Source organism: Felis catus, chromosome D3 (assembly GCF_018350175.1).
Source record: "Felis catus isolate Fca126 chromosome D3, F.catus_Fca126_mat1.0, whole genome shotgun sequence".
Classification (NCBI taxonomy): Eukaryota; Metazoa; Chordata; class Mammalia; order Carnivora; family Felidae; genus Felis; species Felis catus.
In genome coordinates, this window is record NC_058379.1 from 2,989,255 (window position 1) to 4,142,687 (window position 1,153,433).

General features: G+C 50.7%; 5 protein-coding genes and 10 long non-coding RNA genes across 51 annotated transcripts; 7 read left to right on the forward strand and 8 right to left on the reverse strand.

The window, feature by feature from the left end:
- Positions 1-22,066: 22,066 nt before the first annotated feature.
- LOC109493121 lies at positions 22,067-28,763 on the forward strand. The gene is made up of 2 exons (XR_002737144.2): positions 22,067-26,621; positions 28,233-28,763. It is a non-coding gene; the product is annotated as an uncharacterized LOC109493121 (long non-coding RNA).
- Positions 28,764-44,252: 15,489 nt separating this feature from the next.
- Positions 44,253-138,462, reverse strand: GLT1D1 (glycosyltransferase 1 domain containing 1). Of its 9 annotated transcripts, none has more exons than XM_045041653.1 (14): positions 138,003-138,462; positions 137,379-137,572; positions 114,639-114,787; positions 105,854-106,016; positions 104,970-105,075; positions 100,955-101,006; positions 89,671-89,707; positions 87,568-87,624; positions 79,599-79,694; positions 78,125-78,174; positions 65,349-65,392; positions 64,694-64,814; positions 54,508-54,606; positions 44,253-46,042 (listed from the first exon to the last, which is right to left on the reverse strand). In XM_045041653.1, the coding sequence occupies exons 3-14, from the start codon at positions 114,744-114,746 to the stop codon at positions 45,881-45,883; spliced, it is 1,095 nt and encodes a 364-aa protein (XP_044897588.1). In that variant the 5' UTR covers positions 114,747-114,787; positions 137,379-137,572; positions 138,003-138,462; the 3' UTR covers positions 44,253-45,880. The 9 variants fall into 9 exon arrangements, with proteins under 9 accessions (XP_044897588.1, XP_044897593.1, XP_006938427.2 ...); XM_045041657.1 differs by lacking the exon at positions 44,253-46,042 and adding an exon at positions 53,638-54,340; XM_045041658.1 differs by lacking the exon at positions 54,508-54,606.
- Positions 127,880-135,202, forward strand: LOC109493120. Its single transcript, XR_006587913.1, has 3 exons — positions 127,880-128,020; positions 128,398-134,075; positions 134,174-135,202. It is a non-coding gene; the product is annotated as an uncharacterized LOC109493120 (long non-coding RNA).
- Positions 138,408-221,907, forward strand: SLC15A4 (solute carrier family 15 member 4). 2 transcript variants are annotated; one of them, XM_023241273.2, is made up of 8 exons: positions 138,408-139,002; positions 145,364-145,659; positions 149,648-149,816; positions 150,189-150,266; positions 150,670-150,838; positions 158,785-158,940; positions 160,012-160,170; positions 220,261-221,907. In XM_023241273.2, exons 1-8 carry the CDS (start codon positions 138,478-138,480, stop codon positions 220,479-220,481), a joined length of 1,773 nt encoding a protein of 590 aa, XP_023097041.2. In that variant the 5' UTR covers positions 138,408-138,477; the 3' UTR covers positions 220,482-221,907. The 2 variants fall into 2 exon arrangements, with proteins under 2 accessions (XP_023097041.2, XP_023097042.1); XM_023241274.2 differs by lacking the exon at positions 220,261-221,907 and adding an exon at positions 164,746-165,709 and having other exon boundaries at positions 138,411-139,002.
- Positions 185,584-193,023, forward strand: LOC109493123. The gene is made up of 2 exons (XR_002147182.2): positions 185,584-191,391; positions 191,530-193,023. It is a non-coding gene; the product is annotated as an uncharacterized LOC109493123 (long non-coding RNA).
- A 4,522-nt stretch (positions 221,908-226,429) lies between the features above and the next one.
- On the reverse strand, positions 226,430-538,530 carry TMEM132C (transmembrane protein 132C). Of its 2 annotated transcripts, XM_023241276.2 has the most exons (9): positions 538,237-538,530; positions 431,784-432,675; positions 343,156-343,302; positions 297,068-297,251; positions 256,189-256,332; positions 235,853-236,058; positions 234,196-234,469; positions 233,016-233,207; positions 226,430-227,764 (listed from the first exon to the last, which is right to left on the reverse strand). In XM_023241276.2, exons 1-9 carry the CDS (start codon positions 538,319-538,321, stop codon positions 226,577-226,579), a joined length of 3,312 nt encoding a protein of 1,103 aa, XP_023097044.2. In that variant the 5' UTR covers positions 538,322-538,530; the 3' UTR covers positions 226,430-226,576. The 2 variants fall into 2 exon arrangements, with proteins under 2 accessions (XP_023097044.2, XP_019669987.2); XM_019814428.2 differs by lacking the exons at positions 431,784-432,675; positions 538,237-538,530 and adding an exon at positions 345,956-346,108.
- A 2,027-nt stretch (positions 538,531-540,557) lies between these two features.
- On the reverse strand, positions 540,558-548,266 carry LOC123381299. Its single transcript, XR_006588140.1, has 3 exons — positions 547,918-548,266; positions 547,338-547,377; positions 540,558-545,761 (listed from the first exon to the last, which is right to left on the reverse strand). It is a non-coding gene; the product is annotated as an uncharacterized LOC123381299 (long non-coding RNA).
- A 4,117-nt stretch (positions 548,267-552,383) lies between these two features.
- LOC123381301 lies at positions 552,384-557,532 on the forward strand. The gene is made up of 3 exons (XR_006588144.1): positions 552,384-553,165; positions 553,943-554,041; positions 556,592-557,532. It is a non-coding gene; the product is annotated as an uncharacterized LOC123381301 (long non-coding RNA).
- Positions 557,533-577,659: 20,127 nt separating this feature from the next.
- LOC123381120 lies at positions 577,660-580,764 on the reverse strand. The gene is made up of 2 exons (XR_006587668.1): positions 580,630-580,764; positions 577,660-580,512 (listed from the first exon to the last, which is right to left on the reverse strand). It is a non-coding gene; the product is annotated as an uncharacterized LOC123381120 (long non-coding RNA).
- Positions 580,765-580,804: 40 nt separating this feature from the next.
- On the forward strand, positions 580,805-648,501 carry LOC123381119. The gene is made up of 2 exons (XR_006587666.1): positions 580,805-581,018; positions 646,955-648,501. It is a non-coding gene; the product is annotated as an uncharacterized LOC123381119 (long non-coding RNA).
- LOC123381118 lies at positions 647,899-673,073 on the reverse strand. 3 transcript variants are annotated; one of them, XR_006587663.1, is made up of 6 exons: positions 673,005-673,073; positions 656,914-657,089; positions 650,034-650,117; positions 648,854-648,949; positions 648,416-648,552; positions 647,899-648,149 (listed from the first exon to the last, which is right to left on the reverse strand). It is a non-coding gene; the product is annotated as an uncharacterized LOC123381118 (long non-coding RNA). The 3 variants fall into 3 exon arrangements; XR_006587664.1 differs by lacking the exon at positions 648,854-648,949; XR_006587665.1 differs by lacking the exons at positions 656,914-657,089; positions 673,005-673,073 and adding an exon at positions 650,290-650,879.
- A 34-nt stretch (positions 673,074-673,107) lies between these two features.
- On the reverse strand, positions 673,108-742,186 carry LOC123381121. Of its 24 annotated transcripts, none has more exons than XR_006587685.1 (7): positions 742,080-742,186; positions 691,353-692,757; positions 682,493-690,417; positions 680,206-680,477; positions 674,489-679,746; positions 673,278-673,404; positions 673,108-673,167 (listed from the first exon to the last, which is right to left on the reverse strand). It is a non-coding gene; the product is annotated as an uncharacterized LOC123381121 (long non-coding RNA). The 24 variants fall into 24 exon arrangements; XR_006587691.1 differs by lacking the exon at positions 673,108-673,167 and having other exon boundaries at positions 673,261-679,746; positions 691,353-691,469; positions 692,104-692,217; positions 692,477-692,757; XR_006587690.1 differs by lacking the exon at positions 673,108-673,167 and having other exon boundaries at positions 673,261-679,746; positions 691,353-691,469; positions 692,100-692,217; positions 692,477-692,757.
- Positions 742,187-993,958: 251,772 nt separating this feature from the next.
- Positions 993,959-994,369, forward strand: LOC101082441 (ribose-phosphate pyrophosphokinase 2-like). The gene has a single exon (XM_045041979.1). The coding sequence runs from the start codon at positions 994,079-994,081 to the stop codon at positions 994,367-994,369; it is 291 nt and encodes a 96-aa protein (XP_044897914.1). The 5' UTR covers positions 993,959-994,078.
- A 3,837-nt stretch (positions 994,370-998,206) lies between these two features.
- On the reverse strand, positions 998,207-999,101 carry LOC102900410 (transmembrane protein 132B-like). The gene has a single exon (XM_023242150.2). The coding sequence runs from the start codon at positions 999,026-999,028 to the stop codon at positions 998,222-998,224; it is 807 nt and encodes a 268-aa protein (XP_023097918.2). The 5' UTR covers positions 999,029-999,101; the 3' UTR covers positions 998,207-998,221.
- A 71,718-nt stretch (positions 999,102-1,070,819) lies between these two features.
- On the reverse strand, positions 1,070,820-1,076,392 carry LOC109493126. Of its 2 annotated transcripts, none has more exons than XR_006588201.1 (4): positions 1,076,311-1,076,392; positions 1,073,453-1,073,616; positions 1,072,580-1,072,724; positions 1,070,820-1,072,470 (listed from the first exon to the last, which is right to left on the reverse strand). It is a non-coding gene; the product is annotated as an uncharacterized LOC109493126 (long non-coding RNA). The 2 variants fall into 2 exon arrangements; XR_002737146.2 differs by lacking the exon at positions 1,076,311-1,076,392 and adding an exon at positions 1,075,450-1,076,247 and having other exon boundaries at positions 1,073,453-1,073,620.
- Positions 1,076,393-1,153,433: the final 77,041 nt, after the last annotated feature.

A 1,153,433-nucleotide genomic window follows, 5' to 3' on the forward strand; every position in this document is an offset into this window, starting at 1 on the left:
TCCCCTTCTCCCCTTCTCTCCCTCCTCACCCCTCCTCCCCTTCTCTCCCTCTCCTCCCCCTCCCCTCCTCTCCCTTCTCCTCTCCCTCCTTCCCTTCTCCCCTTCCCTTTTTCCTCCTCTCCCTTCTCCTCCCCTCCCTCCCCCTCCTCGCCCCTCCTCCCCTTCTCTCCCTCTCCTCCTCCTCCTCTTCTCCTCTCCCTCCTTCCCTTCTCCCCCTTCCCTCCTCCCTCCTCTCCCTCCTCCTCCCCTCCCTCCCCCTCCTCACCCTTCCTCCCCTTCTCCCCTTCTCTCCCTCCTCACCCCTCCTCCTCTTCTCCTCTCCCTCCCCTCCCTCCTCCCACTTCTCCTCCCTCCTCTTCCTCCTCTCTCCTTTTCTTCCTCTCCCTCCTCCCCTCCTCCACTGTCCTCCCCTCTTCCCCTCCTCCCCTTCTCCCCATCCTTCCATCCCCCTCCTCTTCTTCCTCCTCCCCTCTCTCTTTCTCCCACCCCTTCTCCAGTGCATATAACTGAATTCTCCTTAGATCATGGGTGTCGTTTCTGCCAGCTCACCCTTCCCACCTTAGCACCCCCCCACCTGAGGTGCTCCCCATTTGCTCTAAGACTGGGATTCCAGCAGCCATAAGCCACCTGCTCCTGTCCCCAAGTCTACTCACCTTGTCTGGTTGGACAATTAAATTGTCACCCTTTCGCTCAATGACGGGGCTTTGCTCTCTGTAGCCTCCTTGTATTTCTTTCCATTTTTACCCGCGTGATGTCGTTTAATACAGCAGCCGCTGCCCGCTCCCAGATCCGCCTCCCTGCAGAATGTATCGTAGGTCGTAAGGATGTAATATATGTTTATAAACTTACTGACTGTAAATATAAAGTTTGCATTCAGCGGCTTTATGGCTGTCCTTTGTCTTTCCACACTCTGACCCCCTCCGCGGGGCTGGCGTCGAGGCGGACGGCTCTCCAAACGCTGCGGCTTCTGGTAAATGAAAATGCAGATTGAAGGGGCCCAGCACAATCCAATTACACTCTTACACGGTGTAATGTGGTCTGTGCACCGAGACAATGTTGACACATGGTGACAAAGTGCACTGTGTGCTAAGTATCTCTCCTTCAGGACCCGAAAGGATTTTCAGATAAATCACACGTGCAATTCCCTGCTAAAAGCCTGCTGACGGATGGTGGTAAGTGAGAGCCGTGGCAGGCGAGCGTATATCCCGGCTCCCTCTGGGCTGCAGCGGGGAAAATTGCTCTGTCCTTTTTTTTGGATCTCACGTGTGCATTCAGATGTCAGCTTCCTGAGGGACGCCCACCGTGGCTCTGGGCTGAATGAAAAAGGTTGACTTTTCCTTTCCCCTAGTAGTCAAATGCAGCCCCAAGGCCATTCCACAAAAAAAGAAGTCGCGTGAAACTCTTGCATTCATGCAACAGCATCAGTGGGCCAGTTACTTACTGGCATTTACTGGGCACCTACCGTGTGCTAGAAACTACCGCAGGCTTGGGCGATGGAACAGTAAATGTGACAGGTGGGACAGGAAACATCACATACTTGCTCTCTGGGATGTTAATCTAGTGGGGGCAGGGAGATGACCTCAAAACACATTTCAGATCGTTCTCCGTTACAGACAGGAGATAAAACACGTTACGGGACGAAGACGGAGCCGACCCTAGATGCTTCGGCCATTTCGCTTTTAAAAATCTGGATTTGTATCCCCTTTTGAAAATTCGGACACTGGCGAAATGGGGCTGACAACCCAACCTGGCCCTGGTTGGAAACGGTGGGTTTGCTATTGCCGCCTCCAGGCAGGACACCCAGATTGTCTCCCTGACCCAGAGTTGCCATTTGTGCCACAACTTTCCGTATAATGGAGGAATATTTCTCCCTGCTCATGACTCTACGCAAAAGTGAGAGAGGCAAATGTAGGCTGAGGGGAGTGCTGTGTTCGCAAGGCAATTAGGGGAAAGTATATTGCTCTATGAAACAGAGAATAACAGCCCTGTGGTCTCCCAGGAAAACAGAGACGTTGTTGTCTAACACACGCAACCCCAGAGGCCACCACCCCACAGCCTGTAACGCGATCTCTGCCCAGAGCTCAGGAAGGAAGAAGCCGTGTGAAAGTCTTGACGGGATGATTTTTCGGCCGGTGTCTTTTATAATAAAGAGCTGCCACCGGCTGTCCCTCGCACCCGGCCTGCGCCCTCCCCTCTGCCCCCCGCGGGGCCCCCTCGAGCCAGGAAGCTGCCCAGCTGCTGACTGAGGCCAGGCCCCCGGGGAACAGGAACCGGGCTCACCCGTGCCTCCTGGAGGTTGCGGCTTCACGGCCCCTCGGTGCCCGGGACGTGGCCGACCGACTGCCGTCAGGGGCCTCTCTCTGCTAGGCTGCCTTCGTCGTCCCGGACCCGGGCTCGGACCGTAGAAACTTCCCGTCTCCCCGCCTGGAGGCCGCAAGTGCCGGATCAGCCGTGTCAGGGGCGAGCAGGGTGGGAGGCCTCTCTCCAGCACCTGCTGCTCTGCTGGCCGTCTTTGGCATTCCCGGGCTCGTAGTGGCCTCACCCCCTCCCGCCTTCATGTTCCCGTGGTGTTTGTCTGTGTCCAGATCCCCCTTTGGTCAGGACGCCAGGCGCATCGGAGGCCCCCCCCTCCGTAAGCCCTCATTTTCACCAATCGCCTCTGTAAGAACCCCAAAGACCCCATTTCCAAATAAGGTCCCCTCTCCCACCGAGGGTTAGGACTTCGGTGTATGAATTGGGCAGGACACGTTTTGACCCGTAACCATGACCTCTGGCCAGAGGCCCGGCAGCTACACTTGCGAGCACGTCGAGGGCAGCTGACGGTGACACAGGCCAATCCAGAACCGGGCACAGGCCCAGCGGGCTTCCACGAATGCGTCCACAAAAGCCTTGCGTCCCTCTATCCACACCCGCTTTGCAAGTGGGGTGGTGCCAGGACACCCTGGAAATGTGAGGGGACGCGTATCCTCTCCCTCTGGGAAGGCTCGTAACTGAATTAACTACCCCGATGGGCGCCTCGCGGGTGTGGTCATTAGCGCTTCCCTGGGGGACACCCTCCCCCCCCCCCCACTGTAGCAGCAGCCCTCGCGGCTGTGGCAGGATGGGGGTGAACTGGGATGCACCCGCGGGCGGCCTGTGTCCCCCCAGTCCAGTGGTGATCGAGGGCCTGGGTTTGCGCCGGGGGTGACCGGGGGGGGAGGGGGGTGATGGAGCGATGGGGAGGGGGAGAAGGACGTTGTGGCCAGAGGTCTAACGGAAGTCTGACTCGGATCAGTGGACGCCTGCTCAGGACCAAAAGGCCCCCCTCTCTGCCGCGCGCCTGCCCCCGGCCCTGGCCCCGATGCTGGGTATGTGGGAAAGGACGCTAATCTGCGTATCGTACGTGTGTGGACAGGAGCGAGAAAGGTACCGGAAAGGCTAAGTGACTCTGGGAGGTGTGTTCATTTCCCTGGGGCTGTCGCCACAGCTCCCATAACCTGGAGGCTTCAAACAGCAGGAACCGACTGTCCCACCGCTCTGGAAGCCAGATGCCCCCAAATCAAGGTGCGGGCACACTTGGTTCCCCCTGAGGGCTGTGACCATGCCTCCTCCCTGGCTTCTGGTGGTCCTCATGATAGCCTGTCACCACACCGCCTTCTCCTTGTGTCTCTGGGTCTACATTTTCCCTTGTTAATAGGGTCTGCAGTCACCCCGCTCCAGTATGACCCGATCTGAACCCAGTTCCATCTGCCAAGACCCTCTTTCTGAACAATGTCATATGCACAGGTTCTGAGGGTTAGGACTTCAGTATCTCTTCTGGGGGGAGGGACAATTGTACCCACTCCAGGGACAAAGTAGTCCCCTTGGGAGGGAAGGAGACCTGTCTGGATGTTTGCTTTAGTGAGGATCTTTTTATCACAAATGATATTTCAAAATCTTTTAACTGGACTTCGGAAAGGAAAATAAAAAATTCGGAACAGGCACAGAATTTATTATTCCAGGGAGCACGTCGGACTCCCAGACAGTTGACCCAAGGGTCCTGTGTCTTACCCTCCCCAAGTCCCAGCTCTGCACCTGCCCGTTTGACTTCATTCTCAGGCAGAGCTCTTTCACATGGGGCCCCCAGAAGCTCCAGCCTCGTTGGTTTCCCAGCTAAGAATCTCAGAGTAAAGACAGTGACTGTCCGGATGCCTTCAGAAAAAGTCATTCAGGGGGCACCTGGGTGGCTCAGCCAGTTAAGTATCCGACTTGGGCTCAGGTCATGATCTCATGGTTTGGGTTCGAGCCCCACGTCGGGCTCTGTGCTGACAGCTGGGAGCCTGGAGCCTGCTCCGGATTCTGTGTCTCCCTCTCTCTCTGCCCCTCCCCTGCTCGCACTCTGTCTCTCTCTCTCTCAAAAATTAATAAACATTTAAAAAAAAAGAAAAAGAAAAAGTCGCTCCGTTGACCCCTGCAGGCCAGCTTGGGTCACGAGCTGAAGCTAAAAGGAATCTGCCACCTGTAAGATGTAGTGACCCAGGCCTTGCTCCTGGGTGTCTCCCTCCAGGCCTGGGAGCTGGCGAAGGGCTAAGTCCCCGCCTAAACCACAGGGGCTCACAGGAGAGAGAGGACGGTTTCCGAGAGGAAAACCAAGACTCGCGCCTTAAGAATGGATCAGCTCCCGCAGAGCAACTGAGGCCGCTACTGTTTCCTTGCCTTTTCTGGAACCGTATGCAGGAGCCCAGAAGACCGAGGGCCAGGCTGAGGAAGCAAGAGCAAGCCCCCTTCACAGATGGCTGCAGACACCCTCCACTCTCCGGCTGGGCGCCGCCCCCCCAGGGTCTTGCGGGGCCACACGCTGCCTCTTTCCTGGTCGGCCAGACTTTGGGCTTCCCGTGGCTGCTGTTCCCTGATGGCCCATCAGGTCGGATCCACCCGCCATGCTAATAGCTCAGAGCACCCTGGCCAGCGTTTGGTTTATTGGTTTATAACTTTAAAGGCTCCTGCCTTGCTCTACTCTGCTCCCTCTGCGTCCAGAGCATTTCATGGCTCTTGGATGAATCTACTAGGTAGACACTTCACTGTTTGCTAAATGAAAATGAACAGGGTGACCTTTGAAAAGCATCAATCGCGTCACTCCCAGCTTCAAACCCTCCAGTGACGCCCACACATCCTCGAATGGAGTCCCGGAGTCGGGACTGTGGCCCGCAGGCCCAGGGTGATGTGGCCTCACCCGTCAGCCTGCCCCCACCCAGCCTCTGCTCATCTCTCTCACGAAGTCCAGACCCACTGGTCTCCTTCAGTCTCGTCCTCCCACAAAAGAGGCTCGTCCGCACCTCGGAGCCTCTGCCCTTGTTGCCTCCTCATCATTGGGGCCCCAGCTCCTCTGGCTCTTCCTCAGGCCCGCTCCAACCACCTTCAGAGCAACCTCATGCTCTCCTGTCAGCCCTCCCCACCTACAATCCCCTCTTCTGCCTACCATGGCTTCCAGAACACTCTGGAGCTGTCCTTTCTAAGTATTTCCTTTCTTGCTTGTGTCTTCCCTCGTAGATTATCTTTCCAGAAGAATAAGGACCTAGTCTAACCTGTTCTATGCTATATTCCCTGTGACTAGAGCCATGCCTAGCAAGAGTCAGCAGTCAATAAGCATTTTCTGGATGGATGGATGGATGGATGTCTGTATGTTTGCATGGATGGATGGGAAGAAGGATGGATGGATGGATGGATGGGTGTTTGATTGCATGGATGGATGTCCATATAGATGGACAGATGTGATGTGGATGGGTGCATGGGTGGATGGATGGTTGGATGGATGATTGGATGGGTGGATGGATGGATGAGAGGTGGGTAGACAGATGGACAGATGACTGGATAGTTGGATGGATGTTTTTATGTTTACGTGGATGGATGGAAGGACAGATGGAAAATGAATGGCTTACAGATCAGGGAAGATAAAGGCATGGTCTAACAAATTAAGGTGGTATTTAGTGGGAACCAGAAAACCAAACTACAACTAGGGGAACTTTAAAATAGAATCTAATTGTTGCCCCATGTGGATGTGACACCAGCATCTTCCTCTGGGCCAATAGGGAAGTCCAGATTTGGTCTTCAAGGGAGGGAAACTAAAGGCGCTGCAATTCCTGTCCTCGGGAGACACGCAGATGATGATACCTCTTCTCGTCTTTCTATAGAGACCTTTCTGGCTTGCTCTGAAGGCCTAAGCTTCGGTGAACAAAGCATGGTATGAGTTCAGTATCCCGCTTCTTCCCAGATTAACCTCACCGGACAGACGTCTCAGTGTTCTGCCAGTTGTGTTGTGTACAACCTATCCCCAGAGGCTGCTGACAAAGAGAACTTCTCTGGCTCTTTCTCGTCCCCACGGACAGGAAGGGGGTCCCTTCTTTTCCAGCCCCCAGGTACTTGGACATGATTGGGCATGGGGGCGTCGGGGGGCTCACAGCCTGCCCTGCACTGCACTCGGGGCCACGTGACTGGCACCAGCAAGGACTATGAAGGGTAGTGACAGTGCGGGTGGGGAAGAGACAGTGGGAGTTCTCCATACTCTCTCTTACCCTGTTTTGGTGACCCAGAAGCCACATGCTGACATGGGGCACAAGTCAGAGCAGCCTGGACCCCCCACCCAGAGGGCACCGACCCTCCCACACCCCTCTTGACACGAAAGAAGCCTGTGTTCTGTTACATCACCGCAGTTACGGTGTAATTTTTAGTGTCGCAGCAACCTGGTTGATACAATATCGTAATACGATATGTTCATCACATGCCGCTTGGTTCACTGAGCCGCTGGATCCCTGAGAGCAGACCTCCATGCTGAGGCGGGAGCTCCGAGGGCAGGAGGAGGGCACTGGATTGCTGCCAGACCAGCCACTTCCCCACCCCCATCAAGGGTCTGCATGACCTAGATGCCCCCGTGGGCTGGGCCAGGAAGAGCAGGACGAAGGCACCACCTAGAGACAGGAGTGTTCTCTGGAGTCCTAATCTTCATTCTGATGCCAACGTGGGGAAAACACTGGGGACCCGCTTGTCGGCCTTTCATTGCTGCTGCAGGCTAATCAGTCAGCCAAGAACTGTGCCTGCTTTGCTCTGCCTGTGACGGTGTCACCCAAGAGCCCGACTTCCCCCAACGGCCTGGGTGCTGGCTGGTTCTCCGGCCACACCGCCGGCCCCCTTCCGCATCCGCCCTTTGGAGCCGCGTGGACATGGGGTGCAGGTGTCATGGCGCTGGGCTCTCACTCAGGACTGGGCTCTCCCACTCCTCCCCAGGGGCAGACGTGGGCAGACTTCCAGGCTCAGACCTTGGCGTGGCCTCAGCTGCTTAGAGGACAGCTGGGGTCACTCCCTTGTCCGTATTTGCAGCCTTTTGTGGTGCTGCCGTGACCCTGTGATAGAGCCAGGGGACGGACACAAGTCCCTTCACCACCCCCAGCCTCAGTTCACCACCTACAGTGCGGAGAGAACGTCGCTTGGCCTGGGCACCCCTTGCAAAGCCCTTGCGGACGCCTTGCTTCTCACACCTGTGCCCTAGAAGCTCTCACCTGCTGGAAGCCACCTCCCTGTGACCCCAGCCAAGTCCTACGGCTGAGTGTATGCTTTCTGGTGCACTACGCGGGGCTTTGCCATAGCAGGCGAGCCGGTCCCACGGGAGGACCAGGCTGCCTCGTTAAGATGGCGGGAGCGATCCCGTAGGTGTCGCCATGGGACCTTGGCCAAGCAACAAGGTCTTCTTGGCGTGGACACAGAACGCTGCAGCCCGCGGTGAAGACGGCCGACTGGCACTGGGCCTGGAGGACCCTTGGGGCTTGGGGGCCGTGGGGCATCCTCTCGGGCTGTGAGCCTGGCGCTCGCTCCCTTCCAGCCCAGTGGGTCTACAGGGCAGCTGGAGTGATTTAAGGTCCCCAGCCGGCCACCTTCTCGAACGTTGTGCCCCTCTACCAAAACACACTGTGGTCTTTCAGCCTTAAAACGAACGGGAAGGGCGTGCTACTCCCCGGAAGACAGGGACACCGGTGAAAGTGGGAGTTTTGTCCCTTCCCAGCACGTACACAGACGTCCCGGAAGATGAGATCCTCGTTTTCCTTTTAGCGCCTTCCTTTTTTCCCCACAATCTTAGGAAAATGTCAACCCGAGAATATCTACCGAGTCACCAGATTCAGCTGAATATCCCACTGATATCCCAGATTTTTCCTTGCTCCCAAAAGGAAGGAGCGTAAGTCTTGAGGGTGATCTGGGCTCCCTCTGTCCCCTCTGTCCTGAAGGGGCACGGTCCTCATGCCCCGTGTCCTTCCTTCGTCCCGCCTGTGCCCTGGCCCCACTGGCTGCCATCAATGTGCCACCGCATCAGGTGCCTCTCGCTGATGACTGTGGATCTCTACGCTCCCAGTTTTAAAAAGCCTCAAGGAATATGCAAAACTCAGTGTTCTCCTTAAGGTATTTGAAAATAACTGTGGTTGAGAGAGAGAGAGAGAGAGCGAGAGAGCTCACACATGGGTTAAATAACGAGCCTGTGGTCCAAACAGTCCCCCAATGGTGTTTCAGTGGATGCAGGGCCGACTCTCCCCCCACGGAAACAGACAGCAACCAAACCACCGTGTGGAGCAAGAGGGTTTCAGTGAGCGCTTAATGGGGCAGGACCCACCTTCCCCAAGGCGGGGTGCTTCTGCACCCAAGCTAGTAGCATGTACTCATTATTCACTGCCGCATAACAACACCCCCCAAACTTAGCAGCTCACAGCAATGCATACTTATTACTCATCACAATTTCTGAGGGTCAGAAATCTGGGAGCCGTCCCTCGGGGGATTATGGCTCAGGGTCTGTCGTGATGCCGGCTGAGGCTGCAGGCATCTGTCAGTTTGGGGCTGGATGATACACTTTGGGGTGGCTCGCCCACTTGTCTGGAAACTTAGTGCTTGTTTGAAAGTCTTGAACATTCCACTCTGCTAAAGTTTTGCTGGAGTGACCTCACAGCTTGGCAGTCAGCTTGCCCCAGAGCCGGAGATCCGAGAGACAGCAGGAAGGGAGCCACAGTGTGTTTCATGACCCAGCTCTGGAAGTCACATGTCATCGTTTCTGGTATTCTGGTCACACAGATTAGCTGTATGTAGTATGAGAGAGAACCACACGAGGCCCTGAATACCTGTAGGTAAGAACCACAGATGGCCAGGGCACCTGGGTGGCTCAGTTGGTTAAGCGTCTGACTCTTTTTTTTTTCAATATTTATTCTGGGAAGACACAGAGATAGAGTACAAGCAGGGGAGGGGCAGAGAGAAAGGGAGACACAGAATCCAAAGCAGGCTCCGGGCTCTGAGCTGTTAGCACAGAGCCCGATGCGGGGCTCAGACCCACGAACCATGAGACCATGACCTGAGCCAAAGTCAGGCGCTTAACTGACTGAGCCACCCAGGTGCCCCGAGCGTCTGACTCTTGACTTCAGCTCAGGTCATGATCTCATGGTTTGTGAGTTCAAGCCTTGTGCTGGGATCTGCACTGATAACTCAGAGCCTGCTTGGGATTTTCTCTCTCTCTCTCCTTCTCTTTCCCTCTCTCCCTCTCTCTCTATCTCTGTCTCTCTCTCAAAATAAATAAATAAACTTAATCAAAAAGAAAGAATCTTAGAGGGCCATCTTGCAGACTGGAGATCACAACCCTTGCAGGTAGGTTCTGTCCAACTATTAACAAAACTGACCTTCTCCATATTGATGAGCTTATATCCAACTGCTCAGAAAACCACTAAGGAAAGGGAATATCTCTTTCCCAGTGGTTCCAACAAGAGTCCAGAAAGGGAGTCATTGGTCTGGTTTGAGTTAGGTACCCATCCTTGAACCACTCACCAGATAACCAGGGGAAAATGGGAATCTTCCATTGGCCAAACTTTGACCCTATACCCACTCCTCAGCAGTGGGTTGAATCCTTCCCGCCCAAATCACATGATACTCCTCTTGGAAAATTCAGGTAGATTTTCTTATTTCCATAAAAAAGGGGAACGGATAGAGAACAGGGAAGATCAACCAAGGTCAAGTAAGGCTCTGGTTGCCCCTTCAGAGAATGAAGAATTGGCTGCCGGCCCTGTTCCTCACTCACCAAGTAAATCGATGAGCATCGGACCTTCAACTTGGGGACCTTTCGTGTGGGATGAAGGGGAGAGGAGACCTCACCGCTGCCTCTCTGGGCTTCCTGGGCGATTCACCACACAGTAGGCTGCTCTGTCTCTTTCCAATTGCTGAGATGGTTTAAAGTATATGAAGGCTTTGAAAATCATACCCAGCCTGTCTAAATGCTCCTCAAATAACTGAGCCGTAATCAATGTGTGCAATTAAAATTGTCCATTTTTTGATGTATAATTGTACAGACAAATAGCCTGAGCCATACGCGTCAATATATAGATCTTGGCAAGGAGGATGACATATTACCAGCAGCTATTAAGCATATTGTACCCACGCTCGAGCAGGGCTAAGCAATTTGGGTCAGTGGATATGGATTGAGAGAGAGAGCCTGGTCTTGAGCTGTAGACGGAAAAGGTCAAAGGGATTTACTCAGAGTCACATGGCCTGTGAGTGGCAAAGCCAGGGTTTGAACCCTGTCTCCTGACTTCGCACCCAGTGCTTGTTGGTTAGGGCCACTGTATTATCCAGCCCCGTTTCCTAGTGACAGTCCAAGTTATTAGGGGATGACCTCAGTTGTGTGCATTCTCGGTGGGACAGTAAAGACAGGTGGCTGACCTTCTGCGCAGAAGTCAAAGATCACCTGGACGCCCCTTGACCCGGAGCTTTTCTATCACACCTGGGGGCCCAGCCAGCAGGTGCACTCACATTCTAGGCTTGGTTAACCAGGCACATGCTCTCTCGGGCCATTACCTCTCAAACAAATGACCAAGGACAGAAGGGGCTGGTGAAATGCATCCATTCTCTCGGGAGCTGCTCAGCCCATGTGTCCCTGCTTGGGACCTTTCCTGCCACTTCTGCTTCCCAGTCTCCAAAGCTACCCTGCTCCCTGCCTGTGTCCTCTCTCCCCAGTGAATTTCTGAGCTTCCAGTGGCCTTCCAGAAAATTTTACTTTGCTTGTATTAATGAGTCAGTTCCTTGCCTTCAAACATTCTACCTGAAAACAAACAAACAAACCGATCTTCCTATTATATGTTTCCTGATAATAATGGGGCATTTCTGGTCTCCGAGTATTACAGCCAGGCCACAGTCATTTGGGATCTCTGACACTTATGGGTTTTTTTAATGTTTATTTATTTATTTTTGAGAGAGAGAAAGAGAGATGGAGGGGCAGAGAGGGAGAGAGAGAATCCCAAGCAGGCTTTGCACTGTCAGCACAGAGCCTGATGTGGAGCTCGATCCCATGACCCATGAGATCATGACCTGAGCTGAAATTAAGAGTCAGATGGTTACCCGACTGAAACACCCAGGCACCCCTGCTCTGATGCCTTACATTTTGATTAAAGTCCCATATCAGGGTACAAGCTAAGCTTCTAGGAAAAAGAAAATACATTCATTACATCCTTTCTCAACCTCAGAATTATCAATATTTGGGGGCTGCATAATTTTTTGACCATTGAAGGATGTTTTACTGTGCCGCTGGCCTCGGCTCTCTAGGCACCTGTTGCAACCCCCTCCTTGTCTGACAACGGAAAATGCCTCCAAACGTTTCCAAGTGTCCCATGGGCAGCAAAATTGCTTCTGGCCAAGAACCTCTCCTCCACTGAACCGAGCCCTCGTTTCTGCCTCCAGGGAGAAGTAAAAGGCAGAGGAGGGGAGGGAGCAATTTCCCTTCAGATGGACGTGACCCTGGAGTTGCACCCCTCTCTTGCACTCACCTCCCATTGGCCTGGACTCGTCCCCACCCACCCTGAGCTGCAAGGGACGCTGGGAAGTATCACCACCCGGGAAGCCATGTGCCTAGGTCAAGTTTGGGGGATCCTTTCACGCAAAGGAAGGCGGGAAGAATGGATTCTGGGGACCACGGGCAGTCTCTGCTCAGGCCCTGACCTCTCGGAAAGCCCATCTCATGGGATCTTCCAAAGGCAGTGCCGAGAAGGCCCGTGAATTCCAGTTACCTTGGCTGGGTATGTGTGGAGAGGATTGTGTGTTATCACATGCACGCACACACACACACACACACAGACACAAATACACACCATGTGTATATCTTCACATGCACATAAATATATTTCTGCATTATTATATATTTATACACACCTCTGTATTTTATTGTGTCCCCCCCTCCCCAGAGGCAGAGGAACCTAGAACAGGTAGCGGTTGTAATAAGAGTCACTCGGTATTATCTTTAATTGGAGAAGCACATCCTTATGCAGTGCAGTAAGGTCTACGGGCTAAGAGCGAGGGCTTTGGGGGCCTTGGGGATGGGTCTGGGCTGGCTGCTACCACCACCCCATCTCACAGAAGAGGCAGTTAGGGACAAGGAGGGCACAGGCTTTGGGATCACATTGTCTCTGGTGTGAACCTAGGTTCTGCCGCCTCCCAGCCCTGGGCCTTTGTTCACTTCCGGTCTCTGATGGTCAGTTGTTTCCATGGGAAGTAGGGAAAATACATGCACAGCGTAGGGGTGGGGGCGAGGACGGCTGGGCAATGAAGCCCACCGCCTGGCTATAGTAAGTGCTCAGTAAACAGGTATTGCCATCATCGTGGGTATGTCCAGGTCCGTCTTTCGTGGGTGTCGGGGTGTGGATGACGGCCCTGGGCTGTGTCAGCAAGTCCCAAAATCTACCCGGAGAGCGTTTAGGGAATGCAGACGGAGAGACCCCCCCCCCCCCAAGAAATGTCAACTTGGTGGATCTGGGGCAGGGGGCCTGAGGGCTGGTATGTTTAAAAGCTTCCCTCAGTTGACCTTGGTAGATGGCTGGGTTCCTTCCAACTCTGAGATTTTATGTTCCAATTCTGTACCTTCCCTCTCTGCTCTTTTATTTTCATGCCAGAAACCCCAGCGCCAGCCCCTTCTCTGCCGTTAATAAGCGTTTATGACTCCCCGTTATCCCTTCTCCTTCCAGGCCTGATCAATAGCTTTCCTCTTAGCCTTTGGCATGCCTATGCATGCGCCGGGCTGGTTCCCAAGGTCGGAGATGGGCGAGGAATTTTCCTCTTAAACGGTAGCGCTGACCTGTGGGGCGGGATTTGGGGTGCTCTGCAGTATCGAACCGTCAGGCAGCGATTTGATTTACTGCATCCCTTTGCTCCGCGTGCATGGCAGGGCGAGACCCGGGAGGAGGCGCACTCAGTGGAAGGCGCGGGAGGCCCATGCTGACTCCCGCAGAAGTGTGCTGAGCAAATGGGTTTGGCACAGAGACGGCCGCGGGCCCAGGACCACTGCCTCTGATGACGAACGAGCCTTCGGGAGCAGGTCTCAAGGAGCTCTGTTCTCGTGCGGGGCCTGCGTGTAGTTGTTTAGATATCTCGCCAAATGACCCTCCCTCTCCCCCGCCCCCGCCCCAGGAAAGAGAAGATTCCTTCTGCGAAGCACACTGGGTATTTGATCCTCTCTCTGGACCTGCACGTTTGCACAAAGACAGATGGGGATGTGCAGATGTTTCTTGCAGAGCTCTGGGAAGTAACAAAACACTGGGGACAACCTAAATGTCTGTCAACAGGGAACTGGCCATGGCATCCACGGGGCTCCCTTGAAGGCAGGCTGGGCTCCGCAGGCCTTCTGTAGACACAGAAGCGTCTCCAAGGCTCCTGGGTCAGTTACTCCACTGGTGTGACTGCCTCATTGCAGAAAGGGGTTCCAGGTCTCCTGCCTGTGTGCACACGCCATTTCCAATGTGACTTGCAACCCCGTCTATCAAGAGGCGGAGCGTTATTTCTACGCTCTTTGAACTTGAGCTAGTCTTCTTGTTTGGTGGGGGTGACGTTGGACCGCCCCCCCGCCCCCCCAGGCCTTAACAGCCCTGCTCCTGGTCACCCTTTGGAAGCTTCTCCCTCCGTATCAACAAGCCCAGGCCAGCCTGCTGGGGAGTGCATCATGTAGACTAGTAGAGGCGATTGCATCATCCTAGCCAAGGCCCCAGACACCAGAGTCTGGTCAAAATCGGCAAAGTCAACCTGACGATTGACTCACCAGCTGACACAGGAACAACAGTAAGCCCGGCCGAGACTAGCAGAAACGTGCAGCCAATGCACAGATTCGTGAGCTGAACAAGCATTTATTAACTTAAGCCATCAGATTTTCATGCCTGGATGTAAATGTAGCAGTGGCTAACTAGGACACCGTGCTAGGGCCTTGATGGCTTCCCTAGTCTTTATAGGACCAGTGTGGCTTCCGAGTACCACGCAGGATCCCGCAGACTCCACGGTTATGTAGGGTCTATGGGGTTATACAGGGTCCTTGGTGTCTTTGGTAGTATGATGGTTTCTGGGGAAGCGATGGCCACGGTGCCATCAGAGCCATCAAAGGGGGTCTTGTCATTGTGGTTGGATTTGGGAAAGTCAATCTGGATGTGGGCTGAGCTGCCCACCCCTTAGTTCACCAGCATGATGTCACTCTACCAGGAGTGGCTCAACACCGCTCACACCAGGGACAGCTCTATGTAATGGGGTTTAGGTAAAAGATGGCAAAAGAAACGAATACCTTTGCATGGTGTGAAACATTGTGTCCTGTTATGTCAAACATGTATAAATGTAAGGACTAGATCAGGTAGCCTTTCAATCAAACTCTGTATTACTGGGATGATAGGTAAGAAATTAGTAATTATGTTTGGCTCGGGAGGGAATCAGAGGCAAAGGGGTGGGAAGGACATTTGTCTCCTGACTTACCATGTATTATCATGCCGGAGAAGCAGGGCGGAATAATGGTTGAGGGCAAGGACTTGGAACCGGAGTGCCTGGCCTTGAATTCCAAGCTCCCGGGTCCTTGACCAAGATCACACAGCTCCTAAGTAGCTCACCCAGGATACGACATTAGCCTGGGTGTTTTCAGAGCCTGCATCCTATGGATATGCTTGGTGCACGCGCACACGCACACACACTCACACACACACACGCTCAACATGACGATCCCACTTTGTATCTGTGCATGTCTACTACAGATAAGACCCACTTAATGTAAACTCTCCATTTTCCGTTTTGTTTTCAGAGCATTCAGCCGTTCAAGTGAGGCTGTACTTCTCAATGATTCAATGGAGCGCACCTTAACTGAAAACAATGATGCGTGTTCCTTGTGATTTATATCCGTAGATTAAATGTCGTGTGCAAAACATGATATTACTTGCAGCCCCTCAATCTGTTAACTGGGCTGGGCCGGTGATCGTGTGTTTATGACACCGAGGCTGAGCCCAGGGCTCAGCCCCCGCCCCCCCAGGGTTGCAGAAAGTCCTGGGTGGGGTTTAGCAAGCCTCCTGCATCCCCAACAAGGTTACTCTGAAAGTACCCCCCATCCACCTTTCCTGATTTCAAAAACTACTTCGAGTGCACTGCCGCTCCTCAATTTCAACACCATATTGAGTACAAGGTTGGGTGTTTTACTGTGTGGTCTGTAAATTATATGAAAATAACAAAGCAAGATGCAGGGAGCTGTGCTGTAACCGTATCGCAGTGTCTTTGGACAGGAGGAGTCCAAATTCTCTAAGGTGTGGGGGGGGGGGGGGACCAGGCACAGCAAACTTAGCCAGGACCCACACAGAGGGGCCACGGCCACCGGATGATTGGTAAAAGCAGCAGACGCCGTCCCCCGTTTCCAGATCAGTAAGGTGTCCAGTCTGTGGTGTCACCTAAGTGATGTGGTACCACGGGAGGGAGGGAAGTGGAATTTCAGTCAGCCACTCTGTTTGGGGAGGATGCTCAGGGCACCCCCATTAGCACCAAATCAACCTTATCTACCAAGTAAACCAACAGTCTTTCTTTTTTTTTTTTTTAATTTTTTTAACGTTTATTTATTTTTGAGACAGGGAGAGACAGAGCATGAACAGGGGAGGGCCAGAGAGAGAGGGAGACACAGAATCTGAAACAGGCTCTAGGCTCTGAGCTGTCAGCACAGAGCCCGACGCGGGGCTCGAACTCACGAACTGTGAGCTCATGACCTGAGCCAAAACCAAAAGTAAGACGCTTAACCGACTGAGCCACCCAGGCGCCCCAAGAATTGTATAATGTTATAAACGGACATCCGTAGGGGCACCTAGAGGCATTTTATTCCTCAAGAGAGGCAATGGAATGCGGTCCTTAAAAGGGAAGAAGGAGCCAAAGCCACACTTCCTGGGTTCAGCTGCGGGCCTTTCTGCCTCTTGATCCCGTGCAGGTAACGGATTTACCAGTCTCCCTGCTTCAGTTCTCTAATGGGGACAATAACGAGCCACCTCAAATTATAATTGCAAGGATTGAGTTGATAATAATTAAGTAATAAATTATCTGTAATAAATAAATAACAAAATAATAATAATTTAATGTTTAATGTTACTATTAGTGATATTCAGTGAGCTGTTGTTTTATAATGAGGATACTTCGCTAATTTTATATTGTAGTTTGTCGTAAGAAATAATAAGTTATTTAGAGCAGTTCCTGGCCTATGGCGAGCGCTCGGTGAATCTGCTGAGCATGGCCTCATCTTCAGCCCTAGGATGTTGTTGAAATCGCCACACCCGGGAGGCTTCCCGAGAAGGATCTCAGTGCTACAGCCAGAAAACGACAAGGGCCTGCCACGGTGGGAGCCGCCTCTGAGCAGCGTTCTCCTCGTGGACGACATCTCCCACGGGTGGCCCGCCCGCGGATCCAGGAAGACTTGACTCCCAGGAACGTGTCTTCTGCCGTCCGATGGAATCCGAAGCAAAAACTTGGACTTGGAAAAAAGGCCGTGATTCTTCTTCTCCCACCTTCCCGTTCTTGCTCACTTCCCGAACAAAGTCCTGAAATCCAGCACAGCGATGACGCTGCCTGTTTTCCGCTAAGAAACGCGTGTTGGTGGCACCTCGCAACTCAGCCATCGTGAGTCACGTCTTCCTGTGGTTCGCGCGCTGGGGGTGGTTATAAAAAACAAACAAAAACAAAAAACAAAAAACCAGGAATGAGCGCTCGCATTATTCACTTCATTTATTTGGATACGATATTTGGAGCTCCTTCTTTACATTTGCTAGAGCGTCCTGTCATCTTTCCCTCTGCCACCGTCTGTTGGACACAGATAACGTAACACACAGAGGGTGGGAAAAAGTTCCCTTAGAAGGGAACAGAATTATTCAACTTGATTTATAGATTGGGGTGAGCTTTTGTTTTTTTCTTTTCTCCCCTCAAAGGAGCCAAATAGCATGAGACATTTCATTAGTGAACGTATCACTGCATTTGGTAACCAAATGGCTGAGGCAATTAAGCTGTTGTTCTCCCGGATGAAAAGAGACACCGTTTGGCTTTGTACTTATTTTTTTTTTCCTTTGGAAGAGGAGGTGGGTTTCTCCACCTGGCTGCGAGAGCAGTAACGCTAAGTGTGTGTACTTCTAACTGTCGTCAGAGCACGAGACGGGGATCTTCAAGTCCTTGGTGACCGTGCTTTTCCATCCGAGGGAGCGGCCGCAAGACGAGTGGCGGTCTTACTCAGGAAACGTTGCTTTCTGACAGTTAATGAATGAACTTGTCATCCGTCACAGAGAGATGCTAGGTGAGGAGGATTCTAAGGAACCGTTGTCGGATTCGATTAGAGTTAAAGGACCACAACCCCAGTTTCACGATCGGAAATCTGAGGCGCAAATAAGACGACGGGGCTCAATGTCAGAAGGGCAGTTGAAGTGACAGAATGTCAGAATTCCTAACCCGGTACTCATACCCTTAGACACGCTGGTCCCGAAATTATCCAGAGAATATACAGAGGAGGGAGACAAGGTAAACAAGAAAGCAGTGTGTTTCTGTGTCGACCTCTCCAGCCTTCAGGGAAAGAAATGATTCTGTAAGAGTGGAATCTGAACGCCTATAGTTGGGCTGCTGTTCAGCTGGTATGTCCAGGAGACCCATCCCCATGACTCCCTCTCTGATTGGTCAGTGTCATACTGGCCCTTAAATATTTTGACTACAATCCCTCTGTCCATCGAGAGAGAGTAGGGCAACACAGGGTATAACAGGCATGTGCTGTTTTGCTGATCACCCTTTTTTTGGGTGGCAGCATCCCGAATTTGCTCTGGGAGCGACATTCCTCCCATTGGATGTGGGTGGAGCCATCAGTCAAGACATCCCCTCCAAGGGGCGTCCCCACAGGTGCCCTCTGTTCCTGTGACCTACCCCGGTTCTGCTGCCTTGTTCCTTCCTCTCCAGCCTAAGTCCAGAGTCTCAGCTTAACTTTCTACTTCGTAAGGTACCCCTTAACCTTCTTTTTTTTTTAATTTTTAAAAATGTTCATTTATTTTTGAGAGAGAGACACCGTGTGAGCAGGAGAGGTGCAGAGAGAGAGGGAGACAGGATCCAGGCTCTGAGCTGTCAGCACAGAGCTCCACATGGGGCTTGAACCCACCAACCATGCGATCATGACCTGAGCTGAAGTCGGACACTTAACCGACTAAGCCACCCAGGCGTCCCACCCATAACCTTCTACGAAACCCCTTCCATCTTTAAGCTGGTCAAAACCAACCTGTCACTGACAACCGAAGAACGCTGGAAGAACCCCCAAAGATGCTCCCCTAATCTTCCAGAGACGGTGTGAATCAAACTGTGAGATGGTAACAAATCACACAAATGGAATTAGCTGTCTGCAGACACGCTTCCTGGAAGCAAATCTTCCTGAAAAATACAGCTCCGACAGAAGTTATTGATGAGATGCGAGTGCCTCTATATGTCACCAGGAAGCATCAACCAGGCAGAAACTTCTGGAAGTATGAGATGCCTCCCATGTTAGGAAAAGTCCGTGGAAGATAAAATGCTGACTCCTGTGAGTGGGAAGCTCCGAGAAGAGGGGCCTCAGACCGAACACGGCTGATGGGTGGTCTCTGCAGCACCGGGCGCGTGGTGGTCGGCCTCCCCGCAAGCCACCTTCCCCGGGTCTCGCGTGCACCTGCGGGCATCCGTCCACACAGCTCCGCCACACCCGGGCCGCCATAACCAGAAGGCGGGACTCCCAGGGCAGGCACCACCCAGACGCGGCCCCGCTTGGTGCGGACACCGCAGCCGGTCTCAGACACGTCGTCCCTCACGTCACCTGCTGCAGCGCAGAGGCCGGGTCTCCTACAGAGAACCTCTTTCTCTTCCTCTTCCGGGCCCTTCCGGTAAATGTCCCGGACTTGAGCCTCATTGGCTCGTGACTGAGCCATGTGTCTACCTCCGAGCCAATCACGATGGGCCTGAGGCTGCCACCTTTGGATTGGCTGGGCGCGGGTCACATGACCCCCTTTGGAGCACAGCTGTGGTGTGTTAGGCGGTTTCCCGAAAGGAGAACCGGGGAGGCTGTGACGAAGACAAGGGGGGCGTTCGGATGTCCGCTGGCCTGGAAACCAGGTCCCCGGCTCGTTTCCTCGGCTGAACAGAAAGACTTCCTGTAGGCGGCGGAAGGCGACCTCATGTCGCCCGGGGCCTGAAATCGCCCCATTTCTCTGCAGCTGCCAAGCGGGGCGAACTGGATTTCACCCTTCCCAGCCGAAGGGCCCTTCCTCCTCAGCTGCATGGCTGTCCTGTCCTGCTGCGTGGCTGTGCGGGGACACAGAGCCCACCCATGGGGGCAGGTGCCTGGCCACCCCTTCCCACCTGCCCGTCCGCCTCGCCCCCGACACCCGGCGCTTCCAGGAGCCCCCTGCCCTCCCGGACCTGCTCTCAGTCAGGTAACCTGGTGCTGCGAGGCCCACGGAGGCCGAGAGCGGCAGACGCGACACGCCGATCGGGGACCGAGGTCGTGACGTTTTCCTGTCCTCAAACTGTACGTGCTCTTTCCGGTGCAGACCGGACAGCCAAAGGGCGGGCGGGGTGGCGAGGGTGGACATTTCGGTCACTGTTGCCAGCTGTGCACAGGATCCGTGGGGAAGCAGGATGGAGGCCGCCTCCTCACGCCTCCTCTGTGCTCCCACGGGTCATCCCACGGCGATGATGGTGACTGAGCTTTGAGGCAGCGCAGGTGCGCACAGAGGCGTCTGCTCACCCCTGCATGGCCTCTCATAATTTCAACAGACAGCATGACTTCTTTTAGGTGAATGCCCTCAAGAGGCCGCTCTGAGCATTATGCCCAAAACTGAGCCCTAGTAATCTGACCACTCTCGGGACCGGAATGGGGACGAGGGGTCTGCAGGCCGGATCCCTTGCCTCCATGTGTTCTCAGCCCAGAGAGAGGGGCGCGGCTCTGGGTGGGATGATGCCTCAGTGGCTCCTCCATCAGCACCATGGGCTCACACAGCCACATCCATTTACTCATTCACTGACTTGCTCACTCGTCCATCAAGCTCTGAATCCTGCCGGCCACATGCCATGGTCAGAACCAAAGACACAGAGACTTACAGTCAAATGAGGAGACCAGTAATTACAGTCCAGGGTGATTTGCAACCCCCCACAGAGCATGCCAGCGTCCACGAGCTGGGTGGCTTAAAACCACAGTTTACTCCCTTGCAGTTCTGGAGGCAGCAGATCTGAAATCAGATCAAAGTGTGGGCAGGGCCATGTCCCCTTCAACGCGTCCTGCCTCTTCCAGCTCTTGGTGGCCGTAGGCATTCCTCTGCCTCTGTCTTCACGTGGCCTCCTTCCCCCGATGCATCTTTCTGCCGCTTCTTTCGTATAAGGACACCGGTCCTTGACTTAAGGCCCACCCTGAATTCAGGATGACTTCATCTTGGGATCCCTAACTAATGACATCTGTGAAGGTCCTGTTCCCAAATAAGGTCACCCCTGGGGTTCCGGGCGGACGTCAATCCAAGAGGACCTCTTTGTCCCACTACAGACAGGGACGACTCCGGGAGGAGACGAGCACCCCGTGGGGTGAGGAACGGGACCAACCTAAGGAGTGTTCTACCACGTTCTAGGTGGTGTTAGAGCTCCACAGAAAAGCCGAGTGCCAGGGGTCCTACCTGACAAACTAAACTCTGCACCTCGGATCTTGACAGCTTTTCTCTGACGACGTCTTTCCCGAGTGCCGCGCAGTAGGGAGACGAGGCCCGTGCACGCGTGTGCCTGTACGTGCGTGTGTGCGTGTGTGTCTGTGTGTGCAGGGAAGGGTCCAGAAGCGGAGCGGCCCGTCAAGCAGGACCGAGATGACTGTACACAGTGCCTCCCCTCAACCCCTGGTTTTAGGGGCAAATCCGAGAACACCGGCCGTCTGCCAGCTCCTTCCCTGCCCGATCCTGGCGGGCCGTCAGGAGGTGTGGGCACGGCCTGATTGAGCAAGAGCGCGCCTGTGAGAGCTCCCTGTTCACTGTGTCGGGCGGTCAGACACGCACTTGTCTGCTCCTCTCCTGGCTGACGGTGGAGAGCTGGGTGGCAGTGTGGGACGCTGCCTGGCTCCCCGCGTCTGAGGGCTGGAAGGCTTGGACTTACAGGCAGAGTGGAATCGCCCTCCCAGGCGGGATGGGAGCACAAAGCTGGTGGCCGTCAGCTCCCTGGGGGGCAGGCCCACAGCCACCTTAGCCCGATCCGTGACCCCAGGGGGCCTGCCTCCGGTGGGGGAGGTTACGGCCACTGTGGGTCTCCTGCCTCAACCCGCCCTTGCTGCAGAAAGACGGACCCTTGGGATTCGAGGCTCCTGCATCGTGAAGGTAGGTGACGTCGGCGCAGCCTCAGCTGGGCGCCCAGCCCCCGCCCAGCCTCACAGACCGTGTGTCACGCAATTCTCTAGCAACTCGGGGATACGCTTGTCTGTTCTTCAGATGCCCCTCAAGCACCTGCCGCGGGCCGGGCGGGGTTCACGGCACTGGACGCAGCTTCGCCAGCGTGACTGCTTTTCCGGAGTCGTTGTGGTGAGGGGCGGGGAAGGGGCACGCAGCACAGGAGCAAAGCGGTAAACGGACGAGGTGGTTTCAGATCGTGCCACTGGGCCACACATGAAAGTCCTGGGGCGGATGGCCCTTTGGAGGAAGTGGTGTCTCCAGAGGGTGTGACATTTGAGCCAGCCTTCCGAGCAGAGGCGGGCTGGTTATCACAGGAAAGGGGACCCCGAGGGCTGACGTGCATCGTGTCTAGGGGTAGGGGAGGTGGGGCACGGGGCGGTGCTGGGGCGGGAGACTGGGGCCCTGGGCAGGGCCACCTGGCTGTGATGGGGATCCTTCTAAGTGCAAGGAGAACTCCTGGTTGGACCGGAGCCTGGTTTGCAGCTCGTGCAGGGTGGCTCTGAGTGCTGGGTGGAGCCTGGACATGGAGGGGTGAACGCGGAGGCCAGCCGGGAGAGAGGGGCGCCCCCTGCAGGTGGGGCACGTAAGCACCGCGTCTGCAATTTACTGGTGTCCAGACCAGGGACCAAAATAACTTAAAAATCACCACTCCAGGAAAACAGAACAGCCAGCCTTGAGTCCGGGAGCACCCCGAGGAAAGGACCAGCCGACACCTAAGTGTCACGAGCTGTGACTCCCCGGGGGCCAGATGGGGAGGGAGCCCGCGAAGGAGCAAATTCTCCTAAATTCGCCCACGGTCTGAAATTCAAACATGAGCCATATGGCCGTCTCTGATCTGAGCACCACAGACCTACACACTGCAGACCCCCAGCTTGTCATTAACCAACTGAAAAAATGTCACATCTTTCGAAAACAAAAATGACCTTTGAGGGGATGTTCTGGCTGTCAGGAGGACCGGGCGGCCGTGAAGAGCAGGCTCCCTCTCAGGACCCGCCGGGCCGCTGGCGAAGCCGCCAGGCCGGGAGGCGAAGGCAGCTTTTGTGGCTGACTGCAGACGCTGCTAAGCGCAAAGCTGACAGACCCAGCTGATGGGCACGTGTTGTGCTGAGGTGTCTTCCTGACCTAAAAAAAGCCCTCAAATTCCGATTATCCTTCCCTCCATCTAGGTGGCCAGATGCCACAAATCCCTGCGTTAGAAATTGCTTTCGGTTAAGATGCTTTAGGTCTTAGGTGGATGCCAGTGTATTCCCAGGGAAGAGGGACTTTAATCCGTTATTTTCGACAAGATTGGCCGTCATTACTCAGCAAGGTGGCACACAGGGCTGGTACGTTTTCTCTGGGGATTGGGGACAGTGGCGGGAGGGGAACGCCTTAGTTGAGGTCCCCGTTACAAAGGAGCATATAACCTTCCAGGAATGATAAAAGGGGCTTTGCTAAAACACTGGCGATTTAGAAGAACCCCTAAGTGAAACGCGGACAATTAACTTCAGCAGATTCGCTGACACTTGCTCAGAGGCAAAGAAGGTGAATGAGCAGGAGAAAGAAAAGCTGTGCGTCCCGGATTTCCCATACAGGGACAGCTGCGGAAGGTTCCGGCACGGTGCCTTGTAAGGGATCAGCAAGAATGATTCTGCAGAGCTGAGAGCAGAGACCCAGACGGTTATTTAGACACCTGTGCTCCCAGCAGCGTTGCTCACAACGCCTGACTACAAGGGGACAGGATTCGTCCAGAAAAGGAAATGAAATGTTGACACTGTGCTACGATGCGGGTGGACCCTGAGGACATTGTGGGCGGTACAGTAAGGTGCAAGGACTGGGCAGGCGAAAATACTTCCCCGAATGGTCCTGTGTTGGCGCCTCTGCTCCGAGGCACCAGGCACCGTGGCTTCTACTGTGTATGCCCCTCTCTCGGGCTCTGCCTCACTCAACGGATTTTCCCGCCCGGACGGCATCCCTGGCAGTCGGGGCACAGCCTCGTTCTGAGTAGTTCACCCCAGGCTTCGGGCCCTGGTGGCATCTTAAAGCGCAGGAACAGTTTGAGGCAGCCTTTTCTAAATTCTAGCCCGGGCCAGAGACTGCACGCTCACAGAGCGTTCTGGATCTGTCTGCATCTCGGAGCATGACCTGCGGGCCACTGGCTCTCGTAGGTGTGAGCTGCACCAGCCACGGACTCGGGAATGCAGTCCCCATCTATCGTGCTCAATGCGTCATGCTTCCATCCCCCTTGAAGTCACACTGACACTGATCCCAAGAAAACCTGGGCTCGTTTGCTCCTGTGGTAGAAAAATAAAGGAATATGGCGGGGGAAAGGCAGCACCAGAAAGGAGAAGACAGAAGTCCCACAGCAGGCTTTGTGAAGGATTTCCTGTGTGACATCAGGCCAGTCACCTTACCTCTCTGAGCCCGTGTGTCCAGTGAGGAGTCTGCATTCCCTGAGTGTGACCGAAACAACGTTCCCTAGAAAGATTTCCTTCCCTCGCTGCCCCCTGGGCACACATGCTTTTTCCCCAAATGCAGTCTGTCTCCACCGCCTGCTCGTCACTGACAAAAGTAGTGACTTACCTTCACGGGGCCCGGCCTCTGGTGGCGGCCCCCGAGGGCCCCCGAGGAAAGACCACTTCGCGGCTCCGCGGCACAGCCGGGTTCCAGGAGGCACGGAAAGGCTAGGTATCTCGTCCAAGGTCACACACGAGGAGATGCTGGGGCTGGGGGCCCGTGTAAGCTGATCCAGTGCCAAAGCACGTGTTCTCATCATGCGCACCCTGCTTCCTCCAGGGACAGGAGCGTTTGGTGGCTCACCTCCTCGTTCAGGCTGCACAGTGCTCTTCTGGATCTCTGTCACTCCTCAACCCTCTTCTCTTGTTGGCTTTGCCAGACCGATCCTCTTCCAACGCCCAAGGTGTAGTGTCGACGTTTACAGGGTTCCTGCGTGTGCCCGGGACTGTGCAAGGGCCTCTGTGCACCCTCACCGATCTGCAGTCCCTCATCCACAGTTCCCAAATTACATAAAATATGTCTCTACGACCCAGAAATTTTTTTCGGAGGTTTGTGGCAAAAGTATTTCCCGGTGTAATAACGAGGAACCGTGTAAAGTGTTCGTTTAGCACACTTACTGCAATTACGTTTGTGTGCGTTTTGCTGCGTAAATGTGAAAAAACGTGTCGTGATGGGGTGCTCCCCCAGAAGTGGGTACCACTGCGTGTGTTACTGTATGTGCACGTATATGTGCCTATCTGGCCACACACGTGCTGTGTTGACTCCCTCCCCCCCATACCCTCCGCGTCACGGCCCGTCTCCCCTCTCTGAGGCCATTTGTTACGACAGATGACTTCTCTCCCGCGAGGATCCAAGTTCCGTGTCCCATTTCCCTTCGACAGCCCTCGGTTTCCGGGAAAGCCTCTTACATAACCTCGGGTCTCTTTTTATTTCTGGAGAAGTCAGCTGCGTGTTGCCTTCAGACCAGCAAGGCCCACGGGGCCTCATCAGCGCCGGGCCTAATGAAGGAAGATTTTCCACAGAGTGCTGATTTATTTTCTTCCCTCCTGAGGTGTGAGCCGTGTGGGTCAGAATAACTTACCCTGCTCTACTGAAGAGAAATTATGTCTCGATGGTTCCCCAAAGGACAATCGAGTCCTCCGTCCGTATGTAAAGGCGGCCGCGGGAATGTTCCGTTCCAAAGCCATAAAAACAGCACAGGGTGTACCTCATTATCATGCTTACGGCAGACTGACTCCTTCCTTAACTGTAAACTCTCCTGACATCTCCAACTGGGATAATTGCGGTGCTTAAGGGAACTTTTGGCCTTGCTAAAAATACTTAGCCACGGTCTGCACAGCAAGGGGTGCACTTACAGGTGATCCAGGAAAGCCTCTGTGGCCAGCAAGTGCTAATTCGTCAGGGAGCCCTCCTGGCTCCCACGTGTCTTCGTTCCTCCTGCGTCGCCGTCCACCTCGACCTCACACCCCTGCTTCCGACGCTAGGGAGCCTAGGGGAGCTCGGTCCTACCCGGCGGCGAGGGGGCAGGAAGGAGATTCACCTGCTTCGTTTGGAGACTATACACGCTGCTGCTGCCTCACCAAACCCCAGTTTCCTTCTCTGTTGGGAACGCAGCTCAGCTAAAGCTCCTGGTGTCCCGGCAGCCGCATAAAGCAAATGCCTGAGATTTGGTCAGTGCACTGCACACGGACACGGCATATGCCGATGAAGGCCCGGCCCGGAGAAGCCTGACTCTTATTCCCCATCCACCAGCTGGACGAAGAAGCCTCGAAGGAGGACAGAACCACAAGGTGGAGAGGACCTGGGTCCCAGAGTCACCATGTGGAGGACGGCCTCTGTGCACCTGCCCAGAACACGAACATGACCACTGTTAAATCACTTAACCCGGCCCTGACCAGGCGTTGCCCATATTCACGTTCCAGAAGTCTTCCGCTGGGATCTGGGCATTGCCCGAGATGCCCTCGTTGAGATATTCTCCCTCTACCCTGAACCAGCTTACCCGCCTCTTTAGTTGTTCAGCAAAGACCATGTAGGCTCAGTCGCCCTCCCCGGGAATACGGAGTCCGGCTGGGCATCGGCTACGCCATATTCCACTCACATCACCCTACCAGAGGGTGGTCCGTGCAGCTGTTAGTGCCCAGAGAGGAAATCCCACTTATTTCTTCCTAATCCTGCTGTAGCCGAGAGAACGGTTTTATTTCCATACCCCAGAACCCTCCCAGGTGTCCTGGGCTCTTACACTCTTAGGAGTCATTTGAACCCATCTCGGAGGTGGCTCTTGCAAATCAAAACCAGACATCTCACCGGCCATCTCTTGGTCAGACGTCCTCGCTGGACGGGAAGGAGAAGTAAGTCTGGGTGCTGAACCAGCTCTCTCGGGGCTTCTGGATCGTGTCAGTGGAAGAGACTCGTTATCTCCATCTCGATCCGGTATGCAGAGGGCTTCTGGTCCCTTCTCCTTCCCCAGCCGGTGGGAACTTTTACATACATGGGGGCAGAGAAAAGCTGGTCTGCTAACGTGCTTCGGGGGCTTTTGTACCAGCAGCCGTTGGGGATAATAATCAAGTACCAGGTTGTCAGTCGAGAATTTACAGCGATACCAGTGGGTGCAGGTGGATGTTTCCCCCAACCACCTTTACCTGCCTGGGTGCAACCATGTAGGAACGAGGGTTAGATTCAGCTGGGGGCGGTTTTTCCCTAGGTGAGTCTAACACATGGGAAGACAGCCGGGAGAGTTGGGGGGGGAGGGCAGGGTGTAGCAAGAGCCTGGTGATTACCATAGAACGTGCTGTCTCAACTAGGTAGGGAGAGCGGGCGTGAACAGCAGAACTGGGGGGACTGTGCTGGAGGGTCTCTATCCCAACATGTCACAGAGCCGGGGGTGAGGTGGGGGAGTGGTGGTGGGGCGGTGAGGGAGGTGGCCGCGGGCTAGCAGGACGAGGGATCGGCTGTCTGCAGAGAGCATCTCAGCCCCTATCAGGTAACCATTCGTCTAGTTGGGGTCTTCCTGGCGGTCTTTTGGGCGCTTATGTAGAACCTTATGTAGGGGAGGGAATTCGCATGAGTGGTAACGTAGCGTATCATGGAGTTTTATCAGTGTTAACGCATATGTGCCTACCTTATTTATTTATTTTTTTTTACGTCTGCGTGGTATTTCACACACTGTTTTTACCTGTTTACTTAACTATTCCCCTGTGGGTGTACTTTTAGGTTAGTTTCGATTTTGCATTATTAGAGATGATAGCCAATCTCAAAAGGCCCATCACATCTCTCCATTTCTGTCTTATTCTCAAAAACAACAAAACCAAAAACCCAACACCTGTACTGATGGAGAAGCGGTCCCAGTTGCCAGAGGCGGGCGGGCGAGGGTGGGAGCATAAAGGGAAGGAACGCCCGCGAGGGAATTTCGTGGGCCCTGGCTGTGCTGCTAGGTCCAGAGTCCATACGTGTGTTAAACTCAGGGAACTACAGAGGAAAGAAGGAGAATGTTGTCTGCCAATTTTTTTAAAGATTCGGTTAATTTTTAAAAGTTAGCCACTTTTGTATGTGTCATCCTGACGGCCGGTGCACTCGCGAAAGTACCCTCTCGAGTGGCCTTTCAGAAAGGGGGTCGCGGTCCCAGAGCATCGCATCCTTAGTTTCCGTCTTTCCCGCCTCACTGTCTTACAAAGTGATGACACCCATGGGCTTTTCTTGAAGGCAACGTGGCCTGAAGGATGCTTCCTGCCATGCAGTCTGTGGAAAACCTCCACAGAGAATTGGAAATCGAGGTATTCGGAATCCTACAGTGACGCCAATCTGTTTTCCAACGGCTGTCCTTTCTTTTTTCCTGGTTTCCTGCCTTTTCCTGCCTGGTTTCCTGGTTTCCTGGCTTTTCTTGTTTCCTGCCAACGCGGGAACAGAGTGGGAAAGAAGAGTGGAAGGGCATTAGAGCAGGGGTTGAGACCTCGCGTACCTGCAGGGCATAGCTGATAACACAAAGTAGCAATCGTAATTAATAATCGTAACAAATAGCGGAAAACCCTTACGTGTTGCTTTCAGGGTGGTAGGCGCGGACAAGCTGCCTTGCCTGCTGCCAATCATCTGAGCTTCACAGCCGGCCTTCAAGTCCCCATCCTACAGAGGAGGACACCGAGCCATAGAGAGATTTGAGCAGTGCACCTGCTGTCACAGCTAGCAGGCGGCCGAATCAGGACCGAGCGGGCAGGGCGGAAGCGTGCGCCACACGGAGGCCGCAGCCGGAGTCCGCTCTGTGCACCTGCTGCCCCTGGGGAGGGCATATTCCGCATCCTCCTGAAAGGGGTCAGAAAGGGGGTTTCCTTACGAAACGTCTCAGTTAAGTATTGATTCAGTTAGATCACGTCACAACCTCTGGATAAGAACTGGGTAAAAATGCGGGCTGGAAGATGCTGACGGCGACCTCGTGGCGTCTCGGTGACTCTCGGAGACCCGGCTGGCGGAGCTCACACAACGCTGGCCCTCGGTTCTTCTGACTGCGAACCCAGTGCGCGCGTCACTGCGTAACAGACGTCAGCAGACCCCCGTGACATAAAAATGAAATGATGGACCTTTTGTTTTCGTTTATTGTTGTCGTTTATTAATTGTGATATAGGAAACAGTTTATGATGACACTTTAATGGCTGGCTAACGGTTATAATTGTTGCCCGTGGACTGGGTGCCGCTTGCGGCTGGGCTTGCTCAGGAGTCTGTGCTCGCCTCCCGGCCTGCTGGGGGCCGGCCTGCCGCCTCCTCGGTGTGGACTCCCCTCCGAAGCCTCGGCCGGTTACTTTAATGAGAGCCGAAGTGTGGGGAGAGCAATTAGGCTTTCAGAAGGGCGATTAAGGGAAGTGGCTCATTGACACCTGACAAATTCCAACTGTTCAGGCCCAGTTTTAATCTTTGCTCCTATTCCCAGGGAAACAATCATCTAAGGAAGCTGAAATTAGAGGCCCGGCACCATCGGGAGTTAATTCTATAGACCGCAAACCTTGCAAATGCTGGAAAAGTGAACAGGCTTAGCAAAAATGGAGGCTGGGTGCTGCATTAATGGCCCAGAGAGGGTTTTCCTGCCTTCCTCCAGGATGTGCGGATTCGCGTGAACAGGACAGAACAGTGGGGCGCCTGGGTGGCTCAGGTGATTGAGCGTCCGACCCTTGATCTCAGCTCGGGTCACAATCTCAGGGTTCGTGGGTGGACGCGAGCCCCGTGTCGCGCTCTGAGCTGGCAGAACAGAGCCCGCTTGGGGTTCTCTGTCTCTCGCTCTCTCTCTGCCTCTCCCCGATTCTCTCTGAAAATACATTTTAAAACTTTTATTTTTTTTTAAATTTTTTTTTCAACGTTTATTTATTTTTGGGACAGAGAGAGACAGAGCATGAACGGGGGAGGGGCAGAGAGAGAGGGAGACACAGAATTGGAAACAGGCTCCAGGCTCTGAGCCATCATCAGCCCAGAGCCCGACGCGGGGCTCGAACTCACGGACCGCGAGATTGTGACCTGGCTGAAGTCGGATGCTTAACCGACTGCGCCACCCAGGCGCCCCTGGGAGCATGATTTTCTATTTATAAATATGCCATTGATAATCAAGTTGTTTTCAATATTTTGCTTTGATGAATACTATATACACATTATTTTTCACATTTTCTTTTTTTTTTTTTTAATTTTTTTTTCAACGTTTATTTATTTTTGGGACAGAGAGAGACAGAGCATGAATGGGGGAGGGGCAGAGAGAGAGGGAGACACAGAATCGGAAACAGGCTCCAGGCTCTGAGCCATCAGCCCAGAGCCCAACACGGGGCTCGAACTCATGGACCGCGAGATCGTGACCTGGCTGAAGTCGGACGCTTAACCGACTGCGCCACCCAGGCGCCCCCATTTTAAAACTTTTAAATAAAATAAATTTAAAAATAGAACAGTTCCTAGAATAAAGGTGAACAATATTTGTGCAAACTCACTATGATCACTCAAACCCCAGAAAATCTTGGTGAGAACCTACTCAGAGCAAGACATCGCAAATGTGCTGGAGGGCTTACTAAACGTCCACTGAGTGGAGGGACAGCTGACCACGAAGGTTGACGGCCTGCTTCTCAGAATGAGACACTCACAGGGCACACCCAGCACAAATGGGTTTGCAGAAGCCAGCAGTGTGGGTGAATCAGATACGATCCAGGCATCTCTCCCCAACTCTTGATTTAGCTGATGTGGTAACTAGAATGTGAACCCTCCCCACCCCCCCAAAGAAAAGACCCACATCCTAATCCCTGGAACTCGTGGATGGATATGCTGCCTTCCGTGACCAAGGACACTTTGCAGATGGGATGAAGGTCGGGGGCTGGAGGCAAGGAGGTTGCCCGGACCAGCCAGGTGGACCCTGTGCTCACGGCTTCTTACGGGAGGGACACCGAGGGCCAGGGGAGGGGGAGGGATGGCTGTCCACTCCCCTGTGCCTCAGTCTCCTTATCTGCACAATGGGCGACGGTCGCAGCCCGTGCCTCACAGCAAGAATGCAAGGACCACGTGAATTAACACAGGAAATGTGCTTCTAGCTTCCAGTGATAAAAACAAAGGTTATTATGTATGAAAACAGCCTGATTCCTGGGGAACTTCAAACCCTCTTTTTTCTTTTCTAACTGAAGTGTAGTTGCCACAATGTTGCATTACTTTCAGGTGTAGGACACAGTGAGGCGACACATCTATACATCATGCTGTGCTCACAAGTGTAGCAGCTACGTGTCACCATGCAACACTAATCGCCACCGACGACCTCCATCCGCGTGCGGTACCTCCGGTCCCCAGGACTTCAAACCCATTTTTAAAATACACAGTAGGGGCGCCTGGGTGGCTCAGTCGGTTGGGCGTCCGACTTCAGCTCAGGTCACGATCTCGCGGTCCGTGAGTTCGAGCCCCGCGTCGGGCTCTGGGCTGATGGCTCAGAGCCTGGAGCCTGCTTCCGATTCTGTGTCTCCCTCTCTCTCTGCCCCTCCCCCGTTCATGCTCTGTCTCTCTCTGTCCCAAAAATAAATAAAAAACGTTGAAAACAATTTTTAAATAAAAAATAAAAATAAAAAAATAAAATACACAGTAACTAACAGAGTATTAATGTAACATACTGCCATTTCAAACTCAGTCCAAAGACAGGAGGAGACTCGACCGTAGCTTCCGCGAGCCTGCCGGGCAGTGTTTCTCTGTGCGAGCCTTACAACTAAGTGAGCGTGTGTGCGCATGTATGGGCCTGTTTGCACACATAAATTTTGCCGGATCGCTTGCGTTAGATTAAAGTTACTGCTTCCCATTTAATTTCCTCAGGGCCCTGGCAATAACTCGGATCCCTCTGTGGTGTGAGTAGCCTCCGAAAATGGTTCCGACCTGGCTGAATGGCTGCTTAGGTATTGGTTAGACTAAGCTGAAGCGATAGATGACCTTCATCCAGAAAGGCGGGAGAGACGCGTCATGTGAAGGGACACATATCCCGGTGGTCCCCAGCTCCCTAAAGCCTTGATCCAGAGCACCCCTGAAAGTGCCCCTTCGCATCCGTCTTACTGATGCCCATCCTTGCTTCCCTGTAGAGAAACACGTGCGTGTGCTCACACCCTGAAAGCTCACGCTCTACAGACCCCCCATCTTCCCTCCAGTCCCCTCCTCGGGAAGGCTTGCCCACAGTGCGGTCTGCCGTGCCGTGCGGAAGGATGGGTTGGAAATTGCCGGATACTGTAAAGGTGGATAGGGCGCACGTGTGTTTGATTTGGAACATTTATTTCTTCTTTTCTTTTCCTGAGCAATAGTTATTTTATTGTGCTTATATTAGTTTGTGTGTGTGTGTGTGTGTGTGTCTTGAAAAAGATGAGTGGCACCCGGGTGGCTCAGTCGGTTAAGCATCCGACTCTTGATTGGCTCAGGTCATGATCTCACGGTTCGTGGGTTCGAGCCCCGTGTCGGGCTCTGTGCTGACAGTGCAGAGCCTGCTGGGAACTCTCTCTCCTTTCTCTCTCCCACTCCCCATTCTTGCTCTCTCTCTCTCTCTCTCTCTCTCAAAATAAATAAATAAGCTTAAAAAAAAAGATGACAAGTTACTCCTGCCCTCACGCTTAGCGTTCATGGCCACGTGATGTAATAGGAGTCGGGCCTTCAACGTGTCACCGGCGTGTTCTACACGGTAGGGGTGGGGCTGTGGGTGGGGGAGCTTGGCGGGGGAGGGGTGCCTGGCCACTGGGGGAGGTCACAGAGGCTCAGGGGCAGGGAGGGCTGGAATCAATGCCAGGGCTCTGTCCCCAGGCTGTCACAAACCTGGCGGTGGCCGCTGAGCCTGACCTGGGACCTCACAGGTGGGGACAGAGCAGGTGCACACAGAGGCTCACCACACTGAATTAACAGGAAGGGTGACAGGTCTTGGCTGCTGTGCCTACCTGTGTGGCCACTCCCGCCCCCCCCCCAGGGGCCGCCGAGGGAGAGCTGGGTGCTCCCACAGGGACCCCATGACCCCCAGAGGCCGGCAAGCTTCTTCCGGGCTGAGGGAGGCAGGGGGCCCGGGGTCCAGCTTCAGCTCTGCCCCGTCTGGCCTGCTCCTCACCCGAGGAATCAACCAGACCACGCTCCTCACGTTTCTGGGCATAAAGCCCCCGGAGAACCTGCTGGATAGTCTCTGGGCCCCACCCAGAGGCTCCGATGCAGCAGAACCGGGCAGAGGCCCAAGCAAAGCGGGGCTCGGGAGTAGGACCGCCCTGGGTCCCACACCCCCACCTCACCCAGCTGTGGGACCTTGGACAGACCCTCCCCCTCTCTGTGTCCTCATCGCACCGCGGAGATGGGACCCCCGTGCCGGTCGAGCGGGACGCAGGGAGGCCGCTCTCAGGCCCCTGGGAAACTCAGCTGCCCTGGGGCGTCGTCAGCGTCCGGCCCGCACGACCCCGTGGCCCGGCTGCGAGCTCCGTGGACGCCCTTCGTGATTCCAGGCTGGCGAGGCGGCCGGTGCTTGGCGCACAGGGAACCCATGAGTGTCTGCGATTCCTGCTTTTCCCTGTGGGGACCGCTGTGGTGAAGTCTCTCTAAAATAAGCCCGGAGAACGTCACAGCCGCGAGAGCCACGGCGCAGGTGACGGACGCGCGCCTGGAGCCCGTGCTCCTGGGTCACCGTGACCTCGTAGCAGAGCTCCCGCCGGTCGCGCCGTTCCTCTGGCGCTTCCCGAAAACCTGGGGCCGCCGCGGGCGTCTCGGCAGGAGGCCCCAGCCCTGACCCACTCACCCCAGCCTGCACTCCCTCCCACACGCCACGGAGGGTCCCCCCCCCGCCCCCCCGGGCCCCAGGCACACGCCGGACCCGTCAGGAGAAGCGGGAGCCGGTTCCTGTCAGTTTGGAACATTTCTGGAAAGACGGGCCTCGTTCTCTGATCTTGCGAAGCTGCTAAAGAAGCAGTTTTCTCGTAGGACGTGAAAAGCCGCCTGCTTCCCTACTGCGCAGCGTCGGGACTAATAACGAGCTAATTAATTAACCCTGCGCTCCGGCCCAGACAGACCCTCCGCCTCCGACCCCCCTTACGGGTAGGGTGCAGCCGCGGGGGACAAAGGCAAGAGCCACATAAACACAGCGGGCTCCAGAGGCGGGGGGGCGGCAGCCCGGGCCTGACCCGGCGACCCCCCAGCCTCATCGGAGACCCGGGCTCCCGCCTCAAGGCCTCAAGACGAACCCTGCAGCTCCGACTCTCACGTAATCATTCCAAGTAACGAGAAGGAGAAAGTGAGCCTCTGGGGCTGCTCCCTGTGAGAGATCTTTCTGGAAAGGTCTCCCGGTGCTGCCTCTTTTGTCAGATTGACCAGGACTTCGTTGTGCGGTCAAGGGAAGCCAGGACGCGTGGACGGTCACCTGGGGAAGGCGTCACCCCTAGCAGAGCCAAGGTCCTGTGGTCGTCTTGGGGGGGGGGGGAGCATCAGCTGCACCACCCACGCCCACCGCGCCCGCTTTCCCACCTCCCGGCGCTGCACCCACCCAGCTGCCCAGCCAGAAGCAGGGGGCGCCCCTGACTCCTCCCTTCCCTGCGCCCCCCACATGGAGGGGACAGCACACTCCAACAGCTCCACCTCCAGAACGGACCCCGAGCTGTCCGTTTTGCTCTGCTCCCCTCCTCCGTCCTCCGCAAGCCTCCACTGTGGTCTCCTCCAGCACCCACTCTGCTCCCTGCCATCCACCTCTGCTCGGGAGCAAAGTCTGACCGGGCCACCCCCTCCCTGCTCAAAACTCTCTGGTTTGGCATCGAAACCCCGGGGCCGTCAGGGGCCTCCGCAACCCGCACCCCCGAGACCTAAGCGCGCGGCCCACCTCTCTCCAGGCCTCTCCTGAGCTCCACCCGTGGCCGCCGCCTCTCCTGTTCCCCCAGCTCCGGGGCCCCCTTCCGTCCCAGGGCACCGGCATCTGCTCTTCCGGCTTGGGGTACCTTCCGTTCCAGCCTCTCGTGCACCCACATCAGGGTAAGGTCCCCTGCCCTGATGCCAGATCTCGCCCAGCTCACCCAGACCCGGGCCACTCTCCAGCCCTGTTTTGTCTCCTCGCCACACTCATCACAACCTGGAAATACCTTTTGAAAAATTGATTTGTGTCCTGGTACACGGTTGGACTCCGCCCACCAGAAGATGGCCAGCCATGGGGCAGCGAGCAGAGCTGGCCTTTCCTGGCTCACGGCCGTGGTCCCCAGGGCCACAACAGGGCCCGACCCAGAGTAAGTGCTCGGAAACGACTTGTGGGGACGACGGATGAGTGGATGAATGCGCGAAGGCCGTTTGAGGCACACTGGATGAGATCGGAACAGACAGCGGATGAAGTGAGGGGCAGGCCTGGGGGCAATCAACCAGTGTCCCCTTTGGAAGAACAAAGCCGCGGGCAGAGGTGCTCGCAAGTCAGTGAACAGCAAACCGGTAAATAATGCATCTCGAGAGCGCACTCTGAGAATTCTTCCCCGACCACGAAGCGGGGGCACCTAGATGCAGCGTGGACTTTCTAGCATCTGGCTTCCGCCCAACCCAGAAGCACAGAAGAAAGGGGGCTCCTTCCCAGAATGACGAGATTGCACTGGACAACTTAATGGAAAATTCTCGGTTCCCGCTGAGGCATTAAATCGTTGGCTTCCACACGGAAGCCTCGTCGCCTGGGACAAGCCCTTGACAAACTGTTTCTTTATTTTTTCATGGAAATGTTATGGGCGAAGAAGATGAACCAGAAAGTTCTTCGCCCAACTACAGCATCGTCTGTGAGCCTGACTGATCGATCAGCAGCCACGGCCGGAAGGACGAGAGAGTCCGCAGACGGATGGTTGCTTTGTGCGTGCGATTATAGTGAGTTATTAATTATGTGTTTGGTCTCAGCTTGAGAGCTTGAGTTACGAGTTGCTCATGGAGAAAGAGGGCTGTCTTCCTCTGCCTACGTGGCTCATCACTGCCCTCCACCTGGAAAAATAGAGCCTCCTGCCCGGAGATTCTCGAGTTCTCATGACTGAGGTTATTATATAATGAAAGTTAAGCTCGGAGAGCTCCGATCTGGGTAGTTGGGTGCTCCAGGGATAAGGGCCGTTAGGGCTTTAGGTCACCCTGGGCACCCGTGAATGGAAGCCGGCATCCCCAATGTGTGCCATTAAGCCACTGTGACTGGACAGTCACAACACAGCTCAGGGTCGTGTCAGCCGGGTTAAGAAGTACCTCGGCCGTATTTGCCTGGAGAGTGACTCCAGATCTCCCCCTTAAAGCCCTCGCAGGTGGAAGGCAGGTGCTGGTCTGGGTGGGTGGTGAACTCCCACGGCGCTGTATTTGGTGCGTGCCCTATTGCTTCCATTCTTTAACTACTTCCCAAGAAGATCAAAATACAGCCTTAAACCAGAAGCCTGTGAGATATGAAAACAAAGCATGATTTTAGCTTTTGATGAAGATTTCAAGCCTTTTTTTTTTTTTTGGAAGAGATAGCTCCCGTGAGACCCCCCCAGAAATGAGAGGGAAGGAAGCCCTTCGTTTCATGGCACGGCCTCAGCCGGTTTGTTCCAGAAATAACACATAGGCACAGCATGTCAGTGTTTGGACCTAGTGGGAACTCGGGAAACAGTCAGCGAGACTTGGGGGGACTCAGGGCTCCGTGATGAATTTCCCTGCTTAGTTTCCTTCACTTAAAAAAGGAAAAAACGTAGTTTTAACCTGCAACAATGCATTACATGCTCGTTTTGGGAAAGCAGAAAGCCACAGGAAGAACGCCTAGGAAAATAAATCCCATCCGTCACCCCATCACCCCAACCATGGATGCATGTGCATCATTGTAAGTGCCGCTTTATGCATATCTATGCCTAAGTGTTGATAAAACTGTCACCATACTCCACGTACTATGGTGACTACGTCTCCCTGTTCAGTCATATCATTGATAATATAATTTCTAAAGGCAGCACACGATTCCGGGTTATATAACCAGATAATAATTAATTGGTTATTTCTGGATGTTTGCATTGTTTAAAATTAGGTATCGTAATGAATGCCGTGAGGGATTTACCTCGTACACAGATCTTTTTGTTAATGTTTGTTTATTTTGAGAAAGGAGAGAGAGAGTGGGGGAGGGGCAGGGAGAGAGGGAGCCAGAGGATCCCAAGCAGACTCCACTCTCAGCTCAGAGCCCGATACGGGGCCCGAACTCACAAACCGTGAGATCACGACCCGAGCCGAAACCAAGACACTTGACCGACTGAGCCACCCGAGGGCCCCAGAATTTTTTTTTTTAAAAGAAGGGTTACTGTGGCCATGGAAAGAGACCCTCTAGATATCCTTCAAGAACATCTCAGCTGCCGTCTTCCTACCATCCTCATGCTTGCAAGATGGCTGCTGGAGTTCCAGCCATTGCGCCTGAGTTCTGAGCAAAAAGGGGAAGAGGTTAAGGGCAGAGGTCATCATAATGGGCGGAGGTGTGTCTCATAATGTCACACCTGGAAAATCCTGCTTACAACTTGGACTCACGGTGTGTGTTTTTAACGGGCGCGTTGCCTCCTTGAGCAAAAGCAGGGCTTGGTGGTAAGCGAGAAGGAGAGAGTGGATATGGGCCTGCGTTTAGCATTCTCTGGCCCCCACCGTGAATCCACTTGCCGGAAGTCTCATAGCCAGTGGGAGGGTCCCTACCCAGCAGCTCCAACACGGGTTGAGAAGGGCATGACCCGGTGCTCCCTCAAGGGCCTGGACCAGACCCCAGATTTGGTGAATGGTGTAACTCACCCACCGCTAATCTTGACTCGGGCGCGAGCTTTTAGACTCGACCTGCCGGTGCCTGGTTCCGATGACACTGTCGTCTCCGAACAGCCCGGAGTGTCACCTTTCTGGAGTAACTGTAGCCTCTTTTCATTGCGTGCAACCGAAAATAACAAGAGATGACAGAAGAAACTGTTTGAAAGACAAGGGGGTCCCTTGGAACCGAAGGGCTGGAACTATAGCACGGACGACCGGAATCTGGGAACTGAACACGTTAAAAAAACCCCCTGTCCCTGTCTCTGTCCCTGTCCCCGTCTCTGGCTCTGTCCCTGTCTCTGTCCCTGTCCCCGTCTCTGTCTCTGTCCCTGTCTCTGTCTCTGCCCCTGCCTCTGTCTCTGTCCCCATCTCTGTCTCTGCCCCCGCCTCTGTCTCCGTTTCACATTCTGCTCTGTTCTGAATATTTGTTGCGTTTTTCCCTCTTTATCCCAGCTCAGAATTCTCCGAGAAAGATTCCGATTGCCTGTCTTAGATCAAATGTTCATCTCTGGACCAACGAACGGATTGTAGCCAGAGGAAGAGATTGTACGTTACGTATATTATTGGTAATAATGCGTATGTTAGTGATTAGGACTCAGACACGTAGAAATCTGCAAAATCGGATATTAACCAAATGATTCTTGTCATAATCGCAACGCAGCTGATTTAGAGAAGTCAACCACGACGTTTGTGGCTTTACCTGATCTTACTTTACAGTTTTTAAAAATGTCCCCGACGGCACCGGTCCTAGCGAATTCGACCTCACTTCCTCCCTGGGCGGGGCCAGTAGGGCAAGGCTGTTGCCTTTCCCACAGAATTTTCTCTGAGTGCGAGTTCGGGGAGATTCTGCGTTCGCGGAGGGAGATGAGTTTTACATTCTCTCAAGCAAGAAGAATTTGTCCCGGGTGTGGAAAGTCGTTCGTCGTGGCCGCAGGCGTCTCAGGTCACACAGTCAGGTGCAGAGTTATCTTTCTGGAACCGTCCCAGGTCGGGGTCCCCAGGAGGCAGACCCCAACACGGAGACCGTCTTGGGAGAGAAGGACAGGAAGTGAATGGAGACGCAGATGTGCAATGCTGTCCCGAGGACGGCCTCAACCCCGCGTTCTGGAAGCCGTCCGGGGTGGGCGAGGGGGCCAGGCCTCTAGAACCCACGTCAGATCATCTCAGCGTCCGGGCCCCCCAGGAAGGAAGCTCTCTGGGGCTCAAGCCGTCACCAGAGAAGGCGGGGGGGGGGGGGTTCTGTCTGCAGCTTGCAAGGAACGGGGGGCCAGGCCTCCCTCTGGAGGGGGGAGGGGAGGAGGCCTCGCAGCCTCTGCCACCAGTCACACCCCTTGGCTGCTGCGTTCATCGGCCTACTTCCGGGCCGACGTGTCCCTCCCACGTCCCCTCCGCCCCCTCGTGCCTCTGTTTCCTCCTGTGTACCGTGGGAATCACAGCAAAACTTGGGATTTTTGTGGGATTAAAATCAATAGGAGACCCTCAGGATCGCGTCTGGTGCAGAGTGAGCTCTCTCCAGCCTTTGGTATTATTCTTATTACTTTGGATGTTGGGCTTAAACTCAACCGTTTCGGGGTCCCCCTCCCCCTTCCTTTTTCCCCTGGTCCCTGACAGTGTGTAACTAGGTTTCTCGCTTTGGTAAATCTGAGGTTTTAACATCGGCCCTACGTCCAGATGTGGACACTCTCTTCCGGCCTGACCCGCGACAGCCTCGTGCCGGACAACTAGGGACAGTCCCCAGGTCCTAGAGCCCATGAAAGCCACTCACACGGGCCAGCCCTAATCGTGCTCCCCCTGACGAGCCCATTCGTCCCTGTGGAGGCCTCCATAAAGGCTGCTGCCCACATCTGCCCCCTTCCTGCTGAGGGCCCTGGTGCTCCCTGTGGCCCTGTCGGGGACTGGGAGTTAAAATCTTTTTTTTTGAAGTATATTTATTTATTTTGAGAGGGAGCACACGAGCAGGGGAGGGGCAGAGAGAGAGGGAGGCATAGAGAATCCCAAGCAGGCTCTGAGCCGTCAGCCCCGACGCGGGGCTCGATCTCACAACTGTGAGGTCGTGACCTGAACCGAAACCAAGAGTCAGACGCCCCTAAAAATCCGTCTTTTAAATGTTGGTTTTACCCTACCTCAAACGTTCTAATGTGCGTATTTTAGAACAGCTGCTATAAACGGTCACGTCTTCCTGCTCCGACGTCACCGGGGGCCAGGCTGCGGCTCTGGGGCCCGCACCCCGCCCGGGCTCCACGAGGGGAGGGTCCCCGCACTTAGTGCATGCCCCAGGCGGGGTGGGGGAGGGAGGCAGGGCTCCGGCACCCAGGCTTCAGGCTCAGCTCCCGGCTTTCTGCCCCCCACCCCACCCCACCCCGCCCGCTCACCTGACCCCCCCACCCATTTCTTTCTAATCGGATCATGAAAGCAGCTATCGGCTCCTTCAAGAGCTTGCTTCTGACACTTGCCTGGGCCTTGCATTTTGGACATGAAAACCTTCCTCTCTCAAACACTCCTGCTGTGCGATTCGAACAGCTTCCTTTTCCAAGACTTGTTTTCTCTGTCAGGAAATTCAAAAGCCCCCTCAGAAACCGAAGGCCAAGGATGTGACTGTTTCTTCTCGAATCTGGCATGGATGTGAGCCCATCTCCGTCCCCAAACGTAATAAGCTCAGAACGGTCTTATCTGCACGAAGAATTACGCACGTGTGTGTGCATGCACAGATATACACACGTATCCATTAATACGCTGGTATGTTATTCTTCCGTCAAAAAAAAATAGAAAAAAATTTGTGTGAAGGCAGAATGTCAGCTTATGAGGCTCTTCAAAGAATACTTGTTCCCAAACTACTTAAGAAACACTCTAGAAACAATCAAGTCTTATTGTATTTAAGTCCTATGGATCAGAATTCCATTTCCATATCACCAAAAAAAAAAAAAAAACACTTCTTGTAACTAGGTACCTCGTTCAAAATATACGGGCTGATATGAAAGCTGAGGGGAGGAAACCCCCTTGTAGGTTCTGTACCCGGGGGCCTGCAAACCAAGTCCCATGAACTGGAGAAAAAAGTTTATTCCTTGTGCATATGGGGAAGGGAGGCTCACAGAAATGAACCGAATCCCCCCAAAGTGGTGGCCAGACCCGCAGACTTGGACGAAACCCACTTTAACAAGGGGCAATACATTTGTGGAGAAGGGTTTTGAGCTCGTAGGGCAGCAAAGTGTGGGAAGGAAGGTGAATACAGAGGGCAACTCACGGGAGATAAGGGTGGTTTAGTTAAGTTCCTTCAAGTGCGCCAACTTGGTGCTGCCTTTGACCTGGGCTGAACCCTTGTCTGACCGCCATGCAAATGAGATTCCTCGGTGTCCAGCTGATGATGGCTGCATGGGATATGGAGACGGTGCCGCGTCCCATCAGAGAGTGACAGGGAGAGACAGGCAGGGGGAGGAGGAGAGAGAGCCAGAACGAGGTCCCGGGGCTGTCGTGAGCACAGACTTACTGCGGAGAAGAGACTACTGAATGGGAAGTAAACCCCGCTGAGCAAAGAGACATTTCATCGGAAAGGACGCCTGAGAGTTCTCACGATAGGGAGGACTCTGCCCGTGAGAGCAGCGGGTGTCTCATGGGTTTGGGCACGTGGGCTTCTCTCTTATGGGAGGAGGCCCCCAAGGCTGGGAAGGATGGGGCTCGGAAGTGGCTCCGGGGAGACCCAGGGAGGGAAAGAGCCTGAACGTAGGTTGACGAGCGGGCGTGTCGTTCGACTGGTCGGCAGGGAAAAGCCACTGGGCTGACCCCTGGTGAGACCAGCTGGGCCTTGGCAGGATCTGTGTCTGGCAGGTGGGGCTTCCGTGAGTCCAGACGAGTCGTGTGGGGACAGGGTCCTGTGCGGTAAGTGTTTTCCAGAAGGTGCAAGTCCGGTGGCACCTCCCAACCTGCGCTGTGTTCCAGGAGCTCGGGGGACGGTCAGCGTTGCCGGCACGTGGGCATTCACGTTCACCCTCAGTGAGTGACACAAACGGGGTCACAAGACTGTTGACGTCACAAACGCAGGTCCTTTGCAGTCACAGGTGTTTCTGTGCCCGCCAAGCCTCTAAACGCGTCTAGAGATCCGGGAACACGGGCCAGAGGCGCAAAGAGGGGAGGAAGCCTTCGAGGACGGAAGTCAGCAGCTCTTGAGACCCGTTTTTCTGGGCGTTTCTGAAATGCGAGAACCGGGCACGGAAAACCCACGTCAGAAAGCTCACTGCGTAGAACGCCCGGGCCCCTTGGCCTCCGGCTTCTTGCAGACGTCTGCTTGCTGGCCTTTCTGATCTGGGAAAATGCTGAGCGTCTTTCTACATTAGAAGCTAAAGAAGAAAATCCGTTTTAAGCGGAGCACGAGCCTTCTGAGGGCGGAGGCTTTGGGACGTGCGCAGTGAGCTCAGGGCCTCTGCTGAGAAAGGCTTCACTGCGCTAATTCTCCTTCCCAGGAACAAAGCCTTTGCGATTTAGCTGAATTGTGTACATTTTTGGAGAGACGTTTCTCCCAGCCTGGATTTTTAAGGCCTATTTACGAGTCTGATAGAAGTGGATTGTAAGATAATCTCTTCCGAATAGATCGTGGCCACAAAGATGAAGTCGTTCCTTTTATCTAACGCCCCCCTCCCCCCGCCCCCCGCCCCCCGCCCCCCTGCACCTTATTTGTAATCGTTTCTACCAGAAGTCGCCTTGGAGTCTGCGATTCTCCGAGAAACTGCTCGGCCGCCGTTTCCATTCTGATTGGGGCCTCACTGGCCTGCAGGGTGTGTCCTCTCTGACTCTGACCCCAAGTCCTGCCTGTGGCTTGACCCCACGACATCCCCACATCCGCGCCGGGGCCCCAGCACGGGGCCTGGCTCGCCGTTCCCGTAAATACTTCTCTACACGGCCAACAGGAAAACGGAGGGGCGCCGGGGTGGCACGTCGGTTGAGTGTCCAACTCCTGATTTTGGCTCAAGTCACCATCTCAACGACGTGAGTTGGAGCCCCGCGTTGGGCTCTGTGCTCACAGTGCAGAACCTGCTTGGGATTCGCGCTCTCCCCGCTCTCTCTCTGCCCCTCCCCTGCTCATACTCTCTCTCTCTCAAAATAAATAAAAGAAACAGGATGAAATCACCCCCAGCGGGAAACGGGGAGGCTTCCCCGCTTCCTGCGAGGGATTCAGTTCTCCATCTAAGATCTGGAACCCTCTGATGACCAGACATGCAAAGGTCGGCTTTCCCTAACCTCACACCGTGGGTTCTACAACCTGCCCGGACCAGGACTGAACGCACAGGGCGCTGCACTCCGGGGCTGTTCGTGCTGGTAACGTGACCACACAAGACTTTTCCTCTAAATGCTGCTTGTAGAGCCTAAACCCTAGGCAAGAAGGTCGTTCGCTGTATCTTCTTTTTGACGTAAATTCTTCCTTTGGGCCAAACTGTGACTCATGGATCCCTTCGGAAAGGATTTCAATTTCCCAAGACCTTCCAACGTGAACGGTGACCTGCCTACGCATCCAGGGCGATCACGAGAACATTTACAGTGGCTGGAATTACATATTCCCATTTAACCGTTTTGTTGTGTCTTCCAGGGTGGTGTTTCACCCAAGACGGGTGAACCTCTTAGGAGATTCGGGTGAAAACCCGTGTTCTTTGACTCAGAGCCTTTAATTTAGGAGCTGCGGGGTGTGAGGCACTAATCGATACTCTGCACTAGCTGAGAGCTTGTATGCAAATGAGATCTTGGGGAGAAAAGGTGAGCTGTGTCTGGGTGGGTACATTAAAACCTCGTGGGAAAGAAACACTTCTCTTGGCATTAAAAAGTACCCAGCGAGTAGTACAAAGTGGGATGCCCGAGGGGCGCCTGGGTGGCTCAGTCGGTCAAGCGTCTGACTTCTGCTCCTGTCAGGATCTCACGGTTCAGCACTGTCAGTGTGGAGCCTGCTTGGGATTCTCTGTCTCCCTCTCCCTGTGTCCCTCCCCAATTTGTGCTCTCTCTCTCTCCCTCTCTCAAATAAGCAAACTTAAAAAAAAAAAAAAAAGTGGCCTCTCCCATGAGGGCGGCTTGCCTGGGGGGGAGGTCTTTCCAGATGAGCCCCCTGACCCTCCCAGGACTTTGGGTCAGGAAGGAGAGGTGAGGGTGGGGCGTGGGGAGAGGCAAGGAAAGAGGAACTCGGGGGTGGGAGCAAGACACGGACTGCGTCCTTCATCGGGGAAACGCGTAAGAGTTGCCCTCCCCACGTGGCGGAAAGCTCTGGATCAACGCCAGGCAAGTCCCGCTACCAAGAGCCGCCCCCAGAGAGCCCACGTGGTCTGCGTCTGTAAGCCTTGAACGCCTGTGAGGAAGCTTTCAGATCAGAAGGGCCCCGAGGCAGTGAGCTCTTCCAGAACAGGGTGGAAGGGCAAGGGGGGTGTTCAACGGGAAGCCAGCAGCGCCAGCTGTCGTGGGACCAGAGGCCGCGAGGAGGCAGCGCCCCTTGGCTCCCTCACACGATGCCTCCTTAAAATGCAGTTTCCCCCCGTATGTGAAGGCTGTCGTGTCTCAGCTCTATCTGGAGATTCAGTCCTGGCGTCACTCAAGCCTGTGCGTCAGCAGATTTGAAAACGATACACAAAACGTTTAAGCGTAAAGTTAACTGAGTATGAAACTAGAATCATCTGCCGTGTTTGTGGAAAAGCACCGTTTTTCGTCTGCGCTTCGGCATTAAAACAGCGATGGTGTTTGAAACCCCTCTTGATGAGGTTCTGGAGCGTTGGCACCTCTTGGGTGGGGGCTGGAGGCGGCGGGGGTGGGGGCGGGCGGCGCTTTCTCGCAGAGCGCCACACACAACGTGAACACACGGCAGCCGTCTCCCTGGGCTGATGGTGGCGCACTTTATTCGTTCAGAAACACGCCCATCCCCAAAGTGCGTCCGGCTTGGGAGCATGTTTATCTAGGGACGCAAACCTATGGCGTTCAGGTACGGCGTGATCAAGCATCTACTGCAGCATTCCAACAGGGAATGGGTTCAAGCTTCCGAACAACTAGAGTTTTGTAACCAGCAGCACCGCTGGGTGGCCCCTGAGCCATCACGCGGCTCTCTCTAAGGGGCACTGCCAGTTCCAGATTCAGGGGGAGCCGCCTCGGGCTCGGCTTCTCCCTCGAGTCCCCTCCTTGCTGTGCCCCCAAGGAACCTCGGCCCCGGCAGGGTCACGAGTGCAAACCCCAGCTGTGAGGAGCAGCTGCCTTCCTGGCTCGGCTCTGAGCAAGGTGGACAGGGAGCGTCCAGACCCTGAACGTGTCCTTGCGTCCTGGATGGAGGCCCAGTCGAGGTGACTGCTTGCCCCCAGGTCTGCCGGCGTCTAGAGCGACCAACGAAGCACCACGTGCCGTGGGCTCCCGAGGCTGCTCTACCTTCTCAAGTCCCCACTGCTTTCTACCTCTCACCACGCGGGGGAACTCTCCACTCCCTTTGCTGCCACGGCACGTCCTCGGGAACGCGGTGACTCAAGACCCACCAGGGGCCGGTGTGGCCTCCAAAGGCGAGTAGGCACCGGTTCTGGGGACGCCGTGCTGCTGCGGCAGGGACATCACAGCAGTGACGGCTCCACTTGGCTAAACTCGCCACACTGGGTCTCCAAGGTGGGGTGTGGGGTAACATCACCAGATGGCCGGTCCTGCCACGGGCTGGAAGCTTGTGACCCGCTGGGCCCCCACCCCTGGGTCCCTGACGCTGACCGCAACGACCCAGGCTCCATCTGGGGGTTACTGGAGTGTCTTCCAGGCTGTGAGCACCCGTGTACCCCGTCCCCTTGCTCCTGCTTTCCCAGGAGGAGCCTGCAGTGTGGACTGCCCGCTTTCCCAGGAGGAGCCTGCAGTGTGGACTGCCCACTTTCCCAGGAGGAGCCTGCAGTGTGGACTGCCCGCTTTCCCAGGGCGCATGCCCTGCCTCTCAGCTATGGAACTGCTGAGCGAGCTGTGCTGCCGGGAGACTCACCCACAGCCTTATGTCTGGTGTCCCAAGGAGCAAACCTCCCCGAGCCGGGGGCCCCGTGCACATACCTGCCAGGGCCCCTCTGTGCGGACGTGCGATTTTGCTTTTGCTTTTTGAACAACGACGGGTCCTAAGTCATCAGAAGACCCACAGGGAAGCGTCTGCACTGGGTGGTTTGCAAATGAGGCCCTGTGGTACCTGGGGTCCCACGGCAGCTAACGTGGTCTCCCCCATCCCCCACCCCCCACCCCCGTGAGCCCAGGAGCTGCCTCGTCTCCATCAGGACCGATCTGTAAACACATCCGGGATGTTATCTGGAAGCAGAGACATCCGGATGAGGTTCTGCCTTATAACTGATGTTGTTTATCTAGGATTCCGATAAAACCGGTGTGACTTGTCCCGGGGTGGACCCGGTGGCCCAGAGCTCTGTCTCTGGGTATCTGCCCGGGGCTGCGCATCTGGCGGCGGCCACAGGCGGGCTCGTGAGGGCACCAGGCGAGCGCCCTTAGTCCTGGATGCTTCCCTCGAGGGTCCTGATGAGGTTCTGGTAGGTGCATCTCTCCGCCTGCCACGAGTGACGCGCTCTCACGTACTCCCTTCCGTTGGCCACGATTTCTCTCTCTAGTGCGGGGTCGCTGACCAGTCTCTTTGCCAGCTGCACAAACTCCTGCCGAGAGACGGGTGGGAGAGAGACAGGTGTAAGCAAACACACACACGTGCTGGGTGACCGTCCGGGGAAAGCTCACGGAGCCACCAACCATGCCTCCCCCCTCTCCTCCCTGGATTGCCGACAGCTGCTGTTTCCTGCCTCCGCAATGACTCTTAGGTCCACTCTCTGGTCCCTCGCTCATGAGTGTCGGCTGAGAGGTGACCTGGGTCCTGCTCCAGGATCTGAGCCCCACACGCTGCCCGATGCTACCCCTGCCCCATCGGTTTCCCACTGTGCCGGGCCTTCTTTCCTCTCTCCCGGGCACAGAGCCTGTCTTCAGATGCTGTGCCGTGGGGGGAGAGTGCCAGGCTGCAGAGTCAGAGCTGGGCTCAAATCCTTCTGCAGGACCTAAGTGAGCTGTGTGCTTTTGGCCAAGCCAGTTAACTCTCTGAGTCTCACACTTACCCTCTCTTCGGGGTCAGTGGCACCAGATGGGTCAGCCCAACCCTGCCCCAGCCTCCCCGGGTGAAGGAGGGAGAGGAGACCGAATGTCCTCGGTTTTCTGGCCTTTTCCTCCGTTAACTAACTGTACTATCTATTGACGTTATCTATTGGCACCCTCAGACAATCGTCACTAACGCAAGTGCGGTCCTGCTGACGGGTTTCGAATATCAAAGCCCTTCGAAACTGGAAAGAATTAGAATGATTATTTTTCGGTTGTTCAACAGTATTCAGAGAGAGGAGGGTCACACGCATACGTGTTAATACTGCGTTTCAGCCAAGAGCCAAGTTCGTGAGCCAGGAGGCCTGCGTGTACCCTCACACCCCACCTCCAGATGGGGACGCTTCCTAACCTCTCTGTGCCTGTGTTTCCTCATCTGTAACTGAGGGACAATGACAGCATCTGCTTCATGACATGCTTATGGGATTGAACGAGTCAGTACAGAGGGCCCCGGGCACAGCCCGGCACACGCTTGGCCATCACTGTCCCCAGGACTCGGGGAAGCCTGTGTAAACGCCAAGAAGACAGCCAGGACTCGGATTAACATACGGTGCTTTGCTGTTTGAAAGGAATGTCCACATACTCTCAAAATTATTGTTAATTAAACGTTGAATGCTCTTTATAGCTAGCAATATAAACAGCGATATTTATGATAGAGTGGAATTATATTTTTATGTGTTATGTACATAGTTTTTAGTAAATGGGTGTTCTTTTATAATAAAAACGTAACATATTTATTCTCACCTTATAGTAGAACAACATTCTTATAAAAATTATTCGAGAGGCTTATGGCTTTGGCATATTATTTTACGACTCTGGTCATATCTTGGATTTATCTAACGCACGGACTTTATGATTTCTACAGAATGTGTGGCCGTTTGGCAGCAAAATCCTGAATGATGGAGCTTGGACGGATGGAATGTGACAAAGTGCACTGTCTCCTCTCAGCACAGAAGACCAGACGGAACGCAGACTTAAATAAATTAGCATGAGAGACTCAGGTGGGGAATCAGAAACACCGTGGCCATCACATAACAAAACCCTGGGTGAGTGGCCGGAGGTAAAGGGAGAGAAATATCAGGGAAAAGAAAAGGGGAACCTGACTGGTGGGTGGTCAGACTCCCTCCCAGGGGCTCTGGGACTATTTTCCTGTGGACTAAACCAGCTTCTGCATGACCGCCAAGGCCACACGCGGAGGGCACACCCATGGACCCTGAAGAACGCCGGTGGACAGGTGGCGGGGCACCTGCCGGGGCCGACTGCACACGAGGGCGTGGCCACAACCCCCGTCCCCACGTACACCCTGCTCTGTAGTACGACTCAGCCACTCCTCCCGCACACCAGGTGGGGGTGGGTCCCCAGCTCTTGAATCCCTGCTTGACCGGCGGGATGTGTCACGGGTGATGTGTCTGACCTCCACGCAAAGCCCCCCGGGCATCTCCTGCTCGCATTCGGGCCCTGAGGTCGCCGCTTGGAGAAACCCGAGCTGGCCTGCCTGAGGACGACAGCACGTGGACAGAGATGCCCGCCAGGACCGGGGCGGAGGCGTGCCTCGCCAAACACGCCGGGCAGCGAGGCGGTGAGAGTTTCAGCAGAGCTCCTCAGAAACCAGCACGGGTCCCAAGGCATCGGCGGGCCGGCCAGAGCGCCCTGGATTCTGCAGAGCTGTTGGCCGTAGAACTTGCCAGAACACTGATCAGCTAGCTGACTCTCCCCCCATGGGGCAAATACTGGGGGCGGGGACGTTCATCAGGGGCTTCATGCAGAGTAACGGTCTACTCTTGACGGTCATTCAGAATGGTAAGTTAAAAGGTGTGAGAGGGACATCCGCTGAGACAGTTAAGAGGAAACAGAAATGTGGGGGCCTGGGGGGCTCAGTCGGTTAAGCGCCCGGCTCTTGGTTTCAGCTTAGGTCATGATCTCGCGGCTCGTGAGGTCAAGCCCCGCATCGGGCTCTGCATTGTCGGCGGATTCTCTCTTTGCTGATTGGGATTTTCTCTCTCCCTCTCTCTCTGCACTACCCCTCTCCCCACTCTCTCTCTCAAAAATAAATGAGCTTTAAGAAAAGAAAAGAAAAGAAAAGAAAAGAAAAGAAGAGAAAAGAGAAGAGAAGAGAAGAGAAGAGAAAAAAGAAAAGAAAAGAGAAGAGAAAAGAAAAAAGAAAAAAGAAACAGAAGCCAGGTATGGGCATCCCACATCCCACATCCCACATCCCACCGTAGAGAGCCCAAACACAGATCCAGATCCAGACAGGGTTCTAGGCCAGCGCTGGAAACTCGAGCGCCCACCCGAGCCACAGAAAATACAGGCCTGGACTGGAGGTCACATTCTCCATGCTCCTCAAGAGAGGCCCGGATTCCGGATGTTTACATAAAAGCTCTTCGTGATAAATACCAACAAGTAATGCAAGACGTGAAGCACGTGGCAAAGTAAGTGAGACGCAGGTGTGGCCCCGAGCCACCCCAGGGCCACAGGTGTGCAAACCAGGGCTCAGGTCACACGTTTCTAAAGTTAAACACAAAACTCAACGCGAAAGAGCATGGTTTCGTTTTCCCAATGATTCAGCGAGCAGTTTGCCATTTTCTGATCCCCTTCCTCCCCGAGGAGTCTTCCGGGGCTGGTGGGAAACTCGCCACGGAGTCCGTCTGACCCGCCTTCTCTCCTGGTGGCACCCGCCGAGGTCCAGGGCATGGCGAGCAGGGACAGTTTCACAGAACTGACATTTAAAGCCCTGTTGGGACCCTTGTCACAACAACGTCCCCCTAACGCCACAGGGCAGGGGGGAAGCCTCCCTGGAAAGCAACGCCCTTGCAGCCGGAATGCCGCATTGGTGCTTAACTAGATGGGTCTCAGGAGTTCTACCCTCCAACCACCTTCTCTGAGCCATTTATCCTTATTCCTCCAAGAGAAGCTAGACCCGACCATATAAAAGCCGAGCTTCGGGCTATTAAACAACCCCCTCGCTCAGGCCACTTTGTAGGACGGCACCTGGCTCGTGCCCAACCGGTCACCCCACAGACGAGGCCCCCGAAGCCGCCCATGCCCCGGGACGAGGGACAGCGTGCCGGAGGCCTGGGCGCGTGTTCTGACCCCCCGGGCTGCGTGGGACAGGCGGGGAAAGGGCAGCCCATGTGATCCACGTGGTGCAAAAGCTAATCCCCTCCTCCTTCTCTCCGGCTCCCGAGCAAGTCGAGGAGAGAGCCTCGGGGAGGTGCAAGCCTGCTCCCACTCTCGTCTCCGCGAGGACGGCTGGAGTCTGGCCCAGAGCCTCCAGCGGGGCTGGGACCGGCCGCAGATCAGCAGCAAACGGCAGCCGGCACCTGTCACGTGCTCTCTGCCGGGCAGCGGCTCATGATCAGAATCCGGGATTTGGGGGATTTAACGATGGCGTTTGTGCCCTTTTCCCTTTCCGCGCGCCCTGCGGTGGCTTCAGACGGCGCCCCGTACGCGACAAACCACAATTTCCGAATCAGAACGTCCAAACGGTCACCCTAAGCAGGATAAACAAAGCCACAAATAACTTCGCGTCGGCTCAGATACGACTTCGCTGCCAAGTCGGTTTTGGCACGAAGCTCACGGAAAATTAGATTGTTTTCCAAGCGCTTCTCTGGATTTCGGAATTGCAGAAAGGGACGGGGACCCTGCGCTGTTCTCACGGCTCCTCGCACAGACAGAGGCAGGAGCACAGAGAGGTCCAGGAACTGTGCTCAGGGTCACACAGTAAGAGGCAAAGCGGCCGAAGCCGGAATTACACTCAGACCCTTCAGCCTCCGGTCTCGGGAAGCAAAGAACCAGAATGGGAGAGAAGGCGTTGGGAGGAGAGGTGGCTGGGGGACGGTTCTGGGGGATGCACGGTGACCGCAGCAGGGTCAGGAGCCTCACAGAGCGAGCCGGAAAGAGCAAAACCCTCAAGAAATGCGTAAGGAGAGCGGCCATGAAGGTAGCCCGGCCGCACTTCGGGGACACGAGAGACGAGGCTGGCTGCGGTGGGCTGTGGGAGGCAGGCCCGGGGGTCAGGGCAGAGCCCGGCCGAGGCCGCCTCCGGCCCCTGCAAAGCCTCCTGACCAGCGCTGTCCTGCTGAGTCCGTGCGTGGCCGCCTCGGCCCACAAACCCATAGGGGAGGGTGACAGCCACTGCCCTCGTCCACACGGATGTCCGCACACAGCCTCACTCGTGGCGGTCACGCTCTCCTTCCCTCGGACCTCAGCCACCAGCCGTGCCTCCCGGGGGCGGTAGCTGAAGGCCACGCTTTCCGGGACCACCAGCTCCGGGAACGGCCCCAACAAAGCAGGAGCAAGTACTTGGCAAGGAACCCAGGCATCGGGCCAGCGTGCCCCGCCCCCCACCTGCTCTGCTGGACACACACCCGACCTCTGCTGTGCGGCGCCCCGGGGAGAAAAGGCGCCCTGTCTCTACATCCACGGGAGCGAGACTCCGTCCCGTGGCCGTGGACACAACAGCAGCTCACGACGTGTCACCAAACCAAGATGCGACAGAGTGGCCCGTCCACGCGGGAAGGGGTGGGCCATGTGCGCATGTGTCCTGGAGAAAGAGGAGGCTAACTCCAAATGGCCAATTATGGCCACTTCTTAATTTTTATGCTGTCAACTTTCCTATAAAAAACGTACCATGTAAACAATCACAGCCTAGCACCAGGACACGGAGACCGCGGGGACCCCACCAGATCTGTGCCCCCACGTTCCTGAGTCCCAGGCACCCTACTCGTGAGTTCTCGTTCGTTCGTGCTGTTCCCTGCGGCGCACTGCACCGCCTCCAGCTCTCCCGCGACGCACGCCCTCACGCACCCCAGCTTCCGCGCGCGGGGCCCTGCCGACCCCCAGTGCCCTTCCCTGCAGGGAACCTCCCTCTTTCCAGACCGGCCTTGTCCAGCGCAGGCAGGACCTGTGAGCGTGACAGGAGTCCATCCCTGGGAAGCACGGGGCCAGCCTCCCATCAGGGGTGGTGCCCCTCGTGCTGAGGGCGGTGAAAGGGACACACTGCCCTATCCTGGCACCACCTGCCTAGACCGTGAGCCCCAGGGGGCCTGGACCCTTTCTCTCCCAGCATTTGTCCCCAGGACTGAGCTCAGCGCCTGCTACACAGGAGGCTCAGTAAAAGTCCTCTGCCTCACACGCCTCGTGCGTGAACCGGTTCACGCGCCTTGTCGCACGGACACGGGGAGAACCCCCGACTCTTGTCCTTCCCGCCCAAACCCCTCTTTCTGGCTCATGAGACCCTGCGGCCCGGAGGGCAAGACGCAGCCTCAGGCCTAGGAATGGGCCACCTGGGACACGACCTCGCTGGGAATGTCCATCTCTCCTTCCTGCAGAGACGGGGCCGCCCTCGTCCGGAGCAGACATCAAGCCGGCGGCCTGCACGGCCAGTCTTCCCCTGCATGCCGGGACAGGCCCGTGCTGTGTTTAATGACTTTAAAAACCGAAATATCGAGATTTAAAAATGGGTAAAAGCCAAGTACCATCTGGGATTTCCAGCCTCTCTTCAAACACGACAACGACCGTGAGTCCAGCCGGGGGCCCGGGATGGCTGGCACTCACTCCCCCCAGGGGGTGTGGTCTCCACCGCGTGCCCAGACATGAGGGCACCAGCCACCTGGCCCCGAGAGAGCCCCATTCACACCCGATTCTGTTCTCTTCCCTCTCCCTGCTCCCGGCCACGCGCATACGTCACGCGCCTCCTCCCCCGACCTCACTTCTGCTGTCCGGGCTGACCAGGTATGACCGTGGCCCCTGCCGCCGCCCTGATCGTTTACCTTCTGGGGCCAGACACGGGCACCACCAGGAGCTCCGGGAGAAGGCCTGCACACAGAGCTGGCTTGGCTCCGAACCCGATGGCAGGAAGACGTGAACCCTCAGGGCTCAGCACGCGGTTGGCCCCCCCCCGGCCACGGGCAGGCTGGCTGTCACGGAGCGTGAAGACGGGGCCACGGGTGCACAGGGAAGGGGTCAGGGAGTGAGTGAGGGCCCTGATGGGGACCGTCGCCAAGTATGGGCTACGCTCTCGGGGGAAAGGTCACGTCTCCGCCCCTGCTGTTGTGTTAGTTTTAATAAAAGGTTCACAAAATGAGCCAGAGGATACGGATGCCCCCCGAGAACCACTGATGCCCGTCAGGCAAAACCTATGCGAAGCGTGTCTTCTGCTTCGAAGGGTGGAAGGGTGGGCCAGCGGGGAATGGAGCCCATGAGCCAGGGGCCTCGTCAGGTTTCTGCGTCCCGTCCCCGGGGACCGAGGGCTAGCGCTGAACTAGCCAGGCAGCGGCCGGTCCCACTGGAGCCCCTCGGTTGACGTGACTATAACCAGAGGTGCTGGCTTATTTAAAACGCATGTTGCTTTGGAAGGAAGCTCCCACTCTGGGCTTGGGCGAGTCTGGTCCCAACCGCAAAGAAGACAAACAACGCCGTGCGTGACAGCCGCGTCTAGCGCGGTTTTTAAAGTCTGTTAAAAAACACAGCCACCACCCCCCCCCACCATGTGCAATCCAAATCATTTTTTAAAAACATCCTTTGTGAAAACCAACGTAGAGGTGTTGGAATCAAAGTAAGTCCTTGACTTAACTCTGTGAGTGCCGCGGCTCCGTGTCTGAGAGTCGGAACGCCAGTCACCGGCAGAAGTGACCTGACCTATGGCGGGGGCGGGGGGGGGGGCGGTTACTTGCTGATGTTAGAAGGCATCCCCCACCGGAGGGACTCTCGCTGGCAAAGTTACAGCGCTCTGAAATGGAGCTATAAAATAAGTAGGCGTGGCCTTTGGGGAGATGGAATGAAAGCAGCTGTCAGGGTGCAGACGATGCCATCGGGCCGAAAAGCTTGGCTGCTGCTGATTTTGACAGATCCAGAAACCGTTGCTTGGAGAATCAGCAAGTGCCCACTCTAAAGGCTTCACAGGCTCGTACGGCTGTGGCTTGCGTTGCTGCCGAGAGGGAAGGCCCTGGTGCCGAGGGTGAGCCCCCGGCCCCCTTGGCTGGTGCACCTGCCCCCCGGGCGAGCCAACGCGCCGGTCAGCCGTGACGAGAGGTGACCCATCGTCACAGCCGGGGAAAGGGAGGGCCGCCTCGGATTAAACACCCGCCGCAGGGAAGTCTGAAGAACCGCATTCTCAAACAGGTGGATCGACTGTAATTTTTTAAGCACACATCCGTACATTTCTGAATAGAACATGTGCTTTAATAAAGACGCGGGGAAGTCGAACCTGATTTTTAAAGACTTGAAGAACAGAACTCGGGCCTGAGACTCTTCCTTTACGACCGCCTGACACAAGGCGCTGTCAGTGGTAGTGCCTCTCCTTCCGTGATGACAGGTCCAGGGCTCTGCCGCGGGCGTGAACACGCTCAGCCCTGCGTGTCCCCCCTCACACCTCCACGCGGCAGGAGGTGCAATGAGTTGCACGTGTCCAGAGGACAAAACAGGGCTTGGAGACCCGGCCACACGCCTCGCACGCGGTCCCTGGGGCTTCGGGTGCAGGCAGACACGAGTACTCTGGAAACCTCAGCAGCTTGCAAACGGGAAACCCCTTCACACGCTTCCCGGACGTCCAGGCGCACACATACGCGTGCCCCAGCCGTGCCCGCTCTCAGAGGCGCCGTCCTGTTTTACTTCCAAAATACACATGTGTGCGCGTGCATAGACGCAAGTCCCCGGCTTATCCTGTACATTGTTGTGAGGCATTACAGGTGATCGGATATACGGCGACCTTCTAGAAACCAGCAGGTGTTCTAGAAATAGAAGGCCGTGCCCGCTTTGGAAGCGAGACAGCCAAGCGTCTCACAGGTGACCTGACTTGCTCGAGGCCACGCCACCTGTTGGAGGCAGAATCAGACTGTTCTGGGCGGGGACACGCGCTGCACACAGGGCTCCCGCCGAGGGGGGGCAGGCGGGAGGGGGGCGCTGGGCGCTGGAGAAAAGATGGGAACCGCAGAACGAAATCATTCTGATGAGCCGATCCCGGGGACCCCACCTCCCTTACCTGAGGGTCTGAGAACAACAGCCCTGTGACTTCATGCTTCACCACTGCCGCGTTCCCGGGGATGTTCCTGGCCAGCACGGGAACTTCCAGATCCATCGCCTGAGGACGTAAGAGAGAGAGGAGACAGGTGGGCAGTCGCGATCGGGAGCTTCTCCGGTGGCCTGAGCCAGTTTGTGGGGGGAATAACTTCTATGGCCACCGGACCTCTGGCAGCTCGTAGAAACACCGCTTGCCAGAGCGATGAGCCAATCGAAGCACGCCATTGTCAAGGTACGTGCTGAATTTTAGTTCTAGAAAGCTACATACCGTGAGGCTCTGTCTGACACGGTTGCCACAGCGTCACAGAGAAACGCGCTCTCTCCAAACGCTCCCTGGATCGATCCCTGGGCAGCGCCAGCCTGCGGTACCCATCTTTAATTACCCTCATCACTCCCCCGGCGGGTAATCTGCCCGCAGCACAAGCAGTGAGAACGGGAGGACTGCGCACGTCTCCTCGGCTCGCGCACAAGAGAAGGAAGGGGCGTGATTCGTCATCCTGATTATTCACCAAGCAGCTTCTCCACCCCCCGGGGAATGGGGCCCGCACATGGCATCTGCAGCCCAGCAGGAGCTGGCACGGAGACCTCGGGCGGTGCCCGCGAGCACAGCGGGAAGACTTGGCCTCGCCCACCCGGCAAGGACGCACCTCTCTGGTTCTCTTCCTGCGGTTTTGGGGAGCTCGGCCTGCAAGGGTATCGGGAGAGGCCAGTTCTTCCGGGTCCATCCCGGCCTCCGACAGTGAGTATCCGCTGGCTACTGTCACCTGGGACTTTCGTGCGGGGGGTGCCGTCCGGCGGGTAAGAGGGACGCCCTTTGCGGCCTGGTGCCCACGGGCAGGACTGGCTTGCGCCAACAGCAGACCGATAATCTGGCTCTCATTCCGCAAAAGCACGTCGTGGGCACGCTGCCTCTGCCTGCGGCGTCTACTTCTGTGGAATCAAAGTTTGCTCACGAAGCGGTGATACTCCATTCTCAGAAACGTAAGTCTACCCAACCACAGCCGCTTCGTGCACCGCACTGGGAAGGTCTGTGACACCAGAGCCTTCGTAAGGCAGGGACGCCAGCAACACCCACAGAACACCAGAGCCCGGCATCACACATAGTAAACGCTCAATAAATATTGTGGGGCCAATGCCCCAGGAGCATCCGCAGAGTGAATTCTCAGTTGCGTTGTTCACCGTGGCCATCTTAACCACCCGCTGTTGTTTTTGTGGGCTCGCCTTATTTTCTGGCTCTTCATCACCTACCCCTTCCAGGTCTACTTTGAGCTCAGGATCCAGGCCCTAGAGAATGCAGGAGCTGGAGACACCCTTCCTATCGGCACTCCTCTGGGGCTACTTTGCTTCCACCATCGGGAAAAGCGGTAGAGGTTGACTTATGGACGAGAGCCCCTGCTGAACTGCTCCTCCCCAGCCGCCCGGCTGCGTCCCCAACACAGTGATGGGTCCGTCTTTGTCAGTCTCTCTTGTTGGCGTTTCAAGCACACAGAAGGTCTCCAAGTCAGATTTTCCATTTTCCTTTTGTAGGGCCAAGACCAGGATCTTCAATGGTCATCACACTTGGGAACGAGGAACCTCGATGGCACCAGGGGAAAGTAACCTGAAATGGTCACGTCCCAACGCTAGGTCTCAAGTGCTTATGGATTCCTGGTTGGGCCCCTTGGGTTCTGACACATTGCAGGCATGGTCTGGCATCCCGGATGACGGCACGGGCTGGGGATCAAGAGGCCTTGGTCTGGAATTAAGATCCCGGTCTTATTATCTTTGTTCCAGGCGAACACAGTGGGTGTCCCCGTTGGAGTACAGCCCAGTTGCCTGGAGGGCTGGAGGAAAACTCACCGGGCTCCTGCCCCATACCACCCACCCCACAATGAGGCATTTGTGGAAGTTCCTATTGTTCAATCCAAGAACCGCCAAGGGAGCAAGTATACTGTCGAGGTCCTGGACGTCTCCCTGGGTCTTGGCTGCATCATTTGGGAAGAAGGGACTAAACTCTCCTCTCCACAGTGCATGAAAAATTCAGATGTCGTTTTGCGCAAACACCATTATGTGGTTTGTGGCATAAGCTGAGTGGCACATCAACTACATCAGTTACGAGGTCGTAACATAATTATGGTGACTGAAGCTATGAGTCATATGGCTTGTCTCTCTGCTTGTCACACAGTGCAGGTTGCTAGCTTGTTAAACTCACGCAACACACTGTGATTTCGTTTCTAGACATTTGTCAACTAACTGCCGAATCCTCCACACGGATGAGACCTTTGAGATTGTCTTGTTTCACCCACTGCCTCGTGTCAGGGCAGAGTTCAGAAAGAAGGTGAGCCACACGTCAGGGTGCATGGCGAGCCCCGTAGCGTGTTCCTCTGTCCCAGGCAGCCCCCACAGCACTCGCATACTCGAGCGGTACGTTCATCCCCCGACTTGGGTTGAGCACCGGAGTATTTGTGAGGAATCTGTGGCAGATACAGAGATTGAGAGGAGATATCTACAGAGGTAGATGTAGCACTAAAGAGACAAGGGTAGATGTGTAAAACCGGTGATCAGAGTCACAGGACCCGCCGATCCTGAGGGATGACAGAGTTCATATCCCTGTTTCACGCAAAAATGATCTTATGATCACCCCTCCTGTTGTGTAGACTCATTCACATATCAACCCAGCCAGCGCTCATCGAGCACCCACCCTACACGTAAGGCTGCACACCGCTGAGAGTTGTCCACTCATTTGATAAACATTTGTTATCAACCTGCAAATGGCAGGATGCGGGAGGCTTAGGTGACGGGAGCAGCTGATTGAGGGGAGGTAACGAGGCGGTATTACACAGTAGAGGAGACTTGCTGGACTCAAAAGGCCTGAAAAGAAGACAACAACAACAACAACAACAAAGGAAGTAGGAGAAAGGCAATAATAGAAGTGTAATTAATGAAGTAGAAAACAAAAACAAAGCAACTGATGTGGAGATTCATTGGGGGGAAAAAGCCAATGAAACAAAGAAGTCACCAGTACCCTGATCACCAGAAGAAAGGAGAAAGCAAATAAGACAGACCGAGGGGGGAAGTAACCACTGAAACAAAGAAGTTTAAAGTTCTAGGAGGATATTTATAGAAATCTTTGCAAACAAGTTTGAAAATCTAACTGAAATGGGTAGTTTCCAAGAAAAATGCATCTTACTGAATTAAACATGGTAGAAGTAGAAAAGCTAAAACAGATCAATTTCTATAAAAGAAACAGAGAAGTCATCAAGGAAACCGTCTACAACAAAAGGATCATCTCAGACGGTGTCACAAGGGAATTGGACAAAATCATCAAGCTGCATAATCCTAGGGCTCCAGGAACTGTTCCAGATCACGGAGAGGAAAGGAACGTTCCAAATAGTTGTTGTGAAACAAGCTCAACAATAATACCGAAGCGTGAGACAGATGGCACAGGAAAGAAAGCCACAGGCCAATCTCACATATAAATCTCTCCATAAAATTCCTAAAGAAAAGAGTAGCAAACAGAATCCAGAAGCACATAAAAAAATGATGGAAACCAACCATTTCAGTCACTACATTAAATGTGAATGGACTAAACACTGCACTAAAAAGGAAGAAATTGTGAGGCTCCGTGAAAAACAGCAAGACTCAACTATATTTATTCACTGCCTACAAGAGATACGCTTTGGATTCAAAGACATAAAAGTGTGAAAGTAAAAGGAATGAGAAAATATACCCAGAAAACAGTAACCGTAAGAACTGCCCTGGCTGTATTAACACCAGATGAAATGGACTTTAGGGCAAGACCTGTTACTGGAGACAAAGGGGGACATTTCATAACGACAAAAGGATCGATACATCAGGACAACATAAAAATTATAGATGTGTACACACCTAAAGACAAGGCCCCACAACATGTGAAGCAAAAACTGACAGAATTGAAAGGAGAAATAGGCAATTTAATAATAATAATGGGACATCTCAATACCCCACTCTCAATAACCGATAGAGTAACCAGACAGACAACCATCAAGGAGACAGACGACCTGAACAGGACTAACCAAATTAACCTGACATTCTCAGCACAAGCCTCCAATGACTACAGAAGACGCATTCTTCCCAAGCGCACATGGTTTCTTCCCTCCGGAACATACCATATGTTAAGTCAAAAGGAGTAAGACTCCATACATTCAAAATGACTGAAATCATAAAAAGTATGTTCTCTGATCACATTTTTGGAAACCAGAGTGTGGCTGTGGGAGAAGGGACTGTAAATATGGAGTGGAGGGGGGTAAGAAAGACCTTGCGTAACAGGATTTTAAACTTGAGGCTTAAACTTTTAAAGATAAAAAAAAAATAATAATAATTTTCTTAAAGTAAAAGGTCTGAAGCTGTTCTGACCGAGTCTGAATCCTGGTCCTTTTACGTATAGCTGACCTTCAACAACAGGGTCCCACTTACATGTGGGCCCACTTACATGTGGATTTTTTTTTTATAAATATGCTACAGGACTGTAAACATATTTTCTCTTCCTTGTGATTCTTAATTACATTTTCTTTCCTCTGGCTAATGTTACGGTAAGAATGCAGCATACGAAATGTGTGTTCATTGGCTGTTTATGTTATTGGTAAGGCTTCCGGTCAACAGTAGGCTGTCAGTAGTTAAGTTCAGGGGCAGTCAATAGGTATACGTGGATTTGTGATGTGTGGGGGTCAGCGCCGCCCCCCAACATGTTGCTCAAGGGTCAACTGTACTAATTGTCTGATCTTGAGCCAATGTCACACTCTCTCACCTGTTCGCCTATTTCCTCTGATGTAAAATTGGGATGATAAAATCTCCTTCGTTAAGGGTGATGGGAGGTTTCAGTGATGGTACTGAAGAGCTTAGACTCATTTCTGGGCATAGTTATCATTACAAGTAAGATTAAGGTTGCTGATGGTTTCTCTACCTGAATCAGTAAGATTCACACAGCAAAACTACATGTCCCAGAGCTCAAGACTGCATTCCAAACCCCTAAATCCCAAATAAATAACAGGTGCCCTTAGGAACTAGGGAGCTGGAAAGAAAGTAAATCAAATTATATTAAAGTTTGGAATAAAAATTATAGTATACACAAGCAAAAGAATAAACTTGGACCCTTTTATTAGACCATACATGAAAATTAACTCAAAATGAATCATCAACCCGATGGAAGAGCTAAACTCATAAAACTCCTAGGAGAAAATACAAGAGTAAATCTTTGAGACCTTGGATTAGGCAAGCAATCTTAGATATGACACCAAAAACTCAAGCAACAGTAATAACAACAAACATTGATACATTGGACTTGATAAAAATTTTAAGTTTTTGAACTTCAAAGGAAACCATTAAGAAAATGAAAAGACAATCCATAGAATGGGAGAAAACATTTATAAAGCATCTATCTGGCAAGGGACTTGTATCTATAATATATAAAGAACTCTTACAACTCAATAATGAACGAAACAACCCAATTTAAAAATGGGCAAGAGAGGGGCGCCTGAGTGGCTCAGTTGGTTAAGTGTCCAACTTAGGTTCAGCTCATGATCTCGAGGTTCATGAGTTCAAGCCCCACATCAGGCTCTGTGCTGACAGTTCAGAGCCTGGAGCCTGCTTCTGATTCTGTGCCTCCCTCTCTCCCTCTGCCCCTCCCCCACTCATGCTCTCTCTCTCTCTCTCTCTCTCTCTCTCTCTCTCTCTCTCTCTCAAAAATGAACAAATGTTAAAAAAAATTGTTTTAAAACATGGGCAAGAGTTTTGAGAAGGGATTTCTTCAAAGAAGATATAAATAGGACAACAAACGCCCGAAAAGATGCTCAATATCCTGCATCACGGGTCAAGTGCTCAATATCCTTGAATCACGGGTCAAGTGCACAACGTGCGACCACGTCACACAGCATAGGACGGCTGTCGTCAACAAGACAGTAACACATTGACGAGGGTGTGGAGGACCTGGATCTTCCCCATGGCCTGATGGTGGGATATGAGATGACACAGACACTTTGGAAGACAGACTGGCTCCTCCTCGAAGGGACAGCAGCTCCACTCCTGGATGTAAACCCAAGAGAAGTGGAACCACATGGTCAAGCAGATACTTCTGTACACAGGTGTCCACAGCGGCAGCATTCATAATGGCCCAAAAGTGCAAACCACCGAGACGTCCATCAGCCGGTGCGTGGATCTGTACACGCGGTGTGTTCCTACCATGGTGCGTTTAGCAGTGAAAAGGAAGGAGGCACCCACACATCCTAGAACATGACATCATGTCGGTGATGGAAGCAGGTCTCAAAAGCCCACGTGTTGTTGGATCCCTTTATAAGAAATGTCCGGAAGAGGCAAATCTGTGACACCAGAGAGCAGACCAGTGGTTGTCTCAGGCTGGGCTTGGTGTGGGGGCAGGGGATGCTGGGGAAACGGCGAGTGACTGATGATGTGTGCAATGTTGGGGTGGGGGGGGGAGGCGATGAAAATTTTCTAAAGCTGCTAATGGCTCACAACTTGCGAATAGACTAAGAGCTACTGAATTCGCACACTTGGAATGAACTGATGCTTTAAATGCGTGAACTAATGTACACGCTCATTATGTGGATTATAGCTCAATAAAATTGTTGTATTAAAGAAGCATTTAAACAAGACACAGTGCGAAATACCTCTCACTATATTCAGAGTGGGCCCCACAGTCCAGAACCAAAGCCCAGGATAACAATCTGTAAAACACACGCCCAAATATCGTTCGTCAATAAATTTATTTGCACAGTAAGCGACGACTTTGTTGCTAACTTTTTACTGTTACCGTACTAAATCCGATAAAATGCTGTGTGTGCGGCTGGTGATGTCACTGAACACAAGTTAATGCGTTTTTCTTTATCTCGGAAACTTCTTCGTTTTCAGTCCGGTGATAAATGTTGTGGCTTTATCTTTCTTCAATGCCTTGTCCTGGCCGCACAAAAGCAGCGCTTACTGGAGACTGCCTTGGTCGGGAACAGGTGAGGTCACAGGACAGGCGTGTTCCCCAGTGTCGAGGAGCACACGGGATCGAGGTAGGAGGCAGCTACACAGCCTGGTGGGGACACTTGTTTTCTGTAAAAGCCCCGCCATCCCTCCCGGAAGGAAAGCAGCTTAGAATCAGGCAGAAGCAGGAATGCGTTTGGTTCTCGGTGCCCCACTAGTCGTCCTGCTGTGTCCCTCTTCCCCTGGATCCTGACGGGAGCAGCTCGCCACAATGCCTAGCGTCGAGGTCGGGCACCCCTCCCACCGCAGTGGTGTGCGAGGGCTAACACAGCACGGCAGCAGGGCGGCTTAAGCCGTGCGGGATGTGCGGTCGCAGTTCCGGAGGCGGGGAGTCTGAGATCAAGGTTCAGGGTCGGTTCCTTCCGAGGCCGTGGGAAGGCTCTATCTGGTCCAGGCCTCCCTCCTTGCCTCTGAGATGCCATCTTCTCCCTGTCTCCGTGTGCACCTGTCTGTCCCGACGGCCTCTTCTCACGAGGACACCCGGCGTGGTGGCTTGGGCTCCACCCTAACCACTCATCTTCGTGTGACCACCTCTGTAGAGGCCCCATCTCCAGGAGAGACTGCGTTCTGGGGGCTAGGACTCCGACACCCGAGCTCCTGCAGGGACACAGCTCAGCCACTAACCCTCACCACTGACCACCACTCCCTCCCCGACCACTGACCGCTGCCTCACCCCCCACCCTGTCCCAATCATGCAGCCACCTTTCTTGCCAAGCAGTGATTACTTTCCAAAAACCCCACCTTCATTTATGGGTTTCCTCCTTCCTATTTCCAGCTCCCCCTTTCTGCCCCAAACAAGGACATAAATTCTCTGTGCCAAGCGTGGAGCTTGCTTGATATTCTCTCTCTCTCTCTCTCTCTCTCTCTGCCCCTCTCCCCCCTCATACTCTCTCTCTTAAAAAAAAAAAACAAACAAAACCATTAGAATACAGCCTGCCTTCCCCCACCGGCATCAGAAACTTTGACCCACAGAGTGGTGTGTGTGTGTGTGTGTGTGTGTGTGTGTGTGTGTGTGTGTGTTCTGGGTTGGGGAGGAGGCCCTAAGTAGGAAGACTGGAGTAAGAGCATACTTTTTTATATTACTTCAGTTTGATTCCAGGGGACTTCAACTCCATAATGAGTCCAAACTTGAAACCACGAATTTGCCATAGGAATATTCACCCTACCGCCCACACACCCAGCTAGGGCTTGATTTTTGGAGTTTCTTGGGAAGAGATGTGTTTTAGCAAATGAGATTTTTATTTGCTTCCATGAAAAACAAAACAAAACAGAACAAAGCTAATTCTGAGAGGTCGGAAGATCGCTTCCTTCAAAAGTGATAGGCATTCATTCTGTGATTCACCACTTTGCTTCTCTGAATGGCCACTAATGACGAGGACCCAGACCACTCCCCTAAAATCAGTTTCATTCAAAACCCTCAACCCAACGGTCACTTGGGGTTCTCAGGAGGCGCACAACAGCTACACAGGGGGCGGTCGGATCCGCTCCCAGCTGCCTTGTCAGACGCTGCGTGTGCTGGTTATGAAATCATTCCTGAACTTGACTGCACTGAATCTTAGGGAACTTGAACAAGAAAATGTGTATTTACATACAAAGGAGCCGATCGGCACACAGCTCAAGGACTGGGGCTGTGAGACGTGCGCTTCTGAAGCTGGGTCAGGAGTGGGAGGTGTGTCCCCAAGGCCTGCACTGACCCCGGGCACAAGCCTCGTGGAGACAGACGCTCATCATCCAGCTCGGATGGAGGTCCCGGCTGTGCCTGACGACACGCGGGTTTCGGTCCGCGCTGTGCTCTCTGGGGGCACCTGGGGCTGGCATCCAGGCACCGTGTTCAGCTTCTACCCCTGTTCCTGATGCTGTTTGGGTTTAGCTTCTTTAAACGATCCCACGAGAAAATATTAGGCACCCACATCAGTCGTTCCTTAGTTTAGGGAGGATTATTCCTTTTCCTGCTTTAGTTACGAACCGTGTTCGGTGAGACACCGAATGGTACCTGTTGCCCGGAAGTTCGGTAAATTCGACTGGTGTCCGAGGGAAGAAATGGATCTTACGGACCACAAAAGACGGCAACGCTCCAGGTAGCCGTCGGAAGGAGAAAGCCGCGTAGCGAGAAAGAAAACGAGAAACCCGGTCCACGGTCCTGGAGGCCCGATGGCCACCGTTTCCTTCTCCAAGCAGGGCTTATCCTGCCCTAGACCCTGGGCGTGCCTACCGCGTGCAAGGCGCGTGCTCGGGGCCGCGAGAGCCAGGTATGTGCTGCAACTCGTGACGTGCTGTCAGGGCCACAGGCCAACGCAGGCCGCCCCCCGCTCAGCCCCCTCTGGAAAAGGGCTCCAGAGTGAGATGAAGTGGCGGCAAGGGGAAGGGAGGTCCTCTGGGCTGGACGCATGCTGGCCCCCCAAGAAACCGCCGAGATACCCTGGTGAGCCACCCGGCCACTGCAGAGGCTCAAGCCGGAAGGTTCAAGGGCTCGGATGGAGCCCGTTCTCAGAAGCCACAGCCTGCCGCCCACCCCCCACAACATGTTGGGGCGGGGGGGACACAGCATGTGCCCACTCCTGTTTCAGGACCCCCAAGTAGACAGGCTCCATTCCCACCCCCGCAGAGCAGGTGAGTCTCTGTGCCTAGGACGCCGGATGCTGGGTGAGGGGATCCGCTCGGCCCGGCCCCTCCCCCTGCGCCTGTAACCCCCCCCCCCCACGTCTCCGCCCCCACCCTGCCACAGGCCAAAGTCCGACCCGTCCTCATCCCGGGAATTCTGGGATTAGAGAGCGTACTGAAAAGGGGGAGAAGAAATCAAGAAACAGAAGGCTTCGTGCCACAATACCCCCCCCCCAATCCCAGTTCCCGGCCCAGCCTCTTACAAGTCAGCGCCTTCCCATCGCAGAGATTTAGCGGCTCAGAGAGGCCACCGAGTTTTGTCTCGTTTTGCAGCTGGCAAGGACAAACGGCCGAGAGACAGGAAATGGTGTTAAGTCCCGCGTAGGACTTAAACCGGCTTCCGAAAATCCCAGGGAATGCTGTTTTGCTCCCTGCAGCTGTGAGAAGTGGGGACCTCGACTGACCAGGACGCCCCCTCCGCCCAGGAGAGCGGGAAGGAGGGGCCCTCTGCCGGCTCCTGTGCCGGGACTGGGGCTGATGCCTACCTCCAGGATGGCCGCAGACATGCCCTCGGAGACTGAGCTGTTCACCACCGCGAAGCAGTTCTTGAGCGCTGCGTGTAGGTCCCCCTGGGGCATCTCTCGGATCAGCCGCACGCCCGCAGCCCTGAAACACGAGTGGGGACGTGCTTCTGTCCCTGCGAATCGTGTGGGGAGGGGGCAGGAAGGGGGACGGGCGACAGTTTCCACCTGCCACCCTCAGGTCGAGGACAGTGGGACAGAGACAGGACCCAAGTCACTGGACTCACACTTGGTCCGGGTTGTTTCTCATGTGAGCAATTGTTGAAGCCTGTGTTTCTGTTTCCCCCCGGTCAACCGCGCTCTGGACAGTTCAGGTCTTTTCAGCTCTGGCCAGTGTGACCAGTGACGATTCTAAGTGTTCTTCATCCGCGTCTCCCTGAGCGAGCGAGGCTGGGCACCGCCACTACCGTGGGGATTTATTACGCTACCTGCACGGTGTCCTTCCTGTCGAGTGGGGGGAGGGAGAGCACCTCGGACCTCCCGGGATCATCGGGACATTACAGGGGGTGAGGCTCGGAAGGGCCGGGAACAGAGCCTGGGCACCGTGAGTCGGGGGCGGGGATGTACCAGCCTCCAGGTTTCCTGTCCTGCGAAATGCTTGGTCACATCCCACACTTACCTCTTTACTCTGGCTCCAACTTCCCTTGTAAACACTGGGTCCACCTGAAAAGACACCAGGATACATTTTAGGAAGAGCCTCGGTCTCAAGAGAATTTCGTGTCACGGCAACAGAGTCGGACTCAACAGCTCAGGAAGGAGAAAACCAAGTCAAACGGGTTCTGCTCCTAGGTAATAGCGACGAGGGACAGAGTCGCAGTGGGGACGAAGTTCAGAGAAACACACATGACCTCGTGTCTGCTGTTCAGCCTGTCACACAAAGCCTGGGGGAGCCCCGGGGACAGCCACCGACGGTGTCGAGCAGAAGTCATCCACAGCCAGTGCGGTCTGCCGGCCACACAGCTGTCCCGTGAAGGTCTGGGGGAGTCACTGAGTGGTGGCTCTTGTCCTAAACCTTTCGGGCAGAATGAGTCGGAATCCTTAGCAGAACTAAGACAAAGGATCCAACAGAATTAACATTGTATTTTATTTCTAAAAAATAGTTTTTAATTTTATTTACTTATTTGGGAGAGAGAGGGAGGGAGAGAGAGGATCCCAAGCAGGCCCCACACTGTCAGCACAGAGCTGGATGTGGGGCTCAATCTCATGCCGGGAGATCACGACCTGAGCCGAAATCAAGAGTCAGACGCTTAACGGACTGAGCCACCCAGACGCCCCAAAGTTTTATTTTTGACACGGCGTCTTCGTGGAAACACGAGTTTAAAGCCAAGGGCATGTCCATCGGCGGATGTGTGGATACACAAATAGGTCCACCCCCACAATGGAATATAACTCAGTCACACGAAGGGGAGAATCACGGACGCCTGTCACACCGTGCGTGACCCTTAAAACAAGACATTCGGTGAAATCAGTGGTCACAAAGGGGCCTCATACCATGTGACCCCATTTACATGGAACATCCGGAATGCGGCGAATCCAAAGGGAGAGAAACCAGGTAAGCAGCTGCCAGGGACTGGTGGTGGGGGTGGAGACAATGGGGGGGGAGGGGTGGAGACAACGGGGAGTGGCCGCTAATAAGCAAGGGGTTTCTAGTGCGGTGAGGAAAATGTTCCAGAATTAGGTAAGGGTAATGGTTGCATAACTATGTGAAGATACTAACAACCACTGCATCACATACTTCAAGATGGTGATTTTGATGGCCTATGAATTATATCTCAAGAAAAGGTGGGGCGGCAAGTGAAACTTTAATTAGTCACAACCTCATGTCCTCGAGCCTGGAGTTTGCTCCCACTCCACGTCTGGAGGCGTTCTGTCCCCAGGGAAAGGGCCCGGGCTTTGTCTGTTGTAGCCCTGCTGAGGGACGTGCTGAACTGACATAGCCATACTGTGTCGTCCCGGAAGAGAGGCCGCGTGGTTTTCAGCAAACGCATTCCCAGACGGGGAAGGGATGGGAAGAGAGGGGGTGCAGGCCAGCGGGGCTCAGATCCCCCCAGGCCCCTCAGAGCCCCCGGCCGCACCTGCATTCGTGCGCCTCTCCCGGCCTCAGTTTCCTCGGCCGTCGAGTGAGCGTCGGAGCAGCGCCTCAGGGTTGCAGGGAGGACCAAAGGCGTCAGTGCAGGGCCATGACCGTTAGGAACAGCAGAAGAAAGGGCTGAATGTCCTAGAAACAGCTGTGGACAGCACCATGGCACCGGCAAGGCCTGTAAACATCGCCTCACACGCACGGTGCCCGCGACGCTGCCTCACGTCTCAACGCGCAGGACTGACAGGTGCAGAGCCAGGTGCCAGGTGCCCGGTGCCCACAGGTTCGCACCCTGCCCGGCCCTCGGAGCCCAGGCCATGACACCGCGGGCGCACGTGACCTCTTATCCGTCGAGCTTACTCTCTGAGGGACCAGGAGACGTGAGGGGACCTCCTGGGCAGGGGGCACGGCGTGGGTTCACCCAAGTGCAGACACAACCAGCAGACCACGGTTTGCCCTTGGCCCTTCCTCCCCTGGTGTCATCAACAACGAATACGCTTTTAAAATAGTTTGGGGAGCCTGGATGGCTCAGTCGGTTAAACGTCCGACTTCGGCTCAGGTCATAATCTCACAGTTCGGTGGGTTTGAGCCCCGCGTCGGGCTCTGTGCTGACAGCTTGGAGCCTGGAGCCTGCTTCGGATTCTGAGTCTCCCTCTCTCTCTGTCCCTCCCCACTGCTCAAAAAATAAACAAACATGAAGAATAACAAATATTAAGTTTCTGCCGGTGTGACATGAAATTCTGAGCACGTCACCAAAGATACAGACAATGAGGGCATAAACACATTTTACTGATATGGTGCCTGCTGGCTTGGCCCGTTACTCCCCGTGAGCTAGCAGCGAGGGCAGATTCAATTTCGAGTCTCATCCACGCTTTGCCAGCAGGTGTTAGGAATTACAAAACAAGCCAGTTTAATGAATATGACAATATCCCTGTACTTTATCATGCAAACGGAAGAGAAAAAAAAGTGTTGCTTTCCTGAAACTTTTTCTTTTCATTTCTTTTGGCCAGGAAGCACTGTGTGTGTGTGTGTGTGTGCGTGCGTGTGTGTGTGCGCGCATGTGCATGTGTGTTGGACCCCAAATCCTTCAAACAACCGGCATGACTTGAGATGTATCCCTCAAAGCTAACACAGCAAACGTGGATGCACAAGGAACACTGAGATTATTCCCAGAAAAAAAAAAATCTTTTTAGAGTTTAACGTATTTGCATAGCAAACTTACAGGAACAGCACAGAGGACAGATGTACTTGGGTGTAGACACCTCAGTGAGGAGAGAGTATAAACGGGCGGAATCCACCGTGCGGGTACAATTCGGCAACACCTTTTGGCTGCCGTCGACAAACAGTTTGCTGAGAAACCCCAAACACTTGCATGATCCAGGAAAACTTAACAGGCTTGTGTATAATTGTTATAAAATCCGTTTGCTGAACTTTCTCGCTGGGGCACTTCGACCTGCCTTCATGCTTTAAATCTCCACTTTTAGATGAAAAATTCGCACACAAATGAAAAAGGAGAAGTTGCCAATGCCTGATTTCTGCCCCTGTTTTTCCACTCATGATCACATAGGTGGGTGCCTTTTGGCCCCCTGGGGGGGGGGAATCTCTGATATTCGGGACCACCGATAACAAGAGGAGAGCTTTTGTTTTCAGAACGAGCAGTTTCCCGTTTTAGAGGATTCTTAAGCATGTCCTCCCTGTGTGCCGCGTGCTGGCCGTGTGTCCCTTGGCAAAGTCCCTACAGACTTTGCGGGGGTGTCACACAGGCCGGTGTCTTCCCCAAGGACAACCAGACAGGCCTCGCTCACCTCTTGGTAACCAGCAACAGCCACGCCCTGGACGCTCAGATGTGTTCAGGAGTCCCAAGCAATTTGTGCACAGGATGTTGGGAAGCGAAGTCCCTGCGTCACTTCCGGGAAGGACAGTTCTCCCTGAGCGCCCCGTGCGGGCGGGCCCGGAAGGGTGAAGCTTCTTCAGCCCCCAGCAGAGGGCACATGCTTGCAGGTGCCAGTCATTGGCGGGGCCCTCACCACCGGTCGGCTGGTCAACCCGCAGGCAGTAGGTTCTGCAGGAACCATGGTCTAGGGGCCTCCTCACCTCCCCGCTTCCTCCTGCGGTGGAGCTCGGCCAGCCATCCGCTGGGCTGGGGTTAGAGACAGACGTGCGGAGGCTGCGAACACACCCCTGTTCCTAGATGCATCTTTGAAGAAAAAAAACTCATACTTACGGACGATTTGTTGTTTGCTGCTGTCAGGAGTCAATATTTATTCGCCATGTACTCTGGGCCCAACGTGGCTAAGTTCTAGGCTAAGTTCTACTAAGCTGCTCTTGTCAACAATGCTGTTGGTACCCCATTTTACACAAGAGGACAGTGACACTCACAGAGCTTCTGTGATTTAACCAGGACCACTGAGCTGCACAGGTGCTGGGCCAGGAGACTGAATTCTCAAAACTGTCCTCCACTGCCTCTCTGGTGTCTACTCATGGATTTGATCAAATAGTTCATAAAAAGCTGACATGGATTACCTATTTATTTCTCCATGATTTACCACCTGTAGCTTTCTATTTCTAACCCCCCCCCACCCCGGGATTATTGCCATTCTCACTACCAGGAATGCCACCCCTCCATCCCTAACACCTATTCAGCCCCAAGGCAAAGGCACAAGCCACTTCCCTGGGAGAACTTCCCCGATCATCTACACCGGAAGCAGTGTCTCCTCCCCAACCTTCCTTCCAGCTGCTACCAAATGCAGGCCTGCCTGGTCTGGTACATGTCCGTCTTGTCCCCATATGCACATCCATTTCCCTCCGAGGCCAGGCCCGGGTTCTTTCATACAGCTCTCTGCTTCATGATATTTGCTAAATGCACGGCTTCCCTACCCTTTCCGTCTCTCTTTTCTGATTCTCTCTGTTGAAGTGATTTTAAATAATTGAATTGCATCACAACCCTAACATCTTTTCACGAAAAAGGAAACAGCCTAATGAAAACCTTCTTTTGGCTTTACATATTGATTTTCAAATTCGTATTTTACGATAAGTTTTAGTTAGAGATCCCCCGTTTTTAATTTTATTAGCATGCTCTGCCCTCATGATTAGCTATTAGAGAAAAGCAATTCATCGGGGAAAATTTTGGAAATCTGCTGAAATACCTAGCGTGTTAACTAAAATGTCGCTGAAGGTATGAACAATAGCTTTCAAGTTGGAAATACAAACTGGATGAAAGTTTTCTGGATTTATCTTCCACATCAGTTCATTTTCAAATCTCCTAGTGAAGCCAAGTGGAACAAAACGCAAGATAAAGAAACAAAGAAGGGGAGATTTTTTTTTCCAGGTAATGAAAGCACATGTTATGAAATTTTAAAAAGCAAAAGCATTTCAGGCATCAAAGAAAATTCTCATTTCCTCCTTCTCCGCTTATTTATTTCTGAGCAAAATATATTGTTTCAACTCCCAGGCTTAAGGAAAATAATCTTTGATATAAGAAGTAACCGTGGGAAGTCATTAAACTGCTGTGCTCAAACCCAGTGTTCATACCACACTCCTTATCAAAGAGCCCAGGAAACGTACCCACTCAAGAGCTTGCCACACGCTTTGCAAAAATGGTTGAACTGAGAGATCAAGGAAGCTTTACTAGAAAACCAAGGCCAGACTCAAACCATCCTGCTGCGAAGGCAGGACCCTAGTGTGTCCACGCCGAAAGGAGACACTGGCACGGGGAAGTCTTTTTTCCCTCGACGTCGAACGATGCTGCCTGGGAACCAGGCACCGTACTAGAGCTCGACCGTCTGGTCCCCACAGCAGACGGTGAGGCAGGCAGCACTTTCTGGGTCGTACCCACCTCACAGATGGGGAATCTGAGGCACCGGGCGCACCGATCGTGAGCTGACTCCGGAGTCTGTGAATGTAGCCGCCGTACTACACGGCCATGCAGAACTTCCCTGTCCGCGACACAGACGATGCCCTTTGGTCCAAGGGTGTTAACTCACCCGCCAGTGGCTAGCAGCAAATGTGTGATTCTGTAGATTCCGTATGGGGCTGAGAGCCAGCTTTCTAGAATGTGCTTGCTAACAACTGCCACAAACATTAACATATGCGTGGCATCTACAGGATAAAACGTACACAACATCATTGATTTTTTTTCCAGCGACCTAAGAACACGCACGCCATTTTCTAAACAGATGCTAGAGTCAATAAATGCTCATCGAAAGGCAGAGCCATGATATTCGGAAGAGTGGTGTGGCACCTGCCCTCTGGGCTGGGCCGCGGGAAGCGGCAGGAGCCCGCGTGAATGCCCGGCAGCCCCTGGCTCTCCTTTGCTGACACGCCCCCCAGCCCCTAATTATCTGTGGGCTTCTGTCTGCATTGAACTACGTGCTCCATGAGGGCGGGGGGCACGTCTGCGCTATTCACTGGGACACGTCCACGTGCCCACAACACGGTGGCCCTCGGTAACTATTTCTTGAAGGATTGCCTAGGGGAGTCAGGTTTTATATGTGTAAACATACGTGCACACACACACATACATACACACACATAAACACACACACACATATTGTCCATGAAAATGAGCGATGAAATAAATAAAAATAACCAAGTCTCCTCTTGACGCTTTGCCCACGAGCTCTGTCATACAGTGACACGTCCGTAAAGGATGACACAGCAAGGGACACACTGTAGCTTCGCCAATAAGCACAATTGTCACCGCTCAGGGGCATTCTTTCCATTTCCCTGAAGGAAAAGCCCTGAATAAATGCCAGGGACCAAAGAGAGTGGCTGTATTATTCCCATCGATTGACCTATAAAAGTATTCACTTTTGGGGCGCCAGGGCGGCTCAGTCAGTTAAGTGTCCGACTTTGACTCAGGTCACAATCTCACGGTTCGTGAGTTCGAGCCCCGCGTCGGGCTGTGTGTTGACAGCTCGGAGCCTGGAGCTGCTTTGGATTCTGTGTCTCCCTCTCTCTCTGCCCTTTCCCCTCTCACACTCTGTCTCTGTCTCTCCCTCTCTCTAAGATAAACATTAAAAAAATTTTCAAAATGGGGCACCTGGGTGGCTCAGTTAGGCACTCGACTTCGGCTCAGGTCATGATCTCACGGTCTGTGAGCTCGAGCCCCGCGTCGGGCTCTGTTACTGATGGCTCAGAGCCTGAATGAACCCTGCTTTGGACTCTGTGTCCCCCTCTCTCTCTGCGCCTCCCCTGCTCATGCTCTGTCTCTCTCTGTCTCTCAAAAATAAATAAATATTTAAAAAAATTTTTTTAAGTATCCACTTGTGTCCAATCGTTAAAACAAACAGGGAAACCACACATGCCGCGAGCATCTGTTTTTTCTGTGACTCTTCAGCGTCCCCTCTTCTGCCAGAGTCTCCCTTCCTTTGGGCTTTTCCTCGTCTCCTCCCCCTGGACATGGTTGCTCAAAGTAGAATCAACTGGGTGCCTGGTCCTCTTCTTACAAAAGGGTGGGACGTAACCCAAGCTGGAACTCAGACCTTGAATAGAAGGATCCAGAGACTAAGAAGTGGATAGAGCTCATTTTTGTCCCCCTCTCCCATGGGGCGCCTTGCATGAAACGTCCCCGGCTAAGACTCCCCTGACCTCTGGAGCTTCCGGGCTCTTGCAGAAACCCAAGCCCGGTCTCCAGCCTCCCAACACTTCTCTTGGTGACTCTTGTCATCTTCCGGTAAGTTGCATTTGCTGGAGTTGGTCTGACGCTTGCAGCCGAGGGGCACTGGCCGGGCAGCACTTTCTTCTGCCCTGGGGTCTCCCTGTGGCCGAGCTCCGTGCAGACAGGACGAGAGGGGCCACTGCTGCCCACACCTCACTAATTCCCTAATACCAGATGGCACACTGTTCGAGACACCTCGGCTAACCAAGTCAATGCGCTTTTATGCTGAGAGGCCCTGCATAGGACCTGGAAAAGCCACAGCCCTCCCAAAGTGTGTACTTCATACCTAAAGAGTTTATTCAGCCTCTGAGCTTGGCGGTTAACAAAGGAGGGGACGGAGTGAGGAGGACCGGACTCACACCAGACGCCAAAAATAACGGTAATGTTCGGGGTGGTCGATCTCGCACATGACACAGCCGTTGAAGCGTGGGTTTCGGTGTGTCCCGAGGTTTGACTCTGACCCACTTCTCGACTCCATTAACCCATTGATGTCGCAGCAAGGACTCAAATTCAAGTGCAAAGTTGGAGTGCCCTCCTCGTGCTCCCAAGTGATGTTGGGTTGAATCCTTGGCGGTGAAAGCCGACAGATGTTTGGAAATCTTGTAACGATGAAGGGAGAGCTGGTTTTCACGGAGCCGTCAGGTCCCCGCAGAGCCAGGCCTGCATCTGGGGCCTTGGAGGGCGCATATGTTTAGCGGGACTCTCACTCACCCACGCCAGCCAGCGTGGCCAAGTCGGTGATGTTCACACTTCAGATTGGGAAGCAAATCATGAAATCGATTTTGGGGTAAAAACAAGCTTTTTAAAAGTGACATGGAAGGCAGCAGCAAAGAGTGGGGTAGAGCAGTCTTTTAGAAAGGACCGGAGAACAGAACTGAATGAAGCCGTAGAAGCCTTTGTCTAGTAAAGCTGGTTTCTGGTGCCTGTGCCCCCGTGTGTGTGCGTGTTCCTGTGTGTGTGCGTTTGCACGCACGTGAGCAGGGCACCACATTACCGTGTGCTGGGTTGGTTCCTGCCCATGCCAGCCACATATGCACACACACATCTCAACTCTCTTTAGAATCATCTCCCCTGATAACTTGAAACTGACCATGCTAGAAGCTTCTAATACCGTGGGAATAGGCCAGTCGGGCTTCCAGACAATAGGGCTCCCCTGTCCTGTTCCCCAGGAGAACTAGCTGTTGAGCACTTACCAGCATCCCCACCCCCCGTTTTGGTCATGAAGCAAACAAACAAGACGCTAGCCGCGTGAGTCACTGGAGGATCTGAGATGTGTGTCTCGATAGATCAGTTTTGTACCTTTTGTGGGACACAGGGAATCAAGAAGACAGGTTGTCTGCGCGAATCTGTGACTCGTTGGGTTCAACGCGGCCTTATTTAGAAGCTCAAGTTATTCTGTCTCCTCGGTGACACATCAAGGTTTTGTCGGTGACTTTCGTTGTCCCTTAGATTTGATAACGACATTTTATGAACAGGGATATGTTGCTGTGGCCTCAGTGTTGTGTCCCCGCCCCCAAATTCATACATCGAAATCCTGGCTCTCAAAGACAATGGTGTCAGGAGGTGAGGTCTTTGGGAGTTGAGTGGGTCAAGGTGGTGGAGCCCTCAGAAATAGGATCCGTCTTACCCAGAGGGATCAGGTCTCGCAAATGACCCCGGAGATCGTCCTTGTCCCCTTCCCTGACGTGAGGACACAGGGAGAAAGTGGCCGCACCAGAACCCGACCGTGCTGGCACCTTCCTCTCAGGCTTCCAGCCTCCACGACTGTGAGAAATACTTTTCTGTGGCTGGTTCGCCATCGTGCCAGTGGGATTCTGTCGTAGCCGCCCAAAGGGACCAAGACACGTACAACTGGCGAGACCCCAAGCCTTCGCTTCTGCACGCAGGCCCTCTCCGGGGCGCGGCGCTGCGTTACCCCAAGCGGACTCGGGCCTGGAAGACGTGGTCTCCCTCGGCGGTGCAGGAGGCGGGCGAACCCCAGCGGAGCTCCAGGTTGCCGTGCTGGCTCCTGCTTTTGCTGAGCAGCAAACGTGCACCCGGTGGATGTGCCTCCCCATTTCCTGCGGGGAAGGGCCTTGTGGAAACGGTGCTTTAGATTCCTGAGTCACTTATGGCCAGTGACTCTCAGGTCATAACCCTTCACCGAGGGTCCCGGGACCCCTCCTGAAGCGCCCCTTCCCGGGCTCCCCTCTCCCGTCGCCACTTTGGGTTCCGAGCTGCACGCAAGCAGAGGAGTGTGTGGGCTATCGGCGCACCAGACGGTCCTCAGGGCCCCGGTAGGTGGTCCAGTCGGCGGAGCCTCGTCTTGGGTCTGCATTCGTTAAGCAAGCGCCTGTCCCCAGGTGTCGTGGGCTTATCAGGCTAGCTTGCAAAGAGTGAGGAGGGGCCCCTGGAGCTTATGGAATCAAGAAGGCTTCTGGCGACATGCTCTCCAGCGTCACCACGGCCCAGCTTCACCTCACCGGGCTCCGCACCACCGCCGGTCCCCTCATCCTGGAATATCGGGTCCAATCAGCTCATCATGAAGCGGAGTCGTCACAGCCTTTGGCAAAGCCACTTGTCACCTCCTTCCAGGAGTTAAAGGAATAAAAAGAAACTACAAGGGGGCCAGTTGTAGGGCCTCTGTGCGTGTATGTGTGTGGACACATGGGTGTGTTTAGTTACTTCCCAGCACCCGCTTAAAAATAGACAGTTCGCACGCCCATTTCCAGGCGGTCGTGTGGACCCGCGGCTCCTCTGGGGAGTCCAGAGAGGGCCTGCAGGTCTGGGCACAAAAACATGCAGCTGAACCACTGTCCCTTCGGTGCCCCCCCTCTGCTGTCTGACCTCCTGCCCGAGCCCACAAGTTTCCCTGCACTGAAATTAGGGGGGAAGAGACATTTCTGGACGTGCACTGTTCTTTCAGAAGTAGGCAGGCAAAAGCTAGAGGAAAGGGATGTGTTCCGAAGGCAAATGGTAGAAAACACATCTTTCCTCTGGGAAGTGAGAAACAGTGGTTGACTGTTCAGTACACACAACAAAATAATGGCCGTGTCTCTCCTGAAAGGCTTTGGATTGAGAAGCCTCAAGAACGTAGGGGCACTGCGTCCCTCACCTGGAGGCGACGGGGCTCGAGGGGAGGATCCCAGGGCGGGGGGGGGGGGTGCAGGAAAGGACCATGCCCCCCCTCCCCCCGCCACACACACACCAGCTCCTGTGTCTCCTGGTCACTACTTTCCTGGGAAGGGGTCTCTGTCATGCACTTGGTGCTTCACATGTGATTCCAAGAGGGCCACCTCCCGACAGGTTTCCTTCCAGGAAACACGGCACAGGAAGGGTCTGCTGGAGGAGTCGGGTCGTCTTCTGTTCAGTGCTGGCAAACGTTTCTGCTCACCAAGCCTTCTTCCCCATGTTTCTTCCACCCCGAACGCGAGCGCTTTATAACAACTGTTCCCCCAACTTCGGCCACTTACGTGCATTTTCATAATTTGTCCTATCTGCATACCATCTGTACTGCTGCTGATTTAATACTTTTTTTGAAGCCAATTCCATTTATTTTTAAAGAAAGTGTTCATAGTTGGAAAGCCAGGATCATGCGCCATAAATAGAATGTAGCCATGAAAATGGAAACAGTGGAAAACAAAAGCCACATCGTTAAATTCTGTCTGAGCCTGAGGCCTTCTCTCTTGGTTAGCAAGGATTTTAGCATCAAACTAAAACTTTCTCTTCCAAATACACTCTTCAAACAGAAGGGTGGAAAGAGAATTAAAATAATCATCATAATAGGGGTGCCTGGGTGGCTCAGTTCGTTAAGCATCTGATTTGGGCTCAGGTCATGATCTTGTGGTTCATGAGTTCGAGCCCTGCATCAGGCTCTGTGCTGACAGCTCAGAGCCTGGAGCTGCTTCAGATTCTGTGTCTCCCTCTCTCTCTGCCCCTTCCCCACTCCCACTCTGTCTCTCTCTCTCTCTTTCAAAAATAAACATTAAAAAAATTTTTTTAGGGGCGCCTGGGTGGCTCAGTCAGTTGAGCGTCCAACTTTAGCTCAGGTCATGATCTCACAGTCCGTGAGTTCGAGCCCCGCGTCGGGCTCTGTGCTGACAGCTCGCCAGCCTGGAGCCTGCTTCAGATTCTGTGTCTCCCTCTCTCTCTGCCCCTTCCCCACTCCCACTCTGTCTCTCTCTCTCTTTCAAAAATAAATAAACATTAAAAAAAATTAACTTCAGGGACACCTGGGTGGCTCAGTCGGTTGAGCATCCGACTTCAGCTCAGGTCATGATCTCGCAGCTTGTGGGTTCAGGCCCTGTGTCGGGCTCTGTGCTGACAGCTCGGAGCCTGAGGCCTGCTTTGGATTCTGTGTCTCCCTTTCTCTCTGCCCCTAACCCACTCGCATTCTGTCTCTGCCTCTCTCAAAAATAAATAAACATGAAAAAAAATTATAAAACATTTTTTTAAACCACAATAAACAACTCTGCCACTGACGGGCTGGCACTGAGCAGCCGTATACACGCGTGTAACGTGCATATGCAGGTGTACCTATGAGTGTGAGTACATGTTCCACCAAACACGTGGAGGGATTACGGGGCCATTCATTTTCCATGTTGCAGATTCTAGCCTTTGATACATTTATTAGGTTAAGTAGCCTTTTTCCAGGTAGACGGGTTGTTTTCCCAAAGTCCTCGAGACAAGGCAAGTGTGTGTCCCCCACCACGTGCCTTGTGGGTCCCCAGGGAGCCAGAAAACCTACAGCGGGGACACCGCAAGACAGATAGGACTCGGAGTCGTGTGGGAATCCACACTCAATCGGGTTCTCAGGGGCGCCCCCGTCGTATAAAGTGGGGGAACACGGCGAGGTCACAAGCTCAGCTAAACCCAGGATGGCAGACAGGACAAACGAAGTGGGCGATGCTGTTCCCAAGGCAGGTGCCGTCTGCTGCCCCCCGGAGGACAGGAGCTGCTCCTACAGTGTCACACCCCTGCCTGCTGGAAACACCAAGCGTGCTTCATTTTCCAAGCTGCCTGCAGGAAATCAAGGTTCGTTCTCAAGAGATGTGTCCCCCCAGGGTCTCCGAATCCTGAGCACTCAGACCTGCGTGTGGAACAGAGCAGCACCTGCTTGACCTGCGTCCCTGTCCAGGGGACAAGCCGATACCCCAGAGGCCCGTGGAACAAGAGGCAGGGTCCCCGGGCCTTCCACCCGCCTGCACTCCCCGGACAACGGCTACGAGCATCTCCCCGGGCCGAGTGGCTTTCTCTGCTTACAGACAGCCGTTTTCCAAGCCACTTGGCTCCTACATGTGAGTCAGCCAGTTAATCTGCTGCTCGGCTGAAGAAATAGCTCTGTGTTGGTTTGTCGTGCAGTTTCGGGGGCTTTCAGAGACCATGTGGGCCACACATAAGGCGTGCCTATGCACCGGCTTAGACTTTCTCTTCACGGGACTTTCTCCTTACGTGACTCCTCCGTGTTTCTGTACAGACCTAGCCTTTGTAGCGATAAACTAGCCGTAAAGATTTACAAAGCCTCATAATCTTGGTGTGGTTTTCATTTTTAAAAAGGCAGACTCTAGCTATTTAAAAAGGAAGAAATTTGGCTAGAAAAGGAACGTCGGCTACTTTTGGGAAATCCGTAGAAAGAAGAAAGCAGGATGAGGGCCACGTGTATGGCGCATCAACTTACTTCAGGACCCACGATCACCATGTAAACATTAGGCTCTTCTCGATGCCATTCTTGGGAAGAAAAAGAGAAAAAAAATAACGTTAATGGTTTTATGTCACAGCTGAAAACATTATTAAGTTTAACATTAAGTTCGTGATAATATGAGTTATTTCATACTATTTGGCTCTTGTTCATACAGTCAACTTATATGTAAAATAAAACCCTGGCTTGTGAGTAACTTGTTCTGCACGTGTTCCACAAAACGAGCAAACATTTCTAATACATTTTAACTTGATAAGTGAGCGATGCCTTGCAATACGAGTCATACATGATGTGTAATGTCACATGATCACAGCTGAGCCAATGGTTCTCTCTCTCTTTCTCTGCAGGATTGTGGGTGATTATCTCCCACACTCGGTCTCAGGCTGTGGTGTCTGGCAGAAATCAGTGATTTTTCAGAATGTTAGCAGGTGCCCACAATGGGCACTGGTGTATTTTCTGTCACTTCAAAGCACCTGTGGACAGGTCTTTGCTTTTCCATCTAAGAGTGAGCTTGGGAATGCTTTGCTCCATTCTAGGTCAGGCTGCCTGCGGATATAGACCCGTTCCTCTGCCACCTCATTGCCAGTTACATTAAATACAGAATATGACAAGAGTTTATTAATAAAGTCAACATCCGTGTGAGCGTATATAATGGCCCCCATGCAGAAAAAGATTCCGTGGAGCCAGTTGATAGCAGTGATTCCATTAGTGATTGTGAAAGTTATCCTACAAAATAGCCCTCCACTCTCGTCTCCCTCGCACCAGCCACAAAGGTTTTCAAAAGTAAGTTCAGGTTAATTTGTTTATTTTTCTCTATGCTTTGTATTTTCTTTATTATTTTGTGTTATATTACAGTACTGTAATCATTTTTATATGAATATGTTTGGGTTGTGTAACGAATCATCTGAGTGTCCATTATTTCTTATGGGGAAATTTGCTTTGATAGACAAGTGCTTCGGATTACAAGCATGTTTCTGGAACGAATTATGCTCGCAAACCAAGGCTTTCCTGTATTTGAAATGTAAATGTTGAATACCTTATGCTTTTACATAAAATGCTCCCTTTTGGAACGTTACGCACTGTCCAGATCTCCCACCGACTGGACCACCAGGAGTGATCACTGAGCAAACCAGCATGGAATTTGGGATGCACCAAAGCATTTAACTCAAGCTATGCAACAAAAGTCCAAATGCATCGTACAAACTGACGTGCGTAAAATATTTTTGGATTCATTTACATTATTCTTGCAATTATTCACTATTTTTGTTATTTCCTCAGACGCCAAGGGCACCGGAGGTCACTATGCAGCATGGTTCCTTTTCTGGTTGTTTCAGAGTAACCATTGAGAAGCCATTCTGCTCGTGTGGAAACACAGAGACAGCAAAACTCAAAACCCTAAAGACGGAAACGCAAAGGCCAGACCCCCAAACAGAGCTCCATAAACCAGATGTACCTGAGAACGCGTCCACCAGATAGAGAGGGTCCTTCACTTGTCTCAGCCCACACACCAGGAGGAAGATGTGTAAATTATCAGCACTTTGGTTAATCCCTGCAACAGAGGAGTTGAGATGTTTTCAGAGAAGAGAGGGCAGCTTGATACCATGAGGGTAGAGCTCAGAAGCCACCGGGCCCTGACCTCTAACCTTCACACAACACGGCGGGGAATAGTTTGTCCTGGTGGGAAAGCTGAGTGGAGCTCAGCCCAGTAAACACAACTTCTCTGTGCAGTGAGAAGGGGTAATTATTACAGAAATGTGGCCCTGGAAAATATCTGGAGACAATGCCAGTAAGATGCGGTTTTGTATAGTCATATGCTCTCGGGTCTGCACACGTACACATAGGTTCCCACACTGAACGCGGATGTGCCCACAAATCCATAATATAAAGGGGTTAGGTCTCAGCGTGGCCCCTCTCCTGGAGAGCCGAAACCCGCTTCTTCACCCCTCTGCTCTGGGCTGGCTTGGTGACCGCATCGACCAGCAGAGCCCAGGGGAAGGACAGGGAGTGACTTCCGAGTCACAGCCGTGGGAGGCATGTGCATCAGTCTCGCTTGCCCACTGGAGCATCACTACCTTCCGATCTGGCCTCCTCGATAATGAGGCTCTGCGGCCAGACGCCTCACCACCCCCACTCGGGGAGGCCACACGCAGGACTGGTGGGCCTCAGCCCACTGCAAAGGGAGCATGAGCCCAGCCACAGGCAGGTGAAGCCGGCAGGTGCCACTCCCCGGGCCTGGGCCGAGCTGCCAGCCACTCCATCGTGAGAGACCAGCTGGTGTCTGAAGCCCCTTAATGTTGAGGTGCGTTGATGTGGGGCTGCAGGTAAGTGACTCAGTAGAAATTACCCGTATAATTAGTGCAAGCTGACCTATGACTTCATCATTTCCACACATATGACGACGTAAAATCACGAGGTGGGGGGGTTCTCATTCATGCATTTCATTTCCCCCATGACTTAGTACAAAAAGTTTCAGTTACTCTGTGCTTTTGCGGACCTTGGACAGTAATATAATCGGGGTGACTGTGAGAAGACACAATGATGCCACCTTCGCATAATCACAAACGCTGGAGAATCACAACACTCGTGTGTGACCAAGTCTCAGAAAACTCTCTACTGAGAGGCTAAGGTTGGGATGTACCTCTGAGAAAACCCTTCAAAATACATCACAGTCTTTAAAGTAACTGTTGACAATTGCATTGACATATGTTGCATTTGTAAAATATTTCCCCAATATCCTGAGTACCCTGAGACTAAGCTTAGAAATACGAAGCTTAGGGGCACCTGGGTGGCTCAGTAGGTTAAGCGTCTGACTTTGGCTCAGATCATGTTCTCATGGTCTGTGAGTTCAAGCCCCACGTTGGACTCTGCGTTGACAGCTCAGAGCCCGGACCCTGCTTCGAATTCTCTGTCTCCCTCTCTCTCTGCCCCACCCCGACTCATGGTCTGTCTCTGAAAAATGAATAAACCTTAAAAAATTAAAAAAAAAAATACAAAGTTTAGTATTTGTTTGACCAAAAGTTGAAGCTAGAAGCTATGTGCAGAATCTGAATTCAAGAGTGGAGGGGTTTGAGGCCAGGACACAAGCTCTTCCCTTTAATCAATAATGAAGTTGACAAATACCTTTAAGGATAGGAAGGTCAGGTGTGAGAAAGATAAATCACATCACTAGGCCAGAACCTCAATGAACACTGAAGCCAGAGAGTGAACGTGTGGTGAGGACAAAAATGACAAGTGCCTTCATGGAAATTATTTATTAATTACAACAGAAAGGTAACAGCTGTACAAGGAAAAACTCAGGGGACACCCACTTAACTAGGGGAGGAAGCCTTAGCCCAGGGCACAAGGTATGTGCGCTCACACACACACACACACACACACACACACACACATAAACATGCACTCAGTTTATATTTTTAAAAAATCCCCAGTGAGGGAGAAACTGATGTGATGTATCTCCACATGTGGCCCACTGGGCAGGGCGCGACATCACGGGCATCATCATCATGATGTACATGGAATATCTATTCAATTATAGGATAAGAAGAAGGAGAAGGAGAAGAAAAGGAGGGGGGAGGAGGGGGGCAGAGAAGGAGGAGGAGGAGGCGGGAGGAGGGGGAGGAAGAGGAGGAAGAGGAGGAGGAGGAGAGGAGAAGACAGAAGGAGCATGGAGTGCCCACATGGGGGGAATCAGAGAACCTGTGTTACTGAAGCAAGGACAGGAACAATGGCCGAAGCAAACGGCAAGATGGCGTCCAGAGACGGCAGCCAAAGCGGCAGTATTCTAAGGACTCACGTGACGTCTTGGTAAAAAGACTCCACTCTCTTCTGTATTTTTGCGGTGCGGCAAGCACAGATGTGAAAACCTGCCGTGTTCCTCTGTTTGGATGTGACACACGTTAGCTACGCGGAACAGCAGGCTCGGGAGATGTGCTGGCCTTCTGCTCAGAGGTCCCACCTGCCCCCAACCCCAGATGCCTGGGGAGTCAGCCTTGAGAGAGAGCAACGCACGGTTTACAACACTGATCTTCAAAATGTTCCACGACTTACGGTAAAATATACGTACTGTACTGAGACCTCATACACATGATACAGCTTGTATACGCACACAGTTCCAAACAACATTAGCCTTATTACATACAAGGAACTCTGACGGAAGTATTCCTCCCATCTCATTTCAAGTTTTAAATGTGCTGGCCCCCAACTCGCTCACTGATTTTGAGGGCCCCGACCCACCAGACCCTGGAGGGACACAGTGCTAACCTAATATTCTCTTGCCTCTCTCCTCATCTCCTTCCCGGGTTGAGATTAAATGTCATGAGACTTTAGGAAACGGAGTTAGCCAACGGCAGGACAAAGGACTAAATGCTCTGCTTTATTCTAGGACTTCCAAGATCTTTAAAAATAAAATGCAGACGCAGCTTTTGGGTTTGAACAGCTTCTGTGCGCTTCTCACACACAACGGTAGCATTGTCAAAGACATAAAGATAACAGCTGGAAAATCATGATCAAACAAGCATGTGCCGAAGCAGCACACAGAAGCACAGACTCCCCTTGTGTCCTTGGCCGGGGTTACGGGCACATACGGTGGCCATTCTTAGATTTCAAAACAGAACTAAAAGAAATTGGCCCGTGGACATCTGGAGGTGATGCAGACGCCTCGGCAACGTTTTAGTGGATTTCATTTCTTCCTTTTAACTCCACACTGAGTTTTCTTCCCTTTGTTTTTCTATGAGCAGCCACGTTTACCGTGACTCAAGGTCTGAACTCATCCCTCACAAATGCACGATTTACACGTCCGTCCTTCCGATGTTACCATTTCCTGGAGAGTGGTATTTTTGTCTCCAAAACAGAGTGAGTCGCTCTTGCGGTCTGGCACCGTATGGGCCCCGGCAGGCTAGGTGCCGGTCCCACTGCCCAGCCCCCCGGTGATTCGTCAGATGACTCCACGACACAAACCCAGTCCGCAGTGAGCCACGTTCTCTGCTGTCTTCTGTGTATTTTTCTCACGGGTTATCATAAGGAGAAAAGAATCCAAGAACTTCAGTTGAGTGCATTAGACATGGTGAATGTTAGCTGCAAAATCTGATTTGGAGGCTGTGGCTATATCGCGGGATCTGGTAACGTGAATTCTCCATATGAAACACAGGAAAATAGAAGTAGAGTTTACAAAAGGAGAGAGGCAGAAAATGAAATAGACAAGTTAACAATAGAAATTGAGTAAAACGGGAAATAGAACACTGGGAAGGTACGGTCAAATTTAAGGTTTCATAGTTTTGGGGTTTGATGACCAACAAAGAATCACTAACTTTCGATGTGTCGGTCACTGCCATCGAGAAGCAAGAATCATCCATCACTGAACCATAACAATGTTTAAGTTGTACCTGCAAATGCACAAACTCCAAGGTAACCAACCTGAGGTCTGTGCTTTTATTTCCTGATCAGGATAACTATTGTAAATATCATGTGAAAAAATTCTACTTTAGTCGGTTTTTTTTTTACATTTATTTATTTTTAATAGAGAGAGACAGAGCACAAGTGGGGGAGGGGCAGAGAGAGAAGGAGACACAGAATCTGAAGCAGGCTCCAGGCTCTGAGCCATCAGCACAGAGCCCGACGCGGGGTTCAAACTCACAAACTAGGAGATCATGACCTGAGCCGAAGTCGGACGCTTAACCGACTGAGCTACCCAGGTGCCCTTCTACTTTAGTCTTTATTTTTTCTAGTTGATTTGTTGGAAAATGGAATCTGGTTAGCATAAAAGCAATGTTTTGCACTCAAAAGATTCAGTAATTTGAAACTTAGGACTTGGAGAGAGAACTGAGTATTTTTGGCAAAACCTGTGTCATACCGTGAGGAAGGATGCATCATCAAATCGACATCAGATACTGAGGAAACAGACCCTACACTTTGGTGACTAATCGAGTACCCCCCTGTGGGTCTGGGCTGCTAACCAAGGCCCTTCCCCACCCCCTCCCCTTGATCGCAAGGTTACACAGTTCACAAGGATTCTGCGGGTGAGTATTCGATCACTAACAGTCTGTGTCCAATTCACCGTCTCTTCTGTCTTTGCTGTCTGAAGCTCAAAGCAGAAGTGACAAATCACCATCACGGGCTGTGGAGGCCAGGGTACGATCGAGGATGGGTGGGGAAGGCAGTCTCTCTCCAGAGTCACCTGCGACAAAGATAAACGGCTCCACAAATGAGATTGGACGCCTGGTCACCAAACCCGGAGACGCCGATGAATTCCGCATCCACCCTTGCGCCAAGATCCGACAGAGCCGGCTACCACGACCCCAGCGAGCTCGCCTCTGCCGTGTATCCTGGACACAGTTACAGCGTGTAGTTGTCCACGTCGAGACGGAGCCGCCAAGCGGGTCTCTGCGGGAAGGGCCGTCTTGAGGCGTCTTGAATGTCTCCCGGCTGTTCCGTTAATCACTTGGTAGGAAGACCTGAGAAATGATGAGCCATGAGACTCTGGGCTTGATGAGAAATCTCTCCCCCGTTGGGATTATGACTCTTAGGCACACCACAACGGGCGTCCCGTGAGATATGGACGATGAAGTCACTGCACAAGAGGCGATTTCAAATGGGCGCACCGGTTCTGAATAATGGCCCACACCTGCTGGCGTGACAGAGCAGAGGGACAGAAGGGTTCACTTGCGAGGCAGAGGACGGCCCTGCTGCTGGCCCTGAGGTTGATGGATGCACTTCAAAAACCGTTTCTGGGCCGCCTGGGTGGCTCAGTCGGTTGGGCGGCCGACTTCGGCTCAGCTCATGATCTCACCGTCCGTGAGTTCGAGCCCCGCGTCGGGCTCTGTGCTGACAGCTCAGAGCCTGGAGCCTGTTTCAGATTCTGTGTCTGCCTCTCTCTCTGACCCTCCCCCGTTCATGCTCTGTCTCTCTGTCTCAAAAATAAGTAAACGTTAAAAAAAAATAAAAAAAAACAAAAAAAAACAACAACAAAAAAAACGTTTCTAATAAAATGCTTGGAAATGTTCTTCTTCCAAGGGAACCTGACTCTGACGTTCGGTGTGTGTGGGGGCATGGGCTTTTGTCTGCCGTGCTTGGAGCGAAAACCAGCTACGCAGAGGCTGGCTGCAGACGGGGCCTGGAGTCTTGTCTTTCCAGCCTCTTCTCCGAAGTTACCAGCGGGCTTGCAACGTCAGCTCCCCACCTACAGTCCCCTCGCACCGTTGACTCTTGGGAGAAGCAGTTCAGGTTAAAACAGAGGTATTCCGAAACTTGACATTGCATTTGGTGAGTCCATTCAGCTGTTCCCACATCTTGAGCAGAGCTACCGGGTTGGTCAGACTATAGGGGAGTGATAATCCCCAATAGTATACTCTTAGGGGCCTCATCTGTGGACAGCAAACTCTCTACATTTAAAGATGTTGTGCGACAAAGTTTTGTTTCAACATTGTGACTGCACTTGAATCGTACCATATACATAAGATACAAAGGCTAGACTGTTAACTTCCACCACGTGTAGGGAAAATGGCGCCCTCACAGCATGGCTGACAGACATGCACATTTATGCTACCTTTCCAGGAGACATTGCACACAGGTATGAACGCTCTGCTTAAGGGCATAACCTAACCCACAGCTTCTGTTTTTAGGTATTCCAAAGACAACAACTTGGCAAATATACGAAGACTGAAATCCTAGCATTTCTGCCACTACATATCCAAAAGTTTAAGAAGGGACGGATCAAATAAGTTTACAGAATTCAAAATAACACTATAAAGGAATTGAAGCTCATGATGTAATTAGAATTAATAAGTCAGTGCGTAAGATTTCAGAATATAATGTCGAAACTCAATTGTGTTTTTACATATTAGCAACAAACAATTCAAAAGTAAAACTTAAAAGGCCTTTATAATAGCAACAAAGATAATAAAATCCCTAAGAATAATTTTTTTAAAAAAGGCATAAAGGCCTGTACAAATCATTATGAAGATAAATGAGACTTAGATAAGAGGACAGATATATCATGTTCATAGATTTTAAGACAAATTATTTTTAAGATGTCAATTCTCCCTAACTTGACCTATAGATTTTATAGAGACTGACAAGGTGTATTAAGTGTATACAGAAATGCAAAAAACCTAGGTTAGCCGACACAGAGCTGTCGACTCACACTACCTGATTTCTCGACATGCTATATAAACCAACAGCAGGAGACAACGTGATATCAGCATAAGGACAGACGTACATAGATCAACGGACACTGGTAGATGGAAAGCTGATTTTCAGCAAAGCATTTCGACGGAGAAAGAAAAACACTTTCAACGAACGAGACTAGAACCACTTTCAGAAAGAAATGAATTTCCTCCCTATCTCACACCACACATGAAAATGAACTTCAGGGGCACCTGGGTGGCTCCGTCGGTTGAGTGTCCGACTTCGGCTCAGGTCACCATCTCACGGCTCGTGAGTTCAAGCCCTGCATCGGGCTCTGTGCTGACAGCTCGGAGCCTGGAGCCTGTTTCGGATTCTGTGTCTCCCTCTCTCTCTACCCCTAACCCACTCACAATGTGTCTCTGTCTCTCTCAAAAATAAACATTTTAAAAAATTAAAAAAAACAACAACAACAAAAATTAACTTCAGATGGAAGGGCCTGGGTGGCTCAGTCCATTAAAAATTAATTTCAGATGGATTATGATCCTAATGAAAGAGCCAAAACACTAAAACACTTCCTCCTCTGGAGGAAAAGAAATAGGGGAAATATCTCTGTGAACTGTGAACAGGCAAAGGTTTCTTAGGGCTCAAACAGTGCTAATTAACCATTAAATAAAAATGGGTGAACTAGGAGAAAATGAAAAGGTAAACCAGAGGAAATAGGAGAAAATATTCACATATATACAGGTACCTTTTTTTTTTAGTTTACTTATTTTGAAAGAGAGCACGTGAGCAGAGGAGGGGCAGAGAGAGAGAGAGAGAGAGAGAGAGACAGACAGAGAGAGAGAGAATCCCAAGCAGGCTTCGTGCTGTTGGCATAGTGTTGGATGTGGGACTTGATCTCATGAACAGTGAGATCATGACCTGAGCCAAAATCAAGAGTCGGACACTTAACCCACTGAGCCACCCAGGTGCCCCCGTATATACATGTATCTAATAGAAGATTTGAACCCAGAACAGATTTTAAAAATCCTCCTACAAACCCGTGCTTCCTCCTGCTCTCCCAAGGATGAGACCACTAATGACGTCTCCGGAAACGGAGAGAAGCCACGTTTGTCCTAATCCTGTCTGGCTCCCATTCCTGCTACCTTCTTCCCTTGTTCACCTAAAACCTAGAGTTCTTTGACCTGAGGAAGCCCCTTTCTTTGGGCCTCTTTTCCAAAACCACGTGAGCATACCATGTACCCGACGCCAGTGACAAGATGTACTCCAGTCAAACTCATGTAACAAGATTCATCTCTCACCTGACTGGCGAAGAAAGGTGTTCCAGTTAAAGGCAGAGTTTGGTCCTGTCACGATTCCTGGGAAAGAGAAAGAAAGTCCGTGATGATGAGAAATAACCAGCTATTTCGTGCTGATGTTTACATAATGGTCTCATGAGTGGTTCTTACAAAGAACTCAACGTTCTGAGTGCTTTGTGAACACCTGTTCATCCCTCCAGCATGGGAGCCCACGGGTCCCCAACTAGAAAAGGTGCACCTCCTCAACCTCACCATCTGTTACTGGGCGGGACAATCGCCAGGTCATGGAAAACGCGAGTCCCTAAAAAATGCATGCAGGTTACGGGCCTCTAAAACACAGCCCCCCTGTAGCAATTACCTCTTAATCTAAAATTCCTAATCTCAACCCTCTCCAAATCACACATCCTGTTATCTGTGTCATCGCCTCGGATGGATTTAAGTTTAACATTCTCTGAGTTGCACATCTTAAGATGTAGAAAATTCAGAGGCAACGCTTAACAGCTTGTCTTGGTAACGGGGAAAATTTGACATTTTATGAAATGTAAGTTAAGTCATGTAACCTTGTCTGCAATGTACCTGTGAGACTGTCATCTGCCCTGAGCTATGCAGATTTACTCAGGTTTGTCCTACTTAATGAGCATGCACGCATGCCTGCCCTGGGCACAGGCGCCCACACACTCCTGGAAACCCTTAAAGCTTCGTCAGGCAGACTGACCCCTCCGGTTTATCCGGCTGGAAACTAAGGTTCACGGAGGTTCAAACAGTGTTCACAGCGACTCAGGGCGTAGGGGGTAGAGGCTGCATCCAAACCCATGTGTGCTTCAAAGCCGTGTTTTCGTGGTGCACCCATGTGCTCCCCAGCTATAAATCAGGCCACGACGGAGGAACAGGGAGGTGTTAACCCCACACCTGCCCTGACACTCACACGCCTTCTGTACGTACTGAGTCACGGCATCTCTTTTTAAAGTGGGAGTTCCAAGAAAGGGTTTATTTGATAAGTGATTCTTCTGCTACAAATATCACCGAACCCCCTAGAGGATTTATACCGTGCAGCTGAGGTGGGATTTGGGGGACCCGGGCCCCTCTGGGGCTCAGCACCTTGGAAAACTCCTCACGAAACTAGAACCCATGGCCTTGGCCGCAACACCTGTGCTGACCTAAGCTTGCAGCTACACGTTCTTTGGAGCCACTTCTTTCTGTGATTTCTGTTGTGTAAACAATAATACAGCACTTTCAGGCGCCTGGGTGGCTCTGCGGGTTGAGCGTCTGACTCTTGATTTCGGCTCGCGTCACGATCTCACGGTATGCGAGTTCGAGCCCCGTGTCGGGCTCTGTGCTGACAGTGCGGAGCCTGCTTGGGATCCTCTCCCTCTGCCCCTCCTCTGCTCTCTCTCTCTCTCTCTCAAAATAAATAAATGAACATTAGAAAAAAATAAGACAGTGGTTTCCTCACTGTGTTTAGGAGATGCTGAGAGCTTCCTGAAAGGCTGGGATGGGGTGAGGGCAGGAAGCGGGGGTGCACTTCCCCTCATCCCAACTAAAAGAGACACACTCGGGTCTCCTGTTGTAAACACGCCATCGAGAGCGCGCACCGTGCTTCTGCTGGTGGAAAGTGTTAACTGAACTGCATTTAAATGACCCTTTTATAATGCTCTCATGTCTGTCCTTCATCTGCGTGTAAGGAAATACCCAGCATACCCATTCTACTAATCATTATTAGGTAAGTCTAATCATTATTAGGTATTAGGTAAGGAAATACCCAGCATACCCATTCTACTAATCATTATTAGGTAAGTGTTTGTATCCACAAACACTTCAGGACAGGTCTCTGAATGGACTCATGTTTTAAAAATACGTACATTTGGGGCACCTGGGTGGCGCTGTCGGTTAAGCATCCGACTTCAGCCAGGTCACGATCTCGCGGTCCGTGAGTTCGAGCCCCGCGTCAGGCTCTGGGCTGATGGCTCAGAGCCTGGAGCCTGTTTCCGATTCTGTGTCTCCCTCTCTCTCTGCCCCTCCCCCGTTCATGCTCTGTCTCTCTCTGTCCCAAAAATAAATAAACGTTGAAAAAAAAAATTAAAAATACGTACATTTTAAAATTCTTACCTTGACTCTGGACATAGATCTTACCCCTAGCATGCGGCTTTTGAAAAGAGAGGAGAGAGAAAACAGAGTAAATCGGATAGCCCGTTACAAGTGTCTTTTAGAAGTAAAAGGAAGGCCATTAAAAAAATCGCCTTGGAAACATCACAAAGGATCATCCACACAGATGCTCACAGACTAGTTACTTTCTAAAAGCAGACTACCTTCTGCCTTTAATGGGGTTAGCCCATTAAAACACAGCATCTTTAAGGTCAGAAGCACAAAGAAAGAGGTCCCTTAAATTAGGCGCAGTGCGTTATCACAATTTTCCAGTTATGACGTTAGTAGAAAAGTTACTGAAGGTCAGACACAGAACAAGCCAGCGGCAGAGCCCGTGTGGTGTCTGTCTACCTTGTGCCCTAGTGGTTTGGGGACACATATCCTTGAATGGAAACAATACACTCCCCAACCCCCACCTGTGGAGAAGATCAGAGAAGGGGAGGAAAGGGAGAGAAGGGGGGAAGGGAAGGTCGTGAGGGGAGGGGAGAAGCACATCCAGTGTGTTGAGAAACAGGAAAACAGGCACGGTGGGGGGGTGGGGGCAGATTCTTCAAGGCGTGGGAAGGACTGGTCTCCAGGACCCTCTAAGGACCCTCCCCGAGTGCCTCTCTGACTTGGACCAGGCGGCACTTTGCGTGACGGAGCACGTTTGTACCAAGATATAAACTTACTACTCCTGGCGGTGTTTTCTGGTGGACCTTCAGAAAACTACTAGAGAGAAAAAGAATCCATTTCTTAAACTCATTTTGCATCGGTGGCTTAAATACTTTTAAAATCGAGTTTCGACACAAAGCGCGGAAGGCTGCGGGGTCACATAGCCGCCAATGGCTGTTTAGAACGTGATGGGAAGGTAAGGTCTTTACCGGTTTGTCATGAGACCTACGAATCCCACCGGTGCATGAGGGGACCAGCCCAGCTCAGGAATGGTGTTCCCCCTGCCTGCATGTGTGTGGATGGGTGCCGTCACCCCCAAGGTGACGTGGAGCCCATGCTGGTGCACGTGGGTGCAGACCCACTTCCACCCACACCCTCAATCAGTTCTAGGTTTGGAAAACTAGCCAACGCCGAAGCGGTCCCACCAAGGAGGCCAGTGGACAGGGAGAAGGGGGTGACCCTGCCTTCCACCCGGTGGATGGGAAGGGGGTGGGAGGCACAGCATCCCGCCGTCTCCAGGGAGCTGAATGCAACTCGGTACACACACAGGAGACTTGGTGCTCTTTGCTTTGGTCCTGAGTGTTACGTTTTCTATCGAATCCTTAGAAGCACCCAAGACCTCAAAAGCCGGGACCATCTCCATAAAGCAGGGAGGAACCCCCCTTTTAAAAAGCCCCTAAGCAGTGCCTGGGCGGCTCAGTCAGTTGAGTGTCCGGCTTCAGCTCAGGTCTTGATCTCATGGTTCGTGAGTTCGAGCCCCGCATCGGGCTCTGTGCTGACAGCTTGGAGCCTGGAGCCTGCTTCGGATTCTGTGTCTCCCTCTCTCTCTTTCTCCCCCTGCCCCCGACTCACACTCTGTCTCTCTCTGCCCCCCTCAAAAAATAAACATTAAAATTTTTTAAAATAAAATAAAATGCCCTTAAAATAATAAACCATTAAAAAAAGTTTAAAAAATTCTCCTCCGTACCAGTTAAAAAAAAAAAAAAAGTTAACTTTAATGGAAAAAAATGGCTACTAGCAACAATTTGAAATTAGAAATAGAAGTTCCGAGCCCTAAAATACTCCTTTTGTGTAATTATAATTTCACTGGAAGGCTGGAGAGACTTTTACTGGAGTATGGAGTCGCCTATGGGTGCCTTCGACCAGCCCCAAGTCTAAAACCTTGGCTCAGAAAGCGAGGCTAACACACTGGCAAACACAGACCAGCCTGGCATTTGAGCATTAACGTGAACACCAGCGTTTGACAAAAACAGATTCAATATAATTCTACATAGATTTGATTAATTGAGGGAAGGCAAAATAGGGTTTTTGCCTTGCCGCTGTTTTCATTGGAAATACGCTCCATCTACTGTAGAAACGCATAAGCCCAAAATGCTGCCTTCAAGAAAATTCCATCTGACACAAACAAAAATTAATTAAAGTGGTATCCAAACTCCATAAGCAGAATGAATGGACTCTGTGTGGAAACTTCCGGATCTATCTGCTGGTCTTGGCATATATCTGAGCATTATTTCCCCTAAATCTACTAGACCATGAGAAAATAAGTATCAAGTCCTATATAGATGTTTAAAACATGTTATGAATGGTATTTTAAGATCTCATCCTAGCAAGTCGAGAAAATGCAGTTACTATATATATATATGTATGTATATATATATATATATATATATATATATATATATATATATATATATAAAATCTGGACCTGGGTTATTTTTAATCTCTGTAATAAAAGAAATCTGGCAAAAGCCAACTGGCTTATATTGATTTTGAAAAACATTATCTATATTAAAATGCTCTAAGTACAAATTAGCTTTCTTTTCTCAATATTTATTATTGTTTCTCTTGCCTTGAAGTAACACAAGAGTCAAAATCCTTGTATATCACTTCCCTTGCGAGATTAGCTCATTGATGCAGGAAATGAAAAAGAAGACTGTGTGTGAGCGTGTGTGCATGTAGGGGGTGGGGAAGTGTCTATGAGAAACCATTACTTAATTTGGCCCATTACTAGGTATAAAAAGCCAGTGTTCCATCAGATAGGTACTTACAAATACACCTGACTTTCTAGCAGGTCCAAACGGTAACTGATGCCTTTTTATAATGGAATAACAGGCAGCGACAACAAACCCCTGTTTTTTGATTTACATAACCTTCTGAAATCAAGCTCTCTGCAAGTAGAAACCACAGCAAGTATTATTTTTGAAATATACGCACAGGCTCTGTGACGAAATACTGATTTTTACTTTGAAATTACCAACAACAACAACAGTTAAATCTACGGAGTAAATACATTTACTGGGAATCGTTGATGTGATTCAAAAGCTTCCCTGGCCTTTCTGTTCCTTGGTGATTTGAGGAATTCTCAGCACTTCTGATCATTCCAGATGTCTGAGCCCCAGGTCATGATCGTGTAAAAGGTGCCGGGCGGGGCGGTCTACGCTCTGGAACTGATGAGTTTTCCATTCTTTGAGTTACATTAAAACTTTCCAATTCCCAGGGATCTCATTTGGGGAAGAAAAATGCAAAGAACATTTGCATTTCTATCGAGAAATCTCTGAGGAAAGCCAATCTTAATGGAAGTTATTAAAAACGATTAGCTTCCTAGGGTGTGATCAGTCCCTGGAGTTTCTGTTACAGGGTATTTGCAGGGAGGGCCACATACAAGTAGGGAGGGCGTCTAAGGATGAAACTGACGAGGGGAATGATTTTGAGTTTCCATGACAGTAGGAACCGTAACAAAAGCTGTGGTCTGCATGGCTCCTGTGGCTGCCAGTGTGATTTTCAGAGATAATCAGGTACAGAGCAGTGGACCATGCGGGAAGAAGGGGAGAAAGCGTTCACAGGACAACATGCATTCAGTACATAGGTCAGCAATTAGTTCACACGGCTCATTCAGACGGGCGGGCACGAGGGAGCACCTCCATTGGCTTAGTGAGCTCACCTGTCCTGCCAGCTGCACAGGTGACAGCCCACGAAATCTGTCTTGCTTTCTGCATTGCAATTTCCAAAAGAATTTTGATGAGTATACGCACACACTACAAGTACACTCTACGTATTGCCTATACCTAAACTGCTTCGAGAAAGTTATTTTTCTTTAATGAGTGCCGAGGCGAGCCACAGGAGGTAAGCCCCAGCAGGCAGTGACGCACAGTCTCCAAACTAAAAAAAAAACAAACAAAAAACTCCAAAATGTCAAGACACCAGAAGGCTTAGCTCAGTGCTAACCTCGGCAGAGAGTCACATGGGCCATTTTGGTTATCATTGTGGTTTTTCGAATTCAATAACCACTTCAAGCAATATTTATTCAAACTCAAGATGTTTACAAAACAGCTTATAAATATTTGAATTTGGAGAAAGTCCTTTCAGCAGAGAACTTCTTAGAGAAAGTGGGTCAAGAGTGCAGTTGAATTTTCTGTAAGCCTGTGGGGTTTTGCACCCAATGGAGACATATTAAACCCATGATCACTGCTTCCGTGGTGAGAAAAAACTTCCATTAAGATGTATACCTAATTTTCCTTCCTTCCTTCCTTCCTTCCTTCCTTCCTTCCTTCCTTCCTTCCTTCCTTCCTTCCTTCCTTCCTTTTTTCTCTTTCTTTCTTTCTTTCTTTCTTTCTTTCTTTCTTTCTTTCTTTCTTTCTTTCTTCCTGTGAAATAGTCACACTTTCTGGTGAAAGTTTGGTGAATTTAGAGAAAGCATCCTTCACTTTTAACCCAAATTTGCATGCTGAAATGTGTATTACATACAGTAATAAGAAACCAACATTCTGTATAGATTAGCTTTACGTTTCCATAAGGCACACATCAAAGTTAGAGATGGGTAGTGAATCAAATTCCTAAAAACGCCACATCAAGGTTATAATTTCACAAACCAACCAGAGCAACGTTTTCCCAAAACACAACCGGCGTTGAACTCGTGTGATAAATATTAACGACACAGCGTGCAGACCCGGTAAAGAGCCCGCTGGGAGTGTGCCCTTCACAAAGTAGGCACGTTGTCACGTTAAGGGTGATTTAAACAACACTAAAAAATAATAACGATGAGCCCAAACAAAGGCATTTCCAATTAAAAGAGATAAAATAAAATCATCTTTATTGAAATCCAATCCAACTAATCTGTGTAGTCAGCCAGAGATAGATAGGGGACCATAAACAGCCTCCAAAGTAGTGCCCTGGCTTTCCCAGAGGGTGGGAAGGGACCCGGGGCTGGCAAAATACACCCGTTCTGGATACATTTCCGTTAAGATATCTCCCACTCCCCAATGCTGTGCGAGAGTGTGTCTTCGCAATCTTGAAAAAGCTCATCCCCCACTTGTATGTACAGGGCTGGGCTGACCAACCAGCCACCAGACACAGGAGACGAGGGCACCCTTGAACAAGGGCTGCTCTGAACGGAGATGTGCCCTAAGCGCATAAGGTGCGGTGAGGTTTGAAGACAGTACAAAAACAAACCAGGAAAAAAGTGAACTATCTCATTCGTCATTTTTATATTGATGACATGCTGAAATAATAAGATTTTGGAGCTAGACGATGTACAATAAAGAACTTGGCCTTTGCATGTGACCTCTGGGAGATAATCTACATGATACATGATAGGAGTGTCTTTGTTTAGGGCAGGGCCAGTCACAACCAATAGGCTTAGGGTGGGGGCCGGCCATGCCACAAAGACCAACCGGGTCATTTAAGGTGGGAACTTGGAGTCAAGTGGCATCTGTCCCCTTTGAACACTGGATTCCTGCACATGAGCTGTCAACCACCCAAACCTACAGAATGAAGCTCCAATAAAAATGTTGGACCCTCAACTTGGGTAGCTCCCTGGGTGGCTAATGCTCCATGAACATTGTCTCAGGTCAATGACCAGGGGGTGGAATGATTGGACTCCACGGGGAAGAAGGCAATGGCACCTTGGCCCTACACGGCTCTTTGTTTGGGCCGATTTGAGCCTGATAAAGAGCAGCCACAAGAATAAACCACAACCACGAGCAGAATGACGGTCAGTGAGTTCTGTGCAATCAGACGCAAACGCCACACATCTTTCTAATCTGAGACTATCGGAATTTGATTCCGGTTTCATAATAATTAGGTAGGATGCAGTAAACAACAACCTGAGTCGAGCCTGCTCCCGAAACGAAGGGGCACAAAATTAAAAACAAAAGCTGGCAATTCAATAATGAAAAGTCAGACGTAATTACTCAAAAACCGTATCTCTGTTCAGAAGACCTAAGTAAAAAATCATCTGTCTACAAAAATCCATCTAAAATAATTATACAGGGGCGCCTGGGTGGCGCAGTCGGTTAAGCGTCCGACTTCGGCCAGGTCACGATCTCGCGGTCCGTGAGTTCGAGCCCCGCGTCGGGCTCTGGGCTGATGGCTCGGAGCCTGGAGCCTGTTTCCAATTCTGTGTCTCCCTCTCTCTCTGCCCCTCCCCCATTCATGCTCTGTCTCTCTCTGTCCCAAAAATAAATAAACGTTGAAAAAAAAAATTAAAAAAAAAAAAATAATTATACAAACGCAGCCGAATAATGAAGCTTTGCATTATTTATAGGTCTTTTTTTTTATCTGTAAAAACTGATCAGATGAAGTATTGAGCAGAACTTTACTGAAAAATCATCCACCAAAAATAGCACAAAACACTGTATTAAAAACACAGGTTCGTGTTCGCATTTAATAACTGACCCCCACCACTTTAAACTCTAAAACGAGATGCCTCCTTTCTTTAGTATCAGCTTTTATTACACGGTCTCTTACATCATCACCCCAGACTGAACATTTGCTTCCTGTTTGGTTTAAAAAACAAAACAAAACAAAACAAAACAAAACAAAACAAAACAAGCTTTGTTATGCTACTTGCAAGAGCCTCTTCTGAAAACAAAGACCACTGACCTGGGATTACAGTCCCTCTGGTGTGGCCACCTCCGTTTGAGAACGCGAGTGGTCTCAGGTGAGCTCCCAGACATAAGCTGGCCCTTCTACGGGCACCTCTGGGGCATCGTCACCCCTACTGCCACACCCACCCAGACCGTGGCGGCTCTGTGCATTCGGTGCGGTCCTCACCACGTAGGAAATTGGACCCACGTAAGAATAACTGTCCCACGCGTCAGTTATCACTGTGACACCGGTGACTCCCGGCTCTGTATCTCCAGCTGTGCCCTCTTCCCTGGGACAGCCCACGCCGCGGCGATGCTCCGGATATTTACGACTGAGTCCCATATCTGTCTCAGATTCAGCGTGCCTGGGGCTCCCATTTCGTTCTCCTTCCTTTCCCCATCCAAACTCCTTCAGTCGAGCTCGTCCAGAATTTGATGATAAAAATCTTAAATCACGTTAATATCCTCAAGTCCCGCTTTACTCCTTCCTTACATGCTTCTCACGGTCTTCCCACACAAAAATTTGTCCAGAACGTGGTACGTAGGTTAAAAAAAAAGAAAATCATTATCAAAGTGCATTTGTAGGTAAAATGGCATATACTTGCGGGTGAAATGGTGTGATTTTTTTCAATATTCCAGAAAATAAGTGTGTGCATGCACGTGTGTGAGAGCGCGTGCGTGTGTGAGAGTGTGTGTGACTGTGCATGTGCGTGCGCGTGTGTATGTATGTGTGCGGGCACACGCATGCGTGTGTGTGTGTGTGTGACTGTGTGCATGTGCGCGCGCGTGTATGTGTGCGGGCACACGCATGCGTGTGTGTGTGTGTGTGTGACTGTGTGCATGTGCGCGCGCGTGTGTGTATGTGTGCGGGCACACGCATGCGTGTGTGAGTGTGTGTGTGACTGTGTGCATGTGCGCGCGCGTGTGTGTATGTGTGCGGGCACACGCATGCGTGTGTGAGTGTGTGTGTGACTGTGTGCATGTGCGCGCGCGTGTGTGTATGTGTGCGGGCACACGCATGCGTGTGTGAGTGTGTGTGTGACTGTGTGCATGTGCGCGCGCGTGTGTGTATGTGTGCGGGCACACGCATGCGTGTGTGAGTGTGTGTGACTGTGTGCATGTGCGCGCGCGTGTGTGTATGTGTGCGGGCACACGCATGCGTGTGTGAGTGTGTGTGTGACTGTGTGCATGTGCGCGCGCGTGTATGTGTGCGGGCACACGCATGCGTGTGTGAGTGTGTGTGTGACTGTGTGCATGTGCGCGCGTGTGTGTGTATGTGTGCGGGCACACGCATGCGTGTGTGAGTGTGTGTGTGACTGTGCATGTGCGCGCGTGTGTGTGTATGTGTGCGGGCACACGCATGCGTGTGTGAGTGTGTGTGACTGTGTGCATGTGCGCGTGTGTGTATGTGTGCGGGCACACGCATGCGTGTGTGAGTGTGTGTGTGACTGTGTGCATGTGCGCGCGCGTGTGTGTATGTGTGCGGGCACACGCATGCGTGTGTGAGTGTGTGTGTGACTGTGTACATGTGCGCGCGTGTGTGTGTATGTGTGCGGGCACACGCATGCGTGTGTGAGTGTGTGTGTGACTGTGTACATGTGCGCGCGTGTGTGTGTGTGTGCGGGCACACGCATGTGTGTGTGAGTGTGTGTGCGAGCGGGAAGAATGACGGTACATTAAGTCAGCACTGAAGTGTGTAAGCCGGTGGCAGATAATGGGAGTTCACTCTTCCATTCCTGCTGCTTTTGCTTGTGTGTGGAAATTTCTACGTTAAGAAGTTCTCAAGCAGGGTCCTTCCTTGGTAAATCCAAGTCAACAAGCGTGTACTGAACACGAGGAGGTGTGACCCCTCTGGGGACGCACTAGCGACCCACACTTTGTCCCCGTCCTCAGGGAGCTCACAACCACATAGGGCGAAGGAGCGGACCGGCGCCAAGTGCATCCTTCCTGGTGTGCACGTCCTTGAAGCCCCTCCCGTTATGAGGCAGGCTCTATCTCCACTCCTTGACTCGCTTTGGCCAAACATTAGGCAAGCATCAGGTTGAAAGCTTTCACACCGGTGCCTGCTCTCTCCTGCTGCGGAGCCTCATGGGGGACAGCAGACCAGGGGGGGAGAGGCCTCAGTTGTCCCCACCATCCTAGCGAAGGCCCCAGCCGTGTTAGCAAGGTGGCCACCCCAGACTACCCAGCCTGGCTGAGCTGACCCAGGCAACGCAAAGAATAAATAACAAGTGTTTGATCTAAGGCACTATGTTTGGTGTGGCTTGTTACGTAACAAAAATGAACATGTACAGTAAGTGAACACATCTATACTCAGGGTGAACGGACAGAGGTGACATTGGAGATGGAGAAGCTTGGGGGGCGGGGGGGGGAGGGCTACAGATTCACAGACCAGGAACATAGGCTTCAACGGGTAGAAGCTTCCTTTCCTGTCTGGCTTAACAGAAGACAGGCGGGGTCCCAGATCTGCTGCTCCGTCGGACCTGTCTGAGGATGCTGTTTGGACTCAGGTATGTGAAGAAATGTGAAGAAATTCAGCATCTCCCTGAGAGGTGGCTGGAAAGGGGGGGGCCTTTCAGATCACTGCAAGCATTATTCTCAGATGCTTGCACCAAAACTCAACCAATGGGAATGTCCTAAAGGAACCCGAAATCGTATCATGCTCTGTTCCAGTAAAGTCCGTGGGTCCATCTTGCACTCTGGACGGCTACTTCACCTGTGCACGACTATGTCACACGCCACACCTCCGTCATCTGAAAAAGACCGGATTCCCTGAGCAGTGCAGATCTTCCGAATGTGGAGGCGTTTCGTGACACAACATCGAAACAAAAATCTCATGTGTTAACATGACCAGCAGAGTCTTGTGTTAACATGACCAGGGAAGCTGTCGACCGCGAGGTGGCTTTCCGAAATTCTGATTTTTTTTTTTTTTTTGCCCGACAGGGCAAATGTTATTGTGGGCAACAGATAATGCCAGCCGTCTTGCTTACCGTGACTGGCTCGAGCCACTCGTTTGGAAGGAAAATGTCTGACAAACGCCCAAGCCTGTCTGCCAATCATTCAAGTATCTGGTTCCATTTGCGACTCAACCACACAAGCGCCTTTATCTCCAGATAAACACCATGCTTCACTCAGAAGGCAGCAGACAGCCTTAGGTAGACTCCCTGTGTCATTACACGGGACGTTAAAAAAACTTACATTCGAAGGTTGAGAGTTGATAAAATTAAACAATATTATTGGCTCAGCAAGGAAATCTTAAAGGGATTTCTTTTTTAAACTACAAGTGGGTGGTGTGAAAAATCAACTCTTACTGGCTCCCACTGGTGGCCTTCACCGGGACTAAAGCGGTCAGCGGTGTTTCTCAACACTGATTTCGCAATGGTGAGAAGGGTACACAGCGGCTTCCTGTTCTTACGCAAATAGGCTCCACTTTGTGGAGACCCTGAAAGAGTCCCGGGATCCCCCAGGGGGACGAGCATCCCTTCAGAGGACCGGCACACCACGAGGACGCAGATGGGCAAACTGGTGCAACATGGAACTCAGGGCCAGGAAGCTCGTCGATCTTCCTTCTGAGATGCTCAAAGTATTAAATTGCGCCGAAAAAGGCCACCTCCAGTTCCTGCCTGGGAAGCGTTTGATGTGAAGAAAGAAGGTGTGCGCGCCCCGGCCGTGGGGGTGAGCGCACCCACGTGCCCACAGAATCCAGAGCTTTTGGTGAGGGACCGGTCCCAGGAAAGACTGCATCTGCCCTTGTCCCGACGCGGCAGCATACGAACGCCAAATCTTACAGAAATCCCATAAAGAAAGTGCCTAGCCTGTAAAATACTCCCAACAGGAATAATGCAGACAAATGCTAAGGGCTTAAGTGCTGGGCACAGCGGGTGAGCTGGTGACCGAGGCTCCCTGCAGGTCCCCCCCCCCCCCCCCCCCCCCCCCCCCGCCCCGAGAGCAGAGCCTTGTGCTTGTGGCTCCGGAGGCAAAGTGGCCTCTGGGTTGGCTGCTTCCATTTCCAGCCTGCTCTGCCAGGCCTTCCTGTGACTCCCCGCTGAGAACTCAGACTGCCACCAGGTCCTCCCCCCCCCCCCCCCAGCCATCGTGAATAAAGAAGTCAATAAGGGAATTAACTTGCAGAGCTACAAAAAGTCCTCTACGCTTTAAAGCTCTTTGGATAAATGGTCCAACCCTGGAAATTACATCTACCGCCTAAAAGACTGTTGCTCTGCGTGCACCTGAGTTGGCTGCAACATTTGCAGCACAGCCTGTAAATCACCCAATCTGAGCGCACAAAAGGAAAACAGAAATGTAAAAAAAAAAAAAATCAGTGACGTCTTAAGAGTATCTACACAGGGGCGTCTGGGTGGCTCAGTGGGTTGAGCGTCCGACTTCGGTTCAGGTCATGATCTCAGAGCTCGTGAGTTCAAGTCCTGCGTCGGGCTCTGTGCTGACAGCTCGGAGCCTGGAGCCCGCTTCAGATTCTGTGTCTCCCTCTCTCTCTGCCCCTAACCCACTCACATTCTATCTCTGTCTCTCTCAAAAATAAATAAACAAACAAACAAAAGAGCATCTACACAAATAAAAAACACCGATATACGGGAAACATAATACACTATTGTGGCCACAGTAAGCATTGTCCATGGGAACATCGTCAGTTCGAATCAAAGTGCCTTCAGCGCCCGCCCCCCCCAACCTCACCAGCACGGCCCAAATAACATCACAAAATAAATACATACCCACTGTGTTTGTGCCATTTCCTTCATTGACTCTGTGAAGGCGACGGCAAATCTAGTAAAAGTGAACAAAAATGAGGAAAACAATTAGGGCAGAATTCAATTAGCATGACCATGGAACAGCTCTTTGGGACCACTTGTCAGAGACAGCAAGGCGCTGAGTTTCAGGTGCTATCAATCTCTATCACGTGTGGTCAGAGGCCATCAGGTTTAATCTCCACGCACATCGAAACAAGTTGGATGTGCAAGGAATAAACAAATGAAGCTCAGAATTTCAATTTGTTGTTGTTGTTGTTCCTGCCATGCAAGGTCAGGGAAGCCGGGAAAAAGCCGGAAAGCCAGAAGCGGGAGACGAGCAAAAGATGCAAGGACAGGCCATCTAGCCCTGACTGCAGCACAGGAGGACGGTGCTAACGTCCTCAAAGTTTACTGAAGGCACGTGGTCACGGAATGTTCACGTCTACATTCACTGAGCAATGGTGTTTCCAGAACTAGGGCTGGGTACACACGGGATGAGCCAGGGGCATCTCAGGGGGGCCCCCTGCCGGGAGGGAGAAATGGCTCAGGACTGGTGGGGCATGTTGAAAGCATCCTCCGGGTGCTTTGCGCAAAGTGAATTTGCGCAAGCAGGACCTCATTTGGCAAGCAGGACCGCCCCCCCCCCCACGTGAGAGTATTGCTCCACGCTCGACGCCCCCAGCCCTGCACTCGTGCCCGGCACCCGCACACCGGCAAAAACACCCGCGGACTGAACAAACCAACCAGCCAACGGAGGTGAGTCCTGCCATCCATCCCAACAGGAAGAGCCAGGTGCGGGGGCCCAAGCGCAGAAGAGGGGGGTCGGGCACCCTCGCCCAGGGACTGTCCCCACCCACCCCGCCCCGTGACCCCTTCTGCCGGGGCGCCCCATTCGCTCAGGACCTAGGCGTCAAGGGGGTCAAGGCGTCAAGGGGGTCAAGGCGTCAAGGGGGCAACGACAGCCTTGGGAAGGTTTGCATCAGACAGAGGACACGTGCTGGGGTGCCCGGGTGGCTCAGCCAGTTAAACATCTGACTTCAGCTCAGGTCATGGTCTCACAGCTCATGGGTTTGAGCCCCGCGTCGGGCTCTGTGCTGACAGGTGGGAGCCTGGAGCCTGCTTCGGATTCTGTGTCTCCCTCTCTCTCTGCCCCTCCCCTGCTCATGCTCTGTCTTTCTCTGTCTAAAATAACCATGAAAAAAGAAAGAAAGAAAGAGGGCACGTGTAAACGTCTCTGGAGCCAGCAGGACCACCGACTGAGCTCCATCATTTCTGCTTCTTCTGGAGAGGCAGGTGACCCTTTCCTTCTCGGGGCCCCTCACCCACCACACAGACCCCTGCCCTGGGTTCGCACCCACCCACCCAGCAGATAACCACTAAGAGAGCTTCTGACCCCACGATCCTAAGAAAATAAATTTAAAATAACATTAATAAATACATATTTATTTATTTTATTCATTTATTTATTTTGAGGGGGGCAGACAGAGGGGGCAGAGCGAGAGGGGAGAGAGAGAGAGAGAGAGAGAGAGAGAGAGAGAGAGAGAGAGAGAGAGAGAGAGAGTCCCAAACAGGCTCTATACTCAGCATTGGAGCCTGACGTGGGGCTTGATCCCGTGACCCTGGGATCATGACCTGAGCCAAAATCAAGAGTCGGATGCTCAACCGACTGAGCCACCAGGTGACCCTAAAATAATGCATTTCTTACGAAAACGAGAAAACTACCGCTTTCCCACTTTCGGACGAATATCGCCATTTCAAAACATACTCGCGTTGACCTGTGATTTTGCTCGTGGAAAACATCTTTAGTAACACTGTAGCTCAAAGACCCTCTGAAATTATTGATGCTGAACCCTCTGACCCACCATCCCATGGGCTTTAACCCGTCACGTGCTACGTATTTCCTAGCGGCGAAACTACCTCTGAGGCAGTGTATCTCACATAAGCTCTTTTGCTCATTTGCTTGGCAACGTTAGGTTTCTCTAAGGTGAGCCTGCACAGTCCTTCACAAAACAATTTCCACAGGCCTCAAACCCCTTACTTAATTTAGTATTTACAAGTCCCAGATACTTACCACATTATGATACGACCCAAATAGCTGGTGCTGAAGTAATTTCAATATTATACCAGAGAGGAAAAAGGTTCCAAACATTGGAAAAGTTCAAAAGTAGACTTTATAAGAAAAATATAACTACTTTAAAAGTATTTGATTAAAAACAAAACTCATTATAAAGCTACACAAGTTCAATATTTTACAGAGAAGTACGCCGTGTGCTGTCCGACGGGGAATCTAGGATTCATCCGACTTCCCACGCACGGGCTTCAATCAATACCCCTCCCAGATGAAAATCAATGTGTTTTAATAACAACACAATGAATAATGCTAATGATAATACCACAAGATGAATTCATTCAATAATGTTTCTACCAAGCAGAATTATTTTCCTTCTGTAAGACCGTGCATAGCAAACTGCATGAATCAAAGGGTAATAGATTTTTAGGGCGTAAGAACAACATCAAGAAAACCTATAATGATAGATCACCTTTCAAGATAAACCCAAACTCTGTATACCTTTGTTTACTGTAACCCTCCTCTCTCTCACTCTCCCTCTCTCTCCCTCTCTCCCTTTCCCTCCCTCTCTCTCCCCGTTTCCCTCCTTCTTTCTCTCCCCCTCTCTCCCTTTCCCTCACACACACAGGTGCACACACACACATGCACACAGTAAACTGTCTATTTGGACTTGGTTGTGTCCCCACATTCATGTCCAGGACGTTGTCAGGAGGAAGTGGGTCTGAAATGGACGAATACACTGCTGTAACCCCAGCTTTCAGGGGCAAGACTGACTCCCACCTTATAAAAAGGGGAGGGGGCTGCCTTAGGCTGCACCGTGGACCCTGGAGCGCTGTCTTTAAAGGATCGGGAATGCTCCGGTGACATAAAGCTTCAAAGAGTTCTGGATTCCCTGACCGCGACTTCCCAGCTGGGAGAGGGGTAGAGACGGACCAGACATTTTGTGGTTGGCCATTTATTGGGGGCATGGGAGCAAACTAAATGTCCGTCGACAGACAAGTGGACAAAGAAACTATAGGGGCACCTGGGTGTCTCAGTCGGTTGGGCCTCTGACTCTTGGTTTGGCTCAGGTCATGATCTCACGGTTCATGAGTTTGAGCCTCACGTCGGACTCTGTGCTGACAGTGCAGAGCCTGCTTGGGATCCTCTCTCTCTCCTCTCTGTCTGCCCTCCCTGCCTCTCTCTCCCTCAAAATAAACAAATAAACTGAAAAATTTTAAGTAGTATATGTTTCACCAAAAAAAAAAAAAAAAAAATGTAGAGAGCACATACAGTGACCTATTATTCAGCCTTGAAAAAAGGAAATCCTGCCATCTTGTAACAACACGGGTGAAGGCCATTGTGCTCTGCGAAGCAAGCCAGGCACGAAGGACACACACTGCATGGTCCCACTGACACGAGAGTCTAAAGGAGTCAGATGCAGACAAGCAGAGAGCAGGACAGTGGATGCCAGGGGCCGGGGGAGGGGGACACAGGAAGGTGTTCGTCAAAGGGCACCCCGCTGAGCAATCCCGCCGGTGACCCCTGTCCTGGACGGCTTCACATAGCTCAGAAACCCACGCGGCTCAGAGCCCTGCTCAGGACACTCCAGACACCCGCTTCATGCGCCCGAGATCTGGGACCTGTGTGTGTTGTGCTACAGGACAGTAGGGCCCTGCCTTCCAGACTGTTCTACGAAGCTTGGCCCAATATTAACCGTAGTGTATCCTCATGCCATGACTTGTTTACAGTGACTCTTCCTGGCAGAATTCAAACGTGTCGAGTGAAAGAAAGAAAAGAAAGAAATGAAACGCAGACACTGGCTTTATTATGTGAAGATGGAAACTTCCCAAACTACTGCCTCCTGAGTCTGGGTTACGATGCACCAGGCCCCAAAGGGTTAACTCCCCCTCCCCCCCCTCCCCCCGGCCGTGAAGTTCTCATAGGCATTACCTGGCTTCTTCCAGGACTTTCCCCATCACTTCCTTCTTCTCTCCATGGTTAACATCTTCATTTAAATCGGTTCCACCGAAGATGATTCCAAAGGGAATCCCGTGACCTGCAAAATTATGACGGTTAGTGAGGCAGAGCGTGGCTTGCCAACAGCCCTCGCCAGCCCACCCCCAAGCAATGGAAACCCGGGGACCATGCTTTGTTGTTTGTTTCATTTTATCCAGGTCGCCTGAGGAACAGAATAGGTATCCCTATGATAAACATGACACGGGGATTGGTCATGTCAGACCACGGGTGCCAGGACTATTTTAAATCAATTAGCGTTAAATTTTAACAGGTGAAAACCAGTGCTGTCGCCCCCATCCATCAGAGCCGAGCTCACTGGAGACGGGCTCATCCGGCGTCTGTGACGGAGAAGGAGCAGTCCACGTGCAGCCAGGCTGGGGATCAGAGTAGCAGGTGCCGTGCTAGCGAGGGCCCAGGGGAGACGTAGGGCGCCCCGGGGCCACCATGGCTCCAGGGAGCATGATGCAGGGCTGTTGTAGGAACCCGAGCCATCCGAGACCCTGCACATGTAAAGGAAGAGGGAATCTGCCAGGGAGCAAGTCTGTTCGGAGTGAAGCACTCTGGGCTGGTGACAGGCTGAGTCAGGGGACGTTGGATGAGCTCAGACGTGTGAGGCATCGGGTGTGCACAGATCGAGCCACATGACGTGCTTAGCAGAAGCGACTCCCCAGAGGGACTTGCAGAGCCGGCCAAAAATTGCAGGAGACACTGGCCAGCAAGCCACCAAACAGACCAGCTCGAACCGGAGTGTTCCTACTGGGATTTCTCAAACCAGCCATCCCGTCGGAGATTCAGTGTGTCGGTCACGGGGGACTCACCTTCCCTCTTATTCGCCTGAGAGTTCTTTCTGTCAGTGCAAATTAGCACATTCCGTCTTTTCTCCTCTCTGGCAAGGTGGCCCTTTCCCTGTAATCTGACGGCTAAGGATTCAGCCTCTAGATACTCAGCCCAAGAATCGCACCCACGGGCACCACGAGGTGGCTGGGGAAAGCAAAGATGGGAAACAACTCAGATACAGCAGTGAAGACCAGCCTTTAGCAAAAAAGAAAAAGAAGAAGAAGAAAAAAAGAAAAAAAGAGGGGCGCCTGGGTGGCTCAGTCGGTTCGGTGTCCGACTTCGGCTCAGGTCATGATCTCACGGTCCGTGAGTTCGAGCCCCGCGTCGGGCTCTGTGCTGACAGCTCGCAGCCTGGAGCCTGTTTTGGATTCCGTGTCTCCCTCTCTCTCTGCCCCTCCCCCACTCTCTGTTTCTCTCTCAAAAGTAAATAAACATTAAAAAAATTAAAAAGAAAAAGAAACAAGAGACGCATATGTTTTGTGTGTGTGTGTTTACACTGACACAAAAAGACTCAAAACAATCTACTGTTACATGAGAAAAATCAAGTGCAGACTGGCATATATATATATATATATATATATATATGTATATGTATATACATATATACATACACATATACATATACATATATAAATACACATTTGTATATATGTATAAATTCTGTGAAAGAATACATAAAATACTGGTTTCATTGCCTCTGGACAAGGGACCCACAAGGCCACAGATCTGGGATGGGACGGAAACTTACTTTTCACTCTAACATTTTATGTTGTCAGTGCTGTTTACCATGGACAGGTATGCCCTTTTCCAAAACCACAGATAGTTGTAGAAAACCACTCCCGGTAGAGATAAGTCACCGCGTGTCATGGGTGTAGACTTCTGGGGATGCCGAGACAGGGGGAATGGGTTTAGCATGTGGGACGGACACTGATCTTTGGGGACGGGAGGGAGGTATGAGGTGGGAAGAATAATGGGCCCCAAAGATGTCCATTCCTAATTCCTGGATCCTAAGAATGTTTCAGGGGAGAGGCAGGTTAAGCTATTTAGAATCGAGGGGGCCAGTCAGCTAACCCTAAAATGCAAGAGATTATCCTGGATTACCGAGGCAGGCCAGTGTAATCACGGGGGCCTTACAGGTGGAAGAGGCGGGCCAATGAGCTCCCAGGGCCGCCACGTGAGGAGGACCAGACTGGCCCTCACCGGCTCTCGGGATGGGAGTGCGTGTCCCTCCAGAAGGTGGAAAATAAGGAAACAGATTTGCCACCAAAGCCTCCAGAGAGAAACACAGCCCCCACCAACATCTTGCTTTTAGCCCCATGAGTTCCCTTTCAGCTCTGTGACCTGGCGAGCTGGAGAACCACATATGTGTGTTGTATTGTGCCCCCGGGCTTGTGGCGAATTGTGACAGTGCCGACAGGGGGCGAATATGGATGGCATCCCCCTGACAAAAACCGCCACTTTGGGAGGGGAAAGAAAATTGCAGAGGAAGTCTCGTTCCTTGAAATCTCCAAAGACAGAACAGTGGACACCTGAAAAATACCACACCGAGTAATCACAGAAGCTGCTCGAAAGTTATGAGAACGTTCCGGAATGAAAATGATCAGCCCCGCTAGTTAATTAAGCCAACTGGCAAGCGCTCACATATATCAAACCTGATTTAGTAGGAAAAACATCAGGCTTTAACACCAGACCACCCTGGCTCAGAATCCAGGTTCTCCACTTGGAAAACGCGTAACTGAGTGAGTCACTGAGTTTTTCTGAACCTCAGCCATCTCGTCTGTGAAATGGAGGTCACAATTGGCTGACGTACTCGGGAGATTAAATGGCTCCCTGCATAAGCCGTACGGGTACAGCATGGACTCCGTGTGATACAGTATCAGTGTGCTTTACGCCGAAGAAGTTTCGAAATACATAAATCCGGAAGCTGTCTGAATTAAGTCAGCACCTGGGAGAATGGAATGTGGGATATTTCATTTACTTTTCTATCTTTTTCTCAACACTTGTTCTACGGTTAAGAAAACAAAGCAACGCACCCAAAATTCTAGAAGTCCTCTGCTATAGCATGATGTGTATAAATGTCTGCAAACTCCTACTGACCCTTCAAAACCTCCCTCAGCCATGCCCTTCTCGCTGAAGTCTTCTCCAAGTTCCTCAGAAGTCATCCACCCCACTTGGATGCCAGGCCATGTACCGTAAGGCTTTGGGATTGATTTGTAGGTTGGAAAATCCTGGAGAACAGGAATTGTGGCTTATTAGTTTTGTACCCCTTGCTCCTAATACGATACCTGCTAAAAGTTCAATCTTCCAACAGCACTTGTGGAGATGAGCTGAGCCTGAGAACTGGGATACAAACTATTTCCAAGTGCATTTACTCAGAGCCACCCAAGTGGCTGGTCATATTTCACAGATCAGTGGCTCTGCTAGAAATGTCTCATTCCCAATAGTCTGCTGGGAAGAAACACCACAGGTTCCTGAACCCGGCTCCTTTATCAGCCACGCAGCACCACCTGCTTCCTCACCAGGTTCAAGCCTGAGCAGATTCTCAACGAGAAACGGAGAAAGGGCGCCATCAAAACGCTTCCCATGCAGCTTCCTGCCAACGTCAGGTCGCCTGGGAAACTTGCTTGGTGCGCCATTTAGGGCATATGAAGGAGACCCCAGGGGGCGCCCTGCACAAGAGCAGGCTTCTATTATATTTTAGACAAGGGTAGCTGTGAAGTTCTGTTCCCATATACTTGAACGACTGGTGGGTATACACGTCAAAAGTCTTTGACAGACGTGTCCAGGAGGGAAGAACGAATACAATGTGTTACTTTGAAAGCTAATCTGGTCATCGGTCTGTCGCTTAAATAAAGCATTGAAATTCATGTTTTTTTTTAATAACTGCATTGCACCCGGAATATAGCTGCAGCAAATATTCATACTGTTAATGTGCTTTTTCTCGTCCCTTGACTATTGGTCTTAGCAACCGCGATTACCTAATTATCCGCTCAGCAAATACTGGTTTTAAAGCGAAAAGTGAACTTCCATTTGTCCATGCCGTGAAGGTTTTATTTAGATATATTTACTGCGCCCAGACATACACAAGTGATGAGTGACGAGAGACTGTTGGGCAGTATGCATCGGCGGCAGCTGTAAAAATGCACATGCCTGGGAGGCTGCTGTGCCACTCTGAGAAAATCCTAGAGACGGGTCCCCAAGGTTCCTGCAGAGACCGGCTCATCACAACATCGTTCACAGTTGAGGGGAAAAACGGAAGTAAGACATGGCCGCTCATAATCATGCCGTCGAAGACCATTCAGTGACGGGGAAATGTCCCTGTTGTGTTGGTAGGTAAACCAGACTGTGGAACTGTCATAGGATCAGCTTTTATTATTTATTTGTTTATTTTATTTAAATTCAAGTTCGTTAACATACGATTTAGTCTTGGCTTCAGGAGCAGAACCCACTGATTCATCTGTTACCTACAACACCCAGTGCCCATCCCAAAAGTGCCCTCCTAATGCCCATCCCCCATCTAGCCCATCCCCCCCACCTCCCCTCCATAAACCCTCAGTTTGTTCTCTGTATTTGTCTCTTAGGGTTTGTCTCCCTCTCTGTTTTCACCTTATTTTTCCTTCCTTTCCCGTATGTTCATCTGTTGAGTTTCTCAAATTCCACGGATGAGTGAAGTCATATGATATCTTTCTCTGACTAATTTCGCTTCGCATAATACCCTCTAGTTCCATCCACGTTGTTGCAAATGGCAAGATTGCATTCTTTTTCATTGCCGAGTAGTATTCCATTGTGTATAAACCACATCTTCTTTATCCATTCATCAGTCAATGGACATTTCGGCTCTTTCCATGACTTGGCTATTGTCGAAAGCGCTGCTATAAACATTGATCGCGGTTTTTAAAATACACAAATTGCAGAGAGAGGGAGACTGGACATTACCAGACATTTATAGCAACTACCACAGTTCTTGGCACAGGCAACAATTCATGGTGTTTTTTTTTTTAAAGAAGTTGCAAGTTTATATTGCAAGAGTGTCTCTTGTTTTATAAACTTAACTTTGAAAAAAAATACAAAATAAATAAAAACAAACACATAGAACAGTGGTTATGTCTGAGTAGTGAAACTTGAAGTGCTGTATTTCCTTCTTTGTGTTTTTATGAAGTTTCCAAATCCTGCTTATATGTAATTTTAAAAAAAGCAATAATTGCCATATATTTTATTTTTTTATTCAAAAATTTTTTTATGTTTTATTTATTTTGGGGGGAGAGAGAGAGAGAGAGAGAGAGAGAGAGAGAGAGAGAGAGAGACATTGTGAGCAGGGGAGGGACAGAGAGAGAGGGAGACACAGAATCGGAAGCAGGCTCCAGGCTCTGAGCTGTCGGCACAGAGCCCGACGTGGGGCTCGAACTCACGAACTGAGTGAAGTCGGTCACTTAACCGACTGAGCCACCCTGGGGCCCCTGAATGCTATATATTTTAAAAGATAGTTTAATCTAACGAAGACTGTTTCAGAAACATAGCACAGAATGGAATCCTACGCAGCCAGCTACCAGCACGGGGCGGCGTCCGTGGCCCAGGGCACAGAGACAGCACAGGGTGGCCACGCGGTCCCGTGCAAGGAAACCCCCAGACACGGCAAGTGAAAGTCACCAGGTGCGTGGTGCCATCTCGACTTGCCGACAGCGGTTCTAATGCTTTCTGTGGTTTGCTGCTCAGAGGAGGGGCTGACTTTCAAAGAGATGACCCTCGGGAATGAATGAATAAATGGCGTGTAGCTACCATAAACACGGCAGCTGGGCATAAACACATGAAAGTCTAACTGAATCTACCAAGGGGGGCGCTGTTTCACTTCTCCACATTTGGGACCGCCAGCAGTAAGATCCCTTTCCCTTGTGCAACAGGCTTCGGGAGGGTTTCCTTCCTCCTACCAATCGTGAGAGTGAAGCACAGCCTTGGGCAACATTGTGCATTTCCTCCATTTATCTGAAAGAAAGGCCAAGCACGGTAAAATTGAGAAAAACTGAAGTTTGCAGGGAAAAACCCGGGGCCGTGACCAGCGTGAGGGCAAATCGGTCCTCCCATCTGCTGGTTAGGCACGGACGGGCGTAGCCTTTCTAGAGGGCGACTTGTTGGTGTCCATCCAAGCGAAGAATACACAGTCCTCTGGCCGCTGGTTTATTCAGAGAATTCACACCACCAGTGTCCCCACAGAGTGAAGTGAAAAATGTGGTCAGGGCTGCTGTGGCGTTACTTGTGAGAGCGAGACCTGGAGAGACTTTTTTTTTTTTTAATTTTTTTTTTCAACGTTTATTTATTTTTGGGACAGAGAGAGACACAGCATGAACGGGGGAGGGGCAGAGAGAGAGGGAGACACAGAATCGGAAACAGGCTCCAGGCTCTGAGCCACGCGGGGCTTGAACTCACGGACCGCGAGATCGTGACCTGGCTGAAGTCGGATGCTTCACCGACTGCGCCACCCAGGCGCCCCAGGAGAGACTTTTAATAAACACGACGCATCCTTCCAGAGGTATACCACACAGCCAGGAAAAAGAGTGAGGCAGAAGTAGCCCTACTGATCTGGAAAGGTCTCTGAGATGTGTCGTGCAGATGCTGAGTCACCCACTCGTGGACACAAAACACGCTCCACGTGTGTGTGTGCAGGACATTTGAAAAACAGACATAATTTTATAGACAATAATACAGCTGAAGGCCAACAGAATCACCAGCCTCAGGGCCTGAAGCCTTGTGAGTGCACAGCACCTACAACAGTCAGTGACAACCTCGTAAAGGTTCCCAAGGAGCTTGAAGAGCCGTGAACTTTAACTTGGCCTCCACAACGCAAGTCACACTGTTCCTTTTCCTATTTTGAGATCAACCACGGACTCTGTGTCCCGGGACACTTGCAACAGAATCCACCGTCATAAACTTGTTCAGCAGAAAAGAGCCGTCCGGGAGAAATGCTCTCGGGAACATCTTCTCTGTTGGCAGAAAACAATTCATGCTGACGGTTCCAGGCAGGGTGGCAAAAATGCGGAAGCACAGGTGTATTCTCATAGGGTTAGAAGCTGAGACGTCCGTGTAGAGATATTTGCTGCAATGACGGTAGGAGAAAACAAGTGACAACTTGCGTGCCCGCTGATTGAAGCCTGGTTAGATGACGGTTCTCCCGTGCATGGGATGCTATGCAAGTACTGACACAAGGTGCGTCATACCTGTGCTGCTGTGGAAAAACCTCCCAGAGGCACTGCTAGATGGTGAAAAGCAAGATGCTCAGTATTTGTAGCATGCTCCCATTCATGTTTTTGTGGAGGAGATCATACAAATACGGGCACGGGCTTACGTGGCGGCCAGCCTCCAAGATGGCCAGCGCCTGGCGGTCGCCCTTGGCGGGGCCCCTGCCCACCTTGAAGACCCGTGTAACCAGCAGAGGCTATAGACCTCACGCCGTATGGCTTCGAAGACTGGCTCATAACAGACAAACCAGCTTCCCATGTGCCCTCTCTTGGAGAAGCTGACCGTCTTGAGGACACCCCAGAAACCTCGGCAGAGGCCCGCGTGGCGAGGGACTGAGGGCTCTTGTCAACAGCCGTGCGACGGCGCCACCTTGCAAATGAAATGGCTCACGCGGGACTGGTCAGGCCTCCAGATGACACGGCCCCGGCCTTGGCATGTGGTCTCGACTGCAGCCTTGCCAGAGCCCTGAGACAGAATCCCCCGGCACAGCTGAGTCCGGATTGCAGACCCACAGAAGCGATTCAGATAATACGTGTATTGCTGCATGCTGCTCGCCTTTGGGGGTAGTTTGTTAGGTACTAACAGAGAACTAGTACAGGACTTCTAACACAGTTCCCGGAAAGCACACAAGAAAATGGTAAGTAGTTGCCTCGGGGGATAAGAAATTCGACAGGTGGAATAAGAATTGGGAGAAAGGTTTGCTTTTTGTGCTGTATCATTCCGTGACGTTCGCGCTACACTGAAGGGAGGTTTTAACACGTGCATGTAGCAGCTTCAATTTTATAGAGTATACTGGGGTTTTTTTTAATGTTTATTTATTTATTATGAGAGAGAGAGAGAGAGAGAGAGAGAGAGAGAGAGAGAATCCCAAGCAGGCTCTGCACCATCAGGGCAGAGCCCGACGTGGGGCCCGATCTTGCGAACCGTGAGATCAGGACCTGAGCCGAAATCAAGAGTTGGACACTTAACTGAGCCACCAGGAGTCCCTACAAAGAGTACATGGTAGAATGCGCCCAGATAGGACATGAGCATCCAGACAGGACCCAGCTCCCTGCGGTGGGTGCGGGAGGCAGGGGGGAGAGCCCGAGAACAGGAAGTGACTTTGGACGCTGTGTTCAGAAGCAGGTCGTCACCGTTGGCCATGACACTTCCGAAACTTTCAGAAGCTTGGTGCGTTTTTTCCGACTAAAGCTGCACTCCCGTGGATAATTGGGGCCCTCAAGTGACACACAAGCTCCCGAAATGTGTCACCGGTGCCATGTCAGTTAATTCACGTTTGGAAAAAGGCGCGCATTGGGCGGCTGCGACGAAATGATCTGTTCTGCCTTCACTTGGTGGTCTCTGTGCTCTCGCTGACGTCAAGCTGGCCTCGTGAGTGTTAACAAGAAATATCCCAAACTGTAGCTACACCCAAAAGAGGACTGTGTGCACGTGCTTTCAATGACCCTGGGAAGCAGCGTCTGAAGGTCCCGCGTGGAATGATCGGTTAATTTCTCAGAGAGGGTACCGTTGTTCACCTTCACTATTTACCAATTAAGAGCTCGTACTCTGTGAAGCTACACTAAATACTATGCGGCTTTGGGCCAAGGAGAGAGAAGTACATCATTTCTGTGCAGCGGTGAAGGTTTGTGCCCTGTCAGTGCCCGGACAGCTGGTAAGCTTTATTTCTGGGTGTGTCTGTGAGGGAGTTTCTGGGTGGGATCAATCAGCATTCCAGTCTGATGCAAGCGGGTCCTACCCGATCTGCCGGAAGCCCAGACAGAACAAGAAGGCGGAGGAAGAGCAAATTCACTCTCTCTGTTGAGCTGAGACGGCCCTCTTCCTTCCCTGTGCCCGGACATCCCAGTGCCTAGTTCTTGGGCTTTCAGGCTCAACCAGCCACTTACGCCAGCCGCCCCTCCGATTCTCAGACCTCCAGACTCAGACTGAAATGCAGCACTGGCTGTTCCGGTGTTTCCAGCCTGCCGACGGCGGACCATGAGACCTCGGGGCCTCCGCGCTCACACAAGCCACTCGCCATGATAAATCTCGTCTTAAAGGTGTCCCTCCACGTCCCCTGGGTCTTGTCTCTCTGGAGAGCCCTGCCTAACGCACCAGTAGAAAAGAGAGCCCCAAAGCTTTGTTCGCTGCCCACTGGACATGAATAGCCAACTAATCCTGATGTTCTGCGTTACATCACCTATTTAACACCCAGTTCCTCGAATGGAATGGTATTTAAGTGGGCTTTAGGATCTTAGTGTTGGATGCAGTTTTCATGCGTGCCCATTCTGTGTTTGCAAAAGATGCGTACGTTTAACTTCTGAAAGTTACACTTTCAGCGCAGCAGAAGACCTTCAACACCCATCGGTCCCCAACTGGCACGGTTGTATTTTAGGAGGTTACTCACAAAGAAGGCCAGAGCAGAAACGATTGTGTCCCTCCCAGTTTCGAACCGGATAAACAGGATAAACCGTTTCAGCTGTTTAGTCTGGGGTTGTGCGTGCGTCTGGTACTCATGGCTTTTGGTGTGTCAACTTTGATGAGAAAGACGGTTACCTCGCAGAAGTCTGCCTCCTCTGTACAGATGAAGAGCCAGTGCTGCCTCCAGGCTCTCGGCCTCGATGAGCTTGGCGATTTCGGACGAGTTTTCCAAGTCGGAGGCATCTTTCAGAATACACACGTGGCCTGCAGCCTCCAGGTGGTCCCTTTATCGACAAATACAAACAGAGGGAGAAAAAAAAAGGAGGTAAAAGATAAATATACCCCAGGCGGCTGCTACGACTGAGATCTTGACTCCAAAGGTTATTTAAGTCAAAAAGTTAAGAAAACGTATTTTCTAAATTGTCCTGTAAGGGGCAATCCTCCCAAAATACAGGACAAGGCTCATAGCCACTGACGACAACCATTCACCCACCAGGGTCCGGTCCCTGGGACTGCGGTCAGGACCAAGGCCAGCGGGTTGAAGGGCTAATTCAGGAAGTCTCCGCAGCCCTGAGACAAAAGACGCACGTTTTTCAGTGGCATTTGCTGTGCCAGAAAGCTCTGTGTTTTATGTGCTTGATTCCACTTTTTTCTCCTGTCCCTTAATTATGGATGATACCCAAAGTTAGCTTTTAGGCATCTAAGATTCAGCTATTTTTTTTAAAGCTTATTTATTTATTTATTTTGAGACAGAGAGAGAGAGAGAGAGAGAGAGAGAGAGCACAAGCAGGAGGTGGGCAGAGAGAGAGAGAGAGACAATCCCAAGCAGGCTCTGCACTGCCAGCACAGAGTCTGACGTGAGGCTCAGACTCATGAACCGTGAGATCATGACCTGAGCCAAACCAAGAGTCAGATGCCCAACTGACTGAACCACCCAGGAGCCCCTAAAATTCAGTTCTTTTTTTTAAAATTTTTTTTTCAACGTTTTTATTTATTTTGGGGACAGAGAGAGACAGAGCATGAACGGGGGAGGGGCAGAGAGAGAGGGAGATGCAGAATCGGAAACAGGCTCCAGGCTCTGAGCCATCAGCCCAGAGCCTGACGCAGGGCTCGAATTCACGGAATGCGAGATCATGACCTGAGCCGAAGTCGGACGCTCAACCGACTGCGCCACCCAGGCGCCCCTAAAATTCAGTTCTTAATAGAGACTTCAAAAGACATTTCATGGCCTTTTCATTCTACCTCAAAAATATCTTTCACACGTGTCTTTCTTCTCATCCTAGTTCAGTTCCTTGTAACATAAATCTAGGATATAAATCTGATTTTAAAAAAACTTTCTGAATGACAACAGCATGAGCAAAATCAAAAGACAAACAGAAAACTGGAAAAAAAACTACTTATAACACTTATAAAAGGAAAGAAGCGAATCTGCTTCATAAATAAAGAGCTCTCATAGATCAATAAGAAGAAAAAAACAGGTAACAACTCGATACCAAAATAGGCATGGACCTAAATCGCAGTGCATAGAAACAGAAATTCAACTGGGGTTCTTAGATACAGGAAATGGTGGCCAACTTTAGTCGTCTTTTTAACAAAGAATATCTGTAAAGATCAAAAGTCTGCCTAAGGCTTTGTGAAATAAACACCCCTCTGCATCATTTCTGAGCAGGTGAACTGGTACAGCCTCTTTGGTAGGCAACGAAGCAACAACTAGCACATTTAAAATGCACACACTCGGTGACCCAACACCTCCACTTCCAGGAATTTATTCCAAAAACACACTTGGATGTGAATGCAAACACATGCATCCATGAAGAGGCTCCTCGGCTGTGTTTCACCTACCGAAAAGCCTGGAAGTGACCTCAGTGTGCGGCAGAGGGGACCGGTTACATGGTGGCACGTATAAGACAAGCTCTCCTGCCATTAAAGCTCCCCTGCCCTTGTGCAGTAGACCTCTGCAAAGCACAGTGGAACCCTTGAGCAACATGGGACTTTGGGGTGTCACTCCCGCTCCACACAGTTGAAAATCCATGTATAACGTTGACTCATCCAAAACTTCCCTGACAGCCTGTTGCTGGCTGGAAGTCTTACTAGCAACACACACATACACGTCGATTAACCCAGAACTTGTATGTTACGCGTAGGATATACCGTATTCTTACAATAAACTAGGGAAAAGAAGATGTAATTCAGAAAATCATAAAGAAGAGGAAATACAGTTACAGTCCTGTACTGTATTTGGAAACAAAAACAAAAACAAAAACAACTCTGGATGTAAGTGGACCGGTACAGTGCAAACCCCATGTTGTTCCAGAGTCAGCTGTACTTTGGAATCAACTGCCCGGATACATGGGATATGGGATCCGTGGTTAATGAAAAGAGCCAGGGGAAGAATACTTTGTATATATGTAGTGTGTGTGCCCAGAATATCTGTAGGGTGAGTGAGAAATCGGTAGCGGTAGCGAGGATTGTGTCTCCAGAGGAGACCCTGGATACTTTTACCACGGGTAGATACTATGTTTTACCATTGTTGCAGGCACGTGTGCATGAGTACTTAGAATGAACCGACCCAGGTCTCCCTTGACTGAAACCCTCAAAGGGCTCAGGGTCACCAGCTCAGCTATGAGAAGGGGGCCCGCATCTGTCTCGCCACCTGAATGAAATAACGGCTGAATGGGTCTCCGGGATGAAGTCCAAATGCCTTGGCCTAATACACAGCGCCCTCAACAGCCTGTATGCCCTGCCAGTGCATGCCAGCCACACCCCTACCCCCCCCCCCCACCTGAGCTCCAGACCTGCCTTCCACCTGCAGGGCACCCGACGCGGCATGCATTCTGCGTCCCCATGGCCACGACAGGCCATTTCCTGATTCCAGCTCTTCTCAGTGACATCCGACAGCCCCTGATCGCATTACACATCTGTCTCTCCATCACGCTGAGCCTCTCTCTCTTTCTCTCTCTCTCTCATGATCCTTCTGAGCTGCAGATAAGGGAGTCACGTTGCACGTCAGCTTTGATTACAAAGCCAGCCCGTAGGTGACGATCAAACACACTTAAAATTACACTCGAGCATCTTAAATCATCCAGAAGTCACTGTAGTACAAAGTTCAAGTCCAACAAAGCCTTTTTTTTTCTGTTTGTTTTTACTGCAACAATAAAATGGCTTGGTATTTCTTCAGCTAAACACCGGGTGAATTAGTTGGCTTGCGTTTAGGAGCAATAGTGTAAGGAAAAGAACAAGGAAAAGAATAAAAGAAGGAGGGAAGTAGAATCTTTAAGCAAAGTGGTCATCAAATGGCCAAGCTGTTTGCAATGTGGGAGCCACATGCAAACTAAGGAATTCTGCACAAACAGCGGGTTCATGCTTCTTGCTCCCGCCCACTCTGGGGACTAGGGCGAGAAGCATCCACCTGCACTACTCTGGGAATGATAATGGCTCTCTCTGTGTTCTCTTCTTGTGCTGTGATTAAATGCACAATGTTGCAGCTGTCACTGAGCAAATAAAGACAAACTGAGATCCTGACAGGTAAGTTTGCTTAAGCTGTTGAAGTGCAATGAGTACCTTGATCTTATCGTTTCCGCCCTTAACGCCGATCAATCATTGTCGGCCAGTAGCACCGCCCCTCCTCCCCTCACCCCACCTCCACTCCTCTGGCAGGGCTGAGGGCAACCTGAGAGCAGAATCAGCTCACATCAGCCTAAAAATGGGTACTACACAAAAATAAGAATGCAGTGTGCTTCTGAGCATGGGCGAATAACTGCCATTCCATTTCCTTAAAGCTCTAAGAAAGAAGAAACCAAAAACAAATGTGTTGATGAGTGGAAAAGAAACAGTTTGAATTCCACTTGGAGGATCCATTGCTGAGCCATTTCTGGCTTATGTGGAATTGATAGGATAGGACATATGGAATGGAGGTGGTTAGGTACAGATAATGGGTTGTGCTTGATCTATTAAACATATTTTTAAATGGCATTTTAACGCCAACTTCATGATCTTATAAATATTCCTACGTATATATATAATCTCCCTAATTCTCTATGCCTGAGAGTTTGCCCTTGTTTCTGGTTGGCTTTTGATGCCTTTAAATTGCTCTGTCCCGATTCCTTCTGAGTGATCATTTGGTTCAACTAAACTTGAACCTGAACTTGACTGAAGGCTTTTTGGAGAAAGAAAGCATCGCCAACAAATTAAGAGGTTTTAAGCATTTACTGGGCAGTTCTAGGAAGAGACGGAACTATGCACACACCTGACTCCAGATTCGACGGGATCTTACCTGCTTCGACCTGCCTGAAAGCCATGCTCTTTAACTCAGTGGGTAGAGAAGCTTGATCATTTGTGTGTTGAACTTATGCAAATAAGGAGTGGGGGCACCTGGCCAGGCCCAGTGCTTCTCACAGGACACAGCACCACCTGGCCGGCCGGCCGCCTCAGTGGCAGCTCGGGGAGACACGGGGATGTGCTGTTTCTTGCGGGGGAAAGTGGGCTGGCTTGGGGCAGAACGGTGCTCTCTGCACAGCATTTCAAGAATTTGTGATGTGTCAAAGACATCGTGCTGGTCTTGGGATGAGGGTGCTCGTGGAGATGTGTGAAGGCCTTGCACAAGGGCTCAGGCCCTAGTCTGGGATGGCAAACCAGGGGAGACATTGCCCCAGGGAACCTTCAGTGGATTGCGTGAGCTGATAATACATTTGCAGGACAGGGTATTACTTAGAACAATATGCTGTCAGTGTGTTTTGTAAGCTGTAGAGTTTATCTCCTTTTTGACTGGGATTCTAATGGGAATCTGGTAGTCAAGAGGTTACTGTTGTGGAGCCAGTCGTTTTTAAAAGGGTGCAAAGTCCCATGAGAAAACAGGCAAAATGACCAGGTCAGGAAGGGCCTGCTGAGATTGGACTCGTGAGGTAACTAAGTAAGTAAATAAATAAATGGGGTGGAAAACCACGAGATGTGATGAGCTAGCCTGAACAGAGATGTGCTAAGTGCCTGAATAGAGATGTGCTAAGTGTCCGAACAGAGATGTGCTAAGTGCCTGAATAGAGATGTGCTAAGTGTCCGAACAGAGATGTGCTAAGTGCCTGAATAGAGATGTGCTAAGTGCCTGAATAGAGATGTGCTAAGTGTCCGAACAGAGATGTGCTAAGTGCCTGAATAGAGATGTGCTAAGTGCCTGAATAGAGATGTGCTAAGTGTCCGAACAGAGATGTGCTAAGTGCCTCAATAGAGATATGCTAAGTGCCTGAATAGAGATGTGCTAAGTGTCCGAACAGAGATGTGCTAAGTGCCTGAATGGAGATATGCTAAGTGTCTGAATAGAGATGTGCTAAGTGTCTGAACAGAGATATGCTAAGTGCCTGAATGGAGATATGCTAAGTGCCTGAATAGAGATGTGCTAAGTGTCTGAACAGAGATGTGCTAAGTGCCTGAATGGAGATGTGCTAAGTGCCTGAATAGAGATGTGCTAAGTGTCTGAACAGAGATGTGCTAAGTGCCTGAATGGATATATGCTAAGTGTCTGAATAGAGATGTGCTAAGTGCCTGAATAGAGATGTGCTAAGTGCCCAAACAGATGCACTAAGTGCCTGAATAGGGATGATGAGGGAGCCTAAGGCAAGTTGAGGGCCAAGCAGGAGCTAACAACACCTTCCCCTCCCCCGCACCCCCCCATCCCCGCCCACACAAGTGGGATGTGTGTGACATTCCTCAGGCACTGCTGGCTGCCCAAGAACACAGGAAAGGACAGAAAACAAATGGTTAAACTGACAGAGATCACAGGACCAGAGTCTCCATCAGTTTACAAATATCTTAGTAAATTACAAGAAAACGGCGATCTTATCAATAGCCTCACGTCTGGGAACTCCCTACTGTCTTCAGGCTAATGCTCTGCTAGAGGGAAAACAGTCTTAGCCTGACAACAGCCAGGCCTCCAGTGATCTGCGGGTCTTCAGCAGATGGAAATCCCTTTAACAAACTTCCTCTTGACTTCACCTCCCCCCCCCCCCCCCCCACTCCACAGTATATAAAGTGTCACACTTACAAAGGCAGCTCTTTCTGCCCACGGGACCTGTCCCTGAGCTTTAATAAAATCATATTTTTGCACCAAGATGTCAAGAGTTCTTTCTTGGCCTTTGGCTCTGAACCGCCCCCCCACCCTCCCAAAGGCTCCAAAACCCCATCAGAGATGTGTTAAGTGCCTGAATAGACATGTGCTAAATGCCCAAAGTGATGTGCTAAGTGCCTGAAGAGGTGTGTTAAGCACCTGAATAGAGATGAGCTAAGTGTAAAATACGTACACAGCTCATTAAAAATTTCTGGAGTGATGAAATGTTGACATGATCTTTTCACATGCTGAGTTCAAAAGAATACATTACACTTAATTTTATGCATTTCTTTTTGCTTTGTTTAATGTGGCCACTGGAATATGTAAAATGACGCACTCATTCGCACGGTTTCAGGGACCAGGGAGGCAGGTGTCCCAGTACTGCCCGTTCTGCCAATTTACCAGGAGAAAAAAGGTGTTTCAGTATCTATGGAAAACTTTCTGATTTTGTATTTTTTTAGAGAGAAAGAGAGACAGAGTGTGAGCAGGGGAGGGGCAGAGTGAGAGAGGGAGACACAGCATCCCAAGCAGGCTCCAGGCTCCGAGCTGTCAGCACGGAGCCCGACGTGGGGCTCCAACTCACGAACCACGAGATCATGACCTGAGCGGAAGTTGGCCGCTTAACCGACTGGGCCACCCAGGTGCCCCTGAATTTTCTGATTTTTAATGTTCCCAAAGGTATTTCTTGCTCCTCCAATGTGTTCAAAAGTTCCTGGGGGTCTGCTTTCCACTTTCCTTGATAAAAATCAGTGAAGCTTTCACACCCATACTGGTGGCCTCCACAGCAGAGGCATCCCATGTTCCCCCTCCTACAACCCCGAATGTCCCTGTCACCCACCCGAGTAGGGGGCACTCCACCCCAGGCCCAGGCGTGTTCCTGCTGGCTTGTGCCCATCGGAACATCCAGCTGCCCAAGCCCCCGCCCTGGACATGTAGCCCTGGGACCTGGGGGTGGACTTGTGGAGACTCAGACTCTCCTTCTTGCTGGGCTGGAAGTGGAGGGACCAGCAAGGAAAATCCAGCAGGAATGGGAAGTGGACCAAGGCAAGAGTGGACTCCTGTCCTTACCGTCTGAGCTGCAAAACCCAGCCTGAAGCCTGCCCCACCTCCAGACCCTTGACAGGATGAGCCGCTCAGTCCCCTGCCTTGTCCAGGCAGTTTGGGCTGGCTTTCAGTTACTTAAAGCCGAAAATCTCTGATGCCGCTACGGACAAGGAGCATAGAGCCTTTACCGTTCACGTTCACCTGCTTGCCACATCAAGCCCTCTGTGAAGCCATCCAGTCTCTGACCACAATCTTATCTTTCCCCCAGGCTCCTCAATCACGAAAACCACAAAGACCTCTGATCTCACAGCCCCTCACCTCCAAGCCGCCCCACCTCCCACTCCCGGCAAAGATTCCTTTTCCCATCATTTCAGCGATTTTCTTGTCAATACCTTGGCCTCTCCTCTCCCCTGGCCTTTTGTACCACACTCGGTGTATCCAGCAAGGCTCCAGCCCCCCGCTTAGGCTTGGCCAGGGCTGCAGGGTGAGATGGGGTGGGAGGGCCGTGGCCCCGGGCGCCAGCTCCCAGCCCCCTTGCTCGTCATCTCAGGGACCCTTCGCAGCGCAGGGCGCAGCTCCCCGCCATCCTCACCGGAGCGTGCCTCTCCCTTGGCCTCCCTGCGCTTTCCGCCCCGGAAGCCAGGGCCGCCTGGGTCCCAGCCTGGGTGTCTGCCTCTCGCGGCCTGGCTGGGATGTGTGTGTCCCGCCCTGGGCCAGGGGTGTTTCTGTGGTCTCGCAGCCCCTGACGGGACGGCACACAGGATGTGCTCGCAGTGTGTACCCCCCGCGGTGCCTGGCCCCACTCTGCCATACACACAGGTCCGCGGAACCAGCCCTGTCCTCTCCCAGCCCTTCCCATCGCTCTCAGGCCCCCGCTCTCCCTCGTCCCCCCCCACCCCCACCCGGGTGGCCTCCGCAGCGGCCTGTGGTCCTGTGAGCGCTCCGTTCTCACTTTTCCTTCCTCCCAAACGCTGGGCGGCCGCCGTGGAACCCAGGACTACCGCAGCGGGGAGGAGTCCGGATTGGGTCCACGCCACCCTGGGGACACTGCCTTCCTGCCAGCGCATCTCCATACAGGCTTCTGTTTGCCTCTGTTATCTACAGCGGTGCCCAGTCTCGCACACCCTGTTCGGGAAGGAGAAAGAGGACAAGCCAGCGACAGCCTCCGTGCAAAGTCCAGCGCCCCGTGGGTGACACTCATGCTCATTGGGACGCCGGCACGGTCGTCCGTGGGCGTCGCTGAGCCTCAGAACGCCCTTCTCGGGCTGGAACAGCCTCAGCCTTGCCCTTCCCTGTGCCCTTGGGAGCCCTGCAGTCAAAGCTCCAGGCACGGCCCCCAGTGCCCCCACAAGAGCTTGGTTCACAGCAGGGTCAGAAGTCCTTTCCTGGAAATGACCGGAGAGTACACACCTTGGGGCTTGTGGGCAGCCGGTCACGGTCCAGCTGCTTGGACAGCCACCGCCGTTGGCAAGCAGCGGCCAGCACCACCCCTGGGAGCTGCCGCGTCCTCCAGATTGTACTCATAGGACAGGCCCTGCCTCGCTTGGCCCTCGGCCATAACTTTGTCCGGCCTTGATCGAGAAGATTATTTCAAGGGTTCTGAGGACCAGCCTCCCACTTTTGAGACTATGGATCCCCCATTTCACGAAAACAACTGTGTGAAAAAAAAAAAAATATATATATATATATATCTTACATCCATTACTCATGCAATTTATTTCTCTACCACCAGTGAAATGAACTTTGTTCCCTAGGCTTCTGAGCCTGTTTTTAACTCACCAGAGCACTCCTAATTGTGACCTTTTTTGTGAAGGGCTAATCTGAACCCATCCGCCTGATTTAGAGGCTTGTCAAGATTGTTGTCAGTTTCTTCTGGGAAATGTTTACAGCTTCAGGGGATTAGAGGTGGGTGGGGAAACCACAGGTCCCCTCTGCCCACCGCTCGGACAGCCAGACCAGCCAACCTTGCAGGTGAATCTGTGCCACAGTGGGGCCAGGGGCTGACTCCCTGACTACGTGTTCACACAGGGGCCCCAGAACCCCTCCAGTAAACCACAGACCCTCGACACTGGTAATTATTTCTGAGATGCTTTACGCTAATGAACAAATCTAACATTTGCAGTGCTTAGGAAACAACTCCAGATTAGGGTATTTAAAATGCTAATTAACAGCCGGCCCCGGAGTTAGAACACAGAATGAACTGGGGCGCCTCGGTGGCTGTGCTGGGCATCTGACTCTTGTTTTCAGCTCAGTTCATGATCCCAGCATCGTGGGATCGAGCCCCAATGGGCTCCGCACTGAGCGTGAAGCCTGCTTGAGACTCTCTCTCTCTCTCTCTCTCTCTCTCTCTCTCTCTCTCTCTCCCGCCCCCCTCTTTCCCACTTGTTCTGTTTCTAAAAATAAATGAAATTTTTTGGGGTGCCTGGGTGGCTCAGTCGGTTAAGCATCTGACTTCGGCTCAGGTCACGATCTCACGGTCCGTGGGTTTGAGCCCCGCGTCAGGCTCTGTGCTGACAGCACGGAGCCTGGAGCCTGCTTTGGGTTCTGTGTCTCCCTCTCTCTCTGCCCCTCCCCTGCTCGTGCTCTCTCAATAAATAAATAAATGTTAAAAATTTTTTTCTTTAAAGAACACAAGGTGAGCTCACATGCACAGCACACGGAGGGGTACCTGAAGGGCCACACAGACAGTAAGAGTGTCCCTGTCTAGTGACTGATCCCCAGACAAACTATTCCCCCCAAAGAGCGTCTTCCAAGCTTGCACCTTCGAAAACTCTTCATCTGTCGGGACCCATAAAATGGAGACCTCCCGTTGGCCTGGCCCACGTCCCAAACCTGAACCTCAGTAGCCAGGAAATGCATCACTTTCGAGGAGACCTAGCACACACCAGTCGGGCCCCTCCGACTGGGTTCAGCTGGCTCACGGGACCCAGGAGCCCCGACCTCCCAGCCGGCCAGGCCTGTCTCCGCCCTGCGGTTCTAAGGCTCCACGAAACCCGCTCTTGTCCCCGATCCCTCGGGAAGTTCTCTGCTGCTTGTGAGATGGGGCGGCCCTGCTCCGTGCCTCGTTTTTCCCTGGATAAAGGGCACCAGACCTCTCACTCGATTATTCAAGCTTTGTCGTTGACACGCTCCACATTCCACAGCCAAGCCCTGTTTATTTTACTCATGAAATGTGGCAAACCCACACTTAACCTCCTCTGCCCATCCTCATCCACCCTCCAGAATGCAGTCCAAAGGACCTTCTACAACACAGAAGTCAGATAGCTTTTGGTGGCTTAATTCTGTTGGTGGCCCAAAACCGTAGGTCCGGTGTGACGGGGCCCCGCCTACCTCTCCAGCCTTATCTGCCCACCTCAGCCAGAGTGGGTTTTCTCTCAGCACTACTGACATTTGGGGCTGGATCATTCTCCACTGTGGGGACCACCCCGGGCATTGTAGGCTGTTCAGCAGCACCCTGGCCTCTACCCACTGGATGCCAGTGGTCTCTCACACCCAGTGTAACAACCAAAAATGTCTCCAGACAATGCCCAATGTCCCCCGGGGGACAAAACTGCTCCTTCCTCCTCTGCACATCCTTCTGGCCCCTGATCCCACTAAGAATCACTCATCTAGCATATCGGGCATTGCTAAGGCCACACAACTCGGATCTGAAAGGGATGCGCTCTCCCCCATGGTCCTGCCCGCTGCCCCTTTGCCTAGGACACCGTCCTCCCTGTACGTCCAGCCTTCCCCACCTGGCCAGTTAGGGCCCATGGTATCATGAATCGCTCACATTTATTAAATGCATACTGAGCACCAGGCCCTGTTGTAAATGCTGAAAATGTACGAACTCGCATTTAAACCTCCTAAGGAACCTATGAGGCAGGTCATATCAGTAGCCCCTCTTTGTGGATAAGAACTCTGAGCAGCAAAGCTCAGGTGACCAGACCTACGTCGCACGTGCTAGGGAGCCCGCAAGTGAAGGCAGGAACCCCTCCCCAGAGTTTGTGTTTTCCACCGGTCTGTGTGTTTCCCCTAGCCCGGGATGGATCACCCACCTCCCTGCTCTCGGGACACCTCACCTCTACCTGCCTATGGATGTACTCATGACAATTCAGCGTCCCTACTTACGGACAGGGGGTTAACTTACAACTACAAACAGATGCACCAGAAGGGGCCCCGTTTTTCTCTGTAAAGCTCCAATCTTATCTAACTCAGACCCCTCCTCTGCTAGACTGAAGGGAACCCCAATCTTACGCATTTGGGGGTCTCCCTCCCCCACTGTCCAGGGTCACTTGAGGGTCAGAGGGGTCTTTGGCTCTGGCTCCACAAGAACCTCTGTCATCATAGGGACCTCCGTCCCCTCCCCTTCCAGGACACCTGGCATTCTCCTCAAGGATCCTCCGTTTTTACACGACACAAGACGCCTTTGACAACCTCTGATTTTCCTTTTTCTGCAATCCCTCCAGGGCGAAGGGCAGACAAAGCTGGCCCTGAACAGACCAAAGCACAAAGAACAATTGTTGTCATGCTTCATGAAGCACAGCTGGGAAGAGAGCAGAGTCGCTCAGGGGCCCCGCGCCCCGGCTAAAGGCCAGCGGTCTCACTGGACATGCCTGCCTCCTTCTGCTAACGGCCCCCTGGCTGGGAGCGCCTGGGGGCCTTTGGAATCCTGAGGTTCACATGGACAGTTCACATCCAGAGGCAAACGGTAAAGAAAGACATGCTTTCTCTGGCTCCCTGTGGGACCTGGCCTCTCTCTCTGACACCCTTTCCCGGCACTCGCCCCCCGACTCGTGTCTTCCAGAGAGCCTGGCCTTCTTTCTGTCTCTCAGGCACGTCAAGCTGGCCTCGGGACCCGTGCTCGTGCTATTACCCGCCTCCCCAGCTGTCCTCCCAGATCTCAGGGACTGCCTCGCTCGGTCACAGAGGTCTCCGCTTAAATGTCACCATCTCAGAGAGCCTCCCCTAAGCCCACGGCACTAATCACCATCTGGAGCTGCCTCCTTTACTTCTCTTCACTCCCCTAGAGTCTCTCCCCTGCTGGCACGTGCTCCACGAGAGCAGAGGCCACCCTGCCCTCCTCACTGTGGGTGCCCATGAGTGAAGCAGGGTCACTGCCATCCGACGGCAGATAAACCCGAATGATGCCCATCCTCACCGCGAAATCCTAATCGCCAAGCTCAGAAAACTGATGTACCCTCTACCGGTCATGAGAGAGGATCCTGCTGCTCTCCATCTTTAGAAGACCTGTAACATGTTTCAGTGGAAAGGGACGTTAAAGGGCGGGCTTTGCCCCGATGGCTCATTTTAACGATGGGGAAGCTGACCCGCAGAGGGGAAGTAAATTAAGAAATTTCATGAAGCAAGCCGGTTCAAAAAAAGAAGAAGTTTCCATTAAGCCCAGGCAGCAATCTGCTCCCCGCCCCCCCCCCCCCCCCCCCCCGGGGAGGCTCACAGGCCAGTGAGGAGGAGAGAACAAGTCCCCAGGGAAACAAAGGACAAGACAATTGCAGAAGTGAGTGTGGAGCAGGTAAGCACCCTGGAAGAGGAAGATGCGCCCAGACAGCGCGGGGGTGGGGTGGGGGTGGGGGTGGGGCGCCGGGAGGCCCCCGCGGGCGGCAGGGCCCCGAGCAATGACGCCCCCGCTCCCCCCTCCCCCCCTCCCCCGGCGCCCACCCAACGAGGAGGGCAGGCCCGCACGTGTGCCGCGCCCTGGGCTGCAAACCCTCCGGAAGCTTCGGCGGACCCTCCTGCACCCAGGATTCCGCGCCAACGCCACTCCGGCCGCGAGGCCTCCCGGAGCATCCTGCCCAAAGGGCTCCCGTGCACAGAGCGGTCCCTGCCCCATCAGATAACGCTGCGCGTGTCACCGCGTGCGGCCCTGCGCTTCCTCGCTGTCTTCTGCCCACCGCAATGTAGGCGCCGCGCAGTCCCCAGACCTGGGCGCTCCGGGGACGCGGAAGCCAGGCACGCCGGGACCCGCGTGGGGACCCCCCCACCCGGACCCCCCTCCCCCAGCGGCCCGTGGGGGCGGCGCGTGCGGCGGGCCCGGGAGCCGCGGTCCAGGCCCCGCGCGCGCACAGGCCCCACGCGCGCCGAGCCCGTCCGTTTCTGCGCGCGGTCTGGGGGGGCCGGGGGCCCAGGAGCGCCCCGCGCCGGCACCTACCGGACGCGCTCGGCCGTGACGGCGTTGCCCGTGTGCCGCCGCAACACGGCCAGGAACAGGAGCCGCATGCCGCCGCCGCCCGGCCATCGACCGCCCGCCGCCGCCGACCAGGCCCAGGGCGGGGGCGGGGGCGGGGCCGGGGACGCGGACCCGGACCCCGGGGGCGGGCGGTGGCGCTCGCTGGGTCGGTCCCGCCCGCCGCTCCCGAGGCCTCGCCCGCGCTCGCCGGTTCGGCGCTGGGGTCCCAGGCGCGCGCGGGGTGGGGGGGCGGGAGGGAGGGAGCGCGACACCGCTCCCGCGGGACCGGCACCCCGGGTTCCTCGGGGCCCCTCCCAGGGGAACCAGAAGAGACCACGGCTGGACTCTCAGGGGTCCAGGGGAAACCGTGGGTCCGCTCTTACAAGGACCAGGTGTGGCTGTGGGTCTGCTCCCAAGGGGGCCAGGCTGTAGGTCTGCTCCCTTGGGGACCAGCAGCAGAGCGGATCTGGGGTCCCCTCCCACAGGGACCAGGGTTGGTCACGCCCCCCACCTCCAGCCCCCTGGGACCAGGGGTAGTTGCCGGTTGCTCCCATGGGATGTATGAGGCGCTGGGTCTCTTTCCACAGGGGCCAGCAGCAGGGGTGACTGTAGATCCCCTCCCTCCGGAGCCAGAAGAGGCCACGGAAGGACTGCCATCCGCACCCGGGTGGCCAGCGTCTGCCCGATGGGTATCAACACCAGGGATCTATGATGATGCTTGAGAAATCAGATAGGAAGCCATCATTTCCACAACTGACCAGATCTAAGAGGCAACCGACCCCTTTAGATGTGTTAAAGATAAACTGGGCTATATTGAGCTTTTCTAAGTTCGTTTGAGCACAAGTTGATTCCAGTGGAGAAGTACTAAACTGGAAGAGGTTGGGGCGGGACAGGAGCTCCGGGAGAGACCTGAACACAGAAAATGCTGACGCAAAGCCAGATGGTTAATTGGCTACAGCCTGGAGCCTAGTTGGCTGTCTCCGATTGGTTGTTCTTACATTTCGATTCGGTAACCTTAACCTTGAGGCCTTTACAGGCTCCCTCCGGGCTTATTCACATCAGCACCAAGGCATCAGAGCCCCTTGGGTCTAGTGGCCTTTGTTTAATTTAACACACGGGGCTGGGGCTCTTCAGTTCACCATGGTGGCTGATGACTCACTTCAATTCCTTCATGATCTCCATTTCAATTCCTGTTTTAAGAAGAATCTGAAGCTTATTTCTTGGCTCCACAGTCACGAGGGACTCAGGTTTCTTTCTAACTCCAGCATCCCAGTGTTTGGCCTCTGTTCCCAGCAGGGCCACAAGGTGAAGCTTGAGTGCTGAAGCCCCACCCATCACATTCACGTTCCAGGCAGCAGGGAGCAGGGGCAAAAGGGCACAGCAAAATGACACTTTTACTTTTAAGAGCTCCTCCTGGAGTGTCACCCAGCCCTGAGGCCTTTATCTTACTGTGTACCTGGCCACATCTTCTATCCAGGGCAGCTGGGAAACGTAGTGTGACTGCTGGGCACATCATCACCCTGAATCAAATGGCAGTCACTTAGCAATAACAGGTTCCAGGGGCTTGTATGTGGACAGATCTTTTCCAGGGCAAGGCACTCCAGCCACTAACAGGCCCATATCAAAGATGATGGCTTGTGTGAACGCCCTGACCGCCGTGCTGGGGCCCTTCCCAATCCTCCTATCCCTGAGTCTGAGCTTAGTCACGGCTCCAACCTCCCCCTTGCTTGGGAAGATGTCATTGGTAGGGTAGGCACCGGGTAGATGTTTGTTGAATTAAGTGAAATCATTGAATTTGCACTGCTGTGAAATTTTGTTCCCACGATGATGCATTCCTGATTTAAAAAAAAATTTTTTTTAATGTTTATTTTTGAGACAGAGAGAGACAGAGCATGAGCAGGGAAGGGGCAGAGAGAGAGGGAGACACAGAATCCGAAGCAGGCTCCAGGCTCTGAGCTGTCTGCACAGAGCCCGACGCGGGGCTCAAACTCACGGACTGTGAGATCACGACCTGAGCCGAAGTCGGACGCTTAACCGACTGAGCCACCCAGGTGCCCCTCCTGATTTTCTAATGGAAGTCAGTGCTGCTATAGGATTTGCTGGGCTGAAATTCACCGTCGTTGGATTTTTCTGGCATACACCTGTTCTGTAGGGTAGGAGATTCTGACAGATCTTTGGGGGCCCATTTCTTTGTTCATTCATTGCTTCCATGTGCCCATTTAGGAGACAGAAGAAGGACCGTAAACAGTATCATAGCTAATTAGTTCATTTTGGTGAAGTCTTTTGTGATTCTCCCAAGTAGGCAGTGAAAAGGGTTCAAAGGCAAATGTGACATCACGGGATGACATAGAAATAATTAGTGGGGGGGGGGCACGACTAGAACAGAAAAGGTCGTAAGCATCTCTTATGCTTCTCCAGATGCTTCTAACACAAGGGTCTTAAAATATATGTAAAGCAAAATCTATTTTTCCTTTCATCATAGTGTTTGCTTAGACTATTTCTCCAGTTCACGGCACCAGGAAAAATGAAACTATGTTATTTGCCCCGTGTAAAAGTGATCGCATTTTCAGGGCGAGATACTGACTTTAGAAATGGCTCATGATAAAAATCAACCCTTGACATCTTTCTCTCTCTCTCTCTCTTTTTGCTTCATGACATTAACAAACGAGGTACGCTCCTTCTCTGTTTCTATCAGGTTCCAGTCTCTGCACCGTCTTTGTCCCCCCACCACAGCACTGAGAACTCCAAATGTGGCGTGCGGGGTGGGGGGCGGGGATCTTCCTAAAAACAGAAGACACATGTACAACTGTGGTTTAAGTGCCCTGGTTAGGTTTCCTTTTTCTGGCTTTCCGGACAGCACTTGACATGATCAAATGCAAAAGAAAGCCGCAGGTCTAAAGTAACTGGTTTCTTCTAGTGTTGCTTGGCGAACGGGGCGGGGTGGGGGGGGGGGGGGAGTCAACCAGACCCAGACGACCTTCCCTTCGAGCTTTCAGCAAAAAGCAAGCAGCCCTTTCTTCCCACTGCTGTTCTGAAGGTGGGGCGTGGTGGGTTCTTAACTCTTCAGCACAAGGAAGCTCAACCCCAAGATTCTCATCGTTGGCGCGCGAGATGGTCGGCGTGAACGCACCGTTGCTGCTCTATGGCCCCATGGGTCCCGTAACACAAGAGACAAAGGTCCAATTCTGTGCACGTCAGAGGCTGATGAGAGGGAAGCTATTTCACCTGCTGCTAGCAACAACCTGTTGTATGCTGAGAGCCGTATTTATTCTTTAAATTTTTTTCATGTATTTATATTAAACGCCCACATATGTTTAGCACATAGAGATACACAAAACAATTTAAAAATCACACCGAATCCCACCGCCCTGAGGTAAACACTATGAGCACTTGGGTCTCAGGTTTCTCCAGAGTCTGTGGATCTAATCACGAAAACAGTCGCACCCCCCACCCCCCTGCGGCCGCCAGGGTCGCAGGCATTGGGCAGTTTACTCCCCCACCAGGCCTCCCCCCACCCTGGACGGTAGGCACGACTGTCCTCAGCCCTTTACGGATGAAGGAACGGAGACTCGAGAAGGTAGGATGCCTCCCAGAGTAGCAGACAGAACGGATGCCGCGGTCCCTTTGACTCGCTATACGGACACAGTATTTTGTTGACTTTCATTGCTCTGGTTTGTGCTTGTCATTGCGTTACAAAAAGTAAAAATGCTTTACACGGGTTGGGTTTTTGTTGTTGTTCTGTTGTTATTTGCTCTTTTTCACTTTTACTTAATAATCGCGGTAGGCACAGTGCTAACATGGCCCCAAGATTTCCAGCCTCCTGATGCGTGTCACCTTCCAGTTATTCAATCAAACGCCCAACCAGGTGGTGGGGTGAGGAGAATTTGTAGGTTAAGTTCCCAATCAGTCGCCCTTAAAATGGGGAGATTATGCGGGGCGAGTCTCATCCAGTAACTGTCCCTTTAAAGGTGCTGGGCATTTCCTGATGTCAACAAGGCTCTGGTGTGAGAGGGACGCGAGGTCGGGGAGATTCTCTGCTGCTGCCCTTGGGGCCCACGGCGGCCACGAGCACGGAGCAGAGGCAGGCCCTTGGGGCGGAGGCCACCCCCACGCCCCCACCTGACAGCTGGCAGGAAACTGGCACCTTTACCGCCCGCCTCAACGCACTAGATCCTGCCACGGCCACAGGAACCAGAAAGAGCTCCAGATGAGACCCCACTTCTGCTGTGGGAGACCCTGAGCTGAGAACCAGTCAGCCACGCCCAGGCTCCTGACTTGCACAAGCGTGGGCTGGTGGTGCTGACGTGGCTACAGTTGTGGTGATTTGTTTAGTAACAAGAGAAAACAAATACAGTGTGTCCTAAATGGTTCCACCTCAGAACCCTGTATCCTTTGAGGAAGGACAGCATCCCAGTGTCCCCATGCGCTACAATCAATGCCTTCCTCCTGTACATCTTTGCTGCTCCCAATCCTGCTAACCTAGGCAACATTGCGACGAATGTTTTATAGCTAAGTCTCTGTGCATTCTAAATTCCTGGAAATGGCACTAAGCACAGAGTGTCGGCGAATGTGGTTTTGAAATGAACACCCACTGCCCTCTAGAAACATTGCACCAAACGTATCTCCCCATTGGCCATTTATGGGCACACACACTTCACTTCCCCCAAACTGCCTTTCAGTTCAAGTGACGTGTCCCGTCTTTCTGCGTTTTTAAATTATTAGTGTTAACTTTTTTTTCCCCTTTGAAGGGCATTTTTTAAAAAAATGTGTGTGCATGTGTGTAATGTGTATGCGTGTGTAATGTGTGCGTGTGCAATGCTTGTGTAAGCCTGTGTAATGCATATGTGCGTAAGGTGCATGCATGCATGTGTAATATGTGTGTGCATGTAATGTGTGTGCACGTGGGTGTAAATTGTGTGCATGCATGTGTGCCTATTGCTTGTATTATTAGCTGGAACTTTTCCATTGCAAGGGACAAAAGTCACACTTGCTTAATCAGAAAGAGAAATTATGGGGTCACAATTGCATGTCCAGGAAAAAAACCTACTTTAAGCGATGGGCAGAACCTAGACCCAGAAATGTCTTTCACGGCTTAGCCCGGATTAGACCAACTTGGGTCACTATCCCATCTTTGAGCCAATCACATGGCTCAACAGTGGACAGGCTTAGGTCACATGACCGCACCCCGCCCAGGGGAGGCCAGTCCTGCCTGCACCACAGGGGGCACAGGTTAACCCAAGAAAGAAGGTGCTGTCCTCAGAATAGATGCTGAGCAGGGCCACGGGGCAGCCCGTCCTCCAGAACGCCCGGACACTCACTTTGTGCGTTTTATTTACTGGATGTTTACCCAATACATTCCATAAGACTCCCAAGAACTGGTAAAATGAAGACACTAAGTTTGTCGTACATATTTCAAGTACTTTTTCAGTTTGTTTGCTGTCAACAGCAATTACCCTCTTTTACGCAAGGAAGTTTTAAGTCTTTATGTAGTCAGATACTTAACAGTCTCCTGTTATGGCCTGTGGCTTTACTGTTAGGCTTAGGAAAACATTCTCTGCCCTAAGAGTTTCCGTTTGCCAACGTTTTTAATTAATGCTTTTTCTTTTATTTCTCCATGACAATATTTTAACCATCTGGAATTGATGCTGGTTCGGAGTGTGGAAACTGTTTTTCCCACGTGTAATAGTTGCTTATTCCGACAGAATTCATTGAATACTCCGTGCTCTTCTCCACGGGTTAGAAATGCCTTTATTACCATTTGCTGAATTATTTTATGCGTGTGTTTTGATGGTCTTTCCCGCGTGTTCCTCTGCACTGACCTTTTCTGTGAGGCCTAATCTAAAAACCAAATAAATACACTTAGAGGTACCGATTACCTATTTTATGACTGCAATAGGGATTAAGACACTCGTGAGGAGTTATAGAGTGGTGGTTATGACAGGGTGGTTAGGTGTGGTCCCACACCTGGCACGTCTTCAAAAGGGAGGAAGGGGAAGTTCCTGATCTTTCACTTTCCCCCTCTCTCCTACCTTCCCTCTCTGCCGGTGAATGCCTGGCTGTTGCAGATGGCCCGAGGTTTTTTAAAGCACATGAGAACATAACCCCAAGAAGCAGAGGTCGTTACGCACAAGGGTCAGGTAAAACGTGTGCTTAAAAAAAGGCAAAGCCAACAAACCCGACTTCCTGGCCACGCACTCTCACCTCCCCGGTAAAAAGAAAACACACGTCATTCCGAGAGCTGAATTAATTCACGCAGCGCAGGCAGGTGAGTTTGGCTTTGTTGTGGGCCAAAGAATGGAAGGCCTGACTCCACCCCGGGGGTTGACTGTGCCTCTACTGCTTATCTTTCCTGCTTCTGCCTAGATTCTCTGCAGCCAGACCGGACCCTTACAACAGGGACTCCCTGAAATGAACAGAACTCATGACAAGTCTGTCCCCGAGGAGAGTCCAAAGAGGGACAGGATGGCCTGACTGTAACGTTGCTGACGCCTCCCACCACGGCCTGGTGCACAGAGACCAGCAGGGCCGGTCGTGGTCCCCAGGATGGAGCCGGGGAGCAGAAAAGCAGAAGCGTGGGCCGCAAGCGCGGACACCGAGCCGTCGCACCTTGCGGACTACGGTTGACTGGTGACGACAGACGGCACAGAACATCCGTGACGGCTAGCTGTGAACCGGCGTTTTGGGGAAGCCGAAACTGTGAGTAAACAGGTACGACTGTCTGGAAGCAAGGGGCGAGCCACGCAGAGATGAAATGAGACGCAGAAATATTATGAAAAGGTCAGAGGGGCTCGACCGCCCCTGAAATGTGCTCAGTCTCTGATGGCTTCTGAATTCACTCCATCAGATCGCACCTCCTCCCAGGGGACAGGGCAGTGCTGGAGCAGGGAAGGGTCCTGTGTCTGACAGCCAGTGGTGCACCCCAGTCCACACCCCCAGCGCCCTTGCAGTTAAGGCTCGCTTTCCCACAGGGCCCTTGAGGCCAAGAGGCTGTGACAAAGCTGTACTCTGTAAAATGACGGACGCCATACTTATCCCCCAGACGCCAGCTGTGCGACTCAGGTCATTTACTCATTTATTTTCGGTTCAAGGGAGAGACTCACACAGTCACTTCCAGGAACAGGCACGTATTACGAGTCTACTCCACACAGTGGCGAGCCGTCAACTTGTATCAATTATTTAGTGTTACAATCACTGGGGCTTAGCACAGGGGCTCCGAACCAATGCATGGGCTGCAGGGGCCAGGCAGGAGCTCAAAGCACAAACTGGCCCAATGTGAGACAACAATCAGGCTGCCCTCTCCTTTTATGTTCTTTTTTTAATTTTTTTTTTAATGTTTATTTATTTTTGAGACAGAGACAGACCATGAACGGGGGAGGGTCAGAGAGAGGGAGACACAGAATCCGAAACAGGCTCCAGGCTCTGAGCTGTCAGCACAGAACCCGACGCGGGGCTCGAACTCACGGACCACAAGATCACGACCTGAGCCGAAGTCGGACGCTTAACCGACTGAGCCACCCAGGCGCCCCCTCTCCTTTTGTGTTCTTACTTTTTAACAGAATCATGACGGGTGAGTCTTGGCTACAAGTAACAGAACACCCAGCACGTGGCCTAAACAGTGTACGATTTGTGATCTTTCACTACCTAACTTCTCCCTGATTCTCTACCGTGCCGTCCACATCCCCAGCTGGTTCGTCTCGGGAGTGTGAGACAGCTGCCAGCAGCAATGAGGGCCTCAGGCTTCCTAATCCATATCCCCTTGGAAGAGCGTCTCTCTGGCAGGCCTGGTACAAGAGTTCTTTCTTTCGGCCTGACCGGGCCAATTTACGTCATTTGTCCTCTGCTGGGCCCTGGGGGAACGTCGCGTCTCGACGGGGTAGAGTCTGGGTTTCAGAAGAGGCATGACAGACTAGCATTGGTTTTGACTAGTCGGATCCAGAAACAAAGATGAAGTTAGCCTCTCCGGAGCGACACGGTTAGCTGGTGGGGAGCGGGCTGGGGGAGGACAAATGGAGAACAGACAGCCAAGCGGAACCAGGATTCTGTTCGCAGGACAGGCGGGTGGGCGTGTTGGACAGGCAGCAACCGGTCGTGCCCGCTGCACATCCGTATGGGGCGGCACTGACCGACAGAACTTTCTGCAGTGGTGGGGTAATCCACACCATTCTGCTCACCACGGAAGCATCAAACACACGAGGCCATTGGGCACTTGAAGTGTGGCGGCTGTGATCGGAGAAGCTGCCAGAACTTCCTAAGGTTTAGGCCCAGACCCGGCCCAGGGACGCTCCGCCGTTCTCTTCACCGAAGCAAGTCACGGGGCCGGGGCTGCGCGTGAAAAATCACTGCAAACAAACCGGAACACTTCTTCCAGTTGGACTGTTTTGCAACCTCAAAATGTCAGAGATTGCAGTGCAGACCAGACCTCCCCAGGACCAGGAAGTGCCACACTTCCTCAGTGTACATCCTGAACTCCAACTCCTGCCCCCACTTTGTTCACTTAGCTTTACACTCCTCAGTGGAGATCATCCAGTTGGGTTAGTCTGCTGTCATCCAAAATGGCACATCTGTATCGGGCGGAGTTTCACGAGAACTCATCTCATGAACCGCGTCGAATGGCTTAATTTTTATCCCATGTTTACCCTGCACTTTGCCCGAGAGTGGCGATTGTATCAGTCTCTTGAACAAATACTTGAAGCTTCTGTCTCACGTATCAGCCAGAGGACGGAAGAAGCACTGCACTGTACTAGGAATTAGGTAAAAGCCTCATATGTAAGACTGAGTTCCACCGGGGCGTCTGGAGGGCTCAGCTGGTTGGGCGCCCGACTCTTGATTTCAGCTCAGGTCATGATCTCATGGTTTGTGGGCTCAAGCCCCGTGTTTGGCTCCACACTCTCAGTGCTTGGGATTCTCTCCCTCCCTCTCTCTTGCCCTCCCCCCCCCCCCCCCCGTGCTCTCTCTCTCAAAACAAATGAATAAACTTAAAAAAAAATAAATAAGACTGAGCTCTACTGCCTACTACGTGTGTGATCCTGGAGAGGAATCTTAAGTGGTTTGCCTTTTAGTTAAATTTGGATACTAACATGCTGTAGAAATCACAGCGGGTCTCAAAAAAGCAAACAAAAAACACCAGGAAAGCAATGAATATAAAATATTATTTGGGCACCATTTAAACTTCAAACATCCATTCAATCATCCAATTCCATACATAGTTATCGTGGTGGGGGTTGTGGTAGATTCTAGAAATACAGTAACGGACAAACAAAATCACAGCCCTCCCTGGTTTGAAGACTGACATTAAATCGTTTTGCAAAATATGTAATCGTAAATTAAAAGACTATTGTGAAAACAACACGCAGCGAGTACTCTAAAGACGTATGAAAAGGGATGCGACCTATTCTGGGAGCACCAGGAATGTGACACTGATTGAGGACAATTAGCATTAATGGATTGGATGGGAAGGTCCTATACTGTCTTTCAATGATTCTCTCTTTAAAGGGTAGTAAGTATTTATCTCCTGCCTGCTGTGCCAGCACCAGCACTGTGTGAGGCATTTCTCAGCCAGATGACCTACCGGAAAGCCCACTCCCCAGGTAACGGCTCCATCCTTCTCTTGGCTGGCCTCAAAGAGGGAGGAAGGAAGAGGCAACGGTCTCACACGAACTGCCATCATCCAGCTGTGGGTCCCAATATCTCAAGCCATGCCGGGGCCGTTTCTGGAGGACGCTCTTCCCCTCCACCATATGCCAGTGGTCACTACTGCAGGTGCTGTGGGCGTGGTGAAGAATAAGACACATGAGATCCCTGCCACCATGGAACTTATACTTGTGGGGACCAGTACGAGCCAGGGAGGACAAAGAAATACAGGAAAAAAAAAAAAAAACATGACAGGTGTTATGCAGAAACTAAAACAAGTCAATGGGATGGGGTGGGATGCACTTCAGATGGGATGGTGGAGAAATGCTTGCAAGGATGGACGCTTGAGCTGAGTGTTGAGGGAAAACGGGATGCCAGCCAACAGACAAGGAAGCAAACTCGGCGCCTGACTTGTCCTGGGGTAGCGGCTCTTCATGGGGAGATGTTTCCTGGGGGCCATCTGGGGACCGTCTGCACACAGGGTGCTTGCCACTCTGGGGGACGGGGGTGGAACCGGCCCCCGAAGGACAGCAGAGGCTAGGGGTGCCGCTCACCGACCTACCGTGCAGAGGCGGCCCCAATCGTCAGCGCTGCACCTGCACGGGAAGCCCGTGCCGGGGCAGGAAAGAGCTCGCAGGCAGGCGCCAGCTTTGCAAACCAGCCTGGAAGACCGGCAGAACCCGGAGCCGCCATATGGGGGTGTGTCTACGCTTTCGTAGGCGGAGGTCGGAGACCTCGGAGTGACAGGAACAATTCCGCTTTTAAAACCCCGTAGATGGCAACGCCCTGGGCCCGGGGTTCCACTCCCGGCAGAAGCTGACCCACTGCCCGGCCGGGCTTCCGGAACCGGAAGTCGCCAGCGGCGGCCAATGGGGGCGCCGAGGGGCGGGTCTCGCGAGAAGCCAGGTAGCGGCAGCGACCAATGGGGGCTCCGGGGGGCGGGCCGAGGCGCGGCTGGGTGGGTCTCGCGAGAAGGGCGGCGGCGGCGGCTGCACGGCGGCTGCTGCGCGTTGGCCGGGACGCGGGGCGGCGAGCGCATGGAGGGCTCGGGCGGCGAGCGGGCGCCGCTGCTGGGCGCGCGACGGGAGGCGTTCGAGGGCCGGCGCGCGGCGTGCGCGGCCGTGCTGCTGACGGAGCTGCTGGAGCGCGCCGCCTTCTACGGCGTCACGGCCAACCTGGTGCTGTTCCTGAACGGCGAGCCGTTCGGCTGGGAGGGCGCGCAGGCCAGCCAGGCGCTGCTGCTCTTCATGGGCCTCGCCTACCTGGTGTCGCCGTTCGGCGGCTGGCTGGCCGACGCGCAGCTCGGCCGCGCGCGCGCCATCCTGCTCAGCCTGGCGCTCTACCTGCTGGGCATGCTGGCCTTCCCGCTGCTGGCGGCGCCCGCCACGCGCCCCGCCTTCTGCGGGGCCCCGCGCCCCACGCGCGTCCGCAACTGCTCGGCGCCGCCCTGCCCGGACGCGCCCGCCCGCTACTGCGCGCCCGCCGCGCTGACCGCGCTGGCCCTCGTCGGCCTGGGCGTGGGCGCCGTCAAGGCCAACGTCACGCCCTTCGGCGCCGACCAGGTGAGCGCCGCGCGGGCGCGCCAGGTGCGCCCAGATGTGCGCCGGGGCTGGGCCGCGGGCAGCCTGGGCCCGAGGGACTGGCCGCGATGCGCCCTGGGGAGGGGTGAGCACTCCTAGGGGATGGCCAGGGGGCCCGCACATGGAGCGGCCTTCCCTTCTGGGAAGGGGCCTCTTGGGAGTGATGGCCAGGTGGCTGTAGGTGGAAGTCACTTCCTTTCTGGGAGTCTTGAAGGCTATCAAAGGTAGCAGCTGTCAGAAGAGCTTTAGGGGACAAGCCAACAACAGGTGCAAAGGGCCTGGGGCCAGCAAGAGAGGGGATGCCCTTGTTGCCCTAGCTGTTAAAGTGACAGTCATGCTGCAACACTTAAATGAGATGTATTAAGTCAGCACATATTGTGCACACTCAGAATTAGGTAAGGTTGTATGCCACATACATTAAAAAAAACAAAACCCAAAACAGAAGTGAGGAGAGAGGTGGTAAGAAGGGGCCAGGTCCTGGGAAGTTTTTAAAAGACTTTGAGGGGTGCTTTGCTGGCTCCGTTGGAGGAGTGTGACTCTTGATCTTGGGGTTGTGAGTTCAAACCCCATGTTGGGTGCAGAGATGATTTAAATAAATAGAACTAAAAGAAATAGAACACAGTAGGAAGCCATTGTGGGGTTTGAGTGAGGAAATAACATGATCGGATGTGTGTTTCTGAAAGGGGGGCCTCTAGAGCAGGTGTGCCTGGCAGCTGTGACCTGACAGCCAAAGCTGGTCTATTTCCTTTTTTGGGAGGGCCCACAAGCTAAGAATAAGAACGGTTCTTAAGTTTTTAAGGGGCGGGGGGGGGAGAAAAGAGTGTTTTGCGACAAGTGAAAATTCTGTGAAACTTAACATCTCCGTCTCCGTACAAAAAGCTTTATTGGAACAGCCCTACCTGTTGGCTGGTCACACAGTAGCTGTGGTGTGGCTGCTTTCACGATGCAGTCGCAAGATTGTGGACTCGTAGCAGAGACTGGAGGTCTCGTAAAACCTAAGATATTTACGCTCTGCCCCTTCCCAGAAAAAGTTTGTGACGTCTGGAGTGCAGACTAGTGAGGGAAGTGGTGCCCACACGTGGACCAGGTAGAGACAGATGACGCTGGCCGGATTAGAGACGGGGACGTGGACTCAGGTGGGCAGAGTGGATTCAGGCTAAGTCGAGGTGGAGTGGGCCGGAATTGCTGGCGGGTCATCTGTGAGCAACGGGAAAGACGACGCGTAGGTTTTTGTGCTGAATGACCGTGTGATTTTTACCGAGGGCTTGCTCTGCCCCAGGCCCTTATGCCAGGGATTGTATGAGTCCACGTGACGCCGCCCCTGTTGTGCTCATTTCACAGATGAGAAAACTGAGGCTGGGGAGGTTAAAAATCGTGTGCCCAGAGTCACACAGCCAGCACATGACCGAGCCAGGATGGGAGAGCCTGTCCTTTGAACCTGAGCTGTAAGCGTACCTGTGTCAGGCCACCCATTACAGGAAGGTGGCACCTTCTAATGATGTTGGGAATGACCGATGCCTGACGTCCTGAAGGCTTCCTTCTCTGCCCCGTGAAACGTGCTTTGCGGACGTGAAGTCATTGAATCTCCTTTCCAGTAAGGAGGCGGATGGGCAAAGGATGGTTTCTTTTCGTCGTAGCAAGTGGTCAAGCCAGGGTCGTGGGCGTTCTGCGGCAGAAACGCAAAGCGTGCAGAGTTGGGTCTCGAGGCCCCGGCTTGTGGCTTTGGGGCTTGGGGGCCGTCGGTGAAGGCACAGCATGGGCCGCACAGCCACGTGATGCCCTGCCATGGCCCTCACTGTTCTTGTTACGCTGCCTGATCTGAGCCTCTTGACGATCTATGTACTGGAGTTACCTGTCTTCCTGGAAACAGGCTGAGAACGTTTGGCCTGCGCAGAACCATAGCAGGGGAGTGGGAGCTGGGTTTGGGCCCAGGCTGTCTGACTTAAAAGTCAGTTCTTTCCAGTGGATAATAGACGAGCAATTAACATTCATAAGGAGTGAATGGTCTTGTGAAGGTTATTTAGAATGCATGACAAAGAAGGAACCCTCCATGCTTAATCACATGGACGTTTAAAAAAAAAGTGCTGGGGCGCCTGGGTGGCGCAGTCGGTTAAGCATCCGACTTGAGCCAGGTCACGATCTCGCGGTCCGGGAGTTCGAGCCCCGCGTCAGGCTCTGGGCTGATGGCCCGGAGCCTGGAGCCTGTTTCCGATTCTGTGTCTCCCTCTCTCTCTGCCCCTCCCCCGTTCATGCTCTGTCTCTCTCTGTCCCAAAAATAAATAAACGTTGAAAAAAAAAAATTAAAAAAAAAAAAAGTGTTCTCTTCGACCAGATGACTGGCCTAATCTCTTCAAATATGACCCTATGCTGGAAAGAATAGGACTGACCGCTCTAGATTCAAGGACGTTACACTTGAGAACCAAATGCATTGTGTGTGTCATGATGGGATCCTCGGTGTTTTTTAAGCCATTTTGGGGGGCAGTTGGGGTACTTGGATTATAGACCACATATTAGATACAATCGCATTGACATTGTTTCTTTTTAATTTTTTTAATGTTTATTTTTGAGAGAGAGACAGAGTGCGAGTGAGGGAGGGAGGGGAGACACAGAATCCGATGAGGGCTCTGAGCTGTCAGTGTGGAGCCCGAGGTGGGGGGTCGAACTCGCAAACCATGAGATCACGACCTGAGCCGAAGTCGGACATTTAACCGACTGAGCCACGCAGGTGCCCCGACGTTAAGTTTCTTAGTGCGATAATGGTCTGTGGTCATGTAGAAGAATGGCTTTATTTCTGGATTCACATGGGGTGAACTGCCACCCTGCTGCAACTTATTTTTAAATCATTCAGCCTGGAGAGTATGTCATTTACAGGTGCAGAAAAAGAGAACTAAGGATCTAGGTGAAGGGGACACAAAGCGTATGTTTTACTGTTCCTTCAGCTTTTCTGTAAGATTAAAACATTTCAGTAAAATGGTGAGGTGTCCTTGAACCAATGCACAGATAAGGTGGACGTGGTCCCTCCGTGCAATGGAATATCACCCAGCTGTGGAAATGATGTGCTGATGGGTGCTATGACGTGATGGATGTTGACAACACTGTGTCAAGTGAAAGATCCAGACGTGAGACGCGACGTGTCCTTCTTGTTCCATTTCTACGCAGACGCCCACAAAGGACAGACCGAGAAGACTGCCAGGACAGCGGTAGCTGGGGGCCAGTGGCGACAGGGTGGGAGGTGCCTGAAAAGGAACAGTGTCTTGGTGGCGTGATGGCATGTGGAATTGGATGGTGGCCGTGGTGGCTCAAGTGCGGGTAGGCCACCAACCCCCGAGATGGACGTTTCCAAATGGGGAATTGTTTCGTATGCGGACTGTATCAGGAGGAAAGCATTCAGAAGGAAAGCGTTGCTGCTGTTCTGCCACAGGCTCGCTCCGCGCCGGGTGCTGACTGCCGGGTGGAGGGAGGTCTGGGCGTGAAGCCGGTCGGTCGGGCTGCTCTCCAGGGTGGGTTGCTCGTCACCTCCCGGCTCTTCTTGTGTCCAGGACGTCTGCTTGTGTTCTTAAGGTAATATAAGCTTCTCTATCACTGTCCCCTTCCCCTCCCACCCCCCAGCAGGGTCTCGAGGGAGCATTCTGAGCGAGAGATGAGTGGGGTCCGGCGCTGTAGCTTTGAGGGGCCTCTGCGGCCCTGAGACAGCGGATGGGCCACTGAGGACTCCAAGGCGATCCGTTTCGATGGAAGTCCTGCCAGCCCCTTGTTTCTCCCCAGGGTTTAACCTTTTTCAGAGGTCGCAACCGTCCTTTCAAATAGTGAACTGAAAGAAGAAAAACTTACTTTACAGATAAAGAGAGGAAACGATACTTTTTTTTTTTTCCTGGAGGGGGAAAAAGTTGCAGTCTTGTGCATTTTAAGGAATTTTTCCAAATCTGCCAGCTGTGTGACTTACTGTACATGGTTCTGTTCTTTTCGCTGGACTTTTCTGAATTGACTGCCGTAGCTCCTTTGGACCAGTCACATGAGAAACTTGTTTACCCGCGGTGGGGAAGGGCATGAGCCCCGGAGCAGATGACGATGTGATGTGACTAGTGAGAAGTGGCTGGCTGTGGGCTTGCCAGCTCAGGGCACAGAAGCATGTGATTTGCAGCTTACAGGAGCCAGCTTCCCATTTGTGGAAAAAAAAAAACAAAACAAACACTGGTATGTGGTTATTTAGGGCCTTAGTAACAGGCTTAGATTTCTAAAGTAACATTGGCTGGGGCGCCTGGGTGGCTCGGTTGGTTGGGCGTCCGACTTCAGCTCAGGTCACTTCAGCTCAGGTCCTGATCTCATGGCTTGTGAGCTCGAGCCCCGCGTCGGGCTCTGTGCTGACAGCTCAGAGCCTGGAGCCTGCTTCGGATTCTGTGTCTCTGTCTCTCTCTGCCCCTCCCCTGCTCAAGCTCTGTCTCAGTCTCTCCAAAAATAAATAAATGTAAAAAAAAATTTTTTTTAAAGTAACACTGGTGAAGTACACTTGGAAGTTCGAACAGGTTCACTGCCAGGTTCACACAGGACGATGTGTGCAGTGCTGCCGTAGGTGACGAAAAGGGCCCGACGTGCTTGAACTGATACGAACGCTGTCTGCATTAATTGCGTGGTTCTCTTCCCCCCTAGGCTGGCCGCCCCCCACCCCTACCACCTCTCATGCTATTTCTATCCTTCGTTGTGTTTTCTCTGTAACCATTTCTCTGCTTACAATTGGTGTTTCCTCCGGTCTGTGTCTGCGATAGGGTGGACACTCGTGTCCAGTTTACTGATACAGAAGAACTGTCTTGGAATACGAGAAATTCCCAGGATAAATCCTTCAGCCTGCGTTCATGCCGGCCTTTGGTCTAGGACCTCTGTCCGCTTCTGACGGGGTGGGGGACAAGTTGAAGCTCCTGACAACGTGCGGGTTATTTAAAACTCAGATTCTCAGTTTGGGGTGGTGGTTCCCATGTAATTACTTGAAGCAAGTTTCTTGCCAGGACAGTAGGCGTCCTTAATCATTTCGGATTAGAATATGTTTTTTCTTTGGAGTCACAGATTTGGCTATTTCCTATCTGTACTTTAATCTTACAGCATAGAGGTGAAAATATCACATCACGTTATATGACTGCTACCAAGGTGCTTTTTTGTATCTGGTGCTTGGTGGTCTGGGCCCCCATTGAGAACCTTCTGTGTTCTTGGGTAGTGTGGCCTGCCCTGTGGAACAAACCAGGTCTGTTACTGGAACAGAAATTAGTCTTTTCATAACTTAAGGAGGAGACAACAGAGGCTCCTAGGGCAGTCCTTGTATGCAATCCAGCATGAACCACAGCTAGGAAGCTTACTTAAAAATTGTGTGAGATGGGGTGCCTGGGTGGCTCAGTCGGTTAAGCGTCCAACTTTGGCTGAGGTCATAATCTCACGGCTTGTGAGTTCAGGCCCTGTGTTGGGCTCTGTGCTGACAGGTGGGAGCCTGGAGCCTGCTTTGGATTCTGTGTCTTCCTCTCTCTCTCTGACCCACTCCTGCTTGCACTCTGTCTTTCTTGGTCTCTCAAAAATGAATTAACGTTAACAAATATTTAGGAAAGGTAATAAAAACTGTGTGAGATCACTGGCTGGTGTAGACAAGGTGTCCGTGTGGATGTGGAAATCAAGGTAAGGTGGGAAGGTGTGAGGGGCCTGTCCCCATGTGGAATGTCAGCAGCACTGTGGGGCCCATTATATGGTCTTCTCAGAGTGTGACCTGGGGCTCATGTCCGAGTTCAGGAGATGAGGGGTTCGTGAGCCCCCCAGGAGTCTCTCCCTTATCAGAATCTCCCGATTCCCTGGATTGCCTTCCTAATCTGAAAACAGCATGTAGTTTTAGGTTCAGTCTGGGATTTCCTTTTTGCCCCAGATTTACCAAGGTGTGGAGTTGTACAACGGTGGTTCTAAAACTTACCTGTGAATACAGGTCGCCTGGAAAAATGTTTAAAATGCCGATTCCTGGGCCCCAACCCCCGAGATGGTGACTGAGCGGGTCTGGAATGCGAGTCTTGTGAATGGGCACTTGTAGGGAGCATTCCAGTGTTTCCAGAGCAGGTGGTCCCAGCCAGTACTTTGAGAAACTCTCTTGGATTTCTTGGATTTCAGCATGATTAAGAGAAGCACCCCCAGAAAGTGCAGTAATTAAAGTTACGGGGTGCTCCTTTGTCAGGCGCCCCGAATGTATCTGTAGGCACCGTTTGGTGGGGCTGCGTTTCTTATAAGCTGCCACAGTGACGGTGACCGTGGTCACTTACACAGGTTTCTCTTCCTTGAGGATGATCACGTTTTAAAGTCTGTTTCCTTCCCGTTGTTTTAGGTTAAAGACCGAGGTCCAGAAGCCACAAGAAGATTTTTTAATTGGTTTTATTGGAGCATTAATCTGGGAGCAATCATTTCGCTGGGAGGCATTGCCTACATTCAGCAGAACGTGGGCTTCGTGACCGGCTACCTCATCCCAGCGGTCTGCATCGGGGTGGCTTTCCTGGTCTTCCTCTGTGGCCAGAGCGTCTTCATCACCAAGCCTCCCGATGGCAGTGCCTTCACGCATGTGTTCAGGATACTGGTGTATTCGTGCCGTCCCCAGAAGCGGATCGGAGAGCACGGTCACAGTGGGTGAGTGCCGGCTGAGACACGACGCTCCCAGCGCTGTGGATACAATACTGGTTTGTGTCTGACGCACGTTACCGTGTGCAGGGCTCTGGGCTGGCGGCTTCAGTGTCTCACGCGCACGCGAGGACGTTGTAAGGCGCTGCCGTCTCCATTTTTTTTTAACGTTTATTCTCTTGTTTTTATTTTTGTAATGTTTATTCATTTTTGAGAGTCAGAGACAGAGTACAAGCAGGGGAGGGGCAGAGAGAGAGGGAGACACAGAATCCGAAGCGGGCTCCAGGCTCCGAGCTGTCAGCGCAGAGCCCAACGCGGGCCTTGAACTCACGGACCGCGAGATCATGACCTGAGCCTAAGTCGGACGCTTAACGGACTGAGCCACCCAGGCGGCCCTGCCGTCTTCATCTTCCAGGCAGACCGGCAGCCTGATTCCGGGACTCATGCTTTTAGTGTTTAACTTCCACCCTGAGTTTCCTGTCACCACTGGTTCGGATGGACCTCTTACTTCTGTAAAAGTGACAGAGATAGACATTGGCAGAGAGTAGAGAAAAGACGTTATACATACTCCCTGTGTTTCCCTTTTGGCTTTAAAAAGCTTTGAAATTCATTTGAATGAAACATCCAGCAATCGCTAACTTGTATTGTACTTCCGAAACAGTAAGCTGTTGTGTCTGTCTTCTGAATCGGCTGCTGAGTGGGTCAGTGTGGGCCCCGTCATCCACTGGTCCCTGCAGCCGCTCTGGGACAGGACGACACAAGAGCAGAATTTTGAGAGGCAGTAGGGGAACTGCATCGTCCCCTCTGCATGGGACTTCCCAATTTTAGTGCTGAAAGTCCCACGTCCTGCAGTTTTTTAGCGCTGGAAGTCCCACGTCCTGGGGAAGTCCCGGGCAAGCTGGGACAGATGGTAGGTCACCCTCGATGCATATTAATACAGAAAAGTCCGGAACTTAGCCCAAGAAGAGAGCTCAGCAGTTTTGGGGTTTATTATTGAAGCGTGATCTACCCGTAGTACAGTGCACCCCTCATACTGGGTGGTTCTGGAGTTAGGACGGCCTCATTCGACATAGGATCTAGAATATTTGTCATCCCTAAAAGTCTCCGGGACCCTTGGTAGTGGACCCCCTCAAGGAGAGTTCTGATAGGCACTCCTGATGGGTGGGCGGGTGGTCCCTGAGCCAGAGGCCGACCCCTCAGCCACACAGGGCTTTGTGCAGCACACTCCTTGCTGGGTGGCACTGAACTCTGGAAGGTTCCGTGCGCCAACCCCCACACCCACCTTCTCGTGGCTGGTGCCCTGAGCCATACGAACGTGTGGTATTTCGTCGCATGCAGTGGGTTTGAAGCTGTTCCAAAATAGCTCTCGTGGCCCTGCCCCTCCGCCCGGGGCTGCTGTGGCCCCTCAGCTCTCCCCGCCCGTCCTGGGATTCTGACGCCCAGAATCTGTGCGGCGCCCAGACCCCTAATTCCTGATTCCAGATGGTGGCAGTGCCATCTTCCTGGTGCTGTGCCTCGGCTTTGCCTTCATCAGGCGCAAGCAGGGGCTCTCATCCCACACGTTCGGTCCTTGGGTTGAGTACTCGTGAGCAGGCCCATCCTCTTGAAGGCTTGGGGTGTCGGTGCATGTGGTACCTGGTAGACATTCCTGCAGGAGGACGTCACGGCCTCATGAACGTTCTGGGGTGTCCTGCACAAATGGCATGATGAAAAAGGTCTGGACTCTTACTTCAGAATCTGATTTCCCTGTGGGTTCGGTTTTGGGCGACTGGCACAGTTAAGGTCGAAAGGACTGTCTGGCAGAGAAGCTGGTGGACCCGACAGTTCTCAAGTTATGTTCTCCTGACGCACAGGTCTGGACTCTGTGACCTTGGGCAGGCTAATGACCTTGCCACGCCCGCATTCCCTCTTCCTACAGGGGACAGGGGCTCATCTTGCAGGGTCATCGTGGAGCCTGAGAAGCTGGCGTGTGCATGGCTGTTAGTGTGGCCCAGCCCGTGCTGAGAGCCCGGTTAACCGTGAACTGTGTGGTCGGGAGGGGGATGAGCAACCTCACCTGGGGTTTTGCCGAGGTGCTGATCTGCTCTGGTGGCTCCAGGTTCTTTTTGGTCTGGGCTGGTCTGTGTTTTGGAGATGACTCCACGTCGATTTCACGTGAGAAAATCGATGTGTATGCGCTCGTCAGGCTGAGTGGGGATAGTTCTAATCCTTTTCTGAGACGCACACCTTGGGTTGAGAATCTGAGAGTCACTAGACCCTCTTCCTGGGAGAACGCACCTGCGCGCACACAGCAGCCTCTGCAGACAGTTCTGGGGGAGCACCGGCCTTGTGACGCTGGGGCCCTTTCTGGGTTCTGTCTGTGTTCCAGGGCATTCGTGTCTGTGGCTTCCTGTCGGACCCTTGTGTGTTGCACAATAACACGCTAACAACATGCGTGAGTTAGGGAAAGCGTTAGGTGCATTTGACTTAGCGGTATTCAGAACAGTTGGTAATGCAAGTTGTGTGACCAGTAACATGGGAATGATTCGACGTATAAAAATGGGTTTGTCCTTCGACATTGACAGGATTTTAGAGAAACACATGGGTAGATGATGTGGTAAATCAACGACCGTGTCTGTAATAGGTACCTAGGACTGGACATCTTCCGGCCAAAAAATAAAATTGGAGAAGCTTAGTGAATATTTTCAAAAGAGGGTCTGATACTATCTTTGGAATTTAGCATTTCTCCCTGAGCGTGGTTTTCCCGATTCTTTTCCCTACTAGATAAGCTGCATGCGGCTCGGGTGCCATCTCTGTGACCCTGGCTCCCAGCTAGAATGGACCCAGACATGCAGGCACTCAGTAAATGTTTGTTGAACGGAACCTACCTTTCCTGTCCAAGACGTAGCTAAAATATTAAGTTAGTTTTCAGGTTTTTGCCCCCCCCCCCAAACGTTCAGGTTAAGAAATGTCAGTGTTATAAAAAAACAATCATGAGACAAAAATGATTTAAAATAGTGGTAACTTAAGTTGGATAGTTTAAGCTACAAAGCAGACAACTAGAAAGCCGTTTATATCCGAGTTGCAGAATTGGAAGATAATTAATTATGTCCTGGTGGTTCTGGCTTTAGAAAGTAGTTGGTCGTCAAAACAAATTTTTCTGTTCCACCCCTAACGACCTAGGAGCATCCATATCCGCTGGAGAGTTTGAGAGCTGCCCGCTGGGACCTGCCCATCTTCTGACTAGTGACAGTGGCCTAGAGTAAGCGGGCGAGCTCTGTTGCTAGTGCCCAAGCCAGGACCCAAAGGCCTGAGCGTGAGGGTGATGCCTGTGGCCGGAGAGTGGACGGGTGGCGTCCTGGCCCCCGGCTTTGTCACCGCAGTAGGGGGTCCTTACCCTTCCGGCCCGGCTGCCTCCTCTGCAGTGGGGCCAGCAGGAGCGTCTTGGTGGTCGTGGCTCGTGGTCAAGGTTATCGGGCAGGCGCTCAGTGCCCCCTGCTGCCAGGTGACCTTGTCGTGTTACCGTCACGCCCCCAGCCCAGCCTCCCCCCCCAGAACAGATCCCTTCCTCACAGCCGCGTCGGTGGCTGCGGTTAAGTAAACGGCTTTGTTAACAACCTCAGTATTATGGTTGCAAGGTCTTCGCGTTTGAAAAGCAGTGCGATTCAGAATCCACACCATCCCGCACAGCTTTTTTTCCTAAACGCTGGTGCAGCGACGTAGCTGGGGTGGCAGCCGGAGCAGAGGGAGCCGTGGGCCCTCCTTGGTGTGGGTGAGCGGAGCTGGAGGCCAGACGAGACCCGGCGCCCGTCGCGGCCGCCCCCGTGCGGTGCGGCCGCCCTCGTGCGGTGCGGCCGCTGGTGTAGGAACCGCGTCCGGCGTGAGTCAGTAAGCGAGGGGCTGAAGGAAGGCACATCAGTGCAGCCAGCTGCCTCCCTGCCTCCAGACTGAAATTGTTGCCAGACAGCCCATTTCCGGGGGTGGAAGAAAACTAACTCCTTCATTTTGTCTCCCAAAGTGAAGGCGTTGGAGCCCTTCAGCACCCTTCTAAACACAGTCTGTTTGATTCATGTAAGAGGTCTCGCGGAGGGCCGTTTACGGAAGACACGGTGGACGACGTGAAGGCCCTTGTGAAGATCGTCCCCGTCTTCTTGGCTTTGATACCCTACTGGACCGTGTACTTCCAAGTGAGTGCCCCCAGGGGCCCCCCCTCCCCCGGCCCGTCCCTGAAGCTCCCGGGTGCCTCCGTGGCCCTCCTGCGAGTCTCCGGGGTCTTGGCGTCCCACTGTCGGTGCCGGAGTCCCTTCCGCCTAGTTCAGGGTCGTGAAGACCCTTCGACAAGAGGAGCCGGGAGCGGCTGCGCTCCTGGTTTTCCAGGCCCCCCTTTGAGTCTCATTTCTCTGTTCCTTCTTTCTCGAAGTTCTCTGCAGACGACGCGTGTGGGGACCAAATAACCGGGCTGTTTGCAAACTGAGCGTTGCGCGTCTGCTCCCAGAGCGGGGTGGGGGCGGGCGCGTGCTCGAGCCTTCGCACACCAACCGTACTGCTTTCTCACCCAGATGCAGACAACGTATGTTCTGCAGAGTCTTCACCTGAAGATTCCGGCAATTTCCAGCCTCACGGCCACTCCTCACACGGTGAGAACAACGGGGGCGATGTGGAAGTTGTCTCCCTGGAGCTTGTGTGACACACGGGGTCCTCCTGCAGGCCCTTGCGGGAACCAGGAGCATTCTTGCTGGAAGCGGCTTCTGCTCATTTTAGAGACGGGTCTTGGTCGGCTGAGTCGCTTACTGATTGTTGACTAACGTCACTAAACCAGCATCCTCACCGCACTTGCCCCCCTTAAAGCACAAAAGCGCAGACGCAGAGGCATTTAGAAAGAGGTCTTTTTCAGTTCTAGTGTCTTGAACCTGGACTTTTTCCTTAGGCAGTTCCACTTGGTAGGAGTGGATTGTTCTGGAAAGACAGTTGTCCCCGTTGGACGTTAGTTATGTGGTTGCGTGTTCCTCCCAAGAACTAACCTTGTCTGTGTGTTTCCAGTTCCCGGCGGCCTGGCTGACCATGTTCGACGCAGTTCTCATCCTGCTGTTAATTCCCTTGAAGGATAAACTGGTTGATCCCATTCTGCGAAGAAATGGCCTACTCCCATCATCCCTAAAAAGGATTGCCGTTGGAATGTTCTTTGTGATGTGCTCTGCTTTCGCTGCAGGTGAGATGGCGTCTGTGTCTCGTTCGGAGAGCCCGAAACCGGCTTCGGCAGCCGTGGGTGACTCCAAGCACGGTGACCGGCCCCCGGTCCTGCCGCGTGTGCACCAGAAAACAGAACATTGTGAACGTGGGTGGTGGTTGTTTTCTAGTTTCCGTTATGTGACGTGTAAGATGTTCTTCCCGCGGCTCCGCCATTTTCCTTCTAGAGCCAAAACCACGTATTCTGGAAGGTGACTTTTGGCTTGGATCAAAGGAAGCTTGTTGTCTTCCTGCTGATTGAGATTTTGGACAACTGTCGATTGCCGAATGGATGAATGTTGATGTAATTCTCAAAGATGGGGATTCTCAACCCTTAGTTCTTAACGTTAGGTCCACTAGTCGGCTTCAGTCTGCCCCGGACCCTTTGCGTTTTTATGTAAAATTGTGCATTTCGTGACAAGAAAGGTTTTATCAAACACAGGTTCGTGACCAGCCTGCACCCCCTAGAAAGAAACGGTTGAGAGCTGATGCCTCAAGTATCCCAGCCCCGAGGGGGGAGTTTTCCGTTGGGGCCTCCCTCGTGTTTTCGTGATTCTTCTCTTCTGAACCGTAGATTGGAATAGCTTCTGCTGATGAAACTGAGGTATCACTGACTTCCTCAACTTGCTCTGGAGTTCTTCCTTCATCAATATTTGAAAATTATGGAATCGTAAGATAGCGTAGTTACATAACGAGAACAGAAAAGCTGATGTTCTTGAACCAACTATGTATCACCCGGTGTTATGAGGAATTTAACGTGAAGCCCTGCCGAGACGGAATTTAATATTCTCCGGCAGTGTTTTCTAGCAGCCTCCCTGCACTGTCCCCAGAGTGAACATATTGATGTAGTACTTAATAGATTTAAAGAAATGAGTCCCTAGGCTTAAGAGATCTATATTCCAGCGACCGGGACATTTTAGAAGACAATTACGTTTTCTCTTGATCAAATAGATAATTAAAGTGAGGTTGTGTCTGAATGAAGTTTTTACTGTGTGCTTTCTTTATAATTCTGTTTCCCTTCCAGGCCTGGGGCACATAGGGAAATAAGCAAAAGCAAATAAAAACTAAATTACAGTGGGGCTCTAATTGCAGGTCTCATTGAGCAGGATCAGAGATCGTCGGGGCCGTCTGGAGTAACAGAGCCGCCTGGAGTTGGTGTCTGTGTGTCCCGCCTCCCCTGAGCACCTGCTGTGGGCTCAGCTTTGGCCTGGGCAGCCCCCCTCTGTCCCTGCATCGGGGAGCCCTCTCTGTACCACGGCCACGCTGGTCACGTGCTGGGGAAGGCAGCTTGTTCTGTCCCTCTGGGCAGGGCAGTGTCCTCGGTTTTCAGGCGTTTCCTAGCAGATTCTAAATTCGGGCTCCTTTAATACCGTCTGATGCTTTGGTCTGATTTCCGGCTGGACAGCTTCGGGGGGGCACCCTGAGAACCGGGGAGGGCATTCCGGTGGTCTCTGTACGTGTCCGTGTGGGAGGCAGCAGGCAGACGGTGACCGCTGAGAGTGCCCGGTCGGCCTGGCGGTTCCGCCCGTCACCAGCGCCAGTGGGGCGGACAGGCCGTGCCCTGAGTGGCTGCTCGCGCCCTGCGGGGCGCTCGTGTGGCCAAACGGCCCTGAGACTCCGCGTAGGAATTGATTTCTCAGAAATGGAACACACCCGCTATGCTTGTTCTTAATAGGCTTGAAAAGGCTTTCTGTGCTTGGTGGCCAGATATTGGGGAGGGGCCTCGATGTCACTGGTTCAGAGGTTTTAAATGTCTTGTGCTTGAGTCCAGCAGTTTATTAACTGCATCGTAAACAGGGGCCCGAGCTTCACACAGCGTGACTGCCAGCTCTGGCGAGTATTACTTAATTGGAACATTAATACGTTTTGAGTAGAGACCTGAAACTATCATAGCAAACCAAAATTTCAATCGAAAGGAAACTGTTTTGCCTTTGAACTTACTACCTTCTCCCGTAACCAATCAATAGCTTCCATTTAGTACCATGCCTGCTGGTAATAGCGTTTTCTTTAGCGTCCCTGAGATGAGAAGAATCAGGCAGGCCTGAGGGGTTTTCTCAAGTGTGCGTAAGAAAAAAGGAAGTGTGTTCGTTGGTTAGATTTCCTTTTCTTCTTAAAAATTGTGTGTGTGTTCTTAAATTACTGAAGCGATACGTGTTCACGGGAAGAGAGGAAATCTTGGAAGCATAGAGAAGAAAATAAAAATCAGCTGTAATTTCCCTAGAGAGCCTCTCTCCTGGGATGGTGTGAACTGGCCTGATCTCCTTTGTGTGTCTGTGCACATGCACCTCCTTTGTGTTTTTGCAAACATGAAATCCTGTTTTGCAAGCTGATTTGAGCCTGATGAGAAAACAGAAGCGTCAGAAAAACCACAGAGTATAATAAAAGCTATGCATGTTACATGTAAGGAGAAAACCCCCAAAATACAGATGAGCCGTTGCACATGCACGTGCGCGCGCACACACACACACACATTTAAGGACACATCGTTCCACCGCCTAAGGAAATCTGCAGTTACCACTTTGCAGGTGCCTGGGCAAAATCATCTGTGTGCCGCGTGGTAGGCGTGTTTCGTTTCCTTTGTCACGCGCTTTACAAAGCCCTGAAGTATCGTGAAGATCCTCCCGTGTCCGACGCTCACGTGCAGTTCTCCAGTGTTGGGTGTCAGGGCTCTTGTTTTCACTGCCATGGTCACCGCTACGGTGGAATTTCTTTCCTTTCCAAATACTCAGAAGCGCAATCATGGCACCCTTTGAAGGCTCTTGATAACCTGACAGAATTCTCTTCCGGGAAGGTGGTGAGTGGCTCTGCCATTGTCCCGGGCTGGTGGTGCCCTCCATCCGCCTGCCGGCCCCTCTGTCCCTCGTGACTGTGTCGTGGGACTCTGTCCCGCGGGTGTGGGCAGGGGTCCGTGCACAGACTTCAGGGCCCGAGAGCATCCTGAAATTGGGGCAGAACCAGCTGAGAGCCTTTTTTGGGCTATAGCCTTCATTAGTTAAGAACCCCTGGTCCACAGCGGGTCTTTAGAAATTAGTGTCACATAGTCAATCCGTGGTCATTACAGACGCACAGAGGAAGCAGGGGCGACCTCAGTGCATCCAGAACCTCACTATCCAGTGACCACCACGTCATGTCTTCCCAGAACTTTTTCTGTTACAGGTAAATTTTTTTTTTTTTTTTTTTTTTTAATAAATAGAAACGAAACGAACCAGCCACATTTATAATCTACTCTCCTTGTTTACTCTACACATACCGTTTTTCTGTGGCGGCTACACACTTAAGTTATGGCTTTTAACAACTACGTGATATTCCGTTGTTGAATGTCCTGTCGTTTTTTAAGCCAGCCTCTCTTGCTGCACACGCTGGCGGATTCCAGTCTGTGCGCACACGCGTGTCCGTCCACGTGCCTGCTCGTGGCTCGCTGCCCGCTCCGTTCCATCAGCACCCCTGTCCGTACTGAGCACCTTTTCTGTAAGTCTCTTATCTGAAGGGCTTAAACATGCTATGTCTTCACTTCAGTGCGTATGGTGGCGGTGGTGGTGATTTTCCTCCAAATAACCCGCCCCGATATTTGTGTACCGTGTATGCTCTGTGGCGTTTTCTACTGGGCTCTTCCTGTTCATCCTGATGTGGAAATCCAGACTCTCATCTTAGGCATATTCTTTCCACTTGAATCATTTTCCGTTAACTTTATGTATGGTATCTTGCAGGTTTCTTTTTTTTATTATTATTATTATTGAGAGAGACAGAGACAGAGAGCAAGCAGGGCCTCGAGGAGCAGAGAGAGAGGGATACCCAGAATCCGAAGCAGGCTCCAGGCTCCCAGCTATGAGCGCGGAGCCCGACGCGGGGCCCGAACTCACGAACCGCGAGATCACGACCTGAAAAAAGTCGGACACTCGACCGACTGAGCCCCCCAGGCACCCCGGAGTCTTGCAGTTTTAAACACGTCTTCACTTTAGGTCCTGTTAGGCTTGTTCCTCGCTGCGCGAGGTATTTCCGCTTGCTCACACGGAGGTTTTTTAAATCCTGAGTTTCAGTGAATTCTTCTCAAATGGTCTCTTGTTGCCTTCAGATCACATGGTTTCTTCTCCTGCCTTCTCGGTGACCCTCCCTCCCTGTGTCTGTTGGGCGGTGTTGGCTGGGCTTCCTGCCAGGCTGTAGGGGGCATCCGCTGGGCGGCTCAGCGGGAAGCTTAGAACTTGAGTTTGAGATACACACTCACGACGATACCAAATTTGTAAGCTGTGTTTCACGTTTACTGAGTATCGTTGGCAGGAATGAAAGTTGACTTTTCCTCAGGTACCATGTTTTGGTTTCCAAGAGGGTTACATGTGTGCCCCCTGCCCCCACGCCCTGGGATGTTCACGGTTTTTATTTCTGTTAACTTCCTGATGTTCGTTCCTGCATTTCTGAAATACCTGTGTGTTGAGAGGGTGGGAGGGTGCTGGCCTTGACTGCTTGGAGTCTGCTGTCCTGTTGACGCCCGCTCGCCCCCACCGCGGTTGACCTTGCCTGGCCTCCCGGAAGCACCCCTAGGCCCTGTGCGCAGGAGAATATTTCCACAGGGGACGGTGATCGTCTCCTCCCTGGGAGTCCAGGTCTTTGCCTGGAGAATCCTGTGAGCCCCTCACTCAGAGGAGATGTGGGGTGACTTTTTCACCTCTCCTCAGTTTTGTGCAGATTGTGTTTTCTCCGCAATCCCTTAAGCTTTTTTTTCTCTCGTGTCCCGAGTAAGCTGTTCATTTTACTGAGTTCTAGGCTGGAGATAAATATAGTCTTCTAAATAAGCCTGCTGGGCCTCCTTCCTCATTTACGGTTTCGTGTATTCTGTGCGCTTTCTTCTTCAAATTAGGTTGGCCAGAACTGTATGTGTTTTATATTGTTCCGTAGACACATCTCTTGAATTTATCAATTTCGCTTTCTCCGTGTTTTCTAATAACAGAGAACAATTAAGGGACGCATTTCTATTACCTCGGGTTTGTTCTGTTTCTCTCTCTTGTGCGTTAGATCCTTCACTTACTTTCACTCACTCTTTCCTGTTTAACAGTGAAAACCGTGGAATGGTATGAATTTGCCTGTTGCTGCTGCTTTGTCAGGTTTCCTGTGCTTGGATTTGTTGTAATGTCTGTTGTTTTCTAAGGATGTGGAAATGGGATTGTATTTCCTGTATGACCCAAGAGTAATTTCAGAGAATTGTTCCCCTGGTATTGTTGTTTAACCATAGGTTAAGGATGCCTACTTTTATTGTGGATTTGGGAGAGAGCATGGCTTTATGACTCCCGCACTGGGGACTTCGGGCCCTCCTCTCTGGCCTGGTAGCACTTCTAAGACGTCTGTAGGGTGCCGAATACGATGGTTCCTCTGCTGTGCCATCAGCTGTGTTCATCAGATGCTTTAGAGCAGAGGCCCTAAACTCAGTGCCTTCAAGGGGCCTGGGGCCACACGGATGAGCGTGCGGTCCAGGAATGCGGTAGTCTGTGCATCCTGCCCACACCCTCCCTGAAACTCTGTGTGGGCCTCCCGCACTGCCGCCCAAGCACTGACCTTCGTGGCCCCTCCGTTCAGTGAGTCCTGAGCTGTGTGTCATGTCGATGGTGCCCAGGCCTTGCCTGCGGGTCTCCAGATTGCAGCCCTTGCCCCACACGAAGCCTTACTTTTTGTCTACTCATTGTGTCAAGGACCGGGAGGGGTGTCTGTCTGTCTGGTCGTCCCTGTGTTTCGAGCTGATGATGCTGTTCTCGCTCTTCTCCAGGGGTTGACTGCGTCACCAGGGGAGGATGGCCCTTTGGTAGCGAGGCAGACAGAGCACGCGGGGCCCCTGAGACCTGGGCACGGGGGGCCGGGGGGGGGGCACCAGACTTAGCGCTGCTCGTGGTTAAAGAGCTTGGAGGGGATTCTGTCCAGTTCTGTGAATCACAGATGCCATTGTGTCTGTGAAGCCGCAAGCACAGGGCTGCCCATTGGCTCAAGGAACACGCCGTAAATGGCGCCCATTTGTTATACTCCAGGTGTGTGTTTCTCAAATCTTTCTTCTGCCGTGTTGTTGGGTGTCCCCTCTCCCCTCACTCCTGCCTGCCGGCTGTGTCGTGGCTGGTCCTTCCCCTCACCCTGGGCAGTGGCCCTCATCCGGCCCCCGCCGCGGCTGCTCGTCTGGACCTGTGCAGAGTCACGTCCTTCACTGAAGAGTTTGCCACGCTGGCTGTTCCAGCACGTTCCTTCCCGTTAGGTCTGTGCTTCCTCGTTATTTCCCACTGTTAACACTGATGACGGCCTGTGCCCAGGCCTCTGTCGTTGGTGGAGCCCCCCAGCCTCCACTGGCAGCGTCCTCTTGTCTGCTGTGGGGTTGGCCCCACGGCCCCCACAGGAGCTCCCTCATCTGTTTTCTTATGTCCCCTCCCGGGCCTGTCACCTGGGTCCCCCTGGCCACTGCCCCTTGTCCCGGCCTCCTCTCCCGCAGTCTGTGTCTTGTCTGTGTTGTCTCGCTGAGACCACAGAGGTCTTGTCCCACAGCGCGTCACATCTCTCCTCTGATGTCCCTGCTGGTGTCCCTGCCCCCCGACACTCACGCACACACGTCCCCTTAACTGTGCGGCCTTCCCTGTGAAGAAGAGAGTTTTTTTCCCGCTTCAGTTTTCACCCCCAGGACTGGTTGGAAGGGTCCTTCCCTACAGACCCAGCTGCACGCTGGTGGCCGGTGCCGTGACCTGGCAGTCTGAGGGGAGCCTCGGCCGACCCACAGGAAGCGGGTCACACTCTGTCCCGTGGTTGGAAGATGCTCCAGCCGGGCTAACACTGCTGCCCGCAGCCCTGCTGTAGGACAGCTGTCACTTGTGGATAAGGCACCGCACGCCTCAGATGCCCTGTCCCCAGCAGGCGGGAGCACTAGCCAGACGGCTCTGCACCTGCATGTCCCGTGAGAGGACGTGGTGTGGGGGCTGGGGTCCCCTGGACACGCGGCCAGGGAAGGGACGCAGGTGTCTCTGATGGCAGTGAGCCAGAGGCGTCCCCTTCCCTTGCTTCTTCCACGCGTTCTCTCTCTGGACGTTTCACTGGACACATAGCTTGGGGACAGCTTCCAGAATGTGTCTTCCACCCCCTCACTAGTAGCCTGGACCCTCCCCACTCTCTGGTTTTAAATACGTACGCGTTGGCGTGCTTTTCAAAGCCTAGGGTCCATGATTTTATTCACAGAGTTCTTTAGAAACAAAAGTGGTGGCCTCTTCCACCTAAGAACTTGGTGCTACGGCTGGTCTTTGTAAGCCTCACTCCGTGTGTGTGTGTGCGTGTGTGTGTGCGTGTGTGTGCATGCGTGTTACAGGGAGTGGCTGTCTGTACTCCTGCTTGTTTTCCAGTGTCTCTTTGTTGCACTTGACGAAAGACCAGTAGCTGAGCGGGGTCACAGGGCCGCTGAAGGCGGTCTGCTCGCTGGGGTCACAAGGAACCTGGCGTCACTGTCAGTAGCAGGTTGCAGGAGTAACGATGATAAGTCAGCACAGCAGCCCGAGTCGGGTACCAGGACGGGGAAACGTCTCCAGCCTCACTGCCTTCTGAGAAGCGGACGCATTCTTACTCTGTCACAACGCTATTTAGCGTGGCCTGGCTCCTCCTGTTAGAAACAGAAGGGGTACAGGTGAGCCATCCGGACGTTTGAGGATTAAACCCCACGTGTTGAGTCTCCTGTGTGAGGTGCTGTGAAAAGCCCACATGAGTCGTGTATGGTTCGATCAGTGTTTGAGTAACTAGGAAGCGGGGAGCCGGGAGGTTCTCTAGATTGGGGACCTCCGGGGAAAGCTGTGTCCCTGGGCCTTGTTCCTTCATGTGATTTTCAAAATAATCAATAATCGTAACAGACCTGTAGTTTTTTAGTTTAATTGCAAATGTTAACGAATAGAGGTTCTATCAACCTACTTATTTCCTACTTAATTCCAGGAATTTTGGAAAGCAAAAGGCTGGACCTTGTTAAAGAGAAAACCATTAATCAGACCATCGGAAGAGTCGTGTATTATGCTGCCGACCTGCCCATATGGTGGCAGGTCCCCCAGTACGTGCTGATTGGCGTCAGTGAGATCTTTGCAAGTATAGCAGGTGAGGCTTCTCTGAGGTTAGGGTTGGGGTCTGGTTTGAAGGCAGGAGGCCGTGTCCCTGTGTTGAGGGGGTGACGCAGGGACAGCAGATTGCCTCTGTATCTCCTGGCAACAGCTATGGTTCAGAATGTGAGTTGGTAAGTACGGTAATCCTGTAGAAGTGAGGTTCTCCTTCCTTCCTGGGTATAAAACCAGGTTTCCCAAAGACATTCCCATGCATTTGTCCCCTGCTGTGGGGAAGGAGGAAGTGCCGGGTCGGGCACTTCCTGAGCACAGCTCTGTGGTTGCCCTGCGGCCCCCGGCCGTGGGCCGCTGCCAGAGCTCTGGGTGTCTGGGTGTGCTGGGTCGGCTTCGTGAAGGAGGCAAACCTGATTGCTAAACGTGTCTGCACGAGCCTCTCTTGTCCTGGGAGTGAGGTTCTGTGGGGTGTGGACGAGTGTGTCGTGTGCAGGCCTGTGTCCGGCTTCTGGGAGGGAGGGGGAGGGCGAGAAAATTATCGACCGAGCTGGGTGTGTTGTGGGGGGATGTGGGCGGTGGTTCCCCCTCCTCACCTCTCAGTGACTGCCGCAGAATTGGCTCACGATCTGTGAAAGATATAAATCAAACCGTTGTCTACACTGCACATCTCCACATCTAGTTATTACAAAAACCGGAACTTATAGATATCTCTGTTGAAATTATTTTAAGATATATTGCCGTTAAGATAGAAGTCTTAACACAGAATCCCATTTTAGTGTACATACATTGTTTTCAGACCCCTCTCGGTTGAAAATATAGAAGTTTGATTCTTTAACATCTTTCTTTCCATACGGATCCATCCCGAAATCCAAGCACTGAGAAGTCAGATGTTACCTTCAGTTTGAAAGCAAGGACTTGACATTTTGCCCCGTGACTGGAAGGACTGTCATGGTGAAGAGAAGGGGCCCCTGACCTCTTGACCTTGTGTTAACTACGGTCCTCAGAGTAGGGCAGGGAGCTGAGTCCCCACGTGGGGCCCGTGCTCACCCTGCCGTTTGAGGCAGGGCACCGTCAGCCCGCGCCTCTCACAGAAGCAACCCCCTTGTTTTTACAGGTCTAGAGTTTGCCTACTCGGCGGCCCCCAAGTCCATGCAGAGCGCCATCATGGGCTTCTTCTTCTTCTTCTCTGGCGTCGGCTCGTTCGTGGGCTCTGGACTGTTGGAGCTGGTGTCCATCAAAGCCATCGGCTGGATGAGCAACCACACAGACTTCGGTGAGGGCCCCGCCGGCGGTTTGAAAACGGCCACTGGCAGAACCCAGTGCTTACGCGACGTCAGGCCAGGCGTCTGAGCGCCAAGGTCACGTTAGGGGAGGTGGGCTGCCCGGGGGCGGCCGTGTGCAGTTCCTGGATTGGCGTGAGCCGCCCCCCCCCCCCCCAAACACCTGATCTCCTTCATCCTGACCGGTTTCCCGAGGCCCCTGTGAGCCTCTATCTGCCCCAGGGGCCAGTCTCTGGGGCTGCTGCCTTCCGGAGACGTCTTGGACCCCCTTGTGGACCACAAGCTTCATGAGGCAGATAAACGCTCTAGCATATAATTCCCTTTATTGAATCTTGGTTTGTATTTTCCTTTCTTTTCCTGACAGTAGCTTTACATTTTCTGATATTAAAAAAACAGGTAGGTAAATAGTTGTTTTTCTTTCCTTGTGACCTGTCATAATGGGATTTTACAGCTCACACCAGTAGGTGGCATCTTGGGTGCTAAACAGAGTCACTCAAAAAAGACCAGAGTTTTGCTGTTTCCAGATTTATGGTGGCTTTTAAATGGACGCAGGAGATGAAGGAAGTTTCTTTCTTTTTATGTTACCGTTTTGCCTCTGAAAACAACTTTATTACTTCATTACATTCTTATGTAATCTTGCAGCATTAACTCAGGTCAGCACTCTTAGCCACCTTCAGGTCTTAAATCCCCTTAAAACTCTGAGGAAAGCGTGGGGACTTTTCCAGAAATTACAGAATTCCAAAAGCCCTGCGCTGAGTTAAATTCCCATCCTAAGGGGTGAGTGTAAGCCTGTGGAGTCCCAATGTGACGTCCAGAAACCTAGGCCGTCAGTGTGGGCCCTGGGGTGTGGGCTGCAGTGCATTCCAGCTGCTGGAGCGTCTCCATGGCAGGCACAGACCTGGTCGTCCTGAAGAGAGCGGGCAGGTCTAGGACTTGGTTTCTGCACGCGGGGCCCCTGGAGGGACAGCAGGTGCACACGGCATCCGAGAAATCTCATGGGTCCTGGTGACCGTGATCTGTTCTTGTGCACGCAGGACAGCCCTCCTTCAGAGAGAGCCCTGCTGCAGAGACCAGGTCTTTGTGATTCCTCAATGTGGATTCTATGTCTTTCTCTTAGTTTTCAGCATATCCTGAAGGATTGATTGGTTTTGGTCAGTCTCATTGCTTCCCAGAGATTTGATCCCTTCTGGGCTCATTTAGTATTTAGTCACTAATTGAGTATCTCAGACTTTACTACGGTTCACCCCTTATTTCTGACAGGGTCGCTTCCAGCCCTGCCCTGCGAGGCTCGTCTCCAGTCCTCACACGTGGCACACGCACAGGCTTGGACCGGGTCTTGTCTGTTGGTGTTGTTTTCGGAGCGTGTAGCCTGGGACGGCCCCACGCCGCTCCCCGCTCCGTACTGCCACGCCAGCGAGGAGAGTTTTGGTGAGCTGTGCTTGCGGCCCCCGCAGCCTGGGTGGCGAGGCGAGGCGAGGCGAGGCCGCGGATGTAGGAACCGTGCAGTGGTCCAGGCAGCTCCCTCTCCGCCCCCTCCCACCCGGGGATCTGGGCAGAGAATGGGACACGGTAGCCGCCCTCCAAAATCAAACCTGGTTTTAATAGCCCAGGTGTGATCCTGGGCTCCGTCCGTGCTGTTCCTGGCTCTCTGCTGTTCCACTCCTTCCCTTCAGCTTCTGTGTTCAGGCAGCTGCTGAAGCAGCATCAGAGCGGGCTTAGTGTGTCGTGATCGGCCCACGAGGTGGCTTCCCCTGCAGTCACAGAACTGCGGTGTGAAGGGAGAGCCCCCACCCTCCCCCCTCCTTCCTTCCCTACCTGTCCTGCGGGCGTGCTTGGTTTTCATCCTCATCGGGCCCAGAGTGATTCGTACGGCGAGGTGCACCAGTCTGAAGTGCACAGTTTGAGACGTTTTCCACCCAGATCAGAATGCAGGCCGTTTCGGGAGGCTTCCCTGCGGCCAGCCCACTCCCCACCCCGCTAGGTGTGGAGCGCTGTGATGTCCGGCACCGTGGACCCCCTTTGTTCTGTGCTCTGCTGTGGCCGCTCCCTTCCACGCTCTCGTGTGTGGATCCTCCCGTGGCTGGTTCTTTATTATTTGAGGAGTAGCCGGGGGAAGAGTCTGTCCGGTTCACTGACCTGTTCTCTCCTGCTGGGTGCTAGCGAGGTTTCCAGTTGGAGGCTGTCGTGAGTCAAATGCTGGTTCTCACACATGTGTCTGGGGCATGTGTAAGGTCAGTTCTCCGTGGCCCAAGCGTCTGTCCTCCCAAGTACAACCTCCCAGAGTTTGTCTGTATGTGCATCGTCCTGCAGTCGGTAAAGAGGCCCAAGAAAGCACAGGGCGATTGCTTCTACGGGTGACGCCATCTCTGAATGCCCTCTGTCACCCCCACAGGCCGACCTGCCAGGGAACGCAGCGTATAGTCCCTGGGCATGCCTGCTCTAAGCTTCGAAGTTGTAAATGGCTCTTCACTTTGGGGAGAGTCGCGTTTCAAAATCGGCCTGCAGAGTGACGTCACCAGTGTCCTGACAACGACCTCGTCTCTCAGCGCTGAATGCTGACACCACGGTGGTGGCCACAGACCCTGGGCTCCACCAAGGGCGTGCGGCTCTCTCCCAGTGCCCGAATGGAGCCTGGCCCGCCGTGAGGGCTCAAGCGCTGTTCTTGCCTGTCTGCTGAGAGGTGGCCTGCCGAAGCTCAGGTGTCCCCACATCCCTTCCCAAACCAGCTCACGTGTGAGATCATGGTCTCCCGCAGCCTGTGTGCACGAGAGTTCTCTAGAAGTGTGTGAGCACACGTACAAACGTACATTCGATGTATTGTTAGCTGCGTTTATCGATACAGGCTTCCGGAAACGTTGGTGCAGATGAGTATATGTTCAGACAGAGGGATGTACCCGGATAAGCCAGCTTCACAAAGCCCTTCAGAGGAACAAAGCCTCCGTTTCGTAAGAAGTCAGAGCTGCTGTGGGACCAAGTACAGTGTTTGCTCATCTGTCGAGAGTTGTGTCAGGGAGCGTTTTCAGTAGGTGACAGATGGCGGAAGGGGTGGGACGCCTTTGGGCCGTGGTGACAGGGTGAGTCCATGTAGGGAGCCCAGGGCAACGTGTTGTGCGTGGACGTTTCTGTAGAAACATCGCTGTATGTTGTCCACGCGTCCTTCCTGCTTCTCCGTGCCGAGCGGTTGGGTCAGCGGTGCTTTAAACACTCGCTTCTCCCGTGGAGAGACCGCCAGTCCGTGGGGTGGATGGTCCTGGACCCACCTGGAGACTGAGGGCAGGACGGTGGCAGACGGGCGGCTGGGCACTGTGCCAGGGCCGTTACCTGCTCGTTTCCTCCAAATGGCGACGCTGCCCGCGAGGTCTCGTGGGCCCCCTTCTGCAGATGAGGAAACAGCCCAGATTGTCAGGCCATTTGGATTTGACCTTTGTTGGTTGAGCTCCACGGTCTGCGGTTGGAACCTCTTCCGCCTCCTCGGGATTTATTGGGAACTAAAGGGAATATTGCATGGGAAATGCCGCGCTTAGTGCTTGGGGCCGAGTTGAGCATTTGGTATGTTAGGTACTGGGGTCAAGTTCGCTCCTGTATCACCTTGAGGATGCTGAGACCTGCACATTTGCCGGAAGACATTTAAAGACACGCTTCTGTCTTCCTATGGTACGTAGAGTGTATGTCACCGTGCACTCTGGCTTGTGAAGGGCACACGCGCTCTGGAGTGAGTTCGGTGTCCCTGAGCTACCGAACCACGCGGTAAATCCTGAGCCCTAACTGGCTGCGGCGTCCAGGCTGCGTTCTGGTGTTGCGTGCGGTGTTGAGAAACGTCCAGATTCGAGACCCGAGTTGCAGGGAACACCACCCGCGGGACTCCGCATGGAGATGATCTCTCTTTAGTCGCCTTCCTGCTGTTCCGCAGGACGGCGGCTCCGCACTAGGCCAGCCGTTGGCGGGGGGACATGACCACGGACCTTGAGGGGCAAGCGCTGCAGGAAAAGACTGGAAGGCAGCACCGTGTGGTCACGTATCTGCTTCCGGGGGCAGGGACGCAGCGGGGTGCGGCCTCGTGTCTGCTTCGGGTCGGGGGAGGGGTGTGGGCAGGGGTGTGGGCAGGGACGCAGCGGGGTCCTTTGTTCACTTCCCCGCTTTTTCCGGGCGGGAGCAACTTGAAGTAAAAAAAGACTTTCTCTGCTGCGTCCAGTCGGCACTCCCGTCGCTCGCCTTGTCGCACGCCTCTCTTCGGCCCACTGCCCGGATTCCCCTGGGGGTGTGGACAGAAACAGGTCGTGTCGCTGCAGCCCCCTGGTCCTCCTCCTTTGTCTTCTGGGGGGAGACGTTTGAGGGGCAGGGGTCACGCCAGGGACCCCCCCCACCCCACCCGCGGTGGAGACACGCAGCCAGCTTCAGAGCGCTGTGTATCTTGAGTTTCGGAGACACGGGGCTCTTTGACTTTCAGCCGCTTACTTCTTAACAGCCGCAGGTGAAAATCACCCTGACCTTGCTCGGGACCGAAGGTGGTAGATGAAACCTTCGGAAGTACCCAAGCGCAGCTCACACGCCTCTCTCGTCTTCCCCAGGGAACATTAACGGCTGCCATCTGAACTATTACTTCTTCCTCCTGGCTGCTATCCAGGGAGCCACCCTCCTGCTGTTCCTCGTCGTGTCTGTGAGGTACGACCGTCAGCGGTCCCGGGCCATCGGTGCGCCCGCCGGCAGGAGGACCTGACAGCCCCGAGGCCGCGTCCACAGGACGGAGGGGGGCCGTGCACCGCGCCGGCCGGACCTGGGGACTCGTGGTCGCGGTGCAGGGGCGGCCCCTTCTTCCCTTCCCTTCTCCCAGATGAGCTGGGTAAGTGCCTTTCTGTGGTTTCCCTCCGGGGGCAGAAGCCGAGCCCCGTGGACGGGGACCCGCGGCGGAGCCGACCAGGGCCCAAGACCGCGTGTCTGGTCCGCATCCTGGCACTGGTAGCAGACGCTGTGGCCTCTTGCCCGTAGACCGTATCCTCTCGCTTTGTTTCCTTGTGCTTGAGAAGCGTCCGCTCAACCTTGAACGGGAGGGCTTTTCGGGAGACAAGAACGTGGGCAGGTGCCGCAAGGACTTGGTGCGAAGGTCACGTCCGCGGTTTCGCTCGTAAGCCGCCGAGCTCGCCAGTGCTGGGTTCTTCCGTGGCGAATGTGTTTTATCCGCGGCTTCAGAAACTTACTTTTAAACCGTTGGTGATTGTTTTCTCACGAAAGAACGTGCGTCGAGAAACATCGAAGGCCATGTGACCCGTCTCAGGCGAGCAGGCGCCCTGAGGGGGTGTGAGCCTTGCGTCGTCTGTCCTGACGTGTCATCCCATTCTGGGCGCCGTTGAGGGCGAAGACTGGTCACCAAGATGGTCGGGGAGCCTCACCCCGAGCGGAACTCGAGATTCAAGGCCGCCGGCAGTGTTAAATGTCCCGAGCGTGCTTGAACCGTTGGGCGGTCTGTGTCGTTGTTTAACGTGGCTGTGAGGGTTCTAATTTTGTTAAATAAACTACTCTTTCTTTGTTGCTGTATCTCTGGCATAACCTTACTATAAAAAGCCCCTCAAACGTGGGACCCAGTAACTACTTCTTTGCGTGGTTTGTGCACGGCCTTCGCTTACTCGCATGGGAGGCCACGGGGATTCGTACACTGTCGTCTCCTGAGTCACGAGGTGACAGAAGTCACAGTAAAATACCCGTTCCCGTTCCCGTCACAGCTCTTTGATTCTTCCAAGGTAGCGTCTCCTAATCCTGCTCTGCATATTCGGAGAAATATGAAGATTGCAGATTCAGGGAAAACAAAACACGAACACAAAACCCCCTCACTGTTTTAATGGGTTTTGTGGGTTTTTCTTTTCGTTTTGCTTTGTTTTTTTTAATACAAAGTATAGAAAAACTACAGAAAAATAGAAAATTCTCTGACTCATGGGAGTTCAGGCAGGTTGAAGACAGGTGACTGTTTCTCAGTGGACTGATGTTGTCAGTTTGGGTTGAAAACCACTGTTTTCTCGGAAATCGTTTCCACTAGGGGCGCCTAGGGGTTAAGCGTCTGACTTCAGCTCAGGTCATGATCTCACGAACCTCCTGATCCCACAGTTGAGGAGATCGAGCCCTGCGTCGGGCTCCACGCTAACAGCACCCAGCCTGCTTGGGATCCCCTCTCTGCCCCTCCCCAGCTTGCACTGCTTGTTCTCTCTCAAAAGAAACAAACATGAATAAAAAAAGAAACCGTTTCCACCAGAGATGTAACGTGTATCTTCAGGATACACGGAGAACCACTAACCCCGCTGTCAGCAGCACGTGTTCTCCATAAGGACTTGGAGAGGAACGGGAGAAGGGGAGTCAGGCGATGGGGACTTGCCATCCCCCGACTTGAGCGTGCTGCAGAGCTCTCGCCCTGGGCGTTTGGAGGCAGAAACGAAGGACGGGGGCCTCCCGTCCCCCCTCATCTGTCCAGGCATCATCCAGGAAGGTCTCCCAAGTTCCTGGGCGGACTGACGGAGGAATCTTCTGGTCTTTCAGCTGAATATAGGAAGACGATGAGCGGGTTGGGTTCACCCTGTGGCGCTAAGCAGTAATCAAGTAAATATACAAAACCCGTGTGCTGTCGCGGGAGGTTTATAGAACCCCGTCCACCCTGAAGACTCTTAACGTGGCTTTAGCTTGTGTGTCGGCCTCGGAGAGCAAACATTCGTGTTCCCTTTGGGGACGCTCCTCCGGCTTCCTCTTCATTGTAGGTGGACAGGACGAGGCCCTTCTGTACGGCATCCCGGGCAGATTCATGACACACAGCTTTCCCACACGAGCTTGTGGGAACAACCTCGTTCTGGTTTCATACGGACCTGCCGGGTTGTCTATGCTGTCCATCCGTCTGGCTGTTTCTCTGGGGGCTGGGGGGCTCCCGCTGGGGCGTCCTGACCAGGACCTCCCTTGTCGGTAGGTGGGGAAAGCGTTCCACTCTGTATGTGACACCACACGGGCCTACAGGAAGCCGCCATGGCTCCCGGGTTCTCGGTGAGACAGCGTGGATGCTCCTCAGAGCTACCGGATCGTTCTACGTGGCGCGGGACGAGCCCATCTCATTAAAGAGGAACGGACTCCTGTCATGATCCGGAATCGCCGTGTGCCCCTGAGTGATTCACTGTTATTGAAACAGGCCGAGTATGTTATGGGCACTTTGAGTCGAATGACGTCATGTGAGTAGACGCTTAAAAACGTGCATCGTATCAGCTCGCTCTTTCGGAAACCGGGCCTAGTTTGGGAGGAAATGATGTATAAATAGTGTCTGGTTGAAACAGAGCGTGTAACAAATGGAAAGCACAAAATAGAAGGCAAAGGAGGAAAGCAGTCACGTGACACAAGGCCGCATAACTGGAGAGTCAGCATTTACTAATCTCCGAATTGGCCGCAAGACCAGCTCCGTGGTGCTGGGGGGGTTTACGTCTTTCTGCCTCGTCCTAACTAGCTCCACACAGAGGTGAGACCCGGGTCACAGGCTCGGGGGGTGGGGGGGACGTGGCGGGACCCCATTTTTTCTCCTCTGCCATGTGGGTTTTCCAGAGGCCTTGGGACCCAGCAAAACGCATCAGGTAAAGAGCAGAGGAGGCCACGGACCGTGGGGTTTGTGAGGAAGGCACGATCGGCCCCTCGACCTGCAGGACCCCTGCGGTCAGGGCTGAGTGGGGACAGGCGTCTGGGACCCGTTGCTGGAACAGCCTCCCCCTCCCTGCCTGCCCCCCAGGCCCGGTCCGAGCTGAGCCCGGCACTTGTTCTTGAAAATAGGTCGGTATCTCAGTCCTTAGTAACTTCTGCGGAGCACAAGCCTGGAGACGTCCCTAGACACTTCTGAAAGGGCTTTCTGCCTGACCGATGACCCCGTGTGGGGGCTGGAGATAGGTGTTTGGAGTCATCCAGGGGTAGGTGAGGCTTGATGCCTGAGTTTGTGAGTGTCCCAGTGAAGGGAGCTGACCCCACCACTCCCAAGCCCCAAGGTCAGGGGGGTGCAGGTGGAGGTGTGCTTCCCAGAGGGAGAGACTGTGTGTGCCACGGGCCCCTGCCTAGTGACGTGGCCGCCTTCTGGAGAGCGGTGAGCTCGGCCACGGAGCACTGGGCATGCAGGTGCACGAGGTGCCCACTTGCCTGGAAGGGACCCAGAGGAGAGGGCTGGTAGCAAGGGCTGTGGGGCCGGGTTGGCCCTCAGTTCTGTCCTTCCTCCCTCCCTCCCTTTTGTCCCTTTCCTCCTCCTTCCCTCCCTTCCCTCCTCCCTCCCTTCCCTCCTCCCTTCCTTCCTCCCTCCCTTCCCTCCCTTCCCTCCTCCCTTCCCTCCTCCCTTCCCTCCCTTCCCTCCTCCCTCCCTTCCCTCCTCCCTTCCCTCCTCCCTCCCTTCCCTCCTCCCTTCCCTCCTCCCTTCCCTTCCTTCCTTCCTCCCTCCCTCCCTTCACTCCTCCCTCCCTCCCTTCCCGAAGGGTTAAGGTGGGAATGTTTTGAGCACCTCCCATGTGGTGGGGTGCAAGCCTGCCCAGAGGGGTCCCGGTATGTGGGGGGCACCTCCTGTGTGTCCCCACTCTGAGCGAAAGCCTAAGGCAGAAAGGCGTGATGTGCCCCACACGTGTGCATGACAGAGCCAGACCCTCGTGGTAGGTCCACCTCTTGGGACCTGTCCTGGTGGAGAAAGAAACAGCCACAGCCTCGGGTGAATGGTGTCCCCCCAGAAGTCAGGTCCACCCAGAACCTGTGAACGTGACCTTTTAGCAAATCAGGTCTTTGCGGGTGGTCTCAAGTGAAGAAGCCACTGTGGAGGAGGGTGGGCCTCCCACCCAGTGCAGCTGGACGCTGGGCTCGGGCTCGCGGGAGGGGGCTGCGCCACGAGAGGCAGAGACGGGACTCACGCGTGCACGGGCCCCCGAGGGGCTCGCTCTCGCTCCCGGACTGGGAGAGGAGGCGTTTCTGTTGTTGCCGACGCGGCCCCGGGAAATGGGTGCAGAGTCGTGTTGTCTGACGGCCCCACAGCCTGGACATCCCGACAGGTCCCCAGGGGCTGCATTTCCTTCTGGAGGCTCTGGGGACGGTTCTCTTGCCTTCTCCAGCTCCAGGCGGCCGGCCGTCTGTCTGCGCCCTCGGCTGGGCCCTCCGTCCATCTGCCCGGCGGGCCATGGAGCATCCCCTGGCTGCCGTTTCTGCCCCCTCCTCCCGCTTGTAAGGGTTTTCGGGATCACAGCGGCCCATGACGTCCCCTCTAGAGGCGGCTGGTTCGTGGCCGTGTGGCCGTGTTCACAGGCTCCAGCTGCTCGCACGTGGGCATCTTTGGGGGCCACGGTGGCCGGCCGGCAAGCCACATTCCAGAAGGTCAAAGCCTCGAGACTGCGGCGTGTTGTCACAGGCGAAGTTCACAAGGCGTCAGAGTCCCTTGCGCACGCACTCCAATGCTAGAGGCAATTCCCCCACATCCAGTGGCGCTAATAGCCAACAAAATTAGAGATTTCTCGACAGATCCAGGCATGAATTTTTATTCTTCACATTACTGCATAAATTCCCTCGGAGCAAACGTGGACACGAGCAAACTCGCGGTGGTTTTTAGAAACCGAATTAGGAAGAGTGCAGTTGCTCCCGTATCAACCCCACCCCGTCAGGTCGTCCGGAGGCCGCGCACAGCTCACGGGCCGGAAAACGAGTCTGCTGACGCCCACCTGTTTCCTTCTCAGTTTTGGTCCGGGACTTTCACTTTTTCTACGTCCTCAACACGAAAGTGGTATGTTCCCGAAGTGAAGAAAATTACAGCCGCCGTTCGTATCAGCTGAAGGTGAAGCAGTTACTCTGCCATTACGGCGTCTTAAACACACCTTTGTCACCCGCGCGGCTCCGACTGGAAGGCCGTCCCTGCCCGGCAGGAGGCCCATCCTCGCGGCCGCTCATCGTGCGCGCGCCGCGAGTTAAAGTCCCCCAGGGGAATCGGGCAGAGGAGCTGTGGGGCCGTCACTGAGCGACACGTCGGAAGCAGAAACGTGCTGGTGGCAGAGCCTGTGCCTGCACACCGCCTCCCTGGGGGGCTGAACCCACAGCCGGAGCCAGGCTCGCCCGGAGGACAAGGAAGCGCGGCAGGCGCGAGAGGCTGCTTGTGAATAATAAGGTGCACTCCTCAGTGTTAGATTTATTTGGGGGGAGGGGGCAGAGGGGCTTCACATTTTCACAATTCGTATTTCCACATTTTTATTAGCATGCCAGCAGGGGGGAAGGGCAGAGAGAGAATCCCAAGCAGGCTGCGCACTGGGCGTGGAGCCCGACGCGGGGCTCGATCTCATGACCCTGGGGTCACCACCTGAGCCTAAGAGTCGGAAGCTCAACCAACTGAGCCCCCCGGGCGCCCCAGATGTTTTTTGTTTTGGTTTTGGTTTTATTGAGATGTCTCGTCATCACGACGTCCCTGTTAGACGTCCGACGATGGTATTTGCCACGTAGACCCTTGAGTGTTGACAAGGCCCCTTCTGCCTGAAACTATAAACTGCTGAGCTCCTTGGACCCGGTGGGCCCCCATCCTGGGCTGCCAGGACCTTCCAGCCCCCCGTACGCTTCCTTGAATTGCGGGGTCGGCAGGGCCGCACCTGCCGACTTGCATCTTTGACGCCTGTCGCACTGTTTGCAGGTGTGGTTATTGCTGGGGTGGCTGGGAACCGCGGTGAAATAACCACGTCATGGGAGCCATTCTCGTCTCCAGTCAAACTGGGGCCAGCCTGCGTGGGCTCCCCTCGTTGCCTCCCTTGCTCACAGTCCCCTGGATTCCCCGATGGTGCCATCGGTGTCCAGTCTGGCAGAATGTCACCCCGTAGACTAACATTCAGATCGGCACTGCTGTACACAAATAATGCCCACCCACCACCCCCAAAGACGTCTACCTCCCAGTCCCCGGGACCTGTGAATATGTTCCCTTACACGGCAAAGCAGACTTTGCAGGTGTGGTTAAGTTGAGGATTTTGAGACTGAGAGATTATCTTGGGTTACCTGGGGAGACTTGGAATCACAGGGGTCCTTCCGAGTGAAGGAAGGAGGCAGGACATTCAGAGTCAGTAGGGAGGACGGAAGTGGAGGGCAGAATCATGTCATTGCTGGCTTGGAAGATGGGGCGAGGGGCCACGAGCCCCATGCTCTGCAAGAATCCCGGCCCCGCTGTTCGTATCTGCCTGCTCTCTCGGCCCACGGGTTAGAACCTGCACGGCACTCCAGCAAAATCTTTTGACTGCTTCGACTCATTGCAAATGGGTGTTTTATCTAAAGAAACCTTAATTCACCAGAATGCACAGCCCTACTGCTTGCTACGTGAGTCATTTGTGAATCCTGGAGTTGGAGGGGACAGACACCCTTCAGGCATGATCACAGAAGCCTCCAAGTGGATTTATGCTTGCCGTTTTTAATTTTGGACTCCAACCAAGCCAGTAGGACTCCGAGGACTTCTTGCTTACTGCTCTTCAGAGCTCAGATGTTTCAAAGACATAAACCAAACCGCGGAGTTCAGCAGTTTGCCGACATCCTGGACACCATATTACATGCGGGTTGTCTTTCACAGTGAGTTGTGATGCCTTTGGAGACAGGAGAGTCCGAGGAGACTTGGCCCATGCTGGGGACCACACGTCACATGCATCTGTCACTCCTGTCAGTCATCCATTCAACAAATGCCCCTGAGCCACCTGGATCTATTTGGGGGGTGCAGCTGCGAACAGAACAAAGTCCCGGCTCTTCTGGAGCTGATGTTTTATTGAGGGAGACGCACAGCGAACGTGTAAGCGAGCGATAACGCTTCTGGAAGTGTAAGGACTGTGGTGAAGACAGTATAAGGTGGCAGCGTAGCGTGATCCCCTGCGGTGAAGCAGTTAATGCAGGGAGAGCCACTTACCCACCGTGTAGACCAGAGGGACCCCTGCCCCTTCCAGTCAAGCCAGTAAGCCCATTAGTATCTGCCAGTTCTTGTTTGTCCTGCCATCTAGTGGCTGAAAGCGGAACTACAGTTTATTTTCAGAAACTACTAAGGAGAGTTTTTGAGAGCCTCCACTAGGAAAAACGTGGTTTAAGGTACAAACTGGGAACTAGCGGATAAACAAATCCTGGAGAGATGGCGAGCAGCGTAGGGATTATAGTCAACCATGCTGTATTATAAACTTCAAAGTTGGTGAGAGACCGGACCCTAATTGTTCCCTCCACAAAAAAGAACTGATACTTAGGTGAGGCGATGAGGTGTCAGCTGATCGTACAGGGCGATCATGCTGCTGTCTGTACCTGTGTCGAATCCACACGTTGTGCACCTTAAACTCGCAACGTTACCTGCCAGTCGCAGCTCAGTTTTTAAAAAGTAAAGGAATCCGTACGGTGACGAAAAATACAGTTGGAATCCGTCAAAATGTTTGTGTGGGACGTGGTCACTGGAGTCGTTTTTCCCAAACCTCGTAGGTTCAGAGTCGACAAAATTATCTCGAGCCACTCGCAGTGTAGTAGGGTTAAGAGAAGGCGCATTTGTTTTTGGCTTTATCGCACTGGACGCACACGGGATCCTTTCCTGTAACCTGGGCTGCTACGTTCTCCCGTTGCCAGTGAGGTCTGGGACAAGCGTATAGCTTTTTTTGCTTTTGTTTTTGTTCTTTTAGCACAAGAGGGATTGACAGATTGTGGATTTTTTAGGAGTTTATTTGTTTTGAAAGAGTGTGTGAGCAGGGGAGGGGCAGAGAGAGGAGAGGCAGAATCCCAAGCAGGTTCCACGCCGTCCGCACAGAGCCCCACAGGGGACTCGAACCCATGAACCCGTGAGATCACGGCCTGAGCCAAAACCAAGAGCTGGACGCTTCACTGACCGAGCCACCCAGGCGCTCCCCGCTGCCCCCCTCCCACCCCACACACACTCTTTAAAGTTGATTGTGCGTTTTCTTTTGTGACGCATCAAGGATCCAGTGCTGGTCCTGGGCCACCGCGTCTGTCTGGAGGAGAGCCCCTGGTGCGATCTGAGAGCAGGAGTGGGGCGGGCGTGAGAGGGGAAAGAGCAGGTGAGAGAGAAGGTTCTGAGTCGGTGGCTGCCAGCACAGGCACCTGGCCCTGGATTCTGCGGGGCCTTCGGAGGAATCTTGTGAAATGCATCTCAGGACTGTCTGCTGGGGCGAAGGGGGACAGTCCATCCATCTGTCCTGTCCCCCACTGCCAAGCGTGGTGTCACTCCCTGACTGCTCCTGGGCTGCCCACGGGTGAGTGCTGAACGGGTCCCCAGGCGTCCCACCCACCCTGGGGAGTCAGGAAACACCCGGGGCAGAAGCCAGGGGCTCCCTGGCCTGCCCGGTGTGCCAAGTGGGTCGAAGGGAGAAGCGTCCGGTCCACTGAGCCCATACCACCCAGCCTGGGGGGTTCGCAGAAAGACCTCGGAGCGGGGAGCTTCCCACATCGACAAGCAAAGACCCGTCCGCTCACAGGCCCCCGAGTAGACGAACCCCTCTCATCCGTGCCTTAACTCCTCCCGAGATGGAAAATGCCCGGCAACGAGGGGGCGTTTCCCGGAGCATCACGTCTAGGCGTCCTCTCCTCTGTCAACTACAAAACATCTCCTTTAAGGGCAGAGGTTCTTGAAGGACGCTGTTTCCTCCTGCAGGTCTGGGAGCCGGCATATCCGATCATGGAGGTGGCCATCTCTGAGGGTTGCAGTGGGTCTAGGTCCTGAGCCTACGTGAGGCTCAGCTGGAGTATTTTAAAACATTCACCCAGTAGATCGGTTTTGGGGTGCTTTGCAACAAATGATTGCAGACTTTGTGGCTTAAAACATGGAATTCGTGGGGCGCCTGGGTGGCTCAGTGGGTTAAGCCTCCGACTTCAGCTCAGGTCATGATCTCACAGTTCGTGAGTTCGAGCCCTGCGTTGGGCTCTGTGCTGACAGCTCAGAGCCTGGAGCCTGCTGCGGATTCTGTGTCTCCCTCTCTCTCTGCCCCTCCCCAACTTGTGCTCTCTCTGTCTCTCAAAAATAAATAAACGTTAAAAAAAACGAAAGAGTAGGGGCGCCTGGGTGGCTCAGTCAGTTAAGTGCCCGACTTCGGCTCAGGTCGTGATCTCGTGGTTCGTGAGTTCGAGCCCCACGTCAGGCTCTGTGCTGACGTCTCGGAGCCTGGAGCCTGCTTCGGATTCTGTGTCTCCCTCTCTCTCTGCCCCTCCCCTGCTTGGGCTCACTCTCTCAAAAACTGAATAAATGCTAAAAAAAAAAAAATTTAAAAACAGGTGGAACTCATTTCCTCACTGTTCTGAAGGCCAGAGGTGTGGGCAGGGGTCATGTCCCTTCTGAACACTGTAGGGGAAGATGCTCCCTGCCTTTTCCAGCACCTGGGGGCTCTGGCGTTCTTGGCTTGTGAGCAAATCACTCCCATCTCTGCCACTGTCTTCCTATCCACCCCCCCCCCCCCGCCACCTCGTGTGTCTCTGTGTGTTCTTTTCAGTCTGCGATAAGGACACTTTCGCTGGGCTTAGGGCCCGCCCCAATCCCGTATGAGCTCAACCCCATCCTCGCCCCAATTACATCTGCAGTGGCCCTGCTTCCAAACGAGGTCACGTTCTGAGGTTCTAGGTGGTGTGAATTTGGGGGCCACCCCTGTCAAACCACTGCACCCAACGTTGGAAAATCAGGAGATGCTACGTTACAAAAACCTAAACTCTGAGGACATCGTCAGAAAATAGGTCAAGACGGGATTCAGGTCCCTGGGGCATAAGCGGGAGCTGCCTCCCTTGGAAGGGTGTCTTTCTGATTTGTCACGGTTCCTGCCTCTCCGCGGAGACATGCGGGCGCCTTCTGCCAGGCTGGGTAAATGCATTTATGTCACCTGCCTGGGCCAGGCACGGTCTGAGCTTCTGGCCCTTGATGTGAGAGAATCGATACCAAAAAGTGCTGAATAAGCAGCTGGTCCATTGTGGCCATTCCGAGTGAAACAAAAGCACCTTTTCTGGAAAAGTCCATCGGCATGAAAAATAGACCGTCTGTGCCACTGTCTTCAGAACCTTCAAACAGAGGGTCACAGGGTAGAACGTAACACCTGGGCGAGTTTCTCTGTCTCGGGCCGGGAATTCACATTACAGCGATTTTTATCACTCCAGTGAGGTACAGCCGTTGTGTCTCACACTCATTAGCCCAAATTGGCTCTTCCTTTCCGGAGGGACGCTCACCCAAGAGGCAGACTCCTCAGTCTTCCTTTCTTGTCCTCGGTGAGAAGGAATCTGACATGCTACAAAGGTACCAAACTGGAGAATTATGTTGCTGTCATAAAGCTGTGAGCGACAGACTTCGTTGGTTTAAAGAAGCAAAAAGCCCAGACATGGATTTCAGGTACGGCTGAATCCAGCAACTGACATGTTGTCACAATTCAGACTCTCTCCATCTTTCAGATCTGGTTTTATCTGTGTTGGCTGCACTCTCAGACCATCTTTTCCCACAGGGTTGCAGGAGCCCTTGGTCCCCATTCGCCCTACCAGCTGTGCGTCCTGTGAAAATAGGGTTTCTCTTTTGCAAAAGGTCCATCGAAAGTCTTAGAGTCAATCTCACGGGCCAATCAGCAGGATTACAGACGCATGCTCGTTACCAAAGCACCCGTTGCCCAGGACTGGTCACATGCCACTGTGGAGAGGGGTGTGAATCCACTCTCCCAAACTACACGGATAAAGCCCGGGGGAGTGTGGCTTCCCGAAGGAAAGCCCAGGAGACTCCCTACAGGAAGGGGAAGCACATCTATGTAAACGAGCAGATGCATGTTACGGATTCTCTGCCCGTTTCGCTTTCTGAGCCGTCGGCCTCCCTGCACTCTGGAATCGGTTTTTGCTCACAGATAAGCCTGCCTGGGTTGCTGTCTCTTACTTCCCAAGTAAGGTCTCCAAAACTTGGAGCTGCCCTCCAACTCACGAGTTGTCAGAACTAAGCGAGACCTTTTTATTAAAACGCCAGGCAGGGTGCTGGGCTCCACACGGGGGTTTTGCCCCGGGAGCCGTCGGCTGTCAGCCGGGTGCACCTCCGTGTGGGTTTTGGGGGCCTCTCCTTTGCCAGGGGACTGGCTTGGTGGTGGCCTCGGAACTGAGAGCTTCGTCCTACAGAAACGGTGACAAAGTCCACGGGTCAAGCCTGCAAACCACAGCAGTGGGGTCACCCAGCAGTGGGGGCTACACGCTAGGGTGTGTGCCTGGCCCAGTGGGGGACAACTGCACCGCGGCCCTGGAGATGGCGAGGCGGTCCTGGAAGGGGGCCCCGAGCCAAGCTGTGCCCCACGGGGCTCCCGAGTCACATTCGGTCGGGCACCGTGGCAAGGTTGCTGTTCCCAGTGTGGCTCCCCAGGGCTGTTCTTTTTAAAAGTTTTTTTTTAAATGTTTTATTTATTTTTGAGAGAGAGAGAAAGAGAGAGAGAGAGCATGAGCAGGGGAGGGGCAGAGAGAGGGAGACACAGAATCCAAAGCAAGCTCCGGGCTCCCAGCTGTCAGCACAGAGCCCGACACGGGGCTCGAACCCACGGACTGTGAGATCATGACCTGAGCCGAAGTCCGACGTCCCCAGGGCTGTTCTGACAGTGTCGTAAACCGGGGGCTCGAGACAGCAGAAACTCATCGTCTCACAGTCCCGGGGGCCAGAAGTCTAGGATCAAGTGTGGGCGGGGCTATGCACCCTCTGAAGCGACCAGGGGAGGATCCTTCCTTGCCTCTTCCTGCTTCTGCTGCCGTCACTTGATGTGGAGACGTATCACTGCGGCCTCTGCCCCTGTGGTCGTGTGGCTGTCTCCCCTCCGTGTCTGCGTCGTCCTTTCTGTCATCGGGCCCCGGGGCCCACCTGCTGCAGCAGCACTTCTCCATCTGCACGATCCCACCTGCAAAGGCCCCGTTTCCACATCCGTTCACACGCACACGTCCCGGGGGCTCGGCTCCGGGTCTTCAGACGTATCTTTTTGGTGCACACAGCTCATCTCACCACACCAAGTGTTACACGCCTGCCATTTTTCTCGAAACGGTCTCTCTCTTCCCACCTCCACGAGCGCGAGCACCGAGTGCTGCTTGGGAGGAACTGAGAGCAGACCCCCCAGGGACCCATCCCGCCGAGGAAGGAGGCGCGTCGCTTTGCTCAGCGTGCCCGTGGCCTGTGCCTCTGCCTCGTGGGGCAGTCGGGGAAATGAAGCAAGAGAGCGTGTGCGCACGACCTGGAACACGGGGCAGGGCAGCCGTCCGTGTCCTCACATCATTCATTTGAAAAGAAAATGGTGTCGTCGCCTCAAGTGGACAACCACAGTCGGGCGCTAACGAGGAAAGATAATGGGCAAGTCAAGTGCCACAGAAACAGCTACACACAGTCACCCCCCCCACCCCCAGTGGCCGGGGCCTTCGAACATGGCGGCTGGCCAAAGTTGGAGTGGTGTTAACGCCATGGCGGCACCTGCTCACACTTTCCCCTTGACCTCCAGGGAGAACGGAAGGGGACGACGTTCTCGTCTGGATTGTCCGGGTCAGTGCTGGCTGCCTCGTGCCATCGCGTGCGGCCTCAGCTCACGCCCCCCCCCCCCCCCCCAGCACCGGATTCCCGCCTCGTCCAGCCTCCAGCACCTGGAGTTGTTGTGAGGGGGAGAAGGGTGCTGTCTGTGAGGCTCATCCTGGGGGGGAGCGAGGACGCCTGGCCCCAGCCAAGCCAGGCCGGCAGGCCCACATGCCAGGCCCCACTCCGCCGTCTCCCCGGAGACCAGAGACCCTTGAGCCGCTGCAGGAAGAAACAGTCCTCACTCTCCGTGCAGCGGGCGGCTGTGTGTGGTCCCCAGTCCCCAGCAGCAGCCCTCCTTGCCATGTCAGCTGTCGGGGTCCGTAAAATAAAGCCCCCCTTTGTCTCCAGATTCTGCATCGAGAGTGGGACCTGCCAAGGGAAAGCTTCGGGACTGTCTCTTTTCTGTCTGTCTGTCTCTCTCTCACACACACACACACACGCACGAATGGAGATGTCCGTGCACGCACAAAAATGGGGACACATGCACACACACTCATGCACACCACCCTCCCCAAGGGGCAGCTTTATCCTCTGGCTCCTGCCCACCTCTGCACACGCCACACCTGGAGCCCGGGCGGGAGAGGACGTGAAGCTCACTCTAGTCGGATCGGAGGGATTAAAGACGGGAGGGGCCAGGTGCCCATTTCATGCACAATTCTCTCTCTCTTTCTGAGCTCCTAAGCACTGCATGCACATTCCATTCTCCGTGGAAGGCCCCTCCTTTTCAAATGAAATGATACAAAATTCCATGTTAAAAAGTAAAGCAGGGGGGCGCCTGGGTGGCGCAGTTGGTTAAGCGTCCGACTTCAGCCAGGTTGCAATCTCGTGGTCCGTGAGTTCGAGCCCCGCGTCGGGCTCTGGGCTGATGGCTCGGAGCCTGGAGCCTGTTTCCGATTCTGTGTCTCCCTCTCTCTCTGCCCCTCCCCTGTTCATGCTCTGTCTCTCTCTGTCCCAAAAATAAAAAAAAATATTTAAAAAAAATGAAAAAAAAAAAAAAAGTAAAGCAGGGCCGCCTGGGTGGCCCCGTCAGTTGAGCATCTGACTCTCGATTTTGGCTCAGGTCACGATCCCACGGTGGTGGGATCGAGCCCCACATCAGGCTCTGCGCCAAGCAGGGAGCCTGCTTGGGACTCTCTCTCTCTCTGTGTCAAAAAAACCCCAAGAACAACGACAACAAACAACAAACCAGCAGTGCAACAAAGCACAGCTGTCGTATAAAGAATTGGACCGGCCCCCACGTGCTGCCGTAGTTTTCCTTCTTCCTCTTCTTCGTTATTTCACTACATGTGCACGTGGCCCTAAACACTATTTTTTGCTCTCGTATGGCCCGACACGTGGCCGGGGGGGGACTGGACGCAGGTGGTCCCGGACAGTGGCTTCGGGGTTTCGGACGTGAGATTCTGCCGTGCTGCTGCACTCGGCTGCCGTCCGTTCATTATCCCCTCCGCGTAGCAGCGATCTCTTACGTGGCTGGAGCAGAGCTGTTTTCTCCAGTTTCTGACTGGCGGCACATGAGTCAGCCCAGTGGTTTTTGCGGTAGCGAACGGGGCTGCATGTGGAGAGGCTGGGACACGTCCCCCACACGTGTGTCCCCCAGGATGGGGCCCGCGGGCTTTCCTCTCTGGTTCATCTGGCGGGCACCTGCTCGGCCTCTAGGCCTGCACCCACAGCGGCCTGTTCTGAGCGGTGTTCAGATTGCGTGTCTCCCTGCGCCCCCCTTGCCCCCCCCCACCGTGGGCTGCAGCAGAGACATCAACGGGGGCATTAAGACCCCCAGATTTACATGCACGAGAGCACAAAACTTGAGCATGAAGTGCGGACCACACTACTGAAGTTCAAGGCCCACGCTGCCTCTGTAGACCGCGCCGTGAACAAGGGGTGGGGTGCCTGTTGGCTCAGCCTGTCTCTCCCCTGGGGCTCAGAATAAGGACCGACAGCTCCCCGGGGGGCGTACTTCCGGGGTCAGGCAGGGGCACAGCCAGCGTCGTGTGGAGACGATACGTTCCCCTCGAAGGGACGCCTTAGCAAGGGCGGGGATGTGAGAGAGGAGAAGGAGTCCCCACGCCCACCTCGATTCTGCTCCCAGGGGTGGCCGGCCGGCCCCCTGGAGCCGTTGGTTATTCAAGACCCAGAGGAGCCCAGATGGGCAGAGGCTGCGGGGAGGGACGAGCCCAGGAGGTGGGGGTGTGTTTGCATCCTGCAGCATCTGGAATGTACCTCGCAGGGAGGGAGGAGGGGGGAGCTGGGTGGCTTTGAGCAGGGCAGTGATGTGATCTGAGGTTTTCAAGGATCGCTGTGTTTGCTGGATACAGAAGAGACACAGGGTGAGGCGTGGGGCCCTCGGAGAGACAGGAGCACGAGGCTTCCCGCCCTGCTGCGCCCCCAGGGCACCTAACACCCAGCGCTCAGGGCACCCACTCTGCATTTGGGCCTCGAAGGACGACAGCATTTCAATCACAGGATGTCTGAGGGGAAAAGACAGAAATAGCGCGTCACTGGCTGAGGCAACACCACTAGCAAAAAATCCCAGAAGGTGGATAGAGCGGAAGAAACTCGTCCCATGAACCAGGGAAGCGTGCCCACGAGGAGGGACCCTCCTGCCCAGGCCTCCTCCTTCTGAGCCGGAAATCTCCATCCCTTTGCTCAAGAAGGATGGCCCGTCTCGTAGCATCTAAGCCAAGACATCCTTCGAGAGTGAGGGTTTTAAAAACGATTAACACTCTGCACTTTAAATAATCCCTTTATGGACTGACAAATTGGTGTAATTATGTCGGCGGATCTGTGAGATGTATTCAGAAACTATTTTCAAAATGATAGTGTTTTCTAAAACGTGAACATCATCTGTGTGTGTTACAGGAAAAAAAAGTTCAATTCTTCATATTAATTAAAAATAGTTTGTTACTACATTTTATATACATATTTTATGTTAACTCAGAAGTAACAAAGCAGGCTAATTGCTTTTGGTGGGTGTATTAGGGTTCTCTAGAGAAACAGAACCATTAGCATATGCAGGATTAAAAGGGGTGCCTGGGTGGCTCAGTCAGTTGAGCATCTGACTGCTGATTTCAGCTCAGGTCATGATCCCAGGGTTGTGGGATCGAGCCCCATGTCGGGCCCTGTGCTGTGTGAGACAAGGAGCCTCCTTGGGATTCTCTGTCTCTCTGCCTCCCTGTCTCTCTCTGCCTCCCTCTCTGCCCCTCCCCTGCTCGCACTATCTCTTTAAAATAATAATTAAAAAAATAACATAAAACAGGGGCACCTGGGTGGCTTAGTCGGTTAAGCGTCTGACTTGGGCCCAGGATTCTGTGCCTCCCTGTCTCTCTGCCCCTCCCCTGCTCGTGCTCTGTCTTTCTCTCTCTCTCTCTCAAAAAATAAACATTAAAACAGTTTTTTAGAAATAATGTAAAACAGGGTAATTATTCCTGGTAGATAGAGTTCTCCAGAGAAACAGAATCAATAGTGTATTTGTAGTATATATAACATATATATATGTAAACAAAATACAGATGTATATATGTGTATGTGTGTACATAAGTATATGTTTTCATTTATGTGTGTGTGTATATATAATATATATACATATTTATGTATATACGTATATGTAATATATATATATATTTATACATAAGCATATATGTAATATATGTGAAACATATATAAAGAAACATATTGTGAGGAATTGTCCCGCATAATTAAGGGCACTGAGGAGTCCTACGATCTGCCACCTTGTCACCCGCAAGCTGGGGGCACAGGAAAGCCAGGGGTACGGTTTTAGTGCATGTCAGGAGGCCCGGTGGTGTATATAAACCCCGATCTGGGGGCAGGAGAGGACAGGCGGGTCTAGCTCCACAGACAGAGAGGGAGAAAACTCTCCCTTCCTCTACCTTTTTGGTCTCTTCAAGGCCCTCAGTGGAGTGGGTGAGGCCCACCCACATTGGGGAAGGCCGTCTGCGTGCCTCAGCCTGCCATTCAAAGGTCAGTCCCTTGCAGAAACACCCAGCAGTCACGTTGAGCCAGGTGTCTGGGAAGTTAGGTTGACCGTGAGATGACATCGTGGTGCATAGGTCTCTGTCTCTATCATATCTGTCTCTAGTACTGTGCCACGGTTATTATCCTGAAGAATACGTTTTTGGCTTTTTTTCCCAGTAAAATCTATCTAAGTTTAGAACCAGTGTGGCCACATAAAACACATTTTTATTAGGTCTTAAAATATTGAAATTAATAACAGAATATTCAGCCCAGATATTTTCACAGGCAGCGTCCTTTTGGCCTCCGTTCAAGACCTTTCTTTGACATATTTTTCCAACACAAAGCCTGTCAAATAATTGACCCCCACTTCAGGTTCCTTTTAACATTTTACTGAATCCAGATCTTGGGACATTTCAGGCTCTCTCAATTTTGGTCCATTCTGACACAGAATATAGATTTATCTAATTAAACAGCTGAGCTCTATCAAGACCTCTCCCAGGTCAGGGTGTCTCAGAGCACCAGCCTTGCCTGTTGTTTCTGCACCCTCACTATTTAGGTTTTTCTGTTCCTCCCCTACTTCTCTGGGGCAGCCTTCAACGGCTTCCTGCTCTCCAGCCTTTCCCCCCCCCCCCCCCCCCCCCCCGCAATGACTATAACTTGCTAAAAGTTTTAAAAGCTGAGGTTTGTGGTCCGTTATTTGAATGCTCTGATTGAAGAGTTCTGTGTGATGTTGGACAGAAGGCAACCTGAGTCTCAAGTTTTCAGCAAATTGTTCAGCAGGATTGCAGGACACGTGGGGGGGGGGGAGTTGACAAAGCTGGCCTCCAGAGACTCAGACATTGTTTGTTTTTTATTTAATGTTTACTTATTATTGAGAGAGAGAGACAGACAGCACGAGCACAGGAGGGTCAGAGAAAGAGAGGGAGACAGAATCCGAAGCAGGCTCCAGGCTCCGAGCTGTCAGCACAGAGCCTGACGTGGGGCTCAAACTCACAAACCATGAGATCACGAGCTGAGCCGAAGTCGGACGTTTAACCAACTGAGCCACCCAGGCGCCCCATAGAAATAGATCTAGATTTTTACAACTAGAGTTTTATATGAGTTATCTAGCACTGCATTAAAAAATTACCCCAAACTCATTCATTAAAAACCACAAACATTTATTACATCCTGGTTTCCATGGGTCAGGAATCCAGTCAGAGCTTTGCTGGGTCCTTCCCCAAGGTTGCCGTTGACCGGGATGGCCGTCGCGTCAAGGTTTGTGGGGGTCTGGGGGTGTGCGCTCCTAAGCCGACTCGTGTGGCTCTTGGCAGCTTCGGGTTGTCACCGGCTGTTGACTGGAAACTTGGGTTTCTTGCCACATGGCTTCTCTGTAGGGTGCTCACAACATGGCGGCTTGCCCCTCCCAGACGGAGCAACTGGGAAGAGAGGGAGTGAGAGCCTGTGCAAAGCAGAAGGCAAAGGTGGTGATATCTCTTCACTTCTGCTACATTCTGTTAGATTCTCCAAGGGCACAAGGACGAGGTGGAGACGACCCTCGGGGTCCACCCTAAAAGACCAGCTGCCTCAGCCTCTGTCTGGGTAGGAGATTGTACTGCGATTGGGCAAATTATGCATGGTGTGGGGTCCCTCGGGGGCTCAGTAGATTGAGTATCCAACTTCTGCTCAGGTCATGATCTCACGGTTCGTGGGTTCGAGGCCCGCGTCGGGCTCTGTGCTGACAGCTCGGAGCCTGGACCCTGCTTCGGATTCTGTGTCTCCCTCTCTCTGCCCCTCCCCCGCTTGTGTGCTCCCCGAAATAAAAATAAATATCAAAAACATATGCACGTGGATGCACCGAAATCCAAGAAAGTAAGTTCTGCCCAGGAGGCTGCCTGACTTCGTAAACACTGTGGCTCCTCTGTTCTGATTTTGTGCCACCCAGCGTTTACATTCCTGTCACTACTACGAAAACAACCCTATCGTCTCCAGTGTCGAACTTCTCACCGAATTTTCAGTAACACTCCCGATTGTATCAGACCGACCCTCATCTTCCGCTGAGCCAGCTTTCAAAACCTTTGCTCTGATTCCAGTCATCGGATGAAAACAAGTGAGCCCTTATTGTAATCACCGATGTTTCATTGGAAGCCTTGGGTAGACACTCATCATTTATCTGGTTGAGAAGTCCGTCCTCTGCTACCAGAGCCGACACCTTTCCCGTCACTATTTGGGCACGCGCCAGAAAGTAAGGAATCAGCAATGAGCAGGTGAATGGAACAGCAACTGCTTGATGGAACAGAAAAGCCATGCTTCCCGGGGAAACGTAAATGCACCTACTTCAGCTGTGCGCGTGAAACCCTCATCTTGGGAAGAGAGCGCTGCAATACTTGTTAACTGTTCAAACTCCTTTATCGTGCGAAATGTTTTCAAAAAAATTTTTTCTAATGTTCATTCTTGAGAGAGAGAGAGAGAGAGAGAGAGACAGAGCATGAGCAGGGGAGGGACAGAGAGAGAGAGGGAGACACAGAATCGGAAGCAGGCTCCAGGCTCCGAGCTGTTAGCACAGAGCCCGACGCGGGGCTCGAACCCACGAACTGCGAGATCATGACCTGAGCCGAAGTCGGCCGCTCCGCTGACCCACTGAGCCACCAGGCACCCCAAATATACTGTTTTCAAACCAAAACCCCATGTGTTCCAAACCCAGCTGCAGTAGTTAATTATTTCATGGTTACTCCTGTGTCCCTCGCACCCCCACGTACTTCCTTCCTACATGTGTTGTTTTTTTTTTTTGTAGCAAATCCTAGGCAATATATATATCATGTTACTCATAATAGATAATGCGTAATATTATCTATTACGTATCTCTAAAAGATCAGTGCTGTACAAACCCCACCAGACTATTACACACCTAAAATGACTCACCGTAGTGCCGTCATATCACCAGGGGCCCGGGAGCTCTATCAGGTTTTCAGTGGATTCCTAAGTGTTTTATGAACTTCCTCGTCTCTATACTTTGTTTCGGTCAGGCTGCAAATCAGGTTTGCATCGCAACTCAGCGATCCGCCGCCCCTCGTGGACCCTCCAGATCCCGCCTCTGGGGCTCCTTCCCTTCAGGTGCCACAGGACTTGGACTTGCCCGAGCTGCGCTAATTCGGGGCTCCGTGGCGCATTTGGAGGCTGCGGACCCTGACCCTTTCCACCCTTGCAGCTCAGCCTCTAAGGGCTCCTTCCTCCGAGGGTCGGCCGGGGGCCTCCCAGCTCCCCGCACCCTCCCAGCGCCGCGTGTTAGAGCAAGAGCCACTATCTTTCCATCCGGGGGCTTGTGTCAGAGTCCTGAGGGTCACAGGGATGTGGTCCACTCAGACCACATGCTTATCCTTGAATCAAGCGCTGCTTACGGTTGGCTTACGTGTGGATGCCCTGCCCTGCGAAGCACCGGGCCGAGCCCGAGAAGTGGGTTCCCACACGAGACAGCACCTTTTCCTGGAAGATGGAGACAGAGTTCACAGAGAGCAAGGCAGAAATGTCCACTGTCCTTGGGGACCAGACCTTTGTCTTCACCCTCTTGTCAGACGAGAAACACAGAGCACCCAGCGAGGGCCGGGTCCAGGGGGCCCCCCTCTGCTCCCGCCCCTGCCCCGCCCCAGGGCAGTGGGGTCCTTGTTGCTGGGATATGTTTGTTCTGTGTCGGTGTTTAAATACTGACTCTGTCTGGAAGCAGCCGACTCTGGAGCAGCCTTCGGAATTATTTTCAGTCCCTTCAGATGAAGGCGGCCCCTGCACAGACAGAGAGAGGACAGAGGTGCTCTGGCTGATGGGCCTCTGTCAGGTAGACTCCGGGGCTGGAACAGCGAGGCTGGGGTGCAGGGGGTTGCCAGGGCCCCTTCCCTTCCCTTCCCTTCCCTTCCCTTCCCTTCCCTCCCCTCCCCTCCCCTCCCCTCCCCTCCCCTCCCCTCCCCTCCCCTTCCCCCTCCTCCCCTTCGGCAGGGTTCTCCCTTCACTTCTCCCCTTTTATGAGATGAACTCAGCCCCGCGGCCACCCTTGGTGGCAGGGGGGCAGAAGGCGCAGCCTCTTTCCGTGTCTGCGTAGCAAATTTAAGATGGCGGCAAATACTTTGGGACCTGCGTCGAGAGGCGGGCTCTGCTCCCCTCACTGTGGATCCGGGCTGGGCTGTGTTTGCTTTGGCCAAAGGTGTACAGAACATCCCTTCTGATGTAAAGAATGGAACAGGCAGCTTCCGTTGGTCTCATCAGAGCCCCAGGCCACCGCGTACAGAAGGCCAACCGCTTTGGGGTCCCCGTGTTGTAAGGAAGACTAGTCTGTCTGAGCTGTGCCTTGAAATACTGATCCCCCCTCAACACACACACACGAGGCGCAATAGTAACACGTTGTCTGGAGCCACTGAGATTAGGGGTCATTTGTTACGCAGCCATAGGTGACTGAGACACCGAGGAGGAGAGGATACGGGCAGCCGTGAGCGTCGCTACCCTCTTCCCACGTCACCCGTCTTCCACCTTGGATGGAGCACCCACGTAAGAGCCATGGCAAGAAGTGGGTGGCACCCACAGTCCGCAGCCCCGGGAAGAGACAGGGAGGCTGGGTGGTTCCCTGCCCCGGTTACAAGCTGTAAATCCTCCCCCCATGCCTGACCTTGAGCTACCAACGTGGCATCGGTGGATACAGATCTGAGAAGAAAGGTGCACGTTAGGCTCTCACGAGCCCACGAGCCAGCTCCGTACCGCCTTCCTCTGAATCAGAAGCTTCCAGAAAACAGGGGTCATGTTGTGTTCAAAACTCAGGGGCTCAGACGTTTTGGTTTGGTAAAATGTTTGTCGACCTGAGGAGCTCCCAGTTTCCAGTGGACGCTCCTGGGACGCAGCAGGGAAATGGCGCAAACAGGAAGTTCTCTGCTTAGAGAACTATCTTCCCGTCAGCCTGTGAGTCACAGACAATATGCGCTTAGTGGCCTGTACGATGTGCCCCAGTTACCTCTCTGGCTCCATCCGAGCCCTGACTTGGCTTTCTCCAGCCAGCCTGGCCTCCTGGCAATCCCTGTAACATCCAGGCACGATCCCGCCTCAGGGCCTTTGCACTTGCTGCTTGCCGCACCTCCTTCTGGGCAGAATGCTCCACTTCCAGATGTACACGACTTTCTCCCTTTCTTCAAGGTTTTGCTAAAGGGGTGCCTTCTCAGGAAGACTTTCCCTACGGCGCTATATTTAAAGTCGCCACCTCTCCATCCTTGACCTAGGAGCTTCTGCTGTCCTCCTCCCCTGATTTATTTTTCTCCATATCACCTACCGCCTTTGAACACGCTGCCTGATACAAGTTACATGATTTTCTATTTCGTTCGCCAACGGTACCTTCCTACGGCTTGGATCTGAGTGTGGGTCTGAGAATACGAATTGCGACCAGGCGGGTTTCGTGCCTGTTCTCTTGAGTCCAGTCCTCAGATGGGCTCCCCGGGGCCGCACACTCAGCCCTCCAGCAGTGGGAGGGCGCCCCTGGGGAGGGCGAGGGCGAGGGCGAGCAGTGGGAAGAAGGGAAGGCTGGATTCTCCCCTCCGGTTACCTTCCAGAGTTAGACACCCTTCCATCGGGAGCCCAGGAAGAGACTCAGAAAGACGAGACGATAGGCCATTCTTCAAACGCGAACTGTTTTGCGTTTGACCAACGGAAAGGAAATACTGAAAAGGAAACCAAAAACCAGAGGCATTTCTTTCTTTTCTCCTTCTTCGTGGGACCCTGCTCGTGCATCCCTAGCGACCCAGACACCCTGGGGACCCAGACACCGGTGCCCGCGCCCTGCCCCCAGCTGAGTGACGTCACAGTCAGCCGACGTCCGTCCATCTCTGGCTCTTCCAAAGAGGGCACGTTGCCAGTGCAGCGGTGCCTTGTAGGCTTTCCACACCGGGGAGGCAGAGAAGCGTGGAGGCTTATTTACCTGGGGCCACGCCGTGCCCGAGGAGCGAGGCCGGGAACGTTCTCTCCATCACCCAGCGGCGGTGGCGGTTCAGGGGCTGGCCCGGGTCAGCGGAACGCATGTGGGGTCACTGCTCTTTGGTGGATTCGGGGTGAGGGCCAGCAGCCCCAGGGGTGCCTTTGAAGGCAGCTTGGATGGTGTCGGTCTGGAGACAGGTGCTCAGAGGCCAGCACTAGGAGGGGCTTAGAGCAGGCTTAGCTTTTAGTCTGAGGGCCACCTGTGAACCCCAGTTTCTCTCCTGAGCCCCGTTCAGAATTTCACGGAAGACGTGGGCTCTGATGTGAAGCAGCCCCTTCCCCTCCTCCCTCCCCCCCCCCCCCTCTTCCTTCTTCCCAAGTAATGTCTGCCTCTATCCTTGCAGCCAGGGGCTGTGTTTCCCTCTGCTCCCTGTTGCCCACAACTGCTGCTCGGTGCCGAGCAAACAGCACACGAACCCGCTGGCGGGAGTGGAGGTGAGATTTCCCGCCAGGCGTGGGCAGGAGGCTGAGGGCCTGTGAGCTGCTCGAGGTGGCCACCCTGTCGCCCCGGAGGCTCGGGCAGCTGGGGAGGGTTGGGGAAGCCCCAGAGGGAGATCAGGCAGCGGTGATGAGGACCATGCCCAGAAGGGCTGATGCAGGGTTCAGGGCGCTGACCCTGTGTCAGCTCGGTCCTCGGGGCAGAGGCAGCTTCGCTAAAGGGATGAGGCTCCGTTTCTAATGGAGCAGGTTCCATTAACCACCAGAGAGACAGAGAGAGAGAGAGAGGTCTTTGTTACCCCCGGTTTCTAGGGCATGGATTGCGGGCCTAGCCACGGATCTGTCGGGTGCTCACCCTCTCTGTGTTTTTAAAAACGTAACCTGTGTTGAGATGTAACGTTCAATGTCATGGGACAGCTGCATACGCCCACATAAGCACGCCGCATCTTGTTTTCCGGGGTCACCGAAGGAGGGCTCACGTCACAAGCCAGGGCGTCACGGCCTCCTCCCCAGCGACGGGGAACGCAGGTCCGGAGAAGCGAGGGGCTCACCTCTGGGACGTCCGGCCGGTTGCAAGAGCGAGGGTTGAAACTCACTTTCACCAGGGTCTCCACTCCCCTCCTGTCCATTTTGATCACCCCCCACTCAGCGCCCTGGGATGCAGGGTCGGCTGAACACACGGCAGCTGACAGAATGAGGCGACCAGGGTCATGGGTGCTCACGGCTGGGTCGGGGGGCACCAGGCACGTGTGGCCTGCGGGGGCTGGGAAGGGGACTGTGAACTTGCAGGGGCTGCCGGTCGGGGTGGGGGGGCGGGCGCCTGGCTCCCTGAGGCTGCGATCCGCCTGCTTGAACCACCCTGCACTGGTGGATAGCTAACCCCGCTGCTGGCCGTGAGCAGGCGCCCGCTGCCCCGTCGTCTGCCCTGGGGGCCTTATCTGTGGGAGCAGAGCTGGGGAGGACGTTCGAGGCCCTCCTGGTTCGCCCCACCTGCTGAGGCAGCAGCACACAGGACCCAGCTCACTTTCAGGCCTTCCGCCAAAGCGTGCCGTCCCCTTGCCACCGACCCGTGGCCTGCTGTCTCCCGCGGAATACGCAGCCGCGTCCCCTTCCCTGGCGAGGACACAGCCCCAGTTGTCGTGTGCACCGTTTTGCACGCTGACGCGCACTCGGTCGTCCGTGACCCCGCGTCTGGTGTCTTGTGTAATTCTTATGACACCTGGGTGGGACAGGTCTTTCTGGCTGACACAGTTTACGGCAGAGGAAACTGAGTCTCAGGGAGTTTGAACGGCTCCCCGTGGACCCAGCCGGCAGGGGGCAGCGGGGGCCTGGAGGGCAGGTGCCTCAATGGTCACCCAGGCCCTGGCCCGCCCCTCCCCCACAGCTGCACCTGTCCCTCCGCATCCACAGTCCCATCCTCAGCCACGTTCGCAGACCAAATCCCAAACATACTTGAAATTGAGATGTTGCCATTCAAGTCGGACTCCCTGTATCGGCTGCACGCTGGGGACTGGCCAACCAAGTCTGGCCAAAGTGAGAGGGGACTGAAGTCATCGCTCAAGCTCGAACTGAGCCTCAGCCTCCCCCGGGGATCGTCCGACCGTGTACCCCCTGGCCCGGGTGTCCGTTTCGCAGAACTTTGCACCCGAGCCCAGCCCGACATCAGGTGGCGTTGTGACAGACCACGCCACGCCGTCCCCGCCCAGATGGTCGGCCTCACTCGAGTCTGCACGCCTGGTGTCAGGTGCACGGCAGGGGCTTTGAAGGGAAGCAGGGGACATGCCCACGATCCGTCGTTGCTTAGCCCGTGGAACGTCGACAACCAGACACCGATCTGCTCTCTGCCACCGGTTAACCCCCCGACTCCTCAGATCAAGCCTGTGAGGTAGCTCCATTTATCAGACACGTCTTCAGATGGAGAAACCGAGGCACAGGGTCCAGCGCCCCTTCCTCACCACAGCCCTGCTCACGGCCGTGAGATTTCTCTTTACCTTCAGTGAAAGAGGGCAGTTTCCTTCCTCGAATAATTACACCGCCATCCCATATCCAATTCCCTTGATTACCGTAACAAGAACACTTTTCTTCCTTGCCTCAGAGGAATCCTCAGTGCCTTGGCTTGCCGACGAATCACCTGGCCGGCCACAGCTTCTGAGAACTGCAGCCTGGGGTCCTCCCCCCACCCCGTAATTATTTCCCCGATACGACATGATCCCTCATTACCTCTCCATCGACTTCTCTCCCCGGGGGCTTGGTCGCTGCTAAGGTTAAGCTCAAGGCTGATGGGAAATTCAATCTGATTCCCACATTCCGCGGCCCTGCTGAGAACGCTAATAGATAAGAAAGTGTCACTGTTTGGGTACTTACGTTAAACAGCGGAGACGTTCTGGACACCTGACCAAAGTGGCGAAATGCTGAACACGGACAAACACCTGAAAATGCTGGGCAGCAGGAGTGGTCGGAGGTCCGAGAGGAAGGGTGAGGAGTTTTTCAGACTTAAAAAGGCTCAGCAGGACCCACCACCGAATGGCTCTGCCAGGACGTTTTCTCTGACATGCATCTTACCCTTAGGGTGGCGGCTCAGCTCCTATGTGTCCGTGGCGGGTGTTGCCAGAGCCTCCTGGACCCGGGCACCTGCCTGCCTCTTGTGCGGAAGGAACCTGTCATTTCCGGGCCGGTGCTCACCCCCCAGCCCAAACCAGTCATGAGAGGCCCATTCTGCTCAGCAGAGATTGGTCTGGGAATGAGAATACAAAACCATTCCAGCCAGAGGAAGGTCGGGTGGGACTAGTCGGAGGCATTAGAAAATGCTCCTGCTTTTTAAAAAAAGATGCAGGGACGCCTGGATGGCTCAGTCAGTCGAACGTTTGACTCTTGATTTAGCTCAGGTCATTGTCCCACAGTCCTGGGATCAAGCCTCACACCAGGCTCCATGCTGAGCCTGAGCCTGCTGGTGGTTCTCTCTCTCTCTCTCTCTCTCTCTCTCTCTGTCTCTCTCTCTCTTCTCTCTCTGCCCCTTCCCTGCATGTGCTCTCTCTCTCCCACTCTCTAAAGTCAAATAGAAGGAGATGCACAGCGATGAGCCCTTCCTCCCTTCACCTGTCATGTCCCTCAGTGATACCCGGAAACGTGGCTGCCATCTTGAAACCCCAGAGCGAGATTTCTTAGGGAAGATCCACGCTCCGAATGGCAGCGGGAAGACAGAGAGAACCTGGTTCCTCGTGGGCGCTGGTGACCATGTGAGTCGAGAACCTGTGAACTTCCCAACCTCAGGACTTCTGTCGCAGGAAGGAAGACACTTATCTGTTGTTGAAGCCCTTTGGAGGTGGGTAATCCTGGAGGAACCCCGAATGTGGACCCCCCCGCTGGAGGGGACTCCCTCCTTTGAACTGTCTCAGCGTGCCGTGACCCAGTTTCGACACGCTGGAAGGTGATGTTTACGTGTCTCGTTTGTTTTGCTCAGCTGAGTACCCCCTGAAAGCAGCTGCCTTAGGATCCACCTCCCCCCGTCTCCAGTCCCAAGGAGCAGCCCTGGGTGTAGACAGCACAGAGCACACTTCGTTGTAAGGACGATCTGACCGTTTCCGTTACCATGGCTGCATCATTTAGTACCGCAAAACTGAGGGGCGTCGAACAGCCCTTGGGATGCTCACAGGTTTCATGGGTCAGGAGCTTGGACAGATCATCTCTGCTGCATGGGGTCTGGAGTCTCAGCTGGAAACGTCACAGTCGGGCTGCAGTCCTCTGAAGGGTCATTCACCTAGGAGCCTGAAGGTTAATGCTGGCTGTTGGCGGTGTTCCACTCATGTGGTCTCTTCATGAAATATCTTCGTGTGGTCTCTTCGTGTGGGTCCCTCCGTGTGGCCCATCCATTGGGTCCATCCATGTGGACCAGTTTCGGTTACCTGACAGCATAATGAAACAGTTGTCTTCTTCCAGAGTGAGCATTGCCCAAAGAGAGTGCCAGGCACGACCTACATTCTTTTTAAGACCTACGTTTGCAAGTCACATGACATCCCTTCTGCCATATGCTGTTGGTGGAGCAGTCACGGCATCCCAAGATTCAAGAGGAGGGAACTTAGTCCACCTTTCAGAAAAAGGAGCATCTTCCCCCTTATGAAAAGATGAGGTGGGATACGGAGGCTGGGTGTTTATTTGGGACAGTATGCCTTGCCACATGGGTTGGTCAGGCCCATGAATCCTAATGAGGGCATTCAGCTCCAATGAATGCACTTCGGGGTCTAGCACAGGCCCGGAACCTGTATTTACACTTTGCCAAATGCTTTCCCTCACTTTATTTCAAATGGGATGATCACCTCCCTTCTCTTTTGAAGACATGCCAAGGACCTGAGAGGGGTTGAGGAGTCCTCTGAAGGTCACAGCAAAACAGAGAAGACAGTCCAAGCAGTCAGCTACAGAACTGGTCTGATAAACGGTAGCTGCCCCGTACAGTGCCACATTAGGTGGCTGTGAAATGGAATGAACTTTAGGGGCACCTGGGTGGCTCAGTGGGTTAAGCACCCGACTTCAGCTCAGGTCATGATCTCATGGTCGTGGGTTCGAGCCCCACATCGGGCTCTGTGCTGACAGCTCAGAGCCTGGAGCCTGCTCCGGATTCTGTGTCTCGCCCCCTCTCCCGCTCACACTCTGTCTCTCAAAAAATCAGTGAATGTTAAACAACAGTTTAAATGGAGTGAACTTTATGTTCAAAAATGAAAAGATCGTCAACTTATAGATTAATTTATTTAAAAAATGATGTATAAGAAAATAGTAGCTACACTCATGGAGACGATGGAATTATAATTGGGTGGGGAGCATCTGGAAGGCTTCTGGGTTGGATGGTACAGGTGGTGCTTATGAGAGTGTTCCTCTGGTGATAACTTACTAATTGTCGATAAACACGGTGCTTGTGTAAGTTATAATTTAATAATAAACACTGTATTAATTGTTTTTTCAACTTTCTGGACTTGTGTTGTATTTAATTTAAAAACATTTCAACTAAAAACAAAAACAAAAAACACCAAAACACTTTGGCATCCCTCAAGAAGTGAGAGAGAAGGACCGCATGACCCGCCATTCCCCTCCTAGGAATACGCCCAAGAGAATGGGAAACACGTGTTCAAACAAAAACTTGTACACAAATACTCACGACTGCTCTATACGCGACAGCCAAAAGGAGAAAACGGCCCAAGTGTCCATCAATGGATAAATAAAGTATGACCTGCCCCTGGCCTGGAATAGTCTTCAGCCGTTAACGAGGAGTGGAACAGACACGTATGGATAAACCTGGAAAGCCTGGTGCCGATGAAGCGTGCCACACCGTGCGATTCCACTGACAAATGTCCAGAGCAGGTGAATCCACAGGGGCAGAAGCAGACCGAGTGGTGGCCAGGGGCTGGGGGAGCGGACAGTGGGGAGCGACTGCCAACGGGCACAGGGTTCCTTTATTGGGGGGGATGAGACTGTCCTGCAACTAGATGGAGGTGATGGTTTCACAACAGTGTGAATGTACCAAATGGCACCAAGTTGTACACATTAACGGATGAATTCTACGTGAATTTCACCTCAGCGACAACAGAAGGCAGTGTTTCGAGGGCCCTCTCATGGTAGGAAGCGATAATGATGCATGCGGGGGACGGTCACGGGCTCTCACTAACGGCACCATGAAGCTGGGTGGCTTTGTCTCCCAGACCCACAGCTCTGTGGGGAGGACGAACAGGTGCCTTCCGCGTGGGCCCCTTGCGTGCCGACCAGTGAGAACCACTGCCGTCCTGATCCCTCTGTTCTCACGGATGACAGTGGCGAGCTCAGGGTCCCTGGCCTGCAACAGTCCGCAAGGAAGGCAGGGAGGCAGCAGAATTCATGTTATTTGTCAGGATCTAGGTCTTTGATCTCATGTGATCGTCTCCTTTAAAGGATGTCTAACACAATCCACGTGGGAGGTAGGGACCCAGTGCTGGAAATCACGGTTCTCCATGACAGACCCCCGGTGCAATGCCACCTGACAACAGACTACAGGGATCTGTTGTCAGTGACATCTGGGAACATGTGGTCAGCTAGGGAAAGGCACATGTGCACGTCTGTGTGTGTGCCTATGTGTCCACATGGGTCCGCGTGTGTCCACACGTGTCTGTATACACACGTGTGATTCTCTGTCCATATATGCATTGTGTGTATTATGTGTGGGGCCACAAATGTGAGTTTTATGTGTCTGTCTCTTTGTGTGTGCTTACGTGTGTGTATATGTATCCGTGTGCACGTGAGTTCATGTGTGTGTCTGTGTGTGTATGTGCGTGTGTATGTCCACATGTGTAGGGACCATGACCGTGAGGTTTGTGGGTGTATGTGTGTGTGTGTGTGTGTGTGCACAGATCAACTGAGTAGCACCCTTGGGGACAAAGCCTCAGCAAACTCTCATTTTCTGGGATATCTAAGCTCTTCCTAGTTCTTGGTGGGAGAGTCGCTTCAAAGCCTCACTTGTAGGTAATTAAATGACCTCGCAGAGACCTGACAAGTCCTTCGTTGTCCTTGACCAGCGGGACAAAACCCATCCCTTTGAAATATTAACAACATCTTTTTGTCATCTCAAACCAAACTGCCTTATAATAAAAAATAAAATTACTTTATCGTATGCGGACCTCCAGTTACTCACTTTCATTGCTCAAAAATTTTTATATGCTTCTAACATATGGAAAGTGGGCATCAATGGCCCATAATCCTTTAAAATGAGAAACCGTATATTTTCTTGCCTACGATAAAAAGGCCCGTCTCTGTGAGGACAGTGGAGCGTGTTGGCGGCTGTCCTGTGGTTAGCACGCTGAAGGTCACGCGCCGCGGGCAAAGAGACCTGCTGTCCTGTGATGGTAGCTGAGGCTGGATGGGCGAGGCCTGCACGGCAGAGGAGTCCTCCTCCCCAGCCGTTGTCTCTTGCACCCCCGGTACCTGGGCAGGTTCTGGGGGGCCATGTCCTTTCTCTGTGGTGCGTTGTGAGAAGTCTGTTTTTGAAAATAATGATGGAATAGCACAGGGTGTTAGTTCCCGGGGCCACAGTGGAGCGGCATTCTGGAGGCGACACATCCAAAACCCAGGTGACAGCAGGGTTTGCGTCTGTCTCTTGGGCCATGGACACATCACTGCACCCCTGCTCCCACAGCCACATGCTGTCCTCCTGTGTCTGAATCTGCCTCTTACCAGGACATCAGTCACTGGGTGAGTGACCCACCCTCCCCATCCAGCGTGGCCTCATCTCGATGAGATTAGATCCTGTTTCCAAAAAACTACGTTCTGAGGTTCCAGGTGCACAAGAATTTAGGCGGGAGGTGGGCGCAGTGTTCATCCCAGGATGCACAATGGGAATTCTGTAGATGGCGCATGAGGCAAAAATCACGCAAGGTCACCATGAGCCTTAAAAGCCCGTTGGGAAATAGGCAGAGAAGTCGTGTGCAGCTCGGTGCTTAGGAAGGAAGAAACTTTTCCTGAGACGCCCAGAAGACTCCCCTTAATCCTCATTGCCCGGAGCTGTGTCCCGTGTCCCCCTCCCACCCTCAACCTGGATGAGTTTTTGGCACAAGGAACAGGATTGCTGTGGTGAGCCCAGAACAGTCGTGACTCATCCCGAGACTGGGCACAGCATCACTTGTACAAAGTCGGTGTAGCAAAAAGCAGGGATACCTGCTGACAGGGGACCAGACGTCCGCCACCAAGGGAACATGTGCTTCGCCAGACGCTGCTCAATCGCTCTCCAAACTATGTGCCCGGGTCTGTGCTCCTGGGTAGACTGTTCCCAACAGTGGCCTCAGTTCTCTGCCATCCAGTATCCGTGCCCCTCGCAACGTGAGTTTGCCCCTCCTCCATCCAGGGGGGGGGTCTGCACCTCTCAAATGTGGATACCCCCTCAGCGGGTTGTTGCCGAGCGAGGAAAAGGATGAGGCACTGACGTGCACAGGAACACAAAACAATCTTGGAAACAGGGCGCCAAGTGAGAGAAGCCCGCACACAAGGCCACATACAGCTGGATTCTGCCTGTGTGATGTGCCCAGATAAGTAAATCCACAGAGACAGGGGATTAGTGGATGCTGGGGGGTTGCGGGGGGCAGGGGGAGGCAGAGGGGTGAAGTGTTTCTTTCCAGAGTAATAAGGATGTGCTAAAATGGGTTGTCGTGGCGTTAGGGTAACAGTGGACGTACTAGAAGCCGTTGGAATGTACACTTCAACGAGCGAACTGGACGGCGTATGAATTCTGTCTTGGCAGGACCATTAAAAGTGAGTCTACGTTTTTGATTCAGTGCTCTTTTTGTAATGTGTCTTGGCCCAGAGGGGAGGCTGTGTCCGGTCCAAGGCCTCCAGCAGCCTCAGACGTGGCACGGGCGCATCGTGAGCAAGCACAGCCCAGCCTGGTGGAAGATGGCACGTGGTCCAGTCGCCCCCTTGCCCCAGCCCACAGTGAGCCAATCAGCCAACATGTGAGTGAGGCCGTCCCAGATCACCGGCCCTCAGCCACCTCTCCAGCTGACCATGGACCCACGAGCCATCAAGACCAGCCAAACCCCCGACTGATGCATAAACTCGGAATCCATAACAAGCAGTCGTTAAGTTGCAGCTTCTTGGGGCGACGTTACTCAACCATGACATACGGCCGCCATGATAATTTTCCTTTAACAAGGCTCTATTGAGAGATCGTTCACACTTAACTGCGAGTCCCCTTGTCAAAGCGTACGAGTCGGTGGCATTTATCCACAGAGTGGCACTTCCATCCGTGCGGTTGATTTTAGAACATTTCATCATTGAAGGAAGAAGCTTGGCATCCGCTAGCAGTGGCCCCGCCCCCACCCCAAAACCCCCTCCCCATCCTCTGGTGTCCACTCGTCTACGCTGTGTCTCTATGGGTTTGCTTCTGCTGGACATTTCCTATAAATGGAATCCTTCAGTATGTGGCCTTTCGTGACCGGCTTCTTTCCGTTGGCACAACGGTTTCAAGGTTCATCCACATCGTTACCGTGGCGTCCTGACGTTTCATTAAAAGGCCTCCTTATCTGCTTCCTTACGAACTTTCTCCAGTAAAATGTAAGATCTGTGACCTCAGGGAGTTTGCTTACGCTCATGAACCACGGCCCCTCCGCTGCCTAGGACTGAGCTGTGCACGCAGAACGCCCCTGGAAAGAACGCGCGGGTTAACGGGGAGATCAAGAAACACGGTGAGGGGCTATTGAAAGAGCCTGAACAGGCTCTGCGTTACAAGCTGGTCCGCGCCCGGGCGTGTCTCAGAGTGCCCCTGTCACGTGGCGGCCGAGTGAGGGCCACCTCCGGGGGCCACCGCTGCCGGTTCCACCAAACCCAGGTGCCCGCTGCCCCCTCCCCAAGCCTCACACATTGTGGTTCCAAAGCAACGCTCTTGCTGTGGTTGAGTAACGACAACGAAACCTTCCTTCCTTCGCTTCTGGCAATATTGACAAATTGACAGGGGAGGGTGAGGGAAATCTTACCTGGTAATGAGAGTTGTTTTGCCTCGGGTGCAAAGTGTTCCCCCCGCTGTCCTCCTTTCTCCCCCCACCCCCGCTCCCCGGGGAGGAGGGCGCTAATGGGGTGACGGGCACAGGGCTTTTCCAGATCCACCTGCACACTTACCTTAATGCCCCGGCCCCCGGTGGGGACGAGTGACAAGGTTATTTGGACCTGCCTCACCGTAAACCTTGACAGCGTCTTTCATTTAAAGAAAAAACAAATGTCCTTCATTTTCGAAGCTCGCTGTTGGCACTGGGGGGCCGAGCCTGCGAGCTGTTTCTGCGGCCGCCATCCCCATTCTCTCCCGTGTGATGGAACAAGGCTTTATTGGCATCGCTCTATCAAGCGGGGGAAGAGGAAGCGATCCAGCTGCAAATTACCTGGATAAAACCCTTGTCGCAAGACGTAATCATGTCTGAACCAACATCGGGGCCCCGGGGGCTGGTGTCGCCTGTCGGAACATCGGGACTCCTCCCAGTTCTCCGCAGACCTGTGAAGGTCGGAGAATGTTCATCTGTTGAGGGATAGATACGTCGGGGAGAGTGATAATTGTCAGATCTCTGGAGACCCATTTGGCGTTCCAGCACTGACGCCTCACCTGTGCCGTGACTTGCCCAACAGACTCGTAAGGGGCACACCTGACTCATGCCTCCAACAAGGCTGCCAGGGGCCAGGGCAAAAGGATGTGTCACAAAGGAGAAAGATGGTCACCTGGCATTTGGGTGAACAGAATCCCACTCAGGACCGACCTCCATGCGGGGGACGAAGGGCAGGGGACTAGTAGATGGACTGAGAGCTGCAGGCGTGTGATGTGTTCTGAACCTCACAGGCGCTCGGCCAGGACGCTCGGATGTGGAGCCCAGGCCGACCGAGAGAGGGGCTCCTCCTGGCAATGCTGGGGGGGCTCTGTCTGCCTCCCCGCTAAGACGTGGCACCAGAATCTGTCAATAGACAGCACACTGGTCACAGTGGACTTTGTTCGACTGATTCAGATGGGTGGGACTCTTGATATGTTTTTGATTGAGGGGATTCGTGTTATTTAAAATGTGGCTGGTCATTTAGATTTTATCAGTATTTTAATGTTGACCTACTCCAATCCACATTACTTACAACCCAAATTCTGAGTGCTCTTAATGTGACCCTGGGGGCTGTGGAGCCCCAATGGAGGCAGACCAGCTGAGTTCCAGAACCTTCCATCATTGCGTGCCAGGCAGCCACCGTCTTCACACTGAGTTCCGGAGAGCGTGTCGAACAGTAGCTTTATGTGTCAGTGGGCAGAACTAACGAAGGGCCCCCAGACAGCGGGTGAGTGTGATTTCTGGGTGTCTCTGGAAGAGATCGGCCCTTGACCCTGTGGACCAGGAAGATCACTGCCCACCATGCGGGCAGGTGCCACGTGGCCCCCTGGTGGCCTGGGTAAAACAAAAAACAGAGCGACTGTCAATTCCCTCTCTGCGTGAGCTGAGTCTCAGGCCCCAGCCGTCAGGGAGGGACTCCCACACCAGCCTCCTGGCTCTCTGGCCTCCTCGTCACACGACATCACACGTCCGGCTCCCCCTGGCCCCCAGCCACAGGTGGGAGATCTCGGGGCCTCTCAGGATCCGTTATCACCTGCGCCAGCTCCCGTAACGCAACTCTTATCTCTCTCGTTTATCCTGTTGGCTCTGTTTCCCTGGAGAACCCAGACTAGTAACAACATCCACGGAGCAGTCCTTTGTTTGTTTTTTAAACCGCATTTCTCCATTTCATGACGCAAAGGCAAAATACGTTTCAAACATTTCAGATGACTGCTCTCCCCCATCCTCTGAATCAAGAAGCTTTGTTGTTCACACCTCTCATCTTCCATTTCGTGAGAATCCCACTGTTTCCAGCCCGGCCCCCGTGTGTCATCAGAATGATGGAAAGCAGTGGGGAGATGTGGAGGTCATAGGGTCCTGGGGCTCGGGACAGGGCCGCGGCCCAGACAGACCCATGTTCATCAATTTGAGGCACAGATGAGCTCCCCAAGCAGGAGAGCACAGTCGTGGAAAAGAGAAGGGAGCCCAGGACCGAGCCCGCACTGCCTGGGTCTGCTCTCGCGTTGTCCTGTGTCACTCCCCCGTCCTGCCCCCCTCAGACCCTGCACAGCATTGCCCTGTGTCCCTCCTTCCTACATTTATTTATTTTGCCCTCATTGTCCCTGGAACACTCTTTTCCCATTTAGGGAATGTGTTAGTTTCTCATCACTGCTGTAACGAATCACCACAAATGTGCAAGTGGCTTAAAACAATGCACACTCATTATATTACAGCTCTGTGGGCCAGAAGTCTGAAAGTCAAGTTCCTTCGAGAGGCCCCAGGTAGGATCCTCCTCTTGGCTTTTCCGGCCTCCCCAGGCAGCTGGTGTTCCTTGGCCCCCAGGATAATCCAGGATAATCTCTTCACCTGAAGGGCCTCGCTCCCATCTGCAAATATTCTTTTGCTGCGAAGGCAACAGATTCTCACGTCCCCGAGTCTCGGACGAGGATGCTGCTCGTCGGCCCATCTCGGGGACATTCTCCCAATGGGAGCTTCATGTTCCCATTTAAGAAGGCAGATGGCAAGTCCCCAACGCCCTCCACCTCCTGTCTTGTTGCAAGGATGCCGCTTCTCGGGGAGGAACCACAGCCTCTCGGGAAGGCAGGCAGCACCGGGACTCGAGCGGATGACGGGGCAGGCGAGCGGCTCGGGTTGGTGCAGTTACAGGGCTGCTGAAGTAGACAGCCAGACCCGAGGGAGCAGAGCGTGTAGCATTCACGATACAGGAGCCCACGCCAGCGTCAGGGTCAGCGTGCCCCACCCCCTGCACCAGGCCCCGTGAGGCTGCTGGGTACACACACACTGGGAGGCACCACCACCAGGAAGCACAGCGGCCAGGACCCAGAGCCTGCGGGGGGGAGGGGGGGCCAGCAAACGGTCCCTCCATGGGTGCCTGACCTTCTCTGTTGCCTACATGGTTAGCTACTGAGACTGCTCGGTATTGGCACGATAATCTGGCACGATAATTGGCAGATAATTGGCACGATAAGCGAGGACACGCAGAGATGCTCCAGGACCCGGGCAGTGCCTCTCCCAACACAGCAGAGGCCCCATCCGACTCAGTGAGATTCCCCTGGATGTGACTTGAGTTCCAAGGTGAGCAATGAGAGGAAACTTGGCCTCACAGCGGCCACGTTCGTCCGCCCTGGTGGCTGAAGCCAGGGTTAGCGGTTGGTGTTGGGAGAGGCCCTTCTCTTGGCGATGTAGGGCAAGTTCCTGGGGCAGACGTGGACTCGCCGAGGGGAGCCGATGCTCGCACCTGCTCCGGGGACCTTCTCTGGGGCCCCCAGCAACAACAGAGCCGGTTTCTACAGCTGGCTGCGTCTCCTGTGGGATGCCAGACGTGGTTCCTGGAAACTTAGCTTCCATACTTGTTCTCCAGTCCTGGCAGAGATTCTGTGAGCTCCCAACGGCCTTGAAAGGAGCCTTTTGAGCTCAGTCATTAGAGTCAGCTTCTGATAATTATGACTAAGAAACTTGATCTTCATGAAAGGTGTTCTTAAAACATGATTTCTGGCCGCTGAACCGTTCTCTCCTGTTTGTTGGCTGTCGTGTGGCACTACAGGGGCTGAGCTATCTGGGACCCTGGGGTTTACACGTGTGTGTGTGTGTGTGTGTGTGTGTGTGGTGTAAATTCAGCAAAGGAATACTAAAGTTAGCCAAATCGTATACCAGTTTGATGCAAACACAGTACGAAACGTGTCTCAACGTCCTGCAGGTTCAGTGAATGAAAACATCTTCCCAACGACGCTCACCTCCCTGGACTCTCCAAAATGCACCATTTCCTCCACTAACTTTTCTACACCGATGACTTCAGAGGCGTAAAGGGGGCTCGGAGAGGAGAACGTCGTTAACATTTTCTGCCTCTGAACCAGGAAAAGCCAGCCTTCAACTGCTATTGATTTACTTTCTGTTTGGAGAAGTTATTTGCTCTGATGAAGGCGGGAAACATGGCTTCATAAGCTGTTTCCACGCAGCCCTGGGTGAGTCCACTTGACCGGCCTGACAACATCCCAGAGCTGTCTGCCTAAAAACCCCGTATGTTTATATAATATCCCCGATCTTGTTATCTTTTCCAAGCACCTTGGCTAGCTTAGGGGGTGGGGGCGAGAGAAGGGAAGTGAAAAGAGAGATGTGCAGTTTTCTTAAAGACAAGATGTCGAAACCACACAAGTACGCACCAGGGCAAGAAGAAATGGCAAAGTAAACACTCAGTTGTGTTCGGCAACCCCTGGATCCTTTCTCAGATCCACGGCTCTTTGTTAGCGCCTGTGTGTGGCGTTCCAGTGCCGGAGGGGGTGAGGTGCACACGTCTGCCCTCCACATGCTGGTTGGGCAGGGAGGAAGAGAGAGCAGAGACCTTCGTGAACCAGCCGGGGCTCATGGGGAAGGACCGTCCTCGCATCCAACAGGCCCTGATTCTCTGAGTGCTGAGTCGTTTGGTGAAGCCGTGCTGCCTTGTCTCTTCTCGGTCCTGCACCCAACCCCCTTCTTTGGGTAACAAAACCATACAATTTGGGGGCGCAGTGAGACCACTTTCAGTCTCTTGAGTTTTCCTTGACTCTGGAGGTAGGCATTGGACCCAGGCAACCAGAGCACCTAATGCCTGTAGACACAATGGTGGCTTGATAAAGAGCCATGTAATGCAATGGTCTAAAGAGATCCAATTATGAGTATTTTGTCTCAACGGTTAGCGAAAAGAATGGTTCTTTTCACTAAAGACACCGAGAAGTCACCAAGACTGATGCTCCTGATGGCCATCTTCCTGGCTGCCTGGGCATGCAGTTAACTCAGAGAAGGGCAGAACTGAGAGCACAAAAGTGACAATCCCCGAGGACCTCATAGGAGCACCTGGATCCAGCTTTGCCTGAAAGCCTCCTGGACTTTTAATGTCAGCCCTCCACACCCGTCCCTTTTTTCCTTACACCGTTTTGAGTTAGATTTCTTACTGCTTGGAACCAGAGGAGTCTGCCTCCTACAGAAATCATGTAAGAGTTTTCATTCTCTCTTTCCCCTCCCTTCTCTCCCTTTCTGTCTTTTTTTTTTTTACTCTGTATTCCCCAACATTCTTTTTTTCTTTAAATTTTAGTTAGTTATCATACAGTGAAATATGGGTTTCAAAAGTAGAATTCAGTGACTCATCACTTACATACGACACCCAGTGCTCATCACAAGTGTCCTCCTTAATGCCCATCCCCCATCCACCTTCATCTATCAACCCTCCCCAGTTGTTCTCTATAGTTAAGAGTCTCTTGTGGTTTCTTTCCCTCTCTTCTCTTACCTTCCCCTCCCCTGCGTTCATCTGTTTTGTTTCTTAAACCCCACATATGAGTGAAGTCATATGGTATTTGTCTTTCTCGGACTGACTTACTGCGCTTAGCATAACATATTCTAGGTCCATCCGCGTCATTGCAAATGGCTTTTTTGTTGTTGTTGAGAGAGAGAGAGAGTGTGTGTGTGCAAATGAGTGAGGGGCGGAGAGAGAATCCCAGGAAGGGTAGAGAGGGGAAGGAGAGAGAGGGAGAGAGAGAGGGAGGAGTGAGGATCACCTGAAGTGGGGCTCACGTTTTAGCCGAAGCGGGGCTCGAGCTCACGAACCGTGAAGTCATGACCTGAGCCCAAGTCGGATGCTTAACTACTGAGCCACCGGGTACCCTGTCCTGTTTTCCTCTCACGTTTTCAGATTCTGTAGTTTTTACCTGTTTCCCCTTCCAGCTGGCTTTCCAGCTCTCTGCTGGGGCCAGCACAGTGCTCCCTTCGGGGCCACAATGAACGAATCAGACACTGACGCTGCATAAGAGCATCGACGTGCAGAGATACCTGGAGCTGAGCCTGGGCTTTGCTGTTCCAGGTCCAAGGCTGCTTCAGAGCCAAATTAGGCTTCATTTTTCAAGCCCAGACTCCTCTCTTTCAAAAGCTGGTTTTCCACACGTGGGGTTATGGACTGAGGGGCTCTGCAAGGCTTGGGAATGTTTAACATTGCAAATTCCCCAAGGTTTAATATTTGCCTTCGAGTTTGTGCTTCTAAGGGGGGAAAAATATCATAGTTTCCAGTCTTTCTGTTCCAGGATTCTTGCAAAACGGAATTATCAGTATATGGTCCCGAAGCCTGCACTTCTGAGCGAACAGATTCGATCATTTTTCCGGGCTTCTGTGCAATTCACGTCCCGCTGAAACAAAGACTCCGCTTGTAATCTCTTCCGCCTTTCACAGAAGAAAACCCCTGATGAAGCCCACAGACGTGGCGGCCTTCCTCCGGGCGCCTGCTGGACGACAGGCAACTCATTTTCTCTTTCCCAGAGGAAGAGGAAGAAGGAGAGTGTCGACCCTCCGTTGGGGGAGGGGGACGCGTCTATGAACATGGCCATGAACTTGCTCCAAAGAAAAGCCCCAGTCTCACGTTGAACTTGACATTTCAGGTGGGGCCGGGGAGGGGGGGGGGTTGGAGCTTTGGTTACGGAAGGAGCAGCTTCAGAATAATTAGCACACATTAAGATTTTTTACAAAATAAAAACGTGGACGTCGCGGATGACAAGAACTGGGAGTCTGGGCCACAGAGCCTGAAAGGGGTTTCCATGGTAACCCCACTTTGCCAGAGCTAACCGCAGACACCACAGACTGGAGGCTCGCTCTTTAGAATTAGACCCACCACCCGGACCGAAACCCTGCTTCTGTGCTGTGCTCCAGACTCAGTCGTCTGCAATTCACGTGTTTTCAAACGTGCCTTCAACAAGCACCATTCGTAGCCCCTCAGAACGGGGTACAATCGGCCGACGTTTCTATCAAAGAGGCTGGAAAAGGCAGCTTGAGAGGGTTCGCGGACCGTCTTTCGTCCCTGCTCCCCGTCAGGATCAGAGAGATGGAATGTGGCTGTCCAAAGGCCCGTATTGGCTGGATGCTAACTGGCCTCATCCCCAGCATTCGTGACACCCCAAACTAAGAGCATGAATGGAGGCCCACGTGCTGTGTGCAAATGCATAAAAGCTACCAATCGGGCTGCCTCTGCAACGAAATGCCTTCTACCCCTTGGCTTTGACTCTGTGCCTCCACATCAGCCCAGACGGCTGGGCTTGACTTGAAAACCCGTTGACCCCTTGAAGGTGCATAGAGTTCTGGAGTTTCCCCAGGACAGGGGAAGCAGCTTCTGATGCCTGGCCCCAGGTCCTCCCTCCCCGCGTCTTTCTCCCACACTTGCATGCACGGGGACACCTGTCCTACAGAAGCAGGCCTTGCTCAGATCCCCGACACCAGCCGCCCCAGGCACCTCTCTGGGCCAGAGCTGGGCACGCAGGCCTCATGGTCCCCCCTTAGAAGGTTAGCCTCACGGTAGGGGCCCTTGCTGGCCTAGAAGTGGGCCTGGGGCCATTGTGCAAGACATTCTGGGGTCCAGATACCTGGAGTACGCTCAGAAAGGAGGCCCAGAACTCCTGGTGGGCACATCCCGTTGGCCTCTGTACTGATTTCCTAGGCTGCTGTAACAAAGTCCCCAACTGGGCAGATCCAATCAAAGAAATTCATTTTCTCAGAGTTCTGGGGCTGGAAGTCCAAGGCCAGGGGGCTGGCAGGTGTTTCTTCTGAGGCCCCTCTCCTTGGCTTCAGATGGCCTCCTTCTCAGGGGGCCACCTCTTTGTACGTGCCCACCCCTGGTGTCCCCGTGTGTCCACATTTCCTCTTCTCATAAGGCCACCAGTCAGGTCAGATTAGGGCCCCCCTCCAAGAGCCTCATTTTAACTTAATCACCTTTGTAAAGCCCTTATGTCCAAACACAGTCACGGAGTGAGAACATCAGCGTGAGTTTTGGGGGACACAGGTCAGCCCCTAACAGCCCCTTTCCCCAGGAGGGATGTGAGTCTGTAACAGCGTGCAGAGCAGGGCCCTCTGAAGTGAGACCACCGGCCGTGCCCAGATGTAAGGACTTCATAACACTGTCATTTGCCCACCACTAAAGCTACTGGTCTGGGCTCCCTGCTCTTGGGGACCACTCTTCACAGATGGATCACTTAGATGGCATTCTTCGATTCCTATTTCCCACGGAACATGACAACCTCTGCCCATCACACCAGTTCAGCGACCAGCTTTGCTCTGTATAAACCACAAAGCTTTCTTCCTAGGTCCCCAGGTGGGACCATGGCCGGAGCACGATGGCATTTTGCCAATAGTAACGGGCCATCCGTCCATTTGAACGCAGTCAGCTCATAGAAAAGTCACCGAGTCTATTGTCAGATTAACTGTTTTCAGAACCCCGGAAAGGAAAAATAATATCAGCAGTGATATTGATGGCAAAAGCAGAATTTCAGCCGCTTCCAAAAGAGTGTGGTTTCTTCATTCGGATGGAGAAGCTTCTCTTGACTGATCACACGATTCAGAATATACAGTTTGGGCCGAGGGCGTGCTGAACCGAGGTGGATTTTCCTCCTCTCGGGGGACTGCCGAGTTTGATCATTTGCTAAAATGGGAACATTAGCAAAGAGCCAAATTTCCTTTCGTAGCCTCCCGGCAAGGCGAGGACCGCAGACACACGCTTGACACGTCAGTCCTGCCAGCCAGGCACCCTTGTCTAACAGATCCCTCCTCATTGTCTCCCCCAGTCTTTCCTCCCAAGAACACAGTCAAAAGGACAGAAACTGCTGAACTCAGATCCTCAAAGGCACGTACAGGCCTCCGCTGGAGGCTGCCAATCCAGCTCAGCACAGTAAAAAAGAACACACGCGTTCATCAGGACACCTGCCTGTAATATCGCTGTCTGTGGGGCACTTCCAAAGAGCAAGCACTGGGCTCCCTCGCCTGCGTTAAGTGAGAAAGTCTCCCCAGGGATGCGGGAGGTGGGCTTCGCTCCCATTTTGCAGCTGAGCAAACTGAGGACAAAAGTCACTTTGCAGATGGCCACCCAGCTAGGAGAAGCCGAGCAGGTCCGGCTGGTCTGGCTTTTCAGGTGGACCCTTCAGCGGCTTTCGGCGTAGCCCCAGAGATGTGACAGCAAAATGCCGTCAATTTTGAACCATGCTCGTCGTCCCCCAGAGGACACCCCACGTTCTTTAGTCCTCTCTTTCCTAGTCTCCTCAGCCTCAAGCACTAACGACTCACTTTCTGTCTCGGTGGTTTTTACCTCTTGTGGAAATTTCACATCAGTGGACTTGTACGGGGTGGGTCCCTTTAGCGTCTGGCGTCTTTCAGTTAGCACGTTTTCAAAGCTCACGCACATATTTGCAGGAATTTTCAGAAACGGGTTCCTTTTTATGGCCGAGGAATAACCCGCCGCGTGGTTATACTGCGTTTTGTTCATCTGTGCACCCACAGATGCACATTCGGGTTGTTTCCACCTTTTGGCTGTTGTGAGTGGTGCTGATACTCATGTGCGAGTTTCTGTGTGATGCCTGTTTTCATTCCCTCCTTTATTATTTTTTTAATTATTATTTTTTTTTTGAGAGTGAGAGCGCACAAGCAAGGGAGGGGCAGAGAGAGAGGGAGACACAGAATGTGAAACAGGCTCCAGGCTCTGAGCCGTCAGCACAGACGCGGGGCTCAAACCCACCGAACTGTGAGATCATGACCTGAGCCGAAGTCGGACGCTCAACCGAATGAGCCATCCAGGCACCCCCCCCCCTTTTTTAAAACTCACTTTATTGAGACATGATTAACATGTAAAAAGCTGTAAATAATTAACATATACAAGTTTTCACTTACATGTGGAGCTTGAGAAACTTAACAGAAGACCATGGGGGAGGGGGAGGGGAAAAATAGTTACAAAAAGAGAGGGAGGGGGGCAAACCATAAGAGACTCTTAAATACAGAGAACAAACTGAGGGTTGATAGTGGGGTAAGGGGTGTGGGGAAAATGGGTGATGGGCATTGAGGAAGGCACTTGTGGGGATGAGCACTGGGTGTTGTATGTAAGCGATGAGCCACGGGAATCTACTCCCAAAACCAAGAGCACGTTGTACACACTGTATGTTACCTAACTTGGCAATAAATTATATTAAAAAATATATATATATACACACACACACACACACACACACAAGTTGATGAGTTTGGAGGTAAGGATACACCTGTGAAATCAGCATCACCATCGAGGTCCTGGACACATCCATCACCTCCCAAAGTTTCCTCCCACCCCCGTTGCTACTGGTATTACTTTTTGTGGCAAAAACACTTAACACCAGATGTCCTCTCTTAGAAAATTTTATTTTCAGGCACCTGGGTGGCTGAGTCAGTTAAGTGTCCAACTGGATTTCAGCTCAGGTCATGATCTCACAGATTGTGAGATCAAGCCCCCGAGTCGGGCTCTGTGCTGACAGCGTGGAGCCTGCTTGGGATTCTCTCTCTCCTTCTCTCTCTGCCCCTTCCCCTCTCTCTCTCTCTCTCTCTCTCTCTCTCTCTCTCTCTCTCTCTCTCTCTCTCAAAATAAATAAACTTAAAAGAAAAAGAAAAACTTATTTTCAATATTGTTCGCTACAGGCATGATGCTGAATAGATCTCCAGATCTTATCCTGTATCACTGACGCTTTGTACCCCTTGACCGTGACCCCCAGTTCCCCTGCCCAGCCCCTGAAAATCACCTTTCTACCCTGCTTCCATAAGTTTGATTACTTTAGATTATACATGTAAGTGGGATCATTACAGGATTTGTCTTTCTGCGTCTGGCTTATTTCACTTCGTAGAATGCCGTCCGGTTCCATCCATGTTGTTGTAAATGATTAGATTTCCTCCTTTTTAAAAGCTAAATCATAATCTAGGATATGCACATACCACATTTTTAAAGTTCATTTATCCGTCCATGGACGTTGTGATTATTTAAACGTCTTGCCCGTTGTAAGGCTGCAGTGAACTTGGGGGTGCAGACGTCTCTTCACATGGTGATTTCATTTTCTTTGATTGAATATCCAGAAGTGCAATTGCTGGGTCGTAGGGAAATTCTCTTTTTAATTTTTTGAGGAAGCTCCACACTGTTTTCCAGAGTGGCTGCACCAATTTGCATTCCCACCAACAGTGCGCGAGGGTTCCCGTTTCTCCACATCCTCATCAACATTTGTTACCGATGGTCTTTTTTGATGATAGTCCTCCTAACAGGTGTGAGGCGATAGCTCATTTTTTTAAAGAAACGTGCCTTGCCCTGATGCTTAGTGACGTCGAACACCTTTTCGTGCACCTGGTGGCCATTTCTTTGTCTTCTTTGGAGAAAGGTCTATTCAGGTCTTCTGCAAGTCAGTATCTGGACATCCCAATGTCGTTTATCCCAAGACCATCCTTTCCCCATTATTTTGTCTTAACGCTCTTGTCAGAGAGTAGTTGACTAAATAAATACGTGTGAGTTGAGAACACCTGTTTTCAGTTCTTTTGAGCGTATGCCCAGGAGTGGAATCTGAGCTGAGGCCTGACCCAGGTCTGGCTGGCTTCTGAGTCTGTGTTTATAGCCAACAACCTTGCTGACACAGCACCAACCGGAAACTAATATATGATCCGGGGATTAAAACATGCAGAAGAGCAATTAGCCAGAAACCTTGTTCCTTTGCACCCACCCCAACCATCTTCTCGTCTTCCTCCCTGAGGTGATGATTGTTAACCATTTCTCATGCGAGCCATCGGTGACTATCTCCACAATCCTCATTTGTATCCCCACAATTTCGTGTTTTAGCAACATCAGACGTTCTCCGGAAGCTCCCGGCTATTTGAGATGCCACTTTGCCTAATCTTGTGGTACCCTTCCCACCTTCTTCCTTAAGTTGTTGATGGCCACACAACTATTTTTAATTCTTCAGTTGGTTATATTTGTAGCTTTAAATAACATACGGCAATCTCCACGTCCTGATACAACCACATGGAATTTTCCATTGTCGCGTCACCATGACCAGATGGCAATTTGTTTCCCATGTCTTTTGGCCTCCTTCTGTTAGCTAAACCTTTGTTTCATGACACAGGGTTCAGAAACATTTACTCTTGGGCAACCCTAATTAAATAATAGCTCCTTTGACTGTAAGTTGGTTTTAAAAGTTGAAAATGAACACGAAATGAGTACACAATTGTGCAAATTGAGATTTTCATTTCACCATCAGAGAGACTCCTAGAATATAATTTTCCATCCTTCATCTTCAATAAAATGGCTCCTATGCCCTCAGCCAAATGACAGGCGCTTAGTCTCAGCCCCCAAAAAACAGGTTCTCTCCATGCATCTTCCACCAGGAACCAGGAAATCCTTTTTGCTCAACCCAGAGCCGTGTTTTTCTTGTACGATTTATTGTTTTCCAGATTTCTCTAACCAGCTTCCCGCTTTCTCAAAGAGAAGAAATACATGTCTTCCTAATGTTGCTAAGGTCTTCCAGTTTTCCCCTCATTCCATCTCCTGAAATGCAGCCCTCCATTTTTCTTCCTGAAGAAAGAGGACAATGTCTCCAGTGAGACATTGACTTCGGGCTTCGTTTGAGTTGATGCCCTCCTATGCCAGCTGAAGATACTACTGTTTTCTTGTTGGGGGATGCCCGCATCACTTCTGCGGCCTCTTGGGTCCCCACCCTCTATTGGGTTACCATCATTGTCCCCCACAGGTCGCTTCTGCAGACACGGGCAGGGCTTGGGGCTTTGCATATGTGCCAATGGCCTCACTCATCCGTGCATAGGCTCAAATGTCGACGTCCAAGGTAGTTGCCACATAGACTTTCCAAGTAATCATCCTACGTTTTTGTGGCTTTGAGCATTGCTGCTGAAACGTTTGCTGCAAGCCTGGCTCTTAATTCATTTACAGATATTTTTTCTCTCTTGGAGCTTCTGGGCTTTTCTTTTTTATCTATGAAGCTCTTAAATCTCCAAGCATGTCTTAGATGTGGGTGTTTTAAAAATGTGCTGTGTCTACATGAGGCGAACTCTCTTATTCTAAGGATTCATATCTCTCTATTATGCTGGAAACTTTTCTTTTATTATTTCTCTGATATTTTTCTTCCCTCCGTTGTTTGGAGTGTCTCTTGAGCAAGATCTTCCTGGTTGCTGACTCCCTCGGTATCCTATAAAAATTCTTCTAGTCATTCTTCACCTGTAGTTCCAGAAATGCTATTTTTAAATTTCCAAGAGCACTTTTTTTGGGGGGTCATTATTGTTTTCTGATGGCTTCTTCACCATATTCTTGGGTTTTTAAAAAATGTTTATTTATTTTTGAGAGAGAGACAGACAGAGACAGAGCATGAGCAGGGAGGGGCAGAGAGAGAGGGAGACACAGAATCCGAAGCAGGCTCCAGGCTCTGAGCTGTCAGCACGGAGCCCGACGTGGGGCTCGAACTCATGAACGGTGAGATCATGACCTGAGCCGAAGTCGGTGGCTTAACCGCTGGAACCACCCAGGCGCCCCACTTTTCTGCACTTTTTCATCTGTCCCTGAAACATTTGAGCACCAAGGGATGAGTCTTTGGAATGTCAGCATTTGCGGGCAGGCTGGTGCCCCTCTTGTCACCACCGGCAACATAACGAATGCTGCACTGTCCTTCTTATGTGCAGGCTCTGCTGTGAGATGGGTACTGTCATCAATAGTCCCATTTTACAGATGAGAAAACGGAGGCACAGAGGAGCTAAGTGACTTTCCAGGGTCACGCAGCCAGAGTTTGGATTTTAAGCCAGACAAAAATGTAGCTTCCAAGTCCGTGGTGGCTTCACTGTTCTGTCTGTCTGTCTCCTAGGACTGTCCATCTGTCCTGCACAGAGGAGATGGTTAACACTTTGCATGTCATAGATACTCAGTGAATAGACCCTAGATTGTTTAAAAATGTTTTTATTTACTTTTGAGACAGAGAGAGACAGAGTGTGAGCAGGGGAGAGGCAGAGAGAGAGAGAGAGGGAGACACAGAATGGGAAGCAGGCTCCAGGCTCCGAGCTGTCAGCACAGAGCCCAACACGGGGCTCGAACCCACGAACCATGAGATCGTGACCTGAGCCAAAGTCGGACACCGAACCAACTGAGCCACCCGGGCGCCCCTTCGCCATACTCTTGTGTTCTGGGTATGGCCACTCTGACAATGATAATGAGGGATCCTTGATGCAGGGGTCCTTAATGAGGGACCTTCTGTCTCTGAAATACTTCTGTTTCCTGTAGATCTTCTTGCTTTATTGTTTCTCTCTGGCAATCCATTCCTATTTTGAGGCAGGCCATCCGCGTTTGCAGAATTTCCTAGTTGCCCTGCAGATGGTTTCTAACATTTAAACCCCCGCCAGCCTGCATGGTTACGTTGCTTCTGCCCCACCCCCTGCCCTAACTTGGATCAGTAAAACCATGGCAGTTGTGGCCGCTTTGGAGCCTATCACAGATGATAGACTGTTTCCATTCGCGGTCATCTGGCCCTTTTGTAGATTCTTTATATTTCTTCTTCCGCCAGTTGGTACCTGGTCAGTACATGAAGAAGGCATCAAAGTAGGGAAGAGGGAGTTGAGAAGCCAAGGGAAGGAGAAATTCTCCTCTCCGGCATCTCTGACCCTCATTAAATCCCATCCCTTCTCTGCCTCCCCAAGTCTGAATTGTCTGCGGTCCCCGTTTTCCTTCCCCTCAGTGATAAGGAACAACCCAGGGGAGGAGTTGCTCTGTTCGCCCGGGAAGGGAGACGCAGTCGTCAGGCCCCACAAGGACTTCCACGGAGCAGTAGAAGGTGCGCGGCTACCGAGAAAAGAGACCTTTTGACAGCTGCTCGCATTTCCCTCCTCTGGTCTATTCTTGCCATCGCATCAGGAATTTCTACCTTTTTCACTAAATTGCCCCAAATGAAGAGAATCTGCCAAGCCACAGAGGCACCTTTCTGGACGTTGTAAAGCGAGCTCTGCAGACGTGCAGGCGCGGGTTGAATCAGACAGAAAGCCCTCGTTATTCGGGCGTGCTTAGAGCATTCAGACCCGCGTGCACGGATTGCGGTCCCAGCAAATGCGACGTGACTGCACGCCCGGGGCCCTGCAAACTCCCCCGAGGGAAGGCAGATTGACGAGGGAAAAACCAGCAGAAGTTTATTAACGCGTGCGTCGCAAATACACTCCGGAGAACTCAGTGATGAGCCGCTCAAAGGGGTGGGTAGAACGCGCTGTAAGGCATCTTAACGAAAGGACAGTAACCTTGTGTAGAAGTGACAAGACACAGGGCGGGGCCGTGTGCTTCCAGGGGCACGTGCTGGGCCGAAAATACATGGCAGAAAGCAACGGCAGGGGAGGGTCGGTGTGTGCGTTGTGGGGTTTCCCTTGGCGCCCCGTCCGGGTGGGTCCGTGGCACGTACGTGTGGCAGCACGGGCGTGAGCAGCAGCGTGCACACGCGTGTTCGTTCCAACCCCTGGACACACAGAACTACGTCCCAGAGCCTGCGGGGGGAATGTTCTAGAACACAGAGCCATCAGCCTCCCCGACCCCCTCTCGCCACCATCCAGAGCCGCGAGGGGCCCCGCTCATCAGTCACTCCAGAAGTAGGGGAGCCCTCCTGAAAGTCTGTCTTTAACCCAACAGAGAAAACTGAGCCAGGCCACAGTGCTGTGTGTCCACGTACGGTGGGAAGGGCCACGGGAGGGAGGCCAGCAGCGGAGATGGGCACCTTTCAGCCCCCTCTCTGGCCGGCTCCTCGGTTCTGAGGATTTCTCAGCACAGAGGGCCCCGCAGAGGGCCGGCCCGAGGACCTGGCGGGCCTCCAGGGGGCACGAAGGCACGGCCCACGGGTGTGGACACCACCCGCTTTGCTGCCTCTGTGCTCGACGTGGCAGAAACGTCCCCGCCCGGCTGTCTCCCCCTCTCTGCCCGATTCAGGAGAGCAGAGGAAACCCACGACGAGCCCGGGCTTACAGAGTGTCCTCCGGGCACCCCACGCTGAGCGTGCTTTACGTGAGGGGCCGGGGGTGCGGTGGTTGGGGTGGACACCAGCCCCGGGCCGCCCCGTGTGCATCCCAGGGCCGAAGGGCGTGTGGCCGTCACTGCCCGGCGTGGCCTCCTGCTGACTCCCTTTCCTCACTTGCAAAGCAGTGGCTGTAATAACACGTGCGCTTACACGGCTTGGCTGCGGGGAGCAGATGAGCTCGTGTTGAGCCCAGACGCAGCGCGTCGTTAGAGCTGTGTCCTCTCTCTGGTCAGCGTCTGAGTGCCCTGTGGCTGCAAACAACCCACGCCTACCCTCTTCCGGGCCTGGAGTCCTGACTGCAGGGCGTGGGCAGGACTGCGTCCCTTCTGGGGACTTTAGGGGACGATCCGCGTCCTGCCTGTACCGTCTTCTCTGCCTCTGACGTCCTGTGTCCCTCGTCCCCTAGTCGGGTCCTCATAACGCCGCGCAAGGAGGCACATTCACAGCCTCCGGGAACTACGATGTAGACACCTCTGGAGGGTTATTCTGCAGACCGATGGAGGTAGACAGAACTATGAGGATTACACCTGTGCCGTTGTTATGTCTCCCTTAAACATAACAGGGAAGGTTCATCTGGGCCATGTCCTGACGGACATTGCTACTCACAGTCAAACATAATGGTGGGGTTTCAGAGCCGGTATAGAATGGTCCTTTCTTTTGGGGTTGATGTGTGCATTCTAACCCATTCTTTTTTTTTTTTAAGTTTATTTATTTTTTTGGGGAGAGAGAGCACAAGCAGGGGAAGGACAGAGCGAGAGAGAGAGAGAATCCCAAGCAGGCTCCATGCTGTCAGCTCAGAACCTGATGCGAGGCTCGAACCCATGCACCACGAGATCATGACCTGAGCCGAAACCAAGAGGTAGACGCTTAACTGACTGAGCCACCCAGGCGCGCAGCCCCCCTCCCCCAATTCTAACCCATTCTGACCCAATCAGGGTTTTTACCAGATCTGTTTGATTCTTGAATCCTTGTCCTAACCACTGTGTGGGAGAAGGGACTTAAAAAAACTTTTTTTTAATGTTTATTTATTTTTATTTATTTATTTTTTAAAATTTTATTAACGTTTTATTTATTTTTGAGACAGAGAGAGACAGAGCACGAACGGGGGAGGGGCAGAGAGAGGGGGAGACACAGAATGGAAGCAGGCTCCAGGCTCTGAGCCATCAGCCCAGAGCCCGACGCGGGGCTCGAACTCACGGACCGCGAGATCGTGACCTGAGCTGAAGTCGGACGCTCCACCGACTGAGCCACCCAGGCGCCCCAATGTTTATTTATTTTTGAGAGAGAGAGAGAGACAGAGAGAGAGACAGAGCGTGAGCAGGGGAGGGGCAGAGAGAGAGGGAGACACAGAATCCGAAGCAGGATCCAGGCTCTGAGCCATCAGCCCAGAGCCCGACGCGGGGCTCGAACTCACGGACCGCGAGATCGTGACCTGAGCTGAAGTCGGACGCTCCACCGACTGAGCCACCCAGGCGCCCCAATGTTTATTTATTTTTGAGAGAGAGAGAGACAGAGAGAGAGACAGAGCATGAGCAGGGGAGGGGCAGAGAGAGAGGGAGACACAGGATCCGAAGCAGGATCCAGGCTCTGAGCTGTCAGCACAGAGCCCGATGCGAGGCTCGAACTCACGGACCGCGAGATCATGACCTGAGCCGAAGTCGGATGCTCAACCGACTGAGCCACCCAGGCGCCCCGCAAGGAAGGGATTCTTAAGGTCATGTAAATGTTGAACACAAAAATTAACAGGGCCAACAGCTCAGCTGGACTAGTTCTCACTTTGCCTTTTGCTTGTTCATACAGCAGAGGTTTCTGGGCATCATGCTGAGAGCATAAAAGCACCTGTGCATCCACAGGCCAGAATCCGTCCCGTCCTTCTGTGTGTCCCCTCCCCCCGTGTACTTTGCTCGGTAAACCGATGCGTGTCTGCATGTTGTGCTCAGAGTAAATCACATTTAACGCACAGCGTGGGCACTTACTTCTTAAAGACTCCTCTGATGGGTCCTTTTGCAAGAAGGCAAAGCTTTGGGGATGGTGACCAGTCCGTGTCATGTTAAAAAATTACCTGTAGCAAATACAAATTTTAATACTCAAACTGGAAGTCTGTGAGACACGTATCTTGGTTTTTATTCAATAAATTTAATTTCTGTTAGGGCAGATAGCCCTAAAAACCTACATCAAAGAGCTCCCTTACACTCAAAGTGGTTTGATCACCGTGGGTTTGATGCACACAGAAGGAGCACAGGTGTGGGGTGGTTTGGGACAGGCTTACGAGGTCTCCTCCAGGCCCCACGAGGGGTGGGAACCCTAGAATGATCCCATGGATTCTAGAGCAGCCCGGCTGGGACCAAGTCCTGGAGGGGCCCAGCAGCTGCCTGTGTGGATGGACGGCTCACCCAGATGGGGTCCTTCCCTCACCCCTTCCTATAATTTCCTGGCACAAGTTCAGCCTGTTGGAGCTTAGGTCTATCCCTAGGGAGCAAAGGGGGGGGGGGCGGAATATGAATTGCTTGAAATTAGATTCTCATTCCTAAAGGTAAAAGACTTCATAAGAACAATTTATTTCAGTCATGGCAAAAAGTGGTATATATATATTTTTTACAGAACTGAGCTTTGTGGCCTAAAAGACATTCCACTGGAAATAAGTTTTCTTATCTTGAGGTTGTTTAGATTGGAAGCCCGTTTACTTTTACTATATTAAGTCATTTATTTATTGTTTAGGTCATTTGTGAAGGCACAAAAGATTCTGGAACCTTCCGTGTCTGCCTGAGGCCATGAGCGTCCTCGCTATAAACAGCAAGACTAGTCATTTAGAGTAGAAATGAGAAACATCCTCTTACTCGCGACTTGTGAACTTTGACTCTGGGTGATACCAATTGTTCCCCTTCGTGGAATTGATTGCCTTTATCGGAAGGCGCCCGATACTGGTTTGAACACGGCTGCGCACTGGGGTCATCTCAGTCGCCAGATCTTTATAAATTGTGGGGTCTGCTGCACTTTGCATCTCTCTTCTTGGCTGGGAAACCATGTCGGGCTGCCCTGGAACGAGGACTTCCTTTACACAGGCAATGAGACCGAAGAGAACGTGGGGAGAGAGACTACTTCCTACTGATTTGCACACACCAGTGCACTGTGGGCCGGTGGCCGTTCACCCTGCTTCACGCGGAACCGGCCTCCTGGGTCACAGCGCTCCACACAGGCGTTTCTACCCACGTCATTTGTTGGAGTTTTTTTTGCTTCCACCATTCGATCATGACCTTAGCTAGTAGACGAACCGTCTGCCAGTTGCACAAGTCCTAGCCTTCCTCTTAACCCCACGTGCGACCTTAGCAAGTCCCCACGGACGTCTGTCTCGGGTGAGGCTCCTGCAGGAGCAGAACGTAGGACAAAGATCTGGGCGCAGGGGACTAAAGTTGCATGTTCCAGCTTGAGTAACGTTCCTCCGAAGTTCGTGTCCTCCCAGAACCCCACATTGTGACCTTTATTTGGAAAGTGGGTCTTTGCAGATGTGATTACTGTAATGGGGGATTAGGGTGAGCCCTGAATCCAATGACTGGGGTCCTGTATTAGGGCAGAGGCACAGGGACACACAGAGACCAGACAATGTGAAGACTGAGACAGAGATTGGGATGAATTGGGATGAGGCACCCGCAAGTTAGGGAAAGCCCGGAGCTGCTGGAAGCTGGAAGGGGCAAAGAGAGACTTTCCCCGGAGCCTCCAGAGTGAGTGTGGTCCACCTGACACATCTGGCCCTCTGAATTGTGAATCAATTTCTGTCCCCCTCCCCCACGCCAGCATCGTTAACATACGGTGCTGCATTAGTTCCAGGTGACAATATAGCGATTCAGAAATTGTCTGCGGTGCTCGTGGCAAGTGCCTCCTTAATGTCCCTCCCCTATTTCGCCCACCCCCCACCCACCTCCCCTCCGGTAACCATCAGGGTGCTCTCTGTAGTGAAGAGTCTGCTTTCGGTCTCTTTTCCTTCCCTGGATTGTTGTGTTGCCTAAATCCCACGTATGAGGGAAATCCTATGGTATTTGTCTTTCTCTGACTTGTTTCACTTAGCATTATACTCTCAAACTCCATCCATGTCATTGCAAATGGCAAGATTTCATTCTTCTGATGGCTGAGTAATATTCCATTGTGCACACACACACACACACACACACACCCCTTCTTAACCCATTCATCTACTGATGGACGCTTGGGCTGCTCCCATAATGTGGCTCTTGTAGATAACGTGACTGTAAACATGGGTGCATGTATCCCTCTGGATTCGTGTTTTTGTATTCTTTGGGTAAATACAATAAATTCTTCGGGCAATTGCTGGATTGTAGGGTAGTTCTATTTTTCACTCTTTGAGAGCCCTCTGTATTGTTTTCCAGAGCGGCTGCACCGGTTTGCATTCCCATCAGCAGGGCACGAGGGCTCCCCTTTCTCCACATCCTCGCCAGCATCTGTTGTTTCCTGAGTTGTTAATTTCAGCCTTTCTAACCAGCATGAGCTGGCCTCTCAGTGTGGTTTTGTTTTGCATTTCCCTGATGATGAGTGACGCTGAACATCTTTTCACATGTCTGTTGGCCATCTGGATGTCTTCTTTGGAGAAGTGTCTGTTCATGTCTTCTGCCCGGTTTTTGAAATGGATTATTTGTGGGTTTTTTGTATGTTGAGTTGTATCAGCTCTTTATATATTTTAGGTACTAATCCTTAACGGGTATGTCGTTTGCAAACACCTTCTCCCATTCCGTAAGTTGTCTTTATGACAGGATAAATTTCTGCTGTCTTAAGTCACCCAGGCTGTTACAACAGCCCCAGGACACTGACACGCACAGTACTTGCCACGCTTCATGACGTAAAACGTTCCTGCCTTGCCTGGTTTCCAGGTACCAGTGAGATGTCCCTGAGTGAGGATTTGGGAAGAGCGTCCCACAATCAGATTTTGTGGGCCAGGGTGAACTGGCTGCGGGGTATCCCCGGATGGGGCTCAACACACCTCCGAGTCACCCCCCGCCCCGCCAGGCACACGTCCCGCATGACGGAGCACCCCGGCACTCAGCGGCTTGGAACGCAGACGTTTATGGCCTCGCGGTGCCTGTGGGCGAAGGCTCTGCGAACAGGAGAGCCGGCGGCTCTGGCTGAGGGTCTCCTGATGCTGTGGAGGTTCCGCCAGGCCTCTGTCATCTGAAGGCTTGACTGGGGCAGGGGCCCTGCCTCCCCCACTCGTCACAGCAGGGGAGTTGCCGGAGCGTTCCTACCACGAGGCCGCTGACGTCCCGCAGGATGAGTGACCCAGAGAGGAAACCGCAGTGCTTTTGGGAACACGATAGCCTTTTGTGTGCGCCGTTCCTCACCCACACCAGCTGTCTGCAGTGCGGGAGGGGGCCACGCCGGACGTGATCTCCAAGGCGCCTTGGACCCCCTCCCTCTGGCTCCCGATGGGCCCTGGCGGGGGGCTGCTTACCAGGACGGCAGCTCCCTGGCTGTTCCGAATCCCGCGGTCTGGGTCGGTCGCGCCGCACCAGGAGGGCTGGGAACATGAGGGTCGGGGAGTGCGGGCAGGCACTGACAAGGTCTGCTGCGTCCACTCTGCAGAACGCATGCCCGCCTCCTTCTATCTCCCCGGCCACCGCCTCCGGCGAAGGCCCGCAATCTTTCACCAGGATGGTCACAAAATGCCTCGTGATCCAGCGCCCTTCCCAAAGCTCTCTTCTCACGGGGGCAAGGCCCAGGCCTCAGATTCAGGGAATCTGAGGCTTGCAGCCTGCAGTGGCCTCCCCCTCCCCCTGCTCACTGCGCTTCCCGCCTTCCCCCCTGCCGTCTCCGTGGCCCTCACTGCCTTCCAGCCACCCTGGTGATGTCTGGCTCTCCAGGCAACATCGGCCGGCTCTGGCTGCAGGGCCTTTGCACCTACCCTCGTTGAACTGGAAACCATTATCCAGACATAACCTTGTGTCGTGACCTGCCAAACAGTCCCTTTCCACGAACGGCACCTGATTATTCTTCGCCACATCGGCTTATGTCCTTTGTGGTGCCATTTAGTTGCAATCTGATATCATCTCGTTGATTTTGTTCATGTTTGTGTTATCTGCCTCCCCCCCCCCGCCACCCCGCCCTCGTGAGAATACGGGTTCCATGTGGTTAGGGACCCCGGTGCTCCTGTCTGTGGTCATATTCCCAATAGGGAGCCTTTGAGACTCAGCCACGGCCAGTCTCTGCACGTATTAGCTGACGGGACGGTGAATGTACTTCATCCTCTGTCGGGGCCCCGGTCTCCGTCCTGTGCCGTCTAACCCCGTCCCGTCACATGTAGCGTGACGGCTCTCTCTTTCCGTGGCTGACACCGTGCTCCGAAGGCACGACACACTCAGTCCTCACAGATGAAACGGCCCCAGCCTTCCGACCGTGCCCTCACTCGGAGGACAGAGAAAATCAGAGAAAATGTAAATCTTGACCCCGAACTTAACCCACGTTTTTAAGATCAATGAAATTTCACAGTCTGGTAATTTCTTTCCACCCAAATGCCCTTTTTGACAGAAAAAAAAAAAAAAAAGGCTTTCAGACATTTTTGGCCAGTAGAATATAAATTGGAAAAAAAATGTCCCAATTTGCTTCATTCTGTGAAACATTATCTAATGTTCTCCCTGAAAGAGAAACTGAACAGTGTGATCTGGCTTTCCTCTACTCCTCTGCTCTATTTCATAAACCTGGCTCCCTCCGAGTTTTCCGATGAGCACCTACATCTCAAAGAAGTGCTAAGTCAGAGCCCTTGGGTTTTCCTTTTGTTTATTTGTTTGCTTGTAGGAGTCAGCGAGCCTCCTGTCCAAACACTTAGGAAACCCACCCAACAGAGCCGTCTTCCAGCTGGACATTTCAAGACGCGAAAACCTCGGCATCTGGTCGAAGGTTTGACTGTCCTGGGCCTCAGTGAAGAAGAACTCGGCCTGAATGCCCATTTGGACAGCTGCCCTGTGTCCTGTGCACTTGGCCTGTGTCCCCAGCAGCGCCGAGAGGGGGCAAAGTGACTTCCACAGATGTGAGCCGGGCTCTAGCGCGGGGCCAGGCCCAGCTCTCCCCGCCTGCGTGGGGCCGGGGAGGTCAGCTAGCACCTGGAATGCGCCCCATGCGTTGGGCCAAGCCGCGTGTCCGCAGGTGGCTTCCCTGAGCTTCGTGGCCACCACAGTGCCCCCATCAGAGGCTTTCCTGGGGTCCACCTCTGTGCACCTGTTCCGGTGAACCGGACACAGTGTTCTGTGAAGACATCCCCCGGGTGCATCCCGTCCGCCCCCCTCTGCACACCTTCCCTTCCAGCATCCAGCGCCCTTGGCTGTGAGGGGACTCCCTGATGTCTACCTGCCTGGAGGTGAGCGTGCCTGGGGGTGTCTATCCTCCCAGGGCAGCTCTTAACCAGAAACCCCGTTGGGAGAGGACTGTCAGCTTAGCCTTTAACCCTCCGCATCATTGGTGTCATTAGATTCTTCGTCACTGCCCCATTCACGTGCAGTTCAGGGACTGGCAAGGGCCTCACGGGGAAATTGTGCCCTTCTTACCGGGCTCCCTTCCCTGCAAGCCCTTTTCTCAGGCCTCCGGGCCCACAGCTCCACGCTGCCTCCGTAGTCCTGGATGTAATTTTTGTCTGTCCAGCCCAGTGAGCCTGCTCTGAGCTCTGGCTGTGCCATTTTGTTCAGGCTCTGAGCTAAGCCCCCAAGAGGAAGCGTGGTGGCGGGCAGGGGCTCACTCCGTAGCCTCCCCACCTCCCTGGGGTCTTTGCCCTCTGACGCCCACGCCCGGGAGGCTCTCTGGAGCCTCGAAACGGCTGCCTTTTGGACTTGACACCGGTTGTGCTGTTATTCTGTACGGGACAGGCAGTCTGAGGGAGCCCACCGGCCCCGGGCCATGCAAGGCGAGGCTGGCTCTCGCTGCGACCGCTTTCGCGTCTTCCCGCAGCGCCCCTTGTGCCTCTGGGTGCAGAGCGTGGCCCGTGGCCTCCTCCCGGAAGGTGCAGTCCGAATGTCTCGCCTGGCAAGCAGGGGGCACTCTGGCTCAAACGAGTGGGCTCGGCCTCTCCTCCAGGCGGAAGCTTCTCGGCCAGCAAAGATGGGCTTGATTTCAGTCTCGGGGCTCCCCGTCCCCCTGGCGGGGCCCCGCCTGCACCTCACAGCCTGTGCCTCCACACGTGACTTTCGTGACCGTACGTCTTCGGTCGAGGGCCACAGAACCGTCCCTGTTCATGATGCTTAAAATCAGTGTTTGCACTTTGACCTCAACTGTGGAGGAAAGAAGAAATCTGAGAGCAAAAACCTGGAAGGTCACTGCCGAAGCACCAGCACAGGCAAATTGTTGTTTTCACAAACACTTTGCTCATGCGCTGCGTTTAAAATGAAAAAAAAAAAATTAATTTAAGTCACATCTGTAATGGTACATTTTCTTTTAAAAAAAAATTAAAAATTTTGTTAGATGCTTATTTATTTTTGAGAGATAGAGCTCGAGCAGGGGAAGGACAGAGAGAGAGGGAGACACAGAATCCAAAGCAGGCTCCAGGCTCTGAGCTGTCAGCACAGAGCCCGATGCAGGGCTTGAATCACGGACTGCAAGATCATGACCTGAGCCGAAGTCGGACGCTCAAGTGACTGAGCCACCCAGGCACCCCTGAGGACATTATTTTCATTGTATTTATTTATTATTATTGTTTTTTTTGAGAGAGAGACAGAGCATGAGCGGGGTAAAGGGGCAGAGAGAGAGGGAGACGCAGAATCTGAAGCAGGCTCCAGGCTCTGAGCTGCAGCACTGAGCCCGATGCGGGGCTCGAACACACGAACTGTGAGATCCTGACCTGAGCCGAAGTCGGACGCTTAACCGACCGAGCCACCCAGGCGCTCCAGTTTTACTCCATTTTTAATGCTAGACACTTTATGCAAAGCTTGCCTTAGGGTAGTAATTAGGACCACAATCTTTGGGATACAGGCATGGGCTTGAGGCCCGGTCTGGCTACGTCCTGGGCGTGACCTTGGGCAGGATGCTCAGAGCCTGCTTCCTCGTCTGTGACACGGAGCCAACGCACCTGCCTCGGAGGGTGGCCAGGGAGTGAGTAAGGGAAGTTCAACCCTGGGCCTGGCTGACACTTGTTCAATGGAGTGGCTCTTCTCTATCATCGTACTTATGGCTAATGTTAAAAAGCATTAATGTTAATAGTGTCGATGCATTATTGCTAATATTAATAAAGATTCATGCTAATGCCTGCAAATATTCGGTATCTATTTCACACGAGAAAAAGCAGATTAGTGTTTGGAGAGGCCGTGCGGGTCCGGCTGGGGCACACAGCCGCGAACAGAGCAGTGGGGTGCACGCCGCCCATCGCGCACCAAGCCCGCTGTTGCACCCACCGCTCTGGGCTCTAGCTGCCCCCTTCCCTGCCTCCTCCCCGCCCCGGCTGCAAGCGTCTCCTTTATTCCACCTTCTGCGTGCTGCCCAGGGCCAGGCACACAGCGGGCGTTCGGTCGGTGTCTGCTAAGCGAATAACGAGACCAGCAACCAGGAGACAGGCCACTCTCGCTCTACTGGATCGTTGTAACAGGAGGAGTTACAGCTGGTCTCTCTGAACAGTCCCCAGTGCTGTGGTGACCCCCTCCCCAGACTCAGACGCACGTCATTGTAAAGAAGATGGTGCCTTCTAGGAGAAGGTCCCTGCACAGCTCACCTGGGGCCTTCTTTGCAGAAGGAGCTGGCACTCACCCTCGGGAATAAATCAGAGGTTGTGGGTCTGCAGACTCGTTCAGGGCCTTCACAGGCTCACATGTCAAGAGGGAGGCAGGCGGGCGGGCTTGGAGGGTGGGTGCGGCATCGGTGTTCAGAATAAAAGAGAATAGGGGATCCTGACGCCCGATCCGATGTGTCTTAGGGTCTCACAGTTTGTTAACGTACCGTTTATTCAGTGTACGTACGCACGAGGGAGACCTCGCCCTCTGGACACACGCGGAAGGGAGGGGCTCCGGCCCCCAAGTCGGAGGTTGGGACGTGCGCTCCCGTGTCACAAACCCCAGTCAGGGGAGGGCGGGGCTGACGTGTTGTCTGCGGACAGCACCAGCTTTTAATGGGAGCTGGCATCGCTTCCATAGCCCGGGGCGGCCGACCAATCCCAGCCTCCCCAGAGACGCTGCATGGGACACGGGTTTTCAGGTTTCCTTTCCTAATTCGTCCCTTAATTGCAATATACTTGACATTCAACATGGTGTGAGCTTCAGGTGCACACTGTGCTAATTTGGAAAGCAAAAAGGGTCTCCCCATTTCAGAACACAGGTCGGTCCCAGGGGGAACGGGACCAGGCGGTCACCCCGACCTGGCCTCTTGGCTGTCCACCAACGACAGCAGGGGTGTTCCCCGAGCCTCCTGCCCGGGGAGGAAGACCTCGGCGGCCCTCCCTGTCTCACGGGCTCAGAACTGGCGCAGCTCAGCTCACCGGAGTGGACCGCGTGAGTTACGTGCCCAGGGCCAGCGTCCGCGGCTTGTTGCGGGAGCGCACGGGTGGGGCGTGGCTGGGTCTGATCGCTTTCCAAGCGCGGGGCGGAGACGAAGCACCCAGCATTATAGAGCCAACCACAGCCCTCCTTCCCCTTATCTGGAGCCTTCACCTTCTAAAGAAATGTATGCGCTAGCCAGGGAGGTAGCTGGATTTAGGGGTGGACACCAAAGATCTTGAAGTCCGTGCTTTCCCACTGCACTGTCCAGAGGTGCTGCGGGGGCACCGAGATCTCCTGGTGCCTTGATTAGGAAACCTCACCGTCGCATTAACCCAATTGGCTCCCCACAAGAAGGAGGATCCTGCTCAGGGAATGGTCAGAATTCTCCCACAAGGAGAGAGACACCAGCACCTCTGGGCAAGTCCGGTGGTTTCCTGGAGCCGGGGGTTTTCAAGGAATGGGAAGTGATTGGAACAGGTATGGAGTTTCTTTTCAGGATGATGGAAATGTTCGACAGTCAGGGAGGCAATGGATGCACAACTCTCTGGATAAACAACAAAAAACCCCCCACTGTATCGTACGCCGTAAATGGGTTAAGTCTATGGCACGTGAATTGCGTCTTAATGAAGCTGTTACTAAAAAAAAAAAAAAAAATCCCGCCACTTTATCTTCTACCAAAACATTCTCTACCCCCAGCTAACCAACGGCGACCACAGTCCCACTGAGACCTCAAACACCACCCACAAAAACAGTCCCGATAAAAGAAACTCCTTTCCCCCCGGATGGGGCTCCCACCCTTTCCACCCAGTGTCAAGGTGTTCCTCTACCTGGTGTGGATCGCAGACCCGCCCCATCCGCGTTGCCCTGGAACCTGTCAGGAATGCGTGTTTCTGGAGCCCCCTCAGCAGCCTGAGTAGTTTATGAGCCCTCCTGGCGGCTGTGGGCACGCGCAGCATGAGAGCCGCTGGTGGGGGTGACGGCGGACGAGGGGGTCCCGGGAAGCCCTCTGCAGCAGTCACGGGACCCACGTATGTGCTGTCTTCCCTCGAGCCCAGCGGACAGGTGGTTTCTTCAGCAAGTTGTACATTCGGCGGGAGAGGAACTAGGAGTTAACTGAAAAAAGAAACACCCCACAAGGTACTGACTTGTCCAGGCATGGAAAGCATTTTAATGACAACGGGCATCACAGGTATAAATAAATATCTCCCTTCCGTCTGTAATATGTGCTAGAAATAGCCTTTTGAAAAGGTCACGAGGCTCCAAGGACCCTTTCTTAGCTACTGATTTTAGTAATTAAAAAAATAAAAACAACGAGCCTCACGGGTGAGCGGTGCCTGCCCAGAGCAGGCCCCGGGGCCTGGCAGTCACCGAGGGGCTCATCCAGGACACGGTGCTCTCTCGGCCACACACAGAGTTGACTTTGGATCAACGCGTCTTTGCCAATGTGCTGCTTACACAATCAGGCTGTTAAAAACCACAGTTGGCTGACCATCTAACACAGATTTTTATCGTCTCGGTCCACGCTGGCATGTTCCGCCCAACAGAGTCAGAGGGACGACTCAAAAACCCTCCCAGAGTTTTTATCCTGGCTCGTTTCTCAGCGTCAGCGGGTCTCGTGACAGATGTCCCGCACGAGGAGGCACAGACTTCTCTTGGGTGCGATCTCTCCCTCGTGGATCTGACCAGACCTCCCCTGAGTGGGGAGCCACTGGGTGCTGGGCTCTGTGAGCTCCGCGCGGCTGGCTGGGTCCCCTCGGAACGGCCTCGGGCAGCGTTCCGCCCACAGGCTGTGGCCTGGGGGGTGGGTGTGGTGGAGGGCAAGGTCAAGATCCAGGGGACGCCTCCCCAACCCTTTGATTTTTAAACCCCAGCAAATATCAACAAGGCTGGAGGAGTACAGGAGAGCATCAGACTTACTACTTAAAAGATGGATAAATGGAGACTATTTCTAAGAATTCACCTAATGTGTACGAATATAACGTATGTTTAAATCAGGAAAAATATACCATTTGGTCCTTGGAAATAAACATTAAATACAAATCAGATGGCAGCATGGGACACAGAAAACTTGTTGGAAGGAGGGAAGGAAACGTGGGAGAAGAGAAGGTTATCCAGGAAAGATCGAAAACCCTCAGATTCATCATCCCAGGGCACCCAGGGCTGGGATGGTCTCTTCCCAGAGACGGCCGTCCTCGGAAGGGGGGGGGGGACACTGAACTAAAACAGAAATGGGGCCTTAGCAGGACCTCGTTGTAGATTTTGCTACTTTATTAGAAATATAAATAAAGAGATGATTCCTTCTGTCTTTTTATTTGTCTTTTTGCATTTTTTTAACAAATAATTTTTGGTAGCTTGTCTGGGTTATGTTTCAACTCGTAAAATCACCTTCCTAACGTGGCCCTTGTGCGGTTCAGGGTCTCGGTCAGCGACCCACCCAGAGCTGGCTCCGCTGACCCTCGAAACTCCGCCATCATCGACTGGTACAGAATCCTTGCTACAAAAGACACGCGGCCCCTCGCGGAGGCTCCGGGCCTCGCACAGCCTGACGGCGGGGGTGCGTCCCCCGCTCCACGCCGGGCCCTCCTGGATCCCACCCGACGCCAGAGCCAGACCCACTCCGAGCCCCGCGAGGGGCGGGGTGCAGAGCCGCCGGCCGGAGGGGCCTACGCCTGTTCCTTGAACTTCTCCAGGTAGTTTCTGAGCTCCTCGGGGGCGCCCGCGGCCACGTCCTGGCATACCCACTTGATGTCCTCGCCCCCGCCACCGAGGATGGAGTTCACGCCGGGGCAGCCGTTGTCTGGCGGGATGGTGGTGAAGGTGGTGAACTTCACCTTCTTCCTCTTGGAGGTGGGCGAGTGCAGGGGCTCGGGCTTCGGGTCCCTGGCCTGCCTGCCCCCCGAGTCCGGCCCGTGCCCCCGGCCCTGCGCGTGCTGCCGGGCTCCGCCGTTGAGCAACAGACAGCTGCTCTCCTCGCTGCCGCCCGGCCCGCGGTCCAGGACGGTCGTGTGCTCGTCCTGCGGCGGGGACCCCTCGCCCGCGTGCTCCAGGAGCTCGGCCTCGTTGCCCAGCCACACCCAGTCGTGCGAGTGGGCGACGGAGGCCTGGCCTTCCGGGGGCACCTCCTTGTGCCGGTACTTGAGGGCGAACGTGGCGCAGTTGATGAGGAAGACGAGGATGGCCAGGCAGAAGACGCCCAGCAGGGCATACATGCCGATCTCCAGGTCGCTCAGGCCCCTCGCGGTCTGCAGCAGGTCGCTGGCCCCCAGCCCGCCCCCCGCGCGGGGCAGGTCCACCCGGGCCGGGAAGTTGGTGAAGTCCAGGGGGATGTTCTGCAGCTGGCCCTCTCCGGACGGCCTGCCCGCGTCCGGCCGGCTGCTCTTCACCACCCTGTTGTCCAGCAGCGGCCGGGCCGTCGTGCCGCCTCTGCGGGGGGCGCCTTCCTCGCGCTCCACGGAGGAGCCGCCGGGCGGGGGCCCCTCGGGCTCCTGAACCTTCTGCCGGCGGTCACTGGCGTGGTTCTTGATCTCGCCCTCGTCGCCGCCCCCGCCGGGACCGGAGTCGGCGTCGTTCTGGCCAAACTTGACCCTGACGCTGCCCACGCCCACGGCCAGGACGCTCTTGCGCTTGGACTTCTGGCAGGCCTCTGCGATGGTCATGTCCACTCGGACCAGCGGCCCCTGGCCTTCCCCCTCGGCCATCACAACCGGCCACCTGGGAGAGCGGGCCTGGGGGACGGACACGACGGCCTCGTCCAGGGAGGTGGCGGTCAGGCTGAAGTCCCTGGTGTCGTAGATGTCGAGGGGCGTCACCGAGCCGTCGCTGAGCTGAAGCCACGTGCTGACCACGGCTTCCTGCAAGGAGAGAGGCTGTTAGGAGGCCGCAGCGTGAGGCCTGCGGATGCTTCTCCTCTTAGGAACCTGCCCGCCGGCCTAGAACAGAACCCGAAGGAATCAGGAGCTGGACTCAAATCCAGACCCGGTGGCCGATGAATCTGGGGAGAAAACATTCAGGTTTTACATCAGGACCAGAAAATCGCTGTAAGTTGAATAAGAACACAGATGCAGGGACAGCTCCAGCCTAACCCTTGCTGGGGAGGGCCACCAGGAAGCCTCGCGGAGATGGCCCCACGGCTTTACTCGCAGACTCCACGTGGAGTCTGCAGGTTCCCTACAACTGGCTCTGATGCTCCCACCTCCTCTGAGGAGGGTCCAGCCTTGAGATGTCTGGGTGGCCCATGGTAATCTCCCTACCTCGGGATCCCCACTCACACCTGCAAAGTCTGTCTGGCCGCACAAGGTGACGCGTTCCCAGGAGCTGGGAGCTGGGCCGGGGGGCCGTCCTTGGCACACTGATGTTCCAGCCACCACAGTGGCAGTGGCGGCTGTGCGTCCTGGGAACCCGCCACTGTTGTGTCCTCCGAGGACGGACTCACTTTCCCCTCACAGTGATACCCGAGGTATCACTCTTACTATCACTCTATTACTCTTACTGTCACCTCTTCTCCTGCTGCAGGTGAGGAGGCGGGATCATGGACAGCATGGCGGGCTCAGGGAAGTGGCAAAATGGGGGGTTTGAGCCCGGAGGTCCGTCCGGAGTCCCACCACCACGGCCACTCACCACGATAATTTTGATGTGTCTGGAATTCTTCCGCGTTTTCTAAGACCAGGCATTTAGGGACATGGGTTAGAAGCCCATGCCAGACACGGCGGAGCCTCGGAGAGGGCGCCCGGAGCCGGACGGAGAAAAACACACGGGGCTGTGAGTGGTGGCACGCGGGGACAGGTCGTGTGCACAGGTGGGGGTGTGCTTGCCTGTGTCGGGGAGCTGGGGGTGGGGCGGGGAGGCCAGGAGGAGAGGGGCAGGCCCCGGCCACCACCGAGGCGGGGCTGACCTTCCTGGGCCAGTCTGCCGCAAGTGCTGGAGGAGAATCAAGGAGCAGAGCCGGGGAGGGAAGAGTTAACGCCACCCCAGGGGTCTGTTACGGGTGAAGGATCCTGTGTCCTCTCTGGTCCTGGCTTCTGGGCATGACAACCGAGGGCCGAGAATTTGACATGAGCTGTGAGTTAAACACGTGGATGCACTATTTGTCCTGGCCCCCCCCCCCCTTTTTTTTTTCCCAAACAATCCGCTTTCCCCAGCTGAGAGTGTGAACCCCTCCACCCCGGGGTCTGAGATGGACGTCTGCTTGGCCTGGATACTTTCTAGCCCTCTTTTCCACCTGGGACTGGAACACCAGCTTCCCTTTGGAGAACCGAGTCCTCCCCGCTCAGGGCGCGAGCACACTCGGGGCAGACGGGGCAGGGGCGGGATGGGGGTGGGGCTGGCCCCGCCCCTGACAGGCATGTGACCCAGCTCTGGCCAATCGGAGCATCCCACCACCTCGTTCACAGGGATTGGCTCAGGAAGGGGCTCAGGATGGAAAGCAGCCAATAGGAGGGGATCCCTGGGCTTCGGCGGGAACCAGAGATGGGAAGCTTGCAGCCCCCGGGGCTGCTCAGTTGGGGTGCAAGTCTGCGGCGATAGTGGCCGTCTTGTAGCCGCTTAGGGGGGCTCCGCTGGAACAGGAGGGCCACGCAGGGGGAAGAAGAGTTAAGAAATGGAGAGAGAGAGTCTCTGAAGAGTGTGTTCCAACCACAAAGTAGACTGGCTGAGGATCAACCACTTAAAAGCCGGGTGGGAATATACAAAACAGCATGAAAATTCCCAGGCACCAGAAAGGAAGAGGGAACGCGTACCAGAGGGGTCCATACAGAGAGCTGTTACCGAGGTGGGCTGGAGGGGGGACGGGTGTCAGAGCTGCTCAGAAGGCCTGCCAGCCAGTGGCAGGGATGCTCATGCCCACCTAGGGACTGTCCGCTGGGGATGGGACCCCTTGCGTAAAAGCAGGGCTATCGAGACCGGGCGGGGGGCGATGAGAAAGTCCTACCCAACCGGGCCAGAAACAGCCACGATGCCTGCTTGTGTTCTGAGCACTGCCCGGAAAATGTGCCCCCTGGGAATCAAAAGCCCACCGCGTCCCCACACCTGGGTGTGGGGTCTGAAGGTGCACGACCTATATGATGCCCTGCCGCCGACAGGAAGACGCGCTTGGGGCTGGGCCCGTGCAAATGCAGGCCTGCAAGGATTTCCTGTTGGGAGTGAGCGAAGGGAAGAAGCCACAGCCTGAGGCGCTTCTGATTAAAAAAAAAAAAAAAAAAAAAAAAAAAAAAAATTACAGTCACGAGGAGGGAGGGCTCTACCGTGAGAGGGAATCATAAAAAACGCAGGTCGATCAGCAGGGCAAGGGTTTTGGATAATGGAACAACCGAAATAAAGTAAACCAGCAGCAACGACAAAATGGCCCATGAAATAAAACGGTTCAAGGGACAAGGAACGCAGTAGACACCACGTTGAGAGGAAGGCTGAGGGGGAAAAAAAAAAAACAAAAACAAAAAACAGGGAGGCGTGGAGAGGACTTCGTGAAAGAATGCTCCAGCTGAAATTACCCAACGGCTAGTTTGCAAAGCAGATTAGACACGTAGGGGGGAAGAGAGTCTGTGTCCAGGGCGTCAGAGCCAAGGAATTTACCCAAATCACAATCACAGGGATCAAAAGAGACGGAACACACCAAAAAAGGCAAGAGGAAAGAAAGCAAGGACAGTACGAGAGCCACCGACAGTTTTTGGTGAGACGTTCCAGACGGAACGAATGTGGAGAAGGCAGACGGGGACATCAGGATCCACGGAACGAGTGGCTGGAATATTCTCTAGCATTCAGGACAGCTGGATCTAGCTTGGCCTGAAGACAAATCCCCAGGCATGAACTGATAAATACCGATGTCTGCTTGGAGCCAGCCTGGGTCTGGGCTCTGTCTCCACTAACTGGAAGCCCAGGCCAACACCCGCGGCTTGAGACGAGCGCCCGAAATCTCAGGACGGCATGGCGGTCACTGGTGGCACCTGCCCACTCCCCCTCTCGGTATCTGCCCGCTCAGCGGTCAGTTCGCAAGACCGTTTTGTCTGAGGGAGTTCTCCGACCTCTGGAAGCCACGTGGCCATGTCTGTAGCCAGAAGTGCCAAGGAATTAACACCCCCCCAAAGCAGCCCTCAACAATGACTGATAGGAGATGTGACATACAGCCCAGCTCCCTGGCCCCTGGTCAACACTGGCTGGTGGTTTCCCCAGAAGACTCGGGCTCCAGTAGTCCACGGCGGCGGCCGCGGGTGGGGAGCGCGTTCTGCTGACTATCTTCTATCCCTTGTAGCCCTTCCCGACTCCCGTATTGGGGCTCCCTCCAGCACTCAAATTAAACACTCGATCGCGAATCCTCATGGCAGGCTCAGCTTCTGGGCGATCGACACTAAGGCAGGCGATATGGCTCAGGAGTTTTGCTTCCCACCCTTGTCCCCTCTGTCCGCATCAATGGCCAGTCCCACAATCCGACAGACCCCCCTTCTAATTGGTAAATCGAATGCATTAAGGCCAGGGGATTTCCCGTTTCACCCTTCTGTCCTGGCTTTCCTCCGAACAGATGAGGCACAGGCAAAGTATATACGATTGCCCTCGTACTGACGGGTGTAAAAATCTTTCCCACGTTGCATTTCAGGGCGGAAATATCAAGAACAAGGTGCCGGCCTTCCACACGCCGAGGGTTGGGATAAACACACTGTTCACACGGTCTGTGAGTTCATCTTGGTTGACTTTCCATCCTGAACTAATTTTTCTTCACACACTCTAGACGGGGAAAGAACTTCACCTAAAACCAGCCCCCTGAGTGGCAGACAGTCTGGATGAAGCCTTCAGAACCCTGCGGGCTTGCCGAAACCCATCTGAGTCGGTGCTGCTGTGTGATTGAGGGTTAAGTCAGGTGATTAGCTGGTTCCAGTGAGGTTGGACCCCAGGACGTGCCCAGGAGAGGCCAGTGCATTTCCCCAAAGATGAGAAATTCTGAATGACTTAAAACAACACAGGCCCAGGAATGATTTAAAGCTCCATCCTTTCCAGAGTCATGTCTGCAAATCAAATGAACTGCATCCATAAATCCCCCGGAGTCCGTGCGGGGACCTCCAATTACCATCAGCCAATGAAGACAGATGGGACACACTGGATGGGGGTCGGGGCCCCTGCCCCCAAGCCAGGAAGGTTGCGAGGCCAATCATGCCCTAATTAATTACCCATTCTCAGCAAATAGCTCCATGTTCTCTGCCTTGTCTCCCCACTTTGCTCCGCTCCCCTCAATTTGCTCCTTAGAGAGTAGAAAACACCTCGCCCCCAGGAGAGAAGCCATCAATGGGGGCCTGACTTGGATGTGAACGTATTCCAGGACCCTCCTGCCGACACCCTGGGGCAAAGTCAGCTAGCGGCCGCACACTTTCTGGAATGACCCGCCCTGATCTTTGGAACCCGGGAACATAATGAGATGCCACTCCTGTGATGATGCTGTGCTGTGTGGCGCAGCTGACCTTGAGATAGGGAGACCGGCCTGGATTATCTGGCTGAGCCCGGTGTAGACACGTGAGCCTTTCACAGCAGAGAGGTTTCTCTAGCAGGCAGCAGAGGGGAGGTTAGAGGTCTAAGGCATAAAAGGACTCCATGCATGTTGCTGGTTTTGAAGACAGTGGGGGTGTGGGAAGTGACAAGGAACACACGGGTGGCCTTAGGGAGCCGAGAGGGGTCCCCGGGGAACAGCCACCAAAGACACAGACACCTGCCACAGAAGTGCAGAGACAGGAACGAGTGTGGAGGCCGATTATTCCCCAGGACACGCCAAGAAGGGCCCCGCCGGCTCACTCTGCTGTCGGCCTGTGGTGCCCTGAGCCTGGAACCCAGCTGAGCCCGCCCCGGCCCCCGACGCACCGAGCTGAGCTAATAAGCGGGCCTTGTTGTAAACCACCAAGGCTGTGGAACCAGACTTGCGCACTGGGCATCACCTGTCTGGTTCATCACAGAGCCCACGACCGGAATGACGTAGCCCTGTGGCTTTTCACAGCCTCCCCATCACTGCATTCTGGACTGTGGTTCAGCGACTCTGCTCCGTTCCTCCCTCCCCCCGCCCCGTTCGCGGAGTCAGGCACGGCAAGCGCCCTGCTCCTCTTGAACTCCGGCTTCTAGAACCATCCCTACCTGCTTGGGAGTCCGAAGCAGCTCCTGAGCTGTGGCCACAGCCGTGATGGCCTTGCTGTCCTCCGTGCTCGGGTGGAGGGTGACGGACAGCCCAGCCACCAGCTGGATGGCCAAGTCCGTCACTGACACTTTGTCATCTAACACGGTGACCGTTTTCTCTGCCAGGATGGAGTCTGACAGCGGGGACAATACCTGTGGGATGGACAGGACAGAAGATTCCCAGATGCTGGGAGCTTCCCCGGCAACACTTCCTTCTTGCCCCAGGCCTGGGTCCAGAGTACGGGGTGAAGGAGCCTCCCACCTTCTTCCCTAGAGATACACCAGCCCACGCCAGGCCTTTGCAAGAATCAGATAAAGTCACCCTTCCCCACGACACTTTAGCTCTGTGGGGAGAGGACAACAAATGTTAAAATCCATTCTGTTTTTAAAGGGAAAGGACCCCTCCTATTGAGATGAGGGACTCTTGTACCCTGCACAACTTGGTTACCTGTGCATGGCAATCAATCCTGCTGACGAGGCTCAGGAAGAGTTGCACACGAGTTGACTTTGTGCAACCTGAATCACATTCTAAATGAACTATGGAAGTAACTGTGGGGGAACTGAATTATAGTCTCCTCTCCCCCCCCCCCACAAAGTACAGTCAGGAAGGTAGAAGTTGAGGGATTTGGGAAAAGGCCCACCACTCCCTGTCATATGTGTTTCCTTGAACAAAAAGGGTAGTAGGACTTCGAAGAGAGGTTTGCTGGATGGATCCATGGCAGAATGACTAAATGCTTTATGGGAAGGCGGGAGGCACCTTCCCCCGGCCACGAGCGTGAGCAGCATGCAGGGGAGGGGAGGAGGCTTCTGAGAGGTGTAGGAGATGTCAGGTGTGGACAGCGGGATGAAGGGTTGGCAGACAGGGGCAGGACGGGGAGGGCTGGCAGGTGTTGGGAACGGAGCACACAGCAGTTGGGAGAGGGACATGTGAGGTGCTAAGGGGCTGTGACCACCGCCTTCCCAGCTGTGCTCGTGAGGAGACTGCCCCCCCCCCCCGTGCTGGTCCTAGCTCAGCTTCTGTGGTCCCGGGGATGCCATCCTGGGGGCCAGGAATTGGGCACAATGACCCACCCTTCTTGGGAGCCTCCCCCAGAGCCCGGCACGGTGCTCAGGGCAGAAATGCCCAGCTCTGGCTTCCTACCTGGATGGTGGTCATCCCGACCTCCCGCCCGACCAGGACCCTGCTGTCCTGCAGTGTGGCCACGTGAGGTTCCTCCAGATTCATGAAGTCTGCGACCAGGTGGGTGATGTCCACCTGCCAGTCGGGGCTGAGCAGGTGGCTGGGCTGGCCCCACGGGCCGGCGCCCTCGGCCACGAACTGGGTGAGGACCCGCACCGTGGCATGCTGGTACTTCAGGGCACAGCCCCGGCCCCGCCGCTCCTCGTCGTCTTCATCCTCGCTCTCCCGCGTGGGCCTTGGGGGAACGAGAAGCTCTCAGGTCCCAGGACTGGATTCAGACGCTCTGGAGGCACAGGCCAGACAGGCAGGTGCCCGCCCCAGCCTCCATGGGACAACATCCCAGGCGGGGGCCTCAGGACCCCACGGGAGTGCTGTTTCCATCACAGGCAGCACAGAGGGTCGGACATCCCTCTCCTGAAGGCATTTATTGACAAACGGCTTACGGGCTAATATTTACGAAGTCTACACTGTCCAGTAAATGAGTAGCTGGTAGCTATGTGTGCCCACTTACCCTTCAATTTAAATGAATAATGAGATGAATCAAAAATGTAAATTTCTGAGGCACACTAGCTATATATACCAAGCGCTCCCTAACCACATGTGCTAGCGGCCGCCATATTGGATAGCGTGGTTCTAGAACATTCCGCCACGGCAGCAGGTTCTATTGGGCAGAGCTGTATTACTCTCTTGAGATGTGACCTTCTAGGCTCCCCACGTATGGACTCTTAATCTCATGACACGAGTGTTATTATTCTTATGTTCTGGGGAGGGAGGTTAGGGACCCTGCCCAAGCTCACAGAGCTAGAAAGTGGCGGCTAGGCTCAGGTCTGCCCTCCCCAGGGGCACGGGCACTCTCATTCTCTAGGTCACTCATGACCACTAAACAGTCTGAAGGATTGCCCGGATTCACCACCGCCCTCTGCAGTTGGGGAAGATTCTTTCAAGTTCTCCCTGCAGAGAGGGATGTTGCCTCTTACGGGCCCAAGGGGCTCGTGCTGAGCATATGTTCGCTCAAGCACTCCTTGCCCCTTAACATGAGGACCAGGTGCCTGGAAGATTCTGGAAAACAGCCCTGAGCATTCAGGATGGGTCACCCCAGCTCCTACGTATGACAATCCAGAGTCACATAGAACAAAGAGCCTTTTTTTTTAAAGAGCAAACAGTAACACCATAGTCCAATATACATGCAATGAAATGTTACGCAATAATTCGATGCACACAGAGCTTATCAAGCTTCTGGATATTCACAAAGCACAGAAAAAGGAGTCACTTTCGCTTAGAGAAAATAACCCCCAATTCAGATTCCCCCAGGGTGCTGAGGGGCTAGAAAGATCTATCATTTCTGTCGCTTCATTCTGGGGGAGCCTGTTTCAGGAGGGTCTGGGAGAGGTCCAAGTGTAGAGTGCACGCGGCCTGGGGGTGATACGGATCCTGCCGCTTCCCAGCCTCCTTCCCGGCTGGTTATCCTGAGCCTCAGGTGGACTGGAGAAAATGTAATCACAGCATTTTACCGGCGTCTACCGCGTGCCGGGCCCTGTACTGGCTCCGTCGGTGGTGTGGTCAGTAAATAAAACCATTGTTATCACGCCTCTGGTTAATCTCTGCATCCTGGGCTCACCTCTTACTGGCCACAATGGGGACCCTCCAGCCTTTAATCTGGCTCAGCTCGGTGTCAGAGACCTCGATCTGCAGGGGCAGTCGGGGCACCCACACGGTGATGTGCAGGGGGGCACTCAGGTGCTGGTAGGTGAAGTTCACCACCGCGTCCACCTTGCCCTTTATCTCTTTGCCGTTGACAAAGACGTAATCACAGCCGTCAGATACCTGCGAAGACAGAAAGGGGATGGAAAAGTCACCCTGGAGACCACTCTTCTTCCATGTGTCTTTTTTTTTTTTTCACACAGCATACATGCTTAATTTAGGTTCCTCCCAATGCGGTGCCTGAGACAAGGATTCAGTGCATTCGGTTTACTTGGGAGATGGCCCCCAGTGGGGGCCAGCGAGCAGAGTGAGGGAGACAGAGAAAGAGAAAGAGTCAATAGGAAGGCGCATTTTTACTTTTTTTTGCTGTGGATCAGTTTCTCTGGAACCTCGTGTAAGCCTACAAAATTGCCCACCTGAAGGATAAGAGGCAGGAACGTTATCTCCCAGCTCCTCTCTCTCACTGCCCGTGTGTTAACTGCCCTGCACGTCCAGGCTGAGACACAGGTGCATGGCGTCTGAGAAGGCCCCGGGATAGAAAACAGTAGGAGCTCGAGGCGGAAGGTGGTACCACCCCCACGTGAGCTGGAACCTGCACAGATCTGCAGTTGAGACCGAACTCTGAGTGGGGCCCAGAGGTGATGTCTGCTCATAAAATGAGCCATACCCACATGTGACCCCAACCAGCCCCCCAGAGCTGCAGGGTTTGTACTGCCTTCCTCTCCAGCTTGACTCACTCTCCCCCCCCCCCATCACAGCCCCAACAGTCTCTGAGACCCCCAGGCCTTTGCATGCTTGCATGCGGGGCTTCCTTGGCCCGCCCTTCCTTCCCTACTGGCCTGGCCAGGCACCTCCCCGACCCCCTGGGATGGTTTATGCATTTGTATCATAATTGCTTATCCTGTGAATGGCAGCATTGCCATTTCAAGGTATGTTCCCTCCCCGTGTAGTCCTTCCCTTGCTTTTCCAGTTCCTACCACATCATTGCCTCAGGAGAGAGACAAGATAGAGCACAAAGCAAAATAAACACATAGAAAATAAAATAAAAGTCTGCAAGCATTAAGGCAGTGTGTTCCAAAGTCTAAACCCTTAGGGAGATGAATCTATATACAGCCCCATGGACGCTCGGGGGTGGGGGGCGGGGAAGAAACAGCAGGGAGATGCTTGTGGTGTTCCCTGAAGTGGGCTGGAGAAGTGCCATGGACAGGGGAGGGACCGTATCCTAGGTAACTCTGACATTGGATGCCCCTAGGGACTGTAAGCAGGACACGTGAAGACTAGAAGCCCCCTCTCCCAAGACCTGGGCAATAACAGTCACATCTCCGGGAAATTAGTCTGGGACTATGTTCTGTAGCCCTTAATGAATTGAAAATTGAGAATAGAAATCAAGTTGGGTTTTTAAGAAATGACATGGCTGTCTTGCATATTCAAGTTTATAAGATATGATTTATACTGGCCCCACGTGTCCAGATCAACCACCAAACCGTGAGATACTTGAAGGAAAGAAGTACATCTTTTTTAAATCTTTGATGTCTTGGTTCTTCACACCAGATGCTCAAGGAGGAACTTGGCAGAGTGGACACTGAAAGGACCAATGTATGTATGTGCATTTGGTTGGTGTATGAATGGATGGATGGGCGAATGGATGGATAGGTGGGTGGATGAATGGATGGATGGATGGATGGATGGATGGATGGATAGGTGGGTAGATAAATGGATGGATGAATTATGAATGGATGGATGGATGGATGGATAGATGGATGGATGGATGGATAGGTGGGTGGATGAATGGATGGATGAATTATGAATGGATGGATGGATGGATGGATAGGTGGGTGGATGAATGGATGGATGAATTATGAATGGATGGATGGATGGATGGATGGATGGATAGGTGGGTAGATGAATGGATGGATGAATTATGAATGGATGGATGGATGGATGGATGGATAGGTGGGTGGATGAATGGATGGATGAATTATGGATGGATGGATGGATGGATGGATAGATGGATGGATAGGTGGGTGGATGAATGGATGGATGAATTATGAATGGATGGATGGATGGATGGATAGGTGGGTGGATGAATGTATGGATGAATTATGGATGGATGGATGGATGGATAGATGGATGGATGGATAGGTGGGTGGATGAATGGATGGATGAATTATGAATGGATGAATGGATGGATGGATGGATGGATAGGTGGGTGGACGAATGGATGGATGAATTATGAATGGATGGATGGATGGATAGGTGGGTGGATGAATGGATGGATGAATTATGAATGGATGGATGGATGGATGGATGGATGGATAGGTGGGTGGATGAATGGATGTGTGTGTGTGTATGTATACATATATTCAGGTGGATGGATAGATGGATGGGTTGATGGAAAGCTGGGTGGATGAATGAACTGAACCCTTTCTTCATGGGGATGCCTGCTTCAAGACAACCAAAGAAGGATCTTAGGGTGAGGGGAGATGTGGTCGGAGAATGAGATACAATGGAGCCAAAAGCAGTGGAAACACAAGAAGTTTACTTGAAAGCTTCCAGAAAGGTCTCAAGCAGTGTTTCCTAACTTTTTTGGGGTCACTGACTCCTTTGAGAACACAAGTCAAGCTCACTCTTGCCATGGAAATGCATATACCTACAGTTTTGCATAACATTCCAGAGTTAATGAAGTCACACATGGACTCCTCACATAGCACTTAACATACTAAGCTGTAATTGCCAATTTGCTTATCTGTCTCCTGTCGGGACTGTGCACTCTAGAAAAAGCAGCGTCTCCTTCGGCGGGGGGGGGGGGGGGGGGGGGGGGGGTCTGTGGACCCAGTTAAATCACATCGCTGCTGAGCAATGAACTTGCACGATCACCCCTCTTTCCCCAACCTCTGGGAACTACGGATGGCTACCCTGGGCCCAATTTTCATCCCCAGCTCTCACTTCTGTTTGGAAGGGCAGCTGGTGAGGGCTGGGCTGAGAGAGTTTCCTCCATCTGCTGGGGACAGTGGCAGGAGCAGCTGGGAAGGAAACACACGGATGGGTCTTCTCACTCATGGTCAAGAGTGGTTTAAAAATGTTTACCTACTGATTAAGGGTGGAAACCAATTTCAGTTGCCGTCCCAGACTCGCCATTAGCATGTAAACACCGTCCTGGATCCGGGCAGCCATTAGCATAATAGCCAAGCAAGAGTTATATCAGTAATCACTTCTTTAATCAATGTTGTAATTTACAGACCATTGACTTTCCTCATTTATTACCTTCCTGAGCTCTGGTGGGAGGGAACGCGGCTGCTCCAGAATATATAAATAATTAAGAGGAATGCCAAGGGTATCGAGTCGCGGTGCATGATAGAGCCATTGTCACTGCTAATCCTGCAGGTGTCATAAATGTCTGGGGAAGTCTCGGGATGCATTCATCATCTCATAAGTGGCTACAAGTGAGAACCACAATATCGCAAAATGAGCCAGCTTAGCTGCCAAAAAAAAAAAAAAGGAACCGAAAACCCAAAGGAATCTTTTCAGTCCCTTGGCTTCGTTTGACACTCTTTTTCATCTTTCATGGTGGACGGGCCTCCCGCTGAGAAAGCTGCCTGCTGGCCTCCGCTCACTCTGACCTTTAAAGTATCCAGTTTGAACACATCATGGCCACTGAACCGGCCACTGATGTCTGCTCTTGGCACCCGGAGGGGCCAGCATGGGTCTGGTTGAGCAGCACATGGTCAGTTGGCATCTTCTGTTGTCATTTGGGCCTTGGCAACTTCCCGGTGATGCCACCTTTCCGTTGGGAGCCACTTGGGGACCACTTTCCACGGGGAGAGTAAAGCCATCTGCTGGTCACATTGGCGTCCAATGCGACTGTTGTCTGAGAAAGTAGCCAAGCAGGTTCTCAAACTTGAGCGTCAAGAGGGTGGGTCAACACACAGACTGTTGGACCCACCCCCAGAGTCTCACATCCCGGTGGGGCCCCCACCTCTGCATCTCTATCAAGGTCCTGGGTGATGCTGACGTTCCAAATCTGGGGACCACGCATGGAGACTCACTCCTTCAAATAGTGCGATTGGCCTTCTTCCGTTTCCACGGCATCTTCTATCTCCTGTCTTGGTCCATTCAGGCTGCGGTAAGGGAATACCATGGGCTGGGGGTCAAGAACAGACACAGCTTCTCACACTTCTGGAGGCTGGAAGCCCCAGAGGATGTGTCTGGTGAGAATCGGTCCTGTCTCATCGCCGTGTGCTCACGTGGCAGAGGGGGTGAGAGAGGGCTCCGGGGTCTCTCGTGTAAGGTCACGAATTCCATCCACGAGGGCTCCACTCTCATGACTCAGTCCCCTCCCTAAAGTCCCATGTTGTCATACCATCACATGCAGGTTAGGGTCTCAACCTAGGAACTGGAGTGGGGGGACCCAGACATCCAGTCTAGAACACCTTCCTTTCATTACTGTAATAATGTAGTTAAACCACCTAGGTGCTAACGACTCCCAGCATCCTGCCTGCAGAACCCAATGGCTTATTCAACATCTCCATTCGGATCTCTAATTAGCATCTCAAACTTAATATGTTTAGAAATCAAACTCCTGGCATAGTGTTGTGGGTTTTTTTTGTCCGTTTAGGAGCCTGGGGGCTGGACACAGAAATTAAGCACAGATACAAAAAAATCAGATTTACATTCCCTATACGTGTAAGGGAGTACATTCCCTGAGTATACGTGTGTACTTTGCTGTGTTCACATAAAATACTGCACGGTCTTGTGCAGTAGCTATGCCTTGCGACGTGCTTTCCTCACGTGGGTCCCTTCTGGAGCTACGGGCAGCAGTCGTGATCCCATTTTGTAGATGAGAAAGTGGGGGCTCGCCGAGGTTGTGGCTTGGCCGCGGTGGGGCGGTGGCGTGAAGGCTAGGGTCTGCGAGCACGGAGGCTGCAGGATTCGGCAGACGGCTTTGACTGTGTTGCCTTCGCGGGCGGCATCCCAAGATGGCGGCCTTGGAAGTCACCCTTCGTGCCCTGTGGGTCTTGGGTCATCTCCGTTCCTGCTGGCGGGTGGGCAGGGACAGGAAGGGGCTGAGAGGCCACCGGCCAGCGAGCCTGAGAGGGATCACGTCTACGTACTCTTCACGAGCGGCCCGGCCCTTAGTCTCTTGGCCCGTCCCCAGTGAACCTGCCTGCATGGGCTGGATGGGTCCAAACCCGGGCAGGGAACGGATGCTACACGCAGCCCAGAGGACAGCATGACAAGGGGACTCCTTACAAAGGTGCAGAAGGGACGCCAGGAGACCAGCAGGTGATGGTGCAGCAGGCGAGATACAGGGATGGAGGGGGTTCAGGAGCACCCTCCAAAATCCGCGCCCACTCGGGACCTCAGAATGAACCTGCTTTGGAAACAGGGTCTCTGCAGATGTCATCTGAAATGAGGTCATTACCAGCTTGGGGCGTGGGCCGCGGAGGACTGGAGTCTGCGGACGCAAGCACTCGGAGGTGATGTGGGGACACAGGGAGACGCGGAGAGATGCGGCCACGAGCCGAGGAGCAGCTAGGACCACAGCCACCGGGAGCTGGGAGACCCGGACCCCCGGGCCCCTCAGAGGGAGCGGGGCCCTGCCCACACCCTGCTTTCAGCCTTCCGGCCTCCAGGACTGTGGGAGAACAGTATTGCTCTCGGCACCCCAGCCGTGGTCATTTGCCACGGCAGCCCCAGGACACTGGTGCATGTGGCCACCACCGGAAAGGCCAGGGGAGGAGCAGGTGTCAGAGCACAGCATGGGCACTGCCCCATCAGAGGCGCCTGCTTCCGGGAGCGGGGACCTTGGTGGACGAGGCAGCCGTGGTCAGCCTGTAAGCTTGCTGGAAGGGGCCCAGTGGGATGAGAGTACAGACCGCTCTCCCCGCTCCACCCCTGTCTGCTGGAGCCTCCCTCTGCCCCAGTGCGCGGGGAACCGGGGGCCTGGTACAGACCCCACAGAGGCGGGCCTCCCGGAGCAGGAGGAGAGGTTAGAGGGATCTGAAGGGACCAGCAGGCATTTCCAACACAGAGAGCTCTTCTCCACTTGGAAGTTACTGTCTTCATGTGGGGCTCACGCGTACAACTGAGTGTGAATCACAGAACCCTTTTAACTCTGGACAAATCCTTAGAGAGGTACAGGCCCTTCCCTGATGCACCCCTGCCATCCGTCCCACGCATTGTCCGTGCATCTTCATTTGTTTCCTGCGCCCCGGCTGGCCCTTCCACACCCCATCAGCCTAGTGGTTCTCAGCTAGGGGCCGGCGGGTCCCCCAGGGGACATCTGACGGTCCCTGGAGATCTTTCTGGTTGTCACAACCAGGGGAGGGCTTGTCCCAGCTGGAAGGTGTGCACTTGGCCTCTAATGGTTGAAGCCAGCAGTGCTGCTCGACATCCCGCACGGCACGGGATGGCCCCCAACAAAGGATCAGCAGACCCCAAGCATCAGCAGCGCTGAGTGGAGAGGCGCTGCCTTACTCAGACGCAAACTTCCCAGACGCACACACCCCGTTTCTCTGACATTTGTACTTCGGGTTGCAACTCCCCCAAGCCCCTTCCTTGCTTTATTTTTCTCTTTTATCATTTATTGCCCTCCCTTGCACCAGATGTTTTACCTATTTATTGTGGTTATTACTTGTCCTCTCTCCCTAGAACACAAACTCTAGGATGACAAAGCTTTCTGACTGTTTTGTTCAGGGTCGTATCCCTAGTGCCTAAAATAGTACCTGGTGCTCAGGTATGGGGCTCACCACACACTCCCTACCCCAGCGGCCACTCAGGGCTGCCAGCTCCCCCCACCCCTCCACCGCACACAGGCACACACACAGGTGCACACACACAGAGGTGCACACATAGGTGCTTGCACACACAGGCATACACGCAGGTGCACATACGCACAGGTGCACATGCAGGTACATGCACACACAGATGCACACATGCACAGGTGCACGCAGGCACAGGAACACACATAGGTGCCACACAGATGCACACACACAGGTGCACACACGCACAGGAACGCACACAGGTGCATGCATGCACAGGAACACACACAGGTACACGCATGTACAGGAAAACACACAGGTGCATGCACAGGTGCACACACACACAGGAACACACAGGTGCACACACAGGTGCACACATACACAGGAACACACACAGGTACACGCACGTACAGGAACACACAGGTGCATACACAGGAACACACACAGGTGCACACATGCACAGGAACACACACAGGTACACGCACAGGTGCACACATAGGTGCACACACACCCAGGAACACACCAGGTGCACACACGCACAGGTGCACACACACACACACACACAGGAACACACACAGGTGCACACACACACAGGAACACACAGGTGCACACACGTATAGGAAAACACACAGGCGCATGCACAGGTGCACACACGCACAGGCGCACACATAGGTGCACACACACCCAGGAACACACCCAGGTGCACACATGCACAGGTGCACACACGCACAGGAACACACAGGTGCACACACGCACAGGAACACACAGGTGCACACACACAGAGGAACACACAGGTGCACACACGTACAGGAAAACACACAGGTGCATGCACAGGTGCACACACACCCAGGAACACACCCAGGTGCACACATGCACAGGTGCACACACACACAGGAACACGCAGGTGCACACACACAGATGAACACACAGGTGCACACACACAGAGGAACACACAGGTGCACACACGTACAGGAAAACACACAGGTGCATGCACAGGTGCACACACGCACAGGTGCACACATAGGTGCACACACACCCAGGAACACACCCAGGTGCACACATGCACAGGTGCACACACGCACAGGAACACGCAGGTGCACACACACAGACGAACACACAGGTGCACACACACAGACGAACACACAGGTGCACACACACAGACGAACACACAGGTGCACACACGCACAGGAACACACAGGTGCACACACGCACAGGAACACACAGGTGCACACACACAGAGGAACACACAGGTGCACACACGTACAGGAAAACACACAGGTGCATGCACAGGTGCACACACGCACAGGTGCACATACACCCAGGAACACACCCAGGTGCACACATGCACAGGTGCACACACGCACAGGAACACACAGGTGCACACACACAGATGAACACACAGGTGCACACACACAGAGGAACACACAGGTGCACACACGTACAGGAAAACACACAGGTGCATGCACAGGTGCACACACACAGAGGTGCACACATAGGTGCTTGCACACACAGGCATACACGCAGGTGCACATACGCACAGGTGCACACGCAGCTACATGCACACACAGATGCACACATGCACAGGTGCACGCAGGCACAGGAACACACATAGGTGCCACACAGATGCACACACACACAGGTGCGTGCACACACAGGAACACACACAGGTACATGCACAGGTGCACACACGCACAGGAACACACACAGGTACACACACACAGGAACACACAGGTGCACATGTACAGGAAAACACGCAGGTGCATGCACAGGTGCACACACGCACAGGTGTACACATAGGTGCATGCTCACCCAGGAACACACCCAGGTGCACACATGCACACGTGCTACACGCACAGGTGCACACACGCACAGGTGCACACACACGTGCACACAAGGAGGTGGGCTTTCACTGGTAATTGCATGCTCTGTCACAGCGTTTGCTCTGTGGCCAGCATTTGCTGAGCACTTATGCTAAGCTCTTACACTAAACTCACTCAGTACAGGCTCACATGGATGATCTCACTGAAGCCTTGCTGTGAACACACGAGGGAGCTACTCTATCTTCTTAATCATATCCATACTGCAAGTGAGGAAAGGAAGGCACAGAGAGGTGATGCAACTCGCCCAACATCACACAGCAGGTAGTCCGGGAGCCAGGCAGACCCCAGAGCTCTGCTCTGAACCCCGATGCCCACCGGCTCGGTGGTGATGAGGCTGTTCTGTCTTGATTCTTCCGCCTTTCCTACTGTGCGTGGATTCCCCTTCCCGCTGATGGTGGACCCGGCCACGTGACTGGCTTTGGCCAGGAGCATGTGAGCAGAAGTGACAGTCGACCGGTCCCAGCCCAGACCTTAGAGCTGCCGCGTGTTTCGGGCAGTCTTTGTGCACTTTGCCACGAGGCGCTTCCCCAGAAGTAGCTGCTACCTCAGACTCACCCTGGAACGAGCCCCATGGGGCCCATGCTAGCACCCCCCCGGCAGGAAGGGGCCACCCAGCTGAGCCCGCAGACCACCAGATGACCTGTAAACGCGTGAGCGAGAATAGGGGTCACTCCTTCAACAGGTGAATGCCGGGGTCATCGGTTACACAGCACAGCGGCCCGAGTTATTCTGTGGAGAGCTCGGGTGCCGCTGCACCTGCCTGGAACTCTCGGGGACTTCCATGTTCCGTCCTGTCTTGTCCCCACTCCCGGCAGCCCGTCTTATCCTTTTGGGTCTCATCCCCAGGCAGCCGAGAGGCTGCTGAAGGGCTGTGAGGAGAAGACTGGGGGAGCCCTGCTTCCGGGTTTAGGAAGGGCGCAGTGGTTTCCGGAAGCCTCCATGGAGCGCCTCTCTTCCTGGAGTGGAGGTGTTGCCTGCACCCAGCCTTGGGGATTAGGGCCCCTCTGCTTTCCCCGTGTCCGCTCTCCCACGCACCTTGCGGCCCATCTGGCATCGGGGCGCAGTCGCCCCTCCCCCCCACCGCCCGAAGCAGCACATTTCAGGAAGACGAGGAGAGGGGACCGGCAGGGGCTGGCGCGGGCCAGCATTTCTGAGGCGAGGCCCGCACACCTCCCTTCCTTCCCCTTCCTGCCCCTTGCTGTGCTTGCCAAACGGGATTCCCACGGCCGCAGAAATCCGTGCAGCGATAAACCGCACTTCACCCAGCCGACAGGGCGGAGAGCTGCCAAGACACGGAAACGGCACACGGTCTTGGCTCGGGAATCCTGTGTCCGTGCAGGTGGCTGTGCTGGGCCAGGCCTGGCCGGGGTGGGGGAGGCCGGGCAGGGAGGCGGAGAAGGCGGCCAGGAGGGGAGGCTGGGAAGGGAAATTGGGAAGGGAGGTTGGGAGGGGAGGCCAGAAAAGGAAACTGGGAAGGGAGACAGAGAGGGGAGGCTTGGAAAGGAGGCCAGACGGGGAGGGTAGGAAGGGAAGCCAGGAGAAGGGGCTGGGAAGGGAGGCCGAGAAGGGAGGTTGGGGAAGGAGGCTGGGAAGGGAGGCCGGGAAGAGACACCGGGGGGCCAGGCCGTGACGCCGGCCAGGGCACTCGGGCTCAGGGAGCGAAGGGGACCCCGCACTCCTCCCGTGCCCCTGCTCTGCTCCAGGCACGTTCGCAGGTGCTGGACACGGGAAGAGGGAGGCAAGAGACCCTCTCCGGAAGTTACATTTCGTGCACACGTTATGGCCACAGATGAGAACAAGCAAACAAAGAACTAACCGCAGGTGACACACACCGAGAGCATGATGACCTAAGGACCCGCTAAGGACGGAGAACACGCACAGGAAGACCTCTCGGGAGGTGACGTTCAGACAGAGTCCTGCCTGGAGGAAGGTGGAAGCCCTGGACACCTGGGGGAAGAAGGTCCCAGGAGGAGAGGGCCGATGAGAAGAGCTAGCACGTATTAAGTGCCTTCTGTATGCCAGATTCTGCTCTGAATGCACATGTGCTTTTGTCCTCACACAAGCCACCTTACAGGTGAGGAGCCTGGGGCACAGAGAGGCTGAGCCGCTTGTCCAAGGTCACACAGCCAGTAGCACTCGGATTTGCATGTGAAAGCAGTTGTCTGGCTCCACAAAGTCTCCTCTTTTCTGTTTTTTGACGATCTTTGCCAACGTAATCGGTGAAAAGTTACCTTAACTCTTCCACTTTTGAATTAAAAAGAACAATGGCTATAAAGACATTTCCTGAGGTCTGAGATGACATGGTCCCCCCTCCGTGAGGTCTCCGTTCCAAGGCGCTCACAGGCAGGAGACTTAGTACACTCGATTCCTTTCCTTGTCTTTTGAGAAGTTGCTCTCACGTACTCAAGCACGATAACTCGTGTGATTTTAGATATTTTTAATGTTTATTTGAGAGGGAGAGAGAGAGAGAGAGAGAGAGCGAGCATGGGGGAGGGGCAGAGAGAGAGGCAGACACAGAATCCGAAGCAGGATCCAGGTTCTGAGCTGTCAGCACAGAGCCCGACTCGGGGCTCGAACCCACGGACTGTGAGATCATGACCTGAGCTGAAATCAAGAGTCGGCGGCTTAACCAACTGAGCCCCCAGGCGCCCCTAACTCGTGTGATTTTAAGAGCAGAGCTGAATGTTTGTCAGCTTGGCACATTAGGACTAACATAGTGTTTCCTGAAGGAAGAAGCCTTCTTTGATTTTTCTTTGAGACACTACTATCTTGGCCGCATCAAAGTCCTAGGTATTTGAGACGGACGCCTTGACGTTCTGATACTTGTACGCACCGTGAAGAGATCGCTGTGGTCCAGCTAAACACTGCACCTGCCTCGGACACAGTTCCCATCACACGTGTGGACCCGTGTGTGCCGAGAAGGTTTAATTTGCTAAGGTTTAGTTTGCTAAGAGGTCTCTATCCTCTTAGCAAACAGGGAATCTGTGGAGGGTTGGGCAGATGGTGATGTCACCTGCGACCCAAAAATCCTGGGATGCGGGACCCGAGGCGCGGAGCAGTCCCGTGATGACAGGAGGGCCACATGGCTTCTCTTCGAGCCCCCAGGCCTGGAGGAGCTGCCCGGGGACGGAAGCAGCAGCCGTCGCCTGAACTCCGTGCTGTCACCTCTGTCACTGGGAGGGAGGAGCAGAGGGTTTAATCACGGGGGGGGGGGGGGACCCAGCAGCCAGGATGGAAACAATCCAGCCACACGATCGATGGGGAATCCGGGGAGGGGTGGCCGTGACCACACCTGTGTCCCCTCTGGGAGCTCGGGGGCCGGATGAAGCTGGAAGGCCAGTGTGTCCGAGTTTCAAGCGAGTCTGCTGTATTCACCTGCCAGGTGTTTTCATCCCGTCCTCACTTCCTCTTCTGAGTTGGGATCAGCTCGTTTAAGCCTTCTGCACACCAAGTGTCCATTTCCTGGACGATTATCCAGGGGCTTTCACAGGCAAAGGCAGGGCCGTGTCCCCCTGGGAGAGCTCGGCGCACAGGCCTGCCGGAAGATTCCAGAGAATTCAGACTCCACTGCCCCCCCTTCTTGTTCTCTGGCTCCGTCAGGGCAGGTCAGTGCTTTGGCTGATGTCACCAAGAAAAATTAAGGAGACAAAACCACCCCTGGGCCGGGCTGGAAAGGCCCTTTTTTCTAACCCTGGCCAAATTAAGAAATGGAAGGACGGTCCCAGGGCACGGAAAGGTTGGATGGCGAGGAGTAAGGGGATGGGAGGGGAGGGAACCCTCTCTAGGCACCTGTCCTTGTCCTCAGCCCCTGTTTCATTAGGGGATGGTCCCCTCCTCCTGGTCCATCTGGAGGTTTGGATGAAGCCCCACCTCCAGCCTCAAGAGGAGGGTCATGTGACCACGTCCTAATCCAAGCAGAGCCTTACATCCTTCTGGTCCCAGCTCTTGGCTGCAGGGTTGAGCACATGAGCTAAGCTGGTGCAGACAGAGGGGATCTCAGGAGCTTTTCAGGCTGGGCCAAAGGCATTTGCTCATTTCTGCTGAAATTCTACATGTGAAAACAGGGTTTTGTAGCCATTTGCAGCCATCCTGACCTAGAACAACTTGTCCGAGAATTCAGCCGGCACAAAGGATACCGAGCCAAGAGACAGAGACGTAAAAATGCTGAGCCCCTGGATCCAGCCACTCCTGAAGCCAGGAATCTCTTCCTGTTCGGATAGAGGAGCCAACAATTTCCCTTTTCGGCCTAATTCAGTTTGGGTGACGTTGTCTGTGAACAAAAATCATGGTCTCGGATACGAGGGGCAGAGCCGTGCCGGGAATCACCCATGGGCACACACCGCATCTTTCCACCGCATCCCAGCAAGGAGGACACGATGAGGCACCACTAAAAAGGCACGACGGTCATGGGCTGACACTGCCTGACATTATTAATCCTCTAAGGGCAGCGCTTCATGGGAGGAAGAGGGAGCAAACAGGAGTAACCTAGGTTCCAGCTCACACACCGGGGACGTCCATTATTTTTGCTGCCCCGACATCTACTCGTTTCATTTTCGGCAAGAGTTGCAAAAATATTCTCAGGGGAGCCTCTGCTGATCCACACGCTCGGTCCCCGTGCTTGGGTAGGTCTCGACCTCAGTGACAGGAAGTCGCTGGATTTTTGGCCGAGCCGAGGTAGCAGCTGATCTCCGCTGCACTTGAACCTGGGAGGCTGGGGACCTCCGGGCTCCGGGGCCCGCCATATGGGGGCTCAGGATGACACCTGCACAAGGCGAGACAGAGCTCAGAGATGCAGAGACCGGCATCTGCCCCCGAACCTCCGTGCACGGGACAGTTTCTCCCCTGACTTACGAAGCCAATTTGAGAGTCTGAGTCACTCAACAAGCGCATCGCCCTTGATGAAGTCATGATGGACCACTGCGCAGGCTTCAGTGCTGCCTGAGACCAAATCCCTGTTTTCAGACTGATTTCAGCAGAGAGGCCACAGAGGGAGAGGACGTTTCGTACCTGGCAGAGGAAGCCAGCACGGGAGAGCTGCTACCCAGACCCAACCCTCCCGAGGCAAGCCAGCCACGTGGCTCCGACCCGGACTTCTGTCCCCCACGCTTCACGGAGCTGGCCAGAAACGTCTCATCCGTGCAAAGGCCGCTCCCTCCCAGCTGCAGGATTCCTGGCGCCTTGAACCCCCTGTGGCTCGTTAGGCAAATGCGGACGGAGCCTCCCTGGACTCCACTAAACTCTAACTCGCAAATCAACGACCTTATCTTTTGCAAACGTCTTTTATTAGAACAGGCTCTTGTTTGCAGCGTCAGACAGAGGCTCGGAGCCACCTGACCTCCGCCGGCCAGTCCCGGGCACCTACTTCTGTCCATCACGCCCTCGTGGGAGCGAGCGCACGGCACGGCTCCTACCAGTCGAAGGCTCCGGGTCGGTGTGACGTTGGGAACGTCCTGTATGGGTGCCGTCCAGCAGGAGACGCTGGCCACGTGTCACCCGCACGACTGGGCAGCTGCCAATTCCACTTTACTTGATTTACCGTGCAGCTTGAGGCAAATCTTCACATCTGGCTGGGAGACACGCCTCAGACCGCGTGCGCCGGGCCGGGGATCAGGCAGACCTGCGTGGCAATCTTGGATCTGCCGTCTTCTGGCCGTGTGGCCTTGGGCAAGTCGCTTGGCCTCTCTGGGCCTCAGCCTCCTTATCTGTAAAATGCACTTAGCATAGCGTTGACCCCAGCGTTGCCGGAGAGATCTCTCTGAAATCCAAATCAGGGTATCCTGCAGCATCCTGCTTCTCTTAGAAGGAAACCAAAATCTGATGGTAAAACCCGAAGGTCCTGGATGGTCCGGGGCCATCGACATCGGGGCCCGGATGATTCTTTGGGATCTGGACCCTTCGCGGCACCCTTGGACTTCAGCCACCAGACTCCAGTAGCCCCTCTGTCTGAGTCACTACCACCCCAAAGGTCTCCGAACGTCGCCCCATGTCCCCTGGGGGGCCCTGGGTCTGCCCTGGATGCAGGAGACGCTACCATGAACACACCATCCACCCGCTCTGCCTGCACAAGTGTGTTAAAACTCTGTCTCGTGGTTTTGCAGGGGACAGAACCGGAGTTGGAGGAAGAGGCCGGCAGTGGGCGTGCACCTGACCCACACTGGGGACGTTGGCAGCAAGGGCCCCTGCGTTCCAGAAACTTCCTTGCGGTCCTTGGTTTGCTTTCACCCAGAACCCAGTGGCTCTTGGGGCTGAAGATGCTTCTCCCAGAGCCCTTGGGTGCGAAGAGTACCATGGGGAGCACTCTTCCCCCCACGGAAACCCTGCCCATGTTCCCCTGGGCGAGGGGCACCACCCCAGGGCATCGCAGACAAACGACTTCGGGCTGCTGCTAAGAGCCCAGCTCCCCATGGACTCAGCTCATGGAACCAACAGCACATGCAAGAGAGAGGACGTTTCGGGCCCCCAGGAGCAGCAACCACGGGAAACCGAGGCTTCTGCCCCAGCAGGGTCGTCCTGCACGTACAGGAGCCATCACAGGCACTCGTCACCGAGTGGGCAGCTGGCCGCCCACACGCATCCCCTTTAGCTCTGCACCAGGGCCAGCAGCCGGGCCGGGCCCTGGAGCTCGGCCCTGGAAATCCAGTAAAGGGACTTTTGCTAACGATGCCCGGAATCTCGGCATTGCCAGCCTGTTGTGGGCGGGGCCTCGCCACCTGTGACCCCAGGAGCCCCCAGGGAGGGCACAGGAGGGCAGCAGCAGGCCGGGGTGGGGGTTACTCAGGAGGCACAGGGTGGGGTGCCCCGGTGTCTCGTCCTAAGGATGAGGGGGTACGCGGATGGCACAGTGCAAGTGGGGGGACAGGGTTCCAGTGGGCACTGACAGTTGTCATCTCCCTGCCAAGTGGCCCAGATGTGTCCTTTTCAGACGCCGCTCCATCCGGAGCGTCCCTCGCCCCGGGCCCTCTCCAGCCCCGCCCCCTGTGTGCCTCGTCATCACCTGTCATTCTTACCAGAAGGGGACCTAGACACCAGCGTGTGATTCAACCATGCCGTTAAGAGACCGCCACCTCGAGAACCACGAGCAAGACGCCTCTGCAGAGCGTCCTATGCCCTGCCCTCGGCTACAAGACACGGCCTTATGCCGGAGGTGCTGACATGTGCACGAATGTGGGCAAAAGCACTCCGTGGGTGCGGGGAGCCGGGGGGGCTTGTCCACGGCACGAGGTCTCCTCCGCTATTGCCCGACAGTAAATCCCTGACCCGCTCGGGACACCGGTCTTCCTCCCCCGCCAAGGAAACCCGCACAGACGCTCGTGGATGTCCCACGGCCTCCCGCCCCCACAGTCTGACGCCTGCAAACCCACACGCTGAGCACACGGCACACCGGACCCCTCGGCTCCTGTGGTGCCTCCGTTCCCGAACCCCCACCAGCCGGGGCTCTCGGGAGGCATCGCAGGGCGCGAGAAGGGGGCAGACACAACGGTGTGAATGCTACGTGTTCTGTGTGTTCGATCCTTATCTGTGTGTTCGAGCTACGTGTGTGATCCCTCCATCGTGGAGGAAGGCTGGCTGGCAGGTGTGTGTGTGTGTGTGTGTGTGTGTGTGTGTGTGTGTGTGTGTGTAGCTTTGCCAGTTAAAAAACTGCGGCTAAAAAACGTTTGACATGATCCCATCTTTTAAAAAATTGTCTCTGTACGTGCGGCTATACCTAGATGTGTCAAGAGACGTGTAAGAAATGATCACCGAACTGTTTTAATAAGAGACCACATATTGTAGGATTCCATTTATGTGAAACGTCCAAAAAAAGGCAAATCTGTAGAGACAGAAAGAAGATTAGCCGTTGCCCAGGGCTACGGGTGGGAATGGGATTAACGGTAAATGGGGTGACAAAAATATTCTAAAACTGGGTCACAGCGATGGTTGCCCAACCCAGTAAGTTTACTTAAATATCATTGGGCTTTTTCTTAAGCCATACTCTGCACACCACACACACGATACCTGTAGGCGCTCTGTCTGCAGCCCCTGACCGACCGCACGGGGCTATCGAGGGGACTGCCCCAGCCAACCGGGGTCAGAGTCCAGTCCTTCCCACGTGTTGGCCACTAGGTCAAGTCTTCAGTGGATTAATAAAACCTCGTAGTCCTTACAACGGCCTTTTGAATGACGCACCGTGACTGTCCCCACTTTCCGAAGGAGACCTGGAGGCGGACGGAACGTGTGAGCTGCCCAAGACCGCGGAGCCCGGAAAGGCAAAGCAAGAACGTTTTGGAAGAAACTCCCCACGGCACCCTTGAACTTCCGGCACCCTACAAAGCCTCGGCTGCCGTTGTCTGAATGGTCTTGTCACGGATGTTCGTCTCGCGAACAGCCCCGGTGCTCCCTTGTCGAGCAGAGGGCGGGCATGCTTGTGGCCAAACAGAACAGGGACGCCGTCTCTCTTCGGGGCGGGGGAGGCGAGCGGGCTTTCTGCCCCTGTCCGCCTGGCCCTACTCGGACAGAACCCCACAGACCGGGCGGCTCACGCGGGAGACTCTGTCCCTCACGGTTCCGGAGGCTGGACGTCCCCCATCGAGGTGCCAGCACGGACCGGCTCTGCGGCCCAGCCCTCCTCCTGGCTTGCCAACAGCCGCCCTCTCGCTGTGACCTCACGCCGCCGTCTATGAGCGACCTCTCGTGGCTTCCTCTGTTCCCGAGAACACCAATCCCACCACAGGGGCCCGACCCTCATGACCTCATCCAAACCTAATCACCCCCGAAGGTGCTACCTCCTCACGCCATCACATGGGGGGGGGGATGAAGGGTTCAGCGTATGAATTTGGGGGGGACACCAACGTTCAGCCCATAATGTGCCTTTTATAAAGGACTCAGGTCCCCTAAGCCCAGGGCTCCTTACAGCCTATGTATGCAGGTGTCCCGGCATGGCCCGTGGCATGACCCTGTGGGGAGAGGCGCTCAGGCATCTGGTGCGGGAAGGCGCGAACTCCCTGGATGCCCTACATCCCTGACTAGGAGTCGCGTCTTCTGCCCGCAAACTGCGCAGGCTGGCTTGTCGGGAGGCGCGGCGTGGATCTCAGAGTCTCCAGTCCTTTGCGGAACTCAGGGCCGTCCCAATCTAGCCCTGCACACACCTGCTGCAGGGGAGACACTGACTACACGTCCCCTGCCCCGTGTCCTCTCCGTGGAACCCCGCACTGTGACAGACCAGCTCTGCGAGCATCGCCGACCCCGCCAGACCCCAAACCACCGGCCGAATCGGGGCCCTGGGGACTGAGTTTGAGTGCAGGATGTCATGTGGCTTTGTCAACAGCCAGGGGCAGCCTGCTCCAAATTCATTCCAGGGGCAATTTCTGGTTCGAATATATTTGTTTCTCTGAAGATGCTGATTATGTTTCTGGAAATACTGGTAATAGGCTCCATGACAAACTCCTAGAAGAGCAGCGAAGGATGATTCTACCCAGAACTGCGGTAAAACTTGGTTCTGGGATTTTTCAGGCTAACAGATGGCCTTCTTATCCATCTAGAAAAGTCATCAGGGGTCCTGGCTCTTTAAAAAACACTTTTTTAATTAATTTATTTTTGAGAGAGACAGAGACAGTGCGAATGAGGGAGAGGCAGAGAGAGAGAGAAAATCCCAAGCAGGTTCTGTATGGTCATCACATCATGACCTGAGCCCAAACCAAGAGTCGGATGCTTAACCGACTGAGCCACCCAGGTGTCCCAGAGGTCCTGGCTCTTTTTTTTTTTTTTTTACATTAAATACAATTTACTGTCAAATTGGTTTCCATACAACATCCAGTGCTCATCCCGACAGGTGCCCTCCCCAGTGCCCATCACAGGTCAGTAATGAAAACCAATGGCCACCAGGGATCCTGTACATGATGGGGGCCGGGGCAGGGAGGGCAGGGAGGGCTCCAGCTCCAACCAAGAGACTCCTCCCCACCTCGGCCTCACCAACAAAGTGGGGGTGATTCGGCCACAAGGAAGTGGGGTGACTGTTCAGCCAGAAACAGAGCACGGTTCTCAGTGGAAGAAATTTTGCCCACCAGGGGACATTTTGCAATGATTGGAGACATTTTTGGTTTTCACCATTCAGGGCGTGTGATAGGCATGTATGTATTGGGGTAGGAGGCAGGAATCCGTCTCACAGGACAGCCCCCTAACAAAGAATTGTCTGGCACAAAACACCAGCATAGTGCCAACGTTGCAAAATCCTGCCCCGGGTTCGGATCTTAGCGGTCCAACGGGGAAGCCGCTCGCCACGGTGGCCAGGAAGCCCTGACGTGGAAAAGTAACAGACACGCGCTCTCCATAGATTCGGAGCGACTGGGCCGCACCGAGTACGAAACAGCGCGTTCATGATTTTTATATCGATCACATGTTGAGATGATAATGTTTTTAATATAATGGCTTAAACACAGACATTTAAAAAATTACCTTCACCTGTTCTCCCTTTCGTGAACGTGACGGAGAATTTTAAACGACATGTGTGGCCCACAATTGTGCTCATGTTGAACAGTATGGTTTAGAACTTCATCCCTGCCCCTCCCACCACCGGCTTTTTGGGTGTGTGGCTTTGGGGCTGCCCTTAGCCCACAGATCACTTTTGGGGGAATTGGGGAAAAGCCTCTCTTCCTTGAGATGCTGGAGATTACATCTTTTGTAATCCCAGAGACATACCTACAAGAAAACATAAAGACCCAATGCATCTGGGAGAAAGATCTGGAGATCTCTCTCATCTGGAGAAAGACCAGATGCTTCATTTCTGGCTTGGAAAAGCCCTTATGCTGTCTTATCCCTGGAGTCAGCGCTGTGAGTACATTATCCCAGCAAATGTGGTGGGAAAGCCCAAGAATTTGGGTCGTTCCCTCACGAAACTTAAACTCCACAGCAGGGGTTGCTCTAGGCAAACTTTTCCTTGGCGTGGGCAAAGTAACAAATATTTTAGAGTTGCGGGCCAGATGGTCTCGGTCACAACTGTCTGTCACTCCTGTGGTCGTGCCAAAGCCACCGCAGACAGTACAGAGATAGATTTGAGCGGTCGCGTCCCAATAAAACTTTATTTACACAACGATCAGGGAGGGGGCTGGAGTTGACTCCCGGTTCATGGTCTGCCCAACAGAACAGAGGTTTGGACAGCTGCCTGGGCTAGACTCACATTGCAGATGTATTTCATTTTTTTGCCCATTAAAAAAAAGTTACAACTGGTGGCCAACACTGAAAAACGGGCGACTTTTACATAAATCCCAAATTTGCGAACACGTGACTTTTACATAAAGCCCAAATTTGCGGCTTCTCTTGAAGGAATGGCGACACTGATCTCCCGTTTACTGGGGACCACATCAGCAGGAGCTGAACTCCGGATGCCCAGCTAGTGTGGGGCGTGTCCGTCTGCCCTGACCACTTCACCCACCGTGTCACCAGCTCGGTTATTGGAAGTATCTGGGGTTTGAGCCACGCTCCAAAGCAGACCACACTCCAAACTGGGTTTGGAGCTGGAAGGGTGGTTGTGTGATTGGACTTCATACTTCCTGGTGCCGACCCCTCTTTGTGAATGGGGTGTGCCCCGATAGTTCCCATCATTTCAACCCAGGTGACTGATCAGCGGGGGTGCTTACCTTGAGGACATCCTCGTCCGCGGACTTGCACTCCACCAGCTCTGAGATATCCGTCACGGCACTGTTCTCCTCCACAGAGACCACCTTGATGGGCAGGGCTACGGTCTTTCCTGTGAGTATGGCGGTGTTGAGAATCTCAGTGTCCTGTCAAAAGAACCAGACGGAGCTGGGTCAAGGGGGCTGATACGCTCAGCGCTCTTGGACACAAGCGGGAAGTTCCCCAGGTATCTGCCAGGCTGTGTTTGTTTGCACAAGACACCATAGCACTGACTTTGGGATTTGGGGCAAAAAAGGCCATTGTTTGGAAGAATTTTCCAAGAACATTACAATTTCGTTTATTTACGGCCACCTTCTTGGTTTCCAACTACAAAAGTCAAAAATTATTAATTCTCCTTTTGTAGAGAGACAGTAGAAGTTATGCACCAGTTAGGTTCTGGTTGTAGGCAACAGAAATGGAATCAGGTGAGTCCTTCCCACCCAGAGGCCCGCCCTGTTCTAATCTCCGGAACCAGTGAGTCTTTTCCCTTACATGGCATTAGGGGACTTTGCGGTTGTGGTCAAGTCAAGGATCTTAAGAAGGGCAGATTATCCTGGATTATCTGGGGGCAGGACCCAATGGAATCATAAGTCCTTATAAGAGGGTCAGAGAGGGGCGCCTGGGTGGCGCAGTCGGTTAAGCGTCCGACTTCAGCCAGGTCACGATCTTGCGGTCCATGAGTTCGAGCCCCGCGTCAGGCTCTGGGCTGATGGCTCGGAGCCTGGAGCCTGTTTCCGATTCTGTGTCTCCCTCTCTCTCTGCCCCTCCCCCATTCATGCTCTGTCTCTCTCTGTCCCAAAAATAAATAAACGTGGAAAAAAAAATTAAAAAAAAAAAGAGGGTCAGAGGAAGAGGAGTGAGGCGGGCACAGAGGGAGAGGTCAGAGTGATGTCCTCATGACCCAAGAGCCGTGGATGGTTTCTAGTTTCTGGAAAAAGACAGACCCTCCCCTAGGTCCTCCAGAGGGAACACAGCCCTGCTGACACCTTGAATTCAGCTCCATAAAGGCTCATTTCTGACTCCTGGTGTCCAGGACTGCACTATAAGGACGTGCTGTTAATTTGGTATGGCAACAGGAGGCTAATGCAGGTCCTCACCCGTCGGGTCCTGGGCCACTCCCAGGGTTAACGGAGAAGCTGAAAGGGGCCTTGGAAAGGCAGGGCCCGGATCAGCTTGCAGGACACTGAAAGCCAGGAAGGGACAGGATCTCCAGAGTGGAGTGCAGTGAATGGCTTCGGCCATGTCTCCTGAGTCACTCCGCAGATGATCTATCTAAATTCCCTGGGTGTGGGAGGGGGGGAGTCTGGTCGGGTTAAATGGCCATCCCTTATCCCGGGGAGGATGGCTCCCCTTTGATTCACAAGCCTACCAAGACGGAGTCCAACAGGAGAAAGGCCACCATCAGAAGAAGAAGGAAGAGGTTCCTCCCGGCAAAGAGCAATGGCGGGTGTTCCGCTATGACACCGGTGAGCCAGGTCACTTTTAATCCCCGGTGGCCACGGTCACTACACCTTGGGGAGGGGCACCAGACCGCTGGGATCTTTCTGCAGACTTTTATGCAGACCACAGGCTCTTCCTGTCCTGCCCTGGAGAGCCCACTCCATCGCAGCTATGGGGACCTCGGTTCATCGTGTCCTTCCCGGCTTCATGCAAAATGACCAGCGTCACAGGTAGTGATTTTCAAAGTGATAAAGAAAGCGCCTTCTCTTTTGAGTCTGTGGGCACTACGGGCTCGCACTTTCGTAATGCTTCCCTACCTCTATCAACACCTTTTCCCTCTGGGCCAACTTCTCTCGAAGTCCCTCTCCGGAAGCACTGCCCCACTTTGAAGCGGGAGTTGGAAGGAAAGAGATTCTTCTCGCTTCTTTCTCCAGGGAAGCAACTGACACAGAAATGACCTTTTGCATTAGACAGGAGCACAGCTGGAAGAGTCATCAGTTCTAAGTGGAGCCCCAGCCTCTCTCTGATGCTTGTACCCAGAAGCCAGCCCTTAAATAAGCCTCTGCCGTGTCTTCTCCTGGGTCCGCCGGATTCCCGGGAGCTGGGGCCGCGATCTGGCGGCTCGCCCACCGGCTATTACGGATGCTAAGAATACCGCGGAAATTCCCCAAGTCCATTTTCAGGTTCATTACGGTAATGTGCTCAGAGTTCAGACTTTACATCTTCCCTCTCAGAATGGTCTTTGGCTAATGGCTTCATTAAGGCAGCAAACTCCCTCGTGGATTAATTGTGATTAGCTGCCTAACGGTCACTGCAGGTGCGCACGCACACGCACACGCCCACGATCCTCTCGCCGACACGTCCCATCCCTGGACTGAATCACAGCAAGATTCAGACTGGATGGACATTGGATGTGTCTCTCCAGCCAATGGCATAAACCACGGGAGCAGAGAGTTACCCGTCACTGGGGTTCCAAATGGGGGCAGGAAGCGTCAGGTGTCAGGGACTCAGACTGAGTCCAGGCTCCCTATTTGAATTGTGGCCAGGGAGGCAGCACAGGCCGGGGGGGGGGAGCCCAGCTGGAGACGTGTCGGGGTGTAGGTCACGCGCCGAGTGTCTTCTGGGGGTCCCTCCAGACCCACTCTGCCCTGCAGAGGGTCCCACGAGGCTGACTCATGTGCACAAAGCTACAGAACCCTCGCCTTCTGGCCTCTGGCCACCTCGGACACACCATGAAACTGTGCTTCCTGCACACAGCCTGTGTGGTTGCTGGGAGCTGTGTGACGAATCTGGCCAGTCAGTTGTGAGCTGGCACGGCATGTGTCACTCCTGGACTAGAGCGATTCCCCGCCTTCACGGAGGGACGGGCTCTCCGTTCCTGAGGCAGAGCGGCCAGAATTATTCAGACGGTAGCTGCTTCACCGGCCCAAGGCTCTGAATGACGGTGAGAAGGGCCGCTCTGTGGACCAGCAAGAAGTAAGAACACACGTGAGAACTGGGGCTGTTTGTTACTGCCGCTCGCCCTGCTGCCTCCTGACCGATACAGGGGGAGAATGAAGGCTTCACCTGCTTCAACGGCAGAGGAATGCCCTGCGGTGATGAGTTCACTTTTGAACATTTTTATTTCCGGTACGTGGTTAGCGTTCCTACAGACGCTTAGCAAGCATTTAAGGGCATGTTTTGACACTGATTTTTGCCATCCGTGCCCTCCCTTGATGCACTGGATGCTCATTTCAGCTCTCCAGTTTAGACGTGGGATTTCTTGAGGTCAGGGTCTGTGTGTGCTGTGGACCGAATGGTGCCCCCCCCGACCCTAAATCCATGTCGAAGCCCTCATCCTCAGCATGACTATTTCAAGACAGGAGGTATCTTTGAGGAGGTAATTAAGGTTACCTGGGGTCCCAAGGGCGACCCCGATCCAATAGGTCCATAAGAACAGGAAGGGACACCAGGGACACGGGCATTTGCGAGCCAAGGAGAGAGCTCGGGAGAAGCCAAAGCTGCTGACAGCTTGATCTTGGACCTCCGGAACCTTCGCAAAGGTTCTGCTGATTAAGCCCCAGCCCCTGGTATTTTGTTCCGGCAGCCCTAGAAGACAGCCCCGTACCGTAACACAGCCCTGACGCTACGTTGCAAAGCAGGGCAAGGATGTGTCCTTCATCGTGACCCGAGAGGGGTCTGTGCCGTCACGAAGAAAGGCACAGTCACTGTCGGTAGGCAAACAGGCACGCGGTTGTGAGTGGTGGCCAGTATTCGTGAGTCTCGGGCCCTGGGCGGGGGGAGACAGGTGTGGGGAAACACGTCACAGGGTGTGTCCCAGCGTCTGGGGCTGAGCCCTGGCTGTCTCCCCAAGGTGGGCCCGGGCACCTCCAAGGTGGGAAGTGAAAACTCCCGCACCAGCCTCCGGTCCCTGCGAACAAGCAGTTTTCAGACTGGACTGTCCTCTCCTGCCTCCCCAGATTGTGGGATTGCAGGAAACAACGGGAACATCGTAGAAGCAGGGAGGACGGAGAGACCCGGGCGTGGCCGGACACGGGTCTGGCGGGAGAGGCCTTCTTCTGGCCCCGAGGACCCGGGGAGGGGGCCGGGCCGGGATGGAGGGAAGCTGTCCTGGGGCCGAAACGTGCCTGTGTGTGTGCCTGTGTGTGCGTGTGCGTGCATCTGTGTGCACGTCTGTGGTACGCACGTGTGTGTGATACGTGTGCACGTGTGCATGTGTGAGGTATGCAGGTGCGTCTGCCCACATGCGTGCATGCGTGTTGCGTGCGTGCACACGTGTGTAATGACACAGCTCCCCATGCTGTATACGTGGCTGGTCGTCCTCCCAAAGCCCTGTCCGGTCCGGGCTGATTCACTGCTTGGACGAGATGCTGAGGACACTATCTCAGCGCATCCGACTGGGTCTCGCTCAGAACCCACCCCCCATGCCAGGCCCCGGCCCCAGCGGAGCACCTCCTGTGCAGGGCTGGCCGGGAACACGTGCAGCCCGGCGGCCCCGAGAGCCGTGCCCTGCCCAGCGCCACAGAAGGCAGTGCGTCCCCGCCCGCGGGCCGCAGCAGCCGGGAGAGGAGCTCGCTGTCCCTTGCACGGCCTCCCCAGCTGCACGCGGGCACGGCCCCCACCTGGCGGCTCTCTGAGCTACGGAGCTTCCCCCCTCCCGGTGCTGCTCTCTCCCTCCCTCCACCTGCTTCCACCGTAGGCTGGAAACCGCGCTTTCTGCTGAGAAGAATCCAGAAAGTCAGGCACTTTAAATCGCTGTCGTTTCAAATTTGACAAGAAGCCCGAGGCTTCGCAGAAAACATGTGTCGTTGTTTTGAGCTGCCCTCAAAAATGTAAATTGGTTTAGCCGTTTTCTGCATTGGTGCAAATCGGATTTTTAGTTTTTAAATGAAGAGAGGGCACAGAACTACTCCGGAGCGTGTCCCATGGGCTGAAGGGTGTGCAGTGACCCCCGCGATGGGGGACGAGCGAGCCCCCGGGCGCTCTCGGGAGGGAAATGCAGGACGTGTGCGTGTGGCCCATCCGTGCACGGGAGGCATTCAGGCCCGGAAAGCAGTGCCGAGCTATCCAAGATGCTGAGCCACACGGAAGGCCACGCGGCGCCTGGTTCCGTCCACGTGACGTGTCCGGAACAGCAGATCCACGTAGACGGAGAGCGGGTGGTGGTCGTACGACCCTGTGAATATACTGAGAACCACTCACTTGCAGGCTCGGAGCGGAGCCTTTGTGGACATGAACTGCCTCTCGGGACAGAAGGCGGCCGGCGTGTGTGGGAGCAGGGCCGGCGCCCCGGGAAGGCCACGGCCTGACTCGGCCCCCCAAGCCACCCTCAGAGTCTGTTCACCCTCGGAGAAACACGTGTGCAGCTCCGAGGCCGGATGCCTGGCCTTCTAAACCAACCGCGGGGGTTCAAACCTCACCAGGGTCCGAGGACAGGAGCCATTGCATCTAGAACATTCCTGACAGGGCAAAAACGACCTCTCTCAAGGCGGGCCATTAAGAGGCCTCATTGATAAAAACACCAGGTCACATCTGGGGAGCTCTTGGGACACCCCGGGTGTTACTGAACACTGCCATCCCTCCCCCAACCCATGAAGCAGGTGGTCTTACTATCCCCGGCCCACAGATGGGGAAACTGAGGCCCAGAGCTGATAAACAGTGGCGTGTTCAGGTGAGCAGCACGAAGGTGGCCTCGCCAGGTTTGAACACGTGTCCCCGGGGCTGAGACATCTGTTCGGACGGCGTAAGGACCTGGGACAGAACGGCCCCCGTCCTGATTCTGCCCCTTTTCCTGCTTTACTTAAATCCTTCACGGACCCGTTTCTTGGCTGTGAACTTGGGGGATATTCAGCATCATTGTGAAGATTTCGTCCGATGGCGTTTACGAGCCTCCCGCCAGGGCTCGGGCAGCGTGACGGCGGGTGCGTGGGTCAGGCCACCAGCCCACGGAGGAAAGCCCACGCCCCTGTCCCACGTGTGTGGGGGGTGGGAGACAGAAACCAGGATGAGCAGGCAGCGAGCATCCAAACACACAAAATCCAGAGCAGCGGGATGCTGTCACCTTCTGTGGCCGTTTCAGGTCTTCTTTCTCTTGTGAGAGGGAAAACGGGGCTCAAAACTTCGACAGCCCCTCGTCATTCGCTCTCATCCGGTCTCCCGATTTCCCTCCCCAGAGGCGCCTGCCATCTGGGACTTGTACACCTTTCCAGTTTGCGATTCTAGACTTTTCTCACGTTCCCGCACAAGTACAGGACCCGTGGCCTTGTTCCCTCCATTTACGTTTTGTACAAACATGCATTTTAGACGGTTTATACCGATGTAGCTTCCTGGACTTTCAACCATTTACTCATTTGTTCTTTTGCTCACGGTTATGTCTTCCTGACTGCTCACGTCCACACGGCCGAACCACACTCCACGCTGAGATCCACATCCACGTGCTGATCCGGCTCTGTCTTAAAGAGACCCGGGTGTCCATCACATGCCTTTTCCATAGTTGACTTTTCTGCTCGCCCACTGATGGCAGTTCGGGATGTCTCAAACTCTGCCGAGTACAAAGGACTCTCTCTCCTTCTGCCCACGTGTTGGAGACTCTCCAGCACCTACCTGGTGCCCGTGGAATTGCGGGGCTGAGTGGCACACACGTTTCCTCTTTGATCCTCTCTGCGTGCTCATGCTGTCATCTAAACTCTGAGCAACGGCAGGCGAAGTGCCTTTTCCTGAAATTCTTGCCAACACCTGAGTGATTACGTGTCAACCCGGCCAGGTGACAGCCCCCAATTATTCCATCAGACACTAAGTTGGGCACTACCATGTAGGTATTGGGTAGGTGCGATGAATGCTCATAATCAGCTGACTTTCAGGAAAGCAGATGATCCTAGATGATCTGGGTGGGCCTGGTTTACTCAGTCGAAGGCCTTTAGATGCAAAGTTGAGGCTTCCTGAGGAAGAAATTCTGCCTGAGGAATGCAGCTTGTATATATAGTTTTTTTTTTCTTACCCTCCACACTGCATTGACCCTTTAGAACATGGGTCAGTTGGGTGAGCCTGGCTGTGACTGGACAGGTGGCCCTGGCGTCTAGAGAAGCCACTGGTTAGAGATCTTTCCCGTTTCTATCCAAACCCTTTGTGAACATCCAGCGACTCTTAAATCCAGGCTTCCTTCTCTCCGCCTGTGGCCAGAGGGGCGTCCACTCCTGTGAAGGGTACAAGATGAACGAGCTGCTCTCAAATCCGTGCGTCCCCCCGTCTGGCTTTGAGGGAGAAGAGGGAGAAACAGCAGAAGCGAACCCTCTACCCTCCCGGGTGCAGACAGAGCCCGGCGTGTCCCGGGCTGATTGCAGGCTGAGAGCTTCACATTCTCCCTGAAGAAGGCAGCTCAGGGTGAACTGCACACACAGGAAGGTCTACAGTTGGCTGATTCACCGTCGAGGCAGAGATAGGTGACAACCGGGTGCTGCTTCTTAGAACTAATTCTTTTTTTTTTTTATTTAAAAATTTTTTTTTCAACATTTATTTATTTTTGGGACAGAGAGAGAAAGAGCATGAACGGGGGAGGGGCAGAGAGAGAGGGAGACACAGAATCGGAAACAGGCTCCAGGCTCCGAGCCATCAGCCCAGAGCCCGACGCGGGGCTCGAACTCACGGACCGCGAGATCGTGACCTGGCTGAAGTCGGACGCTTAACCGACTGCGCCGCCCAGGCGCCCCAGAACTAATTCTTAAAACTTTAGTTAGTTAAGTAAAATATTGGCAGGAAGGCAAAGTGTCTATGACAACCTTGCAAATAACCTCTCGCAGTTCGTTAGACTTTTGCAGGCTGGTTAACAAGATTCAGGGGCCAAATCCTGCCCACGGGGTGTTTTTACATAGACTCAAGAGCCAAGAAGGATTTCGTTACTTATCGAGGCTTTAAGAAAAGAATATACAAGGGGCGCCTGGATGACTCTGCTGGTTAAGGATCCGACTTCGGCTAAGGTCATGATCTCGCAGTTTGCGAGTTCGAGCCCCGCATCGGGCTCTGTGCTGACGGCTCGGAGCCTGGAGCCTGCTTCGGATTCTGTGTCTCCCTCTCTCTGCCCCTCCCCCACTCACGCTCTGTCTCCCTCCGTCTTTCAAAAAACGAATAAACGTTAAAAAATTAAAAAAAAAAAAGTATACACAATAGACACCGTGTGCGTCCCTACAAAGCATAAAATACTATCTAGTCCTTTACAGAAAACTCTGCTGGTCCCTGGGCGAGAAGATCATTTTCCTAAAATGACGGGGCTCTCAGTGCATCCCGTGGGGGTGTCTCCTGTATTTGGGGGGTTCAAGTCATGCTGTTTTGCTGGGCCGATGGGGTCAGCGTCCCTGTGGTAACCTGCCTTGCGTGCAGGAGTCCCGAACCCTCTGGACCCACAAGAAGCATTGGACCCCTTAAAGCAGACGGACTTGTGTTACACAGGAAGAGACATTTGAATTGTGGCTCACTTTTAAGTGGTTCGTACTCTACGGTAGTGATTATTTCCACCGTATCTGTCTCCCTGCCCACGGTTTTAGCTCTAGGAGAGGAAGGATACGGATACCTGAGTGATAATAAGATCCGACTACAACCGGCCCTCCCAGATGTCAGGGTGGTAGGTAACATCGCAAAAAGACAGAGGAGCAGGAAGGCCAACGGTGTCCCTCCTCCAGGTGCAGTGGGTCAGCAAAACATGCCCCGGGGCTGGCAGAGAGCCGCTGGGGACAGCTGGCTCGTGCAGCGGGCTCTGGGAGGGTCAAAGGTCCAGGTTTGGAAATCAAGCAGAGTCCAGCTGCCAGCACTGGGGGGGCTGAGACCCTCACTGCTTCGGTGAATGCAAACTCAAGAGCACCCAGCTTGCCGTTTGCCCGCTTGCCGTGTGGGGTTTCGGGTCCTGCCTCCTCCTCGGTGCTTCTCCCTCATCTGTGGAATGGGAGGACCCCACTTCCCTCCAGGGCTCCTCTGAGAACCTGAGAGTGGACACCAGCCCCCCAGCGGCTCAGTGCTCAGCACAAAGGTGCCCATCCCACGAACGCCTGCCCCGTCCGGGAAACAGGGTCCAAGAGCCTTGACCCTGGGTTTCGACATCCTGGGTCCCGGGACCAGCCCGTGCGCTCTTGGCTGCAAGATGGTGTGCGTTCGACTATGACTGATTTGGGAGCTGAGTTAGCGTTGCTTGCAAGTTGATGGAGCACCTCTTTAATTAAACCTCCAGTTCGATCAGGACAGACCAGCAGCAGGAGCCCCAGGACCCATTCCCCAGGGTGCGAACGGGTTTACTATTGGCTTCAGACCCCTGAAGCTGAACCCGGGGGTGTGAGCGAGCGGGAGCCCGCTGGTGCCAATCACTCAGCCGATTTGGGTCTGGGACTGACCCTCCAGGGAGCGATCAACCCGCCCGCCCCCGCCTTTCCCGAAGTAAAGAAAAAAATCTTCCCTCCAATTCTTGCCCGCCAGACGGGTCTGTCCGAGAGGTCTGTCCGGCGGGATAGTTATTTTGAGAGATTCTGTGTAGTTGAGACATTTGGGCAGGCAAACCCTCCCCAAATTCCCAAGACGGCAGACGGTTCACAGGTATTGACAAAGGGTCTTGGCCAAAATCAGGAGGGAGAAGGGGGCTCCCCCTCCGCTGAGCCCTCTGGAGCAGAAAGTTCCCTCTCCTGGGTGAGAGGGGTCTTTGGATTCTGAGGGAGGCAGCAAGTACCCGGTTCCCGGCTGGCCCCTCTGGGAAGTGGCAAGAGAGGTGGCTGTCTGGTGAGCCTCTGTGGCAGCACAAAAGGCCTCTGAATCCCAGAAGCGACCAGAACAAGGCGACAGCTAGAAAAATATATCGATTCGGTTTGGATGAAATAGCGACGAATGGTATTGTAGCAAAAAGGGGCTGTGTGCCTCAGTACCCACTCTTCTCAAAGTTGGTGCCCAGACCAGCAGCCGCGACACCACCCGGACACCGTAGAAAGGCAGATTCTTGGGCCTCACCCTGAACATCCTTAATCAGAAACTCTGGGGGTGGAGCCCATTGGCTGGTGTTTAACCATCTCTCCAGGTGATCCTTAAGCTGCTCAAAGCTTGAGAATGTTCTAGTCTAAACGTAAGTAGAAATATTATGCAGGACCTTAGGAAATCTGCTTAATGGGAACTGGACTCTGTTCCTTTTTTCCTTTTTAGGCTGCCTGGAATACAGACACAATGGCTGGAGCATGAGCGCCTTTCTGGACCATGAGACAAACTCGGAAATGGAGGCCACTCACTGAACATGGCGGGGTAGAGAGACAGGAGAAGCCTAAATCTCTCATACCTGAGGAGTGGCCCTGGACTGACTTAGGTATGTGAAATAAACTTCCTTCGTGTTTCGACTATTGGTTCCGAGAGTTTCCTGTTAAACTCAGGCAAACCTAAGACTAACTCACGTAGGTATTTCTTTCTGTGCTTGAGATGGTGCACTGAGACTGCTGTTTGCTCTGATGGCAGGTGACATTTCTTGTCTCCTAACCAGGAGAAGGCAAGTCCCCGGGCAGGGTGCTAGCTGCTGGCTCTCGTGTTGGAAACGGTGGTCACGCCATTATTCACCGGGGAGCCAGGCAAGAGAGAAGGCCTCAAGCAGAGACTGACAGTTCCCCCTAATTTGCAACAGCCAAAAAGAAAACAAAAAAATGACTCCAGAAGAGCACTTCATTTTCCCAATTCGAGGCCTCCTAGTTAAAATGATGCACGGGCCGCCTGAGCAACCAATTGGTAAGCTCATTAGCGAAGGTGCTTGAAATGACGGTTTTGGATTCAGGGCCGAAGAATCCAGAAAAGTGCCGTCAGATTAACAAACTTCATTAGGGACGGCCAGCTATTTCCATGGTCCCGTGATTAAGAATATTTTATGTCCGCACACAGATGGTGCAGGGGCGGCCTCACAAAATTCCAGCCGCTGATGTGATTTTCCCTCTGCCCAGGCGAGTGCAGACACCCAGCGCTGACGCCTGGCTCGGCCTAACAAAGTCTCTCTCATCAGGGAGGGAAGGGGAACCTTATTACCGGAACGGCAGGCCTGATGGAACAGGCCAGACCGGACCTGCCCTCTGACCACCCTGCCTCCTCCCTGCCTGTGTCCTGATGAACCCGTCCACCAGAGTTCTGCATCATGTTTTGGCAAAATTGATTTTGAAAACGCTTGGGGAGATGCCGACGGGGAACCCGCAGCTGATGGGGACTTGGAAAAGAATATTGCTGTACTTTCCTCCTCGTGGCCACTCTGGGGCCTTCTAGAAGCAGCCAGGGCCAGGAGGGGAGGGGCAGGGAGGGGGCGCGAGCACACTTCCCCAGAAGGGCTTCTCCTCCAGACTCCGCAGGGAGCGGGAGGGATGATGGGTCCATCCACCTGTGGCTGTATGAAGTCATACATCCTCCTCGGTCACCTCCGCCTGTCTTCACCCGGCAGTGCCTTCCAGAAATCTCAGCACGGTGGACCGAGCAGGGTTCATGTCTGACAGCAGGAAGGGTCTCAGTCCACACTCCAGAGCACCGTACAGAGGGCACGCTGGGGCTGAGCGGGAATAGCCAGCTCTCACGTCCCAGGGCCTGGCCGCAAATTCTCGGACAGGCCCCTACGTACTGGGCGCCTGCAGGGGTCAGGCAGCAAGCGTTCACCGCAGTGATAACAATCATCATCGTGGGAATCTTCCGGGGATGCTGCAAAGTGTCACACACTGGGTGGCCCGGAATGTGTCCTCTTAAAGAGTCTGGGGCTCCAGGGAGGGACCTGCCTCGCCTCCTCCAACTCCCCCTGCCCCGGAGACGCAATGCTCCCACCTCTGCTTCGGTGGCCACAAGGCCCCTCCCTGTGTGTGTCTGTGTCCAGAGTTCCCTTTTCTCCCGAGGACACCGGCCACCGTGGATCACGGCCCGCCCTAACGTCCTCAGCTTGAGTTGACGACACGAACACAGACCCATGTGCACATAAGGTCACGTTCCTAGGTGTTGAGGGTTAGGACTTGTGCATCTTTTCAGGGGCACCATTAAACCCACAGGACGCCTTTCCATCCTCTGCAGAGAACTTTCGTGTGGATTCCTGACACATGTCATTTCAACAGGGCAGAGTAGAAAGGGTAGATGTTACCACAGTGGGGGAAACTGAGGCCCACAGGACTGACATTCGAACCTCCCGTCTCCTGACAGCCAAGCCCTCCTCCGTGAGCTCCTTCCTCGATGCAAACAGCCCCTCCGCCAGCATCAGAGGCAAAAATGCCAACTGCACTGTGGCCACCTCGTGGTTTTGAGTCTTGCCAAGTACTTCATGCTGTTCCAGGCATCTTTGCGTGTCCTGATTCGCTGACTCGTCTGGACCACCCGGGGAGGCAGGTACTCTGATTCTCCCCACCCCACAGGGTAGGAAACGGGGCCGCAGCCCACGCCCCGGGCCACCACGGCCTCTGACAGCAGCATCCCTAAAAACGCCTTGAATCGACGCTGAGAAAGCAAATGCGTACGTCAAACCTGTCGGGAAAGCGCCTTAAAAACCCCCAGCTTTGTGGAGATGTAACTCAGACACCACACGGCTCGCGTGGAGCAGACGGGCCGCCCCTGCATTTACCTCCACAGCGTTTCCATCACCCCAAACCAACCCCAGGTGCGCTGCCTGTAGCTCCCCGACCTCCCCCCTCCCAGCCCTGCGTCCACGGATTTGCCTCCGCTGGACTCCCCCAAAGGGGGACTGGCCCCCTTTGATCCTCCCCATGTGGGATCGTACAGCACATGGGTCTTCTGGGGGCTTCTCTCACCGACCCCGTCGTCAGCTTGTCGAGGGTCGTCCCGTCACCATGCCCGTCGGCACCTTATTCCCTTTCCTGCCGCTAGCGTCCCGCAGCGTGGACAGAAGGCAGTATCTGTGCATCCGTTCGTCCACCGGCGGGCGTCGGGGTGGCCGTGTGACCACTTGGGGCTGCTCTGCTGGGAACAACCATTTGTGGGACGAGGGTCTGCACTTCTCTGCCACGTGTGCCTGGGGTGGGGGTCGCAGGGCTCCTTCTGAGAACCAGCATCTCCCTGCACTCCACGCCGGCATGAAGAATCTTCCTCTGACCCCTCTGCACGGACCACGTTTGCACAACCCGGAGGACGCAGGGAGCCCCCCTCCTCCCGGAACCCTTCCCTTAACGCTGGTCAGCCCACGTCTCTGGCCTCTGGCCAACGGGAGGTGACTTGGGGAGGGGGTCATTTTGGAAAGGGACTGGGGCACAGGACCGAGGCTGGGAGGACAGATGCTGAGTCCCGGTGGGGGGCTCGTCCCAGGGCGCCCCGTTCCCTGCACTGGCGAGGCACGCGGGCGACAGCTCCCTCTCTCTTCCGTGAATGAAGCTTCTTGTGACTCAGAACGCCGTGTCCCCAGCCCAAACGTTCCTGGACGGCGGGCCATTAATTACAGCGTCCGCCTAGCGGCTGCCTTCCCAGCTGCATTTCAATGAGTGGTCCCTCCTCGCTGACCCTTTGTCCACACAGGGGCCCTTTGTTGGAGCCCGCGTCCCTTCCGAGTTTTGCAGCACGGATCAATGGGGTGTTGTGCCGCTAACCCCTCCCACTTCCCATCTCGGGGGGACAGGAAAGGGTCCTTGCATGTGACGTGCGCAGTCTGCTCCTGGCACGCACCCCACCCCGCGGCCAACAAGGGCCCCCTTTGATGTGCGGGGAGGACGGTGCTGACCTCAGGCATTATCCAGCCTATGTGGCTGGGCCGTGTTTCAGCACCGTCTACTCTCTGCACAGCACACAGGGGGAGCCCCGTGAACCTGAATGAGATCATGCCCCCTCTCCGCTCAAGCCTCCTCCTGCTTCCCTCCCCCCTCGGAGCGAGAACCAAAGCCCCCAGGGAGAGACGTGGACCCCGCGGGCCTCCTTGCTCCCCTCTCCTCCTTCTCTCCCCTCGACGTGCCTCCCAGCCACCGCGGCTCCACTGGGCCTTGACCGTGACCCAGTCTTCGCCTGCTCTGTTCCTTCTGCCTGGAATGCTTTTCCCCGCAGACATCCACATGGCTCTATCCTTGCCCCCCAACCCCACCCCGGGTCTCTGTTCAAATGCTACTGGTGGGTCTCTGTTCAAATGCTACTGGTGGGTCTCTGTTCAAATGCTACCACCCCACCTGCATTCCCTTGCTGGACTCCCCAGGGACCTGGTCACCGTGAGACACTATGTGTTTCGCTTTTCCTCTGGGGCAACGTCTGTCTCTCAGAAAGCTCAGAAAGTCTCGGGACTGTTTTGTCCTTGGCTCTGTCCCCAGGCCGGGCACAGTGGCCGCTCATGGGCTGTGCTCACAAATGCACGGAGAACAGACGAGAAAGAAATTGTCTGCATGCCTTGCTAGCCCGAGGTTCTAAAAGCATTTGGGGAACAGAACTGGAAGGCTTTTGAAGGTGGCCTTGAAGGAGGCTTGGCCTGTTTTGCTCAGGAGCCAAATCCAGACCCTGGAAGGGGTCTCGCCTGACCACACCGGCCTTGGAAATGAGGCCAGGACCTTGGGTCTGGCACAGAGGCCACCGTCCAGGAACGATGGAGCCACCGGCGCGGCTCAGGGCCATGAACCAGAATGTCCCTCCCTGCGGCAGCCTTGACTTGGGCGGCAGGAGCGCTGGGAGCTCTTAGGGAAAAAGAAAGGGGTGACAAGCCCATGTGCGTTTGGTTGGGACGTGCCCGACGGGACGGGGGCGGGTGCCAGAAACCAGGGCGCGCTCCTGGGAAGCCAGGGGTAACGTGTTTCTCACACCCCGTCTGGTGGATGGAAGCTGACATCCCGCGTGGATCCCGGTGAAATTCCGCTGGGTCACTCGGGTGCAGCCAGTGTCCCGGGTGATTGGTCAGCGCGATGCCTCTGCCCGTCCTGATTGGTTGGAGCCCATGCCATTCCAGAAGGTGAAGGGTGGGGACATCATCACCCCTGTCGGCAGTCGGGAAATGCAGGGTAAGGAGCCAGGCTCTGCACCTGCCCGTGGCCGCGATGACACCCGCATCTCCTGCGGGAAGTGGTCCAGCAACTGGCTTTTGATGAGACTGTCACACAGGTCCTCATGGGTCTTCCCGGGGAGGCACGGAGGGTCACAGCGCCCTCCCGAAATGGCCCGCCAGGGTCCGGGCGTGTGGGTTCGCAGCGTGGAGGGCTGTGCTAAGCGCGTCGGTCACCAAGGCCACCAAGATGTGTTCCCCGTGTGTTCGCCAGCCGTCACCCGGGAGAAGCAGACTCCCAACAGTAAACCACTTCACAGATCAATCCTGGGGACTCGAGACTTGTCTCAAGCAGTAGCTGAGCAAGTCCGCCCCCCTCCCCGAGGACACGTGCTAACGGCTCCGTGGGCTGGCAGCAACAGACCGATAATTCTGGGCTGCACCACTACCGGGGGCCCACCCCCACCTCATTTACTTCCAATTCATTCACGGCGCCCACGGGGACGCAGGCGTCCAACTTGACTTATCCATCAATTTGCTTCCAATGCAAGATGGAGATCCCATTCCAAAACGCTCACTCAAAACAAGAAAACAATTCAATTTAGGAAGGCGCGCGTCTCCAGAAGGTCCCGGGCTGCAAACTGAGTTATTAAATGGGACTGTCCGTTGGGAGGGCGGGTGGAAAATGAGGCACCAACTTCCCGGAGAAATGTCACATTTTTACAACCTGGCCAAGAAAGGAGGCAGGTGGGGAAGACGCGCTTTCTTTCCCCAAAGCTGGAGTCCCTGTTTTCAGTACGTTTGCACCGTGAAAGTACGTACAAACGCTATTTGCCACGGAGCAAGGGTGTTTCGCAGGCCAGTCCTGGGGACAGAGCACTGCCACACCTCGTTTCCCTGGCCTTCTCCAGGGTCAGAGGCCCTGGCAGGACCGAAAGCCCGCTCCTTCGGGAGGCTGCAGGTCAGCAAAGTCCAGAAACCTGCATGTGGGCACCAGATCCGTTCCCCTGGAGCTGTGGGCACAGGGGCCTCGCTTGTCCTGCCCAGATCTGTCACCCCCCCCCCCCCACGGGTCCTCCTTGGCCGGAATCACGGATGGGAAGCCGAACATCTGCACACAAGTAACGGTGACGCCCCCTCCCAGCGGAGCACACAGCGGCCCGGCCAGCGCGGCCGGCTCACGCGACCCCGAACTGTGGGAGCAAACGCGCCCCGGAGCGCACCAGGACCCCCGCGGACTGGCGTGTGCGCCCCCAATCCTGGTGACGGCTCCAGGGCCCTCGCGAGGTGAAACACACATGCTGCGAAATCGAATCGTCCTCGCCTGCACCGCTCGATGGCGCTTAGGGACTTGACAGCGTGAGGAATGAGGGGCACATTCCCGTTTCGGCACATCTCCCATCGCCCTTCGGCTCCCGCGCCCCACGTGCGATTAACTTCTGCTCCCGCCTCAGGCCCCGGGCCCCAGGCAGACACTGATCGGGTTTCTGTCTCTACAGGGTTCCCTCTTCTCGAAACTTCACACACTCAGAGACTCCTACGACACACGTAGTATTTTGACGCTCGGCTTCCTGGGGCCTGTTATTCGGCGCCCTGGGGGCTTTCTCCCTGCCGCCGCCACATACATTCTGGTGTCCGCCCTCCTTTGCGCTGAGTCCCACGTCTCCAACCGAGGGACCTCCGGGCCGGCTGCAGTGTCTGGCAATCGCCAAACATGTTGTTATCAAACCTGCCCACCGTCTCCTTTCGGATGGGCGTTTTCACTTGTCCAGGTTCCCAGCGGTAGAATCGAGGACGTTTAACGGCACGTGGAGGACTCGGCGCCCTCGAGAGACGCGAAGACGGCCGCCCGCGGCTGGCCGGGAGTTTCCATCCCACACGCGTGCACGTTTCTCTGCGTGATGCCAGTGGGGTGCTGGGGTGACAATGCCAGTTTCCCTGTATCCACGCCGGCACCCGGTTTCACCCCTCTTCTCCGTTTTGGCCGTTCTAGTGAGCACGGTGCGGAATTTCGTCGGGCTTTAGATCACGTTTCCCAAGGGCTGGTCATACTGAGTATTTGAATTCTCCTAACTCTTCAGATTAAAACGAATTACTATGGCCTTGGTTCCAACCCATGCGATCACTGCCCCAACATTATCATATTTGATCTTTATGTTAACAGAGTGTGGGGGGAAAAAAAACCCAGATGATAGGACAGCAAGGAGGCATGTTGGCTCGTCTCTCTCACACACACACAAAGAAAAATACGAAGAAAATAAAAATGTTAATTAGTGGCATCCTAATGGCTCAAACGTAACTGTCACGTTTTCTGTGGCCAGCCATTTAACCTCATTACCAACCTATATATAATTAGAAGTATTTCACAGATGCACCAGCCCAAGTTTCCTGGTAATACTGGGATTTCACAGAGATACGTGGCCCTTGTCTATCCCGCAAAGTCAGCGTCTGAGTAATGAGATTTCCAGGGCACCACACGCAGGCTCGGGCTGCTGGCTGGCTGGGTGGTCCCTCTGCCCCCCGGGGGAGCAGGCTCCTCGCTGGGGTTTCACGGCCTCCTCCTTAATTGTTAACGAGTGTGTCTGCTGAGGAGTCTGGGAGAGTCCCCTGGAACGTGAGGTCCACATCAAAAGGGTCCACCCAGACAGCAGCAGCCAAGAGGCTCCCTCACCGCCCCAGGCAGATCTCTCAGACGCATGCAGACCTCTTACAAATTAGGAGAGAGATTTTCCAGTCTCCTCTGCCTCAGCCCAGCTTTGCAGATTTAATTTCGAGACGCATAAGCAGTAATCTGGTCGTAAAAGCCCTTGTCCCACTCGGAGTTCCTGACATATTAGATAAATAAAAGCCTGGGGGGAGAACAGAGAATCCGGCCTCTCTCTTTCAAGTGCTTAAGGGGAACAGAACGGCTTTTCTGGCAAATTCAAAGAAGGAGGCTTCTCCGAAGGGTCAGGGAGACAGGATCACAGTACTAAGGACAGGAGTGGCCTTTGAGGATGGAGGGCTCACTGCTCACCGTAAAGTGCTCACCGGAACCCCTCCCGGGTCCCTGCTGTTCCAGCTGGGGCTGTGGAGCCGGTTAACGGCACAAGCCACCCGCTTCAAACCCACCTCTGCCACTTAGCAGCTGTGTGTCCTTGGCACATTTCCTTAACCTCTCTGTGCCCCAGCTTCCTCCTCTTTAAGAAGGAGATACTAGCTTCCCTCGGTTGCCTTGTCTTGGCTTCCTGATGCTGCTGCTGTAACAAATCACCACACGCGGGGGGCTTTCGACGGCAGAAAAATATTCGCTCACAGCTCCGGGGGCCAGAAGCCCGACATCCATCCCTGGCGTTTCTTGGCTTGTGTCTGCGTCACCGAGCCTCTTCCTCCGGCTTCACACGGGCTTCATCTCTCTGTGGCTCTGTGCCTTCTCCTTTCTCCTCTGTGATAAGGACATCCTCATGGACTGAGGGCCACCCACACCCACCATGAGCTCATCTTGTCCCTTAATCCAATCAGCAGAGACCCTATTTCCGAACAAGTTCACATCCGTAGCTGCCAGGGGTTAGGACGTGGACGAATCTCTCTTGGGGACGCAATCCAGCCCAGCGCAAACATCGTAGGGATGGATGCTCAGAGAACACGTCTGCAGTTGTTGGCAGATTGTGATTATTACCGACGGGGACGCCGCTGTGGACCAGCAAGTACATGACGGTGGTGTATTCACGCGGGGACGAGGGCACGGGCAGAGGGCACCGGTTGCGTGAGGGGGGCCTGCGTGCCAGCCGGGAATGCGGGAGAGAGGCCACTGGTGCCAGTGCGGTCTACACGTCCCGGGGTCGGGACGCCGCTCATTTCTAGAGTCTGCGTTTCCAACGGGGACTGTTTCAAGCCTCCCCCAGAGAGCCTTCTGTCTGTTTCTTGTCACCCTTTCAGCCCTACCTCAGAGAGGCACCGTGTTTGCACTTGGAAGTGACCCAGGCTACAGGACTCTTGAAAACAACCACACAGCTTTCGGAGATACAGTTCACACGCCTTGCCACTCAGGATCCGATGGTGTCCAGCAGATTCCCAGGCTGGCGCAGCCATCTCCGCAGTGAACGTTACAACATTTCTACCACCCCACAAGAAACCCGGTGTCCCCTGTTGCCCCCTAGCCCCTCCCAGCCCCGAGCAGCCACCAAGTCCCTTTCGGCCTCTGTGGATTTACCTCTTCTGGCGTTTCACGTCCACGGAATTACACAATACGTGGTCTTTCGTGACCGCGTGACTTTCATGGCCGCTTTGACCCAGTATCATGCTTTCGAGGGCCATCGTGGTACGGCAGGTGTCAGCACATCATTCCTTTTTGTTGCTGAATGACTGTGGCACTCTTGGGTGGCCAAGCAGGCCTCAGGAACTAGAATGGCCAAGTACTTCCCATGTGCCCAGCGCCGTGCAGTTTGCATGCATCATCCCAACTAAAACCCCCAGAGAGGCCGGGCAGGGCAGCAAACCTTGGGTTGTGCTGACCTACAGGCCACCCTGATGGCCGCCTCCCAAGAAAGGGGGCCGTGGGTTTCAAATCTTCTAATTCTTTCACGAGACGTCAGGAGTCCAGATTTATTTGTGGGAAACCTCCCCATTGCTATCCATGGATGACAAATAAAATTCATCTCCGGGTCGGATTCAGACAAAGGACATCTTCCAGCTAACAATCTCTGCATGTAAAGTAACAAAATGGCCTTAAAATAATTACAGAGGATCATACTCATCCCGTGCGTAACCCCAAAGTCAATTTGGGAGGAAGAGTGAGTAACTCATCCTGGTTTGCCCAGACTCTCTAAGTTTTTTTTTTTTTTAATTTTTAGACATGTTTTCATTTTTGAGAGACAGAGAGAGACAGAGCATGAGTGGGGGAGGAGCAGAGAGAGAGGGAGACACAGAATCGGAAGCAGGCTCCAGGCTCCCAGCTGTCAGCACAGAGCCCGACGCGGGGCTCGAACCCACAGACCGAGAGATCATGACCTGAGCCGAAGTCAGATGCTTAACCGGCTGAGCCACCCAGGCGCCCCTGGACTCTCTAAGTTTTAAAACTGGAAGTTCTACATCCCGGGAACCTCGTCAGTCCCAGGCAAACTGGAATGGTGGGTCAGGATATTGATAGGCCGCAGTCTAGGCTTATGGGTGCCTCTGTCTGGGATATTGTGGCTCTCACCCTTGGGGAACTGCTCTGAGTGAATTTAGGAGAACAAGGAAGGAAAGAGGTCAATCTCTTCAATTTATTTACACAACCACTTGGATCAAAGATACTACTCTCTTTCTCTAAGTTCCTCATTCATCGGATCTGACTTCTGACGGTTTTCAAAGACGATCTCATCACTATTACCGTGAGCATCATCACCACCATCACCATCATCATCACCACCATCGCCATTATTATCACCATCATTATCACCATCACCAGCACCCATCTCCTCTTCCGCATCCTTTCACTGCCCACAGTTCCCACGATAAGTTGTGGTGGTGAAGAGGAGGGCCCTGGGGCTGGGTTTGAGCCAGACCCTATTTGCACCGCTTCCCCGGGCATGTTAGCTGTGCCCACAGCCTCAGTGCCTCACCCACACAATGAAGACAATGCCACTTTAGCCTCTGTTGGAGCTGCTGTTATGAGGATTAAATGAGATGATGAATGAGCAGCAGTTAGCCCAGTACCAGCGCCCTGTGAATGCTAATTATCAGTATCACGGGAGAGAACCTCAATGTGATTCAGCAGATTTTGATCTTGCACGTTCGCCAAACCAGGGCAGCTCTGATTTCTGGAGGTTTTTGCTAGTCCTTGCCTCCGAGCCTCCCAGATTAGGCTCCCCAGGACGACACGGCCACATTGTCAGGCGGGTCTTGGTGATGACCGCCTGGAAGGAGGACTTCCCGTGACTGACGCTGAAAACGTAAAAATGACCACAAGCGGGAAAGCATTTTATAAACTGTAGAGAGCAGATGTCACGGAAGGGGACTGCGTGCGATTTACTGTTCAGGCTTCAGCCACTCCCAGAACCAAGAAAGGCATCTGGGGCCATGTTTTACCCCAATCTCTTTACGGGACTGAGCACCAAATACCCAGAATCGGGCCTCCCAAGTGGAACTGGAAGCTTCTGGAGGTTCCGCAGGAAATAAAGGCACTCTTAGGTCTCCCGTGGTGTCCCTCCACAGGAAACTCATTTTATAAATAATCTCAATTAAAAGCAGTCCCAAAGTTGTGGGTGACATTTTCATTTGCTGACTCTGGAAGGCCCAGAGTCCCTACCTAGATGCAGAAGCCTGAAGAGAAATCAGGTCACACGGAAAGGCAAATAGTCACAGTCAAATTGGCTAAGCCCTGTTTCAGGAATTTCCACTCTGCTGACAGTGGCATCCAATGGGGACGTTCGTATCAGGGGAGGCCCCGTTCTGTTTGCTGTGTTTCCCAGCAGCAGGTGGGGAGAGGTGCGAGAGGGAGACACCTTAAAAATGAGATGGCAGGAGTGATTTAGAAAAGGTTGCAGTAAAAAAAAAACATGCCTACACCAATAACAAAGCAGCAGAACAAGACATGAAGGAATTGATCCCATGTGCAACTGCTCCAAAAACAATTAGATACCCAGGAATAAACCTAACTAAAGACGTAAAAGATCTATACTCCGAAAACTGTAGAAAACTTATGAAAGAAATTAAATAGGACACGAAGAAATGGAAAAGCACTCCATGCTCATGCATTGGAAGAGCAAACATTGTTAAAATGCCTAGATTACCCCAAACAATATACACATTTAATGCAATCCCCATCAAAATGCCACCAGCACTCTTCACAGAGCTAGAACAAACAATCCTAAAATTTGTATGAAACCAGAAAAGAGCCTGAATAGCCAAAGCAATCCTGGAAAAGAAAACCGAAGGAGGAGGCATCACAATCCCAGACTTCAAGCTGTATTACAAAGCTGTCATCATCAAGACAGTATGGCACTGGCACAAGAAAAAGACACTCCGATCAATGGAACAGAGTAGAGAACCCAGAAATGGACCCACAAATGTATGGCCAACTAATCTCTGACAAAGCAGGAAAGAACGTCCAATGGAATAAAGACAGTCTCTTCAGCAAGTGGTGCTGGGAAAACTGGACAGCGACATCTGGAAGAATGAACCTAGACCACTTTCTTACACCAGACACAAAAATAAACTCAAAATGGATGAAAGACCTCAATGTAAGACAGGAAGCCATCAACATCCTCGAGGAGAAAGCAGGCAAAAACCTCTTTCACCTCAGCTGCAGCAACTTCTTACTTAACACGTCTCCGGAGGCAAGGAAAACAAAAGCAAAAATGAACTACTGGGACCTCATCAAGATAAAAAGCTTCTGCACAGCAAAGGAAACAATCGGCAAAACTAAAAGGCAACCGACAGAATGGGAGAAGATATTTGCAAATGACATTATCAGATAAAGGGTTAGCATCCAAAACCTATAGAGAACTTATCAAACTCAACACCCAAACCCCAAATAATCCAGTGAAGAACCTGGCAAAAGACAGGAATAAACACTTCACCAAGGAAGACATCCAGATGGCCAACCGACACGTGAAAAAATGCTCAACGTCACTCATCATCTGGGAAATACAAATCAAAACCACAACGAGATATCACTTCACACCTGTCAGAATGGTGAACATTAACAACTCAGGCAGCAACAGATGTTGGCGAGGATGCACAGAGAGAGGATCTCTTTTGCATCGTTGGTGGGATGCCAGCTGGTGCAGCCACTCTGGAAAACACTACGGGGGTTCCTCAAAAAATTAAAAGTAGAACTACCCTACGACCCAGCAATTACACTACTAGGTATTTATGCAAAGGATAGAAAAATACAGATGTAAAGGGGCACGTGCACCCTGATATTTATAGCAGCACTGTCAACAACAGTCCAACTGGAAAGAGCCCAAATGTCCAGTGACTGATGAATGGGTAAAGAAGATGTGAGATATATATGTATGTTACGGAATATTACTCAGCCATCAAAAAGAAGGAAATCTGGCCACTTGCAACAACATGAATTAAACTAGAGAGCATTATGCTAAGTGAGATAAGTCAGTCAGAGAAAGACAAATGTCATACGATTTCACTCAGGTGGAATTTAAGAAACAAAACTGATGAACATATCTGGGAAGGGGGGAAGAGGAGAGAGAAGCAAACCACAAGAGACTCTTAGCGATAGAGAATAAACTAAGTGTTGATGGAGGGAGGTGGATGGGAGATGGGCTGCACGGGTGATGGGGTCCTAATGAGGGCACTTATTGGGATGAGCACTGGGTGTCGTATATAAGTGATGAATCACTGAGTTCTACTCCGGAAACCACTATCGCACGCTATGTTAACTGACTAGAATTTAAATAAACATTTGAAAAGAAAAATAAAGAATGCCTGTAGCTGGGGTTCACCTGGTCTCCCAGCTTCCCAAGGGTCACAGGGAAGAACGAGGTCAAACAGACTGAGGTCTACACCCCACGTCTGCAACTTACAAGCTGTGTGATCTTGGGTGAGTGGCCTCACCTCTCTGAGCCTCACCGTTCCCATCTGTGAAGTGGGAGGGATCACGCCTGCCTTACGGAGCTCCTGCCGTGACTTAAAGAGAGGCTGTATGTAACAGGCTGAGTGTGTGGGAAGCATTCACGGTGCCAGGTACACCTGCTGTAGAGGAACGCAGAGCGTCCGAAGGCTTTCTAGTAATACTTTGGGAGGATCAACCAAAGGAGGGCGACAGGACCTCAAAAAATTAAAGAAAAAGAAAAAGAAACTTCCAGAGGCTCCAGCAATCCCAGCTCCGGGTATACGTCCGAAATAATCGAAGTCAGGGTTTCAAAGAGATACCTGCACCCCACGTTCACAGCAGCATTATTGACCATGGTCAAGGCATGGAGACAACCCAAGCGTCCGTCGACAGACAGACGGGTAAGGACACGTGTGTACAGAGGGCGGAACAGTCTTCCGCCTTAAAAGGGAAGGAAATCCCACCGTTTGCAACAACGTGGGTGAAGCTGGAGGTCATGATGCGCAGGGAGGTAAGGATGCTCCTCACACGAGGAGTCTGACATAGTCACCGTCACGGGAGCCGCGAGGAGGACGATGGTCACCAGGGGGAGGGGGCAGATGCTGTTCCGCGGGTGGGAAGTCAGGGTCACCGGGATGAGTACCTTCCAGAGACGTGCCGGCCAACCCCGTGCCCCGTGGTTACCCAGGTGGCTTCCGCTTTGTTCGGAGGGTCGATCTTACGTTAAGGGTTCTCACGACAAAGGAAACCTAAACCACAAAGTCAGACCCAAGGAAGCTTTGGGAGGCGTTGGAGACGTTTGTTACCTTGACCCGGGAGGTGGCTCCCCGGGTGTGCACACGTGTTCAAACCCATGCAATTTCGTACACTGGACAGGTACCGTTGGGTTTTTATTTGCACGTCAATTACACCTCTACAGAGCTGGGTTTTTGTTTTTGTTTTTGTTTTTTTTTTTAAGGCAGATGCAAGGGATCCTGAGCAACCCAAGGGCACAACGAAGCGAGAGAGCTTGGCTTCCCGGGACAAGTGGGCGCACAGAGCTGCGCTGGGAGGTCGGCCAGCGCAGGGCTGTGCGGGCCCCTCCTGCCCTGAGTGCTCGGTGTGCAGGATTTAGTCCTCTTGTCCTCGGCTTCGGCCCTCCCCGCGATGCAAGGGCAAAGGGAAAGGCAAGAAGGAGGCAGGGCGGGATCGTGTGCTGTGGGAACAGCCCGGCTCGGTCAGCACAGCTGCTCAGATGCTCTTTCTTGGTTCAGAAACGGAAACGAGGCTCTTCTGACGTCCTGTCCCAACCGTGAGAAGTTCTGCTTCCCCGCGGGCTGCTTTCGGTTCACGGAGATCTGTGTCAGGGGCTCGTGCGCCCTGGCGGCAGGTCGCCCCCCAAAAGGGAAAACGGAAACTCTTTCGGAAGGCAAGCGAACGCTTTTCAATAAAATAAATGAATGTGCTGATTTTGACCTTTTTAGACTCCATGGCAAAATCCAGATGAAGGCAAGAAAAAAAAATCTCATTTCATCTAGCTGTTCTTATATGAATTTATAAAGCAAAATACCAAGATTAATTCTCATTCAAATCTGTACCCACCTAAGGTTCTCGAAAATGAAATTCCATTAACAATTCTCTTTCATTTTTACTTCAAGAATCTTCCGTCTGCACGGACTCTGGCTTTGGTGATTTCTGGCACTTGAGCACAGCGGGGCTTCTGGAAGCATTCTGAAAACTTGTTTTGGGTTTTTTTTTCCCCCTCTCCTATTATAGGACACAATGCAGTATCTGAGAAGGTGTATTTTTTACAGTCTCTTAATATTACGCAGGCGTGTATCTGAGATAATATTCACATTTGTAAGTGCATTTTACATTTGATTCCAGGGAGTGATTTAACGTACTCGCTCCAAGTAACTTGATCACTTACCGTTTCTGTGGGTGATATACACACGCACACCAGCCCAGCATTTATCAACAGGCACGGAGACTGCTTGTAGCTACAACCACCCGGCGGCACTGGGACTTGGAAAAGGAATTATATACTGTTCACATACTTGTTTTCTAATAAATCCTGCCTTTTTGAGGCCCCTTCAGAGAGAAAGGAAGTAAAAGGGAAACCATGAATTTTGAGCCACTAACAATAGTCACTTTAGACACTGGCAAAAGAAAAAACCAAAAACCAAACAACAACAACAACAACAACAAAAACAGAAATCAAGGTCCTTGTTTGGTGCTAGAGTCTAAAAGAAGAGGAAAGACAAAACCAAAGGAATATTAGGTAGATGGCATCTCTTCCACTATAACTAAGGAAAGTGGCTTTTACTTGGTCTGCTGGTTAAGTTCAGTCGGGGCTGCCAAGTACAGTTGGGCAGGTTTTTCACTGCACAACGGGTCTGCGTTCAGACTGCAGATAGAGTAAATCTTCTGACAGAGGGGGACGTCAAGTGCCTTATGGAAGGGCACCTCTTTCTAACGCGCATAAAGACGCTGCTTGGGCCAGTGGTCCGGACCTTCCCTCCGGACATCACAGATTAGAAGCAGCAACACACAGATACTTTCACGGCTGTCTCCCCTAAGACAGAGAAGACTGGTTTCTAAATCCAGCCCAGCCTCTTTACTTTCCGATGTCATTACTGAAGGGCATGTTGATTCATGTAGCATGTAAGTTGGAGCCTTGATTATTTTGCTCACTCCTTAAACTCCAAGTCCGGAACACCCACCTGGCTGGCACATTACGGGCATCCTGCGAATGCTCATTCAGTGAATAAATGAACTGATGGGTCGCTCTGGACCCGAAGCTATGACTGTGGTTAGTTTGACACCTGCCCTTGGCTGTGTCCCCCCACGACCTTCCTCCCAAGGTAATCCATCACTAATAACCATTAATTAATAATCAATCACTAATCATGAATTTGGGGGCAGGGAAGGTAAAGGAAGGAGGGAAAGAATGAATCAACCATGAACAGGATTCTAGGTGGGAAGTTAGTAGGTGGATGACAGAAATCCCCGTTCACACTTAGCTCACACATTTGTAAAGAACTGTTTGGTCGGGGGACTGGGTTTCTGGGTGAGGATCTGAGACACAGCCACCTGCCCCTCCCCGCCCTCCCCCCGCCCCCGAGACACCTGTTCACTACTCAGTCCTTCCAGTTCCCCTCCTCAGCCCGAGAGCTCTCAAACATTTTGGTCTCAGGATCCCTTGATGGCCTTAAAAATTATTGAGGACCCTCAGAGGTCTTGCCTACGTGCATGATGCCTATTGTTACATTAGAAACCACAACTGGAAGCCTGGCAATCCAAGACCACAAGAGCACACATCCCGCCAGCCGTGAGGGGAGGCCATCGCCCCGCACCCCTGGGCTCTGACGAGAGAAAGGCAGTGAACAAGGCACGTCACCCGCCAGCATTGTGGGAAGTCCGTCTCCGCACTGGCCCCCGGATCCTTGTCTCCTGGCCTTCGTCGCCCTGACTGACGTCCCACACGGAATCAGAGACTGTTGTGTACCCGGAAGGACACAGAAGAACCCGTGTGTGACCCCTGAGGCCGTCACGGTTCCTGCCGTGGTTCCCGGGGGGACGCAGCTGCTGGCCACGGGGCCACTCAGGCAGCTATGTGGGGGTGTGCCGCCTCGCAGGGGGACCCCAGCCCTTTAGACGATGCAGCCCCACCCAGTATCTGGCTGTGACCCTCCCCCTCCCCCGAAAGAGACCCCGAGTCAGACCCCCCCCCCCAGCAGAGCTGGTCCGGGATTCTTGCCCTTTATTGCTAATTGAAGCCACTACATCTTGGCCTGACTTGTCACACATCAATAGGGAGCGCGTATTATGAAAGGGCCTTGGGGACCCCCGGGGGTTTCCACACCACCTCTGATAACCACAGCACGAAGGCGTGCAGAATTTAGGGAGATGTAGTCCACACGCATCTGAGCACAAGTGGAGTACTAGACTAGACGACCTGGGCCGCGCAATGTGGCCCGATGTCCAGGAGGCTAGGCGGCCCCTGTTCACCCGGCTGCTCGACTGTGCACGCACACCCGGGGGACAGCAGGTCCTTGCCACTTCCCTCGGGGGCTCCTGGAGGCAAGAGGGCTCTTCCCACTCCGTCATCTGCCCCCTTTCCCGGTCTCGGGTCTTGTACGCACCCGGGAATTAAGGGCACAATTCCACCAGATGCGTTGGGGCAGAAATTCACATGATGTTAATGAACTCGGAGGAGGTACTTCAGAAGAACATTAATAAAGTCTGTATGGATCAGACAACAGGAATTTGCTCCCGTGTAGTAAACAAGACATCTTCCTATGAGTGTGGAGAGCAGAAGCTAATTAATTAATACTACTGTTAATATTGCTGCTCATGAATAATAATGGCCAACACTGAAGGAGCACTTAATACGCGTCAGACACTCTCCTAAGGGCTTTGCATCTATTAGCTGATTTAATCCTCACTACAATGCTATGCAGTGGGCACCATCATTACATCCTTGTTACAGGCAAGGGAACGGAGGCCCAGAGAGGGTAAGCGACTTGCCTAAGGGCACACAGTGCACAAACTAGTGCATCTGAGATTCAAAGCTAGGTATTTGCCACCATCTATGCTGTCGTCAGTCTCTCCCTATCCCTTATCCCTATTTTGTCATCATAACATCTGGCAAGAGGTAGTTGGGACAGAGTTTAGGCCAAGAGGCTGGGTCTGTGGCTGTGAAAGCCAGATGCTCAGCTGAGGTTGGGCTCGCCCTGCCGCTGTGTTCTTATTCTGTGGACGCGAGTGAATCACAAACCAAGCAGCAAGCCAACCCTGCCCGTGGGGTCTGTAAAGCCAGGGTGATGGGTACCTGTGGGGTTTTGTCTGCTGAGCCCCTGCAGGCAATTTCCCATACCCCCTCCAATCCTTTGTGGTTCCTTTTGGGCCTGGCCTCCTGGGGTACTATAATCAACTTAACTCTCTCTTTGGAGTAAGGCAGTTGAGTTTGGTTCTTGCTACCTGCTCCCAAATTGTGCTGATAAAATATAAGGCATTAAAAGATCTTCTATTATGCTTGCTTTTTTTTGTTTTTTGTTTTCTTTAACATATCAGATCACAGACAATATGGGGAAAAAAAGGAGCTGTGCCGATGGTGGGTCCCACAGGAATGCTGCTGAAAAAGCCGACAGACGAACAAGGATGACAAGAGACAAACTCACAGCAGGGCTGGGGTGGAATCTGGACCGACATTGACATTTTCCACTTGGCCACCTTCATTACCGTTACTATGTCGCTGTTCTGCAGCCCTTAGACATGTGTGGCTATTTACATCGATTAATTAAAATTAGGTGAAGATGGGGCACCTGGGTGGCTCAGTCAGTTAAGCGTCCGACTTCAGTTCAGGTCACGATCTCGCCGTCCGTGAGTTTGAGCCCCGCGTTGGGCTCTGAGCTGACGGCTGGGAGCCTGGAGCCTGCTTTTGATTCTGTGTCTCCCTCTCTCTCTGCCCCTCCCCCGTTCATGCTCTGTCTCTCTCTGTCTCAAAAATAAACAAACGTTAAAAAAAAGTAAAATTAGGCGAAGTTAAAAATTAATCTCCTCTGTGGCTCCCGCCAGTTTTAAGTGTCCAGTGACCTCAGGTAGCTCGTGACATACTGAATGGTGCGGACAGGGAACACTGTTCCAGAAAGTTCCACTGTAGAACAACGGCTTAGAAGTTTCGAACAGGAATCTTCCTTCCTATTTCTTTCCTTCCTGTAGCTGAAGTTATACGATGCTTAGCAACATGGAGAAGCTATAACTTTATTATACCTCATGAATTCAATGCAGGTATCTGTGGACCACCCCCCAGGGGCTGAGCCCCATTCTAGAAACTGGAGACACAGTAAGAGGACTGGAGACAGGGAGATGGACAGTAAACGGGCCAACAGATACACACGTAACATCACGTCCGCCGGTGACGGGGGCTGCAACGAGAAAAGCCACCGGGAACAGGGCGGCTGTCCTTGATTCTGGAAGTGCATCCGAATCACCTACAGAGTGTTTAGACGCAGGTGCCCGACTCGAATGACGCTGGTATAATTAATTTGGGGGTGTGGCCAGGAAGCACCCCCCTCCACCCCACCCCCACCCCAGGGGATTGGACCCGGCGGTTCAGGCACCGACCCCTGATCCAGGGCAGTTGTCTGAAGTGGCCGGTGGCATCCACGTAACCGGGAGCCGGTCAGAGGCACAGAATCTTGGGCCCCACCACGGAGCTGCCAAAGCAGACACGCCCTGTTTTAACAAGCCCTCCCGACGACGCTGACCACACACAGGTTTGAGAACCACGGGAAGGACCAGTCCACTGTCCTCTCTTCGTCCGCAACTGGCTGTTTAATCCGCAGGATTACTAACAAAAGCTGAACGAAGGACCCTGCGTGGCAGGTGAACTCTAGCGTCATTTGAAAACGGAAGGGAGAGTGCCGTCACATAGGGCCAACCGCACGTGGTGTTTGTGAGGTGGATGGAAATGCCCCCCGAGAGTCCCTCACGTCCACGAAGACGCGTGTTCTCTGTCTTTTGCCTCCAAAACATTTCCTTGTCCCTCCTGTGTGGCAATGACTCGAACTGAGTTATGCGTTCATTCACAGAGCAGTGCTCGGACACGTTTCAGATGCTGACATAATTACGGGGCCGGAGGATAAAGGCTGGCAGTTACGGAACGCGAGCCTTGGCACGACGAATCACGCACCAGACAGGAAGAATAATGCGGATTTAGGCCGGAGCGGGGCTGCAGGTGCTGGTGGCCAAATGATGGAAAAGAAAACAGTTCCTTCACCTCAAGGGGCTCACTCTAGGGGCCGGGAAGACAGACGTGGGCATTGATTCATGTATTCACTCAGTGGCAGCTCCTTATTAAGCACCTACTGTGTGCTGGGCATAGTTGGATACGGTAGTGATGGAGCGAGCCCTGCTCTCACGGTGCTGACGTTGCAGCGGGGAAATTCAGACAGCGAACATCTGAATAAGTTACGGGAGTTGCACCGAGCTACGAAGGAAAAACAAGGTGGCCAGGGCACAGAGTGACTGAGCTGTGGCTTCAGGTAAGGTAACTGAGGTTGGCTAGGGAAGCGGGGACCTGCCTAATGTGAGGGAAAACACAGTATGGAATCTGGGGAGAGGCTCCAGGCACAGGAAACAGCCAGTGCAAAGGCCCCGGGGCTGGGGTGCGGAGGAAAGGGAGGCAGTGGTCGTTAGATCAGAGAGTAACCATGGGCCACGCGCTGAGGGCCGTCTAGGTCCTGGTGGGGCCCATGGCACCAGCCAGGGTCCAGCGCTCCCTGGATGTGGAGGCCTGACTCCTTGGCTGGTGGGCGGCAGGACTTGGGACAGCAGACGGGTAGTGCGGTGGGAACGTGTCCGAACCACCCCAGGTTGGAGGCACGGGAACAGGAGAAGCAGGCACACAGGGGCTCCCAAAGTGAACGTCCAGGGTACCGTCTGGGATGCCAGCACACAGGGACAGCACTGTCACCGTGTTCCTTTAGTTCTCTGCTGTTGCCCAGCCTGGCACTGAGCTGGCCTGCGGTGAAGAAGCACATCCATGGCACGAATGGTCACAGGTAAGGGGCTCGGGCTAAGAAATAGAGGCGAAATCCCAGCTGCCCCCCAGTCAACATTCCGGGCTGGGAGAGGGTGGTGGGGGCAGGCATCATATAAATACCAGCATGAGAAGGAGTCTCAGCGATTTTATCAGACACAAAACTGAGACACGGTGTCTCGAGAGCGAGGGGCAGCAGTGGGTGCTGTCAGGGGCAGGAGGGTCGGAAGAGACCCTCACGCAGTGGGGTTTGAGCGGAGTCTGCAGTGGCGAGAAGGGGCCTTCCGGGAGGGGACACGGCAAGGACAGAGATGCCCAGTGGGACAGGTGCAGCAGCCTCGACAACAATGCCCATGCACAGTGGGTGCTTAATAAGGAGAGGTTTGTGGTGGGGTTTCCCTTCTCCCCCGAGGGCTGGGTGATGGAGGGGCGGGACTTCCCTTGTCCCTCACCCCCAGGGCTGGGTGATGGAGGGGCAGGACTTCCCTTCTCCCCTCAGGGTTGAGTGATGGAGGGGTTGGGACTTCCCTTGTCAACCCCCCCCAGGGCTGGGTGATGGAGGGGCGGGACTTCCCTTCTCCCCTCAGGGTTGAGTGATGGAGGGGCGGGACTTCCCTTGTCCCTCACCCCCAGGGCTGGGTGATGGAGGGGCAGGACTTCCCTTCTCCCCTCAGGGTTGAGTGATGGAGGGGTTGGGACTTCCCTTGTCAACCCCCCCCCCCCAGGGCTGGGTGATGGAGGGGTGGGACTTCCCTTGTCCCTGGATGGGTGATGGAGGGGCGGGACTTCCCTTCTCCCCTCAGGGCTGGGTGATGGAGGGGCGGGACTTCCCTTCTCCCCGCAGGGCTGAGTGATGGAGGGGCTCAGGTGAAGAACTACTTCCTTGGGGCAACAATTCTTAGCCTGTTTTGGGTCACAGGCAACTCTGGCTGGCTGGTGAGGTCTAAGAAGCCCTTCTCAGAATACATTTTCAAATGCATAAAATAACACAGGCTTAGGAGGGAAACTAATTTCAGATCTACTAATCCTGGTCCTTCTGCATTACCGCACTAAGTAATAAGATCTAGCGTTGGGTGTAAAAAATGACCATAATTTCAGACTAGCAAAGAGTATGAATGATATTTCAAGATCTCTGTGTCCGCTGTACCTTGATGGAAATCTGTGTAACGAGTTCGGTGGTGCCTGCGAGGACCGTGGGGGCTTGTGATCTGCGTTCACATGGGAGGGAACACTGAGCTCTGGGCAGACTCGCAACCCCAAGGTGCTCGAATCTCCTCGAGGGCCCCAGGGGATGCTGGGTCTTCTGCAGGGTCGCCTCCCCCCAGGCCTGATTTTCCGCCACTCCAGCGGCAGGGCTGGGGCTCAGCCCCCAGGGGAGAGGGGCCAGGTAAGGGTGCTAAATGCATTCAGAACATTCCTAGGGCTCCAGGGCTGGTCTTTTCCCCATTTTACAGGCGACGGAACAGAGTCACAGAGAGGCCAAGCTACCTGTCCGAGGTCACACAGCCCCTCACAGGAGGTGCTGGGATTCACGCCCACACAGCTGGCTCCTGAGGCGGAGCCCCCAAGTCCTGTTCAGAGTTTCTCTGAACTCAGAGAAAAGATTAAAGGTGTGGTACCAGGGGTGTGGAGGGTGACCGTCCTGGGCGCCTCTCCCGGGACCAGGGCTCCTGCTGCCCTATCAGGCTTCCTGCTAATGTTCATGTTGGGAGGACAGATGAGTTTTCTGTTCTCTCTTCGTTCCTTTCTTGCTTCTATGTTCTCCACCTCCGTCTCCTATCCCCAGCGACCTTACATAATCGTTAATGTTAGAACACACAGGTTTTGCTAAGTAAAGAGAGAAAGATAATGGGAGGTATAAACTTGGACGAGGCCCGAACATCCCTCCATGGCACCCCTTCCCTTACTGCTGGGGAAACCCGGCCCGGCTGCTGGCGACCTTGGTGTGAATGCCAACGCTGACTATTGCCACGGTCTGAGCACTTCTTCTGTGCCAGGTGGTGGGTAAGGGGTCACTCATCGGATAATGAATCGGTCACCCTGAAAACATTCCTACCAAGGCCAAGCAGCCTCGGATGAGTCACAGATTTCCTCTTTAGACAGAGCCCGGTGTCAGGCGGTTGGAAGGAGGGGTGTTTCTAAATTGAATTCCACAGTAAATCTCCAGCTGTGACAAGGAAATACTTATTCCGCCCATATAGTTATTTTTCGACCCAGCAAACGTTTTCCAATTGCCCGAGAGCACTGAAGCCATCCTTAAAACCCTCTCCAGGGAGTCACAATGTAAAATTTCCAAGTTGGAAGAGGGGCATGAATATCAAGGATAGGATGTTTTGGAAAACAATAAAACATTATTTATCTATTGTCTCTTTTAAAAATAATATTCTGCAATCCCCGTCAAAGGAGATGTCTCTCGGCTCTTTGAAATGCCTGCTGTTGCCTTCTCGAACCCAGAGGATATTGCCAACACACTTCCCCACGGACCCCGACGCAGAGCGAAGTCATTCATCACTTGTAGATTGACAGGCGGGTCCAAGCGCATCTCTGCGACGCCACCTGCCTGTTAATGCCCATCCCGTTGCCCACACCGGGTTCTCTGGACTCAGCGAGCGAAAGGACGTGGAAAAGCCACCGCAGGAGGCTGCCGGCTGGACAAATCCAACCGTGGGGCTCAGGGACCCCGGCAGATCCCTTCACCCTGTGCCTTCTGTGTTAATTTTGTACGAAGCAAGGATGAAAGACAGACGACCCTTCGGTGGTCAGGACCACTTCCTGGCCGTGTCTGCTTTTGCGGATGAGCCTGCTGTGCTCCCTGGGAAGAGCTGGAGGGAGCCCGGAGCCTGCCGCCCTCGGGGTCCTGGCTGGAACTGGAAGGCCCACTCAAAGGGGCGGGTTGCAGCGTGTGCGATGAGGGGCTTCCCACAGAGTCACGGGCAGGAGCGATGGAAGTAGCCAGGGATGGAGAAGCTGGTAGCTGTTAGGAGCCCCACATCCAGGGGCAAGGGAAGGCAGCCAGTTCTGGGAGCCCAGAGGGAAGGCAGCCAGTTCTGGGAGCCCAGAGGGAGGAGAGCCAGGGAAAACAGATTCCCCTGCAGGGCAGGAGCTGTGGACAGAGACGACCACGCCCTGGCGGGTTTGTAGCAAGATGGGGAGGGGACCAGGTAGACTGGAAAGAATTTAGGATGTCGACACAGCTTCTCAGGGTCACGGTTCAGCCCGCCACAGGAGCCTCTGTCTCTCTCTGCTCTGTCCGGTCTCCCGTGGTGCCTCCCACTGGCTGAACGCCACCAGAAGCCAGAGGTCCGGGGGGACTGGGGGCGGCAGTCCACAGAGGCAGAGCAGAGCACAAGGGCAAGCCACTGCCGACGTCCCCCCCCCCTCCCCCGGCAATCGTGTCCTGCTATATGCTTGGCCAGGGGCTCCCGGGACCTCTCAGACCCGAATGAATCTCCGTGACGCCCCGGCGAGGTGAGGATTAAGATCATCATTCTGCAGACATGGGAACAAGTAGAAATCTCTCCTTTAAACAGCCCTGGCCATAGCCACTTGATTTCCAATTTGATTTTATGCGGAGAGATGTAGACACGTTCTAGGAATCCTGAAAGCTTGACATAAGGAAAAAAAAAAAACCGAAACAACACCCGAGTTCCCACCATGTTTCAGGAGTCAAGGAAAATGATCTCATTTCAGGTCTGCCGAGGCCAAAAGCCTGTTCAAAATTCGGGGTGAATCTTTCCAGGAAACTCAGGCTGGGACTAAGCCGGCCAGTCCGGGAGCAGAGGGCCTCTGCCTATACCTGCCCACATTAGGGGCTCCTGCCTTCTCCAGACTAGGCAAGGAATTTAGTCTTTTATTTTGGAATCAACGCCAGGGAAAATAGAAACAGCTACGCTCCACTCCCCTTCCCTGCGTTCCCTGTCTTCACAGCAGTGCCTTATGGTTACCTGGTCCTGTCCTACGAGATACCGACCTGTGTGCTGTCTGCCCCACCCCCACCCCACCCCTGGGGGCCAGACCTGTCCGTTCACTGCCTGTTTCCCAGGACCCCTCACGGTGAACATCCACAGTGGCCTTCACATCATGAGGGCTTGGCCTGAGCTTGAATGGATTCCGCTGCCCCTTTATCCTCGAAAAGAGACCACCACCCCTCTACCCCCGCCGGCTTACAGTAGGGCCAAGGGACAGTGTGGCTTTGGAGGTCCTGCCTCGACGGCTCCCTCTGCAGGAGAGCTGAGACACAGCCTCGCGTTCACCTCACCGACTCCCTGGGAGCCGGATGGAACCTGAGGCTGAGAGGGACCCAAGGCTCCTGAAGAATCACCACATTCCCAGCTTTCTCCCTGGATTTCGGAGGGCGCGTGAGAAGGCCTGGTTTTAAGGTGAGCACCGTGCCCCCTGAGGCCCACTGCCCACCCGGTGATCCTCTGTCTTAGGTTTCTGACGGTTTTTCTTCAGAATGAGCGACAATGGGGACAATTTACTTATTTCCCAGACCTGACCAGTTGGCTCGCTAACAGGTAACATAAGGATTTGCTTCCTAGTTACTTTTTGAAAAAACAGAACAAAACCAAAACACAACATTTCTCATCTAGAAAAAAAAAAAAAGAAAAAGAAAAACCTTACGGGGGATGACGTCACACGAGCACCTGAACACGGGCCGGCGGTCTGTGCCCCGCGCGGAGATGTGGGGCCGTCAGAGATCGTTTGGGTGAAGCCAGTTTGAATTCACTCACAGTTACTCGCCAACAAACGGATTCTGGGTATGACATCAGTAGTCATGCCATCTTCCAAAATGCAACAACCCCAATAATCACATCACGCTCCAAAGAGGGCTTTCTTGTCCCTTGGAAAGTGGGACAAAATAATATCTCCTATCCTTATCGTGATTTTGCTTTTCACCATATCTGGATGCCTTCTCTGTTTCTTGTAAATGGTTTTAAGTGGATTTATTTGGAGAGGGAGAGAGGGAGAGAGGGAGAGAGAGAGAGAGAGAGAGAGAGAGAGAGAGAGGGTGGGCACAAGGCAGGGAAGGGGCAGAGGCAGAGGGAGCGAGAGAATCCCAAGCACAGAACCTGATGTGGGGCTCGATCTCACGAACCGTGAAGTCATGACCTGAGCTGAGATCAAGAGTCGGAGGCTTAACCCACTGAGCCACCCAGGCGCCCCTGAATGCCTTCTCTGTTTAAACTAGGTAGGACAGGGGCGCCTGGGTGGCGCAGTCGGTTAAGCGTCCGACTTCAGCCAGGTCACGATCTCGCGGTCCGGGAGTTCGAGCCCCGCGTCGGGCTCTGGGCTGATGGCTCAGAGCCCGGAGCCTGTTTCTGATTCTGTGTCTCCCTCTCTCTCTGCCCCTCCCCCGTTCATGCTCTGTCTCTCTCTGTCCCAAAAATAAATAAACGTTGAAAAAAAAAAATTTAACCTAGGTAGGACAGGAGCCAGGCTCTTACACCCCAGAACTGGTGGTGATGCTCCGTGTCGTAAGCCTGCAAACTTTCTCCCTGAGGGGCCAGATGGAGAGTATTTCAGGGTTTGCTGGCCGAGAGGCAAAATGGAGCGTACTAAAACGCTCCTTACATAACTATTTAAAATGTAGCTATTTGGAAACACACAAACGATCCCCAGCTTGCACGGTACACAAGAAACAGGCAGCGGATTGACTCTGGCCCGCGGGCTCTACATTGTTGATGCCTATTCTTGGACACGCGAAGTCAGGAGCAATCAGTCTCCGACCTCAACGTATTAACGGGTCCTGGGGGTAGATGATACCTTCTGTGGTGAGGATCTGCTCTTGGTGTCTGTCTGCTCCCCCTTTCCCAGGGGCAGCCAGAGTTTCCCATCATGCACCATGCCCACCCGCTCTCAGTCTGACTCCAGACCTGCTCCGGGAAGACAAGTCCCCCAGACCCCTCCAGTCAGAGCATCACGCCCTTTGGCTCCAGTGACTGGCTTCAGGTTGGTCACGCGACCCGAGCCGAGCCAATCCGCTCTAATCAGAGCCAGGGCCGGGAGATTTGCTTGAGTGTTGGCACCGAGGCGTCTTTTGCTCTCCTCCTGCTGGACCCGCCCAGCACAGCCTCCTGCAAGTGACTCTAACCGGGAGGGGCACAAGAGGCAAGCAGAAGGGAAACCACCTTCCCCGATGACAAATTTCGCTCAACTCGATCGTCAGCACTCAACGTCTGGTCCGCCAGACCAGCGGCACTGGCACGACTCAGGACCTTATAAAAGCACCCAACTCAGACCTCCTGAATGAGAATCTGCCTCCACGAAGAGTCTCCAGGTGATCTGAGCGCACACGAGTGAGAACGCTTTCCTAGACGCTTACCTTCCGTGAGCCATGCTTGGGTTGGGTGGGGTGGGGTGGGCAGGGTGTGTAACCCAAAGAGCTCTGATCTGTTTCCTGGAGTCCATCGTGGGATTCAGCGCGTTCGCTTACCAGCTCTTACCGACGCGCCCTGGTAACAGTAATGTGAGAGTAATGGCGTTTGAAGTCCGAGAGAGTCTCGTCTCCAACCGTGGCTGCACCACGGAATCATCCGGTGGTGCTTGGTCCCACCTCCAGGGATCCGCACTCAATTTGTCCGGGTGGCGCCCCAACTGCACCAATTTCTAAACCTCCTGGGTGGTTCACCCGTTCAGCCAGCATTTAGAAATCACCCTCTCGCGGGGCGCCTGGGTGGCGCAGTCGGTTAAGCGTCCGACTTCAGCCAGGTCACGATCTCGCGGTCCGGGAGTTCGAGCCCCGCGTCGGGCTCTGTGCTGATGATGGCTCAGAGCCTGGAGCCTGTTTCCGATTCTGTGTCTCCCTCTCTCTCTGCCCCTCCCCTGTTCATGCTCTGTCTCTCTCTGTCCCAAAAATAAATAAACGTTGAAAAAAAAATTAAAAAAAAAAAAAAAAAAAAGAAATCACCCTCTCGGGTCTCCTTCAGCAGAGGTCAGATGCTTTTTTTCCAGAAAGGGCTGGCAGTACGGGCACTGTGGACCACTCAGCATCTGCCTCAACTACTCACTTCTTCCTGTGACCAACGGAAGGGGTCAGGGATGGACGGGTGTGGCTGCGTCCCCAACAATCTGTACTTAGAGAAGGGAGCACAGGCTGGGTTTGGCCCTGGGGTTGTAGTCTGTGGGTTCCCTGTGCACAGAGTGGCTTCACTGCTTGGGAAAGTCACCTCAGCCTCCTCACCCGTCAGATATTAGGAGGGGCCGCGTGTCCTGTTTGCTGCCCGGTGTCCATTCTCGTGTTTTCTAGTGAAACGATCCGGAAACCGCTCTGCTCTCAAACTCATGTGGTTTGTGCGGTCGACCCGCATCTTGGTTTGGGTCTTCCCAGAAGGATTCCATTGCAAGTGGTTTATTGGGAGGGGCAGACAACCTCAGCCAGGGGGCGGGGAAGTGAGACAGAGCAGGGCACTCGGGACCACAGCGCGAGGTGTCCGGCCAGGACCGCCGGGCGGGGGAAGGCCCCGTGCCGAGCTGCGTTGACCCACGGGAGGGCCCAGGGCGCTGGAATAAGTCCGTGCCAACTCCCATTTGTCGCGGGGGAGAGGGCTCCTTGGATGGGGACATGCAAACTCCTCGGTGCGTCTGTCCTGCCGCGCCGGCGGGAAGGACGGCTTTGCAGGCGAGACAGAACTCTCAGGTGATAACGTGCTAGTGCGTGAGGAGGTGGGCGGGGCGAGGGCGGGAGGGGACGTCCACGGCATCTGTTCCAGGCCACGCACACTCTGGGCATGTAGCGTCCCTGCCACGGCGACCGCCTCGGGCAGACAGCAGGACCCCACAGGAGCAGTCCTGGCAACCAGACCTTGGTCGCATTTTCTGGAAATGAGCTGGCTGATTCCTGGGCTCGAGGCTTGAACCATTTGGCGAGAGTATTGGCTGCCACGCTGCCACCGTGCGCAGACTCAGGGAAGCCAAGAGGCAGAGAAACGGAGTCCCGGAGACAGAGCTGGGTCTGATCGGGCGGACCCGAGGCCAGGACGGATCCTGGATTCTGAGTCAAGCGGGCCGGCAGATTCTCGCTGTGCTTAAGCCAACCGGGTAGCATTTGGTCCCATGCAACCCAAAGAATCCTAATTGATGGATTTCCCAACTTGGTATCAGTGAAGCCTGCTCATCCCAAAGCTGAACAGAAATTGCTTTTGCAATATCTGCGCCAGGCTCCGTGGGAGGGAGGGAGAATTCCGGCAAAGACAGTGGAAGCTGAACCACGCGCCTCTGAAACGCCATCCTCTTGGACCTCCTGGCAAAGCATCCCTACGCGGAGCAAAGCCGAGCTCAGGGATGGCCCTGGACAAAGTCCCAGCGTGCTAGGTGAGAGACCTCGGAGCCAAAGTGCCATCTACCTTCTCACCGTTTTCTCTCCCGGGCTCATCTCCAGCAGCCACAGGGTGGAGCCAGAAGTCACGGCACGGGTTCGCACTGTGACCCACGCGGGTCAATGACGTGTTGACCTGCCCCGCGATGGTGCTCACCCAGCCCTCTGGAAACCTGATGGGGCCACGGGACTCCCTGTGACCAGCCGCGTGGGTGTGGAAAGTCATTTCCATGCCATCGCTTAGAGAAGCTCGCATGTGACTTTCCACACGTCCATTCCTCTGTCCCAGAGACCGTGAAGGCCACATGTTCCTGATGTCATAGTTACAAGATGGTGATGCCCCTGAGACATGGCCGGAACAGAGCCCCCTACCATTTGATCCATGAAACATAAGCAAGAATAACTTGTGTTGTGCTGAGCACCTGAGTTTCTGAGGTTGTTTGTGGCGGTAGCCTTGCCTCGCTCATCCGACTAACATACAGAGGGGCCTGACGCTTCCTTATAAACAAGGAGCAGAGGGGCGCCTGGGTGGCTCAGTCGATTAAGCATCTGACTCTTAATTTTGGCTCAGGTCATGCTCACGGTTGTGAGTTCAAGTCCCACGTCGGGATCTGCACTGACATTGTGGACCCTGCTTAGGATTCTCTTCCTCCCTCTCTCTCTGCCCCTCCCCTGCTCTCTCTCTCTCTCTCTCTCTCAAAATAAATAAACATTAAAAAATTTGTTTAAAAGGAGCCTCTTGCACTGTTGGTGGGAATGCAAACTGGCGCAGCCGCTCTGGAGAACGGTGTGGAGCTCCCTCAAAACATGAAACGTAGAACCACCCTACGATGCAGCAATTGCACTCTAGGTATTTATCCAAAGAACACCAAAATGCTGATTCAAACGGGCGCTGCACCCCACTGTTTATAGCGTCTCACCCTAACAGGTCCCTGGTCACTGTGTCAAATTATGGAAGGAACCCAAAGGAACGCATGACGAATAGATTAAGAAGATGTGGTGTATATGCACAGTGGAATACTACTGAGCGATGAAAAGGAATGAAATCTTGCCATTTGCAACAACGTGGATGGGACTGGCGGGTATTAGGCTAAACGGAATAAGTCCGGCGGAGAAGGACAACTATCAGATGACTTCACTCACAGGTGGAATTTGAGAAACACAACAGATGAACACGGGGGGACGGGAAGGAAAAATAAGATAAAAACAGGGAGGGAGGCAAACCCTAAGAGAGTCTTAAATACAGAGAACAAACTGAGGGTTTATGGAGGGGGAGCGGGCTAGATGGGGGATGGGCACTGGGTTCTGCTCCTGAAGCCAAGACCACACCGTATTTATGGGAACACATCAAAAGGAGCAGAAGATAACAAGAAAAACAAGCAGCACAAATGGAGGGAAATCAGGCACATGGCGAACCGGGATGGGGCTGCAGCGAGCGTGGTGAGGGTCGCAGGGCAGTAACCTGGGCTGAGAGAGGCCAGGCTGAGGCTACGGCCCCTCCTCAAGGCACGGGGAGGTGCCAGTGCCCTGGAGCCTCTGGAGGCAGCGTGTGTCCTGGGACAGAGGGGAGGCCCCCCCCCCGGGGCGCAGGCGAGGTCCCTTACCGTGGCCAGGGGGACGATGGCCGCCAGGTCCTTCTGGCTGATGAAGATCTCGGACACGGCCGTGTCGGTGGTCGCCGTCCGTGGGTACTCCACCTGCCAGGTGATGGGCTGCGTCCCCGAGAGGCTGCTGAAGCTGGCTATTTCGAAGTTCATCTGCACGACCTCGCTGAACGAGCTGCTGCTTCTGGAAGGGAGGGAGCAAAGGAAATAAATGGCTTTTAGCTGACCGTGTTCCGTGCGAGGGCCCTTTTCTCTCCTTTGGGCTGTAACTCGCGTCTAAGGAGAGAGCAGACACCTGCCGGGGACGGTGCGGGCGCGACCTCCACATCAGGGCCGTGGCGGCTGGGACGGAGGGAGCGGCCCCCACGAGGGAGGAACCGGGCAGAGTCTGGAGCACTGGGTGTTCACAGGTGTCTGGGCCGGTTTGTACCAGCTCCTCAGACAAGCGGCGAATCCCGCGGCCTCACCCCTGCAGAAGGAGCCTGGGGAACTCTGGACTAAAGAGACTCCCTTTGAGCTGAGTTCGGCGGGTGGGCCCGTCGTGGGAGGGGGCTCGCTCACCACCGTTGACCCGCCCTGGCGTCTCCTCCTGTCCTGTAGGGGCCGACAATCACAGCAGGGCCCTCGGCGCCTGGGTGCAGGGCTGAGGGGGCTGGGGATGCAGGCGGGGGGGGGGGCCCGTGATGACGCGGCACCTCGGAGGACGTGAGCAGTTCCGGGCAGGGGCGGGGGCACCTCCCGCGAACAGCCCCCGGTCACTGTGCCGGCCGGCTGGTGCCAGGTTTCCACGCAGTTGCTGCTTTTCTGCACCGGTGTCCTCCCGGCTGCCTCGCTGGCTCATCGCGGCGGCTCTCCTGGAGACCGCGTGACCCTGACACGGCCTCTTGTGCCTCGACGGAGGGGCCCGTAGCTAGCGGGACTCTGGTTCCCCACGAGGCGTCCCGCTCAGCACCCTGAATCCGAGGTGAGCCCAGACACGTGTCCGTTAGCAAGCTTGCCCCAGCGGGTGTGACGCTTTGGGAACCCGCGACCGTCCAAACTCCTCGTTTTTTCAGACACCGCGGCGAAGGCCCCCGAAGGGGGCATCGGCTTGCTCACGACCCCGCAGAGTCAGAGCGAGGGCGGCATCTCTGGACCCCTGAACCTGTGCTCTCCACGGCAGCCGGAGGTCAAGCGTGGGGTCACGAGGCACCCGGCGAGTGAGTTTCTCCGGTGAGGGGGTCGGCAGACCGCGGCCCGTGAGTCGAATCCAGCCTGCCGCCCGTCTGCGTGAACCGTTTCGCTGGAACGCGGTCCTGGGTGGGCTTTGCGTGTCGCCTCCGCCGCTTTCGTGCTGCGGGAGCGGGGTCGAGTAGCGGTGTGAGGCTGTGGAAAGCCTGCAGAGCCTAGAGTATTTATCACCTACACCAGCCCTTGTTGCGGGAGGTCAGAGGAAGGGAACCGGGAGAGCTCTGTGGAGCTGCCGAATCGACAGAATCGCCATTGGTGGAAATAGGCAGGAAGGAGGCTTTCCAGGCACGCAGCGGAGTCTGCGGGGCAGGGTTCTGGCGAGCCAGAAAGCCGGGCAGCGGAGGGCCTGCAGTGCCCGCTTGCCCCCGTGCTGTGCTCCGGAATGTGGGGGGCCGGGCAGCCGACGGCAGTTATCGCGGGCTGGTGTCCCACGTGTTTCCGAGGGAATCGAGGGGAATTTTCCATGGCACGTCGAGAGGGAAACAGGTCTGCTTACCAACTGCACCCCAGGGCTGCCCGAGTGGCTCAGTCAGTTAAGTGTCTGATTCTTGATCTCGGCTCAGGTCACGATCTCACAGTTCATGAGTTCAAGCCCTGCACGGGGCTCTGTGCTGATGGTGCAGAGCCTGCTTGTCATTCTCTCTTCTCTCTCTCTCTCTCTCTCTCTCTCTCTCTCTCTCTCTCTCAAAATAAATTAATAAACTTAAAAAAAACAACAACCCTGCACCCCAGAGGCTGGTACCACTATGACGAGTTGCTAAAGAAACCCTTCCCTTTGCTGGGGTGATAAGGACACACCCACCCGATCTTTGGGGGGCTTGCTCAGCAGCCAGAAGGCTAATTCTCCAGCCCATCACCTTCAGCCCTGTTCGGCAGCTGGGGGAGGAGGTGACGGGGAGGTGGCCGCACTGACCAAAGCCCCCCGGGACTCGGGAATCTGCCTCGTGCTCTCCGGGCGGGAAGGGGTACCGAGAAAACCACGGTTTATGGGATGCTGGATACCCCTGTGGGAGGGAACACAAATCCGTTGTCTGGTGCATCCATCCATGAGCTGTGCAATCTCAAGAACGGACGATTTGCCTTGGAAAATGAGGAAGAAGTGTCTGGAGTCTGGAATGTTTCCAAACTAAGAGAGTCACACTTGGCCCGGCAGCGAAGCCTGCAGGGACCTGAGCCTGCTCGACTCGGCCCCCAGAAATCCTTCCCACCTGCTCTGGCCCAGTCTGTCTCTTCCCTGGGCGACAGGCGGGGCTTTATGTCAGGGGGTCAACTGTGCTCTGTTAGCAAGAACCCTCGCACGGGCACCTCCTTCCTCGGCAGAGCTGGGTACGGGCTGAGTACGCTGGAGACGTCCAGTGGTTGCTTGATAGACTCTGCTCAGTCTATCTTCCTCGGTCACGGATGAGACAAAAGCCCCAAGACCCTGCTGTGGCCCCACTGGGATGTGCTGGAGTCTGCGACGTGCCTCAACCTGCACCCGTCTTCATTTTCTTAGAAAACTCTATTTTGAGCATCACAGCAGCCGACACCACCTACTGAGACTAAGTGCCGTCATCTAGACGACTGAAATGACGGCCTTCCCCTTCTCCAGGTAGGACACTGGAATGCGGAAGGGGCAGCTCAACTCAACCCAAGCTGCGTCCTCTTCCACTGCAATTGTGCGAAAGGGGGTCTCAGTGCCGGACGAGAGAAAAGAGACGCGGAGTTTGCCTTTGCGACTTTGAAAGATATCGTGTTATATGGTTTTTGCGGGCGACAGGTGACTTTCCTGAGGTATTCTCAAGGTAACGTAAGGATAAAGACAAGCGGCAACTGGGTGGCTCAGTCGGTTAAGCGTCCGACTTCAGCTCGGGTCATGATCTCACGGTTCATGAGTTCGAGCCGCACGTCGGGCTCTGGGCTGATGGCTCGGAGCCTGGAGCCTGTTTCCGATTCTGTGTCTCCCTCTCTCTCTGCCCCTCCCCCGTTCATGCTCTGTCTCTCTCTGTCCCAAAAATAAAAATTAAAAAAAAAAAAACGTTGAAAAAAAAGAATAAAGACAACAAGTGGCAACTGGGTGGCTCAGTTGGTTAAGCGTCTGACTTCAGCTCGGGTCATGATCTCACGGTTCATGAGTTCGAGCTGCACGTCGGGCTCTGTGCTGACAGCTCGGAGTCCGGAGCCTGCTTCCGATTCTGTGTCTCCTTCTCGCTCTGCCCCACCCCCACTTGCGCTGTCTCTCAAAAATAAATAAATATTAAAAAAAAAAAAAGACAACAAGCCACCGTGTATGAAATGTTCTCTGTGTACCAGGCACTGGACCAGGTCCCATGCATATATTATTTCAAATCCCAATAAAATCCCTTTCAGAGGTAATTGTGGTTCCTATTTTGCACAAATGCCAGAGCAGAGCACTTTCTCAGGTCCCTGCACCCAGGAGGGGTTTTGCACTACGTGGTGCTCAACCAGGGGTGGAAGGCAGTGTCTGGCCAGGTGCTCATCGGGAACCTGCCACAGCCCCCCACTCGTGCTGACTCTTGGTTTCAAGATGGAAAAACAATTAGGAGTCACAGTGTGGGGGAAACTCCAGCTTTCCCCGGAGCTGTGCAGAATCCCGGGTCAGACTGGCATCAGGGTGGTGCTGGGGGCAGAAGGCTGACACAGTTTTGCAGGGGGCTGGAGACCTCAGGCCGAGAGGAGCAAGAAGCTGGCCCGTGTCGGCAGGGATCTCGGGAACAGATGCGACAGAACAGGCCAGGCAAGCCCGGCCCGACAGCGAGATGCACCCCAGGGAGGCTCGGGATGAAACATCCTGACTCCAGACGAGGAATTCCTTTGGGAAGAAAGAATCGACTCCTTCGTCGGTTCACTTTTGTGGGACTGTGCTTCTTCCTACCCTCCCTCACCCCACACGGCTTTTACCTGCTTCGTCCCTAAAATCTACATAATGTGACAGACCCACAGTAAAGTGAATTGAGCCACAGTTTGAAACGTGAGACTTTAGGGGTGCTTAGGGGAGAAAGCCATATGGTGCCTGTGGTCCGGCTCTGCTCATCTGAATGGATACGTGGCCTCCTCGCTCCCGCCAGCCCCTGCCTTGTGGATCATGAAGCGTTTTTTTTTTTTTTTCTGGAGTTTTCCTATAAAATGTCTGAATTTTAAAATATAAGAACCTCAACCTTTTAGCCGTGATGTCGCTCAAATCTGCATCTCTACTGGCTGTCAGTTTGCGGTCTCTGGCTCAGGAAGGTGGTATCCCTGTCTTCTGGAGGCAGCATTGCAAAGAAGGGCCATGCTCGTTGGACGATGGGGCCCTGAAGACAATGCAGGGGGATGATTTCCAAACTGTGGCCCCAGGACCCTGAGCGTACCAAGGGGCAGTGACAGTGGTGGCCATGGGACTGGAGTTGGTCCTTAACGTCACCCCTGCAGCACCAAAAGCAGCTCCACCCCTACGTGTTGTAATATTGGGCCTCCAAGAAGTACTCATGTAAAGGATGGAGAAGAAAACAAGGCAGGAGGGAAGGAAGAGGAGGAGGGGAAATGCAGGAAGGCAGAAGCAAGAGACGGGAGGGAGGAGGGAACCAGGGGGGTGGAGCCAAGACTGTCACGCGAGACTCTGCCAAGGAAACACAGCAAGTGCTACGATCGAGTATGCTGTGGGTCCTGAGTTCAAATCCTGGCTCCACCAGCTCGGTACCGTTGGGCAACTCGGCCTCCTTTTCCCTGTTTGCAAACTGGAGATGCGACCTGTTCCCATTTCATAGAGTTGGTGTGAGAATAAGGAAATGAGGCAACGGGTGTCACGCACTTAGAATGCTTTCGCACTCGCGAACATCAGCAAACGTTAACTGTTCTTGTTTTCAGCACAACTTGGCACTGTGTTTGTGCTCAGTGACTTGAGGTTTGACTGCCTAAAGGCACCGTTAAAACATGCCCCTCAGGGCTGGTCTAGGAGTCCCTGAGAACAAGCCACAGTAGAGACATAATTCTCCACCATTCATTGCCATCTGGGATTTATTCGGATTTGCGTTTACTCCATAGCTGTCCCCCTCAGACACGATACCACGGTATTACAACTTCCGTTGGCAGATGGAGACCAAGAAAGGAAGAAATCTGTGTGTGGTTTTGTCTGTCGTCAGTGCCCTCCTGCCGTCTCTGAGCTGATGGAAATATTTGCTAAGCTTTTGCCTTGAAGGGCCCAAGAGCCCCGCATGTCTGCCCATCTGGGGCCAGTGGTACTGTTGGAGTCATAAAGAGAAGAATTTAAACACTTAAGTGACTCCAGAGAGTGCCTAAGAACCACCACTTGCTAAATCAATAGTGTAGATTTATTGCAGTAACTCTTGAAAGAAATTTTCAAAATTGGCTTAAAAAAAGCTCTTACTCAAAAACAAATAAATTCCCCCAATAGTCATAATCAAGTTTGGACCTGTGGAAACCCAATTTACCAAACCTTTTAGCGACTGAACTCTATCTCGTAAGAAAATGGAGTCTGGGGGGTGTGTTATGGCACCATCAGGACTCCCCTTCCCCACTATGGGGTGTATGGGATTTCAAAGCCACTGTTGACAGAAAGAAATGAGGCTAACAAAATGAAGAAATCAACCTTAGAATAGGGAAGCCAGTCCAGGAGAACAGAGTCATTCAGCCCGGGCTTTTATTTTATGCATTCTGCTTCATGAGGATTTCATGAAGGCAAAGGACACCCGCTTCCCTTCCAGGAAGACTTTATTAGATAGTTCATTGACCCCAATGTCAACACGGATGCCGAACGGACCTCCAAGAGCTCTCCATGGTGCTGAAGGAATCACGTCAGGATATGAGTTGCAAGGAACAGAAGTCACCTTGGGTTGACTGGCAAAGAAAAGGGAACTTACCAAATGCCTCAAAATTACGAAAAAGTGTGGAGAGAAAGACATGGAGAGTAGGCGGGAGCAAAGGAAACTTAAAAGACCAGAGCCTGGGACAAAACCAGTTGTTCTGTCATCAAAACCGATGGTGCCACAACTAATTTTCTACTGTCCTGGATTGTTTTTGCATCAGAAGTCCACGCTCAAAGGGCTGAGTGGAGAAATCCGAATGGCTAAGATAACACACCCTAAAAGATACCAGGGCAGTGAGGAAGGATCTTTCGTCCTTGCTGTCTGCAATTAGCACATAGGGAAAGATGCATGTTAACAGTGCATGGCAGACAGGGGAAGAAAAGCCAGGAAGGTTGCTCTGTTCCCAAGCACCTTTGAACTAGATTAGGAGTTTGGATTTAAAAAAGAAACATTCACCTTCTCCCTCTGTCAGCCCCCAAAGCCTGAAATGTTATAGGAGCGGATACATGTATGAAGGGGTGAGGAAAGTGAATTCTCTACTGCGAGCGTTCTCCTGCAAATCCCATTGGTACCGATGACAGTGCTTCAGAGGAGAATCGCAGCCCTCATGAAAACAATCTGAGCCTTCTTGTCCTACAAAGCAGGGCTTTCAGACTCGGCTGCATGTTAGAATCACCTGCAGAGAGTAAGGGAAAAATGATTGATACCTGGGTCTACCCTGGACCAACGGAATCAGAATCTCAAGAGGTGACACTCAGACACTAGGATTTTTAATGCTCAGGTGATTTTAATGTGAGGCCACGGCATCAGCAATTACAGCTACCCACAAAAAGTTTCTCTCTCTGTGACTTCCAAGCACTTCACTTGTAAATTATTATTACTTTTTTGCTTCCCGGTGTCTATGTAGCAATTGTACTGGGTAGGTGTTACGACCACGGGCTCTGAAATCAGACAGGCAGGTTTGATTTCTGACTTTGCTCCTCAGTGGGGTTGGGAACGATCCCGGGTGAGTTACTTAACCCTTCAGTTCTCAGCCTTGGTGGCAATCTTGAATGACTTGGTGGAGGAGGTTTAAAAAATTCTGATGTCTGAGTCCCATCTCTGGGATCTTACCTTCACTGGTCTGGAGTGAAACCGGGCATTCTTAGGGACTCTGCAGATGATTCTAATACGCAGCAAGGCGTGAGAACCGCTAATTTCACCTCTGTAAGAACTGGCTTCTTGATTTGTGCTAAGCCGACCTCACGAGGCTACTGCAGGGATAAATGGTATAGCACGCGTGTAGAGCTTAGAACACACAATCGCAACTATGGTACCACTATAATATTTCTGCTGTTCAGTAACCTAGAAGGACTTGCAAATCTTTGTCCTCTTGGGGCCACAAGACCTGGGATTTGCTGAAGGCAGCAGGTGGGGGGAAAACAGGACCATACCCAAGCCCCCCAGGTCCTGACCCAACGTCCCCCCACTGGGTGTCAGATTCACGTCCACTCTGCCCCTGGATTTGGCTGGAGCACATCCTGTCACTTATTTTCATTGCTACAGCATGACGGGTGAGTGTGAGCCCACGCTTTGGAGGCAAAGCCTTGGATATGAATCCCACACTTAGCCTGGGGTCACTATGCATATCACTCATGTGTCAGTTTCCTCATCTCTGAAATGGGATATACACTCTGGTCTTGCAGGGTATTGTGCATATTCAGGCAGATAAATGTGCAAGCTTAACCACCCTGGGAGCCTGGCACACAGCTGTGTAAATGTTGGCAACTAATCCAATTAGTAAAATAAACTGGGGTCTGCGAGGGGGATACGGGTAAGCTGAACGAAACTGTGGGCCAAGGAGAACCCTTGATAGGTGAGGAGAAAGCAGGAAGGTGCCCAGTTCCTCTCGATCCCTGTGGGATCCTCCCCCGACTTCCACTGGCTCCAGGGATCTCTGGGCCACACAATGGCACAGTTGTGGAATGCTTTCCTGCTAGCTTTTATTTTCCATGCACGCTGCAGTTTCCCGAACCTAACACGCCAGGAACGTATGCTATATTAATTGGCAAGCAGCTGAAATTTTAGCTAAATTGGGTCACACTTCAAGAAATACAGCTGCCAAGAGGACCTCGGAGGTCTGGGTAGGAGAGGCACGGACCCGTACGACATTCTTAGGGTTCTGCAGCACCATGGTGGGTTTCCTGGTGCCGCCATGGTGGTCCCTACCCCCAGGGGAAAGCGCTGGGCCCATCCCGTCAGATCCAGTTGGGTCGTGGGGATGCCCAGATGCAAGACCGTGTGGAGACAGAGAGGCCCAGCCATCCTAGGTCCAAGTACTCTATAAGAGAGTCTAGGGAAAAACAACAGAGGAATTGCCCATGGGTGTCCTATTTATTATGACAAATTAGAGTTGTTTGAAGACAACAAGCTTGGGACAGTTTGTTACACAGCAACAGAGAGGGGATGTGGGCCCTGACAGTTCTTTCGAGACCTTCGATTATCCTCTGTGCTTTCCCAGCGGGATATGGCAGAGGTTGAACAGAATCAGCTTGGGGTGCAAGGGGCAGGGCCACCCCACTGCCTGGCCCCCAAAGGCCCTGAGTGGCGCAGGGGAGTGGCAGAATTTTCACCGAGTCCCAGGGAAGGTACTGAAGTCCACTGACAGAACAGAGGCGGAGCCCCACCTGGCCTCAGTCTCCCGCAGAGGGGCACCTGGGGTGCTCTCAGAGGTCAGGTAGAAGCCTGGAAACCTCACGAACATCAGCATCAAACAATGACCACGCCCAGCACAGGGTGGCATCCCTGTGGATGAAGCCAGAAGAGGGAACATCTATCTGCAGACCCAATTCCATAGTCCACAGTCACCCGACTCTTCCCACGGGGCTAATATTGAAGAAAGTCAGGCCAAGCGTGACAAACCGCCGGGCTGTGTTTGAATGTGAAATGCCTCAGCAAGCTTGGAATCAACCAGATTAATTTTTCTGCTACGGAGCAGCAGGGGGGCTTAAGGCGCAAGGACAGATGAAGGAAGAGAGTTGTATACATTGTTTCGCACACTAGAGGTTGCGGATTGTGGAATAGGGCGTAACAAACGTTCACTGACTGACAATTCTGAGCCTCTCCTCGGGATTAGCAATTGGGAAGTAACTTTCGTCCTCCATATCTTGATAATTCGGTGTCTCTCTCTCTCTCCCTACACTGTTCCTTGTCTACCGTTTTCTTCCCGGATTTTTCTATTTTGGCCTCCTTAGTATTACTCAAAGACACCAAGCTTCTTTCTACCTCAGTGCCTTTGCACTTGCTTGCCCCAGACGTCTTGATGGCTCACCCACCGCTGCATTCGCCCTATTATGCACGGCTCACTCAGCCACTTTATCTGTATCGCCACACGACACATTAGACATTTAGATGCATTTGGTCATTTACCATCTGCCTCCCTCTTCTCAACGCTCACTGTTCTATCCTCATGATACATCGCAGCGCTGACCATAGGAGGTGCTCAGTAAATATTTGTTGAATGAATAATGAATGAGTGATGGCTCCAGGAGCCAAGTGCGCTGATATTCACACTTTTCTTTCCTTCCACTGGTCAGGTTAATATTAATTTCGACTCTGGGAAGGAGGAAGAGCCTCTGCTTGGTGGAGACAGGGGGGCAGACGCATCCTTTGAAGCTATCAGCCTTCCCAGAAGGGTTGAACTCCTTCCAAGAGCGAAGCCAAAAGCAGAGCCCATTGGAGACCTTCCAGGAAAGACACGCTCCAAGGTCCACTACTAAAACTTCGCATTTTCCAAATATCATGGAAGACAGGCGTTGGAGCTGCTCCAAAGTTTGCTATTGAATTTTATGCCTCCTGAGCTCCACTAAATACATAATGAGAGGCTGAATTAACTATGCAAAAGTATAATTTACAGTTAATGTTTGTAATTGATGAGTTGAGGGTCCCCGTGGCACAGCGAGAACCGTTCGAACTCGAGGAACCGGAGGAGACGGGGGGTGTTTTTGCAAAATGGCAGGCGTGCTCCGCTCAGCACCGAGCCATCCGCCCATCGAACGCTCGCCAAACATCTGCTTTTTGGGCCAGCCACCGTCCTCCCACGCCGCGGACGCGGAGTGAAGGCACCGCGTCCACAGCGGGTCACGGGCCTCCACAGGAGCTCCCCCAAGCCCTGTATCAGTTCCCCAAGTATTAGGCTAAAGACACAGGGAGGAGACCGACCAGAGAGAACGCAGATGCCACACCTCGTGGGGCCTCTCTGCTCTCGTCCCTGGTCATTTTCCGAGCAGGCAGGTCGCACCGGAGTGGAGAAAGGAGTCTAATCGTTGCGCTCCTACTTCCCTTTTTACTGGGGGGGGGGTCCACAGTACCCCCACTCAGGGAAAAGCTACACAAACAATCCCTGCCCACTTATCTAATATCCTCAGACCCAGCTGCGTGATAGAATCACTTAGTGAGCTTTTACAAAACACCAAGGCTTTTATTCATTGCATTTAAAATTTTTTGTTTAAATTCAAGTTAGCTGACATACGGTGTAGTATTGGCTTCAGGAGTAGAACCCACTGATTCATCACTTACATGTGACCCCCAGGGCTCATCCCGACAAGTGTCCTCAGTGCCCACCCCCGCCCCCCACCTCCTCATCCCCAGGAACTCTCAGTTTGTTCTCTGCATTGAAGAGTCTCTTATGGTTTGCCTCCCGCTGTTTTTATCTTATTTTTCCTTCCCTTCCCCTGTGTTCATGAGTTCCTCAAATTCCACATATGAGTGATAGCATGTGATATCTGTCTTTCTCTGACTGACTCATTTCGCCCAGCATAACACCCTCCAGTTCCATCCACGTAGTTGCAAATGGCAAGATTTCATTCTTTTTGTTCGCCGAGTAATACTCCATTGTATATATACTCCACATCTTCTTTATCCGTTCATCCATCGATGGACATTTGGGCTCTTTCCATACTTTGGCTATTGTTGATAGTGCTGCTATAAACATATAAACATTGGGGTGCATGTGTCCCTTTGCAACAGCATACCTGTGTCCCTTGGATAAATACCTAGTAGTGCAATTGCTGGGTCGTAGGGCAGTGCTATTTGTAACTTTTTGAGGGACCTCCACACCGTTTTCCAGAGCGGCTGCACCAGTTCGCATGCCCACCAACAGTGCGGGAGGGCTCCTGTTTCCCCACATCCTCACCAACATCTGTTGTTTGCTGAGTGGTTGACATCAGCCACTCTGATGTGGACCGGGAGAAGAAATATTGCTGAAATGTCGATACTACCCAAAGCAATCTACATGTTCAAAAAACCCCAGTGCCTTTTAAAAAACACCTCCTGGGGCGCCTGGGTGGCTCAGTCGATTGAGCGTCCAACTTCGGCTCAGGTCATGATCTCACGGTTCGTGGGTTCGAGTCCCGCGTTGGGCTCTGTGCTGACAGGTGGGAGCCTGGAACCTGCCTCTCTCTCTGCCCCTCCCCTGCTCATGCTCTATCTCTCTCTGTCTCAAAAATAAATAAATGTTAAGAAAAATAAATAAATACATACATACATAAATACATACATACATACATACATACATAAATAACACCTTCTCCTCTCTCCCCTTCAGATCCAACTGGTCTATCCCAGCAAGAATACTGAGTCTGGAAGCACCAGAGGGGAAATCATTTTTTTTGGTTTTCTGACAAATCTTCTTAGGGTATCTCTAAGTGCAGCCAGGGTGAAGAAAAAACACTCATTGTTTTTTGTTTTCTAAAGGGACTAGATTCCAATATAGAGACTTATTTCATAGCAAACTCAGCAGCAGCAAGAGGGCAAAGTTGAACGCGGACCCTCGCACCCACCCTCCCTCCCTACCCGGCTCTCCCAGCGCTGTGGGAAGCCCCACCCAGCCCCGGGAGGACTCGGTTTCCCGGATCCTGCTCGCTCTGTGCTCATCAGTCAGGAAATCGAGGCCACGCCAGGTAGTTCCGCGAGGAGGTTTCACTGCAGTTGTAAAGGCGTTGGGTGGGCAGACAAGGCAGAGGGATGGGGAAGCACCGAGAGATTATCGTTGGCAGGAAGCTCTTCTCGAAGTGGGTGGGGGTGGTGCCACCAGGAGCTGGGTCACCCCTGCAGCCACGCGGACAGCTTCCGGGAGGAGCCGGAGCCACAGGGAAGGACCCAGCGCCCGAGACAGCGCCCCGACCAGCGCCCTGACCCCTTCTTTCCTTCTTACTTGAGTCTCTCGTCCGGGCCTCCCAGCGGCTGAACGCAGCCAGAAGCCGGCTGGCATGGGGTCCTGGAAACCGGCCAGTGTGGAGGGGTCACAGGGTGACAGGAGGGCAGGGAATGGCGGACGGCTGGCACGCGCTCCCTCCAAAGCCCCCGCACACCCTCCATCCCCAGCTCGGCACAATGTCCCACGGCACCCCCCGGGAAGTCTGCAGACCGGTCGGCTCCGTCGGTCGGAACGAGGTAGACGGTCTCTCAACAGACATCCGCTGAGTATCCATTGGAAGCCTGGCTCCGTGCTGGCTGATGCGGAGCCAGGAAGGCGAGGCTCTTCCCTTGAGACGGGTTTTACTGTAGGATGGGACAGTGAGCTGAGGCAGGAGCAGCGAGTGGGGGTGGGGAAGCCAGGGGCATCTGAGGAGGAGGAGACACGGTGGGGGGAGGTCCTTTCCGGAAGGAAGGAGGACCGGCGGGCTAGAGTGTGAGCACAGGTGTAGACACAACCCCCGGGGGGCAAGCCGGAGGCGAGGCCAGCGCCCTGTGTCACTGCGAGGGGTGCAGGGGGTGGGCGGTCACTCATACATGTCCTCTAACATTTAAAAACCTGTGGCTTTTGGGGCGCCCGGGTGGCTCAGTCGGCGAAGCGTCCGACTTCGGCTCAGGTCACGATCTCACAGTCCGTGAGTTTGAGCCCCGAGTCGGGCTCTGTGCTGACAGCTCGGAGCCTGGAACTTGCTTTGGATTCTGTGCCTCCCTCTCTCTCTGCCCCTCCCCTGATCACGCTCTATCTCTCTCTGTCTCAGAAATAAATAAAACATTAAAAAATTTTTAAAAATATATACATAATAATAGGGGCACCTGGGTGGCTCAGTCGGCGAAGCGTCCGACTTCGGCTCAGCTCATGATCTCACAGTCCGTGAGTTTGAGCCCCGCGTCGGGCTCTGTGCTGACAGCTCGGAGCCTGGAACCTGCTTTGGATTCTATGTCTCCCTCTCTCTCTGCCCCTCCCCTGCTCACGCTCTGTCTTTCTCTGTCTCAGAAATAAATAAACATCAAAAAATAAAAAAAAATTAATAAAAACCCGTGGCTTTAATAAAATACCAAGTCAATGTTTTATGTTAAAAAAAAATCGAGAAGGCATCACATTGGGTGCACCTGCTCAGGGGTCAGCTCTTCTCACTCAGCCCCCAGTCGGTTTCCAGGAGGGTCTGAGGAGGAAGGGTCTGGGGTTTGAGACGGCAGGACAGACAGGGTAAGGCCTGGACAGACAGCAGAGCGTCTAGGGAAGGACGTGGGGTGTTACTGGAAGAGGAAAGGATTGGCTTCCCGTTCGGGGAAGATGCCTCGGGTCTCAGGGAGCAGAGTGGGCAGCTCGGGGCCGAAGGATGCGGCCGGATGGGGAGGGGGAGAGACCCCCTTAGTGCTCGTGATGGAGGGCACACGGGACATCAGGCAGTGAGGAGTCGACCAGACTCAGAGACAGGAGCTCCTTTCTCTAACCATCTTCCTTGGACACTTGTGTGTGGGTTGACAAAAAGGAACACTCGGCCTGAGGCTAAGAGCTCCAGCCACTAAAGTAATGGCTGCTGTCCCCTTGCGGCCCGTGCCTCCGTGCACCCACTCCTCCGTGTCCTCGCTGCCAGCTCCGTCACCCAGGCCCTCGTCCTCTTTCTCCGGACCGTTGCGGTTGCCTGTTCCCCCAGATGCCTCTCTCGTCTGCTCCGGGGTCAGAGGGGCCTTTCTGTAAAACACAACTCAGAGGGCCACGCGCATCCTTCAAGTCCCTCTGGCTTCCTTCCACGGTGACCATACAACCTGCGGTCCCTGCCTGGACGCGTCCCCTCCCTCCCATCTCACGTGCTGCCCTCTCCCCCTTGGTCACCGTGCTCCGGCCGCACCGGGACTCTCTCTGCTCCACAGCCGTGGCGAGCCCACGCCCACCTCTGTGTCTGCTGTTCCCTCCGGCTGCTCTTTGCGCGGCCCCGCGTGGATCCGTCTTGTCACTTAGCAAGAAGCCAGCGCCTCCCAACACGTCCGGCTCCAAGAGACGCTCCCGCTACCCACGCTCCAGGAGAAACATCCCCAGCTAGGTTTTCACTCCCGCGCTGGCCACTGCTGGGGAGATTCTTTGGCCCTCCTTTGCTCATTTTCTGTCTTCCTCACCAACATGCAAGCTGTCTGAGATGAGAAACGTGGTCTGTCTCAGTCTCTGCCGTACCCCCGAGGCCGGGGATGGTTCCTGGGGACGCAGGCGGAGGTGAGCACGTCTCCATTAGGGGAATGAGTGCATCCGCTCCTCTGCTCTACCCCCAGCCCCGTCACTCCTGGGTGACCTCGCCCGTTAGGTCAGCCAGCCATCCTGAAAACCTCCCTGTTCTTTCCTTGCAGCGCCTTCTGGAAGCATTCCAGAAGGGCACGTCCGACAGGCTGAGCTCACTGGGGGAAGCGAAAGTAAGCAGGACAGTCGGTGGGGAGAAGGAAACTCACTTCTGGAGGCGGGCTGCTGGGCCGCAGAGCGAGCCGTCCCTCAAGAATCTGCCCTCGTCGTTGGCTCGCCAGAGAAAACAGATGCTGCTTCGGAACCCAGGGGCGGCCCAGCTTCCCTTGCAGACCCCCTTCTCTGGGTTCCAGAGGCCTTTCCGCGTCCCGGGGACAGGCACGGGGCCCAGCCTCCCTCTCAATCGGCCAGTCTGCACCGGTCGGCACACCAGGCTCAGGAAGAGCTTTTATAAAGTGCCTCAATAGCGTCCCTAATAGAAGTAGAGGGGCTGCAGAGAAGTGCCTCCATCACAGAGAGAGAGGTCCTCTGTCACGCCAGTGGCTGCGGGTCCGCGGGAGACAACAAAGCATTTCACTAAGTCAGGGTTGACAGATGGATGCCAGCAGGAAGAGCTCGCGAGTGGGGACGGGGAAGTCTAGCGGGGCCGTCCTGCCGTGTGTGTGGGGGGGGGAGGGTGTGGGGGGTGCAGATTCTCCACGCTGAGCCCTCCGTCGCCCCAGGACCCACATGAGAGGCAGCCCAGTGTGACAGGCCGACTGGGGAAGGGATCCAGAAAACGCCCGTAACCCTGACGTCGTGGGTATTTCTTGCTTCTGAGCCTCCCAGCGTCCAGCCAGTTTGTACGACCGAACAGCATGGAATCGTCCTGCCCCTCGGACACTGAGCTGCGAAGGGAGATTCATTTCCGGTGGTAATTGGCCCCCACCTTAAAGACCACAAGGGGAAGCGGCTGCCCTTGTCCTGCCCCGTGGCTGGGCCGGGTGGGTGCACCCTTCTGGGACGTCGCCGACACGTGTGGCCAAGAAGGGAGACACGAAGAACGGCCCAGTCAGCTCGTTACTCCGGCCGCCGCTGGCTGGTCTTTCTGGCTCAAGCTCCCTGCTACGCCTCGTTCTGTATTTCACTGGTTCTGTCCTTTCCCAAGTCCGCGTTCTGCCTCTCAGGGTCCTGTGACCTCCTGCGGCTTTAGCTACCCAGATTCGGTTTCTGTAGCTTTGCAGCCACCGGCCATGACCAGCACCCCCGGGTCACCCTGGCCTCTGCCTGGGCCTCAGTCTCCCCTTTAGTAGAAAGCGGCTGTGGTCCAAGGACCAGGCGTCCCCGCGCTTGAAGCTCTGCGCACAGTGGGGCTTATCCCACACCAGACGTCAGCGATTTGGGGAAGCCAGAGCCTGGAGACGATGGGGCTTCGGAAGACGCCCCTGCCTCCCTCCCGTTACTGGGGAGCCGCGTCTGACGGTTTCCTGTGTTCCAACACCAGGATGGTCTGGCTTGAAAGGTGGGCCAGTGCCCTGAGCAAATGTCTCCCCTGTGAGCCGTCAGCAGAAACAGCAAGAGAACAAGACATCGGGGGTGGGGGTGGGGGGGAGGAATGCAGCGGATGGAAAGTGAACGGGGGCCAAAACGGCGTTCCCCCACTTTGCTCTAGGGGGAGCCACGTTTTCTCTTGGCGTGGCTGACCCCTCCGACCCACCATAAGTAGGGAACGCATGCTGGTGAGCGGCTCTCTCCCTCCTTGGGCGTGAGGGACGGACCCGCCGCTGAAGCCGCTGTCCCTGGAGCAGCCGCCACAGAGAGCTGGGGGGGGGGGGGGGGGGATGTGTCGAATCAAAGGCACCGAAGCCGTCCCTGTTTAGAGGAGGCAGCCCAAGGGGGCCTGCAATTTGGAAAACGCCGTTCTTGGGTGTCTGGAAGCCGTGCGCGAAGACAGAGTAAAGATGCAGAAATGAACCGTGTCCTTCGAGAAATCAGTTTAAAGGCTGCAATTTTGTCTCAGAATAAACTCCGTTTAGGTGGACTCCCTGGACGGGGGGCTGCGGGGAATTGACTAATACTGTGTTCGCACCAGTGATGGAAACATCATCCTCGCTGCAAAACGGTTGCGATCCCAGAGCCCTCGCGTGCCCAAGTGTCGGGGAGCCAGCTCGACAGCTTGTTCTAGCTCATTGTCTGCGGGTCTCGGCCCGGCCGGGGAGGGCCGGGGGCTCCGAGCTCCCCCAGGCGCGGGCCGGGAGGTCTCCAGCCACCTCCGCTTACAGGGCGCCCCGTGCACGCCTTCACCGCAGAGCCACCGAGCCACGGCACCGGGTTTTGGGGGGCCCGGGGACCTGGTGGTGCCGGAACAGAGACCCTGTTTCTGCGGGAGGTTTCCTTCCGGCGCAGGTGCGGTGGGGACCGGCCACGAGGGTGGGGAGGCCGGCAGCACTGGAGCCAGGCCCGGAGGTCGCCTCAGTGGCCGGGAGGAGGAAGGAAACGTGCCCGAAGCCGCCCGGGTAGGTGAACGGTAAAAAGAAGTACCGTGTGCCCCAAAGCGCCTTCCGCTCAGCCTGCGGGGAGGGACCCCGCGCTGAGCCGGGCATCCAGGCCCCGAGGCGGTCACCGTGGCAAGGAACAGGTGGCACTTCCGTGGCCCCGGCCGTGTGCCTGGCTCCGCTCCACACATTTCACGGGACCACGTAGGATTCAGAAGACTCCTCGAGGTGAGCAGTGCCGTTATCCCCGCTTTCCAGATGGGGAAACTGAGGCGTGGAACGTCAGGCGCCTGGCCCAAGGCCGCGCTGGTAACGGGGAGATGGGACAGTGATCCAGGCTGTCCCGTGTTCGGGCGTCAGGCAGCCACTCGGAGCCTCGGGGAGTCCATGCTGAGCAGAACCCCTGCTGCCTGGGTGTCGGGCGACGATTCTGGCATTTCTGTGCCCCCCGAGCCGGCCTTTCCTGCTGTGCAAACCGCCCTAGGCACCGGAGGCCGCTTTCCTGTCCAGGAGAGTGGAGACAGCGTCGTGCTGCAGGGCAAGGCCTGGGCAGGTGTGCCCGCTGCTCTTGTAAGTTTGGGGTGTCCTTGTAAGCCCAGCATGTCTCGGAGACCCCCCCCATGGCCCCCACCCCACCCAGGGCTGTTCTGTGTCACCACCGCTGGCTTGGCCCCAATACCAGACAGCGGGGGCTTATGAGCAACAGAAATGTCTGCGGGGAAAAGCATTCCAGGCAGAAGGAACAGAGCAGGCGAAGACTGGGTCACGGTCAAGGCCCAGCGGAGCCGCGGTGGCTGGGAGGCACGTCGAGGGGAGATAAGGAGGAGAGGGGAGCAAGGAGGCCCGCGGGGTCCACATCTCTCCCTGGGGGCTTTGGTTCTCGCTCCGAGGGGGGAGGGAAGCAGGAGGAGGCTTGAGCGGAGAGGGGACGTGATCTCATTCCGGTTCACGGGGCTCCCCCTGTGTGCTGTGCAGAGAGTAGACGGTGCTGAAACACGGCCCAGCCACATAGGCTGGATAATGCCTGAAGTCAGCACCGTCCTCCGCGCACATCAAAGGGGGCCCTGGTTGGCCGCGAGTCCAAGATCAAGGCGCGCGCAGATTCAGTGGTGAGGCCCCTTTCCTGCTCCCACAGCAGAGACAGGGTGAGGGAGCCCTGGGCCCCCATCGCCTGGTCCCCAAGCTCCCGCCTCCTAACCATCACCTGAGGGGTTAGGTTGCAACATCTGAATTGGGGGGGACACCGCATTCAGTCCACAGCCCCCAGCCACCGCAGCCTGGGACCCGGTGGTGGGACGGGGACACTGTTGAGTGCACGGAGCTCCTGCCGCTGGCCGTACTGAGTAATAAATTGTCTAAATCTCTCTGTATCCGTTGTTTCTTTGCCAGGTGAATTTATGGAAGCCTGGCAAGCAAACCTTAGGAACCGCTTGCCCATTTCACATTCAGCCTCCTGAATTAATGCTAAAAGCAGGCAATAAATAATCATGTGAACATATGACTATAAACTGCTAAAATACTATAATGAGGAGGTACCTAGGGAGCTTACGGAGTGGGGTGGGAGATGTGGGGAGAGGCAGGGAAGGTCAAGAAAATCTGGGCAGTGAGTAGAGCCTTGCTAAAGCAAAGCTAGCAGAAGGGGCAGCATGTGCAAAGGCCCTGAGGTACACAGGACAGAGTGAGGGCATGTGCAGATGGAGGTCTGGACAGAGGGATACAAGCTGTAGTAAGGTCTGACTTTGATCCTGAGGGCCCAGGGAGGCCCCCTCGAGGTTGGGAGCAGGGGAGTTGCCAGGAGACGGTTGATGGGTGGGTCCTCACGCTCTGCTAAGTCCTGCTTTTTTTGTGTGTCTCTTGCCTTTGTGTCTCGCATCAGGAGAGCTGCCTGTGTTTGCTGTCTGGCTGGGGAGTCCGCTAGGCCCTCTCCACGCAGGGAACCAGCATGAAAATCCAGGGCCATCGTGGAGCACGACACACACTGGCACCTCTGTCTGCCGTCCAGTTCCGGCAGCTCGGACAGGCAGTGGCAGCCTGGAGCCCTTCCCCAAAGGTCCTCGTAAAATCAGTGCGAACCTGGTCCCGCAGGAGACAGACTCGTAAGTTTGCAGACACGACCCCTGACGCTGTCTTCACCCCCCTTCACACACCAGGCCAGGGCTCGGGTTCCTGCAGCCCAAGGTGACTTTCAAAGCTCCAATCACTCGTCAATAAATTGGAAGCTATATCGAGAAATACACACACACGCGTATATCGGAAGGGGATCTTACGGCCACCCACTGCTTAGGGCTTGAAATTTATTTCTTGAGACTCTAGACCCTGGACCGTGTCTTCCCCTTTGAGATGGGATCCACGAAGGTGTGCCCCTCACAGGGTCTTTGCTTACCTGGGGGAAGCGAGCCAACATGCATCACCTACTTCGATCAGACTCTGACCCAGGTGAGTGCCCTTCCAGTGCTGGATGCCGTTGTGGTGATCTTTATTCCTGTCACCCTTCAGTGCAGGCCTCCGAACGTCAAATTTGGGACACCCACCACAAGCGTCACCTTTGACCAAAGCCAAGCACGGTTCGTTCCATTGTTTACTTTGTGTTTTCCCCACGAACGGTCTCACCTTTTTCTTAAACCTGCATTTATTTGACGGGAGACCGAGTTGGGAGCGGGGTCCACTCGCCAGGACGAAATAAAGCAGGCAAATGCACTCACTAGACGCTGAGCCCTCAGGCTGCACGGTGACCCGGCTCATCGGACGGACTCACAGGGCACCAGGGACGTGAGATCGCTTTCGGTGTCCGTGATCTGGGCGACCCGATGTCACCATGTGCGCGGTCCGACTCAAGTCGTCCTATGTGTTACTCTGCGGAACGTCAGGTGTATTTGTCTACCGATGCCACTGCTGGCGACACCCGCTGTGAGCGCCCGCGTCAAGAGGGAACGTTCTCGGAACCAGGCTGCACAAGAAACCACCCCCACTGCCCTTCCAACAGGCCAGACTGCCTGCCGCACCGGGCCTTTCTTACAATTTGGTTATCACGTGCCTTCAGACCGGCTAAGAAACATCCCCCTTCTGCTTCACCTCGCTTACTGTTTAACATTTGCCACGATTTTCTTTCCATGCAAGCCATGATTGTTTCTCTTGAAAAGAAAGAAGAAGAAGAAAAGGAAGATGCGGGGTGGGGAGAAGCCTCTCCCGTCAGTAAGGACTGTTTACGTAAAGGGACCGCAGCTCGGTGGGTCCATTCGCTTATGCAATGGTGGAAAACGGAGCCGGATCGCAGTTCATTCTGTAGCTGATAATCCTTTTTTAACCACAACAGAGCCGAATTCTGGTCTTGCAAACTAGGTCAGCGATTGCTAAGTATATACTGCTAAATATATCTTTATAATATCCAGGCTATATCTATATAAACACAATATATCCATGTAAGTATATAATATAAATTCCCTACCAGCAGGCGTTATCTATTTAGGCTTTATTTGGCTACTGTATTTATTAACCATTTGTTGATGCCTCAGAAAGATACTTTTAAACTTAGCAAACACACAGGGTAACAAAAAAAAAAAATATCACACACTAGGAAAAAGGATAGGTTGAGATGGAGTTTCACTCGCATCCCTGACTGAGTCTTAATTTCTCACATCCTTCACATGGCGGAGCTTTCCAGAGACGAGCTGTCCACTTACAAGGACATATTTAATTTTTAATTGCGGTAAAATGCACATAACATAAAACTTAACCATCTTGCTCATTTTTTTTTAACGTTTTATTTATTTTTTTTTGGGACAGAGAGAGACAGAACATGAACGGGGGAGGGGCAGAGAGAGAGGGAGACACAGAATCGGAAACAGGCTCCAGGCTCTGAGCCATCAGCCCAGAGCCTGACGCGGGGCTCAAACTCACAGACGGCGAGATCGTGACCTGGCTGAAGTCGGACGCTTAACCGACTGCGCCACCCAGGCGCCCCATCTTGCTCATTTTTTAAGCGCGCTCAGGGGGGTTCAGTACGTTCACGTTGTTGTGCCCCCACAGCCACCTATATCCCCAGGACTTGTGTCATCTCAGCAAATGACACTGCCTGGAGCCCTAGCCCATCCCCGACCCCAGCCCCTGGTGCCTCCCACTCCACTTTCTGTCCGTGACTCTGACGACTCTAGGGACCCCTGGAGGAACCCTACGGTGTTTGTCGTCTTGCGTCTGACTTCTCTCACTCAGCATCGTGTCCTCCAGGGTCATCCACCGAAACGGGTCCCGCTGCAGTGTCCTCTTTTTTTTTTGAACTGCCAAGTGTTCATATTCCACACACACAGTTCGGTGCCTTGCTTTTTCCACTTAGCGGTATTTCTTAGAGAACGTTCCAGATCAGCAGGTACAGATATAACTCATTTTAAATGGCTGTGTAATATTCCACGGAACAGAGCTGCCAGAATTTATTGGACCGGTTTTTCCAGCCCATTTCAGACAACGCGTGGATGCGTGAACGAACATAGGACAGGATGCCTCCCTCCGGTCATGGGTTTGGGGCATTCACGATTGCATATTGTGGGCATCTAAGCCGGCCCCAGGATAGGTTTTGCCAGAGGGAACGTGGCAGAAGTGATGTGGGAGTACGGGACCCAGACCCGAGCCTTAAGAAGAGCTGATGTGCACACACACACACACAGTCACAATAATAATGACAGTGAGGGAGGAAACTTTGGGATGTTACGGGTCTGTGTGTGCCCTTGGCAGGGGTGATGGTTTCACGAGTGACTACTTACCCCCAAACGTGCCGAGTCGTGTACGTTACAAACGTGCGGATTTTCCCGTGTCAGTCAAACCTCAGGAAAGTGGTTTAGAAACGAAAGGAGGAGACACAGAGGTTTGGGGAAAGCCAGCCTCTGGCTCCCCTGAGGCCGCCGTGGGGAAAAGGCAAGTCCCAACAGCAGCCGTGTGCGCGAGGCCGTCACAGACACCACGGGCGCAGGGCACACGGTCCCTCCTGAGGCTCCTCCAGATCACAGGCAAGGCCTGAGGTACAGAAGGATGGGACGAAAACGACCGTCGGGGCTGCCTGTGACTCAGCAATAATTAGCTTCACCAATCATTCAGAACACAGTGGGATTTGTATAAAGTCTGAAAACAAACACTTACTGCCGGAATGCGCTAAGGACAAAGCGTGTATCGAAAGCACCACGGTTCGAGATGCATCACTAACTTCGGCAGTGGGTAGGATTCCAGGAGGGCTTCATGGGGGAGGTGAGCACTGCTCTGGGCATTGAGCCATAGTGTGACTTTTAAGCTCCGGAAAGTTGCTCGTGAACAGATAACGGTGTGTGCTCCTTCTTCCAGAATCAAACCAAGGTCAGGGGGCTTTCTCTGAATCATGGCGGGGGGGAGGGGCAGGGAGGGCAGCTGAGAACCACGGCGAGGTCAGATTTACTCCCCACACTGACGTGTCCTTCTCAGCTCATCAGTGGTTCACCTTCCCCTTGGAGCTGGGAATCAAGAAAGATGTTTGAGCAGGACCAGCGTTCACCCCTCCACAGCACACTCGGAACGCGCAGAACGCAAGGTGCAGGGAACTTTTTGTTTCTGCCGGGTCTTCCTCTGGGCTTCTTCTCCTAAGCCTGCCAGACCCCTGCCAAGCCATTCAGCTTAGACACCTCCTCCATCCACCTTTTCTGTGTCAGAAGCTGAACAGTGGATGGGTGACACTTCAATACTGTGTTTCCTACACCCGCAGTGTGAGAGAGCAGCCACTCCTCATCTGTTAGGCGGGCTGCACACACCTTCGACTTCTTTATACGCCTGTCTGCCCAACAGAGCCCTGTGGTCACTGCCTCCTGGGGCCGTACCGCTCCCATCCTTGCCCCTCGGTTCTCTGACTCCCGTTGGCCACACAGCAGGCCGCGTGCTTGCCGAGCAGGACGGAGTCACGGAGTTGAGGCCACGTGCTTGGGTCCCCTCAGCTCACTTCGCCCCTTGTCTCCACCTTTCCTCAGTGGCATAGAACCATCCGCGACACGTCACCTCCAATTCGTCTCTTTGGGGGAACGTGAGTAAGACATCTGCTTTCTCCATTTCCTCCTAACTTTGTCCTTTATGACTTGGCACCACTGGGATCCCCCCAAAGCAGAGCCCCCTCGAGCTGGCGCAGGGAAAAGACAAAAAGAGAAGTCGGGAAAATCGACATCAGCTGCCTGGCCCTGAAATACACTCCAGCTGGGTGTCCGATGTGTCTAATATCCTGGCTGGTCACTCTGCTGGCCAACTTTGCGTTTCTGGAGACTGGGGAAAAGGTTCCGATTCAAGGAGCCTGGGACTTTCTTTCCCGACCGCCCCGGTGAGAGTCAGCCCCTTTCAAAGGAAAGTCAAGGTGAGCTCTGAAATATCGCTGAACCCACCGATGCAAGGTGCCCTTTGCAAACGCAGTGAAGAGGGTGCCCTCTCTCACTGATGGAAGCGGGAGTCTGCAAGGGGCCTCATCGCCCACATATGCTGCACGTTTGTTCAAGGACTGGCTGGATGTTGCAAATCTCCACTGGGATTTGCAATTTAAACACTTCTTTTGTTACAGCATAGTTTACAAAGAGAGAACACAAATTCTGGTAACGGGGACTCCAAGAGCACCCAGCCCACGCTGGCCCGCGTCCACACTGCTCCCTTGCCGTGGTTTTGTAACGCCCCCGCCCCCTCTTGACTACACTTCTCCCTGACTCTCCAGAGCCCTGATGGGTTTCTCCCATTAACTTGACTTTCCTTCACTTCTTAAGAGGACCCTCAGCTTCCGGAGAGCGGAAGGGTGTTTGGGGCAAACCAGCGGTCCTCAGCCAGGGCTCAGTTTGCCCCCGCACCCAGGGAACCCTTGGCGACCTCTGGAGACATTTTTGGTGGAGGCAGTTGGGGCGGGGAAGTGCTATCAGCATCCGGTGGGTAGAGGCCAGGGGTGTCTCCAACAGAATTCAGAAATCTAAGCTTTCAGGCAGAACGTACTGGTTTAAAAGCCTCCGTATGGAATTGATAAGACGTCCAGTGTCCCAGCCTGGACGCAGAGCTCGGACTCCTTCTCACCAGGCTCCCGTAAAGGGACACGGACCTTGGCCGGGACTTTCACGTGGGTGATTGTTTTCATCCTTGTATCAGCTCTCCGGAGCACTGCTCCATTCTGCTGATGAGAGAGCTGAGGCTTGTGGGCAGTCGTCATGGGAAGGGGGGATTTCAAGGCGGGTTTTGAACCCTTGTCTGCAGGCATCCTCTCTCGCTGCTTGGAAGGCGCTGCCTCGTGCTCTTTGTCTGCCCTTCCTTTTCCTCTTACACCTAAATCTAAGCTGCATATCCAGGCCTGGACTGGTTACAATTCCTCCAGGAAGTCTTCCCTGACTGTACCCAGGCATCCTCACTGCCCCCTTGGATTCACGCAGCCCAGTGGATCGGGACAGTCATCCTGGTTGATTTGGGTGAGAACCACGCAGTCTTACCTCCCCGCCCACTGAGCCCTTTGAAGGCAGGGGCTCTGGGTCCTCTCCCACCTGCCCTGCACGGAGGACGGCACAGAGCAAACAGTGAACGCACCGTTGCTCTGAGTGGGCTCTCTGGGTGTACCCGTGGGGCAGCGGTTCTGCCCAACAACACGTTTGGGAAGCAAGAAGCTTCCTTGCTGCAGGACTTATCAGAGCCTTGCCACGTAATGGGCCCTGGGACGCGCCAAGAAAGGGTGATGTAAATTGCACAATTATCCGAACGTATGCGACTAGAAAACCAGGGGTCAAAGGGTTTGTTTGGAGCAGTGAGTGACGCAAGAGGGCTTTTCATGTCCTCCCTGCCCCAGCAAATCTGGACAAAGTGGCAGTTTTCCAACAAATTTTAGAGCGAGGTGTTGGTAGGTTGGTGGATACGCACTGAATGGAAGCCATCTGGGTGGAAATGCCGTATCAGTAAGGGCCAGTCTGTTCGCGGCGTGAGCGGAGCTGGGACACTAGGTGGAGACGTGCAGGGAAGGCGGGTGGGGGGTGGGGAGGATTCCTTCACGTGCACCTGCTCTGCAGCCGGCCGGTGGGCAGACCCAGCGAGCCCCTCCACCTCGCTCACTCCTGACCTTCCAAGATGGCGCCACTCACCCCCTCCATGTGGGGGACTCATTTTTCTTTGGTAGCGTTCATTTGTTTGGGGCACTGGCGTTCTACTGAAGAGACTTTGGGAAATTGATTTCATTTTTGGAAGGTGGAGTGAGATAGCTAATCCCCTAAAGATAAAAATCCCCAGTCACTTCTATTTGGAGTAATGCTTTTTACGCTTGGTTTTTGCTTTTTTTTTTTTTTTCCTTTCCTAATTACAAGTGTCTTTATTACTTTCAAAAAAAAAATACAAACAACCTTACAATTTCGCATCCACGGGGATGCTTGATAGAAGAAAAGGGTCTACTTGGGAAATAATTCGCATCTGATAATCAGATAAGAGGTAGACCTGGAAGGTAGGAATGACTTTGGATGAGTGGGGAAGAGAAAGGGTATTCTTGGTGGGGGGGGGGCGCTGGGATGAGCACAGTCATGAGTGAGAGGAAGAGAGGCCGGTCAGAAGGGAGAGGGGGGTGGGCTAAGGGAAGGGTAGGTATTCGTGTTCATCTGTTGGCTGTGGTCGAGTGACGGGGGCCTGGAATGCCGGGGCAAGACCCCTCCCCCATCTGATCACCCGACAGTTCCCACAGTGGGGTGTGCATACAGCAGGTGGCACTCGGGGTGACCGTAAGTGGGACCGTCCAGGGTTGGGAGGTGGGAGACACCCAGCTTGCCTGGCTTGGAGGCATGACCTACATTCTAATTTCAAATGCATCCTTCTGTTCATACAAAAGAGAGGGATTAAGCCGAAAGCTCTCTTGGGGCATCGTTGAGCAGGAGGGCAGGCTTTTAGCATCACAAGACTCCGCTGGAATGAAGGGAAGTGGGCTCCAGACCGAGCATTTAATTGCATTTACTTGTAGGTTTCCCTTCTACTTACGGCGAACGATACTGGGGTTTTCATAGCCAGTCATGACATGAAGTTTCCCCTTGACACAAATTGATTTAAGTAGCAAAAAGGATGAGTCGACTTTAGTATGAAACACTGGCTAAATAATAATTGTACTTATGATCTGTGGCCACGGCAAGAATCGGGAGTGGCATTTAGGGACATGTGCCACAGACACCCGGAGTCACCACGGGGTCGTCTGAGGTCAGCCGTGGGGAAGGTGGGATTTCAGGGCTTCTCACGAGGCAGTGAGAGCGGGACCCGGAGTTCAGGGCGCTGCATCGCTGGAAGAAGGAGGGCTCATCCCACACCCTAGGGGAAGTCAAGGCAACGGCTCTCTTTGTAACCCCAAGACGTAACCTCATAAAACTTTTAAAGGATCAAGGGCCGCTTTAGGAGGGAAAGGCCAGGGTGGAGGGCTGAGTTAGTAAGAGAAGAGCCCAGAGGCACGGCCCAATCCGTCTATGGGCTGGTTAGTGTACGGGAGGCGTGTTTCCGAGGCTCGGGACCAGACGCTCACCCAAGGTCTCGGTGGGCTATTTCACACAAGTACAGCCGTGGGTCCCACGATGCCTGGGAAGGAAGAACACCGCCCAGGGAGGCGTGTCCCCGGTGCCCCCATCCCGCATTGGGCCAGGGCCACAACCTCGGCGTAGAAATGGCAGTGCTCCCTCCTCTCCGTCTGCTGGCGTCCTCCCCAACGCGAAAAGACGTAGGAAAGAAGGGGATCAGGACCGCAGGTCCGTAGGGACGACGGATAAAGATGTGGTTGAGCCACACAACGGAGTATCGCTCAGCCACGGGAAAGCCTGACGCTTGTGACAACATGGCGGACATCGTGCTGGGGGACAGAAGTCAGACAAAGACTGACTTGTATGGGACTGACTTTCACTTATGTGAAATGCAAAAAAAAAAAATCGACATTGTAGAAACAGCATAGCACGGTGGTTGCCAGGGGCTGGGCAGGGGTGGGGGGTGGTGGTCCAGGTCTAAGAGGGGTTCGTCCTGAGGGGGTCCCACACATGGTGGACACAGTCAACAATATCGTGTTGTGTACTTGAAAGTTGTTGAGAGGGTAAACCTTAAGTGTCCTCACCAAAAAAACAAAACAAAACAAAACAAAACAAAACACCAAAAACCTGGCTGCAGCAACTACTTTACGATGGATGAAATCATCACACCATCCACTTAAAAATATGTACAATTTTGGGGTGCCCAGGTGGCTCAGTCGGTTGAGCATCCGACTTCGGCTCAGGTCACGATCTCACAGTTCATGGGTTTGAGCCCCACATCGGGCTCTGTGCTGACAGCTCAGAGCCTGGAGCTTCCTTCTGATTCTGTCTCCCTCTCTCTCTCTGCCCCTCCCCTGCTTACACTCTATCTCTCTCTTAAAAGGAAATAAGCATTTAAAGAATGTGTACAATTTTATTTACCAATTATATTCAGTAAGGTTTGTCTGAAAAGTGCACGGACCTATGTGGGCTATCCGTACGGTGAAATATTATTCACCGATGAGAAGGCACAAGGCACTGATCCAGCCACCAACCTTGACAACGTGACGCTAAGCGAAGAAAACCGGTCCCAAAGGCTACGTACTGTAGGATTCCATGTATATGGAAGGTCCAGAATAGGCAAATCCCTGGGGACAAAGCAGGTTGGGGGGGTCCCAAGGGCTGTGGGGGTGGAGAAGGAAGGTCCAGTCACTGTTCATGGGTATGAGGGCTACTTGTGGGGTGACAAAAATGTTCCAGAACTAGTAGTGATGCCTGAGCAAGCCTCAATACACTAAAGTCCACGAGACTCTACACTCTTAAAGGGTGAATTTTATGGTATGTGAATTACATCTCAATAAAAGACTGTATGATAAACAAAAGCAGGAGAGAGTTGATTTTTAAAGCACCTTTTAAGGGTTCTGGACAGGATTCTCTGAGCACAATAAAAAGCCTATTTGCCACCAACACCATCGTCAACAAAAAAAGCACAGATCGGACAACTGGCCTTCAAAACCCTGCAGCCCATTAAGCTGCGTGCTCATGGGCAGAGTTGCTTGGCATCCTGCTGCCCTTCCTCATGGGCGAAATGGGGATCATTGCTGAGGACCCACACGGCGATGTAGAGACTCGAGGTGCGTATTAGCAAAGGTTCCAGCTAATGGCACACAAACACGCCGACTGTTACTGATAACGACCGACCGCTAAGTGCCACTTGTCTCTCTGCCCCACCTCCGGATGCAAAGGTGAATCTCCTGTCGGGGGAGGGACTCAGAGGTAGGAGCCGTTGAACAAAGAGACCACGCCCACGGATGGGCTGCCTTAATGAGCTGAGCACAGAGGACTGCGCCCTACAGATGGGACCACCCTCTCCTTATTCAGTGGAGCCCTCCTCTTTGCACAAATGATCTTGAAGACTTCAGCACGGAGTGCTTTGACCCCACCCTCCCAGATCCAGCACGCAGCTGACTCTGTAGGGTCGGTGCCGACCATGAGTTATCTCGAAGGTGCATCGGATGCCGGGAAAGGGAGAGTTCCGCCTCCGGGAAGTTGGTGGCCACCATGTTGCAGGGAGATATTGCAAAAGACTGACGTGGACCAAAATGCTACTGGCTTCCTTCGATGCAAAATTACGCATTGCTTAGGACACATAGGACACGTCTTTCCCATTATCGGGTCCTACGGTACCTGTGTCTTTCATGATCTCTGAGCTATTTTTTTTTAATTTTTTTTTAACATTTATTTATTTTTGAGACAGAGAGAGACAGAGCATGAACGGGGGAGGGGCAGAGAGAGAGGGAGACACAGAATTGGAAGCAGGCTCCAGGCTCTAGCCATCAGCCCAGAGCCCGACGCGGGGCTCGAACTCACGAACCGCGAGATCGTGACCTGGCTGAAGTCGGACGCTCAACCGACTGTGCCCCCCAGGCGCCCCATCTCTGAGCTATTTTACAATTCTGTAAACTGCAGGTAAACGGTAGCCCTGTGAATGATTCTCGCCAACAAATAAATTACGCGCAGTGGAGGGACAGTCGATTTCTCTCCCCACCCTCGCGGAAAAAGTCAGCTTTCACCCCTTACACATTTACTTTATGGTCTATACATGTCTCTGCTTCATGAATGCTTCTTTGAACAGTTGTAACATGACACATGTTCCCTTCATTAATCATTGCTTAGCTAAAATCTTTCACATGTTCATTTTATGTTTGCCATTTTTCTGGGGGGGGGGGAAGGTGGGCAAGAATTATCCTGTAACAATGTGAAAACTGGTAAAAGTTAGTTATTAATCCATAATCTTGCAGCCAAGAAAGTCAGAGACAGCGTGGGGCTCTCACTGCTCCAAATAAGGACAAAGCGAGGAAGCGTGTGTGCTTGAAGGGAGGCGTGTAAGGTAACTAGAGAGGGAAACTCCCTAGGTGTCCGTCCTTTCCACCCGTGACGTCTGCCACGGTCCACTGTTTACCCACTGACCCCTCAGGAGAGGGGCTGCAAACACAGTTGTCTTCAGGGACGAGTCACACAACGCACGTGGCTGGGCTTGAGATCACGAAAATTGGTAAAGACAGCTGAAACACGTGTTCTCTGCCTCAGCTGGACAGACCCAGTGTCAGAGGGACGCAAGCTACTCGGGACGGCCACTGTCGTCTGGCGTTTGCTCAGGGCATCCGCTAAAGCATCCAGGAGGGTGGCGCATGCACAGAAAAATGACGGAAAACACCGGATTCTGGAAGGAGGTCTGCTCGAGACTCATTCATCAGAGAACTTCTTCCCCGACACGTACGTCGAGATTTGTGAGGGTCCGTGGGTGTTGCAAGCGAGGTTCTTTATCTGCAAAGGAAACTGACAACAGAAAGCCCGTCCCAAGTGGCTGAGCTCCAGTGTGACTGCGGGGTGTGCGTGTACATGTGAGTGCGTGTGTGTGCACGGGTGTGTATTGTGCACGGGTGTCCACACGCATGGGTGTGTGTATGGGCATGTGTGTGCACGTGTGCACATGGATCAGTGTGTGCACACGTTTGGGTGTGTGTGCATGAGTGTGCACGTGTGCATGAGTGGGTATGCATGTTTATATACGTGTGTGTGCATGTGTGTGCACGTGGATGAGTGCGTGTGCGTGCGTGTGCACGTGTGTGTGCATGCCTGCGTGTCCTCGTCCTGGCATTGTCCTTCTCGTACCCGTCCTCTCCTCTTTGGGGCTAAGGGGCTTTCTGACAGCTGTCCTCGCTCTGGCTTACGTGCTTTTTCCTACTTTGGCCTAAGATGGCCAGGGTTTCATCCTTCAACTCTGCTTTCTCTTCTCATGGTAACAGCATGAGACTAAAAAAGCATGAACACCGGTCGAAAGAGAACGTGGTGGAGAAAGAAAGAATCCAGGGGCTCAGAGGGCAGCAGTGACTTCAACACATCTGAAGTTAGTCTTTGATTTTATTTAACTTTTTTTTTTTTTGGTCTTTCATGATTTTGGCAAAAGACGGCAGGCAATCAAGGTTCTATTTGAAGCAGCTGTGTAAGCAATCTTCGTTTTAACCGGAGACAATGGAAAATTAATCTCAGCCCGGCGTAACTAAGTTTTCATAGAAACAGTGAAAGCCCCTTGAATATTATCACCCTCCACAGATGTTTGCTGACTGCCCTGATTCGCCAAATGACCACAAGTGGCGTCCAGAGAGCGGGCTCTGTCTGGGTGTCACCTGGGTAATAAAAAGCCGGTGGCATAAACGGAAAGCGTAAACCCTGCTTCTTCTTCTCTTCCGTCCGCCTCCCCCCCTTCTCTCGACTCCGTGGGTGGAAAATTCTCCGGCCTGTCCTTGTCGCATGCAATCTTCAGAAACCTGTAAACACGTGCTTGCACACCTGTGTGAAGGTCAGCGGAAGCACTTTCTCTGCCCCTGTAAGAGGGGTCATTGGTGCCTCTAACACCCATCTCTGTAAGTCAGGTGGGGTCCACACCGTACTCAGAGCTGAGTTTTGCTGCGGAAAAGAGGCTGTGGCCAGGCCCCGAGGCCTCTGGATGCACGTGTCATGAATGTGTGACCCGCTTGTCCTGACTGATGACATCATGAATGGTCCCCACTCTCCTCTCTGGCCTTGGCACGGTCCCCGCGTCTGTCCCTCGGCCGGGAATGCCCTCGCTCACGTAGCCGGGGGGGGGGGGGCTCACTCTCAGATTCTTTCAGGCGTCAGATGTGACCTCTTCCAAGGGGACCTGGCTCACTGGCCCAGCCATGCTCTGCCTCAGTATCCCTCATTGTGCCCACCTCCTTCTGGCAGTATGTACTGACGATCCTCTGCGTCCCCTTCTTGTCCCCCTCCTCTGTCCTCCCACCAGAGAGAAAGGTCTCTGTCTCCCCGTGCACGCAGCCTAGGGGGGGTGAGGGCCTGGCACAGAGAAGCATCTGGATGCAAGTGTGACAAATGGATGCATGAAGCCGGGGACGGCAGCACGTTGCACAAAACAACGCCCCGCAGCAATTCCTTTTGGGTTTCACCTTGACCGTGTTTTCTCGGGGCAAACTGACTCCGTTTTCAGAGAGGTGGGCAGTCTTACAGCTGGTAGTGAGTGCTGGGGGCTGCGGGCAGGCGGGGAGGCGCCCCCCAGCAAGGGTCCAGAGGCACAAGGCATCTGGTTCATGGATTAACCAGACTCTTGCCTTGACCGCATTTCCCTGCCTTCCTGTCTCCCCGTCAGTATCGCCAGAGGGAAAGCGCCGGCTCCGAGGCACCTGGGCTGAAGTCTTGTTCTGGGCTTCCCCACCGCACCCACTTGGGGAGTCTCCTAATCTCTGTGTTTCGGGGCCCTGTGTGTAGACCACACATAGTAATAACCGCAGCTCCCTGGTAGGGGATGTGGAGATTTTAAAGGAGCGAGTATGAGGTACTTAGGGCAGGGGCGCCTGGGGGTGGGGGGGCTCAGTCGGTTGAGCGTCTGACTTCGGCTCAGGTCGTGATCTCACGGTTCGTGGGTTCGAGCCCCGCCTCCGGTTCCGTGCTGACAGCTCGGAGCCCGGAACCTGCTTCGGATTCTGGGTCTCCCTCTCTCTCTGCCCCTCCCCTGTTCACGCTCTGTCTCTCTCAGCCTCAAAAATAATAAACATTAAAAACAAAAAGGCGCTGAGAGCAATGTCGTGTGTGTGTGCAGCACTCAAAGTATGTGCGATTGTTACTTGTTGGGAATTCAGTGTTGGCTTCCTAGATTGGGCGGAATATCCTAAACCACGGAAAGCCCCTTGCAGAACAGGGTGTGAGCATAAATAATAAAGCTGTTGGGCAGAAGCCAGAAGCCACGCACATCGATGGTTTGTTTTTCTTCAATTCCATACCCTTCGGCGCCTTCCTCACTGGAGCCCGCTGCCTGCCACGAACAGCTAGACTAAAGGTCTCCATCTCGAAGGGCTCTGCTCCACAAAAGGCATCGGGTCTGTTTTGGCAAGACACTCACTCTCCTTCTGAACTCTCAGGCACGGCGGGAGGCGCAGGGCGGGAATGTCTTTGCCCGTGGTCTCCGCCTCGGGAAGGCTGTGTGATGGATGTTGGTCCCTGTTTCTTTTAACTTGGGATTCTTCCCCTCCCTGCCTCTCGGTCCGGGTGACGCACATGTGGTCCTGAGGCGTGGCACGGGATTGGGGGAGCTAATCCAAGTGCCACACATCCTCTACGGTGCCATGCTCCGTTCAGACAGAAGGCTTAGTGTGGGACCAAAATGGCAGGAGGACCCCGGAGCTTTGGCCTGGCCCCGGGAACAGGGCTTCTCTCTGCCCTGGCAGACCTGGGAGGTCACGAGGCCGCAGCTGACGTGGCCACTGCGTGCCGGGAGGATGGCCCCGGTGACGGGGAGCACGGATGAACCCATACCTTCAAATGGAGGGTGCCATTTTCAGCTGACAGAAATCTGAAGCCAAGCGCCCTTGTGCGGATTCAAGTTTACTCCCCGGGGTTCGAGCTCTCTTCTCTTTTTTTCTTTTTCTCAATTCCGTTCGGGTTGGCCCTTCTTTCCCTTGAACCAAGAGAACATTCTGGATAAAGACGGCTCTGGGGGGACCATTCCCCGAAGGAGGCACGGAAAGGCCTTAGGACACGAGCCATGCTTGAGCCTCCCTGAGAAGACTTGGAACTAGGACTGGGCGCCTTCCAGAGGGTCAAGGAACTGGGTTTACTCTTCCAAATGGCGCACCTGTCTGGTATATGCGCCCCCAGGCTGTCTAACTGTTGACCTGGCAACCCCGGGAATGCCTAACGCATGCCAGGCACTGTTCTCATAAGCTGTTTCATTTAACCCTCCAAACACCTGCAGGAAGGAGATGCTATTAGGGTGTCACCCCTGTTTTGCAGATGAGAAAACAGAGGCACACAAGTCTGATAAGCGCCAAAGTTCCCTGAGTCAGTCTGAGCATCAGGACGCTGGCCGTCTCGTTTCCGAGTCTGAGCTCCGAGCCCATCCTGCTGTATCACGGGTGGGATCGGGAGATGTAGCTCTTTGTTGAGCTAGTACTATTCCCTTCCCCTGAGGGAAGAGTCAGCCACAGAGATCACCGCCGTGCAAGAACAGCATCCCACTTGCAGTCGTCCTCAGAAATCACGCCGTAGGATTTTTGTGGGAGCCTGACGTTCTCCAGACTGGGGAAGCAGAAGCTAGCACCAGCACTGCAGACCGGCCCCCACCCCCACCCCCCACCAGTGGTGTGGTCACAACTGACACGGGGCGAACAACATCTCAGAATTTCAGGTGAAGGTGGAACCGACCCAACCCGTTGGAAGGAACAACAACAAAAAAAGAGGTTAGAGAGGGAGGGAGCCAAACCATAAGAGACTCTTAAAAACTGAGAACAAGCTGAGGGTTGATGGGGGGTGGGAGGGAGGGGGGGGTGGGTGATGGGGGGTGGGAGGGGGGGGTGGGTGATGGGCCTTCTTTAATCTGAATGCCTACAATTCAGGGAATCTGAAAGATCAGAAGTGGCTACTGATTTCTCAAAATCTATTTTGTCTATTCAGGTTATATTACATCACTGACCTTCGTGTAGTTCTTAGGGGTCGAGTTAGGCCCAAAGACACGTGCTTTCAGTTTTGCAAAGGGAAATCCCCAAATAGGGGGGGAGTTTCTCGCAAAGAACAAAGGAATCAAGGGTAGACTATAACTTGCTCCTCTCAACCTGCCAGGTGCTTTTGGACTAAATACTTCGAATGCCTTTGAATCTCAGTTTATTCACACCGGTAACAAAGACCATACCCAGGACCCAGGTCCCTCCTCCAGGACCCAGGAGACCATACCCAGGGTCTCCAACCCTCACAGGTTTGCTGCGATGATCAAATTAAACATATCCATTGAGTTGCCTTTGCAGACGATAAAGCTCCGTAAAGTCATGAGGAATTTTTGTGTCCTACATTCACAGAGCCTTATTGAGTATCATTTTTAATCTTAGGAGTTCGCATAAGCAATCCTGGAGTGTCTGTAAGAACACAGTGTGAGTTATCTACTAGCTTGCAACAAATTAGCCCCCACACTTGGTGGCTTGAAACAACACACATGTATCATCTCCAAGGTGCCTCTGCAGAGAGTGGCTGCCTCACCGACTCAAACCGGAGACAAAAGAGAAGTCAACCCCCATCGTGTCTAATCAGGGACTTGGGGAGGGTCTCCGTCACAACCACAGACCCTTTTGCCCGAACCGATCCGCACCTGCGCGGGGACCGTCCGCCGTCCGCCCCGGTGTAGGAATGTGAGCAGTGGACGGGCTCAGCCCAAGAGCCGGCGGAGTATTAAGGTGACTTGGCTTTTATCTTTAACTGAAGCCTCAACGCTTCCTCCCAAGGTGGAAAATTAAAGGCATGATGGATGAGGTGTCTGTGCCATTTAGCTGGCCTAGTTTACACACCACTGGCGAGGAAATACCGCTCTTGAGATGGAACAAGTAAGGAATAATAAGGACCACTTAGGAAGAATTAATGTGATGTGGAGAATGGAAAGGCAAGAAGGTATTCAGTTGCCCAGGAGAGGCACGGAGATCAGCTTACAGAACCACCTGTCACCGGGTCTTGGAGGAGAGAACCCAGTCAGGGCTCTGAAGGACTGATTTGAGGTCATCAGAGTAACCTCTCCGTGCTAAGAGACTGCCTCTGTTCCACACTTTTTGTTCCCCCTCCAAGAGGCAGTGCTGTATTTCCTCCTGAACAAAGCCCTCGAGCGTTTTCGCCGACTCGGGCAGCTGGGCTTCCGTGTCAGAAAGCATGGCGGTGCTGTTGGATGTGAAGGTGGCAGAGAGAGGGGAGGTGGGTGTCCGGTCGTGGGGGGGCTTGTGGAGGAAGTTCGTGGCGGGCAGCACAGCCCTCTGTCCTCACCTGGGCCTAAGGTACGAGCCGAGCCGTCTGCGTCTTCTCGGACCACCCCTCCCCATTCGTTTTCCATAGGCTCACTGACAATATCCTTCACGCAAACGTGACTGTGCCTCTGTCCCGCCTTCTTCTCACTGTTCTTTTTAGATAAAGACCAGAACGCGCCTCTGTGGTTCTGGCGTCCGCTGCCCTCCGTCCTCCCCACCTTCCCACGGGCTGGGCTTCTGTGGGCTGGTGCGCCATCTTGGATTTTGTGAGCGAGGGCAGCCCCTGGTGGTGCCCAAGAAATGGGAGACACGGAGCTCGGGCTTTGGATGGCCACACCTCCCCAGACCCCTACATGACGAAAATGATGTTTTCTTGAACGTACGCTGCCCTGAGCAAGGTTTCTTTTAGCGGCAACTGACCCCCATCCTAAGGAATTCGCGCCCCGATTGCGACTCCTTTAGCACGACATACTTCTCCATGGTGTTTACCGGTGTTGCAGCGAAATATTTCCTGGCATACTGATTGTTGGGTTGTTTTCCGTCTTTTCACATGGACAGTGAATTCCGTGAGGTCAGGGTCCATGCTCGTCTTGTGAGCCCTAATATTCTCAGAGCCTGGCAGGCCCTCCATCATTGATTACTGAGGACAAACACAGAAATCCAGGTTGTGAACTGGGACCCGCCAGTCGGGCTCGTGTGGTCCAAAGCTCCCCCTGGGAGGGTTTAACAGGCAGTCAGGATGTGATTCCTGAAGATCCCCCACTTCCCGGGATTTGGGGAGCCCGTCTGCTCCCTGCAGGTCTCTGAGTTCCAGGCGGCTGGACACAAAATACCAAGATGAAGCGGAAGGATGTTTCCTCATGACGAGCAAGGTTCAGACTTGGGCAGAGCCGTGGGATTCTTGCCAACTGGAAAGCCGTCTGCAGAATATGTCTGTCTGTCTGCAGTGCTTAGCACAACACTGGCAAGAGGACTCCACCACCGCCCTTCCCAAAGCCTGGGGACGCCCCGCCCTGCCTCCGGGGATGCCGTTTGTCCCGCACGTGCAGCCCCCCCACAACTTATTCCGTCATGTGTACAATGAGGCCACACGCTCCGCCTCAACAAACATGCTTCATGCCTCGGTCTTTGGCAAACGGTCCTCACGGTCTTAACACAGGGGCCCTCTGATCCTGGCTCCTCATCCAAACCACAGACGACGTGCCCCACGTCAACATATCGTTGCAAGGTCGTTCACGTATTGGTTCACTCAGTGAGTATTTCGGTCCCTGCTCTGGGCCAGGAACCGATCGAGACACGAACACAGAGGTGAAGACTATGGGCAAGTCCCTGCCTTCCCTTGTGGAGTCTACATTCTTGTGGAGAGGGACAAATGGTAAACAGTCACTTCACGCTGGTGAGTTCCAGAAAGAAAGTCAGTCAGGTGATCGGTCTGAGCAGTCAGAGGCTGCCTCTTTGAGAACACAATGTCTAAGCTAAGACCTAAAAATTAGAACGATCAACTCACAGGTCCAGTCGGAGGAAATGGCAGGTGCAAAGGCCCTGTGGCAGGAACAAGTTTGGCGCATGGGGTAAAGGAAAACAGGTGACTGATGAGAGAAGCATGGGGGTAAGATCAGGAGGGTGGGCAGGGCCAGATCCCCCAGGGCCTTGGAGGCCGCGACCAAGAGCTGGGGTTTTCTTCTGGGTGTGTTGGAAAGCCCTGGAAGGTTGAGACTATAGGGAGTTCCGGGATTGGATTTTCTTTTAAAGAGAGTGTTTTGGCTGTTTTGAGAAGACTGGATCGCCAGGGTACCGACAGCGAGCTCAGCTTAGGTGAGAGTTTATAAGTGACCTAAGGTACAGCCTGTTGGAAGGTGCGTGATTGCAAACAGTCCCATTCATATAGCAGACGCACTGCACGCCCAAGGGAGATGCTCCGGGAACAGGGCAGGTCCCGGGGCCATAAACGCCACTCCAGAGTTTCCCAGGAGAGACCGGGATGGATGGGGTCAACAGCCTGCAGACCCACAATTCCCACGTGAAACACTGCTCTCAGGCAACCCGCTGGTCAAGTCATCCGTGAAGAGACAAAACACAAGCATCACGAGGTCCAACAATTTGTCAGCCACGGGTGGCTGGTGGCGTGGACCGGCACAGGGTAACACGTCAGTGTCCACAAGACTCACAGAGGCCCATGCCCTCTACCAGACAGCACACTTTTGGAACTTGCTCCACAGACACAGCCACAGAAGTGCAAGGCAGCGTGTGGACAAGGTTAATCAGAGCAGCAACTGGAAGCAAAGGACAAAAGACCCTAAAGGGGTTGGTTTAGACAGTGGACGCTCTAAACCCGTCCAGTTAGACAGTGGACGCCATAATAAGCAAATGCTATAAAAAAAAACAACAAAAGGATAATAAGGACCTTCATGGACCGACATGGGAAACTTGCAAGATACGTGAGTAGGTGAAAAAGAGAAGCAATGCTGTTCAAAGCTGGAGGGTGTGCTTGCTTCGTGCGCGTGGAATGTCTTTGGAAAGGTGTGCGATAAAGCGCCGACGTCGGTGGCCTCCGGAAGGGAGCTGGGTACGTGGAGGGCAGGGGTGGATTTCCGCGTGTTGGTTTGTCTACATTTTCAGTTTGGAACGGTGTGAATGCATCACTGGTCCTCCCCCACTCCTCCAACAGCAACAACAAAAACTTAAGGGCAAAAAGTAATAAAAGCAGAAGGGGAAAATGTGCCTTAGTAAAGTGACAGATTACAACAAGCCTTCGACCTTTGGGGTTGGCTTATGAATAGTCAAAGCGAGCGATATTCAACCCACAGGTGCCCGCAGGTTACCGCTGTTCCTCTGGCACCTGGCTCTGCCATCCCTTATAGGGTCAGGTTGCCCTGAGGGTGGGCACAAAGCCCAGAGCCAACCAGCTACTGAGACTCCAAGAGAAGAGTGAGCCAAGAGGGTCAGCGGGGGAGACGGGGAGGAAAGTGAGCGAGATGGAGTTCCAGCGCGATGTTGGGGGCCCAGACCAAGCCAACAGGACAGGGTGGCTCTGTGATTGGCATGTGCCACCACGGGAAAGAGTGCCATGCCTTGTCACAAAGACAATGCAAGGCAGTCTGGGCCACTGCGTAAAAACGTCAGGAATAACTGAAGGAAGCTTCGCTCCGTACAAGACACAAGACCCAGCACTCTCTGTGGACCCTTACCGTAGACTGACATCTTCAATCTCCATGAGCGACAAATGCACCGCGGTTATTTACCATCTCACTTTCAGAGAAGACCCAAGGAAACGGACTAATTTGCACAAAATCACATAGGTCCCAAGTAGAAGAGCTGAGACTTGAATCCGAGTGGCCTGGCTGGCTCCAGAGGCCAAGCTATTACTCACGGCGCCATATTGCTTCACGGGATGCTGGACAATGGAGGCACTACATGACCCAAGCTTTTACCGTTCGGGCACGAAAATACATTGTTTTTAAAAACGGAAACATGATGGGCGCTTGAACAATGAGAGGGTTGGGGCGCTGACCCCCCGCGCGGTCAACAATCCACGAATAACTTTTGATTTCCCCATTCTTAACTACCAAGAGCCTGCCGTTGACTCATCAGGTAAACAGTCAACAGACACCTATTTTGTGTTCTCTGTATTCTCTCCGGCATTCGTACAACAAAGCAAGCTAGAGAAAAGAAAACGCCACTCAGAAAGTCCTAAGGAGAGAACACGCTGACAGTCCCGTGCTGTTGTTTACGGAAAAAGACGTGCCTGTGAGCGGACCGAGCACTGCCAACACACGGTGTTCAATGGGCAGCTGTGGCTCATTCCCACTGCCGTTCACCATTTTCTTGTAAAGACCGGTCAAGTGTGGGAAGGACCCGGATCCCTCAATTTAAAGGAGTCAGAGTGGAGAACGCCAGCATCTCGAGGCTGCCCCGGGCGGGGGTGGGGAGTTGGAGGACTCTGACCGTGTCGGGTGTTGTGCCCAGAGCGTGGGGTGCTGCAGGGCCACAGGGCTGTTCTCTGAGGGCCAGCGACAGGGTGACCGCCTCAGGGAGACAGCTGCACCCGCGCCTCAGCGTAAGAGGGGGTCTCCGTGGCAACATCAGGGGCTCTGAAAGCCACCTGCTCGGGTTGGAGGCCACAGCCTCCCCTAAAAGTCCATTACTGGTCTGGCAAGGGCTCCAGAGATTTCTTAATGTGCTCTAATAAGTCATCTCAGGGCAGATGCTGAGAGATATATTTACTTTCCACGTTTTCAGTTTGGACCGGGGACCACACGTCAGCCCGTAATGGAAGGAAGAAAACAGAAACCCTTCATTCTGGCCAGAAAAAGCCTTCTGTGAGGCTCAGGTGCATAAAGCCGAGAAGCAGGCCTCTAGAGGCGGGGAGGGGCTGGGAACCGGACAGGGCTCTTTGGGGTAAGAAGACAAGCCGTGTCCACGTCTCCTCACTCGGGCAACTGTTCCTTGTGCTGGGAGGTGACCCCAGAGAACGGGGTTAAAACGCTCGCCTGGCCCTGAGGACCCGTAGGGGGTGGGAGCACCTCAACCCTCCCGGGAGCCCCCCGTCTTCTGGTTACATGTTGCTCTGCCACAAACCGCCCTGCAAACCTAGCGGCATGAAACGATCACCGTGTCTGTGATTCAAGAATTCCGGAAGGGCTGGGCTGGGCTGGACGCATCCTCTCCCTTGGTGCGGGGTCCTCCCTGGGGTCTCTCCACGCGGGATAACTGGAGGCCTCGGGGCAATGGCTCTTTTGTGGCCCAGCTCTCTCCAAGTCACAGGGCGACCCTTGTGCTCACAGCAAGCTGGTCACAAACGTCACCCGTGTTCGAGGGGAAGGACGAAGGCTCTACCTTGTAATGCCGAGTAGCGACCTCCAGGAGAGCACACAGCTGGGGGCGTTGCGAACTTGACCGTTGCCAACGTGGTTGGAAAGCGGAACCTCTCGTTCACAGGGGCACCGGTCACTCGCGGGGAAACTGAGTGAGCCCACATGCACCGCGGGGGCTCCGGGGAAGCGGGCAGGGAGGCGCACCGCGCGTCCCGCGTTGTAAAGGCTCTCCTAGGCGCCATGGTTCTAACGCCCAGGGTCTAGTCCTTGTCTGTAGCAGCTGATCCCTCTGGGGAAGCCGGGTGCCTCCACCGCAGGCAGGCTCGATGGGATGAGGGTCCATGGATGCTGGACGCGCCCACGACACCACTTGATGGAAGGAACCCCACGGCTGTTTATTTCGGACAACGGATCAACGTCGCATGCCAGAGCCAGCGCTTTGGTCTCCGGGAACATCTCTTCTCCCAGCCTTCTCAAAGCTTCCTCTTGAGCTGTTCTCCCACCCCCAGGCTCTTCTGGGAAATTCTCGTGGGGGGGGGGGGCTAGTTTGTATACATGCCACAAAACACCAGGAATCTCCACCATCTTGGGCTTTCGCCTCTGGCACAAACTGGCAGTGGGAGGACCCACACAAGGTGCCCATCAAGGAACTCTCCCGCCGCAGGTGCTGACGTGCGCCCGTCGTGCGTGGAGAGCGGGCTGCGTGGGGACACTGTTGGCTTCTTCCTCTGGGGACTTGGCAGGCACACCTATGCCATCGACCGGGAGAGTTTTCACTTGGGACACCGGCACAGCATGTTTTCTGCAGGATCTTCCGAACCTTCTTAAGAAGAAGACGCGGTCTGGGCAATTTCCTTTAGGGCAAAGCAGACCACTCCCCGAAGCTTCGCTGAAGCTGTTCATACGAAGCAGCTACGAGAACGTTCATATTCCAGAATTCTCCGGAAACAAACAGCCGAGCATCGTCACACACAGAAGGTCTGCGATCGAGACCGCGTGAACGAATGCTAACGGGCACTTTATTCCCCGTTTTCCATCATTTTTGCTTTGGGAAAAGACTCTCTCCTTTTATTACCTGCCTGACTTCCTTGTCTCTCCTGCAGCCGAGCTGAAGCCATGCGGGCGGGGGATGCTGCGTGGGCGCTGCTGTTCCAGGGAGAGGGGACGACGACGAGAGGGTGTCAGCTGGGGTCTAAGGAAGGGCGGGGACCCAGAGCACGTCTCTGGTCTAGACCGCCTGGCAGAACAAAAGCTAGGTGACAAGTGAGGGGGGAATGAGGGACCGCAGGCCACAGACGGGTTCCCTGGAAGGGCTGCCCCTCAAGAGAGCTGAGGGCAAACACGAATAAGGAAGCGGACGACAGACGTGTGCCTACAGCATCTGCTGGAAACACCGGGGACCCTGGGCTGTATCTGTTCAGGAGGGGCCGTGTGGGGGAGAATGCGGGGAGCGGAGTCTCTGAACGGGCTGGCCTCACTCCTCAGTCCCTTTAAAAGAGGGCACCGTCCAGGCCGGGATGGCTGTTTTGCTGCTGTGTTGCTGCTTTGCCCTAAAGAAGGCAGGTATGATTTCGTCCACAGCAGAGCACGTGATGCGCTCAGACTGGCCACTACTCCCACGCAATTCACCTGCTGGTGGACAATGTTCCTGAGCGACATTCCTTTTCTTGTATCTGCACAGTGATTTTTAAAAATCTGAGCAAATGGGGTGTCTGGGTGGCTCAGTCGGTTGAGCGTCCAACTTCGGCTCAGGTCATGATCTCATGGTCTGTGAGTTCAAGCCCCGCGTCGGGCTCTGTGCTGACAGCTCGGAGCCTGGAGCCTGCTTCGGATTCTGTGTCTCCTCCTCTCTCTGTCCCTCCCCCACTTTGCTCTCTCTCTCTCTCTCTCTCTCTCTCTCTCTCTCAAAAATAAACATTAAAAACTAGAATAAAATAAAATACTGCAATTCTTGTATCTCATAGCGTAATGCACATTAGATACTAACGGAAGTACCTTAAATGTATATCTTCAAGGACAGTATGACTAAAAACGAAGGTGATTTTAAAAACGCAGAGCAAGGGGTGCCTGGGTGGCGCAGTCGGTGAAGCGTCCGACTTCAGCCAGGTCACGATCTTGCGGTCCGTGAGTTCGAGCCCCGCGTCGGGCTCTGGGCTGATGGCTCAGAGCCTGGAGCCTGTTTCCGATTCTGTGTCTCCCTCTCTCTCTGCCCCTCCCCCGTTCATGCTCTGTCTCTCTCTGTCCCAAAAATAAATAAAAACATTGAAAAAAAATTAAAAAAAAAAAAAAACGCAGAGTAATTTAAAGACGCTTCAGAGAAAACTCTTAAGCGAGCAGCGGTCCAAGCGGTCCATGACACGGCGTGACTTTGGGCGGGTGCCGGTGGGTGCCGAGATTTGCCTGCAGTTTCCACTTTCCAAGCTGATTCCACACCATTCCCCAAAACGTCCTCGGGATAAGTTGCTCCTCTGATTGAATGAGCCGGGATCATCCCCTTTTAGTGCAGCTAAGCACACTCCCGCATACAGACGGTAACATAAACCTTGCCCCTTCATCACCTGGCCTAAGTGAAATGAGGCACACAAGTCCGTGTGACGGGGAGGACAGGGGACACACAGCTAAGGCAAGGCCAGTTGAAGCCACTGGTCTGGGAGCCACGTCCCTCCGTCTCACGGCCTTCCTGCCTTTCTGGATTAATCTCTGCAAGTCGTTTCTAGGTCCCCTGGAGTAAGGTCCCGGCCCGCCCCCCCCCCCCCCCACCACCTGAGGTTTCCTGATTTCAGGTGATTTCAGAGAGGGCGGGGCCTCTGTGCCTGCATATTCCTTCCTCCTGGCCCCCCAGGACACCTCACAGGCACCCTCCAAAGCCCAGAAGAACCTTCAGGCTGATGGCTAAAGACAGTTCCCAGTGACCCCACCTCCCGGTGCCCTCCCCTCTGCGTCCCCCCCTGCCCTGGAGTGTGGCCCAGACTTGCTTCTCATGAACAGAATACAGCAAGAGTGTTTGGATGTCCCTTGTGAGATTAGATTGTAAATACTCTGCCCCCGTTTGCTGTCACTTCTTTCCTCCCTGGACCTTCTCACACACGCTTGACCTGACGGAGAAGGACGCCCGGGAAGGAACAAGAAACTGAGACCCCCGGTCCTGCCAGCCTCGAGGAACTGAGGCAGGAGTCCTGCCAACGGCCACCTGATCCTGGAACTATACTGTCTCTGCTGAGCCTTCAGATGAGACCCCGGTTCCCAATGGAGACGTAGACAGCGGCTCGGTGAGAGACCCTGGGGTAGAGACCCCGATTCAGAGGTGCCTGAATCCTGGCCCATGGAGGCCACGAGATAATGAGCATGTGGTGCCTGAAACTCGGGGGTAGTTTGTGACAGAGCAGTAGACGACTCGTACGCTTGGCCTTTGCTCCACGGGCAGAGGAAGCGAGCCCTTGGACCTTCCCCGTCAACGAACACCCTTATTTGAAGTGTGGTCTTCCTGGGCCAGGTGTGCAGCGTTTAGGTCACTGATGGGGGTGGTCTGGACCACAGTCAGCATGTTCAGCGGACATCAGCCTGGCACGGAGCACAGGTGAACCGACCAAGGATTTCTGCAGAAAGTTGTCTCTCCGAGAGGGAGACAGTGAGCACGGGACGCCCATCGGCGGTGTGCTGGGAAACAGACTTTGCAACAGCCACCACGAATAAAGGCTCACCCTCTCGGCAAACACACCTGAGCCCAGAGCGCGCTTTCTGGAAGACGCGGAACAAACAGCGTGGCCTCAGGGACCCGTGAGGACGTGCCAGCACAGGGCGCACCTCCCTCACTTTGAGGCTCCTGATGGTGTCACGAAGGACAATTTCCACGCCTGACTTCACTGCTAATGAACACTTCCGCTCTTAACTTGCCTCATCAACCGCAGGATGTACTAACGGTCCTTCTTGGGGGCAATTGTGGAAGAGGCTGCTGTCTGGAAGCCGCTCGGGGCACCAGATGTTTTCGCTGGCTACCCGTGAAAGGGAGGACCGAGCACAGGGTCTGCGATCACAGAACTGGGCGTTTCCACACAAAGTAGAGAATTTGCGTTATTTTCCTTGGCAGTCTCGTAGCGTTCACTTAAGAAAACGTGCCTGGCGAGGGGCTATTCTTTTCCTTTAGTGCCGCTCTCTTCAAGAAAATACACAAAGAGAAGGTATCAGGAGCCCTAAAAATGATTCAAACTTTTTGGTTCTAAGAAGCCACCTTAAGTGAAAAGAGAAGGAGATAAAGCTTTATGTGGACGGTAGTTTATTGCTGCATTGTTTATAAAAAGAACAGTGGAAATGTCCACAGACGTGGGTATGGCTATTGACGGAATGTTAAATCTATACGACAGAATATTGTGAGGCCGTTAAAACGTTGCTGAGGACAATTTAATGTCAAGAGAAAATGTTTACAATAGAAATGAAAGGATCCTAAAACCTGTAGAGATTATGATACCAGATTTGTAAGATAAATAAACCGATTGCACATTTATTGTATGTATAAAACGCTGGGAGGAAATGAACCGACTTATTAGCACTGGGTTATCCTTGGGTGGCAGGGTACTGATATATTATTTAACGTTTTTTCCTTGCATAACTGTGCTTTACAAATACTCTATGAGGCGCCTGAGAGGCTCAGTCAGTCCAGCGTCCGACTCCTGGTGTCGGCTCAGGTCGTGATCCTAGGGTCCTGAGCTCGAGCCCCACATCGGTCTCTCTCTGTGCTGATGGTGCAGAGACTGCTTGGAATTCTCTCTCTCCCTCCCTCTCTGCCCCTTCCCTGCTCTCAAAATAAATAAACTTAAAAAATACTCTAAAAGGAGTATGTATTGTTTTTATATGCAGAAAACAATTACTTTAAAGAGTAATCCAGATGTCCGTGTAGAATGTCACACAGCATCACGTCCCTTACACACGATCGCCACCGACTGTCACCCCGTCTTCAGATCCTTCCTCATTGAAGACTGGGCCTAATCCTTTACGATTCAGACATCAATTCCGACGCGTGTGTTTCCCCCCCGAGCAGCTCGCCGACACCAGCTGGGATCCTCGGGTGCCATGCGATCCTGACCCCGTCCACCCAGAGGTGGCGTCAGATCCCCCCCCCCCCCGCCATGAGGGGCTCCATCCCACAGGACTGTCCCTCCCCATTGCAGGTGCCGGTCACCGGTCCAGGTCACCAGTCCACCGAGGTTCCCGTGACCCCCTCCTTGGGCTCGACTGATTTGCTCGAGCAGCTCACAGAATGCAGAGAAACCCTTACTGACCGGGTTAAAGGATGTTAATAACTCAGGGGCAACCACACTGAGGAGACACATGGGTGTCGGGAAGGGGGCACAGACCTTCATGCTCTCTCTGGGCACCACTCGCCCCGAGCGCCAGGGGCTCACCCACCTGCACCCTCTCTGACACTCTTTCTTTAGGGTTTTTCTAGAGGCCTCACTACAGAGGTAAGGTTGATTAAGCGGCATTGGCCGCTGGTAATGCAACCTCCAGCCCGTCTGTCCTCCCGGGAGATGTTGGGGTGGTTTGGGGGGTGACCTCGGTGCTTTCCAAAAGTCACTTCATTAACCCAGGAAAGGCCACCTTTGTTCCCCTCGTCACTCGGGAAATTCTAAGGCTCTTAGGAGCTCTGTGCCGGGAACAGCGATGAAGACTGGATCCGCGTTTCTTACCAAGGGGCAAAACATCACACCCTCCGTGCAGAGGATGCGCACTTAGGAGGCAGCCTCTGATCACGTAGGGAGGACAAGAGGAGGTGACGCCGCGCGGGACCTGAGCCTAGGTGGATGGAATGCCCCGGGGCCGGGAGGCCGGGCGAAGCTTGGCGACAGGTCTCTGCGCCCAAGCCGGAACCGCAGGCTCAGGACCAGAGCCGCAGGTGCCCCCGCCCGGAGCTGCCAGACGGTCCTGCCAGTCGAGGCGGGTGCCTCCAGCTTTCCGGGCCGAGGGTGTAAGAGCTCCGCCGAGCCGGGGTCAGTGCGGGCCCGCGCGGTGCGCGCTTACCTGTTGCGCGCACTGGGCGCCCGGCGCTGGCACAGCAGGGTGGCGGTGGTGTGCTTCCCGCCGCTGCCCGTCTCCTGCTTGACGTCCCACTGCCGGGGCTCGCTGGTCTGAGCGCCCAAGATGTTCACCCCCTTCTTCACCTTGGCTCTGCGGGCAGGAAGACAGGCGAGAGAGACCCACGGCATTAGTGACCCGGCCTTTGCAAACGTGCCCGAGCCCCACTGCACTGCGATCGCCCGCTCCGCGTTCACGCGCACGTTCCCGCGGCAGGTGCAGAGACGGACCCAGGGCTCCAGAGGGGTAACGCCGGGGTGGGCGGAGACAGTGCAAGGGGGAGGGGCCACGGACTCCAGAACGGCGGATCAGGCCGCAGGGGTCCGTGGTGAGGGTATGGGGGCCCTGGTTGTCTCCCCGGACACAGAGACGTAGCTCCATAAAGCATTCAGGGGGACCGTCAGTCTGCCTCGGCCAGTTGTTCTCATTTGGTGGTTGTTGGGGAGGCTGGTGTCCCGCCAGAGGCAGGTGGCAAGGTCAGGAGACATTTCCGGTTGTCGCCACCGGGTGGGGGTGTGCTGCCCGGGGAGGGGGGGGGGGAGAGGCCAAGGATGCAGTTTAACATCCTACAATGCCCGGCACGATCCCCACAACAGACTCATCAGTCCGGAGGGTCCATAGTGCTGGGGTTTCCCAGCTCACACCCTGGGTTCACCACTTTGTAGCTGTGTGGTCTGGGCCCAACCACACCCTCTCTGCACCTCAGTTCACCCCCTACCCCCAAAATGGATCTGCTAATAGAGCTAAATGATGAAATGTCTTAATGCCTATAAAGAGATTAGAATAGGGTGAAGCATACAGCAAGCACTTAATAAGTGTCCATTATTGCTACACTTGCTCCCATGTAGCTGCCTCCTCCAGGCAGGCTGCCAACCCAAGTGCACTAAGTTAGGGCTTGAAACACAGGAAGCCTTCCTCTCCGGGCCGACTCGGCCCCTCTGAACCTCAGTGCTCTCGTCGACATACCGAGGAGAAAAGTAGCAGATGGAACGCGACCGCCTGCCTGTCCTCTCCCCCAAATCCCGCTCACGGGAGAACGGAGGCCCACGAGGTGGGGAGGGGACACGCCCAGCCGCCACGGATTCTGGAAAGGGAAAGAGGTCTGACGCGAGCAAATTTGGGAGCAGGATTTCCACTCGCGGCACCAGCGGTCGGTGGGAAAAGTAAGAGTCAGCGGGGATCACACCGGGGAAGCGGCCTGAGGACTCGGAGGCCCAGCCCCAAAGCGGGAGTGAATGCTCACACTGGGGTTCCTCCAAACAGCAAGCCAGGGTGTCTGGGCTCAGAGCTCCCAACGGCCGTGTGCCCCCAATCACTTATAGGAGCAAACGGGAGCTGCTGGGCACTGAGAAAAGTCTCTACGTGATTACAGACACCCAAACAGACAAACAGGAAAAAAAAAAGTAATCTGTACAAAATAGAGCCAATATGGGAAAGACCATAATTTAAAAAAAAAAAAAACAAACAATCATTCATATTCACAGGGAAATCAGACAATACTCCACAATCATGAAACAAAAACACAATGCTATTTAAAAACGTCCAGAAAAAAAAAAGAGCACTTGGAAATTAAAACTATCACAGCAGAAATATAAAGGCATAGACTGGCTGGCTGGTGGATAGAGGAGATTTGTCCTTAGAGGCAGAAAGAGCAAACCCACACCCAGGCACAGCAGCGGCACATGTCGACGGTACGGGAGAGTGAGTTCCGCACTCCTCCAGAGAGACAGAAGCGTCAGAGACAAGCACGGATTCAGAACTCACGACAGCCGCTCTGGAAACCAAGAGACAATGGAAAATAGCCCAAAACTCAAAGGGGGAGTGATTCCCAGCCTCGAATTCTATACCCAGCCTGATTTCGAAGACCATCTTTCCAGATATGTAAGCTCTCTGACAACTTACTTCCTACATCCTTGCTCAGAAAGCTACCTGGAGATGTGCTCCATCGAGCGAGGGAGAAACCCAGGATGTCAGACGTCAGAGGCGCAGGAAACACGTGATCCCATGCACGACAGGTGCACAGAGGGAAGGCGGCCGCAGAGGACAAGGGGCCCCAGCAAGGAGGAGAATCTGGTGGCCTTGCCGTCCGGAAATGGGCATTTTCCTAAGGAATCTGGTGGGGATGAACGCTCCGGGAGGAGATCCAGACAGTCAGCAAAGCGTTTGGGAATGAACGAGAGCTCAATATACAGCAAATGAAGGGAAGGAATAAAACCGGACCAGTTTTTAAATCTGAAGATAAGAAATCATCACTCAGAAGATGCCACGTGATCAGAATTTCATACTTGGCTTTACCGTGATTAGCACACATGCTTATAATATCTTAAACACCGAATATGGACCCAGACAAAATATGATTATTTTATTGGAAGGATGGAGGTGTAGAAAGGAGTCCCCTTATGGGGGGGAGAAGAGGTATATTTTGTCCTTTGTTGTGAGAAATTTATAGATATTGCCTAAACACACACACACACACACACACACACACACACACACACACACACACACACCCCAAAGCAAGATGCATCAACGTCACTCTCCCCGTCAGCGATATGGATGCAAATACCAGGCAAAGTAAGAATTTTGCCTCTGGAAGGAAACAGAACACTGCAGTATTTTTTAAAAATAAGTTTTCATTTTAAAATAGTTTGATGCTTTGAGGTTACGAGGAAGTTGCAAAACCAACCGGGCAATCCTAGATTTCTCGTGAGCCCTTCGCCCCGCTCCCCCGGTGATCACGTCTTACCGAACGCAGGCACACACCTTCCTTGGATCCCACCTGCTGTCAGGTGTGCTGGTCTCTCGGGGTGCTAGAAACGGTATCTCTCGTGTACTCGCCAGCCAGCCAGAATAGAGAACAACACAGAAAAGCTCGGAACACTCACGCCTGGCAAACACCCATCTGTTCTGTCACCACCAGCTTGTCACTGGCAGCGTGTTACATACGGTTTTGACCGACAAAGTCTGCAGAAAGATTGGACTCCTCAGGGTATATGCAGGGTTACAGCTTCTGAAAGTATCAGCAAGGCACACACACACACACACACACACACACACACACACACAAGTGCATGCACACCTCTGCCCTGCTCACCGCCCCCCTCCAGGAGTGGAGGACATAAATCCTCGTGAATAGTTGGGAGGCTACATCAACATAGCTGAGCAAACCTGATTGCCAGCACTCAGTAAGCCACATCTCCACTGTCAAAGTTCGGGTGTCCAGGTCAGCATCAGCCCCCAGAGCGGCAAGAGCAAATCAGCAGCAACAGGCACCTGCTGTTTAGAAACTTCTCCCAGGTCTTGCATTAAAATGATGTGCTGAGGGGCACCCTGGTGGCTCAGTCGGTGAAGCCTCCAACCTTGGCTCAGGTCATGATCTCACGGTTCGTGGGTTCGAGCCCCGCGTCGGGCTCGGGGCTGATGGCTCGGAGCCTGGAGCCCGCTTCGGATTCTGTGTCTCCCTCCCTCTCTGCCCCTCCCTGCCAGCTTGCAATCTGTCTCTCTCTCTCTCAAAAATGAATAAACATTAAAAAAATGTCTTTTTTAAATGATGTGTTGAACGCAACTGGTCACCTTGGCCACAAGGAGACTGGGGCGCACCTAAAGGATGGGCATTAGGACACATTGGCATGCAAAAGCCCCCCATTTGTCCTAAGACGGGGGAAATCAACGCCCCAGTGGTCTCTTAGCACCGACACCCTCTACCTTTACTGCCCATAAGAAATGCCTCATGAAATGTGACTTTGCTTGAAATCGGGTTTTGCTGCATTTGGATTTTGCTCAAGACTCCAGGTTTCACTGAAGCTACAAATTGTTCTTTCCACTTAATGGTTCGCACAAATAGAAGGATTCTTGCTGACGGGCGTGGAGGCTGGTTTCATCTGTGCACGAGGTGGGCCATGAGCCTGAGCTGGGACGAAGGCACGGGCTTTCAGAGGTCGATTTTGCTAATTGGGCGTTTTCTGAGTGAGACCAGCGGGTACTGCCCTCTCCCCCAAGGAGCAGGAGTGGAATTTGCGAAGAGGGAGGGCCTGTGGGAGCATGCGATGGGCAGGTGAGGACACCTGGCTTCTCGGGGAGGAGCCTGGCCCCTGAGAGGCCACGCCCACTCAGCATCCCCGTGGTGAGGGAGGGGAAGTCTCTGGAGTGGATGCCTGGGAAATGGGCTGGGCTGCGGGGCGGCCTCTGCTGGCGACCTTGGGCACGTCACTCCCTGCCCTCTCCTCCTTTTCATGCTCTGCCTAGGGGGTGGGGTCCCCTACGTGTGGCTCTGGTGTTGCCCGGGTCAAGAGGTGACTCTGGAGGCTGGGAGGCAGCACCGCGGCACCTGCTTAACGTCGGCATGGACGCCCCCGCAGGTGGCGTGCAGGGCGCTGAGCGCGTCATCACAGGCCCCGGGCACCCACCCGCCCGGGGGATGCTTCCTGTGCTATCTGGGCGCCCCTGAGCCGGCTCGTGCCACCCCCACATGGCTGTTGTTTTTTAAGTTTATTTATTTTGAGAGACAGAAAGAGCATGAGCTGGGGAGGGGGGTGGGGGGCAGAGAGAGGGAGAGAGAGAGAGAATCCCAAGCTGTGATGTCAGCGCAGAGCCCGACGCAGGACTCGAACTCACAATCCGCAAGATCCTGACCCGAGCTGAAACCCAGGGTGGGACGCTTCATCCACGGAGCCGCCTGGGCGGCCCCTCGTCCGCACACACGTTTGTGCTTGACGCTCCGTTCAGTCCACTCAGTCCTTGGGTGCTTAAAACCCAAATGTGTCCCCCCATCTTTTCAAAATGTCCTTGGCTCTGTTGTAACACAGGGGTGATTAAGCGTTCCGTAAAGAAAATCAACGTTCAGTACAAATTCCGGACACAGGAAGCCTGATCTCTGTCCTCCGACGCGTCGAACTCGGGGTGAGCCAGAATCCCCACGCGAGATGCTCTCTGTCTAGAAGATCCCCAAGCCACTGAGCCTCCAGAAGCCACTGGTATGGTTGCTGCTGGAATGAGCATCTGCGTGGCTTCAGGAGGGGGGTCGGGGGACGGGGGGCTGGGTACCACCTGGTCTCTGGCCCTGCAAGGCTGAGTCGGCTGAGTCTGATCCGCAGAGTAAGTAAAAGAGGAAAGAATGTAATTAGCTGCTATTATGGGTGGCCCTGCACTTCCGTCTAAATCCATATGCTGAACTCTCAACCCCAGCGCTTTGGAACGGGACCTCACGGGCACAGAGGCAACCCCGTTCAAGGGTGGCTCCAGGGTGGGCCCCACAGCAGCGGGACGGTGACCGCACGTCCCCCGAAGAAAGGGCAGCTTGTAGACAGACACCCTGCGGGGACAACGCCATGTCAAGGTGAAGCCAGCCGTCCGCACACCGAGGAGAGGGGCCTGGGAAGGCTCTCCCTCAGAGCCCTCAGGAGGGACCTTGGACTCCTGGCCTTCAAGAGCGAGACACAACACATCTGTCCTCTGAGCCACCACCCACAGTACTCCAGGTTTCACTGAAGCTACAAATTGTTCTTTCCACTTAATAGGGGTTTGCCCCAGCAAACCAACACAGCTGCCGACATTAAAATAAAACCAGGAGGGGGACACCAGTGGAGCGTGGGACTCTTCATCTCAGGGTTGTGGGTTCCAGCCCCACGTTGGGTGCAGAGCTCACTCAAAACTACAATAAAAAGCTTCCATACAAAATTCTGGATTTGTGCTTTTAAGCCGCTGTGATGTTCGGTCATTCAGCAAGCACTTAGCAACTGTGCCACATGGCCCCACGTGCCCAGCGCTGCTCTTGGGGACAAGAATCCTACGAGCCCACATGTCTTCCCTTGGAGAACTCACATCCGGTTGGGAGAGACAGACGATAAACCAGAATGTCCTACCTGACCTCAGGGTCTATTTCGGAGGGAGCTGGCCAGGACGGAGCTACGGAGCGAGCAGCCTCTAAAACAGCCCACGTGGCCTGGCCCCTGCGAGGAGACGCGCGATGCAAAAAATGATGACGTCCGCGAACGAGCAGGGGAGCGACGTCCCGGGGGCCGTGGCTTCAGTGCCCCCCACCCGCCCCACGGGGGAGTAGCCTCCTGTTGTGTGCTCGTGGCGGCTCCTGCACGAGGGGCCGCGCTTTGCACGGGCCGTGTGCTGTGTACGAGGACGTGACACCCCGATCGGTCACCCCGCCACGCGAATAAGTCTCGTAAATCCACGTCCACAACCATTCCACCCGGGAACCTGACAAGTCCCATAAAGCTGACGTGGCAGACAAAAGGGGCTTGAGGGGTTTTTTTGGTTCTTTCAAAGCACTTAAGGGAAAAGAGACATTTGTCTGAGATCCGGGTCTCCGAATAGCTATCTAACGGATATCGGTGCTGTCCCTGCTGTCCTCATAATGTCACTGGGTCCACGTGGCTACCCTGGTATCGTGGGCTGGTGCCGAGTGCAGGCTGGGTGTATGTGAAATATCTACCGGGTTTCCCCAAATCCTACCCTCAAATACTCGACATAGTCATACACTTGCTGTGCTATCATCTATTTAATATTGTTCTAGAAACGCACTACCCCCTCCCTTTCTTTTTCGCTTTAGCAAAGTTCTTTCAGAAAAGGAACTCTGTAGCAAGCACAAATGGAAAAAACAAAAACAAAAAACAACTTCCGAAATGTGCATTAAACTAAACACACGACGGTAAAATTTTAAAGAGCCTGTACGTGAATCTCATAAAACAACCTATCTTGCTACCGCTGTGCCTGTCACACTCAGGAAGCGTTGACATACATATAGTTTAAGACTGCACGGTTCTCCTTCACGCGTGGAGCTTTAATACAGGGTCTTTCAGAACACGGAGGAAGGGGAAAGCCGAAGGATCCCGTGTCATGACAGTGTCGCGAACGCTTCTTCCGCGCTCTGTCGGTAACAGCGTGAGCTGGCTCCCGTCTGCCCGCCTCCCACCATCATCCCATTCCAGCAGGAGCCAGGGACTCCCTGACTGGGGGCAGCAGCCTTTCCGAGATGGGGCCCAGCTTCCTGCCCGCTGGTGGTGTCCTCTTGAATCATTCCTAGATTTCCTGTGGGGGCAGCCCTCTGCCCAGCGACGGGAGTGGAGACCCCAGGAAACGAGGAACAGACTGGTTCCAAGAGGTGGACAGTGTTCCAGGGGTCATTGCTGCAGCTTCCGAAAGGAACTTGTGTGTGTGTGCATGTGTGTGTGTGCGTGTGTTTGTACACGTGCATGCATCTGTGTGAATTTGTGTGTGCCTATATGTAGGCGTGTGCCAGTGTGCATGTGCATGGATGTGTGCACACACACATGTGCCTGTGCACGTGTGCATGTGTTTATGTGTGTGCGTGCATGTGTGCACCTGTGTGAATTTGCGTGTGCCTATATGTGTGGGCACGCATGTGTGTGTATCCGCTGAAAGCCGGCTCCTTCTCCCGCGTGTAGGATTCCTCGCCTGTCACTGACGGAGACCACAGTCACCGCCAGGGCATCTGAACAAGCACCCCTCACCTCTCAGGTCCGCTGTGAAAACCGCGGGCTGTCGAATGTTCTCCCCCCGCCGAGTGGCTTGGGTTTGTCTTCTGTTCAGCTTCTCAAACACTGACCCCTTTTGGCCATTACCTTCTGCTGCCTCACATCTGCCTTCGATATCGGGTGCATAAAATAAAATGCATCGGCAACTCCACGAATGTTTGAGGTCCAGTCCAGGGCTCGGAGAACACGGGGATTTCTTGAGCACGTTGCTACTTCAAGCTCCATTACATCTTCCCCAACCCTGCTCCTCTGGTCCAGGGCAATGAGCTAACCTCTCTAGTTTTGCAAACTAGGCACATGGGACGTCTGTTTGTAAAATAAATACCCATGTTCTGCTTTCACAGCTTTGCTCCTACAAACGCCCAAGTCCGCCTCCTCATGCCTACTGTTCTGGTCTTTGAAACCTCAGGCTGGTCGTCATGAACCAGTGGTGTGCCAGCTCTTACATTTGGGGGGAGGATTTTGCAAGCCGGTTGTTAAAAGACAGCGGTTGTTGAAATATACATTGTAGAAACTTACAAGGGAGTAACCTATATAAGAAAACAAAGACAACCAATAAATACTCAAAGCCCGTTCTTCCCTAATTATTCTACCAGTTTACAAAATCCAGTTCTCGTGAGGTTGTCCTTGCGTGTCTCTGAGGAGAACGTCCTGTACCATGCAGGGCCACTGCCCACCTCTACCCAACTGTGCGTTCACTGCTATCTCACCTCCAGCTTGAAACTGGAGGCGGTGGGAGTATCTACACCAGAGAAATCGGGGAACACTGCACCTCAGGACCTTTCCCCTCAGAGTGCCAGCTGTGAGACACTGACCCGCACACCCCTGGTGGTGTCTGATGGGCCAGCACTACATGGATGACTTATAGGGCAAATGTTCCCAAATAGGGCAAATGCACGCCAACGACTGCCTTATTCTCATCCAACCACCCTGGGCTGGGCAAGCCTCCAATATGCCTGCTGAAGATTCTCCACTTGTACAGCTGCTGGTCTATTCCTGCCCTTTGTTCTACTCTGTGCCCCAGGTGGCTGACTCGGGGGGCCGTTCACCCTCGCTCCAGGGAAGTCTGGCTAATGGGGACACAATACCAGATTGGAGGGCAGGGGAGAGGGAGGTTGGGCGCCTGCCGGTCTCCGCTCAGCAGCACGATGTGGTTAGCAGCTGTATTCCTGCATTGGGGCGGCCCCACCTCCAAGGCCCCAGCTCTCATGAGGCTCCAGCAAAGGAGGTGCCTTCCCAGCCCTTCAGGCCCAGGGGTGCCTCAACCTGCCAGCACCTCTCTAAACAGTTCCTTCAATTACAAACAATTTTCCATTAAACTTAAAGTGTGCCTTCGGGGTGCCTGGGTGGCTCAGTCAGTTAGGCATCCGACTTAGGATCAAGGCATGATCTCACGGTCTGTGGGTTCAAGCCCCGCATCGGACTCTGTGCTGACAGCTCAGAGCCTGGAGCCTGTGTCTCCCTCTCTCTCTGTGTCTCCCTCTCTCTCTCTGCCCCTCCCTCGCTTGTGCTCTCTCTGTCTCAAAAATAAATAAATTTAAAAATATTTAAACTTGGAGTGTGCCTTTTGTCTGCCACTGGTACCCCAGTGGGTGTGCTGGGATGTCTTCCATATGTGCTCCATCTGTCCTCAGTCAGTCCTGGCTTACTTCCTCCTCCTTGGCGGTGATGTTACTCCCTTGGTCACGACAACAAAGAACTTTACCCATCCCTCAATGATGGCCGATGTCTTCATGTTTCTCCAGTTTCTTGGAGTTGGCCTCGCTTTGAGTCACCATAGACTCTATATCATAACAGATCATACACTCTTTCTTGGCATTTTGGTTATACGCTTGGGGCTGTGTCTTGACTAAGTTTAGTGAACTATTATGGTTAAAATAATTCACCAGAGCCCAAACAGAAGGAAATATCATGACAAATGCCTCTCTGCCTAAAGAAAGTAGAGTTTGGCCCATGAACTTTCTTTGGTAGGTGGGCATGTGGCACTCAGTCTACCATGATGAAAAGTGGCATTAACTCAACTGTTCAGTAGCGAAAATTTCAAGCAAATACAGACAATCGAATATGTAGCCATCAGTCACTTTCAGTGACTGTCTGCGTTGAGGTGACCTTGTTCAACTGTGCACCTCAACGATTTTATGCTGAAGAACTTCAACCCAAAACCCAGGTATCATGCTGCTTTACTCTCAAATACCTCAAGTTTTTTTTTTTTAACACAATCACATTTCCATTATCATATCTAACAAAATTAATAAGTTCCTAATGTAAAAGTTTCCCTAATTATCTCAAGGATATTACTTGATATAATTGGATGGCTCCCATCAGAATCCAAACAAGGCCAACACAGAGCCTTTGGTTGTTATGTTCTTAAGTCTTTCGTGTTCTGTGAATAGTGTCACTTCCCCTGTTCATTCGTGCAGTTGATACTTTTTGAAATACTAAGTCATTTGTCCTGTGATATCCAGGCGCTGGTGTACGTGGCTGTGTCTTTGCCATTCGACTGGTTCTCCCCCCATCTTTCCTTTACTTCGGTTGTTGGATATCAAGTCGTTACACACATCAAGTGGTGTCGGCACAAATACTTTCTGAGCTGCGCTCTGTGTTTATTGTTATCATGTACCGAGCCCGGGGGGTGGGGAGGCCAGCATCCGCTAAAGTGTCTTACGTAAGTATTTCTGGGATGAGTAGAGTTGTCATAAATCAGTGCCACGCAGGGTGCGTCAGCCATGCCGGCTGGCCACCCGTTTGCCATGGCTCTGAGAAGAGGTATACTTCTGGAAAGGGCCAACACGTCAAGTGAACCTCGAGCTTTGGAATGAGAAGCCTTGCAGAGTCCCAGCAGGACGGAGCAAGTTTTCCTGACCCAGGCACAGGGCTGTCGGGATGTGTATGGGGGGGGGGGGGTCCCGGCACCACCCTCTGTGAACTCTGTGCCCCATGTGTCACTCTGAGTGAGGCTCCCAGGCAGAGGGTCTCAGCCAGGGGAGAGGTGGTGACGTCTGGAGACGTGTGTGGGTGTCACGCCGGGAGAGGATACAGCAGGCGTCTAGTGGACAGAGGCCAAGGAGGGGCTGACCGCTGCCCCGTGCACAGGACAGCCCCCTGAGACAGAGGATTGCCTGGCCCCAGCCCTCCATAGCGACGGACCGAGAAAGTCCGCCCCATGGCAAAGCGCCCGGCCGGCGGAGTGGGCCTGGCACACAGCGGGCGTCCTGGTCCAATGGCCAGGACACCTCGTGTCTTGTGTGTGCTCCCCCAAGACACTCTACCTGTGTCTGTCGCTCTGAGATTACTGCCCTGTGACCCCACGTGTGCGGACAGCAAAGGGTTTTTATGACCTCATCTTATCAATTTAAAAGAGTATGCTGGCACAGGGCTAATTTAATTATGGGAGAATAAACCATCAGGAGGAGAGCCCACGCGGCGGGCCAGGCGAGAGGCTCTGCAGGGACCGCGGTGAGTGAGGACCCAGCGTCCCGGAAGGGGGCCTCACCTGGCTATGTCTCAGTGCCCGCCAACAGAGGACAAAACCAAACTCTTCCTGCCGCCTTCACCCACTAGATCCTGTGCGAGCAGGGAAACAGCCATCTAGACAGTGCTCTGCTGTGTCTGTGTTTGTGAGACTGTCCAAAAACACACAGCCGACATTTACTACTAAAATTCCTGTATCAGCCAGGCTGCCTGCTAAGCGTTTTCCATGTGTTACTTAACAAACAAACAAACAAACAAAACCCTTCGTAAGTCACCAGGGAAATGCAAATTGGAACAACAATGAGGTATCACCCTCTACCTACCAGAATGGCCAAAATCCAAAACACTGACAACACCAGATGCTGGCGAGGATGTGGAGTAATGGAAACGCTCATTCATTGCTGGCGGGAATGCAAAACGGCGTAAACACTTTGGAAGACAGTTTGGCAGTTTCTTGCAAAACGAAACATATTCTTGCCATATGATCCAGCAATCACACTCCTTGGTATTTACCCAAAGGAGTTGAAACGTATGTCCACATAAAACCCTGCACACAGATGTTTATAGCAGCTTTATTCACAACTGCCAAAAACTCGGAAGCAACCAAGAGGTCCTTCCGGAGGCGGGTGGGTAAACTGTGGTCGATCCAGACAACGGAATATTACTCAGCGCTAAAAATAAACGAGGTGTCAAGCCACGAGAAGACACGGAGGAAACTTAAATGCACATCACTAAGTCAAAGGAGCGAGTCTGAAGACACTAAATACTGCGTGATTGCAACCACGTGACATTCTGGAAAAGGCACAACCAGGGGGACAATAGAAAGGCCAGTGGTTGCCAGGGGTTAGGAAGAGGGAGAGACGAATACGCAGAGCACAGAGGATTTTCAGGACGGTGAAAATCGTTTGTGAGATTCTATGATGGTGGATACGTGTCATTACACGTCTGTCCAGACCCACAGAACGTGCACCCCGCCAAGAGGGACCCCTGAGGTAATCTAGGGACCGGGGGCGACAAGATGTGACAGTGAGGGCGCATCAGTTGTAACAGGTGCACCACCCACTGGGGATGCCAACGCTGAGAGGGGGCTGAGCAGGTGTGAGGGCAGGGGGTACACGGGGATTTATGTACCTTCCTTTCAGTTTTTTTTAATAAGCCTAAAACTGCTCTGAAAAATTAAAGCCTTAAAAAACAATAAAGACTTCCCGACAATTCCACTGGGCAGTTTCCATCCGTATGCTCCTTTTTAAGCAGGTGAGCAAAAAAGAGGTAGAGAACAGCACAGAAACCCGCTCAGGATCACACAGGGATCAAAGTGGCACGGTTAGCGTTTGATCCGAGCCGCCTGGCTCCGGAGTGGGAACAGCCAGATTCGCCCGTCCCTCCGTGAAGGGACTGGTGATCCGCTCAGAAACCGTCGGCTTGCAAACATTGTCCCTGATGCCATGCCTTTCCCACTGGGGTACGGACAGCCATTTGGGGACAACACGCCCACGCACACACGCCCACGGACACCCCCAATGTGCACACACACCACTTTGGTGAGTAAGAATGAATTAATAATAAAAACCAAAAAGGGGAAAAGGGCCCATCCGTCCAGTCTGTGACAGCTCCTTGAGTAACCGCTCGCAGGTACCTGAGGTCTCCTTGAGCCTCGATGGCCAGGCACGAGGGCGTTTGGGCAGGAGGAGAGATGTGGTACAGCCGGGCCATCGATATTTGATGAGGGCGATCGGCGAACTTGCCCCTGCGGGAGCATCGCGTCTCTCTGCAGCAGAGTTTTCCGCGCAAGGCAGCCAAAGCTCTTTCCCAACCGCCAGCTGAGGGGGAGACAGGAACACCAAGCCCCCCGTGCTGGGGCGGCATCACCCGGTAACCAGCGTCTTGACCCCCCAGCAGCTTGGGGTTCATCTTTCTTTTGTCCTTGTGTGAGCTGCAATTTGGGACACAGTGACCGACCTCTGGTGTCTTCCAACTGTGAGCCACGACGGAGGTTCTCCCAAAGGGTGCAGACGCTGTGACATCTCTCTAGCTTTTAAGGAGGTCAGGTGTGTACTGGGGGGGTTACCAGCGTGTGCTTAATTGAGAGCTTTGAGGTCTACTGCCTGGGTTCGAATCCTGCCTCTGGCACTTCCTAGACGCTCTCTGCCCTTGTTCATTTATTCAAAGCCCCTGTGGTCTGCTCGCCCACCACCTCCCACTCACCTGCCCCTTTGACTTCCTTTTGCAACCCTCACTACCCACGACGATCCAGCCCTGCCAGCCTCCCGGTGCTCCTGCCTCTGGGCTTTGTTCTGACTGTTCCATCCTCCTGCATGCCCTTCCCTCACATGGCTGGCAGCCTCCCCTGTCTGTGTTCACACGCCACCTCAGACATGTCTTTACAGTGTGGGACCTGCCCTATCTTTTGTATCCCTTTATCCCACTTTATTTTTCCTCCGTTAATGTTTATCACTACCTGACACAGCTAGTTGTTTCCTTTTTGTTAATGTGTGTCCCCCCCAGAATGTAAACTCCATCAGAGCAAGGACTCTGCTCCTTGGTCCCCTGCAGTCTTTCCAGGGTCTAGAATAGCTCCTGGAACATGACAGGTACTCAAACATATTTATTGAGCAATTTTAATAAATATTTACTTCTCAAGTGATTGCCCTAGGGCTGACATCATACCTGGTTTCTGAAATACAGAGATAAGACTCTAAGCCTCTGGGAGAGAGCTCATTCTGCGATGTCCCACATTTCGGTTGAGCATCTATCTTCTGCTTTCAGCGAAATGGCCCGAACGAGTGGAGATTGGTGGAAATGAGGCTGCCATCTTGGATTGTGAGCTCTTGGAAGGACGGCCGCACATATGTGGTTCCCCTGGTGTGAGGTCAAATACAGGACTTTCTGATGCCAGTGGCCACCGGCAACCAGGGACGCTGTTGTGCCTCAGGCATGTCAGCGGCCCCACGTGTTTCATCAGGAGGCTTTCACGGATCTCGGGGTCTAACCGGTCAGCTCAGCAAACCTAAGCTCCGTGTCGTGGACCCGAGGCACTGGGCAGTTAAGTCCCTTGCAGCTAACAAGAGGCAACACAGCTGGGCTCCGGCTTCCTAATTCCTGCCCTGCAAGACATCATCTATCTCTTGGGAGGACACGGGCAAAATTCAAATCGTGCGTTGACCGTCATCGACAGAAAGCACGTTTTTGATGTTATTGATTAGGAAAGCTTTGGCCGCAAAAAAATCAGGGTAAGGAATACTTGAAAAAGAAAGACATTTCACAGTCTCAAAGCACAGGACGTATGGAGGCCGGCTCCTGCTGGGCTGACGTCTCCATGATGCTCTTGGGTTTTGTCCCATTGTTCCCGGATAGCTGCCACAGCGTCATATTTTTCTCAATGACCGTCGCGAGCAGGACCGAGAAAGACCGAGGCGTGTGAACAACGACAATGGCCAAAGGCTTCCTCTCCAGAAGACCCGGTCCCAGAGACACAACAGAAGACTTCTCTTTACAACTCACGGGCCAGAAGACCATCCCAGCTAGAATGGGACTTGGGAAAAGGACAGGCTGGACAAAGAAAGTGGGATCAACAGTCGTGATCCAGCCCATCCTCCTGAGATCTGGGTACCTCCCCTGTCAGCAGAGAGACAGCAGACTCCCGGGAGCAGAGAGGAGGGGAGACGTGGGCACCGAGGCAATCCCTCGAGGGGCCCCTCCAGGTCAAGCTACAGCAGCTGTCACCATGGACAAACAGAAGGGAAGGGCAGTCTTACACTCCACGCCTCCAGGAAGGGCATTCCGCGTTGACGGGGCATTTCGGGCAAGGAGGGAAAGCGAGGGTCTCCCCGGCACGGTGACGGGTCGCATTCCTGGTCTGGTGAGCGGGCAGCCGCACTTCCAACCGAGCCCATAGAGGCGCAGAGAGCGGACAGGTCACCCACAGGGGATTCTGCTGTTGCCACATGTGCCCCTTTCTGCAAGACAAGAAGAAAATCCGCCCCAATGCCTGCTTCAGAAGGAAGCTTCGGCCTAAAGCCCCATCGTGACTTCCTTGCTGCGGAATTTGAATGAGTCGGCATGTTTCCTCCCAATCCACAAATTACTGTTTGTGGCTTCCTTTCTGATGAGTTCTGCCCCCACGCTTTGTCTTCCAGGAGTGGAATTGTATTCTTGGTTGAAACACAGGTGAACAGGAAGAGAACGAAAGGCTCTCCAGGGCCATAAATGCCATCGTGCTCATGAGCTACGGTGGCCACGGCGGCGATGGAAGGGGTCTCTGCAGAAAAGCCACGCTTTACAAGGGACAGCTCCCGTGGCCCACAGACAGCGCGTGGCAGCACTAATGTCCTGGAGAGGCCGCTGCTGGGACTTGGAATGCGCACTCCTCACGCGCTATAAAGCTACTCGGTGGTTACAACCGTGCTCCACACATTCCCCGAACTCTTTCCAGAAAGGTCCGTCACATCAAGGATACGGCTGACCTCAACGAACACCACCCCGCTTCCCTCCCAATCACGGAATGCCACCGTCCTCCAAGGAATCCGTTCTGTGTCGTTTTCCTGATGCTGAACTTGTACCCACCATAACTACCGCGTCCCCTGGCCACCGCGATGGGTCATAACTCAACCTTGACCAATCAGAGTTCTTTACAGATTTTTCTGGGAGGCTGTGGGAGGCATCTGGTCTACCTTGTGGACATCTGAGAAACAGAGGGAGGCACAGCCTTGACGACACCGTTCAAATCCCTGCATCCAGCTCTGCATGAATCTAGCGTGACCTCCAGACTTTTCAGCGAGTACAGTGAATCAATCTCCTTTTTTAAAAAATTGTGGTCAAATACACATAACATAAAATTTGCCATCATAAGTATTTTTTTTTTAATGTTTATTTATTTTTGAAAGAGAGAGAGCGTGAGCGGGTCAGGGGCAGAGGCAGAGAGGGAGACACAGAATCCGAAGCAGGCTCCAGGCTCCGATCTGTCAGCGCAGAGCCCGACGCAGGGCTCGATCCCACGAACCATGAGATCATGGCTTGACCCGAAATCAAGAGTCGGATGCTTAACTGGCTGAGCCACCCAGGCGCCCCAAATAGCCAATGTATCTTAAACAGAAGTGTACTTCTAAAACTTCAGGAACTGTTCTGTTTGCCAATGAAATGAGGAATAAAGCATCACCATACAAATGCGGGAACACACAAGAAATTAGATAAATGTTCATTTTCCCATGCATCAGACACACAAATAATTCAAACCTCAAGGCCTCCGCGTTTGCCGTTCCTTCTTCCTACAATATTTCTCACTCAGATCTTTCTGGGACTGACTCCTCTCTGATCAGTTGAGTCTCAGAGCGGCCACGCCGGACTACCCTTCCTAGTGAGACTTTCCCCCTTTACTTTCTAACATGACACTCCTTTTAGCTTCCTCGCGGCACCCGTTACTAACTGAAGACATCTTATTCACGTTTTTTGTTTGTTTTATACAGTGTGATTTCCCAGCAGAATGTAAGCACCACGAGAATAGGGACGGTGTTTATCTTCTTCACGGCTGGATTTTCCCGCTGAAAATGGGTGTTCCATAAATACTTGCAGAAGGTGTGAATGAACGTTCAGTGAGTGTTGTAGACGCTGGGTGATTTGCCACCAAATGTTGCACATAAACTGCTGAACTCCCTGTGACCAGGATACGTTGTAGCTCCTCGCCTGGGGAAGGGGGAAGACACGGCCATGAAGACGACCGAGTGTTTGGGGGACAGAAGGGTGAGACAGGGTGGGTGTCCTTGACCACTCAGTGGTCTTCAAAGGATGCTCCAAGGTCCTCAAGGCTCCCCGAGCCCCCTTTGGGATGTCCAGGAAGTCAGCCCTTTTCCAACCACACGCCTCTGTGAGGTCAGGGGATCGTCACACATGTCAGCCACAGAACAAACATCCTATCGCCTTGAATATAGAAGCAGGCAGGAGAACTCGGGTGCCCTTGAACACACCAGGTTTGCAACAATGTGTGACAGTGAAACTCCTCACTATATCGCTTTAATACCGTGAACCACTTCCTTCTCATGAGATACATTGTTTGTGTCAATGGGGAGATACGTTTGTATCTCTCACGAGATACGTTTGTGCAATGGGGATATGTAGATATTTTGAATAAAATATTATTACTAGTTACCGTAGAATCAATTTTTTAAAAAAATGTCAGGGTTTTTTTTTTGTATAGATTAAAAAAAATGTTTTACATTTATTCATTTTTGAGAGACAGAGACAGAGCACAAGCAGAGGAGGGGCAGGGAGAGAGGGAGACACAGAATCCAAAGACAGCTCTAGGTTCCGAGCTGCCAGCACAGAGCGCGATGTGGGGCTCCAACTCGCAAATCGCGAGATCATGACCTGAGCTGAAGTCGGTCACTGAACCGACTGAGCCACCCAGGTGCCCCTTTATACATACATATATATATATATATATATATATATATATAGAGAGAGAGAGAGAGAGAGAGAGAGAGAGAGAGAGAGAGAGAGAGCGAGTTGGGGAGGAACAGAGAGAGAGAGGGAGGGAGAGAGAAAACCCCAAGTAGGCTCTACACTGACATGCGGGACTTGAACTCACAAACTGCGAGATCATGACCTGGGCTGAAGTCGGACGCTTAACTGACTGCACCGCTCAGGTCCCTCCAGGTTTTATTTTTAATACTGTAAATACTGATGAATGTGACCCACATAAGAAACTGCTTTTTTCTTGGGGGGGGGGGAGTCTCGATGATATTTCAGAGTTAAAGGAGTCCTGACAGCAAAGAGGCCGAGAACCATTGGTCTAGACATACGACAACAACAGAGAGGGTCCATACATCTTAGCACTACATGAAAGAGTAAGAAAGCAGAATGAATGAATTGATGAATGAATGAATAATGCATTTCTGAAGCTGAGGCCCGACAGAAAATGGAACAGACGTACATATATAAATGAGAAAATGACACAACGAAGCAACATTAGCGAGGGGCTCTGACAGACGGTGTGCAGGCCAAAGGGCTCTGCCCCGGGGCACAGGGGGCCCCGGGGGCATCTGGACAGACCTCATGGAGAAGGCCACCTTTGGGGCCGGGCTCGCGATGGGCACACCTGCAAACCGACCGCCCTTCTGGAAGTGGATCCGAGCGGCTCCTACGGCACCTGCCGATGTCCGAGGGCGGAACCCCAGCCCGCGGGGCCCGCTTTCCCTACGTGCTGTGAGCATCCCGAAATCGCTGTGACAAGATGCTACAGGAATGAGCATGAAACCGCTGGAGGGAGCGTGCACCCTGGCGCTCTTGGGAGAGAGTGGGGTTCAGATCTCCTCCCCCCGTTGTCTGACCGTGTGTCAAATCAGCGTATCCCGAGTCTGGGTCTGGAAAACACCACACAGCTCATGTGTGACCAGGGACTCTCTGGGCAGAGTGCTTGTGCGCTTAGCTACATCAGGATAACGACTCGAATTACTGATGTCTGGGCCCTTACCTTACAAGGGAGCCCTGGGGCCATTAAGTGCCTGGGCTCTGGCCTACGGTCGGGATTTAATTCCGACTCTGCTGCTTGTTAGCTGTGCCGCCTCGGGTAAGTGGGTCAGCCTCTTGGAGTGTCTGTGCCTCACAGAATGAACGTGTGGACGGACTGATGCACGCACCAGGCTCGGCACGTGGCTCAGCTCGCAGGCTGAATGGGCGCTGAGTACCCGGGGGTCACTGCCATCGCTGCCCGGACGAATGTCATTGTTGCTGGTCCGTCTACGCGGAGATTCATTTTGGAGGCTACCCCCTTCCTGCCCCCCTGCTGGCCTAGGTCGGGGGCCAACCCCTGCTGATGGAGAACTGCGTTCCACGCACGCCAGATGAGAAGCCAGGACATATTTAAATGGGACTAAAGCTGAGGAGTGTGTTTGCTTCCAAAGGAGGGAAACCACATCCTGGGGGGTGAGGGGGACAGGTGCCGAGTCAGCTCGCTCGGGTTCAAGCCTGGCTCTGCTCCGTGAGACCCTGGGCCCGTTAAGTCGGTTAACTTCTCTCTGCCTCAGTTTCCTTGTCTGCAAAGTGGGGCTGCAGCAGTGCTGTGCCGACAGCTCAGAGCCCGGAACCTGCTTCGGATTCTGTGTCTCCCTCTCTCTTGGCCCCTCCCCTGCTCGCACTCTCTCTCTCTCTCTCTTGAAAATGAATAAACGTTAAAAAAATTTAAAATTAATAATTTTAATGCCACTAGCAACACAGGGTATCGTGGCGGTTGTAAAATATCCAAACAGCACGTAAGCACCCAGGTTAAGAACAAGGGACTACCTGCTCCCTGCTAACATTGCTCACAGTTTGTCTTTCCTAATTACATGGCGGGTGAGGCGGGGTGGGGTTTATGATGCCCCACCGACGGGTGAAGGAAGTAACGTTCCAGCAGCCGCAGAGATAGAGCCTGGGTAGACACATGGATTATCACAGCAGGTCCAACATCCTACCTGGCCACAGCGAGCTCGCGATCGTGAAGGTGACGAGGCTTACCGCACAACTACTTGGCAAGCTTTGCGTATCAGATGTCAAAATGCACACCTATATGAGGAGGAAGAGGAGGAGGGGGAGGAGGGGAAGGAGGAGAAAGGAAAATGTCAACCTCACGGGTATCGGGGAGATGAAAATCAGAACACGAGGTTCCGTTTTCTGCCTTCACATAAGGAACAGCTGAAATCAAGGGCTGATAACGGCAAGATAATAGGCGTGCTTTCCCCTGCTGAACGTCAGGGTCGTGGGGAACGTAAGCACGGTTCAGCTCTGCAGGACGGCCACGGATGTGTGAAAAACGAAAACGCTCTGCCCCAGGACGTGGAGAGTTTACTTGTCGGGATTTGGTGCAGAGATGCAGCTGAGCACAAGGACGTGTGTGTGTGTGTGTGTGTGTGTGTGTGTGTGTGTGTTCACTGCTGGACCGATGGTGGGGATCACACGGGAGCCACGTCTCGTGGATTCCCCAGGACAGCCTGACTTACACTTGCGGTCGTGGAATAATTACTACCGAAGCATCCTCTCACGAGGACACGTGCCCAGTTTGGACAAACGAGACAGCACTCTCCCAAAAGAACCGCTAAATAAACGTGAGTGCGTCCGTGCCGTGGATTCTCTGCGGCAGCGAAAGGCCGTGAGACGTCGGGCTGTGTGTTCGTGTGGAACGTTCTCCAGGACGTAGCGACGGGAGAAACCTCGGGTAACACCACGCGATGGGAAGCAGCGTGTCACGCAGGGCAACGCTAACGCTGAGACCTCTCGCGAACAACGGACACATCACGCGTAAGGACACACAGGCCATCTTCCGCTCTCCACGTGGCGGGACGTCTCCTAATTCTGTACATGTATTAACACATGTGATCCTTACACAAAGCCACGGGGGAGGGAAAATTATTCCCACAGGAAAGATGAGAAAGAGAGGCTCAGGGGCTCACACGCGAGTATGTGTTTAAGCTGGAGTTCAAACCAGGGTAATCTTTGCTTCTGGTTTCTGGAGTCACAAGATTGTGCGTGTGTGCGTGTGTGCATATACGCCTATGTGCACACACACACACACACACACGCTGGTGTCCACCTCAAGGGACTGAGAGAGGGGCTCTGGACTTTTTTTTGTTTTGGAAAAACAAAGTTATATGTAATGTTTCAAAAAGTGTCCAACGGCTATCCTCACGACTTTTGCATAAAGTGTAACAAGGTATCTATTTCAAAACCAAGGGGAAGAGGAGTTGGCATTTCAGCAACGGTTCGTGTAGCCTCAGGTCCAGCCAGCCAGGCGCCGTGTCCTTCTGGACCTCATCTCCTTCCTCAGTACACAGACCCCAAGCCCTTGAGACCACAGGGTGGGAGATGGCCTCCAGGGTGGTCCCGGAGCCGATGCAACACGGACACCGTCTAGACCTCCCTGTCTCTTCCTCCCTGTCTCAGCCGGGGAGGGTCAACGAGAAGCAACCCCAGACCCAAACCAGAGGCTCCTGCAATCAACGCCCAGGTGCTTTCCATTTCCATCTCATTAATAGTCATCGCATTATTTCACTTTCTGCGCAAATAAATCAGTGGCCCAGAAAATACAAGCATTATCCACCCAGGGCCCAGGAAGGGCAGGGCTAAGCCTCAGAGCCTTCAGCCTACATTTGTTTGTGCCACAGAAGCTGTCGATTCTAATAAAAGAGAAAAGGCTGGAGCTTAGCCACGCTTTCCCCCAAGGGCGAGGACTTCTGGTACCTGAATTTCAATGTTCCTTGCTGAAACTTTCAATGCAGCATAATCCCCAGGTCGCTGGCTTACAGGTTTATTCAGGTCTTTGAGGCTAAGCTCATTGTGCTCGCTGACGTGCCCCCTTTTGTATCTGTCGGAGACACTCCTTCCCAGCATTACAGGAAGCTTTGCATAAACAGCTCAGTCCGGAGAAGTAAAACTCCACCCCTGGGCTCATCTGGACTCCTAGGTCTGAATCTCATTTCCATAAAACCGCCTTCCCTAGAGGAAGGACGTGGTTGCCTTCCAAACGTGACACAGAGTAATGGCAACAACTTCGGCCGCGTCTGCGTCCACGTCTTCCCTCCACGTTTGATTATGCGAACGTCCAAAACACAGAGGATGTCAAAGAACAGTGCTCATATTTCCAGTTCCTCATATTTCCTCGCGCATCAACCCACCGAGCCGCCCCTACATCAGTCTGATTTGGGGATGCGTTGCAAAGTGTTAGAGTGCAACACCCTAAACGCCCATTCACGTGAGGCTCATCTTTTTTTTTTTAATGTTTCTTTTTTTTTTTTTCTGTCAAGGCAAAATTTATATATAATGAAATGCACAAATCCGTAGCCGTAACCGTTTTACCCACTTGTGCGACTTTAACCCCGTCAGGGTCCGGAACGTGACCATCGCCCCAGAAAGTCCCTTCAAGCCGCCTTCCCAGTGACTGTCCACCCCGCCCTTCCAGACACATCCGGTGTCCTGATGTTTCCCCCCCGTACATCAGGCTGTCAGTTATAGAGCTTTTCATACAGGCAATCCCATGGGATGTCGTCTTTCTGTCTGACATCGTTCCTCGGAACAACGTACTTGTGATTCTTCCATGCGGCTGCCTGTGCCGGCTGAGTCGGGATCGACTGTATGACTGGACCACTGTTGATCCACTCTGTTGACGGACACCTTGGCTATTTCTGGGTTTGGGCCACTATGAATAAAGTTACTATAAACATTGTAATCAGATCTTTTGGTGGATATCTTGGTATTTGATGGTGGATGTTTTTAACTTTTTTTTATGTTTATTTTTTGAGACAGAGAGAGACTGAGTGCGAGCAGGAGAGGGGCAGGAAGACAGAGAGAGACACAGAATCCGAAGCGGGCTCCAGGCTTCGAGACATCAGCACAGAGCCCGACGCGGGGCTCGAACCCATGGACTGTGAGATCATGACCTGAGCCGAAGTCGGATGCTTACCAACTGAGCCAGCCGGGCACCACAAGGGATGTCTTTGTTTTTAAAATACATCAATTGGGGCGCCTGGGTGGCTCAGTCAGTTGAGCGTCTGACTTCAGCTCAGGTCATGATCTCACAGCTTGTGAGTTCGAGCCCCGTGTCAGGCTCTGTGCTGACGGCTCAGAACGTGGAGCTGCTTCGGATTCTGTGTCTCCCTCTCTCTGCCCCTAACCCACTCGCATTCTGTCTCTGTCTCTCTCAAAAATAAATAACCATTAAAAATAATTTAAATACATCAATTCAATATGCTTTCAGCTACAAATAAAAGAAAGTTGAATCAAAGGCGGGCAGGTAGTCCCACTGTTAATTCTGTTGCTTAGTGTTTCAGGACAGGGCTGTATTCTGTTCTCATGTTTGACCATCCTCAATGGCTTGTTCTCACGCTCACAAAAAGGCTGCCACAGCCCCTGATATATCCTCACATGATCATGTGCAAGTGCAGATGTCGGGGGTGCAGAACTAGCAAGGCAGGAGAGCTATCTGGTTACAGCTCTCTCTCCTTGTACATTTCCCAAATGGCACCCAAATATTTAAACGCCCAGAAATGGGTTACACGGCTTCTTCCACAACGCAAGGGAGAAAATGGTTGGTAATGGCTGTTGGTTAGCTGACCAATGAAGCCTGCCATGGACATTTACTCGATTTTAACAAAGAACGTGCCCAGCATGTTAGGGATCAAGTTATACACACGGCAAGGCCGGAAGTGCCCCAACCCTGTCCTGGCCGTGTAGTGGCGTCTGTGACGAATGCACCAGGCCCCACGCGGTCGTGAATTCCTCGTCCTCCCAACGAAGGCCTGAAAAAGTCCCAGTTCTTGCTGCTCACAACGTTCTCCCTCCTGTTAATATCGAGCAGACTGACCTGTTCTTTTGGGTGAATACTTTGCACGTGGGGCCAAATCGGACCTCTGGAAACCCTGAGAACAGTCCCCGTGGTCGTAGCTCCCGGTGGCGCCTTCCAGACGTATGAAAATGAAGATAAGACAAGGTCATGAAGGGAGTGTGGGGAAGCCATGTCTGGCCATGGATGAATCACTCTCTGCTTTGGTTTCCTTGTCTTGCAATAGAGAGAATAACAGAGCCTATATCGTAGCATCCTTGGGAGGATTAAAGGAGAACCCGTGAGGTTTGGAGAACGGAGTCGGCGCTTTACGAGTCCTCGTTCGAATAAACAGAAACAAGTTCTCCCCATGATTCCTGCTTTGATTCCCTTTGAAATATCCAATTATAAACTTCTTTCAGCAAAGTTTCTGGTGCCTGGGTTTCAGGGGGCCCCACACTCGGACTGGACTGCTCTCTCTTGCTTTAATGGAATCCCGCACCGATGTCTTTGAAAAACAAAGTGGGGGGATTGTGTCTCCCTCGTGGGCCAGACAGGCCAGTGGCATTTCTGTCCTCTCCTCCTGGTCTTTACTCCGCCCGGGAAACTTCCGAGCCAAAAAACGTCAGGAAAGGCGAAGCTAACTCAGATCGCCCAAAAGGGAGCATCCCTTCCCGGGTCTCTGTCACCGCAGGGTCAGCGTGGCCTGGGTGCTGTTCCTCCAAGAGAGTTCATCTCCGTTTGCTTTTGGTTGCGTGCAAGGAAGAAGCCTGAGCAATTCGGAGTCCCAGCCTGTCTCCCGCCGGTCACCCTGTGAGCGTGGGCTTTGCCAAAGGGAGGCCGGACAGCGTCGGAAAGTATTTGTTCAATTAAAGAGCCTCATGGCCCCCAGGTGATTCTTCAGAGAGAAGAAATGTCTGCAGGGCCCGTATCCCATCCTCATACCTGCCTTCCCTGCCAGGTAACAACGTTCCCATTGTAACTGGAGATGTCTTGGCCGCACCTGAGAAAGTCAGCGTGCTCCCTTCGGTTAACTGGGACTCGCATCGTAACCACGTAAAATAGTGAGCGAGATGTCGGAGCCCCAGAGCCGAGAGTCTCTTCTAGAAGGTTCACAGGTGACTCTGCAGAAAGCCCTACTGTGCTCTGTTTTGTTTTTGTTTTTTTTTTTCTCCCTGACAAACGCCAAGGAAAAGCAAGTAAGACATGTACTGGGGTTATAGCTGAATATGTGAGTCACTGTGGTTTTAATTCCTAGGGTGGCCTGTTTGGGAGCAGGGGAGGGTGGGGAGGCTGTTCTGTTCTCCCTGCTCCTGCCACACCCCTTCCCCAGTTCAGGATGTCTCCCCGGGCTGTTCCCTCTTCCGGGAACAGCCTCTCCCCCGTGAGCACGTGGCTGACCCCCGACGGCAAGCAGGCCCGTGCAGAAACGTCACGTCCTCGGAGAGCCCGTCCCGACGACAGTGCTGAGGCTGCTCCCCGCCGCCTGCCTCTGGGACCCCCCGTTTCCTCCCAGCACCTCCCCTCCCACCCCCTGCTTATCACACACCTAGTGAGAGACCACCACCCCATCAGAATGCCAGCTGCCCAGTGCCTGCTGGATATACGCAAGCGGCCGAGTCTGGGGTGGAGGCGAGGGCCCGCGGCAGAGCGGGGGCGATGGGCACCAGGGAAGCGCAGAAACCCCGGGGCCCAAACGGCACCGCCGGGCTGGCACACACACAGGGCTCCCGATGCACGGAATCACCTCCCAGGCTGCCGACCTGTTGAGGGCGGGGGGTCTAGCAGGACCCGGAAGGGAGCAGCCCTTGGCCGGCAGACACACAACCTGGGGCTGCTGGAATGCAGAGCGGCCACAGATGGGTCCGCGGGCACGGAGCCTGAGTCCCCGGGCTTCCACCATGTGGGGGAGGGTGCATCTGGCAGCTCGGGGCAGCTCGGGGCACCGACGGGCAGGCTTGCCAGCGGCCGGGCGGGGATGCCTCGGTGGGCATCCCGCGCCCCTCCGTGTGCTCACCCTCCCGGCGTCGGAGGGCAGACCTCCAGAAGACGCAGGATGGCTCTGGCTCCCTCCCCCACCCGGCGACGCAGCCGGGACCGCGGTTGGCCAGGTTCCTGTCTCTCTGAGGGACGCCAAACCAAAGCCGGAGAGCCTGCGTCACTTGTCAGCCAGCTCTGGTGACGCGGAAAACGCACAGCGGGCCTTCTGGACGACGGGCCGCCAGAACCTGCAGACGTGGGGGGGTGGGGGGGGCGCACGGCCGTCCAGGAGACAGCCTGGAAGACGCCTGCCCCGGAAAAAGACCCGGGGACAACGGCAAGCGAATTCCGTCACTTATTTTTTTTTTTAATTTTTTTAAAAAAAATTTTTAATGTTTTTATTTATCTTTGAGACAGAGAGAGACAGAGCATGAGGACGGGAGGGGCAGAGAGAGAGGGAGACACAGAATCCGAAGCAGCTCCAGGCTCCGAGCTGACAGCACAGAGCCCGACGCGGGGCTCGAACTCACGGACCGAGAGATCATGACCCGAGCTGAAGCCGGACAATTAACTGACTGAGCCCCCCAGGTGCCCCAAGTTCCGTCACTTATTTATATGAAAGCACTCGGGATGCCTCCCTTGTGGCCGAGCGCGTCCCCCACCTGTGTGCACGGTGCTCCCTGCACGGACGGCTTTTCCCAGCCCCCTCCTGTCCGCCCCTAAATGCTCTTACACGGTGGCCGCCTCCCTGCTCGTCACCCTAGAGGGACCCCGGATTTCAAAGGAAGAGTACGTGACAATATAAACAAGAAGCAGGCGAATCCCCGAACGAGGAGGAGCCCCGACCCAGCGACGCCTCTTCCCCCGGAGCTCTGGAGAACAGCCCCACTCACCGCCTGGGCCCTGGGCTCCAGGCAGGGGGGCAGCGGGGGGGAGCGCCTGGGGGGCGTCCAGCTCCATAACGACACTCTGTCACCTGCGGACGGCCCTGGTATGGCTCCCTGTGGCTTTCCTAACATCGTCCTCTGATCGGGGGACCAGGGCACAGCAAGAGCGTGGCCAGAACAGGAGAAAGGAGCAGGTTGTTCCCCACGAGTGTTCCGTTTGACCCTCGGATGACTGACGGACACGTTATTGTAGCCGTAAAGCGAGTTCACGCCTGTGACGCGTACAGAAAGCCTCTTCTGCCTTGGTCGTAAAGGATCGTCACCAAACACCGGTGTCCCCGACAGCGGGCCTGGCTGTCTCCCTCCCCGGCCCCAGACTGCATCCTGAGGCTGAGTTCTCCAGCGGTCCTGCCGGGCCCTGTCCGAGTCACCAGGGTCGGGGCTGTCGGGGGCGGGGGAGGTGCTCAGGTCGGCTGGCTTGGCCCCCAAGACCCAAACCAGCCTGCTGCTCTGCCCTTGCTCCACGTCCTTCCGACTGTCACGCATCGTGTCCTCCACCCCGTCTCGGCCGGGCAGTGAGCGGGTGGCCGGGCTGCCGGAGGGGCACAGGGCGGTGGGCCGCAGAGTCCCGTCCTCCCAGAGCCCCCGGTTCCTCCCTGAGCAGCCCCGTGAGGCGGGACCACAGGTGCCACGGGATCCTCCACGAGGAGAGGCTGGCAGGCTGAGCTGCGCGTGGAAGGCGCCAGGGAAGGCAGCGTGTGCGAGTCCAGAACTAGTCGCCTTCTGTCCGTCCCGACCCCCCCACTATCAGCACGGCCTCCCCCTACGTCAGTACCTCTTCCTGGCGGGTCCTCCCTCCTGGACTGGATGGCTTCAAACCTTCCAGTCAGTTGTTAATACCACGCAAAGTCACCGAGTCTTTAAGGCCAACCGTTAGGAAAAGCAACTAAAATCTGCATGTTTCCTTTAAAGAGAACAAATACAAGGCTTTTTGAAATAACTCCCCCCTCCCCCAGCCTTATTAAAAGTTGTAAAGCTTGTCTGGAACTCTTAGGAAAAGTAGGATCGTCTCTTCGTGCCCTCGTGCCCATTATTAATGGGGCATAAAGTAAAATAATAATAAAAATGATAATACAACCTATTTCGTGGAATTGCTATAAAGATAAAGGGAGTTGATTAACGTTGTGTTTGCAATGCCCGCCATATAGTAAGTTCCAGATAAATCTTCACTACGTTTTGTGGTTATGACTGATGAACGCATCTCAGTAAGACCATTCTACCACCTGCGTGAAACTTGCTTTAAAACAACGGCAACTTTGGGGGGAGATTGGACACCACTGGAAAGGGCTGCCCGATGGGGGCAGTATTCTGACTCCTGCTCTGGATTCTAGTTACACAGTTATTCACTTCCCAAAAGTTCAAAGTTGAACACTTAAGATTTGCGTGCTCTTTGGTACGTGTATTGTACTTGGGTAAAAAGCCCCTAAAAACAGGGGCTCCTGGGTGGCTCAGTCGGTTGGGTGTCTGACTCTTGATTTCGGCTCAGATCATGATCTCATGATTCATGTGGTCGAGCCCTGCATTGGGCTGAGCGGGAAGCCTGCTTAAGATACTTCCTCTCTCTCTCTCTCTGCCCCTCTCCTGCTCGCTCACTCTCTCTCTAAAAAAAAAAAAAAAAAGTCCCTAAAACCAAAATAGGCACGTGGAAAGAACTCTAGAAAGAAGGCAAAGCCCGTATCAGGAATTGAGAGGCTGGTGTTTCCACTGGGAATAACTTGCACAGAAAGGTCTTGGTATGAGCACTGGCTGCCAAAGAACAGAATCGTCTGTTGTTTCACATCGGGCTCGGTCCAAGGACTCCGAAGAGTGAGCTCGCACAAAACCATCTGAGAAGGGTGTGAGCCAGCCATCGGGATGGACGGGCAGGAAGGGAGGCCAGCGTGGCTCCCGGGGGCCTTGGGGGGAGGACATGATGTGCCCCTCCTGTCCCAGCCCAGACAGTTGATGAACCGAGGCGCCCAGGAGGGATTAGGTCAGAAAACCAAGGGCAGCTGCTCTTACGGTGGAGATTTGGGAGCAGGGGAGAGCCTGACGGGCGGAAGGGGGGCTAGTTATGAAGGAACTCCACACCTGGAGATCTTTGGGGGCGTTCAGAGCCAGGCCTTGCTCCCCAGAGGCTGGGGAGTGAGGCAGAACATTCCTGACTCTCAGGAAGAGGTTCTGGGCCCAGACACCTGCTCTGTCCTTCACCACCTGTGGTCAACAGAACAAACCCTCATGAACCCCACATCCCGAGGGGTATGCGGGCGGTCCCTCCAAGACAAAGGGGGACCGTCAGGGTGGGGGCAGTCAGGGTGTGCCCAGGCCATCTGAGTTCACAGCGCTGCCCCCTGGGTTCATGTCCAGCAAGGATCCAGATGGCAGACGGGAAGCACCTGGCTGTACTGAACCGGTTAGAACTGGCTGGCAGCTTTGCGGGGTCTCTACTGACAGCTCATTCGTCCCACTTTACACAACAAGCCTCGGTTTCCCTGCCCGTGAGCAATTTCCCATCACTGGCAATGCACGATCACCCAAAGAGAAGCTGAGTCTCAGGAGTCCCTTTCTCCTCCCAGAAAATGCTTCTAGGAGAGTTGGCTCGCCTCGTCGTGGACTTGTGGGCAGGACAGCCTTTTCACGCCTTTCCCGAAACATACGAAATGTTTAAATGAGGTGATGACTTAGGAATGACCGGCGAGGTCCCAGAAAGAGGCCCACGGCTGCTCCGAGTCCCATCTCCGAGAGATGGAGATTTTTCAGATTTCTCACCGACGTATCCGGAGCTTTTGTGAAAAGACGGTCCCGGGAAACCAAGCAAGTGGACGATGCCTCGGGAGAAATCCTGTCCTTGGGACTCTCGTCTGAAAGGCGACCACACAGGCCAGTGGAAAAGAGGCAGCCTGGGCCAATATTCGTGCACATCATCACCTCCCTCTGCAGGGTGGTCCGAGTTTCTCAGGTACAGCTGGGTCGGCAGGTGAAGCAGGGACTAACACGTCGGCAGCCCTGTGCTGGTTGGCCATGTTCTCAGTTGGGAGCATCAGACTGATTTGAATCATTCCAGAATCTGTGGCTCCTTGCCTGCGTTCCGAATTCCTCGTTGTTTTGAATCAAGAGGGGGAGAATTTCCTTGACTCTAAAAAGCGTACGTCAGACTCTGGCCGGATAAACTCCAAAAGCCTCATGCATAGGTAATGCGTCTTCAGATGTAAGAAACTCTGCTGTATGGAGGTCGATGATAGCCTTCGACTTTTCTTCACTTCCTTGAGAAGGAATTACTATTTAAAGGTGAAAAGCATCAAAAGGAAGTCCTCGAGAGTTAATGGGACCATCTGGCCCGATGCCATCCCTTCTGAGAACCTGAGAACTGAGACACATTTTACCGTTCACGTCTCAACAATGCTTGAGGTAATGGCAGTGCTATTATTCCAGACTCCGACTGACACGGCCTTCTAAAGTGCTCTGTGAGTGGTTAAGTGGGGCCGAATGACAGAGAACAGGGCAGATGGAAAGTCCTCTAGACCTGTGTTATTTATTCAAAAGAAGGCAGCTATTGCAGGCCAGTGGGGAGCCACCAAGCCCTCCACCGAAAGTGGGGGTCATCTGGGTGGGTGCCATCCGTTGGTATGTCACAGAGACAGAACCGGAGGGTAAATATAGATATACGAGAAGAGACTTCTTATGGGAATTGGTTCACCTGATTATGGAGGCTGAGAAATCCCATCATCGGCTGTGTGCAAGCCAGAGACCCAGGAAAGCCAGCAATATAATTCAGTCCAAAGCCCTGGGGGTGATGGTGCTGATGCTGGTCTAGTTCCTGGAGTCTGAAGGCCAAGAACCAGGAGCTCTGATGTCCAAGGGCAGACGGGGATGCACGTGCCAGCTCAAGAAGAGAGAAAGAGAATTTTCCCTTCCTCCACGCTTTTGTTTTAGTTGAGCTCTCACCGGATTAGACGATGACCATCCATGTGGTGAGGACGTTTCTTTACTCCGACTACTCATTTAAAGTCTCCTCTCTTCCCAAAACACCCCCCCCCCAAGACACACCCTGAAATAGTGTTTTACTGGGTATCTGGGCACCCCTTAGCCCGAGTCAAGTTGACAGGTAAAATTAACCACCACAGTTGGTGCCATCGGAGGACCCGATGAGACCGTGTTCTTTTGCATGAAGGTAACCGGTTGCCTCAGCGCGACTATGGTTTCCCCATTGAGTTTCCTTGACGTCACTGCTGAAAACCCACTGACCATAAACCTATGGGTTTATTTCCAAACTCAGTTCTACTCCATCGGTCTCCAGATATGTCCGTCTCTGTGCCAGCATCACATGGTCTTTATGGTATGAGACGTAATGCACTTGGTAGCAAGCTTTTGAAATCAGGAGGTGTGAGCCCCACCACCCCACAGATTTGTTCTTCTTCTTGAAGACTCCTTTGGATATTCTGGATCCCTTGCATTTCCATAAATTTTAGCCCCAGCTTGAACATCTCTGCAAAGTTGGCAGCAGGGACATTGACAGGCATGGCCCTGAATCTATAGATCAATTTGGGGAGTACTGGCATCTCATCAATCGTAAGTCTTCCAGTCCCAGAACACGAGATGCGCTTCCATTTACTCAGGGCTTCTTTAGCCTCTTTCAATAATATTTTGCGGTTTTCAGGGTGCCCGTCTTACCCTCCTTCTTAAAAACGTATCCCTAAGTATTTTATTCTTTTTGATGCTATTGTATAAGTAATTGTTTTCCTTAATTTCCTTTCCAGATATTCATTGCTAGTGTATCGGGAAAAAAAATCTATTAGGGGCACCCGGGTGGCTCAGTTGGTTAAGCATCTGACTCCAGCTCTGGTCACTTCTGTCAGCACAGAGCCGGCTTCAGATCCTCTGTTCCCCTCTCTCTCTGCCATGCGTTCTCTCTCTCTCTCCCTCTCAAAAATAAATAAACATTAAAGAAAGAAATACAGTGTTTTATATTGGGCTTATGCCCTGCCATTTTTCTTAGTTGTCTTATTGGTTCTCTTTGTTTTTTAGTGGATTTCTTAGGGTTCTCTACACACACCATCATGTCATCTGAACATACAGGTTAGTTTTTCTGCTTCCTTTCCAATCAGAATGTGCTTTATTTCTTTTTCCTGCCTACTTGCCTTGGCCGCCACCTCTACTACCAAGCTGAATGGCAAACCTGGGAGTGGATACACTTGTCTCATTCCCGGTCATCCAGATTCTATTTTATAGAGAGTAGTAAGCAAAATACACTAAGGTCTCTGCCTTTATAGAGATTATAGTCATGTAAGGGGGTTGTTCAACAAAAATAAAAACACGACAAAACTTTTATATCCTTACAGAACTGGTAAGTCCGCACGAGTTAACCCAAAGACCACCAGAATGATAGCGAAGGACTGAGAACCACTGGTCCAGAAGAATCCCTGTGAAACATCCCCTGCAGAGGATTATTAGAGCCAAAAACTCACTGGCAGGTAGCCCAGAGGACAGCCGGGATAGTGCTGACTGCACAGGGAAACCTGCGGTTGAGAGCCTGTGACACCAGTACGACCCCCAAGTTCTTGAGAAGGAGCCAAGAAATGATTGTGTAGGAAACACGATGTCAATATGTGCTAAGTCTACAAGACAAGAATGAGCTCACAGATGAGGCACAGAGGCCAGGGTCCAGCACCCCAGGGCCTAAGCCGGAACGGGAGCAAGTTGGTTACACGCGGAAAAGGCACTCGTGGCTTAAGAGAAGCTTCTTGGGCACCTGCAACCCAGGGGGGATATCAGGATGCTCGCAATTTAAATCTGAGCCAAAGAGAAGCCACATTGAGGTTCGGGGGCTGATCTCCAGCGGACCCTCACTCCGCCGGTTACGATCAGCCAGCTAGTCAGCTGACACTCTGGGACAGGATGTGCTGCTCTACTCAGGACAAGGCAGGGTAGCTGGAAGCTACATCCGTGGCTAGATTCAACGGGTAATGCTCAACTTGTTAAGACGCCCAGATTGTTCAACTGCAGCCAAACCCATCAACATCCAAGTTGTTGTTTTCCAAGAAAAAAAAAAGAAAAAGGAGGCTCCAGACGGGTGATGGCCCTGCTCCTTCTCAGCGACAAGTGTCCCGGGACTGGTACAGCTGGTCTTGATGTGCTGATGGAGCACCTCAAGGGCACAGCTCTGTGGTTAGAAGTGTGGCCTTCGGAGTGAGTCAGTGCCAGCCGGACAGCAGCCCCACGCCTCACTGATGGGGTCTGTAGTCACTCAAAAGCGAGCTTTGGTTTCCTCATCTGAAAAATTGCCATTTTACCCAGAAGCACTCATACGCCCGAGAATTAAGTGGAGTCAGAGCGTGGTCTAGCCGGCATACCGTAACCGCTAAACAAAGGATAACTGTCGGGGTGAAGTTGTCCCGTGGATGGAAAGGGCCGTTACCAGTGTCTCTGCTACACGGGTTAGTCCGTGGTTGGCTCCCCAGTATAGAACTGATCAGTAGGTATGTCCACGCAAAACCCACTGCAGGGACTCTGTAAAGAGAATTTGTGGTGACCTAGCGGTATTCAGGGTGACAGTCACCATGTGCTCCATCGTCCTACCACTGTGCATCTCCTGGGGCTCATGTGACCCCCGGCTGGGTCCAGCTGAGACACGAGGCTGCACCATAAAGTCATTCTTTCTCATTATGCTGGGAAGAGGGCAGATTTGGATTCACATGGACTTGGGGGCCATCAGAATGGCCCAGAGGCTTTTTGGCAGACTGGGAAGATTTCTCGGGCAAGGTGAGGGGAAGAAACCCCTTCTGATGCTTCAGATCAGTGCACAGCTGGGCTGGTTCTTAAAAGACAAGCCATGCACAAGCTGGAATCTAGAACCATCCATGACCCAAGCTAGTTCTTGAGTCAATACAAGGCTCTTGCTCAAAACCCAGTTGCTTCCATGGGCATTCAGTGACAGGAACTGAATGTTCACCAAGAGAGGGAGCGCGAAGGCCTTCTCTTCTCAAATGACCTCCCCCATCAACCTTCCATTGAGTCTTCCTGCCCCACACATAGTCCCCTGACTTGAAATTCAGTTTGAATTATATTTTGAAGGGACAGAAACCATGAGAATGCTCAGTGAAGGCTGTCAGGCGACGGCCATCAGTCTTTTGAGGTTCATGGCACACTTTCAAACACTAAAATTTTGGTGGCCTACATGGAGCGCCTGGGTGGCTCAGTCAGTTGGGCATCTGACTCCGGCTCAGGTCACGATCTCACAGTTCATGAGTTTGAGCTTCATGCCGGGCTGTGCTTTGGATCCTCTACACCACCATCCCTCCATCTCTGGCCCTCCCCTGCTCTCTCTCTCTCAAAAATAAATAAACATTAAAAAAAAAAAAAGCATGGTTCAGGATATTGTAAAAAAAAAAAAATCCCAGTTAATGCACTATCCACTTGGCGGTCCTTTAACGTAGGCATAATTTTTGAGTATCAGCTGGCATGCCTCGTGTGGTCACAATATGAAGATCATGTTCTACAATACCTATAATTCTTTTAAGTTTTTTTTATATGTTTATTTATTTTTGAGACAGAGACACACAGAGCATGAACAGGGGAGGGTCAGAGAGAGAGAGGGAGACACAGAATCGGAAGCAGGCTCCAGGCTCCGAGCCATCAGCACAGAGCCCGATGCGGGGCTCGAACCCACCAACTGTGAGATCATGACCTGAGCTGAAGTTGGATGCTCAACCGACTGAGCCACCCAGGCGCCCCCGCCTCCCGCATTTCCGCACCGCCCCGTGCTTGCTTTGCTGCTTTCTGTCACCTGGCTTTAGGTAGTGAGTTTGCAGACTAGAGCAGGAACTCACAACCCCAGGAGCATTATCACTCCTCGACGTTGTTTTTTTCTTTCTTGGATTTCACACTAGGACCAGCACTAAAAGTGCTGAATTGTGTGTGTGTGTGCACGTGTATGTAAAGCGTCTAAAAATACATTCTTGAGAATCTGCGATTATGTCGGCAGGTGTTGTAAAGTCTACATTGTAAGTGCTACGTTGACAACGAGGTGTGACGGTAGCCAGAACTTTCCCTGGACTGCCCAAGGACGGGGGGGCCCTTCCTGCCCAGATGTCCCCTCATTTGGGGTAATTCGGGGTAATTCGCTTGTTATGGCTTCTTCAAAAGTGGGAAGAGCATAAAGAGGCAATGGACAAATAAAGAGGGAAGATGTGTTGCCAAGGAGACCGAACTCTTCGGGAAGAACTAAGCCTTTTTAAAGTCTTAGTGGCCCACGATTTCTGCAAGGCAGGGATTTGGAGATTCTGCGAAGCGAAATGTGTGTGAGGGAAGGTGCCTCCTGTCTCCAGAGGGAGGAATCTTTGCCTCTTAGCTTGTAGATACATGTCGGGTCAATTTCCACCCAATTTATTTTCATCCTTAGTGTCCAATTCTGTGTGTGTCCCCTTAATTACTTTTCTCAAACTTGAGAAATAGTAGATTTCTCCATCTCTTGCCAAACTCCCCACGGTGCCAGTCTTGGAAATGTGAGGACAGGGAATGCTGAAACAATGCTGTCACTTCTCACAGCCAGACTGTGTCACCTAGGGCTCTAGATGAAGTTGACAAGCATCTTCCGAAGAGTGAGGCTTTGATGCAAGACTGTGGGAAGTAAAAGCCAGCAGACGTGTTTACAAATGACTCACCACACAGCCAATCTGACAATATTCCGGGTCGTGAAGTATAGCGGGGTGGACAGCAACTTTTTAACTCTGTCTCCGTGAATTATGCCGTCGTCCCACTTCCAAAATGAAATCAGCCCGCGGTGTGTCAATCTCTGTCCGCTCACGATGAAGAGGGATCCCTGACCGTCCCGGGAGAGGCCGTTTTTTCCTCGAGTTGACATCTGAGTGTAACCTTGAAGCGTTATCAATATGACCTACAGCTTCCGTAAAAGGAAAAGTGGATGAAAACCAAAAGGAGGAGGAGGGAGGAAGGGGGGTGCTTGGCTGTCCCTCAGAAACCTCCACACCTTCCATCAGCGCGTTGCTAGGACTCAGCACGGAGGCGGGAACGCGGACAATCAGCGGTTTGGAAACTCAAAACTCTTCTGGATCATCTCATGAAGGCCCGAGACCAGGGGGGGTGGGAACTGCATCTCCGAGCAGGTTTCTCAACCTCAGCCTCGGCCCTGCTGACGCGTGGGGCTGGCTCGAGCCTCGCTGGGCGGCCGTCCTGTGCACGACCGGAGTTCCCTGGCATCATCCCCAGGCTCCACCTGCTAGAGGCCATTAGCATTGCCACAACTCCAAACGTCTCCAGACCTTTCAGGATCCATACCCCTGACCCCTCTGAGAGCCACGGCCTCCGTCCCAAAGCCTGGATCCCTTCTCCAGGGGCCTCTCCGGGTGGCCAAGGGGGCTCTTCCCAAACTCTTTGCTGAAGCTCATTCCAGGACCAAGCCTATTTCTTGAGCAGCCCCTCTCTAGCTCCTGAGCAAGTCTTTCTTTCACTGAGCTGGACTCGTGTTCCCGGGGATGCTGTGTTGCCTGTGCAATCGCCCTTTCCATATTTGGGCACAACCATCCCAAAAGAGGAGTTCTTACAGCGAGAAGCCCTTGCTTCTTTGGGAGGGCAGAAGCCCCGCGAGGGAGGCACAGCCAGAGCACAGAACCAATGGAAGGTCTGAGTTCTGCATCGGCCCGTGGGGCCCGTGTCTCCTGGAAGATCGGCCGTGCCCACTTGTCACCTGCCCGCCCCGTCCACCTGTGGGGCCTGGTGGGGCCTCCCCCTCACATTCCATTCCGCACCCCCTGTTGGGCTCAAACCCTTGGCCAGGTCTGCGAGCCGATAAAACCTTTCACACAGAGAAGTTAATGGTGAAACCAGCTTAAAATGTCATTCCCTCAGGGTGCCGGCATCTGAAAGGGGACGATTTGACACCAGGGGTGACATCATCCAGGGGTGTGTTGGGAAGAGAGTCACAACCAGCTTTCCGGATGGGGGGAAACCAAAGTCCTGCTTTGTGCTGCTCGTTAATTTCTGTGGAGTCCACGTTCCCAACATCGCTGAGGTTAAGTGAGGGCTCTGACCTGGGGCTGCGAAGGGACGTGGGGAGCATATTATGCAGTATTTCCACCACTTGGATTCAACAGTGAATCCAACAGGACCATAGAGTGTCGTCACTGGGGAGTTGATGAGTTCTGACGATCGATGACCTTTGTTTCAGTACAACTTATCTCATTACGCTTTAATAGAATTTACTTTTCAGTGGCGGCTAGGTAACACAAGCAGCTCAGACGATTCCTGGGCCCTGACGAGCCCGCATACCGACTCCCACACACTGTTGCTCTGAGCCACAGAAACGTATTTGACAAACACCTAAGAGAGCTTGCTTTGGGCCTGCTCTGCTCTAAATGCTTCGTGTCAATCCTCGTAGAAACTGCATTTTATGCCAGAAGGTGGGGACCCCGCCAACGTGCACATCGTTATGAAGTGTTGGATCGTGAATATGAACCTGGGAAAACACGCGGTGAGTTTACAGGGACCATGGGGGTGGAGGGGATTTCCTGGAGTCCCTGGAGCCCCCACCCCGACAATGCACGGATGGTTCCACTCAGTCCTGTAGGTCTTGAGCAAACATTGTTTTTTGTTTTGCACCCAGACCCCATTTGCATGGCCATCCATCCATCCACCCACCCACCTCCACCCATCCATCCACCTACCCATCTATCCATCCATCCATCCATCCATCCACCCACCCACTCATCTATCCATCCACCCATCCATCTATCCATCCACCTGTCCATCCATTCATCCATCCCCCCACCAATCCATCCATCCATCCATCCATCCACCTATCCATCCATCCATCCATCCATCCATCCATCCATCCACCCACCCACTCATCTATCCATCCATCCATCCATCCATCCATCCATCCATCCATCCACCCATCCATCCATCCATCCATCCATCCATGCATCCATCCACCTACCCATCTATCTGTCCATCCGTCCATCCATCTACCCACCCACCTCCACCCATCCATCCACCTACCCATCTATCCATCCACCCATCCATCTATCCATCCACCTGTCCATCCATTCATCCATCCCCCCACCAATCCATCCATCCATCCATCCATCCATCCATCCATCCATCCATCCATCTGTCCATCCATCCATCCATCCATCCATCCATCCATCCATCCATCCACCTGTCCATCCATCCACCTGTCCATCCATCCAACCATCCATCCATCCATCCATCCATCCATCCATCCATCCATCCACCTGTCCATCCATTCATCCATCCCCCCACCAATCCATCCATCCATCCGTCTGTCCGTCCGTCCGTCCCTCTGTCCGTCCGTCCATCCGTCCATCCGTCCACCTGTCCATCCATCCATCCATCTATCCATCCACCCACCCACCCATCCATCCATCCATCCACCTACCCATCTATCTATCCATCCATCCATCCACCCATCCATGCATCCATCCATCCATCCACCCACCCACTCATTTATCCATCCACCCATCCATCTATCCATCCACCTGTCCATCCATTCATCCATCCCCCCACCAATCCATCCATCCATCCATCCATCCATCCATCCATCCATCCATCCATTCATCTGTCCATCCATCCATCCATCCATCCATCCATCCATCCATCCATCCACCTGTCCATCCATCCATCCATCCATCTATCCATCCACCCACCCATCCATCCATCCATCCACCTACCCATCTATCTATCCATCCATCCATCCATCCATCCATCCATCCATCCATCCATCCACATATCCATGTTATGCTGAGCTCCTGCTTAACATGAGATGATAAGAAATAATGGGCCCTATCTTCAGGATGTCCAAGGGGGCCACTGTGGGCCATGGGCGGCCCTGTCTTCAGAGTCAGGGGAGTCCCAGAGGGAAGAGGTCTCTGGGCTTCTACAGGTGCGTATGGAGTGGGGCTTGAGCCTGAAGAGATGAATGGCTGAGAAAACCAGTCCCAACCTGTGGTGAGCCTGCCATGTGCTCAAGGCTTCTGCTAAGGCCTGGCAACCGCCCTGCTTGGGCTGATGTGATCTCACGTGCACTCCCCCATGAGGAAATCGAGCTCCAAGAAACCAAGCAGACGGTCGTAGTAACACAGCCGCTAAGCCAGGCTCCAGACCACCCAGCCCTCCTCTCTCTCCGGGTACTCTGTGCAGTTCTCTGCAGGTCTGGATACAGACTGTGAATCCCACACTGAAGGTCTGGGATGTCCCTGGTGAGGAGGCTGGATTAGGATTCTGGTTCCAGGGTCAGACTGCCAGAGTAGGGGCCAGTGGGGGAAGGGGGCTGGGCTTTGCCCCTCACTGCCTACAAGACTTTGGGCCATGAGCTGCACCAAGCCTCAGTTTACCCATCGGCAGAGAGGGGATGGGAGGGTGCTTAAAGTCCTCATGAGGCTTCTAGGGGCTCTTGCTGGAGAAGCCCTTGGCAGGGGACAGGGGAGTGCTGTGCAAATGGCCCCCGCTCTTTGTCAGTGTGAGTACAGCGGAGAGGTTAGGAGCGGGGCCTCTCCAGCCAGGCAGTCGGCTGACATCCTGGGCCCATGCCTTCCATCGGTGCAGCGTTGGGTAAGCTTCAGAACCTTCCTTGTGTCTCCCTCTAACACAAGTCCTCAGGGCTGTCGATAGGATGACGGTGACTTTAACGCATGTCAAAGCTGGAGTCACAGCCGGGCCTGGTGGGCCCCTGGTAACTGTTATCTGCTGCTGACATCGTTACGGCCACCGCGGTGCATGCTGGTCTTTGTTCTGGAAGTGACACGATTAAGCATCTGGATGCCGGAATGCGGCAGAATCGACCAGGCGCAATCCCGCACTCCATTAGCAGCCCAGGGTCGCTCCGCGCACTCAGCCCTTCTACTCACATTTGTTAAACACCTACTATCTGCCGGGCACAATGCTGGGAGCCGGGAACAGGGATAAACCACACGGGCTCCGTGCCCGTCCTCCCTGAGCCGAAGGGAGATCTGATCGCAAGCCCTTTTCAAATAGCTGAATCCTCTCTGATAAATGGCGTGCTGAAAGACGGTGCGTGCGTCTGAACCGCTCCTGCTCAAACAACTTGAGCTGAGCCTACCAAATGCTTTTCTGGTTTTCTCCCACGGGCTCTGGCCCCATAGGGGACGGGGCTCCGGACGCTGTTCAGGGCCACAGTCGTACTCCTGATCGGGATGAGCAACCCGCACATCAGCGTTAATGTGGGGGACTCCCGGGAGTGCCCTAAGTTCAGCACTAAGGAAGGGGAGGGGTGCTCCCCTCCAGTCTGGACATTCTGTGCATCCAGCAGGCCTACTGCCTGTGCCAAAGGTGAGCCCTGCCCGATTCCCCAGCTCACTCGGGGACACTGCGGCCACCTCCTTGCACCCCCACGGTAGCTGGAGGAGACACGGGATACACGTCTGCTAACCACGTCAGATCCCGGGTGCAGGCTGAAATGCTCATCACAGTCTGTTTTAGCCTAAGAAGCAGAAAGACAAAATACAGATTCCGCAGGGGAAGTCCGGTGACAAGAGACACCCGTGCGTCAGAAGGGCTGAGTTCTGCTGTCCATGAATTTCTGCCAGCAGGATCAAAGGGAGTGTTTTTTCAGAGTTTTTCCCACAAGGGGTTACACCTGGCAGAATGCTCCTCATCACTGAGAGACTCATTTTTATGTGTGAAGGACTGCGTTAAGCACTGAATACATGTTAGCTCTTTTTTATTTTTCTGACCACATTTACACGAGAAGGGTGTGGTCTCCATTGCCACCATCATTCCTGTTGTGCAACTGGGGACAGTGAGGCACGGCCAGGTCGAGAAGCTTGCTCAAGGTCGTGCGACGCGTACGTTAGCGGGGCTGGGGTCTGTCCCAGCAAGCCTGCTATCCAACTGCACGCTCTTAGCCGAGGGTCGGCAAACATTTCCTGTAAAGGGCCAGATGGTAAGTGTTTGAAGTTTCTCGGGCCATACGGTCTCTGTTGCAAGTGCTCGGCTTGGCCGTTGGAGTGTGAAGGCAGCCACAGTCCAGACACGATAAACGAGCGTGGCTGTGTTCCAATAAAGTCTTACTTATGGACACTGAGATCTGAATTTCATACAATTCTCACGTGTTCCAAAATATTTTCTTCTTCCAACTTGTTGTCAAGCCCTTAGAAACGTAAACACCATCCCTGGGGCTCACCGGCTGTACACAAAGAAACAGGTGGCAGGCCAGATCTGGCCTGGGGACCGTAGTTTGCCAACCCCTACTCTTGGCCAATATGCTACACCGCCTGTATCGGGACGCTGAATGATTTGGGTTTGCTCGTAGGACATTCTCGTAGGTCAGCATTTGTGTGATCTCTCCCTCTCTCTTAAGTTTTTATTACAAAGGTTCACAAACGCACCCGACGGTGGGGAGGACGGTAGGGTACTTCCCCCCAGTCTGCATCATCCAGCTACGATGGCCACCGTTGTGAGATCTCGCGACACAAACTGGGGGGTGCTGGGTAGAGGGGCTTACATGCCTAGGTGCGCACTGAGTCCTCGCTGAGTCTGATGGGTGTGCAGGTAATTTAGGAGACTTCATATGCCCTCGCCTCGACATTGCGACTTAGAGTGTCTGGAGGCTGGGCCGTTGTGTTACCACCCTCTGGCAAGCTGTAAGGCGACAGTCAAGTCATCCAGAGCAGAAGCAGAGGACCGGTGGGGAAGCAGGGGCGCCTGGCTGGCTCAGTCAGTGCAGCGTGTGACTGTTGATCTGAGGGTTGTGAGTTTAAGTCCCACATTGGGTGTAGGGATGACTTAAGAATAAAATCTTTAAAAAAAACCCAAAAACAGGGGCGCCTGGGTGGCTCAGTCACTTGAGCGTCCGACTTCGGCTCAGGTCATGATCTCGCAGTCCGTGGGTTCGAGCCCCACGTCGGGCTCTGTGCTGACAGCTCAGAGCCTGGAGCCTATTTCAGATTCTGTGTCTCCCTCTCTCTGACCCTCCCCTGTTCATGCTCTGTCTCTCTCTGTCTCAAAAATAAATAAATGTTAAAAAAATTAAAAAAAACCCAAAAACAAATGGGTGGAAGCAAACACTCCCTGGTCCACCTTGGGGTAAAAGGAGAATCATGGGAAGGATCCCATTTCTGAGTGCTTTTTGGGCCGACGCCCAGGATGGCATTCTTCTCCGAAAGGGGGTCACCTGGCTTTTTACTCCTTTACGAAGCCTCACTGGCCTCCCGAAGTTAGAAGGAGTAGAAGTAAGTCTTTGCTAGTTTGCCACACAATTTATTTTCTTTAAGAACCATAAGTGCTTAGAGATTGGGGAAAAAAAAAACAATCAGTGTTTTTCAATAAGCAGCTGATGGCTAAATTGAGGCTGGAAATGCTGCCGTAATCATCCCGAACGAGCGTTCAGTAAGCATCTATCCACATGCGGTACTGCGTGTGGGCTTTAAAGGAAATGATGCATTGACCTACTTTTCTCCGAGAGAGAGAGAGAGAGATGCTTCACCTGTTTGGCTGTCGGTGGAGTTGGCAAACTGAAAAAAAAAAAAAAAACTTCTGAAAATACATACTCGTAAACCCACAGACTCCTGCCTGTGGGACTGAGAAGCCAGAAAACCGAACAAGGCAGTATCTTAAGACCGTAGGTGCCATTGCTTCCTTCCCTGGATAACACAGACCCATTGTGGGGACACAGAGTCACATCGCAGTCCATCACGGGTGCCTGAGAACGAGCTTCCTTTCTAGAGCGCCTTCTGGCCGCCACTGGGCAGGATAGCAGATGTCACACTACTTGGCCTCAAGTCTTTATCCATTTCTGTAGCCCAACATGTGACAAGAGGCGTGGTGGGTGGGGAGAGGCTTCTTCTCCACTCTTCATCTCTGAGCTCAGCCACAGACTTACACAAATTAACAGAAGAAGGTGGACATGACTTGTGCTGGGCCCAAGAGACCATGGACCGCTGTGCTCTGCCACTACCACAAAGAGGACATCCCCATGCTAGATTGCCGACCTCAGGGGGCAGCTGAGATTTGCAAAGCAGGGGGCATCTTCCCCCCTGATGTACGAGTGAGGCTAGCCAAGACGAGCAGTGTGCCATTAGCAGAATGCCTGGCCCAGCCAAACTGCACAGTGGAGAATGTTGTTTCCGGCCAGTGCGTTTCTTTTGGGGGGGTGATTTTGTTATGCAGCAGTAGCTAACTGATACACTTTAAGTTAAACTTAAGCAGGAGGCTAATTTTGCTGGGGAAAATAACAGTGATATATTTTAAATCAAAGTAGAAATGAAGCAGAATTTTATGTACCAGTTTGGATGATCAGTATTTAGGTGGATAATTGAAGCTCTGTCCTACAGACTGTGGAAAGCATGTTAAAACTCCTTACTTAGGGATTCTAGTTGGCAAATACAACTATCAAACGTTTCTCAGCTCTGGCTGCACAGCACTTTTATCTACAGAGCGGTTACTTGGGTCCGCCTCCCACGAGTCGGGAATCCACGGGTCTGGGGGGAGCCACAGAGACTTTGCATAAAGCTCCCTGCGTGACTGTGCAGCGTGGCTACGGCAGAGAAACCTGGGCCACCTGATGCTGACATCGAAAAAGTGAAAGTATAAGGAGGATTTTTAGCAAATTCCGCGGGTTTTTCCCTTGACACTAAGTATACTTCAGACACCGTCAACATCAGAGGAGACAGGAGGTTCTTTTCCGACATGACTTTATGAGGGAGACAGAAAATGCTCCCCTTCCAGGCTGGAGGCAGCTGCAAGCCACACGAGAAATGTTCTTTTCTCCCCCTTCTCTCTCGGTAAAGTCTCCCCGGGTCATTAAGCCTCTTGCCTCTTCGTTGTGCATCGTACAAGTGTCGAGATGTGGGGATATCTCTCCCAGCTGCTCCCTCTGGGCCACCACGTGGGATGTGCAATCCTTTCCAAAACCTGCAGGGAACAGTACCCGGCCCCAGGAATGCCCACTCCAGACCTTGTGGGAGCAGACGGCCCTGTTGCCATTTCAGCCGCAAGTCATTTAACCCACTGAGAGCCTTTCCTGGGGGCCCTCTGCCCATCACAGGTAACTCCGAGAAGATGCTGGGCTTATCAGAGACCGACTCGAAAGGCAGGTCTGGCCTTTGCTGCCTGCCAAGAGGGAGGCGGGCACTCGGTTGCTCCCTAGCATCCTGTGGCCGGGACGGTGCACTGATTTATCTTCTGGGTAAAGTTACAGAGCAAAAGTCACTGATGGGACAGACGTTTCTGCGGGCTCCTGAGGTCAACCAACAGGTGTGGAAATGAGCAAGAAATCAATCCCAGGTTGATGCCCCCCTGGCCACCCACTAGCACTGGCATCCTGGGCAGGCAGTAGAAGGGGGTGACACGAGACCCGCCTTCTACGGAAATCCCAGAAGGCCTCAGTGAGGTGCGTACGTGAGACTATTGACTCTTTTTCTCTGCATTTTGTCACCTGCTGGATAAAGTCGTCTTCAATAGAATCAAAAGCCTCAATAGTTGTTTTGTGTTTTTTTATGGAGCTAGAATTCATATGTCATATAACTCACCATTTTCAAGTATATTCAAGGGGCGCCTGGGGGGGCTCAGTCGGTTAAGCATCCGACTCTTGGCTTCAGCTCAGGTCACGATCTCACCGTTTCGTGGGTTCGAGCCCCGCCCGTGTAGGGCTCTGTGCTGACAGTGTGGAGCCTGCTTGGGGTTCTCTGTCTCCCTCTCTGTCTGCCCCTCCCCTGCTCACGCTCTCTCTCAAAATAAATAAATAAATAAAAAGTGGATTCGATGTGCATGAAAACGCTCACAGACTAGCACAACCCAGAACATTCTCGTCACCCCAAAAGGTAAGCTCATCCCCACCGGCAGTGGCCCCCTACCTCCCTTCCCAGAACCGGCAACCATTAATCTATTTTCTGTGGATTTGACTGTTTTTGCATGAGGAGATCATGTAGCAATGAAACGGAAATAAATTCAGTATGTGGCCTTTTGTGCGGGAGCCTGAGTTATTTTTATTGGGAAAAAAAGACAAGCAACAGGTAAACTTGCTGGGTGCCCAAGAAACGGGGTGCGGGCGGGTGGGCACGGCTGGGATTTCGCTACCTGCCCCCTGACTTGTGGCTGTGTGCCGTCCGCTCCCCACATCGGCTGGCTGCTCCCTGAATCCTGCAAAGGGCCACAGGCACCAAGGCCCTGCCACTCTCTCGCCCCCCTCCCGCCGTTCTGCCCGTCTGCTGCCCCCCCGGCCCTCCCCCAGCCCCTCTTGCAGCCTCGCCCCTGCTCTCCTGCGCTCTGGAGCCCAGGTCGCTGGAGCGCACAGAAGTCCCTCCACCGTGGACGGTATCTGACGCTCGCCCCCTCATCGAAAACCGGATGATGCCCGTCGCTTAAACACCCAGCGGCTGTTTTTAGGAAAGGGGCAGGTTATTTCCGAGATTTACTGGTTTTCACCAATTTGTGCGGCTTGCCACCCTGAAGTCTTCGACAGACCCCTGCTCGAAGGAGAGACACGGCCATAATTCCAGAATTCATAGCAAGAATCGGGGGCTGGCACGGGGTGTCACAGAGAGGCTATTTGGTAGTTTCCTCTCCGGAGATGTCAGGATTTTCCCGCTTCACTGAGCACCCTCGTTGGGCATTCTAATTACTGCGATGGATATCAAAATATTACCTCTGTTGCCCCGGGAATCTTACTTAAGAAAATGTGTTTGAATTTAAGAAGCACTGTTCTCCTCCTCTGCTGCGAAATAAATGCGTCTGTTGGAGGTATGCTGTCTGGGGGTTGGCGGAACAATTCAATGGACCAAAGACGTCCTCCGGGCGAGGCTTTTCTGAAGGATCCCTGTGTGCTGAAGGCAGGGAGGCTTTTGAACGAACATTGAGAGAGCTGAAGGCGTACAGAGACCACCCGAAAATTGGGGGCCCCAGAGTCCGTGTGAATTCCCTCCTAAAGAAAACCTGTTAGGCCAGTGGTTCTCCAAGTGGGGTCCCTGGAGCATCAGCATCACTGGGAAGGTCCTACAAATGCAACTTCTCAGGTCCCACTCTAGACGTGCCTCATCAGATACTCTGGACTGGGATCCAGCCATCTGTGTTTTTTTTTTTTTAACGTTTATTTATTTTTGAGAGAGAGAGAGAGAGAGAGAGAGAGAGAGAGAGAGAGAGAGAGAGAGCGCATGAGCAGGGGAGGGGCAGGGAGTGAGGGAAACCCAGAATCGGAAGCAGGCTCCAGGCTCCGAGCTGTCAGCACAGAGCCCGACACGGGGCTCGAACTCAGGAACCGCGAGATCATGACCTGAGCCAAAGTCGGTCGCTCCACCAACTGAGCCACCCAGGCGCCCCCAGCCATCTGTGTTTTAAGCTTGGGCGGGTTAAGCCCTTCAGAAGACGCTGATGCCCAGCCAAGTTTGAAACTGTACGTTGCTCTATACCTTTACGGCAGAACGATCCAGCAACGCAGAGAATTAGCAGAAGCATCGGCGATGTCTCTCAAGTAGGTTGTTATCAATAGCATCGTCGATTTTCAAGACGACACAGCTTGTGGCGGGTTGACTGGTGACCCCCAAAGATATGTCCCCATCCCAGGAAATTACTGTGAAAGTGACTTTATTTGGAAGAAGCATCTTTGCAGACGTAATTAAGGATCCCAAGACGAGATCATCCAGGCTTGTCCAGGTGAGCCCTGTATCCATCGGCCACTGTCCTTCGAGAGACACACGGAGGAGAGGGGAGAAGACGGAGAAGCCACGTGACGAGGAGGCAGAGATGGGAGGAAGCAACGACAAACCAAGGGACTCCCGGAACCGCCAGAAGCCGCGAGAGGCAGAGAACGGGTTTTCCGGAATGCGCCAACTTCGCCAAGAGCTTGACTTCAGGCGTGTGGGCTCCGAAACTGGGGGAGAATAAATTTCTGTCGTTTTAAGTCTCGTGGTCAGCACGGTGTGTGAGGGCAGGAGCCAGCGCCTGGCCTGACCTTGTGCATAACGCGGGGCCCCGGCCACCCTCAAGAATGGTTACCCCACAGGGCGCCGTTTTGTAACAAAAGGACATGGGATGAGAAGCACCATTTTCAAAGCCGTGCATTCAAGGGGGCTTGGCCCACCTGCTCCCAGATGAATCAAGGAGCCATGCCACAGCCGTGTCTGTGTCCCCTCCTCAAAAGCACACGTTCAAACCTAACCCCACCGTGCTGACTGCATTTGAGGGGGGCCTTTGGGAGGTGATGAGGTCAGCAGGGTGGAGCCCCCATGCAGGGCATCAGCGCCCTTATCAACGAGGCCCCAGAGAGCTTCCTGCACGTGAGGACACAGAGAAGACGGCCGTGCATGAGCCAGGACGCGGGCCTCACCAGACACCGGGCTGCGTGCTCGCTGATCGCGGACCTCTGGCCTCCAGCGCGGCCGTGAGCTAGCGATGTCTGTTGGGTAAGCCCCCCACGTATGGTACTCCCAACAGACTGACACAAAGGTCAGACTGACACAAAGGTCGAAATGACCCTCTGACGCATGCGGTCCTCTGCCCCGCTCAGTTCCCCTTCCGAGCGCCAACCGCAGCCTTTCCTAATTCCAACACGGATATCGTCCCTGCTTGAAATCCACGGCACGGCCGCGACACTAATCATCAACACAGGGAGCGCGATGTCCTGAGGACCTGCCTTGACATCATCAAAGCTCCTGTCGGCCGTTCCTCTGCACCTGCTCCCGGCCAGACGTGGGGGAAGGGCTCTTAACGGTGGCCCTTCTCCAGCCGCGTGACGTGAATGCGCATTTGGTATCTGATCGAAGGTAGGGGACCACAGCCCAAAGTGCCCCACGCAGAGTCCCCTTCGTAGTGGCCTGTTAGGCTCTGAGGAACCCAGGAGCAGAGAAGCCTGGTTCCCTCTGGCTCACCTACTGGTCCCCAAACTTGTGTGGCTATAGGGCCTCTCTTCCCGAGAACGCCAGCATCCCACAAAGCCCAAGTGCCCCTGCGACGTGGGCAGGTCAAGGTGGGCAGACTGTGCTCAGTTGTCCCCGCCCAGCAGGTGAGGAGACGCCTTCATCCTGTGCCCCCCCCCCCCCCCCCCCCCGCTGCACGATCCGATCTCCACACCCGCCCGCGCACCTGCCCCCAAGCTTGTCAGAGGCACAGAGTCCCGCTCTCCTCCTGGACGGTCACCAGCAAGAGGCCGGGGACGTGCCGGCACCACCCCAGGGGACGCGCGTGCAAACCTCTCAGGAACTGCCAGGGCCGGTGGAGGACGGACCCTCGTCAGCATCACCCCCAAGCCGCCGCCCAGCCTGCAAAAAACCATGTCGAGTGTTTGATTTTCTGGGCACTCGGGATATTGCTTTCCGCGGCCGACCAAACATTTCCAAATTTCCGAATTCGGCGAGGCCCCAAAGTGGCCTCCAGGGTGCCCTCCTTGACTTGGGCTTCTATTTAATTTATGCCGTTTGACAAACACTTGGAGACTGCGTCCTCCAGCTCAGACCCCACCGAGCCCTTCTCCGTATCGCCTCACCCCAGCGTAATCGGAGCCCCGCCAGGCAAGCACGGAGGCTCTTGTTTCACAGACCAGAGACTGACGCACACAGAGGTCGACAGCTGGCCCAAGGTCACACAGCCAGGGAGGCCGGCATCGGGGCCGCGAGCCGGCCAGAGCTGCCCCGGGGTCTGTGCACGCAAGCCCCGTGATACGCGGTCCCACTCCTCGCTCAAGACCCTCCTTGCATTTCAAATCCGTCTGGTAACGAAAACCTCCGCATTTCTTACCTTCCACATCTACTTCTCCTCTGCACACCTGTGCCTGGGGCAGGGGCAGGGCTGGACGCCCCCTTGTTTGTTCACAACACAGGGCGTGATGGTAATCACCCTGCAAGCTACAACCGGGGGCCGTCTGCCCCTCCAACCCCCCCAAATGAACGCCCTAATATCTACGCCAAAGGGACAGAAGGTGGGAAATACAGCCTGAGAGGAAACACCGGCCGGAGTTTAAAGCAGGACTTCCCACGCGAGGGTGAATTCGCCCACCCCTGCCCCCCGCCCCGGGATCTTGCGAGGTCTGGAGACCTTTCTGGTTATCTCCACGCTGTCCACCCGGGGTTTGGGATGCTCCCGGCATTTAGCGCACAGAAGCCAGGAATGCTGAACAGGGTTGGTCACAGGACGGTCCCCACCATGAAGACGCAGCCGGTTCAAAACGTCAAGGGGCTGAGAAGCGCCAGCTGATAGAGATCGCCTGCGAAACAGTCCATCTCAGGAAAACGTGAGCAGGCAGGCAAGGCGCGATTTAAGGCAGGACTGACACATCATGGCCTGTGGGCCAGATCCAGCCCGCTGGTGATGCTCGTAAATGAGGCTTGATAGGAACACCACACTCATTGGTTGATGGCAGAGTCGTGACAGAGACCTTCTGGCCTGCAAAGACGAAAACAGTTGCCGTTTGGCCCTGTAAGGAAAAACTGGCCCACCGGATTTCAGGGGCTCCGTCAAAATTCGAACACGCCCCTCTTGCCTAAGTACGTCCAACCTGAGGGAGTCCGGTCACTCCCGACGTGCTCAGTCGGGCGCAGCTGATGGGATCGATGGGGTCCGAACGGCCCTTCGACGTGAGAGCGATGGGTCCTTGCTAGCTTTAGGAACCGCGTTATTTTCCTACGCCCTTCCCTCACTGTCCTGCACAGTTTCCTTCCAAAGTAGCAACTGTTGGAAAATCGGCCTGCCGAGACCAGGAGGGAACAGAGACGCAAGTGATTAACGCGCCATTAGGAGATCCTCTAACCACCGCCTGAGCTAAAGAACCAAAGAGAAATCAATTAAGCAGGGCAGAGGCTGGTCTCGGGAATTACAGGAAATTCAGACAAGTGCTTCTTTGCAGCCAGAGTTCACTGGTTTGAAATGATCCGTCCTCACAGCCCGGGCAGAGTGGTGAGTCAGCAAGCCACTCTCTGTGCCTTTGGTGGGTGACCCTCCCTCTTCGGTCACCCGGCAAACGCGAAATGAGTGGCCACCAGCCAACCTGGCATCCTGCCTGCACACACTCCGCCCCAGCTTTTCAGAAGCTGGTTCACTTAGAACACGAAACTTTTCAGATCAGCGTTCGTCAAACGGCAAGCCCTTCTGGCTTTTGAAACCAGTTTAGTGGGCGATGAGTAGCCTTTTATGAGTAGCGACGGACAAAAGATGGGAACACGGCAACTCGTCACGTGAAGCAGAAGTGAATACTGTTTTGTGACACTTGATTTCAGACATGGATACGTGTGCATTCGCACGGGCGTCCGTGTGTGCACGAATCGGTACATTTGTATCCGAAACATAAATACATGTTTACATCTGAAATCTATCTGTGTGTCGACGCAAAACCACAACGACTGTAAGAATTCATATGTGATATTATTTGTTACATACTCACACTGGACCAAGTGTTTGAAATCTTAAGGTAAAGCATGCTTCTGTGTACAAAACAATGGCTGAGAAATCCTGCCTTAAACGGCACCTATAGACTCTGGAATAGTGGATCCCTTTTATAAATGCTAGAAACTGCTGGGACAGAATGAAGAAGGCAGAGAGAAATATCTCCCTAACCTTGCCCACCGGATTTAAGGGGCTCCATAAAAATTTGAACACACTCCTCTTGCCTAAGTACGTCCAACCTGAGGGAGTCTGTGATCAGCCGGGTGCAGCCAATGGTATTGATGGGGTCTGAAGGCCCTTTGACGTGAGAGTGTTATGAGCCCATAGTTGAGTTATGAACGAATAGTCAGCAAATCCTTTGCCTCCTGTAAGAGTTTGATCTAGCTTCAATTAAAAGTGTGTGTTTTGGGGGCGCCTGGGTGGCTCAGTCGGTTGAGCTTCTGACTTTGGCTCAGGTCATGATCTCATGGTCTGTGAGTTCGAGCCCCGCGTCGGGCTCTGTGCGGACAGCTCAGAGCCTGGAACCTGCTTCAGATTCTGTGTCTCCCTCTCTCTGCCCCTCCCCTGTTCATGCTCTGTCTCTGTCTCAAAAATAAATAGACATTAAAAAAAATTTTTTTTTAAAAAAAGAGTGTGTGTTTGTTTGCCTGCAAGGGACGAGTTTAAGTCTCTGTGTTTCTGGGACCAAAGAAATCCAAGTATTAAAGGGCTAGGAAAAAAAAGGGGGGGGGGACAGAAATCACGTGCAACATTTTCCACACTTCATCTTTTGAGTATTTTTGTGATTTTCTTTGGAGCCATAACTCCCATTCTGTTCCTTAAAGTTTTTACTGATTCTTATGTTTTGTCCTAAGCAATAATGTCTCTGCAGATTTTTATGTAATAGTTTTTTTTCCTAATGCACAAACAACTAAACGCATAATTACATCCATAAAAATGTTTATGTCCACCTACATTTTTGAGGAGTCTTGACCTTGCCGGACTCTCCCCCATTTATTCTCCCCTGTGACAGGCGGAAGGATCCTTTTAAAATGCAAGTCTGATTCTCCTGTGCTCAATGGTGTCCCTGTGCTCTTAGGAGAAGGTCCAAGCCCCCACCTGCCCTGCTCCTGCCTCGGTGGGTGGGGCCCCTCACAGGGCTCCAGAGGGTGCCCCTAGCTGGCCCTCATCCTCGTCACCCCAAGGCCGCTCCTTCTGTCTGGACCGCTCGCTCTCTCTGCACAGCGGACGCCCTCCGTCCTGCTCGACAAGTGTGGACCCGAACAGGTGCGCCAACCCCCGTGGACAAGCATCGAGTTATCATCAGACACTTCCCTGCCCTACTCAGGCTCCCTGTGTAGCCAGACCCTCCCTTTCCACACCGGGAAACCCCGTGCTCAGTTCCCTTTGCACACGGTACCACCAGATACTCGGGGGCCTGCCCGGCAGACTGCACCCGTGTCCTCCACCGGACCGGACCCTCGTGCGGCAGGGCCAGCTCCCCATGGACATACGCCACCTGTTTGTTGCATGGATGACCGGGACAGACAGACGGAGAGATGTCTGCGTGCATCTTGCAGATGGGGGGATGGGGGCTGCGGGGTGTGGGGGGCCGCGTGTCGGAACCCAACGCGGCTCCTTCTCCTCCTTCCTCCCACACGCCGCCCCTGTGTGCGGAATCCTAAGAGGCGTGCGGCCCAACGATCCAGGAACATGTTCCAAGTGAGCCGCAGGCCACGGTGCTGGGGACGTCCCCACTTCTTCTACCAGAGCAGCCGTGTCAGCGGCCCGGCCCTGAACCTGACCCCGGCCGCTGAGGGGTCAGGAGGCCAGCTCACAGAATCAGAACACTTGGAGGGAGAGGCAAGGAAAACAAAACTTAGCTCAATTGGCCCACAATCATCTGTAACAATCAGCCTCTGATTAGCCACCTCGTTAAAATATAAACTAATTTAATTCAATCAGTGAGGCAACAGCCCAAGCCGGCGCGGCCATTATCATCAGAAACTCCGGAATGTTCTCTCTCCGCAAGACAGGACGATGCGGCGTTTTTATTAAGAATGTGAATTTCCTGCTGGGGTGGAGGAGAGAGTCCGTAGCAGCTGCAGTGTTCCCATCGTTCCCGCGAGCTGAGAGCGTCTTTGTTAATTTCCCAAACAAAGCGATTCGGGAAGAAGCCACCAAACTCACCCAGAGTGTATGATAGTGGGTGTAAATAGCTCATGAGGAGGGCTTTCCTTCCGAACCGGCAGACGGTCGGATGCTGGCGGCCCACCCGTGCCAACCCGCCATTGCCTTGGCATCTCCGCAGGACTTGTGACCTCTGCCTGTTGAAATCCTACGCATCGTTCAAACGCCAGCTCAAGGCCCCCACGGGATCTTCCGGACGCATCAACCCCGCCCTCTTCAGCCCCTTGGGAACCTGACCTCGCCCCCCACGAAACTGAGGGTCGGAGCTCCCCAGCCCCCGCACCTCCAGGTAACACGGCAAAGCCAAGCGGTCCAGGGGTGAGAAAATCAGGACCTGGAGCGCGGGTCCGGCTCCCCACCACTGCGGGCGATCCGTATGGCGGCACATTCTGAATATCCAGAACCCTGAGTTTTCGGATGAGAAGCTTACTTGTGGGCAACTGGATCAGCAAAGTGGGAAACTCGAATGAGCTCAACAAAGTATGTTCGCAGAGCCAACTAAGCCAAAGGCTGTCATCGTTCCTCCCTCTGTTGTAGGACTTTTGCTTACATGACGGTTCCCTCCGAGAGCAACGTGGACCCTCGGGTTCATGGCTCACAGAGGGAAGTCACCTTGTCCCCTTCATTTCTACAGTCCTGCCTTTGCACACGATCTGCGATTCTCCGTTTGACCTGAGGAATCTCCGTGTCCTTTCTGGGTTCTTGTCCCACTTGGAACCCCGCTGCCCTGCCCTGCCCTGTCTTTATTTTAAATGCTGGCATTGCATTCTTTATGGATTTTTTTGCATTATCTTTGGTTTTTAAAACTATTGCATGAGGGCGCCTGGGGGGCTCAGTCGGTTAAGCATCCGACTTCGGTTCAGGTCATGATCTCACAATTTGTGAGTTCGAGCCCCGCATCGGGCTCTGTGCTGACCGCTCAGAGCCTGGAGCCTGCTTTGGACTCTTTCTCCCCCTCTCTCTTTCTGCCCCTCACCTGCTCACGCTCTGTCTCTCTCTCTCTAAACATTAAAAAAACTTTTTAATAAAAAAAGTAAAAAAACAAAAATATTGCATGAAAACGTTACTTTATTATTGAGTGTTTTGGAGGCTCCTTAAACCTTGCACCTGAGTGAGTACCTCACCTGCCCCACCAGGATCCTGGCCCTGCTCCTGAAATGGACCCTCCCTCACCTGTTACAGTCTCTTTCCCAGGGACACGCCTCATCTGGACTCACCTTCCCACAGCCCTGCTGAGCAGAGGCCAGCAGCCGGCTAGCGGACCCCAGCTGGTTAACTGAGCCCTCGTCCTGCAGTCCCAGTGGCTGATCGAGACTCCGAAGCATTCTGCTGGGTTTTGCACCTTGGCAGAGGGCACGGTGCACGGGGCGGGTGGGGTATTGTTTCACACCAACCAGAGCAGGTTCGTCCTGTACTGCTCGTGACTGCAGACAGACCCGCATCCCGGGCTTCATGAGACAGTCGTCGAGTGCGAGCCTCTGGAGGACGGACGCGGTGCTGGCCTCAGGCTGGCGGAACCCTCAGCATCCAGCAGCACCGCTCACGTAGAGTCCTAACAAATGGGTGTTGCACGGATGAGTACATCGCGCATGAGGAGGGCGATGAACGGCTTCTGGACGTGGGGTCTCGTTACTGGGGGTGCTGAGGAGGTGCATGGATGGGAGTGAGGGAACGCACTGGAACAGCATTGCAAAGGCAGGTGTGTGCAGAGGACGACTGAGAAGGCAAATGGAGGACGGCCCCCCCTGCACCTGTCTTCCTCCCCCCCATCCCGTCCCTCGCTCCCTCATCTGCCACGTTCAAGCCTCTTAAGGACACTTCTTCACTCACTCCTCACCGATGCGTGCACCCTGCACGGCTCACCCAAATGCTGCCGGGGACCCCGAGTCCACAGAGCTGTCCAGGCTCCCCCCTCCCAGCTCTACTCCCCAGGCTCCCCCCTCCCAGCTCTGCTCCCCAGGTTCCCCCCTCCCAGCTCTGTGGCTGTGGCCTCTGTGCTCCATTTCCAAACACTCTGAGCCAGCACGGTCTCAGTGAGACCACCGCTCCTGGTCCAGCGGGCGGGCTCTTGCCCTGCAGATGGCTCCATCGGAGTGTGGGCAGGGCAGAGCGTGGGGCAGGCAGGGCCCAGGCCGTCCTTGCTGCACTCAGTCGTGAAGGGGACCGCCCCAGTGGGACAGCCGTCCAGGGTGCGGGCTCCAGCACTCCCTCCGACGCCAGGGGTGAGAGCTCTGGAGGGTCAGGATGACTCCTGCCGGGGAGAAGGGCTGGCTGAACGGACATTCAGGGACTGGGAGGTGTCCGGACAGAACTCAGTGCGGCCGGCACTGCGGGCAGATAACCGAGCACTGATCCAGCCTCGTCCCTGCCTGCTGACGCGCCTGGGCCGGGGGGACAGGCACCGCAGGGCTTAACACCGTCCGAGTGCACCTGTCGCTCCCATCACCGTCCAGGGGTGACCACGCTGTGGTCAGCAGGGGACACGTCTGCACACCGTCACTCACAGATTCAGGCCTCTGCCATCCTGCAGCGTGCCCACCCCCGCAGCGTCTGTGTCCTCGCTACGCGGCTGGTGGACAAGGGAAAGACAGGGGGACGGCCACAGATGGAGGCTGGGAGTGACGAGTGCCCGTTCCGTGCCCCCCGGCCATACCCAGCTTCGTACCAAGGAAGCGCAAGTGTGAGTTTCCGGTGAACCTCCGGTCTCTGTCGTCATGATAGAAGCCGAGAGAAAGGAGTACGAATTTCTCCTGCTTCTGTGGCAGGTGGAGGAGGCCACATGATACACTTAGGGTCCGTTACACAGAACTGGAGGTTTCCAGAATGTCCCCAGGATACCTGTGCTTCTGATAAGATGGAACATCCTGCCCGATGCTGGGAGGCCTCCCTCCTCCCGCCTGAACATCAGCCTGGTCCCTGGAGCAGCCAGCCGCAGGCACGACAGGAAGGTCAAGTGCCCCTGGCACGTGCTAACCTGCAGCCTCGACGTGGTGAGCTACAGAGCGTGGCTGCCTCCTCCCCGTGGACTGTGCTCCCACAAATACCCCACAAGTACTTGTTTAAACTGCTCTTGGGGCGCCTGGGTGGCTCCGTCGGTTGAGCGTCCGACTTCGGCTCAGGTCGTGATCTCACGGATTGTGGGTTCGAGCCCCGCGTCGGGCTCTGTGCTGATGGCTCAGAGCCTGGAGCCTGCTTCGGATTCTCTGTCTCCCTCTCTCTCTGTCCCTCCCCTGCTCACGCTCTGTGTCTCCCTCTGTCTCTCAAAAATAAATAAACATTAAAAAAAAAAAAGACCGCTTAAAAAGTTAAATAATAAAATGAAATAAACTGCCCTCATTTGTGTACTGTGGTCCTGGCGGCCGGGGGGCATTTCCACTGACACACGCAAGCCAGGACAGACGCTTCCCCTTCCTCCTCCTCCAAAATGCATCCCACTAGACCCTCCTGAGGCTCACACACACACAGGCCCTTGGACGTGTTTGTGCACAAGCACGCGTTTAGGAACTCTTGTAAGCTCCTAGATGAAGCCAGAGAAAAACACAAAATAGGAAGAAATAAAAGCAGTTGGAGTCTGGCTTTCCTTCAGTGGGAGGAATGAAGGAATGGCCAGGCCCGGCCACGCGGCCACCTTCACGAAAGCTCACTTCACGCAAGCGTTTACTTCCACGTGTGCTGGGGAAACCGGACAGAAAGAAACGCACCAGGGCCCCGGGGAAAACAACACATCATCAAACGGGGAGATCACAGTCCCATTCCGGTGTTTTCTCCAGGGATCCCTCCGTTGTCGCTTGGAAGTTGGCTTTTATCCTTCGTCACATCTGCTGGGGTCATCACCATCTGCTCTGAATCCCACCTTTTAACCTCCCCCCTTGCCCCCCAAGGAAATATTTAGGATGTGGACACGTGTCGCCCAGTTCCGGAATCTTGTGATACAGAGAAGAATCCTCAGCCGCCCCCACTAACTTCACTCCAGACGCTTCATGACTCTGTGAAACCACGCACCTGACGAGTGGCTGCCGACCACCTACTGTGTGCCAGGCGCAGTGCTGGGCTGGGCGGGGAGATGGACAGGAGATGGTCCCCCCGTCAGGGTGTCCCAGGGTGGGGCAGACTCACAGCGGAGAGGGAGGACACACACAAAGTCACGGCTGAATTCCTGGGGCTCCCATCCAGACGGCGTCCCCCACGTGATGGAAAGCCTTTGGAGAGTTTGCGGCAAAGCTGTTGAGACGTCATGCAAAAATCAACCCGGCTGCCGCACGGACAATAGATTACGGAACGGAACGGAAGCTTAAGCAACAAAAGAGGAGACGCCCGGTGTGAATCGTGGATTGGGCAGATGGTGGTGAATTTACCAAGACGGGCAACGTACAGGCGGCATGAATCACTGCGAAGTTTGTCTTCCGGGTTGGGGTCGGCAGCGGGGGCCTGTAGACAATGGGCCAATGGGTTTCCTTCGTCGATGTGGTTTGAGACAAGCAGAACAGTCGACACCCACGTGGAATCACCAAACATAAGGCTGGAGTCACATGACAGGAACGTGGCAGAGAGCTCAGAGTCTGCTCTGCACGACGAACACGGGACAAACTCCCCGTCTGGGCCCTGCCCACATTTTCAGTCCTCCGTACAAACCCCAGTGACAATTATCTTTCAGTCCACTGAACATGCCAAGCTTGTTCCTACCCCAGGGCCTTTGCACTGGCGGTCGTCGATACCGGCTGCGCCCTCCCCTGCTGGTTTTCACCTAGCCGGATCTGTCCTGTTATTCATTCGCTGCTCAAATGTCATTTGCTCAGGAAGAACGTCCCCGGCAGTCTGATCAAAAACTACGACTCTCACAGTTTATTTTCTTCAAAACACATCTGATTGGTATCAGAAATTGTCTTATGTCTGCACTGTTTTTCCAACTTACAGTGCATGTCCTGCTACTGAAATGCAAGCTCCCGGGAGCGAGGGTTCTTGGACGGTCTTCGCCACAGATGCGTTAGCGGAGTATCTGACACACAGCAGGTGCTCAATAAATGTGCGCTGAATAACAGAGAGGCTCGTGTCATGATCACAGGCACTTTTCGTGTATTTAATTCTTTCGCAAACATAGAGGCAAAGGGGTTGAAGCTCTTCCCAGAGCTACAGGGAGACTCGGATGCACAGTGAAGGCGCCTCCCACCTTCGGCTGAGCGCGCAAGCTGGAGCCAGATGCCCAGGACCAGGGGCTGCTTGCCGTCTGACGGTGCATTTGCGAGGCAGCCAACCCCCCCCCCCCCGGGGACGGCATGAAGAGCCATCCCAACAGCACAGAACTATCTCACTCGAAAGCCTTCTTATGAGTGGGTGGTAAGCCAGGCGCTCTCCCTGGAGAACGGGATTCTGAGGCACGAGCCTTGGGAAGCGAACCACGTAAAAGTGGAGTTTCTTCCGGGGGCTTCGGCGGGGAAGGTAGACCACCAGCGCATACATCGCCTGTGAAGGAATTACAGAAGAGGGTTTCCTCTGGGCAGACCCGGCCCCTGGGCTCCCGGCTTGGTGAACATTTCAGCCCCCGTCGTCCCCTCAGCTGAGTGTCCTTGAGCAGTGAACAACTTGCACGACTGTGCACGGCAGGCCTGGGGAGTGAGGAGGCAGCTCCCCGAAATGAGATGCAGTGAAAACTCTGGTTCACTTTTTTGGGGTCTCAATTAACAGTCGTCAAGCCAAATCATTTCCCAGACCTCTGTCTTTCTTTGGGGAGGGGGTGACCTATATAGGATTTTCAGGTAACTCAAAGCGTTTTTACAACGGAACCCGCGCTCACTCGTCAACTGCCTATAGATCCTGCCACTCCTCTCTGTTAACCGGCTCTTCCCAGTGCGCCCCCTTACGCTCCCCGTCTGGTCTCTTGTGGCTCCTGCATAAAGAGAATCTAGAACATGGAGGGAAGGATTTTAGATGCCAATTGTCTCTTTTTTCCCCCCCTTTCTAATTAACAGCTGCCAGGAGCAAACTTTCTGAGGTAGAACCTTCACACAGAGAAGATAAATGGTTTTTTAATTTGGGTCACAGACAAGGTTACGAACGTCACTATGTTATTGTTATTTCTTTCAAACATGCCTTCATTAACTTATTTTAAACACACACACACACACACACACACACACACACACAAACAGTACAAAGAAGTCCAAGATGTTTGATGAACGCACTACCTTCTCCCTAGCTAGTCATTTTCCAATTAAGTGAGCGACGGCGGGCTGAGCCATCGGAATCGGGGGGGCTGGCCCGCTTCCTCTCTCTGGTAAGGTCTCCATCGCCCCTCCCGCCTCCCCCTCACCAAGGAGATGCTAAGCTGTGAAAAACTCCAGCTGCAAGAGGTCGCAGCCCAAATGAAAACAGCTCCTTCCGGGAGGCGGGCCTCAGTTGACCGCCACCTGCTACGTTGGCTGGGCCGGCATCCATTCTCTGTTTTTCCGGTGATGCCTTTGGTTCTCTTTTGGGTGACCACTGCCCCTGAAGTGTGGCTTAGCGGGGGCGGACCCACCCACCTCATTGTTCTGGGGGCGGGCACAACAGTCAAGCCAGACCAAAGGATTCACAGTGAACTGTTTCAGGCACAGCCTTGTGACCCAGTTTGGGCCACTGAGAACCAGCCCCAGGACTCTGGCTTGAACGACCTGACCTGCCAAGCTGAAAGGAGATACATTTCCTTTTTTTTTTTTTTTTTTTTTTGCTGGCAGCCATCTGGTTACCGGGTGCACGGAAGCTGCCTGGGGACGTGGCCCAAAAAGCAGTGTGAGAGCGGAACATAGAGGCAGTCCCGTACCAACGACACGGCTGTTGGCCTTGATCCAGCCATGCCTGAAGCTCGCGCTATCCTTGGACTTTTCCATTACATGAACCGCTATTTCCCTTTCTTCCCATTTCCTGAAGCCAGTTCGATCTGAGCTTCTTCCATCATAATTGAAATGGCCCCAAATGGCTTATTATACCCCACGCAGCTCCTGTCTGCGGAATTCACTGAGAAATTCAAATCTGTCAACTACTAATATGGATCCCGAAGACTCCGCAGTCGGCCCTCTCTAAGCTCCAGGCCTTATTTTTAATGCTTGCTGGTTAATACTCAGAGGAGCCCTTTTTCCCCTTTTCCTCAAAACGTGGCCCTCGCTCTGTTGTCCTTATTCCAATCCACAGCACCACTGTCGTCCAGGCTGGAGACGTGCGGTCTATCTCCGTCCTCCCACCCCTTTGAACCCTAACATCCTACCACCAGCTTCTAATAACCAATGTCCAACTCCTGGGGGGCTCATCTCCTAAACCTCCCACATGCAGTCCGTCCTCTCCGTCCCAGCCGTAGCGACCGCAGCCGCCTGCTGGCCTCGCTGTCCTGGTCCCACACCTCCCGTCTCTCTGCAAAGCAGCCAGCAAGACTTTGAAAGGCAACTTCAGTCCCCTGGTGCTCCCCTGTGCTTCACCGCTGGGTGTGGCCGCGAGTCTGCGCTCTGGCCGGTGGGATGTGGGCAGAAGTGATGAGGTACAACTTTAGGCGGTGCTCTTAAATCTGCGCTGGGGCGGGGCAGACCTGGACCAGCCTGTCCCGTGGGTACCTCTCCCCGCTGCCCCACACTGGGGTATTTGCACCATGGAAATCGGCGAAAGCAAACACCGGCCTCCCCCAGCCCCGTGTGGGACCCGGCTGTCTGACATTTCCCAGCACACCGCTGCCTGCAGGCGAAGGGGTGATTCCTTCCCCTCCCCGTCCTTTCCACGGGTTGGAATTAGTGTGCGGTGCTGGGCCATCCGTCCAACGGGGAGAACACTCAAGAAAGGCAGAGCAGGGGCGCCTGGGTGGCGCAGTCAGTTAAGTGTCCGACTTCAGCCAGGTCACGATCTCGCGGTCCGTGAGTTCGAGCCCCGCGTCGGGCTCTGGGCTGATGGCTCAGAGCCTGGAGCCTGTTTCCGATTCTGTGTCTCCCTCTCTCTCTGCCCCTCCCCCGTTCATGCTCTGTCTTTCTCTGTCCCAAAAATAAATAAAAAACGTTGAAAAAAAATTAAAAAAAAAAAAGAAAGGCAGAGCAAACAGTGAGCAGGGGCCTGGGTCCCCAGCACGGCGACACAGGGATCCTGCACCCCTACCCTGCTGATTCCCGGATGTGACGCGAGAAGAAACAAACTAAGAACAGAAAGGCACACGCTGTTGTGTATTTCGTTACTTAGTGTCGGTAGGAGCGTAAAATGAATCACCGCGGCTTTGGGAAAGCGAGAGCTTCTTAAGAAGGGAAACATATGCTTGCCTATAACCTGGCGATTTTACCCCAAAGTCAATGAGAGCATATGTCCACACAAAAGCCTGTACACGAATATTCCGGGCCGCGTTGTGCCTAACATCCCCAACCTGGAAATGAATCTACACCAAGTAGTGTCGTCCCTCTAGATGGAACACAGTCCCAATAAAAAGGAATAAAGTGCTGATACACGTATCGACATGCACCAAGCTCAAAAAAAAAAAAAAAATCTGAGGAAAGAGCGTCTTACTGATAAATCCATTTACATGAAGTTTAAGAGCAGGTGACTAGTCGAAGGGGTGAGGCTGTTTCAGCGAAGGAGCAAGCCGGCTGCCCAGGAGGGTCCACGGCGGGACTTTCTGGATGAGGAAATTGTTCTCTGTGTCGAGAAGGGTGTGGGCTCACAAGGGCATATGCGTTTATCAAAAGTCACCCGTCCATCTAACTGCACATTTTCATGCATGCAAATCGTGTCGATAAAAATATAGAAGAAAAGTAGGAAACCAACAGAGAATATGAATTCTGGTGGGTTCCATAAAGAAAGAAGGGGGGGTAGAAAAAAGGGAGGTAATATTCCCATGCAAATCCAATCAGCATCTGGGGATTGCCTGGGGCCCGGGTCTTCCTGTATCTGCCGCCGAGTTCCGATGTGACCCGGACTAAGAGCTCAGTCCCTGAGCTGACACGCGTGGCCTGCAGACAGCCTCTCCCCTGGTGCCCTCTCTCCCCTGCACGGGGACGTGGCCGCAGCTCCCTTCTCACCTTCTCAGCACATCGTTCCAGCCACGGACTGGACCAGAGCTGGTGCGCCGGCCGCCCTGGATGGAAACGTGAGCTCGCGGGCTACAAGCCTCCTGTCTTAACCATCTCTCCCTTTTACCAACACCAGGCGCCGGCTGAAAGAGTCCTGCTAACGAACATCCAGAAGCTGTCCTGGGCCCAGAGCACGCGCTCAGGTGGGCCGGCTGGCCCGACCCTGCCCATCGCCCCCAGGTCGGCGTCTGCCCTGCTCCCCAGACCCTGCGTGCCCGCAGGGTCTCTCCTTGACCGCTGTCGCCCGCGGCTGGGAGTGCGCCACCTGCCATCGAAAGCCACCGACACGGCACAGGTTGTGTTTGCCTGTCACCCACAGAACAAGGTTTTCTGTTTCTGCTTTGCTGATTCAAAGGACCGGACAGAAAACCTGCCCCTCCTGGCGGTGTAATTACGTGGCCCCGCGATTCACTAGCGAGTTCGCGTATCTCGGTGGGGGAAAGTGACCTCTCTCGCGATGAGCCACGAGGGTCCCGTCTTCCCCACTTAGGGCTTCTCTGTCACTTGGCGGGACCGATGTCACCTCGGCAGGTGACACACCCATACTCCCTCCTTGAACGCAAGTCAAGCAGCATGCAGGTGGTCTGCATGCTTTCGCGCCTGTTCTTTCTGAAGTCGGCCGCCTCCATTTGGGGACAGAGTCTGGGTCTGGTCACTGCAGAGCCACTTAATTGGACGCGACAGCCTTGATTTACTTACTGAGAAGCATTTCCCTGCGAGCCATCCTCACACCTAAGACTCATCTTATCTCAAGCTTATTTAGAGCAGCAAAAATTCGGGTTTTTCTTGCAGTCACAGGAGAGGAGGGGGAGGGAGGGAAACCCACCACAAAGGACACTTTTAGGAAAAAGAATTCCATCACACGGCCCGAGCTCCTACCCTCCGTGGTCATCCGGATCCCCGTTCCGCACGTACGAGGGGAGGGACAGGCCACCCCACCCGCTCTGCCAGGAGGCCAGTCTCCAAGGGGCAGAGTCAGCCGCCTTCTTCGGAGGGACCGGAGACCCCTCTCGACTTGTGTCCCAGGGGCCCAGCAGGGGCAGGGGACATCAGCTCTGGGGCACATGCCAGGAGCCGGGAGACATTAGGACATGTTTGCGCACAAACCCCCTGAATATTTCTGCAGGCTGTTGGTTTCTTGTCCCGTTGGGGGCTGAAGCCGCCCCAGGGGAGTAGGGCGATGAGAGAAATGGTGCCCCTCATCACTCGGGCTATCTTCTCTGTGGGGCGAGCCAGAGGCACCCCCGACCCCCTCACTCTCTCCATCCACTTGCTATGCAATCAGACCAACGTGTCACCAGGGCAGGCGTGACATCCGGGATGGGTGCAGGGCTTGGCTGACCTCTTCTGCGAAGGGCCCGGGAGGAAACACTTTAGCCCTTGGGGGCCGAGAGGCCAAGGGGACGGTGCATGTGGCGTCCTCATCTAATAAGAGAGGAAACACATTTCCACCAAAGCTTTATTGCTGCCTTTCAAGTTATACCTGCCTCACGGCGATTAGCAGAGGACCAAGCAGGGCCTTGTGGGGGACCTGGGCTGACCCTCACCTCCGTCGTCACTGCCACAAGGAAGCAGCCAAGGATGAGGCAGGGAGGAATGGGCAGGTGCGTACCCCAATACAGTTTCACTTATGTGATTGGGAAATACGAATGTCATATAATTTTTCACGTGTCGTGAAGCGTTATTCTTCAGACCTCTCTTTCAGTCCTTAAAAAAGGTGCAAACCGTTCGTGGTTCCTGGGCTGCACGATCATAGGGGTCAGGCTGGATTTGGCCCTGGGGCCGTAGTTTGCGAACCCCCGGAGGACGGAAACTCCAGCGGCGGGATCGGCCACTTTTCTGTCAAGCAAGGGTCCCCAGGCTGCAGAGCTGTTCTGTTTGGTTGGTTATGGAAGGAAATTCCTCTGAACTCTGCGTGCTCCTGGCTCTCCCCCGGTGCTGGACCAGGGAGGTCGGCTGGAGAAGACAGAAGACTGGAGCTCCCAGTCAAGGGCGATATCCGCCACACGTGACCTGTGGTATGAGCTCCCATCACCAGATAGGAGACCGCTTCCCAATGAGATCCGCGAAGCACTCAGGTATCACTTCTCCAGGGACGAGGGACACATCAAAATGTACATGTTAGGTGACCCTCCCCATTAACAAGAAAGGACCCTCAGACCCTGCAGCCAAGGTTCCTGTCCTGGAAGTGACGGCCGAGGCCCCAGGAGAACGACGAGTAAGTGTGGGATCTGAGCAGGGTACTTGCTCATCGACATCTGGGGCCTCGTGGGGACATTGCGGGGCACCTGTGCTGTGGCCGAGCTGCCTCCGGCTTCCTCCCCATGTGTCTCCTATGTGCCCCTGACCCCTCACGAGTGGGAACCGGCCACTGCCGGATGACGGGTCTCACACGGAGACGGCAATGCCCAGGTCTAGTGTCTCCTGGGTTATGACAGGGATGTACTGACATAGATACTACTGGGAAGCTCCCGTCTTTCAAGTATAAGCAACACGTTGAATACCAAGACCTAGTGAGGAGCCCACACAGTGGGTCCCTTGGACACAGCCACACCTGTCACCCGGCAGATAAATATGGGAAACTTCACCATTGTTATTTAGCTCGTTAGTTGGTTCGTATTTAATTCAGACCAGATGAATCATCTACTCTTTAAATGAATTCTGCGGATGTCAAAAGGCACAAGGATTTTGTGGCGTTCCATTTTATATTCATTGGGTACCGCGTTTAAAATAGAAAACAGTTTCCTTTTAATCACCTTGACCTAATTTTAATCTTCCGCCCAGCAATAAACGTATAGTTCCCTGAAATATCATTTCACCCTGGGAGGAAATGCTTGAAAACCTATTACCGCACATATCTGTAATGGTTTCCATGCCAGGAGCTCCAGGCTTCCGAAGAGAACGCCGGAAGTGTGCACAGGACCTGTGGGCATTTTCAATCATCAAAGCAAAGCAGAGAAGGGGGGTGGACACACCAAGAAGAGCGGCGATGGAGGTGGAGGCAGGAAAAGAGGATGAATAAGAATTGGAAGTCACCCAGAACCAAGGTAATAAAATGGATGAAATAGCAGATCTGCCCTTGCACAAAGTCAACAGATTTGATGGAGGCAGTGTGACCGTCCAAAGTCCAGAAGCCAAGTCACCAAGGCTGGGCAAAGACCGTGGCTGAGGTCTGTAAGGCACCCATTAAGTTGCAGCGACCATTCCCCACCCCCTTCACTGATGTCGGAAGAGCTAAAGATTGAGGTGTGTTGGCCAAGGTGAGTGTGGTGTGCCCAACTCCAACTGGTGTAACCAGTCAAGGAATATATGACCTAAAAGGACAGGTCGCTCAATGGTTTCAGAGTTGGCTCCTCCGGGGGCTTAATGATCAAGGACTCTGCTTCCTTTCTTCTCCCCTACCTGCCACCTCCCTCGTTGGCTTTATCCTCAAGTTGGTACGCAAATGCCTACTGAATTCTAGGCGTCACATCGCACACAGTGACGCTTAGAGAAAGAACAGGAACTTTCAAGAGACGCGCGTGGGGACTCGTATCCTTTCCTGAATCAATTCATGGCGAAAGGAATGTGTTTTTCTTGGACCCACTGTGCAAGTTTTAAGAGATGGCCCCAAAGATAGACCCTTCTTTTATCAGGAGGTGGGTCTATGTGTCCTCCCCATAACTTCAACCAATCGAGAATGGCAGAAGGGCTGCATGTGAGTTCCAAGGCTAGGTGTGAAAAACATCTCTTGGAACGATTCCTTGGAGGGAAGCCAATTGCCAAGTCAGAATTCAGACAACCCAGAGGCTGCCATATTGGGGAGATCAGGTACAAGGCTGCCATTGACGGCCAACAGTCTGGCCATTTGGGAGTGCTATCTTACATGTCTGACCCAGTAGAGGTCCCAGATCATTTCGTCCCCAGCCAACCTTCTACACCCTCAGGAGTGACCTCCCCCCAAGAAAGAGCTTCCCTGAAATGCCACGTCCCACAAAATCAGGAGCAAAACAAAAGGGGTGTCTTAAGCTTCTGAGTTCTCAGGGTAACTTGTGAACAACAGCGATAACCAGACAAATAATCGTATCAACTTCTGGGGCTGGAGAAGGAGTCAACATTCCCTGAGGCACGAGGATACATAAGAAGAGTGACTACGTGAACTTGAACGGAATCAGGAATCTGGTATGACAAAGCAGACGGATACTGGCTAGGTACCCGGCATAGTTTCCACAACTTTGAAAAATTCAATGCATTAACCTCCCGCGAGTTAATTTGTGCAAAGCATTAACATGGTGCCTGGCATATAATAAAGACTTGATAAATGATAGCTATTTCTATTATTATTCTATGTGCAAATGTGCTTAAGAGTTTCTCATATACCTTCCCAAGGAGTTCACGGGTAAAATTTGGTTATCTTGTCTACTTCCTCGTTGATCTAGGTGGGGGAAAATGCACGGAGGCAAAGACAAATCGATCTTCCTTTCAAAAAAAAAACGACCCCATAGCTAAATCTTCCTATTGAGCCTTTTTTTCTCCTTCTCCACCTCCTAACTCACGGCCTCCACACGTCCTCCCTTGCCTTTCCCTAGCAGTCCCTCCCCAAACCAGCATTCTTATCAAACTCAGGTACTAAGGTATTGGGTCTTGCCATTCTGATCGCCTCACCCCTCTTGGTCTCCTTTAGATGACCCAAGAGCCCGCTCTCTTCCCCCTTCCTTCCTTCCTTCTTCTTACCTGAAACAGCGCCAAGCCCCGAGTGCTACCCTCCCGCCCCCACGCCAGCTGCCAGCACCCACGTTCTTCTGAATGCTTCCTAACTTGCTGGGGGCCAATGTGTTCTGGTTCCAGAAGGCGGATTGTTGTAGACTTGTACCAAACATGGCGGCCGCCGGCGTGCCCAACACCCATGTCCTTCTGTCACGGAGCTCTGCAACTTTTCCCACCAAGACACAGAGCCCCCTTCTCCTTGATTCTGGGCTGGCCCAGTGACTTGCTTTGAACCTGGCAGTTTCTACACTTGTTCTCTTGAGGTCCTGGGCATCCACAGGAAGAAGCCCAGCAATGACGTTGGAGAGACCACACGGAGGGGGGGTCACTCCAGAGGCTGACAGAGGACAAGGAGAGAGAAGCCGCCGCTGGAGGGCCAGACGGAGGGGGAGGCAGCGGGAGCCTGCAGCCCAAACTCAGGCGCACGAAGAAGCCCAGCCTCGGCTGCAGGAAGCAGACACGGCACACCGGCTGAGTCCTGACTCACCAACCAGGGACCCGTGAGCAAACCCGGGCTGTCGAGCAAGCCCAGGCTGTCGTGCAAGGCTGAGTTTTGGGTGGCGCAGCATGAGGCGACAGAACGACGGGCAGGCCACCACCCCGGTAGGAGCCCTCGGTCGCACGGCAATGCTTAAAGAACCCACGAGGTCTTAACTTGCATTTCTCCCTTGGCTTCTCGGTTTGGGACAGCCAGCATCCCCGCAGCTCGCTGGAACCGTGGTATGTGTGCAACACGCACACACGTTCTCAGATCCTCACATCAGAACTTCCGTACGTTACTATTTTGCTTCACAACAACCTGCCTTATCTGCTTATAAATTTACTAGAGAATGAAACTTTATATTACTCTTATGAACAGGGGCGCCTGGGTGGCTCAGTCGGTTGAGCCTCCGACTTCGGCTCGGGTCATGATCTCGCGGTTCATGAGTTCGAGCCCCGCGTCGGGCTCTGTGCTGACGGCTCGGAGCCTGGAGCCTGCTTCGGATTCCGTGTCTCCCTCTCTCTCTGCCCCTCCCCCGCTCACGCTCTGTCTCTCTCTGTCTCTCAAAAAGGAATAAATGTTTAAAACAATTAAATTACCACTATGAACGGAACCACTGCATCCCTTGATGAAAACGGGAGGGTTCCATAACACTAACAACGCGATCGTTACCGTTTAAAGGTGCTGACCCCTGGCCCCCTTCCCGCCCCCCCAGCAACACACACACCACACTGGCAGAAACCGCATGTCCACCTACGTGGTCACCCTCTTTCCCAGATCACTTCTGGATACTGGCCTTTTGAGCAGAGTGAGAAAGTTTAACTTTTGTTTTAATTTGTCTTGTCTGCACGTATCACCGAACTTTTAAGTCACTAGATTTTATAACCTGACAATTGCCTACCCACAGGGTGCAAGTTCCATGAGGACGCCTTCGGTCCGTTTTGCTGCCTTTCCCATCACCGGGACGTAGAGAGTGCACTCAGTAGGTGCTTACCACTGAGTCAGTGGCTAAAGGAATAAACAAATAAATTAATGATTTCTGCCTCAAGGCCTGGACCTCCCCCCCCCCCCACAATCAAGAGTCAGCTCGTTTGATTATAAAGTCTCTCCTGGGATTCTTTTCTTCATAAATCAATGCTGTTTGTGCCAACCCAAAGTGAAACGCTCACTTCCCTTCATATTTTAGCCCCTAACGCAATACATTTTTGATGCTGTATTTATTTTCCGCCAAGTAACAATGGGTCTGATGAAAAATGGACAGCCCTGAACCTTGGAATGTGTGAGAAAGAATAATGCGCTGATTAATCAACCTCGCGAAACACGCAGCCCCCCTCTCCCTCAGAGGGTGGCGGGCACGAGCTCACATGAATGGAAACGCGTGAAGAGAATCAATTTTCTAGGAATCAGAAGGCCAAGGGGCTGGAGAGGAACCAGAGGCACATTTTTAGCCTTCTACGCCCTCGTCCTTTCTTCTCGCACTTATCAGCACGTCCGAAACAACAGCATTTCCCCTCTTTTCATCAGCAATCTCACCGTTTCTTCCTCGGATACTCAAGGACAAGGCAATGGAAGTATATGAATGCAACTTTTATTTATTCATTTATTTATTTGCATTTTGTTCCCAAAGGGGTAACACCTCCGTAGCCAAAAACAAAAACAAAAAACCCTACATTCTTAGCAAAAGTAAACAGCAAGTGACCAAAGATCTCTGCTACCGACCTTCCAATGAGGCTTTCCCTCTCCGACTAGAGAGACCACAAATGGAAAACGTCGGATCCGTTTTTGTTTTCAATAAAAATCTTGTGTAACAGCATCATGAATATTCATGTTTTCGGCTTACTTCCAAATAAAAACAAGAGAAGCCAGATGAAACGAGGGGGGGAAAAAAACAGTTCACTCAGCTGCACAAAGGTTTGGAGGACAAGGTTTTATGTTTTAAGACGTGTGCATCTGTTAAAAAAAAAAAAGGAGAAGAAAAAGAAAGACAACAAACTCACAATACTCAGAGCATGAAAAGTGCCAGCATCCACATCAGCATTTCTTACATTTCGGTTGTTTCTTCACTGACTTTGCAATGTTTGCCTTATCTGAGGGCAATCATCTCATTGCTCATGTCATTTTTTTTTTCTGTAAATGAATTCAAACCTAATGAGTTGTAAGTAATTTCGCCTCCCCTCTTATCTATGACATCACTAGCATATAACCTAATTATAATCTTCTTATACACAATAAAACACATTATAACTACTAAAATGAAAGAGGCATGCCCAAATAGTAACTCAAGTCTGGTGTATGGCCAGTGACACGCTCACCCCACTCTTGGAACGAATTATCCTCCCAAACATCGGGCATCGTGAAGAGCCTTCAACCTCACACGACCGTCACTGATAGCTGAGCTCGGGGGCTGAGGGGCTTGGGGACAGAGCAGGTAAGAACACAGCCTAACTTCCAAGGCTTGTCCTTTAGTGGGACCCCAGCCATACACGGAATTGGGCCCACTCTACCTCTCGTTCTAGACATTGGACACCCAGAAGGCAGGGTTTAAGGCCAGCCTTCTGAATGCTCTGCGCTATCCAATATGGTAGCCGATATGCTAGTCACATGTGGCTCTTTAAGTTAAAACGAATTAAAATGAAGTACAATTCAACACGTAGTGCCTCCACATCCCCGGCCACGTTTCGAGTGCTCGATAGCCACCCAGGGCGAGAGGTAGTTCAGCTGTCAGGAGCAAATGTACGTAGGCCATCTCGACCAGCACACAAAGTTCTACCAACCAGCTCCGCTCCAGAAACCACACTCTGTCCACACCCAGGAGCTACTTTTTAATAACTCGTTTGTGAAATTCAGGGCCCCACATCCTCTAGAGGCACACGGAGATGCATCTCCAACTCTTCCTAGGCATTGTGGCTATTTCCCTGGAAGCTTCTGGAACCTTCCGAGTATTCAACTCATTGGCTTTTTCCAGAAGTTGCCTCCTCCTGCTTCTGTCTGTCAAATACACCTCCGTCTCCTGGCAAAGTGTCCACATGGAACCCTTCAGCCACTTTACCAGGAAGCAGCAGCCTTATCCACTTTACTTACACATCGTTAAGAAGACACCTGTCAAAAAAAAAAAACAACAACAACAAAAAAACCCCACTGCTATTTTGGAGATACTGGGATCATTTACAGTGCTATTATCTTGTACTCTGACGGGCACACTGTAATACAGACACAGCCAAGTTCTGATAAGACGGCGTCTTCACACGTTACATATTGGAAAGCCATTATTACTTCCTCAGTAATGGAATCGTGATAACATCAAACAAGAATGAGGTGCCATCCTGGCTTTGCTCCAAATGGAGAAGTCATCCTAATAAACTGGAAACAGACCCAAAGCACAGACTAATAAGAAGGTATCTGGTCTGCTTGTTTCTGGCGGTGGAATAGGTTAACACAATTAACTTGATGAGCCAAGGACTGAAGCCTAGCTGGTACGAGATGCTGAAGTCTGGATCCGAGCGAAAATGCCTCCAGGGATCAGGAAAGTAATTTAAGTAAGTGAGGAGGCTGTGGGGAGGTTCTGGAGGGAGGCGGGGTGGGGGGGGGGGTGTGATGGAGTGAACAAAAGCCACCCAGAGTTCGCTCCAAAATCTCAGAGCAGAAAAATGGCCTCAACGTTAAGATCTTCTGACTTTTTTTAAAAAGAGAAAACGGAAAGTCAGATTCTTAAATAAAATTCATTTTTAAAATTCTATGCACACCCAACAAAACGTCCTCGAGCCCCCAGACCTTAAGCCATGTACTAAGCAATGTTTTCTTTTTCATGTATTTATTTATTTGGAGAAGGAGGAAGGGGCAGAGAGAGAGGGAGAGAGAGAATCCCAAGCAGGCTCCGTGCTGTCAGCGCAGGACCCATCGTGGGGCTCGAGCTTAGAACTGTGTGATCACGACTTGAGCCGAAACCAAGAGTCAGACACTTGACCAATGAAGCCACCCACGTGCCCCTACTAAGCAATATTTTGATCAATCGGTTCATAAAGGAGAAACAAAAAGTATAATTTCATGAACAGACTATCCCTCGTGACAGATTGGAACAGTGGCCACGGTTCTTGCCTTCCCTGCTAGGAGTCCCTTAGCAAAGCAACTTTCAGCGACTCTCGTGAACAGGTGAAGCCTGGCTCCCTATCCACTGATCGGTGACTGCACAGTTCCAGGCTGAGCCGTGCTTCTCGGAGCCCTGGGACCGCCATGGAAGCCAGCCCAGGCTGGCCCACCAGCGGAAGACACACACACACGGCCCCAAGGCCCCATCATCCCAGCCGATGGACCGCCAACCCACAGAAGCAGGGCGGCTGGCTGGGCTCACCCGCAGTGGATCTCAGACAGGGATGAGCACAGCCAAGGTCACAACTGCCCAGCTGAGCAGAGCGCAGCTCCCTGACCCACAAAATCCCGGGTTAAGGAAACTGCTGTAATTTCCGGGGTGGTTTCTCACATCTGCTACTGTCACTGAATTTTTAGGTCAGTGCGTGGTATCACTGGGGTTCATACCCCGGCTCCGTTAATGATAAGCTCTATGACTTTGGAACCGTTACTGCGATGCCTCAGTTTCCTCCTCGGGAAGATGAAGGCAATAATAATATCCGTACTCATTTCGTAAGGCCTCAGTGACAATTCAGGGAGAGATCACAGCCCATGGGACCCAGTGGACTGGCCCCTGGCACACCGTTGAGTCCTTGACTAACTGTTACTCCCTAACAATTTTGTCCTCTTCACCCAAGTTTTGAAAAAGACCTCCAGGCCTTTTCCATCAGTAACAACTGAAAAAATAAATCTTAATTTACGGTGTGTAACCCTCAGCAGGCCACGTCTTTCAGAAATCAGGCGTACGTGGTAGGCTTGTCTTAGGGATTATATTAGTCTGCTTTTTAAATTTTTAAAAAATGTTTAATTATTTTTAAGAGAGAGAGAGTGAACAAGGGAGGGGCAGAGAGAGAGGGGAAGACACAGAATCCGAAGCAGGCTCCAGGCTCCGAGCTGTCAACACAGAGCCCGACGCGGGGCTCGAACCCACGAACTGTGAGATCATGGCCTGAGCCGAAGTCGGACGCTCAACCGACTGAGCCTCCCAGGCGCCCCAAATGCACTCCCTTCTTTTTTTTTTTTAATAAAGTTTATTTGTTTATTTTCAGAGAGAGAGAGAATGGGGGAGGGGCAGAGAGAGGGAGGGAGAGAGAAAGAGTCCCAAGCAGGCTCCAGCCGAGAGCCCGACAAAAGCCGTGAGATTGTGACCTGAGCCGAAATCAAGAGTCAGGTGCTTAACTGACTGAGCCCCCTAGGCGCCCCAAAGTCCCTTCTTTGATAAGAAGATTCTAGGGGCACGAGTTCTCTTTGTAGCATTATGTCCAATCCCTGATGGGGAGTCCCGAGTGATTCTCCAGGAACTAGAGAGGTAAGAAAGCCATACGCTCTCCTAGACCTTGGACTCTGGGATCCTATATACTCTTCATTCACTTATACACGCAGCTCCGGCCCCACTTTTAGAAAACAGTAGTGCAATCAGTCCCACCGGCAAACTATGAAGGCATTATCGTATCGGTTTTAAGAAGGCCATTTCTTATGCCATCACTTTTCAGTGAGGGGTGGAAATGACCCCAAACGCCTGAATTGCTGCAGCCCCCAGAAGCAAGGGCCCCCAGAAGCAGGGGCCCCTGTTAGAGGGGCAGCCTGTGAGGCAGTGGAGGCCAGAGCCACAGAATTTAGAAGAAGACAGAGCCAGTCTTCGTCAAGGGCTGCCCCGTGCTGTTTCTTTCATGGTGACCATGGAGTCCAGTCCCTGGATGCTGGCTAGATGGTTGAATGAATGAATGAATGAATGAATGAATGAATGAATGAATGGGATGGAGAGATTCAGATGCCTCTGGGAATATGGGAAGAAGGGCGTCTTATGATCAGGGAAGGCTGTGGCTCTTCATGTGTGGTCTCTAGGGCCAGGCGCTTGGCTTTCACACCGAGGACAGACGCTCGGCTCTTGCTGAGGGACGAGGGTCCTGCATCCGCATCGAGACCCCTCATGTCTGCTCGGAAAGCCCGACCTCACGTGTGATCGCCCTGGGAGTCTGAAAGTCCCCTGAACTGGTGATGATGTCACCCAGGCAGTGGCAAGAATCATGACTTCTCCCTCTTGACCCAAGGGACACATTGGACCTCACCGTCGTCCTATGTTTATTTTTCATAGCATTCCGGAAAAAAGGATATACAGGCGTACTCGTTTCACTGCGCTTTGCAGATGTGGTGTTTTTCACAATCTGAAGGTTCGTGTTTGCTCTGCCTTGAGCAAGCCGCTGTTGAGCGTTTGCTCACTTCCTGTCTCCACGTCGCATTCCCATAATTCTTGCAAAAGGTCGAACATTCTCGATACTGTTGTATTTTTATGGTGATCTGTGATTTGTGATTACCAGTGACGGAAAGCTCAGATGATAACATTTTTTGGCAATAAAGTGTTTTTAATTAAGGTGGGTACATTTTCTTAGACATAATGCGATCGCACGCGTAGCGGACTATTAGAGTGTAGACGTCATCTTTACGTGCACTGGCAAACCAAAAAAATCCACTTGATGTGTGGTGACATTCCCTTTTGGGGGAGTCTGGGGACCGGGCCTCCAGCCTCCCCAAGTCATGCTCCCTGTGTAGAAAACTCAGCACTACAAAGATGTCAGCGGCTCTGATGATGACAGAGATTAATCACTCAGCATTCATTAGGACTCAATTATTGTGATTCTTTAGTGTTTTGTGGTCTCTCCTTTCATGTTCTACACACAGGCTTGGCTGTGGGTCTGAAGATAGAACATTCTGGAAAACAGTGTAAAATCCCCAGGGGAGGGGGCTTTTTAATTGCGATTTATTCCACCATGGGGTGTTCATTCTTCTTCCGCACAGACTTTTAAGCCAGTGCCAGGACACCAAGAGAGATGCTCTCTGGAGATTTTGCAAACACCAGCGCGTTCACGGTGAGCCCTCCACACTCCGGCCTGGGAAGCGCTTCTCGGCGGTGGCGGCCACACGAGGCCCCAAGAGAGCTCGTCTCCCCCATCGGACATGCCAGCGCTCCTGGGGGACACCTGCTCCCCACAGCTCTTGGCCTCTTTGGCGGATACGGAGCATCCTAGGACCGCGTCCAATGGCAACAACTTCTGTGACACCACAGCGGGGCATGGCTCTCTCTGCCTAACATCTACTGACGGCTCTGAAAGCAGTGACACGGCAGAGGTCAGACGAGGATAAGCAATGGCGGGGGAGCAAGAGGCCGCTCGAATCTCATAAGCCGTGCCCCAATGCACACACCTGCCCACCCCCTCTTTGAACAGTTTAAGTTACATGCAAAATGATAGCAATCTGGAGCCTAGGAAAAAATAGGAAAAAAGTTGTAGGTGTTTATGTAATATTTTATGCACACATACACACACACACACACACACACACACAAAGCCAGCAATTTCCTTAGCAACGGGCCTGCCGCCTGCAATTCTGGAGACAAGTCAAGAACCCAGGGGGAAGTCGCAATGCCAGGTGACTGAATTTCAGGGGTGTGTACGAGCTTTTCCAGATACAGGTAACTTCTCGTTCTTTCCTGAGTAAGGTTCTTCGTGGCTTCAAGTCACTTCAGGGGATGGGGAGGCTGACCAAACGGCCTTTACACCTTGTGATTGTTAAATGACTTCCTTTTAACCTTCTCTGTCTCTGTTGGGTTGAAGAATATAATTTCTTTTTTTTTTTTTAAATTTTTCTTTTTCAACGTTTATTTATTTTGGGGACAGAGAGAGACAGAGCATGAACGGGGGAGGGGCAGAGAGAGAGGGAGACACAGAATCGGAAACAGGCTCCAGGCTCTGAGCCATCAGCCCAGAGCCCGACGCGGGGCTCGAACCCACGGACCGCGAGATCGTGACCTGGCTGAAGTCGGCCGCTTAACCGACTGCGCCACCCAGGCGCCCCAAAGAATATAATTTCTTAGTGCATTTGTTGTGTCTTGACTTAAGACCACTTCTCAATGTTCTTTCCCTTCTCAAGCGACTGTCGTTAACAGGTGGAGGGGACCAGAATCGGAAAGAGCACTTAATTCACCGCGGAAAAGACTACAAGCATAGCACCACAAATGCCTGTACAACCTTCAGCTCAACTACAACCTTCAGCTCAACTGACGAATTCTGAAATTTTGCTACACCCACTTTTGCTTCTCCGTCTGTCTCCCGGATGAGCTCATTGCCTTCATCTTTCTCCGCGATTTACCAAATTAGGGCCCTCTGCACTCCCGTATGCCTACATCCTAACTAATTATATCTGCAATGACCCTAACCACCCAGTAAGGTCACTTTCTAGGGTAATGAGCATTAGGACTACAACGCAGAGATTCTGCACACAAATGTAAGCGAGGGTACCTGGGAACTTGTTAGAAAAACAAGTTCTCTGGCCCAACTCCACGTCTACTGAGCCAGAAACTTTAGACGTGGGTCCGTCCGGGGGCGCCTGGGTGGCTCAGTCAGTTAAGCATCCAACTTCTGACTTGGGCTCAGGCCGTGAGCTCATGGTTTGTGGGATCGAGCCTCTGTGCTGACAGTTTGGAGCCTGCTTGGGATATTCATTCTCTCTCTCTCCCTCCCCCTGCTCGCACTTTCTCTGTCTCAAAATAAACAAACTTTAAACACAAATAGAAGTGCGGTCCGGTGACTGACACTGTAAAGGTACTGTGGGTAATGCTCACGCCCCTCTAGGTGGGGAGCCACTGGTGCACGTCATTCTTGGCTGCGAGCCGCTCGCGGTGGCTGAAAGCACCTGGCTGGTGGACTCCCATCCCAGAGGAGCATCTCCACTCCGTGGGGGTGGAGGGTGAGGGGGGCACCCCGCCCTGGGGCTCCGGGCCACACCGGCACCTGCTAGCTGTCCGTGCTGCTATCCAGATGAATACACGTTGAGGGAATATTCCCAAATCAGCTGAACTGCCACCTAGGCTGTCCAATGATGTGTCTTTTTTACTTCCAAAACCAAGCCAGCGTGTGTTCTCAGCTGTGTCTCTGTCCCTGTACAGCACACAGAAAATATGGGGAACCCGTGTGTGAGGCTCACAGGTCTTTCTGCCAGAAACACCCACCCTTCTGAGTTCCACGGCTCTTTCTTACACGCTGCCCAAGAGATTGCTCTGAGGCCATCCTCATTCTCTGGTTCGTCTGGAGAGAAAGAGAAAAGACATCCACTGCTTTCTGGTCTTTCCAAACTTCCCACGCGTGTCTCAAGGGTCCTTTCAGTGTCCGACCAACACGTAACTTCTTCTAGTCCCCGCCTCATGCTCTGTTTCTCTTTACCCTCAGTTTAGGAGTTATTTAACCTCATCTTTTGGAATAAGAACCAACCTGATGAACGTTTTCACAATTTTTTTGGTCCAATTCCAAAGTTAAGGGTTTCACACTCTTGTTTTCCATGTGTGCTGTGATATCCCATTCTTCATGGAAATCAGCATGACGCGTTCGTGTGATGGCTTGAAACTTGGGAAGAACCATGGCAGACTAAGAACCATCAGGGGATGAACATATCACTTCTTAAATAAAAAATATTACCCCCCAACAGAAGGTGGGTTGATGGACAGTTCAATACCCATAGCAGGTTGACTAACCATGGGGAGACGAATGGTCTCTTAAGCTCGTTGGAGATTCTGTAGCCTGAGTGGTTACTGAGAAGGAGGTCACGTCACTCCCTGACCCTGCAGCCAAGCTCAGCTAAGTGAAAACGGTGCCTTCCCACCGTCCTTCTTAATGCGGCTGCCATGTTCGATTCCCCTCTCCCCACGGCGGCTGCCATGTTCGATTCCCCTCTTCCCACCGTGCATTTCAGGATGGCATAATTGGGTTTGTCAGCGGGATGCCATCTTTACCTCTTCTGTGTGAGAGATGCTGACAGTGATCTATCAACTCTGAGAGGCAGGCCCGCGCCTAAGAAGCCAGTTCTGGGAAGTGCTCATTAACGCCAATGAAATGGATGTAATTGAAGTGTGATACGCTTTCTGCCAATGAGCTATCAGGGATGGGCTCTGTCTGTGAATATACCTCTCTGATGTTGTTATCAAAGCCCTTCTTCTTTCTTAAGAAAGGATATTAAGATATACTTATTGTGAAGTATAGACTGACTAGATCAGGTCCTTGCTCTTTGGTAAACATGAAAATTGGCCTTGATTTTAATGGCTTGTTGCCACGTTCTCTGCTGCCAACATCTGGGAAGAGTGTTTCAAAGAAACAGAACCTCTTACATTGCCAGGCAAGGCCGTTATGTTCCCAACAGCCACGTCTTGCCACATGTTCATGGGGACCGTCATGATTCCCTGAGAACCACAGCTGCCTTCTACGCCCAAGAGCAGATGGGTTATCACCTGTGATTACAGACATGCCCCTGGTCATCAACCATTTGTTTTCTTCTGCGTTTCTCAATGCCAGCATCACTGATTGGCATTATGAGTTGGGATATCCTTTGTTGGGGAGAAGGAGGTTGTCCTGTGTGTTGGGGAATACCTAGCATCGTCCCTGGCCTCTACGCATGAGATACCAAAGGAAACGCTCCCCCAGCTCTGATGACCAAGTACGTCACGGGAGGTTTCCAAATGGCCCCCGGGAGGGGGGTAAATCTGATCCCTGGTTGAGAACCTCTGGTTTTGCCTGAATGGAAGCAAGGGCATCCTTCCTCCTAAAGGATGCAGACGTTACCACAGAGACGGAAGTTCATCGGTTAGCATAGCTTCAGGTGCATCTGGAAGCTCTCAACCAAGAGCGGCTATAACGTGCCCTCTGTGTGGGGCACCCGAGTGGCTCAGTCGGTCAAGCGTCCAACTCTTGGTTTCGGCTCAGGTCATGATCTCACGGTTTCTGAGTTCGAGCCCTGCATCTCTCTCCCCCTCCCTACTCTCTCTCTCAAAATAAATAAATAAACCTAAAAACTTGTTTAATGTGTCCTCTATGTAACTTCAGGAAAAACACATGTAGTAATAAAAACATAATAATGCAATAATAATAAATGGTATTTTCTAGGTGCTCAAAATGTGCCAAGCACAGGTTAAAATTCTATCCAATTTAAGCCTCGCAACATCCCTAAGGGTAGCTGCGAAGATTCTTATCCTCATACAGAAATTGAGGCACAGAAAACTGGAGGAGCCTGTCTGTGTGTTGCCTCTGGGAGACCGTGGGTCCAGGATTTGAACTCAAGCATCGTCTCTAGAGCTTACACCCCATCCTGACGCTACCGGCGGGCATCTTGTCTGGCCCGTGGGTAAACCCACTGTCTTCCAGTACTGATACCTCAGTTTCCCCTTTGTCAAACACTCTGCCTCTGCTCTCCGCCCATTGGCAGTGAGATTAATCCACCACTTGCAAATGTGAAGGGTAGCCTGCTGAATAAGCACGTTCCAATTCGCTGGTCCCGATAAACGCATTAGGGATGGGTACGTGGCTCCAATAAGGCAGACTCAATTCCAGCTCATCTGTGACAAAAGTGTCCGCCTACACATTTCTGGTGTGGTGGTCGCGGTGGTAACGCACACACAGAACGCAAACTTTACCATCATCACCACTTTTAAGCGTATGGTTCAGCAGCGTTCAACGCACTCACCACGGCCCATCTCCAGAGTTCATGTCATCTTGTGAAACCGAAGCTCTTCGCCCGTTCAGCGATAATGCCCCCAGCCCCCCAGCGCTGACGACCGCACTCCTCCTTTCTGTCTGGATGACTGTGACCAAGTACCTCCCGTAAGAGGAAATCACACAGTATTTGTCATTTTCTGACTGGCTTATTGCACGTTGTATGATGTCCCCAAGGTTCATTCGTGTTGCAGCGGGTGTCAGAATCCCTTTCCTTTCAAAGGCTGAATCATATCCCATTGTTGTGTGTGGACGCCGATGGCTCTCCATTCACCCATTGGTGGGCACTCAGGTTGCGTCCGCTTCTTGGTCGTTGTGGATGCTGCTGCTGTGGGTATATGAGTGTCTCTTCAAAATTCCGCCTTCGCTTCTTCGGGGCACACACACACAAAAGTGCAATTCCTGGATCACATGCTAATTCTACTTTTAGTGTTCTGAGGTGCCGCCATATTGTTTTTCACAACAGCTGCACCATTTTACATCCCATCCACAGGAGACAAGGTTCCGCCTACTGCACACCCTCATTGACACTTGCCATTTTCTGGGTTTTCGACGGCAGCAATCCTAATGGGGGCGAGGGGGTATTTCATTGTAGGAGACGTGCACTTTCAAACTCTTAAGTGTTGTATGAGCTGGGAACCATTGGAGTCACCACGGAGGGAGCCAGTAGGAGTTGGGACAGCATTAAGACAGGGGTTCGGACGATGGGGTGAGAGAGGATGAATCTCAGAATTGGGTGTTCAGAAAGCTGCATGGCGTGCTGTGAATAATGGCTTGCCAAACGCTATGTAAGTATGATTTTCTAGAAGTCCAATAGGGCCATCCAACCAGCAGTCCCAGGAGAAGCCAGGATATGGATTCTCAGGAGCCATGGGTCTGATCCAGGGAGCAGTGGGTAAGAGCCTCTAAAAGCCTGTGTCCCCCAATGCTGTGGGGATTCCATCTTTCAAAAGCCCCCCTGAGACATTCAAAAGAAGAGACTTTCTTCAGGAAACCACGTCCAAAGTGAGCACAATACCAGAACGAGATGCCATTGGATGCTGATATTCTAGGGAAACATGAGATAAGGTCTTCATCTTTCTCTACGCGCTGTCCCCCCAAACGGTTCCACCTGAGCGACAGCCACCATCCAGGTCCGAACGTGCTGGTCCTTCTAACTGATGCTTCTGAGGTAAGGTGACAGAGAGAGAAAGCCCCAGTTGATATAAGTTAGGCTAAGGCAGCAAGGTCAGGCCTCGAGAACATGGGTTCACTCCAGAGGAAAGAGGGCGAGGGACACCGGGACCCCAGCCATGGTCACTGGGCTCACCTGAGGAAATGGCTGGAAGCTGGACCTGAGACCCACTGCCCACCTCTCTCCCCCTTCGATCGCCTCCAACACCACAGGTCCTCTTGTCTTCATGTCCCCATTTCCAGGAGTCTTCCTTTGTAAATAAAATGGTGTAGGGGTGCCTGGGTGGCTCAGTCGGTGAAGCGCCCGACTTCAGCTCAGGTCATGATCTCTCAGTTCGTGGGTTCGAGCCCCGCGTCGGGCTCTGTGCTGACAGCTCAGAGCCCGGAGCCTGCTTCAGATTCTGTGTCTCCCTCTATCTCTCTGCCCCTCCCCTGCTCGTGCTCTGTCTCTCTTTCTCAAAAATAAACATTAAAAAAAATACCCCAGTATGAGGGCACCAGTCAACTGAGAGTGCGACTCTTGATCTCCAGGTTGTGAGTTCGAGTCCCGCGTTGGGTGTACAGACTACTTTAAAATAAATGTCTTTACAAAAAACACCCCAGTGTTCCGGGACACTGGAGTACCCCACGCTCCCTCTGCAATTATCACTCACCCCTCAGCCCACCGCCGCTCCCCAAACACGCCCAGGTAGACAGGACTGCAAGTCCCAGGTCCCCTTATGCACGTGCTAAGCCATTTGCAACAGACACAGCTGTGATCTGGGAAGCTCGAAAACTAAGACGCCTTTTATTATTTTCTTTTCTTTTGAAGACTACGGTAACTTAAATCGGTTAAAGAAGGTGCAACGGAGGCGGCCGGTCTGGGTCAGGAAGGCGGCCCTTCCTTTCTGCTTTCAGAGAAGCGGAGTCTGTGTTTCGTACAACAGCCGAACGGGCTCACCGAAGCCGGGCTGCCTGGCAACGCAGATGTGTTGTGGGGAGCCGGGGCGGGGGCCCCGGGCAGGAAACGTTATTTCTTCACGTCTTCCCAAGCAGAAAGAAAATTGTTCCTTTTCTCTGTTCCAGGAGAACACACTTAAAATGACAAGCTGAACAAAATGAAAACAAACCTCTCCTTCGGAGACATTCAACAGGGAAATGAATTTTAGGCAGACTGTGGGAAAATGAGTTTCTCGTACTGTCTGCACCAAGCTCCGAATGTGTAGCCCGTGCAAACCCGACTGTGTTTTGGGGTCTCCTCCTGACGATGAGTCTGGGGACCGCGGGTCACTCCTGAGCGCCCCACCTGACCTGGGGACAGATGCCTAGTTGGAAACGGGGAGTCGAATTATCCAGGGGCGAGGCTTTTCCATGTCCTTGGACATACAAGGCATCGGGGAAAGAAAAGAGAGCTCCCCCAAATTCACTTACAGCAGCATGCACCGGCTGCGGTCTGTAACCAGGGGGAGGGTTGGAGAATGTAGGTGCAGGTGCACCGAGCAGAGCAGGGGTGTTCTCCACGTGGCGAAGGCCCAGCACCCATCTGTAGCTCCGCTTACGGTCGGAGCTGCCGAGGGGCACGTAGTAACTCAGAAGATCCTGGGAGGACAGAGTGGGAGGCTCCAAAATGCCTGGGGTGGTCTGTCCTCTCCGGAGTGGGTGGGACTTCCTGTCTGCGGGGGACCCCAGGATGCGGCCTCGCTGGGAAGCGGTCTTGGCCGATGTGAGTAGTCCAGGAGGTCCGGATGGGGTCCTTGCGAGGGAAGGAGAGGGGAACTGAGGCACGGCCGCACAGGGGACCCAGAGGGACCGACCACAGCGGGGGAAGCAAAGCAGCCACAAGCAGAAGTACCAGCAGAATGGGGAAGAGACGGGGAAAGGACACTCACCCAGAGGGGGCGCGGCCCTGCCAGCTGATTTCAGACTCCTGCCCCCGGAACTGCGTGTGAACACGTTTCCGTCCCTTTCAGCCCCCAGGGCGGGGTAGTTTGTTACAGAAGCCCTGGGAGGCAAATACACCTGCTGTGTGGAGCCACGACTTAGATCTGGAGACACAGCTCAGCCCAGGGTCGCCATCGGGTCCCCAGGCCTGCGCGGCGGGGCTGAGAAGCGAGTCCCCTGTCCACACGCATCAACGCAAAGGCTGTGCTTAAAGCCCACGTTTCCAGCTTCTCGTGAAAAGCAGCAAACCCGGGTCCCCGCGCCACCGCGTGCAGGGGCTTGAGAGACGGCCGCCGTGGGTGGCTTCTTCCGCTCAAGCACCGTGGTTTCCAGTCCATCCCCGCTGTGGCCCAAACCATTAGTTCGTTCTGTCCTCTGCACGTGACAGTCCACTGCGTGGATAGATCGCAGTTTGCTCATCCGTCGGCCGCTGGGCATTGGGGTGGTTTCCACGCGTTGGCTGTTACGAAAAATGCTGCTGTGGGCATCTGTGTGTTCTGTGTATTTGTGTAAGCAGACGACACAGCAGAGCTCCCCGAGTGGCTCAGTCTAGCAGGAAAGACACGCTCCATGAATCCCCCACCAGCTACCCACCAGCGGGAGCCCAGCCCCGGGCCCTTTGCCTCCGGGGCTGGCTGGGAACCAGGTCTGCCTGTCAAAGGTCAGAGGAGGGGACAGCCAGCCTGTGACGCGACCTGCACGCCCCCCCCCGACACATTTAGGATCTAGGACTGAGTCTGCTGACAGATCTCATCCCGTTTGCAGAAATAATTCTCTCCCCCCGACATCCCTGCATACTAAGTCCCTTTGGCTCATCTCCTTAAAAGCTTCTTCCCTGCCTCCCCCCACCACCCCCGCCTTTACCCTTTTGATTTATTTACGGAAGATGCTGGAAACACAGAGGAGCTGTTAAGTGTAGGCGACATGCGTTGATTTGGTTGGGGGGACGTCGGTGGTTAACAAGGATGCCCAGCACACATCCACCCGTCAAATCGGGACAGAGCTCATGAGTCAGGAGCCCCGCATCCCTGTGCCATCCGCTGAGGACACCTCCCCTGCTCCCTGATCTGTGATCCGGCCTCACCAAAGCACGGGCCATTAACGGAGCTGCACGGCACACAGGGTCTGTCCTCTGCTCCCATTTTTACTTCTGGGAAGACTACCTCCTTACCTCGCCGTGTTTTACTCAAAAAAGAAAAACATCATCTCTTCGGGTTGATGCCCCGAAGGCTCCGTTATCGGTGCCGGCTCGCGAAACCCACCCAGAAAGGGCAAAGCGGACCCGAGACTTACTGCTCCCTTGTCAGTAACTCTGGAGAAACACACAAGGTCCGGATGAACGAGCAGAAAAGGAGACGCCGAGATTCCTAACCGTGCTCCTGTGCCGTGGCGGCCGGGACAGAGGGCGGCCACCCCGGAGGACAGCCCGCTGGCTGGTCACGGGCTGGCAGGACACAGGGTGACAAGCCGAGGCCCACAGAAGTCTAGACACAGGGGGAACTCTCCAGATCTTTCACCGTCACCGTTGGTACATCTTGTGTCACAGAGACGCCCCGCTCTACGCTCGATTCTCCCACAGGCCAAAGTCCCTCGTCTCCAAAGACCCAACCTGACCTCCAGAACACAGGCTTCTTCTGATAACTTGACAAACATCGCTGGTTCTTTACTATTTTGTTTTGCCGAGTGAAGGAAGCCCTTTCCTCCTCTCTCTTCAGACGTTTGTAACTCACAGCAATTTGACAAAGCGTATGACTGTAAACAAAGACGGAAACATTCGTCTCTTTCTCCCCACCTGATTGCCCCGGAATTCAGAAACCCTTATGAAATAGTCTCATTTTCCCGATAACACATGTACTCGTATGAGCTCAACGAGGATCTGTTCTCTTTGTAATGAGTGACAATTAGACAAGATCTTAGCTTGGCTTCTTAGCATAAAGACACTTTAAAGGTCTGATGTTCCTTATTACCAGACAGTTTTAAGAACTGAGGTTGACTTTAGGGAGCGGGTGAGGCCCTTTGGATCTGACCACAGCTTGTTACTAAAATGTCATTCTGGGGAATATGCACAGAATCAGTATTCTGACCACATTTACATTAATAATCCACATTTAATTAGCCTTTTTTTTATATATAAACAAATGAGTTTCACTGTATCTTTGAAACGACTAGAAAAATGGTATTTCAGGGGAAAACTACAGCGTACCGTGATCAGATCCTCACTGTCCGTGGTCTCTCGGGTTTTGTGATCTACCTGTAAACGTCAGAGAAACCACCGCGATGGAACTCGTGGGGACGACCTTCGTGCCCGCCGCGACAGGCCGCGAGGTTCACATCATCAAAGGGTCAACCCGCAAACCGGGAAAACCCCTGGGACTGAAACCCCACCCTCCGAAGAGCTTCCAGCTCAGATCTAGACTGCTTATCACCTGCTCGGATTATCCACCTTCGTATTCTTTTATTTCCAAAGAGATGCCTCCTTATTAAATTAGCGATCGCTCCCGGGGGCTCAGAGTCCTGGTTCAGGGGAGAGCCCACGTGCAGCACCACCTCCTGAAATGAAACACGCTCACGGCCATCTCGTCCCAAGCGAGCGTGAGGACAGGCGGTCGCTAACACATCACCTTGCACCTGTGTGAAATCACCGGGAAAATAATGTGGATTGACCTCGACCGGTAGAACTTGAATCTGATTACAACCCATTTGAGTTGCTCAGTTGGCTAAGTCTTGGCTTCTGGGAACCTCTGCTCTGGGGGACTGTTTTACTCTCTGGTCATCCTATTGACCTCTGTCTCCTCCCCAAGGTCTTAGATGCCCCTTGGCGGTCACTCACACATCAATCCATGTCCATCAGGACCGGACGCCTGAAGGAACTCAACAGTCTGCCTGCCCGCGTGCATGATGGCAAACGTTGGAGCAGCAAACGTGGGGGTCCTCAGCCTGGACGCCGCACCAGCGGTGATGTGACGGTCACACCAGGCGAGCTGCTCACACTCTGCTGACCCAAAGCGGTGGGGGTGTATTAAAACCACACACTAGCAGAGACCAGCCTTGGGAACTCCCTGAGCCGACAAACCCAGGTGGGTCACATAAGCAAAGCTTTTCGGTGAGCTTGTTTGGCAAGACAGGCGAGGCCACCCTGACCTGTGTCATTGCTTGCTTATGCCTCTGGAAACCATAAGCAAGATTTAAACTGTTCCCCCAAATGGAGAGGAGGTAACCAGTAACCCATTTCCTTCCATTTAAGAAAATCCTAATATTGTAACCAACGCCTGTGAAGAAGAAACAGTCCGTGCCTCCAGGCTCTGGGAACTGCTCCCTCCCCTTCCCTTTTCTTTTCTTTAAAAAAAAAAAAATTTAAATGTTTATTTATTTTGAGAGAGACAGTGCTAGCAGGGGAGGGGCAGAGAGAGAGAGGGAGACACAGATCACAAGTGGGGGAGAAACAGAGAGAGAGGGAGACACGGAATCCGAAGCAGCTCCAGGCTCCGAGCCGTCAGCACAGAGCCCGACGCGGGGCTCGAACCCACGGACTGCGAGATCGTGACCTGAGCCGAAGTCGGACGCTCGACCGACTGAGCCCCCCAGGTGCCCTTCTGGGAACTGCTTTCTAACATACACCCCACTCAAGCCTCATTCCATGTTTTGGCTGGAGGGCTCCCGGTGTGCAGTGTCCTTCCGGTGTGTTCACAGTAAACGTTTGCTGACTATGACTTCAGGGATTCATCGGTTTTACTTCTGGTTTTTGTTTTCCTGAACTTTGGACACAAGGAAGCAAGCCTGTCCCAGCCGCAGCGGACAACGGGCCACCTCTTTGGCATCTGCAGGTATCAATTTCGTTGCTCAGTGACAAGGCCAAGGGGCAGTGGCCTTCCCTGCTCAGCCCTTTAATGACCTGCAAGGTCCGGACCCACGGAGGTAAAGCGAACATTGATCCCAACACAGGAAGAAACTGTAAACCTCATGTAACACGGGGCTTTGAGGAAGCAGTGGTCGGGAATGAGCATCCCGAGAGCTTCCGGAACATTCAGGCACGTGGGGACGGCAACGGGAATTTTCAGGACCGATGACTCCAACCGTCAATGTATTTTGGAAGTCCCCAGAATAGGGAACAACGCCTCCGCCCGCTATAAGGAATCTTGACATTGATCAAGAAGTCTCCATCAGTCGTGAAGGAGAACATCCACGGAAAGGAACATATGTGATACAAGCTTGACATCAGGTATTTGGTTTTGCATGAATTCCATATACGTTTGCTCTGTGGTTCGACGTGTGACAAGGGACCAAGGGGCCTTGCCCACTGGGCAGACACACTTAGATGTGTCTATGAAACACCTCTGGTTATGCGTGCTTCATTTATGGTGGTGATCATTCTTTGTCACGTTCTCAGGTAGGTTTTCCAAATAACGTTACGACTAAAGGACACAACGCTTCAACTTTCCACGTCTTGACTTTGATCATAAAACTGGGGTTACCTTTTTATCAAATTCATGAAGTCTCCAGTGAAAAGGAGGCTGCTGCTTTTTGCCTATGGAAGAGGGTCTCATTCGTGAAAATGGTCTTAGAAAGGAGGCCCAGGCCGGGTTCCAATACAGGGTAGTGGCCCTGTAACGATTCCCAAAAAGTCCTGGATGTCTCCAAATACAGCCTTGTCGTCAAAGCCATGGTGAAAGATGACAGGGGAGAATGAGGGGGGATTTCAGAGTCAGGAGAGGCTTTTCAACGACTCCTCAGGGCCCCGGAATTTCTGAGGAGAAAGGTAACAGTGACGGGCAAGATGGGTTTCTCCTGTGGGAGGGAAGGGTGGAGGGCAGCTGGGTGTGGGTTCCCGTGAGCACGCGCCCTGGCGGGGAGGAAGGGGCAGACTCACTGTTCCTGCCGCATCTGTGTGGGTCCCCTCCTGTTCTCTTACTGTATTTCTATCCTTGGAACAATGTATTTAAACAGGAAAATTATTTTGGAGGCACCTGGGTGGCTCAGTCAGTTGAGCATCAGACTCTTGATTTTGGCTCAGATCATGACCCCAAGGTTGTGGGTTGGAGCCCCACTTAGGCTCCACACTGACAGTGCAGATCCTGCTTGGGGTTCTCTCTCTCTCTCTCTCTCTCTCTCTCTCTCCATCCCTCCTCTGCTCACACAAGCTTGCTTTCTTGCCCTCAAAATAAATAAATAGGGGCGCCCGAGTAGCTCGGTTGGTTAAGCATCCAGCCTCGGCTCAGGTGATGATCTCGCGGTTTGTGGGTTTGAACCCTGTGTTGGGCTCTGTGCTGACAGCTCAGAACCTGCTTGGGATTCTCTCTCTCTCTTTCTCTCTCAAAAAAAAAAAATAAATAAACTTAAACACAATTTATTTATTTATTTATTTATTTTAATTTTTTTTTCAACGTTTATTTATTTTTGGGACAGAGAGAGACAGAGCATGAACGGGGGAGGGGCAGAGAGAGAGGGAGACACAGAATCAGAAACAGGCTCCAGGCTCTGAGCCATCAGCCCAGAGCCTGATGTGGGGCTCGAACTCACGGACCGCGAGATTGCGACCTGGCTGAAGTCGGACGCTTAACCGACTGCGCCACCCAGGCGCCCCAAACACAATTTCTTTAAATGAAATATATTATCTAGAAAGGGAAAGCCTGCTTCTTGCACAGTCTGCCCATCGGTCATGGGAGCCACATCCTTCGGGCCTCCCGTCTGGGAGTCATTCCCGCCTCTCCCCCAGGACTCTGGTCTGGGGTTGGAAAGATCAGGAAGGCAGAAACAAGGCTGCCGCACTTCACGGCATTACGCAGCGTCCAGCCCTGGACCCCGCCCGCCATCACTGCCCTCTGTGCTCCAAAGGGCTTGTCGTTATTAAAAAAAAAAAAAAACAACCCCAAAACCAAAAAACAAAATAGTTTTGCTCTTCAAAGAAAGTCACGGTGAAGCGGGAATCAATAGGACGTCGAGAACAGAGCCAGCAGCTGCAGTTTCACGCAAGGCACGGTGATGTCCTTTTACTGCTGAAACAGAATTCGGCACTTCTGCAAGTTTTGACGGATGTCCAAACACAGCCCTCATATACGCACCTTTTACGTGCCAGGCACTGTTACAAGCCTTAACGAACAAATACTGGCCCTCAGGGGCCTCCCCTGTAGAACAGGATAGGCTACGATGGCATCTGATGTAGACATGAGGGGACAGAGGCACAGGGAGCTGGCACAACCCGGGAAGCAGAACACTTGGGCTCAGAACTGTGCTGGCTCCTCACCACTGGTGCCGTTGGTCCCGTCTTGTGCACCTACGTTCCAAAGCCAGGGCCGCATGTATTTATTTTATTTAGAATGAAACGATCTGGAACCCGAGCATGCTAAGGAACTCAGGAAGAACAAAACTCACACCTTCCCTGTATCTTTCCCATCAAAGACGGGAGGAAGCAAACCCTGATCCTCTTATCTCAATATTTGCTATCCTGGCCCGAGGTTGTAAGGTTGACATTGCCGTGAAGTCACCGGTGCCCTGACAGGGAGGTGTGTCCGTCCTCTCTCACACACAGTCAGTGGGGGTCTGGCTGACCACCGAGGCTGACAGTGTAGCCGCACTGGGAATCCCCGCAGGGCAAACTTGGTATCTTGTAAAAGACTTGGGATTTCACAGCCCTGTTGTAGAGGCCCTCGATCACTTCCAAGAACGCAAGGGGAGAGCGGATACAATCAGCCCACTTAAAAATTGAAAGAAAACGATTACAAGGACAATGACAAGACAGCTGCTTTAGAGGAGAATTATCTGAATCCCGGGGGATGAAGACAATGCCTGGAGACACATCTTGAAACCTCTGAGGGCATCTTATGAAAACAAACACAAACACAGCCTTTGAAAATGACCATTCTTCAAGGTAAATGACAAAACTTAAACCAAAAGAAAAATGCGATAAAATGCCACCATTCTATTCTGCAGATACTTTTCCCGAGCAACTCCTTCCAAGTGTGATTTTTTTTTTATTCTAAAAAGAACCACAGCGCAGCTGTAAGTATAACCCAAGACCTTCTTAACTAGAAAGGGGGTGGGGGGAGGGAAGCGATTCTTATCATCGTTATCTTTTAAACAAATCTCAATCAAATATTTTCTCATTATTATGAAATCCGGGTCCGCATTTTAAGAGGATTTGCCGTAAGTGGCTTTTCCCCAGTATGAATAATCCTCAGATAACAGACGCTCCTGTACCGAACTCGGAATTGTCACACAGAGTCACAGAGAAACCCTATTAGAACCTGAGCCACCTGCTGAGCAGCTGCGGTGACGGCAGCCGGGTTCTTCTGTTGCTTCAACTGACTTTCTGTTCTCTCTTTTTTTAGAAGACGCAACACCTCCGTGTGGCGATTTCTCCTTTAATCACCGCTAACCTGGGCTCAGGAACTGAGGCTTCCCCAGCCCCGACTTGGCAGCACTGAACCTCAAGGATTTTTTTATAAAGGGCGTGTCCTTGCCCTTTTTCCCACGCACGCCCAAAACGGAGCATCAAAAACCCTAGGTCGTTTCTCGGGCCCTGGGACCTGACGGTCTCCGTCACACAAGTGCTGTCTGCGTATCTGCAAAGGAACTCAAGCGAAAGAAACATCACATCCTTCTCCTCCAAGTTCGATGGCAACTCAAGGTCAAAGAAGAGCGATTCCTTCCCACTTGTTTCCTTCGGAAGCGGTTTCTGGCCCCCATCCCCCCGCCCCCTCACCCACGACGTAAGAGGGGCTGCCGAATGCACGTGGGGGGCCGCATGCACGAGAACGTGGCTTCACCGCGAAGCCAGAGGGTCCCCGCAGGGGGCCAAGGGCCCAGGCTGCCGCGGGCCAGGCGGGGCACCTACCTCAGGATGAAGAGGTCCACGGTGGAGTTGTTGGCGACGCTGACGTAGGCAGTGACCACGTCTCCTTGTTTCACGGGCTGGGAGGGCAGCCAGATGGCCACGTTGCTGTCCAGACGCAGCTCGCGGAGCTGGGCGCTGTCCTGGGCCCGGTAGAGGCTGACGCTCCCGATCCTCTGCAGGCGGGGCACGGCCTCCTCCGGCCCGTCCCTCCCCGGCCGGATGGAGTTGCCCTTCCTGGCGTCCCCGCCGCCGGCACAGTCCCCGCGCCCATCCCCCGGCTGCACGGCATAGTAGAGCTCCACGGGGCTCCCCTCGGGCGGCCCCGGCGCCTTCTTCCTCCCGGCCAGCACGGTGGGGGGCCCGAACCAGCCGGCCAGCAGCTCCAGCTCGGCCACGCACAGCCCCAGGGCCCCCTGCAGCCGGCAGCCGGCCCGCACCTCCCGGGTCTCCCGGAAGGCGAACACCCGCAGGCAGGGCAGTCTCTCGCCCGGGCTCCGCGCCGCCCAGTCCCGGCCCAGCAGATGGAAAAGCACCTGCACCTTGGGGCGGCTCAGGTACACCTTGTCCCGCACGATGTGCGCCCTCAGCTTCCAGTTGAGGCCGAACTTGCTGGCCGGCCCCAGCAGGTTGGAAGGGACCATCAGGTCCAGGGGCACCACCTTCTGCACGGAGAAGGGCCCGTAGCTGGCGTTGAGCGCCGGGGGCCTCGTGGCCTTGTACGTGAAGAAGGACTCGACTCTCGTGCGCAGGCTGGAGTTGTGCAGGGCGTCCTGGCTGGCCTCCTTCAGGAAGAAGGCGGTCTCGGCCCCCAGGATGTGGTAGCTCACGGGCAGGTAGGGCGGCCGCGAGGAGAACCTATGCACGTCGTCGGTGACCCCGCGGCCCTCGATCACTGCGGGGGCAACGGGAGACAAGAAAAAAAGACAGAGAAGGGGTCATTACCGGACTCCTAGGAACACAGCAGGCCCACAAGCAACTCAGAAACGAGGAGGAACATTCCAAAGCCCACGTGGCCAGCGTTTTCACGGTCCTCCCGGGATCAGCCAGTAAAGGACTGTGCGCTATGCCAAGTATATACTGGAGCCTGGAGCTCTAGATTTTTGTTCCCTGGGAACGATTCAGCAGTGACGATCTCCTATGTCCATGTGACAAAAAGCTGGCAGGATACCTGTGGGTGTAGAGTCAGGATGTTTATTAATGGTCTGCATGAGTTTAAAACATTTAATGGCAGGGATACGTGAACAGAGAAACGGACCAGTGGAACCGAGGGGTCCATAAAAGAACTCGGGTGCATCTGGAAATTTAGCGTGTGATAAAGGCAGTACCCAAATCGTGAGGCGAAAAGAGACCTCTGTTTTTGCTTTTTTAATGTTTATTTATTTTGCACCGGAAAGAGAGAGAGAGAGAGAACAGGGAGGGGCAGAGCGAGAGAGAGAAAATCCCAAGCAGGCTCCAAGCCGTCTGTGCAGAGCCTGATGCAGGGCTCAAGCTCACAAACTGTGAGATCAAGACCTGAGTTGAAATCAAGAGTCAGATGCTTAACTGACTGAGCCACCCAGGCGCCCCAAAGAGAGACACTTTAATAAATGGTTCTGGGACAACTGGCTAGCCACCTGAGACAAAAGACAACATTAGATCCATATCTCACACCATACCCACGAATAAAGTTCATGTAAATCAGTGATCTAGATAAAAGGAAATAAATTTTTTTTCAGTACTAAAAACAATGGGTGAATTCCTTTATGAGCTGAGTGTAGGGAACGCTTTCTAATTCTGACTCCAGATCCAAATGCAATTTTCAACAAAGTGATAACTTGCCTGTGTAAAGGATTGTTTAAATGTTTTGCAGAACAAAAAAGTTCATAAAGTCAAAACAGGAAAAAAAAAAAAGGGCAAATGGGGCGATCTTGCAAACTGCTCACTTATGGCCTCCTACCCAGCCTGGCGATGGGCTTTGTTTTGCCCACAGTATTTAAAAAATTTTTTTTAATGTTTATTTATTTTTGAGAGAGAGAGAGACAGACAGGGCACAAGCTGGGGAGGGGCAGAGAGAGAAACACAGAATTGGAAGCAGCTCCAGGCTCCGAGCTGCCAGCACAGAGCCCGATACGGGGCTCGAACCCACGGACCGTGAGATCATGACCTGAGCCGAAGCCGGACGCTTCAGCGACTGAGCCCCCCAGGAGCCCCTTGCCCGGAGCGTTTTAAAGAATCCCTAAGAATGGGAACCATCTTTAACGGCTGGGAGGCATCTGGGTTTCCAGCTTCCCCTTACACATGGGAGGACGTGGCAACAAGTGGGCGAGACACTCAGCAGGCCACGGGGCTCAGTTAAGTCACCTGCTTGACCTCCAGGTGCATCCGAGTTGGAAAGCCCCGACTGGTGTCTGCAGCCCAGTGAGTCCCCACCGGGGGCGGGAGCTCGGCGCTGAGACAGGAGAGAGCATCACCCCCGCCTGCCCGCCCTTCTCTGTCCCCCGCAGGCATGGCCTGTAATACGGCCAGCAGACGCCTTGCCGTTTGAAGGTTCTCCTCTCTAGAGGTGCCCCCTGGCTCGTACTTGCACCGTGGGTGGCTCACGAAAACTCACTACACACACGACTAGGAGGTTCAAGCGCCCAGTGGCTGACTTTGCGAGGCCCCCCGAGGCCCGCGGCCTTGCCCTTGTCTTTGAAAACCAGCCCAACGCAGACGCGGCCCCCCGTTCCTATACTGAGGAAGAGGGGAGTGTTCTCTCCCCCGCTGGCCTTCCTCCTGACCGCGGCAGGCACAGCCCATCCAGCACATGGGGCGGCCTGTGCCTCTCAGCTCTGCAGCCCCCCTAATCCTCCCCCGGCAGGGACACCGGCTGGCCGATCAAAGCTGCCCTCGGTGGCACCGAGGCCAAAAGGGCTGGGTTGTCAAGACGGCTTTTCAAAGAGTCGGCGTCCTCTCCTGCTCTTGGCCGGAGACTGTGAGCTGACACCACCAGTAACAAGGGCAACAGCCCTCTCTCTCCTCTCTCCTCTCCATTCCAGAACCGGGTTAAATCGCCCTCAAAAGGCCCTGCCAGCGTCGGACATCCCAGAAAGAGTTCTGGTTCCGTGTCCTTAAACGATCCATGGACTATTTAAGCTACCTGCAACACTTTATAAAACCCGAGCTGAACCGCCGCATCAGATGTTTTATTCTCGGGTGCCCATCCCTCTCCGAAAACGCCCTGAAGCCCCGAAGCGTGGAGATTTGGAGGCCGATTTGTTTGGGGCGAAGGGGGCTGCAGGCTCTCCGAAGGAGCGGAGCAGGATGCTAAGCCCGTGCGTGCTGGGTGCTCCCCGCCAAAGAAAGCGCCACCACGAAGCCTTCTCCTCGTTTTTCACTCTGTCTGCAGGTAGGGATTCCTTTTTTTCCACGTTTTTGTGGATTTTCCATGCCCAACAAAGCCTAAAATAGGACCTTTTGTTTTTTTGTAAATGCTGACTTTGTTTTCTATAAAGTAAAGCTGGAGTGGGCGTGCTGTCTAGCTGTCTTCTCTCTCGGGATTCTCTGTTATTTAAGTAGGTCACTCCTTACCTTTCTGGTGGAGGAAAAAGCGCCTCGCTCTTACATTCCCGCTAAATGCAGTTCCGAATTTTCCAGTTCATGAGAGATTTAATGTGAGCAAGAAGAGACAGACACCGTGAAGAAGGAAGTGGGTCTATTACGGTGGTTAAAGGCATGAAGGTTGGCCATAGAGGTGTCAAGGGTTGACCTACTGAACCATCATGGGATCTTGAGCAAGTTCTCACATTCTGGGAGCTTCAGTTTCCATGGATGGATGGATGGATGGATGGATGGATGGATGGATGGATGGACGAACAGGTGGGTGGATGGATGGACAGATGGGTGGATTGATGGATGGATGGATGGATGGACGGATGGATGGATGGACAAACAGATGGGTGGATGGATGGATGGATGGATGGATGGATGGATGGATGGATGGACGAACAGGTGGGTGGATGGATGGACAGATGGGTGGATTGATGGATGAATGGACAGCAATGTGAATGGATGGACGGATGGATGGGTGCATAGGAAGTAGATAGATGAGTAGGTAGATAGAGCCAAACATTTGGGACATAACAGTAGTTGTGTGCAGCAATTAAAAATGGCCCCAGTTCTCCTCCTGTATCTATACCTTTCGCATGTGGCCCTGCAGCCCTCCCTTCAAGAAGAAGAGTCTCTTGGCCCACTCCTTGCATCTACGTTGCCACATGACTTACTTCAGCCAATGAATACGACAGAGAGAATTTTTTAAGAGCAGTGAAAATACTCTGTATGATACTGCAACACTAGACACATGTCATTACACATTTGTCCAAACCTACAGAAGGTACAACCCAAGAGTGAACCCTAACGTAAACGAGGGACTCTGGGTACATGGGAACTCTTTGTACTTTCTCCTCAATTTTGCCGTGAACCTAAACCTGATCTAAAAATAGGAAGTCTTCAAAAACAAGAATCTATTGAGCATATGTACGCCCATGATGGCCAGGAACAGCTCCCTGCACACACAATATTCAAACCGAAGATGGTGTTTCCTAAGCTTCGGACACTCCGATAACACGTCCATGACATCAGCCGTGTAGTTACGCACTACAACTTAATCGATGATTTTATCGATAACTTATTAGAGTAAATACTTAATCAAGCATCAGGCAATTAATTCATACATTTGTTTAGATAATCCCAGTGGACCCAATGCTCCCAACTGTTGCCAGTCTATGGCTCTGAGCCTAACACTTGCCCTTTCTTTGTGAAGTGGGGAGGTTATTGAGTGTGAGGTGCTAAAGACACAGGGCACCAAAATGAGACTTTCTCCTTGATGGAATTAGAATAATCCAAACAGAACTGAAAAGGGAATTGCTTTCTCATTTGTGAGACTCGGGTGACTTCACACTGTGTCCCCGTGCCCCCCAAAATCAACCACGGGCGTCCTCCCACGCTGCGACCCTGTCCATCACCCAAACTCATCTCACGTTTTGGGGACCCCGACCCAACAGATTAAGGAAGCAGAGGGGACTGCCAGCCTTCCCTCTATCTGTCTCCCGACCCTCGATCTGCCGAGGGCAAGGAAACTATTCCATGGCCACCGTGACCCATTGAGCACAAACATCCACCCCCGCCTTCTGGTTCACCTGTTCCCACGTCTCCCAGAGAGATAGGATGATTCGGTAATTTGCCTTGATCTGAAACAGTAACCCTGGAAAAGTCCGATGCTGGTTCTCTAAGGCCATAGAGAGGGGGACAAGGGAGCAGTTGATGGTGGCACCTTTTTATCTGTCCTCCTGGTTGACGGCACGTTCATTTGCTGTCTCCCTTCCTGTTGATCCATTTTCTTTATCTGTGTTGCCTGTCGGTGTTGGGGATATTGGAACACTCCATCAGGTGTTCATTGGAGAACTCTACGGGACAGCTGCTGCCGGAAATTGGGTTTTTGAGATTCTAAGATAGCGAACACAGGAGAGGTCCGTGTCACTTGCACCCAGACACAATAACACGGGGGGAAATGACCCTTTCGGCCAACAGGACGCACACCGCCTTCATCACGATGCTCATTTGTGGATGTGTTGACTGGAGAGGATTCTTCGGAGCTGATTCTCCCTGGGCTGGGACATGAAAGTCGGCCAGATGGGAGACAGGACCCCCCCGGGAGGGGGCATGAAGAGAGGATCCCAGCAGGAGAGGCTCGGGGCCTCGGCACGGGAGGAGCAAGAAGGCGGTCTAGGGGCATGGGTTGGGGCCAGGGTTTGCTGTGAACGGAGTAAGCAGTGGACGTGCCTCGGGTACTTGGTAAAAATCCTAGGTCCTGCTTTCCTGTTCAGCTGGAGAACATAAAACATGGCACATGAGCGTTTCAAAGACTCTCCAGACGGGCCGGGTTTACCCTGTGTTGGGTTTGCTATTTGATTTTAAAAGCATTGTCTGAGAGACAAAAAGAAGTGGATATGTGCTCATTTTGCCCCGAGGGAAGCAAACACCCAGGAAAGTTAGCGTATTTGAGCTCTAAGAAAAAACATCAGTGGTCCTGTCTGAGGCTGCACAACGGGTTCCCAACGAAGGGTGGTTTTGTCTCCGACAGGGACCTGGTAATGCCTGGGAACATTCCTGACTCTCTCAACCGGGAGAAGGGGATGCTCCCGGCATCGACGGGCTGGAGGCCAGTGATGTCAACAGGACAGTCCCCTTCCAGAAAGATCCATCCAGTCCTGGAATGTCAGTCAAGCTGAGGCTGGGAGAGCGTAAGCTAACTCGATTCGCACGCGAGGCGTTCAGGGCTTCACCAAAGGCACAAAAGAGACAGAGGAAGGATTCTGGCCAGACCCGCGTCAATCCGGGAGAGGACAGGCACGCTTGTGGCGGAAGGCCGTTCCTGAGGTCAGACCAAACCCAAGGAAGCCCTGCTGCACGATGTGATAGCCCTACCTGTGTATATACACGGCATATACACCTTAAACCTCCGAGCTCCAGAACCCTCATTTCCACAAGGGGAGTCCGCTCACAACCAAGAAGCAAAATACCCCAGAATACGCTCAACACCTAGAGAGAGTGTTTTGCTCTTGTCATTACTATCATTCTTAGCATGCTGAGCAGGACCATTATTCCAACCGTGCTGAGAGGTTACAAGGTCACAGAGACGAGAAGAGGCACGACGACCTCTGCGTGCGGCACGCACGGCGGACCCTTCCGTGAGTCCAGGGGGGGCCGCTGGGCCCCAGGCGCCGCTGCCTGGGGTCAGACCCCCCGGGACACAGAGCCTACCTGTCCCCGTTGCCTGCAGGAAAACCCTGATAGGATTTCCCTTCCAAGCCACCGCTGCTTACTTGAAACACGAGCCGGCGGGAGTACTCTGAGGTTTCCTCCTCTCCTGGGCTCGTGATTTATTAACATTCTCCAGACACGGAATGTCTCTCTCTGCTAAATGTGGTGCGTTGTTTCTCTTTTCTTGAAACAAAAGGCACCTTGATAAATGGATTATTTTATTTCAGTGCCTCTCCTGAACAAGGCCCCTGAATATCCTTTGCTGAAATTACATAGTGTGCTTTGCAATTTCGGAACAGAGAAGCTCTCCTTCAAACGAGCAGGTACCCCTCTCCCCCTTCTGAGCCCCTGGGGGGACACCCCCCCCTTTCTCGGGGAGAGCTCCATAATCACCCTGACGTGTGACTCCATCGCTCCCCCGGCCCCAGGAGAGCATATGCCTTTCAAAGACGAATTCTCTAAACACTTGGAAACTCTGACTCAGTGTGAGAATGGTGCCTTGGGTACGCACGCACGGAGGAAAACATTTACTAGGTAGAGCCATAAGTCTAAAAATGCAAGGTTTCAACTGCACGGCACTTATATTTTCCTGAAGTCGAGCTTGGCGAATAGCGGTGGCCATGTGGCCGCGTGTCCCTGCGTGTGGTGTGGACCCCAAGTCCGCAGGGGGCTCTGGGGCTCCAGCTGTGGCTCTTTCGAAGGAACTGCTCCCCTGAGAGCTGGTGTATTCGTTTCCTGTTGCTGTGGTGATAAATGACACAAACCGAGGAGCTGAGAACGATGAAAAATATTTGGCCGTTCTGCGGGTCAGAAGTCTAAAATGAGGGGGCGGGCAGGGCCGCGTTCCTCTCTTTCCTTACCTTCTCCGCTGCCGAGAGACGCCCGCGGTCCTCGGTCCCTTCCTCCCTCCTCAAAGTCAGCAGCCTGCGGCTTCTGTTGCCTCTGACCTCCTGCCTCCCTCCCACAGGGACCCTGGTGATGATCGGGCACCCCGGGGTGGCCCAGGAGAATCCCCGCATCTCAAATCCTTAAGCTCATTACATCTTCAGGGTCCATTCTGCCGGGTAAGGTCCTGGCGGCTGGGGCACAGACGTCTTCGGAGGGAGCACCATTCAGCCCAGCGCACATGGCATTCGGGGGACCTTGGAGGCATTTCTGGTTATCCCAAGGATCGGAGGGTGGGTCCCCACGGGCATTTAGACAGCTCTGCCAGATGTCCTACAGGGCATGACACGGCCCCACACGACAGACTCCTGCCCGGCCTGGCACTGACTTCTGGTGGACATCCAGAAGGGTGAGAAACCTACCATAAATACCCGAAGCACCGAGCTATCTCGAACGGCTACAAAAAGCAGTGGGGTGGTGGTGGGGGGGGGGGGTGGTGGGCAACAATTTTGTATAATGTGCATTTTCCAGTATTGCAACTAGTGGGGTCGAATTGTACTTCAATTGATGAAACCTTAGCGAAGAAGTGTTTATCCTTTTGGAAAATTACATCAGCGATGCCCAATCTGCTTGCGAATGCAAGTTGTCCAAACCTGTCCGCTCCAGTCTGCATCTGTGGCCGACACATCCACGGGGTCTCTAAACACAGGAAGCACCTGACTGGTTTATCTGGCTCTCCAGGACATGCACGGAGATACTATTTTACTACTAAGACACCATTACTCCGCTCATGTTTTTCCTGCCTAGCACACGGCCCCACGCTGACGTGATTTAGTTATGTATTTCGATAGGTGACACGATTGCGAATTTAATTTCATGATGGATAAAGGTGGAGGGTTGAGATCAGGGGTTGGTAAACATTTTTTGGAAGGGCCATAGAATGAATATCTTGGGTTTTGCAGGCCAAGAGGCAAAATCAATACTACACAGGTGCTTATATAGCCATTTATAAACGTGAAAACCATTCTTAGCTACGAGCCACACAAAAACAGGCAGGGACTGGGTAAAGCCCATGATTCCGTATTTGCCAATCCCCGGTTGAAAACAAACGGGGAATTTCAAACCTGTTCCCAGTAACTTGTTCAGTTACGCACAGGCCTGAGCCGGTGATTCTCAGATAAGGGCAACTTCTGACACCGGGGGCATTTGACAATGTCTGGGGACATCTTTGATCCTTGTAGTTGAGGTGGGGAACGTTACTGCCATCTCGCGGGTGGAGGCCAGAGATACTGCTCAACATCTTCCACACACAGGACAGCCCCACCACAGAGCATCATCACCTGGCCTCAAAGTGAACCATGCTGAGGTTGGACAGCCATGTCCTGGACCACTTGGGACCAAGAAGTGATGAGGAGGGCTTTGCTGCGGCTTCCGGGCAAGAAGCGTCCTCCCTTCTGAGAGAATCAGGGAAGCGAATGTCTTTCTCTCCAACAGCAAGTGACGGACCGGGTTGTCCCCAATAACGCGGTCGTCCATCCCGGAACTATGAGCGAGATCGCCAGGGACAGAGTCGGCAATGGCGGGCACAGCACAGGAATGTGGCAATTGGGCTTTACAACAAAGAGGGACCGCCGGATCCTGATGAGCGTGACCTGGACCTTCTGGATCTTGCCTCCCTGCCCCCCTTCCTGTTGGGTCAACCGAAGGATGTCCATCGTGCATCGGTTTTTTTGTTCAGCCAAAAGCTTCTAAAATGATACACTGTGGCTTTGGCCAAATGGAGGGTGTTGGCTTTGCACGCCATAAAAAGACGAGATGGGCCCGCTTTTTCCGTCAAGGTCTAGCGAGTAAATATTTTAGGCTTTATGGGACTAGTGGCCTCTGTTTGCAACCATTCAGCCCTGCTATTGTATCATGAAAGCAACCGGAGACAAATGGAAACTCATGACCGTGTCCCTGTTCCAATAAAACTTTATTGATGGGCACTGAAATCGACATTTCATAGAACTGTCACATGTCAGCCACATTACCGTTTAAAGAAATGTTTTTAGGGTGCCTGGGTGACTCAGTAGGTTAAGCGTCTGACTTCGGCTCAGGTCATGATCTCATGGTTCTTGGGTACAAGCCCCGCGTCGGGCTCTGTGCTGACAGCTCAGAGCCTGGAACCTGCTTTGGATTCTGCGTCTCCCTCTCTCTGCACCCCTCCCCTGCTCACGCTCTGTCTCTCAAAAATAAATAAACGTTAAAAAATGTTCTTAAACCATGAAAAAAAGTAAACGCATTCTTCTTGGGGACTGTACAAAAACAGGTAGTGGCAGCCACCATTGGCTGACTTCTGATGGAGCAAAGCCTTTCTAAGAGTGGTTGTTTCACGCAGATGATGGCTTTCTTGGTGTTTTCTTCGGGGCCCTTTACAATGTGAATTATACACCAGGTTTAGCTCATTGATCCGAAATGTAAACACGGCTTTTACTATGCCTCCAAAACAGCTTGGAAATTGAAGCAAAAAAAAAAAAAATTGATCAAACATCAGAAGGGATTTAGAATTGCATAATATAAGCCTTTATAGCAGAATTTAAATGGCTGCATTTGGTGCTCATATAGCTTATGGTTTGAGAATGTTTCGCTGTGTCTATTCAAGGAGACAGGCATCTATTTATCGCAGATGGTGGTATTATTTATGATGGAACCTTACATTAATCCTGAGAGTTCTAATTATCTCAATTCATGTCAATAAAAGGGAACAGCATCCCCGTTCTTTATGATGGTCTTTTTCCTCAAAAAGAAAGAGCTTATTTTTAATATAGCCTACGTATTTTCTTTCCCACTAATTACAGATAATTAAAAAAAAAAAAAACCTCTGCTCTATCCCATTGACTCATTCTCATTTTTCCCCACATATGAGTCTCATTTGCCTGCTAGTTACCATCTGCAGTCTGGTTTGGCTACACCAGTATTTAGGATGATTATATTAATGAGAAGTCTTAGGACACAAAGTAGAAAATGCTTTCCTGATGGCGAAGTAAACAAAAAAAAAAAAAAAAAAAAAAGGAAAGAATGCACCAAAAGACGAAGGTGTTGTTCGTGACACCGTCTTTAACTTTTCTCCCGTGAAAGAACACGTTGACACAGAGCTGCCCGAGGAGAATGGAGAATGTACGACGGAGAATTCTTTAAAAAAAAGCCAAAGGAGAAAAAAAAAAATCCCTACAACGGAAGATGAAATCTTGGCCTCACGAACCTGCGTTATCGACCCAGGAGGATGAAAATCAACGCCCGGGTGGCTCGTCTCCTCCCGTCTCACACGGCCACGTACTCCTATAGACCTTCAAGGGCCCGTGCGTTACGTACTCCTGCTACCCCGTTTCAGACATAAGGAGACGAGGCCCAGAGAGGTTAAGTGCCTTACCCAAGGTCACACAGCTAGGAATCCCAGAATCAGGATTTGAAGCGAAGCCCTGTGTGCTCACCTCGATGCTGTCCTGCCTGGAAGACGGAGTTAGGGTGCCAGGCCTTGTTAAAATAACTGAAACATTTAAGTACTTAAAGGAACGGTGGGAGTGCTATTCTAAACACTGTGTCGGCCCAGAGATGCAGAATTCCTGCTTGAAAGTCAGGTTCCTGCTGAGGAAAGAGAGGGAGCCCCTGGATCCAGCAGCGCCTGAAGGCGGGGGTCTCTGGAGTTTTCCCTTCGCGGCTTAGAAGCCAGCCTGAGATGGGCTTCCTTCGAACTGATACTCAGCATCCTGTTCTTTACTGACGAGCCCAGTAAGCTCACTCATGTTCTTATTTACCGTTGAAGGGGTAAGACATCAATCTTTGTCCTAACAGAATCTCACACACAGAAAACCAACCGGGGGATAGCATGAGGCGTGCTCGTCATTCAACGAACGTTCCCCGAGAGCCTTCTCGGTGTCCTGTGCCTCCTCGCTTTTGTCGGAAAAGACACGCAAGTCGACCACGTGCGTCAGGCTCAGGGGGCTGCAAGCAGAGGAGAGGGCCGAGCCACAGATGGCGAGAAGGAAGCAGCAGAAGGTGGCCATGGGGAGCGTGAGGCAGAAGGACCGAGCTGGGGATGCTGACAGGGGTCGGGAGCCATGCGTGGGGGGGGAGGGGTCTGCGCGGGGCAGGAGGCGGGGTCCGCGAGGCTCGCTGCCAGTGCTGTTTCTGAACACGGTGACCAGGACCGATGTTCACTCGGTGTCGCTGTCCTCGTGGGATGCCTTCTCTGTCTCCCTCCCCTCCCCCGGCATCCAGCTGGACCTGGGTGCTGGGGGCCATTTCTGTCTGCGATTGTTCCAGAAAGCTGCGCCCTCCCCTTTGGAAACTCACCAACCTAGAGAGCTCTGGACAAGGGAAAGAGGACGGAGCAGTTCAAACTTCTAATGTTTATTTTTTTATTTTTAGTTTTGACAGAGACAGCAAGTATGAGAGAGGGGAGGGGCAGAGGGAGAGAGAGGGAGAGAGAGAGAGAGAGAGAAGCCCAGCAGACTCTGCACGGCCAGCACAGAGCCCGATGCGGGGCTCGAACTCACAAACTGTGAGATCATGACCTGAGCCGAGATCAAGAGTCGGGCGCTTCATGGCCCGAGCCACCAGGGGCCCGAGGTCGGAGCTTGTCAGAATGGACTCGGGAGGCCCTGCCCAGACCTCCTCTCTCCCTGGGACAAAGGCCTGACCAAGCGGAAGAGGAAAGAGTGGCAGAACAGCCCCCCATCCACAACCCCGAGCACAAGGGGGAGACCCAGGGTGCTAGGGGGAGGGGCAGAGACCCGCCCTGGGCCCTGGCCGCTGCGTGCCGGCCGCCTCCCCCCTTGGGGCAGGGGTCAGTGGTGAGAAAGGGCCGGTCACCGCACAAGCACCAGCTGGCCCTGCCGTTTAGGGGAGCACTGTGCCGGCCCCCGCTGGGATTTTCAGTGCTCCTTCCACTGGCCGGGCTCCTCCTGGTCCCCAGCTGCCGCGGGGCCACTCCCACCCACGGGCGCAGGTGGGCAGCTCCGAAGGGTCCACTGTGACGCCCCAGATTGGACATGATGTAAATGCCCAGCAAGGGTGGAGGGCTTCCCGGCAGGGAGCCACACGACAGAACACTGTGGACAACCCGGGGAAGAGGGAGGGGCCGGGTCTAGAGGCCAGCTGGGGGGCCAGCTCCCCGGGTGCCGATCCCCGCCTTGCCGCTTCCTGGCTGCGAGGGCCGCCCGCTTCCTTATTAGCTTGCCTGTGCCCCCCATCCGTGTAATGAACTCAACATCGGCACACGCCTCAGGGGACTGTTTGAAGATTAGAGCAGCTACCGATGTAAAGGACCCCGAGTCGTGCCTGGCACACGGCACACCTGTTCATTTCAGCTACGATGGGGCAGCAGCTAAAGCGGACGACGACAGATATCAGCGCAGGAGGACCTCCAGGAAACGGCACCGGCTGAAACGACGTTGCGGAACAATGCCACTTACACAAAAAACACAAGTATCGGTTTGAATCACATTTTGCCACAGCTTCGTTTTCCCATAGAGCCTCACAAAAACACTACCCAGGGCTTATTCACAGAATCATTAAGGACCCAGGCTCCGTTCATCCTCCTGCACCACCGTCCCTAACGCAAGCGTTCACACTCATGATCGCAAAAGTGCTGCTAGCCAGCCAGCCATTGCATCCGAATTCCTGAGAGGAAAAAAAAAAAAAATGAAGGGAACACTGTCTCTACCAGGTGAGTAAATGAAGAAATGTTGGCTCCTTTCTTGGCTTTCCCCAGGAGACTCTCCCAGTAAACTTCAGCTTATAACTTCTTGCCAATATTGGTTCATAACTACACAGCTGCGGGGGATGTGGAAAGGTGACTATTGTTAACCGGGCACATTGCCACCCCCAGCAAATAAACACGTAAAGGAACAGGAGGGGAGAATGGATTTTGTGTTGACAGAATTGGGTGACAATGATCACAGAAGTGGAAGATCATTTATGTTAAAATAATTATGTTAAAAATAACTATTGATATTGATGTTTCCCTTTTAAGTTTACTTATTTATTTTGATTATTTTGAGAGAGAGAGAGAGAGAGAGAGAGAGAGAGAACGCATGCAAGCAGGGGAGGGGCAGGGAGAGAGGAAGAGAGAGAGTCCCAAGCAGGCTCCGTGCTGTCTGCACAGAGGCTGATGTGGGGCTCCAGCCCATGAACCGTGAGATCACGATCTGAGCAAAATTCAAGAGTTGGACGCTCAACCGACTGAGCCACCCAAAGGCCCCTCAATACTGATATTTCTAAAAATTAATAAATATGAAGAGACGTAACATCATTATGTTAAAAACGCAAGAACAGCACACGCACAAGCACACAAATGTTTTGAAAGTTTTTCATGACAACGTCGTACTCAAATAGGGGCCACCTGAGAGAAGGAAGGAGGAACATGGGATCTTTCAGATGGCCAGGCGGAGTTCAGCTTCACTGGATGCTTTATTTTACTTTATAAAATAAGAGAGAGAGTATTTGACCATTAGTTAACGCAATTAAAACGCTCTAAGAAGCGGCCCGTGGCAGTGGGTCTGCAGCAACGCGCTTGGACGGATTAAAACAACAAAGCGGGTGTAGCCTCAGCCCTGTGCCTGGCTTTACAGCAGGTGCACCACTTAAAGGTACAATTACTTTTTTTTTTCCTTCCCTTTCTCTGTGTTCTAGCATCTGGCTTCAAAGGAGAGGGGAGGTAATGGGATTAACACAGAGACACGGGCATCCAAATGCCTGCTTTATCCTGGGACACGAAGGGGTCACTAGACCCTGGGCGGACGGGATGATTTCCTTGGGAACACCTGGTGGCGGGGGGCGGGGGGGCGGGGTCATCCAGGCTGCACAGGTGCACCTGTTGCGCTATCTCCCTGGAGTTCATTGCGTTCAACACGACTTACTGAGCACCTACTCCGTGCCAGACGTCGCTCCAGACAGGGAGGGGACCACAGTGACGGAGACAGCGCCTGGGACCCTGGTGCTGACACTGCAGGAAGCACAGCGTCGGGTCTGGGAAGGGGGGCTTGTCTGTGGGCAGGAGCTCACCTCCCGACTCCTCCGGTGCAGCCGCCTGTACCCGCGCTCCCCTTCCGCCGTCTGTGGCCCTTGACCATCTGTCCAACATCATTCTGGTTGACTGGTTGGTTCCTTTGCTTCAGCGCCCTCTACCAGAAACTGTCCTTCCTGCTGGCCTGGGAAACCCATGACCCAGTGCCCAGGTAGGTATCGGGAACAGGGGACACGCAGTAGGTACTTTCTGAATGAGTGAATGAGTGAGTGAATGAGTGAATGAGTGAGTGAATGAGTGAATGAGTGAGTGAATGAAGGAATGAATGAGTGAATGAGTGAATGAAGGAATAAATGAGTGAATGAGTGAATGAGTGAGTGAATGAAGGAATAAATGAGTGAATGAGTAAATGAACGGACGAGACAATGGATGAGTAACGGATGAGTGAGTGAATGAATTAGTGGATGAACAAATGAGTGAATGAAAGAATGAAGGAAGTAGTGAGTGAGTGAATGAGTGAAGGAAGGAAGGAATGAGTGAATGAATTAGTGAATCAATGAATGAATGAGCAAATGAACGAACGAATGAACGAAAGAACAGAATAGATGCCCGAGTGCCAGTGAACCCCAGGCCACCCGTCCCTGAGTGGCCAACAGATTCCCACGTCCTGCCAACATCTCTGGCCTTGACTCCTGGGGGCCCCCAGACAGGTTCCCTGCAGGGCCCAGTGTTTACTTAAAAGAGAAACAGAGAGGGATGGAGGGAGGAAAGGAAGAAGCAGAAGGGCAGTGAGAGAGAGAGGAGAGGGAGAGGGAGATGGGGGGAGAGAGAGAGAGAGAGAGAGAGGACTGCCAATCCTTTAAAATTACAGGGAGCACGCACACACATTTAGATTCTGTTTCTTTTAAAAGACTGGAATTGGGGGCAACGCCAGGCTGCCTTCCTGCCTGGCTGCAATCGGCTGGAGCCAGAAGGAGGTGCCCCCCTGAGTCTCCAGGTCACCAGAACCCCCCACCTGGTTGCCCCCCCCCCGCCTTCTGGGGGTCAGCCACCCCGGCCTCCCGGCGTGGTGTGCTCAAGGCCCCCGATCCCAAAGGAGGGAGGCTAACTCAGCCAAGTTCTGCTGCCGGAGAGGCCCAGACCCCTGGCTCAGCCCCGGCTCCCCCGAGCACCTGATGCTCTAAAAGACGAGGCCTCCTGCAGAAAGTCAGGGGAGGCACACAGGCACCACTGGGCACCCAGCCAGGGCACGTTCCTAAGGTCCACCAGCAGAGGGTATGCTCCGGGGGCCCAGGGGAGGCCAAGGCCCTGGGACAGGGTGAGGGCCACACCCAGGCCGGCCTCGAGGCAGCGGTGGCCGGTCGTCTATCCCACCTCGGACAGCCAAGACCCGCGGTCCCCAGGCACGCAGCGGCCAGCCTCGGGAAGCACCCCGCGGCCCCCCCCCACAGTGCTGGGGTGCCTCTCAGTGACTTCCAGTTCTAACTGGACTGGATCGCAAGCAGGTGGGCTCCTTAGAATTGCTGGAAGAATCCACCACAGGACCCGGAAAACTCACAGGCTAACGGGCAAAGGGCTGGGTTCGCCGCTCCAGCTGTGGGCACACGCGGTCCACACTGGGCTGTGCCAGGCCGTGCCTACGCTTCCGGCCTTCTCGCCCCGAATCCACCCCCTCCCACCGTGGCCGTGAGAACCAGGGTTTGTGCACGGCCATGACGACGAGGAGGGGAGGGGGAGAGAGGACGGGAGAAGCCCGCTTTCATGGGCGGCCTGGACCTGGGGGCGACCTGGGGGCTTCCTGCATGCAGGAAGGGAGGGCTTCCCGTGGAGACCCCCACGCGTCAAGCCCTGGGCCTCCCAGCAGTCTTGGAGATGAGGCCGTAAATGCTGGTCTGAGAGAGAAGGGCGCCGGGTTCACCACCAACCCGGACGGAAGGCGCAAACGGAGTCCAGGAAGGGGCGGCTGGGACGGGGACGGAACCCCAACCCCAACCCGGAGGACGGGGAGCCTTTTCGCGGCCCGTCAGGCTCCTCTGAGTGAAATGCCGCAGAGGACCGGGACTGGTACCCAGCCCTCCACACGCATGCCTCCCACGAGTGCCACCCACCTTCCAGCCGGCCACGGCCACGGCCACGTGCTCCAGACGCGTAGCAGGCTCTTGTGGCAGCGGGAGCCCGGGCCCAGAGACGGCCCGCGGCCCCAGCTCAGAGCAGGAGGCAGGCGTGGAGGTCACGGCTGGCCCTCACGGCCACCTGGGGGGGAAGGCCAGGCTCCCACCCCCTCGCGGGTCCTGCCACCCCATCTCGGCTGCAGATCGGCTCTTCCCCAGTCATGTTGTGTGCCGTGTGGCGGGGCTGGTACGAAGGACCCGCGCCCACGGGGCTCCTCTCCGGCTTTGAGACGCGTCTCATTTCCCGCCTGGCAGCTCCCGGCAGCCGCGACGAAGGACTGAAACGGCACAGACGTGGACGCGTGTCCTGCGTGAAGTGGAAACGTGGCCTTACGCACTTCGCCAACAGTCCACACGCCGGGTGTTCTCTCCTGGTCACAGACTTTAACTGAGAAACCCAAACAACCTTCTCGGGAAGGGGATGGAAATCCGACGGTCACCCGTCGTGCTTCAGGGGGGCTGCGAGGAACTGGGCGTTTGTGTCACCCTCCCGGGGTCATCAGAAGGGGTGAAACGGCTCAAACCTCCAGGTATAAGACGAGTGAGTCCTTGGGATGTAACGCACGCAGGGCGACTATAGTTAACAACCCTGTCATGCACGTTTGAAAGTTGCAAAGAGACCAGACCTTAAAAGGTCTCATCGCAACAACAGAAAAACATGTGACAACGCTGGTGATGGATGTTAACGGGACTTCCTGCCGGGATCCTTCCCCAATACATACACAACCGAATCGTGACGCTGAATGTCGGAAACTAACACAACGTGGGATGTCAATTAGATCGAACTACGTATCTCAATAAAAAGTTCCTCCTAGGTTTGCAGTCCCCACGGCTTCCCCCGGATGGGGAGGGTGAGGTTGACAGGTTAGCTACGCCTCGTCGTGCAGGATTCCGACCGCCCCACCTGGATTCCTGGACCTGCAGAAGGCAGAGGAGGAGGGCTGGGAGGGTTCTCGCATGTTTCCAGACCAAGCGACAGATCTCAAGACGCGAGGCTGTGTCCTGAGGCTGGACTGCAGGGCAGGGGCGCACCTGCCGGGAGGGGCTTCTGGGGACTCGGGCTCTGTGGTGTTGGGTGGCAGGCTGGTGAGCGAGCCGTGTGTGTGTCAGGGCGGGGAGGGTGGGGGACGTCACTCGGGAGTGGAGTTGGTATCTGGTGCCGTTGCCGTGGAGGGGGGAGCCGGAGGGACCAAATGTCCACCTCCCAAACGCGGTCCGAGTAAGTGAACCCAAAGCCCTTAGACATACATGGAAGAAACCAGAACGGAACGAGACAGATTCGTAAGAACCACCACTCTCCAGCCTCGGGACATCCCTGGGACTCCGACGACAAGGAATCATGACACACGTCCCCACACGGTGGCCTCTTGAAGCCGGCGGCAAGGCCATCGGGTGCTGGGTCGCCAGGCCCGCCTCGCTCAGGGAAACTGGCATCTGATCTTTGACTCATGACACGAGCCCCTAAAAAGGGTCCTTCGGTGTTTTGACCCCCTTTCACCTGACGGAAGCCAAATAAAGGCCCTCCCACTGCAGTCACGGGGGCCAGGACAGCAGCGCTGATGGCAGGTTCCTCGGGACCCACCCGGGCCCATCGTGGGGCTGCCTGCACCCCAAATGTGTTCTGCAGGGTGTCAGGCTGTGGCTGGCCTCCTGCTCTGGGACCCCGGCCCGTGTCCCGCACACCAGAAAGGTTGCTGTTCATCCGATGTGCTGACCCCTGCCTTCCCAGATGTCTGTCCCTCCAGTAATGACTTAGGTCGCTCATCCGATTCTGCCCTCGTTCCCTTTTCCGGAAGCTGACTGCCTCCTTTTACTTTACAGGTTTAGACATTTCTCTCTCTCTTTTTTTTTTAACTGAGCAGGTTAGAGAAACTCCACACCTGATGTTAGCAACTGGACCTCAGCACACCGGCTGAACAGATGCCAGTTCCCTTAACAGTTTGAAAAGCAGAGTTACTTAGGTAATCCAAAAAGATCCTGATTTCGAGGGATTTCTCAGCTAAAAGGAGCAGTTGCGACGGCAGAATTCCTCGAAGCAAAGCACAACCTCGCGAGCTGTGAGAGAGCAAAGTGGCTTAGCCGTCTCCGTCCCAGAACTTCAGATTCCTTCCTGCATCAATTGTGCCTTTATGGGAAAGTACTCGCCTGGAAAAACTCATTCAAGTAACCTCTCAAAACACCAACGGTCCCCTGCCCTGCCAAGACAAGGGCCGGGGAGGGAGAAAATAGAAATCCCCTGGGGGTAGGGAGAGAAATTTAGGAATGATGAAATGATTAGGAGAACAGGAGGGCTTTGTGGCATTAATCTGACCTGCCTTCACCTTGCCCTGAGTCCAGGGACACCCAGGGATTCCCAGTCGGCTGTCCAGAGCCTGAGCACCATGGGAAACGGCCCGAGCATCCATCACCGCGGAGGGCGGCTTTGGGCATCACCGTGAGCCCCTCTGGAGCCTGGATCATGTTGCAACCTTGCGTCTGTCTCTCTGCTTATGGAAACGAAGGAGCCACTGGCCGTTGTGAAGGCGAAAAAATGCACCCACCCCACAATCCACTTCTAAGTGCCTGCCCTAGAGAAACACACACACACACACACACACACACACGTGCACACTTATGCATATGCACCCACAGATATATATACACACACAGATATACACACACACCCCACATGCACGGAGAGAAACGTATAAGGAAGTTCAGTCTCTTACATGTCTTAGCAGGAAATTAGAAACAGCCCAAACGCCCATCGATCCATTGGAGAAAGATGTCTAAAACATGATTTTTTTTTTAATTTTTTTTTCAACGTTTATTTATTTTTGGGACAGAGAGAGACAGAGCATGAACGGGGGAGGGGCAGAGAGAGAGGGAGACACAGAATCGGAAACAGGCTCCAGGCTCTGAGCCATCAGCCCAGAGCCCGACGCGGGGCTCGAACTCACAGACCGCGAGATCGTGACCTGGCTGAAGTCGGACGGTTAACCGACTGCGCCACCCAGGCGCCCCAAACATGATTTTTTTTTTAAAGGCAGTTAAAAGGAAGAATCTGGAAAAGGAATCGTGACATACTGATAGTTCTTGAAGCTGGAAAGGGAATATGTGGGAATTCAGTACAAGAGTCTCCTCTTTTTGCATGGGTTTGAAATTCCCGTAGTAAAAGGCTGACTTGCAAAGTAACAAGAAAAGTGACACAGGTCTATGTCTGCTGCCCAAGTGGGAGCCGCCAGCCACGCGCGGGTATTGAAATTTAAATTGGCGAAAATTAGACATGATGAAAAACTCGGTTCCTCGGCGCTGCTCACGGCATTTCGAGTGCTCGGGGACATTTCCAGCCTGGTGGAGGCTCTCCTGGTCAGCACTGTCTGGATCTCTATTCAGCAACACAGGTATTAAAATACATATCTTGGGTTTGAAGACGGGGGAAAACCAGCACAACACGAAGGCAGCTGTGTAATTTTTCAAACTCAGAAACTAACACTCTGCATTTTGGGGCGGGGATGTGTCTCTGTATGTGGAAAGTATTAAAGGGGCCAGGGCTTTGAGATGAGGTCAGATTCCTTCCCCGGTGAGATGGTGGGGTGCCCTGGATCCCATGCAGCAGGCAATTAGCTGAGCCATTAATGTATCGACGGGCTACTTGTGTTCCCCAAAGCAAAGTTCCTTGGAGTGCAGAAAACACCAGCAAAATAGATGCCCCTGGATGTGGAACTTTGACGGGGGTCTTTTTCAGGACGGGGACAAAGAGAGAGGGCATGGGGAGGGTCTCCCCTTTTTGGTGCTCACCGTCCTCTGCAGAGCCCATCTCCCTTCCTCTCAGGGGGTGGTAGAACTTCTAGCACTTTCCTCTGCGAACAAAATCGAGGGGGCTTTCCGAGCGAGGGGAGCTCCTCAGTGAGCCACTCAAGTCTGCATCCTGCCGCTGGCCGTCTTCCAGCTGACAGACGTCTCCCTCTCCAAGCTGTTCTTGGTGACCTTCCCGGTGTGAAGTCCCGTCCAGCCTCCAGCCTGGAAGGCTCCGTGTCTGGGGCGTCTCCGAGGAGCCCGGCCTGGGACGAGAGCCTTCCAGAACCGCAGACACCCCACAAGTCACGCCCTGGAAGGACCAGATAGGCTTCCTTCCCCACGCCCTTCCGTGTTGTCACTGTTACGTTCAGCCTCTTCTAACGCGAGCATCCACAACCACCAGCTGAAGCTGTCTCTGCAAAGACTGAGGGTCCCCCCGCGTGGCACGTGCCTTCGGCATCAGCGGCTTCGGGTTTCCTGGCTGTATCTGGACCTACTTCCCGGGAGGCGCCCCACACAAGTAGAGCAGGTGCACGTCGTCAGCGGGGCCACACCGGAGACACAGCCGATCCCCACTCCCATGGATTCCATATTTGAGAGGCCACCTACTCATGGCAGCTTATTTGTACAGTCGAAACCCGCCTGGGTGGTGCTGATTTTGGCTCACGTCATGATATCACGGTTTGTGAGTTCGAGCCCCGCGTCAGGCTCTGTGCTGACAGCTTGGAGCCTGGAGCTGCTTCGGATTCTGTGTCTCCTTCTCTCTCAGCCCCTCCCCTGCTTGTTCTCTCTCTCTCTCTCTCTCTCAAAAATAAATAAACATTAAAATGTCATGAAGAATAAATAATGGCCCAGGCATTAGAGATCTCGTGTAGAAAAAAGTAGAGACACAGGGCAATGCAAAATGCAGAACACATGGGGGAGGGGAGCTGGACCTCACACCTGCTACCCTACTGTGTGCAGATTCTCTAACCTAGTTCACACTAGCCTCCGCTGACCCGCCCCACCAGCCATCCACGCGTCCCACACTCAGTCTCCGAACACCTACTATGTGCCGGGCACCGTTCGAGGCACCGAGGTTTAAAGAGGGAACAAGAGAGACCAAGATCTTGCCGTTCTGGGACTTACTTTCTGACAACAGGGACGGGAAGAAGTACAGCGTGTAGTGTGTTAGCTTTGGTAGAGGCAGTTGCGCAGAAGGAGGCAGATCAGGGGCGGGGCTGCTGCGCGTCCCATGGGGAAGATAACAACAGAGCGAGAGGCTGGAGAGAAGGTGATATCCCAGGGAAGGGAGCGGGGCCATGGGGGACGGAGTGGCTTGCCTCCTATCACGACACCACCTCCTTCTCTTTCCGCCTGTCCTGACACACTGTCCCCCAGGTCACAGCACACCGGATGCTCCGGCAGGTGATTACGGAACAGAGCGATCCCCTGACCCCGTTAGACTGGATTTCCTTCCTCCCTTGGACCGTACCGTGGGTCGAACGGTGGGCCCTAAAAAGACAGGTCCACTCCGAAACCCCACATCCTGCGAAGGTGACCTTATTTCCATGGAAAAGGGATCTCTGCTGATGGAATTAAGGATCCTGAGATGAGATCGTGCTGGATTTGGGGTGGACCTTTAACCCCCTGCTTTGAAGAAACAGAAGAGATGATACAGGAAGGCAAGGCCATGTGTTCAGGGAGGCAGAGGTTGGCATGACGCGGCAACGAGACAAGGGACGTCGGGAGCCACCAGACGCCGGACGGGCCGGGAAGGATCCTGCCCCAGGGCCTCTGGAGGGAGTGGGTTGGACGTCTGGCCTTCTTTTAGAGCTACAAGAGAGTACATTTGTGTTGTTTCAAGCCACCTGGTTTGTGGTCCTTTGTCACAGCGGCCGTAGGTGACTGATACAGGCTGTAAAGAGCCCAGCTGAGAAAAACCCACCAGGACGGCCCGTGTCATGTGGGCTGACCTGCTGATGGAACGCAGAGGGAGGCACAGCAGCACCTGCTTAGCCCATGTGCACCAACACCACCCAGGACGTCCACCTTCCCTCCTTCTCCCTACAACCTGCCCCTCGGCCCACATCTCTCCCCGATGGTAGCCCGGGATGCTACCTGTCCCGAGCAGGGGCGGAGGGGGCGGAGTGGGGGGGTCCGGGTAGCTGGCGCGCCTTGTAAACGGGTCCTCGCCTCCTCGCTGAGCCCGGGGAAATCGACATCACCATGACAACCGAACCGGCAACGGGCAGAGACACCCTAACAGGGCCAATTAGTTCTTTGATGAGCACAGCCTGGAAACCGTGTGCTCCTGTCCTGTAAAAGCCGGAGAGGCATGAACCGGGCACGTTCTATTAAATTTTGATCCCCTCACCGTGTAACGAAGGTGTAAATGAAGAGTTGCACTTGATGCTTTTTAAAAACTCTGTTCTCTTCTTTTTAAGAAAAAACGTCTATTGACTTTGAGAGAGGGTGGGGGAGCGTGTGCAAGCAGGGGAGGGACAGAGAGAGAGCAGGAGAGAGAGAATCCCAAGCAGGTTCCGAACCGTTGAGTGCACAGCCCAACGCGGGGCTCGATCTCACAAGCCGTGGGGTCATGACTTGAGCCCGGATCAAGAGTCAGACGTGTGACCGACTGAGCCACCCAGCACCTGGGTGCCCCCAAACTCTGTTCTCTCCTTCAATCTCCATGCCAGCTTTTTAAACGGGCACAGTGACAAGCCCAAACTGTGGCCACACAGCTCAGATTCCCGGGTGCGTGCTCAAGGCATTCTTGTACGCCGAGCCCACTTTTGGATCTCGCACCAGCTGGGGGACCCATCCGTGGAAATGCCACGGGCAGACAGGCAACCCGAGGCACAGACTTGGGGACGTCGGAACGGAGGCTTCGCATCACACCACTAACTACCTGACCGAGGGAAAGAGCCCGTGCTGTTCTGGAGGAAAGAAAATCAATGGCAGAGAAATGACTTTCCATGAACCCAAACCATTCAGTCTGAGCGATTTCCCCGCTTTGCGACATAGCAACGAGGACACGGAAGCGGGAGGGCGGGCGGTGCTTTCACGCATTTGCAGGTGCGTCCCCAGGGGACACATCTTCATCACCACGAGGACGCGCACTTACACACCTACAGTCGCAGGGCTCAGCGCTCTGTTGTCTGTTCTACTCTGCTCTATTCCGTGATGGCCGGTTCCACCACACTCTATGCTGTTCTGATTCCCTTTAAATTAAAAAATACCCACTAAAGTGATCTCACCGCCTTCCGATGGGTCATTGTTAGCAGTTGCGCCATGGAACTGATGTTTTACGGTCAGTCCGTGAGGCAAAAATACACGGTCAGCGCATCCTTGCAAAAAGTCCTCCGGAAAGCATGACGGGGAAGAACAACGTCCTGTCCCTGAGCGGGGTGAGCCCGGAAAGCGACTCCCTCCAGCATCAGGCCAATAGATGCTTCTGCAGCTGGACACAGGTGGCAGGTGGTATCCTTCGGGGAAGCCCACGCAGTGACCTGACGCGTATCTTTACACAGTTGACTCATGTGGCGAGAGGTCAGAGAGGCGAGAGCCAAGGGATCCGGGGGCGGTGGGATCGACACCCCGCATGAGTGAGGTTTTCTCATCCGTGAGACAAACATTCATTCAACCGATTGCTCTCAATGCCTCCCACGGCCAAAGCACCAGGCTGGCTTTCAAAATCTCTACGGCGCGTAAATAATCTCACCTCTGATCGGCTTTTAGAGGCTGAGTGACACCTGTCACACAAGCCTCGAGACCCCTAGGATCTGAGGGGCTTGTCTACGGCTTCTAGTTCACGAGCGGGCCACCCTCTGAATCCTAGGAGGCCATGGCCCTCCTTTTCCCTTTTATAGTAACTAACAGTACGGGCGTCTCTTGATATATAAAGTGGGTATTGGGCCACAAGAGAGATTCTGGAGGTTTCCTTCCCTATCAAGGCCTTGAGCGAGTAATCACAGGAAATTTATTGTGAGGCCAGAAGAAAAGTTTCAGATTCTTGGGAAAACATCCCAGAACACATTCTATCAGCAGTTTCAAACTGCAGACTCTGAGACCCTCATAAATCAGAAGAAGTAAACCAGCCTTGTCACTGCACCGGGTGACTCGGAGCCCAGGAGATAATTGGGGCAGGCTACAGTGTCGTTTCTTTGTTCGCTTCCTTTAAAAAATCCTCAACTGGTGATTTCCAACAATCTCCTGGTATTTACCGCTTCCGGATGGTTAACAGCTGCAAAGTGATCGCTCTCTCCCCAAGTCTCCACCAAAGGGAACACGGGGAGCTTTAACAAACCCAGAGCAAGCCCGGTTTCACACCGGGCAGCTCCCACAGCTCTAAGAAGACAAGACAAGCCTCTTCCTGTGGCCCCCGAAGGCCAGGTTCTCCAGACCCATACGGCCCGGATCCCGACAGCCCCAACCCAGAGGCCACTGTTGTTGCCCCGACACACCATGCTCGTTCATGCCCCCACGGCCCGTGCTCGATCCCTCAGCTTTGCGTCCGTGACCCTTCCTGGAGTCTCTCTCTCTCACACACATACTTCTGTACGTGCCTCACCCCCTCACCCATCACCTCTGTAGGGAGTGCATGGAGTGAACTGTGTCCCCCAGAAGATACATCCAACTCCTCATCCTTGGTCTGTGCGTGCAACCTTAGATGCACACAGGGTCTTTGCAGATGTAGTAAGTTCAGAATCTCCGCATGGATTACCCTTGACTTAGGGGGACCCTGCATCCAAGGACTGATTTCCCTGTCAGGATGGAGAGGGATATTCAGGACGTGCAGGCAGAGGACAAACAGAAAGGCCAAGTCAAGACGGGGGCAGAGGCTGGAGTGATGCGGCCACAAGCCAAAGTGCCCATCATTACCACCACCATTACTGCCTGTAACCACCAGAAGCCAGAAGGGGTGCGGGCAGGATTCTCCCCCGGAGCCCCCAGAAGGAACCCAACCCACTGATGCCTTGGTTATAGATTCTTGGCCTCCAGAAACTTCTGTTGATGTAAACCACCAAGGATAGTGGGATTTGTAATGGCGGCCCCAAGAAATGAACAAAGAGAGACGCCCTTACACTTCCTAGGGAACCAGCACCATCCACTTTCAGGCACGCTCCGTCCGCCCCGTGCTTTTAACCAGGGACGTTTTGTCCTTCAGAGGACGTCTGGCAAGACTGGGAGGCATTTTTGGCTGGAGCAAGTAGGGGACGCTCCTGGCCATCTAGCTGGTGGACTCTGGGGATGCCGTTAAACATCTCATAAGACCAGGATGCCCCCCGTACGACAAAGACTCGGCTGGCCAGTGGTCAATAGTACTGAGGCTGAGAAACCTTGTTCTAACCCATTATTAACCTTCGCTTATTTTTTGTAGCCTTATTTCTGCACGATGGGGATCATGTGATTCTCCGTTTATGGCTTTATTGTGTCTTCTCCTCTGGGATGTAAGTTCCAGGAAGGCAGAGACTGTGTCTTTTTCCACATGATGTCCCCAGGGCCTCCAGTCTCTGCCTTTGTCTTCACATGGCCCTTCCATCATCACCATCATCATCATCACCATCACCATCATCATCATCACCATCATCACCATCATCATCATCACCATCACCATCACCATCATCACCATCATCACCATCACCATCATCACCATCATCACCATCATCACCATCACCACCATCATCACCACCATCACCACCACCATCATCATCATCATCACCATCACCATCATCACCATCATCATCACCACCATCACCACCACCATCACCACCACCATCACCACCACCATCATCATCATCACCATCATCACCATCATCATCACCATCATCACCATCATCACCATCATCACCATCACCATCATCACCATCATCATCATCACCATCATCACCATCATCACCATCATCACCATCACCACCATCATCACCACCATCACCACCACCATCATCATCATCATCACCATCATCATCACCATCACCATCATCATCACCATCATCACCACCACCATCATCACCATCATCATCACCATCATCACCATCATCATCATCACCATCATCACCATCATCACCATCATCATCACCATCACCATCATCACCATCATCATCACCATCATCATCATCACCATCATCATCACCATCATCACCATCATCATCACCACCATCACCACCACCATCATCATCATCACCATCACCATCATCATCACCATCGCCTCCACATGTTATGGTTCACTACCATGTATCAGCCACCATTCTTTGTCCCACTCACTATGTCTCACAACAACCCTCTGGAAGTAATCACTCTTATTTTTCCCCTTTTGAGATGAGAAAAATAAAGCACAAAGAGGGTCGGAGAGCAGGATTTCAACCTAGGAATTGAGACTCCAGAGCCCATGGTCTTACCCACCCCGTAGGTTAAGTTCAACCCCTTGGCTGATTAAAGCACAGGATGCAGGCTGTTGCTCCGGGAATGGAACCCACTGGAAGCGGAGCATGCCAGGCAACCCTGACCCCCTCCCCAGGCGCCTTTCTGGTCTCACCTCCCTGAGTCTCGTGATACGATACATTAATACAGAACTGCGTGAGAGTCTTTTAAAACACTGAAGGGATGTAGATCTCCTTTCTTAACTCATGCCTCTACCTGCGGAGTCCTATCTCCCCTCCCTCATTCTCAAGGGACTCTTTACTTATCCTTTAAGATTAGCTCAGGAGTCAACAAACTTTGGGTCTTTGATGCCCTGTGGGGCCAGGTGCCCACCTTCTCTGCTGTGTGATGCACCAAGCGTCCCTCTGTCTTACGCACGGGAGAGAGAAGCCGTCTGCCCAGGAACTGTGTTCATCACTGTCCCTTCGGCAAACATGGCTAGCTTCCTACCCTCCTTCCTCCTTGCCAAGTGAAACTGAGTGTGTTGAGTTCAGCAAGGTGGTGAGAACTGGCCTGCCGGCCCCCAATCCCATTCCCTTTGAACAGGTTTCTCCATTTCCCAGCCTGCCTGGAAGGTAGAGGTGATCCCATTCCCCTCATTTATAGTTAAGGGCATATCTGCTTATGGGCAATGCATTTCCTTTCTAGATACGACAAAGCAGAGAGGACTGACCCCACTCTTCTTCCTTTCTTGGCCAAGGATGTGACGCCTAAGGGGACACGAGTCACTTTTTGATCCTGAAGAAAGAAAGAAGCTAAAAATCTGAGAAAAACCAAGCAGAAAGATGGAAAGACCTTGGGTGCCGAGGAAACCTGAGTCGCCGAACCACACCTGGAACCCCCCCCCCCCCCGCCAGAGTCCTTGTTATTAAAAATAATGACAAGCCTTTGCGGCTTACCATAGTACTGCGGCCGAAAGCCTTCCTGAGGATCCTAACACCTTAGAGCCGAGCACACAGTACGTAGCACATAACACAAAGCACCTGCTCTTTCAATGGGCATCCAACCCTGTGTCCCCCACGGACAGGGTCAAATGGCCCCGACAGTTGTCTTAGCTCATTGCACTATAGAATGGCTCAAGAGAGAAATCCAGCAACCGGTTGGTTTTGCAAACTTACCACCCTCGCGTATTAAAAACAAAGCACAGTTCTCCCTCAGTTTTGGTTCCGAGAAAGCCCAGAGTTCCACTGTCATCAGCCTTCAGTAATTGTTCATAAGCCTTCACCAGCGCGTTTTGTTGACCGAGCTCCGACTTTCCGCCTCCTCCCCTGCCCCCACCTCCTCTGGAATTCGTTATTTCCGTCTTAAAGTCTCTCTCACTTTCCCTCTGGAATACAATTCGTAATTTGGGGATGTGGAAGTCAGGAAACTTCCAGTTCCACGAGACGGACAGATTGCTTGTTCACAGATGCATTCAGGCACATGCGTGTGAGTACACGCACGCACACCCACGCGTTTTTACAGGTAAGAGTTTTGTACGGTCTCTCATAAACGCAAACCTCAGGAGCAAAGATGCAGCAATGTCTAGCTAGATCCAGGGGCTCAAACAATGTCACAGGACTCGGGGGCTCTCCGTGGCTCACCCCGCTTTCCTCCACCTCCCCCCCCCTCCCGTCTCAGACAAGACCTCCCTGCAGCATGCCGAGGTGGCAGTCAGCGATCCGCAGAGACAAATCGGGCTGGGGTGGGCTTGGGGCTTAGCTCCAAAGGGGGACAAGAGGTCTTTCTGCGTCATAGAAATGTCTTAAAGACTGGAGTCACGGTGACGGTCGCATGTTAGCGAAGTTACCGAAAATCGCTGAATTGTATACTCAGAGGAGCGAATTTTAGAGTGCGTAAGTGATACGTTGTTCAGCTGGAAAGGAAACACCATGACAGCAGGTGCACGCTCACATCCCGTGACGTCATCGCTCCCAACGCAAAGACGATGCCTCTCCGTCAACAGAGCCAGTAAGACCCCGGGGCGAGTCCCGCTGGCTCTGACTGGTCTAATATGTGCGCATGCCCATCTCCGGGCCGGGCCGGGCGGCCACGGAGAGGAGTGCTTGGATGGGACAGGCTGGGTCACATGCCTCGCCCGGAGCCCAGACAAGGTCGGCGGCCCCCGAGTCCCACTGACAGAGAGCTAGGGAGGGACACGTCCCCAAGGAAAATCTGGGGGCTGCTAACCGCAGCAGTCTCTGCATACTGACCCACTTTCTGCCCAGCCAGGGCCGCAGTCCCATCCTGCGACTGTCCCCCGAGGCTCGTGAGCATGCCCGTCGAGACTGCAGACTTTTCTAGAACCGAAACACACAGGTGGCAACGCCAGCTTCACCCCTTTTGGCCGCACGAGGACGAAACGATCCCCGTCTCAAAGAGCTGTGGGAGTGAACGACTTGGTCCCCAGACGGCCCTAAGAGCGATGCCCGGGGCGCGGACGACTCCTTCTGTGTGTTTGCTGTTGCTGTCGTGTTCTTGAGCGGGAGAGGCTCAGCTCTAAGATACACAGAACAGTTACTTTCATTTTTTTTTTTATAATTTTTTTTTAACGTTTACTTATTTTTGAGACAGAGAGAGACAGAGCATGAACGGGGGAGGGGCAGAGAGAGAGGGAGACACAGAATCGGAAGCAGGCTCCAGGCTCTGAGCTGTCAGCACAGAGCCCGACGTGGGGCTCGAACTCACAGACCGCGAGATCGTGACCTGAGCTGAAGTCGGATGCCCAACCGACTGAGCCACCCAGGTGCCCCACTTTCAATTTTTTTTTTAATATTTATTTATTTTTGATAAAAAGAGAGAGAGACAGACCATGCACAGGGGAGGGGCAGGGAGAGAGGGAGACACAGAATCCAAAGCAGGCTCCAGGCTCTGAGCTGTCAGCACAGAGCCCGATGCGGGGCTTGAACCCACGGACTGTGAGATCATGACCTGAGTCGAAGTCAGACGCTCAAACGACAGAGCCCCCCAGGCACCCCTGGAACAGTTAACTTTCAGGAGCCTTCCGACCCCCCTCCATTCATCCTCTACCTCTCTCTGGGCCACAGAGAGAGCTGCCCCACAGATGTGTGACCCAGGTCCTTGCGCACTGGCTCAGGGCGAGGGAACAGACGGTGTGGGAGGAGCAGGGACCAGGATGCCTTCCCGTGGCCCTCCTGGGAGGTGGTCACTGTCCTCCTGGTTCATATCTCCGTCTCCACAGCTCTCAACACCACTGGCTCTGGAGACACTCCCCTCTGCTGTGTATCCCTGGGTACCTTGGACTATCTCGTCTGTCCCCTTCACCCTGCCCACAGCTCAGCCAACAGTCCCTTCACCGAAGATGCTTCATCTGGCTCCACTCTCTGTCTCTCTCTCTTTTCCTTTCTTCGCTTGTTGGGTTTCTTACGTTCCACAGCTGGGTGAAACCCCATGGCACTTGTCTTTCTCTGACTTGTGTCCCCTAGCACAACACCGTCTAGTTCCATCCACACTGTCACAAGTGGCAGGCACGATCCCATTCCTTTTGACGGACGAGTCATACTCCGCGGGTTCGCGCCCCGCATTCACCCATCTGAAACTGGCACCACACTGTGTGCTAACCACACCGGAACTACACTTAAAGCCTTAAAACACTTTTTACGAGGGGAGACGCTCCATGTGAACCCCACTGGGCAAAGGCTGGTCCTGGCTGGGACGCTCGCCATCCACTACAAGAATTCTCCCCAACACGCCCGTCCGTGTTCATTCGAGGCACGTTTAGCTCGCCTGAAATGCCCACCCCCCCCCCCGCCCCACCACTTACAGCCGGCCAGAGGAGACCGTGTCAGAACTGGGACACTGGGTGAGCATCACGCACAGGTCATAGGACTGACGCAGGACGGTGTGGGTCCTCCCGCGCTCCTGGGCTGTAGCTCCGGCCGGAGACTTGCTGACCAGGGTACCTGCTGCTCTAAGCCTGGGCCCCAGAGGCGTCAGAGGAGACAGCAGAGGGTGGATGACAATCAGGGAAGAAGGGAAAGGGTTTTAAGAAGTGGAAGCTTGGGGCGCCCAGGGGGCTCAGGCGGTTCAACGTCCAACCTTGGCGCATGTTATGATCTCGCGGTCCATGGGTTCAAGCCCGCGTCGGGCTCTGTGCTGACGGCTCGGAGCCTGGAGCTGCTTCGGATTCTGTGTCTCCCTCTCTCTCTGCCCCTCCCCCACTCACACTCTGTCTCTCTCTCTCTCAAAGATAAACAAATGGTAAAAAAGTATTAAAAAATTAAAAAAATAAAGAAGCAGGAGACACAGGGCAGGGAGCCCAACCCTGGACCTGGTGTGGGGTGGGCTGGTAGCCGGGAAAACGCTGGGAACAGGCGCGCGGCTGCCTCGGGATGCGTCTACTGACTCGGGACCAGGGACAGGGTCTCTACCAGAGGAACAAGTTAGGACCATGATGTGGCACTAAAGGACCGATGTGCCCCAGTCCGCCCCACCTGAGCACGGGGTGCAAAGCTCCACTCGGCAAGGGACTCGTCCGTCCCGAGCCCTAGACTCGTGGACAGACACCGTGGCCCCCGGGATCACCATCCCAGCAGGTGACAAGCTCGAAGTCGTCCATCAATGGGAAGAGCAGCAATGCCAATGGCAGTGTGAACCGGCCCTGTAACGTCTCCCCATTTTCCAGATGGCAAGACTGAGGTTCCAAGAGTTGGCGCGGCCGCCGAGCGTGAGGATGTGAGGTTCCCGCGCACGGAGGGCCGAGTGCCCAGGCACAGCCCAGCCGGTCACCGTAGGCTGTACATCGGTCTGCTCAGCTGTGAAAGGGGCACAGCATCAGAGCCTCCTCCTGGGGGCTGGTTTGAGTGTCCCTGAGATCATCTGTGTAAGATGCTGAAAACAGCATCCGGAAAAGAGGGCTCAAAAAACCAGAGTGACCGTGACCCCCCTGTCACCTCATGGCCATCTTGTTACTGTCATTAAAATTACGCGGCTTTCTAAATTTATTAGGAGGCTAAGACATAAAGTCAACAAATACCAACCACCTGCTCAGGTGCCCCCCTCGGGACACAGAAAGGCCCCCACGGAGCCTCAGGGAATTAGCAAACCACACCCCTGGAGCGTTCACCCGCCTCAGGGGAAAGTCAGTCCCCAAAGCCCGTCTTCCTGCACCCGGCGTGTCCTTCTACCTGGACACGCAGACTCTGGGGAAGGACACCCCGAGTCCAGGTTTCCCCGATCTAAAGAATGGGCTGACGGCATCTGCTTTGGTTGAGCTAATTAAGCGGTCACCCAAACGTGGGGAGTGGGAAACGTGGTCTGTATTTCATAGGATCATTTTGTGGGCACAGAAAGTAATCCAACCAGGGGACTGAGGGTCCTCCAGAGCCAGAGAGAAATTTCTTCATCAAGCACAGCCGTTCCCACCTCATGCCCCCCGTGCCCACCTCGCTGAACTACAACTGGGACACTCACCATCCCAAGAGCAGCAAACAGCTATGCAGTGACTGCTGTGTGTCAGGGCTGGGCACACGGGAGAGTCATGAACCCTTTCATCAAACCCACAGGGCCCTGTTACTGTCACTGCTATTTCACAAGTGCAGAAATGGAAACTCAGAGTTTAAGTAAATAACCTGTCCAGGATTAGATGTCTGGTACTTTGTTATCAGGGCTGGACCGGAATTCAGGTACGTCCAACCCGAGACACCAGGATTAACCACGAGGCGACCTTGCTTCCAGGAAGGCTCCCCGGCACCCAAACCAAACAGCATCGGCTCTGCCTATACTGCACAGCACAGGAGACAGATCAGTCCTGGCTGCTATGGACAGCTGCGCAGGTTGTGAACTGCACAAAAGCTCCTGGCCAAGAGGGCACTGGTGGAGGCTGAAGTCTGCTGCATGCTCCGTTTCACAAGCCGTGCCCCTGGCTGGGAGCTGGGTCTTCTTGGAAAAGGAGGTATTTTCTCCATTTTATTATGCACAAAGGAAGCAGCTTTTTCTAAGTCACATAAAGTTGTCATGTTTCAAAGCAAAAGCTCTGGGAACGTCCTACATAAAATTGTCTCCTTCCCGTCTCACGCCCAACGGGAGTGCTGTGGGATTGCTAGATCAATGCTGTCTCATACAAACGCGAGGCAAGCCTGAAACACGGGCCAAAACACAGCGGATTTCCTAGCACCCGCAGTAAAAGGCACACAGAAACCAGTCAAATTAATTTGAAGAGCATTTTACGTAAACCGACGTACCCCAATCCTTATGGTCTCAACACGCAATCGCCACATCAATTATCCACGAGATTTTTATATTCTTTGTTCACATTAAGCCTTCAGAATGCAGTGTATATACACATTCAGAGCACATCACGATTTGCAGCTGGCCGCCAGGGTTCCACGGGGCATGTGCCTGCACTGGACGGGGACAGAGTGAGGGGCACCTGAAGACACCGCGAGGGTGGCCCGCTGGCCAGCTGTAGCGGGGAAGGCGCAGGGCACACGGACCTCACTCCTCGTCCCTGAGATCCTGATTTTATAGTCTGGGCAGTCCAAAGCCACGGCCAGGATGAGCAGTTAGAAGGGGAGAATTCAGATCCGTGTCTGGGCAAAAACCCCAAATTAAAACCCAGGAGACTGAGGGGGATGTGGTTTGCGAAGGCAAAAAGGACTATTTCAATGAGGCGCCTGGGGGCTCAGTCGGTTGAGCGTCCGACTTCGGCTCAGGTCATGATCTCACAGTTCGTGAGTTCGAGCACCGCATCGGGCTCTGTGCTGACCGCTCAGAGCCTGGAGCCTGCTTCCGATTCCGTGTCTCCCTCTCTCTCTCTCTGCCCCTCCCCTGCTCACGCTCTGTCTCTGTGTCTCTCAAAAATGAATAGACATTAGATAAATTTAAAGCGGATGCAGAGAAATGTCCAGGCAGGAATACTGAGGCTAAATACTGCTAAAACAGAGCAGTCAAATACTAATACTAATACTAATACTAATACTAATACTAATACTAATACTAATACTAATACTGCTAAAACAGAGCAGTCGAATTAGAAAAAGAAAGGGTTCAAGGGGAATCAGACAGGCTGCATCGACAGGGCCGGCGATCCACGGGAGGCGGATGGGGCAGGCCTGACTCCAAGGTCTGGCGTGGCTCCCCGGAGAACGGCATCAGCCAGGGTGGGAGCAGAGCCGGCTGAGCATCTGGACCGTGCTAGACAGGTCCCCCTCGACCCAGGTAAAGACTACTACCCAGAGGAGGCTGCCGAAACCCCCCAGCAGCACGGGGGGCTCACCCCCTACAGACGGCCATTGTGCGTCATGAGCAGTCCCAGGAGCTCGTATACAGAATAACGTCTGCAGCAAACTCTACTGAAGGGCTGGTTCCGGGAACAGATGCTGCTTTGGAGTCCTCTGTTCCTGCCACAGGCCAGCGTGCTTACCGGCACCCTCAGTGACCGCTCTTGGGGGGCTCCACCCCATTTACCTTCTAAACCCCAGTCACACTGGTGGCTTTTCTGTGCAGCCTAGCGATTTATTTACCTCATGCCCCCGGGCCTTTGCACATTCCATTTTCAGTCTGGAATGCTCTTCCCACGGCTGGTTCCATCATTCCGTTCTAGTGTCAGCTGAAACGTCACCTCTGCAGAAAGCCCCTCTCCGATGCCGCTGTCGAGGGAGGTTTAAATCCACACCCCTTCCCAGGTTCCTTCAGGCCACCCCTTTGGTTTCTTTTCCACTGTGCATGCTTCTCTGAGTTCACCTCGATCGTGTATCTACTCGCTTGTTTTCTGGCTGTCTACAGGGATGTCATGCGGGACCTTGTCTTTCATATCCCACGTTGGCACTCCTATTCTGTAACCCGGCACCCAGCAATGCAGTAGGTGCTTAATAAATGCACGCCAGATAAATGCAACAAGCTGGAAAGCATCCTACAGCCCCTCTAGTGCAGTTGCCACATTTCACGGATGAGGATTCTGAGACCACGTCGGGCCACCCGCAGGACGCTCCCACTTTCTCCCGCTGCCTGCTGGAGGCTGGCACACGTTTCCATCACACCAGCCCGAACTTCACCAACAGGAGGGAGACAAGGGCTACTTCTGTGTCCTGTTCACCAAGACGTCAGACAGCCGCCAGAGATCTAGAACACTGTCAAAGAGCTCTGTGATCCCGGGGTACGAGGAGCCCTGTCCAGCTGGGAAGCTGGAATGTCATTAAGAGTCTGCTCTGCTGACACACTGGGGCCTTTTTTTTTTAACCCCCATCCCACAGGACCCACTAAGGGAAGTAAGGAAGTCTGTGTTGTGCACTTGTCCACGTCGGGGGAAAACGCACCAACCAGCCCCTCCTTCCAGGCTGGCACGCTGGGAGGTCGCACGACTGGCAAGCACAATGCCGGAGGGCAGATCCGGGGTTTGCAGGGCTGGGAGAAGGGTGCGGAGACGAGGAACAGCGCCCTGGGAGCACGGGGAGCCCGCGGCCTCACCCTCCTCGCCCCACATCTTGTCTCTGTGCTCGGGGCAAAGGGAAACGCGTTCACAGCGCCTTCCCAAACACCATCTCGGCAACAAAGCGGGCAATGTGTTTCATCTTGGCCCTCGGAGCCAGCTGAGTCCACAGCAGTGGGTGGCTTTCAAACCCAACATTTGATCAAAATGAAAAAGTGGCCCTTCCTTTCACCCCATGACAAGCCTTCGCGTATAAATCACAGCCTTCCCGGGGAGGGCTCCCCGGAGCACAATCTCCAGGGCCGCCCCGGCCGCCTCGGTCCCATCTGGACAAAGGGGGCTGGGGCTTCCCAGGGGGCCCAGGGGCTTTTAAAGGCCCCTTGTAAAAACCAAGCTCAGACACTATTCCGGTGCAACCAAGGGGGAGGGGGTGGGGAGAGAAGCCATCCTTGGAGATTTGCATTTTATGTGGCTTTAGAGCTCAATGGAAATCACGCTCCCTGCTAAAACTGCGCTCCAAAATCCAATGCTAAAATCAGGCGGTGGATAGAAGATTCCAGGCTTCAGAAATTTCTAGGATTTGGATTCCAAGGAAAAGGGATGGAGAAATGTCCGTTTGGTTGGCAAAAAAATATCACATTGTATAAGTTTAAGGCGTACAAGGTGGCAATTTGGGACCCACAGATGTCGAAGGGTAACCACATTCAGGTTACTGAACACCCGCGGTGCCTCACATAGTTGCCTCTAAAAAACGTGGGGGGATAGGACTTTTGAGATCCTCTTCCAAGCGCACGATACAGCGTGGTTAACTACAGCCGCCACGCTGAACGCTCCCAAATTATCCATGTGATTGCTGGTAGCCTGGGCCCTTGGGCCAACGCCTCCCTCCGTCCTCCAGCCCCAGCCCCCGCTCACAACCCCTCTACTCTCTGCTTCTAGGAGCTCGATGCTTTCAGAGTCCACAGATAAGCGAGTGCATCCGGTATCTGCCTTTCTCTGTCCGTCTTCCGTCACTCAGCATAACGCCCTCTGGGTCCACCCATGTTGCAAATGGCAGGATGTCCTTTCTCGTGGCCGAATAACGTCCCGTTGTGCCTACGCGTCACATCCTCTTTAGCCACTCCTCTGGTGATGGTCACTCCGGTTGCTTCTGTGAATTTGCCATTGCGAAGGTCACATCTCGGAGGTCACGAGCCCGCGCCCTGTGGGATACAGCTGAAGGGAAGAAACCTCAGTGGTGTTAGCAGCCCTGTGCGTGGGCGCTGGGCTCATCCCATGGAGCCGAGGGACCCCGACACTTGTCCACCTGATCCGCAGACCCGAGGCAGGGACACACAGGTGAGACCCCACGCGGACCGCCCCTCCCCCCACTCCCCCGCTTAGAAAGACCGCCTGCTGTCATCTTAGGTCCCTGTCTCACCACGGAAGCCTTCAAGGGGCTCGTTTTAATGGAAGAGTTTCAGTTCTCGAACCCTGTGGTAAACAGTTGAAGCAGGGAGGGATGAGAGGGCTCCCTTGTGAAAAGTGAACGTCACGAAAAAGAATTACATTTGATCTGCCTTTTTAACACGGTGTAGGTTTTAATTAAAACCACGCGCTCACTTTTTAGAACACAGAATAAATAACACCGATGTGATTTTCCGCGAAAACAAACAACAGCGACCTGACTTCTTCCTACAAAACTGAGCAATAGTGCCGTAGACACGTTGTTATATCTGACTTTTTGCAGCTCTGTCGTAAAGAAGGACGTTTGGGGGTTGTTTGTTTGTTTGTTTGTTTTGCAGAGGCTTAGACTGGTCCATCGATCTCCTAAGGCCCCTCTCTTGACACTTAAATTCTTCCCCTTTTCGTTCTCTCTGAGCCGGCAGAGCTTCCCCCACCCCCCACCCCTACCTCCCTGGCCTCCTTCGCACTCCTTTTGCACCTGCTTGGAAAACCTCATCCAAATAATCACTGCCAAGGATCTCAGGAAACCCTGCATCTTTTGCAAACTCAGTGCTCTGCAGGAAAAGGTGGATGTGTCCGATACCCCCACACGAGAGAGAGCGGGGCCAGGAGAAGGCTCCGTCCCCTGGTGACAGGTGGGGACACTCACTGAGCCTCGTCACGCGTCGTCATGAGCGAAACTCTCCTGCAGAGAACGTCGACTTCTAACCGTCCCGCACTGGGCCATCCGACCAGGTCGCGTGGCCACGCGGGCGCCACATGACAAGCTGAAAGGGCTCCTGCGAGATGAGGACCGCCCCCCGCCACGGCTCCGCGTCATCTTCCCTCTTTCGAGTCGGCCTTTGGGGGAGGCCCCGGGGCTGGCCGCTCCCCTCGGGGGCCGTGTCACGGGTGAGAGCGAGTGCGGGTGCAGGGACAGCATGGGGGGGGACAGGCCCATGGCCTTGAGAGCGAGGGTCCCCTCCCCGGAGAAATCGGGACAGACTCCCACCCTCCCTACCTGCTCTGCTCATCAGTGGGTTCCCCACCTTTTCAACCTGCTGAGGCTGCACAGTCTTGGCGTTCCCAGCCTCCCCGTGATTCGCATTTGTCTCCTAGCGGGAAGGCAGGTGGCGTCCCCTTCCTAAAGGAACCCGCTCAGAGGACACGGGAGCCAAAGCCGCTGGTGGCCGCGTGACCAGCGCCCCTGTCGGCGTGTAATCTGCGAAGCTGGGTCCTCGGGAATCGGAAGCGCACGGCCCCCCTCTGCCGCCACGGCACGGGGAACACAACAACGGAAGGAAGGAGCCCTGGGAGATGTGTGTTTCAGTTTCCGGCGAAGCCTGAGGCCCCAACAGCGGTTCGAGATGCTGCCACCAGGCACAGCCGTCACCACGCACCTTCTGTTCCCAGTTACCACCGGCTGCGAGGCCACCAAAGCAGGCGTCTGCTGTGTCCGGGGAAAGGCTTGGCTTCACCAGGTCTGGTCCGGCTGAGGGCGACGTGGCGGCAGGGGCCAGGCGGGCACCCGCGGGTTTCCCTGGCGCCCGCTCGTGGGCGATTCCCCGCACAGGCGGCCCGGGATCTCCGGCCAACGTGTGGGCAACGCACACAGCCGTCCTTGCGTCTCGCCTCCCTTCCTGACGGACGGCACGGAAGTCCAGTCACCCCGGCCCTTCCTCTGCTTCGCAGTGACCAGGTTTTCGGCCAGACGAGTCTCCCTGGCCCTCCTCGGCCAACCCTTTGGACGGATGGATGAGGAAACTCAGGCCCACGGAGGTGACGTAGGTTGCGGGGGAGCCAAGAGGGTCAAAGTCAGGTGCGTGACGTCTTCTCTGCCCTGATTCTCCAGACTGTAGAGACTCCGTCTTACCTCTAGGTCCCCGGCACCCTGAGTCGGGCCTCGCACACAGTAGGAGCCCATTCTATGCATGCTGAACAAGTGAGTGGGGAGAGAGGTCATCCAGGAAACGCTAGGAGGTGGAGTCCGGCCTCACGAGCGATGGGAAACCACTGTGGCTCACGTATGTAGACAAAGGACTCACGGGGCACCCTCAGGACTGGGGCGCACCTGGAGATGGGACAGGAACGTGCTAGACGTGAGCAGGGAAAGGGCAGAGACAAAAGAGTGGCTCTGGAGGGCAGAAGGCCGGCGCTGGCCGAGCATCCCGTGGGGTGTCACCCCTGAACTCAGCGGCTCCCACGCCTCGCTAAAGATTCTCTGGCCCGGAAGAGGGCCTCCCACTGAGCTGTCTCTTTGCCGATCGCTGTGGCCAAGTGGATTATTCCCCTTCTTCATGGTTCGGGCCTGTGACACGGAGTCAGCACTGGGGCTGACTTCACCAAGCACGCGGAGCGAGCGAGGGAGACAGGCGGGCCCCTCGCGCACATGGCCGTGATCAGCAGGCTTCCAAATTGAGGACAACCAAGGCACGTGAAGCATGCAGTTCCTCAGTGTCGCCAGATTTCAAATGTCCGGCGGCCACACCGAGTGGACACAGCACAGTCCCACGTCACCTGAAGCTCGGTTACACTGCCCTGGTCTGGGGCGTGTGTGTGCCTGTGTGTGCACGTTTGCACACGCACACGGTGTGGCTGTTACAGGGGCGCCTGGGGGGCTCGGTCAGTTGGGCGTCCAACTTCGGCTCAGGTCACGATCTCGCAGTCCGTGAGTTCAAGCCCCGCGTCGGGCCCTGTGCGGACAGCTCAGAGCCTGGAACCCGCTTTGGATTCTGGCTCTCCCTCTCTCTCTGGCCGTCCCCGGTTCATGCTCTGTCTCTCTCTGTCTCAAAAATAAATAAACAAGGGGCGCCTGGGTGGCGCAGTCGGTTAAGCGTCCGACTTCAGCCAGGTCACGATCTCGCGGTCCGGGAGTTCGAGCCCCGCGTCGGGCTCTGGGCTGATGGCTCGGAGCCTGGAGCCTGCTTCCGATTCTGTGTCTCCCTCTCTCTCTGCCCCTCCCCCGTTCATGCTCTGTCTCTCTCTGTCCCAAAAATAAATAAACGTTGAAAAAAAAAATTAAAAAAAAAATAAATAAATAAACACTAAAAAAAAATTTAGAAAAAAACAAAATGGCTGTTACAAAAAATAAATAAACATTTTAATCACCTTTGGTGCAAAGTGATCAAATCTAAAGATTTTGAGGTACCTATAACATAATGCCAGGGTGGGTACATGTAGGAAACAGTGTATTTTATTAAGACTTTTCTTTGTTGGCATATAATTAGGTGTTTCTACTTGTAACGTACACGGTTTTTTAACCATTGAACGATCAAGATAAAATTAGACCACTCTGCAGCGAAGTCCAATAAAATAAAGTTGCCACACGTTAAAAAGAATAATAATAAAACAAATTAAAAAGTAAAATAAAATGGCTGTTGCAGATGGACCCGTTTCCTATCTGACCCTTCTCTCAAAGTCACAGGTCACCAAGAGCAGGCACGGCGTCCGTGGTGTTCCTGGGACCGAGCAAAGGTTCGCCCCGAGCAGGGCTCCACAAACACCCGTCAAGCGAGCACAGGCGTGACAGCCACACTCGCGGCCGTGATGACCATTCTCCTCGCAGCTTAACAGAAATTACTGAAAAGTTAAAACGTCCTCCGTCACCAGGGCTCTCAGGTTCTAAGCTGGTAGTTTTTGCCTTCTCTGCTACAAACCTGCGCTCTCGTCAGCTTGCTTCAACCCAGCTTTATCTCGCTGGAAAGACTAATCAGCCGCTCTCTCCAAGTTCACGCCACTCAGGGTCCTGTCGAGGGGTGTCGGTGTGGCGAGCAATCCTCACACGGCCGCCCGAGGAAGAGCACGGGGTGCTGGAGATGTGTCTTGGCAGGGAGGGGGCCGCGAGCTGAAAACAGCCTCAGAAATCCCAAACAGAAGCACGGATCTTGGTGATTTGCTTTTTAGAACCGCGTCGGGGGAAAGATACGTTCGGAAGGGTGGCGTGGCTTCTCACGCCTCAGGAGACGAGCAGAAGGTCCTAGAGGCTCCGCAAAAGAAGCAGGAGGCAGGATGACACCGTGGCTAGGGGTGAACGTTAACGTTTCCAAGAAGCACGCTGGGGACCTGCCACCTGCTTGGTCCTTTACACGACAGGTTTTGTAAACCTGCTTCCTCTGGGGGGTGGGGACCTGGGGTCGCTCCTCTGTGAATTCTCCAGGCCGCCCGTGCCTGGAGGGGAGCCTGCCCGCCCTGTCCTGGGGCGCAGGCCTGGCTGCTGGGGCTCCGGGAGCCCGACTCGCCTGCAAGAGTCGCCCCACGCCGGCCCCTGTGAGGCCCCGAGAAGCAGCAGCGGGGCTGACGCGAGAGTTGGCACGCCCAGCGCACGGCGGTCCCCGAGCCGGGCTGTCCCTGCATGCCCTCCCCTGGGCCCTGCAGTCCTGCAGAGCTGTGGGGGGAAGGGAGGGCCCGGGGAGGGGTGTGGGGGGAGAGCAGAAGCAGTGAACAGCAGCACGGGCCTAAAGCGGCCGCGCCCCGGGAAGTGGGGCACCACCTTGGCACCTTCTGGGTCTCTTGCTCCAGCGATCCGACGGGAGGGGGACACAGAACACACACGTGTAGTGGGGGGACCGTCCCGGGAAGGGGGGCCACCCCCACAGGCAGCTGGTGCATCTGTGGAGACAGAAGCGGGGATCGCGCCAGCCACGGCCGGGACACGGGTCCTCGGGGTAGGGGGGCGACCGGTCGGCGCTGTGCCCCCCAGCTCAACGCACCTTCTCATCCTCCTATTCAAGCTGGAGGCGTGGACCCCAAACACCTTCTCCGCTTGAAGGAGGGGCACAGGGTTATTCTGTGTGTGACTCAGTGGGTCTCTTGGTTACTGTATGCAGATGTGTGTGTGTGTGTGTGTGTGTGTGTGTGTGTGTGTGTGTATGTGAGACGTGGGTGGGTGGGGGGAGAAGGAGGCAGAGAGAGAGGCGGAGAAGCAGGCAGGGAGAGAAGGGGACTGCTACAAAACCAAATATACGTGAGATCTCTGTCTGCCATACTTTTCCTGGGGAAGCTGGAGGGCCCGTCTCTAACTCAGGTGGAAACGAGCCCATTTCCAGTGGGAAGAGGAAAGCGGCCCCAAGAAAGGCCAACGCAGAGCCGACAAGACTCGTCACGAGGCCGGACGTGGCGTGGGGGCCCCAGCGCGGGCAGAAGGCTGTAACATTGGCACACGCGTCACTACAACCGAACTGGAGGCTAGCTGCTCAGAGCTCCGGAAGTTAGGGACGGTCGGCGGCAGCCCGATCTTCCCACGGAAGCAGGAAGCATCCTGTTGGAGGCACCAGTGTCCATCAGAGAGTCACTAACAAGAGGGCAACTGACTTGACCAGTCACGCTTCCGGGCGTGTGTATACAGTGGCGTCACTCAGTGCTGCTTGCGGACATACTACTTACTATCTGGGAAAGAGAGCAGGTCAGGGTGTCGCTCACGCAGCCACCACTCTGCACGTGACTAGGCGGCTGGTGGAGGGTCAAGGTAGATGATCTGGACCAAAATTATTGATTTTTGAGACAGAGCATGAGCGGGGGAGGGCAGGGAGGGAGGGAGACACGGAATCCGAAGCAGGTTCCAGGCTCCAAGCCATCAGCCCAGAGCCCCACGCAGGACTCGAACCCACGAACCGCGAGATCATGACCTAAGCCGAAGTCGGACGCCCAAACGACTGAGCCACCCAGGCGCCCCCGATCTGGATTTTTATTCACTCGCTGGGTCTCAGATCTGCGGCTCCTTTCAACGTCAGCCTCCCCCTGCTGCTTGGGCATTCTAGTCTTTAAAGACACATGTTTTTGTTCAACTTCATTCGATGTGGAATACAAGCTATTTCCTCAGGAGCTCCATCTGCGAAAAAGCCGTCCATTCCAAGAGTAGAGAAAAAACTTCTAGTTTGCAACCCCCGTAAGGATTTTCAAGGCGGTGTGTGTGTGGGGGGGGGGGAGGTTAGGCTTCCACTATCATTCATTCATTCACTTCTCCATTCTCCCAGCATGCACCTGTTGGGTGCCTACGGGATGCCTGGCACTGTTCTGGGGGCCGAGGATATAGCAGAGAACAAAACAAAGCATTTGGGGGTGGGGAAGAAACACCGAGCAAAATAACGTAAATGAAATACTGGCAGATGAGCTGGAGACAAGTCAGAAAGGCGAAAGGAGACTGGGGAGCCAGGTTTAAATAGGGTGCCCTGGGAAGCCTCCCCGAGCAGATGGGAATTAAGTTAACAGCTCAGAAAGAGCCACAATAGGGCGTGCAGAGTTCTATGGGCAATGGGGAGAACACGTGCGAAGGTCCTGAGGTAGGAGATTGCCCGGAGCATCCAGGAGACCAGGGTAGAGGAAGGAAGGGGACAAGAGGAAGAGTCTGCGTGGCAGGAGGTGTGGACCGTGCCTTCCGAGTGACCACAAGGCCCACGGTGGGTGGCATGAGCTGACCTGGGACACAGGAGGGCCACCCGGGTCACGTGTGGAGGGGGAGGAAGCGCAGAAGCAGAAAACCTTTAAACAAACAAAGCACAAGACCTGTTCGGAGGTTCCTGCAACCATCCGGGGGAGAGACCTGCCGGTCACGCCACACAGCTGTCCCCCAGGGCCACCAGGACTTAGCCTCCAGTACGATGCGAGTCTGTGGGCCACGCCTCACGGCAGGCTGCGCCCTCCCTGCGGCCACAGGGACACTCCCCAGGTGTGCATCCCTGTGTGCTTGCCCTGCCGACAAACTGTTCCCGGAGGGGACCCCCGGGGCCCGGGACCCTCCACTTTCCCTCCTCTCGGCTGGCTCCCCCCCTCCCTCTCCCTCCCTCCTTCCTGCTCCTTCTTTGTTACCCATGAATCCAAAGAACTGGAAACCCGAGGGACCCAAGGAAGAGTTGAGTCCAGCAAGGGGCTGTGAGAACTCAGCCCGGGGTTCACTCCCCGCTCAGCTGTCCTCGCTGTCCCCGGCACGCCTCTCCTGGAGCCTCACTTCATTCCCAGGCAGGCCCCCGAGGCGGGGGAGGGGACGCGCAAGCACAGGGTGCTGCACAGCCACTCAGCCCAGCTCCCAGGTCCCTGCAGAGGCGGGACGCCCGGTGCACGCCCCACAGGAAGGCAGTAAGTGACACAGTTCACAGGAAGCACACACGCCGGGGACAGCCTGGAGGGGAGGAGCAAGTGAGCAGAGGGAGAATCTTAACTGACAGGACGTTTTCTGGGCTGCCCCCTGGGCTTCTGTCCTGGAGCCCACACCACCGGTCAGGGGAGCAGACCGCCGGAGGCTCAGTTCTATAAGAAACTCCCTGCTCCAAGCCCGGGTCCTAGAAGCCTCACGGCCACCGCGTCGTGGAGCCTTTCTCCTTTGAACAGAGAGAACCGGGTGTCTAATCACATTGCCCTTTTCACTTGGGCTGCTAGGAAACCTCTTAGTAAATAAAACATATTTTAAAAATGAGTGGAATAATTCACCCCCTTCCTGGACCACAGAACAGGACCCCAAAACAGAACAGAACAGAACAGGACCATAGAACAGAACAGAACAGGCCTCCAGGAGGTCCAAGAGCCCGCCAAGCTTTTGAAGAAGTTACCGGCAACAGGATAGTTACCTTTTATCTAAAGAGGTTAAGAAAGTAGCTCCCTCTCAAATCCCGGAGTCTGCCACACAAACTACTGCCCTGAACTTTCTCCGGCCGGCACCTGTCGTCGTCTGTCACCCTAAGTGTCCCCTTGTCCCTGTGGCTCCCATCTGCTAAGTCCCCACGGGTCAGCACGGGGACCCTGCTTACTTCGCACTACAAACAAGAGGCTCGGGGCCTCCCAAAGCTGCAAAGAAGGATGCCCTCCGCGGACACCCTCTGTCACCTGCAGTCGGGGCACGTTCACGGGCCTGTGGGCCAGAGCACGTCCCCTCCATGCGCACGATGGGGAAGAGGAAGGAGGGGGAGAGCAGTGGCACCAGGCAGGAGAACTCCATTTCTGCCTTTCCGGGAAGGATCAGGCAGGAAGACGCCAACCCACCTGGTTTGGACAGGAGCCTTGGCTCTTGGAGTGTAATCAGACGTAAAGGCTTCTCGATACTTGGCGGGTTTTTAAAGGCCCCCCACGGAACAGAAGGAGCAAGGAGGAAAGGCGACCAAACTCTCTGAGAGTGACGAGAGACATCCAGCCGGGGGGGGGGGTTCCCATTAGAGCAGGCCCTTGACTCCTTCCTCCTGCTTCCCACGGGTCTGGGGGAGCCCCTGCCCTACACCCTCAAGGTAAGTCACTCCTTGCCTAATCCTTCCACTCGGTGGCAGATAGTGAGGTGTTCCGGAAAAGAACTTAGTACAGAAAGATTCTTTCCTTCCCTTCCGTGTTCTCACCAAATAACCTCAAAGAAGTGTGGTCTGGTGGCCTTTTAACAAGGAGAATGGGGTGCACCATGGAGTCACGATTCGAGAGAGATGGAATGTAATATGTAAACACTGGTGAGGATAACTCGGAGTACCAGTGGTTTACAAAGTAGATAGACATTTCATTTCTTTCTCATTTAAAGCCCGACGAAGTGAAGGAGTCCAGGGCTGGACTGATGAGACCACTGTGTGAGACCCGCAAATTCCTATGATCGCTGCGACATCTGCCTCATGGCCCAATATGGCTGCACAGTTCTAGCCATCATGTCTACATTCCAGCCAGCAGCAAAAAGAAAAGGGAAGAAGCCCGCTCCAAGTCCTTTTGAAGAGATTTCCTAAAAGGTGTGCATACTCCACATCTGTTTATAGCCTGCTGTATACATTAGTTAGCCCCACTGAGCTCGGGGTGGAGGGTGAATGACATAGACTTTTTTTCCTAAACCACACGTGTTTGCCTGAGTCCAAATGCGTGGGTGACGTCGAGCTAAAATATGCTGAAGTCCTTGAGGAGTGAAATAAAACACCTGAGGGAGAAACTGGCTGGTAATCACAGGAACTTCTCTTTCACGCCCACAGGCTACTTCTATCTTCCGTTATGACTCCGAGTGAAAATATTTACCGAGGCTTCTCCTGTCAAACCAGGACAGAGAACCAAGGGGGTCAGGCTGCCTTTCCATCCTAACCCCCTTGCGCCCTGTCCGCTGGGAACAAATGAAATGCAACACAGAGGCTGGTCAGAGCTTCGCCAGCAGAAACCCAGGGAAAGAGGACGGGGGTGCTGAGATCGGGACGCACTGTCCGCTCTAGGGGGTCCTCCCAGGACCCCCTAGACTAGGGCGGGGAGGAATGCAAGGGCCAAAGTCACAGATGAATGGACTCACGCGTTCATCTCATACACTAGGTCCTGGCTTCATATACTCTTGCCCTAGCCCTCTGTCCCTACTAATGCTACTTACTGATTCCTAACAGCTCTTTTTTTTAATTTTTTTTAACGTTTATTTATTTTTGAGACAGAGAGAGACACAGCATGAACAGGGGAGGAGCAGAGAGGGAGACACAGAATCTGAAACAGGCTCCAGGCTCTGAGCTGTCAGCACAGAGCCCGACGCGGGCTCAAACTCATGGACCGAGAGATCATGACCCGAGCCGAAGTCGGACGCTTAACTGACCGAGCCACCGAGGCGCCCCCTAACAGCTCTTTATATAGCAAAAATAAAATGTCTCTGTCATCCTGTTGAAACCCGAAGTAAGCTTTAAGGAAACAAAGGGTCTTGAAGAAAATCTCAGAATGAAGGGACACCATTTCGGTTCTCTTCTTTTTACTTTTTTATGTTTCTTTATTTTTGAGAGAGAGAGAGAGCGTGAGTGGGGAAGGGAAGAGAGACAGGGAGACAGAAAATCCAAAGCAGGCTCCAGGCTCTGAGCTGTCAGCACAGAGCCCGATGCGGGGCTCGAACTCACAAACCATGAGATCATGACCTGAGCCGAAGTCGGACGCTTAACCGACTGGGCCCCCAGGCGCCCCACCATTTGGGCTTTTAAGTTGTTAAACAGAATTAGGCAGAAAACTTTCACGACCTGACAGAGCTAAGACGATGGGTTTTAAAGACAGGGCAGATGAGAGAAAACCGAACACTCCCTCTACGCGAACTTCACTCTTCACCAGGCTTCCTACGTTCCAGAAGGGTCTCTTTCCAGGAAAAAGCGGGAAGGAACAGCATGGGCGGCATTTTGAGAAGGTACCGGTGCCCTGCATGGGTGTGGAAAGGTACGTGGAAGCTGGAGAGGACGAATCCAATCTTGTCCTTGCTCCCCAACTGTCTGCGCAAAGACTCGCATCCCTGACCGCGTCTGTAAGGTAGACCTGGGTAGAGACAGTGGCTCGGAACGATCCTCCCGGGGGTCCCTGCTCACACACAGTTCTGCCAAGACCCTGGGCCCATGGAGGTCACGGGCAACACTCCGGGGTCGCCCAGCAGCCGCTCTCGACGGGGAAAGAATTGACAACTTCCTTCTTCCCTGGCGTGGGGTCCGCGTCGTGAGGTACGGCCTCCTCGGAGGCCCGGAGAACACGGCACGCTGCCTCAGTTTCCTTGTTTGCAACTGAGGAGGGGCGAGGCCCAGGGTGGGGCCCGTGGGGTGAATTCAGAGCCCCTTCCTGCAGCCCCATCGTTAGGGGAAGGCAGTGAACGCCACCGAGACCGAGGTCCCCGAGGCGGGAGAAACCCCCCAGACCCCCCCCCCCCGCCCTGCACGTGGTCACTTTCCCTGTCATCCTCTCTCAGCCTGGATGGGGGAGGAAAGGAACCTCTCAGTTGAACCCAAGCAGGAAGGACAGGCTCGTCATGGGAACACGAGCCGCTCTCAACCAGATCGTCTGGCCGCACGTGAGATGAAATCAGGAGACCCCTCGTGGCTGTGACCTTCCGGGCTCCGCTGGATGACCCAGCGAAGGCAAGATTAGACGTCCAGGGGCAGACCCCACCCCCACCCCCTGGGTGACCGGCTGGCCCTGGCCGGGAACTTAAAAGAGAACCCTTTGTAACTTGATCCCCTCTGCCTCTGAGAGCTGATAGTCCTGGAAGAAACTGGAAAGTCTCTGGCTCACCCACTGGCCACATGCCCGCGGGGGGAGGCTGACCTCCGGGCTTTGAAGCGGGAGCCTCCCCCAGCCACACACTCAAACGGGGCTCGGGGAAAAAAAAAATAAGCAGAGAGCAGGAGAGGCTGGAAACCCTTTTTAAATTTGCCGTCCAGATGTGCAAATCTAGACAACCCAGGAGGGGCACTCAGAGAGCCGCAGCAGATCTTGAAATGCTTAAGTTAAGTCCTCCTTCAGGATCTCTCGCTAATCACTTAAGCCAACCAACATCTTTAGAAAATCGAGGGAATTACCCGAAGCCCTTTGTGCGGGGCCCTTCTAAGTGAAGGCGGACTCGGCTCACCTCCTCCCCTGACATCACATGAAAGGGCTCAGGCAACAGTTAATAAATCTTAAGACCTTGGGATGGATTTCATCTTCTGGGCAGAAAAAAAGAAAAAAGGAAAAAAAAAAACCTATCTATAATCTCAAGAAGGCAAGTCAGAGCGGGATCCAAGGGGCACACAACGTCCGCGTGCTTCAGAGAGTTTCCGTCCCAACCCCAGCCCTTCCGCCTGTCCATCTACCGAGCGATATTTACCAGACGTCCACCAGGTGCATTTTTAGGTTTACGGAAACACCGGGTGGGAAGGACAGAGCAGTGTCGTGGGTCTCCTCTCCCCCTTCCACACGCGCGTGTGTGGCTTTGTCTCATGCACGATGTGGCTTTGTCCATAGGCTTTGTCACATGCATGATGTCATGGAACCGCCATTGCGGTGTCCCTACAGAAGAGCCCTCTGCTCTCAAGGTCCTCTGTGCTCCACACGTTCGTCCCTCCCTCCCTCCCAGCCCCTGGCAGCCGCTGACGTCTTTATGGTCTCTGGAGCTGTGCCTTTTCCAGAACGTCCTGTAGTTGGAATCACAGAGTCTGTAGCCTTGGCAGAGTGGCTGGCTTCACTTAGCAATGTGCACCTAAGGCTCCTCCGTGTTTTCCAAGGCTTGACAGCCCGTTTCGTTTTATCACTGAATAATATTCCGTTGTCTGGACGGAAACCCAGTTTCTTCATCCATTCACCCGCTGGAGGGGATCTTGGCGGCTCCCAAGTTTTGACAATTATGAATAACGCTGCTCTAAACACCCGTGTGCGAGTTTGTGTGGACCCGCCTCTTCAACTCCTTCGGATAGATAAAAAGGAGTGGGATGGCAGAACGCGATAAGCCTACGTTTTGCTTTGCAAGAAACCGCCAAACTGTCTTCCCAAAGGTGGGCACCATTTTCCGCTCCCACCAGCCAAGAGCAAGCGCTCCCGGATGCCCCACGTCCTCGCCTGCATGGGGCGTTGTCGGTGTTCTGGATTCCAGCCCTCCCGATGGGTGTGCAGAAGCTGCAGGCTGTGATTTTCATCAAGAGGACTTCCGGGACGGCGACACAGAACAGACACCTGCCACGCGAAGGCAGAAGCCATGCGGACATCTACACATCTCATTCTTGCAGACTGGCGATGGCTTCCTTTGCACGTACGTGGGACAAAATGGAAACGCTGCATCTTCGGAGAGTGGGGGGCGGGGGAGGATATGACCGTCACACGTGAAGTGCACAAGGACACCGGTCTGCACTCCCACCAACGGTGCAGGAGGGTCCCTGCCTCGCCAGCATCTGTTGTTTCCTGAGTTGTTCATTTTAGCCACTCTGACCGGTGTGAGGTGGTGTCTCAGTGTGGTTTTGATTTGCTTTTTTTTTTTATTTTTTTTAACTTTATTTATTTTTGAGAGAGAGACAGAGCATGAGCAGGGGAGGGGCAGAGAGAGAGGGAGACACAGAACCTAAAGCAGCTTCCAGGCTCCGAGCTGTCAGCACAGAGCCCGACGCGGGGCTCGAACTCACAAACTGAGAGATCATGACCTGAGCCGAAGTTAGATGCTCAACCGACCGAGCCCCCCAGGTGCCCCGGTGTGGTTTTGATTTGTATTCCATCAACTGATAAATGGATAAAGAAGATGTGGTTTTTATACACGATGGAATACTACTTGGCAATAAGAAAGAATGAAATATGGCCTTTTGTAGCAACGTAGATGGAACTGGAGGGTATTATGCTAAGGGAAATAAGTCAGTCAGAGGACAGAAAGCATATGTTTTCACTCATATGTGAAACTTGAGAAACTTAACAGAAGACCATGGGGGAGGGGAGGGGAAAAAATAGTTACAGAGAGGGAGGGAGGCAAACCGTAAGAGACACTTAAACACCGAGAATAAACCGAGGGTGGATGGGGGGTGGGGGAGAGGGGGAAATGGGGGATGGGCACCGAGGAGGGCACCGGTGGGGAGGAGCACTGGGTGATGTATGGAAGCCATGAATCACGGGAATCTACTCCCAAAACCAAGGGCACACTTCACATGCTGTATGTTAGCCAACTTGACAATGAATGATATTTAAAATAAAAAATAAACAAAATAAAACGCCATATTATAAAATCTCAAAAAAAAAACCCTAAAAATTAACAAGAGAAAAGAGGTACACAACCTCACCTAGATGCTGTGAAGCAATAATGCCTCCCGGACCTGGGGGTGAGAGCCTGGGACCCTTGGGGGAGACAAGCAGTGAGGGTCCCCATTGCTGATGGCTTTAGCTTTACCACACTCCCGTCATATCGAGAGCCAACCTGCAACTCCACCATCCACAGGCTTCTGAAGACACCCCTTTGTTTCCTTCCACACAAGGGCCTGACGTGAACTCTGGGGTCACAGTGGACCTCAGCGGGGTCAGGGATGCCACCACGAACGTCCTCTCGAAACAGCTTTCTCTCTCCCTTTCCTCTCCACAACGCTACCCAAGAAATGCTCCCTTGGGTACTTCAGCCCACTGCTAGCTCACCCTAAGAACCCCTCATGGACCTGGAGAGGCAGACTGGGAAATCAACAGCCACCATCCAGAACCTGATCCAGACCAGAATTCGGCAAAGCGCACAAAAAGGCCGAGCATCCGAAAGTTCTCCTTCACGAACACCGGACTGGATTTCTCAGAGCATCACCTAGGAGGAGAAGTCCCCGCATTTTTTGTTCTTACCCTCCTCGGGCAATTCTAATTAGCCTCGTCATTCGTTTTGTTCATGGGCAAACATGAAACTGGGGTGAACAGGGCTGGAAAGGCCAGAACGCCCGTGGGGCTCCCTAAGGACAAGGGCAAGAAGCCCTAAATATCGGCAGAAGGAGCTGGAAAGAGAGCAGCCGGTTGCTTCAATGCTCACAAACCCGAGTCCTGTGAGGTCGTTCCTTCCGAAGATAAACAGGTGAACGGGTTTTAATAAGAGACCGCGTTACCATTAGATTTGCAACGACGAACCGGAACAGAGCTAGTGAACGATGACCCTCCTCTTGCGCAGAAGCTGTTGGAGACGTCTGTGCCCTGTGCGTGGCAACTCGAGAACCGTACCTCCGTTAGGCGGGCTCACACTGCGCCGTTACTCCAACGATTCCCCGTGCAAGAGCTGCGTCCTCCTCACTCTCATCTCAAAGATGCTCTGTGCAAACTGGCCACCTGGGGGGCTCAGTCCGTTAAGTGTCCGACTTCAGCTCGGGTCACGATCCCGCGGTTTGTGAGTTCGAGCCCCGCATCAGGCTCTGTGCTGAGAGCTCAGAGCCTGCTTGGGATCCTCTGTCTTCCCCTCTCTCTGCACCTCCCCCACTCTCTCCCTCTCTCTCTCTCTCTCCGAAGGAAATAAACATTAAGAAATAAAAAAAAAAAATGTGGGCGCCTGGGTGGCTCAGTCTGTTGAGCGGCAGACTTCAGCTCAGGTCATGAGCTCGCGGTCTGTGAGTTCGAGCCCCACGTCGGGCTCTGTGCTGACAGCTCGGAACCTGGAGCCTGCTTTGGATTCTGTGTCTCCCTCTCTCTCTGTCCCTCCCCTGCTCATGCTGTGTCTCTCTCTGTCTCAAAAATAAATAAAAACATTAAAATTATTTTAAAATAATAAAATAAATTTTAAAAATTAAAAAAAAAAAAGACGTTATGTACAAACCTAACCAGCTGCTCGGAACGCTGGTCTACGCAAGGAAGAGAAAACATTATGTCTGGTCCTTGAACGCACTGGTCACATCGCTTCGAGAGCTTTTCAGGTAGCAGGTAAAAATCGAAGGCAAAAACGGCCGTGCGTAAAGCCTGCACCAGAGCGCTAAGCGTTTAAAGCAGAGAAAAGGGAGGTGAAGCTGGAATACGTAGGTTCTTGATGTCCTGGTTATTTTGGGAACCGCACAGCTGATCACCCCCGGGGTGCCACAGTCTTCAGAGTTACGACAGCATCAGGGTCTCACATGCTCGTGAACTGGGATAAAAAAAAAAAAAATCTACCTTCAAGTTAATGCATCCGTTTCAAGAGCTCCACAAGGAAAGAATTAAGCAGACAGGAAATCATCCAAACATGAAGATAAAAAGTCCGACAGAGAGCTTTTGAAATACGAGACGGGGTGCGGCGAACTCTCCCCAAGAAAAGAAACAGCAAAGGGGCTGGTGTGATTGGAAAAGGCTGGAGGGAACAGTGCAGAGATCGTCCAAGCCAGAAACCTCCTTTCTGTTGGTAGCAGAAATCGGGCTTCCAGAACTGCTCAGCGCAGAGGCTAATTCGGATTCCGCGAGCCGGGTGATGGATAGGGTTCTCAGTTCTTCCTTCTGTCCCAGCGAGGGTGGGTGGCTGCAAGAAGTCCCCAAGAAGGGCATGGCCGCCCGAGGAGCCGGGAAAAGACGGATCCCATCCTGGAGAAACCCACACTCTTTCCCGAAGCCTCGTCCTGACTTCGCGTCAGCCACAGCTCCCGGCGAGGCTGAGCGGGGGACGCGGCGGGGGGGATCCGGGAACAACGGGCAAGCAGAATCGGGGAGCCGGGCCCCAGCGCAGCGACCTCGATGATCGTTACCCTGTCATTCCCCACCGAACACCATAAACCAGACGCTACAAGCTTCGGGCCAAGTGTTGCAGACACAGCGGCAGTGATGAAAGAACGTGCCAACGAGGTCGGAGACCACGAAAACAGGCGCGGGAGGAAGAGGAAGAAAGGTCTCTTCTCGAAGCTCTGTCCCTCCCCCCACAGCTGCAGCTCTCTCGAAGCACCGTCTTCAAAGGCTGACGGACGGTGTGGCCGTCTCCACGGCCGCAGGCCCACGTCTGTCACGCCAACGTGGAAACGGCCGCAGCGCAGACGAAATGGACACCGCCAACTTAGAAGCGGTGGAGTCTCGGGCCAACTGCTCCCCAAGTGCCCGGAGGAGACGCGAGCTTGCTCTGTGCCACCTCCTCCAGGAAGCACCTCTGGACTCGATGGCAACTGGGCGGGGGGACACAGGCTTCCGAAAGCTGCGTCACGGGGACTTCTGTATCATAAATGGCCCTTCCCCCAGCGTCTCTCCCCCGCTGCTCGAGACAGAGAGTGCCACCACAGCCCAGGGACAGACAGATGGCTCACCAAGATGGCTTCTCATCACGGTTGGCCTGTTTCGCCCGTTAGCATAGTAAAAACAGTAGTGGACCCTCCGGAGAAGTGGCTGCCTATTGGAGAAAAATGACGCCTGTGCGATAAATTGTAGAGCAAAACAAAAGGAAGGACTTACCGACCTTTCAAAAGAATGGTCTTGCTGCAAATAGTAACTCGGTTTTAAATATAGAGTCGCAGCTGGGACGTCTTCATCATATAATTAGTTAACCGGAGACACTCAGTTATGAAATGGGTGTCGTGTCGGCAAATCCACCCCCCCCCCCAGAACCACGGAGGAAATTCCACTTCTCACAAAGCCCTGTAATGACCATGTATATAAATAACTAAGCATCTGTTTACATGTGCCCATATTTAAATGCAGTAATAAAGGCACACATGTATTTTTATAAATTCAGCCTCTTCCCATCTAATGAACAAACTCGAAGACAATTCTATTTTATCCAGTGCGATAGTATGAGTGGTAATTAAACCGAAATCCCTTAAACATTTATTGCCCGATATTAGACAAGTGTTTTCACAGTGAAGCTGGTTCTATTTATCTCAGACACAAAATTATAATGGAAAATTACCCTGATCACTTAAACTCCAATACTACAGTAGCAAAATAACACTTTTTCCCCCCATTGATCTAATTTAATGAGAGGGGATGAAGCACTGTGGATAATTAAGGATCAGATCTAGGAGAGCATCTACACTCTTGTGTTTCCCATAGAGTAATTCCGGGAAAGGCGCTTTGGAGTGACAGAAAGAACCCGCAGGGGTGGGGGGTGAGCGAGATCTGGGTTTGTCCCTGCACGTCCAGGAAAGGGGTTCAGAGCTGCAGCTAAGCAACCAGACCGTTCCCCGGCCCCCGTTACTCGCTGGGTGTCCTTGGGCAAGTAACTCACCCTCTCTGTGCCTCCTTATCCCCCTCTGTGGAATGGGGTGATGCAAGGACCTACCCCCAGTGGGGCTGCAGTGAACACTAACAGGTTAAATCTGGCTTTATCAGAACCAGGTCTTTTACTGGTTTTGCTTCAAATCTCCTCTTTTTAAAAAGAGAAGAACTACTGGCCCTTCATCGTAGGCTACGATAACCGCGTCAGGTTCGCTAGGGGGGAGTGCTGCTCACTGTAGCAAGTGTTCGAGCCGATGTTGGTGTTGCTTATCTTTCTCGACCTCCCTGGATATACTGATAGAGGGTCAAAATATATCCGTGATTGCCAATCTTACTCACTGACCTCTCTTTTTATTGGATTTATTTTTAATTTTTTGATGTTTTGTTTTGTTTCGTTTTTTTTGAGAAAGACAGAGCACGAGCAGGGGAGGGGCTGAGAGAGAAAGGGAGACACAGAATCCGAAGCAGGCTCCAGGCTCCGAGCTGTCCGCACTGAGCCCGACGCGGGGCTCGAACCCACGAACCGTGAGATCATGACCTGAGCCGAAGTCGGACGCTGACCCGACGGAGCCACCCAGGCGCCCCTGGAAAGAGGATGCTCATAAAAACGAAGATGCTCTTCCAGAAAGTCCTGGTCCAGCCCTATGACTTCAGCAACCACGATACATCCAAATAACCCTTGAGTTAAAGAAACAATAATCAAAACGGAAACCCCCGGCCCTGACTGTGGGGAGCTACGTGCGAGGGACTGGTGAGGGCTCAGCCAGAGGGGCCTGGAAGGAAATCTCTGGCCGTAGAAGTGTGCAGAAAAAGGAGAAGGTCAATAAACGACTAATGCTTAACATCAAGAAGCTAAGAAGGCCAATGGCCCTGGAGGTACAGATTCACGCATCTGCAGAGGGCCAGGCGTCTCTGGGAGCCCATTAGGCACCACGGGCAGAACCTACTAACACTGGGGGCTCGAGCACCAGCCCCAGAGCTGGAGCAGGCCCTGGGCCCTGAGGGGTCTCCACACCTGGAATCTGGGGACACGGGGGGGCATGGTGGCCCCGGGAGAGGCTGGCCTGACACTGACGTGGGGGCCCAGGCAGTGGCCACGTCGGTATTTTTACAACCGCTGCCCCTTTTCAGGTCGCACAGCTGACCGTGTACTGACACGAGATGGTCCTTATCACTCCTGCCAGGCTTTCCTGAAATCCAGAACTTTCTGATTTTTGTTGCGTTGGGGTGACAGGGAGGGGGCATGAGAAGCAGAGACAAGAGGAGAGCAGTTTCCTTCCCCTGGCTGCCCCCCCCCCCCCCCCGCCCACACACACAGATAGTCAGGAGCCCTCTACACCTAACGTTTCAAAGCCTAACGCTGTACAGGCATCTCAGCGTGTTTTCTAACGCCAGCCTCGGAGACCCACGATTTCTGTGCTGTCTAGAGGCCGGAGGGCCTCCGCAGAGCCACCGGGCTGATTTCCAAGATCCCAGGCCACTTGGCACGCCTCACAGAGGCTCAGACAACCGCGGCTCTTGGAAGAATAAAGACCATCTCAGAGACGACTGGGAAACGCCCGATCCCCCTCCTGCAGAGGACGGAGACGGGGGGCCCTGGGACACGCGGTGGACACTCCAGGGCCAGCGTGCCCCACGGTGCGGGACGCCCAGCCTGTCCCCGTGCTGTCCTACCGCCAGGTGCACCCGGCAGCTGCTGCCCGGGTCGTGGCCTCCTATTTTTAATCCCTCAGGAAAATCAGAGGCAGTGCCGGAGGGTTCGGGCTTAGAACCTTGACAGGTGAGAATTATATGGTCTATCACTTCCAAGAAACCACTGCAGCTCGCCGCGGAGAACGAGAGAGAAAAGACTTGTTCGGGGCAGAGCTGTTAACAATCGTGAAACACACGACAGCAAACCAACGTGGCTCCTCATGGGAATATTTCCAGATGACAGGCCCAGGGCTGGTGAAGAAACGTTTCTTCCAGCAACAGAAAAAGGGCAGCAGAGGAGCGAAGAGGACAGCCTTCCTGGAGCAAAACACTCGGCTCTGCCTTTCGAGAAGCAGGAGGCCTGCGCGGGGCGGGGAGGTGGTGGACACATTCAGGAAACAGCCGAGACCCCCTCCGGGAGGGGCTGGTCCCCACGTGCACAGGCCCCGCGGGGCACCCCCGCGACACGCCGGGCCCATCCCGCACTCCCGTCGGCCAGGGGCCGGCCGCAAGCCCGAGGCCCTGCACGGACACTGGAGGGCAGACACGTGTGGCCTCGACCCACAGCGTCTCCGGGGCTGGTGCCTGAAGCCATCACGTTGGGGTCACAAAGCCAACGGGGAAAGAGAGACAGGGACACCCTGTTCGCCCGGATCCCCAACAATGTCACTTTCGAATATGCCTGCAGTGATGAAGGCTTCACAGTTAGGGACCGGAAAACGGACAGCAGGTTGACGGCACGGCTGCCTCCGGACAGACGGACAGGGATAGAGATGGGAGGACGGACAGGGGAGCACGTTCTGGGGAAGGTGTGGTCAGGAGTCCCACGTTGTCAGTGACGTCGGATTCATTTTGTGTCATTAAAAAAAAAGGGGGATCTGAAGCGAACACGATACAACGTCAGCATCTGTGGCCCCGCGATGGACGTTCATGACCTCGTTCTCTGTACGAGTCTATCTTAACGGGCATTTTTTTGTTTTAATTTTTATAACTAGGATTAACAGTCATGCGTATGGAACTCTGATGTTACTAACAGCTCCCCTTTTTTTTATTTACTTTATTTTTTAAATTTTTTTAAGTTTATTTATTTTTGACAGAGAGAGAGAGACAGAGCATAAGCTGGGGAGGGGCAGAGAGAGAGGGAGACACGGAATCTGAAGCAGGCTCCAGGCTCTGAGCTGTCAGCACAGAGCCCGACGCGGGGCTTGAACTCACAAACCGCTAGATCATGACCTGAGCCGAAGTCAAGTGCCTAACTGAGCCACCCAGGTGCCCCATTTTGAAAATTTTTTTAATGTTTATCTTAGAGAGAGAGAGGGAGAGCATGAACGGGGGAGGGTCAGAGAGAGAGGGAGACACAGAATCCGAAATAGGCTCTAGGCTCTGAGCTGTCAGCACAGAGCCCGAGGCGGGGCTCGAACCCACGGACCACGAGATCATGACCTGAGCCGAAGTCGGACGCTCAACCAACTGAGCCCCCCAGGCGCCCCTCAAGCTTAGTTCTGGTGGCAGAGAGCCGGGAGGAAGGACCAGCAGATTCTCAAGTGATGTCCACTCGCGACAGAAGTGTAGCGGGGCCGCAGAGTGGATGGTTCTGGGAAGCTCCCCGGAGGCATTGGCTGGGCCATCCCCCGACCTGCTACGTTATGCACACGTGTGCTCACGTGCACGTGCGTTTGCACACCGGGGGAGGCGCCCATGCACGGCTTGCTTTCCAGAAGACGGAGATGAACTCAGATGAATCGTTGCCTTCCTTAGGGCTGGAGCGCAATGCCGGCCAGAACGAGGTCCCTGTTTCCACCACTCGCCGGCTCACCCCCTCGGTCCCCTTCCGTGATGCCCAGACACAACGGGGACACGAGAGGCCCCTCGCCTGCAGGCAGACAGAGGGCCCTGCGCCACGTGGGCGGTAAAGAAACACAGGCACACGCGCACCTGAGCCGGGAGGCTGTCAGGAACCTTGTCAGCCCTGCATCCAGCAGCTTCCATCCCACGATAAATCAAACCGCGGCACCTGTAAGGACAGCGATCTTAACTATGCCACCTGGCTCTCTATGTTTGAGGGGCGTTTTCCTTATTAAGGTTTAGCAGCCCAGACATCTGGGGACCAGCTTAACGTGTCCACATGCCTTCTCCATGGGGTCCGGCTGGGGGCCCCCGTCCCCCCCACCGGCGTGGCTGTCTCTCCATTACAGGAGCAGCGGGGGGCCGCAGAAGCCCAGAGCCCCCGGGGCCACCAGACCCCTGCATACCATCTAAACATCAAGGGGCATCCGTCTGCAGGATGATAATTCAAACCATCTCCCTGTCTCTAAACACAAAGAAGAAAAGAACGGCAGGGCCCCGCTCCTCTATAGACCCCAGGCGGGGAAAACACAACTTTGTTCAACTTCTCTCAGAACCGGTATTTTCACAACCCAATAAAACTTAATCTTCTTGCCCCCCCCCCCACCGGACCCCATGCTCTGGGCGGTTTACAAATGGCCCGGGGTCCTCCAAGGATTCGTCTCCGCCTTCCCCACCGACTCCCTGATATAGTACTGAGGTCAGGGTACTAAAAAAAAAAAAATTTTTTTTTCAAGCAGAAAGGAAAAAAAAAACACAATCTAACGATGCTAAGAATAGAGTTTTCATCCCCCCAATAATCCCAGGGTCCAGCCGAGTTGGGTTCTTTAAGGGCAGAACGCTGAATTACATCCACGACACAAAGAGAGACGCCTTCCAAATGCATGGGCGACCAAAGCGCTGCCCTTGGCCAGGGAATGAGAACCCCAGGTCCCTCTCATGAAGCACGGGCACCCGTTGCGTCTCGAGATCCCAGGGCCCAAGGCACAAGTGTCTGACTCGAGACATCAGCGACTGGGGGTTCCCATGGAAACCAGCAGGGAGGGAAGAGGGAAGGAACGCGGAAAGGATAGCAAGGGACAGATGTCAACATGTCCCCAAATCTGGGCTTCCTGCCTGTGGAGGAGAGATTTGGGTCACAGGCCCCTGAAAGACTCTGGCTGTTCCGCATTTGGCTTAAGTCACCACAGCGCTGCTCTGGGTCTCCACCCCCCTCTCCCGGGTCGCCCCAAGTCCCAGTCTGGCCTCATCCATTCGGGACCAATACTGCCCACCTGACTGTTCTTGTCCACCAGCTCATCTGAAAGTCAGCGTCGTTCTCAGCAATCACAGGACATTAGCGCTTCGACGAGCTAGTTATTTTCCAATATCTCAGCTTAAAAATAATGTTGAGGGGCACCTGGGGGGCTCAGTCGGCTAAGCGTCCGACTCTTGATCTCGGCTCAGGTCACGATCTCACGGCTCGTGAGTTCGAGCCCCGTGTTGGGTTCTGTGCTGACAGCATGAAGCCTGCTTGGGATTCTCTTTCTTCCTCTCTCTCTCTGCCCCTCCTCTGCTTGCTTTCTCTCTCTCTCTCTCAATATAAATAAACATTAAAATAATAATAATAACTTTGACAGCATGGCCACCCAATCGCTCCGTCTGTCCCCCCCTCCTTGTTTCCTTGTTATCACACCTGACACCTCCCTCTCCATCTACTTGTTCATGCGCACCTGTCTCCCGCCCTGGAGAACACATACCCAGAACTGCCTGCCCAGGAGCGTCTGGCCACACAGGAAGGAGTCAGCCAAAGGGACGATAAGCCACCGACCCTACCTGCCTTATGATGTCATTTGTGACACAGCCAACGGGTTTTGGAAAGAAAGACAACCAAAAGGGAAAAAGAAAATCACTAACATCTCCATTTTTTTTTTTTTTTACATTTTTCTCCCTACCACACGGGTAATCAATCTTCAGTTTCCCAGACTGAGCAAATTCAAAGTAAAAATAAATCAATCAAGATAGAAAAACGAGGCTCTGCTTTATAAAAAATACAATTAATTCCTGAGCGTTGTTTGTGCTGTTGAGAAAGAAAAAAAAAAAAAACTATATTGTGACGTAATGAGATTTTGGAGCCACAGGCCCCGGGAGTCTCCGTGCTTCCCAGCCCCCTGCCTTCCACCCTCTCAGTCCTGGGAGTAGGTAGGGTCGCACGGGGGCTGACAGAGATCCCACCCCAATAGTCCGTCTCTCTCCCAGGCTGTGGACACATCACGGCAGGAGCTGTCTCCCCCCAGCTACGGCTTTGATTCCAGATCCTGGAGATGCCTGGGCTTCTGAGGAGCATTTGAGTTCGGGAGGACAGAAAACCAAGGTCCCCTGCAGGTCGGCAATGACTTGTGACTCTGCCTTTGGAAGACATGTGACATCAGCCAAAGGCAGGGAAGAATTCATCTTCGTAATTGTTTCTAGCAGGTCTGCGGACTTGAAAAGTGCAGCCCTCCCAGGTTAGGCCAAACAACCCTCTCCCTTCCAGGGAGTCCGACAAGGGAGGGTCTAAGGAGGCAGGATGTTCAGTTGAGAGAGGCAGTGGGGGATGAGCAGAGATACAGAACCCAGAAGGATTTCAGCCCTAATGCTTTCCTTGGAATTTGGTTAGCAATGAGGTAGAACCTTACATGAATCAAAAACATAACACAATGCCACAGGGGATATCTTTCCACCTCACTGATCGAAATGACATTTATCTTCGAAAAGACATTCATTTATTCATTCATTCATTCATTCATTCATTCTTCCACTCATCCCCATACTGAGTGGCAGTGTCCTAGTTACTGCCCTGGGCCCCAGGAATGTCACCCAGCACAGACTCTATTCGTGTGCAAGTAGGGACCACGTCTGTCCTGCCCACGTGGGCCAAGAAGCCGGGATAAGGACTGGGAAACAGAGAAAAACTTTAGTGGCCCAACAGCCACAGTGGGGATGGCCTGATCCCACCAGGATGCTTTCCTTACAGGGAGGGCAGCCTGGCGGCCAGGTTGCTGGGGGTAAAACGCGCCCGGACCATTCCAGGCCACCCAATGGGGACCAACAGGATTGCACTGGGGGGACATCCAGTCCCTGTTAGTAATGGCCCCTAACTGGAAACAGCCTCAATTTGTGTGGCCCGTGATGATAAAACCAGGCAGGGAAGTACACGTCCAAACGAAAACACCTCTGGGGCCTATCGGTGAAACCCCGACAAAGAGGACATACGAACTGCCTATTCTAAGTGCCACTTAAAAAGACTACATACATATAGATGTTCTTTTATTTTTTTTTTTTAATTTTTTTTTTCAACGTTTATTTATTTTTCGGACAGAGAGAGACAGAGCATGAACGGGGGAGGGGCAGAGAGAGAGGGAGACACAGAATCGGAAACAGGCTCCAGGCTCCGAGCCATCAGCCCAGAGCCCGACGCGGGGCTCGAACTCCCGGACCGCGAGATCGTGACCTGGCTGAAGTCGGAAGCTTAACCGACTGCGCCACCCGGGCGCCCCTATAGATGTTCTTTTATATGTATGTTCATATAGGTATACAATTCACACACGTGCACACACGCGTACTTTTATTTTCTGGAAGGATCACAACATGCTATTAATGGTACCACTGGGGAAGGTTATGAATGGGCTCAGCAGGGGTCAATTCCCATGTCTACCCTTCTGCCACAGTGCCACTTTTGGACCAGATACAGATACTGGGGGGGGGGGGGGGCGATGCTACTTTAAATTACCAAGAGGATTATGTGGGCATTGAATTTATGGGCTGTTATTAGTTTCTGTCCTCGTATTTCTCTATGTCACACGCACAGCAGGAACGGCAGGTACCATGAAGGCAACCAGTGGAAACAAGAGAGAAAAGGGCCCTTGGCTGCCACGGACCCAGCCTGTCCTGGGCGCCAATAGCCATGCCTGTCTTGCGTTGAGACCGCAGCAGCCCGGACGGCCCCTTCCCTCGACTCCAACTCCGTCGTCCCCTCTGCTGCTGGGAATTTGGTGTAAGGGATTTACAGTTAGGGATTTATCAGGCTTGACTTAAACAAGAAATCGGTGACTTACACCCAACACCGTTTATGGGGCATGATAACGGCGAAAAAAACAACCTGGAAATGATTCCAACGTCCGTTAACGGGATCGAGTAGGAGACATCATCATGAACGTCTTCTCAAAGATAATTTCTAGACGTAAGGAAATGCTCACAAAATGACAGGAGACGGCGAAAGGAAACCTGTAGAAGAACCTGGAAATGCCATCTGGTTTTAACTTTGCAAACAAACCAACGACACATTTATACGCATGAGCCCGCATATGTGGAGAGAGGGCAAGCAGGTAAGCCCTCGATCCAGCAACCGGGCAGGAAACATGTGACATGATGGACGGTCGGTGTCATTGAGTGGGGACAACCCATGGTTTTTGTCTCACTCCTCCACACCCTTCTAGCTTCGCCACGTGAAAAACCACGACGGGAAAAACAGTTGATCGCAACCTCGGTCTAACACCTGCCTCGTGTTCCCGGTCTGCGCCAGGCCTTACGATCTCCGGGCAGAGGCTTCGAGGACCGTGCTCGGCTCTGCTGGAGAAGGGTCCCCAGAGGCTCCTGGAGCCAGACAACGTGTGTTGAGAAAGCAGCTCCCCTGGGCACAGAGCACGTGTGGACAGACACGTCCGTGATGCACCCCTTTATCCGAAGTGCCACATTTTTCCACCAAGGTCCTCAGGGCGGCTGTTTCAAGACCCCTGCTGGCAGGTGGTGCTTCGTTCTGGACTTCCCTCCCTGCCTTCCCATCCTTTTTCCTTCCCTTTCTTTCTTCCTCTCTCTCTCTCTGCCTCTCACCTCCCCCCCACCCCCGACTTCCCCGCGGGTACCCAAGCTTCCCGTGGCGGGCTCCGGCCCCGAGCAGCCGCGTGCACACACGCACTTCGGCGAGCCGCCTTCCCGGCTCCCTCCAGGATGGCGTCTTCCAAGGGAATTGCATTTTCTCCGCTGCGATTGGCCACCCGCTGGTCCCTGATCCTGGCTCTGTCACCGTGCTTATTGGCAAAGCCGGCAGATTCTATCTGGAGCCTGGGGAGGCACAGAGGCCCGCCTATCAGTAATCTAATTCCACACGCCTGGTGAAAGGAGCCAATATTATCACAGCAAAGACTCGCCTCTCGCTATATTGATTTTTATATTAACAATAAAGGACAGCCGGTCCCTCAATGAGCAAGGCTGCGGAGAGAAGATGCACATCACCACTTTCCTCTTGGCCTGCAACTTGTGAATATTCTGCGGCTAAAATTCCTGCTTCGTCCCGCCTGACAATCTCGCCTTTTAGGCTGGTGGCCTCTCCGTTCTGTGGACCGTGGCTCGGGGCCGATCTTCAGCTGATGGACCTAACGCTTTGTCTAACACGCTCCCGATCAGCCCAGGCTCGGGAAACTTAGCCACTCTCCACTGCTGGAAATCCTCTCAGTCCTTATTTCATTTCGCCCGCACGGAGCCCGCGCCTCATGGAAATCTCTCTCCGGGAGTCAGTGTTTGAAGTCTGTGTTTTTTTCCACAAGTTTTCTTCCCCGATGCTCTCAACGCTTCGCCAAAAGACAGAGACAGAGATTAGCCTGTCTGCACTGTGCAGTCTCTCTCACCAGGACAGAGAACGCACAGGGGCAGGGACCCCACCCAGGGACCCCGGCCAACTGGCTCATGGGGGCGTATCTACTGTCCCAGGCAGTGTATGCACTTGAAAATATATGCTGAATGAATGGATGAGTTCTGCTTTATTTAGCATAATAAATACTGCATAGTTAACCTTCCCTGAGTTTCTTCCTCCTTATCATTTTCATGGATGTCTCTCCTTCAATATGGACGCGGCAGCAGGGTGAAACCATCAGTCTGTAGACAAGTCAGGAAACCTTCAAGAAAACAGGGGTTTTTCAGCTGGAGATTATTCAGTGCTCACATATAATTGATGCCCAAAATATTAAATAAAATAGCACCCCCTAGATGCCTCAAAAGGATCTTCTTGGGCGACTTCCTGGTCTGATGTCTTCTGGCCCCTGGGGCCATTGCAGCCCATCCCCCGCCCCCCCCCCCGCCCCCAGGGCCCGGAAGCGAGCTCTCCTAAGTGATCGGTGCAGTGGGTGAAAAGGTGACACAGGTCCCTGTCCCGTGGAGTAGTCATATGTTGTTTTTAGCATCACCCTAACAGGCAATTTCCACTTTCCCACCGTGTGCGCTGTTCGCAAAGACGGTGGTCTGGTAACTCATTGCTGTCACAAACCGTCCTCCAAACTTCCGCCTTAAAATGTCAACTCGTACGTTGCTCACACATCTGTCATTTGGGCAGGGCACAGCCGCGGACCCCTTGCCTCGGCTCTGCGTGACGTCAGTTGAGGTGGCTCAGATGTTGGCGGTGAGAATCACCTTCACACTTGCTCACACGTCTGGCAGCTGACCCGGCGGTCAGTGGGACCACCAGCCGGGACACGTGGCCTCTCCACGCGGATTAAGTTTCTGCACAACATGGTGGGTCCTAAGGGCAAGTGACCCAAGAGAGACGGGGCGGGGGGGGGGGGGGCGGTAGGCAGAAGCCACATCGCCTGCTACGACCTGGTCTTCATGTCACATAGCATCACCAGCATGTTCGAGCTGCCATAGAAATCACAAACCTGCCCAGGTTCAAGGGGAAGGGAAATCCCACCTCCGAATGGAGTTTCTGGAAGAGTCATTGTGAGACGTCTTTGCCACATTAAATGAGTCAAGGTGCTGGCTTCCATCTAGGAAGGTGGATGGATCTCTCACCACCAAAGTGCACCCTCTCCTAGGATGCCTCTCCTGGACCGAAGCTTTTATTGAGATAATTATGGACTTATTAAGAAGTAATGCAGAGAGATGGGTGGGGGGAGCTCTCCCCAGTTTCTCCCAACGGCGCCATCTTGCAGAAGAACACAACAGCATGACCAGGATCCTGACACTGAGGCAACTCACTGTTACTGTTCAGACTTCCCCAGTTCGGTCATTTATGCCCATCTGCCTTTAGCCCTGGGCCGTTATCACAGGTACCCGTTCCCTCATCCACCACCACAGTCAAGGGACAGAGTTCAGTGCCAGGACACCTCCTGCTGTCCTTGCATAGCCACACCCACCTCCCTGATCCCCAGTCCCTGGTGCCCACTACTGCATTCACCATTTCCAAAACTGACCTTTCCAAAGACGTGATCTAGATGGAATAATGCAATGGGAAGCCTTTCGAGAATAGATTTCCTTGACAATTCACCCAAATGGCGGCTTTCATCCATAGCCTGCCCCCCTGCCCCTTCGTGGCTGTATAGTATTCCGTTGAATGGACGGGCCACTGTTTGTGTAACCGTCCCCCTGCTGAAGGACATGTTGTCTCAGAATTTTAAATTATACACCACAACATAAGGGCCAAAGAAACAGTTGGAGTTGTTGGTCTGGTTTTCGGGATAATGCGCCCATCTACTGAAAATCATGGCTGAGGTTCCCTTTGATCTGTCCTGGTTTCCACGCCAGCTGTTATGAGTCCCTGGTAGGCTTTGGATGCATTTTCTTTTGTTTAAATTACACTAAGCCGGCTTCTAACGTAGGCAAACGAAAGAACTGCACTTGACATGCTACTACGCGCAAGGGCTTTCCGTCAACAACAGTCCAGGGAACAGAGACTGCAAAGTGTCCAATCTCTCAGGAACTTATTTTAAAAATCCTTATCATCTCTCTTTAAATTTTGTATTTATTTAATTTATTTGAGACAGAGAGCGCAAGCAGGGCAGAGAGGGGGGGGGGAGAATCCCAAGCAGGCTCCATGCTTGGCGAGGAGCCAGACGTGGGGCTCAATCCCACCCCCCTAGGATTATGACCTGAGCTGAAATCAAGAGTTGGACACTTAAGCGACCAAGCCACCCAGGCGCCCCTTAAGAAACTTGATTCTTATCCTTCATGACATCTTTACCTTCTGGACATGTCTACGGCCAACGGGCCTTAAAAGACAAATGAGTCAGCACCATAATAGAAAGAAAAGAGGTACAGATCTGAAACTACAGACACACAAATAATTCAGGAAAAAGTCACACTCTCAAAGCAACAGAAGCCAACGGAAACAAAACTTTTTGCGCAATCCTCCAACGAACATCCATATACACTCAGCATGCAAAAACAAAAGCAAGAAAAGAGAAGTTACACTTGACCCTCCCTGTGACATTTCACTGCTCTTGACGAGTGAAATCACGTGAGTTGACTTTACGACAAGGGTGATTCACCTGAGAAAAATGCACTTAGAGAAAACAGCTCACAAGAGCAAAACCAGAAGTGTTTTTCACAATAATTTTTGGGACTTCGTGTTGAGTCTTATGAGACTATTGGGCAAGATAATTAAAGAAGTTGTTTTTTTTTTCTTTTTTAATGTCCCTGAGATCCACAATCTTTATGCTGACAGTTCCTTTCCAAACACTGATGCTAACGTTTTTATCTCTTGCAAATGTCCCAGATCTTTTTTTTTTTTAATTTTTTTAACGTTTATTTATTTTTGAGACAGAGAGAGACAAAACATGAACGGGGGAGGGTCAGAGAGAGCGGGAGACACAGAATCTGAAACAGGCTCCAGGTTCTGAGCCGTCAGCACAGATCCCGACGCAGGGCTCGAACTCACGGACCGCGAGATCACGACCTGAGACGAAGTCGGACGCTCAACCGACCGAGCCACCCAGGCGCCCCAACAAATGTCCCAGATCTTACGGACAGTAGGGATTTTCCTCAGACAGATGCCACATGTGTCATTTACATGTTTGCAAAGGTCCAAGGTGGGGAAGGACAGGAAGGCTTGTTGGTTTGGGCTGTCCAGATTCAGTGTGTCTGCTTTTGATTACCGCACCGTCATTTCTTTTGTTTTGTTTTTTAAATGTTTCTTTATTTTTGAGACAGAGAGAGAGAGAGAGGCTGACACGGAATCCGAAGCAGGCTCCAGGCTCTGAGCTGTCAGCACAGAGCCCAAAGGGGGGCTCGAACTCATGAACCGCAAGATCATGACCTGAGCTGAAGTCTGATGCTTAACCGACTGAGCCACCCAGGCGCCCCTATACCATCATTTCTGATCATGGGAAATGCCTCTCCCACCTTGTGTGAGATCGGACAAGACTGTCATGCAAATGTCCCATCCCCCCCATCCCTGCTGAGACACACCATGTGAGCTGTGCTTGACCTAACAGCCCCTCCAGTCGGATTTCGAAGTTTGCGCGGAATAAAGGCAGGGAAAGAACACGCACGGGGAGACCACGATTCCATTCCCAGGTTCCATCTGGTAGGGTTGTTGGGTTTCTGTTAACTAGACCCGTAGCAGGGCCCTCGGGTCTGGCTTTTGCTAACCTGGTCATCCTAGCATCTTTTCTGCAATTTCTTCTCTGTCAGGTTAACATGGAGTTTCTGTTGCTGACCAACCAGGAACCCTACTCTGTAAAGAACAGTGATTCAGGATCCTAACCACTTTGTCTTATGACTGGCATTGTATCTACCTTTCCTAACGTGGGCATTTTACCCCAAGTTACCAAGGTAGGATGTCTGAGTCCAAAGGGATTTTTATAAGGCCTACCCAACTCTCGCTCTTGAGGTGGAGACCCTTCAGCCCTAGAGGAGAGGTGATATGCGTTGGCAATCCAGGCGCGGCTCAGAACCCACAACTTCTGATTCCTAGTTACCTCTTCTCTTCCGGCAACCTTGCCTCTCGCGGGGCCACAAATTACTTCTACTCAGGTTTCCTTCCTAAATTTCGCCCGAGTGCCTTCCCAGCTGAATATTTGAAGGCTGCTGTGCTAGAACGTAACGCCAATCTCAGCGATCATTTGAAAATACTCAATCTATTGACAACCCCCCCACCCTGATTAAGCTTCTCCTGTCAATTAATTAAAGCACAGACAAATGAAATACGGGTTTTTAGTTAAAGTTTGGTTAAAAAATGGCATGCAATTAGCTGGCAACAGACGTGATCTCAGCAGGGTTTCAATTATGCTATGGATGATAGTTCCCTAATTCAACACGAAGCTGTAATTAAGAATGTAATTAACTCTTGAGGTTGTACCGATGTCACACAATACAAGAACTCATAACGACCCTTGTTCTAATACAAAACCCTTTGACAAGTCAAATATCCCTCGAGGGGAGTGTGTGTTTTTACTTAGGGTTTAAGTACATAAAAGAATTTCGGACGGGCACTTGGCCAATATGTTGGTCGCATTTACAATGCCAGGAAAATGCAAGACCTAACTTTTCAAGCACCTGTTCCCCGGGACTCGGTGAGTGAGAAACTTGGAATTTGTTTTTCATGACTGCTAAAATGCACCTTCAAACACAAGCCAAGCTCAATATCCCTTTCCAACTTCCATTTTTGATTCATCCTCGGCAAGCTGTAGGGCTGGGGCCACGTCTGTTTTATTCACCGTGTCCTCAAGGTCAAGCCCCACTCTGGTGTCTAAGCGCGTCCCCAATGACATACCTCCCGCATTCATGACCTCACAAACATTCCACACTGTCTATACGGTATTTCTGATAGTGTATCTGAGGCCCTAGAATAGCCAGAATTTGCTCGCTCCTAAAATCTCTGCAATTCTCCCTGAGTTATAACCCCCATTCTCCTACAGAGCACTGTGTTTCTAGAAACCCCAGAGGGAATTATGTAAAAGGAAACAGAAAATAAACAGACAGCATGTCAAACTTTCTTTTGGGCTGAGTCATCTTGTATTTGTTGGTTGGTTTCTTGATAGAAGTGCGCTTGTCTATTTTTTTTTTTAATTTTTTTTTCAACGTTTATTTATTTTTGGGACAGAGAGAGACAGAGCATGAACGGGGGAGGCGCAGAGAGAGAGAGGGAGACACAGAATCGGAAGCTGGCTCCAGGCTCCAAGCCATCAGCCCAGAGCCTGACGCGGGGCTCGAACTCACGGACCGCGAGATCGTGACCTGGCTGAAGTCGGACGCTTAACCGACTGCGCCACCCAGGCGCCCCATCGCTTGTCTATTTTTAACGCTCTTGTGTTTTATCTTCTGGCATTTGAACATCCAGCACCATGATCTCGAACTTCAGAACACTTAATATGCATTTCCGGCTTGAAAAGATAAACTTTTTAGTGGTTGAGTTGACTGTCTGTCCTAACTTCTGACTTTGTTCCTTAAAGAAACCAGTTAAGAAATGAAAAAGTTTTGGGGCGCCTGGGTGGCTCAGTCAGTTAAGTGTCCGACTTCGGCTCAGGTCATGATCTCGCGGTTCGTGGGTTCGAGCCCTGCGTCGGGCTCTGTGCTCACAGCTCGGAGCCTGGAGCCTGCTTCGGATTCTGTGTCTCCCTGTCTCTGCCCCTCCCACACTCAAGCTCTGTCTCTGTCTCTCTCAAAAATAAATAAACATTAGGGGCGCCTGGGTGGCTCAGTCGATTAAGCATCCGATTTCAGCTCAGGTCATGATCTCACAACTTGTAGGTTCGAGCCCCGTGTCGGGCTGTGTGCTGACAGTTCGGAGCCCGGAGCCTGCTTCCGATTCTGGGTCTCCCTCTCTGTCTGCCCCTCCCCTGCTCGCACTCTGTCTCTTTCTCTCAAAAATAAATAAAAAACATTAAAAAAAAAATTGAAAAAAAATGGGCAAGTTTTGCTTAGGAAAAAATGTGTACGTATAAAAGTACATTTCGTCCGTAGAGAAGAGTCCACCCGGAAGCCAGTGGAGAAATACTTTTGAACGTGGAAAACTCCTCCCTGAGAATTACAGATATGTGAAACAGATTTGGTGGTTATGGAGCAAACAGAAAAATTCAAGCCCTCAGAGTATGTATACAGCTGCGTTTTTAAAACGCTGGTGGGTGTAGCTATTCGAAAAATTCAGGTTAAATGGGGATACATATCAAGGTCCCAGATTTGGTTTCGGGTGATGAGTTTGCAAGCACTTATCCCATTATTTAACCATACTTAGTCGAATAACTCTATAAATATAAGTGAGTGCCACACGGTACAAAGAAGGAAGTGTGTTATAGAGTGAGAGTCATGATTAAGCCAGGTCTGCACCTATAGGCAAAAAAGAAGAGTAAAAATAAAACAAAAAACGAAACCAAGAATGATGTAACACTGAAATGTCCAAAATAAAACAACAACAATAAAAAAATAAGACGGTTGCTTTCTGCCCCCCCACCCCAGAGGCTCACAGGAAATTCTAATTTAAAAAAAATTTTTTTCAACGTTTATTTACTTTTTTGAGAGAGAGAGAGAGAGGGACAGAGGCATGACTAGGGGAGGGGCAGAGAGAGGGGGAGACACAAAATATGAAGCAGGCTCCAGGCTCCGAGCTGTCAGCACAGAGCCCGATGCAGGGCTCGAACTCAATGGGCTGTGAGATCATGACCCGAGCCAAAGTCGGATGCTCAGCTGACTGAGACACCCAGGTGCCCTGGAAAGTCTAATTTTTTTTTTAATTTTTTTTTCAACGTTTATTTATTTTTGGGACAGAGAGAGACAGAGCATGAATGGGGGAGGGGCAGAGAGAGAGGGAGACACAGAATCGGAAACAGGCTCCAGGCTCTGAGCCATCAGCCCAGAGCCCGACGCGGGGCTCGAACTCACGGACCGCGAGATCGTGACCTGGCTGAAGTCGGACGCTTAACCGACTGCGCCACCCAGGGCGCCCCCGGAAAGTCTAATTTTTAACTTGCATCCTGGTCTTTCGAAGCCCACAACACCAGAGGCCACAAAGTGTGCCCCCCCACACACAACCGCTTTCTCATGCTGTGTTTCCAAATGCACAGCCCGGCTTCCTTCAGAGATTTCACAGTTCACTTTAGCTCAAGTCCTTACCTGTTTTGTTTTTTAAGTTTTATTTTTATTTATTTTTGAGAAAGATACAAAGAGCAAGTAGGGGAGGGGCAGAGAGAGAAGGAGGCAGAATCCCAAGCAGGCTCTGTGCGGTCAATGCAGAGCCCGACACGGGGCTCGATCCCATGAACCGTGAGATCATGCCCTGAGCCAAAATCAAGAGTCAGACACTTAACCCACTGTGCCGCCCGGGCACCCCTAGCTCAGGTCCTTTCTATAGAGGGTTGATGCCCACATACTCCCTTCCCTAGAATGGCAAAGCGTGTCTCCAGAGTCAACCGAACCCCCCCCCCCCCAAACAAGTCTGTTGGATCTGTTTCACCACTGGGAGAGGAAACCAAGGAATCCAAGGAAGGAAGGGAGGAAGAGAGGTCTGCACCCAGCGGCTTTACCAGAGCATCCAGGATGGGTCAGGCCACCTGGGACCCCACACGCCCAGAGCTGCCCTGATCGTGGGCACACGGTCACTGAATCAGTGACAAAGGGAGGAATAAGGCCAATCCTGACTCTCCCGCGACAAACACACCCCTCTCCCCGGCCTGGGCCTCTCTTTTTCTTCTTACAGCCCACCCCCGTTCCCCGAAGGAGGGGGACCTCGCTGTGCAGCTGCTGAAGTGCTGTCCTGTGGCCGCTGTAACAAAGTGGGAGGCTGGAGACAATGGGAATTTATTCTTGCACAGATCTGGAGGCCAGATGTCCAGGATCAAGGTGTCGGCAGGACCGCACGGCCTCAGACGGCTCCGGGGGAGAATGTTCCCGTCTGGTGTCCCTGGCAGTCCTCGGCGATTCTGGGCATGCAGACTCAACACTCCAGCCCTCTGCCTGTGTCTTCACATACCTCCTTTTCTGTGTTTGTGTCTCCGTGTCCTCTTATAAGGACCCCGTCTCTGGCTTTAGGGCTCCCCCCAATCCGGTAGGACCTAATTTTACCTTAACTAATTGCACCTGCGGAAAGTCTGCTTTCGAAGTTCTGGGTGGACGTGGAATTTGGGGGAACGCTATTCAACCCATTGGGTTTTCCCAATGGCGGGCGGCACACAGTAGGTTCTCAATTAAACACTGAGGGATTAACAGAGGAGCTTCAACACCAATGACGCATTCTAAACTCTAACTTTGAACAGCCCGAACAGAGGGTCTGAGAGTCGGCTATCGAGGCATGCCGTCCCCAATTAAATTTCTTTTCCTTATAAAACGCAGAAATCACCTAAAAAGTAAACACTCGGATTTGTAGGAAAGAGTGAAATGGACAACATATTTCCTCCTCTTTTCCCACTCCAGCGATATTTCTGGCTCAAACAATAAGTGATTGAAGTAACAGATTTCTCCACCGAGCGAGATAAAAGTCCTTTGATCTCTGGGAGACTCTTGTTTGCTTTCTGTGCCAACAGTTATTAAATAGATTCCAAGTTCAAGTGTCTCCCAGGGACCCTGGCCATTTCTGGGGTTTCCCACCCCTTTCTTCTCCGGCTGTGAGTGATGGATTTAATCAACTTCTCAGACAACTGCAGTATAAAGAGAATATCTAGCCTCAAACAAGGGGGGAGGCAGGTCTTTCTTCTTTGTGGGAACTTGAAGATTCTCCAGGGAGAAGAAATATAATAAAGTAAATTAATCCCCATATGCTCAGCCATCACCGTACCCTCCTGTTATAACTCACTTGTTCATACGCTGTGTTTTCTCTGTAATTCTGCCCATGGTGCCTGTGGCAGGAAATCACCTTGTATGATACAAATATCCAAAGGCTGTGACCACCCTCCCCGAAGGACCCCAGTCCGACCACTTAATCTACTCCGCGCTGCCGGCTCCCTCCGAGGTCCCAGGGGCTGCGTTCTAATTGATCTGTTAATCATAGTAAAAAGAAACCCTTGGTCCTCCAGGGCCTCATAGAAAAGAAACCTCTGTGTCTGCAGGCTCCAGGTGACCCACAATCCTGCTGTTAGAAATGGGTTTGGTTCCCTGCTAATAAAGACAGAGAAAAGCCTGTCGTGATACGGGGCAATTCCGGCCTCCGGGGAAAGAGTCCCCCACTTTTCCTGGGTCTGCAGTCTGCCTCTGGGAGACCGTGTGCGGGGGCCCCGGTGCGGCGACAGAGAGCCCGGTGCTGAGGCCGATTCTGGATCTAATGTCACCGAGTGACCCTCCGCTGGTCGCTGGGTGTCTCTATCCTCTCTCTGCTCAGAGGGGGAAACGATGTGATAGCAAACCCAGGAGTGAGACAGTGGACTGAAAACATCAAGGTTAGGGACCACGGGATGTGCCCGAGTGCTGAGCCTATCTGCCTGGCTCGGAGCAGAACAGGGGACACCCTCCTTGAGGGCACAGGCCTCGAGGGGAAGTGGCAGTGAGGGCCCGGCCCTCCGCCCACGGTCACGGGGGATCCTCTCCCTCCCATGCGGCCAGTGAGCCAGCGGGGGGCTGAGCAGGAGGCTGGACGCGTGGCCTGGGCAACTGTTCCGAGGGCGGATTCAACAGCAGGGGAAAAGGCACCCCTCCCTCCCCCTTCCCGCCCCCTTCCCGCCCCCAGCCCACGTGTGCAGGTAGACGCCGGGAGGCATCACGGATTCCGCTCGGTGAGAACCAGCCAGTGAAGGAAGGCCACTGCTGCCCCACGGCTGCCGTGACAAACGACCACAACCATGCCTCACTGTCCTGGGGGCCACGAGCCCGAAATCAAGGTGTGGGCAGGGCTGGCCCCACCAGGATGCCCTGGGAATGGTATGGTCTACACCTGGCTCCCCGCTCCTGGTGGCTCCTGGGATCCCTGGTGTCTTGGGCTCACGGCCACATCACTGCAGTCCCTGCCCCCATGGTCACACGGCGGCTCTCCTGTGTGTCCCTGCATCCAAATCTCCCTCCGGTTTCCCTCCTGAAGACATCAGTCATCAGAGGCAGGGCTCACCCTACTCCAGTAGGACCTCATCTTAACTGATCACCTCTGCAAAGATCCTCTCTCCAAATAAGGTCACACGACGAGCTTCCAGGAAGCACGGGTTTGGGGTGACACTGCCCATGTCACCGGGAGGCCGCTCAGAAGAAAGCAGGACCAGGAGAAGGAGGGAAGAGTCTGGAAGCTACGCTCTGGTACCCGGAAGCCCACTGCTCCTGGGACGGCCTCCACTGCTGGGCTTTGTAAGTGGTGAGCCAGCCAGGTCCCGTGGATCCCCCCAGTGCCGTTTGAAGCTGGACGCCTGTCACCGGCCACTCAGAATCAGGATGCACTCAGTCTGAGGTGAGCTTAGCATGAGCCCAGGGGTTCGATTCCCCTCCCGAGTCTGACTCAGCCCCGGAAAACGGGCAACTGTAGCCTGTGGATGTATTCTGCAGCTGCTGGGGAGGGCTGAGGATGCCAGAGCCTGCTGGACGGGGGCGCTGAGCAGGTGGCCTTGGGGAGGCGAGGGCGCGTCCAGGTGCGACATCACCTGCAGGGGCCACACCGAAGAGGGGGCCCCACGAGCCTCCCACGGGGAGAAAGCGCACAACAGAACCATTCTCAAAGTGATGCGGGCGAGGAACCCCCGTCTGGGCAAGTCTGATCGAGCCCATCGGTGTTTGGTCATAGCTCGACCGCCACGGTGGCGTTTTCCAATGGTACAACGGAACCTCGGAAACACGATGTCCCGTGAAGGAAACCATTCATCAAGGTCGCAGATTGTATGATTGTTTTTATATGAAACACCCAGAAGACGCAAACGCACAGGGACGGGGGTAGATTGGGGGTTGTGGGGAGCGAGCCCCGGGGTGGTGACGACGTCTGACGCTCCGGAGAGGGGACGGCTGCACGCCAGTGTGAATGCGCCTTGTGCTGGTGAAGCACGCACTTGAGACAAGTTCGTTGTACGTGGTGAGGATGTCCCCTCGAGACGGCCAGAAAGTGCACGTGTCGGTACTTGCTGGGTGCGACGTATGGCGAGTTTGCAAAGAAGGCCCTGACGCTCGCAGGGACGGGTAGTTTGCCAATGTCGCGAGGTAAAGAGAGAAAAGGCAAGACGTGTGTCCTTCTCTGCTCCGGCTTCTCGTTCCTGGGCCCGGCTCGCAAACCCGAGGACGCAGCTTGGCTCTGAACCCGCCTCCTCCCCATACACCCCTGCCTGCCAGTTCTTGGGGGAGCGGGGCTGTGGCCTCGTGGGACGTGACTGAAAGAACTCTCTCCTCGTCTGAGTGAGGACGCTGACGCCCCTTCAAGTGTCTCCCGGGTCTCGTGTCATCACAGACACACGGAACATTCCACAAGGCTGGCCTCACCCCAGCCCGGAGATGACAGCTATCTGTGTCACCGCAGCTGCGGGGACGGGGATGCTTCCCAACACCTTGGAAAACTGCCATTTCCTTCTATGGGGACCAAGGGAGACAAGGCAATTGAACCTCAGAGCTAATTAGTTCACACGGCGGAAGACCTTTAGCCCAGGCAGAGGAGACGGCAGGTTTTTCTAGCGTCTCCCTTGGAGTCGTCAGAGAACCCCAGGGGAGCACCCCTCCGGCTGGAACACAGTGCTCAGTGGGCGCTCGAGAGAGGTCCGTGGCACCGGAGGGGGGGGGGGGCGTGGCAGGTACAGGGTTCTCCCACCCACCCCTCCCCGTCCATTCTCCACCTGCCGGCCTCTGCTTCTTGTAGCTCTTCCATTCAATCCACAACCTGGCTCGAGCCCCGATCACGTGGCCGACACAATTCCAGTCCCTTCTACACACTGGTCCCTGTGTTCGCTTTGATCACCTCCTTCGGTACCGCCTGCTGTCCTAAGCGCTGTGTTTCCAGAACGCGAGAAAGGGAACGGACTTCCAGAATCGGATCCCCACACCTGAGAGGAAACGGGGCGGCGTCTCGGACCAGACGCAGAGGCGCAAAAACTCAAACAAACTCACTGCGGTTTTAATATCCCAAGAGGGTATGTTACGGGCTCCTATGATTGAGGCTAGGGGGACGCCTGGGTCCAAAAGACATTGGATCGAAGAGCTCAGATGATGTTCTGAGAGCCTCTGGGCTGCGTCTATGTGGGTGGGCTTCATTCTTAGGCAGGATGGCCACCAGCAGCTCCAAGGGGGTACAACACAGGGAAAAATAAATAAATAAATAAAATTAAAAAAAATCCAAAGTCTAATTGCTGCAGCCGAAGTCCCAGGACAGCCACTTACCGCCTCTGAGTGGCCCCACTTGGAAAATGTGCCAGCCTCTGAGCCAGTCACAAAGTCCCAAGAAATGCACAGGTCTCACGGGCTGGGCCTCGGTCATATGACCACGTCTGGGGATGGGAGGGGAGGGCAGTTCCCCCAAGAAGAGTGAGCCGGTGGCCCTTGTAACGAGGGCAATCCACAGGGATCCCGGGACTGCTGGGGACTCTCACAGGCGGCAGCTGGACTCAGGCACCGGGGGCACCAAAGTCACGGGACAGGGAAATCTGGAATTTTCGACGATCCCGGCATCGCAACAGATGCACCGGGAACATTTATTCCAAAACGAAACGAAAAAGTCAAAATGCCATTAAGAGATAATACAGTTTTTGCTTTCCTTAATTATTAATAGACGTCGAGGAATAATTTAGAGTTATATTAAAACTGGATGAAGGAATTCATAATACATTTGGGTCACAGGAGATTATGGAAATATCTGGCCTCATTTTCATGTTACCTGATAGAAATTTATCCTGCAAAACAATTGCGAAATGTAATAATGTACGTTAAAATATGGGCCCTTGATAGCTTCGCTATTTTTTTCTTTTTTTCAAATTCTGAGAGCTGGGGCTCATGGTTTTATGAGCAAGTGGGTGATTTTGAACATCTTTCCTCAAACATTCCTAGATTTCTAAGACACATTTCGGCCCTTGGTGGGGGTGAATATTTGCACATTTTGACCACTCCGTGCCCTTTCTCCCGGATAGCATCCTGATTTTGAGGGGCGTTGGGGATGGGTATCACTCCTCCCAGACTGTCCAATCTAAGTGAAAAAGGAAGTCCTTAAAGCTGGTGAGGTCCCTGGAAAGTGCCACGTACCCAGCGGTGGGTGCACGACCTAACTGTGGTCAACAGAATTCTAGCCAAAGACTGAATGTGCAGGATGCCAGGAAGGAGGAGGTCATTCCTCGAGTGGCTCCTTCCCTTCGTCCCTGTAATAATGATTCAGGGCGTGCAAGCAGCTTCTAAGCCCCAGGGCCGAGCCCCTGGCCCCAGTGCCTACCACAGCCAGGGCTGGAACACCCAGCATCACCACCAGGTGACCCACTCTGGGCATGGGGAGGTACCAGGGAAGACAGACCGACACCCAGTTCCTGCAGCAACTTCCTGTTCAGACTGCTGTCACAAAATATGGTGGACAGGGGGTGGGGGCTTAGAAACAGCAGACGTGCATCCCTCACCGTCTGGGGGCCGCAAGTCCAAGGTCAGGGTACCTGCACGGTCGGGTCCAGGTTGTAGACGGCCGACCGATCTCTCCCTGAGTCCTCCCAGGTTGGAAGGGATGAGAGGGCTCCCTGGGGTCTCCTGCACAAGGGCACCAACCCGGGTCATGAAAGCCCCACCCTCCCAAAGGCCCCCCTCCTCCACATCACCTCGGAGGGTAGGGCTTCAACATGGATTTTGGGGGGACACATCCAGACCAGAGCACCCCCCGCCAACTCATTCTTCCCCTCCTCCCCAAATGTAGCCATGATCCGCTGGGCAGATGGGGAAACCAAGCTTCTCTGGAAGTTGCCGAAGGCCACTTCATTTTCTGTGCCCTCCGTGAAGCCTTCGGAACCCAGGACAGTAACTGCTCCGGAGACCGTGCCGTCGCGTGCGTTTCACCCCTCCTGCAAGCATCCGAGTCTCGCGAACGCAAAAAGCGTAAACCACCGAACTGCACACCAGAATTTCTTCACGGAGCAAAGAGGTGCGTTCTGAGCGGCAACCTTTACCTGCAAACACTTTAAATCAAAGCCAACGGACGCAAGTTTTTCTCGGGGCGAAAACTTTGCATTTCTGGCTGGAACGTGGCACCTACCCCCTCTGGCGCCCAACGCGTTACTGGGGTGGGTACAGACTCAGACAGGCCCCGCTAACTGCACGTCACACAAGATAATGAATGCCTGAATTGAGGCTCAAGGACACCCTGAAAGTAAATTACCGACTCCTTGAGATGATCTCCAAAATAGGTGTCGCGTCATAAAGGTAAACATCGCCTGCTACAGTCCGTCCGAGGCACAGTCTACGGTGGCCAACACCAAAACTCCAGGATCACACGAGAAACAACTTCCAGAAATCAGCATAGTACTCCCAAACCCCAGATGCAGAGGATTCTGGCATTACACTTTCTTTGAAAAGCTAACAGGTTGGTGATGGAGGGGGGGGCGGTGGGGGGAGGGGCCTTCCTAAAACAGGTAATTTGTAAAAGCCAACTCTTTAGATAACTGTGGGGGGTTCCTGCTTTTAATCACCAGCCAGTTCTTCCATTAGAGCCTCAGGTAATGATGTTTAAATGTCATCTGATGCCCACTGTGTAACAGCTGTGGTTTCGTCATTCCAGATAATTTAATTATGAATAATAATAATGGGGAGGGGCGGGGAAGCCATGAAACCGCAACACGGAGCCACAGAATCATCTCAGGTGCAGAGCCAACTTTGAGTTTTAGAGAATAGATTCAGTTTTCAGGGTTGGTAGTAACTTCAGGATTCAGGTCTACTGGGAGGGCTTGGGCAACCTGGGGGGAAAGGAAGTCAGTGCCAAGATGGGTAGCGTGTGCAAGTAAGTGAAAAGGTAAGTCCCTTTCTCCCCAAAGTGAAATCCTCACTCTTGGGACCGACGCATCACGGGCAGAGCCCCCGGGGAAGGGCTGCTCAGAAGCATGTGAAGAGGCCGCACCCCGTGTCCGTCTCTGGCCACCCCAAACCCGCTGGCCGTTAGTCTCCTTGGTACCGGTGGGAGCCTGAGCTTCGCTACCCTGGTTCTTGCCCCCACGCTTCCCAAGTGCCTTTTCTCCCAACCATCCTGTCCTGCCCCGGGAGCCCTTCCTGCCTCGACTGGCCAGACTCCCCCTTCTCCACCGCTGATCCTTCAAAGCTACAGGACCTTTGAGTGGAAACCAGCAACGCGAGACTTCTGAAATCGGCAGCTGAATTTCCCACGACTGTTTCACGCGTGCCGACGTTTTCTCCTCAAACAGATGTACACCCGGCACTTCCAGAAGGCTGTTGCAAAGTTCCGCACACACGCCACCTCTCACACACGCGATTTTCGCAAATGCCGCTTCTGAATGCCTACGGAGGCTTGGTCATCCCAGTCTCTTTATCAGAGAAAACGATAAAACGTGTTTACAAAAGGTGAAGAAAAGGGATGTGTTTATGCCCTTGAAAATATGCCTCAGTAATCTAATTACCTATTACTAATAATTTTTTTAAACATTTATTTATTTTTGAGACAGAGAGAGACAGAGCATGAACGGGGGAGGGGCAGAGAGAGAGGGAGACATAGAATCAGAAGCAGGCTCCAGGCTCTGACCCATCAGCCCAGAGCCCGACGCGGGGCTCGAACTCACGGACCGAGAGATCGTGACCTGAGCTGACGTCGGACGCTTAACCGACTGAGCCACCCAGGCGCCCCTAATTACCTATTACTTATGACTTCTGGGTGACACCAATTGTATCCGTCAGTTTTGACGTGTGACAAACCACCCCAAGGCTTAGTTGGCTTAAAACAAAAACCCAGTCACCGAGCACTGAGCTCAGATGTCCAGGCTCTGCTGGGCTCACACCTGCATTTACAGCGACGGTCAGGCTGGTGGGGACTGGCTGGTCAAGAATGACTTCAGCCAGGAAGGCTCCTCCCCAGTGGTGGTCTCTTGGCCTCTTCCAGCAGGTTCTAAGCATGGTGACTCGGCCGGTTCCAAGAGGGAGACGAAGTACACAAAACTCCCTGGGGCCTCGGCTCCAACGTGACTGGCCCAACATCACTTCTGCCAGGTTCCCTCGGCCCACACAATCACGAGAATGGCTGGATTCGAGACGCAGGGAGGTGAGACTTTCCCCTTGGTGGGGGGGCGCTGCAAAGTGGCCTGCCTCCCCGGAGGGTAGGAGAAGTGTGGCCATTTCTGCAATCTGCCATGATACCTAAGGTTTGGGACCTCTTTCACTAGCCTTTGCATCTATGAGTAATCAGATGAATAACCATATAATTCGCTTGGATTGACCAACGACTATGTGGCCAGGGGTTATTTTGAGAGACAGGCTTGAAGTTGTGCAAACGCTATTAACACAATCCCTTGCCCTCGCTCCCCAGATGAAGAAAACGTTGGGAATCAGGGTCAGAAACAGCGGGTCCCTTTGCTGCTTTATCATCAGGACATCTGCCAATAAACTGCCACTGGGAACAGTCTGGGGGAGGGCGGGGGCCGTGGGAAAGAGGAGGACATGAAAGGCTTGATCAGAGACTGTGCTGAGGCCACTGAGAGCTTGGACCCGTTTTTACTGATAAATTTCCTTCCGCTTGAACAGCAGGTGGATAGAATGATTACTTTTATTCAATAAGCAGAAGCTTGAACCCACACGGTCTGGTCAAGTAATACAATTTGCGCTTCATCAATACCCTTGCACCCAAGTAACGAAGGGCACAGATCCTAAGGTCTTGGAAGGAAAGCTTTGGCCCTATTCTGCCATTTTCCCCATCACTTTCTGCTCCCGTGGGAGGAGACCACCTTGGGGGGTCAGGGAGGACATTGGCCCTAGGGTCCACAGATGCTTCCCAAGCTGTTGGCTAAGGCACTTTTATTTGGGGGATTTATAAACTGATGCAGGAAGGTCCACAGATCAGAGTTCGAGAGACCCACTTGGAATAGCTCATCCGGGCTAACCTACCGCACTAGGGACCACCGTCATTTCCTGTTGACCGAGGCCCAAGCCCTGATGCTTTCACATTGTGTCGGGTGCACATTTGGTTACCCTCACTTACAAACTTCCCGAGGCAGCATCTGTAGCCCTCCCCAGAAAGCCCCTTCTCCATCGCCATCTCACGGTAATCTGCACACAGTCAATGCTCAGTAAATCTTGTTGGCAAATCTGTGACACGACATGGTACCCGGCCCTTCTTGACTCGGCTGGACTTGCGTACCAACGGCCTCTTCTGGACAGAGTTAGGGCCCCAAGTATCTGAGTACATTGAGGGCATTCCAGGGGGGATGGGTAAAACCAGAGGCACCCCTATGGGGACCGAGTCCCACAACTGTCCAGGGAGCAGGAAATCTGATTCTGCCTTGACACAGCTTTCCTGCACAACACGCGTGAACCCATTCGGTCTGTGGGGAGAGACGGTAACACAATCAGACGACACCGCGGACGTCACTGGCCTGCTCACCTGAAGCTATGTGGCGCTAATGACACAAAGCAAGAAGGCAACACAAAGTTCTCCCCCAGACTCCTCTCCCTGAAAGTTCACCGGGTCCCACCCAGCACATCAATGTCGGGCTCGACGTGGAGTGACGGGGAGGCCGGTCCCCTCAGCAGGTGCCATTGGGACTGAGCACCCACTCTCGGCCCTATGTTGCCAAACCAACGCGAAAGAAATGGACCCCTCTCCTCTGATCCTTGTGAACTTACTTCCTCTTTGGGCGGTGATGGTGGTGTAGGGAATAAAATTTAATTTACTAATTTAAAACATGAACCTTACCATCCCATAGTGTGTAATTGATGGCCCAGAAATCAAGGCAGATACCCAGGCATAGGAAGAGACATGGTTCCCGGGGAGGGTCTGGGACCGTGATTTGTGGATTCCGGGGCCAAAGGGAGAGAGGGCATTCTTGGCGTGCCCCCCGCCACAGGTGCGTGATAACAGGTGCTTGCCCCGCAGCCCCTGAGTTTTGAGATTAGCTCAGGTCCACTACAGACGGAGCTTGGTATCCACCCAAACCCCAAGTTTCTAAGAGAGAACCATGTTCTCAACGCACCGGGCATGGGTATGGGTGTCCCCTCCTTTGAAAAAAGCCCAGGCCGAGGGAGGGCGCGTGGCTGGGGTTCAAGGAGCGGCATTAGGCAGGACCACAGCACGCGGCCATCTGGAGCTGACGCCCCAGCACGGGCCCCCACGTGCGATGTACGACACGGGTTTCAGGGCTCTCTCGGTGGCATCCCGAGCAGAGTGCTGGGCAGGAGGGACGGCGCCCGCCCAGGAGTCCCGGAGAAGGTAAAGTGGGGGGATAACATGAAAATGCTTTGCAACCTTTCCAACTACGCTCGCGGCCCAACGCGGCCCTCAATGGCCTTCTGGGCAATTACACCCAGGGCCCGCACGGCAGGGAACCACAAACGAAGGGGGCCGAGGGTGTTTTTCCAAAACCTTTGATAACTGAAGTCAGAACCAGGAGAAGACGAGTATTTACTTGGGATTTCTTCCTTTTGCTTTATAGCTAAGTACCGTGTCAGTTGTGAACTGCGGGCAGCCAGCAGGGACTATGGCATTGCTTTCAGCATACGGGCTCTCAGGGGTTTGATCAGACCCCGGCTTATTCTCCCCCCAGCTTTACAGAGATGTATTTGATATATAACACTGTGCAACTTGAAGGTGCACGACGCGATGATCTGATACACAAACATAATGCAAAACGATGCCCCCAGGACGCGTGGTTTCACACATCCATCACGTCGCATCGCTACAACTTTTCTTTTGTCGACTCCCGGCAACCTCCAAGTGCACAACACTGCGTTAACTGGGGTCACCGTGCTGTCCGCGAGATCTCTAGAACCGACTCATCTTACGGCTGGACGTTCGCGTCCTTGGACCGATGTCCCCGTTTCCTCCACCCTCAACGCCTAGTGTGCAACTACCATTCAATTCTCTGTTTATGCGTCACGTCTGAAAATGCAAACGGGGGCACCTGGGTGGCTCAGCGGGTTAAGCGTCCGACTCTTGATCTGGGCTCAGGTCACGATCTCACGGTTTGTGAGTCTGAGCCCTGAGGTGGGCTCTGAGCTGACAGTGTGGAGCCTGCTTGGGACTCACTCCCCCTCTCTCTCTGGCCCTCCCCAACTCATTCTCTCTCTCCCTCTCTCTCTGCCCCTCCCCCACTCATTCTCTCTCTCCCTCTCTCTCTGCCCCTCCCCCACTCATTCTCTCTCTCTCTCCATCTCTCTCTGCCCCTCCCCCACTCATTCTCTCTCTCCCTCTCTCTCTGCCCCTCCCCCACTCATTCCCTCTCTCTCTCTCTGCCCCTCCCCCACTCATTCTCTCTCTCTCTCTCCCTCTCTCTGCCCCTCCCCCACTCATTCTCTCTCTCTCCCTCTCTCTCTGCCCCTCCCCCACTCATTCTCTCTTTCTCCCTCTCTCTCTGCCCCTCCCCCACTCATTCTCTCTCTCCCTCTCTCTCTGCCCCTCCCCCACTCATTCTCTCTCTCCCTCTCTCTGCCCCTCCCCCACTCATTCTCTCTCTCCCTCTCTGCCCCTCCCCCACTCATTCTCTCTCTCTCTCCCTCTCTCTCTGCCCCTCCCCCTCATTCTCTCTCTCCCTCTCTGCCCCTCCCCCACTCATTCTCTCTCTCTCCCCTCTCTCTGCCCCTCCCCCACTCATTCTCTCTCTCTCCCTCTCTCTCTGCCCCTCCCCCACTCATTCTCTCTCTCTCTCCCTCTCTCTCTGCCCCTCCCCCACTCATTCTCTCTCTCCCTCTCTCTCTGCCCCTCCCCCACTCATTCTCTCTCTCTCTCTCTCTCTCTCTCTCTCTCTCTTTGTTTATGTCTCTGTCTCAAAATAAATAAACAAACTTAAAAAAAAATAAAATCATAACATAAAATTCAAACAAATCATTATATCAGAGAGTTAACTGGCAGCCGGGAAGGGTTCAGATGAGACACTGAATCCTAAAAAAAGAAAAAAAAAAAAAAGACAACCACACACCACGTGCTAATCAGCAGAGAGTTCTATGCTCTCCAAAGGACTGGGAAAGAGACAGAAGAATCAAAGTTGTGACTTCAAGTCCACGGCACCTTCTAAGCCAGCATCCTGGGGCCCCAGCTCAATGTCGACCCCCAATGCAGCGACAACATAAAAAAGGACATTCCACATTAATTATGGCAAGACCCCCACTAACCACCTCCCCCACCCCCGGAGGTGGAGCTTATTAGAGGCTTAGCGCCACGCTCGGGGCCATAAATTACTTAGAGGCAGACCAAGGGGGTAATCCAATAATCCATTTATGACTTTAAATAAATCTACCTCCACACTGGAGCCCTTCTGAGTTTACAAACCTGTAACAGTCACAGCCGCTGGCCCCGCACCGGTGGGGGGCCATCAGGTCCAGCCCGACGTAGGCATGGTGTTCATATCGCAGAAAATTAGCCAGAGGCAAGCAGTGAATAGCGCATTATCTCCTTCGCTGCTGTTATTTATTCCATTTGCCTCTCTTCATTTCAAGCCCGGGCCAAGCGAAAAGTTGTCGAGTCCAAGCCCTGAAAACAACCTCTCCACTCTTTCTGTGGAGTCATGAAAGTTTAAAAAGGCAAAAACTAATATATGTCCACTGCAATTAGGGAGGAAAAAAAAAAAAAAACCATCTACTGGGCAGAATTGCAGCTGCATCCACACGTCTGCATTTCCACGCAGAGATCGCAGGATGAGTTTCGGCGGAAGAAGCAGGCGGGGACGTCTCATCTAATCCAGTGAGTCCCAAAATGGCACACAGATAAATATGTGTTATTTGTACTATTATATATTTATTTCAATGCCTATTAGAAGACATTATTGCAAGTATATTAAACCCGGGGATTTAAAAAAAAAAAAAATCGGTTGGCAAGTGAAAGCAATGCGTCAGTTTAATGAAAAACATTAATTCCTGGCATACTCCTGATTTTATTCAACCCTGTGCTTCGCCACCCTGGGAGCCAGGAACGGAGCCCAAGACCAACTCCACTGTCAGCCGCAGGGTTGGTTCTGATCTGTGTGAGGCTTATCCAGCTCCCTTCCCTGTGACTGGCTGAAGAAAGGCTAGGAGCCTTGAACGTGACGAACAAGGGAGGAACGTGGGAGGATGGTTCTCCCCATCCTTGAAAGAGAGCCCTGAAAACCTCGTGTACCCCTCCGGCCGTGCAAGCATAAATTGTGTACCGTGAAAGCCACGCGCAGCCGTCCCGTGACTGTGAGGACAACGAGCTTTAGGACGAGGCCAGCCCTGAGGATGTTCCGGAGAGACGGAGCGATGGTGACCATTTAGGCAACAGTAGGCATCGGTGAGCACGGTAACCACCCTACTTCCGGAGTGTGAGCCACAATGGAACACAGCTTACTTACCTGCAGCTCAGTGCACCCTAATTATGATACCCGAGTGGCCAGAGATTGGGACACTCTGGTCTCAATATCGGATCAGGCCTCAGTACTCTCTCCTGGTCCAGGCTTCAGGCCATGAACTCCGAAATCACATCAGCAAATATTCTAAAATACTGTGCTACTGCAGTAAATGTAACAAAGAGAGACAAAGACAGGTGACACAAAGAAGGAAGAGAGGCCAGAAGAGGCACCGAGAAAAAGGACGTCCGTTCATTCTTTTGAGAAGCGTCTCACTCTTACGCACCGGATGCTCCGTAACACCCAGAAAACGTAGGAACGCGTGAGGCAAAGTCGTGTTTTCAAGAAGTCACAGAGGCAGGGGGGCGGGAGACAGAAGACCGGAAAACTCTCTGGGATCTGAAAAGTACACCACTCTGTGGATGAGGACGGGAGGCCCGGGGAGGCGGACTTGGTAACTGAGCCGGTGTTCACAACTCAACGGGGGGTCTGGACTGACCTCCGATCGCCCAGCAAGAGCTCACGTGGGACTTTTGGTCCTCTCCCTGTTCTGACTGTCCCCTCCTCCAGGGTACTGAAAGGCACACTGGGAGGTGAGGGTGGGGGGATGCCTGAGAAGTTGCCTGAAGGATTAGATCGCAAGTGGCAGGAAGGGGTGGGACAGGCTGGTGGATGTTCCAGACTTGCACGCGGCCATCATGGCTTCTCTGTGCCACACTGAGTCTCAGTGTTCCCATCTGTGAGACGGGTGTGAGGCTGAAATGGAATAATATACGTATGAAGGGTCTTTGAGAATAACTACAGAATATATTTGCATTGGGCTTACAGCAACCCAGACCCTCAGATACGAGTCAAGAATGCGGGAATTAAGGCACTGGAATTAAATACTGTGCATCAACCACAAAACGTCAACCACAAAACGTCCACATCTTCCTGTGATCAGGACACTACCACCCGTTTCCCCTCCTGCTTGCACTTTATTATACTTTTTAATGTTTATTTATTTTTGAGAGAGAGAGAGCAGAGGAGGGGCAGAGAGAGAGAGAGAGACACAGAATCCGAAGCAGGCTCCAGGCTCCGAGACATCAGCACAGAGCCTGACGCGGGGCTCGAACCCACGAACCATGAGACCATGACCTGAGTCGAAGTCGGACGCTTAACCAGCTGAGCCACCCAGGCGCCCCATCCTGCTTGCACTTTATACGCTTTCAAGAACGGTGGAGGGAGCCAGCTGAACCCCGAGTCCAGGGCAATGCCACCTTGCTATCAGGAACCGCAGGGAGTGGTTTCACTGTTGTCGAGTTGTTTCTGGGTGGTTTGGGATGAGGAGAGACACTGGCAGGTCCTGGTCTCGGCCAGAATCGGCATGGGAAGGGGCCCTTGCGCCCTTCCCTGCCATCGCCTTGCTGGTCTGGCAGGACAGCTTTGGGCAGGTGTCCTGAGAGGGGCTGAACTTGGAGCCTCTAACGCCTCCGTGAAATGGGTTCTGTTTCTCCCACCTCTCCTCAAGACGCCTCCCATCCCCATCCCCGGGGGGTCAACACCTAACCTTTCTGCTGCCGAGCAAGATGCAAGATAGGTCACCCTATTATTTCCTCCTGAGTCCCCAGGGGATCCGATCATCTGATTCCCCTCTGGAAATATTCTGCGCCAGAGGAAACCTGAGCGCGGTCATTAATTATGAAAATTCACAATGCGTAATTATAATAATTACTCTGATCACATAAACATTATACCACCATGAATAATTTAATAGGAACCGTGTTTTTCAAGAGAACGGCAATTAAAATAAAACCCAGGGAGGTGACAGGGTTAGGTGACAGGCTCTGGTTTGTTCTGACTGTCACCGGAACGTTCCTTCCTTGCTGTCAAGAACTACCCCTGACCTGAGCAGGTTGGGGAACAAGGAAAACAATGACAGGCCAGTTTCTGAGGAGTTCCACTCCTGAAAGAGGAAGTCAGGAGCCCAAAGGAGAGGTTTCTCCCCTCACTAAAGCAAGTTCAAGCTCCCGCCTTCACCCGCCAGCAAGAAGAAGAAATGAACAGACTTGTTATTTTCATTCAAATAGAAGACGGCACTCGAACCCCCCCCCCCCCCCCCCCAGAGTGCCTGGGGTTCTGCACGGAGCCAGCTCTGGAAAGAAACACACGTATTCTGCACCCTCGACCCCAGCCACGGGGGGTGTGTCCAATTACGCAAAAGCTCGGGAAGGAGGGAGTGATATTTTGTACTAAAGACAAGAAATAAAACCCACCCTTCCCTGGGACTTCTCTCATCACCAAAGGCTTTTTTTTTTTTTTTTTTTTTTTAAATACCTTACCCGGTTTTTGAACCAGCAACAATTTCTATAGGACACATTCTCCTAAGGTTAGAGAATGACATGGTGTGGGATGGCTGGAAAACAGACTTGTGCCGCAGAGGTATACTGAGAATTCAGACGTGGTCAGATGTACCCAGCCCCTAACTGTTTACAGAAAGTGACCTGCGTAGTTTCGTTTGTTGGCTTTCGAACTTATGTTCAATCCCATCTCTCGCCAGAAATGCGTTTTACAATGCAAGCTGGCACACGCAGAGAATACAGACCTACCAGGTGAGAGGCACTCGGAGAGTTTCCGCTCGATTCCATTCGTTAAACAGAAATGCTGGTAGCGATCCAGTCTACGGATGTCACCGCCTTCTTACCGATTCATACAGCAGGTGTTATGACGTGCCTACTCTGTGCCCGGCTCTAGGTACCCAGGTTTCAGATCAGCCAAAAGAGACAAAAATCCTTGCTCCTGGGCAACCTACCTTCTAGAAGTACAGACCAGAAAACCCTTCCCGGGGCCACTCTGAGCCACATTTACTCCGTATGGGAGGTGAGCAGGGATCATCAGCCTGCTTTTCTTAATTTATTTTCTAAGTTTGTTTGAGAGAAAGAGAAAGCAGGAGGGGCAGAGGCAGAAGGAGAGAGAGAATCCCAAGCAGGCTCCATGCTGTCGGCACAGATGTGGGGCTCGACCCCAGGAACCCTGAGGTCATGACCTGAGCTGCAATCAGGATTCAGACGCGTAACCGACTGAGCCACCGGGGCACCCCCAACTCCCTTCTAAATGACACAAACACAGGCTCGCAGCGGGGCTGGGGGAGAATCTGACAGACACAGGCCTGTGTCCAGGGGTCTCCATCCAAGTCTATTTCCTTGCACTCTTTTTGGTCAGGAGTCTTCTGACTACAAGAAGCAGAAAGCAAACTTGAACATTCAACGGGGTGGGGGTGGGGTGGGGGCGGGAAAGGCTACTTTGTCAGGATCCGGACAGAAAGACAGAAACCGAGTCCTCTTGCCACTGGGGCTTGAAGGCAGGGACATGATTACACGGAGACACAGGAGTGAAGAAGCCAAAGAGGAGGGCGAGACCCCCAGGTCCCAGCCACCGTAGGAGCCACTGCCGAGCCAAGCGGTGGGGCCACGGTGGGGGGGGGAGCCCGTGGCCAGGGCCAGCCGTGGCCAACAGAATGGGACCCCGAGGGCAAGGGCGGCCGAGCAGCAGCACAGCCTCTAGGAAGACCCTGCCCACCGCCAGCCAGAGGCAGCACTGGAGCAGGGCTGGCTTCGCAAGCTTCCGGAGCACGGGACAGCCACAGCGTATTCCACCTCGGATGCACCTGTCCCGGGCTGTGCTCCCGAGGGATTCCAGTGTCTCCAGGGCAACTTCCCTGAGGGTGTCCCCGTTCCCTCTGGGGCCTCCCTTTCTGCACAGGCGACCCAGCGGCGGCAGTGCTCGGCCTCACCAGCAGGGCGGCGCCCAGGTAAGCCGGGCTCCCGCCAGCTTCCGTCCAAGGGGGGGATTCTCAGCCAGGGGTCCGGTGTGTGCCTATCCTGGGGGCACATTTCGCATTCAACACGCTGCTCGATATTTCCCGTGAGTAAACTGACAAATGACCGATGTGTTGTGATGAGCCACAGAAGGCAAAGTGCAAGCATCTGTCGCTCTCTGGTTCTCAGAAGACAGAGCAGGATGCTTAAGGAAGAGTATATATATACATAGCCCCCTGGGAGAAGAGACGGAGAAAAATCTCCAGATTGTTATAATGATTTGAAAAGAGCATATATGTTCAAAGCTGGGAAACGCTGCCTGAGATACTGGGTAGAGCCTGGGGATGTCACGGTCTGGAACAGGTGACCTCCGGGTGGGACGACTCCTCCTTCGCGACGCCAGGGTCCGCGTGTCGCATGCTCCGCGTGCTTCTGTGACTGCCAAGGACGTTCCTTTCTTTGGCTTCAGGTCCCCTCCTTCAAGATTTGGGGAAATCACTCTTACGCTTTCAGCAGAAGCCCTCTGCTTCCAAGCTCGGTGACACAGCACACAGGACACTCAGCCCACGAAGGAAAACAGCGCCCGTTATCAGGGCTTCCTGCCGCCGTCTGCTGCTGCCACTTGCAGGGTGGGAGACGACGTTGCGTAAAACACAGAAGGACTTTCAAACATGTTATCGGTCGTGTGTTTATTTTAATATGTTTTTGCGGGGGTGGGGGGAGCAGGAAGATGTGACCTTCCCTTCACCTGTCGCCGAAGGGCCAGCCGTCACAAGGGCTTACATCCCAGGGGACGCTCCAGGACAGCAGGCTGGGTCAGGCTTCCAGGCTTGAGTGGGGCCTGGCCCACGGCTGACTCAGGACAACTGCTTCCAGTGGGGTTGCCAGATTCGTCCTCTCGCTCTGCAGAACCTCTGGCTAAAATTCACAGGCTGTGGGGCGCCTGGGTGGCGCAGTCGGTTGAGCGTCCGACTTCAGCCAGGTCACGATCTCGCGGTCCGGGAGTTCGAGCCCCGCATCAGGCTCTGGGCTGATGGCTCGGAGCCTGGAGCCTGTTTCCGATTCTGTGTCTCCCTCTCTCTCTGCCCCTCCCCCGTTCATGCTCTGTCTCTCTCTGTCCCAAAAATAAATAAACGTTGAAAAAAAAATTAAAAAAAAAATAATAAAAAATAAAAAAATAAATAAAATAAAATAAAATTCACAGGCTGGCGGGGGCCCCTGGGTGGCCCAGTCGGTGAGGCATCCGGCTCTCGGCTTTGGTTCGGGCCATGATCTCACGGTTGGGGAGTTCGAGCCTTGTATCCGGCCCTGTGATGACAATGTGGAGGCTGCTAGGGATGCTCTCTCTCCCCCTCTCTCTCTCCTCCCCCCTGCACGCTGCACTCTTTCTCTCTCTCTGTCTCCCTCCCTCCCTTCCTCAAAATAAATAAATAAACAAATTCACAAGCCGGTCTCCGTTATGCTGGGGCTTCTGGGGACTTCTGTCAAGTGAGCCAGGATGCTAAACATAAAAGGTGGGGGCGGGGGGGTGGACAGTGGATCCTGCAGGGATCTTGAAACATCAGTGATACTAGGTTTCCACCAAATACAATCATCCAAACTCAGAACTTCACGTCCAGAAGGGCCGGATCAATTCAAAATACTGCTGCTACTTCTCCAAAATCAATACTGGCCAACCCGAGGGAGACCGCACCGAAAAACTGGCCTGTGCTCTTCAGGGTGATGAGAGACAAAAGAGGCCCAGTCGTTCTGGAGACATTTCGGGGGGTCATAACTGGGGGAGGGGCATGCCACCCTGATTTAAAAACTTAAGGAAGAAGCCAGCTTCCTGCCAGACATCTGCCACCATCGTACTGGAGAAGGAACGGCCCTTGATAGAGCTCTCATTCTTCTTTTTTTTTTTAACGTTTATTTATTTTTGAGACAGAGAGAGACAGAGCATGAGCAGGGGAGGGGCAGAGAGAGAGGGAGACACAGAATCCGAAGCAGGCTCCAGGCTCTGAGCTGTCAGCACAGAGCCCGACGCGGGGCTCGAACTCACGGACCTTGAGATCGTGACCTGAGCCGAAGTTGGGCGCTTCACCGACTGAGCCACCCAGGCGCCCCTCATTCTCCTTCTTAGCCTTCTCTCTCTCTCTCTCTCTCTCTCTCTCTCTCTCTCTCTCTCTCTCTGTTGCCGTCTCTTGTCCAGCATCTCGGGTCACTCCACCCCCCTCCACCCAGTCCACGGGATCCTCTACCGTGGACACTGCTTCCGTCTGCCTAGCATCCCTCCTCTCTGTCTGGTGCCCACATCCCTGCCTCTCCCGGGAAGAACTCTTCTCCCGACTCCAACCGTGTAGACTGGATGCCAACATCATTGCGTGTGTGGATCTCGCTGCTGTGGTCACATGGGCCTGTGCCCAGACTGGGTCAGTTCTAGCTGCCCTTTCCTGCCCAAGCGGAGTCATGAGAGGCAGGGGAGAAAGACTGGAAGCCCAGAGACCGTAATCCCAACTGTGTGTCCCACGAAGCATCGAACAGATTTTGGATTTGTAGCCACACCTTGAAAACAGGACCATTTCACGGTCTTAAAAGCCCAGATTTCTTGGTCTGCTTGAGTCATGAAGACCTCTGTGCTCCCGGTCATCGGGATAACAATTGTACCCATCTCGTGGGGTCTCTGTGAAGAATAAGTTAATATATACATACATGGGTGTATCTGTCCCAAAGAGGCACACCCTTCCGGAATGCCAAACACGTGTGTGAAGGCGAATAAAGGTATTTAGATGCACCAAAAATACTTTCTTTTTTCCCCAGGTACTGCAAATGCAAAACTGTTTATGCTGAGTTCGTCTCGGGGGCGCCTGGGAGGCTCGGTCAGTAAAGTGCCTGACTTTGGCAGATCATGATCTCACAGCTGGTGAGTTCGAGCCTTGCATCAGGCTCTCTGCTGTTGGTGCAGAATCCGCTTTGGATCCTCTGTCCCCCCGCCCCCCCCCCCCGGCTCCTCCCCTGCTCTCTCTCTCAAAAAATAAACATTTAAAAAATCTTTAAAACGAGTGCATTTCAGATCGCCCACACCCGGTACATGTTGGTAATCACAGATGGGTACCAGGAAACATTAAAGTGGGGTCACCCACTCCGTCCTCCATCCTGTGGACAAGGGATTCCTGAAACAAGTGGCCAGAGTGGGGTGGCCCACGGTCCTCTCTGGTTGCAGTCCTCATCCACCCCTGAAAAGGAGAAGGACCCCTTGGCACAGAGAACTTGTAGCATATCCCTGTGGTTTGCAACGTATAGACGTTTTCTAAGAAAATAATATAGTGAAATTCATGCAAATAAGAAGACACAGACTCCTCCTTTTCAGAGTAGTTTGGCGTGATGCCACCAGGGCTGGGAGGGCGGCCAGCCTGGGAGGCCGGGGCCAGTGGACGTAGTGGCTCCGGGCTGGGTACCAGGGTGGGGGTGGTTGGAAGAAGCAGCCAGCTGGGATGGAATGTTCAGGAACCACAGACTTAGTGAGGCGAGGAGGGCAGCCAGCAAGAGGTGTATGTGGCTGAGCCCAAGTGGCCTGAGAAGGGGACAAACGGCGGAGTGGCCTGGAATGGAGACAGGGGAGGGAGTGACAAACCTAGAGAAGAAGAAATCTGGAGCAAGCCCCGTGATTCTTATTAGACTGTGAGGTATCGGTGTGAACTCACGCATTTTAAGACGAAGACAGAGGTGGGGACGTGTGTGCGACACTTCCTGGCTCCGTCCGCAGAGAGGTTTGGGCGGAGCACACTCCCCAATAGCAACGAGCACATCGAGAGCCTAGATTTGGGGTTCTAAGCACCATGCCCGCCCATTAAAAGGAACTCAGCTTGATCCTAAGCCCAGGGCAGGGGAAGTACAAGATGCACCTTCCACCTTCTTCTGATACCCAGGAAGGGAGAGGGAGCTTAAAGGGACAATGAGGACGTGTCAGAGGACCCGGGATACGATGAGAGGGCTCCCGCTGGCCAAAGGTAAGATATCCTGAGCATCAAAATAATGGCGGCGATGAAACCGAAGCCTTCGACAAAAGAAATCCAGGAGCCCATTCTGTTAATAAATCCATAAATGAAATATCGAAACTCTTAGGACGAACAGGACGTTTACGTTGTCTCTAGACGTGTTTTCACGAAATATTTACTCATTTCTCAGAGGACAAGAGTGACTTCGCAGCAGAGAAGCCTGGCGCCTGCCGCCTGAATCAAGAGAGTGACCACCACTCAGCGTGACAAATTTAAATCGCGGGCCACCTGACAAAACGCAACGAGACCAGAACAGCCCCTCTGGGACACTCTTGCCAAAGGTGCGTCATCAGAAGGCGGTCATGAAGAAACGCCAGACAAACCCACGTCGAGAGACGGCCGCAAAATAACCAACCTGCGATCTTCAGAAGAGTCACGGTCATGAAATCCGAGAAAAGACTGAAGGAAAATAAAGAGCCGCGCGTGACACGGAAGAGATTCATCCAGACAACAGGGGAGACTGGGCTGGGGTCTTAGGACTGGGAGGCAGTAATGCCGAAACACAAATTCCCCAATTTTGTCGCTGCACTGCGCTTCCGGAAGAGAATGGCTTTGTGGGCGAGAAAACACGCAGCCAACATTCAGGGGCGATGAGCGTCTATTTGGTCCGTTACTCGGAAATGGCTCGGGGGGCGAAAGTCCCAGGCACTCGTCCTCAAAGCTCTTCCAGATGTCTGAGCTTGTTTGAAGATGAAAACAAGAAAGCCTCCGACTACCCTCCCCTATGTGTGAGTTTTATTTGGACACGTGTCCATCTCAAGAGGAAGGAGAATCCAACTCAGAGGGCTCGCGTGCCTTGAGGGGGGACTAGTCATGGAGGAAATGTGAAGCCGGCACTGGGTGCCCACTGATGAGCAACGGTGGGGGCGCCAGTGGTACCCAGCACCCTCTCTGGCACCTTCAGATGGGGCAAGAGGAGAAGGGAGTGTTACTGAACCCAGTGAGCACGGGCGGGTCTTAGGGGCCCCCGACAAGTGTTCCAGTTGTGGGGGGGGGGCAGATGCACAGGGAGCAGGTGCATCATACATATGCCAGCCTCCTCTTGTCCTGCCCTCCAGCCCCTGCCAAGGCACCACTGGCCAACTCCAGACGGACTCCAGCAGGCACAGGAACTGCCCCCTGAGGGGTCAGCCCCCCAGAGCCCAGAGAAGGACGTAAAGAATAGATATTGTATCTGGAATGTGGGCAAATGGTTGGCGGGGGGGAGGGGAGCCAACTATCCAACAACCACTGGCGCCTCTGCAATCTCTCTGAGCCTCCTTGCACAGATCCAGAAACGGGGGCTCTGCCGGCTCCATCAGCGTGCCCATATCTGCACAGTGGAGCGGCGATCGCACCCAGGCGGGATGAACACCTTATCCCTCCCTGCCTCCCAGTGAGGACCCGTCAGCGAGGCCAAGGCCAAAATACGGACTTGCTGAAACCGGCTCCCTCTGGATCCGGCCTTTGTCTCTCCAACTACCTCCTGGCACTTGATCTTGCCTGATGGGTGGAGAACGCCGGCTTGACAGGCGAGCGATGAATGACGTTTGCTCATCCCGGGTTCGGGCAAGTCTGACACAGACTCAGTTAGACAAACACATCTTCACGTTGCGTCCTGTTCGTCCGCACGGACGCAGGTAGATTTCTGAGCGGCAAAGAGGTACAACTTGTTTGCCTGACTTCTGTCTCCTCTACCTGTGCTGTGCATACTCCTCAATTTGGAAACGTAGGGACGTCGATTTTTATTTTTGTCCCCAGTCGCTCACTGTTTTTTCTCGCGGTACCACCCAAATTTTCCTCGGCACCCCACTCTGAGCCCTCAGAAGCTCCTCCCCCAGGTTCTAGAACCAAACTGAGGCAGTGAGACACGGTACAGCCTCACCTCAGCAAGGGTGAGAAGGTGAGACCGCGAGGCGCCACCATCACAGGCAAAGAGAAGAACTAAAACAAAGAAAAGAACGAAACAAAGACTGATGTCGTAATTGAACACCTGGATCAAGCCGTATCTGATGACTAATTTTAGTATAATTTCATCATCCCCCAAAAGATATCTCGTACCCATGTGCAATCACTTGCCATTATTTCAGTAATCCACTCAGTTGTTCAGAGAAAGTCCTAATCAAGGATGTTTTTCACTGTTTACACAGTGAAATTCTGGTCTCTGTTTTAAGTTGATTCCTTTCCTGTGGCCACTTCTGGGAACCATTATCTGCGAAGGAGCCTCTCTTGGATCTCACCAGAAAGAGGCAGAGGGGCGCAGGAAAGGACGGCCACACAGAAAGAACGTTGGAGACTTAACCGGCCTCTGGCCAGCACATCTCCTGGCCAGCATCACGCTCCTGTATGAACCTTCTCACCTCAAATCTGACAGGGACGCTCTTCTGGAGTGACTGAGGGGACGAAGGGATACTGGCGGGTTCTGAGCCCAGTCCGAGACCCTTCATAAAATGGTAGCCAGCTAAAGAGGTCCAGCACATAAAACGTACCTGTTTTTCTGACCTTCTAAGATCGAAGAGATTTGCTCTGTGTGAAAGGCAGACACAAAGATAGAATTAAGTCACTCATCCGCCAAGTAGTAAGGGCCTCATATACGCCAGGCACTGGAGCCGGTAAGGAGAACAGGGACACGCGACAGTGAACGGGACAGAAAACACTTTCTGTTCTCAGAGAGCTTAAATCCTAGGGGAGAGGGAGACAGACAAACAAATACGTCAAATCTGTGGATTATCAGGTGGTGATAAGTGCAAAGAAAGACTAAAAGAAAAGAAAAAAGGAAGGAGCACAGAAAGTGCCGGAAGGAGACGACTCAGCAGATGGCACAGAGAAAGAGGGACTTCTCTAAGAGAAGGTGACCTGTGATCAGAGACCTGACGTGGATAGCGTCAGTGAAGTGAATATGCACGTGCAAAGGTCCTGCGGTCGGAGTCCACATGTGAGGGTGTGGAGGTTGAGATGAGGCCAGAAGGGTGCTCGGGGATCAGAGGTCACCCAGCACCTCGGAGCTCCTGCAACAGACTGCAACTCTGGCTCTGAATCTGACGGGAGCCTCTGCCTCTGCCCCTGCCCCTGCCCCTGCAGGGTTCTGAACAGAGGACGACGCGATCTCACTGCTGGTCAGGAAGCGTCTGAAGGGGGCCTCCTCGACCGAGATGCAGTTGCTACGAGCTGACAACGGTGGACACTTCGGTCTTCTCGAGTCATCAAGGACTCTCTCTACAGGATCGGCAGTGAGGAAAGAGGAAGTGACAGGACCAAATTCACTTCCTGAATGAGGAAGTGACAGGACCAAATCATCAGCAATGTGTGTGCTGGGAGAACAGGTGGTTAAGGCATCTGAGAAAAAGAACCCAAAATCCCCCTGACCGGGAAATCCCAGACCACTGAGGGTTGGCAAGAAGCTGATGTCCACACACTTCCTTGCCTGTGAATACGAAAGGGAGCCCCCCGAACTAATGGGCAACCTCCCTGCCAAAGCTGCTGTGGGTGGGCCCAAGCCATGGATGCTGGGGGGGGGGGCGGGTGTCCAGGGGCCACACCATGGATGCTGGGGGGGCAAGCGTCCAAGGGCCACACCATGGATGCTGGGGGGCGCGGGTGTCCAGGGGCCACACCATGGCCGGGGAGACAACTGACCAGTAGCAGGGAATGACAGACTCCGGCAAGAAAATGGCATTTTGTCATCAGGACATCAGCGCACTAGGTGAAAACACCAGGTTTGAAGGAAAATGGAGAGGGCCTGCTCTCAGAGTCAATCCTCTGCTTACAGTTATAAAGGGGGAAAAGCAGGAAAACGGTCACCTGAGGCTGTGCACTGACCCAAAAGATTCACAAACACATGGCTACGCAGGGAGGAGGAGCGAGGAAACGGCGCTGGAGCGGAACAAACCCCCCAAATGGAGATCTCGCCCAGGATCCGGTTTCTTGCTCGTGAGCGAAGATGCCTCTCAAGGCCGCCTTCTGTGGCTGAGGCTCCAGAGTCCGGGGGCCCCTCTGGGTCCTGGGCGGGCGCCTGGCAGGTGGCAGAAGGGAGAAGACCTCACTGCCCCTGCTGTAGTGCCCGGTCCCCGGCCCGCCCCCGAGGGAAGGTCTGATGCAGGGAGGGAGGCGGGGAGGGGAGGAGGAAAGTCAGAGCTAAGGGAAGACCAGAGAAAACCACTGTGCGGTGCGGGTGCCTGGGAGGGGGAGGAGGCGCGAGGGCTGGACGCGGCCGCGTGTGCACACGGCCGGGGGACAGGGTGACCTCCCGCGGGCTGCGCCTCCGACTGATGACAGCTGCCACAGGCAGCCGCCCCACCGGCTTCTAGTTTCCCTCGTGTCGCTCGTTTGCTTGGGCTGGATAGACTCGTGCCCACCCGGCGTCTCGCAGGGCCTGCCCGGTCTCTGGGCCACGACGCCCTCTGTACGATGACCCCCGGCTCCCGAGACCAGCACGTCCCAGGCCTGGCCAGTCTTCACCTCCGTTCTCTCTCTCGTCTCGCCCCTGACTGGCTCAGGGCTGGGCAGGGACCCCAGTGAGCGACGTGAGATGTACTCCATCAACTCTTTCTATGATCATCTGGGAAGCCACTTCCTTCTTTTGATAATATTTTTAATGTTTATTTATTTTGAGAGAGAGAGAGGGAGCAGGGGAGGGGCAGAGAGAGAGGGAGACCCAGAATCGGAAGCAGGCTCCAGGCTCCGAGCTGTCAGCACAGAGCCCGACACGGGCCTTGAACTCACGGACCGTGAGATCATGACCTGAGCCTCAGTCAGATGCTCAAGGGACTGAGCCCCCCAGGCGCCCTGCCACTTTCTTTTTCGTGAGTGCGCTCTGTGAACAGGACGTGAAGCTGGAGGGCCCCTGGTGACAACGACGACCACCCAAAAACGCAGCCAACACAGAGGGCATGGGAGAGAACAGACAGCCAAGAGCTCTGTCTGGTGGCACTAACTGACCCCTGGATCCAGCAGTGTCTGAAGCCCACACGGGCTTTTCAGTCACCTGAGCAACATCATTTATTCTACCCGCCTTTTTTTTCTTTTCCTTTTTTTAAAGTCTGTGGCTTTGATTCCATGTGCACAAGTCGGGTTTTTCACTATGTGCAACCAAGGGAGTCAGCACTGATCAACGGATTTGGGGCATTTTGGTGCGTTTTCAAAGACCACCTCCCTCGGGGAGGCGGGAAAACCTGTCTGAGGGCTTCAAACACAACCTCATTGTTTCCACTGGAGATGCTGCTCCCAGCACCACATCCTGTTTATGGGGTGAGGTTTAGATTTTTTTTTTTTTTTTTTTTTTTTTTGGCTTCAAATCATCACTTCGCTGGAACGCCAAGGTTAGAGCAGAAGTAGCCTTCTGTTCTGTGTGTGTGGCGGGGATGGCGGGTGACTGCTTTAAACTTCCTTTGTTTATTTGGAGAAGACGAGAATCCCTCATTGCCTCGAAGAGCTGCTGCTCATCGACCACCATATGCCCAAGTGGGTAGTGTTATATCCACACGTCTACTGCTTCTGAGTCCGCAGAGACCGTGAGGAAACACGGCGGAAAGCAGACATTGTAATTAAGGGGCCGGAGGGAGGCCCCGAACAAGAAAGACGAAAAGTCCGCAGCAGGGCTGGGTGAAAACTTTAACCTAGGAAAGACGAGAGAGCTGTTCTCGATGGTTCTGATACTCTGGGGACCCAGGGGAGAAGGCAGGTATCACGGGTATTAGGAGACTAAGCCAGACAGAATCACATCCAAGCTGCATTTAAGCATGAAGTACGTCAAGGGAGGTCTCAGAATATAAACCACCAGCTCTCTGTTTAGGCTGATAATGAGTGGACACCTTCACACTTGACCAGAGTTTCCTGTTCCCCGATATTGCCATGCTCACTGTTCTTTCTTATACATGATGCTCAGTTACTTTAAAAATATCCACGGGTAGTTTCTATCGGATCACGTTGTGTGATTCCCCTTCTCTGTGGCTTTGGTAATTATGCATGTCCTAAGAGCTATGGTTTAGTGAGCTTTTTCCTTTATCTTTCTTCTTTTTTAAAAAATGTTTATTTATTTTTGAGACAGAGAGAGATAGAGCGTGAGCGGGGGAGGGGCAGAGAGAGAGGGAGACACAGAATCGGAAGCAGGCTCCAGGCTCTGAGCCATCAGCCCAGAGCCCGACGCAGGGCTCGAACTCCCGGACCGCGAGATCGTGACCCGAGCTGAAGTGGGATGCTTAACCGACTGAGCCACCCAGGCGCCCCTAGTGAGCCTTTTCTACGTGCCTGATCTCGCCGGCTATGATGGATGGAATGGTGGCCGCCAAGAGCTATGTGCACATGGGACCTGTGAACGTGACCTGATTTGCAAAATGGGTCTTTTCAGACGTAATTCAGTCCAAGATCTCAGGACGACTTCACCCCGGGTTAGGGTGGGCCGGAAATCAGTGACAGGGGTCCTCGTAAGGCAGAGGGAAGAGGTGTGCAGAGAAAGCTATGTGAGGAGGAAGGCAGAGGCTGGGGGGATCCAGGTGCAGGCGGGGAGCACCAGGGGTCAGCAAAGCAGACAGAACAGAGAAGGGTCCTCCCCCAGGGTCTTCAGAAAAGCACGGCCCCGCCGGCACCAGAGTTCAGATTTCAGGCTCCGCAACTGGGAGAGAACACGGTTCTGTCGCACTGAGCTGCCCAGTTCGGCGTTACTTGTGACAGCAGCCTCAGGAGACTAACGCCCGGGGGCTAAGGTCTCCCGCTCGCTGTTCCCTCCACATTCTCAACAATCCTGCAGAGCAGGTGTTATTACTGCCACCTCGTGAAACCGAGGCTGGATGGACAGGTGCTGATTTCGCATCCAGCGCCCATCCCACCGCCTTGCATAACAGCTCCTCCTTATTCGTCTGGGAGAAATACCCTTTCCCCTTGAATACGAAATGGTGAAAGTGCCCATCTCACGGTCTTCACCTCTTCTGCGCAGACAGGACCCTAGGCAACCAGTTCTCAATCCTGGATACACCGTGGAATCCCCAGAGCAGCTTCAGAAAACTAAGTACGACCAACCCCGCCTCGATGCCCACCCCTCGTCCACCGCTACCAAAGATCCTCATTCAATCAGTGTGGGGTAGGGCCTGGGGATTAGCGTTTTTGAAAGCTCCCCAGGTGATGCTAAAGTTCGCCCAGGGTTCTAGGCTTTCTTTCTCCCTAGATTCTAACACGGGAGCACACAGATAAAATGAATAAAACAATGGCAGCACCGTGAGGCAAGACATCAGTTATAATAAGGCAACTTCTGACCCGTAGGAAACCGGCTCCTTTCTCCTCTACCTCCAGGATCATGCGCTCCAAATCCCTATTTCTCAGGCGGCCCTGAGATGTTTCTGTGGCTGACACAGGCTTCTGACCAATGCATCTAGGAAATGACACAACAAAGGCTCAAACTTAAGCTTCTCCTTCTATAGTACTGAGCCTGCGTACCTAATCCATAAGTGATAGTTTTGCATGTTGCTGACAACAGGAAGGGTGCTGAGGAAGAAAGAAAAGGCATTTTATGTAGAGAACGCATGGTCTCCTATACGGACCCTTTGAATTGCCTTAGCATTGCAGACATTTGCAATTGTGAACCAAACACGCCTAACATTACCACTAACGACATCCTTAATCAGTGGCAAAGGAACATACACACTGCAGAAGACAAGGAATCAGTCACTCTAGGAGAGCATCTAGAACCGCTGTCCTGGAAATTTTGCCAATTCAGACTTGGCTGTGTTGTATTTCACCTTTGTTCTCTCCTTAAAGGCAGTTAACTTCTAAATCCCTAAGGTGTTTAAACACTTTTGTGCAGCTCAGCACACAAGCAGGAGACAGAACAAAGTCCCGCAGAGAAAACTGTTTCAAGGGTATAAGAAGTACCCACTCAGAAACCAAGGCAAGCCGATGAAACATGATTTTTATCCTTCCTCAAAGTATATACAAATAATCTCTAACTGAAAATTCTCTTAGCGATTCCTAGGGTGTAAGATGTATGCACTTGAAAAGGATTATACATAGAGAGAAAAAGTATTGGACGTGCACTGTTTTAAGTTTCTTACACAACATTTAAAGCAGCATAACACATTGTGAATGTAGGCTTTGATGAATTAAAGACGTATTTTGTAAACCCTACAGCAATGACTAAAATTAAAGAGGGAGGACTAGTGAGCCAATATGGACATAAATGGAATCATGAAACATGTATCCAATACAAAACCATGCAGAAAAATAAGAAAAAAAGGTAAAGAACAGGTGGGCTATAAAGAAAACAAAGAACAAGGTGGCAGATTTCCATGCAAACATATCAATAATCACATTAAATATAAACGGTCTAAACACAAAGATTAAAAGACACAGATTAACAGATGGAACGAACAGGCAAAACCCAACAAACAACATTAAATATAAAGACACAGGGGCACCTGGATGGCGCAGTCGGGTGAGTGTCTGACTTCAGGTCGGGTCATGACCTCATGGGTCGTGAGTTCAAGCCCCACCTTGGGTTTACTGCTGTCAGCGTGGAGCCCGCTTCAGATCCTCTGTTCCTCTCCCTCTCTGCCCCTTCCCCACTCACGTTCTCTCTCTCAAAAATGAATAAACACTTATAAAAATAAATAAATAAATAAATAAATAAATAAATAAATAAATAGATAGATTAGTTAAAAAAAAAGATTTTACAGGGGGCTCAGTCAGTTAAGTGTCCAACTTTGGCTCAGATCATGATCTTGACGTTTGTGGCTTCAAGTCCCACATCGGGCTCTGTACTGACAGCTTGGAGCCTGGAGCCTGCTTTGGATTCTGGGTCTCCCTCTCTCTCTCTGTTCCTCCCCCACTTGTACTCGCTCTCTCTCTCTCTCTCTCTCTCTGCCCCTCCCCTGCTCACACTCTGTCTCTCTCTCTCTCTCAAGAATAAACATTTAAAAAATTTAAAAAAAAAAAGATTTGACAAGCGCAAACACTAATCAAAGGAAAGCTGAGGTGCCTATGTTAATAGCAGATGAAACAGACTTCAAAACACTTTTCCAAGGATAAAGAAGGCTATCACATAATGAAAAAGAGGTCAATTCACCACAAAGACATAACAATACTAGGTGTGTGTGGACCTAAAGCTGTGTTTCAAAATATACGAAGGAAAAGCTGACAGAACTTTAATGAAAAACAGACAGCTGCAAAACAGAGCTGGAGATCTCAACACTCCTCTGAGTAACTGACGGAAGAAGAAACTAAAGTCAGTAGGAATGGGAGGTGCCTGAACAACACGGTGAACATGTGAAGCGTCCCTGTGACCGTGGGCTAGGCAAATACTTCTTCAATGTGACACCAAATTACCAAGAGTAAAATTAACAGAGCAAACTTCATTAAAATTACACACCTTTGCTTTTCCAAAAACACAGACTGGCAGAAGGTCTCCGTACACATGTATCGGATAAGGGACTCACAACCATAATATATAAAGTATCCTCCAAGATCGGTAACAGGAAAAACAAGAACCAATAACATACACGGGCAGAGATCGGAAAGAGACATTTCACCAAAGAAAACAGAAAACAGCAAATGATCACAAGGAATGCTGAACACCGTTAGTCATAAGGCTGACAACCGACACCTCAAAGAAACACCACTGCCCCTTCCTAAAACTATTAAAGATCAAAGAAAACAAAATGGTGAGCAGTAAGCAGTGATGGAGACAGAAATCAGCTGGGACTCTCATACCTTGCTGGTGCGAATGCAAAACGTCTCTACTTATGAAAAGAGTTTGCAGTGGGATCAAGTTACACATCCGCTAACCGTAACAGCCGGCAATCCCAGTTCCAGGTACGTACCCGAAGAGAATAAAAAACTACGTCCGCGTGAAAACTTGCTTGTGAGTATTTACAGTGACGCTCTGCATAATTACCAAAAGCTAGGGGTAATCCAAGTGTCCCTCGAGTAGGAAACAAATAAACGAGTGTGACCCAGGGGTCCGACGGAATGTCATGTACCATCCAGAAGGAACAACCTGTTGTACTGGATGTGGGTGAATATTTACTCAGTGCGCTGTACTAAGCAAAAGATTCGAAAGCTGCATCACCTCATGACCCCATTTTTACGGAATTATGAAAAAGGCAGACCTGTAAGGACAGAAAAGGGACGAGCGGCTGCCAGGGGCTGTGGGGAGGCCACCCGGCGCACAGACGAATTTTGGGGAGTGATGGAAATATTCTGCACCATCACAGTGGTGGTGTTTGCAGGAGTACACGGGTTTGTCGAAACATGTAACTGTACTCAAAAGGGTGAATTCCACTGTATGCAAATTATATCTTAATAAATCTGACTTTTAAACAAAGTGGATTGCTATAAAAAAAATTCTATCCATCAGACTTTCCATTTATTCCATTAATTCAGTAATACTCCCTTTCACTCCAATTAATATACCAAAGACTCGTTTTTATTAACCTTGCTTCTCATGACTATGGATGTATGAAATATCTAATACATGCAGAGGCTTTGTTTTAACCTCTGCTCATGGAGGTGTTAGCTACTAATATAATTGAGAGTTCTGAGTTCTCTGCCTGACGCTGGCCACTCTTGTGATTAAGGGAACAGTGAACAGTGAGACAAAGGAAGAAGAAAGAGCCCGAGGCCCAAGTGGCTGGGGGAGGGCAGCAAGGAGGGAAAGCAGGTGAATAATCAGCCCACCCAGGAGGCACTCCTATGTCAAGCCTTGGCACAGTGGAGGCCTATGGAAATGTGCACGCAAGGTTGAAGTTGTAAATCCTGCTTTAATCATGAATTCTCCCAATCTGGGGAGCCCACTCACTTTCTAAAAAACAACACCCGGGCACCCAGGGGGCTCAGTCGGTTAATCGTCAGACTTCGGCTCAGGTCGTGATCTCACGGTTTGTGAGCTCGAGCCCCACATGGGGCTCTGTGCTGACAGCTCGGAGCCTGGAGCCTGCTTCGGATTCTGTGTCTCCCTCTCTCTCTGCCCCTCCCCTGCTTGCACTCTGTCTCAAAAATAAATAAAAACAAACAAACAAAAATGTTAAGAACCTCGAAATCCCAAAAGGTCTGCTTGTTTGCTCTTAATTCACTTGGTGGCCAGTGTGGATCCAAAGCGAAGTGAGCCTCAGGGCGCCCGGCTGGCTCAGATGGTAGGGCGTGTGGGTTGTGAGTTCGAGCCCTACGGTGGGTATAGAGAGGACTTAAAAATAAAATCTTTAGAAGAAGTAACTACACGCATCAATAAATTAAATAAAGCGAAGCGAGGCTACTTGGGGTATTATCCTCCTTTATGTACTTGTACAGTTCACGCAAAATTATCAATGTGTGCAGTTACAGGGTCCAAACCCACACCCAGCCTGGGGGTGCGATACCATAGGTGTGTGCGACCCTATGCCTCTGGCCGGCCAGCTCGTCAAAGGTCTCAGTATTTCTGAATCTTGAAGCACATCGGGCCCCACAGACTCCAGAACAGGCTGTGGTCTCGTGTGACCTTCCCCAGGGTCCTGTATGCGACCAGCAAGCATGAGTACATTCTGGGGCAGCCTCTCAGCCCACCGAGGCCCCTCCTGCTGCCTCATCTGGGGTCAATTCCTCAACCTCTAACTGAAGGACACTTCCCCTCACCTACCCGAGTCTTACTTACATCTTAGGTCTTAAATCTTAGGAAGACTCCCTTCTTTCGTCCTGGCTATTTATAGAACCTCCCAGGAACAAGGACTCTACTCTGAACCCTGAGACTTGCAGAGACTTAAATCCACAGTGGAAAATAAACGTACAATTGGTAATAAACATTGATCAGTGGTTTCAAGGATTCTAGAAATCACTTAAACCCTCCGGCAGGAAGAGTCAGAGAAGGCTCCCCCCCCTCCCCCCACAGCCAGCACAGATTTAAATGAGGGTGAGGACACTTTCCTCTCTAGAAGAAATCTCACTTTTTCTTTGGGGAGGCATCAGAAGGGAGCTGCCGTGCTTTCGGTCCTGGGAAACAATGAAAAACATTTGACAGGGGATGAGTTGCGGGCCGCAGGCCCCCAAACCGCAGCTGAAAACTGTCAAGCAGAAGGAAGCAAGGAAAGGAAAATCAAGGTGGCGCTAAGCCAGGGAGGGGTAGCTGTGGGTAGAGGTGGGAAATCTCCACCCTGTAGTCTCCGTCCCCCCAACCCTTGCTGTGTAAACAGCATTTTGAAAATAAAACTCCCAGGCCCACTTTCCCACCAAATCTCTGCCCTTAGCTTCCTCTACATGGGCATTTGTAAGGGTACCTCTTCTAAATCACAGTTAGAATCCTTCAGATCGGGGGGTGGGGGGGGCGGAAAGAAGGGATTTAATTAGGAGAAGCCCACAACTTACTTTTACAAGGCACCTTCAGCACCCAGACTTCTGCCCTGATTACATCCTCTACGGAGGCGGGGAGTAAACCTGATCAGGGGCTCTCACCCCTTGGTCACTTTACAATGACCCCACCTTCCTCTCCATCATCCGTCCAGCCGCTTTCCCATCCCACAGTCGCCGGGAAGTATTTGGGGAAGGGATTTCTTTTTTAATGGCCACTTTACATGTTGGGAAACCGAATCCTACAAATGATAGGACCCAGAGCTATAACAGCAGAATTAAGGCGCCAGATGCCGAATGTTTGCTCTTCCAGATAAAACAGAAAAGTATCCCCAGCCCTTGGCGCGCGAGCGCACACTGCCGTCTACCTGGGGCTCTGGGAGAAAGGAACACTGTTCGAGAAAACAACGACTCTGTCCAGGTGGTGCGCCTGGGAACCTGCAGCCTCGAGGCACGCAGATTTCTCTGGAATTTCGGTCGGTGCTTAAGCACTTTGGAAAAGCAAATGCTACTTTTTAACCTCAGTTGGCAACTTGTGTCTCCCGACGCCTTAGCGGCCCAGCCCGCAGAGCCTGGGCCGGGAGAGAGCCGGGATTCTCCTCGGGCTGCACTCGGCCGGGCCCGGGCCGCGGCGCCGCGCGAAGGCGCAGGGACGCCTGTGCCACCGCCGTGTCACCCTGAGACCCGGGTCTCCCGCCCCGCGCGCCGCCGGCGGCAGGGGAGCGCCCCTCTCCTCTTCCGCGCCCGGCCCGGCAGCCGGGACTCCGCACAGCGATGTGCGCGCCGCAGTCCCCGCCCGCCCGCGGCCCCGGCGCCCGGCCGGGAAGGGCGCTTCCGGGCCCGGGCCCCGCTCTCCGCGCCGCTCCCGCCGCTGGCCCCAGCGCACACGCCCACGGCCGCCACGACAGTGGCAGCGGCACCCTCCGTGAGCCCTCTGCGCGCCCGGCACTCGCTCGCCGCAGCCTCCCCAGCCTTGGGCAGGGTCGTCGTCCCCATTGCCGAGATGAGGAGACTGAGGCGCGCGGCCTCCGGGGACCGCGCTGCCGGGAAGCCCAGGTCCCGGGCCGCCGCCGCGCCCCCCACCTTGCCGCACGCCGCAGGCGCGCCGCCTCCAAGCCGGGCTCCCGCCGGGGCCCCAGCGAGCGGCGCGCGGAGAGCGCGCGTTCCTCCGGGGGTCGAGGTCGCTTCTCGGGACCCCACGGCCGGGGCGCAAAGGACCAGGTCCGCCCTCCTGGACCTCCTGTCCCAGTGTGACCGACCGGAGGGGTGGGGGGTGGGGGGACGAGGCAGGCTCCCCGCTCCACAGTGTGACTGCTGGGGCTGGGTTAGGTCCGCACGGAATTCGGGCCTGGGGGCCACAGTGCCCCCCCCCAGCCACGCCCCCCCTCACCCCTGGGAGGCACCCAGAACCCGGATAGAGCCGACCAGCGGAATTTGCCCAGACCCCACGCACGCGGCGCCCAACCGGGTCCTCCCGGCTAGGCAAGGGCCGCTGGGCGCCCGGCACAGGCGCTCCGGGTGGGACCAGAGCCCTCCCCAAGGTCCCGGCGACACCCCGCCTTCCGGCTCCCCCCGCCCCGGCTCACCGAGACCCGGGAACTTCCCGCCCCGCCTTACCTTTGCCCAGCAGCGCGCCGAGCACCAGGCTGAGCGCCCCGCACAGCGGCGCCACCGGCCCGGGGGCCGCGCCCTCGGAGCGCATCCTGCGTCCCGGCAGCTCAGGCCGCCCTCCGCCCGCCCGGGGCGCAGCGCCGGCCCGCCGTCCCCGCCGGCTGTCCCATGCCCCGGGGCGACCCCGGCTGCGAGTCGGCCGGCACGGCTGCGGATCCGGTGGTCGCGCCTGCCCCCGCCGTGGCGACGCGGCGGCTCCGGATCCCGCGGCAGCGCGCGCTCTGGCCGGGACAACTTTTCTCCAGCCGCCGCAGCAGCCGCCGCCTGCCCCGCCCACCCCAGGGCCCGCCCACCCCCGGCCCGCCCCCGGCCCCGCCCCCGGCCCCGCCCCGGGCCGGGGCCCAGCTCGCCCTGCCGGGAGGGGCGCGCGGGAGGGATCCCTGGTGATGGGAGGAGACCCCGAGCGCGGAGAGCCGGGGCTCGGGCCGCCCCCGGGGGTCCGCTCCGCCCGCGTGCGGCCGCCCGCCCCTCGCGCCCTGCGGCTCACGTCCCGGAGACTTCGGCGCAGGGACCCGCGCCTCAAGATGGAGCTGGACCCTTCCCCGCGCCGCCCTCCCGAGGCCGCGGCGGGGCGAGGGGTAGGCACTGCCTTGCACCTCGATTTCCGGTCATCCCTGGATTTTTTTTGTCTTGAGAGCTGGGGACATCTGGAAGTGGAAGTCTCGTGCATTCGCTGCGGAAAGCTCTGGACAGATCGTTCAGTGGGGAAAGCCACGGGCGGCACCGTGTAAGGGGGGACCCGGGTGCATAGGATACAGAGGCGTGTGCACATGTGTGTGCGTCTGTGTGCCGTATCTCTGGGAGGGGGGCTGGAACCCCGGGGTGGGAGGCTCATTTCCCACTGTGTATCCTTTCATACTGGTGCGCGTCGCCCCCACCCCAATGAGCTTTTTACTAACTCTTCGGAGGACGGGGGAGGGGGGGGAGGCGGGGACGCTCCCCTCTCCTTGCCAGACCTCATCCTGCAGTGGCTAGAGACCTGAGGTTCAGACGAGGAAGATGTGCACCTCTCCCCCCCCCCCCCCCCCGCCACCACCCTCCTCATGCAGCGCTGCTCTCCCTGCGCGCGGGCATCGCGGCCGCTTGCCTGGGCTTGCCCGTGCGGTTACTGGTTCTCGGGGACCGCGACGGGGGGCGGGGGGGGGCGATGAACGATCTGCAAGCGGGACCCCAACTCCATCTCGCGATGCATCAGGAGCCCAGAAGCTTCTCCGGGAGGCCCAGCCCTCCCCAGCCGCGCCTTGCGGTCCCCTAGGATCGGTGTCTGGGCTCAGCGGGCCTGCTCTCACCTGGGCTGGCTTACCCCAGCCTCGGAAAAGAAGCCTGACTGTGCCATGTGTCACCATCCTGCCTGGCCACCAGAGCCTGGAATGAATTTCAAATAAGAGGAAAAGAAAAATATTTGATGGAACGAAGAGAAACGATCGTAGCAGCCGCAGACCCATTTCTCCTGACCGGGCTCAGTCACAGAGGAGCAGGTGCCTGGCTCGAGGAGAAACCAGGGGTGTCGGGTGGCGAAGGCTTGGAGCGCACTCCCAGCTCGGGGGCCCTTTCTTCTCCCAGCCAGCGTGGCTGGGACCCGGGACTGGCTTTTCAAGGGAAGAGCGCTCATGGTTTTTCTCAGCCCCTCCACATGCCTGTCGTAGGGAGACGGCTAGGCAGCAGGAAAAAGCAGCCAGGCCTGGGGAGGCCTGGGTGGCAGAGGCTTCATTTCTTAAGTGGATTATGCTGATAATTGCCCAATTCTCCAGTTCATTCCGCTAGTGTAGACAAACCTTGGGAAGCACTCATAAAGTAGACTCGGGCCCCTAAAATGGAAAACACATTTCCTTCACATTTTTATTTGTTAGCCTAAAGTCACTGGAGAAGAAATATTTTTCATTTAAATGTTTCCAGCCTCGGTGAGAGATACAACTTCTCTATTATTCCTGACTGAGGGGTTAGGATCCTCTCTCCCTCCTGTCTGATAATAGGAACAAAAAACCCCAAATTATGCCCTCCACAGTCCTCTGCCCCTCTGCACTTCGTCTGCCCTGTGACCTTCTAAACATCAAACAAACCTGCACACAAAACTGAACAAACAAAAAAGGAGGATGCGGTCAGATTACCTTTTTTTTTTTTCTTTCTTTTTAGGAAAATCCCCCCCAAATGGAGGTGAGAATTTAGACATTCAGGCTAACAGTTTCCTGTATTTATTTTGTTTAAGGCATGTATTATTTAACCCCCAAATCATTAATTCCTTAACTTCAATTGCTTCCAGATGCGTTTCTGAATTTCATAGCAAACACCAGAGACCACTAATCCCCTCAAAGGCTGTTGCGAAACTCCCCGTGGGCTGCGGGCACATGGAGACAATTAACATGATTTATACGACACAAGAGCTATTGGAAAGAGGAAGCCTTCTGCCTCCACATGTGCCTGGGGTTCCTAAGTCAAAGACGTAACTTCAGATTTTATGTTGTTCGTGCTTACGTTCCAAATCTTTAGTATCATGTCAAACGAGGGATGCAATTCTTGAAGTTGGCTCAAGGGTTTCCCGTAAGGTCTGCCTCTAGACGGGGGACCTATAAGTATCATACATACACCAAGAACAAGGAAGGTAAGGGCTATGTGTTGGCCTCATGAAGCAGCTATGGTTGTCCTAATGTCAAGTCCTTACTACAGTACTTGGTATTAGAGAGAAGGAAGGGAGGGAGGGAGGAAGAGAGGGACAAAGGAAAGAAGGAGAGGGGAGGAAGGGAAGAAGGCATGCATTTGTCACCCTGTGCTGACATTTTACTTAATGTTTACAGCCATCATCTCATTTAAGCCCTAATGGGAGAACTACTGTCCTTTGGTCTTTTATTCACTCGCTCAACAAAGAGTTGTCTGTTGCTCACCATTTTTCAGGCCCAGATATGGGGTTCTAGCACTGAGCCAAACAGAGGAAGGTCCTACACTCGGATCTTACAATGCAGGAGGCGGACTCCAAAGAAATAGGCAAAGAAACCCACCCTATAAGGCAGCAATTTCTGCAAGAAGGGCTTTTCGGGCTGAGAAACCCAAAGCGCAAAGGCCAGGAGGTGGGAGAGCCAAGGGTCCCATTTTTTCCTTCCGTGGCCTCTTGAAGGACACAGAGAGCAGAGGAAGCCTGGAGTTCACTAAGTCAGCTGAAGGCACACGGGTGTTGGAGGCTCACCCTGGGAGTTAGGGGCAGAGTCCTGCTGTGGAGACGGAGAGCAGTTAATGCCGCCTGCTTCAGATGGTGGCGAAGGTCCTACGGATGGATAGTTTGGGTGATGGGAAAGTAGCAAGAGCCCATGGCTTTGGCCCAGGCCACTGAGTACCCAGTACACCCTTTGGAGAGGTAGAAAACACGGGGGTAAGAGGTCGTGGGGGCACGTTGGGACAGATGGGGCTACCGAGGCTCAGACGGGAGCTGGAGTCACATGCTCCTAGACGGCAGCGGTGGCATTCAATGATGAATGAGCGCTCCACCTGCCCCAGAAATGGCATGGCCGGTTTGCAGCCCCCAACTCTGAGTTAAAATTGGGCTTGACGTCGGTGAGAGCCATAAGCCTCGGCTTCTCTCTTCTGACAAACTCCAGGATCTCAACCTGGCTAAGGTGGAACAGGGTAGGGGACGTGGAGTGTGGAAACAGCCCATCCTTCCTCCCACCTCCATCTGTCTGTGTACAGCTTCCCCGTCCCATGTCAGCCCCGAGGGGGAAGATGTCCGACCTGCTCCGTCCCGTGTTCCCAGCCCTGCGAGTGTGGGCACAGAGACGAACCCCTGTCCGGAGAGCAGCTATTGCAAAGCTGTAGATTAGTACGAGGAAGCTGAGTTTCCCACATTTTATCATCAGCTCACTTAGCCAATACTAGTGACGATAATGGTAACAGTAATGGCGATAACGTTTGTTAGGTGCTTGCTAATTGCCAACGGATCCTGTTGACAACCTATGGATACGTACGTTTATGCTCCCATCTTACAGACCAGGAAGCTGATGTCAGAGTGGTTATTGGGCTCAGTCAGGGTCACCCAGCTAGGAAGTGGTCGACCCGGGTTTGAATCTAGGCTGTCTGTAATCATTCGCTACCCTGACCTGTGTTCGGGTGTGTGCTCACGTCTGCCCATTCTCTACACCGGCTGTCTCGGTAACCTGAGTTAAGTCTCCCTTGCTGGACCTTTCTATTTTGAACAAACACTAAAAAAGGTATTCCTTTGTAACTTCCACCAGTGTGGCTGTGCTGCCCTGTTCTCTACCCACACTCAGGCTCTGTGGAGATTAATCTTCCCTGGAGGGAACACGGGCCCGCTACGTCAGCCAAGATGCAAAACGCAGGTGACTGTTGGCCTGTGAGGACAACTTTTAAGACGGATGCTCAAGTGTCCACACCAACCCTTATCCTGTATCCCTCCCGCCACCTGCTGCCTTCCCAGACTCTCATCGTTGTGTTAAAGACCCGCGGAGATTTTCTACCCGTTGCCTTTCAACTCAGCGTCCAAGGTCAGCAAATGGTCCTTGTGGTATAGGAACTGAGTAATGTTTGCGATTACGTTACAAATAGAAGTAATCACACGGACATTTCCTTAACTGTATTTGTAGCATCATCATCACCATCATCACCATCATCATCCCTAACACTTCTAGATCTTTCATTTTGTGCTCAGCACTATTTTAAATACTTTGACAAATACGCTGACTCATTTAATCCTCACAATAATCTGATGACGTTACTATTGTCATTAGCCCCATCGAACAAAGAAATGGAGGGATGGGGGGCTTACGCTCCGCATTTCCAACAAGCCCCCAGCTCACCTTGAGGCTCTGCTTCAGGGGACCAGCTCTGGAGTACCAATTCCCCTAAATCATTACTCCATTGTGCTCCCTACATAATTATCCAAAGTCATATTCTTCCAACTACTTTTTAGCTGAAAATTTCACCAAAGTGAAACTCTTTCTTGTGTCTCAACACAAAAGGAATCACAACACATTCAGTGTATCGCATCATTCCAGAAGAACCATGAGATTGGAGGGTTTCTTATGCCATCGGTTGAGGACAGATACTTTATACCGACCGCTCGCTAAACTCAAAAGTCAAAGGGGATGGACACGGGGACTGGCTTTGGCCAAGGTGGCGGCTGCTCTGTCACCCGGGGCCCTGAACGCACGAGCAGAGTTCCCTGCCAACCAGCAGTGGTCACAAAAATATTGAATGAGACATGGATGTTTGCTGTTTTAAGCTGTTGACATTTTGGGGTGATTTGATAACTGTATCAAAGCATAACCTGTCCTCCCTGAGACACCAGGCATTCAGATTCATGATTCAGTCGCTCAGCAACGCCCTTGCTCCTTCTGGATTATCAGGTCTTGCAGCGAGAGGAAAACAGTTCCCATGCTTCTTCCTTCTTTGACCCTATAAATAATTGTTGCGTGACTGCCACAGGTGGGCACTGGGCTCGGAATCTGTCCTCAGGTAACGTGCAAACAGAGGTCTTGAGTGAGCATCAGAAAAGAGGCGCACATTCAATGTGAGAAGAGCCCAGAGAAGGCCAGAATGGTTTCACTGCCTCCCTATACTCCATTTGCACGGACCTTCTGTTGCCTCCGCTCTGCTCATGCTCCCTTCAGAGACTTTATTACACTTGCTGTTTTTCCTCCCCGAGGGCCCCTTAATAATTTCCCTCTCTTTTTAAATGTCCCCCCTCGGCGAGGTCTTCCTCCCCCTGGCCACTCTCCCAGAACCCAAGAAGGAGCAGAACACGTCCTTCATGGGACGTATTCTAAGTCATGGCTTCGAGGAAGTGATGCTCCATCGCTGGCTTCGGGGATGATGATGAGAGAGCCCGGCCGGCCGGCTTAGTCGGTGCGGCGTGTAATTCTTGATCCCGGGGTGGTGAGTTCGAGCCCCTCGTTGGGTGGAGAGATTACTTAAAAATAAAATCTTAAGAAACAAGAGTGGCGCTGGGCAAGACAGGAGGGTAGAGTCTTCGTGGAAGGAAGAACAAGACAGAACGTAGGCTAGCCCGCGAGCAAGGCGCAGAAAATGTCACTTCTCTGACAGCCAGAAGAAACAAAGCAACTCCAGTACCACTGGCACTTAGCTGTGGTGGGTTCAGCCGTTCTGTTGATTTCATCCTGTCCCCGCTGAGTCTTTGGTCTTGTGTTCTCAATTCCGTAGTCATCACTTGGTAGGAACTAAACTTTGAATCAATAATAGGGAATCATTCAACTCAAACTCATCCAACCACGGTGAGATGCCAGCCAGTCTGTAAGCTGTGATATTCATCTCCCTTTTAAAGCCCCTCTTGGCCTCCCGAGATCAGCATCCTAAGCTGTGGCATCGCTAATGAGTCATTACGGAGCCAGCCTGTCACCTGCTATGCGTGACTGGCTGCTTTCAACCGCCCTTCTTCTCAGGTTCACGCAATCCAGGTAACTACAGAAGCTTTGCAGCCAGACCCCACGGCACTGTTCTCGACTCCCCTTAAAACTCTCTGATGGCCCGTTAAAAAAAAAAAAAAGATTGAGCTTCGAATGGAAAACTGCCAGAATTGTGTTGTTTTGACAGTTGGAACAATGCAGTGCCAATTGCGTTAATTTATGTGACGAATAGATCTGCTCCCTACCCCAGGCGCTGGCTGCAAGTGGTTCTAGAGTCAACAGTGCCCCCTGGTGGCGCTCACTGGCATTTGCTGCTGGCAGAGAGAAAAACAAGCTCAGATTTCTGGGTCTGAGCCAAGGGGCAGACAGATCTTTAGCATCATTCAATTCAGCAGCGTTTTATGCAAACTGATGTCTTTCTTCTCGAGAGAGGCCGTATCGGTCACTACGGCTGCTCTGCCTGTGACTTGTGACTAACAGGTGTGATGCGTCCTGGCCGGTCTTCTGTAGGATTTCAGTACATGGTGTTCCCTGTAAGAGACTGGCATGGAGAGTCTCCTTGGAGCTGTCTCGGGGAGCTTAAGAGATTAAAGGCTGGGCCGGCCAGGACCAGGAGCAAGGCTGGCGGGAGGAAGGGGTGGGGCTCTCTCCCTACCCGATCGCTGCCCCCAGGCATCACGCATAAATCCCGTAGGTGGCCCTTGTATTCTCTGATGCAGCTCGGAGGATTCATCAAGGTTCGATGGGGGGAGCTGAGCCACTCTGAAAAGGGAACTTATTTCAGGAATGAGACCTTGTATCATTGCGGGAGAAGCTACAGACGCCAAATTCCAGAAGGGGGAGTGGGAGGATAAGCAGAAATCACTAACCAGTTCTCCGAAGCACCGAGCTCAGCTGTCAGCCTGCTTCAAGTGAGCAGCTTGCACCTTGCAGAGGAGGGGGAGAGGCAGGAGTGTCCAGCCTCCAGAGCAGGGCGATGCGGGGGGAGCTCTTCGGGGGGCGCTACGGGGGAGTTCAGCTTCTGCTGTGCTTGAGTAAATGCCTACTCCTGAGTCTGTCCCCAGAATCTGCTAACGACTCCGGATTCTGAAGAAAATCCACAACTAAAAGAGAAGTATGAGCAAATGAGCAAAACAGACTTCCTGAGGGCTCTGAAGAGTGAAGGGGGGCAGGGAGGCAGGGGGGCAGGGAGGCAGGGAGGCAAGGCAGGCAGATTCCAGAAGGGAGCTGACCCTCGGAAGAAGAAAAAAAGGCAGCCTGTTTCTGTGGCTTCCCCCGCCCCCCACCCCAGGACAGGTCACCGTCCCTGCCACTCAAGATAACAGACGTACCTATAGAACCCATTCTTTGAAGAACAGAGCACAGAGTTTGGAACAATCACAGTCACTGGAAAGTAGACAGGACGAGCCTAGCAACAGGCAGGGCCAGAAGGGAAGATCCCAAATTCTGTGTATAAACTCTGCACACAATTTTGGGACACGCGTGGACCCCGTATGCATGGAGGAAAAAAGAACTGAACTTATCTGAGCTGCAGCCCAAGAGATGGCTTTTTAATCTGACCGAGTTGATGGCCAGCCAAAGTTAAAAAGTCGACACTTTTCTGAGGAATATAACAGAATCCAGAGTCTCCACAGAATTCAGAAGTCCCGCAGCATAACAATTACTATGCACAGACAATAATCCATAATTATTTGAAACTCAAAAGGCAGGAAAATGTGGAAACAGCGCCTAAAACCCCTCCTTCGGGCATCCCATGATTTTTCTTAGTGCTCATTCCTGCAGCAGACAAGTGAGTTGAAAGTATCTAGAATAGTTCCTGTGTCTTGCTCGTTCCTCAGCTGAAACAAGGAGTAAAGTGGCTGGTTACTTAGCCCCAGGGAAGCTAGTAAGTATTCAGCATTCTTATAACTAAGAGAAAGTGATCGTAGGGTCCAGAGGAAAACCTATGGGGTGCATACTTTCAAACAGAGGGATAATATTTTTTAATTAAAAAAAATATTTGTTTATTTTGGGGGGAGGGTAGGGGCAGAGAGAGAGAGAGAATATCTGAAGCAGGCTCCAGGCTCTGAGCTGTCAGCACAGAGCCTGAGGTGGGGCTTGAACTCACAAACCATGAGATCATGACCTGAGCCGAAGCCAGATGCTCAACTGACTGAGCCACCCAGGCGCCCTGATACTATATGTTGTGAATGCCCATAGTGGCAAGTGGACTTCAGTTAAAACCCTGCCTTTTCCATCTCTTAACTGTGAAGGGTTTTTCTTCTTTCCTTCTTTCCATCTTTCCTCCTTCCCATCTCTGCCAGAGGTGAGTACCAGGTGTTGTCTCAGAAATGCAGATTTCATGCTCAGCAAAATAGAAATAATCCATTTCATGGAGCCCTAGGTCAGTGACTTCACTGCTCAACCTCATTTTTAAAAATTGCTAAAATAAGGGGCACCTGGATGGCTCGGTCGGTTAAGTGTCCGACTTTGGTTCAGGTCATGATCTCACAGTTCCTGGGTTTGAGCCCCGCGTCGGGCTCTGTGCTGACAGCTGGAAGCCTGGAGCCTGCTTCGGATTCTGTGTCTCCCTCTCTCTCTCTGCCCCTCCCCCACTCACTCTGTCTCTCTCTCCCTCAAAATAAATAAACATTTAAAATTTTTTTCAAAAATTGCTAAAATAAGGATAACCGCACTTACCTTTCAAGTTGATTTTAGTAGTGAGAACTCTTTGCAATACCTGAAAGCAGAAAGAAACATTTATCTGCAAATGGGGAGTTCAGGGATGCAGGCAGCTTCAGGTATGGCTGAATCCAGGGTCAATGAAAGAGCCATGTATCTGATTTATCTCTCTCTACTGACTTTGTTTCCTTTTGTATATTAGGCTCACTTCTCCTCCAAATTACTTAGTCTCCCAGAGTCACAATTTGCTCATCCATGATATAGAATATTAATAATGCCGTCACCATAGTGTGGCAGTATAGATTATATGACACTGTAGGTGTGAACCATGAAACACAGTGACCAGCACGTAGTAAATGATCAAAATCTCAACACTGGTAGTAGTGGTACTTGTTATTCTATCCCAATACAGGTATGGATGTCAAGGTAAAGCATGTGTCTATTGCCTCAACAATAAACATCCGTGTGGCTCTTTTAGTGGTCCGGTGGAACTTAGAAGCTGCTACGGTACAAGAGGAAAGAGCATTAATTTAAATCTGAGCATGAGAAGGTCACTGGTAGAGCAGCCGAATGGCCCAGAGAAGGTGGGTTGACCTACCTCGACTGTTCCCATTGTACCTGGATAGGGAAACCAAGAGATGCTTCCGGAAGTCTTGGTGTGGGCACAGCAACTGGTCAGAAAAAGGTGATCAGCCCCTAAATGAAGAGAGGGAAACAGGACTGCCAGGAGGCCTCCAGTGAGGCTGACCACACAGAAGACAGCACAGAGGCTCCTCAACTCTGTCCCCCCAGTCAAGGTGGGGCCTAGAAGCTGTGCTCACTCCCAGTCCTATGTGGTGGTCTCTGTGCCCTTGAACCAAGCGTCCTCAGATACCGGGACCACATAGAGTGGCAATCCCGGGGCTTACAGGTGCACGGCTCGCCAGCTCGGCCCCTGGGAGAGAAGCACATTCTCTTGCCTAGTAACGGAACCCCAAGGCCCGGGGCTGCACCTCATTGGTTGCGGCTGTGAGCACCTGTTCATTCTGATCCAATCACTGCGGTCCATCGGGAGCTGAGCCCTGATTGGCCAGGTCTAGGCCACGCCCCTGCCCCTGAGACTGGGAAATTAGCTCAGTCCCGCATAAACCACGCCCAGTGAGAAGGAAGGATGTGCGTTAGCCCAAAGGAAACCGGGGTGCTGTTAACAGAAGGAAAATGAATGCCAGGTGAGCAAAATCGTCATCCAAAAGTGTCCTCCTGGGAGCGTGCCAGTGGTGCCAATTTTTTCCCCCAATTAAATAGATTTTAAATATTCAGAAAATTATACATGATCCGTTGCTGTTATAATTTCACATGAGAAGGACTGTTCTAAGTTCTAAAAGGATGCGAAGGACAGAACGGCAGGAGGAGGCACAGGCGCGCCGAGCCAGGCAGGGCAGGGGGCAGCGTCGCGCAGACCTGGCTGTCGCCCCACTCCGGATTTCGGCCTCGCATCTCCTGCTCCGGTGGGCGTTCTCTCATGGGCTCCGGTGGAGATGGGAGTGTGCACAGCACTGCCTTTTAACAGGCTGCCTCTCCACGGTCAGCACCCGGGAGACCTGCGGGTGCCTTCTTTCGTCTAGCGGCGTGCGGTGATATTTATTACGGCGCCACGGTGAGAATTCTCCATTAATAAACCGGGCAGCCTCCTGTGACTCGCAGGACACGATGAAGGCAGTCGCTCATGCATTCCTTTATTGCAAAAATGGTTATTAATCACTTCTCCTTCTGCGTTTGTCAGGCCACTTGGCTGAAGTTGGCAAACGCCCACAAAAACGGGGGAAAAAATTATCCTGTGTTACCAGCCTTAGGAAGAGCAGCCGGGGGCTGGTCTTAGCCTCTGCTAGAACCTGGAATACATTCCTCCGCCCTCCCTCTCCAGTCCTCCTTCGCCCCCATTCTCCCCCCCCCCCTTGGTACACCAGACCTGGCCCTGTCTGCTTTCAAGTGGGGGCACTGGGAAATTGTGGGGTGAGTTTGCTTGTCGCTGGGGCGACAAGGGCCGGAGGCATTGCTGTACCAAACTCAGTGGGCAGGGCACCATGCGTGGTGTGCACAAACACCCCCACGTTGAAAAGGTCCTGCTAAATCCCACCGTGTCCTGGTCGAGAGGCACAATCGACCCGGAAGGGGTCGCCAGGTATCCGAACGAGTGCCTCCCCTCCCTCCGTTTGAGAGCCCCACTGAAATACCCATCGATAGGTGCAGAATCGCCTAAGAGAGGCTTCATTTTGCTCTGCAAATAAAATGTCTTTGAAAGCAATAAATCTTTAGCCCCTTGATATGAGATGGTTTATTAGGTCTTACCACAGAGAAGCACATGGTGGTGGTGCTTCACATTAATAGGACTTCTTAGCCTTATGGAAAGAAAGAGACAGTAGAGCTTTAAAGAAAATAAAAGTGTCCTATCTCAGCTTGCACCAGCCCCAGACGCTGTGACGGAGACCAGGGCCGGGGAGTGACATGGCCACCAATGCCCAGGGGGCCGTGTCTCTGTTCCCTTCTTTTGGGGTCCCAAGCTTCCCAGGATGGGCTTCGCCTCTGCTGTAAACCTTCCCCAGCAATTACCCACTCCCTACGCATTTCAGTTAAAAAAAAACAAAAGCAAGAAAAGGAATTGTCGTCTTCTTGCTCCTGAAATTGTTCACTTAACTTTCTATTTTTTTTTTAATTTATTTATTTAAATTCAAATTCGTTAACATGCTGGTTTACATTTCAAATGTGCCTGCGGAGTCACTCAAAAGGCAAGTGCACCTGCTGGTCAGATCCCCAAGCCACCCCAGCCGCCCCAGCCCACAGGGGCTCCCACAGTCCCCCAGGGGGCCGGCCATCGCTGGCAGGCCAGTTGACGTCATGGAAAAGTACACGGAGCAAATCACAGCACTTGGAATGAATTGGGGCATCTTGTGAAACTTTTTCAAAAGAAAAGCCTTTTTTTATTTCCTTACAACTATAAATGTTTGCTCGACATTAGGATAAACTGTGCAGTCTTTGGGTAAAAATATGCTGTCTTTAAAGGGTGGGAAAGGGGCACCTGGGTGGCTCAGTTGGTTGAGTGTCCGACTTTGGCTCAGGTCATGATCTCACAGTCTGTGAGTTCGAGCCCTGTGTCGGGCTCTGTGCCGACAGCTCAGAGCCTGGAGCCTGCTTCGGATTCTGTGTCTCCCTCTCTCTCTGCCCCTCCCTCCCTCGCACCCTCTCTCTGTCTCAAAAGTAAATAAACATTTAAAAAAATTAAAAAATAGGGGCGCCTGGGTGGCACAGTCGGTTAAGCGTCCGACTCCAGCCAGGTCACAATCTCACGGTCCGTGAGTTCGAGCCCCGCGTCAGGCTCTGGGCTGATGGCTCAGAGCCTGGAGCCTGTTTCCGATTCTGTGTCTCCCTCTCTCTCTGCCCCTCTCCCGTTCATGCTCTGTCTCTCTCTGTCCCAAAAATAAATAAACGTTGAAAAAAAAAATTAAAAAAAAAGAAAAAAAATTTAAAAAAAAAGAAAAAAATTAAAAAAAAAAAGAAAAAAATTAAAAAAGAAAAGGTGGGAAAGCCACTGGCCCCCGGAGGTCATTGCATGACCTGTGTCCTCGATGCAGGTGGGTCCTTTTAACCTTTCCTCCTGTACTTGTCTTACACACTTTATTTGATGGGCTCGAGACTCTCTGCATTGGCTTTTTCCCCCTTTTCCATTAAAAACCAAATCCCGGGTCCTCCACTGAGTGACTAGGATGCAGGGTAGGCAAAGTTTGGGATAGGACCTCATGACTCAGGCGACCTACCCCACACCCCCACCATCCCCTCACACATCACACTTCCAGTGCTCTTTTGCGTGAGGATCCCGGGTGGCCCTTCTTCCCAAGAGCACAGCGGTGGTGGAGGTGACATCTTGAACGTGTCATCATGACGGAGCTGGCCCGAGGACAAAGCTGGCATCCTGGATGGCAGAGTCCAAACAGGGCGAGATGTCACGTTCATAAATGAACCCATCCTGGCTCGGATGCCCTGCTATTAACGAGATAATAAATCCCAGTGTCAATGTAAGTCATGTCCGGTGGGGTTTCCAGGGAAGGATGCAGGAACTTTACCCTGCTCTGCTGCAAGCAGGCAATGACCTTGCAGAGGTATCACTTGATTTCTTCAGCTTGCATCTGTGAGTGAGACAATCTCACAGGCCTTGTGGCCTCTGAAATTTAATTTCCTGTGCTTTGGTTTATTTGGGCCTACAGGATTAGAGAAGTAGGTGTTCCCAGCAGCAAAGCTGGCATGGCCACTACGTGCATGGAGGGAAAGGAAAAGGGTCCAGCCCTTGTATGCTCTGGACCAGTCAAAATTTTTTAAGCTTATCTCTGAGACAGAGAGAGACAGAGCACCAGCATGGGAGGGGCAGAAAGAGAGGGAGACACAGAATCCGAAGCAGACTCCAGGCTCTGAGCTGTCAGCACAGAGCCCGACGCAGGGCTCGAACTCATGAATCTGTGAGATCATGACCTGAACCGTGAGATTGTGACCCGAGCCGTAGTCTGAAACTTAACCGACTGAGCCACCCAGGCACCCCTACTCTGGGCCACTTCAACAGTCTCACCTCATCCTGCACAGCAGTCCTGCCCAATGTGATTAGCTGTCCCAGTTGACAGTTGACACAACGAAGGCCCAGAGAGGGTTAGTCACTTGCCCAAGATCACACAGCTGGACCTTGACTGCCCATATCCCAGGGTAACCAAAGTCGGGTTCTTGGGCCCACAATGATAGAAACCAGGCCAGACCCCCCAAAAAAGGCACAGGCAAGGCTTTATTGGGGCCAGGGCTCGAGCTCAAGGGGGACATGGCACTAACAGAGTAGTTAGGCTGGGCTCCCTGTAGGGAAACTTGTCAGGTGGTCCCACTCCGTCCAATATGCTAATGAGGGAGGGGGGAAAAGTGCCTCTTCCTGATTGGTCAGAAGGGCCTCGTCCTGATTGGCTGATACCTGCAGGTGCCCTGCGTTAAGTGCAGCTGGTGTGGGGGCCCATCCTGGCCGCTGGCTCTGTTTCCTAAGGGTCGCGGTTTAACAGCCAGCACCACGTGCCCCAGGTGCGCAATGTTTTCCACTTGGGGCTTGTTCCCATGGTCCGTAAAAGTCTCACCAGTGCCTGTGACTTTGCTATTTCCCCCTCTCATGGGCGGAGGAAGAGGAATCGCCCTCTCTCAGGCCTCCGTGGGCGAAAGTCTTACACACTGCAGACATTTTCAGCTTTATTTTTTTAAATTTTTTTTTCAACGTTTATTTATTTTTGGGACAGAGAGAGACAGAGCATGAACGGGGGAGGGGCAGAGAGAGAGAGGGAGACACAGAATCGGAAACAGGCTCCAGGCTCTGAGCCATCAGCCCAGATCCCGACGCGGGGCTCGAACTCCCGGACTGCGAGATCGTGACCTGGCTGAAGTCGGACGCTTAACCGACTGCGCCACCCAGGCGCCCCCATTTTCAGCTTTAATCAGAGTCGCGCTGTTTTTCCGCATCTGGACACCACCATAAGCGCAAGATGTCTGGCACGAACAGAGAATTAAGCCTGCAGAGTTCTTCAACATCTGGCCAGGCCCCTGACGGCCGTGCCAAGCTCCGATCCTGCAGCAAGCCGGCTGGGTCACTGCGCCCACAGTCGGCCACCAGGGAAGCAAAGAGCAGTCAGCCCGCCCAGCAGCCACCGGTTTCTTTCTCAGAAATTTGCCTCGGTCTCATAGTCTCTTGCCAGCACTGGATTCAGTCGGGTCGTTCAGCCGGCCCGCCCGTGTTGCCAGACGACACGACTCATAAGCCAGAGATCTGCGACTCATGGCTCCACTCATTTGATCAGGTGAATGAGAGGTATTTTCTGGGTGTTTTTGGAAGAAGGCTTCATTGCCTTTTGTCTTCTCATAATTAGAAAGGGCCCTTTCCTGGGAACACGCGAGAAGTTACAGGTGTAGGCTTAACCTGCCTGGATCTTAGACTCGATCTCAGTTGATTCGCTCAGTTCCCGTTAATGATGGCTGAGACACCTCGCCACAAACCTAGACAAGGTCGCGTGGAAATCACCACAGTCCTCCAAAGACGGCCGACCACATACTCGGCTTCAGGGGCTTGTCTTGGGGCTGCAGGGCAGTTGGTAGCTTCCGTTCTCATAGGTAAAGGAGAGTAACTCGAAGACTCCAGCCCCTTAGAAGCCATTTCCCCCCCCCCCCCCAACACTACGGGGCAGGGCAGGTCTTCAGAAGTGTAAGGTCACAGGCTCCATGAAGACCAAAGTTTCCTATTTTATCATACAAACAAACCCAAAGGCAGAAGTGCTTACTCCGATGGCAAGAGCAGGTCTTTTTGTGGAGCCAACATGCCGAGGCTGCTCTCTGAGCTAGAAATCGGACGGAGCTCCCTTTTACCCAGAGAGCTCAGGAGCGTAAGAGAATTACATTACCTGTCTGACCTCGTTAGGCCCCGTGCTAGCGTACGGATAGAACAAGATGATGCAATTTGCTCTGTGAGGTGCTGCTCTGAATGCGGATGTGCAGTGGGAGGGGGGCAGAGCCTGGGTCTGTCACACGGGCTGGACTGCAGCTCCAGCAGCTGCAGAAGGAGGGTCTGCTCTCTCCCCCAGGCCATGTGCTGCGTACCGAGAACACCGGAGCCCAGGAGGAATGAAGAAGTGGGTCTGGACGTTGCTGTCGCCATCTACTCCATCCCTGCTCGAGAAAACGTGTATGAGCTGGGGGTGGCTTAGGTCACCGGTGGAAAGCAGAAAGGGTGAGGCGTGGACAGGCCTGTGTTTGGGAGGATTAACCTAACACTTAGCGAGTGGTAGCTCCCTCGGATGAGTTTATTTGAAGTGTTTTATAAGGAGTAAAGATTCCAGACTGTGCAGTCGCTCGATTTTGTCTCAGCGAGCAGGTTCTATTTTTCTGCCACCGTCATTCGCACTTGGCTGCCTCATGGTCGCAAAATGGCTGCTGTGCCTCTCGGTATTATGTTTGTGTTCCAGGTGGGAGGAAGGAGGGAGGGGGGGAAAAAGGCGGAAGGCCTTCTTCGTCTGTGGTAGACAGTATTCTGAGATGGTACCCCAAAATTTCCTGCCCTAATCCCAGATAATGTCACCATAGTATCTGCCTGGGATTATATTTACAAAGTAAATGGAATTTTGTAGAAATAAGCAAGGTTACTAGTCGGTGGACTTTGGATTAATCAAACAGAGGTTATCATTTAATCGAATGTGGGCCATCTCTAGGGGCTGAGGGTGGGTGGTTCCTGGAGGAGACTCCGGTCCCCCCCCCCCCCCCCCCGACCACACAGAAGTGGATTCCAGTGATCTGAGTGATTTTGCAAGCTGGTAATTGTCCGGAGCCTGCAGACGACAGTCCAGCCCCACCAGCGGCTTGATTTCAGCCTTGTGGGGCTCTCGGTACGGAGCCCCGTGGAGCCCACTTGTGACCTCCGGAGCCAGGAGCGGGCGTGGTGTTGTTTTAAGCTGTTTTGTTGGCGGTATTTGCCGTGGCTGCGGTAGAAAATATACCTTCCTGTGAGGTGTGGAGTTTCACCTGGGGAGGGAGGCCCTCCGAGCAGACTCTGGGGCACAGGCCCACCGGTGAACACCGTCAGGGGACGCTCAGAAGGCTTCCTTTATTAGACCACGCACACCGGGGAGTAGGAGGGGCGAGGCCTTCCCCAAACCCACGGCCTGGCCTGCGGAGGACTGGTTCTCTGTGCTCCACCTTGCAGGCCCGGCTTCTGAGAGGGTGTGGGAGGGAGGGGGACTCCGAGCAGACCCAGGGGAGAGAGAAAGGAAGAAGAATTTGCCCCGTCCGCCACCCTCCCCTGGGCGAATGTTCACCCCACGGTGCGAAGCCTCGCGCTTCTGGGTGTGCACGCGTGGGTGCCGAGCGTCCTCGCTCCCGATCCCACGCCTCGTGGCTCGTGAAAACGAGCTTGTGACCAGGTGACGCGGCCAAAGGAGGTTAGGTCGGGCTCCCCCCGTGAGGAGTCTGGCAGAGCTGGCCCTGAACTGGGCTGAGACAGAAAATTCCAGACGTCTGCTGATGGGGTGGCTTCTTTGTCCCCAGGGACTGGACAAGAGCAAGGCTTGGGGGAGGAGAGAGGGGCGGGAGTTGACGGAGGGCGGAAAGGGAAAAAGGAAGCATCTGGGCAGGAGGCCAGTAGAGGGGAGGAGAGGCCCTGACTCGGGGGCAGCACAGCACAGACTAGTGCTCGGTTGTGCCTGAGTGGGGACCCCCTCCCTGGAGCTCTGCCACCTGTAGATGTCCCCCAACCCAGCCTGACAAACGCCGGGAACAGAGGTGCAGGGATTGGGCGATCTTGGGGGCGTGTTGGGGGTGTACCAAGAACACGTCACCCTCTGACCAAGGTGGACATTCTCGCGGAGACTGGACCGGGGTGGCCACATGTACAGGTACTTTGCGGGGAGATTTCGCCTGCCCCGAACAATGGCGATGTCAGTTACCAGGGCTGTTTTCACTGGGTGGTTTTGAAGAAAGAGAAAAGTCAAAGTTCACAGAAAAGTTACAAGTGCTGTTCAAACAGATCTCCAGTAAGGACACACTTTGCAGAACTGTTTTGACCGTGGTGGAGGAAAGGAGGCCACAGGACATGACCCCGGCTGACCCTTGGCTGACCCCGGGGCTGTGGGAGGCCCCTCCGGCTCCTGTCCCCGGGATGGGGCTCTGCCTGCCGTTCCACGGTGGGAGCGGGCTTCCAGGCGGCGGCCTGAGAGGCGTGTGGCGCTGAGACCCAGTGAACTGGGCGGTGACGCCTGCCGAGGCCTCTGGTGAACCCCAGGATGCAGGCAGGCGGGGGAGGGGGCAGACAGCGCTCCGCCCAAGAAGAGCCTGGAGTCAGTTTCTCTTCCTTGTTTGTTGCACCTGCCGCCTGGGGCTCTGCTCCTTCCGGCCTCTCTCCCGCCCTCCAAGCTGGGCTGGTTTCAGATTTCACCCTGAGGCTCCTGAGGTTTTGAACCCACACCTAGGGGGTGTTTGGGAGTCAAGTGGACCTGATGAACATAAAAAAAAAAAAAAAAAAAAACCACTCTCCTAATTAAAAGCAACTATTGATTCACCTTAAAATAGGTTATTTCCTCAGATACACCAAAGAGCTGTCTTACTTTGTGAGGAGTTTGGTCGCGAACTCTCTGCTTTATACAATGGACAAAGATCCTAAGTTTATTCCGGCAGGCTGGGGAAGGAATCTAGACTGGATGAGAATTTTAATTACTGACAAGTTCAAAACTTGCCTTTTTAAGGATCGAACAGCTATCAGGTATGGTGTTGCCGGGAATCCAGAAGGTACGGAATAATGCTGGGAATTCAGGCACGTGGGGGAACTTTCCCGAGACGGATCAGAACCTCAAACACAACCGAAATCAAGCGATTAACGTCCCAGCCTGCCTGAGACCCTTTACACCAAGAAGTGAAAAATTGACACCCGGCGAAGCCTGTTTATTTGGCAAATCCTGAATCCTGGGGATGGTGTTGCAGGGGTTAAACTGTGTTCCCTCGTCCCGTCCCGTGGTGCTAGGACCTCGGTTATCTACTTGAATATAAGTCCCTGGAAGGCAGAGAACATGCCTGTCTTGTTCACTGTTGTATTTCTAGTGCTTTTTTTCTTTTTTTAATTAACGTTTATTTATTTTTGAGAGAGAGAGACAGCATGAGCGGGGAAGGCTGGCTCCAGGCTCCGAGCTGTCAGCACAGAGCCTGACATGGGGTTCGAACTCACCGCGAGATTGAGACCTGAGCCGAATTCGGAGGCTCAACCAACTGAGCCCCCCACACCCCTGTTGTATTCCTGCTACTTAGCCATACTTGGCCAGACCTGCACGTGCTGCAAGGATTTGTAAGTAAGATGCGAATTACAGCAGAGCCCGTTTCCGAGACTGCGAACTCGAACTCGGATCTAGAGAGGGTCCCACTGTGCTGAGCCAGACAGAGCGGGTGTCAGACAGTCCTGAGAGGTACAGACTGTGGCAAATTGTCTTTAACGGCCTGGGTTGAAAGGCAGCCTCTTATCCAACACTGGCCCGTCGTTGGCGGGCGGGAATGAGGCCCAGCGTAAGAGCCCGAGTTTTATAAAACGGACCGTGGTTTCGGGAAATCGTCCTGATGCATGAGTGTTGGCCACAAATTTTATTTTTGTCACGTGTGAACTCCATTAAAATAAAAAAGGAAAGGTGCGGCCCGAGTCCTTCTGGCTCCTACCTTGTGATCTTTGTCCTAAAGACACACACAAAACCCGCTGGGAAATCTCTGCCTCAAAACACGCACAGAAAACTCAAGGTAGCAAACCCTGACAATCGTTGGCACCACAGCGGACAAACCTGTGGATGCTTAGAAACACTGGAGCTGCACTTAAACCACGCGTGGCAAACGTGGTCGCTTGGTAGTTGGAGGGAGGGGGGCTCTGGGAGGAAGCTGGGCTGCCCCAGGCTTTGTTATAAACGAACAGCAGACAGAGGGCACTTGGGGACTCAGGGGAAACAGAAGCAGAGAGAGCCTGGGGGCTTCATGCAGGTGCACCGGGCTGATGGCCACACTGTCCCCCCCGACACGGTGGTGGTCAGCTTGTAGAAGGTGCTCAGTGCCCTGAAAGAAGCCTGTCTCTTGGGAGCTTACCGCCCAAGTGTCCCCGAACAAGTGGGATTCTCGTCGTCGGTATCACCTCTGGAGAAAAAGATCCAGACACGTTTTGTGGAAGATACAGTTGCTATATAAAGAGATGCTGGACGGTAGGTCCTGTGTCCCCGTCCTCTGGTGGCTCAACAAAGCACCACACACACGGGGTGGGGGTGGGGGGCGAAAACACAGAATCATTCGCTCTCACTCTGGAGGCCAAAAGTTGAAAATCAAGCTGTCAGCAGGGCCACGTTCCTGCACAGGTTCCAGAGGAGGGTCCTTCCTGCTTCCTCCTGCTTCTGGAGTGCTCCTTGGTCAGAGACATATCTCTCAGGTCTCTCTCTGTGTGTCCTGTTCTGTCTCTGATAAGGACACCTTCCCTGGGTTTAGTCCCCCCGCCCCAATGCACTATGAGCTCAACCCTGTCCTCACCTTAATTACACCTGCAAAAACCCTGTTTCCCAATAAGGTCACATTCTGAGGGTTCAGGTGGGGATGTGATTTTGGGGGCATAATTCAACCCACCAGAGGATCCGAAGGCAGGGTTGGGGTCCCTGTCTTTTCCCCCAGGCCGCATAGATAAGACCATGGGATAGGAGGTGTGGTGGACAGAGGCCGTCCAGCTGGAAAGACCTAGCAGGGAGTGACAGTCCCCATGTCTCACTCCCACGGCCAGGCCAGCTGCATGCAGAGGGCAGGGAGCCCACTGGGGCAGTGCCCCCGAGCACAGAGCGGGGACGCCCTGTGGGGACAACAGGAGACCCCTGCTCACCCTCCTAGTTCAGAATCAGTTGAGAGGTAGATACAGAAGCCGAACATCGGAGACCGATCCACATGCTCTGTTACTGGAAGAACCAGCCTGCGGGATGTGCCTGACCTGTGGCTACACTCAGGTCCCCTCGTCCCCATCCTGCATGAACCATGCCACCCGGATGCAGCTGAGAGGAGGGGAGGGCAGGGGACTCTGAAGGGGAGTGGCCAGGGCTGAGCTGTGTTCCTATGGTCCGCCCCACCCATCAGAGCTGTCACTCCTCTGTGGGCAGGAGTCAGTGAAGGGCAGGGAGCGAGGTCCCCGTGAGCAGAGAGGGACCTTCTCATCCCCTCTGGAGAAATGGGAGTTGCCATGAGTAAGTAGCCTCCCTGTTAAGGCAAAAGCCATAACTACTTGTTTGTAGTGGGGACCCGGAAACTACAGCCCCTGGGCCAAACCCGGCCCCCTGCCTGGTTTTGTAAATAAAGTTTTATTGGAACACAGTCCTGTCCATCCATTTACATATTGCCCATGGCTCTTTTCCTGCTCTGACAGCAGGGTTGAAAAGCTGTGGCAGAGACCTTGTGTCCCACAGAGCTAAATAAACTTCCTGGCTCTTGGAAACATTTTTCCCAACCCCTAGCGTATGGAATTTGAAAACTCCTTTCATTTGCCCTCTAAATACAGAGTAAAGTGTAGAGGTGTTGGGGTACTAATTTATGAAAGGCTCTGGAGATCAGGCCATCTGCGGGGATGGGAGAGTCCCCCTACCCCACCTGCCCTGGGGATTCTCACCTTCGATATTTAAACTGTCTTTTCTCTGTCTCTCCCTATTAGCAGAGAGGATATAGTCGAATCTGTGCAAGCTGAATGTGCATCTAGTGCAAACCTACTTTTTATTAACATTTTGTGAAATTTCACTCGAAGAAAACAATAAAGAGAACGATTCAGAAAGTGTTAATGAGGCTGAGCGTCCGACTTGGGCTCAGGTCATGATCTCTCACTTTGTGAGTTCGAGCCCCACATCAGGCTCTGTGCTGACAGCTCGGAGCCTGGAGGCTGTTTCGGCTTCTGTGTCTCCCTCTCTCTCTGCCCCTAACCCAATCGCATGAACGGTCCGTGCAGAAGGAAGGAGAGAACCTGCTTCCAGGCACCTGTCCGCCTCGGGGCTCCCTGCAAACATACCTTCCACCAAGTCATCGTGGGCGGATTAGTCCCTCACCTGGTCAAACAAACAAACGAAAAAGATAAATTCTTACTGTGTGTACCACTCAAACACCTAGAAATACAAGATGTTTTAAACTTGTTTTTAACATTTATTCATTTTTGGGAGACAAAGAGAAACAGCGAGCGGGAGGGGGTCAGAGAGAGAGGGAGACGCAGAATCCGAAGGAGGCTCCAGGCTCCGAGCTGTCGGCACAGAGCCCGACGCGGGGCTCGAGCCCGCGAACTGCGAGATCTTGACCTGAGTCGAAGTCGGACGCTCAACCGACTGAGCCACCCAGGGGCCCCATAAATAAAATAATATTAAGTAGGAGTATCAGTAAAGATAAACAGAGAAAGAAAGCATCAGAAAGGGAAGAAACAGTAAAATGTGACAACTGGCTGGAGCCTGGGTGATTTTTTTTTCCTTCTCCTTTCTCTTCCGAATTCTTCCTATTGAACATATATTTATTCTAAAATCCAAAAAAGAGAGAAAGAAAGTGAATGGTATTTAATTTAACATTTGTCACCCTATAAAACTGGCCGCTTCCCCGGGAGGTCTGCCTTTCATGGAGGGTGTTTTGAGGGTGGTCCTGAACCTTCTCCTTGGATGCACCCTCTCCGGGAGAGCTTTGGCGGATGGAACGAGGGTCCTCGGGAAAATTTAATAACTGAGGGCAGAGAGTCAATGCCGTCTCGCTGCAATATCCAGAGGGATTCAAATGGGCTGATGTATGTGCTTGCGCATTGGAAAGGGTTACAAATGAGGCATATTTTTTCCTGTATCTTCCAAATCGATGCACTCATGATTGGTTGTTTTCAAAATCTCCAGTTATTCCCCGCCTGGCTGCGATGGAGACTGGGAAAGTCAGCCCAGAGGATCCTGTTTGGAGAATCCAAGGAGCAGCCCAGGCAGACAAGGACTCCAGCCAGGGACGCACGTCGCCGTGAGGAAGATGGTCGTGCTCTCTCCCTACAGCGGGCCTTGAGCGTCACACTTTAGAGAAGGAACCTCTCCCTTTAGGAAAGGGGTGCAAGGCCCGTGTCTACACTTGGTCGCCGGATTCTTTTGTCACCGCGATTCCACTGTCACGTCCCCTCGTCCGAGACTGGTGCGTGTCTGGGCCCGTGTGGAGACACGATCTGTCCCAGCATTTTCAAACAGTGGGCTGTGACCCGTTAGGAGGTCACAACACTGATTTGATGTGCAGCCACCAGCATTTGAAAGATGAAACAGAACCGACCGAGTGAAATAGCAAGTTTCTGGGAGGGTGGCCCATGGCGCCAGGAGCCGACTCTGCCCTTCCCCACAGGCCCGACAGCAGGCGCACCGTGTGTGGGCACAAGCCCCCGGCTGTGCCCGGATCCCGCACGGGCCTCTAGGGTGTCAGTCACTCTCCAGGGCACTGTGGCTCCCCACAGCCCACACGAGCGGCTACCAAGACATCTTGGTAGGTGCCACCGTGGAGAAAGCTGGTCTCGACAGGCGCCCACGGCACACACACTTAAGCGCTGAGGGGTGTGGAAGCAGATTCCTGCAGGCTGGACAGAAAGCACACCTACAGGCTCCTGACCCGTCAGCCGAGAGCCCAGTGACGGGAGAGAGCAGCTGGTCCAGTGGACTGGAATTCCCACGGAAGTGCTCGCGGGCCTGGCTTGGGTCATCAGCGACCACTGAGCCCATCTCTCTGCCTGGGGCCGTGGGTCGATCAGTGCCTGGCACGAGGCCATCTTCAGCCCTGGGGCTCTCACCGACTACCCCGGAGGGGGTCAGGCTCCTCCAGGGAAGTGGCAGACGGGCCAACCAGCAGGTGTCCCTGTGGCTGCAAGGGCCGGACTCACCTCCAGCAATAGCCCACACCCCACTCCTATTGCAGGCAGGGGGCGGACAACCTAGCTCCCCAGGAGTGCGGTGGGGACAGTGGCTAGGGCCCCGGGGAGCGGGGCAGAACCAAGGCAGCCACAGAAGAGAAGGAGGACTGCGGTTCTGGAGGCTTTAGCTTCTGCTGAGAGTGGCTTCCTTCCCACACGGCAACTTTCATTCTGCACACGCGAAGGGGGAGGGTCGTGGCTGCGTTAACAGGCACGCATAAATAGATTTTGCATCATTGTTGCTCAGACGTTCTTGCCACGGTGCCGGTGCCGTTCGGAGCTGCCTTTATGCGGAGCTGCAGCTGCTGGGCGCCCAGAAGAATCTGGTAATCAGCTAACAAGGAGAAGTGATTTTTAGCTCCCTCCTCCTTCTCCTCCTCTGTTCTTTCTTCCCCTAACCAAGCCGCATTTTCCCTTATTAAAGAATAAGGATATTCACATTCATCCAGAGTGAAGGGAAATAACGAAAGGAAGGGAGGAGGAGAAGGGAAAGTGGGGGACGGCGAGAGCGCACGGCCTGACTCTGGCCAAGACCGTTTGGGGTTTGAGTGCCATCTTGGCCTTTGGCTCTAGAATGTTTGGGCGGCTTCCTTGGTATCTGTGAACCTCAGTTTCCCCTCGTGTCACATGGGGACGGTCATCATTCTGATGTCACAGGCTTGTGGGGAGGATTAACTGGCTTAAAAAGACAGAACCCTAATGGCCGCCGAACAATGGTAACCGTGAGCTTGGGCAAGAAGAGGCAGAGGGGAAGGACAGAGGAAGAGAGGAGCCCCGGAGCGAGAAAGGGTTCTGGGGGGAGGACTCAGGAGGAGGGTGAGCCTCAGGAACCCAGGCTTTCCTCGCGGGGTCACCTGGTCACTTGCATCTGGAGCCCAAAGCATTTCAGTCACATCATTCGGCGAGCAAGAAACGTAACTACTGTGAAAGCCGCTCATTCCTGATGGGGGCCGTCGAGACACCCGTCGTTTCCCCGGTTTTGTGTGCTCTCCAGGGGGCCGCGGAACAGTCTGGAGGAGGCAGCATCCCAGGGCGATTCTGAAGGGGCTCCTGCAGCCGCGCTGCTGGGACCAAACCCTGGGCCTGCCACCTGCGTGACCTCCTGGCAAGTTCCCGGCCTCCCGGGCGCAGAGGGCAAGCAGAGGCTTCGCGCAGGACCGCCGAAGGCACAGCTCCAGGGCGCACCAGGAACAAGGATCACCCCGGGGGGACACGCAGGGACACCCCAGCAAAGGCAAAGGCACCCTCATCCTTGGGACACGCGCACGCTTGCCTCCCGGTCCAGGGCGAGCGAAGCAGTGAGTGGCTTTGCAGGGGGACGCTCCTTCACTTCCCCACAAAGCACCCCGGGGAGGAGAGCTCCCCTGTCCCTGCATCATGGGTGCTTGCTAACCAGTGGCTAACGTCTCGGGGACACCCGGCATTTCCCCTGCGGGTGTCGCTGAACCTCACATTCCCCACAGGACAGCTGTTCTTGGGGGGTTAAAGTGCATTTCAAAGGGGATTATTTACTGGGGGTTAAAGGGCATTTCAAAGGGGATTATTTAAGTCTATTTTGCAAGAGGGGAGAACTAGTTTAAGCTCGCCAGCCCACCCTGCCCTCCGGTCATTACACTGTCCTGCTCCCCTGTCTTCTGAAAACTCCGCCTTTACTCAGACTCTTTATCTCTTTATGGTCTATCTGGGCTGCGTCCTGAGATCTGCAACCGTGCCTGGTGTGGACCGGCTGCCGCGCACGCCGACCGGGTAAAGGAGTGGACGAACGGGTGAGTGGAAATCAGTCTTCGTTAAAAGAGGTTGGCAGATCTTTTTAGCACCTGACGTTCTATTTGTTTGTTTGTTTATTTATTTATTTATTTATTTTTATTGTGGTCAGATACCCATAACATAAAATCCACCATTTTCATAATTTTAATTTTTTAATGTTTATTTATGTTTGAGAGAGAGAGAGAGAGAGAGAGAGAGAGAATGAGCAGGGGAGGGGCAGAGAGAGAGAGGGAGACACAGAATCCAAAGAAGGCTCCAGGCTCTAAGCTGTCAGCACAGAGCCCGATGCGGGGCTTGAACTCACGAACCGTGAGACCATGACCTGAGCCGAAGTCAGACGCTTAACCAACTGAGCCACCCAGGCGCCCCCATTTTCATCCTTTAAAAATGAAGGATTCCACGACGTCAGGTACACTCATGTTACATGCAATCGTCCCCTCCCCTCGGGTTCCAGAACTTTCTGTCCCCTGTAAAGGAAACCCCAGTAATTGTTAGGCAATGGCTTTCCTTTTTAAGCAGGGACGTGCCTTTGACTATGACAATTTCACTAAATGACAAAGTTTAATACATATTTCCAAGCGCTTGCCTCTCCTTCCCCAAACACCGGCAATCTATCCTTGTATTGCCACCGCAAAGCATTAAGCTTCTTCAAAGAGATAGTGGCCCAGACTGTGTATCTAGACATGTAAATTAAACCAGCTGTATCATAAAACTTGCCTAAAGACGGTCTTAAGTAGGTTCCTCAAGTATTTCGAAATCCCTGGGGGATCGTACTGAAGACTTTGTCATTTGAAATCAAGCCACCAGACATTTCACATTTACCGTTTTGCGCTTAAGAAGCCGTGTTTGGGATTGGAAAGACAGAGTCTCTGTGTTCCTATAATAGCTTCAATTTCTTTGCCTTGACGTTTCCCCCCCCAGTGGAGGAGACACAAGTTAGCTCCTTAGTAGCACTGGGGACAGCTTGTGCATTTAGGAGCATAAAATACAGAACCTGGCAAGGGGGGGGGGTGATTGTATGTGGGGAATAAATCTAAGGCAGTTGGATGCAGGCCACTCCAGCGCTGTCTTCTTACCCCAGAGAGGGGCGGGGTCTGGGACACTGGGTCACAAGTGGTTGGTGGCTTTGTCACAGCCCAGAGGTACGACAGGATGTAGTGGAGAAGACTCCGGGATGAGGGAGGAACTTCTATCTGATTCTGTGGGGCTTTGGGGAAGTCAGGCAGACTGAGTGGCTCATTGCTTTGTCCGTCAAGTGGGAAGGAAGCCGCCCTCCCCCTGCCCCCCCCTCCACCACGCCACAGGTGTCTTCCGAGGTCAGCCTGCTGGGGGCGCATGCCTAACGCCCAAAGGACCCATTCCAAGCTCCGAATGGACGTCTCCCCTCTGCATCTCCAGCGGGGACAGCCACTGAGAACGTAGCCCAACTGTTGGTCGTAGGACTCAGCCACTTGCCAAAACCCAGTTGAGAAAAAAGCAGGGATTTTAAACCTTGTCTACTGCTGCGTCCCCAGTGCCTAAAATAGCCCTGACCCACAACATGTGCTGGGAAGTCATTTGCTGCTGGAAGGAGTGTGATCCCTACCTAAGCCATTACTTCTGAGTGTTTCCATGTGGGAAACCAGCTCAAGACAAGTGACACATCCAGGTTTTTAGATTTTTTTTTATGATAATGAAAAAATTAAAACACTGCAGGGAAGCCAAAACGGAGCAAAGCCGTGTCATTGGGGTACGTATTGGCTTACGTGTGGGCAGTTCACGAGTGCTTTGGGAGAGACAATGGAGAATGCTTGGAAACAAAAAAAGTTTGAAGGGGGCCCCTGGGTGACTCAGTCAGTCAAGGGTCTGACTCTGTTTTTTTAATTTTTTTTAATGTTTATTTTTGAGAGAGAGAGAGAGAGAAAGAGAGAGAGAGAGAGACAGCCTGAGCGGGGGAGAGGCAGAGAGAGAGAGAGGGAGACCCAGAATCCAAAGCAGGCTCCGGGCTCTGAGCTGTCAGCACAGAGCTTGATGTGAGGCTTGAACCCACAAGCTGGGAGATCATGACCTGAGCACAGTCAGACGCTTAACTGACTGAGCCACCCAGGGGCCCTCAAGCGTCTGACTCTTGATTTCAGCTGGGGTCATGATCTTGTGGTTTGTGGGCATCGAGCCCACGTCGGGCTCTGCTCCGGAACCTGCTTGGGATTCTCTCTCACGTGCTCTCTCTCCGCCCCTCCCTCACTGCCACACACACACTTCCTCTCTCTTTCAAAATAAATAAATAAACTTTAAAAGAACGAGTCAAAAAAAAGTTTGAAGGGACCAGGAGAATTGAAGAAAAGGGGACTCTGGAAACATAAGGGAAATCTGGAGGTCCAGAAAGAAAAGCCGGCTGAGACCCCCGTTTCTCGTGTAAGTTTATTTACTCGGGTGTCTTCATGAAGAAGATTGAAAACAGCGGCCCTTCTAGTTGCTTTGGTGGAAGGAAGTGGCTCTTCTGAGGTTTTACACATGGGTACACACTCACGCAGGCATACACACACACACACACACACACACACACCCTTGGGGGACTATGGAGAGATCACACAACATGTCCAGAGGGGGAAACAGGCAGTAAGAAATGCAAACACAGCTAAAAGCTAGCACTTTAAGCATCTTCACGGCCACTAGAAGTCTCGAGACACGACAGGTCCCCCCTGGAGTGCACACAGGAGACGTGTGAGGGCACAGGTTACTGGAGACCATACAGCCCATCAGACTCACCCCCCACCTACGTTCTAACTGCAAGGAACACCCAGAGTCAAGCAGGGACGGCCCGGGTCCGGAGACTCCTCTCTGGGCTGCGGGCAGGATGGTCGACCTCCCCTTGTGACTCGTGTCCAGGGAAAACTGGGGCTGCGTGGGACAAGGACCAACCTGAGACGGGGTGCAGGTGGGGTTCGGTCCAGGCTCCACCCCTTCCTGTCCCTCTGAGAGGCTCCTAGGACCTCCCGGCTTTCCCTGGGCAAGTGAACTAAATTCTCAGTCTGAGAAGTCCAAATTCAAAGTTGACACCTAAGCGACTCCCCCCTCCCTGGCATCCCAAGGAAAATCCCCGGGTGTTTGGAGCCCCAGCCTGGATGTTGTGCAGATTCGAGAGGGACACACCGTGTATGTGCGAGCAGACCTCCGGGAGGCCTGCTGGAAAGCCCTTCGGAAGCCTGCGGGGTGGCCCGTGGATTAGGAGCCGGGACGCGGGCATCGCTCACGTCCACACGGCATGCAGCTCCCTTCGCTGGCTGTGAGAGCAGGTTGATATTCTGGGTTGTCACTGCAAGGCAGAGCCTTCCACGCTTCCATTCCTGGAGGGAAGTCAATACTCCCTTTCCATCACCTGGCAACGTTGAACAAGGTGGTTCCCTAACCCCAGGCCACAAACCTTCCGAGGGTCGATGTGTATGTAACTAATGGCCTCAGCGCTCACAGGGAAGGCGGCGCGGCGGGGGGAGGGGCGGCATGATGAACGGTGTTGACGTCTGACGACGGTGTGGGAGGTCACCGTGTAGAATCAGAAAACACGATCTTTGTGCTGAGCCACCCTGAGGACGACACGGATTCCCCACGCGCCGGGGTTGGGGGGTGGGGGGGGGGGGCGGCCGGCTGTGCGAAGAGGGACCGTCCATCAGAGCGCGGGGGATTAATCCGCATCCTTTCCCGTGTTCCGAACTTCTCGCCCTGAGCCGGGGGCTGCGCACCTGACGGAGGACACGGGGGACTGTGGTTCCCTGAACCCTTCGCTCCACGTGCGAGCCACCTCTTTGGAGGAACAGGCATGCAGCTTTCGTAGAGGAGACCAAATCCCCACCCCATCCCCACCGCCCCCTGGGGACCCGACAACCAGAGCTTTCTCTGCAGGCCCTTTGTCCTGGGTGTGAGAGCCTCAGGCCCGGGCACCAGGCACCGTGCTGAGCAGCCCCCCAGGGGCCCCAGAGGGTTGTGTCCCGCCCCATTCACCTTCCACACGTTCAGACAGTCCTTGAGCCAAAATACCAAAGAGTCCAACTCAAGTCTCTTTTCCTCCCTAAGTCTTTCTGGGGACTTGGACCTCGTCTGGCTTTGTTAGCAAGACTTGAATTTGTACAATATCCAGTTCTATAGTAAAACCATTTAAAGTGTCCCCATTCTATGGTAAAGTAAATACAGCAAACTCCAGTTGCTGTCACTCCGGATCAGGGTGACCGTCACATGGGCCCCCGGGGCAGAGCTGGTGACGGGGCTGGTGGCACAGCTCTCTTCTGCATCCGGTGAGGACCCTTCGAGCCCTCAGGTCCCGCCTCCACGGAGCTTCTCTGAGCTTCTCCTGGGCCTGGCCCTCCTGCAGTTTCATCTTCCTGTGCCCGGGGGCCTCTCTCAGGCGGTGATGCCCTCAGTCTCTGGGTCCGGACGTCCTCTGCACGGAGAGCAGAGTTTACACTGTAGTTAAGACGGAACCGGGCTGGACCTGTCGTGTCTGGGGTGTGCTTGCTTGGAGGGGGGCAGGGGAAGGGGACAAAGACCAGAGTAGCTGGGGGTGTCACGAAGTATGAACCTGGGATTTATTCCCCCTGATCACATATTCTTTCCTCCGGCTCCTCCCCGTGGAAATTCTCAGCAAATTCAAAAGTGCTCAATAATGGTTTGTAAAACAGATCGCTGGGAGGGAGTGATAGATTAATATGGGTTAAGGTCACTGAGCACTTACTGTGTCCCGGGGACTATTCTCAGGGCCTTGCTAGTATTAACGTGCCCAGTCGCCACCGGAAACTGAGTGCTATTATCATCAGAGAGAGAGGAAGCCAGAGCTCAGAGGCGAGCATCTCGGGCCCCCCCCCCCCCCCCCCCCCCGGGGCTGGTGTGGGAGCCGCTGTGCTGATTCTCTAATGCCACCGTCACGAACGGCCACAAACTGAGTGGCTGAGACAGCACGCGTATGCTCTCCTCCAGAGCTGGAGGTCAGAATTCCCAACTCAAGGTTTGCGCAGGGATTTGTTCCTCTTGCAGATTCCGGGAGACAGGCTGTTTTCTCGGCGTTCGCAGCTTCTAGAGGCTTCCTGCACACGCTGGCTCCTGGCCCCTTCCTCCAGCTCCAAAGCGCATCCCTGCAACCTTGTCACATCTCCCTATGAGACCCTCCTGCCTCCCTCTCACACGGACCTTGTAGCCCGCCAGAGCGCCCGGGATAATCTCCCCATCTCAAGATCCTGGGGCCGTTCGCAAAGCCCCTCTTGCCACGTAAAACGCATGTGTACGGGTTCTAAGGATTCGGTCACGGACATCTTTGAGGGGCCATCGCCCAGCCTAACAGAGCTGGGATCTGAACGAGCTGTTTTAGCCCCAAAGCCCTCCCCTCCCCCTCATCATCCTGGTGTGAGAGAAGATCTGATTCAGGCTTGAAAGTTGAGCACGTAAATGACAGGCTCATCGCCAGAGGGCCCGTGTTTGGGGCTGCATTCTGCAGTGAAGGGAGGGGTATGTGGCCTGGTAACTGGATGGAGATCCTTCTCTGCATTGTGTTCGTGCAGGCATTGGTTACAGTTTGGTTTTAGGAGTAATGTGGGCTCCCCGGCAGCCAGCCAAGAGCTTTCTGTTTAAAGATGGTGCAGTTTTAGTGAAGATCCTTCCAGAAACACCGACGCAAACCAGCTAAATGACAAGGAAAATCTAGTATCTCACGTATCCAGAAGCCCTAAGGTGTGGATGTTCCAGAACATGTTAATGTATACAAGTTTCAAGTAAAGTTTCTTCCTGTCTCCTGCTCTCCATCTTTGGCTGCGAGCTTGGGTCTCAAGCTGGTTCCCTTGATCTTGCGAGACGGTAGTTGAAGCTTCTGGGTTTCTTTTTTTTTTTTTTTTTTTAATTTTGTTTTTTTTTTCAACGTTTTTTTATTTTATTTTTGGGACAGAGAGAGACAGAGCATGAACGGGGGAGGGGCAGAGAGAGAGGGAGACACAGAATCGGAAACAGGCTCCAGGCTCCGAGCCATCAGCCCAGAGCCCGACGCGGGGCTCGAACTCACGGACCGCGAGATCGTGACCTGGCTGGAGTCAGACGCTTAACCGACTGCGCCACCCAGGCGCCCCAAAGCTTCTGGGTTTCTGTCACGACCCGGCAGCACTCTGTGTGTCCCTCTCCCAGCACATTTTCTCTCACATCTCACTGGTCAGAATTGGGTCACATGCCCATTCCTAAACCAATCACTGGCAAAGGATCTAAACGATCAGTTTAGACTATTCTGGAATTACCCCGGAGCTGGGGCGGATGGGTCACCTGCTCTGAGGGGTACGTGTGCTGTGGGAGCCACCTGTAGGAACAAATTGCTTGTGACGGTGAAGGCAGGCTCTCTGAATTCACTCCAGTCCGTCACCCCCTCCGTCACTGCCCAAGTTGTGCTGCTCTGGCCCGCTCACCTTCGAGCGCCCGTGTGCTGATGCCTGGTGGTCCCAGGGAGCGCTCAGAAGTCAGGTGCATCACTTCTGCTAGACCACATCCCCCTTAGAAGGGGGAAAATGGACTCCCAACATTTTCTACAGCAACGTCATAAAAGACTTACCAGGAACGTTTCAGAGTATCTGTTGATAGGTGCTCAGAACCACCAAGGCGGCTTCTGATGCTACCAGTGAGGCCCCAGAATGACGCCATCACGTGGGCGAAGGCAAGGACATCTGCAGTTTTGAAATCGCGACTTTTCAGCAGAGCGGAATGTCTGCGCACGTCGACAGCAGAAAGGGGCGCATCTCTGCTCCCTTATGCCATGCGCTGTTCCTTCAGCACAACAGGGTGGGGTTTGGAGAAAACAGACTTTAACTCGAGAGACTGTGACAAGCAGGAGTCTGGATGGAAGGCGGTTAGCTTACCACAGCTCTGAAGGAAGGAGGGAATTGTAGCAGATCACTGACGACTGGCTCTGGGTGTCCCTAGGGAACGGTCACCCTCCTAGTCAGATCAATGAGGAGAGACACCTCTAATAAGGAAATCAGTTGGAGGGGTGTTGGGGAACCTGGTTTGAAATCTTGAAACGTTTCCCGGGAGAGCAAGGCTCAGTCAATGTCATTACCATCCATCATCCTCAGTGTTACCTTGTTTTCAGCAAACGTCTACAACCAGCTGCAAAACCCCATCCGGGCACTGGACATGTCTTCCCTATACTTGATTCAGTGCTTCCTAGCAAGGCACCTAGCGCCCAGCGCCCACCTCTAATTATCCTGGGCCTTGGGCATCATGGCGGCATGGGGTGAACAGATCGGCAAGATGATGAATCACACCTTAGCTGGACCCAAGGGTCAGAAGATCCTAAATCTTGCACCTGGAGAATGAATAAATTCACTGCTGGCTAGCCAACTTCTGAAAAGGATCCTTCCCCTTCATTAAATGTCACCTCTTCTAACGCGTCACCTTAGAGCTGTTTTTAGGTCCCGAGCTACAAAAGTCCAGCCCAAAGCTGACTGGGGACATTTGGGGCAAGTGGATTCAAGAGTCTTGACAAGCATGAGACACTTAGAGGCAAAAGGTAGGTTTGTATGGGGTGCCTGGGTGGCTCAGTCAGTTGAGTGTCCGACTCTTGATTTTGGCTCAGGTCATGATCTCGAGGTTCACGGGATCGAGCCCCGTCCTGAGCATGCGGCCTGCTTAAGATTCTCTCCCTCCCTCTGCCCCTCCCCTGCTCTCTCTCAAAAAATAAAACATCAGTACATAAAAAGAAAAGGAGAGGAAGTGTTTTTTGACAATTTAATGTATATCAATGGGAAAAACACAGAGTATTCATCCAAATTTAGTGCAAAGGCTATAGCAGTGACATAAAATGGTCGTTTTTGGAAGGAGCTCAGGAATAAATGTGAGCGTGTCCACAGGGCCCTTCTTTCCTTCGGCTTCAGGAAGAGCCGGAGTGGGGCCCCCACCAGCTCCCGGACAAGACTCTTCTCCCCCCTCCTCTGCTCAGCTGTCACCTTGTCACTGTGTGGCCTTGTCCCACACAATTTCTTCCTCCTCCATCAGTGACTCCCCTATACCCTCCACTGTCTGTACCTGAGAATCCACCCCTCTGGTGGAAATAACCCCTACATGGGGGAGCCCTGAGGTCTCGGGCTGTCCCTGGTCCTGCTTTTGCCTGGCCGTCGGGCCCATCGCTCACCGGGTGGGCCTCAGTTTCCCTGCCTTTTATAATAAAGTGATTACACAAGATGGTCTCCGAGATTGCTTCCACGGTGAACACTCCGTGATTTCAGTTTATAAATAAATAATTTGAACGCCTCGTTAAGTGAAGCTAAAATGTATATTTTATAATAATTCTCCAGCTTGATCGGAAAGACCGATGACAACGGCCTAGTTTTAAGATTTGAAGCCCCAGTTCTCTATTTGGGAATTTTAAGACTCCCTTCCCCACCGTTTCATGGCATTTGTTTTTTTTCTTAGTCCCTGGGATTAAGGGCCAGAAAGAGAGACGGAAGGATAGGAGTGTCCATCGGGGCATCACCAAGCATTGGCCGGATCTGACACCCTGTGGCCGGGCAGAGGCGTGCTTTTGTAACCACGGGCTCTCTGCTCTGCAGCTTTGCACTGAGGACACCCCCCAGGAGAGCTCTGGCGGCTCCTGGATGCCCTTGGAAGCCACGTGGCTGCTTCCCGAGGCCCAGGCTCCGGGCTCCGAGGTCAGCTCAGAGAGCAGAGCACCACCTCTCAGGCCTGTTGCATGACCTTGGTGCCTGCGAGACGGGAACGGTGGCCCAGGCACTGGCTCCCCTGGCTGTGCCCGAGACGCGTGCTGGCCCAGGTGACAAAACCCCGCAAGGCATGGGACGCAAACTGAGTCAACGACAAATACAACGCAAAGAAGTTCGGGTGCTGATGGGCTTAAGCCCGTGGTGAGGAAACACAGCAGCGTGAACCTGTCAGGGTAAGAAACGCATTTGCTCTTTCAACCGCTCTGGTGAGAGACGGTTGGTGAAACTCTGCAAATCCTTCCAGAAAATCCTAAAGCCAGCTGAATTGTGTAGAAACTTTGAAAGGGGACACAAACCCCCGTTAGCTTTAATTACTGACATTAATTGCTTCCACGTGGGAGGTAAGTCCTTTTTATGTTTGCCTGAATTGCATCACCACTGCCAGTGCATCCCGGGACTTATGAAAAATTCAAACAATGCCAGCTCATCCCAATGACACTTTCACTGCCACCTGTCAGGAAACACGTCTGCTACGCCCGGTTTGTTAGAACAAGAAACTGCACGGTCGTGGGGGAGACGTATGCTTAGAATGAATCACCCTATTTTATCAACTCTAAGATTCCTTCTCTTGTAAGATTTATCAATATTTTGTAGACCGCCGTTCGAGAGTGCCTCCGGATACAGTCGGCAGATGCCTTTGTTTCACAGCGTGTCCCAGTTAAAGGGCAGTTAAAGTGTGGGACGTGTGTATCTGGGAACTGGGGACACGGGAGTGGCAAACGCACGATGTCGGTCGTGGATGTTGCCTCGTTAGATGGGGTGGTTATGTGTGGCGCATGCCTCACTACTTACCGGGCCCCACTGGCTTCTAGGATCTAGAATCGCTCTTGTATTTTTCTAGAATCCGCCAATCCCACAAACTGCTCCCGAAGACAAGCTTCAAGCACCCGACCGGCAGAACTAATAGAAGTCGTAAGTGACACTGAGCGGTTCCCCTTCACCTGGGAGCTGCACAGACAGACCCTCAGCTTGAGGAAGGAGGGCATCTCTTGAGATTTTGAAGGAGGCGTCCATAGCTCTGCCCCTTCCTAGTTGTGTGGCCTTGGGCGCCACGCTGGGGCCCCCCTTCCTCGGGTCTATAAGTGTCAGTGGTGATACACCCGTGTGGATGGTCCTCGGGGGGGGCGGGGGGGGCATGCTCAGGTTCTGTGATTCGCTACAAGGACTCGGGACGCAGCATATGGGCATACTCACGGCTGTGATTTATTACAGCAGAAGGACACAAAGCAAAATCAAAGGAAGAAAGCGTGTGGGGTGAAGCCTGGGGGAACCAGGATCAAGATTCCAGGGGCTTTTCTCAGTGGAGAGTCCCATTAGAGACTCAGGGCTCAAGGTGTTTACTAGGGGCTGATCATTTAGGCGCCCTGCCTGGCACATACCCAAATTCCGGACTCCCACAGGAAAGCGGGTATCAGTACAACCGAACAGACTGTACAAACAGTTTAGGCACAGGGAGCCACCTCGTCATTTAGGGAAAGTTCTGTGTCAGCAGCCGAGGTTTCAGAAGCCAGCTTGGGGCCAATCTCTGCAAGCAAACCTTTCTAAGAACGGCAGTTTCAGATGTGCTGTGTGACCTCTTTCCCGCCCTGCTTCCTCAGGGTTGTTTGAGGATTGCATAAAATATTCCATGTAAAATTCTGTGCTCAATAAATGCTATTCAGGCTTCTTTTGTTCAGAGTCTCCTGCGGATCCAGCCTGAAGTACTTCTAAGATCTGCTCCCATAGAAGATGTGCCAGTGTGTGAAAGACATCCTATTTCACAGGGAAAAATTTTGGGGGGGGAAATAAAAAAAGTCTAAATACGTTTTATCATGTAGACATTGGGAGTGATTTTAAACTGACCTTGTAAAAAAAAACAATAAAGTGATCTTGTGAGGAAAAATACAGATAGTTTTGCCTGTGCAAATCCAACATACTTGATATTGGAATGTGATAGGAAACAGTTTTAGGTAACAGTCCTTCGGCCCTGGAATAAAAGTTTAAAATCACGTCGCTACAAGAAGTGTGTTCGCCAACAGCAGGTACTGCTATGTGGCGTCAGAGGAGAAATGTCACGAGTGGTGTGGTCGACGGGCATCTTGTGCCTTGTACATTCTATTGTGCGAGCAAATAACAGTCAGTTCTAGAATGCAGCGAATGCTGGTGACAGCACCAGGTCACAACAGGAAACACTTGAAATTAGAACGAGTTCCTTGACCCTACTTGCAAGCAAAGGAAAGCAAGCACAACAACCAAAATCTCCCTGACTTCGATGGAATTCACCCAGGTTGACACATTACGCGGAGACAAATCAATATTTCGGTAAAAAGCAATAAAAACGTACAGGAGAAAGATAAAAAAAAAAAAAACAACTCCATCTCACTCATGATGCGGTGAAAACAAAGATGTCTCTGACTAGGTAGACCAGTAAGCCGATGAAAAACAAAACGTTGAGTAGATTCTAACTGAAACTTGCAAGAGTCCTAGATTCAGGAACATCCTAGAGCTTCCATTTCTCTTTGAGCTATGGGTTGTACCTCTAAGAAATTAATTCCACCTCTAGTTATCTGATTTCCTGGGTAGCCACAGGTAGAGAGCTGACATGAGAACCTCTCTCAGAGGGAAGCCCCGTGAGGGCAGGCACTTTATCTGCCTTGCGCACCTCCGCAGCCTTGATGTCTAAAGTAGCGTTTGCTTCAGAGAAGGCACACAGTTAAAAAGAGATCGCCTCACTACACACTCACTAAAATGGCCAAAATCCAGAACACTGACAACACCAGATGCTGGTGAGGACGTGAAGTGATTAGGAATTCTCATTCATCGCTGGTGGGGATGCAACATGGTGTGGCCACTTTGGAAGATGGTTTGGTGCTATCTTCCAAAATCAAACATGCAACGACCGTAGACTCCAGCAATCTTGCTCCTTCATGTTTAGCCCAAAGAGTTGAAAACTTCTATCTCCCTGCACATGCACATTTATAGCAGATGAATTCATAATTGCCCAAACTTGGAAGTAACCAAGATGTCCTTTAGTAGTTGAATAGTTGAAACATAAACTGTGTTCCATCCAGACAATGGAATATTCTTTAGGGCTATAAATAAATGAGCTATCCAGCCATGAAAAGATCCAGAAGAACCTTAAATGCATATTATAAAGTGAAAGAAGCCAATTTGAAAAGGCTACAGACTGTATGATTCCAACTACATGACACTCTGGAAAAGGCAAAATTTATGGGCGCGGTGAAAGGACCAGTGGCTGACAGGGTTGAGAAGGTAGAGGTGAACAGGCAGAGCACAGAGGATGTGTAGGGGTGAAAGTCTATAGGATATCACCGGTGGATATTGTCTACTTCAGGTGGGTCATCAAATTTATGTCTATAAAGTAGTTGGTACTATTCCTGTATCACCCTCCTGATGTCTGCAGCGTCTGTTGGAATATCTCCGTTTCATTCCTGATACTAGCGATTTGTTTCTTCTCTAATTGTTTTCTTTGTTAATTTGATTGATCTCCCCCAAACAACGAGCTCTTTGTTTTTGTTTTTGTTTTGATTTTCTGTATTATTTTTCTATTTTCAGTCTTAGTGACTTTTGCTTTCTACTGTCCTTTCTTTCAGTTTGCCTTGGGCTTATTTTTATTTTCCTCTTGTAGGTTCTTCAGGTGGAAGCTTAGGTTATTGATTTGAGACCTTCCCTCGTCCTCCCATCTCTGTATTTAAGGCTATAAATTTCTCTCACAGTACTGCCTTAGCTGTATCCCACAGATTTGGGTACATGGTATCTTCACTTTTATTTAATTCAATGTAAGGTTTGATTGAGACATGAGACTATTTAGATCCATGACGCTTCACCAACTGAGCCACTCAAGTGCCCCGATGCATGGATTTTTTAGAAGAGTGTTCTTTAGTTAAGTGTTGGGGGGGCATGTCCTGTTGCCTTTCTGTAAGGGACAGGGAGACCCTCCTGGAAGCGACAGCACAGGACTGAAGAGAATTACATCCCATTCCCCGCTCTCCTGCACGGGCTGCTCATTGGCTGAACCCGCCTGCAAGCCAGAGTCAAGGTCGCCCACGCTGAACATGGTGGTGTTCTAGTCTCCAGAGGGGGAAGAGCAGATAACGTTCTAGGATTCTTGGACCGATAGGCCAGAGTCTTGCGGGGACTCCCAGGACAAGTGTCTGTTTCAGTGGGGTAAAGCAACTCTCATTCACAGGGGAGTGACGGCCCGGGCTTTGGTGATGCCATTCATGACTGACGAGACATGACAGTGATCTCACATGCTTGCCTCCACGGCCACACCACGGGCCAGCTGAGCCGGCCGACATCACGTATGCCACCTGCCATCACCTGGCACTCACGAGTGGATTACTCTCTTGTTAATTCCCTTGGCCACCTCTAGTTCAAAGTCAACTGGTCTGATAAAATTAGGACAAACGTGAGTGGATAACCTGGAGTGCTTGACTGTCTCTGAGGGTCTGAAGTCTCTCTTCCCAGTCAGGCGTGGGGAAGATCGTTTCTCCGGGCATCACACAGGCTCTCGGAGCCGGGACGCGGCCAAGGGGGGGTTGCCATTTGTGAGAAAAGCCATCCTGTCAATCATCGTTCACAGGTGCCCAGTAGGCACTGGGTGGAACGATCGCCCGTTTCACAGCCTGGTGTCTGATATCTGAAACTCATAACACTTAATAAGGTCACTTGGAACCAGCAGAAAGATGTTTATATGCCTGTCGTTTGATCTCTTCGGAAGGTCACTGAAATCTCGGAGGCTGACGCGTTTTCATTTTGCATATTAGCCAGCAAAATGACCCAGGTGTGTTTTCATTAGTGACCCGAGGTGGAGGAAACCCACCTGCTAAAGGCGTGACAGTCTGTGGGATAAAAACGCAGGGGATTCACTGCCCACTGACGGCGCCTTGGGCAGCCCGCGACTTCACCCGCCTCGCGTGGCTGGCACCAGCTCTCCAGCCCAGCCCACCCGAGTGCACAGGAATCAGATGTCCTCTCAGCCTCCCCCGAGCATCCGTCACCGAATTCCCCTTGTCCTCGGCTCTGTGAGAACCGATCCTGGGCGTCGGGTTCTTTTTGCTTTCTGTGCAGCTCAGGTATTTTCTCCAAAGGCAATTCAGAAATAACTTCCCTTAGCCTCTGGGACGAGGTCCCTAATCGCTGACCTTGTCCAGGTGTATGAATCACTGCGGAGACGTGATTGCTGCATAAGACCCCGAGCTGCCAAGGGGCCAGTGTGCCCGGATGCCCTAAGGAACATGGCTGGGGCTCTGTGTGGTCCATCGAAACACACCGCTTATCTCTATGACCACAAAGTCTCGGGAGCTAAACCCAGTGCATTTCTCTATCTGGGTGGTTTTGGTTTTTCCAAGTAAGAACGAATGGCAAACACGTACAATCGCTATTTGGAACTGAGAGGCCTTTGCTGCCTTTAATTTTTCCACCTGCAGACAGAGGTGTTGAAAGCCAAAAGCAAGCGAAGGCGAGAATTTATCAGTACTGGACAGGACACGGGTGGGGGGTGGGGAAGTGCTTGCTGTTTTCAGGGATACAACTGTCTCCTGTACATCATTCGGGAAAAGAAAGATGAGGTTTAACGAGCATGCGGGAAAATTACATTTTGGGGTTGGACAAACCTATTAATGGGACAAGAGAAGGGACTTGTCCCACAGCACCAACAGGTTAGAGAAAGAGATGATGATGTTTACGGACGCCCAGCAGGGCCAAACCGGCCAGCTCTCTCTGGAGAAACATGAGCCTTGTCAGCCCCCAGACCCCAGGTCACCGTGTCCACACCGTCCAGGATGCGAGCAGCTTTGCAGCCAGGAAGCAGGTGCGTCTGGCCTTCCTGGGGGAAACGGCGAATCCGCTCGGGGACACAAGCTTCTGTCCCGTCCCTGGTGCCCACTTTGGTTCCGCAGAGCAGGGCCGTGGATGGCCATCGGGAGGTCACCTTCCGGGGCTCCACCGGCCCTGGCTCCACCCTTCTCTCTGGGTCGGAAGCCTCCTCAGGCTGCAGGCTGGTTTCTGCCCTCACCTGGGGGGTGAGCGTGGGCACCTGCACGGGGCAGCCAGCAGTCAACCAGGAGACACGTGTGATCAGACAGCCCCAGGCGAACGGGAGGGCCCAGAGCGTGTTGCACAGGGACGCAGACAGACAGAGGGGCCAGGCTTCCCTAGCGACAAAAGTCACCGCCCCACTGTTTCTTCCTCGATTAAAGGAGCCCGTCTGTCTGACCAGAGCCGAGGCTGACAGCTCCTCAGGGCTCCGTCCAGTCTGGTCCATCGGTCGCAGCCAGTGACCGGACCTAGGAATGCATTGCTCCAACTGGAAATTTCTTTCCCCACCTCTAGTCCATGATTCTTCTTTTATCAGCGAGTTTCTTTCCTTTTGAATTGAGAAATTGTAATCTACTTAAAAATTCCAAATGGAACTTATATAGAAAACGTCCCCACCTCACAACTTACTGGAGGTCACGAGCAAAGTACCCGGGGTGATAGGGGGTGATGGTACAGGCGAAGGGGAAGAACCAAGGCCTGGAGCTCACCGGGAGCCACGAGCATCCCTGAGGGCGTCTCGGGCTGATAGGTGCCCTGCAGGACAGCGGCCTGAGGGGTCTGGTGTCCCCGTCTTGAGAGGCAGCGCTGTGACATTGGTGTGCCCTCACTGAGCCTTCCTGTCCATCTGGCGAGGGGCTGGGATGCGGGGGTCCATCAACGAGGCCGGCCTGTACTGACATCAGGGCTCACCGGGGCACCGAGTCAGGTTGCCCATCTAGAAAGCTCTTTCTGCCCTTTCTCCTTACTTCCAAGTCCTTCTCCCTCCTTCGGTGGAAGCTGAAATTGCCAGATACACAACACTGCAGCCGCCTTTAGAGCTGGGACTTGGGACTGTCTCTGATTCTGGCCGGTGGGAGGGAAGGAAGCCTCCTTGGAGCCCCTGGGACTTACTGTCCTCCCAGTAGAGACAGAAATGTGGGACAGCGGGTCCCCTCCCTTAGTTCTGTTTGTGTGATGTTGCACAAGGATGAGATACTTGGAGCAGTAGCAGCCTTCTTGTGACTAAGAGGTAAAGACCTAGACAATCCCACAGAGGCCCATCCATAGGCCTGAGATGATACAGTCACCAAACCAACCCAGGGACCAAGTGTTTCTCGGTTGCCTCTTTTAGCCAGGCATTGTGTTGTCTGAAAGCAAATGCTGCGCTTTGAAGGCGCGACATGGGCTCTTCCCTTGTGCTCGTGTCTGATCTTCTCGTCGGCTGTGTCCCCACGCCGGGCATTTCTGGGATGACTTCGCCTCGTGTCCTGCCCGTCGTCTGCATCCCGACCAGCGGCTGCATGGGGTCGAAGGTCCCGGGTCGTGTGAGGGGATCCGGGACCCTCCCCGCAGGGAACTTGATGCTGGGAAGCTCCAGGTTTTGCTGAAATTCCATCCGTCCGAGAGACTAGCGTGCAGAAAAGCATCCCGGTGACTTAGTGCCAGTGGCTCTCAGACGCCCTCCCTCTGCCCTTGCTGGTGATTCCTCCTCTCCCCCATCCATCACCGCAGGCGGTCAACGAGGGGTCTGCCGGGTCCCCTCCTCTTCCTGGGGTTCGGGCTCTGAGTGTGTTCAGCTGGGGGAGCCGCAGTGACCGGGACACGGGTCCGGGAGGCAGGCACCCGCTGCGTAGACGGCTGTGAGCACAGGTAGCCGACCCCCCTGCGTGGAGAGCCGGCTGGAAACAGGTGCCCGAGATGTGTAAACAGGGAGCTGGGAGGAGGTAGCCCCAGGACGAGGAAGGACGTCTGTCAGGAGAGCAGGAACCTGTATGTGACGCGAGGCGAGAGGAGGCCACCGCAGGTGGAGAAAGGGGGTGCCGGGCAGGAGGAGGAGGGAAGTAGGGACAGGCAGGTGACCTGGGTGGGGCCCCCGTGGGAGAGCCGGGGGTGAGGGGTGGGGGGTGGTAGGACGGGGTGCTGGGCAGGTGGGTCCCAGCGACCAGCTCAGAGCGTCGCCGGCACCACGGGGATGTCTGTGCCGGGTGGTGACACGAGAGAGAGCTAGGGACTGCGGCGGATGGTGGCCTGGCTCTGCGGTCAGGGGAGCACGGGGTCAGCAATGCAAAACAGGTGCAGTGGGCCCCCGGCTTCTGGCTGCTCTGGGCTTTATCCTACAGACCGAAGGAGCCGAGGAGAACGATCCAGAGACATCACGTGTTCGTGCTTTCTGTGCTCGCCTTGTACCCGGGAGCAACTTGGGCGCTGACACCTGAGACTGATTTGAGGGCATAGGGAACAAGCACTCGGCGTCTCCGTGAGGCCTGGTCTCTTCGGGTCGGGACAGAGCGACCCCCTAGGGCTGCGGGAGGCTCCCTCCCAACCCGGATGTTACCTCTGCACTTCAGGGAAAGGCTGACTTCCCAGCCTTGCTGCCAGGTTCATGGCTGTGGTCTCAGAACAGGGTCTCCGGCCCAGATGCCCACGCCCTGGTCCCCGAGGCTGTGAATGTGCTCTCTTGGGTGGGGGGGTGGGGGGCGGGCAGGAGGGGATTCTCAGGTGTGATTAGTTTAAGGTGCTCTGGCTGGAGAGTTCTGGATCACCCAGGTGAGTCCAGTGTAATCACTAGCGTCCTTATAAGAGGGAGGCCGGGGGCGGAGGCTCACAAGGAGTTGAGATGGTGGGAGAGGAGGCCGCACGTCCGTGGAGCCGGGAGCCCAGGAGCCTCCAGACCCAGAGAAGGGGGGAAACGGCTTGTCCCTTGACGCTCCGGGAGGAAGGCAGGTTTGGTTTTCAGCCCTGAGACTCTCTCCCACTTCCTGAGCCGTCAGGTGACGAGTTGGCGTCCTCTGAAACCCCGCGGCTTGTGGGGGCAGTCACAGCAGGCTGAGGAGACACGGAGCGGCCTCTGCCCCGGGGCCTGGGTGTCGGGTCGGCCCTCGGGGGGCTAATGCCCGCTCCTCGAGGGAAAGTGGTGTTTTCCACGGGACAGGCCCCCCCCCCAGGGTGTAGAAAGGCTTTACGACCTTGCTGCTCTAAGGTTTGTAAGTGTGTTTTGGGGGGGGGGGGCAGAGTTGACCCGGGCCGCCTGTCCTGGCCGGTGGCTGCAGGGACAAACGGGGGGACTTCTGCATGGCTGTGAGGACGCTCCTGCGTGGGGGCCCGGAGGAGGGAGGGAGGAGGAAGCCCAGGCAGGTAAGGGGATGAGAGGGTGTCCGTGGGGGAAGAGAGCCGGACAGGGTTTCGTTCTTCTCTCTCTGCTGTGAGTCTCCTGGGTGTCTGGGTAACTTTGTGTCTGGGGGACGCTCTCTAGGACGCGTCGTGAAGCCCCATTCCCCTGCCGGCGTGTATGGGGTGGGGGCCTGTGTTTCATGGTCCCTCGGTGGCTTCTGGGGGCAGAATTCCTCTGTCTCCCCTGGGAGGTGACTGGGGGCAAGACACCTGAGACCCTGATCCCCAGATGGCGTCTCTGCTCCTGCCTCTTGTCACCTGGACTCCACCCGGCAGAGGGAGAGCCGGGGGGCACTGAGTGACTCTGAGCAGGTGGGCTCCAGTCCTGCCTCAGGCACCCGCCACCGCGTGACTCGGGGCTCGTGGCCCGAGTTTTCCTCAGTGTTCCCACCTGTGAAATGGGGCTGACGACAACGTGCACCTGCTGGCGTGCGTGGGCGTCTGACGCGTGCAGGGCGGACCGCCCCGGGCAGGTACTTAAGGAGGCCGCAGGTGTCTCCCTCACATCACCGCGGTTCCGCGAGCCTGGGGTCAGGCTGGGCTGGGGTCCCGAGGCTGCCTGCCTGATGCGCAAAGGCTGTTCTGCACCCGAAGAGTGCTCCTGAGGGAGAAGCAGACCCCCAGTTCTGCAGCGGGTGAGGGCTTTGGCGTCCGATGGATCCGTGTGGGGCTCCTGGCCGCCTTCTGTGGGGCTCCGGGAAGGTTTCTCGAATGGTCTGTGCCTCAACTATCTAGAAAGTGGGCGTCATGAGGACTCCCTGCAGCAGGTCATGTGAACACGAACTTGGGGTTCACCGAAGGCCCCCACACGGGGTAGGGAATGTTGTCCTTGGTGTGGGTGTGGCACAGAGGGGGTGGGGGGCTGGAAAGCCAGACGGCGTGGGTTCACATCCTGGCTGTAAACCATGCTTGCTGTGTGGACAAGACGAGTCCTAACTTTCCTGTGCCTGGCGCTCCATCTGGAAAACGGAGGGCAATTGTCCCAACTCCCCACAGTTCTGTCCTGACTAATGGCTATCCACAAGCTTGGTGGCTCTAACAGCCCTACTGTCACTAGTTCTGAGGTTCAGAATCTCAGTCGGTATGTGGCTGTCCTCTGCACGGCAGGTCCTGGGGTGGGGGGGGGCGGTGCGAGGAGTTGGCCCCTGGCTGCCTCCCGACCTGGGGCTCCGAGGGTGAACCGGGTGCACGGGGTCGGTCGAGCTGCGGTCTTGAGCTGCAGAATGGAGCCCTGTCCCCTTTGCTGGCTGTCAGCCTGGGGCCCCTCTGTGTCCAGACGCCCCCTCCCTGCCTGGCTCGTGGCTGCCTTCGAAGCAGGTGGTGGGAGGTGAGCTCCGTCTGACTTTCCCTTCTGCCTCAATCTCCCTCCTTTTTACCAAACACGAAGTCTCCGAGTTCTCCATGGAAGTAAAAACTCGGTCTTCGAGGATACGGAGCTGTGCCACCATGACCAGCCTAGTGCTTGAGTATCTGCCTTCTGGAAAGCACCCCCCAGGCCCCACTTACGGGTCTCCACCTGGGTCCTCCCGAGGGGCTCAGGTCCGTTAAGTAGTAACTACCTGCACGTGCAGAGTCCCTTCACGGCGGGACCTAAATCCTCGAGTGATTGGGGTCGGGGATGGGGGGGTGTTCAGTACTGTGCCCCTCTGCCTCAGGTGGCTGTGGTTCTACCCAGCTGTGGGGGGTAGGACGTGGGGACCCGTGCCCGTGGAGAGTGCTCCCGGGCTGGCGGAGCAAGTGCCCGTGAGGGAGCCCCCGTGACCTGGGTTCCAGGCAGCTGACGCGGGTTCACGTAACACTAACCAGGTGTGATTTCCAGCACCGTCTTCCACGTGGGGAATGGAGACCCGCCTCCGCTGCCCACGTTTCCACGTGGCTAACTCCACCTGCCGCCTCGTTAGCTGATGCCCTTCAGGACCCCTCACGCCCCCCGTGTCCTTTGCCGAATCCCTTCTCAGCCTGTACTTCCATAGATGGTGTGTCCCCCGCCCCCTGTCCGTGTGTCCGTGGCCCTTCTCCCTCGAGAAGCGGGCTGGTGGGTGGACCGCCCTCAGGCCCCCTGCCCGCAGCTGCAGGGAAGAACATCTTCTACAGTTTTGAAACCTAAAATTGTGGCGTTGTGGCCCCTTGGGGTGGGGGGAGAAACGTGCTCGGTCCTAGAACACCAGCGCCTTGAGAGCGGGGAGGTGTTTGCTCTATTCCCGGAACTTTGGGGCCATGAGGGGGGAGTTTACGGAGCAGTGAGGGGCTGGCCTAGGGCTCAGGCCCGGAAAGCAGCCGGGTAACGCAGGAGCAGCCCGTGTTTCACTACGTCCGGGGTCCCCTGGGCCCCCAAAGCTGGTGGGCTGGGGGGGCACCTGCAGAGCTGCAGGGCCCATCCTGGTCCAGTGCACCTGGTCCTGCCCCGGAGCTGGGTACCGAGGCCCAGGTGCACCTGCTTCGTTCTGACCCCGTGGGCTCCTCAGGCCTGGGTGGGGACGGTGATGGGACTATTAGGAGGGCCAGCCAGTAATCCCTGGGACCTGTGGTAGTCAGGGTTAAAGGGCCAAGGTAATCATGGTGAGGACCTTCACCCCGGAGCGGATCCTGAATTCTCCAGCTGGTCGCAGAGGAGGCAAAAGCTGGGAAGCCCAAGCAGGAGGGAGACTTGGGGACCTGGCCCGCTGTTGTGGGTGGGGGTGGGGTCTGATGCAGGCGGGAGCGGGAATGCGGTTGGGGTCTGGGGGAGAAGATGGGCTGCTGGCTGGCACAGGGACTTCATCCCTGCCCCTGTGAAGGGCAGTAATTCGGCCGGTGATCACGGCCAGCCTGGACACAGACCCAGAGCTGGCAGGAAGGTGCACAGCCCAGCAGACATGGCCTTCGTGAGACGCTGGGGTGAGCCAGGACTCCCCAGACTCTGAGGGAGGTAATGTGTTGTAACCGGTGAGCCTGTGCTGTTATCTGGGTGACAGAATGTGCCCCTGGGGGAGGAGCCACAGGGAGGAAGGGACAAAACCTTGCTGAGGGAGTAGAGGTGGGGACAGGGTGGTGTTGGGGGGGGGACACTGGCCATGGTGGAGGTCATATGGTGCGTGATCAGGGTGGTGGGGATGTGGTGGCTGTGTGCTGGGGAGGGCAGTGACGGGGTCAGGTCGGGGCTGTGGGCCGTCTGGACACATCCTGTACTTGGGAGGAGGGTGGGTTTGGGGACTGGGGGCTGCTCTAGAGTGCAGTGATGGAATGCTGTCTTCTGTGTCAAGGGGGATTTGTGTGGACTCCCTGCAGGGAACTGTCCCTTGTGGAGCCTAGAGCCCCATGAACCCAAGGAACAACCCCCCCCCCCCCGGGTCCTGACTCCAGTGGCTGTGAAGTCCTCCGGCGTTTATCGTGTGTTGTCGTCTGTGGAAGTGACCCCTATGTCCTAGGCACAACCACCTAGTTCCTAACAGCCTGGGGATTGGGAACACTGCGATGGCCCTCACTTTACCCTCGGGGGGTGTTGGGGGAGGTCACCTGCTGGTGTACCCCTTGGGGCCCTGACCTGGTCCCTGGCCGGACCCCCTGGGGAAAGTACTTTCTGATCGTAAAATGTCCCCTGCCCAGCTCACAACAGCCTGTCCCTCCTGTGTGGAGAGCAAGTGAGGGCCCCAGGGCCCATCTGGGGTGCTGGTGGGGAGGGTCTCCGAGCAAGTCGAGCAGGACTGCAGGGGCGAGTGTCCACCGAAGCCTTGTGTGGCATTGTGGCCTCACATGTGGGGCTCCCACGATACAACCCGAGTGGGTGGGGTTAGGAGTGACTCCGACCCCAGGCCTGTGGGGGATTGGGTGGCAGACCCTGGACCTGTGTGTGGACTGGGTTTTATGGACGTGGGTTAAAGCCCAAGGGCTGGCCTGTCTGGTGCCAGGCTCCAGGACTGTGTGAGGTCCCCTTGGTGAAGCCCAACTTGTGGGCCCTACTAAGCTAGTGTTCCCCAGGGAGACTGGTCGTGTCGGGTGGGGGCTGGGCTGGCATCAGGGTCCCTGCACCCTGAGCCCCTTGCACCCGGTGGGATCTCTTCCCTCTGCTAAGGGGGTACAGATGTCACCTATCTGCCCCCCACCCCTCAGTGGCTGGTGGTGAGAGAGGTCCTTTGCCAGGTGGCTGCTCCCTGTTCTGTCTCCTGACTGGGTCTCGGCTTGGGGTGCCCCCTGCCCCCTGCTCCCTGCTGATGGCCTCTTGCTGTGGGGGAAATGGAGGGCTCTTTCTCTGCCCCCTACTGTTGGCCAAGTAACCCTACAGCAGTGATGGTGGGCATGTGACTCAAGGGGACCTCGTGCTCTGAGGGCTCCTTATCCCTGTCGGGACTCCCGTCAGGGTTTGTGGTTCAGGGGAGAGGGCTTCTCCGAATCCGAGATCCCCCTCCTCCCTTAACCGGGCGAGGTCGGTACCCAGGTGCCGGGGGATGGTCGTAAGATCAGATGCTGACGATCCTGGCCCCGCTGGAGGGTGGGCACAGCATCTGGACTGAATCAAAGAGGCAGAAACTGGGTCCTGGGGGCTTGTTTGGAGCTTGGAGCTTCCCTCCCTCCAGCCTTAAGTATCTGTTGGCAAGAGTGCCTGTAAGTGAGGCTGGGAAACTGTGCTCCTGTGCTCGTGGGGGAGTCCCCCTGCGCTTGGTGCCCTGCGGGGCTGTTACTCAGGATGTCTCAGTCACGGGACCATGGGTGTATGCTCAGGTCTGTCACGGAAGCTGATGATGTGCTGGCTCACGTGGTCCCGGAGGCCAGGGGTCCCAGGCTCTGCCTCCTGCCAGCTGCTAATGAGACTGGGCTGGAGAGCCAGAGGGGGCCTGGGGTGCAGGTTCCTGAGTGCCAGGAGCCCTGAGGGCAGGACGAGACTCCAGTCCCAGGTCCGCAGCCAGGCAGGGGCGCTTTCCTTCCTGCACGTTCTTGTCTCCAGGCCCAGAGCCTGTGAGGGACACTCCCCACCTGCGGAAGGCCTTCTGCTTGGCTCAGTTGGGTGACTGGGTGCAAACTTCCCCAGACACCCCCAGAAATATAAGCCTAACCGGTTCCCTGTGCCCCCAGGTTGGCGCAGGACCCTACGTGCCTTGACTGTGTCTCGGGGTCTTCCTCCTGACCCCTGTGAGCCCTCAGATCTGTGTGCCCTCCCAGGACACATCCCTGCTGTGTGAAGAAGGCTCAGCATCCACACTGGCCTCCCACGTGTCACCAGGGCTGAGCAGATGAGATTCTCAGCACCGTGTCTGGCCACTGGCTGTCGTGCACAAAGTGTTGAGGGACTTCATGGGGGGGTGGGGGGTGGAGGTGTGCTAGTGATCTGGAGTCAGCAGGAGGAGTCTGGCCACTGTACCCATCTGGCCCAGCTTCCCAGGGGGTGGGGGGCAGTCCCTGCCTTGGCCTGACCTTCCCAGTTCTGTTGCTGCTCTGGGCCCCACCTGATGCAGGCGTCCCCCGGGTTTGGAGCCTGGCCTCTGACTTCTTAGCGCCCTCCAGTGTGTCCTCTGACCCTAGCTGAGTCTGTTTGCTGGGTTCTGAGTCTGCAGGGGGGAGGGGCTTCGTGCCCTCCGTGCCCCGGGTTTCGTGCCTGGTACAAATTGGTCCCTTTAGTGAGGTGGAATCTGGGTTTGAACGACTTGATTTTCTCTCCCCACATGACCCATTAGAGGACCCCTATCCCCACCCCTGCTCCTCACCTGTCAGCATGAGGGGCAGCAGGACATGGTTCGGGGGAGACCAGAGAAGCAGATTGGTGTGAACTTCTGCGTTTCCCTCTTTGGGAGAGACCAGTAAGAGTGGACTGCCCCTCACGTGGCAGGAGTAGACTTCCAGAACGTTCAGTCCTCCCCTGGACTCCGTTTTGGTGTCTGTTCTCTCTGGGGTTGGAGGTGCTCAGGGTCCAATCCAAAGTGCGCGCCCCCCCCCCCCCCCCCCGGCATCTAGGGTGGGGTCCTGGGAGATGATGTGCACCAGCCTGTGTCTTATGGGAATTCCGTGGGTGGGTTCTTGAATCCCCTGGGCCCTGTACCCAGAATGACTTTGGGTTAAGCAGTATGGTGGCTGGGGCTCAGCTCCCCAGACTTTGTAGGGGATGCAGAGCAGAAATGGTGACCTTGCAATCTTTGACCTCAAATCAGCTGGCTGGCTTTTTCTCCAGCCCCCAAAGCTCCAAAAACCTTGCCAGGTAGGGAATAGAAAGAAGGAAGCCCATTTTCACCCTCTCCTTGGCCCTGAACCGGGTTTGGAACCAGCTGTGGCTGGGGAGGCTGGGCAGCTGTGCTCACAGGGCAGGAGGGTCCCGTCTTCTCTCCCTTGGTCTTCAGAGCAGCCCTAGGAGGAAGGAACAGAGGTGTGCTGGGGTCCCCCCAAGATGCCCCCAGGCCCTGTGTGGGGTGAGAAGTTGATCAGCTCAACAGGAGGCTGAACTGTTCTCGTGAAGGGTTGACCAATGTTGTGTTGGTGTGCAGTGTATGATTCCAGCCCTGATGCGGTGCTCCCCGCCATCCCGTCGTCCCCACACACCCACGTTGCCGGAGGATCGTCTGTATTCCCTGCGCTGTGTCTTGTGTCCCTGTGACTTCCAGGTGGAGGTTTGGACCTCTTCATCCTGGTTCCTCACTACGCAGCCCCTCCCCTCCGGCGACAACCAGCTCTCTGTATTGGGAGTCTGTTTTCTGTTCTTCTAGGTTTAATCCTAAAGTAGTTAGCCTACGGTGTTCTCTTCACCTGAAGTGTGCAACGTAGGGACTCTGTACGTCCGTGTTCCTCCTCGGTGCCCACAATCCCTATCCCCTGTTTCATCCACCCCCACCCACCTTCCCTCTGGGGACTGTCAGTTCATTAAAGGTAAGATTGGTCTTTTTCCTTTGCTCGTTAAATTCCACATATGCGCGGCATCCTGTGGTCTGACTTTCTCTGACTTTCGCTTGGTTTGATACTCTCTCGTTCTGTCCGTTGTAATTGACTATTATAAATCTGCGGGAAACTTGGGTGCATACACCCTTCAGGATTCGCGTTCTTGCCTTCTCTTGGTAAATACCTCCTAGTGCCATTACTGGATGGCAGGGTAGCTCTATCTTGAACTTTTTGAGGAACCTCTGTACTGTTCTCCACAGTGGCTGCACCAGGTTGCATTCCCACCGACAGTCTGAGGGTTCTCCTTTCTCCACATCCTCACCAACAGTCTCGTTGATTTTTGCTATTGACAGGTGTGAGGGGATCTCATCGTGGTTCTGATTTGCATTTCCCTGACAAGTGATGTTAAGCATCTTTTCATGTGTCTATGGCCCATCTGGATGTCGTCCTTGGAGAAATGTCTGCTCACTTCTGCCCAGTTCTCACTGGACTATCTGTATCATGGCGTCATAGCTCTTCGCGTATTTTGCATACTAACCCTTCATCAGATATGTCCTGTGCAGATATTCTTACGTTCTTTAGCTTGTCTTTCAGTTTCGTCGATTGCTTCCTTCACCGGGCAGAAGATGTATTTCCAACCGCTTACTTTTGCTTTTATTTCCCTTGCCTCGGGAGACTGCGTAGAAAAGTGTTGCTATGGTCAATGTCAGAGAAATGACTTCCTGTGTGCTCTCGTAGGATTTTTATGGTTTCAGGTCTCCCATTTAGGTCTTGAACCCATTTTGAGATTATTTTTGCGTATGGTGTAAGACCGTGCCCGGTTTCATTCTTTTGCTTGTAGCTGTTCAGTTTTCCAACACCATTTGTTGAAGAGACTTTTTCCTATTACGTATTCTTTCCTCTGGTGCCCGAGATTAAATGACCATATAATTGTGTGTTTCTGGGTTTTCTTTCTCTGTTCTGTTGATCTATGTGATCCTTTTTGTGTCGGTAACCAACTGTCTTGATAAGCATAGTTTTGTGGTAGAACTTGCTGTCCGGAGTGTGATCCCTCCAGCTCGGCTTCTTTTCAAGATTGCTTTGGATTTTTGGGGTCTTGGGGTTCCATACAAATTCTAGGGTTATCCTAGTCCTATGAAAAATCATTGGTATCTGAGGATTGTGTTAAACCTACAAACTGAATTGAGTAGTAAAGCAATATTCTCCTAATCCCTAGTCATAGAATGACTTTCCATTTATTGAGTCTTCAGTTTCTCCCATCAGTGTTGTATGGGTTTCACAGTATAGGTCTTTCACTTCTATTGTTAACTGATTCCTGGGTGTTTTCTTGGTTTTGGTACAATTGTAAACGGGGTTTTCTTAAAGGTCTTTAATGTTTTTAACTTAATTTGAGGGGGGTGGAGGGGAGCAGAGAATGAATCTGAAGCAGGCTCCAAGTTGTCAGCCTGGAGCCCAACATTGGGCTCGAACCCACAAGCCATGAGATCATGACCTGAGCCAAATTTGGATGCTCAACCAATTGAGCCACCCAGAGACCCCTGGGATTGTTTTAATTTCCCTTCCTGTTGCTTCATTACGGGCAGAAAGAAATGAACAGATTCCTCTACGCTGACTTTTGTATGCTGTGACATTACTGGATTCATCTATGGGTTCTAGTAACTTTTTGGTAGTCTTTAGGGATTTCGACATACAGTATCCTGTTGTCTGCAAATAGAATTTTACATATTCCTAACCTGGATGCTTTTTATTTGGTTGTTATGGCTAGGACTTCCAGCACTATGCACAACAGTGGTAAGGATGGGTATTCTCATCTTGGTCCTAATCTTAGGGGGAAAAGCTCTTAGTTTTTCACTATTGAGTGTGACTGTGGCTGTGGGTATTTAAGGCTTTTTTTTTAATTTACACTGAGGTGTGTTTCCTCTCATTCTACTTTACTGAGAGTTTACTATGAATTTATGTACCTTTTCAAGGGGCTTTCTGCATCTATTGAAACGTGACTTTTCTTAATCCTTACTGATGTGATCTGTCACATTGATCTTGTGAATATTGAACGACCCTTGCATTCCCAGAATAAAACCCATGTGATCGTGAATATTTCTTAAAGTAGTGTTGGATTTGGTTTAATATTTGAGGGTTTTTGCATCTGTAATCATCAGAGATAACTGCCTGTATTTCTTTTTCACGTCTTTATCTGGTTTTGGTATCTGGGTAACGCAGGCCCCTTAAAGTGAATTTGGAAGCTCTCCTTTCTTTCTGGAATAGATTGAGATATTAAAAGTTTCTTAGGAAGGCATCTGGCCCTGGACTTCTGATTTTGGGGAGTTTTTCGATTACTGATTCAGTTTCATTGCTAGAAGTTGGTCTGTTCAAATTTTGATTCAATTTTGAGGGGTTATAGGGGTCTCAGAACTCATCAATTTTTTTTTCTAGGTTGTCCAATTTGTCCTATGTTTCATAGTATTATAATCCTTTGAATGTGGTGAAGGCTATTTCTCCTGTATCCTTTCTGGTTTTGTTGGAGTCCTCTCCTTTTTGAGGAGTTTTGCTAGAAGTTTATCAGTCTTGTTGATCTTTCAAAGAACTAGCTTCTGGTTTCATTGATTTATTTTTATTTATTTTTTTTTAGTTTATATCCTTTACTACTGCTCTAATGTTTCTTTCTGGTTTTGATGTGTTTTTGTTTTTTTCCAGTTCCTTTACATAAAATTTGTGCGTTTAGGATTTTTCATCTGGAGGTTGGCCTGTATTGCTAGAAATTTCCCTCCTAATATGGTTCTTTTGCTGCAACCCAAAGATGTGGGACCGTTGTTTTCATTTTCATTCATCTCTAGTACTTGATTTCTTCTTTGATTTCTTGGTTGACCCATTCATTGTGTAGTAGCATGTTCTTTAACCTCCAGGCATTTGTGGCTTTCCAGATTTTTTTTTTTTCTTGTGGTTGACTTCTAGTTCATAGCTTTGATCTTCTTGAATTTGTTGAGACTTGTTTTCTGGCCTAATCGATGTGATCTCCTCCAGAGAACGTTCTATGGGCACCTGAAAAGAATGTTTTAGGATGAAAGGTTCTGAATATATCTGTCCATCTGGTCTAAGGTGTCCTTCCAAGTCACGGTTTCCTTGTTACTTTTCTGTTTGGATGGATCTGCCCACTGATGCGAGGGGGTGTTAAAGCCCCTTGCTATTATCCTGTTACTACCTATTACTTTAACTGCTTTAAGGACTTGGGTGCATAAATATCTCAATCGTGTCTTGATTGTCCCCTTAATGATTCTCTCATGTCCTTTGTCTCTTGCTACAGTCTGTGTTAATGTCCATTTTGTCTGATGTAAGTATTACCACCCTGACTTTTCTTTTGACATCTGTTCACGTGATCATTCTCCCAAATCATTTTTAGTCTGCAGGTGTCCTTAGGTCTAAAATGAGTCTCTTGTAAGCAGCATATGGAATGGGTTGTTTTGGTCCACGCTGTCACCCTAGGTCTTCCAATAAGAGCCATGTAGTCCATTTACTACTTTCAAAGTAATTATTGATAGAGCTGTTTATTGTCATTTTATTTGATAAGTGGTTTTGTTTTTCTGTCTTGTTCTCTTTATGGTCTCTGGTGATCAACATGCATTCCTCTTTATCTTTGCATACATATTAGTAGGTTTTGATTCCTGGCTACCATTAGGTTTGTACGTAACCCCTTCATATTACCACCTGTATGAAGTTGATGGTTGCTTAATTTTGAGCCCATTCATGACTCCTCACCATGTTTTAGGTACAGCAGCCTGCTGTACAGTCTCTTATTTTGTGAGTCCCTTGACTGATTTTTTTTTTTTTTTTTTACAGAAATAATTCCTACTGCTTTTGCACCTCTTACTTTCCTTACTCTTGCCTGTGGTGCTTCCTTTCCACCTAAAGTCTCCTATAGTGTTTCTTGTAGGGCTGGATTAGTGGCCAAGAATTCCTTTAACTTCTGTTTGTCTGGAGGAGTCGATCTTTCCTTCTATTCTGAATGATAGTCTTGCTGGATAGAGCGTCCTTGGTTCCAGATTTTCCCTTTCGGCCCTTTGAATATATCCTGCCACTCCTTCAGGCCTGCAACGTTTCTGCTGGAAAGTCTGCTTATGGACTTATGGGGTTTCCTTTGTATGTAATAGCTTGCTTTTGCTGCGTTTAAACTTCCCACTATTTCTTGCCACCTTAATTGCTACATGTCTTGGCGTGGACCTTCTTGAGTTGATTTTGTTGGGGGTTCCATGTGCCCCCGGATCTGATCTTCCTTCCTCAGATTTGGGAAGATTTCAGCTATTCAAATACATTTTTCTGCTCCCATCTCTCCTGGGATCCCTATAGTGCAAATTTCCTATGTGGTTGTGCTGAGTTCCCTGAGTCTATCATCCTTTTTGCATAATTTTCTCCCTTCAGTTTGGTTTTTCTGTCTCCACTTGTGACTATTCTGTCCCTAGATCTGACTTGTTCCTCTGCTTCATCTAGTGTTTTCAATATCCTTTATTGTGTTCATCTGATTGGTTCTTTATTTCTTTGTTGAGGGTTTCACTGAGGTCCTGAGCCTTTCATAAAGTCCAGCGAGCATCGTTATGATCATTACTTTAAATTCTCTGGCAGACAGGTGCACCTCTGTGGCTCTGCCTCGGTTAAGCGTCTGACTTCAGCTCAGGTAATCTCATGATCAGTGCATTTGATCTCCATGTTGGGCTCTGTGCTTCTGTGCTGACAGCTCAGAGCCTGGAGCCTGCCTCAGCTTCTGTGTCTCCCTATCTCTCTGTTCCTCCCCTGCTCTCACTCTGTCTCAAAAATAAACCTATTAAAAAAATTTAATTCCTCTGGCAGGCACACTCTATCCATTTCATTTAGGTCTCTTGCTGTGACTGTCCTTTTTCTTATTTGCAGCACCTTCCTCTCCTGATTCCTTGTCTAACTCTGTGGAACATTGCCAGCTAGGTCTCCTGCTTGTGAAGGTGGCAGCCTTCTGAAGTCGTCCTGGACCACCCTCCAGTGCTGTCTCCTGTTCTCCAGAACTTGGTGCTTCAGGGGTGTCTCCTGTATGCATTGTGTGCGCCTTGGCCCCTTATTTCTGTAGTCCTCTGCAACAGCTGTCTTTGCCTGTTGTGGGCAGTGTTTGGTCTCTGGCATTAGTTGCCGGTCCGGGGATGCCTCGACCCCCAGTTGAGCAGGTGGCGCATTTACCTTAGATGCGGTAGCCATGAACTGAGGGTGCTTGGCTGGTGGTGGTCCCTGAGAAGCTCTGATCATGTGTGAAGCCTTCAGTGAGACCAGTCGTCTGCCCTTAGCCCAGTGCCAGGGCCTCCATCTGGGGGGGGGGGGGGCGGGTGTGTGGTTCTTCCCCTCTCCTGAGGAGTTCTGATGGAGACCTGTGGCTCCTGTGTGAAATGCTTGTGCCCTGCTGGGCCCGGGGCACCACCCTCTAAAGGTTCCAGCCAAGAGCTTGTTGCAGAGACCAGATCTGCCAAAGCAGTGGTGAGGTTGGGGGGGGGGGGGGGGGAGGAAGGTTGGTGTAGCAAGTTTGTACCCTGTGAGAGGGGCCCTCAGTGCCTGAACTGGAGGGGTGGGATGGTGAATGCACAGAGTGGGGGTAGGGTGGTGGTGCCAGCCAGTTAGGTAGTGACTCCAGGTGGCCCAGTGGTAAATCTGGGGCAGGGGCACGAGATGTTGGCCAACTCCTCTGTTCTTGGAAGAAACCCCTAGTGATTTCCATCCCTCCAGGACCTGCTCAGAGACCATTAAACTCTCCTTCTCATGTGCTTCATGTCCCTGTCACACTACTGCTTCTGTCTTTGCTCTCCAAGGGCTGTTGTGCTGCCTCATCAAGGGCATGGACTCCGTCTCCTCACCTACCTGCTCTCCCAGGGCCGAACCCCCTGGTTTTTAAAAACTCCATGTTTTAATCCCTGCTGGCTCTAAAAACTCACAAAATTCTGCACCCTCCCTATCAAAGCCACCTGTTTGGGGAGGCTGCATGGGAAAAACAATCCCCTGTGTGGGCCTCTGTACCTCTCTGTGCCGACAGCATCCCTCCCAAGGATGGTCCCATGAGTCCTTTTAGTTCCCAACCACCTCTCCACCCCTCCTACCTTCCTCCATGTGGCCTCTTCTTCACACTTAGTTGTGGAGTGCATTCTGCCACTCTTGAGGTCATTTTCTGGGGTGCTTACACTCATGTGGGTGTTAACTTGTAGGCGGGGATGAGGTGAGCCTATGGTTCTCCTCCACTGTTTTCCCTGGAAGTCCTTGATCTTATTAAACTCCATATAAATGAAAGCAATGAGTCAAAGAATAACTTGATCATTTCACTCTGCACATTTATCCTCTAAGGGTAATCCATGGTCCATCCATAATGTCCTTAATGGCCAAATCTCATTTTTTTTTTTATGGCTGAGTAATATTCCATTGTGTTTATACCATATCTTATCCATTCATCTATGCAAGGACACTTGGTTTTCTCCCAGATCTTGGCTATGGTAAATGCTGCAGTAAACCTAGGGTTGCATCCTTTTGAATTTGTTTTATCTTCTTTGAATACTCAGTAGTGGAATTATACATCATTTGGCATTGTATTTTAATTTTTTAAAGGAACCCGCATATTGTCTTCCACAGTGGCTAAACCAACTTACCTTCCTACCAAAAATGCACAAGGATTCCTTTTTCTCTGCATCCTTGCTGACACTTCATTGTCTTTTTGATTCTAGCCATTGGGGGGTGTAAAGAGGTATCTCATTATGGTTTAAACATGTATTTCCCTGATCAGAGATGGTGAGTATGTTTTCACGTGTCTGGCCATCTGTATGGCCTCTTTTTTTTTTTAATATATGAAATTTATTGTCAAATTGGTTTCCATACAACACCCAGTGCTCATCCCAAAAGGTGCCCTCCTCAATACCCATCACCCACCCTCCCCTTCCTCCCACCCCCCCATCAACCCTCAGTTCTCAGTTTTTAAGTCTCTTATGCTTTGCCTCTCTCCCACTCTAACCTTTTTTTTTCCTTCCCCTCCCCCATGGGTTTCTGTTAAGTTTCTCAGGATCCACATAAGAGTGAAACCATATGGTATCTGTCTTTCTCTTTATGGCTTATTTCAGCATCACACTCTCCAGTTCCATCCACGTTGCTACAAAGGGCCAGATTTCATTTTTTCTCCTTGCCACGTAGTATTCCATTGTGTATATAAACCACAATTTCTTTATCCATTCATCAGTTGATGGACATTTAGGCTCTTTCCATAATTTAGGCTCTTCCCAATTTAGGCTATTGTTGAGAGTGCTGCTATAAACATTGGGGGTACAAGTGCCCCTATGCATCGGTACTCCTGTATCCCTTGGGTAAATTCCTAGCAGTGCTATTGCTGGGTCATAGGGTAGGTCTATTTTTAATTTTCTGAGGAACCTCCACACTGCTTTCCAGAGCGGCTGCACCAATTTGCATTCCCACCAACAGTGCAAGAGGGTTCCCGTTTCTCCACATCCTCTCCAGCATCTATAGTCTCCTGATTCGTTCATTTTGGCCACTCTGGCGTGAGGTGATATCTGAATGTAGTTTTGATTTGTATTTCCCTGATAATGAGCAATGTTGAGTATCTTTTCATGTGCCTGTTGGCCATCCGGATGTCTTCTTTAGAGAAGTGTCTATTCATGTTTTCTGCCCATTTCTTCACTGGGTTATTTGTTTTTCAGGTGTGGAGTTTGGTGAGCTCTTTATAGACTTTGGATACTAGCCCTTTGTCCGATATGTCGTTTGCAAATATCTTTTCCCATTCCGTTGGTTGCCTTTTAGTTTTGTTGGCTGTTTCCTTTGCTGTGCAGAAGCTTTTTATCTTCATAAGGTCCCAGTAATTCACTTTTGCTTTTAATTCCCTTGCCTTTGGGGGATGTGTTGAGTAAGAGATTGCTACGGCTGAGGTCAGAGAGGTCTTTTCCTGCTTTCTCCTCTAAGGTTTTGATGGTTTCCTGTCTCACATTCAGGTCCTTTATCCATTTTGAGTTTATTTTTGTGAATGGTGTGAGAAACTGGTCTAGTTTCAACCTTCTGCATGTTGCTGTCTAGTTCTCCCAGCACCATTTGTTAAAGAGACTGTCTTTTTTCCATTGGATGTTCTTTCCTGCTTTGTCAAAGATGAGTTGGCCATACGTTTGTGGGTCTAGTTCTGGGGTTTCTTTTCTATTCCATTGGTCTATGTGTCTGTTTTTGTGCCAATACCATTCTGTCTTGATGACAGCTTTGTAGTAGAGGCTAAAGTCTGGGATTGTGATGCCTCCTGCTTTGGTGGTCGTCTTCAAAATTACTTTGGCTATTCGGGGCCTTTTGTGGTTCCATATGAATTTTAGGATTGCTTGTTCTAGTTTCGAGAAGAATGCTGGTGCAATTTTGATTGGGATTGCATTGAATGTGTAGATAGCTTTGGGTAGTATTGACATTTTGACAATATTCTTCCAATCCATGAGCATGGAATGTCTTTCCATTTATTTAAATCTTCTTCAATTCATAAGTTTTCTATAGTTTTCAGCATACAGATCTTTTACATCTTTGGTTAGATTTATTTCTAGGTATTTTATGCTTCTTGGTGCAATTGTGAATGGGATCGGTTTCTTTCTGTTGCTTCATTGTTAGTGTATAAGAATGCAACTGATTTCTGTACATTGCTTTTGTATCCTGCAACTTTGCTGAATTCATGTATCAGTTCTAGCAGACTTTTGGTGGAGTCTATCAGATTTTCCATGTATAATATGTCATCTGCAAAAAGTGAAAGCTTGACTTCATCTTTGCCAATTTTGATGCCTTTGATTTCCTTTTGTTGTCTGATTGCTGATGCTAGAACTTCCAACACTATGGTAAACAACAGCGGTGAGAGTGGGCATCCCTGTCGTGTTCCTGATCTCAGGGAAAAAGCTGTTTTTCCCTGTTGAGGATGTTAGCTGTGGGCTTTTCATAAATGGCTTTTATGATCTTTAAGTATGTTCCTTCTATACCGACTTTCTCAAGGGTTCTTATTAAGAAAGGGTGCTGGATTTTGTCAAAGGCCTTTTCTGCATCGATTGACAGGATCATATGGTTCTTTTTTTTGTTGTTGTTTTTTTTTGTTAATGTGATATATCACGTTGATTGCGAATGTTGAACCAGCCCTGCATCCCAGGAATGAATCCCACTTGGTCATGATGAATAATTCTTTTTACATGCCGTTGATTTTGATTTGCTAGTATCTTATTGAGAATTTTTGTATCCATATTCATCAGGGATATTGGCCTGTAGTTCTTTTTTTTTTTTTTTTTTTTTTTTTTTTTTTTTTTTTTTTACTGGGACTGTCTGGTTTAGGAATCAAAGTAATACTGGCTTCATAGAATGAGTCTGGAAGTTTTCCTTCCCCTTCTATTTCTTGGAATAGCTTGAGAAGGATAGGTATTATCTCTGCTTTAAACGTCTGGTAGAACTCCCCTGGGAAGCCATCTGGTCCTAGACTCTTATTTGTTGGGAGAGTTTTGATAACCGATTCAATTTCTTCGCTGGTTATGGGTCTGTTCAAGCTTTCTATTTCCTCCTGATTGAGTTTTGGAAGAGTGTGGGTGTTTAGGAATTTGTCCATTTCTTCCAGGTTGTCCAATTTGTTGGCATATAATTTTTCATAGTATTCCCTGATAATTGTTTGTATCTCTGAGGATTGGTTGTAATAATTCCATTTTCATTCATGATTTTATCTATTTGGGTCATCTCCCTTTTCTTTTTGAGAAGCCTGGCTAGAGGTTTGTCAATTTTTTTTTTTTTTCAAAAAACCAACTCTTGGTTTCGTTGATCTGCTCTACAGTTTTTTTAGATTCTATATTTCTGCTCTGATCTTATTTCTCTTCTTCTGCTGGGTTTATGGCCTCTTTAAAGAAATGTCTCTCCATATACTCTGCCTATTTTCTAATAGGAGATATATAACTTTTTTGGTGTTGTAGAAGTTCTCCATATAGTCTGGGTATTAATCCTTCACCAGCTATGTCTTCTGCAAATCTCTCCTCCCATTCAGTAGGTTGTCTTGTCAATGGTTTCCTTTGTGCAAAAGCTTTTTGTTTTGGTGTTGTCTCAACAGTTTATATTTGCCTTTTATTTCTCTTGCCTGAGGAAGAACGTCTAGAAAACCATTGCTTAGGCTCATGTCCGAGCACTTCCTGCCTGTTTCCTAGGAGTCTGGTGGATTTAGGTATACATTCCATCTTGAGGTGGTTCTTGTGTGGGGATAAGGAGGTGGTCCACCTTCATTTTCTCATGTGTAGCTGTCCAGTATTCCCAGCACCATTTGTTGAAGGGACTGTTGTCTTCCTGTTGGATATTGTCTCCTGGGTTCTCTGCTCTGTATCATTGGTCTAAGCATCTATTTTTGTCCCCCCACTATACGGCTTTCATTTACAACTGCTTTGTGTAGCACAGTTTAATCTGGGATTGTGAGAAGTCCAGCTTCACTTTTCCTAAGATTACGTTGGCTATTTGGTAGCTTTTGTGGTTCCATCCAAAATTAGTGACCTAATTTGTGAAAAATCCTATCCTTATTTGGAAAGGGATAGTTTAGGCATTATGGGCACTTAATCTTCCAGCCCATGTGCATGGAACATCTTTTCATTTGCGTCCCTCTCAATTTCTTCAATGTTTTATAGTTTTCAGTGAACTGGTCACTTCCCTCCATGGTGGTTATGCTTGTTCCTAGTTGATTCTTCTTGGCCAATTGTAAATGGACTTAATCTGTTATACTTTTGAACAGAAACACAACAGATTTCTGTATTACTTTTGTAGCCTTCAACTTGACTGAATTCTATTACTTCGAATGGTTTCTGGTGGCGTTCTTAGGGTTTTCTCTGTATAGTATCCTGTTCTCTGCAAAGAATAACTCTTTAGCCTACTTACCAACTGGGATGCATTTTTATTGCTATGGCTAGGACTTCCAGTACTAGGTTGAATAAAAGTGGGAAGAGTGGGCATCATTAGCCTTTTCCTGATCTTGGAAGGGGAGCTTTTCTTTTCCAACGAATATATTAGCTGTGGGTTTGTCACATTACGTTGAGCTATGTTCCCCCAAGACTCATTTTGAGTTTTTATCACAATAGATGTTGAATTTTGTCAAATGCTTTTTCTGCATATGTCGATCATGATTTTTATCCTTTGTTAATTTGTATTCCGTTGACTTACGAATAGTGAACTGTCCTTGCATTTCTAGAATAAAACCCACATGGTCATGATGATTCCTCTAATGTATTGCTGGATGCAGTTGATTTCACCTTTTCTTGGAGACTCTTGCTTCTGTGTTCATCAGGAATGTTGACCTGTGAGTTATGTAGATCTTTGGTTTTGGTATCAGGGCAATGCTGGCCTCCTAGAATGTATCTGGAAACATGCTTTCCTGTACAATTACTTGGGAATAGGCATTAGCTCTTAATATCTGGGAGAATTCATTTGTGAATCCATCTGGTCCCGGACATTTGCTTGGGAGGTTTTAAATACTGGTTCAACTTTACTTGCAATTGGTCTGTTCAGATTTCCTATTTCTTCCTGATTCAGTTTTGGAAGATCTGTTGCTAGGAATTTCTCCATTTCTTCTAGGTTGTCCAAGTTATATAAATTGTCATAATGTCTTTATATTTCTATGGTGTCCTTTGATGACGACTTGGGTCTTCTTTAAGGAGCAGTTATATATCTTTATCATTTTTGTCTTTTTAAAGACCCAGCTCTTGGTTTCGTTGATCTTTTCTATTTTTAGTCCTATCATTTCTGCTCTGAGCTTTATTTCCTTCTAGCTTTGTGCTTCCCCCGTCCCCCCACCCCCACCCCGCTTCTGTAGGTATAACATTCGACTCCTTGAGATTTTTGTTTCTTGAGCTAGGCCTGTCTCACTATCTGTGGTGGTTAGAACAACGTTCACAGGATCAGATTTTTGAACATATTTTTCAGTTCTGTATTTTTCGTATTTCATTTCCATGTATTTGATTTCTCCCATTGGTTTAGTAGCATGCTTAGCCTCCATGTGGTTTTTTTCCCCCAATTTTCTTATAACTTCGTTTCCTACCATTGTGATGGGAAAAGATGCTGGATATATTTCAGTTGTCTTAAGGTTATTGAGACTTGTTTTGTGGCTGAACGTGATGTATCCCAGAGAATGTCCCATGTGCTTTTGATAAGGTGTTTTCTGGTTTTGGATGGAATGAACTGTAGAGATATGTTAAGTATTTTTGGTCTAATGTGCTGTTCAAAGACCGTCTCCTTCTTGATTTTTCTGCCCAAATGATCTATCCATTCATGTGAGATGTTAACCTCCCCTCCCACTGTATTACTGTCAACTTCTCCCTTTGTTAATGTTCACTTAGGTATTGATGTGCTCCAATGTTGGGTGCATAGATATTTACAACTGTTACAAGGCTTCCAAATTTTGTGGTATTAGAATGAAAAGTACAGTGGTGAATTTTCCCCTCGGGTAGTTGGACATTAGGCTGTGTATCTGTATTTCATGTGCAATGAAATAGAATGTGAAAAATACCTTCATCAGCTCCAAAACCACTCCTTTGGAGTTGTGTGGGCCTGAATGAAACTTATTGTAATAATTGCACACGGAGACTAATTGTTCAGAGAAGTCTGTGTTGAAATTCACAAGTGTCTATTCCACCTGCCCTCTAACTGCACTTCTGAAGCATCCTGCATTTTGTCAAGCTGTGAAGACTTTCTCTAGTGTCTCCAGGATGTTATAACCACATTATAAGACTATTTCTGTGCCTACCCGCTTCACACGACGTTTACTCAGTTGTGAAAGAGAATTTTTCCCGTCCGTGGGCCGCCTCTTCCAGCTCCAAAACATCGATAGTAAGATGGTCTGCTGGCTGCTGGTCCTGCTCTGTAACTTGAATTGCTTGTCCCTCCAGTCAGGGACTAGAGTTCCAGAAGGTGCAGGGATCCCCACTCCTTCCTCCTGTCCATCCACACCTGGACCACCTTCTGCCCAGCATGTTGTGCACTCTCCAGGAGAAAGCATTCTGCAAACAGTGGCAAGCTATGGACTCCCCCTGAATGAGCCGAAGCAAATGCACACTGGAGATGGTCTTAATCTGAATGGGAGCAAAGCCGTGATCTTCCTGCTCCGGTGACTGACACTGGACTTTGCCGGCTGTACCCTCTGTGTGGCCCTGAGCCAGGCGTTCGTTGGGGGTATACGTAACCTGAAGGGGAAATGGGGTCTTAACAGCTGCCCCGAGAATTCCTCTGTAGTGGGTATGAAACTCACACCGGGTCGCCTGTGGAAAATAACCTATTTTCAAGGAACTGTGTTGACTTTAAGCTCCAATTGTCCAAAGCGGCAGAAGAATTTTTGTCGACTCCTGACTTCCCATGTCTTCCCTGCCTCAGCCTAGATCTTAGTTATGGGATATTCCGTGTGTGTGTGTGTGTGTGTGTGTGTGTGTGTGTGTGTGTGTGTGTGTGTGTCTCCTTCCCCCCGCCCCCCCCCCCACCCCCCCCCACCCTTCCAGTCACCACAGAAGAGGGAAACAGTGCTCCCAGGAGTCTTAAATGGATGGACCCCCCCCCCCCCCACTCCCTGCAGCAGTCCTCCCTTGCAGTCCTGATGCCCAGGCCGAAGTGGTGTGGCCCCTACCTCCCCAACCGCAGAGGGCAGGGCAGCTGGAAATGTTTAGTGACCAGTTCCAGGGGCCCCCATACGAGGCTGCCCCCCCACCCGGTGTTAAGTGAAAGGTGCCAGGGGATTGGTGGGGGGGGGGGTGAGGAAGCAGGTGGATTGTAGGGCATCCGTACATCGTGATGTGACCTGGCTCCGAATCTGCCATGAAGCTTACCCAGAAAGACTTTGCATGACGTCAGATTAATTTTCTCACTGAAACCAGCAACGGGGCTGAATCTGGCATCGTGAATGATGGGGTCCCGAGCAGCGCCAGCCCACGTGGACAGACTGCTGGCATCTTGGGCTCTCCTGCTGCTTCCTTGGAACTGCTTTTGCTCTGTAAGAGACCCACTTTGATTGCACGAGTGGAGATGTATTCCTGGGAGCTGGAGGGGGAGCAGTGAGGATTCTTGGCTTCCTCCCAACCGTCTGTTCTAGCAGCTTCCTGAGCAGACCCCACCGGTTCTCAAAAGCAACACAGGGGGCTCCTGCCACAGAATATCTGGGATTTTTTTTTCATGGGGACAGTCCAGATGCATCTAACAGCAGGGCTTATGGGATTTGTCTCCATTCCTGTGCTTCCTGAGGTGTGGGGTTGGTTTCACCCATCCAGAGACCCTGTGCTGATTCTTCAGACTTGTGAATATCTCTGGGTACTCACGTGATGGTAATCCTTGGTTTTATTCACACTAGAGTAGGCTGTCTTCTGTGTCGGGGGAAATGGTGTCCTTACCCCCCCCCCCCCCAGTGCCAGCCCCTCCTGAGACACTGAAGGGAAATGCAATTTGAGGAAAGGTCATTCATTAGATGCTTGCATCCAGGCTCAGGTGAGAGAAATGTCCTAGAAAGTATCGAATAGTCCTTGAGAAGGTTGAAGACAAAACCCAGCTGTACCAATCAGGGTCTCAAGGAAATGTAGGTCATCCTTAAACTATTACAGTGATGGGGGAAGGCTTGAAGAGATCTTGGAGAACACTCAGGGCTTCCCTCTCCTTGGGCAGATGTAGCAAGTGCGGGGGAGCACAGCCTAGGAAGGGCAGTCTGGAAGCACTATGGTCTTGTCTAGAGCCACGCAGAGCATGCCAAACCTGGCATCTGGGGCAGAAGTTGGGGATATTCTGCCCTATCTCTACCCTCCTCTGTTCTGGTGAGACCAGAGAGTCTCTTCTTAGATCGGCTAATTAGGACAAGGGAGCCTGTGTAATACAATATACCCAACTGGGGGCATGGACTGGTGTCCCCAGTCTTGATGGAGCCATAGTGTGACCCAGTGCAAGAACTAAGGGGGAGAGGCACAGCCCCATGTATATCCGGGGCCCAGAACCCAAGGAGGGAGAGCCCCTCGCAGGCTGGGGTGCTCTGCACAGATGTCGTGCATGACGCGGGACTGGATAAGAGACCTGGATGAGAGGAAACCGTCTCCTGGGACTGGGTCTCCATTTCACACCTAATAATCCTGGTCCCTCTAGTTGCCTGGTAGGGATGGAGCTCCTCTTCCCTCGCAGGGCTCCTCTTCCCTCGCAGGGCTCCTCTTCCCTCGCAGGGCTCCTCTTCCCTCGCAGGGCTCCTCTTCCCTCGCAGGGCTCCTCTTCCCTCGCAGGGCTCCTCTTCCCTCGCAGGGCTCCTCTTCCCTCGCAGGGCTCCTCTTCCCTCGCAGGGCTCCTCTTCCCTCGCAGGGCTCCTCTTCCCTCGCAGGGCTCCTCTTCCCTCGCAGGGCTCCTCTTCCCTCGCAGGGCTCCTCTTCCCTCGCAGGGCTCCTCTTCCCTCGCAGGGCTCCTCTTCCAGGGTGCATGTTGTTGGCCACCAGCGTTCTAGGCTCCCAAACTGAGAACACAACCCCATCTTAGGGGCCCCCACATCCAATTGGCTGCAGAAATCGGTTTTTCAACTTCTAACCTCTCCTTGTTCTTTTAAGTTTAATTTTGAGAGCGTGTGCAAGTGGGGAAGGTGGGGGGGGGGGAGAGTGGAGGATCCCAGAGTCTATACCACTAGTGCAGAGCCCCACGCAGAGGTCAAACCCGCGAACTGGGAGATCATGACCTGAGTGGAAGTCTGATGCTTAACTGAACCACCCATGCTCAGTCGTTCTTTAGTTTCTGGACTATGGCAGGGTTTCCTAAGAGACTTTTTTTTTTTTCTTTTGCCTCTGTTCCTTTTCACCTTGTTGGTTCATTAGGGGACAACCAGAACAAGGTCACAAAAGGAAGATCTCATGTGACTTCATTCTGGTCAAGAATTAGGCTCCCTGTTCTCCACCTAGACAAGCCCTAACTTCCAGCTTGTGCCCCACGCCCCCTGAAAACTGTCCTTGTAGGTCTCCTCTGTTCAGAGCCTCAGAGCTATGGGCAGTTTCCTAATCTCCCTGGAGTCTCCCATGCCTGCTTTATGCTGATAGTTCAAGACCAGTGCTCTTGAATTACGCTGCCTGAGGTGGATTCTGAGCTGCCCCTCATGCTGGCTGCGTGATCGGAATCCCTGAATCCTTTGAAACCATCTGCCAAAGGGGGACGATGATGGCCCTGGTCGTAGGGTTGCTGTGGGGGTTAATGGCATAATGCATGCAGGGCACCCTGGACTCGTCCAATGTATTGTCATTTGAATAGGCATCATGCCTACACGTTGATGAACACCCTTGGTGTTGGCTTCTCTATCCCTCCCTGTTGCTTGAGTCCTGTTCCCTGCTCCTGCCTCGGTAGGTGTCTCGCTGCTGAAGCTCTTCCAACAGCCCCCTGGTGGTACGATGGTAATGGGTCTGTCTCCTCTGGTAGGCTTCCCTGGGCTGTACAAAGACAGGCATGGTGTCTCTTATGTTCCTTGAACAGAGGTGGGGTGTGTTGAATTTAGCCCTTGAAGGGTTTTTAGGTGTGGAAATGTCCTGTGCTCCTTCAGTGTCTTAGAACCCCAGAGATGGGACCTGGACCAGATTCCTGACTTTGGGATAAACCTACAGACTTTCTCCAAGTCACAAAGGGGGGGCATGGTGAAGGACAGGAATTTTAGCATCACATGAGGAAAACAACTCGGGGACATTGATGAAATTGGAATTCTGACCACAGACCTGGGTTTGCACCTGCATGACCCACTGGTTTGCTAAGGATGCTGAACAAGTGACTTGACCTCCCAGCTTCACTCTATTCTTCATTACAAAGGGAAATAAGAGAACCTGCTTCGGAGGATTGTTGTGGTGGTTAGATCAGGTAATCAACGTGCTTAACATCCTGGTTGGCAAAGGGAAAGTGCTCAGTTAAACCTGGACTTCATCAGGTGGGATGAAGAGCTGTTTTGGGAGGGGAAGGGAGGAGTTGGAATAAGGCAGTGTGTGGAAAACCCGGTTCTGGAATATCAGCTGAGCACTTTGGACTCCCATCTTGTGGAGGGGGATGTCCAAAAGACCTGCATCAGAATCTTGTTGGGCTGTCGTATAAAATCATGTGCTTTCTGGAGCCCTACCCAGAAGCTTCTGAAGGAGATCCTCTTGAGGTCAGCCCAGAAACTGGCAAACTTGATGACCTCTCCTGGCCATTTTGGTGGATATTGTAACTTAACAGCTCTTGCTAAAAGCATCGAACAGAACTAACCATAGAAAACATGGGAAGATGTTCCTAGGAATGCTTTGGGGACCAAGCCACATGCTCCCAGGTCTCAGAAGAAGGAATAGAAACAAGGAGCCTGGTCAACAGAACGGACCAAATGAATGGAAACAAGGAGCCCAGCTAACAGAATGGACAAACTCCAGGTGCTGAAGCTGAAATCTGAATCCCAAGAACCTGGGGGAAAGAGTGGATGTGTCACTGTTACCCTGAGCAGCTGGGTCTTTTAACGTGCCATTGATGACACCTATTCAGGGAGTTGTCCCCAGCAGCTCACTCTCAATTCACAGCATCCTCCCACTTAGAACTCACTTTGGTGTGCAGAGAATCTGCCTCCATTAAGCCGGATTTCATCTTTGTGAACAGTGTCAATTTCTGCTTTGTCTATATGTTCTTGATCCCTCGTGACTATTGGCTTTTACCTCATGTACTCATACGAAAGTTAGCTGGTTTGCCCTGAGTTACGATTTTAAAACTGTGCCGACTCCTGCCTCTTTAGCTTTCCAAGGTGAAAGTTATTGGAGGCAACTCCTGGGGCTCAAAGTTTGCACAGAACAGTGAGGTTGATATTTGGGGGGGGGGGGGGAACACATGACCTAAAGGGAGCATTTCCTTAAGAAAGCCGTGTCTTTCTACCCGTTGAAATTTATGTTCAAGGTCAACTGTCATGGTCTAATATAACGTTTGAACAATGACTTTCTGATCACTTGAAAAACAAGTAAAATGTCTGGTGTTTAGATTGAACACGTCTTGACATTTGGTAAAAAGTCATTTCTTCCTATGTTTAGTTTGATTCTAGTCAATGTAATCAGTGAGACTGCTGTTTTACTTAAAAAAAAAAAAACAAAGGAACAAAACAGGAAGAGGTGGGTATAAGGGGTCCCGAAGCTCTCTAAACGCAACAGGATGGAAAGCCACATGGGGTGCTCTGTGGTCGTGGAGTAGGCTGAATGTGGGCAGAGCCTGAGTCTCAAACTCTCGGAGTAGGACCAGTAACCACCGTGGGGCTCTAAGTGGTCTTCCTCAAATGCGGAGGACTTCTTCCTGCATCTGGAAAGGGACATCTGAGAAGGGCGATGTGTTCTGTAGACTCAGTGCCTTGTGGATTCCATCACCTTCCATGCATCTCCCCTCTGCCCCTTCCTCCCTAAGCGTGGGAATCCTCAGCCTCAGAAGTTACCAGAAGGTGATCTGTAATTAACATGTAGTTGTGAAATGGCGTTTTGATATATGGACACTTTAGTACTCACCCCCCATCTCGCTATGGTCCTTTTGTGTGTGTTTTTTAGGTAATTATTTTTATATCAACTTCTTAAAAGTTCTTCAATTCCAGTTAACATGGTGTAAAAGTAGTTTCAGGTATAAAATATACGGATTCAACACTTCTGTATGTCACCCAGTGCTCGTCATGACAAGTGGACACTTGAATCCCTATCACCTATTCCCCCCCTCCCGTGACCGTCAGTTGTGTATAATTAGGGTTTCCTGGTTTGCTCCTCAGTTTTTTTTCCTTTGCTCATTTGTTCTGTTACATTCCATGTGAATGAAATCCTATGGTATTTGTCCTTTCTGACTGATTTTATGGAGCATTATAATCTCTAACCATCCGTGCTGTTGCAAATGGCAGGATTTCATTCGTTTTTATGGCTGAGTAATACTCCATTGTGTATACCGTATATACCCATCTTCTTTATCCATCTATTGATGGACACTTGGGCTGTTTCCATAATTTGCCTATCATATGCTGCTGTAAGCATAAGGGTCCTTGTATGTCTTTAATCAGTATTTTCACATTCTTTCAGTAAAGACCCAGTAGTGCCATGCTTGGATCATAGGGTAGTTCTATTTTTAACTGAGGAACCTCCATACTCTTTTCCAGAGTGGCTGCCCCAGTTTGCATTCCCACGAACAATGCAAGAGGGTTCTCTTTTCTCCACATCCTCTCCAATACCTGTTGCTTCTTGGGGTTTTGATTTTAGCTATTCTGATGGGTAGTCTTTTCATTTCCTTGATGAGTGATGAGAATTTTTCACATGTCGCCCATCTTGAAGTAATTACAAAAGTGTCTATTCACGTCTTCCCATTATTTAATTGGATTATCCATTTTTGCAATGTCCTATAATTTTATGTTTGGATAGTCTTTGTTAGATGTTAGATATGTCTTTTGCAGACCTCTTCTCCCATTATTTAGGTTACCTTCTAATCTTTTGATTTCTCTGCTGTGCAGAAGCTTTTGTCTTGATGTAGTCCTAACAGTTTGTCTCCTTATGTCAAGAGACTTATCTAGAAAGCAGTTGCTGTGGCCAAGGTCGAAGGGGTTGCTGCCTGTGTTCTAGGATTTTGGTGGTTTTTCTGTCTCACATTTAGGTCTTTAATCCTTCTTGGGGTGGGTGGGTGTGTGTGTGTGTAATAAAAGTGGTCCAGTTTCATTCATTTGCATACTGGCCAGTTTTCCCAGTACCATTTCTTTGTCAAAGAGATCTTCTTTTTCCCATTGGATATTCTTTCATCATTTGTTGAAGGTTAATTGACCATATAGTTTTGGGTTTATTTATGCATCTTCTATTCTGTTTTATTGATACACATGTCTATTTCTGTGCCAATACCTTACTGTTTTGATCACTACAGCTTACGGTAATGTAACTTAAGTCCAAAATCATGATGCCTCCAGACTCATTTTTCTTTTGTCAGGTTGCTTTGGCTACTAAGAGTCCTTTGTGTTTCCATAAAAAGTTTAGGATTGTTCTAGCTTGAGAAAATGCTGTTGGCATTTTGATAAAAATTGCATTAAATCTGTAGGTTGCTTTGGGGAGTATGGACATCTTAACATACTCCCACCCTATGAGCATGGAACGTCTTTCCACTTCTGTGTCATCTTCAATGTCTTTCATCAGTGTTGTATAGTTTTCAGACTACATATCTTTCACCTCTTCAGTTGGGTTTAGCCCTAGATATTTTCTTGTTCTTGGAGTAGTTGTAAATGGGATTGATTCCTTAATTTCACTTTCAGCCACTTTATAGAAATGCACGTTTTTGGCACAGTGACTTTTGTATCCTCTGACTTCACTAAGCTAATCAGTTCTGGCAGCTCTTTGGTTGAGTCTTTGGGGTTTTCTATGTAGAGTATCCTGTCCTCTGCAAATAGTACAAGTTTCACTGCTTCCTTGTTGGCCTCCGTGACTTCTATCTTTGTGTTGCCTGACTGCGGTGGCTAGGACTTCCACTACTGTGTTGAATCAAAGTGGTAAAAGGGGACATCCCTCTTGTGCTCCTGCATCAAAGGAAAAGCTGTTTTCCCCCATTTAAAACATTGGCCGTGTGTTTTTTGTATAAGGCCTTTATTATGTTGAGGCATGTTCCCTCTAAACCCACTTTGTTGAAGGTTTTTATCATGAATGGGTGTTGTACTTTGTTAAATGCTCTTTCTGCATCTATTGAAATGATCATGTGGTTTTTGCCTGTCTCTTACTGATGTGATGTATCCTGTTTTGCAAAGATCCAATCGCCCTTGCAACCTGGGAATAAATCCCACCTGATCACCGTGAATGGTTTTTTTTTTTTTTTTAATGGATGGTTGAATTCGGTTTGCTCGTATTGAGAATTTCTGCATTCTATTCATCAGGGATTATTGGCCTATAGCTCTCATTATTAGTGGTGTCTTTGTTTTTGGTACTAGGATAATGTTGGCGCCTAGAATGAATTTGGAAGTTTTTCTTTTCTATTTTTTGGAAGAGTTTGAGAACGATAAGTATTAACTCGTTAAATACTTGAAAGAATTCTCCTGTGAAGCCATCTGGTCCTGGACTTCTATTTGGGAGGTTTTTTTTTTTCTAATTGCTAGTTCAATTTCATTGCTGGTAAGTATACTGTTCAAATTTTCTATCCAATTGAATTTTGGTAGGTTATATGTTTCAAAGAATTTATCCATTTCTTCTAGGCTGTCCAATTTGTTGGTGTATAAGTTATCCTATTTCTGTGATGTTGGTTCTTTATCACTTCTCATTTTAGTCCTTTTTTTTTTGAGTCTTGCTAGATGTTTATCACTTCTGTTGATTTTTTTCAAAGAACCAGCTGCTTTCATTAATATGTTCTATTTTTTTGTTTTGATATCCTTTATTTCTGTTCTAATCTTCCTTTTGCTGGCTTTCAGCTTCATTCTTTTTCTAGCTCCTCTAAGTGTAATTTTAGGTGGGGTTTTCTTTTTTTTGTTTTGTTTTGTTTTTTTTTGGATTTTTTTCTTGAAGTAGAGCTGTATTGCTATGTACATCTCTCTTAGGACCACTGTTGCTGTGTCCCAAAGATTTTGGACTTTTTCATTTTCATTTTTTCATGTTTTTAAATTTCTTGGCTTTCCAGGTTGACTCATTCATTGTTTAGTAGCATGTTGTTTCACTTCTGTTTGTGATCTTTTCAGATTTTTTTCTTGTGGTTGACCTCTAGTTTCATTGCCTTATGTTCAGAAAAGGTACGTGGTAGGACTTCAGTCTTTTGTATTTGTTTATGCCTGTTTTGTGACCTAACATGATGGGTTCTAGAGAACGTCCCATGTATACTTGAAAAGAATGTGTGTTGTTCTGCTTTAGGATGAGATGTTCTGAAGAGATCTGTTAAATCCATCTGGTCCAGTGTGTCATTAAAAGCCAAGGTTTTTCTTGTTTTTCTTGACCATTAGATCTGTCCACTGATGTAAGTTGAGTGTTAAAGTCCGTTAATATTGTGCTATCAATTAGTTCCTTTATGTTATCAATTGTCTTATATATTTGCAGTTAGCATGTTGGGTGCATAGATATTCACAATTGTTCTATCTTCTTGGGTTGTCTCCTTTAATAAATGCCCTTTTTCTTGTTACAGGCTTTGTTTTAAAGTCTGTTTTCTGATCAAAGTATTGCTACTCTGGCTTCATTTTGACATCCCTTTGCATAATATTTCTCCATCCCTTCACTTTCAATGTACAAGTGTCTTTAGCCTATGAGTCTCTGGTGAGCAGCATACTTTTTTAACCCATTATGACATCTATGTCTTCTGATGGGTATGTTTAGTCCATTTACATTCAAAGTAATTACTGATCTGTATTGCCATTTTATTTTGTGGTTGTTTCTGGAGATGTTCTCTGGTATTTTATGATTTGCTGATATTCTTTAGTGGTATATTTGAATTTCTATTTGCATGTTAGTGGTTTTTGATATGTGGTTGCCACTAGGTTTGTATACTGCCTCTTCCTATAAATAGCAGCCTATATTAAGTTGATGGTCATTCAAGTTTGAACTCCTGCTTTTCTCATGTTTTGAGTACATGTTACATTTTATATCCTGTTTTGAGTTGATTTTCATAGAACCATTCATTTTTACTGCTTTTGTGTCCCTTTATACTGTCACTTTTGGTATGTCTATTCTCCTCAGAGTCCCCTTTAATATTTCTTGCAGGGCTGGTTTAGTGGTTATGAACTCCTTTAGTTTTTGAGAAACTTGATCTCCTTCTATTCTAAATGACTGGATATCTAGCCTTCCTGGGCAGAGTATTCTTGGTGCATTTTTTCCCTTCACTTTATATTATGCCACTCCCTTCTGGTCTGCCAAGTTTCTGTTGAGAAATCTTCAGCTAGCCTTATTGGTTTTCCCTTAGAAGTTAATGATGTCTCCTGTCTTGCTGGTTTTAACTTTTTCATCACTAGATTTTGCAAATTTAATTAGATGTATTGGTTGGCCTGTTTTAGTTGATTTTTGATGGGAATTCTCTGTGCCTCCTGGATCTAGATGTCTGTTTCCTTCCCTAGATGAGGGAACTTTGCAACTATTCTTTCCTCAAACTTTCTGCCTGTGTTTCTCTCTGCTCCTTCTGGGACTCTTATATGAATGTTACTATGTTTGGTGGAGTCCCTTAGTTCCCTAAGTCTATTCTCACGTTGATTCTTTTTTGTTCAGCTTCATTGCTTTCCATTACTTTGTCTTCTAGGTCACTAATTCACTGTTTCTTCCAGCCTAATATTGATTGACTCAAGAAGGTTTCCAATCTCATTTCACTCTTCATTTCTGATTCTTTTAAAAGTCCTCAAACTTGGTGGTAAGGGTCTCACTGAGTCTTCTGTTCTCAAACCTAGTTGAGTATACTTCCACTTTAAATTCTCCATCAGGAGGCGTGTGGGTGGCTCAGTTGAGCGTCCAACTTCGCCTCAGGTCATGATCTCGCGGCTCATGAGTTTGAGCCCTGCGTCAGACTCTGTGCTGACAGCTCAGAGCCTGGAGCCCGCTTCGGATTCTGCATCTCCCTCACTCTGTGCCCCACCCCTGCTTGTGCTCTGTCTTTCAAAAATGAATAAACGTAAACATCTTAAATTCTCCATCAGGCATGTTACTTTTATCTGCCTTGCTTTAGGTACTTGGCTGTGACCTTCTCTTGTTTTTTTTCGTTGGGATAAATTCCTCTGTCTTCTCGTTTTGCCTAAGTCTCTGCCGCTGCCTCTCTGTTAGAAAAGTCAGTTATGTTTCCTGTTCCTGAAACTAATGACCTTCTGAAGACGAGTTCATGTAGTGCCCAAGGCCTCACGATTCAGGGAGCATCCCTGGTGTCTGCTGCGTGCACTCTGCTGTTGTGTTGCAGCTGCTCTATCCTTCAGGCCAGTTGCCTGCAGAGGCTTTATGCTGTGAGCAGTACTTTGTCCCTGGCCTGAATGTGGTGAGTTTTAGCTAGGTGTGCTCTGGTCTGCTTGTGAAATGGGTCCTGCCAACCCCTCCGTTGAAACGAGGCCATGCAAATGTCTCTGTCCAGAAGATGTGATGTGAGCAGGGGTTTGTTGTGGTCTTCTAGGGGAGAGGCCCGAGAAAGGGCAGTTTCTTCAGGGGGCACGAGGGAGAGGGATTGTGTAAGCAAGTCAGGCTGCTTGTGTGGGTGCTGTGCTGCTTCCTGCAGGGGGCACTGTATGTATTCTGAGGGGTGGGGGAGGGAAATGATGCCAGCCAGCTCCTTTGTTCCCAGAGAACTGTCTCTCTGAACTCTGCCTCTCAGGTACACCCTGAACAAATAATCTCCCCTGCCCTGTGTGTCCCAGGCACTCTTCGGATCGGTTTCCATACTATCTGCTCCCAGGTTGTTTGCCTGCCTTTTCTACAGAAGCAGAGCAGTGTTCTCTAGGCTCTATCCCAGCCAAGCCTGCTGACCTATGAAACCCCAAGCTTGAAGCCCTGCTAGTTGCAAAAACTCTTGAAATCCCTCCCATCTTTAGGGAGATCTTCTCCTTGTGTGTTCCCCTGTGTGCTTCCCTCCCTCCCTCTCTTGTGTGCTCTCTTCCTCCTCCTCTTCTCTGTGACCATGGCTCCCTCTGCTTCACAATTGTCACCATCCCTTTCTCCCCTAAACCATTCTATATGCTTCCCACCTTTTTGGTTGTAGCCTCTTCTCTCCCTCTATTTGTAGAGTTTATTCTGTCAATCTTCAAGTAAATTTCTGGGGGTACTGAGGATGATTTGATCATTATCTAGTTGGGATTGTGAAACAAGAGCCTAGGTTCCACCTACTCTGCCGCCATCTTTCTGCTCATGGTCTTTTCTTTCATCACTTTGTCACTCAGAAGGGAAGAGTCAGGAATGGGAAGCTGGCCATCGTGTGCTGGCTGGTCTGCACGGCCTTCCTAGACACGGGTTTACATTTTCAGGAAATCTGCAAGCCAGTGAGGCCTTTGGTAGCTTGAAATGTGCCATCTTGGGAGTATTTACACCATGAAATGGGCATGCCACTGGAAAGGAATACTCTGACTTCTGGATTTCCAGGCCAGCTCTCAGGATGATGGACAGGAGTCTTTCACAGAAAATGCTGTAGAACATCTCCTAGGTGAAGGAAAGGACAATCTAGAGCTTAGGTGCTAGTGGGTCCCTGAGAAAGGACACCTCATTGTTCACACAGTGAGGAACACAAATCCAACTCACAGGAATGGGCAGATCTGAGAAGGAAGTTGTGTGTGTCTTTCCCTGGATATAAAGCATTGCAGGTGTAGGACCCCAGGGTAGAAATGGCTGTGTGGTATTAGGTGGGTGAGGCAGATCTCCAGGCCCCAGGGTGGCTGGGGGAAGTGGAACAGTTAGCCAGCCTCATACCCACATGCAAATACAAGTGTTATCAGGGTGATCACACTGAGGGAGGTGAATTTATCAGGGAGCTAATTGCACAGCCTGGTGTGGAGTGTCAGGGAATCCCAGGGACTGAGCAGGAATCCAGGCAGGTGACTGTAGATCTGCCCTTCTCCTGTAGCCCAGAGGGTCAAGGGCAGGTAGAGGCTATCAGAGCCTGTGGGGGGGGGGGGGGGGGGAGGTCCTCTTGAGAGGAGCAGTGAGCTCTGGAGGACCATGGGCAGACAAGGGACCTTTGCAGAGAAAGCCAGAGGAAGAACAATCCAGAACGCCCTCTCCTTTCCTCCCTCCTCCAGCCAAGGCTTCTTATTGACCAAACCTAACAAAGTCATGGAGTCTGTTTCTGAAATTGCATTCGCACATGATGACACACGGCAGGTAGAGAAAGATGGGGGGGGGGTACTTTTCTTTGTAATTACAAAAGGTACACTCTTTTAAAAATCAAGGTCTCTGCAAACTTTGAGTATTATGCCTATTGTACTCCATTTTCTTCTACCTTCTGTTCAGTCCACGTTAGTGCTTAAAAGACTTTGTAAAAGTAATAGTAAAGATAGTAATGCACTGTACCCCAAACAGTGATTTCTAAGAAAAACAGGAAGTTTAGTATGGAGTCTTTTTTTCCTGACCTACTGAAATAATTCAATTAACCTTCATTTTAACTGTTATGATCCATCTCCTAGGCCTAGAATACAGCAACTATCAATGAACGGAACATGATACTTTAAGCTGAATTGTACATTCTTTATATAAAAGACCCTGGCTTTTTTCAAAATAGTTTACTCAGCCATCAAAACGAATGAAATTTTGCCAATTGCAACGACGTGGGTGGAGCTAGAATGTATTATGCTAAGCAAAATAAGTCAAATACCATATGATTTCACTCGTGCAATTTAAGAAACAAAACAAATGAACATACGGGAAGGGGGTGGGGAGAAAAAAGTGGGGAAACAAACCACAAGAGACTCTTAAAGACACAACAGTTGATGGAGCTGGGGGGATGGGCTAACTGGATGCTGGGTACTAAAGAGGGTACCTGCTGTGAGGAGCCCTGGGTATTGTACATAAGTGATGAATCACTGAATTCTACTAAAACCAATATTGTACTGTTAACTAGGATTTTTTAAAAAAAAATTCAAAAGAATGCATTGAGGGAAAAGTTTGAATTTTAGCAAAGACAATTTTCTCCTAATTTGTCTCTGATCTTCAAATATCAGAGTTTCCCACGGCCACGGTGGTATGTGGGCAATAGCCTGAATTCCAGGGAACTAAGTGACAGATGGACCAGTTACTGAGCAGGCGGGGCCTTTCAGGAAAAGAATGGGAACAACACAGACCAGGGCTGTAAAGAGAACCTTCTGTGACCAAGGAAATGGTCCCTGTCCACGCTCTCCAATATGGCGGCCACCAGCCCCATGTGGGCTTTGGAAACCCAGGAATTGAGTTTAGATGTATCAAATCTTAGTAGCCGTGGGTGGCTAGTGGCTGTGGAATGAGCACAGACTTAGAGCAACCTGCCAGCCCTGATGTCCCTGGACCGGAGCCCCCCAAGTTCTACCTCGGCAGAGCCTCTGGGCCAGGCGACGGCCACATGGCCAAGATTGTACACCTACTTCCTGAAGCTCCCACAGGTCTGAGAAAGCAGGGCAGACCCCAAAATAGCCATGACTGACAGGAGACCCGTTGTGCAGTCTGGCAAATGCTTTGCATACGTGGGTTTCTATAATTGTTTAACCTCATGATGTGGGTGCCACTATCCCCAAATCACAGGTGAGGAAACAGTCTTGGGGGAAGCCTCTTGCCCAAGACCACCTGAATTTTGAGACAGGATGGAGGCTCAGAACAGAAACTGGGATTCTAGAAGCATAGATTTGTGCTGGGGCTGCCTGAGCGGGTGCCTGTGGTTTCTCCTGGCCCTGTGAGGACTGTGGTTCCTCCTTTCTGTTGGGGGGTGTTCCGACCCCAAAGGTACCATGGGGTTTAGTCCCCTCCATCGGGTGGCCGGCAGTCTTGCTGGTGTGGCAGATGGGCTCACAGTGAGGTGGGCTTAGGCCTGAAGCAAAGTGATGACCCTCAAGGGACCTCAGGTGACCAGGGAAAGGCTGGTAGCAGCCCCTTGAGGTCGGCTCCCCTGGTGGTGCCTAGAGGAAATGCAGGTTGTTCCAGCCTCTGAGGGAATTTCTGGGGGGTGGGGGTGGGGGGGGAGTAGAAAGGTGCACACCCTCAATGGGGGTCCAGGCCCCTTACAGTGCACTGTGGACTGGCTGGGCCATCCTGGAAAAAGAGCATCTCTGAGCCTCCATTTGCCCCTTGAGAGGGGCGGTAGAAGTTATTTTATGGGCGATCGTGAGGGTTAAAAGATCATCTTGGGGAACAACATGGAAAAGCTAAGGAAACCAGGCAGCGTACCGTCTCTGGAGTCTTACACTTCCAAGCTGGTTGTGGCACCACGGCTCAGCTGCACCCCCAATGCTGCTGCTCGATTCTCGTGAGGTCATGTCCTCCCTCTGCTTGCATTCTGTGTTGCCGGGGGACAGGGGTGGGCTGCACTGTGGACCCTGCCTGGGCTGTGGGATCCAGGCTTTCTCTGCTCACTATGCACCTGAACCCTCAGGGACTAGGGGGTGAATCATGCGGGAACTCGACCAGGCGACCTTGCAGCTGAGGGAACGTTGGGACCTTCCTGTATCCTGTTTCTCTGAGACAGACGGTGGAGTCGTGATGCAATCTGGCTGGGCTTTGGGTCCCAAAGGGGTGGGATCGCTGCCTGGTCTGGGTGGACGTAAATACCAAAGGTAGCATGAAGGGGGAGATTCAAAGAAAGAGGCTCTGATCTCAGGCTTGAGTCTCTTTCTCTTGCTGGAAAGGGTGGAGCATCGTGATGGAGCACAGCTGTGGGCTGAGACGTCATCTCTGATCCTTGTTGAGCTGTGACGGTCACTGTGGGGTGGCGTTGAGCTCAAATTCCCATGGCAGGAGTCTCCTGGGACTCCCCCGTAATCGCCCCTCATCAGTCGGAGTTTCGGGTATGTCTCTAGCGTGTTGAATGAGACAGAAGTTGGATCCATTATGTTTTCAAGGAGAGGGAGGGATGGGCGTCTGAGTGGCCCCAGGTCTGGAGGCGGGAAGAGTGAATCCATTGGCCGTGGTAGGTTTCGCTCGGCTGTTAACAGTGTCCTCTCAACAGCAAGGATCCCTCTCAAGTAAACCGTGTGTTTTGGAAGAATTCTGATCCCAGGCTGCTTCTGCAAGGTCTTCAACGTCTCTGCTCCCAAAGGGAAAGTAACGAAAATACTGGTTTTCTTGTTTTGTGGTTTAAATGATCATGGCTGCCCTGAGACTGAGGATTAAGTAAAACTGATTCAAGTCCTTATTTGAATTAATCCAACTCAACATTGTGGGTTAGGCCAGTAAACGCTAATGAACTCTTGTGCCATGGTATTTGCATATGTGTTCTCTACCCTTTGTGAGCATGCACACCACATATAACTTTGTATGTGCACAAAATAAGTTTACCAGAAGTTACAAACCATATGAAGTTTTCAAGTGCAATATGGCTCCTTTTTTAATTATATAGGCTAAACCTAGAACCCTCCTTTTCAAAAATAGGTCTGCGCTTCAAAGTAAGTTGCCATAAGAGACGCCCCAAACCAATCTTGAAACATTCCAGAGTTTTTAACCAACAGACTGAGGAGTTCTTGCAAAAACCTCAAAATTAGAAATATTTTAGTTAAAACGTTAGGAACGGGTGAGGCTTGGTGTCAGTTGAGCATGATGAAAAATCCAGCATTGTGATCATGTACAACATGTTCAGATTTGCTCTGTGACATTTCCCCTCTACGGGTGAACATAGCAATGCAGACAGATGTGGGTTTGTATCCTATGTAGACACGATCGCTCAACACCCACATCTAATGAGCCCAGTGCTCTGTGTGGACAGTAAGTCACTTGAGTCTTGAATGGAAGTTCCCATCCACACATTCTGTATTTCTTGTCTGTTGGGTGTTGTCCCAACAGGTTGCTGGTGAAGCCACTGGTTGGTTGTTCCCTCTTCTGTGGGAGTCTGTATAGTCAAATGGCTCAAGGGGGTTCTAGTATTTCTCTAACACCCCAATCACCTCTCAGATGTGCTCTAAACATTTCTATCAATACACCAAGAATTGTTTCACTGAGGTCAGAAAGATCATCTTTGTGTTTGGAAGGTGTGGGTTCAAGACCACTTGTTTTCCAGCCGTGTGATCCTGCACGTTTCACATGAATTCTGATTTTTCTCATCAGCAAAGAGGAGAAAGAGAACACCTTAGCCAGATTCGGGGCCCAATGGCCACACACCTGCAAGGCCTTGGTCTGGTGGCCGAGTCCCATGTTCGGGGCTCAGGCTCCATGACCACGTCCGTGAGAACCAGGCACACGGTGACACAAAGGGGGTAGGACAGTGAAATTCCTCTCTCCTACCAAGCAGGGGCAGGAGTTGCAGAGGCACTGTGATGTCCCCCGGGGACCTAGTTCTTCTGTCTGGTGGCTATGTGTCCTCACTGTCCTAGGTGGAGATGACCCAGTTCAGTACAAGACCTATAAAGGGTTCACATCCCATGGACCTGAAACCTGAGGACCTGATTATCTTGCCTGCACATCTAGCTGCAAGGGGACTGGAGGAGGTCGACTTCATTCTGTGGAGCTATGAGTCCAGAGCGGGAAGGAGAAGGAAATGGAGTCACTAATTACAGTAGAAACATGTGGGGCACAGGGATTCCTACGAAGGTCCCTTCATTCTTTCATTTTTGCTCGTTTACATCCAAGTCAGTGTAGAGTGCAATGACCTCAGGAGCAGAATCCAGGGATTCACCCCCTACATGTGACACCCAGTGCTGTCCCAAGTGTCTTCCCTAATGCCCCTCACCCGTTTAGCCCATCCCCCCACCCACAATGCCTCCAGCCCCCCTCTGTTCATATTTAAGAGTCTCTTCAGTTCTGTTCCCCTCCCTGTTTATATTTTTGCTTCCCTTCCCTCATGTTCATCCATTTTGTATGATTCCACACATAAGTGAAGTCCTATGGTGTTTTTCTCTGATTTTGCCTCACGTAATACCCTCCAGTTCTGTCCATGTAGTTGCAAATGGCACGATTTCATTCTTTTTGATTGCCGTGTAATACTCCAGTGTATATATGTGCCACCTCTTTTTTTTTTTACTTTTATTCCCTACTTCGTATATATTTAAATTTTTGAATCTTGCATCAACTTTTTTTTCAATATATGAAATTTATTGTCAAATTGGTTTCCATACAACACCCAGTGCTCATCCCAAAAGGTGCCCTCCTCAATACCCATCACCCACCCTCCCCTCCCTCCCACCCCCCATCAACCCTCAGTTCTCAGTTTTTAAGAGTCTCTTATGCTTTGGCTCTCTCCCACTCTAACCTGTTTTTCTTTTCCTTCCCCTCCCCCATGGGTTTCTGTTAAGTTTCTCAGGATCCACATAAGAGTGAAACCATATGGTATCTGTCTTTCTCTGTATGGCTTATTTCAGTTAGTATCACACTCTCCAGTTCCATCCACGTTGCTACAAAGGGCCAGATTTCATTCTTATTGCCATGTAGTACTCCATTGTGTATATAAACCACAATTTCTTTATCCATTCATCAGTTGATGGACATTTAGGCTCTTTCTATAATTTGGCTATTGTTGAGAGTGCTGCTATAAACATTGGGGTACAAGTGCCCCTATGCATCAGTACTCCTGTATCCCTTGGGTAAATTCCTAGCAGTGCTATTGCTGGGTAATAAGGTAGGTCTATTTTTAATTTTCTGAGGAACCTCCACACTGTTTTTCCAGAGTGGCTGTACCAGTTTGCATTCCCACCAACAGTGCAAGAGGGTTCCCGTTTCTCCACATCCTCTCCAGCATCTATAGTCTCCTGATTTGCTCATTTTGGCCACTCTGACTGGCGTGAGGTGATATCTGAATGTGGTTTTGATTTGTATTTCCCTGATAAGGAGCGACGCTGAACATCTTTTCATGTGCCTGTTGGCTATCCGGATGTCGTCTTTAGAGAAGTGTCTATTCATGTTTTCTGCCCATTTCTTCACTGGGTTGTTTTTCGGGTGTGGGGTTTGGTGAGCTCTTTATAGATTTTTGGATACTAGCCCTTTGTCCGATATGTCATTTGCAAATATCTTTTCCCATTCCGTTGGTTGCCTTTTAGTTTTGTTTCCCTTGCTGTGCAGAAGCTTTTTATCTTAAGGCCCCAGTAATTCATTTTTGCTTTTAATTCCCTTGCCTTTGGGGATGTGTCAAGTAAGAGATTGCTACGGCTGGGGTCAGAGAGGTCTTTTCCTGCTTTCTCCTCTAGGGTTTTGATGGTTTCCTGTCTCACATTCAGGTCCTTTATCCATTTTGAGTTTATTTTTGTGAATGGTGTGAGCAAGTGGTCTAGTTTCAACCTTCTGCATGTTGCCGTCCAGTTCTCCCAGCACCATTTGTTAAAGAGACTTTTTTCTATTGGATGTTCTTTCCTGCTTTGTCAAAGATTAGTTGGCCGTACGTTTGTGGGTCTAGTTCTGGGGTTTCTATTCTATTCCATTGGTCTATGTGTCTGTTTTTGTGCCAATACCATGCTGTCTTGATGACAGCTTTGTAGTAGAGGCTAAAGTCTGGGATTGTGATGCTTCCTGCTTTGGTAGTCGTCTTCAAAATTACTTTGGCTATTCAGGGCCTTTTGTGGTTCCATATGAATTTTAGGATTGCTTATTCTAGTTTCGAGAAGAATGCTGGTGCAATTTTGATTGGGATTGCATTGAATGTGTAGATAGCTTTGGGTAGTATTGACATTTTGACAATATTCTTCCAATCCATGAGCAAAGAATGTCTTTCCATTTCTTTATATCTTCTTCAATTACCTTCATAAGTTTTCTATAGTTTTCAGCATACAGATCTTTTACCTCTTTGGCTAGGTTTATTCCTAGGTATTTTATGCTTCTTGGTGCAATTGTGAATGGGATCGGTTTCTTTGTCTTTCTGTTGCTTCATTGTTAGTGTATAAGAATGCAACTGATTTCTGTACATTGATTTTGTATCCTGCAACTTTGCTGAATTCATGTATCAGTTCTAGCAGACTTTTGGTGGAGTCTATCGGATTTTCCACGTATAGCATGATGTCATCTGCAAAAAGTGAAAGCTTGACTTCATCTTTGCCAATTTTGATGCCTTTGATTTCCTTTTGTTGTCTGATTGCTGATGCTAGAACTTCCAACACTGTTAAACAACAGCGGTGAGAGTGGGCATCCCCGTTGTTCCTGATCTCAGGGAAAAAGCTCTGTTTTTCCCCGTTGAGTATGATGTTAGCTGTGGGCTTTCCATAAATGGCTTTTATGATGTTTAAGTATGTTCCTTCTATCCCAACTTTTCAAGGGTTTTTATTAAAGGGAGCTGAATTTTGTCAAAGGCCTTTTCTGCATCGATTGACAGGATCATATGGTTCTTATCTTTTACTAATGTGATGTATCACGTTGATTGATTTGCGAATGTTGAACCAGCCCTGCATCCCAGGAATGAATCCCACTTGATCATGGTGAATAATTCTTTTTATATGCTGTTGAATTTGATTTGCTAGTATCTTGAGAATTTTTGCATCCATGTTCATCAGGGATATTGGCCTGTAGTTCTTTTTTTTTTTACTGGGTCTCTCCGGTTTAGGAATCAAAGTAATACTGGCTTCATAGAATGAGTCTGGAAGTTTTCCTTCCCTTTCTATTTTTTGGAATAGCTTGAGAAGGATAGGTATTATCTCTGCTTTAAACGTCTGGTAGAACTCCCCTGGGAAGCCATCTGGTCCTGGACTCTTATTTGTTGGGAGATTTTTGATAACCAATTCAATTTCTTCGCTGGTTATGGGTCTGTTCAAGCTTTCTATTTCCTCCTGATTGAGTTTTGGAAGAGTGTGGGTGTTTAGGAATTTGTCCATTTCTTCCTGGTTGTCCAATGTGATGGCGCATAATTTTTCATAGTATTCCCTGATAATTGTTTGTATCTCTGAGGGATTGGTTGTAATAATTCCATTTCATTCACGATTTTATTTGGGTCATCTCCCTTTTCTTTTTGAGAAGCTGGCTAGAGGTTTGTCAACTTTTTTTTTTTTCAAAAAAACCAACTCTTGGTTTCGTTGATCTGCTCTACAGTTTTTTTTTTTTTTTTAGATTCTATATTCTGCTCTGATCTTTATTTCTCTTCTGCTGGGTTTAGGCTGCCTTTGCTGTTCTTCTATTTCCTTTAGGTGTGCTGTTAGATTTTGTATTTGGGATTTTTCTTGTTTTTTGAGATAGGCCTGGATTGCAATGTATTTTCCTCTCAGGACTGCCTTCGCTGCATCCCAAAGCATTTGGATTGTTGTATTTTCATTATCGTTTGTTTCCATATATCTTTTAATTTCTTCTCTAATTGCCCGGTTGACCCACTCATTCTTTAGTAGGGTGTTCTTTAACCTCCATGCTTCTGGAGGTTTTCCAGACATTTTCCTGTGGTTGATTTCAGGCTTCATAGCATTGTGGTCTGAAAGTGTGCATGGTATAATTTCAATTCTTGTATACTTATGAAGGGCTGTTTTATGACCCAGTATATGATCTACCTTGGAGAATGTTCCATGTGCACTCGAGAAGAAAGTATATTCTGTTGCTTTGGGATGCAGAGTTCTAAATATATCTGTCAAGTCCATCTGATCCAATGTATCATTCAGGGCCCTTGTTTCTTTATTGACCGTGTGCCTAGATGATCTATCCATTTCTGTAAGTGGAGTGTTAAAGTCCCCTGCAATTACTGCATTCTTATCAATAAGGTTGCTTACGTTTGTGAGTAATTGTTTTATATATTTGTGGGCTCTGGTATTCGGCACATAGACATTTATAATTGTTAGCTCTTTCTGATGGATAGACCCTGTAATTATTATATAATGCCCTTCTTCATCTCTTGTTACAACCTTTAAATTAAAGTCTAGTTTGTCTGATAGAAGTATGGCTACTCCAGCTTTCTTTTGGCTTCCAGTAGCATGATAAACAGTTCTCCATCCCCTCACTCTCAATCTAAAGGTGTCCTCAGGTCTAAAATGAGTCTCTTGTAGGCAGCAAATAGATGGGTCTTGTTTTTTTTTTATCCATTCTGATACCCTATGTCTTTTGGTTGGCTCATTTAATATATTTACATTCAGTGTTACTATAGAAAGATATGGGTTTAGAGTCATTGTGATGTCTGTATGTTTTATGCTTGTAGCGATGTCTCTGGTACTTTGTCTCACAGGATCCCCCTTAGGAACTTTTGTAGGGCTGGTTTAGTGGTGACGAATTCCTTCAGGTTTTGTTTGGGAAGACCTTTATCTCTCCTATTCTAAATGACAGACTTGCTGGATAAAGGATTCCCGGATGCATATTTTTTTCTTTTCAACACATTGAAGATCTCCTGCCATTCCTTTCTGGCCTGCCACATTTCAAAAGAGATCAGTCATGAGTCTTATAGGTCTCCCTTTATATGTTAGGGCACGTTTATCCCTTGCTGCTTTCAGGATTTTCTCTTTATCCCTGTGTTTTGCCAGTTTCACTATGATATGTCGTGCAGAAGATCGATTCAAGTTACGTCTGAAGGGAGTTCTCTGTGCCTCTTGGATTTCAATGCCTTTTTCCTTCCCCAGATCAGGGAAGTTCTCAGCTATTATTTCTTCAAGTACACCTTCAGCACCTTTCCCTCTCTCTTCCTCCTCTGGGATACCAATTATGTGTATATTACTTCTTTTTAGTGTATCACTTAGTTCTCTAATTTTCTCCTCATACTCCTGGATTTTATCTTTTTCTCACCTTACTCTTTTCCATAATTTTATCTTCTAGTTTACCTATTCTCTCCTCTGCCTCTTCAATCCGAGCCATGGTTATTTCCATTTTATTTTGCATCTCGTTTAAAGCGTTTTTCAGCTCCTCCTGACTGTTCCTTAGTCCCTTGATCTATGTAGCAATAGATTCTCTGCTGTCCTTTACTGTTTTCTAGCCCAGTGATTAATTTTATGACTATTATTCTAAATTCACTTTCTGTTATATTATTTAAATCCTTTTTGATCAGTTCATTGGCTGTTATATCCTGGAGATTCTTTTGAGGGGAGTTCTTCCATTTGGTCATTTTGGATAGTCCCTGGAGTGGTGCGGACCTGCAGGGCACTTCCCCTGTGCTGTGTTGTATAACTGGAGTTGGTGGACGCGGCTGCAGTCAGACCTGATGTCTGCCCCCAGCCCACTGTTGGGGCCACAGTCTGACTGGTGTGTGCCTTCTCCTCCCCCCTCCTAGGGGCGTGATTCACTGTGGGGTGGCGTGGCCCGTCTGGGCTACTTGCACACTGCCAGGCTTGTGGTGCTGGGGATCTGGCATATTAGCTGGGGTGGGTAGGCAAGGTGCATGGGGGCAGGAGGGGTAGGCTTAGCTCGCTTCTCCTTTGGTGATCCACTTCAGGAGGGGCCCTGTGGCAGTGGGAGGGAGTCAGACCCGCTGCCGGAGGGGTGACTCCACAGAAGCACAGCGTTGGGTGTTTGAGCGGAGCAAGCAAGTTCCCTGGCAGGAAGAAACTGGTTCCCTTTGGGATTTTGGCTGGGGGATGGGCGAGGGAGATGGCGCTGGTGAGCGCCTTTGTTCCGCCAAACTGAGCTCTGTCATCCCGGGGCTCAGCAACTCTCCCTCCCTTTGTCCTCCAGCCTTCCCGCTTTCTGAGCAGAGCTGTTAACTTATGACCTCCCAGATGCTAAGTCCCGCTTGCTGTCAGAACACACTCCATCCAGCCCCTCTGCTTTTGCCAGCCAGACTCGGGGGCTCTGCTTGGCCGGCGGGCTGCCCCTCTGCCCCGGCTCCCTCCCGCCAGTCCGTGCAGTGCGCACCGCCTCTCTGCCCTTCCTACCCTCTTCTGTGGGCCTCTCATCTGGACTTGGCTCCAGAGACTCTGTTCTGCTAGTTTTCTGGCGGTTTTCTGGGTTATTTAGGCAGGTGTAGGTGGAATCTAAGTGATCAGGACGCGCGGTGAACCCAGCGTCGTCCTATGCTGCCATCTTCCCACATCTTCTTTATCCATTCATCCTTCGATGGACAGTTGGGCTCTTTCCATACTTTGGCTATTGTCGATAGTGCTGCTATAAACATGGGGATGTGTGTGTCCCTTCAAAATAGCACCCCTGTATCCCGTGGATAAATGCCTAGTAGTGCAATTGCTGGGTCGTAGGAAGTTTTTAATTTTTTGAGAAGCCTCTGTACCGTTCTCCAGAGTGGCTGCCCCAGTGTGCATTCCCACCAGCCCAAGCCTCCTTTATTCCCCAGCATCTTGCTCCATCCACAAAAAGGCATGTTGATCTGATAATCCTCTAAGAGGCCCTTGCAGGTCCCAGGACTGGATGTGCATATAGGGACTTGATTGCTCTTCTCTCTAAAACGTAACTACAGATACTGCTCCCCAAACAGTTAAGACGTCCTTGTGGCTTTCTTAATTTTGGGGAGAGAATGGAGACCAGGAAGCTTGATAGCAGGTGGTACGTAAAATTGGTCTTGACCCCAAGTGAGCACTCTGTTGGTCACAGGCGCCTACCAGCTGTTGCCACAAACCCTGAGCCTTTCGCAGGGGGTTGTGGAGACCCGAGCTTAGCACCACTTTGGAGTAGCTGTTGGATACCTTCAGCTCCCGTATGGGTTAGTTGGGCACATTTCTCCCACTCTCCTAGCAGCATTGAGACCCTGTGTACATTTGAGATCCTGGGGAAGCTCTGAGATGTACTTTACCAGCGTTATCTTCACTCTGTTCTTGAATCAGCCCTGAGTCTGAGCAGGTGCTGGGAGTGCCGGAGAGGTCCCCGAGAGCCTGCCTTGCCCAGGTCAGCCAGAATGCAGGTGACCGCTGGGAGCAGCCCCCAGTTGTCAGACCCCCACACTGCACTGGGGACTTGAGACGTGACATTTGTATGTCAGAGAAAGCACACACAGTCCTCAAACCTGAACCCATTCAGGAGAATGAGTATTGGGGAAAAAGGACGTGACTGCCAGTGACCTGAGACCTGGACCCCGTCTCTTCTCCCATGATCCGTGTGAGCTATGACTGTGTGAGCATGGGAGGTGCCTCAGAACAGGGCCTGGTCCAGATCCTATTTGCCTTGCAAAGTGACAGTGGGTTAAGGGCTCTCAAGACTGTTGTGAAGGTGAGAACCAGCCCAGCAACGACTTAGTCCCAGCACCACCATCAAAGGGACAAAGGAGGTGGCTCCCTCGTGGCTTTGAGGTGCTCTGGGTGGAGGGGGAAGGTGCAGATAAACTTTCTGACAAACCATTTGATTTCTGAAAGAATCCCCTGGCTGTCTGGTTTATTCCTTCCTGTAGACGATTAAGGTGAGTGAACCGTGGTGATTCTGATCTGTTTCCAGCTGTGTGTGAGGCACCACATTAAAAAAGTGACAAATGTTCTCTTCCTGCAGCCTTAGGAAGATGAGCAGATCATGATTGAGGGGGTGTTTAGCTCAAGGGACTTGTTGACAAGTGGTGTTTCCCCTGAAAAGACCCTATTTATAGTCTGGAGATGGATGCAGGGTGGTTCTGGCCAGTCAGTGACAGGGCCCTGGGTGAGTGTCTCTGAATTCTCTAGGACCTTCCTCTTGGTCACAAGATGGCTGCAATTGCTCACGAATCACCTTCTCACATGACCGTGTCCAAAGAGTGCTGTCTTTTCACCTTTGCCCCTTGTCATGAGGGGTGAAACATGAGCACCAGAAACCCTCAGCAAACTTTCCTCCCACGTCACTGGTGTGGATGGAGCCACGTGGTGCCCTTGCTGCAAGGGACAATGGGAAACTGGGCATCCGGGAAGGGGAACGGTACTGCCGTGGGTGTTAGGACAACCGTGATGTACTCCCTGAGGCCCTGGCACATTGGAGTCAACACTGGGTGCCTTAAGGCAGGGAGGAGAAGGGAGGATGATGGCTACTGAAGGAAACCGTTTCGGCCAGAGCTGATATTCTGGGTGAGAAACAGCCAAGGAACAGGAGCTTCTGGGTGTTGTAAAACCTTCCCTTCCATTTCTCACTATAAATGCTTGTAAATATTCAAGCCTCCCAGATAAAGTGTGAGGAGCAAGCACATCGCCATAACCTAGATTCTGCCCTCGTGAATATTTTATGTGCATTTCCTCCCCCGCGTGTGCTCAGCAATCGCTGGGCGTCCCCAGCTGTGTGCAGAAACTTCACTGAACGCTCTTAAAACCCGGGATCATTCAGCTAATCAACATAGCACATCCCTGTCACCTGACTCAAAATCTCCAGTGTGATGTAGGGTCTGTGTCCAGTTCCCCTTCTAGCTGTTCTTAACCAGGATCAGGTGGAGACCCCTGCCTTCCCCTCTGTCTCTCTGTGCCCACCCCCATCCCCATCCCCATCCCTGCTGGTGGCTCAGGCCCCCCTTGCACTAGGGCCCAATTCATCTTTAGATGCTTGTCTTCAGATTCTTCTCCTTCCGAAGCCTCTGCTCTCCCACTGGCAGAATCTGGTCTCCCCACGAGCTTTCCAGAATTGTATTTAGCCTGGTGGGTGCTGCCCACGGCTTGTCCTTCAAACACCTGCTCCTGGACGTCTGGGCCCAGGCCCCTTGTCTGTGCCTTCCCCTTGCCATGCTGTTCCTCTGGTATAGACCTCCTCCTCCCTGTCCGTCAAAGCCATCTTGTCTAGTACAGGGGCTGCCCCCTCCCCCCAGAGCTGACCCCACAGGTCACCCGGCTCCATGCTGTGCAGTCTGATGGTGGAGGTTTTATTGGCAAATTGGGTGCAGGTCATGGATCTGAGGAGGTGTCTCCAGATCAGGAGTGAGGGAGCAGGAAGGGTGAGGCAGGGGGGAAGAGATGATAGGACAGTGCATCCTCAATGCAGCCACCCTGCAAGGTGGGGGCATGACTCTGCTGGGGGCTTGGAGGCCTGTGTGAGGCCCATGTGAAGGATGGGAGGCTAGGACTCATCCAGTGGCTCCTGTCTGTCATTGGTAGAACTTTCTCCTGGAGGACGAATTCTTCTCTAGGCTGTGCTCTGCCCTGACACCTGTGCTGCTTTGGGGATGGCTCGGACACCAGCAGCAGGTGGCTCAGGGCGTGATGCTAAGCTGGGTGCTCCCGTATAAGCCTGGGCTCGCATGTGGGAGCCCCTCGTGGTTGCTCCTGAAGCCAGAGATGTGCCAAGGAGACGTGTCTGTGCTGATCTCCACGTCTGCACGGGTCAGTGTGGCTTCCCCTAAACGAACTCTTACTATCTCCATAAATATGTCGCTGGGGTCAGCATCCTGAGTACGAAGAAGATCACCTTGGGTGCTGCATGTCCTGCAGGGTAATTGCTAGACTCCTTTGTGAATAAATGACTGTTCATGGGCTGAGCAAGGTGGGAGCTGGTTGGCTCTTGTAACTGTCGGCAGGGACAGCTGGGGGCAGACAAGCCTGGAGAGCAGGGCTCAGAGGTGTCGGGCTTGGTCTTTCCTGATTCTTCGGCCCCACACAGGCCTCCCTTGGACTGCAAATCATGGCAGGAGACTTGTCAAGAACAGGTCCCACGGAAATTAATCTGAGTTCTCTGAGAAGCAGCAGGAGAATGGTCTCTGGTTGCGGTAAGGTCGTGTGTCTGTTCTGGAGAAAAGGCGTGCCTTGCCTGGTAGGAGTCCATGCCTATGGACGGCAGTGTGGCATTGTTCCAGGGGAAGGGTGAAAGGGAGCTGGGGAGGTGGGCATGTGAATGTTGACGGGGATGTGTGTGTACAGGGGCATATGTGCGTTGGAGGGCAGGTGACACATGATTGTTACAGTAAGAAAACGTATGTAATTCTTCCGTAATCCTGAAGCAGTTCTAAATCGTGGACTGTTTCAGAATCACCCGGGACCCCCTGGAGACCTACCCCTGGTGTGTTGGACTCAATAAGTCTAGGATGGGTGCTGGTAGTTTTGTGTTTCTAACAAGTTTTCCTGGGTGATGCTGTTCAGGGACCACCCTTTGAAGGTCTAAGGTCTACCCTAAAACAATATCCATGGGAGGGGTTTGGCCTATTGGGTCCGTCAAAAACCAAACTCATTGGTAAAATGAAGCAGGAAAGGTAGTTTGTTATGAAGCTTTCAACATGCAAACCACAAAACTCAAGTCTATAGGAACCATGAGTTGCAAGTTGGTCACCGACTATGGGATTTTTGTGGGGGTAAATATGGGGGTTATTTCATTTTTTCAGCTGATGGGTTGCCTACTGGTCATCTTGCTTGCTTGGAACAGGGTAGCGACTCAGCAAAATGAGCAAGTTCAGCTACGGCAGGTTCAGCTCCAGACAGACTTGGTGTCTGGAGATTAATGGGTGTCCTCTGACCTCAGAGAAGAGCTGTAAATTCTGGTAAGGTTAGGCTGTTTCCTTTATGCACCTGCATTGACCTTCTGCGTTCTGTCCTTGACACAAGTGACTCCACTTCAGTTTGGTTCTACAGGGGCTACATTATGGTTTGATTTAGGGAGTGAATACCTAGTTCTTGAGGTGTCTGTTGCTTTCGCACCACTGTCAAATTTTAGAACCTTTTCACTTACCAGCAGAGACAGAAAGCTGAGTGGTGGTTGCCAGTGGCTGGAAGAAGAGGAGATAGGGAGAGACTCCTTAACATATAAGATGAAGACCCCTCTCCTCGACCAGACCATGGTCTAGACCATGACCAGGGGCTTTGTCCTTGGCCCCACTAAGTCCAGTTTTAGCAAGAATCCTGCTGGGTCAGTATAGCAGAAATCCCTCCCCTGTGGTGTCCAATCCCTCTCGAGATCTTATCCCTCTGGTCTGTCTCCAGTAGGAATCCTGTCAAGTCTGTTAAGCCTGACCCCCGCCTCCCCCCCCCCCCCCCCCCCCCCCCCCCCGCTTAGCCATGTCTGATGTTTCCTGCCCGTGATTTTTCCATCCACTGACCTCCTGCTCCTTGGCTGGGCTGTGATGCTCACTTGTGCGTGTTCTTGGTTGAACCCAATCTCTCTTCTCTGCTACAAACCTTATTGCTATAGAGAAAAGGCTTCCCATCTTTAACCGGTGTCACAACTTTTTAAGTGTCAGCTTTTGGAGTGAGGACCATGTTTTGAAACTAGAGAGGGTGGTTGTGTTAATACTATGAAGGTACTAAATATCCTTGAACTGTTCACCCCAGAGTAGCTGACTTTGTTACCTGAATTTCACCTGAATTAGAAAATATGCATATTTAAAAAAAACAATGATTTCCCCTCCATTGTGACGCTGTGAGTTGACTCTTCTTAGGGGCGGTTTGTCTCCCCACCACTAATGGACATTCATCCTCTGGGGTCTCCCTCATGGGGCTCCTGTGTACCCTGTGTGTCCTCCTTCAGGGCAGGTGGCTTCCCGGAGGGTGACACTGAAGCTGGCAGTCACAGAAGTAGCCCATTCAATCATAACAAGTCAGCAGGCCAGCCAGAAGGCAAGGGGAGGCAAACTCTCTCTAAAGACCATCCTGATGGGAAGGGTGCCATGAATGGGGTCTTTCTAGGAGATCATCCAGCACTTCTGGTCCTTGTGCTGCCTGTGCATCTCCAGCATCCTCACGGCATGAGGCTGACTTTGCTAGTTGTTCATGGTTCTCTTTCCATCTGGACACGATGCTCTGGCTGGTCTGCCAGGTTTGGCACAAGGGATGAAATCGTCTTGCTATCCCTGTAGAAAGTGCATGGGCTTTACAGACCAACCATCCTAAGTTCAGGGGCCAGTTCTGCCTAGGGTGACCAGGCATGCTGATTTGGTAGGACTGCAGTATTAGAAGTACAGGGCTTTGGTGCCAAACCTAGAAAGTCCTGTGTAAACTGGGATGGGTTAGTCCCTCTCCCTCTACTAGCACTTCAGATAAGCAGGTATGGAAATGACGTTCAGATAGGAAACCCACAGAGGCTATCCAGAACTTGCTATAGCAAAGGTGTGAGTGACCATTAGTTGTGTTTGGCATAGACTCCAGAGCTGGCCAAGGACCATGTGGTAGAAAAAGGGAAGGCTTGGATGTACTTTGATTGGAGGTTGTTGGCAATAGGGAAGCTGGAGGTGGGCTCAGTGAAAGGAGGGCATCTTCTACGGCTAGTCTGGGGAACGTATGTAGTTTTGTTAGACTCTGAGTTGGAAGTGTGGGCACAGCACAGGAAAGATGGCAGTTGTTGGCCAAGTTCTGAATGTTTAAGCTGAACCCAGGAAAAGCTATGGTTCAATATCTTGGGTCATTGTCATTGGTGGCCCGGCCATTTTGTACATGTGGAGTCCAACACCTGTGAGCCTCTGCTTTCTCAGATACACAATGGGAAAAATAAAAGTTGCCTCTGAAAATTAGCATGTAGCAGGTGCTTAGTACGTGAGTTTTCCCCTCTCCTTCCCAGAGAATGTCTTGTCCTATACTGAGGGTGGGGCCCTTGGGGTCCTTTATTTGCTTACACCTCATGCCCAAATGACTCTCAATACACTCCAACCTGAAAGCTACAGAGTGTCCAGGCAAGCCAATACCTGCCTCCCGTGTGCTTGCCTCGGGCCAGTACCCACAGGAGCTATTGTCAAATGGTCACGATTAGGAAACCACGGGCTAATTCAACGCGATGTACCCACTAGAGCCTGGTGGACGTTGTAAACAGGGAACCCTGTGACGTCAGGTTCCTGCTCCAGCAGAGGGACCATTGTCCACACCCACCTAATGAGGGCCCAGCCTTCCAGGGTCACCTGTATAACCAGCACAGAGGGGTTTTGACGTGATAGGATTCCTACCTAGACCAGTGGACCCCACCTAGGCATCCCAGGGTTGCAGCTCCAAGTAACTGGCTGTGTCGAACATGACCTTTGGAGGCCACCCGCTCAGCACAGTGCACCCCAGCCCAGGCCTGGCCAGGACTGGGTGCCAACCATGTGCCTGGCTCAGCCCCTGGAACAGAGCTGCTAGCCCTACAACGTGTTTTTCTTTGAGCGTTTGTCCCGTGTTCACCTCCCAACACATGTGATCCGATGTGAGCAACTGTTGTAGCCTGAAGGGCAGTTTGTTTCTGAAGCCTCAGGGATTTGCAGGAATCTGTGCAGAGACTTGTGATAATGTTTTGAGAGTTCACTTCCAAGAAGTAATTTGCCTGGCTTGTTCACTGGGAAGGTGCTTGGGGGGGGGGGGGTTGGGTTTCAGTACAGCTCATGCTGGAGTTTAGGAACTGTGTTCCATGTTGAAAAGAAAACATTTTTGGCCTGTTGTCTCCATCAGAGGTCATGTTAGGGGCCTGTCACATGGGGGACGAACAGGGTTCTCTCAGCTCCTGGTTGGGCCTCGTGGAAGCAGGGGAGAAAGGCAGGTGTTAAACAGGTCGTTTCACAATTGTTCATGCCAAGTACAGGTGCCGCCTGCAGAAGAACCAGGTGATGGAGAGCATAAATGGGGGCGCCTGAGGTATGGTGTGTGTGTGTCTCTCTCTCTCCAGAACAGTGGAGGAAAGGTGTCTCCACCAGGGATGAGTGGTGTAGAAAGTACAGATGTAGACACCAAGGTCCCCCAAATGAGAACAGACTATTGAGAGTTTGCTACCCCAGGGGGTTCGGTCAAACTGCCTTCAGCTTGGCAAAGACTCAAAGGTGGGGGAGTGGGGGAGCCCATAATGGAAACCTGGGGAGGCTCGGGTCTGCTGGGGGTGGGGGGGAGGTCATTGGCCAGGGAAAGCTGGAGGCGGGTTAACAAGGAGAGGTCGTAGGTGACAGTTGTGGGGTGCACAATTGGTTTCTCTGATCGGAGTCAGGAAGGAGGACAGTAAAAAAAAAAGGGGTGACTAAAGGTCACTGAGCGAGTTCTGGCAGAACTGGGCTGGCTGCTGCAGAGGGTACAGGTCCCATCCCATTGTCATCTGTGGCCAGACCACATCATTTATTTGCCTCTGGAGTCTGGCAGAATACCCAAATGATGGCTGCACTCCATAAGCATGGAGGGGAGCAGAGGTAGGGTTGTTCAGAAGCTCTGTTCTGTTGTGACCGTGGCTCCCCACAGTCCTGGCTCTCATCGCCTTCCAGTTGGGCTGTACGTGGCTCCAGAGCTCCCAGTATCCTGTCTTCATGTGGCAACATTTCAGGCAGGTGGGGATGGTCAAGCAGGAAAGAGAGCTGCTTCCCACAATACTCTCAGAAACCCCCAGCAAATGCCACATGTATCCCCTCCATGACCGAGTAGGGGCAGACAGAAAGGGGGTTACCATGACTGCCTTTTGCAGCTGCAGAGGTGACCTAGTGCCTTAGGTAAGTGGCTGCCCATGTGAGTAAAATTCGCCTCTAGAGCACGCAAGATGTGTGTTAGGGTGACTACCCCCTTCACAAACGTGGGGGGTTTGAGATCCTTTCCTCTGGTTGGGTAACTCTCTACATGCAGAATGTCCTTGTGAGTCACTGTCCCTCACCATAAAAGCTGAGAAGTCAGCTACTTAGACTCCCTTGCAGCTAGAATACAAGCCCATGACCTCTGCTCCATCACTCACAACATCCCTGCTGGTTCGGGAACCTCAGGCAATGAAGCCTTGTGGGGACCGTGGTTCTGCAGGTTGGGGCAATGGCACTGGTGGTTACATCTATGTCCTAGAGCAGTGTTGGGACAATTCGGGGAGCAGAGTCTGGTGTCAGGGTCTCTGAGGTTTCTGTGGCTCGAAGACCAAGGTGGGTCAAGGGGCAATTCCACTGGAGTCCGGCAGGGCAAGTTCCTCAGCAAGACTGGGGTTTCGTTTCTTCCTTTCTCTTCCTCCGGCTGCATAAAAATTGATGTGTAGTTGACATACAATATTCCAAGTATAAAACATTGTGGCTCACTTATATATGTATTTCTACACATGTATTTGTATGTATATGTATTTGTATATGTGTGTATGTATATATACATATATATGTATATATACATATATATGTATATATACATATAGGAAGTGATCAGAACCTACCTAGATATCACTTGCCACCATGTGAAATTACACTAGTAACTACCTTCTATGTACATTGCGTCCCAGGGTCTGAAGTCTGTACCTCTTGATCTCCTTTGTCTCCTATCCCCCACTGCCCACCCGCTCCCCTCTGGCGAAGGATTGTGCCCCATATATCTGTTCCTGTTCTTGTGTTTTTAGATTCCACACATAAATGAACTCATTGGGTTGGTCTTTCTCTGACGACTTCTACTGAACATAACACCTTTAGGTCCATCTATGTTGTCACAAACGGCATGATTTCATGCTTTCTCGTGAAAAAAATGACCAAAGCTGAGTGATACCAGGTATACGTGTGTACGTAAACACATCCTTACCCCTTCATCTACCGATGGACCCTTGGGCTGCTTCCCTGTCTAGGCTGTTGGAGACAATGCTTTAACAAACATACAGGTGCGTACATCTTTTTTTCAATTCGCGTTTGTATTTTCTTTGGATAAACACCCAGAAGAAATTGCTGGATCATATTGGTAGTTCTATTTTCAATTTTCTCAGGAATCCCCATCCTGTTTTCCACGGTGGCTGCACCATTTTGCATTCCCACCAATAGTGCCCAATGATTTCTTTTTTTCACCTTTTTATGAACACATTTCTTTTTGATAATGGCCATTCACAGTTGTGAGGTAATCTCATTGTGGTTTTGATTTACTTTTTCCTCTTGATTGGTGATATGGGGCCTCTTGGCATGTGTCAGCCATCTGTATGTTGTTTTTGGAGAAGCGTCTATTCAAGTGCTCTGCTCACTTTGTTTTGTCTTTCTCTGCTATTTATTTTGAGAGAGAGGGAAGGGGGGGTGGAGAGACTCCCAAGCAGGCTCCACACTGTCAGTACAGAGCCCAACATGGGGCTCAAACCCACGAAATGTGAGATCATGACCTGAGCCAAAATTAGATGCTTAACCAAATGAGCCACCCAGGTGCCCTTCTTTTTCTCTAATTTTAATTAGATTCCTTGCTATTGAGTTACGGTAATTCTTTTTATATTTTGAATATGGATCCCTTATCAGATATGTCATTTAAAAATATCTTCTATTCAGTAAGTTGCCTTTCATTCTGTGCCTTTTTATTTTGGTAGAATCTCATTTATTTTTCCTTTTGTTGATCTTCTCTGAGATGCGCCCCTCCGCCCCCTCCCTGCCCAATAAATATCTCTAAGACCAACATCTATGTGTGTACTGCCTGTTTTCTTCTAGGACTTGTACAGTTTCCAGTCCTACCATGAAGACATTAATCCACTTTGAATTTTGTCTCTGGTGTAAGAGAGTGGTCCACTTTCATTCGTGAAGTGGTCCAGTTTCCCCAACAGTTGTCAAAGATCCTGTCTTCTCCCCATTGCGTATTCGTGCCTTTTTTTTATTGGGAGATTAATGCATCACATAAATATGGGTTTATTTGTTGACTCTTCTGTTCCGTTGATCTGTTTTTGTGTCTGCATCACACTGTTTTGATCACTATAGCTTTGTACGGTTTGAAAGCGGAGTGAAATGGCTCCAGCTTTCTTACAGTTGCCTTGGCTACTTGAAGCCTTTTGTTTTTGGATGTTCAGGATCCCTTTAGGGGTCGTTGTACTTCTAGGAAAAATGCTATTGATATTTGGATGGGGAAGATTGCTTTGGGTAAAATGGACATTTTAACTATATTCTTCCAACCCACGAGCATGTCTTGGCTTTCCATGATTGTTTTCTTAATTTTTCTCTGATATTTCATTACGAGGCATTATGCATAGAGAAATGCAGAATTTATCATTTGTATCCTGAAACTTTACTGAACTCCTTCCTTAGTTCTAGTAGCCCTGGTGGAGCCCTAGAGTTTTCTACGTGGTATCACATTGTCTGCAAGTAGTGATAGTTTTACCCTTCCAATTTGGATGCCTTTTATCTCTTGTCTGATTGCTGTGGCTAGGACATCCAATACCAGGGGGAATAAAGGTGGTGAGGGTAGGCATCCTGATTCTTGATCTTAGGGGAAGAGCTCTCAATCTTTCCCTGTTGAGAATGCCGTAGCTGTGGGTTTGTCATGTACAGCCTTCATTATGCTGCAGTAGGTTTCCTCTAGATTGACTTTAAAAGTTGTCGTAAATGGATGTTGAATTTTGTCAAATGGTTTTTCTGCCACTGTTACATGTTTTTGTCCTTTTGTAAACATGTATCCTGTTGATTTATAGATATTGAACCAACGTTGTATCCCTGGAATAAATCTCACTTGATCATGTTGTTGAATTCAGTTTGCAACTATTTGTTGAGAATGCTTGTGTCTATGTTCTTCAGGGATATCAGTCTATACCTTTTTGAGGTGTTCTCTGGTTTTGATAGCAGGGTAATGCTGGCCCTGTTAAATGAGTTCCTTTTTTTTTTTTTTTTTTGAAAAAGTTTGAGGAAAAATATGTATTTTTGGTAGGATTCACCTGTGAATCCACCTGGCCCTCGTTTTTTGCATCACTGATTCAATTGTGTTATTAGAAAACAGTCTGTTTAGATTTCCTATTTCTTCACTCAGTCTTGGAAGATGGCATATTTTTAGGAATTTATCCTGTTGTTGGCATGCAAGTGTTCCTACTTGTCTCTTGTTCTTTTTGTTTCTGTGGTATCCTAGTAACTGCTCTTTTGTTTCCTTGATGAGGGTGGCTAAGGACTTGACCATTTTCTTTTCAAATAACCAGCTATTTACTTCTTTTCTCTTCTTAGTCTGTGTTTAATTTCCACTTTGACCTTTCTTTCCTTTTTCAAATTGGGCTTTGTTCATTTTCTAGTTTCTTTACATAGAAAGATTACTTGAGATTTTGTGTCCTGGGGTAGGTCTGTATAGTTACAAAGTTCCTTCTTAGAACTGCTTTTGCTTTAACTCCAAGATTTTGGACCATTGTTTCCTTTTTTGTTTGTTTTGAGAGGGGGAGAGATGGAAAACGAGAGAAAATCCCGAGCAGGTTCTGTCCCGACGTGGGGCTCGATCTCACAAACCATGAAATCATGACCTGAGCTGAAGCCCAGAGTCAGATGCTTAACTGACTGAGCCACCCAGGCGCCCCTGTGTTTCCATTTTTTATTTGTCTCAAAGTATTTTTTGATTTACTTTTATTTCATTGATCCATTGGTTGCCTAGTGGCAGGTGTAGCCTCTATGTCTGTTTTTTCCACCATCTTACAAATGATCTCTAGTTTCATACCATTGTGGTTGGACAGGTTGCTTAATATGGTTTCAATCTTCTTAGAGACTTGTTTTTGTGGCCTAACAGGTGATCTATCCTCGAGAATATTTCAAGCACACTTAAGAGGAATGTGTATTATGCAGCTTGGGGATGGAATGTTCTGTAAATATACTAATCCATTTGGTCTGATGGGTCATTCAAAGCCAATATTACCTTGTTGATACTCTGGATTGTCCATTGATGTCCTATTGTATTACTGTCAGTTTTTCTGTTACTATTTATATATTTTATATATGCTTCATATATATATATTATATAATTTATACTTTATATTTTGTGTACTCTATTTTTTTAAATATATACTCTATATATTCTATGTTGGGTACATAGTTACAATTGTCTTGTGTTGATATCTTTTTTGTTATGCAATGCTTAGTGTTTTGTTATATACTCTGCTTAAAAGTCCATTTGATATAAGAATTGCTACCCCACCTTTCTGGGAGTTCCATTTCTGTGGAATATCTCCTCCCATCTCTTCACATTCAGTCTGTCTTCACATGAAGTGACTCTTCTGTAGGCAGCATATAGATGTGTCTGTTTTTTATCCATTCGGCAACCCTGTGTCTTTTAGAGGATTTAGTCCATTTACGTTCAAAGTAATTATTGATATGTACTTACTACTGCCTTTTCCTTCTGATTGAATGACTTTAGTTTTATGTGCTTGGATTCCACGTGTGTGTGTGTGTGTGTGTGTGTGTGTGTGTGTGTGTGTGTGTGTGTGTGTGTATTACAGGTATTTGGTTTGTGGTTACCATGTGGTCCATCTAGAGCATCCTATGTATACAGCAGTCTGCCTTAAGTTGACGGTCACTTAAGTTCAAGCATGTTGTAAAAGCAATATATTTTTATCCCTCCCCCTATCCTGTTGGTTTTTGACATTTCACATCTTGAGTATCCCTTGACTGATTGCTGTAAGTCCAGAGGACTTTGTTGGTCTTTTAATCATTTAATTAGCTATGTCGGTGGTTCATCCACTACCCTTACTGTTTACTTTCATCAGTGAAATTTTTCTTTTCCCATTTACAGTCCCTTGAGTATTTCTTGCAAGGTTGGTTTAGTTGTGCTGAACTCCTTTAATTTTCTTTTTATTTTCTGATAAGTAGACTCTTCAATCCCCATCACCTGTTTCACCCATCCCCCCACCCGCCTCCCCTCTGGTAACCCTCAGGTTGTTCTCTATAGTTGAGTCTGTTTCTCCTTTGCCCCTGTTTTGTTTCTTAAATTCCACATATAAGTGAAATAATATGGTGTCTTTCTCTGACTTTTTTTTTTTTTTTTGCTTAGCATTGTACTTTCTACATCCATGTTGCAAATGCCAAGATTTCATTTTATGGCTGAATAATATTCCTTTGTGTATATATAGCACTTCTTTTTTACCCATTCATCAGCTGATGGACATTTGGGCTGCTTCCATAGTTTGGCTCTTGTAGATAATGCTGCAATAAACGTAGGGGTGCATGTATCCCTCTGAATTACTCTTTTTGTATTTCTTGGGCAATCCCCAGTAGGATGATTGCCAGATCATAGGGTAGTTCCATTTTTAACTTGTTTGAGGAACCTCCATACTTTTTCCCACAGTGGCGGCACCAGTTGGCATTCCTGTTAACAGTGCATGAAGGTTCCTTTTCCTCTACATCCTCACCAACACTTGTTTCCTATGTTTTTGGTGTTTGCCATTCTGACAGGTGTGAGGTCATATCTCATTGTGGTTTTGATTTGTATTTCCCTGATGAGTGATGGTGAACGTGTCTGTTGGCCATCTATATGTCGTCTTGGGAGAAGTCTGTTCATGTCGTCTCATCTTAATTGGATTATTTGGTTTTTGGATGTTGAATTTTAGAAGTTCTTCATGTATTTTGGATACTAAGTCTTTATCTCGTAGGTCATTTGCAAATATCTCCTGTTCAGTAGGTTGCCATTTAGTTTTGTTTCCTTTGCTGTGCAGATTTTTATCTTGAAGTCCCAATAGGTGATTTTGGCTTTCATTTCCCTTGCCTCAGGAGACCTATCTAGAAAGAAGTTGCTATGGCCAATGTCAGATAAATTATTGCCCATGCTCTCTTCTAGGATTTTTATGGCTTCAGGTCTCACATTTAGGTCTCTAATCCATTTTATTTTTGTGGATGGCTTAAGAAAGTGGTCGTTTCATTCTTTTGCATGCAGCAGTCTAGTCCTCCCAACACCATATGTTAAAGAGACCTTTTTCCCATTGGACTTTCTTTCATCTTCTGCCAAAGATTAATTGACCATATAATTGTGGTTTATTTCTGGGTTTTCTATTCTCCACTGATCTATGTGTCTGTTTTTGTGCAAGTAGCATACTCTTTTAATTACCACTTTGTAACATAATTTGAAGTTTGTAATTGTGTATCCAGCTTTGCTTTTTCAGGATTGCTTTGGCTATTGGGGGTCTTTTGTGGTTACATACAAAACTTAGGATTGCTCTAGATCTGTGGGGGAAATGCTACTGGTATCTTGATAGGGAGTGCATTAAAAATCTGAGCTTGCTTTGGGTCCTATGGACATTATAACAATAATTGTTTCTCCAACCCATGAGCATGTAAGGTTTTCCCATTTTTTGTGGGTGTCCCCTCTTCAGTTTCTTTCATCAGTCTTTACCATTCACAGTACAGGTCTTCACCTCTTTGGTTAGGTTTATTCTTGGGTAGCTTAACATTTTAGTGCAATTGTAGGTGGGACCGTTTGCTTAATGTCTTTCTGCTACTTCGTTATTAGTGTATAGGAATGAAACCGATTTCTGCGCATTGATTTTGTATCCTGTCATGTTACTGAATTTATCTTTCCATTCTAGCGGGTTTTTTGGTAGTCTTTAGGGTTTTCTATATATAATACCATGTGCAAATCATGAAAGTTTTACTTCTTCCTTACCAATTTGGATGCCTTTTCTTTTTGTTGTCTGACTGTTGTGGCTATGACTTCCAGTACTATGTTGAACAAAAGTGGTGAGAGAGGACATCCCTGTCTTCATCCTGACCATAGAGGAAATGTTCAGTTTTTCACCATTGAGGATATTTGCTGTGGGTTTTTCATGTAAGGCCTTTATTATATTGAGGTATGCCTCTTCTACTTTGTTAAGCTTTTTAAAAATCATGAATAGATATTGTGCTCTGTGAAATTCTTTTTCTCCATATGTCAAAATGATCTTATGTTTTTTATCCTTTATTAATGCTAAACCACACGTGAATCCTAGAAATAAATCTTATTGATTGTGCTGACTTTTAAAATATATTGTCAGATTCAGTTTACTAGTATTTTCTTGAGGACTTTTGCATGTATGTTCATCAGGGATATTGGCCTGCAGTTCTTTCTTAGTGGTATCTTTATCCTGGCTTTAGTGTCAGGGTAATACTTAGAATGAATTTGAGTTTGCCTTCCTCTTCTATTTTCTTTGAATAGTTGAAGAATAGATATTAACTCTTCTTTTAAATATTTGGTAGAATTCGCCTGTGAAGCCCATCAGATCCTGGACTTCTGTTAGTTGTTTTGATTTCTGATTCCGTTTTGTTGCTGGTAACTTGTCTGTTCAAATTTTCTATTTCCTGCTCAGTTTTGGTTGGTTGTTTCTAGGAATTTATCCATTTCTTCTAGGTTGTCCAATTTGTTGGCAAGTGGCTTTTCGTAGTATTCTCTCCTAATATTTTGGTATTTATGTGGTGGTATTTCTTTGTGATTTTGAGTCCTTATCAATTTTGATGTTTTCAAAGAACCAGCTCTTGGTTTCATTGATTTGTGTTCTATTTCTGCTCTAATCTTTAGCATTTTTTCCTTCTGCTAGTTTGGGTTTTGTTTCTTCTAGCTCCTTCAGGTGAAAAGCTACATTGATATTTTTCTTCCTTCTTCAAGTAGGCCTATATTTTATAAACGTCCCTCTTAGAACTGTTTTCCTGCATCCCAAAGATTTTGGACCATTGTGTTTTTATTTTCATTTGCATGCTATTGTTTTATTTCTACTCATTGCTTAGTGGCATGCCATTTAATCTCCCTGTATTTATATTTATTTTGTGGTTGATTTCTAGCTTCATAGTATTGTAAGACAAGATGCATGGAATTACTCCAATCTTTTTTAATTTGAGATTTGTTTCCTGGCCTCATATGTGGTCTCTTTTAGAGAATGCTCCATGTACACTTGAATGTGTATCCTGTTTTAGGATGGAGTGTTCTGAATACATGTATTGAACCCATCTGTTTTAGTGGGTCATTCAAAGCCAATGTTGTTTGTTTGGATGATCTGTCCATTGATATAACTGAGGTGTTACATAACTATTGATATTATCCTTTATGTTCACTGCTTTATGTATTTGGCTGTTCCCATAACATGTGCATAAATATTTGCAATAGTGTCCTGATTTATTACAGGCTTTGTTTTAGTCTATTTTGTCCAATATAAGTATTGCTACTCCCACTTTCTTTTGATAGCTATTTGTATAATAGTTTTTCCATCCCCTCATTTTGAACTTGCAGGTGTATTTATATATGAAATGAGTTTTGTGTAGGCAATATATACATGGGTCTTGGTTTTATCCACTATGTCACCTGTGTCTTTTGATTGGAACATTCAGTCCATTCACATTCAATGTTTTGGGTTGTTTTGTAGTTTTTCTCTGATCCTTGTTTTCTGTGGTTTGTTGGCTTTAGTGAGAACCTTTGATTTTTCTCTTTATTCCTTGCATATAAATTACTGGGTTGTTTTGTGGTTACCATTAGGTTTATACATAACATCTTATGCATACAGCAGTCTATATAAAATTGATGGTTGCTCAGTTTTAAACCTATTCTTTACCCCCCAACCCCCACATTTTAGGTGTATGGTGTTCTATTCTATGCCCTTTTATTTTCTGTATCTCTTGACTGATTTTTACAGAAATAGTTTTTTTTTCCTCTAGTGTTTGCTACCTGCCAGTTTGTCTTTCCATTCTCCTCAAAGAGTCCCTGCTAATGTTTCCTGTAGGGCTGGTTTTAGTGGTCATGAACTCCTTTAGTGTTTGAGAAACTCCTTATCTCTCCTTTTCTGAATAATAGCCTTGCTGAATATTCTTGGCTGGTTTTTCCCTTTCAGCACTTTGAATATATCATGCCACTCCCTTCTGGCCTGCCAAGTTTTTGCTGCAAAATCAACTGATGGCGTTTGGGGTTTCCCTTATATGTAACTGTCTTTTCTCTTACTGCTTTTGTTTTTATCACTACATTGCCATTTTAATTACTATGTGTTTAGTGTGTAACTCGTTGTTGTTGAAATATCTATGCTTCCAGGATCTAGATATCTGCTTCCTCAGATTCAGAGGTTTTCATCTTTATTCTCTTTCTGGGATCCTTACAATGCAAATGTTATGCTTGATGGAGTCCCCTTTTTTTTCCTCTCATTTGCTCAGCTCAATTTCCATTCTTCTGAGTCATTAATTCATTCCTCCACTTCTTCGGGCCTATTTATTTCCATCAAGTGTGTTTAATTTCCTTTATTGTGCTCTTCATCTGATTATTTCTCTGAGTATCACTATGATCTTAAATTCTCCATCCAGCATATTACTTACACCTGTTTCACTTAGGTGCCTGACTGTGGTCTCATCCTATTCTTTCATCTGGGACCTATTTTTCTGTCTCTTTTCATCTGTTTCTTTGGGTGAGGAAAGTCTGTTACATCTCTTGTTCTTAACGGTAATGCTCTTAGGAAGCAGTCTTGTAATTCCTGCAGTGTCCTGTTCCCCAGGGCCTGGTGCTTCAGGTGTACCATCTACTTGTGTGTGCTCTGCTGTTGAGTCGTGGCCTCTCTTTCCTTCAGTTTTCTGCAGAGGTTGTCATTTGCCTTTTGTTAGCAGGGTTTGGTCCTCACCAAGGGTGGACTACTTGCAAAATGAGACCTGCCCTCCACACCAGAATGAAGGTCCCACAAGACACGCTGTAAGGGGGATGTGGTAGGATCTGTACCCAGGTCTGGGGGGGGGGGGGAAAGCGTCCCACAGCACCAGGACTAGCACAAGCATGACTGGGAAGGACGGATCTGCTGAAGCAGTGGGGCAGGGGTACAGAAGTTAAGCACCACTATTGACGGTTCCTTCAGGTAGCCTTTGTTTATACTGGAGGGTGGCTAGGGAAATGGTGCCTGCCAGCTCCTTTGTTCCTGGTGGTGTCTTCCTGCAAATCCCTGCTGCTCTGGGTACACTCTGAGATGAGCAAATCATTCTCTGTCCTGTCTGACCCTTGTGTTTTCCAATTGCTGGTTTAAGCTATAGCTCCATGGGCTGTTTGTCATCGATGTCACGATGGGTAGAGAGACTCCTTCTCAACAGGCCCTCTCAGAGCTGAGACCATCACTTTAATTCCAGGCTTTAAATCCCACTGATTGTAAGAGCTCCCAAAGTTCAGTCTCTCTCACATTGAGAGGAAAATATTACAGAGATCCATCCTCCCTACCCATGGGCTATTTGGTGTGAAAATTCTGGTAATTTTTGTCCTTCTCTGTCACCAGTTCCCTTCCCAACATGAATAGCTACAGTCCGTTTTGCCCCCGGACCATGACTTCACCTTCCTATTTTTTCAATACGTCCTCCTCTCTACTGGTCTTTGTGGAGTTTGTTCTGCCAGTCTTTGGATCATTTTCTGGGTTACTTAGGCTGATGTGTTTCACTTAGTTGTATTCCTGGGGGGAGACGAACTTAGGGTCCTCCTCCAGCCTCCCAGTGGTGAATTCCTTTACCTGTTGCTGGTCTCCTTATCTTGCCAATTCTGAGTCATAACCTTGCTGGGTAGAGTATTCTTGACTCGAAGTTTTCCTTCCAGTTCTGTTTCTGCTGGAAAAAAAAAATCAGATGATGGTCTCATGGGCAGTTCCTTGTCATGTAACTAGTTTTTCTCTTGCTTTTAATATTCGCTTTGTTGATGCTTTGATTATACGATCTCAGTGTGGGTGTCTTTGGGTTTTCTAATTTGGGATTCTTTGCCAAGGCACATGGATAACTTTCCCTCACTAGGTTAAGGAGGTTTCTCAGCCATATTTTCTCAAACAGGTTTTCTTCCCTTTCTCTCTTCTCTTTCTGGGATCTCTATAATGCAAATGGTAATACTTGATGTTTCCCACCAGGTCCTTTATTACATTTGAAATTTCTTTTGTCATTTTAGTTGTGTGATTTCCATGAGCCTGTATTCCAGATCACTGATCTGTATCATCTAACCTGTTGATTTCCTCTAGTGTTCATTTGTTATGGTATTCAGCTCTGAGTGGTTATGTTCTTTGTTGAAGTTCTGTTTATTCTCCTGGGTTCAGTGAGCATCTTTATTTGGTGGATTGCTGATCTCCATCTATTTTTCTGAGGTTTTTTTAGTCTTTTGGAACGTATTCCTTTGTCTTCTCATTTTGCCTATTTCCATGTATTAAGTGGATCAGTTTTGGCAACAGATCTTGAAAAAGTTGGGGGACTCAGTACAAACTCCCTGGTCTTCCAAGCCAGGTACTCCAGGGATGTCTCCTATAGGGATTGCGTGCATCCTCCTGTTGTGGCTGGGCCATGAGTGGTGCAGACTCACTGGCATATGGGTCTAGCCCTCAGCATGGGTGCAGTAGCTGCAAGGAAGCTGGTGGGTAGGGCAGGCATCCAGTGCAGCTGGCTAGGAGGTCCAGCTGTGACTCCCACAGGTGCTTGAGGGTGTGGGACCAGCTCCCTGGGCAAAGAGCATTGGTGCCAAATGAGGCTGTCTACCAGAGGGGGCAGTTGGGGTGGGAGGCACTTGTGGACACTCTAGCATTCTGGATACATCCATGATAGATATTCTGTGAGCCCTCCAATGACACTTTTTCAGCTTAGTGTATCAGTTGGGGACAATTAAAGGAACAGAACTATTAGATGTTAGCTTCCTGGATTGTTGGTGGAGGGACATGGGGCAGGTAGACAAGGGTGAAATCCATAGGCAGGATGCCTGGAAGGGTATGATGTAAAGCTGCAGGTCACAGGCAGAATTCCTTGTTCTTCAGGAAAGTCTGCTCTCCTCTAAGGCATGATTTATAGCTCAGAAACAAGACTGGTTCCCATGACATGTACCCAGGGATCTATAGTTCTCCTAGAAAGGAAAGAGGCCATCTCTGAACCTGAATCAATTCCTTAACCTGAAGAATGGTGTTTTGAAACTTCACATGGTGCTGTTTTATCACATATTGTCTCTTGTCCCCAGATTTTAAGCTGTTCTTTGCACTCTTTAGGATTGACCACCAATATCTACTATCCCCCAGGTGTGGGGGCATCCTTCTCGCCTCTGTAATCTTATTGCTGCCACTTCTGCTTGGAACAGCAGCCCTCCCTCCCCTCACTTTACTTGGCCAATTCCTGCTTCGCTTCTAAATAAATATTTAGGAAATACTTACCAAACTCCTCCTTGGGTGAGGACCTTTCCCTAAGTTCTGTACTATCCACCCTAACTCCTAGTGGGTACTACATACTACATACCATGAACACCTTGGATGCCAGCACCATGCTGAGTACTGGGGATACAGTGGGCAAAGGGCAGATGTGGGTTCTTACTCCAAGGGGCTTACTGCCCAACTCATTCTCCAATCTTTGTCTCTTCCCCCTTCAAAATTTCTCTTTAAACTGCAGTGTGATGAACTGAGAGGAACTCTGTCATGGGTCAGACATTTAAATGTCTATTGGAGTATCATGGGAAAACACAGCTCTGCTCCAGAATCTTTTGAGGATTTCCCCTGGAGTGGGAGACTTGGCAGGTCCCACGCAGCTGCCACTTGGGCCAACTGTTCACTGCCTTCTGGTCTAGGAAAGAGTTCAGTTAAAGGAGTTAAAATTATGTGCTCGTTCTTCAATAACGTAAACATGAAGTCACCATAGGAGTCGACAGTTCCATTCTAGGGTTTACACTGCAAAGAACTGGAAATAAGAACTGCAGATCTATACACAAATACTCAGAGCAGCACTGCTCACATGAGCCAAATGGTAGAACTCAAATGCCCATCAAGAGATGGATGAACATGTGGTCTGTCCATACAGTGGAATAGGATTCTGAAAACAAAGTATTGACACATGGTGTTGGATGAGATAAATAAAAGGGCATATATCCTAGGATTCCATTTACACTAAATGTCCAGAAGAGAAAACCATAGGCAAATGGTTTCCAGGGAAACCATGTGGAGTCATTGCTTAGTGGGTATGGGTTTCTCTTGGAGCTGTGAGAATATTCTGGAACTAGATGGTGGGGATGATGGTCCTACAACATCACAAATGCACTGTCACGAATGGTGAATTTTGTGTATTGTGCCACAAATGGTAGGTGCCCCCCCCCCCTGCTCTCCATCACTGTGAGGTCTGGTACTCGGTGTCACAAAACCTCAGCATGTTCTGAAAGTTGTAGAAAGCCTAGGGGGTCACCTGCCCAGTGGGATGGGACAGTTTTTGAAAGGTTTTTAAAGAATGTCTAGTATTCTCTAAGCCTTCCTATCTGAGAAGCCTCTAGCAAATACTAAAGTAGGGTTTAGTTCATAAATGCAATTCTAACCCCTTCTCCTAGTCTGCTTCGGGGCTCTACCAAAATCCCATGAACTTGGATGGCCAGCACACCTTTATGTCTCCCAGTGCTGGAGGGTGGGGTGTCCATGTCCAGAGAACTTGGTTCTTGTGAGGGCAGGATGCCTGGCTTGCAGACGGCTACTTTCTTGCTGTGTTGTTGCGGAGAGTGCTCCTCTCCCCTGGGGAGGGGGGAGTGCTAATCCCATGGCATGAGGACCTCCCCCTGCTGACCAGATAACCTCCCAAAGTCCCTGCCTCCTAATACCTTAACCTTTGGGGATTAAGCCTCGATATATTTTCAGGGGTAAGGGGAACACCATCTGTAGCACACAGGCTTGGAAACCCCACCCTTTCAAGTTTTTCTCCCCAAGATTAAGGACAGATGTTCTCTGGCAGGTAGCAGTGAATTTGATCACACAAAGGTATGACTCCCCCGAGGAGCACTCTGATCTTTCTTGTCTGGATTCATGTTGGAAGCCAGGAATGTGATTTGAATCCACCTAACTCTTGAATTTAAGAATCAATATTTATGATCTTCTATATGACATTGTTTTCAGGATGAGCTTGGTTTTGCCATTGGTCTTTGCTGTGTGAAAATGGCAGAGTAAATAATGTGCCACTAGAACTCAAGCAATGACATTACTGAACTCTGTAGAATGGTGGACATGGAAGAGAGGATGCTTTTTACCCAAAAAGACCTTCCCACAGCACCTTTAGGGGAGCAAGGACTCAGCTCTCCTCTACTTGCCCCTGATGAGAAACAGATGAAATTGGCTTGTGCATTTAACTGATTAGAACTGTGCAATATTTTTAAAGCTTTGGTAGCAAAACTTGGCAGCAACCCCATCTGAACTAATGCCAGGCTTTGTCCTACTTGGAATATGGCCACGTTTTCCTGTAGTAAGATTAATCAAGTGTTGGATTAGAGGGTACTGCCATACCCCTCACAGCAGACCTGAAGGAATAGCATATATGCTTTTCTAAATTCCTAACCACTCTCAGATGTGGAAAGATCTGGCCCAAAAGGTGTGGAAGGATTGTGGGTCTATATTAAAAAGCAGCATTTTGTTTTGAGCAAAACCCACCCACCCTGGTAATTCGTCTAATGCTGTGCACCTGTGTTCCAGAAAGTCTTTAGAAATCCAGCGTGACCTTCACTCCTACTTGATGTTCTGGGCTAGGGCATCTGCACGTGGCATCTAGCCCAGGGGGCATGTGAGACCCTGTTCTGCTCACCATGATGGGGACCCCAGATCTGGACGTGGATGAAACAGCTCCGGGGATAGAGCCTGCATTCTCACTTTCCCTGCCACCCTATTTTATGCTTAAAGTGCCTGCTTGTACCCCAGCTCCTCACAGGGGCTGTGGGAATCCCTGTATGGACAGTTGGAACCCACGAGAAAGGACCTGTCCTACCTGCCAGGAGGAGTCCTTCCCAGCCTCAGGAAACCTTTTAAGAACATGGCATCTTTTTAAGCCAAGAGATCAAAGGACAACGGGGCAGCAAAACGTAATACTGTTATTCAACACTATCTCTCACAACACTGCACCCTGTATTGACAAGGGAGGATATTTTCTTGTGTGGATCAAAATTGAAACCTGGTCTGTGACAGTGCTCTGCACCCAGATGCGTGCAGATGAGCCACCTTATCCCCCTCTGCTCTCCAGAAGGCTCCTCTCCAGATCCTCTTGTAGGAAGGAAACAGGCTAGGGAGGGTTGGTACTTGGGTCCGGAACCAAAGAGGAACAAACCTACAAAAATACCAGCAAAGAACCATACGAGCACATTACTAAACCCCACGGGTTGGCTGCTGGGGAGATGTGGAGGCCAGCCTGGATTCACACAGTGTGGGGAAGTCAAGGTCAGTGCATTTTTCTGGTCCACTCCTTACCGGACCTGTAAGACCAGGTTCTTGAGTTCATGGGTAGGACATGGACACTCCAGAGAAAGCTTGTACATGTGGAGCCAACAAGAAAGATGAATGTCAGTCCCTCAAAGAGAAGGGTCCAAGACTTACAAATGCACCCTCCAAAGGGTGAGGGGCTGAGAGTAGGGAAGCATCCTTCAGTCCCACGGTCAATATCTCGTGGTTGATACTTGTCACAAGACAATCATAGGAGGCCTTCTTCCATGGCTGACATTCTTTTAGGACTCCTGGAAAATAGAAATATTGCTAGACAAACTAGAAGGCTTTAGTTTTTCTAATTTTGCCTAGACAACCCTTCCTCCCTGATGGCTATTCTCTCATTTGTTTACTTTCTTGGGAGGTATTGGTCTCTAAGAGTGTAGAGCAATTTTAACCCTTGCCTCAGACCAGGAGCTCCACAGGAGTTAAGTTCTTGTTTTCCTAGACGGTCTCATTTCCCCTAAGGTCTTTATCCTCATGGGAGGGTGAAGGGCAGCAGTGTCTTCTGTAACTGCTTTTTGCTCTCAGGGGCCATTATTCCTGTCCTACCTTGGAGGTGTAAAAATCTCTTGCTGATGGTTCTAAAGACTGAGAGGAATTGGGATCCTCCTGCCATCATTAGCCTCACTGGGAATTGTTGGGAGTCTGGAAGACACAAAGTTTACCAGGTTAAGAAGGCAGAGCCCCAAAGTAACAGTAATTTAATGGCCACTAAGTCCCTAAGGAAAGACAAGAACTAGGTAGCATTTGGGAGTTTCCATTTAATGGAGTCTCAGATGTTTTGAGTAGTGGGGTTAAAATTATGTTGCCCTGTAGCCTGCTGGAGAAGGTCAGCCCTTGGAGATTAGGTTTCCTATCAATTTGGGGGTAGGGTGTAAACAGGCAGGTTACAGTAGCACACACATTGGACAACACTACCATTTAAAGATTTTTTTTCCACTAAGTTTGAGAGAGCACACATGTAGGGGAAGGGCAGAGCACCCGACCTGGGGCTTGAACTCCCAAACCAGGAGCTCATGACCAGAGCTGAAATCAAGAGTCAGACGATTAACTGAGCCACCCCTGCACATCCTGAGATTTCTGTTTAAAGGGCAGATTTAGGGGTACCTAGGTGACTGTTAAGCATCTCTTGATTTCAGCTCAGGCCCTGGTCTCACAGCTCATGAGACAGAGCCCTGTATCAGACTCCACATGGTCAGCACCAAGCCTGTTTGGGATTCTCTCTGCCCCTGTATATATATGTACGTATGTGTGTGTATATATATGTATATATATGTGTATATATGTGTATATATATATACATATATATATACGTATATGTATATATATACACACACACACACCGTGTAGGAAGGGACAAGGAATGTACACCTGTTATTGATGAACAAATACCTGTATCCTGGATTTCCCTTTCATTTACTAAATGCATAATATATAAATGTTCACCACCCCCCCCCCTCCTGCCAGGACCTGGCCCCACTACCCCCTTGGGGCTGCTCTTGGGGTCCTTCTGCCCCAGGCAGCAACCTGCTCTACACTGGGTCCCAATGCTGTTCGACTTCAGAATGTTTAGTGGCTTCCTTGGACTTCTGTTTCTTCCGAGATTTGTTCAGTTGACCCCCAGGAACCCCCTCTTCTTGACACCTGCTAGGACTGCTGGCGGTGGGTTCCACATTCCAGGATGCCTGGAAATGGTTCAGGAAGAAAAAGGCAACAGGCAGGTACCAACCTTTTCTTAGGTAATGACTTAGGAGGCCAAGAAAGCCAGCTTTTCCTTTTACGCTTTCTGAGCATGGGGACAGCTGTAAAGGACCTATAAATGGAATAAAGGTTAAATTATGCACCTGGTCTCCATTAAATCAACATGGGAGCATTACTGCCTAGCAAAGGTCCCTTGTGGGGAGACACTGTTACAGGGGATGGGGTGGAGAGGGTTTTATGTTCAGGGATAGAAAAGAGTATTTTCACAATGAAGGGATCATGACCTGTTCACAAATGCTTTTGCTTGAAGACTGCAGCTTCTTCCAATACCCCAACCACAATAGAGCTGCCTTTGTAAACTTTTTCACTGCAGCTGTGATCCTGGGGACAAAAACCTTCTTTTGCTCCGATGGACACCATTCACAAAGGAGTTGAATTTGCTTGCACTGTAACCTCTTAAGGTAGAAAATTGCTACCATTGAGTTTGGCATTATCTCCTGGCCTCTGGAGAGGAATGGATCTTTGGAGCCCTCTATGTCCAATAAGATACCAGACCAGCTTCATATTTCGGGGTCCGTGGGCTGACGACCTTGCATCTTCCAGTATGTGTGGGGCAGGGATTCATGTGTAATCATCCCATGACAAGGTAGGTCTCACCAGGCATTTAAGACAGTTTATTCTGTGTATGACTTTTGTTGCTAGGAAAGGTATAAATATGGGCAAAGAGGAAGCAAGATTTTTATTTGCAGATGGTTAGCATTAAAAACAAATTACCAGGGGTGCCTGGGTGGCTCAGTCAGTTAAGCGTCCGACTTCAGGTCACGATCTCACAGTCCGTGAGTTCGAGCCCTGCATCAGGCTCTGGGCTGATGGCTCAGAGCCTGCTTCCAGTTCTGTGTCTCCCTCCCTCTCTGCCCCTCCCCCGTTCATGCTCTGTTTGTCTCAAAAATAAATGTTAAAAGTTACCAACTTTCTAAACTGTAACTTTTTATATAATTTGTATGTATACAAAAAGTTGACCTTTTAAAATATTAAGCATTCTTGGCTCAGTTAAGCAGCCACCTTCTGCTCCAGTCATGAGTTCAGTTTGTGGGTTTGAGCCCCACATTAGGCTCTGTGTTGACATTTCAGAGCCAGGAACCTGCTTCCGATTCTGTGTCTCTCCCAGCCCTGCTAGAGCCCTGTGCTCTAAGAAAATTTAAAATCTCAGGCATTATTTGAACCTATACATCTTCACTGTTGCTATCGTGTTTTTCTTTTAAATCCCACGCTGGCTGAGACTGGCAGCATGTGGACATGCCTGTTCCAGAAGTGGCCTATCAGTCTCCTGAGCCCGATTGTGACATCTGTGCAAACATTGGAATTCGTAACTATTAGCAAATAGCACACTTGCAAGTGTAGAATCTCTGGTTTTGCAACACTGCAAAACTTGAACCACATCATGCCCAGAAAGTCACGATCCATAATCTCTTGGGTGGTGGTAGATCTCCGTATTGCACTTGCAGATTTCCTACTTGTATCTCCATTTTGAGAACCGTTTTCAATTATCTGGAGTGTAGAAAGGCTAGGAGGTTGTTTTCCTGCTCCCTTCCCATCCATTCAAGCCTCAACCTCCCTCCTCTTGTTCCACTCCCCCTGTCCATGACCAGGTATAGCTTTGTGAACACATGGCCCCTATAGTCCCAAAGGGACCCTGGCTTAGAGTTTCATGCTCTGTCACTATCTTGAAATTATTTTGGAACATGGGCTTTTGACTTGTACCTACTGCCCCACCATCTGTTTGGTAGTGGCTACAGTAGGCTCTTCAGCTCTGTGCTGTGGCCCTGGCTCCAGTCTACTGCTATGTTCCTGCTGTGCTCACACCCTCCACGGAGCCCCAGCTCACCAGGGTCTAGAAGGGCCTGAGAGATCCCTAAGAGTTGTCCCTCCAACTTTATGGCAGACCCTTCCCTCAGTTACAGTAGCTGGCTTCCTTCCTGTTTCTCCCCTCCCCAGACACTCCCGTGACTCCTTCATTGGCTTCAAAATTCTCAGGCCTTCACCAGCATAATTTAGGTCAAGAAATAATACCTTGAGACAAATGAAGCAGAATACAGTCAAAGCAGTTCGGACAGGGAAGTGCATAGTGACACAGACCTACCTAAAGAAATAACACTGCTAAACCTCTATACAGACTTAAGAGCAAGCCCTCAACTGAAAGTTACACAAATTCCTAGAACGTCTAAATATTTGTAATCCAAGGACCAGACAGCCTCCCAGGTGAAGTCTATGAAAACATGAGTAACTTTCTCAAAAATTGAAAAGTTCCCTATTTTATGAAGCCAGCATTACTGATGCCAAAAACACACACTGCAAAAGCAGCCAATGTTACCGATGAACATAATATCCTCAAATTATACCAAATTCAACCATATATTTAAAAATTTTTTCAACGTTTATTTTTGGGACAGAGAGACAGAGCATGAACGGGGGAGGGGCAGAGAGAGAGGGAGACACAGAATCGGAAACAGGCTCCAGGCTCTGAGCCATCAGCCCAGAGCCTGACATGGGGCTCGAACTCACGGGCTGCGAGATCATGACCTGGCTGAAGTCGGAGGCTCAACCGACTGCACCACCCAGGCGCCCCTCAACCATATATTTAAAAAGGACTACATATATATCATGATCAAGGGGGATTTATTCCAGCAATGAAAGGATGGTTCTATATCCACACACCAGTGTGGCATACCTTCTTGATACAGAATCCAATATCCATTTATAAAATATTTCTAAACACAATGCCATAAGTGGCCAACTCACAGCTAACATCATAGTCCACCGTAAAAACCTGAGAGCTTTTCCTCTAGGAATAACACAAGGATGCCCACCTCTGGCTACCATATTCAAAAGTCCTAGCAACTAGGCAAAACAAAAGGCATCCAAGTTGGAAAGGGAGAACAAACTATTCGCAGATGCCATGAGATATATATATCAACCCTAAAGGCTCCACCAAACAACTACAATAAAGGAATTCAATAAAGTCCTAGAAGATGCCAAATTAACATAATTTAATGAAGGGGAAAGACTTGAAGTCTGAAATAAGAGGATGACATGTATGATAAGGTATCCTCATGGATTGGAAGAATAAAATGTCTGTACTCCAACCAATCTGTCAAAATACCAATGGCATTTTTCACAGAACGAAGAATCCTTAAATTTGTATGAAACCAAAGAAGGCCCCCAAATAGCCAAAGCAATCTTGAGAAAGGAAAACCATGCTGGAGACATCCTGCTCCCTGATGTCAAGCTATACTACAAGCTATAGCAATCAAAACGTTATGGTACTTGTACAAAAATACACAGGACAAAGAAGCAGAGGGCCTAGGAATAAGCCTATGCATATATGGTCAATTGACCTATGACCAAGGAGCAAGAATGGGCAATGGGGAAAAGACCATCTGTTCAGCAAATGGTATATGGTTTAAGAAAGGGGTCTAGGTTTTCCAAAACCAAAGTGAATTAAAAATGGATTAAGAAGTTCTTTGACTTTGGTCTTGGCACCACTTTTTTGTACCAGTCACCTCAGGCAATGGCAACAAAAAACAAACGGGCTATCACCCTAAAAAGCTTTTGTATAATGAAAGAAACCACCAAAACTAAAAGGCCACCTACTCAGTGGGAGAAGATATTTGCAAGTCATTTACCTTATAAGCGCTTAATATCCAAAACAGAGTAGTAGGACCCTACGCATTCCTCCTCCTGTGGTTACAACTGAATAACACATCAGCCTACAGAACCCAGAAAATGACCCCAAGACTGGCAGAATAAACTAGTAGAGAAGAGGCCACATCAAAGAAAATGGGAAGGGCAGAGACAGACTCCCACACAGTAGGGAACCCCCCCCCCCAAGATGACATTTGGCTTTGCAAGTGAGAGGGGCTGAATTTCATAAGTTCTTACACCAGTGGCAACCATAGCCTAGATTTTTTTTGAGAGCAAGTGAGCACAAGCATGGGAGGGGCAGAGGAGGAGAGACAGAATCCCAAGCAGGCTCCTTGCCATCAGCATACAACCCTATGCAGGGCTCAAACTCAGGAACCGTGAGATCATGACCTGAGTCAAGATGAAGGGTGATGCCTAACCAACTGTGTCACCCAGGCACTCCTAGCCTAGAATTTTAAAACTTGGTGGCTGGGCTCTGGTAGGACCCAGAGGGCATTAGGAAGTGGGGTCCCCACCCTTAAAGAGACAGCACTGCAAACAGTCAGCTGAGATCAGCATGGAAACATTTTGTAAAACATCTGGGACATACTGTAGGTAGAATAAATGTACTCATCTCAGAGTATGGCCTGGAGAGGCAGAAATCATGGGAAAGCCCTGCTAGGAACAAAGATGCTTGCACGCACCATTTGCCTCCCCCAGCCCCCTCTGGGAACTGTGTGTGGACACTCACTGCCTAACTTACACCAGTATCTGCCCCCCTAATGCGCTTGGGGGATGCACCCTTCCCAGTCACCCTTGTCTCAGTCCCAGTGCTGTGGGTCCCCTTCTCCAAAAGACTGGTGCAAACCCCAACATCTGGTCTCCCAACCTGTGCATTTTGTAGGAACTCATTTTGGGGCATTAGGTCTTCTTTCACAAGAAGACTACCACATACCTGGTTAAACCACACCTCACACAGCTAGGGACCAATCACTGCCCCCAACTGGCAAGGAGAGCCTCTGTAGACAACTGGACTGAAGAAACAAGAGGCCAGACTCAATGAGAGGACACACATACACAGAAGACACTTCTTGAGGTGCCAGGACCTGGAGAACAGGGGGCACTACACGACCTCTATCTTCATAAAACCACCACTTTCAAGAGCAGCAGACATAGCTGACTTAACACAAAAATAGGGGAGCAGGTCCCAAATGAAAGAACAGGACCAAACAACAGCAAGAGACTTAAATGGATAGAGTAACATGGTGAAGAACATAAAGATACTCATTGGCCCTAAGACTGGAGGACACCAGTGAGACCCTTAAAGAGAAAGAGAAAAAAAAGACACAATCAGAGATGAAATTAAAAATATACTTGGTGGATTAAATAGGCTGGAGGAATGAATGACCTGGAGGACAGAGTAATGGAAATTAATAAATCTGAGCAAATGAGAAAAAAATTAGGGGACTCTAACTCCATTAGCATAATAACACACTATAGGGATCCCAGGTAGAGGAGAGAAAAAGGGACAAAACATTTGAAGAAGTAGCTGAAAACTTCCCTAATCCAAGGAAAGAAACATATCAAGATCCAGGAAGCACAAAGATTCCCCCCCCCCAAAAAAAATCAAGACAAGGAGGTCCATACCAAGACACAGAGTAATTAAAAAAATTTTTTAAAGCAGTAACAGAAGACCGTTACATACAAGGAAAACCCCATAAATCTCTCCAATTCTTCAGAAACTTGGCAGCCCAGAAGACAGTGGCATGATGTATTCAAAGTGCTGCAAGGGAGAATCTGCAGCCAAGAATATTCTATCCAGCAAGGAGTAGATAAAGAAGGAGAATTTCTCAGACAAAAACTCAAGGAGTCTGTGACTGATAAACCAGCCCTACAGGAAATATTAAAAGGGACTCTGAGTAAAAAAGACCATAATCAAGAGCTTGAAAAGTTGGGATGACAAAAGCAGTAAAGTATCCATAAAAATGAGGCAAGGGATTCATAAAAGGATGTAAAATATGACACCATATACCTAAAAACATGTGGTTGGGAGGGGAGGAAAGAATGGGTTTAAAATTAAGCAACCCTTAACTTCATATAGGCTGCTATATACAAATGACATTATACAGGAACCCGATGTTAACTAATCAAAAACCCCTATTAGACCTACAATAAATAAAATGAAAGGAATCAAAGTATATCGCTAAAGAAAGTCAACAAACCCTGAAAGAGCAAGGATTCGAGGAAAAACTACAAAAACAATGACAAAACAAGTACTAAAACGGCAATAAATACCTATCAATTACTTTGAGTATAAATGGGCTAAGCATTCCAATCAAAAGACCTAGGATGTCAGAGTAGATCAACAAACAAGACCTCTCTGTATGCTGCCTACAAGAGATTGATTTCAGGCCTAAAGACATCTGCAGATTGAAAGTGAGGGAAGGGAGGAACAATTGTGCAAATACATGTCAAAAGAAAGCTTAGACTTTAAATAGACTTTAAAACAAAGACTGTAACAAGAGACAAAGACTATTTAATAAAGGTGACTATCCAATAAAAGGATAGGACAATTGTAAATATATGTACACCTAACATGCAAGCACCCAGATACCTGAAACAGTTAAAGGAAATAGTAGGGGACTTTAAACCCCCACCTACATCAGATCATCCAAATAGGAAATCACCAAGGAAACAGTGGCTTTGAATGACACACTAAACCAGATGGGTTTGACAGCTATATTCAGAACATGACATCTTAGAGGCACCTGGGTAGCTGAGTCAGTTAAGCATCTGACTTTGGCTCAGGTCATGATCTCATGGTTTGTGAGTTCGAGCCCTGCGTCAGGCTCCGTGCTGACAGCTCAGAGCCTGGAGCCTGCTTCAGGTTCTGGGTCTCCCTCTCTCTCAACCCCTCCCCCACTTGCACGCTCTCAAAAATAAACATTAAAATTTTAATTAACAAAAGAACATTACATCCTAAAAGAATTCACGTTCTTTTCAAGTGCACAAGGAACATTCTCCAGAATAAATCACGTCATAAAACAAGTCTCAACAAATTCAAAAAGATCAAAGTCATACCATGCATCTTTTCTGAACACAACACTATGAAACCAGACATCACAAGAAAAAATCTGGAAAGATCACAAATACATGGAGGTTAAATAACATGCTACTAAACAATGAATGGGCCAACCAATAAATCAAAGAATAAATTTAAAAATTACACTTTCAGGATCATATCCCACTGGCATGCAGAGGGACTGGGGTCTCCTGAGGGACACGGCTGGTACCATGTTCCACCCTCCACTTTCGCAATCGCACTCCTGGCAGGCAGTTGATTGGGAAGCATGGGTGGCCACAAACTGTGTCTTTCCATGTGAAACAGAACACGATCCATAACCTGGAGACAGGGGGTGGAAAACCATTACTGGCTGAGCATGCCCCACTGCACAGCAGGGCAGGCATACAGCCGCATCATGGACCACAGGGCACTAGCCTTCAAGGCTATTAATATGGCCTAAACATCCAAGCTCCACACTCCCCCAAATTTGTTGTAGACCAGTTTGAGCATCTCAATGTCCCCAAGAAGTGGTCCTCACCCGGAGCCTCCACCTTTCTATTTTACGGATCACAGGGCTGCCACATCTTGACCTGAATCTGGAACTAAGAAACTAACCTCTAGGGAAAAAATGAGCCTTTGGGCCAGAATCTCCTTAAACAGGAATCATGAGCATAGTGATCTGCATATAGAACATTGTGGGTTCCATATTCTTCTGTACTTCGAAGTCTAATCTGTCCTATTGTTTCCTTTTCCTTTACCCTGATAGGAATATACAGAGATTGCCTACATCACAGAGAATATAAAATGTAGTTCGGATGAAAGCTGTAAAAAGAGCCACAGACCATAGTTTGGAATCTGTGCACTGGGAAGATGGCAGCGTAGGAGGACGCTGAGCTCACCGCGTCCTGCGGATCACTTAGATTCCACCCACACCTGCCTAAATAACCCAGAAAATCACCAGAAGACTAGCAGAACAGATTCTCCAGAGCCAAGTGCAGACGAGAGGCCCACGGAAGAGGGTAGGAAGGACGAAGGACAGAGAGACAGTGCACTCTACACAGACTGGCGGGAGGGAGCCGGGGCAGAGGGGCAGCCCGCCAACCAAGCAGAGGCCCTGAGTATGGCTGGCAAAAGTGGAGGGGCCAGACAGCAAGCGGGACTTAACATCTGGGAGGTTATAAGTTAACAGCTCTGCTCAGAGCAGGAGGGCTGGAGGACAACAGGAGGGAGAGTTGAGCCCCAGATGACAGAGCTCAGCTTGGCGGGGAACAAAGGTGCTCACCATCGCTATCTCCCTTGCCCATCCCCCAGCCAAAATCCCAAAGGGAACCAGTTTCTCTCAGGGAACTTGCTTGCACTGGGCAAACACCCAACACTGTGCTTCTGTGGATCCATCCCTCCAGCGGCAGCAGGTCTGACTCCCTCCCGGTGCCACACGGCCCCTCCGGAAGATCTCGGAAGGAAAAGCGAGCTGAGCCTGTGCCTCCCGCCCCCGTGCACCATGCCTATCCACCCCAGCTAATATGTCAGATCCCAAGCACCACAAGCCTGGCAGTGTGCAAGTAGCCCAGATGGGCCACGCCACCCCACAGTGAATCCCACCCCTAGGAGAGGGGAAGAGAAAGCACACACCAGTCTGACTGTGGCCCCAGCGGTGGGCTGGAGGCAGACATCAGGTCTGACTGCGGCCCCACCCACCAACCAGAGTTATTCAAGACAGCACAGGGGAAGTGCCCCACAGTCCTGCACCACTCCAGGGACTATCCAAAATGACAAAACAGAAGAATTCCCCTCAAAAAAATGTCCAGGAAATAATGACAGCTAATGAACTGATCAAAAACGATTTAAACAATATAACCAAAAGTGAATTTAGAATAATACTCCTAAAATTAATCACTGGGCTTGAAAACCGTATAAAGGACAGCAGAGAATCTATTGCTATAGAGATCAAGGGACTAAGGAACAGCCAGGAGGAGCTAAAAAATGCTATTAATCTGCAAAATAAAATGGAGACAACCATGGCTTGAAGAGGCAGAGGAGAGAATAGGTGAACTAGAAGATAAAATTATGGAAAAAGCTGAGAAAAAGAAAAATCCAGAAGTATGAGGGGAAAATTAGAGAACTAAGTGATGCACTAAAGAGAAAAATCTACGCATAATTGGTATTCCAGAGGAGGAAGAGAGGGAAAGGTGCTGAAGGTGTACTTGAAGAAATAATAGCTGAGAACTTCCCTGATCTGGGGGGAGGAAAAAGGCATTGAAATCCAAGAGGCACAGAGAACTCCCTTCAGACATAACTTGAATCAATCTTCTGCATGACATATCATAGTGAAACTGGCAAAATACAAGGATAAAGAGAAAATTCTGAAAGCAGCTAGGGATAAGCATGCTCTAACATATGAAGGGAGACCTGTAAGACTCGTGACCGATCTCTCTACTGAAACTTAGCAGGCCAGAAAGGAATGGCAGGAGATCTTGAATGTGATGAACAGAAAAAATATGCATCCGGGAATCCTTTATCCAGCAAGTCTGTCATTTAGAATAGAAGGAGAGATAAAGGTCTTCCCAAACAAAAACTGAAGGAACTCATCACCACTAAACCAGCCCTACAAGAGATCCTAAGGGGGGATCCTGTGAGACAAGGTACCAGAGGCATCACTACAAGCATGAAACCTACAGACATCACAATGACTCTAAACCCATATCTTTCTATAGTAACACTGAACGTAAATGGGCTAAATGTGCCAACCAAAAGATGTAGGGTATCAGAATGGATTAAAAAAAAAAAGACCCATCTATTTTCTGTCTACAAGAGACTCATTTTAGAACTGAGAACACCTTCAGATTGAAAGTGAGGGGGTGGAGAACTATCTATCATGCTACTGGAAGTCAAAAGAAAGCTGGAGTAGCCATACTTCTATCAGACAAACTAGACTTTAAAGGCTGTAACAAGAGATGAAGGGCATTATATAATAATCACAGGGTCTATCCATCAGGAAGAGCTAATAATTATAAAATGTCTATTCACTGAACACGGGAGCCCCCAAATCTAGAAAACAATTACTCACAAACATAAGCAACCTTATTGGTAAGAATGCAGTAATTGCAGGGGACTTTAACACTCCACTTACAGAAATGGATAGATCATCTAGACACACGGTCAATAAAGAAACAAGGGCCCTGAATGATACATTGGATCAGATGGACTTGACAGATATATTTAGAACTCTGCATCCCAAAGCAACAGAATATACTTTCTTCTCGAGTGCACATGGAACATTCTCCAAGGTAGATCATATACTGGGTCATAAAACAGCCCTTCATAAGTATACAATAATTGAAATCATACCATGCATACTTTCAGACTACAATGCTATGAAGCTTGAAATCAACCACAGGAAAAAGTCTGGAAAACTTCCAAAAGCATGGACATTAAAGAACACCCAACTAACGAATGAGTGGGTCAACCAGGCAATTTGAGAAGAAATTAAAAGATATATGGAAACAAATGAAAATGAAAATACAACAATCCAAATGCTTTGGGATGCAGCAAAGGCAGTCCTGAGAGGAAAATACATTGCAATCCAGGCCTATCTCAAAAAACAAGAAAAATCCCAAATACAAAATCTAACAGCACACCTAAAGGAAATAAAAGCAGAACAAAGGCAGCCTAAACCCAGCAGAAGAAGAGAAATAATAAAGATCAGAGCAGAAACAAACAATATAGAGTCTAAAAAACCTGTAGAGCAGATCAACGAAACCAAGAGTTGGTTTTTTGAAAAAATAAACAAAATTGATAAACCTCTAGCCAGGCTTCTCAAAAAGAAAAGGGAGATGACCCAAATAAAATCATGAATGAAATGGAATTGTTACAACCAATCCCTCAGAGATACAATTATCAGGGAATACTATGAAAAATTATATGCCAACAAACTGGACAACCTGGAAGAATGGATAAATTCCTAAACACCCACACGCTTCCAAAACTCAATCAGGAGGAAATAGAAAGCTTGAACAGACCCATAACCAGCGAAGAAATTGAATCAGTCATCAAAAATCTCCCAACAAATAAGAGTCCAGGACCAGATGGCTTCCCAGGGGAGTTCTACCAGACGTTTAAAGCAGAGATAATACCTATCCTTCTCAAGCTATTCCAAGAAATAGAAAGGGAAGGAAAACTTCCAGACTCATTCTATGAAGTCAGTATTACTTTGATTCCTAAACCAGACAGAGACTCAGTAAAAGAAGAGAACTGCAGGCCAATATCCCTGATGAATATGGATGCAAAAATTCTCAATAAGACACTAGCAAATCGAATTCAACAGCATATAAAAAGAATTATTCACCATGATCAAGTGGGATTCATTCCTGGGATGCAGGGCTAGTTCAACATTCGTAAATCAATCAACATGATACATCACATTAGAAGAAAAGAACCATATGATCCTGTCAATCGATGCAGAAAATTCTTTGCATCTTTTGCAAAAAATCTTTGACAAAATTCAGCAAACTTTCTTTAAAAAGCCCTCGAGAAAGTCAGGATAGAAGGAACATACTTAAAGATCATAAAAGCCATTTATGGAAAGCCCACAGCTAACATCATCCTCAATGGGGAAAAACAGAGCTTTTTCCCTGAGATCAGGAACACGACAGGGATGTCCACTCTCACTGCTGTTGTTTAACATAGTGTTTCAAGTTCTAGCATCAGCAATCAGACAAAAGGAAATCAAAGGCATCAAAATTGGCAAAGATGAAGTCAAGCTTTCACTTTTTGCAGATGACATGATGCTATACGTGGAAAATCCGATAGACTCCACCAAAAGTCTGCTAGAACTGATACATGAATTCAGCAGTTTCAGGATACAAAATCAATGTACAGAAATCAGTTGCATTCTTATACACTAATAATGAAGCAACAGAAAGATAAACTGATCCCATTCACAATTGCACCAAGAAGCATAAAATACCTAGGAATAAATCTAACCAAAGATGTAAAAGATCTGTATGCTGAAAACTATAGAAAGCTTATAAAGAAATGGAAAAACATTCCATGCTCATGGATTGGAAGCATAAATATTGTCAAAATCCCAGACTTTAGCCTCTACTACAAAGCTGTAATCATCAAGACAGCATGGTATTGGCACAAAAACAGACACATAGACCAACAGAACTAGACCCACAAACGTATGGCCAACTAATCTTTGACAAAGCAGGAAAGAACATCCAATGGAAAAAAGACAGTCTCTTTAATAAATGGTGCTGGGAGAACTGGTCAACAACGTTCAGAAGATTGAAACTAGACCACTTTCTCACACCATTCACAAAAATAAACTCAAAATGGATAAAGGACCTGAATGTGAGACAGGAAACCATCAAAACCCTAGAGGAGAAAGCAGGGAAAGACCTCTCTGACCTCAGCCGTAGCTATTTCTTGACACATACCCCAAAGACCAGGGAATTAAAAGCAAAAATAAAAAGCTTCTGCACAGCAAAGGAAACAACCAACAAAACTAAAAGGCAACTAACAGAATGGGAAAAGATATTTGCAAATGACATATCAGACAAAGGGCTAGTATCCAAAATCTATAAAGAGCTCACCAAACTCCACACCCGAAAAACAACCCAGTGAAGAAATGGGCAGAAAACACGAATAGACACTTCTCTAAAGAAGACATCTGGATGGCCAACAGGCACATGAAAAGATGCTCAACGTTGCTCCTCATCAGGGAAATACAAACCAAAACCACACTCAGATATCACCTCACGCCAGCCAGAGTGGCCAAAATGAACAAATCAGGAGACTATAGATGCTGGAGAGGATGTGGAGAAACGGGAACCCTCTTGCACTGTTGGTGGGAATGCAAACTGGTACAGCCACTCTGGAAAACAGTGTGGAAGTTCCTCAAAAAATTAAAAATAGACCTACCCTATGACCCAGCAATAGCACTGCTAGGAATTTACCCCAGGGATACAGGAGTACTGATGCATAGGGGCACTTGTACCCCAATGTTTATAACAGCACTCTCAACAATAGCCAAATTATAGAAAGAGCCTAAATGTCCATCAACTGATGAATGGATAAAGAAATTGTGGTTTAGGGCGCCTGGGTGGCGCAGTCGGTTAAGCGTCCGACTTCAGCCAGGTCACAATCTCGCAGTCCGTGAGTTCGAGCCCCACATCAGGCTCTGGGCTGATGGCTCAGAGCCTGGAGCCTGTTTCTGATTCTGTGTCTCCCTCTCTCTCTGCCCCTCCCCCGTTCATGCTCTGTCTCTCTCTGTCCCAAAAAAATAAACGTTGAAAAAAAAAATTGTGGTTTATATACACAATGGAGTACTACGTGGCAATGAGAAAGAATGAAATCTGGTCCTTTGTAGCAACGTGGATGGAACTGGAGAGTGTTATGCTAAGTGAAATAAGCCATACAGAGAAAGACAGATACCATATGTTTTCACTCTTATGTGGATCTTGAGAAACAGAAACCCATGGGGGAAGGGAAGGAAAAAAAAAAAAGTTAGAGTGGGAGAGAGCCAAAGCATAAGAGACTCTTAAAAACTCAGAACTGAGGGTTGATGGGGGGTGGGAGGGAGGGGAGAGTGTGTGATGGGTATTGAGGGTACCTTTTGAGCACTGGGTGTCGTATGGAAACCAATTTGACAATAAATTTCATATTAAAAAAAAGGAATCTGTGCTTAAGTAGGAGATGCTTGATGGGGGCTTTATCATGGAACATTACTTTGCTTACCTTCTGTCAAAAGAATAATTGTCTAAATGTAAATGAAACAAATGAGCTTTTTCAGTTGACCACACTCCTAAAAATAGCATTTTCTTCTGGGATTGCTACTAAAGGATATTTAAGTGAAATAAAGGGTATTCATCAGAACTACTATATCAAGTTGTATTTTAAAAACGTCTTTCAGGGATGTAAAGTACCCTACAGTCAAGGAGTTGATTTTTTTTTTTTTCAGATTACCTTTTTTTCAGAATACACGTATTACCAAATATAAGAATCCTATCACTTGGGACTATTTTACATGTGAGGAAACATTTAAGAAACTTGTCCAAAATCACACTCCCAGTAATGAGTAGGACTTTGATTTCAATGTCTGTATAATCTAAAAATCTTAAACTGCTATGCATATATTTAATAGAACATTTTTAAAATGCAGAGAAGAAAAAAAATCCCATTACCTGGAGATAAGATAATCCTTTTCTCTTTTAATCTTTCTAGATGTATATGCCTATTAACATATATTGAGGCTATATGGATCAATAGAATGTAGAGCTCAAATCTCTAACATGTAAAGATCGTGATGCATAGTGCCAGTGGCTTTCCAGAAAGATTGTAAAATAGCAAGACTAACGGAGGAGAGTGTCAGTCTCATTTGCCAGCACTGAATATTCTCTTCATTAATAAATAATTCATGCTTCACATTTAAATATCTGCCATTAATATATGTAAGCTGTGGTGCAGACATTAAATTGTTTTTATTCATTGCACCTAAAAAGTACCTGCCGCAGGGTAGTTGAATGTTTAGCCAAGCTTCACTCTGTTATTAATATGTCATAGTCTTGGTGGTGCATAAACGCTTGAATGTTTTTTATAGCTCACAGAAACGTCTCTGGTACATAGAAGTAATTTCTGACCTTTTATTTTCACACCTGGAAATAACACCTGGTGTTGTTGAGAAAGGTGAAGACAGGGGGCTGAGGGACCTGCTTAAAACCGTAACCACTTGTGTTACTTTGATCTCCTTTTCACTTTATAAACTTTTACTTTGGAATCTGAAAAATGGTTAACTTGAATCTCAGAAGGAGAAAGATGCTAAAATCATGGGTCTAAAGAACTAGAAAGCAGTTCATGAGAGGCATTTTTATGTACAGTTAGCCGTTTAATTCTTTATAGATTAGAAACTGAAGCTTGGAAATTGCAACAGCATTCCCAGATTTGCACAGCTAACAAATGGTAAAGACATAATTCGGGACAAGGTGTACCTAAAGATATTCATTGCTGCTATTAATAAAAGATTATAGCTTTGTTTTGATCACTTCTTGACCAAAACAATGCTGTTGAGACATTACAACTATTATTATAGCCATCATAGTATTAATCTTCATCAGAACTAATTGCCACTCAGCTGTTTATAATTACATGTAATAACATATTTGTGCTAAAAAAATTTCATGGGAAAACAGTGAAAGTGAAAGCAATCCAAAATCTTTGGGATGCAGCAAAAGATGTTCCAAGAGGAACATTTATAGCAATACAGGCTTACCTCAAGAAGCAAGAAAAGTCTCCACCTAACCCTATACCTAAAGGAGATAGAAAAAGAGCGAAACCCAAACCAGGAGAAGGAATTACTAAAGAGTGGAGCAGAAATAAATTATATTGAAACTGGGAGCTGTTCCTTGACAAGATCAACAAAATTGGTAAACCTCTAGCGAGATTCTTCTCACACATGCACACAAAGATGACTGAAATAAAGTCAGAAATATAAGAAATCACCACCACCACAGAAATACAAATGACTGAAAAATATTGTGAAAAATGACATGCCAACAAATTGGACAACCTAGAAGAAATGTATAAATACCTAGAAACATATAACCTACCGAAATTGAAGGAAGTAGAAGATTTGAACAGCCCAATTACCAGCAATGAAATGGAGTCAATAAAACTCCCAACAAACAAAAGTCCAGGAATAAACAACTTCACAGGCAAATTCTACCTGACATTTAAGAATACCCACCGTTCTCAAATTATTCCAAAAAAATAGAATAGGAAGGAAAACTTCCAAATTCATTCTATGAGGCCAGCATTACCCTGATACCAAAACCAGATAAAGACGAGGAGGAGAAGTAGGAGTAGAGGCCAATAGCTCTGATGATCGTAGGTGCAAAAATCTTCAGCAAAATACCAGCAAACTGAATCCAACAGAACATTAAAAAAAAAATAAAAGGATTAAGACCATATGATCATTTCAACAGATTCAGGAAAAACATCTGACAAAGTACAACATCCATTCATGAGAAAAACCCTCAACAAAGTAGGTCTAGAGGGAACATACCTCAATGTAATAAAGGCCATATCTGAATAACCCACAGTTAACATCCTTCTCAGTGGATAAACACAGTTTTCCCAAGGTCAGGAACAAGACAAAGATGTCCATTCTCACCATTTTTATTCAATACAGAAGTCCTAGCCACAGCAATTAGAAAGCAAAAACAAAGGCATTCAAGTTAGTAAGGAAGAAGTAAGGCTTTCACTGTTTACAGATCACATGATACTATAATGGTACTATACATAGAAAACCCTAAAGACTCCACCAAAAAACTGCTAGAACTGATAGGATACAAAATCAATGTACAGAAATCTGTTGCATTCTTATACACTAAATGCAGAAGAAATTTTTAAAAATCCTACTTATAATAAAAAATACCTAGGAATAAGCCCAAGATGTGAAAAACCTATACCCTGAAAACTAGAAACTGAACACCACACCAAAAAATGGAAAGACATTCCAGCTCATGGATTGGAAGAATATTGTTAACGTCTATACTACCCAAAATAATCTACCGATTTAATGCAATCCCTAACAGAATGCCAACAGCATTTTTAACAGAACTAGAACAAACAATTCTGAAAGACCTCAAACACCAGTGCAGTCTTGAAAAAGAAAAAAACTGGAGGCATCACAATTCCAGACTTCAAGAAATGTTATAAAGCTGCAGTAATCAAAACAGTATAGTACTGGCACAAAAATAGACACATAGATCAACAGAGAATTAAAAAGTCAGAAATAAACCCACAATTACATGGTCAATTACTCTTGGACAATAGAGGAAAGAATATCAAATGGGAAAACGGGAAAGTTACTTGCAAAAGAACGAAACTGGACCCCTTTACTCCACCATACAGAGAAGTTTTTTAAAAAATGGTTTAAAGACCTACATGTGAGACCTGAAACCATAAAAACCCTAGAAGAGAACACAAGCAGTGATTTCTTTGACATCAGCTATAGAAACCTTTTTCTAGAAGTCTCTTGAGGCAAGAAAAATGAAAACAAAACTACTGGGTCTTCATCAAAACAAGTAAAAGGCCACCTACGGAATGGGAAAAGATGTTTGCAAATGACTTATCTGATAAAGGGTTAGTATCTAAGGTATATAAACAACTGCTACAATTTAATACCCACAAAATCTAAAAATGGGCAAAAGATTTTTCAAAAGAAAACATCCAGATGGCCAGACGCATGCAAAGATGCTCAGCATCACAGAAATACAAATCAGAACCACACTGAGATACCACCTCACACCTGTCACAATATCAAAACACAAGTATTGGTGAGGATGTGGAGAAAGGGAAACTCTTGTGCACCGCTGGTGGGAAGGTAAACCACTGCAGCTATATACTGCAGGAAACAATATGGAAGTCCCTCAAAGAATTTCAAATGGAATTGCCACACAGCCTGGCAATTCCACTGTAGCTATTCATCCGAAGAAACAAAAACACCAATTTTAAGAGCTCTACGCACTCCAGGTTCCCTGCAGCATTCTTTACAATAACCAAGACTTAGAAGCAACATAAGTGCCCACCCATAGAAGAAGAAAGACGATGTGGTATCTATAGATGTGCGCATGTACATGGGCACACACAGACACAAATATTCACCCATAAAGAATCTTGTCATTTGTGACAACACGGATGGACCCATGGTGTATTATGCTGTCAGAGAAAAATACCGTATGATTTCACTTACATGTGGAATCTAAAACTTGAAAGACTCAGAAACAGGGAACAAACTATTGGTTACCTGAGCAGGGATGAGTTTGGGGGTGGGGGGCGGGCAGGTGAAATCAGTGTAGGGGATTAAGAGGTAAAAACTCCCAGTTATGAAATAAATCATGGGGATATAATGTACATCACAGGGAATACAGTCAGTGATGTTGTAATAACTTTGTATTGTGACAGATGGTAACTAAACTTATTGCCAGAATCATTTGGTAATATATAAAAATATCAAATCATGATGGGAGCCAGGGAAAGCAGTGGAAGAGGAGGATCCTAAGTTCACCTCGTCCCAAGGACACACCTAGGTAAGAGCTCCATCAGTGCACCTGACCTGGAAAATGACCTGAGACAGGCACAGTTAATCATAGAGAGATGGGCACATCAAAAAGGGTAGGAAGAGTGGAGATGCCACCGGGCACTGAACTCTTGAGGAGACTGACCACAAATAGGAGGGACACCACAAGCACAGGGAAGGGAGAGCAGTAGACTCCACACCAGGCCCCCTAACATGGGCACCTGCACTGAAAAGACAAGTCCCTAGGACATTTGTCTTTGGGTACTTTAAATATCAGCAGGCTCAGCTCTGGGAGAGCCAGAGAATGATAGGAAACAGTGTCTCTGCCCCCCCCCCCAAAGAGCCAGTGCAACAAAACCCCACGGGGACACAGCACAGGAGCAGCAGTTTAAAAAGTGCCTGTGATAGAAAACTTATTTACTGATCTCAGAACATGTGCTGGAGGGTAAGGGAGCTTTGAGAGACTTCCCCAACAACAAAAGAGCTGGCAGGCACATTCCTCTCCCCTAACTCCAGCCTAGGTATCTGGATACCTGCAGGAACCAGCATGATGACCGGACACCCAGCTGGCTAACACCTCTTGCCCCCACATCCTCCTGCAAATCCATCCCATCCAACACAACTCAGCAGGAGTCCCTCCAAAATGGCACCTGACATTTCATTCTGCCAGCAGCTCTGGTAGTGACCCCGGACAGCAGCCAGCACCACTCCAAAGTGACTCTTGTGCCCTTGGAGAGAGGGGAAGGTGGCCGTGCCCACCAGTTCAACTGCAGCTCCAACAGGGGGTGGGGGCAAGTGTCTGGTACGACTGCTCCCCCACCCCACCCACCACCAAAGACCTCACAGGGTGCAGCACAAAGAGAGCCCTGTAGTTTGGTGTCACCGCCACCCCAACATACACACTGGGACAGGCACGTGTTCTGACTGCGGCCCCTGCCCACCAACAAAGGCCTCTTGGGACAACACAGGGAGAGAAAACATCTGACCTGACCCAACTACAAGTCCCAGGTGGCCCCGGGTTGGCCCCATAAAAGCACAAGGACAAAATCCTGCCATCAACAAAGGGAACCAGTGCAGCCAACTAGATCAAAGGGAAATGCAGCTAAGCCACAACAGGGCACATGAAACATGCACAGGAGAAAGCCCTCAAGTTCCCAGTTCTGCTGAAGAGGCACCATTGCATTGCAGGACCTCTTCCTCATGAGGCCACTATTTTTAAGACCAGAAGATATAGCTGACTTTCCTGTGACACCCAGAAACACAGAGAGGTGGACCAAATGAGGAGACAAGGAATATGTCAAACTTCAAAGAGAGCAGGACAAAACCACAGTAACAGGGCCAAAAATTAAAAAAATGAAAAAGAGAACCAATATGGGGGAGAAAAGAGTGAAGGATCTCAAGGAGACCTTCCACAGAGACAGAAAAGATACCTATTTTTAAATTTAGAGATGAAGAAGTCACTAAAATTAAAAATACACTAGAGAGAATAATAGACTAGAGGAAGCATAAAAACAGACCAGAGAGCTGGAAGACAGGAACAGAAAACCACCAAGTTGAAGAGTTTAAAGGAACTCAGTGATATCAAGCATATAGGGATCCCAGAAGGAGAAGGGAGGGAAAAGGGGGCAGAATTTCTTTATTTGAAGAAACAACAACTTAAAACTTTTCCCAATATGGGGAAGGAAACAAGACATCCAGACCCAGGAGGCACAGAGAGCCTCTGACAAAAATCAACCCAAGGAGGTCCACACCAAGACATGATAATTAAAATGACAAAAAAGTAGTGATAAAGAGAATTTTTAAAGCAGCAAGAGAAAAAGACAGTCACACTCAAAGACCCCAGAAGTCTACCAGTGGATTTATCAGCAAAAACTTTCCAAGCCAGAAAGGAGTGGCATGATATATTCAAAGTCCTGAAAGGGAAAATCCTGCAGCTAAGAATACTCTGTCCAACAAGGCTACCTTTCAGAATAAGAGATAAAAATCTGGGCTAGTATTACTTCTATCAGACAAAATAGACTCAAAAACAAAGACTGTAGTAAGAGACAAAGAAGGACACTACACAATGATAGAGGGAAACATCCAGCAAGATGTTACAATTATAAATATGCACAATATGGGAACACCCAAATACATAAAACTATTAACAGACAGGAAGAAATTGATAGTAATACAACAGTAGGGGACTTTAACAACCCACTTACATCAATGGACAGACCATCCTAGACAGAAAATCAATAAGGAAACAGTGCCTCTGAAAGACTTGTTGGACTAGGTGGATATAACATATTCAGGACATTCTATCCAAAAACAGAATACATTCAAGTGCACGTGAAACATTCTCCAGAATAGACCATGCATCAGGCCACAAAATTAGCTTCAACAAATTCCAAGACTGAAATCGTATTCCTTTTCCAACCACACCCATATGAAACCAGAATCACAAAAAATCTGGAAAGAACACAAATACATGGAAGCAAAATAACATCCTACTGAACAGTAAATCAGCCGAGATATCAAAGAGGAAGTTTAAAAAATACACAGAGACGAATGAAAATGAAAATACAACGGTCCAAAATCCTTGGGATGCAAAAAAAAAAAAAGCTGTTCTAAAAGGGAAATTTACTGCAATACAGGCATCAAAAAGAAAAATCTCAACTAAACCATTTAACCTTACACCTACAGGAGCCAGAAAAAGCGCAAAGCCAGTTGAAGGAAAGAATAAAGATAGAGCAGAAATCAATGAAACAGAGACTCAAAACAGCAACAGATCAGGGAAACCAAAAGCAAGTTTTTGGCAGGATCAACAAAATTGATAAACCTCTAGCCAGACTCAACAAAAGACTCACAATCAGAAATAGAGAAACTGACGCCACAAAGATACAAAGGGTTGTAAGAATATTATGAAAAATTCTATGCAAACAAGTTGGAAGAAATGGAGAAGTTTAAACACACCAATTACTAGCCATTAAATTGAATGAAAATAACTCCCAGCAAACAAAAGTCCAGGACCAGATGGCTTCACAGGTGAATTCTACCAAGCATTTAAAGAAGAATTAATACCTATTCTATTCAAACTTTTCCAATAATATGAGGAAGAAAAACTTCCAAGTTTATTCAAGGAGGCCTGTATTACCAGATACCAAAACCAGATAAGACACTACCCCCCCCCCCCACCAAAAAAAAAGACTGCAGGTCAATATCTCTGATGAACACAGATGTAAAAATTCTCAACAAAATATTAGCAAGCCAAATATGACAATACATTTAAAAAATCATTCAATACAGGGCACCTGGTGGCTCAGTTGGTTAAGTGTCAGACTTCGGCTCAGGTTATGATCTCATGGGTGAGTTCGAGCCCCACATTGGGCTGTCTTCCTGTCTCTCTGCCCCTTCCCTGCTTGCACACACACACTCTCAAAAATAAAACAAGCATTAAAAAAAATCATTACAATTAAGTGGGATTTATCCCAGGATGCAGGGGCAAATGTGGTTCAATATTTACAAATCAATCAAGGTGATACATCACCATTAACAAGAGAAATGATTAAAGCCATATGGTCGGTTCAACAGGTGTAGAAAAAGCATTTGATAAAGTACATCATCCATTCATAAGAACCTTCAACAAAGTAGGTTTAGAGGAACCATACCTCAACATGCTAAAGACCGTGTGTGAAAAACCCACAACTATCATACTCAATGGGGAAAAAGTGAGAGCTTTGACCCCAAAGCCAGGAACAAGACAAGGATGTCCACTCTCACTACTTTTATTCAACACAGTACTAGAACTCCTAGCCACAGCAATCAGACAAGAAAAGCCATCCAAGTTGGTAAGAGAGAAGTAAAAACTGTCCCTATTTGCAGATGACATGATACAATATATGGAAAGCCTGAAATACTCCACCAAAAAAGTACTAGAACTGGTAAATTCAGTAAAGTTGCAGGATATAAAATTAATGTATCCTGTTGTGTTTCTATACTAGTAATGATGAAGAAATTACAAAAACGATCCCATTTACAATTGCACCATAACTAATAAAATACCTGGGAATAAACTTCACCAACGAAGTGAAAGACCTCTACTCTGTAAACCACAAAACACCAATGAAAGAAATTCAAGAGGACACAAATAGAAATCTAGTTCATGCTCATGGATTTAGAGAATATGTTAAAGTTCATACTACCCAAAGCAATCTTCAGATTTAATACAACCCCTATCAAGATACCAACAGCATTTTTCACAGAACTAGAATAATTCTAAAGTTTACGTGAAGGACAAAAGACCCCAAATAGCCAAAGCAATCTTGAGAGAGAAAAGAACTGCAGGTACCCCTGCCCCAGATTTCAAGATGTACTACAAAGCCATGGTAATCAAAACAGTACTGGACTGGCACGAAAACACACACACATACATCAGTGGAACAGAAGAGCGCGCCCAGAAATAAACTCGTGCTTCTATAGTCGATCTATGACATAGGAGGCAAGAACATACACTGAGAAAAGTCTCTTTGACAAATGGTTCTGGGAAAACTGGACCGCTTTCTTACACCATACACAAAAATAAACTCTCACAATGGATTAGAGAATTAAATGGGAGGCCTGAAATCATAAAAATCCTAGAAGGGAACACAAGCAGTCATTTCTTTGGCATCAGTTGTAGAAACATTTTTCTAGATCTGTCTCCTCTGGCAAGGGAAACAAAAGCAAAAATAAACTATAGGGCCTGCACCAAAATAAAAAGCTTCTGCACAGCAAAGGAAACCATCAACAAAACAAAAGGCAACCTACTGAATGGGAGAAAATATTTTCAACGATAGATCTGATAAATTGTCGATATCCAAAACATATAAAAAATTACGTAACTTAACACACAAGAAAACAAGTAATTAAAAATAAGCAGAGAACCTGAATAGACACTTTCCCAAAGACAACCTTCAGACGGCTGGCAGGCATATGAAAAGATTCTCAACATCACTGATCACCGGGGAAATACAAATAAAAACCACAATGACCTATCTTACACCCGTCAGACATCTAAAATCAAAACTCAAGTATTGGTGAAGTTGTAGGAAAAAAAGGAACCCTCGTGCATGGTTGGTGGGAATGCAAATTGGTGCAGCCACCATGGAAAACAGTATGGAGGTACAACAATACATTAAAAATAGAGTTACCGAGGCAGCTGGGTGGCTCAGTGGGTTGAGCATCCGACTTCGGCTCAGGTCATGATCTCGCAGTTTGTGGGTTCGAGCCCCACGTCAGGCTCTGTGCTGACAGCTCGGAGCCTGCTTTGGATTCTGTCTCCCTTGCTCTCTGCTCCTCCCCTGTTCACACGCTCTCAAAAATAAAGATTAAAAAAAATAAAAGAAATTTAAAGATAGAATTACCATGTAATCGAGTAATTCCATTACTGCCCAAAGAAAATTCTAATTGGGAAAAACATGCACCTGTATGTTTATTGCAATATTATTTACAATAGCCAAGATACAGAAGCAGCCCAAGTGTCCATCGATAGGTGAAGTGTGGCATATCCATTTGATGGAATATCACCCAGCTGTAGAAATGAAATCTTATCTGCAACAACATCGTGGATTCCACTTAGGTGTGGAATTTAAGAAAACAGACAAAACAGACTCTTATAAATTTAGTATTTGCCACAGGGGAGGTGGGGGGGATGGGCGAAATAGGTGACAGGGATGAAGCATACACGGATGAGCACTGAGCACAGAATTGTTGAATCACTAAATCGTACACCTGAAACTAAATGTTAGATGATCCTACTTGAATAAAAAATTGAATCACCATGATGTACACTTGAAACTAATAGGATGTTCTGTGGAGTTTTTATACTTTGATTTTTTAATTGGATAAGTTGCCAAGGTTAGCAAGTAAAAATTCAGGACCCCAATTTTGAGTTTTGGATGAACAACAGGTTTTTTTCAGCGTGCACTTACCCCATTACATGCAACTTATACTAAAAAGCACGGTCTTCCTCTCATAAGATTCAGCACCACCCACCCATTGCCAGGGGCCCTGTCTCGTTTTTCCTCAGTTGGACTTCTTGCCACCTGGCCTGGTATGTATTTTTGGTTAGGTTTATTTTTTCAATTATTTTTGAGGGCATGCACACATGTGTGAGTGGGGGAGGAGCAGAGAGAGGGAGGGAGACACAGAATCCAAAGCCAGCTCCAGGCTCAGAGCTGTCAGCACAGAACCCGATGTGGGGCTCAAACTCATGAACTCTGAGATCATGACCTGAGCCGAAGTCAGATGCTCAATGGACTGAGCCACCCAGGTGCCCCCAAGTTAGGTTTTCGTTGTGTGCCTATCCGCCCTGCAACCCCATGGCCATAGGCAGGTAAGTCACCTTCCCTTGAGTCTGGGTTAGAGTCGGGGGTCAGCTGGAAACTGCAGAACGATTAACCACCACTGTTGGGGCAGTGACCCTGTGTCTTGGACACAAAGAGCAAGCAAAGAAAGGAGGCAACGCTGTGTACCCATCCCTGGTTTCCCCCAGCTTTTAAAGACCTCTGTATTCGCTTAAGCTGCCCTGGCTGGTTCCTCCCCACTTGTGACCAAAGGAATCTTGTTAGCAATACAAGGATCCCAGAATCCTATTTAAGTTCATAACCTTCTTTCCCCCCATTCTGATCCAAACCTCGGAAAGCAAACTCCTTCCTTATGCCCACAGGTCATGCCAACTGCTTATTTCGGGATTCTAGAAGACTCCTCTCCAGAACTGCTCTAGAGTCGCCTGGGTGACAAAACCAGTATTTTACAGGTAGAAGCTTAACATCAGAACTTTTTTAAAGTTCCACTTTCTAATTGCAACCAGGATCTAGAGCATCATGTGGAAAGTGGCAGAGCTGACCTGGGACTCCTCCAGTTTCGTGACCAGTGACTGTCTTCCTAGCACAGCATCCTGGAGGCTCCTTATCTCTACCATTGAGGACATCCATCATGATTGTCCAGGACTACGGAGGACAGCCGCTGTGATCGTCCAGGACCAGGAGAGAAGCATCTGCTTTTGGGATGATGTTCTCCCTCGACAGAAGTCAGGGTCTCTTGCTTCCAAGGACCGTTAAATTCCAGAGTCATTCGTTAATCCTTCATACTTTTGGAATCTGTCCATTTCCCACCTCCCTAGAGCAAACCATGGACATCTCTTGCCTGGACAAGTTGGAAGACTTTTTTAAATATTTACTTAGAGGGAGTATAGGTGTGAGCTGGGGAGGGACAGAGAGAGGAAGAGAGAATCCCAAGCAGCCTCCACGCCATCAGCACAGTGCCCAACACAGGACTTGAACTCACGAACCAGGAGATCATGACCTGAGCAGAGATCAAGATTCAGATGCTCAACAGACTGAGCCACCCAGATGCCCCGAAGGCCTCTTATTGGGTCTCTCTCCTTCCACTTCAGGGACCCACACACCCTCTATCCATTATTCTAATCGAAGCCAACATTGCCTTTAAAAATGGTTGAGGAAACACTGTGGCACATCCAGACAATGGATTGTTCGGCAATAAAAATGAGCTATCAAGTCACAGACAAGGGGAAAGAAACCTCAAGTGTGTATTGTTAGGTGAACAAAGCCAGTTTAAAAAGGCTATGTTTCATAGGTTCCCAACTCTCTGACATCCTGGAAAAAGCAAAACTGTAAAAACAGCAAAAGCAGTTGCCAGGGGCTGGGAGGGAAGGGAGGTGTGTCACAGGGGAGGGGGGTGGTTCCCAGGGCAGCGAAACCATCCTGGGGGACACGTGACATTCTGCATTGGGTAGAATCCATAGGAGGTAGGACACCAAGGGCAAGCCCTAATGTAACCTTGGACTTCCGTCAATGCTCTGTCAACACTGGTTCATCAGTTGCAGCAAATAGACGCATCCAGACAAGACGTTAACAAGGAAAGCGGGGACGGAGGGGTACTGGGGGGATTCTCTGCCATCTGGCTCAATTTTCCTGTAAACCTAAAATTGCTCTCAAAAATTAACGTGTATGGTGGTTTATACATATGGATTATTATTCAGCCTTATAACAGGGACATTGACACATGCTACAAGTAGAGAAACCCGGAGAACTTTGTGGCCAAATTCAGAGACAAATTGAAGGGTAAGGGGTGGGGTTAATACTTAAGGGGGACACAGATGGGTGTTCAGGCACTCACCGTGGAGAGAACTGATGGAGTCCCTCCCCTCCCCAGGGGCAGCTTACCTAGGACAGATGTTTCCAGATTGCTGATTCCCAGGGCTTCTCACACCATGTGAGGGCTTTTCTATCCCTAAGAACACCTTCAACCATTTCCAACCTTGGAGACAGTCTGGGAAGTTTAAACCTGCCTGTTAATTCCCGCCTCCCTTCTCCCTGGAACCCTCCTCTCCTGTCCGTGCAGAGAAAAACAAGGGTCCCAAAAGTGACTTCTCTGCTCCCCGAGACCTCACACCAGGAGCCTCGCACTCAGCCTGCTCCCCTGTGCCCATCTGCTGAGGGAGAGGGAGAGGCCAGCGGCTGTGCCGAACCTTCCTGAGAAAGGTGCCCGGATACTCACACTGCTAGTGATGCCAGGGGACCGGAGGCAGCAGCTGTCGGGTGGCACAGAAGGGAGAGAAATTCAAACCTTCCATGTTCCACCAGAGTCTGGTTAGGACAAACCCGGAGTTTTCCTTGCTGGCTGCCATCAGCCCTGCCATCTACCCCAGATTGAGCCAGACCCCCTCTCCCCTCCCCCCAGTGTCCCCTACAGCATTGCCCCTGGACGGCAGAAGTTACCCGTGCCGTAACAAAAGATGTGCACGGGAGTAATTAATCCCCCCACAGCCAAACACGTCACTCACTCACTCACACACACACACACACACACACACACACACACACACACTCTCTCTCTCTCTCTCTCTCTCTCTCACACACACACACACACACACACACACACACACTCACACACACGGTACCATTCTGGGCATCCATTTGCTCCACTAGGCCAGGGTGAAAAGGCAGAATCAAGCATCCATGGAATTAAGGCTTTTGTCAAGTCAGATTTCCATACGTCACTCCAGGGGGAAAAAAATGCCTGGAATTTCGGGAAGGGTGGGGACTCCTATCTTAATTTTATACTTACAAGGAATCATCGAACAACAAAACCCTTTGAGAGACTGAATGAGGTTTCTGAGCATCAATCTCTACCCGGACATAGGGCCTGGAGGGTTTGGGGGAGGCAGTGCCTGAACGAGACACACCGCCAAGATGAAGAGTGAGAAAAAGCTAAGAGCCCATCTGTCTTGCCTACAAACTACCAGAAGCACAAGGGTGTCCCAACTAGTTAAGGGCTCTGACAGACTGGTTTCCTGAATTCCGGAATATTTGACAAGCCCCATAAACACACCACGCTAGGTGGGGAGACAGAGCAGCGAATGCCCTCGGCAGCAGGGATGCTGCTCCCCGGGCTCACGAGCTAGACAGCACCACCTGACATCGAAGAAGCGCGTGTCACTTGTTACATTGCACCTGTCACAGGCGCCTGCTACCGAAGCTCTGGGGACCCGAAGATGGTCCCCCCAGCCCCGACTCCCTCCCCGCATTCTTACAACAGCACACACCCACCGCCCCCCGTGAGAACGCAAGTCCTACCTCGCGGGACTTTTCAGGCACGTGGGATGGCGTGGCCCCAACCTGGAGAGCATTTCCACCTGCTGCACACTCTGGTTTCTGTTGCCCTGAATGCCTGCACCTTACTACCCGTTTGCCCTGAGGTTGCCTTTAGCAACTTTCTTACTTGCTGTTTAGCAACTGCCGAGCACTAAAAACTCCAGATAACCAACGATGGATGTTGGATATAAATAGGTTCTGAAATCTTGTGAAAACATTTTTTGGAAACTGCTTTTCATTAGTAACGTTTCCTCAAACTACCTCTGATCACTACACATGGTGAGTAAATGACTACCAATTCAGCCTGGGTCAAGGCGGGGGACAGACCTGGCTTCTAGGTCCTGGGGATCTGGGTGCCGAAGCTACGTTATCAGGTGTTCGCCTCCCCGAGGCTGGCTCCAAGCCCAGCAAGAGGATTCCCTGGAGTGCAATTGTCAGCAGGTGCAGCAGGAGCCCCGGATGGAAACCTCTCTTCATCCTGAACACCAAGCAGGAGGAGCAGCAGCAGCTGGGAAAGGAGGTTCCGGGAGGGTGACCAGCCCTCGAGAGCCAGGAAGGGTGGGTGGGCACCCCCAGCACAGACTGGGAAGGAGGGGGTGGGTGGGCACCCCCAGCACAGACTGGGAAGGAGGCTGCGTCCTCCAGGGAACACCGAGCAGCCCTCACCGGCATGTGGGGGAAGAGTGAACCAGATAGCAGATGTTCACAGCTGCGTTCAGTTTCTCTCGAACAGATTTTCTTTCTCAGGTACTTGTAGATCAGAGAACAGAAAGGAGCTCGGGGTTGGGCTGTTTGTGTCGTTTCGGGGTCAGCGAACAATTTCTACTTTCTTCAGGCAACAGGAGGTTGGGGGAATCTCCAAAGTGGAAGGTAGAAGAGGAACATTCTAGATCTGTGCACACAGGTCAGAGGGGTTGCTGTTGGTATCCATGCAGCCAAGGCACAGCCCCTCTTGCTCCTGGTCACCGTGACAAGAACGAACCCCTTGATGGAGACGCTGTGTACGTGGTGGCCTGGTTTCCACCACCAGATCGTATCCAGAAGCTGCACCAGCCGACAGGAAGGATACATGTTAGCAGGTCACTGCCTTGCCCAGGGCTGGTGTCCCCTCCAGCACAGCCACGCTACATGGTCATCCAGCCATGGGGGCAGGGCTGCACAGAGCACAGAGCTTGCTAGTTTTTACTTTTGAGAGCGAGCCAGCTCACAAGCATGGGGTTGGGGGAAGGTGGAGAGAGAGAGGGGGTCCCAAGCAGGCTCTACACTGTCAGCACAGAGCCCAACACAGGGCTTGATCCCAGGAACTGTGAGATCATGACCTGAGCCAAAATCAAGAGTCAGAGGTTCACAGCAAAATAGAGGGGAAGGTACACAGGGTTCCCATATACCTTCTCCCACACATGCACAGCCACCCCCCAGTCAACACCCCACCAGGAGGGACGTCTTATGACTGACAAGGCCACATTAACACATCACCACCCAGCCTCCAGAGTTTACATCAGGGGTCACTCTTGGAGGGGCTTCACTGCCTTTTGAAGGATGTTCCATCACTGGAGTCCCACAGCCTCTTCAGACTGGCTTTTCACGGAGTAACATGCATTTCAAGTTTCTCTGTGTGGCTGGGCAGACTCACTCCTTTTCAGCCCAGGAGATTCCATCGTCTGGAGGGGCCACAGTATACGCACCAATGGAGGGGCATCTAGGTTACTTCCAAATCTCATCAGTTGTGAATAACGTGCACACGTTCTGTGTAGACAGAAGCTTAACCCTTTGGGCAAAAAGGACAGCATTGCTGGGTCACCAGCCAACTTCCCAGGGAAGTGTATTTTTCTTAAATTTTTAAAAAATTTTTTTCGACATTTATTTATTTTTGGGACAGAGAGAGACAGAGCATGAACGGGGGAGGGGCAGAGAGAGAGGGAGACACAGAATCGGAAACAGGCTCCAGGCTCTGAGCCATCAGCCCAGAGCCCGACACGGGGCTCGAACTCACGGACCGCGAGATCGTGACCTGGCTGAAGTCGGACGCTTAACCGACTGCGCCACCCAGGCGCCCCTTCTTAAAGGAATTTCAAAGCAGATTTTTAACAGCCTAGGTTTCTATACGTTAGCAGGTGGACACGTGGCCACACTCCCACAAACTCCCGACAGGTGGGGTTCCATCACTTGTATACGTGATGAGGTCTGGGGAGGAGCCACAAGGTGAAAAAGTCTGGGACTTCTGTCTGGCCTCTTCCTATCTGTCCTCTTGCTACACCGATGTTCATCTGAAGTCCTGCAAATGTAAGACCATTGTCACCTGTCCCCCATCACACCCCCTCTGAGGCTCTGATGCCATCTGCCCTGGCTCAGCACACCTCAGAGGCTCCTCCTGCCCTCGGGAAGGTGATCCCCTACCGTTGAGATAAGACATCTTCAGTCCCCAAGTGTGCCAAGAGCAAGCCACCCACGAGGCCCGGTGGCTGCCATGTGGCTTCTGAGGGACAAGAGGTGGATGCCTCAGAATGTCACTTGTGTCATCCTAAGACACCCAGGCGCTAAGGCCATCATGGGGCTGGGGACAGGAACAGTGCCATGGGACAGGCAGAGCACATGCATGCAGTTGGTCCTGGGACTACTGGCCAAGCCCGATCTGCTTCACTGGCCGTGGACCAAACAGCAGGCAACCCCAGGCCCTAACTTACTTGCCTAGAAGGCAGGGATGGAAAATGCCCATTGGGGGAGTTGAACTCACGTGGGCCCAGTAGCTTTCCCGCAGCTGTTGTGACACAGCCAGGTGTTGGCGATCTGCAGGCGGCCACAGTCATGAGAGCTGGCACATTCAAGAGCCTTAGCACGGCTGGTGCATCTCCCGGGATTACAGAGCTTCCTGGAACCAACACGGACCCGAGGGACGAAGGACAGGGTGGGAGCCCTAGTTCAGAGTTCACTGTAGTCTCATGAGACGATGGTCCTGAATGTGAAAGCAACCCTTTGGGCCAGCAGGGAGTTAGCACACCAAGGTTCCTGTGTGTGACACACACACATGAGGATATCTGAGCACGTGACTGCATCTTGGATTTGCATTACCCGGGGAAATCTCCGTGTGTGTGGGCTCTATATTCGAGCAGGTGATGTATGCACAATGAATTGCTTGCAGAGGTAGGTGAATTGGTGTAGATGTGTGCAAGGTGTTTGTGCATTAAGCCTAGTGTGTTACTACATGCATGTGTAAACCTACTTGCAGGTGCACACACATGGGTGGCATATGCACGTTGTGAGGGTGTGGTGTGCCCGTGCCTATGGTGTCAGTTGTGTGTGGATGTGCCCAGTAAGTGTATCTGCGGATGTGTACGTGTGTGGATTTGTGTATTATGTGTGGTATGTTAGTACGTGTAGGTGTGTATGCATGTGTGTACACGAGGGTGTGATGCATGTGCATATACAAGCTGCACAAGCTACACGCACGTGCATGTGTTTCCCTGGTCTAAGATGGGGGACACAGCAGCTGGGAGTTTGACCCGGGGACTCAAGCCCGCCCGCAGGCCCGAACGCTTCCTGCGCGTCCCTTCTTGGGATAGGGAGGGATTGGACAGCACCCCCCCCCCCCCCGGGTCACTGTAGAGACAGCACACAAGGTAGAGCCTGGAGCAGAGGCTCATTCCAGAGCGTCAGAGTCCCTGACGTCCAAAAACGCCTTTTGTTTTCCAAGATCCTCGGTCTGTATCCAGTAATAGCATTCTAGCTTCACCTAGAGTTACTGGTACATTAAGAAAATATTTCAGTGGAATTACTCAGAGGGTTGGGGTCTTGGATTGCATCCTACGAAGACAGGCAAGCGTATGTCCTTTGCTAACCCAGGGCCCGATCTGCAACTATAACCCGTTGGGCAAAATGTATAGACCCAGCCCAAACCCAAAAGAATTTTATGGGGGTGCACCGCTTGGCCCTGGGGACACAACAGGCTTGGGTAAGAACGTCCACGTACAGGGAGCAGCTGAAGTTCCTTTACATTGGGGGGGGAACCACCAACCAGCCCACACATGCATGATCTAAGTCAATCCACGTGTACCTACAGAAAGGCACACCCCAGCAGCGGGCCCAAGAACATAAAGTACATCATTCCCAAGGGCACAGGCTGCTAAGAGGCAGAGGTGGGAGTCAAACGGACCTCTAGTTTCTGCCCCTACAACATGCACAGGCTCCCTCTAGCAGGTGGGAAACTAGGCTCCTGCAGTAGACTCAGGGTCTCCTGCATCTTCCTCCAAAACAAGCCCCAGGTCTCAAACGAGCAATGCAGTCCTAGGTAACTCCTTTCGGCTCTCTGGGTCTGTTTCTTCAAACCAGAAGCTGGTATCGATATGCCACCTACCTGATGGAGTACTTAATAGAGGTGCACAAGGATGCCAGTTTCATGGCCTTGACCTTGGAAGGGAAGGCAGCCAACAGCCAAAATCCTCCTCCTCTCCCCTCACGCCGAGACAAGTCAAAGCAGGGACCCAACCACCATCTCTGCTGAGCCCCCAGAGGCCAGAGCGCCCCCACACTGGGGGTGCCCACCCTCACCCCGTCTAGGCTCCAGGAACCGGTTGCCCGAGAGAACAAGGTCAGGCTGAGTGGTCCTAGCCGAGGTCCACCTGCCCCGAGACTCCTCTCCTTTGATGTCCGGTCTCAAGAGCAGCCAAGTTGGAACAGACCCTGATGGGGTTACCACCTCTGCTATTCTGCATCTCACCTACTCACAGCTACTCACAACTTCCCCCGTGGTATCTCTGTTCATGATTTAGCTGGACTGCTCTGAATCAGTTTAGCCAGAACAGAAAAGGCAGTGACACTGCCCTTCTCTCCTGATTCAGCCACTTGGCATCATCTTCCATTACGCAAAAGTTTCTCATTCACAACAGAAACACAAGGCAATCGAGGACACTTAGGTCAAAGCCCCCCCCCCAACCCCGATAAAAGTGCAAGTCCTCTAAAAAAAAAATATTCCCAGGTAGTTGGAAGTAGGGCAAAAGAACATGAAAGTGTGGCATTACACGCACATTTGTGAGTAAACACACACATTTCCAGGCACTGCTGAGCACGGAGGCAGTTGAGTTCAGTTCCGAGCAGCTCTTGGAAAAAAGATTGTTGGGAGGAGATCAGTGAATTGAATACTAATTTTGATGAAGGGAGTTTAAGTTGTGGGGCGAGGTAGGAACTGGGGTGGGTGGAGCCTCTTCCAAAGCAAACCCCGCGATTCCAGGACATGATACGCCCGGTCCACGCGGCACTTGGATCTTGCATTTAGCATCTTGGTAGGCCAAAGAAATCAAAGCATTTAAACCAGAATTAGCAGTGCCTGGGTGGCTCCGTTGGTTAAGCATCCGAATCGATTTTGGCTCAGGTCACGATCCCCCAGTTAGGAAGATGGGTCCTTGCATCAGGCTCTGTGCTGTCAGGGCAGAGCCTGCTTGGGATTCTCTACCCCCTCCCCCTTGCACACACTTGCGCTCTCTCAAACTTTCGTAAACTGGAATTAGTCCGGAGCAATTTCACACTGGATGAACCCCAGCACGTGGGCTAGTTCTTGACTTCACGTGAGCTGTCACACCTTGGTCTTTCAAGGAACTGAAATCAGGGATCCTAACACCCATAGTTTGGAGCAGGGTCAACAGACCTATTCTAGAAAGGGCTGGAAGTGCACATCCCAGTGGGGAAGCGACCAGACAACACAAGCAGGCATGGCTGTGTCTCATGGTGCTATGGCCACAGAACGTCCACGTGACAGGGTTCTACTTGAGGCCTGTAGATTGCTGACCTCTGATTTAGGAAACGGCTCTATTAATTTCCAAACTCGGATCCTGACCGCCAAGGTGCAGGGCGAGGCATGCAAATTTCAGAACAGCAGAGGAGAAAGGGATGACCAGCTCTGCCCAGGGGAACGGGGGAGTTTTGCCGTAGAGTAGGGTTAGCGTGGGATTCAGGATGGGCTCAGCAAAAGGGAGATGGTGCGTGAATGGCTCAGCAAGCTATACTTGCTGCCCAGAAGGGTCCATGGGATCCTTTAAAAACGGGGATACCAAATCTATCTCCCAAAATATTTGACAGACACACATCCAGGGGCTTTGAGAGCAGAAATCAAAGTGGCAATGAAAAGCTGGATTTCCAAGTCCAGGATAGTCTGGGGACAGTGTCAGCCCCACTGACAAGGAGGTGACTGGGCTAAACCGCCAGGAGGAGAAGGGGGAAGCCAGCAGGGCCAAATGTCCGCTACCCACGGGACCAGGCTGGAGACCATCTAGCCTGGTTCTGGAAAAAACCCTGTACACGAATTCTGAGTTATACAGAGTTGACAGTCTTATTTGCTTGCTTACCTGCAGATTACAAAGGGCACCTGCTTGTGAATTATTTGTACCAAGTGGTTCTGCACAGAGGGAGATGGTGAGAACCAGAAGGTCCACGAGACCTTTCTCCAGCAGCCAAAGGCATAACGCCACCAAAACACGTGTGCAGCCACCCTGCAGTGGACAGACACCATCCTCCTCGGCTGGCACCATTCTAACTGGAGCCAGGCCAGGGCAGGCGTTAAGTACTTTGAATGCTGTACCCGACACAAAACCCTGTAACTTCAAGATGAAGGACCTTGGAACCAGAAGCTACCTCTTCCTAATCCCTGAACTTCAGATCTCACATGGGAGGTAAACAGCTCTGTGCACTGAACAAGGAGTCAGCATCTGACTCCAAACCTCCTGTTTTTAAGTTCTTATAATCTATTTGTGTTCTCTTTTTGATGAAATGAATCCTGACTGGTATAGCAGAGTCACAAAGCCCTGGGCTACCAATGATCTTCCCAGGTTGGGTGGGGGGACAGTTCTCATTGCCGGGAATATGGTTCACATGGGCACAGGCATCACAAACATCAACAAGACCTCGGCCCTGCTATTTCCAATGCTGTCAATCCTCCCCAACACACTAAATGATCCACATTCATCCCTCATTTTTTAGTATTTGAGAGCAAGACAGAGCACGAGAGGGGGAGGGTCAGAGAGAGGGAGAAACAGAATCCGAAGCAGGCTCCAGGCTCTGAGCTGTTGGCACAGAGCCTGACACAGGGCTCAAACCCACCAACTGTGAGATCATGACCTGAGCCGAAGTCCCTCAACCGACTGAGCCACCCAGGCGCCCCACATCTCTGATTTTTAAGGGGTGAAAATCACCAGGAGATTGGACAAAATCACCCAAGTCGCACATCTTGTAAACAGTGGGCATGGGTGGGTTCATCCATTTCTTTTCGTTGGGCACCCTCAGTCTGCCAAGCCTTGCACAGAGCCCCGAGGGCAAGAAAATGGACATCAAGCTCTGTGCTCAGATCGGGACAGAGGCACACCAAGAGATGTGGAAGTCAACACGGAGCATCACCACTGTATAATCTCCAAACCCCTGGTTGCTCAAGGGTGGGGTCTGGGTCAATCCACTTACCAGTAGCCTGGGGCTTGGTGGACAGAGCCCAGGAAAGAGCTGGTGTGTCGTAGGACAAAGAAATACACACAGATCTCAAAGACCCTCCTGGCAAGCTCTCGGGAAATAGTCATAAGGTTAAATAAAGCGAAAGAAACATGGCTCTAAAACTCTGTCACGCTATGTGAGCAGGGTTGGTGGAACTGGGCCTTGCATGCAGGATGGACGTGATCACTCGACCTGTCCAGGCCAGAGACGTGTAAGGGGTGAAGCAGATGCAGAAACCTGCAGATAGTTCTAGTTTCCATTTAACTGGATCACCTGAGAGCACAATACCAAAATGCCCCTCTTTCAAAGAAGATTTTTGCTTTAGTCTTGTTACTGATGGATGTGTCTAAATATTGGAACAAATGGGAAGCAAAAATACCACTATTTTTAAACAGACATACACCAAACCGAGTGCCTTGCACCCCCAGGATCCTGGAACAAGAGAGGAACGATAGCCAGAGTTGCAAAAAGTAGGACATTGAATGTTTATATTTAACAAGCTCTTGTGATAGAAAAATAAGATAGTCCCCAATTGTGAAATTCCCAAAATAATTAAAATGTTGGAAAAAGTTATTTATAGTACATCCCAAGCAGTAGTTAGAAGCTGGTTTAAGTATTTGCACGGAGTGGTTTCTGTCATCCCGGTTAGTGCAACCCTGAGACCAAACGTATCATCATGTGTCGGTCACAATCTACATCTTCAGACATCTGGGAATGGGAGGTCCCCTAAAATAGGTCCCTCTAACCGTCTTCATTTGGTGACAGGCTTTATTCTCTGTAAACAGTTCTGCAAATTTTAGGTCTCTTTACTACTGGGATTCTGAAAAGAAACTGTAGGTCCAGATAGGTGCTAAATGTTATTCACTGCAATGACGGAAGTCTGTAGAAACGTCTGGGGGCAGCCACTCACTCTTGTTTACTGATGTAGGAAAGGGAAAACGTGGAGTTTCCCACCAGGCCACGTTATGGGCAAACACGGAGCTGTAACTTACCTGCTACCTGACAGGCTTGCTTTGAGCCCCAATCAGGAACAACCCTCAACCAAGCTCCGGGGAGAATGAAATACAGGTGACACACACTGAACACAGGATGATCTTGTAAAACCTTATGGTTTTTAGATCTTTATTGTTTAGTCACCCAAACAGAAAAGAGAAATCTAAAATCTTTTTGACCCGAGTTTGGTAAAGATGTCTTAGAGAAGATACACCAAAACCAGGACTCATTTGCTAAATTCCCTACTAAGAACTTGAGTTCCGCAAGTTACACCGTTCAGAGCATAAACAGGCCTCCAAGTGGAGGAAAACAGAAGCAAAATTGAAGAAGGGTTTGTATCTAGTCTATTAAGAACTCTCAAAACTCAAGAAGAAAACAAACTTCCCAATAAAAAGGGCAAACTGTTTGGGCTTTAAGTAGGGAAGCTGCAAACAGTACAGGAAAAACGTTAACATTAGGCATCAGGAAAAGAAGTAAAACCATGAGACAATACCACACACCCAGAAGTTTGTGTTGTTAAAAAAAGAAAGCGCATAGGAAGGCACAGGGTCACTGAAACAGCCCTACATTGCTGGTGTGTGTGCAAGACAGCATGCCCGCTTTGGAAAATGATTTGTCAATGTCCTAAAGGTTTAGCAAGCACCTGCCCTGTAGCCCAACAATACCCCAGAGGACCAGAAACCATCAGGTGTTCTTTGCTAAATGAACAAGGGTGCAGTGTTCAGACAGCGGACTATTCCTTGTCAACAGAAAGACCCACAAAAATCAGACCAAACCCCTTGACTAAAGCTAGACTCAAGTCTCCACAGTGTAGAATTTCATTCCCGTTACTCTCTGGGCTCAGGTTCAACTTCTAAGGACACAAAGAAGCTACGGGCTAGGGGTGGAGTAGGTGGTGAGGGAATGTGGGAAGAGTGATGGGACTTTTCTGTTTGATTGTGGTAGTGGTTACGTAACCATATATGTAGGTCAAACAGAGCCATACACTAAACAAGCGGACTCCCATGGATAAACTACAAAAACATTAAGATCCCCTCCAAAAGGAGAGAGATTTCAGGCAGGGGACTGGTGGGACAAAGAGGAGGGAGAAATGAACGTCATTGATTCATCCTGAGGGAAGGAGGGAAGAGCCCATGTGCGTTGACCCAGAAAGCGCAAAGTCAGCACGTGCATCCCCAGCCAAGGTCCTAGATCTCAAGGCCATGTGCAAAGCTCTTCTCCCTAAACCCAGATTTCTGAGCTTCACTGGCCAACCCCTGCAACCCTGCCAGACATCTGCCAAAGTGCACTTTTCTACCACTTGTACTTTCTCTCAATAACTTAAGTTTTTGGTCAGCTCAAACACTAAGACCCTGTAGCATACATTTCACAACTGGTGTCACTAGTGGTCTGGCATTTAACGGTTCCATTAGATTGTCATACCAGTATACTCCTCACTCAGACCTCGGCTGAGGTGAACCCCTTTGCTCATAAGGAGCCCACAGGGTCATGGCGCATTGGTCCGAAGGGATTGTAGGCTTTGTCCACACCCCATCACTCACCCCTGGGTGAACGTTCTGGCTCTCAGCACGTTCAGCAGTTCTGAGAGCACTGCCTGTCTAGACAGGCTTATCAGATCCGTCTCAGGCGATTAAAGCCACCCTCCCAGGGGTCTGATTAGCGTTATCAGATTTCAAGCAGAACATGTTCCTGACATGGGAACACACACTCAGCTGGTGAAGACAGACCAGGGACAGAAGAAAGGTTTCCTCCGCTCAAGTCCGTGGTAACCTCACTGGGAAAAGAGGACTCACCCTGAGCAAGCAATGGGCATACTAGATTGTTAAAATGTAGTATAGACTGAAAGTATCAGAGGGCTTCAGGGGACAGTGGTGAGCCAGGAAGCACCAAAAGGGGCACTGTAAAAAGGCAGGGCTGGGACTCATGGGGAGATGCGAAGATCACCATGGTTGAGAAGCACAGGATTAAGAAAACACAGACCAACACTTCCCCCAAAACACAGTCTGCCTCGCCATTCCTTCCCCCCAACCCCCAGCCAGAAAGCAAGATCAGCGATGGGTTTGTAAGAAATGGTGGCAGAGCTACATGGGGAAAACGTGGTTTTATGCCTCCCGTTGTCCCTTGCCTGTGTCACACAAGCAGACAGGAAGAGCAAAGGGCAGTACGGACTTTGGGGCTCATGTCCAGATGGCCATGGCCTCATCCCCGCCATTACAGATGTCTAGTTACATAGGATTCCTTACAAAGGCCTTCAGCACGAGAATCACCCCTTGTCCACAGCCAGGTTCTCAGGCACTTCTTGGTTTGGGACATTGTCATCTCTTTGGCAGGGATAGGTTTCACTCTGAATCTTTCAAATCTTCCCAGTGAAATACACCAGCTATCTCGCCTGCCTGTACCATTTTCTTAGGGAAAATAGAGAAGTCGTGACATGATGTTTTGGTGACTAAGTCAATGATAATAAACACCTTCCAAATATTGGGACTTTTTTCATTCCAGTATCCCCAGCAAAACCAAGGACTTGGAAATCACATTTAAGTATGGGTTGCATCAAGTCAGTTTATTTTGGTGGTTACTGATGATCCATCGTACATGTAGTGAACACGCTACCGTTTTCTGCAATGCTAGTGGGTTGTGATTTAGTTCCTAAGTCATTGCCACAAATGGATTACTCACGTTTAGACCTCATGGGACAAAATTATTGAACTTTCTAAATTAATTCACAGATGCTAATCTTCACGAATATTGCATGGGGACCCTGGAGAGGGAGGGGAAGAGAAATTTGTATGTACAGAGGGTCATTTTTGCATTCTTTGACATTTAAAAGTCACAGTACTTATGCCCATAGTATGCTGCTCATCAGAGTGCTCTTTGAGGAAAACCCAAAAGTGACATTTACTTATTTGTACTTTTCGCTTTCATAGCTTACATGCATGATGCATAATTCATGCCACAAGTCCTTTGGATCAACAAGAAGTAATTCAGTTTATCCCCTTCCAATGCAACTTCAAACACATATGACAAGATGTGTGGATCTGTGGCTGGGTGTGGATGTGGGGAAGGATACAGTAAGCTAGACTCAGTATTTCATTTTGTTCCTTTTGGGAGTCTTCAGAACTTCTCATTATAGGAGAGTCTTGATCTATTTTCTTTGAAATAGATTATTCATTAGTAAGCACAGACATTGGCATTGCCAGATAAGAGAAAATGAGCTAAAGATAGCTTTCTCATGTACTGAAATTCCCTTGCTAATCATCTCAAAAACAATTACTCTTTTACTAGGAGTGTTCATAACTGAACACTCAGTGTGCTTGAACAAGTTTAACAGTTGAATGTTTAAGTCAACAAAATGGCCGAACAACACTTTTCTGTTTCCCTCAAGTCTGCACCCCCACGTTCACGGCACCATTGCCTACAACGGCCAAGATGTGGAAACCATCTAAATGCCCATCACCAGATGAATGGATAAAGAGGTTGGCACTCATAGAAATAATTGAATGGTGGTTATGAGGGGAAATGGGGAGATACCAAAGGGAGAAAACTTCCAAGTCTGGGGATCAAATGTCCAGCACGTGACAACAGCAAATCTTACTACACAACACAGACCTAAGTTTGCACCATAAAGAGAAAAAGGTTGGTATGGGAGACACATGGTTAATAGTTGACCAAAAAAATAAGATGAACAAGACCCGGAGTTGGGAAGGCTCCTGACCCCCTAAGACACATCAGTGAGCCCTAGTTGGCCCTTCCAGGAAGTGGAGGCTGCCCAACCCCACAGGCTTCAGCGGCTGAAATTCGTGATTTGTGTACACACCAGTGCTGTGTTTAATACCTTTTCTCTTGAGGAAAAAGGACTTGGAGTCATGGGGGCTGTGGCACACCTTTGCCTAATTCCCCTCTGTCATTAGACAGAAAAGCTGGGTCCTCAGAGCAAGAAAAGTGGATTCTTAGAAGGCAGGAAAGAAACACCTGCTGAGGTGTATGGGGATTTTCTGCCAGCCAAGCATCCCTCTGCTCAGCATCTACCCTGGGAGGGGAGCTCCGTTAAACCCTGAAATGAAGGACACTGAGTTCTCTGTGTTTAAAAAAAAAACCAAAAAACAACAACAAAAAAACAAGCAAGTCACATATGTTAGAAAATAATATCCCACTGTGTCTGGAAGGACTGGAATATAGAAGGAGATACAGCATCCCGAGCGCTTACCTTCGGAGACCGCTGCGATTCACAAGTGTAAATTCTCTGGTTAGTTCCTGTTAGTTCTCTCACGTTCACTCTGAGTAGAAGCCCTGTGCTCTTCTTTCCCCCTAAAATCGTACCATAAGCATCCTGTGCACGACGAAAATCTTTGACATTTTGATTCGAGGGGTTTTCGTTCACCAAATATCGTAAGATTATTTTGGAAAAAGCTGCCAAGTAACAACTGAGCAACGATGTCTGTGATTTGATTATCCACATCCAGCACCTTCTTTCTGCCCCAGTGTGTTCCTGTAGATCCATTCCACAAGGTGAGGTTTCCAGAATACATTGGGGGACATGAGGCATAGAGCAGGCTTGCACCCTTGCGCATAGCTTAACCTCCACAGCCTCTAGCCACGATCCTACCATCATTTGTGACCCCAAAACATTCCCAGACTTCAAATGGATGCCGCCATCTTGTGGGATGGCCAGGTTGCTCCCCACCACCACCCTGCTGGGCCCACCCACGGATGGGTGCTAATTTCGCTCTCAAAACAACAAAAAGTTTTTAGGCTTCAACAATAAAGCTGATTCTGACCGCCACAGCCCCTTATTATGAAACAAGATCAGTCTTTGATAATGCTATCAAATCCAGTTTTAACGGGGCGCCTGGGTGGCGCAGTCGGTTAAGCATCCGACTTCAGCCAGGTCACAATCTTGCAGTCCGGGAGTTCGAGCCCCGCGTCAGGCTCTGGGCTGATGGCTCAGAGCCTGGAGCCTGTTTCAGATTCTGTGTCTCCCTCTCTCTCTGCCCCTCCCCCGTTCATGCTCTGTCTCTCTCTGTCCCAAAAACTAAATAAACGTTGAAAAAAAAATTAAAAAAAATCCAGTTTTAAAAAAACGGTTCCCACCCGGCTCTAAGCCCCTCACCCAGGTTAATGGTTTTGCCCTAAAGATGTGGTTGGTAAAACTAGACAAATGGAGAAACAGAGGCTCAAAAGCCACGTGATCTCAGAACACACAGTTTGTGAGGAGCCCAGACCGAGGCCAAGGCACCTGCTGTGGGGGGTTCCCGATCTTGTCTGGCTTGGAGCATCAGCCTCCGGGAGCCACAGGGCTGTGGCTCCTGGGGCACAGCGTTCTTACCCCATCACCACCAGCGCTGGTAAAAGCCAGCCACATGTCACTCCTAGTCTCTTAGCACAAAGTTCCTCTTCCGTGCAGAAGACCTCTAACAACAGTACCTTGTATTTTATGCCGTTTCCCCACACAGTTCCGGGTTCCCGACTACGACCGGGTTGGAACCCAGCACCAGGCAGCACGCTGCAAGGCATCTCCTTCACCACCGGGAAGACGTGTACCTTCAGGAGCAAACGGACACACCGTTGGACAGCGGTCTGGAGCCCTAAGGACCACCAGGCAAAGCTTGGACTTCTTTGGAAGCCCCAGGTTCCACCTGCAGAGATCGTCAACCACCTCTGAGGGGAGGCAGACAGGGGTCTAAGCACCCCTCTCCTTGTAACACACCCCCAGGTGGAGAACCACATCCATGAGAGACCTCCATGTGCAGAGCAATCCACAAGATATTGGGACATTTATACACCGCTGTCTCCAGAAAAAAGCCGAGAAGTCCACGGTTAGTCTGTCCTCCTCCCTTTAGGAAGTAGATAAGGAGCCTGGAGATCCTCCCAGAGAGGAAGACTATGGTGTCCACATGGGGAATGTGCCACATGAAGGAAAGTGGGCAGTGCAGGGGGCCCCCAACTTTCCCCCGGCACCGGGGGACAGGGTGCAGGTGTAGCTGATCAGAACTGGTTTTTACATATATATATTGGGCTATTTGGGGAGCTTGAGAGGCAGAATACCCCCAACTCCCCCCCAAAAGCGCCCATTCTCTACTCCTCAGAACCTGTGAATAGCTGTGTTACATGGAAAAAAGGCTTGGTGGATAGAATGGTCCAGACCTCGAGATGGGGAGAGTAGCTGATTACCCACAGGCGATCAGTGTAACCGCGTGAGCCCTTGAAGGCAGAGAACTTCCTCCAGCTCCGAGCAGGAGAGGGAAGTCGGGTGTGCGGCACGAGGGGGACACAACAGGCCCTCACGGATCTAAAGACGAACAAACATTACCTGGCAGGCAGCCAACGGGGAAACGGGGACCCCAGCCCCACAGAATTGACATCTGCTAATTACCTGAACCAGAGCCTCCAGGTAAGAGCCCAGGCCGGCGATTCAGAGCAAGCAGAACCCCCTCCCCCCGCAGACTTCTGGACCACAGAACCGACTTCATCAACCCACGTTGTTGGAAGTCACTACGTTGATAGCAGAAATAGGAAAGAGTAGGGCAGGGGCAATGACCAAGCTTTACCGTTACCACCCAGAGCAAGATGAATGCAAGCAGGCTGAACCCTCCCACGAAGGCATGTGATAAGTCAGGAAACGTTGTTTCATCCCTCAGAGATGTGGATGTTGGAACCACAGAGCATTCCAGAAAGCACTGGGTTATCTGGAAGGAGTAGGGGAACGGCAGGCCCCCGATGCCCCCCATCAGCTGATGAGGCTCTCAGGGAGGAGAGCGATCCATGAGTAGTGCAGGAAAAATCATCATTTCACGGGGTTCTCCTTTGTCCGGAATTTAGTAACAGGTTCCTGGGAGTTGAGAAAAATGTTTCATTTTCATTGTTTAAATAGGAAAAAAAAACCCCAAACCCACCAATCTATATGACAAGGACATTTTTAAAGTCTAATTTAGTGAAAGTTATATGAAACGTGTAGAAAATCACTTTTCCCTAGTAGTGTGGATCTGAATTCTTTTCTATTTATATGCAAATGTCATATGCCCAAGCCTCTTTTAGGCTTTACAATTTTGAAATATTACCTATTTCACAAACTTTAGATTAATGAAGTCCTGATAAGACAGTGAGGGCTTTCAGACAGCAGTTGCTGGAGACGTGTTCCTAAAATAAGTTTTCTAACGTATTTCTTTGCTCTGCGTAAAGGCTACGATGAGCAATTCTTAGATGTAATTTTTTTTTCTCCCCACATTACACAAAGCACGTGCTGATCCTCCAACTAAACGTTTAAGCTTAAAAATCAACACCGGTCTCACAGAAGCAAATCGAACCCACTGACCCCTCCGGCAGCTCCTGGATGGACCTACAAAAGTCCCACCCCCGGAATGAGCTTCTGTTCGAGAAGCCTGGTCTTCCTCAGCATCCCCCTGGGTTTTATTGGATTGCCTGAATTTTAACCGTACTTAAGGTCCCCCTAGAAGACAAGCGCATAATACAAGTCAGCCAAGTTACTGAAGTACACTGAAAAATTATAGACCACTTTGGTCCATGCAGAAGGATAGCGTGTCAGAGTGGCTATTTGGAGAAAGTTTGCCTTAGTTTTAACTGGGGCGGTGCGGGGGCAGGGTGGGGGGTAGGAAGCCCCACTGAATATGGCTTTATTTCTGTTTAAGGAATGTGGCTGGAATATAAACCATGGAGGGGGGGGAAGCCCCAAGCCTCTGCCTGGTGTTCCTCCTAGATTTTCAGATTCCCAAGGGGCAGGACAGAGAAGGGCCAGCACCTTGCTGTAGATTCGCACAGTGGGAATCCAGCCTGGTCCCTTCCTACAAGAGGATCTGGAGAGGGGCCTCCTGGAGCACAGGTGATAAGGCAGCTCACATGGGCTGGTGGCTCACGAACATACATCTGGGTGCCCGACACCTTCATCAGAGACTGTTTCAATTTATTCCGATCCACGTGAGAAAATCTCCTCCCTTGTCAATATACGATGCATGGTTGAAAAGGTACTGTGATGCTACAAAGGTTTCCCGAGGCTGGGAAGGGCTCCTCCTGGCAGGTAGGGACAGGTCCTTTCTCGTGGGTTCCGCTGTCCATACAGGGATTCCCACAGCCCCTGTGAGGAGCTGGGGTACAAACAGGCACTTTAAGCATAAAGCGGGGTGGCAGGGAGAGGCAGGGAAAAGCAGAATTCAGGCTCTACCCCCAGAGCGGTTTCATCCAATTCCTGATCTGGGGTCCCCATCACGGTGAGCAGAACAGGGTCTCACGTGCCCCCTAGGCTAGATGCCACGTGCAAATGCTCTCGCCCCATCCTTGGAGCCCTAGCCCAGGTGTGAACTCAGATCATCAAGTAGGATTGAAGGTCACGCTGGATTCCTAAAGACTTTCTGGAACACAGGTGCACAGCATTAGACGGGAATCACCGATGCGTGTGGTTATTTAAGCACCGGACCTCATAGACGTTGCAGAATATAGACCCACAGACCTCCTCCTCAAACTTTTGGGCCAGATCTTTCACCACCCAAGAATGTACAGGAATGTAGAAGGCGTACGTGCTCTCTGTTCCCGTCTTCTGTGAGGGGTGGGGCGGCACCCCACAATCCAACACTTGCTTCTTACTATAGGAAAACGCGGCCATCCTCCAACCAGGACAAAGCCCATCAGAGGCTTGCATTCAGATCAGGGGTCACTGCCAAGTTTTGAAACTGAAGCCTAAAACAAAAAACCCTCTGGTTTCTGAGACTCGATTCCATGATCCGTTCCCCATCTGTGGACAGGAAGGGGAGGGCGGAGTCCTCGCTATCCTAATGGTGCCGTGGGAAGGTCTTTTCCGGGTAAAAACACCCTCTCCTCCGTGGGCACCACATCGCAGACTTCAGCATTGTGGCTCAGGTTCTACTGGCAAGTATTTACTTTGCTGTGTGAAAACAAGGGCAGAGGAAAGACCAGCAGGCAAAACCTAGATCATCCTGAAAACAACGTCCCATTGAAAATGTAAACGCAGACTCAAATTCAAGAAGTTGATGGAGCAGCCTCCCTGACCCCATTTGTGCTTGGTTTCGGGTGAAATCAAAACCCATTCTTGGCTTCTGACCACAACCCAAACAAGTGATAAAGGCCCTGGAGTGTCCCTCTGGGGCATCACACCTTTGCGTGATCAAATTCACCACTACCTGCCGGAGAATATCTATCCTTAAGATTCTTGGGGAGAAAAACTTGAAAGGGTGGTGTTTCCAGGCCCGTGTGCCACAGACGGTGTTCCCCCTGCCCCTCAAAACTGGTATCGAGCCTTAATCCCCCCAAGGTTGAGGTATTAGGAGGCGGGCCTTTGGGAGGTAATCAGGTCAGGAGGGGAAGGTCCTCATGCCATGGGATTAGTGCCCCCTGGGGGAGAGGAGCGCTCTCTGCAACAACGAAGAAAATGGCCGTCTGCAAGCCTGGCACACTGCCCTCACAAGAACCAAGTTCTCTGGACATGAACACCCCACCCTCCAGCTCTGGGAGACAAAGGTCTGCTGGTCATCCAAGTTCATGGGATTTTGGTAGAGCCCTGAAGCAGACTAGGAGAAGGGGTTAGAGTTGCATTTATGAACTAAAGCCTCTAAGCAAATAGTAAGTAGGGTTATCAGATAGGAGGGCTTAGAGAATAGTAGATATTCTTTAAAAACCTTTCAAAAACTGTCCCATCGCACTGGGCAGGTGACCCCCTAGGCTTTCTACAACTTTCAGAACATGCTGAGGTTTTGTGACACTGAGTTCCAGACATCACAGTGATGGAGAGCAGGGGGGCCACCTCCCATTTGTGGCACAATACACAAAACTCACCATTCACGACATTTAGTGCATTCGCAATGTTGTAGGACCATCATCCCCACCATCTAGTTCCAGAATATTCTCACAGCTCCAAGAGAAACCCGTACCCACTAAGCAATGACTCCACATGGTTTCCCTGGAAACCACTTGCCTATGGTTTGGTCTACTCTGGACATTTTGTGCAAATGGAATCCTAGGATATATGCCCTTTTCTTATTTCATCGAACACCAACGTGTCAATACTTTGTTTTCAGAATCCTATTCCACTGTATGGACAGACCACGTGTTCATCCATCTCTTGATGGGCATTTGAGTTCTACCATTTGGTTCCTGTGAGCAGTGCTGCTCTGAACCATTCATGTATAAACCTGCACACTTGTTTCCAGTTCTTTGCAGTGTAAACCCTAGAATGGGGATGTAAAACATGAAGTCACCATATGAGCCAACATTATTGAAGAATCAGCACATTTTTTTTTTAAACTCCTGTAACTGAGTTCTTTCCTAGACCAGAAGGCAGCAACAGTTGGCCCGAGTGTCAGCTACGTGGGACCTGCCAAGTCTCCCACTCCAGAGGAAATCCTCAAAAGATTCTGGAGCAGAGCTGTGTCTTCCCATCATACTCCAGTAGACACGTAAACGTCTGATCAGCCATGAGAGTAAGTTTCTCTCAGCCCAATGCACTGCAGTTTAAGGAGTAGTTCGGAAGGGGAAGGGACAGACACTGAACAGTTAGCCCCTTAGAACAAGAATCCCCATCACCCAGCATGGCAGTGCCCACTAGGACTCAGGAGCAAAGGTGAACTTGGGGCAGGGTCATCAGCACTCAAGATCAAGAAAGATTTCCTATTTAGAAGCCAAGAAGGAATTGGCCAAATGGAGTGGGGAGGGCTGGTGTTCCAGGCAGGAGGACAGCAATATGCAAAACTGGAGGTGAGAAGGAGGTCCCTGCTTTTGTGGGACAGTAGATATTGGCGGTAGATCCTAAAAAGCACAGAGAACAGTTTAAAATCAAGGGACAAGAGGCAGATGGGCTAGAATAGCAACATGGAAAGTATCAAAACCAGCTTCTATAGATTTAGGGACTGAGGTTCAGAGCAGTTATCTCCCCATCCTGTGGGGCAGGAGACCAACCTTTACTGCTGAGAGTGTTGCATCAAGAACAGGAGGTGTAGAGCTAAGTGGGGGACCATGCAGCCATAAAGATGAGGCCCTTTCATTTCTCACTCTGCATGGCTTCAGCGTGGCCTCTTCTCTTCCTAGGAGATTCAGCTCCCTACTAAATGTCATGGGTACCACAGTCAGGGTTCTGAGCTATAATCATGCCCAGGAAGGGAGCTGACTTCCCTGAAGACCAAGAAATTCGGCCTGGCAATGGCAGCTTCAGGTCATGCCCTGCCTGGCATCCTGCCTATGGATTTCCCATTTACCTAGCCGTCCTCTGCCCCCCCCCTCCCCCCAGCCATCATGCAAGCTAATTTCTCGCAAAAAACCATCCTAACGGACGTCTCTTTATGCTTCTGGTTTTCCAGTTGAGCCCTGACTGATACACTGAAAACAAATTCATCAAAGTGACACTGGGGAGCTCACCGAACATCCATCATGGATGCATTGAGAATTATAGATGGTCCCGAGTGGGCCCCTGCCACCCTGGCTAGGCAGCCTCATTTGGCACCAGTGCTCTCTGCCCAGGGAGCTGGCCCCACACCCTCAAAGCACCTGCAGGAGTCACAACTGGACCTCCTAGCCAGCTGCACTGGATGCCTGCCCCACCCACCAGGTTGCCTACAGCTATTGCAGCCATACTGAGGGACAGACCTGCATGCCAGTGAGTCTGCAGCACTCATGGCCCAGCCACAACAGGAGGATGCATGCAGTCCCTATAGAGGGCATCCCTGGAGCACTTGGGAGGCCAGGGGTTTACACCCCACAGGACAGCTTCTGCATAAACCCACTTTTTCCAAGACCTGGAGGTATAACCCATCTCCATAATAGAAACAAACAGGCAAAATGAGACCATTATGTTCCAGAAGATGACAAAACCTCAGAAAAAGAACTAAGTGAAATGGAGATCATCAACCTACCAGATAAAGAGTTCAAAGTGGTGATAATGAAAACCTCACTGAACTAATTACATAGAGAACTTCAACAAAGAACCACCACCAATCTGAGCTGAATACGATAATGAAAATGGAAACCAAAGGGAACAGATTAGATGCAGAAGAATGAGTCAGTGATCTGGAAGATAGGCTCATGGAAATCACACAACTGGAATAAGAATTTTAAAACAATAGTTTAAGGGGCCTGCCAGACAACCTCAAGTATACTAACATTTACATTTTAGGGCTCCCACAAGGAGGGGAGAAAAAGGGACAGAAAACCTATCCGAAGAAATAAAGGCTGGAGATTTCCTTAACCTGGTGAAGGCAACAGACGTCTGCATCCCAAAGCAGAGAGTCTCAAGCGAGAGGAGACCCTCACAGAGACACTGGAATCCAAGTATCAATAAAGAAAATCTTAAAAGCAGCAAGAGAAAAACTGGTTACAGGACAAGGAGCCACCCATAAGACCATCAGCTGGTTTTTTCAGCAGAAACTTGGCAGTCCAGAAGGAATGGCAGGATACATTCAAAGCGCCTAAAGGAAAACTTGCCATCAAGAACACTCTACCCGGCCAGATTATCACTCAGAATTGAAGGAGACAGGAGACCAGCAACAGGTAAAGGAGTCCACCACCGCTAAACCGGCTCTGCAAGAAATGTTAGAGGAACTAGAGAGAAATAGAAGGCCATAATACTACGAAAGAAACATCCCACTGGTGAAAGTAAACATAGGGAAGGAACACACACACCACCTACACAGCTAGTCTGAAGGTTAAACGGCCAGTAAAGTCAAGCCATCCAGACGCATAATTAGATCAAGGGACGCACAAAGATGTAAAACAAACAGGGTGTGGTAAGAAGAGTAAAAATGGGGTGCTTTTACGACACACTTGAACATTGGAAACCATTAACTCAGTATAGACAATACTCAGTATACCTAGGATGTTCTAGATGGACTGCATGGTAACCACAGACCAAACGTCTGTAAGAAATAGACAAAAATTCAGGAACCCAAGCAGAACACTCAAGTCATTAAATCACAAAGAAAGGAACTACAAAAACCAGAATTTTTTTTTTTTTTAAAGGCAGTAAGGACCTATCAGTCATTACTTTAAATGTAAGTGAACTAAATGCTTTAAAAGACTTGGGTGGGCTGAATGGATCAAAAAAACAGACCCATCTAGAGGCGCCTGGGTGGCTCAGTCAGTTAAGCATCTGACTTCAGCTCAGGTCATAATCTCACAGTTTGGGAGTTTGAGCCCCACGATGGGCTCTGCGCTGACAGCTCAGAGCCTGGAGCCTGCTTCGGATTCTGTGTCTCCTCCTCTCCCTCTCTGCCCCTTCCCTGCTCATGCTCCATCTCAAATATAACATTTAAAAGTTAAAAAACAGAACCCTCTCTACTGCCTACAAAATACTCATGTCATGTGAAGAGAGGGACTGAAAGCAAAGGCTGAGAAAAAGATTTCATGGAAATGGAAACAAAAAGCTACGGGAACAATTCTACATCACACAAAACAGACTTCTGAAACCAAGACTATGGAAGGAGGCCTGGAAGATAGAGTAGGAGGACCCTAAGGTCACCTTGTGCCTTGGATACAACTGGATGCTCACATGTGTATAATTGACAGAGAACATGATCCAAGACCTGCTGAACAAACCCCATGAGTAAAGGGAAGGAGGAAGGAAAGCGGAAGAGGCAGTGCAGGAGCGAAAGGCACCATGGCCATCCACGGTAGAGACGGAGCCTGTGGCACCGGGAAGGGTGAACGACAGACCATCACACTGAGGAGCCCACGTGGGGAAGTCAAATCACCTTCACTTATGGCTTTGAAAGTGAGGGAGGCCAGATTTCTTAAGTTCTTCCAACCAGTGGGAATTGAAACCTGTAATTTTATGAAGACATTAGGAAGCTGAGTCCCCACCCTTCAGGAGATCAGATGACAAACAGCCCATGAAGACAGAGCACAGAAGCAGCAGTTTGACAAATGTCAGGGGGCAGATGGAAGGAAGAGTTATTCACTCATCTCAGAGCACGGCCTGGAGAGACAGGGGTCACGGAGAAGCCCCTCCAGGAACGAAGGAGCTGGCAGGCCCCGTCCCCCACTCTAAACGTGACTATGTACAGGGACCAGCGCAGTGCCCACCAGAGGCCTAGCTTGCTTACACCAAGCCCTGCCCCCCATATTTGGGATCTCCCTTTTCCAGTCACACTTGCCTCATTGCCAACACCACGGGGCCCCTTGTGCAGAAGACTAGCGCAAACCTGACCACCTCTTCTTGAACCCCTGCGTTTGGCAGGACCTCAGTTCAGGTGGCAGTGACAGGTGTCATTTCGCAAGCAGACCAGCGCACAACTTGTAAAAACACCCCCACCCATCCAGGAAGCAAACATGGTCCACAACAGGTGAGGAGAGCCTCTGCAGCAGCCAGGGCTCAACAGGGCGCACGCGTGCACACACACGACATGCCTGAAGGGCCGGGTGCTGGTGAACAGGGGACACTGCAGGGCACCCCAGGACCTCTTCTCCATAAGGCCATTACTTTCAATCACAGAACACATAGCTGACTTTCCTACCACCCAGAGTTAGACAAAATGAGGAGGCCGAATATCTGCCAAAGAACAGGACCAAACCACAGCAAGAGCCCTAAGTGAAACAGACCCGAGACCGTTTAAATAATGATTGTAAAAATATTCACTAGACTTAAAGGACTGAAGGACATCAGTGAGACCCTTAAAAAAAAAAAAAAAGAACCAGAGATGATGAGCACAATAAATTAAAACTGCACTTGATGGAATAAGGTGAATAAAAAAGTCTAGAGGAAGGAGGGGAATGAATTAATGACCTGAGGACAAAGTAATGGAAATTAATCAAGCTAGGCAAATGGGAGGGAAAAATCCGGAAAATGAGGATAATCTTGGGGACCGCAGTGCCTCCATGAAGCATGGTAGCACTCGCATTATAGGGATCCCAGGAGAAAAGGGGTAGAAGTTTTGAAGAAATAGCTGAAAACTTCCCTAATCTGGGGAAGGAAACCTCTCCAGAGTCAGGAGGCACAGAGACTCCCAAAATCAACCCGAGGAGTTCGACATCAAGGCACACAGTAATTAAGACGACAAAAGGTAGTGATAAAGAAAACTTTAAAGCAGTCAGGGAAAAAAAGGCATTTACATACAGGGGAAACCCCATGAGGCCATCCAATTTTTCAGCAAAAACTTGACAGAGCCAAAGGGAACAGCAGGATATATTCAAAGTGCTGAAAGGGAAAAGTCTGCAGCCAAGAATACTCTATCCAGCAAGGCCATCATTCAGGATAGAAAAGAGTTTCCCAAGCAAAAATGAAAGGCGTTCATGACCACTTATCCCTTCCTACAGGAAATATTAAAGGGGACTGAGTGGAAAGACCATAAAGGAAGACTATAAAAAAGTAAAGAACACAACAGCAGTGAAAGTATTTCTGTAAAAATCAGTCAAGGGATTCATAAAATAGGACACCATATATGTTAGATGTGGGGGGGTCAGAGGGGTAAGGGATGGGTTCAAACTTAAGTGGCCATCAAATTAATATAGACTAATTGTGGAAGGTGTTCTATACCAACTGAATGATAGCCATGAATCAAAACCCACTGATACGCCAAAAAAAAAAAAAAAAAGCATATCACTAAAGAAAGCCAACAAACCATGAAAGATCAGAGAACTACAAAAACCGCAAAAACAAGTATCAAAATGACAAATACATATTAATAATTACTTTGAATGTAAATGAGCTAAATGCTCCCATCAAGAGACAGCGGGTGACAGCAGATAAACCAGACCCAGCTACATGCTTCTTACAAGAAGCTCATTTCAGAAGATGCCTGCAGACTGGGAAGTGAGGGAATAGAGAGCATTTATCACAAAAACAGAGGTCAAAAGAAAACAGTATTTATCTTGGGCTAAATCTTTACAAGATTGTAACATGAGAAAAAGGACATTTTATAATAACAAAGGTGACAAAGGTGACAATCCAAGATATAAATATTGTACCTAGCATGAAGCACCTAAATACGTAAGACAGTTAATAACAAAGGAAATAAGTAATAAATATAATAGTAGGGGACTTTAACACCCCACTTACATCAATGGACAGACCATCCAAATAGGAAATCAGCAAGGAAACCGTGGCTTTGGAGGACACTAAACCACATGGATTTAACATATATTCAGAAAGTTACATCCTAAAAGAGCAGAATACACATTCTTTTCAAGCGCACATTCTCCAGAATGGATCACATATTAGGTCATAAAACAAGTCTCAACAAATTCAAAGAAGATCTAAGTCGTACCATGTATCTTTACTGTACACTATAAAGCTAGAAGCTGACCACAAGAAGCACAAGTACACAGAGGTTTTTTTTTCCCCCAATATATTAAATTTATTGTCAAATTGGTTTCCATACAACACCCAGTGTGCTCATCCCGAAAGGTGCCCTCCTCAATACCCATCACCCACCCTCCCCTCCCCTCCCTCCCACCCCCCCACCCCCCATCAACCCTCAGTTTGTTCTCAGTTTTTAGGAGTCTCTTATGTTTTGGCTCCCTCCCTCTCTAACCTCTTTTTTTTTTTCCCCTTCCCCTCCCCCATGGTCTTTGGCTTATTTCACTTAGCATAACACTCTCCAGTTCCATTCACGTTGCTACAAAGGGCCATATTTCATTCTTTCTCATTGCCACATAGTACTCCACTGACAAGTACACAGAGGTTAAATGACAGGTTACCAGACAGTGAAGGAGTCAACCATGAAATCAAAGAAAAAATTAAATCTTACATGCAAATAAACGAAAACGAAAACATGATGGTCCAATAATCTTTGGGATGCAACACAAGCAGTTCTAAAAGGGAAGTTTATAGCAATACAGGCATACCTCAAGAAGAAAAATCTCGATCTAAACTTATACTTAAAGGAACTGAAAAAAGAACAAAGCCCAAACCCAGCAGAGAGCAGATCAGTGAAACCAAGTGCTGGTTCTTTGAAAAGTTCAACAAAATTGATAAACCTCTTAGCCAGGGAGAGAGAACACATCAAAATTGGAAAAATCACTAATGAAAAAAGGGAGACAACAGCACATAAATACAAATTGTAACATTATGAATAATTAGAAGAAATGGACACATTCATAGAAATAGGACCTACCAAAACAGGAAGAAACAAAATTTGAACAGAACTGGTGAAATTGAATCAGTAATTCAAAAGCTCCCAAACAAAATTCCGGTACCAAACCTCTTCACAGAATTCTACAAACATTTAAAGAGTTACCACCTAAGCTTCTCAAACTACTCCAAAATTTAAAAGAGGAAGAAAAACAGCCAAACTCATTCTATGAAGCTGGATCACCCCGATACCCAAACAAGAGAAGAACATCACAGAAGAACCAGCGGCTGATGTTTCTGATGAACAGATCCAAAAATCCTCAACAAAATACTAGCAAAATGAATCCAACAATACATTTTTAAAAAATCATTCACTGTGATCAAGCGGGATTTATTCTTGGGATGCAAGTGTGGTTGAATGTTCGCAAAAACAATCAACATGATACATCACATCAATAGGAGGAAGGAAAAGAAACAGTCACTTCAATAGATGCAGAAAAAAGCATTTGACAAAGTACAACCTCCATTCTGATAAAAACCCTCAACCAAGTAGTTTTAGAGGGAACGTACCTCAACATAATAAAGGCCTTCTATGAAAAACCCACAATTAACAGCATACTCAGAGGAGAAAGACGGAGAACTTTTCCTCTAAGGTAACAAATAATGGCCAATTTCACCACTTTGATTCAATATAGTACTGGAAGTCCTAGCCACAGAAGTTAGACAAAAAAAGGCATCCAAATTGGTAAAGTCAACATTCTGTATCTGTAGTGATACTGTGGTAGTGATTCTGTATCTGTAGGTGATACTATACAGAGAAAACCCTAAAAGATCACCAAGAAGCTACTAGAACTGATAAATTCAGTAAAGTCACAGTATACAAAAATCACTGTACAGAAATCAGGGGCATTCCCATACGCTAAGAATGAAGCGGGAGAAAGTGAAATCAAGCAAATAATCCCATTTACAATTGCACCAGAAATAAAATATCTAGGAAGAAACTCAACCAAAGAGGTGGAAAAACCCCGTATCTTGAAAACCACGAACACGGATGAGGACGACTGAGGAGGACACAAAGAAATGGAAAATGTCCCATGCTCGTGGATTGGCAGAATATTGTTAAAATGTGTTACCCAAATCAATCGATGCATTTAACGCAATCCCTATCAAAATACCGACAGCATTTTTCACAGGACTAAAACAATCCAAAAATTGTTATGGAACCATAAAAGACCTCAAATAAAGCAACCTTGGGGGAACAAAAAAAGAACACTTAAGGGGTCACAATCCCAGATTTCCAGTTATGCTACAAAGTGGTAGTAATTAAGACAGCATTAAAACAGACACATAGATCAGTGGGATAGAATCCGGAAATAAACCCAACTATATGCTCAACTGATCTTCAACAAAGGATGATAAAGTATACAATTGGAAAGACACTCTTCAACAAATAGCACTGGGAAATGGTCAGTTACATCCAAAAGAAGGAAACTGGGCCACTTTCTTACACCATTTGTAATAACCTCAAAATGGATTAAAGACCTGAATGTGAGACCTGAAACCATAAAAATCCTTAAGGAGAGCACAGGCAGTAATCTGACATTGGCCATAGCAATGAGTTCTCTAGATATGACCCCCAAGGCAAAAGAAACAGAAGCAAAAGTGAGCTATCGGAAACTACAGCCAAAAGAAAACAGGCAACAAAAGTAAAAGGCAACCTAGTTGAATGGAAGCAGAGATTTGCAAATGACATCCACTTAAGGATCAGTACCAAAATATATGAAGAACTAGTACAACACCCAAATTGTCCAATTTAAAACTGGGCAAGAGACATGAACAGACGTTTTCCAAAAATGCATACAGGGCCAGCAGACACACGAGAATCTGCTTAGCATCATGAGGGAAATGCAAATCAAAACCACAATGAGAGGTCACCTCACACCTATCAGAATGGCTAAAATCAAAACCACAAACAGGTGTGGGTGAGGACGCAGAGAGACAGGAACCCTCGCGCACTGTTGGCAGAAACATTAACTGGCATAGCCACTGTGGAAAACAGTATGGAGGTTCCTGAGAAGTTAAAAACGGACCTACCCTACGATCCAGTAGTCACACTGAGGCTTTACCCAAAAAGGACAAAGACGCTAACATAGAGGAACACACACACACCCCTGTGTTTATCACAGCATTACTTACGACAGCCAATTATGGAAGCACCCCAAGTGTCCACCAGAAGATGTGTATGATGAACATCATTCAGCCACGAGACTGAAGTCTTGCCATTTGCAAACGAATGGAGCTAGAGAGTATGCTAAGTGAAATAAGTCATTCCGAAAAAGACGAACACCAGATGATTTCACTCCTATGTGGAATTTAAGAAAGAAACAAAGAAATAAAGCCAGACACTGTAAAGAATGGCTGGTTAGAAGAGGGAGATAGAGGGAAGAGAATGGGGAGACAGGGGAAGGGGATTAAAAAGTACACGTAGCACGATGAAAAAATATTTGAAGATTAAGGTTAACATCCCTGACACATACAGGCATTCTCAACATATTAGCAAGGTACAGGCCTCCAAGCCCCCAGCAGAGTCACGCCCCCACCGTGCAGGGCGGCTGCGTTGAAAATGCATCATCCTATCACCTCTTCCCCCTCGCCTCACCCTACCTGCCCCCTCACTCCTGATCTGGAGACACCTCCTCAGATCCACGACCTGCACCCGATTCGCCAATAAAACCTCCACCATCAGACCGCGCAGCATGGAGCCGGGCGACCTGTGAGGTCGGTTCTAGGGGGAGACCAGCCCCTGCACTAGACAAGGTGGCTTTGATGGACGGGGAGGAGGTCTATACCAGAGGAACAGCACGGCAAGGGGAAGGCGCAGACTGACAAGGGGCCTGGGCCCAGACGTCCAGGGGCAGGTGTTTGAAGGACAAGCCGTGGGCAGCACCCACCAGGCTAAATCCAATTCTGGAAAGCTCGTGGGGAGACCGGATTCTGCCAGTGGGAGAGCAGAGGCTTCGGAAGGAGAAGAATCTGAAGACAAGCATCTAAAGATGAATTGGGCCCTAGTGCAAGGGGGGCCTGAGCCACCAGCGGGGATGGGGATGGGGGTGGGCACAGAGAGACAGAGGGGAAGGCAGGGGTCTCCACCTGATCCTGGTTAAGAACAGCTAGAAGGGGAACTGGACACAGACCCTACATCACACTGGAGATTTTGAGTCAGGTGACAGGGATGTGCTATGTTGATTAGCTGAATGATCCCGGGTTTTAAGAGCATTCAGTGAAGTTTCTGCACACAGCTGGGGACGCCCAGCGATTGCTGAGCACACGCAGGGGAGGAAATGCACAAAATATTCACGAGGGCAGAATCTAGGTTATGGCGATGTGCTTGCTCCTCACACTTTATCCGGGAGGCTTGAATATTTACAAGCATTTATAGTGAGAAATGGAAGGGAAGGTTTTACAACACCCAGAAGCTCCTGTTCCTTGGCTGTTTCTCACCCAGAATATCAGCTCTGGCCGAAACGGTTTCCTTCAGTAGCTATCATCCTCCCTTCTCCTCCCTGCCTTAAGGCACCCAGTGTTGACTCCAATGTGCCAGGGCCTCAGGGAGTACATCATGGTTGTCCTAACACCCACAGCAATACCGTTCCCCTTCCCGGATGCCCAGTTTCCCATTGTCCCTTGCAGCAAGGGCACCACGTAGCTCCATCCACACCAGTGACGTGGGAGGGAAAGTTTGCTGAGGGTTTCTGGTGCTCATGTTTCACCCCTCATGACAAGGGGCAAAGGTGAAAAGACAGCACTCTTTGGACACAGTCATGTGAGAAAGGGATTTGTGAGCAATTGCAGCCATATTGTGACCATGAGGAACATCCTAGAGAATTCAGACACACTCACCCAGGGCCCTGTCACTGAGTGGCCAGAACCACCCTGCATCCATCTCCAGACTATAAATAGGGTCTTTTCAGGGGAAACACCACTTGTCAACAAGTCCCTTGAGCTAAACACCCCCTCAATCATGATCTGCTCATCTTCCTAAGGCCGCAGGAAGAGAACATTTGTCACTTTTTAATGTGGTGCCTCACACACAGCTGGAAATACATATCAGAATCACCACGGTTCACTCACCTTAATTGTCTACAGGAAGGAATAAACCAGACGGCCAGGGGATTCTTTCAGAAATCAAATGGTTTGTCAGAAAGTTTATCCACACCTTCCCCCTCTGGCCAGAGAGCCTCAAAGGCATTGGGGGGGGGGAAGCCACCTCCTTTGTCCCTTTGGTGGTGGTGGCTGGGACTAGTCATTGCTGGGCTGGTCCTCGCATTCATAACAGTCTTGAGAGCCCTTAAACCCAATGTCACTTTGCGAGGCAGTTAGGATCTGGACCAGGCCCTGTTCTGAGGCACCTCCCACGCTCACACGGTCATAGCTCACGTGGATCATGGGAGAAGAGACGGGGTCCAGGTCTCAGGTCACTGGCAGTCAGGTCCTTTTTCCGCAATACTCATTCTCCTGAATGAGTTCAGGTTTGAGGACTGTGTGTGCTTTCTCTGACATACAAATGTCACGTCTCAAGTCCCCAGTGCAGTGTGGGGGGTCTGATAGCTGGGGGCTGCTCCCAGCCGTCACCTGCATGCTGGCTGACCTGGGTGAGGCAGGCTCTCAGGGACCTCTCCAGCACTCCCAGCACCTGCTCAGACTCGGGGCTGATTCCAGAACAGAGTGAAGATAACGCTGGTAAAGCACATCTCAGAGCTCCCCAGGATCTCAAATGTACCCAGGGTCTCAATGCTGGCAGGAGAGTGGGAGAAATGCACCCAACTAACCAATACGGGAGCTGAAGATGTCCAACAGCTGCTCCAAAGCAGTGCTAAGCTCGTGTCTCCACAACCCCCTGGGAAAGGCTCAGGGTTTGTGGCAACAGCTGGTAGGCGCCTGTGACCAACAGAGTGCTCACTCGGGGTCAAGACCAATTTCACGTATCACCTGCTATCAAGCTTCCTGGTCTCCATTCTCCCCAAAATTAAGGCCACAAGGATGTCTTAAGTGTTTGGGGAGAATCTGTAGTTACGTTTTAGAGAGAAGAGCAATCAAGTCCCTATATGCACATCCAGTCCTGGGACCTGCAAGGGCCTCTTATAGGATTATTGGATCAACTTGCCTTTTTGTGGGTGGAGCAAGATGCTGGGGAATAAAGGAGGCTTGGGCTGGTGGGAATGCACACTGGGGCAGCCGCTCTGGAGAATGGTAGAGGCTTCTCGAAAAATTAAAAACTCCCCACGACCCAGCAATTGCACTACTAGGCATTTATCCACAGGATACAGGGGTGCTCTTTCAAAGGGACACCACACCCCCATGTCTATAGGAGCACTATTAGCAACAGCCAAAGTATGGAAAGAGCCCAACTGTCCATCGATGGATGAGTGGATAAAGAAGATGTGGCACATATATACACTGGAGTATTACACGGCAATCAAAAAGAATGAAATCGTGCCATTTGCAACTACATGGACAGAACTGGAGGGTATTACGTGAGGCAAAATCAGAGAAAAACACCATAGGACTTCACTTATGTGTGGAATCAGATACAAAACGGATGAACACGAGGGAAGGGAAGCAAAAATATAAACAGGGAGGGGAACAGAACTGAAGAGACTCTTAAATATGAACAGAGGGGGGCTGGAGGCATTGTGGGTGGGGGGATGGGCTAAACGGGTGAGGGGCATTAGGGAAGACACTTGGGACAGCACTGGGTGTCACATGTAGGGGGTGAATCCCTGGATTCTGCTCCTGAAGTCATTGTACTCTACACTGACTTGGATGTAAACGAGCAAAAATGAAAGAATGAAGGGACCTTCGTAGGAATCCCTGTGCCCCACATGTTTCTACTGTAATTAGTGACTCCATTTCCTTCTCCTTCCCGCTCTGGACTCGTAGCTCCACAGAATGAAGTCGACCTCCTCCAGTCCCCTTGCAGCTAGATGTGCAGGCAAGATAATCAGGTCCTCAGGTTTCAGGTCCATGGGATGTGAACCCTTTATAGGTCTTGTACTGAACTGGGTCATCTTCACCTAGGACAGTGAGGACACATAGCCACCAGACAGAAGAACTAGGTCCCCGGGGGACATCACAGTGCCTCTGCAACTCCTGCCCCTGCTTGGTAGGAGAGAGGAATTTCACTGTCCTACCCCCTTTGTGTCACCGTGTGCCTGGTTCTCACGGACGTGGTCATGGAGCCTGAGCCCTGAACATGGGACTCGGCCACCGGACCAAGGCCTTGCAGGTGTGTGGCCATTGGGCCCCGAATCTGGCTAAGGTTCTCTTTCTCCTCTTTGCTGATGAGAAAAATCAGAGTTCATGTGAAACGTGCAGGATCACACGGCTGGAAAACAAGTGGTCTTGAACCCACACCTTCCAAACACAAAGATGATCTTTCTGACCTCAGTGAAACAATTCTTGGTGTATTGATAGAAATGTTTACAGCACATCTGAGAGGTGATTGGGGTGTTAGAGAAATACTAGAACCCCCTTGAGCCATTTGACTATACAGACTCCCACAGAAGAGGGAAGAAACAACCAGTGGCTTCACCAGCAACCTGTTGGGACAACACCCAACAGACAAGAAATACAGAATGTGTGGATGGGAACTTCCACTCAAGACTCAAGTGACTTACTGTCCACACAGAGCACTGGGCTCATTAGATGTGGGTGTTGAGCGATCGTGTCTACGTAGGATACAAATCCACATCTGTCTGCATTGCTATGTTCACCCGTAGAGGGGAAATGTCACAGAGCAAATCTGAACATGTTGTACATGATCACAATGCTGGATTTTTCATCATGCTCAACTGACACCAAGCCTCACCCGTTCCTAACGTTTTAACTAAAATATTTCTAATTTTGAGGTTTTTGCAAGAACTCCTCAGTCTGTTGGTTAAAAACTCTTTGGAATATTTCAAGATTGGTTTGGGGCATCTCTTATGGCAACTTACTTTGAGGCATAGACCTATTTTTGAAAAGGAGGGTTCTAGGTTTAGCCTATATAATTAAAAAAGGAGCCATATTGCACTTGAAAACTTCATATGGTTTGTAACTTCGGGTAAACTTATTCTGTGTATGTACAAAGTTATATGTGGTGTGCACGCTCACAAAGGGTGGAGAACACATATGCAAATACCATCGCACAAGAGTTCGTTAGGGTTTGCTGGCCTAACCCACAATGTTGAGTTGGATTGATTAAAATAAGAACTTGAATCAGTTTTACTTAATCCTCAGTCTCAGGGCAGCCATGATCATTTAAACCACAAAACAAGAAAACCAGTATTTTCGTTACTTTCCCTTTGGGAGCAGAGACGTTGAAGACCTTGCAGAAGCAGCCTGGGATCAGAATTCTTCCAAAACACACGGTTTACTTGAGAGGGATCCTTGCTGTTGAGAGGACACTGTTAACAGCCGAGCGAAACCTACCACGGCCAATGGATTCACACTCTTCCCGCCTCCAGACCTGAGGCTGCTCAGACACCCATCTTTCCACCTCCTTGAAAACATATTGATCCAACTTTTGACTCATTCAACACGCTAGAGACATACCCGAAACTCCGACTGATGAGGGGCGATTATGGGGGAGTCCCAGGAGACTCCTGCCATGGGAATTTGAGCTCAACGCCACCCCACAGTGACTGTCACAGCTCAAGAAGGATCAGAGATGATGACTCAGGCCACAGCTGTGCTCCATCACGATGCTCCACCCTTTCCAGCAAGAGACTCAAGCCTGAGATCAGAGCCTCTTTCTTTGAATCTCCCCCTTCATGCTACCTTTGGTATTTACGTCCACCCAGACCAGGCAGCGATCCCACCCCTTTGGGACCCAAAGCCCAGCCAGATTGCATCACGACTCCACCGTCTGTCTCAGGGAAACAGGATACAGGAAGGTCCCAACGTTCCCTCAGCTGCAAGGTCGCCTGGTCGAGTTTCCGCACGATTCACCCCCTAGTCCCTGAGGGTTCAGGTGCATAGTGACCAGAGAAAGCCTGGATCCCACAGCCCAGGCAGGGTCCACGGTGCAGCCCACCCCTGTCCCCCGGCAACACAGAATGCAAGCAGAGGGAGGACATGACCTCACGAGAATCGAGCAACAGCATTGGGGGTGCAGCCGAGCCGTGGTGCCACAACCAGCTTGGAAGTGTAAGACTCCAGAGATGGTATGCTGCCTGGTTTCCTTAGCTTTTCCATGTTGTTCCCCAAGATGATCTTTTAACCCTCACGATCGCCCATAAAAGAACTTCTACCGCCCCTCTCAAGGGGCAAATGGAGGCTCAGAGATGCTCTTTTTCCAGGATGGCCCAGCCAGTCCACAGTGCACTGTAAGGGGCCTGGACCCCCATTGAGGGCGTGCACCTTTCTACTCCCCCCCCACCCCCACCCCCCAGAAATTCCCTTAGAGGCTGGAACAACCTGCATTTCCTCTAGGCACCACCAGGGGAGCCGACCTCAAGGGGCTGCTACCAGCCTTTCCCTGGTCACCTGAGGTCCCTTGAGGGTCATCACTTTGCTTCAGGCCTAAGCCCGCCTCACTGTGAGCCCATCTGCCACACCAGCAAGACTGCCGGCCACCCGATGGAGGGGACTAAACCCCATGGTACCTTTGGGGTTGGAACACCCCCCACAGAAAGGAGGAACCACAGTCCTCACAGGGCCAGGAGGAACCACAGGCACCCGCTCAGGCAGCCCCAGCACAGATCTATGCTTCTAGAATCCCGGTTTCTGTTCTGAGCCTCCATCCTGTCTCAAAATTCAGGTGGTCTTGGGCAAGAGGCTTCCCCCAAGACTGTTTCCTTGCCTGTGATTTGGGGATAGTGGCACCCACATCATGAGGTTAAACAATTATAGAAACCCACATATGCAAAGCATTTGCCAGACTGCACAATGGGTCTCCTGTCAGGCATGGCTATTTTGGGGTCTGCCCTGCTTTCTCAGACCTGTGGGAGCTTCAGGAAGTAGGTGTACAATCTTGGCCATGTGGCCGTCGCCTGGCCCAGAGGCTCTGCCGAGGTAGAACTTGGGGGGCTCCGGTCCAGGGACATCAGGGCTGGCAGGTTGCTCTAAGTCTGTGCTCATTCCACAGCCACTAGCCACCCACGGCTACTAAGATTTGATACATTTAAACTCAATTCCTGGTTTCCAAAGCCCACATGGGGCTGGTGGCCGCCATATTGGAGAGCGTGGACAGGGACCATTTCCTTGGTCACAGAAGGTTCTCTTTACAGCCCTGGTCTGTGTTGTTCCCATTCTTTTCCTGAAAGGCCCCGCCTGCTCAGTAACTGGTCCATCTGTCACTTAGTTCCCTGGAATTCAGGCTATTGCCCACATACCACCGTGGCCGTGGGAAACTGATATTTGAAGATCAGAGACAAATTAGGAGAAAGTTGTCTTTGATAAAATTCAAACTTTTCCCTCAATGCATTCTTTTGGAAATTTTTTTAAAAATCCTAGTTAACAGTACAATATTGGTTTCAGTAGAATTCAGTGATTCATCACTTATGTACAATACCCGGGGCTCCTCACAGCAGGTACCCTCTTTAGTACCCAGCATCCAGTTAGCCCATCCCCCCAGCTCCATCAACTATGTTGTGTGTCTTTAAGAGTCTCTTGTGGTTTGTTTCCCCACTTTTTTCTCCCCACCCCCTTCCCGTATGTTCATTTGTTTCTTAAATTGCACGAGTGAAATCATATGGTATTTGACTTATTTTGCTTAGAATACATTCTAGCTCCACCCACGTCATTTCAATTGGCAAAATTTCATTCGTTTTGATGGCTGAGTAAACTGTTTTGGAAAAAAGCCAGGGTCTTTTATATAAAGAATGTACAATTCAGCTTAAAGTATCATGTTCCATTCATTGATAGTTGCTGTATTCTAGGCCTAGGAGATGGATAACAGTTAAAATGAAGGTTAATTGAATTTTGAATTATTTCAGTAGGTCAAGAAAAAAGACTCCATACTAAACTTCCTGTTTTTCCTAGATATCACTGTTTGGGGTACAGTGCATTACTATCTTTACTATTACTTTCACAAAGTCTTTTAAGCACTCACTAACGTGGACTGAACAGAAGGTAGAAGAAAATGGAGTACAATAGGCATAATACTCAGTTTGCAGAGACCTTGATTTTTAAAAGAGTACCTTTTGTAATTACAAACAAAAGCACCCCCCCATCTTTCTCTACCTGCTGTGTGTCATGCACCAATGAGATTTCAGAAACAGGCTCCATGACTTTGTTAGCTTTGGTCAATAAGAAGCCTTGGCTGGAGGAGGGAGGAAAGGAGAGGGTGTTCTGGATTGTTCTTCCTCTGGCTTTCTCTGCAAAGGCCCCTTGTCTGGCCATGGTCCTCCAGAGCTCACTGCTCCTCTCAAGGGGACCTTTCCCCCCAACCCCACCCCACCAGCTGATAGCCTCTACCTGCCCTTGACCCTCTGGGCTACAGGAGAAGGGCAGATCTACAGTCACCTGCCTGGATTCCTGCTCAGTCCCTGGGATTCCCTGACACTCCACACCAGGCTGTGCAATTAGCTCCCTGATAAATTCGCCCTCCTCAGTGTGATCACCCTGGTAACACTTGTATTTGCCTGTGGGTATGAGGCTGGCTAACTGTTCCACTTCCCCCAGCCACCCTGGGGCCTGGAGATCTGCCTCACCCACCTAATACCACACAGCCATTTCTACCCTGGGGTCCTACACCTGCAGTGCTTTATATCCAGGGAAAGACACACACAACTTCCTTCTCAGATCTGCCCATTCCTGTGAGTTGGATTTGTGTCCCTCACTGTGTGAACAATGAGGTGTCCTTTCTCAGGGACCCACTAGCACCTAAGCTCTAGATTGTCCTTTCCTTCACCTAGGAGATGTTCTACAGCATTTTCTGTGAAAGACTCCTGTCCATCATCCTGAGAGCTGGCCTGGAAATCCAGAAGTCAGAGTATTCCTTTCCAGTGGCATGCCCATTTCATGGTGTAAATACTCCCAAGATGGCACATTTCAAGCTACCAAAGGCCTCACTGGCTTGCAGATTTCCTGAAAATGTAAACCCGTGTCTAGGAAGGCCATGCAGACCAGCCAGCACACGATGGCCAGCTTCCCATTCCTGACTCTTCCCTTCTGAGTGACAAAGTGATGAAAGAAAAGACCATGAGCAGAAAGATGGCAGCAGAGTAGGTGGAACCTAGGCTCTTGCTTCACAATCCCAACTAGATAATAATGATCAAATCATCTTCAGTACCCCCAGAAATTTACTTGAAGATTGACAGAATAAACTCTACAAATAGAGGGAGAGAAGAGGCTACAACCAAAAAGGTGGGAAGCATATAGAATGGTTTAGGGGAGAAAGGGATGGTGACAATTGTGAAGCAGAGGGAGCCATGGTCACAGAGAAGAGGAGGAGGAAGAGAGCACACAAGAGAGGGAGGGAGGGAAGCACACAGGGGGACACACAAGGAGAAGATCTCCCTAAAGACACTGGTTCAGAAAATGAGATGGGAGGGATTTCAAGAGTTTTTGCAACTAGCAGGGCTTCAAGCTTGGGGTTTCATAGGTCAGCAGGCTTGGCTGGGATAGAGCCTAGAGAACACTGCTCTGCTTCTGTAGAAAAGGCAGGCAAACAACCTGGGAGCAGATAGTATGGAAACCGATCCGAAGAGTGCCTGGGACACACAGGGCAGGGGAGATTATTTGTTCAGGGTGTACCTGAGAGGCAGAGTTCAGAGAGACAGTTCTCTGGGAACAAAGGAGCTGGCTGGCATCATTTCCCTCCCCCACCCCTCAGAATACATACAGTGCCCCCTGCAGGAAGCAGCACAGCACCCACACAAGCAGCCTGACTTGCTTACACAATCCCTCTCCCTCGTGCCCCCTGAAGAAACTGCCCTTTCTCTCCCCTAGAAGACCACAACAAACCCCTGCTCACATCACATCTTCTGGACAGAGACATTTGCATGGCCTCGTTTCAATGGAGGGGTTGGCAGGACCCATTTCACAAGCAGACCAGAGCACACCTAGCTAAAACTCACCACATTCAGGCCAGGGACAAAGTACTGCTCACAGCATAAAGCCTCTGCAGGCAACTGGCCTGAAGGATAGAGCAGCAGCAACACAACAGCAGAGTGCACGTAGCAGACACCAGGGATGCTCCCTGAATCGTGAGGCCTTGGGCATTACATGAACTCGTCTTCAGAAGGTCATTACTTTCAGGAACAGGAAACATAACTGACTTTTCTAAAAAGAGGTGGCGGCAGAGACTTAGACAAAACAAGACAGAGGAATTTATCCCAAATGAACAAGAGAAGGCCACAGCCAAGTACCTAAAGCAAGACAGATAGAAGTAACATGCCTGATGGAGAATTTAAGATATTTACATTTATTCATTTTTGAAAGAGCACAAGCAGAGGTGGCACAGAGAGTGAGGGAGATGCAGAATCCGAAGGGGACTCCAGGCTCTGAGCTGTCAGCAGAGTCTGACACGGGGCTCAAACTCACGAGCCACAAGATCATGACCTGAGACGAAGTTGGACACTCAACTGAGCCACCCAGGCGCCTCCTGATGGAGAATTTGAAGTGGAAGTATACTCAACTAGGTTTGAGAACAGAAGACTCAGTGAGACCCTTACCACCAAGTTTGAAGACTTTTAAAAGAATCAGAAATGAAGAGTGAAATGAGATTGGAAACCTACTTGATTCAATATTAGGCTGGAAGAAACAGGAATGAATTAGTAGTGACCTAGAAGACAAAGTAATGGAAAGCAATGAAGCTGAACAAGAAAGAATTAACGTCAGAATAGACTTAGGGAACTAAGTGACTCCACCAAACATAGTAACATTCATATTATAAGAGTCCCAGAAGGAGCAGAGAAAAATGCAGGCAGAAAGTTTGAGGAAAGAATAGTTGCAAAGTTCCCTCAATGGGAAAGGAAACAGACATCTAGATCCAGGAGGCACAGAGAATTCCCATCAAAAATCAACTAGAACAGGCCAACCAATACATCTAATTAGATTTGCAAAATCTAGTGATGAAAAAGTTAAAACCAGCAAGACAGGAGTCATCATTAACTTCTAAGGGAAAACCAATAAGGCTAGCTGAAGATTTCTCAACAGAAACTTGGCAGACCAGAAGGGAGTGGCATAATATATATTCAAAGTGAAGGGAAAAAGTCTGCACCAAGAACACTCTGCCCAGGAAGGCTAGATATCCAGTCATTCAGAATAGAAGGAGATCAAGTTTCTCAAAAATAAAGGAGTTCATAACCACTAAACCAGCCCTGCAAGAAATATTAAAGAGGACTCTGAGGAGAATAGACATACCAAAAGTGACAGTATAAAGGGACACAAAAGCAGTAAAAATGAATGGTTCTATGAAAATCAAATAACTCAAAACAGGATATAAAATATAACATGTACCCAAAACATGAGAAAAGAATGAGTTCAAACTTGAATGACCATCAACTTAATATAGGCTGCTATTTATAGGAAGAGGCAGTATATAAACCTAGTGGCAACCACATTTGAAAAACATGCAAATAGAAATTCAAATATACCACTAAAGAATATCAGCAAATCATAAAAGACCAGAGAAAATCTCCAGAAACAACCACAAAATAAAATGGCAATACAGATTACCTGGAATGTAAATGGACTAAACATACCCATCAGAAGACATAGATGTCATAATGGGTTTAAAAAAAAAAAGTCGTCAATATGCTGCCCACCAGAGACTCATAGGTTAAAGACACTTGTATATTGAAAGTGAAGGAGTGGAGAAATATTATGCAAAGGGATGTCAAAACGAAGCCAGAGTAGCAATACTTAGATCAGAAAACAGACTTTAAAACAAAGCCTGTAACAAGAAAAAGTTTATTAAAGGAGACAACCCAAGAAGATAGAACAATTGTGAATATCTATGCACCCAACATGGTAACATGCAAATATATAAGACAATTGATAACATAAAGGAAGTAATTGATAGTACAATATTAATGGACTTTAACACAACTTACATCAGCGGACAGATCTAATGGTCAAGAAAAACAAGAAAAACATTGGCTTTTAATAAAACACTGGACCAGATGATTTAACAGATCTCTTCAGAACATCTCATCCTAAAGCAGAAGAACACACATTCTTTTCAAGTATACATGGGACGTTCTCTAGAACCCATTATGTTAGGTCACAAAACAGGCATAAACAAATACAAAAGACTGAAGTCCTACCATTGTACCTTTTCTGAATATAAGGCAATGAAACTAGAAGTCAACCACAAGAAAAAAAATCTGAAAAGATCACAAACACGGAAGTGAAACAACATGCTACTAAACAATGAATGAGTCAACCTGGAAATCCAAGAAATTTAAAAACATGAAAAAATGAAAATGAAAAAGTCCAAAATCTTTGGGACACAGCACAAGTGGTCCTAAGAGGGATGTATATAGCAATACAGCTCTACCTCAAGAAGAAAAAAATCCAAACAAAACGAAAAACAAAAGAAAACCCCACCTAAAATTACACTTAGAGGAGCTAGAAAAAGAATGAAGCTGAAAGCCAGCAAAAGGAATAAAGATTAGAACAGAAATAAAGGATATCAAAACAAAAAATAGAACATATTAATGAAACCAGGAGCTGGTTCTTTGAAAAAAAAAACAGAAGTGATAAACATCTAGCAAGACTCATTAAAAAAGGACTAAAATGAGAAGTGATAAAGAACCAACATCACAGAAATAGGATAATATAACTTATACACCAACAAATTGGACAGCCTAGAAGAAATGGATAAATTTCTTGAAACATATAACCTACCAAAATTCAATTGGATAGAAAATTTGAGCAGTACACTTACCAGCAATGAAATTGAATTAGCAATTAGAAAAAAAAAAACTTCCCAAATAAAAGTCCAGGACCAGATGGCGTCACAGAGTTTTATCAAGTATTTAATGAGTTAATACTCATCGTTCTCAAACTCTTCCAAAAAATAGAAAAGGAAGAAAAACCTCCAAATTCATTCTAGGCGCCAGCATTATCCTAGTACCAAAAAACAAAGACACCACTAATAATGAGAGCTATAGGCCAATAATCCCTGATGAATAGAATGCAGAAATTCTCAATACGAGCAAACCAAATTCAACCATCCATTAAAAAAAAAAAAAAAAAACATTCACGGTGATCAGGTGGGATTTATTCCCAGGTTGCCAAAACAGGATACATCACATCAGTAAGAGACAGGCAAAAACCACATGATCATTTCAATAGACGCAGAAAAAGCATTTAACAAAGTACAACATCCATTCATGATAAAAACCTTCAACAAAGTGGGTTTAGAGGGAACATGCCTCAACATAATAAAGGCCTTATACGAAAAACACATGGCCAATGTTTTAAATGGGGGAAAACAGCTTTTCCTTTGATGCAGGAGCACAAGAGGGATGTCCCCTTTTACCACTTTGATTCAACACAGTAGTGGAAGTCCTAGCCACCGCAGTTAGGCAACACAAAGATAGAAGTCACGGAGGCCAACAAGGAAGCAGTCAAACTTGTACTATTCGCAGAGGACAGGATACTCTACATAGAAAACCCTAAAGACTCAACCAAAGAGCTGCCGGAACTGATCAGCTTAGTGAAGTCAGAGGATACAAAAATCACTGTGCCGAAAACGTGCATTTCTATAAAGTGGCTGAAAGTGAAATTAAGGAATCAATCCCATTTACAACTACTCCAAGAACAAGAAAATATCTAGGGCTAAACCCAACCGAAGAGGTGAAAGATATGTGGTCTGAAAACTATGCAACACTGATGAAAGACATTGAAGACGACACAGAAATGGAAAGACGTTTCATGCTCATAGGTTGGGAATATATTAAGATGTCCATACACCCCAAAGCAACCTACAGATTTAATGCAATTTTCATCAAAATGCCAACAGCATTTTCTCAAGCTAGAACAATCCTAAACTTTTTATGGAAACACAAAGGACGCTTAATAGCCAAAGCAACCTGACCAAAAAAAAAAAAAGTCTGGAGGCATCATGATTTTGGACTTCAAGTTACATTACCGTAAGCTGTAGTGATCAAAACAGTAAGGTACTGGCACAGAAATAGACATGTGTATCAACAAAACAGAAGATGCAGAAATAAACCCACAACTATATGGTCAATTAATCTTCAACAAATGATGAAAGAATATCCAATGGGAAAAAAGATCTCTTTGACAAAGAAATGGTACTGGGAAAACTGGCCAGTATGCAAATGAATGAAACTGGACCACTTATTACACACACACGCACGCACACACACCCCAAGAAGGATTAAAGACCTAAATGTGAGACAGAAAAACCACCAAAATCCTAGAACACAGGCAGCAACCCCTTCGACCTTGGCCACAGCAACTACTTTCTAGATAAGTCTCTTGACATAAGGAGACAAAATAAACTGTTAGGACTACATCAAGACAAAAGCTTCTGCACAGCAGAGAAATCAAAAGATTAGAAGGTAACCTAAATAATGGGAGAAGAGGTCTGCAAAAGACATCTAACATCTAACAAAGACTACCCAAACATAAAATTATAGGACATTGCAAAAATGAGTAATCCAATTAAATAATGGGAAGACATGAATAGACACTTTTCTAATTACTTCAAGATGGGCAACAGACATGTGAAGAAATTCTCATCTCTCATCACTCATCAAGGAAATGAAAAGACTACCCATCAGAATAGCTAAAATCAAAACCCCAAGAAGCAACAGGTATTGGAGAGGATGTGGAGAAAGGAGAACCCTCTTGCATTGTTGGTGGGAATGCAAACTGGGGCAGCCACTCTGGAAAAGAGTATGGAGGTTCCTCAGAAAGTAAAAAAGTTAAAATCCTGCCATTTGCAACAGCACGGATAGAGTTAGAGATTATAATGCTCCATAAAAATCAGTCAGAAAGGACAAATACCATAGGATTTCATTCACATGGAATGTAACAGAACAAATGAGCAAACGAAGAAAACTGAGGAGCAAACCAGGAAACCCTAATCATACACAACTGACGGTCACGGGGTGGGGGGGGAATAGGTGATAGGGATTCAAGTGTCCACTTGTCATGACGAGCACTGGGTGACATATAGAAGTGTTGAATCGTGTATTGTATACCTGAAACTACTTTTACACCATGTTAACTGGAATTTAAGAACTTTTAAGAAGTTGATATAAAAATAATTACCTAAAAAAACACACACACAGAAGGACCATAGCGAGATGGGGGGTGAGTACTAAAGTGTCCGTATATCAAAACGCCATTTCACAACTACATGTTAATTACAGGTCACCTTCTGGTAACTTCTGAGGCTGAGGATTCCCACGCTTAGGACGCTGGCCCCACCACTTGAGGGAGAACCACACAGGTCACCTCCCTCCCGAATAGGAACCCCATTCCAACAGCAGATTCTCTGCTCAGAGCATGGAAGGCGATGGAATCCACAAGGCACTGAGTCTACAGACACATCGCCCTTCTCAGATGTCCCTTTCCAGATGCAGGAAGAAGTCCTCTGCATTTGAGGAAGACCACTTAGAGCCCCACGGTGGTTACTGGTCCTGCTCCGAGGGTTTGAGACTCAGGCTCTGCCCACATTCAGCCTACTCCACGACCACAGAGCACCCCATGTGGCTTTCCATCCTGTTCTGTTTAGAGAGCTTCAGGACCCCTTATACCCACCTCTTCCTGTCTTTTTTTTAACAGCAGTCTCACTGATTACATTGACTAGAATCACAAACACAGGAAGAAATGACTTTTTACTAAACATTAGGACACATTCAACCAATTAACCAACCTCTTACCTGTTTTTCAAGTGATTGGAAAGTCATTGTTCAAACATTAGTCCATAACACAGTTAACCTTGAACGTAAATTTCATCGAGTAGAACAACACTGCTTTCTTAAGGAAATGCTCCCTTTAGGTCACGTATCCCCCCCCAAATGTCAGTCTCACTGTTCTGTGCAAACCTTCACTCTGAGCTCCAGGAGTTGCCTCCAGTAACTTTCACCTCAGAAAGCTAGACAGGCAAGAGGTGGCACAGTTTTAAAATCATGATAACTCAAAGCAAGTCAGCTAACTTTCATACAAACACACAGTGTAAAAGCCAATAATCATAAGGGACGAAGAACATACACGTAGACAAAGCAGAGATTGACACTGTTCACGAAGACGAAACCGGCTTAATGGAGGCAGATTCTCTGCACATCTGAGTTCTCTGTAAGAGGATGCAATGGATTTGGGGTGAGATGCTGGAGACAACTCCCTGAACAGGTGTCATCAATGGCAAGTTAAGAGACCCAGCTGCTCAGGGTAACAGCGATGCATCCACCCTTTCCCCCGGATTCTTGCGATTCGGATTTCAGCTTCAGCACCTGGAGTTTGGTCCATTCTGTTAGCCAGGCTCCTGGTTTCCATCCATTCTTCTGAGACCTGGGAACATATGGCTTGGTCCCCAAAGCATTCCTAGGAACCTCTTTCCATGTTTTCTATGGTTAGTGCTGTTCGATGCTTTTAGCAAGAGCTGTTAAGTTACAATATCCACCAAAATGGCCAGGAGAGCTCAACAAGGGCTCCAGAAAGCACACGATTTTATAGGACAGCCCAACAAGATTCTGATGCAGGTCTTTCAGCCCTCCCCCTCCACAAATGCGAGTCCAAATTGCTCAGCTGATATTCCAGAACCAGGTTTTCCATGAACTGCCTTGTTCCAACTCCTCCCTTCCCCTCCCAAAACAGCTCTTCATCCCAGCTGTTGAAGTCTGGGTTTAACTGAGCACTTTCCCTTTGCCAACCAGGATGTTAAGCACTTTGATTACCTGATCTAGCCACCGCAACAATCCTCTGAAGCAGGTACTATTTCCCTTTGTAATGAAGAATAGAGTGAAGCTGGGAGGTCAAGTCACTTGTTCAGCGTCCTTAGCAAACCAGTGGGTCATGCAGGTGCAAACCCAGGTCTGTGGTCAGAATTCCAATTTCATCAATGTCCCCGAGTTGTTTTCCTCATGATGCTAAAATTCCTGTCCTTCACCATGCCCCCTCTTTGTGACTTGGAGAAAGTCTGTAGGTTTATCCCAAAGTCAGGAATCTGGTCCAGGTCCCCCCATCTCTGGGGTTCTAAGACACTGAAGGAGCACAGGACATTTCCACACCTAAAAACCCTTCAAGGGCTAAATTCAACACACCCCACCTCTGTTCAAGGAACATAAGAGACACCAGGCCTGTCTTTGTACAGCCCAGGGAAGCCTACCAGAGGAGACAGACCCATTACCATCATACCACCAGGGGGCTGTTGGTAGAGCTTCAGCAGCGAGACACCTACTGAGGCAGGAGCAGGGAACAGGACTCAAGCAACAGGGAGGGATAGAGAAGTCAACACCAAGGGTGTTCATTAATGTGTAGACATGATGCCTATTCAAATAATGACAATACATTGGACGAGTCCAGGGTGCCCTGCATGCATTATGCCATTAACCCCCACAGCAACCCTACGACCAGGGCCATCATCGTCCCCCTTTGGCAGATGGTTTCAGACAAAGGATTCAGGGATTCCGATCACGCAGCCAGCATGAGGGGCAGCTCAGAATCCACCTCAGGCAGCGTAATTCAAGAGCACTGGTCTTGAACTATCAGCATAAAGCAGACATGGGAGACTCCAGGGAGATTAGGAAACTGCCCATAGCTCTGAGGCTCTGAACAGAGGAGACCTACAAGGACAGTTTTCAGGGGGCGTGGGGCACAAGCTGGAAGTTAGGGCTTGTCTAGGTGGAGAACAGGGAGCCTAATTCTTGACCAGAATGAAGTCACAGGAGATCTTCCTTTTGTGACCTTGTTCTGGTTGTCCCCTAATGAACCAACAAGGTGAAAAGGAACAGAGGCACAAAAAAAAAAAAAAAAACCCAAGAAGTCTCTTAGGAAACCTTCCCATAATCCAGAAACTAAACAACGGAGCATGGGTGGGTGGCTCAGTCGGTTAAGAATCAGACTTCCACTCAGGTCATGATCTCCCAGTTCGCAGGTTTGACCTCTGCGTGGGGCTCTGCACTGGTGGTATAGACTCTGCTTGGGATCCTCTCCTCTGCCCCACCTTCCCCACTTGCTCATGCTCTCAAACTTAAAAGAACATGGAGAGGTTAGAAGCTGAAAAACTGCTTTCTGCAGCCAATTGGATGTGGGGCCCCTAAGATGTGGTTGTGTTCTCAGTTTGGGAGCCTAGAACGCTGGTGGCCAACAACATGCACCCTGGAAGAGGAGTTCTGTGAGGGAAGAGAAGCTCCATCCCTACCAGGCAACTAGAGGGACTAGGATTATTAGGTGTGAAATGGAGACCCAGTCCCAGGAGACGGTTTCCCCTCTCATCCAGGTCTCTTATCCAGTCCCGCGTCATGCATGACATCTGTGCAGAGCACCCCAGCCTGCGAGGGGCTCTCCCTCCTTGGGTTCTGGGCCCAGGATATACATGGGGCTGTGCCTCTCCCCCTTAGTTCTTGCACCGGGTCACACTATGGCTCCATCAAGACTGGGGACACCAGTCCATGCCCCCAGTTGGGTATATTGTATCACACAGACTCCTTTGTCCTCCTAGTCAATCTAAGAAGAGACTCTCTGGTCTCACCAGAACAGAGGAGGGTAGAGATAGGGCAGAATATCCCCAACTTCTGCCCCAGATGCCAGGTTTGGCATGCTCTGTGTGCCTCTAAACAAGACCATAGTGCTTCCAGACTGCCCTTCCTAGGCTGTGCTTCCCCCGGGCACCGCTGCCCACGTGCTCCCCCCTACTTGCTACATCTGGCCAAGGAGAGGGAAGCCCTGGGTGTTCTCAATCTCTTCAAGCCTTTCTCCACCACTGTAATAGTTTGATGACCTACATTTCCTTGAGACCCTGATTGGTACAGCTGGGTTTTGTCCTCAACCTTCTCAAGGACTATTCAATACTTTCTAGGACATTTCTCTCACCTGAGCCTGGATGCAAGCATCTAATGAATGACCTTTCCTCAAATTGCATTTCCCTTCAGTGTCTCAGGAGGGGCTGGCACAGTGGGGGGTAAGGACACCATTTCCCCCGACATAGAAGACAGCCTACTCTAGTGTGGATAAAACCAAGGATTACCATCACATGAGTACCCAGAGATATTCACAAGTCTGAAGAATCAGCACAGGGTCTCTGGATGGGTGAAACCAACCCCACACCTCAGGAAGCACAGGAATGGAGACAAATCCCATAAGCCCTGCTGTTAGATGCATCTAGACTGTCCCCATGAAAAAAAATCCCAGATATTCTGTGGCAGGAGCCCCCTGTGTTGCCTTTGAGAACCGGTGGGGTCTGCTCTGGGCTGCTCAGGAAGCTGCTAGAACAGACGGTTGGGAGGAAGCCAAGAATCCTCACTGCTCCCCCTCCAGCTCCCAGGAATACATCTCCACTCGTGCAATCAAAGTGGGTCTCTTACAGAGCAAAAGCAGTTCCAAGGAAGCAGCAGGAGAGCCCAAGATGCCAGCAGTCTGTCCACGTGGGCTGGCGCTGCTTGGGACCCCATCATTCACGATGCCAGATTCAGCCCCGTTGCTGGTTTCAGTGAGAAAATTAATCTGACGTCATGCAAAGTCTTTCTGGGTAAGCTTCATGGCAGATTCGGAGCCAGGTCACATCACGATGTATGGATGCCCTACAATCCACCTGCTTCCTCCCCCCCCCCCCACACCAATCCCCTGGCACCTTTCACTTAACACCGGGTGGGGGGACAGCCTCGTATGGGGGCCACTGGAACTGGTCACTAAACATTTCCAGCTGCCCTGCCCTCTGCGGTTGGGGAGGTAGGGGCCACACCACTTTGGCCTGGGCATCAGGACTGCAAGGGAGGACTGGTGCAGGGAGTAGGTCCATCCATTTAAGACTCCTGGGAGCACTGTTTCCCTCTTCTGTGGTGACTGGCAGAGTGGGGGGTGGGGGGTGGGGGGTGGGGGGTGGGGGGTGGGGGGTGGGGGGGAAGGGGACGGACGCACACGCGCGCGCGCGCACACACACACACACACACACACACACACACACACACACGGAATATCCCATAACTAAGATCCGGGCTGAGGCAGGGAAGACATGGGAAGTCTTGAGTCAACAAAAATTCTTCTGCCGCTTTGGACAATTGGAGCTTAAAGTCAACAGAGTTCCTTGAAAATAGAGGTTATTTTCCACAGGCGACCCGGTGTGAGTTTCATACCCACTACAGAGGAATTCTCGGGGCAGCTGTTAAGACCCCATTTCCCCTTCAGGTTATATATACCCCAACGAACGCCTGGCTCAGGGCCACACAGAGGGTACAGCCGGCAAAGTCCAGTGTTGGTCACTGGAGCAGGACGATCACGGCTTTGCTCCCATTCAGATTAAGACCATCTCCAGTGTGCATTTGCTTTGGCTCATTCAGGGGGAGTCCATAGCTTGCCACTGTTTGCAGAATGCTTTCTCCCGGAGAGTGTGCAGCATGCTGGGCAGAAGGTGGTCCAGGTGTGGATGGACAGGAGGAAGGAGTGGGGATCCCTGCACCTTCTGGAACTCCAGTCCCCGACTGGAGGGACAAGCAATTCAAGTTACAGAGCAGGACCAGCAGCCAGCAGACCATCTTACTATCGACGTTTTGGAGCTGGAAGAGGAGGCCCACAGATGGGAAAAATTTTCACAACTGAGTAAACGTCGTGTGAAGCGGGTAGGCACAGAAATAGTCTTATAATGTGGTTATAACATCCTGGAGACACTAGAGAAAGTCTTCACAGCTTGACAAAATGCAGGATACTTCAGAAGTGCAGTTAGAGGGCAGGTAGAATAGAGACTTCTGAATTTCAGCAGAGACTTCTCTGAACCATTAGTCTCCATGTGCGATTATTACAGTAAGTTTCATTCAGGCCCACACAACTCCAAAGGAGTGGTTGTGGAAGTTGATGAAGGTATTTTTCACATCCTATTTCATTGCACATGAAATACGGATACACAGCCCAACATCCAACTACCCTGGGGGAAAATTCACCACCACTGTACTTTTCATTCTGATACCACAAAATTTAGAAGCCTTGTAATAGTTGTAAATACCTATGCACCCAACATTGGAGCACCTCAATACCTAAGTGAATATTAACAAAGAAGTTGACAGTAATACAGTGGGAGGGGAGGTTAACATCTCACATGAATGGATAGATCATTTGGGCAGAAAATCAAGGAGGAGACGGTCTTTGAACAGCACATTTAGACCAAAAATACTTAACAGATCTCTACAGAACATTCCGTCCCAAACCAGAAGACACCTTATCGAATGCACAATGAAAATTCTCTGGGATACATCCCATTCGGCCACAAAACAAGTCTCAATAACTTTAAGACAACTGAAATTATATCCAGCATCTTTTCCCATCACAAGGGCAGGAAACTAGAAATTACAAGAAAATTGGGGAAAAAAACCACATGGAGGCTAAGCATGCTACTAAACCAATGGGAGAAATCAAATACAAGGAAATATGAAAAATATAGAACTGAAAACCACAGTCCAAAGATCTGATCCTGTGAGTGTTCTAGAAGAAGCACAGATGAGACAGGCCTATCTCAAAAATCTCGAGTTCAATGTTACACCTACAGAAGTGTGTGTGTGTGTGGGGGGGGGGGAGCACAAAGCTAGAAGGAAATAAAGCTCAGAGCAGAAATGATAGGACTAAAAATAGAAAAGATCAATGAAACCAAGAACTGGGTCTTTAAAAAGAAAAATGATAAAAATACAACCGCTCCTTAAAGGGGACCCAAGTAAGATCATAAAAGAACAGACCACAGAAATATAAAGGAGAAATTATGACAATTTATACAACAACCTGGAAAAGCTAGAAGAAATGGAGAAATTCCTAGCAACAGATCTTCCAAAACTGAATCAGGAAGAAACAGGAAATCTGAACAGACCAATTGCAAATAACAAAGTTGAACCAGTATTTAAAACCTCCCAAGCAAATGTCCAGGACCAGATGGATTCACAAATGAATTCTCCCAGATATTAAAAGCCAATGGCTATTCCGAGTAGTTGAACAGGAAAGCATGCTTCCATATACATTCTAGGAGGCCAGGATTGCCCTGATACCAAAACCAAGAATACTACATAACAAACCCACAGGTCAACATTCCTGATGAACATAGAAGCAAAAGTCCCCAAGAAAAGGTGAAATCAACTGCATCCAGCAATAGAGGAATCATTCGTCATGACCAAGTGGGTTTTACTCTAGAGATGCAAGGTCGATTCACTATTCGCAAATCAACACAATACCAATTAAAGCAAAGAATAAAAATCATGATCGACATATGCAGAAGCAGCATTGGACAAAATTCAACATCTGTTCATGATAAAAATTCTCAACATGAGTCTAGGGGGAACACAGCTCAACGTAATGTGACAAACCCACAGCTAATATGTTCAATGGAAAAGACAGGCTCCCCCTCCAAGATCAGGAAAAGGCCAATGATGTCCACTCTTCCCACTTTTATTCAACATGGTACTGGAAGTCCTAGCCATCACAACAATAAAAATGCATCCCAGTTGGTAAGTAGGTTAAAGAGTTATTCTCTGCAGAGAACAGGATACTATACAGAGAAAACTCTAAGAACTCCACCAGAAAACCAGTTGAATAGAAGAATTCAGTCAAGTTGACGGCTACAAAATACAGAAATCTGTTAGGTTTCTGTACAAAAATATAACAAATTAAGTCGATTTAATGGACTTAAATTAAGTTGGCCAGGAAGAATAGACTAGGAACAAGCATAACCACCATGGAGGTAAGTGACCAGTTCACCGAAAACTGTAAAACATTGAAGAAGTTGAGAAGGACACAAATGAAAAGATGTTCCTTGCACATGGGCTGGAAGATTATTTAAGTGCCCATAATGCCTAAACTATCCCTTTCCAAATAAGGATAGGATTTTTCACAAATTAGGACACTAAAGTTTGGATGGAAACACAAAAGCTACCAAATAGCCAAAGTAATCTTAGGAAAAGTGAAGCTGGACTTCTCACAATCCCAGATTAAGATGTGCTACACAAAGCAGTTGTAATGAAAGCTGTATGGTGGGGGGACAAAAATAGATGCTTAGACCAATGGTACAGAGCAGAGAAACCAGGAGACCAGAATATCCAACGGGAAGACAACAGCCCCTTCAACAAATGGTGCTGGGAATACTGGACAGCTACACATGAAAAAATGAAGGTGGACCACCTCCTTATCCCCACGCAAGAACCACCTCAAGATGGAATGTATACTTAAATCCACCAGACTCCTAGGAAACAGGCAGGAAGTGCTCGGGCATGAGCCTAAGCAATGGTTTTCTAGACGTTTCTCCTCAGGCAAGAGAAATAAAAGGCAAATATAAACTGTTGAGACAACACCAAACAAAGAGCTTTTGCACAAAGGAAACCATTGACAAGACAACCTACTGAATGGGAGGAGAGATTTGCAGAGGATGTAGCTGGTGAAGGATTAATACCCAAACTATATGGAGAACTTCTACAACACCAAAAAAGTTATATATCTGTTAGAAGATTGGCAGAGAATATGGAGAGACATTTCTTTGAAGAGGCCATACAGATGGCCAGACACGTGAAAATGTACTCACCACCTCTGATCAGGGAAATGCACATTTAAACCATAATGAGATATCTCTTTATGCCCCCCCCCCAATGGCTAGAATCAAGACAATGAAGGGTCAGCAAGGATGCAGAGAAAAAGGAATCCTTGTGCATTTTTGGTAGGAAGGTAAGTTGGTTTAGCCACTGTGGAAGACAATATGCAGGTTCCTTTAGAAAATTAAGATACAATGCTAAATGATGTAGAATTCCACTACTGGGCATTCATTCAAAGAAGATAAAACACGAATTCAAAAGGATGCAACCCTAGGTTTACTGCAGCATTTACCATAGCCAAGATCTGGGAGAAAACCAAGTGTCCTTCCATAGATGAATGGATAAGATATGGTATAAACACAATGGAATATTACTCTGCTGTCAAACAAGAATGAGATTTGGCCATTTAGGACATTATGGATGGACCATGGATCACCCCTAGAGGGTAAATGTGCAGAGTGAAATAAGTTATTCTTTGACCCATTGCTTTCATGTATGTGGAATTTGATAAAGGACTTCCAGGGAAAACGGTGGAGGAGAACCATGGGATCACCTCAGCCCAGGCATACAAGGTAACACCCACAGGAGTGTAAGCACCCCAGAAAATGACCTCAAGAGTGGCAGAATGCACTCCACAACTAAATGTGGAGAAGAGGCCACATGGAGGAGGGTAGAAGGGGTGGAGAGGTGGTTGGGAACTGAAAGGACTCATGGGACCGTCCTTGGGAGGGATGCTGTTGGCACAGAGAGGTAGAGCCCCACACAGGGGATTGGTTTTTCCCATGCAGCCTCCCCAAACAGGTGGCTTTGATAGCGAGTGTGCAGAATTTCATGAGTTCTTACAGCCAGCAGGACTTAAAACCTGGAGTTTTTAAAAATCAGGGGTTCAGCTCTGGGAGAGCAGCTAAGTGAGGAGACAGAGTCCATGCCCTTGATGAGGCAGCACAACAGCCCTTGGAGAGTGAGAACAGAAGCAGTAGTGTGACAAGGACCTGAGGCACATGGGAAGGAGAGTTTAATGGTCTCTGAGCAGGTCCTGGAGGGATGGAAATCACTAGGGGTTTCTTCCAAGAACAGAGGAGTTGGCCAACATCTCGTGCCCCTGCCCCAGATTTACCACTGGGCCACCTGGAGTCACTACCTAACTGGCTGGCACCACCACCCTACCCCCACTCTGTGCATTCACCATCCCACCCCTCCAAGTTCAGGCACTGAGGGCCCCTCTCACAGGGTACAAACTTGCTACACCAACCTTCCCCCCCCCCCAACTGCTTTGGCAGATCTGGTCTCTGCAACAAGCTCTTGGCTGGAACCTTTAGAGGGTGGTGCCCCGGGCCCAGCAGGGCACAAGCATTTCACACAGGAGCCACAGGTCTCCATCAGAACTCCTCAGGAGAAGGGAAAGAACCACACCCCCCCCCCCCGATGGAGGCCCTGGCACTGGGCTAAGGGCAGACGACTGGTCTCACTGAAGGCTCCACACACGATCAGAGCTTCTCAGGGACCACCACCAGCCAAGCACCCTCATGGCTACCACATCTAAGGTAAATGCACCATCTGCTCAACTGGGGGTCGAGGCGTCCCCGGACCGGCAACTAATGCCAGAGACCAAACACTGCCCACAATAGGCAAAGACAGCTGTTGCAGAGGACTACAGAAATAAGGGGCCAAGGCGCACACAATGCATACAGGAGACACCCCTGAAGCACCAAGTTCTGGAGAACAGGAGACACAGCACTGGAGGGTGGTTCAGGACTACTTCAGAAGGCTGCCACCTTCACAAGTAGGAGACCTAGCTGGCAATGTTCCACAGAGTTAGACAAAAGGAATCAGGAGAGGAAGGCACTGCAAATGGTGGTGGGGGGGGGGGCAGTCACAGCAAGAGACCTAAGTGAAACGGATAGAATGTGCCTGCCAGAGGAATTAAGTTTTTTAAATAGGTTTATTTTTGAGAGAGAGAGAGCAGAGGAGGAGCAGAGAGAGGGAGACACAGAAGCTCAGGCAGGCTCCAGGCTCTAGAACGGTCAGCACAGAAGCACAGAGACCAACATGGAGAGATCAAACGCATGGATGAGATTACCTGAGCTGAAGTCAGACACTTAACCATGGCAGAGCCATAGAGGTGCACCTGCCTGCTAGAGAATTTAAAGTAATGATCATGACGATACTCGCTAGACTTTATGAAAGGCTCAGGACCTCAGTGAAACCCTCAAAGAAATAAAGAACCAATCAGATGAACACAATAAAGGATATTGAAAACACACTAGATGGACTAGATGAAGCAGAGGAACAAGTCAGATCTGGGGACAGGATAGTCAGAAGTGGAGCCAGAAAAAAATCAAACTGAAGGGAGAAAGAATTATGCAAAAGGATAGACTCAGGGAACTCAGCACCACCACACAGGATATTTGCACTATAGGGATCCCAGAAGGAGAAAAGGGAGAAAAATGTATTTGAAGAAATAGCCGAAAACTTCCCAAATCTGGGGAAGGAAGATCAGATCAGATCCAGGAGGCACACAGAACCCCCAACAAAATCAACTCAAGAAGGTCCACTCCAAGACCTGTAGTAATTAAGGTGGCAAAAAATAGTGGGAAGTTGAAATGCAGCAAAAGCAAGATGTTACCTACAAAGGAAACCCCATAAGGCCATAAGCAGACTTTCCAGCAGAAATTTTGTAGGCCTGAAGGAGTGACAGGATATATTCAAAGGGCCAAAAGGGAAAATCTGCAGCCGAGGACGCTCTATCCAGCAAGACTATCATTCAGAATAGAAGGAAAGATCGAGTCCTCCAGACAAACAGAAGTTAAAGGAATTCTTGGCCACTAATCCAGCCCTACAAGAAATACTACAGGGGACTTTAAGTGGAAAGGAAGCACCACAGGCAAGAGTAAGGAAAGTAGGAGGTGCAAAAGCAGTAGGAATTATTTCTGTAAAAAAAAAAGTCAGTCAAGGGACTCACAAAACGCAAGACCATAGAGCAGGACGCTGTACCTAAAACATGGGGAGTCGTCATGAATGGGCTCAAACTTAAGCAGCCATCAACTTCATACAGGTGGCAATATGAAGGGGTTACGTACAAACCTAATGGTAGCCATGAATCAAAACCCACTAATACATATGCAAAAATAAAGAGGAATGCACATTGGTCACCAAAGACAGTAAAGAGAACAAGACAGAAAAACTATGAAAACCACCTATCAAATAAGATGGCAATAAACAGCTCTATCAATAATTACTTTGAAAGTAGTAAATGGACTACATGGCTCTTATTGGAAGACCTAGGGTGACAGCGTGGACCAAAACGACCCATCCGTATGCTGCTTACAAGACTCATTTTAGACCTAAAGACACCTGCAGACTGAAAATGAGTTGGGAGAATGATCATGGGAACAGACATCAAAAGAAAAGTCAGGGTAGTAATACTTACATCAGACAAGATAGACCTTAACAGACTGTAGTGAGACAAAGGACATGAGAGAATCATCAAGGGGACAATCAAGACACGATTGAGATATTTATGCACCCAAGTCCTTAAAGCAGTTAAAGTAATAGGTAGTAACAGGATAATAGCAAGGGGCTTTAACACCCCCTCGCATCAGTGGGCAGATCCATCCAAACAGAAAAGCAACAAGGAAACCATGACTTGGAAGGACACCTTAGACCAGATATATTCAGAACCTTTCATCCTAAAACACCTTTTCAGGTGCCCATGGAACATTCTCTAGATCACATAGATTAGGCCACAAAACAAGCCTCAGCAAGTTCAAGATCAAAGCCATAACAAGCATCTTTTCTGACAACACTCTGAACCAGAAGTCAACCACAAGAAAAAAAAAATCTGGAAAACCACAAATGCCTGGAGGTTAAGGAACATGCTACTAAACAATGGGTCAACCGAGAAATCAAAGAGGAAATCAAATACTAGAGATGAGTGAAAATGAGAACGATGGTCCACCTCTGGGTTGCGGTAGAAGAACCATATTAGGAGGGAAATTTCTAGCAATACAGGCCAACTCCAGATGAAAAATCCTAAACAACCAAGTTTTATGTAAAGGAACTAGAAAGAACCAAAAAAAGTCAAAACCAAAATATTAGAGCAGTAAAAGGATATAGAAAAAACACACAAATAGATCAATGAAACCAGAAGCTAGTTCTTTGAAAGATCGACAAGACAAACTTCTAGCAAAACTCCTCAAAAAGGAGAGGACTCCAACAAAACCAGAAAAGATACAGGAGAAATAACCTTCACCACCACAGACATTCAAAGGATTAGAATACTACGAAACATAAACCAAACTGGACAACCTAGAAAAAAAAATGAATTCCGAGACCCCTATAACCCCTCAAAATTGAATCAGGAACAATTTGAACAGACCAACTGCTAGCAATGAAATTGAATCAGTAATTGAAAAACTCCCCAAAATCAGAAGTCCAGGGCCAGATGCCTTCCTAAGAAAGTTTTAACAAATATCTCCATCTATTCCAGAAAGACAAAGGAGAGCTTCCAAATTCACTTTAAGAGGCCTGCATTACCCAGATACCAAAACCAGATAAAGAGATGAAAAAGAAATGCAGGCAGCTACCTCTGATGAATACGGATGCAAAAATCCCCACACATTAAACCAAATCCAACACTACTTTAAGAAGTATTCACGGGGCGCCTGGGTGGCTTGGTTGGTTAAGCGTCCGACTTCGGCTCAGGTCATGATCTCACGGTCCGTGAGTTCAAGCCCCGCATCGGGCTCTGTGCTGACAGCTCAGAGCCTGGAGCCTGTTTCAGATTCTGTGTCTCCCTCTCTGCTCCTCCCCTGTTCATGCTCTGTCTCAAAAATAAACGTTAAAAAAAAATTTAAGAAAAAAAAAGTATTCACGATAACATGGGTTTTATTCTGGGAATGCAAGGGTGGTTCAATATTCACAAGATCGATGTGACAGATCACATCAGTAAGGATTAAAAATCACGATTGTTTCAGTAAAGTAGGAGGGGGAATGCACCTCAGCGTAAAAAAAAAAAAGTCCTTAAATACCCACAGCTACAGTCATACTCAATGGTGAAAAACTAAGCTTCCCCCCCTAAGATCAGGACCAAGAAAAGAATGTGCATCGTTACCACTGTTGAGCACAGTGCTGGAAGTCCTAGCCATAGCAACCAGACAAGAAGCATCCAGGTTAGAAGTAGGTAAAAATTCTATTTGTAGATGACAGGATATATGTCAAAATCCCTAAAGACTACCAAAAAAACCTAGTAAAACTCATAGATGAATCCAGTAAGATCACAGGATACAAAAATCCACGTAGAGAAATCTGTTCATTCCTATATGCCCATAATGAAGCAACAGGAAATTAAGACAATCCCAGGGGTCTCTGGGTGGCTCAATTGGTTGAACATCCAAATTTGGCTCAGGTCATGATCTCATGGTTTGTGGGTTTGAGCCCAATATTGGGCTCCAAGTTGACAACTTGGTGCCTGCTTGGGATTCTCTTTCTGCTCCCCTCCACCCCCCTCAAAATAAGTTAAAAACATTAAAAGCCTTTAAGAAAATCCCGTTTACAGTTGGTTGTACCAGAACTAATAAGACACCCAGGAATAAGTTAATAGAAGTGAAAGACCTATACTGTGAAACCCATACAACACTGATGGGAGAAACTGAAGACACTAAGTGGAAAGTCATTCTATGACTAGAGATTAGGAAAATATTAAGGTATCTTTATTACTCAATGCAGTTTACAGATTTAATGCAATCCTCAAATACCAAGGATTTTTCAAAGGACTTGAATGACCCTAGAATTTGTATGGAACCCCAAGACCCCAAATATCCAAAGCAATCTCGAAAAGGAGCAGAGCTGGAGGGATCACACTCCAGACAGCAAGTTCTACCACAAAACTATGCTTATCAAGACAGTTGGTTACCGACACAAAAAGGACCATGTAGATCAACAGAACAGAGAAAGAAAACCCAGAAATACACAATTATACGGTCATTTAATCTCGGGCACCAGAGGAAAGAATACGTAATAGGAAAATGTCTCTTCAACAAATGGCATTGGAAAACAACTACAAGCAAAAGAATGAAACCGGGCCCTGCCTTACACTATACGCAAAAATAATCTCAAAACGGATTCAAGACCTAAATGTGAGACCTGAAACCATAAAAATCCTGTGAGAGCACACAGGAAGTCATTTCCCTGACATTGACCGTAGCAACACTTTTCTAGGCGGTCTCCCGAGGCAAGGGAAATAAAAGCAAAAGTAAGCGGTTGGAAATACATCTTCTGCCCGGTGAAGGAAGCAATCGACGAAACTGAAAGACCAGCTAAAGAACGTAAGAGAACGTCTGCACAGGACGTATCTGATAAAGGGTTAGTATGTGAAGTACGTGAAGAGCTACGACCCCATGATACAGATAGTCCAGTGAGAACTGGGCAGAAGTGAGCAGACATTTCTCCAAAGAGGACGTTCAGATGGGCAATAGACACATGAAAAGATACTGAACGTCACTTGTCAGGGAAATGCAAACCAGAACCACAAGGAGATCCCCTCTCACACCTCTCAATGGCAAAAGTCACTGCATCAGGGCTAGAACTGCACACTGGACGCTAACAACGCTGTGTCAACCCTTCATGAAAAGGGGAACTTAGCCTCCTGTTCAGCTGATCAACTGCTCACCCTGCATAAGGCCTGGGGGCATCCTGGCGGGGGGAACCCCAGCACACCCCTGTTCCTTCCTCCTGGGGCCACTCTGAAGACCCAGGGAGAGAAGACGGGACCTTCCTGCCCTGTGAGCACAGCCGCCCAGCCTCCCCAGCCACAGGTGGTTCCAAACCCGGTTCAGGGCCAAGGGGAGGGTGAAAATGGGCCTCCTCCTTTCCTATGCCCTACCTGGCAGGGCTGTTGGAGGTCTGAGGGCTGGAGAAAAAGCCAGCTGATTTGAGGACAAAGATTTCAAGGTCACCATTTCTGCTGTGTCCCCTACAGAGTTTGGGGAGCTGAGCCCCAGCCACCATACGGTTTGATCCAAAGTCATTCTGGGTATAGGGCCCAGGCGATTCAGGAACCCCCAGTATTCCCATAAGACACAGGCTGGTGCACGTCATCTCCCAGGACCCCACCCTAGATGCCTGAGGGCTTTGGATTTGACCCTGAGCACCTGACTCCGGAAAGACGACACCAAAGCAGAGTCCAGGGGAGGACTGAATGTTCTGGAAATCTGCTCCTGCCACGTGAGGGGCAGTCCACTCTCACTGGTCTCTCCCAAAGAAAGAAATGCATAGGTTCACACCAATCTGCTTCTCTGGTCTCCCCTGAACCTCGTCCTGCTGCCCCTTGTGCTGACAGGTGATGAACGGGGTGGGGTGGGGTCCTCTGATGGGTCATGTGGGGAGAGGAAAGTATCTTTCAGACCCAGACTCCACCTCACTGAAGGGACTAGTTTGTACGGGCACAAAGCCCCTCCCCTCTGCAGACTCAGAACCTGGCAAACAGCCTCAGCTAGGGTCAGAGGACACACTGGAGAGTGCTAAGAGGTCAGAGGCAAGGCTCCAACCCTGGGGGACGTCTGCATCAGGTGGGGCCCAGAAAGTAACAGAACTGGGAAAGTCAGGCCAAATCGGGCACCACCCCTACCCGCTGGGAAGCTGGGCCAGACAGGTACAGCAGCCACCCGGACTCCTCCTGGTCTGCCCCCAGATCACTAGAACCCCCCAAGATGAAGTCCCTCAACAGACACTTCTGCACAACAGCCAGCCATCAGACACTGTGCTGAGAACCTCATCTGCTCAGCCCTGGGGATGCCCGAGAGACCACTGTGGACACTGAGCCTCGTTTACACAGCAGGGATGCATCCTGGGAGGATGCACAGATCAGAGGGGCTCGTGAAGGCATCCCTGAGACACAGCCAGGGCACCTAGTGTCCTGTGCCAACGTGGCTGGCCCACCGGGGACCAGGGAACCAGTTAGGCTTTATTTCTGGGGGCATCTGCACCTGAGTTGGCCAACTGAGACACAGGCTTCCCCAGGCTCAGGACCTGGAGACAAGTATGTACAGGAAGGAAAGCACCCCTGCCTGGCTGTAGAGCTGGGACTGGAGTCTCGTCCTGCTCTCAGGGCTCCTGGCATTCAGGCCTGGAACCTGCACCCTGGGCCCCACTGGCTCTCCAGCCCAGTCTCAGCAGCTGGCAGAGCCTGGGACCCCTGGCCTCCGGGACCATGTGAGCAAGCACATCATCAGCTTCCGTGACAGACATGAGCATACACCCCATGGTCCCGGGACTGTGAGACATCCTGAGTAACAGCCCTGCAGTGTGCCACGCACAGGCGCCCCCCCCCCCACCCCCCAGAACACGCAGGGGCACAGTTTCCCAGCCTCACATACAGGCACTCTTGCCAACAGATACGAAGGCTGGAGAGGGGGGAGCCTCAAGCTCCAAACAAGCTCCCAGGACCCAGTTTTTGCCTCTTTGATTCGGTCCAGACGCTGTGCCCACCCTCTAGCAGGGCCAGGATCGTCAGCATCTGATCGTACAAACATCCCCCAGCACCTGGGTACTAGACCTTGCCCAGTTAAGGGAGGAGGTGGGGATCTTGGATTCAGAGAAGCTGTCTCCCCTGAGCTACAAACCCTGACAGAGACAAGGAGCCCTCAGAGCACGAGGTCCCCTTGAGTTACACGCCCATCATCACTGCTGTGGGGTTACTTGGACAGCGGTAGGGGGCAGAGAAAGAGCCCTCCGCTTTCCCCACAGGAGTCCATCAGCAGGAGGCAGGGGGCACCCCAGAGACCCAGTCAGAACAGGGAGCAGCCACCTGGCGAAGGACCCCTCTCACCACCGGCCGCTGAGGGATGGGGGGGCAGATAGGTGACATCTGTAACCCCTCAGAGAGGGGATCCCACCTGGTGCAGGTAGATCAGAGACCAGGGGGCCCCGGACCCTAGCACTAGCCCAGCCCCCACCCAACATGGCCAGCCTCCCCGAGGAACACTAGCTTACTGGGGCCCACAGATTGGGCTTTATCAAGGGGACCTCACATGGTCCTGTAGCCTGGCACCAGACAGGCCAGCCCACCGGCTTTGACGTCCACAAAACCCAGTCCCACATATCCAGGGTCTGCCCCCGCCCCCCCCCCCCACAGGCCTGGGGCTGGAGTCACCCCAACCCCACCCACACGGGTTGTATCGTGGGAGCCCCACTTGGGAGGCCACGATGCCACACAAGGCTTCAGTAGACACTCATCCCTGCAGTCCTGCTCGACTTGCTCAGACACCCTCCCCACCAGCACCCCAGATGGGCCATGGGGCCCTCACTTGCTCTCGACACAGGAGGAACAGGCTGTCTTGAGCTGGGCAGGGGACATTTTACAATCAGAAAGTACTTTCCCCTGGGGGGTCCGGCCAGGGGCCAGGTCAGGACCCCAAGGGGTACACCGGCAGGTGACCTCCCCCAACACACCCTAAGAGTAAAGTGAAGGCCTATCCTGCTGTTCCCAGTCCCCAGGCTGTTAGGAACTAGGTGCCTAGGATGTAGGGGTCACTTCTACAGACATCAACAGCAAAATAAATGCCAGAGAAGTACTTTAGAGCCACTGGAGTCAGGACGGGGTGGGGGTGGGGGTGGGGGTGGGGGTGGGGGGTTGTTCCTTGGGTTCATGGGATTCTAGGCTCCACAAAGGACGGTTCCCTGTAGGGAGTCCACACAAACCCCCTTTGACACAGAAGATGGCATTCTGTCACTGCACTCTAGAGCAGCCCCCAAACCCACCCTCATCCCAAGTACACGATGTGTCCAGACAACCCACAGCCCCACCCTGACCCCATCCCTGCCCTCCCCAGCACACAGCCACCAGCCACCACATCCCCACCACCCTGATCACACCCCATATGACCTCCAGTGGCCGGTGTCCCCCCCCAACACCACCCTGTCCCCCCTACCTCTACTACCTCGGCAAGGCTTTGTCCCTTCCTCCCTGTGGCTCCTCCCCCAGGGGGCACATTCTGTCACCCGGAAAACAGCACAGGCTACCAGTTACAACACATTACCTCCCTCAGAGTCCGGGGGATCCTGGCTCACCCCAACGTCTCACGAAGGCCATGTCTGCTGGGCTGTGCGCCTTCCTGCCAGCTCTGGGTCTGTGTCCAGGCCGGCCGTGATCACCGGCCGAATTACGGCTCTTCACAGGGGCAGGGATGAAGTCCCTGTGCCAGCCAGCAGCCCATCTTCTCCCCCAGACCCCAACCGCATTCCCGCTCCCGTCTGCATCAGACCCCACCCCCACCCACAACAGCAGGCCAGGTCCCCAAGTCTCCCTCCTGCTTGGGCTTCCCAGCTTTTGCCTCCTCTGCGACCAGCTGGAGAATTCAGGATCCGCTCCGGGGTGAAGGTCCTCACCATGATTACCTTGGCCCTTTAACCCTGACTACCACAGGTCCCAGGTTCCAGGGATTACTGGCTGGCCCTCCTAATAGTCCCATCACCGTCCCCGCCCAGGCCTGAGGAGCCCACGGGGTCAGAACGAAGCAGGTGCACCTGGGCCTCGGTACCCAGCTCCGGGGCAGGACCAGGTGCGCTGGACCAGGATGGGCTTCGGGCCCGTGCCCTGCAGCTCTGCAGGTGCCCCCCGCCCCACCAGCTTTGGGGGCCCAGGGGACCCCGGACGTAGTGAAACACGGGCCGCTCCTCCATTACCCTGCTGCTTTCCGGGCCTGAGCCCTAGGCCAGCCCCTCACTGCTCCGTAAACTCCCCCCTCATGGCCCCAAAGTTCCGGGAATAGAGCAAACACCTCCCCGCTCTCAAGGCGCTGGTGTTCTAGGACCGAGCACGTTTCTCTCCCCCCCCCAAGGGGCCACAACGCCACAATTTTAGGTTTTAAAACTGTAGAAGACGTTCTTCCCTGCAGCTGCGGGCAGGGGGCCTGAGGGCGGTCCACCCACCAGCCCACTAAGCCCGCTTCTCCAGGGAGAAGGGACACGGACACACGGACAGGGGGCAGGGGACACACCATCTATGGAAGTACAGGCTGAGAAGGGATTCGGCAAAGGAAACGGGGGGCATGAGGGGTCCTGAAGGGCATCAGCTAACGAGGCGGCAGGTGGAGTTAGCCACGTGGAAACGTGGGCGGCGGAGGCGGGTCTCCATTCCCCACGTGGAAGACGGTGCTGGAAATCACACCTGGTTAGTGTTACATGAACCCGCGTCAGCTGCCTGGAACCCAGGTCACGGGGGCTCCCGCACGGGCACTTGCTCCGCCAGCCCGGGAGCACTCTCCACGGGCACGGGTCCCCACGTCCTACCCCCCACAGCTGGGTAGAACCACAGCCACCTGAGGCAGAGGGGCACAGTACTGAACACCCCCCCATCCCCGACCCCAATCACTCGAGGATTTAGGTCCCGCCGTGAAGGGACTCTGCACGTGCAGGTAGTTACTACTTAACGGATCTGAACCCCTCGGGAGGACCCAGGTGGGGGCCATGGAGAGCCGTGAGTGGGTCCTGGGGGGTGCTTTCCAGAAGGGAGATACTCAAGCACTAGGCTGGTCATGGTGGCACAGCTCCGTATCCTCGAAGACCGAGTTTTTACTTCCATGGAGAACTCGGAGACTTCGTGTTTGGTAAAAAGGAGGGAGATTGAGGCAGAAGGGAAAGTCAGATGGAGCTCACCTCCCACCACCTGCTTCGAAGGCAGCCACGAGCCAGGCAGGGAGGGGGCGTCTGGACACAGAGGGGTCCCAGGCTGACAGCCAGCAAAGGGGACAGGGCTCCATTCTGCAGCTCAAGACCGCAGCTCGACCGACCCCGTGCACCTGGTTCACCCTCGGAGCCCCAGGTCGGGAGGCAGCCAGGGGCCAACTCCTCACACCACCCCCCCCACCCCAGGACCTGCCGTGCAGAGGACAGCCACATACCGACTGAGATTCTGAACCTCAGAACTAGTGACAGTAGGGCTGTTAGAGCCACCAAGCTTGTGGATAGCCATTAGTCAGGCCAGAACTGTGGGGAGTTGGGACAACTGCCCTCCGTTTTCCAGATGGAGCTCCAGGCACAGGAAAGTCAGGACTCGTCTGGTCCACACAGCAAGCATGGTTTACAGACAAGCTGTGAACCCACGCCGTCTGGCTTCCCAGCCCCCCACCCCCTCTGTGCCACGCCCACACCAAAGACAACATTCCCTACCCCGTGTGGGGGCCTTCGGGGGACCCCCAGTTCGTGTTCACATAACCTGCTGCAGGGAGTCCTCATGACACCCACTTTCCAGATAGTTGAGGCACAGACCATTCGAGAAACCTTCCCGGAGCCCCACAGAAGGCGGCCAGGAGCCCCACACGGATCCATCAGACACCAAAGCCCTCACCCGCTGCAGAACTGGGGGTCTGCTTCTCCCTCAGGAGCGCTCTCCGGGTGCAGAACAGCCTTTGCGCATCAGGCAGGCAGCCTTGGGGCCCCAGCCCAGCCTGACCCCGAGCTCGCGGAACTGCGGTGATGTGAGGGAGACACCTGCGTCCTCCTTAAGTACCTGCCCGGGGCGGTCCGCCCTGCACGCGTCAGACACCCACGCACGCCAGCAGGTACACATTGTCGTCGGCCCCATTTCACAGGTGGGAACACGGAGGAAAACTCGGGCCACGAGCCCCGAGTCGCGCGGTGGCTGGCGGGTGCCTGAGGCAGGCCTGGAGCCCACCCGCTCAGAGAGTCACTCAGTGCCCCCCGGCTCTCCCTCTGCCGGGTGGGGTCCAGGTGACAAGAGGCAGGAGCAGAGACGCCATCTGGGGAGCAGGGTCTCAGGTGTCTTGCCCCCAGTCACCTCCCAGGGGAGACAGAGGAATTCTGCCCCCAGAAGCCACCGGGGGACCATGAAACACAGGCCCCCAACCCGTACACGCCGGCAGGGGAATGGGGATTCACGACGCGTCTGGAGAGCGTCCCCCAGACACAAAGCTACCCAGACACCCGGGAGACTTACAGCAGAGAGAGGAGAACGAAACCCTGTCCGGGTCTCTTCCCCCATGGACACCCTCTCATCCCCTTACCTGCCTGGGCTTCCTCCTCCCTCCCTCCTCTGGGCCCCCACACAGGAGCGTCCTCACAGCCATGCTGAAGTCCCCCCCATTTGTCCCTGCAGCCACCAGCCAGGACAGGCAGCCCGGGTCAAGTCCAGCCCCTCCCCAAAAGCACACTTACAAACCTTAGAGCAGCAAGGTCGTATAAGCCTTTCTACACCCCGGGGCGGGGGGGGGGGGGGCAGCGGCCTGTCCCGCGGAAACCACCACTTTCCCTCGAGGAGCAGGCATTAGCCCCCCGAGGGCCGACCCGACACCCAGGCTCCGGGGCAGAGGCCGCTCCGTGTCTCCTCAGGCTGCTGTGACTGCCCCCACAAGCCGCGGGGTTTCAGAGGACGCCAACTCGTCACCTGACGGCTCAGGAAGTGGGAGAGAGTCTCAGGGCTGAAAACCAAACCTGCCTTCCTCCCGGAGCGTCAAGGGACAAGCCGTTTCCCCTCTTCTCTGGGTCTGGAGGCTCCTGGGCTCCCAGCTCCACGGACATGCGGCCTCCTCTCCCACCATCTCAACTCCTTGTGAGCCTCCGCCCCCGGCCTCCCTCTTATAAGGACGCTAGTGATTACACTGGACTCACCTGGGTGATCCAGAACTCTCCAGCCAGAGCACCTTAAACTAATCACACCTGTGAATCCCCTCCTGCCCCCCCCCCCCCCCCCAAGAGAGCACATTCACAGCCTCGGGGACCAGGGCGTGGGCATCTGGGCCGGAGACCCTGTTCTGAGACCACAGCCATGAACCTGGCAGCAAGGCTGGGAAGTCAGCCTTTCCCTGAAGTGCAGACGTAACATCCGGGTTGGGAGGGAGCCTCCCGCAGTCCTAGGGGGTCGCTCTGTCCCGACCCGAAGAGACCAGGCCTCACGGATACGCTGAGTGCTTATTCCCTATGCCCTCAAATCAGTCTCAGGTGTCAGCGCCCAAGTTGCTCCCGGGTACAAGGCGAGCACAGAAAGCACGAACACGTGATGTCTCTGGATCCTTCTCGGCTCCTTCGGTCTGTAGGATAAAGCCCAGAGCAGCCAGAAGCCGGTGGCCCACTGCACCTGTTTTGTGTTGCTGACCCCGTGCTCCCCTGACCGCAGAGCCAGGCCACCATCCGCCGCAGTCCCCAGCTCTCTCTCGTGTCACCACCCGGCACAGACATCCCGTGGTGCCGGCGACGCTCTGAGCTGGTCGCTGGGACCCACCTGCCCAGCACCCCGTCCTACCATCCCCCACCCCTCACCCCCGGCTCTCCCACGGGGGCCCCGCCCAGGTCACCTTCCTGTCCCTATGTCCCTCCTCCTCCTGCCCGGCACCCCCTTTCTCCACCTGCGGTGGCCTCCTCTCGCCTCGCGTCACATACAGGTTCCTGCTCTCTTGACGGACGTCCTTCCTCGACCTGGGGCTACCTCCTCCCAGCTCCCTGTTTACACATCTCGGGCACCTGTTTCCAGCCGGCTCTCCACGCAGGGGGGTCGGCTACCTGTGCTCACAGCCGTCTACGCACCGGGTGCCTGCCTCCCGGACCCGTGTCCCGGTCACTGCGGCTCCCCCAGCTGAACACACTCAGAGGCCGAACCCCAGGAAGAGGAGGGGACCCGGCAGACCCCTCATTGACCGCCTGCGGTGATGGATGGGGGAGAGAAGGAATCATAAGCAAGGGCAGAGGGAGGGCGTCTGAGAGCCACTGGCACTAAGTCACCGGGACGCTTTTCTGCACGCTAGTCCCTCGGACGGATGGAATTTCAGCAAAACCTGGAGCTTCCCAGCATCAAGTTCCCTGCGGGGAGGGTCCCGGATCCCCTCACACGACCCGGGACCTTCGACCCCATGCAGCCGCTGGTCGGGATGCAGACGACGGGCGGGACACGAGGCGAAGTCATCCCAGAAATGCCCGGCGTGGGGACACAGCATCTGACATCTTCCTAACAAAGCAGACGCTAACGGCCCCTTTGGCTGATGTCCCTGGGCTCCCGTCACTTTCCTCCTGAGCTGCTGGAAAGGGCGTCTCACCTGGTCCGGCCTCCCGGACGGCTGGCGCCCGCATCCACCTGCAGGACGTTGCAGTTCCCGCTCGCTGAAATCCCAGGGGCCAGCGCGTGCGCCTGATTCATTGTGTGACCCCAGCCCAGGGAAACAAGACCACAAAAGTCAAGACGCCGCTCCCCTCACTTGTGTTGCCGGAGGGACGGGGGTAGGGGGCTGAGACAAGAAGGAAAAAGCGGGAACCGAGGACCCAGCCTGATCTCGCCAGGTGTCGGCACCTGTGTGCGGCTGGTGATGCACGTTGAGCTGCGTCACTCAAACTTCGGGAAGGACGCTTCCTCTTGCCTGGAGGCGAAGGGAATGAGGACACTCGTGTATCGGTGCCCCCGCGTCACATCGTCACATTCTCATTCTCAGAGAAAGCTCCAGTAGCTGATTCGGTCCGTGCGTCATTTATAGCTGAGAAGCCTAGGACAGAGAGGGTTAGAAAGTCACACAAAGTCACACAGCCAGGAAGGGGTGGAGCCAGGCTTTGGGCCTGGATGCTTCCAGAGCCGAAGCCCCGACCCCTGCACGGTGCTGTTCTTAGAGCATCTGTGCAGCACAGATCCAGGGAGATGACGGACAAGCGATGGGGACAAACCCCTATTAACGCGACCTCCTTCACCGTGACCCGGGACTGAGGTTAAACAGGCCAGTGGCACGGACGTGCCCACCTTACTCCTTCCTGCTCTGCCGCACGTGAGGAGCCTACAGACATGACAAGGGGGAGGAAGGGGACACCAGCTCACAAGGACAAAGCGAGCCGGGCGGGCAGATTTGAGGAAGAAAACGTGGGGAATCGGGAAGTGGATTCTGTAACTGTCTGCCAGGGGAAGGTGCAGCCCAGCCCTGCCCCGGGGCCCCCAAAATACAAGCACAGTGTCCTTAACGGGGGCACCTCCTGGGGGCTCAGGCCCCCAACCCCGTGTTCCTGCCGCACAGGAGGCCGGGCAGTGTCCCCGCTGGCTCCCGGGGGGAGGACCGGGTCACTCCGTGGGGAGGAAGCACCAGGGGCTCTGGGCTCCATCCCCAGGCCCGGGGGAGCCGGAGGGGCCACACCGCAAAGGGTTCCCACGGAGGCCTCCTGGCCACAGCGAGTGTCTCCCGCCCACGGTGCAGGCAGCGTCCCCGCGCTCCGTCCTGCTGTGCAGGCGGGACCTTGGCGCGCGTCTCCCAGGGCCTGTGGGGCCCCGAGGAAAGCCCGGACTACAGATGCTGAGCGCCAGGCACCCGCAGGGACAGCCCGGGCGGGTGGCACTCAGCCCGCCTCCAGACGGCAAGCCCTGTCCTTCCTGCGGGGACTCCGGTCGGCGCTTCAGCTCATCAACCCGAGATGCGAGTGGCCGGCAGAGACGCGCCAGGAGAGAAACGCGATGAAGACACAACGTCCAGGAGAGACTCTGAAGGGAGAGACACCTACCGGAACCGGAAATCTCTGAACACCCAGGAATAGTTTCCTTCGAGCCCCCGAAACCGGAAGCCGTTCTTTCAGTGAAAATGAACCGTCAGGAAACCAGAAAGCCTTTGGGACATGAAAATAGGGCAGAAAGTTAAAACAGCAAAGCCTCAGACGTTCACGTTTATGGCATCTCGACGACGGGAGGCCCCACCAAACGACCACACGCAACACGGAGACAGAACGAGGTGAGAGCAGATGACCAGTTTGGGGCGTGGGGTCAGGGAGCCTACACGTCACTGCGGGTTCCAGAGACAGGGCACAGGAGACGTCAGGTGGAGGGTTGAAGAAGATTCTGCAAGATGGGAAACGATCCGTTCCCAGGTAAAAGCTCTCACCAGGTACTTAGGACCAGGAACTGTTTTTTAAAAAAGAGAAAGAGACGCAGACTCCAGGACGTTGTAGTGACATTTCAGAACGAGAGATACTCTAGAATGTTCCAGAAGCTTCCAGAAAGCGAACACCCATTGCACACCACAGATTGGACATCTGACTCCAGCAGCTGAAGGGGTGAATGATCGCAATCTGCTGGGAGCTCAGGTGGACAGAGAGATGGGAAGTCTCACAAATGCTTCGAGAAACCAGGGACGCAGAGTGCACCCAGCACATCCCTGTGAGCCACGGGCCCACAGGGTGACCCCGCGCCCAGCACTCCTGTTGGTAGGTGACCCGCCTCCGCTGGGGAGGCCACGCCCTTTCGCTCTGTGATCCACTCCCTCCCCCACTCTGGCCTGGCTCTTTGTCACAAGGAGTCACAGGCTCCCCTGACACGTGGCTTCTGGCTGGAACCGGCCGAGGGGAGGTGCTGGGGGCAGGGGGCAGGGAGAACCGGGACCAGGCTCCCGGCCTCAGGAGGCATCTCCGGCGTGGTTACACCTCCTCCAGGATTCCCCCCGGGCAGCCCCCAGCGATGGCCCGGCTCCTGGGCACCGGGGCAGCCCCTCTTCCCTCTGTCCTCCAGCCCCGAGGGGACAGCCGCTCTCCGCAGCTGCTCATCTGTCGCTGCTTCTCGATATGTTTGGGTTTTCATCCTCCCAGGACCCGCGTAACCAAGGCCCCGTGTTCCTACAACAGTGTCTCTGATCTCGGCTGGTCCCGACTGACACAGTCCCCACCAGGCTAAGCTTTGGGGCGATTCAGTTGTCTGACCCCCAGAACCGGCTTCCGGGGCAACGTCTGAGTTTTCCCCAGTTCCCTGTTTTGTAGGAGGAAACCGAGGCTGAGAGGAGATACGATGCCCCAAGTCCTACAGGCTCCGGGTGGCCCCGCAGAGTCAGAGCTATGTCACCCTGGAGCCCGTGCTCTCTGTCCGCACGCTCACGGCCAGCCTGCCCAAGCGGGCATTCTGCCTCGATCAGCCATGGCCTTCTCAGCCTCCACGGAGCTCGGGCTAGTCCCTCAGCTACTGTGACCTGCGAGCTCCTGGTGTGGCCAGTTACACAGGCTCAGGTCACGCGTGCGGGAACGCCAGCCTGGAGACTCTGTCCCATGGCAACGCCAGCTGCAGGAAGCAGAGATCTGAGTTCTAATCCTGCCTCAGGGAGACGTGTGAACCCCTGCGTGTTGCCATCGTAGCCGGTCTGCGTCCTAGAGTCTCAGCCATAACCGAGCGTGGAAAGACGCTCCACACCGTCACCACGGAGGACACAGAGAGAGATCCGACTCCTTCCTGTTCCAGAGGCAAACACGAAAGCACACAATCCCAAAAAAGCACCCGCCCCAATCGCATGAAGACCTCACTGCGTGGCCAGGACGATCCGTTGCTCAGGCCATGGATGCGCGCGCTCTTTCCTCTCTTTACGAATAATATTCCTCCGAACGCCCGTGTCCCTGTTGCGCCTCCTGCTGTGTGTTCTGAATAAAACACGTAATCGGAGCGATGTAATCTGGTCCGAGAGCCTTGCTGACTCCCACCCCAGGGCTGCCTGCACAGCAGTGAATTTGGAACCCTCACCCACCCCCCGGCGACAGACACAGAGATATGAAGCGTGCACGCACACCCACGTACACGCGCGCACGCACACACACACGCATGGACATGCACGCGCACGCACGCATAGGAGTCGGAGCAGAGATCTAGCTGGGAGTGCCGGGTGCCCCGATAGGTTTTACTCCCGGGTCACTGTAGTTTGCTGCCTCCCTGTCCGCCAGCTGGTGCCCCTGGCCTTCCCTCCCTCATCTTGGTGTCTGCAATGCCTACCCTCGTTAAGAATCTCTAAGAGATCTTCCCAGAGCCTCCTGCGTGGAGAAGGACGTGCAGAATGCGAAGTAATCGCTTTCTGACATGTGTCCTTGGACTGAGTTTTTAAAGAACCTTGACATTTACCGACAGACGGTAATTAGAGTCCGAAGAGGCTGAGCTGTGCCGAGTGCGTGACCCTCTCTGAGTCACCTCGTGCTTCCTCCGTCCCCCCACGTCACACGTACAGGAGGAAACTCCTCTCTGGCCTCCCCTGGCCCCCTTTGGGGACGGCTCCCTGCACGCCGTCTTCTGGGTGGATCCGGAGAATGTCAACACCAGAGAAGGAGGCGCAGGCCGTTGGCTCTAAGGAACATGTTGCCAGAGTCCCAAGCCGTGCGTTCAGAACTCCGGAGACGTCGCTTCGTTCGGGTGCTCTGAGCAAAGGACCATCGCTTCCTGTAGTGTGCGAGCCAGAACAGACCCGAGAGGGACGCGGTCACTGTTAGCCAGCCGTGAGTGTAGACGCTGCCCACCCGCCCAGCCTGGCTGAACCAGGGGGTACGGACACCCACCTGAGGGGCACATGCCCAGCTCCACGTCTCAGCTCTTTGATCTGCTGTCTCTGGACGTCCCTCTTCTCATCGTTCGCGCACGTCGTCTGTCCCAGTCCCACCCCTGCAATGAAATGACCTCGCCTCAGTCCCGTGCCAGCAAATGCCTCTCCTTCGTGGCTCCAGCACGTTTCCCTTCGTCTGTTTGCAAATGAGAGAAACCCGCTGAGCCTAAAGGAGTGTCTTGTGTCTCACGTATACTGTTCCCGTGTTCTCTTCGAAGTGTTATGGTTTCATGTGGTTTCTGTCTTGTGTGTATTTGTTGCCTTTCGGTGCCTTAGCCGCTCAGTGCACCAGGGACATTTCCTGCTCCCCGGCCTCACAGATACTTGGCCCACGTGGGGTCCTCCCACTCGTTTCTCTCCGTGCTCTGCTCACAGTGCCCCCCCTCTTGTCCTACGAGTGGCACAGGCCGTGGTGGGTTTCATCTCTCGGCCTCATTCGTTCACGTCCTCCTCTTTTCCGCAGCAGGATTGACTGTCCTCGAACACAGCGAGCACACAATGCCAGAAACCAAGCTGTCCTCCGTCTTTGTCCCAATGGGTGTGTGTGTGGGGGGATTCGGGTGTCTCTGTTCTGGATGGACTTTCACCGCATCAGGAAGTGACGAAGTCCCCTCCCTTGTGTTGAGGATCTCTCTGAAACTGGAGTCTGACCAGTAGCCCCAGGGGATGAATATCCTTCGAAATGAGTCCTGCCAGATGTGAGCTTTTTGTTCAGGGAGAAGCCCGGGCCTGTTCCCCCATCCGCCAAGGGAAAGGACTGATCTCAGCTGGTCTGATACACCTCGGGCACGTGAGGAAGGCGTGGCTTCGGCCACGAGGAACTGGTAGCATTGAGGGGTCTCCCAAGCCGATGAGAAGATCAGACACGAGCACAAGGGAAGAGCCCATGTCGCGCCTTCAAAGCGCAGCATTTGCTTTCAGACAACACAATGCCTGGCTAAAAGAGGCAACCGAGAAACACTTGGTCCCTGGGTTGGTTTGGTGACTGTGTCATCTCAGGCCTGTGGATGGGCCTCTGTGGGACTGTCTAGGTCTTTACCTCTTAGTCACAAGAAGGCTGCCACTGCTCCAAGTATCTCGTCCTTGTGCAACATCACACAAACAGAACTAAGGGAGGGGACCCTCTGTCCCACATTTCTGTCTCTACTGGGAGGACAGTAAGTCCCAGGGGCTCCAAGGAGGCTTCCTTGCCTCCCACCGGCCAGAATCAGAGACAGTCCCAAGTCCCAGCTCTAAAGGCGGCTGCAGTGTTGTGTATCTGGCAATTTCAGCTTCCACCGAAGGAGGGAGAAGGACTTGGAAGTAAGGAGAAAGGGCAGAAAGAGCTTTCTAGATGGGCAACCTGACTCGGTGCCCCGGTGAGCCCTGATGTCAGTACAGGCCGGCCTCGTTGATGGACCCCCGCATCCCAGCCCCTCGCCAGATGGACAGGAAGGCTCAGTGAGGGCACACCAATGTCACAGCGCTGCCTCTCAAGACGGGGACACCAGACCCCTCAGGCCGCTGTCCTGCAGGGCACCCATCAGCCCGAGACGCCCTCAGGGATGCTCGTGGCTCCCGGTGAGCTCCAGGCCTTGGTTCTTCCCCTTCGCCTGTACCATCAGCCCCTATCGCCCCGGGTACTTTGCTCGTGACCTCCAGTAAGTTGTGAGGTGGGGACGTTTTCTATATAAGTTCCATTTGGAATTTTTAAGTAGGTAACAATTTCTCAATTTAAAAGGAGAGAAACTCGCTGATAAAAGAAGAATCATGGACTAGAGGTGGGGAAAGAAATTTCCAGTTGGAGCAGTGCATTCCTAGGTCCGGTCACCGGCTGCGACCGGTGGACCAGACTGGACGGAGCCCTGAGGAGCTGTCAGCCTCGGCTCTGCCGGGTGAACGGGTCAGACAGACGGGCTCCTTTAATCCAGGAAGAAACAGTGGGGCGGTGACTTTTGTCGCTAGGGAAGCCTGGCCCCTCTGTCTGTCTGCGTCCCTGTGCAACACGCTCTGGGCCCTCCCGTTCGCCTGGGGCTGTCTGATCACGTGTCTCCTGGTTGACTGCTGGCTTCCCCGTGCAGGTGCCCACGCTCACCCCCCAGGTGAGGGCAGAAACCAGCCTGCAGCCTGAGGAGGCTTCCAACCCAGAGGGAAGGGTGGAGCCAGGGCCGGTGGAGCCCCGGAAGGTGACCTCCCGATGGCCATCCACGGCCCTGCTCTGCGGAACCAAAGTGGGCACCAGGGACGGGACAGAAGCTTGTGTCCCCGAGCGGATTCGCCGTTTCCCCCAGGAAGGCCAGACGCACCTGCTTCCTGGCTGCAAAGCCGCTCGCATCCTGGACGGTGTGGACACGGTGACCTGGGGTCTGGGGGCTGACAAGGCTCATGTTTCTCCAGAGAGAGCTGGCCGGTTTGGCCCTGCTGGGCGTCCGTAAACCTCATCATCTCTTTCTCTAACCTGTTGGTGCTGTCTATTGAATATTTTATACATATGCACATTTGTATACATATGGTGTATATACGTTGGGATTGTTGGCTGTAGCATCTAATTTTTCCTTAGATTTTATGAGGTCCCAAAACACTGACAATGGTATTCAAGCTTCTGCTGTCAGTGTTGAAGGAGCTTTGAGTTCAGCCGCTAACTTGTTTGGTTTTCCATACAACACATCAATTGCTTTTTCACATTTCCTACCGGTTCCAAGAAACGACAAAGCTGAAAGATGTGGGCGTGTCTTTAAGGGATGCGGTGACCCCTGGAAACATTTCAGTACGTATCAGTGTTGACCCCGTGATAGACCAGACTGTCCTCAGGGAGTCTTGAGTGGTCTCTTCCAGCGGGTCCTGGCATTTCTGCAGTGTTCTCCTCCAAAATTGTTTAGGCACCTACATTTGTCCCAGAGAATCCCGTAAACACTTGGAAACTAATTTTTGGCTTGTTCTCTAAGGAAGAAGTTTGACTCTTTAGGGCGTCCCTGGGACGAGTTCGATTGATCGCTTTTCACCAGAATTAGAGGACAGACTCTTTGGAAGGGTGTGCAGATCAGTGAAAAAATGCAGGCTCGGGTGATGGTGATGTTATTAGGAAGAAATTCCCCGTATTTGCCCCGTCACCACAGACATGCAAACCCCAGCCCCTTCCTGAGGACACGTCTCCCCCTCCCCCCTTCTCACAGGCTCTCCTCAAGACATCTGGACTCGTTTGCCACGACTTTTCAATTCCTGATTTGCACAGAGGCGAGCAACGCAATTCATCGTCTCGTGGGCCAAAAAAACCCATTTGGGGAAATTTATTTCTGTACATGCGGACAGCATCCTGAGGCTGGCCGATTCTAGAGGAAGGTCGCATGATAACAGGGAGGGAAGCCCCCTCTCCTCCCGCCCCATGCTGCTCACTCCCACCACTCAGCCCCCAACAGGAACGTGTTCCCCTGTTTTCATAAATATAAAAGCAGGCCACATGAGGAACCTTGTTAGCAGGTCTGGCTCCGAGGGTGATGATGTCTGTGCAGAAGGTAGAGATGCCCTCAAGCTATTTTCCTGTGGGCGCCCGAAATAATACTCTGAGGTGCTAATTTCCTGTGGTTTGGTTTGTGTTTCCCTTCCCCTCCTTCAAGCAGAAACGGAGCTGTCAGCCCATGGCTTCCAGAGAATGTGAGGCGGAGGGGAATACAGGGAGACGAATTATTTTTTTTATTATAATTTATTGTCAAATTGGCTAACATACAACGTGTGAAGTGTGCTCTTGGTTTTGGGGGCAGATTCCCGTGGTTCATCGCTTACATACAACACCCAGTGCTCCTCCCCACCGGTGCCCTCCTCGGTGCCCATCCCCCATTTTCGCCTCTCCCCCACCCCCCATCCACTCTCGGTTTATTCTCTGTATTCAAGCGTCTCTTACGGTTTGCCTCCCTCCCTCTCTGCTTGTAACTATTTTTTCCCCTCCCCTCCCCCATGGTCTTCTGTTAAGTTTCTCAAGATCCACATATGAGTGAAAACATACGATCTTTCTTTCTCTGGCTGACTTATTTCACTCAACCTAATACCTTCCAGGTCCATCCACGTTGCTGCCAATGGCAGGGTTTCATTCTTTCTCATTGCCAAGTAGTATTCCATTATGTATATGAGCCACCATTCATCAGTTGATGGACATTTGGGCTCTTTCCATAATTAGACTCTTGTCGAAGGTGCTGCTATAAACATTGGGTCCTGAAGGCTACGGGCTGATTGCTGCACAGGCTGGGTGTGGCGTCCTGGGCTGGCTGTTGGGGACGTGGGGGGCTGGAGCTCTGTTGGCATCTGTGGTCTCTCCGATGTCTGTTTTTAAGTCCAGTCTCTCACTTATCAACCCCATCGCAGGGCAGAGAGAGCAGCGGTAGAGGAACAAACGTGCTCACGTTTGTGTGGCTAGTAGCTACCAAGCTAGGATTGGAACCCGGGTGGTTCTACGCTAAAATCCTAGCTCTCAGCCACCGGGTCGCACCGCCTCTACGAAGCTGGCCTCTCCTGGCCGACTCGCCACCCGAACTCACCTGCCCTCGTAATGCCATCATGATGTCTTCTTTGCCACTTAACAAAGATGTGCGCGAGGGACAGTGCGTTGCCTGTAATAAACGAGCTAATTGCAGACTTCACAGAAGGACCAGTATTTTTTGGAGAGGGCGATGCGTTGGCCTGAAGTGCGCTTGTCAGTGGCCAGTGAACTCCCGTCAGAGAGCGCTCACCGGGGCCATGGAAGCATCCTGGGCAGGCTTGCACCTCTCCATTCTGAGGGCGTTAGAGCTGGGTCTGGGCATTTGCAAAATAACCAGTCTGCGTCCTCACTAAGCCCAGATTTACATACCTACCGAGTCAACAATGCACACGCACACGCCTCCGAAAGCTCACAAAAGTAGGCTCTCGTCAAGCTCAGCCACGTTTCTACAATGTGCCTTCAGCCAAGGATTGGGCGCCCTATTTTAGCGACGTGCTTTCAACTTTGTTGACATCAAAGAGGTTTTCCAGGCAGTTCTTAATATTCTTTTGCTCTCCTCATTTATTTTCTTCAATCACCTCTTCCCGCTGCATCCGTAAACATCTAGACCTTCCGACAAGGCCCCTTAATTACCAGCTGCACCGGCTGGGAGCAAAGTCCCCCTCATCCGCACGGAGGCTGCCTTCTTTGTGCGGCCTGTGAGGGGCCCTGCAAAGGCTCCCGCTGGTGCATTCATTACCATTCAAAACCCACGCTTCGTGCGCACAATGCTTTCCGTCCTCCCAAAGGTTCTCCTGTCATTGTGGCTGGATTATCTTGGCATTCACCCGCTGTCCCCGCAGCCTGCCAACCCTCCAAAGAGATTGTGCTTCAAACTCAAGAGATAAGCGAGTGTGTGACTGTGTGAGTATACAGAGTGGGGCATGGGATGCCGCTGGGTACCGGCCCGATTCTGAGGCCAGCAGCTGCCAGGGCCCGTGGCCCGTGACCGCCAGGGAAACAGCATCACGTGGCCGGCCGGCCATGCGGAGAGCACTTGGGAAGTTAAAGCGTTTGAAGTTACTTGGACTTGATGATTTTTCTGGTTTGGGAATTGGAGGGCGGGGGGTACGGGGGGCGGGAGGTGCGGGGGAAAGACCGAAAGCTCAGCGGGCTCCCTGGTTCTGCCATAGGAAAGGATCTTAGACGTGAAGCCTGAAGTTTCAGGAGCGAAACAAAGCCTCATCACCAGATGGCGAGTGAATCGTTTCATTTTCCTTTTCTTTTGGTATTTTTCAATGGTTTGGCAACAAGCGTGGGTCGTTCGGTTAAAAGATAAATACCGTAGGGTTTCACCCATGGTGGAATTGAAGAAACATGACCGACAGATGGACATAGGGGATGGGAAGGGAAACGAAGGTAAACACAGAGAGAGAGGCAAACCCTAAGAGACTCTTAAATACAGAGAGCAAACTGAGGGCTGCTGGAGGGGAGGTGGGTGGGGGATGGGCTAGGTGGGGGATGGGCACTGGGTTCTGCTCCTGAAGCCAAGTCTACACCGTATGTATGGGCGCCTGGGTGGCTCAGTTGGTTAAGTGTCCGACTCTTGATTTCAGCCCAGGTCATGATCTCACGGTTCGTGCACTGACAGCATGCGGCCTGTGTGGGATTCTCTCTCTCCCTCTCTCTCTCCCCCTCCCCTGCTCGCTCTCTCTCTCTCTCTCTCTCAAAATAAATAAACTCAGAAAAATACTACACTATATGTTAAGTAACCTGGATTTAAATAAAACGAAAGAATAAGAGAAGAAAATCCCACTTGGACTATGCCTTCCGATTTTTCTTCCTCTTGGCCGCTCTCTTGTGCCCTGAGCGTGGGTTCCTCATCCTTGGGGCTGCTGTCCATGGTGACACGTGAGCGGAAGAAGCACCGGGCAGCACGTCCCCATAACTATGTCACAAACAAGACAGCGGTGAGGATACAAGTAGACATTCTTGTTACCTGGTTTTGCCCAAAGCCTCCTGGCAGAGCTTCTGTGTCTCCAGTAGGTCTGAGCACCGTAGCTGCAGAGGAACCCTTGGTCTCCCAAGGGGGGGGAGTCTGGGGGTGGGGACGCTTCCCTGCCGCTACACGCGGGGTCAGGAAGGACAGAGGGCGTCTGCATCTGGTCCAGGCCACCCCACTCTGGTGTGGCCTCCGTCCGCTGTCCCGGGTGCGCATCCGCAGGGGCAGAAAGCCTCTTGCTTCACCCCCGTCCGAGGCCTCATAGGTAACTCGAGTGGGGCCCCCAGGTTTACACTGTTCTGGATTATTTTTTGTAAGAGCCAGGAAAAGACCCTCCGGGGGGCTCATGGGTTTTAGACATGCCCCTCTCTCTGTGTGCAGCCTGGGGGGGAGTGATGGTTGCTGATTCGAGTGTATCTTTCTTTTCTTTTTCATGTTTATTTATTTGAGAGAGAGAGAGAGAGAGAGAGAGAGAGAGAGAGAGAGAGGAGAGAATGAGCTGGGTATGGGCAGAGAGAGAGAGGAGGACAGAGGATCCAAAGCAGGATCTGTGCTCAAAGCAGAGAGCCCAAGGCAGGGCTCAAAGTCACAAACAGAGATCACGACCTGAGCCAAAGTCGGATGCTCCACCACCTGAGCCCCCCACCCCCCCAGGCGCCCCTGGTCCATCTTTTCCCACTGCTCCCACAGCCTCGATCATCATTGAATCCCTTTCCACGAATGATTCCTGGTGTGATGGAGCTTCCGGTGGGGTAAATACAAACAAAATAATAATGAACTTCTCCTGATGCTAGAAGGGAAAAGGAGTCCCCCTTTTCTGTCAGTGTTTCCTTTAGAAAGCTCGTGTTTGTAAATCCTTCCCCTGTCTTCTGGAGACATATGTAAATCCCTTGAAAAGATTTAGAGGCGGATCTTCTAAAGAAGTCTCTTGCTGAGTTTTCAGCAGGGAATATCCTTCGGAGGCCTTGGAGGCTTCGCTTCCCATTACGTCAAGGAGGAGGGTTGTGGCCCGTCTGTCTCCCCTTCGGCTGGGAGTCTGTCCTGGGTGCCTTCCTGCAAAGGTGTGGGCTGGTCTGCACTTCCTCTGGATAAAGACAGTTCACACGTACATAACGGCTCGTGTCTGTCTGACTCCCGAAAAGTGAGAGACGTCCTTCCTGTCTTTATGTCTCTTTTGTGGGTCGTCAGTGACTTTAATGCTTATTCAATAATAAAACCATTTCATTTTTTTTTTTTAAAGTGTATTTATTTATTTTGAGAGAAAGAGAGAAAGCACGCAAGCAGGGGAGGGGCAGAGAGAGAGAGGGAGGGAGAGAGAGAATCCCAAGCAGGCTCTGTGCTCCGTGTAGAGCCCGATGCGGGGCTCGAACTCACAAACCATAAGATCATGACCGGAGCTGAAATCAAGAGTCGGACTCTTAGCCGACTGAGCCGCCCAGGCGCCCCTAAAACCGTTTCGGTCTTGTCCACACGTTTGCGGGGCGAGTTTTCCCGGATTGGCAGGAGACGTTTGATTTCCCCAACCATGTACGGTCGGTGAATGCTTGGCAGTGGAGGAAGCCTCAATCGGCAGAGTCGGGGAGTGTGGGTCTCCCGAGCAGCTCGCCAAGAGCTCCTCAATCCAGCCTAACTCACTGGGGCCGAACAAAGTGCCCCAGCTCCGTGTTCCTAATGACCTACTGGCTGCCGTTGCCCGTGTCTGTAACCTTTTAATTTCAGTTGTGCGGTTTCGGCACAGCATTTGAAGAACCGTCCCGTTCGGTTGGTTCTGTCCTTACTTGCTGCTCGGCAGGTATGTTCCCGAATAAGAATCCGTATGGGTAGACTGTGAACCTGCCTCCCAGTCTTTGGCCTTGGGCAGAGCGGAGTGAAATTTTATTCTTTTTCTTTTTATTTTTTATTTTAAGTTTATTTATTTTTGAAAGAAAGAGAGAAAGAGAGAGAGAGAGCACATGAGCAGGGGAGGGGCAGAGAGAGAGGGAGAGAGAGAATCCCAAGCAGGCTCTATGCCGTCAGCTCCGAGCTCGATGCGGGGCTCGACCCCACGAACCATGAGATCACGACCTGAGCCAAAATCAAGACTTGGGTGCTTAACCAAATGAGCCACTCAGGTGCTCCCGAAATTTTATTCTTTTGGGAAAAATAAGATTTTTAAACATCAGCTGCATCTGTACGACTGAAAAAGCAAGAACACACACAGCTGAGGCAGCTTCCCTCTTCCCCTGCGTGGTGATCGCAGCAGAATTGAGAGGGGGTCCTGGGTCAGCCCAGGGGGCACAGCGCAGGACCCCACGCAATCCCTGGGAGGCACGTTGCATGTGACAGAAATACAGGCATCTACAAGCCCCTCAGACTTTGGTTGGGTTTATCAACACTCCTGGTAGGTCTCACACCTTCCACGGTGAAACACGTGCCCACGTTTCACAAATGTGGAGGCATGGACACTTAAATCCTTTTTTTTAAGTTTGTTTATTTTTAAGGGGGAGGGGGAGGGGCAGAGAGAGAGAGAGAGAGAGAGGGACACAGAATCCAAAGCAGGCTCCAGGCTCCGAGCCGTCAGCACAGAGCCCGACATGGGGTTCGAACTCACAAACCATGAGATCATGACCCGAGCTGAAGTCGGACGCTTAACCCACTGAGCCACTGAGCCACCCAGGCGCCTCTGGACACTTAACCATTTTAACCAGTTTTATTTCTAAAGGAAACATCACAAAGACAGACTTTCATTTATTTGTTGATCCACTGACAGTTTACAAGATACTATGAAACGTGATCGTTACAGGTGCTGACGAAATATCCGTGAACAAGCGGACAACAACTCCTGTTGATGTGCAGAGTCATTTAAGCATGAATTAGCCCAGATTCTTGTTCCCTTGCTGTGCATTCCCGCGAGAAACGTCTTTTGCCCAAGTATTCCTTATCGTTTTTTTTTTTTTTAATTTTTTTTTTCAATGTTTATTTTTTTTGGGACAGAGAGAGACAGAGCATGAACGGGGGAGGGGCAGAGAGAGAGGGAGACACAGAATCGGAAACAGGCTCCAGGCTCTGAGCCATCAGCCCAGAGCCCGACGTGGGGCTCGAACTCACGGACCGCGAGATCGTGACCTGGCTGAAGTCGGACGCTTAACCGACTACGCCACCCAGGCGCCCCCTTATCGTTTTTAAATAAGGCTGGAAATAAAGCCACCCAGTGCTAGGATTCCTTCAGGTGTGAGTTTTCTATTGCTCAGGTTCAGGTCCAGCTAAACCAGGAAATACATTCATAAAGGAGAGACAGGTTCCTAAGGAGGCTTCCTGGCCATGCTTTGAAGGAATGTTTCCAATGAACACACATCCTTGATCTGTGAGTCAAGAAATTGTATTGCAAATAAATTGATTTTTAAATGCTTTTAATGTTTATTTATTTTTGAGAGAGACAGACAATGTGTGGCGGAGATACGGAGGTGGTTTAACCACGTACCTGGTGCAGGACATCGGGACTCCCTCCGGGCGTGGCTTTTACAAAGCTGCCACGGGCAGTCGGGCAGAGCTTTACATGAGGACCGATGTGGTTTTAATCAGTTTTCTCTAGTTTGACACCAAATGTGAGTTGGGATCTTGTTTCTGACAATGGCGGCGTGTGTGGGCCAACGGGTAAGGAAGGGCTGCGGGAATTTGTCGACTGCTGACCATTGTCCTAATTTAGGGCGGATTCCAGTCACTGCGTGCCCCTCGGGTTCTGTCGTTGGCGGGACAGTGTCCCCCCGAACATGCCTACGTCCTAATGTCAGGCACCTGCACAAATCCTAACTTCAATGGAAAAAGGAACTTTGCAGATGTGATTAAGGGTCTCGAGGAGCTTCTTCTGGGTTGTTTGCGTGAGCCCTGTGGAATCACGGTGGGCTCTAAGTGGGGGCAAGAGGGTCAGAGATCGGAGTCAGAGGGGAAGATGCCACGACAGAAGTGGAGGAGGGGCCCGGGGGAGACCGCATGACAACATTGCTGGCTTTGCAAATGACGAGGCCACAAGCCAAGGAAATCAGGTAACCCCTGGGGGCTGGAAAGGACAAGAAAACAGATCGTCTCTGCCGTCTCCCGAAGGAACACAGCCCTGCAGACACTCTGATTTTAGGACTTTGCTTTAGGACCCCCAGAGCTGTGAGATGATAAATTTTCATTGTTTTAAGCCTCTGGGTTTGTGGCCATTTGTGAGAGCAGCAAGAAGAAATCAATCACTCATTACAAATGGCCATTTACTGAGGACTTACAGGTGTGACCAGGCACCGTTCTTTGATAAGAATTATTTCAGGCTCATTCAGAATTGCCCTAGAGGACTGGTGCTTTGATGAACCCCATTTTTGCCCTGAAGACACCGACCCCGAGAGAGGTGGAGCACAGGCCCCTGGCCGGTGAGCGATGCCCATGGGTGCTAATCTCAGAGTCAGGGCCATTCACTGCACAGGGCACCTGCTGGCCCGGGAGGACCACACTTCGTCTCCAGGGTCGAGCCAGCCATGGCGCTGTGGCTGTTCCCCCCTCACCCGGACTCCCCCCACCCCCCAGCACTGTTCCCTGTGGACAGCGGGACACCTGGGCCCTCTCCCCACGACCCTCCTTCCAGAACCAGGAGAGGGACTGGGCATGAGGAGAGAGCCAGCCTCCAGAGGGGAGGGGCCTGCAGAGGGCTGGCTGTTAATTAAGCTGGCGTCTCAAAGAGGACCACGTCGTCCCACTGACCTCCACAGAGCCCCGGGTGTTGGCTGCACCGGCAGCCTGAGGGTCTTCTGGCCAAACTCAGCCCACGAGGAACTGCAAACAGCCCCACTTAGAAAGGTGTCAGTGCCCCTAGACATACTGAGGAGGTAGAAGCTTTGAGCAGATAAGAAAGTCACCCCTCGTAATGCTGCTCTCTGCTTTCTAGAATGACCCGCAGGAGCCCGTTGGCAGACACGGCCATTTCTTGGTCCTGGGAGGTTCGTGGCCGCATGTACACGGACTACGACCTTCTGCGAAGGGGCCATTCTCCGGTGATGACCTCATCTTCATCTGGTCACAGCTCCCAGAGGGCAGGCGAGATGTTCTGCCAGCTTCCTACCTCCCCCTGGCCCTCAGCGCCCAGTAGGCTGGCTCCAGATAATGGGGGTCACGGGTCCTTTCCTGCAGATGTGAACGTGCAGCAAGGGCCCAAAGCCAGGGGGACACGCTGCACGGCACAGAGTGACAGCAGCAGCCGCTAACATTTACTGATGATTGCCACACGCTGGCCACCCCTGAAGTTCCTTCCAGTGCTTTCCCGGTGTGGAAACCCCTGCCACGATGCTGTGAAAGTTCAGCGTGAGCAACGTGAGCAGAGGGTGGGGGTCGGTCACAAGTCACATTAGCTCTGAGTTGACTTTGGTGCTGGGCCGGTTTTCATGGGTGTCAATGCCATTTAGCTCATTCAGAAAATCCCCACACCCAGTGAGGTGGCTTAGGTTATTATTCCTGCCTTACCGATGAGGAAACTGAGGCACAGAGAGTGGTCAATAGCTTCCCGAGGGTTGCACAGAAAAAGGTTTCCTCATACAGTTGCACAGGTTGTTCACTGCACAAGGGTGCTCAGCTCAAGGGATGAGTGGAATCTAAATCTAGCCTGTGCTCTGGTTGCCAAAGCACCGACCTGAATGACCGTGTTGGCAAGGCAGTAGGTATCTCTGGGTTAGACAGCGGGAGGAGCACCTTGTGGGTTCATGAGCGGTCAGGTTTGGAGCCCTAATAATGCTGATCGTAAATATTCTGGCAATCGGGCATCATGGGCACTCAGAGCCAGATTTAAGTTAATTTAAAGAAAAATTAAAGGATATGATGTTTCACACCCACAGGGCTCCAACTTCATGCGTGTCACTCGGGGAAGATAAGGCCAGTCTCCCGTGAAGACGTACAAATCAAACATGAAAACCAGGATATGGAGAGATCGGCTTTCACAGGACCCAGGCCGTGCCGTCCAGAAGGGCATCCACGAGTCACACGTGGCTACTTGAATCACCGCGGGTCTGAACTGAGATCCACGGGTAAGAAGTACAAATAGCCCTCGGATTTCCAAAACTTGACATGTTAAAAAAAAAAAAGTAAAATATCTCATCAATATTGAAATATCTCATTTTGCATTGAATATGTGTTGGAATTCTGGGTATCTTTGGTGAAATACAATATATTATCAAAATGAGTTTCACCTGTTTTTTTCTTTTTTTTTTTTTTCTTTCTCCTTTTAAATGTCGCCCGAGGACATTTACCATTCGTGCGTGGCTGGTGCTGTCTCTAGTTTGGGCAGTGCTGAATTAGAGAATTAAAGAGAACAGTGTCAGGGGTGGGAGGGGAGGGGAAAACAGATCTTGAAGAGGCTCTTCGAGAAGGCTCACGCACTTGGGGAAAATCCAGGACGGATGTGGCCAGACTGAGGGCTGGGGTCCACCCTTGGGGTGACGGATCCTGGATAATCCTGGTCCTGCGGACACATTCCAGGTCCCCCCTGGGGACCTGCACCGACCTCAGGGAAGGTGCAGCCGGGGATTTGGGGCAGGGAAGCAAGCTCTCGGTTTGGGGTGCCTGCTCCAGTAGCCGAGGGTGGTTCACATTCCTCGTGGCCCCGTCCCCCGTCTCCAAGGTCAGCAGCTTCTCACCTCGGTGCCTTTATCCCACAGGTGCGCCTCCCGGATGACCCATCCTCTGGCTCACTGTTGCACTTGAGGACCCAGCTGGGGTAACCCAGATAATCCCCCTAAGTACAGTCGACTCTTCAGCAGCCTAAATCACTCTTGGGGAACCCTAAGACCCTAACTGATTCACAGGCTTCAGGGGTGAGGACTTGGGCGTGTTTGGGGGGGGGGGCGGGGGCAGCACTGCATTATCCCACCTGCCTTGACCTCCATCAGCGGTTAGGGCAATATTTTCCCTCCCGTCTTTAATCTTTTGTCTCAGCCTGTTCAGAACACAGATAAACAAGAAAGGCACCACTCAGCAGGGGACCATCTCCGGGACCCCAACCAAAGCGAACCTTTCTATGGCAGCCAGACTCCGAGGGACTCAGGGTCTGAGCTTTGCCCCCTCAGGACGGTCCCACCGTGTCCCACGGTATTTGCAATAGTTCCCGCTGAGGGGGCAGCCTCCCGGGGCACGGTCACGAAAGGTGGGCCTGCTGAATGAGCTCAGGACAGAACTCGGAGAGCCAGGAACGTGCAGTTTGCTCCCCGTCCGGAGGACGCTGTCAGAGTTTAAATCCGGAATCTTGCAAAGGGAAGGAACGAGAGAATTGCCTGATTAAATAAATAACGCAAACATGCTTCTTGTTCTGCCGGAGACAATGGCGTGCAGAAGATAAACAAAGCAGGACGCCAATCATGGCGTGTTTCCCCAGAGCAGGACTTTGTTTTTAGCTCCAGTCAAAAATAGATTCCCATTTACAAGTACTTTACTGTCAATAAAAATCCATTTTCAGCCTGCGTTTGCCTCTGTCCCCACTCAACACGTGGTTTCTAAGGAGAAAAGAATGTTCTACTTAAAAATAGCAGGGACTTTGTCTATTTTTCTCTTTTCTTCTCGCTGCCCTGCCTCATTTTCTGTTCCCAGACAAGCCCCCTTCGTGTGCCTTCTCTTTGAGCAGACCTCCTTTGCAGGGGTGAGGAGGGGGCCTCTTTCGTGGCACCCGCGGACATCCCGCTCCCACAGAAGCCGCCATAAGTGCCAAGTGTTCTGGATGGTTCGGACGCTGAACAAAGCAAGGAAGCCCGACAGGACAGTGACGTATGGCTGTTCCCAGGGCCTCCAAGCGGGACAGACCCTGCAGAACCATCCAGTGCCAAGCACAGGAGTGAGGAAACCTGGACTGAGAGGCAGACTAGGGAACACACACACGCTTTTATCTTCCACGCGGGCGGGAGTGACACTGTATTCTGAAGGCCTCACACATTCCCAGATCTGTGCAAAGGCAACGTTGGGGCCTGATGTGCTTCACAGGTGACGGGAGACCCGTCCGGCCTCCTTCTCCCTCCCCTTTCTCGAAGTCTTGCAGAGGCTACTTTCTGACTTGTCTTTAGTAAGGGGTTTTAGCATTAGCCTATATTATTTCCAAACTTCAAGAAATACGATGCAAGAAAAAGATGTGTATTTACGCGCACAGAACTACAAGAAGTCAGTATCACCAGGCTTTTAGGGGAGGGGCACCATAGGAATTGCAGAGAGGTTGGGACCCTTGGTTTCAGGACACGGGAGAGAACAACTCCGATAAGAGAGAGTTTCATAAACGCGGGACGAGAACCCTCACTTTTTTCAAGAATCCTGCGGATATCCATGAAGGCTGTACCGGGAAGGGGAGAGCCACGCCACGGGAAAGGGCACAGTGTCCCCAACTTGGAAGCCCAACTTGGGAAGACATTTCTGTCCCTCAGCAACAGAACATCGGGGCAGCGGGCGAGGAGCAGACCCTAGATGTGTTTTACTTGTAGGGTTTGTTTTTGGCGGGTGGGGGGTGGGGAGGGAGTGGGGGAATATACCATGGCCAACATTTAAGACTGAGTACCAGGGAGGCCTGGGTGGCTCAGTCACTTGAACATCTGACTTCGGCTCAGGTGACGATCTCGCGGTCCGTGGGTTCGAGCCCCGCGTCGGGCTCTGTGCTGACGGCTCGGAGCCTGGAGTCCGCTTCGGATTCTGTGTCCCCCTCTCTCTCTCTGCCCCTCCCCTACTCACACTCTGTCTCTCTCTCTCACTCTCGCAAAAATAAGCATTAAAAAAAGATTGAGTGCCACATTTTTGGGTTCTCCTGGAAAACTGGAAAGTCTGTCAACACGGGGCTCATGCCCTTCCTGGCACCTGGGGTCAGAGACCTACCTGTCAGGGCGCAAGCGGGACGCAGCGTTTCCGAGTATCTCCGATTCACCTGAGGACGTAAATGTCCTGTGTGCTTGATAAGCTTTGCTCCTGAATTATATTTATAAATGGTGTTCCAACCTTACGGGAATCCCCTTCTCAGTGCCATGATTAAGCATCTATAGACATCAGAGGCGCACATGGTAAGCCCATTTGTGAGTCATTACTCAGCCCTGATTCTTTGCTTCTATGCTCTGCGAATATTCTGAGCGGGAACTGTTCCCCATTATGTGACACACTGAGAGCTAAGTCAATAGAAGGCATTGCTATGATTAGTAACAAACCCTTTATGATTTCACTCAACATATATTTATTAAACACTTCCCATATCTCCAAGCCCTGTATAGGTAAGAAGGCATAGAAAAGGCAATTTAGTGGCTGGGCAGCTCATTTGGTTAAGCGTCTGACTTTGGCTCGGGTCATGATCGCACGGTTCATGAGTTTGAGCCCTGCGTCGGGCTCTGTGCCCACAGCTCAGAACCTGCTTCCTATCCTCTGTCTCCTCCTCTCTTTCCCACCCCCCCAAATAAATAAACATTAATTTTTTTTAAAGGCAATTTATTCAGACTGAGGCTAACATCCCACAGGCATCTGGAGAGATGGTTTAGGGAAGAAAAAGGGCAAATCCTCTCCTTGAAGTCTTTTGAGCTTAGACACTCAGCCTGAGCAGTCCAGACTCTCCCTGCATGAAATGAATACTTCCACTGTGGGGTTCTGGGACAATTAATTGACTCCCCCCCCTTTTTTTTTAGTTTATAATTGGGGAGAGCAAGCATCCATGGTACAGTACGCTGCCACCAGGTGGCGACCAACGCCTTCAACACAGAGCCTGGAGGACCAGCCCTCGTCAACATGAGTTCCACTATTATTAAGAAGATCAAAAATATTAGGAATATTTTATTAATAATATTGCACACCGCAGGGGTCCTCTGTGGAGGTTTTCCGCGTCCCAGATGTCCTTAGCCATATTATTCCACCGAAGCTTCCCGACAAATGCTCCAAGCAGTCTCCTTATCTGCATTTTGCAAGCACGGGGAGGAAGGTTGAGGTTGATTGAGTCGCCCGAGGCCACGGGAATCTGAAATAGTGGGAGCCAAGGTTTGAAACAACTCAACCCAATCAGATCCTCTTACTTGGTGCACTCAGAGTGTTCAGACTGTTCCTAACTTCCCAAAGTTTTAATTAGCATAATCCTTGATTTAAGTAACTGAAACCTAGCGCCCTGAGCTGTGTGTTCAAGATCACGTAGACAGAAATGTCTTTGCAGGAAAGGAATAGATGCCTCGTAGGATTTAGTGCCTGTTACGGGTTGAATCGTGTCCCCCCACCCCCCACCCTGAAAGGTGTGGAAGTCCCAGTCCCCGTTACCTCTGACGGTGACCCGATTTGGAGACAGGATGATGGTAGGTGATCGGGTTATGATGAGGTCACTGGGGGGGGGGAGCGGCATCCAGGATGACTGGTGATGTGGACACAGGAGGAGCTCCGTGAAGACGGGACTCACGCTGTCACCAGAAGCCAGCCGAGCCGTCTGGGACTCCTCCGTCCCTGGTACCTTCCGAGGCACCACGGCCCCGCGGACACCTCGATGTTGTCCGGCTCCACGATGGAGAGACAGCAAAGGTCCGAGGTTCCACGCCACCTGTGTCACTGAAGCCCTGGGCAGCCCACCCGGCACCTTCTCCCTGCTCCGTCCTTCCTTTGCTGTTCCTTCTCTTCCATGAGGCACACTGTTCCTGTCGCTGTCACTGCTCCCGCTCTGGCTCACCTCTGGGCTGCCACCTGCGTGGACCTGTCCCGTGCACGCCCCGAGCCATCCTTCAGACACGTCCCCACGGACCCGGGAGGCGCGAGCCACTGTGGCTTGGGTCCCACCGGGGTCTGCGTCCTGCCACTCCTCCCGGGAGGTGAGGATGGGAGGGCGCTGTGCCCCCGTGGCTGGAAGGGCGGTCAGGGGGGCGAGGAGAAGGGCAGCCTGGCTCCCCAGGCCTGGCTCCCACCTCCCCCCTGGCCGGCTTCCCCGCGGAGGAGGGCAGAGCCCCAGTGAGGGGGTTGAAGACTGGAGAACCCAGGCGCCCCTCTGGGGACTGATGCTCTTCCAGGCAGAGAGGGGGAAACTCGGTCCTCATTCTTAGAGGAGAGAGAGCTTCTCCTCCCAGCCAGGGTCCAGTGGCACGACCATTGGATATCAATTGGGACTTAAGTATGAGGTCCCCCTCAGCTCCAGAAACATCTCCACCTGTATTAGCTTCCTGGGGCCACCACACATGGGGGGCTGAAAGCAAGGGAAATGTGCTCTCTCCCGCTCTCATGGCTCTGGAGGCCACAAGTCCCAAATCCAGATGCTGGCGGGCCACGCTTCCTCTGACGGATCTGGAGAGGGTCCTCCGTGGTTCTTCCAACCTCCCATGGCCCTGTGGCCCTCCAGCCTCTGCCACCATCGCCACGTGGCCGTCCTCCCTCTGGGTCTGTGTCCCCGTGCGTCCTCTCCTTTTCAGACAAGGACCCTGTTGCTGGATCTAGGCCCAGCCGACTCCAGTATGACCTCAGGCTTTCTAAGCACGTCCACAGAGACCCTGTTTCCAAACAAGATCCCGTTCTGATGTCAGCAGAGCCGGGGATCTGGGGAGGACACGGCTCAGCTCAGGGCACTGACTGCACGATGCACAGTCCCAGGTGCGGGCCCAGGAAGAGGCTGCTACGAACACCCTTGAACTGAAAAGTGTGAAAGAAGCTCTCACGAAATACCTTTAATTTAATTTAAAGTAATTTAAATTTTCCGACTATTATCCACGAATTTATCTAAACCCCTCCTGGTCTATTTCTAATTTTAGTGCCATCGATGAAAGACAATGAGTTCCATATAATTGCTACACCCAGGAGGAAGTCGCTGCTTGCTTTTATCTCCACTCTCTGCTAAAGGCACTAAAATATCCCTTTAATAGATCATCCGAAGAGTTTTTCTTCCTTAGCTCCCTCCTTTCTCCCTCCCTTCCCTCCCCCCTCCCCTCTCCCTTCCTCCTTCCTTCTTCCCTTCCTTCTTCCTTCCTTCCTTCTTTCCTTCCTTCCTTCCTTCCTTCCTTCCTTCCCTTCCTCCTTCCTTCTTCCCTTCCTTCCTTCCTTTCTCCTTCCTTCCTTCCTTCCTTCTTCCCTCCTTCCTTCCTTCCTTCTCTCCTTCCTTCCTTCCTTCCTTCCTTCCTTCCTTCCTTCTCTCCTTCCTTCCTTCCTTCCTTCCTTCCTTCCTTCCTTCCTTCCTTCCCTTCCTCCTTCCTTCTTCCCTTCCTTCCTTCCTCCCTTTCTCCTTCCTTCCTTCCTTCCTTCCTTCCTTCCTTCCTTCCTTCTTCCCTCCTTCCTTCCAATATCCTCTCCTTCTTCCTCCTTCGCTTTGTTGAAGCCATCAACAAGAAACAGATAACTTTTCCAAGCCACACGGAACTTCTGTCTTCACAGCCTTCTCATTCCTGTTCTCTGTTCCCCTCGGGTCATAAAAACAAATACCTTCTTCCAAGTTGATCTTTTGCCTATTTGGAAGTAAAGCACGGAACGTATTTTTCTACTTGTCAGAAATATCATTCTAAATGTCTAGGCAGCTAGAGAATAAATATCACTCAGTATGAATAACTAATCACGTCTGAAAAGAGAGCCTCATCTAGTCCTGCTGAATCAGTCCTGAATCCCAAATGCTGCTGCCGTCGTATGTGATGCACAGCTCCCCTTACGTTTTCAGTAAATGTAAGGTTGCTTTCTCTTTTTCCTGCTGTCTTCCTTGACCTAAACACACTAGTTGCTTAAAGGCTAGCTGTCTGTGGGAGATTTTACTCAAGAACACAGCCTTTTCTCCCAAGCTCTATATCTAGTTTAGGATGCTGCTCTTTTGAAGTCTAGTAAGGGGGATATTTTGATTTGCAGGGTTTCAGCTAAGACCCCAATTGCCTCTCTTCAAAATAGATACAGATTTATCAGATGCTCACTCTATGCCACATTCTATGTCAGGTGGGAGACGGGAGCTCAAAGGTGAACAGGACCCAATCCAGTCCTATCCTTTGTGGCCTTTTCATGAAGGCGGGAGAAACAGAGACATACAGATACATAATGATCACACAGGGTGGTGAGGACAGGATAACATATGCTCAGGGTGCTATGGGAACATGGAGGGGCCTGCCCTCAGCCAGGTACAGCTGTCCTCAGACGTGGATTCAGGTGAAGGGTGAGGGACAGGGGCTTGGCCTGGGGCGGGCAGGAATTCCAGGGAGAAGGGGATAGAACGAACAATAAAGAGCATCCTTCATGGAGAGAACTGTAGGCTATGTTTCTAGGACATACAATTGAACACAGAACCGGACCATAACGAGGTACACCTGTTGTGCCCGTGTCAACTCCTGGCTTGAGATTGTACTAGAGTTAAAGAGTAAGGCGAAAGCATTGGGAGTGCCAAGGGGGGAGGTTTTTCCTCTACCCTTCAAGATTCTTCTGTCTAGTCTGAGGACTAAATTGACGTGAGACAGGTTAACAGGAGAAAATCAAATTTAATTACTTACCTACAGGAATCCCACGCACATGACACGTTCCCAAAACAGTCAGGCAAAATGAGAAACGTGTCATCCTGAACTAAGGAGAAGACAGTAGGGGTCTGGGTATTCAAAGGAAAGGAAAGCCATTCACAGGAAGATGAGAAAGGTTACATACCCGGTAAATAAATGTTTGCTGAGCCATCCGGAGACAATGAGACACAGAGACGAATCTTAACAGACTTTGCTAAGCTCCTCCCTGCCCACCATACCTAGTTCATATGATACACCAGACATGTTGGTGATAGCTCTCTTCCTGGAGCCGGATCCCTGCCGAAATTCTCTTAGGTAGTTAGAGGGAAGGTCAGTGCTTCTTCCTGGGTCTTTGGGGCCTTGATTGTTTTCAGCTCCAAATAATCTGCATTCAGGGTGATCATCTTGCGGCTACTCATCCTGAACCCCTACATTGCTCAGGATGATCCCAACTGGGCCAGTGGAAACTGTGTCCACATGTCTTTGGACACGCCTCCCATCAAGAGGTGGCACTGCCATTAAGGGCTGATAAATTGAATTTAAAACTGAAAAGAGCATCTTGGTCCCCAGGGAGGTGGGGACGAGTGGAAGAGGTTTTAGGCACACAGGTTTTGGGGGTTTGGGGATTGCCTCTGACATTTAAAGACAGATGAAGGACACCACGATGAGAGAAGCAGTGGGATCCAAGGGCAAGACAACCCAATATTGGAAAGAGCATTGGCCCTGCCGGGCAGGAAGCACAAGACAAGAATTCAGAACAGGGGAGAGTAATAGAGAGATCAATTGAATTCAGTCATGGGTGTGAATCAGCCTGGGGGGCGTGTCCAGACTCACATGGAATAACGGAAGACGTCCGTTTGTGGGGGCGAAACTGGCGACCCTGACTCTCGTGGATATTCTAGAAAAATCCTGAACCAGGCCATCTGGGTTTTAAAAGAAGCACCCAGGTATTCAGGGGCTCCAGATCACCTGCTCTGGCCCGAAAAAACTTTGTCAACCAACAATCTCAGCCCACTGGGGGGAAAATCCTAATTATTATGAGATGATAAAACTCAATTTGTTTGGGAGTGTAACCTCAATTTGCTGGAGACGGTAAAATGCAGAAAGGTTGATAATTAAAAAATAGTGATGATAAAGAAATGCAGGACTGTTTACTGACACTTTTGTGTTAAGCCTCAGTATTAATGGGAGATAGTCTGTACTCAAAGTGTTTCTAATGTTTAAGATAATTTGTCACATTACATAAGAGATTAGCCTCGTGGTTTCCAACTATCAGAAGGAACTTGGAAATTAATTTTAGATTGCCAATTTTAAGCTGGAAAGTATAAGATAATTCACCTGAGTATAAACAAGATTGGGCTGTTTAACAGAAGTTGAGAGTTCTCTGTAAGTTTATTTATTAGATTTACTAGGGCTGTTTAAGTATTTAAGAGAGCTTTCCATATTAATGAGGCACATACATTGCTTAAAAAGAGTCCAAATACATTAAATTTATGAACATATTTTGAAATATTTAAAGGAGTTTAATTTACTAACTCATTAAACCTTTCCTCTTAAAACATTATAAAATGGGAGATTTATAAACAGGATATTAAAGATTTCCAGTTGAATTTCGAGGCTTTAGTAAAAAATATCCTTTTGCAGTGTTTAATAAGTAGAAAAAGGAAAAGAAGAAAAACAAGTAACTGTGCAAAGTCTTCTCTCTGCAAAGAAGACACTTTTATAGCATCCAAAAGTCAGAGTCCTGAGTCACTAACAGGAGACGGCCCATGCAGGTGTCTCTGTGCTGTGTGGGTGGGGACAGGATTGATGAGCCAGGACCCATCCTTGGAAAGTGGAAGAAAGAAACGAATTCAAGGAGCCAACAGGAGTCACCCGAGGGGGCGGGGGGTGACAGGGCTGGGGGTTACGATAAGAGACACCATTGCAAGAGGGAGGGCTGGGCTGGTTCCCCCACCCAAGGATGATGTGAAGGAGGATGTAAAGTCGATACCTGGTTAAAACAAAGCAAAACAAAATCAAAAGGATAAACAAACGAACATTTTCCAGGATGTAGGATTCTAATCTGACTCAGTCTATCTAGGGCCTCAGATGCAGCTCTCCTATTAAAAATGGCAAAAGAGGGGTGCCTGGGTGGCTCAGTCGGTTGAGCCTCCGACCTTGGCTCAGGTCATGATCTCGCGGTCTGTGAGTTCGAGCCCTGTGTTGGGCTCTGTGCTGACAGCTCAGAATCTGGAGCTGCTTCGGATTCTGTGTCTCCCTCTCTCTCTGCCCCTCCCCTGCTCATGCTCTGTCTCTCTCTCTGTCAAAAATAAATAAAACATTTAAAAATTTTCAAAAAAATGGCAAAAGAGTTGGTGTGAAAATCCTCAGAATCATCCAGTTCAAAAGGAGATTGATGAGATTTCTGGGTGGCTCTGATTCTAGATGGAAGTACTTTCCTGGCTCAGCATCTGATAAACACAGAGCCGTGGTGATAATTACCAGAAGGGACATGGGATTTCTTCGTTTTCTGATCTACATCTATAGATTTAATTTCTGTTTTAAAAATGTTATTGCTTACTCCCCACCCCCCCACCAACCCCGAATAGCAGTCTAAAGTTGAATGAAAGACAGCAGGTATCCCCTCATTAACTTAAGCAATTAATTCTTTGATCCTCGTTCCCATTTGTGCAAACCATTAAGGAATGTTAGCGTTTGATAAGGCTCAGGTCCTACAGGAATGCCTTTCACGTGGAGATTCTGGCAGTTCTAACTTTCCTCCAGGGTGAGCCCCCATGTGGCAAATCTTGCCTCCGAAGTGAGATAGGGCCATGTTTGTCTGAGGAGACAACTCAGCAGTGAAACAGACCTGCCTCATGGAAGATTCCTCTTTGGGACAAGGGAGCGTAATAAGCACTGGCTGGGAGAGCCGAGACCCCCTGCTCCAGGACCCTGGTCTGCAGCTGTGGCATAGACAATGGGTTCACCAACCCCCCTCCCTCTCCCCTAGTCCCACAGCAAGACCAGACCATATCGCCAGCTTCCCGGTGCCCTTAGACCATATTTCCGTGTTGCAGCAACTGTCGATCTTATTCATGAAATTGTAAGACCCCCCTCCCCCACCATCCACCCCAGGGGCATCAGCTCAGGGTCCCCCACCCACACCGCTATCTGTGGGTGTCAGAGTCACGGGACTGTAAATTGCTTTGGAAGCCACTTTCCATCATTCCTGACACAAATCAAAACCCGAGCCATCCACGGTGACAGCTGCTTGACACGGAAGCTTTGTGGTGCGTGGATTTGCTGTTTCGTTTCTTATCCCAGTGAAGTCCCTCTTGATAGGAAGGAAGCACAGGGGTTGGAGGTGTTTGTGTTAGAAAGAGGGGCTGGGGGCGGGGGGCGCCGGTGGCTTACTTGCCTTTTTTTTTTTTATGAAATTTATTGTCAAATTGGTTTCCATACAACACCCAGTGCTCCGACACCTGGCTGGGGACAGAGTTGCATGATGATTCCAGGGCTTCTGAGCTCCTCGGTGGGGGCACCGCAGCGCCCTCTGTCCTCCCTGGGTCCCTCCTGCCCCCACCACCCCTGCTGTGCTGCTACATCTGGAGGACGAGCCTGCAGCCAGCAAGGACCCTGGCAGGGTGTGGGCTGGCCCCACCTGGAGAACTTGAGCTGTGTCCAGATCACCAGGCTAGAAGTAAGGCTCCCAGCTGAGAACATTCACAGCCCTCCAACCCCTCTTTCCCAGGCAATCAAACATTCCCGATTACGATATTTCAACCCCAACTGCTGGGATTCAGACTTTGAAATCAGCTCTCTATAGAAACAATGCCTTCCTCATGAAATAAATCAATCTTGAGTAGACTTTTCATTACGTGTATGCGCGCATGTGCATACATGTGATTGCTTTTTAACGATGACTACTGAGACAGCCACTTTTACCGTGGATACAATTTTAGAACCCGAACCAGAAATGAATTCTTTCGCTGGTCCAGTTTCTATGCTTTTGCCACAAGGAGCTCAGAATGAGGGTGGTCGTCCACCTCCAGGCAGATCGGTGATCCGTTACACCACTTCTTAAAGTGGAACACCTGTGTGCAGAAGCCATGGTTCCCATCCATGTCACTCCTTCCCACCATGAGACCTCGCCCTTTGACAACTGGGTTGTTAAAGGGGCCATTCATGACAAAAGATACCTGCCCCCCCCCCCCCATTGCCAACACCTTCACCGGCATCCCTTCTGCCCTTCATGGGGCTTGTAATAATCAGCACAGATCATGTTTGTGGTGGAGATGCAGGGAAAGGCTGTGTAGACCATCCGACGCATGGTGGCAGGTTCACCCCCTGCCGGAGACTGGCTGCAGCTGGCTACGTCTCCTGCAGGCTACCCAGCCGGTCACCTGACCCTTGTATGCAGCCCGGAACACTCGGCAGCCAACGTCTCCTTGTGGGGTAGGCATGCAGGGTGGGTGTAGTTAGTGATGCCGAACTTCTGGAGCCTCAGTATGGGGACGCCCTGAGCGGATCGTGGATGTGGTTCTTCTCTAGCAAGGAGATTCGGCACTATGCTCATACCTGGTATGGCTTGTTTGCTAATGCACGCATGCACGGATAAATATAACACAGGAAAACCTTGGATTGCAAGCAACTTGTTCTGCACGTGTTCCGCAAGACGAGCAAACATTTCTAATAAATTTTAACTTGAGAGATGTCTTGCAATATGAGTCGTACATGACATGATCACAAAGGAGCCAATGGTTCTCTCTCTCTCTCTCTCTCTCTCTCTCTCTCTGCGGGACTGTGGGTGATCATCTCCCATGCTCAGATGCTCAGTCTCAGGCCACAGTGTCTGGCAGAAATCAGTGATTTTTCAGAACGTTGGAAGGTGCCCACAACGGGCACTGGTGGGTTTTCTGTCACCTCAAAGCACCTGTGGACAGTCCTTTGCTTTTCCAGACAAGAGTGAGCTTAGGAATGCTTTGCCTCATCCCAGGTCGGGCTGCCTGCGGATATAGACCCATTCCTCTGCCACCTCATTGCCAGTTACATTAAATACAGAATATGACAAGAGTTTATTAATAAAGTCAACATCCGTGTGAGCGTATTCAATGGCCCCCATGCAGAGAAAGGTTCCATGAAGTCAGTAGATAGCAGTGATTCCGTTAATGATTGTGAAAGTCACCCTGCACAATAACCCTCCTCTCTCTTGTCGCCCTCACACCAGCTACGAAGGTTTTCAAAGGTAAGTGCAGGTCAATTTGTTTATTTTTTGTATTTTCTTTATTATTTTCTATTATGGTATTATAATCATTGTTATATGGATATGTTTGGGTTGTAGAACAACTCATCTGAGTTTCCATTATTTCTTATGGGGAAATTTGCTTGATAGACAAGTGCTTTGGATTACAAATGTGTTTCCAGAACGAATTATGGTTTTTGGTCATACTTAAGAATACTTCTGCTGCTGGGGCACCTGGGTGGCTCAGTTGGTTGAGCGTCTGATTTCGGCTCAGGTCATGATCTCACAGTGTGTGAGTTCAAGCCCTGCGTCAGGCTCTGTGCTGACAGCTCAGAGCCTGGAGTCTGCTTGGGCTTCTGTGTCTCCCTCTCTCTCTACCCCTCTCCTGGTCATGCTCTGTCGGTCTCTCTCTCTGAAATAAATAAACATTAAAAAAATTGTAAAAATAGGGGCACCTGGGTGGCTCAGTCAGTTAAGCGTCCAACTTTGGCTCAGGTCATGATCTCATGGTTCATGGGTTGGAGCCCCATGTTGGGTTCTGTGCTGACAGCTCAGAGCCTGGAGCCTGCTTCAGATTCTGTGTCTCCATTTCTCTGCCCCTTCCCTGATCACACTCTGTCTCTCTCTTCCTCAAAAATAAATAATAAAAACATTAAAAAAATTTTTTTTAAAGAATACTTCTGTTATTCACTTAATGTGTTATGCTAATGCCCATTTTCAAATTTGAAAAAATGTTCAGGGTCTGAAATTCCAGGCGCCTCTGGTCTCAGGATTTCCAACTGTCTGGTGCACCCAGGGGTCTCCCAGTCTCCATCAGAAGGGAGGTGGGTGCCCAGCATGAATGGGCAGGGATTGGGCAGAGCCATTTCCAGCCTGGGGTGGGGTGGGGGGAGCTGGGCCTAAGAGCCCGGCTGCACAGGGGTGGTTATTTGTTTGCTGTCTTGTCTGAGGGTAGGCTCCCCCACACCTTCACCACTGATGTCAACATCTAAAATGCATCCTCCACGTGTATGCATCTGGGGAGCCGTGACAGGGCGTTTCAGGCATTGGTCTAGAAGTGCCCGACCCACAGGGGATCCTTGCTAATGCAGAACAAAGACAGGTGCGTCCATGGCTCTGCCGTCCAGGGTTTATTCCCGTTCCTGCTTCCTGTATGGCTTATCGCGCATTTGAGGGAAGCTCTCTCTTCTGGACCCAGTGGGGGTTCCCCTAGAGACGGACCGATCAGTGAGCCAGAGCCTTCACGATCCTGGAGGCCCCATGGCATAGAAACGTGTAATGTTCGTAGAGCACCTAGAACAGGATCTGGGACAGGGGTGGAAACAGGTGTTAGTCACGTCTGTCACCCAGCTCCTCACATGTTAGAATCTCCTGGCAACTAAGCTGAAACCAATAAGCAAAGGAAGAGGAGAGACCTTCTGTCCCCAGCACCTGCCTTCTCCCCCCAGGCCCATTACATCTTTCTCCTGCCGTGCTCAGCATCCTGCAAGGAGGCCACCACCCCCCACATTTTTCAGGTGATGAAAGTAGAGACTTCACGTAGTTACGCTGCTTCGAAAGGGGACATTTCGGGGTGGGGGGGGGGAGGCAGGGTCAGCTGCGCCCACGCTAGATCTCCAGCTCGGACGCCTGCTTTTTTTCCCCCTTTATCTCAGCATTTTCTGATTCACGTTTTATTAAAGCCGCATCTTATCTTTGAAATAAAGAGAATTGTAATAAACGCACTGTGGTCTCGAGCGCTGTGAACACTCCGTCTCAATACCAGGCGTCCAAGAGTTCTTTTTACTTTGCAAAATCGAAATGTTAATTTCCCTGCAAACATGACGTGATTTACAAATAAGGCCTTCTCGGCTTTTCACGTTTTGGTGACTCTGAACTCTTCTATTGGGGGTTGAAAACTGTAATTAAAATAAAAAAAATAGTAACAACTGCATTTCACCTCTCAAATTTTTTAAAAAAATTTTTTTAACGTTTATTCATTTTTGAGAGACAGAGAGAGACAGAGCATGAGTGGGGGAGGGGAAGGGAGAGGGAGACACAGAATCCGAAGCAGGCTCCAGGCTCTGAGCTGTCAGCACAGAGCCTGACGCGGGGCTCGAACACACGGACCGTGAGATCATGACCCGAGCCAAAGTCGGAGGCTCAACCGACTGAGCCCCCCAGGTGCCCCTCACTTCTCAAATTTTAGATGAACAAGACTGAGGAATGAAGACAGTAACAACTTTCCCTTACCTTAACCAGAGGGAGGTAAACTTTCATTACCTCGTTCAGCTCCGTTCAGAATCTGCATACAGAGTGTCTGACCAGCATAACCTGATTACGGCCTCTTCTCTGTAATGTATGTGGGGAAACCAGCATCTTAAACCAGAACTTTCTGAAAAGACTCTATTAGATTTAGTTAATTGAGGAAATAAAGGATTTACTGGTGAGATATGGGGATGTGGATCACTCCTATATATATACTTCTGGGTTTTGTTTTTCCATCCGTGATTTTTATTAGGGAAACGATGCCTCTACAGGGAAAAGTTTGCACCACTTTCTTCCAAAGTGAAGATGCCCTGATAAATCAAGGGAAGCTCCACAATAGAACTGAAAAGGAGGGGCTTCAGGGAGCCTGGTGACTCAGTTGGTTAAGCCTCCAACTCTTGGTTTCAGTTCAGGTCATGATTAGGTGGTTTTGTGAGTTGGAGCCCCACATCAGGCTCTGTGCTGACAGCTGGGAGCCTGGAGCCTGCTTCGGATTCTGTGCCTCCCTCTCTCTCTGCCCCTCCCTTGGTTTACCTCTCCTCTCTCTCTCTCTCTCTCTCTCTCTCTCTAAGTAAATAAATAAACATTTTTTACAAACGGGTGATTTCACCCAGGGCTGGGCTGCAGTGAGATGACCTCGTTACATGCCCCGCCCCCTTCTTTTATTCCCAGCCATGCGACCTGGCGCCTATGCCTGGCAGCCTCCGTTTCCCCTCCTGCCAATGGGAGGCGCTACCAGCACAGTCCGGGGGCTCCTCTTGGAAGAACACACAATGTAACGAACAAGGAGACTTGTCAGAGCTTCAGGCATGATGGAAACGTGGGCTTTGTGCCGGCGCCCGGCTCCCTCCTCCAGCCTGGAAGCGGGATGCTGCTGGGAAGGACTGGTTGCCGTGGCAACCACCACATGTAGAGCAGAGCTCTCTGTCTTGTGGCAGTGGCTGCCCTGGAAGCTGACAGCCTTCACGCCGTCTCTAGGAATTTGTTATTTAAGTGGGAAATCGCTAGGTTCTGCGCGGTAATTAACAGTGCTCAGATGCCCGCACTGTACATTCAAAGCCTACAATATCCACAGCACGATGAGCAATAAATTTGTATTCTCTGTGTCACACGTGCTGTTCTTAGGGGTACGTTTTGGGTGTGGCTCTCTGGGAGCTACTGCCCCATCGCCCTGGCGACGCATGAAATTAACCAACTGAAACCAACCCCGGAGGTTGGGGTCCAAAACCTGGATGTCTCTCCAGGGGTTCTGGGTGGCATGCATGGTGGACGTCGGCAGATGATCCACCATCATTTTCTTTCTTTTTTTTTATTTATTTTTTTAATGTTTATTTATTTTTGACACAGAGAGAAACAGAGCATGAGCGGGGCAGGGGCAGAGAGAGAGGGAGACACAGAATCGGAAGCGGGCTCCAGGCTCCCAGCTGTCGGCACAGAGCCCGACGCGGGGCTCAAACCCACAAACCACGAGATCATGACCTGAGCCGAAGTCAGAGGCTCAACCGACTGAGCCACCCAGGCGCCCCTCCACCATCATTTTCTTAAAGACAAAATGCACGGGGTGACTTTACTTGTCATGTCTTGATTGTGGGGGGGTGGGGGGTGGACCCCAAGTAGAAGATCCCAAATCTTTTCCCATGACTGAGATCCCCCCACCTCCATGCAGGTGATGGGATTTAGATCAGAAGGGAGGGGGCGGCCAGCCCTGCTCTCCAAGAGGCTTATCCCGAAAAGTCTACTTTGGACTTAGAAGCTAGCCCACTCAAACTCACAGGATCCTAAGTACTCAGAAAGGACAGGCCTGATTCCATGAGAACGGAGAGTGGGCGACCGGGGTGTCATTTCTCAGCATTGGATGAGCACACCTCACCTACCGTTTCTCGCGCTCAGCGTTGGGCGCACGAGGGCAATCAGACAGGTGCCCGGGGGAGCTGTGAGGTATGGAGGTGGAGACTGGTTGGTTCACACTATTGAGAAATCCCAGGGCTTCAGAAACTGGTTCAAATTATATCATCAGGCTGTGGCTCCCTTGCCTCTTACTCCCCTCGGCTGCCGCCTGGATTAGCCTCACTTTCAGACACGTCGTCTCCACTGGGGACCCCATAGGCCCCCAACGGCCAGTGCCCTACAGATAGCATGGCCAGGAGAGAGAGAGTCCCTCGTGCTGACGATGCTAACACTGGAGGTCGCACAGCCCAGCTTGGTTTCATCTACGCCCCTGGGCTGAGCCAGACAACAGCCAGAGAGGTGGGATATTCTGATCGATTGGGCCAGAGTCTGGGTCTATGGTGGGGGCAGCTGTAACCAAACCATGTAAACAAAAGCTGGGATGAGGTGCTTCCTTGAAGGTGGATTAGGGGGGTGTCCCAGGAGGGGGATGGGTGCTGGGTGGGAGGGCCACCCCAGCTCCCGGTACACCACTGTTGGGATGCCATCTCAAAGAGCCGGGACCTGGCAGCGGGCCCATGGGCCGTTAGTTACAGGAGAAGGGAGCCGGGTGGGGTGGGGGAAGCAGGTCGAATGCAAAGGGTGTTTTGTGCAGAGAGGCAGGATTTATAGCAATGGGGCCAAGGGAGAAACATCCAGCGATGGGTGGGCTGGAGATCGTGAGTTAAGGTAGAGACCAGACCTCTGGGAGCCGTTCCAGGACTGAGCTTTAACCAGAGGCTACCAAATGGGTGAGTTTTTATAATTTCCTCCCCGGGGAGCATATTTATATTCTAGAAATCTCCCTTCAGCACTTAGGAGGCGTTGAAATAATTAGGGTGAAAAACAAGCGGAGATAAACAGTGTGGTGTGTAGTTAGAAAGGAGTGCTGGTGGGACGATTTTAGGGTGGTCCAGTCGACCAGACAATAGTGAGTGGCTGGAAGTTCATGGTCCAGAATGACTCGCGGCCTCTCGAAAAGAAAGGGGGTTCTGGAAGCAGACGCTCCGTATTCAGGTCCTAGTTCAGCCTGCTGGAAGCAGGGGGAGAGGAAGGTGGGAGACAGGTGCCCAGGGTTGGAGGGAGGAACCCGGGGTGGGCAGTGTGCAAGGCACCCCAGAAAGCCTCCCAAGCTGTTGCCAGCTCAAAGTGGGGAGGTGGGTGAACGGACCGCACGAGGAGGCCCACGAGAGCGGGGCCAGTTTGCACGGAGCCACGGCAGAGTCTCAGCCAACAGGGAGAGCGTCCGCCCTCGTGGAGGGATTGAACATAAGTTTTTGTTGATGTGAAATTCACAGAACGAAGTTAACCATATTTTTAAAATTGTTTTAAATGTTCATTTATTTTTGAGAGAGAGAGAGAGAGAGAGCAGGGGAGGGGCAGAGAGAGAGGGAGGCACAGAATCCAAAGCAGGCTTCAGTCTCTGAGCTGTCAGCACAGACCCTGAAGCAGGGCTCGAACCCACGAACCACAAGATCATGACCTGAGCCAAAGTTGGACACTCAACTGACCGAGCCACCCAGGCGCCCCAATTAACATTTTCAAAGTGAACAACTGAGTGCCGTTTAAGACATTCACAATGTTGTGCAACCAACTGTCTGTATTCAGTGGCAAGATATTTTCATGACCCCAAAAGGAAACCTGTACCCGCTGAACAGTTGCTTCTCACTCCGTCACCCCAAAGGACCTGGTTATTACCTGTCTGCTCTCTATCTGCAAGGATTAACCTATTCTGGATACTTCGTAGGAATAGAATCATAAGCAAGTACTCAGATAACTGCACGAACACACATGTCCACAGCAACACTATTCTCAATAGCCAAAAAGTAGAAACAATCCGAGTGTCCACCATCCAGGAGAAATGTGACGTATTAGTACAGCAGAATATTGTTCGGCCATAAAAAGGGACCAAGTTCTGATACTTGCTACAACCTGGACGGATATCAAAAGCATTGTTCAGCTGGACACAAAAAGGTATGTTTTTTAAGGGTATCTATTTTGGGGCACCTGGGTGTCTCAGTCAGTTGAGTGTCTGTCTCTTGATTTCAGTTCAGATCATGATCTCACAGTTCCTGAGTTCGAGCCCTATTGTCAGGCTCGGCGATGACAGCTTGGAGCCTGGTTGGGATCCTCTCTCTCCCCCTGTCTCTCTGTCCCTCCCCCACTCATGTGCACGCACGCTCTCTCTCTCTCAAAATAAATAAACTTAAAAAAAATAAAGTTTATATTTTAATGCATTTTTATGATTTTTCTCCAGAATATTAAACTAGTTGAAAAAAAAATTGACAGATTGAAAAGACAGTGTATTGAAACTCATATCATTATTTCTAAATGTTTTATTTATACCCTATTTAACATTTTGATATTTTGTTCACCGTGGATTTTTTTTGTTTGTTTTTGCATTCATTTTGACCTCTTAGCATACTGCTTTCGGATTATTCAATTATTTAAATTACTAAGTTACTTATTTTGATTGCTGAGTGCTTTGGCACACCTACATTTTAATTTAATTTTTTATTTTTTAATTTTAGAGAGAGAGAGTGGGAGAGTAGGGCAGAGGGACGGAGGAGAGAAAGAGAATCTTAAACAGGCTCCACCCTCAATGCAGAGTGCGACTCAGGGCTCAATGCCACCACCCTGGGATCCTGACCTGAGCCGAAATCAAGAGTCGGGTGCTCAATGGACTGAGCCACCCAGGCTCCTGCCCCTACATTTTGTGCCCAAGATGAGTACCCACTCTCTGCCCACTGGTCCCAGCTGTGAGGGGGGCAAGGGACCCCGAGAGCCAGGCGGCCGGTGGCTGGTGATATGCTCTGGTCCTGAGGATTGCTGAGAGGTCACCGAGTGCTAGGGACCTCTCCAAGCACGTCCCGTGCGTCAACGCGTTTGATCCCTCACAGCTGTACAGGGCGGGAGACACCCCATCGTGTCTGATTTGAGGGTCCTGCAGTTATTCCCAGAGGGGCTGACTGATGTATCAGGTCACCAGCTGGAAGGTGGAGGAACTGGGACTTGAACCCAGGTCCAGAACCCACACGGTGAGCCACCCCATTGTCGTGTGGGATACAGCAACAAGTTCGTGTCCCACGGGCTCTTACAAAACAAGGGTGACCAAACCCTCCGCATCCCGACCGGGGCGGGGGAGCGTCTGCCTGCCTCCCGGAAAAGCCTCAGCCCCCGCAGGCCAGAGAGCCGGTGGCTCTGTCACCACGACACATGGCCCGCGGACGCCGTTCCGGTCCTCAGCTCTGCCGCTAAGTCACTGTGTGACTGCGGGCTCCTCATGGAGCGCCTCTGCGCCTCAGTTTCCATCTCCCTAAAAAAGGAACAGCTGGCAAGACGCTTTTCATCCAAGTTAGTAATTCTCTTAATCCTGGTCCTGATGAAGAGTCAAAAAAGGACAACCTGGGAAAATTAACGTCATCGGAGCATCTTAGCGTAGAAAAGGGGAAAGCCCGGGGTCACTGGCAGCGAAGCGGCTGCTGACTGGGGACAGACCAGCTTGATGGGTAGAGGTCAGGAGAGAAACCTGTGCTGTGATCACTGCCGATGCCATGGCACGGGCCAGAACACCAGCGAGAGATTTTCCTGGGACCTGGACGGTGAGGATTCAATTGTACCAACGCAGACAATTGTACATTCAATTGTACCCACGCATCTCCGGCCTCCAAACCCCTCCTCAGGGCCAAGCCACCAAAAGGTGTTCAGCAACTGAAAGTGTGGGACACGTGAGAGGGAGGCTGCAGGTGTTGACCTGACCACCCCGATCCCTGAGCACGGCGACACACGGGTACGTGTTTGCATCTTGAAAGCTTCCTTTGACGCCCTTCTGGAAGCGGACATGAATGCCGCGAGGTCCTTAGTGTCGCCGCAATGCAGCCAGCTTCCCTCCATCCCCCGACCTGCTCTGCAGACCCCTCTCCCCTCACCCCAACCCCCAGCGCACTGCGCATCATCCAGGGCTCCTTCTCAAGTGCAAATCTCATGCCTCCGCTGCAATCGTTAGACCGCCCGCTGCCCTCCGTGCTCTAGGGTAGCCTGTCACCTTCTTCGGGTCGCCGGCAAGCCCCCGGGCAGCTGGGGCCCCCACCTGTGCTGCCCTGTGAAGCGAGTCCTATCCTCCTCCCTCTAAAGGTGCCGGCCCGACCTTGTCTACCTTCTGGAACCTTGCAATCTCCTTCGTGTCCACCTGGACGGCCTTTTATCACCCCTGCTTTCCTCCCTGCTTCATGTCTTAGGACCACTGTGGGGGCTGCCTCCTCTGTAAAAAGCCCCCTGAGCTTTCCCGAGACTGTTCTATGATCTGCCCGAGTTAAGAAAGCCTCCCCTCCTGCAGCCACCCCGCTGACCCTGCTCTGGGCTGGGTAATCTGGTTGCTTAAACGGGAATCAGACAAAGCTCCGGGACACCGAAGGGCGGAGCCTGGTCAAAGGTTTATACTCCACTCTATTCCTTATCAAATGCAGGGCCCAGACTGTCCCCCTCTGCTTGGAGATGAGCGAGGTCAGCTGTCAGGGTGGCCTTGGACGCTGGGGCTGGCATGTCTCAGTCCCGGGTGGGGACAAAAGACAGGGGAGACACCTGTGCCTTCACCCCAGCCTCTGCCGGGAGTTTGTGGACCATGAGGGAGTAGAGGGCGTGCCCTTTTGTGTCCCTTTCTAGGGCAGACGTGTGGCCATTTCCATTCACGAAACGCAGCCCCAGTGTCTGGTGTGGCCTTGGGGCTCCAGGGTCATGCTCCTACCCAGTTTGTTCAGGCCACCACTCCATCCGCAGAGCCGGATCCTGACATTCATTTTTTCGCACTCCTGCTGTGTGCGCATCTTTAAGTATTTTATTTATTTTTGACAGAGCACAAGCGGGGGAGGGGCAGAGAGAGAGGGACAGAGGATCCGAAGCAGGCTCTGCGTTGACAACCGGGAGCCTGATGTAGGGCTCGACCTGAGCCGAAGTCAGGGATCGTGACCTGAGCCGAAGTCAGACGCTCAACTGACCGCACCACCCAGGCGCCCCTGTTGTGTGCACATTTTACAGGGATGAGTATTGTAACTGTGGCCACTCTGTGACCCCCACGTCCCTAAAGAGAACGACGTTAACTGAGGAATTTGGGACTCCAAGCCTACGTTGAGGACGGTTCTGGAGGTCTACCGTGAGATGCTCTCATTGGCTCCATGGTACCAGCTCAGATCACAGGAGAGCATTGAATGCATTACAAACATCTCAGCACTGTCTTTATTCTCCAGTAGTTGGTGAACTAGAAACTAGACTCTAGTTGAACTAGAACATTCATCCCCAGGCCTGGTGCTCCCTAAATGCTCATCGAGTGAATGAGCTCGTTTTGTTTTATTTACAGATTTAAAGAAGTCTTCTCGCTCCCTATGTCCAGAAGCCACCACGGATCGAGCAATTCTCAGATGCACGTCTTCCCCAAATGACACTCAAACGTCCTGTGCTTCAAGGCTTGAGGATCAGTGTCCCCCTCCCCGTGTCCCTCACCCAGAGCTGCCTTAGAGTCCAGCAGAAAGCCAACAATGCGCTAATTAATTTGTTCTCTGTGTTTATTGCCCGAACAACAGATTCAGTGCCCGTCATCTGCTGAAAGGCAATTAATCATAAACTCAGCAGTGTGGTCCAGGTTTGATAAGGTGGCCTCATAGCCACGCCTGGCTGGATTGACATCATGGAAGATGTTCAATATCTACCTTCAAGAACTATTCAAGATACTTAATGAAAACGCTTTTTTTCCTCTGTATTTCTCTTGTAGAAAAACAAACAAACAAACAAACAAACGTGTAGCCAACAGCTTTTTCCTCCCAATCGCAAGCAGTTTTTAAAAAATACTCCACCTCCTAAACGGAAGAAGGATTTCTATCTGGGCTTCTGTTTATTTGCAAGATGTAGGAAGCAGGTGTTCCGAGTATATGTACCAAACAGAACAAAACCATCTTGCAAAGTACAAAAAGTCCCATGTATAACAAAAGCTAAATCCACCCTTCCTTCCTCCCTAGTTAACTTGGGAAGCTTTTTGTAAAGGCAAAGAATTTGAACAAACAGCTCTTTAGAGAAAAGGAAAAAAAAAAAAAAGGTTTCACAGATTTGGCAAGCAATTCCGAGGTCTGTTTGAATGTGCCTTCGTGCGCTGCACAGGGAGCCACAGCTGCCCAAGGCTGTCCTTAATTACATTTCTGAAGTTGAACTCCAAACAATTTGTTTCCATTATCTTTCTTCCAAGGTGGGTTCCGGAAAGGTCCGGGGAATCGATTTCGGAATGCAGCATAAACTTCCTCGCCGGAGCCCTGGTGACGTGTCATTTAACTGAATTTCACTTGCTAGATACTAATGGGAAATCTGGGTATGGGTCTGATATACGACGGGTTTCCTTCTGGCCGTGAATAAAAGCCAGCTCTCCTGGGGATTTGGATGTGAAGACTGTGCTGTGTCCATCATGAGACACGCCTCCACTTAATCCTCGGCATACCCCTACCTGACATTGCAAAGGGACAGGGTTCCTCCTCGCCAAAACCATCACTTGAAGACAGGGAGAGAGAGTAAAGCTGGCATCTCCTTGGCGCCCAGGGTCAAGCAGAAGTTTCTACGTGTTAAGTGGAGAACACGTAGCCTGGCTTTGCGGAGGCGAGTCACGGTGAATCCGCCCAGGTCTGGAGATCCTCAGTAGGTGCAACAGCAGAAGCAGAACACGTCTCTTGATTTTAGGAACTCATTTATGCGACGTCTATCCCTGCGTGTCTTTGAAACGCTCCAGTCTAGGGCATGCATTTCAACTATAAAACCCAATTAAATAAGTGCTTTAAAATTTTTTAATTTATGTTTATTTATTTTTGAGAGAGAGAGAGAGAGAGAGAGAGAGAGAGAGAGAGAAACAGAGCGTGAGCAGGGGAGGGGCAGAGAGAGAGGGAGACACAGAATCTGAAGCAGGCTCCAGGCTCCAAGCTGTCAGCACAGAGCCCGACGCGGGGCTCGAACTCACGGACCGCGAGACCGTGACCTGAGCCGAAGTCTGACGCTCAACCGACTGAGCCCCCCCGGGCGCCCTTTAAATAAGTGCTTTTAAAGCTTATACGTATTTTCACTTTTTCCTTCTAAAAGTAATATATAGTTATGCCTAAATATATAGAAATGAAAATTATAGATGATCAGCCTCTCCAAATCCAGTCTCAAGAGGGGGCCACTGTTCATCGTTTCCAAAGTATTCTTCCGGATATCTCTGCTCGGTAACTGCAAAACCACCTGTCCTTAAAATATTTATTTTAAAAAAATATAGAATTTTGCGGGGCGCCTTGGGGGGGCTCAGTCAGTTGAGCGTCCGACTTCGGCCCAAGTCACGATCTCGCAGTTTGTGAGTTCGAGCCACGCATCGGGCTCTGTGCCGACAGCTCGGAGGCTGGAGCCTGCTTCGGATTCTGTGTCTCCCTCTCTCTCTGCCCCTCCCCTGCTTGCGCTCTGTCTGTCTGTCTCTCTCTCTCTCAAAAGTAAATAAACATCAAAAACATTAAATATATAATTTTTGATAATATTGTATCTCACTTGATTTCCCAGCATGGCACCTTTAGGTATGAGTCAGAAAAAGCCACGGCTTCCTGAAAGTCGCCATGACAAGTGTAGAACTCTATGATGACTGGGGCATGAATGACACTCCCTGTAGTTTTGTAGTGTGCAACCTGCCCAACTGTGATGCTGGTCCTCTACCAGTCTTAGGGCCTGTGACTGTCCACAGCCTCTGGCTCAGTGCTCCAATTTCCTGAGATCTCACCTCCTTGCGGCCAGCCTTGCACAATTCTTACATTCCAGCGACCCCAGCGTCAACACTGATGCTAAACTGAACCTCTTCTGTTACTAAAGATTAACTCTCCTTCTCTGATGTTTCATGCAAACAGGGTCCCCTAGTGCGTGCTTGAGGCAGACCTCGAAATGCACTGCTTAGGTCTTCTGCCCAGGTCCACCTGACCTCCCGTGGCCTCTGCCTTGAGGCCACACTTCCGCCAACCTCTCCCCTGCTCCGAAACGAGCATGATGGGGATTCTAGAACCTGGATCACTCCCCCCCCTACCGGGGACCCATCCCAGGATGTTTTGTCTTGAGACCCACCGTGACCACTTGGCTCAGCAGAATGTCACTGAAATGGACCCGTGGTGCTTTTCGTCTGCCTGAAAATAAAAAGCACAACCACAATTTTGAAAAAAAAAGAAGGAAGTGTTGCGAAATTTATGCTGATCGTCGTAGCTTGTCTCCACCTACCCTCAATTACTGTCAGATCGCGTCACCTGTGTCTGAACAAGAGCATAGTCCCCCTTCTCCCCTTTCATCCTTTGAGGTATTCCTCATCAGATATTTTGATTTCTACCCGTATTTTAAATCTCACAATACATGGGTCTCGTTTGCACTTGAACTTAAGAATGAGAAAAATATATCTTTTCTATTGAATCACACGATTGCTCTTTCTAGAACACTTAATTCTCCCATACAGACCTACCTGCCTTTGGAGGAGTTCAAATCTCCTGCTGATGGATGAGGTCATGCTTTGTTTGCCTGAAAAGTCACATTTCTGCCTTTATTTTTTGAAAAGCATTTTCCCAGTACAATTCTAGGCTACTAGTTGTTTTGTTTTGGTTTTTTGCCCCTAACGAATTGTTCAGCACTTTCAAGGCATTATGCTATGGTCTTCTGGGCTGTGTGATTTCAGATAAGAAACGTTTCTCACATTGGCCCCATGCTACACAATGTGCGTTTCTTTGCCACTTTTGAGATTCATTCTTCGCTGCTTGCTTTCAGAACGTTTATCGTAACAGGTGCCAATGGAAGCTTTCTTCCTGTTTCTCCTGCTTTGGATTCATGTGTCATTTGGGATCTGTGCTTGTGCAGTTTTCATAACGTTTGGAAATTTTTAAGCTATGATGTCTTCAATTACTTTTGGACCCCCATTCCTGTACCTTCTTTATGGACTCCGGTCACATTTAGAAATTAAATATATAATATCTATCTCCAAATAGTTCAATGGAGGACGTTAACAGCTGTGTAGACGGTGAAGAAGAGGGTAATTTTTCATTAGTCATCAAAAATGACACCCCTGATCCAAAGAGGAAGTAAAAAAAAATGGAGCTCGAAGCAGAAATGTCTGATTTTTGACAAGTGCCGATCAGACAACAGTGAAAACAGAGCCTCCACGACCTTTGGGGCGGCATAAAGCAGTTCAGAATATATCTTTCATTTTTTTTCCTTCTCATTGCATTCATATTTGTCTTTAAATCCTTGAGTACACACAGCATATGGATAGCTATTTTAATGCTCTTAATGAAAATGCCATGATTTTATCATTTATGGGTCTATTTATACGATATATTTTTTTTTTCCGCAAAGTCATCTTACAACATCATCAACCAAAACCTGGCTCAGGGTTCGCTTTGGTGCTGGTGACCTGAGAAATCTCTCCTGATGCTCTCCGTGCTCACCACCCCACCTTGCCGGGGTGAGTCAGGCACCCGCAGCACCCAGACTCCTGTCACAGTCCACGCTCCCCTCTCCAGTGCTTCTCGCTGTCAGAAACGAAAGCTACTCTTCTCCATTAGGTCCGTCCTGTCTCCCTCCCTCCCTGTCTCTTTCCTCCAACCTTCCTCTTTTCTTTCTTTCTTTCTTTCTTTCTTTCTTTCTTTCTTTCTTTCTTTTCTTCCTCTTTCTTTCTTTCTTTCTCTCTTTTCTTTCTTCCTTTCTTTCTTTTCTTTCTTTCTTTCTTTCTTTCTTTCTTTCTTTCTTTCTTTCTCTTTTCTTTCTTCCTTTCTTTCTTTTCTTTCTTTCTTTCTCTCTTCTCTTTCTTTCTCTCCTTTCTTTCTTTCCTTTTTTCTTTTTCTTTCTCTCTCTTCTTTCTTTTCTCTTTTCTTTCTCTTTTATTTCTTTTCTCTCTTTTCTTTCTTTCTCTCTTTTCTTTCTTTCTTTCTTTCTTTCTTTCTCTCTTTTCTTTCTTTCTCTCTTTTCTTCTTTTCTCTCTCTCTTTCTTTCTCTCTTTTCTTTCTTCCTCTCTTTCTTTTCTTTCTTTCTTTCTTTCTTTCTTTCTTTCTTTCTTTCTTTCTTTCTTTCTCTCTTTTCTTTCTTTCTCTCTTTTCTTCCTTTCTCTCTCTCTCTCTTTCTTTCTTTCTCTCTTTTCTTTCTTCCTCTCTTTCTTTTCTTTCTTTCTTTCTTTCTTTCTTTCTTTCTTTCTTTCTTTTTTCTTTCTCTCTTTCTTTCTTTCTTTCTTTCTTTCTTTCTCTCTTTTCTTCCTTTCTTTCTTTCCTTCTTTCTTTCTTTTCTTTGTTTCTTTCTTTCTCTATTTTCTCTTTCTTTCTTTCTTTCTCTCCCTCCCTTCCTTCCCTCCCTCCCTTCCTCCCTCCCTCCCTCCCCTCCATTGCCCAGCGTGATGCCAAGCAGACTGGCAGTTAACTCTTGTTGTACCAACTGACAGCTGAACGAAGGAAAGGATGTGTCTTTATCACTACTACGCTCACCTCCATGAAACCAGGGTCACTGATCCTCATTGGTGTAGCCCGAACAATGAGCATCTGCTACCATGTTGCCCTGGAACCCTGGGACTGCTTCCAGTGTCTAGTGTATACAAATGGTGCACCATCAATGCTCCCTGAATCCCTCCGGAGAGAAGTGGGAATCTCAAAACTGAATTGAGCAGGCTATTCCCTTTCTGTTCTAACTTCTGGTAAAACGAGGCGAATTGAGCTAAAAAGAGGCTCCTGACTCACAGTGTGTATCCATCCACCCATCCATCACTGCCCTGGTGCATCACAGCATGAATCGTCACCCAGGGTCGCACAGGGCACATACGCTGCCCCCCCCCATTTTACAGAGGGTTTAACTGATACTCAGACTGTGACATCTTCCAACATCATCTGATCAGTTAATTGCAGAACCAGGAATGGAGCCCGTGTCCTCAGTGTTTCCCCACCACAAGCTGCCTCATCGTTCGTGCCCAAATGTTGTTCTCATTTCAACCGTTTCATGCATATAATTTGGTATCTATCATTCATTCAAAAAAAAAAACTATAAGCATAACATCCGTGCTTTATGCTAGAAATACACCCAGATAATGAAGACACAGGCTTGACTGTCTTCTTTATGAAACCTCCATTTAACATTGCTTCAATCACGTATTTATTACATCCACTTGGAATATATCAGAATCTATACGAAAGCTACCTCAAAGTCAACCTGAATTTTATCTACGTTTATTAGCTTCTGATTGCTTTTTCTTTGGGCTGAATGACTGACATTCACTCTAAAACTTATTTTATTTAAAATGAATGCTTGATGGGGCGCCTGGGTGGCTCAGTCGGTTAAGCGTCCAACTTCAGCTCAGGTCATGATCTCACGGCTTGTGAGTTCGAGCCCTGCATCGGGCTCTGTGCTGACAGCTCAGAGCCTGGAGCCGGCTTCAGATTCTCTCTCTCTCTCTCTCTCTCTCTCTCTCTCTCTGCCTCTTCCTTGCCCATGATCTGTCTCTCTGTCTCTCTCTCAAACATAAATAAAAACATTAAAAAGTAAATAAATAAAACGAATGCTTGATTTCTAGCACTTAGAAAAGTATAACCTATATAAAATACCTCCTTGAATAACTGACTTGAGTTTTCTTCAAATTACAAAGATTGAATTCCTTTCAAGTCGCAGTTCTCATGTGCACACACAACACCACACGATGATATATATGAAGCTGGTCTCTTGAATGAATTATGAGAACATGTGCTACTCCCAGCATCTTTACATTGTACGGGGAGGCCATATTTTAACTTTGTATTTGATCAAGTGACCTCTGTGTTTTGAAAATGGATTCAGTATTATATATGGCCAGATATGAATAAGAAATTCATATGATTGTTCTCCCCAAAGTGGCCGTGAAAATCAAGTTGTTTTACATGGTAGGACCTGTTCGTATGACATCTCCAAGATCAATGCCAAGGTAACAGCTCCAACCAACTATCCTGGGTTTAAATCAACAGGAACCTGAACATCATTTCAGATTTCACACTCCTGTTTTGTTTCTACATCCGAGTGAGAATCTCCTTGTGCCCACAGCGAAATAAGATTTTTTTAAATACAAAAACACAACATCTGATTCTGAGTCCAGTCATTCCCAGGCATTCAACTTCTGTTTTCTGGAGATCCCACTGGGACCTGCGGAAGGCTACATCCTACGAAAATTACCTTTACTGCTGTTGGCTTTGACCCCTGGGGTTAATACAGGTAACGCTCTAACTTTAACCTCAAAGGACGTTTCAACATGATGACGGTGCGTTTTCAGTTCTCCCTTCATTAATTAATAATAGCATGATATCACTTTTATTTGAACACAGGGAAAATCTTCCTTGTTAGCCTTGGTCCCTGGGACCATCTGATTTGTATTCCTCTCTGTAAAACCCTTTATGGAATTAATGCTACAGATTTTGCTATTTGGTTAGGATTTGAGAAGGGCTTGGAAGCGGGGACAGGAGCTAACAGCTCCGTAAAATGGAGACTTGAACGTGGGAGCGGTAGCGTCTTGCAGTTTTGGAATTCCCTTTAAGGTGGCAGATGTGTTGGGGCCTCACGGAGAGGACAATGAACGTATAGTGGCCCCTGCCTCATTTCAGCCGCGACTCTTAAGCACAAACCCTTTGAAGCCCAAAGCTCAAACGTCAACATTTACTGAAACTATCCGCATTTCCCATTTTGAGAGGATCAGCCAACTGAGTAAATATCACCGAAACCACAGGTGAATCCGTGTGAGCTGGCCATAGGAGGGGGCTGGAGGGGGCAGGAAAGCAGGCCTGGAATATCGGCAGCGGATGCAGGAGTAGAAAGACATTCGTGGGCAGAGCTGACATAAAGCACTCCTTCCCATTTGTGCAAATCAAGAGATAGAAACGCTCTGAGGGGTTCTAAGGATTGCAGTGGGCGTCTAAGCCTACCAGGAAGATGGAAAGTGAGCGTGAGTTGCAGAAGTCCTCGGGGCTCTCGGATTCTGCCCCCGGTTGGCTTTTGCACCTGGAGGTAGCCAGCGCGCCCCTGAGAACGCAACAGTTGCTACAGCAAATCTGTCTGTGCCTCTGGAAATGTCACAATGCCTTCCCGTGGGGCCTCGAGGTAACTTCGAGAAACTTGGAAGAGAGTATCCTGATAATCCAGACCTTCCGGGTATGAGCTGTGCACGTGCAAACCTTGGTTGCAGGATATCATTCCAGCAGAAGAGCATCCGGGGTGAAATTGGCTTGCTTGGATCCACGATCCCCTGTCGCCTTCTGGGAACACACTTGTGAGTCGGTGTCTGCCGTGGGTTGATGGCATTGAAAGTGTCCTGTAAGGACAAGTATAAGGTGAGGTTCCCCTAACCTTTCCCCCCAGAACGTATTTCTGATGATGGTTGAGGAGATGCACGGATCCAAAATGACTTCACTCAGTGGTATTTTTAGAACCTGCGTGGGTCAGCTGACCCTATCAGTGAAAAAGAAAGGCAGCCGCTCAATATGGATTTTGTGATTATTCCCGGGAGTTTGACCTCTTGAGAACAATCATTCAAGGTGAGATAAAATGTACTGTAATGAAGATGGGGATCTGTGGATGGGAACGATATTTCCCGAATAGAATTACACAAAGGGCTTTTCCACAAATTACCAAGGGCTGACAGTGGTATACTTTGAACACCCATCTAGAGGAGTCCAAAAAAGGTATGAAAAAACATACGAATCTCAACGGCACTTGGAAAGAGTGTGCATGAAATTGGTTCATGAAACGTGAGTGAAAATACACAAGTGCTTACGTATATGTGGCTCTTAAAATAGACATGATGTTACATGAATTGCATACGTACATCGACTCTTTTGTCTATAGGTCTAAAATTTTACATACTGAAGTCGGTCCCCAAAATACCCCTTTTTAAAACTATTCTTATAACTGTTTGCAAAGGGGCTGGCCACCTGTTTGGGTATGACCGATGGCGGTGGGTTCTGTAATGTCCCACCCGGGTCCCCTCATCAGGAGCTGGCAGGTGCATTTGTAGCTCAGAGCTCTCAGGTATTTGGTTTTTTGGTTGGTGAGCGTACTCGAACATACGGAAAAGTTCTATATTTCTACAAGTCTATCGTCATAAAACACTCCCTGAACCCTGTGCAAGTGGGACTGGAGAGGAAGCAGGCAGCAACCTCTGGTCCGAAGGCAGGACTGGGTCCTTCCCTTCCCACCGTCCGGCTTCTCTGGCTACTGACTCAGCCCAGAAAAACCCTCTCTGCTTCCCACTGGTGAAGGATGCTTCTGTGTCGAGTATCGGATTGTAGGATGGTTTCCTCCCTGTCTTCCATCAGCCAAACATGAACTTCATTTCCTTCTTGACAAGAACACCCTTCAAGACCCAACTCAAAACCCACTGGCTCCAAAGCTCCAGATTCCCATTTGCCGCGGAAGAGCTGAGGCTCCCTCCCGTGGGCCAGGGCCCACCAGCAATTCCCTCCCACATCCCCGCGTTCCGTGTCTGCCTTGGACAATGCGGATTTCTTCACACGAATGTCCTTCCTCTCAGATGACCGAGAACCCAGAGGGCGGGGGCTGTGGTCTAGCCGTCTTCTGACTTCCACAGCTACAGCCTGGCGCAGGAATTGACCGCTGATGATCAGAGACGACTTACTGGGAGAGCAGAAGCCGTTTCCTCCTGCTGGAAACTGTGGTTCCACTCCCCCCCCCGCCCCCCTCCTCCCAGACTTGCCTGGTCCTCCTCACGATTGTGAATTCCTTTCTACGGCACAATTGACTCCAGATACGCACACAAGAGTGTGCACCAAGCAGATACACGTCTGCTTAGAATACATGTTTGATCACTGGAAAAACCAAGGCTTATAGCCCATAAATGAATCTGAAATAAATGTCATACAGCCTTTTATCCCCTCTGTAGTAGGATTACCAAAGAAAGATAAAATAAACCCATGAGTACACTCTGAAAATAGCAACGTAACTCAACCCTGTGTCCTCAAAACAGTTTGACTTAAAATTGAAAGGAACTATTTTGTCTGCTGTTAAGAATATAAAAGTGGGCCAAGCTACAGGAGATCAATTTTAAACCATCTGAGGCTACAGGAAAGATTTTTCCTGAGGCTTCTTTTGAAATGGGATAATGCGTGTTCTGCCGTGGCCTTTTAATAAAGAAATCATGCATTATGCAAACATTAACATTTAAACCAATTATGAGCAATTGAAGTTAATTCTTTTAAGAATATAGAATTGAGTTATGACTTTCTTTTTATGGATATGATGCCTTTACTGGAATGAAACAATGAGACTTATTATGTCTTATGCATTAGCCCACACCGTGGGAGAAAACACAATTTTCTGCTTTTCTGTTTTTGGATGAGAGCACAATAACATGCCACGGTGTCCCTTCCTGCCACCCTGCTGGGGGTAATTACACCCTCCGTGTTCCACAGATGAAAACACGTAAGCATCAATGGTAGGTTCTTGAGAGACTCACAACACATCCATGGCTGAGAGTTCTTGTTTCAAATGGTTAAATGACAGAACAGCAAAAGCTGATAATACGTTTTAAATGCCTGTATGAGAAAAATGATGTTTTAGCTCTATAAAATACATTGTAATATTATTATGCGCTTTTTTTAATTAAAAAAAATTTTAGGGGCGCCTGGGTGGTGCAGTCGGTTAAGCGTCTGACTTCAGCCAGGTCACGATCTCGCGGTCTGGGAGTTCGAGCCCCGCGTCGGGCTCTGGGCTGATGGCTCGGAGCCTGGAGCCTGTTTCCGATTCTGTGTCTCCCTCTCTCTCTGCCCCTCCCCCGTTCATGCTCTGTCTCTCTCTGTCCCAAAAATAAATAAAAAAACGTTGAAAAAAAAATTTAATGTTTATTTATTTTTGAGAAAGAGAGAGAGACAGAGTGCAAGCAGGGGGGGAACAGAGAGAAAAGGAGACACAGTTTCTGAAGCAGGCTCCAGGCACTGAGCTGAGCTGTCAGCACAGAACCGGACGTGGGGCCTGAACTCATGAACCTTGAGATCGTGACCTGAGCCGAAGTCGGATGCTTAACCAACTGAGCCACCCAGGAGCCCCTATTATGCGATTTTTTTTAACGTTTATTTATTTTTGAGAGAGAGACAGAGCATGAGGATGGGAGGGGCAGAGAGAGAGGGAGACACAGACTCCGAAGCAGGCTCCAGGCTCCGAGCCGTCAGCACAGAGCCTGACGTGGGGCTCGAACCCACGAACTGTGAGATCCTGACCTGAGCTGAAGTCGGATGCTTGACTGACTGAGCCACCCAGACACCCCCTTATTATGCTGTTAACAAAATAGATCCAAGGGGTGTGTGTGTGTGTGGTTAACTTCAAAAGTTAAACCCATGAGACATTTCATCATTGTGAGCACACAGTCTGCACGCCATGTAGGAATGAGTCTATTGATGTGCCTGGACCTCTTTCTTCTCTGGTTTTGGGGGAGTCCTGGGTGGAAGATGCTATTCTGTGTGAGCTTATTTTCAGTTGCCTCTGGGTAAGCCTTCCCCCTCTCCGGACCGCCGGTCAGACGTGAACAACAAGGATGCTGGATGGACGATTTCTTGTCTAAGCAGTCTTGCCAAGTTGGACCCGCCGACGTGCGGATGCTCTGTTTGGGTCACAAGGTGTTTTCAACGTCTCCAGGTCAGCGCTCTCATCTTTGAAGGTTTCACATAAACATCCAGAATCTCTTCGAGCGGGTGAAGAGCCCTGACCTTCTTCACGGGCTCCATTGCTTGGAGCCAAGGGGCACCTACCCTCGTGTGCAGGACGCACGCTGGCCGCTGTTTGCCAGTCTCTCCCTGCCCCATTCCTGTCTCGCTGAGACGTCATTGCCTGCTGCTCATCTCGCAGTAGAGAGGAAGGAAGATTCTTCATGCCGCCTGTGTCTTTCTCAAGACAGCACCAGGGATCAACTACAAGGGACACACTCGGGGCGCCTGGCGGGGGGCGGGGGGCTCGGTCGGTTAAGCGTCCGACTTCGACTCAGGTCACGATCTCGCGGTCTGTGAGTTCGAGCCCCGCGTCGGGCTCTGTGCCGACAGCTCGGAGCCTGGAGCCTGCTTCCGATTCTGTGTCTCCCTCTCTCTCTGACCCTCCGCTGCTCATGTTCTGTCTCTCTGTCTCTCAATAATAAATAAATGTTTAAAAATTAAAAAAAAAAAAGGGACACACTCATTTGGGGCATTTCAATTTGCTGTGTCTTCCCCAGGAGTCGGAAAACATTCCTTCCCTCTGGGCTTCTTTCTTCCAGACCAGAATTCCACAGGACCAAGTCTCTTAGGCTGGGTTCAGCCATCTTGCTTTCTTTCTTCTTCAGTAGTCTTTGTATTTTTTACCTAAATTTGTTGCCTGGATTCAGGCAGAAGCATTCCTACGGGGATGGGAAGAGGCAGAAAGCAGAATAAACACCGGTGATTTTCTCATGGCGTTGAACCTGTTTTCGAAAACCCCAAAACCCATGACAAACGCAAGTTCTCTTGCAGCACAAGCAATAACAATAATAATAATTATTGTAATTATTAAATAATTTAATTGAATTTAAATTATTAAATAATTATATAATTATAATTATAATAGATATGTTTTTTCGCCATTTCCTGGGAGCTGTTATTGTAGTTTCTCTTAAAAAATTGTTGGGGCGTGGGTGTGTTTTGCATTGTGGTGAATAAATATATCACATAAAATTTACCATCGTGGCCTTCAAAATTCTTTTTTTAACTTAAATTCAAGTTAGTTAACATACAGTGTGGTCTTGGCTTCAGCGACTCATCTCCTACCTAGGACAGCCGGTGCTCATCCCAACAAGGGCCCTCCTAATGCCCACCCCCCTCCTCCAGCCACCCCCGGTTTGTTCCCTGTATCATCTTGGCCCTTCGTTAACGTACAGTTCAATACTGCGAACTGTCACCCACGTTGTTTGTGTAAAAAGTCTACAGTTTTCCATCTTGCAAAACTGAACGTCTACACCCGTGAAAGTCTTCCTATTTGCCCTCCCCCAGCCGCCGGCAGAGGCTTCTGCTCCGTGTCTATGAATGTGGCTGCTTGACGTGTGCCATCTGAGTGACGTCGTATGCTAGCTGCCCCTCCGGGGTTGGCTCAGTTCACTTAGCACAGCGTCCTGAAGGTCTATCCATTGTACTGTCCCATTCACTTCGTAAAACAATCCTAAGGGGCTGGATCTTATTTACAGATGACCAAACTGAGGCTCAGATATGCGTCCAGGGCCACCTAACAATACACGATGGGACAGGGCTCAACGCCCATTTTATTATTTTTTATTTTTTAATTTTTAATGTGTATTTATTTTTGAGAGAGACACAGACAGAGTGCTTGCAGGGGAGGGGCAGAGAGAGAGACACACACACACACACAGAATCGGAAGCAGGCTCCGGGCTCTGAGCTGCCAGCACAGAGCCCGACGCGGGGCTCGAACTCACGGACCGTGAGATCATGACCTGAGTCGCAGTCAACGCTCAACCAACTGAGCCACCCAGGTGCCCCTCAAAGCCCATTTTAAATTATCCCCCAGCTCTTACCTGTCAGGATGGAGCCTGTAAAACCAGGATCTGCTGGGGGGTCCACAGCATTTTCTGGGGGCCCTGCCGTTGTCTACAAAGTGCTTGAATTTTCATTTTATTTCAGTGACAATCTTCCTTCTTTCCCTCTTTTATTTGGGGGGCACTGGGGGACAGGCACAAAAACCCGCTCCCACTCCTGGTCTAAGGGTGCAGTCCTTTCCCTGGTCTGCAGGAACTCCTACCGGTAACGTATTTCCTTTTCCTCCCGCATCAGTCGATTGCGTGCTTGTGGGCTTATTTCTGGGCTCTCGGTCCTGTTGGATGGGTCTGTAGTGTCCCGCATTGCTTTATGAATTTCTCATGTACAACGTATTATGGAAATAATGAAAGCCACCCGGGTTCCAAGTTCCTTTTCTGGTGCGGATAAAGACCCCCGAGTCACGATGCTCAGGACGTACTTTGGGTGCAAACCAGCGATAGGACCGCGGACAAAGAGCACAGATCTGGGTCATCTCGCTAATTAACCTCCTTCCACTAATTCGCTCTCCAGAAGAGCCAAACCTGACTGACTGATCCCAGCCCGGCGTGAGCCCCCAAGTGTGGGCCCCCGGGCACCCCCGGTGTGATCCTTTCAGTCCTTGCTGACCCTCGGTGCTAATCCACCTGGCTCGTGTCTGTCCGCCGACGGGGGTACGGCTGTGTCTCGTTGTTTTCTTCTACCTCCTCGGTCGAGCAGCCAGCTCCAGAATTTCTGTCTCCCTAGAATTTTCCTTCGGTAAGCATGTTAGGGTTTCCCTAATGACTACCACTATCTCTCCATTTCAGCATTTTCATTACAAGATGTGGACGCATTGGGAAGAATGCTGCACCCTCTGGGTCTGGGGAATCTGCCCTCTCCCACATGTGCTGTCGAAGCCGTCTGGGTACCGCAGTTACCAGAAGGTTCGAGGCGAGGTGGCCGCGGGAGAAGCGGTTTTCTGGGGGAGGTGGGGTTTCGGTGGAGGCTGAAGGATGCAGAGGAGTCCTTGCTGTTTCTGACCGAGGCTCCATCAGGGGGAATGCATTTGGTGAATGAAGCCAAGGGGACGGAACGCACCCCCCTGACCCCCATTAGACATTACTAAGCAGAGTTGAGCACAAGGAAATAGTCTGCAGACCGGGAGATACATCAGAACAGGAAGCATGTGTGCAAAGTCACTTAAACACCAAACAAGCATAAGTGCCTTCCCTCTGCTTCTCCAAGACCATTTTTGCAACCACAGTTTGACATTTTTACTGTGATTTTTTACACTTTGTAAAAAATAACCATCTGTATTTATGGCCTGCTATTACCTGCATATTCCACGTTTACTGTTCTCTACTATTCAGCCTCAGTAGAAATTAATCCGTAACAGCCATGCAGTGCACGAAGTTCTTTAACATCTCTGATGCTGTGCCCTTCTTATGGCTAATGAAAAAAAAAGTCTCTTTTACGAGAAGAAACTAAAGACTCTTAGAAAAACATTTCCTTTTTATGCCGAGCAGTCTTTTCTATAAATATCATCATTCTTTTCCTTTTTGTCCAATCACCAAACTAACTTTTACAATAGAAAATAGTGGCGAGGGCCTGCCCACTCTACTTTTTGCTCCGGGGTAATAGAAAATTTATATCCGTGCAGGATCAATGACCTGAGTCACGGGGCTCAGCCACAGAGACCGCCATCACTCATGCTGGCCGTGTCGCGTTGCATCGGTGTCGAAGAGGAGGAGGGCCCAGAGTCGGAGAAAACAGACACGTCTGGTCCTTAAACACACACCTAATGTCAATGGACGCCTGTCTACATTTGGCATCATCAACAACGAAGTGTGCTTTCCACCCGTCTGATTGTCCTGTAGCTGATCGGCCTCGGGAACCTGACTCTTTTAGGGGGGGACACTCGAGAAAACTAGCACATGTTAACTCATCACAATTACAGGTTTTCTCTGCTTGCAGTGGGATATATAAGACATTCCGAGGTATCCGCTGCTGCTAAAATGCAGGCTGGGGAGGGAGGCGACACAAACTTCAGAGAATGGCTATCACAGGTGCTGCGGGTGAATGTGGTCGTGAGTTATGCTATTTTAATAGAATCTCCTTTTCCTCAGCATTTATTCTAGAAGAGGCTATACTCCATAATTCGTAGTCAAATATAGAGAACCTTTGGTGTTTATGGACGAGTGCCAAGATACAGAGCAGTGAGTTGGGAGCAATGTTTCTTTGCTCTATATTTTCTACATTTTTTTTTTTAGCACTATGAGGTGGATAGCGTGCATGTGATATTTGCGTTTTTGTTTTAGCAAACTACATTCACTAATTACCTCTGTGTGTATGCCAAAACATTAACATTGAACACGCACACACGATCCTCGCTCACACACGCACATACCCACACGCCCACAGAGACAGTTCGCGCGTTGAGCCCTGAGTTAACAACAGAGCGAACACGCACACGCACGCACGTAACCGCCACCAAGGTCAAGCAATAGGCAATAAGGAACTTCTAGAAGCTTCCATAAGGTCTCCCCCCAACCGCCAGCCTCATCTTTTCTTAAGATAGGCATTCTCGGGTTCTCCGGGCACACACATACGTTTTGCCTGTTTTGCACTCACATCAATGTGAAATCTTTAAGAACGCATCATCTTACCTGTGGTTTCCTACATTCAGGATGTTAGTAGGGACAGCTGCCCGTGTGGTTGGGTGTGACTCTGCTCACTCATTTGCTCTGCTGTAGAGCACCCATTACACGACACCATCAACACGCGTTTACCCACCTTACTGTTGACAGACCCTTGAGTTGTTTCCAGTTTGGGATCTCTCAAACAACACTGCTGTGCATATTTTGGGGGGCGGCACGTATGTAAGGGTGAAACTGCTTGGCCACGGAGCGTAGAAAGCTTCCACTTGAGGAGATAACACAAGACTAGTTTTCCAAAGGGGTTAAAATAATCCCACGGGCAACTCACCAGTGCTCATTTGTCAATATCTTTTACTGACACACAGTGAGGCTTTACTGACACATTGCCACAGTTTAGATTTTCAGCCACTTTAGATTTTCAGCGTGTGGAATAAGTCACTGTGGTTTTAATTTTCCTGTCCTGGTAATGAAGGCTGATGAGCACAGTGTGACACATTTATAGGACATTTGGATGTCTTTTGTGAGGCGACAATTCACATGTATTGCTTTTTTCTGTCCTATCGGGTCTTCTATAATTTCCGTATTGATTTTAGAGTTCTTATCATATCCTGGATGTGAGCCATTTGATGAATATATGTACCAAAAATAATTTCTCCTATTCTGTGGCTTCCTTTTAGAGTCTACATTTAACACGGTCTGGTTTATAAATTTTAACTTTGTAGTGACCGCTTTTGTATCCTGTTGAAGAATCCCTCTGCTTATTCAAGGTCAGGCAGATATTCTCCTCTGTTTTCTTCTAGCAATTTTGTGGGCTTAATATTCCCTTCAGGTCCACAACCTGGGTATAATTAATTATTATGTATGAAATTAATTTTCCTCATATTATATCTAATGGATCCCATGCCATTTACTGAAAAGATATTCTGTTCTCGCTTCTCCACGTTGACAGGCACATCATGACTGCAGTGGCCACGTCTGTGTAGATGGACTTCTGGGTTCTTTGTTTGGTTTCATTAGTCCTTTGTCCCTTTTTACACTGATATCATACTGTCTAAATTACCATAATATTAACTCAGCCTTGATACTTAAGAAAGGGTTTCTTCTGACTTTGTAGTACTTCAAGATATCTTTTTCTTTTCTTAGCCTTTCACATTTTAATTTACAGTTTTGAAACAGTATGTAATTTTTGTACCAAAAATATCCATTGAGATCTTGATTGGATGCGCACTGACTCTATAGACCATCTCAGGGCGGGGCGGGGGGCGGGGCGGAATCTACAGCTTTGCGGTATCAGTTATTCTGGTACATGAACCTCAGATAGCCATTTATGTATTTGTAGAATTTATCACAGTCATGTTTGATCGCTTCCTTTGTCAAGGTCTAACATATCCTTCTTTGCATTCATTCCTGGGTATTTCATTCTCGTGCTGTTGTAAAAGGCATTTAAAAACCATTTTCCAACACTTTGTTGCCGTGGCAAATTACCAGTATATAGAAATACAATTGATTTTTATATATTGACTTGGTAACCAGCAGCCTTGCCAAATTTACTCCTTAACTTTAATAGATTTTCCACAGATTCTTGTACATGGTGTGTGTGTGTGTGTGTGTGTGTGTGTGTGTGTTCCTGTTATATATAAAAATGATGATTTTTTTTACATTGCTTCTATAATTTTTTAATTAAAAATATTTCTTGCCTTGTGGACTGGCTAGATCTTCAGTTTAAAGTTGAATAGAGTGCTGGTCTTTCCTATATTCAGAAGGGTAGATTTCAACATGTGACCCTTAGGTGTGACATTGGATGTAGGTCTCATAGGTGTCTTTATCACAGAGATGAGCACATTTTTCTTAAAGGGCCAGTGAGTAAATATTCTAGATTTGGGGCCAGATACAATTTCTATCACACCTTTCTCCTCCTCCTCCTCTTATAACTCTTTGAGCAATTATAAGCATTTTTAGTTTGCTGGCCATAGAGACACCAGCCATGGGTACTTGGAACAATGGAGGTGATCTAAAAACCCCTTTCAGACTAAGAAACTTCTCTGACATCCTCATTGCCCAGGTCTTTTGCAAATCATCGACAATGTAGGATACTACTATCCTAGGATCTTAACAGAAATTAAGAATTTTATTTTTCCCCTAAATCTATCGAGAAGAGTATAAGATCTTATCCCTTTTTGTGCATAAAAGTTGGCATCCTGTCCTTTTGCATTAATATTATGTCTAAAACCTTTTTCTTTTTGGTGCAATTTTAAACTAGTCATAACACTTCAACTTAAGGATTCTGGATATCGAAATAAAACTTTGAAAATATGTGAGGGGCACCTGGGTGGCTCAGTCAGTTAAGCGTCCAACTCTTGATTGTGAATACATGATTCACATGTATTGCTTTTTTCTGACTGCAACTCAGGTCATGATCTTGTGGTTTGTGAGATCAAGCCTCGCATTGGGCTCTGTGCTGAGCCCGGAACCAGCTTGGGATTCTCTCTCTCTCTCTCTCTCTCTCTCTCAAAATAAATAAATAAACATTTAAAAAATAAAGAAAAGAAAAGAGAAGAAGAGAGAAGAAAAGAAAAGAAAAGAAAAGAGAAAATTAACCTGCTCATACAAGCTACCCTCAGAAGCATCTACTATTCGTTGTTTGTTGTTTCACCTTCCTGATTTTTTTAAGAATTCACTCAACAGGAAAATAATTTAATTATAGGACCCACCTTCTCTCTGATTTTTTTTACCGAAAAGTAAAGTTGATTTCCTAAAAAGGAAACCATTTTCTTAGAGTATGAATATCGATGTTAAATGAAGAAGTAATGGTATATAATCACCTAACAAAAATCAGCTGGGTTCTTGAATGCATTCTTCAAATTCATTAAAGTCCCCATGTAGCTGAACCTAGAAAATGCAATGATATATTCCTTTTAGAGTCACGACTGGAAATGATACAACACAAATGTAAAATCCAGAAAGAGTCATTCAGTTGACGGGAGGGGAGATGTAGTGCAGAGGAATGGATTTGGGATCTCGTATCGACCGAGTTGCTGGATGATGCCCTGGGAGCATGAGCATTGGCGCTGTGTGTGGTGGTGAGCAGGCTGGCCATCTCCGCCCTCACAGAGCTCACCTCCTGTAGGAAGTCAGACGATGACACGGATCACAGAACAAGAAGTGGTGTGCATTCTGTAAGGACGATCTGGAGGCATGCGGCAAAGGGGTCTCAGTATCCCAGAGTTAGGTCAGGAGCCCAGTGGTGGTGACTTCTCAGCATAGATGAGGTCAAGAGAAGAGCCGTGCGTGTAGTCAGGGGGGGCACCCTGTGCAGAGGAGACAGAGCAGGAAATTCAAAGTGTAGTATTGAGACAATGACTCCTGTAATGAAATTGCTAAGCTAATGGACACTTTTAGCCATATTAATCCTCGGGTGGGAGAGGCTACTGAAGATCTGTCTATCATCTGTCTATGTATGTATGCATGTATCTATCTATCTATCTATTCATCCATCCACCTGCCTATCTACCATCTACCCATATCTTTTGATCCATATCCACCATCAGTCTGTCCATCTATCCACCTATCTATCTATCCATCTACCTGTGTATCCATCCATCCATCCATCCATCCATCCATGTATCTACCCACCTATCCACATATCCATCTATCTATCTATCTATCTATCTATCTATCTATTCATCCATAGCCATTTGTCTCTCTGTCTTTCTGTCTACCTATCTATCATCTATCTATATCTTTTGATCCATATCTAACATCAGTCTGCTCATCTATCCACCTATCATCTATCTATCTATCTATCTATCCATCCATAGCTATCTGTCTCTTTATCTTTCTGTCTACCTGTCTATCATCTATCCATATCTATCTATCAATCATCTATCTGATAGAATTTGATTCAGCCAAAAAAAGAAGGAAATCTTGTCGTTTGCAACAACATGGATGGACCCGGAGGGCATCATGCTGATGGAGATCGGCCAGGCACAGAAAGACAAACACTGATAGATCTCACTTACGTGTGGAATCTTGTAGAAGCAGAGAGTGGAACAGTGGTTACCAGGGGTTAAGGGGAAGGGTAAATGGGGAGATGTGGTAAGTGGTGACTCTGAGAGGTCATGGATGTGTTCATTAACTTGATTGTGAGTCATATCACAATGTGTGCGTATATTATAACACATGGCACACACCTGAAGTATATGCGATTTTTACTTGTCAGTCATACAAATACCTCAGTTAAGCTGGAAAAAAAAATGAAGAAGCAAGGTAGTAAAAAGAAACAAAAATAGAGGGCATAACACAGTGAGATGTGTGTTACACCCTGCACGTGGAGAGAAGATTGGAATGTTCCAGAGAGCAAGCAGGAGGCTGGTTGCAGTAGTTGAGGAAGAGGAGGCTGCCTCTTGAATTAATGCTGGAAACACTGGCATGGAGACTAAGGAAGGAGTGGACCGCAGAGGTCACTAGGGAGATGGGATTAGTGAGACCTGGAGACTGTACTCACAGGTGCAGAGCAGAGGACTGCCTTCCCAGGGCCCTTGGCGGTTCCTGCCTTAGCAATCCCATGGGTTTCAAACTGGCCATGTTGGAACAGGACCTGTGTGAGTCCTGGTGGCCAATGTGAATTTCCTGTCCCCTGTGCTCTGCTCAGGGCAGGCTTCCTCCCTGAGAGTCCCTGCCTCTCCCCACGCCTGGGTGCATCCAGTCATCCCTGGGGCAGAGTGTGGGTCTCTCTCCTGTGATACAGAGTACAGGTGTGCTGACCCTGGTTCCCCACATTGTCTTTTCTCCTTCACGTCTGGAAGCTAGTTTTAATAGGATTCACAAGGCTAGCAATCATTTCTTATGCCTTCAGTTTGAAGTTTGAAGCTTTGAAACTCAATTTGCAACGAGATGGACGGACCTCGAGGACATGCCTTTGATAACCACACAGGTGATAGAAACGTGTGAGGCTGTGGGATGAAGCCCGTGATTGCTAACGTTGCCTTCTTGTTTCTAAATTCTAAATTCGAATTCGTCAATTATACATGTTAAGAAATGCTATGAGGAGGGGTGCCTGGGTGGCTCAGTCGCTTAAGCGGCCGACCCTTGACTTCGGCTCACGGTTCGTGATTTCCAGCCCCACACTGGGCTCTGTGCTGACAGCACGGAGCCTGCTTGGGATTCTCTCTCTCCCTCTCTCCGCTCCTCCCCTGCTCTCTCTCTCACTCTCAAAAAAAAAACATTAAAAAACAAAAGAAATGCTATGAAGAGATTGGCTATCGGTTGATAGTTACCAATGATAAATGTACTTTGGAGGCTGTTGTCCTCTTTTCTCTAAATTGAATATAAATGAAATTTTCTGTAATAAAAAGTGAAAAAATGTGCCTGTACCAAATGGTACGCATCTTCCCTGGAGGCCTTGCCAGTGGCCTCTACAAAGGATCTAAGTGACAAGGGGTAGAAGAAAGATGGCCCCAGGCTCATGCGAAGCCTTAAGGAAGTCAAGTTATCTCTGAGCTTCTCCCAGTCGGGCTCTCCCCCGGATCCCCCTTCTGAACATGCTACGTGCGTGTGCGCACCGTGGGCTAGGCAGCTGATGGGGTGGGTGTGCAGTCTTTAGAGCAGAAAAGCTGGCCATGAGTTCTGCATATATCACTACTGTTTACACGTCAAGGGCTTGGACCCCAGGGTGGCTGGTCTGTGAAGTGGGGGATTTACAGGTGGCCGTAATGACACAGGAGTTTCAACTATACCTCACAGACTGCTCGGCTATGCCAATGTGATCGCGATCCTACAGACACTGCCACTGATGGGGCATGTAAGGGACCGACCTGGGGCTGAGGACAGCATGCTCTGCACCAGCACTAGCAAGGGGAAACGGTTACTGTAGAAATCTCAGCAAGAAAGTGCGGGATCAGTGGGGTGAACTCCCTGAGCACAGACACCACGGCCAGGATGGAATGGCCGCTGGTCCCTCGCCAAAGCTCCTGCTCTCCCTGCTCCTGCACGGGTGTACGGGGACTGACCCCAGGGCACACCATCATTTCATTTTAAACCAAACTCTGAGCCCCCAGACAGGCTCCACCTACAGGATTCACCCTCTAGTGTAGCCAAGTTCAGGGAAAAGAAGCTCCCTGTGTCTTTCAGCCCAGCAAGCATGGCCTTTCTGTTTCTATCCTGTCGGGTTGATGGGGAGGCTGGTGCGTCAGTGGTGAAGCTGGCCGAGCCCTTCCCTCTGCCCCCCCATCTTCTCTCCCAGCCGTGCTGGCTGTATGCAGTGCTGGGGTGCCTGCAGACAGCACCCACAAAACACACAAGGACATGGGGCGCCTGGGTGGCGCAGTCGGTTAAGCGTCTGACTTCAGCCAGGTCACGATCTCACGGTCCGTGAGTTCAAGCCCCGCGTCGGGCTCTGGGCTGATGGCTCAGAGCCTGGAGCCTGCTTCCGATTCTGTGTCTCCCTCTCTCTCTGCCCCTCCCCCGTTCATGCTCTGTCTCTCTCTGTCCCAAAAATAAATAAACGTTGAAAAAAAAATTTTTTTAAACACACAAGGACAAAGCATGGGATCCGGGCTGGACTTTTCAGACTTAAAACTCTGGGTGAGCTCAACTTTCCAGTATCAACTCTCGACAGTCCCGGGAGCAGTTATCAGTATTTGGCTTCTTTTAGAGCCTCTACGTTTGCATACCCTTGCAACTGTGTCTTTCTATACATGCAAAAATCACAGGCTAATGGGCCCGAAGAGGCTGATTCATGGAGATTTGGAAAGAACCAATGGGATGTCGAATACGGTCTCTGTGCATTCTCATAGTGGGTGCCTGAAAACATGCCATGCAGGTACCTTGCTTGCTCAAAGAATGACTTCATATTTCTTTGGGCTTAAATACCTTTTATCTCTGCAGTTCAGTTGAAAGAATAAGCATAACAACAACAACAACAACAAAAAGCCAAAAGTGGAGCCGTAGATCCCGCTAAATGGAAAATTAATGGGGCGAATGAATGGGATGTTACTGCCGATGTTGAATAGCCTTCCGCACCTGCCTACGAACTCCAGCGTTGACTTCCCATGTTTCAAAGCGTGTGGTGCTAAAAACTGGGCAGAGAAGACTGCTTTTGGCCATTGGCCTGGGACGCACAAGTGTTATTTTCATTTGTCAAAATGCTTTCTTTGGGGCACCTGGGTGGCTCAGTCGGTTCAGCATCCGACTTCGGCTCAGGTCAGGATCTCACGGTCCCGGCGAGTTCAGGCCCCACATTGGGCTCTGTGCTGACAGCTCGGATTTGGAACCTACTTCGGATTCTCTCTCTCTCTCTCTCTCTCTCTCTCTCTCTCTCTGTTCCTCCCCCACTCATGCTCTGTCTCTCCAAAAATGAGGAAATGTTAAATTTTTTTGAAAAAAAAAACCACTTTCTTTAATTATATGAGCATTATAGTACTTGTAACAATAGGAGAGCACGGAATATATGACATAAACGGGAGCCATGAGCTGTCGGGCACATCATCTTTGTGGAAAAGGAGTTCCAAAGATGTTTATGATGCAGTAATACTCATGGTTCCAATCCTAAATGCAGCTAATTCTGGTATTAGCCTCTGTCTTTCTAGGTTCATCGTGTTAACAACGGCATAGAGACATTGTAGGTATTAATGTAGGACACACAATTATCGTTTTCAAAAACTACTTTTTCCCCCTTTGGACAAAGCAAATACTATATCTTTGTGAAAGAAAAGTATGGAAATATATATATAAAGTAAATAAGAATTTAGGGGCACCTGGGTGGCTCAGCTGGTTAAGCGTCCGACTTTGGCCCAGGCCATGATCTCATGGTTTGTGAGTTCGAGCCCCACATCAAGCTCCCTGCTGTCAGTGTGGAGCCTGCTTCAGATCCTCGGTCTCCCTCTCTTTGCCCCCTCCTAAAAATAAATAAACATGAAAAAAAGGAATTTAAAGTCATTTTTTTTTTTTTTGCCAGCTTGTCTGTCTTCCTGCCTGCAAATCTCACTCTCCGGATGATTTCCTGGACTTGCCTGGAACGTTTTCTGTGTCTTTACAAACAGGCACACACACACACACACACACACACACACACACACACAGACTCCTCAGACAGCCCGAGAAAGGCGGTGGTTCCCACGCTGGGAGAGCCAGAAAGAGAGAGAGTTGCACCTGTGGAATAATCAAGGTGTTGCTACTTGGCAAATAGCTTCTTGCAATCTCTCCTTCCACAAAATTCTGCCAGTTTTGGATGCAAAGGGGTGGAAAGTGATTTGCAAGTTCTGTTGTGGGAAGGATGGTGGGGAACCACACAATTTCCCAGGAACGCGGCTCCTTCGTGATGGGACCCTTAGAAATGGAGGGCGCGGGGCGTCCTCGGAGTGAGGCAGGCTGGGTCTGCAGAGGGACAAGCACGAATGACTTCGAGAAGATTGCCTTTCATGGGGGAGCCTGTCTGGTGTGTTAAGGAGGGGCTGAAGGGGGTTCGTGGAGGCAAAGAATAAAAATGAGCCTTCACGTTTTATGACATTTGGGAGCTCAGACTGAAATGGATCAGAAATGACACATTCTTTTTTGTGACATCTGAGTGTTTGGATCATTTCTTTCTAACCCCCATCCTCTTGTCACTCAAGAGTCAGACCTGACCTTCTGCACATAGCCCTGTGGGCTCCATAAACATCCCAGCGGCCACCGCGACTGTGTAAGTACTAGGCCGTGTCTTACAAGCCCCGAGTGTGTGTGTGCAGATGTGTGTGAGCGTTGGTCACGCCCTGTTAAGTGCCTTCTAGCATGCTTTTCTTGCTTCTTTTTGGAAATCTGCACAAATACCCAGAATCAGTAAGTTCAACTATTCTTTTCATTTGACCCATGCACGAACAGGCTCGGAGAGGCGAGAGATGTGTTCAAGGTCACCCAGCTTGCAAGCGATCAAGCTAGTGTCCGAATTCCTTTTAGGCCCTAATCCGCTGGGGATGTGTGCAGACTGTTGAGTGGGGTGTGAAACACGAGTGTTGCGTTACGTTCTGCGGCCTGTTGGGAGAGTTTCAGCCTCTTGAGCCCTCCGTTCTGTGGCATTACTGGCTTTTTTTGCCCCTGGCCACCCCCACCCCCATCTCTTGGCGTTAGCTAGCACACTGGGGGCCCTGCAGACAGCTGGTTTTGTAATGCTGCCCCTGCTGTCCCTAACTCTGGGACCCTAAACAAGTAATTTTACTTCTCTGAGTTTCCGTGGACTCATCTATGATAAGAAGACAATGGCCTGTGTCCCACACGGGTTGAACACACACACATCCGCAAAGTGCCTCACACGGAGGGAGTGCTTGTGAGTAGTGCCTGCAGGGGGTGTCCACAAGGACCATCAGCTGTGCAATCTCATCACCGTGCTGTTAGTTAGCACGGAGCCCAAAGAGGAGTGAAGCCTGTTAGGGCGGGAAGAACGTACAGACAGCAAAAAGAGAGATGCAAAGAGTCAAGAAACATACAGATAGGATTTTAAAAATCATTGACATTCAACAAAAAGCAAATGAAAATCAAGCGTTGGAAGAGGGGCGCCTGGGTGGCTCAGTCACTTGAGCGTCCGACTTTAGCTCAGGTCATGATCTCAGGGTCCATGAGTTCGAGCCCCACGTCGGGCTCTGTGCTGACAGCTCGGAGGCTGGAGCCTGCTTCGGATTCTGCGTCTCCCTCTCTCTCTGCCCCTCCCCTGCTCGTGCTCTATCTCTCTGTCTCAAAAAATAAATAGACATTAAAACATTTTTTTTAAAAAAATCATGCATGTGAGGTAATCTGGTAATATCTGCTTCTGGCCAGCAGTGAGACGTGGGAGAGGATTATTGGTGGCTGGTGAAGGATGGACGGGCATGGCTGCAGAGCAGGGCTCTTTCACAGTATCTGTGAAATTTTAGAGTGGGTGAGTCCTCTGGTCCTACAAGTCAACTTGTTCTAATATCTCGAGAAACATGCACATACATGGGTTTCCAAGGATGCCTGCTGCAACATATCGTATTGAAGGGAAAAGTTGTAAATAGCCTACGTGCCCATCAGGAACAGGAGGGACCCAATAAAGTCTTACAAATCTTCATGGAATAGCTTGAAGAAATAAAAATGAGTAGAACAGCTACAAATACTGGTGTAAACAAACCCACAAAACTCCCAAGACATATATTGTAGCCCTAAACACATTACTGAGTAACTCAGGAAATATGAGAGGTTATAGGCAAATACTTATCCAGGTGTATGTGTGTATATATGGAAAGATTTGTCTCCTCGAAAAGGTGTCAACACCTGACCTCAGTTATCCCGTCTGTACAGTGGGAGTCTGGACGGATGGATTTGGCCTGTGGTTCTACTGTCTGGCCATTCATCTCGTGGGAGTGAGGCTGGTCCATGAAGGGTATGACAGTTGCTTCCCAGTACTGGTCGATTAAACTTTCTTGCTCATGCTTAAAAAAAGGAGAAAGAAAGAGAGAAAGAAAGAAAGAGGAATAGAGAGGGAGGGAGGGAGGGAGGAAGGAAGAAAAGGAAAGAAAGAAAGAAAGAAAGAAAGAAAGAAAGAAAGAAAGAGGAATAGAGAGAGAGGGAGGAAGGAAGGAGGGAGGGAGAGAGGAAGGAAAAGAGAGAAAGAGAAAGAAAGAAAGAAAGAAAGAAAGAAAGAGGAATAAGGAGGGAGGGAGGAAGGAAGGAAGGAGGAAGGAAAAGAGAGAAAGAAAGAAAGAAAGAAAGAAAGAAAGAGGAATAGGGAGGGAGGGAGGGAGGAAGGAAGAAGGGAGGGAGGAAGGAAAAGAGAGAAAGAGAAAGAAAGAAAGAAAGAAAGAAAGAAAGAAAGAAAGAAAGAAAGAAAGAAAGAACAAAAGAAAGAAAGAAAGAAAGAAAGAAAGAAAGAAAGAGGAATAGAGAGAGAGGGAGGAAGGAAGGAGGGAGGGAGGAAGGAAAAGAGAGAAAGAAAGAAAGAAAGAAAGAAAGAAAGAAGAAAGAACAAAAGAAAGAAAGAAAGAAAGAAAGAAAGAAAGAAAGAAAGAAAAGGGAATAGAGAGAGAGGGAGGAAGGAAGGAGGGAGGGAGAGAGGAAGGAAAAGAGAGAAAGAGAAAGAAAGAAAGAAAGAAAGAGGAATAGGGAGGGAGGGAGGGAGGAAGGAAGGAGGGAGGGAGGAAGGAAAAGAGAGAAAGAGAAAGAAAGAAAGAAAGAAAGAAAGAAAGAAAGAAAGAAAGAAAAAAAGAAAGAAGAAAGAACAAAAGAAAGAAAGAAAGAAAAGAAAGAAAGAAAGAAAGAAAGAAAAAATAAAGAAAGAAAGAAAGAAAGAAAGAAAGAAAGAAAGAAAGAAAGAAAGAAAGAAAAAATAAGAAAGAAAGAAAGAAAATAAGAAAGAAAGAAAAAATAAGAAAGAAAGAAAGAAAGAAAGAAAGAAAGAAAAAATAAGAAAGAAAGAAAGAAAATAAGAAAGAAAGAAAAAATAAGAAAGAAAGAAAGAAAGAAAGAAAGAAAGAAAGAAAAAGGGGTTTGCTTTAATGTTTAAAGTTCACACTCATTGAAATATATATTTTATGAGCTTATTGTACTGATGTGTAATTAATTTAGGAGGATGTACTCTCTTCGAAATATGTGTTTTTAATCACGACTTTTGTGAACAAAGGAGCTCTTATGACAGTTTCAAATTCATTAAACTTTGGAGAATTGTAGAAAAATCTAATTATTTCCATTGCCCTTCCTTTTATGACACGAAAGAACGGACCTATTTTATAATGCTTAACCTGAGTTGTAGGAAATCCAATTAGTCTGAATTTTAGCTGAGATGCTGATCACTTTGGATGCTCCGGGCTCTCCCAGGAAACCTACCTGTTTTTCATTCAAGCAGAAGGAATCTCCGTTTCCAACAGCGAGCCGCATGCTGCAAAGTTAACGCCAAATACGACGAGTTGGGCCCCTTTGTCCTCCTCATATTTCAAAACCAGACTCCGAGGCAGTCTCTGTTCGTCGCCTCAACTGTGAAAAACTGAGGATTCCGCCCCCCACCTGAAAGACAGCATTTCTCTCTTTTTCCTGCAGAAAACCTCGCAAAACCACGGCCAGCAAGTGTATTTGCCATCTTGGACCTTGGCCACCGTCGCAAAGCGTGTCTCGTTTGAAAATGATGGTAAATGGTGCCCCGTGGACAACGGGACGCCTAATTAGATGCGTGTGATTCAGGTAGCATTTCGGCAAAGACATGCTGGGTGGGGGAAGAATGTTTCTTTTTCCCCAGCCTCCCTCTAGACGCGGGCTTGACTTCAGGACCCTTCCTCCCATGGCATCAGGTCTCGTAAGAACAGAATGAACCGTGCAATCCTAAGTGCCTTTGTGGCGGGTTCTTCAGCCAAGTCCTTCTTGGTCAACCTGGGCTGCACTCCACAGCTGTATCTTCGGCGAGGGACACATTTAAAGGCACACAATTCCTGCAACGTCGCTGCTTCCCCTCGATTTCTCACGGCGGAGGCTCTTAGTTTTCCCAAGCCAAGTGAGTTTTCTAATGCAAAACCGGATTTTCCCCATGACTGTACATCTAGCCAAAAAGTGCTGGAAACGTAACAACTTCAAGGGGGGGGGAAAGCGGTTTTGTTCTCACTGGTGACACAATAAAGCTAAAGAGGGGAGGCGGTGAGACTCCATTGCCCTTCCTTTTATGACCTTCTGTGTGACAGGTGGCGGTGGGCATTCTTCCGATCCCACAGGACACACGACACCAAGAGGGAGCCCATCACGGGCGCTGGGTGACGATGATGTATTAAGTGAAGGTTCCCTGGTTGTGGCCAATGTCCCACCTGGAGGCTGGGAGTCTGAGACCATGGCACCAGCCTGCTCTGGTTCTTGGGGGGCAGGGTGCCCTTTTCTGGATTGTGGACTGCTGACTTCTCGGTGCATCTTTGCAGGGCAGGGAGCGCAGGGAGGAAGCCAGCTCTGTCATGACTCTACAGGGGCAGAGCCCCTGTGACGTCAGGTGATCCCAATTGCCCCCAAAGGTCCCACCTCCTGAGAGCATCACACCGAGGGGTGCCGCGTCAGCACAGGGCCTCGGGGGGAGCACAGGCTTTCGCTCCAAAACGTGCACAGGTCCAAGTTTTTGTTTGCACACCTGATTTCATTGTTTGTGTGGGCACCTAGAAGCAGAGTGGCTGGGTCATATGGTAATTCGGCATTTGCCACCCCCCTCCGCCCCCGTCAAAGACAAACAAGCTGGACGTTAAGGTATAAAGACAGATTTTAATGGGTAATAATCATTGTAATAGTGGAGAGAGTCCAGCAAGAACTGAGCTCATCATGGATTTGCACAGGAAGGACTGAGGACAGAAGGGTCAGGGAAGTAGGGATTTTATAAGGGAGGTTTGGTCCACGGGCAGCCCACCTGGGGGTGTTAACAGCACTTAAAGTTTGGTGGCTCCTTGGGGCGCCTGGGTGGCTTGGTCAGTTGAGCGTCCAACTTCAGCTCAGGTCATGATCTCGCAGTCCGTGGGTTCGAGCCCCGCGTCGGGCTCTGTGCTGACAGCTCAGAGCCTGGAGCCTGTTTAGGATTCTGTGTCTCCCTCTCTCTGACCCTCCCCCGCTCATGCTCTGTCAAAAATAAATAAACATTGGGGCGCCTGGGTGGCGCAGTCGGTTAAGCGTCCGACTTCAGCCAGGTCACGATCTCGCGGTTCGGGAGTTCGAGCCCCGCGTCGGGCTCTGGGCTGATGGCTCAGAGTCTGGAGCCTGTTTCCGATTCTGTGTCTCCCTCTCTCTCTGCCCCTCCCCTGTTCATGCTCTGTCTCGCTCTGTCCCAAAAATAAATAAACGTTGAAAAAAAAATTTTTTTTTTAAGAATAAAAAAAATAAATAAACATTAAAGAAAAAGAAAAAGTAGGGGCGCCTGGGTGGCTCAGTTAGTTAAACGTCCGACTTCGGCTCAGGTCAGGATCTCATGGTTCGTGGGTTCTTGCCCCACATCGGGCTCTGTGCTGACAGCTTGGAGCCTGGATCCCGCTTCAGATTCTATGTCTCCCTCTCTCTCTGCCCCTCCCCCGCTCATGTTCTATCTCTCTCTCTCTCAAAAATAAATAAAAACATTAAAAATTTTTTTAAATAGATAAATAAAAGGCATTTAATCCAAAATGACACACTGTAAACCAAGATTACTAAATATGTATCATTTGAAAGAATGTAATCCCGCTGGACAAGAGTTGACTGCCATGGTCCGCACTGTGATGGATAAAAATGAAACGTGGCCACGCGGGGGTCCACGGGGCTTCTCGGATTTGTGGGTTTATCGTTTTCGTTAAGATTGGACCATTTTTGGCCATTATTTCTTCAAAAAAAATTTTTTTTTTGCCTCTCTCCCCTCATGTTAAGCTGCCTGATGTTGACTCAGGGTTGACAGATGCTCTCTACGTTTCGGGGGTTGTTTTTCTCTCGGCGTCTTATCTGGGGGTATTTTCTACTGGGGTGCGTTAACACCCCCGTGATCACTTCCATTGCTGCGTCTCATCGTGCGAATCCCTTCTGGTGTGTTTTTCATCCCAAACACCGTAGTTGTCAACTCTGGAACTCTGGACGTTCTGTTTGGGTCATTCTAAAGATCTTCCATGTTCGTGCTTAACTTCCGGGCACGCGGGCTCCCGTGAGCGGCTCTCACCCCCTTCTGCTAGCTCGGGCGTCCGTCCAGGTCTGTTCTGACTCTCATGGTTGAGGGCTGTTTTTCTGCCTGGTAATCTTTTTTTCTTTTGCATGCCAGATATTGTCGCCTCACCGTGTTGAGTGCCTTACCTTGAGTTTTGTTCTGGGATGTGATTCAGTTATTTGGAAATACTTAGATCCTCTTGGGTCTTGCCTTTGTGCTCGGGTGGGTGGGACGGACTCAGTATTTCCTGGGGACCCTGTGCAGATAAGCCGGGCTCCCTTTATGCAGTTCTGGGTTCTCTCTTCTGCCTTCTGGCTGCCTTAGTCTCACTGGGCTAGCGCCTCTGTCCCCTCTGCTCAGGGACTCTGCCAGGCTCTGCCTCAGTTTCCCCTCATGTGCTGTAGACTGAAGACACTCGAGGCTCAGGCCGGAGCAGCCACACAGAGCCACACGGCTCAGCGTGGCTGGTTGTTTCCCGTCTGTCAAGAATCACCGTGTTCACTTCTGGCGCTCGGTGTCTTTCCGGTGATTCTCCCGTGAATTTTACCTTTCTTGGCTTGTTTACTTTTGTTTTTGCCTGTTATGGATGAGAGATTAACTTGGTCCCTCCTGCACCTTCCCGGCAGGAAGCAGAACGTCCTTCACTTGTTTTTAAAAGGAGAGAAAGGCCAAAGACTGGGGGATGAGAACTGGTGTTCTTTCTTATCTTATCTCACCTTGTCACGTCTGGGTAACAAGCTGATATGAACCACCGTTCCTTCAACTTGGCCTTCTGCCCCTAACCAAGCCATTTTAATAGATATGACTCTTCGAATATGATTGCACATCCTTTTTTTTTAAAGATGGCTGATGGAAAGGGTAGAAAAATTCGTTTGTTAAAATCAAAGTTCAAGATAGATTCTACACTTAGTTAAAATCAAACTCTACCCAGGTAAAAACTTAGGATTTGTGTACACTGTCTTAAGATGCTGAAGGCATCCTTTATTTCACAGTAGAATTCAATACACACAGTAGATATCCGGCTGGGCCGCCCCATTCTCCATTCTCCACCATTTTCTTGCTTGTCTTTTGAAAAGCAAAATGTGTTTCGCACATGCCCTTGTAATGTTGTGCCATTATAAGGTCCATTTTGAGCCAGTGACCCTGATGACAGGGAAGTGGAAATCCTTAGAACAAATATTCCACCCTACTTACCCACCCCGTCTAAAAAGCGAAGCATGTTGAGAATTTTGCAAGTCCCTCCTTTTTCTTCCCTGCAACCTAGCTGTGATGCCTGGAGATCCAGCAGCCGTCTTGTGACCATGAGGACAAATGTTACATGCTGTTGCTATTGGCTGAGAGCAGGAGACAGCCTCTGATGGCAACGCCGAGTCACCACACCAACCATAAAGCGCCTATATCTGTGTGAAAACCGAACTCCTTCACACATCTGTGCCGCTGTAGTAGACATCAGTGTTATTTTCAACTAAACACAAGCCTGAAGAGATCTTGTCCGCACTCGTAAATGCACAGATGACCTCTGTGGGCTTCATTCTCAATAAAGGAACTCCTAAAATTCTCATTTCTTTTCTACAAACCTTTCTAGTTTTTCATAGAAGGACTCCACTACCGGTCTTTAAAAATAGAAACAGTGGTGCATATGAGAAGGACAGTGAGTTTTCCAGTCTGATGGACAGAGGCTGAGTCCTGGCTCCTCTGCTGTTAGTTGAAACAGGGTTTCTCCTCTGGGGTTCCTTTGCCGCGTACGTCAACCCTGTGTTGTTAATTGATTTCTCCTTTGGTTTCCTTCTGTGGAGACACAATCATTAGGGGGATCGAGAATCATGAAAGATCCTAACCCAACATCGTATGATCTTGTCGTCTTCAGGGATCCCAGTAAGAGAGGCTGTGCACTGTGCGACTCAGCGCAGCGGAGGAGAGTTCACAGGTGGGGACTCATCCCCAGGGCCGTTCTGGCCGTTGTCCATCGCAGCCCATTTCCTCCTTACCCTCGGAACGTCCCGGTGAAAAGTGGACTCAGTGGGATTATGAAGTGACAACCAGTAGCTCTCTGTGCCTGCGAACCACTGATGTGTGGACACTGTTCCCAGAGATGGTCTGTGACTAAGAAGTTAAGCAAACCATTGAGTGAACTTGGCTCGTCCGAGCCTCCGCAAAATTATGGTTTTGCAAACTAGCATTAAATTGTCATAGCCCGATTGTTCCCCATGATTATGTAAAATAATTGAGTTATGTTGGCTCGAGCTAGCAAAATTAACTTCTTATGCAAAATGTATTGATTAATAAAACATGAGCATTTTGAACTCAGGTGCCCTGGCCCATCTACATCCTAATAATTTTTATTTGTTTCGTTCACACAAAGCTGTTTCAAGTTGAGTTTAAAAATTGTAATGATGGGTTAGCACGCTCGTGGACAGTTGCCGGACCGCAATGCTGATCACGTTTTTTCCCCCCGTTTTGATTTTCAAACAGCATTTCATTAAAATGAGTTTTGCACCAGGGTTCGCCGCCGAATTGAATCGTTGGCAACAGCATAATATACCACCTGCTTATCACGTAGTTTAAAAGAATCTCTTTACATATGATCAGTCGCTGTGTCTGAAAAACATCATTGTCCCTCAGGGTTGGGGAGGTAGGGGTCGGGGAGCCATGACTACAGAAAGAACCTCAGGACAAACCCAGCCAGTAAGCACAGCTCTCTTTAAACAGCTCTTTCAAATTTCTGATTTTTCTTTGAAAAAAAAAAAATAACAATGAAGCCCTCGGCATCACAGAAATAGCTTGGGTGAGAGAAAATGGCTTCTGAAGAACACTTCTGTGAGATTCTTTTGAACCTGCAGCCACTTTGGCCAAGATGCAATGTTCCTAAACACCCACCTGCACCAGTGTTTCCTGGTGACCTCTGAGAAGGAGCCCCTGGGACCCCCACCCCACCCCCCATCCCCGGGGCTCAGGGCAGTGCGAGTTACAGAAAGGTCACTTAAAGAATTAAAGCCCGTGTGGACGTGGACGGTTCATCTGTGGCGTCTTTCAGTACTCCCGGCATACACGAAACCGGAGTAAGGGAACCATGATAAAACATTCGGTTTCCCTCTGGTTAAAAAATCGTCTGCAATAAACTCCGTCTCAGGCTCTCTCTGGCTTTATAATTCCTGGCCCAATGCTTGGTGCAAAGGGCTCTCCAAAGCACCCTGGCCACGGTTCAAGTTTGGAAGTTTCCTTCCTTCTATCATGGTTCCCCTGTGACCACAGGTCCCGGGGGGTGGCAGTGGCTGATGGGAACTCACAGGTAGAGGACTGAGTTGTCTTCTCTGTGTAAAGAGGACAGTGGGGGAAACAGGCATCATTTTGCTTTTTTGGAAACGAGTCGGCTCTTGTCCAATCTCAAGTCCACACAAGGAGTCCTTCGGCTCCGGGGCCGGCAGGTGACGCGGCCAGGTCGTTTCTACAGTTTTGAGGTGGCAGGTAAGCTCAGGACAGCACAGGCTGCCAGCTAACGATCACGTGGTGGGAGGTTAAATAGTCTCCCACCGAGGGCAGCTTGCTGCTAAACACCAGACGTATTTTCCTGCCACAAACATCGCCTCCCGCAGCAAATACTCCTCGTCTGGATGTTCGGAGTCTGTGGTCCTGCCACTATTAAATAAACAAACCTTTCAATATCTAGGACACCTCTTTGCCCTTCTCTATACATGATTTAGATCAGTTTCAGTTTTTAGGATGGTGACACGTACACACAGCAGGTGAAATACCCACTCTGATCTCGTGGTAAGCGGCGTATAAATCTTCACTGGCAACGTCCTTTGGGTCCACGGTCTGGTGCAAAGGCAGCCCGGTCACGTGCACCTGAGGCCTCAGGGCGCCTTCGTGATCTGCCAACTGGGCCTTTCGGCTGCTGGCTTTCACGATGACGTCTAGCCAACAGGGAATTCGAGGAACAGAGCAGGCTTGCAATTTGTAGTTTTCCCAAAAAGTCCCTCAAAGTGACACTAAACAAAACATCCAGACTTCTCTCTCTGGGAAGGTCACTCACACCCTTGCGTGATGCTTGGTGCTCGTGTCACCTGGGGCAGGTGCCTCCATCTCCATAATGGGGTGCTGAAAACATAGACTGGAGTGTCACAGAGGCCCCTGCCCCCACCCGGTCCCTGCCACCCACTGCGTGACCCTGGCCGGTAACCAAACATCTTTAATGCTCAGTTGCCTCATCCGTAAAGTAATCCTAGTCTAACCGCCGGGAGAGAAGGTTGAGGGGGTCTAGTAAGGGCCTCAGGGGGGCACCTGTCACTTGACTGCGTTTAACACACGTGATGGACAGTGTCAACCTCTGTCTCGTCCTCAGAGCTCGTGGAAGGCACTTGGCCGAGTTCAACCATCTGGGTGAGCTGAGGGCCTGGGACTTCTCAAGACATATGCTGGAAGTAAGAGAAAAAGAATAGGTCTGCCTTTTGAGGACCACAGATAGATTCGATGTGACTATTTAAATATAGATTCTTAAAAAAAACACAAACGATATTTTCTTTTATCCCCTATGTTTGCAGTGGGCGCACTAACACGAGATCCTCTTAACAGATTTTCGAGTGCACATTACAGCACCGCTACCTGTAGGCACAATGTTTCACCGCAGACCTCCAGGGCGTAAGCATCCTGCATGACTGAGATAGGGTCTTGGAGAGACATTACCACGGCCAAGGACTATTAGCAACCCAAGAAATGGAAACAAAGTAAATAGCCACAGACAGATGAATGGATACAGGATGTGTGTATACACACACAATGAAATATTATTCAGCTTCGAAAAGGAGGATGTCCTGTGACAGGTGCCTGTGCTGAAATGGATGCGCCTGGGGGACCCTATGGCCGGTGAAAAAGCCCCATCACAGAAGGAAAATGTGGCGTGATGCCACTTACATGAGGTTTCTAGAAGAACCAGACTCATAGAAGCAAAGAGTGGAATGACCATGGCCAGGAGCTGGGGGGCAGTGAAAATGGGGAGACGCTAATCGATAGACACGTAAAGGTATTTTCTAGTTGGCAGTTCGTGGCTTTTTCCAGGGATTCAGTTTGGAAGACGGCAGAAAATGCTCAGAAAAACAGGGATATGAGTAAAGCCCGAACGGTAACGTCAGGTCTGAGTGAGACCGTGAAACTGTCCCAGCCTTCTGCAGCGAGCTCGAGGACACAGGTGTCACCAAGAGTGGAGAGAGACAGACAGAAAGCACTCAGGCCCTTGAGGACAGTATCGAGCCCCTTGGACAATTAGCCTGAAGCCCTTCTTCCTTGGGGCTTCCTGTCAGCTTAGGGAAATAGCGTCCTTATGACTAAGCCATTGTGAGTTAGAGGTTGTCACTGGTAGTCGGAATCACCCGAACTTGCAAATACTGTGTTTTTTGTTAATTTATATAGAGAGGAAAGCCTATAAGAGACTTGTGTACCCAACACGGCGGCAGGAATCGGCTTTCGTTATCTGGGGTTCGTATTTCTCAACCGGAAGAAAGGAGGAAAAGTAGGAGAAACTATTCCTACCTAGAAAGATTGGTCACAATTGAGCGTGATGGCAATGTGCTAATGTTAAAACGCGGGGTTAATGACATCCACTGCTTCTGGCTTCAGCACAGCCCTCACCCCGGCGATCACACTCTGTCCCGAGAAGGAGGGCGGCCTTGGAGAAGGGACCCCCATCTCTTTTCCTTTTTTTTATTAAATTTTTTAAAAAATGTTTATTTATTTTTGAGAGAGACTGAGCGCGAGCAGGGGAGGGACAGAGAGAGGGAGACACAGAATCCCAAGCAGGCTCCAGGCTCCGAGCTGTCAGCACAGAGCCCGACGCGGGGCTCGAACCCATGAACCATGAGATCATGACCTGAGCTGAAGTCGCACGCTCAACCGACTGCGCCACCCAGGTGCCCCTCTTTTCCCTTTTATTCTCATGAGACATGTCGTCTGCTGCCCTGGAACCCTTTCTTTTCCGAATCTCTGCTTATTCACTGGTCCCAGGGGACTGAGGTCACTAAGTCTCACGCAGACACATGGCAGGGATGTGGGTCCCAGAAGTGGGATTTTCGTTGCTGTGCAGACGATGTCCTAAAGCAAGGGATTGGTCACTCTCCTCTGCAGATTGGAGATCTTCCAAGGTGGGGCTCAGCCCCAGGTGGCCCTTCTGACCCCGCCCCCCCACCGTGGACCACAATCCCCACTATTCTCTATCGCCTTAGACGCCCCACCGCCCACGCTCATTGCTTTCCTCGGCACCAAATGGCATTTTCATTTGCTACCTGTCACTTTCAGTGTGTGCCTGTTTGTCACCTTGCTGGGAGGGCTTTCCATTGCGTTTTTATCGTTCTCAGGACAGGTAAGGAAGAAATATCCTTTTAAGAGGGGAAAACCCGATTTACATTTGCGTCTCATCTTGTCGACTGACATTTATCCCTGAGAATTATCTCACAGTTGGAGAAATCATAGCTGAATGGGATTAGAATGATGTTCTTCTAATTTTTAATCACGTTAATATTCTAAAGAGAATCGTGGCTCGTGCTTCAAAGGTCTGTTTTTTAATAGCTGACTTTGATTAAGCTAAAAGCTTTTTTAAGGGGTGGGTGTGAAATGTTTTCCCTTCATATATTTATGAAAGCAGTAAAAAAGACAAAAACCAGACTTGATGTGCCATTTCAAAAGCCATTAGAGAAAGCTGATACCTACCCAGTTGTATCTGTAACCATCTCCAGGCTTGCAAACCCACCTGTGACTGTCCAACAATATCGTGCCGAGCTTCTGATCACAGGCCTGCGAAAATCCCATCACTGTCTCTCGCCTCCACCACTCCAGAGACGCTGGGAGTTGAAAATGGGTTTGGACAGGAGTGACCTTCCGATTTCTGTGATCTCTTGGGCTTTCTCCAGGACCTGACTTAAAGTGTGCCCTGTTGCAAACACATGGTTTAAACGCTGTTTTTGTTTTGGTTAAGGATCCGTGCGTTTTAATTTTTTTTTAACGTTTATTCATTTTTGACACAGAGAGAGCACGAGCAGGGGAGGGGCAGAGAGAGAGAGAGAGAGAGCAAGCAAGAGAGGGAGAGGGAGACACAGAATCTGAAGCAGCTCCAGGCTCTGAGCTGTCAGCACAGAGCACAAGGCGGGGCTCGAAGCCAAGGACCGCGAGAGCGTGACGTGAGCCGAAGCCGGATGCTTAACCACTCAACCTACTGAGCCACAAGGCTCTGGTCCTTTATAAACCACGAGTCCCTTTAGTTTAGGAACTGGATCCGTGAAGGGAAATGGCAACCAAAGATAGAGTATAAAGAATATTGCCCCTGGGCGCCTGGGTGGCTCAGTCGGTGAAGCGTCCAACTTCGGCTCAGGTCATGATCTCACGGTTCATGAGTTCGAGCCCCACGTCAGACTCTGTGCTGACAGCTGGGAGCCTGGAGGCCACTTCGGATTCTGTGTCTCCCTCTCTCTCTGCCCTTTCCCCTCTCACACTCTGTCTCTGTCTCTCCCTCTCTCAAAAAGAAGTAAATATTACAAAATTTAAAAAAAAAAGCATTGCCCCACTGAGATGTGGAACAAAGAGAAATAAAAGTTGTTCTTTGTTACTCAGTAAGGACGGGGATTCGAGAGGCTGAGTGAAGGGGGTAGAATAATGGGGTAAGGAGTACGGATGATCTACATGTAGGAACTAAGGAAGTTTGGGGGCACAGGTGGTTTGCCAACTAGGAGTTCTGTTCAGCTGCGGACAGCATAGAACAGACAAAAACAGTTTATTTTCCACTCACATATCCTGAAGTCCAGAGGTAGGTGGCATCTAGCTGTCACCAATAACCACACGCATCCTGTCCTTCTCTCTCTTTTCGGCCACCAGTAGTCCCTGGCTTGTATTATCCAGATCACCTCAATATCACAAAATGGCTTCTTTACCCCAGCCATCGCTCCGGTGTTCCAGACAGGACGAGGGAGAAGGAGGGAAAGGCAAAAGGACGTCTGCCACTCGAGCCAGCTCTCTTCCTTCATTTTCCTTGGATGTCCCTTCCAACAACTTTGCATTGACTCCCAGCTTATTGGCCCAAACTGAGTCACATGGCAGTGTCTCCTTGCGAGACAGATGGCTTCACGCGGATTTTGTTTGCCTGTTGGTTTAGACGCTTTTCCTCACCCCCCAGAAGTTAGGACACTTTCAGTAAGGAACAAAGCGTGACTAGATATGAGACAGAGGGACCTGAGTTTGGCACCGGGGGGGCTGGAGGGACCAGCATGCAGTTCTTGAGCATCAGTGTTTCAAGTACAACCTGCCAACACGGCCACACCCGAGGTCTACTTAGTCGTCTTAGCATTGGTCTGTAGGTTGATACATTATTGTACTTACATTTATCTATTTAAAAAGGGACCTTTCATTGAATTCTAAGTGGAAAAATTGCCATGTCTTCCCGTAAGAATAAACACAGTGAACATGAACACGTTCTTAAAACTCCAGCTGCACAGTCATACTGCTCGAGTTCTGAGCATTGAGCGGGTCTCCATTTGTTACACAGGAGCTCGGGAAGAGTTAAAAAGACGCTGTCACCAAAAGGGACCGTTCTTCCATGTCACAAGAAGGCTCGAGGAGGCTGTCAGTGGAGAGTAAGTCCCCGCGGCTTTATGACTGTTGCCACCTGAAGTCACTTCGCGTTCCCGTGAAGCACATTCCCCTGTCTTGACTAGTGTTGTCCTGCCGTGTCATTTGCAGATGAGAAAGGCGGCCGGCGTGTGGTCCGTAGTTTGTCTAAGATGGGTGTCACCAGTCTCCAAACCCACGATCATGCCGGTGGATCTCCTCGCTTTATCAAGGGCGATATTTTGAAGACTTCTGAGGTCCTGGGACACAGACAACACGGCACCATGCGGGTTTGAGCACCAGGTGTGTGCCCAGCCCTCTGAAGGGCGTGAGCAATTCTTATGACAAGTATGGTATCTGCCTTAATGGCTGATTTGTTAGAAAATAGAACAAGACAAAATGAATTCTGATGTAAAGAAAATGCCTGTGATTTACTCCAGACACAATAAAAGCCCGCGGATTTCCGAGAATGGGTCTCTGGCTTGATTCACGGATCTCATCCACTGAAGAGACCCTTTCTGTCAGTGGGACCCAGGCCCGCCATCACGAAAACACATTATTTAGATAGCATCTAGCTGAACTGGCAGAGAATAGTGACACAAGTAGGTAAAAGAAATGCTCAGTTTCTCCATTGCTGCCTACAGAAAAAAGAATCGATGCATCTTTAAGTCAGACCTGACTACCATTTTGTTGCATTGTGAAACACATTTCTGAGAGTCTAGTTAGCGCTTCGAGACAGCCCATGAAATATTAAAATGTGGCCAGACTGTGATCATCCAGTGTGGATCCTGCGACTCCATTTGTACGGAAATTCTCGTTAACTTAACGGGAACGATGGCCGCATGGCAGGGAGGATGCCTGGCCTCCAGTTAGGAAGAATTCTTGAATTTATAAATCAAAGCTGATGTTTTTTTTGTTTTTTGTTTTGTTTTAATTTTTTTTCAATGTTTATTTATTTTTGGGACAGAGAGAGACAGAGCATGAACGGGGGAGGGTCAGAGAGAGAGGGAGACACAGAATCTGAAACAGGCTCCAAGCTCTGAGCCATCAGCCCAGAGCCTGACGCGGGGCTCGAACTCACGGACCGCGAGATCATGACCTGGCTGAAGTCGGACGCTTAACCGACTGCGCCACCCAGGCGCCCCAAAGCTGAGGTTTTAAAAACCTTACAAAGGGGCGTCTGGGTGGCTCAGTTGGTTGAGTCTCTGATCTGACCTTGATTTCAGCTCAGGTCATGATCTCGTGGTCCGTTAGTTTGAGCCCCGCGTGGGGCTCTGCACTGATAACACAGAGTTTGCTTGGGATCCTCTCTCTCCCTCCCTCTCTGCCCCTCCCCAGCTCTCTCCCTCTCTCTCTCTGAAAATAAAAAAATAAACTTAAAAAAAATAAAATCTTACAAAGCCAAGATGTCTTGTAAGACATGTCTTACAATGTCTTACAAAGACATTGGTAGAAGTTGGAAATAGTTCTGCTTCTTGGACGCCTAATGGGCACGGATCCTTTGTGTGCTGTGGCTTAGAGACAATCACTCCCATGTATCCTTCCAGGCCTCTGGACACAGACAAGGGTCCGTGTCTTGAGTGGTGAAAGATGGTCCCTCTGACTTGTGTAAAAAAAATTCAGAACCAACATTTGCCAGCCCTATCAGGTGGAACAGCAAATCCAAAACCACCCCTCAAATCTAGAAGTCCTAATGTGCTATCTAAAGGTTGGATTTGCCCCAAGACCTGTGACTTATCTACTTTGCTTCATGCAGCATGGACCTTCAAAATACTAGGAAAAAGTGAGTTGCTGGACACGTTTTAGAATCAGGATATTTAGGGGCACCCGGGATCCTCAGTCGGTCTGATGTCCAACTTCAGCTCAGGTCATGATCTCACAGTTCATGAGTTCAAGCCCTGTGTTAGGCTCTGTGCTGACAGCTCAGAGCCTGGAGCCTGCTTCGGATTCTGTGTCTCCCTCTCTCTCTGTTCCTCCCATGCTCATACTCTGTCTCTGTCTCTCTGTCTCTTTCTCACTCTCAAAAATAAATAAACGTTAAAAATTTTTAAAAAAGAAAAGAAATTGATTCTCAGTTCCGGAGGCCAGAAATCTGAAATCAAGGTGTCTACGAGACTGAACTCCCTCCAGAGGCTCTAGGAGTGGTGCTTCATCACCTCTTCCAGCTCCCGGTGGCCCCAGCCGTCCCTGGACTTGTGGCCGTGTCCCTCCAGTCTTCACCTTGGTCTTCACATGGACTGCTTCCCATGTCTCTGTGTCTTAGTTCTGCTCTCCAATTGAATGGACACCAACTATTGGATATGGGGATCATCCACTCTAAATCCAGAATGATCTCATCCTGGGATCCTTAACATAATTATACCTACAATGATCCTATTTCCAAATAAGCCTCACAGGTACCAGGGCTTAGGAGTCGGTCATATCTTTTGGGGGACACCATTCAACCCCCATTTCTTGCTGTCTTATCTCTGACTAAATTTACCTTCTGACCTGGTCCATGCATGAATCAGAGTCCTCAGACCTAATTCTAACCTATCTTACAGTACGTGGTTTTAAACTGTGGAAACAGGGGCACCTGGGTGTCTCAGTCGGTTGAGCGTCCGACTTCGGCTCAGGTCATGATCTCGCGGTTCGTGAGTTCAAGCCCCGCGTTGGGCTCTGTGCTGACAGCTCTTAGCCCGGAGCCTGTTTCAGATTCTGTGTCTCCCTCTCTCTCTGGCCCTCCCCTGTTCATGCTCTGTCTCTCTCTGTCTCAAAAATAAATAAACATTTTTAAAAAATTAAAAAAAATAAAAAAATAAAAAAAATAAACTGTGGAAACATGTTTTCTTCATTCCAGACAAAGTTACACAGGCAAGGAAGATGTTATTTGAGTTTATTACAATAAGGTAGAGAGACCAGAACCCAGTCAGTGCTCAACTGCACCGCGGTAAAAGGTACAAAGAGTTTGTAAGAAGAACAGGGTGAAGCCATCTGCTGTTATCTGCATTTGCTAAGCGACTTCACGCAAGGACATGTGAATGTTTCCATGTCTTCACGGGAGAATAGAGTTTTAGAGCTCAGAGCAAGACTCCCACTGGAGCTGGGCTCCTTCCCTCCCACAGAGACTGGGGGGCCGGAGGTGCATTCTTCCTTGAAGGTCACATTGCAGAGGGACGGCTCCCAGGTCCTCGAGGAAGACATTTCTGGGGCCAAAACTGCAAAGAGGCTTTTGGGAAGATTTACATCTCCAAGGAACAAAGACAGATTTCACAATTACAGGTTTTCTAAAGTAAAGGCTCTAAGAGAAGTTGGGGGCTAAGGGTTGGAGGAAGCCGGGTTGTGTTTAGTTGGGCAGATGGCAGTGGTTATGGTGGAGCCCATCTCGGTCAGTGTCTAGTCCTACCTGAGACCCCAAGTGACATCCATTTGGTGAGATGATTTCCACCCCCTAACTGCACGTTCCAGGACTTCCTGAGTCTCTGGCTCCTCATCTGCAAACAAACAAAAGAATAAAGAATAAAGTTTGGGGAGATTAATAAGGTCATATAGCTAAAGCACCAGGGACATGAGAACATGAACGTGTGGAGCCCAGATTCGCACCCTCCCCACCAACATCGTCCCAGCGTGATGGCTGGTTCTGTTCCCTGGTTCTGACTCAGCCTCCTCTGAAGAAAGGAGTGGCCATTTGACCCAACTCAGAGCCATAGAACCTAAGCATGGACCTCTGCGGGGCATCTCTTGGCAGGCATGTGTTTGGGGAAAGAAGGAGGTACGGGACTGGCAGCCTCTTTTCCAGAGCTTTCTGCCTTCATTAGGACGTGATGGCTGGAGAGGCGACAGAAAACAAGAGAATCAAAGCCAAGGGTTTGCAAAAACATTCCCCTTCATTTCTTTTCACTGCTGAGCTAACCCTAACAATCTCTAGACATCTTATTATATGAGAAAAATGAATCCCTAATTTTAAAGCCACTGCGATTAGTCTAGCTGTTACTTGCAGACAAACTCAATTATGTTTGATAGAAGATATTGCAGTGGTTTTCACAGTTTGCTGTGGATTATACCTTGTTACAGGCACTCTGCCTCTTCTACTAGATTTAAAGACCTTGGAGAGAGTCTCAGTCACTTCTGTACTCTTCGAAGTACAAAGAAGAAAGCGTTGCCTTAGCGTATTTGAAGAGACAGCTTTACAAACACTGAAAGTTTTAATTAAGTATAAAATTTAACTGAAAAAGAAAATATTCATAAGCACTCACTGCGCCAGGTTCTGAGCATTAAAGAATAAACACAAACGCGACAAAACAAACCCAAAACAGTCTCCGCCCTCACGAAAATCACAGCCTTCCTGGGGAGAAGATGAATTTCTCTAATACAATGAGTCTGTTGTGATAGAGACATAGCAGAGGGTAGCATAGAGCACAGCCATTTACAAAGATGTTGCACCACTGAATGCTTCCAGCTGTGGATACCAAACATTTTGACTTGTCAGGCTTCTACGGTAAGGGGTCTTATCATCTCTCCTAAAAAGCCCAGAGCTCCAGTGGTGGGGAGTCGGATTCATCTTCCGCTCAGCCATCCTCAACATGGCTTCCTTTTTCAACCAGGACCAAGATGCACCAGAAATTCCAGGTGCCACGAACAGACGTGAAAATCTCATAAAGAAAACAGGATGTATCTCTTCTTGGATAGCCAGTCACCCCAAGGGCCTAGAATAAGGATGTATTTCTTCTTGGAGCTCTTCTTTAGGAAAGCAAACACTTTTTTTTTTCTGGAAGCTCCCCTCAGACTTTCCCATATATCTGGTTAGAGTAGAGTCACATATGCACACACATTTGCAAGCCAGTCACCCCAAGGGCCTAGAATACTCCAGTACCAAGCATGTCTGTCTGCCCAAAGCTGTAATGGTAAGCCACCAATGCCCGGAGAATCTCAGGACTCATCGCGGAATGAGTACGGATTCTGGGTTATACAACCAAAACTTTTTGCTGGAGACACCAGCAATTCCGTTCTGTATTCAGAATGGAATTAGGCCGTTCTTGAAAATTCCAGAATATCTGAGCACATATTAGATCACTACAGACATCATGAAACATTCTTGTACTTAATGCATCAGAGATTTCTCTCTAAGGCTAACCTTCCGGTTCTCAGAACGTATGTGTGTGTGTGAGAGAGACATAATGAGGAAATGAGGAATATTTCACATGTTTCAATAGATAAAACCCTTGAAACGAAAACAGGGATTCTTTCAGGGAAATTCAGCTCCCTTCTGCAGGTCTGCGAACCTTTTCCCACATATTCACTCAACAACATCTTACTGATTTCTCTCTGTACGCCAGGCATCTTCATTTAAAAACAGAAACGTAAAGGATCACATTGCAAGCCATTTCCTCTACAGGCGAAATTTGAAAAATCTATGCCAACTGAGAACACCAGCTCATTAAATCCACAGCTATTTGCTATATCCATCCCCGTCATTGTTTGCGTTGGGTAGAAGACACAAATTTGAGAAATATACTTTACTATGAACAAATATGAATGGTAAAAAAAAAAGAAAGAAGAAGAAGCATTTGCTCTGAGGGAGGAAGTCTTTGTAACTAAGGACCGTGTTATTGAAGACCCAGTTGATGGAGGAAACATGGACGGCTTGATTAAACAGACCGGAAGGAAGGCTGAAGAAGGGTGTTGGCTCATACCGGTCCTTCAAGACAGAGGACCGGATGAGTCCATCAGCACCAGGCTGCACAGGGGCCCTCACCCTCACCTTGTACACCTCCAGAAGGCTTCATTTGTATAGAGCCCGGTGTGAATGGACCTCTAGAGATGGCGGTGAGGTTGTCCTGACCCTTCCTGTGTCATCTGCATACACCTGAAGGCTCATCGTTTACATCCCTGGGCTGGAAGCTCCGGGACCCATTAGATTTGCTGTGTGTCCCAGTCAGACCTGCTGTAGCCATTTCAGAGGGTGGGCTCCAGGATCTCAGCCCTGACCTGGACTTCTTCAGTTTCTGTCTTGTGCTTAGCCAGACACCACAACCCTTGTCCCCTCAAGGAAAGTCCAGTCTTCTTCTGTCGCTCCCAGTTGTTCCTGTGTCTTCTGCCACAGGTGATGAGAGTGGCCTCAGTGTCCCAGGACAGGAGCAAGGAGGAGGCATTTTGTAAATGGCTTCAGCCACAGGTTGAACTGTTGATTCTTGTCATGTTCTGTCTCCAGCTCCCTGTCTCTTGAATTTAATTAGATCCAGATTTCACTCTTTTCTTTTTTTTTTTTTAACCATACTGTGAGGGGGATTTTATTATTTTTTATTTTTTTAATATGAAATTTATTGTCAAATTGGTTTCCATACAACACCCAGTGCTCATCCCAACAGTGCCCTCCTCAATACCCATCACCCACCTACCCCTCCCTCCCACCCCCCATAAACCCTCAGTTTGTTCTCAGTTTTTAGGAGTCTCTTATGTTTTGGCTCCCTCCCTCTCTAACCATTTTTTTCCTTCCCCTCCCCCATGGTCTTCTATTAAGTTTCTCAGGACCCACATATACTACGTGGCAATGAGAAAGAATGAAATATGGCCTTTTGTAGCAACGTGGATGGAACTGGAGAGTGTTATGCTAAGTGAAATAAGTCATACAGATTTTACTCTCTTCTAATGGAGGGTATTTCTAGAAAGCTGAGAAACTCCAGAAAACATATGGGGCCATCTTCAGTAGTGGTTTGGATAAGTAAGGGAAGGGAAAACTCTCTAAGCCATTTAATCATGGAGTACATTTGATGGAACAGGTAATATCTCAGAGGCGGGTTGCCAGGTCCTTTCGTGGGTGCCCAGCATCCCGCTTTCATAGCCAGAGCACTCACAATAACACAGGCCATTCCTTTAACATCTGCTAAAGAGGAACAATCCAGGCAAAGGCTGTGATTGGTCCCATTTGTTTTTGCTAAAATATTTATGCGGGTTTAATTTATATGCAAATAATCCCCTTCCCTCTTGGCCCCTAGGCATCTGTGAAAGCCGCCATATTGCCTCTGGTGCCTGGACTTTCTGGCTGGAAAATGAATTATTCCATAATTAAACACGGTCTATTCAAAGGTTCCTCTTCCCACAGGACTGAGTCCTCCCCTCCCACTCTCAAAGGTCCCAGCGATGGAGCATCCGGACACAGTGGCATCTGGATGATAGCTCTGTGCTCAATGACAAACCACCAAAGCCAAGGTATGTCTATTTTACTTAAGCCCATGATTGTATACTGGAGACTTCCTGAGTTACTCTTCTGAGCACATCAGGGAAACCATTCCTTCCATAGCTAACTATTCCAGTTAGGTCATTCCAACCATTGGTTGTTTTCTACTCTTCAGGTGACAAAACAGTCATAGGTAGGAGTAGCTTTGAAGAAGTGGACTTTTCTGAGTGACCCATAAGGAGGCTTGAACATGCTTGAATGAGCTTTTCTGTGACTATTTAGCAGAGGAGAGCATCAAGTGTGTGCATATTCAAATGTAGTTACATTCAGTATCCTTCCCAGCAGACCTACCAGGATATAAATGTCTTTATCTCTTATTTAATTTTCCGGAAGTATTAGTGTAACAACAGACAAGGTGAAAAATTGGGACACCTGGGTGGCTCAGCCAGTTAAGTGTCTGACTCTTGATTTCAGCTCAGGTCATGATCTCACAGTTCCTGAGACTGAGACCTGTGTCAGCCTCTGTGCTGACACCACAGGGCCCGCTTGAGATTCTCTCTCCCCCTTCCTCTCTGCCCCTCCCCCCACTTACACACACACTCACACACACACACACACTCTCTCTCTCTCTCTCTCTCTCTCTCTCAAAATAAACATTAAAAAAAGAAAATGTGAAAAATAAATGTTTGTAAAAATATGATACTACAAATACAACATGTGGAGGTTTAAGAGATATTGTAGGAGACCTGCCTGCCCATAGGAAAACCTTTTTTCTGATGACTCCACTTTCTGAAATCAGCAATCAAGTGCTTTCAACGGCTTCAAGTGTTCCCCAATCAGACAACAGTTAGCCAAATAATAGCAGAAAGAAGATAAAAGAAGACTTTTATCTTATTTTTATGAATAATGGAGGCAAATAAAAGTAACAAAGCTTACAATTTACTGAGCTCTTTCCTTGTGCCCTCGTATTTACTTGCATCGTTTTATAAAATCGTTGAATGAATTGCCCTATGAAATATGTTCATTGCTTCTTAAACAGATAGGGAATTGTGTAATGATAAGGCGACAGAAATTGTTTGAAGTTCGGTTAATCATAATTTCTGGAGCCAAGGTTTAAACCCAGGCCGACGTTGACACCAGAAGCTGTCATCTTAGCGGCCGTGCTCTAACGAAGTCCCTACATGCAAGATGGGCCCTTGGTGAAATCATTGGTGTCCCCTGGTGACCCCAGCTAAAGACCTCTAGTTCATTAGGCAGCAAGTTGGGTGAGGAGGGGAGGCCAACCATTGGCTTTTCACCCTCCTAATCAAAGAGCCTCTCAAGGTGCAGTTTGGTGAAACTCTACTATATTTGTCGTTATTTTGTTTCAGATAGGTTTCCAGTGAGTCAATTTCCAAAGGAAGGTCGGGGGTGGGGGGAGGGCAAATCTTCAGCACTGCTTTCCATTGATGACTGTCTTTTTTTTTTTTTCATTCTTACTGTGTTCTCTGGCCATAGTCCCAGGAATTGTGATCAATCATTCCACACAACAAGGTGCTCATTAGTATCTGCAAACAAGATACAGTTCATGCTGGAGTGCCTAAACCCTCTGCAACCAGAGGGCCCTCCAAGCCACCTCATTGTCATTATTGATATAAAGAACTGTAATTCAGAGGAATCAGAAGAATGTATTCTTCTTAAGTAATACTTATATTTTATTGAAAATCATAATTGAATATTTTGAATGTTTTTCCAGAAGTAGTAATTTAAGTGGAGTGAGATTCAAGAATTTAAAAGGTTTGAGAAGAGAGGAAGAAAATTGACCCGAATTGGGTTATCTGCAAAGACAAACCTGCTATTATTTCGATTTTGTTCCCTCCGAAGACAGATAGTTTTCTTGCATTCTTATCCCAACTCCTACCCATTCCCCTCCCCCTAAAAAGACGAGGAACCAACAGGGTGGTCTGTAGAGTGTAGGAGGTGAACGCTGGATTGGGGGACATGGTAGCCTGGTATCCTTTTCAAGGATAGTGGGAGGGCTGAGAAAGGCAGATATGGCCAGAAAAGCTTAGCTTTGGAGCAGTCTGGACTTACGGATTTTCCCAAGGCAAGAGACGCCTGGCTGTGCTAACTGTAAGCAAGATGAGTGATACAAATAACAAAACCATTAACACCAAAGTTGAATGGACGTCAATTTCCAGCATCGGCTAATAACACAAAAGAAAATGGAGAGCTCATGAAAATGATACTCACTTTTCTTGGGACATCAAGTGGATGAGAACATCAGAAGGAACATCTATAGGCCATTAAGTCATTTTCCTGCAGAAATTTCTAATATTCTCCATAAATCTTAATTCCTTCTATTCACCCTCAACAAAAGTAACTTTACTTTAGAGGAAGTATTAGGTTTAGAGATAAGTGTGTGTGCATGTGTGTGTGTGTGTGTGTGTGTGTGTGTGTGAATACACATATTCACTCTTCCTGTAAATGCTTCCACAAAGATTCAACCAAAACCCAAATCCCCAGCAGAACACCCAAAGTGGTAGGTCATCTAAAAATTCTAACTCAGTTATTAAATTCTGGGGAAAATATAATACATGAGATTTACCATAAGTTACAAGTCTGATTATCTCACTGGATTAAAATCTCAGGAATTAGAGAGTTTGATGGAACATTTTAAAAAGAGTTTTGTTGCTGTATATTTCATGTAACATACGATCACCCGTTTAAAGTGTACGAATGCAATGTGCTTGTTGTGTTCACATAGTTGTACCTCCATTCCCACAATAAATTTAAGAACATTTTCATTATCCTAAAAATCACCCCACACCCCTTAGTTGTCACCCCTCAACCTCCCCATCTACTAGTCTCCCTAACTCCTAAGTGATCATGGCTCCATTTTCTGCCTCCCTGCCTATTCTAGACCTTCATAAAAATGCAATCATTTTTGCGATTGGCTCCTTTCACTTGGATTAATGTTTTCCAACTGGATTCCTGTGATATGTATCACCACTTCAACTCTTCTTAATGCCCAATTACGTGTCATTGTATGGATATACTACATTTTGTTTGCCTATCAGTCGATGGGCAATTGGGTTGTTTCCACTTTGGGGCTACCATGAATAATTTTGCTGTGAACATTCAGATCCAAGTTTGTTGATGTTCTTGGCTACTTCATTGAGGTAGAACTGATATGCTAAGAACTGCACATATTTAATGTGTACTGTTTTATAAGTTTGATAATATGTGGCCCCCGGGATACCATCACCACAATCAAGGTAATAAATATATCCAATTTCTCCCAGGATATCCTTGGGTTCCTATTCTTGTGGTATGAACATTTAACATGAGATCACCTTCTTTTGATTTTTATAAAAAATATTTAAAAATTTATTTTTTAGATTTATTTATTTTTGAGATACAGAGAGAGAGAGAAGAGGGGGGTGGAGGGGCATATCTGCCTCTACTGTACTCTCTGCTTCTATGAGTTTGACTCTTTTAGATACCTGTTCTAAGTGGACCGGTGCCATATTTGTCCTTCTATGTTTGGCTTATTTCGCTCAATATCACATCCTCAAGGTGTATCCATGCTGTCCCAAATGGCAGAATTTCCTTCATTTTAAAAGCTGAATAAAATTCAGTTGTATGAATACACCACATCTTCTTTATTCGTTCGTCTATAAATGAACACTTAGGGCTATTTACGTATTTTGGTTGTTGTAAATATTGCTGCTTTGAACATGACAATGAAGATATCTCTTGAAATCCCGATTTCATTTCTTTTGGATGTTTCCCAAGAGTGGAACTGTTGGATCATATGCTAGTTCCATTTGTTGATTTTTGATGAATCTCCACACTATCTGCATGGCCGCTGCACCATTTTACACTCCTGTCAATAGTGTATCAGCGTTCCAGGTCTTCCACAATCCTGCCAGGCCTGCCTGCCTGCCTGCCTTCCTTCCTTCCTTCCTTCCTTCCTTCCTTCCTCTATCCTTCCCTCCCTCTTTCTTTTCTTTATTTCTTTCCTTCTCTCTTCCCTCCTTCTTTTCCCTTCCTCCCTCCCTTCCTTCCTTCCTTCTTTCCTTTTTTCTGCATGTGAATATCAAGTTTTCCCAAAACCACTTGTTGAAGAGATTATCCTTCTTCCATTGTGTGTTCTTGGCACCCTTGTCGAAGATCAGTTGACTATATGTATCTGGCTCATTTCTGGGCTCTCTTTTCTAGTCCACTGGTTTATCCTTCTGTCTCTACACCAGCTCCATACTGTTTAATGTTTTAATGTTTTAATACTGTAGTTTTGAAATCAGGAAGTGTGATTTTTCCAGCTTATTCTTTCTCAAGACCACTGTAGCCATTCTGAATCTTCTGTGGCTCCATAAGAATGTTAGGATTGTTCTTTTTTCTATTTCTGTAAAAAATGCCACTGGAGTTTTGACAGAGATAGCATTGGGTCTGTAGATGGCTTTGGGTGGTATTGGCAGTTTATAACACCAAGTTTCCTAATCCATGAAAACAAGGTATCTTTCCACTTACTTGTGTCTCCTTTAACTTATTAAACCAGTTTTTATAATTATCAGACTACACGTTTGAACCTTCTTGGTCAAGTTTATTAATATTTTATTCTTTCTGAGGCACCTGGGTGGCTCAGTCGGTGAAGCATCCGACTTCGACTCAGGTCATGATCTCACAGTTCATGGGTTCGAGCCCTGCATCAGGCTGTGTGCTGACAGCTCAGAGCCTGGAGCCTGTTTCCGATTCTGTGTCTCCCTCTCTCTCTGCTCCTCCCCCACTCACGCTCTGTCTCTCTCTCTCTGTCAAAACTGAACATTGAAAAATTTGTTTTAGCATGTTATTCTTTCTGATAATATTGTAAATGGAATTGTTTTCTAAATTTCCTTTTCAGATGGTTGGTTGTTTGTGCAGAAAAACACAGCTGATTTTTGTAGATTGATCTTGTATCCTACAACCTTGCTGAATCATTTATTACACTAATCTGGTATTGAAGTCTGAGTATATGTTCTCGTTTTGGCTGTGATTGCTGAGTCATACGGTAACTCTTAGAACTGAGAACTCTCTTATAACTTCTCAAGGACTTCAGACTCCTTCTCAAAGCAACCACAACTCAAGGGCAGGTGGACCTTCATTTTGGCCTTCATGGGGTCCACACGACTTGGGGCGGGACTCGATATGCCACAGTCTCTCACAACTTATTAGTTGAACAAAACAAGCCCCTGAATGAATTCCACATCGTGTACTTTTAAGCTCTCTGCTCTATTGTCAACATTTCTCCATAGATTGTCTAAGAAACTGAAGCCAGAATGGCACAGTGGCCAAATAAACTCTTCCTGTTCGAGTTCCTTATTGCCGAAATGGGAATCAATATCTACCTTACAACAAATTCACTACGAGGCTGGTATATGATTAAGCATATGGAAGCAATTTGCAATTATTAAGTATTACAGAAATGCCAGATACTCTTACTGTTTCTGTTCAGATTGTTTTTGCTGGGATTACCAGGCTTCCCCACTCCGGCCCAGAAACAGAATGAAAAGGCACTAAGTAATTCCCACGGAACTGGAAGAAGAGGAGAGGTTATGTCACTAGTATTTGTGTCTTAAGCATTTCTTGGCGGTCGGGTATGTGGCTATATGGGAATATTTGCTCTGTTTATCTATACCACTTGTCTTCATGATATAGGAAGTCCTAAAGCTATCGCCCCTGGGTGCTAGATGATTTCCAATCACCCCCAGACCCACTCTTTGCCCCTGTGCACCCTGGACGATTCTGAAACCTGACTCAGAAGGCTGACCCCCTCATGGTAGAGCCACTTGGCATCTTTGCCTTCTGGCTTCTGGTTAGATTTTCTACTGGGAGGCACTGGAATTTGGGGGTCCGGAAGAGAGAGAAAAGTCAAGGGATTTATGGCCTTCGTTCTCTTCCTGCCTTTCCGTGACTTAGCATCCTCTCTGTTCCTTTCACAGGTCCCACTGCCCTGTTGGATGACTCCTTCTCGCGGCCATGGCTCTCCCTGCTCCTGGTAACTGCTCCCTCCTCTCGCCCCTTCCTCCCTTCCTTTGGGGGAGGTGGGGGCAGGGTAATGGTTTCCCCCTGTTGCTAATGGCTGGTGCGGGGCCCTTCCCTATTTACTTAATCCTGCCCAATCCATTTACACACTGCTTTGATTAAATCCTATCCCACTCTGAGTGTGCCATGCATTTCCCACGAGGACCAATCATCATAAGAGTAACGTAATGATAACACCTAAATCTTCCCTCGTGTTCTTTACACAGCAGGCCTGTTCTGGGTGCATTCTCACGGGCTGACCCGCTCCAACCTCACAGCAGCCTATGCGACAGGCACTATTCTACATCATTCCCATTCTGCGAATGAAGGAGCTGAGGCAGAGAGGAGATGGCCGTCTTCCTGAAGGTCACACAGCTAGCAGGTGGCAGATTTCACCTTCCAAGGATTTAAGCCTCGAGGGCCCTGCTAGAGGATCTGCTGTGCGCCCCAGCCAGGCTGCTTCCTTGTTCTGGACGGAGGGCGGCTCAGGCTGGTGACTCTTTACCCCGATGTGGGCCTGGAACGGCCTCACCTCCCTAGTCCCCATGAGTCACCATCAGTTGTGAGAGTGTGTTCAGTGTCCCTAGCTGACATCCTCCAACTCACACAGTGAGACCTGCTATTTACCCACCAGAGAAAGCAACTCGCGCCACAACCGGGGTGTGCTTGTTAGCGTGCGATTACCGCACCGGGGCCAGCGTTCGCTCTCCCAGGCAGCGTGAGACCAGGCGGACCGGGCATGATTTAGACCCGATCGCAGTGCCTTACGCAAGCTCATTTTCACGTTGATAGGAACAATAAGAGACTTCGCAGCCATATTTACACCCAAGCCTTCACATGTTCTAGAATAAAGGCAGGGGATAAAAGCAGTTGGTATAGATAGCACGTTTATCATTTCTCAAAACTATCTGCAGCTGCCTGCAGTGCTGTGGGCTCTGGTGGGCGGGGGGGGGGGGGGCGGTGGATAAAGACACAGAAAACGGAAATACTGGCTGTACTGAGTTAGGAATTTTGTTTTGTAAATGTGAGATATATATTATATTGTGCAGGAACTCAGATTGATTAAAGGGCTCTTTCGGGTTGTATGTACTCACACTTTTTGAGTTAATAATAGCTCTTGTACACTAAGGAATTACTACGTGCAAGGAGTTGTTCTAATATTGTGTGGTTCTTAATTCTTTGCATCCCTTCGGAACCCACCTTGCAGACAAGGAAGCAGCACCCCGAGGGGTCCTTAAACCTGAATACAGTCAGGCCAGGGGAGCCGAACGTGGATTTAGGTGACACGCTCCGAAACCCGGGCTCACAGCCTCTGTGCTAACCTGCCATCAATTGCCCGCTCAGTGGTTCAGTTTCCTCGCTTTTCGCATTTGGCTTCCACGGACACTTCTGGGCTTCCCAGCTCTAGAGCTGAATCTGTGAACCTTATCAAGCCCAACGTAGAGCCTCATGCTGGCAGGGGATCTTGGCATGCAGTGAAGTGACCCAGAACGGAATGGCCAGCAGGTGTCAGGATTGGCACATGGACTTGGTCCTGGACTTTTCCCCCAAGGGCTTCAAAGGCAGCAGACAGGTAACTCCCAACCAGTCCCCGGAAGCCTCTCTCCTTGTGGCCAGGTCTCCCACCGGTGACGCCCGGCTATGATAGCGTGGCCGCACTTCTGGCAGGAACAGAGTTGAGTCTCCAGCGCCGACCGTGTGGCCTCCGTGAATAATGGAAATAAATTAAAGATAATGTGCTACTGCTAACAATGATTATATAAGCAATTTTGCATGGTTGTTAATACACGGGCTCTGGAGCCAGACTGACTGAGCCTTACTATAATAACAATTGTATTGGTATTATTATTTAAATTTTATCAAGGGGCAACTACATGTAGGACATTGTACATATGCCCAATTTCCCCCTAAAACAACCTTTGAGGCCAGTTCCATTGCCATGGTTATTTTACAATATTTTTAAAAATTTTTAATGTTTATTTTTGAGAAAGAGAGACAGATGCATGTGGGGGAGGGGCAGAGAGAGAGAGCGGGGCTTGAACTCGGGAACAGCGAGATCATGACCTGAGCTGAAGTCAGATGCTTAAGCGACCAAACCACCCAGGCGCCCCTGCCATGTTTATTTTACAGGGGAGACAGTTGAGGCAGAAGTAAAGGGTACAGAAGTTGGCCTGGCTCACCCCGGTGGTCCACGGCAGAGCCTACACTCCAGGGTCCCGTGCCCAGAAGACCATCACCGAATGCCATCACCAAATGCTGGCTTGATTAGAGAAAGGGTGGCTGAGTGATTGATAATTGCCTCTGCCATTTTCTGGGAGCCATGAACGTATAGGGGTTCAGGTGAATGGTTATAAACTCCCACCTCTACTGGCAGATAGGTTCACCCCCTTATGTAGACAAGGAAATGGAGGTTTGGGGCAGAGCATGGCCACAGCCAGGCATCGGCAGAATCAGACTTTGGAGCCCAGATTTTCCTGAAGAAGAGAGAAGAGAGAAGCCACTTCGGAGACCCATTCGCCCGCCCCACTTGACCACCACCAATGGAGTTTCTTCTGGAATACTCGTGACGGATGAGATCCGCAGAGATTCGAGTCTAGGGTGACAGACTAAAATCGCAGCAGAGCGATGGTGTGAACAACGAAATAAGGCACAGGAGGCAACCACGGATCAGCAAACATCAGGGAATGTGCCAGAATGGGCCCGGATGACAGGTGCAGCTCTCTCTACCCAAGGACTCTGGAAGGGGCAGTGGGATTATCTTCTATGAAGCGAAAAGCACGTGCAGTGATGTTAAGGGGAGGAAGGAAGGAGGCGTAAAGCATGGGGAAACAAGTCCAGAAAAGAGCTTGCTTCCATCAGATCCTCTCTGGGCAAGAAAAGTTACCGTACTGATACACAGACCCCTGTTTCCGTGCCCTGTGTGTGTGTGTGTGTGTGCGTGCACGCGCGTGGTCTCCTCACACTGAACCGTTCTCTCTTTCCGAGGGATAAAGAAGGTCTAATGGAGCTAAAGCGCTGGCCTTGGCAGTGGATGAAAGAGGATGACGTTGATGATTCTCTTATTAGCCCAACATCATCTTGGTACAGATTTCAATTCACGGGGCGCTTATCCTAGAGACCCAAGCCCCACAAAAGAAAAGCTTCCCAGTGAAAGTCTTAGCTAAGAGATGACGCTAAAATCGGCCAGTGAGCTCTTTGCCGCTAGATCCTTAAAACCGTAAAGACTGACAATGAACTCTGAAACGGTGCTTTCTCCACTTGTACAGTTTCCGAGAGCATCCTTCTCCTGCCGGTAATGCATTCTGCCTGCAAACCACAAGCGTGTGCCTCATTTTGTATAATGATAAGAAATCAAAGACGTGCTTAAGACAGCTTAGAAATAAGGATGCTATTTCAGGAGGCCCTAAGTGGCCAGAGATAAATGCAGTGGATATTTCTCACACTTTTTGCCCAAGGAGGGTAAAGAACATATGTTATTCCTTGTATGAAGATATTAATAATTTATGCAGAGGTTTTCAGGCTGCTAAAAGCACACATTTAACACATATATGTCGAGCGTCTTCTATGCCCCAGGTGTTACGCCAGGGTGTGCGAGGCAAAAGGGAGCATAATCTGATTTCCCGTTGGGACCAGTGTCGTCCAGGGAAATGACACTCGAGCAGAGATGGGTCCTCTCCAAAGTGGCAGACCAGGGGACGAAGCTGTGTTGGACTGGCAGAGTGTTTTCCTTCCCGTTGAATTCATGATCGTGTTAGTGCCTTCTGCCCCTGGAACAAATTACCATAAATTTAATTTGAAGGCAACACACACAAAAAACTTGTTTTGTCTTTTGGCTCTGCAAGTCAGAAGTCTAAGATGAATCTCATTAGGTTAAAAACACAGTGTTGTCAGGCTGTGTTTCTCGGGGAGGCTCTAGGGGACGATCTGCTTCCTTGCCTTTCCCAGCTTCTAGAAGCTGCCTGCAGCCCGCGACTCCTGGCCCTACCACTCTGACCTCTGCATCGGTCACAGCTTCTTCTCTGACCCTGCTTTCCTGCCTCCCCCCCCCCCCATAACAACCCTTGTGATAACACAGGGCCAGCTGGATAATCCAGGACCATCTGCCCATCTCAAGATCCTTAACTGAGTCACATCCACAAAGCCCCCTTTTCCAGGTAAGGTGACCTACTCACAGTTTCTGGGGATTAAGATGTGGACATCTTTGGTGGGGGCTAATTACCCTGCCTTCCGCAATGCTCAACAGTTAAATACCAGCACGTTGACCTTATAAACCATATCTCTCCTTCTCATTAAAGTATGGAATTTAGTTAATAAAAGCATTAATATTGGTTCATAAACTGTGATAAATGTACCATATGAATGTAAGATGTCAATAACAGGGGACAAGGGTTTGTGGAACGCTCTCTGCTATCTTCAAGGGAACTCTGTAAATGCAAAACTCTTCTTAAAACTTGTATTAAAAATGGTAATTTCTGGTGCCCTTGAAAATGTAGAGAATCAATAAACAGTGGTCACCCTGGCATGGAAGCAGTGGATTGTAGGCATGTCCAGGCTGATCCCTCTCCTGGGGCAGGAGCCCTGTGGTTAATTAGAGCTCCCAGGTGACCCCATGCATCTCCGTCACCGCTCCGATGGCTTTGGAATTCGAGATTGTGACTCTGAAAAAAGTAATTACGCAGGTAGCTCTGTGATTACTCTGTGGTCTGCACCAGGGAGGGGCTCAGAAAGTCTGAGAACCTCTCCGAAGGAGGCCCTAGCCTGGTCTCAGGCTCCGGGCCCTCGGGGTGCCCTCAGATCAGGAGAGTCGGCAACTCGGGGCAGGAAGGTGAAGCTTCTTTTCTTCTCTGTGCTTTACAGATTGAGGTGATTTCGAGCTCTATTAAAGAAAGATTCTTCTTTTCTGGTTGACGTGCATGCCTTTCTGGCTAAGTGCACCTGTTCCCAGGAGCTGGCATGCTTCAAGAATTGTCGCGTAAGAGCTGGGCGAGACATTCTAGTCATGGCATGGGGGGCAAGGGGAAGGAGGTGAGTTGTTAAAAGCTGGGCGGAAATGTGCCTGTGGCTAAGGATAATGTAAATCCTGGTATTATAGCTAAGCAAGGTGCTGAGCCATCGCAGTGTTCAATTATTTTGGAGCTGCAAGGCAAGTGTCTCCCGGTCCGAAATACGAGTGTATTTGACGTTTGGCAAATGCTGTATTTTTCAAGTGACGCCCATCTGCCCTGCCTGCCCGGAGCACCTCCCCGAACGCACTGAGTACCAATGTTAGCGGTCCCATTTAATGTGTCATAAGGGGGAGGGGATCGGCAGCCTTCCGGACAGGTGTCACGGGATCGAGGAAGGCCGTGTACAGAGAAAACCTATTTTTCTTCGTATTCCATCTCGAGCTATGAATCTAGGATCTCAAACAACGTTCCCTCATTCCCTTCATCTTTATTGCTATAGCTACGTGTTCTTTCAACCTTCATCAACAAAAATTAAGAACAAGGACAGAGGGTCCAATGGTCTGTCTTCACAAAGTCACATATGACCTTTACAGGTTATGTATACAAACGTCTGCCTTGTAATCATACCTGCCATTTTCAACGTTTTTTATTTATTTTTGGGACAGAGAGAGACAGAGCATGAACGGGGGAGGGGCAGAGAGAGAGGGAGACACAGAATCGGAAACGGGCTCCAGGCTCTGAGCCATCAGCCCAGAGCCTGACGCGGGGCTCGAACTCATGGACCGCGAGATCGTGACCTGGCTGAAGTCGGACGCTTAACCGACTGCGCCACCCAGGCGCCCCAATTTTCCAGACAATTCCCATGTGCCAGGCACTGAGCCCGGTTCTTCACGCGGACCCTGTCATTTACCCCCATCACCATGGACTCGTAATGACGACTCGCACGTATCTAGAGCAGAGATCGGCAAACCGTACCCCTCAGGTCAAACCGGCTCGCTCCCTGTTTTGCAAATAAAGTTTTATCGGAACGGAAGCATGCTCACTGAATTTACGTACTCTCAACGGCTGTTTTCCTGCCAAAAAGGCAGAGTTTAGTGGTAGCTGCTCTGTCTTTGTGGCCCGCGGAGCTGAAAATATTGTAATACCTGGCCCTTCACAGAAAGGAGTTTGCTGACTCCTGATTTAGGGCCCGGTCTTAAGAACTGCATGAAGATTAATTTATTTCCTCCTCCCCATACCTCAGCAAGGTAGATATTATTGTGCTCCCAGTTTACAGATATGGAAATGAGGGTTTTAAGAAGTTAATACTCACAGGATCCAAGAAATGACTGACGAACAGTAGAGTCAAGTATCAAACCTAGATCTGGGTAACTTCACAATCATCTGTAGTTGTCAACGGGCAATCTGTCTTCTCAAATGCATATGCTTATTCTCTCCCAAAGAGATCGGAGGCGCCCACAAAACCATTGTCACTGAGGTTGTGAGATACACGGACAGACACCGGGATATGGCCATGTGCTGTGTAATAGAGGGATAACATAGTCTTAGGACCTCTGCCTCTGTTATTCTGGTCCATCCGAAAAGTTCCTTTTTTTAAATGTTTTTATTTATTTTCGAGAAAGAGAGACAGAGTGCAAGCAGGGGAGGGGCAGAGAGAGAGAGAGGGAGGGAGAGAATCCCAAGCAGGCTCCGTGCTGTCAGCGCAGATCCTGATGTGGGACTCAAACCTACAAACTGTGAGATCCTGAGCTGAGCCAAAGTCAGACGCTTACCCGACTGAGCCACCCAGGCACCCCTGCTTTACTGCTACTCTTAATGGTTCAAACTGGTATGCTTTTGGAGTTCCTGTGCTTGCTTTTTATGCACAGTTTTCTGGTGTCTCCCTTTATTATCAATCGTTTCCGATTTCATCTGCCCATAACTCTGTGTCCTTTTCTAATTTGCTATTTCTGAGCTGTTGTGGGTTAATAAACCAAATACCCAAACCCAGAATGTTCACGTTTAAAATAAGTCCATGTATTGGGGCGCCTGGGTGGCGCAGTCGGTTAAGCGTCCGACTTCAGCCAGGTCGCGATCTCGTGGTCCGTGAGTTCGAGCCCCACGTCGGGCTCTGTGCTGACAGCTCAGAGCCTGGAGCCCGTTTCAGATTCTGTGTCTCCCTCTCTCTCTGCCCCTCCCCTGTTCATGCTCTGTCTCTCTCTGTCTCAAAAATAAATAAACGTTAAAAAAAATTTTTTTTTAAATAAAATAAAATAAGTCCATGTATGGGCGCATGAGTTTTAGAGTGTAAGGTAAGTGTTCATACTTCAAAGATTTTTTTTTTTTTATTTTCTGGACAGGTGAGAGACCAGACATTTTTCTAGACTCATAAAAGGCATAAATATTCTCCGGAGCCTGGACATCCAGTACAGAACATGGGGAAATTTGACTCAGAGTCTCTAGGTGATGGAAACATTCAGATTGTCATCTTTTTACGGTCACCCACAGAGGTCGCTCACAGAGGCCGCCCTCCCAGTAACTGGCCGTGCCGCTGACCAAGAAAATCCGCAGCTGACAATCCTCGCTCCAGCCAGGGAGCTTGGGCCCGATTCTTCACAACCCGGCATGTTTCGTTTCTGACATCCAATGATTAATCTAACCGCTTCACTGTGAACGCTATCATTGCCAAATTATACCATACATGGAGATCTAATTAAATTCATTGATTCAATTTTAGTGTGACCGAGTTATTGACATGGATGTGAATTAACCTACTTGTCTGCGGCCGAAGGCCCATAATAGGATTTGGAGAGAAATTATGTCTGCATACCACTCAGCCTGGGCGAGAGTGTGTCTAATTCAGACACTTGCTCACAAGAAGGGAGATCTCTGGGGGCAGATCGGTGGAGTCTGTCTGCCTTATTAACCTCACCTGTGATCAATCTCGACGATGTGCCTCTGTCGGGGTATCATTCGACTACGAAATGGGAAGCAAAGGGAGTATGTGAAATCTTTTCACGCAGGGTGCAGTCTGGATTCTAGGGGAGGAATAGGCTTTCTGTTATCAAGTCCAAACATCTGTTCTATTCCTTAGGCCAAGAATCTATACATTAAACATAATAAATTGAAAAACAATTGGTTCGGGCATTGCACCAAGTGAGATAAGCCAGTCTCAAAAAGCCAGTACTGTGCAATTCTACTTCTGTGACGTGCCCCAAAGAGTCCGTTCATAGAGACAGAAACTAGGATGGGGGTTGCCAGGGACTGGAGGAGGGCAGATGGGGAGCTGGTGTTTGAGGAGGGTAGACTTTCGAGACTCGCAAGATGAGAGCTGTTCTGGAGGTGGGTCGCACAACCGCGTGAGGGCATTCAGCACTACAGAACTGCGCACTTAGAAATATCGAAGATAGTAGATTTCGTATGTATTTTACTACAATTAGAAAGAAGCCGTAGTGGCTCATAGCGAACAAAATACTGGCTCAGCCAACGAATCTGAAGCGTCTAGGAACTTTCAAGAAGAATGAAGGGTCTACCCAACAATGGAAAGGACTAGGTGAGCCACGTCATATGTCAGCTGCCCACAGCCCCCAGGTGGCTGTTTCTCAGGAGGAGACTAAACGAATGTGAACCTCATGGTCACCATCCCCCAATGCCCGCCTGTTGTCCAAGAGTAATGCCTTCCCTTCTTCGCTGCCTTCCAAATCGCATCAGGAGCCTCTCTTGGCAGTCACTAACAGGACCTCTCTACGGGCAAGGAAGTCTAGCCCATTCCAGATAATGTTTTAGGCATAGAGATGATATTAAGGGTTAGCTGCCGGGTGCCAAGTCCTACTGGAGTATTTCAAATATGAACATTAAGGTGTAAATCGACATGTTTTTAAAAATTTTTTTTTCAACGTTTATTTATTTTTGGGACACAGAGAGACAGAGCATGAACGGGGGAGGGGCAGAGAGAGAGGGAGACACAGAATCGGAAACAGGCTCCAGCCTCTGAGCCATCAGCCCAGAGCCCGACACGGGGCTCGAACTCACGGACCGCGAGATCGTGACCTGGCTGAAGTCGGAGGCTTAACCGACTGCGCCACCCAGGCGCCCCACGACATGTTTTTTAAATCACTGGCAAATTTGGAGAAAATAGAACAGGTGAGGTTGAAAGGAAGCCAAATGAGACGGAGAAGACAAGAATTTCACCAGACCCACGGGGGTGTTGACCTGGGGGTGGGCACCCTAGGCCATCCGGAATCAGCCGCTCCCCAAGGCCATGCACAGAGATGCTCAAACCTGGGCAGGTGTCGGATCAGACATTTCCTGACCCGGTGCTGATTGCGCCACTTTCCAGGAACCCCGGGAGTGAGGAAAGGCCTTAAGATTAGGGTGCCTTAGGGAAGGTGCCCTTTGAAGCGAACAGGACATTTCGGTCTGCAGTGTGCATAAAACCACTCAAGAGAAAGAAGACGTTCAGGAAACAGGGCTATGAAAAAATAGGAATCCATTTAAATAAGTGCTAGAGAGTGCATAATTAGTACAAAACGCTCTGGTTTCAGAGATACAGATAGTGATGACGTACCTTCCTCGGGCAGGGTGGCTTTTGTCCCAGGACGCAAGCAGGAAATACACACACGCTCGGAACAGGGGAGGAAAGACTGGGGAAACCCGGACTCGATTTCTCTCTATTTGCAAACATTTTTTGTTACTTCTGTCCGTCCTTCCTCCTTTTTTTTTTTTTTAACAGAAACAGTGGTAAAGAAATTGTGAGCTCCTATTTAAACAGCTTTATTAAGGCATCATTGACATACAATAAACCCCTTACTTCCAAAGCATACAATTTGCTATGTTTTGATATTTGTACGCCCCAAGGCAGCAACCTCACAATGAAAACTTCTGTCACCTACAAAAGCCACCTCAGGTCACTTTGTAAACCCCCCCCCCCCCCACTTTTGTCAACCACCCATCCGCCTTTTGCCACAATACGTTAGCCTGCATTTTCCTCGAATATCCACCTAAAGGAATCATGCAGTGTGTGCTCTTTTTTGGTCTGGATCATTTCACTTAGCACAATTATTTTGGTTCTGTCCGTGTTGTCGCGTGTAATAACATTTCACTCGCTTTATTGTTGATTAGCACCCCTCATTCTCATCCACCCCAGAGTGTTTCTCCACTAACCTGTTGATGAACATTTGGGTTGTTCCCAAATCCTGGCGACCTCAAATAAATTCGCAATAGATATTTATGTGCAGGCGGCTGTATATGGATATAGTCTCACTTAGTTTGGGTAAAGACCTAAATTTTGGATTGTTGGGTCACATGGTAAAGGTGTGTTTAACTTTTTATTTTTTTTTTAATTTTTTTTTCAACATTTATTTATTTTTGGGACAGAGAGAGACAGAGCATGAACAGGGGAGGGGCAGAGAGAGAGGGAGACACAGAATCGGAAACAGGCTCCAGGCTTTGAGCCATCAGCCCAGAGCCTGACGCGGGGCTCGAACTCATGGACCGCGAGATCGTGACCTGGCTGAAGTCGGACGCTTAACCGACTGTGCCACCCAGGCGCCCCGTGTTTAACTTTTTAAGAACTTGCCAAAGTGTATTTTGAGATTATTGTAATATTTGACACTTTAACTTGCGATGCCCGAGACTTCTGGATCCTCTGCCTCCCCACATCATTACGGCCAGGATTTTAATTCTAGCCATTTGCATAGGTTTCTAGTAGTATCTCGCGGTTCTACCTTTCATTTTCCTAATGACTGACCATGCTGAGTATCTATCTTTTCGCATTCTCACTGTCCATACATCTTTGTTGGCAAAGCAGCTGTTCAAATGTTTTCCTATTTTTTAATTGCGTTGTTTATCTTCCTACTGAATCTTGGGAGTTCTTTATATTCCAGATGCAAATCCTTTGTCAGATAGACGATCTGCAAATCGCTTTCATTCCATCCATGGCTTGCGTTCTCCTTTTCTTAACAGTGTCTTATAATTCTTTTATTTTTTTAATATTTATTTATTTTTGACACAGAGAGAGAGAGAGAGAGAGAGAGAGACAGAGAGACAGAGAGACAGAGCATGAGCGGGGGAGGGGCAGAGAGAGAGGGAGACACAGAATCCGAAGCAGGCTCCAGGCTCTGAGCTGTCAGCACACAGCCTGACGCAGGGCTCGAACTCACAGACCGCGAGATCATGACCTGAGCCGAAGTCGGACGCTCAACCGACTGAGCCACCCAGGCGCCCTGACAGTGTCTTATAAAAAGCAGAGGTTTATTCTTTTAATGGGGCACACATTAATTTGTTTTTTATGCATTATGATTTGCATGTCATACCTATGAACATTGTCTCGCCCAAGCCCATAAAGGTTTTCTCCCATTTTCTCCCGGTGTTATGCTAATTCACTTTACATCTAGGTCTCTGGTCCAGTTTTAAGTTAGTTTTTCACATATGTTATGAGAGATGGACCAAAGTTCCTTTTTTTTTTTTTTTACATATAGATATCCAATTCCTCCAGTGCTGTGTGTTGTAGACACGATCATTTTGCCACTGAATTGTCTTTGCCATTTGATAAACATTCAAAGCGTGTTTGAAATGGTTGTGGTATTTTATATACCCACCAAAACTGTATTAAAGGGTGGGCTCTTCTCAAAGTTCTGCAGTGAGACCCGACAAAGTTTGGTATATTTTCTTATCGTTTCCATTCAGTTCGAAATTCTTTTTAATTTCTGGTTTGATTTTTTTCCCCACCCTTCACCCTCAGGTATTTTAGAAGGGGTTATTTTATTACTAAATATTTGGGAATTTTCCAAAGTCTTTTTGTTACTGATTACAAATTAAATTCCATTTTGTTCATAGCCTATATTTTGTATTTCATTACTATTTTCCCCGTTTATTGAAACTCATGTTGTGGCCCCAGGTATGAAGTAACTTGGTAAATATTCAATGTGCACTTGAATGTGTATTCTGGTGTTTTTGAATGCACTGTTCTATAAATGTCAACTGGGTCAAGGTGATTGTTAGTGTTGTTCAAGCCTACTATTCTTGCTGATTTTCTGTCTCCTTGTTCAGTCAGTTATTGAAAAGGGGACTGTAATCTCTGATTATAACTGTGGACTTGTCCAATTCTCTTACTAGTCCTTTCACATTTTGCTTTATGCATTTTGAAATGCTGTTATTAGATACGTAATATTGAGGGTTGTGATGTCCTGTTCATGTATTGATCCTTTTATCATTATAAAATAAAATTCTTGGGGTGCCTGGGTGGCTCAGTCAGTTTCAGCTCAGGTCATGATCTCACAGTTTGTGAATCTGAGCCCTGCATTGGGCTCTGTGCTGACAGTGCAGAGCCTGCTTGGGATTCTCTCTCTGCCTCTTTCTCTCTCTCTCTCTCTCTCTCTCTCTCTCTCTCTCTCAAAGTAAATAAATAAATTTAAATAAAGTAAAAAAAAAGAAAATTTTTTATCCATGATTATAACCTCTGCCCTAAAATTATTTTGTGAATTATTTTGTTTTAGTGTTTTATTTTGTTTTAGTGTTTTGTTTTCTTTTAGTGTTTCATTTTGTTTTAGTGTTTTATTTTGTTTTAGTGTTAGCAGAATTGTTTACAATTCTTTTGCATTTAGCCTCTTGTTTTTAAGTATTAAGCCAGGTTTCTTGCAGGTAGTACAAAGCTAGGCTTTTGCGTTACTATCCAGTGTGAAACTATCTGCCTTTTAATTGGAGTGAGCGAGTCATAGTCAGCGAGTCACTGATCACAGATCACCATAACAAATACAATAACTATGCAGTAAGTTTGCAATATTGTTAGAATTACCAAAATGTGACACAGAGACATGAAGTGAGCAAATGCAGTTGGAAAAATGTCACCAACGGACCTATTCGACACAGGACTGCCACAAACCACCCATCTGTAAAAAACGCTGTCTCTGCAAAGCACAGTGCAGTGAGATGTAATCAAATGAAATATACCTGTCCTTTCAAGTGATACTATAAACACTCGCCTACAGTGTAAGAACCTAAAATTGTATGCTTCCATTTCCCCCTCCTAACCTTTCTGCAATTATTGCCCTGCATCTTACTTTTGCATATGTCCTAATGCCCAGACTACAATGTCCTTCTATTTGTTTCAACAGTTGATTCTTTTTCACTTAAAAGAGATTGAAATAATTTGAAAATCTCTAATATGTTTGCCCATGTAGTAACCATTTCTAATCTCCGTTGTCCCTTAGTGTGCATCCATATTTCCTTCCAGTGTCATCTTGTTTCCGCCTTTAACATCCCTTGTAACGCGGGGCCGAAGGGTAATGGCTTCTTTTAGAAACGTTACGTCTACAGAAGTCTTTATCTCACCTTTGCTTTTACGATATCTTCCTGGGGATCGAATTCTAGTGTTAAAAAGCAAAACTCACTGAGTAAGTTTTAAGGATCTTATTGGCTTCGTTCAACGGTTTCCCGTCGGGCAACCTCCCATCCAGCCGATGGAAAGGAGCTCTGAGTTGCTGTACGATGTGGAAGACGTATAGGCAGAAGGCTGCAGGACAAGGATGCTATTAGGCTGCGTTGTTTCTGGCAAGGTCGCCTTCCTTTGCGGGATGCCAAGGGTCTATCCGGAGGTTCACCTCCCTAATGCTGACCAGGCAAATCCAGACTGTCTGGCTAAAATTACATTCCTGGGAAAGGCTAAAACAGCAATCAGATTAGGTATTAAATCTTCGTTTGGTGACGTGGGTCTAGCACAAGTGACTCTATTTTGGGGACCAGTGTCCTTTCTTTAACACAAGGTGGACATTTTTTTTTCTGTCAGTCTTTTAAGGATGTTATTCCACTATTTTCTTGCTTGGCTTGTTTCTGACAAGAAATCTGTCCTCATCCTTACTTTATTTATTTTTTATTTTTTTGCTCTACTTAATGTGGCTTTTTTCACTAGCTGCTCTTAAGATTTCCTCTTTAGCTCTGGGTTTGAGAAGTTTGATCCGTATGCGCCTCAAGATAGTTTTCTTAATGCTTTTTGTTGCTTTTTCAACTGCAGATAAAAGCATGTTCACACGCCTCGAGAAGAGCCTCAGATTACCAGTTTCATCTCTCTGTTTCCCTTTCTCCTTTGAATCTAGCCTTCAAGAGTCTAGCTACCTCGATGGCCATGAACTTCAATCTTTGTCTCCCCACCCTCATGGCGCTGCTGAAATTGCTCCCTGGCCTCTGTTTTGTGCTAGAATTTCTGTGGGGCTCCTCAGCCTCCCCCCACCCCCAACACACTCATAACTAGTAAATCCTGACAGGGAAAAGGTGAACACAGTACCTTGACCGAAATTAGTTGTAGTAACTCCATCATACCCTACTGGGTGTAAGTCCTTACTGAATCCGCTGTTGGGTAATGAACAGATGTGCCTTAATTGTCTCATCCAGCAGGAATAATGCTTCAGGAAAATAGCTGTGTTTTTCCAGGGTCCTGGTTGAATGATCAGTGTCAAGCGTTTTTTGTTTGTTTGTTTTTTTTAACGCCTTCTCAAAGGTAACAATAAAGTCAAATAGCAGAGAATTGAAACCAGAAAGGAACAACATTCAAGGTGATTGTTTCAATATGAATTTTACTGCGAGAAGAAACGTCACAATAGTTCTGTTATCCAATTAGCAATCTCTCTAGATCCTTCTGCATTTCCAAACCACCCTTCCATCCAGTTTTCAACTATCCCGATTGTGATGACTGATCTCTCCAAAGAGTTCGTGCACCCGGGGTCCCTTCTGGGCATGGTGAGAAGAGAAAACAAGGCAGTCCCGAGAACCCACAGTGGTTCTCAGGTTGACGTGGGAGCTGACACCTCAGGCGTTCCTCTCTCTAGAGGAGGCTCTCCGGCTCGTTCTTCAAGTGTGATGGATGAGGCAGTCAGCACCTGCAGATCCCTGCTTGTTAGTTGTGCCTCAGCAGTTTCATTCCCTGCGTGTCCTTTTCCCTCACCCTGACCTTGAAACGTCTGCACAGCCACCGAATTTGCATGCATGCATCCACCGGTCTCCATAGCAACCGCATCAGACAATCAGAGTGGAGCAAAGGGATTCAGTGTCCATTTGTTTCTGATGCTTTACCTAACTGTGGGTTTCTCAGTCTTGGCTCCGATGACAGTAACACCCAGACGACTCTCTGTTGCAAGGCCGCCTTGTGCAGCACACGATGTTTGCAGCATCCCGGGCCTTTGCCCACTAGAGCCCAGTAGTGCCTTCTCATTGTGACATCTTCAACCATCCCCTACCTTCCTGAATGTCCTCTGGGGGTAGAAATCTCTCCCACTTGGGAAACTCTGCCCCAGATCATAGACACATTCGACCAAATTGGATGGGGTTTCATATAACCTCACTTCTTTTCATCTTTAATATGAACTCCTTCTGAACGTCATCTGGTAGCCACAGGGAAGCCAGCACATCTCAGCTTGGCCAGCACTCTATGAATACTTAGGAGGAACTCGAAACTCTTGCCTCGGTGTGCTATCCATTGAGAGAGTGCCCATACCATGTATAAAGCATTTTAATGCATTTAAAAAAAATGAAAGTAGTACCTGCCTCTCATAAATGATTGCAAGAAAACTTTGAGGTGGACGAAGCAGAGAATGAACGTACCCAAGGTTCGTGTCCCCACCATCCTTCCGAACTCTGTGTACACCTGAAACCTACAAATAAGATGGCTGGGAGGCATAGGACAGGGCTTGGCTTTTCCCTGAAGTGTGTTCCTTCTGCTGTTCCATCCACCTACAATGCTTGTCCCTCAGGTAGCTGCTGGGCAACTCCCTCCTTTATCCTGCCTATGAAACTAGCCCTTCATCAGCGACCCCTCCCCTGCTACCTTCCATGTCCGCGGTCCAGCTCCGGGCCAGCTCTCTCGTGCACGGCTTTCCTTCCTTCCCGGCACCCGGCGTCACGTCCCAAAACTTTACCGTGGGTTTCGCTGTCCATTTCGTTATTGACCTTGAATGTCTTCCTTGCAGGGGAAAGCTCCTTTGGTCTTTTTCGTTCACTGCCACATCTTTAAGACCTGGAATGGCACCAGCCACAAGCCAGGCCCTCAATAGACATTGCTTTGGTGAAAGAATAAAGGGCACGTCCTCGGCGGCTTGCGTATCTCTGCCCTCTCATCCTCTGTCTGTGGCAGACGTTACCAGTCACTATCAGCACGCTTCTGCTAAGTTCCCAGGTGATACCTGGGTTCTTCTCACCGGCGCCGGTGGCACTTTGGAGCAGCTGCACAGTACGAACATGACAACATCCTCCTTTCTTTCTCCAAGGCCTGGTGCCTATCTCGTTAGAGACGAATTGACGTCATGGTGGTGAAATTATTAAACATATTCCCTTTCATCTCCTTTCTCCTTATTTACAGGGGGAGTCACGAAGTTTGCTGAGGGAGCCAGCGTGACCAGGGTTATGAACATAGGCTCAGGGCGCCTGGGTGGCTCAGTCGGTTAAGTGTCTGACTTCAGCTCAGGTCATGATCTCACAGGTTTATGAGTTCAAGCCCCGCGTCCGGCTCTGTGCTGACAGCATGAAGCCTGCTTGGGATCCTCTGTCTCCCTCTCTCTCTCTCTCTCTCTCTCTGCCCCTCCTCTGCATTCTCTCTCTCTCTCTCTCTCTCTCTCTCTCTCTCTGAAAATAAATAATCTTTAAAAAAGTTGTAAGCAATAAAAAAGAACATTGGTTCTCTGCCTGTTTGGGGATTCCAGCTCCACACTTTCCTACCTACTAGACCTTCAGAAAAATCACTTTACCTTCCTGTGCCTCAGTTTCCTTATCCACAAAGTGAGGACAATATGGGTGCCAGCTCCATGGGCTTGGTGACCACAGAATGTGACCAGGAATAGTGAATTCGTAATGGAAGCTCTCGGAGTGTGGCCTAGCTCATTATATGTGGTGCACGCGCGCGCGTGTGTGTGTGTGTGTTACAGAGATTATCTTTACCATTAAAAACAATTATTTTACTGCCGAATACCAAAGAGCAGTGTTCCTTTTCTTTTTAAAAAAAAATTTTTTTAATGTTTATTTATTTTGGAGACAGAGAGAGTCAGAGCGTGAGTGGGGGAGGGGAAGAGAGAGAGGGAGACACAGAATCTGATGCAGGTTCCAGGCTCTGAGCTGTCAGCACAGAGCCCGACACGGGGCTTGAACTCACAAACCGTGAGATCATAACCTGAGCCGAAGTCGGACGCTCAACCGGCTGAGCCACCCGGGTGCCCCAGTGTTCCTTTTCAAATAACATCACCTGTATCACCCACACCTGTCCGTTCTCTGCTATAAAGTTCAAACACAGGCAATTTCACGGTATCAGCCCTGGAGACGTGAGTGCCAAAATTTGTTTTACCACGACCCAGACCACATCTTACACCGTGGCTCAGTCCATTGTTGTGCGCTCTCACGCGAAAGCAGAAGGTTCGCAGATGCGGGCACACCTTTGCCACCTGCAAGGGCTCCGACATCTCTTACCCCAGATGGGATGCTCTTCTGTGATGCTCTATTCTATTTGTTAAGCGTTGGTGCCAACCCTTTTAAACTTATTTTGTGTCAGTGATCCCTTGTGACTAGCCGTTTGCAGGGCAGGGTTGTGGAGGGCAGACCAGCTGTGGGGCAACGAGGCTCATTTTCTGTGCGCATCACTGTAAGCAGACCTTCCGGCTGAGGAGCAGGTGACGGGCCCTTTAAAGCTGTCAAGGGACACCTTGGGCCAAGGGCTGTCCGCTGAGCCCCATGTCGCATGCTTCCCAAAGGTAATGCAGGTGACGCCATGGGGACTAGAACGGGGCTCTGTATTCCTCTTCCGGATGCAAATCCGAACAGAAAATACGACCAGCCCCCAGTAGCTGCCCACTGTCACCTCTAACGTGTGCGAGCCATCCGTGGGCCTATTCGTCACATTCATTAAGCCTCGGTGTCCTCGTAAGTCCATGGCGATGATAATCCAGCCTGCCTCCACTCTCTTTGCAGCCCCCTGGGCAATAACCCGCATGAACCACTTAACAAAGCCCCTGACACGGGCAAGCGTCCCATAATGTGGCGTATTTCTGCTGTTGGGCATGACAGCAAGTTATCAAAACCTATCCAAAGCCCCCCAAGTAGGGGGCTACATAATTACGTCGAAACCCTAGATTAATAAAAAATAGCATCAATAATACGTTTGTGAAGAACTTGTAATAACGCTGAAAATGTTTGTGTTTAATATGGAGCGAGGGGAACAGAATCCGAAACATGTCGCTATGAGCACAATGCAGTTAAAATGCTCAGGGAAGATTAAGGAAACGGGCTAATATATTCCCAAGGAATACACTTGGTCTACTACTTTCTCCTATCTTTTACTCGTACCGCATCTTTAAGTTTTTCGATGCTGAGATTTATTTTATAATAACAAAGGTTTCTTATTTTAAAAAAAGATATACACTCTCTTAAATTTCAGTTGCTGATCTGTTAGCTCTACTGGGAGAAAAAAACACGGTCCCTCTGAGAAAGCACTCTTCCCCCAAGAGTGGGAAAAGGGAGGAAACCCATTAGTTACACCAGCTCCATACAAGCTCTCTGCCAACATTCCAGGCCAGACAAGAAGGCAGACAGTTAGAACTGGGGGATAAATAGCATGAGCCCTTTCCCTAGAGAGCCAGCGACAAAGTATCTACATCCATTTCCGGGCATGAAACTAAGGATTCCGTAATTACACCCCTGAAAGGGGTTTAGAGGGGAGTGCGTCGAAATAATCCCTAAAGTAAGCACCTGCAGAGGAGAAGAGGCAAATATTATCAAGAGAATGGAGAGGCGTGGGTGAGGGTTAGCTCTGCCGCAACCCCCACCTGGCACATTTCCTTCCTGGTGTGGCTGACACCTTCGTTCCAATGAGCTTAGTGGATGGAGAAAGCAGATAATGGACCCACAGCTATAAAGTCGGGGAGGCAGACAGAGGGGGGTTTCCCTTACCATGTATTTCCCTAAAGGAGCCAGTTCCCATCAGTCCTGAGGCGATAAAGGGCTGTGTAGTTTCAACTTGCACGTATAGCGTCAAAACCACAAAACACACAGGCTCCTTCCAGAGAGTCACAAAGCAGGACGCATGATGCGTGCGTGAGAACGGGGGCCAGTTGGGGGCGCCTGGGCAGCTCAGGCGGCTAAGCGTCTGACTTAGGCTCAGGTCATGATCTCCAGGGTTGTGGATTCGAGTCCCGCATTGGGCTCTGTGCTGACAACTCGGAGCCTGGAGCCCGCTTCGGATTCTGTGTCTCCCTCTCTCCCTGCCTCTCCCCCGCCTTGTGCTCTTTCTCTCTGTCTCTCCCTCTCTCAAAAATAAATGAACATTAAAAAAAAATCCAGGGCCAGCTGGACCTGCCCTCCATTGGACTCTGATGAAGTTCACATTTCTGAGCAGTCAACCCAGCTTCATTTGCTATCAAAAGTAGTTTTGCTCACAATCCAATCTCAGCTGAACAAAGGATGAATTCTCGAGCCAAATTAAGGGTTTCACTGGCTGCTATTGAACAATGAGAAAGATGCCATTTACAAAGGACTTCACTAGGTTTGGCTCGTGATGATAAGGATGTAACCTGCAGTACTGATGAGTTTCCCAAGAGCCCAGTGAGTGTGTGTGTGTGTTTGTGTGTGTGTATTTGTGTGTGCGTATATGTGTAGGTGTGCACGTACACATGGATTTGTGTGTGTATATGTGTTTGCACGTATTTAAGTATAAGTGTGTTTGTAGGTATATGTGTATTTGCGTGTGTTTGCACATGTGTAAGTGTGTCTGAGTATATGTATATTTGTGTGATTGTATGTGTAGGTCTCTGTGTGTGTAAGTATATGCGTATGTGCATTTGTATGTAAATATACGTGTATTTGTGTGTGTGTAGGTCTACTGGTATGTGTGCCTGTTTGTGTAAGTGTGCGTATGCATGTTTGCATGTGTGTAATTATATGTGTATGTTTGTATATCCGTACATGGGCGTGTGTGTATTTGTGTATCCGCGTGGGTAAGCATATGTGTAAGTGTGTGGGTGTGCGTGTGTGTAAGCATCTCTTTCGCACGAAGTACTGAGGTGTAGAGAGGTCGATCCAGGAACAGAAGCTAGAACACCACAGAATGTTGCACGTACGTCCATGTAGCTGTTGCAGCCAGAGGTCTTGTCTCAATAAAGACCCCACTGTGGCCAAACAGCCCATTTGGAAGCTTCTGTTGTAAACGGGGTTCAGAACTGGCTATGCCAGGTGCATGGCAGATTCAGAAGAAAACTGTGGGTCAAGTGTCTAAAAGTTGGCAAATCGCTGAAGGAAATGAGTCTGAGTCTTTGGAAATGAACCACCGTGGCCGTGACCTTGCTCTGCGGGTGTGGAACATTGAGTTGAATTCCAGATCTCGTGATGGCCAGGTCAGCGTACTCCTCCCCAGAAGAAACAGAGGACAAAAACAGAATTTGCTAAGAAAGTGTGATCCGAAATTTTTCCAAGGATTGAAAAACCCCTTCTGAATTGTTTTGCTTTGTTTATGGATCATTCATAAAGATTTCGTTATGTGTAATAAAAACAGGTCTCTTTTTGAAAATATGACTGCAACACCACTATCATTCTTGTTTTTTTTAAATTTTTTAAGTTTATTTATTTCGAGAGAGGGAGTGCAAGAGTGAGTGCGAGCAAGGGAGGGGCAGAGAGGGGGGGTGGGGAGAGAGAGAATCCCAATCCTTACTGTCAGCATGGAGCCTGACGTGGGGCTTGATCTCACGACCCTGAGACCATCACCTGAGCCAAAATCAAGACACAGACACTTAATGGGCTGAGCCACCCAGGTGCCTCACCATTATTTTTCTTAAATAAAATAAAAAATACATCATTAATATCATCAACTATGTAGCCAATATTCAAATACCCTTCAAACAAAATAAAAAATACATCTTAATATCATCATCCATGTGGTCAAAATTCAAATTCCCTTCAAACCTGAACCATTCTTAAGCTCCCAATATATCCTACGGAGATGTGAGGTTTTTCTTTCCGTGGATGCGTGTGGCAGCTTTTCAGCCCCCTTTCTCTTCCATCGACCTTAGCAAATCCCGTAATGACATTAATCTTTTGCTGTGCTCTCCACGGCTGCTCACTCCCCTATGACAGGGGAGCTTGGTTTCCTGTAGAAGTCAAGCTAAGTAACTAGATTACTGAGACAAAACTGAGCTTAGCTTGGTTTAAAAAGTGAATTATGTTATCCGCCCCCTGGAACGTTCCAGCGCTGGGCTGAAAGAAACGAAATCAGCATTTCAAGGAAAGGAAGTGAGCATCAGGCTCACAGCTATGGTAGCAGAGGTGGGCCGCCCACCCCCACCAGGGCGAGGGAGTGGACGTCAGCATCTTCTTACCCTGTAGTAGTTTCAGGGCCATACGGGCTTGCTTTGTGTCTACCTACTACGGAATAGATGAAGCCATTGATCTCAGATAGGGCAGCCACTGCCAGCCAGGATGACTTCTGTTGCTTTTAGGAGCAAATGTCCAACAAAAGACATCCTTGGGGAAGTCCTTGGCAGAGTTAACGGTTACAGGAGCTCCCGCATCGCTTGTGAGAGGCCCGTCGGCCCACGCGATGCCCCAGCAAACATTCTTACCTTCCTACCTTGGCCCAAGCGAAAGCCTCTTAGAAATAAAAACATACCCCAAAACGTTTTCCAACCCTCTCTCTATTCTGCGACTATTATGGAGCTGAAGTGCTTTGAACCTGCCTCAGAGGCTGTCCTGTTGACACGTGGTCAGGCGGTCACCACGCGCACGCTCTGGCCACTCTGTTTCTGTTTCTGTTTCCGGAACAAGCTGAGCCCGTTCCGGCCCCAGCCTCTGCTCCTTCTTCTCCTCTGCCTGGTGCTCCTGACCATGCTTTCGGTGACAACTCCATCCAGAAAGCCAAGCGACAACCTTGGTGAGGGTTGACCTTGGATGTCCCGAACTTGATTAATTGTCAGCTTCCCTCGTTTTGCCCCCACTTCCTACTTGGAGAAAGGTAGCCTTGCCCTCTGAAGCAGTCACAGTGAGTGCCCTACCTTCAGTGCACCTGCTCGTGGCTTCCCCCCGGGCCCAACAGCCCCCACTCAGGGCACACCTGATGCCTTCCCTTCGCTCACTAGAAGCTTCCCACTCATCTGCCTGCTTTTGAGCCTCTGCCAAATCCAGGTGATGGTGGCTGGCTCCCTGCTGTAGCAAGCTCTGGATAAATAGCTTCTGCCTGTTCTCATTTACGTGGGCTTCAATTGTTTGAGCAGTTGTGTGGGCACGCGATTCAGGGAGAAGCGGGTGGGAAGGAGAACGTCAGGGGGTTACGAAAAGGAAGGAAAGCATGACACTTCAATGTACATCTATGAGCCCACTTTATCCATTAGGGTGTGTGTATTTTCTTCAAGGTGAGGCATCCATCAAGTTTTTAGTTAATTTCCCTCTTTGCCAAAGTATTACATCTATGGTCAACTTATCCTAGGGATTACAACGTGTACCTTCGGTTTATGAGAATCCAAATTCAGGTTTGGAAAATTAAGGATAACTTGATCGTTCTGTCATTTGTGAACAAAGTAAGCCTCTTCAAATCCTTTCATTGAATATTCCAGCCTTCTTATCGTTTGCTTTTTGTAATCACGCATTTTAATGTAACGTATATTCGAAACCCACAAGACCTTGTCATTGTTATTGGTTTATACCTTAAAATTAACTTAGATTTACCCACCTGCTCTATTTTATGTTCTTTATTTCTGACTTCATTCCTCTTGCCGTCTGTAATCAAATGAAAATACTTTTTCCGGTTTTACTTTTAGTACGAGTCTGCTAGCAACTGATTTTATCAGTTTTCGTTTTTCAGTAAATGCATTCCGCCTCTTCTTTGTAACCGTATTTTTGCTGAGAATAGAATTCTAGCTTAACAATCACTCTCTTTCAGCAACTTAAAGATGCTCTTCCATTGTCTTATGGCTTCCATATTTTAAATTTGGATTGGACCGTTTCTCTAACTGTTGTTCCTAGTCTCTGGGATTTGTAGTCTTACTGTTATGTGCCTACATACAGTCTTTGTGGTCTTTATCCTACTCGGACTTATAGAGATTTTCCAATCTGTGTCTTAAGGCCAGTCGTCAAGTTTTGACTCTCATCAAATACTTCCGTCTCACCTTCCCTCCCCTCCCCCTTCTGGCACTCGAAGACATATTCTTTGATCATTTTTTTCCATACTGTGGATAACGACTCTGTTTTTTTCTCTTCCCCTGGTTTTCTCTCCATGCCTCAGTTTCTAATGTGCAGCCGACCCGGCTCCCAAGTTAATCATCCCTTCTTTGGCCGTGTCCAATATAGTGTTAAATTTCATTTGCCCTTTGGGGCACCTGGGTGGCTCAGTTGGTTAGGCGACCGAGTTCGACTCAGGTCATGATCTCATGGTTTGTGAGTTCGAGCCCCATGTCGGGCTCTGTGCTGACAGCTCGGACTGTCAGCTCGGACTGTCAGCTTTGGACTCTCTGCTTTGGACTCTGTGTCTCCCTCTCTCTCTGCCCCTCCCCTGCTCATGTTCTGTCTCTCTCTGTCTCAAAAATAAATAAAAGCATTAAAAAATTAAAAAAAAATAAATTTCACTTGCTCTTAATTTAGTGTTCAGTTCTAGAATTTTTATTTGATTGTGGTTGAAAAATTCCTTTATCTCAGGTACGAGCACATCACTTTGTCATCTATTTAATTGAATAGATTTATCAGTTGCAAACACAGTGCATCTAATATCTTCAATGTCTAGTTCATCCTGGGGTCTATGCCGTCTGTTTCTGTTGCCTTTGCCCTTTTGTGCACCTGTCGTGTCAGCTCCTGGAAGGTAGGGGAGGGGCACATTACGTTTCTTCTGCTTGTAACCGAGAGTGTCACAGGCTGGGGCCCTTCTGGTTTGCCTTTACCTCTGGGGTGCTTCAGGGGGCCCAGACGAAAAGTTCGAGTTACTTACCAGCCTTTCTTCCTAGCTGTTCCCCAAACTCCACCTTACCTGCCTCCTGATGTAAGCCTCCTGAAATCCCTGGTCTATCCCTCAGTGTCCTGGGAGCTACTTTATGTTTGACTCTTCTGTCTCTTGGCCCCCGTTGCTTACAAATCAGTGACTGCCTTGGGGCACCTGGGTGGCTCGGTCGGTTGAGCGTCCGACTTTGGCTCAGGTCACGATCTCACCGTTCATGAATTTGAGCCCTGCGTCAGGGTCTCTGCTCTCAGCACAGAGCCCACTTCAGATCCTCTCTCTCTCTCTCCCCTCTCCCTTCTCTCTATCTCAAAAATAAATAAATAAACCTAAAAAAAATCAGTGAGTGTCTTACGTGGAAGAACACGTGGCCCCAAGTGTTGTGTTCGTTCTGAAGTCTTCAGGACATTGGCCCCAAAGCCCTAATAGCCTCCACAGCTGTGAAGCTCCTTCTCGTTGTCCTCGACTCGGCACCGTGCCCGAGCAGTCAGCCCAGCTCCTCGCCCTTCTGGCTGCTGCGCCCAGCTTGCCTCTCCCTCTCTCCCCCTGTTGTGCTAGCAGATTGCATTTGAGATCTCTTCCATCCTGCATGCTTTTCTTCCAATGTGACCTTGAGACTCCTTCTTCTGCATGGTGGCGTCTGTGTCCTTCCTCTGAACCTGGGTAGGCTTTCCTGTCTGCTTCTACTGAGGAACGGGGGGCAGAAGAATGGCCAGGGTGTGGTTTCAGAGGCTCGATCACAGAAGTCTCATGGACTTCTGCCTGTTCTGTATTGTATGTGTGTGTGTGTGTGTGTGTGTGTGTGTGTGTGTGTGTGTATAATGTACTGTATGCATCTATAGAAATAGAATACACACATCTGAGTCAGACTTGCCAAGGAACAGTTTATATACAACACAGGACACTCATGTTAAGTGCACATTTCAATAATTGGACCCAGCTTGGCCTTGGAGTTCATCCCCTTTTCTCAGGTTTCCAGGCTCCCCCTTTTCCATCAGTTCCCTATCCCCCACCTCTGAAGACCCAACCTTAAAGATCCCCTGCGAGGGCTGGAGGGTGTGGCCCCCAGGAGGGATCCAGAAGGGCAGAGTAAGAGGACAAGGCCACGTGACGTGGTTTTGGCGGAGGGGTGCGCCCCAGAAGTTCTAGCCCTAGAGGGTACACATTGTCTTTGCTGTTATTTGTGGCAGAAAACGGACTCCTGAGGGTGGAGGGACCAGCTCCTTCCTGCAGACTGTGCCGATGGAGCAGAGTTGACCCGCGTGCATGGAGACCTCACATGAACCACCACTTGCTCCTGGAAAGAGTGACCACGCTGGGAGGAAGTCTAAGCAGCCTGTGTCAACACCTCCTGGAGAACAAGTGGGGCCCCCACACACAGTCAGGTCAGGTGACAACCCTTATGAGCCCACCAGCCTTGAGACCTCTCCTCCTGACCATGGATCCCCCTTCCTCCTGTCCCTGGAAGGGCAAAGATGAGCCATCTCAGCCAAGCCCAAGGTGAGGATTCATGAACAAAATAAATGACCGATGTTATTTTACGCAACCGTGTCTCGGGGGAGTGGGTGTTTCTTTTTTTTTAAGTTTACTTATTTATTTTGAGAGAGACAGAGAGAGTGCAAGTGGGGGAGGGGCAGAGAGAGAGGGAGGGAGAGAATCCCAAGCAGGCTCCGTGCTGTCAGCGCAGAGCCTGATGTGGGGCTCAAACCTATGATCCATGAGATCATGACCTGGGCCAAAGTCAAGAGTTGGACGCTTGACCAACGGCGCCCCCTGGGTGCCCCTGGGGAGTGGCCGTCAGGCAGTAACAGGTGACCCTGTCGGCAGATGCCTTGAGAAGAAAGGCAGCTACAGTGCTGTGCTGCCTAACTGGGTCATGCTCTCGGTCTCTCAAATCCTGGGTTGGGGGGCAGCTCTTTGATATCTTTAAACAGATGTTGTCTTTTGTGTATATTAAATAAGCCCCTAGTTGTTCTCAATGGAAGAGTTGGAAATCCATAAGCCGACTCATCTCGGCTGGGAATGGAAGCATTGAGCTTTGGTGTTTTCTAAAAACCCCCCACATCGGGCACCGGAGCAGCTCAGTTGGTTAAGCGTCTGCCTCTTGATTTTGAGTCAGGTCGTGATCTCACAGTTCATGAGTTCAGGCCCCGTGTCGGGGTCTGTATTGACAGCATGGAGCCTGCTTGGGATTCTCTCTCTGCCTCTCTCCTGCTCATGGATGCTCGCTCTCTCTCTCTGTCTCTCAAAATAAATAAAGAAACTTTAAAATAAAAATTAAAAATCCCCTCCACTCTTACCGAAGAGTTGGCCTCTTAGGGTTTTAGGATGAATTATCTTGAAAGCATTTATTTCACTATTGTTTTTTCTCTCGGGTCTTTTTTTTTTTTTTTTACCAATACCCATTTAATTTATTTCATTTAAAATTATTATTTTTTTAATTTTGGGTTTGGCCACATGGGACAGCTGAGAACAGAAGGGAGATTATAAACAATGGGTAAAATCTATTTCTGATTCTCAGGGTATTTCCATTCCGGCTGCAGAGAGAAAGATAACCCACGTGCATGAAGCAGAGACTAATCCAAAACAATTATATTTGATTTAGTGCACTATTATACTGAATGCAGAAACATGTGCCCAAAACAATAAGTACCACATCTACCATGGCACTCTATGAAATTAGTCAAAATATAATTGACAGCAACATTAGCAATTACAGATAAAATTACTGGGAAAACTGAAATAAAAATACATCTACAGGCAACTCAATTTCACTCCTATAACTTTGTTAATGGAGCACATTTGCATCTGCTAAACACCCTTGTGACTCTTGCATATAGAAGGGTAAGCTTCAGACCGTGATTATTTTGGTGGAAATGTAAGGTTTGCATGTGCTTTTGTTCATCCTAGCTTCAGTTCTTGGAATCACTTTTGAGGAGAAGAGTTTCTCTTTCCATTGTAAATATCTTGGCTATTTGGGCTGGCCCTTCCTCTGGACCTGGTGAATATGGAGCTTCCAAGATGCCCTCCGAGATCCAGCCCCTTGATACGCACACCCACGTGTGATCTTCTCTCCTTGGATATGAGCTGCCTTCACTGACCCTCTTCCAGTTAAGAGTGTGGCCAGAGTGAGGAGCTATCTCTTTTGAGATTAGGGTACAAGAAGATTGCAGCTTTCATTCGGGGGGTGATTTCTTGCCCCCTCGGGAGGAAATCAGCTGTCTTGATGCATTCCTGTGGGGGAGTTTAAGTGGAGGAGAACTGAGACATGTCAATCGCCATGAGAGGAAGCTTGTGGCTTGAGTTTGAGGTCACTACAGCCTTGTCTGATACCTTGAATGCAAGCTCACAAGATTCCTTAGCCAGAATCAGCCCAAATAAGAAACTCCCAGACTCTTGACTTACGGAAAATGCAAGATATTAGATGGTTGTTGTTTTCAGTTACTAAATTTTGGGATATTTAGTTACACTACAATAAATACCAAAGAGAGTGAAATAGCTGCTTGGAACAATTGTCCTATGCTTTATTTCCAGCAATTTCTAGTTTTATAGAGCAGAATGTTGACTTTAATATCAGCAGGAAGGATTTGGGGAAGGCTGAAATTTCACAAATACCAAGATACATGGGGGGGAAAATTCCAATTTCTACCCGGAAAAGACAGCCTGCTGTAATGTTGACCCATGGTCCACCACTCTGGCTGGGCATCCAAATTATAGGAGGAGCCTGTTCAAAGTACACATTTTCTTGTAGTTCAGGTTCATTAGACTTCAGATGGGACCCAAGAATCTACAAGTTAAACATTTCCCCCAGATAACGAAGACATGGGAGCCACTTGATTGACAATTGCCCCTGGTGATTTTGCCCAAAAGTTCTCTTGACACGTGAAAACTGTGGGCTGTAGGCTCAAGTCCACAGTGACAGATCCTGTAACTCCTGGCAAAGCCAGATTCGCTCCCTTTATGTTAGGGGGCACTCTTGCACTTACCTAAGGACTTGATGCTTCTGCTTGTGCTGTTCAGAAAACACAATAATGTTCATCACCCTCAATTAGTGATCACTGTAAAAGATCATCTGACATCATTCATTAAGGAAGAAAAAAGAGAAGAAGAGGGTAGAGAAAACGAGACAATGATCCGGAAGAAGACGAAATGGCCCAGAAGAACAGGAGGAGGAGGAGGAAGGAAGGGAGGGAGGAAGGAATGAAGAAAGGCAGGAAGGAAGGAAGGAGGGAGGGAGGGAGGAAAGGAAAGGAAGGAAGGAAGGAAGGAAGGAAGGAAGGAAGGAAGGAAGGAAGGAGGAAGAGAGGGAGGGAGGAAGGAAGGAAGGAAGGAAGGAAGGAAGGAAGAAGAGAGGGAGGGAGGAAGGAAGGAAGGAAACAATCACAAGACTCTCAAAAACAAACCTAGTGTCAATTTCTTGTGTCTGACTCCAAAGCTGTGAGCACATATATTATAAATAAGTCTTCTAGAAAAACTCCTTAATGAGACAACATTGAGGTTATTGGATGGGGATGTGGTAAACCTACAGGACAAGGGGATAACATATGTGTCCAGAGGTTAAGCAAATGGACAGTGTTGTCTTGGGATAATACTTCCAGTCAAAACACGTTCCAAGTGAGCTCTAGAAACTTACAGGATGTACTCCAGAGAACAGCATTAGACACGTGTTCCTGGTGGCAAAGTTGCTCATGTTAAAAATATATGTGATTGATTGATTGGTTTCAAACATATGTTTAATGTTTATTTATTTTAGAGAGAGAGAGAGACAGAACACGAGTGGGGGAAGGGCAGAGAGAGAGGGAGACACAGAATCCAAAGCAGGCTCCAGGCTCTGAACTGTCGGCACAGAGCCCGACGGGGCTCGAACCCACAAACCATGAGATCATGACCTGAGCTGAGGTCGGACGCTCAACCTACTGAGCCCCCAGGCACCCCTCCTCTTACTCTCATTGACAATGTGCCCACACACATAGAAATATTCCTCGTGGAGTGGTCCCTCTCTGCTGGTGAGACTTTGGGACTCCACTGCTACAGCAGATTGGAAAATGAGTTGGAGTCCCGGTGCAGAGGAGCCCCTGAGGGCTGGGATTTTTGTATAAGGACCCGCACGGGCACTGGAGGTGGCCCACGGAATCCCTGCCTCACGTTGTCCAAATCCCTCTGCCCACCTGCATTTTATTTTTATTTTGTGTGTTTACGGTAATGCCAGTTGGAAGAGGTGTGTCAGTAATGATGACTTCATTCCCATCACAAGTAGTTGAAAGGCGATTGTGTCCAGCCGCTGTCAGCATGGGAACAGAGGACAGGTTCCCTTCATGGGGACCGTGCCCTCAGGCTGATCCCTGGGTAACCTGATACTCCCGAAAGCATCTGATTTCAGGCATGCAGACTGCGCCATGGTCTGGTGAATGGAAATCGTTGCTTTGCGTTTTCTCCTTCCCAATTGGATGCCTGCGGAGTATAAACGTCAGCCTTGGAGACTGGCTGCTCTAACTCCTGCTTGATGCACACATTTCTGACCTAAGAAGGTCAGCTTTAAAAAAGGTGTTCCTAGGGGCGCCTGGGTGGCTCAGTCGGTTAAGCATCCAACGTTGGCTCAGGTCATGATCTCGCGGTTCATGGGTTCGAGCCCCACGTCGGGCTCTGTGCTGACAGCTCGGAGCCTGGAGCCTGCTTCGGATTCTGGGTCTCCCTCTCTCTCTCTCTGCCCCTTCCCCAGCTCCTGCTCCGTCTCTCTCTCTCAAAAATAAATACAAAATTTGAAAAGAGAGAGGGATTCCTGTTTTATGTACACCAGAGTCAAAGGTGGTGGATTAACTTTAACTAGTGGGTTTCCATAATGGTTACTAGGTTACGAGCATCCGTCACTTGATTGAAGCAGAAAGTGTCTAAGAGATCATTTCAGGAATGAAGGAGAAGGCGACGTTACTTTCTGAGAAGTAAGACATTAAAAGGTACCTATTTAGTGGGTTAGGCTGTTCCCCAGAAAGATATGTTGGTTCTGAGTCAATAATAAAGATGAGTTTTCACCCTCGTCTGGTCCTTCTTTAACGATGCTGTATTGTTCGTTTAACTGACAGAGATGAAAAAAAGCACAGAGCTAGCAAGGACAGTCCTTTTGAAGTAAATCGAGACTGTGTCCTGCTTATGGAAGCCTGTGCTCCCTTTAAATTAGGAACTTTTAGGGGCACCTGGGTGGCTCAATCGGTTAAGCATCCAACTCTTGATTTACACTCAGGCCGCGGTCTCCCAGTTCGTGAGTGAGAGCCCTACGTGGGGCTCTGGGCTGACAGCGCGGAGCCTGCTTGGGATTCTCTCTCTCCCCCTCCCCCAGCCACGTGTGCGCTCTCTCTCTCAAACTAAATAACCTCTTTTTTTTTTTTTTTTAAATAAAAGATACTGGTAACAAGTACATTGGAAACACTATTTGGACTCTGGAGGGTTCCATTTCTTTTGTTTGTCAGAACAAATTGACGCTACTGAGTTGTGAAGTTAGTATCAGACACACCTTAATACAATTTAGGACACAAGAGTTTGTTATTTTTGTCCCAATTATAGAAGAAAAGTATAAATGGACAAGCCTAAATAAGAACATAATTTTATATATATAATGTTTTTCTATACTAAACACACAAATATATATGTATACACACACTCATATATCCCTATATATTTATAAATATATGTATATCCAGACACACACACAGAACTTAGAACAGATGGAAAATTCGACTTTCAATATGTTATTAAAGAAATGGTATTTTGCGTGGTGATACATATTCTGCCCAATTTCACATATTGCTAAAAACGAAGGCTGCCTTTCACTTTTAAATATTTCTAAGTTTTGGAAGAGCAAGATCGGTGGGTTCATTGGACAACATTGAATCCTAATCAGTCATATATATAGTCTTACATATTATAGACTTTTTATTTTAAAACTATTTCCTTGCTGTGTAAAACAAACCCCCCAAACTGAGTGGCTGAAAACAATAAGATTTATTTTCCCCCTGGATATTCGTTCCATCTGTGTGAGTTAGAAGGAACATACTTATCTCTGCTCTACCCAGCCATTAGCCGGGCCAGTGGAAGCCTGGGAAGGAAGCCCACTCAGCTGCAGAGAAAGAGGCAAAAAAAATCCAAATTTTGGGAATGTCATGGCCATTTTTAGTCAATACAGTCCACCAGCCACCACAAAAGCAAAAATGCTCCGTGTTTTAACAGCATTGTATCATTTGTCCGCCACGGTGGTCATATAAGGGAGATCTTATTATTGTCCCCATTTCACAGATGAAGACAGTGAGGTTTGAAGGGGTAAACGGCATGTCTGTCTTACACAGGAAGCAAGTGTCAGGGCTGACGTTGATGCCAGATACGTGCGTGGGAAATTATTCTATTCGGGTCGGGCCTGCAGAGGAGAGAGTGGGACAGCGGTACTGCCCCCTGCTTCGTGTTGAGAGTTATTTCTTGTTTGTTCAAGAAAAGTCTGCTGGATTCCCATGCAGACAATCTCGGAATCCGTGACCCTCATTTCCACAAGGACTTTCTCCCGACTCCACCAGTGAACCTCCCAGGCAGAGAAGCACAATGCCTTTGTGGACTCTATGACCAACTGAGACTTCAGACTTAATGTGTCCAAACGGCCGTCTCCTCCTCTCCGGGTCATGGGACAGGCCGGGTTGGCAGGTGAAGCCTTTCAGGTGCCTGGTACAGGGCCACATTCTCCTCTCCCGTGTATCTCTGTGCCCTGAGTTTCAAGGATGTGAAAAGGTGAGTGCGTCTTACGCCTTCAGAGGATGTGCAAGGTGGACAGAGGCATCACCTCCTGCCTCGTTGAATGGGTCACGTGACCCTTTGTATTAGCGCGATGCGCTTCTGAAAGTCTGTTTGCGGATGCTTAGGCATCTGGGGTCTTGCTGGCTGGGGAGGAGCTGCTCCTCTCTGGGGGCGGGGGTGGGGGGGGCTAATTCCTGGAGACAGCAGAGGGCATCACACCTTCCGGATGTAAACTAAGGAATCCACCACCACACCCCGTCCCCTCCTCTATGGCTCACGCTCTAGGTCACCAGTCCCCCGCCCTAAACACCTGACGGCCAGGCACCAGACCATGAGGGCAGCCCCTAGATGCCAGACCCCACCGAGACGATTCAAACTATACAATCCTACCCTTGCTTACCTGGTATTGCCTGTTCCTCCCCACAGAATCCACACAAAGCTCTCGCCGTGAGTAACAGACTATCTTTCAATGGCCGCCAGGTTGCTCTTTTGACCTCATCCATCCCTCGATAATAATAAAACCCACACCTGACGGCACCCGTTGAATAGAAGCCTCAAGTTAGCGGAGATGTTCCTGGAATTACCTACTTACTTTCTACAATGGAAAAAAAATACAGCCATTGAGCTCCAAGCATAGGAGAGTGTAACACTGAATGGTCATGATGTTCCAGGTTGTTTTCTTGTCCTTTCTTTCAAATCTGTGGGTCAGAATTTCAGGTGTGATATGTTCATTTATTTTCCACCTGCCCTGCTGTGAAAATTGCCAACCAGCTTGCCGTCAGCCTAGAGGACCCCCCTCCATTCGCCCTTTTGAAGAGGTCCCAGATTTCAGAAAGGCAATGACCTTGGAGATCAGGCTAACAGGAAGAAATCCCAAAGGCAGTAAATGACCCTTGATTCCTCCAGTGGCCTGACAGAGGGGGCCCTGAGTCTTGATTTAATAGCCATGGTTTGCATGTGCTGATACCTCAACCAGCCTCACAGATGACTCAGGATTAAAAAAAAAAAAAAAGAATTATTCTTAAGAGTGATCTATCCACTGACCTAATTATCCTTTTTTTCCCCTAGCCAAAAAAAAAAAAAAAAAAATCATTTCAAAGTATTTCCGTTAGGCAGCGTGTGACGTAATAAACCATGACAAATTTATTTTTCATTTGTGGAGAAAATAAATTAAAATACTGAGTGCCAGTTGCATGACCAGAATTAAGACAATTTCTCCGTGTGAGCCCGGGGCAGGTAAATTGGTTCCTGAAAGATACAATAAATCCACACCGGCCTCTGAATTCCAGGGTAAACACGACTGCTTTTCTTCAGAAATCTCATCTCCAAAATTCCACCCGAAAATGACTTTTGCTTCACCTGCCGGCTGGCAAATTACAGGTCTCAGGACTGTCCCCATTTCTGCAATGATTTACAGCCACCGCGTCAGGTTGCTCTAACTCGCGTCTTCCTTCAGTCAGATGCTGGTTGGGTTAAAATCATATTGATCCCAGGTACTAACAGAATAGAAATATAATTGGTATGGCCTGAGCGCTTGCCTAGTGTTCTAGAATTCTCTGGAATAGCTTCTCAGAAGTGGAATTTCCGAGTTGAAGATGTTGCAGGATCTTTAAGGCTCTTGGACCTTTTCTCGCAAGGACGCTGCACTTGCTTGCTCCGTGAATCAATCCCTAGCCTGCTTCTCCACCTGGACAGAAGATTCTTTTTGTTCCTACCTGCATGTTATAACCCCAGAAAACGGCCAACCCAGGTCTCTCTGAGGAGAAGCCCCAGGCAGTGGTTCCCAGCCAGCCATCAGCTGCAGACAAGGGGCTGGACCAACCCCCCCTCCCCACCCCAGACTGGAGGCTGCAGGGGGCAGTGCTGTGGCACTCGGTTGACTGACCCGGAGAATGTGAAAAGATTCTCATGTGCTTCCTTCCATTCTACCTGAGTTCTTTCCTTTTACCCCACCTCCAGCCAAGTTCAGTTTAACGAAAGGGGAAAATTGTAATCCCCAGAGGCGCATTTATTTATCATGGCAAGAAAATGTCTTTTTAAGGTAGAGCACTAAACAAAATAAAACATAGACATTTTTGAATACCATAGGTTTGCCAAGTGGGCAAAGAAGAAAGAATGCAGGTAAGCCCGAAGAAGAGCAGGTAAGAGCGAAGGTCCAATAATTTATGTCCCTAAAAACGTTGCAGTTAAAGTATAACACCCGGATAGACATGTACCTGTATCACCGTTGCACACTGAACAAATTTTCACAACTGAATATGCCTATATGACTTGCACCTGTATCAAGAAACAACACACAAGCAGCCAGACTCCCTTCCCTGGACATCCTTCCTCTAACTACACCCACTTAACTCCCTGGGGCGGCTGCTCTATCGGAGACTAGCTTTGCCTGTGTCTGTATAGACGGATCCATGCAGTGCGCATGGACGGGTGTGGCTCTGGCTTCTTTCACTTAACATCATATCTCTTATTTTTATCCATGTTTTTACATGTAATTTTAGATTCTCCATTCTCATTGTTTTTTTTTTTTTTTATGTTTATTCCTTTTCTGAGAGGGACAGAGTGTGAGCGGGGGAGGGGCAGAGAGAGAAGGAGACACAGAATCCGAAGCAGGTTCCAGGCTCTGAGCTGTCAGCAGAGCCCGATGCGGGGCTCGAACTCATGAACCTCGAGATCATGACCTGAGCTGAAGTCAGACGATTAACCGACTGAGCCACCCAGGCGCCCCTCCGTTCTCCTTGTTGAATGGTTTATTTTTATTTCACAGGAAGTATATATTGTCTTATATAATATACATTGTTATTTATATAATAGGTAAACGTCTATTTGTATCTAGACATGACAATGACTTTTGCTTCACCTGCCTACTGGGAAATTACAGGTCTGGACCTTTGTATCTAGACATTTGTATCTAGATACAAATAGACATTTGTATATTATATAAATATGCAACAACCTACCTTATTAATTGAGTATTTGCTTAGGCTCTAGTTTCTGGTGATTACAAATACAGCGGTTTTAAGCAATTGGGTGCATGAGTTTTGGCAAAAAATAGGCACAAAGTTCTCTCGGGCGTCTATTTAGGGGTGTGATTGCTGAGTAATGGGGTTTGTGTCTATTTAGCTTTGGTGGACACCAGCTGCAGAAGAGCGTATTGAGCAATTTTACCAAGTGGCTGAAACAATTTCAATTCATCTTTTTAATTTTCTTTTTTCAATCATTTGCCTGGATACACTTATTGTCTATTAGATTTTATCACTCTGTCTTGGGTGTATGGATTCTCTATAATACTTGGATTTTCCTTTCTTTTCTTTTTTTAAATCTCATTGGGCACTGAACTCTCTTCTTAAAGGAAATGCGATATTCTTTTTTTTTTATTTTTTACAACATTTATTTATTTTTAAGAGACAGAGGCAGAGTGCGAGCGGGGGAGGGGCAGAGTGAGGAAGACAGAGATTCCAAAGCACAGAGCCCCGTGCAGGGGTCAGACTCATGAACCATGAGATCATGACCTGAGCTGAAGTCTATGCTTAACCCACTGAGCCACCCAGGTGTCCCTGCTTCTATTATTTCTTAAATAAGGAGTCTGAACTGAAATGTTCTAAATGCAAAGGCAAGGTTTTTGAAGAGTCGGAAAAAAGTGAAAAAAGCAAATGATTTTTTTTTTTTTTTTACTTTTACAATGCACTTTGAAAATATTTTTCTGTACAGGCCCAGAGGAAGCGTGGTGTTAGGGGAAGGATCTGGGGGTGGAGGGAAGATTTCCACGGCCAGGCTCATCTGTCTGGATGGACTTAGACAAGCCCCTTCTGGACAATTCTCCTCACTTGTCCTGTGGGAGCATTGACAGGTGTCAAGGGAGCAGTGAGTATGAGATGCTGCACACGGCCTCGGTGTCCCCATCAAGAGCCTTCTTTGGAGGTGAGGAAGCCCTTCTCCCCACCCCCCCACCACCCCCCGCCCCCCGGGCTGTGGACATTGTTAGGTGCTTAACCAAGTCTTTCCCTCTTTTTCTTGCTTTCAGTTAAGCATCAGGATGAGTGTCCTCCTGTCCGAGAAGGTGGCCCCAGCCTCGTGCAGGTGAATTCCCCCCTGGATACCGAGGGGATTGCAGGATGGTGGCTGATGCTTGGCTTTTTAACTGCCTTTTAAGTGTTTTACCCTGTGGAGACTTCGCCGTTTCCAGGCATCAGAGAAAGAGAAAACAAAAGCAGGTGTGCACCTGAGCTGGGAAATGGTGGCGTCCCACCAGCTTAGACACAGGGGACAAGGCTGGCAGTGCTGTGTGGGCAGGTGGCTCTAGGGAGCCGTGGGCACAGGTGAGGGAAAGGCTGTCCTCATCACCGGTGACAGCACCAGCCCCCTGGGCTCACACTCCACGGGGGAGGCACTTTCTAGATTACCAGTCCCGTGGGGGTGGTTTGCATCAAAATTAATCGAGCCTCAAAGCGATCAATCCAAGGTGTGTTTTTAAGGCTTCAAATACAAGGAGGAGCGGCCAGCCTGGGATGCAGAACAGGGTCAGCAATCCGTGCATCTCGCTGCGAATTATTTGTACCCAGATCTGATCCTATCAGCTCATTTCAGATGCTTGTTTAGTTTCCCCAGTGATGAAAATAAAGCATCCCCTGGGGAAGCGCTAAGAGTCAGCTTGGAATCACGGGCATTTGCTTAGGGGTCGTCGCCGGCGGTCAGATGCATAGTCCTGAATATTTATGGAGATATTAACAAATCAATCTCGATTTGCTACTGGCACAGGATGTTAGGGCCCAGAGCTACGGCAGACATTTTCCTTGGCCGTCATCACCCCAAAGAAAAACTCCCCCTTCTGTCAGCCCCCTAGAACAAGAAGCACAATTCATTAGGGGAAAATGCCTCTGACCCTCCCCTTGCCCTTGGAGCCCTTCCGCGGGAAGTCTCTAAACAAGGAGGATTGCTACCACAACTCCGGACATCTCCAGCTTACTCTTCTTCTTCCTGGGTCTTCCTAAGTCTTCCAATTTGTGAATAGTCTGCCTTTGGGTGATGCCCCCACACCACACCCCATCCCCTGCGGGAGCTCCCAACCCCTAAACACAGGACACACGGTCGAATGTGACTTTCAGATAAACAGCAAATACAATTTCAGTGTGAGTAGGTCCCAGATAGTTAGTTCATAGGACCTATTTATGCTAAGTATATACAATCATTATAAATATCAATATATATGTAAATTATATATAAATATATATTTAGTATATATAAAAGTATATGTAATTATATAACATAATGTAATATAACAACATAATATATAATACATATATAATTATGTTTTTATGTTAAAGTATATATAATTATGTCATATAATTAGATTAATATAATACACAAATAGCTACTAAACTTAGTATATATCAACTTAAAACTATATACTGTATAGCTTTATTGCATTCATTATTATATTTATTATAATATATAGTGTTATAATGAATTACATTAATTATACGAATAGTTATACTATTATTACTTATTAATGGTTGATTAAATATGTTAAATTTAAGATGCATACCATATATATATATACAAGATTAATCAGATATAGTTAACGACCTCCAACAGCAAACAGTGCAATCGGAAAGACATCGGAAAACATGCTGCAGGGTGAACACTGATATAAACCTAGAAGAGGTAGGGAGAAAAATATTTGCAGGTGTTCACATAGCGTTATTTCCAAGCGGGCAAATCAGAGAAAGTTTCGCTCAGCCTGCACAGGTTCCTAAGCCCACACAGAACGGAGGTGCAGTGAAGGGGGGCTTTGTAAACGACACAGAGGGTACGAAGTCACTCCAAGGTCTGAGACAGCTGCCGAAGCCCCAGCTCTTACATGTGGGTTCCAGGCAGCAGAATAGAAAGGGTGAGGAATCAGGGGGCATGACTCCTGGCTGAGTTATCTCCCTTTGAGCGGCCTTTCTGGAAGTCGCGGGCAGCACCCCCACTTGTGCGCCCGCCCCCTGCAGAGCACCGAGTGACCTCCGGGACTTCTGTCAAGCCCGTGCACACGGGTCCAGCCCACCGAGTGCTAACGTAGTGGAGTGACTATTTGCTCTACCCTTTCCGAGAGACCTGACTCCTGCAGGACGCCTTTCGTAAACAGTCCCCTTTCTGGGTTTGTCAGTTTGCTCTCGCCAAAACGTGTCTAATTCGTGGTCCGATCTTTTCGCCTTCCTTGGTTTCCACTTCCCCACATGTCAAGGGGGTCTAGACATGCCCAGATGTAATCGTGGAAGACGGAGTGCTTGGCACGACCTGCACAGGTGTGCGGGATGGCGGAGGGGACGATGTGCAGACGCCCGTGACCATCTGGGGCGGTTGGGTGATTCTGGGCTTGTTCTGGGTGATTCTGCACACGTGCCGCTGTGGGGGTCCCCTCTGTGAATGTTTGGGACATGAACCCTATCTCCACATCCAATGGCCACTGTGGCCGGAGGGTTTCTGGTTGAGAAGGCCTGTTTCTAAGGCCTGGCATTGAGATCCTTGGGGTCCCGTGTTCCTTATCAGCTACACCGCTGTAGTCGGAATAGTCTGGGCTGTGTTCTGGTCCCTCTCTGCCTCACTGCAGACGCTTGCGCCTCCCCTCTGCGCGCCCCCACTGGGCACGGGCGAGAGGGCTGAGTGCCACGTTGGCCCCACACTCCAGGGCCCAGGCTGTCACAACAGCACCATCTAGGGCATCACGAGCCAAGAGGAAGACAGCGGGCAGAAGGCGACCCCACCGATAACCACACTCAAATACTGGCTTCCAGGGGCCTGTGCTGCCTGGAGCCTCCCCTCCCCATGCCTCCCCTGGCCGGAGAGGGAGGGGCCAGCTTGGGATGGGTACATGATATCTCAGGACCTCAGGACGGGGTTGCTGCCCTGACAAGGTCGTACACAGAAAGACGACTTCCTGGGTTTGTTTCCAGTGCCCCGGTTGTCTCCACGCTGGGCGGCTGTATTTGGCACTCATTGTCACGTTGACCTTCCGCTTAACGAGGGCGCCAGACGCTGTCTCCTGGACAGTGGTCTTCAAAGGCCACAGCTGTAAAGGCCAGAAGCAAAGGTGGCCAGGAGCCCGGGGCAAGGCCCTCGGATCAAAGAATGTAGATTGGGGACTTTCATCGTGTGGTTTGGAACAGCGGCTGGAAAGAGCCCACCGCAGCCGTGAGTGCTGGCAAGCGAGCACGTGAGATGCGCCTCACAAAGGAGGAGGACAAAGCGGGATTTCTGCTAAATGAAACCATCTTTCTGGAAACCAGCCCCATTGTGGGTTCAGGAGCCCTGCCCCCCTTTTTGCCCAGCACCTGGCTCCCACGCATCAGCAGGCAGTGGTGAGAGCGCATAACTCAGGCCTGATACCCTGCCCTGAAATGAAATAGAACACAAAGGAATTGGAAGATGTGATCATTTCACCAGTGGGAGGAAAAGGCGTGCCTCGTTGTAGCGTGGCTGTTCTCCAGGGAGGCTCCCTTCCAGAGCTCTCGGAATGGCCTGTGGCCTCGGCACGAGACAGCGGACCCAAGTACAGCCAGTGATAGAACTCACTCGGACTTCCATTTTGCAATCTCCAAGTCCACGTGACATGGCCCAAGCTACAGGCCGCAGGCTGCAGGCTCTTAGACCGTAGGATCCCTTTCCAGCTCTCCAAAAGCCTTCCTTCACCCTGTGTCACGGCATTGTTGGTCTGGGGTAGACCAGTTGTCTGTCAATCAGGTTCTTTGCATCTGTCGTTGCCTCCTGCTGTTTCTCTGGATTTAAAATGTCTCATCATTTTTAAAAACCCTGAAGCACGGTGGCATCAGGGGGCTCAGTCATTTAAGCGTCCAACTTCGGCTCAAGTCGTGATCTCACAGTTTGTGAGTTCGAGCCCCACATCGGGCTCTGTGCTGACAGCTCAGAGCCCAGAGCCTGCTTCGGATTCTGTGTCTCCCTCTGTCTCTGCCCTTCCCCTGCTTGGGCTCTCTCTCTCTCTCTCTCTCTCTCTCAAAAATCAATAAATAAATATTTAAAAAAACATAAAAATAAAAACCCTGAGGCACATTAGATATCATCATGCATTAAACTCTTCTCAGAGATAATGACTTAAGATCGAACGGGCAGTTTGAAGTCTTGAAATCAAAGTTGGATTCAAAATAAGTAAGAGATTTTGTACAGAAATTGAGAAAGTCCCATTTAACTTGGCTGCCCTTTTTTTTTGGCGACCTTCTCTTGAGGTCTGAAGCACTTCCTTGTTTTGTTTTTTTTTCTTTTAAAGAGAGAGTCTTTTTTTTTTTTTCCTTATAAAGAGCTATGGTCACAACCCCACATAACCCTGACCAACGCAAGTGAGTCATTTCCTCTTTCCTCGGCTCCTGTGCCCTCTTTGAAGATCATCAAACAGTATTAGGAAACCAGATGGATTTCTGTTTTAATGTATCCTTTGCTCTGCTCTCAACCTCAATCTATTTTCAAATTAGAGAAAGATGCTTTTCTTGTCCCACGCTTTGAAAATTTGATTTTAGGGCTTCTGTAGGCACCTGTCTTAGAAAGCCACCTGCCTCCATTTCTACAAAGTAAAACTTTTACTAGGTGCTTCTGCACAGTGACCCAAAACTTGCAACAAGCACCCCTCGATGTCACAGGTAACCAAGTCCCACTCTTGTTCAGCAAGACTTGTGGACAAAGCGTGCAGGACTTTCAGCAGATAATGACTATTTTCTTGGATGAGTATTTACAAGCGGAACGCAATTTATCAAAATCTCCATGCCCCCAGAGGCTGAATATGCATATAGTTGAACAAAATCTACTTTGCATTGAGACGAGATGGAAAAAGTCCTGTTTTATAATTTACAGGGTTTTCTTAAATTTTTCATGGCAATCAAAACATTGTGAACGTCTGTTTTTTTTTTTTTTGAAGCAAACTATCTAAGAGCTAGAAAGAGCACGTTCTTGTGGTTGTTGTGACTGCTTACATCGCTTGACATAGTATACAAAGCATGGTCCTTGGTAAGAACTGCTCGAATGGACTCTACGGGGAAGGGGACCCCTGTTTGTTCGCCCAGAAGACGTTTCACTTACAGCTGCTAAAGTAGGAAATGTAGCTTTGCTCAGTCTCCTAGAGCATGTTGTGTGTGTGTGTGCACGTGATATGCCAACCTAACTCACCAGTGTCCATTTGCAAATGAACATTGGTGCCTCTCTGGGAGGCGGAGACGCTTTTGTTGCTTCAGAGGTATTTCCTGGACGTATGGGATTTACTGTCCGTGTACGTTTTCACGAACACCTCTCTACCTTGCCCAACCCCAAATTATTTCCATGTGGCACCAAGAACGAGGGTGCTGTCAGCCCTATTTTAAGGGGCCTTTATGGCACCTTGTGGGTTCTAGACCTCCCCCCACCTTCCACACTGGTCACCAAAAAGTAGGACTTTTTGTGTCCCGGGGAAGAATTTTTGCGATGTGGGTTTTGGGGCCCTAACACGGGGACGAACCTGGGTGACCTGGGATGTGGGTCACCGCAGGAGCCACAAGACAGAAAAGAGCTGCCCAACTCACATCGGACCTGGTTGAGAAGTACGTCTTAATTGCGCCGAGCCATCGAGAGCTCAGGGGCGGTGCTGGGAAGGTGGGTGTTGTCCCCCCGGCTAATGCTGCACACCTCTTCCCGCGGCCTGTCTCCAAGCCCAGCAGCCTGTGTAGACACGCTGTGATCCAGACAGCACAACCCAGTAACAGACTCCGTGCCCACGCAGAGGAAGAGTGTAGGTTGCCGACTGCAAGTCTGCGTACCTTCTGAGCCGCTCCCCGGGCTAGCTGAGCTGGATTACGCGCACAGAACATAAGCAGGTTTAATAAATCACGAAGAACTTTTACCACAGGTGCCTGGGCCGTGAATTACCGTGGAACCAGCAGCCCGACATCTCCCACATCTTAAATTAGGGATGACGGCTGTTCTTTGGTCATCTACACAATAGATAATATGAAATATTAGACCTGAAATGGGTTTTAGACATGACCTAATTCTAATTTCTGTAATTTAGTTCAAACATTTATTGAATGGCTTCTGTGTTCCAGAGACACAGGAGAGGGTTTTAGAAATAGATCGTGCACTGTCCCTTGCCTCAAGCCATGCGTGCGTGTGCGCGCGTGCGTGTGCGAAGGTAACATTCACATGACGTCAAGTTAACTGCTAACAACTTTCAAATGAGCAATCCAGTGGCTTTTACTACATTCACAATGTGGTACATCTGTCGCCTCTATCTGGTTCCCAGACATTTTCTTTTTAAAGTTCTTTTTAAAAAATTTTTTTAATGTTTGTTTATTTTTGAGAGAGAGAAAGAGAGAGCAGGGGAGGGGCAGAGAGAGAAGGAGACGCAGAATCCGAAGGAGGCTCCAGGCACCGAGCTGTCAGCACAGAGCCCGACGCGGGGCTGGAACTCACAGACCCGCGAGATCATGACCCGAGCCGAAGCCAGGCGCTCAACCGACTGAGCCACCCAGGCGCCCCATCCCAGACATTTTCTTGATCCCAAAGGCAACCCCCTTCCCATTCAGGAAGCACTCGCCACCTCGCCCCCCCTCCCCCCGCCCCCACTAATCCACTTTCTGTCTTTATAGATTTCCCCATTCTGGATGTTTCATATAAATGGAATCCTAAAGTATGTGACCCTCTTTGCATAGCGTTTGTGAGATTTATCCCTATTGTACAATGCATTCAAACAAAAATTTGCACCCGAATATCCATGGCAGCACCCTTCACACAAGCCAGAAGGCAGAGACAACCCGAATGTCCATCAACTGATGAATGATCAAACAGAATGGAGTACATTCATACTATGCATATTCTGATATACTAATATTATTAACCTATAAAGAGCTTTCACAAACGAGAAAGCTATCTGTAGATATCTCAATGTGACTATACTTAATAGCAACGTATTGCATGTTTGAAACTTTCCAAGAGGACAGATCTTCAGCGTTCTCACCGCAAAATAAAACGGAAAAGAAAACGGTAACTATATGAGGTTGATGGAGGTGTTCCCCTAGCTTGACTGCGGCATTTCCATCACGATGTGCACGCATATCAACACATTAAGTTGCACGCTTTTAACATACATACTTTTGGGGCGCCTGGGTGGCGCAGTCGGTTGAGCGTCCGACTTCAGCCAGGTCACGATCTCGCGGTCCGGGAGTTCGAGCCCCACGTCGGGCTCTGGGCTGATGGCTCAGAGCCTGGAGCCTGTTTCCCATTCTGCGTCTCCCTCTCTCTCTGCCCCTCCCCCATTCATGCTCTGTCTCTCTCTGTCCCAAAAATAAATAAATGTTGAAAAAAAAATTAAAAAAAAAAACATGCATACTTTTGATTTGTCAATTTTATGCCGATTAAGCTAGAAAAGAAAACAATAAAACGAGGAAGTGAATGCCTATTGTTTTAAAAACAGGAAAGCCACCCTAAGTTTTCCGTGTTCTGTATATGCACTCGTTTTTATTGGTAGCCTTTAGTGCTAACTCAAGTTAGGGTTTTCTCAGCCCGCCCACCGACCCGCGCTGCCGTGCAGGGCATGGCCCGCTGGGAGCTGGGAGCGGCCCCGGGTCCCTGGTGCCCTCATCTAACTTCTGAAACCTCTAGGCACGGCTGCTGTACCCGCACCTCCCTCTACCACCGGCATCGAGGGCGCAGAAGATGTGCAGAGGCTCCAGGCACCGCGCAGGCGAGAGAGGAGTCCGCGAGCCGCCTCGGGGGCGCCCCCCAGTGAACCGCGCGGGCCTCTGCACCCCACTGCTCCTCAGCTGTGCTGGACGGGCACCCCTGAGCCCGGGCCTGTCCCCACGTCCCCGGGGCACACAGCCCAGCAGCCCTTTGCTCCTGGACGCGCACGCTAGCTGACCCTGCTAACGTGTCCCGCTGTCTCCCCCGGATGCTCGAAGCCAGCGAAGCAGGACAGGTGGGGACACAGCGAGCCGCGAGCAGGCTTTCCCCAGGGACACACAGGGCAGACTCTCTTCGTCCATTATTTCCCCATTTGTGCCACCTTACTTCTCCTGGGGCAGGCAGTGCCTCCTGTTCTGCTTACGTGCAAGAAAACCCATGTGCTGGGCTAGAAAAATAAGTTACCGGGAACGAACAGAAATAAATAAGTTACTACATCACCGTGTAATCCCATTTTAATAAACATAAAAAATGGAGGGTGTATGGTTATCTAATAGTATTTTCTATCCTGAGAGAAAACTAATAAGCCATAAAGGACAGCCTACATATGTGAGTCTATGACATTTTCAAACTTCTGTTTACTAAAATGCATTATAAATAAACTAAAACGGGGGGAAAACCTGGGGAAATACTTGTAATAGAGAAGACAAGGCATTTGCATCCCTAATATAGAAAGAACATTTATAAATCAACCCATATAAATGCAAACGCTTTAATAAAAACTGGATGAAGGGCAAGAACAAGCAAATCAGAAATGAAAATAAGACGATATGGGAAATACATACTTGAGAAAATACGTGTTTGAGAAAATTTATTAATAATGAAAATTCAACTTCATCATTAATAAAAAGAGAGCAAAAAAAAAAAAAAAGCCGCCAGAGGTTATGTCTTGCCCATCCGTCTAGCAAAGGACTTTTAAACACAATCTCCTTTGTTGGTAAAGCATGTTTAAAAGGGTAGGGTAGACACATTTTAAAGAACGATTTGGGGATGTGGATTCAAAGTCTTATAATGGAACATCCTGTTTGACCCCAACTTCACTCCCTGATATTTATTTCAAGCCGGTAATCAGATATGTAAAAACCATGAGGGCTTCTATATGATGCAAAGCACTCCCCATTTCCGAAAAGCTTTCAGCAGTGATGGCATGCCCATTGTGAGGCATACTAATGGCATTTTTATAGAGAGGGAAAGAGCTGTTATGGATGAGCTGAGGATCGCTACAAGCCCCAAATTTTATTCAACTACTCTGTCATCGGAACAGAAGCAGATGAGACCTTAAAAAAAGTAGCGATGGTGAAAAAAATAGTGATGACGATGGCGGTGACAATGGCGATGACGGGGATGGTGAGGACAGAGACTTAAATTCACTGAATCCTGACTTTTTGCCGGACAACGCTCACATGAACATTCTAGGCGAACCAACCCTCATATAACCCTCATCGCAGCCTGGTGGGTGGGTTTCTTCACTCCCCTGCTTGTACACATGCCGGCAGAAAAGCCCAGAGGGTTGAGGTATCTCTGACTTCGGAAGAGAAGGAGGGAGAACCTGGGTCCCTGATGGCCCTACGAGCCACACACCGGCTCCGGCTGCTGAGTGCTGGCTGGGTCACGGCGAGCCACGTGCCTCCAAAACAGTCCCGCCATGTTGTTTTGAAGTTGTGATGTTTGCAGCGGACTCCGATTCCTTACTTATCGGGGAGATTTTAAACGTGGTGAAACGGTCCACCGTGCATTGGATTGAGGGTCCGTCGAAGACACCACTTCCCTAGACCATCGTCCCTCCAGGGACCCACAGCCCCCCTCCTGTGCCAGGGAGCTTGGAGTCAACTCTTCTGGGGCTCCTATGGAAATACTGGAAAGAACCCGAGGGTTCAACCATAAGGGCTGGTGAAATAAATACAAGGATAATTTTAACGACGACTGCGATTATCCAGCACTTACCGTGGTAGGTAGGCACTGTGGAAAGCACTTACCATGTTTTACGGGAATGTGTCGTTATTCCCCAAATGCAGGCGACAATCCACATCTTTGAAAACACTAAGGAAGACTTTTAATCAACGCGGTGAGATGCTTTATGACCAGCTGTCGCTGCCAAAATGCCGTGTAAGGTGCAACCCGCAAAGGTCAGTGCCTGCAGCCGCGAGCACTCCCTTCCCTCGCTTGCTGCGTGTGAACAGCGGCCGTGTCAGCTGTTGCACACCCACACGCTGCCTGTGTTCTTTGGGCCAGAAGCCGTGCAGGACGTGGTTTTTCCCCTGGCGGATAGCAGAGGCCCACAGAGGCTGGTCACGCCGAACAGCACATTTTCAGTTGTTTCCCCCGTCGGCATCGCTAACGTCCCATCGCTAAGAGCGTTGTGTCACGAAGCCCCAAATCAACGGGTCAAGATTAGCAGGAGGAACCCCAAAGTCACACGGAGGGGGGGCCGTGACGTTTATTTTCACGTGTGGAAGGAAGAGAGTGAGAAATTGAGAGCAATAAGGTGATCCAGGCGTTCACAACATCATCACGAGGAAATACACGCGTGTTGGGCTTAATGCCTTTTGCGTCAACGATCTGTCGGACGCATGTACGTATATGCAGGTACTGGGAGAAGGCTTAAAGTAGCAATATAGGAGCGCTAAGCTTCATCTCAGGAAGCGTGAGTGTTTCCATTCTGCTTTGAGCTACCCCAGATCTTCAGAATTTTTTTTTTGGGCCGGATGAACTACATCCCATCATTCACAGAGGACTGTGTCACTGGTGGCATTTCAGAGTCAGGGCCCTGGACAGCATAGCAAAGCCTCTCCTCTGCTACTGAGGACCCAAGCGTCCCCAGGGCTGGAAGGTGGGCTCCCGGACCCTTGTCTCCCCGTCTAGCCTTGGAGGAGGCCCCCTCTGCGGGGCCGTCCCCGGCCTGCCCAGCCCTCAGTTTCTTGGTGCGCTCAGCACAGAGTGGGGCCCTGCATCCCAGGACCCGGCCTGGTCCCGAGGCCCCCACGCTCAGGCAGGCGGGCCCCTGAGGCTTTCGTGGCCTTGTTCCGGAGCGGAGACAGTCAACGTCAGGCTTGTCCTTACTTCCCGAGTGTGGGAACCTCTTGAATTTCTCTGCTTCGTTTAAATGAAAATATTAACCAGATGAGTTATTGAAGGCTCCCGAATGGAGCATCGGGAAGTCACAGCACACGCGGGACCCAAGAGCAGTGGTTTCAAATCCAGCGCGGCATCCCCTCAGGCGGAGGCCGGACTGAGCGCCACGCTGCCCCCAAGTGCCACGGCGTGCGCGTGACGAGGGGCAGAAGCTCTCGTTAGTTCTCGTTGGCAACACGTTCCGTGAAAACGTCCCCATGCGGACCCGAGCAAAAGACAAAATAAGAAAACAGAAACCGAACAGGCCTGTCAGGACTGGCAGTCCCAGAGACCTCAGTCCCAACAGCGCTTTCCCTGCACGCTCGTGTATCCGCTCAGCAAACAGGTGTCGAGTGCACAAGGTGTGACAGTGGACGTGGGCACTGCGAGGCCAGGAGTGCCCTGATGAGCTGCTCAGGCGTGGAAACACGGGCCTGGGCAGTGGGAACATCTGGACCCTGGGAAGGGAAGGCTGGGTGCTCTCCTTGGCCATGGAGGCGGCAGGGAGCAGGCACCCCCGGGGAGCAGGGTGTGGGGTGATTTGGAAGTGGGCAGAGGCAAAGATGGGCGGGCTGCTCAAGGTTGTGTCCCAGGCTTCAGGCAAGGACCCCAAGACTCCCCTAGGCAGGAGAGGGTGGTCAGCAGAGGGGCAAGTGCCCGAGGGGGTCAGAGGATAGGGACACCGTCCTCAAGCCCCTTCTCACTCCTTGTCTAACAGGGCGGGACACGCTGTCCTCAGCCCTGTAGCAGCATCAGAGCCCCCACCGGTGGTATCTCCACGTCCCTAAAGATAACAGGGGCTTCAAGGTTGGGGCTCAAGGACGGGGGGGTCGTGTGGCATCACAGGTCGAAGAGACACAGGCGTGCAGGTCGGGGGGAGGAGGAGAGAGCTGGGCTGAAGCCCCCAAGGTTATTTCTAGGGGCCATGCGTCCAGAGGCCCCAGGGAGGAATTCTTTCTTTAGGAAGTTCTGTCTTTAGAGGAGCTGCATTTGAAGTTAGAGCGGTAACCGGACATTGGGTATCTTCAAACTCACTGCTCAAAAAGTCAGCTTTGGGGGTTTGCTTTTCCCAGGGATGAAGTAGTGTATTGCTTTTCTTTATTTCAGTTGGGGGTGCTGGCCGCAGAAGCAGGGCTCTTACACGGAGGCCCCTGAATATCAGGGGAGGTCTTATCTGTATGCACAAGTCACGTGCGGCACTGTGGGGTAAGGGCACGGGGGCAGCCATGGGAGCAGGACCCCTGTCTGCTTTCCCTTTTTTTTTTTAATGTATATTTATTTTTGAGAGAGAGAGAGAGAGAGAGAGAGAGAGACAGAGCGAGTGGGGGAGGGGCGAGAGAGAGGGAGACACAGAATCAGAAACAGGTTCCAGGCTCTGAGCCATGAGCCCAGAGCCCGACGCGGGGCTCGATCCCACGAACCGTGAGATCGTGACCTGAGCCGAGGTCGGACGCTTAACCGACTGAGCCACCCGGGCGCCCCTCTGCTGTCCCTTTAGACAGCCTAGCTCTGTGTGAATGGGGTCCAGAGGAGAGCAAACTGAGGTGAGGTGGCCCCCGCCACCGGGGCCTCAGGGACGCCTCTGGGGCAGGCTCCTCCCTCGGTCAGAACCCACGCTGAGCGCAGGGCTCTGCTCTTGCTGTTGTCCTCGTCTGCAACTCTCACGGCCACTGGACAGGACCCCACATTCGGGTTCATCTTCCCCTTGTGGATCGGTTGCTCAAGAGGAAAAGTGAGGTTATTCTGCTCGGCCTCCTCTCCCCGCACCTCCCTGGGCTGCCCCCAGATCCCTGCAGGAGGGTCGGGGCAGCGGCCACTGGGCAGGGACAGCGTGCAGGGACAGCGTGCAAAGACACCGCGCAGGGACAGCGGCTGTCTGGGGCCTCAGCCGCGGGGGTTTCTGAGAGGTGATTACCGAAGAGGACGCTTGGCCGGCTGCTGGCTTCAGACGTTTGGTCTCAATTACATGGGACCCGGGGGGAGAAGAGAAGATAGTTTCCTGTCTGTTGTCTGGTCTCAGTGTGCTCGATGAGTTCCAGAAACAACACGGTCACAGTCCAAGTCAGTTGACGACCTCGGGCCCCTGTCCGATGCGGCTCCAGGGCCCGTCCTCCACAGACACCCCTTGCCCTGCGGAGTCCGGGCCCCGGGGGGACAGAAGAAATGTTGTTTCCATTTTTTTTCCCTAAGCCTGGGAAGTAAATGAAACGATGTGGGTATAAATGTGATTGTTTTGTCTCTCCAAAGTGAAACGAAGAAACACAGTTCGAAGAGTGAACGTGTGGGCTCCTCGCGCAGCAGGAACAAACCTGTCCCGGGACAGGCGGCCGTGTCCCTACTCCTTTCCATCACCCTCCAGAGACAAGCCCGGAGCTCCCCACCACTCCCCACCACTCATCTTGCTGTCTCAGCTTCCCTCTGACATCTTCAGAGAGGTCTCTTCCGGACCCTCAGAGAACCTGCCCGCAGCCGCCTGGACCACCGTGCTCAACATCCCGCGTCTGGCCTTCCCGGCACGCATCGTAATGTGAATTTTTTGCACCCACCATCTGCATTTTCCACCCTGGAGGATATCCCGGGCTCCAGGAACAGACTTGGTCCTATCCTTCTCTGTGGCCCCGGTGCCCAGTAAGCACCGCGCAGAGAAGAGACTCAGCAAACACCCATTGAATTCGTGAACGAGTAAAAAAGCCCACACTTGAATGTGATTATACGTCGACCTCCACGACCCCACCAGAGATCTCCATTACTCGTCATTTTTGCCGGTTGCTTAGACTTTCTCTCTTCTTCCAGCTCCTTTTCATTTTTCTGTCCTTTCTTATTCTCCTTCCCAACGCCCAGATCCTCACCTCCTCTGTCTGCAAAACAGTTTCGTTTCCCCTCCTTCCTTAGCTCTTTTTACAGCACACCTTTGAGGTCGTATTTTCTCCACCCAAAGTGATCAATCAAGGAATTTTGAAAGCAAATGAAGTTCCTTCCCTAATAGCTCTTCAGTCAGAAACATGTTTCAGTGGATCAGCAGAAGGAGCAAAATCAATGAAAAAGGAATAGCGGGGTGCCTCCCTGACTTCTGTTTGTCTGGTCCACTGATAGAACTCAAAGTCAAGGTTACCCAAAACGGCTGTCGGTGCTCCAGTCATTACATCCACATTCCAGGTGGCCAGAAAGGGTTGGAGGCAGGAGAACCAAACGGGCTACACCTGTCACCTTCAACTACTCCATTTAGGGAGGCTTTCTAGGGCGTCTTCCAGAACACTTCCCTTATCCATCACCTAATAACAGGGTACATTTGATTACAGGAGATGTTGGGCATAGGGTACCTGAATAAGACAGGTTTTGATTTTGAAGAAACAGAGAACGGGCATCAGGTAAACGGCATTTTCCACCTCTCTTCTCTCTTTTCTGCACATGAAAGAGCTTTCTTGCCCTGGGACTTATCCCGGTATGTGGCACACACGTGTGGGCAGACACAGAGATGCACCGGAAACTCGCTCAATCATCCTTCCTGGCTTCCTTCTATTTGCATCAGCTGAGGTGATGTGCTCCTACGTGGGCCGATGACAGTTGCCATGGGAATCTGACAAACCTTATCCAACTAAGGATGTGAGTCTGGGGCTGGGGCTGGAGTCGGCTGCCTCTACCCGCTGTGGCCGTGTGGGAGAGGAGAAGGCACCTTAACAATATGAGGGCTCTCTCAAGAAGGAAAGGGGGGCTTCACGGAGGGAGGGCAGGCACCTGACAGCGGTCACCGCGGGTCCCAAGCCCCGTGCGGTGCCTGGTATTCAGAGGGTGCCCCTCAGGTGGAGGGTGGGAGCATTAACTCGCCATCGCCTCTTACCTCTTAACGCCACGTTTCCCTTCCACATCTACTCTGCCTTCCCTGCGCTGCCCGCCGTGTAGCCCATCACTCAGGAGCCACGGCCTCCTGGCTGCCCACTGGCATGGGCCTGAGGCTTCACCGTGAAGAGCTCACACTGTCCCATCCGGCTGGAGGGAAACGCATTTCTGGCGCAGGACAGGGGGTGGGACGGGGGGCACGGCTCTGCCATTCCAGAAAACACCCAGGGCCCGGCTCCCGGGCCAGTTCCCGTTGCTCCCCGTCTGGAGCAGAAGAATGACGAGTTTCCAGGATGGTGAAGGGCTGGATTCTGTCCTGACTCTGAAATCCGCTCCAGCCCCCCAGAACCACCTCCCGTGGGCACGCAAATACAGCTTTCCCTTGACCCAAAGGAGCGCCAAGAGCAGCGGGAATCATTCGCTAATGAAAGGCAAACACGACCTTGTCCGTTAAACCCACAACGATGATTAACCAGAAGCAAACAACATTGATGTAGTTTCTTCGTAACACGTATTCGAATGACTGTGTGTGTGTGTGTGTGTGTGTGTCTGTGTAAGAACACACACGACTCAACGTCGAGAACCATCACACTTGCCAGTTTCACCCACTGTAAAATTTCGGAGGCAAGTTCAGTCTATAGGAATCATACGTTTTAATTACCAATATTCTTGCAAGCTAATATTCATGGTCTCCTGGTCAACTATTATAAATATATTCTGAAGCTGGAGGAAAAACCCCTTTATGGTATATGTTCTCATAACTAGAAAGCACCGTTTTCTTTTTTCTTCTTTTGATGAGGAAAAAAAAAATGCCCTCGGTGGTATTTCTTTTCCGATACGGCATCATTTTTCTGCACCATTTGTTAGAAATATCTGTTCCTATCATCAAAGATCTTTCTGGAAGTGGTTGTGCTCCAACCTCAAATATTTATAGTTTTCAGGCTTGAGATGACTTATTTCTATTTGCTTTTAATTTCCTCACGCAATGTTTCAAACGGCATCGCAAGTTGTTATGAATGGTTTCGAGTTAAATTATATAGAGGTGCCACATTGTTTCTGATTGCCTGCGTTTGATGAGGTTATTAAAACAGTGGAAATAAAAATTACCATAGCAACAAAGGCATAAATTCATAGCCTGTTTCATAATCTCGGGCCTGAAGGAAATTTTACGGCTCTTAACAGCTCGGGCATGATGCAACATGAACACTGAGTCATGCGGGCTCAAAAATCCATCAAGGTCGACAGGTACTGAATCCGCGGGATAGTCCGTACTGCCTAGCCCGGGTCATTTCTTTCTAACTTTCCACCTGTTGGAGAGCCTGAGGGTGTGCAGACTACATTCCCCTCCATGGCACGTCCCCCTGCCCACCATCAGCAAGCCCTTCCTGAGACAGGATTGTATGCTTGAGAAGAGTCGCCCCCCCCAGAAAAGCATGCCCCCCCACTTGTGGCTTCCAAATGCTTGTCCCAGAAGCAACGATATCTTTGTCTCTCAAGTAGCATATCCATGTCAAAGACGGGGGGAAATGTAGGAAAGGGAGAAAGGGAGACCGGAATGTTACAAGTCCCACAAAGTGAGCCTAGAAAATGTTCAAGGCATCGGTATCGTGTGGGTCATCCTGTCTTTGATTGACACTACAAGGTGGCACCTGTATCTGTACGTGGTGTTTTGTAAGCTTGGATGCTGTCAAGAGGGTAAGTGGCTCTTCGCTAGGCGTTCTGTGCTGCCCCTTGAGGAAGCAGGAAAACAGAAGATGGGACTGATTTCGTCCTGATTCTCTCTCTCTCTCTTTTTTATTCCTGGCTCTTGAGAACTTTTCTGGAGTTGCCTCTGATTTTGGACTCTGTTGGTGTTTCTGGACAAGGTGAATGTCCATGTTTGGACATGAAGACAAACGTGTCTTCTGTAGAATGTAGCTGCATTAGTATTTAAGAGGATTGTGTCGCATCTGGTGCCTGGGGACTGGCAGACTGGTACTCACCACGGGAGGGGCTGAGGACCCTAAAATGCATAAAGTGTCTTGAATCTTCATGGCAGGACTTTTGGAAAGCTAAAGGATGATGACCATATCCTTCGTAACCTTTAGAAGAAAAATTATAAAATGGCCTGCTGTGTGAACGGTTAAATCATTCATCCAGTACATCTCGATCGAGCTCCTAGTAAATGACAGCCTGGTTCCAGACACAGGTGCCCGGCCATAGCCAAATGCACCAGGGCCTTGACCCCAGGGTGTTCGCTTTCTGATGGGGGCAGGGGTGGGTACAGAGAGGGACGGCAGAAGCCTCCAGAAGGGAGGTCAGTGAGGAGGCTATGGCAATAATCCTGGCAAGAGATGTGAAGGTGTCTTAGACGAGAATATTCGTTGAGGACGTAGGCAGTTCACTTCTAGATATATTTAGAAGGCAACCCAATGGTCTTTCCCAGTGGAAAGTTAGAGGAGTCAAGGACAAACCAAAGGACTTTAGCCCGACTCACTGAACGACTCAGTGTCCTGGGTGAAGTGTGGAAAGCGTTTTGAGGAACACACGAGAGAATGGGCATTTGGTCTGGGGCCACGTGTAACTTCAGACACACGTTAGGGCTGTGAGCACAGACGCCCGGTCCCCTTCTGCAGGCTCCCCATGTATGTCTTTGCGAAACGGCCTTCTCTGGCACGAGCCAGCATTTACTGAGTGCTTTGCAAACGTCACACGGTGTACCAAGCACTTCAGATTTCTTGTCTCAATTGTCCCAAGCCACTGTAAGCACATCCGTATCATCATCCCCGTTTTATATGTGAGACACCTGGAATTTACAGAGGCCGGAAACACCCCGGCCAGGGGTGGCAATGGAATGCCTTCTTGAAGACGCTTCCTGCTACAGCGCATGTCCGTCTGTCGAGAGGACTCAGACTTGAGAGCCTATCACCCCAAATCTGAGCCGCTCCTTGCTAAAACCTCTAAGCTTCGCGGGAGGCCCCCACTCCATCCCTCTCCAGAATCCCAGGGAAGGCTAAGCCTGGCCACAGCACTGAGCCTAAATACTTGGTTATTTGGTACAGGTCCATCTGCTGAAAATTGCAGGGCAGAGAGTGGGTTTGGAAGCCCACTTGGAAGGAGGAACAGGTGCCTTATTATTAACAAATTAAGCATCCCTCCTCCCACCCCGAGTCAGGAGGTAAATGTGTCATTTCTGCCACCTCTACACCAGGAGAGGAGCTGCACACATCGGGACATCACATGCTGTCTGGTGGAACACAGTCCGGGAGCCCAGGCCCAGAGGGGGATTGGTCTCACACCTCGGAGCCTTTAAACAATCAGTTCACACCGTGTTAAAGCAGAAGAGAAGTAGATCTTTCCATATCGAATCAGGAACCTATGTTTTTACCCATAATATGACTCTGAACCCCTGGGAGAGTTCAGAAGAGCAAGAAGGGTCTAGAAGGGTCTTCACCAGTGAAGAAAAGAGGACAATGACTTATTTTATGACTCTCTGGATCAGTCTGCAAATCAACCCGGTATTGAGCTAGAGAGAATCAAACCTCCTTCAGGAACATCTCGCATTGCCTGTCGGTCAATCCTGACCTGGACATCTAACCCTCAGGCTCTTGGGCAAACGTGAGTTGGGCATGTCCCAAGGAAGCTGGAGGCCACGTCTTCATGCAGGGGCCCTGCCTATGCAGACGACCCCTTCCATCCAGTCAAGGGCCCACACAACAGCGAGACACGGCCAGAGCCAGGAAGCCATCCCACTCGGAGACTTTGCTTCCCTACTGTGAGACATAGGGCTTTTTGGCTTTTCATTTCATGGGGCGCCTGGGTGGCTCAGTCAGGTAAGCGTCCAACTTTGGCTCAGGTCATGATCTCGCGGTTCGTGGGTTCAAGCCCCGTGTTGGGCTCTGTGCTGACAGCTCAGATTCTCTGTCTCCCTCTCTCTCCGCCCCTCCTCCACTCATGCTCTGTCTCTCTGTCTTTTAAAACTAAATAAAAACGTTTTAAAAATTTTTTAAAAAGATCTGCATTTTGGGGTGTCTGGGTGGCTCAGTTGGCTAAGCGTCTAACTTTGGCTCAGGTCATGATCTCACAGTTCATGCATCGGGCTCTGCGCTGACAGTGTGGAGCCTGCTTCGGCTTCTCTCTCCCTCCCTCTCTCTCTGTCCCTCCCCCACGCGTGCTTTCTCTCTCTCTCAAAATAAATAAACTTTAATAAATAGATAAATCTGCATTTCTCCTTCCCTCAACCCCTGGGGGCTTACCATGACTCTGTACCTGAACTGGATCCCTGCTGGGTAGAAAATGGTTTTCCCTCAGCACTCAAGATTTAGCTTCTCAGGTTATTTCTTCTGTAACATCATCCGCTTCTATGAATTAAAGCAGAATCGGGAGTCAGGGTTGACTGGGAAGGGGACATAACTTTGAGGCCAAGAGAGACGGTGTAGTGGTTAAGAACACAGAGGCTCATTTGTAAATTTGGAATAATACTAATAACGGCACATCTCACAGGGTTATTGTCATCATCAAGTTGAGCAGTAAATGGAAAGTGGTCCGCATCGGGCAGGAGTTCAAATAGCACTCCGTAAATGGCATCATCATCATCATCGTCATCATCACTGTCATCGTCATCCTCGTCATCATCATCACCATCATAGTCATCATCGCCATCATCATCGTCATTGTCACCGTCATCGTCATCACTGTCATGGTCATCATCGTCATTGTCATCACTGTCATCATCGTCATCATTGTCATCATCACCTTCATCCTCATCATCATCATCATCACTGTCATCATCATCACCATCCTCATCATCATTGTCATTGTCATCATCATCATTGTCATCACTGTCATGGTCATCGTCATTATTGTCATACCGTTATCATCACCATCATTGTCATCATCGTCATTGTCATCACTGTCATCGTCATCATCGTCATCACTGTCATCATCATCATCATCACCATCATTGTCGTCATTGTCATTGTCATCATCATCATCGTCATCATCACCATCATCATCATCATTGTCATCATCATCATCGTCACCATCATCACTGTCATGGTGATCGTCACCACTGTCATCATTGTCATCATCATCATCGTCGTCATCATCATCATGATCATCATCATCACCATCATTGTCATCATTGTCATTGTCATCATCATCGTCATCGTCATTGTCATCACCATCATGGTCATCATTGTCATTGCCATCACTATCATCATCATCATCATTACCATCATTGTCATCACTGTCATCGTCATCATCACCTTCATCGTCATCACTATCATCATCATCATCATCATCGTCATTGTTGTCACCATCATCGTCATCATCATCATCCAGAAAGGACCCATAATAAATAAAATAATTGGCCACACCAACAGTACCAAGTTTCTGGCCTAGCATGGCACTTTTAGGGAGGCAAGTGAAATGACCATCTCAAAGAAGATCCTGGAATGTGAGCTTGACTTCCAGAACCAGTGACCCGGTGCAATCCAAAGCTTCCCCGGGTAGGGAAGGTAATGTAGAACGTGTTGTTTCTATTTGGCCTATTTGTCTACCCTCTTCTCCCAGGAGACCCTCCTGATTTCCTGGGGAGCCACCTCTGCTCTACTTTGAATCTTTGCTGTTAGAAAGGAGCCCGCGACCAAGTTCCATTCCTCTGCCCCACACCATGGTCCTGGATTCGCCATGCAAACCAAGACAGGCCAATGAGTCTCAACCCTGGGATTTTGTTTGAGCTACCAAACTGATATGGCAGCGTCTCCTACATAAAGAGTGTGAGGAGAGAAATCAGGTGCCCACATCTCTCTTAAGTTGCCCCCCAGAGTTTCTTTCATGCACCTGCTCTTGGTATTTGTGGTGTCTGAGTATCAATCATCTAATCCCAAGGACACTCACAGACCCCTCTCTTAACGACTCACATTCTTATTTGTCTTTTATGGGTAACTGGCATATCAATTGCTCCTGCTTAGGATTTTTTTTTTTACCAAACACTTTACATTATTTATCAGATTCAATGAAAAAGATACCATTTTCACTAAGTAGTTTCTGTTCGACATGCTGTTTGCCTTGCATTACATATGGGTGAGCTTCAGATTTAGGTGCCCACCACAGATGACCTGGGTAGGAGGGTCATTTTTCCCATGAAGGAGAAACCATTCGATAACAGTAAATACAGAGTGGCAGATAAGCTCCTGCAAATGAAGTCGTTCTTAAATTACCGAGCCTGAGACCACGGCAGCTGGTATTACTCACTCTGGAGAGTCGACTGTGAAGATGCTCAAATATTTTGTTCCAAGGAAGAGGATTTTCAGGGTATTTGAGCACTTGATATGTGAAAGCAGACCGCTTTTCAGAGAAAACGCACGGTACGATGTGTCCTGCCTCCAACAAGAGTCCCCGGAATCAGGCCCTCATGGGGCTGTTCAGTGAGGAAGGGGGCATTCAGAGCCCCATGTCCACACGAATAAGTTTCAAATCCTGCAGAACATGGGAGAAACGGTTTCGTGCATCGGCAATGAGCGATTTAATGCAGGGAGCAGGCTCCCGTGGGTTTCCATCTTGGCTCTGTCTTCTATTTTTCATGTCACCTTGTGCTCAGTTCCTCATCTGGAAAATGGGGTGATAATGCCACCTCCCTTGGTGGGGCTCAGGTGAGGATTAGATGGGCTAATACTGCAAAGTTCTTGAAACGGTACGCATGTGTTTGGGTGACAGCTGTCACCAGCCTCACCCCACATGATGCAGTGGCTCACTGTGACTGTGCCCATCCCCCCACCACACACACAAAGCCCCGATCTCTGGGGTCAGCAGCTGTGTCAGGTTTCTGGCTCTGTCCACTGCACCAGGGGCGCTGCTTAGACCAGAAGTGATCCTCAGAAAACGTCTGTCCCATTCATAAGTTTTAGAATGCAGACGTCCTTGGTACACATAACACTTTGTCACACTGGACAGTTGATCTTGGAAAGAGGATGTGATACACTTAGAAGGTTCCTGACCTGGGAGTCACCACCTAGCCTCATGGTCTTGGTCAACTCAATCTCCTCTCCTCTCGGGACATATTTCTCCCACGTGAAGTACGAGGATTAGATTGGATTATCTTGAAAATCCTTTCAGATAAGTTAATACACGGTTACCCCATGCAAGGGTCTAGCGATTTCCACACTGCTGCACACAACAGTTTCCTGGAGACCTTCTAAAGATCAGACCCCCGCCACCACAGCTTCCTGTGTGGTTCTGACTGTGCAACATTTGGGGAAAGGCAAAACTATGGAAATTGTGACGAGATCAGCAGTTTCCCGGGCCTCTGGGGGGGAGGGAGAGACGAACAGATGCAGCTGAGGTAATTTCCAGATGATCCTGTCATGATGGATACCGGACTGACGGACGTGATGTGTCTGTCAGCACCCCTACAACTTTGCAGCACAAACAGTGAACTCTAATGGAAACCGTGGACTTCAGTTGATAATAATGTCTCCATATCAACTCATCGGTCGCAACAAATGGATCACATGACGGCAAGACGTTAATAACAGGGGCTATTGTGTAGGGGAGGAGATACATATGAGAACTTTCTGTACTTTCCGCTGAATTCTTCCCCCAGCCCCAAACTGCTCTCAAATTGCATCTGTTAATTTTGAAAATATTCACTCCCTCTCCCCACCTGCAGGTATCCTGACGTGATTGGTCTGGGCTGATCCTGGACATCCGTATTTTAACGTTTCTCACGCGATTCCAACAGGCAGCAGGGGTATGTCTCTAGAGTGAAGGGTCTGCAGGATTGGTGGATGCAGACAGGAGGGGAATGGGACACAGGACAACCATCCCTGGACACCCCACGTCTCAAAGCCCCACCTTGTCCCGACTTGCTCGTGGAGCTGTTTGGCAGCCGGTATATTACTCACAGCAGAACGCACCCCAGACCCTAACCCTTATTTCTCTGATTTCCACAGTGAAGTCCTTGTAAGCCAGCAGGGTGACTTCCTGGCCTCCTGTGGCCCCTGTGATGTCCGGCATGTGCTGGGAGAGGGCAGGTCAGAGTCCTGACCTGTTGCTTCATTTGGTGGATCTGGTTGACGTGTGGGAGAAGCCTGACTTTACCCCAGCATGTCCCCAGGCACAGCAGCCACTGTCCCCAACATCATCCGGGCACCTTGATTCTAGGAAACTATGCTCTCCTTCTTGTAAAGGCCCCACGATATGGCTTTAATTCTCCTTTTTAAGATTCACAACACCCACCGACCTTCTGTCTTTCAAGTACTATTCCTTTCACACCTCCCGGGGGGCAAAGGGGAAAAATTCAGCACCAGAGTTCTGCACCTTTCCCTTATCTGATATTTCCAGAGAAGCGTGCCCCAGTCTAATTTGCAGGAGGAAATTGAAAATGCATCCTCCTACCTCAAGGGATGATATTCGGGAGCTTTGGAGAATCTTTAACTAATTAAAGAGATAGAAGCAGATTAATGGGTCCGGAAAACAAAACCTCTGTCCCACCTCGAACGGCCCTTCCCGGGGTGTGCAAATTGATAGTTGTTGAATCCAGCTGGGGAAAGAGGTACCCGACTACCTTGCCATTTCTGGAACCGAGTACGGAGAGGAGGGTGATATTCCAGAGGGTCTGCCCCATTTTCTTGCCAATGGAGACACGTCACAATCCCTCCTGGCAACTGCAGGGTCCGATGGGAATTGACCGTGACACGGACGAGTGAACAGGACATCTTATCGAGAGACTCACATATACACGTAAGAGAGAAAGGTGCCTTCACTCTAGAAATGCAAATCTCCTTTTCACTGTGCACAGACAAATGCGGGGGGCACACACTTCTAGGAATGACGTGCTCTTTAGGGGGGATGAGAGGCAAACACACCCATGTGACCGACACTGCTCGTGCCCAGAAGCAGCCAGGGGCTGCGGACGGTAGAAGTCCCCACTTGTGTTCCTGGCCACGAAGGGACGCTCTGCTCAACCTCATACAGGGGAGTGAAAAATTACAGAACGAGACATCCCGGGATGTGGGGCTTGGCCACCTGCACCATGTGGAGGGGACAAAAAATGCAACTCTAGTCTCTGAGTTTCCCTGGCCGAATGCACTGCTGGTAAAAATGACCGTGTAAGTGAGTAAATCGAAGTGCGTGTCCCAAATGCGTCTGAAGTGAAATGTTCACGTTTGCTCTGGGGGAGGCGTAGCGTTTAACCGCAGGCCTGTCCGCCTGAGAAGCAAGGAGATCTGCGTTTAGGTTTATTGATACACTTATGAGCAAATAATGAATCTGAATGATCGATGCTTTAGATCCGCATTTCGCAGAAGGGCAAGCCTGCATTTAGGGACCATGTCATGGGGCGTTAAGATATGCGTCTCACTGGGGCGCCTGGGTGGCGCAGTCGGTTAAGCGTCCGACTTCAGCCAGGTCACGATCTCGCGGTCTGTGAGTTCGAGCCCCGCGTCGAGCTCTGGGCTGATGGCTCGGAGCCTGGAGCCTGTTTCCGATTCTGTGTCTGCCTCTCTCTCTGCCCCTCCCCCGTTCATGCTCTGTCTCTCTCTGTCCCAAAAATAAATAAACGTTGAAAAAAAAAATTAAAAAAAAGATATGCGTCTCACGTCTAAGGGGAATGGTGGGAGCCAAGAAAGAGGCAAGAACGCAGGCAAAGAAAAGTCTTAGAATGACGGGAAATGTCTTTTCAGCTGTTTTTGCCCGCGGAATAATCTGGCTAGGGTTTTGCAAGCAGCTTGGAGTTGTGGAGAGTGTGATCTTTAAGAATTAGGTAAAGGCTCCATCGGGCTCTTCTGTTTTCCATCTTTGGAACGGGCCTGTGCCTAGTCCTTCCGGATGTAGTTGATTTAGAGGTTCTTACGCACACACAAGCATGCGCACACCTACGTGTAAACGTGTGTGTGTGTTCTTGAAGCGCAAAGTTATAGGTGTGTGTTATAGAAAATTTGGAGCCCATAAACAAAGACAAAGGGCAATGTGTCCCTCTCACTGGTAAGGAGGGACATTCCTGCATGGGGTGGGGCGTATGGCACTCCCACTCTGAGACCGTGGCCAGGATGGGAATCCAGCTTCTCACATCATCATCCAGTGGTCTGAAAATTAAATTACAAGGCGTGTGCAGAAACAGAGCTGCCCCCGGCACATAACACGTGCTCAATAAATAGCATCTAAGGAAACACGCACAACGCACTTACATAAAAAGATGTTCGTTACCGGGTAAGAGTGAAATTTTAGAAACAATCAAGTATCCACCCATCAAGGAATTACATAATCTTATGGTTACAGCTGTACCAGAAACTCTAAACAATGAACTAGGCCTATGTATACTCATGGTAAGTGACAAAGGTATACATTGTGAGCAAACCTATGGATTAATATAAGTTCTGACATTAAAGACCACAGACCCTAATCATCTATTTCGGCACATAGATTTACGTGATAATATAAGCATACAGATTCATATTGACTTAAAAAATTTTTTAATGTTTATTTTTGAGAGAGAGCGAGAGAGAACATGAGTGGCAGAGGGGCAGAGAGAGAAGGAAACACAGAATCTGAAGCAGGTTCCAGGCCCTGAGCCGTCAGCACAGAGCCCAACGTGGGGCTCGAACTCACAGACCGCGAGATCATGAGCTGCGCCGAGGTCAGACGCCTAACTGACTGAGCCACCCAGGCGCCCCTTATATTGATGTTTTATAGGTAAATTTACGTGCCTATAAGTTTTGGGAGGTCACATGCCAAACTGAGCACCGTGATGATTAACTGAGAATAATTATAGGACAACATGAGGTTAAAGAGGACTTCCGTGTGTGTGTGTGTGTGTGTGTGTGTGTGTGTGTGTTAATTTTCACAACTAGACTTCCATCCCTATTGCTTGTTTACTTAAAAGAGAGATTCTGTCTGGCTCTGGCACCCACTAGTTGGAAGACTTTGGAAAAATGACAGAATTCTGACCTTCACAGTGGTGTGAAGGTCAATGCAAACGAGAATGCAGGAATCAAGAAGGACCCCAGGCCACCACCACCGTGGGAAGAAGCCACGCAAAGTCACCACGGAGCAGGTGCATTTGGAGGGAGCGGAGCACCACACTGTTCCCTGTGTTGGCTTGCTTGCCTGATTTCAACATTGCATGAAGTTTGTGCCCCCGTCTTAAAACGTTGACAATTACAGGGATGTTAACAGAGGGTCTGACACAGTATGTGAAGACCCACCCATGTAAGCTACTGCAAAACTCCTTGTTGTTTTGAGCTTGGTGACAATAGATGCCCTGTAGACCGTCCGGGGAGAACGCGTACTTACTTCGAAGACATGTTTAGCAAGGTCACTTAAGGATATTAATATTTAAAAGGAAATTAATCATCTTGATATTGACATTAATATTTAAAATGTCTGCCGACAGATACTTCGCAGCTTTGGAAACACCAACCCTGAAACAAGGCTTGGGTATCACAGTCTGCAGCCGCTCGAAATGTGAGGCTTCGTTTCTTACTGCCATCTATGAGTTTATATTTATTATTTGTTTGTTTGCGTCTTGATTTGACCATGTTACAAAGGCTAGGTGGCGATGCGTCTCATCGTACGTTTTGCACACCCCAAAGGAACTCACAGGTGAAAGAAAACTGTACAATCACTCGTCACCACCATAACCATGAATAATAAATACATCAGCGGTGATGGCTCATTGAAACACGGACATAATGTGAACTCTTGAATTCATAGCTGTGATTCAATTTGTTTCTCTCCTCTTAAGGAAACACTTTAGAATGATATTATTGACCAAGAGGGGCAGTGTTGTCCCCAAAGGGACTTTTGATAATGTCTCCAAGTTCCCAAGACTTGTCTTCACTGTCACGGTGCATTAAGGGCTGTTACTGGCATCTAGAGGCTGGAGGTCAGGCATGCTGCTAAATGCCCCACACGGCACAGAATGATCTGTCCCCAAACACTCAAACAGAAGTTGACAGTCCCCAGCCTGCGGTGTGAGAAAGTCTGCTTTTCAGGGAGACGACAGACCAGAGAAAGCACTAGAAAATCTCAGCTTCTGCTCTGAGGACCTGGGGGTCAGAGCCTTTTGTGGACGGAAAGGATGAACCCACAAAGGGGCAGCCTGTCCCCTGAGGGTCTGCCCCCAGCTGGTGCCTCGGCCTGAGGGGTACTCAGCACCGTGGCCCTCCCCTGTACCTGTTTGCAGGTCTATTCTCTAGCTCAGCCGGCCTTTTAGAGGGAGCTGGTCCAGAAGGAGGCCCCGCCCAGGACCTCGCTGCCCAATTTCCGTATGTTTTTCTTATAGGGCTTCTGGGAAACACGTTTTTGGGGTGGATGCCGGAAACAGGCTTGGGAAACACCACTGCAGGGAAAGGCCACGCTGGGTTGGAATGCCACACTAACACTTACCAGCAGGGATAAGGGGGTCTCCGTCCCCCGTGTCTACAGAGCCAGACGGTCCTATATATGATGGGGAGGCCTCTCCGGATGGGAAAAAAGGGGAAAATTCAGGCCTCCCCTGGGTCAGGAACTTCTCGTTCCAGCCTGTACGCGGTCCTGGAGGGTGGGGTGCTGGTCCCCTGATGAGGGAGGCAAAGGCAGGGAAAATGTACTTGAAATTAAATCTCCTTACAGCTCGAAGCTCACTGGTAGGAGGCAGAGCCCCGCAGCCTGCAACATCCTCAAGGCGTTTCTGGTGCCTGAATGTTTACAGGTCGGTAAAAATGAAAAACAGCCTTATCTTGACAATAGCTACATCTTCAGGATCCTGTAAGACCCTGCTTTCAGCATCCAGAAGTTCCTTAGAAACTGTCTCTCTATCCGCCTCCCTCCACGCACTTAAAAGTCTATGACCCCAGTGCAATTCTTTCTGCCCACGGGTCCTGTCCCTGTGAGTTAATAAAACCACCTGCTTGCACCAGAGACGTCTCAAGAATTCCTTCTTAGGGGTTTGCTCAGGAACCCTGGTGGGGTTTTGGGGTGATGGGGGTCCGGAGCCGATGGCCAAGGCAGTGGGGGTTCCTGGAGAAATGTTATGCTCTGGATTTGCCTCGAGTATTTGTCAATGGGCTGCAGGTGATAAGGAAAGTTAACTTTACCTGCCATTTCCTTCTTGTCTTTGTCCCCACATCACTATGGAGGGGAGGGTGATATTGGGGCTCCAGGAAACTGAGTCTACCGGTTTCTAGAGATTAGGCTGCTGATAGGATTGCCTTTTTGTAATTTACTAAGATGTTTATCAACTGATGGAGACTCGGGTCTTGGTGACGTGATCTCTACCAGTTACGTTCTCTTAGCTTTCGGCAGCCGGGGTGCCTGAGGGATGTCACGTTTAACTGGGGAGGGACGTCGCTAGCTTGTGCTTGGCCCTCAGCACGTCTTATGCTCCCTTATCAAACCCCCACTTTAAATTTCCATCACCCCCACGCCCTCCGTGGTCTCCACCGTTAGCGAGAATCCAAGACTCTGAGTTTTATGATGTGGAACCTGTTGCCTCTTCATGTTTAACAACAAACCCCAACGTTTTCAGAACTGCTTCTAAGAATCAAAGACAACAAAAGTACACACGATGAAAAATAAAATAAGGTGGGCAAGCAAGCAAATGAAGCCCCCCCCCCCAAAACACACACAAGTGGCCACGGGCGACCAGCTTCACAGTGTCCAGGCCTCACTTGTTGCCAACCTTGACGAATTGCTGAGAAAACGTGGGGCTCCCCGGCTCTCGGTGCCCGGCACTGGCAATGGCCACTGGTCCCCTCTGGGACCCGCGTGCGTCTTCAGGAACCCGCCCCCAACCAACGTCCCCCCGGATTCGGCTTTTTCCTCCAGGTCTATCAGCGACGCCCAGCAAGTCCGTGTGCCCCGCCGGGGTCTCAGACCTCATCACCCGGGGGTGTCTGAACACGAGGTCCCCTTTCTTGGAGGTGGGAAGTGGCTTTGCATCCGATAAACAGCCTCAGTGACTGTGCACAGGGAGGACGGGGGTGGGGCACCGCTGAAGGGCAAGGGAAGCTGGGTCGGGGGGAGGGGGCACCCAGGGCCTCAGGGCCACTCTGGGGATTCTTTTTTTTTTTGTTTTTTAATCATCACCACACTCAACGCAGGGCTCAAACTCATGACCCCGAGATCAAGACTAACATTCTCTTCTGACTAAACCAGCCAGGCCCCCTTGGGATTCTTTTTTAAGAGTGATGGGAATGTGATGCAATATTACTCCGCAAACTTTGCCATTTGCAACAACGCGGATGGGACTCGAGGGTGTTATGCTGAACGAAATAAGTCAGAGAAAGACAGATGTCATACGATATCACTCGTAGGTGGAATTTAAGAAACACAACAGATGAACATGGGGGGAAGGGAAGGGAAAATAAGATAAAACCAGATTTGTTTGTTTCTTTTTGTTTGTTTTCATGAAGTCCAGCTTTCTTTCAGGGATCGTGCCTTTGGCTTGTGTCTCAAAAGCCATCCCTGAAGTGCAGGTCACCTAGATGTCCTTCTTCTAGAAGGGGCTTCCTGCTTGCTCCCAGTTCGGTAGATGACAGCCCTGTTCATCTGTCGTCAACTCCCCCTTCCAAACACACCCTGATTCTGGAAACTGCTCACCGTCTCGGCTGCTGGACCCTGTGCAGGTCCTTGCCACCATCCCGTACGGTGACCCCATGGTTCACCTGGGCCCTTCGGTCACCTCCAGTCAACAGAGAGGCGAGGACACTTTCAAAAATGTTGCTCTTTTGCTCGGTGTCCTGCAAAGGCTTCTGAAGACACTTGGAATCAAATGCAGAGTTTTGGGTTTTGCCTACAGGACCCTCGGGATGGGTACCACTGCCTCTCTGAACTCCTCTCCTGCTGCCCTTCCCCACCCTCGGTTCCACGGCCACACCGGCCTCCAGTTCCCCACGACTCCCATCCCAGCCCCACACCGGCCTTCATGCCTGCTTATCTCTGCTTATCTCCCCCGACCCCGTCCTCCCTTCCTTCCCCTCCTCCCTTTCTCCTTCTCTCTCCCTCTCCCTCTATCCCCCTGTCTCTTTCTCTCTCTTTGTTCCCCTCCTTCTCTTTCTCTCCCCTGGGGGTGCATGCATCCCTTCAAAAAATGGTCACGACGTTCTTTTAGAAATAAACAAAGACACAAGGCTTCCCTTCTTTCTCGGCCCCAAGGACGTTATTTGGCATCACTCCCAGCTGATAATGAAGCCGGGAGGAGTGCTGGAGTTTGTAGTCATTTCCCTGAGGCTGGAAGAATTGGAACATAGAACTAGAATTTGGGAGAAGGCTGCACTATGCTGAATAAGAATTAATAAGGAGTTCTGTGGGAACCGGCTTTAACGGGGGTTGACACAGGAGAGATCGGGGCCAGCCAGGCGACGGCCTCGTGTGGTGGGAAGCGGAGACCGTACCTGAACTTGGGCTCTGAGCTCTGTTCCGTGGTGCACGGCGCTCAGTCTGCCATTGCTCATGTCTGAGCCTCAGTTTCCTCATCTGCGCAATGGGTGACAATGCAGAATTCCTCATAAGGCCGTTGCGATGATTGAATGGGATAATGACCACAGATGTCTTAGCATCTTGTCCCGTACATGACAGACCTTAAGTCAGCTATCACGGTTACTCCTATAATTATTTAAAAAACCTCACACAGTAAATATGCCACATTGAGGGTGAACTCAGATTCTCTTATTCGAAGCCCTTTTTCTCTCCCGCTGCATGACTGAAGATCAAACAAACAAGTGAAATCAGCATTCTTCGAATTTCCAAACGTGCATTTACAAGCCATCTTGTTTGGCCGAGGACAAGAATGAACAAATGAATAATTTCGGGGCGCCTGGGCGGCTTAGTTGGTTGAGCAGTCGCCTTTTGATCTTGGCTCAGGTCATGATCCTAGGGTCATGAGACCAAGCCCCGCATCGGGCTCCGTGAGGAGTGTGGACTGAGCCACCCGGGCGCCCCATAGAGAGAGAGAGAATCTCAAGCAGGCTCCAGGCCCAACCCGACACAGGGCTTGATCTCACAACCCCGGGACCAGGACCCGAGCCAATATCAAGGGTCAGATGCTTAACCGATGAACCACCCGGGTGCCCAGAAACGCAGACATTTTCACAGAAGCCTGGCCTCAGAGAGACCCGCTGTGTGACTGGGACGGACCAGGACGAGATTAGTCCAGCTTGAGATGGGACACAGACTCTCACCAAGGCCCGGAGCCCGGATATCCCCGTGTCCCGCTCACGGAGCCACTGCAGCTTGGTTCCCAGCTACAGACTCAGCCTGTGCCCGCTCGTCTGACCCCATCGGGGGTGTAAGGAAGATGCCCGGTTGTGAAGTCCTTCCTAGGCCGCGACAGCGTCCCCAGACAGACCCCCTCTTCTGTGAGCTCCTCTCAGATCACCGGCACCAGCCCCAATCCTGCAGCAGACTCTTCCCGACACCCTCCCGAGATGCCCTCTGTTCCCAGGACGTGCAGATTAATAAATGCGCCTGGCTCAGCTCCAGGCGTGTGCCTAGCGGCCTGTGGCCGCAGGGACGCCCCATCATGTCTGGCGCTTGGTAAACATTTGCCCGTGGATTCGTTAGATCAAAGGATAATTACATTAAGTGTTTTTGCCACGATCCGGCCTTTGGGATAAACGAACATGAAAAAGCAAATTGATTTTAAAAACTCACATCTTGTCAAATACCACACATTCTTCCACAACCTCCGTTGTAACTTAAAAATACGTGATTAAAAACGAGAAAACTCGAGGGGCGCCTGGGTGGCGCAGTCGGTTAAGCGTCCGACTTCAGCCAGGTCACGATCTCGCCGTCTGTGAGTTCGAGCCCCGCGTCAGGCTCTGGGCTGATGGCTCAGAGCCTGGAGCCTGTTTCCGATTCTGTGTCTCCCTCTCTCTCTGCCCCTCCCCCGTTCATGCTCTGTCTCTCTCTGTCCCAAAAATAAATAAACGTTGAAAAAAAAATTAAAAAATTAAAATAAAAACGAGAAAACTCTAAATAATGGAAATTTCAGTTCCTGGCGAGGTTTTCTGAATGAAAAGTCCAGCGTCGTGACTGCCATCGGAACAGGACCTTCTACTGCCGAAACGTGCTTTTAGGAGAATTTCCTCATCCCTCCTGGCCTGGCTCCCGCTGCTTTCTCCTCCTCCAGGCAGCCTTCCCTGACCACTGCGTACCCCATCGCCCCCTCCTTTCTCTCACCGCCATGCTGGTCCTGGACGGGCTCGGAGGATGCCAACACCACGGCGTCCATGGGCGCACAGAGAATGGAAACAACACGAAGGGGCTTCTCGGTGCCAGGCAGTCCTGCGTTGACGGGTCTCAGATGTCTCAGAAGAATTCAGAGATCTCTGAATCGTTGTGTCTGGTGGCACAGCTCAGAGGCACCGGCAACAGCAGCAGGAGAACCGAGTGGGTGGGGAAGGTCGGGGGACGGAGGGGTGTCCGTGTGGTGCCCTCCGGGGCCTTGGTAGGAAGAGTGGCCCGACCTCTGAGGAGGCGTCAGGCCACGGCAGCGGGCCAGGCTCAGAGTCTGGGATCTGAGTTACATCATCATAGCAGTACTGACTCCCCCGGCCCCACAGCTCTGCAATGGCCAGGGCGTCACTGGCTTCTCGTGGCCCCACCTGCACTCTTGTTTTTCTGGGTCCGGGCCCACACCGTCCGTTCACACCCCCTGCCTGGCTCGGCAGCCCCAGGGCCAGTGCCGAAGGGTGGGTGTGCAAGAGGCAGTGCTCTCTGGGAGCGAAGGGAGGCCCGTTACCCGTGGGCGGCCACTCCAGAGAGCCCCCTGTTTCCCCCCGCATCTGTGCGCTTTTCCAACGCGGGAGACCTTAGCCCTCCGTTCCAACTTCGATGTTACGACTTTAAAAGGAAATACGGGGCCAACCAAACAGAAAGGTCAGGTGCAAAAGGCAAGCATTTTTATTTGCTTCGGCCTCGAGCCACGGGGACGTCGACCCAGGGGACCTTAAAGAAACAGGTAACAGACCCACCGTGGACCATCCCGGCCCCACCGCGGATATGAGCTGAAGCCGTACTGATAGTGCTTTCTGGAAAAAGCTGCATGCCAGCCGCTCCCGCCTTGCCCTCCAGCACCGGCCTCGGCTTTGCAACCCCCTCGGTGGCCGTGTTCCTTAAAGCTTAACAGAGCTGCCGAGAGCCAGCTCATCGGGGCTGTCCGCCCAGCATCCCGCGTGTGCCAGGCTCTGAGCGCAGAGACTATTTCCTGCTAAGCAGGGCGGGCGGTGGGACCCTCTCCGGAGGTTTGCACCGGCCGCTCGGTGGTGACGATTGTGACCTCCTCTGGCCCTCTCCCCATCCGAAGCCCCCAGCTTGGGAGGCTCGCCTAATGTGACCAGACTGAATCCCTATCCCTACATATCGTTCTCTGGCTTTTTATTACTTTTCTTACCCCTGAGATTGACCACGGCAGCCTCTCGCTCTTTGTAGTCCAGCCGCGCCGGCCTTGCCCCGACCTTCCAACGGGCCTGCCCCTCCCTGCCTTGCAAACCCCTCGGACGCAGCCTGGACGTGCCTCACACATCGATCGAGTAAGGAGCAAGGTCCCAAGGACTTGGGAACACGCTCGTGGATGTGGTGGCATCTGCTCATTTAATGACACCGAACAAGCAGTTCCGGTTTGCCCCTCCCCCCACCCCGTCTGGCTGGAGCACTGAAATCCCCCCTCCCCGGGAGCCCGCTCGGTCTGAGTTACCTGGGGCAGACGGTCAACTCTGCATTCAATGCTTGCACCGGCCTCAGCAGGTGCGAGCCAGCCGCGTCCCATTTTACAGATGAGGACTACTGAGGTTATGGAAGTTACAGGATTCACCCAGTGCCCCTGCCTCGGCCCGGCGACAGAGGGATGCGCCACGGCCCCAGAGTGTTTCTCCTACACCATCCGCCCCAGGCAGATTTTCTCGACTGATCGTTCAGAACTTAGCTCGGGCAGAGATGATTTTTGAACGCGTCCCGCCCGAGTGGCGCTTGTGCGTAACCAACGACCTGAGGCACAGCGGCAGAGTGAAGAACACAGGCTGGACTTCACCTGTTCGCCGGGCTCCTGGGACACGCCCCTTCTGGACCGTAGACAGTTGGGCGACTTCCTCAACATCTCTGTGCCTCTGTTTCTGTGTCAGGACAAGGGTCCCTATAGCACCGCTCTGTAGGGTTTTTCAGAGAATTCACCACGCAGGCATTCGTAAAAGTCTTCAAGCAGCGCTTGGCAAATAGTAAGTGATCCGTAAGGGTACCTATTATAAGACAATCATCTTCAAAATGAAAGAAAAGTAATGTCATCTCAAGACTCGAATCACAGAAGGGACCGTATTACTCATTTTCAAACAAAATGTTATTAAAGTTTAAAACATTGCCATGAACTCAAATCGCGCATTTCTCCGCTGGCACTTTGGACAGGGCGCTCGCGCTGCCTGGAAGAAATTGAGGCTCGTGGCTTGGGCTGCGGCTCTCATTAATTTTAATACAGACACGACTACCTTCCCATCCAAAATGCGCCACATAGATTTTAATTTCATTCCACGGGTTCCTGCAGGACTGAGGTGACATACTGGAAAATGTATCAATTAGGTTTATTTGCCAGGAAGGATGACTGAGCTCCCGCACACGGTCCGCGGGAGAGGAGGCTGGGCTTTGAAGGTGACCGAGGGCGGCAGCGTGCGACTCATGTTCCTGCCCCGGGGGGTGCAGCCAGAGCTGCAGAAACGCGTCCTACAAGGTGAGAGAAGATGGGCTCAGAGGGGCTGGTAATTTTCCCTCCAGAGGCACCCTAGACCTGACTCCTTCAAAGGGAGAATGCCTCCGGCCTCAGTGCCGGGCCATTGGACCACGATGATCTTTTCTTTCCTTTTCTTTTTTTAACGTTTCTTTATTTTTGAGAGAGACAGAGCGCGAGCAGGGGAGGGGCAGCGAGAGAGGGAGACACAGGATCCGAAGCAGGTTCCAGGCTCCCAGCTGTCAGCACAGAGCCCGACGCGGGGCTCGAACTCACAGACTCTGAGATCGTGACCTGAGCTGAAGTCGGACGCTTAACTGACTGAGCCCCCCAGGCGCCCCTGATGATCTTTGTGTGGCTCCGCCCACAATAAAACTGCCTGCATTTACTTCCTGCTTTAGGGTCTTTCTGTGTAAGTTCCTCAGCAGTGGGAATCTGGATATTTATGAAGGTTTTCTGGGCAGATTCACCTTCAAATGCATTGAGAAAGAGGCAGTACCGGGGGATATACTGAATTTATTAAAGTCATCGTGTTTTAAGAGAGACGCGACTGGTCCGGCTGTTAAAGTTTTGCTCTCTCTTATCGTTGGATTTGGGGTTTTGTGGGTGTATTTTTTGTTTCCTTTCCTTTTGCTCTTCATTCCTAAGTGAGTCCTCTGTTGGTTAGGGGCTGAGTGGCTTAGACACGGCTGGAGGCTGGGGAGTCGAAAGATTCCAAATTCAGGCATTTCTGGGAACGAGTTGAGGTATTTCAGTGTGTGGCTGGGGGGTCTCACGCACGGTGCCCGCTGCGGGCGGCCATCCTGCACCAAATGACCTCAGCATTCATTGCTGCCCTGCACCAGACCCACATTGACATCAAGGCTCACGATGCTGACTTCTGCATTATAGTATTTTTTTCTGCATAATTAGCTAGAATTTCCCCCCAAAGAAATGAAACCCTCCCTTGTTTTTGTTTTTTTTTTTTAATCTGTAAATTAAGACTATTAATGGGGCAGTGGAATTGCATCTGATGATTATGTCCTGAATTCACTGCCAAGGCACACATAACAAGAATAGCAAAAGTGACTCCCGGAGACCACGTCAATGGTCCCTCCTGCTGTCATCAAGACCATGGCCCTTACAGACTCAGATTCAAGATGTAACACAAGGCTGTGCTCTTGATTTCATCACTGCAGCTGAGGATCGGGGCTGGGGGGTGGGAGTGAGGAAAATTTCAGGGGTCTGTCTTTGCCTCTCCGAGAAAATATACGAAAATCTGTGTACGTTGAATGTGTATATACGCGATGCCACTTTTCTACCCCAGAGGATTCCTAAAAGGACCGCAAGAAAGCACGCACGAATCAGTACCTTAGAAATAGGAGCTGTCAGTACTGTTTGATCACCCGGCCCGCCCCTCTCCACCAGGGACCCCGACTACTGTAGACACATTTCCTCGTCCTCCCTGGCACAGCCCCATCTGTCTCAAGTCTCTCAGTATCTTTGAACTTCCCTTCCATTTGCCTTCCCACCCAGCCTCATCTCAGGGACCCATGGAGATCCTCCCCGGAAGGACGCCTCTCCCCTACTCAGCTGCCCGGGTACCCCCTCGCTCCTCCCAGTTCTGCACGGACTCGTGCCTTATCTCCTCTCCTAGGAGACATAGGCTATGGCTCCTTGATGTTATGGTGCCCCCAGGTGTCCAGTGTCATTTGGGGGTACACAGTAAGGGTTAAAAGTCCTGGCTAATCGTATGATTGATTAACTACCTCTTTGCCAAGTTTACGGGAACTGCTTCCCTTCCTGAGAATATTGCTGATGGAAGATACTGCCTATATTTCTCCTTTCTACCGAACAGATTAAGTATCTGTGAAGCATCTCAAGTGTCTCTGTGGTTCCCATTTACAAGGACGATGAGGAGGGCAGTGGCGACCACGTGTGTCTATGTTTTGTTTACCAAGCGACGCTTCATACATTTTTGCGTATTTGCATGTGACGCCAAAGCCTTTTGGAACACGTCTTTCAAAGCAGCCCCGAGACCTAAACACGCCATGGAGCTCACGTGTAGTGGGCACTTTCCTGTAAAGCCCACCACCTGCAGCCCCAGAACTAACTCAGCTGCACCTGCGATTGGGACGCGTCTCCTAAGGTTAAAGCGATTGTGGGGTTCATATTTTAAAGACCGCCTGGTCACAGTTTTGCTAACAAATGGCAGCCTCTGGGAGTCTGAGTATTTGCCGAGGCTGAGCTGGTGCCAGAGGCCCGATCTGCCTCCAAGATACTGCCATTTTTCTTCATTTTCTTGGAAACAAGCACAGTACGTTGGTGCTTTATTGAAACAGGCAATATTACCAAATCCATCACCATCACAAACACGACTGAGTGGCTTTGGTAAACCAGGGGTTGTTAGCAGGAGCAACGGATAAACACTGATATTTTCTAATCAAGGGTGTCAGTCTTGTCCAGAGGACCTCTTGAGTTTAGACGCTATGCTTGGCTCCTGGTTTTCACAGACCTGTTTCTGAAAACAAATGACTCAGTTATTTAGACAATGCTTCTGACATTGAGCTTTCGGGGAGCTGGTTCCATACACCGCGGCCAGACCAGCTGTGGCAGAGCGGCGGAAGTGGCCTCATCAATCTCCTCACGAATGTCCTCTGTGCGTGCGTTCGTGGGCATGGTGGCTGCTTGGGTGGTCACCCGGCTGAAGGAATCAATATGGCGTCTTCCTTGACCTCTCAATAGCATGAACTCAACTCCGTCTTGAAAAACATCCACCAGTTGGTTTCTGGACCCCAGTCACTCGTTCCTATTCCAACTCACTGCTCACTTCTCAGACCCCCACACTGGGGGGGTTTCCCATCCTCTGTTCCATGCCATATTGGAAAACTTCAGATCTCCATCCTTGGACCACCCTTGCCTCTGCCTACACTCATTCCCTGGAGGGTCCCTCCCAGTCTCAGGGCTTCAAAGAACCTTTTCTGGCTGGTGAGAAATACATTTATTTCCAGCTAATGTCTTTACTACGCATTCCAAACTCTAAGTTCATTGTTTGTTGGCTATCTCATCTGCAGTGTTAGCAGACATCTCACTCTTAACGTCCAAAACTGAGTTCAAGGTTTCCCCCCAAAACCACCCCAACACTGATTTTCCCCACTTCAGTACATGTTGACTTCATTTATCTTATGACTCAGGACGGGGCCGGGGGGGGAAACAACCTCAGGCTCTTCCTCGACCTCTCTCTTTCTCTCCCATTTCATACACAATCCATGAGCAAATTCTACTGGATCTTTCCCCCAAAATATACTCAGAGCCTAAACGTCGGACCACCTCCACCTGCTTACCATCTCCTGCCTTCGCCACCACATGTCTCTTCTGGATGATGATAGTCTTGTATCTGGCCCCCCACCTACCACCTTTTTAAAAACCCTTGCCCCAGCTTCAGCCCTTTATTAATATAGCAACTAGATCAACATTTTGGCAATGTAAGCCAACGATGTTGCTCATCTACTCAAAATTCTGCAATGGCTGAAATTTTATTTTTATTTATTTTATTTTAAAGTCTATTTATTTATGGGGGGGGGCGGAGAGAGAGAGAACACGGGCGGGAGAGGGGCCGAGAGAGAGAAAGAGAGAGAATCCCAAGCAGACTCAGCGCTGTCAGCATGGAACCTGAAGTGGGGCTTGAACTCACAAACCGTGAGACCATGACCTGAGCTGAAACCAAGAGTCAGACTCTCAACCAAATGAACCACCGGGGTGCCCCTCGAAATCCTGCAATGGCTGTAATTTTATTGTGAGTGAAAGGCAAATCCTTACAGTGACCCGTGAGGCTGGGAAACCTGTCTGCTACCTCTCTGAGCCCAAGCCTTACTGGCCTCCCTGGGTTCCCCGGGCACCAATCATACTTGTCAGTGCCTGGATGCCTGGACTGTTGGCCGCTTTAAGTAAACCGCCCACGGGTTTACTTTCTATTTACTGTATTTTTATTTAGTTTATTGATTTTATTTTATTTAGAGTGGATTCCTGTGTTCTGGCATTCTACTCCCATGAAGCCAGATGCGAGAGTTAGAGGCATTTGCAGACTTGACAAGTCACGGACGTGCAAATAGATACGCAAAACTCAATGACTCATCGATTTCTCTCGCAGATCATGGCAACCACCGGTGTTTCTGCACCTCACCCCTGCGCAGGGTCAGAGGGCTGAGCCAGGCGATATCGACGCGTCAGGAATAGCAGGCCTTCCTGCAAAGCTTCTCATGTGCCTTATTCTTGCCAGGGTGAAACTTAGCCCAGAGCCATAACTCACACTGCTGTGCCATGGCGGTGTCTTCGAACCATTCTCCATCATCGCTAGCAGAACCCCCCGGCTCCCGGCTGTGAAGGACGTGAGGACTGGCCCCATGAAAGCCACTTATCACACACAGGTGGGATGTTGGCCAACGCCTTTGACAAATGGCCCCCGCACAGCACACCTTGAGGCTTGTCTGCTTCCTTCCTTCCTAAAGATTTCTGTCATTGTCAACGCACTTTGTCATGGGACCAAGTCTTGGTAGCCTGTTGAGGCACGAGGTTACCCTGACCTGTAGTCTCATCGAAACAAAGAATCTCATACTGCAAACATTTCTACGGTTGGGCTGTGGTTCCCATCCCGGGCTCCATGCTGGAATCATCTGAGAAGAGTTTGTTTCATAATCCAGAGTTTGTTTTCATAATTCATACGGCCAGATCTCCATCCAGAAAGAGTGGGTCCGGGTTTCTGGGGTGGGTCCTGGGTATCAGGGTTTCTTAACTGAACAGCACTGAACAGACCGAATCAACAGAAAGCAAACACACAAAGAGCCCCGAGTTAAGGTGGATTCGGTTTGTAGGCACCACACCTGTTTCAGAGCTCACTTTTCCGTCGCACATCAGTGGCACTCACTGGCTGTGTTACCACAAACGCAAGTAATTGTGCGAAGCAAGGCTACACCCACGAATCCCTGGGGCCTGTGCCCCTCCCAGAATTACAGAGGAGGCCGGCCTGTCCCCGCCACAGAGTGTTGTCCAGGTTACCAGGTTAGCAGAAGTCCCAGGTGCACGCGGTCCCATCTATGCTGGTGTACTCCCTTCATGAGCAGGGCAGACACAGGCGCTAAGCTGATGCCCCGCTTTTATTTTTTTTTAATATTTATTTTGAGACAGAGACAGCGCAAGTTGGGGAGAGGCAGAGAGAGAGAGAGAGAGAGGAAGACAGAGAATCCCAAGCAGGCTCCGCACTGTCAGCACGGAGCCCAATGCGGAGCTCTGACCCACAAACTGACCTCACCCAGGACCTGAGTGGACACCAAGAGTTGGAAGCTTAAGTGACTGAGCTACCCAGGGGCCCCAGCTGGTTCCCTGCTTTTAAACAACAAAAGGTCTGTGACCACAGGGCAGTAGATTTTCTTCAGAGAAAGCTCCCTTCCCCTGGGGGCGGCTGTCATTTCTTTGATCCTCTCCAGCGCGAAAGCCAACTGTGCTTTGTGAATAATCAGCCCAAATTTGGCCAAATATGTAGGTTGTTGCTGCAGTGAGCTAGGGGGCAAATACAAGAGAACTTTCCTCTTCACCTCTGGCTGAGCACCCGACCCCCTAACCCACACACGTAGTTGAACACATTAGATCTATGCACTTTGATTTTTTTAAAAAAAGGGATCCATCTCTGGCTACCTCGGTCAGTCGAGCAACTTTTGATCTTAGGATCATGAGTTCAAGTCCCACATTGGGGGTAGAGTTTGCTTAAAAATAAATAAATAAATACATAAATAAATAAATAAATAATTAAAAAAAATTTTTTTTTCAACGTTTATTTATTTTTGGGACAGAGAGAGACAGAGCATGAATGGGGGAGGGGCAGAGAGAGAGGGAGACACAGAATCGGAAACAGGCTCCAGGCTCTGAGCCATCAGCCCAGAGCCCGACGCGGGGCTCGAACTCCCCGGACTGTGAGATCGTGACCTGGCTGAAGTCGGACGCTTAACCGACTGCGCCACCCAGGCGCCCCAATAATTTTTTAAATGTAACATTTTACAGGTTAAAAAAGAGAGGTGAGGGGATACCTATCTCCAAGTAACACTCAGCTTCCTGTAAACAATACTTCAGAAAGAAAGAAAGAAAGAAAGAAAGAAAGAAAGAAAGAGAAAGAAAGAAAGAAAGAAAGAAAGAAAGAAAGAAAGAAGAAAGGAAGGGAGGGAGGGAGGAAGGAAAGAAAGAAAGGAAAGAGGGAAAGAAAGAAAAAGAAAGAAAGAAAGAAAGAAAGAGAAAAAAGGAAAGAAAGAAAGAAAGAAAGAAAGAAAGAAAAGGTGGAAGAAAGAAAGAGAGAAAAGGAAAAGAAAGAGAAAAAGAAAAAGAAAAAGGAAAAAGAAAAGGAAAAGAAAAAGAAAAAGGAAAAGAAAAAAAGGAAAAGAAAAAGAAAAAGAAAAAAGAAAAAGAGAAAGAAAAAAGAAAAAGAAAAACAAACAGATGAAGACACTTTATGGGGAAAGACCCCTTCTCTAGGAAGCTAAAGACAGGAATCGCCAAAGAAAGTAACTTTTTGGCAGGACAAAGGCTGTGAGTTTGGAATCCATGTCCCCTGAGTCTTAGGTCACCTTCCGTACTCAGTGCCTTTCAAATGACTTTCAAAATAAAATTATTTTGGCACAGGCATTTATTTAGGAAAAAACAACAACAAACAGAGCTCATTCCACTTGCATAATGTCGTTCAGGTCCATCCATGGTGATACCAATGGGCTTTCCTTCTTTTTGAGGTTGAGTAACATCCCATTGTACACACACGCCAATAGCCAAGACGCGGAAACAGCCCAAATGCCCACCGACAGCTGGAAGCATCTTAGGTATTTTGCGGCCCCACCGAGACCCGGGAGCTCTGCAGGAACTAGGCGATGACAGTGACGCGGAGAAAGGGTAGGGACTTCGTCACCGGGCAGACTTGAGTTCACGCCCTGAATCGCCGTGGGAGAGCAGGAAGTTTCTCACACAACACCTTCCACAAAGTCGGTGCTCAGTTCCCATACGCAGGTGCACGTCAGCTTGGAACATCTTCGTCCTTATGGACATCAGGCAAAGCGGGGGGGAAATGCCAGCCGAGCAAAGAGGTGTCATCCAAATACATCCAGTCACCGGAGTGACATCTACCAAGCGTGCCTCCCGGTGCCTGCATTTCCAGGTTAGTGACCACCCCACCCAGGAAAGGCCCAGAACACACACATCCAGCTGCCCGCCCCCCGTGTTATGTTGACTGATGGGACAGATGGCACCATTTGACAAAGTGAGCTTTGCTTTTATTCAATATCACAAGCAAACTGTTCATTTGTTCCAGGAAAAAAAAAAGCATGTAGAAAATATAGAGTGAGTGTAGCCAATTATTTTAGCTTTTACTCAAAAACCCTCTGACAATGATTGACGCTCAAACATGCTTCATTCATTAACAATCTTGCGATCAGGAACAACATTTTGTCAGCGGGAAACAATTCGCTTTTTGGCAGAGAGCAAAGGAGTGCTAAATTATCCTGAAAAGGAGAATTACAAACGGACACGTGTCTCTGGATTAGTGTTATTTAGCATTTTACAATAAGTGTTCTGGAGAAGGAGAGATTTTTTTTTTTTCAATGAAATGTTTAAGCCTGCAGATGACGCTTAGCTTAGCGGTCTCCAACTGAAAATACCAAGGAGAAGTAAGAAACCAAAGGGTGCTCTCACAATAAGGAGAGGGAGGAGATGGAAAGGAAATTTTACTTTTTAGAAGTGTGTATTGTTTCCCTTTAAATCAATGAATGATTCTCCCCCTCCCTTCCCCTTCTCCCTCCCTCCCCTTCCTTCCTTCCTTCCTTCCTTTTAATTATCAAATAAATACCCTTATATTGACACCAACAGGACCCCTCCAGCAACGTACCTTTGAAAGGCATCAATATGGTTTTCCAGTGCTGAGAGCCGAGTGCATAGGGGCCAAATAACCTATTAGATGTTGACTTTCACTTATTCACCCCCTTTTCTGCACTAGAGCTCAATGCCACTCTTATTTCTTCCTGGGTCTCTGAGCCTGTGCCGCTGAAGACCCACCTGAGTCAGGCTCCCACCACCTCCCACCGCTCACCGGGTTGGAAGGCGGACTCCCAGGCAGCAAGGAGGGATATGGGCCCCGTCTGTCCTGGTCCAGATTTCAAAACCCATTATCCTGCTCAACTCTGCGTCTGCCTACCTGCCAAGGTACCGGCTCTCTACTTCCGGGTCTTTCCGAGACTCTGGAGCAAAAGAATTCCCGGGGCCACCCTCCCTGCAGGCACAGACTTTCTTTCCTCGGACCAAAGCCCAGTCACTGTTCGTCCTTACCTCCTCTGACAAATCTGTGTCCATATGTCCACTCTCTGTCAATTTCTCCCTTCCTCTGGGGAAGGAGTGAAAATCCATGTGTCTGTTAAGCCTTCCATGTTCAGCTGGAATCCGCTTGACTTAATCTTCATAAAAACCCAGTAAATTACCATACACAGGAGAGGTAAGCCTCCCAGCAAATGAGCAACTTGCTCTGAGTCAGACAGGCCATCCGAGGCGGGGGCAGCGTGGCGATCCAGGCCCTCCTGGCGGTCCCCATGGCACCTCCCACCTTCCTTTCCTTTCCCAGAAGGAAAAAAACCACACATCAGGAGGAAGTCCCAGAAAGCACAAGAAAATAACACCAGCGCATTGAAGGTACCATGTAGACCACAACCTGAGTGAAGAAACAGACTCGGAGAAGGGCAAGGGTAGTGGATGGAGGAGAGAAGAAGGGGGAGCAGAGCGGTGGCCCATGTGCAGAGAAAGACCAAGTTGTGTAGCAGGCACAGAAGGATCAAGAGTGTCGGCGATGTTTCCACGAGTAAACACGGATGACCGGTTTGCGGATCGCGTAAGAGTCAGGGGGAAGGATTCATATTTGAATCATGGGCTGACTGAGCAAACCTGAAAAGCAAGATTCGGGAGGAGAAGGCGGGTTTGCAAGGGCTCAGGGTCTGCAACAGGGTCTCCAGGGAGGCGCTGGGCACTGAAGACACTCACCCTGACCCAGAAACAGCCTCCATATAGCATATACACTCCATATACACTCTCCATATAGCATATACACTCTCCATATACACTCTCCATATAGCATATACACTCTCCATATACACTCTCCATATAGCATATACACTCTCCATATACACTCTCCATATACACTCTCCGTATACACTCTCCATATAGCATATACACTCTCCATATACACTCTCCATATAGCATATACACTCTCCATATACACTCTCCATATACACTCTCCATATACACTCTCCGTATACACTCTCCATATAGCATATACACTCTCCATATACACTCTCCATATACACTCTCCATGTAGCACACACTTTGCTTTCCCTCACTGGCAGCGATAACCTTTGTTTCAGTAATTTACAGACACACCCTTTATAGCTTCAACACACTTTCCTCTCTTACAAATAATGATTTTGCCCACTTCAGGGGTATTCAAAATGATTACAAAGCATCGTTGCTTTGACGCAGAACTCCTGAATGTATTCAGATGGTTTTTCCCGTCTCTCTAAAGCTGATTTGTTGACAAGCAAAAAAAAAAGGACTTAGAACCCTCTGCACAGGGTGGAGGAAGAATTTGCACCTGACTTTCTCAAGGCCACGTTCACAGGAAACAGAATGGCAGGGTGGCTTCCCACCGGTGTTTACATCTCTGCTGTGGCAAAGATGGGGGAGCGGAAAATCGAAAGTCCAACGTGATTATTTTTTTTTCCAGCGAGAACAGGAAATCTCCGGTACACATCAGGAGAATTTGAAGACGGTGCAGTAAGGAGGTGATTTATAAGGTGTTCAGAGAGTGTAGAGAAACCATTAGGGTTTGAGCAAGACACTGGTCCCAGCTGGAGTGGGGCTGTGGATTTGGGGACAGCAGGGGACAGGAGGAGTACAGGAGGGCAGTGGAGAGACTTTAAAGGATCAGATCCCAAATTCCAGTGTGGGGTGAGGCGGTCCCCCCACATCCAAGCGACATCCCGACACCAGCTGGTGTCCTACAGTGCGACTCAGTCTTGACCTGTCCAGCTGCAGGTGCATCAGATCCCACAGGTGAGGGGCTGGGTCCCACGGGGTGCCCCTCTCCCTGCTGCTGGACCAGATGGTCACCTGTGCCTCCGACGGACTCTCCACAAAGTTCGGGATGGTCTAATTCACCGGAGTGGCTCCAGAACTCAGGAAATTGGTTTGTTCACTTACTACAATTCGTTACAAAGGACGGTACAGGGTAGGAAGCAACAGCGAGGCGAGGAGAAACCTAGGGTGAGGCCCCAGACGAAGGAGCTTCTGTCCCCGTGGAGCCTGGGGCCGCACAGGGTAACAGTGGAAATGTTCTGGTTCCCCCACCCGGAGGCTCTCCAAACCCCCTCCTTTTGGGTTTCTGTGGGGGGTCCGTGCCGCAAGCACCACTGATTAAGTCCCTGGTCACTGGCGGCTGACTCCGTCTCCAGCCCCTCTGCCCTCCTGGAAATCAGAGGGTGGGGATGGCGTTTCCCACCCTCCACTCGGGTCCAGGTCTCCTGGCAACCGGCCCTCATCCACCTTTAGGGCATTTCCAGAGGGTCCCGGATGTGGAGGGAAGGGGCGGGTTTAGAGAAGCAAGACCCCTATTTCAGCTTCCAGCTCCACAGCGATCGCAGGAACAGAGGACAGGGAACCAAATCCCGTAACAAAGACGTTCCGTTGCTCTCGTGGCCCGAGGGCTCTGGGGCCAGGGAGCCAGGCACAGGGACGAGGACCACACAGACCTCGGTCATCCGAAAGAGCACACGGACGTTCCTGACATGGCACAAGACTGCCGTCACGCTATAGGGGCTGAGATGCTCTGGACTCCCTCCTCTTACCTGGGTCCTGCAGACCCAGCGAGAGGAGGCCAGAAAGTGGGGGCGGGGTCTGCCGGGGAGCCCTCACTGGTCAGCCCCCTGGGCACCACCGGTACACAGATAGGCTCTGTACATTCTGAAAATTGGCCATATTTGTCTCAAAGACTTGTCTGATTTTGCTAATGTCTCTGCAATATCTGGGAATATCTCAGCCTCCCCAAGAACTTTGGCAATGACGGGCACCACCGGGAAACAGGACGAGAGCTCTCGTGTCTGGGCATTTCCTACTTTTTGCTCATTTTCATAGTTTATTCTTTTTTTAAATTTTTAATGTTTATTTATTTTTGAGAGATAGACACAGAGTGTGAGCGGAGGAGGGGCTGAGAGACAGGGAGACACAGAATCCGAAGCAGGCTCCAGGCTCCGAGCTGTCAGCACAGAGCCCGACGCGGCGCTCGAACTCACGATCTGAGCCGAGGTTGGATGCTCAACCAACGGAGCCACCCAGGCGCCCCTATTTTCACAGTTGAATGTTGGAATCCAAAAACTATATTTATGAGAAAAAAACTATAATTCTATTGTTTGATTTCATGAAGCTTGATTGGCCAGGGGGTCTTGGAGTCTATCGTTGCTTCCTGACATCAGAAGGGAGCCGTGAGAGGTGCCTGGGTGGCTCAGTCTGTTAAGCATCCGACTCTTGGTTTCGGCTCAGGTCATCATCACGATCTCACAATTTGTGGGTTCAAGCCCCGCACTGGGCTCTGTGCTGAAAGCTTAGAGACTGCTTGGGATTCTCTCTCTCTCTCTCTCTCTCTCTCTCTCTCTCTCTCTCTCAAAAATAAACTTTTTTTTTAAATTTTTTTTTTCAACGTTTATTTATTTTTGGGACAGAGAGAGACAGAGCATGAACGGGGGATGGGCAGAGAGAGAGGGAGACACAGAATCGGAAACAGGCTCCAGGCTCTGAGCCATCAGCCCAGAGCCTGACGCGGGGCTCGAACTCCCGGACCGCGAGATCGTGACCTGGCTGAAGTCGGACGCTTAACCGACTGCGCCACCCAGGCGCCCCATAGTTGGCCAGTCTTATTTTTTTTTTTTCAACGTTTATTTATTTTTGGGACAGAGAGAGACAGAGCATGAACGGGGGAGGGGCAGAGAGAGAGGGAGACACAGAATCGGAAACAGGCTCCAGGCTCCGAGCCATCAGCCCAGAGCCCGACGCGGGGCTCGAACTCACGGACCGCGAGATCGTGACCTGGCTGAAGTCGGACGCTTAACCGACTGCGCCACCCAGGCGCCCCAAAAATAAACTTTTTTAAAAAATCCTTAAGAAGAAAAAAGAAATGGGCTGTGACATATGGTTTTCCAACAGCTTCCTTACCTCTTTGAGTCTCTGAGAACCCTTCGTCCTTCTGCTGTGAATTCTCTGAAGAGGGGAAGAGAAATGAGAACATTGAACAACCTGGGGCAAAGGGTTTTCTTTCGTGGAAACAGCTTTCACAGACAGAGACCCAGGCAATGGCGGCGTGTGCAAAGGCTGTTCCCCCACAGTCGGACATCAGGACACACAGCCACCCCGCTCGCCACACCCGAGGAGTGGCTTCATAATCGTGGCTGCCCTTTCTGGCGTGACAGCAAGTCAGTAGTTTGTTTAGAGCTGATTCCCTGGCTGTATGAAGACATTGCCCTGGTCCGCCATTTGTCAGCTGTGTCTTAAGCTTTGGGATTGTTGCTAATTCTGTGCACTAAGTATTTTCTGCCCGAAACCTGCTCCAGGGTTACGTAAGATTGCAAGCAATCCATTTGGGGATAGTGGGGGGACTGGTTCTTTCCAAGGGTGTTTGGGTACAGAAGGCATGTACCGCCATGGGACAAACACGTATTTGCTAGTTTGAAGACTTCTGAGGTCAGACCCCCGTATACAATATGTATACACAACATACAATGTGTACAGGGCAGGTAAGCCATCTTCAGAGAGACGAGTAGTCAATGAAAAATCCCCACTCGGAACTGCAAACAGAATTTCTTACTGGATTGAATGAGTGGATAGTCATTTTGTTTCAAGTGATAGAAAAATCAACATCTATGCCCCAAAAGCTGTATTTATCAGATGGGCCCTTAAAGAAAATTTGGCTTAAAGAAACCCACTAATATAATCCCAAATTTAACTGAGTAAAGTTGCAGTGTTAAAAACAATGAATTGTCTGTTCAGATCTTTCCATCAAGTTAATAGGGCAACTACATGTAATACTTTTAATTTTCCAAAATTAATTTAAACCAAATTATCTCCACTTAACTAGGCATAATAACAGAATAAAGCTAATAGCGTTATTTTGGAAATTAAATGAGTATTTATTCAACTGCCTGCGGTTTATAAGTGCTTTATAAGTGACGGCTATTATTAAAAAGTTATTTTAATTTTTGTTGTAAAGTTAAGAATCAAGTTGCTTTTTTTTTTTTTACTGTTTATTTATTTATCTTGAGAGAGAAAGAGCTGGGGAGGGGCAGAGAGAGAGGATCCCAAGCAAACACCCTACTATCAGCAGAGAGCCCGATGGGGGGAGGGGGCTCCATCCCACGAACCGTGAAATGATGACCTGAACCGAAATCAAGAGTTGGACGCTCAACCGAATGAGCCACCCAGGCGTCCCAGAACCAAGTCACTCTTAACTCTTGGGACGTTCTCATGGCTGGGTTATTTTTAGGAGAACCTAGCAATGGTTCAGTGACGCTGTGACATTAGCACTCGGGCGTTAGCACCTGTAGAGATCTGTATTCCTTATTTTCAGCCCATGAAGGTTATGTCCCTTGTGATGCTGATATCAAAGCCATAGAAAACATGCAATAGGTAAGAAGTATTATCTTTATGTGTGTCGAGCCACCAAGACGTCGCTGAAATGTATCTCCTGATAGTGTTTTCATCAAGGGAATCCTTGCCAAAGAGGAGAAATGAAATATATCTCTATCTATCTATCTATCTATCTAATCCATCCATCCATCCATCCATCTATCTAATCCATCCATCCATCCATCCATCCATCTTTCCATCCATCCATCCATCCATCCATCCATCTTTCCATCCATCCATCCATCCTTCCATCCATCCATCCATCCATCCATCCATCCATCCATCCATCCATCTTTCCATCCATCCATCCATCCTTCCATCCATCCATCCATCTTTCCATCCATCTTTCCATCCATCCATCCATCCATCCATCCATCCATTCATCCATCCATCTTTCCATCCTTCCATCCATCCATCCATCCATCCATCCATCCATCTATCCATCTTTCCATCCATCCATCCATCCATCCATCCATCCATCCATCCATCTTTCCATCCATCCATCCATCCATCCATCCATCCATCCATCCATCTTTCCATCCATCCATCCATCCATCCATCTTTCCATCCATCCATCCATCCATCCATCCATCCATCCATCCATCTTTCCATCCATCCATCCATCCATCCATCCATCCATCCATCCATCTATCTTACCTATCTATCCATCCATCCATCCATCTTTTCTATCTCTCTCTATATATCTATATCTACAGACAGATATAGGTATAGATATAGAGAAAGTGAAACACATACAAACAGTACCAAATACACCAGTAAGTAAGGCTTTATTTAATTTTGAATATAAAGAAAGAAATATGATTGGATTTGTTTTTTACTAAAGAAAAAGTAAATGCGGTAATGAGTTTTTCTAAAGTTGTATGTGACCTTGGGGTAACCGTGATTATTACATTGCTTTCCATGCAATTTTAAATGGCTTTCTTGAGATCTAAGGCAATTACCATAAAATTCCCCTGATGAAAAGAAAAGTCAATGTTTTCTGGGGTTTTTTTGGTTTTTAGTAAAGGTACCAAGTTGTGCAACCAAGACCACAACCTTTAGAATATTTCCATCACCTTGGAAAAAAAACATTAGACTCACCCTCATAACCATGAGCGGTCACTCTCGAATCCCTCCTGGTCCCATTTCCTGGCAACCGCTAACCTATTTTCCAATCTATGGATTTGCCTAGTGTGGACATATTATGGAAGTAGGGTCACACACCCCACGAGGTCTTCTGTGACTGGCTTCTTTCCCTGAACACGATGTTTCCGGGGCCCAATAATACCGTTGCAGGTGCCGGAGTTTTCCTCCTTTATAGCGTCAAACTGTGTCCATCATGTGGACATACGCCCTGATTCCCTTGATGGACATTTGAGTTGTTTCTACTTTTCGGCTGTTGTGAGAGATGCGGTGAACACCTGTGTACAGATTTTGTGTGGTTATCTTCCCTTTCGGATTTTAAGCAACGTTTTCTCCTTCCATGATTGGAATGATTGTACGTAGCCACCGCGGTTAGGTTTTTTTACCTAGAATTTTTGTCGTTTAATACTTTTAATCGACGGCCAACAATGAATTTTGAACTGATTACAATAAGGTGAGTGAAAAGCGAATGAATTGTTTTCAGAATCACATCAATGGGGTGAATTGCATTTTTATCTCAATGGCACTTTTAATGTCAAAAGTAGGAGATATTGTTAGACATAATTGAAATCTCTGCCCGTTTGTGTCTCCAAATAATGAAAATCCTCTCAAGTGTCTCCACATGGTAATATTTAATTAAAAATATTGTGATGATTCATTCATTTGGTTTAGTGCCTTCTAATTATCCTCAAACGTTGCAACAAAAGGGTGAATTTTCTATGTACATGAAGCCTCAAATTCAATAAAGATAAACAGTTCAGCCGCAAAATATGAGGCTCATCTTCATTGAAATGAGAGATGGGACCTTTCCAGTGGGGCTGTGGTGCCGCCCCCATGAGTAAACTCTGGGTGCCCTTAATGCTTATCCCCATCCCCTTCCTGGCACCCTCATGAGCTGAGGATGGCAGGAAGGGGAATCGGGTGCTCCAGGAAGGGGACACAGGTGCTCCAGGAAGGGGACACAGGTGCTCTAGGAAGGGACACAGGTCCTCCAGGAAGGGGACACAGGTGCTCCAGGAAGGGACGCAGCTACTCCAGGAAGGGACACAGGTGCTCCAGGAAGGAATTCAGGTACTCCAGGAAGGGGACATAGGGACTACAGGAAGGGGACACAGGGACTACAGGAAGGGACACAGGTACTGCAGGAAGGGACACAGGTGCTCCAGGAAGGGACACAGGTGTTGCACAGGAAATGGGAGTATGGTTGGAACAGGGATGGATTTGCTTCTCCCAGCTCAGCAAGGTGCAGAGGACCCAATCCACCATCTTGAAATGTAAATTTGGACCAAGCGGATAGGGGACTCTGCAGTCATGTTTACCTTCTCAGAGCTCTGATCCATGAGGGGACATCCAGGAAGCTCCGTGTGGTAGGTGCCCCTCTTCAGCACCCAGGACATCGGGGGCTTTGTGCTACTTTGTGGAGGGAGATCCGGTCAGGTACCCTGGCCAGGAAATAAGATCTAGGAAAATCAACAGGATAGCCACAGGGGTTGGAGAAACACAGAACGCCCCCGAATCACCTTGCAGCAATCCTGTACGGACACGTGCTATTTTCCCAACAACAAATAGAGGGGAGTTGGTGCTAAGTATTGGGGTCTGCACTGAGGTGAAAATGACTCAGTCTTGTGGGGTCCAGGCAGGCGACTCCTCATGCACCCTGCAGGCTTCAAGGGACTGAACAAAAGCAAAGGTAGAACCATCCGTGCCCGCGGGATGTGACCCTTTGGCGCTTGGCCACAGTCCTGTTTAGCGAGAGCCCGCAAGGATGTTCATTTAAACCCCGTCCCACCCCCTGGCGATTCAGGCCAACGAGTCGAGATGGCAAACGCGTCTTCAAAGTCTGTTGGTTTAGAGATGCTTTCAGGGTGTGTCCCTCCCCTAAATCCGTAACTCTTGAGTTATTTTCTGGGGCTCTGAACAAAGGCGACCTCTGCCCTCATTTGTTACCTTCTAGAATGCAAGCGGGGTTGCGGTTTGCTTTTCTTTTTTTTTTTTTTCCCCTGAGCCCAATTAATTTAGCTTGAGGCTTTTATATTTTATTTAAAGTGGCAGTTTTCATAAATATTCATCAAACATAAATAAGTTGCCAGGGTCAGCAGGCCATGTGCCAGGAAACAAAGACACGGATGTTTTCTCTTCCCGGGAGCGAGTTCACACTCATGAATGCGTAAGCACCTAGGAGGCACGTGTTCCTGGGTTCACTGCAGAATTTGTTGGGGGGCAAGAGGTGTAAGTGTGGATGGGGCCCGAGAAGACAGACCGAGCAAGGCATCCCCAAATACCTACATACCTTTCTGTATAGCTGCCCACCTGCTTCTAGCCCAGCTACACCTCCCTTTATGTCCATAGCCGTACCTCTCCCTCAGCATGTAGCCTGGATTTACACACACACACACACACACACACACACACACACACACACACACGCACCCACACGCACCCACACATTCATAAAGCCACGCAAGATGTGACACAGGTTGTGGATGAATCTGTGAAATACGCATTGTCTAGTTTATCTCAAACATACACCAGCCGCTTGTGTGTTAAGAGATAAGGAAAATTAATATTAGGAAGAGCACATTGCGAACTACCCGAGCCATAGGTCCCTAGGGCACGGGGGGGTGTGCCAGACTGATGGCCCCGAACCCAGCATCCAGCAAGCAGAGAGCTCACCAAGAAACAGATGTAATCACTTGTGGAAAAAGGAAGAAAGAAAAGAAGAAAGGGAGGGAGGGAGGGAAGGAGGGGAAGAAGGGAGAGAGAGGTTGAGAAATCCCCCTGGCATCTCTGAAGCATCAGACAAGAGGAATTAGAGTCACATCAGACAGTCTCCACCAACTGATCTCTCCGGTGCCCAGCGTGGAACAAGAGGGAATATCAACAGTTTGCCCCGTCTTATTCCTGGCCTTTCTAACGTACCACTTTGAAGTTAACGCCCGTCTTCCTTCTGGATCCTCAAAGATCTTGCACTGGGGCCCCGCTGAAAAACCCAAGCAGAATCACTTTGGCAGGGCTGATTAGAAAGGACGGCGTGTTAGAAAGGACGGCGTGTCGTGTGAGTTGGCCACCTCGCTGTTAATAATCAAGGGAAGCTGGGAAACCAAACGGCAGAGAAACCTACACCTTGGTTGAGAGGAAATCCTGATATTCACCAACGTCGCTAGTCTGAAAGGTGCCTAAATGTAAGAAGAAAACAATTGCCACTCGGTGGGGGTTAGCATTTTCCCCCAGTGGATACTCTCAGCGCTGTTTACTGGTAAGTTGCAAGCATTCGACTTGCTACAACTGGTGATCAAGAATATGCACAGGCAGAGGCGCCTGGGTGGCTCAGTCCGTCAAGTGTCCGACATCAGCTCGGGTCACGATCTCGTGGCCCGTGGGTTTGGGCTCTGCGCTGACAGCTCGGAGCCTGGAGCCTGCTTCGGATTCTGTGTCTCCCTCTCCCTCTGCCCCTCCCCTGCTTGGGTTCTGTTTGTCTGTCTGTATCTCTGTGTCTCAAAAATAAACACTTAAAAAAAAACACGAAATGTAAGCATCTAAAAGGACAGAGCCCCTGTGGCCCAGTCCCTGTGGGAAGGGAGGAGCATCACCCCCAGAGCCACTTAGCAAAAGCAGGCGGCCCCGTCACCTCTCACTGGAGCAGACCCAGTGCTTAGAACCGCCCCCCCCCCCCAACGCCACCTTTTGCTCCGGGATGGTTGAGCTCAGTTTATCCTGAAATCTGTCTCCCCTCCTGCAGTATGGACCGACTTACCGTTTTTAACAAACGTCCGGTGTCAGATCTCTTTGGCATTTGACACGGAGCAGGACTCAAGAGACGCGGTGTTCTCCGACTTGATGAGACTTTAGGACCCGCAGCTCTGATCAGTGATCGTGTTTAGAATATTTGGGTTGGAACCTTCAGCCCAGGGAGGGCAGAGGAGAGAATCAATCAATGACCAATGGCTTAATCAATCATTCATACATAAGGAAGCCTCCATAAAACCCCCAAAGGAAGGGTTTGGAGGGCTTGTGGATTGGCAAGAGGTGGAGATGGGGGGAGAGGGGTGGACCCCGAGAGCGTGGAACTTCGGGGCCCCGGGCCCCGCACCTCGCCCGGCCATTTTTTCCATCCGGAGGCCCCTGGGTTGTGTCCTTTTCCAAGAAACCAGTAATCTAGTAACTAACCTGTTTTCCTGAGTTCTGTGAGCCAGAATGCTCAGTGGGTGTCCTTGCTCGAGGAGGAGAAAACGCACACACGTTTGGGGACCGCAGGCATCAGAGTTGGGGTAGAGGTTTGTGTGAGCAAAGATGGGAGGAGAGTTTTCCCAAGCACGGTGACCCCCAGCCACTACCTGGGTGGTTGCACGACCCACCGCACTGTCTCCCCCTCCTGCCCCAAGGCAAACAAAGCCTCAGCCCTGCGAGGCCTTGGGGCCTTTGAATTAATTGACCATCTAGGCCTTTCATTTGTGAGCCACACGTTTCCAGCGGCTTCACTCTGCTTCCTAGCAGCCCCATTAAACATGTGGGAGAATAAACAAATGAAACTAATCAGTCCGTTATTTACGGCTTGTGTACTTTCCTCGAGGCCTGGAGGAACCCTCAAGCTTTTCCAAGAATTAGTCCAATGGCGAGTTACGGAAGAGATTCTGGTTTGCCGATGGAACACAGAACGTGGACCACCTTCTGAAGGCGCACGCATCGGATCGAGGACAGGGTTCCAGAACCTCTGGAACAGCTCTGTCTCGGGACACACGGGTGCAGGCTGCCGTAAGTCCAGTCCATCACAAAACTCGGGCCCGGGGTCACCTCGTGAGCCCCTCGATGCCTCTGTCTCCGCGATCCCCGAGATGTTGGATTCTGGGAAAGCCACCAGCTCATGGCCTCAGAGTTGACATCGGTGGAATGCGGTAGAAAACCATCTATGAGGAGCGTTGGGTAGATGGGAGCCATCCCCCGTGTGTGGTCCAACACCCGTACTCAGCGTCGGCCCATTTCCAGGATTCTCGGGCGGGAAGGTCATAGGAAGTGAAGACATCGGTGTTTTAGTAACAGCATCTCAAGAGTATGGACGTTCTACCATTTTTTTTTATTTTGAGACAGAGACAGAGAAGTGGGGGGTGCAGAGAGAGAGCGGGAGAGAGAGAGTCCCAGCACAGGCTCCACCTCAGTGCAGACCCTGAGGAGGGACTCGATCCCATGACCCTGGGATCCTGACCTGAGCTGAAATCAAAAGCCCAACGCTCAACCCACTGAGCCACCCAGGCGCCCCGGGAAGTCCTACTCTATAAAAGGTTACTCTCCTTACTTATGGTGGCTGTTTATTTATTCCTGGAGAAGTGCTGCTAAATGGTCATGGTCGTATGGGCAGTTTAGAGGCGGGGAAATATACTTCCGTCTAGGCTTCGTCTGTTCACTGCCACGGCCATTCTTCCAAGCTCTAATCTTTAGGATCTGGTCGGTGTGGGAAGTAAGTGAGCACGTCTAGAGGCAGTGAAAATGTCCAGAAAACTGATCACTGTAGAAACACTGACCGAACCACTGAGTCTGGCGGTTAGGGTCTCGCCAGCAATGACTCCCGAGAGCCCAACGTTAACGACATGTAAGAATTTGGAGTCGTGGAGGCAGGAGAGAAATAAATATGCTTTCAGAAAGAGAACACAGAGATCCGCAGTGATTAATGCTTGGGTTCGGTCTTTGAATGCTTGGCTCTCCCAGCCCTCGAGTGGAGATAAACGCTGGTCATTGCTAATTCCTGACATACAATCCCATCTGAGCAGAGGCAGGTGACAGCTTTGTTCACTTAAGATTCTCTTTTATTACGATACTATAATTATAGCAAACAGGGCACTTGGGCTGGCTTTATGGAGGGAGCGATCATTACAAAAATGAAACCTCAGAGTTACAGAGGCTGCATTCGACCCTACCTTGGAGGGGTGCTGGGGGCTGGGGCAGAGGCCACCAGCAAGGTTCTTAACATTTAGGATTTTTTAAAGTTGACTGAGTTATTTTTTGAGAAAGAGCGAGAGAGAGAGGGAGAAGGAGTGTGAGAGGGGCAGAGAGAGGGGGAGAGAGAGAATCCCGAGCGGGCTCCGCCCTGTCAGCTTGGAAGGTTCTTACCAGCCGATCCAGCAGACAAAGGGGCCAGTGAAAGGAAGGACTCAGTTCCACACAAGCGTTCTTTTTCAGGTAGTTGACAGTGGGAGACCCCAATGGCAGAGCAACAAACAAGAGGTTAATTCTGCCGCTTAAGAAAACCAGGATCTTCAAGCCCATCAGGACCTCAGATGCCATTTCAAGGCCACACCTGTAGGGTGGGTTTGGATCTCACTTTATAATCTCAGGTTTAGGAGAATTTTCCAAAATGGTAACTTGATCTTTTGTTCTGCATCTCCACGCTGTTTCTTTTCCGAGCCCCATCCAACCAAGGATGGCAGGGGGTCCTTCTCAGCCCCTCGAGGGTCGCCTGCCTGCTTTTCTGCATCCGGCATCAGAGACAGAAGGAGGGCTAAGACACCGGGTCCTCAAGTTGGTCTAAAGAAGCAGGTGTTCTCCCCGCTACAGCTCGGCTTTATTTTTTATTTTTTTTTAATTTTTTTTTTCAACGTTTATTTATTTTTGGGACAGAGAGAGACAGAGCATGAACGGGAGAGGGGCAGAGAGAGAGGGAGACACAGAATCGGAAACAGGCTCCAGGCTCTGAGCCATCAGCCCAGAGCCCGACGCGGGGCTCGAACCCACGGACCGCGAGATCGTGACCTGGCTGAAGTCGGACTCTTAACCGACTGCGCCACCCAGGCGCCCCTACAGCTCGGCTTTAAATCCTCGCCTACTTCCGAAATTTTCTCTACTGTCTACCCCTCCTCTGCCTATGTGGGTAGTTTGATTGGAACCACGTAGGAAAAGTAACTCCTACCAAGTGGAAACTGGCCCCGTTGCCTTTTCCCGCCGTTCGAGCACTGGGATTCCGTGTCTCTGCCCTCGTGAGGTCCTGTGATCCACTTACACACCGATGTTTCCCTGCATGTGTCAAAGCAAAGAAAATTGTGTGTGTGCGTTTTAGCCACTCAGCTGTGTCTGTTTTCCTAACCAAAGAGTGCCTTCACATCACGTCTCTCAGGGCCTTCTCTTAATAATATTGTGAAATGGATTCAACAGAAACGTTCGTTTACAAACCAACCAAGCACCGAGTCCCCGGGATTTTCAGGGTTTGCATTGGTTAAGTGCAAAGCAGAGTTACAGCTAGAGTTTTCCCAGCTCTTAGGTGTGGCCAATGCAGTCCGAACGGAAACATGTAGTCGTTTTTCTCTCCAGTTCCTTCCCCGCCAGTTTGTTTCCGCTGACCTTGGGAATGATCCATATTGTAAATGTGGGTTTTTATTTTATTTATTGCCTTTTCAAATCGTCCTGGGTCATGCCATAGCACTACATCATCGGTGCCTCCTCTCTTTAGAAACTCAACATGTGTGCCCCAAATGCCACTCTGCCCTCGTCGAGGACCCGCACGTGGACAAGAGCTGTCCAGAGCAGTTACATGGAAGAAACTTCAAGAATTTTGCAACCATCCACCCCGGCTGGGAAGCACTCTTAGGCTACACTTGACAGGACAATTCTGGCATAAGGGGGGAGTGGGGTGTGAATCTTAACTGCTGGTTGACCTTGGATGAGTTAAGGACCTTTAGGTTCCTTACTCTCCTGTTTGTGAATTAGAGAGAATGTGGTGTGCACACGGTTATTGTGAGGACTGGAGAAAAATAGTGTTCACTTTCTCTGAAAGAGAAGAAGCCATGAAAGCAGCTCTATATGTATGGATATGGAACAGCCTTTAAGATTTATAATCGACAGGGGGCGCCTGGGTGGCTCAGTCGGTTAAGCGTCCGACTGTGGCTCAGGTCATGATCTCGCGGTTCGTGAGTTCAAGCCCCGCGTCGGGCTCTGTGCTGACAGCTCGGAGCCTGGAGCCTGTTTCGGATTCTGTGTCTCCCTCTCTCTCTGCCCCTCCCCCACTCATGCTCTGTCTATCAGAAAATGAATAAACGTTAAAAAATATTTTAAAAAAAGATTTATAATCGAGAGGCACCTGGGTGGCTCAGTCGGTTAAGCATCTGACTTCCAGCTCAGGTCATGATGTCACAGTCCCTGAGTTCGAGCCCCGCGTCGGGCTCTGTGCTGACAGCTCAGAGCCTGCAGCCTGCTTTGGATTCTGTGTCTCCCTCTCTCTCTGCCCCTCCACTGCTCCCTCCCTCTCTCTCTCAGAAATAAATAAACATTAAAAGAAATTAAAAAAACAAAAAAGATTTATAATTGAGTAAGACAAAGTGAGGACCGGGACCGAGGGTAGGGTCTGCTCCATATGTATATTTTTAAGTGTGATAAATACTTGGGTATTGTACTGTGTAGTCTGGAAGATCATGCACTCACAATTTAATAATGACTCTCTGTGGAGACCAGATAGTCTCCGGAGAAGCCATAAGATGAAGTGAAGAAAATTAAAAAATGTAATTTCTCCCTGCATGCTCCTTTGTACTATTTAATTTACTCTTATCACGGACATTATATTTTTATCACATGCAAACGTTGGTTTATTTTATTGTCCTCTGCTTAAATAACAGTAGCAGTGTTTATTTTTTTATTTTTTTTTTAATTTTTTTTTCAACGTTTATTTATTATTTTTGGGACAGAGAGAGACAGAGCATGAACGGGGGAGGGGCAGAGAGAGAGGGAGACACAGAATCGGAAACAGGCTCCAGGCTCTGAGCCATCAGCCCAGAGCCCGACGTGGGGCTCGAACTCATGGACCGCGAGATCGTGACCTGGCTGAAGTCGGACGCTTAACCGACTGCGCCACCCAGGCGCCCCAAGTAGCAGCGTTTATATTATAAAACGACTCTCTCTTTTGTGCCTTGTGTTAGCCTAAAGACTTATTCTATGTCGTTTCGCTTAATCTTTAGGGCATTTCCCCAGAGAAGGTACCTATTCAATAGTCCCATTTCGCAGATGGAGAAATGGAGGCTGGGGGCTTAAACAATCACCTGCGGTTACACAGATACCCAGATGTCACACGGCGTGCTATCTGTCCACACTCAGCCTGCTGACTGCTGGACTCTGAACTCCTTCCATTTCAAACAGGCTGGGGGCTCCGTCTCGCGCACATACGTTCCTGACCCAGGAGCCCACATCTCTAGTGTTTTAAAGGTTGTTTCAAGGAAAACAGGGCTATCAATTTAGAATAATTTCCAGGAGGAAAGTTTTTACTGGGGCTTATGTACCTCAGGCTTATTTTGTGTTTTAACTTTTTTCAAGATCAATAACCAAAGAAGGAAACCTTATTCGTTTTTCCAAACTGCTGAAATTAATCTTTACAAACAACCCAGCGGTTTTGTTTTTCACCGCAGCTAATTTCTGGAGTCATGTTCCCACTTTTGATCGAATTGCCTGATGACAATTTGCATGTCATTAAATAATTGCTTGCAAATTGCGCCAGTAAAGTCATTCAGTGAAGCCAGGTTGCATTTATTGACCTAAAACTAAGTAAATATTTGACAAAATCCACTGTGTATCTGATTTGGGGGAACCAAGGAACTCAGTCTCCAGGGCGGGGTATAAACTTCCCAGAGCTGTCATGTTTCGCTTGGTAACATATGTGGTTAACAGTAACAGTAATCGTGATTTCTTCTTCTAGGATCGCTCACTACAAGAAAAGAAAGGGATAGGTCTCATAAGTAAAACAATACCAATTTAGCGTAGCCTTAGAGAAACACAAAACTTGCTGCTTACGTACTTAAGGACAAGAAATATGAAGCTATTAGCTAACGATAAATAATTTTCTTCTCCGTTCTATATTACGGGCGTTTAAGGATGAGAGCTAAGGGAGACAGAAGCAGCCCACAGAAAGAGGACAGACCGACAGCCACAGGCGAGAATCGTGAGCCCCGGTCTGTCTGGTCTGGGCTCCATCCGAGGAGGTACATTTACTCCTGCTGTAAAGGCAGACGGATGAGCTGTGTGGTCTCATCCTGCTTCACCCGTTAATCGGTCAGAGACAGGACAGTCAGGGGCTAAGAAAACAGAAGAGAGAGACCCACAGAAGCACACCTGGGGAAGGCGCCTGGAGGGGGGAAGGGGAGTTCCAACTTGTGGAAGGGATCTATCGAGCTTACAGAATTGTTTTTCTCTTATTTTTAAAAAAAAATTTTTAAGGGTTATTCATCTTTGAGAGACAGAGAGAGACAGAGCGTGAGCAGGGAAGGGGCAGAAAGAGGGAGACGCAGAACCGGAAGCAGGCTCCAGGCTCCGAGCTGTCAGCACAGAGCCTGACGTGGGGCTCGAACTCAGGGACTGTGACATCATGACCTGAGCCGAAGTCCCACGCTCAACCGACTGAGCCGCCCGGGTGCCCCTGCAGAACTGTTTCTCAAATACTTTGATTAGTATTAGTGCCTTTTTAAAATTAGTGCCTTTTTAAAATTCTTCCTTGGTGGATGTGTTTGCTGTTGAGGTAATTTAAAATTTATGTAAGAAGTAATACAGAGAAATGCTCTCTGCTCGGTACCCAGTCTCTCCCAAGGGTAACATTTGGCAAAGCTAAAGCGATATGGCGGCAAAGTTCCGGACGTCTGTTCAATCCGCCCATCTCATTCAGAGTCCCTGGTTTTTCCATGTCTGTGTGCATGCGTGTGCATGCGTGTTTGTGTGGTGTAGCACGTGGATAGATTCACATAGCCGCCCCCACAGCAGGAGCACTGCACGTGTCCATCACACGTAGGTGTGGACGACCACACATGCACACCCCCTCCCCCCCTGCCGGCCACCGCTCATCCCTGACCATCATTCCTCTGTTCTTCCAAGTCCACAATTCTGCCCTCGCAAAGCGCTCTACAAATGAAATCAGACACCATGTAGTAGCCTCTCGGGATCGGCTCCTGTCACACAGCATCACACCCTGGAGATTCTTCCAAAGCCTTGTGCGTATCCGTACTTTGCTCTGTCTTACTGCTGAGCGTTCCTCCCAAGGCCTGGATATACCACCAACGGTGAGCCCTTCACGCTCTTAAGGACGTCTAGGCTGGTTCCAGTTGGGGGGCTATTACTCCAAAAAGCTGCTATGAACCCGTGTGTGCAGGTGTTTGTGTGAACATGTTTTCACTTCTCAGGGATAAATGACCTGAAGGATGCTGGCTGGTCCGTGCGGCTGTTGACGATTTAGTTTTAGAAGAATCTGTTTTCACGGGTGCTACCATTTTCCCCTCCCACCAGCAAGGTATGAGTGACAGTGTCTCTGCATCTGCACCAGCATGTGGTGTTTGCACTTTTCTTGTTTTATTTTACCGTCCGAATGGATGTCTCTTAATATCTCCCTGTAGTTTTAGTTCCTGTTCTCCTAACGGCTAACGATGTTATGCATATGGTCACGTGTTTATTTGCCGTCCATAGATCTGCATTAGGGGCATGTCTGTCCATGTATTTAGGCTGGTTTTAAATTGGATTGTTTTTATTTTATTTTATTTTATTTTTATTTTATTTTATTTTATTTTTATTTTATTTTATTTTTATTTTATTTTATTTATTTTTATTTTATTTTATTTTATTTTATTTTTATTTTATTTTTATTTTTATTTTATTTTATTTTATTTTACTTTATTTTATTTTATTTTATTCCATTTTATTCCATTTTATTTCACTTTTGGGTTTTGAAAGATCTTTATATATTCTGGGCCCTTACATAAATATTTCCTCATGTTTTAAAAATGTTTTCTTTAAACCTTTAATAGTTTCACATTTTACATTTAAGTCCATGAATCACGTAAAATAAATTTTTTAGGGGCGCCTGGGTGGTTCAGTTGGTTAAGCGTCCGACTTCACTCAGGTCATGATCTCACTGTTCATGGGTTCGAACCCCACCCCGGACTCTGTGCTGATGGCTTGGAGCCTGGAGCCTGCTTCGAATTCTCTGTCTCCCTCTCTCTCTGCCCCTCCCCTGATTGCACTCTGTCTCTCTCTCTCTCTTAAAAATCAATAAACATTAAAAAATAATAAAATAACATAATAAAATAACATAAATAACATAATAAAATAAACAACATAATAACATAATAACATATAATAACATAATATAATAATAACATAATAAAATAAAATTTAAAAACTTTTGTAGGGGAGAGGTTTTGGCCAAGAATTTCTGTTTGATTGTTTGTGCAAATGCTCCAACACCATTGGTTCAAAAGCATATTCTTCCTCAATCGAAATGCTTTTGCCCCTCGACAAGAGTCAGATGAGCAGATTTGTGTGGGCCTGTTTTCGTTTTTTCCTGTTTGTTTCCACCCATCCATGTATTTAGCTTCGTGCCAATTCCACAGTTGGAATATTGAAGCTATGTAGTAAGCCTTAATACTAGGGGTGGAGGTATTTCCCTCTCTCCTCTTCTTTTTCAGACTATCTAGGCGATTCTAGGGCACATGCCCATTCCTCATCAATTTTAGGATGAGCTTGTCTACGATTTTCACAGGGAGAGCATTCGATCTCCAAAGCCATCTTGGGAACGTTGACATCTTCGCTATGTTGAGTCTTCCGATGCATTAACATGTCCTATTTATTTGGGTCCTATGTGATCTCATCACTTTCCACGTACAAATATTGTATACTTTTGGATGAGCGTATGCCTGTGTTGCATTTCTTTGGAGTGATTGTAAATGGTAGTATGTTTTTAATCTCAGCTTCCTCACATTTATTGCTAGTATATAAAAATTTGATTAATGTTTGTGCATTGATCTTATATCCCGTAACCTTGCTGAACTCATTTATTTGATATTTTTGAAGATTCTTTGGGATTTCCTGCAGAGATGACCATCGTGTCTGCTAATAGATACAGTTTGTTTCTTTCGTTCCTATTTATATAAACAAAATTATAAAACTACTCCCATAGGCTTTATCGTATAGCTGAGCAATGTATGCATAATTGAGAGATGTATGTAGAAATCAAATTAGAGATCAGAGTTTTCCAAATGTCTTCTGGGGAAGTTTGATAATATAATAATAATAATAATAATAATAATAATAAATTTTGTTTAAAAAGGAAAAGTTTCAGGGTACCTGGGTGGCTAAGTCGATTAAGCATCTGACTCTTGATTTCAGCTCAGGTCATGATCTCATGGCTCGTGAGTTCGAGACCCACGTCAGGCTCTGAGCTGACATCACAAAGCCTGCTTGGGATTCTCTCTCTCTCTCTCTCTCTCTCTCTCTCTCTCTCTGCCCCCTTCTTCTCTAAAAATAAATAAAAGTTAAATAAATAAATAAATAAATAAATAGGAAAAGTTTATAGGTGAATATGTGTGTGTATGATATAAATGCATATATATGAAAGTGTACATGAATACACACATAAGGGCATAGAGAAGTGTGTATAATAAATGAGTATTATGTACACATATATACACAAATGAGTATATGTGTATGTGTGCGTGCATATTCTCATTAGAGTTGTTACACTGATGTTAAGAAATGATGTACTTTAATTAGAAAGGCCATGACTAGGGGCACCTGGGTGGCTCAGTGGGTTAAGTGTCCAACCGGATTTCGGCTCAGGTCATGATCTCACAGATTGTGAGATCAAGCCCCGAGTCAGGCTCTATACTGATGACAGCAGGGAGCCTGCTTGGGATTCTCTCTCTCCTTCTCTCTCTGACCCTCCCCTGCTCATGCTCCCTCTCTCTCGCTCAAAATAAATAAATAAACATTTAAATTTTAAAAAAGGCCATGGCTTCCTTGAGAATATAAAAATCATTTGAAATGTTTTCCATGCATGGCCGTTAATTTCTGTTCTGTATTTTTTCTCATAATTTCTACATGCAAGTGTGATCCTGGCCCATGTATTAAATATTTATGTCTCAAAAACTAATTCTTACTTAATGCAATTGCTTATTAAACCCTATCAGCTTTTTTAGGTGTTCTGGAAATACGTTATAATTGTATATTGTTCTGGAAATGCATTCTAATTTCTCAAATCTGTGAAATTTTTTTACAGATAATAAATCACTAGGTATTAAGCAAAAATAGAAAATATGATCTCTATAACAGAAGTTATTATAAAATTAATTAGAATGTATCCATAGTTGAAGAGAATCTAAGTGTGTATTAATATAATCCAATGCATAGACAGGACAACGTTTAAAGATTAAAGGTACAGAGTGAAAAACACCGCACTATTCTACAAAACGCTGCTAACACTGGAAGAATCAGGATAAACGTTTGGGATTCGTATGCGCCCAAGACAGCACCACTACAATTACAAAGAGAGAAGTTTGGTGAATTGTCCCAAACGGTAATCTTCACCCGAGGCCACTTGTATGGTCGATCAATACTTGAATCGATAGTTTGAAGAAATGGCCACCCTGTGGTCTAACAACCCTGTTCCGTCTTCCTGTAGATCAGTGGTTTTTGCCTAAACAGGCCGTCGAACTTCAGGTTTCGAAGCAGCGACTTCTGTGTCTGGTGGTGAGGTGGGGGGGGGGGGGGGGGGGAGTTGAGGGAGAGGTGATTTGGGGTCAAGTCGGTGAGTTCCTGACTCACGATACAGCCCATGTATCGTTTTAGGTTCCAGACGAGCGGGTGATGTTAACAACAACAGCGGAAACACGAGAACGAGACACGAATCCAACGCAGAGGGGAGAAGGCGTATCTTCCGGATTGTGTCCCCGTAAGGAGCACAGTGACTCACACCGTGACGCCGTCTGCTCCCACCTTAGGCGCCAGTGGCAGCGCTTCTCAGGGCGGCTCCCTGATCCCATCAGGATCCCAGTCTCCTTTCCCTCTTCTTCCCCATCGTGCCGCTTCTGCCCTGTGACTTGTTCCTGCAAAGGCCCCAGCGGGGATGCTCAGACACAGGTGGGACAGCGTCACAAGTACATGCCCGACGTCCACACACTGTGGGCACTCGTCTGCGCTTACGGGACCCGCACCTGCGGGTCGTGGGTGGGTGTGCGAGCCAGACGTGCCAGGATGAGCCCACGGGGAAGGTTTCTGGCTGACAGAGGAAGGGCTTCGGGAGGAAGTGACCACACTCTCCCTCCATGTCTGCTGCAAGCACATCGTCCGTTCCAGGGTTACTCGGGAGTAATTCGTGCTTTCCAAGCCTTTGAGGGAATAAAAGAAAGTGAGACCAAGTGAGTGACGCGTCCCGGGAGGTGAATATCAGTGGACGTGAATTAACCACGGCCACCAAGTACATCCTTTGGTCCATCAGACTGAGTTACGACGGGGAAGGCGGGACGGCACGGCGACCGTAGAGGACAAGCCTCGGAGTGGACGTGGCCCATCCTCCGCATCAGCTTCAGTCCTCCAGACACATCTTCAGGGCAGAGAGGAGATCCCTTGAGAGTGACGTGTGCGCAGGGGAGGGAGCGGGAGCCCCAGTGGGAAGGCAGAGACTCAGCACGGTGCAGGTATGCCTCCCGCCCCAGGACAGGGCGAGGTGGGCAGACCCCAGACCCGAGCACGGTGCCGACGGGCCACTGGCCAGCCCAGCCGGGGCTCCCGTGCACAGACACCCCCTTGGCGACAGGCTTGGTCACCGGCCCACCCCCAGGCTACGCTGTGCAGGTGTGCAGGTGACAAGTGTCACCAGCCTGTGCACCATACAGCTGCTTTCCTGAAGGGACATCTGGACAGTCCAACGGCATATGAGCCACACACACTCCTTTCCAACACATTCCGGCGAAAATGTCATGTGCTCTTACTGGTTTGCTAATAATATAACGTACCGGCTAAAAATCACCTAATAGCCGATCGTTTTAGGAAAAGCAAGTAGGTCATGTAAATAAAACATAAAGACTACCAAACTGCTCAGTCTCTATGTTTTGGGGCCCCTGGGTGGCTCAGTCGGGAAAAGCATCCGACTTCGGCTCAGGTCCTGACTTCGCGGGTTCGAGCCCCGCGTCGGGCTCTGAGCTGACAGCTGGGAGCCTGGAGCCTGGTTCAGATTCTGTGTCTCCCTCTGTCTCTTCCCCGCCCCTCCGCCACTTGTGTTTTCTCTCTCTCTCTCAAAAATAAGTAAACATTAAAAAAATTAAAGGCAAAACATTTGAATATTTTATTTCCATGCACACATAAACCTGTCCACACGGAGTTCTGTGGGATGGGAGAGTTACAACAGTGTTGCTTTAAATTGTTAAATGACTTCGGTTCCAAATAGCACGGCTAATATGACGTCACACGTGCCGAAACCAATTTTCACACGGGAGAAATGAAGGCGGTTACTTTGTTTCTCTGATGTATGATGTGCGGGTGTGGGGCTGAGGCTCGATGATGCGCCTGTCTTACGGCCCGAACTCCGCCGCAGCCTGGTCTTGGCATTCAGAGCCTGAGCTGGTCTACACCCGCCGGAAGCAGCTTTCAAACACATGCCTCATCGCGGGGCTGTTCGGCGCTCAGTTTTACGAGGCACGTGAGAACCTCTCACGGGCCAAGCCGAGACCTTTTAACCACGTCTCCTCTACTGAAAGCCCTACTGCGTTTGTTCCTTGAATTCCCTGCCGTTTCTCAGTTTGAGATGTCTGTGGCCCCCTCGCGCCCGGTCAGTTCTAGATGTGACCACCTGCCACCTAGGCAACAGGCCCACGGCCGGGCGGGAGTGGGTTTTGGCAAAAGCCTGAAAATTAAGACGTGAGTCGTTTTCCCCCTGGGTTAATTCGCAGCACACACAAAAGCCTTTTCGTTGGAAATAAGCGAGCAGGTGGCCGTGTCTTTTTTTTTTTTTAATCAGTCACATCGTGAGCCTGTCACTGTGACTTCCGTGTTTCTTCTTCCTCATTGATCCCTTTTTTTTTTTTTTTTTAATTTTTTTTTTCAACGTTTATTTATTTTTGGGACAGAGAGAGACAGAGCATGAACGGGGGAGGGGCAGAGAGAGAGGGAGACACAGAATCGGAAACAGGCTCCAGGCTCTGAGCCATCAGCCCAGAGCCCGACGCGGGGCTCGAACTCACGGACCGCGAGATCGTGACCTGGCTGAAGTCGGACGCTTAACCGACTGCGCCACCCAGGCGCCCCCTCATGGATCCCTTTTTAACCAAACCTCTGGCATACAATTTTTTTATATTGCGTGCGGTTTCTCCGTCAGTCTTTTGATACGGGGAGATTTGATGAAAAATGAAACCACTGTTTCTCTATTTGCAAGAAACGTCATGTCGCACACGGGCACACACACACACAAGTCATCTGTGGAAATTATGGGGACGGACGAAATGCGATTTTGCACTTCAGGCCCGTGTAACCTTGTTCATCTCAATGCCACCGCAACAATCAACACTTTTCCCCTGGAAAAAAGAAAAGACGAAATCTGAGACCCCAAAGAAAGTGGAAAGAAGGCAGAGGCTACCGGATGTTAATGCGAAACCGAGTAAGTTCCAAGAAGGAAATCATTCTATTAAATAGTGAGGAAAGATGCTGTTTTCTACTCACGAAAACTTTTCACTTTTCTTTTGCTCCTGGTGGTTTTTTTATTTCACTTGAAGGGGTGCATGGCAGTGTCTTTGGCAATGAGTTGGGTTGTAAATACATTTGTTCTGACACCGAAGGAGTGAGGTGGGTGCCCTTACCTGCACTTGTGTGGACATGGTCTACGCATATGCACCCAGTTCCATAGGATGCCCCCACCCCTTTCTGGCTCCTGATAATTTTACTTTTTTTTTTTTTTTTGGCTGTCAAGGCCGTGCTGGAACACGGACATTATGTCCACCATCACCGCCAACTTTCGCACCTGTCTGTGCCCCCAGGTTTCTCCCAAGGGTCTGCTCACAGGGATAGCCCTGTCACTCCTTCCCTTGGTTTGAACCCTGACTTTGTCTCCAAGTGACCGTGTGTCACCCTGTCCATTCTGGCTCCGCAGGTATCCCATGTCTCAATTCAGGATCCTGGGGTAGGTGATACTTAAGGCTTCTTCCAGCCAGAAACATCCGAACTCATAATTTGCAAGGGTGATATTTACAAAATACCTGAAGTTTACACGGCAGCCTCAGCAGGAAGAATTGTATTTCCTGTGAGACGCAGGGAGATAAATATGTAAAATTCAACACCACTTTACAGGTATATATTCAAACACAAGTAGAATGGAGGGACGCCGTTTTAAAATCTCTCAGAGGCGCTTGGCTGGCTCGGTCCAATAAGAGTCCGCCTCTTGATTTCAGCTCAGGTCCTGATCTCACAGTTCGTGGGTTCAAGCCCTGCGTCGGGCTCTGTGCTGACAGTGCAGAGCCTGCTTGGGATCCTCTCCCTTCCTCTCTTTCTGCCCCTCCCTGATCTCTCTCTCTCTCTCTCTCTCTCTCTCTTTCAAAATAAATAAATAAACATTAAAAAAAATAAAATTTTCTTTCAAAGTTGTGAGATATTCATTGAATTTTCATAAATAATTCTCGGGTATCTCAGTTAGCTTTTGATAGCCAGCCAAACCCTAAGTGGCTTAAAACAGCGATCATTAACTAGCTCGCAATTCTGTGAGAATTGCTCACAATTCTGTAGGTTGGTGGCTTGGGCCAGGTTTACCTGGGATAGCTTGTCCATGCTTCCCATGGCGTGGGCTGTTAGCAGACACACACTCTTGTCTGCTGACCACCGGCCATACTCTCATGTTGCTCATGATGCAAAGAAAAATACGATCCATAAGGAAGAGAAACCCGATCAATAGAAATAGAACAAAGATGAGACAGAATAGAACCAGAAAAAGCTATTAAAATAGCTGTTATAAATGTGCTCCATATGCCCAAGAAGATGTAGGAACGTGTGAGTGTCAGTAGAGATATGGAAAGAAAGACCCAAATTAAACTTCTAGAAATGAAGTGTAGATAGATAGACAGTTCTCTACAGCGCCAAATAAATATTTTAGGCTTTTAGGCCAGATGGCCTCCACTGTAACCCATCACCTCTGCTCTCACTGTGGGCAAGCACTCAGACAATAAGCGAAGCCATGCGAATGGCCGTGTTCCAATGAAACTCTATAAAAATCGTAGGTGGATCCAAGTTGGCTCTCAGGCCAGAGTTTGCAAGACCCTCTTTAAGCTGTGGAGATGGGAGAATTGCTAACACAGCATAACCTCACCCATCTTGACAGACACAAGCACTACCCTTTCCTGGACGCCCTACTAGGGACACAAACGTGACGATGAACAAGGTGGTCTCTAACCTCAAGGAACTGGGAGTCTGGTAAGAATGGTTACACATGCTGGAGAGCGGACCCCCGTGCTCTTGAAGTAGCTGATGGACACTGTCACCCAGCGTCACAGAAGATGAATATTCTACTCAAACGTGTCTTCGCTTAATACACCTTTCTCCCCCAATACACTGCATTGTTGTAGTAACCTCTCATTCATGACAGGATATGACGTCTTACCTTCCCATATGTCTCCTGTTGCATTTTATCTGATCCACCACGAAAAGTGAATATACGAGCGACCCTGGGTCCTGTCCACCAACCACTCGTGCCGTGCCTCCTGCATGCACAGCGTGTATAACTCTCTGGATCGGATTCTCCCTTCACAGATGGGGATCCATCCACTAGCCAGCAGACAAAGTCGACTCCTTGAGTCATTTGGACGTAGCCTCCTAAGTCACCACTGGGTTGAAAAGAAATGTGTACTATTCACAGAATGCAGACACACGTTCAGATAATGTTATTACCCCCGTATGTGAATTCCAAAATAGCTAAAGAACTTCACTTCAAGGTAGCCTTAGTGTTTTTATCTGGATGGTGGGATTAGATACAATAATCACTTTTTTTTATATTTATTTTTGAGACAGAGAGAGACAGAGCCTGAGTGGGGGAGGGGCAGAGACAGAGGGAGACACAGAATCTGAAGCAGGTTCCAGGCTCTGAGCTGTCAGCGCAGAGCCCGACACAGGGCTCGAACTCAAAAACTCTGAGATCGTGACATGAGACGAAGTCAGACGCTCAACCAACTGAGCCACCTAGGGGCCCCTAATAATCACTTTTGTATGTAGTTTTTGGTGTCTTCGAATTTTCCCTAATGAATGTGCATTACACCGATACTAAAAAAAGGCATTTATTGGCAAGGAAACGCATTGCTATTGCTATTTTAAATAAGTCTTCCGATTATTGGGCACATGTTACATTTCACACCAACCGCACGTCGTCGACGTCTGCAGGATTCTCCAGAGCTGAGTGGGTAAACTGGGCTCAGCTTCCATGCACACTCCCTCCCACACGCCCCCAGAGGTGGGGTTTGTCTCAGGTTCCGCGGTGAGAGGGGGTCAGAGAGCAGAGCTTTGTGTCAGAATGTCAGGACCGATCGTTGACATCTGATGGACATAGGAGGGGTGGGCACGGTCTGCTTACCATGCATGTTACTGGCCACAATTTACAGCACTGAGCTAAGACCAGAGTGATTACGCATCTTTACAGACATTGTGGGAGTCGACCTAAATCATTTTTGTTTCACAGAAAAAACTCCACGTTAACAGAATACATACAAAGCCAGTAATACGACTCTCCTTCTGCCAAAAATCCTCACCACCCTGAGTCTAACGTGTGACACTTCGAGCTCTAGTAAGTGGCCCCAGGTAGCAGAGACCGAAGGAAGTCCTGGACACAAAGGGCGTCCCTCTCTTTACCTCTGCGTAAATAACACTAAAGGCAATATCAAAAATGCCACTGAACATGTATTCACAGATGCAAATCATGTTTCCAGAAAATAAATTGGGAAATTAAACTCATCAGCTCAACCCTAAGCTAAAAATTGCATGATTAATCCTTACTCTGTTTTCCTTTAAGCAAGGGATAGACTCTCAAAAATTTGAAGCTGATGGGTTCCCAAATGAATTGTTTCAGGGAAGCAATGCTTTCAATCTTCCTTGTACCACAATGGTACGGCAGATAAGCCATTCAGTCACCTAGTTAGGGGTGCTTCTAATGCAGTAATTTATTTTCCCCCATCTAAATGATGTCTCATCATCCTTCGAAATTATCCCTGTTTATAGCATTATTGCCTTATAACTGACACGCATTAAATCTTGTATATTTCAAGTGCCCGGCTGGATCAGTGTCCACACTGAGGTCCACGAAAGCATTTCCACGACCGAGAAGACACATGTGTCTGCTGCTCCCACATGTTCTCCGTGTCCCCTCCAGACTCTTCCCTTCTGCCCCCGGCAATCACCAATTGGCTTTCTGTTACTAGAGACGAGCTGACCTATTTTAAATTTTATACAGACGGAATGCTATGGTACGCGGCCCCTCCCGTCGGCCTCCTTCCACTCAGCGTGTTTGTTTGGATACCGGCTCCTGTGGTTAGGGGGAGTGATGGTTTATTCCTTTTCACAGCTGAGTAGTACTCCATCCTGGGGGGTGTGGTACCACATGTCTCTCCACCTGCTGATGGACTCTTGAGATGTTTCCAGTTATCATCTACACACAGTCACACAAAATGTGTTGTGTAGACATTGACTTTTATTTCTCTTGGGTAAATACTTTGGGGCGTTATAGTCATAAGGTAAGTGCATATATTTGTAAATAAGGTAAGTGCATACTTTTTAAAAAGAAACCTCCAAAGTGATTCCACACATTCCAAAGAAAGCGCATTTTTATATCCCCCCAAGGAAGGTATGAGGGTCACAGTTGTCCTACATCCTTGCCGATGGTCGACATGGTCGCTGGTTTTATTTTGGGTATTCTTTTCTTAAATCCTTTTTTAAAGTTCATTTATTTATTTTAGGAGACAGAGAGAGAGAGAGAGTGAGCAAGGGAGGGGCAGACAGAGAGGAGAGAGAGAATTCCAAGCAGGCTCTGGTCTACAGCCCCAAACCTTGAGATCATAACCTGCGCTGAAATCAAGAGTCAGGCGCTCAACTTGGGATATTCTAATAGTTGGAGCAGAGCGGTGTCTCTTGTGGTTTTTATTCGCATTTCCCTTGTGGTTAATGATGTTTAGCATCTTTACAGACTTTATTTTACATCTTGCTTTTAAAATACTTATTTGTTTATTTTGAAAGAGAGCACAAGCTAGGGAGGGCAGAGAGAGAGAGAGAGAGAGAGAGAGAGAGAGAGAGAGAGAGAATCCCAAGCAGGCTCTGTGCGTCAGATGCTTAACTGACCCAGCCACCCAGGTGCCCCTATTTTCCATCCTTTACAACTTTTTTTGTTGGGTTACTTGACTTTATATTATTTGGGGGGGGGGAGTTTTTCTACATTGTGGACGCAGGTCCTGTGTCCCAGGCATGCATAATTCAGAGCATTTCACCTATCTGTGTCTTGTCTCTTTGGTCTCTTAACAGCTGCTTTTGAACAGCGGGTCTTAATTTTTTTTAAGTGAGATGCAGGATTGTGTTCGTGTGTCGTGTGTCGTAAAGGACACTCCGACTTCTGTGCCAGCTCATAAAGTTTTCTCCTAAATTTCCTGAGCCGCACGGGTCTACGACTGATGTTGAGTTCGAGTCCCCTGTGGCTCCCATTTCATAGATTTTCTCCTCTTATCTGCGTGGTCTAAGCCAGAGAGGTAAATTCAGGCTTTGTTATTTTATCTCGGCCAAAAACAGAAATTCCCTTAGCTCTGGGAATCCAAATAAAATTAAAATGAATGTGTCCATAGAAATTAAACTCATTTAAAACAAACAAACAAAAAAAAATCGATCCCCTACTAGAATTACAAAATCCCAGCAAATTCTAGAAACCATTGAGTCGCATGCTATCAACGGCTGGCACGAGGCCAAGCTCATTACCTACCGTACAGACACAGTTTGTGTGGCAAACCACTCTCCTACTTAGTCGTGATTAAGCTTCCTGGCAGTCAAGCCTGTCCTTAATAGGGGCACCTGAAATACATTCACTTACATGAGGGGCAGCACCGGTAGTTCAGCTTGAGATTTAAGTCTCCCCAGATCCGTTTCATGCCAGGCAGGTTCATTCTTTCAGCAAGGTGACCTTGCTGTACAGGATTATGAACGCACACCCCCTTACTTACACACGCACACGGTGTGTGCAGCGGCACCCTGACTGTGTGCATGAGTCTCGGACGCTTAGCCTGGCACTTTGGACACGCCTCGTTCCGTCCTCGTGGTGTATGTTTTTAGAAAGACCGAGATATTGACAAGGACGCTGTCATATGCAACACCACGTAGCCCATGCGGGGCGCCTCGAGCTTCCTTATAAAATAAGCCAAGCGTGGGGTCCTCGTCGATCTGCCTTTTCTCTTAGAGCTTGGTTCAATGCTCCTGAGACTTTGGAAGCTTTAAAGTGGCGTCTCAGTTACAGAGAGAAGTGAGGAAATGTGAAATATGGTTCAGTCCTTATCTGTCCTTATTTTAATTTAGAAACAAATTTGTTGGGGCGCCTGGGTGGCTCAGTTGGTTAAGTGCCCCACTACGGCTCAGGTCATGATCTTGCGGTTCATGAGTTCGAGCCCCGTGTCGGGCTCTGTGCTGACAGCTTGGAGCCTGGAGCCCGCTTCGGATTCTGTGTCTCCCTCTCTCTCTGCCCCTCCCCTGTTCATGCTCATGCTCTGTCTCTCTCTCTCTCTCTCTCCCTCTCTCAAATAAATAAACACTTTTAAAAAATTAAGAAAATAATAAATAAATAAACTTGTTTCGGAACATTGGTTTGAATTGGCTGTTATATTTATTGGCACATGCTCATTCGAGGACAGTGACCTTTTCAAGTTTACGAAAAGGAAAACTCAGAAAACGGTACTGAAGGGAAGTCACAGCCTTCGTTTGGTTTTCCCGGAAGAGTAGTTCTGGTGCTTTGCGTGGTTCTCTTCTCTATCAGAATGACGTGGCACACTGACTTGTCCCAAACTTCCATCTAAACACGCTCTGCCTCTGCCAACATGTTTCACAATGACATTCCCCTCAGGAGTCTGACCAAGTAAAGCTTTGGGAAGATGGCTGCCATCCAAAACGGTTTCTACGTTTTTGTTGTTGTTGTTGTTGTTGTTGTTCCCATGGCAGTTATCAATTCAGTTCTGATACTTTTCTTCCCTAAATTCCAGCTTATTTATATGACAGGGGTATGCAGAGATCCACAGAGGGTAAGAGACAATAGAAGGAAACTAGTGACGGAAATTCACCCGTATTAGATCTAAAATTAATATTGGACAGGCATTACCTTATGCTAGGTCTCTACTTACATTATCCTAGTTCATATCCCACTGTGGCACTGCTAAGATCACCGGAATGCCAGGCATCACAGGACACTCCGCTGTGGCTTAGTAGAGACCCGCTGTGTCTCCTGCAATGGGTTACGTGCTTTAACATATGTCGCTTTTCCTCAACAGGTGCAGATGTGGTCGACATGTTCACTACACCTCGTTCCACAGATTTGGCGACTCCTGCTGCTGAGGCTGGAGGGCAGGACTCGTTCCGCTGTTTCCGGTGCTCGCTGACCCCCTGGCGGGCCTCCGCCGAGGAAGCCATCTTGTGTTTATTGTAGGCCCTAGCACTCAACATATAGCAGCTGCAAGCAATCTTGGAATGAAGACCAAGCCGGGGGGGGGGGGGCCTGCAAGCCGAGGATAACGGAGACCGTTATTAAAATCAAAATAGGGGCGCCCAGGTGGCTCCATCGGTTGAGCGTCTGACTTCGGCTCAGGCCATGATCTCACAGCTCGTAGGTTCGAGCCCCAGATCAGGCTCTGTGCTGACAGCTCAGAGCCTGGATCCTGCATCGGATTCCATGTCTCCCTCTCTCTCTGCCCCTCCCCTGCTTGTGCTCAGTCTCTCTCTCTCTCTCTCAAAAATAAATAAACATTAAATTTTTTTTAAAAGGTGACTTTTTGCCCTTTCTTAAGATGCATTATTTCTTTGTGATAATTAGGATCATGGTGTGGGAACGAGGGTAGCCAAACTGACCAACGCAGGAATCCGACCGCCCGGACACATAGGGGAATCTGATACTTGATGACATTGGCACTCAGTTGGAAAACAATAGCAATTTAATTAGGTTGGCTTCCTATACATCAGCATTCCTGCATGTAGGTCCCCACGTCACCCCCCACACGAACTGCAGTGCAAAGTCTCCTTGCAGAGATGAGCCCTTTATATCAGATCGGGAAGGGAATCAAGTCCATTCAAGTGGCCAAGAGCTAAGATTTCAAGAAGAAACGTGGAAGGTGCGATCCAGGGGTCTACTGAGGACTGAAGTGTGGGAGGGGACAGAGTGGTGTAACTGGAGTTTCAAAATTGGAACATTCTAGAAGGGCTGAAAGCGAGGTTCCGGAAAGGACGCCAAGCAACAAGCAAGGCATTCTCCTCATCTGCAAGCGGTCGAGTCCACGTGTGCAGGAGATAAACCAGCCAGCCGCCTAACGCCTTCAGAGATGTCCCTGTGGAGAAGGACTCCCCTGAGGGGATTTTGGGTGCAAAAAAAGGCAAAGGGGATGTTTCAGAGAAGGAGAGACTGAAGCATTTCCCGCGTCAACACTGATTACAGGCTGTGCTCAACAAAGTGCGGAAAATCAATGAACTCAAAAGAATGTCAGAGTGTAATCCTTTTTATCTCTGAAACAGGTAACCAGGGTTAAATCCTATCAGGAAATCAAGTCCTGTTGTGGATGAAAAGTTATTCCCTGTGACCAAAGGGGACCTCTCTCAGGGCGTATACGACCAAAGTAAGAGCAGTTGATGCAAAATACAGTAAAGGTGAGAAAGCATATACTCTTGTCGATGGATTGCAACAAGTTCCTGTTTAAATTCAAAACAGTTCCCCCGAAACAAATAGCATAAAAAAAAAAAAAAAAAACAAGCAAACATAAACAGAAGTCCCATATCTTCAATAATCTAGAGGTGATATAAATTTCTTACATCTGGCAGAGTAGTCACCAGGAGCATAGAAATTACATTAAAAAATCTAATAAAATCCACTAAGCACCCCAGAATCCCCTCCCTGACCATATCCTTCCCTCCCCTGGGTCGCTTCCCATCCCATGCTTGTTAGCTGCCCATCCCAGCCCAGCACCCCAATTTGGCTGGTGGGCGGGGGTCCTCTCCGATGACCAGGCTTAGATCTTGCTTGGAGCAGAGGCTCGTCCCCGGCTTGCCGTCTGGAATCTGGGAACCCCTCCGGCCTCCAGCCTCCTTGATGCAACCCATCTCTCGCCGTCCTGCGATGCAGTGCCCTGACCGCCCACCTGTCCAGGCCACCCACAGGCTCCTCAGAGACACACCCTTCCCTGCAGACCACTGGTCCCGGGCAGCCACGCGCCTGCACCAGCTGCCTCCCTGCCCGCAGCTCCCCCAGACGCCCTGCGACCTCCTCCCCGGTTCCTGAGGCCGCTTCCCGGAGTGAGGCCCAGCTTCCGTGTCCAGACGAGAGCTTGCTCACGCGGATGTGTGCAGGCCTCGGAATCTAGGGAACCTCACGTCACCCGTGGGATTTGTGCAGGTTGTTCAGCTGGGAGCGGATTTAGGGAAAAGGACGGCCAGCTCTGAGCGCAGAAACCAAGAGCTGGCGACGCAGGCGGGAGGTTGATTAGGGGAGACGCGGCGTCCTCCCAGACGCTGCCACCCCACGCGCAGGGCTCAGAGCTCCGCAGCAGTGTCCTGACCTCTGCACGACACGCCGGCCTCGGCCAAGCACAGGATGAGACCGGAACTCTGTTGCCTAACAGCAGGGTCTTTAACTGCCCGCTCCGTCTGCCCCCATGGAGGCCCTTTGTCACACAGCCGGTCACCGCGTGAGTGAGTGGCTGGACACCTTCCTCCCTGACATTTTATGATTATTTTATTAGAAACCCTCTCTAAGAGGGAGGACGTTTAGTGATGACACCCCCGTACTCTCAGAAGACCCCAACTAACACCCCAATACTGGACGTTCCTGTGCGCCCTTCCCCAAGTCCCCAAGCCCTTCCTCCGCACGTGCAAATAACCACGTTTGCAAATTTGGCTTATCGTTCCCGGTGGACGTTCCGAGGCGGGGCACAGCGCTGTCTTCAGCGCGGGACTTGAATGCGCCACCGCCAGCTCAAAGCGAGTGTCCGTGTGTCCACAAAGGGAATGATTCGCAGCGAGACTTAGGGTCCCTGCCGCACGGGTCCCCTTATTTCGTAGAAAAGACGCGGTCCCCTTCATCCTACCTTACGTTACTGAGTCTCATACATCCCACGCCCCCAGCAGTGCTGACGCCTCGCACAGACTTCATATATAATTGGTCGATATTAAATCGTTCAGGCATTTATTCTGAGTTTGGAAGCAGGCCTGCCGTACTGACTTCTGCAAAGCTTTCCTGCAAACAATCCATCATTTCTAATTATCATTGATTTCAGATGTGGCAAGGTGCTTAATGCCATCAAACGGCGAGGTTTGCCAAACGCATAAAAACGAATTTGCCTCTAATTACTGGTTTTGATAGCCCTAACTTCATTTACCGCTCTCCAGCGGCAGGGCATTGCCAGCCACACTTTGAATGTGATCAAAGAGCTAAAAATATAGGGAAATTAGCAGAGTTTAGGGCAATAATGGGCGTGCACGTTGGGGTCACAGAAAGCGCGAGTAGAATTTACAGTGTTGAATTCAGCAAAAAAAAAAAAAAGTGCATTCGTTCGATTCGGGGAGGCATGAGCCTCATACGATAACGACGCTTTGGTGAACGCTTTATTTCGTATCCACTCTGGGTGTGTGGCTATTTGGGGTCTCTTGGAGCGTCTTGGGGCGTCCTGGGCTGCGAGGGCTCCCTCCAGCCACCTGCAGGAGAGATGCTCCGCCTTTAGATGCGCTCGATATTGGGGATGCGCGGACCACGGCTGCACCAACCTTTCCACCAGGGGGCGCTGCCCGACTTTGAAGTCCTGCCTGAGTCTCCAGCACTTGGCTGTTACCTTGAGCTCTGAGAATATGTGCTTAATCCTCAGAGAACCTTCTCAGCATTTCCTTTGGAAAACATGTGAAACCAAAGCCAATATTCCTTAGAAAACAGAATGCGGACCGCTAGGGTATGTCGTTTGGAGAAACACCGCTTTTCGGTAGCTGAGAGACAGAAAATGTTTTATTTTGGCAATATTTGAGTCAAACACTAAACTTTTAAAATGGTCTTCAGATTCGGAAGCCATGAGAGACTTTGCCAGAATGCTGAGCCCTGGGAAATAACATCCTTCTTTAAGCACATAAAAGCCACGCGGTCCTTGATAGCGAATTTCTCAAGCGTCTCTCCCTGGACCCCGGGCAATATGCTGGATTTCGCCCGCGGGCGGCTGGGCTCAGGCATTGATCTGGACATGGTTGGTCATTGTCACCGGGACCCAGACAGGCCTCCCTGAGATCTACGTGGGGCTCACGAGATGTATTTTGGTTTCAGAATGACAGACGGCTCAAAATAGGGGCTAAGGGACTTTGTCAAGGGCCTGGGTTTCCATGAGCTGTGTCCATGGGCAGGTGCCTCACTGTGTTTCTGACCTGCAGCCACAGGAGGCGACCTTCCCGGGAGGCGTGGAGGCCCAGCCCTCCTGCCTGCCGGGTCCCTGGCCCCTCTCTGTGCTGCTCCCCTCCCCTGGCCGCGCTCTGCCCTGCGGACCTCCCTGCGCCCTCTCCGGGCTCCTGCTTGTCCGGGCCTACAAATTCAAGGGAAGGTTGGGACGTGCACACATGGGCAGGATGGACTCCACGCCATGGAGATATTCTCGTCTCGTTAACACCCTTTGTCCTTGAGACACACGGTTTCCATTACGCCATCGCAAATTCCGTGAGAATAAGTCCTATCAAAAGTGTCAACTCTGGGGGCGCCTGGGGGGCTCGTTCGGTGAAGCATCCGACTTCAGCTCGGGTCATGATCTCAGGGTCTGTGAGTTCGAGCCCTGCGTCGGGCTCTGTGCCCACAGCTCGGAGCCTGGAGCTGCTTCGGATTCTGTGTCTCCCTCTCTCTCTCCCCCTCCCTCGCTCATGCTCTGTCTCAGGCCCTCAAAAAATGAATAAATGTCTAAAAAAAAGTATAAACTCCACTTTTGGCTATACATACATAGTCTATACGTGGCAATATGTCCATAAGTATATAAAATATGTATACGCATGTGTGTATATATATATGCACTGCATATAAATAGGTTTTAATTTACATATCACATATTTGTTATTTGTATGTCAAGAAATATATAAATTATATATTCATAAATACATACCAAATATATACTTTATATATTTACAAACACATAATATGTAAATTTCCGTACCTTATAAATAGATACACACATGCATATATACATGCGTATATATACACATACGTGTTGTGCATGTATGCATATATACATGTGTGTATATACACGTGCGTATATTTTGTACCATATGTATACATGCATGTGTGTATCTCTTCATCTACTTATCTGATGCTGTCAGCAGACGTTACTGAAACTATAGAGAAGGGTTTAAATGTTTTGAACATTTCCAGTGTTTACATTCGCCAAATCTGTACTTGCCAAATCCAAAGGGACTCTTAAGGCTCAACCAAACCTTGCGTGTGTTGTTTAAAATGTGTCGTCATCTCAGGATCGTTAGATCGTCGATCAAACTGTTTGCCACATCCTACACCCCTTGTCCTGCTGAGGTGGCTTCATGACCACTGGTCCTGGTTGGGTGAGGCTCTGTGACGGTGTGTTGGTGGACACTGGCCGAGGGCCACACAGACCCCACGCTGGCGCTGACTCGAAAAGGCACTCGCTGTGCGCCCGGGGCCGTGAGGACGCAGCCAGGCAGACGTCGGAGGCCCTGTAAAGAGCACAGCCCTGGGGTCAGAGAGGCTGGGACTTCTCTCCCAGTTCTACGACTTTACTAGGTATGAAATTTAATTCTTAAGAAAGTCATTTTTCCTCATTTGAAGACTGTGAACTTGTCAGGCTCCCTTCTTCACTGGATTGTCGGGGGAAGCGAATGAGATAACGTGTGACACAATTAGCACTGTGCTAGTAACATCGTAACAAAGTGACAGCACTTATGTATCCGCAGCCACGTCTCCGCTGTGGTTTTCTGAAGAAGGAGACTGACCTCGTGTTATGCAAATGTCCTAGCACAGCATTGCTCATGGAGACATGGTTTAAAGAATACTTGTAATTTATATCTATTGAATTAAAAAAAAAATAACCACACATTTTATACTGTGTTTCTATAAGAAGAGTCAGTTGGCTCAAAGCAATGGTAATAATTATCTCATCGAAACGTATACAAACTTTTAGGCATGTTATTCCTCTGACTTAAAGCAAATCATCAGTTGGGGTCTGCTTTTGAATTACCCCCCAAAAAGTGCTAATAATGCATGCATATTTTTCTTTCTTTTTTAATCCAAAGGCAATTCTGCAAAATAAAGATTTACAAAAGCCAGGCTGTTCTAACACGGGTTCTGTTAAATTATCCAGAGTACTTGTGTGACATAATTCTCTAAAGGATAACAGGACGCTCACTGCCCTGGGCCAGCCAGCACCTTTGTAGACCAGTGTCTTGTCCCTGACCTGGGGCGATGGTTCCCCGATGTCACCCTCGAAAACTGCCTTCGACAGGTGGGGTCCTCTCAGGAGCCTTGGAAGCACCTGGAAGTTTAAGCAGGTTCTGCCTCAGTTGTGGCTCAAAGATCAAGCCATGAAATTTTCCCCTCACCTTGATTGGAGCTGTGCCACTCTGGCCCCGGGGGCCAAATTCTGCCCACGGCCCGTTTTTGTCAATAAAGTTTTATTCGAACAGGGTCAGACCCATTTGTTTCTATATTGTTGCTGGTTGCTTTTGTGACAAAGGCAGAATTGAATACAGCTGATCCTTGAATAACCTGGGTTTGACGGGCGTGGGTCCACTTGTACACAATCATTGTAGTAAATGCAGTTCAGTCCTGTTAATGTATTTTCTCTTCCTCATGATTTTCTTTAATGACATTTTCTTTTCTCTAGCTTCCTGTAGTGTAAAAATACAGGACGTAATACATAGAACAAGGAAAATGTGTGTTGATTGACCGTCCGTGTTATCAGTAAGGCTTCCCGGTAGGCTTTTAGGAGTTACGTTTCTGGGGAGTCAGAAGTTATCGAGGATTTTGAGGGTGCCGGGCGGGGATTCGGGGGGTCGGCACTTCTAACCTCCACGTGGTTGGAGGGTCAACACCACCACTGTGGCAAGAAGTCAGGGAACTCTGTGAAGCAGTCTGAGCCAAGAGGCCTTCCCCAAATGTGTCTCCCACGCGGAGGAACGTCAACGCGCTGGTGGAGGAACTCAAGGTGGGATTAGAGCCGATGAACAAGGAACATTTGCCAGTGCAGGGAGGGCCCGTGCTGATTGCGCAGGCTCCAGCCGAGGGTGGTGCCTCACGGAAGGGAAGGCAGGGATGGGTCACTTCTGTGGCCACTGTCCAGCTAAATCAGAGGAGGAAGAAGCGGGTGAATCGGGGGGCGGGGGGCCCCGGAGAAGGCGGATGAGCCTGGGACAGGAGCAGCCTGTGCACACATCTGTTGAGCGACTGGGCATTTGGTTTCTTACCCGAGGAGGAAAGCCAACGCGGAGGTAACAGTGACCCTAACCCGGAAGAGTGACAGGCAAAAAGCATCCAGGCCTGTGCCCTTTGTTATCGAATGAAACCTGTGGAAGTAAAGCACATACGTTTTTCTCCTGCTGGTATTCTCAGCTCAACGTGCCACAGAAACACTGGTGGGTTTCAGCCTGAAACGCTCCCACGGCCCTAGGGTCCTGTGAATAGTGGAGGGTTTTGATGCCAAGACTGTAATGTCTAAAAGATTAAAAACAACAGGGGGCGTCCTGGTGGCTCAGTTGCTTGAGCGACGGACTTCGGCTCAGGTCAGGATCTCACAGTTTGTGGGTTCGAGCCCCGCGTCAGGCAGCTCGGAGCCTGGAACCTGCTTTGGATTCTGTGTCTCTCTCTTTCTCTGCCCCTGCCCCGCTCACACTCTGTCTCTCTCAAAAATAGACATTAATTTCAAAAAAATTGAAACTGTAGAGCCATAGTAAATAATATCTGGGGAGAGACATTCTTTTTTTTTTATTTTTTTAAATGTTTTTATTTATTTTTGAGAGAGAGAGTGAGCAGGGGAGGGGCAGAGAGAGGGGGGCAGAGGATCCGAATTGGGCTCTGCGCTGAGAGCGGCGAGCCCGACGCGGGGCTCAAACTCACAAACTGTGAGATTACAGCCTGAGCCAAAGTCGGACACTCAACCGACTGAGCCACCCAGGCTCCCCTGGGGAGAGACATTCTTGAGAACTTTTACGAAAACTTTTCCTTGGGATCCCCAGCCAGGCTCCAGGCAACTCACTGGTACTCCAGAGCTGTATTTATTAAATTACAATAAATGCATTTTCCAGTGTATCCTACTGGTTGGAATTCTTAGGGGTGTCGGATGCACACAAGGGATTCACAGAGCTGGAAGGAAGTCGGCTGGATGAGGCAGGTGCAGCTCACGACTGTCCTGGAAGCTGATCCCATGCTGGAAGATCCCATGCTGGAAGCTTCTAGAAAAGGAAACGTCCTGTACATGGACTGGACGAGAAGGATGTCCAGCTGCTTCGTCCCTGTCCTAAAGCAGCTCCTCACTGGGCCAGGGGTCCACACACCAAGCACAGGTGAGTGTCCACACCGTGAGAGTGTCACTGGCGATACCCAATGCTGGTTGTAGTCGGACAAGTCGAGGGGCTGCTAGAAAAGAGAATTTTTACCGCGAGGTCCTGGGGAAGACGAGGCAGGAAGCTGCACAGGGTGTTACCTTTTTCTGCTCCAAGCTCAGAGGGTCTGGGATGGGCACTTTTTACGCAGTGAGGCTCCGACCGTTGGAGTAGAACACGTTGGAGTAGAGTCTACCCATGTTGGCTGATTTACTGGTGAATGTTGGCATTGCTCACCGTCGTGTAAAGAAACTGGACCCTCAGTGTTAGTTCAAAGGAGGAAACAACTAATTCGCCAATATCATTGATTTGCAATCTGTTGTCATTCCTTGCGAATTAAAGCAGAGACCTATCAGAAACAGCAGTTACCAGGGAGAGCGGACGTTATTGATTTCACTTAATAAAAATACGATAATTTTAGACTTAACAAAAAACCCCACACCTGAGGATTTTTTACTCTTTAAAAAAAAATTTTAATGCTTATTTATTTTTGAGAGAGAGAGAGTGGGAGGAGCAGAGAGAGAGGGAGATACAGAATCCGAAGCAGGCTGCAGGCTCCGAGCTGTCAGCACAGAGCCCGATGATGCGGGGCTCGAACCCACCAACCGTGAGATCACGACCTGAGCCGAAGTTGGACGCTCAACCAACTGAGCCCCCCAGGTGCCCCTGTATACTTTCAGTTTTTAAAATAATTATAATAAATAATATATACTAAATAATTATAATAAAATAATTATTACAAAAATAATTATAACAAACACTCAAAATATTACAAATCAGAAACATAATCAATTGTTTAATGTGAATGTTCTATATATTCAAGACTGGATATAGATCAGTGAAGAAGAAAAAGGAGTAATTTCGTATCCCTGCAAGGAAACTGCAAAGGTAACTACATATTTTTAAGTTTGAAAAAATAGGGGTCCTGTTGCATTACCTGCCCCACCCCGGACACACACACGCAGATGAACACGGAACGGCACCCAAGCAAAGGGCTGACCTGACCCTCGGTTCAACAGACACAACACAGGGTGGCCAAGATGGCGGGCGGTCCTCCAGATACCGTTCTCCCCCTTGCAGAGTAGTGTTATTGCCGGAAGGGTCACTCATCTGGACCCTTAGCTGGAAGGTTATCAAAGATGGCAGAGGGGCGCTTGGGTGGCTCAGTGGGTTAAACATCCAGCTCTTGGTCTCAGCTCAGGTCGTGATCTCACAGTTCATGGGATCAAGTCCCGCATCGGGCTCTGTGCTGACAGCGTGGAGCCTGCTTGGGATTCTCTCCCTCCCTCCCTCTCTCTCTGTCTCTCTCTGCCCCTCCCCCAGTCATGTGTTCACTCCCTCTCTCAAAATAAATAAATAACCATTAAAAAGAAGATGGCAGGACTCATCCACTCCGAGGAGAGCCACACAATTGTTGGCAATGACTACCTTTGGTTTTACGGGAGCAAGAAATATACTTTTATCCTAATGCAGCCATTATGTGGCTCTAGGATTGTTTGTTATTGTAGCCAATGTTGTCTTCTCTAACACACACACACACACACACACACACACACACACAGAGTGGACATTTCTGTGTTTCATAAAACTAGGAAAGTCTGATGATCTATTTACATATGCACATACTTACACATATGATTACTTAATAAGTATTTACACATTTTATACACTTATAAAAATAGTTTTTATTTTTTAAATCGTTTTATCTAATTTAAAAAATAAAAAAAATTATAAATTCATTAAAAACATATACAAATTTATAAATAGTTCCTGACCATCTCCTAGGAGCTGTGGAGGCACCGATGAGCTTTGGGGGAAGTCACATCTGGCACTGATAGAACCTTGATTAGTCTAAGCCATCTTTACTGTTAGCTATTACTCTGTTTCTTTCTTTCTTTCTTTCTTTCTTTCTTTCTTTCTTTCTTTCTTTCTTTCTCTCTTTCTTTTGGATTTGAATATCCAGAGCAGCTTTATTCAAGAGAGCCAAGAAGTCCAGAAATCCATGAGGCGCCTGAGTGGCTCAGTCGGTTAAGTGTCTGACTTTGGCTCGGGTCATGATCTCGCATTTCATGGGTTCGAGCCCTGCCTTGGGCTTTCTGCTGTCAGTATGGAGCCTGCTTAGGATTCTCTGTCCCTTTCCCTCTGCTTTTTCCTTTCTATTTTTATCCACCACCCATAGTTGCCCACAGTTTTTCTGCAGGTCTCTGGAGGCTGGCATCACTAACCCCGTCCCGGGTGCACAACCTGAGCACCCCACCTTGCCCGCGGTCAGGTGGCCACAGATCCAAATGCCAGAGAAGGCACTCCACTCCTCCTCACCCCTGCGGAGTGGCGGTGATGACCGAGCCCAGAGTGGACACTGCTCCCAGATGGGACCGGGACCCCATGGTCTTGAACCACACAGAAAACGCAGCTGTTTTCAGTAATGAAAATATAAGCAACATTAGAGAGGGAGGGAGCCAAACCAAAAGAGACTCTTAAAAACTGAGAATAAACTGAGGGTTGATGGGGAGTGGGAGGGTGGGGAAAGTGGGTGATGGGCATTGAGGAGGGCACCTGTTGGGATGAGCACTGGGTGTTGTATGGAAACCAATTTGACAATAAATTTCATATTAAAAAAAAAAGAAAATATAAGCAACATAGAGTAACTTTATTTCTCTCTTCTCCATCCACCCCGTTCTTCCCACTGGGTCATCTTGCTTCTCATTCTGTGCCGTGCGTGCTCGCCTCTGCACCAACATCCCTGTCAACCTGACATTTCTCTCCCTCTTACAGTTGCCAATTGACAGCCGGGGAGCTACAGGGAGAAGATATGTTAAATAACAGCAGCTCGTAACTGCCATCGGTCACCTTTAATCGCCAAGAAAAATAAATCAAACACGAAGCTTGTGCATAATCCGAATTGCAGAGTAAAATCATATTTAAGGTATTTAATAAACGCCAGCTTGGGAAACTAGAATTTATAAGGAGGTAATATTAATAACCCGAGATGCCTGTGAAGGATTTTATATTTTCAAATCTTTCCAGTGAATATCTTATAGGATGTAAAAATAAAGTAGCAGACTTCGGGGGAAGCAAGCAGTCAGAGGCGTTTATTACTAGAGAGAACTCCCCTCCAAATAAAAGATATTAAGCTTCTCATTATACATTTCCAAAGGCAAAGGCTTTTGGGGCGGGCATGGGGTCACGGGGTAACTTTAAGGAGATTTCTGAAAATTGCCAAATTAAATTGGGGAAAATAAATCATTAGAATTTCGTTAGGCAAAAATATTTGACCCGGAGCCTTCCCTTCGGCGACGCAAATTGCTATCCTAAAGTGTTTTATCACTGCGATCTGACTATGGATTACCTGGGTGTGTTTTCCATAACACGATTATTCCTATGACAGAGTCATCCTCCAACAAATGGAAAGAACTGAGCAAAACAGCCTGTCAGCCTCCTCCTCATAACGTGGGTCCTTTGTTTCTCCAAGGAATGACACGTAGGGTAGCAAAGACGGCCAGCCCTTGACTCTCGAGCCGACCGCGGCCCGCACGGCTGTGTCTGTCGCTGACCAGAGACACAAGAGGGGGGCCCCTGTCAATTTGGAGACGGAAGCGAAGTCAAACATTTGCGAAGAAGGCTGAAGCACATGCCCAGAGTATCGGGAAAGGAGAGAAACCAAGAACACGCCGTAGAACAAGGTGTGCGGGAAGTCAGGGCCAACAGAGCAGGTGCACATGTGATTTCTCAGCACTGTGGCCACACATCAAACCCCAAGCGGCCTGCCTGACTGGAGATTCCCCAAGCGGCGGTCAAGAAGACCCACCTGGAAGAAGAGGGCTAGAGGATTCCCCAGAATAGGTGGATAAGAATCCATGAGCCAACCAGACGGATGTCCCTGTGGTGCGTTCACAAATGACACTGCCATCAACTAGGAGGGCTGGGGTTTTGTAATATTGATTTATTTTTGAGACAGAGACAGAGTGTGAGCGGGGGAGGGGGAGAGAGAGGGAGAGACAAAGAATCCCAAGCAGGCTCCAGGCTCTGAGCTGTCAGCACAGAGCCGGACGTGGGGCTCGAACTCACAAACCGCGAGATCGTGACCTGAGCGAAGTTGGATGTTCAATCAACGGAGCCCCCAGGCGCCCCAGGAGGGGTGTTTCTTTAAGTACCCGGGAAGGCATAATGGACCCACTGAGACCATGTGTTAGGGAAACGGAAGCACATCGGATCCTGGGAAAGATTTCCTCCTACTTTATACCAACTGCACTGACTTTCGCTGTTCATGAGGCCAATATCCAATGGGCATCTTCCGTGGTACAGCTGTGTGCTCAGCACGGATGAGCACGGTGAGCAAGTCTGGCTCCCTCCTTACATAAGAGACCACCCGTTTCCTAGGCCAGAGCTGTCCCCAAAGCCAACGCCATGGCCTGGGACACACCAAAGGAGTGTGCAGGGCCCAGCCTCAAAGCACAGAGCAGGAAGAACGATGAGAAAAAAGATCCAGAAGAGAGTTCTGGGTTTATAAAAACCAGGAAACTGAGCAAGGTGGGAGATGTCTTTATGACACTCTTAAAATGTATACATGCGAAGTGTAAATTCCATCCAAACAGCCAGATGGTTGGTCGATTTTACCCATCCCAGTGTGAGGGTGCTTACAAACACCGGGAGGTTTGACATCACAAACACGGTCGCTTTGGGGGTCCCTGCATGCTGACAGTACGTCTTCTCATACTTGGCCCTGTCATCCCTTCTGGACCCCCATCATCCAGACTGGACCCCTGTCATCTATATTGGACCCCATCATCCAGACTGGACCCTGTCATCCAGACTGGACCCCCATCATCCAGACAGGACCCCCATCATCCAGACTGGACCCCCATCATCCAGACTGGGCCCCCGTCATCCAGACTGGACCCCGTCATCAGACTGGGCCCCCGTCATCCAGACTGGGTCCCCGTCATCCAGACTGGACCACACCATCCAGACTGAACCCCCATCATCCAGACTGGGCCCCTATCATTCAGACTGGACCCCGTCATCCAGACTGGGCCCCCGTCATCCAGACTGGACCCCATCATCCAAACTGGGCCCCCGTCATCCAGACTGGACCCCCATCATCCAGACTGGACCCCCATCATCCAGACTGGGCCCCCGTCATCCAGACTGGACCCCGTCATCAGACTGGGCCCCCGTCATCCAGACTGGGTCCCCGTCATCCAGACTGGACCACACCATCCAGACTGAACCCCCATCATCCAGACTGGGCCCCCATCATTCAGACTGGACCCTGTCATCTAGACTGGGCCCCGTCATCCAGACTGGACCCCATCATCCAAACTGGGCCCCCGTCATCCAGACTGGACCCCCATCATCCAGACAGGAATCCCATCATCCAGACAGGACCCCCATTATCCAGACTGGACCCCCGTCATCCAGACTGGACCCCCATCATCCAGACAGGAATCCCATCATCCAGACAGGACCCCCATTATCCAGACTGGACCCCCGTCATCCAGACTGGGTCCCCATCATCCAGACTGGACCACATCATCCAGACTGTGTCCCCATCATCCAGACTGGACCCCCATCATCCAGACTGGGCCCCCGTCATCCAGACTGGACTCCGTCATCCAGCCTGTGTCCCCATCATCCAGACTGGACCCCCATCATCCAGACTGGGCCCCCGTCATCCAGACTGGACCCTGTCATCCAGACTGGACCCCCATCATCCAGACTGGGCCCCCGTCATCCAGACTGGGTCCCCGTCATCCAGACTGGACCCCATCATCCAGACTGGACCCCCATCATCCAGACTGGACCCCCATCATCCAGACTGGGCCTCCGTCATCCAGACTGGACCCCGTCATCAGACTGGGCCCCCGTCATCCAGACTGGACCCCGTCATCTATATTGGACCCCATCATCCAGACTGGACCCCGTCATCCAGACTGGACCCCATCATCCAGACTGGACCCCCATCATTCAGACAGGACTCCCATCATCCAGACAGGACCCCCATCATCCAGACTGGACCCCCATCATCCAGACTGGACCCCCGTCATCCAGACTGGGTCCCCATCATCCAGACTGTACCACATCATCCAGACTGGACCCCCATCATCCAGACAGGACCCCCATCATCCAGAATGGACCCCCATCATCCAGACTGGACCCCCGTCATCCAGACTGGGCCCCCATCATCCAGACTGGACTCCGACATCCAGACTGGACCCCGTCATCCAGATTGGACCACGTCATCCAGACTGGACCCCCATCATCCAGACTGGACCACATCATCCAGACTGTGTCCCCATCATCCAGACCGGACCCTGTCATCCAGACTGGGTCCCCGTCATCCAGACTGGGTCCCCGTCATCCAGACAGGACCCCCATCATCCAGACTGGACCCCCATCATCCAGACTGGACCCCCGTCATCCAGACTGGGCCCCCATCATCCAGACTGGACTCCGACATCCAGACTGGACCCCGTCATCCAGATTGGACCACGTCATCCAGACTGGACCCCCATCATCCAGACTGGACCACATCATCCAGACTGTGTCCCCATCATCCAGACCAGACCCTGTCATCCAGACTGGGTCCCCGTCATCCAGACTGGGTCCCCGTCATCCAGACTGGACTCCATCATCCAGACTGGGCCCCCGTCATCCAGACCGGACCCCGACATCCAGACTGAACCCCGTCATCCAGACTGGACCCCATCATCCAGACTGGGTCCCCATCATCCAGACTGGACCACATCATCCGGACTGGACCTTGTCATCCAGACTGGACCCCCATCATCCAGACAGGACCCCCATCATCCAGACTGGACCCCGTCGTCCAGATGGGGAAATTGGCCTTCTTTCTGTGTGATTTTATTAGCTCATCTTCGTCATCTGGGATTTTGTTGACCTCCAAACAAGCAATCATTGTAAAGTTAAGGTAACGCTTTGTCTTTCTAGTACAATACAAATAGGCAATTCTTAGAAAAAATTGAGGTTGTGGCATTAGGAAAAGGGTAGAGTTGACGGAGTGAAACAGTGTGTGACTTTGGGAAAATCAAATACTGAATTTAAAATTAAAGATGCCTACCATGTAATGCGCTAAGATGAATTATCTCGACCTGGTGATAACTTTTCCCTGCTTTGGTTCATTTTCTTTGTCTCTCCCTCTTAATCTTTTTATAAAACACACCAACAAGCAAAGCGTATGTTTTAAAAATGCAGCAAAGAGGGGCGCCTGGGTGGCTCAGTCGGTTAAGCGGCTGACTTCGGCTCAGGTCACGATCTCGCGGTCCGTGAGTTCGAGCCCCGCGTCGGGCTCTGGGCTGATGGCTCAGGGCCTGGAGCCTGTTTCCGATTCTGTGTCTCCCTCTTTCTCTGCCCCTTCCCCGTTCATGCTCTGTCTCTCTCTGTCCCAAAAATAAATAAATGTTAAAAATGCAGCAAAGAAACTTTTTCCTGAAGTGCTGTTCATGATAGCTTATGTCACTTACATGGGATTCATTTAGCATTAACCCTTTAGAACACACCAGAAGTCTACCATCGTGCAGGGATAGTGGCATCTTACATACGCTGAGTGCTAACAGGAGTATAGCAGTAAACGAGAAGAAAAACAGTAAGGCAGAAAAAACATAAAGGGAATCGCGGTACACAGTCATCCCTCGAAATGTCGAGGTAAAAAGAGTTTTTTGTTTGCCAAATTACACATCCAGTGCTGTCCCTTATTCCCATGCCGAGTTGGTTCTGTATAAGAAATGCAAATTTTACCCATTTCCCAGTCTGAGCCATCAGTCATTGCAAGACGTAGCATGTCGAGACCCAGGATGAATTATCATCAGGGTGGCCCAGGAGCCCATCCAGTCACTGTAAATTCCGAAGGGGTCGTCCACACTTGGCACCTACTCTGACCTTGTTCCTGCCCCACTGGGCAGCAGTAAACAGTGTTATGAAGGTGCCTGAAGCCCTAGAAGTTCATTTGCAGATTGACCAGTAGGGAGAAACATTCCCGCCACAGGCCTCGCTCAAAATGTAACAGATCGTGGGGCGCCTGGGTGGCGCTGTCGGTTAAGCGTCCGACTTCAGCCAGGTCACGATCTCGCGGTCCGTGAGTTCAAGCCCCGCGTCGGGCTCTGGGCTGATGGCTCAGAGCCTGGAGCCTGTTTCCGATTCTGTGTCTCCCTCTCTCTCTGCCCCTCCCCCGTTCATGCTCTGTCTCTCTCTGTCCCAAAAATAAATAAAAAACATTGAAAGAAAAAAAAATTTTTTAAAAAATGTAACAGATTGTTACTTTCTTGCTTGCTCTTTAAAAAAAATATTTTTTTCATTGTTTTTTGACATAAACCTTGGCTTTCTTTCAAGCTGGGCCCAATTCGGGCGGGGGGTGGGGGGCTGGGGGGGGACTGACTTCATCATCACAAATAGACAGTGCTGACTTTTTATGTCTTTGTGTTACTGAAAAGAAGGCGCCACACAGGACTAATCAAGAGGCTGACAATAAATTCTGGGGCCCCGAAAATAACTCTGAAGCGAACTGATTGATACTAACATTTTGAATTTTGCACTAAATTATAATGTTGCCCATGGAAGTTAAATTAATTCAGTTTTTTTTTTCTTTAATTCAGGAGATCCACGTGTGGTGAGGATGTCAGTCTTTTCCACTTGTTCTTCGAGTGCCACTGAAATAGCAGTGAGCTGGTTTTATTTTTAAGGTACTGCTGAGCAAGGACAAATAAAAGGTCGAGGAGGAAAGGGAGCGCGGGGCTGGGGTTGGGGGCAGCTGGCCGCTGGCCAGCAGGTGCATGGCACTCCCAGTCCACTGCCCTTTATTCCACAGCCCGGGGCCCTCAGCCCGACTCCTGAATTGACAGTCCCAGCAGACTCTGCCAGTGGGGGCTTCAGGTGGGATGATTTAAGTTGCTTGATTCCCTGCGGTGCCCGGGGGACTCAGTCAGTTAAGCGTCAGACTCTTGATTGGGGCTCAGGTGGCGTTCTCGCGGTTCATGGGTTCGAGCCCTGTGTCGGGCTCCGTGCTGGCGGTGTGGAGCCTGCTTGGGATTCTCTCTGTCTCCCTCTCAAAGCAGATAAATAAATACACTTAAAAAAAATCATAAGATGCTCGGTTCCCAGGAAAGAGGCCATTAGAGGCATCTGGAGAGACCATCTGTTTTCGGTTTCCCACTGTTTACTTCAAGTCCGAAAGTGCAGTGTGAGGACAAAGGAAGTGTCTCCATGCAGGCGTCTTCAAAAGCATCTTTAAGGCTTCTGATCTCCAGCAATGACGCTGAAGGCCCCTCTCGGAAGCAGCGGTTCTGAGAGCGCGGTCCTCGGGGCAGCAGGAATCTCCGGAGAACGTGCTAGAAAGACAGCTCGTCAGGCCCTAGCCCGGAGCCTCTGGGTCTGAAACGTGGGGCGTGTGGCTCGTGAGTGCTGGTCCAGGTGAGGCTGGGGCACCCGGAGGTGAGGGGGCCCCCACCCTGGGTGATCGCACCGTCTCGTGGCAGGTGGGGGTTTTGCCCAGCGGGGTATAGTCACGAAACAAACTGTGATACACGTGGCAGGAAGACAGCCCAGGAGGGGCTTCTGGAGACAGGTTGCTCTCCTGGGTTAGTGGCACCCAGTGGCAAAAAAAAAAAACAAACCCATTTGCTGCCCCCCCCCCCCCCGCCCCATTCCCCGGAGATTTCGCAGCCCTTGGCGGTGAGACGGATCTCACCGGTCAACTACATCTAGGAAATGGATGAACAATTAGGTGTAACTGGGGAAAACTTCAATCAAGAAATAATTGAAATGGAATGTGAAGTTTCCACACCAGTAAGGAAGCGGGGATAAAAAGCAACTTCGGGGCGCCTGGGGGGCTCAGTCAGCGGAGCGTGTGACTCTTGATACTGGGGTCGTGAGTTCGAGCCCCGTGCTGCGTGCAGAGATCACCCAAATAAATAAATCTCACGGGAGGAAGGAAAAAAGAAGGGAGGGAGGGAGGGAGAGGGAGGAAGGAAGGCCCAGATATTTTCTTTCAAAACATAATTCCAGGGGCGCCTGGGTGGCTCAGTCAATTAAGCATCTGACTCTTGATTTCGGCTCATGATCTCAGGGTTTGTGAGTTCGAGCCCCGCATGGGGCTCTGCCCTGACACTGCAGAGACTGCTTGGAACTCTCTCTCTCTGTCCTTCTCTCTCTCTGCACCTCTCTCTCGAAATAAATGCATACGCTTAAGAAAAAGCTAATTCCAGCAACCCCCAAATTCTGGCCATCAAAGTTTGAGTGCCAATCGAGACAGCCATTTATGAAGGTGGCAGGGCCCTGCGGTGCGAATCTCTAAAAAAGCAGAACTTGCAGAACCTGGTGAGACAAACCTTTAAAACCACACCAGCCCAGATTCCTCCCACGGCCTTGTAAACCCTCCATCAAAGAAATGTACCAAACTCACTTTATGGTCTGCTCTATTATGCGTTCACATATTTGCGCGTTTCATACCTTCCTTGTTGGAGAAAATCCTGTCTTTGCTTTTAAGGGTAATTCCCTTTACTCCCCGTGAAGCTATAGAGAGCAAATCATCTGTCGCATCAGCACAGAACCTGTGAGCACCAAAATGTTTCTCTGCGACATTCTCTCCCCTCATAATTGGCCCCTCCTCCCAATCAAAACTATTGTTTCAATTGTGCTCACTGATGTTCTCCAAATACGAATCGCTTACCGCCCCTCAGACGCTAAGCATCATCACAGGAGTCTGAAAAGCTGTGAAAGCATTGCCCACCCTGTTGATGGTAACGTTTTCTAAAATGGGATCAAACGCAATCTCGGAAACCACTAGACCCGACTGGCTTGGCCTTCTGCTCCCTGATGCTGTGGGTCTGGTGGCGGGAAGCAGACCGGGCCATTTGGACTTCTGGCCGCTGATGTCCGGGTTCAACGGGCCGCGGATCTGGATGAGGTGACCATCCATCTTGCCTCCGTCGCAAGTGATGGAACTCACTTGGGCAGCTCACTTCCCCCCCGCCCCTCAGCCTGAGTGTTCCCACCTCCAAAGTGGTACACTACCTTACTCCACAGGGCCAGTGGTTAAAAATTGCAGTTTTGGGGGCACCTGGGTGGCTCCGTTGGTTAAACGTCAGCTTCGGCTCAGGTCACGATCTCACGGTTCGTGAGTTTGAGCCCCGCGTCGGGCTCTGTGCTGACGGCTCAGAGCCCGGAGCCTGCTTCGGATTCTGGGTCTCCCTCTCTCTCTGCCCCTCCCCTGCTCTCTCTGTCTCTATCTCTCTCAAAAATGAATTTTAAAAATAGCAGTTTTTGTTATTATTCTGGCCATCGATGGCTATCGGACATCTCTGTGCCTTTGAACAGCTCCATTTGTGTGAACGAAGCAGCACACAGAGATTTATTGACTTATGTATCTACCTATTTTTTTACATTTTTAAATGCTCAAAGGAGGAAGGGGGAGGAGGAGGAAGGGGGAGGAGGAGGAAGAAACAGTAAGGTGGCCGGAGGCGGAGGCGGTGGGGAGAGCAGCCAGGAAACAACTCTGATTACAGGAGAGGAGGGCAGAGAGGACAAGAAGCAACAAAAAATATACGTGGCTCACAAAGCCCAAAATATATACTTTGTGGCTCTTTAGAGGAAACGTTTGCTGACTCATGCCCTAGAGGAAGCCGGCTGTGCTGGGGCATTAACACCTCTCAGAGCAAGAGCAAGGGTTTCCAGCGGTCTCTTCGTGCCTCCACCTGGAAACTGATCACAGAGTCATTTCCCCCATAACCAATGGTCAGAGAGCTAGAGTCGGTCAAGATTTAAAATTCAGGGACGTAGACCCCCACCTCTCAATTGGAACCCCAACCTCATTTGGAACGAGGACTAAATCCAAGCCCTTCCTTGCCCCTTCGCCTGGATTCTCTTGCTCGGTGAACAACCTGAACGGCTGCACGTGGCAGCCCTGCCAGGAGAGATCCACAAAAGGAAGTCTCTGGTTCTGACTGACCATTCATCTTCCGCAAATGATTTCTTAATGCCAGAACAGGAAGAACAGGTGGTTCGCTGTGAAACACTCTCTCCTGATTTCCCAAATGACAAGCTCTAGGGACATTCCAAGTTGTCTAAGCAGTTTCCCAAACGTATGACAGTAGCATTCCCTCTTGGTACATGCCTTGGATGTCTCTAGGAAACCACTTCAGGTAATGCCGTCTAATGGACCGGATGATATAATTAAGTCCCAGTTACTGAGCGGCCCATCCCATTACCCCGTGAATCTATGCCAATCTAAAGTTTAATCGCTCATGAGAGACCAGTAAAGAAACACCTCTTTGATAAAACAGCGCAACTGGGACTTTTTATGCCTTCATGTTCGGGAACATAAATTCAACATCTGTAGTCACACGCGGGCTAGATACACACACTTCCCCCGGCAGACGACCGCTGTGCTGGGTCATTGCTTGCTCAGTCAGAATCCCGTAGAACTTGATGTTCCAAGGAGAGTTGTGTTATTACTTTTCTAAATATTATAACACAGGGAACAGAACTGCCTCAGAACCCAGAGGCTAAGTATTTTGTATCCCCAAACTGCTAAATCATTCCTGAGGGATTCACACAAATATGCGCTCAAGGGGTGAGTGACAGAAGAGACCCACGAAGACAGAAACGAGGATTCCATTCAAATAAATACAATTTTGACGCTAACGGGATGCCCCTTTAAAGAAAAGGAAAAAAGAAAAGAAAAAAAAAAAACACAATACTGCATTATTCAGGAGATACCTGAAATTAGGATTTCATCTTAAGAGGACGTGGTCCCCCAAATCCCAGAGTGCGACGAAGGAAGACGCATTTTTTTTTCAGATGCCAAAGTCGGAGAAAGCGATTGGAAAGGGCTAACCCAGACCAATCGCCTGAGAAAGAATTTTTAAAAGAACTCTAGGGGCGCCTGGGTGGCGCAGTCGGTTAAGCGTCCGACTTCAGCCAGGTCACGATCTCGCGGTCCATGAGTTCGAGCCCCGCGTCAGGCTCTGGGCTGATGGCTCAGAGCCTGGAGCCTGTTTCCGATTCTGTGTCTCCCTCTCTCTCTGCCCCTCCCCCGTTCATGCTCTGTCTCTCTCTGTCCCAAAAATAAATAAACGTTGAAAAAAAAATTTTAAAAGAACTCTAATTTATCAAGTTTGGCCACAATTTTTTATTGATGTAAACTTTTGTTTTTTTTCCCCAAATCTTTCACTCCCGTAAATGAACGATGATGGCTAGGGAAAAAAATGTCTTACGTTCTCTCCTGCTAATACCACTGACATCCTACCCCCCGTTCGGGTGGCTACCCTGTTGGCAAGTTGAAAACCTTTTAATGATTCCCGGAGATAGAATGTGGTCCCCACAACCCAACGCCATTTCTGACCGCCATTTGCTGGCACCCCGCCCTCGTAGAGTTAGCCTTGGTGACAAAGACCACTCCAAAGGCGTGACGATCGGTACGAGAGGTCGGGTGTTTCGCTGATGCAAGTGGCCGTATCGTGAGCTCGTATGTCACTGGCACCCCTCCTTTTTCACACGGCGAGCAGATGTCTGAGGAACTGGACGCACCCATGAAGAACTAGCAGGGCTTTTCAGAATCATTACGATGTCTTCGCACCCCGTGAAACTGAGGGGGTGGTTGGACCGCATGGTTTCCCAGCATCCACTGTGCAAGAGCTTTCGTGTGTGACCAGGGCGCCCCCTCCTGCCTACCTGACATGAAACACCTGGGCGACCTGGGTCTTACTCAGCCCTCATTTTTACCGACAAGGGCAGAGGAGGTCCAGAGAAGTAGTTGTAGAAAGAACTGGAAACTTTACTGTGTTCCCATCAGTCGGTCATGTCTTCTTTCGTAGCCTTGGTGAGGCTCTTCATGGATCGAAAGCTGACTTTCCAAGAGCAGCCACCTGCACGTAGGTTCGCCCTTACATCAAAAGCACAGATCCCAAGAAAGCGAGCACCAGAATCTTGTTCGGTCCTTAGCAGAACCCCCTGTCTCAGGAAGCCATTCCCCAGAACTGGCCCTATTCCAGCGCTGTGGTTGAATGGTGGGGGCCTTCTCCTCCTCCTCTTTCTTCTTCTATGAACTCTTTGCCCTTGGAAGTAAAACAACCCTTTCTTTGATGGCGTCTGAAGGCACTCCGGCATTTGCCCCAGTGACCATTGATGTTCTGCCCATGCCAAGGTCACACTGTTCATCTAATTGTATCTCTTTGTGTTTGAAAAATAGACAGCAATCGAGAAGTAAAAATTTTGCCTGGTGCAGGAAGAAAAGAGGCTTACAAGATCTAAGGATGATGGGGCGCTTGGGTGGCTCAGTCGGTGAAACATCCGACTCCTGGTTTCAGCTCAGGTTGAGATCTCATGGTCCGTGGGTTCGAGCCCCGCGTGGGGCTCTGTGCTGACAGTGCGGAGCCTGCTTGGGGTTGTCTCTCTCTCCCTCTATCTCTGCCCCTTCCCGCTCGTGCTCTCTGTCTCTGTCTCTCAAAATGAATAAACTTAAGGGCATTGAAAAATAAAGATAAATAGAAGTGAAAAACAAGACCAATTACACAATTAAAAAATATCAACTAAGAACACGACACGATTAGAAGTTTCACACAGAGACCCATTCCTGGATCAGAAGGGAATTCACACACTCACCGAAATGAATAGAGAATCCAACCCAAAGGCTCCTTTCTTACTATCTGTCTAATGGGTGTCTTCGTTTTAAGATCTGTCATTAATTAGAAGCAATGAACAATGGTTAAGAAGGACTGACGCAAAGCCCACTGTGACTGGAGACGTCTTGTCATACTGAGGCTGGCTGATCCATTAGACGTTCGGTCTCACCCAGTTGAGCCTCGAAAGATAAATTACTAGAAATACAGGCCAGCTTCTGGAAAACTCACCCCCCACGAAGAGCCAGTGACAATTCCAGAGCGGATTTTGCAAGTCTGAGGGCCTTCCCTCCCTCCGTGGCCATCCCTTCACCTAGACCATGAGTGTCCTGTGTCCCCAGCACCAAACTCAAAGCCAGGCACAGACCTGGTGCTATCCAACCAGTTTTCAGACATTGTTTGAGTCGAACTGAGTAAAACGGAATATAATGCAGTTCTGGGAAACACAAGAGGAGGCCAATGTCCCTAAATCCTGAGTGGACAGAAACCGTCCCCAGTCCCCAGTCCCCAGCTGACCAGGGCCCAGATGCTTGTGATGGTGAGGCCCCGGGCGGGGGTGTGGTTCCTGTAGCACAGATGATGTGAAGAACTGAATTTCCCAGAGAGCTCACGCTTGTTCCAGAATTAGGGGAGCAAGAGACGGAAAGGGCTTGTCACGGGCTTCTGACGCACAGAACAAAGATTTGTCTGAGGGGATGCCACTTTCCTTTGAAAGCTCAAAGGACGTCTTCCAGCAAATGTGCGGAGTTATTTGTAGGCCGTGTGCTTGCCCAATGTCCTCAGGCCGCCCCAGAGCCCAGGAAATGCCCTCTGTTTCCCAAACCCACGCAAGCTTGAACTCAAGACAGATGCGGAAATGATCTCCATACCGTGTGGATAAACGAGTAAAGTTCTATGAAAGGCCGTCTCAGCTATTTGAACCAAATGGAGACCTTCTTGGCGATGGGGAGGCTCATTTCATTTAGACTTTGATTTTCTTTTTAATGTGTATTTATTTCTGAGAGAGAGAGCAGAGAGAAAGAGGGAGACACAGAACCCGAAGGAGGCTCCAGGCTCCGAGCTGTCAGCACAGAGCCCAATACGGGGCTTGAACCCACGATCCGTGAGATCATGACCTGAGCCAAAGTCGGATGCCACCCAGGCGCCCCAGGACTTTGACTTTTTAATCCCGGTCTTCGCTCCGCCTTGGTGTAGCTGCAGCCATGTCAGAGAGGGGACACGGGTGGGCCCTGAATCTCTGGGCCTCAGTTTGTTCATTTGCTAAGTGGGGCCAATGATCACGCCGCCCTCGTTAGTCGGGAGGACTGCACGGGCCGCTGTGAGTACAGCTCAGTAGCTGTGCCCATGTCCGCAGGAAGCACCGTGTGGACCTGAGCCCTGAGCCTTGGGACCTCTCCCAAGCCTGCCCCTGCCTCCCTCAGTCTTGCTCCTCCCGTAAACAGCAGCGGCTTCCCTAAATGTATGTTCAATGACAAAAAATGGCCGCGATTCTGATAAATTTTTCAAAGTCACGGCATCCCTTTGCTTGGTGTTTAAAAACAAAAAGTACCTATTAAGCAGATGTACATTTCCAAAAAAAAAAAAAAGCAATAAACAGATGTCTCTCATTAGCGAAATAATGTGCCCAACTTTAATCTTCTTCCTTAATGCTCATCAATAGATGTGATGGAATAAAGCCTTCAGCCAAATACCCAATTTCGCGAGTTTCCAGACATGAGGAACTTTGTAAAGTTGAGACAAAGGACACATCGGCTTGGCTAGATTCTGGACAAGGACACAGCTGCCAGTGTCAGCTTGTTCTGGGATCATATTCCAACATATGGTACCCAAATAAAACCATTTCCCTAAAGGAGGCTGGATTGATCCCTCCAGGATCAGAAGAGTAACAAAGAACAAGGCTGGGAAAGCATTAACCTTGACCTGACCTTGTGTGCACCACCATATCTGTGCCTGGCCCCTGTGCTCAGGGAACGTAGAATGACCTCTGTGTCGTCACTGGACTGGAGACAGGGTCCGGGTCGCTCTCCTGTAGAAAACTTGGACAACCAGGAGTCAGGAAACCCAGGTGGGTGGTCAGGAGGGAAGCTCGCTGGGGGCATTCCCGATCCGCGGGTCAACCAGTGTGGGCTGTCCCATCTCTCCGGAAATAACCGGCCCTCTTCATCTATCTTTTGTCTTCCACTCCCGACAAAGACGCGGCTTCCAAAAAAACACCCGACTTTCCTCTTAACCCTCCCGCAAGAAATCACAGCGCGAACGTCGTGGTGAACGTCGTGGAGAACGTAGCTCCCACTCACCCTCGATGGCAGAGGGAAACAGTGAGAAGTGGGGACTTGGGCGCACACAGAAGGTGCCCCGTGTAGAGGGAACCTCTGAATTCTTCGGGGCACTGAAGTTATTTTCTGGCTCAGAGAAAGAGGCACGCATAGCGGCCTGCAAGGAAAAGAATGCTTCGCGGTGCTGCTGACCTTTCCAGTCAAGAAGACCGAGGTCAAGGAGGAAATAAACATGACGAAAGAAGTCTGGGTTATTGAGGGGTCCAGGGATCTCCACGGAGGCACCCGGTAGACTTAGCTGCTGCTTGATCCCAATGTCTGAGGATGGAGTTTAGAACCCCTCCGAGTTTGGTGGGGGTCACTTCCAGGAGGCTGTAGACGACTGTCCGAAAACCCCCTGGTGTCATCCCTGGGCGCGGACCCTACAAACGCTCTCGGGGCCTCCGTGTGCATCCGGGCGGTGAAGGCTTCGCGGAGGCTCGCTGGAGCCAGGTAGCGGGGCGCCCTTCAAATGGTGCCTCCTGGCAGGTGCATGGGTCCCTTTGTAAGGGCAGCCTAGGAAGGTGGACACTGTTGTCTCCTCTCTTTCTCTGCTAATTCATGTTTAATCCTAGGAAAGATTCACAGACACTGTGCTTGTCCCCTCTGACTTTGACCCTGAAGTCAACATCGATTGCTTTTCACAACAGAGTCACCACGAAGAGGCCGTCTCATCCTCGGTGGGTAGCCTGGGTGACCGAGGGACCGCCGTGTCCCGGATGGACTCGCTGGGTGTTTTGTCACGGTGTGTCACTTCAGTTTGGGAACAGTGGCCACAAGTCTGATGGGAAGCTTGGAATCCAGCACAAAGCCTCCTCCGCGCCCGACGCATTCAGGGTCTGCGAGAAGAGATTTTCCACGGCTCTCTTATCCTGGGTCCCCAGGTTTGTCTCCGGAGCGTCGTAGGGGACCCATGCTGGCTCCGCGTCAGTCTCCATTGTGCCGGCTGCTGTGTGACTGCGTCTGCCATGCTCCCGTGGCTGCCTTGCAGTCCGTTCGGCTGGCAAGGAGGTTTTCCAGAACCTTAGTTTGCTTCTCTGGGAAGCGAATGCTGGCAGGGAGCCAGGAGTACACAGTTTACTGGGGACAAAGCCTGTGGAAGACAGACGCAGGAGGAAGCGGAGAGGGTTCAGGAAATGGATCTGAGAAAGTTCCAGCCAGCACAGCGGGAACTCAGGAGCGGGGGCTGCCTGTTGGCGGAATCCCGCACCGGGCAGAGCTGGCCAGTCAGGGCGTCCCTGCCGCGATCTGCACGGTCTCTGGGAACAGGGAAAACGGTGGATCCAGAAGGCAAGAGGCGGAGACTGTCAGCTGGCCGGACCATTGCTGCTAAGTGACCACCTATGGAAACCCAGGTGGCCCCCGCCATCGCAGGGACGACGGGGCGCCTGTAATGGACCCACTTGTACTCCCGAGCCGGGCTCGTTACTCTATGGGTCTTTATTGGAGAAGCAGTTTCAGTCACACATCTGCCCCCTCCTTGATGCCTTCATTCTTTTAACAGATACTTGCAGGGCCGTATCTTTCATCCAGCCCCCCAGGGAGAGAGTATCACTCCTGCTAAAAGCTCGCCCTCTGGTGGCAGTCAGGCCACCGGCCAGGCCTCCGCACCGTGGGACAGCGACGGTGGTGCGGTACTCACAGGGCGCCGGGGTGTGCCCTGGGGGTGTGCCGGGGACGGGTATGCACCCGGCCTCGTGAGGCCCGGCCAACCGTCCAGGGTCCCGCAGAGCCAATCTGTGCCTCTCATCTTCCTGGTGGCCAACGTTCTGCATTACTGGAGATACGTGGTGTTACAACTGACATGCACACATGTTATCACCGCAGTGACTCTCTTTTCGTGTTCAGGGAGGACCCAGGGCCGGACAAGCCGATTCCTTCTCTCTTGGAACCCTTGCAGCAGTGAGCTGTCGGGAGCTGACGTCCAAAAGCAAGCGGGCGTGGGGTCAGAGGTGATACGTGAGACCCCCCCCCACCCCCACCACGGCGAGGAGAGAAACCAGGGCAGGTGGAGGAAGGGGGCAACAGAGAAATAGATCGTAAAGATAAACGCCTGCACTTAGATACGTAGTTACAAACCAAACCCAAATCCAGGCAGGAGACAGTAAGGTATTTAATAGCAGTTACTCATAATATGAGGTGTTATTATTGTCTCTGTTTTATAACTGAGGGAACTGAGTTTGAACACGGAGCAGAAATGCAGAGAGAGGCTGGATGAGATTGCATTCAGCTCCAGGGACAGGATCCGAGGGGCTGGTTCCTAGTCCCCCCAAGCCCAGTAAGATAGACGCTTGTGGAGGTTAAGGTACACGTGGGCTCCCACGGTGACCCCCGCGGAGGCTGCCCATTAGGAAGAAGAGGCAGGCCCCCGTCCCCCACCCCTGCCACCTCACCCTGTGACAGTGTCCGCTGACTGGGGGACAGACCTCCCACTCCCCAGCCGGGCACCAAGCATGGTTTACGTCTACAGAGGGGAAGGCGGGTGAAGTCAAAGACCGGCAGCCCCCAAAGGCAGACCATGTGATTAACGGGGGCGGGGAGGCGGTCATTTGCTGGGTGCAACAGGGGGATGTACATTGCCCATCGGGGAGCTGTTCCCAGCAGGGAGGATGGGATGCTCGGGAGAAATCACCCCTGTCCCCCCTTCTCGGCGTCGCGGACGGTTCAGCCTGAAGCTGACAGTGAGCTGTATCCACTAAGAAGACAACAACGCTTCCCTGAACCACGGCTGTGTGTCAGGTACAGCCTCGGGCCTGGGGTAAGCCGGGACAAAAAGGCAGAGGGAAGTCCCCACTGCACTGCCGGGGGACTTACATGCTGGGGCGGGGGTAGGCGGGGATCAGGTGTATCGGTGACGTGTGCAGCACCCCCATCAGGGGCAGAAGGGCCACGGATGAGAGTAAGCGAGGAGGGGGTACAGGGAGTGTGGCCGGCGCTGGGGGTGCAACTTTAGGGAAATAGGTAGGAATCCCTCGGCGAGGAGGTCGTCCCGTTGGAGGGGCTCTGTGTAGCAACCGAAAAGCAGAACCACAGAATGGTCACGGTAACGACCTGACAAAGCCCCTACTATGCGCCAGGGTCGGTCGCCCACGATTTGCAGATACACTGAGGAGCAGATAATTAAGAAGCTTGCCCGAGTGACGTCGGCTGGGAGCCGTAGGGACAGGCGGTGACCTGGGCTCTGACAAAGAGTCCCCACGCTGTCCCTGGAGAGTGGATAAGGGGATAAGGCTGTCAGTCGTCAGTCTGTAGCCGCATAGACAGCAGTGCCTCGGGGGTCCTAATAGGACACATTGGCAAGCCTGTGGTGAAGTTCATGAACATATACAGCTCGAAGAAGAGTTCTGGGCGCGGGTACGTGTTCAACTAAGGATGTTGCTTATTACTAATGTCACCGTTACGAGGAGTGCCTTTTTTTTTAAATGTTTATTTTTTTTGACAGGGAGAGAGAGACAAAGCATGAGCAGGGGAGGGGTAGAGAGAGAGGGAGACACAGAATCTGAAGCAGGTTCCAGGCTCCGAGCTGTCCGCACAGAGCCCGACCCGGGGCTCGAACTCACGGACCGCGAGATCATGACCTGAGCCGAAGTCGGACGCTTACCCCACTGAGCCACCCAGGCGCCCCTACTCTTTCTTTTTCTTTAATGTTTATTTATTTTTGAGAGAGAGAAAGAGACAGAGTGTGAGTGGGGTGGGGGGGGGGGTCAGAGAGAGAGGGAGACACAGAATCCGAAGCAGCTCCAGGCTCTGAGCTGTCAGCACAGAGCCCAACATGGGGCTCGACCTCACGGACCGCGAGATCATGACCTGAGCCGAAGTCGGACGCTCAACCAACCGAGCCACCCAGGCGCCCCATGAGGAGTGCCTTTTAAATCAAGGCTAAGATATGGGAAAAAAAAGCAAAGTCATCCTCGGTGGGGAGAAAGTCAGAAACCGTTTCCCTGCTGGGGCTGTGAACTGTCTGAGGAGTATCTATCTGTGTCTTTGTTTCTGGGCTTTTCCACCACCCCAGCCGCCTTCCTGGTGCTCTGTCCCCAGCCATCATTGGGGATGGAGGCCACGTGCTCACGGATGGACAGTGATCGAAGTCCCAGTGGCCTAGGCTGGTCCCATGGGGAGAAGCCGTGTCTCCGTAAGCTCATTCCAAGGCAGGGGTGACTCTGGGGGCACAGGACCTGCTGCGGGGCCACGGGAACCAGACAGAGCTGCTTGTTAGTGACATGTCTTGGGGGGGGGGTCTTGCTATGGCCACCATCATTCTTTCTTTATTAATTTATTTGAACGCTTGCACAAGAAAGCCATCCACCCACCTTGATGGGAGCCCCACAGGGTAACAGGATTGTTTTTATTTTTTAAGTGGTGGACCCAAGTCTACTCGTCTATGGGTTGATATGTGATGTTTGAGTCGTTATGGCTTCCTCTACAAAATTACGTGTGCGTAGCATGTTTTATTAAAGTGACAGTTACTCTCCTCTTGGCTCTTGTCCTTAAGCTGAAAATGACACCCTTCAATTCCTCCTCCCATGTAACACATAAGAGGGCGCTCCGAGGGGAGATTCCCCCACCCCCCCACCCCCCACTGGCGTATAAATAGTAGGGAGCAGTTCTGGAAATTACTTGCTATTTTATCGGAGGGAACTTTAAAAGGCCTCATTTTTAGAAATGCCTTCAAACTGAAATTTTAAAATTTCCCTCCGCTTATTCTAGGGGCCCAAACCTAGAGAAGGCAGCACACGAAAAAGGGGAAAAGATAAGCTGAAAACTGAAGGGGGAACGTGCAGTCTGATTAGCGTTACTAACTCTCCCTTTTATCAGAGGTGCAGAGTCACGGATGCAACAGGCCGGCGTGGCCGGAAGGAAGGTGTGGTCCTGACCACGCGCCCGCGTGTGGCCACCCGGCCTGCTCCCGGACGTGAGTGTCCCGCAAGGAGAGATTTCTTCTTTTAGGACAGGGTTTATAGGAAAATTACGCGTCAGGAAGAAGCCTTCTGCAGCCTCCAACGTGAACTGGATTCATTTCCTCTACCCAAGGGCAAGGCTTTATTCTACCTGCTTTGAAACGGCCTTGTCGGTTTGTGTTTTCAGGAATAAAGGTTTGTGGGAGGGTCACACGGTGGTCAGAAATCATTTGTGAGCATTTCAATGGCCTCATGGGTCTTTTGTCAGGAACACGCATCCTCGTCTGGGAGTGAGGCCCTTGGACCTGGGGACCATCCCCGTCCCCAGGAGGCAACGGTGAACAACCCCGTGGGCCGCGCTTTACAGAAGCGGGGCTCACACCACGGCTGCTGTCGCCCCCCGGGGCTTGAAAAAGAACTGTCCCTTTTGTTACATTAAAATGAGTTCTCAGTACGATGCTTATACATTCTGAGCGCCTCTCCAACAGCAGCAAACCTGTTTAATGAGGAAAAAGCTTGTCTCAGGTCGGAGTCCTTGTCACTCAGTCCAACTTGAATTTAGGGACATCATTTTGCACCCATTACACATTTGGAGAGGAATTGTGTTCGTGTGCAGGTGATCCCTAGCTCCGTTTCTGGTGGGGACATACAATTTCCTTCAGCGATGTGTTCATTGGGGCACAGGCCTGCATCATGTTTTCTTTCTTTTTTTTTTAATGTTTATTTTTGAGAGAGAAAGGGGGGAGGGGCAAGTGGGGGAGGGGCAGGGAGGTGGGGGGGACACAGAATCCGAAGCAGGCTTCAGGGTCTGAGCTGTCAGCACAGAGCCTGACGCGGGGCTCGAACCCATCATGACCTGAGCCAAAGTCGGACGCCTAACCGACCGAGCCCCCCAGGCGCCCCACCCGTATCATGTTTTCTTTGACGCCCAGCTTCCTCCATTCGGATGCTTGCAAAATCCATCACGCCTGCGCCCGACGGTCTTGGTCCTCCTCGGTGCCGCACACCCTTCCACGGAGGGAACAGACCCCCACAGATCCGTCTGTTGTGCTGTCCGTGTGGGTTTGGATGCTTCCCTCTGTGGGGCTAGGGTCGCAAATGCGTTTCTAGGGCGTGTGTGTGCTCTGGAGTCATGGGGATGCGTATACGCAGCTGGGAGAGACGCATCCAAAGAATTTGGGCCTGGGGTGTGGGGGCCCTGGCAGGTGTCAGGATGACACCTGATGAGATCCTGACCTCACAGTCACGCTGCCAGGAGCCAGAAGCGCTGTGGCCACACGTCCTTGCCTCGCAGCCTGGCCAGGAGGGACGGTGGCACGAGCCCGTGTTTCCAGGCCCTCCTCCTTCCTGCCTCTGAGAGTATGGATGCCTCCTGTATCGCTGATAACGTTTGTGTCGCTCATCGTCCTGAGACCCTTCCTGGCTCCCAGGGGCCACTGGAGAGAGACCGCTAGCTTAGCAATCACCCAGAAGCCCCCACCAGCCCGTCTTCCCCCACGCCCCCGTTCCCTGCACACCCTCTGTTCCAGCCACCCAGGGCGACCCCGCCTGTTGGGAATATACCGCGTGCCCTTTGTGCCTTCCCAACACTGATCATTCAACAGGATGAAAGGCTGCCACAGATTCAGCAGTTCCAACGACACGGTTTACATGTGACTCTCACACGCCCTGGGAGGTCCGTGTCTGACGTGGTTTGTCTCCTGTTCAAGAAGAACGCTCGATGCTGGGCCAGTCAGGCAAGCCTGGCTTTGGCTGCTATCCCCGGCGGCTGCCGGCGACATGTTTTATCACTTGGTTATGTTCATGACTGCATCTGCCACCCGACTCAAAGGGCCTGGGACACGGGCTCACTCACTCACCTCTCTCTCGTGTGACTGAACCAAAGTGAACGAACAGGGAATAGGCATTGGATGGAAAACCCAAGAAGCCGTTTCATACGTGTTTTGGCACGTGTCGCTACTCCTCGCGATGAACTTCTCATCCCAGCCGGTTATGTGTCCGTGGGGTCCCATCAGGAGAGCGGAACTAGGGGAGCCCGGAGGGCTCAGCCGGTTAAGCGTCCGACTTCGGCTCGGGTCGTGATCTCGCAGTTCGTGGGTTCGAGCCCCGCTTTGGGCTCTGGGCTGACAGCTCAGAGCCCGGAGCCTGTTTCGGATTCTGTGTCTCCTTCACTCTCTGCCCCTCCCCACTCACACTCTGTCTGTCTGTCTGTCTGTCTCTCTCTCTCTCAAAAATAAAGAAACCTAAAAAAACATAAAAGGACAGAACCTGTCCACATAGTTCAACAGGGATAATTTTGTATGCTATTTACATACGTGTATAATAAGCTATTTACAGAGAATATACACTAATTACAGAGGTGCCGTAAGAGCTCAGTCTACAGGAAAGTGAGGCCATCTGGAGATAAACAGTGTCAGAAAACTGTCGGTACCCTCGGGGCTGGCCAAGCCAAGGATCTGGGACTTTGAGGAAGGGTCTAAACCCTCAAAGAAGGCGGCATCCCCAGGGCCAGAGCTAGTGTGGGAAATCTCCCAGCCGAAGTCAGGGCCACAAGCAGGTGCTCCCCCAGGGCTGGGGCGGGAAGGGCGGGGAGGACTGGACCAGAGACGGAACAAAGCCAGTGCCGGAAACACCCCCAGAGTAGAGAGAGGGTGCCAAGAGAGATGCTTCGGTTCCTCCCCTGTCCTAACCTTCCAACCTCCCCTCACGGGCCCGGCTGGTCAAGCCCACACAGACGTGCGTGCAGAAGCCTCAGACACAGAGTCTGCAAAGGTCAGCCCCCGCCGTGCAGGCCAGAGCAGGGAACGCATCTGAGAGCAAGCAGGAAAGACCCAGCACATGGGAAAAACCGAGGGTTCGTCGCAATTTTGTTATTTCCACCGGCCGATCGGTTTCGGTGGATGCGGGTTGGGGCAGGCGGGGTGCAGGCGACTGCGGTGGTCCTCCATTTCGCCCCTTCTCCGGGGGGAAAGCCGACCTCACAGGGAGAACAGAACCCGTCACCGTCGCCCCGCGTCCCTGGGACGGTAGCGGCGCTGACCTCATTCCCCAGGGCCGTCACAACGTCAGCTCCCGCCAGGCAACTGCCCTTCTGCCATTCTGAGTATGAGCCCTAAGATCTGGAAAGAAACCAACAAAAGTCACATCCTCAGTAGGAAGCACACGTTCCCCCAGGCCATCATTTATCTCACAGGGGGGATCGCGCGGCGGCTGGTTCTGAAGTTTTCCAGAACCTCCGCTCTCTTCAGCTCGCACGTGGGACGGGTTGGTGCACGAGAGCGGGAAGCAGCCGGCCTAAAGTGGGAGAGAATTCTAGAAGCACGCCAGCTTTCTTTTTTCATCACTCAAAGACCCCAGCAACGTTCATTATGTCACGCAGGCAAATATTATTTCACTTCTCCCGTACGTTGTGAATATGTTCTTTTCTTAGCGGCAAATACCGGAGCCACAAACCGATGGAAACTCCCGAAGCCCTACGGGCACAGCAGAGGCAGAGGGAAGAAGGGCCGTGATCCCGGCAGGGGTGAGGTGGCTTCCCCGGTGACAGAGAAGGAGAGGAGCGTCTCGGCTGTAGGACTGCAGCCCAACTGGCCTGTGTTCTGTCTTTCTGCGACAGACAAGCCCCAGTTTCTGTTCTCTGTGATGCAGACGAGGCCACTTGGGTCCAAGACCTGTATACGTTTCCTCCTTCACACACAGAGTCACGCAGTCCTGTCTGAGGGCCAGGGGCCCGTGGCGTTTCAGGGAATGCCGCGAGATGAGCGTGAGCAGACTCAGTCCCAGCTGCCTCCTGGTGACACGCTTGGCGACGTGCAGACAAACAGTGTGGGAGGTATTTGTAATTCTCAGCCAATGTCCTCAAAGTGCCCCCCAGGAACACAGATGGATGTGCGAGCTGGCTCTCCAACGGTGTAGAGTAAGTGACTGAACATTCTATCTTCAGTTAGAAATGAACTTGGGGACTTTGGAAATATATCACAATATCTGTGAGCTGGAGAGAGATCTATGAATTTCAATCTGTCAATACCCACCCCAAATACACAGATCCAGGAGCTTGGGACATCTGGTTTACCAGTATGTCTTTCTCTCTCTCTCTCTCTCTGTCTCACTGTCTCTCTGTCTCTCTCTCTCTACGCCCTCCCGCCTCTAGCTTCGCTGCTATGCGTGCTCCCTTTTGCGGCCAGGGGCCGTGGTGATTTCCGCAGGTGGATATCTTCCCACCTGAGTCCAACGCATTTAACTCGATCAACGGAGTTATCGCTCTGAGGCCAAAATATCTCCATTTCCCGTCCTTACCTTTTTTTCTCAGATGAGTGTGGCCTTCATTTCCAGCTCCGACTAGCAGAATCCTCCCAGGGGTATAAAACGATAGAAGAAATCAGAGGTACGTCCGCCAGGTGCTCCCCCGACGGACCTCTCCACTGCCTCCCACAGACCCTTGATGGAATCTTCCAGGCTTGTGTAAAGTTCTGTAACGAGTCCCGTAAGTGCCAGGAGCCTCCTGTCTGCGGCGAATTCTCATTTAGGATGTGTTTCTCCTCTAATGTGTTTATTCCCCAATTCTTTGTGTCAGGAACGCGCTAGACAGAAGCCATAAGGAGCCTGAGACTCACGGGCCGTATTGTCCCCCGGCAGCGCACGGTTTGCGGGCTGTAGCTGTCTCCCCTCTGTCTGTTTAATCTGAGCCTCAATACAGGCGTTTGGCGTGGGTTTCTGCAACGGGGAGATGTAAAACTGTCAAAGCCACCTCGGAAACCCTGCTTGAGAATCGTGCTCGATTTCCTTCTCCTGAAGGGGTGCCCAAGTCTGACGACCGGCTTTCGTCCCGAAAGCAGTGTGCCTTTTCTCTCAGCCACGATGCAGTAAAGCCTGGATCCTGGGCTATCTCAATCCACACAGCCAGCTCCTTGCCAATGGAAGCAGACACAGTAAAAATGGAGCAAATTGCACCCCCCAGGGGATGCCTCCAAAGTCCACCGCACTTAACCCATAAACGTTGATGGTAGGCTGAACACCACACACGTCTCGTATTTTTGTGGGGCTTTGCTGAATCTGGGGAGAAATTGATGCCATAAAATTCTAATTTCTAGGGCAAAAAATAAGGAAGGGGAGAAAAAAACAAGCATGTATAGTATTTTGTTTCTTTTATTTAACTTTTTTCTGTTTTTTTCTTTCTTCCTTTATTATTATTATTATTATTTTTTAATAGAAAATTTATTGTCAAATTGGTTTCCATACAACACCCAGGGCTCATCCCAACAGTACTTTTATCTTTAAAAATTTTTTTAAAAATATTTATTTATTCTTGGGAGACAGAGTGCAAGCAGGGGAGGGGCAGAGAGAGAGAGAGGGAGACACAGAATCCGAAGCAGGCTCCAGGCCCCGAGCTCCGAGCTGTCAGCACAGAGCCTGACACGGGGCTCGAACCCACGAAGCATGGGATCATGACCTGGGCCGAAGTCGGACGCTTAACCGACTGAGCCACCCAGGCGCCCCAATTTTCCTTTTTTTCTTTAAAAAAAAAAAACAAAAAAACAAAACTCACTCCTTCCAACCTTCCACCTAGGTTGGGATCACATAGCATTTTGCATGTAAATCGTCCAAACTGGCCTTTTTAAAAAGTTTATTGATGTATTTTGAGAGAGAGGGGAGGGGCAGAGAGAGAGAGAGAGAGAGAGAGAGAGAGAGAAAGGCAGAGAAAGAGAGTCCCAAGCAGGCTCCACGCTGTCAGCACAGAGCCCGACTCAGGGATCGATCTCATGAGCTGTGAGATCGTGACTTGAGCCAAAATTGGGAGTCAGACACTTAGCCAGCTGAGCCACCCGGGCGCTCCTGAAATGGGCTTTGAACAGTGGACACCTTTAAAAGGATCACACAATTTACTCCCCCCCGACCCTCCAGCTGAAGCTTCCAGACCCTCCCTCTTCCAGCCCTGCCCGCAGTCCCATTCCAGTATTAAATTCTGTTACTTGACGGGCTGGTTTCCCGACACAGATACAATATCCACATCCATACATCCTAAAGGATGTCTTTCCCCCTCCGTGTGGAATGGTCTTGTTTCATTGGAGTTTCCTTGCAAGAGATTTTAACCCATGTAAGTGTCCCTTGCACCCTCTTTTTTTTTTAATTTTTTTTTCAACGTTTTTATTTATTTTTGGGACAGAGAGAGACAGAGCATGAATGGGGGAGGGGCAGAGAGAGAGGGAGACACAGAATCGGAAACAGGCTCCAGGCTCCGAGCCATCAGCCCAGAGCCCCACGCGGGGCTCGAACTCACGGACCGCGAGATCGTGACCTGGCCGAAGTCGGACGCTTAACCGACTGTGCCACCCAGGCGCCCCTTGCACCCTCTTTTTGAAGCTACAACACGAGATTTGTGCAGGGCAGTGACAGGAAGCCTTTGCCCGTGAGGAGTCCAGGAACGTAGGATGTAAATGCGTCCAGGTCAAGGCACAGGAAACTCAGCCAACGGTTCCCTAAACCATAAGAATATGTACTTTTTCAAGTTTATTTATTTATTTTGAGACAGACAGAGAGTGAGTGGAGAAGGGACAGAGAGAGAGGGAAAGAGAGTGAATCCCAAGCAGGTCCCGTGCTGTCAGCACAGAGCTCCACATATGGGGCTCGAACTCACGAAACTGAGATCATGACCTGAGCTGAAATCAAGGGTCGGATGCTCAACCTGCTGAGCCACCCAGGTGCCCCAAGAATATGTATTTTGTACTTTAGAAGTCTGGAGGTGGCTTCAGAAGTGGTTTCCTCACCAAGGTCCTAGACCCCTGCCACCTCTCTGATACTCCTTTCAAAACCCTACATCAGGATGGGAAAACAGGTCGGTAGGGCTTTCTTGCAGGGCGATTATCATCAAGAGAAAGAGAGTCCCCAGAAGACACCTCCTAACGTCTGATTGGCCCACGCTGGACCCCACATCTCGTTTCTGTCCATTTCCTGGCAGCAGAAAGGGATTACCTCCACGGGATGAGGCCAGTCACAATTCATCCCCTGGGGTGGGCGAGGGGCAGGCCTCCCCCCCGAAACAGGGAGACGTCCCCCTACTCGAGGTACTCAGACATCATTCTGGGGGATGTGACGGTAAGTATCACGGTGACCCCGTGATTCCCTTTCCGTGACTCTGTGTCCTTCTGGCCCCCTCAAGGAGAAGTTGTCTGTTTGGTGTGTGTATATCTGTAAATCCTTCCCGATTCTCTGGAATCTTCATAAAAGAGGCAGAACTCAGGCTGAAATCCTAACGCGGGTAGCAGCATCTAGGTCACAGTGTTTTGTATTTATTTTATTTATCTCCAGAGTCACCTACTATTTTCGATAAGTGGATGGTTTTCCATTCCTGCTTTCCATTCATACAGTTTCCTGTGTTTAAAATTTCCTTTCAAAATACATCTGCGTCAGTAAAACAAGACTTTGAAAGTAACTATTACAGAGATAATAATACACGTATTATGGCAATTATGGGCAACATTGTAGGAAGGCTCAACAGAAGATTAAAAACTGGGAAGTGTTGCTTAAAGATTATAAAAAGGAAGATTTGAAAGAGAAACTGGTCTACGGTGCAATTAGACCCTTCGGGAAAACCTGAACGCTGCCTCTAGGTTAATTTCTTTAAAAATTTTTTTTGTGTTTATTCATTTTTGGAAGACAGAGAGAGACAGAGCCCAAGCAGGGGTGGGGCGGAGAGAGAGGGGGACACAGAATCCGAAGCAGCTCCAGGCTCCGAGCTGTCGTCACAGAGCCCGACGTGGGGCTCGAGCTCACAGACGGCGAGATCATGACCTGAGCTGAAGTCGGACCCCCCAGACGTCCGGAGGACACAATCTCCTCCACATCTCCAGTACCTACTGGTTTTCCCATTAATCGAAGATAGGCTAGCATCATACCCACACCCAGCACCTTGGTGAGAATCAGGATCTAACTAGAAACGGATGTTCCTTTGTACCAGTTGGAAGGTTGGGCTACAATTAACGTCTGAAAGACCGTGAAGAATGAGCTCTCCCAGCAGGTGGCTGAACTCAGGTCCCAGGGAACCAGCTCTGAGCCCCGCAGTTCCTGTGGCTTTTCTTACTCGGACACACACGGACGGGCTGGGCTCCGCACGTGAAATGTTCCACCGTCAGCCTTCCAAGCAGGAAGGAGGGCAGCAAGAGACGAGGCTCTCTTTTGGAAAAGCTCTTTCTTTTAATTTTCTTGGGAAGTTTTCTTCTCTTTTCTTTTTTTCCCACTTTCGTTTATTTGTTTTCCGAGCAGTTGTTCCTCTGACTTCCCTTTCTGTCTCTCTGGCCTCTCCTGGGTCATATGGCCGTCCTTAGACCGGTCACAGGCAATGGGGGTGATGGCACCTGTCTGGCCCGGCCACACTGGCTCCCTCCCTCAGGACGGGACCTTAATGCCATTACCTTCTCTCTGATAGTACCAATGTCAACCGCTCTTCCATGCACATGAAGCACTGACTTATTTCGTGACATAAACTTAGCAAGGTATACAGACCCCTTCCATGCCTCTTATTCAACATCTCGGAGCACCCAAGATGGCTAGGCGAGGCAGACGTTTCAATAAAGAAAGGCTGCTAAATGCAGCCAAAGCCACACGGATGTAGAATTGCGTTATGGGGTCAGGAAATCTTGCCAGTTTTCTGTTTCCGGTGGAAAGCACTACTCCCCGATATCACAGCCATAGTCATAGCCCGACTGTCTCATAAGGAAAATATAAATGTACGTTTCTTTTTGTCAGCTTGCTAAGCGACCCCGTAAAAATCCCCTACCTCCCTTTGCAGACAAATATCAACATTATTTTCCCGTTCAGATATGTTTATTATTCCTTTTTTTTTTTTCTCAAAAGAGCTGAATCTAAGCTCCGCTCCATTGTTTCTATGACTTCACTGGGTTTATAAAGAGTCATGATTTTGTTACACTGTAAGACCGTGGCAGATGGAGAAGCTATAATTTAGGGAGATTAAATGAGCTGAATTTTATATGCCCGTAGCATTTAAGGCATTGAAAAATAACAAAATAATTGGAAAACGACGCGTGGTGGGCACCAGTCTATCTCTCAGCTGAACGGCTAATAATCACTCCTCACAAGGGCTCCAGATGTGTGTTTCCTCTAATAATGGAGAGTTAAAAATAACATTCCTAATTCCTCCTCCAAATGTGCCTGCTGCCTGGCACTCCCCGGGAGGGGCTGTTGTTGGGTGTCTCGAAGCAGCCTGACAATAAATAAATAAGCGTGTTCATCACATTATTCAAACGCAGTCTTAATTACTTGCTCCAAACTTTCCAAGCAGGCTCCTGGGTTTTCGTCTTCCCGCTCACGACCCGGCGCTAACCAGATATGCCTGCTGAGGGATGAATTTTTACTAGAGCTGGGTCGTTGCTTGATCCCGCGTCTGGGGACCAGACGGCACAGCCCAGTCCCCGCCTCGCCCGCAAACCCAGCCCCCCGTCCTCACAGCCGTCTTCGGGAGGTGACGCGCACCACAGGCTTGACAGGTGATGCGCTGAACGTTTCTCAGCCCAAGGGGCTGACTTACCCTTTGCTTTACACGCGTGGAAGTGACTGTGGCCCTTACTCCCCGCCGGGGCCCGGCGACAGGGGAGAGAGATGCCCGATGGTGTCCCGCACTCCAATTGAGAGGGTGGCGGGCTGAAACCATGGGCTGCCTCAGCGTCCCAAAGGCAGGGGTGGCCTTCTGATTTGGGGTTTGGGGAACGAGCCGCGGGATGGCAGGAGGCCCTGAATCTCAGCTTCACGCGTCTGCCACCAAAGCACGGGGCTGGTGGGCGATTTCTTTTTTTTTTTTTTTTTAATTTTTTTTTTTCAACATTTATTTATTTTTGGGACAGAGAGAGACAGAGCATGAACGGGGGAGGAGCAGAGAGAGAGGGAGACACAGAATCGGAAACAGGCTCCAGGCTCTGAGCCATCAGCCCAGAGCCCGACGCGGGGCTCGAACTCACGGACCGCGAGATCGTGACCTGGCTGAAGTCGGACGCTTAACCGACCGCGCCACCCAGGTGCCCCATGGTGGGCGATTTCTAACCATGAGGGTTCCCCTCTGCGAAACGAAATCCTAATATTCAGACCTCCCTCCCTCCCTCCAAGCTTCTGCCCCTCCAACCACGTTCTCCTCTTGTGGCTGAGGGGGCCCCAGGTTGGAGTGTCACACGGGGAGGCAGAGGTCACACCCTGCAGGGCTCTCTGACCTCCCCGGGGTGACAGTGGAGGAGGGAAGAAAACACAATAATGATGCCGTAACTGTGACAGTGTCCCTAGCACAGTACCTACCCCAGCCCCCGTGCCTACCCCCATCCCCCCAGAGTCCACGGTTGACCGACCAGAATGCGCCCATGTGACGTGGGCGCAACGTCCCCCCTGACCCTGCACGGACTCGCTTTTCTGTTCGTGTTCACATTATAGACCACCGCGTGCCGAAGAATCAACTTTGTCCAAAGTGACGTCTGTCCTTCCTCCACCTGCCTCCTGGGAGGGAAGCCGCGAGCCCTGCCACTTCCTCAGCGGTGGCTCTGTCTTTGTGCTGCCTATGGCTCCCGGGTCACACCTGGTAGTTTATGCTAATCAGATGACTGGGGCGGGGCTTGGCCAGGCCAGAAGGACCAACCAGTTGCTTAGAGGTTCTGGGGGATTTGAGCAGGTGGCCCGTGAGCCCCACCTCCAGCCGGGGACGAGCCGGACGTTGGATTCCACCCGTGGACACAGTTCCATCATTCACGCCTGTGTCCCAACGCTCCCCGCAGACTCTGATGCAAAGCTCGGGGGAACTGCCTTCGAGGCGATGCTGGGTGTGTTTCATCATATGTCACAGCAGGGAGGGGTGCTCTGTCCAGGACCCCACACCGGGAGACGGCGGCAGGAGGTCCCGTTTGGACCCCTCCCTTGGGACCCCTTCCTTGGACGGCTTCTAACTGTATCCTCCCCCTCTAATAAGAGCAACCACAAGGGTAGCACTTTCCTAGACCCATGAGTCATTCTAGCGAATGGCCAGAACTGAGGGTGGCATTCAGAAGCCCCCACGCTGGCGTCGGGGTCACGAGTGTCCCGGGGGGACCTTTCTCCCTGACTTGGCGTTTTGCACTGACTCTTTACCACCTTCCCTGGGCAGTCCAGTTAAGGCCCACAAGCTCGCTTCACTCATTAAAATTTCCGAGGCGACGATCAAAGACGCGGGAGAATTCCCTCCTCCTCCCTTTGCCAAACCTCAGCCATTCTGTGACCCTCCTGAGGTCTGAGCCGGGGATCCCGAAGAGAGAGAAGGAGCCAGGGCAAGTCTTCCTTGAACGGGTAACTCGGTAAAAGAGTTTCGCGCTCTGGACCCAGCACACCCTGCGTCCTGATTCTCTTTGCGAGGAAGTTCTCTGCTGGGCTCACCTCTCCTGCAGCTTCTAGGGCCCAGTGACTGTGTCACTTGCCCCACCCGCCACCCGTCCCTCCCTTGCTTCCTGAAGAAAGCCCCACCTCACTGTCCTCCAGACTGCTTCCCACAGGCCCTTCATCAGACCATCCCCCAGAGGACCTGGCCCCCATCCTTGCTCAAACCCACGTCTGGCCCCAGGAGCCCAGAACCAATCCGTCGCTCTGAGACCGCGACGGGGAGCCGAAGTCTGGCACGCGCGTGAACGTGTGGTAAGACGGCGTGTTGTTTCAACACAGATCATAGAGAAGCAACGTTATGGGCGTTAAGGTGTCACGGGTAGGGCATAAACCCCTTTTCTGCTGCGACCGTGGATCGTCCGGAGAATATCAAGTCTCTTTCCCTGTGTGTTAGGAACACTGCTTTTCCCCTGGGTTTTTGATCGCTTCTGTGTTAATTGACCTTCTGCTCCCCTCGCTGGCCCCTGCTGCTTCTTGGGGTTTTTCTAAACTTTGTAGGTGGTGAGTCTCATCCAGAACATCACCCACAGGGAGTGAGGGGGGTCCTTTAATCTGTTTTTGGAGTCCAAGAAGTGATCCACAGCATGATACCCCTAGAAATCAAAGACAAGGCTCCCCACGGAAGGTAAGTATTTAAAAGGGTGTGGGGGGGGGAGCCTGAGGGCCTCACTCGGTTAAACGTCCAACTCTTCATTTCGGCTCAAGTCATGATCTCACGGTTGGTGGGATCGAGCCTGGTGTCTGGCTCTGTGCTCACAGCATGGAGCCCGCTTGGGATTCTCTCTCTCTCTCTCTCTCTCTCTCTCCTCTCCTGATCTCTCTCTCTCTCTCTCTCTCTCTCTCTCTGAAAATAAATAAACATTTTTTAAAATGGTGGAGGGGCGCCTGGGTGGCGCAGTCGGTTAAGCGTCCGACTTCAGCCAGGTCACGATCTCGCGGTCCGTGAGTTCGAGCCCCACGTCAGGCTCTGGGCTGATGGCTCGGAGCCTGGAGCCTGTTTCCGATTCTGTGTCTCCCTCTCTCTCTGCCCCTCCCCCGTTCATGCTCTGTCTCTCTCTGTCCCAAAAATAAAATAAAACGTTGAAAAAAAAAAAAAAGAAAAAAAAATTTTAAATGGTGGAAACCGGAGAAGCCAGCAAAAACCACGCCGTGGTTCCGTGTCCCTGTGCCACGAAGGAGCGCCCGAATCCTTCCATGCGCAAACGTCGGCATCTCTCGGCACGTCGTTTGGGTGTCTGGGTTTTGCCTAATCCAGCACCTGGGTGCAGCTGGGGGGGGGGGGGTCCAGCACCATCGCACAGACATGTGGGTGGAACCTTCAAAACGCTAGAAAGAACTGAAAGTCCCTGTACTGGGAGGCGTGTGTTCGCAGACCCCAGCTGTGGTCCACCCACATCCGCCCACAATGTTCTCACAGTTGGGAAACGCTTGCCCTAGATGAAAAGTCATGGAACCAGAGTAAAAAGGACATTCTGAAACACAACTGAAAGGGGAAAGACAACCCCTTCGTTAGGCAGCAGGAGAGGTGTGGATTAAGCACACTGTACAAGCCGTGCCTACACCTGCCATTTTTGTAAATTTGATTCATTGGGGCAGACTTGTTTATAATCTATCTTTTTATTTCTATCTTTTGAAGTTTATTTATTTAAAGAGAGAGCGAGCGGGAGAGGGGGAGAGATTGAGGGAGAGGGAGAATCCCAAGCAGTCCCCACGCTCAGCGCAGAGCCTGATGCAGGGCTCAAACCCACGACCCATGACATGATGACCTGAGCCAAAATCAAGAGTCGGACTCTCAATCGACTGAGCCACCCAGGCGCCCCTGGGTCAGACTTTATCACAAAAGGAATGGGCTGTTCCGTTCCAAACTCATAAAGCTATATGAGAATTGTGAGGGACCCCTGTTTTCATGTGATTTCGGGCCCCAAGAAAGAATGGGAGCTGCGGCAAGCCAGGAGTGACCAAAGCCATGCTGAACAAATAAAACATGATTAAAGGCGTAGAAAAGTGAGGCTCACACACAGCCCGGATTTGGAAGCCACACCCACGTCAATGTAAAGTGCAATTTCTCCTAATGAACAGAAAGGTGGTTTCTGCTCCCAGCGTCTGCTGTCTCCAGAGAGACAATCCTCCATATAAACTAAAATACACACATTTCATCTGAACAAATGACCCAGATCAACAATTAAAACCAGAGTCCTTTTGGTGCTTCTCCTGACACACAGACATCTGCTGGTTTTATCTGTTGATAACATCCCAGCCTTCTTAGATTGAGAAGAACATTTATTTCCCTGGTAGAGTTTAAAGCCCTTGGATTATTCCCACCTACGGGTCTCCAACTAGGGAAGGGTTTCTATTCAACTCTTCCCCACACTTTCCTATGTATTTTAAGATTTCTAAAAACAAACAACGCCCCTACCACCATAATGCATATAAATTATAGAGGTTCAGTAAGAAATCTTCCGCAGGTATTAAGAACTTTAATACCAAAAAAAAAAAAAAAACAACCCCATCTCAAATGCAGCATTTGTGCTTTGCACAGAAACTTGTAACTCAAGTCCTTGTTCTTTTTTGAGTTACATTTCAAACTTGCTTCCAATCTGGAATGCGATTACTAAGCCTCGGTGCACACCGAGGTGTGGGAAGACGCGAGAACCGTCAGCGGCCAGTGGCTCGGCTCTGTTTTCCGTCAGAAAGCGAACTGGATGAAGCTGTTAGTGAAAAATATTTTTTACAGCTCGGAAATTATGCTGATGGGGAAGAATGGATTGGGAATTTTGGAGGGCGTTCCGATTCATATTCTGCCAGCTCTTTTGAAGCAGGCAGGCACGGCACTTCTCAAAGACTTTTACCATTGGTGCCCACTCACTCGCAGGTCCCTGTGGGGCTCGGACAAAGAGCGGGCTTGGCTGAGGGGATTTATTAAGACTTATCAAGCGATTCAAGCCCTGGATTTCCAGGGAGATATCTCTTTGCATCCTGGAAGCAAAGTGTGGCGTTTGCTAAAATGGCCAGGGTGAGGCTGACAGTTTTGAAAAGTGCACATACGGCCCGGAGAACTTGGCAAACGCACCTGACGGTTTTTCAGCTGGGATGTCTGCACAAATCCTCGGAGACCCAACCAGAATCCCCAGCTATCTTACGTGTTTCTTATGTCTCTAGAGCTCCGTCGGCTGTGTAGCACCAGCACCCTGGGGATCGTGGACCCATACCCTGCCCCTATCACAAACACATACACCCACGAGCACACAGAGACACGGGCACGCACAATACAGAGACACACACAAACACACACACAGCACACGTAAACAACCACACATGTACAGGCACACGCACATAGCCACACACATAGGCAACCACAAACACATATGCACACACAAACACAGGCATAAACACACATGAACACCGACATACCCACCACACAATACACACTACGCACACATGCACACAAATACACATACATGAACATCCACATCCACATCCAAGCCACTCACAAATATAGCTCAAAAGAGGAATGAAGACAGCCATCAGCTAGACCTTGAATATTTCCTTCTTCTGAGTTTTCATTTGGTTTGACCTGAGTGAGATGTGAAAAATGTCTCCCTTCTTCCTGTCTTTAGTACACGGGGGCAACTCTCTACAGAAAATTTTTGTCTGGGCGGCTGCAGGAATAAATAAAATATTTCTTTTTTTAAGTTTATTTATTTATTGTGAGAGAGAGAAAGTGTGAGCAGGGGAGGGGCAGACAGAGAGGGAGAGAGAGAGAGAATCCGAAGCAGACTCCACACTGTCAGCACAGAGCCCAATGCAGGGCTTGAACCCACCAACTGTGAGATCATAACCTGAGCCAAAAATCAAAAGCTGGATGCTTAACCGACTGAGCCAACCAGGCGCCCCTAAAATGCTTCTTAAAGGTGAAGTTTTCTAGTGTTTTTTAAAAAAAATTGTTTAATGTTTATTTATTTTTCAGAGAGAGAGAGCAGGGAAGGGGCAGAGAGAGAGGAGGACACAGAATCCAAAACAGTCTCCAGGCTCTGAGCTGTCAGCACAGAGCCCGATGCGGGGCTCGAACCCATGAACCGCGAGATCATGACCTGAGCCCAAGTCGGACGCTTCACCAACTGAGCCATCCAGGCGCTCCCAGGTTCCCAGCGTTTTTAAGACTTTTAAATTCACACTTACCCTTACTGATTTGCAAAAAGCCGCCTGAGCCCTGAGTTCATCCCAGATCTAACCTCCAAGCTCAGTATTTTAGCATGCCTCCCCAGCATCTTTTTAAATTAGTGTTTTGGTTTTTTTTTTTTTCTCATAAAGTAGAGAATACACATGATATTAATCGGGATAGTTTTGACTGGAGAGATGGCCGCTAGTTCAGAAGGCACTCATGTCGTGTTTACACGGACAGAGCTGTGGGCTGAGGCTTTTGAGGGGAGCAAAACCAGTTTCACTGCTGTTTTGAGACAGGAGGCAGCTTCCGTCTGCCGCCGCTGTTGGATGGGGTCGTCCCTGGGTGGCCCCACCCGCACTGGCTCCTCCAAATCCCGCTCATGAAGTGGGGGGCCAACCAGCGTTCTGCTCAAAACGCACAGACGGCTTGTCACCTAATGTCGTCACCGTAAAACTCGGCTACCCACGTGGCTGTGAAACTAAGAATGCACCTTCCCACTTGCCTCGATGTTCTCGCTTTCCCAAGGGTTCTGGAGAGACTTCCGGATGGTTTCAGTGTGGGATTAACCTGGTCTGTTTGCAAAATAAAAGCGAGGAAGTCAGTTTTGCTCTGTACAGGTGGTGTTGCCTGGGGCTTGCTGGGCGCCATTTATCCCCAGGGAAAACGTCTCGTGTCTTCTGTTCTTGCTGTCTCCCGACTTAGCGTGCCCATGGATTTCAACCCCACTGTCTCCGTGAGGTCCCTGCTTCCCTACCCCCATCTCCAGGTCTCCAAAACGGCACCCCTCCGCCCCCAGACCCAGGGGACGGACCTCTCACACCCACAGTGTTTTAGGTGAATTCTCATAGAAGCACCTGTCCCCTCTGCGCCTTCAAGGATGCATAAACCTGGGGCGCTCCCAAGACAAACTAACCAGGATTAATCTGAGTCATTCCATCCTGCAGCAAGGGCCTTTATCCATGGAGCGCTTTGGATGGAATTGTTTGTTCGGACCCTCGATGTGAGTATCCCATCCACTAAAATCCCGCTCAGTTTAAGCAAACGGCGTCAGACCCCGGGTGCTGCATCTCAGAACTAATAACTCAGGTCCGTTTTCCCACGCTGGGTTACGCCTCTCAGGATTCTGTGTCTGTCATGTAGATGGCGACCAGCAGTGAAGTTAGCCCATGGCTTCTAAAGGGCAACGAAACGTCGAGAGCAGATATAACCCCGGGAAAATTTTGCTAAGTGGATGAGAGTCGGTGTCAAAGTTCGGTGAAATTTAGAGCCCCTGTGGTTTCATACCAAAATGTTTATTCCTTTGCTTCTTAAATGTTATACCCCCCCCCCCCGCAGACGTATGGGAAAAGGGGGCCGTTTGGAAAAGGGGGTCCCAGCGCTCGTCCAGTTTTTGACTTTACGCTGAGTTTTAGCACAAGGAGCAGATTGGACCGCCCAGGAGCGACTGTATGTCGCCGAACGCGCCCACGTTCTCTCCCTCCACAAACTCCCCTTCAGGGACGCGGTACATGTCCCCATTCTCACGGCCACCCTCCGCCACGTGTCCACATCGTGAGTCTGTCCTGCGCCCGAGCCGAGCGAGCTCGCCGGGCTTTTGCAGGCTGCCTTCAACAGGCTCCTCGCCCCGGGGGTGGGGGTGGGGGGGTGTGTGTGACATCCATTGTGTCCCCACCCACCACGCAAACCCCCCTCACCCCCAACGTCTCCTTTCCAGGGGACGCGCCTGGCTGACTGCTCATGACTCATCCTGTCACTGACTTTAGATGCTTCTATTTCAGAAGCGAATTCTCATTATGCTTGAGCCAAATGTCAAGGATCCAAATGGAGATAAGGTAAGTGAGAAGGAGCAGACTTCATTTGAATAATTATGTTGGAATTAGCATGTTCTCTCCAGAAGTGAGGCCACCCCTCCAGGGGATGCTGGGGGAAACCTCGGAATTATCCCAAGGCTTACAAAAAAGCTCCTTCTGCAAGCGTCAGCCACCTTCTAGATAATCTTTGTTGTTACTGCTGGTGATTATTTCTGACATTCTTTTCTTTCCCTTTATACATGTCCGCGCTTTCTACATACTTTACAACAGACACCCGTTTCCTTGATTGACAACAACGATTAAGATCGGTTCTGGGGCGCCTGGGTGGCTCGGTTGGTTAAGCGTCCCACTCTTGGTTTCAGCTCAGGTCATGATCTCACGGTTCGCGAGTTCGAGCCCCGTGTCGGGCTCTGCAGAGTCCACTTGGCATTCTCTTCCTCCCTCCCTCTCTGGCTCTCCTCACTCTCTCTCTCTTTTTTTTCTCAAGATAATTAAAAACTTAAAAAAAAAAAAAGATAGGCCAATGCTGCAAAGGACCTAGGACTTCAAAGGAACCATCATCTTGAGACCCTGAGTCCAGGGTCTGGAGGGTTAAGGCATCCTGTGAGATGCCCACGTTTGCTTTCACCGGAGACGTAGGTCTATTCCAGCCATCATGTCCAGAACCGCTCTGCATAATCCCTGGTCGCTCCTCTACTAAGGGGCTCCTCCCTTTCTCGTGGGGACCATCGGGCCCAGTGCCTGCAGCAAGAGCATAAGTTTCTTTCTCGTTCCCAACAGAAAAATTCAAGGATGAGCGAGTCTTTTTTGCTATGTCACCACACTCTCGCATTCAGGGCAAAGCCTCAGAAGCTCGACGCCCACAGTGCGGTACCTTTTAATTTTACTTCAAATGATTCGGGGCTCCTGGCTTCATTCTCCAGTGAGATTTTTGGAAAAAGTCAAGCTTTACCGACCTCACTCCTCAACCCCAGCAGTAACATGTTCAGGACTCAGAACTCCAGCTCCTGGGGGCAGGTCCGGTGATCTGCTCCTGTTTATAAACCCACAGACATCCTATAGACAGGAGATACAGGAAAATGGCAGTGCAGCTGGGGTGGACGGTCCCTCCCGGGGACGACGGGATGGAGATGAAGCCATGCTCCACTGTGAATTACGCGAGGCCTCGCCCCTGGGGTCACAGGGCCGCCTCAGACCAGTCTGTAGGACCTTCCTACCCCTGTTCCTGAAAGTTCCATCTCTTAGACTTGGTCTTCAGATACGCAAGTCTACCTGTGATGTCACGTGAGCTGGCCATGAGCACCGCCAGAACAGAAGGTTCTACCCACTGACTCCCAATGGGAATGAGACGTCCCTCACACGGATAAGAGAGCAAAGGCGGGGAGGAAACCACTCCTACGATCAGGAAGTTGCATCTGGGAGACAGGGTCACAATCACACAGTTCACACTTTGGGAGCAGCCGTTTTCCACTGGGTGCTGGCCTGACCTCCTTTTTTCACATTAAAATTGGTATGGCAAAATAATTTGAAATTATAGAATGATAATGAGGTGCCAATGGACAGACCCAGAAATTTAGGATGCTAGTTTGTTATTTCTGTTAAGATCTGTCTTTGAAAGAAAGACAGCATTAAAGATTTAGCTTAAAAGTAAAGTATTTAAAAATCTGACTTCCTGGGGTGCCTGAGTAGCTCAATCGGTTAAGCACCCAACTTCGGCTCAGGTCAGGATCTCGCGGTCCGTGGGTTCGAGCCCCGCGTCGGGCTCTGTGCGGACGGCTCGGAGCCTGGAGCTTGCTTCGGATTCTGTGTCTCCCTCTCTCTCTGCCGCTTCCCTCTCTCTCTCTCTCTCAAAATAAATACACAATAAAAAAATAATAAAATAAAAATCTGGATTCCTGTCTCTTGCCCCTCGTACTGTTGGTGCCATTCATTTCCCTTATATGTGCACGTACAGAATTGGGTACATTCTTGCTACTGTTATTTTGAACAGATTTTTCTCTGCTAACATCAATTGAGAGTAAGAAAAATTAAAATTTTTATTATACCTTCGAGCCGCGCCTTCCCGCTCGCGTCGCAGCCTCCAGTGCCACCGCTGCCTCCGCCATGCCCAACATCGTGCTCCTCGGTGGCAGCTCCCACCAGGACCGGTCCCAGCGCGTGGCCGGCCGCCTGGGCCTGGAGCTGGGCAAGGTGGTCACTGAGAAGTTCAGCAACCGGGAGACCAGCGTCGAGATCGGTGAGAGCGTGTGAGGGGCGAAGATGTCTCTGTCATCCAGAGTGGCTGTGGGGAAGTCAACGACAACCTCCTGGAGCTTCTCATCATGAACAACGCCTGTAAGGTCGCGTCGCCTTCCAGGGTGACTGCCGTGATCCTGTGTTTTCCATATGCCCGACAAGACAAAAAGGACAAGAGCCGCGCTCCGATTTCTGCGAAACTTGCGGCCAATATGCTGTCAGTGGCTGGGGCAGATCACATCATCACCGTGGACCTGCACACCTCTCACATCCAGGGATTCTCTGACATCCCGGTGGATAATTTGTACGCAGAGCCCGTGGTCCTGCAGTGGATCCGGGAGAACACTGCCGAGTGGGACCATTGTATCATAGTTTCACCTGACGCCGGGGGAGCCAAGGGGGTCACCTCGATTGCGGACAGGCTGAATGTGGAATTTGCCCTGATTCACAAAGAGAGGAAGAAAGCAAACAAAGTGGACCGGATGGTTCTGGTGGGCGACGTGAAGGACCGCGTGGTCATCCTCGTGGACGACATGGCTGACACGTGTGGCACCATCTGCCACGCCGCGGACAAGCTACTCTCAGCTGGAGCCACCAAAGTCTATGCTGTCCTCACACACGGGATCTTCTCTGGGCCAGCTATTTCCAGAATAAATAATGTCACCTTTAAGGCCGTTGTGGTCACAAACACCATTCCGCAGGAGGACAAAATGAGACACTGTCCCCAGATTCAGGTTATTGATATCTCGATGATCTTGGCAGAGGTGATCTGAAGAACACGCAATGGCGAATCTGTGTCTTACCTGTTCAGCCTTGGTCGCTATAGATCCCGGACGTGGGTATTTTGAGGCCACAACTTTCAAGTACATATAATTCCACTGTGGAAGTTCATAGTTTATATATTTTGAGGTTCCCAAAGGTGACTTCAGGTTGAAACCTTCTGTGTAAATAATGATAATGCCTATGGACATTTGGGTAAAACTCTGTGTGCAGAATTAGCCTTTTGTTTCGGAGTGAATCTTAGAAAATTTATAATACCCTGAATTTTGATTTTTTTTTCAAGTAACCAGATGTCAAATGAACCATTGGGGTTATTGTGCTTAATGTGACCAAATTTTATGTGGCTTAATATGGCCACAGACACGTTTACCTTCTGATAAACATTAGCCATATCAGAGGCAATGTAGTTTGGTGTCTTTTTTGTTATTGCCACTTCTGGAAAACATGTTACAACTGTCACTTACCTGCAGTGTCACGTTCTGAAATTCCAAAATTTGTGTTCGGCAACAGATCTGATTGAGAGAGTGTCGAGATAGACCCAGTGAGCGGACTGGTGGCCCTCACGCTGTGCTCTGGCCATCCCGGGGGGACAGCTCTTTGAGCGGCTCCTGTCCCGCTGTCTTATTTTACAGCCTGGTTTTAGCTCTAGCTTTCACGTTGCCTTTTTTCCGAGAATTTCATGTTGTGGGTTTCCACCAAAGCACAGCCTCCCCTACGCCCCCTCAAACATACTAGTCTGATTGTTATTTTGTTTTTAACATAATAAAAAGGTGAACTTTTGTGACAGCCACCAAATGCATATTTGAACATTCCATCCTCCATTTTAATTTCCTATGCCTTCGCCTTCTGTAATCAAAAGTAGCAAGTCTCCCAGTCAACTGATTATTTTAACTAAAACTGTTAAATGAACAATGTCGTTAAGGCTGATGAGAAAAGCATAAATAAGTAAGCATTAATTGGTCTATTAAGATCATGTTAACGCGGTGGCAGGTGCCTCTTGGAGGATGTTGTGAGTTTTGTTAGATGCACCTCGGTGCACAACCACCTGAATTTTTCAGCCCCAAAAGAGGAGAATCTGCCTCAGAGACAAAGCCCTGGTTACAGTAACAGTCTCTCCCTCTGCTCAATCTCAAAACTCGAAGAGAGGAGACCCTCTGCTCTAGATTCTGCTGGTGGCAAAATCCAATCTTTAAGTCATTAACAGACTTGAACCACAATCTTTAAACTTTCAGACTTCACTACAGCAGAGGCCGAGATTTAAAAGGATCATTTTGGTCATTGCATTGTGCTGTACCTTAAAAAGTCTTCTGAGAAAACAGTGGTATTACAGCCTGTTAGCGTCAGCCCTACGATATGGACTGGCTCTATCTAGGAAGAGTTGACTTGAGATCTGGAAAGAGCCTGTTTCGATGTATGTGATTCTTAGTTTCAATAAATGAGTGCTAGCTCTTTCTGGGAATTTCTACACACAGGCAACTGAAAATGTAGTCATGTGTGCACGTGAGTAGACAGCCTAGGCATACTAGTGTAGACATGTCGACGTGACTGCAAAAAAGTTGATTTAAAGGTACTCATTTCACCTTAAGATGGACTCTAAGATCTAAAACTAGTTTTAAAATCTTCACATAAAAAAAAATCTGCATAGTCATTATCATGAACTGTTTGTTTCTCTCATTTAGCCTCACTTTTTGTTTTCAAGTACTTGTGGTACATTAACTGATTAGGCCAGACTTGGCCATACACAGTGGCAATGTAGTCCTTAACTGTTCGATGGTTTCACTTCAAGAAGGATGATGAAGGTGACCTCAGGAGTGGCCCGATCCCAGAACTTGGGTATCCCTTGCTGCTTGCCTGGAAACATTGAAGTGATGATGAATTGAAGTGATGATGAATTGAAGTGATGATGAATTGAAGTGATGATGAATTGAAGTGACGAATGAATGAGCCCAGTAGATTGGTTCTGTCCAACTCTGCTGAACGGGGCCGGACTCCCATATATCCAGCCAAAAGGGGAGCCAGAGAAATTCAGAAATACCAAAGCTGCCTATCTTCCAACTTAAATTATATCATTCAACTTACGGATGCTCATATTAGAACTTGCCTTTGTTAGATGTCAACTACGTTCAAGAATATATCATTTGCAGTGCTTGAATTTGTTTAGAATATAGGATTTTAAGATTGTCCAACACTGTACTAAACCACATCAATAAAATCATGCTACTACTTTAAAAATTTTTTATTATACCTTCAAAAAAGCTTTTTTCTGAGGGAAAAAGTAAAGTAAGTAAAATGGCTTAGCAGAGACTCTGAAGGGCTATTCTAGCCCAAAGTCCAACTCAACAGCTATTCCATCTTAATCAAATTGAACTTGGTGCACCTGGGTGGCTCAGTTGGTTAAGCATCTGACACTTGATCTCAGCTCAGGTCATGATCTCATGGTTCCTGAATTCGAGCCCTGCTTCAGGCTCTGTGCTGACAGTGTGGAGCCTGCTTAGAATTCTCTCTTTCCCTCTCTCTCTCTGTCCCTCCCTTTCTCTCACCCACTCTCTCTCTCTCAAAATAAGTATTAAAAACTTGTACTTAATCTTCTTACCCTGAATATTTTTGCTTCTGACCATTCCTGTGGTTTATCCAGTAACATTTTCTATTTTATAAGTTATGCAAGAATCAATATTTTATAAGTTATGCAATTGCTTTCTTTTATAAGTTATGTAAGAATCAATATTTTATAAGCTATGCGATTTCTTTCTTCTTTGCCACTGATTTACAGCCACTGTGTTTTCCCTAACAACAGCTCAATCTTGGAATTGCCATTTCCTTTTGTGATTTGTATGTGTGTTTGTGTGTGCATGTGTGTTCGCACCCAGGCCAGTTATGTTCCTCCCTCCACTGTGCATCCTGTGGATGTTTGAATTTTTTAAAGTATTAATTTATTTTTGAGAGAAAGAGAAAGAGAGACAGAGACAGAGAGTGAGAGAGAGAAAGAGAGAGAGAGAGAGAGAGAGAGAACATGAGCAGGGAAGGGGCAGAGAGAGAGGGAGACACAGAATCCCAAGCAAGCTTTAGGCTCTGAACTGCCAGCACAGACCCCAACACAAAGTTCAAACTCATGAGCTGTGAGATCATGACCTGAGCTGAAGTCGGACACTTAACCGACTGAACCTCCCAGATGCCCTGGATGTTTTGTTTCTACCACAAAAATAATTGTGAACATCTCACTTGTCATCAGATAGATGGATGTCTACATACTGTCAAATTGGAATATCATCTATTTATTTCTTTTTACTTTTATTCACACAAATGGCAAGCATCATCTGCAGCTGTTTCCTTGACAATTCCTTTTCTGTACATAGAAACACTATTTTTAGATTTCACATTGGGTGCAAAAAAATTGATACTCATAGTGCTTCATAAATAGAGCTAGAAGTAGTTTGAGAGATTGGACCCACCCAAGAAGGGCCCCTATTAGTTCCCCCATGAAGCTATAATGACCAGAGGAAACACAATAAACATGTTTGTGATGACAACATTTCCCCAAAATTCATGTGGGAAAAAAAGTTTCATGTAAAACTTATTAAATAGCACTCTTTTATTGACACTCATATATTAAGTGAAGCCTCTTGTATAATTCAAGCTATTTTAAATAAGGAAAACTAGAAAAGATAAAGTAGGGATATGAATTTACACACTGCCCCTGAACACTGATGTGAGGGTAGGTGGAGAAAACGAACGTGCAGCATGGATACTCAGTCAATGGAAAGAGGTGACAAGGCCCAGGTAATGAAACTTGTATGACAATCAAACAGATCTTGAAGAGAGGACTAGATTTTTCCCTAGTCATGTTTCTAAAAGAGTAGTTGACTATGGAAAGTCTTCTGGGAGCCGCCGTTGAGAAGGAAGTTCCTCTCCTCAAACTGCAGCCCCCTGTCTATCATGGTTGTGCACTCCTCTGATGGGAGGGTGATGTCCACGGGGTTTTCCAGAAGTTCTACTTCATTCCCAAGCCAGACCCAGTCATGGGAATGGGGGATGTTGCCTTGTTCGCTCACAGCGAAACTTTTGTGTCTGTATTTCCAAGCAAATGCCACACAGTTGATTAAGAAGACCAAAATGGCCAAGCAGAAGACACAGAGCAGAGCATACATGCCGATCTCCAAGTCAGTTAACCCTTTTGAGGTCACTGTAAGGTCACTGGGATTATTGGGTTCCGGTAACTTCCCTTGAGTGGGAAAGCTTGTGAAGGAGTCTGGACCACCACTCTTGAGCAACTTCTTATCCTTTCCTTCCAGGGGGTACTGTGGGGTTGTGCTTCTGTTGCTACGTTCCTCTTGGCCAACAGAGGCGCCATGTTGGAACCACTCCTGAACCGCTCTCTCCTGGTTTCCTTCACGCTGTATGGAATTACTGAAGTGGTCTTTGTATTCCCGACTGATGCCCTCGATATCGTTGGTGCCTCCTAGGTGCTCATCAACATTTGGTTCAAATTTGACCTTGACGTTTCCTTTACCCACGGCAAGAACACTCTTCCTCTTGGTCTTCTGACAGGGTTCGCTAATCATCATCTCTAATTTAATCAAGGGACCTTGCCCTTCACCCTGTGCAACCACAACCGGCCATTGGGACTGAAGGTTTGCGTGGACAGACACCACCATTTCATCCAATGATGACACAGTAACTGAAAAATCCTTGGGATCATCAATGTCGAAGGGTGTCACCGAATCATCACTGAACAAAATCCAACAACTAAGAAAAATAAAATTAAGACATTATGTTATAATTCATCTGCTTCAAATGTGTAAACATGTACACAGATTTATAAATCACACATGTGGTTTCCTATGACAGATGTTTTCAATACGAAGGCAGAGAAGAATAAATATGTTTTAAAATCTGAATCAGTTGCTGTCATACATCAAACTGGCGTAAATACTGGGCTGTAACCGTACGGGTGTGAGGAGCAAATGTGTAGACCGTGGTGAATGCAGTGCTGTGTATATTAACGTGTCAAATGTTGTGTAACAGAATTTGATTCTGAAGTCTCCAAAGAGTTTGAAAGACCACGTGATGCATCGGAATCAATTTCAGGTGCAGCTAATCAGGCTCAAGAGAATGTCACTTCAAGCATTCTTTATTAGGAAGCCATGCTCATTTGAAGTATCTGAGAAACGATGTCGTGTGGGGACGGGCATGCTTGAAAGACACAGTGACCTTGATATAATTCAACTGGATTTGCTACAAGTTTAAAGATGGAGCAGAGGTTTAAAGTTGCCCGTAATTATTACAAACCAACAGATGTCTGGTGTCCATTAGCCATACTTGTTTAAGTAGCAGAAATAGAATTTGCAAGTATTGATGAGTACTTATTTTGGAAAAGTGAATACATGTGATCCTTAGGTTATGGTCTATCAGTAGTGCTCCCTGCCCCCTCATCACAGATAACCAGCTGCAAAGTGGTATTTGGACACATGGTCAGTGTGTAAAATTGTGGACGATTTATCCAAAGTCCTGAACACTTTTCTCAGAGATGACACAGACTGCATAGAAAGCAGGAAGGAGTTTCAAGGACCTGTCCTAGACACAAGTGCTCTACTGATGTCCTCTGCAGATACGCGGGGGAGGGAAGTGGTCTCAAACGACCGGGGACAAAAGGACTCTGGGATCCCACGTGCTGCGGGGCTCGGAGAACGTCCTGGGCAGCCACCATCGAGACGATGGCTCTTTTGTCCGCTCTGTGAGGCTTCAGGGCAAGGGACAAGCCAGCCACCAGCTGCACGCCCAGGTCGGCGATGGTGACGCGGTCATCCAGGACGATCACCGTCTTCTCGGCCAGGATGGAGTCAGAGAGCGGGGAGAGGACCTTCAAAGGAAGCGACCAAGCTCCAATGTGTGCTCCACACATTATTAATGAGGGGAAAAAAGGAAAGACACCGGTAAAATGCCTGCAAAAGAAAGTGGGGCTTTGTAAGCAGGTGGCTGCCTTATTTTCAGGCATTTCTTTGTCACCATCCTTTAAACCCTGAAGTGTGTTCTCAGTGCTAAATGAGTTTCTGGAAACTAGGAACGAGCTCAGCCCAAGAAAGCCAAACCCTGCTCTTCCCTTTATTCGGCTGTGATGACAGATGCGGGTGAAGTCACCTGCCACATTAGCAGGAAACGTTCCTCCCAGGGACGATAGAGCTGTGGTATCAGAACAACCCCTTCTGGGGGTGACTGCTATCTTTTTTGACCCCTGCGAAACACTGTTCTCTAAACGCAAGGATTATCAGAGACTTTGCTCTTTGAAATCCTGTCGTCAGGCAGGATGAGTCCCTCTCTTGCCTGGAGGACCTAAGTCACTTTGACGCAGAGAAGCAAGTCTGATTTCCAACTCCAGTGCAGGATTTCAGAAAATGGGTTTCTGAACCTATCATTCCCCGCGTATGTGAGTTCTGCGTTTCGCTAGCAAGCAGGACCCTGGGTCCGCTGCACGGTCCAGACTGATGCCGGCAGCCCTGCGTGCCTGGAGCTACCCACTTTCTGCTTGATTAGAGCCTTGCCTGCCCTCAGCCCTTGCCAGCTTCCTTTCAGAATCTCTCTCTTTTGAATGATAATGTTTCCCACATTTCCTGTGTGTGTTGTCTCCCCGAGAGCAGTAGGTCAGTAAACCTGACTTTTTCAGACAACAGATTTGCACCTGGTGATCTTAGACAGACAGATGGTCTTGGGCTAGGACAATTCACTGAAATGCCTATGGCATAGAAGAACATTTTTTAATGTTCAGTTGCAACCCCCTCGGTGAAAAGGAATTATAAATAGATCAACCTAATACATTTTACTTCCTTTGATTTATACAAGGTTAGTCCGTTATTTTCTCCAAAGACCTTGATTTCATTTAGTGATGATGCCCCCCAAATTAAAGAATATTATCTCCCTGCTGGCGTTGGCCCATTACAGCACAGAAAATGTGACATTTCCCTCAAAATGAATAGTTACATTTTGACAATCTTTTTCCTAAAAATATTTAGAGAAATGGCGTCTTGCCTTCTTCCCCCATTTCATTCTTTTTCTTTCTCTTTGGGTAGTTAGATGTTTATCAGAGACAGTAATTGCAGAGCCTTGTGGCATCACTGAGCTTGCTGAGAAAATTCTGTGGAAAAAGGAATTGTCATGGCCTTAAAAAGTCATTTCACCTCATAAAGCATCAATTTGCAGCCAGAGTGTTTCAGACCTAGACTAATGTAGTATCAATAAACCAGTGTTTGCAAAATCACGTTTGGGCAAACCCTAAATTGGGGTGTGATACGGAATATTTAAACACTTTGTAAAGATAATGATCCACTGCATAATCTCTTCACAGCCATCCTATTAAAATAACTAAGAAACATCTTCAATAATAGTCTAAGAAAAGAGAAAGCATAACTTGATGGAACACGTGGCTACCTGTACATACATGTGATGAACAAAAAGTGTCCCAACTTTGCCAAGCGTCCTGTGGTTGACAGCCGCTAATACCAGGGAAAGAAGGTTGCTTCCATGAAGTGTGTCTTAACTTAGCATCCACTGGGGAAAGGGAGAGATATTGGATCTCAAGAGTTTCTCTAGAACACTATGAGGGGTTCTTCAAAAACTAAAAATAGAACCATCCTATCAGCCAGCAATTGCACTACTGGGTATTTACCCAAAGGATACAAAAATACAGATTTGAGGGACCACATGTACCCTGATGGTGATAGCAGCACTATCAACAATAGCCGAACTATAGAGAGAGCCCAAATGTCCACTGACGGATGAATGGATAAAGGAGATGCGGTATATATACAAGGGAGTGTTACTCAGCCATCAAAAAGAATGAGATCTTGCTATTTGCAACGACGTGGATGGAGCTGGAATGTATTATGCCAAGCGAGATAAGTCAGTCAGAGAAAGACAAATACCATCAGATTTCACTCGTGTGGAATCTAAGAAACGAAACAGATGAACATATGGGAAGGAGGGGCGAGAAGAGAGGGAAATAAACCACAAGAGACTCTTAAAGACAGAGAACGCATTGAAGGTTGATGGAGGGAAGTGGGTGGGGGTTGGGCTAGATGAGTGATGGGTATTAAGGAGGGCGCTTGTTGAGACGAACACAATGTCTTATGTAAGTGATGAGTCACTGAATTCTACTCCTGAAACCAGTATTGCCCTGCACGCTAACTAACTAGAATTTAAATACAAATCAGAATGAGCACGACCCACATTAGGGATATTTGAAATATCCTCAATTTTCCAGAAAGTGTGGGACTGTGGTCATGAAATGTCAATGTCAGGACGTGGCTCTCTCCTGGCCAAACGTGTGTAGCCTACAACATCTTCAGCCATCCAGCATCTGGCATAGAACTTTGCCAGAATTGTGGCTTCATGCTCAGAACGCAGGAAACAAAGACATCATCTCGTGCTTCCAGCTTGTTTTCGCTCAAGTGCAGGATCCACCCAGCCGGAGAAACAGTTCCAGAACTTTGCTGCACTGTGGAATCGCCTGGGGGTGATCCTACTGCCCAGTTTCAGCCCACAGCAATGTAATCAGAGTGTCTTGAGGTTAGAGCCAGGCATCCATATATTTCAAAGAGCCCCTGGCGATTCCAATGGGCAGCAGTTTGGGAAGCAGTCGTTTGAGCTCCAAATGTAACAAAACTAGCCCCTGTTCCACGCTAACTTAGACAAGGCATGTGCGTGCTCTGATCCTCATTTTCCTCACCTGGGAAATTGGGGGTGCCCACCTCTGCTGTGGTTGTAGCAGGAAGGGGGAACAAACCATGCCATGTTGTTTGACCTGAGGCCAGCTTACAATGGAATATGGCTTGGCAATGAGAAAGAATGAAATCCTGCCATTTGCAGCAACGTGGATGGAACTGGAGGGTATTATGCTAAGTGAAGTAAGTCAGGCAGAGAAAGACGGATACCATATGTTTGCACTCTTATGTGGATCCTGAGAAACTTACAACCATGGGGGAGGGGAAGGAAAAAAAAAGTTAGGGAGAGAGTCAAACCATAAGAGACTCTTAAAAACTGAGAATAAACTGAGGGTTGATGGGGGGGTGGGAGGGAAGAGAGGGTGAGTGATGGGCATTGAGGAGGGCACCTGTTGGGATGAGCACTGGGTTGCAGGGAAACCGGTTTGACAATAAATTGTATTTTAAAAAATAGAATTGGGGCGCCTGGGTGGCTCAGTCGGTTGAGCGTCCGACTTCAGCTCAGGTCACGATCTCACGGTTTGTGAGTTCGAGGCCCACGTCAGGCTCTGGGCTGATGGCTCGGAGCCTGGAGCCTGCTTCCGATTCTGTGTCTCCCTCTCTCTCTGCCCCTCCCCCATTCATGCTCTGTCTCTCTCTGTCTCAAAAATAAATAAACATTAAAAAAATAGAATTTAAGAGATGGTGTTATTAACGTCTCAAGGACAGGTGTGAGTGGGGACCTCACAGAGGTCAGCTTGGGCTCCAGGAGAGGCAGGAGATAGAATGGCTGGGAACCTGTGCGGTTGAAAGGGGCTCGTTATGAATAACAAACACCCATTCTGCCTTTATGACTCTCAGCCTAGGACAGAAGATCAACGATTATAACAAAAGATGCTCAAAATCGCTCTCATCACTTAGAAAATCCCAAGGGTCTTGGGGCTGCGAGCCAGGAACCAAACCCAAAGACCAAAACACGGATCTGTTCTAATTCACAACGTCACAGGCAGCGTCCAGCATGGCATCGGCTCCTGGGGCAACATTAGAGGCCACCATCACTGCTATGCCTTCGCACATTTACTTGGTTTCCAGCCACGGACCTACTTCCGGTCGCCCATGGTCTCCCAGAGGGACATCGGCCGCCACCTAGCGTGCACGGCCCTGCATCCTTCCGTCACGAAGAAGGACTCCTCTTCTGTCATTCCAGTCTGCACGGCTGCCAAGCAGGGAGAGAAGCGAAGCGGCCATGAGCAGCCCACACTGTCTTGTCAAATAATAGCATCCACTTAAGTGGCTGATAGACTTCATGGGACATAAACGCTTTCCTCTCTAATCCACTTCCTGTTTACCCATAGAATGGGCACCTCGTCTCCTCATTTCAGCTTCTCTTCTGCCTGGAAAGTCAGATACTCAGCCCCAGGCAGTTATCAGCTCCCTCATTATGCCCCCATGCTGGGGGATTCATTGCCTCAGAAACGCTTGATTCCGCGAGCTGATAGCTATTTCTGAAGTCAAAACAAAACAACAACAAAAATCACTTATTTACGATGATATTTGGGAAAGTTTTCTTCGTTCTTCCTCCAGGGTGTTGATACTGGCTGTCTCTTGATAGACTCGGCTACCCCTGCTACGGAAGAGCTATGATAAAAGCAAATTTGTGTCGCTGCTTTTTGTTTGGTTTGGTTTGGTTAGCAGCCAAGTCCGCTGCTTGAACGTGGGCCCCCGTGTCTCTTGACCAAGTATTTGGGTACAGGGAATGCGGGCCCACAGCTGGTAAGGGGAGCAGCTAGGAAAACAACTTTGAATCTTGCTCACTTATTCTCAACCTCTATATTCCCTGGGGAAGCCAGGCACCCAATCTGTCAGAAATTGAAATTGAAATTGAAATTGAAATTGAAATTGAAATTGAAATTGAAATGTATTGTGGTAAGAACACCTAACTGAGGAGATTTACCCTCCTAACAAATTTTTGTAATGTAATATATACATATGCTTTCCAGATCACACAAAACATAATTAAGGAAAAGGTTCAGCCACAGGAGCAAGGTATTTGGGAATTTGGGTTTAACTCCCCCCCAAATTATAAATAAATAGATAAATAGATAGATAGATAGATAAGTAAATACTCCCCACCAGGGCCATTCTCCCAGGCCATGTAGGTCACCACTGTCCCATGGGGGAGATGTGCCTGTAAACCCCACCCCCCAACAATCTGCAGGGCAGACAGGGACCCCACCTGCTGACATCAACGGGGCAGATGGAAAGCATTCACCGCAAGTTTCAAGTTTGTCCCTGGCCACCTAAGTTCAGTCCAGGATCTGAGAAAGGATTCACAAGTTGACTTTTAAATGTTCCATTAGTGACCATCGAAAAGGCCAAAGGAAACCCAGCGTAAAACAGGAAACTTCTCTCATCCGGAAAAACAGGGAGGGTCGGGTCATGATTTTTCTCCAGAAGTTCTGCCCCACCCACCACCCTGGCAGTTTCACTGAGAGAAATTGGTCTCCAGGAAGGTGGTATTTCTGCAGATGTTCTGTCTACAGGCAGCAGTGTCCTTCCTGAGGTCAAGGGCAGCCCCCTCCGGCTAGAGCCTCCTGAGCCATCATGAGACCCGCCCCCACCGCCTCAGGTGCAGGGCCCTGGGATGCGCACGCACCCTGCAGGTGGAGGGCGGCCACGTCCCTCCTTAGAGGAGCGTCCCTGGCTTCTCTCCACTGTCTCCCAGACGTGGGTCTCTACCTGCCCCTCCCCAGCCCCAGCAACGACAGATATTTACCTGCGTGTTCATACGTGTAACGTGTCTGCCCTTTGCCGCACACTTTTCTAACCCCACTCATTGCTTTTCTGGTACTTCTCCGGAATCTTTTGGTTTCTAATATCATTTGCCATTACAAGGAGCCGGGCTTCTTAGAGGTATGGATGATTCTAGATGGGGGCAGACAGTGCAGTCGCCCCCCCTGATCCAAAGTGTCACTCACCTGTGGACAACTGTGGTCGGAAGCAGATGGTCCTCCTTCTGACTTACCCTCATACGGTCAAGAGTAGCCTAACTCCAGGTCGCAGTGCCTGTGCCATTCAGCTCATCACCTGGGCAAAGCACGGGGTGGTCACAGGACGGGGGTTGGGCAAAGCACCTGGGGTGGTCACAGGAGGGGTTGTGCTGGTTAGACACTCTGTGTGCGTGTTTAATATACATGTAGAGTCACTATATATACAAATACACAACGTAATATATAGTGATATATATTATGTATAGTAATATAGTATATGGCTATACATATATACTATATATACTGTAGGACTATACAGATATGCTCTGTAGAGTATAATATTAATAATATATTATTATGTATGTATACATACGTATATGTATACACATATACTGTGTATATTATACTATAATACAGTATAGTGTATTATTAGCATTATGCTATACAGAGCATATATGTCTAGTAATTATATACAATTTGTATGTATATCATAGAACGATGCATTATATATCCCATTATTAGTATTATACTCTACAGAGTATGTATGTAATTGCATATAATTTGTGTCTAATGGCTCACTGTGCATTTCATGCATATTTTATATTTACATAACATATAAATATGTCGCATTTGTTTGCATTATATATTCATTATGTATCTTAATGTTACATAGTATAGGTACAATTTCTATGCATGCTTTATGGGTTAGCGTGTATTTCACGTACATGTTACGTTTCCAGAACATACGCGTTTTGCATGCATTACACATATTTATGTTGTAGAAAACGGAGCTCTTGGATTGTAGAACTATAATCCGGAGTGCTGTTGCCTTTTCCAGTTGCATAAGAGGGAGCCGAGGACGGGGCAGCGCCGGTAGCCGGCCCAGGGTCGTCGAGCCGGAAGCGGCAGGTCCGGGACTCACACGGCGCCCGCCGTCAGGCTTCCCACCATCTCGCTGTCTTCAAAAAGGGAAGGGAGGGTTTAGTCTGTGTGCTCATCCCTGCCCCTCGCTGAGTTTGCCACCGAATCGATCTGTCTCAATGGCAGGATCTGTCTCAACCTGACAACATATCAAGGAAGAAAAGCTACAGAATCGGATGGTATGTTTCTCACACGTACATGGAAAATGCACACATCTCTATGCAGACATGCAAAATACATCGATAAAAGCTGTTTTTAATGTTTATTTATTTTGAGAGAAAAAGCAAGAGAGTGCGAGAGAGACAGAGAGAGAGAATGCATGAGCTGGGGAGGGGCAGAGAGAGAAGGGGAGGGAGAGAATCTCAAGCAGGCTCCACGCTGTCAGCACACAGCTCGAGGTGGGGCTCGAACCCACGAACCGGGAGATCGTGACTTGAGCTGAAACCAAGCGTTGGACGCTCAACTGACGAAGCCACCCAGGTGCTCCTTAAAAACACTTTTAACGGTCACTTTTGATCCAAACCTAAAGGCTGTTTAATATGTCTTCCGTAGTTTGCAAAAACGGTTAGTCTCCGCCCCTTAAGGAGCACTTGCCTACATTTTTGGGTTTGCCTTATAAGCCAGGAACCCCTGAAATCAGAGAAGGGCTAATAGTCAGGAGCCTATGTGGAGCGCTCTCCGTGCACTGGGCATCGTTCTTAGAACTTAGTATGTCCTGTATGCATTCAATCCTCACAATAACTGTGTAACATGAAGTATCCTGGTTTTTCTATCAGAACGCACCACCTGAAGCTAAGAGGGGCCAGTTGGCCAAGGGGACAGAGCCAGCAAGAGATAGAGTCAGGATTTGAGCTGAGTTTTGATAAGGAATAATTTTTGGAAGATACTTACCTAGAAAGAGCAAGACCTTATTGGACGTGTTTTGGGGAAGGGGTGCCCGGGCGGCTCAGTCAGTGAAGCATCTGACTCTTGATTTTGGCTCAGGTCACGTTCTCAGGCTTCGTGAGATTGAGCCTCGCGTCAGGCTCATGACACCTGGACATAAGACAGGTGTTCCTAACTGATTTGGGTTAATAGCCCAGCACAAATACGCAGGACAGGAGCCATGGCCCTTCTCCGTCAAGCAGTGGGGTCCAGTTGGGACACAGGAGAAGGAGTGTGCAGTGAGAACTTCCTGACTGATCCATAGTCTTCCAACTAAACTCCCAAGGAGGGGAGGGGGGCAGGATTGCCGGCTTCCTGCAGGGACCTGAACCAGGGGGCTCTGGGCCCATTGTCCCTTCTCCTGCCTGCCCGTGTCCTCAGGTCTGACAGTCACTCTCCTAAGCACTACGCAGAGTATGTAGCGATTAGTAAACTAATCAGGGTTCTCTGGGAGCCAATGAAATTTTAAAATGAGAAAAATTGACTTATTATGAGAACATGTATGAAATGGATTATGTCTGCTGGGCTGTATAAAATGGTGACATTTCGGGGCACCTGGGTGGCTCAGTCGGTTAAGCGTCCGACTTTGGCTCAGGTCACGATCTCACGGTCCGTGAGTTCGAGCCCCGCGTCGGGCTCTGTGCTGACAGCTCAGAGCCTGGAGCCTGTTTCAGATTCTGTGTCTCCCTCTCTCTGACCCTCCCCCGTTCGTGCTCTGTCTCTCTCTGTCTCAAAAATAAATAAACGTTAAAAAAAAATTTTTTTAATGGTGACATTTCTACCTTTGCAAATCTCTCAGCAAATTGCCTGTGATGCACGTCACGTTCTGGTTTAATACGGACTCAGTAATGAAATTGTTTTCTTTCTCCTCTGCTTTTTTTGGGAGAGGTTTTCTGAGTTGGCAGAAGATATTGTTTTTAATTGTATTTCCCTAAAGCTCCCGGGGGGGCCTGGGGGATGGACACGTTCACTGGCTGTTTTCATCTCAGGACCACGAGAGGGGTTCACGGTTCACCTTAATTAGAGACACGCACGACATCTGCACAGAAGGACTCCCTGATAACTCTCTCAGCCAAGCTCCATTAGACGGCACAGGACAGTCCTGGGCTCTATCCGATGGGCCATCACTATGGCAAAACTAAGACATGTTAGGTTTTTTTTCCTCTAGGGAAAAAGCTCTGTCCCCAAACACTGTCTTGTTTTCTAATGTTTATTTGTTTATTTTGACAAAGAGAGAGAGCGAAAGAAAACAAGAGAACGTGCGTGCACAAGCAAGGGAGGGGCAGAGAGAGAGGGAGAGGGAGAATCTCAAGCAGCCTCCGCGCTGTCAGCACAGAGCCCGACTCAGGGCTCAATCCCACGAACTGTGAGATCATGACCTGAGCCCAAATCAAGAGTCAGATGCTTAGCCGACTGAGCCCCCCAGGTGCCCCTGCCCCAAAACACGTTCAGTAAGGTTTTGTTATTTCTAGATACGTATCTTCCCCAAATTATTCCTTATTAAAACTTCAGAGCGTCCCAGGCCAGACTATGGCTCAGTACAAAGTTTAGCGTACCCTTATTTGTAGGATGCTTTCATTTTAGCGTCTCATCCCTTGGCATCGGGGGATTTTAAAAGCACCACCAATGCTTGTTAGCTTAGCAAAAGATCCAAGCACTTCATGTTCATCGAACGGTGCCCCAGAAGGGATTAGGGGGTGCTTATCTGGTGAGAGCCCAGCATATGGCTGTGCCCGGCTTCTTGCGCCCGCTCTGACTGCACGCACTGGGCCTGCTGGGGAGACGCGCTGTTAATTAGGCTCCATTGGCACAGATGTTGAAGCTAAGGCTTAGATGTTCGGGGCTTGCACGCAAATTAGTCACACACACACACACACACACATTCATAAGGTATTTTGGCAGGATAAACAGGTTTTCAAGGGGAAAAATAAGAGAAAGTTCCACAGAATTTTTCCAACTTCTACGACAGCTACTTAGGTAATGTCTATTAGGAAAAGCGCTTGGAAAATCAAAGAATCATGCATGGTGAACTTAAGGTACCAATAGCGGAAGAGTTTATTTCTGTGATTCCCAGGAAAAGGGCAGAAGTAAACGCAAGCTGTGGCCTCTCGACCACCTGTTCCACAAAGAGACATTGGAAGAGGGACTTTGAAAGTCCCAAGCGGACAGGGCCCGGCAGACGCAAGGCGTGGTCCCCACCGCCAAGAGAAGGCTGGACCTCCACACTCACACTCTTCACGGAGTCGTTCTCAAGGGAACTGGAAATTCAGAATCTAGCCCAGCCCCGGCCCTTCGTGGGGAAATTCTGGGTGCACAAGCAATGTTCTCGGCATCACCTCGCGGGACCATTGATGGCGCTTGTGTTCCCTCCGCCACGAATATAGGTTAATGAAACCCTTGCCTACGAGAGACTTTCTCTGAACTGCCCGAGAAAGTCTTGTCCGCGAGCACTGAGCTCATCCATGGCAACAAACCTTGATTGGGTAGTGTGGTACATCCACTGTACCTCCAGTCCCGCCTCCCCCACACTGCCAGGGTGAGATGACACCCGATCCTTGCGTGATCCAACGTCTAGATTCACACGAATGAAGCAAAGCAAACTCATCATCCTATTACCCTGTACATCCACAGCAGCCTTCAATTGGCAAGAAGGTAATTTACCCATAAATTCTCATAAATAAAGGAGTGGCATGAAATAGTGTTCAGGCTACGTAAGCAGACACAACACAACACACACAGCACAAACAACCCTGAGTGGCCCGTCGGGTGGGTGTGATGGGCCTGGGGTATTGGGACAAGGCAAACCGGAAGGAGCCTGTTTCACTCGAGGGAGGCAGCCACCACAGCTGGGATGAGTTGCTTTCACGCAGGAGGGCTAGCACTGCTCTTTGAGGGCGCCTGATTGCTTTTCGAAAGAAACAGGAAATCCAGGTAGAGAGCGAAATCTATCAAGTTTCAACACCGGCCACTGACGGGAAAACTGTAAAGAAGGATCCTGGCCAAACAAAACAAGTCTTGGGACTGTATTTGCCTCGAGAATTGGCATTTTACAGCCTTGGGCGTAATGCTTTCCTTGACAGTATGCCTCCGACGCCCAGGGAAGGAGGTGGGTTTATTGTTATTTTTTTCAGTGTATGAAATCATCTGGAACAAAGGTGTCCCTCGCGGACATTATGCTGCAGTCCTTATTTGATACTGCTCCCGGCGCCCACAGACTGTACCATAAATAGGAAAGGTTTCATCGCATTTGTGAGTGTAGAAGGATCCTCCCAGGCGCTGGGGGCTTGTCCTGAGAAGGAGTCTGGACTCTGGGGAGAGGCGTGCAAGGACTGATTAGTGATGTCTTCCTGGGACAGGAGCTAAGGAGCTGTGATACGCGTGTCTTACCTCTCCCATTTTTGCTATAAATCCAAATCCGAATTCGTTAGAAGGTTCCGAAGGCTCTTCAAACCCTAATAACAACAAAGCTTCCAAGGTGCTTCTCGGCAGCAACGATGTCTTTTTTTCATTCTTTTTGATATTTTATTTATTTTTGAGTGTGAGAGGGTGAGCAGGAGAGAGACACAGAGAGAGGGGAACAGAAGATGGGAAGCGGGCTCTGTACTGACAGTGGTGAGCCCAACGCGGGGCTCAAACTCACAAACTGTGAGATCGTGACCCAAGCTCGTGTCAGACGCTCAACCAGCTGAGCCACCCGGGCTCCCGTGGCTGCCTCGTCTCTTTTGTGTTAGTGCCAAAAATCACACAAGCAGCATTTCAAATAAATAATTTAGTATCCATACTTCTCCATAAATCCAACTCCCTCTTTTGAAGTAAGAATCCTGATGTTGCCCACATGGTTATCTGCACCAACTCTCTCCCTTGCGGACAGAAGGGGGATCTGTGGCTTGAGAACCTCCGTGGTTCTCCTCCCATTGAACCTGCTTACACGGCCCATGAGAATTCAGCCGTGCTTTTTACAAATTAAGATAAAATTCACCTATCATTAAATTCACCTTGCAAAGTGGACGACTGGATGGGTTTTGGTAGATTCACGGTTGGCAACAATCGCTATCTACTGTTAGAGTATTTTTGTCGCCCACGAAAGAAACCGCGTACTCCTTAGACATCGCTTCATTCCTCACTCCCCTCCCCCCGCCAGCTCCTGGCGACCACGAGTCTACTTTCTGTTTCTATGAATTTTTCTACTCTAGACATTTCATATGAATGGAATCCTGCTCTACGTGTCCTTTGGTGCCTGGATTCTCTCACTCAGCATCATATTCCCAAGCTCATTCACGTTGTAACATAGATCAGGGCTTCATTCCTTTCTACAGCTGAGTAATGGCCTCTTATCTGGATAGACCACATGTGTTTCACCCTCCAGGGGAAAACGGGCACTTGGGCTATTTCTCCTTTTTTTTTTTGATATTATGAATAAAGTTGCCAAGAGCATCCACGTAACAGTTTCTGCCTATGAGGACTTACATTTTCATGTCTCTTCAATATACGTCTACAAGTGGGATTGCTGGGTCACGTGAGAACTCCACGTTGAATGTTTTCAGGATCTGCTAAACTGTTTCCCAAAGCAGTGGCCCTATTTACATTCCCATCAGCAATGTCTGAGTATCCCAATTTCGACATCTTCGGCGGCCATGATTTTGAGAGCAAACCCTCCACCCAAAGTACGAGCTGTCACATTCCAGACTTCTCTACCCATCCACAGGAAAATACTTAAGAAGATCTTCTTTCTTTGGATTGCCTGTCAAAAGGAAGAATTCTCCACTGAGGAGTGAATTGCAAGGTCTAAACTGTGACACAGAAGCACCAGTTGAAGTATCCATCAGTTTCTGCTTGTAGATTTAGACATTATTTCCTTTCAAACACCCACATACCCACTAAGAATGTTCTTTTTCATGAAACAACTGGAGAAGGCAGTCTTTAAGTGGTGCATTGAACATATGACTGGGTATATGCACGATTGAGTAGTGACTGGATACGTGAATAATAGGTGGATGAATGAACAAGCTCAGTGAATATTTACTGAACACCCTGGAGGGACCAGATGCTGTGCTAGATAATGGGGGCAGATGGGAACAACAGAGACACGTGAGAACTCACAAAGATCACGTTCTGCTGCGGGAGACAGACAGGATCAAGCAAATACACCAGTTGAAGGAGAAGGTCAGCTAGAGGCAGACGCTATAAAGGAAGCCAAAGGGGGTCAAGGAGTGTAGGGGTTGGGCAGGACCTTGCAGTCATGGTCATGGTCATGGGATGGAGGGAAGGGAGGTTTTGAGGATATTATAGCTCTTTCTGCTCTGAGTCTAACTCTTCGACTCAGTTGTCACCACTGTTTCTCTCTGGTCTCCTCTCAAGCCCTCCAGTGGATTGTTCCCCTCCTTGCAAGAGAACTTCCGAAATACTCTTCCCTCTCTCCTACCCACCTCCTACACGATTGCCTGAATTTCATTATCTCCAAGGCTCATTTTCAAAAACTCTATCACCCAATGGTCATTGTCCTGGGGCTCCCCTCTGACCAGAGGCTAAACTCCAAACTCCTTTGCTCAACTTCACACTCATCCTCTTGCACACACCCCAGTGCCTCTCCTGCTATCTGTGCTTCAAGAAAACTGGTATCTCCCTATTTGCCCAAGCACATTGGGCATTAGAAAACAACAACAATTAACAGATGCTTTTTCAGTGCTGAGAATGCCTTATTTCTCATTGTCTTCCTAATCAGATTCCATCTGCTCCCTCCTAACCTCTGTATCTACTTCCAGGCCATTTTCAGTCATTTCCCAAATCACTGAGGAGTGTACTGTCACCACCTGTTGAGATAACTTAGTTCTCCGTCTCAGTTTTAGCTGAACATCTAGTAAAAGCAGACCGGAAACCTGTCAGACGCAGGACACAAATATGCAATTCATCTTCATATCCTCCACACACAGGACAAGGAATGGCACAGAGTATATGAGTGATGATGGATGGATGGGTGGATGGATGGATGGATGGATGGACGGGTGGATGGATGGATGGATGGATGGATGGATGGATGGATGGAAAAATGGATGGATAGATGGATGGATGGATGGATGGATGGATGGATGGACAGGTGGATGGATGGGTGGCTGGCTGGCTGGCTGGATAGATGGATGGATGGATGGATGGATGGATGGATGGATGGATGGAAAAATGGATGGATGTATGAACAGGTGGATGGCTGGATGGATGGGTGGATGGATGGGTGGATGGATGGATGGATGGATGGGTGGATGGATGGATAGAAAAATGGATGGATAGATGGATGGATGGATGGATGGATGGATGGATGGATGGGTGGGTGGCTGGCTGGATAGATGGATGGATGGATGGATGGATGGATGGATGGATGGATGGACAGGTGGATGGATGGATGGATGGATGGATGGATGGATGGATGGAAAAATGGATGGATGGATGGATGGATGGATGGATGGATGGGTGGATGGATGGGTGGCTGGCTGGCTGGATAGATGGATGGATGGATGGAAAAATGGATGGATGTATGAACAGGTGGATGGCTGGATGGATGCGTGTATGGATGGATGGAAAAATGGATGGATAGATGGATGGATGGATGGATGGATGGATGGACGGGTGGATGGATGGGTGGCTGGCTGGCTGGATAGATGGATGGATGGATGGATGGATGGATGGATGGACAGGTGGATGGATGGATGGCTGGCTGGCTGGCTGGATGGATGGATGGATGGAAAAATGGATGGATGTATGAACAGGTGGATGGCTGGATGGATGCGTGTATGGATGGATGGAAAAATGGATGGATGGATGGATGGATGGATGGATGGATGGATGGATGGACGGGTGGATGGATGGGTGGCTGGCTGGCTGGATAGATGGATGGATGGATGGATGGACAGGTGGATGGATGGCTGGCTGGCTGGCTGGATGGATGGATGGATGGAAAAATGGATGGATGTATGAACAGGTGGATGGCTGGATGGATGCGTGTATGGATGGATGGAAAAATGAATGGATAGATGGATGGATGGATGGATGGATGGATGGATGGACAGGTCGGTGAATGGATAGTTGGATGGACAGACAGGTGGATGAATGAATGAATGAATGAATGAGTGAATGAACCGATCAGAAAAACTTCCTCCTTTCTCCCTGGCAGGAGGCCTGCCCAACAAGAGAACATGTGAGCCAACAGAATCCCTCAGCTCCCTCCCAACACAGACAGCTTAGAAGTCACTTACAGTCAGATGTGTTACCAAAGCTGGACCAGAGCCCTTTGCGGGAGCTTTTGGACTGAACTTCGTTGGAAAAGATTCTTTTCCTTCCTGATCATAGAGTTGCACAGATATGAGCTTGAAGCTACTTGTGGCCACAGTCCCAATTGCATGGACAATCTTGTCAGGAGAAGGAAAACTGGTGTCGAGAAATAAGAGATGCATAGACAATGTCTGGCAATGGTTTCATCTCTGGCTGCTGATCATCCCTAAAGCCTCAAACTTCTAAACATGGGCTTACGGGGTCCAATATATTCTCCTCCATCCCATCTTTTTTCTGGAGGTAGAATTTGGTGGTTCTCACCGAGGGACAGTTCTACCTCTAGCATAAAGGTATTCTGGGGGGCATTTTTGGTTGTCACAATTCAGGCAGGTGGTTGCCACTGGCGTCTAGTGAGTAAACGCTAGAGATGTGTGTAAACCCCCTACAATGCACAGCACAGACCCTCCTGAGAAAGAAGTATCAGACTTCAACTGTCAGGATTGGGAAACTTTCGATTAGCTCAAACCCAGCACTTATGACGAGAGTCCCGACAGCACACTCACACCGGGGACTTGCAAAGCCTGTGCCTGAAGCTGACCACTGCCCTCCAGCCTGCCAGGGGGACCCGCCTGCCCCCATCTGCAAGTCAAGCCCCAAAACCCCCCGTCCTACAAAGGGGGCGTTCCCATGTTAAAATAGTTGATTTTCATCTCACACTGTCTTGCCTGGATCGCATATGAAAAGCATTTTCTTTTCCCTCTTAATCCTGCTCCCTTTCCATCAATGAAACAAGGCAATTCTCGAAGTTAAATCAAGTAACAACAGAACTGATTAGCCCTGGTGTTTTCAAACAGCTCTATCAGCATTCCGTGGGTTACGCAGGCTGCAGATGTCGCCTATCGATTGGACCTGAAAGAACCCCTTCTTCCCGGAGAGCAGGTGCCTACTTCTCTGCAATGTGTGGTCTCTATGCTGACAGGTCTTGGCCCCTGCAGTTGCATTGATCAGTCCGGCCACTGATTTTTTAATGAACATGTGGATAATGCAGAATATGAGAGTGCGCATTGATTCAGTCTTGAGGGATGCCTTCTTTGCGCAGAAAGACCCTCTCTAAACGTTTCCCATTGGACCGTATTCTTGTTTTGTTCCGTTTTTGTCTCGTTTTGCTGTACCCCTTATCATGCTACCCTAGGTGAATACCATAAACCTGGTTCTGTGCAGAAGTATTGGCTTTTCCAAGTCTTCCCCAGAGGGTCCAAGACTCTGATTGATCTTCCTCCTTTGGCATCCGCTGCGATGCCCGTGTGCTGTCACAATCCATGGGGCCCCTCACAAATACACCACCCCATGAAAAAATCCCGGAGATTCACCAAGCGTTCCTGAGTTTGTATCCTCCTGGGTGGTAGCTCAGCGTCGACCAAACACAGACTCTGGAGTGGGACGAATCGGGACTCAAACCTCGTTTACTTGTTTGGTACTCAACTGATGTGGGCACATAAACTTCCCAGAGCCTTAGTTATGGTGAAATGGAGACTCTATCACTTGTATCTGACTATAGGATCCATCACTTTAAGTAACTGATGAAAAAGGCAGGAGAGAACCAGGCACCGGAGAATCATTCTCCAAATTAATCGATATATTTTTGTAATTTTTTCATGTTTATTTATTATTTAGAGAGACAGACAGATAGTGAGTGGAGAAGGGGCAGAGAGAGAGGGAGACACAGAATCCGAAGCAGGCTCCAGGCTCCGAGGTGTCAGTACAGAGCCCGATGTGGGCTCAAACCTATGACCTGTGAGATCATGACCTGAGCCGAAGTCGGACGCTTAACCGACTGAGCCACCCAGCTGCCCCTATCAATAAATTTTTTTTAAATTTTTTTTAACGTTTTTATTTATTTTTGAGACAGAGAGAAACAGAGCATGAACGGGGGAGGGACAGAGAGAGAGGAAGACACAGAATCAGAAGCAGGCCCCAGGCTCCGAGCCATCAGCCCAGAGCCCGACGCGGGGCTCGAACTCACGGACCGTGAGATCGTGACCTGAGCCGAAGTCGGACGCTGAACCGACTGAGCCACCCAGGCGCCCCTCAATAAATTTTTAAAAAGCAAATAAGGGGCATCTGGGTGGCTCAGTCGATTGAGCGTCCAACTTCAGCTCAGGTCATGATCTTGCGATTTGTGAGTTCGAGCCCCCCATCAGGCTAACAGCTTGGAGCCTGGAGCCTCCTTTGGATTCTGTGTCTCCGTCTCTCTCTGTCACCCACCCACCCCCCATACTCACTCTCTGTCTCTCAAAAATGAATAAACGTTAAAATTTTTTGGCAAAAAGCGAATGAAATAATTCTCCAATCTCTACCTTCCTGGTTGCCATAAGGAAAAGCCAGTCTGGAGGAACTTGGGAAAACCGGAAAATCGTCTCATACTGGCCATGAAACAAACAAGAAGACACTGTACTGAGTAGGAGATCGGTATTTGGAGGCGATCACGCAGCTGGGCTTGGAAACTTGGCACGACTTGGCCGAGGTAAGGTGCGGTGTAATAACACCAGGACCCAGACCAATGCCAGGTGGCCCGGGCGCTGCACTCTGCAGTATACACGTCTATGCAGCATATCTACCCACATATAATCACAATTCTAAAGACTGTCTGAAATGCATCATCAGCAATATGAAATGGGAGGGAATGAGCGTTCTATTTCAATGGTGAGGTCAAAATACGAGCACAGGGCCAGGGAAGAAACAGAGAGGCAGGGGAGGGGCAGCGGACAGACAGTGGATGGCAGGCTTTGGGTGTCTACACAGCCTGACCTAAGAGGGAAACGGCAGGTCCAAGGGCAGTAGGGAGTGAGTGCACAGTCCCCTGGGCTCCAGGTAAGCAAGCAGAGCAGAGCAGACGAGGGATCGGGTCCCTCCCGGAACTCGCCAGGAGTGGGAATGTGCCCCATGGCTCTCAGGCCACCTGCCAGGGAGCTGCAGTCATCTGACAGGTCTGTGCATCCCTCAGCCACACTGAGCAGAGGGCCAGGCCACTGCTTTGCTCAGGGTCAGCGGGGGTGGGGGCTTCTCAGGCAAGGGGACGTCAGTTCCTGGCACACAGCTCTGAATGCACCTGGCTCTGTCTTTTGCAGAGACAGCCGTTCCACCACGAAGCCTTTTAATGGCAAGATCGGCTTTGCAAAGTGGAGCCACGGGAACAACAGAGCAGGTGCCTCCGGGAGCCGCTGGCGTCGTCTGTCACGGCTGAGGCTGGGCTGACAGGTGTTACCCAAGTGCCTGCCCGAGCCTCACCTTGCGGGCTTCCCAGTGTCACTTTGTATTAGAACGATGGTCACAAAGGGAGGGCTTGGCAACCTCAGTGCTATGACTAATAGCATCTTATAAAGTTTAGTAAAAGGCCTCCACTGAGGGCTGAACACAGCCAAGCTGCGGTCTCTACCGTCCTCAACGTGCCTGGAAAATGCCCTCACACTTAGGGTTTTCAACTTGCAGAGACACGGACGCCTGGGGGGCTCAGTCGGTTGAGCGTCCAACCTCGGCTCAGGTCACAATCTCGCGGTTCATGAGTTCGAGCCCCGCGTCGGGCTCTGGGTTGACGGCTCGGAGCCTGGAACCTGCTTCGGACTCTGTGTCTTCCGCTCTCTGCCCCTCCCTCACTGGCCTTCTGTCTCTCTCTCTCAAAAATAAATAAACACTAAAAAAATTGTTCTAACTTGCAGAGACACAACCCACAAGCCCACTGAATTATTCCCAGGAGCGGCAGTGATAGTAAAAATAAGCGTGTATTTGTTTCACGAAGGGCATTTTACAAATTGTCAATGATGGGAAATGCCTTACTCACTGCTGTTGTCTGTTTGGCCTGGAGAAGTACCTGAAAACATGGATGTTTGCCGATTGACTAATGAATAACGGTATTGTATCATATGCGCATACGGGGCTGGGGAGGCGACCTGAACTCATCTTTTCTATTAAGAGGAAGAAACTGAGGTTCTTGGAGTTGAACCGACTCGCTGAGCCTCACAGTCAGCAGTCAGGAGACGAACCTTGCTTTTCTGCAGCAGGGGGAAAATACAGTGGTGGTTATGAGCACGGACGGCAGAACAGCACAGGCCTGGCTACACATCCAGGCCCCTCCTTATGACTTGTGAAGTCTTGGGCGTTACTTACCTTTGCTGTCTCAGTTTCCCCCTCTGTAAAGTGGGGATAGTGACATACCCTCCCTCAGAACTAGAGAGCCTTACGTGAACTAGACACAGGAGTTCCTTAGAGTAGCGAGTCTGTAATCAGCATCACATCGAGATCAGGCGCTGTCATAGCTTGAATGCTCTCTCTCCTGTGCTTTGCGGCATTTTTAAGAGGCCAGGCAAGTCGGAGTGGAACTCTGTTATTACTGCTGATGGCCCGGTAGTCGTTCCTGCTTCTCTGAGTGGCAGAGCTCTGATTTTCCCTGGAGAGACCTCACTTCCTCATGCTCCGTCTGTTCCGACTGCATAGAGCCAGATCCAGGAGTGGCCGGTGACCCAGACGTGACAGTCATCACGTTCCTGTCCCCTGAGCAAAGCAGCCAGGCCGGAAACGAGATGGGGCGTGAACTGCTCCCGTCAAGTCAATCCCAGGGCTTTTGCTGAAACTCAGGAAAATGAAATTCCCTTCCTGCTGGGCGTGAGCAGAAAAGGGGGAGAGAGAAAGAGAGAGAGAGAGAGAGAGAGAATCCCATGAAGGCTTCACACTGTGAGCATGGAGTCAGACATTGGGCTCGATCTCATGACCCTGGGGTTATGGCCTGAGTGACAATCAAGAGTCTGACGCTCCACCAACTGAGCCACCCACCCACGTGCCACAGAAATGAAGGTGTTCATTTCTCTCACTGAGCTCAAAATGAATGCATCTCCAAAAGGAACAAGGCAGTAAGAGCCAGGGTTAAGCAGCGTCTGGGACCTGCAGCCCACGAAGGGCCCCAAAGCTCTGAGACCCCCGTGTTCCTGAGGACACAGGTGGCTGCAGGTAGCTGGAGACGGGCCAGGGAGGCTTCGCCCCGGGAGGAGGGAGAAGTTCCGGTGACATTCTGGGCCAGCAGAGAAGCTGGGGAACTTGCCACATTAAAGGATTTAAGAATGTTCGTTCTTAATGGAAGTTGCCAAAACCGTACTGGGGGAAAAAAAAAAAACCTGTCTAATTAATATTGAAATCATAATCTACACAGCGGGAGCCGAAGGTTAAGAACAAGGTGTTATCTCCAGTCCAGAAGCCAGGAAATAGATGCCATATCTCCAACCAGAAAGGGGTGGCTGATGGTGACATTACTGAGAGAAGGGAAAACAAAGCCAGGCAAGAACTCTGAACTGCCTGACGGTTTATATTTCAATTCTCGGCTCCTGGGGTTAGCCAATGGGATGGAGATGATGCCCAATAACTTGCAGGAAGTGTTGGCCACCATGGCCAAGGAAGAGGCATCCGTCTTACGTCTCACATCCCAGCTAAGAACCGCGTACTTACTTTCTGCGTTTCCACAGCCAAGGCTAAGCCCAGGGCTGACGTCCTATGGTTGCCATTACGGAATGAAATTCTCCATATGTGTGCACCTGCCGGTGTGCCTATCAACATGCTCATTGCACGACCTAGTGTGAGCTCCTAGGTGTGGTAATAATTCTATTATTGTTAGTGGTAGTAGTAATATTGATGAGGGAGATAAGGCCAACTGAGGACAAAGCACCCGCGAGCAACACCCGCCCCAGGTGGGACATGTGTGTGACATTCCTCGGGCACTCCTGGCTGCCCAAGAACACAGGAAAGAGGAAAACGAATGGTTAGCTGATAGAGGTCACAGTCCTGTAGGACATGAGTCTCCATCGGTTCGTAAACGTCTTAGTAAATTACAAGAAAAAGGCAATCTTATCAATAGACTCATCTCCAGAAACCTATGGACTCAGTTTCCGGGAGCCCCAACATCACCCTCCCCTCCACGGTGATGTGGGAACAAAGACAAGAAGGAAAAGGCAGGTAAAAATTAAATTTCTCTATCACCTGCAGCCCATTGACAAATAGTTGAGGCAAATACAGAGTCTAACATTTCCCCAGGAACCCCCTCCTGATGTAAAGTTAGTCTCATTAGAGGGAAAACAACCTTAGCTTGACAATAGCTGGGTCTCTTGTCTCAGGTATCCTCTTTAGCATATCAAAGTTCTTCTGGGGGCTTCCCTTTTGACTTTACCTCCTCCAACTCCACAGTACGCAACCAGTCAAGACCCCAGGGCAGCTCTTTCTGCCCACGGGCTCTGCACCTGTGCTTTAATAAAACCACCTTTTTGTACCAAAGATGTCTCAAAATATCTTTCTTGGCCGTCAGCTCTGGATCACCACCACTCCAAAACCCCATCCGTATAGACCCCGTCAATGCAGAGGTAAATTAGACATGGTTCCTGCCCTCAGGAAGCTGGAATCTCAGAGAAGGACCAACCTGTCCCATGCATATCCTCATAAAACCAGTCCAGGAAGCCAACAGGCTGATCCCTGTGCAAGGCAGGGTAGCCGTGGGGTGAGAGAGGCCAGGAGGAAAACCCTAGGCAGAGGAGGGGCCCTGAGCCAGCTGGGGACCTAAGTGTGGTCCAGCGTCCCCACGTAGAGGGCCTCAGGTTCAACCAGAGAGACCCTTGACCCAACTTTGTATAGTGGCATCATGATGTTTTCAGTTGTATAAGCCAGGACACTTCCTCTTAAGGAGAACATGCTTGAGCCGGTGTGATGTTTCCACTACAGGAAACCAAACAACCATAATTAACCTAAGAGCTTATGGTAGACATGCCGGTCGCCATTGTGTATCACCTGGGTGCAGGTGCCTCCAGCCAGAATCTTCCATAAGGTCCTCACCTCCGTCACTAAGGCTCAAGCATGCCCCTCTACGGGTCTGCGTTCAGGAAGCGGATCAGTGATCACTTTATCACTTCCTCTAAATTCACCCAATGTTGAACCATCTAAAGAGACCTTGGGAGGTGAGCTCATTTGGACTTATTCCACATTCACCCAGGAACCGCAGGCTTCCGACCATCTCCAGAGGTGACATCACCTTCGACTTAGCGACCAATTTCCTTTGCATTTCTGAGCAAACAGCAGTTCGGATTTTCTCTGACAGCACATCTATCAGGAAACATACCCATTGTAAACTAAGTGTGAAAAGAAGATGCTCCCCTGGGGCAGGAAAGCCTTTAAAGTGTTAATGCAACTTTTTGGGAGTCTTTTGCCACCTCATTAGTGCTCAGTCCAATGGATATTGGGAACCTGAAAACTTTATTATCGCGGAGTAAGCTGGTAGGCGCCACCTTCCAGAGCAGCAATGGCGCCACCTTCCCGAGCGGGAAGAGCGTTTTTAGCCATTTCTGTCCAAGAATGAAAAAACAATCCAGCCCCTTGCTGATGATGTGGGACTGGCTTCTGGTGTTCTGGAAGCCAAGGTTCACTGGCAAACAATACAGTTACCGCTAACGGAAAAACAGCAGCCCAGCCCTCAGTCACAAAGGTAGATTCTCAAAGGTTGCACGATAATCGCACCCTGGAAATCACATCTGTCTTCCTTCCGGAAAAGACCTTCAAAGAAACCGGAAAGAAAAAGGAAAAACAAAACAAGAAATGATATGAGGTTTAGAGGTGATGTGGTTAAATGCAGAAGTGTTTTTGAAAACTCAAAAAAGCTCGCTCCAACTAACAGATCCCTTTGATGGAGGGTTAGCAGGAACGGTACTCTGGCTACTCGTTCCTGAGGATGGCCTCTGTCGACACATCCACGCTGAAAATTCAGTGATGCGCAGTGTGGGGAGGGGCAGCTCTGGGGCCTGCAAGCACCTGTGAGTACCTGCCCACTGGGCGACCCGGGGTGAGTTTCTTAACGTCTCTGCACCTCTGATCACACGTCTATAACATCACGTGATAAATAGTCTTACCTGCCTCAAAACCATGTGTGAGTTAAATGAGTCAGCAGTGCCTAGCACATCGTGAGAGTGAGAGGGAGTGAGAGGGAGTGAGAGCTCCAAAAAGAGTTAACTAGTCCTTTCCCTCAGGCTGGTTAGCACCTTCCACGAACAGGACACATATCTGTATCCCAGCTGGTTGCCCACCAAGCCCCCTGCACGTTGCTGTGCTCAGAGCAGACCATCATCCCTGTTGGAACAAAAGCATCCCATGAAGCAAAACCCCACTTGGGCCAAGGTTGCAAGCCCAAGTCAGATCACTTCGACAAAGATGCTCCAGATGCCAGTCCTCTTGGAAGATGTCCAACAGCAGGGTCTTCCCCAGGGACGTTCTAGCAAAGACTAGACGACCACAGAGAGAGCTCACTGCATCTTGGGAAAGAGCTCTGGAATGAACTGCATCTCCCCAAATTCACATGCCGAAGCCCTAACCCCAGTGTGACTGTGTTTGGAGAGAGGGCCTCTGGGTGGGGGTCATGAGGATCCTGTGAGGTGATTAGGGTGCAGTGCAATAGAAGCGGTGTCCTTATAAGAAGAGGGACAGACACCAGGGACCTCCTCCTCTGTGCATGTGCACAGATAAAGGGCCATGTGAGGACACAGCCAGGAGGCAGCTATCTGAAAGCCAGCAAGAGTGGCCTCACAAGACACCAGCCCTGAGAGCACCTTGCTTTCAAAAATTTTTTTTCAACGTTTATTTATTTTTGGGACAGAGAGAGACAAGCATGAACGGGGGAGGGGCAGAGAGAGAGGGAGACACAGAATCGGAAACAGGCTCCAGGCTCTGAGCCATCAGCCCAGAGCCTGACGCGGGACTCGAACCCCTGGACCGCTGAAGTCGGACGCTTAACCAACTGCGCCACCCAGGTGCCCCACAAACCTTACTGATAAAATGAATTTCTACTGTTTAAGTCACCCAGCCCATGGTATTTTGTGAGGACAGCTCTAGCTGACAGATTTCCCTAATACATCCGTCCTACATACACATTAGTACTTCTGTGTGTGATAAACATTGGTGAATGAGATAGAGTTCTTATCCTATGGAGCTTTGAATCAAGCGGAGGTAAAACATTCTAGACATCCCTACACACAAGCTCAATTCCTAAAGGGACACGCAAATTTACTCCCAGATTGGCAAAAACAAAAACAAACTCGGAGTCTAATTCCATGGGTCTTAGACTGGATATTTTTGACAGAGAGAATGCTTACTTTGCCAATGAATCATTTAGGCACATTCTGTATTTCCAGAAAGACACAGTTCTTTCTTGACATCCTGGTCCTGCTCATTCAATCTTTTCATAGTCCACTCCTGATAGATGCCAGGGCATGGGGTTAGAAAAAACAGGTGTGAAGGAACACGGCACATGCAGTTGTGGTGCTCAACTTGGCCTTCTCAACCATCTATATGGTAAGCACTATTTTTCTTCTCTTCTACAGACAGATGATGTGTTTTTCTTTGATAAAAATTTGGAACTAACAACTACTGGGCAAGAGAACAGAAAGTTTGGAGCGCAAATTTGAAAACGTGGTAATTGAGCTAAGGAAGGTGTAGCATTGGCATGTTATACATATATGGGGATTTTTTCTCCTTCTAGATAGAATTATAATAATTCATCCATCCATTCATCTATCCGTCCATTCATACATCCATACATTCACTCACACATCCATTTACTCATCCATCCATCCACCCATCCACTCATTCACTCACTCATTCATCCATTCACTCATCCAAATCATTCATTCATCCATTCACTCACCTGTCCATTCACTCACACATTCATTCACTCACGCATCCATTCACTTATCCATCCATCCATTCATCCATTCATCCACCCATTCATCCAATCATTCATTCATTCTCCCATCCATTCATAGCCTCCTCCATCCACTCATTCATCCATTCATTCATCCAAATCATTCATTCATCCATTCGCTCACCTGTCCATTCACTCACACATCCATTCACTTATCCATCCATCCACTCATCCACTCACTCATTCATCCATTCATGCATTCATCCATTTGTGCACCAAGCGTTACCTGAACGCATACTTCGGTCATTTTTCTATTCTGTACATTAAGATGACCAATAAACAAACAACCAAGTGATACAGATTCCCCACTCGGAAGAACCCATTCTCACAAGAAAAAACAAACAAACACAAATAATTAAGATGCCCATTGGGAAAGCCCCGAGCAATTGGGGATAAAAAGACGTCATGGCAGTTTGGACAAAAGTACAGATGTGGAGAGATGTTCTTGGAAGCAGAGCTGAGGTTTTCGAAGAAAGAAGAATCCCATGAGTGGATGGCAACCTCAGCTGCTGTCCAGCTTTCCGGGTCCGCATCCTGACAGCCTGCCCCTTGGGTTTCTGACGTGCCTGCCGCCCCCACCGCCGTAGAGACCAGTTCCGTGCATTGCTTCTCTTAGCAGATGCATGTGCCATGGTTTCTGTTCCTCACCAGCTGGCTGGTCGGGTTAACACAGCGGCTGCTCAGTGGCACAGCCAAGATCGGAAGAGAGACTGTTAGAGTCAACACCCACCGTCCTAGATGGGCTAAATACTGTGTTATTTCCTCGGCCAAATCACCTCCTCCAATAAATGCAGTTACAACATCATCTTATCCAACTAAAAAGGGATCTTGGAGGGTGAACACTGATCTCCTAAAACTTTGGTTAAAACAAATGAGAAAGAATGCACAACAAGAACTAATTAAGTGTGTTTTGCACTATGTGAAGTTCGGCCAGTAGAGAAATACCGAAGGAGCCCCAAGGCTCACGAGTATTGACCACAAGGCTTGTGGTTTATGATATACCCAATCCGCCTACATCCCGAAAGCTCCAGGAGAAGCCGCAAGCCCTGAGGTCCAACGCCAACCTCTGAAGGTGACTTCATTCCATTTTTCTCCCTTTGCCCTCACGTGCCTCGAGTCATGATTTATAAAACTTCAAGACAGCTGTAAACTTCCGGCAGAGAAAAACTCAGGTTTTTGCTACCACGTAAATCATGATTTTCAATCCCCTTGCTGGGCATCAGATAACTCTGAAGTCTGCCTAGCCTACCACTTAAACTCTATTTTTGTGGCCTCTGATAATAGGCTATCCTGGCGGTATACACTTTCAAAATGCAGCTACCTGTTGGTCCCTGCAGAAAATGAGGAAAGACATTTCCAATAAGATAGCACTTAGAGAAAAATTCAATAAAAATTCAGCTCAGCTCAAAGCACACTTGCTGTGTCAAGGGGGTAATAGCTAATATGGGGAGACGGGAAAGCTGGAGGAAACTCCCATTATCACCGTCCCTGTGGATGGAGAACGTCCATCAGTAGCCAAGACTAACTAGATAATAGCATCCACCTACCTGCCCCCCGGGGTCACTGCGAGGAAGCGACTGGCCACTGGGCTTTATGTGTCGTTCACCAAGTTTTCTCGATTAAATGCATCTGTACAGCTTGCAGGCAGAATATAAAACAGGTGAGTTTCTAACCTGTGCACGGAAAGCTGGAAGCTTGGGGAGGCAACAATAAAGACAAATTGCCCCTTCCGGCGAGAGTGGGAGCATCTGAACCGAGAACACTCGAAGGGACTGGCAATCCAATGAGAGTAAAAGACCAACTTTCGTGTCTGCAACATGGTGAGTGAGTGGCCACCCCATGTTTGTTAAATAAATGTGAGGCAGTGCTATTCAAACGCTCATTAGGAATTTCTCTCTTCCTGATATCCTTCTGCCTGGGGACAGCTACAGGGACCCCAGAAGCCATTCTGGGAAGCTGGGAAGCGTGACCCACCTACCCTGGCCACCACTGAGTCGTCCATTGGTGAACTTGCCCCAAACTGGGTCTTGAGGCAACAGCCATGGGTTTGGGGGGGTTAAGTCTCTGTCTTAGCTCTTTTCTTGAGAGGTAGGGGCGTAAACCCAGGAGCAGCTGGTGGCCATTTCATGCCACCTACATGAAAAGCAGAGAAAGGAGTCCCGTAGGAAGGGCAACAAGGAAGCACCTTTGTAGAAAGAAGCAGAAATATGAGCTCCGGGGCTGGTTTCAGGTTATCCTTAAGCAAGATGGCGGGGTGGGGGGGAGGCGGAGAGAGTCTCCTGCCCTTGGTGTCGTTGAGGCATTCTGTCACCATAGCAACACACATCAGTGCCCTTTCCACCATGAGTCCATTGTGGGGAGTGCTGGCCTACAGGCCCTACATTTCCCCCATCATCCTAAAGCATGTAAAGCCTTCCCACCTGCACCCCATTTTCACTTACTGTTCAGAGACAGACACCAGCTCCTGCACTCCCAGCCACACATCCTCGGCCTCGCTGCGGGGAAGGGAAGATAAGTGGGTACAAGAGGCTGTCACTAAGGGTCACAGGTGAGGGCTCACCTCCGCTGTGCTGCCAGGTTTTGGGGCGACCCAAGCCAGCAAGAGCCTCTGTCCACTTCCTCGCCTGCAAACCTGGGAGTCATAGTCTATCCTATCGTGGTTCCCAAGGATGGACAGTGATTGGACAATGACTGGAGAAAGGGAAGGAGGGAAGGAAGGGAGAGGATTATTATCTTGCCAAGCGGAGGAAAGGTCAGCCGAACCCTGGAAAGAATGAGTCTCTGAGACAAAGCCCTCCAAAGGTCGAGATGGGGACGGAGAGGACAGAACGACCTGGATGCCTCCCACTGGGGGAAGTACTGGGACACGCACCTTACGGAAGAGGAGCGGAGACTCAGAGACCAGTCACTTCCCTGAGGTCACAAGGCGGCTCAGGCGTTGAGCTGGGGCGTGCCAGGCTGCAGCGTCACGTGGCGAAAGCCTGCACTTGTCACCGTGACTGGGGGTGGGGGGAAGAGGAGGGAGTCTGGTTTTCAATGTGTTGGTAGCTGTGCAGAATTGTATCACGTCACGGTGAATAAAAAACACAAAAAACGGAGGGGATTCGGTCCGTGGCTGAGTCTCCCTCTGCGTTTGATAACGAACAACAAGCAAAGCGAAGCCTTGATGTTCTGTCATCACTCGGGGCCCCTCTCCGCCTGCGGTGTCTGAACCGAGAGACAGGTGTCTGTCAGGCGTCTGTGAGCGGGCAGGGCGACCAGGGATCTCCCGGTTCCATGCCAGGGAGGAACAGAATCCTGGTCTGCGTGAGGGGGAGGGACAGGACCGAGAGGCAGGCAGACAGTGAGATAAGGTAAGGAAACTGAGGCGGAAAGACGGGACGTCAGAGAATCCCCACGCGCAAAGAAACCAGAGGCAGAATGGCACAAGCGGGACCCCCGTAGTTGGAAGGACAGCCGGAGGCAGCGAGAGGGGCTGGGAAGTGCAGAGATGGGGCACAGGGGCTTTCAGACAGACAGAGTCACAGAAATGAGGCCAAAGACGGTCAGAAAAACAAATTAACTTCTGCTCCGGTACAGGCGTCACAGCCTAACCCCGAGGATGTGCCAGTGTCCTCCTGATGGCAGAAGAGGGACTCACGGAGGTGATGAAGTTCAAGGTCTTGAGAAGAGGAAGCCGTCCTCATTATGACCCCTGAACACACCTGCCTGTGTCCTCTAAGAGGCAGGGACAGGAGCGTCTGGTGCAGAAGGAAGGGGGACAGGCAGGTGCCCAGCAGTGAGGCGGCCACAAGCCAAGGGACGCCAGGGGCCGCCAGAGGAGGAGGGAGGGTGTCATCCCCGGGGCCTCCTGAGGGCACGCCCCCTGCGGACGCCTTGGTTTCGGCCCTGCTCACGCTGATTTTAGGCTTTCGACCTCCAGGGTAGTGAGAGGGCACATTTCTGCTGTTTTAGTCATCCCCGCTGTGGTCAGTTGTTAACAGCAGTCACAGGAAAGGACACGCCATCGGGCAGAGAGAGACCAGCCGGAGAGGGAATGACAGACAGGTGGGAACACAGCAGAGCCTGGCAGGCAAGGTCGAGCGCGCCCAGCTGACACTGTCTCCGTCATGCATGTGGGGCCGCTCATTCGCACACCCCAGCGCCGGCACTGAATAATCAGTGTTTATCTCTAATTCCTTCCCGGCGCCTGAATCTATTAGCGGTTCAGTCGAGCTCTGCCTAATTACGTCTGTAACCTGCTAATGCAACCGTCTTTGTTGACTGAAGGCGCCTTCTTCCCCGCCGTGGGCCAAATGAAAATGAAATAGGACATCCAGTTGCCACAGAGCTAGCGTGCAAATATCGGTCGCTGAATTAACACCCAACCCTGATGAGACAGCGGCTTGTGGAGCAAAGCTCTGGAACAGAAGCCTGGAATCCCGGCCCGTGGCGGTGGCTTCGCTGAAGAACGAGGGCCCCCTGCCCCATGGCTGCTGCCATATGGACACGGGTAGGTCCGGTCAGCGGGGGAGACGCGGCCGGAGCCGGGTTGACTCTCAGTCCTTTGGACAGAAGACGGGAAGGGACAGGGAGACAGGCAGATAGAGACAAGAGCCACATGTTGAGTAGAGTCACAGGCAGAGGAGCAGAGGGCCGGACAGAATATGTGAGTATCGATGCAGACGAGTAACAGAATGAACACAGAAACAGAGGCGAGGGGGGGGGGGAGAGAGAGAGAGAGAGAGGGAACGAGAAAGCCAGGCTGGTTAAAAACAGTAGGAAATCCAAGAGAGAGGCAGACGGCCAAGGACACAGAGACGAAAGCTAACAGAGCAGATAGCGGGCAAGACAAAGACATACAGAGAGGGCATCAAAGGGAGATACGGAGGGAGAGGCAAGGTGACCTCGGACCCAGGGACGCGTGCGGTCCTCATGGCCTGTCCCACCCCACACCTGTGACTACGGTGTTGCGGATGTCAATCCAGCCACCCCGGCCCCGTTTAGCTGCATCCCGGTGCTCATCCAGGCATCTGGCAGGTAGCACGTTCTCAGCCGACACATGTTGGCAAGGACAGAGGAGAGGGAGGCGTAAGAAAAGAGAGGAGCCCCCCAGAAAGGGGGGTTCCCACAAACCCCTGCAAGAGACCGCACTTGTCCACCCCGGTTTGTGAAGCTTCCGCGGGGCTGATTATCCGTCCCCGAGCCACACAGCTGGGGAGTCACCCAGTCCTTGAGCAGATGACTTCCTTTAACCATTCGTGCTTCAGCAGGCTTCTCTCTCTTTCCCGACGCTCCTTCTTCCCCGGCGCCCCCCGGTGTGGTGTGACGGCTGAAAGCCGGGTTCTGGGGACAGCGGGCCTGCTCCAAAAGCTACCTGTGCTTGGGAGAGTCCCCCGTTGGCTCATCTGTAAAAGGGACATACTGAGCATCTCCTCTCGCTCACATGGTTTTTTTGAATTTTTTCTTAACACTTATTTTTGAGAGACAGAGCGTGAGCAGGGGAGGGGCAGGGAGAGAGGGAGACACAGAATCCGAAGCAGGCTCCAGGCCCCCAGCTGTCGGCACAGAGCCCGACACGGGGCTCGAACCCACAAACCCGGAGATCATGACCTGAGCCGGAGTCGGCCGCTTAAGCGACTGAGCCACCCGGGGGCCCCTCGCTCACACTGTTGAACGGCTGATGGTGACAAGGCATTGGAAACATGTAAAAAGCACGTGTGGGGCACAGTTAGTGCTGTTAACAGTAACTACTGATTTCATGACTCACGGCTCCTCATTCTTCCTGGCAAACTCCTACCGATCCTTCAAAACCCCATTCTGATACTGTCTTTACTTTCAAGCCTTCCCAGGTGAAACGTGCCCCTCTTGGAAGAGTCAGCCCTCTCTTTAAATACGGAGACGAACCGCCCCTTAGCATATGGGAACATCGCTTACATACCTGTGTCTCAGCTCTACTGCACAAATCCTGAAAGTGAGGGATGGGTACAACTTGATTGTTTGCGCCTAGAACCAAGTATATAGCACCTGGAGCAGAGACAGTGCTTGAGTGAATTGGTAAAGAGCTGGGGGAGGGGAGGGGAGCTGGGGAAATGAGAAATGTCACCACATTTTCTGGGGCAGAAATTCTGAGTGCACCCCCCCCCACCCCGCCCCGACCCTGAGCCCGCCACGGTCCCCTCCCCCTCGCCAAGAAGCAAAAACTCATCTCGGGAGAGTGTGATCGGTTAAGTCATTTTTGGGGGAGAACGGCTAGGCACAAAGAAAAACGGTCTGTGTGTCAGCAGGGGAAAATCTGATAGACAACTGTGTCTTTTTCCGTCAAGGCTTTGGCATTGAAATCTCCCAGGAAAGGTTACAAGAGGGTCGCAATAAACCAAAGTCTCTGAAAACCAGATTGTGTGGTCTACCGGTGGCCTCCACGCCGAGCCCCCTCCCACGCCCGTTGGAAGCGGGTGCCCTCAGAAGGGGTCCTCGAGGGGCCGTCCTTCCTATGTGCCACTTGAACAATGGACAGGGTGACTTTTTTCCCTTTGTGAGAGTTATTCACCACAACGTTTCTTCTTCAGACGAAACAGGAAGGAGACGTATTTACTGAGCCAGCCTGATATAGAGAGTAGATGATTTGCTCAATTATGATCATGCAAAGCAATCCTGACGTGCTGCCCAGCGCTTCTGAGCAGGACTCGGAGCACAAATGCATAAGCGTCGGCAGCCAGGCTGTTTTTGATTTCCAGTGTTACATCTAAGTCAGCTCTCTCATATCTTTGCCTAAGTCTTAGAGCACAGAAGGGGCTCCTATCTCTTTTTTTTAATGTTTATTTATTTTTGAGGGAGAGAGAGAGAGACAGAGTGCGATCAGGGAGGTGGGGTGACAGAGGGAGACACAGAGTCTGAAACAGGCTCCAGGCTCCAAGCCGTCAGCACAGAGCCCGACGCGGGGCTCGAACCCACGAACCGTGAGATCACGACCTGAGCCGAACTCGGACGCTCAACCGACTGAGCCCCCCGGGCGCCCCAACGGGCTCCTTTCTTAAGGCTACAGGAAGCAGGGCTCACGCTGAACGGTCTGGCGCTGATCTTGCTAGAAGAACACAAAGGAAACATGGCGGCCGTTGCCTTCATCCAGAGAAAACACTTCCTCATCCTTTAAACGATACCTCGGTAGTTTGGGGGAACCCTTTGGGTTCTTTTTTTTCCCAAAGAACTCTCAAGTTGCCAAGCAACCATTTTCAGGGTCCCCTTCTTAATGAGGAGTATGATCACCAGCCTTTTATCCTATGGAAAGGTCTCAGTATTTTGCTTCCAAAGGTTGTACTCCAGAAAATGGTCTTGGCCTATGATCAGGAGGGAAAGGGAAGGTAACCTGTACCTTCTCTTCTCCAACGCTGGTCACAGCATGCCATTGTCCAGAACGGGTCGCTGGCCGGGGCGCGGGGTCTGGGAGGATCGCAGGTCTGACAGGGGGTTTGTGATGCCTACCCGGCCTCGGGTGGGGAGGTGATCATTCAACAGATGGGCTGATGGCACCAGTCTTCTCCTGTAGATTTACGTCTGGGCGGGAGTGGGTAGCCCAGAGTGTCTCTGCCTCTGTCTTCCTGTTTGCTGCTCCCAGACGTCAACCCTCTAACCTCCATTTGGAAGAGGGTCCCTGGGGTAATGGTTTTGGAGAATTGGTGTGAGTGGATCCTACTATGAAACGAAGAAAACTCCATGCCTTCCCTGAACAGATTAACGTGAGTGGTGTTTTGCATGGGGAACGGGACCGTACCTGCCTTTGCTTTCCTCCCGACACGTCTCATCATCTGTGGCTTTGAACCCTCTCGAGCTCCCCGGGTGGAATCTGAAAGCAGGGCCCAGGGAGGGCAGGGAGAGGCCGAGAAGCAGGCTGAGCGCCCCGGATGGCCGGCAGCAGGTACAACAGGCAGGGGCGCTCCCATCCAGGCTTGTCTTGGGGGACGGACGAGTAGATTTGGGCCCCACCTGCCAGTATCTCGGGGTTCACAGAGAGGCCTCAGCGGGCATCGCCGCAACATCGCCACGGTCTCAGCGCCACATACCCCTCAAGGCCACGGCCCGGAAACCCGCTCCCACCATGGGAAGGAAGGCAGAGCCCCATCCGGAAGAGAGGTACAGCAGCCATCTTGGCACCATGAGGCAACAAGTACGGGGAAAAGATCTAAAGAATCTCAAAAACTCTGATCCCGATATCATAGAACCATGGCGCCGAGACAGAAGCTTCCAGGCCTCTTGCCCTGGAGACGAATAAGCCCCGATTTCATTTTGTTTTGCTCCGTTTAACTACCATGACTCAGCTATTCTGTTGCTCACAGACAAAAGCATATCTAATAGCCACCCCTTCCAATGGCTTAGGGGAAGCCCAAGGGAGGCAAAATTAAACAAAAAAGGCCAATGGGACATTAGCTGTCTGTGAAAGGCAGGAGAGAAGTAGGGAAGAGGGGAGGGGGAAAGAAAACCGGCCAGAGAAGCTTGTTCTCGGTGTTCTTTGTGGATCTGGGGGCAAGGGTGGCATACATTTACTGTGGGACCCAGGGAATGTCTCGGGTGATGCAAACACCGAGTGGAACAGCCTCTGGACCTTCACGTACTAAGATTAAGCTTCTCTGTCTGTCTCCCCCAGACCCAGATGTACTTTGATAGCGGAAAGCCGCACGGCAGGTTCCTCTTGTTTTATGGATTATTCTAAACCTTCCCCATGTTCGCGATTGCGTGGCATCTTATCTTGTGTCTGGATCCTCAGCCCTCCCGCACCAGGACTTCTCCCGGGGGCCCCCCAGATTTTAAAGAAACAGGCCCGGGAAGCGATCCTCCACAAGTTACCGCTTTACGAGACCCCAGTGGGTTTCTCAGCTTGAATTGTAATTCATAAAGCGGTCTGCGGCTCGCTCTCTCTCAGCCACCAGCATTGCTGCTGCTTAATTCTTCAAAGGACTGTGCTAATTGCCTTTCTCCCCCCCCCCCCCCAACCTCCTTTTTTGTAGAAGTTGAAAGAGTTTCCACAGCAGAGGCCAGCTGAGGCCACTCCAGAGGCGGCTGAAGACGAAATACACTGATGACAAGGAAAAGGTGTGTGTTTGCGGTGGTGACGCAAGAGGGATCCCGCAGCCCGAGACTCGGGCCGTCCCCTCGCCTCGGAGGGGCCTCCCTGCACAGCGTCCCCCGTGGGATTCACGGTTCCTCCTGCACGCACATGTGGACACCACGGGGGAGCAGTGGCAGCGGGGGAGCTCGGCCTTGGGTCTGAGGGAGGCACAGAGACCCCCTCACCCCCCACACGCTCACCCCCCGACACGCCCTGTGCTATTACGTGTCTCTTCAAAAGGTCACCAGCTTGGTATTTTTCTTTAAAGCAGCTCAGGCCTCAACTCACGAGCCTTGCTGTGAGCAATGGGCATTGCAAAATATCGTCCGATGGGCCAGCGTCCCCTCACTTCCTCCTAATGCGTTTTAATTACAGCTACGCGCATACACGGTGTCCACGCACATAAACGCACGTGGCGATGCGCATTCAAGCACGTGCACGCGCCCCATCGCCTGTGCTATGAAAACCCGCCAGTGACAAACATGAGTCTTACTGAAATGACTCGTTTTAATCAGGAGAAGGGGCCCCGAGAAGAGAAAGGACTTCTCCAGCGTCATTTAGCTAAAACAGTAAGGGGCAGAACTCGAACCCAGGACCACCGATGCCCGACCCAGACCTCTTGTCTGAAGAATCAAGATTGCCCGGCTTGACAGACAAGGCCAAATCAGGAAAGGCGGAGGGTGGCCGCATGGGGGAGGCGCATCGGGTAGAGGACCATCAGAGGCCTCAGACCCGCACACCTGGGGGTGTGTTCACACCAGGGGGAGGGGACACAGCCGCTGGAGCAGGTGGGCTGAGATCCAAGGCCTTCTGTCTCCCTCCTACCTAGGAACTGCCTACCTAAGACCCCTGCCTCCAGGGGCGCCTGGGTGGCTCAGTCGGTTGAGCGTCCGACTTCGGCTCAGGTCACGATCTCACAGTTTGTGAGTTCGAGCCCCGCGTCGGGCTCTGTGCTGACGGCTCAGAGCCTGGAGCCTGTTTCAGATTCTGTGTCTCCCTCTTTCTCTGCCTGTCCTTGCTTGCTCTCTGTCTCTCTCAAAAATAAACATTAAAAAAAAATAAGACCCCTTGCTCCATTCAGCCTGGACCCTCAGCGTGGCCTTTCATCACCCAGTCCCCATCACGACCTTTGCCATATCCAGACAAATGTCAGCTCCTGGGACTATGGATCCTGGGCCTTTTAAAAAAGGAGTAAAGATGGGGTGCCTGGGTGGCTCAGTCGGTTGAGCGCCCAACTTCGGCTCAGGTCATGATCTCACAGTCTGTGGGCTCGAGCCCCGCGTCGGGCTCTGTGCTGACAGTTCAGAGCCTGGAGCCTGCCTCCAATCCTGTGTCTCCCTCTCGCTCTGCCCCTCCCCACTCTCACTTTGTCTCACTCTGTCTCTCAAAAATAAATAAATAAAAATTTAAAAAAAAGAAAAAAAAAAGAAAAAGGAGTAAAGAAAAACAACAGTGAAGTTACCAAGTGAACCCACATCCCAAGAGTATGTTCTTGTCCAACGACAGGGACAACAGGGACCTTGCAAAGAAGGGTCGGTGACTGAGGAGGAAGCAGGAAGTGCCCTTTCCCCAGGGCTCAGGCCCAGGTGGGGAGAGGACGATGGCTGTTTGCTGCTGTGAGGAGGTTAAGTTACTCTTTCCCTAGTCGGGCTACAACAGATCCGGATCCCATGGACTCGGGGACAGAGCTTAGTCCTGGTCGGGGTCACCAAGCATGGGTGAGCGTGTCTCCCGGGCACATCGACAGGGTCTGGGTCGTCTTTGGCATCTGGCAGGCGGAACCCAGGGACACTGCTAAAAGTCCCACAAGGCACGGAACAGACTCTCCGGGCAAAGATTTATCCAGCACAAAACGCCAGCCTTGCCGAGGCTGAGAAGCTCCGAGGTCAAGATTGTGGCTCGGAACTGACGGATGTGACAGGACGCAGCCGAGGAAGGGACGGCGTCCTACCTGTGGTCACCAAAGTGTCAGCGGGGCATCCCCCGCCCGCCCTCCACCCGCCAGGGCCAGCCTGCCACGGGGGGTGACATCCGCCAGAAGACAACTCGTTTCTATCCCGGGAGGACATCTCCAAGGTCATTCTTGTCCGACGGTGTTGTGAACGACTCTGGGGCTCGTGCATGATGTCACGTCACAGGGACCATTACTGACGCAAACGGGGAGAGAAACAAGGCTATCTGTGACTCGAGAATGGAGGGGGCTGGAGGAAACACCCAGAAAGGGGTATTCGCTCCTTTGAGAGGAGCAGCCCTACAGAGGAAAAACTGAAGGCGGCTGGAGGGGAGGTGGGTGGGGGATGGGCTGGATGGGGGATGGGCATCAGGAGGGCACTTATTGGGACGAGCCCTGGGCGTCATATGGAAGTGACAGGTCACTAACTTCTACTCATGAAACCATTCCTACACTATATGTCAACCAGCTTAGATTTAAATAAAATTTTAAAAATGATAATAGCCAGAAAAAAAAAAAAAAAAAAACCCAAGCAAACCAAACAGAACCATCACGGGAATCTGTCAGCCGGTCTGTGGGCTCCACCTTCTAACACTGAAAACCGTGGTCCTGCCCGTCGATGGCACTGCTAGCTCTTGGGTCCAAGCCACTCCCACCATCCACCGTCCGGATTATTCCAGCAGCCTCCCACCTGACCCGTTTGACCTTGCCTTTGCTCCTCTTTGGTATGTCCTCAAACCAGCATCCAGTGTGAGCTTGTAAAAATGTGTAACGAAACAAATCCCTCCTCTACTCAAATACTCCAACGGCTGCTAATTCCTGCGAAGAAAAACACAGTCCTTCAATGGCCATGAAGACCCACCATGATTTCCTCAATCCAACACAGACACATTCCTGCCTCAGGGCCTTTGCACTTGCTGTCCCCTCTTCCTGGAATCCCTAGGTATCTTTGTGGCCAATTCACACATTTCCTTTCGTCTTTACTCAGATGGAAAGAATGTTCATTTTTTTGGAGAAAAATTTCCTGGACTCTCTCTAAAATTGCAACCTTTCCTTTTACTTTCTTTTCTGAACACTTTTCACGATCTAACATACCACATACATCACTCATGTATTGTATCTCTCTCTGCCCAGAAGATGCCAAGTCCCATGAGAACAGAGATTTTTTTTAAGTATATTTATTTATTTGAGGATGGTGGGAGGGGCAGAGAGAGAGAGAGAGAGAGAGAGTGAGAGAATCCCAAACAGGCTCCATGCTGCCAGCACGGAGCCCGACCTGGGGTTCGATCTCACAGTTCGTGAGATCATGACCTGAGCCAAAATCAACGCTCAACCGACTGAGCCACCCAGGCGCCCAGAGAACAGAGAATTTTATATTTGGTCATTATGAAATCACCAGCGCCTAGAATCATGCCTACCATATATAGGAGGCTCTCAGCAATTATTTCTTGAATGAATTAATGAGACATAATAGAAGAATTGCTAACCGTGCAGCCTGTATACACACACTATTTCTAAAAAGCTCAAGTGATGATAATATATGTGTCCCACTTACCAATCAAATACGTAATTACCAGAAATCAGTAAGTACAAAAATGTGTTCCTTACTTACAAGTTACAAAAGAAGCACAAGTAAAAACAATATGACATTTTCCCCATCAAATTAGCAAGTATGTTTTAAAAACAGATTGACAATGCCCAGTATCAGGATGAGTAAGCATTTCTCACACTGTTAATGAGAAATCAGTCTTGCGACTTCTCTGCGAAACATGTTGGCAAACAGGTAGCAGCGACCTTAAAAATATTTGTGAAAATATTAGTCATTTCATTTTAAGAAACCATCTAAAGAAATAACAAGAGGACTAGACAAAGACATATCACATATAACATAAGCCTGTAAGACTGCTTATAATATTAAAAAAAAATTGGGAGCACCTGGGTGGCTCAGTCGGTTCAGCATCCGACTTCGGCTCAGGTCGTGATCTCGCAGCTGACGAGTTGGAGCCCCGCATCAGGCTCTGTGCTGATGGCTCAGAGCCTGGAGCCTGCTTCGGATTCTGTGTCTCCCTGTCTCTCTGCCCCTCCTCTGATTGTGCTCTGTCTCTCTCTCTCTCTCTCAAAAATAAATAAACATTAAAAAAAGTTTTTTTTAAAGAAAAGAAAGGAGTTGATTAACTGCATTATATTTCAGCCATTTAGCAAGGTGCTCTGGCCAACGAAATCCTGAGTGGTCGGTTACTGGGCGATATATTCCAATAGTATATTAAGTAGCTGGCTGCAAATCTTCACCCCTCCCTATGTCTACACTTGCCTGCAATAGAGTCCACACTCTCATATTCCTCTGTAGGTACTGGATGCTCTAAATGTAGAGCCAATGAACAGCTGCCCCTGTTTGAAGGAGTTAAAGAGTTAGCTGAGCGATGGCCAGCACTACAGTCAATCGAATCTGAATTTCCCATACATGTACCTAAAATAGAGAACCATGATAGGGAGGTAGTTTTACATGGCAGGTCAACATCCGAACAAGACATAAAATGTGTCCTCCCCCCCACCCCCCACGTCAGGACACAAGACCTCTGTCACACCAGTGCTTCCTCTGGGTCTTTGAGGTGGAGTCTACAGCACAATCCGGGGTCTCTGAAAGTTTCCACGGGGCTGTGTGTGTGTGTTGCCCCCCATGGAGTGGGGAGAGTGCAAGTGCATTTTGGAAGACTGGGCTGCTTGTGTGTTTGTTCTCCACGACAGAGAAGGAGCAAACACAGAGTCCTCCTGCTGGTGACGCGGTGGACGAGAGCCTCCCTGGGATGCCCTTCCCCAGTTCTGCAGGATGTGAGAGGGGCTTTTGGCCAAAAGCAACTTTAAATGTACACCAGCAGCAATAAATGTAAGTGACCGTCAAGCTTTGGCCTGCTCCAGAATCCCCAAGCTGTTCTCGGATCAGCTCAGGTCATAGAGGAACTATCTCAGGTCTGGGCTTCAAGAAGGACCTTAGCCACGCCCCCTGCTGCCACGCTGGCCCCAGCCGCCGTGTCCCTTCTCCTGGACGAGGACAGCAGCTTCCAAAGCTGCCACCCACCTTCCAGGCTTGAAATGCCCCACCCTGATGCCACGCAGTAGCCAGACTTGCAGATTCAATGGTTTTATGTATAAATAAGGTAGACAATGTCAGCCTCCTGCTTAAAGCCCTACAGAGACTTCCTGCCTTTACGGAAAGACCCAGGCTCTGTCCGTGGTCTTGAGAGGCCCCGCACAATTGAGCACCTGTGTACAATTCTAATCTCCGTTTGTACAACATTTCTTTGTTGTCTGCAACAGATTATCCAAAACTTGGTGGCTTAAAGATAACAGAAATTCATTCTCTCAGGGCGCCCGGGTGGCTCGGTCGGTTGAGCGTCAGACTTCGGCTCAGGTCATGATCTCGTGGTTCGTGAGTTCGAGTCCAACGTCGGGCTCTGTGCTGACAGCTCAGAGTCTGGAGGCTGCTTCGGATTCTGTGTCTCCCTCTCTCTCTGCCCCTCCCTTCCTGCTCTCTGTCTCTCTTTCTCTCAAAAATAAATTTAAAAAAAAAACATTTAAAAAATTTAAAAAAAGAAGTAGGATGTCTACAGAGTAGAGGTACAGTGAACGGCCCCAGGACCTTTCTCCCTTCTTATCGGCAGGACACCTGGTGCCTAAGGTCACCACTGACAAGTGTCCCAGAAGCCACGACCTCCCCAAGTGTTCCCATCGTTTGAGAGCAAAAGGCAAAGAAAGGAGGAACAAAAGCTGGAGGGGAGTCAGATCATTCTCCCTGCCCCAATTCTAGTGCGATTGCCTCACCAACGGTATTTATCAGATATCTACCACGTGCCAAGGACGATTTTAAAGAGTCGTATTGAAGTGTACATGCTATAAAACAGAACGCATATATTTAAGAAATGTAACATTTTCTAAGTTGCGACCTATGTGTTAGCCTGGAAGACCATGACCGAAAGCAAGAGAACAATGGTCATCCCTCCGCCTACCCCCTCCCCCGCCCCGCACCCCTACCCCAATCTGCACACGGCCGCTGGTCTGATTTCCGACATAGGTTTGTTGCATATACTGTAATTCCCTAAGAACGGAATCACCCATGTTCTGTGTGGTTTCTTTCGTTTAGCACAATTATTTTCAGACCCGTCATGTTGGAGCATGTATCCGTAGTCAATTTCCTCTGGCGGCTTAGTGCTATTTCCTTATATGGACACATGGCTGCCCATGCACCTGTTGGTGGACATTCGTGCCCTTTCCATGGGCTGGTACCAATAAGGCTGCTACCAACGTTCAGGAACCAGGCTAGTAAATACTGGCAAATACCAAGAAGTGGAAAGCCTGGGCCATAGGGAAGTATATGTTTAACTTTTTATTTTATTTTTTTTATTAAGTCAACCGTTTTATAAAGTGGCCATCCAGGGGCACCTGGGTGTCTCAGTCGGTTAAGCGTCCGACTCTTGATTTCGGCTCAGGCAGGTCACGATCTCACGGTTCGTGGGTTCAAGCCCCACATCAGGCTCTGCTCTGACAGCACAGAGCCTGCTTGGGATTCTCTCTCTCTCTCTCTCTCTCTCTGCCTCTCTCCCATTCTCTCTCTCTCTCTCTCTCTCTCAAAAACAAAGAAATAAACTTTAAAAAAGATAAATAAAGTGGCCATCCGTTTTACTCCCCTCTAGAAAGTTCCTGTTTCTCCACATCCTCTTCTACACTTGAAAAGGTGGATTCTTTTCTCAAATTATACCCATTCCGATGGGCGTGTAAAGGTATCTCTGACAGTTTTAATTTCCATTGCTCTGATTACTAAGGACGTTGGCCATCGTTGTTCATGCACCGGCTCGCCATGCATCCATTTTGCTATGTTGGCCGTTTGTCACGAGAGCTACAAATGATGTCCTTCCAGCTGGAACTCACATAGAAACGACAGAGCCATGAGTCACCGCCTGGGAGGAGAGAACTGAATATACTGGGAAAATGAGAATAAGCCTTCTGGAGAAAATGCCAGCGGCTTCTGTCTGTCCAAACGATGCCTAATTGTTCCTCGTGTGAGATGACAGAGCTCAGCCACTGACAGTGAGGTGTGCGTCCTGCCCCTGAGGACAACTGTCCGTGGCACTAAACACAGCAAAGACCTCCTAACAGAGGTCGCCCTCCTCCCCACTGGGAGGCAAATGTGATGCAGGAAAGAGCCAGGACCCTGGTGATGTGAGCGATCTAGCCGTTCAGCTCCTGGCTGGCTGAGCGAAGGTCAGCAAATCCACTCCCAACTCCGGAAAGAGCAAGATAATGACCCAGGACTAGGGGGGTCCAATTGCTTAGATGGTCTCCATCCCAATCAGACACAGTCTGTGAACTCTCAGCCTTTGAATTGCAATTGCTGGGGGGAGGGGACATTTGGAGGACAAGGAGGGGCACACAGTCCCGGTTGGGGTGCAGGGAACCATAGAGCAGCCGGAAAGTGGATGCTCGTGTCGCCATCTGACCTTGGCAAGTCGTTTCAGCTTCGAGCCTCGGCGTCCCCATCGGCACCTGTTCACCAGGTGAGCGATCATCACGACGAACCCTGGGGGGGGGGGGCACTGTCGCATCTGCACGATGCCGCAGCGGCTGGGATTCAGTTAGTTTTTCCCAGAGGATAATGTGGATTCACTTTTACCAGATCCTACAGCTGGTGCTGCTGTAACTCTTACTATCTCGCGTTGACTACACGCAGGGCTCTGCTCCCTCTTTATTCTCCCAGCAGAGTCACCTCCACTTGGCAGCTGGGGAAACAGAGGCTCAGAGAGGCTCGGAGATTTGGCCAAGGTCGCACAGCAGTAACGCAGGGATTCGAACCCAGGTCTGCCCACATCAGGAGCACTGTCTGTACGCACGGTGGTCTGGTGCATCTCCTCCCGCCCTCTTCAACCTGCCCTGCCTGGGGACAGATAACGATCAAGCTAACACTGGACCAGATGTCTCCATTCAGGATCGGACAGCCGGGTTTCCAGACATCACCCCAGGCTGGAGGGTCTGCTGCTCACCTCGGCCACCCTCTGCTTGCAGCGTCGGGAAGCTTCCAGGGACGGAGTGGCTGTGCGCTTGAGGCAGGCTCATTCTGGCAATGCTCCTGCTTAAGCGTCATTAAATAGAAGTTGCTGTTTCTGCTACAGATGGGCCGCTTTGGTTTGGGGACATCGATGTGCTATGTTTAGAGATCGCATTCAGTTTAAACGTCGCAGCCTGGCTCAAAATATTCCCAGTGGCTGTAAGCATGCAATTTTCCATCTTCATCAGTATTCCTGCTGCAACGTCCCAGGGAGGCATTGACCACATCAGAGTTTGCTCATCCCACTGGGGGATCCTCAGTGTTCTGAGAATCTAGGACTTTGCACTATCTCCTTTTCTGTCTCCATCTCTCTCCAAGTGGATTTGGACTCAGGGTCACGGACTCAGGGTCATGGACGGAGCCAGATGGAGCGAATATACCGGTTGGTTCCCATGAGCCTGGGGCAGGCACAGAGAGGAGTCTCTCCATCAGCGATCATGCCCAATCCCGGGGGACATCTCAGTGACAGGATATCTTCCCCAGGACCTTTGGAAGGCCGCTGACCGACAATTAAGCACGTGGGTTCATCACAGATTCAACAGGAGGCAGCAGAGGCAACGTTGACCTTGGGTCTGGAGACGCTGGGGTTCAAGTCCCATTTCAGCCCCGGTGTCGTTTGGAAAAGCAAATCTCCGGTGTTGACTTTGTTGATCTACATTCGCTTCGAAGGATTTATCCTACTGTAACGTTGTCCCTTCTCGGGATTTTTTTTTTTCTAATTTCAAACCATTTACTAGACAATAAACACAGGTAATAAAGGAACTAAGCAAAGAACACGAAAGAGTGCGTCCGGAAGCCAATCCGTCCCACGGTGGCCATGCGTTGTTTCTCAAGCCGTGTGTTAGTAACGAGACTCCCCAATATTGTCATCCTTTTGGCCAGGCGGGTCTGGGCGGGAGTCTGTATCTATTTAATGTTGGCACCTCGCTGTCTCTGCAGCAATCCGACATCACCTTGTAGCAGAGACCTCCGCCGACCGTGCGGGACCCTGTTTGGGGCAGCCGGTGACTTCCCTCCTTGGCAAGTCAGCGGGACAGCAACGTCAGGGCGGCCCCAGCATCTCACGAGCAGGCAGCCTCACCTGCCCAGACGCAGCCCGTCCCCGTGCCAAGACGAGCCTGGTTGTACAGAGCTGCCTCTTACACGGGAGTTTCGAACAGCCCGCGAGGGAGCCCCAGATGGGAACTCTTATCGGATGCAAAATCGCAGGGAGGCTGTGCGGCTTTCCCAGAAAATTAGACTGTGTTCTGTCCCATTAGGTTTCCTACGGCCCAAGCAGTTCATTGCCAAGCGGGGTGACCGGCTCCCTCTGAAATCCGTCCTCCCCCCGAGAGAGAGGTGGGGACCTCACCATCCCCGTCCACGACTGAGCCGCCTCCTTGGCCGAAGGTAAATATTTTCCAGAGACAGAGATGATGGCTCCGGGGAGACCAGGAAATGCAGCCAAGGTGCCCAAGCTCCTTCCAAGTTTTCCTGCTCCCAGTTAAAAACCCGACAGTTTCTTCCACCTCGTATTGAACAGGCTACTTCCCTCGAGGGTATTAGTGTTATAAGCGTGCGCCTCAGATGCCAGGTGAGACCCACTATGGGTTGCATTTACCAAAAATGCCTGCAAGGACGCCGTCCACATAACCTCACTGTGACACGGGGCTCTCGTTACCCGCGGCGTGGGACTGGCTTCCCGTCCTTGATCTTGGGCAGACGTGTGGTTCCGGTAGAAGTTACACTCTGTGACCTCTGAGGCCTCATCACAAAAGGCCCGATCCATCTTTCCAAGGAGGAAAGGGTTGGAGTTCATCAGCGTTCGTTTGGATCCTTCCTCTCCTGTTAAATAAGTGAAAATAAATTTGGCACATTTTTACAAAAACAGCATGCAGGGTGCTGGTGCGTTTTTATAGCACATTATCCCCATTCATTCGGGGATCCATTTATAGCCACCCTGTGGGGTGAGGACTGAAGAAATGACAGTCTTCCGAGATGGAGAATGCAGAATTTAGGATCTTAGGGTTTGAGGTGATTTTTTTTCTTTGTTGTTGCCAAGCGTCTATGCTGCTTGACTTTTCCAGAATAAGCATCTTTTAAAATAAAAAGTGAAGTCATAACCAAAACACAAAGGGGCGTTGGCTGATGGAGGCACACATATGTTTTGCCTACAAGCTGTCACCTACCCATTACTGCCCACGCCTCTAAGGAGCTCTCGAAAGGAGATTTGGGGGCGCCTGGGGGGCTCAGTCAGTTGAGCGTCTGACTTCAGCTCAGGTCCTGATCTCACGGTTCGTGAGTTCGAGCCCCGCGTCGGGCTCTGTGCAGACAGCTCGGAGCCCGGAGCCTGCTTCAGATTCTGCGTCTCCCTCGCTCTCTACCCCTCCCCCACTCACACTCTGTGTGTGTGTGTGTGTGTGTGTGTGTGTCTCAAAAATAAATAAAAATATTAAAAAATAAGAAAATGTCGTCTTGAGAGGAAGTAAAATCACAGCCATGAAAAGTGCTAGAATCAGGACCATACTGTGCAGGAACAGGTGTAGCAACCACTCCCCCCCGTGTCCCTGGCAGCCGCAGGCACGGTCACGGCCGGACTGCATGCCCAGAACTGGTTGGTGCTCATGGCTGGTTCCTGGTAAACTTTTGAACTCTCTCCCTTCTCCTCTCTCTCTTCCTGTGTGTGTGTGTGTGTGTGTGTGTGCGTGTGTTTAAAGCATACAGACCTAAAATGGACCTGTATTATTAATTTTCATTTGCTTACTATAGGCTAAGCATTTTATTCTTTAATATTGTGTTATGCTTACATTATACCTGATAATTTTATTTCTATCTTATATTTCCATTATTTTATAGCACTGATGGCCTTGGTAGTCAGGACTCCACATCATGGTGAATCGCCAGTCCTCCTATCCACAGTGACAGGATTATGTCTTCAATGAGAACGTCACTGTCTGGGACATTCTCACTCACCTGTCTCCCCTTCTCACTCACCACTAACAACACATAACAACTGCAGTCACCCAGCCTGTGACACATGTGGCCGCAGTAGCTGCTTTTGAAGTGGGTCATAAATATTAGAGATCGTGGCAGAACCTTTAAGAATTTGTCATGTCCTGTTCTTGCCCCAGAATCACCCAGAATTCTATACCCGGCTGACGAACAGCCGTTTTTCTTATGGGCTTGTTGATCTGGGTCCATTTTTTCCAATTCACCTTAAGAAACTGCACATCTGTGAAGGTTGTCCTGAAAAGATGCGGGTCAATTGAACCAAATACCTTTCTAGTTTATTCTCCCTCTTCTTTTACATTTAGCTGGCTCCCATCTGCTCCCTGGGATCAATCATTTTGTATTTCTTTGTTTCTGAGTGTGGGCTAAGAAATGACTTCACATATAAATGCTGTTATGTGGCCACCGTGGCAGTGTAGCTGACAAGATGCTTGTTGGCATTCCTGTGCTATAAGGAGGCACAGATGTGGGCAGATGGCTAGCGCGGGGCACGACGGCAGTGTGGCCCCCACTCTGCAGGGACCCCATGTCCTCAGTGCTTACAAAGGGCGCTGCTCACTCTAGTTTACGCAAAAGCATCAAGGCCAACTTGCCCCAGGTTTATTCTGGAAACCAACAGCCATCATCCAGACTCTGGTCGGGTGACAGACTCAAACAAATACCTATAAATTTACTTTGGGATTCAGACCTACAAAAGCTTATGAGGTAAGAGTTAATCAAAGATAACTTTTGAAGACAGAAGAACCGATTTCTTGTTCTAATAAACAGGAATTAATCATACTACCTAATGTAAACCTTCATTGTTCTTGACCACCATAGAAATCTATTAAAAACTAATTAAAACTAATTAGAGTCAGAATTTCTGCTATATGCAGTATACAACAGTCAGTATACTCAGGAAACAACTCTGACCAGTATGTACTGGGGACTAAGTGTGATCTGTAGAGAAAGTGGACGGATGAATGGATGGATGGATGTGTGGGTGGCTGGCTGGCTGGCTGGCTGGATGGATGTCTTGGTGGTTGGATGGATGGATGGGTGGGTGGGTGGATGGATGGGTGGGTGGGTGGATGGATGGATGGATGGATGGATGGATGTCTTGGTGGTTGGATGGATGGATGGGTGGGTGGGTGGAGGGGTGGATAGATGGATGAATGGACTGATTAACCACTGGTCTGATCCTTTCATGTGAAAGTTGGGAACACAGGCCTAGAGACTGAATCTGACCTACCAAAGGACGTACCTCTTTCTCACAGACATAGGTTCCAGCTATCTATTCAGACATGTCCTTTCTGAGTATCTTAGTCTGTTCTGATTATTATAACAAAACACCACAGACTGGGCGGCTTCAACATCAGAAATGTATTTCTCACAGTTCTGGAGGTGGCAGTCCAAGATCAAGGTCCAGGTGAGTCCCACTTCCTGGATTGTAGAGGGCTGCCTTCTTCCCAAGTTCTGACATAGAGAGCGGGGATGGAGAGAGAGAGAGGAGAGAGAGAGAGAGAGAGAGAATGCACACACCTGGGTGTCTCTTCTTATAATTCTATCAGCTGGGGCTCTGCCCTATGACTTCATTTCAATTACCTCCCCATAGGCGCTATCATCAAATACAGCCATATTGGGGGTCAGGATTTCAACCTACGGATTTGGGGAGAGGGGAACACGATTCAGTCCATAGTGACTATAGATTCCATTAAAAAAAAAAAACAAGCAAAATCACAGGCTAAGTCATTTCAGTCCTTCCTCTCCTCAGAGAGCAGACAGAGGTAGTCAGCATTTTAGGACAAGGAGTCCCCTCCTTCTGTCAAGAACCATCCTGTGCCCTGTCACAGTAAATGCTCCCACAGCAGCTGAGCAAATGATATCACTCCATCCCTAAGACTTAACATGCCTCCAGCAAGTCCCTGGCCTCTAGGGTCACATCCCCTGCAGGTCCCTGGATAGAGTGTTTCACACTCAAAACAGTGAACAGACCCCAGCCAAGTCTAAAGCCAGACGGGTAGGCATCAACGCCCTCTGCCTCGAGCTTAAGCTCTAGCCTGTATCACAAGAGGGGCGGTGGGTTTGGAAAGAGGAATTCACACAATGGCTGCCAACACCAGATGTGTGTCATGCACCCTCTAAGAGCCGGGAAGCCATATTTGGAGGATGCAGGAAAGAACAGGCTAATATAAGTTTAAAGAGGAGCCTTGGAAGGGATGCTGGAGACAGAAGACTGAGCTGCCATCACTCTCTCTGAATTGGCAGATCATAGTTCTGACAAATGTGCTGAAGGAAATTACAGGGCTGTGGGGAGGGAGCTGAGCGCTGTCCTAAACCATGGGCTCCAAACTCTACAACTGGGAGCCGCTGGCCGTCAGGAAGATTCCTCTGCCTTTCTTGTCACTTTGCGCCACTCCGTTTGTCTTTCAGACTTGGATCCATTGCCACCTCGACAGCTGTCTTTAGACTTCTCTCTTGCTTCTGTCCCTGTTTCACAGGAAGAGATTTCCCTTTGCATTTGTTTGCTTTAATGTGGGCTGTTTCTCCCGGAGCGGGCTCAGAAAACCCGCCCCTCCACTCTCAAGCAAGCATCGATCATTCTGGATTCTTCCCAAGGATCAGCCCTGGTCTCCACCAGCACAAAAGTGCTATCCCAACTCCCCACTCAACATAAATCCATGAGAGCAAGTTACTGTCATACTCGCTTTGAACAGAAACAAATTAAAAATCCAGGATGCCTCGATGATCGGGTTTGAATTTTCACCCAGTGTTCAGCATCTGACCAATACTAACTTAAGCTGAGCAAATTTAAGACCCCCAAATAAATTTTGCCTCAATAAAAGAAATAATAAATTCAGGTCCTAGTAGAAAAAATATATGGGTTTTATTGAGAAACATAAATCAGGTGAACTAGAAGAGTTACTTATTTTAGCAAAATAATTTTTCAGAATTCTCTCTCAGAAGGCAAGAGATTGGATTGGGTGAGATAGACAATATACCCCATAAATCAGAATAATTGCATTATTTCACTATCTTGGTGGCTCAGTTTTCTCCTGACAAAATTTTTTAAATTGGAAGATCATTTTTTACATTTAAAACATTTTATAATACAGTCAGCCACCTGTAAATGATAGCTATATACATATATATATGTTCTATAGAACTACAAATACTTCCATATAATTACTAAGATATATATGTAATTCTAAATTTATGTTAATGTGGAAATGCTGGGGTTCAGAGGCAATAGCCAAGGAATTCTTGAGATGTCTTTGGTACAAAAAGGTGGCTTTATTAAAGCACAGGGAAGGGCCCGTGACAGGGGTTGTGAGGGGTGACTGATTATATACTTTCAAGCTGGGAGGGGGTTAGGGACAGGACATGTCTTCAAGGAATCTTGGAAACAAGGTTTCCAGGACCCTGAGGGGGGCTAGCCATTGTTAGGAAAAGGTCATTTATCACTGTTTAGTAAACCTTCAGCCATGAGATCCTTCAGATGTATATCAGGGGGCCATATGCTTGGAGGATGATTGCTAACATATATTTTGGGGTGTAGAGATAAAGGAAGTTTCCAGAGGGATTTTTATATGATAAAGTAGACTCATGGGATCCTGGAGGCCAGGATAACGTGAAGCTAAGATTGTCTTTTGCTCCTAGCAAAGTGTCATCATTAAGGCAGCTGAGGTCCTAGAGGAAGATCATTCTACCTGTTTTCAGGACTTGTCAATGGGCTGTAGTAGGGAAATGCACTTTTTTTAATTTTGCCTCTGTTTCCCACATCATATATAATTTATATACACATATATATTTAGATAAGATAAATGTATATACATAATATATCATTTATATTTATATGTTAATATAAATGACATATGTGTGTGTATATATATACACACATGTATATAATTCTAAAAAGTTGGCTGTGAATTCACGGTTGGCTCAAAACTCAATGGCTACTATGGGGATCAGGCCATCAGCCCACAAATTAGCACCTGCACGGGGTTGCAGTGGTTTTTGAGAGACCAAGCAGGAAATTGGAGCTAAAGTCACGGTTTCCCAAGTCCCATTGCTAAGTGGGCAGATCTTGCCTTTTGAAATACACTCAGCCCTCCATGTAGGGTAAGCTCCCATCCACCAACAACTATAAATTTGGCTGAAGAAGAAGATTAAATTTTATTATGTTCCATACAAATCATTTTCAAGTCCTAAAACGGGGCAGGTAATTAGACTGAATTCTCAGATCCCTTTCTATCCGCTGGGCCGGTATGAGAAAATCAAGCTATAAACAGCAGTGGCATCTAGAAGGGAGATGTCTCCGCTGGCGTCTAGGCTTCCGTTACCAAGCTATCAATTTTTATAACTATTTTCAAATACTATTCCTTTCTTCTTTTACTCTTTAAAAACAGGCTCGTATCATCATATGTCTCCACTCCATTTTTATTACCCACCCTCTCCAAATCCTAACTCAAACGCATTGTGGTTGCATTAGAAGGTAGGCAGATTATGGCACGTTTCCATCACCGAATCTCAAAACCAGAGCTAAGCCACCTTGCACGTATGCTACACTCAAGATTTATGAGAGCGATATTGAGTAAAGTTTAATTAATGATGCAAACAACACCATCGTGCTCCGGGGACATTTAACTCCAACCATCTGCCTGGCACGGACACACACAAAAATTAATTTCTTCTCATCATCACAAGGAAAGGTATAGGGAGAATTAAGATATGTTTTCAGACCTTCTTCTTGGTCCAACATCTGTTGAAAGAAATATGCATTTTGGTGGTCGGGAGTTATTAAAATAAAGGAACTGACATATTAGTTGCTAAGTAAGGATCAAACTTTGTGCTGGGCCTTGAGCACACTTACCTCATTTAATGAGCTTTTCCCCTGGATGTGTTGGACGGGGGTGGTGGCCATCTCTCCAGATCCCCGTGCACCCCATCTCTTTCTATTTATAGCACTATGATGGATTGCATCATTAGCCTCCACTTTTACACCTGCTGTCATGGGAAGATGCCAATTCGTCCCATCAAAATGCCCTTTTGACTTGGAATTCAACCATGAGCCTTGCTTTGGCCGCAAGAAAGAGACATAAGTATTGGGGATCCACATCTGAGTCTCAGATTTCTCAGTACATCCACGGTCATTTCTATCATGTATTACCTCATTAAAAAAGAAAGAAAGAAAGAAAGAAAGAAAGAAAGAAAGAAAGAAAGAAAGAAAAGAAAAGAAAACCATTGGTGTTCGTGTTGCTCTGCTGGGCTCCTGTGGGCCTCTGACAACGCCTGGAGAAGAGTGTGGCTGTGCTAGCCCACTGGTGACAGGCGGACAAGGACAGATGCGTGTGAAGGACAGCATCTCCAGCTCAGCCACCTCACAGATGTTGGAGGGAAAATAAATGAGTAATTTTAATACATCTTTTTTTTTTTAAGTTTGAAACAATCACAAAGTCACACAACAGTTATAAGTATAGTGCAAGAAATTAGGGATGCATGGGTGGCTCAGTGGGTTAAGCATCCGACTCTTGGTTTCAGCTCAGGTCACAATCCTATGGTTTCATGGGTTCACGCCCCATGTCCGGCTCTGCGCTCGAGTCTGCTTGGGGTTCTCTCTCTCCCTCTGTCTCTGCCCCTTCCCCACTCGCACTGTCTCTGTCTGTCTCAATTTAAACAATTAACTTAAAAAAAAGAAATTATTTTTCCCCCGAACTGAACAAGAGCAAATTGCCAATCTAATGCCTCAACCCTTTAAGCAACTGAAGTGTGTGTTTCCTACACCAAGAACAAAACCACCAAAGCCTCACGACAGCCATCAACATCTTCACACCCACACATTAATGATATTTAAGAGTCAAACTTCATTCAGCTTTTTCCAAATGTCACAGTCATGTCCTTACAGCAAAGGAGCCAATCCTGCATTATGGGCCATTGGTGGGAACCTTCTGAACCTTCTCTTTCTACTGGGATTGCTACTGTGTTGCTTCTCTTTCTACTGGGATTGCTACTGATTGCTACTGGGATTGCTACTGTGTTGCTTCTCTTTCTACTGGGATTGCTACTGATTGCTACTGGGATTGCTACTGTGTTGCTTCTCTTTCTACTGGGATGGCTACTGATTGCTACTGGGATTGCTACTGTGTTGCTTCTCTTTCTACTGGGATTGCTACTGATTGCTACCGGGATTGCTACTGTATTGCTTCTCTTTCTACTGGGATTGATACTGGGATTGCTACTGTAAGTGACCAGACGCTGACAGTGGTGTCTGTGAGCGCCTGGGGGAGATCTCCGTCCATGCTGCCACAGAGAATAGCGGAGCCGTAAAGAAATTATTCACTGATTTTCTCTCTAGCATCTGTGGGGTGGCCGAGCTCCTGCTAGAGAGGCTCTCTGACGTGTATCTGTCTGTGTGCCCCTGACGCAGGGCACAGCCCTTGAGCATCCAGACCCAAGGACACAATGAGGCCCTAGACCGAGTGGCCACAAGGTGCCAACTCAAAAACAACTTCTACCTGGAATCCCAGAGCACCCATCTGGAAAGAAGGTGTTCTTTTCTGTTTTGGTCAGGGAGTCTGAATTTTGCTGCTTGGGGTTTTATCAAACAGCCGTTCTCTACCTATCCCTACTGTGCCGACTCACAGTAAGTGTTTATAATGGTTTGTTATCGCGAGTATAAACCCTAGCTCAGCCACTTCCTAGCTCTCAGCCTGTGTAACTTCATCTTTCGGTGGTGCTTCAGTTTATCCATCCATAAAATGGGTATTGGAAAGGCTGAATGGCCCCATGAAGCCCTTATCACAGTGCCCAATCCACTACAAATATTCCACGATGTCTCATATATACGGAACACCATCAGGGCTCTATATAATTACCAGCACTATCGTGGATAGTGTGTCTCAGGTTGCCTAACAAAGCCACAAGCCCACAAGGCCCCCCACGCAAACAGAAAAGGAAAAAGACAATGGAAATCCAGCTACCGGGACTTCCGATATTTACTGTAAATTAAAAATGATCCAATCAGACATTTCCAGGAGAAAAAAAAAAAAAAGCTAAACTTGAACTTTAATTATCTACAAAGACAGTCTCCTGTGACCTACACATCCCTTTGTTGCTAGAGGGAATTTTCTGATTAACTCCGTTTTCTATTAAAACACAAGTATTAATCCACTATGGGAACACGAACCCAGTCACTTAATACTCGTGATGCACACAACAGAAACAAATTAGTGTGAGTGTGTTAGAAAATACTCAGTTACTCCACGAAAGTATGACTTTTTAAAAGTTAAATTAATTAGGCTTATTTCATTTTTGTTGCCTTCTAATAAGGTCACTTATAAGAAAATAAACTCAGGCTTAAGAAGACAGTATATTTCACGGATTGAAGCAAGTAAGGCAGGAGGCTTCCAAATGAGAATCCATGACCAGGCAAAATTCAGCAATTTAATGATTATTAAATTAAGCCCAGAAACTTAGTATTATTTTTAATTGCTTGGGATTTTGATTAATCGCCGTCTTTAGGACACAGATTAGTGATTCGCATACCAAGGCTTCCATCCATCACTTGCCTGTTCCTTTTCCATTTTCAGTGATGATTTATCAGCTCCTGAGTGGAATTAAAGATTCTAGGTGATCCCTAACATCCCCCTTTGTGTGGAAGAGAGGAAGTGCATTATTTCACAAAGGCTACATCTCCCCTGCCCGTGCCTACTGGGTTTTTGTTTAATCTGAGCTCAGCAGAGACCAAGGAGGTGGTAGGCTGCCCTGATGTCACAGTATGACACTCTACGTCTTGTCACGCAATGACGTAATGCATTCTATCTACAGAGCGCTTAGCACATCGGAAGGACTTTCCATATAGTGCTATAAATAGAAAAAGATGACACCTGGCTTGTCCATGAGATGGCAGTCTAAAATAATGATCCAAATTCCTTTTCAGCTCATTCTGCAACTGAGGACATGCTGAGAAGAGCTAAAAATTCTTTGCATTATTGACCCAACCCACGGCCAGTCTGTAAAGCTCGACCATAGCCGCATTGCTACATGGTTCAACAACTTGGGATGAGATTGCTTTGTTTAATCAGCCAGGACTTGCTGAGAACCACTTGGATGCCAAGCACTTGCCTGGACACTAGCACTTCCTAGAGGAAAACGAGGTCCCTACGATCATGCAGCTTTTTTATTTTTTTAGGGCAAAACAGACCGTCAATCAAATAAATAGACAACATGTGAGATGGTAACAAATGCAAAGAAGAAAAATAGATGCATAAAGAGGAGGAAGGGATAAAGAGTGAGGACAAGGGTTGTTATTTTAAATAGGGCGGTCATAGAATGCTTTACTGAAAAGGCACCAGTGGAGGTGACAACGGACATGCATGATGACAACGACATTGGTGACGACCACAGGTGTCCTCTGTTGTGGCTGTATTCACCACGTGGCATGCCGCCTCGGAATCTTACAACCCTGCAGAGTAGATTCCGTTACAGACTCCTATTTTAAGGGGGACACAAGGTTAAATTCCCTTTTCCAAAGTCACCCCATAGTAACTGTGTTGCCACTGAAGCATTTTTTTTAATCATGGACCTGCTGGCACCTGGTATGGAGTGATAGCAACCAAACACCATGACTCATTCTAGCTGACTGCTTAGGAGTGCACTAAGTTGAAAAGGGCGTAATCACTGGTGGATGTATGTCTAGATACCAGGAAGATCTCCCATCACTTCCTGCATTCCATCAGAGCCAATGCTTCACCTGACCAGTGTTTGATCTAGGCATTGTCTGCCTTGTTCTAGTCATCTTTCAGAAGATGCCGGGAGCATTCGAGAAGTGCTGCGGCATTTCATGGCCATACCTTGCTGCAAATACTAGACGAATGACAAAACTTAAACTGGATGTTTTCCAGACACCTGCTGGTGACCAGAGTGCATCTACATATAACAATCCACAATGTCTGAGCAGCAGGACTTTTTTGGTCCTCCATGCTTTCCTGTCAACTGGCTGGTCACACCGGGAAGCTAGCAAGGAAGAGAGGGTAGACTAGACTGGGGACGGTGGAAATAAGTTCCAGGAATCCGGGGAGGGGTCAGAGACACACGTAATTAGTTAGACATATTCAGTGAATGACGAGACACCTTGAGTGAAAGGTAAAGCCCGGTTAAATAAGGGCAATTAAATCCAGCCAATGACAGTAAAGAACCCAGATGCCACTGGTCACTGCTCACTGTTTGGAAGTGGAAAGAGCAGAAATGATTGCAATTTATGGCTGAAGATGTTTTTAAGAATCAGTAAGTAGCCACCTCAGGGAATTCTGCCACTCCGTCTGCCTGCTATGTTCTTACTCCAAAATTTCCGTAGCTGACTCCTTGCTATTCAAGTTGCCACTCAAGAGAAGCTTTTCCTGACCTTCCTCCCAAAGCCACCTGGCTTCCTCCAGGCTACTTCAATTACATTATCTGATTCTTTGGCATCATCAAATTATCCTTGGCTTAATTACTCGTGTATTTATTCATCTGTGTGTCTGCTGTCTTTTCTGCTAGAATCTAATGTCCTAGAAATTAGGAATCTCGCCTTCCACATGAGCTGCTGTTTTCTTAACGTGTAGCACAGTGCTTGGCACATAGTGGTTACTCAATAAATGAATGGCCCTTACAAGTGAGCAAGCTGGAGAAGAGCAATGAAGTAACTTGTCGAAGGTCATGGACATTCCCAGGGGCAGAGCTAGGTCTCAAATTTAAGACTCTTGCCTATTGGTAGGTTCTGCTTTCCAGACTCCTGGTGAAAAAAAAAAAATCCTTTCCTATGGATGTTTAATGGTGGATGTCAAACTGAATGGTGTTGTTTTGCAGATAACAGTCCTGGGAAAGATTATACTTATTTCTTGCCTTGTTTTGTTTGCTCAGGAAAGTTTTGCTACTCAGATGGTTCGGCACTGAGGCTCTTCTGGGGCACACAGACTTCACCTCCAAAAGAAAATCTGGAAACGTTTTTTCTTCTACAGATGACATCAACAATTTAGAAAATGGTTTGAAACATAAAGGCATTTCACAGAAATGCCAATAAGAGTTAGCAAATCTCATTAATGAGATATACTAACTTGGAAATTACCACGATCCTATTTCCCAGTGAAACTATTGTAATTAAGTCGGCGCGTGTCTGTGTTATTTAGAAAAATAAGTAATTACACTATGCCCTTGAGACATATTACTAATTGGGTGCATTGAGCTAACACTTTCGCGGTCTTGCCTGGTACTGAACTTGATAATCTGATGCCCAGGACCACACTCAGGGCAATGGACTGCCTCCTACAAGAACACAGTAGTGCCCCAGCAACACTGCTGGTGAACTTGAGGTCACACAGCAAAATGACAACTGACATACACTCCGACTGTTGCTGATTATGAACGGCACAACGCTTTTAATTCAACACACAATGACTAAGTAACACCGACATATCAGGCCTGTGAGGAACACAGGCTTTATGGGTGGCATGTGTCCACACGGCAAGTTGGCTGCAGAAGGGTATTAAAAAGGGTCAAAACTCAAAGATGCATTAGTATCACAAAATACGGTATCTGAGCTTACAAGAAAATTTGACTCCGGTATCTAAAGCAGATACGGCACATACAAAGGAAGTCAAATCTAGCTCCTGACCCATTCAGTACCTCAAAGATGAATAAGCCTAGAGATCTAATGTGTAGCTATGGTTAGTAACACTGCATTGAATACTGGAAGTTTTCCAAGAGGGTAGATTGCATATGGCTTCAGCACACGTGCAAAACTGGTAATGACATCAGGAGATGTGCCAATTAGCTCAACTGTAGTAACCGGTCGCTAGAAATATAATACGTATAATGTATATATAATACGTAATCATGTTGTACACCTTAAATATGTACAATTTTTACACCGGGACATTTTAATGAATGAGTATTAAAGAGTGTTTATCGGGACGCCTGGGTGGCTCATTCGGTTAAGCGTCCGACTTCGGCTCAGGTCATGATCTCACAATTCGTGAGTTCAAGCCCCGCGTCGGGCTCTGTGCTGACAGCTCAGAGCCTGGAGCCTGCTTCGGATTCTCTCAATCTCTCTCTCTCTTTCTCTCAAAAATAAATAAGCATTAAAAAATTAAAAAAAAAAAAAGAGTGTTTATCTGACCAAAAGGGAAAGAGATAAACAGTCTTGCATTCATCGTCCCTTTGAATTACATCCCTCCAGAAGTTCTAGGCAGGTTGTGACTAAAATTTTTCTTTCCAGCTGAGATGTTAGTGTCTCTGCCTATAGGAACTGAGTGTTTCTTCTGTTGATTATCCCCTGAATGCACAATTGTGAGTCCCCCAAGACCAGACAATCACAGTAATGTACAGAGAAGATTGATCATCAGAAATGTGAAATGTACCGAGGTGGAAGAAAGGACTATCAACAAACAGTCAAGACAGTCCTTGTCTTTAAAAAGGGAGAGGAGGGGCGCCTGGGTGGTTCAGTCGGTTAAGCGTCCGACTTCGGCTCAGGTCATGATCTCATGGTCCGTGGGTTCGAGCCCCGCGTCGGGCTCTGTGCTGACAGCTCAGAGCCTGGGGCCTGCTTTAGATTCTGTGTCTCCCTCTCTCTCTGACCCTCCCCCGTTCATGCTCCATCTCTCTCTCTCTCAAAAATAAATTTAAAAAAAACATTAAAATTTTTTTTAAAAAAATAAAAAAAAAGGGAGAGGAAACAAGGTTCTGAGATGCCCATCATATTAGAAACCCACCCCATCCCCATCTATCCCCGTGATGGCAACACTGATGAGCAAATGCAGCCACTCAGACTACAAGTGTCATGAATATCGGTGGATTGTGAATATACATTTAAGAAATATTCTTCCACCAATGAAGACCCACTTGTTACCCAAGTAAGATGTGAGGTGACTCTTCTGGGTCAGAGTAGGCTTGAAAGAGCTATCAGATGGATGCTTTCTTTAACTCACGTTACTAATTCGATTACGTCCTGCCATTCTCAATACAGAAGACCTGAGTTCTTACCTTACTATCTCTAAGGCAAGAGGAACATGACACTCCTGAGATCGTCATGGGGGGTCAAGTAGCCTTATTGAGGAAAAACCCAATTGTGAAACAGTCATTCCACTCCTAACTTTGGCTAGTTAGTTCAACAACAAAGGGCACTGGATCTTGGACAAAGGGCTGCAGGTAGTTCCAGAAAGAATCCCCACCATCATGGGACATCCAGTTTGGATTACACAAGCTGTTGATGGTGAGCTACGGTTATCCGTGCCTTTCGTGCAGAGAAAGAAAGCACGACTGTACTAGAAGTAGTCTTATTCAGGAAGTCCTCCAGAGTTGCATAACTCGGTTTATATACAGAACAGTTACATATATATGCACACACTCACACATATACGTGTGTGTGTGTGTATATACCCAAATAAAACAGAAAAAGTGTGTGTGTATAAATATGTATGTAAAATAAATATATATGTAATAAATACATGTCTAGAAAACATTGTATACATACACGTTTTCTGCTTTATTTTCAGTACTTTCTATCGCCATGTGTTCAAATTTACTAGTATCTTTTTAAAATTTTTTTTAATGTTTATTTTTGAGAGAGAGAGAGAGAGACACAGAGTGCGAGCGGAGGAGGGGTAGAGAGAGAGACACACACACAGAGAATCCAAAGCAGGCTCCAGGCTCCGAGCTATCAGCACAGAGCCTGACGCGGGGCTCAAACTCACGAATTGTGAGATCGTGACCTGAGCCACAGTCGGACACTTAACCAACCAAGCGACCCAGGCGCCCCGGCCAGTATCTATTTTGCCATTAACGCCCTCCAGTGAACATCCCCCTCACTGTGGTTTCCATCCTTAGAGTTTGACTTGAGACTTTTTATGTCTCCCAAGCTGTTAGTGACGTGAGTTTAAATCATACACTAATGAAGCTAGAAAACAGTATGATGTGATATGTAAACGGTTTCTAAAACATTTTGCGTATGCAGTGAAAGGTCAAATGACCGAAGAGAAGGCAGAGCTCCAGGAAGGGGTGTCGGTTAGCTATCGCTGAATAACACATCACCCCAAGCAGGTGACATAAGTGAATCGTAAGCATCTCTCGTGATGCTTGCTGGTCTGTGCATCTGTGGGTCAGCTCTAAAGATGCACAGATGCTTCGACCCAGGAACGTCATCGCTAGGTACACCCAAGTGCACACAGGAAACAAGTACAGCAATGTTCACTTAAGGGAACTATCTGGAGGGATCTAGTTCCCATGCAAGGAATCCGTTAGCTGACTTCCATTTCCTCGGCATTAGCTGTTAGAACACTTATTTTTTTATTGCTAATTTTTCGTTATGTTTTTGCTTATTTTTCTGCATAATCGCGTGGTTTTCATCCTCATTTACTCACATTTCCTCACCAGGAGTGTTCATTAAAATATTTTAAATGAAGACTTCTTCTGCCTTTCTAACCCTGTGCGTTGGGCCTTTGCATTTAACAGCTTTTAAAATTCTTATCACAGCATTTCAGGCACTTTGCGCGTTACATTCTATTAAGACGATTCTACCCAAGGTTGTCACAATTCAGAGATTACAGCTTCTGCAGGACGGTTTTTTCTTTTTTTTAGGAATATATTCATATATTCACTTTGTCAGCCATCAAACACATCCCATGAGCCTGCATTTAACATCTCATTTGATAGCATAATTCGACAAAGGGAATAAAAGAAGCAATTTTTATTAATATTATGGAATGGGTTTTACAGGGGTATTAGATAGGCACATACTGTCATCCCAAAGCAAACATTTCTGTATTTCTAGCTCTGCCAGCAAGGCAAAAAGTGGAAAAGGGGAGAAAGAGACAGGACGTGTGAGAACTTCTCCTAATGATGTAACTCTGGTTGTATAATGCCTTTTTTTCTCACGCAATCTTTCCAGTCTTTTCTCAAAAGAATCCAAAATTATCCTCCCAAATGTGACAAACACCATCTGTGTTGTTCTTGGGGTTTGAAAACATCACTACTTGATCGAATAGTTGAAGAAAATATATGCCCTATGCAAAATCCACAGACGTTACCATTATGTGCCCAGACAGTATTTCCTGAGGGCGTAGAGACAGAAAATCCCATGGGTACTCCTGAGGCACAGTACCTGGAACAGAAAGACTATGGTGACAGCCTGGCCTCTCTCGTTTCTGGCCTCCCATAGCTTGCACCCCCCGGAACGTCTCCCATCCTCTAAGCCTGTGTCGTTCAGGCGGGCTGGCCACAGTGATGGGTTCTGGTGGGTCCGTGATGCAAGACAAGCCAAACAGAGCCAGTGGACCAGACAGGGAAGAACGGTGTCCTCCCCAAAGTGACCACAATGGCAGGACAGACACTGGGAGCTGCTGGTGGCCAACTCGCCACCAGGAGGGAAGATCCTGCTGGAGACGATGCCCACCCAGAGGAGAGACAGGAGACAGGCTGCTAAGGACGCTGCTTGGACACCTGCACCCTGACGTCCCTGGTCCCCGCCTCCCTGCACGTCTCCATCCACATGAGGAGCCCGAGTCCCCTTTTTGCTTGAGTGGCATCGGCACAGCACCGAATGGCAGCCACTGGACAAAGCCACCTGACCGACGCCACGGCAACCCAGAGGGAGTCTTCCAGTGGGGACACGAACGCACAGGGCCCCAGTGCAAAACACAGAGCCAAACAGATACAACCTCTGGAGAGAGAGGAAGACCACTGGCTACCTCTCCAGCCGTCACTATCTCATACCTCATCCTTGGCAACAAGGCCTGCTCCCAACGCTCCCAACTGTGAATCCTAAAAATGTCAAATATGCACCTGACCAAACCCTCTGAAGCCAGGACCCACTGGGGATCAGGTGGGATCTGAGGGGAAGACCAATGGAGGGTTTGTGGAAAGGTGGTGTTCCCTGGCAGAGACAGACAAGACAAGAAACATCTCCCTTCCCGCCTTTGGGTGAGCTGGGTGAGTTTGTGATCTCTGGAGCAGCTGCAGCTGTCTTGTGATCATGAGGAAACAAAGTTGGAGAATGACAGCCAGTGGCCTGGGTATCGTGGAGTGGAAAAATAGAAACATTCTGGATGACACCGCTGCCCCACTGGATTCACAAACCAACGGACCAACCACCTCTGGAAGTTTTGTTACGAAAAGGAATTATACCATGTCAGCCACTTTCGGCTGGCTTTCTACTAACTGCAGCTGATGTCATCGTAAATAAGACACAAGTCTCGTGCCTTCTCCCTGGTTTTGCTTAGGGGATGTTCATCAGGAGTGTGCAGGTTTCCAAAAGCCCCTGGGTATATAACAAGGTTGCATAAGGAAATCCTTCCTCAGTGATTGTGATGGAGCGTCAGGACGGAGAATGAGAATATTGAGTTTGGAATGATCTAGTTCTTAACCAGTGGCTATCTACTTAGAAAGTTTTGACCACTGGACCTCAGTCACCTCTTCCTCACTAAGGCAGACAGAACACAGCCCCAGACCACAGGTGTTGGGTCCGGCAAGAACAGAGCCCTCACTGCACAACCCCACGGGTGGTGTTCCGGCCAATTCCTCCCGCACTTACACACTCACGGACTCTCTCATTAAACAAGTACTCCTCAGCACTTACTGTGTGCCTAGCACTGTAGAACCCAAATCCTTTAAGGGTTGAAAAAGAAGAAAAAGCACGTTCAGGCTCTGTCATAACCACACAGCAGGAAAGCAGCTGTAGAAGATACTAGATGCAAGTGTGTGGCTGTGTTTCGATAAAACTTCATTTACAAAACAGAGGACGGGCCGGGGTGGGCCCACAGCTGTGGTTTTCCCGCCCCGATCTAAGAAAAGGACCCCTGATCTAAGTTTCCATGCATCTTACATGAAGGGTCCCAGATAGATATGGCCGTGGTGCGTGAAGTCTCTGTCCATCGAATGGTGACCTCTTGGTTCTCCACCATGAAAGCAGAAAGGAAGAAAAAGACAAAAGATGAAATTACTGGGGCGCCTGGGTGGCTCAGTCGGTTAAGCGTCCGACTTCGGCTCAGGTCATGATCTCCTGGTCCGTGGGTTCGAGCCCCGCGTCGGGCTCTGTGCGGACGGCTCGGAGCCTGGAGCCTATTTCGGATTCTGTGTCTCCCTCTCTCTCTGACCCTCCCCCGTTCATGCTCTGTCTCTCTCTGTCTCAAAAATAAACGTTAAAAAAAATTTTAAAAAAAAGATGAAATTATTAACGGAACCCTTGGAAACTGAGGCAGGTCACCAAGCAGTTTACCAAAAAGCTATATACATTCTGAACTTCATTCGCTTTGAAATGTCACATTCCTTCTGGGAAGTGCCAACAAATCACAAGGTCCATACATAATTAGCTCTGTGGAAAGTTGGAAGCCACACGTGTGGTTACAGTGTTATTCATTCGATGAGAATTCGTGGTGCATTTGGGTGGGTTGTTATTTCCTCCTCTGTCACTCAGACTTCAGTTTTGCTGAGCCACCATGCCTCAGGTCGCACAGGGGACCTTTTCCGTTCTCAGGTCTTCTCCATGGTTGGATAAGTCAGACTGAGGAATCTGAATCTCTGCCCCAAGCGGACCTCTCAGCCTTGGGGCTGTGGATGCAAAAAACCTTACTCCAAAAAAATCTTTGGGCAAGACTGGCTACCTGCCCCAAAGGAATTCACTCCCAGACCCTCATGGGGACCTTCCAAAAATGAAACCAAAAAACAAACAAACAAAAAATGAAAGTGCAGTCCATTAAGCGTCTGACTCTTGACCTCTGGTCATGATCTCAAAGTTCGTGGGTTCGAGCCCTGCATCAGGCTCTGTGCTGTTGGGATTGGGGATTCTCTCTCCTTCTCTCTCTGCCCCTCCCCTGCCTGTGCTCTCTCTCTCTCTCTCTTTCAAAATACATAAACTTGAAAGAAAGAAAGAAAGAAAGAAAGAAAGAAAGAAAGAAAGATAGAAAGAAAGAAAGAAAATGTGCTCTGAAAATGAACCACGAAGCCCAGGAGACCAAGAACCCAGGAGCCATGGGAGGCGTCCACAGAGGACCCCAAACCACCAGGATAGAGGGGAGCCCATAGCGGGGGGTGGTGGAGGGTGGTATTCACATGCTGTGTATTTGAGGGGATGCCTCTCCCAGAGGGCACTTTCTCCTGTGCTGCCTTCTTGGAGTGAGGAGACCATGCCCAGTTTAAAGGCTTCCCCAGAAATCCTGCTCTTAGCACAGAGACGGGCCCCTGAATGTTGGTAGCAGCTTTGTTGACGACAGTCAAAGCCTGGAAACAATCCCAGTGCCAATCAACACGTGAGGAAATAGACAAGTGGAGGTATATCCCATCCCGGCAATAAAATGCCGCTCAGCAATAAAAAAAAAAAAAAAAAAGGACTAAACTACAGAATCATGTAGTCATGCATGAATCTCATGAGCATTTGCAAGAAACCAGACCCATCACGGTGCATAAAAACACGGATAGGATATTCTAGAAAGGACAAATCCAGTTTGTAATGAAAAACAAAACAAAACAAAACTCTGTGCCTGGGCACAGAGTTCCTATGTGTACTGACTAGGACGGACAAAAGAACAGATTTGGCGGGGGGGGGGGGGGGTTGATGAGTGTTCTAGATCTTTTTTTTTTTTTTTGGAATGTGCTAGATCTTAAAAGTTTATGTATTGACTTTGAGAGACAGAGAGGGAGGGAGAGAGAGAGAATCCCAAGCAGGCACTGCACTGTCAGTGCAGGGCTCAAACTCACAAACAGCGAGACCATGACCTGAGCTATAATCAAGAGTCAGAGACTTAACCAACAGAGCCACCCCGGCGTCCCTCTGTATCTTGACTGTTACATAAGTATGTATATTTATTTAAATGATTCAAACTACACATTGAGCATGGGTGTGCTTTGCCACATATAAATTATTTCTCCAAAAAGCTAATTAAAAAAAAAATCCATACGTTCCATAAACCAAAGTACACAGAGCTTAAATCCATATCCCGAGTATCACCTACACTATTCGCCATCAGCGAATCCAACTGTTGTCTTCTGCTGGGTAGCCAGAGCCCTCAACCCCACTGCCCTACTTCTCATGTTGGAAGCTTACTGCCTAACCTCTACAGGCAGCCAGAGCAAGACTTAAAAAAAAAAAAAATGAAATAACTCATGTTATCCCTTGGCTTAAAACCCTCCAAACACCTCCTCTAGAGGGTTTGAGGGTTTTTTTCTTGGTTTATGACACAGGTTCAGCGGTGAATCACAGAGGACACCCCCCCCCACACACACACACACAGTGCGGGACCTTAAATCAAAACCAAATGTATTTCTCGGTCAAGGCAGTGACGCATAGAGGCGGCCAGCCCAGGGCTGGCATGGGAGACCCGGACAGCCCTCTTGGTGCTCTACTGTGTGAAGCTTCCATTCTTGAGGTCACTTCGTGGTCCAAGATAGATGTTGGGGCTCCAGCCATTACATCCATGCTCTGGCCACCAGAAAACAGGAAGGCACACCTCCTTCCATTAAAAACACATCAAGAAACTTTCAGGCACCACAAACGCTGACACATAGGTCGCTCATAGGGTCACATCTATCTTATGCAAAGAAGTGAGAAAATACAGTCATCACTGTGCTGAGCTATCAGGGTTTCTACAGTGAGGAAGGGAAAGGAGAATGGATTTCAGCACGCCCCCCCCCGCCCCCCGAGGCCTCAGGTGTCCATCAGGGTCTGCCGGGCTCCCGTGCCCACCTTCCCCGACTCTTGTCGGCCTTCCTCTCCAGCCACCTGACCCTCTTGGCGCACCTCCAGGCAGCAAATTGACTGCACTTTACCAGCCCTGCCCTGGCTGAACAGCTCGTCCAAGGACCCATGCTTTCCTCCTCTCGTTCCTGCTCCTACTCCAAAGGCAGCCTTCCCCAGGACCTTCAGGACCCACCACCCAAAAGAGCTCAAGCTCCTTCACTATTCCCCGACCCACCAGCCTTCCGCATTGACCCAGGGGATCTATCTTGCCTAGTCAAGTTCACAGAGAAGAAAAACGCTTTCACCCAGGAGGAAAAGGGGGGGGGGCTATTTCAAACAGCAGAGAGGATGTTTGTGAAAAATGGGGTGTCATTGGGCTGAGAACCTGCAGCTTCAGAGAAGGGCGATTTCCAGGGAATTTCCGGCTATGCGCAGTGACTTCCGGGAAGCACAACCGACTTCAATGTCACTTAGCAATGCCCCTTCCGGTGCGTTTAGAGGCCGGCGTTAGGCGGAAGGGCTAATGGGAGGAAGCGGTTGTTAGGCTGTGCCCTTGACTTTCGGGAGTCAGCTCATCCTGGGACAGGGAACCGAGGGGCCGCGCGCGAGGGAGGAGCAGACGCTGTGCACCTGCAGAGCGGGGTTAGCCACCTGCCCCCGCGCTCAGAGGTGCAGACCTGCAGACCCTTCAGCTCAACGTGGGCACCATTCTCCTCGGCACTTGGCCCGACCCCGAGACTCCCCAGGAGCCTGTGTCCTGCAGGGAGGGCTCCGGTGCCGACAGCTCCCAGGACCCAGAGGCCGAACCTCCCCTCCGTCCTCTCGCCGCCCGCCCTGCAGTCGCCAAATCCACCAGACCACCCTGACGCCACGTGCGCAGAATAAAACTAGCAAGATAATACCAGCTGATCTCCTCTGGAACTTTCTAGGCGCTGTGCTGCGTGCCGGTTAACTTCCCTCCGCTCCAAGAGTCTGTGCCTTTCTGCTACGGAGAGGGGGCAGTTCAGTTCTGTCCAGGAGAACTCGCACCCACCTCCCCCAGACGCCTGCCCCTCTGAGTCCCTCAGTCTCTACCTGAAACCCCAAATTGCTCTGAAATCAACTTCAGGTGCCCGCGGAGAGATCCCAGATTTCTGGCAAGAGACAAGCACTGTGGGCGTGCCTTCTTTCATGGGCCATGATCGGCGCTTGGGACCCCTCAGTTGGGGACCAGGGGGCGCAAAACGCTGGGTTTCCTCGTCCTGAATCTCCGGACGCGCAGTTCGCGCAGAGGGGCGGTGGAGCCCCACTAGTGGACGGTTCGCTCCGTCATCTGTCCTCCCTGATGGACGGAGCTGGGGCAGGGCAGACCCCCTTTTTAAGGGCCGGCACTCCCAGCCGCAGAACCTCAGCCTGACCTGGGGGCGGGGCGGGGGGGGCGGGGCCAAGCAAAGGAACTTTCTTTCCCCCTTGGGCACGCCCCCTTCCCTACTCCGGGGCGGCACCTGGGAATCTCAGGACCAGCCAGGCTAGCGCCCCGCGCCCCACCGCTCCCAGCGGGATCTGCCCGTCCGGGCTGGGGACCCGCTCCCGGGGCGGCCAGCCCTGTCGCCGGGTCGCCTAACTCCAGGTTCGGGCTCCCTACTCTGGAAACGCCTGCAAATCAGGGGCAATCTCCCGAGCGCCTGCGCGACAGCCACCAGCTCCTGCCTTACCTCTACCCGGCGGCGCCCTGGGAGAGCACTTTGCGTCTCCAGTGTCCGCGCCCTGCCCCGGCCGGTACTCCCCGATCCACCCCGGCTGGCGCTCGGCTGGCCCTACCCCCAACAACTCAGTCACGGAGCTTCGGATCCCGGCGCGCCCGCCCCCGGCTGGGGTCCCGGCGGACCCAGCCCACCTGAGCCCCGCCCCCAGCCCCGCCCACCCCCGTTCCGCCCCTGGCCCCGCCCCCACCCCAGGCCCGCCCAGCCCACCTGAGCTCCGCTCCGGGCGCGCTCCCCTCAGGTTCACCCTAAGCTCCTCTCCGGCCCCGCCCCGCCCCACCTAGCGCACCTGCGCTCCTCCCTGGCCCCGCCCCCAGTCCAGGCCCACCCCACCTGCCGCTCCGTGTCCCCCACAGCCTCAAGACAACAGCCACCGCTCACCTCCAGCCCCTTTTCTTTCCAGGACTGCCCCCTCTCCGCTGGGCGCCTTTCGGTCCCGAGGGCCGGGTCCCACCGCCCAGGCCCCGATGCGCCCCCAGGTTGGGTGGTGAGCGCCGGGAGCCGGGAGGAGAACGCGCGGGGTGGAGAATCTCGTGGGGTCCCAAGCGGCGGTGCGGGAGGAAGACCAGGAGGGAGAACGCAGGGCCCCCTGAGGGATCCCGTCCTTGGACCGAGAAACTTCCTCGCGGCAACTCCTTTCCTCGTGCTCTGCGTCGCAGCCCTGAGGTTTGGACCCAGACGCTCAGCGACAGAGAGGGAGGTGGCCCCTTTCATCATCTGCCTTGCCCTTCCGAGAGGCTGTCCTGTCGCCTGTGCCCACTAAAGTGTCTTCCTGTCCTCCGGGGCACGTGTGTCTTTCCGAGACCGCCACTGACTGGGCACTTTTGCCTGTTCTGTCCAGGCAACGTGGTGTCACCGATGTTACGCATCAGTGTGGTCTCCCCGCCCCCCCGGGATGTCCCAGCAGGCCAGATCTCTGTGGGCTGCGCTTCAGCAGTGAGAAGGCGTTAGTCCAGTCCTGGGACAACACTGTAAATTAATATCGTTGTAGGGGACAAGAGCAGGCCGCCCCAAGATGGGCTGCTTTGGTGTAAGAGTTATTTTGAGTTCAAAGCAATCCAAACTCAGCAGATTGAGGAAAAAGCTCACGTTCCCCTCCCGTTTCGCTGCCGGCCTGCGCCCGGAAGAGAGCTGTTAAGAAAGACTGCTCTTTACAAGAAACTGATCTGCATAGTAAGGCAACCTTTGTTTTCCAAATATCTCTTCTGTCTTCCCGCTGAAGGTCTTCCTTCCCTTTGTATCCTCAGACCCTAGGGCTCTCCTTAGCTCTTATAAGCCTCACGTTGGCTCTTTGGCGTTTCCTGTCTGGCTTCCCGTGGATGACACTAAATTTGATTTTCTCCTGTTTATCTGTCTCCTATGCGTCTGACTCTTAGCCCATCGAGAAGGACCTTCAAAGGCAGAGGAAATTCTTCCTCCCCAACACTGTCCATCAGCAAGCATGCAAAGATGTGTGTATATGAATGTGTACACGTGCCTGTCCATGTACACGTATGTGTTCTGAGATGCCGTGCAAGATACTTTTTTTAATAATTTATTGTCACGTTAGCTAACACAGCGTATACAGTGTAGTCTCGGTTTCCGGAATAGATTCCCGTAATTCATCACCGACATACAACACACCCAGTGTTCATCCCAAGGAGCGCCCTCCTCCGTGCCCATTCCCCGCCCACTTCCCCTCCAGGAGCCCTCAGTTTGTTCTCTGTATTTAAGAATCTCTTATGGGGGCGCCTGGGTGGCGCAGTCGGTTAAGCGTCCAACTTCAGCCAGGTCACGATCTCGCAGTCAGTGAGTTCGAGCCCTGCGTCGGGCTCTGGGCTGATGGCTCAGAGCCTGGAGCCTGTTTCCAATTCTGTGTCTCCCTCTCTCTCTGCCCCTCCCCCGTTCATGCTCTGTCTCTCTCTGTCCCAAAAATAAATGTTGAAAAAAAAAAAAAAAAAAAAGAATCTCTTGTGATTTGCCTCCCTCTCTGTTGGAAACAGTCTCCCTTGCCTTCCCTTCCCCTGTGATCTTCTGTGAGGTTTCTCAAATCCCACCTAGGAGTGAACACATGATATCTGACTTACTGTGCACACTGTATTTAACATTGTGGGTTACAGTCAAAAACGTGATGCCAAGCACCTGGAGTGTATACGTGGCAGGGGAATCCCTGCGTGCCTGGGTATATGTATCTTTCACGTTCGCTGTTGCCAAACTGCTCCTCAAACTGGAGGCGCCGGTTGGCAAGTTGTGTGTGAGGTTTGAAAGTTTCTTTACTTTCTGAGGGGAGACGATTTCCCAGAAGCTTGTCTTTGCGTATCTCATTTTGAGGTGACATACTTCTGGCTGGGCTTTATAGATCCGCAGTTGGTGTTTCGTTTTGCAGAGAAACACTCATCTTTAAGGCTCACCATTTAATTTCCCTGCTGTCAGGAGGCAGAATTAAGTTATTCCTCTTTTTAAAAGAATGAGAGAAGTAGGGAATCATGAATGCAAAATGCTGTAGTTAAACATCAGCAGATACACTGATGGATCGGCTGTCACTGAGATTATGCTATAAACTGGAAGAAAGTAATATTTAATCGTTTGCAAAAAAAAAAAAAACACAAAAATAGCGGTGAGGGATTCTGTGTGCTTTGACTCTGAGTGACTCGTTACAGCGGACTGTTACTTTGCAGTTAACAGAAAGAAGAAAAAGTACAAAGTGTAGGGAAAAGCCGTTGCCTTCAAGAGCATGTGAGGTCTCCCAAAAGGCTTCAATAATCGCAAAGCTAAACACGGTCACGGGCTGACTTGTGTCCTCTCAAATTCCTGCGGAAGTCCTGACCCCCAGGACCTGACGATGTGTCTGTATTTGGAGACGGGACTTTAAAGGAGTAATTAAGGTACCATGAGGTCAGGTGGATGGGCCCTAATCCAACATGGCTGGCGTCTTTAATAAAAGAGGGAAGACATGGGAAGACACGGGCCTCAGAAGAAACCAGTCCCACTGACAGGAAGGTAGAAACCAGCCCCAACGACAGGAATCTTTCCTTGCCTTTTCCAGTTTTTGGTGGCTCCTGCCATTCCCTGGCTGTAGAGGAATGGCTGCCATTCCCCATATGGACTCGGCCTCTTCTGTCTTGTCCTTTTCTTACGAGGACACTTGCTGTGGGGATTGAGGGTCACCCTGGCTAATCCAGGATGAGCGCATCTCAAGATCACTCACTCAGTGACCTCTGCAAAGAAGCCTTCCAAACAAACTCACATGTATAGGTTCCAGATAGACGTATCTTTTGGAAAAACCACCATTCAACCCACCACAGGGCCCACCCAGATAGTCTAGGGTGATCTCCTCATCTCGAGATCCTTAATCTGATCATATTGTAGAGACCCCACTTCCAAAGAAGGTCACATTTACAGGTTATTGGAATTAGGTATGGCCATGACTTTGGGGGGTCATTGTCATTCACCCAGTGGGGGCATTGTGGGGTTGAATCGTTTTATCTGTGCGAAGCGCTTGCAATGGTGTCTGAGAAGGTGGCCAGTAAGTATTGACTAAAAGCTTTCATTGACCACATTTGTATCAAAAAATGAGGGGAAAGAGAGTTTTGAGACAAATGTGAGAGCACATTTCTTTGTAACAGGGAAGAATATTCCAATACACAGACTGTGCACACAACAGATTTCCAGCTGGGGCCGATCTGGAAGCCTCCCAGACTCTGTCCAATGCGTCCCTCCTTTGCTTAATTTCAATGTGTACCCCCTCCCTTCAATAAGCCACAACCAAGAGGAGAAGAGCATCTTGAATTCTGTGAATCCTTTGCTCAAACTTGACTCAGGGAACCCCCCTGAATGGACAGTTGGTGTCAGAAGTGAGGGTGGCCCTGTGGAGGGGTAGGTACCCCCTACCTTTGGTTACTTTGAGTTTTGCAGTTTGCCTCCCCCTGGCTCAAGGCAACGTGGTGAGTGTGGCTTCCCTTCTCCTGGGACACATGCAGATTTTCACTTAAGATTGTGACTCTCGCCGCAGGGGACCCTTCTGGCTGAGAGCTCACGCAGGGAACCGGGGTCTGAGCAGCATTTTGGGGAGCCAAGTCTGTCTTGGGTGATGCCCCCCCAGGTGCTTCGATTATTTTTCTTCTTCAAGGGAGAGAAGGGGCTTCTGCTGGTTTCCCTCTTCCCTCTCGGTAGCAGGAGACCCAGGTGTGCATTGCAGGACGGTGTCTGTGGTTCAGGAGAAGCCCACTGTCGTCCAGCTGGTGGGGACACAGGGCTGGTTGGTAATGTCCGGGTCTGTAAGGGGACATGTATGAGCCCCCGTGGCCATCAACCTTCTGTATTTGGTGCCAGGGGGGCGGGGGGGGGGGGGTTCTCTGCTTTGAGAGAGTTTCAGCGAGCTGAGTGACGATCACTGCTGTGGATATTTTTCCACTCTGTTTTCTTGGTAACAGTTCTTTCTTAAGAAGTGGAGTTATTTTAAATTGAAACGGAGACAGCTTATAATTAAACATTTGCAATGAAAGCACATTTATCGCCAAGGTGGCCACGTCTTCCATTTTGAACAGATACCATTGAAGCTAAGTATACCACCGAAACTGCGAGAGGAATATCTACACCCTGTTAACAATGGTGGTCTCTATTCCCTCTGTTTTCCTGGGAGCCTTAGTGACAGCAGAGAAGACAACTGAAAGCCGTGACATGGCGCTGAATGGGAAAGTGCTGGGTCCATGAAAAGCATTCTCCCCTGTGGACTTTTGTTGAATGGCCTTTTCATGAGTTGAGAAAAGTTTCCTCTACTGATGGTGTTGGCTGGTTTGGGAAAATACCATTCCTTCTCTATGAATCCTCTGGACCATTTCCTTTAAAGATGAAATTAGGGAGTGCCTGGGTGGTTCAACTGGTAAAGCGTCTGACTCTTGATTTCAGCTCAGGTCATGATCTCACAGTTTGAGGGATCGAGCCCTATGTCGGGCTCTGTGCTGACAGCATGGGGGAGCCTGCTTGGGATTCTCTCTCTCTCTCTCTCTGCACCTCCCTCACATGTGCACACACTCACTCTCTCTGTCAAAAAAAAAAAAGAAGTTAAGAAAAATAAAGATGAAATTCGGTAATTATCTTCATTTGCATCTAAAATCTTGGGATCTAGATGAACTAGATCAAGTAATCCCAGCCGTTGGAATAAAATCTCACTTTTATGCCTGCTTCACCTTTGGGATTTTTTTTCTTTTTAGTGTGAAATTCAAAAAGCAGTACAAGGTGCCAAGTAACTCAGCATGGCACTCTTGGTCATTTATTCCAGGGAAATGAAAACTTATGCATGTGCGTGCACACACACACACACACACACACACACACACACATACACAGACCTGCGTATGAATCCTCATAGCAGTTTTATTTGTAGTAGGCAACAATTGGAAACAACTCAAATATCTTCAGTGGGTGAGTGGGTTACATTTGGCACATCCCAAATCCCAAATGGGATCCCCAAATTTTTCATCCTATATGAACCCCTTAATATAACAATCTTGAAGGGAGAAAATTATAGGGAAGGAGGACAGATTTGTGGTGGCCAGGACCTAGGGACTGGCAGGGGCACAGGGACAATTGGAAGGATGGGCTCTGGAATTAAGGTGGACATCATGCGGTGAGGAAGCTACTCTTGCTTGTGGGGATTAGACACATTTTCACGGGTGAAAAAAATTACATGGACCTAAATACACAAAGACACAAACGGATGTACGTAAAACTACCCAAATTTGAATACTGTCAGTAGGTTGTATAGATGTCTGCTTCCTGGTTGTGACATTGTGCTATATTTATGCAAGATGGTACCCTTGGCAGGAGCTTGATGAATGGAGCTTAAGGTACCTCTGCTTTATTTCCTACAGCTGCATGTGAATCTGCAGTACATTCAAAACAAACAAAAATAATAATTAAACAAATATATAAGGTTCATTGGTGAAAAATCGGGAAGCATAAATTATAAAGAACCGCTATTAATATTTTGTCCTCCTATCCCGCGTCTTTATTCCGTGCATTTCTTCCCTGCTTGAGTCCCACGATGCTTCTTGTTACAAAACATAATAAGTGGCTTTATTGTTTCGAATGCCGCACATCTTATTATCTCACTTGAAAGCCAGTGCACGCTAATGCACGTCGCTGCCTACGTTGTAAAATTCATTGGGTTTATTCCTCCTGGTCTGCATTGGGATTTATAGTTTCTCTCTATTATGAAATGAACATTGGGTTTTCTGCCATGAACAATGACAAGAACCAAGATCTCAAATCGTGTGACGTGTTTGTTTGTTTGTTTGTTTGTTTGTTTTTAACGTGTGTGTACGTGTACTTGACGTGCTGCATTCTGTATGTCCTCTTTGGGTCTAGATCGCGGGGAAAATGTCCCAACGATATGAAGGACACAAGTGCACAGTGCTATCCAGCACCCTTGCAAATTATTGAAAACGATGTAGACGCCCACCTTGAGCATCTGTTGCCGTGTAACAAGCGATACCACCACTTAGCCACCCGAAACAGCCAGTAATTATTGTCTCACAGCTTGTGTGGGTCAAGCATGTACCCACGATGGCTTCGCTGGATGTGTCTGGTTCAGGGTCTCTCACGACGTTGTGGTCAAGCTGTCAGATGGGGGCGGCGCAGTCGTATCAAGCTCGACCAGGAATGGAAGGTCCCTTCAAGCTCACTCATTGGTCATTGACAGGCCTCGGTTCCTTGCTGTCTGCTGGCCGGGGACTCGGTTCTCTACCACACGGGTTCCCGTCAGACCTGCGTGTCTTCACAACATGGTAGCCGGCTTTCCACAGAGCGAGTGATCCCAGAGACAGCAGCCAAGGAAGAGAGGGCTCAGGATGGAACTGTGGTTTTTATCACCCGATTTTTCCCTTCTGCCGTTGATCATGGGAGGGGGCTGCCAAAGAGCCACTGGGACGTCCTGGGGGCTGGTGACCAAGCTGTCCAAGCTCAGGAGAATGGATAAACTGCAGGGCATCACACAGTGGGGCTCCTTGCCGCTGGAAACAGGAAAGAAGAGAATGTCTAGGAACTGTGGCTTCCAGAAGATACTGCTAAGTACACATTCTACCTTTTGTATCAGACAGAAGGGAAAATACAAAAACACACCTTTGTCTGCTCATCTGTATAGGAAGATGATACCCAGGAATCTAAGGCAGCTGACGCCAAGGTTGTTTACCTGAAGCAGGGGGGCCTGAGAGGAGGGCACGTGGGCAGAGGAGTAACACGTCTTCTGCATCCCGAATGGTCTTCACTAGTGGATGCAGGAGAAATGTCAACAAAGATAAGGACTAAAAAAAAATCACACCCCTAAGCGTAAAACGAACAAATGAACCCAACAGTATCTCACACAAATACGGTAACAGTGCAGAAGGGAAGACACAAAACACAAACACAAAACACAAACCAACCAACCAAACACTTAGAAGTTAATGAGAATAGAAAGGAGACAGCTAACCGAGGCAGGGTCACCAGGAGAGGCCTCTCCAAAAGTTGACCTGTGAGGGGCGCCTGGGTGGCTCAGTCGGTTGAGCGTCCGACTTTGGCTCAGGTCATGATCTCACAGTCTGTGGGTTCGAGCCCCGCGTCGGGCTCTGTGCTGACAGCTCAGAGCCTGGAGCCTGTTTCAGATTCTGTGTCTCCCTCTTTCTCTGACCCTCCCCTGTTCATGCTCTCTGTCTCAAAAATAAATAAACGTTAAAAAAAAATTAAAAAAAAAAAAGTTGACCTGTGAGGCAAAGAGAGACAAAAAAAGAAAAACAAATCAGCCCAGCGGAACATTCTGGGTCAAGAGGACTTAACCCTGAAGGACTCGCAACACCCAACGGAAAACAACAACAATAGTACATCCTATAGGAACATGGGCGAACACGGGTATTTCCCCACAGAGGACGCACAGGTGAGAAGCACACGAACACGTGCTCAGCATCGCGAGCCACTCGGGACATGCAAGCCCAGACCACGGGAGAGAGAGCAGTACACCTGTTAGGATGGCTGAAACCAAAACGAGGGACGCCACCAAATGCCGGTGAGGATGCGGAGAAGTTGGATCTGTTTCAGCAGGTGGACGCTTGGGCGGGCGCTGGTATGGCCGAAGCACAGAGTACCCCCTCAGGTGCGCAAAGGAACAGCTTCCATGAGCAGCACTGCCTGAAAGGGCACGAAGGACCAAGTGCTTAGTGCAAAACAAATACTGACCGGAAAGTGTTACATCCTCTAAGACTTCACTTAATTTCCATGTTTGACATGACAGAACAGCAGAGATGGTCAGATTCGTGGTCAGCGGGGAAATGGGCAGAGGGGGGCAGTGTGGTCGCTGGGTGTACCAGCCAGCTCTTCGCTACCCACGGCGGAATTCTGCATCTAATTTACCACTGGTTCCACGAACCCGAATACGGGGTTAAATCGTAGAGAGCGGCACGCACGTGAACTCGGGCTAAAAAAAAAAAAAAGGCTGAAATCGAATAAGGTGTACAGTCGAGTTAAGGGTTACGTAGTAATATTCATTTCTTGATCTTGACATTGTACGTCTGCCACGTCAGACGTCACCGTTGTGGGGAGCGTACACGGGCTCCTTAGTCCTATTTTTACAACTTCCCACAAGCCTAAACTCACTCCAAAATAAAAAGCTTACATGTAAAAAAATACGACAAAATAAGCATATAGAAGCTACTTAAAGTCTGAGAGCAGGAGGACGGATGTCCCAGAAAGGCCACCTTTCAGCAGGTTAGGGGATTTGGAGACAGCCAAAGTGCTGATTAAAAACTGCATACGCTAAAAAGAGAGACTACCTGCTTTGGTCGCACTGCATCACAGCGCTGCCATCGCGAGCCATCATTTCCAAGCCAATTTTCACGCGAACAACGTAACACACATCGGCCTTGCCGGCTCCAGCAGCGGGTAATTAAAACGCTCTGCAACCCCAGCACCCCTGTCAGATTGCTCCCTAAATAAAGATGAGCCCCTAAATGTGCCAGAAATGCACATTTCTGTGGGCGCACCACAACACAACACTGGCCTCCCCCAAAGATGCGAGAAAACCCGGACAGCACTCAAGGGGTCCCGAGTAGAGCACCGCCTGTAGGTGGGGTCATTTTGCAAACCATTGTCCTGTGGTTTTCATCCACAAACTTGTTTTAGGACTTCAGCCTGCCATATTGACACTTGCCAGTTTCTTTCCTCCTTGGCCCCAGATCACCCAGTCAACACACGGTGCGGATGACCAGCAATAACCATCTTTGCTGGGTGATAGGAAATATATATATATATAGGAATGTATATATCATATATCCCACACAGTGGACAGCCGCCCAACACGTCCAGGGCCATTCAACCACCCACCGCCAACAACCCAGCACGTGGACGCTGGTGAACACGGCCAGCAAACCCGGTTCCACAATGTTCACTTAACGTTCTGAGGTTACGCCATTTCCCGGCACACGATAAAAATCCGGGGATAAAAGGATCGATGCTAGGATGCACGCTCTAGTAGGGAAGGTAGAAAAGGTGAAGGGAAAACCCATTAAGATGTTTAGTTCAGTTGACCCGAGTCAACTCAGGAAAACCTTTACTGATGGGTAATTTCTGAAGATGAAAGGGAAGCACAGACCCAACTAAACAAGTCCGTGAAAGAAACTAGTGACTGTCACTCAGAGAAACAAAGCGAGAGAATCCCGAGTGTTTCTGTTGCAGACGGAATGTGACAGGGCACATTTTTAAGGCTCTGTCAATACCATTAATATTTATGACCCGTCTCGCGAAAACATCCATCGAGAGGCACATCCATCAAAGGCTTCTGTTCGGGGATTGTTTTGTTTTGTTGGGTGATGAGTCCCAAATGACAAAATTGAGTGTTATTATATAAAGGGTTTTATTTGCCTCCGTTGTACACACACCCTTCAAGATGGCAAAATCATCAGGAGGCTGTATTCCGAGAATATATTGTTCCTTTTGAGAAGAAAATCCACCTTTCCTCTTACCAGGTGAACTAAGTTATTTCCTGCCCCCGGCCTCCAAGGTGCTGCCTCCAAGCTGACAGTAGAGGGACCAGCCTCTTTCCACAGTTGGGGGGTGCTGGCTAAGACCCTTTCTCTCCACCAGCTCCCACACCCATTTGAAACCCAGAGACATAAGATGCATTCCTATGCCCAGGGGAACCTAGATCTTTCTCTATAATGATGTAATTCTGGGCTCCCTTGTGGGTGAAATGAGACAACAATATATGCCCACTGTTTGTCCCATGACATGGGTCTAGTGAACGTCAACCGCCACTTCTCTTCAGCATACCAGTGCCCTTAAAGGGGGGACCCTTAAGAGTAGTGGTGACTTTGAGAGTACTCTGTAACCAGGGGGCCAGGGTCACTGACCAGTTGGATTAGAGGCGGCTGTAAAGAATCCTTAGGCCCCTGCCCTCCCCGCGCACCCCAGAGGGAAACGCGCAGGAAACGTGGCAATGCACTCCCCCCTCCTTTTTTTTTTTTTTTTTTTTTTTTTGCATAGCTTAGCGCGGAGCCCTGCACACCTCTCCCCAAAGGGCCTTAATTTCACAACCAGCAAGACGGCGATTCTGATTGGCTCCTGCGGCTCCTGCCCAAACGGACCGTCCCCGGGGCGCCCACTAGATGGCGCGCGCAGACCAGCTTGTGGCCACACCTGCCCCGCGCTCCCCTCCCCCTGGAAGGTCCCTGCACACCTGCCCCTGCGCAGTCTTCTTCCCACCTACCTACCTACCTGCCTCCTCAAGCCCTTGCCCCTCCCCGCCCCCGGGGGCCAAGTGTGAGCCAGGAAGGCGCCCCCCGCAGCCCCACCCCGCGCTCAGCGCGGCACCTGCCGTGGGGCACCTGCCTTGGGCACCTGTCAGCCCGGAAAGGTGTGGCCTCCCTCCGCCAGCCCCACCCCCCGCCCTGCCGCTGGGTGGAGGCCCTGCTCCATGGTTGTCACGGAAAAGGACGCATGCTCGCTGTAAACATTCCAAAGGGCTCCAGGAAACCTCAGAATCCCGGCAGCCCCGGCAGGGCCTTGGCTGACATTCTAGACGCGTCACTCCACATCTAAGTCCACGACCCTGCACAGAGATGGCCGGACGAGTGGACGGCAGACGACCTCGTGCTTTCTAACAATGACGTCATCCTCTGTGCGCCGCTACTTTCTCAAGTGCTAAGTTTCCCGTTTTGCTTAGATTTAACAGAAGGCAGTGAACCCAATGTGAAATGTCTGAGCTTCAAAAACCAATCACTACAAGATACGCTGATCGTTGAAACACCTCGCTGTGGTCCGGCGGAAAGTTTCAGGCGAAACGAGTCACTGACTGGAGCTCCACCTTATGTCTATTATTATACTGTTTCATTTATTTATATGTTTGTATTTATTTACTGATTTTATTTATTTATGTTGTCAGATTATTGGGGCATAAGTGACAAATAAAAATTGTGTGCATTGATGGTATACAGGGTGATGTTCTGATGTACACATACATCGTGGAACGATTACCACAATCAAGCTAGTTAGTAGCAGTGACCTCACGTAGCCACCATTTTCTGTGTACGTGTGCGTGCGTGTGGCGAGACCACTGAGGATCTACCCTCTTAGCAACTTTCAAGTATACAACACAGTATCGCTAACTGAAGTGTGTCCTGCCCACTAGATCCCCAGCATTCACCCATCTTATTCATAACTGAGACTTTGTGCCCTTGACCAACATCTCCCCGTTTCCTGCAGCCCCCACCCCCTGGCAAACATCACTGTGTGTTTCTATGCATTCAGCTCTTTTAGATTCCACGCAAAAATGAGATCAGTGTTTGTCTTTCTGGGTCTGGCTTATTTCACGTCGCATAATGTCCTCCAGATTCATCCATGTTGTTCCGAATGGCCGGGTTTCCTTCTTTTTAAAAGACGACTAGTGTTCGTATATCTATTCCTATATATCACATTTTATTTGTTGGCTCATCCATTGACCGTTTAGGTTGTTTCCTTACCTTAGCGGTTGTGAATAACGCTGCTGTGAACGTGGGTCCGCACATACCTCTCTGACACAGGACAGCGTCTGAGCTGTCCAATATGGCGGCCATTGGTCACATGTGGTTATTTAAAGTAAAATTAACTGACATTAAATACCATTAAGATTCAGTTCCTCAGTTGCACTAGCCGCATTTCAAGTGCCAGAAAGCCACGTGTAGCTGGTGGTGACCTTATTAGCACAGATAAAGAATTTTCTGTCACTGAAGACAGTGCTGGCCTTAACTGACTCCCTTCTTTGACAGATGCGTGAACGGTACCCTTGGACTCCTTCCCACTTTCCTCTGCTTAGATATTTATTAGTTTTACATATATTTTTGTGCTTAAATTTGTCACATTTGCAGAAGCTGACGCCTCACTCCAATGCTAATCCATTCTTCACATCCTCCATTAAGCACCCCCCTAACTTCACCAGTCACCACGGTTCCAGAAAGGATGGGTCTGATCTTTGATCACCGAAGGCCCCTTTTTGTTGAGGGCTTTCCACTTTTTATTCCTTTAGTCTCAGTTTAATGAGGTCCCGGGGGGAGAAATGAGATAAACCAAGTGGTCAGCCGCTGTGTTGGACCAGAAGTCCCGAAATGCTTGGTGAACTGGGGAGTGCCGTTCAGATTTGGGGGACAGGTGGCCAGTCCTTCCTTCCACACACCTGATGGAGGGCCCGTGTGCTGGACTCCACGGTGGGAGCCGGGACGGGTGAGGGAGACTCAGTTCTTGGCATCGGTGAAGGCAGCAGGGACCTTCCATCCAAGGGGGAGAATTCTCCTGCTTTTGGGGGAAGGTTCTTTCATGGAGGAGGAAGTATTCCGTCCCACGGTCAAAGACCAAACGAAACCACGGACACCCTTGGGTGGAGCTACCCTTACCTTCATTTATTTACTGAGACCCAGCTGGAGAAGCTGCTGGTTGTCTTCTGAGACCAGGAGCCGGGCCTTTGGAGCAGCCCCAGGGAAGGGGTGCTGTGGCCTCAGGCGGGAGGTCTGTCACCTCTCTGCCTTTCCCAGGACCATGTTTGACCCTAGAAGATGTCACCGTGGCTGGTGACGATCATGCAGTCCTACCCTCCCTGCCGGGGAGCTCACAGAGGAGGAAGAGACCAGCACTAGAATCTGTGGGCAGCAAGAAACAGGATGCCCTAGTGTCTAGGGTGGGAGTCCCTTCCCCTGAGCACCCTGTGGGTCCCCCTGGGGCTGCTCTGAGTCTCCATCTGAGGGCAGCCAAAGAAAACTATGGCAAGGTGGCCCCTATTCCCCTCCACATGTCGGGCTGGCCCTGACCTTGCTGGCCCTCTGACCGGCTAGGAGGGGAGGGGACAGGTGCTCTGAGCATCACCTGTGATGGGGCTGAGTCTGCCCAGTCCTCCTCCACAGCAGCAGTGACAGGCTGCTGTCCAGGGTGCTTATCAGTCACAGCGGCTGTCAGTGCCATGGAGATGCATTTCCCAGATGCAAAGGGCCAGGGCAACCCAGCAGGTTGGGTGTTCTTGCAGTCTTCCTAATCATAAGCCTCCTGGGGACAGGACCCCATCACATCACATGTTTATAACCGCCCCCCCCCACCCCATGCCTACAACGGTGCTATGGACACCACGGAGCGAGGGGCTTAAAGTCAAATTTCTCCAGGAACTGGGTTCGGATGGTGAAGGTCATGGAGGTAGGAGAAAAGTGAGTGAGGGAGGCCCTTGACTGGGGCTCATTCCCACTTATAGGGGACGCCATTTGGCTCCCCTGTCTCCAGGGGACAGTCACAGTCCAGGATTTCTCACTGCTCCACGTTTTCATGACGGCCCTAATTTTTTAAGATGAATTTTGTTTTCTAATTTTTAATTGTTATCTCAAATCTTTTCTTTTAAGTTTATTTATTTATCTTGAGATAGACAGAGACAGCTGAGTGGGGAGGGGCAGAGAGAGAGGGAGGGAGGGAGAATCCCCAGCAGGCTCCACACTGTCAACGCAGAGCCCGATGCAGGGCTCGAACCCACAAACTGCGAGATCATGGCCTGAGCCGAAACCAAGAGTCAGACGCTTAACCACGGAGCCACCCCAGTGCCCCTGCAACTGATTTAAAGCGAAGTCAAGTTTGTCTTCAGATCCAGGTGCCCGATGACATCATCCTCGGGAGGTTTCTTTTGTTGGATTTCCCGTTGCACACGTCACTCACTCTCTCTTCTGTTCGTGCACTCGTACGATACACAGATTCCCAAAGTGTGTGCAGCAGACAGCATGTGGAGCAAGGGAATGACTGACAGGCTCCTGAGCCCTTCCAGTGTGGTTTCCTGGCTGGAGGGGGGTCCTTGTCTGTCCCTGTGGTTTAGCACAGGTGAGGCCAGCTGAGGTCCACCAGAATATCCCAAGGAAGACGTGAGCTCAGGCCCGAGTTTCTTTGACAACTGCTATTTTTTCTTCTTCTATAACCCCACCCACCATCCCCTGAGGAAAAGCATGGACTGAAGACATATTTTTAAGAACAAGTGCTCTAGAAGGAGAGCGGCCCCTAAATAAATCAGTTTACATTAAAAAAATTTTTTTAACGTTTATTTTTTTTTGAGAGAGAGAAAGAGAGAGAGCGCGCGTGGGGGAGGGGCAGAGAGAAAGAGAGGGGACAGAGGCTCCCAAGAGGGCTCTGCATTGTGCCAGACGCGGGGCTCAAACTCATGAACCATGAGATCATGACCCAAACTGAAGTCAGATGCTCTACTGACCCGAGCCACCGAGGCACCCCAAAATAGTTTACATTTTTGACCCCTTAGCCGAGCTCTCTAGATCCTGGAAGGGTTGCACGATATGCCTTGGAGGAATGCTGAAAGATGGTCCATTGGCCTCCAAGCTGCTGGGGAGACGGTAACAACATGAACTTAACTGTCCATGTGGAAATAAGACAGATACAGATACAGCTGTCGGAGGGGACGTATTTCTAGACAGTGATAACGTACGCGTGAGTTTCTTTAGGAAGCCAAGGAAATGGTTGACTATTACGGCATTTTTTGCTGTTCTTTGAGGTTTTTTTCTTTCATTTTTCCTTCTTTTATGTCATTTTCTGAAGACATGTTTAAATTAAAAAAAAAAAAAACATAAGGACACTTATATTAAAATCATTCCATAAAACCCAAACAAACCGCCTCACCAAGCTCAAGGCTTGTCTAAGTCTTTCTAAGACTCCGGGAGGCAGAAGGTGACGGGCACCAGGCCTCTCTGCCACCACTTATCTTCCATTTCTGCTGCCCCTGGTGATCTCCCCGGGGACCTCGAGGGACTGATTGCTGCCCTAGGGCCTTCCAAGCCAGACAGGGGGACAATTGCTCTGGTGATGACTCCAGGAATGTGTGACTGTGTGACTGGGGGCAAGACCCCAGACATCTCTGAGCTTCCGTGTCCCCCCATCTGCCAATCAGATGTGTTTCAGTAACACAGAGAGTTCACAGAGGATACCTGATTTGGATGGCAACCCTGGAGATCATTCCATCGAACTCAGTCTCCGAGGGAAACTGAGGCATCGCAGAGGCGATTTTAGCCAGCTCATTTTTTCCCCTGTTCTCCAGACTCCGAGAGAAAATTCGTTTATGAAACCTGGCCAGGTAGGGGCTGTGCTGACTAAAACCCCACATCTCCCGAGTCCCAGCTCTCTCCTGGGATAAGGAACAACTACGTGGAGAGCCACCTGTGAAGATGACCGTGGCCTCCATTAAGTGGCCGCCACGGATTTTAGTGGCGCGGCTGCTGGATGTCACCATCCCAGCGTGGGCACACAGACCTTCAGTAACATCAGACCAGCAAGTGCCTCTCAGGTAATTAATCATCTGTCAGACAGTCACTTGGACGGAGGCAGTTGTTGGAAGAAGGCTCCTCCTTCTTCCATTGCCAATTGATTAAGTGTTTGGTTCCCGGTCCCTGGATTACACAGGGATTCTGATGTGAGCTCCAGTTCAAAGGGCATCACTTGTGACTGTGCAAACAAGTTCCTTCTAGAGTGAAATTCCTGCTAATCACCTCTTCCAGCAACATTTGGCTTTGGAAATCTGATTTGCGAAGGGGCCGCTAAGCCAAGCTTTCGGTAATTGCTGGGATCAGGAGGTTCTCCCAGCTGCATTCTTCGTGTCGGCAGACGGAATCTTCCCTGACTCCACAGACAGCACTGCCGTCCTCCCAGCTGCTTGGAATACTAATCTAGAAGGCGTCCACGATGCTTCTACATTGCTAACAACCACATGCGTCCGGTCCATGAGGAAGTCACAGTGCCTCTGCTCTCCAGAGCATATCCAGAATCCAACCACTGCCTTCCATCTACGCTGCCAACACCCGAGCCAAGTGCACCATCTCTTGTCAGGATGAGCTGACGCCCTCCGCACTGGGCTCCCCGTCTGCCCCGTCACACCTTCATAGCACTTGGCACGCCCCCCAGTTGCCTCGTGACACGTGTTTGTCTGCTGACTTGTCTCTCGGTCCTCATAGGAATGTTTCTTAGTTCCAAGATGGCAGCTCATATTTGTCACCATCATCCATCCTCATGACCTAGAAGACCGCTTGACATCTAGGGGGGGAGTTCAGCAAATAGTTGTCAAAGAAAAGAGCAGTGGGAGGAGGGGCAGAGATAGCCAAGGTCAGTCATATGGCTTTCCAAATGGGTGCTGTCTTCCAAGGAGCATATGTTCAGCCTGTGTCCTTTCTCCCTCATTCCATTCCTTTTTTCTTCTGGCTTTTCCCCTTTTCCTCTCCTCTTCACCACCCTCCCATCTTTCCAATGACAGCTGCATTTCAGGTTGGTCAGTGGGCGTTGAGGAACAAAGCTAATTTAACCTCCCCTGGAAAGATATATCGGGATCTTCGATGCAGAGTGTGTGGGAAGGGTCCTTCGCTATAGAACCATCTAAGTAAGCACATGATCATACACAGAGTTGGGTGCCCAGGAGACAGGTGTTGAATGAGTAAATGGAAAACATTAACAAGCTAACTAGACATGCAAGGCCAGGTAGGATAAGGGGGCAAGAGGGAGATGTGGTGAATGAGTAAGACAGGATTGGACACTGTGGGTCACCCTAGAGGCCCTTTTTATAAAGGCTTCATCTAGAATCACATATTGCGGGTAAGTGAGATGGGTGTTGAGAAAAGCAAGTTCCCTTAGACATTTCAGCAGGTTTGTTGTGACCGCTGCAAAGACTGATGAGGAATTAGACCAGAAATCAGGGCTACTTGGGGGAGTATGGCAGTCATTGACCCAAGAGCTAATGGCAGCTTCAGCCGAAGATCGAGTTCTCCAGGGGGCATCGGTACAAAGTGGCCGTAGTCCGGAAGGAAGATCTGAGAAGGCTTGATTTTGACTTTCATATTGCGTATGAGAGAATGAAGACACCGAGATTTTTATCTAGAAAAACAGAGAGGACTGAGCTGCAACTGACTGAGACGGGAGCGCTTTGAGAAGCGGTTTTGATGAGCTTGGTAGGGCGATCATCGAGAGCGGGGGTTGGCAAACCATGACGTCAGGCCAAATCTGGCCCGCCGCCTGGTGTTGTAAATAAAGTTTTATTGGAACAAACCCACGCCTATTTGTTTGTGTATTAACAGCAGCTGCTTCAAGCTACAACAGCAGATTGGAATATTCATTCTGAATGTTTTTCTATTGCGATGTCTTCATATTATTTTCCCTTGAAGTGTATAATCTGCTGTTAATCCCATCTGGTGCATTTTTCAATTCAAATACTGTATTTTCCATCTCTTGAATTTCCGTTTGAGTCTTTTATTATACCTTTTATGTCTCACCTTGTCATATCCATGCTTTCCTTTATATTCTACAGCATATAGTTGACATTACTAGTAACTATTTTAAGGTCCGTGTATGCTAAGTCAATTATCTCCATCATCCGTGGATCTGTTTCTGTTGGTTGATTTTCTCTTCTGGCTATGGGTCATATTTTTATGCTTTTTATTATGCTTGGTAATTTTTTATTGGCTGATGGACAATGTGAATTTTGCATTTTTGAGACATAGATCCATTGTATTTCTTTTACCAGGATTGGACTCTTTTCTTCCATGATGTTAAGTTCCTTGCAGATCATTTGATTCTTTTGAGATTTGTTTTTAAGCTTCATTAGGGCAGGTGCAGAGTAGTCTCTGCTCTAGGGCTAATTTAGTCAAATTTTAGATTTTTAAAAGTGCATATCTATTTCTTTTTTTGAGAGAGAGAGAGAGAGAGAGAGCGAGCCTGAGCAACGGAGGGGCAGAGAGAGAGGGAGACACAGAATCCAAAGCAGGCTCCAGGCTCTGAGCTGTTAGCACACAGCCAGACTCAGGGCTCAAACCCATGAACCGTGACATCATGACCTGAGCCAAGGTTGGACACCTAACCGACTGAGCCACCCAGGAACCCCTAATTCAGTCCAATTTTAAAGGGAGGACCCATCTGACAACTGTATCCAATCCAGAGTATGATATGGTCCCTCCATCTGGCTGGTGGGAATGTGGACTGTACCGAGTCATGTGTGAGTCAGGGAAGCAGTTCAATTTATGGCTTTTGGTGATGCTTTTCTTGGCCTTGGGAACTTCGACCTGTGCACACACAGACGGCACACAGCCTGAGAAGAAAGGGGGCCGATCTTTCTCCGGACACTTTCGTTCCAGCCCAGTTGCCTTAACTACCTTCACCCTTACTCTCTGTCCCTTGGGTCAGCCTGACTCCCGGATGGTTTCTTCCTCCCCTGGCTGCTGTCTGGAAAATGCCTGCAGACACCCAGCTGTGACAACTGTAAGACTCACATTGTGCTGTCCCTTTCTCTCAATGAGCACGGTCCTGTGCTACCCAGGGTTGAAGTATCTGAACGCAGGTATGTCGTATATTTTGTCTGGTTTTCTACCCACGGGGGATAGGGAAATTCTGGGAGCGGTGAATCCCTCATGGACTGGCTTCATGGGAAAGCAGAGAGCTGCGGATTTATTTTACTTGGATAAGACAGATCGTAACCAAATAACTGAATAAATAATTTTGAGATGGCTGTAAGTGGGCAAAAAGATAGCGCGAGTTATGCGTAAAAGTAATGGCGGGAAGCAAGGAGTCAAGAAAGGCTCCCTCTCTGCAGATTAACGAGACGGTACGTGCAAAGTGCCTGCTCCAGCGACTGCAAAGATGAGGTGTAGAATGGGTTTTAGGCATCGCTAGCATGTTATTATATTGATAAGCCGAGTAGGGTGGTGTATAAGAGCATGATCTCCCGGACTTGAGACCCAGGTCCAGTATCTCACCACTTGACCTTGGACAAGCTGTCTATCTTCATACCCTCACTTGTAATGTGGGATACGCCAAGAGCGTCTCCTCCTAAGGTTGTTGTGGGCCTTCCATAAATAAATTGTGCAAGTGTGAACGGTGCCTCTACCTTGTAAACCCTCCGTCGCTCTTTCTAATCCTTGGGGTTGCCTTTCCGGGGCCTCCTGCACCGGGGAGCACACATCTTGTTCCGCGTGGTGCCTGTGGCCACCTGGAAGGTCACACCCAGAGGTGACCCTGCCGTGCTGTGCACTTTGAAGGAAGCTCTCCCTGGCGTGCTGGCTTTGCGATTATGTCACGGTGATGGGCCGGAGCGCGGTCAGCCTCGGCTGGAAGGTCACAGGTGCCCTGACGACACCGCGCCCCTGCCCTGGAGGCACCTGTGAGCCTGTTCACTTTGTTGGGAGCGGAGAGCCCCTGACTTGGGTAGCTGCAAGATGTGTCTGTCTGTCTGTCTCTTTGTTTCTGTCTTTCTCGCTGCCTGTGTTGGTATTTCCGTCTGCTGATCTCTCTCTGGCTGCCTTCAGGCCCTTGACTCACAGCCCCCCCGCCTTGTTCTGTTTGCTTGTCCCTCGGCGTCTCCACCCTGGTGCGTTTCTTCCCTTTGTCACACAGCCCTTCTCTTCTCAGACTTCATTTACGCCTGCGTGTTCTCTGTAACTCTTTATTCCCACAACATTTCCTGCCCCCCCTTCTCTCCCCCGTCCCTCCCCCTGTTTGTCTGTCCTTGTCGTCTGGTTGCTCCTGCTCCGTTTTCCCATTTTCTCTGTCCATCCGTGGGCCCCACCGAAGGGCTGGGACCCGCCAGAGCCCGCAGCCAAGGCTCCCCTGCCCGCCCCAGTCCCCCCGGCACCAGGCACCAGCCAGTCCTCGGGAAAACACCGCACAGAAGGGTTTATTCATATTTAAATAAAGTCATTACTGTGGACTGGAATTTCAGGAGGTCTGAGCTTTTTCCTCGGGAGGACGTCTCTCGGTGGTGCATCTAATCGGGTTTGGGTTTTCACGGAGCAGCTGTCATTTGCTTGCTGACTCTGTGGCAACCCCATGTTTGATTAAATTTTAATTTGGCCCAAGATGTATAAGGAGATTTATTTCACACAACAGAGTAACCGTTGTGATTAAGCGGAGCTTTGTCAAAGGGGTAGCAGTAAGGTCCCAGAGGGGAGTTCGAGAGATACTTCTGTAATTATTATTTGCTGCAATGTGAGTATATACGTGGACCCCGCTGAATCAGAAGGAGCAAAGGACATCAGAAGGCAGGGGACGCAGACCAAAATTTCCCCTCGTAGGTACTGCGTCTCTCTCTCTCTCTCTGATTCTCTTTCTCTCGTCTCCATGACTGTCTTTCTCTCCACTTGGCTACATCTCCAGGCTTCACCCTTCTCTGCCTTCCTACCTGCCTGCATGGGGGGACTTTCCCTGTTCAAAAGCACGCATAACAATTACGCCTCAATCACGTTAAAAAAATTAAATGCAAAAATGCAAAAAAAAAAAAAAGAGAGAGAGAGAGAGGGTGTGTTTTCTTTTCCGTCTGTCTGTGTCTCGCTGTCTCTTTCGTTCTACAGAAGCGACGGGTCCCTTTCCGCCCAGCTCCGATCCTGCACCGGGGGTGGGTGCCCACAGCCTCGGGTCCTCTCCGAGCTCCGCTTCTATACCAGCCAGAAACCCCGATCTCCTCCGTCGCTCTGTGCGCGGGGACTCGTTCGACCTCGGAACACAGAAACCCGATTTTGGACCTGCTGATTCCCCTCTGCGACAGAGCCCTCCTAATGGGATTTAATTAATACCTGTTTCGGGTTTTGTTTTTTGTTTTTGCCTTGAGGCTGAGATGACGGAGTCAGAGTAACACGGGCAGGTGTTATCTGGGATCCCGGACTTCAACAGCTGGAACAGCGGAGGCTCGCTCTTGCTCCCTGGCCGTGGCCGACAGGGACCGGCTGGTGCTTCGCTGGGCCGTGTCCTCACCCGGGGCCACTGCCCGGGCCGCTGCAGCAGCCACTGTCCCCGCGGCACAGACGGGAGAGCAAGGGTTTTTGTTCTCTTTCAGCTTCTGCTTAGGAATGAGTCCTCGCTGAGCTCAGTGTGTTGGCCAAACATACGCATCCAGAGGGGACAGGAGGGCAATCCGACCACGTGCCCCGGAGAGCAGGTGCACGTGCCCACCCTGTTCCCCTCTTGGATCCCCAGAAACCCTTCGAAAAATGTCTTATTTAACAGCTGAGGTGGCACAAGAGACGAAGTGACCTTACTATGGTCACAGAAGCCAGGAGCTGGATGCCAACCTGCTCTTGACCAACTGACCCAAATACGTGGTCCAATATCACCACGTTTCAACCTGCTGTTTAACGTCCTAATACACGCGTGCACACGCACACACACACACACACACGGGCACATGCACACTCGGGGGTGCACACACGTGCGTGCACGTGCTCACACACACCTGCTCAAGGACATTTAGAGGTTGTTTCCAACATCTCCCCGTTAGAACCAGTGCTCCAGCGAATATCCTTTCCAGCTTCCCGGGTGACATTTTCTAAGTAAATCCCCAGGAGGTGAAGTGCTAGGCTGTCCATTTTTGTGACCATCTAGAATGTCCACGTATCCCGAGCTCTGTGTAAGAGGAAGATGGAGATGGAACCAACACCGTCGATTAATTTGTCTGCGGAGAGTCTGTGGGCTGGCGTCTCCGTACAATGACTCCCGGCAAATGCAAGATGCGCCCTTCTGTCACAGCCAGATTTCGTCAGTGCACGGAGTGTCCGTACTCTCCGTTAACCTTGTGTTGGCTGTGGGGAGTTCGAGGAACCTGGGGGGGATCTTGAGCCAAGGGCCAAGCAAGAATTCTGTAGACGTCGTTGGTACAAAAGGGCGATTTTTTTTTTAATTTTTTTTCAACGTTTATTTATTTTTGGGACAGAGAGAGACAGAGCATGAGGGGCAGGGGGCGAGGGGCAGAGAGAGAGGGAGACACAGAATCGGAAACAGGCTCCAGGCTCTGAGCCATCAGCCCAGAGCCCGACGCGGGGCTCGAACTCACGGACCGCGAGATCGTGACCTGGCTGAAGTCGGACGCTTAACCGACTGCGCCACCCAGGAGCCCCAAGGGCGATTTTATTAAAGCACGGGGACAGGACCCGTGGGCAGGGAGCGCTGCACTAGGGTTGGGACAAGACTGAAGACATACTCTTAAGCGAGCGGGGGTTAGGGAGAGCGTAAGTCTCTAAGGAATTTGAAAGCAGGGATTTGGGGACCTTGAGGGGCTCGCTGCTGTTAAGATATGGTTACTTTTTGTCTTTAGTCACACAAAAACATTAAGGCATCAAGGCAGCCGTGAGTTCCTTGAGCAAGGTCACATACTACACATTTCAGGTGTCTCTATCAGGGGGCCGCAGGCTGTAAGGAGATTTAATTCATGCTACATTTCTCTTGCCTTTGTTTCCATCATCAAACCCACCGGAGCGTCAATATCTACACAGGGGAGAAGGAATCCCGGCTCCCTTCCCTTCCTGGAGGCAGGTGTGGAGCCAACATATTCTGGCATTTCTTTCCAGCTCTGAGATCCTGCTTCGTTTCAACGGTCTCCACGGCTGAGACATCAACAGTGGCAACAGTGTTATTTAAGAAAGGGTGACCGTCTATCTGAACAGCACAAAGACAGACGGAAGCCTTGTCTTGTGGTAGATGGTGAATTATTTGAAGTCTCTGGCATTACGGGATGATTTGAGGGAAATATTTAAATGGAGCAAGAGCTTTATTGTCGTGCCGAAAGTAGGCGGGGAGTCCCTTTGGGATTCTTGAGAGGCTGTTTGGAAAAATGGGTGTAAACGTCCGAGGCGCTCGTGAAAAACTAGGCACAGGTGAACACAGCTGCAAAGAAATTTGTAAGAAAAACATAAGCCTGGATCAGTTGTGATTTTCTTTCATTTTGGCTTATAACCTAGTCACCTCCCTTTGAAACTGTGCCTGGGAATATCACTGCAGGCCCTCTCGGAAGGCAGCGAGCTTCTAGTGAGCAGAGACCAGTATTAGTCTATTCTGTTCCCCTAGTGCTGGCAGGGGTTTGCCCGGGCTCATTCTGTATTAATAAGAATGCTTTCAGGCACAAGTGTCAAAACAGAACAAAACAAAACATGTAAAAAGCAAAAACCAATTTGCACTAAGAAAGCAGTTTCTGTAGCTAAAATTTCCAGGGATGACGGGCTTCAGGAACAGCTTGACCCAGGAACCCTGCCATTATTTTCAGGAATCTGGCTCTGCCGCCCTTGAATTTCACTTGAAGCAGTCATTCAAGGGAATGAATTGGCCAGGTTGGGGTCACGGGCCCACCTGTGTCACAGGCCCAAAGTGTCAGCACCACCCCAGGTGCGCGTACCTGTAGTAGGGGTGTGTGCACCCACATGGAAACTGTAACTGTCTGCTTGCTATTGAGAGGAGGAGGAGACATGCAGGGTGGGCACAACCAATGCTGGGCGGGGAAATCTGGTAATTTTCCAGTGTGCACACAAAACTTAACAAGCAATGCTCGCAATTGGATGACTGTGTTGTGTTGGAGGGAGGAAAGGAGGCCACAGGACATGACCCCGGCTGACCCTTGGCTGACCCCGGGGCTGTGGGAGGCCCCTCAGGCTCCTGTCCCCGGGATGGGGCTCTGCCTGCCGTTCCACGGTGGGAGCGGGCTCCCAGGTGGCAGCCTGAGAGGCGTGTGGCGCTGAGACCCTGTGAACTCTGCGGTGACGCCCGCTGAGGCCTCTCTGTGAACCCCAGGATGCAGGCGGGCGGGGGAGGGGGGCAGACAGCGCTCCGCCCCAGAAGAGCCTGGAGTCAGGTTCTGTTGCTTGTTTGTTGCACCTGCCGCCTGCCCCTCTGGGGGGCTCTGCTCCTTCCGGCCTCTCTCCCGCCCCCCAAGCTGGGCGGGTTTCAGATTTCACCCCGAGGCTCCTGTGTTTGCAAAGAAGTTGAATTCGGCCCTTTATCCTGGAAACAGGGTCCCACATTGTCTCTGTAGGCAGTGTGATTATTCCTCCATCCACATTTTATCCTGCATTTGGTAAGTTACAATATCCAAGTCCTACAGTTATTTTTTATTCATGCTGCACTCCTTAAATACACCTGTGTATAGATTTCCTCTCCCCAGTAAGGACGGAATTCTTGGAGACCTGGGCTGCGTCTTATACACTCTTGGGTTTGTCTCCAAAAGGGCATTCACAAATTCACAGAAAGTGTGGGCGTTTGGTCCACACAAAATGAGCAAACCTTTCTGAAAATTTTATTAAAAAAATTTTTTTAATGTGTATTTAATTTTGAGAGAGGCAGCACGACCAGGGGAGGGGCAGAGAGAGAGAGAGAGAGAGAGACAGAGAGAGAGAGAGAAAGAGAATCTCAAGCAGGCCCTGCAATGACAGCCCAGAGCCCAACTCGGGGCTCGAACCCACGAACCTTGAGATCATGACCCAAGCCGAAGTCAGATGCTTAACTGACTGAGCCACCCAGGCACCCCTGAAATTTCAAAGAGAAAGGAAAACAGTTGTATCTGAGCCCAAGTTAAGACAGCTGTCCGGGATCTACAATCTTCCCCAAAATAGAGTGGTCTGGGGAAGGAACATTTGGTGCAGGGTGATATATGGTTTTTACCCAAAGAGGTGCAAGTCATCATAATGAAGGACATTCCAGAAAGTTACAGACCTTATCTTTTGATTTTAGTATGTGCGAGGCTGTATGACTTTAATCTTATGGGAACCAGGGAGGGTTTTTTTTTTTCCTTATCTTTATATTTGGAATGCTCCCATTAAAAAAAAAAACAAATTAGACCTACAATGTGTGCTTGGGGCAGAAACAGAGCCCCAGCTTTGAGATTTTGAGTCTTCCTCTTAACCTTGGTAAATATTAAAGTATAACTTCCCTAACATTAAGAGTTGAAAATCTCTTTTATCAAGGTAACTACTAAAGAATGAATGAGCCAATGAACAAATGAATGAATGAATCCAGAGGAGAGAACGCGTATTTTTAAGAAGTTAATTATTTGGCTTTTCCAGATTCAATTGACATTGCTTTCAAATTCTTATTCCGAAATTGTATTTTGTAGACAGGTTGCTTTTATTTGGAGGTTTCATATCCGTGAAAAGCAATCATCTGCAAAATGGAAGTAATAACTATAATGGTTATTTGTAGTATTCTTGAGAGGATCAACAGAGAAATTAAGTGCAGTAAAACCTTGGTTTGCGAGGATAATCCGTTGCAGAAACATGCTTGTGATCCAAAGCACTCATATATCCAAGCGAATTTCAAAAACCCTTGGCTCAGTTGTGATCATGTGACATTCGGCATCACCTACGACTTGTATTACAAGACATTGCTTGTTCATCAAGTTAAAGTCTATTAGAAATGTTTGCTCGTCTTGTGGGACACTCGCAGAACGACCTTCTCGCAATCCAAGGTTTTACTGTATAAGGCACTTGGCCCGGGGCTGGCCGGTCGTCAGTATATATAACACCTGTTGCTTCTACTATTCATGTTGGATGATCTCTTCCCCGTTCTGTGTCTGGGGACAGTGAGGACTGACTGAGAAAGCTAACTGGGGACCCACTTAGTGCCCTCCGGGAACAGTCAAAGCTAGAAGGCGATCACTGAAGCAATTATCCGTTGGGTAGAGTCTGGTGGAGGCGACCGTGTCGTTCGGGGGACCTCGCTGCTGACCGGCATTTTGCCCGGCTTCCACCAGCTTCTCTAGTTGACTTTCACTCTTCGGACGCGTGTGGAAGGAGTGTCTTTCCCAGAGTCCCTTTGTGGACCTGCCTGGTGGCTCTTTACTTCACTCCTGGAGCAAACCTTTCATAGCATCGGCTGCAGTAGCTGCATGGATGCAGCCCTGGTTCATTTTCTGCCAATTCCGTTCTGAGCTCTGTACGTAGAGAGTCTAGTTAAGCCTTCACGAGGTCACCACGCGGTGGGTACCTTTGTTCTCCCCGCGTCCCACATCAGGGAACTCGGGCGCAGGGGGAGGGAAGTGCCTTGTGGCGGACCCGGGAACGGACCGTGAAAGCCGTTTGCACGCCCGCACTCCACCGCCGGCTTCACTAGGGACGCCCGCTCTGCCAGCCGCCTCCGCAGGTGGCTCCCCGTGCGACAAGGCTTGGACTTCCCGGCGAGGACGAGCGGGTGCACTCTTCCCCCAGCCTGCCTCCCCCTGCTGAGACAGCGGACAGATGGCCGGTGTGACGGGCGCCGTCTGGCTCGCTTGAGGGAGTGGCCGGGAGAACAGCAGAGAAGTAGCCCTGGCCTCGCGGGGTCACTGGACCAGGGTCGGCGGCCGGAGCCTCCAGAGTCCGGTCGTGCGACAGGTGCAGTCGAACCCGCGATGGGTTCTTTCACTTGAGTCGGACCTTCTGGGACTTGGGATCCACTGACACGGGGGCCGAGCCAGGCCCAAAGCCAGACCGTCCAGTCCCGGAGCCTGTGCGCGAGACCTCCCCCCGCACAGCTTCCCAAGCACCAGGTTCCGTCCCCGGTTCCGGGGATGTGACGAGGTCAGAACAAAGGGGGCCGAGACCTTGGGGAGTCTACGGTCTGATGAGTAGTTACACATGGAAACACAAGCACCAGATGAAGACGGGTGAGCATCAGGGGTGGGTTCCCGCAGGGCAGACTGGGCGCGCCGTCCACACCGTGGCGGGCAGAGGAGCCCCGCTCCCCCCAAGAAGCGGGTGTGGAGCCTGAGATGCGCGGGTGTGGTGAGGGCTCTGCGTGGCTGCGAGCGGGGGTGAGGGTGAGGACTGGGGAGAGGTCTGGGGGGCTCCCGTGGGAGGGACAGTGGGGGGGGCGAGAGAGCCGGAGGCGGGGTCAGGGTCAGATGGCCGCAGGCCGCGAGTGTGGACTTAATCTTAAGAACAAACGGCAGGAGGCTTTCCAAGGGTTGCAACCTAGGGGAGAAACGCCGCGAGTTCCGTTGCGATACAAAGGACGCTCTTCAACTGTCGTGGGGGGCGTGGACACGGGAGGTGGGTGGGCAGCCGTGGTGGCTGTCCACGCGGCAGGACAGGGTCTCCGTGGCGGTGGTCGTGGGGGCAGCAAGAAGGTGGCAGGCGGGGGAGAAGTCCGAAGGTGGCCCCCGCGGGACCCCAGGGATCAGCAGCGGAAGACAGACACTGCCGTGGCGCCCGCGGGTCCCTGGGCTTGGAGGGGACCCTGGTGACTGGGAGGCCTGGGGGAGGAAGGGGGCTGGCGGTCGGCTCCGGAAGGCAGAGGTTGCTTTTCCGCGACCGGTTCTCCTTGTTCTGTGTGTGGTTACTTTCCTCCTCCTCCTCCTCCTCCTCCTCCTCCTCCTCCTCTTCTTCCTCCTCCTCCTCCTCCTCCTCCTCTTCTTCCTCCTCCTCCTCCTCTTCTTCTTCTTCCTCTTCCTCTTCCTCTTCCTCTTCTTCTTTTTTGTAAACAATCTTTTTTCTAAATGTGTCTTTTTTAGAGAGAGAGAGAGAGCACGTGCGAGCGAGCTAGTGGGGGAGGGGCAGAGAGGGAGAGAGAGGATCCAAAGCGGGCTCTACGCTGACACCACAGAGCCCGATGTGAGGCTGTGAGATCGTGACCCGAGCCAACACTGGCCGCTTAACCGGCTGAACCGCCAGGCGCCCAGTTACCGGTCTTTTTTTTTTTTTTAATTTTTTTTTTCAACGTTTATTTATTTTTGGGACAGAGAGAGACAGAGCATGAACGGGGGAGGGGCAGAGAGAGAGGGAGACACAGAATCGGAAACAGGCTCCAGGCTCCAAGCCATCAGCCCAGAGCCCGACGCGGGGCTCGAACTCACGGACCGCGAGATCGTGACCTGGCTGAAGTCAGACGCTTAACCGACTGCGCCACCCAGGCGCCCCCAGTTACCGGTCTTAATTTGAAACTACAGCGAGGGCCGTGTTCACGGTGTTCATGAGTTGGGAGGACAGGCGGCCGCCCACCGAGTGACCCTGGAGTGGAGATCTGGGGACTGTTGGAGAGCACCCCGTGTGGTGTGGGAGCCCGGCCGCAGGCTGGAGCGAGGGGGCTAGTGGCAGGAAGGGTCCTGGGAGGGGTGACCATGCCCCTGTCCCTGGGGGCGGAGGAGGGAGTGCGGCTGTCGGGCTCCGGGAGCTCAACTTGGGATGCACTGTCCCCGGCTTCCCAGAACTGCCGAGCCGCAGGGCCTCCGCACTGGGTCCAGGCAGACGGAGTCTCAATGGCGGGGGAGAGGGACGGTGGCAGTGGCCTGCTCACGGGCTCCCCTGTGTGTGACCTGCGCCCTCTGCTCTCCCGCGCAGGACACGGAGGTGCTGAACACGGCCGTCCTCACCGAGAAGGCTGCCTTGGTTCCCGTCAAGGTTGTGGCCGTTCAGGAGGACGGCTCCGTGGTGGACGTGTCCGCGGCTGTGGAGTGCAGGTCTGCGGATGAAGACGTCGTTAAGGTACGAGGGGCCTCTCCGCTGGGCCTCCCAAGGGTCCGGGCCTCTTGGGGGCCCCTCCCCCGTCCCAGGGTCCCATGGGGCACCACACTGAGGAGTGGGGGGCCTGGCTTGACCTGGAGGTGCGCTGCTTCCCTTGCGGACTGGGGACCCCCGGCATCTGGAGCAGAAATATTTCTCTGTCTCTGTCTCCGTCTCCAAATACCTTCTCAAATCGTGCCAACTCCCCACGTCGTACACGATTTCCCAGTGTATTTTCTCTGAGTGATTCACTTTTTAAACTGGGAGGTCAATTTTAGCCTCACTGCATGACAAGAGAACCTTGACCTTGATATACTTTTTTTTTTTTTTTAACTTGCATTAAATTGGATGACTGGTGACAACATGTTAGGTGCCACCGAACGTGAGCATCACGTCCCGGCTCACAGTGTGAGGAGTCCGGCGGTGGGGTCTCTCTGCCGGTCCCATCGTTCCAGACCGTACATTCAGCCAGGCACCGGCCCCACCGATTCCTTGCGGAGCTCTCTCCCTGCGTCATCAGATTTAGAGTTCCTGCCTACCTTGGGCACACTGGTTGGCCACTTCCTGTGCTGCAGACGCTTGGTGGAGAAAAGGCTCAAAGCCTCAGAAGGTCTTTTCTCTCCTAAGTCGCTAAGGGCACCCCCGGGGCCCATTCATCTTAGAGAAAACCATAATGCTGAGCGTGCCGTCTTTCCTGACATTCCACTGGCTCTGCTTACAGGGTGAAGGAAACTGGGGCTCAGGCTTAAGGACCTCACGCGCAGTGTGTTTTCTGGCAGCAGAGAGAACGGGTCTGGGGGCTTTCTGGTCTGGGAGGGGCTGATTGTACACGAGCCTTTGATGGAGCCTGTGCCTTAAGTCAGAGATGCCTGGGGAAGAAGCAATGAATTTTGTGTAAGGCATATTTACAAACGAGCCCTAGGGAACCCAAATTGGGGGCGGCCCAGTCCTGGTGTTGGAACATGACTTCTCCCTGGAGACAGGAGAGGGAGTTGCTTAAAGCCTGTGCCCACAGCCCTGCCCCCCTGGGCACGTTTGATCCGACCAACCGAAGCCTTGGCTATTCAGTCTAGAAAACTCCGCACCACCAGCCGTCTGTTCCAGAACAGCAATGACAAGAGGGCCGATGATTCATTTCCCTCTGTCGCCTTCGACAATCCACGTTGCTTATCACTCCCACGTCATTTGCACTGAAGGGTGACAGAAATCGCAGAGTTTGGAGACAGGCTGTACCGGTGTCCTAAGGTCGCCAGGGCCCAAGCAAACGGCTCACCTGTGCGGCGCCCCAAACCTGTGCCCCCTCCCGAGGGCCTCCCCAGGATGGGGTCCCCAGGCTCCTGCCCCGTAGGACTCCACCCTCCGGAGGCCAAGGCCAAGCCCCTGGACGGCTGGGCTCCAATTCCTGCACTGTAGTCACGGGAGCGTGTTCAACAGACCCTCTGTCCCGACTTGACAGACAAACCAGTTGGGAAAACGGGAGTGATGTGCTCCGTGGCCACTCCCGCAGCTGCGTGGAGACGGGACTTTCTTTCCAGAAAAGCACAGCCTGACCTTCAGAGGAACATAGTGAAGTCACCAAAGTCAGCTGCCTCATCCCCTCCGTGGGCTGTGCCAGCTTCTGTTCCAAACCTTGGGGCCCGTAGCAACCAAGAAGGTTTAATTAATTAGCGGTATGGCATTTTGCAGGCCGTGATGCCAGTCCTGGGGATGCGTTTCGCCACTACCTCTAGGGGACTGGCCGTGTCCACAGAGTTGTGCTGTCCTCCCGCCAACGCGGTGTGTTCCAGGGGCCTCTCTGACGGCAGACGCTTTTCAGCACCGTGCGGAGAAGTCCCCCGCCTCCGCCGGTCCGTGGTATTTTCAGTCCTGTGCAAGGGCACAGTCTTGTGGGGGTTGCCAGGGTCTCCTAGAAATTCTGCAACAGAAGATTGCCCATGGGGCGAACTCTGTGCAGTGAGGTTTCAGCTGCAGGGAGAAAGCGTGCATTTGGGAAAAGGTCCGCTGCGATACCCTGAAAGCAAACTTGACTTTTGATCTCAGACCTGGGACCAGGGTGGGGTGTGCGGGGCACTGGGGGCCGTCGCGGAGTCTGGAATCTGGAAGAATGCAGTGATGTTCAGACACTGGAAACTTGACCTGATCTAACAGGGTGAAGAAAAGTCCTACTTTTGTGTTTATTGATTGATTGATTGATTTTCATGTTTTATTTTATTTTTGAGAGAGAGAGAGAGAGAGAGCCCCAGCAGGGGAGGCGCAGAGAGAGAGGGAGACACAGAATCCGAAGCAGGCTCCAGGCTCCGAGCTGTCAGCCCAGAGCCCGAGGTGGGGCTCGAATCCACGAACCGTGAGATCATGGCCTGAGCCAAAGTCGGACGCTCAGCCGACCGAGCCACTCACTAGCACAGACTTTGGGAGACACAGCTTAACAGCAACGTCAGTGTGAAAAAGCCTTGACATTTTTCCAAGTGGTGATGAGACCCAATGAGTCAACTGTTTGAGGAGATTGTTGTGAAGGCAGACTTGATCTTCGTGGGCATTAATCGGTGCATGACCCCGGGTTAGAGGTCACACACGTGCTGACCACAGGCCAGGTCTAACCCAGAGAGGGTGTGTGTGTGTGTGTGTTCGGCAATTTTAAAATGGAATCAACCACCACCGTGCCCAAACTGCCCTTTTCACCTTGAAATCTGGATTCCCAGCTCCTCTTGGGCAACGACGCGTTTGGGCCACCCTGGGTCCTTACTTCTGCCTGTCAGCGTCCTCTGGGGCTGCTGGGTCCAAGCCCTGTGTAGACAGACGCAGGCTCCCCTCTCCCCTCACCCCCTCTCGCTCCCCCACGGAGGCTTGCGGGGCATTTGTCGTTTCTCGTCGCCCTCTTGCTGCTGGTTTTCTGAAAGCACATTTCGGGGGAAAGTGAGGCATTTCTCGTGCCCTGGATTCTATAAAAAGTCAGCCACAAATGCTGATCTCACTCAGTCACCCTGACCGGAATCTTGTGGCTTTCCTAGGCGGGGGGGCAGCACTGGACGCTGGACTGTATTCTGCTCAAGGGTGTTGGGGGGGGGGTACCGGGTGTCGGGGACAGAGGGGTGGTCGGAGCCCGTGTGAGCGTGGGGCCTGGTGAGAAGGAAAGGGACAGGGGTGGGGTGAAGAGGGACACAGGACAGCTCTCTCTAAGCCTTCCAGGGGCCACCGTTCGGGAGACAGAGCACATCTGTGCCATTTAAGTCCCCAGAGTGGAAATCAAAAGGAAGCCGTTCTAGCTCAGTCGAAAGACAAAGAAGTCAGAGGCAGGGAATCCTCTGGTCAAGATTTCAGTCCGACGATGTCCGCTCAAATCCTGACTCCACCTTCCTCTCTACTTGACCTTGGACAAACTGCTTGACATCTCTGAGCCCAGCGTCCTGACCCATACAACGAGATGATAATTGTATAGTGGGAAGATTTGTTCTAATACCAGAAGGTAAGGCAAACTTGCCGATAATCAAGGTAATCCCTGAAAATCCTTTCAAGGACACCTTGGCTTTTAGAAGGCTCCCCCCCGTAAAACAGTTGGTGTGTTTGTTTATTTTTCTCCTTAATTTCTTGCATTTGGGGCGTGGGCAAATTTCCTGCGGCAATGTATGGCCAGGGTTAGATTTGCAGGTGGTGTCGATGGAATCACAAATAAATAAGATCAGGGAGAAGCTGAAAATATGTTCAATTTTTCTCTCTCTGTCATATTCTTTTCTCCTCTGTATCTTCTGATGGAAGTGTTATGAAGGAAATCTACACTTATTCTGAGCACAGATACTTGGATTATTATTAAACGGTTAGAATGATGTATGAAACCATCCCAGGGAGGGATCTGGGGGGAAGGTAAAATAAAATAATGTTTATAAAGGGGTCACACAGTGCTGGAGGTGCATTATTTCAGCAAATATTGTATCTATATCTATATGGCATCGACATCCGTATCTTTATATCTACACAGCTGAACCTGTAGTTGACCGAAGGACCCTTTACTCATGATGTGTCCCATGTGCCAGCCCAGGGTCTGGTACACATATGGTCCCCAAGGAATATTGGTTGAACGTGTGAATGAAGAAATGAGACAGTGATTCAGAGATGGAGAAAGCTGTTTCAAGGATGCCATCCAGTTTGTCGGACCTTTGCGAGTGAACGTCTTGCCGGGGAAGCTCCTCAAAGAGACGTGGGCGGGCTTGGGTCAAAGGGATGGACGTTGGGTGCCGCCTTGAACTTGAGTCCTTAGTTCCAATGGTTGGAGGTCTTCTTCCGTTCATGTGGAATGCTGTTATTCTAGGAGCCCTTGCTGTGCGTGCGCAATGTGGAGGGAAACGTACAGAGCCGTAGAACATGCCAAGATGCACCGGAAGCAGCTTCCATGAGTAGGCGCTTACGTGGTAGTTAATGCATATTAGGGGCCAACATTCACAGGGCCCTCATGGGACAGGTACTCTCTCAACAAAGCACATCCCGAGTGCTGACGTGTTTAATCCTCACAGCAAGCCCTCAGCCTACGTAATACTACCACTCACGCTGTGTAGACACGGTAATGGAGGCACAGAGGGGTTAGATATCTCCCTGAAGGTCACCCGGCTGGGGAGTGTGGCAGCCGGACTTCCGGTGTAACCAGCTGACACCAGGGCCTGGGGGCTTAACCCCTGGGCGCTGGGGGAGGTTCTTACGAGCTGGTAGCGAAAGGCCACGCCTACCGCTCACCCATCAGAGAAATCAGCCCGCCGCGCACTTTTCCAAACAGTAAAAATACCGTACCCCCAGGAAGACACCTTCTGCGATTTTAGTCAAGTGTCTTTGGAAGTCTTCACGGGACGGAAAATCATGTGACAGGGTGTGGCTATGTATTGTCATCTTTGAGCGTCTGTCTTCCTAGTCAGCTCATGCTGGTGGACTTGGGGTCTTAATTTGATGAATGACTGTGCTGCTGGTCCCTTAAGTGAGGTCCCCTGAACCCCCTTCGTCGGCCGGTGCGCCAGGCCGAGTGTCTTCAGCTGGATGTGATCCGTGGCAACCACACAGAGCCCCGTGGCACCCCTGGGGAAAACCGTCAGCTTTGAGATATCCGCTGCATTTCCAGGGTTAACGTTCGGCAGCTCCGAGACGGCTCTGTGGCCAAGTTTTCGTCAAGTTTGAGTCTTCCAAGGTGTAACCGAAGGAACGTGCAGATCCACAGGGACATTTCCAGCCCCCTGTATGCCAAAAACACCTGACCCCACGCGGGTCCCCGGATAGGCTGAGTTCCTGCACGTTTTCTCCCTGTGCTGCTGTTTGTTCCCTGTGCCTGGCACCTGCTCCCCAAGCCCTGCACCTGCTCCCCAAGCCCTGCGCCTGTGGGCATCCCGGTGTCCTCTGGGGGCCCCGACTCGGTGCGGCCACCTCCTTCCTGCCGTCGTGTGCCCCCACGGGTCCTCACCTCCGTGTGTCCCTGCGTGGATAATTACGGATTCGGGACTCTGCACACTGTCCGTCCTCGTGCATGTCGAGGGCAGGGTCTGTGTCCCACGGGTGTCCCTGTCCCCAGGGTCCATCAGAGTGAACAGCCACAGCAGCACACGTCTTAGGCACACACGACACCAGGCCCGACTCCGCTCTGCTGGTTTCAGAGAAGGCACAGAGTCCGGCCCGCACGACCCCACGCGGTGGGTGTGGGCGTCACCGAATCTTACAGCTCGAAACCGAGGAGCTGTGCTCGGTGGGTTTTGAGCGAACGTCAGCCCGCCGGGTGTCCAAATTCATCGCACCAAAACGTGGACGGACATTTCTTCCCGTTTCTTCGCTCACCTGTAGACAGACTTAAAGACGGATGTGTCTGGAAGTCCAGACCTTTGGGTAAGAGTTTTGATTTTTAAGTGTTGGGAAGTCATTCCGTTGAAAGAGCTCCGTAAGCACGTCTTGCCGGGGGCTGTCAGTCTGGCCCTCCCGCCCCCGGGACAGCAGGTAAGTGAGAGGAAGATGCCCCCCAACCCCAGGTCACGGGTGGGGGTGGGACGGGGGACGCTGTCAGGACCCCCCAGGTGCCGACGAGGCGGTGGGCTCAGAACAGTCTCTGCTCTGAGTTCTCCTGAAAGGGTCCTTGTCGGCTCTGGGCTGCAATGGGCTTCCAAGAAGCTCTCAGACTGATCCGAATTTTATTTAGCAGGAGACACAGAGAAATCCAAAGGAGGCTTAAGGCGATGTCTCTCTCTCTCAGCGATGCTTGGCAAAAATTCCTACCGAGAACACTGTTATTCTATTTCTGGGCATGAATTTCCTTCCTTTGCCCACCACCAGGAGCCAGGCGGCTAAGAATAAGTTGTCAGGCAGCTTGGATGTTACTGCCTCATTCTGTCCATCTCGGGTCCAAGGTCCGCGGCTCCTGGAGACATATTTGTTGTGCATTCAGTGGGAGGGGAAGGGACCCTCGTCGATGGTGTGGGGCTCCGTTCACAATGTAAACTCCCGCCGTGCAGCTTTGATGGTGGGCAGAGCGTATGGGTTCTGTTGATCACACGCAACCAGAAGCAAAACGAAGACTGAAGCCGTCAGCCCTGGCACGGCGAGCCAGTGTGGTGGGCGCCCACCCAGCGCCTCCATCCGGAGAATCTGCACCCGCCTCTTGGCGTCGAACCAGGGGGCACCGGAGCTAGGACATGAGCCTCGTCTTTGCTTATCCAGAGCCCTTCCGGGAGGCACCGTGGCCTTGCTCAGTGAAGGAAGGGACACCTTCCCGCTGATGGGGACCTGAGACCACACAGCCCTGGGAGTCTTCCCAGCAGGGCACGGCCTCTGGTGAGCGGGAAAGATCCTGACCTTGACTTGCAGCTGGCAGACTCCTCTGGCCACCCCTCTCTCTGTGGGACTGCAGGCTGGGGCTCCAGCTGAAAGTGGGGTCCCGGGGTCCCAGGGGGAACAGGCGATGACTTGCCCAAGGTCACGCAGCCGGGAAGGAGTGGTTGAACCAAGAGCCACCCCCGGGGCTTTGTGAAGCCACACCCCTTGGCTTCCTTCTGGTGCCCTTGGGCTGGCAAATCGGCCCTTCTTCCTTCACACCCGTGCCTCAGTGTGGATACCAGACGTCTCTAACAGATGAGGAAGAATTGGCCGCTGAGTCATCTCAGCTGCAGGAGACACAGCGATGCTTCTCCGCCGACCTCCGTGTGGCACAGCCGAGCACACGACCAGAGAGGCAGCTACCCACTGGGGTCACACGGCAGTTCAGGACATAACCAGAATTGGAACTCAAGCCTGCTGCCTCCTAGCCCGCGGCTCTTGGGGGGCATCTACTGAGGACTTTGGCTTTGCTTTTTCTTTCCGGCCGGAAGCCAGACACAACCTCTCAAGCTGGCAGGCCCGTCTTTATCTGAACGCTCTGCTCGCCAAGGCCTTTTTGCCAGATGGATTTAAATGGGGCTGCATTCCCTGGCGTGGGAAGAGACGCCACCTAAACAGACATACGCTAGGTCTCTGGGTGAACTCTTACGGGTGCGAAGGGTTCCTGAGATTTAAAAGTTTAAGAGTCACGTGTGCAGAGCAAAGAAGCTGTTCTTTGCAGCCAAGTGCAGACTGGCCCCAAAGGCCGCCCCGTGTGCAGATGCAGTGATAGAGGGCTAGAAATCACACGGGAGCAGTCATACGTGGCAATCGTAGTATTAATAATGGTAAACAGATGTTAGCTGAGGATTTACTACGTGCCCGACCAGTGGACCACCTGCAGGATTTCGTGTAAGTCTTGTCCGTCTCTAGGCTTGTCCGTCAGCCGTGCTCTGGTGAGACCATCAGTCTTGTTAGCCCACAACCCAGTACTGATGACCAGGCCGTTGTTGCTCGTGTCGTTATTATTCTAACACAGTCACCACTGGAAACATCTGTTGTTGAACATGGCACTGTGCGCAGGGCCTCGCTTGATCGGTTTCTGTTAATTGCATCCATAAATTAAGTGTTAAAGGGGACGTAGAAGCCGAGAGGAACGCGGCGGGAGTGGGGGATGGGGCGCCAGCCGGGGCCCTGGTCAGTGGTGGGAACTGAGTCCGCATTCCCCTTGGCCACCCGCTCCCCTTCATGTGCCTTTTCCCCTCGGCTCTGAGACTGGCAAAGACCATGGGAGCCGATGATCCGTGGGGGCATCCAGGGAGGAACAGGTCCCAGGGGGCCGTGGAGATGTTTAGCTCTCCACTAAGCGCCGTGCCCTGAGCCTCGCAGGGAGGGAGCTCCCGCGTCCTGAGCTCCGTGCGGCCAGTTCGTCCTCAGGATGCCCTCAGGGTCAGTCACCTCCAAGGGGTCGGCCACAGACATCTTCCTGTCCGTCAAGGCCGAGGACAGAGCTCCTCTCCCCGGGTGATGCCAACCTCTGCCGACACAGGGGGGATTGAGGACAGGACCCCTGGCTCCCAGGCTGCCCTCCACCCAAGTCCTAGCCCCAGCCCTCCTCCTCCATCGTCTGCGGAAGTCACTGCCGTCAGGGCCCCACGGTGAGCGACCTTTGCAGCTCACTTCCGGAAGACAGACCTCACTCAGCACAGAGCAGAGCGGGTGGCCATGCACAAAAGTAAAGCATCCCCCTGGCTAGCGCATTATGGGACCCCAGGTTTATGTCATGGCCCGAAATTATACACGGAGCCTCCGTAGACTGTGGCAGAGGGAGAGCTTGGGGACGTTCAACCAGCAGCACCCGTGACTCTGACCCGGTGACTAACTGGGTCCCGGGACCTGCACATTCACTTTAACGCCACCTTTCCAGGAGGGGTTTCTCTTGGCTGATGTATCTTGTTGGCTGAGTTGTAGGGTGATAGCCCTGGGGGAGACGGGTGCAGACGCCCAGCCTAATGGCCCCACCATCTGTCCTCGTGGATAAAACAATGATTCAGGTTTTGCTGATTATTTTAAGCTTATTTATTTATTTTTGAGAGAGAGAGAGAGAGAGAGAGAGAGACAAGGCACGAGCAGGGGAGGGGCAGAGAGAGAGGGAGACACAGAATCCAAAGCAGGCTCCAGGCTCCGAGCCATCAGCACAGAGCCCGACGCGGGGCCCGAACTCAGGAACTGTGAGATCATGACCTGAGCCGAAGTCGGACGTTTAGCCGACTGAGCCACCCAGCCGCCCTGAAATTGGAAATTTTAATGGAAGGGGTTTCAATATAAAAATTCTAAAAATATGAAGTATATTGAATTAACGTCAAACTGTAATCTAATATAAACAGTGAAGATCTATGTATATGTCCCAGCCTTATCTAGTGTCCAACTCCTATATCACCTGTTATCAGTATATGGGTCCGGATTATTCCAGACCTTCATCTGGGCGTTTTCACACACATACGGGCCTGCAGAAAATGCAGATAATTGCTGTGTCCGTTCGCCTTGTGTTTGTTTCAGACGGAGAGGGAGTCAGTCTGCATTGCTCTCCACCAGGCTCCTCGGTATGATGTTGGGGATGGAATCGACATCCTCATTAGCAGCTAATTATTCCCCTGGGTTCATTACCTTTCCAGCTCTGCCTTCCTTCCCTGAGTCTCACCCCAGGGGAGGAGGTGGGGGAGGGCTTCTCTCTGCAGAGGGGGGTAGACTCCCTGAGCTAAGGAGAGCATGCGCTTTCTCCCTCCAGGCCATCACCTTCACCTTCCCCCCGCCCCCATCGGCCCTCCACCCCCCACCCCTGCAAAGAGGCTGCTGACGGACCAAATGATCCGGGAGGCCCTGGGTGGGCGGGCCAAGACCACAGAGTCTTCCTCCCATCAGGGAGAAGTTTCCAGGGGAGAAAGCCCACGAAAACGCACAGACGCACAGAATGCTCGATTTCCCTCCGGGGGAGGGCGAGGCTGTCCTAGGACTGAGAGTCGGTAGGAAGGACGCAGCGATTCCCCGTGTTTCCTTCCCTGTCGTTTGCTTGAACAGATTGCCTTCGCGACTTCACGTACCAGATTGCGATCGGAACTACAAAGGCGCTTTAAAATCTGACTCCTGCCCGCTGCTGAGCGGCGTGACGTCTGATTCTGTGCACCTGCAGCCGTCAAGGCAAGGATGGTTTTGCCAAAGACCGCGAATCAATTTTAAGCTTTCAAAGAAAAAAAAGGGGAAACAGAAGGTATTTGAGGTAATGAGTGAATCGAAGAATCCTAAGGAAAGTCTTAGATCCTCGGATTTTAAGGCAAAAAACCTGAGCGGCCCATGGTGTCCAGTGGGACCCTGGAGGGAGCGGAGGTGCTGCTACGACAATCGTCCCCCCTCCCCCGCCTCAACGCACCGTCACCGGGCAGGTGTCCCAGCAAAGAGGACTCAGGCAGGGTGTGGGCGTGGGGAGGGCGTCTCTGGGTAGAAAAGAAGCAGATGGGGGGGGGGACACACGGGGAAGCTGACCACCGGTGGGGTAGTGCGTCTTTTCTTGTGGGGCTGTGAGAGGGACCACCCAGACCCCCTCACTGATGGCAGGAATGACTCCCCTGGATGCTCCACAAGAGCCTCCTGCAGAAACGGTGCCTGGGTGGAGAGAGCCACTGTCCCAAGGCCACTCACCCTCCTGGGGACGCCTGGCTGGTGTCCTTGCCACACAGCAGCCTCCTGCCTCTTCCAGAAGCTTCTGCCCTCCCTCGCTTTCTGCAGAGGTCCGTCCCCCACGGCACCTCCGGGGAAGCTCCCTGCGGACCCGTCTCCCCTCTGAGAGCCAGCCCCACGAGACCCCGCCCGTAACAGGTGCACCCTCTTTTCTTCAAGCAAAGCTCTTGTCCTGTTCTAACTTTCTCTTTTCTTTCGGTTTCTCTCCTATTTGAGAAAAATACCCGACGACTAGAGCCCAGCATTCTCGGGGGATGGAATATCGATCATCGATTCCTGCCCATATTACTGGTGCAGGCTTGATTCAGTTAGGAGGTTTGGGGAGTGCAGTGGAAAAAAAAAAAAAAAACCTTCTCAATCCTTTCTTAAGAGAAGCACTTGATAGTCCTGGTAAGCGCACAGGGCTGTCCCAGAGCAGCCCTGGGACGCGTCCTGGTGGTAGTTCCCAGAGCTGCTTCAAGGCCTGTGTGGTTCTCTCAGCAGGGACTTCCTGAGCTCTGTCCTACCACGTGGTCCCCATCCCCCAGGAGGAAATCCTGCTGAACTCTCGGCCTCCATGCCCCACACGCTGCACCGTGAAAGCTGTCTTTCCTCTCCCACCCCACAGGAAGCATCCAGGGGGCTTCTCCAGCTGACCCGGCTTTGGTCACGCGAATGCCCCCTAGACTCGTGTCTGTGCCCTAACGAATCACGCAGGCGAGGGCGGGTGATGAACGGGGGCAGGGGCAGGGCTCCGACACCCTGTTGTCCCAGTCCTTGCAGGATGGCGCCCTGTGTGAGCGAGGAGGGGGCGCCTCGGGCTTCTGGGAGCTTTGAAAGGGCCATCCTTTCGGAGCAATTTGGATCAAGTTCTCTTTAGAGCTTCGGACAATTTGGCAATAACCTCCTGCCAGACTTCATCCACACATTCGGAGCTCAGATGAACAAATTCTACATCCAATCAAGTCAGCGATTCCGCCCTCATTGTCACCCCACGCCTTCGGTAGAAAGGTCCCAGTTCGTGGTAATGTTGGAATGCTCTAGGCTATTTTAGTCCCGCATCGCCCGCGGCAAGGCCATTTGCTTTCATTCGAGGTGAAGAGAGAAAATCAAGGTGTATAGGGTGGTCTGATGAAGGTTCGGAATGAGGGAGCCAGGACCCAGGTTCCTTTCTGATCAGGAGAAGTACTCGGGTCCGCCCTGTGCCTGACCCCTGCTGCTGGACTTCTGGTCAGCAAAGTCCTGAAAAGTTCAGTCGCACGGTATCATCGAAGGTATTTCATCACTGGTTTCCCTAACCTTTGAACTGCCATTACTTACGAGGTTGGGCAAGGCGAGTGGCTTGTACCTAGTATTTAATTAGGTCATCAGATTTATCAGATGACTTCACCTGAAATAATTTCCTGGATGGCCATGGCCATCTACTGTATATGGAATGGACTGCCACACATTTGGGCAGCAATTTCTTATCGATCTTATCTATCTATCTATCTATCTATCTATCTTTTTGAGAGAAACAGCATGAGTGGGAGAAGGGCAGAGAGAGAGGGAGACCAAGAATCCAAAGCAGGCTCTGCACTGTCAGTGCAAAGCCCAAGGTGGGGCTCAGACCCATGAATTGTGAGATCATGACCTGAGCCGAAGTTGGATGCTTAACCGACTGAGCCACCCAGGCGCCCTACATCTCTCTCTCTCTTTTTTTTTAAACTCTACACCCTACACGGGGCTCGAACTCACAACCGCAAGATCAAGAGTCACATGCTCTACTGACTGAGCCACCCAGGCACCCCTTGAAAGAAGTTCCTGATCCTAATCTGCTCAGGAGAAATAACTTGCATGTTTGGGGAAGTCTCCTGGTCAAGGCTGTCATGCACAGCTGTTCAGGTTGTTCACTGAATAAGTACACACGATTGAGGGAGTAAATGGAGACTAAACTTTAGCACTCTCTCTGGGTGGTAAATTAAAGGTGACCATCGGGGCGCCTGGGTGGCGCAGTCGGTTAAGCGTCCGACTTCAGCCAGGTCACGATCTCGCGGTCCGTGAGTTCGAGCCCCGTGTCAGGCTCTGGGCTGATGGCTCAGAGCCTGGAGCCTGTTTCCGATTCTGTGTCTCCCTCTCTCTCTGCCCCTCCCCCGTTCATGCTCTGTCTCTCTCTGTCCCAAAAATAAATAAACGTTGAAAAAAAAAATTTAAAGGTGACCATCAATTCCTTGGCATGTCTTTCTCCGAGAGGTAGAGTCTATGTCTCCTTCCCCTGAATGTTGGCAGGTTCTGTACTTGCTGGATGAATAGAATTTACTAGCAATGAAGCCATACTAGCTTTTAGGATGAGGTGTTAGGAGACTGGTTTCTTCCACTTCTGCTCACTCAGAACACTTGATCTTGGAACACCATGTTATGGGGAATACCTAACAGCCTAAGTAGGTCTGATGTTGACAGTTCTTTCTAGTGGGCGTTTCTTTTTACAACCACATTATGGATCCAAGCAGAATTACTCTGTCACAGTGGGTGCGCGCTGGCCGTCGGGAGATTTGTGGGATGCAAATGTCTTTGTCATGTGGGACGCCAGGTCATGCAGAGGTCCCTGGGAATGTCTGGAACCTCATCTACCCTTTTTATCCACCCCAGGGTGAAAAAAATAAAAGGACTTACCCTGGGTGAGACAGGACTCTGACACCAGCAGAAATTTCACTTCCTGAGTCTCCAGATAGAGGTTTAGTTGCACATTAGATAGATAGATAGATAGATAGATAGATAGATAGCAGGATGGATGAGAGATAAATAGAATACACGTGGACGGATGGATGGATGGAAATCACACAGATACTCACTCTTTGGAGAAATTTTGCCTCTAAAGATAAATCCATCGCGTGTACAAAATTGAAGATTTGCACATTTGTTGGGCGTCTCTCAGCTTGACACTTACAGGAGAGCCACTTCGGGGAGGTGGCGATTCAGGCGCGATCTTGTACATTTATATCGAACAGCTCATACCTTCAAAGCCCTTTTAGATGCAGTGTCTTATTTGCTAGAACATTAAGGGTATTTAATTTCTCGAGATGACTCTTTAGTGGAAGGTGGCACCGTGACAGATGCTTTTATTACTCACGGTGGCCTTCCGACTTTACTACCCGGTTGTAGCCGTGGGGAAGAAGGCAGCGGAGGTGCGATGACCCTGTTTTCAGCTGCGGGAAGTAGGGCTCAGAAGGCGATTTGCCCGGGTCAGAGTCTAGCAAGGACTGAAGCTGTGTCCCGGGCCCCGGTCAACAGCTCCTTCCTGCACCCGGTCCCATGTCCACGCAGACTCCCCACCGTACACCACAAGGACGTGGTGGCTAAGGATTGTCGTATTTCTTGTTCCGTCTTCTGTCTTCCGAGCTGACTACACATCTTTCTGTACTGGGTGTTGCGGAGGAGAAGGGGCGGGGGGAGCGTCATATATTCTTCTGAGGGAGACCGTGAGGTTCGGGCTGTTAGACTGTTAGACCCCCACCCTCCCCCACCCCACACAACCCGGGATGAGGCAGGTTGTGACGATCGTGTCCAGCATGCGGCACCGCTGACGGGGATCAGAATGCAATCGGAACGTGAGCTCAGCGATTTAAAATGCAGCCCGCGATGTAAAACATGAACTATAAATCCCCCAAGCTACATTGAATAGGAAATCTCTGAAGCCCGAGCTGGCAATGGGTCAAAGGAGGCAAATTCAATAGTAATTTAAAAAAAGACACATTCAAGCAATGACCAGATACCCCTTTATGCCAACAAGATTGTCGATAACATCTCAGAACACAAAAATGCATTCCAGATCTCTCCGTGGGAAGCGAACATGTCAGGAAAGAATTGGGACAATCTGTGTGTTTATAATCGAGTGTGCCTTGGGGTGCCTGGGTGGCTCAGGTGGTTGGACACCCAACTGTCTCAGGTCAGGATCTCGCAGTCCATGGTTTGAGCTCCGCATCGGGCTCTGTGCTGATAGCTCACAGCCTGGAACCTGCTTTGAATTCTCTCTCTGCCCCTCCCCTGCTCATGCTCTGTGGCTTTCCCATCCCTCGGCTGAGTCACCTGGTCTCGGGCGCCTTTCTCAAATCCCACCAACGGAGTCCTCTTATATTCCCTTGGCCAGCTCTCGGCCACAATTGCAAACCTGGCTGTAATGGAGGCTAGGGAGTGAAGCCATTAGCTGGGCACATTTCCCGTCTCGCCAGATACATTTAATTTCAGTTACCAAAGTGGAAAAGGAGAAGGGAAATTGTGTTGACAGCCCAGTGGGCTATGGAAGCTCCCGTCACCTCCGCTCTTGCCCTGCAATGTTCTCTCTACCACCGAAACCACCTTTTCTGAATTGTTCTCGGGCTTCTGAGGAGTTCTGTTTCAATCCCTCATTGCGGCAGGCAGAATTTCAGTCCCTTTGTCCTTCGCCCCTCATGTCTCACGTGGGAATGTGCTACCTTATACGGTAACAGAGACTTTGCAGATGCCACACAGGTTACTGGTTAGTTGCTCTTAAAATAGGGAGATTATCCTGAGTCCTCCAAGGGGGGGGGGGGGCACTAATCACCAAGCCCTTAAAAGCAGAGCTTTGTACTGGCCGAGCCAGGAAGAGGAAGTCAGAGAGATTTGAAACGAGAAGGGTTTGATATGTGGTTGCTGAAATGAGGATTCAGGGGTCACTTGAAAGTCACAAGAAGATTAATCCCGCCAAGATTCTGGATGAGGCGGGAAGCCGTGTCTCCAGGAAGGAAGGGCCACTCTGCTGACACATTCACTTCTGTCTCGTGAGACCCACCGCAGACACCCCCCCCCCCCCGTTGTGCCCGCCTACCCTAGGCTTCTGATTCAGGGAAGCAGGGAGATAATAAAATGGGAGTTTTATCCCACCACGTCCATGGCAATTTTTTATGCAGCAATCGAAAATGAACAGATTTGTGAGAAAAGCTGACCGACCTGGAAGACACGCACAGGAGCGGAGTAGGGTCTGACTTTGGGCGAATGAGCTCCCCAAGGGACCACTTTCCCAGCCGGCCTCTTCTGAGTCAGTGGCATCCCCCCTCCCCCCCACCCCCCACGGGCCCAGCAGGCACAGGGTAACTCCCCTTTTCCACGTCTGTATTGCCGCTTTCAAAAACAAAGCATGCATAGACATTCTTAATTTTCAGAGATAAATAAATAAAATAAACAAACAACAGAAAAAAGTTGTGTTCTGGTGCAGACTCAGAATCCTTCGTTTCATTTTGCTCTTTGTGGCCACAAAGGACCAAAATTTCAGGATCGGGGTCTCAGGAGGGGGTGCTGCGGTTATAGATTACAGATATCGCCCACCCAGATTCCCGTGATGGACCTCCAGTGAGGCTCCTCTCGATGCGTGGAAAACAATTCATTTTTAATTGTCTTTAGAAATCGTTTTTCTGGTGTATCAGTTTAGAACAAGTGTGTTTATCAAAACCCGCTGAGCCACATAATTTACAATCCAACCAAAATTACTCTCTGAAATGAGGTTTCAAAGGAAAAGGTTTAGTTGCCGGACGCCTGACGGGCTATGGTGGCAAATCCACACGAGGTGTGTCTTGCCTCGTGGGTCAACAAATATTTATGCTAATTGTCAGGCCAACAGCTTCTGGTCCTTCCTGTTTCTTAGGTTGTTCAATCAGAACCTAAATATCACTCTTGCTATCTCTTTTCCCTCCCCACCCCCTTCACCCTCCCTACAGAAAGAAAGTCTTCTTTCTGTAGACTTTTTGGTCAATATTTTCTCACCTTTGGAAAGCCAGAGTGACCAGGGTAAATACGTGGTCCTGACTTTACGAAATACATCAAGTGGCTCTGTTTCTCTTGGGAGGACACACACAGACACACACACACACACACACACACAGTCGCTCCGGTGTGCACAGGAACAGAATGTTGCAGCTCAGGTACCAGAACACCTGTCTGGACTGAGGAACAGCTGTCCCCAGGAAGTCATCAGGCATAGTTTTGAGGGGCTGTCTTCAGGTCCGAAAGGTTAGCGGGACCCTGATGCTGAACTCAAGTGTTAGGTTCTAACAAGCTGGCTGGCCCAGGTCGGCTTCTGCAGATCTCTGATGAGTTGGGTCAGCATTTCAGGGGGAGTTGGTTGGGGAAGCAAGAAGCTTGGTGAGCCTCTACTCAGGACTTCCTAAGGGCCAACAGGACCCCACCTCGAACAGTCAGAATGTCATTATCCCAACGCTACGTGGAATTAATGTCAAGAAGCTAGTCGTCAAATAACTCTAACCTGCTGCCTCTTGATAAACGCGCAAATACTTTTCGGTTTTTCCGAGGGCCCATTGCCCCCAAGCCAGCAACGCTGGCCTCTGTGGGGTTTCTACAGACCCCTGTGTATCCCTGAGCCAGTAATGGAGGCCACCACGAGCATTCGAGAAGATTCTGTGCGGTCACTGGCCATTCTTGAGCGTCACGGTTCGCCCTCAAGCCCAGAGCGGTGCCGTATGTGAGGCATGAATCAGTGAGGGCTGTTTTCCCTAAACTCACTCAGGAAGTGTGGCCTGAAGGGGGGTAACGGATGCTCAGTCCTCCAAACAGTTAAGATACCAAGTTACTCTCACACTGCAGATGTCATAAAGCAGGCACGCACCTCCTTCGGGATCACCAGGGAGGGAACAAGTCGCTGCTAGGGTCAGAGAGGCCTCCCCGATGAGGCGGGATGAAAAGGGCCTCCACTGATCTCCAACTAACCGCGTAGAGGGGCGTGAGGACCTCTTGCGAGAAAGGGACCCCCTCTCCTTATTCCCCTCCAGCCCTGCCTCTGTTGGAGTTCTGTGTTTATCTGATGCTTTTCCCCATTTTCTTCCCATCCGCTTGTGGGATTCTGTTTCTATCTCCAAATGGCAGCGCGTTTGCATTGTTACGTCTAATTGTTAACCTGTTGGTGAGTGTAATTTACGAGTTGGTGACTCCTCTGATAAGATGTATTTCGTTCTCACTGAAGAGTGTGTGTGTGTGTGTGTGTGTGTGTGTGTGTGGCTTCCGTTCCGTTCCGTGCTGGAGCCCTCTACCCCGAGAGAGAGATGCTCAGCGTTCCGTTCGTTCACGTTGTTCTGCCTCTTGATGAGCCCAGCCGTGCCCGGCCCAGGGCTCTGTCGTGCACGGCAACCGTCTTCCAGAAAGACGTCAGCAGCCCCGCCACCGACCGCGAGCTTCACAGACGAAAACGCGTCCATCGCGACTCTTCCTTTGAAACGTACAATTCAGTTTATGAGTTTAAATCAACTGGGGAAAGCATGAAAGCAAACCGTTGGTAGGAACATTCCTTTTAATGGCTTCTCTGCACTTTCTGGCTCTGAGGCGGAGAAGAATTCCACTCCTTTGCCTACCTGGATGTCTCATCATTCCTAGTCAAGAGATTTCTTTTAAGATTATGCTGCGTTAGAACACTGAGTCAAGACCAGCGTTTTGTGTGTGTGTGTGTGTGTGTGTGTGTGTGTGTTACCAGCTCTTTGGCGATCCAGCATTCATATTAGAGCTTTTGTGCAAATTATTCACATCTTGATATGAGCCAGTAATATTTTACTGCTTGAGATGGTTTTGAAATTGATCCTGCTGAATACAGTCCAAGCTGTGAAAGCACAGTTGGCTTTATGATTTAGTTTTACGGTTCTTTTTATCATTTTCGAACCATCTGTGCTCTGATACACCTTCAGTTGCTAAGATTGGCCAGAGATTCTATCTGAGAAGATCGGCCAAGATCAGCCTTGAAGGGAAAGGAATTAAGAGAAACAGATGATTTTATCTGCCGTCCCTTGACCCATACAAAGCTTCCTTCCATGGGATACTGTTCACATTATACCCCATCAACACTAGGAAACATCTTTTATATGATCATGTATGTGAATAGTGCCTTATTTGAGCAGTGCACAACCTGTACAACTGTATGTGGTAGCCTTTCCAACACTTCAGGATGAGGCCCTTTCTCATCATGCTCTTGTTATTTCCTCAATTAAAAGGCCCTCAGACATCTAATTCACAAGTGGCTCCTGAGAACTTGCCTTCCAATAGTCCCTTTGCTAGGACTTAGTGACACAGCCACGAATACAACCTTGTCTCTGATTTCGGAGATTCCCAGTGCGTTGGGAGATGTGGACTTGGAAACAGGGATTTTCTGTTAAATATGGCAACACACAGAATCCTCAGTGAGCTTCACAAAAGGCCACCGCGTGGACCTTCCACAATCACTTTCTGATGACCTGCGAGATGAGGCTCCCTTGTTGGACATGGTGATGGGCCAGAGTGGGGCGGTGAGGAGGCGGAGAGGAGGGCTCCCGGGGGCAAAGCTGCACCGCGAGCCGGAAAACCAACCGTGGTCCGGTGACAGCAGCTTCTCCAGGATACTTGTGGAGCCGGATGCGCGTGTCCCCTGCAGGGAGGCAGGTACCCAACACACCGAGGAAGCAAATGTGGCCTCTGCTGGCAGCTCAGAGGGCTGAGTCTGGGGGAGCAGGGGAGAGAACGTGACCCTCTGGAGGGCGCCAAGTTGGGTGAGTCCTGGGACCGTAAGAGAACCCACAGCGGCAGGAGCACTGGCCTGGGGATGTTTCAAGGAGATCCTGGCCAAGGAGGCAGTTTGCCCACTGTTCCTCCCCGGACAGAGCGGAGGGGGTGAAGTTAGAAGCAGCAATGGAAGACAGGCCTTTTCTGGTCCAGGGGACACACAGCCACCTCCCACGCTAAGGGCCGGGTTAAGGGCTGACCTGCCCGCCTCCCCTCTCCTCGGTGGGATACTCCCATTAGGTTCGTGGGCCCAGAGACACTGGCTCAGCCCAGCACTGCAGGGACCGGGATTCTCTGTTTAGTCATTTGTTCCTGAACCTTATCGATTGGGGAGAGAGTGAAAATCCTGATGCCTTAAATTCTCCACACTTTCTTTGGAGTGACATCCCCTCGTGTAGGTGACCTGAAAACCGCGTGGGAGGGTAACAATTCGGTCCACAGCGAGCTCTGGCCTCGCCTCTCATCACGTCCCATTCTCTAGATTCTGGTGCCTCCTAGACAGCTTTTTAAAAACGTCGTAAGTGAGAAGAAAAGAAAAAGGAAAACTTCAAGCCATGGCTAAGAACGGCAAAGGAAGAGGAGACAGAACAGAGCAAACAAGGAAATAAACCACCGCGGGCTTATTAATTTTCGGCCTGGGCTTGCTGGGCGTGTGGTCCCTGTGCTTGCTGAGCTCACTTATCCCCATCAAGAGGCTCGTCCTCTCTGGAGATTCTCTGTCACCAGGAAGTAAGATCACGTGCTTGAACATGTAAGCCCCCCGGGGAGTAAACTGTTCGTTTTACCCTCACAAATCAAATGGCTCATTCCCTTGACCCAGGGGCCACCCAGGGGCGCCTGGGTGGCTCAGTCTGCTAGGTGACCAACATGTGGTTTTGGCTCGGGTCATGATTTGCAGTTTCCTGGGTTCGAGCCCCACGTCGGGCTCTGCGCTGACAGGGTGGAGTCTGTTTGGGATTCTCTCTCTCTCTCTCTCTCTGCCCCTCCCCTGCTCGCACTCTGTCTGTCCCTCTCTCAAAATAACTAAGTAAACTTAAAACAAAATGCGTTATTCCACTGTTGTTGCCTTATCAGCGTACCCACTCCGTGAAAAAGTTACTCATTTCCTACAACAAGGTGGGGATTTGGGTGTGACGGATTAGGTTTGATGCTCAATTATTTCAGTTTGGAGGATTACAGACTTTTTCTTGACCAGATTAAAAGGGGCGCCTGGGTGGCACAGTCGGTTAAGCGTCCGACTTCAGCCAGGTCACGATCTCGCGGTCCGTGAGTTCGAGCCCCGCGTCGGGCTCTGGGCTGATGGCTCAGAGCCTGGAGCCTGTTTCCGATTCTGTGTCTCCCTCTCTCTCTGCCCCTCCCCTGTTCATGCTCTGTCTCTCTCTGTCCCAAAAATAAATAAACGTTGAAAAAAAAATTAAAAAAAAAAAAAAAGCAAGCATCGAAAGGTACGTGTGCCTCCCTTCCTTCCTCCTCTCCCCCGCTTGCCGGACCCGCCGGGATTTGGGGGTCTTTCCACGACAAAGTACAACTAGAGAAAGAGACTAAGGATCCGAGATCCCTGCTCTCATCTAGTAACGTTAGAAACCAGTCGCCCCTTTTCCCGTCAACCTCGCTGCCTGGATTTAAACAAGTCACGCTTTCCTGGTCGAGTTAGCTCCTCGTGGCCTACAGCCATTATCTGATCTTTATTTTGCACCCGTCACCCTTCTCCCCCTCTGCTGGAAAATCAGACCTTTCGCTGATTTCCGCCACGATTGCCATCCACTTGCCCAGAGAACAGGACTCAAGGGCATCGCTGGGTCCTGGAGAAGCTAATGAAACCTCACACGCAGAAGACTGATCATCACCGGCCTGGAGGCCGTCCAGAACACAGCTGGCGTGTGTCTGTCCTGTCACCCCTCTGGGCCTCGGGACGTCCTCTCGCTGGGGCTGCAGACGTTAGACTGTGGGGCTGGGATCGGCACGCTTCCCCTGGGTGTTGGAGGTATTTACAGAAATAGAGTACAGCTCCGCTCACGTTTCCGGTTCGGGGCAGGAGCGGTACGCATTCTGGAAAACTGAACGACGTCGTACCTACTGCAATGACGGGCCTCTGTGCCCCCTGTCGCTACGCGCAGCTCGTAACTTCGGGGCTCTTTCCTGGAGGACGGTATCTGCACGTGGTTTACCCCAGGCTGCAGGTCTGCCCCAGAGTTGCAATTCGGGAACAGTCCTGCTCTGGGAAATCATTTCAGTGAACGTACCTCCAATCTGGAATATGCCTGCCACCACCTGCTTAAATTTCGATTCGCCTTCAGTTATGCACCTGTTCGCAGAAATAAGGGCTCAGTTTCTCGACTCTGGTACGGCCGCTCTCACATGCACCTGCTCAGCAGGACGGGGTCAGCGCTGGCCCCCCCTCCCCAGGCAGCCCAGCAGGAGTGTGTCTGTCAGAGCACGGGGCCCGGGGACACGGCTGGCTCTCCAGGCTTTGCCTGCTCAGCCCTGTCATCTGTGGGTGCTGAGCCAGGTGGATAGGATCGTGTGCCAGGGCCACGGGCCAAGGAGGATGGGGGAGTTAAAAGCGTTCCTGGTAAGTTAGCCACCCGTGCGGATGCTGGCGTGACGAAAAAAGCGGAAGCCTTGGCAGAAGGTGATGAGAAAAACCACGTGTCCAGCAAGGATATGATGGAGGGACTGTATGATTGTATGTTACAGCAAAAGTAGGTGTTTTTATTTTTTTTTAATTTTTAAAAAAATTTTTTCACGTTTATTTATTTTTGAGACAGAGAGAGACAGAGCATGAACGGGGGAGGGTCACAGAGAGGGAGGCACAGAATCCGAAGCAGGCTCCAGGCTCTGAGCTGTCAGCACAGAGCCCGACGCGAGGCTTGAACTCACGGACTGTGAGATCATGACCTGAGCTGACATCGGCCGCTCAACCGACTGAGCCACCCAGGCGCCCCATCGGATCTTTTTTAATAAGCCCTTCAAACATTTTTTAAGTTTTTTATTATTTCGAGAGAGAGCCATCAGGGGAGGGACAGAGAGAGGGAGAGAGAGAATCTGAAACAGGCTCCAGGCTCTGAGCTGTCAGCACAGAGCCCGATGCGGGGCTCGAACCCATGGACCGTGAGATCATGACCTGAGCCGACGTCGGCCGCTTAACCGACTGAGCCACCCAGGTGCCCCAAAAGTAGGTGTTTTTAAATATCAAACCTTCACGGGGGTGCCTGGGCAGCTCACTCTTTTGATCTTCGGACTCTCGATTTCGGCTCAGGTCTTCGTGTCCCGATTTGCGAGATTGAGCCCTGCTTCAGCTCTGTGCTGACAGCTTGGAGCCTGCTTGGGATTCTCTCCCTGTCCCCCTCTCTCTCTGCCCCTCCCCTGCGCGTGCGCTCTCTCTCTCTCTCTTAAAAATAAGTTAATTAATTTAAAAAATCCACAAAAACGAACAAACGAAAAAACTTCGTAATAACCAGGTTTTCACGGGGAGTCCACGGACCTGAAAACATGCTGCGTTCTCGCGATCTTAAAGTAGGCAGAATGGGGGCCACTTTGGGTGCAGAGTGAGAAGCGCCCCGTGTGCGTTGGCTCTCGCTGCAACCACCGTGGGGCACAGTGACGGTCCCTGGGCCTGTGACGTAAGCCTGTGCGTCCCCTTTTCAGATGGCCCGGAGAACAAGCTCGCTGAAGACTGGTCGTTGATTTTTCTGGTGTCCCTGCCACGGGTTGTGTGTGGTCACTGCTTCCTGCTCCCGTATTTTCCCCTGTGCCAGGCATTATTCTGTCTTCCGGTTTGTGGCTTGTAAACCACCTGTGCCCAGGAGACCACACGGCCTCCAGACCGTGAGCTCCCGAAGGGACCCCCCCTTCCGCATCCTGCCCGCCTAGTGCCTCATTAGCACGGGGCCAGGGCACTTTTAATTAATCAGGAAACGCGTTTTGAAGGGATAGTCAAATGTCCTGCGGTTGTGTGTAAAGAAAGAGTACGTCGATCCCACGGATCCAGACGCATTTCCTTCGTTTGGTGTTGGAGAGTTTAAGGCGTACGCTCAGGGGGCTTACACTGAGGCTTTGAAGAAGCTTTAAAAATGATGTCCTCATTTTGGGCTCTTTTCTTGGGAGTACAATACTGTTCACCACAGGCACCATGACCCCCTCTCACACTCCCCGTTTCCCACTTCTCCTGGGAAATTACTTTCTCGTCTCCGTCACTGCCGTTCTGGGTCTTTGGTTCAACAGCCAGGTGATCCCCAGATGCCTCTTACACTTTCCTGTCTGTTCTGTAGGCAGACGAGGCAGAAACCTGGACGGAAATAGAATCACTGCGGTTTTATGCTTTCTTCTTCTTCTTCTTTAGTTGACAAAACTTTTCATCAGTAGTCGTTCCCCTAATTACAGTTTTCAAGTTGCGCTCTGTCTTCCTTTGCCACCAATGACGCCAACTCAAATTTCTCCTCTTGCATCCTAACCAGGAACAGCCTGAAAAATTGGAAACTGAGCGAAGGTCTCATTACGCCCTCTTGCAGAATGTCCGTTTCCAGCACAAATATTTTCTGCTCAAAACAAGGCCCCGGAGACAAGGGGACGGTTGCAGGCCTGAAGACGGGCATTAAATCCAGCCGGCTGGCGTTACGTTGACACATTGAGTTGAAAGTCTGAGCGGGAAAAATGGACATCATTTCACTCAACACCTTTAGGTTTTATAATAAAGGATATAGCTCTGGGAAATTCTCCTTTTTCTCCAGACCTGTTTTTTTAACCGCTAATGGAGATACTTTTCATCAGGTCCTTTTGTGGGGTGTGGGTAAATGGCAAACACCAGAAGGGACTGCTTGCACAGACGTTCTCTTTCTTTCTTTCTTTCTTTCTTTCTTTCTTTCTTTCTTTCTCTTTTTAACATTGATATATTTTGGAGAGACAGAGAGAGACAGAGCACAAGTGAGGGAGGGGCGGAGAGAAAGGGAGACACAGAATCGGAAGCAGGCTCCAGGCTCCCAGCTGTCAGCACAGAGCCCGACGCGGGGCTCGAACTCACGGACTCTGAGATCATGACCTGAGCCAAAGGCGGACGCTTAACTGACTGAGCCACCCAGGCGCCCCTGCACGGACACTCTTCAAGAAGGCCACAGACTGAGCCACTCATTACCTGCGTATTTGATGTTATAAACGCAGAACCACAGAGGAAGGGCCAGAGGCTCTTGGCCAATGACAATGTTCAACTGCCTTGAAATCATGAGCCATCACCAAGGTAAAAATATCTACCAAGTGCTCCGAATTCACATTTTCAGGTGTCATACTGTCTCGGGCGTAGCATATCTACAAGAGAAGTATCTTACGTGTTAAAGGAACGAATTTCGGAAATGTATGTATTTACAATGGATCAGGGTGTCGTAAACCCTACATTGCCATTTCTTCATTGAAAAATTAAAATATTTTTTATCCATAAATTATTGAAAATATCACCGCATGTATTGGCATGTTCAAAGTGGGATGTCCGGACCTGTCTCGTCCCTGATGTGTGAATAAACTGTCGACTGCGGTAGAATCTGCGTGTGCAGATGTCAGGACGTCGTACCAGGAGAGGGTCCCCATGAGGAGGGGGTGAATGTTCGTGCAGGTGGCAAGGTCAGGCAGGGTTCTATTCCTCACGGTCAGCAGGGAGCTGAAGAGAGCTTGCTCCAAGGGCACCATTAAGGCACGTAGCCCTGTGTTTGTTAGGCTCGGGGCCACCTTCTGGACATCGGTCTTGTTAAAAAGAAAACCACAGACTCAGAATGGAATCACTTAGGCCAAGTCCCCAAACCCGGGCTAAGGCTTAATCTAACTGAAGTTCCAGCCTCCCTCCCCAGAATTGTAGTCTCAATCTGTCCTCGGGAATTTTCTGATCAGCACCAATGAGGTCATGTGTCCCGTGGGCCCTCCCTCCAAAGGAAGATAAGGGAGTCCACCTAATAAACTCCCTGCCCTTCCCCACGATGGAAGGTTGACCTTGCCTAAAACAATCCTTTCTTTTCTTTTGCTAATGACTGCTTTCCCCCACCCCCTTGCCATCAAAACTTTCCACTTTGTACAACTCCTCCCAGCATCTTGCTAGATAGGATGCTGATTCGCGAATCGCTTATTAAATAAAGCCAATTAGATTTTCAGATTTATTCAGTTGACTCGCTTTTTTTTTTAACCGGGCCGTAGACACAGGCAGTCCTTGCCAGAGGCCACTGGTCCCCATCTGGTCCCCTTCCCTTATTTACTCATTGATCTCTGTAATAGCTCTCACTCAGAAATCAATACACGCTGTGAACTCTGTTTTCATTAGAAGGAAACCCATGCATGTGCGTGCCTTGGAAATGTTGACCGTTTCAGATAAAAGTTTATTGACCACAGCAGCTTCTGAATATCAACCGTTAGCCTGGTTGGCGACGAGCAAGCAGGTTGGAAATTGATTGCTAAGCACTGGTAACTCTCTTAGGTTTTTGTTTTGTTTTGTTTTTAAAGAATATTATTTCCAGGGTCTGGAGAACTAATTGGGAGTGTATCCAACCGTCTCTGAATGGGAAAGAACCTTGAGAGTGTGCCCTCGTTGAATTCGGATTAATTGCGCCCTTAAGCCCTTTCCGGTCTGTCCGTGTATTGTTCCCAATTACTGGGTAACGGTGTTTCTGGAGAGAAAACATCCTAGCAGGTCACATCTTACCCTCTAAAGACACATATTGGTTTTCGTGTTACATTTTTAACAAGGAAGAACTTGTTATGGTCTCCCAGGCTTAAGTAAGTTGTTGCCTTGGAGTTCACAAATCAGAAAAATATGTTGAAAGCTATGGTTCACACGCTAGGAAGGAGGTTAAGGGTTCCGGGTAGAATAACGTATGTGGCCTCTCTCAGCATTGAACACATCGCAGTGTTGCTACTTACCACGCCTATGCCAGATAAATAAGTTTTCGAGTCTGAAAGGAAGGATAAAGTCAATAGACCCCCGTTTATTCCAAAGCCACACCAGAAATTTATGGTGCTGAAATTCCCAGGGCTTTCAATTTACCCGTCGGAACATCTGAAATAAATTTCAGCGTTCACCACACAAGAAGTTATTCTGGTCATATACGACCAGCGATCATAAAACTTAAACTCACACACGTTTTGTTCTGTTTTTTTTTTCTCTAAAAACTGCTCTTACTTCCCCTCGAGTACCTTTGAATAAATTTTTGCTGGCAACATCCTGCCTTTGGAGAGTCCCCGGTATTTTTTCTAAGGAAGTGTGCGTGTGCACAAGTGTGGTCAGCAAACTTTGCCATTTTACAGAATCACATACCTGTCACATCTGAAGAAAACAGGTATTATAATTTTTTAATGTTTATTTATTTCTGAGACAGAGAGAGACAGAGCATGAGCGGGGGAGGGGCAGAGAGAGAGGGAGACACAGAACCGGAAACAGGCTCCAGGCTCTGAGCCGTCAGCCCAGAGCCCGACGCGGGGCTCGAACTCACGGACGGTGCGATCGTGACCTGAGCCAAAGTCAGGTGCCCCAAGAAAACAGGTATTATAAATTATGGATCATTTGCAAGAAGCAGCACCAAATTACCTCCCAGGCTTGTTCCTAAAGTTGGAGTGAATTCAGGACAAACTGGCCATTGATGAATGATTTATAAAGTCCTCCTGAATTTGTCAGCATGGCCCGTGAATAAGGATTTGTTAGGTCACATAAATTAAATCGTAGTGAAATAGATTGTTTCTCGAGGAAAAATTAAAACGCATGAGATCTGGTAACTGTAAGTCTAAATTTGAAGTCCCTCCTTTGTGGATACTTTATTTCAAATTGTGAATGATGCGTTTAAGCTCTCATGCCAAGAAGTGCCCCAAACCCCAAGTTGACAGGGCTTCTGGAAATGTCTAGCACCAATTTCGGGACCGGGAAGATCTGGAAAGGGGAGAGAGACAAGGCATCTCTATGTGATATTTACATGTATTTATAATAATGTATTTATAATAATATAATACACAATATAATATATATCATATATTATAAATCAATATGCATTATATAATATATAATTATATAAAGATGCTCATCATTAGTCATCAGGGAAATGCAAATCAAATCCACGATGAGATACTACCTTCCACTTCCTACATATACCTACTATTATATCTAATATATATAAAATGTATATATCTAATATATAATCTATATATCAGTATGCATTTTTATGATGTATATAATTATATAATAATTTACAGAATATATAAATAGTTATATTTACATATATAATAGATATATATTGGAAGTGGTGTCTTCCAATATATTATATATTATATATCATATATCATGTATCGCATATTGAACATCACATATAATTACATATTATTCTACATGTGTTATATTACAGACCAATATGTAATATGTTACACTGTATATAATAATTCCTAAAGTCGCCATGAATGTTGCTCTTACTTTCATGTTTGTAATAGAACACCATAAAGGAACTTCAGGGTTCAGGAAAGCAACGAGGAGGTAAGAACCCCCACTTTCCAAAGAGAGGTGTGAGGCCACCGTGGTGACAATGGTGTCCACACGTCTCGAGCGCACACGGGCTGAGGGTCCCAGAGGCCACCTGCTAGAGGGGGTTTCTTTGGAGCGTGTCACAGTGTTGTGACTCCTGCTGTTTCCTTTTCCTTCAGCTGGTTGTCAGGTGGATTTTGTCTTAATTTGCAGTCCTTTAACCCAACCCTGAGACAATGAATGAAATACCAGTAGTTTCTGTCGGAAGTGTCCCAGGAAACTGTGGTGGAGTGGGGCATGGGACAGAAAAGGGAAAGGAGCCGATAATGGATGCCCTGATAGGGGTGTCTGGGTGGCTCAGTGGTTAAGCATCTGGCCTTGGCTCAGGTCACTCAAGGTTTGCGAGTTCGAGGTCATCTCAAGGTTTGCGAGTTTCATCTCAAGGTTTGCGAGTTCAAGGTCATCTCAAGGTTTGCGAGTTCGAGGTCATCTCAAGGTTTGCGAGTTTCATCTCAAGGTTTGCGAGTTCGAGGTCATCTCAAGGTTTGCGAGTTTCATCTCAAGGTTTGCGAGTTCGAGGTCATCTCAAGGTTTGAGAGTTTCATCTCAAGGTTTGCGAGTTCGAGGTCATCTCAAGGTTTGCGAGTTCGAGGTCATCTCAAGGTTTGCGAGTTCGAGGTCATCTCAAGGTTTGCGAGTTCGAGGTCATCTCAAGGTTTGCGAGTTCGAGGCCATCTCAAGGTTTGTGAGTTAGAGCCCTGCGTCAGGCTCTGTGCTGACAGCTCGGAGCCTGGAGCCTGCTTTGGATTCTGTGCCTCCCTCTCTCCGCCTCTCCCTTGCTCCTGCTCTGTCTCTCTCTCAAAAATAAAATAAACGTTAAAAAAAAATTTAGAAAAGGATGCTATAATTTTTTTAAATAAAAATCAAATAAACATATTATGAAATCCACTCTTCTAAAGTGTAAAATTCAATGTTTTTAGTATATTCATAAGACCATGCAACCATCACGACTGTGTAATTCCAGAACATTCCATCACCTCAAAAAGAGACCTCATCCCCATTGGCAGCCTCTCCCGTCCTCCCTGCCGCTTCTGGAAACCTCTACTTGGCTTTCCGTCCCTGTGGATTTGCCTTTTCTGTTAGTTTCATCAAAGTGGAGCCGTATCGCATACGGCTTTTCGTGACTGGCATCTTTCACTTAACGTAATGCTTTCAAGTCTCCTCCGTGTTGTATGAATCCCTAATTCATTTTTATGGCCAAACGGAGTCCATTGTTGGGATACAATCTTCTGTTTATTCATCAGCTGATGGCCATCTGGTCGTTTCTGCTTCCTGGTCATTACGAGTTATGCTGCCATACCCCCTTGCTCCGTTGTTTCTGTGGACGTATAGTCCTAATGATCTAGGATAAATACCTAGGAGTGAGATCTCTGGACAATATGCTAACTGTGTAAGGTACTAACTGTTTAAGGTACAATATGCTAACTGTTTAGTATGCGCGTTGAAGGTACGTTGGAGGCACGGCCGACTTCGTTTTCCAAAGTGGCTGCCCCTTTTTAGATTCCCGCCGCCAATTATCCCATATGTTCACTGACATTTCTTATCGCCCGCCTCCTTTATTATAACCGTCCCGATGGGTGGAAGGTGGTATCTCATTGTAGCTTTGATTTACGCTTCCCCGGTGACTAATGATATCGAGCATCTTTTCATGTACTTATTGGCTGTTTGTAGATGTTCTTGAGAGCAATGCCTATTCAAATCCCACATGCCTGTTCAGGACCCGAATGCGGTTCTCTTAGGATGCATTTTTAATTTAGCTCTTTCATATTCTAATCAGAAAATAACTCCTAGAATGTTGGTCTTTGTCCTAGCAAAGCTATTGATTTGAGAATGGATTCCGTACAAAGTATTGAAGGTAGGAATCGAGTACCGGTATTTTGAAATCATACTCGAAAAAGAGTATCGTTAACTAACCATGTCACCAATTTGGATTTGTATGGTCAAAAAATATGTGTGTAAGTACATATACACATTAATAACATAACTACATAATATAAAATTACATCTGATATAATTATATTAACAATAGTTGGTTGAGAAAGTACTCCTTTTTACTTTGGGGTCAAGTGTTAGGGGCCAAATGTAAAGTTCGAACCTCTTTTCAGGAAAATGGACGGTGTTCTGGGTATTCACGTTCAGTATTTAATCTAGCCATTTGCTTGGCCCTTGTAGCCAGACATGGGCAGGAAAGGTTGGCCGATTTCATCTTTCGAGAGGCCAGCAGAAGCATCTTCTTAAATACAAAGTACCGGGCGACAAAACTCTCAATGTGAATAATCAGACCTTATCATTAATCTCAGCGACATCAATGCCTCATCCATTTCGCCCGAGGCCACATTTTAACCTCACGAACAGCTGCCCGGATTTTGTTTGGGGCAACACAGGGGATTTTTCTCCCGTTAGACATCCGTGTATATACATCTGAGACCGACTGCTTGGGTATCTGCCCATCTGAACCGTTCTGGAAATCTGTCTCTCGCTTCCTTAAAAAGGGAGAAGTAATAACTCAACCAAGAGCCGACATGCAGTCTAATTAAGAGCCTAACCTGCCAGGATGATGCAGGGTATGTCCCAGTGCGACGTGGCAGCCGGTGTTTTTCTCAGCTTCCTGCTTGCAGAAAGGAGCCCATTTTTTTAATTCTCCTCTGTCAGAGTAAGGCAGATGAACTCCACTCCAGCTGGATTGGAACCAAATGTGTGGAGATCGAAGTCCGTGAACGAGCAAGGGCTTCGTGGTGGGGAACCTCGAAGCCATCCCTGCGTCCTTGGACAAAAGCAAGACTAAGTAACTTCGGCTTTCTCTGCTTTTATTTTGACACATCCGGCCCTTGGCCAAATGCTCCCAACACTTAGGTATTAATTCCCTGATCGCAAGAGGGTCGCCATAATTCTGCCTGCCATGCGAGAGGCCTTATGAGGCGGGATGAGAGGAGAGGACGTGTTTTATGGCCAGTAATACTGTTGGAGTCGGAGATCTATACGTGCTACTCAGGAATTTAAAGCTTTTTTTCAGCACTGATGGATTATCTCACCACCTCCAGCATTAAATCCTTTGCCACTTAAAATGAAATACTGGCTCTCACCGGAAATTTGCTTTTGTTAGCTTTTAAAACTCTTATCTCTCCCTGTCACCACCCTATCGAGAGCCCTGGTTGGAAAATCTGACTTCCAGAGCTAACGCAGTGCCCCTCCCTGATCGCCAGGCTCTCAGCTTTGTAGACTGCATGATGACTCCATACGTGTTTGGGTTTCTGGAATCATTAGGCATTCTTTAATGAATGTGCATGCCGGGGCCTCCTCTGTTTTCCTTGACCAGCCCTTGGATACTGTCATTATTTAAAGAGTTCAGGGCGATGCATCTCACATTCTAATTTCAGCCTGAGGGGGAGAAGGGTGTGTCTGCTCCTTTTAAAACTCTGACCCAGAAGATGCACGCATTGTTTTCCACAGGAGCCCGAATTGAGTCACAACACCACATAGAGTTGCAAGGGAGGCAGGAAATGCAGTGTTTACTCTGCACAGGGGGCCAAAATTGGGGGTTTTTTCATGAGAAAAAGATTAAGGAGGCACGTATGTTGTGGCAACGAGCAGCCTACACAACTATGTGCCAGGATCCAGAGCATAGCTGAATGAAATAAACCACGATTCCTATTGTTTTGTTAATGTCATTCTTACCTGACCCTGGAAGGGTATTCTCTGGTTTTAAATAGCTAGGAAACCCTCCTCAAATCACCCACCAAGATCAAAGATCGCTTACATCTGATATGTATGTACCAAAGTGAATTTCATTGCATAGGAAGTTCCCATATGAAATTCACTTTGGTATATATACATATATACATACCGAGAAAGCTACTAATTTCTAGACTGTTTCTTTCCGACGTGGCCAGGGGGTGGCAGAGATTAAAGAGTTTTCCAGGTCATGGTTAATAGAAGTCAGGAAGCTTATACATGAATTAGTAGGATACACATTTCAGAACAACCCCTTCCGCTTACCTTCCTACACTTTCAACAGCAGCCCTCTGCCATTCAAGAAGTGATAGAACCTAGGGAGCCAGCGGAGGACTATCCAGCCTCATGATTAGGAACGCTTTATCAAGTCGGGGAATTGCAAGAATGCATAAGACCAAACAGGGCGGATGATACATAAGAGAAGAAATGCGCCAGATGTGTGCTCCTGGAACTTATATTCAGATATAAGACTCTTGTATCCATTTTCCCATCTTAAAAAGAGACACCCCCCCCCATCCCTCTCTTGTCAATGTTTCTTTGCACCTATACAACAGTCCTTTCCTCCTCTGAGCATAAATGCAGAATTTAATTTCTGTGCCAAATTCAAATTTATTTCTATTATTTAGTAATATCCATGGGATGAAAAAAAAAGATATTTTAAAGATTATTTAACATCCTGTAAGTGTGGAAATAAATGACTACATGGGAATTAGTTCTTGGACAAATACAGGGAACCTCATTTAAAATTTCTAAAAAGTAACTTCTTTGCTTAATCTTGTTGTAGTTTATCAGATTAATCATTTCGATAGGCTGCTGGTTTCTTAAAAGGAGACAATCAAATAATTTTCGGCTTAGGGTTGGATCCACAGTTCAGCTTTGCAATTAGTTATCCAGGAGCGGGACTTTCAAACATGAACAAGAATGCAGTTTCATTGAGAATGTTACTGTTAGGGTTATCAACGGGTGTAGGAGAAGTACGTCCTTCACTGACTTTTCAAAATATGCATATTTGGGGGGCGCCTGGGTGGCACAGTCGGTTAAGCGTCCGACTTCAGCCAGGTCACGATCTCGCGGTCCGTGAGTTCGAGCCCCGCGTCAGGCTCTGGGCTGATGGCTCAGAGCCTGGAGCCTGTTTCCGATTCTCTGTCTCGCTCTCTCTCTGCCCCTCCCCCGTTCATGCTCTGTCTCTCTCTGTCCCAAAAATAAATAAACGTTGAAAAAAAAATTTTTTTTTAAATATAAAAACAAAATATGCATATTTGGGAATATCAGCCATAATATACGTGCAACGGGCTGTGTCAATGCCATCGTGGTCTCCAGAACAGGAGAAAATTCAGTGTGAATGCCCTTGCTGGTCGGTCCCGTGACCACAAGAGGGTGACTCACTTAAGCCGCGTCATGGCTTGGGGGTGTTTGGATCAGGGGGCAAAGGCAGGGGAGTCTTGCTGGCCCCGGAGGATCCGGGGGAGGTAGGTTCATGCGTGGGTTCTAGAAGCCGCGAGGGCTCAGCCAGGCCACTGTGGGGATCTGCTGAGACAGGGGTGTGGATGGCTGTGCGCAGGGTCGTGGGGTGTTGGCTCATACACCCACCTGGAAAACTTCAGCTGCTCAAACACGTCCTACCTTATGGGGATGGGGAGATGCTCATTCCTGCTGTTTACAGCTGTGTAGATAGAGCCAGTGCGTGGTGTTCAGGTTTTTAAAAAAATTTTATAATGTTTATTTATTTTTGAGAGATAGGGAGAGACAGAGGTGAGCAGGGCAGGGGTGGGGGGGCAGAGAGAGAGGGAGACACAGAATCCGAAGCAGGCTCCGGGCTCCGAGCGGTCAGCACAGAACCTGACGCGGGGCTCGAACCCACAAACTGCGAGATCATGACCTGAACTGAAGTCGGACGCTCAACCAACTGAGCCACCCAGGCACCGCCCCCCCCCTTTTTTTTTTAATTTTGAGATGATTTCTGCAAACACCAGCTCAGGTCCCTCCATATCTCTGCAAGAGGAGGAGTTACCGGATGGCGGGACACCTCCTCTCCTTTCGTAATCACCCTGCGCTTTCCGCTCACCCAAGTTCCCGTGAACTTGCTCCATTAGCTGCTGTCTGCCTCATCCCGCGCCACGTAGAAACTTAGAAATTTCATGTCCATTTTTCAAGAAGAATTCTGATGATGATGATAGCTCAGGGCCCGGCAGGAGAGAAAATTGCACAATCCCGCAATGTGAAATCATAATCTGTCCTTGCTCATAATTTTCCACAAGTGATCTATTTATTTTTTTTTTCAACGTTTATTTATTTTTGGGACAGAGAGAGACAGAGCATGAACGGGGGAGGGGCAGAGAGAGAGGGAGACACAGAATCGGAAACAGGCTCCAGGCTCCGAGCCATCAGCCCAGAGCCCGACGCGGGGCTCGAACTCACGGACCGCAAGATCATGACCTGAGCTGAAGTCGGACGCTTAACCGACTGCGCCACCCAGGCGCCCCACAAGTGATCTATTTAGATATACATTTTTCCCCCTTAGGGGGAAAAAAAAAAAGGAATGCATCCGTTATTTTGCTTAGTGGTTTTCTGGTGGGTCGTGCTTACGTTTCTGACTAAAACTTTCTCTGCTGGAGACAACGGAGGAGACGGAGGCAGGAAAGCGAGTGGCATAAATGTTGGTGCATCGCCGTTCTGTGGAAAAGCTGCCAGAAAGGAGGAAGAGTGACGACATCGGGTCAAGTTCAGCTGGTGGACGTTGCAGCCACCTGCCAACCCGTCTGTAGAGGAAGTGATTTGGTGAAACCGTTTCTTTGAAAAAAAAAATGTGGAAACTCCGGCTGTTTGAGCTTTATAACCAATGTCCCTTACCTCCAGACTGGGCCAGCCGGGGTCACTGTGTCAGGGCGAGTGGTCACCTGGAAGTGGTCACTTTTCAGGGTCCAAAGGTGTCCCACTGAGACCATCGGAAACAGCAACGCTTGCCCAGATGTGGACGACCCACTGTGCTAATGGATTATTGATTTCCATCGGGGGACTTATTTATAAGGTGCCGCCTTGGCCTGTGACTAATGACAGCACGTCTTGTAAAGCGGAAGCTGGGCGGAGCAGACCCACGGGAATCCAATGGTTGAAAACGGCCTTGGGGGGCGGGGGTGGCGAGAGTCAGCTTACGGGTGACAGGGGTCGTGGCCAGCCCAGAGTCGGTCTGCTGAATACGCAGTTATCACATCATCGGTGGGGAAACGGAGAAACCACCTCTGATTTTTTCTGTATTGGTGATATCATTCTCAAAAATGTCGGTTTCAAACGCCCTGAGTTTAGTAACTGAGGGCACCCGTTGGGAAAATTCACTGACATATAAATATCTTTTCCCCTGGCTGGTAGGACTTTATTGATTTTCCTTTTCTTTTCTAATTTGTACTTTCTAGGTGGTTTTTTTTTCCTAAATCAATGCATATTGTTGTATTAAATATTTTGTTTGCTTTCGTTTTTTGTTCGTTCATTCATTTTGAGGGAGAGACAGAGGGAGAGAGAGGACCCCAGGCAGGCTCCGTGCTGTCAGTGCAGAGCCGGATGTCGGTTCCAACTCACGAACCCTGAGATCAAGATCTGAGCCAAAATCAAGAGTCGGCCGCTTAATGGACTGAGACACCCAAGTGCCCTGATATGTTAAATATTTGTAAAATAAAATAAGCAAACGTGGTTTTCGAAGGAAGGACGGGGGGGTCCCCAGTTTGCAAGGGGGTAACCAGCCTGTCTCTATGCACTGATGTGTTCAGACGTCTAACTTCTTGCCTATTGGAAGGAGCAGCGGTGTCCCTGACTGTGGCTTCTTCTCGTCAACGTCTACGCCCCTCACACCAGCTCGTGCCTCCCCTGACCTCACATGTTCTTTTGTTCCCTGAACAGTCTCAGACTCATGGAGCATTGCTGAGTGATCACAACTGAGGCAGAAACATCTGAATGAGTGCCCTATAATTTCCCGCGGTCTCTCTCAGAGATTCAGCTATAACCATGACCAAAATAAGTTCACGTGCGTGAGTCCCACACCGCGTCTGAGACCTCTGTGATAAACAGCTAACATTTTTGCAGAGTGAGTGGCACCACGCCGTATGGATTTTTCACATTATGCTAAGGGTATATTTGGCTGAATTGTCAAATTTATAATTGTGGTCATCTTTGCAACTCACAACAAACCACCCCAAATCGCTTTCAATGACCGTCCGTGGGGAGATGGTTTGTCAGGAAATGATCAGATTTAACCTGGAAAACTCAACAGAAGTGATAACGAGGTTATAAATCACGTCTGTTGGGTTGTTTATGTGTCTTGAAAGGAAACGTCCTGTTTCTGCCTAAAAGTGACTCGGACATTTTTTATTTGCTCAGGGAATCTTGAAATCGTTCTGTCTACAATGCAAAATCAAAGTTCATTTGAAAAAGTCTTGGGGTCCATGGGTGGCTCAGTCGGTTAAATGTCCACCTTTGGCTCAGGTCATGATCTCACGGTTCGTGGGTTCGAGACTTGCGTGGGGCTCTGTGCTGACAGCTCAGAGCCTGGAGCCTGCTTTGGATTCTGTGTCTCCCTTTCTCTCCACCCGTCCCCTGCTCCCCCCAACTCTCAAAAATAAATGAACATTAAAAAGGTCTTTTTAGGGGCGCCTGGGTGGCGCAGTCGGTTAAGCGTCCGACTTCAGCCAGGTCACGATCTCGCGGTCCGGGAGTTCGAGCCCCGCGTCGGGCTCTGGGCTGATGGCTCAGAGCCTGGAGCCTGTTTCCGATTCTGTGTCTCCCTCTCTCTCTGCCCCTCCCCCGTTCATGCTCTGTCTCTCTCTGTCCCAAAAATAAATAAAAGTTGAAAAAAAAAATTAAAAAAAAAATAAAATAAAAATAAAAAGGTCTTTTTAAAGTCTTATCATTCCACTCCCCCAAATCTCTCTTTGGACGCTGTCGACCAAAGGCTTGTGCCCCACAAATTCATATGTTGAAGCCCTATTTCCCAAGGGGATGGTCTGAGGAGGTGGGGTTGTTGAGGAGGGTGGAGACTCAGGAAGGGGATTAATGCCCTTGTAAAGGAGACCCCAGGGAGCTCCCTCACCCCCTCTGCCTCGTGAGGACACAGGGAGAGGACAGCACATGTGAACCAGGAAGTGGTCTAGACAGACACCGAATTTGTGGGCACCTGACCTTGGGCTTTCAGCCTCCAGAACCGTGAGAACTAAGTCTGTGTTGTTTGTAAGCCCCTTGATCTATGCCGTTCTGTCAGAACAATCCAGACAAGCTAAGACAGGTGCTAATGGATGGATGTGGCTGTAAGGTTGATCACATTTAATGTGGACAAAAAGCTCAAGTTTTTTGGGGTGAGATATGCCCAGAAAGGGAGCTCCTATGAAATGCAGGCTTAGATTAAGAAAGCAGCTAATTTCCACCTGCACTGTTTATCTCTGAGGGCAAAGAGTGACTTCGGGTAATTTTTTTTTTTTTACCTTAATTAGTGCTCATTAATAAGCCCTTTTGACAGTTAGCTCTCGCACACAACTCTTCTTCCTCTCTCCACACCCTGTCGGGAACTTACCCGTGTTTAAAATTACCCAAAACTATTATCTCCTGTGGCCAACACCCAGCAGGCATTCTGGTCTTCTCCCACTTGACCAAACCTGACGATGTTAGGCTAACCACGTTCCCAACCCAGGGGATCAGTCATGACTAGTCTAATACAGTTATTATAATCCTGTTGCCCTCCCAGAGATTGGCCTTGGGTCGCATGGGACTCGTTTCTGGACAATGGCACATACGAAGTCAGAACTGGTGAGCTCTGGGGAAGAATGCTCTTCCTGATTAAAAAAACAAAAAAAAAGATACACAAGGAAATCTTTTTCATCCATCTGATATTCTGTACTGCTTGGTGTGAGGTCTGTGAGAATGTGATGGCTGGCTCTCAGGCAACCCTTTTGGGACGGTGAGGCATCATGCATGAGGGGGAAGACAGAAAGTTGACTATATTAGAAAGAAAGAATGGGAGAAGCCTATGTTCCTGATAACACCTTATAGCCACCACGAACCCTGTGATAGCCACTGCTGGACATTTCATTACATCATGACATCGGTGATGAATGCCTTTGTATTGTGAGCCACTCTAATTAGATTTCTGTCCTTTACAGCCAGACTTTTATTTTCCAGTCTATTAATAAATTGATTGCATTGACTAATCTTCAAAAGTTAAGACAACTTTGCATTCCTGAAATAAACATCAGTTGATGATGATGAATTATCATGTATGCATATTGTGGGATTAGATTTGCTAAATTCGGTTAGAGCTTTTCATCTATTTTCATGAAAACTCTTAGTTTATAGCTCTTGTTTTTATGCTGTGTGTGGCAGGTTTTGGTATCAGGATATCGCCTCCCTTGTACCATGAGTTGCAAAGGAAATCTCTTCAATCTTCTAGAAGATGTCAGATAGAATGGCTATCATTTCTTTTTTTTTTTAATATTTGATAGAATTCGCCAGAATTCTGAGCCTGGGCTTGACTTGTGGGAGGGTCTCCAGTATGTATCCAGTTTCTTCATTAAACAAAGGGAGAGGGGCGCCTGGGTGGCTTGGTTGGTTAAGCGTCCGACTTCAGCTCAGGTCATGATCTCACAGTCCGTGAGTTCGAGCCCCGCGTCGGGCTCTGTGCTGACAGCTGGGAGCCTGGAGCCTGCTTCCAATTCTGTGTCTCCCTCTCTCTCTCTGCCCCTCCCCCGTTCATGCTCTGTCTCTCTCTGTCCCAAAAATAAGTAAACGTTAAAAAAAAAATAAAAACAAAAAAACAAAAAACAAACAAAGGGAGAGTTAGTGGCTCTGATTGTTTCTGACGGTGCTTTGGTAGTTGGTGTTTCAAGGAACTTATTTCAACTAAGTTGTTGAACATATAGGCTTGTGGGTCTCTGTCACACTTCCTTCTTGTCCCCTTGCTTTGTGGAACCTGCTGTGAACTCAGCGCTCTTCTCGCTCACACAGGAGACGTGTGTCTTCCCTCGTTTTTCTTCCACATCCGACTAAGGACTTTCCATTTTCTTTATCTTCCCAAAGAGCCAGCTTTTGGTTCATTGATTTCTTCCTCTGTTTGCTTTTCCTTCACGAGTCTACGGCTTCCTATTCTGATCTTTGTTCTTTATTCTCCTCTGCTTGCTTCGGGTTCCATTTTATCCCGCCTCCTCTTTTTTTATCTGTGTGTTTTTTAAGGCGAAAGCTGAGCTCGTTAATTTACGAACTTTCTTGTCTTTTTTTAAAAAATCTTTTTAATGTTTTTTACTTTATTTTTGAAGGAGAGAGAGAGAGACACAGCATGAGCGGGGGAGGAGCACAGAGAGAGGGAGACACAGAATCTGAAACAGGCTCCAGGCTCTGAGCTGTCAGCACAGAGCCCGACGTGGGCCTCGAACCCACGAACCATGAGACCATGACCCGAGCGAAGTCGGATGCTCGCCACCCAGGCACCCCGACTTTCTTCTTTTCTAATACAGGCATCATCGCAACAGGCGTTTCCCGAATTTACGATCTTCACAATGTCAAACGGATTTCAACATCTCACTTTTCATTTCTATTCAGCTGAAAATTCTTTCTACTTTCTGGTTTGAGCTATTATTTAGAATCGTGGTATGCAATTTCCAAGTATCGGGGAATTTTTCGTAGACCTTTCTAGATCTTGTTGATTTCTAATTCGGTGCCATTTTGCTCAGAGAATAAAATTTGTATAATTTCAATCCTTTTAAATTACTTGAAATTTTCCCTATGACCCCGAGGATGGTCTATATTGGTAAATGTTCAGTGAGTCCGTGAAAAGAACATGTTTTTGGGACACCTGGGTGGCTCAGTCGGTTAAGCATCCAACTTCAGCTCAGTTCCCGATCTCATGGTTTGTGAGTTCAAGCCCCGCATTGGGCTCTGTGCTGATAGCTCAGAGCCTGGAGTCTGCTTTGGATTCTGTGTCTCCCTCTCTCTGCCCCTCTCCTGCTTATGCTTTCTCTCTCTTTCTCTCTCTCTCTCTCAAAAATAAATAAACATTAACAAAATTTCAAAAAGAAAAGACAAGAATCTGTTTACCACTTGTGTCTGTCATCAGAAGAGAGTTACCGAAGCTTCTCTGTCTCTCTTTCTCTCTCTCTTTTCCTTTTCTCTCTGACTCCATTTCACACATAGCTCTAGACAACATCAAAAAGACCCGAGTTCTGTCCTACGGTTTTGCAGCAGGAGCAAACTCACAATGATCTCTTGCAGTAAAAGTGCAGACTCCTTAGCCCCCCACGTCCCCAGACTCACTGCTGTTCCCTAAACCCTTCCGGATGTTCCAAGGCGTCTCCTTTATCCTAATTTTCTTTCTAATTTACCATAATGTAGAGTCAAAATAAAGACTCCATTATTTATCATTACATTCCTGAGCACTTTTGTTTCTTGTTCTTAATTATGAAAGCTAATGAGTAGAACATTTTATAGTCCCCTAAGCATATACAATTATTTAATTTGATTTTTACTTACGAGGTCTAGAATTATTCTCTTCATGGTTAATTGTCCACCGTACCAAAAAAAAAAAAAAAAGTTTCCCACATCATTACTAAGTTACAAAAATCTCATTTATTAGTAATCATTTATATTAATGATAATTACCAAATTGAATATGCCAGCTCTAACCAGTTTTATGTCAGGCTGCTTCCCAGAACCAGGGACACAGTAGCGATGCATCGAGTGAACTAAATCTTATCTACTCTCCCTCACTGGTGCTGGTTCTTAGGAACCTTCTTTTAGGCTCTGCACACTGAGACTTGTAAATATTATATGGTCGTAAGGAGAGGGCTGTCAACGAATGGTGTGCCCTTGCACCAGCTCGTGCCCTCCCTCCGAAACGTCTCACCCCTTGTGCTGTGCCCAGTGGAAACTACCACTTTGGGGATCCTGTATCACACACACCGATATTTAGAGTGGGTACACCTTCCTGTTGTCAAAGGACCCAGATCTGTGGTCTTCCCCACTTCCTGTGACCACTTCTATCCTTGACGAAAGAACGTAACGTCAAAGTCAAGGGTGTCCCTGTCCCACAATTCTGGTGGAGTCGGGACTTGCTGGAGAGCAGAGTCGTGCCCAAAGCACCGGTGTCTTCTCTGCACGGTCAGAGCGCTGGCCTTCCCACCGGTGTTACAAGGAGCGTGGTGAGTCATTCCTTTGCTTCCGTCTGTTCTCTCTCCAAGAATATTCGCATTCAACCCTCAGATTGGGGGGAAAAAGCCTTTCTAAGAACCAGACATCAGCAGGGGCGCCTGGATGGCTCAGTCGGTTGTGTCTGACTTCGGTTCCCGTCATGATCTCACGTTTTGTGAGTTCGAGCCCCGCGTCGGGCTCTGTGCTGACAGCTCGGAGCCTGGAGCCTGCTTCGGATTCTGTGTCTCTCCCTCTGTCTCTGCCCCTCCTCTGCTCACGTTCTGTCTCTCTCTGTCTCAAAACCAAACAAACATTTAAAAAATTAAAAAAAAAAAAAGAGTCAGACAGCAGAATTCCTAAATACATAAAGACAAAAAAGATGAACATTTTCCACAAAAGTTCTGGCTCTCCCAAATTCAAATGGCCCCTGGCATGGGGTGGGCAGTCCACACGATGGCAGGTGCAGGCTGGATTAATACCGACTTTTCCATGTAGTCCCCCTCCTTATAGGTTCCCCCTCTACTGAGCCAGGCCCTGTATCTCCTGCTGTCAGGTTTGATCTCCAGTGAGATCCCAGGTACCCCTGAGACGGGGAGGACGTGGTCGGGGGCCTGGGTTTCCTCTCTGATTCTCTCTCTGTGGCCGCAGTGACCTGACCGTGATGTAGAAGAGAGCTGCCTGGCCCGCCGGACTTACAGGAGAGCTAAAACCTCACTGTTTTGGGCCACGAAGACTCCAGAATTTACCACTTGCAGCAAGTGACATTAATTACTCCAGTAAAGAGGGCCTCTTCCCCACAACTTTTCACAAGCCCGTTGTCTTAGTCCGTCTGGGCTATCATCACAAAGTGCCATAAAGCACGCAGCTAATAAACAAGAGAAATTTATTGCCTATGTTTCTGGAGGTCGGAAAGTCCAAGGGCAAGGTGCCGGCAGCAGTCTGGTGGGGGCCCCTTCCTCATTGATGGTTGTTTTCTTGCTGTCTCCTCACGAGGCAAGGGGGCTTTCTCGGGACCTCCACCTGCCCCCCGCATGATCTAATTGCTCCCCAAAGGCCCCATCTCCCAAGGTCACTTGAAGGGCTAGGATGTCCACATGAATTGGGGAGGGAGACAGATGCATCCAGGCTAGAGTGCTCATGGTAGCCAGTGTAGACGTGATAACTGTGCAGACAGTGGGGGCGGGGATAGGAGTTCCCATCCAGCAGCCAGCCGTGTCCAGGAGAGAGGAGGAAAGCCCCCAGTCCCTGGAGTCAGAACAGCGGATCTCCCAGCTCCGAGGGCCCAGCGCTCCCGGGGAAGGGATAGGGAGTCACGTCCGCCCGGGAGAGGCAGATTTGATCAATCATTACTCCTAAGTACGATAAAACAGCAGAGACTTCAGAACGGCTGTCTTTTAATTCTCTCATTTCAGACATATATCCAGTGGCTTGCAAACTGACGGGGACTGTCCCAATCGCGGAATGGTCAGTGTCAATGAGAGAAAAGTCCTGTTCCCTGAGGGCCTTGTAGTGCGAGGGGCTGAGCAACGGTGACTACTCCAGAAGTGCTAGGAGGGGACCACGCGGGCGCAGGGGGGCTGCCTAGGTGCCCGGGGGACACGGCGTAGAAACAGCCAGCACAGCAGAGGGGCACAGATCAGCTTCCAGGAGATCACCACACCGGTACGTCTGACCAGAGGGCAATTTCAGGTTAAAGGCAGCAGATGTAACACTGATAATCCACAAAAGCACAGCATATAGACGAATTTTAATAGAATTCAACAAAACCACCCTCTTCCCCACCCCAGCCACTTTCTGCCCTACAGATCAACACCTAGGAATGTCTCTTAAATCCTGTGCTTCCTGGCAGTTGGTGCCAATGCCCACGTTTCTGTCCCTTTTAAACAACACGGACTCACCTGGGAAAGAGTCTCGGGACAAGCTACTGGCGTAGCAATCCCAGAAAAAGACAGGCAGCATCTGGAATCCCCGCGCCCCCCAGCGTGATGATTCCAGCAGCCGTGAACATTTGTGAAACGCACAGATACGAACTGCAGCCACCGTGGCCTAGAAAACCCAGCCAGGGTTTTCAGAGCACTTTTCATAGGAAACGAGACGAGACAAAGAAACACTCCAGGGCCACCTCTTTGTCTTAATGGAAGGGCAATTTCATGATACTGTGTTCAGCGGTGGTATTAACATTTCACGAAAGGACGGTGTGGATCCCGCTGACTCTTTAATACCAAATACAGGTAACCAGAGACAAAACGGGCACATACGATTATTTCTTAGAGGAGCCTCCCTCTTTTTCTCTCTGTCTTCCATTTAACAGAGACGACCATGTTAAGGAACACAAGGGTCTTGTGGAGAGAAAAAGAAATCTGCCTGTTTTCTTGGTCATAGGACATTTAGCGAGTTGGGTGTGATCAGAAGGTCTAGGGGTAGGAGAAAAAAATGAAAACCAGATAATTTCTTAAAAGTTTATTGTTTATTTTGAGAGAGACAGAGAGCGAGTGTGACAGAGAGAGACGGAGGGAGAGAGAATTCTAAGCAGGCTCTGAGCTGTCAGCGCAAGCCCGACCCAGGGCTCGATCCCAGGAACCATGAGATCATAACCTGAGCCAAAACCAAGAGTTGGACGTTCAACTGATGAGACATCCAGGTGCCCCCCAAATCCAATAAGTTTTGAAAATAAGGAAAAAAAGTGTTTAGTGATTAAAGTACAGGCGTTTTCCTGGTCTGTGCGAAGAGGAGAGTCTACACCTGTTACCTGGACAGTGTGCACCTGTTACCTGCTCAGAACTCTAGCCTGTGACTAGAGCAGGGCCACTAGCCAGAAATTCCATTCTCGGTGTTCACACCAAGCCTGGCCACCCACGGTTGGTTTTGCAAACGTCGACTCAGTGCACCTACAGATTTGGCCTCTGCCCCAGAAAACACACACACACACACACACACTATTTTTCTCTTTTTATATTTTATTTGTTCTTATATTCTTTGTTTTAAAACAGTAGAGCTTTTTTGTTTTACATTTTTTTCAGTTTATTTATTTATTTTGAGCGAGCCAGAGAGAGTGTGAGCGGGGGAGAGGCAGAGAGAGAGGGAGGACGTCAAGCAGGCTCCCCGCTGTCAGTGCAGAGCCCGATGCGGGGCTTGAACTCACGCAACTGTGAGATCAGGACCTGAACCGAAACCAAGAGTCAGACACTCAACCAACTGAGCCACCCCGGTGCCCTTCTTTGCTCCCTTATATTCTTACCAATCTTTGGGTTCAGAAAAGGGAAGCTGGTTTTAATCACCTCTGTTCATAAATGACTACGATCTTACTATTACAATTTAGACGAGAAAAAAGCATTTTTAAAACGAATAATAAATTTACTTATAATGGGGGAAACATTGTGTTTTTCCCCATCACTGTATTGCCTTTTTAAAAATCGTAAATAGGGATTCAATTTTAATTAGAGAAGGAAGAAAATGTGCAGACCAGCAGCAAATGGCTCCTTTCTGCTGTGGGTCTCTGGAGGAACACACAGCAACTAATTCACTATTCCAGGCAGCAGACCTTTCTGCTGACTTACAGAAGCAGAAACGTGATTCGTCTGCACTGGAGCTGCTGGTAATGCTGCTTCTTGCTTAGCTGCAAATAAGCTGGTGAAGGTTTTGTGCCTCACCTGGCGTTTGAGAATAATTGCAGTCCTTGAAATCTAGCTTTTATTTTAGCTCTCTCGGGAGACAGTAGGGTCTTGGGCACGCAGCAGGTGTATCTGGAGGGTCAGGGGAAGGGGGTTGGGCGGGCGATGGGGAGCTGGTCTTGGTCCTGAATGCTGCTTTCTCTGTGGGTTCCACCACGAGCCCCCGTCATAGTTGGAAACGTTTTCCCTAGACTCGGATGATATTGGGATCCACTGGGAATTCCATTTTATTTCTGTTGATTGATTCGTTGATTGATTGATCATTTAGTTGGGAGCCATATGGAAGCTTTTCTTGGGTGTGATGTGAGGAATGGATCTAAGTATAGCTCTTCCTTCAAGTAACTATTCACTTACTACAACACCATTTATTATAAAGACACATTTTGCCCCCATGTTTTGACATATGATGTGAACCGTGTACAGGTAACGATACACATTAAGTGTGTTCTGGGCTTCTGATTCCATTCATTGATCTCACTGTTCATGCACCAGCTCTCATGGCTTCTTTTTTTTTTTAATGTTTATTTATGTTAGAGACAGAGAGACAGAACACAAGCAGGGGAGGGGCAGAGAGAGCAAGAGACAGAATCCGAAGCAGGCTCCAGGCCCTGAGCTGTCAGCACAGAGCCCCACGTGGGGCTCGAGCTCACGAACCGTGAGATCATGACCTGAGCTGAAGTCTGACACTTAACTGACTGAGCCACCCAGACGCCCCATGATGGCTCCTTTTAAAACAAACAAACAAACAAACAAACAGACAGACAGACAAAACCACCACAAGAAAACCACCTGATATGTCTAATCCCCTCTTCAGTCTTATAGTATTTCCCTGACTATTCTTGTGTGTTGATTTTCTACATAAAATTCAGGGTCAGTTTGTCACTGCAAGAAAAATTCATAAATATTGTTACTGGGATCACATTAGACTAGAGAATTAAAATACTGCGGATGTCATGACATCTTATCCAGAACGAGAGAGAACATATCTGTTCAAGTGGCTTTGCCTTTAGGGGTGTTTTATAGTTTTCTGTATTTTGACTTTGAACATTTCTGCTTGTGTTTATCCTTAAATATGTCTCTACCTTGTTACTATTATAATCGAGATTCATGGATTTAGCTATCTCCTACCTAGTTATTATATGTTTATATAAGTGTTATTGATTTTTGCATTAATTTCATGTTGCTCTCTTGCTGGGTCCTTCTAGAATTTGAGTTAATTCATCACTGTCTCACTAGGTATATGATTAGGTCCTCTGCAAAAGGAGATATTTGTAATATTTTCTTCCCTATATGTATGCCCTTGACCATTTCCGTTAGTCTCACCGCCTTGACTAGTGTCTCAGGAACATTGTTAAATACAAGGGAAATGGTGGACATTCTTGTCTTGTTCCTGATCTCAGTGGAAAACCTTCTTGGATTCCCTCATTCTGCGAATGATTGGCTTTCATGCTGAGGTATAGACCCACCATTTTTGTGTGCCCCACATTTTATTTTTTTAAATCTTTAAAAAACTTTTACTTATTTATTTTGAGACAGAGAGAGAGAGAGAGAGAGAGCGTGTGCAAATGGGGGAGGGGCAGAGAGAGAGGGAGAGAGAACCCCAAGCAGGCTCTGCATGACCTGCACAGAACCCGATGCAGAGCTCGAACCCATGAACTGTGAGATCACGACCTAAGCCGAAGTTGGACGCCCAACTAACTAAGCCACTCAGGCATCCCTTTCCCATGTTTTATATTAAGGATGTATGTTGAATTGTGTCTTGTTGAGCATCTGTGGAGATCAGCACTCTTTTGTTTGCCTCCCACACACCACCCAGAAGAAGAGAGCAAGGCAGTCCCCTGGAGAAGAAGCTTATGGGTCCGGTGAGGTGGGAGTCTCCGGATCAGAGAGCTCCGAAGGGCAGAAGTGGCCTCCGGACCGTCTCATGCTGAGGAACTTCCTGTCAAAGTGTCATCCAAACAAAACTCGTCTGTGCCTGTGCTGTCTTGGGACCATGTTTCCTTGCTCAGCCCAGAAATCCTTCAACCCCCGCCCCCCCACCCCCCATCTCTTCCCTTCTGCCTCTTTTATGCTCTTGAAATGGTTGAGAGGCTTTAAGAATTATTGAACAAGTCTCCAGATATTTCTTTGCCAAGTTGCACTTTGGCCCGTTGCCTTATTTTAGAAATCGTGACTTTCGGTCAACGCTTCCTGCTTCACACACGTTGGGCATCTTCTACGAAGAATGATACGTCTACGAAGCAAGAGTACTTACTTGCTGGGATAAATACCTAATCCACGGATGAGGTCTTACCCTGCGATCTCACTTAATCCTCCCCAAAGGAAATCTATTAACACGTGCTCAGGTGATAGAGGCTGAGTATGAAACAGAAAGGGGTAAACCTTGAGGCAGAATGGAATCCTGGGGGGCGCTCTACCATGTCTCGTTGACAACTAAGGATTTGACATTTATCTTTAAAAAAGGAGTGGTTTGGATGTTCCAATATCTGCTCATAGTCTTGTTTTATTTCTTTCTTTGTTGTGTCTTGGGGACTTTCGTCCTCTGTGGGCAATAATTATGATGGAGAACACTTACATATATAACAAAAACCGTGAACTGCGTACTTTAGAGGCATTTCAAGAGATTTTCAAGAGCCGTTTTCTCCAGGGGGTTTTCCACTTGCGTGCTGAACTTAGAAATCTGCACCTGTTCAAGCTATGACCCATCACTGTGCAAGTGTAAGAAATGCAGTGGAGGAAAAGAAATAGGTAAAATGTGTCTGTGCCCAAAAGGACTTTTGTGCTAACAGGGAGCCAGGTTTTCATCTTAGAGGCTTTTTATTCTGGTCACTTGTCTAAAGTGGCTCGGTGATGCCTGTGGAGGAGTCAGTGTGGCTGGGGGCGGCGGGGAGGCAGTGAAGACGAGGATGACGGGAGGGGGGACAAGAGTGGGGCCACACCGGGAGGCCTGGTCGATCGCATTGAGGTGTTTGAATGTTAACGTAGGCAGAAGGTGGGGAATCTGCAGAGGACTTGATGCAGGGAGGGATAATACCTGGATGTTTTAAGTAGATCGCTGGGCTGCTCTGTGGAGGGCAGGTGGGGAGCGAGATCTCGGGGAGCAGGTGGGTGTATCGATAGCCTTGGAAGACAGGTGAGAGATACGGCCTAAATTCGAGTCAAGTCACGTGCTGGCTTTTAATCTCTGCCTCCCGCACCCCTTCGCTGGCTGCTGACAGTGGGAAACAGCTGTGAGGGATGTGAATTTTAATCGCTCAAGTCCCAATAAGACAGATAGACTAATCGGCGCTGTAGGAGGGAAGATTGGGTCCCCAGGTAGAGGGGACAGCAGGATTCATGTCGGCCTCGAAGCCTGGGACATGACTGCCAGGCAAATCAGTCTCTGAGATATGAAAGAGATACCTGGAAGCTAATCTCTGGAGCTGTGAGTCTGTGCTCGGTTACTAGGCTCACGACAAGACCTCAGGAGAAAAGACAGATTCATGTAGCTCAGGGAGAACGCCTGGTTCCTAGCTGCCTTTCCGCTGTCCAAATAAGGGGCAGTCTCCGAAAAGGACATTCAAAGGATCTAAAGTAAGCCCTGGTTCCACACCCCCTGCATCTTCCGTCACACACAAGTGTACGAGGGGTTCTGGAAATGGGATCGACCACGGTCGGTGGCGTTAAACCTCAGCGACACACTCTAATGCCCAGAGATATCTCGGCACGGAAGAAAGGCTCAAGAGAGAAAGCCGTGTGAGCTACTTGTGCAAATGAGCCCCAAAGATCCACACGCCTTGCCAAAAGTCTGCAACTTACAACAGTGCTCAGTCACTTACGACTACCTGGCCCCAGCCCGCAATCTGGGTCGATTTTCTAGTGTCAGAAGGAGAGGATTGTTTCCCTTTGAACGTGAGCCGCTTGGACGGTGGCTTTCAGCGAGTAAAGTCTACACATGACAGTCAGGCTACGCTATTGACATGTGGCTGGCGTTGCACATTTCCGTCTTCTCTCCACGTTCTCTGCAAACATTCCTCTATACGTGGCGGGCCCTGGTTTTAGAGTTTTGCAAGCTGTTAGCAGAAGAGCGTGGAATTCTAACAGGCGCACAGATGGTCATCTTGGGACTGAAGGTATTAGAGTAATTGGGTCTTGCATTGTTCATGGGGGACATGGGCATTTACTCATGCAGGGTACGTCTGTGGGTTGTTGGCAAATTTGCATCTGGAAATGGAGAGTTAGAACAAAGCATGGGTGGGCAATGCTTTGTTGGGATGGGCAATCTCCTTCATCCCTCCTGGGGAATCACCCACGGGGGGCCATTCGGATGTCTGACGTGAGAACACACGGAGATCTCGTTGCATGGAGGTCTTGAATCGGGTGAGCTCCGAGAAGATCCTGAAGGAGAAGCGAGTGCTCCTACTTGGTGCTAAGCCAAGGGGTCTCCCCCTGAGCAAAAACCAAGTGAGTGGGGACCTGGAGATATATCTGAAAATAAAGTGAGGGTTCGGAATCTGATTCAGAAAAAACAGCCCGTTTAGACAAATTAACAGGTTTTAGTTGTATCTGCTGAGTGTTGTGACCCTATGAATAGGTAAGATTTTCCCTGTTTACACTGAGATCACTTAGTAATAAAGCAGTAGCTGACGCTGCGCAATTTAGACTGTTTCCTTTTTTTAATTTTTTTTTTTTTGTTTCAGAGAGGGAGAGGGCACAAGCAGGGGAGGGTGCAGAGGTAGAAAGCGAGAGACAGAGACAGAGACAGAGAATCTTAAGCAAGTTCCATGCTCAGCATGAAGCCCGACACGGGGCTCGATCCCACGACCCTGGGATCATGACCTGAGCCAAAATCAAGAGTCGGACACTCAACTGACCGAGCCACCCAGGCACCCTGGTGCAGACTATTTTCACACAACATTCTCTCCTTTTCTGCTCCAACTTAGCCAATCTTCAATTTCTTCAAAGACCTGAAATGCCATGATCTCCCAAATTAGGAGAAGACTTTCCCCTTTTTTTTTTTTAATTTTTTTTCAACATTTATTTATTTTTGGGACAGAGAGACAGAGCATGAACGGGGGAGGGGCAGAGAGAGAGGGAGACACAGAATCGGAAACAGGCTCCAGGCTCCGAGCCATCAGCCCAGAGCCCGACGCGGGGCTCGAACTCCCGGACCGCGAGATCGTGACCTGGCTGAAGTCGGACGCTTAACCGACTGTGCCACCCAGGCGCCCCAACTTTCCCCTTTTTAAATTCCTGTTTCATTATGTTCAGTAGAGCCTTCAGAAGTGAAATGCTTTTTTCTGACTCACCCCCAACCACCTCCTGCCGCCCGACACCTTCCCCACCACCTTCTTCCTCCTGGAAGCCCCGAAAGGGGAACAAGTGTTCTCGTGTCACCCAATCCCTTCTGCTACCGAGCACCATCATTTCAGAACCACACGGCTTACACCCCACTGCTCCCATTTAGGTCTTAGAATAACCCAGTAATCGTTGCTGATATTGCTTCTATTTCACTGATGTGGGACCCGAGGCCGAGAGAAGTCAGGACCATGCTCGTGGTCATTCTTATGGGTTGTAAAGATCCATCAAAGTCGTAACCCTTAGTACCTGTGAATGTCACCTTCTTTGGAAAGGGTCTTTGCAGGTGTAATTGGGTTCAGATGAGGTAATGAAGGTAGGACTTAATCTAATATGACTAGTGTCCTTATAAGAAGAGGGAATTTGGGGGCACCTGGGTGGCTCAGTCGGTTAAGCGTCCAACTCTTGCTTTTGGCTCAGGTCATGATATCACAGTTTGTGAGTTCGAGCACCGTGTAGGGCTCTGTGCTGAGAGCATGGATCCTGCTTGGGATTCTCTGTCTCTCTCCCTGTCTCTCCCTTCCTCCTCTGCTCTCTCTTTCTCTCTCTCAAAATAAATAAATTAACTTAAAAAAAAGAAGAGGGAATTTGGACACGGGTCAGAGATGCACAGATAGAAGACAATGTGGAGACCCACTGAGGGAAGATGGCCCCATGATGACAAAGGTAGAGACAGTAGTAATGCAGTCACAAGCCAAGGAATTCCCAGGGCCCCCCGAAACCAAAGAGGCAGGGCAGGACCTTCCCCCGGAGCCTTCGGAAGGAACATGGATCTGCTTGCAGACTTCCAGCCTCTCGATCTGTGAGAGAACACATTTTTGTTGTCTGAAGTCCTCTGGCATTTGGGGGACACCTCGGTGGTTCATTCAGTTGAGCGTCTAAATCTTGATATCAGCCCAGGTCATGATCTCACGGTCCATGGGTCTGAACCCCTGCATCAGGCTCTGCGCTGACAGCATGGAGCCTTCTTGGGATTCTCTCTCTTCCTCTCTCTCTACCCCTCCCTTGCTCTCTCTCTGAGAATAAATAAACATTAAAAATAAATAAATAAAGTCCCCTGGTGTTTCAAACTTTGGTACAGCAGCTTAGGGAATTAATCCAGTCATAAAACTAGTAAGTGATGGGGCAGTAAATGACACACAGATCTCCCTGACCCCGCAGCCTGTGCGTCATTCCCTGAGCCTTCCTGTTGACCCTCCCATCAAGACTGCCCACACGCCTTCACTTTGACAGTTGGGTGTGGGGCTCTCAAGACAAGTAACTTGTCTGACAGACTGGTTGAGAAAAGAGTAACAGATCCGGAAAACACTGATTGAACAACACATCCGTTCTGTCAATACCTACATAAAATTTTCGCAAGTAAATCAAAGTAACTTTGCAATTTTCAGCGACCGGCGATCTTTCGGCCTATGCCAAGAGAAATCAGTCTAAATAAAGCGTTTCCTTAAGCCAAGAACTGTTCCAAAAGCCCTTGGTAAGGCCTTCGTTACACACTAATTCATGCCTCTCCGAGGATTCGGAAGTCACTGCGTATGGAGTTGGCTGACGTGCGTGGCCATCGTAAACGGGTGCTTGTTGTGACTCAGTGTGTGTTCCTTGACTGCTTACGTTGGTCTTTCCAGTAACACAAGCAGCTGTGAAGAACATGAATCGTATATTATTTTATATTCTAGCACGCAGCGTGAATGCAACCCTCTCGGAAGCTATTTTTTTCCCAGCAGCTGTACCGTGGTGTTCCCAAGATCCGGGTTACGCGCCCAGGGACCAATCGGTGCTTAATAAGGATTTGTTGTGTGAATTACCGTCAGTTCTCCTTTTTAAGTGATCTCCACGATAAAGCAAGACTCAAACACATACCAGTTGTAATCCTTATGCGGAGTTCTATTGCTTGATTAAATTCCATTGTTTCCTTCCAGCGTCAGATTCTCTTCTGTGATAGGGATTTCCTCTGTCATCTTTTGCAATGAAGTCTACTGATGAATCCCTCCAAGCTTTTGTCCATCTGCGAATGTCCTCATTTCCCCTTCAGTTAAAAAAAAAACACATTTCGGGATATAAAATTGTAAGTTGACAAAGGGGACCCCACTGCCTTCTCTTGCGCAGCGTTGTTCGCAAGGATTATGTTGGAATTCTTAGAGGTCTTGCTTCTATGTAACGTTTCTTTTTATGCCGGCTCTTTTTAAGATATTTCTCTGTGTCACTAATTGTGGGCAACTGGATTATGATACTCTTTTGTGCTGAGTTAGTCATGCTGCCTGTGCGTGGGTCTTATGAGCTTATTGGGTTTGTGAGCTTATACTCTCAGTACGTTACCTATGAAGATATTTTTGCTCCTGGCCCTGAGTTTTGGGAACCCCGCTTCAACCTTCATGGGGCTACACCTAGTACATATGATGAACCTTTTTCTGGTTTTGCTCTTCTGTCTGTGTTTGTAGGTGCCTTCCCCCCGCCCCCCCGCCAATGTGAGTATCAGTGCAAATTGGGTATCAGGGAGTCTCTTCTGCAATGTCAAATCTGCCATTCACTCCGGGGACACGTTCGTTTCGTCCACTCATGGTAGCTACTGCCACTGATATAATTTGTGAGTCCTCGTTCCTCTTTCTCTCCCTGCCATGTCACGTCCTCAGCCTTTCGCCTAGAGTTTTGGACACTCGGAATAATTGTTAATGCCTTTCTTGTCTGAGCCTCACGCCTCAGTCCGTTCCAAGTCCGCTTGGATAATTGACGTGCGACACTGTGTGTCATGCATGCCTGCTTCTTTGCGTGACTGCTAATTAAAAAAAAAATTTTAATGTTTATTTATTTTTGAGAGACAGAGAGAGACAAAGCTTGAGTGTGGAAGGGGCAGAGGGAGAGAGAGGGAGACACAGAATCCAAAGCAGGTTCCAGGCTCTGAGCTGTCAGCACAGCAGTGGTGGGGGTGGGGAGGCGTGTTTATCCTTGACCTCAACCTGTTCCTGCATGTACGTGCAGCTCAGTTTTCTGCTGAGCCCCTGAAGGGACCTTCCCACACATCTCCAGGGGTCTCTCTGTGCCCTGCTTCTCTCTGGTTCTCTGTCACCCCCCCCCACCTGGGACTCTATGTTCTGTCTCCTTAACTGAGGCAGTCTCACGGACTCTCCTGAGCTCCCCTAGGGAGCTGCCTAGGGTCCTAGGCAGTGCCCAGGGGTGATTTCAAGGCTTGTCTCTTTAGTTTTCCTTCTCTCAAGAATCACTACCCTTTTTGCATACCCCTAATATATTTCATTATGTTTTATTTTATTAAGTTTATGTATTTTGAGAGAGAAAGAGAGAGAAAGAGAGACAGAATAGGGGAGAGGCAGGGAGAGAGGGAGAGAGAATCCCAAGCAGGCTCCACACCGTCAGCACAGAGTCCGACGAGGGGCTCGAACTCACGAACCGTGAGATCATGAACTGAGCCGAAACCAAGAGTCGGATGCCTCCCGGACTGAGCCACCGAGGTCCCCCTACACCTGACGGATTTTGCACTGCTTCGTGTATTTGTGTGATTATTTTAATTACTTTTTCATGCAAATCACTCTCTATTACTTCCTCCAGAGGAAGCTCCCACCTGCATTTGATTTGTAAAAAATAAAAGGAAGTAACAACTCGCTGTAGAACACACACACACACACACACACGCACACACACTTCTTTCTCTGTGTTTCCTAGCTGACGTCTCCTTCCTCCCGGCAGGTGCATACAGCTTACTGTTTCCAGGATGTTCGTCGATCGTGCTTAGCATGATACGTGGCATCAGGGTACACAGATGAAACTTGCATTTTCTTTGAAAAGTCTTTAGCATTCCTTCTGTATGTTTAACACCGGAGGTTAAAAGGACTAGCCAGGCAAAATAAACAGGGTGAGTAAAATACGTAAACGCATTTTTAACACATCGCACGAAACTGTTGGTTCTAGCAGCAGGGGACCCGGGTTTCCAAGTGGGAGTGCCCTCTTGTAAGGAAGGCACCTGGCTTGCCTTCCGGCGTGGGCTTAGAGGACCTCTGCTTCCTCCGCACGGCACTCGTAACAGCTGTAATGATCACACCGTCTCTTAGTTTTCCCTCACTGCTAAGTTTCCTAAGGGCAGGAATTGGGTTTCTCTAATTTATCTCTGTAACCTTATTGGCCAGGTCAGTGTGGAGACCATAAAAAAAGCCTCGACCTTATTTACTGAATGGATAATAAGTGAATAAATTCATGTGGACTCCAGTCAGACAAGTAGTTTCCTACATGACTTCCTTATTGATTTATAAGAAAAACAAAGCAGAATCCTGGGACACCTGGATGCTCAGTCAGTTAAGCATCCAACTTCGGCTCAGGTGGTGATCTCACAGTTCGTGAGTTCGAGTCCCGCATCGGGCTCTGTGCTGATGGCTCAGAGCGTGGAGCCTGCTTCGGATTCTGTGTCCCCTCTCTCTCCGCCCCTCCCCCACTTGTGCTCTGTCTCTCTCAAAAATAAACATTTAAAAAATTCAAAAAAAACCCAGAATCCTAAAAAAAAAAAACCCAATTAGTCCTAAATAAATCTTTGTATGCCCCCAAAACGAATAAAAATGAGTTCTAGTACAGCTTGTTAATAAAGATAAAAAAGTGCCAAATTGGGGGAAATTACGAAGGGCAGGCGTGATCGTAGGAAGAAATTCACAGGTAACAGGGTTAGATGTTCAGAATTAGACAAGACAGAACGCCTGGAACAGCATTTTTGGAATTTAGCTACAAAGAAAAATGCATCCACTTCGCCTAGAGGTGAATAATTGTTTCTTGTAAGATCTGTGTCCATAACTCATCTTTAAAGCAATCAATTGACCTGGATGGTTTCTATTTTAAACAAGACTTCTTCCTCTCCCTGTATAACAAAAGGAAACTCAGAAGTCTGTTCTCGTCTCACGGAAATGCATTTGGTAGTGTGGCAAGGGTATAAATATTGTAACAGGAAGTGTGACCTTAGACTCATGTACCCCCCGCCTCTGAGCTACAAGGGGTGGCCCATTTGGGAAGTGAATGTTATAGAGAGAGACGGGGTTTTGTACATTTTCCCAGCACTTCCCTGAGTGAATTTAATTTGTGTTCAGTCTCCCTGCTAAGCTAGAAAAGCGATTTCTTGAAATGAGCCTATGTTATTTAAATTGCAATTCCTATCCCCTAATAAAACCTGTGTATTCTCTTGTGTTCCCACTTTTTTTGTCATTTATTTGTAACCATGGTTGAGATGACAGAGTACAGAGAATGAGTCAGAACTCCACAGTCTAGGGGGGCCTGGATGGCTCAGCTGGATAAGCCTCTGACTCTTGATTCTGGCTCGCGTCATGATCTCATGGTTCATGAGTTGGAGCCCTGCATCGGGCTCTGTGCTGAGTGTGGAACCTGCTTAAGAATCTCCCTCTCCCTCTCTCCCTGCCCCTGTGTCACTTGCACACCCATGCTCTCTCTCTCTCTCTCTCTCTCTCTCTCGCAAAATAAATAAACTTAAAACAAAAGAATTCCATAGTCTATAAGATTATGTCACTCCTTTGCTCAAAAGCAACCAGATGGCCTCCCCCTCCCCTTAGAATAAAACCCTGCTCTTCATCATGGCCTTGGGGAGCCTGCATCACTTGGTCCCACAACCTCTTAAATCCATCATGCACCCTTCTCTCCTTTTCCACCGTGTTCTAGCCTCACTGCCTTCCTTTCTGAACCTCAGACGGGCTGGGTTTGCTCCCAGCTCAGGGCCTCTGGGCTCATCATTCTCTTTTTATGGAAGGATCCGGCACTCTACCTTATTTAGCTGGTCGCCTGGTCTCCATTTGGAACTCAACTCAGACACCCCCTCTTTGGAGGTATGCACGGCGACCTCTCATCATACATCCTACCCAGCACATCCCATTCCTTCCCCTCACCTGCGTTATTTTCCACGGAGGACCTATCTTCCCCCAAAGTGATTACTCATTTATGCCTGTCTCCTCTAAACAATGTGAGCTTCCTCTGCCCAGGTCAGCGTACTATTCTTAGAACCTAGGAAGCTGTCTGGCCGCAGCAGATTCTAAGGTAGCATTTGTGCCAACGATATGGAGAACAGTAAAATGATCACTGGGGACAGAGCGGATAACCAAGTTGGGGTCTAATCGTACTCAGGGACACTCCGCAGCAAACAGAATCAACCAGCGGCAGTGACATGTGCCACGATGTTTTGCAAAAGAAGCCAGGTACACACACACAAACCACACAACTGCACGGTGGGTTAATTGGTTTGACCTCAATTCAGTATTGTGCTTGCTGCTTACATTTCACTTTTGTTTGTTTGCTCGTTTGCTTCTTGCCTTCTTGGTGTACCTGTGGAGTGCACATTTTGCGTGCACACATGATCAGGCTGGCTTGGGACAGACTGGGGAGCTTTCTCCCTGCCAACAATGTCCTCCTCGATGCATGCCCTGGAGATTGCCCACCCGCCAGCAGGAGCCCCGGTCTGCAAACGAGACAACTTGGAGCCCATCCTGGGAGAGAGAGAATCCCTCTGCATGGAGACATTAGCTTGACCTAGTTTGCAACAAGCCTGCGTTTTCCAGGTGTTGCTAATCTACAAACCAAGGGGACGATTTCAGGAGGACAAGTCCTCCCAGGGGAAAATGAGTGGAGGTGGAGAAATGCCCTGAACGGTACGTTTGGAAGGCAAATGTGTGCAAAACCCAGTCATTCCACTTCCGGAAAGTATCCTAGGGTGCAACGTTCAAAGATATTGTGAATGATGGAATCATCAAAGAAACATACATAATACTGAAGGCAGGAAGTACTCTAAAGTTTCAATATTAGGGGACTAAGCCCAGAAAATAGAATCCATGTGGGGCGCCTACATGGCTCAGTCTGTTAGGCGTCCAACTTTGGCAAACGTCATGATCTCACCATTCGTGGATTCGAGCCCCACATCGGGCTCTGTGCCGACAGCTCAGAGCCTGGAGCCTGCTTCGGATTCTGTGTCTCCCTCTCTCTCTGCCCCTCCCCTGTTCACTCTCTGTCTCTGTCTCTCAAAAGTAAATAAATGTTAAAAAAGTTTAAAAAATAGAATCCATCTATGATAGAATTCGATGAAGGCAATAAAACAGACACTTGTCGAAAAGTACTTAATACATTGAACGTATTCATGATTTCTTGTTAAGTGGAAAGAACAGGCTATAGTTTTACACATACAACGTGATAAAGAAATGCACACATTTATAAAAATAAAATTTACACATTTATAAAGATATAAGAACATACAATAAAACAGTTATTCTTGGCGGGTATCTGGTTGTTTCGACTGCAAGTTATTTTTTTTCCTAATTTTCCACAATGAATGTATCTTTGTTTTGTATTCATTCAAAAAGAATTTGAAGGCTCTTATTTTTATAAGAAAGTAAGAAAATTTGTAAGAAAGCATTTGAGAATCATTGATCTGAGGCCACAACAATCTGTATCAAGGTAGTCACTTAAAAAAAATAAAACAAAAGAAAATTTTTAGCTTGAAATGTCTTTTTTTTTCTTCTCTGCCAATGTCCTTCCCTATATGGTGTATTTAGAAGAAATAATATTGATTTCACACCGTATTACTTATACGCCAGTTTATTGTGGCTGTGGATGAATAATTTGGCACAATTTAATTAAGTGGTTATATCGATCTACCATGGTTGAAATACGTCATTTAAGAAATAAGATAAGGGGCTCCTGGGTGGCTCAGTCGGTTGAGCGTCCGACTTCGGCTCAGGTCATGATCTCGCGGTCCGTGAGTTCGAGTCCCGTGTCAGGCTCTGTGCTGACCGCTCAGAGCCTGGAGCCTGTTTCGGATTCTGTGTCTCCCTCTCTCTCTGACCCTCCCCCGTCCATGCTCTGTCTCTGTCTGTCTCAAAAATAAGTAAATATTAAAAAAAAATTTTTTTTTAATTAGATAAATGATTATTTTCTGGTTTCCGGAGCAAATAATTAACTGCTAGAGTATTGTGTAAGAGCCTCTGAAAGAATTCATGCAGATGTATTCCAAAACTCAGAAAACCCACCTGGACCCATTGCCTGGTCTAGATACCAATTTGGTCCCAATGAGTCCTAGAGAAGGAGTCTTAATTCTGGTTCCACAACCAAATGCCAGCATTGCAATTTATTTCATCCGTGAACCAGGGATGTAAATTATACTTTCATTATATTGCGTTCTTCCTATTGGAAGTTATTTGAAAGCGAAGTACATTTTTTTCATTACTAGAATGAGGTTAATTAATACCGTGGCTGGATTTATCAATATCACTTTCCAAGCATCCTGGGAAATTTATTATAGCTGGTTATAGCTGTTATAAAATCCCAGCTCATGATGTTAAACTGAGTCCCATTGTGTGGCCAGTGGAAAATCAAGGGTCATCTGTGGCTTTGGGCTTTTCTTTGTGATCCTTGAGGTCACTCTTTTTTTTGTTTTGTTTTTTTTTTTTTCCTGAAAACTGGGACCCTGACGCAAGGTGTCTGAATGGAATTCTTTTAGGCTGGAGGCTTGTCGGTCAGCAGCATTGATAGAAAGGACGGGGCAAAACGGATCGACACGTCACAGCCCCCAATTCTTGCCTTCTGCCATCAGACGGCAAATGAAGGGGTTTGAGCACAATAACTGTGTTTTTCTGCCCAGAGCTTCAAAATCGCTTTTCCTATTGCAGAACGTTGGTAGAAATGGACATACTACTTTGAGATTTTTATACAAAAGGTCACCTGTCCGCAGCAAAGTGAACCGGGAGGGAGGGGGAACTAATCACCTTCCGGCCCACAGCCTCCGTGTGTGAGGCAAGTTGTCCCACTGCACACTCTTGAAATTCAAGGCACAGAGACATGCGGGACTTCTGAACTTCTTTACCTAGTTTCCCGACCTATTTTTAAACCCGGGTAGGGGAAAATGGTCATTTATTCTTGTTAAATGTGGAATCTGCCCCCCTGGACACGGTGTCCGCAAAGGGCCGCTGTCTCCTCCACCAGGGATGCTCATTTGTGGACTCAGGAAAGCATCTTTGGGGGCAGTGATGGACGCAATTCTCTAGACATCCCCAGACTTGGAGTTCAGGTGGCTTTTCCTAGGAAAAACAGATTCAATCTGCACATGGGCCAGGTGTCATAAAAAGGCGACACTGTCTTCCTCTCGGCTCCTGATCCCGAGAGAAAAGATTTCTCAGGCACGCTGCTCTCTAGGAATCAGCAGCTAATTACTGGAGAAGCTTCCACCTCGATGAGGAAGCGCACAAGGAAGTCTGACACACAAGCGTCGCCTGGATGGACTCACGCTCTCTGTCCTTGTTTCCATCCGTCCATCCGTCACTGCTGAATGATGGCATCCCCCAACCCGGCTGACTGTGGTGGATGAGACACATGCGTGTTTATTTGAAAAGATGGCCACCCTCACGTGGCAACTTTCAACGTCACTCGTGTCATCCGTCTCTTTCACGGAAGACGATCTGAAGGCAATCGGGGTCGCGTTTGGGTCTGGGGACTCACGTCCCTCCTGTGTGGGACAAAGCAGCCAGGAGACTCCCGCGGACTTAGACTGGGAGGTTCGTCTGGGTCAGGAGAGGCTGTGCAACAAGTCTGCTAAACTCCCTCCTGGAGAAAGTCTTTGAAGGAGCTACTGGGCTGTCCAGCACCCGGCTTGGGGGCCCAGCAGGGTCATTTCTTGTATGGACCTAGCCTGCATGGAAGGAACAAAGTCACTTACCCTGCTTTTGAGAACTTGGAAAGTTTTGGTAACAGGCCCAATGAACAAGGAAAGTAATAGGGACCGTTACAAC

What these genes read in the sequence shown, in the direction of transcription:
- TMEM132C (XM_023241276.2), bottom strand. Translation starts at nt 538,321, where the DNA reads ATGCGCTCCGAGGGCGCGGCCCCCGGGCCGGTGGCGCCGCTGTGCGGG. An exon ending in TCGGGATGACCACCATCCAG is followed by an intron (nt 233,208 to 234,195) that starts GTAGGAAGCCAG and finishes TCCATCCCACAG; the next exon opens with GTATTGTCCCCGCTGTCAGA. An exon ending in TGCTTCGGACTCCCAAGCAG is followed by an intron (nt 227,765 to 233,015) that starts GTAGGGATGGTT and finishes CTCTCCTTGCAG; the next exon opens with GAAGCCGTGGTCAGCACGTG.
- SLC15A4 (XM_023241273.2), top strand. Translation starts at nt 138,478, where the DNA reads ATGGAGGGCTCGGGCGGCGAGCGGGCGCCGCTGCTGGGCGCGCGACGG. An exon ending in ACTGGACCGTGTACTTCCAA is followed by an intron (nt 149,817 to 150,188) that starts GTGAGTGCCCCC and finishes TTTCTCACCCAG; the next exon opens with ATGCAGACAACGTATGTTCT. An exon ending in GAGCAACCACACAGACTTCG is followed by an intron (nt 160,171 to 220,260) that starts GTGAGGGCCCCG and finishes GTTTGCTTGTAG; the next exon opens with GAGTCAGCGAGCCTCCTGTC.
- LOC102900410 (XM_023242150.2), bottom strand. Translation starts at nt 999,028, where the DNA reads ATGGTGGTGTCTGTCCACGCAAACCTTCAGTCCCAATGGCCGGTTGTG.
- LOC101082441 (XM_045041979.1), top strand. Translation starts at nt 994,079, where the DNA reads ATGGTTCTGGTGGGCGACGTGAAGGACCGCGTGGTCATCCTCGTGGAC.
- GLT1D1 (XM_045041653.1), bottom strand. Translation starts at nt 114,746, where the DNA reads ATGCCTCCGACTTGGAAAACTCGTCCGAAATCGCCAAGCTCATCGAGG. An exon ending in AAAGTCCTGGAAGAAGCCAG is followed by an intron (nt 101,007 to 104,969) that starts GTAATGCCTATG and finishes CACTTTTACTAG; the next exon opens with ATTTGCCGTCGCCTTCACAG. An exon ending in TGGTGATCGTGGGTCCTGAA is followed by an intron (nt 65,393 to 78,124) that starts GTAAGTTGATGC and finishes GTGTCTTTTCAG; the next exon opens with GTGGACCCAGTGTTTACAAG.